Source organism: Pan troglodytes, chromosome 5, assembly GCF_028858775.2.
Source record: "Pan troglodytes isolate AG18354 chromosome 5, NHGRI_mPanTro3-v2.0_pri, whole genome shotgun sequence".
In the NCBI taxonomy this organism is placed as follows: Eukaryota; Metazoa; Chordata; class Mammalia; order Primates; family Hominidae; genus Pan; species Pan troglodytes.
Window position 1 is genome coordinate 77154565 of NC_072403.2, and position 1153433 is coordinate 78307997.

Sequence of the window (1153433 nt, forward strand, 5' to 3'; positions counted from 1 at the left end):
TATTTTCCCTAATAAAGTTTAATTGCTGATACAATTTGACCATGAAGATTGGCTAGGGGTAACTAAAATTCACTTTACCTACAAATTAAATTAGCACATAAGTTATTCTTTAAAACCTACTAGAAATGTCTCCCTAAATAATGTATTTGTTCCTATGTTCTCCTATTCAAAAGAATCATGCTGTTCTAAAATAATTATACTTATACCCTAATTTCTACCTTAATTATCCGAACTATTTATTTATTTATTTATTTATTATTTGAGACCAAGTCTCGCTCTGTCGCCCAGGCTGGAGTGCAGTGGAGCGATCTATGCTGACCGCAAGCTCTGCCTCCCGGGTTCACGCCATTCTCCTGCCTCAGCCTCCGGAGTAGCTGGGACTACAGGCGCCCGCCACCACTCCCGGGTAATTTTTTGTTTTTTGTTTTTTGTATTTTTTTTTTTTTTTAGTAGAGACGGGGTTTCACCGTGTTAGCTAGGGTGGTCTCTATCTCCTGACCTGCTGATCCGCCCGCCTTGGCCTGCCAAAGTGCTGGGATTACAGGCGTGAGCCACCGCGCCTGGCCCGAACTTATTTCTACCATGGCATCTATCTTTCACCAAAGTTATACTGAAATACCATCCAAAAATGTGTTTATTTTTATTTCTATATTTATGGCCTTTAGACACACTAATGTCTAATTCGAAAGATTTGGCTTATTATAGTTCCACTATTTTAGCATAAAGTTAATTTAAATATTTGAAACAAATAGGACATAAAATGGTGAAAATTGTACTGCTGCTCATATTATTAAATGTTTTAACTATTAGAATATTCTTTTGCTGTAATTTTGAACAGTACTAGAATTCAGTACAAGTTTATCAGATATTTAGAATCATCCCAGCACATTACATATGGTGTTGCTAAAATGTGGACTTAAACCTATTGCAGCAGCTCAGAGCATGCTCACAACCCAATATGTAAATAAAGAAAACGTAACTAGCAAATGGAATTCTCTGATTCTGTTCAGTTTGAGAAGGAAATATGCAATGGGAGGGATACATCAAGTACACTGATTTTCTCTACAGATTATCTATTTTTCCAAACATGTAATCAGTTTTTATTTATCTATGCTTCGAAAAATAGCACTAAGATGGATAATTGCAATCCAGGATTCAGGCAAATTAAAACTGTATTTCATTCATAATTATTAAGTTACATGTAAGTCCCATACATGTAATTGTATAACACAAAGATCATACAATAGCTCTGACTTTAAAAAAAGGCTGCCACCTCAGCTTATTATTCTCATATCAAGGCCTTTATATTGATGTTCTTTCTCAGTTCTTGTGCGTTTCCCTGAACTAGGTTTTCAGGATAACAAAATCTGTTGTTTTTCTTCTAAATTACATTTTTACTAGTGTTCAGTTTAATCTAATTGCACCTTCTCCTTAAAAAAAGTAAAAAAGAAAATTGAGGTACTAGCAGGATGTTTAGATATTTATAGCTTGTTTTATTTGAAAAATCTTGGATAAACAACAACTTTTTTGTTGTTTCTGGTGCTCGTTTTGTGTTATCATCTCAGTGACACTGAGGCCTCTTTTTCTGGCCATGGGGGGAAGATCTCTCAAAGAGCTAAATAATATAGAATTTAACAATATAATTAATTTATTTTTAATTTCTGAAAAATATACTTTGGGGAATACTGCCCTTGACATAACTGGAACCTGCCCCACCAACCTTGTTGTCTTTCTATTTTCCTTATATTCCTATTATTTCTCCCTAGTACAGTAGACAGGAAGGGCAATCAAATGCAACATAGCAATGTGAAAGATATACAAAATGATTTTTCTCATTCAATCTTATTTTGGTTGTTCCTAAATGGTACTATGTCATAGCAATAATTATCACATGGTGTGTTTACTATGTGTCAGTGTGCGTACTAAGCACTATGAATAGATTATTGCACTGATTCCTATACTCACCTTATGTTGTAATTACTATCATTCTCAGTTTGCAGTTGATGAAACTGACATACAGAGAGTATAGGTGACTTTTCAGCCTATATTGTGAATATGAAAATGTATAGGGAAAAGTACACACACATCAAGAAGACTGAATGCAAATAAGTTTGTTGAATAACACAAGGAAAGGCTGTTAATTTGTAACATTATTTAATTATTCATGTCTTATGGTATGCCAGAGGACAAAATCAAATTAAGAGAACTTTATTTGGGTTTAGATTTCAATTTCATTTTCTATCCATTATTACAAGTATATCCACAGGGATTCAATGTGCCTAACAGAAGCTTGGTGGTCACTGGGAAAAGAGCCCCCCATAGTAATATTTTTTTCCTGTCTTTTTCCTGCCTTTAATATATCCTCCCATTTGCTCATATTGCCTTTTCTAAATACATCTGAAACACGGTATGTTTTACTGTAGTCTTCTGGTATTCAGATTGGAAATACACACACACATATATGCGTGCTCGCTCGCACTCTCTTTCATACGTTCTTCAATCAAAAACTTTTAAAACAACAAAGAATGGCTAAGCAGATAATCCATTTTCAGGCCATCTTTAAAAGCTATTATTTCAGTTCTTGCTTTTTCATTCACTGTGTCCTTGTGACAAGCATATTTTCAAGTACATTCCTAAAGTAACAAACATAAGGCTACATGAAAAGCCTAGAATAAACTCAGAAATGAAGAGAATAAAAAAGATCTCTATTTCTGGTATTGTTCTCTCAATGCCAGGTCTCATGGAAGAACAATATAAGGTGATAAAGTAAAAAATAAACAAATAGTTCATAGGGTGATTTTATGTTTTAAAATATGTATTTCAAAGCAGATTCATTATTGTTTTAACTAAGGCCTGAGTAAACTGGAGACAGGGGCAAATGAATAAGCTGTATCAGTCCACGATAATCATCTTTCTTATCACTCTCTCTTGCTCACTCGGGTCCAACCATATAGTCCCTTTCAGGTTCATGAATACAACATATGCTCACTTGACTCAAGGACTGTTTATGTGTCCTTCCTTCCAGATATCAATTTTCTCATTATCTCACTTCCTTCAGATCACTTCTCAATGTCAATTTATTTGAGAAGTTTCCTCTGATAACTTTCTATCAGATAGGACCCATTCCTATAACTAATCTTTTACCCTGCTGTATTTTGTCAGTAACATCTTTTTATTCCTAATATATAAATATTCATTGTTTTGCCTACTATTTGTTGCTCTAGCAGAGTGAAACCTTAACAGGCATTGTTTTATCTTCTGTTACACCTCCAATAGAGAGAACATTGCCTAGTATATGACAAGAACTCATAATTATTTGAAGAGAGAATAAAGTAAATAGGGGAGAAAACATATTCTCTTTCAATGATCTCACTATGCACTCTAACCTAATTACCAGACACCTTGGCAAATTTGTAAACCACAGAAGAAAATAGAAGGATTAGAATGCATTACATTTCTTTGTGTTTCCTGTCTCATTTTGGCTAGAATCACTCCAAATTATTTTTGTCCATAGCCTATACACAATTGTTTCTTTAAAACTGGGTGTTCAGTCACTAATATTGTTCTATATTGGAAAGAAAATAATTTAAAATAGTATCAGAATAAAATTTGACCAAGGTTATCTTTAGGCTTTACAATTAAATAGTTTGTGACTCTCTTTATTTTGCTTATTTTGGGAAAAAAATGTGCCTTTATAAAACCTGTATAATACATTAAAGACCATACATTTGTGATTTTAGATTGCTTATAATTTCCCCTACAATTTACTCTATAAAAAAGATTATTTAAAAGAAAGAAAAGCAAAAGATACTCAGATTGTTGTTGTTTTTTTTTCCTCCTCAGCTGGTTTTGGCTGCTCAATTTTAACACTCCCCAGAGAGCTCTCAGACATTTTTGTGATTTAATGGCCTACTATTATTAAGTCAGAGATATTTTATTTTACATTGAGATTGCCATAACCATTGCATTAACATTTGAGTAACAGGCAATAATACTGAGAATGTATCAATGTATCATTTAGTGAATTAATCTGTATTCCCTTCCTAGGACTTGCTTATTGATGATGCAGGATAAATGTAATAGTAACAATAAGTCATCAAACATTCTGGCAGACCTGCCAGGAAGAGGAGATGGGGGTGCATGGAAGTGAGCTTGTTGAGAGACAGTTCAATGCAGAAGAAATGACATATGTCATATTTTCCCCACAGTGAAATGATAGAGTACATGGGGATAGCTTAGTGACCAGCAATGTGTGCAAGTTTTGTTTGCCTAGAGCCTTTGATTGTGTTTCTGGTTACCCTATGTAGCAAAATAATAATGAGTTAATTGAAATAGCAATCAAATTCTGTAGGAAATAAATCATCTAGAATAAAAAAAATGAAAAAATTATAAATCACATTTAACTGTAAATAATATCTCCTAGCTGTCTATCAGTCCACAAATTAGGGTGACGTATATTCAAGGCAGAAAAAAAATAGATTTGTTGTGCATGTACAGGAAGAAAATATTAGAACTTCCATTTATATGCATATTTATCTAAACATAAGAAAACATGGACTCATTTTCATTAAAGTGTGTAATATTCAGATTGATATGTATGTGTTCATGGTATGCTGTGTACAAGTTATCCTGAGGAAGAATAGGAGGTCCTATAATAGGCAAGTTTGCCAATGGCTGCCAGACTCCTTTGTGGAGCTCAGACTGTTAATTTCAGTATACTGTGATGTTGAGCATATCCAATTAAGTTGATTTAAGAATATTTTCTGGGTTTAGTAAAATGTGTCCTATAAAACCGACAAGTGAAAAAAAAAACAAAACTCAAACCAACATGAACAAACTGTGGAATAAAATGCCAGTAATAAGAACAAAAGTATAAAAGAAAATAGCATCACTGATATTTCTCAGAGTATAACTATCTAAACCATATTATGAAGAATAATAGTCTAATATGATGAACACCAACCCCCAAAAGCTCAAAATCACAACAATTTAAAATATTAATATTTATCTGGTTTCATTAATGATAAATCAGAACTTACACACTGTGTTTTAAGATGTGAATGGCTGTATAAAGCCATGAAAATAAATAAGACATTCCAAAATTAAGCATCTTGACAATGAAGAGAATCAAATTTTTGAGAAACATCTCAGGTCATGCAACTCCCAGTCCAGTATTTCATGCAAGGTCACCAAACAACCCTAAAGAGTTAGAATTTTATTGGAAAAATTCTCACTTAAATAGCAAAAGGCCTAAATCCACAAACAATTACATAAATATCCTTTTGTTCTTGCTATGGCAAAAGTGGTTTAAACACTATCAAGAAAAGAAAAACAGAATTAGAAGTCTCTTGTCTGCGAACACAAAAATAATGTATAAAAATTGTTGGAAATTTACAAAGCAGGCATTAAAACACATTTATTGTGTGAAACACTTTTTTCTTTGAATTTAAAGTACATATTCTGCTTCTGTCATAATATAGAGAAAACCACTGAATGAAAGATGCAGTGGAGAAGATAAATTATAAAAGATTGCCCACAGGAGAAATAATGTACAACTTAAAAGCACTTACTTCATTAATAATAAGCAAGGTAAACAAGGTACTGCAGCAAAAAAGGTTAATAACTGGAAGCATCACTGGCAATATGTGGTTTCAATACTTGTATTGTTAGTGAAGAGACCCCCTATACCAGAAGATTGTGCAGAAATCCATGTAAGAGATGTTCAAGCATTGGGCCCGGATTTAACAAACGTAATGGAAGATGTCAAGTTTCAGAGATATTAGAGAAGCAAGGCTCAAAAAATGTGCTGGCAGATAGTATGTGGAATATGTGGAAAATATTGAAATTGAAGATGATACTTAGATTAAAATTTTGTCCAGTGCAACTGAATGGATGATGATACCATAGTTGCTTTCGGTTAAGAGCATCAAATCAAACATACTAAAACTATGCTCTATTATATGCATGATGAAGTCTGGAGAGTGTTCTGGAAAATCCAGCAAAGTTTAAATAAATATTCTTTCATAGTCTATACATTTTTCTATTTAAGTACATTTGGCTAAAAAAAAATAAGTCTAGGTTATACCTATTAAGTGGCTATCCTTATTAGCTGAGGGGAGGAGACACTATCAGTTGGTATTCTCCTGCATTTATGAGGCAGCTCCTGTAAAACAAACCACTGATCTTTTATGGATCTTCTTGGGGTTACTAGCGAGCAGAGTAGATTTTGTTCACCAAAAATTCTCAGAAGAAATCTAACAGTACCTTAATAAAGTTGACTTCCAACGTCACCACTAAATTAAAGCTAAAAATTAACTCTGTTCTATTTTTATCCCAACTTACTTCCGACCATATTCAGAACCTGGCCTCAAAAATCATTCTCAAGGAGATAAAATGACATTATAAAAATATTCTCATAATGAAAAACTTCAACAATACAGATGACCAAATTTGAATATAAACCCATGTATATAATCAAAATAACAGATAGATATTTTAAGTCCAAGAGATATATCCTTTTGCAAGTTAAAGAACCAAAACAGTAACATCCCCCCAAAAAATTAATCTACCGCAAGTTAGAATTTGCTTCTCTGTGGAAAGACTTAATTCTACAATAATGCTAGTCCTCATACCTTAATGTAAAATTTAGTGCAATTCAAATTATAATCCCAATGAGTTTATTCTTTTTAAAAGGAGATTGGCTAAAATGATTTTAAGTGATATGAAAAAAATATCCAGAAAATAGATAAGAAAAATATAAATAACAACAGAAAAAAAAACCAGGAGAGCACTGGCCTTAACACATATCTAAACAGGCAAAAATTTTGTATGAATAGACAAATGTGCACTTTTATGGCATTGAGAATCCAGATATAGGTAGTGTCAAGTGGAAATAATTAGGAATATTTAATAAATAAAGACAAAATTGATCTTCCAACAAAAAAATTAAAAATGAATGCATGAACAAACAGCACCAATTTTATAAAATAAAATTAATTACAAAATTTATCAAAAGTAAACTACACTAGAAAATACTGATGTTTGATCAATGTATGTAAAATAAACTATAAAATAGTGGTATATTTTTGAGCAATTTATTACAAACTATAAAAATGTTAATTATAGAGAAAAAATTATTTTCAATATTTTTGAAGATGTTATAAGTTCCTAGGACTTCCAAACAAAAAAAAAAACAACAAAAATGAAATTTAATTATTTGTGGGAAATATATAATCAAGATAGAGACACTGTTGTCAAGATAACAATATACCAACTCTGATTCCAGGGAAGATGGAATAATGACATTCCACTCTACTATTTCTCACTGAATATAGCTATAGAAAGCCTGCAGCTGCTGTATGAGGACTGACTCAAGCAAACAGTAGCAGGTAAAATGGGTAGAAGACCCAAATGCCAGTGAATTTACCATTTTTCCCCTCAAATATCCATAGTCTGAACGCAATGCTTCAGAACTGGCCACAGATGGAGTTAGAGAGTGATGGGAGAACTCTGGTTCTGACTCAAAGAGTGGGAAAGGAGACTCCCAATGCCTAAAGAGAATACCAGATTCCTTCCCCATCCCAACCTCCCTGTGCCACATCCCTTTTTTTGTTGTTTTTGTTTTTCTCTCTTTTTCTTTGTACTAGCCTTAAGCAATTCCGTCATGCTGGTGGTGATAGCTGATGGTGACAAAAGCTTATAGTAGTCAAAATTATGAGGGAGGGGAACTTTCCTTTCTGTTTGCTACAGTCATTTTTCCATGGGGTAGGGGCGACTCCTATTGTTTTTGTTTTATATTGCCTGTTCTTTTGCTTCTTGCATCAGATGGGGGTGCAGTCATGGAAGTGAAGAGCAGAGTATTAAACCCCAACTTCCTGGCAAGAGGTCTAAGTGGAAAGGGAACTGGAGTGCACAGGGGAGATGGCAGAGGGAGGAGCTAAGCAAAGTGACCCCATCACATTTTTAATAAACTCCTAAATCACCCCTGTGTTGCACAGATGTGGATCTGATTTTATTCAGCATACCAAAGACAAAGAAAATATAGTAATAGACCACCAACCATATCACAGATTGACCATTGATGGCAAACACTTAGGATAAATACAAATACAAACAGAACAAAGGTTTGAAAACAGAATGGACATTGGAGACAAGGCTTAGGGAAGACATTGGAATTTGTGACCTGAAACTAAACAAATCAACTGCTTGCTAAAATAAAATGCATATATCCTCAATAGGATTTAAATAAGATCCAGCATCTCATATTTATTATTTAAAATGCCTAGGGTATAGTCTAAAATTATTCAACATATGAACAACCAGAAAAATATCAACTGATATGGGAAAAGCCAATCAATAGATGCCCATGTTTAAATGTCGAATTTATCTGACAAACACTTTAAAGTAGCTATTTTTAAATGCCCTTGTAAATAATTGAGAACACTATTGAATTCAATGGAAAAATACAAAGTCTCAGCAAATAGATAAAATATATAAAGAAGAATTGAATGAAAATTTTACAATTGAAAATTGAAATAACTGAAGTGAAAGTTTTCATTGGGTGGGTTCAATTCAGAATGAAGATGACAGAAAAGAAAAGTCAGTGAACTTGACAGCAGATCAATAAAGATTATCCATCTAAATAGAGAAAAGAATTGGTGAAAAAAATGAATAGAGCCTCAGACCTGTTAGAGAATAAAATTTCTAGCATTTGAGACATCCATGTACCAAGAAAAGAAATGAAAGAATGCAGTACTAAAACAGGCAAAACAAAAACCTCGAAGAAATTGTGGCTGAATATGACCCCACTGTGCTAAAACACATAAATCGATAGATTCAATAAATACAGTGAAATCTATACATTCAAAACAAAACCCTACAGACACATCAGAAGGAAGCTGCTGAAAGCTAAAGACAAAAAGGATAATATAGCTTGAGACATTTATACTGTAGCTCTTGCTGTTGGACTCCCACATAATATATCTAGGCTCTAAGCTATTCCAATCTGCCAGAAAGGCTTTGAAATAATTTTCTTATTCTTCTTCATTAATTCCAGATGAATTATCCTGGTGTTTGTTTTAAAAGAATGTTGTGTTGTAGCTTCTGCCTTTTTGTTAAATTGAAATATGTGAAAATAAAATTAAACGCCCACTGAGGTCATCATACTCTACTTATCCAAGGTGATTTTCCTTTAACTGTTTTATGACCTAGCAGAAAAATATTAACATACTGTAATTTTTATATATTTGAATTATTTGTAAATGCAGTGTTCTGATGTAACACATAAGATTGAGATATTTTATAAGTCATATACATATTATTGTGAATGACATCCATCATTGAAATTATTCTAAAAACAATATTTTAATGAAATTACTCTAAAAGCAATTTGCATTGATTCAGAAAGGCCTTCAAAATAGAAGTCACTGTAGACCATAGCTATATTTGTGCTAGATTCATAAAAATACAAGCAATAGAAAGTTAAAGTTAATAGAGTGCTACTTCAAAACAGTATACATGGATATACGAGTACACATTGTAAATTGAAACTTTTTTCTTTTTATTACGTAGTGACTTAGTCAAACTTCTAATATCCTATCTTTTTCTGATTTTTCAGGCATTTCCCCCCTACAATATAAATGCTACTGTATCAGACTCAATTCTTAGTAAAGCTTAATCTCATTGAAAAGATTAAGAGGATTTAAAATAAATCTTAAGGTAGGAAGCTTAAAAGTGCTTTATATCTATAAAGTCATATCTATAAAGTCACCTAAGAACTTCAAAGTTTCTAAGAAGGCTTGCTAAAAGAAGTCTTTAAAACATATGCCAAGATAACACGGCATTTATTTTGATACACAGATTTACTTTTATCTCTTAGAACTTTTTCAAATCACCTGAGCAGTTGAGTATTGCTCTTTTATAACTAATCCCTTCTCGCACCCACACACCCTGATGTATATACAGACCAGTGCACACATAGAAAACAACTGGCTTGTGTATTGATTTAATGATGAGATATTTTGGGGGATAAAACAGGTATGGTTAAACACATCTACTAAGACCACTAATATTCCAACTCTATCTCGTTTTGAATAAAGTGAAGAAGATCCTAGTTAAAGTGTAAGAACAAGTAGGAAATTCAATTTACGCAGGATGGAGTGGAAGAGGTAATTGTACTTGAATGGAATAGAATGTTAATTATGAAAAGAAAAATTACTGCATTTTGAATGATAAAGAACTTTCTAAAGTTCAGTACAATAAAAAATTGATAGACACAGAACTGCAAATGTTAGATTCCAAAGTTATTGTGGAAAGATTAATTTGGTTACACATCTTTTAAAACAAGACCATAGTAAAATGTGGAATTCAGTATAGAATTTTCATATTCTAAGGAGCTTCCCAATTTATTACTGTTCAAAAACAGTGGAAAGTTATGTAGGGCTGTTAATAAATGGATGTTTGGTGCCTTGCGGAATAATGTTTCTTCTAATATTTATTTTCATCTGAAATCAAAGACACTGGTAATTTAAAATGATACACAAAAGGAAACAGCACATTTTTACAGCATAAAGTAACATTTTAATAAAAGTATTAATATGGCTCCATTTTCACTTTTGAAAAAGTAAACATGAATTTACACATTTTTAAATAAACCATGCTCATAATGTTCAAACATATCACTTGAATTAGTTCAAGCAAAATAACTGCCAATGAAATCCTTATACAAATACCAATGATATTTTTCACAGAAACAGAAAAAATAATCCTAAAATTTTATGGAAGCACAAAAGACCCAGAATAGCCAAAGCCGTCCTGAGCAAAAAGAACAAAACTGGAGACATCCCATTACCTGACCTCAAATTATGCTATAGAGCTATTGTAACCAAAATAGCATGGTACCAGCATAAAAACAAAACATAGACCAATGGAATAGAATAGAGAACACAGAAATAAATCCATACATCTATAGTAAACTCATTTTCAACAAAGATGCCAAAAATATACACTGGGGAAAGAACAGTATCTTCAATAAGTGGTGCTAGGAAAATTGGACATCCATTTTCAGAAGAATGAAACTAGACCCCCATCTCTCACCATAATCAAAAAGTAAATCAAAATGAATTAATAACTTAATATAAGTCATGAAGCTACTAAAATAAAACATTGGGGAAACACTCCAGGACATTGTCTGGGCAAAGATTTCTTGAGTATTATCCCATAAGCCCAGGCAACCAAAGCAAAGTGTAAAAGTGGGATAATATCAAGCTAAAAGCTTCTGTACAGCAAAGGAAACAATCAACTAAGTGAAGAAACAATACACAGAATGGAAAAAAGTATTTGCAAACTACCCATCTGACAAGGAATTAATATCCAGAATATATAAGGAGCTCAAATAACAGGAAAAAAATCAAATGATGATCTGAACAGACATTTCTAAAAACAAGACATATAAATGGCCAACAGGTGTATAAAAAATGTTCAACATCATTAGAGAAATGTAAATCAAAACCACAATGAGATATTATCTCACCTCAGTTAAAATTGCTTTTATCCAAAAGACAGGCAATAACAAATGCTGATGAGGATGTGAGGAAAGGGTAACCCACAAGCACTCTCAGTAGGAATATGAATTAGTACAGCCACTGTGGATAACAATCTGCAAGTTCCTCAAGAAAGTAAAAATAAATCTACCATATGATCCAGCAATCTTGCTGCTGGATAAATATTAAAAGGAAAAAAATCAATATATCAGAGTGATATCTGCATTCCCGTGCTGCTTGCAGCACTAATGACAATAACCAAGATTTGGAAGCAACCTGCATGTCCATCAACAGATGAGTGGATAGAGAAAAGGTGGCACATATACACACTGAAGTACTATTCAGTCATAAAAAAGAATGCGGTCCTATCATTGGCAACAACATGAATGAAACTAGAGGTCATAATGTTAAATGAAATAAGCCAGTAACAGAAAGACAAACTTCACATGTTCTCACTTACTGTATGAGGTAAAAATGAAAACAATTGAATTCATGGAGATAGTGAGTAGAATGATGGTTACTAGAGGCTGGAAAGGGTTGCAGGGAAGGAGAAAAGTAAGGATGGTTAATGAGTTCAAAAATATAGTTAAAATGAAAAAGATCTAGTATTGATAGCATGATCAGGTGACTGTAGTCAACAAGAAATTATTGTACATTTTATAAAAACTAAAAAAGTGGAATTGGAGTGTACCTAACACAAAGAAATGATAAATGTTTTAGACAACAGATACTCCCTTTACTCTGTTGTGACTATTGCAAATTGTATACCTATGTCAAAACATTACGTGTACCCTGTAAATATAGACATCTAATATATACCCATAAAAATTTAAATAAAGTTTTAAATAACTTTTAAGTTAAAAATGCGAAGATATTAACATGGATATCATTTTCCAGTTAGTGACAGAAAAAAAATTGTTGGAATTTAAAAGTGGGGGGAAAAATCCACTGACAATAGACAAAGCAAGGGAAGAAGAGTTGAATTAGAGGAGAAAGCAGCACTTCCCATTCAAAGTAATTTGATCCAAAATTTCCACAATTTCCCTGTGATATAGGTAATCTTCTGAGAAAATCTGCATTGTATATTGTGGGATACAGGATTCCTGTGAAGTTTTGATTATTGACGTATTTAACATTTGTATATTCTATCGTGCATGGTAGTTTAATCTCAAGAGAGAAAAACTGTTTCCCTTTAAAAGTTGATGTAGTATATGTCACAAGGTGTGGAGAAGGGGGAGAGCTATGTAATCCAACCAACAAATAATTTCAAAGGTTAGGAAAATGTCTTTCTTGCATTGGTTAAAAACTAATAAAACTCCTATCAGACATTATGAGAGCAAGATTGTCTGGTTCTAGTACCTACAGAGAAATTTTGCGGTGGAATATAAATGAATCCAAACAGGTATGCCACTGCAGGAGATACAATGGAATGTATACTCAGAGTTTCTCAAAACACAAATTTACCATATGTTTAAGGCTGAAAGTTAAAGTAAAATTTTCTGGTTTTTGACCATTTGAAATTAACTGAAATTGGTAAAGCATTTGTGAAATGACATAATTGTGAAATCTCCCATAAAAATATTTTTTAAATTTTGGGGAAAAAGAAAAATTGATACAAGTAGGAAAACCCTGCATGTGGAAATGCAAGCTGGAGGGGAGTACAGAAGAAATAATAAACAAACTTTTGTTACTTCTGAATATCTGATAATTTCCAAATCTATGCAAGATGATTAAGAATGATTACAGAAATTTAAATATTTTCATAAAGATTTAAAATGACAAATCCTAGATGGTAGACATTACTGAGGTCTTGTGTCTCTTCCTTTATACATATACCTATTGAAGTAAGTTGAGACTTTGGTCAATGAAAAGTGAAAGGAACTGGTGTTGGTCATTTCAGGATAGAAGCATTAAAGAGTCATTGCTCCACCCATGTCCTCTTCTTCCCTCCTGGTGGTAACAAATGAAGTTGCAATAAACTGAAACAGCTGGAAATACAGAGTGAGTCATTAGGTAGGGAAAAAAACTGCCTCAGAGATTCCTGCAGTTTTGCAGCAAATTTTCTGTAACCCAGAACCAAATGTTTTCGGTGTTAATCTTCTAAGATTTTGTCTTTGTGCACCACAGTATAACATATCCTATCCTGAGAGAGACATTGAATAAATTAAATAAAAATGGTTGATGTGTTTTTATACTTGAATGCAAATTTAGATAGTAAAATTGCCACTTAAGAATTACAACATTAAATAGATGAAATGTATTTCAGATGAAAAATTTATCTGTTTAGAAAATTATACACAAAGCCAAGATTATTGGTTTGTTTTGTTTGTTTGTTTTTCAAAATCTTCTTTGGCTCCATAGGACTGATCAGTAAAAATGATAAATCTTCACATGGAATTTAAGACCTAACTCGACATATCTTTCAATTTCTAACTGATACTAGTGGGAATGTACTCCTAATTTTCATGTGCTTGAAAATTCAACCAAAAGTACAGAATAATGAAAAATGACTAAGACCCAGGATACATAGTGACACTCCACTTCTGCCTGGAGTAGAAACTGTCTTTGGACAGCTCATGCAATCTCTCTCAATTTCTCATCTGTAAAGTGAAGTGGTTGGAGAGTAGAATCTCTTTAATTTACGCAATATATTAGTCCATTTTCATACTGCTATAAAGAACGGCCTGAGACCTGGTAATTTGTAAAGTAAAGAGGTTTAATTGACTCACAGTTCAGCATGGCTGAGGAGGCCTCAGGAAACTTAAAATCTTGGTGGAAGGCGAAGGGGAAGCAAGCAAGCTTCTTCTCAAGGCAGCCAAAAGGAGACGTGCCTAGTGAAGGGGGAAGAGCCCCTTATAAAACCATCACATCTCGTGAGAACTCACTCACTATCAGAACAGCATGGGGGAAACTGTCTTTATGATGCAATTACCTCCACCTGGTCTCTCCCTCGACATGTGGGAATTATAAGAATTATAATTCAAGATGAGATTTGTGTGGGGAGACAAAGCTTAACCATATCACTCAATTTCAAAGACCTGCCTGCAGATGCCTGCTCTACTTTACCACACAAAGGCTTTTATTTCTGTTGTTTCATTTCTCTGACCTATCTTTTTCTTATTATTATTTCCTAGAAACATCTTATTGTTTCTATGGTTTATCAATGTTTCAAGTACCCACCACAATGCCACTTTTTCCATAAAGCTTTTCTTCTCTCATTAAAATTGTCTTTGTTTGAATTATATTACATTATCACTGCCTCTTGTAGTGTTTATTTTTTAACCCATCAATTATTTTCATATTTTGCCTATTCAATATATTATAAATTTATAAACTGTGAAATACACGTTTAAGATTACTTATATGTCACACAATATCCAATATGGCCCTTTTATGTCGTATGTGCTCTAAATACACTTTTAAGAACAATGGGTAAAAAAGCACAAAAAAACACAAGGACAAAAATAATAAAAGAGAAAACTGAAACATGGCTTGTACAGAATTATTTTCCTATAAGAACTTATTAGAAAGAGATCACTACCTTTATTCTATCAAGATGAATTATTTGTTCTTTGACTCTATTAATCCATTTTCCAAATATTACACTTCTATTTACTATTTTCTTGTCTAAAACCTAAAAGCTTTTACTTAATCTAGGTCTCAGAGTTACTAAGTACTATCATCATTGTTTGGAGCGACTTTACTTGGGGGAACTTTGCACTTCACTGATCTTTAAAGAGTGGAGAATAACAACATTTCAGAATGCATTACGAATATTTTATGAGCAGATAATGTTATCTATATCACTCAGGTTCTGTTGGATTATCTCACACAATACTGATTGTCACAGTGTGGAATCAAGAAAAAAGTTTAATCAATGGTTATTTTTTAAACTGTATTTTGAAAGGACATATATAATATGTATATTTATACATATATATTTACATTCACATGAATATATATATACACACAAACATATATATGTCTGATATAATTTTTACATCTCATCCAAATATATACAAAGTGAGCAGAAAATAAGGAAAAATCCATATCTGTCTGGTGTGCATGTGTTTACCACTCCTCTGTTGTTAAGCAGCAAATATCAAGAAAACTCTTAAGTTGCTTGTGTTTAATAAAAGACTGACATGTTCCAAGCAATAGTAAACTCAATTATGGTTTGCATAATGATTAACAAAGTGTTATTCTCACACACTGATTTATTTGGTATTCACTTAATAATATAAAACAGATAAAACAGCTATGTATAGATAAAAAATATGAAGATTGTCATTTGTCTATGATCAAATTGTTAAAAATTTTAAGGTCATGGCTTGAGCCTAAGTTTTCTTATTCTAAATCTATACTGCTTTGTTTCTTCAATCATAAGTGGTATGTCAAAATTTTTCCACTTGGAAAATTTTAATTGTATTTTTTCTTTAATCCTTTCAATAGTTAACTTTATTTGCTCATTAAATAGAGTTGTTTTACCAGCATACAAAAATGTTTACTGTTTTCTGTCTATGAAACAGTCTATAGCTGTTCTGAAAGCACCACGATATTATTTGAAGAATTTGCTTTTCCAATTGAACAAGGTCTACTAACATTATATTTATGGACACTTTCCTCTTAGGCCAGTGGATCAAACTATTCAATCAAATCTTCCCTCCTTAGAATATAATTCTTATCAGAGATCAAAAGAGAAAAGTACACTGATCATGTTGAGATTTATCCTGTATCCCATCCCTAAATCTCTGCACCTGATTTAGTTCTAAATAGCTCCCAGGTGCTTTTTCCTAGCTAGCCTTCTGTTAATTCTGAGAGCTCATTATATCTTTCCAGTAACATATCTTTGATTCAATTAGCCAGCGATATTTGTGTTACTTCTTACTAAAGAATCTTGGTACTATTGGTCATAATCAATTTAATCATAAATATTTTTCTCAATACATTACATGTCATACAGGACTAAGCACATACTTAATCAAATGTGATGATTAGAAGACAAAAGACTTAATATATAATTGAATAAGAAATGTATTACTCAATATAATGAATCGTCTACTGAGAATAACATTCAGTGACCTACCCAGCCCAGAAACACGTTAACTCATTCACTTAGAAAATGACATTTTGTTACTCGAGAGCTAGAATGCATGAGATGTAATTATCATTGGGTAATTACAAGAGTGATTTTTGCATTCCCATAAGTCTCAGGGTTAAATTTCTGTACTTCATCATATATATGATGGAAGATATAATTTCTTTAATGATATAATATGATATGAAATGATATATATTATGATATGATACAATAAGAACAACAATAACACATTTATGTATTAGTTTTTCAACCATGGGCAAAACACCAGACACCCAATTTATTTAACGTACACATTGTGTGTTTGAGATGCACTAGTTAGGTTCATTTAAAGCTCATGTAGGTATCTCTATATTTCAAGAATACCTTTAAAAGATTTTAAGGGGACACCCATATTAAGAGGATAATTGGTGGACTCTATTCAGTAACTGTCCATCATATAGATCATCTTGCTTATAATCATAAAGCCATTGGATCCGTCATTGATATTATATTTTTCCAAGTCCATTGTATAACTCGGGCCTGTTATGAAGTAGAAATGGTTATTAATGTAAACAATCAAAACATATAAAAAGGAGATAACTTAGTTTTGGATGACAGCGAATTGTAAACAATGCAAGAAGCAGGTTACAGTGACAAACGCCTATAATCCCAGCCCTTTGGGAGGCTGAGGTAGGTGAATCACATGAACCCAGGAGTTCCAGACCAGCCTGAGGAACATGGCAAAACCCCACCTCTATAAAAAACACAAAAATTAGCTGGTCATGGTGGGGTGCACTTGTAGTCCCAGCTACTCAGAAGGCTGAAGTGGGATGGTCACTTGAGCCCAAGAGGTTGAGGTTGCAGTGAGCTATGATCATGCCAATGTACTCCAGCCAGGGTGACAGAGCAAGACCCTTTCTCAAAAATAAACAGACAATGTAAGAAATCAGAAGTTAAATATGGAGAGTGTTGATCATATAAGTGTAAAATACCTGAAATCCTCACCAAAATTCAGTAAAGTAATATGATAAAGTGTTATTACCCTTTACATAAAGAAATGGCTCTTCCAAAATTCCAGAAAATTAATAAAAACTAGAAATTAAAAGTCAGTTTTAAAACAGGCTGAAGAATTTGTATTATAATTAATGTTTGAGGAATCAAAAGTAATTTATTATTTTCATGAATATTGGAACAATAAAAATATGTTTTCTATAAGGGTAGCAAGTAGCTGATTTACAAATAAGGCATAGAACTTCAACCTAAAAAGCAAAAACAAGGCAAAGCTGTGTGTGTGTGTGTGTGTGTGTGTGTAATTTAAAATTAAATAAAAAACAATTGTGGTAGCTTGTGCTTGTCAGCTACTTGATAGGCAGAGGCAGGACGGTCACTTGAGCCCAGGAGTTCAAAACTTTAAGGTGCTATAATTGCACCTGGAAATAGTCACTGAACTCCAGCGTGGGCAACACAGTAAGACCCTGTCTCTCAATAAGAAACAAGGAAGTAGAAAAAAACATAGAAAAGAAGTCAAGAGAATAGGAAAAAAGCCAGTCATGATGGTTAATAGTGGAGGAAGGCAGTACTGAGAAAAAAGTAGAGGAGTTAGGCAAATTAGACATTTAAATTTTATTTCTTTCTTTTGAAATAATATCTCTGCAGTAAATTATTTGGAATGTTCTATTTAAAAAAATTAATCAACCTGCATTTCTGATAACCAATAAAATGTCTTTCCAGTTGTTATACCTAGCAAGGCACTTTTTGAACCAATTTAAAGTTATTTACCAGCGAACAAAGGAAAGTGTTACCAAAAATTCTAACATTCAAATATTTATTTCTCCTTTGTAGGAAAAGTGTACTAATAAGTGCTAATTAACATTTCTTCTGTAAAATACCCAAGTTATTCTTTGTTTTCAAAATTGTAACTACATTTCATTGCAAATTGTTTTCATTACTTTTAAACATGCAGAGAATGAGACTGGATTTTTAAAAATAGCCAGAATTTTGATGCATGTAAGACATTCACTTAAAACACCAAAAGTTTAGAAAATAAGTACACCTCAGAATAGAAGTACTTCTTTGTCTCTCCTTAAATAATCAAAATTATATTGCAAATTTGGGTACTTTCGGCCATTTTATTTTGAGAAGACTGTTTAGTTGTTGTTAGTGAAATCAAAAGAAAAATAGAAAATAAATAAAAGTGATTTAATAAAAAGGTATGCTTTGCTGGTTTCCTTTAGGTTATTGGTTGTTTATTTTTCTCTTGTCTCACATATAATGAATCTCTTTCGCTGTTTAAAGGTATCATATTGATAACAATGAAAGACTATTTACTGAACTTATTGATGTAATTTTGCTCATAATTACTAAATATAAAAAAATTAAAATATTCTCACATTAGCATTCTAAAGTAAAAACATTTGGAATGATTTTTACTTACATTATCATAGATATATCTGTGTAGATATATCTTATTCTATTTATTTTATCTAAAATAATTTATTTTGATATTATTTATAAACAATATTCTATTGCATTAGTATACAATGTAATACAGATTGCATTGATTTTTACCCTCTAGAAAAGATCAGAAAGATTTTAAAACATAAGTAGCCTACTCCATATAAAATTTAAGTACACATGGGCAACAACAGAAATTGGAGACTATTAGTTGCAGGGCAGAGGGAGAGAGGCAAGGGTTGAAAAACTAATTATTGGGTGCTAAGCTTAATACCTGGGTAATGAGATCTTTTGTACCCAAACCTCAGTATCATGCCATATACCCTAGGTAACAAACCTACACACACACACAAAAGTTACTTTCCAACTTTTCCAAAATAAAAGTTGGAAAAAGAAATCTCTAAAGAAAGTAATTTGTTTTCCCTTTGTTATCGCATAGAACCTTATCTGTAGTTCTTTTACCTTATTTGGTCTTGAATTATTATTTGTATTTATGGATTGTGTCACTATTAGGGGATAAGGTATTTAAAGCAGGGACTATGGTTTGCTATTCTGTGACTTTTCTACAACTCTGAACGTGATTCCTAAGAGAAGTGAGTAGATGTTTGCTGACTGGACCTGGAACATGTGAATATGTCTATTATTATATTTTCTTAATATGGTATGCTTAATGTAGTGAGCTAAACAAAATAACAATGTGTATAGAGTATTGTTTAAAATACCCCACTTCCAATTGTTTAAAGTGCAAAAGAAATTATATGTTTGAAAGTTAGGTGGAATAAATGAAGATTAAATGATATAGAACTACTCAGAAAACAGGATGACTTTGTGGGGAAGTGAATTTTGACCCTGCTTTTGAAGAATATATCAAATGTAACTTACAGAGTAAGGATATGTGGGAAGAACATAGGCTGTGGATTTCAGAAAATGCTCTTATTTTTTAGCTATGCAAACTTAAGCCATTTAACCTAGGATTCTATTTTCTAATCTGTAAAATGAAGGTAACAGCACTCACCTTAACTTACTGGGTGTTTTGAGGTTTAAATGAAATACAGAATTTGATAATATTTTGTAGTTTCTGAGTACACATCTAAAATTTTTTCATCTATTTCTTTAGGCCATCAGAGAATAAAAAAATTAATATTTAAGAAAAAAATATGTTTGCCTTGTAAGTAAGAAATACAGTATTATCCTTCCATATCTCATTCTTGATTTTACTATATCCAAGTTGATAATATAGAGAGAATTTTTATATTTTATTTTGCAGTGTACCAGATAATCCTTCAGATAATTGGTATAACTGTTCAATCAACTTAAGATTATGATATTCTTTACTATTCATTCTAGTTATTGCAACACCTGTAGAACCTATATCTTACTTTCCTGTCAGTCAGCTAGGGGACCATACAGACTTTAAGGACTGGTTAGAGAATGATAATATTGATAGAATAGAAATTGATTCTGAAACAGTGAAAGAGGTTTGACTCTTACATATAAGACTATAAATCTATGAAGGCGGAACTCCATATACTTTTTTCACCATTATTTTCTTTCACTTTGATGCATGGCACCTAAAAGCTACTTTACAAAGATTTGTTGCATGCATGCATGAATGAATGAATGAATGGATGAATGAATGAAATTTAAAAATAAAATTTTAAATCCACAAAAATGCTTTATGTAAATTGATCGTGGTGCATAAGCCTTTTGATGTGCTGCAGGATTTGGTTTGCCAGTATTTTATTGAGGATTTTTGCATCAATGTTCATCAGGGATATTGGCCTGAAATTTTATTTTTTTGTTGTATCTCTGCCAGGTTTTTTACAATACTGTGTTAAAATATTAAAAACTAGTTCATTAGTATCATGAGCTCAAAGCAAGAAAGAACATATAAAAAATTTTCAGTGTTAATTTCTACTTAAGCTACTCTACAATATCTGTTTAATAAAAAAACACTGAAAATTTTAAATTAACATTTATAGTTGTTATAAATACACATCTTAATGTGTGTGCATATATATATATATACATCTTGAGACATATATACACAAACATTGATATATATATATATACACACACACACATACCTTGACATATATATATATAGAGAGAGAGAGAGAGAGAGATCACACATGTAAAAAATTTGAATTAAGCCCTATTTTTGGTTCACAAGTCTTGCTTCTTCCAGAATTTTTCTGTACATGTCTCTCAAGCAGACAAGTACCTCGGCTTTTCAGAAGCATGTGTGATCCTGAAGAGATTTGAAAATATGGACTCCTGGTGCTTTATGCAAGGCTATAAAAAAGCTCCACTTTTCAATTATGATTGGGTAAAATATTTCTCAGTTATATAATATTTTTCTTGATATTAATTCTGCAATTTTCTTTTCAGATTTTCTAGACTGTAATAACATTCCACTGATATATAATAATTCTATAGTTGGGAAAATGACTAATCGCATGAAAAAGAAAGGGTACTGTGAGACCATCACTTGACAAAAATATCAATCATAGTCTGCCTCAACTTGAGAGGCACAGTCTTTATAAGACATTTAATTTGTCATAGTACATTGCCTGCAGGAGTGTTACACAGAAGTCCTACCAGTGTTTTCCATGGGGTTTCACCCTAGATCTGATGAATCATAATTTATCGGATGAAGCACAATAACATATGTTTATATGTTCTTTTTAATACCTCTCTTATATTTTACTTACGTATGTATTTTTCTGTCCTTAGGTTTAGGGGATACATGTACAGATGTTACCCTCAGCAGTGTATAAGCTAGAACACAGGTTCGTAACAATTCCGATTGGTAACTATCATGCAACCAGCTAAATTCCAGGTAAACATATGAGAATCAAAATACCAAAACTTTAAAATTCAAACAAACAAACAAACAAGCAAATGGAAATCTGTTTCCTGCAAAGTATGAAATATTTTAAATTTTTCTATCCAATTTCTTCAAAAAACCAAGATGGATCTCTTCTTAAACCTATACCTCTTCAAAAATTGGCCATATTGAAATTAACCTTAGAAAATGTGTGTCTCACTATCTCTCCCCTCTAAACACACACACACCCACCCACACACACACACAAAAGCATATAAAGAAAACATACTTGTGTCTTATTATGCACAGGATATTTGCTAATGTAATAGGCAATTATATTCAGAAATGATTTGCATATTCACAATGTAAAAATGCTGTTATGCTGTGGATATGCAATGAATAATTAATCAGTTACACTTGAAACAATACCTATGAAACACACACTGTTTAGCAATAATCATGAAAGAATCATTGCAAATATGTATATGAAATAGATTACAAACCTATCATTAAAATTGATTCAGCAATTTAAGATATTTGATTTCCACCTACCAAATTATTAAAGAGATAAACTTTACTAGGTAACCCATGGTTTTGGTTGTAGATTGTATGATAAAAAGGATAAATTATAGATTTGAAAAGATCATGAATATTATGTATTTCAATATCATACTTAGTTTTATAAGTAATATAAGTAAACAATAGTTATGATGTTTAGATATAATTTACATCCTCCCTTTTTCCCTACTCCATAAAATATATTTGAGAAAACATACAATCAAACATTAATACAAATAAAGTCATTGATAAAAATAGAGATCACAAGAGCAATTCCCTGAAGATAGGGAGAATAATAGAAATGGTTATGAAAGCATTGCAACCAAGTTAGAACAGTTACTGAGCTTGGAAAGAAACATTTAACTTTGAACTTTTTAGCAACTATATCAAAATTGGAAATGTAAGGGATTGTATCATTCTCATTCTCTAGAAAGAAGAACATCATCGTTTTATCTGGAAAGAAAAACTGCTAGAACTAAACGCAAGAGGAATTGTTTTTTGTAACATAACGTGGTATTTCAACATAAGCTTTTTTTTAAAAAAAAAGATGCTAAGATCTCTTGATATAATTTTATTTTACATTTCTAATATCCTACTAATGGTTAGCTTTAATGATTGTAAAACTTTCAAAAATGCAGTCAAATCAGTAAATTTCATTATAATTTTCTTTTCAAAATTTATAATTGATACCTTAATTTCTCATATTACAAATACTTAAAGAATAAAAAAATGAAGGCAAATATTATCTCCAATCTAAGCCTAATAATAGTCATTATTCAGCCTTGTCATCACCCTGATCATTTTTTCTTGACTCTAGGCTCTGTTTGTCAGTATCAGCTCTTAAAATGACAACCAAATCCTGCTCAATAATTCAAATATAGTTTCTAGTCAATCTTTGTCCTTCATGTCTTTGAACATATTCCCTATATTTCATAATCACCCACACTGTGTGTCCCACTTCCCAAAGCATAAGTTCAAACAAACAAAGAAACAAACAAGCATGTCTAGATTATCTTGGAGTTTAGGTATATGTGTGTGACTCAGATTCTAGATATCACAGTGAGAGAACTGGATTTAAAAGGGAGCAACCTGTGGAGGCAATTGTATAAGGGGGATGTCATCTCCAGACAAGTGTCATGTGTAGGTATTTCCTGAAACAAGCAGTAAAGAACTTGTGACATCCAGCCCTGAGTCTTATAAGACTTGGTAGTTCTGAGTTTCTGCTACAGCAGCTACTGTGATATGTGGGTTAGATGTGATTCCTATCTGTAAAGCTACAGAATCTGAGTTATGGCACTCGTGGAGACTGTCTTAATTCAGCCTGCTATAACAAAGTACCATATACTAGGTGGCCTATACACAACAGAAATTATTTCTCACAGTTCTAGACACTGGAAAATTGAGATGAGGGTGCCAGGATGGTGGGGATCTGGTGAGGGTCCTCTTCCTCTTCCAAGTTTCAGACTGCTCACTTCTCGTGCATCTTCACATGGCAGACCGAGGGCAAGCTAGTCTCTGACCTCTTCTTACAAGTACACTGCTAATCATGAGGGTGGAGTCTTCATGACCTAATTACCTCCCAAAGACCCTACCTCCAAATATCCTTACATTGTGGGTTAGAGGGAAAGAAATATTCAATTCATAACTTTCTATTCTTCCCCCCAAATTCATGTCATTCTCACATGCAAAATATATTCAACTTAACAGCCCCAAAAGTTAACTTACACTAGCATCACCTCTAAAGTTTAAAATGCAAAGTCTTACCTAAATATCATCTAAATTAGATATAGGTGCAACTTGAAAGCCAATTCATCCTGAGGCAAAATTCCTCTCCAGCTGTGAATTTTTGAAACCAAACAAATTGTGTGCATCCAAGCTACAATAGTAGGACAGGCATAAGATAAACATTCTCATTCCAAAAGGGAGAAATAGGAAAGAAGGAAGGGGTGATGGGTCTCAAGCAAGTTCAAAACCTAGCAAGGAAACTCCAGGTGATCTTAAGGTTCAAGGATAATTCTCTTTCGCTAGATGCTCTTCCTTCTGATCCCACTGGGGTAGGTGTCCTGCCTTCCAGAATTATTGGATCAGGAGTTACATCTTTATTGCTTTGGGTGACCCTACCCTCACAGTTTGGGGCAGCCCCTCTGCTCATGGTTTTGAGTGAAGGCCATTTGTACTGTTGAAAGCAACGTGAAGTCCCCAACACCAACACAAAATACATCCTAACTGTTCTCGCTTAACACACTTTCTCATTTTTTTTGTGATATGGATAGGCTGAGAATTTTCTCAATATTTAATTTCTAGTTCTTTTTTCTTAATAATTTGGTCTTCAAGTCATTTATCTCATCACACATTTTACTATGAAAAGTCAGAAAGAAGCAAGCACTTCTTCAACATTTTGCTGAGAAGTTTCTTCAATTAAATATTAATTTTATTGATTGCAACCCCTACCTTCCACAAAACAACTAGAACATAAATAAAATTCAGCAAAGTTCTTTGCTAGTTTATAACACAGATCACTTCTGCTCCATTGTCCAATAACATGTTTCTCATTTTCACCTGAGACCATAATGGCAGCCATAATGCAGTGTTCTATATATGATTTATGTATTATTTAAGAAAACAGAAACTTTCTCTACCTCTCTTCTCTTTCTGAGCCCTCACCAGAATTGTCTTTAAAAGTCTCTTCACAAGAGTCTTAGCTTCTTCTAGCATATTCTTCTTTCAGCTTCTATCCATTATCCAGTTCTAAAATTGCTTTCACATTTTTAGGTACTTATCATAACAACATCCCACCCTCTCGATACCAAAATCTGTTTTAGGATTCTCCAGAGAAACAGAATCAATAGATTATATATATATATATATATATATATATATATATATATATATATATGAAGATTTATTATAAGAAATTGGCTCACAGGAAGCTGGAAGTTGAGAAATTCCACAATCTGCTGTCTGCCAATTGGAGACCCAGAAAAGTTGCTGGCATAATTTGAAGTTCTGAGACCCAGAGAGTCAATGATGGTTCCAGTCTGGGTATGAAGGCATGAGAACCAGAAGCACTCATGGCAAAAGATCAATGTCTCAGCTCACACAGTAGGGAAGAGGGCAAATTCAACCTTCCTCCAACTTTTTATTCTATTCAAGCTCTCAACAAATTGGATTGTGCCCACCCACACCTGGGAGGGCCACATGCTTTACTCAGCCCACCAATTCAAATGCTAATCTCTTCCAGAAACATCCTTAAAGACATACCCAGAAATAATGTTTAACCAGCTATCTGGGAATCCAGTGGCCCAGTCAAGTTTTAAATTTTTTATTATTATTTTTTATTTTTTTAGTTGGAGTCTTGCTCTGTCACTCAGGCTGTTGTACAGTGGTATGATCTCGGCTCACTACATCCTGTGCCCCCTGGGTTCAAGCAATTCTCCTGCCTCAATCTCCCTCGTAGCTGAGATTACAGGAGTGCACTACCACATCCAGCTAATTTTTTGTATTTTTAGTACAGACTGCATTTCACCACGTTGGCCAGGCTGGTCTTGAACTCCTGACGTCAAGTGATCCTCCTGCCTCAGCCTCCCAAAGTGCTGGAATTGCAGGCCTGAGCCACTGCACCCAGCCCCAGTCAAAACATAAAATTCACCATCACAGAGACCATGAGCTCTACCTTCAGCCAGTTGAAGGATAAAATCCTGAATTTGACTTTCAGCATTCTTAGTCCTATGTCTACAGGAGGTAAAGTTCTCAGCATACATACAGCTTTCAGATTGTGTATATGCTGCTTAAACTAGTAATTCAAATTCCTGAGCTCATCCTTTTCTTTTCCCAGTCTGTCTAGCAACATTAGGAAAAATCAGCCAATTACTTTATATTTCTAAATTTGAGACAAATATTCAAAAGTATCATATACTCAGTCACCGAGATCTTTGCTTCTTATAAGTGGTTGGTTAGGAGTACCCAATGGTGACTATTTATTTATCTCTATTGCCAGATCATGCCATGGGCAATCAGTGCTCTTTGAACTGCTGAAAATAGTGTCATTATGAGAGGAGAGTGCTCCCTTGACTTTGAACCCCTTGACCTTGACCTTGTCCCTTCATGAGCAGGAACCGAAGGGGCTCATTTCACTCAGCCTGCAGTCCATGGATGGCTAAGAGTTAACAGCTCACTAAAGGGTGACTTAGGGCCAAGATTCCAGGCTTGAGGGTAGAGTTTAGCCAGGAGCCCAGCCATTCTGCATCAATCAGAATCTAAATCTAGTCATGTCCCAGAGTCAATTCCAAAAACCCCAGAACCATTTCTGAACAAACTCATCTTTAAAAATCTCTTCCTTTTGAACCATTCTCAGTATCAAAATCTGTATTAGTTATGGAAACAGAACCATTAGGATATATATTACTCCATTCATGTATTATAATTATTACATATATATAAATGTCATTCTAAACACAGTAATGAATACATTAATGTTATATTGAAGAAATTTAAAACTCATTCTCACGGATAAGTAGAATGAGCATTCAAAATATCTTGACATTAAAAAGTATAATATATCTAAAAATAACTTTATGCATAAATATATTGGCATGAGCGGCCTTAATCTCCCACAGATGAATAAGATTAAGATTAGGATGATAGGGCCTACCATAAGCATGTGTGCGATCAAGTTTAATTTATAAATTAGTCACAGTGCTCTTGCATTTTGGGGTCTTTATTAAGTAATGTAAACGTTACTTGAACACAAACACTGCAATAACCATAACAGTCAATTTAATAATCAGGATGGCTAATTGAATAATATGTGATACACTGGATAAAAAAAGATTCATGTCCTAAGAAGGAGGGAGAAAGATGATGTGAGATTTCATCATGCTACTCAGAATGGCACATAATTTAAAATATCTGAATGGTTTATTTCTGGAATTTTCCATTTAATATTTTGGACAGTAGTCAACTACTTTGACTATACAGTTACCACAGGTAACTGAAACCATGGAAAGTGAAACTACAGATAAGTGGGGACTACTGGACTGTTACTCTTTCTGCCAGCATTCCACAAGTGACTCCACAGCCTTTTACCAGTGTAACTCTGCATTAAGGGAAGGGAAACAATCATGAGATAGAAACTTAAAAATAAATATGCATTCATTCACTCTAAGGAAAGTAACAGGCAAGGCAAGGGTTACAAAGAAAAGAACAAACTTTACTCTACCTAGCAAGCTCACTTCAAGGACAATTATAAGGTAACACTGTCCGGAAAGGCAAGGCCAAAGAAATGGGCTCCAGACACCCCCAATCCAGAGCAAGGTTGAAGAGGAAAAAAAGAGAAAGACAAATTATTTCCCTGGTTTCTTAAGCATGATTATGTTTTACAAATTTCTGTATTTAGCCCGTTCTTGTTTTCCTTGCAATGCAGCTACAAGGTCACCAGCTATGCAAGGCCACAAGTTATGTTATGCTATACGTTACGTGACATATCACTGTATGATTAACTGCTTTTGTTTTGCTTCTGTAGGTCTGCTTATAAAAACCCCACTCTGTCTTTGTTCAAGGTTCAGCTTTTTGTATGCAAATCCACTGAGCCAGTGCGTACCTAAAATAAACAATCCTCCTGTTCTCCATATTGGTCTCTCCTGTCCTCAGTTTCCCACAACAATCAGACCTTTTAAGGACTACTGGACACTGTCCCTGAACCCATACTAACTTCAGGAGACATAAAACATCACTGGTGTCTACCAGTTAGAACTGGGGCTTATGGAGGTCAGGTGAGCAGTGGAGTTTTTACACAGGTTCAAATCACAAGGGGCCCAGTGAGTCCCCAGACACACCCTGTGGTTACTTCCCCAGTTCTGGAATGCACAATAGGAATATACATACTCAGCAGCTGACTTGTGGAGTGAAGATTGTTATGGTAGAAAAGGACAAGTGGAAGCCACTAGAACTATCTCTAACCAGGAAAACTGTAAACCGAAAGCAGTATAGTATTTATGAAAAGATTGCAGAGGTTAGTTCCATCACGAAGAATTGAAAAATGCAGGGGTGGTGATTTCCATCTTATCCCAATTCAACTCCTCTATTTGATCTGTGCAGAAGACAGATGGATCTTGGAGAATGACAGTGGATTATCAAAATCTTAACCACGTGGTAATCCCAATTGCAGCTGCTGTACAAGATGTAGCTTTATTGCTTGAGCAAATTAGCACATCTCCTTGTCCCTAGTATACAGCTATTGATCTAGCAAACTGTTTTCTTCATTCTTGTTCATAAGGACCACCAGAAGTAGTTTGTTTTCAGCTGGCACTACCAGAAGTATACTTTTTCTGTTTTACCTCAGGGTTATAAAAATTCTTCAGGCCATTGTCATAATTTGGTTCACAGGGATCTTTATTATCTTTACTTTCTATAAGATATCATGCTGGTTCATTACACTGATAACATCATGTTAATTAGACCAAGTGAGCAAGAAGTAGCAACTACTCTGGACCAATTGGTAAGACATTTACATATCAGAGGGTATAAATCCAACAGAAAATCAGGGGACTTCTAACTCAGTAACATTTCTAGGGGTCCATAGGTCCTGTCAAGATATCATTTCTGAGTTGAAGGATAAGTTGCTGCATCTGGTTCCTCCTACAGCCAAAAAAAAAGGAGAGAGAGAGAGAGAGAGAGAGAGAGAGACAATACCTAGTGGCCTCTTTAGATTTTAGAGCTAAAATATTCTTTATTTGGGTATTCCCATTTACCTAGTGATCTGAAAAGCTGCTAGTTTGAGTGGGACCCATAATAAGGGAGGGTTTTACGGGAGGTCCAGATTGCTGTGCAAGCTACTCTGTCCCTTGGGTTGTATGATCCAGTAGATCCAATGGTGCTCAAAACGGCAGTGACAGGCATTCTGTTTGGAGCCTTTGATAGGTTCGTATAGGTAAATCATAGTACAGGCCCTTAGGAAAAAAATCTTGCCATCCGCTGTGGCTAACTATGCTCCTTTTGAGAAACAGCTGTTGGTATGTTACTGGACCTTAGTCGGAACTGAATTTTCACATGGGTGAAAATTCAACCATGTGACCTGAGTTTCCCATAATGAATTAGATGTTATTAACCCACCAAGTCACAACATTGTACCTTACATAGCAGCACTTCATCATCAAATGGAACTTTTATGTATGTGATTGGGCTTGAGAAGGCCCTGAAGGCACAAGTAAGTTACATAAAGTGGCCCAAATGCCCATGGTTGCCACTTCTGCCACACTGTCTTCTCTCTTTGAGCCTGCATCTATGGCTTCATAAGGAGTTTCCTAGGATGACATGAAAAGGAAAGAAGACTTAGGCCAGGTTGTTCCCTGTGCTTGGAAGAAGAAATGGCCAAAAGGGCAATCATAGATGGATTCATGGGCTGTTTCTGTAGCCAATGGTTTGACTGGATGATCTCAGACTTGAAAAGAATATAAATTGGAAATTTGGGAAAGAAGTTTGTAGATAGATCTGGCCCCAAATATGGCACCATTCCCCAGGGTGATCAGCCAGCTAGCTACCTGGTGGCAGATTGGTTACTTGAAACATTGTCATCACAGAAGGGGCATCATTTTGTTTTTAATAAAATAGAAAATTACTCTGGATATGATTTGCCTTCTCTGCATGCACTGCTTCTGTCAAAACTACTATCCATGCACTTACCAAATACCTTATCACCATCATGGTATTCCACATAACACTGCTTCTAATAAAAAAAACAAAACAAACAAACAAACAAGAAAACCTCATTTCATGGCAAATGAAGTGATGCATTGGGCCCATGCTCATAGATTTCCCTGGTCTTACCATGTTTCCCACTATTCTGAGATGACTGGTTTGATAAAACAGTAGAAGAGTTTTCTGAAAGCTCAGTTATAGTGCCAGTGAGGTGACAATATCTCACAAGATGGAACAAGGTTCTTTAGAAGGCTGTATATGCTCTAAATCAGTGTCCATAGATGAGTTATTTCTCCCATTGCCAGAACTCATGGTCCAGGATAGGAAGAGTAGAAATAGAAGTAGCACCATTATTCCTAGTGACCCACTAAAAAATTTTTGCTTTTTGTTTCTGAAACCTTATGCTCTGCTAACCTAGAGATCTTAGTTACAAAGAGGGAAGAGCTTTCACCCAGAAAAGAAAAAAAAAAAGATTCCTGACACTTAGTTAAGACTGCCACTGGGTCACTTAGAACTCCTCATGCCTCAGGATCAACAGGCAAAGAAGAGTTACTACACTGCCTGTAGTTATTGACTCTGACTACTAGAGTAGATTGGTCTACTGTTTTACAACAGAGGTAAGGAAGGCTATATCTGGAATAAAGATCATTGAAAGCATTTCTTGGTATTACAATGCTCTTTGATGAAGGTCAAAGGAAAACAGAAAACAACTGAATCCAGTCAAGACTACTAATGGCTAAGTTTCTTCAAGAATAAACGTCTAGGTCACCCAAGATCAGCTGAGGTAGTTAATGAAGCCAAAAGAAATACAGATTGGGTAGTAGAAGAAGCAGGGATTTATCCTAGGTCACAGCCAGCTGTGACCATGTGACTAGTTACAGAAAAAGATAACTGTAATTGACATGAGCATTTCCTTCTTATTTTGGTATAAATATGTGCATGTTTGTATAAAATATTTTTTATTGTCTCTCTTATTTCCTGGTCATGCAACATAAGACATATAACAGAGTATTGAAGTATTGTTAATTTTACATCATGACAACAAACTACATGTTTATGTTCCCCCAAAATTCACATGTTGAAATCGTTGCTCCTAGTGTGATGCCATTAGAAAATGAGGCCACTGGGAGGTAACTATTAGACATAAGAAGGTGGAGTCCTCACGAATGGGATTGGTGCCCTTACAAAAGGGACCCCAGGGCTGGGTGCGGTGGCTCATGCCTGTAATTCCAGCACTTTGGGAGGCCAAGGTGGGTAGATCACGAGGTCAGGAGATCGAGACCTTCCTGGCCAGCATGATGAAACACCATCTCTACTAAAAATACAAAAATTAGCTGGGCATGGTGGCACAAACCTGTAGTCCCAGCTACTCAGGAGGCTGAGGCAAAAGAATCGCTTGAACCCGGGAGCCAGAGGTTGCAGTGAGCTGAGATCATGCCACTGCACTCCAGCCTGGCCACAGAGTGAGATTCCATAAAAAAAAAAAAAAGTTAATTAATTTAAAAAAAAGCGCCCCAGAAAACTTTTTTTCCTCTTCTGCTATGTGAGGATACAAGGAGTCAGCAGTCTGTATTCTGGGAAAGAACCCTTACCTGAACTCAATCATGCTGGCAACCTCATTTTGAACATCTATCCTTAAGAACAGTGAAAAATAAATTTCTGCTTTATAAGCCACCCAGTCTGTGGTACTTTGTCATATGAAACCAAACTGACTAATCCATCATAGTAATTAAGTTATGGGATATGAAGAAAAGCAAATGTCACTCAATGACTTTACCTCCTTTTTAGAGCAGGTGGTGATACATTTTCCACTGTACACAAGATAGATGTATCAAGTTAGGAGATTCAGACCTTGCTATTGTCTTCATTTGGAGATTGGGTATGAAAGAGATGCATATGGGTGGTTAAATTAACAAGGGATGGACTTACAATGTTTATTTGTCAATTTTACTGGGCCACATGGTACTCAGATATTTGCTTAAACATTGCGGGTGTTTCTATAAAGGTGCTTTTGCATGACTTTACATTTAAATTGGTAGACCCAGTAAAGCACATTGCCATCCTTAATGGGGGCAGGCCTCATCCAATCAGTTAGATGCCAGAAAAGACCTAAAGGCTTACCTCCCTGGATAAGGAGGGATTCCTTCTGTCTGACTACCTTTTAGCTGGGACACCAGGTTGTTTTCTTTTCTTTTCTTTTTTTCTGCCTTCCATCTTAAACTGAAAGATTGGCTCCTGGGTCTAGAGCCTGTTGGCCTGTGGACTGGAATTATAGCTTTGGCTGTCTTGGATCTCAGGCCTTTGGACTGGGAGTGTTATGGCATTGGCTCTTCTGGTGTAGACTGCAGATCTGGCTGCTTGTTAACCTGCATAATCATGTGGGTCAATTCCTTATAATAAATCTCTTTCTATATATATTCTATATATATATTTATAGAAATCTATATATATTCTATAGAAATCTATATATATATAGAATTCGATCTATATTCTATATATAGAATATATATTATATATATTTTATAGAAATATATTTTTATATATATATCTCCTATTGGTTCTGTTTCTCTGGAGAACCCTAATACAGCAGCTCATATCTATATATTACATTATTCAAAAATTATTTTTTCTAATAATGCCATTCTTTTGCTGCAATCTTTTTGGATATTGACTCTACTTTTTATTTCTGAGGATCAATTTCAAGGTTATTCAGTGTGGCATAAATGTATTCACCCCAGTTACTGATAGGGTTTTGTTTTTAATTTGAATTAAACACAAGGCCCAAGTCAGAGGAGTTTACTTTGTCATGCTCACTATTGTATATAATTTATCATTTGTTGCTGACTCTTCTAGTCAATTCATAATTGTTTCTATTGTGCCAGATGACATGAGATTGTACAACAGTTCTGTGAAATATACTACATTTACTACCACTCAGCCATTGAGTTTTATTCAAATAGTATCTGAGTCTCAGATGTCATGATTAACTCTTGGTCAGTCATGGCTCTAAGAGGGTCCTATGAGGTGTTACATAATATGATACCCATGGCCTAGCCCGGTGGCTCCTGCTTGTAATCCCAGCACTTTGGGAGGCCAAGGTGGGCAGATCACCTGAGGTCAGGAGTTTGAGAACAGCCTGGCCACCATGGCTAAACTCCATCTCTACTAAAAATACAAAAATATTAGTTGGATGTGGTGGCATCCTGTAGTCCTAGCTAATCAGGAGGCTGAGGTGAGAGGATCGCTTGAACCCAGGTAGTGGAGGTTGACAATGAGCCAAGATCACGCCACTGCACTTCACCCTGGGCGACAGAGTGAGGCTCTGGCTCTATAAAAAAGAATAATAATAACAAATAACAAATATGGTACCTGTGTACCTCAAGATGTCTGTGCTTAGGGCTCTCTCTTCCTACAACTTTCTTTCCCCCTGACTTTCTCATAGTTATTTCTCTTATTTTTTCTAGATCTCTGCTTAAATGTCATTTCCTTAGAGTTCTCCCTTTGCTATCAATCTAAAATAGCTTTCTACTCACCATATCATCTTCTCCTATTGCCTCACTTTATTTTCCTCTGTAGCAAGTGATAACATTAGGCAACATACCACACTTTCCCTAACTTATATTTTTCAGTCTTCTCCAGTAAAATTTTAGCTTCCCAAAAGAAGACAGGCTTTTTCTTTGTTCATCTGTGTTTTCTTTTTTTTTTTTCCCTAACCATTCCCCCAAAATAGTTGCATGTCTGACAAGCAGTAAGTATAACAACTGATAATATTCTGTTGGGTGAATATATGAATGACTAAATGAGTGAATAAATAAACTTTTATTTTAAGTACTCATCAAGCATCCTTTAAATAATTCTGGCATCACGTTAAAATCAACAGAAATCCTTCCCTTTTTTTAAAATGTAGACTTACATAAACCTTTCTTATGTGACATCTTGATTGTTTACATCTTGCTAAAGATTTTATAAAAAGACAACGTCTTCATTCTTTTTCCAACATGGTTTCAATTCTATAATTTTGACATTCACCGGCCCAGAAAATACAGGAGTTCCTCAGATTATTTAATTTTCCTAGGAGACAATCTCTGAAATAATGAATACCTCAGGAAAGGAGGCTTTCCTAGAGCATTTTCAGTATCACTTGGAAATAGACCCAGGATAGCAACCACTTATTTTTTTGTGGTATCCTCTTATAAAGTCACTTAATAAAGTACTGGATAAAAGAAGTAGATTTATATTATTTCTGCTCTTCTCAGAGGAGCTTTAGTTTAGACTTAACTGACTTCCCCTACCTACTAAACAGCATCTCTAAAAGAATGTTACTAATTTCCAGTTTGTTAGCCACTCTTCCAATCCACAAACAATGACTCATTAGTCAACAGAACATCCCTTCACTCAGCCCCTCCCTCCATTCTGCCATCGACGCCACCTCCAGCACTGCACGACTACTGAGTGTTCTCACTAGGAAATGTGTTTATTCTCAAAAACAAATGTCTGTATCAGACATGTTGGGTGAATTATAACTTTAGTTTTTATGTAGTACGTATATTTTCAAGATATAATAGCTAATTAGAGGCACTTGGAAATTATTAATAGTGAAGTTACCTATTTGAGCACCCTGACGTTTCACATAGAATGCTAGTTTCAAGCTATACTAAGAAATTAATGCTGTATAATTTATATCATAACTATCTGTAGCTGTAATTTTTTCTTATGAATTTAGGTTTAATAAATATTTGTAAGTTACTTTTACATGATTTCATTTTTTTAATTCGGTCTGTGGGGGATATAATTTTCACATACCTGTAATGTAAAATTACAATTTCCAGTGCTATTTTATGATATTAATTCATCTGATACATATAAATAATAACACCTGGCCGGGCGCAGTGGCTCACGCCTGTAATCCCAGCACTTTGGGAGGCCAAGGTGGGCGGATCGCCTGAGGTCGGGAGTTCGAGACCAGCCTGACCAGCAAAGTGAAACCCCGTCTGTACTAAAAAAAAAAAAAAAAAAAAAAAAAAAAAAAAAATATATATATATATATATATATATATATATATATATATATCAGCTGAGTGTGGTGGTGTGTGCCTGTAATCCTAGCTACTTGGGAAGCTGAGACAGGAGAATCGCTTGAACCCAGGAGATGGAGGTTGCAATGAGCCAAGATCATGCCATTGCACTCCAGCCTGGGCAACAGAGTGAGATGCCATCTCAAAAAAAAAAAAAAAAAAAAAAAAAAAGAAATAATAACACCTAACTATTGAGGTAAGTTTTTTTTGTCATATATATGTATATGTACATATGCATCATTAATAAAGTGATACTTGGAAAATCTAGAATATTATCTATACCACCTCTCATTAAGTAACATTATTAAGTTAACAATCACTTATATTTTGTTTTCTATTTTGAGTATATTAATTTGATATTCAACTACTCTTATTAGAAGTAGTACTTGTAAGTAAAACTAGCAAAATTAAAGATAAATGTTAATATTCAACAGAATATTTCAGATGTATTTTCACTATAATTAACACTAAAATAATTTCCTTTTATAACTCACAATGTATGTAGTTCTTATTGTGGGATAATTAGTCTCTGTCTAGTCACTGAAAATTAATTTGAAGTACAGTTTTAAACATTGGAAATAGTGTCCTGAGCTTGTGTGTTATGTTATTTTCTTGTATTTCAGAAAGATCACTCTCAGTATAACTCTGTGAATGCTTGCAGCTGCACACTTTTGAAAGATCACATAAATGTACATTTGAACGTGTGATCATTCTTGCATATGTCAGTACTTTACTTGAAATCTCAACTAAGAAAGGATAAAGCCTTGATAGTCACATATAGCATGAGAGAGAAAAACCATATATTTCTACTAGGCCACATATCATAAAGAGAATAGGTATGGATTGAATACTAATGACATTGGGGACTTCTTTTGAAAGCTCATAACAGATCAACCAGGTTCTATAAGTTCTTCTGAAGGAAAACTCCATTTCTAGATAAATATGTCTCCTAGTTTTTACCTATAGTTTTGTATTTCTAATTTTATTTAGTATTTGGGTAATTTAAACATATTTAAACAGTACATCTATGTTAAAATTTTTTATCCATTCATCTGTTGATGCATAATAGGTTGATTCCATATATTTGCTATTGTGAATAGTACTGAAATGAATGCTTAATATGTGGAATCTTAAACGATTCAAGTCATAGCAACAGAGTAGAGTGACTGTTACAGAGGATGGAGGATTTGATTGGGGGTGGGGGGGTGATGATTAATGAATACAAAATTTCAGACAGGAGGGAAAAAATATATATATAGTTCTATGGCACAGCATGGTGAATATAGGTTAATAATAGAGTATTAAATACATTTCAAAATTACTAGGAGAGTACATTTCAAATGTTCTCATCACAAACATATTAAATATTTAAGGTGATGGATCTGTTAACTAGTTTGATTTAATTACTCCACATTCTATTTATAAATCAAAACATTGCTCTGTACATCATACATTTATAAAAAGTATCGATTTACAATTCAACAAATTTCTAACAATATACTGAATAACAAAATGAACTAAAATTAAATAAAAACATAACATTGGCTCTTAAAATGTCTGAAAGTAGAAAAAATAGTAATAGTTTTAAAAGTAAAACAAAAATAAGTTGTTAACACGTGAGCAAATTTTTAAGTATGTTACTGTGTGCAATGCTGATTTTCAAATTTTACTACATGATTAGAGAACAGAAAACTTTAACTTGGAAAATATAGCCAATTTTTCATAAGCACTGTAAACATTCCATACTTTCTGGGACCGAATGAGATAATACATTTTTACTGTCAATAATTGATGTCACAGATATTAACAAAATAGCTCACTAATAATGGCTTTCCATAAAGACATGTGCACATTTTAACTTTATATTCTAGGTACAATGCTTTTGTTAGTATTACTTCATTGCTCTATAACTATAATATTTTTATTAATAAATACAGTAGCATTTGTATACTGTTGATTATTGGTCTTATTTGTACAATTAAATGGCTCAGTCTGCAGAGTTTCTTAAATTGTTTCATTTCTCAAAAAGTTTCATGTAACTTAGCATATTTTCTCCAAATGCCATTCATTTTACAGGTAGGCAAAATTAAATATGTATACATCCATGTGCTAAAATTTGTCATTTTAGTGACTGTTTATATGTTATTAGACATGTCTATCATCTTACAAAATGCATAATTTAAAAAATGTGATATTTGTTAATATATTACATTTTCAACTACCCAAAGCAATACTAATTTTTCTTTTCTCCCAGAAAATTAAAACAATATGACTCAATATTATTTGTTAGTTAATATTTTTCCTATCAGAACTCCATAGCTAATGTTCTACTTGATCTTTTTGGCACTGAACTTTAAAAAGAACAAGTCTCATTCTGTAATAATTTTATTTTTATTTTAAAAAATATTTCAGTTCATGATGTTAAACCAGATACATCGATATTTATTTTACAATTCCAAATGATAATATCAGTTGTTTATATGGATTAGAAATTAGTTTTATATCTTACTTTTGATTATTATTTGTTAGCATTTAGTAGCAACATTTATCAATATGGTGGCAGTTCATTGTCGTGACTATTTGTTAATAACATCTTTTATTTTTTCTATTTTTTTACATTTAAAATATTCTAAATTCCTTTCTCATATTATAGACTTGACATTTGTAATACTAATCCCATTCTTTACTGATTTTAATGGAGATTATTTTACTATGCCAATAGTAAAATAGAGTTACTCTGTTAACTCTACTTTTCTCCAATTTTATTCAAGTGGCTATTCATTTTTACGGTGGTCTCATTTCATAACCTTTTTTCCACAGTATCTATGCCTTTTTAAGAAAATATTTGTGTCAAGCTAGCTTTCTCATCTCTAGCAGATCTCATAAAGAATTATACTTTTCAGTGTCAATATTCGTTTCTATTTTGGTTTATGTTGCAAATTTTTATGGGCTGTATTTGAGCTTTGTATATTAAGTGAATTAATTTGTATGAGCAGAAATCTGAACAATCTAAATAATTGCTTACAAAATAGTAGGTTATTTTTATTTTAATCTTCTTGCCATTTCTGTGGCCACTATTAAAATCTTAGGTGATCTAAACTCGATTGACTGAATGTTATATATGTTTTCCATCAAAGCGATGCACCAGTACTCCTGGAAGAGTTGAAAGATTCTGGAGCGATTGCTTTCTCACCTGCCAAGAATTGAAATGGCACATAGGAATTCCTGTGTGGCTGTGGGCTCCAGTTAGCCTCTGTTCGCTTGCTAGGTTCATGTTGTACGCTGCGCAATGCCCTAGCCACAAACTTTGGGAAAGCTAATGGCTACCAGATAACAGAAAATCTATCTTCTCAAAAAGAAGTCTGGCCAAATTTTGTGCTTTTTATTTTGCTAAAAATAACTTATGTGAAAATCCTGCTTCTGCCATTTTGTTTTTAATAATACATTTTGCCTGTCTCAGTTGTCATATGAAAAAAGCTACTACTTTTTTTTTGCAGGTGATTTTTAAAAAGTCAGAAGCTGTTAAGTATACCATAAGAAAAAATATCATTTTAAAAACTATTTTTACCATGTATGCTTGTAACTATTAAAATAGAAAAGTTAATATCTATTATAATGAATATTATCTAATGCTATATAATGAGAACGCACCTATGCTTCTCTGAAAATAGCCTGGCTTACAGATCTATCCAGCTTGAACTTAACTAATATAACTCCAATCATCATTCATTTTTGGTGTATAAATAAAAAAGGAACAATATAGCTAAATGGTTTTATATATATAATTAATCACTATGGCCTCATTATACTTCATACCTTGTGCCAAGGTAAGTAAATACAAGTATGGAAGAATAAACAGGTTGTTAACAGATGAATGGATGGATGAATCCATAATACATAACTTTGTTAAAGCATATTTAAAAATACCTAACTTATTGAAAGATTGTTTGAAGCAATAAGCTTAGATTATCCTATAACTTATCTGATTAATTTGCATGTTTACATAGTGTTCATGTAACAAGAGGTATTCTATTTGTAATGAAATAAAAACACTAAAATATCTTTAAAAGCAAACAAATCTATTTTCCTTCTTTCTTAAACATGTGCATATTTATTGTAAGTGTTTGATGTTTTCTGGCTATGTTTTTCTATTAAAGGTCTTCCCTGGAAAAAAAAAAAAAAAAAAGAATGACATGTAATGGAAGCTTTCAAAGTGATTGTTGATACGTGGTATCTTTTACAAAATTGAGAAATATATGTTAAAATTTAAAACATCAAATAAACCCTTTGAGGATTGTGTTTAAATTTGTGTTATTTTCTGCTACATTTTGTGGCCTAATTATGTGAAATTTTACTCTGCAATTGTATTTTGCAGCTATTTTACTATGAATAATTTGCATTTTTTTCTATTTTCCATGGAATTTAAATTAAAGACAATCAACTTTTCATTTATGAGAGCAGGGCAGTATCACCTTTACATTGTAGCAAAAATAACAAAAGATAGAGAAATCACTTAGTTTTCTGAGAAATGCAAAAAATGTATCTGTCCTCTCTTGCATTTTTGGATGCTGTTTTATAATGCTTTTTACATTTAGTCAGCATTTTTGAAAATTGTACAGATTAGAAATCTTTTAAGAAGTGCCCTAACAGCAAGAAAAGCCATGCTATCTTCTATTCATAAAAAAGATCATTTTGGAAAGGTACTTTCCTTCAGTAGCTTTTGGAGGCTGTTTATATAATGTAGCTGCAAAATAACATTTTCAGATAAATTTTAAAAACTACGAAAATATAAATTGTATAGTGTCAACAAATATGACTGTATTAAATGATAGAAAATGTCCTAAGTGTACAAATCGAGAAATATTACTGTCATATCACATTGAATTATAAATGCAGAGCTAACCTGGTATCTGTTAGAAAGAGAATGGAATTTGACAACTACATCATTTAACTTATAATGGTATAAAAAATCAGGAGAAAAAGTTCCCCAGGTATTGTAGGAACTTACACAACTTTTATCAGTATTCTGGAGGGTGACCAAATTGGTAGTTCACTGATTATTTTGGCCTTCACCCATCGTGAGGTTGCCTAGGTTAACACCAAAATTTTTCTGGGTTAGCAAAGCTACTAGGTCACAGGAGGGAAATTCTAACCGATCACTTCCATACTATGCCTTAAAAAATCTAAACACAGAAATTATGTTAGAATTTGCAGCCAGAAAATTAATTCTGATTGAAAATGTGTCATTTTCATACTTAGACCTGTTCATTTTAATCTCTATTCTCATTTACTCTCATTTAGTTATTTCTCAGTTGCTTGATAATTAAAATAATTATACAGTATGCATATATCACACTTCCAAATTAAGCTGGCCTTTTATACATTATCTCAATCTCTGCCAAATGTAGATTTGTCTTTCTCTCACTTCTTTCTTGTTTACAGTTACCTTGCATTTCATGGAGTATTGGAAGACTCAGTTTCATCCCATTCATCTTTCAAGGATCAGCTCAAATATTACATTTTCTAATACCACAGGCAAAAGTCATTGACTATCCATCAAGACAGATTCTTGATTAAATTTTTAAAAATACATTTCTACATGTGTTGAATTAAAAATCAGGACCTGTAACCCACAGAAATATACATATATCTTCAAAATTTAACATGTGATGTCTTTAATGTTGATAAAACGATATTATCCATGTACATAAGTTATAGAAATGAATACCAAAAATTCTACCCAAAGAATAACAGTAATTCTTTCTTTGAGAGTACTAAAAATGTTCTGAATAAAAAGGGAAGAAAAACAAGCTATCAAAATAAAGTCTCAGTGATATGCCACTTAGTTATGCTGTGTCAATTCACATTAAAATTAAAAACCCACACTTTAAAATTATCTGTGGTCTTGGGCTGCTTGATATTTGATTTAAAAGCAGTTAATTGAAGAGTAGTAATTTTAAAAGTAGTGAATGGGGTTTTAGTTTTGTATTTGTTCATTTGTATGGGTGCTGTATTGTTGATTGATTTCTTAATGGGATTCTTTTAACTTCAATGGGAATGTGTAAGAAAATTAAATTACGTAAAGCCTGGAGCAGCTTATAAAAGTCTTGGGCTCAGTAGTGTTATCACCTTATATTAATATATTGGATTTCCCGCAGGAAGCTCAAGATCCTTTCAGTATTTATCCTAATAGTAAAGTAGGGCAGGTATACAGAGGGGAAACAGAATGTCTATACACCAATAATGGGAAAATTGAAAAAAAATAAGATATTTCATATTTAGATGAAACAGAATCAGAAACCAGGTCTCCTTTAGCTACTTTGGTACAGAATGAATGGTGCTCACACTTATAATTTTACTACCATTTACTTTGGAACACTCCACAGTGTAGAAATGGGCTCAGCATAAATGCTAAACATATCATTACAAATACTTCATGTTATGATGAATATATTTGGTCATTTCCCTTGGGGTCACTTCCCAAGATGGTTATTTTATAACACTTTAATATAAATGCTTAACCTTTAAAAATGTAGTTCTTTTGGAGAAAATCCCAGATGTGCATACAATTAGAACCAACATCAAATATTTTGTGTTGCCAGATCACTAATTAAATTCCTGCACATAACCTTTTCCTTCCTGAAATGCAACATTTAGTAAATTATTTTATAATTATGCAAACAATGTTTTGTATAGCTTTTGCATTTTAATGAGTTTGGGAGAAACCAATTTAGAATTAAATCAGATTCTGAAAAAAAATGAAACAAAACATGTGTTGTACTAAAGAGCTGCCATCTAATTGTAATAACACACACTACTTTCCATGAGTCTGTAATTCCTTTGCCATTTAAAAAGTCACAAATTTTCTGCTTAATTTTTGTTTTTTTGCCTTTTTATGGGAAGATGTTTAAATATTTAAATTCACAAAGGACTCATAAGAATCTTCCAAAGTGAAGAAAAACTGTTCTGTCTCCCATAACCTTTTCTTTAATATTACCTTTCAAAAAAGTTTCTAGAGCTCCTATATTCTATTTGGTTAGATTAGCCTTCAGTACACTCAAAGTCCAGGGATCAAAGTAGGCAAAAATATAATGCCCAACTTTATTTCCCTGATTTCATCAATAATTTCATCAGACATTGTATAGAACAGTATTCTATTAATAGGACTAAATATGCATTAGTTGTTAAATAAAATGAAAATTATGTAGCAGAATAATTATCTTGAAATATTGGACTTTTTAAATTTGTTAAATATCTTTAGCCCCCTTTCTATTTCCTGTTTTTCAGAATGTAAGGTGTATAAATGACCTGTAGGAAATGGCAAACTTATGTCTGAGGGACAAACATATTGACAAACATATTATGTCTGAGGGAATCCTATAAATAAAGAACTGGAGTGAATAGCTGAAGTTCTGACAAAAAATATGGGAAATATTTGGTATTATAGCTGTCTGAGTCTTCCACTAAATTCTTTGTACCATGGTGTGCTTTAAAAAAATACAGGAATGGACAAAGAGGAGTCAAAGTTATTATAGGACTAAGAATACGAGATAGATACAAACAAACACATATGTATATATGTGTTCATAGATACAAACACACACGTGTGTGTGTATATATATATATATATATGTTTTGGTACAGTTCTTTCATTTTACTTAATTAATATTAACCTCCTACCATCAAACATCTTTTAAGTATAAAGGTGAAAGGAAGAGGTAATTAGAGAATGGAGAATTCAACACACGAGAGCTACTTAAAAAGTTACCATACATATGGCAATTTGTATGGAATTTCACAAATGTAGGAGAAAAGGGCAATAAAATAGTACAATGTGGGTAAATCTAATATTGGATCTATAAAATGATAACAATGTCTCCTGCTATTTTAAAGATATATGGAATAATACATATGCACATATATGTGAAGGGGATTAAATGTGGTTAAATATTTATGACCTTTACCTTGTCTGGAATGTGTAACAAGTACCAATTTCTATTAAAATATGGTAAGCTAATTAAAAGTATTGCAATCCCTAGGTTAAGCACTTAAAGAGTAGTAAAGGTAAGTGTTAATATCAATAAAGGGGAAATTGGAAAGACAAAATAATCAATTGAAAAGAATACATAAAAAGGAAAAATATAACATAGAATGGATGAAAGAAATAAAAAACAAATAGTGTTGGCATATATTTAGACCTTAATATAAACTAATTACATAAAATGAAAGTAGGTGAAGTCTCCAAATAAAAGATAAAGGCAAAAGTAGTATCCCATAAATAGATTTAAATAAGAAAATATGTTTATTTTATACAAATATGGATTAAAATAAGAAACTTTTAAGTATATGCTAAATAATATAGCTCAAAATTTAAAAGGTAAAATTTTAGAACTGCTTGAAACTTATTAAAACCAACTGGCGTGAGGACCTCTAACTCATTTATATTGGGTTTGTGTGTATGTATATACATTTATGTTTATTATAAATAGATGTAAATGTTATATAGTCAAATTTCCAACATTTAGCTACACTTTAAAACCACATGGGAGTATGGTATATAGATTGAAACATTGGGTTTTTTCTTGAGGACTACTCCCAAATATGTGGATGTGTTATATTTGAGGTGGCATCAAAATACTGCTTTCGGAAAAATGTATTCAGGTAATTCTTACCCCCAGCCTGATATATATATACCACAGAAAAAGACATTTTAAAGCATATGCGTAAGGTAAATGTCTTCCAAATATCCAAGCACTGTTCAAAAATTATCACATGCTAAGCCAAGCATAACAGATGAGTCATAGGAATCCAACATTCCTAACTCCTTCCTAAATTCACACATTACTAACAAATCATAGCAGTATTTCTGCCAAACTTTAGGAATTTTTCTCAGCACCCTTCCTTTCAGTCCTCTTGGTAGGTGCTAGAAATTCTCTACAATTGGAAGAATAATAAGAAATAATTTTACATTTCTGTATTTTTCAAAAAAATTAAGAGCAAAAATATACCGAAAAGCAATGATTAGTAATCATATTCTTTATTAATGATACATTAACACTGAAAATTAGTACCAAAAGAGTAAAAAGTATTGCCAAGTAAATTTAGAAGTCTTTTCTTTCAAATGCCATATTTACTCATAAATGGAAATGAAAATCAAGTCTGAAATCTATTTAGAAAATAGTACAAATAAGAAACTTTAATTTAACATTTTTAGAATACAGGCAAAGCAATACCCAAAGTATTTATAGCTCCAAACTTGTTATTGTTAAACAACAAACAGAATAAAAAATTGACTAAGGGTTAACAAAACATCAAAAATTAAAGAACACAAAGAACAAAGCATTGTAAAGTTTAGTAAAGATGGAGAAAGGACTCTATCATTAAACATATAAAGTATTAAACAAAAATCAGAGAAAACCTTGAGAATAAATCTATGAAAATAAGTTCTTGAAAATAACAATGATATGTAGAAAAATCTAACTATTATAAGAGAAAATACAAAAGATGAAAAAAATTGATTTTGATTTTATGTCTATATTTTTTCTCATGTTTTATTAGTTTTTGATTGGAACAGCTAGAATTTTGCATATCATTGAATTGTTATTCTATGACAATTATACTTTTAAATGTGAATATTATAAGTAACTCCAGTAATATACATTAGCAAATTCTTAGCAAATCCTAAGGAATTTTTAAAATGTTTGTAACCATTATGATTCATCTCACTTTATTTAAAACATTTTAGAGTTTAGAGTCAGAAGTACTTTCCATATCTTTGTATAAAGTCAGCACAAGATTGTAAGGCCATAAACAAAACTTCTAATGAACGCATCTAAAAGACCAAAATTGTTAGTGCATCAGTGTGTGCAATTTGCAAAATCTTTAAAAATTATGAAAGTAAAATATCAGTTTATTAAACAGCTGTTGTGCTAAATTATTACTTCCTCTTCTATTCCTATTTAATGTGTTTTAATTAGAAATGATATCATCTTATTTATCATCTCCTTAATATCAAGCCATCACCATGTTTAATGATAGCAAAATCTAAAGTCCTTTGAAATTCAGGAAGAAAAAAATGGGTGTTTACTCTCACCATTAATATTGTACTTTGTCTTAGAAATTTGATCAAATGGTATTAAACAACAACATAATATTAGTTCAGTAAATAATAAAAAGAAAATAAAAACTACCTTTATTTGCAGATGTAATTCTCTCTAGAAATAATAAGAAAAGTTGTATCTTTAAATTATAAAGAACTATAGCAACTAAGTAAGATACACTTCTCAGGAAAACATGGTAAAGAGCCTGTAAAAATTTCACATTGTAAGCACTCAATGTTTTTTTGCTGCTGCAAGAAGTGAAAATCAAAATGAGATACAATCTGATACATAAGAGTGGAGGAAAGTCAAAACCATAGTGATTAATAATTGGCATAGTGAATGTGTAAACCAAATGGTCCTCCTACACACTGTTGTTTGAAGTGTAAATGAGGACAGAGAATTTGGTTGTACCAAATCAACAACCACTCACATGCTTTTTTTGATTCAGCAATTTTCTTCAAGTTAGGTGCATGCATTTACATAAATACTTCAAAGCCATAAAAAGTGAGGTTGTATATTTATCTTATTGATATACACTGATGGTCAACATTCATGTGTTATTTTAAAAAAAGGAGGTTATAAACATATGTACATGAAATCCACTGTTAACCTTTCATAAGGGAGGTTGTTCTTTCCATGACATGAATGGGTAGGAAGTTGACAAAAACTAAAGGAAAATGCTCCAGGAGCTCATCTCTGGGAATTTAGGAATGAATACTCCTAGAGACAGATCAGCTCTGTGGAGACTCATCTTGGGAGTCTACTAAAAGAGTTATGTTGCTTCGAAGATGAGGCTCATTTTCATGAAGAACTAAATTCTCAGTACATCGAAAGAGTAGGATCCTGCTTCTACCTACATCAAAGATCTTAAGCCACTAGCTGAGTGGTTTAAGAGCCAGTATGTCAGAATATAGTGCAGAGTGATGAAATTGAGCTTGACGTGATCCTACAATATGTCTTGAAAGCCCTGAGCAGATACAAAAGGTTAATGGAATTTTTATGAAGAGAGGGATGTACATGCAGCTCCATGAGAGACAGAATATACTGGGATAAGTGATACCAACAAAAAAAATAGTGAATTTAAGGCACAACCCCAGTGACTAAAAACAAAATATTTTCTGAAGGAAGACTACAATATCATGGCGAATTTTGGGGAAAACCATAAATACAAGCAACAGGCTTATATAATATCTCCTACTTTCTCCTCTTAGGCATAAATTACAAAAGAAAATATATACAAAATAAAAGCAATTACATAAGATATAAAATCAATGTTATTTGTGCATTGGTGTTTTTAAAAGATCAGAACACAAAATAGGCTACACTATAAATTTGTTTTCTGTAAAACTATCCATGAGGTCTTAACAGAATTGGTGATTATAACGGCTAGGTTAATTAAATGTCTATTCAAAGTATAGAGACTGGAATGTGGAAGGAAGCAATCAAGGGTAAAAGTCTTACTAACTGGGTCAGTTTTGAACACCCAACATGAAGTAGTTCAATTCTAATGTGGACGAGATAGTCTTGGGCAGTGTGATCACTCCAGTGAGTGTTCTAGAAGTACGAAGGCACCTAGAAGTTTCTCTCTTTGTATATAACTCCTTTGTATATAAAGTACCCCCTTTAGGTACTTGTAGACTGCTTTGGGGAAAATGAAATTATAACCTGAAGGAATATAGTACAACAGTGAAAATTAGGCATCAATAATTGGCACTGTACAGTGGGAGCTAGGTTCCAGCTGAAATGCAAACGTGGTTGAAACATACTAGTACACTTCTACAGAAATAAAAGTTAGCAGACAAGGAAGGAAAGGGGCCTATGGAAAAAAAATTAATCCTGGAATTTAAACAGTTTTGTGTTGCCACGGTAACTTAGACCTAAAAATAGAATAAAGTTGTCTGGTTGGCATTTTGGAGAATAGAGTCATAAAGATTTGCAAGTCAAATTTATAATATATAAGATTGTATCAGAAAAGGAGTTTGCTTTAGGATAGCAGCCTCATGGAAATTAGATGAAAACTAGCAAATCTATCAGTAAGGCTTATCTCAGTCTCATCTCAAACAGGAAACGGCTGGGCTTGATATTGTCTAAGAACTTGAATCCTCCTATTGGTTAAAGGAGAACTTTCTAGACTTCTCTGGTAATCAAGACAATTATAAGAAAAGTAAGATGAGAAGATGGTTACTCAAATCAAGAAGGACGATAAACTTGCATGGTCTTGTTTTGACCATGAAAAAATTTTAGAGAATAGTAGTGCTGAAAGTGTCAAAAGGATGAGGGAAGAATATCAACTAAAAAAAAAAAATCAATTTTGATTTCATTACTAAAATATTATAGACATAAATAATACTGGAATTGCAAAAAGGTTATAACCTGAAAAAACACATTCTTTGAAATTATTTCCAGACTTAAAAATCTTTGGAGAGTTTCAGAAAATTGATTGGAATCAGTTTTAAATCCTGTAGGATTCACTCAAGCATATGGCCGTACCAAATGAATGTATCAGCTTCTTCAAGAACTCCAGAGATTAGTGGTTTTCTGCAGAGAAGATTGGACTAGCTGCTTTCCTCATGCTGTGTTTCATGGTAGTTCACACTCAGAAGTGAATTTTACATCTTAGGATCCATACAACTCCTCTTCATTAACATAATTTACTGGGTTTAGAACAGTTTTCTTAAAGTGGTTCACAGATCAGCAGTGTAAGGATCACCCCCGACATACTGGACGCTAGAGCTACCAACTGAGAAACTCCTAACGTGGGGCCAATAACTGGTGTTGTAACAAGACCTCCAGGTGATTCTACTAACCTAACGTTTGTGATCCTCTGGGCTGGAGATACAGAGACTGACATTTAATCTGGAAATTTGACCGTAAGGCTAAAACTTCCAAAAATGTGATGGGGATCAGGGAAATAAAAGGTGATTATACTTGATATAAAAGCCATGGTTACGTTGTTTTTAAAATGTTAACAAATGCCTTCAGAAAGCACATGAGTTTGGAGATGGAGGGAGAGAAAGCAAATGGAGGGGGGAGAAGAGACAGCAAGGAGAAATCAAATGGAAAGGGAGAAAGGGAAGGAGGAGGATCATATGATGGGGAGAGAAACCAGGTGGAAACGGAGAAATCAGATGGGAAGAATTCAAGATGAAGGGAGATACAACTAACAGAAGGAACCAGATAGAGGAAGAGAAGGGGGCTGGAGAGAAAGAGGGGCATCTACTTTAAACTGCCCCCAAAAGATTCCACTTTTAGTGGGATTAACTCTGCATCCCTGGGAAAGTTTAGGCAGATCAGTTCCTTTACTTCTCACCGTGTGAAGAGTTTAGAAGTAGGACTGAACTGAGGAAAGCCAGAGGATTTTTTATAATTCAGTGGAAAGAAAAAGACACAATAGAAAATACGGGCCTTGCTTATAATATGGGCCTGTGAAGCTTGTGTTGGGTTTAATTTGAAAAGTGAAAGAAACATAATAGCGTTTAACCCCACCTGGAGAAGTAGGCCATACCAATTTTATATTATATTCCAGTAATAAGTATTATGTATATATGTGGTAAAACTATATAGTTTATATACAATATATATTTAATGATCATATAATGTACAACCAATATAGAGTTGATATATAAAATAATAGATGATTCATTGATCATGTTTGCAAATACACATATGTATTTAGCCATGCAAAAGGATTATGGCAAATTACATATTCTATTAGTAATGGCATTATGCAGAGTTAAATTCATTCTTTCTTTTATGTAAAATTACTACTTAACTATATATTTACTGATATTTGGAAGATTGTTAAAGAAATGATATATATCTATTTTCTAAGACAGACACCTATATTTTAACAATGCTAGCACATTTATGCAATTTTATTTTTACTTAGAATATGTTTGAATGTGAAGTAATATGACCAACTTTTTAGTAAGCTTACCAGAATTTTTGCGCTCAAATTTATTTTTGCCTTAAAATAGCTAATCTGGATGGCTATACATTTATTCCAATGATATCACCATTTCCATTTTTGGAATTTATCTTTAAATTGCTTCCAAAACCTTCAACATATTACTTTAAATACCAAGCAGGGAAAATATTTTTCATGTTACGATGAAAATCCAAATAACTTTTCGAATTGGGTCTGCTTAATAAAATGGAATATCCAACTGGACAAAACTTAAAAAATGTTGTTTTATAAGTGATAATGTAATTGTTTTTCTGTATGGCCACTGTTCTGATTTTATAAGGTAATCATAATAAGTTTGAAATTACTATAAATAATTATATCAATGTAAGACCAATCAGAAAAATGTCAAGTAATTAAATTTGAATGCTTAATTTCTGATATTTAACCTTAAAAGCTGCCTTATTACTACACTGAATCTTGTTCTCTATGACTGTACAGAGAAAATAGTATGTTTGTGACTTCACTTTTTCTTAAATGTTATTAACGTCACGGCATCAAACTGACCTAGACAATACTGAAACCAAATTTTATTCTTAAACTAGAAAAAATTGTCACTCCATGTGCTTATGCAGCCAAACAAAAGGTTGAAATGCAGTACTAAGCTGTTTAGGCAAAATTATTTGGAGCTTATGGCTGCCTGCTTTTCCCTTCAGACCTTTGACATATACCATCATATTCCCAATGCTTCAGCCTGACCTTATTAGTCTTATTTGCATGAGCAAGGCTGTGTAGTCAGATTAAATTGCCCAAAGAAGCAATCCTATTATTCAAGTGAATGCATTTTTTTTTTACTTTGCCAAATAAGAAATGAGACAACAATACCAATCAATAGACACATTTGAGATATATCAAATAAATATATTAACAACATTATTTACTAGAAAATTTAATTTATCAGGAAAAAAAAAAACTTGCCTTTAAATCCTGGGACACACTTGCAGAAGAAATATCCCCTTAAATGTGTACTAGTTGTTCCATTTTTGCAGGACGCAGATTTGCAGTCTTCAGTATCTATCTCACAGATGTTCCTTTCGTATCTTTGCAGACCGCTACAGTTACAATTGTGCGAAAGGGCCAGGCAGAGGCTATGCACTGATATACTCTGGTTCCCTAAGCAATAGTCAACATTGACAACACACAATCTGCCAATGTAACTAAGAGAACAGCTGCATCTGAAACACAGAAAAATGAAAAACCCAATTAGTCATATACTTTATTTTGATATATTTAAGTATTTAAATCACACATTTATTTAAAAACACAGAAATAAATATTTAATGAAGATAGTTGTGGGGTGCATTTAAAAAATATTTTCATAAAGTGTCCATTCTTGGCAAAATTACTTTTGATTACTGTGCAGAATTATGAGTGAAAATAACTTTGGTGCTGAATATATCTAGTCTCAAAAACATATTCTGCCACTTAATTGCTATGTTAGCTGGGATAACATCATGAACTCTGCCTATGCTAATGTGTGTGTGTGTGTGTGTGTGTGTGTGTATTCATATATTATTAGGTTGGTGCAAAAGTAATGGCGGTTTTTGTCATTGAAAGTAATGGAAAAAAATCACAATTACTTTTGTAACAACTATATATATATACATATATATAAGATTATTCAAACTCAGTTTGTCACTCAGTGCAATTATTTAAGATGTAGCTGTAAGGCAATGCCAGGTATTCTTATATTATTCTTTAAATCTATAATATTTTGAATTTTAAAATATCTGTACTCTTGAATACATGAACATAATTCATGCATTCATTATTTTAGTTTTTTAGATACACTTTTAATGAATTTGCAAATTTTGACGAGATTTTCCCATAGTAATTTCAATTTATCCAATATATTTTTCTAGTAGTTTTTTACATAGTTTTCTTGTAAGTGAAGACAATTGTGAAATAGTCTGCAATTTATGTAAATGTATTTTAAATATGTTTTAGGTTTAATGCTGAGAACTATGTTGGCTATCAACAAAAGTGGGGATATTTTTCTGGAGTTAGAGACACAAAGATTTTTCACTTTTTTCTTCCTTTCAAATACAGATGTGCACAGAAACACACACACATCTGTTCAAGGCCTAATTTATTTGATCATTATACATTGAACAACTTTTCTTGGGTTCCTCTATATCTAGGCATAGTTATAAGTTATTAATATAAATTCTTAGATCATTTTAATATAATAATACATTATATAATATATCCATATGCATTTCTTTGAATATTTTATATACATACATAATTGAAAAAGAAAGCAAAAGATGAAAAAAAATTAAAGTATCATGATTTTCAAGAATTCTTTACCAAGCATTCAAAGGGCACTTAACATTAGCATATAAATATGTCAATGGGCTGAGAAAAGCAATGTCAAATCACTTTGCTTGTTATTATTAATACAAATTAACCTACTGAACCTAAGTCATTACACTTATAACTGTATATGACGGTAAGTGTTTGGAGCCAGCAAAAATGTTAAAGGTGAATTAGTTCAAGCCTTTCTTCTTGTAGTTGTAAAGAACTTAGCCATTTAATGCAATTTGTCAGGGATCACTGAGATTATTAATGGTAGGAAGTGTAGTGGATGCTTTGATGTGTTCAAATCACTGGTCTTGGAGAGAAAACTTTGGTTTTAATTCTTTTCAAACATGTATTAAACAAATATATTTGTGCCTGTTTTCCTCATCTGCAAAATTCTCAGTTGCACATCTATTTCACAGAAGAGTATTGAATGCATATTTTACTGGGCAAGTAACTGTTACCTACTATATCAAACACCCTTCCAACAAAGTTACCTGAAATAAAATCATAGAACACAGTTACTTCCCTTCAATACCTTTCCTCTTCTCCCTCCACATACAGAAAAAGAAAAAAAAACCTAGGTAAATTCAAAACAACTGCCACATGGCAAAAAATTGTTGGCCTGTGCTAGGCCTTGTTTAACCGTATCTTTGTAAATTGTTAATAGTGCTCTTTCACTTTTAACAGTGTTCTGATTGGGGTGGTAGATTACATGGGGCCCTATGTATAATGCCAAGATTATTACATAGTTCTGTGCCTCTACTATGCAAGCTTTAGTCATAATGCTGTTTGTTATTCCATGAAAATGAAAAGAAAATTTTAGAAAGTTCCTTCCTAAATGAACAGGATATCCTGTACAAGAATACGAAGGCATATCTTTATAATTCTTCCTGAGCTAATCTCTAGTTTATTAAATCTCAGTAAAGGCATCAAGAGGTAGACTCTAAATTATATATGGGAAGCTTACGGCATTGAGAATATTTTTGAAAATTAAGAGAAATATGGAAGTACTAGCTCAGATACTATAACAAACAAAAACTGTACTAATTGAAAGAGAGTTTGCCACTTAACTATTAAGATCTTGCTTAAGTCTCTAATCTGAGCTGTGTGGAGATAGTGACACCTTTTATTAAGAGGAAGATTTAATAGGAGAAAATTTGGGGTAGAAACTAGGAATCTGCATTTGGCCATAGCAAATTTGAAATGGTAATTGACCTATTTTTATATTTCATTATATTTCATGTATTTTTATATTGACCTCTTGATGTTTGTTTTATTGAGCTTTAATGTCCTCAAGAGAATACTTTTTCTTGTGTACTCGTCTTTTTAAAATTTGACGAGTTGTGGTTAGAGCAACAACCTACTTGTTCCCAATTTTTGAATTTTTCAAATTTTATTTTTGACACAACTTAGGCACATTCCCTTATTGTTTAGCATTACCATTTCTATATCAACCTACCTACAATACAAACCTACCTACACATACATATTTTTATATATATATATTTAAATTCTCAAAAATGATTATATCTTAGTAATATATAATGCTCTGAAATTTTATCTTTCCATTTAATGATATGTCTGAGATACCAATCCAAATTAGCACATTTTGTTTTCAAAGGTTGCAAATATTCTATTATATGAATGTACCATAATATTTCACCCTCAGAAGGCACTGTAGTTACTATGTGTTTTAATTTGTTGTGTTAATATTTATACAGAAATGGAAGTCCTTGTATAAATATATCAGTGGATTCTATAAAGAGGATCCATAGGATAAATCCCTTGCAAAATTGGCCCTGATCAAAAGGAAATCAAGTGTTTAATTTTAATAGTTCTTATCAAAGCCCTCTCTATAAAGGTTGATGTTCAGAATGCTGGGCTTCCCAAACACTGGCGAGTTCTGCATATCATAAAATGTTTTAGTATTTACCAGTCTGATTAGAAAATCTGTCCTATTTTGCTATGATTTTTATGTGTTTAATTCATGAATTGCACTTTTTTTGCAAAGTTACTGGTCATTTACCTTTTTGTTTTCCTAATAACAACCTATTTTTAGTAATTTTTCTACAATAAATAACATATTTTTAACACTAATTTTATAATTAGCACAAAAGAAAATAAGATATCAACACTTCCTTTTCCTTTGCACCACACCCTTCCCCTGACCCCCCCAAAAAACAACTTGGCAATCTATTGCTTTCTAATGGCCATTGTTTGAAAGCTCATTGGGATGTTCTTAGGAAAGTGTCGCTTCTGATGCATTGGAAGTAGTCCAAAATTTCTGAAATGCCAGGCGTTTTGGTTTTAAATTTATTTCCAAGTTTTAATATTCTGGTTTATTTTAATTTATATTTTCATCAAATACTATGTAAATATTCCTATAATAATGCAAATATTTCTTATAGAATAACTATAGTGTCTTCTGAGGGTCAAATATTACAGTGCGTTTCCATTTCTAACACATCCTGCCACCTATATATAACTACTTTAAGATGTTTAACTATTTTTGTGTTTTCATTTATCTCAATATTTCCAAATAAAATATTTTACATTTATTACTTAATAAAAAAGCACATTTAAACATTATTCATTGATGTCATCCTATGGAAGAGAAGTATTTACATTTCTTACACTGCTCCTTACCCCAAAACACACACACACACGCACACACACACACACACAGACACACAGATAAACACACCAAGCCCTTATATCATTCTCCCAATATAAAATTAGGTTAATTTTGTAATAAATTAACATTCATTTTATATAATTATGTGTTTAGTGATATCATTTGTAGCTGAAAGAGGTCGTATGCATTTACTTTTACAGAACATTTTTGTTTTCCTGGCAGTTTTTAATCACTATATTTTTAGTTTTGTTTACTTATTCTAAGCACCCAGTCATCATTACTTCCCCATGTCCCTCAATATGCAAAATACATTGGATATTCTCTCAGCCTCAGTCTTTTTGTCCTTAGAAATGCCTCTTCTGAATGGGTAGATCCACAGGCTCACTTCATAGTGTTTTCTGGGATGACTCTTCACCTTCATCCTGGGAAGCTTTACCGCCTGTCTTCTGGTTTGGATCCTCAGTTTCCTGAATTCCTCATCTTTTCCTTACTTGACTTCCTATTTTAAGCGAAGTATATTATTTTTAGGTTAGACCTCTTAGAACTAAAAATGTTCACATATTGTAGATCTGAAAACTATTTTTTCTACCTTTTTCTTATTACTTTGAGGGCAGTAGTCTTAAGTTTTGGAGTTTTTTTCAAAAGTTTAACATGCATCTCTTCTTTGTATTTCCTCTGAATTTTCTCCCCACCTTCCAACTGACTTTGGTCTCTGGCTGTGAAGTTAGAGAATTTCTTAACTTACATGGTTATGCTTGACTCTCCACTTATATTGAAAAATAAATCACCAAAAAATATGGTTTGAAATTCCATGTATTCATTGTGAGTGGTTTTCTAGAGACTTTATTGCACTGTGATCAAAGAGACCTGGCTGATTTGTTTAAGAACTCTCTAATTCTCTCAGAGTCTATATTCTTTAACCTACATCCACTCAGTGACAGTCAGGGGAAGTGGCCTGACCACCCACATTTTTAGAGCAGAATAGGGAAAAATACCTTGTTACCTTTGTTTTGGGAGTAGATTTTTACTTAATTTCTCCTCTGTAGTATTGCACCACATCCCTGGGCTCTGTGTATTGCTCAAGAATGGAACAGGCTGTTCACACAGATAAAAGAGAGAATTCAGGAGTTTAACTGTGTGCTCATAAAGCTTTCAACCAATTCTTTGATTTTCAGCTTTACCATGGTCCCACCCTCAGGAATGACTGATGAGTACAATGCCTGTCTTTCGAGTATTCGGCTTATTTAGTGGCTTCCCCTCTGCTACCAACTTAGTTTGGTGGTTCTAGTCTTTCCTGATCCTTTGCATTTTAAATAATTTTTGTTAGGATGTTAGACATTGTAAATATTTTATTGAAAGTCTAGATTTGGGGCTGGGCGTGGTAACTCATGCCTGTAATCCCAGAACTTTGGGAGGCGGAGGCGGGCAGATCACGAGGTCAGGAGATGGAGACCATCCTGGCTAACACGGTGAAACCCCGTCTCTACCAAAGATATAAGAAATTAGATCTTAGGCATCGCGTCATAGAGGAACTACGTCTTCCAGAACCCTCGCGCCCTGCGTCGTGCTGGCACTTTTACCGGCCGGGCCTTAGAGCGGAGCCTGTAGCCGGGCGCCATCTTTGACGCTGGCAGTCTTGGTTTTCTGCGAGTGCTGCTGCTGCTGGGAGGACGACGGACGGCAGCGGCCAAGCAAGAAGAAAGACGTGGCAGCAAGCGGGAGTCGGGGATAGTGTCATCGGTTCGGGTCCCACGACTTTGGAGCTTGTCTCAAACTCCACATACAGAAAGCCACCGACCTTATTCCGGTATCCTACACCCATTCCCCACCCTCATTACACTCCCACCCCTGGCCCTCAGCGTGGGAGTCAAGAGCAACAGGGACACTTCCGTACTCCTTGTAGGATTGGTGAAACCGTAATGAAGAACACCCCTAAACTCCCATAATCGGTGCGGATTCCTGTGGGGAAGGCCTATAGTGTTGACATCTTCCAGGCCTTGGTTCTGGACCTTGAGAAGGAGGCTGTGGAACTAGAGATAGCGATGCTTTTTAGGATTTGGGGATATTCCCTGCCCAAAAAATTCCTGGAAAATTGACTAGTATTAAGTGTGAAGAAATCTTGAAGACCAGAAATTGGATCTTACTGAAAAACTGATGTTTTTTTTTGTTTTTCAGATTATATTGTTCAGCTATGGAAGATGGATTTTTTTCATGATCCTTTGACTCTCAAGTTCATCTTTAAATGAACTCTTTTTTTTGTTTTTTTTTTTGTTTGTTTTGTTTTGTTTTTGAGGAGATAACTAACCCTAGCTGTCTCCAGTCTGACAAAGGTTATTTGAATGGACTTAATCTCCCAGTAGTTGGGAGATGTTTTAAAAACACATGCTGTGTTTGAATTGTGGCTGAGAGGTTTTCTTGGCAATGTGAGGAGGAAAATTTTTTCTGCCTCATTATTATTAATTCATGGATTGAGTGTTGGTTCGACCTACAGGCGTAATAGATTGGAACTCAGTGAAGACACAGACGTTCCTGTTGAGAGCAACCAGCTAATGATTACAGTTTAAAGACAATTTCTGTGATCAAGTTGTCATTTGGAAGATTAAACCCATTTCACGAGGACTTGGAGCCTTGTCCTTGCTTTGAGGAAGCAGTGGCTTGTTTCAAGAAGCCACTTCTGATCTAAGAATCTACCCAGCATGCCTAATCAAGGAGAAGACTGCTATTTTTTTTTCTATTCTACATGTACCAAAGGTGACAGCTGCCCATTCCGTCACTGTGAAGCTGCACTAGGAAATGAAATTGTTTGCACATTATGGCGAGAAGGGCGCTGTTTTCGACGGGTGTGCAGGTTTCGGCACATGGAGATTGATAAAAAACGCAGTGAAATTCCTTGTTATTGGGAAAATCAGCCAACAGGATGTCAAAAATTAAACTGCGCTTTCCATCACAATAGAGGACGATATGTTGATGGCCTTTTCCTACCTCCGAGCACAACTGTGCCTGAGTCACCAGAAGAGGAAGTGAAGGCTAGCCAACTTTCAGTTCAGCAGAACAAATTGTCTGTCCAGTCCAATCCTTCCCCTCAGCTGCGGAGCGTTATGAAAGTAGAAAGTTCCGAAAATGTTCCTAGCCCCAAGCATCCACCAGTTGTAATTAATGCTGCAGATGATGATGAAGATGATGATGATCAGTTTCCTGATGAAGCCAAAACACCTACCCTGCAACCAACTCCTGAAGTTCACAATGGATTACGAGTGACTTCTGTCCGGAAACCTGCAGTCAATATAAAGCAAGGTGAATGTTTGCATTTTGGAATAAAAACTCTTGAGGAAATTAAGTCAGAGAAAATGAAGGAAAAATCTAAGAAGCAAGGTGAGGGTTCTTCAGGAGTTTCCAGTCTTTTGCTCCACCCTGAGCCTGTTCCAGGTCCTGAAAAAGAAAATGTCAGGACTGTGGTGAAGACAGTAACTCTCTCCACCAAACAAGGAGAAGAACCCTTGGTTAGATTGGGTCTTACTGAGAGACTGGGGAAACGAAAATTTTCGGCAGGCGCTGACAGTGATCCTCCATTAAAGCGTAGCCTGGCACAGAGGCTAGGGAAGAAAGTTGAAGCTCCGGAAACTAACACTGACGAAACACCAAAGACAGCTCAAGTTTCCAAGTCTCTTAAGGAGCGATTAGGCATGTCAGCTGATCCAAATAATGAGGACGCAACAGATAAAGTTAATAAAGTTGGTGAGATCCATGTGAAGACATTAGAAGAAATGCTTCTTGAAAGAGCCAGTCAGAAACATGGGGAATCGCAAACTAAACTCAAGACAGAAGGACCTTCAAAAACTGATGATTCTACTTCAGGAGCAAGAAGCTCCTCCACTCTCCGTATCAAAACCTTCTCTGAGGTCCTGGCTGAAGAAGAACATAGGCAGCAGGAAGCAGAGAGACAAAAAAGCAAAAAGGATACAACTTGCATGAAGCTGAAGACTGATAGTGAAATTAAAAAAACAGTAGTTTTGCCACCCATTGTTGCCAGCAAAGGACAATCAGAGGAGCCTGCAGGTAAAACAAAGTCCATGCAGGAGGTGCACATGAAGACGCTGGAAGAAATTAAACTGGAGAAGGCACGGAGGGTGCAGCAGAGCTCTGAGAGCAGCACCAGCTCCCCGTCTCAACATGAGGCCACTCCGGGGGCAAGGTTGCTGCTGCGAGTCACGCAAAGAACATGGAGGAAAGAAGAGAAGATACTTCAGGAAGGAAATGAAGTTGATTTTCAGAGCCGTATTAGAATGGAAGCTACAGAGGCTTCAGTTGAGACCACAGGAGTTGACATCAGTAAAATTCAAGTCAAGAGATGTGCGACCATGAGAGAGATGCGCATGCGGAAACAGCAGGAGAGGGAAAAATCAGTCTGGACACCTCTTCGGGGAGATGTAGCCTCTTGCAATACCCGAGTGGCAGAGAAACCAGTGCTCACTGCTGTGCCAGGAATCACATGGCACCTGACCAAGCAGCTTCCCACAAAGTCATCCCAGAAGGTGGAGGTAGAAACCTCAGGGATTGCAGACTCATTATTGAATGTGAAATGGGCAGCACAGACCTTGGAAAAAAGGGGTGAAGCTAAACCCAAAGTGAACGTGAAGCAATCTGTGGTTAAAGTTGTGTCATCCCCCAAATTGGCCCCAAAACGTAAGGCAGTGGAGATGCACCTTGCTGTCACTGCCGCTGTGAAGCCACTCAGCTCCAGCAGCGTCCTACAGGAACCCCCAGCCAAAAAGGCAGCTGTGGATGCTGTTGTCCTGCTTGTCTCTGAGGACAAATCAGTCACTGTGCCTGAAGCAGAAAATCCTAGAGACAGTCTTTTTTTCTTTTTCTTTTTCTTTTTCTTTTCTTTCTTTCTTTTTTTTTTAATATACTGTAAGTTTTAGGGTACACGTGCACATTGTGCAGGTTAGTTACATCTGTATACATGTGCCATGCTGGTGCGCTGCACCCACTAACTCGTCATCTAGCAGTAGGTATATCTCCCAGTGCTATCCCTCCCCCCTCCCCCCACCCCACCACAGTCCCCAGAGTGTGATATTCCCCTTCCTGTGTCCATGGGATCGCATTGCTCAATTCCCACCTATGAGTGAGAATATGCGGTGTTTGGTTAGAGACAGTCTTGTGCTGCCTCCAACCCAGTCCTCTTCAGATTCCTCACCCCCGGAGGCGTCTGGCCCTTCCTCATCCCAAATGAGCATGAAAACTCGCCGACTCAGCTCTGCCTCAACAGGAAAGCCCCCACTCTCTGTGGAGGATGATTTTGAGAAACTAACGTGGGAGATTTCAGGAGGCAAATGGGAAGCTGAGGTTGACCTGGATCCTGGGAAAGATGAAGATGACCTTCCGCTTGAGCTATGAGAAATGATTGATAGCTGAAGGTGGTAGTGAGGACACTTTAAAAAAAAAACCGCCAAAAAACTGGACTTAGTTTCATCTATTGTAACATTTACCTGAGACGATCATTTCTTTAGTCTAGAATTTGCCCCAAATCAGAAGTATACCTCTGAATTATCTGTATGTGTCCTGGATTCCTTGGGGTCAGATTTTTAAAGTTACTTTATAACCATTTTGTCCATTTGATGCCATTGTTTATCATCTTTTGAGAAAAAAGTTCTGTCATACCCTTCTCTCCACAAAAAAGAGACTGAGAGGGAGATCAAGTGAAAGGGTGCAAGCAAACTTAGTGACTCCTTGAGGTGTTTGTCAGTTTTGGCTTTTTTCTCCTTTGTTGTATTCTTTATGTATTGTCTTGATGTACTTAATATTACCTGAGTTTGAAATGGATGAAGACAGCTGCTACCATTAAGGACCAAATTTTATGCTACCACTAAACAAAAATACCCACTCAGTCTGTGTTAAATTGTATGTCTTTGTAAAGGTATTTAGAGATTCAACTAAGCTTTAAAGAGGGCTGAGCAGCTCAGGAAGCCTGTAATGTGGGCATAACTCTTTGGACCTGATCTTGATGCTTCTGCTGCTCTGTTGGCCTCTGAAGAGCAATATCTAATTTATTATTACTGTAATTTTTTAAAAGGCTTTAAAGTGCCTCAGGGGTCCCCTGAAACTAATTTTCTATTTCTGGGATTCCCTGGATTCATTATATGAGATGGTGACATGATTAGAGGAATTCTTTTTTCGTATGAAAATTGTCCCTTTTCTTCTTCAGTACTTGCCTCCTTGCTGGCATTGAATTAACACAGGGACAAAATTTGGTTAATTTTTTATTTCTAATTCTCCCAACAAACCCCTGTTGCCCAGTATTTATGTGGTGGCCTTTAACCACCTGAGGGAAAAAATGAGCTTATTCAAGCTGCCAATATTTATCTATGGGCTGTAGCAGTACACCGAATTGTACTGTGCCAGGGATATTGAGATGCTCTGGGGGTGTATTGTATACCTGCCAGTTTTCTTCATTTCTGAATTGAGTTTTCTTTTCTTGATGTTGGTTTCCTTCATATCACCTCAAGGTTTAGATTTGTGAAGGAATAAGCATGACGGAAATAATAGTCTTGAAAGGAGATATGTTGTATATAATCAGAAGGAAGAGGAAGGAAGGATTTACCCATTTTGATATTTTGCTGTAGGTGGCCAGTTTTGTTTCTCATAGGGAAATCTGACCCACCTGTCATGTTGGCTCCTAAGGAACTGCTGTTGTAAGCGGCTCATCAAGAGTTGAACTTCACGTAGCCTTGTTGGGAATATGGAAAAGGAAGAAAGCCACAGGACTGCCCATTCAGTCTTGTTAAGATTGGGATGATTCTGCACAAGCAAAAATGACTTGAAATTTATGTATCGACACACCTCTAGCAATCCATCTTCAGCTGACTGAATGTTGTATGATAGCCCTTCTCCAAAGCAGGGGTAGAATGTTCAGGTTTCACCACGGATTTTCTACTTATTTCGCTTTTGGAATCAGCTTACAGATTCCAGGTCCCTTTTGTATATATTCTTTATTCTTTTGCTTTTTTAAAAAATAAACTTGTATTAGTCAATGTTTCGTGTTCCGCATTATTTGAACCATTTGCCCTTACAGAAAGAGAAATACTTGTTTGTGTTTTAAATACAAGCGATGTAGGAAAAAAAAAAAAAAAAGAAAGAAAGAAAGAAATTAGCCAGGCGTGGTGGTGGGTGCCTGTAGTCCCAGCTACTTGGGAGGCTGAGGCAGGAGAATGGCGTGAACCTGGGAGGCGGAGGTTGCAGTGAGCTGAGATCGTGCCACTGCACTCCAGCCTGGGCAGCAGAGCAAGAGTCCGTCTCAAAAAAAAAAAAAAAAAAAAGAAAGTCTAGATTTTGTAGTCTTCCTCTGGAAAGCCGAATTTTGTTTTGCCAGGGAGTTCAGTTACTTACCATTCAACCTGATCCTTTTTAAGCGTATTTTTAAGTTTGGGAGTATGCGTCTAGAGTAAGTTTTTCTTTAGGGCTAATTTAATTATCCTTTTGAAGCACGCCTCTTCAGGAGGCTCGAGGAAATATTCAGGGTGGTCAGCAATGCCTCCATTCTGGCTGGCTGCAACTCAACCCCCAGCTCACAAATCCCAGTAGCTGTTTTTGCCTGGCCTCATAGAGTTTCATTTCATGCATATGTAGCCTAATATTCAATGAAGGACTCAGGATAGCTGCCTGTATAGATTTCTGGAGTTCTTTCTCTCTGTGCCTCACATTTCAGCTCTTTTAGCTCCTTTAACTCTGATCTCTGTCTATTAAATTCAGTAAGTTGGATCTGCCTTGTCATGGTTCCTCCTCTCTTACTGCAGTCTTGGAAGTGCCTACATCCAGAAAGCCATGTTGGTTATAGGGCTTACCTCATTTCTTTTCCTGTTCTGAAGACTCACACTTCTGTGCTGTGTCTGTTTTCTAACGTCTGAAAACAGCTGTCTCATGTATTTTGTCCAATTTCCTAGCTGTTTACATCAGAGAGACAGATTTGGTACCAGTTATTCTATCACATTGAGAAGTGACAGTCCCTAAACTTGCTCTAAACATGTTTAGATTTAATGTGAACAACTAATGTTTCCATTTTCAGTTTCTCTTAGCAGTTTTCACGAGCTTCAATCCGTTAATTCTCAAATACATCCATAAATCACTTGGAATATCTTAATGCATTGTATGAAAGATAATTCCTCCTCTGTACCCATCATCAGCACTCTTCCTTTAAATTGTGGGATATGTTTTTCTGAGACTGTGGCTTTAGCGTGTACGAGAAAAATTCAGTTGTTATCCCCTCATTTTGGGGAGTAAAAATCATAAGAACGAGGAGCATTATAGTATCTAATCTTGTCAAGCAAAAACCTAGGTAACTTTGGAAGTTTTCTTCTCTCTCCCGCACTCTCCCACTTCTATGTGTGTATAAGTGTGTTTACTGAATAAAGAGCCTTTTATTTTTATTTATTTATTTATTTATTCGAGATGATGTCTCACTGTCATCCAGGCTGGAGTGCAGTGGTGTGATCTCAGCTCACTGCAGCCTCCACCTCCCGGGTTCAAGCGATTCTTCTGCCTCAGCCTCCCTAGCAGTTGGGACAGACTACAGGCACATCCCACCACGCCCAGCTAATTTTTTGTATTTTTATTAGAGACAGGGTTTCACTTGTTGGCCAGGCTGGTCTTGAACTCCTGACCTCAGGTGATCCACCTGCCTTGGCCTCCCAAAGTGCTAGAATTACAGGCGTGAGCCACTGCCTCAGGCTGAATAAAGAGCCTTTTAGATAATGTCTTGCCTGACAAGTTTAAAACAACTTTCTTACCAGATATGCCATAATAAAAATCTCCAAGAAATTTTCCTTAGGCTACATCTCAATGGGCCATTTAATACTATATCAATAAACTTTATTACATAATAAGATCTTGGTGTTTATCAGAAAGGGATTTGAGCCAGGGTGTTTTAAGTTGATTAGTATCTTGAGTGAGAAAGATCTCTGTTTTCATTAGCCTTCTCAGAAAAAATTCCCCCTATTTATCAGGAATGCAAATGTTTCAGATTGAAGTGGGTACCCAGACATAGCTCAACATTGCACAAACAGGTGCCAAGGGGAATCTGTTTCCTTTTCTATCTAACTCCAACTCCTTTGAATTTTTTTGACAGGTACTTAGAAAAACTGGGATTGACAAAGTGATACAGTTTGAGTTATATGTTGCCATAGAAAGAGGCAAGTTGGCAAATATTTTGGTAAATCATTTCAAGATAGCTTTGAGGAGGTCCTCAAAGCTTAGTATTATACATAGAGCAAGAGGATTATATGAAGTATGAAGAGAAAATTTCTTCTGATTTTCTAAGGAAGATATTGTTTAAGATCCAAGACTAGAAAACCAGGTGAATAATGTAATAGTAGTCCTTGGGCGAATCAAACCTTTTGGTGTGTTAAGTTTAAATTCTCAGGAGGATCGGGAAATCCATGGAACCAGATGGCTCCTAATTGTTTACAAGGAGAAAAAGGTCATGCAGAGGTTGAGAATTGCATGGTATTAAAACCTATAGGGTTAAAAAAATTAGAAAAAAACTAGTGTGGAGTTTGGAGTATTTCAACTGGTAATCAAATACAGAATGTTATGAGATAGCTGATGAGATATTCTTTCGCTAGATTTCCTCAAATAAATAAAGGCTGTTGATGGTTCCATCAAGACGGTTTTGCGTGTAGGGAAATAATTAGCATGTGTTTTATTTCCGTTAACATATGTTCGTAATTGCACCCATACACTTCCTTAGAAGGGGAAAGTTTGCAGGCCTCTGAAATGACCATTGTACTTCCATAGCAGAATTCAAAACCAACACTATAGAAAGCATCTATAGCTGCCTTAAAGAAAAAAATTGGTGAATCAGCCAAGGGTGACGGGAAACATGGGGCCTGGTAGACTTGTCATATCTTGTTACAAATGTTCTCAAAAAAGCATTATTCATGTGCCTCTGGTTCCTACGACTAGATATCAGATATCACCAAGTCTCTGTCACTGAGGAGCTTATAGCTTAAAAGGGGGACTTTTAAATAAGTAAGCACACTAGTAGACATTAATCAGCTCACCAACCCCAAAATATTGGAGCATTAGGAAGAACTGAATTCGAATCTTTGCTCTGGTACTTAAAGTGTGATTATGGGAATGTGTTTTAATTTTAATGAACATCAGTTCCCATCTCAGTTAATAGCAACCAAGCTTCCCGGTAAAAATTCTATGGTTATCCTTTATGTATCTTTCCCCTTGCCTCTTACTGCCAATTTAGCAGCACGTCCAATTGATCCTACTTTCAAACAGACGTGACTACTTCTCTCCCTTTCACAGTGACATCCAAGGCCTCAACATCTATTGCCTAGACAATTGGCCTCCAGTCTACTTCTACTTTTGTCTTCCTCCCCTTGATCCCTGTTCAATTTTTCTTGGTTGAATAGCCATATTGATCCTTTCAGGATGCATTGGATCACAATACTATCTTGCTCTAACCCCTTCAGGTCCCTCCCATTGCACTGGACTATACAAACTCTTGGCTGGGCATGGTGGCTCATGCCTGTGATCCCAGCACTTGGAGAGGCCAAGGTAGACAGATCACTTGAGGTCAGGAGTTTGAGACCAGGCTGGCCAACATGGTGAAACCTCAACTCTACTAAAAATACAAAAATTAGTCAGGCAAGGTGGCATGTGCCTGTAATCCCAGCTACTCGGGAGGCTGAGGCAGGAGAATTGCTTGAACACAGGAGGCAGAGGTTGCAGTGAGCCGAGATCATGACACTGCACTCCAGCCTGGGTGATGGAGTGAGACTCTGTCTAAATCTATCTATCTATCTATCTATCTATCTATCTATCTATCTATCTATCTATCTATCTATAGATATATCTGGGATTAGTGGTGACCAGCTTCCAAGATGACCCTCAATGATCCTGCCTGCCTCCGAGTACCCACACTCTTGTGAAGTTCCCTCCCTCACACACTATGCCAGGGTTAGTCTGTTTGACTAACCCTGGTTAGTCAAAAACAAAAACAAGGAAATAAAAAAACCCAAACTCTTCAGTATGCCCTTCAAGGCTCCACGTGACCTTGCCGTGTCTACCTCTTCTGCCTCATCTGAACCTTAGCTCTTTCCACACCCTTCTCATTCTGCTACAGTCATCTAGTTCTTACTGTTCTATGAGCAGCTCATTTGCTAAGCTCATTTCTTCTCCAAGGAGTGGCTCCATTTCTCGAGCGATTCCCATTTCCACTGGCTGGTTTATCATTATCATATAAGCTCCATGTCTAACTCAAGTGTTACCACTTCAAATGGGTTTTCACCATCCTAGCTAAAATAGCAGCCACTGTCTCTCTTGCTCTGTTTTATATCTTCATGGCAATATTGCCAACTGAAATTTTATTATTATTATTTTAAAATATTATTTATTTCTTACTAGAAGGTTAGTTCTGTAATGACCAACTTTTCCTGTCGTGTTCACTATTGTTTTCCAAGCGCATAATCGATACCCATTAAATATCTGTCAAATGAATACATAATTTTTAATGGGGATGACAAATAAAATATTATTTTTTGAGGAGGGAATAAAAGAACATACGTATATCTATAAATACTACGCTTGATCTTCGCCAAAAGGCCGAGAAGCGATACGTATATCTATAAATACTTAAAAAGTATGAAGTACTACAATATTAATATTCATAGATATATAACTAAAAGGGTTGGATGGTAAACAAAGTACTTGGACATGTTTCTGGTAAGTTTCTCTATGAGCTGGGACATAAGTTTTACATTTAATCCTATTTTCTATGTCAAAGGAGGATAAGTGAGTTTTACCCATTGAACAAATAGACCCATTACTCATATTTCACAATTAGCTGCTTTATGCATATTTGACCAATGTTGCACTTTAAGCAATTACAGATAACACTTAGTCCTGGACTTACAGATGGTTTGACTTATGGATGGGGAACGCAGTAGAATATTGTGTTCCCAATAACGCTGCCTATTTACAAAAGCAGCGTTTCCATCCTTTTCATTAGTTAAAAGTGAATAGTTTTTACTAATTAAATTAATATTTAATATTTAATTTGTGTCAATTAAATATGCACGAATTCTGCACAACCCTCAGCCCCCTTTTGCAGATTCTGATATGACAGTTGAGTATTATTATATGAGTAATGATAACTGTCAGGGCCAATGTTGGAAGCAACCATGTGACCTACTAATACAATATTTATCCTCTGTCCCTTTGATTTTCTGTTTAGTAGGCTCTCCAAATTATCACTCATTATGTATCCCAAAGCAGAAATCAGTGTAGGTAGCATTACTAAACTTAGCGAATAAAAATATGGGATGCCAAGTTAAATGTGAATTTCAGAAAAATGAGTGCTTTTCTGGTATAAGTATGTCCTATGCATAAGTATGTAGGGGTACAGTTTTGCTAAAAATTATTTATTGTATATTTGAAATTTATATTTAGCTGGATATCATGTATTTTATCTGGTAAACATATATATAGGATATAGCCAGTGACATAATTCCTGATGCCATCACTGGTCCTTTGGCTCAGACCACAGTATTTCTAATATCAGCGGAGCACAGCTAGATTGTTCAACTGTTGCATCTGTTAAGGTGGTTAGAAGATGGTATTTCATGGAACAAGAATATTTACTATGCCTTCCTTTATCTAAGTGCCTTTAATATGTTTCCTTTTACTTGAATAACTTTGAGTGAGAAATAGACATAAAGGAGAGTTTTCCTATGATGCCTGACTAACTCTGAATACTTCCTGGCACTTGTAAGATAAACTTGGTCATGATAAATTAAGCGATCAGTTATTGCTCCCAAGGTTTCTGTCATCTGGGTTTAGGGTCAGAGGTGGATTTTCTGTGAAGTTAGGAAAACTATAGCTTTAGGGCCGTCACTCGCATAGGTCACTTCCATGGCCCCGTGCCTAATTTTGCATTCTTTTTCTTAGATACAAAACAAAGAGACCTCCCACACTCTATAAGTGCCATGAAAACCTGCATTCTATCCCCTCATCCCCCACCCATGTCTAGGGATAAACAGTCTAGCATGCTAGCTCTAGATAATTGCTGCTTTGGATAATTTCCAGATAAAATGCCCAAATTGACAAGACAAATGTTTTACATGTAAACAAGTTGCACTTACTTATCTTAGGCCCCCAACAACCTGATTCATTTCAGCTATTGGCTTTTTCTTTTCTCTATGGTCACAGTTATCACAGTATGCTCTCGGGAACATGGGGGCAGAGCTTCAACGTTAAACAGGTCTTTCTGTTTTCCTTTCCACTGGGAGATACCTAGTTCAATGTTCCTGTAACCAGTTGGAATATATGCCAATCTCAAAGTTAAATTCTGGCTCTTTAGGAGGGAGCTTTCATCTGAAGACCTGGGATCTTCAGATTATCACTGCGTTGTCACTTCCCCTAATTTAACAGCTGCTTGTTTTGCTTTACTCCAGTCCTCAACCCCCAGATGAGGTAGTAGAGATTCCCTACTGTTTCGTGGAACACCAGCAACATGGACACAAAGGCAAACTCCAGCTTTCCTCACACCTCTTAAAGAGCATCTTGAACCCCACAAGTCTAGATGGCCCTGGCCTATTCCCTGGGGGATATTTTTTCCCCATAGGTAGGGCTGGTGAGATATTATGTTGGAGTCACCCGGGGCCTATTCTTGTACCTCTTCTGTCTTTCTTTGGGTACTTTCATTCACTTGGTAATCCCATCTTTTGTCATGGCTCTGAAAACCATCCAAATGTTGACAGCTCCCTAGTTTATATCTGGGAAATTATAGGAGGGTTTAGAGTAAAGAAGTGACCCCATACATGCGTGATTAACACATGCTTAAAGGATCAGCCCCGAATTCTCCCTTGACTCAAAACTTATTCAACTGTCTATCTGGGTGTCCTTTAGGCATCTCAGACATACTGTGATCACAGCTGAGCTCCTGATCTTGCCTCCAGATATGGTCTTTCTGCAGTTTTCCATAACTCGATAAATGACAACTTCATCTTCCCAGTGTTTCAGGCCAAAAATCTTGGAGTCATTTCTGACTCCTCTGTTATTCTCACGTTAGCTGTTCAAACTATCTAAATAACAGTCTACCTACTAAATACCCTTTGTCTCTACCTTCAGGGTATATCCAGAATCTGATCCCTTCTCAGTATCTTCACAGCAAACACCTGGCCCAGGCCACCTCATCTCCTACGTGGCCTTGTAATTGCCTCCTAACTGGTCTCCCTGCTTCTGTTTTCAGCCAGCTTTAGTCTGTACTCAATGTAGCAGTCAAAGCAGTCTTTTCAATACATAAGTCAGAGCATGTTAGTTATCCTCTGCTCAAAAGCCTCCAAGAGCTTCCCACATTAATAGGAATAAAAGCCCAAGTCCTATAATGGCCTGCGAGGTGGTATCTGATCAGACCCTCTGCAATGACTATTGTCCTTGTCTTCTCAAATTTTATCCACCACCCACTCCCCTCCAGCCTTGCTGACCTTGCTGTTTTTCACAGAAGCCAAACATTTCCCCACTTAGTGCCTTTCCATTGGCTGTTCCATCTGCCTGGATTGCTCTTCCTTCAGGTGTGTCTATCTGTGTGTGTGTGTGTATGTGCGTGTGTGTGTATACATGCTTACATGCTTCCTTACCTCCTTCAAGTACTTTCTCAAATGTTACCTTCTCAATGATCACCCCATTTAAAATCAAAACCCCCCCTCCACAATTGTTAATCCTTGTTTTGATTTTTCTCCATAGCATTCATTACTTCTAAGAGAGGTTTTTAAAAATTTTTTATTCTGTCTCTTCCAATTAAATATAAGCTCCATGAAATCGGGTTTTTATCTGTTTTCGTTCCTGCTCTATCATTCCTAGCACTCAGAATAGTGCCTGTCACAAGAAATGGAGGGCACTCAACATATATCCATTGAATGCATAAAACAGGATAAGAAAGTCTTAAACATTTGCTTAATGTGTCTTCATCAATCCTTAAAGGTTCAAAAGCACTCAACCCTCTTTCTCTTCTTTGGACTTCCCCTTATGGTATGTGTGTGTGTGTGTGTGTGTGTGTGTGTGTGTGTGTGTGTGTTTTCCAGCTAAAACCTAATATCCTTGAGTTACACCATTAAGAGAGTTGCAGCTAGCTCTTCAGAAATCTTGTATCTACTGAACTCCAAGAACATCATTTATTCAGTACCCAAGGATGGGACATAGCCAATGATGATGATGGGAACATTTTCAGGAAATGTGCTCACTCACATAGATTTTTGTTCATGGAATAAGTTTCTGAAGGTCTGTTTATCAGGGTAAAACTTCAGTCCTGTATCAACTTACAATCCCATACAGAAGGGTCACTGTTTACATTTCTCCAAAGCCTGGTCAAAAGTAACTTTGACTAATTTGATTAAATTGATTGATAACTCAAAGTAAATCATATCACCAAAACACTTCTCATTCCAATGCTTGATAGTTATGGAATTTGCTGAGACCACCCACTGAATACCCGTTCAAATGAATGGAATCTCACAGAGCACACATAATCATCTCTGACTTTTGTAGCCGTAGGGATACATTAATACCTGTGCCTCATACTTAACTGAAAATCACCAGTTGTCGGCTGAGTAGTTTACTGCATGTCAAATCTGAGGTCCAGTGTAATAGACTGTTTTACTACTTCTATTCAGAATTTTCTAATTCATAGACATTCTAATTTTATTTGTCTTTTTCTCTCAAATACCATGATAGGGTGAAAATTTGAGCTTTTGTATCTTAATGTTTATTGAACATTAAGATACATAGAGAATACTCTACTATACATAAATGCATACCACTCAATGAATTGTCCTTGGATGAACATTGCTGTAAAACTACTCAAGTTAAAAAATAATATTTCCAGTATCCAGAAGTCTTCTGATGTCTCCTCCCCATCACTACTCCCTTCTTCCTCCCCGATGTAACTATTACGCTCATTCTAACACTGGAGTTCAGTTGTGTCTCTTTTCCAACTTTCTATAAATGAAATCATCTGTATAAATCTTGCATCTGGCTTCTTTTGCTCCATATTATGTTTGTGAAATTCATCTATATTATTGAATATAATAACTGTGGTTCATTCAGTATTACTGCTTCATAGTATTCCACTTTATGAATTTATCACAATATATTGTTTCTAGCTTTTCATTTTTATAAATCATGTTGCTCTGGGCATTCTTGGAAATATTTTTGGTTAGCATGATCCCCTTTCTGTTGAATATACACTTTGGAGTGCAATATCTGTGTCATAGGTATGTACATGTTCAACTTTAGTAGATAATGTAAGCAGTTTTCCTAAATCATTGTCCCAATTTAACTCCCACCAGCAATATAAGAGACATCCTATTGCTACATATCCATGTCAGCAGTTAGGATTATCTCTCTTCTTTATTTTAGTTATTCTCCTTGGTAAATAGTAGTAGTATCTCATTGAGGTTTTAATTTGCATTTCTCTGACTACAAATAAGATTGAAAATATGCAGATATCCTTTTCCTGAAGTGTCCACTCAAGTATTTCCTCCTTTTCTCTATTGCATTATTTATCTAGTTATAGTTAATTTGTAAAAGTTTAAAAATTATTTATCTGGATGCAAGTCTTTTGTTAGTTATGTGTGTGGCAAATATCTTTCCTCACTCTGTGGCTTGTTTTTGTAGTCTCTAAATGGTGTTTGTGTTGAAAAGAAGTTTTTAATTTTAACATCCAATGTATCCATCTTTTCTTATGAACAGTCATTTTTGGTCCCAATTTATCAAATCCTTACCTGTCCTAAAGTCTTGAAGGTATTATCTGCCTTATAGTCTTAGATTATCTTCTAATTGCTTTATTATTTTCTCTTTCACACTTTTCACAGTTAAATCTACAATCACCCAGAATGGATTTTCATGTGTGGTGGGTGGTAAGGGTCATTTCTTTTTTAAATCGTCAACTTTTTTAAAAAATTATTTTTATACTTTAAGTTCTGGGATGTATGTGTAGAACATACAGGTTTGTTACATAGGTATACAAGTGCCACGGTGGTTTGCTGCACCCATCAACCCATCATCCACATTAGGTATTTCTCCTGATGCTATCCCTCCCCTAGCCCCTCTCCCCCTGGCAGGCCCCAGTGTGTGATGTTCCCCTCCCTGTGTCATGTGTTCTCATTGTTCAACTCCCACTTATGAGTGAGAACGTGCAGTGTTTGGTTTTCCGTTCCTGTATTAGTCTGCTAAGAATGATGGTTTCCAGCTTCATCCACGTCCCTGCAAAGGACACGAACTCATCCTTCGTTGTGGCTGCATAGTATTCCAAGTTGCATATGTGCCACATTTTCTTTATCCAGTCTATCACCGATGGGCACTTGGGTTGGTTCCAAGTCTTTGCTATTGTGAACAGTGCTGCAATAAACATACATGTGCATGTGTCTTGAATTGACCCAGCATCATTTGTTGAAAAGACTATATTCTGTGTGGATTTCAATTTGAAAATTTTATATAATAAATATTGTATCTATATTTATAACTATGATTTCTCTTTATGTTTGTAAGGCTTAGCAATTAGGATATGCTATCAATTTATCATTTTAAGGCTGATTTTGTCTTTTTTTAAATGTCAAAGTATTTATTTTACCTCAATTGTTGGAAGAACTCATTGGTTGGAGCAGCTAAACCTAGATCTTTGTGGAGAGATAATGGAAAAAATCTGTAATAGGTGTTTGATTTTCTACTTAAATCTATTCACTGATTACTAATTTGCTCAGTTTATTTTCTGGAGTCAATTTTTAGTCATTTATATTTCTCCAGAAAATTATACATTTAAAGGCATGTTTTATTTTTACTAATATAAAGCTACATTTAATATTCTGTTAAATGTGTGAACAATTCTTGTAAATACTGTTTTTCATTTGTAGTTTTGGTATGATTTTTGTTTTCCTATTGTTACGGTCTGTATATTTTATAAAATGAATGTCTTTGATTCTGTTATCTACTGCTGTGAAACAAATTACTCCAACACTTAGTGGCTTAAAACAACAAACATTTAGTATCTCATGCAATTTCTGAGGCAAGGAAATCTAGGGGCAGCTTGGCTGGTTCAACATCTCTCACAAAGTCACAGTCAAGCTTTTCTTCCTGGGCTGCCATTGTCTCAAGGCTTGGCTGGGGCTGGAGAATCCACTGCTAAGCTCACTCACTTGGATACCGACAGAGCTCGATTCCTTGCTAGCTCTTGGCTGGAGGCTACATTTTCTTTCTTTCTTTCTTTGAGACAGAGTCTCCCTCTGTTGCCCAGGCTGGAGGGCAGTGGTGCGATCTCGGCTCACCGCAACCTCCTCCTCCGGGGTTCAAGCAATTCTCCTGCCTCAGCCTCCCGAGTAGCTGGGATGACAGGCGCCCGCCACCACGCCCAGCTAATTGTTTCTATTTTCAGTAGAGACGGGATTTCACCATGTTAGCCAGGATGGTCTTGATTTCCTGACCTCATGATCCGCCCACCTCGGCCTCCCAAAGTGCTGGGATTACATGCGTGAGCCACCGCGCCCGGCTGGAGGCTCCATTTTTTTTTTTTTTTTTTTTACCGTGCAGTCCTCTCCATAGAACTGTTCACAATATGGCAACTTGCTTTTCACTCCTTTCCCCTTCTCACTCCTCTTTTCCAGCAATAGATCAGAGAGAGAGAGAGAGACAAAGACACAAAGAGACAGAGAGAACAAGAGAGCTCAACGTGGAAATTATACTCTTTCAAAGTCTAATCTTAGAAATGACTTACCATCACTTCCACATCTGCTATTGTTCAAACAGACTAACCCTGGTATAGTGCGTGTGGGAGGAGACTTCACAAGAGTGTGGGTACTCGGAGGCAGGCAGGGTCATTGAGGGTCATCTTGGAGGCTGGTCACCACTGATCCTGGTTATATACATATTTTATATATATATTATATATATTTTATATATTATATGTATTACATATATTTTGTATATATAATTTATATGTAATATAATATATATAAAAGATATATAATTTATATATATAATATATATGTATTTTTTAAGACAGAGTCTCATTCCATCACCCAGGCTGGAGTGCAGGGGCACGATCTTGGCTCATTGCAGCCTCCGCCTCCTGGGTTCAAGCGATTCTCCTTCCTTAGCCACTGAAGTAGCTGGGACAACAGGCATGTGCCACCATGCCTGGCTATTTTTTGAATCTTTAGTAGAGATGGGGTTTCACCATGTTGGCCAGGCTGGTCTCAAACTCCTGAGCTCAAGGGATCCACCCGCCTTGGCCTGCGAAAGTGCTGGGATTACCGTCGTGAGCCACTGCGCCCAGCCTGGTAATAGTTTTGTTGTGAATTCTATTTTTTTCTGATATTAATATTATTTCCTACTTTTGATTTGTGTATTTACATATATATATGTTTACATGATTTTTATCTTTATATTTTTAAACTTTTAAAATGTCACTATTTGGCTGGGTGTGGTGTCTCAGGCCTGTAATCCCAGCACTTTGAGAGGCCAAGGCAGGTGGATCACTTGAGGTCAGGAGTTCGAGACCAAACTGGCCAACATGGCAAAACCCCGTCTCTACTAAAAATGCAAAAAAACAAAAAAAAAAAACAAAAAAAAAAACCAAAAAACAATTAGGGCAACGTGGCACATGCCTGTAATCCCAGCTACTTGGGAGGCGGAGGCAGGAGAATCTCTTTAACCCAGGAAGCGGAGGTTGTGGTGAGCCAAGATCACATCACCACACTCCAGCCTGGGCAACAGAGTGAGTCTCCATCTCAAAATATATATATATATATATATATTTTTTTTTAATTAAAATGCCACTCTATTTTAGCAAATCATGGGTTTTGTTCATTGAATCTGAAAGTCTTCAGTTTTCCATAGAAGATCCGAAAACATTTAAATGTACTGTCCTGATACTTGGCCTTACTTCTTATTCCTCTTATTTTCAAAAACATTGTTGAATTATATTTGTGTCTTTATTAAGATGATGTCCAAACAGGAGTTTAAAATTTCTTCTGTATAATCATGGAACATTCTCTGAACTGGCACATTGTAGACACTCAATAAGTATTTGTTGAATCAGTGATACAGATAGATGGATGGTTGGTTGAAAGAGGAATGATGCCGCTTTGCTAGGGGAGGTGAGTGTAGGACTCCCTCCCTCAAAGTAGTCTGTTAAACAGGGAAGTGGCTGCTTGGTTATCTGAACAAGTATTCACTCCATATTTTGAGCTAGACATAATCATTGAAAGAGAGCTAGAATGCCTTCCTATTGACTTCCTGGCCTGCTGGGAATTTTTGCTTCCTTCTCCCCCAGCCATCCAATTTTTCAAGAAAAATTTTGTTTGCCAGCTTATTTCCCCAACTCCCCTACTCTTTTGCCTTTCCTACCCTCTAAAGAGAGTCTAGGTCTCACAGGTGATCTTTTGTAGCTCTGTGATGCCTAATAATAGAACAGAAAAGGAGATGGGGAAGAACTGACAGAAAGACTAAAGAAAGGAATTAACTAGCGAGTGTAAGTGGAGCTGCCTAAGGATGCAATGCAGGGGAAAAACACACACACACACACACACACACACACACAAAATGGATGGGGACTACATGCTGAAGGGACTCAAGTCAAGAGGGAGAATTTGGGCTGCGAGTCAGCCAATGAGAGATTCCAAAAGGAATAGAAAGTGCTGAGAAGACAAAAGCACATGTAGCCTGATAAGGGCATGGTGACCAGGAGCTCAGGTCCCTCAGAAATGAGTGTCTAGTTCATGCCATCAGGTAAGCTACTAAGACTAGCAGAGCTGCAGCCTGATATAGGAGGAATCCAGACGGATAATGGAGGAAGGAGATGATGAGTATCAGTTGCAGCCCTGGGACTGGTGCAGAAGGAGGGGTGGAGTTCCTCCTATTAACTTCCCCTATTGTAGATTTCACTGGGAAGAGATGCCTCTTGGTACAGTGGAGGAACTGCTCCTTGAATGTATTCAAGTGGCACATTTGGCTCCTTGAAGTGGATCCAAGTGGCACATGGGATAGATGGTGGTAGAAACAGAGATGTGCATCTCAGAAGGACATGTTGTCCTTCTGCCAGTTATAATTCTGCCAGTAGATAGCCTCTAGGGCTCAGCCCCTTCAGGGATTCTTTTAGCTGCAGAGGTGCAGCTTAAACAGGTGGCCTTAAGGTGGCCCTTAACAAGTGGCCTTAAACAGGTGGCCTGAAAAAGGTGGCTTTAGCTAAGGCCACCACCCCCATCCCCTCAAAGGTTGGCATGCAGTGACTGATGGAGGGCCATGTTCACCCTAAGTGAGGCAACTCCAGCAGGCACCTACAGCTTCCTGTGGAGTTGGCTAAGGCAATCAGGTCTGCATCACAACCTGACTTCTCCCTCTGCTCAATTGTTTTCCCCTTCTTTTCACAGCTGTTGGTCCCAAGGGATACCCTAGAAATATACTAAACGCTAAACATTGTTTCAGGTCTGCTGTTGGACAACTCAACCCATGGCAGTGCTCTGTAAGACTACGGAGATTTTGTGGGATTAAAACTAGTAGAGGGTATGAAAGCGTTTTTTTTTTTTTTTTTTTTTTTTTTGGCAGATGCAGTATTCTGAGAAATGGATTAACATGATTTAAAATGGTGGCCAAGAAATATGATTCTTCTTATTTCATTGGAAGGCCTGGAAGTGTAAGAGGCTAAAATATAAAAATCTGTTTGTATTGACTTATTTTTCTCCTGTTATGGCTTGTACTTTGCTGATCCTTTGCATTTTAAATAATTTTTGTTAGGATGTTAGACATTGTAAATATTTTATTGAAAGTCTAGATTTGGGGCTGGGCGTGGTAACTCATGCCTGTAATCCCAGCACTTTGGGAGGCGGAGGCGGGCAGATCACGAGGTCAGGAGATGGAGACCATCCTGGCTAACACGGTGAAACCCCGTCTCTACCAAAGATATAAGAAATTAGATCTTAGGCATCGCGTCATAGAGGAACTACGTCTTCCAGAACCCTCGCGCCCTGCGTCGTGCTGGCACTTTTACCGGCCGGGCCTTAGAGCGGAGCCTGTAGCCGGGCGCCATCTTTGACGCTGGCAGTCTTGATTTTCTGCGAGTGCTGCTGCTGCTGGGAGGACGACGGACGGCAGCGGCCAAGCAAGAAGAAAGACGTAGCAGCAAGCGGGAGTCGGGGATAGTGTCATCGGTTCGGGTCCCACGACTTTGGAGCTTGTCTCAAACTCCACATACAGAAAGCCACCGACCTTATTCCGGTATCCTACACCCATTCCCCACCCTCATTACACTCCCACCCCTGGCCCTCAGCGTGGGAGTCAAGAGCAACAGGGACACTTCCGTACTCCTTGTAGGATTGGTGAAACCGTAATGAAGAACACCCCTAAACTCCCATAATCGGTGCGGATTCCTGTGGGGAAGGCCTATAGTGTTGACATCTTCCAGGCCTTGGTTCTGGACCTTGAGAAGGAGGCTGTGGAACTAGAGATAGCGATGCTTTTTAGGATTTGGGGATATTCCCTGCCCAAAAAATTCCTGGAAAATTGACTAGTATTAAGTGTGAAGAAATCTTGAAGACCAGAAATTGGATCTTACTGAAAAACTGATGTTTTTTTTGTTTTTCAGATTATATTGTTCAGCTATGGAAGATGGATTTTTTTTCATGATCCTTTGACTCTCAAGTTCATCTTTAAATGAACTCTTTTTTTTGTTTTTTTTGTTTTGTTTTGTTTTGCTTTGTTTTTGAGGAGATAACTAACCCTAGCTGTCTCCAGTCTGACAAAGGTTATTTGAATGGACTTAATCTCCCAGTAGTTGGGAGATGTTTTAAAAACACATGCTGTGTTTGAATTGTGGCTGAGAGGTTTTCTTGGCAATGTGAGGAGGAAAATTTTTTCTGCCTCATTATTATTAATTCATGGATTGAGTGTTGGTTCGACCTACAGGCGTAATAGATTGGAACTCAGTGAAGACACAGACGTTCCTGTTGAGAGCAACCAGCTAATGATTACAGTTTAAAGACAATTTCTGTGATCAAGTTGTCATTTGGAAGATTAAACCCATTTCACGAGGACTTGGAGCCTTGTCCTTGCTTTGAGGAAGCAGTGGCTTGTTTCAAGAAGCCACTTCTGATCTAAGAATCTACCCAGCATGCCTAATCAAGGAGAAGACTGCTATTTTTTTTTCTATTCTACATGTACCAAAGGTGACAGCTGCCCATTCCGTCACTGTGAAGCTGCACTAGGAAATGAAATTGTTTGCACATTATGGCGAGAAGGGCGCTGTTTTCGACGGGTGTGCAGGTTTCGGCACATGGAGATTGATAAAAAACGCAGTGAAATTCCTTGTTATTGGGAAAATCAGCCAACAGGATGTCAAAAATTAAACTGCGCTTTCCATCACAATAGAGGACGATATGTTGATGGCCTTTTCCTACCTCCGAGCACAACTGTGCCTGAGTCACCAGAAGAGGAAGTGAAGGCTAGCCAACTTTCAGTTCAGCAGAACAAATTGTCTGTCCAGTCCAATCCTTCCCCTCAGCTGCGGAGCGTTATGAAAGTAGAAAGTTCCGAAAATGTTCCTAGCCCCAAGCATCCACCAGTTGTAATTAATGCTGCAGATGATGATGAAGATGATGATGATCAGTTTCCTGATGAAGCCAAAACACCTACCCTGCAACCAACTCCTGAAGTTCACAATGGATTACGAGTGACTTCTGTCCGGAAACCTGCAGTCAATATAAAGCAAGGTGAATGTTTGCATTTTGGAATAAAAACTCTTGAGGAAATTAAGTCAGAGAAAATGAAGGAAAAATCTAAGAAGCAAGGTGAGGGTTCTTCAGGAGTTTCCAGTCTTTTGCTCCACCCTGAGCCTGTTCCAGGTCCTGAAAAAGAAAATGTCAGGACTGTGGTGAAGACAGTAACTCTCTCCACCAAACAAGGAGAAGAACCCTTGGTTAGATTGGGTCTTACTGAGAGACTGGGGAAACGAAAATTTTCGGCAGGCGCTGACAGTGATCCTCCATTAAAGCGTAGCCTGGCACAGAGGCTAGGGAAGAAAGTTGAAGCTCCGGAAACTAACACTGACGAAACACCAAAGACAGCTCAAGTTTCCAAGTCTCTTAAGGAGCGATTAGGCATGTCAGCTGATCCAAATAATGAGGACGCAACAGATAAAGTTAATAAAGTTGGTGAGATCCATGTGAAGACATTAGAAGAAATACTTCTTGAAAGAGCCAGTCAGAAACATGGGGAATCGCAAACTAAACTCAAGACAGAAGGACCTTCAAAAACTGATGATTCTACTTCAGGAGCAAGAAGCTCCTCCACTCTCCGTATCAAAACCTTCTCTGAGGTCCTGGCTGAAGAAGAACATAGGCAGCAGGAAGCAGAGAGACAAAAAAGCAAAAAGGATACAACTTGCATGAAGCTGAAGACTGATAGTGAAATTAAAAAAACAGTAGTTTTGCCACCCATTGTTGCCAGCAAAGGACAATCAGAGGAGCCTGCAGGTAAAACAAAGTCCATGCAGGAGGTGCACATGAAGACGCTGGAAGAAATTAAACTGGAGAAGGCACGGAGGGTGCAGCAGAGCTCTGAGAGCAGCACCAGCTCCCCGTCTCAACATGAGGCCACTCCGGGGGCAAGGTTGCTGCTGCGAGTCACGCAAAGAACATGGAGGAAAGAAGAGAAGATACTTCAGGAAGGAAATGAAGTTGATTTTCAGAGCCGTATTAGAATGGAAGCTACAGAGGCTTCAGTTGAGACCACAGGAGTTGACATCAGTAAAATTCAAGTCAAGAGATGTGCGACCATGAGAGAGATGCGCATGCGGAAACAGCAGGAGAGGGAAAAATCAGTCTGGACACCTCTTCGGGGAGATGTAGCCTCTTGCAATACCCGAGTGGCAGAGAAACCAGTGCTCACTGCTGTGCCAGGAATCACATGGCACCTGACCAAGCAGCTTCCCACAAAGTCATCCCAGAAGGTGGAGGTAGAAACCTCAGGGATTGCAGACTCATTATTGAATGTGAAATGGGCAGCACAGACCTTGGAAAAAAGGGGTGAAGCTAAACCCAAAGTGAACGTGAAGCAATCTGTGGTTAAAGTTGTGTCATCCCCCAAATTGGCCCCAAAACGTAAGGCAGTGGAGATGCACCTTGCTGTCACTGCCGCTGTGAAGCCACTCAGCTCCAGCAGCGTCCTACAGGAACCCCCAGCCAAAAAGGCAGCTGTGGATGCTGTTGTCCTGCTTGTCTCTGAGGACAAATCAGTCACTGTGCCTGAAGCAGAAAATCCTAGAGACAGTCTTTTTTTCTTTTTCTTTTTCTTTTTCTTTTCTTTCTTTCTTTTTTTTTTAATATACTGTAAGTTTTAGGGTACACGTGCACATTGTGCAGGTTAGTTACATCTGTATACATGTGCCATGCTGGTGCGCTGCACCCACTAACTCGTCATCTAGCAGTAGGTATATCTCCCAGTGCTATCCCTCCCCCCTCCCCCCACCCCACCACAGTCCCCAGAGTGTGATATTCCCCTTCCTGTGTCCATGGGATCGCATTGCTCAATTCCCACCTATGAGTGAGAATATGCGGTGTTTGGTTAGAGACAGTCTTGTGCTGCCTCCAACCCAGTCCTCTTCAGATTCCTCACCCCCGGAGGCGTCTGGCCCTTCCTCATCCCAAATGAGCATGAAAACTCGCCGACTCAGCTCTGCCTCAACAGGAAAGCCCCCACTCTCTGTGGAGGATGATTTTGAGAAACTAACGTGGGAGATTTCAGGAGGCAAATGGGAAGCTGAGGTTGACCTGGATCCTGGGAAAGATGAAGATGACCTTCCGCTTGAGCTATGAGAAATGATTGATAGCTGAAGGTGGTAGTGAGGACACTTTAAAAAAAAAACCGCCAAAAAACTGGACTTAGTTTCATCTATTGTAACATTTACCTGAGACGATCATTTCTTTAGTCTAGAATTTGCCCCAAATCAGAAGTATACCTCTGAATTATCTGTATGTGTCCTGGATTCCTTGGGGTCAGATTTTTAAAGTTACTTTATAACCATTTTGTCCATTTGATGCCATTGTTTATCATCTTTTGAGAAAAAAGTTCTGTCATACCCTTCTCTCCACAAAAAAGAGACTGAGAGGGAGATCAAGTGAAAGGGTGCAAGCAAACTTAGTGACTCCTTGAGGTGTTTGTCAGTTTTGGCTTTTTTCTCCTTTGTTGTATTCTTTATGTATTGTCTTGATGTACTTAATATTACCTGAGTTTGAAATGGATGAAGACAGCTGCTACCATTAAGGACCAAATTTTATGCTACCACTAAACAAAAATACCCACTCAGTCTGTGTTAAATTGTATGTCTTTGTAAAGGTATTTAGAGATTCAACTAAGCTTTAAAGAGGGCTGAGCAGCTCAGGAAGCCTGTAATGTGGGCATAACTCTTTGGACCTGATCTTGATGCTTCTGCTGCTCTGTTGGCCTCTGAAGAGCAATATCTAATTTATTATTACTGTAATTTTTTAAAAGGCTTTAAAGTGCCTCAGGGGTCCCCTGAAACTAATTTTCTATTTCTGGGATTCCCTGGATTCATTATATGAGATGGTGACATGATTAGAGGAATTCTTTTTTCGTATGAAAATTGTCCCTTTTCTTCTTCAGTACTTGCCTCCTTGCTGGCATTGAATTAACACAGGGACAAAATTTGGTTAATTTTTTATTTCTAATTCTCCCAACAAACCCCTGTTGCCCAGTATTTATGTGGTGGCCTTTAACCACCTGAGGGAAAAAATGAGCTTATTCAAGCTGCCAATATTTATCTATGGGCTGTAGCAGTACACCGAATTGTACTGTGCCAGGGATATTGAGATGCTCTGGGGGTGTATTGTATACCTGCCAGTTTTCTTCATTTCTGAATTGAGTTTTCTTTTCTTGATGTTGGTTTCCTTCATATCACCTCAAGGTTTAGATTTGTGAAGGAATAAGCATGACGGAAATAATAGTCTTGAAAGGAGATATGTTGTATATAATCAGAAGGAAGAGGAAGGAAGGATTTACCCATTTTGATATTTTGCTGTAGGTGGCCAGTTTTGTTTCTCATAGGGAAATCTGACCCACCTGTCATGTTGGCTCCTAAGGAACTGCTGTTGTAAGCGGCTCATCAAGAGTTGAACTTCACGTAGCCTTGTTGGGAATATGGAAAAGGAAGAAAGCCACAGGACTGCCCATTCAGTCTTGTTAAGATTGGGATGATTCTGCACAAGCAAAAATGACTTGAAATTTATGTATCGACACACCTCTAGCAATCCATCTTCAGCTGACTGAATGTTGTATGATAGCCCTTCTCCAAAGCAGGGGTAGAATGTTCAGGTTTCACCACGGATTTTCTACTTATTTCGCTTTTGGAATCAGCTTACAGATTCCAGGTCCCTTTTGTATATATTCTTTATTCTTTTGCTTTTTTAAAAAATAAACTTGTATTAGTCAATGTTTCGTGTTCCGCATTATTTGAACCATTTGCCCTTACAGAAAGAGAAATACTTGTTTGTGTTTTAAATACAAGCGATGTAGGAAAAAAAAAAAAAAAAGAAAGAAAGAAAGAAATTAGCCAGGCGTGGTGGTGGGTGCCTGTAGTCCCAGCTACTTGGGAGGCTGAGGCAGGAGAATGGCGTGAACCTGGGAGGCGGAGGTTGCAGTGAGCTGAGATCGTGCCACTGCACTCCAGCCTGGGCAGCAGAGCAAGAGTCCGTCTCAAAAAAAAAAAAAAAAAAAAGAAAGTCTAGATTTTGTAGTCTTCCTCTGGAAAGCCGAATTTTGTTTTGCCAGGGAGTTCAGTTACTTACCATTCAACCTGATCCTTTTTAAGCGTATTTTTAAGTTTGGGAGTATGCGTCTAGAGTAAGTTTTTCTTTAGGGCTAATTTAATTATCCTTTTGAAGCACGCCTCTTCAGGAGGCTCGAGGAAATATTCAGGGTGGTCAGCAATGCCTCCATTCTGGCTGGCTGCAACTCAACCCCCAGCTCACAAATCCCAGTAGCTGTTTTTGCCTGGCCTCATAGAGTTTCATTTCATGCATATGTAGCCTAATATTCAATGAAGGACTCAGGATAGCTGCCTGTATAGATTTCTGGAGTTCTTTCTCTCTGTGCCTCACATTTCAGCTCTTTTAGCTCCTTTAACTCTGATCTCTGTCTATTAAATTCAGTAAGTTGGATCTGCCTTGTCATGGTTCCTCCTCTCTTACTGCAGTCTTGGAAGTGCCTACATCCAGAAAGCCATGTTGGTTATAGGGCTTACCTCATTTCTTTTCCTGTTCTGAAGACTCACACTTCTGTGCTGTGTCTGTTTTCTAACGTCTGAAAACAGCTGTCTCATGTATTTTGTCCAATTTCCTAGCTGTTTACATCAGAGAGACAGATTTGGTACCAGTTATTCTATCACATTGAGAAGTGACAGTCCCTAAACTTGCTCTAAACATGTTTAGATTTAATGTGAACAACTAATGTTTCCATTTTCAGTTTCTCTTAGCAGTTTTCACGAGCTTCAATCCGTTAATTCTCAAATACATCCATAAATCACTTGGAATATCTTAATGCATTGTATGAAAGATAATTCCTCCTCTGTACCCATCATCAGCACTCTTCCTTTAAATTGTGGGATATGTTTTTCTGAGACTGTGGCTTTAGCGTGTACGAGAAAAATTCAGTTGTTATCCCCTCATTTTGGGGAGTAAAAATCATAAGAACGAGGAGCATTATAGTATCTAATCTTGTCAAGCAAAAACCTAGGTAACTTTGGAAGTTTTCTTCTCTCTCCCGCACTCTCCCACTTCTATGTGTGTATAAGTGTGTTTACTGAATAAAGAGCCTTTTATTTTTATTTATTTATTTATTTATTCGAGATGATGTCTCACTGTCATCCAGGCTGGAGTGCAGTGGTGTGATCTCAGCTCACTGCAGCCTCCACCTCCCGGGTTCAAGCGATTCTTCTGCCTCAGCCTCCCTAGCAGTTGGGACAGACTACAGGCACATCCCACCACGCCCAGCTAATTTTTTGTATTTTTATTAGAGACAGGGTTTCACTTGTTGGCCAGGCTGGTCTTGAACTCCTGACCTCAGGTGATCCACCTGCCTTGGCCTCCCAAAGTGCTAGAATTACAGGCGTGAGCCACTGCCTCAGGCTGAATAAAGAGCCTTTTAGATAATGTCTTGCCTGACAAGTTTAAAACAACTTTCTTACCAGATATGCCATAATAAAAATCTCCAAGAAATTTTCCTTAGGCTACATCTCAATGGGCCATTTAATACTATATCAATAAACTTTATTACATAATAAGATCTTGGTGTTTATCAGAAAGGGATTTGAGCCAGGGTGTTTTAAGTTGATTAGTATCTTGAGTGAGAAAGATCTCTGTTTTCATTAGCCTTCTCAGAAAAAATTCCCCCTATTTATCAGGAATGCAAATGTTTCAGATTGAAGTGGGTACCCAGACATAGCTCAACATTGCACAAACAGGTGCCAAGGGGAATCTGTTTCCTTTTCTATCTAACTCCAACTCCTTTGAATTTTTTTGACAGGTACTTAGAAAAACTGGGATTGACAAAGTGATACAGTTTGAGTTATATGTTGCCATAGAAAGAGGCAAGTTGGCAAATATTTTGGTAAATCATTTCAAGATAGCTTTGAGGAGGTCCTCAAAGCTTAGTATTATACATAGAGCAAGAGGATTATATGAAGTATGAAGAGAAAATTTCTTCTGATTTTCTAAGGAAGATATTGTTTAAGATCCAAGACTAGAAAACCAGGTGAATAATGTAATAGTAGTCCTTGGGCGAATCAAACCTTTTGGTGTGTTAAGTTTAAATTCTCAGGAGGATCGGGAAATCCATGGAACCAGATGGCTCCTAATTGTTTACAAGGAGAAAAAGGTCATGCAGAGGTTGAGAATTGCATGGTATTAAAACCTATAGGGTTAAAAAAATTAGAAAAAAACTAGTGTGGAGTTTGGAGTATTTCAACTGGTAATCAAATACAGAATGTTATGAGATAGCTGATGAGATATTCTTTCGCTAGATTTCCTCAAATAAATAAAGGCTGTTGATGGTTCCATCAAGACGGTTTTGCGTGTAGGGAAATAATTAGCATGTGTTTTATTTCCGTTAACATATGTTCGTAATTGCACCCATACACTTCCTTAGAAGGGGAAAGTTTGCAGGCCTCTGAAATGACCATTGTACTTCCATAGCAGAATTCAAAACCAACACTATAGAAAGCATCTATAGCTGCCTTAAAGAAAAAAATTGGTGAATCAGCCAAGGGTGACGGGAAACATGGGGCCTGGTAGACTTGTCATATCTTGTTACAAATGTTCTCAAAAAAGCATTATTCATGTGCCTCTGGTTCCTACGACTAGATATCAGATATCACCAAGTCTCTGTCACTGAGGAGCTTATAGCTTAAAAGGGGGACTTTTAAATAAGTAAGCACACTAGTAGACATTAATCAGCTCACCAACCCCAAAATATTGGAGCATTAGGAAGAACTGAATTCGAATCTTTGCTCTGGTACTTAAAGTGTGATTATGGGAATGTGTTTTAATTTTAATGAACATCAGTTCCCATCTCAGTTAATAGCAACCAAGCTTCCCGGTAAAAATTCTATGGTTATCCTTTATGTATCTTTCCCCTTGCCTCTTACTGCCAATTTAGCAGCACGTCCAATTGATCCTACTTTCAAACAGACGTGACTACTTCTCTCCCTTTCACAGTGACATCCAAGGCCTCAACATCTATTGCCTAGACAATTGGCCTCCAGTCTACTTCTACTTTTGTCTTCCTCCCCTTGATCCCTGTTCAATTTTTCTTGGTTGAATAGCCATATTGATCCTTTCAGGATGCATTGGATCACAATACTATCTTGCTCTAACCCCTTCAGGTCCCTCCCATTGCACTGGACTATACAAACTCTTGGCTGGGCATGGTGGCTCATGCCTGTGATCCCAGCACTTGGAGAGGCCAAGGTAGACAGATCACTTGAGGTCAGGAGTTTGAGACCAGGCTGGCCAACATGGTGAAACCTCAACTCTACTAAAAATACAAAAATTAGTCAGGCAAGGTGGCATGTGCCTGTAATCCCAGCTACTCGGGAGGCTGAGGCAGGAGAATTGCTTGAACACAGGAGGCAGAGGTTGCAGTGAGCCGAGATCATGACACTGCACTCCAGCCTGGGTGATGGAGTGAGACTCTGTCTAAATCTATCTATCTATCTATCTATCTATCTATCTATCTATCTATCTATCTATCTATCTATAGATATATCTGGGATTAGTGGTGACCAGCTTCCAAGATGACCCTCAATGATCCTGCCTGCCTCCGAGTACCCACACTCTTGTGAAGTTCCCTCCCTCACACACTATGCCAGGGTTAGTCTGTTTGACTAACCCTGGTTAGTCAAAAACAAAAACAAGGAAATAAAAAAACCCAAACTCTTCAGTATGCCCTTCAAGGCTCCACGTGACCTTGCCGTGTCTACCTCTTCTGCCTCATCTGAACCTTAGCTCTTTCCACACCCTTCTCATTCTGCTACAGTCATCTAGTTCTTACTGTTCTATGAGCAGCTCATTTGCTAAGCTCATTTCTTCTCCAAGGAGTGGCTCCATTTCTCGAGCGATTCCCATTTCCACTGGCTGGTTTATCATTATCATATAAGCTCCATGTCTAACTCAAGTGTTACCACTTCAAATGGGTTTTCACCATCCTAGCTAAAATAGCAGCCACTGTCTCTCTTGCTCTGTTTTATATCTTCATGGCAATATTGCCAACTGAAATTTTATTATTATTATTTTAAAATATTATTTATTTCTTACTAGAAGGTTAGTTCTGTAATGACCAACTTTTCCTGTCGTGTTCACTATTGTTTTCCAAGCGCATAATCGATACCCATTAAATATCTGTCAAATGAATACATAATTTTTAATGGGGATGACAAATAAAATATTATTTTTTGAGGAGGGAATAAAAGAACATACGTATATCTATAAATACTACGCTTGATCTTCGCCAAAAGGCCGAGAAGCGATACGTATATCTATAAATACTTAAAAAGTATGAAGTACTACAATATTAATATTCATAGATATATAACTAAAAGGGTTGGATGGTAAACAAAGTACTTGGACATGTTTCTGGTAAGTTTCTCTATGAGCTGGGACATAAGTTTTACATTTAATCCTATTTTCTATGTCAAAGGAGGATAAGTGAGTTTTACCCATTGAACAAATAGACCCATTACTCATATTTCACAATTAGCTGCTTTATGCATATTTGACCAATGTTGCACTTTAAGCAATTACAGATAACACTTAGTCCTGGACTTACAGATGGTTTGACTTATGGATGGGGAACGCAGTAGAATATTGTGTTCCCAATAACGCTGCCTATTTACAAAAGCAGCGTTTCCATCCTTTTCATTAGTTAAAAGTGAATAGTTTTTACTAATTAAATTAATATTTAATATTTAATTTGTGTCAATTAAATATGCACGAATTCTGCACAACCCTCAGCCCCCTTTTGCAGATTCTGATATGACAGTTGAGTATTATTATATGAGTAATGATAACTGTCAGGGCCAATGTTGGAAGCAACCATGTGACCTACTAATACAATATTTATCCTCTGTCCCTTTGATTTTCTGTTTAGTAGGCTCTCCAAATTATCACTCATTATGTATCCCAAAGCAGAAATCAGTGTAGGTAGCATTACTAAACTTAGCGAATAAAAATATGGGATGCCAAGTTAAATGTGAATTTCAGAAAAATGAGTGCTTTTCTGGTATAAGTATGTCCTATGCATAAGTATGTAGGGGTACAGTTTTGCTAAAAATTATTTATTGTATATTTGAAATTTATATTTAGCTGGATATCATGTATTTTATCTGGTAAACATATATATAGGATATAGCCAGTGACATAATTCCTGATGCCATCACTGGTCCTTTGGCTCAGACCACAGTATTTCTAATATCAGCGGAGCACAGCTAGATTGTTCAACTGTTGCATCTGTTAAGGTGGTTAGAAGATGGTATTTCATGGAACAAGAATATTTACTATGCCTTCCTTTATCTAAGTGCCTTTAATATGTTTCCTTTTACTTGAATAACTTTGAGTGAGAAATAGACATAAAGGAGAGTTTTCCTATGATGCCTGACTAACTCTGAATACTTCCTGGCACTTGTAAGATAAACTTGGTCATGATAAATTAAGCGATCAGTTATTGCTCCCAAGGTTTCTGTCATCTGGGTTTAGGGTCAGAGGTGGATTTTCTGTGAAGTTAGGAAAACTATAGCTTTAGGGCCGTCACTCGCATAGGTCACTTCCATGGCCCCGTGCCTAATTTTGCATTCTTTTTCTTAGATACAAAACAAAGAGACCTCCCACACTCTATAAGTGCCATGAAAACCTGCATTCTATCCCCTCATCCCCCACCCATGTCTAGGGATAAACAGTCTAGCATGCTAGCTCTAGATAATTGCTGCTTTGGATAATTTCCAGATAAAATGCCCAAATTGACAAGACAAATGTTTTACATGTAAACAAGTTGCACTTACTTATCTTAGGCCCCCAACAACCTGATTCATTTCAGCTATTGGCTTTTTCTTTTCTCTATGGTCACAGTTATCACAGTATGCTCTCGGGAACATGGGGGCAGAGCTTCAACGTTAAACAGGTCTTTCTGTTTTCCTTTCCACTGGGAGATACCTAGTTCAATGTTCCTGTAACCAGTTGGAATATATGCCAATCTCAAAGTTAAATTCTGGCTCTTTAGGAGGGAGCTTTCATCTGAAGACCTGGGATCTTCAGATTATCACTGCGTTGTCACTTCCCCTAATTTAACAGCTGCTTGTTTTGCTTTACTCCAGTCCTCAACCCCCAGATGAGGTAGTAGAGATTCCCTACTGTTTCGTGGAACACCAGCAACATGGACACAAAGGCAAACTCCAGCTTTCCTCACACCTCTTAAAGAGCATCTTGAACCCCACAAGTCTAGATGGCCCTGGCCTATTCCCTGGGGGATATTTTTTCCCCATAGGTAGGGCTGGTGAGATATTATGTTGGAGTCACCCGGGGCCTATTCTTGTACCTCTTCTGTCTTTCTTTGGGTACTTTCATTCACTTGGTAATCCCATCTTTTGTCATGGCTCTGAAAACCATCCAAATGTTGACAGCTCCCTAGTTTATATCTGGGAAATTATAGGAGGGTTTAGAGTAAAGAAGTGACCCCATACATGCGTGATTAACACATGCTTAAAGGATCAGCCCCGAATTCTCCCTTGACTCAAAACTTATTCAACTGTCTATCTGGGTGTCCTTTAGGCATCTCAGACATACTGTGATCACAGCTGAGCTCCTGATCTTGCCTCCAGATATGGTCTTTCTGCAGTTTTCCATAACTCGATAAATGACAACTTCATCTTCCCAGTGTTTCAGGCCAAAAATCTTGGAGTCATTTCTGACTCCTCTGTTATTCTCACGTTAGCTGTTCAAACTATCTAAATAACAGTCTACCTACTAAATACCCTTTGTCTCTACCTTCAGGGTATATCCAGAATCTGATCCCTTCTCAGTATCTTCACAGCAAACACCTGGCCCAGGCCACCTCATCTCCTACGTGGCCTTGTAATTGCCTCCTAACTGGTCTCCCTGCTTCTGTTTTCAGCCAGCTTTAGTCTGTACTCAATGTAGCAGTCAAAGCAGTCTTTTCAATACATAAGTCAGAGCATGTTAGTTATCCTCTGCTCAAAAGCCTCCAAGAGCTTCCCACATTAATAGGAATAAAAGCCCAAGTCCTATAATGGCCTGCGAGGTGGTATCTGATCAGACCCTCTGCAATGACTATTGTCCTTGTCTTCTCAAATTTTATCCACCACCCACTCCCCTCCAGCCTTGCTGACCTTGCTGTTTTTCACAGAAGCCAAACATTTCCCCACTTAGTGCCTTTCCATTGGCTGTTCCATCTGCCTGGATTGCTCTTCCTTCAGGTGTGTCTATCTGTGTGTGTGTGTGTATGTGCGTGTGTGTGTATACATGCTTACATGCTTCCTTACCTCCTTCAAGTACTTTCTCAAATGTTACCTTCTCAATGATCACCCCATTTAAAATCAAAACCCCCCCTCCACAATTGTTAATCCTTGTTTTGATTTTTCTCCATAGCATTCATTACTTCTAAGAGAGGTTTTTAAAAATTTTTTATTCTGTCTCTTCCAATTAAATATAAGCTCCATGAAATCGGGTTTTTATCTGTTTTCGTTCCTGCTCTATCATTCCTAGCACTCAGAATAGTGCCTGTCACAAGAAATGGAGGGCACTCAACATATATCCATTGAATGCATAAAACAGGATAAGAAAGTCTTAAACATTTGCTTAATGTGTCTTCATCAATCCTTAAAGGTTCAAAAGCACTCAACCCTCTTTCTCTTCTTTGGACTTCCCCTTATGGTATGTGTGTGTGTGTGTGTGTGTGTGTGTGTGTGTGTGTGTGTGTTTTCCAGCTAAAACCTAATATCCTTGAGTTACACCATTAAGAGAGTTGCAGCTAGCTCTTCAGAAATCTTGTATCTACTGAACTCCAAGAACATCATTTATTCAGTACCCAAGGATGGGACATAGCCAATGATGATGATGGGAACATTTTCAGGAAATGTGCTCACTCACATAGATTTTTGTTCATGGAATAAGTTTCTGAAGGTCTGTTTATCAGGGTAAAACTTCAGTCCTGTATCAACTTACAATCCCATACAGAAGGGTCACTGTTTACATTTCTCCAAAGCCTGGTCAAAAGTAACTTTGACTAATTTGATTAAATTGATTGATAACTCAAAGTAAATCATATCACCAAAACACTTCTCATTCCAATGCTTGATAGTTATGGAATTTGCTGAGACCACCCACTGAATACCCGTTCAAATGAATGGAATCTCACAGAGCACACATAATCATCTCTGACTTTTGTAGCCGTAGGGATACATTAATACCTGTGCCTCATACTTAACTGAAAATCACCAGTTGTCGGCTGAGTAGTTTACTGCATGTCAAATCTGAGGTCCAGTGTAATAGACTGTTTTACTACTTCTATTCAGAATTTTCTAATTCATAGACATTCTAATTTTATTTGTCTTTTTCTCTCAAATACCATGATAGGGTGAAAATTTGAGCTTTTGTATCTTAATGTTTATTGAACATTAAGATACATAGAGAATACTCTACTATACATAAATGCATACCACTCAATGAATTGTCCTTGGATGAACATTGCTGTAAAACTACTCAAGTTAAAAAATAATATTTCCAGTATCCAGAAGTCTTCTGATGTCTCCTCCCCATCACTACTCCCTTCTTCCTCCCCGATGTAACTATTACGCTCATTCTAACACTGGAGTTCAGTTGTGTCTCTTTTCCAACTTTCTATAAATGAAATCATCTGTATAAATCTTGCATCTGGCTTCTTTTGCTCCATATTATGTTTGTGAAATTCATCTATATTATTGAATATAATAACTGTGGTTCATTCAGTATTACTGCTTCATAGTATTCCACTTTATGAATTTATCACAATATATTGTTTCTAGCTTTTCATTTTTATAAATCATGTTGCTCTGGGCATTCTTGGAAATATTTTTGGTTAGCATGATCCCCTTTCTGTTGAATATACACTTTGGAGTGCAATATCTGTGTCATAGGTATGTACATGTTCAACTTTAGTAGATAATGTAAGCAGTTTTCCTAAATCATTGTCCCAATTTAACTCCCACCAGCAATATAAGAGACATCCTATTGCTACATATCCATGTCAGCAGTTAGGATTATCTCTCTTCTTTATTTTAGTTATTCTCCTTGGTAAATAGTAGTAGTATCTCATTGAGGTTTTAATTTGCATTTCTCTGACTACAAATAAGATTGAAAATATGCAGATATCCTTTTCCTGAAGTGTCCACTCAAGTATTTCCTCCTTTTCTCTATTGCATTATTTATCTAGTTATAGTTAATTTGTAAAAGTTTAAAAATTATTTATCTGGATGCAAGTCTTTTGTTAGTTATGTGTGTGGCAAATATCTTTCCTCACTCTGTGGCTTGTTTTTGTAGTCTCTAAATGGTGTTTGTGTTGAAAAGAAGTTTTTAATTTTAACATCCAATGTATCCATCTTTTCTTATGAACAGTCATTTTTGGTCCCAATTTATCAAATCCTTACCTGTCCTAAAGTCTTGAAGGTATTATCTGCCTTATAGTCTTAGATTATCTTCTAATTGCTTTATTATTTTCTCTTTCACACTTTTCACAGTTAAATCTACAATCACCCAGAATGGATTTTCATGTGTGGTGGGTGGTAAGGGTCATTTCTTTTTTAAATCGTCAACTTTTTTAAAAAATTATTTTTATACTTTAAGTTCTGGGATGTATGTGTAGAACATACAGGTTTGTTACATAGGTATACAAGTGCCACGGTGGTTTGCTGCACCCATCAACCCATCATCCACATTAGGTATTTCTCCTGATGCTATCCCTCCCCTAGCCCCTCTCCCCCTGGCAGGCCCCAGTGTGTGATGTTCCCCTCCCTGTGTCATGTGTTCTCATTGTTCAACTCCCACTTATGAGTGAGAACGTGCAGTGTTTGGTTTTCCGTTCCTGTATTAGTCTGCTAAGAATGATGGTTTCCAGCTTCATCCACGTCCCTGCAAAGGACACGAACTCATCCTTCGTTGTGGCTGCATAGTATTCCAAGTTGCATATGTGCCACATTTTCTTTATCCAGTCTATCACCGATGGGCACTTGGGTTGGTTCCAAGTCTTTGCTATTGTGAACAGTGCTGCAATAAACATACATGTGCATGTGTCTTGAATTGACCCAGCATCATTTGTTGAAAAGACTATATTCTGTGTGGATTTCAATTTGAAAATTTTATATAATAAATATTGTATCTATATTTATAACTATGATTTCTCTTTATGTTTGTAAGGCTTAGCAATTAGGATATGCTATCAATTTATCATTTTAAGGCTGATTTTGTCTTTTTTTAAATGTCAAAGTATTTATTTTACCTCAATTGTTGGAAGAACTCATTGGTTGGAGCAGCTAAACCTAGATCTTTGTGGAGAGATAATGGAAAAAATCTGTAATAGGTGTTTGATTTTCTACTTAAATCTATTCACTGATTACTAATTTGCTCAGTTTATTTTCTGGAGTCAATTTTTAGTCATTTATATTTCTCCAGAAAATTATACATTTAAAGGCATGTTTTATTTTTACTAATATAAAGCTACATTTAATATTCTGTTAAATGTGTGAACAATTCTTGTAAATACTGTTTTTCATTTGTAGTTTTGGTATGATTTTTGTTTTCCTATTGTTACGGTCTGTATATTTTATAAAATGAATGTCTTTGATTCTGTTATCTACTGCTGTGAAACAAATTACTCCAACACTTAGTGGCTTAAAACAACAAACATTTAGTATCTCATGCAATTTCTGAGGCAAGGAAATCTAGGGGCAGCTTGGCTGGTTCAACATCTCTCACAAAGTCACAGTCAAGCTTTTCTTCCTGGGCTGCCATTGTCTCAAGGCTTGGCTGGGGCTGGAGAATCCACTGCTAAGCTCACTCACTTGGATACCGACAGAGCTCGATTCCTTGCTAGCTCTTGGCTGGAGGCTACATTTTCTTTCTTTCTTTCTTTGAGACAGAGTCTCCCTCTGTTGCCCAGGCTGGAGGGCAGTGGTGCGATCTCGGCTCACCGCAACCTCCTCCTCCGGGGTTCAAGCAATTCTCCTGCCTCAGCCTCCCGAGTAGCTGGGATGACAGGCGCCCGCCACCACGCCCAGCTAATTGTTTCTATTTTCAGTAGAGACGGGATTTCACCATGTTAGCCAGGATGGTCTTGATTTCCTGACCTCATGATCCGCCCACCTCGGCCTCCCAAAGTGCTGGGATTACATGCGTGAGCCACCGCGCCCGGCTGGAGGCTCCATTTTTTTTTTTTTTTTTTTTACCGTGCAGTCCTCTCCATAGAACTGTTCACAATATGGCAACTTGCTTTTCACTCCTTTCCCCTTCTCACTCCTCTTTTCCAGCAATAGATCAGAGAGAGAGAGAGAGACAAAGACACAAAGAGACAGAGAGAACAAGAGAGCTCAACGTGGAAATTATACTCTTTCAAAGTCTAATCTTAGAAATGACTTACCATCACTTCCACATCTGCTATTGTTCAAACAGACTAACCCTGGTATAGTGCGTGTGGGAGGAGACTTCACAAGAGTGTGGGTACTCGGAGGCAGGCAGGGTCATTGAGGGTCATCTTGGAGGCTGGTCACCACTGATCCTGGTTATATACATATTTTATATATATATTATATATATTTTATATATTATATGTATTACATATATTTTGTATATATAATTTATATGTAATATAATATATATAAAAGATATATAATTTATATATATAATATATATGTATTTTTTAAGACAGAGTCTCATTCCATCACCCAGGCTGGAGTGCAGGGGCACGATCTTGGCTCATTGCAGCCTCCGCCTCCTGGGTTCAAGCGATTCTCCTTCCTTAGCCACTGAAGTAGCTGGGACAACAGGCATGTGCCACCATGCCTGGCTATTTTTTGAATCTTTAGTAGAGATGGGGTTTCACCATGTTGGCCAGGCTGGTCTCAAACTCCTGAGCTCAAGGGATCCACCCGCCTTGGCCTGCGAAAGTGCTGGGATTACCGTCGTGAGCCACTGCGCCCAGCCTGGTAATAGTTTTGTTGTGAATTCTATTTTTTTCTGATATTAATATTATTTCCTACTTTTGATTTGTGTATTTACATATATATATGTTTACATGATTTTTATCTTTATATTTTTAAACTTTTAAAATGTCACTATTTGGCTGGGTGTGGTGTCTCAGGCCTGTAATCCCAGCACTTTGAGAGGCCAAGGCAGGTGGATCACTTGAGGTCAGGAGTTCGAGACCAAACTGGCCAACATGGCAAAACCCCGTCTCTACTAAAAATGCAAAAAAACAAAAAAAAAAAACAAAAAAAAAAACCAAAAAACAATTAGGGCAACGTGGCACATGCCTGTAATCCCAGCTACTTGGGAGGCGGAGGCAGGAGAATCTCTTTAACCCAGGAAGCGGAGGTTGTGGTGAGCCAAGATCACATCACCACACTCCAGCCTGGGCAACAGAGTGAGTCTCCATCTCAAAATATATATATATATATATATATTTTTTTTTTAATTAAAATGCCACTCTATTTTAGCAAATCATGGGTTTTGTTCATTGAATCTGAAAGTCTTCAGTTTTCCATAGAAGATCCGAAAACATTTAAATGTACTGTCCTGATACTTGGCCTTACTTCTTATTCCTCTTATTTTCAAAAACATTGTTGAATTATATTTGTGTCTTTATTAAGATGATGTCCAAACAGGAGTTTAAAATTTCTTCTGTATAATCATGGAACATTCTCTGAACTGGCACATTGTAGACACTCAATAAGTATTTGTTGAATCAGTGATACAGATAGATGGATGGTTGGTTGAAAGAGGAATGATGCCGCTTTGCTAGGGGAGGTGAGTGTAGGACTCCCTCCCTCAAAGTAGTCTGTTAAACAGGGAAGTGGCTGCTTGGTTATCTGAACAAGTATTCACTCCATATTTTGAGCTAGACATAATCATTGAAAGAGAGCTAGAATGCCTTCCTATTGACTTCCTGGCCTGCTGGGAATTTTTGCTTCCTTCTCCCCCAGCCATCCAATTTTTCAAGAAAAATTTTGTTTGCCAGCTTATTTCCCCAACTCCCCTACTCTTTTGCCTTTCCTACCCTCTAAAGAGAGTCTAGGTCTCACAGGTGATCTTTTGTAGCTCTGTGATGCCTAATAATAGAACAGAAAAGGAGATGGGGAAGAACTGACAGAAAGACTAAAGAAAGGAATTAACTAGCGAGTGTAAGTGGAGCTGCCTAAGGATGCAATGCAGGGGAAAAACACACACACACACACACACACACACACACAAAATGGATGGGGACTACATGCTGAAGGGACTCAAGTCAAGAGGGAGAATTTGGGCTGCGAGTCAGCCAATGAGAGATTCCAAAAGGAATAGAAAGTGCTGAGAAGACAAAAGCACATGTAGCCTGATAAGGGCATGGTGACCAGGAGCTCAGGTCCCTCAGAAATGAGTGTCTAGTTCATGCCATCAGGTAAGCTACTAAGACTAGCAGAGCTGCAGCCTGATATAGGAGGAATCCAGACGGATAATGGAGGAAGGAGATGATGAGTATCAGTTGCAGCCCTGGGACTGGTGCAGAAGCAGGGGTGGAGTTCCTCCTATTAACTTCCCCTATTGTAGATTTCACTGGGAAGAGATGCCTCTTGGTACAGTGGAGGAACTGCTCCTTGAATGTATTCAAGTGGCACATTTGGCTCCTTGAAGTGGATCCAAGTGGCACATGGGATAGATGGTGGTAGAAACAGAGATGTGCATCTCAGAAGGACATGTTGTCCTTCTGCCAGTTATAATTCTGCCAGTAGATAGCCTCTAGGGCTCAGCCCCTTCAGGGATTCTTTTAGCTGCAGAGGTGCAGCTTAAACAGGTGGCCTTAAGGTGGCCCTTAACAAGTGGCCTTAAACAGGTGGCCTGAAAAAGGTGGCTTTAGCTAAGGCCACCACCCCCATCCCCTCAAAGGTTGGCATGCAGTGACTGATGGAGGGCCATGTTCACCCTAAGTGAGGCAACTCCAGCAGGCACCTACAGCTTCCTGTGGAGTTGGCTAAGGCAATCAGGTCTGCATCACAACCTGACTTCTCCCTCTGCTCAATTGTTTTCCCCTTCTTTTCACAGCTGTTGGTCCCAAGGGATACCCTAGAAATATACTAAACGCTAAACATTGTTTCAGGTCTGCTGTTGGACAACTCAACCCATGGCAGTGCTCTGTAAGACTACGGAGATTTTGTGGGATTAAAACTAGTAGAGGGTATGAAAGCGTTTTTTTTTTTTTTTTTTTTTTTTTTTGGCAGATGCAGTATTCTGAGAAATGGATTAACATGATTTAAAATGGTGGCCAAGAAATATGATTCTTCTTATTTCATTGGAAGGCCTGGAAGTGTAAGAGGCTAAAATATAAAAATCTGTTTGTATTGACTTATTTTTCTCCTGTTATGGCTTGTACTTTGCTGATCCTTTGCATTTTAAATAATTTTTGTTAGGATGTTAGACATTGTAAATATTTTATTGAAAGTCTAGATTTGGGGCTGGGCGTGGTAACTCATGCCTGTAATCCCAGCACTTTGGGAGGCGGAGGCGGGCAGATCACGAGGTCAGGAGATGGAGACCATCCTGGCTAACACGGTGAAACCCCGTCTCTACCAAAGATATAAGAAATTAGATCTTAGGCATCGCGTCATAGAGGAACTACGTCTTCCAGAACCCTCGCGCCCTGCGTCGTGCTGGCACTTTTACCGGCCGGGCCTTAGAGCGGAGCCTGTAGCCGGGCGCCATCTTTGACGCTGGCAGTCTTGATTTTCTGCGAGTGCTGCTGCTGCTGGGAGGACGACGGACGGCAGCGGCCAAGCAAGAAGAAAGACGTAGCAGCAAGCGGGAGTCGGGGATAGTGTCATCGGTTCGGGTCCCACGACTTTGGAGCTTGTCTCAAACTCCACATACAGAAAGCCACCGACCTTATTCCGGTATCCTACACCCATTCCCCACCCTCATTACACTCCCACCCCTGGCCCTCAGCGTGGGAGTCAAGAGCAACAGGGACACTTCCGTACTCCTTGTAGGATTGGTGAAACCGTAATGAAGAACACCCCTAAACTCCCATAATCGGTGCGGATTCCTGTGGGGAAGGCCTATAGTGTTGACATCTTCCAGGCCTTGGTTCTGGACCTTGAGAAGGAGGCTGTGGAACTAGAGATAGCGATGCTTTTTAGGATTTGGGGATATTCCCTGCCCAAAAAATTCCTGGAAAATTGACTAGTATTAAGTGTGAAGAAATCTTGAAGACCAGAAATTGGATCTTACTGAAAAACTGATGTTTTTTTTGTTTTTCAGATTATATTGTTCAGCTATGGAAGATGGATTTTTTTTCATGATCCTTTGACTCTCAAGTTCATCTTTAAATGAACTCTTTTTTTTGTTTTTTTTGTTTTGTTTTGTTTTGCTTTGTTTTTGAGGAGATAACTAACCCTAGCTGTCTCCAGTCTGACAAAGGTTATTTGAATGGACTTAATCTCCCAGTAGTTGGGAGATGTTTTAAAAACACATGCTGTGTTTGAATTGTGGCTGAGAGGTTTTCTTGGCAATGTGAGGAGGAAAATTTTTTCTGCCTCATTATTATTAATTCATGGATTGAGTGTTGGTTCGACCTACAGGCGTAATAGATTGGAACTCAGTGAAGACACAGACGTTCCTGTTGAGAGCAACCAGCTAATGATTACAGTTTAAAGACAATTTCTGTGATCAAGTTGTCATTTGGAAGATTAAACCCATTTCACGAGGACTTGGAGCCTTGTCCTTGCTTTGAGGAAGCAGTGGCTTGTTTCAAGAAGCCACTTCTGATCTAAGAATCTACCCAGCATGCCTAATCAAGGAGAAGACTGCTATTTTTTTTTCTATTCTACATGTACCAAAGGTGACAGCTGCCCATTCCGTCACTGTGAAGCTGCACTAGGAAATGAAATTGTTTGCACATTATGGCGAGAAGGGCGCTGTTTTCGACGGGTGTGCAGGTTTCGGCACATGGAGATTGATAAAAAACGCAGTGAAATTCCTTGTTATTGGGAAAATCAGCCAACAGGATGTCAAAAATTAAACTGCGCTTTCCATCACAATAGAGGACGATATGTTGATGGCCTTTTCCTACCTCCGAGCACAACTGTGCCTGAGTCACCAGAAGAGGAAGTGAAGGCTAGCCAACTTTCAGTTCAGCAGAACAAATTGTCTGTCCAGTCCAATCCTTCCCCTCAGCTGCGGAGCGTTATGAAAGTAGAAAGTTCCGAAAATGTTCCTAGCCCCAAGCATCCACCAGTTGTAATTAATGCTGCAGATGATGATGAAGATGATGATGATCAGTTTCCTGATGAAGCCAAAACACCTACCCTGCAACCAACTCCTGAAGTTCACAATGGATTACGAGTGACTTCTGTCCGGAAACCTGCAGTCAATATAAAGCAAGGTGAATGTTTGCATTTTGGAATAAAAACTCTTGAGGAAATTAAGTCAGAGAAAATGAAGGAAAAATCTAAGAAGCAAGGTGAGGGTTCTTCAGGAGTTTCCAGTCTTTTGCTCCACCCTGAGCCTGTTCCAGGTCCTGAAAAAGAAAATGTCAGGACTGTGGTGAAGACAGTAACTCTCTCCACCAAACAAGGAGAAGAACCCTTGGTTAGATTGGGTCTTACTGAGAGACTGGGGAAACGAAAATTTTCGGCAGGCGCTGACAGTGATCCTCCATTAAAGCGTAGCCTGGCACAGAGGCTAGGGAAGAAAGTTGAAGCTCCGGAAACTAACACTGACGAAACACCAAAGACAGCTCAAGTTTCCAAGTCTCTTAAGGAGCGATTAGGCATGTCAGCTGATCCAAATAATGAGGACGCAACAGATAAAGTTAATAAAGTTGGTGAGATCCATGTGAAGACATTAGAAGAAATACTTCTTGAAAGAGCCAGTCAGAAACATGGGGAATCGCAAACTAAACTCAAGACAGAAGGACCTTCAAAAACTGATGATTCTACTTCAGGAGCAAGAAGCTCCTCCACTCTCCGTATCAAAACCTTCTCTGAGGTCCTGGCTGAAGAAGAACATAGGCAGCAGGAAGCAGAGAGACAAAAAAGCAAAAAGGATACAACTTGCATGAAGCTGAAGACTGATAGTGAAATTAAAAAAACAGTAGTTTTGCCACCCATTGTTGCCAGCAAAGGACAATCAGAGGAGCCTGCAGGTAAAACAAAGTCCATGCAGGAGGTGCACATGAAGACGCTGGAAGAAATTAAACTGGAGAAGGCACGGAGGGTGCAGCAGAGCTCTGAGAGCAGCACCAGCTCCCCGTCTCAACATGAGGCCACTCCGGGGGCAAGGTTGCTGCTGCGAGTCACGCAAAGAACATGGAGGAAAGAAGAGAAGATACTTCAGGAAGGAAATGAAGTTGATTTTCAGAGCCGTATTAGAATGGAAGCTACAGAGGCTTCAGTTGAGACCACAGGAGTTGACATCAGTAAAATTCAAGTCAAGAGATGTGCGACCATGAGAGAGATGCGCATGCGGAAACAGCAGGAGAGGGAAAAATCAGTCTGGACACCTCTTCGGGGAGATGTAGCCTCTTGCAATACCCGAGTGGCAGAGAAACCAGTGCTCACTGCTGTGCCAGGAATCACATGGCACCTGACCAAGCAGCTTCCCACAAAGTCATCCCAGAAGGTGGAGGTAGAAACCTCAGGGATTGCAGACTCATTATTGAATGTGAAATGGGCAGCACAGACCTTGGAAAAAAGGGGTGAAGCTAAACCCAAAGTGAACGTGAAGCAATCTGTGGTTAAAGTTGTGTCATCCCCCAAATTGGCCCCAAAACGTAAGGCAGTGGAGATGCACCTTGCTGTCACTGCCGCTGTGAAGCCACTCAGCTCCAGCAGCGTCCTACAGGAACCCCCAGCCAAAAAGGCAGCTGTGGATGCTGTTGTCCTGCTTGTCTCTGAGGACAAATCAGTCACTGTGCCTGAAGCAGAAAATCCTAGAGACAGTCTTTTTTTCTTTTTCTTTTTCTTTTTCTTTTCTTTCTTTCTTTTTTTTTTAATATACTGTAAGTTTTAGGGTACACGTGCACATTGTGCAGGTTAGTTACATCTGTATACATGTGCCATGCTGGTGCGCTGCACCCACTAACTCGTCATCTAGCAGTAGGTATATCTCCCAGTGCTATCCCTCCCCCCTCCCCCCACCCCACCACAGTCCCCAGAGTGTGATATTCCCCTTCCTGTGTCCATGGGATCGCATTGCTCAATTCCCACCTATGAGTGAGAATATGCGGTGTTTGGTTAGAGACAGTCTTGTGCTGCCTCCAACCCAGTCCTCTTCAGATTCCTCACCCCCGGAGGCGTCTGGCCCTTCCTCATCCCAAATGAGCATGAAAACTCGCCGACTCAGCTCTGCCTCAACAGGAAAGCCCCCACTCTCTGTGGAGGATGATTTTGAGAAACTAACGTGGGAGATTTCAGGAGGCAAATGGGAAGCTGAGGTTGACCTGGATCCTGGGAAAGATGAAGATGACCTTCCGCTTGAGCTATGAGAAATGATTGATAGCTGAAGGTGGTAGTGAGGACACTTTAAAAAAAAAACCGCCAAAAAACTGGACTTAGTTTCATCTATTGTAACATTTACCTGAGACGATCATTTCTTTAGTCTAGAATTTGCCCCAAATCAGAAGTATACCTCTGAATTATCTGTATGTGTCCTGGATTCCTTGGGGTCAGATTTTTAAAGTTACTTTATAACCATTTTGTCCATTTGATGCCATTGTTTATCATCTTTTGAGAAAAAAGTTCTGTCATACCCTTCTCTCCACAAAAAAGAGACTGAGAGGGAGATCAAGTGAAAGGGTGCAAGCAAACTTAGTGACTCCTTGAGGTGTTTGTCAGTTTTGGCTTTTTTCTCCTTTGTTGTATTCTTTATGTATTGTCTTGATGTACTTAATATTACCTGAGTTTGAAATGGATGAAGACAGCTGCTACCATTAAGGACCAAATTTTATGCTACCACTAAACAAAAATACCCACTCAGTCTGTGTTAAATTGTATGTCTTTGTAAAGGTATTTAGAGATTCAACTAAGCTTTAAAGAGGGCTGAGCAGCTCAGGAAGCCTGTAATGTGGGCATAACTCTTTGGACCTGATCTTGATGCTTCTGCTGCTCTGTTGGCCTCTGAAGAGCAATATCTAATTTATTATTACTGTAATTTTTTAAAAGGCTTTAAAGTGCCTCAGGGGTCCCCTGAAACTAATTTTCTATTTCTGGGATTCCCTGGATTCATTATATGAGATGGTGACATGATTAGAGGAATTCTTTTTTCGTATGAAAATTGTCCCTTTTCTTCTTCAGTACTTGCCTCCTTGCTGGCATTGAATTAACACAGGGACAAAATTTGGTTAATTTTTTATTTCTAATTCTCCCAACAAACCCCTGTTGCCCAGTATTTATGTGGTGGCCTTTAACCACCTGAGGGAAAAAATGAGCTTATTCAAGCTGCCAATATTTATCTATGGGCTGTAGCAGTACACCGAATTGTACTGTGCCAGGGATATTGAGATGCTCTGGGGGTGTATTGTATACCTGCCAGTTTTCTTCATTTCTGAATTGAGTTTTCTTTTCTTGATGTTGGTTTCCTTCATATCACCTCAAGGTTTAGATTTGTGAAGGAATAAGCATGACGGAAATAATAGTCTTGAAAGGAGATATGTTGTATATAATCAGAAGGAAGAGGAAGGAAGGATTTACCCATTTTGATATTTTGCTGTAGGTGGCCAGTTTTGTTTCTCATAGGGAAATCTGACCCACCTGTCATGTTGGCTCCTAAGGAACTGCTGTTGTAAGCGGCTCATCAAGAGTTGAACTTCACGTAGCCTTGTTGGGAATATGGAAAAGGAAGAAAGCCACAGGACTGCCCATTCAGTCTTGTTAAGATTGGGATGATTCTGCACAAGCAAAAATGACTTGAAATTTATGTATCGACACACCTCTAGCAATCCATCTTCAGCTGACTGAATGTTGTATGATAGCCCTTCTCCAAAGCAGGGGTAGAATGTTCAGGTTTCACCACGGATTTTCTACTTATTTCGCTTTTGGAATCAGCTTACAGATTCCAGGTCCCTTTTGTATATATTCTTTATTCTTTTGCTTTTTTAAAAAATAAACTTGTATTAGTCAATGTTTCGTGTTCCGCATTATTTGAACCATTTGCCCTTACAGAAAGAGAAATACTTGTTTGTGTTTTAAATACAAGCGATGTAGGAAAAAAAAAAAAAAAAGAAAGAAAGAAAGAAATTAGCCAGGCGTGGTGGTGGGTGCCTGTAGTCCCAGCTACTTGGGAGGCTGAGGCAGGAGAATGGCGTGAACCTGGGAGGCGGAGGTTGCAGTGAGCTGAGATCGTGCCACTGCACTCCAGCCTGGGCAGCAGAGCAAGAGTCCGTCTCAAAAAAAAAAAAAAAAAAAAGAAAGTCTAGATTTTGTAGTCTTCCTCTGGAAAGCCGAATTTTGTTTTGCCAGGGAGTTCAGTTACTTACCATTCAACCTGATCCTTTTTAAGCGTATTTTTAAGTTTGGGAGTATGCGTCTAGAGTAAGTTTTTCTTTAGGGCTAATTTAATTATCCTTTTGAAGCACGCCTCTTCAGGAGGCTCGAGGAAATATTCAGGGTGGTCAGCAATGCCTCCATTCTGGCTGGCTGCAACTCAACCCCCAGCTCACAAATCCCAGTAGCTGTTTTTGCCTGGCCTCATAGAGTTTCATTTCATGCATATGTAGCCTAATATTCAATGAAGGACTCAGGATAGCTGCCTGTATAGATTTCTGGAGTTCTTTCTCTCTGTGCCTCACATTTCAGCTCTTTTAGCTCCTTTAACTCTGATCTCTGTCTATTAAATTCAGTAAGTTGGATCTGCCTTGTCATGGTTCCTCCTCTCTTACTGCAGTCTTGGAAGTGCCTACATCCAGAAAGCCATGTTGGTTATAGGGCTTACCTCATTTCTTTTCCTGTTCTGAAGACTCACACTTCTGTGCTGTGTCTGTTTTCTAACGTCTGAAAACAGCTGTCTCATGTATTTTGTCCAATTTCCTAGCTGTTTACATCAGAGAGACAGATTTGGTACCAGTTATTCTATCACATTGAGAAGTGACAGTCCCTAAACTTGCTCTAAACATGTTTAGATTTAATGTGAACAACTAATGTTTCCATTTTCAGTTTCTCTTAGCAGTTTTCACGAGCTTCAATCCGTTAATTCTCAAATACATCCATAAATCACTTGGAATATCTTAATGCATTGTATGAAAGATAATTCCTCCTCTGTACCCATCATCAGCACTCTTCCTTTAAATTGTGGGATATGTTTTTCTGAGACTGTGGCTTTAGCGTGTACGAGAAAAATTCAGTTGTTATCCCCTCATTTTGGGGAGTAAAAATCATAAGAACGAGGAGCATTATAGTATCTAATCTTGTCAAGCAAAAACCTAGGTAACTTTGGAAGTTTTCTTCTCTCTCCCGCACTCTCCCACTTCTATGTGTGTATAAGTGTGTTTACTGAATAAAGAGCCTTTTATTTTTATTTATTTATTTATTTATTCGAGATGATGTCTCACTGTCATCCAGGCTGGAGTGCAGTGGTGTGATCTCAGCTCACTGCAGCCTCCACCTCCCGGGTTCAAGCGATTCTTCTGCCTCAGCCTCCCTAGCAGTTGGGACAGACTACAGGCACATCCCACCACGCCCAGCTAATTTTTTGTATTTTTATTAGAGACAGGGTTTCACTTGTTGGCCAGGCTGGTCTTGAACTCCTGACCTCAGGTGATCCACCTGCCTTGGCCTCCCAAAGTGCTAGAATTACAGGCGTGAGCCACTGCCTCAGGCTGAATAAAGAGCCTTTTAGATAATGTCTTGCCTGACAAGTTTAAAACAACTTTCTTACCAGATATGCCATAATAAAAATCTCCAAGAAATTTTCCTTAGGCTACATCTCAATGGGCCATTTAATACTATATCAATAAACTTTATTACATAATAAGATCTTGGTGTTTATCAGAAAGGGATTTGAGCCAGGGTGTTTTAAGTTGATTAGTATCTTGAGTGAGAAAGATCTCTGTTTTCATTAGCCTTCTCAGAAAAAATTCCCCCTATTTATCAGGAATGCAAATGTTTCAGATTGAAGTGGGTACCCAGACATAGCTCAACATTGCACAAACAGGTGCCAAGGGGAATCTGTTTCCTTTTCTATCTAACTCCAACTCCTTTGAATTTTTTTGACAGGTACTTAGAAAAACTGGGATTGACAAAGTGATACAGTTTGAGTTATATGTTGCCATAGAAAGAGGCAAGTTGGCAAATATTTTGGTAAATCATTTCAAGATAGCTTTGAGGAGGTCCTCAAAGCTTAGTATTATACATAGAGCAAGAGGATTATATGAAGTATGAAGAGAAAATTTCTTCTGATTTTCTAAGGAAGATATTGTTTAAGATCCAAGACTAGAAAACCAGGTGAATAATGTAATAGTAGTCCTTGGGCGAATCAAACCTTTTGGTGTGTTAAGTTTAAATTCTCAGGAGGATCGGGAAATCCATGGAACCAGATGGCTCCTAATTGTTTACAAGGAGAAAAAGGTCATGCAGAGGTTGAGAATTGCATGGTATTAAAACCTATAGGGTTAAAAAAATTAGAAAAAAACTAGTGTGGAGTTTGGAGTATTTCAACTGGTAATCAAATACAGAATGTTATGAGATAGCTGATGAGATATTCTTTCGCTAGATTTCCTCAAATAAATAAAGGCTGTTGATGGTTCCATCAAGACGGTTTTGCGTGTAGGGAAATAATTAGCATGTGTTTTATTTCCGTTAACATATGTTCGTAATTGCACCCATACACTTCCTTAGAAGGGGAAAGTTTGCAGGCCTCTGAAATGACCATTGTACTTCCATAGCAGAATTCAAAACCAACACTATAGAAAGCATCTATAGCTGCCTTAAAGAAAAAAATTGGTGAATCAGCCAAGGGTGACGGGAAACATGGGGCCTGGTAGACTTGTCATATCTTGTTACAAATGTTCTCAAAAAAGCATTATTCATGTGCCTCTGGTTCCTACGACTAGATATCAGATATCACCAAGTCTCTGTCACTGAGGAGCTTATAGCTTAAAAGGGGGACTTTTAAATAAGTAAGCACACTAGTAGACATTAATCAGCTCACCAACCCCAAAATATTGGAGCATTAGGAAGAACTGAATTCGAATCTTTGCTCTGGTACTTAAAGTGTGATTATGGGAATGTGTTTTAATTTTAATGAACATCAGTTCCCATCTCAGTTAATAGCAACCAAGCTTCCCGGTAAAAATTCTATGGTTATCCTTTATGTATCTTTCCCCTTGCCTCTTACTGCCAATTTAGCAGCACGTCCAATTGATCCTACTTTCAAACAGACGTGACTACTTCTCTCCCTTTCACAGTGACATCCAAGGCCTCAACATCTATTGCCTAGACAATTGGCCTCCAGTCTACTTCTACTTTTGTCTTCCTCCCCTTGATCCCTGTTCAATTTTTCTTGGTTGAATAGCCATATTGATCCTTTCAGGATGCATTGGATCACAATACTATCTTGCTCTAACCCCTTCAGGTCCCTCCCATTGCACTGGACTATACAAACTCTTGGCTGGGCATGGTGGCTCATGCCTGTGATCCCAGCACTTGGAGAGGCCAAGGTAGACAGATCACTTGAGGTCAGGAGTTTGAGACCAGGCTGGCCAACATGGTGAAACCTCAACTCTACTAAAAATACAAAAATTAGTCAGGCAAGGTGGCATGTGCCTGTAATCCCAGCTACTCGGGAGGCTGAGGCAGGAGAATTGCTTGAACACAGGAGGCAGAGGTTGCAGTGAGCCGAGATCATGACACTGCACTCCAGCCTGGGTGATGGAGTGAGACTCTGTCTAAATCTATCTATCTATCTATCTATCTATCTATCTATCTATCTATCTATCTATCTATCTATAGATATATCTGGGATTAGTGGTGACCAGCTTCCAAGATGACCCTCAATGATCCTGCCTGCCTCCGAGTACCCACACTCTTGTGAAGTTCCCTCCCTCACACACTATGCCAGGGTTAGTCTGTTTGACTAACCCTGGTTAGTCAAAAACAAAAACAAGGAAATAAAAAAACCCAAACTCTTCAGTATGCCCTTCAAGGCTCCACGTGACCTTGCCGTGTCTACCTCTTCTGCCTCATCTGAACCTTAGCTCTTTCCACACCCTTCTCATTCTGCTACAGTCATCTAGTTCTTACTGTTCTATGAGCAGCTCATTTGCTAAGCTCATTTCTTCTCCAAGGAGTGGCTCCATTTCTCGAGCGATTCCCATTTCCACTGGCTGGTTTATCATTATCATATAAGCTCCATGTCTAACTCAAGTGTTACCACTTCAAATGGGTTTTCACCATCCTAGCTAAAATAGCAGCCACTGTCTCTCTTGCTCTGTTTTATATCTTCATGGCAATATTGCCAACTGAAATTTTATTATTATTATTTTAAAATATTATTTATTTCTTACTAGAAGGTTAGTTCTGTAATGACCAACTTTTCCTGTCGTGTTCACTATTGTTTTCCAAGCGCATAATCGATACCCATTAAATATCTGTCAAATGAATACATAATTTTTAATGGGGATGACAAATAAAATATTATTTTTTGAGGAGGGAATAAAAGAACATACGTATATCTATAAATACTACGCTTGATCTTCGCCAAAAGGCCGAGAAGCGATACGTATATCTATAAATACTTAAAAAGTATGAAGTACTACAATATTAATATTCATAGATATATAACTAAAAGGGTTGGATGGTAAACAAAGTACTTGGACATGTTTCTGGTAAGTTTCTCTATGAGCTGGGACATAAGTTTTACATTTAATCCTATTTTCTATGTCAAAGGAGGATAAGTGAGTTTTACCCATTGAACAAATAGACCCATTACTCATATTTCACAATTAGCTGCTTTATGCATATTTGACCAATGTTGCACTTTAAGCAATTACAGATAACACTTAGTCCTGGACTTACAGATGGTTTGACTTATGGATGGGGAACGCAGTAGAATATTGTGTTCCCAATAACGCTGCCTATTTACAAAAGCAGCGTTTCCATCCTTTTCATTAGTTAAAAGTGAATAGTTTTTACTAATTAAATTAATATTTAATATTTAATTTGTGTCAATTAAATATGCACGAATTCTGCACAACCCTCAGCCCCCTTTTGCAGATTCTGATATGACAGTTGAGTATTATTATATGAGTAATGATAACTGTCAGGGCCAATGTTGGAAGCAACCATGTGACCTACTAATACAATATTTATCCTCTGTCCCTTTGATTTTCTGTTTAGTAGGCTCTCCAAATTATCACTCATTATGTATCCCAAAGCAGAAATCAGTGTAGGTAGCATTACTAAACTTAGCGAATAAAAATATGGGATGCCAAGTTAAATGTGAATTTCAGAAAAATGAGTGCTTTTCTGGTATAAGTATGTCCTATGCATAAGTATGTAGGGGTACAGTTTTGCTAAAAATTATTTATTGTATATTTGAAATTTATATTTAGCTGGATATCATGTATTTTATCTGGTAAACATATATATAGGATATAGCCAGTGACATAATTCCTGATGCCATCACTGGTCCTTTGGCTCAGACCACAGTATTTCTAATATCAGCGGAGCACAGCTAGATTGTTCAACTGTTGCATCTGTTAAGGTGGTTAGAAGATGGTATTTCATGGAACAAGAATATTTACTATGCCTTCCTTTATCTAAGTGCCTTTAATATGTTTCCTTTTACTTGAATAACTTTGAGTGAGAAATAGACATAAAGGAGAGTTTTCCTATGATGCCTGACTAACTCTGAATACTTCCTGGCACTTGTAAGATAAACTTGGTCATGATAAATTAAGCGATCAGTTATTGCTCCCAAGGTTTCTGTCATCTGGGTTTAGGGTCAGAGGTGGATTTTCTGTGAAGTTAGGAAAACTATAGCTTTAGGGCCGTCACTCGCATAGGTCACTTCCATGGCCCCGTGCCTAATTTTGCATTCTTTTTCTTAGATACAAAACAAAGAGACCTCCCACACTCTATAAGTGCCATGAAAACCTGCATTCTATCCCCTCATCCCCCACCCATGTCTAGGGATAAACAGTCTAGCATGCTAGCTCTAGATAATTGCTGCTTTGGATAATTTCCAGATAAAATGCCCAAATTGACAAGACAAATGTTTTACATGTAAACAAGTTGCACTTACTTATCTTAGGCCCCCAACAACCTGATTCATTTCAGCTATTGGCTTTTTCTTTTCTCTATGGTCACAGTTATCACAGTATGCTCTCGGGAACATGGGGGCAGAGCTTCAACGTTAAACAGGTCTTTCTGTTTTCCTTTCCACTGGGAGATACCTAGTTCAATGTTCCTGTAACCAGTTGGAATATATGCCAATCTCAAAGTTAAATTCTGGCTCTTTAGGAGGGAGCTTTCATCTGAAGACCTGGGATCTTCAGATTATCACTGCGTTGTCACTTCCCCTAATTTAACAGCTGCTTGTTTTGCTTTACTCCAGTCCTCAACCCCCAGATGAGGTAGTAGAGATTCCCTACTGTTTCGTGGAACACCAGCAACATGGACACAAAGGCAAACTCCAGCTTTCCTCACACCTCTTAAAGAGCATCTTGAACCCCACAAGTCTAGATGGCCCTGGCCTATTCCCTGGGGGATATTTTTTCCCCATAGGTAGGGCTGGTGAGATATTATGTTGGAGTCACCCGGGGCCTATTCTTGTACCTCTTCTGTCTTTCTTTGGGTACTTTCATTCACTTGGTAATCCCATCTTTTGTCATGGCTCTGAAAACCATCCAAATGTTGACAGCTCCCTAGTTTATATCTGGGAAATTATAGGAGGGTTTAGAGTAAAGAAGTGACCCCATACATGCGTGATTAACACATGCTTAAAGGATCAGCCCCGAATTCTCCCTTGACTCAAAACTTATTCAACTGTCTATCTGGGTGTCCTTTAGGCATCTCAGACATACTGTGATCACAGCTGAGCTCCTGATCTTGCCTCCAGATATGGTCTTTCTGCAGTTTTCCATAACTCGATAAATGACAACTTCATCTTCCCAGTGTTTCAGGCCAAAAATCTTGGAGTCATTTCTGACTCCTCTGTTATTCTCACGTTAGCTGTTCAAACTATCTAAATAACAGTCTACCTACTAAATACCCTTTGTCTCTACCTTCAGGGTATATCCAGAATCTGATCCCTTCTCAGTATCTTCACAGCAAACACCTGGCCCAGGCCACCTCATCTCCTACGTGGCCTTGTAATTGCCTCCTAACTGGTCTCCCTGCTTCTGTTTTCAGCCAGCTTTAGTCTGTACTCAATGTAGCAGTCAAAGCAGTCTTTTCAATACATAAGTCAGAGCATGTTAGTTATCCTCTGCTCAAAAGCCTCCAAGAGCTTCCCACATTAATAGGAATAAAAGCCCAAGTCCTATAATGGCCTGCGAGGTGGTATCTGATCAGACCCTCTGCAATGACTATTGTCCTTGTCTTCTCAAATTTTATCCACCACCCACTCCCCTCCAGCCTTGCTGACCTTGCTGTTTTTCACAGAAGCCAAACATTTCCCCACTTAGTGCCTTTCCATTGGCTGTTCCATCTGCCTGGATTGCTCTTCCTTCAGGTGTGTCTATCTGTGTGTGTGTGTGTATGTGCGTGTGTGTGTATACATGCTTACATGCTTCCTTACCTCCTTCAAGTACTTTCTCAAATGTTACCTTCTCAATGATCACCCCATTTAAAATCAAAACCCCCCCTCCACAATTGTTAATCCTTGTTTTGATTTTTCTCCATAGCATTCATTACTTCTAAGAGAGGTTTTTAAAAATTTTTTATTCTGTCTCTTCCAATTAAATATAAGCTCCATGAAATCGGGTTTTTATCTGTTTTCGTTCCTGCTCTATCATTCCTAGCACTCAGAATAGTGCCTGTCACAAGAAATGGAGGGCACTCAACATATATCCATTGAATGCATAAAACAGGATAAGAAAGTCTTAAACATTTGCTTAATGTGTCTTCATCAATCCTTAAAGGTTCAAAAGCACTCAACCCTCTTTCTCTTCTTTGGACTTCCCCTTATGGTATGTGTGTGTGTGTGTGTGTGTGTGTGTGTGTGTGTGTGTGTGTTTTCCAGCTAAAACCTAATATCCTTGAGTTACACCATTAAGAGAGTTGCAGCTAGCTCTTCAGAAATCTTGTATCTACTGAACTCCAAGAACATCATTTATTCAGTACCCAAGGATGGGACATAGCCAATGATGATGATGGGAACATTTTCAGGAAATGTGCTCACTCACATAGATTTTTGTTCATGGAATAAGTTTCTGAAGGTCTGTTTATCAGGGTAAAACTTCAGTCCTGTATCAACTTACAATCCCATACAGAAGGGTCACTGTTTACATTTCTCCAAAGCCTGGTCAAAAGTAACTTTGACTAATTTGATTAAATTGATTGATAACTCAAAGTAAATCATATCACCAAAACACTTCTCATTCCAATGCTTGATAGTTATGGAATTTGCTGAGACCACCCACTGAATACCCGTTCAAATGAATGGAATCTCACAGAGCACACATAATCATCTCTGACTTTTGTAGCCGTAGGGATACATTAATACCTGTGCCTCATACTTAACTGAAAATCACCAGTTGTCGGCTGAGTAGTTTACTGCATGTCAAATCTGAGGTCCAGTGTAATAGACTGTTTTACTACTTCTATTCAGAATTTTCTAATTCATAGACATTCTAATTTTATTTGTCTTTTTCTCTCAAATACCATGATAGGGTGAAAATTTGAGCTTTTGTATCTTAATGTTTATTGAACATTAAGATACATAGAGAATACTCTACTATACATAAATGCATACCACTCAATGAATTGTCCTTGGATGAACATTGCTGTAAAACTACTCAAGTTAAAAAATAATATTTCCAGTATCCAGAAGTCTTCTGATGTCTCCTCCCCATCACTACTCCCTTCTTCCTCCCCGATGTAACTATTACGCTCATTCTAACACTGGAGTTCAGTTGTGTCTCTTTTCCAACTTTCTATAAATGAAATCATCTGTATAAATCTTGCATCTGGCTTCTTTTGCTCCATATTATGTTTGTGAAATTCATCTATATTATTGAATATAATAACTGTGGTTCATTCAGTATTACTGCTTCATAGTATTCCACTTTATGAATTTATCACAATATATTGTTTCTAGCTTTTCATTTTTATAAATCATGTTGCTCTGGGCATTCTTGGAAATATTTTTGGTTAGCATGATCCCCTTTCTGTTGAATATACACTTTGGAGTGCAATATCTGTGTCATAGGTATGTACATGTTCAACTTTAGTAGATAATGTAAGCAGTTTTCCTAAATCATTGTCCCAATTTAACTCCCACCAGCAATATAAGAGACATCCTATTGCTACATATCCATGTCAGCAGTTAGGATTATCTCTCTTCTTTATTTTAGTTATTCTCCTTGGTAAATAGTAGTAGTATCTCATTGAGGTTTTAATTTGCATTTCTCTGACTACAAATAAGATTGAAAATATGCAGATATCCTTTTCCTGAAGTGTCCACTCAAGTATTTCCTCCTTTTCTCTATTGCATTATTTATCTAGTTATAGTTAATTTGTAAAAGTTTAAAAATTATTTATCTGGATGCAAGTCTTTTGTTAGTTATGTGTGTGGCAAATATCTTTCCTCACTCTGTGGCTTGTTTTTGTAGTCTCTAAATGGTGTTTGTGTTGAAAAGAAGTTTTTAATTTTAACATCCAATGTATCCATCTTTTCTTATGAACAGTCATTTTTGGTCCCAATTTATCAAATCCTTACCTGTCCTAAAGTCTTGAAGGTATTATCTGCCTTATAGTCTTAGATTATCTTCTAATTGCTTTATTATTTTCTCTTTCACACTTTTCACAGTTAAATCTACAATCACCCAGAATGGATTTTCATGTGTGGTGGGTGGTAAGGGTCATTTCTTTTTTAAATCGTCAACTTTTTTAAAAAATTATTTTTATACTTTAAGTTCTGGGATGTATGTGTAGAACATACAGGTTTGTTACATAGGTATACAAGTGCCACGGTGGTTTGCTGCACCCATCAACCCATCATCCACATTAGGTATTTCTCCTGATGCTATCCCTCCCCTAGCCCCTCTCCCCCTGGCAGGCCCCAGTGTGTGATGTTCCCCTCCCTGTGTCATGTGTTCTCATTGTTCAACTCCCACTTATGAGTGAGAACGTGCAGTGTTTGGTTTTCCGTTCCTGTATTAGTCTGCTAAGAATGATGGTTTCCAGCTTCATCCACGTCCCTGCAAAGGACACGAACTCATCCTTCGTTGTGGCTGCATAGTATTCCAAGTTGCATATGTGCCACATTTTCTTTATCCAGTCTATCACCGATGGGCACTTGGGTTGGTTCCAAGTCTTTGCTATTGTGAACAGTGCTGCAATAAACATACATGTGCATGTGTCTTGAATTGACCCAGCATCATTTGTTGAAAAGACTATATTCTGTGTGGATTTCAATTTGAAAATTTTATATAATAAATATTGTATCTATATTTATAACTATGATTTCTCTTTATGTTTGTAAGGCTTAGCAATTAGGATATGCTATCAATTTATCATTTTAAGGCTGATTTTGTCTTTTTTTAAATGTCAAAGTATTTATTTTACCTCAATTGTTGGAAGAACTCATTGGTTGGAGCAGCTAAACCTAGATCTTTGTGGAGAGATAATGGAAAAAATCTGTAATAGGTGTTTGATTTTCTACTTAAATCTATTCACTGATTACTAATTTGCTCAGTTTATTTTCTGGAGTCAATTTTTAGTCATTTATATTTCTCCAGAAAATTATACATTTAAAGGCATGTTTTATTTTTACTAATATAAAGCTACATTTAATATTCTGTTAAATGTGTGAACAATTCTTGTAAATACTGTTTTTCATTTGTAGTTTTGGTATGATTTTTGTTTTCCTATTGTTACGGTCTGTATATTTTATAAAATGAATGTCTTTGATTCTGTTATCTACTGCTGTGAAACAAATTACTCCAACACTTAGTGGCTTAAAACAACAAACATTTAGTATCTCATGCAATTTCTGAGGCAAGGAAATCTAGGGGCAGCTTGGCTGGTTCAACATCTCTCACAAAGTCACAGTCAAGCTTTTCTTCCTGGGCTGCCATTGTCTCAAGGCTTGGCTGGGGCTGGAGAATCCACTGCTAAGCTCACTCACTTGGATACCGACAGAGCTCGATTCCTTGCTAGCTCTTGGCTGGAGGCTACATTTTCTTTCTTTCTTTCTTTGAGACAGAGTCTCCCTCTGTTGCCCAGGCTGGAGGGCAGTGGTGCGATCTCGGCTCACCGCAACCTCCTCCTCCGGGGTTCAAGCAATTCTCCTGCCTCAGCCTCCCGAGTAGCTGGGATGACAGGCGCCCGCCACCACGCCCAGCTAATTGTTTCTATTTTCAGTAGAGACGGGATTTCACCATGTTAGCCAGGATGGTCTTGATTTCCTGACCTCATGATCCGCCCACCTCGGCCTCCCAAAGTGCTGGGATTACATGCGTGAGCCACCGCGCCCGGCTGGAGGCTCCATTTTTTTTTTTTTTTTTTTTTACCGTGCAGTCCTCTCCATAGAACTGTTCACAATATGGCAACTTGCTTTTCACTCCTTTCCCCTTCTCACTCCTCTTTTCCAGCAATAGATCAGAGAGAGAGAGAGACAAAGACACAAAGAGACAGAGAGAACAAGAGAGCTCAACGTGGAAATTATACTCTTTCAAAGTCTAATCTTAGAAATGACTTACCATCACTTCCACATCTGCTATTGTTCAAACAGACTAACCCTGGTATAGTGCGTGTGGGAGGAGACTTCACAAGAGTGTGGGTACTCGGAGGCAGGCAGGGTCATTGAGGGTCATCTTGGAGGCTGGTCACCACTGATCCTGGTTATATACATATTTTATATATATATTATATATATTTTATATATTATATGTATTACATATATTTTGTATATATAATTTATATGTAATATAATATATATAAAAGATATATAATTTATATATATAATATATATGTATTTTTTAAGACAGAGTCTCATTCCATCACCCAGGCTGGAGTGCAGGGGCACGATCTTGGCTCATTGCAGCCTCCGCCTCCTGGGTTCAAGCGATTCTCCTTCCTTAGCCACTGAAGTAGCTGGGACAACAGGCATGTGCCACCATGCCTGGCTATTTTTTGAATCTTTAGTAGAGATGGGGTTTCACCATGTTGGCCAGGCTGGTCTCAAACTCCTGAGCTCAAGGGATCCACCCGCCTTGGCCTGCGAAAGTGCTGGGATTACCGTCGTGAGCCACTGCGCCCAGCCTGGTAATAGTTTTGTTGTGAATTCTATTTTTTTCTGATATTAATATTATTTCCTACTTTTGATTTGTGTATTTACATATATATATGTTTACATGATTTTTATCTTTATATTTTTAAACTTTTAAAATGTCACTATTTGGCTGGGTGTGGTGTCTCAGGCCTGTAATCCCAGCACTTTGAGAGGCCAAGGCAGGTGGATCACTTGAGGTCAGGAGTTCGAGACCAAACTGGCCAACATGGCAAAACCCCGTCTCTACTAAAAATGCAAAAAAACAAAAAAAAAAAACAAAAAAAAAAACCAAAAAACAATTAGGGCAACGTGGCACATGCCTGTAATCCCAGCTACTTGGGAGGCGGAGGCAGGAGAATCTCTTTAACCCAGGAAGCGGAGGTTGTGGTGAGCCAAGATCACATCACCACACTCCAGCCTGGGCAACAGAGTGAGTCTCCATCTCAAAATATATATATATATATATATATTTTTTTTTTAATTAAAATGCCACTCTATTTTAGCAAATCATGGGTTTTGTTCATTGAATCTGAAAGTCTTCAGTTTTCCATAGAAGATCCGAAAACATTTAAATGTACTGTCCTGATACTTGGCCTTACTTCTTATTCCTCTTATTTTCAAAAACATTGTTGAATTATATTTGTGTCTTTATTAAGATGATGTCCAAACAGGAGTTTAAAATTTCTTCTGTATAATCATGGAACATTCTCTGAACTGGCACATTGTAGACACTCAATAAGTATTTGTTGAATCAGTGATACAGATAGATGGATGGTTGGTTGAAAGAGGAATGATGCCGCTTTGCTAGGGGAGGTGAGTGTAGGACTCCCTCCCTCAAAGTAGTCTGTTAAACAGGGAAGTGGCTGCTTGGTTATCTGAACAAGTATTCACTCCATATTTTGAGCTAGACATAATCATTGAAAGAGAGCTAGAATGCCTTCCTATTGACTTCCTGGCCTGCTGGGAATTTTTGCTTCCTTCTCCCCCAGCCATCCAATTTTTCAAGAAAAATTTTGTTTGCCAGCTTATTTCCCCAACTCCCCTACTCTTTTGCCTTTCCTACCCTCTAAAGAGAGTCTAGGTCTCACAGGTGATCTTTTGTAGCTCTGTGATGCCTAATAATAGAACAGAAAAGGAGATGGGGAAGAACTGACAGAAAGACTAAAGAAAGGAATTAACTAGCGAGTGTAAGTGGAGCTGCCTAAGGATGCAATGCAGGGGAAAAACACACACACACACACACACACACACACACAAAATGGATGGGGACTACATGCTGAAGGGACTCAAGTCAAGAGGGAGAATTTGGGCTGCGAGTCAGCCAATGAGAGATTCCAAAAGGAATAGAAAGTGCTGAGAAGACAAAAGCACATGTAGCCTGATAAGGGCATGGTGACCAGGAGCTCAGGTCCCTCAGAAATGAGTGTCTAGTTCATGCCATCAGGTAAGCTACTAAGACTAGCAGAGCTGCAGCCTGATATAGGAGGAATCCAGACGGATAATGGAGGAAGGAGATGATGAGTATCAGTTGCAGCCCTGGGACTGGTGCAGAAGCAGGGGTGGAGTTCCTCCTATTAACTTCCCCTATTGTAGATTTCACTGGGAAGAGATGCCTCTTGGTACAGTGGAGGAACTGCTCCTTGAATGTATTCAAGTGGCACATTTGGCTCCTTGAAGTGGATCCAAGTGGCACATGGGATAGATGGTGGTAGAAACAGAGATGTGCATCTCAGAAGGACATGTTGTCCTTCTGCCAGTTATAATTCTGCCAGTAGATAGCCTCTAGGGCTCAGCCCCTTCAGGGATTCTTTTAGCTGCAGAGGTGCAGCTTAAACAGGTGGCCTTAAGGTGGCCCTTAACAAGTGGCCTTAAACAGGTGGCCTGAAAAAGGTGGCTTTAGCTAAGGCCACCACCCCCATCCCCTCAAAGGTTGGCATGCAGTGACTGATGGAGGGCCATGTTCACCCTAAGTGAGGCAACTCCAGCAGGCACCTACAGCTTCCTGTGGAGTTGGCTAAGGCAATCAGGTCTGCATCACAACCTGACTTCTCCCTCTGCTCAATTGTTTTCCCCTTCTTTTCACAGCTGTTGGTCCCAAGGGATACCCTAGAAATATACTAAACGCTAAACATTGTTTCAGGTCTGCTGTTGGACAACTCAACCCATGGCAGTGCTCTGTAAGACTACGGAGATTTTGTGGGATTAAAACTAGTAGAGGGTATGAAAGCGTTTTTTTTTTTTTTTTTTTTTTTTTTGGCAGATGCAGTATTCTGAGAAATGGATTAACATGATTTAAAATGGTGGCCAAGAAATATGATTCTTCTTATTTCATTGGAAGGCCTGGAAGTGTAAGAGGCTAAAATATAAAAATCTGTTTGTATTGACTTATTTTTCTCCTGTTATGGCTTGTACTTTGCTGATCCTTTGCATTTTAAATAATTTTTGTTAGGATGTTAGACATTGTAAATATTTTATTGAAAGTCTAGATTTGGGGCTGGGCGTGGTAACTCATGCCTGTAATCCCAGCACTTTGGGAGGCGGAGGCGGGCAGATCACGAGGTCAGGAGATGGAGACCATCCTGGCTAACACGGTGAAACCCCGTCTCTACCAAAGATATAAGAAATTAGATCTTAGGCATCGCGTCATAGAGGAACTACGTCTTCCAGAACCCTCGCGCCCTGCGTCGTGCTGGCACTTTTACCGGCCGGGCCTTAGAGCGGAGCCTGTAGCCGGGCGCCATCTTTGACGCTGGCAGTCTTGATTTTCTGCGAGTGCTGCTGCTGCTGGGAGGACGACGGACGGCAGCGGCCAAGCAAGAAGAAAGACGTAGCAGCAAGCGGGAGTCGGGGATAGTGTCATCGGTTCGGGTCCCACGACTTTGGAGCTTGTCTCAAACTCCACATACAGAAAGCCACCGACCTTATTCCGGTATCCTACACCCATTCCCCACCCTCATTACACTCCCACCCCTGGCCCTCAGCGTGGGAGTCAAGAGCAACAGGGACACTTCCGTACTCCTTGTAGGATTGGTGAAACCGTAATGAAGAACACCCCTAAACTCCCATAATCGGTGCGGATTCCTGTGGGGAAGGCCTATAGTGTTGACATCTTCCAGGCCTTGGTTCTGGACCTTGAGAAGGAGGCTGTGGAACTAGAGATAGCGATGCTTTTTAGGATTTGGGGATATTCCCTGCCCAAAAAATTCCTGGAAAATTGACTAGTATTAAGTGTGAAGAAATCTTGAAGACCAGAAATTGGATCTTACTGAAAAACTGATGTTTTTTTTGTTTTTCAGATTATATTGTTCAGCTATGGAAGATGGATTTTTTTTCATGATCCTTTGACTCTCAAGTTCATCTTTAAATGAACTCTTTTTTTTGTTTTTTTTGTTTTGTTTTGTTTTGCTTTGTTTTTGAGGAGATAACTAACCCTAGCTGTCTCCAGTCTGACAAAGGTTATTTGAATGGACTTAATCTCCCAGTAGTTGGGAGATGTTTTAAAAACACATGCTGTGTTTGAATTGTGGCTGAGAGGTTTTCTTGGCAATGTGAGGAGGAAAATTTTTTCTGCCTCATTATTATTAATTCATGGATTGAGTGTTGGTTCGACCTACAGGCGTAATAGATTGGAACTCAGTGAAGACACAGACGTTCCTGTTGAGAGCAACCAGCTAATGATTACAGTTTAAAGACAATTTCTGTGATCAAGTTGTCATTTGGAAGATTAAACCCATTTCACGAGGACTTGGAGCCTTGTCCTTGCTTTGAGGAAGCAGTGGCTTGTTTCAAGAAGCCACTTCTGATCTAAGAATCTACCCAGCATGCCTAATCAAGGAGAAGACTGCTATTTTTTTTTCTATTCTACATGTACCAAAGGTGACAGCTGCCCATTCCGTCACTGTGAAGCTGCACTAGGAAATGAAATTGTTTGCACATTATGGCGAGAAGGGCGCTGTTTTCGACGGGTGTGCAGGTTTCGGCACATGGAGATTGATAAAAAACGCAGTGAAATTCCTTGTTATTGGGAAAATCAGCCAACAGGATGTCAAAAATTAAACTGCGCTTTCCATCACAATAGAGGACGATATGTTGATGGCCTTTTCCTACCTCCGAGCACAACTGTGCCTGAGTCACCAGAAGAGGAAGTGAAGGCTAGCCAACTTTCAGTTCAGCAGAACAAATTGTCTGTCCAGTCCAATCCTTCCCCTCAGCTGCGGAGCGTTATGAAAGTAGAAAGTTCCGAAAATGTTCCTAGCCCCAAGCATCCACCAGTTGTAATTAATGCTGCAGATGATGATGAAGATGATGATGATCAGTTTCCTGATGAAGCCAAAACACCTACCCTGCAACCAACTCCTGAAGTTCACAATGGATTACGAGTGACTTCTGTCCGGAAACCTGCAGTCAATATAAAGCAAGGTGAATGTTTGCATTTTGGAATAAAAACTCTTGAGGAAATTAAGTCAGAGAAAATGAAGGAAAAATCTAAGAAGCAAGGTGAGGGTTCTTCAGGAGTTTCCAGTCTTTTGCTCCACCCTGAGCCTGTTCCAGGTCCTGAAAAAGAAAATGTCAGGACTGTGGTGAAGACAGTAACTCTCTCCACCAAACAAGGAGAAGAACCCTTGGTTAGATTGGGTCTTACTGAGAGACTGGGGAAACGAAAATTTTCGGCAGGCGCTGACAGTGATCCTCCATTAAAGCGTAGCCTGGCACAGAGGCTAGGGAAGAAAGTTGAAGCTCCGGAAACTAACACTGACGAAACACCAAAGACAGCTCAAGTTTCCAAGTCTCTTAAGGAGCGATTAGGCATGTCAGCTGATCCAAATAATGAGGACGCAACAGATAAAGTTAATAAAGTTGGTGAGATCCATGTGAAGACATTAGAAGAAATACTTCTTGAAAGAGCCAGTCAGAAACATGGGGAATCGCAAACTAAACTCAAGACAGAAGGACCTTCAAAAACTGATGATTCTACTTCAGGAGCAAGAAGCTCCTCCACTCTCCGTATCAAAACCTTCTCTGAGGTCCTGGCTGAAGAAGAACATAGGCAGCAGGAAGCAGAGAGACAAAAAAGCAAAAAGGATACAACTTGCATGAAGCTGAAGACTGATAGTGAAATTAAAAAAACAGTAGTTTTGCCACCCATTGTTGCCAGCAAAGGACAATCAGAGGAGCCTGCAGGTAAAACAAAGTCCATGCAGGAGGTGCACATGAAGACGCTGGAAGAAATTAAACTGGAGAAGGCACGGAGGGTGCAGCAGAGCTCTGAGAGCAGCACCAGCTCCCCGTCTCAACATGAGGCCACTCCGGGGGCAAGGTTGCTGCTGCGAGTCACGCAAAGAACATGGAGGAAAGAAGAGAAGATACTTCAGGAAGGAAATGAAGTTGATTTTCAGAGCCGTATTAGAATGGAAGCTACAGAGGCTTCAGTTGAGACCACAGGAGTTGACATCAGTAAAATTCAAGTCAAGAGATGTGCGACCATGAGAGAGATGCGCATGCGGAAACAGCAGGAGAGGGAAAAATCAGTCTGGACACCTCTTCGGGGAGATGTAGCCTCTTGCAATACCCGAGTGGCAGAGAAACCAGTGCTCACTGCTGTGCCAGGAATCACATGGCACCTGACCAAGCAGCTTCCCACAAAGTCATCCCAGAAGGTGGAGGTAGAAACCTCAGGGATTGCAGACTCATTATTGAATGTGAAATGGGCAGCACAGACCTTGGAAAAAAGGGGTGAAGCTAAACCCAAAGTGAACGTGAAGCAATCTGTGGTTAAAGTTGTGTCATCCCCCAAATTGGCCCCAAAACGTAAGGCAGTGGAGATGCACCTTGCTGTCACTGCCGCTGTGAAGCCACTCAGCTCCAGCAGCGTCCTACAGGAACCCCCAGCCAAAAAGGCAGCTGTGGATGCTGTTGTCCTGCTTGTCTCTGAGGACAAATCAGTCACTGTGCCTGAAGCAGAAAATCCTAGAGACAGTCTTTTTTTCTTTTTCTTTTTCTTTTTCTTTTCTTTCTTTCTTTTTTTTTTAATATACTGTAAGTTTTAGGGTACACGTGCACATTGTGCAGGTTAGTTACATCTGTATACATGTGCCATGCTGGTGCGCTGCACCCACTAACTCGTCATCTAGCAGTAGGTATATCTCCCAGTGCTATCCCTCCCCCCTCCCCCCACCCCACCACAGTCCCCAGAGTGTGATATTCCCCTTCCTGTGTCCATGGGATCGCATTGCTCAATTCCCACCTATGAGTGAGAATATGCGGTGTTTGGTTAGAGACAGTCTTGTGCTGCCTCCAACCCAGTCCTCTTCAGATTCCTCACCCCCGGAGGCGTCTGGCCCTTCCTCATCCCAAATGAGCATGAAAACTCGCCGACTCAGCTCTGCCTCAACAGGAAAGCCCCCACTCTCTGTGGAGGATGATTTTGAGAAACTAACGTGGGAGATTTCAGGAGGCAAATGGGAAGCTGAGGTTGACCTGGATCCTGGGAAAGATGAAGATGACCTTCCGCTTGAGCTATGAGAAATGATTGATAGCTGAAGGTGGTAGTGAGGACACTTTAAAAAAAAAACCGCCAAAAAACTGGACTTAGTTTCATCTATTGTAACATTTACCTGAGACGATCATTTCTTTAGTCTAGAATTTGCCCCAAATCAGAAGTATACCTCTGAATTATCTGTATGTGTCCTGGATTCCTTGGGGTCAGATTTTTAAAGTTACTTTATAACCATTTTGTCCATTTGATGCCATTGTTTATCATCTTTTGAGAAAAAAGTTCTGTCATACCCTTCTCTCCACAAAAAAGAGACTGAGAGGGAGATCAAGTGAAAGGGTGCAAGCAAACTTAGTGACTCCTTGAGGTGTTTGTCAGTTTTGGCTTTTTTCTCCTTTGTTGTATTCTTTATGTATTGTCTTGATGTACTTAATATTACCTGAGTTTGAAATGGATGAAGACAGCTGCTACCATTAAGGACCAAATTTTATGCTACCACTAAACAAAAATACCCACTCAGTCTGTGTTAAATTGTATGTCTTTGTAAAGGTATTTAGAGATTCAACTAAGCTTTAAAGAGGGCTGAGCAGCTCAGGAAGCCTGTAATGTGGGCATAACTCTTTGGACCTGATCTTGATGCTTCTGCTGCTCTGTTGGCCTCTGAAGAGCAATATCTAATTTATTATTACTGTAATTTTTTAAAAGGCTTTAAAGTGCCTCAGGGGTCCCCTGAAACTAATTTTCTATTTCTGGGATTCCCTGGATTCATTATATGAGATGGTGACATGATTAGAGGAATTCTTTTTTCGTATGAAAATTGTCCCTTTTCTTCTTCAGTACTTGCCTCCTTGCTGGCATTGAATTAACACAGGGACAAAATTTGGTTAATTTTTTATTTCTAATTCTCCCAACAAACCCCTGTTGCCCAGTATTTATGTGGTGGCCTTTAACCACCTGAGGGAAAAAATGAGCTTATTCAAGCTGCCAATATTTATCTATGGGCTGTAGCAGTACACCGAATTGTACTGTGCCAGGGATATTGAGATGCTCTGGGGGTGTATTGTATACCTGCCAGTTTTCTTCATTTCTGAATTGAGTTTTCTTTTCTTGATGTTGGTTTCCTTCATATCACCTCAAGGTTTAGATTTGTGAAGGAATAAGCATGACGGAAATAATAGTCTTGAAAGGAGATATGTTGTATATAATCAGAAGGAAGAGGAAGGAAGGATTTACCCATTTTGATATTTTGCTGTAGGTGGCCAGTTTTGTTTCTCATAGGGAAATCTGACCCACCTGTCATGTTGGCTCCTAAGGAACTGCTGTTGTAAGCGGCTCATCAAGAGTTGAACTTCACGTAGCCTTGTTGGGAATATGGAAAAGGAAGAAAGCCACAGGACTGCCCATTCAGTCTTGTTAAGATTGGGATGATTCTGCACAAGCAAAAATGACTTGAAATTTATGTATCGACACACCTCTAGCAATCCATCTTCAGCTGACTGAATGTTGTATGATAGCCCTTCTCCAAAGCAGGGGTAGAATGTTCAGGTTTCACCACGGATTTTCTACTTATTTCGCTTTTGGAATCAGCTTACAGATTCCAGGTCCCTTTTGTATATATTCTTTATTCTTTTGCTTTTTTAAAAAATAAACTTGTATTAGTCAATGTTTCGTGTTCCGCATTATTTGAACCATTTGCCCTTACAGAAAGAGAAATACTTGTTTGTGTTTTAAATACAAGCGATGTAGGAAAAAAAAAAAAAAAAGAAAGAAAGAAAGAAATTAGCCAGGCGTGGTGGTGGGTGCCTGTAGTCCCAGCTACTTGGGAGGCTGAGGCAGGAGAATGCCGTGAACCTGGGAGGCGGAGGTTGCAGTGAGCTGAGATCGTGCCACTGCACTCCAGCCTGGGCAGCAGAGCAAGAGTCCGTCTCAAAAAAAAAAAAAAAAAAAAAGAAAGTCTAGATTTTGTAGTCTTCCTCTGGAAAGCCGAATTTTGTTTTGCCAGGGAGTTCAGTTACTTACCATTCAACCTGATCCTTTTTAAGCGTATTTTTAAGTTTGGGAGTATGCGTCTAGAGTAAGTTTTTCTTTAGGGCTAATTTAATTATCCTTTTGAAGCACGCCTCTTCAGGAGGCTCGAGGAAATATTCAGGGTGGTCAGCAATGCCTCCATTCTGGCTGGCTGCAACTCAACCCCCAGCTCACAAATCCCAGTAGCTGTTTTTGCCTGGCCTCATAGAGTTTCATTTCATGCATATGTAGCCTAATATTCAATGAAGGACTCAGGATAGCTGCCTGTATAGATTTCTGGAGTTCTTTCTCTCTGTGCCTCACATTTCAGCTCTTTTAGCTCCTTTAACTCTGATCTCTGTCTATTAAATTCAGTAAGTTGGATCTGCCTTGTCATGGTTCCTCCTCTCTTACTGCAGTCTTGGAAGTGCCTACATCCAGAAAGCCATGTTGGTTATAGGGCTTACCTCATTTCTTTTCCTGTTCTGAAGACTCACACTTCTGTGCTGTGTCTGTTTTCTAACGTCTGAAAACAGCTGTCTCATGTATTTTGTCCAATTTCCTAGCTGTTTACATCAGAGAGACAGATTTGGTACCAGTTATTCTATCACATTGAGAAGTGACAGTCCCTAAACTTGCTCTAAACATGTTTAGATTTAATGTGAACAACTAATGTTTCCATTTTCAGTTTCTCTTAGCAGTTTTCACGAGCTTCAATCCGTTAATTCTCAAATACATCCATAAATCACTTGGAATATCTTAATGCATTGTATGAAAGATAATTCCTCCTCTGTACCCATCATCAGCACTCTTCCTTTAAATTGTGGGATATGTTTTTCTGAGACTGTGGCTTTAGCGTGTACGAGAAAAATTCAGTTGTTATCCCCTCATTTTGGGGAGTAAAAATCATAAGAACGAGGAGCATTATAGTATCTAATCTTGTCAAGCAAAAACCTAGGTAACTTTGGAAGTTTTCTTCTCTCTCCCCCACTCTCCCACTTCTATGTGTGTATAAGTGTGTTTACTGAATAAAGAGCCTTTTATTTTTATTTATTTATTTATTTATTCGAGATGATGTCTCACTGTCATCCAGGCTGGAGTGCAGTGGTGTGATCTCAGCTCACTGCAGCCTCCACCTCCCGGGTTCAAGCGATTCTTCTGCCTCAGCCTCCCTAGCAGTTGGGACAGACTACAGGCACATCCCACCACGCCCAGCTAATTTTTTGTATTTTTATTAGAGACAGGGTTTCACTTGTTGGCCAGGCTGGTCTTGAACTCCTGACCTCAGGTGATCCACCTGCCTTGGCCTCCCAAAGTGCTAGAATTACAGGCGTGAGCCACTGCCTCAGGCTGAATAAAGAGCCTTTTAGATAATGTCTTGCCTGACAAGTTTAAAACAACTTTCTTACCAGATATGCCATAATAAAAATCTCCAAGAAATTTTCCTTAGGCTACATCTCAATGGGCCATTTAATACTATATCAATAAACTTTATTACATAATAAGATCTTGGTGTTTATCAGAAAGGGATTTGAGCCAGGGTGTTTTAAGTTGATTAGTATCTTGAGTGAGAAAGATCTCTGTTTTCATTAGCCTTCTCAGAAAAAATTCCCCCTATTTATCAGGAATGCAAATGTTTCAGATTGAAGTGGGTACCCAGACATAGCTCAACATTGCACAAACAGGTGCCAAGGGGAATCTGTTTCCTTTTCTATCTAACTCCAACTCCTTTGAATTTTTTTGACAGGTACTTAGAAAAACTGGGATTGACAAAGTGATACAGTTTGAGTTATATGTTGCCATAGAAAGAGGCAAGTTGGCAAATATTTTGGTAAATCATTTCAAGATAGCTTTGAGGAGGTCCTCAAAGCTTAGTATTATACATAGAGCAAGAGGATTATATGAAGTATGAAGAGAAAATTTCTTCTGATTTTCTAAGGAAGATATTGTTTAAGATCCAAGACTAGAAAACCAGGTGAATAATGTAATAGTAGTCCTTGGGCGAATCAAACCTTTTGGTGTGTTAAGTTTAAATTCTCAGGAGGATCGGGAAATCCATGGAACCAGATGGCTCCTAATTGTTTACAAGGAGAAAAAGGTCATGCAGAGGTTGAGAATTGCATGGTATTAAAACCTATAGGGTTAAAAAAATTAGAAAAAAACTAGTGTGGAGTTTGGAGTATTTCAACTGGTAATCAAATACAGAATGTTATGAGATAGCTGATGAGATATTCTTTCGCTAGATTTCCTCAAATAAATAAAGGCTGTTGATGGTTCCATCAAGACGGTTTTGCGTGTAGGGAAATAATTAGCATGTGTTTTATTTCCGTTAACATATGTTCGTAATTGCACCCATACACTTCCTTAGAAGGGGAAAGTTTGCAGGCCTCTGAAATGACCATTGTACTTCCATAGCAGAATTCAAAACCAACACTATAGAAAGCATCTATAGCTGCCTTAAAGAAAAAAATTGGTGAATCAGCCAAGGGTGACGGGAAACATGGGGCCTGGTAGACTTGTCATATCTTGTTACAAATGTTCTCAAAAAAGCATTATTCATGTGCCTCTGGTTCCTACGACTAGATATCAGATATCACCAAGTCTCTGTCACTGAGGAGCTTATAGCTTAAAAGGGGGACTTTTAAATAAGTAAGCACACTAGTAGACATTAATCAGCTCACCAACCCCAAAATATTGGAGCATTAGGAAGAACTGAATTCGAATCTTTGCTCTGGTACTTAAAGTGTGATTATGGGAATGTGTTTTAATTTTAATGAACATCAGTTCCCATCTCAGTTAATAGCAACCAAGCTTCCCGGTAAAAATTCTATGGTTATCCTTTATGTATCTTTCCCCTTGCCTCTTACTGCCAATTTAGCAGCACGTCCAATTGATCCTACTTTCAAACAGACGTGACTACTTCTCTCCCTTTCACAGTGACATCCAAGGCCTCAACATCTATTGCCTAGACAATTGGCCTCCAGTCTACTTCTACTTTTGTCTTCCTCCCCTTGATCCCTGTTCAATTTTTCTTGGTTGAATAGCCATATTGATCCTTTCAGGATGCATTGGATCACAATACTATCTTGCTCTAACCCCTTCAGGTCCCTCCCATTGCACTGGACTATACAAACTCTTGGCTGGGCATGGTGGCTCATGCCTGTGATCCCAGCACTTGGAGAGGCCAAGGTAGACAGATCACTTGAGGTCAGGAGTTTGAGACCAGGCTGGCCAACATGGTGAAACCTCAACTCTACTAAAAATACAAAAATTAGTCAGGCAAGGTGGCATGTGCCTGTAATCCCAGCTACTCGGGAGGCTGAGGCAGGAGAATTGCTTGAACCCAGGAGGCAGAGGTTGCAGTGAGCCGAGATCATGACACTGCACTCCAGCCTGGGTGATGGAGTGAGACTCTGTCTAAATCTATCTATCTATCTATCTATCTATCTATCTATCTATCTATCTATCTATCTATAGATATATCTGGGATTAGTGGTGACCAGCTTCCAAGATGACCCTCAATGATCCTGCCTGCCTCCGAGTACCCACACTCTTGTGAAGTTCCCTCCCTCACACACTATGCCAGGGTTAGTCTGTTTGACTAACCCTGGTTAGTCAAAAACAAAAACAAGGAAATAAAAAAACCCAAACTCTTCAGTATGCCCTTCAAGGCTCCACGTGACCTTGCCGTGTCTACCTCTTCTGCCTCATCTGAACCTTAGCTCTTTCCACACCCTTCTCATTCTGCTACAGTCATCTAGTTCTTACTGTTCTATGAGCAGCTCATTTGCTAAGCTCATTTCTTCTCCAAGGAGTGGCTCCATTTCTCGAGCGATTCCCATTTCCACTGGCTGGTTTATCATTATCATATAAGCTCCATGTCTAACTCAAGTGTTACCACTTCAAATGGGTTTTCACCATCCTAGCTAAAATAGCAGCCACTGTCTCTCTTGCTCTGTTTTATATCTTCATGGCAATATTGCCAACTGAAATTTTATTATTATTATTTTAAAATATTATTTATTTCTTACTAGAAGGTTAGTTCTGTAATGACCAACTTTTCCTGTCGTGTTCACTATTGTTTTCCAAGCGCATAATCGATACCCATTAAATATCTGTCAAATGAATACATAATTTTTAATGGGGATGACAAATAAAATATTATTTTTTGAGGAGGGAATAAAAGAACATACGTATATCTATAAATACTACGCTTGATCTTCGCCAAAAGGCCGAGAAGCGATACGTATATCTATAAATACTTAAAAAGTATGAAGTACTACAATATTAATATTCATAGATATATAACTAAAAGGGTTGGATGGTAAACAAAGTACTTGGACATGTTTCTGGTAAGTTTCTCTATGAGCTGGGACATAAGTTTTACATTTAATCCTATTTTCTATGTCAAAGGAGGATAAGTGAGTTTTACCCATTGAACAAATAGACCCATTACTCATATTTCACAATTAGCTGCTTTATGCATATTTGACCAATGTTGCACTTTAAGCAATTACAGATAACACTTAGTCCTGGACTTACAGATGGTTTGACTTATGGATGGGGAACGCAGTAGAATATTGTGTTCCCAATAACGCTGCCTATTTACAAAAGCAGCGTTTCCATCCTTTTCATTAGTTAAAAGTGAATAGTTTTTACTAATTAAATTAATATTTAATATTTAATTTGTGTCAATTAAATATGCACGAATTCTGCACAACCCTCAGCCCCCTTTTGCAGATTCTGATATGACAGTTGAGTATTATTATATGAGTAATGATAACTGTCAGGGCCAATGTTGGAAGCAACCATGTGACCTACTAATACAATATTTATCCTCTGTCCCTTTGATTTTCTGTTTAGTAGGCTCTCCAAATTATCACTCATTATGTATCCCAAAGCAGAAATCAGTGTAGGTAGCATTACTAAACTTAGCGAATAAAAATATGGGATGCCAAGTTAAATGTGAATTTCAGAAAAATGAGTGCTTTTCTGGTATAAGTATGTCCTATGCATAAGTATGTAGGGGTACAGTTTTGCTAAAAATTATTTATTGTATATTTGAAATTTATATTTAGCTGGATATCATGTATTTTATCTGGTAAACATATATATAGGATATAGCCAGTGACATAATTCCTGATGCCATCACTGGTCCTTTGGCTCAGACCACAGTATTTCTAATATCAGCGGAGCACAGCTAGATTGTTCAACTGTTGCATCTGTTAAGGTGGTTAGAAGATGGTATTTCATGGAACAAGAATATTTACTATGCCTTCCTTTATCTAAGTGCCTTTAATATGTTTCCTTTTACTTGAATAACTTTGAGTGAGAAATAGACATAAAGGAGAGTTTTCCTATGATGCCTGACTAACTCTGAATACTTCCTGGCACTTGTAAGATAAACTTGGTCATGATAAATTAAGCGATCAGTTATTGCTCCCAAGGTTTCTGTCATCTGGGTTTAGGGTCAGAGGTGGATTTTCTGTGAAGTTAGGAAAACTATAGCTTTAGGGCCGTCACTCGCATAGGTCACTTCCATGGCCCCGTGCCTAATTTTGCATTCTTTTTCTTAGATACAAAACAAAGAGACCTCCCACACTCTATAAGTGCCATGAAAACCTGCATTCTATCCCCTCATCCCCCACCCATGTCTAGGGATAAACAGTCTAGCATGCTAGCTCTAGATAATTGCTGCTTTGGATAATTTCCAGATAAAATGCCCAAATTGACAAGACAAATGTTTTACATGTAAACAAGTTGCACTTACTTATCTTAGGCCCCCAACAACCTGATTCATTTCAGCGATTGGCTTTTTCTTTTCTCTATGGTCACAGTTATCACAGTATGCTCTCGGGAACATGGGGGCAGAGCTTCAACGTTAAACAGGTCTTTCTGTTTTCCTTTCCACTGGGAGATACCTAGTTCAATGTTCCTGTAACCAGTTGGAATATATGCCAATCTCAAAGTTAAATTCTGGCTCTTTAGGAGGGAGCTTTCATCTGAAGACCTGGGATCTTCAGATTATCACTGCGTTGTCACTTCCCCTAATTTAACAGCTGCTTGTTTTGCTTTACTCCAGTCCTCAACCCCCAGATGAGGTAGTAGAGATTCCCTACTGTTTCGTGGAACACCAGCAACATGGACACAAAGGCAAACTCCAGCTTTCCTCACACCTCTTAAAGAGCATCTTGAACCCCACAAGTCTAGATGGCCCTGGCCTATTCCCTGGGGGATATTTTTTCCCCATAGGTAGGGCTGGTGAGATATTATGTTGGAGTCACCCGGGGCCTATTCTTGTACCTCTTCTGTCTTTCTTTGGGTACTTTCATTCACTTGGTAATCCCATCTTTTGTCATGGCTCTGAAAACCATCCAAATGTTGACAGCTCCCTAGTTTATATCTGGGAAATTATAGGAGGGTTTAGAGTAAAGAAGTGACCCCATACATGCGTGATTAACACATGCTTAAAGGATCAGCCCCGAATTCTCCCTTGACTCAAAACTTATTCAACTGTCTATCTGGGTGTCCTTTAGGCATCTCAGACATACTGTGATCACAGCTGAGCTCCTGATCTTGCCTCCAGATATGGTCTTTCTGCAGTTTTCCATAACTCGATAAATGACAACTTCATCTTCCCAGTGTTTCAGGCCAAAAATCTTGGAGTCATTTCTGACTCCTCTGTTATTCTCACGTTAGCTGTTCAAACTATCTAAATAACAGTCTACCTACTAAATACCCTTTGTCTCTACCTTCAGGGTATATCCAGAATCTGATCCCTTCTCAGTATCTTCACAGCAAACACCTGGCCCAGGCCACCTCATCTCCTACGTGGCCTTGTAATTGCCTCCTAACTGGTCTCCCTGCTTCTGTTTTCAGCCAGCTTTAGTCTGTACTCAATGTAGCAGTCAAAGCAGTCTTTTCAATACATAAGTCAGAGCATGTTAGTTATCCTCTGCTCAAAAGCCTCCAAGAGCTTCCCACATTAATAGGAATAAAAGCCCAAGTCCTATAATGGCCTGCGAGGTGGTATCTGATCAGACCCTCTGCAATGACTATTGTCCTTGTCTTCTCAAATTTTATCCACCACCCACTCCCCTCCAGCCTTGCTGACCTTGCTGTTTTTCACAGAAGCCAAACATTTCCCCACTTAGTGCCTTTCCATTGGCTGTTCCATCTGCCTGGATTGCTCTTCCTTCAGGTGTGTCTATCTGTGTGTGTGTGTGTATGTGCGTGTGTGTGTATACATGCTTACATGCTTCCTTACCTCCTTCAAGTACTTTCTCAAATGTTACCTTCTCAATGATCACCCCATTTAAAATCAAAACCCCCCCTCCACAATTGTTAATCCTTGTTTTGATTTTTCTCCATAGCATTCATTACTTCTAAGAGAGGTTTTTAAAAATTTTTTATTCTGTCTCTTCCAATTAAATATAAGCTCCATGAAATCGGGTTTTTATCTGTTTTCGTTCCTGCTCTATCATTCCTAGCACTCAGAATAGTGCCTGTCACAAGAAATGGAGGGCACTCAACATATATCCATTGAATGCATAAAACAGGATAAGAAAGTCTTAAACATTTGCTTAATGTGTCTTCATCAATCCTTAAAGGTTCAAAAGCACTCAACCCTCTTTCTCTTCTTTGGACTTCCCCTTATGGTATGTGTGTGTGTGTGTGTGTGTGTGTGTGTGTGTGTGTGTGTGTGTTTTCCAGCTAAAACCTAATATCCTTGAGTTACACCATTAAGAGAGCTGCAGCTAGCTCTTCAGAAATCTTGTATCTACTGAACTCCAAGAACATCATTTATTCAGTACCCAAGGATGGGACATAGCCAATGATGATGATGGGAACATTTTCAGGAAATGTGCTCACTCACATAGATTTTTGTTCATGGAATAAGTTTCTGAAGGTCTGTTTATCAGGGTAAAACTTCAGTCCTGTATCAACTTACAATCCCATACAGAAGGGTCACTGTTTACATTTCTCCAAAGCCTGGTCAAAAGTAACTTTGACTAATTTGATTAAATTGATTGATAACTCAAAGTAAATCATATCACCAAAACACTTCTCATTCCAATGCTTGATAGTTATGGAATTTGCTGAGACCACCCACTGAATACCCGTTCAAATGAATGGAATCTCACAGAGCACACATAATCATCTCTGACTTTTGTAGCCGTAGGGATACATTAATACCTGTGCCTCATACTTAACTGAAAATCACCAGTTGTCGGCTGAGTAGTTTACTGCATGTCAAATCTGAGGTCCAGTGTAATAGACTGTTTTACTACTTCTATTCAGAATTTTCTAATTCATAGACATTCTAATTTTATTTGTCTTTTTCTCTCAAATACCATGATAGGGTGAAAATTTGAGCTTTTGTATCTTAATGTTTATTGAACATTAAGATACATAGAGAATACTCTACTATACATAAATGCATACCACTCAATGAATTGTCCTTGGATGAACATTGCTGTAAAACTACTCAAGTTAAAAAATAATATTTCCAGTATCCAGAAGTCTTCTGATGTCTCCTCCCCATCACTACTCCCTTCTTCCTCCCCAATGTAACTGTTACGCTCATTCTAACACTGGAGTTCAGTTGTGTCTCTTTTCCAACTTTCTATAAATGAAATCATCTGTATAAATCTTGCATCTGGCTTCTTTTGCTCCATATTATGTTTGTGAAATTCATCTATATTATTGAATATAATAACTGTGGTTCATTCAGTATTACTGCTTCATAGTATTCCACTTTATGAATTTATCACAATATATTGTTTCTAGCTTTTCATTTTTATAAATCATGTTGCTCTGGGCATTCTTGGAAATATTTTTGGTTAGCATGATCCCCTTTCTGTTGAATATACACTTTGGAGTGCAATATCTGTGTCATAGGTATGTACATGTTCAACTTTAGTAGATAATGTAAGCAGTTTTCCTAAATCATTGTCCCAATTTAACTCCCACCAGCAATATAAGAGACATCCTATTGCTACATATCCATGTCAGCAGTTAGGATTATCTCTCTTCTTTATTTTAGTTATTCTCCTTGGTAAATAGTAGTAGTATCTCATTGAGGTTTTAATTTGCATTTCTCTGACTACAAATAAGATTGAAAATATGCAGATATCCTTTTCCTGAAGTGTCCACTCAAGTATTTCCTTCTTTTCTCTATTGCATTATTTATCTAGTTATAGTTAATTTGTAAAAGTTTAAAAATTATTTATCTGGATGCAAGTCTTTTGTTAGTTATGTGTGTGGCAAATATCTTTCCTCACTCTGTGGCTTGTTTTTGTAGTCTCTAAATGGTGTTTGTGTTGAAAAGAAGTTTTTAATTTTAACATCCAATGTATCCATCTTTTCTTATGAACAGTCATTTTTGGTCCCAATTTATCAAATCCTTACCTGTCCTAAAGTCTTGAAGGTATTATCTGCGTTATAGTCTTAGATTATCTTCTAATTGCTTTATTATTTTCTCTTTCACACTTTTCACAGTTAAATCTACAATCACCCAGAATGGATTTTCATGTGTGGTGGGTGGTAAGGGTCATTTCTTTTTTAAATCGTCAACTTTTTAAAAAAATTATTGTTATACTTTAAGTTCTGGGATGTATGTGTAGAACATACAGGTTTGTTACATAGGTATACAAGTGCCACGGTGGTTTGCTGCACCCATCAACCCATCATCCACATTAGGTATTTCTCCTGATGCTATCCCTCCCCTAGCCCCTCTCCCCCTGGCAGGCCCCAGTGTGTGATGTTCCCCTCCCTGTGTCATGTGTTCTCATTGTTCAACTCCCACTTATGAGTGAGAACGTGCAGTGTTTGGTTTTCCGTTCCTGTATTAGTCTGCTAAGAATGATGGTTTCCAGCTTCATCCACGTCCCTGCAAAGGACACGAACTCATCCTTCGTTGTGGCTGCATAGTATTCCAAGTTGCATATGTGCCACATTTTCTTTATCCAGTCTATCACCGATGGGCACTTGGGTTGGTTCCAAGTCTTTGCTATTGTGAACAGTGCTGCAATAAACATACATGTGCATGTGTCTTGAATTGACCCAGCATCATTTGTTGAAAAGACTATATTCTGTGTGGATTTCAATTTGAAAATTTTATATAATAAATATTGTATCTATATTTATAACTATGATTTCTCTTTATGTTTGTAAGGCTTAGCAATTAGGATATGCTATCAATTTATCATTTTAAGGCTGATTTTGTCTTTTTCTAAATGTCAAAGTATTTATTTTACCTCAATTGTTGGAAGAACTCATTGGTTGGAGCAGCTAAACCTAGATCTTTGTGGAGAGATAATGGAAAAAATCTGTAATAGGTGTTTGATTTTCTACTTAAATCTATTCACTGATTACTAATTTGCTCAGTTTATTTTCTGGAGTCAATTTTTAGTCATTTATATTTCTCCAGAAAATTATACATTTAAAGGCATGTTTTATTTTTACTAATATAAAGCTACATTTAATATTCTGTTAAATGTGTGAACAATTCTTGTAAATACTGTTTTTCATTTGTAGTTTTGGTATGATTTTTGTTTTCCTATTGTTACGGTCTGTATATTTTATAAAATGAATGTCTTTGATTCTGTTATCTATTGCTGTGAAACAAATTACTCCAACACTTAGTGGCTTAAAACAACAAACATTTAGTATCTCATGCAATTTCTGAGGCAAGGAAATCTAGGGGCAGCTTGGCTGGTTCAACATCTCTCACAAAGTCACAGTCAAGCTTTTCTTCCTGGGCTGCCATTGTCTCAAGGCTTGGCTGGGGCTGGAGAATCCACTGCTAAGCTCACTCACTTGGATACCGACAGAGCTCGATTCCTTGCTAGCTCTTGGCTGGAGGCTACATTTTCTTTCTTTCTTTCTTTGAGACAGAGTCTCCCTCTGTTGCCCAGGCTGGAGGGCAGTGGTGCGATCTCGGCTCACCGCAACCTCCTCCTCCGGGGTTCAAGCAATTCTCCTGCCTCAGCCTCCCGAGTAGCTGGGATGACAGGCGCCCGCCACCACGCCCAGCTAATTGTTTCTATTTTCAGTAGAGACGGGATTTCACCATGTTAGCCAGGATGGTCTTGATTTCCTGACCTCATGATCCGCCCACCTCGGCCTCCCAAAGTGCTGGGATTACATGCGTGAGCCACCGCGCCCGGCTGGAGGCTCCATTTTTTTTTTTTTTTTTACCCTGCAGTCCTCTCCATAGAACTGTTCACAATATGGCAACTTGCTTTTCACTCCTTTCCCCTTCTCACTCCTCTTTTCCAGCAATAGATCAGAGAGAGAGAGAGAGACAAAGACACAAAGAGACAGAGAGAACAAGAGAGCTCAACGTGGAAATTATACTCTTTCAAAGTCTAATCTTAGAAATGACTTACCATCACTTCCACATCTGCTATTGTTCAAACAGACTAACCCTGGTATAGTGCGTGTGGGAGGAGACTTCACAAGAGTGTGGGTACTCGGAGGCAGGCAGGGTCATTGAGGGTCATCTTGGAGGCTGGTCACCACTGATCCTGGTTATATACATATTTTATATATATATTATATATATTTTATATATTATATGTATTACATATATTTTGTATATATAATTTATATGTAATATAATATATATAAAAGATATATAATTTATATATATAATATATATGTATTTTTTAAGACAGAGTCTCATTCCATCACCCAGGCTGGAGTGCAGGGGCACGATCTCGGCTCATTGCAGCCTCCGCCTCCTGGGTTCAAGCGATTCTCCTTCCTTAGCCACTGAAGTAGCTGGGACAACAGGCATGTGCCACCATGCCTGGCTATTTTTTGAATCTTTAGTAGAGATGGGGTTTCACCATGTTGGCCAGGCTGGTCTCAAACTCCTGAGCTCAAGGGATCCACCCGCCTTGGCCTGCGAAAGTGCTGGGATTACCGTCGTGAGCCACTGCGCCCAGCCTGGTAATAGTTTTGTTGTGAATTCTATTTTTTTCTGATATTAATATTATTTTCTACTTTTGATTTGTGTATTTACATATATATATGTTTACATGATTTTTATCTTTATATTTTTAAACTTTTAAAATGTCACTATTTGGCTGGGTGTGGTGTCTCAGGCCTGTAATCCCAGCACTTTGAGAGGCCAAGGCAGGTGGATCACTTGAGGTCAGGAGTTCGAGACCAAACTGGCCAACATGGCAAAACCCCGTCTCTACTAAAAATGCAAAAAAACAAAAAAACAAAAAACAAAAAAAACCAAAAAAACAATTAGGGCATCGTGGCACATGCCTGTAATCCCAGCTACTTGGGAGGCGGAGGCAGGAGAATCTCTTTAACCCAGGAAGCGGAGGTTGTGGTGAGCCAAGATCACATCACCACACTCCAGCCTGGGCAACAGAGTGAGTCTCCATCTCAAAATATATATATATATATATTTTTTTTTAATTAAAATGCCACTCTATTTTAGCAAATCATGGGTTTTGTTCATTGAATCTGAAAGTCTTCAGTTTTCCATAGAAGAACCGAAAACATTTAAATGTACTGTCCTGATACTTGGCCTTACTTCTTATTCCTCTTATTTTCAAAAACATTGTTGAATTATATTTGTGTCTTTATTAAGATGATGTCCAAACAGGAGTTTAAAATTTCTTCTGTATAATCATGGAACATTCTCTGAACTGGCACATTGTAGACACTCAATAAGTATTTGTTGAATCAGTGATACAGATAGATGGATGGTTGGTTGAAAGAGGAATGATGCCGCTTTGCTAGGGGAGGTGAGTGTAGGACTCCCTCCCTCAAAGTAGTCTGTTAAACAGGGAAGTGGCTGCTTGGTTATCTGAACAAGTATTCACTCCATATTTTGAGCTAGACATAATCATTGAAAGAGAGCTAGAATGCCTTCCTATTGACTTCCTGGCCTGCTGGGAATTTTTGCTTCCTTCTCCCCCAGCCATCCAATTTTTCAAGAAAAATTTTCTGTTTGCCAGCTTATTTCCCCAACTCCCCTACTCTTTTGCCTTTCCTACCCTCTAAAGAGAGTCTAGGTCTCACAGGTGATCTTTTGTAGCTCTGTGATGCCTAATAATAGAACAGAAAAGGAGATGGGGAAGAACTGACAGAAAGACTAAAGAAAGGAATTAACTAGCGAGTGTAAGTGGAGCTGCCTAAGGATGCAATGCAGGGGAAAAACACACACACACACACACGCACACACACAAAATGGATGGGGACTACATGCTGAAGGGACTCAAGTCAAGAGGGAGAATTTGGGCTGCGAGTCAGCCAATGAGAGATTCCAAAAGGAATAGAAAGTGCTGAGAAGACAAAAGCACATGTAGCCTGATAAGGGCATGGTGACCAGGAGCTCAGGTCCCTCAGAAATGAGTGTCTAGTTCATGCCATCAGGTAAGCTACTAAGACTAGCAGAGCTGCAGCCTGATATAGGAGGAATCCAGGTGGATAATGGAGGAAGGAGATGATGAGTATCAGTTGCAGCCCTGGGACTGGTGCAGAAGCAGGGGTGGAGTTCCTCCTATTAACTTCCCCTATTGTAGATTTCACTGGGAAGAGATGCCTCTTGGTACAGTGGAGGAACTGCTCCTTGAATGTATTCAAGTGGCACATTTGGCTCCTTGAAGTGGATCCAAGTGGCACATGGGATAGATGGTGGTAGAAACAGAGATGTGCATCTCAGAAGGACATGTTGTCCTTCTGCCAGTTATAGTTCTGCCAGTAAATAGCCTCTAGGGCTCAGCCCCTTCAGGGATTCTTTTAGCTGCAGAGGTGCAGCTTAAACAGGTGGCCTTAAGGTGGCCCTTAACAAGTGGCCTTAAACAGGTGGCCTGAAAAAGGTGGCCTTAGCTAAGGCCACCACCCCCATCCCCTCAAAGGTTGGCATGCAGTGACTGATGGAGGGCCATGTTCACCCTAAGTGAGGCAACTCCAGCAGGCACCTACAGCTTCCTGTGGAGTTGGCTAAGGCAATCAGGTCTGCATCACAACCTGACTTCTCCCTCTGCTCAATTGTTTTCCCCTTCTTTTCACAGCTGTTAGTCCCAAGGGATACCCTAGAAATATACTAAACGCTAAACATTGTTTCAGGTCTGCTGTTGGACAACTCAACCCATGGCAGTGCTCTGTAAGACTACGGAGATTTTGTGGGATTAAAACTAGTAGAGAGTATGAAAGCCTTTTTTTTTTTTTTTTTTTTTTTTTTTTTTTTTGGCAGATGCAGTATTCTGAGAAATGGATTAACATGATTTAAAATGGTGGCCAAGAAATATGATTCTTCTTGTTTCATTGGATGGCCTGGAAGTGTAAGACAGTAAAATATAAAACAGACTGGGAATTTGTTTCAGGAGTCTAAGAGTAAATCCACAGGCTAAAAGAGGGTTGCAGTTGGAGGGAAAAAATGTACTTGCTATTTTTCAAAAAAGAGTTGGAAAGATTTGGTGTCAACCTGGATGTGAGGATGAAGACAAGCCAGCTAGAATAAATATTGATTCCAAGATTGAGGGCAGAGGTTTCTGGGAGTGTCACGGATGGGAACAGACAAAATGGAAAGAGACTTAATGAAGAAGATAATATCCTCAAGTTTTGATATCTCTAATTTAAAATGTCAACAAGCTATTTAAGAGGAAGTTTCTTTGTGTTGGGAGCCACCTTAGTTGTCCAGCCATATTAAGGGGCTGCAATACAGTCATGAAGGCTATAACCAGCACTATGGTATCATGCCCAGTCTAAAATGAGGCTGAGCTCTGGCCAATGTGGGGCTGCATGTGCCAGGAAGAAGGGGTGCCTTTTCTGACTGGCACAAAGATGTTGTGTGAGCTGGTAGGGGGCCTGGCCATTGCCTCAAAATCAGTGAGAGAGACAATGTGATGCCTGGTGAAATGCACAAATTTGGTTTAGATTAGAGATGGAAATGGATTAACATGATTTAAAATGGTGGCCAAGAAATATGATTCTTCTTATTTCATTGGAAGGCCTGGAAGTGTAAGAGGCTAAAATATAAAAATCTGTTTGTATTGACTTATTTTTCTCCTGTTATGGCTTATACTTTCCTGATCCTTTGCATTTTAAATAATTTTTGTTAGGATGTTAGACATTGTAAATATTTTATTGAAAGTCTAGATTTGGGGCTGGGCGTGGTAACTCATGCCTGTAATCCCAGCACTTTGGGAGGCGGAGGCGGGCAGATCACGAGGTCAGGAGATCGAGACCATCCTGGCTAACACGGTGAAACCCCGTCTCTACCAAAGATATAAGAAATTAGATCTTAGGCATCGCGTCATAGAGGAACTACGTCTTCCAGAACCCTCGCGCCCTGCGTCGTGCTGGCACTTTTACCGGCCGGGCCTTAGAGCGGAGCCTGTAGCCGGGCGCCATCTTTGACGCTGGCAGTCTTGGTTTTCTGCGAGTGCTGCTGCTGCTGGGAGGACGACGGACGGCAGCGGCCAAGCAAGAAGAAAGACGTGGCAGCAAGCGGGAGTCGGGGATAGTGTCATCGGTTCGGGTCCCACGACTTTGGAGCTTGTCTCAAACTCCACATACAGAAAGCCACCGACCTTATTCCGGTATCCTACACCCATTCCCCACCCTCATTACACTCCCACCCCTGGCCCTCAGCGTGGGAGTCAAGAGCAACAGGGACACTTCCGTACTCCTTGTAGGATTGGTGAAACCGTAATGAAGAACACCCCTAAACTCCCATAATCGGTGCGGATTCCTGTGGGGAAGGCGTATAGTGTTGACATCTTCCAGGCCTTGGTTCTGGACCTTGAGAAGGAGGCTGTGGAACTAGAGATAGCGATGCTTTTTAGGATTTGGGGATATTCCCTGCCCAAAAAATTCCTGGAAAATTGACTAGTATTAAGTGTGAAGAAATCTTGAAGACCAGAAATTGGATCTTACTGAAAAACTGATGTTTTTTTTGTTTTTCAGATTATATTGTTCAGCTATGGAAGATGGATTATTTTTCATGATCCTTTGACTCTCAAGTTCATCTTTAAATGAACTTTTTTTTTGTTTTTTTGTTTTGTTTTGTTTTGTTTTTGAGGAGATAACTAACCCTAGCTGTCTCCAGTCTGACAAAGGTTATTTGAATGGACTTAATCTCCCAGTAGTTGGGAGATGTTTTAAAAACACATGCTGTGTTTGAATTGTGGCTGAGAGGTTTTCTTGGCAATGTGAGGAGGAAAATTTTTTCTGCCTCATTATTATTAATTCATGGATTGAGTGTTGGTTCGACCTACAGGCGTAATAGATTGGAACTCAGTGAAGACACAGACGTTCCTGTTGAGAGCAACCAGCTAATGATTACAGTTTAAAGACAATTGCTGTGATCAAGTTGTCATTTGGAAGATTAAACCCATTTCACGAGGACTTGGAGCCTTGTCCTTGCTTTGAGGAAGCAGTGGCTTGTTTCAAGAAGCCACTTCTGATCTAAGAATCTACCCAGCATGCCTAATCAAGGAGAAGACTGCTATTTTTTTTTCTATTCTACATGTACCAAAGGTGACAGCTGCCCATTCCGTCACTGTGAAGCTGCACTAGGAAATGAAATTGTTTGCACATTATGGCGAGAAGGGCGCTGTTTTCGACGGGTGTGCAGGTTTCGGCACATGGAGATTGATAAAAAACGCAGTGAAATTCCTTGTTATTGGGAAAATCAGCCAACAGGATGTCAAAAATTAAACTGCGCTTTCCATCACAATAGAGGACGATATGTTGATGGCCTTTTCCTACCTCCGAGCACAACTGTGCCTGAGTCACCAGAAGAGGAAGTGAAGGCTAGCCAACTTTCAGTTCAGCAGAACAAATTGTCTGTCCAGTCCAATCCTTCCCCTCAGCTGCGGAGCGTTATGAAAGTAGAAAGTTCCGAAAATGTTCCTAGCCCCAAGCATCCACCAGTTGTAATTAATGCTGCAGATGATGATGAAGATGATGATGATCAGTTTCCTGAGGAAGGTGATGAAACCAAAACACCTACCCTGCAACCAACTCCTGAAGTTCACAATGGATTACGAGTGACTTCTGTCCGGAAACCTGCAGTCAATATAAAGCAAGGTGAATGTTTGCATTTTGGAATAAAAACTCTTGAGGAAATTAAGTCAGAGAAAATGAAGGAAAAATCTAAGAAGCAAGGTGAGGGTTCTTCAGGAGTTTCCAGTCTTTTGCTCCACCCTGAGCCTGTTCCAGGTCCTGAAAAAGAAAATGTCAGGACTGTGGTGAAGACAGTAACTCTCTCCACCAAACAAGGAGAAGAACCCTTGGTTAGATTGGGTCTTACTGAGAGACTGGGGAAACGAAAATTTTCGGCAGGCGCTGACAGTGATCCTCCATTAAAGCGTAGCCTGGCACAGAGGCTAGGGAAGAAAGTTGAAGCTCCGGAAACTAACACTGACGAAACACCAAAGACAGCTCAAGTTTCCAAGTCTCTTAAGGAGCGATTAGGCATGTCAGCTGATCCAAATAATGAGGACGCAACAGATAAAGTTAATAAAGTTGGTGAGATCCATGTGAAGACATTAGAAGAAATGCTTCTTGAAAGAGCCAGTCAGAAACATGGGGAATCGCAAACTAAACTCAAGACAGAAGGACCTTCAAAAACTGATGATTCTACTTCAGGAGCAAGAAGCTCCTCCACTCTCCGTATCAAAACCTTCTCTGAGGTCCTGGCTGAAGAAGAACATAGGCAGCAGGAAGCAGAGAGACAAAAAAGCAAAAAGGATACAACTTGCATGAAGCTGAAGACTGATAGTGAAATTAAAAAAACAGTAGTTTTGCCACCCATTGTTGCCAGCAAAGGACAATCAGAGGAGCCTGCAGGTAAAACAAAGTCCATGCAGGAGGTGCACATGAAGACGCTGGAAGAAATTAAACTGGAGAAGGCACGGAGGGTGCAGCAGAGCTCTGAGAGCAGCACCAGCTCCCCGTCTCAACATGAGGCCACTCCGGGGGCAAGGTTGCTGCTGCGAGTCACCCAAAGAACATGGAGGAAAGAAGAGAAGATACTTCAGGAAGGAAATGAAGTTGATTTTCAGAGCCGTATTAGAATGGAAGCTACAGAGGCTTCAGTTGAGACCACAGGAGTTGACATCAGTAAAATTCAAGTCAAGAGATGTGCGACCATGAGAGAGATGCGCATGCGGAAACAGCAGGAGAGGGAAAAATCAGTCTGGACACCTCTTCGGGGAGATGTAGCCTCTTGCAATACCCGAGTGGCAGAGAAACCAGTGCTCACTGCTGTGCCAGGAATCACATGGCACCTGACCAAGCAGCTTCCCACAAAGTCATCCCAGAAGGTGGAGGTAGAAACCTCAGGGATTGCAGACTCATTATTGAATGTGAAATGGGCAGCACAGACCTTGGAAAAAAGGGGTGAAGCTAAACCCAAAGTGAACGTGAAGCAATCTGTGGTTAAAGTTGTGTCATCCCCCAAATTGGCCCCAAAACGTAAGGCAGTGGAGATGCACCTTGCTGTCACTGCCGCTGTGAAGCCACTCAGCTCCAGCAGCGTCCTACAGGAACCCCCAGCCAAAAAGGCAGCTGTGGATGCTGTTGTCCTGCTTGTCTCTGAGGACAAATCAGTCACTGTGCCTGAAGCAGAAAATCCTAGAGACAGTCTTTTTTTCTTTTTCTTTTTCTTTTTCTTTTCTTTCTTTCTTTTTTTTTTAATATACTGTAAGTTTTAGGGTACACGTGCACATTGTGCAGGTTAGTTACATCTGTATACATGTGCCATGCTGGTGCGCTGCACCCACTAACTCGTCATCTAGCAGTAGGTATATCTCCCAGTGCTATCCCTCCCCCCTCCCCCCACCCCACCACAGTCCCCAGAGTGTGATATTCCCCTTCCTGTGTCCATGTGATCTCATTGCTCAATTCCCACCTATGAGTGAGAATATGTGGTGTTTGGTTAGAGACAGTCTTGTGCTGCCTCCAACCCAGTCCTCTTCAGATTCCTCACCCCCGGAGGCGTCTGGCCCTTCCTCATCCCAAATGAGCATGAAAACTCGCCGACTCAGCTCTGCCTCAACAGGAAAGCCCCCACTCTCTGTGGAGGATGATTTTGAGAAACTAACGTGGGAGATTTCAGGAGGCAAATGGGAAGCTGAGGTTGACCTGGATCCTGGGAAAGATGAAGATGACCTTCCGCTTGAGCTATGAGAAATGATTGATAGCTGAAGGTGGTAGTGAGGACACTTTAAAAAAAAAACCGCCAAAAAACTGGACTTAGTTTCATCTATTGTAACATTTACCTGAGACGATCATTTCTTTAGTCTAGAATTTGCCCCAAATCAGAAGTATACCTCTGAATTATCTGTATGTGTCCTGGATTCCTTGGGGTCAGATTTTTAAAGTTACTTTATAACCATTTTGTCCATTTGATGCCATTGTTTATCATCTTTTGAGAAAAAAGTTCTGTCATACCCTTCTCTCCACAAAAAAGAGACTGAGAGGGAGATCAAGTGAAAGGGTGCAAGCAAACTTAGTGACTCCTTGAGGTGTTTGTCAGTTTTGGCTTTTTTCTCCTTTGTTGTATTCTTTATGTCTTGTCTTGATGTACTTAATATTACCTGAGTTTGAAATGGATGAAGACAGCTGCTACCATTAAGGACCAAATTTTATGCTACCACTAAACAAAAATACCCACTCAGTCTGTGTTAAATTGTATGTCTTTGTAAAGGTATTTAGAGATTCAACTAAGCTTTAAAGAGGGCTGAGCAGCTCAGGAAGCCTGTAATGTGGGCATAACTCTTTGGACCTGATCTTGATGCTTCTGCTGCTCTGTTGGCCTCTGAAGAGCAATATCTAATTTATTATTACTGTAATTTTTTAAAAGGCTTTAAAGTGCCTCAGGGGTCCCCTGAAACTAATTTTCTATTTCTGGGATTCCCTGGATTCATTATATGAGATGGTGACATGATTAGAGGAATTCTTTTTTCGTATGAAAATTGTCCCTTTTCTTCTTCAGTACTTGCCTCCTTGCTGGCATTGAATTAACACAGGGACAAAATTTGGTTAATTTTTTATTTCTAATTCTCCCAACAAACCCCTGTTGCCCAGTATTTATGTGGTGGCCTTTAACCACCTGAGGGAAAAAATGAGCTTATTCAAGCTGCCAATATTTATCTATGGGCTGTAGCAGTACACCGAATTGTACTGTGCCAGGGATATTGAGATGCTCTGGGGGTGTATTGTATACCTGCCAGTTTTCTTCATTTCTGAATTGAGTTTTCTTTTCTTGATGTTGGTTTCCTTCATATCACCTCAAGGTTTAGATTTGTGAAGGAATAAGCATGACGGAAATAATAGTCTTGAAAGGAGATATGTTGTATATAATCAGAAGGAAGAGGAAGGAAGGATTTAACCATTTTGATATTTTGCTGTAGGTGGCCAGTTTTGTTTCTCATAGGGAAATCTGACCCACCTGTCATGTTGGCTCCTAAGGAACTGCTGTTGTAAGCGGCTCATCAAGAGTTGAACTTCACGTAGCCTTGTTGGGAATATGGAAAAGGAAGAAAGCCACAGGACTGCCCATTCAGTCTTGTTAAGATTGGGATGATTCTGCACAAGCAAAAATGACTTGAAATTTATGTATCGACACACCTCTAGCAATCCATCTTCAGCTGACTGAATGTTGTATGATAGCCCTTCTCCAAAGCAGGGGTAGAATGTTCAGGTTTCACCACGGATTTTCTACTTATTTCGCTTTTGGAATCAGCTTACAGATTCCAGGTCCCTTTTGTATATATTCTTTATTCTTTTGCTTTTTTAAAAAATAAACTTGTATTAGTCAATGTTTCGTGTTCCGCATTATTTGAACCATTTGCCCTTACAGAAAGAGAAATACTTGTTTGTGTTTTAAATACAAGCGATGTAGGAAAAAAAAAAAAAAAAGAAAGAAAGAAAGAAATTAGCCAGGCGTGGTGGTGGGTGCCTGTAGTCCCAGCTACTTGGGAGGCTGAGGCAGGAGAATGGCATGAACCTGGGAGGCAGAGGTTGCAGTGAGCTGAGATCGTGCCACTGCACTCCAGCCTGGGCAGCAGAGCAAGAGTCCGTCTCAAAAAAAAAAAAAAAAAAAAAAAAAAAAAAAAAAAAAAAAAGAAAGTCTAGATTTTGTAGTCTTCCTCTGGAAAGCCGAATTTTGTTTTGCCGGGGAGTTCAGTTACTTACCATTCAACCTGATCCTTTTTAAGCGTATTTTTAAGTTTGGGAGTATGCGTCTAGAGTAAGTTTTTCTTTAGGGCTAATTTAATTATCCTTTTGAAGCACGCCTCTTCAGGAGGCTCGAGGAAATATTCAGGGTGGTCAGCAATGCCTCCATTCTGGCTGGCTGCAACTCAACCCCCAGCTCACAAATCCCAGTAGCTGTTTTTGCCTGGCCTCATAGAGTTTCATTTCATGCATATGTAGCCTAATATTCAATGAAGGACTCAGGATAGCTGCCTGTATAGATTTCTGGAGTTCTTTCTCTCTGTGCCTCACATTTCAGCTCTTTTAGCTCCTTTAACTCTGATCTCTGTCTATTAAATTCAGTAAGTTGGATCTGCCTTGTCATGGTTCCTCCTCTCTTACTGCAGTCTTGGAAGTGCCTACATCCAGAAAGCCATGTTGGTTATAGGGCTTACCTCATTTCTTTTCCTGTTCTGAAGACTCACACTTCTGTGCTGTGTCTGTTTTCTAACGTCTGAAAACAGCTGTCTCATGTATTTTGTCCAATTTCCTAGCTGTTTACAGCAGAGAGACAGATTTGGTACCAGTTATTCTATCACATTGAGAAGTGACAGTCCCTAAACTTGCTCTAAACATGTTTAGATTTAATGTGAACAACTAATGTTTCCATTTTCAGTTTCTCTTAGCAGTTTTCACGAGCTTCAATCCGTTAATTCTCAAATACATCCATAAATCACTTGGAATATCTTAATGCATTGTATGAAAGATAATTCCTCCTCTGTACCCATCATCAGCACTCTTCCTTTAAATTGTGGGATATGTTTTTCTGAGACTGTGGCTTTAGCGTGTACGAGAAAAATTCAGTTGTTATCCCCTCATTTTGGGGAGTAAAAATCATAAGAACGAGGAGCATTATAGTATCTAATCTTGTCCAACAAAAACCTAGGTAACTTTGGAAGTTTTCTTCTCTCTCCCCCACTCTCCCACTTCTATGTGTGTATAAGTGTGTTTATTGAATAAAGAGCCTTTTATTTTTATTTATTTATTTATTTATTCGAGATGATGTCTCACTGTCATCCAGGCTGGAGTGCAGTGGTGTGATCTCAGCTCACTGCAGCCTCCACCTCCCGGGTTCAAGCGATTCTTCTGCCTCAGCCTCCCTAGCAGTTGGGACAGACTACAGGCACATCCCACCACGCCCAGCTAATTTTTTGTATTTTTATTAGAGACAGGGTTTCACTTGTTGGCCAGGCTGGTCTTGAACTCCTGACCTCAGGTGATCCACCTGCCTTGGCCTCCCAAAGTGCTAGAATTACAGGCGTGAGCCACTGCCTCAGGCTGAATAAAGAGCCTTTTAGATAATGTCTTGCCTGACAAGTTTAAAACAACTTTCTTACCAGATATGCCATAATAAAAATCTCCAAGAAATTTTCCTTAGGCTACATCTCAATGGGCCATTTAATACTATATCAATAAACTTTATTACATAATAAGATCTTGGTGTTTATCAGAAAGGGATTTGAGCCAGGGTGTTTTAATTTGATTAGTATCTTGAGTGAGAAAGATCTCTGTTTTCATTAGCCTTCTCAGAAAAAATTCCCCCTATTTATCAGGAATGCAAATGTTTCAGATTGAAGTGGGTACCCAGACATAGCTCAACATTGCACAAACAGGTGCCAAGGGGAATCTGTTTCCTTTTCTATCTAACTCCAACTCCTTTGAATTTTTTTGACAGGTACTTAGAAAAACTGGGATTGACAAAGTGATACAGTTTGAGTTATATGTTGCCATAGAAAGAGGCAAGTTGGCAAATATTTTGGTAAATCATTTCAAGATAGCTTTGAGGAGGTCCTCAAAGCTTAGTATTATACATAGAGCAAGAGGATTATATGAAGTATGAAGAGAAAATTTCTTCTGATTTTCTAAGGAAGATATTGTTTAAGATCCAAGACTAGAAAACCAGGTGAATAATGTAATAGTAGTGCTTGGGCGAATCAAACCTTTTGGTGTGTTAAGTTTAAATTCTCAGGAGGATCGGGAAATCCATGGAACCAGATGGCTCCTAATTGTTTACAAGGAGAAAAAAGTCATGCAGAGGTTGAGAATTGCATGGTATTAAAACCTATAGGGTTAAAAAAATTAGAAAAAAACTAGTGTGGAGTTTGGAGTATTTCAACTGGTAATCAAATACAGAATGTTATGAGATAGCTGATGAGATATTCTTTCGCTAGATTTCCTCAAATAAATAAAGGCTGTTGATGGTTCCATCAAGACGGTTTTGCGTGTAGGGAAATAATTAGCATGTGTTTTATTTCCGTTAACATATGTTCGTAATTGCACCCATACACTTCCTTAGAAGGGGAAAGTTTGCAGGCCTCTGAAATGACCATTGTACTTCCATAGCAGAATTCAAAACCAACACTATAGAAAGCATCTATAGCTGCCTTAAAGAAAAAAATTGGTGAATCAGCCAAGGGTGACGGGAAACATGGGGCCTGGTAGACTTGTCATATCTTGTTACAAATGTTCTCAAAAAAGCATTATTCATGTGCCTCTGGTTCCTACGACTGGATATCAGATATCACCAAGTCTCTGTCACTGAGGAACTTATAGCTTAAAAGGGGGACTTTTAAATAAGTAAGCACACGAGTAGACATTAATCAGCTCACCAACCCCAAAATATTGGAGCATTAGGAAGAACTGAATTCGAATCTTTGCTCTGGTACTTAAAGTGTGATTATGGGAATGTGTTTTAATTTTAATGAACATCAGTTCCCATCTCAGTTAATAGCAACCAAGCTTCCCGGTAAAAATTCTATGGTTATCCTTTATGTATCTTTCCCCTTGCCTCTTACTGCCAATTTAGCAGCACGTCCAATTGATCCTACTTTCAAACAGACGTGACTACTTCTCTCCCTTTCACAGTGACATCCAAGGCCTCAACATCTATTGCCTAGACAATTGGCCTCCAGTCTACTTCTACTTTTGTCTTCCTCCCCTTGATCCCTGTTCAATTTTTCTTGGTTGAATAGCCATATTGATCCTTTCAGGATGCATTGGATCACAATACTATCTTGCTCTAACCCCTTCAGGTCCCTCCCATTGCACTGGACTATACAAACTCTTGGCTGGGCATGGTGGCTCATGCCTGTGATCCCAGCACTTGGAGAGGCCAAGGTAGACAGATCACTTGAGGTCAGGAGTTTGAGACCAGGCTGGCCAACATGGTGAAACCTCAACTCTACTAAAAATACAAAAATTAGTCAGGCAAGGTGGCATGTGCCTGTAATCCCAGCTACTCGGGAGGCTGAGGCAGGAGAATTGCTTGAACCCAGGAGGCAGAGGTTGCAGTGAGCCGAGATCATGACACTGCACTCCAGCCTGGGTGATGGAGTGAGACTCTGTCTAAATCTATCTATCTATCTATCTATCTATCTATCTATCTATCTATCTATAGATATATCTGGGATTAGTGGTGACCAGCTTCCAAGATGACCCTCAATGATCCTGCCTGCCTCCGAGTACCCACACTCTTGTGAAGTTCCCTCCCTCACACACTACGCCAGGGTTAGTCTGTTTGACTAACCCTGGTTAGTCAAAAACAAAAACAAGGAAATAAAAAAACCCAAACTCTTCAGTATGCCCTTCAAGGCTCCACGTGACCTTGCCGTGTCTACCTCTTCTGCCTCATCTGAACCTTAGCTCTTTCCACACCCTTCTCATTCTGCTACAGTCATCTAGTTCTTACTGTTCTATGAGCAGCTCATTTGCTAAGCTCATTTCTTCTCCAAGGAGTGGCTCCATTTCTCGAGCGATTCCCATTTCCACTGGCTGGTTTATCATTATCATATAAGCTCCATGTCTAACTCAAGTGTTACCACTTCAAATGGGTTTTCACCATCCTAGCTAAACTAGCAGCCACTGTCTCTCTTGCTCTGTTTTATATCTTCATGGCAATATTGCCAACTGAAATTTTATTATTATTATTTTAAAATATTATTTATTTCTTACTAGAAGGTTAGTTCTGTAATGACCAACTTTTCCTGTCGTGTTCACTATTGTTTTCCAAGCGCATAATCGATACCCATTAAATATCTGTCAAATGAATACATAATTTTTAATGGGGATGATAAATAAAATATTATTTTTTGAGGAGGGAATAAAAGAACATACGTATATCCATAAATACTACGCTTGATCTTCGCCAAAAGGCCGAGAAGCGATACGTATATCTATAAATACTTAAAAAGTATGAAGTACTACAATATTAATATTCATAGATATATAACTAAAAGGGTTGGATGGTAAACAAAGTACTTGGACATGTTTCTGGTAAGTTTCTCTATGAGCTGGGACATAAGTTTTACATTTAATCCTATTTTCTATGTCAAAGGAGGATAAGTGAGTTTTACCCATTGAACAAATAGACCCATTACTCATATTTCACAATTAGCTGCTTTATGCATATTTGACCAATGTTGCACTTTAAGCAATTACAGATAACACTTAGTCCTGGACTTACAGATGGTTTGACTTATGGATGGGGAACGCAGTAGAATATTGTGTTCCCAATAACGCTGCCTATTTACAAAAGCAGCGTTTCCATCCTTTTCATTAGTTAAAAGTGAATAGTTTCTACTAATTAAATTAATATTTAATATTTAATTTGTGTCAATTAAATATGCACGAATTCTGCACAACCCTCAGCCCCCTTTTGCAGATTCTGATATGACAGTTGAGTATTATTATATGAGTAATGATAACTGTCAGGGCCAATGTTGGAAGCAACCATGTGACCTACTAATACAATATTTATCCTCTGTCCCTTTGATTTTCTGTTTAGTAGGCTCTCCAAATTATCACTCATTATGTATCCCAAAGCAGAAATCAGTGTAGGTAGCATTACTAAACTTAGCAAATAAAAATATGGGATGCCAAGTTAAATGTGAATTTCAGAAAAATGAGTGCTTTTCTGGTGTAAGTATGTCCTATGCATAAGTATGTAGGGGTACAGTTTTGCTAAAAATTATTTATTGTATATTTGAAATTTATATTTAGCTGGATATCATGTATTTTATCTGGTAAACATATATATAGGATATAGCCAGTGACATAATTCCTGATGCCATCACTGGTCCTTTGGCTCAGACCACAGTATTTCTAATATCAGCGGAGCACAGCTAGATTGTTCAACTGTTGCATCTGTTAAGGTGGTTAGAAGATGGTATTTCATGGAACAAGAATATTTACTATGCCTTCCTTTATCTAAGTGCCTTTAATATGTTTCCTTTTATTTGAATACCTTTGAGTGAGAAATAGACATAAAGGAGAGTTTTCCTATGATGCCTGACTAACTCTGAATACTTCCTGGCACTTGTAAGATAAACTTGGTCATGATAAATTAAGTGATCAGTTATTGCTCCCAAGGTTTCTGTCATCTGGGTTTAGGGTCAGAGGTGGATTTTCTGTGAAGTTAGGAAAACTATAGCTTTAGGGCCGTCACTCGCATAGGTCACTTCCATGGCCCCGTGCCTAATTTTGCATTCTTTTTCTTAAATACAAAACAAAGAGACCTCCCACACTCTATAAGTGCCATGAAAACCTGCATTCTATCCCCTCATCCCCCACCCATGTCTAGGGATAAACAGTCTAGCATGCTAGCTCTAGATAATTGCTGCTTTGGATAATTTCCAGATAAAATGCCCAAATTGACAAGACAAGTGTTTTACATGTAAACAAGTTGCACTTACTTATCTTAGGCCCCCAACAACCTGATTCATTTCAGCTATTGGCTTTTTCTTTTCTCTATGGTCACAGTTATCACAGTATGCTCCCAGGAACATGGGGGCAGAGCTTCAACGTTAAACAGGTCTTTCTGTTTTCCTTTCCACTGGGAGATACCTAGTTCAATGTTCCTGTAACCAGTTGGAATATATGCCAATCTCAAAGTTAAATTCTGGCTCTTTAGGAGGGAGCTTTCATCTGAAGACCTGGGATCTTCAGATTATCACTGCGTTGTCACTTCCCCTAATTTAACAGCTGCTTGTTTTGCTTTACTCCAGTCCTCAACCCCCAGATGAGGTAGTAGAGATTCCCTACTGTTTCGTGGAACACCAGCAACATGGACACAAAGGCAAACTCCAGCTTTCCTCACACCTCTTAAAGAGCATCTTGAACCCTACAAGTCTAGATGGCCCTGGCCTATTCCCTGGGGGATATTTTTTCCCCATAGGTAGGGCTGGTGAGATATTATGTTGGAGTCACCCGGGGCCTATTCTTGTACCTCTTCTGTCTTTCTTTGGGTACTTTCATTCACTTGGTAATCCCATCTTTTGTCATGGCTCTGAAAACCATCCAAATGTTGACAGCTCCCTAGTTTATATCTGGGAAATTATAGGAGGGTTTAGAGTAAAGAAGTGACCCCATACATGCGTGATTAACACATGCTTAAAGGATCAGCCCCGAATTCTCCCTTGACTCAAAACTTATTCAACTGTCTATCTGGGTGTCCTTTAGGCATCTCAGACATACTGTGATCACAGCTGAGCTCCTGATCTTGCCTCCAGATATGGTCTTTCTGCAGTTTTCCATAACTCGATAAATGACAACTTCATCTTCCCAGTGTTTCAGGCCAAAAATCTTGGAGTCATTTCTGACTCCTCTGTTATTCTCACGTTAGCTGTTCAAACTATCTAAATAACAGTCTACCTACTAAATACCCTTTGTCTCTACCTTCAGGGTATATCCAGAATCTGATCCCTTCTCAGTATCTTCACAGCAAACACCTGGCCCAGGCCACCTCATCTCCTACGTGGCCTTGTAATTGCCTCCTAACTGGTCTCCCTGCTTCTGTTTTCAGCCAGCTTTAGTCTGTACTCAATGTAGCAGTCAAAGCAGTCTTTTCAATACATAAGTCAGAGCATGTTAGTTATCCTCTGCTCAAAAGCCTCCAAGAGCTTCCCACATTAATAGGAATAAAAGCCCAAGTCCTATAATGGCCTGCGAGGTGGTATCTGATCAGACCCTCTGCAATGACTATTGTCCTTGTCTTCTCAAATTTTATCCACCACCCACTCCCCTCCAGCCTTGCTGACCTTGCTGTTTTTCACAGAAGCCAAACATTTCCCCACTTAGTGCCTTTCCATTGGCTGTTCCATCTGCCTGGATTGCTCTTCCTTCAGGTGTGTCTATCTGTGTGTGTGTGTGTATGTGCGTGTGTGTGTATACATGCTTACATGCTTCCTTACCTCCTTCAAGTACTTTCTCAAATGTTACCTTCTCAATGATCACCCCATTTAAAATCAAAACCCCCCCTCCACAATTGTTAATCCTTGTTTTGATTTTTCTCCATAGCATTCATTACTTCTAAGAGAGGTTTTTAAAAATTTTTTATTCTGTCTCTTCCAATTAAATATAAGCTCCATGAAATCGGGTTTTTATCTGTTTTCGTTCCTGCTCTATCATTCCTAGCACTCAGAATAGTGCCTGTCACAAGAAATGGAGGGCACTCAACATATATCCATTGAATGCATAAAACAGGATAAGAAAGTCTTAAACATTTGCTTAATGTGTCTTCATCAATCCTTAAAGGTTCAAAAGCACTCAACCCTCTTTCTCTTCTTTGGACTTCCCCTTATGGTATGTGTGTGTGTGTGTGTGTGTGTGTGTGTGTGTGTGTGTGTTTTCCAGCTAAAACCTAATATCCTTGAGTTACACCATTAAGAGAGCTGCAGCTAGCTCTTCAGAAATCTTGTATCTACTGAACTCCAAGAACATCATTTATTCAGTACCCAAGGATGGGACATAGCCAATGATGATGATGGGAACATTTTCAGGAAATGTGCTCACTCACATAGATTTTTGTTCATGGAATAAGTTTCTGAAGGTCTGTTTATCAGGGTAAAACTTCAGTCCTGTATCAACTTACAATCCCATACAGAAGGGTCACTGTTTACATTTCTCCAAAGCCTGGTCAAAAGTAACTTTGACTAATTTGATTAAATTGATTGATAACTCAAAGTAAATCATATCACCAAAACACTTCTCATTCCAATGCTTGATAGTTATGGAATTTGCTGAGACCACCCACTGAATACCCGTTCAAATGAATGGAATCTCACAGAGCACACATAATCATCTCTGACTTTTGTAGCCGTAGGGATACATTAATACCTGTGCCTCATACTTAACTGAAAATCACCAGTTGTCGGCTGAGTAGTTTACTGCATGTCAAATCTGAGGTCCAGTGTAATAGACTGTTTTACTACTTCTATTCAGAATTTTCTAATTCATAGACATTCTAATTTTATTTGTCTTTTTCTCTCAAATACCATGATAGGGTGAAAATTTGAGCTTTTGTATCTTAATGTTTATTGAACATTAAGATACATAGAGAATACTCTACTATACATAAATGCATACCACTCAATGAATTGTCCTTGGATGAACATTGCTGTAAAACTACTCAAGTTAAAAAATAATATTTCCAGTATCCAGAAGTCTTCTGATGTCTCCTCCCCATCACTACTCCCTTCTTCCTCCCCAATGTAACTGTTACGCTCATTCTAACACTGGAGTTCAGTTGTGTCTCTTTTCCAACTTTCTATAAATGAAATCATCTGTATAAATCTTGCATCTGGCTTCTTTTGCTCCATATTATGTTTGTGAAATTCATCTATATTATTGAATATAATAACTGTGGTTCATTCAGTATTACTGCTTCATAGTATTCCACTTTATGAATTTATCACAATATATTGTTTCTAGCTTTTCATTTTTATAAATCATGTTGCTCTGGGCATTCTTGGAAATATTTTTGGTTAGCATGATCCCCTTTCTGTTGAATATACACTTTGGAGTGCAATATCTGTGTCATAGGTATGTACATGTTCAACTTTAGTAGATAATGTAAGCAGTTTTCCTAAATCATTGTCCCAATTTAACTCCCACCAGCAATATAAGAGACATCCTATTGCTACATATCCATGTCAGCAGTTAGGATTATCTCTCTTCTTTATTTTAGTTATTCTCCTTGGTAAATAGTAGTAGTATCTCATTGAGGTTTTAATTTGCATTTCTCTGACTACAAATAAGATTGAAAATATGCAGATATCCTTTTCCTGAAGTGTCCACTCAAGTATTTCCTTCTTTTCTCTATTGCATTATTTATCTAGTTATAGTTAATTTGTAAAAGTTTAAAAATTATTTATCTGGATGCAAGTCTTTTGTTAGTTATGTGTGTGGCAAATATCTTTCCTCACTCTGTGGCTTGTTTTTGTAGTCTCTAAATGGTGTTTGTGTTGAAAAGAAGTTTTTAATTTTAACATCCAATGTATCCATCTTTTCTTATGAACAGTCATTTTTGGTCCCAATTTATCAAATCCTTACCTGTCCTAAAGTCTTGAAGGTATTATCTGCGTTATAGTCTTAGATTATCTTCTAATTGCTTTATTATTTTCTCTTTCACACTTTTCACAGTTAAATCTACAATCACCCAGAATGGATTTTCATGTGTGGTGGGTGGTAAGGGTCATTTCTTTTTTAAATCGTCAACTTTTTAAAAAAATTATTGTTATACTTTAAGTTCTGGGATGTATGTGTAGAACATACAGGTTTGTTACATAGGTATACAAGTGCCACGGTGGTTTGCTGCACCCATCAACCCATCATCCACATTAGGTATTTCTCCTGATGCTATCCCTCTCCTAGCCCCTCTCCCCCTGGCAGGCCCCAGTGTGTGATGTTCCCCTCCCTGTGTCATGTGTTCTCATTGTTCAACTCCCACTTATGAGTGAGAACGTGCAGTGTTTGGTTTTCCGTTCCTGTATTAGTCTGCTAAGAATGATGGTTTCCAGCTTCATCCACGTCCCTGCAAAGGACACGAACTCATCCTTCGTTGTGGCTGCATAGTATTCCAAGTTGCATATGTGCCACATTTTCTTTATCCAGTCTATCACCGATGGGCACTTGGGTTGGTTCCAAGTCTTTGCTATTGTGAACAGTGCTGCAATAAACATACATGTGCATGTGTCTTGAATTGACCCAGCATCATTTGTTGAAAAGACTATATTCTGTGTGGATTTCAATTTGAAAATTTTATATAATAAATATTGTATCTATATTTATAACTATGATTTCTCTTTATGTTTGTAAGGCTTAGCAATTAGGATATGCTATCAATTTATCATTTTAAGGCTGATTTTGTCTTTTTTTAAATGTCAAAGTATTTATTTTACCTCAATTGTTGGAAGAACTCATTGGTTGGAGCAGCTAAACCTAGATCTTTGTGGAGAGATAATGGAAAAAATCTGTAATAGGTGTTTGATTTTCTACTTAAATCTATTCACTGATTACTAATTTGCTCAGTTTATTTTCTGGAGTCAATTTTTAGTCATTTATATTTCTCCAGAAAATTATACATTTAAAGGCATGTTTTATTTTTACTAATATAAAGCTACATTTAATATTCTGTTAAATGTGTGAACAATTCTTGTAAATACTGTTTTTCATTTGTAGTTTTGGTATGATTTTTGTTTTCCTATTGTTACGGTCTGTATATTTTATAAAATGAATGTCTTTGATTCTGTTATCTATTGCTGTGAAACAAATTACTCCAACACTTAGTGGCTTAAAACAACAAACATTTAGTATCTCATGCAATTTCTGAGGCAAGGAAATCTAGGGGCAGCTTGGCTGGTTCAACATCTCTCACAAAGTCACAGTCAAGCTTTTCTTCCTGGGCTGCCATTGTCTCAAGGCTTGGCTGGGGCTGGAGAATCCACTGCTAAGCTCACTCACTTGGATACCGACAGAGCTCGATTCCTTGCTAGCTCTTGGCTGGAGGCTACATTTTCTTTCTTTCTTTCTTTGAGACAGAGTCTCCCTCTGTTGCCCAGGCTGGAGGGCAGTGGTGCGATCTCGGCTCACCGCAACCTCCTCCTCCGGGGTTCAAGCAATTCTCCTGCCTCAGCCTCCCGAGTAGCTGGGATGACAGGCGCCCGCCACCACGCCCAGCTAATTGTTTGTATTTTCAGTAGAGACGGGATTTCACCATGTTAGCCAGGATGGTCTTGATTTCCTGACCTCATGATCCGCCCACCTCGGCCTCCCAAAGTGCTGGGATTACATGCGTGAGCCACCGCGCCCGGCTGGAGGCTCCATTTTTTTTTTTTTTTTTACCCTGCAGTCCTCTCCATAGAACTGTTCACAATATGGCAACTTGCTTTTCACTCCTTTCCCCTTCTCACTCCTCTTTTCCAGCAATAGATCAGAGAGAGAGAGAGAGACAAAGACACAAAGAGACAGAGAGAACAAGAGAGCTCAACGTGGAAATTATACTCTTTCAAAGTCTAATCTTAGAAATGACTTACCATCACTTCCACATCTGCTATTGTTCAAACAGACTAACCCTGGTATAGTGCGTGTGGGAGGAGACTTCACAAGAGTGTGGGTACTCGGAGGCAGGCAGGGTCATTGAGGGTCATCTTGGAGGCTGGTCACCACTGATCCTGGTTATATACATATTTTATATATATATTATATATATTTTATATATTATATGTATTACATATATTTTGTATATATAATTTATATGTAATATAATATATATAAAAGATATATAATTTATATATATAATATATATGTATTTTTTAAGACAGAGTCTCATTCCATCACCCAGGCTGGAGTGCAGGGGCACGATCTCGGCTCATTGCAGCCTCCGCCTCCTGGGTTCAAGCGATTCTCCTTCCTTAGCCACTGAAGTAGCTGGGACAACAGGCATGTGCCACCATGCCTGGCTATTTTTTGAATCTTTAGTAGAGATGGGGTTTCACCATGTTGGCCAGGCTGGTCTCAAACTCCTGAGCTCAAGGGATCCACCCGCCTTGGCCTGCGAAAGTGCTGGGATTACCGTCGTGAGCCACTGCGCCCAGCCTGGTAATAGTTTTGTTGTGAATTCTATTTTTTTCTGATATTAATATTATTTTCTACTTTTGATTTGTGTATTTACATATATATATGTTTACATGATTTTTATCTTTATATTTTTAAACTTTTAAAATGTCACTATTTGGCTGGGTGTGGTGTCTCAGGCCTGTAATCCCAGCACTTTGAGAGGCCAAGGCAGGTGGATCACTTGAGGTCAGGAGTTCGAGACCAAACTGGCCAACATGGCAAAACCCCGTCTCTACTAAAAATGCAAAAAAACAAACAAAAAAACAAACAAAAAAAACCAAAAAAACAATTAGGGCATCGTGGCACATGCCTGTAATCCCAGCTACTTGGGAGGCGGAGGCAGGAGAATCTCTTTAACCCAGGAAGCGGAGGTTGTGGTGAGCCAAGATCACATCACCACACTCCAGCCTGGGCAACAGAGTGAGTCTCCATCTCAAAATATATACATATATATATATATTTTTTTAATTAAAATGCCACTCTATTTTAGCAAATCATGGGTTTTGTTCATTGAATCTGAAAGTCTTCAGTTTTCCATAGAAGATCCGAAAACATTTAAATGTACTGTCCTGATACTTGGCCTTACTTCTTATTCCTCTTATTTTCAAAAACATTGTTGAATTATATTTGTGTCTTTATTAAGATGATGTCCAAACAGGAGTTTAAAATTTCTTCTGTATAATCATGGAACATTCTCTGAACTGGCACATTGTAGACACTCAATAAGTATTTGTTGAATCAGTGATACAGATAGATGGATGGTTGGTTGAAAGAGGAATGATGCCGCTTTGCTAGGGGAGGTGAGTGTAGGACTCCCTCCCTCAAAGTAGTCTGTTAAACAGGGAAGTGGCTGCTTGGTTATCTGAACAAGTATTCACTCCATATTTTGAGCTAGACATAATCATTGAAAGAGAGCTAGAATGCCTTCCTATTGACTTCCTGGTCTGCTGGGAATTTTTGCTTCCTTCTCCCCCAGCCATCCAATTTTTCAAGAAAAATTTTCTGTTTGCCAGCTTATTTCCCCAACTCCCCTACTCTTTTGCCTTTCCTACCCTCTAAAGAGAGTCTAGGTCTCACAGGTGATTTTTGTAGCTCTGTGATGCCTAATAATAGAACAGAAAAGGAGATGGGGAAGAACTGACAGAAAGACTAAAGAAAGGAATTAACTAGCGAGTGTAAGTGGAGCTGCCTAAGGATGCAATGCAGGGGAAAAAAAAAAAACACACACACACACACACACACAAAATGGATGTGGACTACATGCTGAAGGGACTCAAGTCAAGAGGGAGAATTTGGGCTGCGAGTCAGCCAATGAGAGATTCCAAAAGGAATAGAAAGTGCTGAGAAGACAAAAGCACATGTAGCCTGATAAGGGCATGGTGACCAGGAGCTCAGGTCCCTCAGAAATGAGTGTCTAGTTCATGCCATCAGGTAAGCTACTAAGACTAGCAGAGCTGCAGCCTGATATAGGAGGAATCCAGACGGATAATGGAGGAAGGAGATGATGAGTATCAGTTGCAGCCCTGGGACTGGTGCAGAAGCAGGGGTGGAGTTCCTCCTATTAACTTCCCCTATTGTAGATTTCACTGGGAAGAGATGCCTCTTGGTACAGTGGAGGAACTGCTCCTTGAATGTATTCAAGTGGCACATTTGGCTCCTTGAAGTGGATCCAAGTGGCACATGGGATAGATGGTGGTAGAAACAGAGATGTGCATCTCAGAAGGACATGTTGTCCTTCTGCCAGTTATAGTTCTGCCAGTAGATAGCCTCTAGGGCTCAGCCCCTTCAGGGATTCTTTTAGCTGCAGAGGTGCAGCTTAAACAGGTGGCCTTAAGGTGGCCCTTAACAAGTGGCCTTAAACAGGTGGCCTGAAAAAGGTGGCCTTAGCTAAGGCCACCACCCCCATCCCCTCAAAGGTTGGCATGCAGTGACTGATGGAGGGCCATGTTCACCCTAAGTGAGGCAACTCCAGCAGGCACCTACAGCTTCCTGTGGAGTTGGCTAAGGCAATCAGGTCTGCATCACAACCTGACTTCTCCCTCTGCTCAATTGTTTTCCCCTTCTTTTCACAGCTGTTGGTCCCAAGGGATACCCTAGAAATATACTAAACGCTAAACATTGTTTCAGGTCTGCTGTTGGACAACTCAACCCATGGCAGTGCTCTGTAAGACTACGGAGATTTTGTGGGATTAAAACTAGTAGAGAGTATGAAAGCCTTTTTTTTTTTTTTTTTTTTTTTTTTTTTTGGCAGATGCAGTATTCTGAGAAATGGATTAACATGATTTAAAATGGTGGCCAAGAAATATGATTCTTCTTGTTTCATTGGATGGCCTGGAAGTGTAAGACGGTAAAATATAAAACAGACTGGGAATTTGTTTCAGGAGTCTAAGAGTAAATCCACAGGCTAAAAGAGGGTTGCATTTGGAGGGAAAAAATGTACTTGCTATTTTTCAAAAAAGAGTTGGAAAGATTTGGTGTCAACCTGGATGTGAGGATGAAGACAAGCCAGCTAGAATAAATATTGATTCCAAGATTGAGGGCAGAGGTTTCTGGGAGTGTCACGGATGGGAACAGACAAAATGGAAAGAGACTTAATGAAGAAGATAATATCCTCAAGTTTTGACATCTCTAATTTAAAATGTCAACAAGCTATTTAAGAGGAAGTTTCTTTGTGTTGGGAGCCACCTTAGTTGTCCAGCCATATTAAGGGGCTGCAATACAGTCATGAAGGCTATAACCAGCACTATGGTATCACGCCCAGTCTAAAATGAGGCTGAGCTCTGGCCAATGTGGGGCTGCATGTGCCAGGAAGAAGGGGTGCCTTTTCTGACTGGCACAAAGATGTTGTGTGAGCTGGTAGGGGGCCTGGCCATTGCCTCAAAATCAGTGAGAGAGACAATGTGATGCCTGGTGAAATGCACAAATTTGGTTTAGATTAGAGATGGAAAGTTAGTGAAGGAGAAAAGGCTTTAGTAAGTTAGATTTCTTTAGGGTCAGAGAATAGGCAAGTCACTTAAACCTTCTGAATCTCATTTTCCTTATTTGTGTGGCAGGATGCTTTTCTTTTCTCCACTCCCTCACAGCTTCCTCGTACCAAGATATGATAACTGAATGAGATATTTGGCAAGGCAGAGAAAAGAGATGGAGATGCTTAGCCCAATTAATGTGCTACACTTATGCCAAGAAGGGATTCTATGCTTACCTAGCAGATAATTTACCCTGAAACTGGACTAGGCAGGTCACCTTTTTCTTCATTTTATTCTTGCATATGCAGGATCTAATTATCCAGACGTATCCACAGAGAGAGGAACCAGATGAAATGCGGAAAGCACGGTTCACCTTCAAGAGAAAGAAGTAGGACTCTGGGGTTTTAAGCCGAGGCATGAAATGTACCGATTAATAGCGTCATTTTGTAACCACAGGTCTCAGGAGTTTTGGGAAGGTTAGTATGAGCTTGTCAGCATTGCTTATTAATAACAGTGAGATTGCTGCTTTGCACCTGATCTCAGTCAGACCGCAGAGGCTCAGCCACTGGGGCTGGTTATGCAGCAGGAATATATCCATGCGACCAGCAGGGTGTAAGAAGTCCAGGCCAGGACGGGCGCAGTGGCTTATGCCTGTAATCCCAGCACTTTGGGAGACCAAGGTGGGTGGATCACAAAGTCAAGAGATCGAGACCATCCTGGCCAACATGGTGAAATCCCGTCTCTACTAAAAATACAAAACTTAGCTGGGCCTGGGGGTGCGCGCCTGTAGTCCCAGCTACTCAGGAGGCTGAGGCAGGAGAATCACTTGAATCCAGGAGGCAGAGGTTGCAAGTGAGCCAAGATTGTGCCACTGCACTCCAGCCCAGGTGAGAGAGCAAGAATCCGTCTCAAAAAAAAAAAAAATAAATAAAAGAAAGAAAAAAGTCCAGGCCAGACTCCATCTCAGGCTCACTGGTTCCAATGTGTTCCATCCATACCTCAGTGGCTCTTGATTTAGGGAAAAAAGCACATCCTGCTATTTAATTTGCAAAAATTAAATAACTACTTGATGTGTCTTTTGTGCAGATAATACCCACAAAATATTAATTTTTGCCCTTTTTCCCTTATAATTTTAACATACTTATTTTCTTTACTTGTCTCATGTTTTCTTTCAGAGATTCTAACTCTCTTTGCTAAATGGATATAGGAATAAATACTCTTAAAATACATTTTTTATTGTATTGATGTGGAAAATGTAGAAAAGCACAAAGGGATTTTTTAAAACTCTGCAATATCATCCACCAGTCATAATCATTATTAAGATGTTTTCACAGATATTCCCAGCTTTTATTTTATAAATAAGACTCTCATGAGTCACTTATCCCTCACTTGTCTAACTATTTTCTACTTTTTGACGCACTAAGATTCTAAAATGAACCATAAAAGCTGGCACATATTTATAGTAATCAGTTTTCTTATTTAAGAGGATGAGATAGATGAGTGTAAATAATCTTGCTATACACAAAATTGTTTCTGCTACTCTGAAGACAAGGTGTTCTTACATCTCAGTCTTTGAGCATATATGTAATAAAGTTTTGCATAAGGTTGCAGACTTTGTCTTTAATACAAAGGAAAACAACAGGTATAGCCTTCATATAAATTATCTCATTTAATCCATACCGTGATTTTATGAGATTGGTATTGTTACCTTCATGTTACTGATGAGGGACCTGAGCCAGGAGAGGCAAAATATCTCAGTCAAAGTAGCCCAACTGCTAAATGATTCTGCCTTTGAAAAATCACCTGCCATTGACACCTTTGTCACCGTCACCTCCATCTCTGTCTGAGCCACCATGATCTTTTTTGACCTATTGCAAAATCTATTTAACTGCTACCTCTACCTTGGCCCCTGTATAGTGACCAAAGTGAGCCTTTCAAAAACATAAAGCAGATCATGTCATTCCTCTGCTTAAACCTTTCACTGGCATATCCCTCAGGGTAAAATCCAGAGCATTAGTAGGGCTTCTAAGGTTCTATATAATCTATTCCCCACTCCCTCACTTTCCCAGTCACTCTGGTCTCACCTCTCCCTCTTGCTTCCTGAACTCAGTGCTGCCATTCTCCACACAGCTTGACATGTTCCTACCTCAGGGCCTTTACACCTGCTCTGTCTCCTTTGCCAGAAATCTATCACTTTATTCCCATCTCTGATTAAATGTCACTGCTCCTTCAAACCCTTGCCTGGCTACGCTATATAAAATAGCCCCTTTCCCAACTTTCTTTATCAATTACCCCGATTCATTGTTTTTCCCATGGTATTTGTTACCACCTGGCTTTTATTTGTTTATTTCTTCATTTGTTTATTTTCTGTCTTCTCCTGCAAGAATGTTACTGTATGAGAGTGGGGACTTTGTTTTATTTGTTCTATTTCCAGGTCCAAAACAGAGCCTGGGCCCACTAAGGAAAATTTGTTAATGAATGACAGAAAGGAAGGAGCCAGATTTCCCGTTCACATCTTCACCCTAAGTCCAGGCTATTTCCTCTAGGCATTCTGAATACCAGAGCCACTTGAAGGAAGGAACATACAGCGAAACACCGGTGATATTGTAAACCTTCCTTGCAACCCTCTTCGCTTGCCTTGCTGAGATTAGGAAGATTGGAATGAGTCAAAGCCAGAGTCCTTCCTCGGAAGGTCACTCTAGCATTTGCTCTTCTCCACTGTCAGGAAAGAAGAGAAAGCATAGAGAAAATGGTACCTATAACAGTGAATTCACAAGAAAGAGGACACGAGACCATTTGATTGTACATAAGTAACCTGGACTTTGGATCAGAGGACCCTGGCTCTGCTGTGTGACTTGGAAAAACATTTTAAAAACCTTTCTAAGGTTGTTTTTATCATTTTTAAAATGAAATTAATGATCCTTCCTTTGGTCATGAGAGTCAGGTTCTCTAAAAAGCCAAAGGAACTGTTTCCTCACAAAGTGTCAGAGAGATTTTTGAAAGAGCTAGATACTGTATCTCTGGGATTAAAGTGACAAAGCATGGCCTTTAAGAGATCAGAAGTAAAAGATATTTTAGCACAGTGGATTGTCAGTCTGCATTAGCAGGTGGTGGAAGAGCTTTCGGCAGACATGCCCCTATAACTTCAGTTAGTGGCAGCACCATTGGCACAGGTACACCCCCAGGCAGCTGGCCCTGGTAACAAGGTGGCAGCAAGGGGAATTCACATTTAGAGGCAATGAAGGCAGCTGTCGCCACCATCATAAACTTCTCCTCCTCCTCCCTTACTCTTCCTCATAATTCTCCTTTCTCCCTCTTCTCCCCTCCTCCTCTCCCTTCTTCATCCTCCTCATCCTTCTTCATCTAGCTGTGATATTTTTTTGTCCTGGATTTAGGTTGTACTGGTGAGGATAGAGACAGCAAATCAATAATAATATTTTAAATAAATTTTTAAGCACATATACAACAAACGCTGCATTTGATACATACACTGTCTCATTTCATCATTATTTAATCTCCCTTAAGGTAGGTATAGTAACTCTGCAATGGAGTTGAGAGAAATGAGGCATAGGAGGGAGAATGACTTGCTTAACGTCTCACAATTCATAAGTGATGGCAGGAGGATATGAACTTCTCTTGGAGGTTCAGATTTGAACCTGGAGTCTCTTTGACTCCAGGACACTTGTTCTAAAGTCACTCAGATTCAAAAGGTAGAATCAGATGGCTTAGTGATTGGATGTGTCAGGGACAGGGGACTGTGAGGAGGAGAAGGGGTCTAAAATACTTCCTAGTTTTCTGATTTGGGTGGCCTGTTGAAATGTTAATGGTGCTTTACCCAGGGTAGGGACACTCTGACTCCTAGAAATAGTTCCAGCCTCTAATTAGTGTCGAGATCATTTTTTAGGTTAAAAATGAGCTTTGGGCTAGAGTTACAGGAATTCTTATTTCAATCTTTCACTTGGTTTTGCCTGTAATAGACTGGCTAAACTGTAAGAGGCCTCCTATTAATTTTAAACTGTCTTGAACTCAAAATAGTCAAAGTATTAAGCTAATGAAAGAGCAGTGTTCTTGTTGTTGAGTAATCTACTTATTTATTCTATAGCTTCCTCTCCCATGCTCTTTGTTCCCTTTGATCATAATTTTAATGGGTTTTGGAAAAAATAGAAACCCATGTACTACATTGGCTATATTTAACAGGAGTACCTATAAAATATCATTTTGTCTAATGTACTGTAAATATTTTTTTCCAGATGCTTGAATGTTTTTGGAGTTTATACCTTTATAAATTATACATTTTTATATAACACCTGTATCTGTTTTTCCTTTAATTGCTTCTCAATCTTGTGTCACATTTAGAAAAGCCTCCCCATTTTAAGATATACAAATATTCACTCTCATTGTCTTTTAGAAAGCGATAGATTTATTTCATAAATTAATTATCTGATAAATTTTTAAATGGTGTAATTTTTTTCTACCATTGATTAGAAATGCTATGTATATTAAAATAAATTCATATAGATAAGTACATATATTTATATATAAGATATACATATGCATATGACTCATATATATGAGTCAGTGTCCCCCTCAGTAGAATGTTTGATTTAACACCCCAGAACATATTTTAATACCTTGTTTTAATATCTTTTCTCATACTCCTATAGTTTTTCTTTCTTTCAACTTTTATCCTTTTTATATACACAGTAAAACAAAAAATTTATTTTTGTTTTATATGAGACCATATAGAATTTATATATGAATTTAGAGTTACCATATCTAAAACATTGAGCCTTTCTACCCAAGAACATGCTATGCAATTGAAAGCATTTAATAATCTTTCATAAATCATTCATTATAATTTTAAGATTTTCTTTTGTTATGCATTTATAACAGTTTATTCCTTGGTGTTTTATCTTTTGGGTTACTATTGTAAATAAAATATTAGTCTTCATTTTATTTTCTAAACGACATTTATCTCTTATTGGAAATCAATACATTTCTTACAAAGATTTGTCAGTAGACCACAAAATAAAATTATTTTATTTCTAATAAGTTTTTTAAATCAATTATTTTGTTTTACTATATTCATAATCATATCTATAAACCACAATAATTGTGTTTCTTCCTATCCAATTTATACTTCCTCATTTTTTGACTTGTTTATATACTTAAATACTTTCAGGAGCCTAAATTAATAGCAGGCATTATTGATTGTAATGCAAAATGCTTTATTACGTCAACATAAAGCTAAATAAAAACTACTTTTTATCTGGTTTAACACTTTCTATCCTAAATTCCACCTTGATATATCAAGTCTGTAGTTCCAGCCTTGTTCTCATTAAGATCTCTCCAGTAAGTTTTTCTGTTGTGTATTTTTGATCCAAGTCAAAGTGTTATAATGAACCTCTTAACCTAGAATTGCTCTTACTTTGATTTTTGAGGTAATTTAATAGATGTTAATAACCCATATGTCTTTTATGTGTTTATAATATTTTTGTTTTCTATTTTGAAATGTGAATTGTGTTTTATTTATTTATTTTGTGGTTTGTGATGTTATTTATTTCTTATAATTTTGAAATATTTGTCTGCTTTTGATCCTCCATTATACTTTTAAAGGTGTATGATCTACTTAGCTTTGTACTTCCTGAAATGGATACACTAAAATCAATGAGACCAATATTTTCTGTTAATAGTGCATTTTTGGTTTTTGTAGCACACACTTTACTTCATACAATGGAATTCATAATGTATCCTACCTACACACCTAATATTAAAAATTAACCAAGATAATTCCCTAACTCTAATATAAAAAGTATAAGAGACCACTAATTTACAAGACCACTATTTCTATACAAAAGATACTAAGGAATGACTGAACTAGAAGATACATTGAAGTGGTTAGCTCTTTGCACTCATACACAGAATTACCATGGGTTTGGTAGCCATAAATAAAGACTGATAATAGTCATTTCCTATTAGACACTCAAGTAGGATGATGTATTTTTTTTCAATATAGTTAAAAAATTCTAAGAAATTTCTGAATGAAAATAATATTTATTGACTTAACATAAAAAATTTATTCCTGATATAGTCAATGATTATTAAAATTGTGTAAAAATATTTCGTGCCAATATGTGACATGAAATTCAGATCTAGGCTTAGATATTCATGTATAGGTTTTATACACACATTAACATATGCTGTGACTTTTAGAAATTGTGCAATCTGTGAAAAACGTTTGCTTTGCCTGAACTGTTCTGTGCATTGAAAGATTTATAACTTTCATCATTCACTACCCATATCCTAAAATTAAACTGTTCCAGTCAATTATTCTGAATATTGACAATGACTCTAGAAATTCCCAAGATGCCTCTAGAAGACAAAATACTCTCCCTGAAAATCACTGAGCTGAAATAAATTTCTCCAATTTACAAAAGCACTCATCACTTTTCACCCAACCATGTACTAGTACGTCTAGCATTTTGTCATCATAATTAATAAATTCAAATAAATTGTAATATATATGTGTACATTGATATTGAGTACTAAGAGAAATGGCTATCAGATTGAAAGCTTTTCAGTGAGTACATCAATTTTGCTAAAATATCAATTTTGATGAAAATTATAGTAACCTATAAATGTTATTGATATCTTGAAAATATGTAAATCTAAAGAAATTTTCTTTGAGAAATCAAATTGGACTAAAATAATTTATGAATGTATTGCTAACTGTATTAAATATATACATTTTAAAATATAAATGGGAAACAAGTGAATAATATGATAAAAAGTAAAAAGCAGAAGTCTACTAGGTAAAATTATATAAGTTAAAAATATGATCTAATGTGAAAATATTATAATTATTAGTTTTTTATCATTTATGTTTTTAATGAAAAAAATTCTAGGAATAGAAAAACTAAAATGTATTCCTTTACACATTATCCTGAATCCTAAAGTTATGACCCAAATACCTTATAAACTGTGGATGCTCAATTACTGTTGCATTAATATGGTCAACAAATGCATTTTAAACTTGAACAAGCTATGCTTAAGACAAAGGTCACCTTTTAAAGATTCTGCATAAAAGGCTGCATGAAACTCCAAGTCTTAGAAAATAATTTGAAAAGCAATGCTAAAAGGTTATACCTATAAAAACGATTTAAATATAAATTTAAATAAAAATCTGGCTTAGGTAGTATAAAACTATATAACATGCGCAAATCATTTTATTCTTTGAGATATGAAATTGAAGTATGAAAAGTCATAAAACCTGAAGCTATAATACGGTCAAACTTTAATTTTAAATATATAACTTATGTATTTGGGAAAAATATGTGAGAGATAATTGTGTATAGATGAGTTAAATTTCAACCCATATGAAACTTGAAACTTTATTATTCAAAAATGCTTCATTTAATGAAGTTTGTTATAATAATTTTGGTATGTGTATGGGTAATACAATGATATGTACTCTAGAATTGCTTAAATGAATGATTTCTATATCATTTTACTATAAGGATTTAAGAACCAAGATTATTTGGTTTTCTAGAGCATAATAAAGAGAGAAAATATATCAGTGTATGTAAGTGCCTTAGACAAAAAGATTTAGACACTTGATCTAGTGGTTTCAAGACTGGCCCCAACCCAAAAATACATTCAATATGACACTTTCATATGCAGTTCAATATCTTTTTTGCTTTAAAGGTAAAAATATACCCACATAAAACTTTTACTTGAAGGCAGAAAAGTTTGCATAGTATAGCCAAAATAAATAAATAAACCTAAAACCAACTATTCAACTTGTTAATAAAATCACAGACATCACGGCAGAAATTACAATAGTCTTAGAATAAATAATTATTAGACTTTTGGGATCAGAAATAATTTAAGAAAATCCTGGTCAAATTATACTATACTTTTGTGCCAAATTCACATAAAGCTCTATTTTTACAAGCCTCCTGACTCTACAGAAATAGTTTTTGAAACTTCACCTGATTTTCTTATGGACTTTTAGATTCTACACTTTGAAACAGAACTCTTACTTATAACTGAAAATTATGTTTTGGATATATTTAACATTACACAGAAAATGTGAATCTCCTAAAATAGCCTGTAAAGGAAACAGGTTAAATTTAAAACTTCCAGAAAGAAAGCCAGAAGACACACTGCTATAATCAAGCAACTTGTATGTTCAGAAAGTGAAAAAAATAATTACTTTAGTACTTTAAAAATGTGTTCACTTTCTAAATGAAACAGAAGAACCATGAGATGTGTTCTGAAGAGTATATAATCTTACCTATGTATAGTACATTACCTGGGGACAGGTATCATGTCTCATTGTCATAACATTTTGAAAAATATCTTCCAGTTAGAGGAGATTCAATAAATAATAAATGTATGAATGAATATATTTCATTCTGTTATGATATTTCTGGTAGCAAGTAGGGATTGGTGACTTAGACATAAATTTGAGGCTTCAAAAACAGGTGGGAGTCATGAACACTTCACAGTCTGGGCATGGTATTAAGAAATTAACATCCCAGACTTAGCAAATCTTTCCTGGTCTTAAGTAACAATATGGCTGGTATGATTTAGTCTTTGGCTCATTCAACATTTTATAAACTCCCAGAAAAATTTTTTGAAGATTTCAGGGCAAAAAAATGTGGTAATATGCAGACCTGTTTGAAATACATCATTTATATGATGAATTTTAATCTGCACCCATTTAAAATACACTTTAAAAGAAAATGTTTATACGTTATTCATTAACTTTGTGTCTGTTAACATCATCAACATTATTAGTGTCTATCATTATAATACTATCATTATTTTGCCTTATAAATTGAGTTTCATTGAAAAATTTCTCCATCCCGAAATCACAAAGATATTTTTCTACATTTCTTTCATTTATATCGTCATTTTACCTTAAACTTTTAGATCCCTATACACATTTAGAGTCTACTTCTATATAAGGTATAAGGTTGTAATCCAGTTTCATTTAAGGTCTCATTATGAGCCATTTCCTCAATACCATTTACTAAAGAACCCTGTATGTTCAAATGAAATTATAGCCAAATTTCTCATATATTGAATTCCCGTATATACTCGGGTTGTTGTCAGAGCTCTCTGTTGACCCATTATTATTTTTTTTCCTTTAAAGGCACCCATATGTGTTATGTAGTCTGTCATGTCATATGGTTCATGAGATCCCACCCCATTAGTCTTCCTTTTCAAAGATGACTTCATAATTTAGAAAATATTATTCATAAATATATATAACATGATCATTAGTTTCTAAAATAACTTGCAATATTTTTACTATTGCATTAAATGTGTGAATTAATTTGGGAAGAATTAATATTTTAGCTAATTTAAGGCCTAATATTTAACTCCATGCATTATATTTCCATTTATTCAGTGTATATATAATTTTCTCTTTTTCATTGAGCTTAGTGGTATATAGAGTGTCTTTTTAATGGAGAATTAGAGCATCTTTTTTTTTAATTCTAAAGATTTTGCATATCTTTTGACATTATAACAGGTGGTATCACACATATAATTTCTAGATATTGCAACTGATATAGAGAAACTTAATTTTATATAAAATACTGGTATCTGCAACATTTGTTGGGCTCCATTGTTAGTATTAATTATGAGACAATATCAAGAACTCATTAAAGTGTTGATAAATTACAAAAATTTTGTAATTTATCCAAGGTTCTCTGGATATCAAAAAATAATGGCAAACAAAAGAGAATCACAAAATCAGAAAAAAGGAAATAACATCACAAAACGAAGGATAATTTTCTTAATAAATAAAAAAGCTTCTGAAAATCGTTTCATTAAACAAGTATTTGTTGAGCACTATTCTATGTGTCTTTTGTGGCTTACTACTTTTCCTTATCAAAATGTTTTCAATGTTTATTCGTATTGAAGCACATATCAGTAATTCATCTTTGTCTATTGCTGAATAACATTTCATTGTATGGATATAACAAATTTTATATATCCATTCATCAGTTGATGGTCATTTGGGTTGTTTCAACTTTTTGACTCTTTCGAACAAAACTGTAAACATTCACATATAAATTTTTGTAAGAACATATATTTTCAATTTTTTGAGTATATACTAGAAGTAGAATTGCTGGGTGTAAAGTGTTATCTCATTGTTTTGATTTAAAATTCCAGTCTTTCAGCCTTTCACCGTAAAGTATAATGTTAGTTATGTTTCTTCATTCTTCTTATTTTTTTTTAACTTCTCTTATCAGATTGTGGAAGTTCCCTTTTATTCTTTATTTGTTGAGTGTTTGTTTCATAAAGTGTTGTGAGATTCTGTAATACAATTTTTTTCTCCATCTACATTATCATGCATTTTCTTCTTTATTTATTCTATTGATACATTAAATTACATTAATTGATTTTAAGCCACTAAATCAAACTTATATTCTTACGATAAATCTCACCTGGTCATGCTGTATAAACCTTTCTATATGTTGCTGAATTTGGTGTGGTATCACCGTGTTGAGGATTCTTGTGTGAATTAATTTGGGAAGAATTAATATTTTAGCTAACTTAAGGCCTAATATTTAAGTCTATGCATTATATTTCCATTTATTCAGAGTATATACAATTTTCTCCTTTTCATTGAGCTTAGTGGTATACAGAGGGTTTATAGTGCTATATAGATGGATTGAAAACATAGATTTGCCTATAGTTTTCTTGTGATTGGTCTGGTTGTGCTATTGTTGTAATATTGGCCTCATAAAATGAGTTGGGAAATGTTCTCTTCTCTTCTATTTTTGGAGGAGGTGGTGAATAACTACTCTTAATTTTGCTTTAAATATTTGTTACAATGTCTCAGTGAAGTCATCTAGGCATGAGCATTTCATAGTGTTAATTTTTGTTAGTTTGTTTAATTACTGATTCAATCTTTTTACTTGTTATAGGTTAGATTTCCTATTTCTTCTTGAATCAATTTCAGTAGTTGGTATTTTTCTATTTTATCGAAGTTAACTAATTTTTTTAATTTACAGTTGTTCATAGCATTTCTTTATAATTATTTTTCTTTCTGTAATTTCAGTAATATTTTATATCTTATTCCTGATTTTAGTATATTTGTTAATGTTTAAAACAAATGAAATTTTGTTTTTTGATATTCTTTATTGTTTATCTATATTTTATTTTATTAATTTTACTCTACATTTTATGATTTCCTTCTTTCTACTTATTTTATTTAGGTTTAGTTTCCTCTCTTATCCATTGTGTTGTGGAAGTTTAGGCTATTGAGGTATTTACAGCTATAAATTTTATTCGCAGCACTGCATCACCCACATCCCATGAGTTTTGGTATCCATTTTCAATAATCTCAAAGTCTTTTCTAATTTCTCTTGCAATTTCACTTTGATTCATTGTTTAATAAAGATTGTGTTATTTAACTTCCATGTAATTGTAAATTTATCAAGTTACTTATTGATTTTGATGTTTAATCTCATTCAGTTTTGGTCAGATAATGTCCTTTTTATTATTTCAATTTTTTGAAATATATTACAGCTTGCTTTATAGCATAGCGTAGGATATGATCTATCCTGGAGAGTGTGCCATGTACATTTAAGAAGGTTATTCTGCTGTTGTTGGGTAATGTGTTTTATAGCTATCTACTATTTCTAGATGATTTATAGTGTTGTTTGAATCTCCTATATCTTAGTTGATTTATAGCCAAGTGTTATATCTGCTATTGAAAGTAGAATATTAGAGCCTCTAATTGTTATTGTTGAATTGGCTGTTTCTCCCTTAAATTATTTTTTAGCTTCATTATTTTGAGGCTCTGTTGTTAGTTGTGTATATACATATATATACACACACACATATATGTTTGTAATCACTACCTTTTCTGATAGTTTGACTCTTTTATAATTATAAAATATCTTTCTTTTTCTCTACTAAGTGTTTCATTTTTTCTCTTAATATCTATTTTTTCCCTGATGTTAGTATAGGCACTCCAGTTTTCTTCTTGATGCAGTTTGAATGATATTTTTTTTTATTGCTTTACTTTCAGCTTATTTGTATCTTTGAATCTAAAGTGTCTTCCGTAAACCATATATATATACACACACACGTATACATAAAGTGTATCTTCTATAGATCATATATAGTTGACTAAATCAGAAAACAGCCAGTCTAAACATCTCTAAATTTTGACTGAATTTCTGAAATCACTTTATTTAAATATTTTTGATATATTTGAATTTATGCCTGCCATTTTACTTTTTGTTTTCCACATGTCTTATATCTCTTTTGTACCTGTATTTTTTTTCATTGTAATTATTCTAATACTAGTTTCTTTTATACTAAGTAAATCTCTAGGGCAATATTTTATTTTATTGTATTTATTCTCTCGTGATAGGGTCTCACTCTGTTGCCCAGGCTGGAGTGCAGTGGCACAATCATAGCTCATTGAAACTTCTAACTCCTGGGCTCAAGTGATACTTCTTCCTCAGCCTCCCAAGTAGCTAGGGCTAGGAGTACAGGTGTGCACAACCACACCTGGCTGATTTTTTAAATTTTTTGTAGAGACAAATTATCACTATGTTGCCCAGGCAGGTCTCAAACTCCTGGCCTCAAGCTATTCTCTTGCCCTGGCCTCCCAAAACACTGAGATTACAGGCTTAAGTCACTGTGCCAGACCCTGAGGGCAACATTTTAATTTTGTTAATGCTAATTTTACTAAAGCATATGAGTTTTTGTTTGTTTTGTTGTTGTTTTTTGTAGTTGCTTTGGAGCTAATCGTACACATCTTAACTTAGCAGAGTTTACCACAGATTTATGCTAACTTAATTCTACAATGACATAGAAAAGTTATTTCTATACAGATATATTCCTTCTTCCCTCCTTTTATTGTGCTAGAATTGTTATACATAACATGTATTATGTAACATAATATATAATCACTATATATGTATATGTAAGTGTTTGTTATGGAAATTCCAATCATTTTAATCAACAAAAACATTGTTACCATGAAACAGTTCGATGACTATCAATTTAATTATAACTTTTTGATATGTGATATTATCTGCGCAAATGATACATAAATACCTGGGTCTTTTAATTTCATCTTTACAAATAGCTTCATGTTGACACTCATTTTCTTGATCATCAGTTGTATTTTCCAGATACATGTTGCCAGCCCATCTGAGAAAACATAGATACCGATATTCCTGACTGTCTTCTTCACTCAAACAACTGCATCCATTTGCACAAATCTATAGCAACAAAAGAAGTAAAAATGTTATGAATTCCCATCACTTACTACAATATTACAATTGTGACCTGAGAGATCACGATAGATGCCTCTCTGTCTACTAAGATGAAACCTAGGGTTAAGGAAACAGAAGGTAACTATTGGACAAGGGTTCAAAGCTTGGCTGGCACAGCAATTCCCTAAATTTCTAGAGCTACAAGAAAAACCACACCCTTGCTAAACTCCCTAATAGGAGCTATCAGTCAAATTGTCATTTCATTTCTAACTCTGATTTACAACCAAGGCCACCATAACCCTTATCAGACAGAGAATCGCCTTACAAAACACTTTTCTGATAAGCAATTGTAGGCCTCAAACCAGTTTCAGCCAGTTTATACAGACAGGACATAAACTGTCTTTGTGTCCTATAGTTCACTTTTTTTATGTGAACTGCCAAATTCCACCTCATTTTAAAGCTAAAACCCTGCTTCAAAGAGAACATGGGATGTATGTTACATACATGTTTACTCATTGAACATGTGCTTGCCTGTCCCCCATAAATATGTATTGCTTTCCCCACAAACTTGCTGAATATGTCTGACTCTATTTTGAACACAGACCTTATGAGGCACAAAAATCACCTTGCCCTTTACCACTTCTAGGAGAGCACCCTGGGTCCACATCAGAGATGAAGTTTTCCCAGTTATATTATTTTGCTCTGTTTCCTCAGCCAAATCTCATGTTGAATTGCGATTCTGACTGTTGGAGGTGGGGCCTGATGGGAGATGATTAAATCATGGGGGCAGTTTCCCCCTTGCTGTTCTCCTGATACTGAGTGAGTTCTCCTGAGATCTGGTTGTGTAAAAGTATATAACACCTCTCCCTTTACTCTCTCTCCTGCTGCCATGTGAAGACCATGCTTGCTTCCCCTTCACTTTCTGCCATGATTGTAAGTTTCCTCAGGCCTCCCAGCCATGCCTCCTGTAGAGCCTGTGGAACTGTGTGACAATTAAACCTCTTTTCTTTATAAATCACCGAGTCTCAGGTAGTTCTTTATAGCAGTGTGAGAATTGACTAATACACCCAGTTAGCAAACTGATATCACAAATAAACTCTTCTTTCTACTGTTTAGTCTTTTTGGTAGTCTTTTGGATGACACAATCATTTCAAAGTTTGAATTTCAAGCTTTCATTTATTTGTTGAAATAATATGTTTCTTTAGCGAAGGTTAAAAAAATCAGTTTTGATTTATGTCAAAATCATTTTTAATAGTCAAATTGTTTATACTCAAATTGTGACAGAAATATATATGTATGTGTAAATATATGTATGTATATATGTATTGAATATATGTACATTTATTACACAATTTTTTAAAATTCCATTTTATTTTAACCAAATTTTTATAGACATTATTTAAATACTAACTGATGTGATGGAAATAGCATTGTATTGATAGACAGATCCATGGAAAATCTATTTGTGGTTTTGCGAAATACTTTTATCCTTCAGTGGTTTACTTGTTTTCTCCTTTGAACTGATAGTAAAGCTTTACTGGATTCCTTATTAAAAGTAAATTAAATAATATCTTTCACACATATTTGTTTAATATTTTCATAAAGTTATGATGCTATGTTTTATTGAAAATTATATTTATATTTTTAACAGCTTTAAAAATCTTCCACAGATATGCCCAGTGGATTCACCTGATGGTTAGGTAAACTGTCAGAAGAGAAATGCACTTCTTATGGAGTGCTTAAACACAGGTATATATTTATATATTTACATATACATATATTCCTAATTTCTACAAGTAAATTCAAATGACAATAGAATTTTACTATCTTTAAAATCATTTCTCTGCATATTTTCACATTTTCTTTTTGGTTTTGGTTCTGGTTCATAGCCAACAAGTTATTTTCCATGTGTAGCAACAAAGATTAGGAATTTGGTTTCATGGTCTGATCCTTTATTGATATCTAAATAGATGAATGTTTCATAGAGATTCACTCTCTGTTGAATTAGAATCAAATGAGAATCTGTCTTTTCACTTTTTACATAGAGCTCAAAACAAGTAAGAAAGTCAAATCTACTAGGAAGTAGAATAGTTCTTTGACATGAACAGATAATAAAGTGTTAATTACACTTGCCCCAAGTCTAAAATATTACAATTGAAGCTATAAGTTTTCTCTGTGTCTGTATGTCTATGTGTTTGTAATTCACAAAGGCTTTCATTTCTGTTTGAGTATGTAATGATTTTCTACATCCAGAGGATATTAGTTGTAAAGTTTTTTTTCAATTAAAGGAGCACTTTTATAACTGGCTTACAAATTTAATAAACACTCGTATAAGAAGCAACAAATTCTAGCATTTTATGACAGTACTTTATTTTTCTATCTATCTCTATCTCTATATCAACAGGTAGTTTAGCTTCCTGAGATTTGAGACTATATTGAACATTGTAACTTACTGTGCTTTTCTTTAAAAAAAGAGAATATTCTCTTTTGTTACCTCAGAAAAATTACCAAAGTTAGAAAGTTGACTTGGCTATAAAGCTATATTTTCTAGCTTATAAGCCTTATTCAAAATTTGTTAATTTTTAAAATATTCTTTATGGAAAAATGCCTAATGTATTATTTCTGCACCTTATATATAATTAGAAAATATGAAACACCAAAACTTCAAATTACCCATTGTATTTTTAATAATTATATATCTATATTACAAAATAATACATAATGAAATCTTGAAAGAGAGCAATATTTTAACAAGGAATATTAGTATGGAATTTGGAATAGGACAGACTTACTTCATATAACTATGTGCTTTCCCTTTTATTTTCAAAATAATTATTACTGGGATTTAAGAAAATCTGAAAGAACTAAAGTTGAATAATGAGTTTTTCTCTTGGCTATACCTCAAAAACCACATAACATTTTGTCTAAGGGATGTGATATGAACACCTAAATTATATCTAATGCTCTGGTTGAGATACTTTTATTAAATGGAAAAGATGGTGAATTATTTTATGCTGCAGTTATGTACTATATCTAGGACTAAAAAATAATTTTGGATTTCAACATGATTTCTCATCTGTTCAGGTAGTCTAGACATCTACTAGAATTTTGGTTTTCTATAAAATTTACAGATAAGAAGTCTCTCAGAAAAATTAGCAAGAGAGTAAATTATATCGGTAGACATATAGAAACTTGAATCTGCCTTGTAAAGCAGAGGAAAGATTTCTCAACTTTGTGTATACAGAGAATCAAAGATCTGCTTAAAGGAGTCCATTAATCTTTAAAATTTTTATACCAAAAATTCTATTAAACATTCTATCAAAACATTGCATCAAACGTGTTAACAAACTTTGGACTGAATAGGGGTTGGCAACCCTAACTCCTGTATTTCACAGGTCAACTGTATATATATTATGTACATAAAATATATAATTAATTATTAAACTTTGATTGCACAAAAACCTCAATATTACAAAATACACACAAATTAAATTAGAAGTTTTATTCTAGATATTTTAAAATGTTTACTTGATGAAGGAATGCAATAAAATCATGATTTTGGGCAGTGGAAGATCTTTTCTTCCCAAAGGAAACAGAAGTAAAACAAACGGCTGGAAATTCCCTTTTTGATAATTCATTACTTGTAATGTATATACATAACACAATATTATTACCCCAAAGTCACTTCATCTGTAGAGAAATTAACCTTCCTGAAGGATATTTATAACATACTTACAGAAAATGTTCTGCATAGGTAAATAAACAACTCTAGTTAAATAATGCCAGCTATCATTTCAGGGAATATCGTGTAGTTTTCTAGAAATAATTTTGTCATATCCACATTATATTAGTACATAAGGTCACTTGGCAAAGGACTCTGTGGGAAAAAATTCTGTAAGATCTAATATATGCCCTTTATTTTGCCATTTTGACTCTTGTTATTAAATAGATAAATAAAGTGACTTCAGAGGTGAAAATGACTTTTCTTAATCATGAAAGGTAGAAAGCTGGATCCTTAAAATAATATCTGTCAAGGTAAAAATTGCACCAAAGTTAGATAGGTAATTAAATTTTATTAAAGACTATTGAAATAAGGGAGAGAAACTAAACTCAATTCTCCAAAAATAGGAAGCAGGAGAGATTTTAATTGCGAACTTGAACTAATAAAAAATGACAGCAGTCCTCCCTTATTGTTGGTTTCACTTTCCATGCTTTCAGTTACCACGGTTCAAAAATATGTTAGTGTGGTTTAGTAAGACATCTTGAAAAAGAGAGACCATAGTCACATAACTTTTATTATAGTATACTGTTATAATTGTTCTATTTTTATTAGTAATTGTTGTTAATCTCTTTTTGTGCCTGATTTATAAATTAAACTTCATCATAGGTATGTATGTATAGAAAAAAATACAGTAAATACAGGGTTTGCTACTATTCACAGTTTCAGGCATACACTGGGGTCTTGGAAAGTATCCCTGCAGTTAAGAGGGAAGACTGTTATACTTGATGTCACTGGAGAAGAGTTTGATCAATGAAATGTGTCAAGCAGATTGAGTTATTATTGAGTTTGCAAAGATTTTGCTCTGTGAGTAGGCCTTCTGTAGAGTACACAGGGAAGTAAGAGTACTATTTTCTTTGATGTTTACATTTCAGAGACATGGTTCCAAGGTCCTTGATAAAGACATCCCATGCATCCTTAAACTGGCAAGAGGTTGGAAGAAGATTTACATACATTTCAAAAAGGCAGATAATTTACAACTGCAAAAATTTTAAAGTACATCCTATAAGAAAAAAAGAGTGCAGGGGCCTGTAGGCAATAAGAAACCTGTCTGAAGTTTACTCAAGGTGAGGGAAAGAGGAAGGTTGTTTTGGCTCTATATTTAGCTAACTAAAAGGGAACAGATTTTAAAAATCATATCTGGATGAATTAAAGTTCAAATTTATACTGGATTAAGACCTAGTCATAAATTCTGAAATAAAATAAACTTGGTAAAAACCTTTCACATCCCAAATTTTAGTGCTCCATGGACTCTTCTACTTTGTTTGAAATTCACCTTCCCGTCCCAGTAACTCATAATAATATATAATTTCATAACATTTTTGTAGCAGGGGTGTAGAAAATAAGGTAAACTTATTTGTAATTATGTGTTTCCACTCCAGAAGCATTTGCATTTAAAAGGACCTCACTCAGAGAAGGAACACATTTTAATACAAAAAAAATTAAAACAACACTCTTGGAATTTCTGTCTTTGATGATGAAAACTAAAATAAACCTAATTTCCCATCATATGTTTCAAAATACTGAGAAAAAGCAAGACTAACTTACTATTTACTCTATGAAATACTTGCTTCTGGAACATAAGACTGTGAACCAACTAAAATAAGTTATTTACAAAAACTAACAGTTTGCACATCAAGACTCACTTTAAAGATTCTCAGTATATTGTGCCACCAATTCGAAGCTTTCCTTCATAAACTCTAACCAATCCCCACTAAATACCCTCTACAACTGACTCAAGGCTCTACACCAAATAAATAACTTTCCACAACTTCTCCCATCTGATGCACTACCAAGACTCTACTAAGGTGTTGTTTTCCCTTATTGAAAGAAGTCTAAAATAATTAGTTTTTCTCCATCAGCAGAATAGTCTGGTGGTCTTTTGGAGGGTAAAAAGTGAATAAATCCAAAGTTTCACAAAATCTCATTAAAATGCCCTCACTCTCAAGGCTGGATAGCAACCAGTGCACTACGCTGAGACCACTGGATATTCTCTCCAACTGTGAAAGTGACATAGGTACAGTATCAAGTCTAAACTCCAATATTTTTCATCAACTTCACAAATGTCATGTTTCTGTTGTTTCTTAAGAATAAAAAAAATTCGAATATATATAAATAGGAAAACTCTCCGTCTTCATCACTTTTTCAGGTGAGTCTATAAGAGGAAGCTCAGCTGGGAGAGGAAAGTGTGGGTTCTATAAGTACATCATTCAAGTGTTCTAAATAAGCGATGAGTTGAGATGATCACATCACTCTGGTGTTCCTTTGGGCAACATTTTTATTGTCACCTTTTAAAAAATCTTCTAAACAGTCTTAGTTGATTTGAAATCGATTGATCTTTTGAATTTTCTGGAGACATGATATTGTACAAATGCTTGCTGACATAAGTTTTCACGAGTTCTTCTCAGTCTTTTATACCTGGACACCACACATTCCTCCCCTCATATTGTAAGCCATATACATATCTCTCTAATTGGCATAATTTCTCAAAGGACAATGTGAAATTGCAGTGACCACCCTGGGGAAATTTTGACATGAACAAGATTATTTATTTGACAGATCTAATAGAACAAAAAGGGAAAAATCCTCATGAGGAGATTCTCTGTCCTGTATATCTAATAGAGAGATTACTGTGTATTATACAAAACCTCCTCTTTCATTTTCATGCTTCTGGGATTAAGAAGCACTAGATTTTTAATTATATGGCTCTGTGGAATTGTCAAGTATGTGAGTTGTTTAAACTGTCTATAATAATTTGTTCTTGTGTGTTTGAAAATAGGTTTTTCTTCATTTAAGCATCTCCAATGCTGTGCAGAAGGGAGATAATCAAACTTTGCAATCATAATTTTACATCTACCAGAATCTAGATAAACTTCATTTATTCATTTTTCACTTTTTCTCCTTTTCTGTTTTGCTTAGAAAAAATAGAAATTAATTGATCATAAATATTTTTATAACATTCTATATTGCCATTCTAGGATGATTTTTCAGATAGTCTACATTTTACAATGAAAGGAAACGATTAACTGTGCTTTATTTACATGATTTCTCTTCCCAAATTTTAACAAATCAGGAAAAGCATTCATGTGTATGGGTAATATTGTTAGTCTTTTAGTTGAGAAAAAAATTGGGCTCCACAGAGCTTTGGCTTAATCCTAAAGTTCTGATTTTTCAAAATACATAAATACTGAGGTTTGCTTATTTATATTAGTACATATGTATTTATTTATTCTAAAGAGGTTTATTTATTTAAAAAGGACTCATGTAATTTTTAAATAAATGACACTTCAGAAAAATTAGCCTGATTTAATTTAACTTTAAGAGAAATACTCTATAATTATGTCCTCAAATTGTCTGATTACACAATCTAAAATGGATATAATCGAAATTTTAAATAACAGATATAATTTAAAAGGGTTGAATCTTGTGAATTCTTACTAATTCTACTACACTGATGTATTAGAATGTTTTATTGATGATACTGCAAATCATAAGAACTTAAAATGATTGTGTAAGTTTGCAATTTCTAAATATTTAGTCAACATTAAGAACTTACACAGATATTTAATCAAATTAATCAAATTATTTTGGATGCCTGAACAATTAATCAAATTAATCAAATTATTTTGGTTGCCTGAACAATTCCTAATTAAGAAAATTATAAAAATATAGTCTCTAAATATAGATTTAAATTACCTCTGTCCTTATAGAATGGAAATAAGGTGTGCAAATACAGTTGAAGGATGTGTATTTATATTTATTTTGCCTATGATAAAAGTTGTTAAAGTTATATAAAATGTGTAATCATAAAGTAATAAAATAGCCAAAATGATCTTAGATTGCTATATTTGTGTATTTTCTTGAGTCTAAAGAAATTGTCTAATTTAATTAAAGTTGGTGATTTATATTATAAAAGGATACTGAGAACTAGAAATACATAAACAAAACAACAAATATGATTTGCTTGTTCCTAACAAAGGTTTACAGTTACTGAATTATTAAGTGTATTATAATATGTAACTATTTTTAATATACTGATAAAGCTAAAAGTCTTAAAGATAAAGCTGTAATGTAATCATCTATGTGTATAGTGATGTATATGTGATTGGCTAAATATATATATATGTAAGAACGTATTAAGCTTACTTCATATATTTATGACTTGTAAACATATATCAAAATATATTTTAGGGCATACTTTTAGATGTTCTGTGGTATTTGAAGTCTTTTTGCCTGTAGTTGTAATGCCTCTAGATGAATTCGAAGGAAATAGTGACTTGTATCAGTTTTTACAAGGTTGACTCAATATAAATTGATACATTAATAAAGAAAAGGGCTTATGAGTCTTTACTGAAATGTATACAATATGCAGAATTAAAACATGGCTTTCTTAAAATGACCAAATTAGGATGTATCAAGACAAGATAGGTTACAAATACTTTGTTAATTCTCTTTTGGGAAAATTCTTGAATCATTTTAACAAAAAGTTCCTATTCCTAAGTTGTTTAAAATGAAGATTCTTAAATTTTTCTTAATTATTGTTACATATTAAAAAATATAATCTTAATTTGTATAAGACAGTGGTGAGGGGATAAAAGGAGGGCCTCTCTTTTATTCTTGCCATAGGCCTCACAATTTTTAGTGATGGAACTGCCTAGAGATTAGAAATTATTTTCATTTATTTTTATTTATTTTATTTTTTAAGTAGCTTGCTCGTGTAAGAGATTAGAAATCTCTCAGAGATTTAAACATATCCAAAAGACAAATGCATTTCATTATGATCTGTAAGCAAAAAAAGTGGCATAATCACAACTGTATCTGAGAGGCTTTAGTCAGCCTGCAAATTATAACATTAATAAAAAACAAGAAGACTAGGAACAAAATGATTCTTCAAAATTTTTACTTTCCCATATTATAAATGTATGACGTAAATATAAATTTCCAAGTAGACTGTTGAGAATTTGTTTACGAAGTTATATTTAAACTATGCAAACTATATATTTTGAATATTGAAGAATCTGTAACCTAAACATTTCTAACTTTCTAAAAATCAGACAATTACAAGCTAAAGAGAAAAATGAAAAGCAACTACATAAAATTACCTTACCTCTTTTGTGCCTTCATGTGGGAACCAACATGAAGAATTATTATCTTCAGGATCGTTCACATAGGTTGCATCTTCAGTGCAGTCTGCAGCCAGAAAGAAATAGGCATCAATAACCCCTTGGCACTTTTCACCTTCAGATCCTTTAAAAAAAAAAGATAAAAAAATAAATAAACTCTTACAAACTTGAATTCAGAATGAATTATTAAGGACTGTGGTGAAATTACTTGAAAAGATAAATTTGACAACATCTGCCACAAAATAAGTTCCTGTATGCATATGATATTGAATTTGTAGAAGACCTCAAAGCCCAACACTCTCATTTTAAACATGAACTGAGAAATACAGCATCACAAGAAGAAGAAGAGACAGCTCCCAGGCCAATTCATTTTTTAAAATAATCAAATGGTGACTAAACTGTAATTAATAATTGTAAGAAAGGATGGTAGAACGATAAAAAGAACACTGTCCTATAACAAAAATAAAAGCAGAGATTGCAAAAGAGCAGAAGAAAGAAGTGACCTATATTCAAGAGAATGTGACCTATATTCAAGAGGAAAACTAAAATTTTAAGGCCCAGACCTAGAATTCTCAGACAAGGACTTTAAAATGATTATATTAAACTTTCTGAAAAATCAACAGGAAAAGATGAATAAAATAGATAAATAGATAAGGAATTAGGGGATGAGAGATTTTGAAATTGTAGGAAAAACCAAACAAAAAAATGGTAAATCTCAGAATTGTAGGGAAAAAGGAGTTAATTAAACTGGGCTGAAAACCCATTATTGGTCATTAATAGTGGTAATAAAAGAACATAGAAGATCTGATCCAATCTTTTTGTAAACATGACTACATCTCCTAGTAAACAAACAAAAAATATTTGTCAGAGGACAGTATTTATCTAAAGAATCTTTTAGCAAAATATCTCTGGCTTTGGATTGCTTATAGTAAACAAATCTAAACTCTAGGGACTCGCACGGCGTCATTTCTTGGAAAATAGAATGTAAGCTATGCATTTTACAACTGAGTTGTAAATTAGAAATGATTCATAAACTGACGTCTCCCTACCGTGTGAATATTTCACCAAGAAATCTCACTTATTACTGGAAAAAAGGAAGGAGCTAGGAACCAAGCACAATATCCCAAATCTCTTCAATCATATGTATGTAATTTGACTGTTTATAAATTTAAGATTACAGAAAATTATGGCTACGTTAATAAAACAATTAATGGATGAGATTATCAGATCAAACACAAGAGAAGAAAAGATCAGTAAATTTAATGATAGGTCAATAAAAATTCTACCTGTAACATTCTGAGAGTAATTAACTCAAACAGGATTATGCTAGCTCCATATAATTAATTGATATGTGTTCCTCCCTCTGTGTTTTTGTGCAAATTTATGTAGTATTAGAATGAATACTTTATTGAAAATTTGGAGAACTTTAATAGAAGGCCATATATTTCAAGTATGCTTTTGTGGGATGATTTTTAAAACTATTTTATTCAGTTATTTAAGAAATTGTAGGATTATTTAGAATTGAAATTTATGATTTGCTCAGTTTTTCCAACTAGTATTTTTTTAGAAATTTATCCATTTCATTTAAATTGTCCAATTTATTAGTATAAAGTTTTTCATAATGATGTATCTGACTAAACATTTGGATTTAACTCTTAACGTCTTCCCTCTGCCTCCCAAGACCTCAAGAAAACAGAGAATTAAAAAAATAAATAAAACAAACGTTTTAACCCACAAAAAAGAGTGAGAAGATGAAAAAAAATGATACATTGACTAAATTAGCAGAAAGGCTACAGCCAAAACACAAGTGAGGGGACATAATTATGAAAAAAAAATTGGACTAGCAGAAATACTGAGATGCTCTGGGTTTAAAAAGCATCTGAGAATCTGATACTAAGGTGGGCTCTGGAAACACGATTAGCTGGCACTGAGAGTCTCTCTCCCAACTCAGTGATCCAGATTATTATTCTAACTCCTCACTCAGCTTTACAAACAAACAATTTCCGAGGTTTGTTTTCAGGAGTTAAAGAATCTCAGGAGCTCCTGCCTTAAGGATACCAAGCTCCTTGAGGGTCCCCTAGCGAAAGCCTAGTTGCCATCCTGCAACCCTGTCATAGAGCTCCAGTCATCATGGCCCATCCTTGTATGGTCAGTTTCCAGTCAGCCTTCTTAGTTCCTCTCCGTTAAATATGATCACCCCACATTTGGCAGAAAGACTCCAAACGAGAGAGAACAAATCTTTATAAACAGTATTTACAGAAAACTGAGACACTAGGCAAAAAAGAAGAAAATTAAAACAAACAAAACTATAACATTTTTAGAGAGAGAAGAAAAGCCATTTTACCCTTATTGAAAAAAAAAAAAACAATGGGCGAAGTGTGTATAATTTAAAGGATGGAAAACTGCCCTAGATTATTACAAATATAGTAAAACAAATTAAAAATTCAAACTCATTTTGAGATATTCAATTGGAGGAATGGAGTAGAAAATAAAGCAATATGAAAAGAAATAGGAAAGAGAAAAGAAATTATGAGAAAATGAGAGGATGAATTTAGGAGATGTGATACCCAATTTTTGGAATTGGGGCTACAGAAAGAAACAGGAAAAAGGACTTTTTAGGGGAAAAAATACAGAAACTACCTAAAAATGGAAAGACCCATGCTTCCAAATAGAAGAGTTTAACAAGAGACAACAAGAACATACTATGTAAAAGTCTCAACATTGTGAAATTTCAGAACACTGAGCAAAAAACATGGAAAAGTGTTCCACAGAAATAAACACAAATTATATATAAAGAAGCACAAGGTTGTCTACTATACACATGATTCTACACTGCTGCATGCCTTTCTTTCACCTTATCATGTATCTCAGTCCTAGATGAATTCTACATTCATTTCCATATTTATGTTTATTTTTTTCTTAATAACCAATGATACCAGGTATAAAATTACACCTATATTATTTAGCATGTGGATGTATTCTCAATGATCAGAAGGCTAGGTCAAATGGTATAGAATTTGTAATATTGACGGATATTGCAAAACTATCCCACTTAGATATTATAGTGATTTTACATTATTGCCAGCAATGGATAGTCATTAAATTGTCCAATTCTAAAATTTTTACCAGGCTAAGAGGAGAAAAATTATATACTTACAGTGTTTTTTAAATTTGCTTTGATTGCATTATGAATAGAGCTTAGCATTTTCCCCACATATTTAGGGATACTCTCTGTGTCTTCGTATGTAAACTGGGTGTTTATATTACTGACTTACCTTTCAGCTTTTTCAGTTTTTCCTTCTTAATTTCTAAGTTATTGATATATTCTCGATCCTAATCTATCTTTTGTGAAGTAAAATGTTTGTGCAGTGTTTCTTTTGCATTTTGATTTTTATGTCTTTCATAAGCAGATATTTTTACTTGTCTTGTAGTGAAATTCACCAGTCTTTTCTTTCTGACATTAACATTTTTAGTATTAACTATAAACATCTTCCCCATCCATTTTTTTTTGTTTTTCCCTTTGAGTTTTTGTGGGTAAATACTAGGTGTATATATTTATGGGTTACATGAGATATTTTACTACAGGCATACAATGTATAGCAATCACCTCAGGGAAAATAGTGTATCCATCACTTCGAGCATTTATCCTTTCTTTGTGTTACAGATAACCCAATTATATTCTTTTAATTACATAAAAATGTACAGTAAATTATTGTTGCCTGTAGTCACCCTGTGGTTCTATCAGATACTAGATCTTACTAATTATATCTAATTATATTTTTGTACCCATTATCTATCCCCACTTCCATCCACCTCACTATCCTTCCAAACCTCTGGTAACCATCATTCTACTCTCTATCTGTATGAGTTCCATTGTTTTAATTTTAAGCTCCTACAAATACATGAGAACATGTGAATTTGTCTTTCTGTGCCTGGCTTATTTCACTTAACATAATGACCTCTATCTAGTTCCATCCATGTTGTTGCAAATGACAGGATCTCATTTTTTTCTATAGCTGAATAGTATTCTATTGAGTAAATATACCATATTTCCCTTACTCATTCATCTGTTGGTGGACACCCAGGTTGCTTCAAAATCTTGGCTATTGTGAACAGTGCTGAAGTAAACATGGAAGTGCAGATATCTCTTCAATATACTTATCCCCTTTCATTTGAGTATATACCTAGCAGTGGGATTGCTGGATCATATGGCAGTTCTATTTTTAGTATTTTTTAGGAACCTCCAAACTGTTGTCCACAGTGATTGTACTAATTTACATTCCCACCAACAGTGTACAAGGGTTCCCCTTTCTATACATTCCTGCTAGCATTTGTTATTGCCTGTCCTTTGCACTAGGGTGAGATGACATCTCATTTTAGTTATGATTTGCATTTATCTGATGACTAATAATGTTGAGCACATTTTCATATGCCTGTTTGCTATTTGCATATCTTCTTTTGAGCCACATCTATTTAGATCTTTTTTCCCATTTCTAAAAATCATATTATTATTTTATTCCTGTAGAGTTGTTTGAGCTCCTTTTGTATTCTGGTTATTAATCCCTTGTCAGACAGATAGTTTGCAAATATGATATACCATTCTGTGAGTTTTGTCTTTGTTGTTTCCTTTCTTCTACAGAAGCATTTTAACTTGGTGTGAGATCATTTGTCTATTTTTTGTTTGATTACTAGTGCTTGTGGGGTATTACTCAAGAAATCTTTGCCCAGTCCAATATGCTGGATAGTTTCCCCAATGTTTTCTTTTAGTAGTTTCATAGTTTGAAGTCTTAGATGCAAGTCTTTAATCCATTTTGATTTGCTTTTTGTATATGGTGAGAGATAGGGGTTTAGTTTCATTCTTCCCCCATCCAAATTTACAAAGCATTTCTCCAACATTCTCTGATATTTTTATACTTTCTTTTTTATGTATTAAAACTTTTATCTATTTTCAGTTTAATCCATAGAATGTTTAAAGGTATAAACAAGTCGAATTTTTTTTTCAGACGGCTATCCAGTTGTTCCATGTTAATTATTAAATAGTCCCTACTTATTCTAATAATCTGAGATGGCAGTTTTATTATATGTTTCTTTTTTCATGTTTTGGATTCATTTTGAGACTTTGTGTTTTGTCATATTTGTTGACTTGCATGCGGTGGTGCTATGCTTTTCATTAATGAAGCTATGTAATCTAATTTAATATATGGCAGAGCTCATTCTATACACCACTTGTCCAAACAATGCACTTTCGCAGAGTACACTTGGCTTTATTTGTCTTTTATTCCATGTGAACATTAAGAAATAAGATGTCAATTTCATAGAACACAAAAATAACACCATTATTTTATTAAAATCTCAATAAACCTACAAAATAATATGAAGAATTGAAATTTTTAAAAGTTGTATGTCCAGTATAATATAAGTTTTTCAGGGGGAAGGTTATTATTATTTTAAATTTACAGATGAAACCGTATGTATCATACATAAGGTTATGATTATGTATGTATGATATACAACATGATATTTTGAAGTATATACACATTGCAGAATGACCAAATCTAGCTAATTAACATATGCATTACCTCATATAGTTATCATGTTTGTGGTAAGAACACTTCTGAAATTATAAAACTCACTGGCAAAAGTAAACACATTGTAAAATTCAGAATACTCAAATAGTGTATGGTAGTGTGTAAATCACTAATATAATTAGTATGAAGGTTGAAAGAAAAAACTATTAAGAATAATAGTAGCTACAGTGTAATATATCTTTAGGATTTTCTTTCAGATTATGTATGCATGCACCTATACTACAGCAATATCTAAAGTTTTCTCCATGTAGAAGTTGCATGTTTTTGTTACTTTTAGTCCAATGCATTTTAACATTTTAATTCTTGTTTGTAAGAAATATTTTCTTCCTTATGATTTAATTAGCTTTATTCTGTTTATTAAAGTTGTTTATTTCTAATTAGCGACTTAATTAAGAGAATTCTCTTTCAAAGCATGTAAAAATGCTTTAAAAACTTACTATTAAGTGATATGAATGAAAAATACTAAACCAGTTTTTTTAATACTCAGTTTTTTAAAAAGCCTTCAACTAAAGATTAAAACTAAAGTCCCTAAAATACTTAATAGATATATAAATAGCAGGCATTTGACAAAAGAAGACTTGAAGGTAGAACAATATACTAAGAAAAATAGATTTTGATAAAGATTGCTTTGTTGATACAGCATTTCCTATTTTCACAAAAATCGTTTAAAATTTAAGAAGTAACGTATAATGCATAGATTATAATTAATATTCTGGAAGGTGTTCTACCAGAAGATCCATTACTTTATAAAGGAAAAATAAAACTTTCAAAGTAAATATTTGTTTGCAATATCAACTCACAAATGCAACAATCACTATTTATTTAGAAAAAAAGTTCACTAGTACATGTTAAGTGTTTTAACTCTATGTTTAACTTGGATAAGCAAACTGAAATTATGACATGCTTCAAGAAGAAAGAGATTTAAAAGAATTTCTCTTATTTTCTTTTTTTGTCTAGGATTTTGTCTTTTCTTAAGCATGATTCATATTGTCTTACTTCACTTCGCAACTCTTTATCCACTCTGTCAGTAGCTCTTTTCCTCAAACTTAATAATACACATAATGAACATAGATGATGACACTGAAAAGAAACAGTGCATGTCAGCTCTTTCTCAAGATGTGCACTGTCGACCAATTGTCCTTGAAGGGGCTTCTTCTAATTAATTACCATCCCTTCTCTGTAGAGCAATCATATTGGCAAGAATTGATTGGGCGTGTAAGACACTTAATTTAGTTGTTAGAAAAATCCCTTAATTAAAATAATTTTCCTGCTGGTAAAATTAATGCACCCCATGCAAAATTACCAGCATGATTTTAAAGTTCCTCTTCAATTACATTTTATATTTCATGAGGAAAAAGTAAAAGAAGATCTTAATGGCAGTTATCAAAAGAAATAAGAAGGAATTTTGCAATACGTAAAATGTATAATTCTATTTACATATTTTTCATTTATTTTAACTTCTATTTTGTTTTGAAAACTTGAGAAGTTTCACTGCTGAATCTTCATATTGAAATTCAAAATGAGTTTAAGTGTTTTACTTAAACATTCATTCGGTCTGTGCATTATCACACTGTTTCTTTTCCATTGGAAAGCCCAAGTCATTTAGATTCTCAGATGTAGTGGTCACATAATTTTAATTTTTGTTATAATTAGCTATATTCAGTAAGTTCTGTCCAGTAATTCAGGAAGGAATAATGATTAAATATGCATACATTGTTTTGAAGATAATTGCTTTCTTCTAAGTTTTCCATGAGTAATTTTAAATTTGTATTACACCACCCATTTTCTAAAACATATATTTGTTATTTTACTGCCATTCATAAAGTTGACTATATTTGCTCAAAGCTGATTTATCCATGAGCAATTTGACTTGCTATTATTCCTTCCATTTTCCCTCAAAAATACTTTTGCCATTTCATCATTGTGAATATGTTCCCTGTAGCAATTTATAGTTCTCAAAAGAAGTTTAATATTTAAAAATAACCAAACATATGAAAGCATTATTCCTACTATGAGACAAAGGAAAATGAAGTGCAAAAATGATGCAAGCACTGAAATATGTGAACTAATTTGGTTGTAACAGTAGAGAGCATTTCTCAATCTGCACATTGAAAGCATTTAGGGAACCTCAAAAAATACTCTGTGTCCATCTCACTACAATTCCAGTTTGATTGTTCTGTAATGAGAGTTCACCATTAGTATGTTTCAAGAGCTCCTTCAGATGATTCTAATATGTGGTCAGGGTTTAAAAACAACTGAACTGACACAATCCCTAAATAGTACTGAGGTTAATTCCTCTAACCTCAACTCTATTTATTTCTTTGTTTCGTCTGATTGTGTCATTTATAAAATAGTAAGTATTCATAACAGAGTCTCTGAAAGTTCCTTTCAGCATCAACATAGTATAATCAACAATGCTTTGCTCTCTTCTACCACTTTTGGTCTTCAGTGTGATCCGATTAATGAACTGATAACTATTTCTGTCATTAAAGGTTGTTAACTCTACAGTATACTATTTTATGAGCATGGTGAAATAAATTATCATGTTTTCTGTTTAAAAGGCTAATTGTTAGTTTACTTCAACACTGTTGTGATGTAATACAATGTTAGAAATTCAGCTGCTGTTGGTTAGCTGTTACTCAAAAACAGAGACATCAAACTGTTAATTTGCTGGTTGTTTGTAAACTGAAGTGCCAAAATATCACTGTCAGAGGAAATATTCTTTAAAAGAATGAAAATACCATATAGTCTTAAGAATGTAAATCAAATTTGCATCAGCTAAGTTAAATAATATTAGAAATGTAATCAAAGAATGATAATTAAGCTCATCAAAACAGATTGCGATAGAAATTGAAACTCTATAATATAAACAAAAACATATATGGGAACACAAGTGCTGGAATGATTTCATTTCAAGTGTGTAAGACAGAAAACTAGGAGTCCTGTTGACACCTTCATCACTTGCTATTTCCAATTCATAAACAAGATCTTCCATTTATTTCAAGCTTCCAGCATTATGACTCACATTATTACTCCAACCAACTCCCTAGCTTTTTTCCTTCTCTTCCATGTGTTTCTCTACTTGTTATAAACTTATCGAATGTGTCAAAACCTATAGTAATTTTCTATTCCTTTTAGAATAGAAATCAAAATATCTAACCCAGCATTTTAGTTCTGGCTTCACCCCCTCCATGGAATTGTTATTAGTCTTTTCTCACAGCCCCAGACAGGCCTTCAAAGAAGCCATTTCTTCTAATATAATGTTTTTACAAATACAATTCCCTCAACCCAGAATCCTCTCTTCTCCAACTTCTCTGCCATGACATTATTCTCTATATCTCTCTTCAGGGGTCATTTTCTCATGGAAACCTTTTCTGGCAACCCAACTCAATATCTCAATTGCCAAGTTTTTTTTTTATTTTTTTCTAAATAGGCTCATTGCTTATAAGCATTCATGGAATGCTACCTGTTCTCATAAGAGCATTTTGTTTTTAAATAAAATTACATAGTTATCACTGTATTTGTCCATTAACCACTCCCTTCCAACAAATGGATTTATGAAAGTAGGAAATAGCTCTAGTTTACTTCACTATTATCTCTCTTGTACCAAGTAGATTTCCTAGGATGTAGTCGGTGTTAAACATGTCAGTTAAAGGAATACATCAGAAAATAAGAGTATTAATTTTATTTTTAGTTTATATTATGTTTTGAGATGTAAAATACTTTGTGTGTTTAGAAAATGAATACGTGACTAGCAAATTTTGAAATGATTCAAGCAGATTGAAAAAAATTACATAAATTTGTTACCTGCAAATCCCAATTGCCACATGTATTCAAATTGAGCAGGACCTTTATCTTGGCAAATACCATGGAAGGTGACTCCACAGTAGCAGAGGTGTTGATGAATTAGGTAAACATTCTTCAAAAACCAACATGGATTTTTTGTGCACCCTGGAATGCATAAATACTACAAAAAGGAAACAAGGAAAAATGGTAAATTGTTTTTTGATATATTTTTCAATATATACATATAACATAAACAACTAATTTTTAAAACCACAGTGATTATAGAAAACTTTATGGGACACACTTTTTATACTTCTCTTTATTTCTTCTATTTCTTTATCTTTTCTTTCTGTACTATCTTTTGTCATATCCATGTTCAAAAGCCTATATGATAATCTTTTAGCTTTGACTCACTCTCAATATACAGCAGTCCCTAATCTTCTGTTTGATGGGCTATAATACATCTTTCCCCTCACAAATTAAAAATACCTATGGTATAAATTAAGAGATACACCATTTAAAACACTTATAACAGTAGAATTAGCACAATAAATGTCATGGTGTGTTCAAATTAGACTTTTGCTATCATTTGAAAATAGTTGAAGATAATCAGGGCATATTGTCTGATAATATGATTTGTTTATGGTAATCTCCAGCATCTTCAAATACAAAAATCATATATAGTTATATCCACAATTGAACTAACTAAATGTAAACCATTTTAGGTCACATTGAGGTCATCACTAAGTTTTAGTACATGCTGCGCTACTTGGGTATTAGGAAGACATCAACCAGCATGAAATGTAAGCCCTAGAGACAAACTAGGGCTATGTATTCTCTTTAGAGCATACCCCTCAATTATTTCTGCTTCTCCACGTTTTTTATTAACAAATCTCCCTTGAATTTGGCAGAGAAAAGCACAGCTGAGACATGCAGTACAAGGAATCTGACAGTTCCATTAATGAAATTACTACACTAAGTAAGCATTGTTCTGTTTCAAGTCATGGTGGTCTACCTGGATTTGCAATCACAATTTCCTAATTGCACAACAACCCTAAAGTATGAGTCAACACTAAATGTGAGGAAAAAAAAAATTGGCCAGGCGTGGTGCCTCATGCCTGTAATCCTAGCACTTTGGGAGGCCAAGGCAGATGGATTACCTGAGGTTGGGAGTTCAAGACCAGCCTGGCTAACAGGGTGAAACCCTGTCTCTACTAAAAATACAAAAAATGAGTCAGGTGCAGTGGCGTGCACCTGTAATCCCACCTACTCTGGAGGCTGAGGCAGGAGAATCACTTGAACCAGGGACACAGAGATTGCGGTGAGCTGAGATCACACCACTGCACTCCAGCCTGGGCTACAGAATAAGACTTTGTCTCAAAAAAAAAAGAAAAAGAAAGAAAAAAAAGAAATAATTTTAAAAATAATTATCATTTAATTATATTAAATGATTACCAAAAATAAAATTTTATGATATATTTCCAAGTTGTGAGATGATCAAAAGCTTTAACCCATTACTTTTATACTGAGACATCAAATGTTGAACTCTACAAATGGCATTAATCAATCTTCACCGTCAGTGGAGATTGTCTTTATTGGATTTGGGTCCTCATTGTGATAGAAAATATGAAGGCCTAATAAATTCTGAATATATGACTGTACAAAATAAACTTAGCAGAATAGTACATTATTCATATAGATAGGATCCTGTAGAGTCATTTCTTCACTTAAAACTTAACAAAACAATAGACAGTTTTTATCTCTCATCCCCCTCTCACCCTTCCCTCTGAGTCCCCAAAGACTGCATATTGAGTACAGTGTACACTGCTTTGGTGACTGGTCAACCAAAATCTAAGAAATCACCACTAAAGAACTTATTCATGTAACTAAAAACCACCTGTACCCCCAAAAGTATTGAAATAAAAATTTAAAAATAATTTCAGAATATCCTCTTCCGGACACTGGCCTAGGAAGAGAACTCATGACTGAGATCTCAAAGTACAAGCAACTAAGACAAAAATAAACAAATAAGACTTGATTAACCTAAAATGCTTCTGCACAGCAAAAGAAATAATCAATAAAGTGAACAGACAACCTTCAGATTGGGAGAAAATATTTGCAAATTATGCATCCAACAGGGGACTAAAATCCAGAATTTATAAGGAACTCAAGCAACTCAACATCTTCAAAATACAACCAAATAACCCAATTAAAAAGTGGACAAATGACATGAATAGACATTTTTCAAAAGAAGACATACAAATAGCCAGCCCACATATGGAAAAATGCTCAACATCACCAATCATCAGAGACATGCAAATTAAAACCATAATGAGACATCATCTTATACCAATCAGAATGGCCATTATTAAAAAGTCAAAAAACAATAGATGTTGGTGAAGATGCAGAGAAATGGAATGCTTATGCCCTGCTGATAGGAATGTAAATTAGTACAACCACTGTGGAAAATAGTATGGGAATTTCTCAGAGAACAAGAAACAGAAATGTGATTTGATCCAGCAATCGCACTACCGGATATCTGCGCAAAGGAAAAGAAATCATTATATAAAAGAGATACCAGCACAAGTATGTTTAGATTCATTATTCATGATACCAAAAATGTGGAATCAATCTAAGTGTCCACCAATTGATGACTAGATAAAGAAAATTGTTTATACACACATACACGTACATATACATACACACAATGGAATACTATTTAGCAATAACAAAGAATAAAATCATGTCTTCTGCGGCAAAAAAATAACAAAACAGCAACAACAAAAACTAAGTTTGAATTAAGTCCTGTCTAAGGTATTTTGTTTTGTCTGCAATTGTTTTTGTTCTTGTTTGTTTGTTTTTTGAACTAAGAATATCAGAGGAAGTTGGATCAAAGATATGAATCCCTGTTTCTGCCACTCAGGAGCTAAGGAACCATTTAAAAATGAGACATTAAGTATTCTGTAACAACCTTGAGAGAGATGAGCTGGTAAGGAGCAATGAGAGATGCCAGGAAAAATGACACAAATAATATGAATCCCTGCTCACAGGGGTGCTGTGGTATTCTTCCTACTACTTTAACCTGAAGACCAAATTTGACTTCTGGCTTTTCTTAATGAAAAAAACAAAGTCACCCAGGATATATTTCAATGGGTGTCTGAACGATTTATCTGTACTTATAACCTTCTATATTGAATAAGGACACTATGAAGATATTATAACTTTAGATACAATTTGGATTTAGAGGGAGTTATTTGTGATTGCAGCTCTTAATACCTTTTTAAAATTATTGCAACACCAGTACATTATCCTCTAACATAACAACCTGAATGTTAAGAGCAGTTAATTTAAAAGAGCAATTTATTTAAGCCATATGTAGAGGCTAGGAGTATTTTCATATAGGTCTATCTCTGATTCTGACCTCTCATTTATACCTTGTGTGTTCACGTGAGGATGCTGATACACACACACATTTCACAGCACCAACGTGAAAATAGATGTACAATATAACTTTTAAAGCATGTTAATATAAGTAAAGTATGATGGTGAGATGGAAGAGTGGAAGCACTTTTTGTGTAAAACATTTAACTTAATGGTCTTTTGTAGGAATTAGATGCATCACCGCTGTATTACAAATGAGCCATTAATCTTGAAGCTTCATCAGTATTAACTTGGTTCAATTTCATCATGTTGTTGAGAGGCTCATCATTTCTTTTTTTTTTTTTATTTTTTTTTATTTTTATTTTTTATTATACTTTAAGTTTTAGGGTACATGTGCACATTGTGCAGGTTAGTTACATATGTATACATGTGCCATGCTGGTGCGCTGCACCCACTAACTCGTCATCTAGCATTAGGTATATCTCCCAATGCTATCCCTCCCCCCTCCCCCCTCCCCACCACAGTCCCCAGAGTATGATATTCCCCTTCCTGTGTCCATGTGATCTCATTGTTCAATTCCCACCTATGAGTGAGAATATGCGGTGTTTGGTTTTTTGTTCTTGCGATAGTTTACTGAGAATGATGGTTTCCAATTTCATCCATGTCCCTACAAAGGATATGAACTCATCATTTTTTATGGCTGCATAGTATTCCATGGTGTATATGTGCCACATTTTCTTAATCCAGTCTATCATTGTTGGACATTTGGGTTGGTTCCAAGTCTTTGCTATTGTGAATAATGCCGCAATAAACATACGTGTGCATGTGTCTTTATAGCAGCATGATTTATAGTCATTAGATATCATCTCACCCCAGTTAGAATGGCAATCATTAAAAAGTCAGGAAACAACAGGTGCTGGAGAGGATGTGGAGAAATAGGAACACTTTTACACTGTTGGTGGGACTGTAAACTAGTTCAACCATTGTGGAAGTCAGTGTGGCGATTCCTCAGGGATCTAGAACTAGAAATACCATTTGACCCAGCCATCCCATTACTGAGGCTCATCATTTCTGTAGAGGTTCAACAGAAAGGCCTTTTGAGCAGTGTACAAGTTCTTTTTGTATATTTACAAAAGCTTTATTCAGTTTGTTAACTTCTTAATCATTCATAATGTTTATCTTCTTAAGATTAGTGGTAACTGGTGTTGCTTTGTTTTTAGTCTTAAAGTGTTTTTTGGCTTGCTATATGAAATACATTCCTGGCCTTTTCTCTCTTAATTTGTTCTTGTCCATTGTCTATAATACGCATGTGCACCTTCTTAAGCTTCAAGTGATGCCATCTATTGAGTGAATAAACTAAATGTTTGTCTTTAAATTGCTCTGACCTTTCTAGAAGCCAAGGGAAAAGGGGAAACATTAAAATATACCACAGCTGTTTTTTATTGATTAATTTTATACTGGTAGATTCATTTTGGTTTATTGGATGAACCAGATTTCCAGTTGATATTCCTAAGGAACAATTGTTATATGGTGGAGAATATAAAACAAATGACAATACTTTGGTAATACTATTATGAAAAAATATTTATTATATTGACCAGGAGTCTGCAAAGTGTTTTCTTAAGTACTATGTTTTACAAGTAAGATGATTTTTAACTAAATCAACTTCCTTTTTTTGAGTATGAAGTTCAAAAATGCTGCCAATAAAAGAAAAGTAATTATTTCAAATTCACAGTGAAATGGCGACTAATGTAATGCTCATTGCTTGCTGAAACACTATTTTTTTCATCTTTGTAAACTTAAATAAAAAGACAATTAAGTGAGTCAAACGTTATTTGTATGACCAGATAGCTGTCTTTGTGGAATTCAGTTATTTTAATGTGACCTCTCTTTTAAAATGAAGTTAATTTTCAGTAGAATGATGATCTTCTCTGTTAAGATATCTTAAGTTTCACAGTGACCTCAGGTACTATGGTAATATTAACTTTGGCCCATCAATCTTATTTAGAACCAAAGAGATTAAAAATTAGTTAGTTTACATGGAAGTGTTCACTTAGTTTGATTTTTTAATTTATTTAAATTAATATTTGGAATTAATGCTTTAAAATAATCTCATTTTAAACACTATTTCCCATTTAATTCATAGATTAGGTGACAAATATTTAACAGAAAATTTTCTGTGGTCTGGGAATTTATATCAAAATTTATACATTTCAAACTTTACCTCTGAAATAGAAGTATGATTATCTTCATTTAAATAAGTTCACTTATTATGGTATGGCGAATTTAAGGTGATCAACTTAGCTGTTTGCTTGGGACTTTCTTTTTTTAAAAGCTAAAAGTCTTATGTCTACCGAACTACTCATTCCTAGGCAAACTGGGATGGTTTCTTTTCCTAAGTGTTGATTATACACTCAAAGCTTTATTTCTGAAATTAAGGAGGATGAGTAGTAGAGCTGTATTTGGCATGCCATGAGAGAGAGAAATGATCCTCTGTTGCTGTAGGTTTCTGAAGTGTGTGTGTGTGTGTGTGTGTGTGTGTGTGTGTGTGTGTGTGTTGGGAGAAGGGGGGATTTAGTTACCATAGAATAACCCAACTTAACATGCTTATCAGAAGTTTCCTCCACCTATAGGTGAGACTAAACTCATTATCAAATATATTAAATTAGACCTTATACTATAAAATGTATAGCTCACATTTCTATAAGAAAATAAAAATTACATTAATTGCAGTAAACAATAGGTGTTTATAAGTTGCTAATAACAATATACATGAAAAATAGCAATGTGTTAATCTATCCTGTACTTGACAGCCCACTCGATATATAAAAACTGAAAAGAGGAATCAATTCAGCATTTGATCTATTTCTTCTTTTAGTGAGTTGAATGCCAAGGTTTGGAAATACACAAACATGCCTTTGGAAGCAAACATCTATCTTACTTTTGACAGTGAACTAATTAACTGGTACATATTAGACAACTAAACTTGAACTGACTTGGAACCTCAATAAGCTTGTGAGAGGAGTAATTCTGGTAAGCAAACAGTGAAATTAAGACAAAGATGAAATGGTTTCACAATGACAGTAAAAAGAAACAAGAGAATCAAGAAAATTGTCTATAAAAAGGAAAGTAATCTATTTCTTGTATCTCACGTCACATCAGAAATAAGCAAATTTTGCAGTATCAAAGTTTTGTGATTTTTATTTGATTGACACAAAATACATATTTATAACAATTTTATAACCTTAACCAACTGATTTGTCATTTCATGTGCCAAATATATTCAATGTTGCTTTCCTTAAGGCTTTTCTATTTTATAAGGGAAAACTAATTTTGATTGCTAGTATGAAGAGGATTTTAAAGCAACTTTAGATGCTGATTTCTTATTTCAGCAGCAACCTTTCTTAGGAAAGATAAGGATTTCCATTAGAAATCTTGCTTTTCATGATGTATTAAGCATTGTAAACTTCTCTTTCTTAAAGAAACTATATCATGAAATTATGGCATATACCTAGAATTACAGCATCTATATTCCCTGGTGATTCTATTTATATTTATTTAAAGCATTTGCTAGTTTTTAGAAACCATACAGAAAAATGAAAAGAAATTCCTTCATATAGGCAGATATTAATAGTGGGAAAACCTCACCTCTCTCTCTTTCTCTTTTTTCTTAGTATTTGTATATGTGGCCATTTTACCACATATGTGAATTCATTGTTCAAATGGGTTCAAAAGCATTAACTCATTCTATTCATTTCATCGTTTTTTTCAATAGCCTGGATAGAATATTTGTATATTCATTTCCATACTTCAGATAAGGAAATAAAAATTATAGAATTTTTTTCAACTCACACACCTCAATTCTCACAGGTCTAAGACATAAAACCTTTATACTTAGGTTTCAAATCTCATCAATTGTTACTTTATTTTAAAATTTATTCTCTATTCCCCAATAAAAATATTTTCAATGGAAGTTTTAATTGACACATAAGAACTATTATTGTTAAAAATTGGAAGTATATAACCTTATAATTCTGATGTTTTATTGTTTTTATGACACCACCTTCTTGCTTTGACATCACTTATTCACTTATCCTTCTGAAGTTTAAGTACTAATAAATTATTAACAGATTATTTCTAAAATATCTTATTCTATCCAGTTTAAAGAAATGTAATGATCCTTCAAAAAGCAATGATGAATTTACATAAATTAATGTTCAATTTCCACTCATAGTCAAAATCTTCTATGGAAAATTAATAAAGTAAAATCAATAGTAATTATATTATTTAAATTAAAAAAACATTAGAATTATTTTTCCTCTAGCTTTTCTAGGTAGCACCTAAATTTAGGAACTGTATCAAAAAAATGTAGAATAATGCAAAATAAAAAACAAAGCTGGCCTATTTTGGCTCTCTGGGGACCAAGGGAAATCTGATTTTAACAGAAAATTCTCAAGTAGTTTGGGAAATTATATAAGATCATTTTCTGGTCTCCTATTATTACTTTAACATTTTTCCATAAATCACAGTAGTTGCTGACAACTCCACGACCATACTATATTCTAGAGAAATGTGAAAATTCAACAGATATTTTCTGAAATATAACTCTTCTCCAACTTGTTATGCTAAAAAGAGACAAAAAGTTTAAATTACGGCATCCTTGCTCTCACTGAGCTCACAGTCTAATGTGTGTTTACGGTCATTCCAAGAAATCCCATTTAGTGTAGTCACTGCTATGTAGAAAGACAGTATTGCAAACAATGGGAACAGAAAGGAAGAAGTAGTCGACATAATCACAAATGTTGTGAGGTAGTTTCATTCTGGATGAAGGCATGTATTGGGATAGACATGAAATAGGAAATGCAATCTTTTCCATATTTCCATCTATATTTCTACATATAAAATTGTGACTGGAGTTCAAGGAATGGTAGGTGACCATAAATTATTGAATATCTGTACTTTTACCCAAGATATTATAATTAATTTCTAAATTTCCTTTAGAAATACCATCATTCTCAGCAAACTATCGCAAGGACAATAAAACAAACACCGCATGTTCTCACTCATAGGTGGGAATTGTACAATGAGAACACATGGACACAGGAAGGGGAACATCACACACCGGGGCCTGTTGTGAGGTGGGGAGTGGGGGAGGAGGGATAGCATTTGCAGATATACTTAATGTTAAATGATGAGTTACTGGGTGCAGCACACCAACATGGCACATGTATACATATGTAACTAACCTGCACGTTGTGCACATGTACCCTAAAACTTAAAGTATAATAAAAAAAAAGAAATACTCATATATGGATATGTGAATGATCAATTTAATTTAATGACTTGTGAGGTGACTGACAGGAATTTCTTTCTCTTTCTTTTTTCTTTCCTTCCTTCCTTCTTTCGTTCGTTCGTTCTTTTTTTTTTTTTTGGTCTGTGTCTCTCTCTATCGCCCAGGCTGGAATGCAGTAGTGCTATATCTGCCCACTGCAACAACCTCCACCTCCTGGGCTCAAGCCATCTGCCCATGTCAGCCTCCTGAGTAGCTGGGACTGCAGACATGCACCACCATGCCTGGCTATTTACATATTTTGTAGAAATGGGGTTTTGCTATGTTGCTCAGGTTGGTCTCCAGCTCATGAGGTCAAGTGATCTGTCCATTTCAGCCTCCCAACATGCTGGGATTACAGGCGTGCACCACCATGCTCATCCTGAAAGTAATTTCTTACACTACAGTGATTCATTATCTAATGTTTCCCTCCAAAAATAACACAGATAACACAAAGCAAAACAAGTAAAGCCTCTTATTTTCTAATTATGAGAAAATGACTGAAGAAATTGAGCAAATACTGGAATTTTTCATGATTGTGAAGAAATGTACACTATTCTAAAACATATATGAGTAACTAATTTATTATTCACAATCTGTAGTATCCCATAAAAGTGCACCATAGCTAATGGCCAGAGAACCTGTTCTTCCCCTATTTTCATTTATTTCCTTTTAAAGATTTCTTTGATTTTCAAAAGTATTACTACAAGAACAAAAATGTGGCTACCTAATTCATTACCAAGTATTTGATTTTCTTGTTTTAAGACATGATAATCACTATTATTCAAGATCACTTCTTTATTCAATAGGTATTTATTTTAAGTATGCTCTGGGGAGTTATTAATCACATATGGCACAAAGAAAGTAAAAGAATGAAATTGTCCCAGTTCTCTTAGATATAACTTTAAAATGAACACAAACAAACAAATGAAAATCTCACAATTCCTAAAGGCAATACATTCTAGGACATCGTTAATCCAAGATGCTGCAAGTTGAGTATGTCATTTAAACACGCGTAGATATATTTTACTATTTGGGAGTAAAGTAAAATTGACATATATGTATTTATGGGCATGTGTATATATATATGCGTGTGTGTGTTTGTATAAATGTATATACACATGCATATACATTACATATATGCATATATGTATGTATACACATTACACATTATTATATATATACATATATGTACGTATACATTTATATATATGCCTATATATGTAATGTATATGCATGTGTATATATGTAATGTTTTTACTACAAGTGTTTAAAGATTTTCTTCTTAGGAGACAGTTTCTTCTCCTTCTTAAATATATACATGCACACGTATGTTTATTGCAGCACTATTTACAACAGCAAAGACTTGGGACCAACCCAAATGCCCATCAATGATAGGCTGGATAAAGAAACTGTGGCACATATACACCATGGAATATTATGCAGTATAAAAAAGAATGAGTTCATGTCCTTTGCAGAGATGTGGATGAAGCTGGAAACCATCATCCTCAGCAAAGCAACATAGGAACAGAAAAGCAAACACCACATGTTCTCACTCATAAGTGGGAGCTGAACAGTGTGAACACATGGAGATAGGGAGGGAAATATCACACACCAAGGCCTGTTAGGCAGAGTGGCGGGAAGGAGAGGGAGTGTATTAGGACAAATACCTAATGCATGTGGGGCTTAAAACCTATATGACGGGTTGATAGGTGCAGCAAACCACCATACTACATGTATACCAATGTAACGAACGTTTACATTCAGTACATCTATCCCAGAACTTAAAGCAAAATAAAATTAAATTTAAAAATTTGAGACAGTTTGAACATTTAAAATGTGTATTTACCTTTATTTTCATTTATATCTAAAGATTATCTATACAATATATTTTCTAATTTTATTTGTTCTTTCCCTTTAAAAATTAACAATATAACTCACACATAGTTTTTCATGAAGAAACAAATACACCCCACCGTGAAAGAGGATTTATTAATTTCTTAATTTTAAGAATTTTAAAAATCAGAATTTTATGATTTCTGATTTTAAGTTTTAAGGTCTGTTTTACATAAAAGTAAGGTAGGCATCAACTGGTTTCTGGTTAGTATTTCTCTCAATTTTTTCCATCATTTTGTTTCAATAAAGACATTTTATTTCATATTATCTCATGTGAACAGTACATACCTCTATTATGATTATGTTTATTTCTAATGTAAATTTAGGTGGGTAATCACTGGTTATTGTTGTCTTTTTAAAAATTATTTTGATGCACAGAAGTTTTTAAATTTAATTAAGTTCAATAAACCAATTAATTTGTGCCCTATCTAACAAAGTTTAGTCTAATACATGGTCATGAAGAACCTCATCCTTTGGTGTTTTTTTTTTTTTTTTTTTTTTTTTTGCTCCATTTTATTCTCAAGAAGTTTTATAAATTTCTCTTTAACTCTCAGGTTTATGCTTCATGTCAAATTAATTATTGTGTGGTTTGACGTAGGGGATATGGACTCACTTTTTTTCCACGTGTGTTTTGATAAGATGTTCCTTTGTTAGTTAAATTACCTTGGTGTTTTTGAGAGAATTCAACAGAAATTTCCCTGTGGATCTATCTTTGAAGTCTCCTTTCCTCTGTGTGTGTGTGTGTGTGTGTGTGTGTGTGTGTGTGTGTGTGTTCTTCTAGTTCATCCTTATGCTATGTATTAGTCAGGGTTCTCTAGAGGGACAGAACTAATAGGATAGATTTATACGAAAAGGGGAGTTTATTAAGGAGTATTAACTCATACTATCACAGGGTCCCACAGTAGGCTGTCTGCAAGCTGAGGAGCAAGGAAGCCAGTCTGAGTCCCAAAGCAAAGAACTTGGAGTCCAATGTTCGACAGCAGGAAGTATCCAGCACAGAAGAAAGATGTAGGCTGGGAGGCTAAGCCTGTCTAGCCTATTTATGTTTTTCTGCCTGCTTTACATTTTGGCTGTGATGGCAGATGATTAGATGGTGCCCACCTAGACTAAGGGTGGGTCTCCCTTCCCCAGCCCACCAACTCAAATGTTAATCTCCTTTGACAACACCCTCACAGACACACCCAGGGTCAATACTTGACATCCTTGAATCCAATCAAGTTGACCCTCAGTATTAAGCATCACATGCTAGTACCACATTGCCTTGATACTCTAGCTTGAAAGTAACTCCTGAAATCAGGTTGGTAAAATCCTTCAGATTTGCTGTTATTTTTGATTGCTTAGCTATTTGAAGTCCTTTGATGTTTCATATCAGTTTTATAATCAGCTTACCCATTTCTACAAAACATTTGTTAATATCAGTAAGAAGAAAGGACATCATAAAATATTAATTTTTCTAATTCATAAATATTTTATAACTTTATTTATAGGGCATATTCCATTTCCCTCTAATCTTTTTTTTAGTTTTCAGCATAGAGATATTAGCCACATTTTGTTAAATGTTTTCTGAAGTGTTTTGATACAATTATAATCATACTTTATTTCACTTTTATAGTATTAATTTTTAGTGTCATGTCTTAATTAGTTGTTGCCATATTACAGAAGCACTATTGGTTTCTAAAAAGTTATAATGAATCCTGGGATTTTGCCATATTTAACTTGTTAGTTCTACTTTTTAATTTTTATAGCGTTCCAATGAATAGTAATGAGGAATGCTTATCAAAACCATACCATTTTATTTATTCTATCTTCATGTTGTATTTATTTTTCTTGCCTTATTTCTCAAAAAAATTATTTTTTGAAAAAAAAAAGCTTTGCGGAAACATTGGAAGTTCCCTTTGTACTCTCCCTGATTTCATTCTCCCATCTACCTCCCTATAGTTTGCCTTTCAAATAAAGCTGGTGTGTGTAATCCTCAAGTTTATAAAATTTTAAAATTCAATATTTTGATATTTGTAAGTATTAATACATATAGCTATTGTCTATTCATTTTAACTAGTTTTTATAACTCCATTGTAAGACTACACCATGATGAAATTGTCCGTTCTCTTATTTACCAGGTTTAGTTTCAGATTTGAAGTGAAAATTCCTGTGTAGGTCTCTCAGTAAATACCTGATAATTTCTCTAATAGACACACCTACAAGTAACATTGCTAGGTTGTGGAATATCCCTTACCATGTGTAGTACAGATATATTGTATTTGTAAAGTAATTTCCAAAACTATTCACTAAAAAAGCATATTTTATGGACCCTAACAATCAACCACTAGACTGATTTTATTTCTCATCTAGTTAAAGAGCTTAAAGTATTAGTAACTGGGGTTTTATATACTAAGAAGTATATCACCAGGCCTCAATTAGCTTTATACTTACTTTATAATAAAAACACCTGCTAGAACATTTATTAATTCCCTCCCAACATAATTCTTATAAATTAAAACCCCTATTGCTAAGCTTTACATAACTCACATTTAAATATAGATATAAGGATATATTTCTCTGGCTAAGATTAATAAGAGCATTTGAAATATAGACTAACTGAGTCTATTGTATTTTGAAGGGCTAAATTATGTTGCCATGTATTAAATTACTTACTTTGAATCTTCCAATTATATTGAAACACCATTCTTCATTCAGACAGTTGATGCTCAGCAGTCTACAGTGGTCAATTGCTTTCTCACAGTTTTTTTCAGTAAATCCTGATATACAGCTGTAAATACATCAGTGTAAATTAGAAAAATTATAATTTAAATGTTTTCAGAAAAGCCTATTAACATTATTCCAAAAGGAATAAGGCGTTGTTTAAATTATATGGTACTATTAATCATTTTTTTATACATACCTGTGATCTTAGCCAAAAAGCTCCTATTTATGTATTTGGAAAGAATTACAGTAAACTAAATTTTCAATGTATGCTCTTAATGATCTCTTTTGGGAATTTAAGAATAAAATAAACTTTGGCCTAAACTGATACTTAACAATACAGTATATGTTTTGGAAAACTAGTGGAATATGAAGAAAAAACATGACAAATGTGATTTTTTAATGTTTAGTAGAGCCAGTATATACTGATGATGTGCTAGCAGGAGTTAATGATGACTACATGAATTTGAGACAGGATAGACTGCCAGTGGATGATAATGGTCTAGTTATAGTTGGGCTACTTATAGGACTTCTGTTTGTTAGTTGTCATTTTTAAAATTGTTTTTCAAACAATCTATATTCCAGTCTACTGTATTTCATTAACTGCAATCTATAAGTTGCTAAAGAACACACACTGGTGTTCTGGCTTCTACTGCCCTCACTTCTAATTAATTTGTAGGAAACAGTCCTGTGCCTTAAATCATATTTAGTAAACCTTCTATTATGAAATAAATGGGACCCCAAATGAAAGAATGTTTTTTCTAATGTAAACACCAAATATTTTAAGACCAAAAATATGACTTCTCATGACTTTAAGTTGGTAGAAGCTGATTTATTAATGAAGTGAATTTATGCATTTATTATTTTAAATCTGTTATAAGAACACAAAATAATTTCATAAAAGGGATCAAAGGCCATGTTGGCAAAATTTCACTGAAATAGCATCAATAAAATGCTGTAGTAATTTACCTTTCCTATAGTTTGAGGCATACAGCTTTGCGTTTTCATCTTACAGAATTAAATTATTTCTCCATTCATATCAGAAATAATCATCCACTTTTTTTCAGCACCCATCATATGCCAGCCACTAGGCTAATTACCTTTACACAATTTTCTTAAGTTCTCATTCAATTCTTGTAAGTTGTGAAATATATTATTATTTATCACTTTTATAAATGAGGAAACATACCCATAGAAATTACATTAGTTGCTTTGGCCATATTACTTACAAATTTTAGAGTGGTTAATAAAATTAAGTTTGTCCTAACTTTAAGTGCATTATTATACTCTGCTATTCCATAGATGAAGACCTTTATGTATTTTACTCTACCACTCCACAGATAGTAAGATATATTTACTTTACGTCTCTCATTCTGAGGGGCTGGCTAGATATCCAGAAATCACTCCAAATACCAACTTAATGAGAGGTAGCATCGCTTCCTATTGAGGATGAGCATGTAATAGCATAGAGAAGAAGAGAAGAGCTTTAGCACATCCTAAAAGTTGATGAGTTTCAATTTTCCTTTTGAGTTGGAATGGACTGAATTGACCAAGAGCAGTTAAAGACACATGTGACATTTGGGCTTACTTTGTATTGCAGTTTCCAAAGAACAGGATCAGGTCTATGAATTGAAGAACCAATATTTAGCCACTAAGAAGAATCAGATCCAAATGGTGTTGGATGAACACTGGGCAGCAGCAACTCTGAGAAAGTGTTTCTAAACAGAGCAAGTTTTATTGATCCAAAAAAAAAAAAAGGCCAAAGATTTTCTACTCTCAGTACACACTAGGTAAGAGACCCCCCAAATACTATCTGCAATGTGTGGCTCAGAGAGGTTTGACCCAAAGGCGGAGGACTAATGTGTACTAGGCTTAATACCTGGATGATAAAATAATCTGTACAACAAATCCCCATGACCCAAGTTTGCCTATGTAAGAAACCTGCACTTGTATCCCTGAACTTAAAAGTTTTTTTTTTTTTTTTTCAAAAAGGGAAAACTTTCCTACTGAGTTTCAGGCAATCATCTCCAATCCCCCACTCCCAGTGATGGCTTGAAATCTAAGAGGCACTTCCAAGTCTTACTCATAAGAAAAATGTCATCCTATCAACTCAGCCTGCTGTCAAGGAAAAAGAAGTTTCAATAGTAGCCTTGACATTTAAGAATGTAAAACAGAGAAAACAAAAGCAAAGTAAACAAAAGCAAACTCTGAAACAACATGGACCTTTTTAATAAATGTGTTTACAAAAGTGCATTAACTTCTGTTGAAATGCTCAGAGAGACTTATAGCTAACTAATTTGAGCTACTCTAGGTGTCCAGCAGCCATTTTAGTCAGAGGCCAATTGTTTTAAATACAGGGGGAGAGAAAGGAAAGACCTTTCAGATCACCATGTTTCTAAAACATCCAATTTATAGTTTGTTTTTATATAAAACTATTTTGAGACTTTAGGGTAAGGGTAACCTCATGATTGTGATGGAAATATTTAAGGTGTCATTTTAGTGGTAAAATGGGAAATGATACATAGGAAAGCAGCGAGGATCTGTGAAGATACATGAAAGGGAAGGAAAAAAATAATGAAAATAAAATATAATAGTGGAAAAGAGGAGACAAAAACAATACTCTTATCCTCTTTTACTTTTTCCTTCCTAAAATGATTTCTTACCACTGATTTAAATATCTTTCTACTATTAGGTTTCCTTTTGCCAATAAAGCCAATATTCATTAGTTAATTAGCTTTACTCTATTTCTTGGACATAACATTCCAAACTTGTCCAGTGACCTATGGAATGCACACTACTGATTTTAATGAGAAGTGTCAGGCACTGTTGGGAACACAGCATTAATAGAGTAGGGACAGCAATATCAGAACAAAATTCCATCACCAGCATTTTGGTAAATGTTTTATGTAATACAGAACTACTAGTATTTATAACTGCTATTTATTTTTAAAGTTAATTTATCAATTAAGGTAAAAATCAGTGAAACAATATTTACTACATTTTAAATAGGTTTCAAAATGTATTTTTTCAAAATATTAAGAAAAGCCCATAAATTTAATACAATTAAAAATAAAATGTTCAATATTTTACTAACAGTTAATAAAAATTATTACTGTATTAAAATAATAATTTCATAAAGCAAAAAATTAGAAAAAATATTTTTTAAAGAGTTAACTTCAAATTGGAAGTATACTTTTGCTTAAAGTTTTCTAGCTGCTGAAATAGCTTTTTCAAACTCTATACTATTCTAGCAAATGGAAAGGAGATAGTTATAAACTAACTTCAGATAGTTTTCTCTGCCTGTGGTAACTTGAAATACTCTCATCACTTGTTTGAAAACTTGGAATCAACTTTTGATACATTTTTTTCCAGGAAATGAACAGTTATATTTGTAATTTTTATAATGTTTAAGTTGTAATTTTTGTCTTAAAGCATTGTAGTTCACATTTGTCTCTTTGGTTTCATCATGCAGACATGGGGATTCTGATGGAAAGTTCCTTGTATCAGTTTCAATGCTGTCATTGAACCTGTTCCGCTACTTGGGCAAAAAACCCTTCGAAGTAAATTAAGATTTATTCTTATAATAGAATCTTTGCAATACTATTGCATGCTTACATACTGTGACTTGTGTGGGCATAGACAAATGTCCAGACCTATGGACTACTTCATATGACGAATTTATCTTTTAAGCATAAACTGAGCAACAAGGTCACTGCCTGGATTTCGGAAAGCAAATAATTCAGATGTAAAAGTTATTTAAAGATGAAAATAAGAATCTTAGACAAAACCATCCATATTTGATAAGTAAAATTAACATGCTATACCTCTATCCTAGAATATAGAAAGCTAGTATTAAACCTATTAAAACAGCAACTCCTCTGCCTTATTATACATTCGTTTATGGGGAAGGGAGAGAAAATTATAAATACATGAGTATAATGACAGATAGGGAGAGGTGCTATATAATTAATAAATTAAATCCGATAAAAGTGGAGGGAGAAATTGAGATTAGGTATTTCCAGGCTGTGTCAGGATCAACAGGAAAGACATCTTTGAGGAGATAATATTTGAGTGAATGGCTGAAGGAAGTGTACAAATTGCTACTGTGCTTTCTGGGAAATGTGCACTTCAGAAAAGGGAACGGCAAATACCGAGGATTGAAGCAAGAGGTCCTTGAGATATTCAGGAAACATCTCAAAGACCAAAGTGGTGACTTAGTAGGAGATGGTGGCAGAGAGATAGGCAGGAGGAAAATATGGCTCACCTTGTAAGCATTTTAAATCCTTTAGGTTTTATTAATGTACGGGAACCCCCTGAATGGCATTGGCAGAGGAATAACATGATTTTAAAACATATATATTCTTTTTTTGTGGATAAAAAATGATAAACAAGCAAACTATTTTACAGTTACTTTACCTGTAACTTTCAGCATCTAAAATAATCACAATCTGTTTTCTAGTTGCTCAGGTCAAAAACTATGGAGCCAATATATTTGTTCTTTTTCTTTCTCATTCAATCCGCTCTAAAGAAACATTGTATTGACTCCATCTTAAATATACATCCACAATCCAACCCCTTCTTATTATGCCCTCTCTCCAATTCTAATCTAAGTCACTGTCCTACCCAGTTTGCTATACTGTAATTACTATAATAGCTTATTAACAGGTCTCTTTGCATGTGCCCTTGTGTCTGTACAGTTTCCTTTCAAAACAACAGTCACACAACAATTCAAAAATATAAACCAAATAAAGTAACTCATTTGCCAGCAACACTGCAATACTTGCCATTGTACTTAGAGTGAAAATGAAGGACGTTACAAAGGCATTCATGATCTAAAGCTGCCCCAGATTCTGGTTTCTCTTCTAACTTCATTGCTGCTACTTCCCTTGCTTTCTCCAGAGCAGTTAGTCTGGACTCATGCATGGATAGGGTCTGAATAGGCCAAGGATTTTGCAATAGGTACTCCCTCTGCCATGAACACTCTTCCTTAGACAGCTGCACATTTCCTCACATCATTCAAATCTCCGCCAAAATATTAGCTTTTTTGATGAGACTTCCATTCACTATTTGACATGTACCTGAATGAAGGTTCAAAACAATGAGGTCAAGAGGGAAGCTATTGAAATGTTCCAGCTGAGAATTTGGCTTGAACAAGGGTGTTAACATTCCTAATGATAAAAGTGTTCATATCCATGATACGTAGTTATGGGAGAGTTTAAAGGATTTGTTGATGGACAAGACGTGTCAAAAGAGAGAAAAGAAGAAATCAAAGAGTAATGTAAATGAATACTGGCAGAAAAGAAGCTTTGTCCAGGGCTCAGTAATCAATTATGAATTTGGAATACATTAAGTTTGAGCTGCTATATTAGATATATATAAAATGGACAAGAGTTTAATGGTAGGATGAGAATTAAACAGGTTTGATGTTTTCAGGTCAATGGAACATAGAAAAAGAGAATCAAGGAATTTGAAAGTGGATGTGTAAGTATGTTTTTTAAAAGAAAATGGGGACCTGCAGGGGATACTAGACACAGGAATGTCAAATGTAGTCATATAATTGGAGGTCCTGTTGCTTTTTAAAAAATTTATGAAATTTTGTCATTACAGTACATGAGTGAGTGAACTTGAAATACAGGAAGTGGGGATCAGAGAGTGAAAGAATTTAAATTAAAGGTATTTCAGGGTGTGCAATTAAAGGCATGATAACTTATAGGATAAGACCATGGGAGATGGACTGAGGTGAAGGAGAGGGGGAAATTAGCAAAATAATTATCAAAAAATTTAAACAACCAGAGTGAGTGGATTTCCAAGAGGGATACCAAAGTTATCAAAAAATATGACCACAGTGGTGATAAAGAAAAGGTCAGCAAGCTAGATGCTAAAACATTTAGTAAAGGATAAGCAGAAACTGAGAGAAAAGCTACTAGAAAAGGAGCGAGGGAGATGGGGAGGGGGAGAGAGAGTCAGAGAGAGAGAGAAGATACAGCTGCTGGCTAGGGTTTTCAGAAGGAGAAGGGAAAAAATGGCCTGAATATGGCAACAAGGGCAACGCTGTCTATACACTTCACTGTCTGTGGTACACAACTGTAGAAGAATGAATAGTGACCAACTCAGAAGGCTACAAGAAAAACTGTCCTCAGGTTTCAGTGAGAAAAAGAAAGAAAGTGTAGAAAAAATATTGTGGGCTGGGTGTGGTGGCTTATATCTGTAATCCCAGCACTTTCGGAGGCTGAGGCAGGAGGATTGCTTGACTCCAAGAGTTCCAGACCAGCCTGGGCAACATAGTAAGACCCCATATCCACAATTTCTTTTTTTCAAAAAATTAGCCAGGTGAATAGCCCCAGCTACTCGGTTACTTGGGAGGCTGAGGTGAGAGGATTGCTTGAGCCCAGGAGGTTGAGACTGACATGAGCTTGGTTCACAACACTACATGCCAGCCTGGGTGAAAACATGAGACCCCGTCTCTAAACAATAAAAAAATAAAGAAAAAGAAAATACATTGTGGATACTTGGAAAATATTCTGTGGACAAAATGAGATACAGAGGGCACAGTGGAAGAATACTGGATATTAAGAAATATTGGAGGTTGTGCAAAGCATTATGGGGCTAAGATTCCTTTAATCAGGTATGCCAGGAAGACTTAAAGATTTCATGATGTTGATTCAAATTTTATCTGCACATGTCTGTACTAACTTACTATTTTTATATGGAAATTAATACATTGAAGGAAGGAAGAAAGTTTATACTGATGAGAACATATGTTCTTAAATGGGGCATTTAGGGGGCCAGATTACAGGATACCTCCTGTCCCCTATAACAATATTGCAGAATGTAAAGTTGTACTAATAGTAGCAAAAGCTACTCTTGATGAGAAAATGGCAAAAATGTCCTAGATATTTTTAATAGTTATATAGTTTATGACCAGAAACTGAAGTTAAAAACTATGTTTAGACTTTAAAAAACTTTTCCCTATGTTAAATTTCAGAATGATTGATTCAAGAAAACCCCACTGTCTCAGCCCAAAATCTCCTTAAGCTGATAAGCAACTTCAGCAAAGTCTCAGGATACAAAATCAATGTACAAAAATCACAAGCATTCTTATACACCAACAACAGACAAACAGAGAGCCAAATCATGAGTGAACTCCCATTCACAATTGCTTCAAAGAGAATAAAATACCTAGGATTCCAACTTACAAGGGATGTGAAGGACCTCTTCAAGGAGAACTACAAACCACTGCTCAAGGAAATAAAAGAGGATACAAAAAAATGGAAGAATATTCCATGCTCATGGGTAGGAAGAATCAATATTGTGAAAATGGCCATACTGCCCAAGGTAATTTACAGATTCAATGCCATACCCATCAAGCTACCAATGACTTTCTTCACAGAATTGGAAAAAACTACTTTAAAGTTCATATGGAACCAAAAAAGAGCCCGCATCGCCAAGTCAATCCTAAGCCAAAAGAACAAAGCTGGAGGCATCATGCTACCTGACTTCAAACTATACTACAAGGCTATAGTAACCAAAACAGCATGGTACTGGTACCAAAACAGAGATATAGATCAATGGAACAGAACAGAGCCCTCAGAAATAACGCCGCATATCTACAACTATCTGATCTTTGACAAACCTGAGAAAAACAAGCAATGGGGAAAGGATTCCCTATTTAATAAATGGTGCTGGGGAAACTGGCTAGCCATATGTAGAAAGCTGAAACTGGATCCCTTCCTTACACCTTGTACAAAAATCAATTCAAGATGGATTAAAGACTTAAACGTTAGACCTAAAACCATAAAAACCCTAGAAGAAAACCTAGGCATTACCATTCAGGACATAGGCATGGGCAAGGACTTCATGTCTAAAACACCAAAAGCAATGGCAACAAAAGCCAAAATTGACAAATGGGATCTAATTAAGCTAAAGAGCTTCTGCACAGCAAAAGAAACTACCATCAGAGTGAACAGGCAACCGACAAAATGGGAGAAAATTTTCGCAATCTGCTCATCTGACAAAGGGCTAATATCCAGAATCTACAATGAACTCAAACAAATTTACAAGAAAACAACAAACAACCCCATCAAAAAGTGGGCAAAGGATATGAACAGAGACTTCTCAAAAGAAGACATTTATGCAGGCAAAAGACACATGAAAAAATGCTCACCATCACTAGCCATCAGAGAAATGCAAATCAAAACCACAATGAGATACCATCTCACACCAGTTAGAATGGCAATCATTAAAAAGTCAGGAAACAACAGGTGCTGGAGAGGATGTGGAGAAATAGGAACACTTTTACACTGTTGGTGGGACTGTAAACTAGTTCAACCATTGTGGAAGTCAGTGTGGCGATTCCTCAGGGATCTAGAACTAGAAATACCATTTGACCCAGCCATCCCATTACTGGGTATATACCCAAAGGAATATAAATCATGCTGCTATAAAGACACATGCACACATATGTTTATTGCGGCATTATTCACAATAGCAAAGACTTGGAACCAACCCAAATGTCCAACAATGATAGACTGGATTAAGAAAACGTGTCACATATACACCATGGAATACTATGCAGCCATAAAAAATGATGAGTTCATGTCCTGTGTAGAGACATGGATGAAATTGGAAATCATCACAAGAACAAAAAACCAAACACCGTATCTTCTCACTCATAGGTGGGAATTGAACAATGAGAACACATGGACACAGGAAGGGGAACATCACACTCTGGGGACTGTTGTGGGGTGGGGGGAGGGGGGAGGGATAGCATTGGGAGATATACCTAATGCTAGATGATGAGTTAGTGGGTGCAGCGCACCAGCATGGCACATGTATACATATGTAACTAACCTGCACATTGTGCACATGTACCCTAAAACTTAAAGTATAATAAAAAAAATAGCCTTATAAATGTGACTATTGATTTCAAGCAAAGAAAAATGTAGCAGCCCAGCTTTTGAGATAATTAACTCCAAAAGATTAAGCTTTCCTGTTGAAAATTATTGAGTGACCAAGTGGAAGCATTCCATTAATTAATACATTCCTCATGCAAACATGTGATTGCTATTTTTAAAATCATTTTTCAAAATTAATAAGAAAATATAATTTTATTATATGTTGAAATATGTCAACCTATGCATTTCTGCAAATGCAGTGTCTTATTTCATAGTCACAGTGCATACTTAGTTAGTTATATTTGTGACATAAACTGAAAACCTTAGTTATATTTGTGACATAAACTGAAAACCTTAACTTTACCCATGACTGACATGGTGAGATTTATCACAAGCCAAATAAAATAAATGCTGAAACTGACTTGGGGATGGGGGTGGGGGAAGTTATGTTAATACATCAAATCGAAATTTAAGTAGTGTAAGTTATAATAATCTAAATCCAGTGAGTAGAAAACAGAAAAAAAAACACAATAAGCTGAGAATATAAAAGAGAATATCATTATTGTTGAAATATCTCAGAATTTTGGAGGAGAAAATAAAAGGCTTAGAGAGAAAAATTCTCTATATCACAACATTTCTGATTTTTAAAAACATAGTATTCATATTTCTCTAATATTTAGTCAGTGGCATATTTTACAAAGTTTTCTCCCGATTAATTTGGTTAAATAGTTGATTTTCAGACTTGAAAAATTTTTATGAGGAAGACACCAGCTGGTTTAACGAAACTTTATTTCCTGGCTCATTTCCTCATTTTACTCTAAATAGAAAAATTTGATCCTCCTGATATGTTGAGAATATTGGAGTCATTGCATTCAGTAAAAATTAGTGTGTGTGTGTGTGCGCGTGCGCACGTGTGTGTGTGTGTATGCAAAATGGCAATACTAATAATGTAGTTCATGATAATCTTCAAAGCCATTAAGTGATTTTGGTGAATAAACACTTTCCACTCTACAAAAGTGGGAAGTATGGTGGAGAATTCAGAAATCTACATGTCAGGTCACAATGAGTTTCCCTTCTCTACCCATGAACCTCCATCCAAGAGGTGATCAGAGACCCTAGGAAGCATCACTGGAGCTGTGTCCTGTAGCGCCGTGGACACTGCCACCTGTGTAAGTGAAGTGCAGCACAGAGTCTTGTAGCTGTAGCACTGCCTTTGGAGAAATTTCCAAATGTCTATCCAGCTCTGTGAGCTTCTGACAGAACCCAGCACTATTAACTTTATGCCAACTCTCACAATCAACCCACCATGATCTACCTTTGAGGCCATTAAAATTAATCCCTTATTACCATTACCTCAGATATCCCAGGAAGCCAGTGGTTTCCAAGTCATCCCTCACTGTGTGGTTCTTTTCCCCCAAGCAGCTCTGTACACTTCTTTCATATTCTTCTTAGGAATCTCTTTCCTTTGACTGTAAACTCTCAAGTGGTGGTTATTCTTTCTCCCTCTTCTCTCACAGCTCAATGTCTACATGTTATATAGTTGTCTTCATCTTTTCCTCATGTCCCGTCCTCTTCCTTAAAAGCTTTACTTATTTCAAGATGATGCCATCAAACCATGCTACCCATATCTTTTCCTTGTCATAGTCATAGTCAACCTTCCTGAGCATCCCCTCTAATTCTTTAACATTTAACCTCTGACATGTTATATCTTTCTCTAATGTAATCCCAACCTTACTTTATTTGTTTGTCTGTCTGTTTTGAGACAGAGTTTCGCTCTTGTGGCCCAGGCTGGAGTGCAATGGCGCGATCTTAGCTCACTGCAACCTCTGCCTCCCAGATTCTATTGATTCTTCTGCCTCAGCCTCCCAAGTAGCGAGGATTAAAGGCATGCACCACCATGCCCAGCTAATTTTGTATTTTTAGTAGAGACGGGGTTTCTCCATGTTGGTCAAGCTGGTCTTGAACTCCCAACCTCAGGTGATCCTCCCGCCTCAGCCTCCCAAAATGCTGGGATTATAGGCTTGAGCCACTGAGCCCAGCAATCTCAACCTTACTTTGCTATTTTTTTCCAACTTTATCGAAGCATAATTGACAAAGTTGTACAAATTTAAAGTGTAAAGTGTGATAATGACTTGGTATATTATATATTGTGAAACGATTATCCTTAGTTAACATATCTGTCACCTTGCACAGTTATCATTTGTATGTGTGGGGGATAGCAGGTAAGATCTATTCTCTTAGCAAATTTCAAGAATGCAATGCATCATTTTTAGCTATAGTCATTACCTTGAACATTAATTCCCCAGAAGTTATTCATCTTTTTTGCCTTTATTTTTTTATTGATAACTACTGTTTGTACATATTTATGAGATACATGTGATGTTTTGTTTCATGCTGAGAATGTGTGATAATCAAGTCAGATTTAGGGCATCCATCACTTCAAGTATTTACCATTTCTATGTCTTGGAAACATTTCAAGTTCTCCCTTCTAACTCTACTGAAATATACAATATTATAACCCTTTGAACACCCCTGCATTTCTCTCAGTCCCAATTGCCTGAAAACCAGTATTCTGTTTCTATGACTTTGACTTTTAAAAATTTTACATATTAGTTAGATGATACAGTGTTTGTCTTTATCTGGCTGATTCATTTCACTAAGCATAATGCCATCAACATTCATCCATGCTGTCGCAGATGACAAAATTTCCTTCTTTATGTGGCTGTGTAATATTACATACATACACATGCAAACACATCACATCCTCTTTATCACAATAGCCAAGGCATGGAGAACACCTAAGTGCCTTCATTATTTCAATATCTGCAAAGTTTATTTATTTGCAACATTAGCATCTCCTAGGAGCATACTGTCTCAACTCAAAGATCTGAATCTTCCCTCTAACTCTACAACCTACTCCTACTCTAGTATGCTCTATACTACCATAATATATAACTATGTCATCTTCTCAATGTTAACTTACATAATCTTAATGTTAAGTATTTTATATTTTATGCACGGCCTCATTTCTCTTTCTAATTTACTCCTTGTAGTCCTTTTCTCCTCCAACGTTTATTCCATCCCACGATCCATTGACCCTACCAACCTTCAGTGTCTGTCATCCCCATCATATTCTCTATTGCCTCCTTGTGTGAATTAGATTACACCTTTTACTTCTATAATCACTAATTGCATACACCCTTAAATCACTCTTTCCCCTCCATTGTCATAGCCTGATAAAGCTCAACCCTACTTTAATTCAACACCCTAGCTATTTCTGATGGGCATATGAGTAAATTACACTTGGTTTGAGATTGACACATATTATTGCAGGCTGAACTTACTTTAAATTCATGTTCACTAACTTCAAGGAGATGCTGTAGCATATCAGTAATACTCTATTTTCCTCATACTCACTTGGATTACTATTTCATTAGACATTGCTGCTTATTTCACTTGAGTAACAGAGCCATCAGAAGACACTTTCCAAATGATTCAACAACCACACATTCAAAGCAACCTATTCTATTTTTCCTTCTATTACAATTCATTTAACATCTGCCATCCTATCTAAGCTAACTCTTCTGCTTGTGCCCTATATCCCAACCCATTTCTACTCCTATCTAAATATAAACTACTTTGAAGTTTCCTTAGTTGCCAGTTTATTAGCTTCTCTAATAATTGTCTGTATTTTTATCATCTTAACTCACGGAGTCCTTTTAAATCTCATGTTCTAATCCATTAACTCCCTCAAATATGAGTGTACCAAGTCTCATTCGAAAACCTTCTCTTGTTCCTATCTGGGTTCAATGTGAGGTAATTTCATTGAGTTTCCTGTTGTATTTTTTATTTTTTTCTAAGCTAACCTCTTTTATTTATTTATTTATTTTACATTTAGAGACTACAAGTGCAGTTTTTTGTTTGTTTGCTTGTTTTTTGTTATTTTAACATGGGTATATTACATAGCAGTGAAGTCTGGGCTTTTAGTGTACCCATAACCCGAATAGTGAACATTTTACCCAATAGTTCATATTTCATTCTTACACCCTCTCCCACCATCCCACCTTTTAGAGTCTCCAATATCTATTATTTTGCCCTGTATGTCAGTGTGTACCCATTGTCTAGTTCCCACTTATAAGCGAAAAGATTAGGTTTTTTACTTTCTGGTTCCGAGTCATTTCACTTATGATAATGGTCTCCAGTTCCATCCATGCTACTGCAAAGACATGATTTTATTATTTTGGATGGCTAAGTTGTATTTCATGGTGTGTGTGTGTGTGTGTGTGTGTGTGTGTGTGTGTGTGTGTGTATCATGTTTTTAATCCAGTCATCCATTGATGGACACTTAGGCTGATTCCATGACTTTGCTATTGTGAATTGTACTGTGATAAACATATGAGTGCAGGTGCTATTTTGATATAATGATTCCTTTTCTTTTGGCTAGATATCCAGTAGTAGCATTGCTGGATAAAATGGTAGTTCTATTTTTAGCTCTTTGAGAAATCTTCATACTGTTTTCCATAGAGATGTACTAATTTATTTTTCTATCAACAGTGTGTAAGCATACCCTTCTCTCTGCATCCTTGCCAACATCTGTTGTTTCTTGACTTTTTAGTAATAACCATTCTGATTGGTGTAAAATGGCATCTCACTGTGGTTTTAATTTGTATTTATCTGATGATTAAAGATGTAGAGCATTTTTTATATGTTTGTTGACTGCTTTTATATCTTCTTTTAAAAAATATTTGTTCATGCCTTTTGCTGACTTTTTAGTGGGGTTATTTGATTTTTTCCTTGCAGAGGTGTTTGAGTTTCTTGTAGATTCTGAATACTAGCCTTTTGATGTATGTTTTCCTTGAAAATGTTTCTCCTATTCTATAGTTTGTCTGTTTACTCTGTTGACTTAAAATTATACTAAAAGGTTATAGTAACCAAAACAGCATGGTATTGATATATAAAAATAGACACATAGATTAATGAAACAGAATAGAGAACCACATACCTACAACAAATTGGTCTTTGAAAAAGTCAACAAAAATATACATTGGGGAAAGAATATCCTATTCAATAAATAGTGCTGGGAAAAATAAAGAATTATATGCAGAAGAATAAAACTAGACCCCTATCTTTTACCATATTCAAAAATTAACTCAAGTTAGATTAGAAACTTAAACATAAGACCTGTCATTTTAAAAATCCTAGAAAAAAAAACTAGGAGAAACTCTTCCAGACATTGGCCTAGGCAAAGAATTAATGACTAAGTTCTCAAAAGGAAATGCAACAAAACAAAAATAGACAAAAATGGAATATAATTAAACTAAAAGGTTTCTGCACAGCAAGTTTCCTGGTTTTAAATGTCATGTCTCTGGCACTGGCTTCCAAATTTATATATTTAGCCCTGATAGCTTCTCTAAAATGGAAACATACTTGATATCTACTTCAATATCTCTACTTGGCTCTATTAGGTGTCTTGTCTAACATGTTCAAAACTGACATCTTGTTTTCCACTCCTGCCAACCAGGCCCTTCTTTCTACAGATTTTTCCATTTTGGAAATGGTATTAGAAAACAGTTAAGGTTTATTTCCCAACCTTTCAATTAAGCAAACAACCTTAGAGTTACCCTTGACTTATTTCTGTTACCTCACATCTAATCCTTCAGCAAAAGATTGAACTATTCTTAGAAATATATTCCAGATCTGATCCTTAATTACCATCATCGCGAGTCATCTTGATGGCAGTGTCAGTCACCACCAACTCTGGGCTACATACTCATAGTAGCTTTCTAGCTGGTCTCCCTTCCCTTGGGAACATACACCAATGCTCTATTTAATAAAATTGCCTCAGAGTGATCATTTAAAGCAGTATCTGCCTACTGGAATGTAAGTTTCTAACGAAAAGAGCTTTTTTTCTTTTTAATTTTTTTTGGCCTTTTTTATGGTTGCAGAAGAGTTTTACTTAGAGTAGGAAAGTTTCTGAAAAATATATAAATATCCTTTAAATTAAACAGATTAGTCTTTTCATATCACCGCCCAAGTCAAGACCTTCCATTTCAATCAGTAAGATCCAAAATAATTATTATAAACAAATTATATAATGAATCAAAAAAATTAGTTAGAAAATATTCTATACATAGCACAGTAAAATAATTTACAAATACAGTCATGAATAAAACACATTCTTCTTGAATATCTTACAGTAGAGTAGAATTTCATAGTAATTCAAAATCATTTTCATAGAGTACTCAGCAATATTACAGAAATATTTGATTTTCTTTTAGTAGATAACTAATAATTGAGTGAGCAATAAAACTACTTGTATGGCTGAAGATTAACCATTTAAAATATGTGAGCAATCTAACTCAGTGGTTTGTAAAGAATTTCAGTATATTTACATGGAAAGTTTTCAGTGGTAAATAACATAATGCTAACTCAAACAGACTAAACCAATGCAGGGAATTATTGGCTCATATTGTTAAACTGTCTATAGGTAGTTCTTTCTTCATAAAGAATCTGATCATTGTTCTGGCTCTCCTTTTAATCCTTTCAGCTCTATATCTGTTTTGGCTTTGTCTCCTTGCTGGACTTCATGGTTGCAAAATGACCTCCAGTTGCACAATTACATGCTGCAATACAGTTTCTTAGTGTTACTGTAGAGTGTGACTTTCATTTCCCTTTAAAACCTCTGGTAGGAGTTTCACTGTTAATCTTAAGTGCAGACTTTCTTCCAAATGGTTCAAGTATCAACATGCAAAAATGCCAAATATACCTTGAAAAAATTTACCTTCTAGGGCCAAACAAGCAAGTAGGGGGTAAAAAAGTTATTTTACTTTTGTAGACGGAAAGCAGTAATGCTGGAGAAGAGTGAGAGGAATTCTCTAGGAATTCCTAGTATTTGGATGGCTAAACCGCCACCCAAATAATGTTCAAGTATCCTTTTTAAAATATTTGTTTCTTTTTTTGCAGTTGCTGTATTTCACAAACTCCATTTTATTTTCAAATCATTTTCCAAAGTATTCACATAAACAATCAAACCGTTCTTCTATAATTTAAGAGAGTCACCAAAGTTGTATTCTATCTGTCTGATACCTCCAAGACATCAATTATTCCTTTTCCTTTCCTATCAGACTCTACTTGTGTGCTACCTGCTCCCAGCATTGCCCCTTTTGATACTTTACAACTCTTTCTGCTCATAATAATAACATTTTTATGCTAACTTCCCATAGACATCTAAAGCTTTCAGTCTTCTAGGTGGTAAGGAATTTTCTGATTTTTAACTACTGGAGAAAATTAATTTCTTTCTAACTGTATTGCTTTAAGTTACTAGGTACCAAATAAAAATTTCCATAACCAATGTTTCACTGTCTTTCTCAGGGAGGTAATTTTGTTTCAGTTTCTCTCTCATCTACCCATATAAATTTAGATCTATAGCATATGTTCAGGTAGGGAAACTAATATCATTATAATCACTCTATTCTTCTCCTTTCCACATTTGACTCCTTTTCACCTTAACACATTTTTTTTTCTCCCAAATTCAGAAGAGTAAAACTTCAGTAGAAAAGAGTAGTTAAACTAGTTGGAAGGTATAAGACAATTTCCCTCATTGAAGCTGTTTAAGGCCAAGCTCATCTTGACTAATAGTTCTCAAAGTATGGTGACTCCAGATCAGGACCATCAGCATCACTTACGACTTGATTGGAAATGTACATTTGCAATCCTCATCCCAGATCTATTAAATTATAAACACTAGAGACAAAGAACAACCATTTGTACTTTAGCTCTTCAAGAAGTTCTAATTTCAAAGTGTTAGAGTCACTGACCTAGGAAAACATACCTCATAAGTTAGTAACACACAGATAAATCCTTAACATAAAAGCATTGAAGTCAAGTCGTTTTTATTTTTATTATTATATTCACTGATATTCTTTGACTCATATGAGAACAGAAAAATAGATTTCAAGATTAATTTCCTGTCATTTTTTTCAACTTCATACTTAATTAATATTTACTATATCTCCATTATTTCACCTGAGTCAGAGTTAGCAATTTTTTTTAATCAGTCAGTTTTATGTTTGGGGAGGAGATGTATTTGGTTTTTTTTTTTAAGTTGATCACTTTTCTAAGTACATTCACTAATCTACTAGCACATTGAGGCATAGAAATAGAATTGTAAATTAAAAGTAAATATTTTTAAAGGGATAACATTCAGGTTTATTGATGAATTAATATACGATTGAAGGCATGCAAAAATTTGACGGAATGGGTTAGAGTTTTCAATATCTTGATATAATGATAAGGTTTATTGTCACTTCTTTTGAAAAAGTCACATTTCAAAAGGTTAATTTAAAAAAAACCTTTAAATTTGGATTCCTTTGAAATAGATTAAAGTATCGTACAGTGTGAAGTGGATGCATATTCTAAGTTTCTTTTCAGTGTGTTCCAAGGCTATTCTGTACCCCGCATGTTAATTTTCTGCCTTTATGAATATTCTAAAATTTTGAGGCTACTTACTGCTTTTCAATAATGCCCAACAGAATTTACTTTAAGCAGCCAGATAAAAGTCAGGCAAGTGTGAAGAGTATAAATTGTATTTCTTAATGATGTGAGAAAATGTCTATAAAGCTATTTAAAATTGACTAAATTATACGCCCAGATATTTGGGTCACTTCTGCCATTTATAAATGAGTAATCTGTGGCAAATTATTACTTAAAGAAAGAATGAATTCCTAAAAGTCTGCCTAAAGACCCTAACTAATATCTATCTGCTGAGGTTTGTGAAATACAGGAAGAAATATTCTATTATTTTAAAATATTTCAATGTTATATATGTATAACAGAAATAATACTATGGAGACATATATCTCTCTTTTCTTTCTAGACCTTCAATTATTATTTGATTATATTAAAACCTCCATTATGAAACAAAATATTTTTTTGATAACCGTATACCTAAATTATGCTTGAGAATTTCTCAAATATTTATTTTAAATTAATACCACAACAATTAACCCAAAACATGCAAAAAAATTTACTTTAACTTCAAATAGAATATTATATACCATTAAGTAAAAGTTAGGATTAAAACCAGAACATCATTATATTTTTGTTCACGTGATTTAAAAACCATGTATTTTGTATTAAAAATAAACAGAAAATTAGTTATACCTGCAAGGATAATCTTTCTCACATTTCTTACACGTAGCGTTATTCCTCAAAGGAAATGACTCACATGATGTTTGAATGCTCTTACAAAGCAAATCTGTAAATATTGGTGAACAGATGCACATAACATCCTAGGAAAGATTAAAAAAATATTTTTACAAAGTATTTTGGATATTTCAAAGGTAATGAATGGGTTCTTACCTGGAGAAGGGTTAAAATTATTTTCATGAACTTGGAGTAGAAATTATCTGTCAGCAATGTGGCAGATTCTATTTTCCAAAATGTCACAACACCATCTCCCATCTCACACACTCTTCCTGCTATGTGAAATCGAAGCTCCTCTATTAAGAGTTAGCAACTATATTCCCTTCCTCTTGAATGTAAGCAAGATTGTGATCATGGAGACAATGATGCTTTAAAGGCCATATAGATTCTATCTAATTATCTTAGAATGCTTGCTCTTTGAACCCAGCCACCATGCTCTCAGGAAGCGCAGGCCACATGGAGAAATCATGTTTAGGATTGTGGCTAATAGGCCCAGTTCTGGGCCAAGCTAACAGCCAACATTTACTACCAGACATATGAATAAGAAAACCTTCAAGATGAAGTCCAAGTCTAGACACTTTCCGATGGCAACCTCAGAGGGACTCTAAACAATATCCTAGCTGAGACAAGTCAGCTCACAGTACCATAAGAGATAATAATAAAACAATTATTTTAAGCCACCAAGTTTTGGGGTGACTATGCATAGAAAATAAACCATTGGCACCTGAAACAAGTCCATGCATCCATGGGCAGGTAAAAATAAAATGAAATTAAATTTGCTGGGCAAAAGTTAATTTCACCTGCATTCAAAATACAACCTAGTCATCATATTTCTTCCTCTTGCTGTCCTCCTTATTTTTTCCTCTCTTTTTTCTTTGTTATCCTTATCATCAACATCATCATCATTACCATCATTTTCATTATCATATTTATCTGAACAATAAGATTTATTAAGATTCCAAGGTAAAAAGCCCGTATACTTAAAATTGATTATTTTTTTATTCTCATGGAATCCAATCAAAATTTATTTAATTTAACCCAAAATTAACGTTGAAAGAGGTATATAGCTTGTCCAACCTCATACATGGTAGCAGTACAAATGATAACATGTACAATTTTCCAAGTAATTTATCTACAAAATAATTCTTCTAATGAATAATAGAGAATATTAAATAATGAGAATATTAAATAGAGAATATAAATAATGAATAATAGAGAAGCAAAATAGAATTAAAGTACTTCTATGAATTAATAGTTAAGCATACATCCATTAAAAGTCGCTTCTTATATTAAGATTCTTTTAACTAGTAAAGTTATAGAATGTGTTCAATTGTTCATTATTGTCAACTTTAAAAGCAAAACATTTTAAATGATACTATTAATAGTTCTTGATAGATTATTGTATTAGTTTTCTATTTATATAACAACTTTTTATTTAAATAGCAAATTCTTACAAACTTAGTAGCTTGAAGCAACAACAACAACAACAAAAAATCATTATCTTAGAGTTCCAGAGGTCATAAGTCTGAAAAGTTTCAGAAGGCTAAAACCAAGATGTCTGCTGTGTCCCTTCTGTAGGCTCTACAGGAAAATGTTCCCCTGACTTTTCTAGCTTATTCTAGAGGATGCATTCATTTTTTCATTTATGGTCCCTTCCTCCATCTTTAAAACCAGCCTCATTACATCATCAAATCCCCCTTTGACTCTGATTCTTCCATCTCTCTCTTCCACTTTAAAGGACCCTTGTGATTACATTGGATCCACCCAAATAATCCAAGATAACATCAGCTGATTAGCAGCCTTTATTCCATCTGCGATCTTAATTTCCTCTTGCTGGGTAACATAACACATGCACATATTCCCAGGATTAGTGCATGGACATATTTATTTATTTTATTTTTATTTTATTTTTTGGTGGAGGATGAGGGGCATACATAGTCTGCTTACTACAATAATAGTTTCCTTGATTTTTAGAAGAAGCATGTATTATTGCTCTTTGCCCTTGTATCTCCAAATATTTGGGGCTAGTATATGGTACATTGGTAACAAATATTTGCATATTGTAGAAGAAATTTCAGGTGGAGTAAAAAATGTTCTTCTATAAACTTTTATCTGTGTGTTATGTTCTATATAATGTAACTAATTCTTCTCAGCAAAAGTTCAGCAATTTTTTTGATAAAATGGACAATTCTCCAGGGGAAAAAAATTTCCTTTTCAGAGTGTTAGTAACAAAAAGTTTAGGAGGTTGGAAAAATAATCTCTTAAGGTTCTTTAAAGAATAAATGACAAATATGAATCTAAAATGAAAAGACAGTAATTTGTGAGAAGAGCTAATGAAATATTTCCTACTCTTATTTATTTAAATGTTAAATTGAAAAGTTAAAGTATAACAATATTGAATAACTAAAAGATGAAAAAAAGCAATAAGTAAAAATGAAGAGTGTACAAATTTATATTCTTTTAAAAGGGAAAATACTGATGGAAGAGCAAAGTTTTTTCCTATATAAATGGGAAAAATTAAAATAAGTAGACCGTTCTTGTTCGTCTAACAATTAAACTACCTTAATAAGGATTCTAATTATTTATTCTTTCCAAATTGCTTGGTAATAGTAAAAAAAATTTAAAACCACTCACTTATATGTTAGATTGAGACTTACATTTGATATTTTGATGCAGTCAGTACCATTCTGACATGGTACTAATGAAAACTCACTGACATCAGTTTCACCATTTTGGCTGGAAGATCCTTTTGGGCATTCATAAGTATAAGCAGAACTGCTATTTGGGCAAATTCCTCTTTTCCAAAAAAGCAGAGAAACACAAGGTTTTGCTGACACCTCACAGAATGGACCTTAAAAAAATCACACACAAGGAAGAAAAAAAAAAAGAAAAGGAAGGAAGGAAAGAAGAAATGAGCATAGATATGTAGCAAAACATTCTAGAAAATTTCTCTAGAGTTTATGAAATATTTTTATTTAACAAATGTATTGCAGTGTAAGTTATATATTATAAAATTCATTCACTGCAATTCTAGAGTAACTTTTGCAAATGTATAGAGCTACTCAAGCATCATCACAATACAGTTTTAGCACAATTCCATTACCCAAAGAAGAGCTCTTTTGTAGTCAATCTTTGTACCCAAGCCCAGTTCCAGGCATTTCATTAGAAAGGTATGATGGACTATGTGGTCTTTTGCGACTGGCTTCTTTTGCATAGCAATGTTTTTTAAAGAATTTTCATGTTGTATCATGTATCAGTAGTTGGTACTTTATATTGCTAAAGAGTAATTCACAATATATACATTTTGTTAATCCATTCATCCTTCAGTGGACATCTGTTTTCAGTTTTTGGTTCTCATGAATCATGAATTCATATACAATTATTTGAGGGAATTTTTTTTTATATTTCTTGAAAAGATTCCCAGGAATGGAATTGCTGGATTTTATGGAAAATTCATGTTTAATATTTTAGGAAACTGCTAAACTGTTTTCCAAAGTAGCTGTGCCATTTTAACATTCCCACCAGCGATGTGTCAGATTTATGTTGCTCCACATTCTTGCCAACATTTGATATTGTCCGTTTTCTTTGTTGTACTCATTCTAGTAAATGTACAATGGTATCTCACTGAGGCTTCAATTTTCATTCACTAATGACTAATTATTTTTAGCATCTTCTGGTATGTGTATTAATCATTTGTATATCTTCAAAAATGAAATGTCTTTTTAAATCTATTAACTATTTTTAAATTGTGTTATCAGCTTTCTTATGATTGAGAGCATTTTTTGAGTGAGTTCTTTGTATATATTGAATAAAAGTCCTTTATGATATATGTGATTTGGCTTTCCATTTTCTCACTTGTTGACATTTGGATAGCAAAAGTTTTTATTTCATGAAATCCAATTTTTCTACTTTTCCTTTAATTGAGTCCATTTTGTCATTTTTATATCGTATATTTTGGTATCATATAATTGGTGTCTAATAATATTTTGCCTAACCCAAGGTCATGAAGACATTTTAATATATTTTATAATTTTAGCTCCTATGTTTAGATTCCTAATCCATTTGAGTTTATTTTTTATATGGTGTGGGATAATGATTTAGCTTATATGTTTCACGTATACACGTACAATTGTTATGACACTTTTTTCTTTTAAGACTGTCCTTCCCTCATTTCTTTGTTTGTTTGTTTAAAAACTGTTAAAACTGACCTATTATATGCCTTTTTATGTGCAATAAAGTTGCACATAGATATGCAAGAAAGTTGATTTCTGGCATATCTATTTTTTTCCTGACTTATATGCCTTTTTATGTGCAATAACCCATTGACCAGATAAATACATAATGCATATAGCTATATAGTAGGTTTTGAAATTGGGTAGTCATTCAACCTTTCCTTCTTTTTTTCCAAAAATAATTTTGGCTATGCTATGGATTCTTTTTATAGTTTCCTATAAATTTTTCTATGAGCTTGTCAATTTCTACACAGAAGCCTGCTGGAATATTATAGGAATTTTATTAAATCAATAGATAAAATTGGGAAAAATTTCCATCCCAACAAGATTGAATTCCAATCGATGAATATGCAATGTATCTCCATTTCTTTGGCTATTCTTGCATTTCTCTCAGCATTGTTGCATAGCTTTATGTTAAAGTCTTGCATTTATTTGTTAAATTCATATCTAAGCATTTTGAAGGTCATGTAACTAGAATTGCTTTCTTAATTTTATTTTTGAATTTTATTTTTATTCATTTATTTTTTTCAGTCATAGTCTCGCTGTGTTGCCCAGGCTGGAGTGCAGTGGCATGATCTCAGCTCATCACAACCTCTGCTTCCTGCCTTCAAGTGATTCTCCTGCCTCAGCCTCCCAAGTAGCTGGGACTACAGGCATGCATCACCATGCCCAGATAATTTTTGTATTTTTAGTAGAGATGGGGTTTCATTATGTTGGCCAGGCTGGTCTCGAACTCCTGACCTCATGATCTGCCCGCCTCGGCCTCCCAAAGTGCTGGGATTACAGGCGTGAGCCACTATGCCCGGCCTTGAAGTATTGTTTTTAATATACAGAAAGGCAAATTACTTGTGTATATTAGCTTGTAGTCTGAAAACTGTATAAACCCATTTACTAGTGCTAGTAGTCCTTTGGGGGGATTACTTAGGATTTTCTACATATTAGATCATGTCATTTGTGAATAAAGACAGTTTTACTGCTTTCCTTTCAACTAATATGTCCGTGTGTGTGTGTGTGTGTGTGTGTGTGTGTGTGTGTGTATGTCTAACAAATAGCCTGGAACTTCCTATGTTCCAGTGTTAAATAGAAATGGTGAAAGTAGATATCATAGTCTTGTTCCCAATTCTTCCAAGAAAAGCTGTCAGCCTGACACCTTTAGTGTGGTGTTCCCTGGACATTTGTCATAGATGCTTTTTATCAGGCTGAGGGATTGTGTTTCTATTTCTAATTTGTTGAGAGTTTTTATAATGAATAGGTGTTAGATTTTGTGATATGTTTTTCCTGCAACTATTGAGATGATTATGTAGGCTTTGTCCTTTATTATATTAATATGGTATATTACATTAATTGACTTTCAGATATCAAACTTATCTTGAATCCTGGGGAAAAAATCGTACTTTATCAGGATAGAAAAAAATATGTTTATATGTGATTGGACTCAATTTGCTTATATTTTGGTGGAGATTTTCTATCTTTATTAATAAGTGATATTGGTCTTTAGTTTTCTTGTGGCAGCTTTGTCTTTGGTTTTGGTATGAGGGTAATACTGGCCTGATAGCATGACTTCAAAAGTGTTCCTTTCTCTTCTCTTTTTTCCTTTTCTCTTCTTTTAAGAGATTAGTGCCAGTTATCGAGGATTGGTACTAATCTCTTAAATATCTGGCAGGTCTATATGAATTTTCCATTTCTTCTTGAGTCACTGTTAGTAATTTACATATATTTAAGAATTTATTCATTTCCTCTAAGTCGTCACATTCGTTGGCCTAATGTTGTTCATAATACCTCCTTATAATCTTTTAAATTTTGAGTGGTCATTAATGAGTCCTCACTTCCAATGCTTATTTTATTTACTTGTGTCTTTCCTTGTATTTTTTCCTTGTTCATTCCGACTAAAGATTTGTCCATCTTGTTTTCCTCAAAAATCAATTTTTTTGTTTCATTGATTTTCTCTAAGAAGTTTTAATGATTTCTGTGCAAATCTTACTGTCCTCTTTTGTTTGTATGCTTTGCACTTAATGTGGTTTTTTTCCATTTATTTAAGGCTGAAGCTTAAAATATTGATTTGAGAGTTCTTTTTCTGGTGTAGAAACTTGGAACTATAAGCACTGTTATAAGTACTTAAGCACAGTATAAGCACTGTTTTAGCTAAGCACTGTCTTAGCTGCATTTCATAATTTTTCATATAGTTCCATGTTATTTTTTTCTTCTTTACTCTCAGGTTATTTCAGAAATATGTTGTTTATAATAATTTCCAGATATGTGAAGATTTCTAGAAACAACATCTGTTGTTAATTTCTAATTAGTTTTGTGAGGGTTGAGGAACATATATGATATGATTTGTATTCCTTTAGATTTATTAAGACTAATTTTCTTGCCATGCCTATTCGTCGATACACTATCAACAGCAGAGTTGTACAGTGAGGTTTGGCACTTGAAGGGATGTGAAAGCAAATGCCTCTTTAAACTTGATTTCCTAGGCAAGTCACTTGCCTCCCCTTAGTCCCCACCCTACTAAGATTATGCAAATAGAGTTAACAAACTAGTATTATTAAGGTCCAAGCCTGGGGTACCCACTGCAGCTTGTATAGAACTTGGATCAGCAGGTGTTTCACTTCACAGTTAACAAATACTTGTCAATCTGTTCAATGTGCTGTCATTAGGCACACCATAGTGACATTAAAACGTAACTGCAGTAGTAGGCTGACAGGCCTTGCCATCTCTGTGAACTTCTAGATTTTGAAAACAAATTTTACTCTTTTACTCCTCTTACCTTGAGTAAGGCTTTGGACAATTGATACATGTTAGAAAAAACTGAAAAGGGAGATATCTGACTCCTAGCTAAAAATGATATATGTGGACTTTGAAAATTAAGGTATTTGTGCTTCAAGTTTATAACCATTTTCATCCAAATCACTATATAGTGTAAGAGTTTTTAGTAAACAACATATTTATTGAAAAATTTCTTATATCCAACTCATTTATTACTATGTGAAGAGGAGCACCAAGAAATACTTATCTACAAAATATTAAGTTACTTAGTGACAACTTACTAGCCAGAAAACACTGCTTAGATTATATAATATTAATTCATTTGGATTTTGGATTGTGTCCGTTTCTAAAACAGACAGTCATAAAGGCAGTATAAAATGTTCAGTGACCACACCATTGACATTATTATTTGAAAACAACTCAACCTTTAATTTGTGGATATTTATTAATATATAAGCTTTTATTTTGATCATACAAAGAGTAAATATGTATTTCTCCATGTTACGATACATTAACATAATGTTTTCCTTTTAAATAATCAAATATTGACGATATTTGATTAGATATTTAGTGGTACTTAATTAGACATAAATATTACTTGAAATTATAGTAAAACATTGTTTGAATGATCCTACCTTATAAGTATGTAATTCTTGGCATTTCCATAGTGCTTACATCCATAAAGATTTGATAAAATTCTTAAAACAAAACCTGAAATTTATAGAGGTCTATTCTTACCCAGTTTTATTTTAGTTGACACATTGTAATGGTACATATTTATTGAGTATAATTTGACATTTTGAAACATATCCATGTGGTATAATGATCCAATCGGGATAGTTAGTATATCTATCACCTCATGCCTTTATCATTTATTCGTGGCAAGAACATTCAAAACCATCTCTTCTAGCCCTTTTGTAATATATAGCACCTTACTTAAGCATAGTCACTCTGTGCAATCAAACAGCAAAACTTCTTCTTCTTATCTCATTGTACTTTGTACCTGTTGACCAACCTCTACCCATTTTCCCTCTTCCCTCCCCTCTCCAGTCTCTGGTAACCACTGTCCTACTTCTATGATACCAGCTTTTTTTTTTTTTTTTTTTTTTTTTAGATTTCACTTATGAGTGAGATCATGAAGTTTTTGCAGTTTTTGTGTTTCTGTGTCTGGCCTATTTCAGTTAATATGATGTATATCTCCAAAAGGAATTGAAGTCAGTATACCAAAGGGATATTTTTACCCCCTGTTTATTGCAGCATGATTTATAATAGCCAACAAATGGAATCAACCTAAGTGTTCCACAATGGAAGAATGGATAAAGAAAATGTTAACTATATACACAATAGTATACTATTCAGACATATAAAATAATTAAATTCTGCTATTTGTGAGAAGGATGGAAATGGTGGATATTATGTTAAGTAAAATAAATGAGTTGTATATTTTCATTTTATTTTATTTAAAAGAAACTAATTTTTCTAGATGTTAAGCAATTTGCCACATGTCACACATCTGGTTAATTAATGGAAGATTGATAATTTTAAAAACCGCATACCACCTAATCCCATAATAATTCCATGCTCTTTTCACAGCAATACATGTCCAGATTAATTCTGTACAAAAAATAGAAGACTCAAATACCATTTGATTGTTAGTACTAGACCAATATTTCTACTCTCAGATAAAATGTTGTTCAACATCGTATGTTGAATATAAAAATATACAAAAACAAATGCATTTTATTTGGCTTCTTCCAGAAACAAACAAAATTCTCCCAATGTATAAATATATCCTGTGTGTATATTTGTCATGGCAGTTTCCAAAGTAATCCATTGGGAAACATAGTAAACAGTGAAATGTGTGATTTTTCACATTTCATTTTGAAATAGTAATAGATTCATAGGAAATTACAAAGTTAATACCAGGAAATCCTGAGTATGTTTACATCTTATGTAACTATAACACTGTATCAAACTAGAAAATTGGCATTAGCATAATATTTGGGTATAGTTCTATGTCATTTCATCACATGTGTAGATTGAGGTAATCACCACTATAAAAATGTGAACCATTCCATGATTACAAAGATCTCTCTCATGCTATCCCGTTATAATCTTTCCCACTTCTCTGCCCTCTACCATTTCCTGATCACTGACAACCATCGATTTTCTCCATCTCTATAGTTGAGCTATTTTGATAATGTTCTTTAAATGAAACCATACAATATGTAACTTTTTGGAATTGTCTTTTTTGTCCCTCTTGTTATAATGCCCTTGAGATACATTAAAGCTCTTATGTGTACCAATAGGTCTTTTTTTTTTCGGTTAATTGGTAAATAGTAGTATCTGGTATGAATGTACCACAGTTTGTTTAACCATTCACTTATTGAAGGACACTTTTATTGTTTCCAGTTTTTCACTATTACAAATTGCTAGGGACTGAAAATTTGTGTCCCCCACATATTATGTTGAAACCTAATCCTCAATACAATAGATTTGGGGTGGGAATTTTGGGATGTAATTAGATTATGACAGTGGAGCTCTCGTGTATAAGATTAGTACCCTTATAATAATCAGATAGCTTGCTCTCCCTTTCTCAGCTCTTTACCATGTGAAGGATACAACAAAAAGACAGCCATTGACAAACCATGAAGTGTGCCTCACCAGGCAACAGATCTTCTGCGACCTTGATCTCTATTGCCCAGCCTTCAGGACTGTGATAAATAAATGTTTAAGCCACTTAATCTGTGTTAATTTGTTATAGTAGCCTAAACTGACTAAGACACAAATAAAGCTACCACAAATAATATATAGGCTTCAGTGTGAAAGTAAATTTTTATCCTACTAGGATTTGCTGGGTCATATGGTTAAGGCATGTATAGTTTTTAAAGAAACTGTCAAATTGTTTTCCAAAGTGGCTGTACTAGTTTACATTTTCCACAGCAATGTATAAGAGATTTAGTTACCCCTCATATGCACCAGCATTTTGTGTTATCATTTTTTTATTTTAGCTATTTTAATAGGTATGTAGCAACATATTATTGTGGCCTTAATTTGCATTTATCTCATGGTCAGTGACATTGAACATCTTTTCATGTACTTATTTGCTATCCTTATAGCTTCTTCAGTGAATTTTCTCCTTGTATTTTTTGTCTATTATTTATCGAGATTTTTGGATTTTCATGGTATTGAGTTTTGAGATGCCTTTCTGTCATCTATATATGAGTCCTTTGTCATATATGTGGTTTGCAAGCCTATCATTTGTCTTTTAATCTTCTTAACATGGTATTTCTGGAAAAAAATAGTTTATTTTTATGAACACTGATTTATCTATTTAGTTTTTCTTTTATGAGTTGTGCTTTTAGTGCCATATCTAAGAGCTCTTGCAGTGATCCATTCTCATAAGCTTGACCCCAAGATTTCAAAATGGGGACAACTGCTTTTTCTGAGGTGAAAGCATTTTGTTGTGCACATTTTAAGATGTGATTTTCTGTGCCTTGGCTTTTTAATTTACCTGATCCAATCACTTCTCAATTTCCCCAGAATTCCTGAATAAAAAGTCTGATAATGGTCTCCATGTTATGCTTCAGAAACACCGTATTTGTTTATTTTTATGGAATGTTTGATGAAAAGAAAATGATCATATATGCTTAGACCCCCAAATTAAGATATCAGACTTTTTCTTATGTAAAATATTCTTCATCACAGCTATGAAGCAATTAAAGTAATACTTTAATTAATTTAGAATAATGTGTCTATTGACACTGATTATATGTCAAGAAATATTCTATATACTTGGATTATAGCAATGTACAAAATAGATTTTAACCTCATGAAGTCATGAATTTACAAGGAAATAGAACACATTTAAAATACATATAATCAATTAATTATACAGTATGTTTACTAGTAATAAATGATGTTAAGAAAAATAAATCAGTAAAAGGATTTCTAAGAAGAGTTCTTAAGAGAGGGGGCACATTGTGCAGCCTCAAAGATGCAAGGAATATCTAAGATTTATAGAAATAATGGAATGAGTCCTGTGGATAGGTTGTTTAAGAGCAAAGTGGGCCAGGTGCTGTGGCTCACACCTATAATCCCAGCACTTTGGGAGGCTGAGGCGCACCGATCATGAGGTCAGGAGTTCGAGACCAGCCTGGCCAAGATGGTGAAACCCGTCTCTACTAAAATACAAAAATTAGCCAGACATGGTGGCAGGCACCTGTAACCCCAGCTACTCGGAAGGCTGAGGCAGGAGAATTGCTCGAACCCAGGAGGCAGAGCTTGCAGTGAGCGGAGATTGCGCCACTGCACTCCAGTCTGGGCGACAGAGGGAGACTTTGTCTTAAAAAAAAAAAAAGGAATAATGTGAACACCAACTTCCCTCATCTTGTTGTATTTACACTTTTCAGTTCAGATAATGTTCTAAAATAATATATTATATAAGGATTTGTGTATATAATATGTTTCCTTCATTTAAATATAAGCTCTACTTGGGCAGGTAATTCTGTTTGTTTTATTGGCTGATTTATTACAAGCAAATAGAATGCTGCTACCCCACAATAGATTCTCAATAAATATTTGGTGAAAAAACAAGTAAATGAATAAATAAAGAGCATATCAACAGAGAAAACAACAAATGCAAAGACTTTGAGTTGAGAGCATGCTTAGGTATTCAAGAAACAGAATGAAAGCTAAGAGACTGAGTCAACAATTGTATGGGTATGGAGATGAGCTCAGAGGAGGATGTAATAAACTATTTCAGGAATTCTGGTATTTACTGCTTTTAGATTCTATGGAAAGATTACGGAGCATTTTGTTCTAAATAGTGGCATGATTTCACATTTTCAAAATATTTCTTCACAAGTAGCCTGTAGATGTCCAAGAAGGAAAGCAGAGAGACAAGATTTTAGACTACTGCAGTATTGCAGTAATGGAATTATAGAGACTGGATTAGGATGCTAGTGAAGAAGACAGTGAGAAAAAAATCATGCTCTAAATATATTTTGAAAGTACAGTCATCTACATTTGTTGATGGATTTAAAGTGAAGGAAAAGGAAAAGGAAGATTTAATCTTTTTTTTTTATGTAAGTAACCAGAAAGAAAGGATTAATCTTTTCTAAGATAGGGAAAAAGAATTTAAGGGAAGAAATCAGAATCACTTTTAGATATGTTAATTTCAAGATATTTATTACACATCCAAGTGAGGTTGGTTTATAGGCAGTTAATTAGAGCGATCTGCAGTTTCTGGGGTGAGGTCATAAGTGAAGATAAATATTTGAGATTTGCCTGTATGAGGATAGTATTTAAAGCCAAGAGAACAGGTATGATCCTTTAGGGAAAAAATGGAGAGAGAGATGACAACACTGATATTTAATGTTACTATAGCAGAGTTGTGCTATCAATGTATAGAATGTGCACTTCAATGTATAGAAAATATAAAGATGTGAAGGTACCTGAAAAGTTATTAAGAAAGAACAACCAAGGAAGGGGGAATGTAGGAGAAACAAGAGTGTGATGTTTTAAAAATACAAAATTTGTCAAATACTGCAAATGGTTTATAAAAGACGAAGAATTAGACTGAATTAATTAAAGATTAAATTTAGCAATGGCGATTTAATAAACATTAGTAGAACTGTTTCTGTGGTATAGTGGGGATAAACATTAGTTGCATAGGTTCAAGAGGAAATGAGAAGAATAAAAATGGAAAGAGGTAGTATATAATTCCTGGCAATTCAAAGGATGGTCCCTGAACCAGTAGAATCAAGATTTCACCTGGTATCTCATTAGAAATGCACTCCAGACCAACTGAAGGAGAATCCGATTTAACCAAGAGTCCCACATGATTCATATGTAAATAAAAATTTGTGAAGCATTGATCCAAATATCTCTTCTGAGTTGTATGAAGTACAGTGGTATGAAGTAGCAACTAAGGAGGTCTTAGAGGTTGTCAGGTCATATTTGTGAACAGATGGGATGATTAACTAGAGAAAGAAAATTGATAATGAATGCAATAAAGGGGACAGATTCTAGATTAATGTCTATAAGTAAGGTAGAGTGACACATGGAATCCCACCCACCGGTAAAGGGATTATCAGGTAAGAGACATCAATATAACAGGAGAAAAGACAAAAATAGATGGGCAAATAATCAAGTTAACTGGTGGCATCCAGGCAGAGCCTGGAGATCTCTTTTTCTGGTTGTTTCTGCTGTTTACTAAAATATGAAGCAAAGACAAAAATGAAGTCTAATGAAAGGGGTGGAAATTTGAGTAAGGAAGAGACGTAATAAATGGTTGCCTAGCATATTGAGAGAAAAAAATGTACACATTAGAAAAACCTATCAAAATTTATGGGCAGTGTCTACGAACTCCTTGAAATTAGTGAATATATGAGACCAGGTAGCATGGTTCCATGTATATTTTACTGCAAACAAATTAATAAGTAGAGATAAATTTAACAGGTTTGTAATTTTGCAGGGGGTTACAACGCAAGGAGAGAGGAACAAGAAATTGAGAATGTGAAAAAGTGGTAGTAATGACAGACCATATAATTTAATTGCACAAGAAGAGAAAGGCATCACAAGGAGGAAATAATGAAAGTATGGTAAAGGCTCAATAGACTTTGTTGTTTGAGGGAATGAAAAACCAACAGAATTTGGAATCCTAGAAGGAACAAATTTGAAAAGTGAGACAGGGTTATATTCCTGGAGTAGAATGCTTAAAAGTTTATCTAAATACAAAAAATACATAGTGTGGGTTTGCTATAAGAGTACAGTACATTTTTCATAGTAATAGTAAGTGTGGCATAAATAAGGAGCCATTTATTAAAAGATGTCCATGATAAAGAAACAATTCTCCAGGTGTAAGTTATTATCATTTTTATCTCAAAAAAGTCTCTCTCTGTCTCTCTCTCTCATACACACACATGTACAAACATACAGACATAACCCAAATAATTTGAAGTAAAATATTTAAGCAGCAATCCTATTAAAATTAAGTAATTTTTATTTTAGTAGAAATCATAATGGGGCTTCTATAAAACAAACTAGCTCTGCTATCCTAACAATGTGCATATATCCATAAAAAAATCACAATGAATAAAAGATTATTTTAGACCATTATGTTTTATTACAATTTCAGTAAATTCTTTTGGTCAATCCTCTGATGAAGTGTCAAAAATTTCCGAAGCAATTCTGTGTAAAATAACGCACTGCAGTTAGTTGAGTATTTTATTCACTCAAGTTCGTTTTAGTCTACTTTCCTGTAAGAATGAAGCTATTATACTCTTAGGATAGGCAACACAAAGGCATCACCAAGTAGCATGATAATTTGCCTTTCATTTCTATGGGGAGAGAAAGAAATGGTTGCTAGGAGCTCTGTTCAAGAACTTGAAAAGTGACAGAAGAAGTAAATACAAGAAAATTGAAGAAAGACAGCTAACTTGTTTACCCATGTTTGATTACATTTTTAAGAGTTTGCCAAGACAAAGAATTGCTCCAAAATAAGAAAGAACATTTAATGAAAATACTCAGTTATTCATCCATGGTAAAAGTAATTATGTAAAAAGTTGCTAGTTTAGCATTTCAGATAAACAAAAAAATATTTTAAGTTATTCATTGTAAACATACCTTAACAAATACCATTTAAGTAAAGTTATTATCTTGTTATTAATTCAGTTTTGGCCATGCAGGATATGAAAGTTTAGCAGTTAAAAGTACTGACTTTGCTAAGTTTCTAATGTGTGACTCTCACCACTCAGCTCTTCCACTTAAATTACCAGGATTGAGCACACAACCTATTGCAAGGAGATTAAAACCCAATATATTCCTCCATTGTATGGATCTGCAATTTTTTTTCTCTAAAGAAGCAGATAGTAATTATTTTGGGCTTTGTGGGCCATCAGGTCTCTTGGATTATTCAACTCTGCTCTTGTAGTATGAGAGGAAAGATTATACATAAATGCATAAGAATGATTGTTATATTGCTTTTCATCTATGTCTTTAATAAACCACACAGTGCTCTAAGCCCTTTATATGTAATAATGCAGCAACTTTTATAAAGTAGATATTGTCGTTATGCCTATTAGAAGCAAGGTGACTGAGGCACAAGGGGGATAGTCTAGAAACATTCCATCTCTACATTATTCATCAGAAACTTCGAGGAATGGCTGCCAGAAGCCCAAAATGCAATACTGGATTTAAGAAAGTACCTAAAAACATGTAAATCATGCATAGAATACCAACAACAAAAAGCACATGGGGAGCAAATAGATATGGCCCCTAAAATAAATCCATTCACATCTCTTACTTTGAAGAAGCAGGAGACTGAAATAAAAAGGGCTCCCAGAGCACTGAATTATGATATGAGAAGGGTGTGGTAGAATTCAAAACAGACTGTGAGGTATAATTGTTGGAAAAATATGCATATGTTACATATCCTGTTGTGCAATTTTAGGTTAGGCTACATGGGACTACGTTGTACATACCAGCCTAAGTTCCTATTTAATAAATTCAAGTATTCCTAGTAGAAAAACTACATTTCCAGTTAGAAAAGTAATTTTGAGCAACACAATCAAAATGATGTAAACAAAAAGTAATACAGAGAAGACCTGTCAAATGGTATTTCTGGTTCTAGATCCTTGAGGAATCGCCATACTGTCTTCCATCATGGTTGAACTAATTTACATTTCCAATAACACTGTAAAAGCATTCCTATTATTCTGCTATAAGGACACATGCACACATATGTTTATTTCAGCACTATTTACAATAGCAAAGACATGGAACCAAACCAAATGCCCATCAATGATAGGCTGGATAAAGAAAATGTGGTACATAAACACCATGAAATACTATGCAGCCATAAAAAGGAATGAGATCATGTCCTTTGTCCTTTGCAGGGACATAGATGAAGCTGAAAGCCATCATCCTTAGCAAACTAACACAGGAACAGGAAACCAAACACCACATGCTTTCACTTATAAGTGGGAGTTGAACATTGAGAACGCATGGAAACAGAGAGGGGAACAGTACACAACAGGACCTGTTGGGGGTTGGTAGGTGAGGGGAGGGAACGTAGAGGATGGGTCAATAGGTGCAGCAAACCATCATGACAAACGTATACCTGTGTAACAAACCTTCACGTTCTGCACATGTATCCCATTTTTTTAGAAGAAATAAAGAGAAAAAATCTGTCGTGAATACTAAAAGTATGGTCTCAAGCCACAATTAGCGAACCTCCAACTGTGGTTGGACAGTGAAGCCTCTCTACATCTAATTTTATTTTCATGTTTCATCAAAGCTTTAAAGCTTTGATCAGGGGCTTGCCTAATCTCTGGCTGAAATCACCTCAACCCCTAATACCATGCAGATTTAGTCATTTCTCTGGGAGAATGAGAAAAAAGAGAAAATAAGGCAGACATATGAAGAGTTAATATTCAAAAGAAAAGTTGAAAAATAAGGCAGTCATTTTTTTTCAGGAGCAGAGCTATTGGAAGGTGAATAAAATATAAATGTATAACTTACGGATGTATAAACCCAAACATGAGGCTTTAAAAAACAAATAAAGCAATCAGTCCTTTAGTAGTTCTTATTTAAAAAGTGAGAGAACATATCTACACCTCATTAAGAATATTAAAATAGAAATTTTATAATTTGATTATATGTGTTTTAAAAGACTGAAAATATAAGAGAATGATGAACAATTCTGTTCTAGTAAAATTGCAATCTAAACATGTACAAAAATTCACACAAGTAAATTTATAGTGGTTGAAAATACCAATAACAAAATATAATTTATCAAAAAAAATCAGAGAATTAACCTCCAAAAACACATTGAGCCTAAATTTTGATTCTTTAAAACCTGTGTAATCTGTACGATTTTGTTCATTATGTTCTAGAACAGCTCCATTCAAGAGAAACAGAATATTTCACATGCGATTTTAAATTTTCTAGTCATCACATTTTAAAAAATAAAGCAAGTAATATTCATTTTAATAATATTTAATGTACCTCAATATATCCAAAATAAAATTATCATAACACATTATCAATATAAAACATTATTAACATTATATTTTAAATTTTGTTTATACTAAGTTTTTGAAAACCAAAGTGGTAAAGTGCGTACAGGCATATCCTGGAGCTATTGCAGGTAGGTTTCCAGATCACTACAATAAAGTCAATATCAATCTGAAGCAAGTCACACAAATGTTTTGGCTTCCCAATGCATATGAAAGTTATGTTTACACTATATTATAATCTATTAAGTGTGCAATAACTTCATATCTGAGGAAAACAATGTACATGCCTTAATTTGCAAATACTCTATTGCCAGAAAATGCTAACAATCATCCATGCTTTCAGCAAATCCTAATATTTTTGCTGATGGAAGTTCTTTCCTCAATGTTCATGGTCACTGATGGATCAGGGTGGTGGTTGCTAAAGATTGGAGAAGCTGTGATAATTTCTTAAAATAAGACAACAAGCTTTCATTTCATGAAATATTTCTCTGTAGCATGCAATGCCATTTGAGAGCATTTTGCCCACAATAGAACTTTTTTCAGAATTAAAGTTGGTCCTCGCAAACCCTGCACTTGGTTTTACCAACCAAATTAATGTAATATTCTAAATCTTTTGTTGTAACTTCAACAATGTTCACAGCAGCCTCACCAGGAGTAGATTATATTTGAAGAAACCACTTTCTTTGCTCATTCGTAAGAAACAACCTTCATCCATTAAAGTTGTATCACGAAATGGCAGCAATTCATTCACCTCTTTAGGCTCCACTTTTCATTCTAGTGTTCTTGCTATTTCCACTACATTTGCAGTTGCTTCTTCTACTGATGTTTTAAACCACTCAAAGTCACCCATGAAGGTTGGAATTACTACCTCCAAATTCCTGTTATTGTTGACATTTTGATCTCCTCTAATGAATCACAAATATTCTTAATGGCATCTAGAATGGTGAATTCTTTCCAGAAAGCTTTCAATTGACTTTGCTTAGATCCATCAGAGGAATCACTGTCTATGGAAGCTATAGCCTTACAAAAAGCATTTCTTAAATAAAAAGACTTGAAAGTAAAAATATTCTTTTATTGGTGGGCTACAAAAGGGATGCCATGTTAGCAGTCATGAAAACAATATTTATCTCCTTGTATAACTCCATCAGATCTCTTGGGTGATCCGTTGCATTGTCACTGAGCAGTAACATCTTGAAAGGAATATTTTTTTTTTTCCTGAGCAGCAGGTCACAATGGTGGGCTTAAAATATTCACTAAACTATGCTGTAAACAGGTGTGTGGTCATTCAGACTTTGTTCATCCATTTCTAGAGGGCAGGCAGAGTAAATTTAGCATCTTTCTTAAGGAACCTAGGATTTTTGGAATGGAAGATAAGCATTGGCTCCAACTAAAATTCACCGGCTGCATTAACCCCTAGCAAGAGAAGCACTCTGTTCTTTGAAGGTTTAAAGTCAGCACTGACTTTTCCTCTCTAGCTGTGAAAGTCCTAGGTGGCACTATCTTCTGATACTAGGCTGTTTTTTTTCACATTGAAAATATGTTGTTTAGTATAACAACCTTCATCAATAATCTTAGCTAGATCAGGAATTCCTGCTTCACATTGCACTATTATGTTATGGAAGTAGCTTTTTTCCATAAATTTCATGAGTCTATCTCTGCTAGCTTCAAACTTTTCTTCTATACCTTCCTCACCTCTCTCAGCCTTTATAGATTGAAGAGAGCTAGAGTCTTGCTCTGGATTAGGTTTTGGCTTGAGGAAATGTTGTGGCTGGTTTGGTCTTCTATTCAAACCACTAACATTTTCTTCATATCAACAATAAGGCTCTTTAGGTTTCTTAACTTTCATGTATTTACTATAGTAGCACTCTTAATTGCCTTCAAGAATTGTTCCTTTGCATTCACAACTTAGCTAACTGTTAGGAGCACAAGGCCTAGCTTCTGGGCTATCTGAGCTTTCCACATGATTTCCTCATTAAGCTTCTTTCTACAAACATACATTGTCTCATTTAAATTGAGAGATGTGTGACTTTTCCCTTCACTGAAACACTTAGAGGTCATTGTAGGGCTATTCATTGGTCTAATTTCAATATTGTTGTGTTTCAGGGACTGTGGAGACATGAGAAGAGGGGGGAGAGAAAGCAGAACGGTCAGTTGGAAGCAGTCAGAACCACACGACATTTATCTACTAAGTTTTCCGTATTATATCGATGCAGTTGGTGGTGTTCCAAAGCAATTACAATAGTAACATCAAAGATCAATGATCACAGAGCCCCATGTAGATATAACAATAAAAAAGTTTGAAATATTGTGAGAATTACCAAAAGGTGACAGAGACACAAAGTGAGCACATGGTGTTAGAAAAACTGGTGCTGATAGATCTTCTTGACTCAGGATTGCCACAAACTTTCAATTTGTAGAAACTGAAGTATCTGTGAAGCACATTACAGTAAGGCACAAGAAAACAATGTATGTCTGTATTTTATGCTTATAGCATATTTAACTTTGAAATAACTAAATTTCAAGTGCTCAATAGCCACATGGCTTGTGGTTCTATACTGAGTAGCACATTTTTAGAGCATGGAAAATAAATAAAGCTTCCAATCTAATCTCAAGAAGTTATTGTAACTTGATACAAATACCTTATAATGTACCATATTTAATTCTAGTCCCATGACTGACTAAAGTTGGAAGAATCTTAAAAGAAATATGAGCAATTACATTTTATTAGTATTGACATGTAGCAATAAACAGAACCAAATTGGATCCACTTTAATACTGAAAATTTTAGAAAATCTGTGAATATAATAAGTTACATTTATACTCAATAGGAAAAGAAATTTAATAAGAAAAATACACTTCACATAGAAAAAATGCAAATGCCCAATAAACATGCAAAGCTTTTATATCATTAATAAACATAAAATTAAACAAAAAACTGCTGCTACCTAATTGCCAGAGTGGCTGAAATAAACATCTGTGACCCACAGAGTAATGTGTTCATATGAAGCAACAGGAAATATCCTACACATCTAACAGGAGGGTAAGTTGGAACAATCACTTTGGAAACAATGTGTTATCATTTAATAACATTTAACAAATACATAAATCAGGACCAAAAAGCCTCTCTCTATATAGAGAGACATATATATATACATATATACACACATATGTATATATGTATGTTTATTTGTACATCCTACAAAGGAACAACAGACAAGTGCAAGAAAGCTTATGGTAGCATCATTCATAATAACTCCAAACTTAAAATTACCTAAATTCTGTCCATCATCATTATAACAGATATATAATTTTGATATGTTCATTCAGTCAAAAAGCACATGACGATAGAAATAATTGCTAAAACTAAACACAACATGATCACACAAACATCCTATAAATAGAAAAAGGATAAAGAGAATAGAGAATATACTGCATAATCCTCACCCACATAAAAATTAAATGAGGGAAAACAAAACTAAAATTTAAAAATTCAGATTGGTTTTTATCGTTGGGGCATATTTACTGAGAAGGGGGAGGAGTAAAGATCTGAGAACGCTGGCAACATTTTATTTCTTGATCTATGTCACATGTATGTGGGATTTTGCTTTGTGAGAATTTTGTATTCAAAATGTTAAATTATTCAATTTAAAAATACATGTAATTAAACCATGCATAAAATTAAAAGGCAGGTAATTTGTTAAAATGTAATGTGTGTGACAGGCAGATGTTCTTCAGTGTTTTTAGCTGTTTGCTTGTGTCACTGGGAGTCAAATGTTAGCCAATGTCAGAATCACAGGGACAGCTTTTTAGAACAGATCCCGGGACCTAGCTTCCAAAACTTCTGATTCAGTGGGTCTACATTAGGTATCATAAATTGAGAATTTTTATTGCCATGTTCCCAGGTGATTCTGATGCTGCTGATACAGGACCACACATTATAAACCTCTGGCTTTTGCTATGCCCATTGAAATATACTTCCCTCCGTCCTCACAGTCACCTAGCTAACTCACTTTTACATTCACCCTAGGCCCAACTCCAGCAAGGCCGCATAATTAGGTTACCCTCTCCTCCCAAACCTACCATTATCTTCAGGGAGCCCGCTTCTATTCTTTCATAATATTTTCCTGAGAAATTTACTTAAGATATTTTATCTCTCTGTCTAGCCTTCTAATTGCCCCACTATAAGTGACATTCTCTAGGGTTTACTTTATCCCTGAGAGTGTTTATTTAATTATATCTGTTGAATAAATAAATCCCATCCATTGACTTTTCAATTCCTTTCAGTTGTCAATTTCTCTTTTAGGTTCCTATGTGTCTTGCCTTTAGCCCCCTATTTCAAAGTCTAACTTTAATCCCAGCTTTCTTGGGAACACCTTCCTTCCAGGTTTCTAAGGTGTAATGAATTTAACGTGAAATTTGTGTCCTGGCAGCCTCCTTCTTCATTAACTCAGCCAAAGACTGCCAACATTTTTCTATACATTGGAAGTTTTACTTGCTTCTTTCTTGGTAGGGTGCACTGTCCTTCTTACTAAGTTGCCAGAAGATTAACAATCCATAACCTCCCTTTCATTATGTTCCCTAGCAATTTTATTTCTATTTTTTTCTTTCTTTTCCTCATATAACCTTGCTCTTAAGATTTTTCTGATGGTCTGTGAATTATCTTATTATTTTCTTTAGTCTTACTCTCCACAAAAATACTTTATGGAAAATGAATATTTATCCTATGTCCTTCACTTTGTGGCTTCGGAAATAATGCTTCCTTTGTTACTTCCTTTCTCTCTTCCTTTCACGGCCATTGAAACCTATTTTTAATACACAGTATTAAATAAATGCATTCATCCTCTTGTGCTTGAAAATATATTACAGATTTTCCATGTTTAATGAAAGGCATCTGTTTTATATTACATCAAATCTAACTCATTTTACCAATCAGTGCACAATTATATTTTTAAGAAGTGAGGTTTTGAGAGTAGGTATCCTAAGTTTATAAATGCTTTGGTATTTTGCTGCTACCTCAGAAATATTTAAATATTCTGGTATCCAGATGATGTGTGTTACATTAACTGAGGCATGTACAGGTTAATGGATCTCTCACCTCTGTCTGAAGATGGAAGAAATAGTATGCCTTCAATAACCCTCAAACCTAGAAGCTATTATTAATAAAAAGCAGGGAGATTTTCTCTGCATTCCAACCTCAAGTGCATATGAACTATTACTCTATATTTTCTGCCCAAATGAAATTTACTCCAGGAAGGCAAATAATAAATGAAGCTAGAGATTGTTTTTCTTGTTTGGTGTCTCTGTGTCTAAGGGTGTTATTGCAGACATTTATAATGAATAAAAATTGAATGGCTAATGTAATTATATGTGCAATTCAGTACCAAAGCGCTCCTTTGACTAACTATCTTGGTCAGCTGAAAAGCCTTTAGCTGTATAAATGTATATTTGATTACAAAGGTAATGTTGAATATTGTGGTTAGTTATTCTTTCAACAGGGAAGGAAAATATTATTTTTGTATATGGATAATGACTGTAAAGGGTACATTAAAATACTTGAATTACAAACTAATCTGTCTCTAGATGTGTTCTCCATGATCATGAAGAGAATTAATATAGTCAATTTTAAATAGATTTAGTAAACGTGCAAAACAAGTAAAATTTTGAAATGTGTTTTCTGGTTCAAGACTGTGGCTTCCATATACACTTGTTTTCTTTATGATTTTAGAGCATATTAAAATGGTGCCATTAAATTACTCATATATTGAGGAAAGCTAAAAAATCAATAGACCCAGATTGCAAAGAGGCTGAGTAGGTAATTTAATTGTTTTTGCTTTTCATAATTGTTGGGGAGGCTATCTTGCTTTATAAAACAAGATTAACTTCAATAATATCTATGTGTTTTAGAGGTGAAAACAATGTCTAAAGCATTTATGTTAAACTTGGTTGGATTTCATTTCTTCTTATGAGGTTGTCCTTCCATAAGAAATTTAAACAGCGAGCAGAGGCTAAGAATCCTTTTATTACTCATAAAATTTTGGCTTTGATGGGCAAGTGTTTATAGTTCATGGTGAGGGACCAGTCTTTTAAAGCATTTTCATCTTTGCCAAAGTCTCTTCCTGGATTTAACTGGTCATCTCGGCAGGTATTACAGCACTTTATGGCTTTATGATGACAAATTTTCTCTCTAGAAATGATGGCAGAAATGTTAGGTGTTTTTCAGCTGTATTTATCCACCAAACTCAAGTGCATGTAACCAAACTGAAGACTACAGAACAAAGACTTCTTAATAAGTCAAACAGAAGAATTCCATTTTAAGTTTTAGAAAGAGAGTCTCACTCTGTCCCATAAGCTAGAGTGTAGTGGCACAATCATAGCCCACTGCAGCCTCAAACTCCTGGGCTAAGTGATCCCACAGCCTCATCCTCAAAAGTATCTAAGACTAGAGGTGTATGCCACCTCACCCAGCTAATTTTTATTTTTGTATTTTGTAGAGGTGGGTTCTTGCTACGTTGCTTAGGCTGGTTTCAAACTTACGGTTTCAAGGGATCCTACCTTGGCCTCCTAAAGTGATGAGATTACTGAAGGCATAAGCCACTACACATAGCCAAAATTCTGTTTTATTATTATTAACTTTTCATTTCCTGTGCTGAAACAAATTGCTCTCCATCTGTTGTTGGCTACTAAATAAAATACAGGGGTAACCTTGCATTTAGTGGCTCTGATGTATGGATATACATAAATAAATATATTTTATTATTATCTTTAATGTCTAAAAAATCACTGAATGAATGAGATTGTCCCACTTTGGATAAGAGGCAATGTGGTAAAATGTCTGCTAGACCTAAGCAGATTAATTTTCTGATCCTATATTCTTTGGAGCATGTTTTCCTAAATAAAGTTGCCTGCTGAATCATCTCCACTTTTTAAATTGCCCTGTTCTTTTTGTCTATCAAAGCTGATTTTATAAAAGTTAATTAGGAAGAACAGAGATAATATGATGAATAAATCGTAGGGTTGTGAGACTTTTCTTTTACTATATATCCTTCTACACTATTTTCCTTTTTAATCATAGGCAAGAAATTTACAATACATATTGTAATGTAAAAATTTTGTTTTAGGAGTTTCAACAGCCGTTAATAAGTTATAAACCTTAATTTAGTAATTTACATGACTAAATATGTAACACCTAAAAATGAATCTTTTGTTTACATATATGGAAATGTTGTGGCTTGATGTAAACTTTATGGATTTTTAATTATTAGAAGTTCTTAATATTAATGTAGTTAAATACATAAATATTTTCTTTTAGGTTTAATTTTTGAATCTGTGTGTTGTATCTCTGTATGTTTTTAAGGAAATATTTCCCATAGTGAAGCCATAATCTTCTCTATTATAACCTTAAATAAAATTTGTAAAGTTTAGCCCCCTGAAGCTTTTTCTTTAAATGGTGTAGGGTAACCCTTACTCTAGTTCCACCTTCATAAGCAGTCTTGATATCTGCCAGGGCATTTCACTTCACTTTTTCTTCAGGAGCATCATAGTTATTCTTTGGCCTTCCATTCAAATTTTGTAATCATTTTAGCACATTTCTTGGAAAATTCTTTTGGAATATTAATTAAAATTATAGATGAAGTTTAAAATTAATTGAGATGATGAATTATCTCAAGGAGATGATGAAGTCTCCTTGTGCATGAATATACTATTTCCCTCAATACATTTACACGTTTAAATTTTTCAAAATACAGATATGCATTGACTATCTCATGTTAGATTTGTTTCATAGTTAACATGTATTTTTGGTTAATACTATAAAATATTTCCCTTTAAATTGTGTTTTCAATAGCCTATTAATGTAATTATAAACATATATTTTAAAAATAAATATAATGTACATAAAAAATAGAATTTTTTTTTTCATTACAGGGGTAGAATAAGAATTACTTGGAAGATAGGCAGCATATTTGAGTCAACATAAAATATGCTCTCATCAATTGCAGACATGCAACAGTAAAAGGGGCACCATTATGGTGTAGAAGTACCCTGCTGAATGCTGAATTATATCATTCAGTATTAACTGAATTAATATCATTCAGTATTAACCATCTGTAATAAAAATTGCAAAAGAAATTCATACAGATTTGAAATAATCAAAATAGTATAAAATGCAATATATGATTTATTATATTCAGGATATAATTCATGACATACTAAGGAGAGAAAGCAGGAGATTCAAAATTATATATTTAGGATGTTTCCACATATAAGTTATATCAAGAACATGATATATAATTACAAAAGTATACATGGTACATTCTATGGTATGAAAGTACAAGTAAAGAAAATTTCATTTTATTAGTAATAAAATGTAAATTTAAAATATTAACACGTTATACATAATAAGTGAAATTTGATGTTCAACTTAGCAAATATTTTTTAATTTTTGGAATGATATCAACTACTGCTGGTGAGAGTGATGTACAATGGCCTCTTTTATACAGCAATAATGGAATTACAAACTTGCTCATCAATTCTCAGAGGGAATTTCTTAGTATGCTTATGTTCATTATTTTGAACATTGACCCAGTTATTCTATGTCTGAAAATTTATTCTAAAATACAAATATATAATCAAAGATCTAGATTTATATGACAGTATTTTTTAATAAAGGCAATATTAAAAAGTGAATGTATTCATAGAATGGTTAAATAAATACATTGAAATGATAAAAGGCTAAGTAGTCATTAAATTTCATAATAATTACATCAAACACTTGTATTGTGCTAATTATGTGCCAATCATTGCTATTCATTTTTACGTATAACTCATTTAAATATCACATATTTTTCTATGAAATAGTCACTGTCATTAAACTCATTTTTTTTTTTTAGCAATATTGAGGTTAAGTAACTATCCAAGCTGGAATTGTATGCCAAATCTATGCTGTTTTTTGATTCTCCTTCTTCTCAAGCCATTAACAGACAAGACAATGGACTGACCACTTCGACACATAAAATTCTCCTTCCCTTAAACTCCACCCATGCCCTCAGGTCTTCAATAAAATAATATAAAATATAGATAATCTTACATCATATTGGGAACTGAAAATCACTGAGGAATTTTTGTTAAATCTAATGTAAGTTGGATCAAATTGCAGTAAAGATACCAAAAACTGTCAAATGCATCTTGAAGCACTGTGCTTCATTGCTAATAAATCCCCCACATGAGGCACCAATATGAAATTGTGGCCTATAAATAAAAGATGTTCTGAGCTGGGCGTGGTGGCTCATGCCTATAATCCCAGCACTTTGGGAGGCCGAGGCGGGCAGATCACCTGAGGTCTGGAGTTCGAGACCAGCCTGACAAACATGGAGAAACACTGTCTCTACTAAAAATACAAAATTAGCCGGGCATGGTGGCACATGCCTGAAATCCCAGCTACTTGGGAGGCTGAGGCAGAAGAATTGCTTGAACCCAGGAGGCAGGGGTTGTGGTGAGTGGAGATGCACCATTACACTACTGCCTGGGCAACAAGAGCAAAATCATCTCAAAAAAAAAATGTTCTGGCACAACACTTGTAGCAACAATTAACTGGAAGAGAAATTACCAGGGGCCAGTGCATGGTGTACAACTAGAAATATACTATGTGGAATCTCCCTTTAATAATCACTAATCCTCAAACGTATTATAAAGCAGCTTACTCTTCCAGCCTCTGGGATTCTTCCACTTGGATATAAAAAATTGAAACCAAAACAAAACAAAACAGTGAGGCAGAGTTATTCAATTCATTTTCCAGCAGGCAAAGAAATGAAGCTAAATACTAACAGCTTCATTTCTTACAGCCTTATAGCTAAAGAGAAAGCTAAATACTAATATCTGAGCCCTACCATAGTGGCTTCATTGTCCATATACAGTAGTATCAAGCACACTCTAATATCCTTACTTCATTGGTTCCAAACCCAATTTGCTAATTTATGTTGGTAACACCAACCCTCCAGATTACACACTATAAACAAAGTGATATTGGGACTTGACTATACAATAAAACAAGCAAAAGAGAATAAAATGTATTATCTATGGAGAAACATTGAGAATGATTTTTTTTTCCTTATTTATGATGAGTTTCCAAAAACAGATACACAAATAATTTCAGGCTAATGAAAATGTCTTGGAAAATAAATGAAGAAAATAACACTTGATAGACAGAGAAGAGATACTTTTAATTATTGTAATGACAATAATAGTCAATGTTTTGTAATAATACTTTTAGTAATACTTTTAGTTTACTATGCCAAGCAGTGTTTCAATACCTTTACATGGATAGCTGTTTTAATCCTCATAATAACCTATCAGATAGTAGCATTATTATTCCCGTTACAGATAAGTGAAGCATAGGAAAGATGAGTAATTTGCTCAAATTGACACCGCTACAAATGATAAACTCTTGTGTCTGAACCAGGGGTTGAGAGGTAGAGCAAGATGGCAGAATAGAAGGCTCCATCAATCATCCCCCCCTTCAGGGACACAAAGTTAACAACTATCTACAAAGGAAAAACACGTCACAATAACCAAAATCAGGTGAGCACTCATAGTATCCTGTTTTAACTTCATATCACTGAAAGAGACACTGAACTCAGTGCTGTTCTGTTAGAGCAGAAAGAAAAACCAGACCGAACTCATCTGACACCCGCCCACAAATGGAGCATTTAAACAACCCTAGCCAGAGGTGAACCACTAATCCCAGCAGTCCTGACTTGAGTGCCCACAAACCTCACACTGAGGTCCAAAATGCCGGTCTCTGAGTAAACTTGAAAGGCATAAGGCATAAGTTTCTAGGCCATAGGGACTGCAACTCACAGGCAAGTCCTAGCACTGAACTAAGCTGATACAGTTGACTTGTGGGGAATGTGACATACAAAGACACCAGCTGGGGCAGCTAAGGGAATGCTGGCATTACCCCTCCCCTAGACCCAGGCTAACCCTAACCCTTTCCTTCTGCTTGAGCAGAGGAGAGAAAAGAGGGGGGAGGACTTTATCTTGCATCTTTGATCTTGATCAGCCACAGGATAGGACACTGGTCAGAGTCATGAGGCCCCTGTTCCAGGCCCTAGCTGCCAGATGGCATTTCTAGGCACATCCTGGGCCAGAAAGGAACCTGCTGACTTGCAGGAAAGGATCCAGTCCTGGCAGCATTCATTACCTGCTAACTGAAGAGCCCTTGTGTCCTGAAAAACCAGCAGTAACACCCAGGTACTATGTGGAGGGCCTTGGGTGAGCCTCTGAGACTTGCTGTCCTCAGGTGAGATGCAGCACATTACCAACCTTGGTGGCCATGGGGGAAAAAAATCCTTCTTGAGGAAAGAGAGGAAAAAGAAGAGGGAACTTTGTCTTACACTTTAGATACGAGCACTGCCACAGTCAGGCAGAGCACCAAGTGGGCACTTAAGAATCTTCTACACTACTACTTTCAATTTGCCTTTTCTACCACCACTCCAGATTGTGGACAAGATCACTAACAACCATCTTACTTCAGAATCCGTTGTGAACTGTTTCACCATTTTTGTTAACTGACCTGTCAGCAAAGCAGCATTTAAAGTGTGGGTCATAACCTCCTTTTGAGAAACACCTTTTCCTTTACTCCTTAATATCACCATCCTGTATCTTGGGTTGTTACTTCTCAATGCCCTTTGTGTCAGTGTCTCTTTGTCACATACTTCACTTTCACTTTAATTGCTGGTATTCCTCCTTATTCTGTTCTGAAGATAGTTTTCTTCTATTCAGCTTTTTTCCTTTGGTGGATACTACCAGATCCCAGGAAGTCAACTAATATGTATATGATATTTATGACAATAAAATAAATAATATATTATTTGTAATTTACTATTCTCTCTTCTGGGGAGCTTTCCTTCTTTAAATATGTTGAAAACACTACATTATTTATCATAAATATTTGTTCATTTTATATGACAGTAACATTATTAGGTGGAAATATTATGTGTTGGAAAAAATTGCTCAAATTATATTCATGATCACTGGCTGTTCTAAAATCAATTTTATTAGGTAATATCTGTGTCACATTATCTCTAAATTTCCGTAATTTTCATAATGAAAATGAAGAATAAAATCAAACTAAGTTTTAAAATGTGAGCTAGTAATTTTAGTTATAATGTTTATTTTAACATTAAACTCATGAATAAATAACAAATTTAAATGCAATTCATCATTCTTTGAACATTTCTGAATTTTTGAAGATCAAATATAAATCTTTCACAAGGCTTGTATTGACAATGTTGAGCAACTATCTCTGGTGGGAGGTTGTTATTGTACATTTTAAAAATAATTTAGAATACCAAAAACAATTCCTCACTAGATTCCTTCTGGAAACCAAGAAAATATCCAATAATAATGGCATTCTCTAAACCCAGTTAATTAAAATCTTATGATCCATAAAAGTAAGATAAATATTACTCATATTTGTAGATAGAACATTAGAGGATTGTTGCTGTATTTTCAGAGTAAGGGTAAAAATTAATCTTTTCATAAGACAGGATTGCAATAGCTGTTTTATAAATAGGGTTTTTGGAAGTTAATTATTTATATGAAACATAAAATTATTGTGTCAGATGCTTTCCTAGGGACTGGAGATAAAATAATGAACAAAACAGATAACCATATATCACCTCCTTGAACTTAAATTCTGGTGGGAGAACACAGAAAAATAAGTACATACATAGGTACATACATACACACAAAACCTATGATAATGTAATAACCATTATAATTTATAATAATTTAGATGCAGACGAGTATTATGAAAAAAATGAAACAAAAGAGGGTGGGGTTGCTCAGGTATGGGTATAGGGTTCATTTTTAAATAATGTGGTAAGGAAATGCCTAACTGTGCAGAACAAGAAGGAGACCAAGATGACTGTGAAAGAATGAGAGGAGTACAGACGTGGGAGACCAGGTCCAAAAGGAAAGGAGGTCAGACAATTTAGGTCCAGGACATTTTGAAGGCTCCTCTTTTAGTGATATAAAAGCTTCTACACAGAAGGGGATTTAGCAAATTGACATGCTCTGACCCACATTTGAGCAGAATTGTTCTCCCTGCTGTTGGAGGTAAAAGGCAGAAGCTGCCACTGACATGGCAGCAATGAAATGGGTGAGAAGTGGTCAGATTTTAAATGTATTTTGTAGGTAAGAGCAACAAACTTTTCTGAGAGATTAAGTAAGAATGTAAGAGAAAGGAGAAGTCAAGAAAAAAAAAGACTGCAAGGTTTTTGTTTGTTTTTTAACCTTGGCCAACTGAGAAGATAGACTGATAATTCAGGGAGGAATGGGAGGGGGTGGATATCACGTGTTTGTTTTGTGAAATTAAGTTACAGTGTTGAATTTAAGATACATCAATATATAATAGGTACCATTAAGGAAACACATCAAGTGGGCAGTTAGATACAAAACTATGGAGTCCATGGGAAAAGTCTATTGAGGCTTTTCAGGTTATGGATTGTTTTTAAATATATAAAACTAGACAAGAATACAAAGGAAATGAAGATAGCAAAGACATGGAAGCCAATATGTAGTGTCCTGGAGTCCAAGTGAAGACGGTATTTTAAAGGGCAAGGAAGGATCAATTTTATGACAATCACTAGCTCTTCTAGAATGTCAGTCACTTCATCTGCAATTGGAGGCATTGGAACCTGACCTGATGGACTCTATTCATTCCGGGTCTTAACATTTTGTGGGACTCACCAGGGTACATGATTAAAAAAAAAAACAGAATGCTTCAACAAGATTATATTTTCATGGTCATCTCTTTTCAGTGCTGTAAATGTGTGATTAAGAGAATGTTTGAGATTAATCATGGAAATAATTAAATCATGTGTAAACTCATTATATGAGAGATGAAAGTAATAACACCCAGCCAAATTTAGTGGCTCTGAAACATTTAAAATTTGGGGTCAGCCTACAGACTCTTAGGGACAGATTTAGTACGTTTTTCAGAAGGCAAAACAGAAATATTTCGGGAGTTGTTAATAATTTGATAGCTTTATAAGATTATTTGTTAATAAAAATGGTACTAGAATGAACCAAGTAATGACTTTAACATTTGAATATGCACTTACTTTTTATTTTACTTGATCACGATTTGGCTCTTTAATTAATTTCATTTACTTTTAATCTTTCTTTTGGCCCAGAGGAAAAATTAACAAGTTGAAATGCCATGTTTGGGTTTAATTTGAGAATGAGATTTGAAATATGAAATATACCTCTTCTTCAAATCACTTCTGTGGCTTAGAGAATGACAAAGACCTCTATTTCCTACCACATCAGTCACAGCTCTTCCTAAGCATCACACTTTCAACAGAAATACAGCTGACCTCATAATCATCCCAGATAAACCATTTTTTATTTTCCCTGATCTTCAGTGAACATTTTAAAAAGGCAGAGTGATTGGAGAGCAATGTGGAGGAGTGAATAGTGCAGCATAGTGCTGAGAGCCCTCAAGAACTAAGCTTTGCTAAGAATGTGGACCTTGTTGAAGACATAAGTCATTATCCAGAGATGAAGAGAAGCACCAAGTATTGTGACATAAAATTTTGCAGAAGGAAGAGGCAATATTAAAACAACAACAACAACAGGTTATATCAGGGACATTTTCCTAGGTTTGCATAATTTTTTTTTTTTTTTTTTTTTTTGAGACGGAGTCTCGCTCTCTTGCCCAGGCTGGAGTGCAGTGGTGCAATCTCGGCTCACTGCAAGCTCTGCCTCCCACGTTCACGCCATTCTCCTGCCTCAGCCTCCCGAGTAGCTGGGACTACAGGCGCCCGCCACCACGCCCAGCTAATTTTTTGTATTTTTAGCAGAGACGGGGTTTCACCATGTTAGCCAGGATGGTTTCGATCTCCTGACCTTGTGATCGGCCCGCCTTGGCCTCCAAAGTGTTGAGATTACAGGCATGAGCCACCGCGCCCGGCCACAAAAATTTTTAAATAAGGAAAATTTTTAAAGTGTCACTTCAACTTAAATGTTTCATCTATGAGAGGCTGCATAGCGCCTAAAATCTCTCATCATCCTTCTTCTCCTGAAAGATGCATTTAATGCTAGAAACATTGACATATGCTACTCTTTATATCTAAAATGTTCCCTTAATATGAAAATGTATTAATATTTTAAGGCTTAATTTATATTGCTACTTCTCTGTGAAGACCTGTTTGTCTCATTTCAATTAAATATCTCTTTCTTTTCTGTACCTTTATTATCTAATTATCTCTACTATTCCTAGTATTCTTAATATTTATTATACATAGGCTCTTGGGGACAGAAGGACTAGTATTCTGCATGGCTTGTATTTTGCATTATTACTGGGTTAGTATATTAAATAATTAATAGATGAGTAAATTAATATCACACATCTAAAGTCACCAGATTTTATGTTAAATAAGATATTTTCTATCTGATTTAAGAAAAAAAATTGAAGGACAAATTACTGTACCTATTGGGTTTCATTAATTGGTTACAGAGCTATAAAATAACCTCAAAAAACAACATGCTTAAAATGTTACCTATATAATTAAATGTTGACCTTGTGGGACAGTAGATGAAAGTATCAATGTAATATTAATTATTTATGATGATAAAGCCTTTATGAGACTTAAAGGAATTTCTGTAAGTCAAAGATTATAACAGTTCACATGTTATGATTTGCTATTTAGTAGTTCTATTTTCACAAATTTTCTAATAAAATTTTGTTTTATATATATGAATACAAATACATATTATTTAACAATAGATGTCTTTTTATGGGCTGATTATCACAAAAACTTAAAAGGAAATGATTATGTAAGCATGTTTACAGTCTCTTATGGAATTACTAAGTAAAAAGAGAGAGATTACATTGTTAACTTTAAAGTTAACAATTTTAACTGGGTGAAGGGCCCATGGAATCCTCCTTTATTATTTCCTACAAGTGCATGTGAATCTACAATTATCTCTAAATGAAAAAAACCTTAATAGAAATATTTTCACACTTACTAAGGACTGAATTGTGTCCTTGTCAAAATTCATTTGGTGAAGTCCCAGCCCCCACCCCAATAATTCAGAAAGTAACTGTATTTTTACATAGGGCCTTTAATGATATAATTAAGGTAAATGAGGACATGTGGGTGGGCCCTAATCCAATATGATTAGTGTCCTTATAAGTAAAGGAGATTAGGACATAGAGGCACAGAGGGAAGACCATGTGAGGACACAAGATGGCCATTTAAAAGGCGAAAACAGAGAGGCCTATGAAGAAACAACCCTGCTGATACTTTAATCTCTAACTTCTAGTCTCCGGAAATGTGAAAATATTAAATTTTAGTTTTTAAGCCATCCAGTACATGGCACTTTTTTTTACGATTGTCCTAACAAATCAATATAACACTAAACAGAGCATTTTATTTTAAAATACATATAACCAAAAGTAGAAGAAAAGTCTAATAGCAAAGAAAACTATCAATGTAATTGGCCATATTAGCAGATGGAATGAAACAAAATCATGGCTCATCTTTTTGGATGCTGGAATAAATATTTAATAAAATTCCACATACTTTTGAAGATTAAATGCCAGAGCATTTGGAATGAAACGGAAATCTCTAAATCTGACAATGGCTACTTACTAACAACCAACAACAGACATTATTTTTTTCATCATTTTTAAGGGTGAAACATTACAAACGTTTTATTTGAAAATGAGGAGCAAGAGAAGGTAGACTGCAATCACCACATCTATTCAAAGCCATATGAAAGGTCTCGGCCAGAGCAATGTGACAAGAAGAAAAAATAAGAAAAAAAAAATGATGTTTTGATTGTCTATTCAGTGCTTCCCAGCATTTTTCATTTCAGGGGAAACACAGAAATTGCTAAAGGAACCAGATCAATATCTTCCCTCAATTGTAAACCATTTGTGACACAGCAGTATTCTGCTGCAAATGGTTGAGAACCCTGTTCTATATTGTAAATCAACATAGTGACAATCTTTCAGAAAAAGTATTCATCTAGATTGCTGAGAAAATATCAATATACAAAATAGATAAATGTCCTATATACCTTCAATAAATAATTAGAAAAGATGTTCAAGATATGTATGAAGATAATTATAAATCTTTATTGAAATAAAAAATATCTGAATAGATATAAAGAATGGTTGAAATTTTAATATTTTATTTAAAGAAACCATTCTCCCAAAAATAATTTACAAATTCAGGAAATTTCTAATCAAAACCTACAACTTAATACACAAAAACAGAGTCAAGAATGGCCAAGACAATTCTGTAGCAAGCATAAAGGGAAAGCAGGTTTTAACAGGTATGTAAAGTAAAAATTAGAAATCTACAGTAAGTAATAAAGTATACTATTTTGGTATAAGCTGGCTGATTGGTAGCAGAATAGAAAGTCTGTATATAAAAGGAAAACTTTATTATGTTTCTCTTTTTCTTTATACTACAGAAAATGTTGCAGATGATTCCACTGAATTTATGCAACTCTGCTGTTTTACTAAAATGGCTCATAATGTGAAATTTATTTCAAAATAATAAAGCAATATCCTAACAACTGCAGTTATGGGTGTGCTCAGTGTCAAAAATTAATTACAGGATTAAAGAGAGAAAAACATATATTAGTGTTTTTTAATGGTAACATGAGATTAAAAGCTGTTTTCTATTAGGATACTTGCAAATTCATGCATGAACATTAACTCTTAGATGATAGTTGAAATATAGAAAGAAAAAGGGAATTTTGGGATTTCTTCAGTATGCAGTTTTTTCACGGAAATCAGTTTCTTTCATTGTTATCGCCACAATTATAATGGGAAATTGAGAAAATAAAGATAGTAATTTAGATTGGTTACCATATGATATTTAAGTACAGAACTTACTTTACCCACAGAATAACATATGGACATGTTAATATAACTTAAAATTTTAAAGAGTACTTCATGTATGCTTCTTTAAGAACTGTATAGAAGAATCTTCTTTAAGAAACTTGGCATCCAAAACTGTTACAAAAATATTTTCAAGTGGGGAAGATTCATTTTTATTCCTATTATAATGGCTTAGAGATTTTGATATCTCCTTTATGCAAACGTTTGATAAAACAGTCTCTGGCATTATGCTTTTTGTCAATTTCAAACACCTCCAAATTTAAACATTCATATTTTGGGTTTTATTTCAGTTTTTCTTTTTTTCAATTATACTTTAAGTTCTAGGGTACATGTGCACAACGTGCAGGTTTGTTACATATGTAAACATGTGCCATGTTGGTGTGCTGCACCCATTAACTCATCATTTACATTAGGTATATCTCCTAATGCTATCCCTCTCCCCTCCCCCCACCCCACGACAGGCCTCAGTGTGTGATGTTCCCTGCCCTGTGTCCAAGTGTTCTTATTGTTCAATTCCCACCTATGAGTGAGAACATGTAGTGTTTGGTTTTTTGTCTTTGCAATAGTTTGCTGAGAATGATGGTTTCCAGCTTCATCCATGTCCCTACAAAGGACATGAACTCATCATTTTTTATGGCTGCATAGTATTCCACGGTGTATATGTGCCACATTTTCTTAATCCAGTCTATCATTGATGGACATTTGGGTTGGTTCCAAGTCTTTGCTATTGTGAATAGTGCTGCAATAAACATACGTGTGCATGTGTCTTTATAGCAGCATGATTTATAATCCTTTGGGTATATACCCAGTAACGGGATGGCTGGGTCAAATGGTATTTCTAATTCTAGATCCTTGAGGAATCGCCATACTGTCTTCTACAATGGTTGAACTAGTTTACAGTCCCACCAACAGTGTAAAAGTGTTCCTATTTCTCCACATCCTCTCTAGCACCTGTTGTTTCCTGACTTTTTAATGATCGCCATTCTAACTGGTGTGAGATGCTATCTCATTGCGGTTTTGATTTGCATTTCTCTGATGGCCAGTGATGATGAGCATTTTTTTCATGTGTCTGTTGGCTGCATAAATGTTTTCTTTTGAGAAGTGTCTGTTCATATCCTTTGCCCACTTTTTGATGGGGTTGTTTTTTTCTTGTAAGTTTGTTTCAGTTCTTTGTAGATTCTGGATATTAGCCCTTTGTCAGATGAGTAGATTGCAAAAAATTTCTCCCATTTTCTAGGTTGCCTGTTCACTCTGATGGTAGTTTCTTTTGCTGTGCAGAAGCTCTTTAGTTTAATTAGATCCCATTTGTCAATTTTGGCTTTTGTTACCATTGCTTTTGGTGATTTAGACATGAAGTCCTTGTCCATGCCTATGTCCTGAATGGTACTGCCTAGGTTTTCTTCTAGGGTTTTTATGGTTTTAGGTCTAACATTTAAGTCTTTAATCCATCTTGAATTAATTTTTGTATAAGGTGTAAGGAAGGGATCCAGTTTCAGCTTTCTACATATGGCTAGCCAGTTTTCCCTGCGCCATTTATTAAATAGGGAATCATTTTCCCATTTTTTGTTTTTGTCAGGTTTGTCAAATTCAGATGGTTGTAGATGTGTGGTATTATTTCTGAGGGCTGTGTTCTGTTCCATTGGTCTATATCTCTGTTTTGGTAACAGTACCAAGCTGTTTTGGTTACTGTAGCCTTGCAGTATAGTCAGGTAGAGTGATACCTCCAGCTTTGTTCTTTTGGCTTAGGATTGACTTGGCAATGCAGGCTCTTTTTTGGTTCCATATGAACTTTAAAGTAGTTTTTTTCCAATTCTGTGGAGAAAGTCATTGGTAGCTTGATGGGGATGGTATTGAGTCTTTAAATTACCTTGGGCAGCATGGCCATTTTTCATGATATTGATTCGTCCTATCCATGAGCATGGAATGTTCTTCCATTTGTTTGTGTCCTCTTTTATTTCGTTGAGCAGTGGTTTGTAGTTCTCCTTGAAGAGGTCCTTCACATCCCTTGTAAGTTGGATTCCCATGTATTTTATTCTCTTTGAAGCAACTGTGAATGGGAGTTCACTCATGATTTGGCTCTCTGTTTTTCTGTTATTGGTGTATAAGAATGCTTATGACTTTTGCACATTGATTTTGTATCCTGAGACTTTGCTGAAGTTGCTTATCAGGTTAAGGACATTTGCTCTTATGTGTGTCCTCACAATTTCAACCCCAATCATGCCCAGTTCTCATTCCTGTATTTCAATTTAATTAAACTCAACAAACATTCATAGACATAAAACTATAATATGAAAAGTACTGTAATGGATCTATCTTTAAACAGCAGCTGATAAAAGACAAATGAGTGAACAGTTCATAATGGCCAGATGAAACCAAAGATAAAAGGTGACAGTGGAGGGCAAATAAGTGCTTGTCAAGCAGACAAGGAGGAGGGGGTGTTTCAGACAAATAAAACAGCATTGGAAAGGTTAAACAGCTGTTTTAGTGCATAGAGTTTTCAGAGAAAAAATTAAGTGATTCAAAAAGGATAAATCACATAATTGTGAAAGTCAATGGAACAAATGGATAAATACAGATGAGCTTAAAATAAAGGTGAAGTTAAAGTTGCAGTGGCTTTTTAAGCAATTGTTCAAGCATGCATTTTACTCTATACCAGTGATACGTAAACAATGCTCACTGGACAGGGCCTTCTATGCATAAATAGTTCCAAGATGAACAGGAGTGAGAAACATTTGATAGATTCAATACCATATGTCTACTTGAAACTGTCTTGAAAACTTACAATGCATGTTAGTTTATAAACAACCTTCAATAAAAAAAAAAAATTAAAACCCCAAAAACAAAACCAAAAGCCCCCTTGACTTTAATTTAATACATTTTCTAAATTTTATGAAAATGAAAATTTTCCTCATTTGGAAGACCCATTATAATATCAAGAAAAAAATCCCAGAGAATAGAGTTTGAGAAACGTATTAATAGGACGTGCAAGCTGGTGATATCTTTTACTTTACTGCTCACAAGTAATTTTTGCTTGTCTTTAATGAGTCTTCCCCCCATTTCCTCCATAAACATCCTCATAAAGCTGACCATGTAAAGCTAATTTTTTTTGTACTCACACCATATACTTCTACACTGGAAGGTGTTTGGGATGTAGCATAAAGTATCGTTGAGAAATTTTTTTGATATGGCTAATAACATTAATTTATATTAATGTCTGCTTCACCAGGAATACTGCTTTAGGAACCTGACTTAATTCCTTTGTGTAGAAAAAAAAATATGTGTGTGTATATATATATATACATATATATATATTTATTTATTTATTTATTTATATTATATATTTATATTATATATGTTTATATATAATATATATATTTAAACAGTATATATATAAAAAACAGTATCTGTATATGTATATAAATATATATATTAAACAGTGTATATATATATCTATATATATTAAACTGTGTGTGTGTGTTTGGCACATCATAGGAACTAAATATATGCTTCTGAAAAATAATAAGATTAATTAATTAAATTCATTAATGACTTGATTTGTCATGTTTTGTGAATCATGGAGCAATAACAAATGTGTGTATTTTGCTGATAATATTTTTTGCTACAAACCATTTTTATTAGTATTTATTTTCAACGTTTAATATCAACATAGCATAATACTGAATTTTATGAAATTCACTCATTGCACATTATGTCTCTTCAGGATTTAAATTTTTATATTTTGTATCATCTCAATATTTATATTTTTAAGAACTTTTACTTTTTAATATTTTTGCACTATATTTTGACACTATATGTGTTAGTTTTAGATCTGTTCTATTTACGAATGTTCATGAACAGATTTTCCCATTTTCTAAAACTCTTATTTGAAAATGCATTATGAAAGAATTGTATTTTAGAAATCATGACTCCTCTGAGATGGAATGACAAAATCTTTCCAGGACTTATAAAAAATTCACTAAACAGTTAGGTCTTTCAGCTGTTCTATGTGTTGACAGACGGTTGCAGATCAAAACTGTGCATCAAAAAGATTATGTTAATATAATTACAGTGGAAAATATTCTGAGGAACACAGGAACTTTTCCTTAGCACCATTTAAATGTGCTAAGGAAATAGGTAAAGTAAGCAAAGTCAACCTACGAAATAGGTAAAGTAAGCAAAGTCAACCTAAAAACACAGAACTGTAGAACTTGAAGGGACTAAATATATATCTACTTCAAATTCTCCTGCTTTCAGAGGAGGACACTGAGAACCAGAGAAATGAATTGACCTTTGCAAGGACATTCAGAAGTACTATTTTCTAAATCCTGCTCAGACATATCAAGGAATGACACAGCAAGTTCAAGGCCAAAGTCATATCTGAAGCCGTTAAATTTGCTTGCTTGAAAAACTAAATGTCATTTCTTCATAGAGGACTTCTGGAGATCTTTTTCTTTTTTGTGACATGATTCATTCCCAAAAATATGACTGTACTGTAACTGAAAGCCTGGTTTATTTACTTCATACACCCCGTTAGAATTTATAGTAATTTTATTTAAATTGTGTTGCTTTTAGACCATTGAATTATTTGTGTTTTCTTCTTTAAAAAATATGACTATAATTTTTCTAATAATTAGAGTTCTTCATATATGAAAATTTCAGCATTTCTTAGTGACTCCTGAAATACCTGATACTTTATTTCCTATCTAAATATCAATATCTTATAGTCGATATTCATTACTTGGTCTCACCTCAGGACTATTGATTTTGATTATTGGGTTTGAATTATATGGGCTTAGAATTCTAAATTTTGAATATTCTTATGCATTCTAAAGTTTAAGAACTTAGAAATTTTATTATTTATTTTATGGTAAGGCAATTTTATTACTTCATACTGCTGTAAACTACTGTTTTTCATGAATTTAAAAAATGAATAGGCCAGGCACAGTGGTTCATGCCTGTAATCCCAGCACTTTGGGAGGTCAGGGGGGCAGATCACGAGGTCAGGAGATTGAGACCATCCTGGCTAACATAGTGAAACCCCGTCTCTACTAAAACTACAAAAAAATTAGCAGGGCTTAGTGGAGCATGCATATAGTCCCAGGTATCTGGGTGTCTGAGGCAGGAGAATTGTTTGAACCCAGGAGGTGGAGGTTGCAGTGAGTCAAGATTGTGCCACTGCACTCCAGGCTGGGTGACAGAGCGAGACTCCATCTCAAAAAATAAAAATAAAAAAATAAATAAATAAATAAATATATATAGACACACACACGCATATGTGTATATGTACATATATACATACATATACACATACATATGTACATATATGTATATATACATATGTACATACACATACATATGTACATATATGTATATACATATATACATGCACAGACATATGTACATATATGTATATATACATATACACATGCACAGACATATGTACATATATGTATATATACATATACACATGCACAGACATATGTACATATATGTATATATACATATGTACATACACATACACATGTACATATATGTATATATACACATATACACATACACATGTACATATATGTATATATACACATATACATATACATATGTACATATATGTATATATACACATATACATACACATACATATGTACATATATACACATATACATACACATACATATGTACATATATGTATATATACATATGTGCGTATATGTATATGTACACATATCTGTAAATATACACACATATATACATATAGACATATGGGAGTATGCATATATGTGATATGTATGTGTCTATACATACATGCATATGCATATACATATATGTGGATCATATATGTACACATCACACACATATATGTACACATCATACACATATATGCGCACATATATGTACACATCATATACACATATATGAACATATAGACATATGTGTATACATACATGCAAACATATGCACACATATAGACATGTATGCATACATATATGCATACATATATGTACGCATATAGCCATATATGCATACATATATGTACACATATAGACATATATGTGTACATATATGTACACATATAGCCATATGTACATATACGCCATACTCATATGCACATATATACACATATGTGCATATACTTATATGTATAGACACATGTATGTATATACATATATTTATGGACACATGATACGCATACATGTATACACACATATGTGTATATACACATATACATATACATCATATACACATATACACACATATAAACATATGTGTATAGGCACATATATGTCTATACACATACGTATACATCATATACACACATACACATATATACACATATGTGCATATACACATATATACACATACGTGCATATACACATATATTCATATATAGTTACATATACATTATGTACACATATATGTAGTAATATTCCCTTACTGTTAAGAATATTAATCAAATATAAGTCTAAATTAAATGAAAAAAATCTAAGTTAATCCTCATGTTAGTTCCTATACCTTTTTCTTTATATCCATAAGATCAGAAGAACACTTTAAATAATTAACCTAAGCTGGATGGAACAAGTAATAATAATAGTAATAATAGACTTTAATAATAATTATTAAAGCATGGTTCAATGGTTAAAAGTAAGGTCCCTGTGTCTGTGTCTGAAATCTAAAGACTGCAGTTTTATTAGAAGGACATTAATTATATGCATATTACTGAAAATTGCTGTCAAGGAACCAGAGTAGTCAATTTCCTTAACCCACATATTCCCATTGTACACTAGAGTCACTATTCTTCAATATAGTCTCAAAATATATTTTTTTACTAATTTCAGGCACTATTTTTTAAAAGCTTATCTTCAATAAACCTTCCCATACTAAATTTTGGCTTTGTGGATTCTAAAGACAACAACACAGTGCTAACTTTTGACTTTAAACAAGTACAGGATGGGACTCAAAGTCTTCTAGTTTAAAGTTGATGTAATTGATTTATTCTCCCCTCCTTCACAAGAAAGTTTATATAAAAAGAACATAAACAAGTGGTGTTTATTTTGCCACAAGGCCTACTAATACAGGGAGACCAGGATGCTGGGCAGCTTAGCGGAAAGGTCAGTCTTTGGAGAGGGTTGGATTGTAATCCTTTAAGGCACCTATAAACTATGTGACTTTAGGCCAATTATAAAGTATTTCTGATCCTCCTTTTAAATATTGGGTTTTGTTGTTCTATAAAATAAAAAGAATAATACCAGGTAAACATTCTGCTAGGCAGTCTACCTTAGGTCTTCTATGTTAGGAGCTTCTATTCTAGCCAAGATTAACATTTAGTATAAATATTATTAGTTGCAATTATGACATTTTCTGCTATAGAGCCCAACAGGTCATCTTTACAAATTCCTTTATTTCACAGAAAAGTAATGAACTATATCAACTATTTGATTATATTTATACTTAGATGCTAGAAGCAGGACCAATATATTGCGCTTCCATTTCTCAATGATGTATTCAATTAATTCATGCTTTTTCAGTCTTCACTAGCTTGTTACCTGTCTACACCTAAGACCTTATCTTGTTTCTATTTTAACATCCAAATACTTTATGCATAGCATTTGTTTCTCGATTAATCTGACAAAAGATCTCTAGAATAAATGCTGCATTAACAAATGAAAGTGAATTAATGCCTGCCAAGTTGGTACCTGAAAAAAAAAAAGGTCTTTAAAACTCCTTGGATAGTTTTGATTGTTAATGTTTTGATAATTATTTTTATGGTTATTTAAGTGTTCCTAGTATGACAAGCCAAAGGTCTAGGTTCACCAATCCACCATGATTGAATATTTCTTATAACTTTTTGTACTAGGTGGAAAATGATCACTTTTATTAATCCTGTGTACTGATCACATAAAAATAGCTAAGGCTTGCTTTGCTCAGGCCTATAGTTTAACTTAATTTATTAGGGAAGTATAATAGTATTCATCTTTAACAACTAAACTATAAAGTTCTCCTAAGAGAAAATCAGAGCGATAAATATTTTGAATAAAATTTTACCACTTTTTTTAAAACAAAAAAGCATAAAATTAAATTTGCCTGCTAATTTATATTTTAACTTGTTAAACTTGAAGCCCTTTTTGGATCTAATGATTTCCTCCTTCATGTGATTTTAGGTTTATTCAAACTTACTTTTGATTATGAAAAAATTTACCTGACAGCCAAAGCATACATTCAAACAGATAGCAAAATCATTGGTTAATAAGATGTGTACTAAGACACAGTCTCAACAGTGCAGAAATAAACCAAAAAGGTATTCTTTTAAAATATTTGCCTTTATATAGAAATAATATATCATGTTTTCATATTTAACCGTCATGGAAAATCTTGAATTCAGTTCTACTTTATTGATGTTCTCTGAACTTCCTTTTTAAGAGATAATATTTTAGAAACAAGTTAATATGTACTGAATGTTTAAATTCCTAAACTATTTGTTTCCATAATGTTATGATATATAATTTTCCACATAAAATTTCCCAATTAGCTTATAATATCAATAAGATTCATGTTTACTACTCATAATTCAGGAGAAATAAAATTTGAACTAAAAGTAGTAGAGTTTGAAAATTTTCATAGTATAAATAACATGGTTTTAACCCAGAGGTTTTTTTAATCAATCATAGAGAAATATTTTCAAAAACTCAGTCACTTTGCCTAATGTCAATTAGTGGACCCAATTGATCACTTGTTTTATCATATATGTAGCAAATTTATAGTTTATCATTTGTCCAAAGGGTGTTAAGACACAAGAGATAATACATCAATATTGAGTAATAAACACAGAAACAGTAGTTTTAGAAAAAACAATAAAATGTTAATACTTTTAATGAAGCCATTAATTTTTTGGCAAAATCACCTTCAATAATTATAGCTAATTAATACTTTTTCATCAAGTAAAATTTTACCAGATAGTGTGTTTAAACTATATTAACTTCAAAGAGAAAACTGTCAGAACTAAAAGTATTTTTAAGCCTGAAAGTTTAAATGATATAAATGTTTTTAAATGCTTTGATTTGAAGAGGTACAATCCTCTGTTTTCATGACTTTGATTCATTGCTGTGTACACAGAATTAAACTCAAGATAATACTGAGAGTTGTGCTAGCTGTTAAGTTCACAGTGATTAATGGCAAGACAAGATATCAGGCATCTAAGAGTTGAGAAAGTATTAACTTGAGAGAAAGCTGAAAAAGCCAGAGGGAAATAAGTCACAGTAACGAAAAGCAAAGAAAAAGCAAAACATTGTTCTTGATTGTACTTTGATACATTCCTGAATTCATCCTAAATTGTCAAAAGACATGTTAAAGCAGTGTTCATGGGATCTAAATCTAAACTGGCCTATGAAATAAATAACTAATATATTATTACATAAAAATTAAGAAACATATAAAATATTATAAGCAAATTTTCTGGTTTTGAGTACAAAATGTAGTAAGAAATATTAATTCTTAAAACTTTATGAGAAAAAGAGAAGGCACAGAAAAAAAGCCATTCTAATAATTTATACAGTTTTCATATAATATTAGTTATCAATTATTAAAGAATTCTCACATTCCAGACATCGTCTTAGATGATTGTATAACCTATCTTAATCCTCATAACATAATCACCAGTATGTGAGAGGAAGTGTCTCCTTTTAAATTTTATATATTTTGTAAGCTAAAATTCAGAAAGATTCAGTACTTTTTTAAAGGTTGCACAGAAGTAAGACTTTAAATACAGTTCAGATCAGTAATTAAACTTTGTTTTATTCATTTGCTTAATCATCTGTCTTCCCCAATGTTGCAATATTTGTGAGGGTAGGTACCAATATTGGCTTTTCTACTTCTAATTTCCAGCAATTTTCACAGAACCTGACTCTCTCTCTTTCTTTCTCTCTCTGTGTGTGTGTATATATATATGTATATATACGTAAATATATGTATATAATTATATATAATTAGAATTATAAATTTACTGTACTGTGTCATAAATCTTTCATAATTTTTTTAGTGTATATGTGTGATATTTCTTTCAAAACAAGAGCACTTTCCCAGATCAAACACTGTAACATGTATTTCTATGTATTTCTTTTTTTGCATAGATTTACTCACTTTTTCATATGCTCTTTGTATTTTTTTTTCATTTGACATTAATTGGGCATTTAATGAACACATAGATTTCAATGTGCTAGAGTCTCCATATGTAAAGACGAATAAGAAGTGATTCATTGTCTGAAGGCAGCAGCATGCAAACAACGTTAAATCAGACAAACAGGTGCACACATCGTATTAGTGGAATGGTTTGTGTTTTGCGGATGCAGAGAGATAAATAACTAATGAATCATGAGGGAGCTAGGGAACACTTTGCTAAGGAAGCCACCTGTGGGCTGAAACTGGGAAAAGTAGTTAGTTGTCTAGCCTCATGTTGGCAGGGAATGGAAGAAAGGAAAAGCATTTCAGGAAAAGGAAACAATGTACAAAGACCCAGGTTAAAGAAGATAGGATGCTCAGTTTGCCTGTGATGTAGTGTGTGAATTAGAATGAAATGAATGTAAGCTAGCAGAAATACAGTCAAGTCAGATTACGATGAAGTGTTGTTCAGCAGAAATATTACTGGCAATTTGGACAAATTTTTCTTTGTTCAGACAAATTATTTGAGGGAAGTTAAACATCACTTGCCCTATCCACTAAATTCCAAGTACTCCCTAGTATTTGCAACAAGCTGATACAAACACAACTCACCCATTTCTCCCATCACTTTTCCAAGTGCCTCCATCAGGAATTGTAATCTCACACATACACACACTGCACGGCATTAAGGGCCAATGTGAAGTACTGAGGAATTTGGACAATATTCAATGACAAATGAAGATAAAGAAGATGTTAGATGACTAACATGATTGTATTATGCTTTATAATTTTCCAATTTTAATTCCTTAATATGATTAGCCCAAACTGTAAGAGGAAAGCTGAAATCATTCTTAAAACTGTGAAAAGTTTTATTAAAATTCATAGAGATTGCAGTTATGGAATGTGCTAATTTTCAGGTTATGACAACTTAACACTTGTCCATTACTGCTTCATTGACATGAAACTGCATTAGAACATGTCCTTATTCTATTAACACTTTTTTATGGCCTTCAAAGATAAACACAATAGGATATTTTGTTCATTGGCACACACACTCATATACATACACAGTCACATAGACTTGTATACACTGCTTTACTGCTTTATAAAGCTCTTACAAACGTATTTTTGAAGAGTAAGTTTTTGACTTCTTTGAAATAATTGTTTTCTATTTTTTTTAACAATTTGGCAATATCAAATGCAATGTTTTTAGTAATTATATTATGAAAACAAAAAGCAACTTAAGACTTGATGAAAATAGTGGTCAAAGCAAATAAACACAGTTTATGTTTCAGCCAAATTACTGCATTCAAGAAGGCTGTGTCCACAATGTATGATTCTTTTCAACATGATTACATAATCTTATCTGTAAGCAATACAGCATGCCATTCTAGTTAGAAACAACAGTTCTGATTTAATGTTAGGTTTGTGAATTTGGTTCTCACCTTAAGAAACTAACACCCACATCCATATGCAATGCTTAATTTGCTTCCACTTTATTCACTTTCTTTCATAAGCTATGGACCGAGCACAAAAATAACCTAGTCCAAAAGATTCTTGGGGCCATCTGCTCTGTTTTGCCTTCTGAGGCTTCTGTTGTTTTCCTTTAGAATGGTTTCCTTGATGTTCTCAATGACCTATTGTTTTGCTGATGGTTATCTTGGCTCTCTTCCTGTAAGAAATTCAAGAATTGTCTCCAGCTGCCTATAGCATAGATGGCCAGTCATATGACGTTTCCCTTATTGGGATGCATATAAGACAGGTGAAGAACTTTCTAATTAAAATATTTGAGTTGTCAATTCATAGAAGAAAATAATTTCTTAGGAGATTTTTCTGAAATTTTTATAATTAAAAGAATGCATTGGGTTGTTATCTTTCTCAAACCTTATAAATTTCTATTGAAATCTGTACAATTGAAAACAAAAGAACAACACTGAGATTAAGGTTAGTATACATTGTTGCCTATAATTATTAAGTATTGGAAATAGAAAGCTACTAGTAGCTGAATGGAATTTCATTTTGGTCAGATTCAATTGTGAGATAAAATCAAACAAAATCAAACAATTCATTCAAGTACACAAAGATGATTTTGGTATCTCATTTTAAAGCAAAGGCAAGAAAAATAAGCCTTACGAAGAAAAGACCTTGTTCATTTCCTCCCTTTACTTTCCTCAGAATATTTTGTTTCCTTTTTTTCCGCTCATTTCCCACCTTCTGTTCTTCAATTCTACTCTTCTCTGTTTCAAAGTAATTTCTTTTTTTTTTTTTTTTTTTTTTTTTTTGTCAACATGTAATGCCCTGGGTTTATTTTGTGAGAATTCTATCACAAAAAAATATGGAACGCTTCACGAATTTGCGTGTCATCCTTGCGCAGGGGCCATGCCTCTCAACTTTTTATCTTCCTGGTTTTTATTACAACCTCTCTAGGACCTCTTCCTCATTTTAGATGCTAATTAGCACTTACTAATTGAAATTTTAAAAGCTGAGTATTTTAAACACTTTAGCACATCAAAAAATTCTGTGATCATAGGCAGATTTCAAAATAGTTTAGTGTGTAAAACAGAAGATACTAGAGACTCTGCTGCCTTTTAAAGAAAGTGTGAAAAACAAGATATGTGTCTAAATTTTACACTTATTTTAACATTGCATGTCTAATTCTGACATTCTTACACAGTTTGAAAACAAACCAGGTTTTTGTTGGGTTCTGGCTTGTGTGATTACTGTCATCAGAATCCTAGCCTATTCATTTCTTCAAATACAACACAGTTATCACAGATTTTATAGCCTTTTTTTCTAGATTCTGCCATGTCTGTTCCATGCTTTCTACAGAAAATCAGCTATGAATAAATGTAACTTTATCCTAGGTACAGGGGGAAAAGCAGTCATTCTTATGAAGTGCAATTTTATATATAATTATTTTTAAAAGTTACATTGTATTTACGAGATGTTACAGATTGGATTCTCTGGGAATCAGATGTTGAGACAGAGTTTAGTGTGTGGAATCAAGGGGGAAAGAAAGTAGTCCTGACAGAGGTAGAAGTGGATTTCCATATGGTGACCAGAAACTTAGCTGACCCAGTGATTTATGAAGGTAAAAATGACCAATCAGAGTTGTTTTGCTTGAAGTGGAAGTGGCCTAGGCCTCTATATCCCTCCCTCTGTCAGTCACAGATATGCAGATGTGCCCTGCTCTGGAAATGGGTGTGACCTTGGGCAGGGCAGCTTCTCAACTCAGGCAATCCCTTAAGGGGCTGAAGCTTTCCTGCCACCTACACTCCTAAGACCAGTGGCAATAGGATACTCCCTGCGAAATGGGGGTGACCCATCTCCACATCCAACACCTAAGAAACATTTAACATCCCTAGACTTATGCTGAAGAATTTTGTTTTAAAATATTGATGCCTTCTTAGCTCATCATTAATATGAAAATTTCTGACAAACTCAAAACTCACCCTTTTTTGGTATTACCCATTTTATTCACATATACTTTATCTTCCTTTTAACTTTTATTCATGGGTCAGAGATACTGCTGTATACACATGCTTTGTACTCACATAGTTCTTTTAATTTTTGCTTTATTTTTCCTTTGGCGTACTTATAATTATAAACTACTGGTATTAGTGTTGTTATCACTTATTCTTCACTTGTCTTTGCTATTTTCTAGATTAATAGAATTTTTCTATTCTATTAATCTAGATTTCTAGATTAATAGAAAAACAATGCATGCAGATAAGTAGTGTAGCCAATTCTAAGTTGGAGCCTTTAATTGTGGCACAAAGTAGAGAAAGATAATAAAGACTCATGTTTGTAGTGTTTACTAATAGCACATTTGAGGATAAATGAGAAAATACCATTAATTTGTTTATTTACACACCTCACACACAATTTTGACCATGCTTTCATTTGTTTAATTCAAAGAATTTATGTATTTACTACCTCAATCAAAATGCATTATTTGACACTCTAGTAACGACTCAGATGCCCCTTTAGCATCTAATAATTCTTGTTTCACTGTAAATGCTCAATAAATAAATATCTGAAAGATACACAATCACAGATCCTTAAGAGTTCTTTAGGGATATACAGTATTGTCAAATACTTTAGGGATACATAGTACTTTAGAGATATATAGTATTGTCACATTTTAAACTCACATAACTTGGATTTGTCATTAGCTTAAAGAGTTTGCTCAAATACAATAAAAAATAAAGTTAGCAAACATAAAGTCATTTGAGTATGAAACACACTGTTTTTACAATTGCTACTTCCACAGTGAAAACTTCTCATTATAATTAGCACTTCTTAAATATAGGCACTGATCTATACTTTTTATTTCTTTTTATTAAATGCATATTCCAACATTTTATCTTTATAAACATTGATTCCAAATTAAAGTGTCTAATTTTTAAAAAAATGTATTCAATGGTATGTTATTAATGAACAACTGTAATTTGAACAATTCATTTAAAGTAAATAATTTTATATCTTTTGCCTTGTTAAATGTTTTAAAGGAAAATTAATTTTTAATTTGAAAATTATTCACAGAAACTTTGAGAAGTTTTACTAATCTTAATTTTTAATATGCTTACATGCAACTATTAGTAGAATTTAATAATAATTTAATTAAATGAGTTAATATATGTCATACACTTGTAATAGTACCTTATGACCTCACACTTAGTGTGAAATGGAGGTCAGCTCTTATTAACAGCAAGAAGTAAACAAATAACTAGGGTATAAAAAAACTTTCTAATAGTAAGATTATCAGCATAAAATTTAAGGGATATTTTTATCATTTTTATAGAAAACAATGTATTTTGATTTTAATAAAACATGAAAAACATTTTAAAGACAGAAGTAAGAACATGGAAAGATTTTTTTTTTTACAAAATTAAATATTTTCTGAATTAAATAAGATGTTCTAATATTGAGCCAGATTTATCTGCTTAAAATAATTAAGTTTTTTAGTGTGTATCAGACATATGTATAGACGCCACTAGGTAGGATTAATTAAATTATAGCTTGCAATGTATTACCTCATTCGAGATAATAATATGTAATTAGTTGACTTCACTGGGAATTTTCAATTTATATTCCTAATAAAAAATATTATGTAATTGAAACCAACATCTGCCTAAAATCAAAATGTCATTTAGAAGATTTGCAGACTACTGCTAAAGTCAATGGACGTTGTCCCTAAGGAAGTTCTCAAAGAAGTGTTGTAGTAAAGAACTTTCTGTGAATTATTCCAGCCTGAGGGAACTATGTTAGCAAGTATCTTACAGTCCAAGATATTGGTCTTCTTATATATGGGCAAGTAATAAATCACTGTACTTGCATATGTCATGTACGTGGCCCATATCAACAATCAGAGAAGATGTAAATTTGTTGAATACAAATATGAACAAACATCCATTGACCAACAAACTGTAACAGGCAATCAATCTGATAATGAGAAATCCAAAAGAAGACTTTCTTTTAAAGAAAGACATGAAGGACATTAGATCACAGACAAGCTCCGTAAGGTTCTCAAAAAACAAATTCATCTACAAAGCACAGGGAAGCATTTATAAGTACACAGCCTGAAGTTGATTACTTGTTTGTTCATATTTTTCAAAATAAATGGCCTAATATACCCTAAAAGAACAAATTTTCACGGACATATGTGTGGTTGGTATGTATGGGCAGGTTTATTGTTCGAAGTCCATATACAAACATAGCGTGTATTTAACTATTTATGTATTTAACTTCTATACTGTTTTCAAGCAAACTGTACCATCTAATTGCACCATGTATAGAGGAGTAGGCTAGGACATTTAGATAGCATTTGGCATTTTATTCCAAATTCTAGGAGGAACACCAATAATCTCAGCTTATGTATTTAAAAATTAGAACTGATTTTAAAACTCAAATTTATTTAAAAAAATTATTTAAAACAACAGAATTCCATTCTTTTTGATGGCTAGATAGTATTCCATTGAGTATAAACACCATATTTTCTTCATCCATTCATCCCTTGTTGGACTTTTAGGTTGATTCTATATCTTGGAAATTATAAATCGTGCTGTAATAAGTATGAAAGTGCAGATATCTCTTTGAATACTGATGTCATTTTCTTTGGATACATAACCACTGGGGGATTGCTGGATCATATGGTAGTTCTATTTTTCATTTTTTGAGGAATTTCTATACTTCTTTCCATAATGTCTCTACTAGATTACAATGTGTGTAAGTGTTCCCTTTTCCCCATATCCTTGCCAACACTTGTTTTCTTTAGTCTTTTTGATAATAACCATTCTAACTAGAGTAAAGTGGTATTTCATTGTGGTTTTGATTTGCATTTCCCTGATGACTAGTGATGTTGGGTATATTTTATATACCTGTTGATCACTTGTCTTCTTTTGAGAAATGTATATTAAGTTTTTTTGCCCACTGCTAAATCAGATTATTTGTTCTTTTGCTGTTAAATTTCTTATATATTGTGAATATAAATCCTTTGTTAGATGTATAATTTGCACATATTTTCTCTCATTTGTAGGTTGTTTCAACTTGGCTAATAGTTTCCTTTTCTGTGTAAAAGCATGTTAGTTTGATGTAATCAAATTAGCCTATTTTGGCTTTTGTTGCCTGTGCTTTAGAGGTTTTATTTAAAAAAAAAAAAAATCCTTGCCCAGCCCAAAGTTGTAAAGCATCTCTCCTGTTTTCTAATAGTTTCATATTTTCAGATTTTACATATAAATATTTGATTCATATTGAGTTGATTTTGTATATGGTGAGAGTTTGGGGTCTAGTATCATTCTTCATGTAAATATCCAATTTTCCTGGCACCATTTGTTGAAGGGATTGTCTTTTCCTCAATGTGTGTTCTTCTTACCTTTGTTGAAAATCAGTTCACTGTAGATGTGTGAATTTATTTCTGGGATCCCTATTGTGTTCCATTGATTCATGTATCTGTTTTTATGCCAGTACCATGCTCTTTTGGTTACTTTAGTTTTGTAGTGTATGTTGAAGTAAGGTAGCCCGATTTCTCTAGCTTTGTGATATTTGCTTAGGGTTGCTTTGGCTATTTAGCATCTTTTTGTGGTTCCATATACATTTTGGAATTATTTTTCTTTTGTGAAGAATGTCACTGGTATTTTGATAGGGATTGTAATAAATGCATAGGTTGCTTATGGTAGTACAGCCACGTAACAATACCAATTCTTCCAATTTGTAAACATGGGATTATGTCCGTTTATTTCTGTCCTCTTTGATTTCTTTTATCAAAGTTTTATACTTTTCAGTTTAGAGATCTTTCTCCTTCTTGGTTGAGTTGATTCTTATGTATCTTATTTTTTATAGCTCTTGCAAATGAAATTGCTTTCTTGAATTCTTTTTCAGATAGTTCACTATTAGTGTATACACATACTACTAAGTTTTGTATGATGATTTTACATCCTGAAACTTTACTGAATTTATTAGTTCCAACAGTTTTTCCTGATAGAATCTTTAAGGTTTTCTATAAAGAATTTTAAGATAGAAACTAAAAGCAATTTTAAAGGTGAACAAAATAAAGAGTTGGATGATTGAAAAGATAAAATTCACAAATCTTTAACTAAACTAAGAAAAAATGAGAAAAGACTCAAATAAGTAAAATCAGGTGAAAAATGCATCATTACAGCTGACACCACAGAAATACAAAAGGAGATGTGAGAGTATTAAGAACAACTATATGCCAACAAATTAGATAACATAGAAAAAACTGATATGTTTCTGGATACGTACACTCTGCTAAGATTAAATTTTGTAGAAATACAAAATCTGAACGGAACAAAAATTAGTAAGAAAATTGAATCAGTAACAAAAAGTCTTCCATCAAAGAGAAGCTCAGGGTCTAATGGGTTCACTGCTGAATTCTACCAAAAATTTAAAGAAGAATTAATAGTAATTTTCCTCAACCTATTCCAAATAATTGAACGGAATGAAATACTTCCAAATTAATTTTACAAGGGTAGCGCTACTTTGATTTTAATACCATACAAGGATGCAGGAAAGACGGAAGGAAGGAAGGAAGGAAGGAAGGAAGGAAGGAAGGAAGGGGAAAGAAAGAAAGAAAGAAGGAAGGAAGGAAGGGAAGAAAGAAAGAAAGAGAAAAAGAAAGAAGGAAAGAGAAAGAAAGAAAGAGAAAAAAAAGAAGGAAAGAAAGAAAGAAGGAAAGAGAGAGAGATGCAAGCTACAAGCCATATCTCTGAGGGACACAGATACAAAAAAGTTCAGCAATATCCTAAAAAATTCAATCCCACAGTACACTAAAAAGAACAGGCCAGGCGAGGTAGCTCACACCCGTAACCCTAGCACTTTGGGAAGCTGAGGCAGGAGAATCACGAGGTCAGGAGAGCGAGACCATCCTGGCCAACATGGTGAAACCCCATCTCTATTAAAAAATACAAAAATTAGCTGTGCATGGTGGAGTGTGCCGGTAGTCCCAGCTACTCAGGAGGCTGAGGCAGGAGAACCACTTGAACCTGAGAGGCGGAGGTTGCAGTGAGTCGAGATCACACCACTGCACTCCAGCCTAGCAACAGAGTGAGACTGTCTCAAAAAAAAAAAAAATTTACTCTTAATGACTTAATACAATTCAGTTTTAATTTTAAGATTCATTACCACTGTTCTTGTATAATTATTTTATAATTATAAAAAAAAGAACATTCACTATGATCAAGTGGAAATCATCCCAGGCATGCAATGAGGGTTTAATTTATGCAAATAAATACATGTGATACATATCCCATTAACAGAAAAACAAAAGCATATGATAATTTTAATAAATGCATAAAAAGCATTTGACAAAATTCAACATCCCTTCATGATAAAAAAAAAACCTCACAACAAATTAGAAGTATGTAACTTTATGCCTAATTTCACCATTTCTATTCAGCATAGTACTGAAAGTTCTAGCCAGTTATTAGGCATGAGAAAGTAATAAAATATATCCATATTAGAAAGGAGGAAGTCAAACTGTCCCTATTTGTAGACAACATGATCTTATATAGAGAAATTCAAGTGTTTCTGACTTCAAAACTGTTGAAGACGTTAGTGCTACTTACCATTATCTCCTGAGCACATGAGGGTCAGTATAGAACTTCTTTACCCCCTTGAGTTTAGGCATAGCTTTATGATTGGTTTTAGCTAAATAAATCTATGCAGATGGAACATATGCCATGTGTCACTTAAAGATGGAAGCAATTAATTGCTGATAGAAGCCTCTCCAAGGTTGTTTTCTCTCTTTTGTTGTTGTTGTTGTTGTGTTTTATTTATTTATTTTTTTAGACTAGGTCTCCCTCTGTCACGTGGGCTGGAGTGCAGAGGCACAAACACGGCTCTTAAAGCCTTGACCTCATGGGCTTAAGTGATTCTCCTGTCTCAGACTCCTATGTTTCTGTGACCACAGGCATGTGGTCACAGCTAATTCTTTTTTTTTTTTCTGTAGAGATGGGGTCTCACTTTGTTGCCCAAGCTGGTCTCATATTCCTGGCCTCAAGCAATCCTCCCACCTCAGCCTTCCTAAGTGCTAGAATTATAGATGTGAGGCACTGTGCCTGGCCGAAGGTTCTCTTTCAATGCAGTGGCAATCCTCGATTGGAATTGATGTTGGAAATGCAAAGTTGAACTATCCTTTGCTTGATGGTTGTCTTGGAATATCATCTGAAACTGCAGTTTCCTTGTATAAGTAAGAAATAAATCTTTCTTGTTCTAAATAAGTGCTATTATTTGTTTTGTTATCCTAAAATAATCTAGCACACTCTGATGAATAAAAAAAAAATCAAGTTTACCCTAATATGCTACATTGTCACGGAATCAAGCTGAAAGTTACCAAGCTAAAGATAATTAATATTTTCACCTACAAATCAAGCTTAAACATTCTTATATATGTTCCTAGACCTAATTAGATGTGTACAAGTTTGGTACAAATTCTCAAATATCAGTCATCTCATCTTTTTAAATGGCCCACAGTAGTAGCCATTTAAAGCTTGAGTAGCTACTCAAGCCATTAAGCTTGAGTAGCTCAAGCTCAGCAAGTACAAAATTAGACCATTATTTCTGCCTACCCTCAAACCTATATTATCTTCTTAATCATATCCAGGGAGAACCAGGGAGCAATCCTGCTTCTTAACTCTTCATCCCTCCCCACTCATAAAAACCTTTATGGAAAATCATGTGGATTTTGAACATGTATCTATCATTGTCTGTTTCCTTATTGGCACTACTAAGTTTGGACCAACATCTTTGGAATATAACTAGGTTAGTTGCAACCTCCCAAACTCTGAATTATCCTCTAATCTTGTCATTCAAGATATCACTGTAAAATTCAAATCTGATCATGCATAAAGTACTTTACTGAATGTTTGTTATAGCAACCATATATTCTCTACCGTGGCACGTCACATCTTCCACCATAATTTCTTTGTATACATTTCTGTCTTCATTCTCCACCAACCTGTGACTTGCTCGAGGACAGAAACTACAGATTCATCTTTGTAGTCTTAGTTCTCAATCCTCCCTCACCCATCTTATACTTGTTCCCAGCCTAACCTCAGGAAATATCCCATGAGAATCCTAGTTGTCAAATGAAGACAAAACATTAATACCTAAAAACAGCATAATTTATGCTGACTCAAAAAACGTGCTCTCAGAAATGTTTCGAGAACTTCAAGACTAATTTTCCAATTCCTATTTATCACTGCAAAGCTGAAGTAATGTCACTTATTTCTGTTAATAGAATTGCTCAGAAATAGTTTCTGTTGTTAAGTTCAGGATTTACATAATTTAATCAAGTACATGTAATGCATTAAAAGTTTGTAATTTAGGGTATACCCAATCTAAGCTACCTGTTTATATTTGCCTACAAAGCACATACACACTTATATAATTGTGAAAACAGTTTGGGTAGACAAAGACTTTTTTTGTTGCCTACTAAAAATACTGAATTTTGCCAGACACTGAGGAGAAATTGCAATGTTTCAAATAAAACATCATTGCGGGTACTATTGTAAGCCTAATAGCATATATATATTTAGAGAGAGAGAGGTAATAGGGAGACTTATTGTCACAACTTTGTAATGTACTTGCAAAATAATCTTACAAAAATTTAATTAAAAAGTATAGAATTTTAAAATTGTTGATATTTAATAGGATTTGTTCTAAAAAATGCTTTTATATTTTCATTACAAAAATCAGAGAAAAACACTTTTGCTATGATAGCATTATACACACAGTCATTAAAATCTGATAAGATGGCTCCTGCTAATTGAACTTTGCCAAAATTAATTGAGCAAGATGCACCTGCTGGCTTGAAAGGGCAGCTGTAACAGTATATGAAAGAATGAGAGAGAGGATGTGCTGAGTGTATATGTCACAGAGACTAGGGATATTCAATTAATATTTTCACTTATTAGAAAAGATGAAGCAATTGATGTTCCTAGTGATATTTTAAATGCCAGTGGTATTAATTCTGAATAATTGCTGTCATTATCTGTATATTGTTTTGCACAGGTAAGCAGAGTAAATTTAGAGAACATTATAGTTTAAGTGTGAAACAAAATGACTAAAGAACCTACTATAACTTTCAAAATCAATATTTGGAATATGCAAATGATTAAGATAATAAGAATGTACATATAATGAAGAGTATATGATATTTTAAATCTGACAATTTAATGAATGAAAAGATAAAATAAAATATTATTATACAACTTTAAACCAAAGATGCTAAGGCAAGAAGTGCCTGACACCTGGTAGATGTTTGATAAATATTTGTTAAATGAATGAATGGATAAAAAAGAGTTTCATAGAGAGTCTTGAACAGAAGACTGTTCAAGAGATCTCAAATATCTGTTTACATGGAGAGACAAATATTTTTTAGCCCATAAATATTTAAAACCAACTGAAATATTTGAAAATATATTTACAGTCATAGTATGATAAATTGTCCATTCTCACAAAGTAGTCACTGTATTTTGGTTGGCTTTCTTAAACAGAAATTACCTAAACTAAAAGGATTACTACTGTATCTTTTCTTATTTTTCCATACTTTTTCTGGTACGTGTGTGTGTGTGTGTTTGTGCATTTTATATATATATATAATTTTATTGTATGTATTAATATAATATATATCACTGATATATGTGTGTATATATGTATATATGTATACACACACACACACAGACATACATATAAAATATCCTCTAAGAGAAAAGAAAGAATGGAGAGAGAAAAAATAAAAGGAAAGAGGAAATTATCCAGAGAGACACCATGAGTTATGGTATCTACTCTTTCCTCCCTAGAGATAATCACATCTTTCTAAACTTACATATAAATTAATAAATCCACAAAGTAAGAAATAGGCAAAAATTTCTATTATATATAAAATACAAATTTACACTAGCCATACTATAAATGTTTGCATTGTTAATATGCAGATAAAAATGTAACTTCTGTCAAATATCTAAGAAGATAAAGTCCCCTTGTTCTTCCATCTTGATTAATTATTTTCTCTTTTGAGAACATATGGTACAGAAAGAAAGAACTCTCCATAGTTGTGAAACTGTTTAGCTCATCTCATCAGACCTGATAATTTGGACCTTATGACCAGGCCAGTTGAAAATAATTATAGTGTTAATAATGGAAAAAATGAGATTAAATCAAAATTAGTTCTATTTAGCTCAGATTCATGCTGACGTAGAGCCAAAAGCCAGCTTTAGTTTACTCAGTCTTCCTTTGGCAATTTTTCAGTCAAGTACATGAACATTTATTCCGGTAATATCTAGTGGTGTTTTGGCCTGAACAAATCAATGGATTACTACAAACAACACAATAGTTGCCAAATAAACTTAAAATATAGATCAATTAGTTCACATACAAACACACTGACTGCTTCACACTATATTATTAAATTGAAAAACTATTCCATTAACACGATGCATTACTATAAAAGATTTGGCATATATGAATTTCTTAACATGCTCCCAACTCTACTTCTAAATAAGGAAGTTTACTAAATGATCCATAATATTCTTCATACATGAAGGTCAAACACTGTTTCTATATCAAACATTAAAATAATAAATTACCAAAGATGTATTTTCCAAGTTTGGTTTATCCAGATATTGATAAAATATTATGATTCTCTATTCAGAAATTGTATTACTCAATTGATGTGATTGATTGGATCAAATGCCATATATAGTTGTACTTTCTTCTGTCATATAAATGAGGCAACAATGGCCTTGGTAAATTAACTCTACCATTGTTTACTTCTTCACAGAAGGCTAAGACCATTACCTCAAAAGCCCAATGGTGCCAAACACAAATTTTCACACATGCAATTGTTCTGAACAAACTCCTGATAAGCATTATTTTTAGCAATTTAGAGCCTAGCTCCATTACATATCTAGGAAAACTTCACTCAACATTTGTTAGTCATAGATAAGACACATCCTGAGGCTATAGATGACACCAAGCGACTGTTGATCTTTGGAGTTCTCTAACTCATCGACTTCCAGTTATAGTGCTGAGCTACATCACCCAGATGTATAAGCTCACTCTCATATTCCTTTCTTCCTGGAGCTCCTTTGCCCTCTCTGCGATTTGGGTTCTGGCCTTCTGCTTCTGTTTCTGAAACATCTGCTGTGTATGCCCCTCCCACGTAATCCTAAATCTACACAATTAAATGTTATTGCCACTTCATGATCATGTCTTTTTCCTTGATCAGCCCTGAAACCCTCAAGTTTTAAGCATACCTTCTTAAGTTTTAAGGGCACTGAATAAATTTTAAATATAATCGTTAAAATATTTTATATCACAAGCTGCTTGCTACACAATTATTAGAATAACTAAAACAATAGAAGAGTAAAATTATTAATTAAAATGCCAAGTAACAGGGACTCTCATACTTTACTGATAGGAAGTAGTATTACAGTATTGCCATTCCGAAAAATGATTTATCAGTCTCTTATGAAATTAAACTATACTTTCATATGACTTAGCAATGCTATTCTTGGGTATTTACCATAGAGAATGAAAACCTATTACTCTAGAGAATGAAACATTAATCCTATTCATGAACGCTTATAGCAGTTTTAATTCATAATCATTAAAAATGGAAATAACTCAAATGTCTTTAAATGAGTGAATATCTTATACTGGCCACTGCATAACAAATTTTGGGACATTTGTATAATAGGAAACTACTGAGAAATAAAAATAAGTGAACTATAAATATAAACAACACTTGGATGAATCTCAAAGATATGCTGAGTGAAAGAAGTCAACTTAAATAATTCATGTAATGTATGATACTTTTATATAATGTTCTTGAAAAGTCAAACTATAATGACAAAGAACAGATGAGTGATTGGTAGGGTTTGGAGTGAGGGAGAGTGTGGCTGCACAGGGATAGTGTGAAGGAAGTTTTGGTGTGAATGGAAATGTTTTGTATCCTAATTAAAACGGTGATTACAAAAATCTTTATGTGTAAAGATTCACAGAACTCTGCACACACACAAAATCAATTTTGGGTATGCTCCTTTAAAAAGTTAAATTTAAGTCTTTACATTGAACAATAACTGGAAGTAGAAATATTAGAATTCTATTTATTATTTATAGTATATTTTATTATTTGTAGTGTATTATTTACAGTATATTTTCTCTTAGGATTGTGTATGTCTTTACTACAACATACAAGCAACTGTTGAAATATTCCATTATTATTTTCACTGTGTTTTGATGTCACACCATTACTCTTAAATTTTACAGGAACTTGAATGTCTATAATTTCATAGTCATTAAATTTAAAACTGTTCATTCTCTCACAATAGATATTTAAAATTGTGAGTTATATGGCTTACATTTTAAATATGTATACTTTTTATGGTTCTTAATATGTGTTGTCAATGTGTCAAATTTTTAACATGTACACATTTCATTCTCATTATATTTACATTTTATTTGGCTGAATTTTTTTCTATACTTCAATAATCAAGCTTGTTCTCTTGATTTCCAAGGTATTCAAAATAATATTATTTCATGGAAAATTTCTTTTCTCACATGGATAACTGGAGAAGACATTTAACTGGCTTTCCTGCTTCTATTCCTGCCCTCATCTCTGCCGTATTTCCCTCTCACCACAGCAGTCAGAATGACTGTTTCCAAACATGTCAGACCTTGTTACCCCTCTGCTCAAAACTCTGCAGTAGCTCCCCATTTCAGGGTCAAAATTAAAGTCTTTCAGATGGTCTCTGAGGTTCTGACTCTTACTTGCTTATCTGACATAATTCTCTATTATTACCACTCTTTAAATTGCACCCCTGACACACTCCTGGTTGTGCACTAGCTGTTTCTTTTGTCTACAACTTTATTTCCCAAACAATTGTCACTGTTCATTGCCTGACACCCCCAAATATTAGATGAAATATCACTTTCTCAATGAGATTTCTTCTAATCACCTTGTAAACAATTGATATAAAATTGGTAAACCTATTCTCTTAGCATTTGCTGATTTTCTCATATTGTTTTACTGTTTTCTATTTTTATTAACCTATCATATATTAACATAAAATTATTTATATTTCCAAGTACCTAATACAGTGCTTGACATATAGAAGGTGATCAATACATATTTGTTCAATGCCAGAGAATAATTTATAAATTAATTTGTGCAAGAAGTATTTTATGTATGCATATAAAAATAATAATTCATGATCAAATATTGCTTGATGTGTTTATTTAAAAAAATATGGTTTGTCTCCTTAAAATATTTGTCAGGAAAATAAACGTTGAATTTAAAATAAAATATAATTATGTAAATGACAACTCAGTCTTGAACATTGAGATATACTTCAAGTTCCCTCTTGACCCATTTATGCCTAGTGTTCCATTATTGGAGTGCTAAGCATGTGGGAGTTATTTATATTCTATTGCTCAAGGTCATCACCAAGGTCTGACTGCAAAAATTCAAAAAATTGCAACCTCAGGCATAAATGGGTTAACTGTGATGGCATATAATTTTAATATATTGTGATACTATATACTTTTAATATATTTAATTTCATACAAATGTATGATTTGGTGCTTTTATCTTTATCCTAAACAAAAATCTACCTATTTTCTTTTTTCAAATTTCAGTTATGTTTTCAATTTTCTTCTATCTATTGGATTCCGATAAATGGATGTAAATTGTCATGTAGTCTAACCTTATGCAATTACGCGGTCCCCAGTTAATGCAGAGATCATTCAAAAGTATACACATTGATGCATTTTAATTGTTATTTTGTACATACAACCAAGATCACAGGAGACACAGGAGATAAGAAGCAAAGAAGACTTTTTGGATACAGTTTGTAAGATTAGATATACAACTACAGGGGGTAGATATTTCTAATATTTATCTTGGCTGTCCCATGAAGGTAGTTAAATTTTGTTTACTACAGAATAGCAAATTACACTGTCTGGCTTAAAGAATGTCTGAGTTGTAGTGCATGATAAGATATCTCCCAAATTATGTCAAATATATCTGTGAAAACTGAAAATAAGACCAAAGTTTGTAATACAACTAAATGCCAAAGTTGAATCTCTACCAACATCAAAGTTAATGTAATCAATATACAAATATTTTGTCTTCTCATCATCTAAAAGAAAGTAAAAAGTTTCATCATCTGTCTACATGCCACCTTTTAATAAATTGGAGCCCTATCTCCTCTAAACCATCTCCTCTCCCCAGTCGTTTTGCATCTATTCTGAAACAGCAACTCCATATGATACTCCAAGTGAGCATACAGGAGAGAGTCTGGAAACTTCGGTTTTTCATGCTTCCATTGATTCAGAGCATAGAAGCAGAATCCACCACAGTAGACTAGAGAATCTGTAGATGTTCAACAAGAACCAATGACTAGGTTGGAAACTTACCTTGTGTTCCACGTGTGGGACTGAGAAATTTATTTTGCCATTACTCAGTGAAGAGAGATGAGGCTTAAAGGTATCCACATGACCTAATTACTAAAAATTTCTGAATTGGGGTAGCTTTCACTTCTTTAAGTAGTGTTGAAAAAACAAACAGCAATATTTATAGTTAGTTCTACAAAAATAGAGAATAGAACCATTGTTCTGAATACTGAAATAAAATATAATTTAGATAATAGTCTACTGCATTAATAAGAAAAACCTTTTGCCATATTCAAGAACATACAATGTCTATAAAATGAAAAGAGAAGAACACCAAGAGAGAAATAAATGAGATAAAAAGATAGCAGAAACCAGTTGTGGTGCTTCACGTCTGTAATTCCAGCACTTTGGGAGGCTGAAGAGGGAGGATCACATGAGGCCAGGAGTTTGAGGCCAGGAGTTTGAGGCCAGCCTGAGCAACATAATGGGACCTCATCTCCCCCCATTTTTTTTAATTAGCCAGGTGTGGTGATGCACACCTGCAGTGTTAGCTACTTCAGAACCTGAGGTGGGAAAATCACTTGAATCCAGGAGGTCCAGGTGGCAGTGAGCCACGATTGTGCCACTGTATTCCAGCCTGGGTGACAGAGTGAGGCTCTGTCACAAACAAACAAACAAACAAACAAACACCAACCAAACAAACAAAAAAGACAGATAATAGAATGAAATGGAAAAGAAGGGTAACATAAGTTAGAATTTATAGACAAATAAAAATTGGAATTAAATTTACATCAGAGTCAGAGAAAAGCACAATTAGCATTGAGATAAATAAATATATTTTTAAAATTCAAATTGGAGGAACTTTCTAATACCAAAACAAAATCAGGCCAGGCATGGTCGCTTACTCCCACTCTTGTAACTGCAGCACTTTAGGTGGCCAAGGCAGGAGGATCACTTGAGTCCAGGAGTTCACAACCAGCCTGGGCAACATCATGACACTCCAACTCTACAAAATTTTTTAAATCAGCTGAATGTGTTGGCTGATCCCAGCTACTCATGAGGTTGTGGTGGGAGGATCCCTTGAGGCTGGGAAATTGAGGCTGCAGTGAGCTGTGATTGTGCCACTGCCCCACAGCCTGGATGAAGAGTGAGACCCTGTATCAATCAATCAATCAATCAATCAATCAATAATAAATAAGAGAAAGAAAATTCTACAATTTTGAGAAAGAAGAAATGTTAATGGGACAGAGAATTAGAAAAACAATTTAGAAATTGCATTGCCCTCAGCAATATAAAATGTATAATAGTGTAACAAGTTTTAATAATTTTTCTAGATCATTATATTATAATGTATATATGATTTCAAATACCACCACTAAAACCAAGAATTGGAACTAAAAAAGGCATTGAGGTAATGGAAGCAGTAAATATAAGATAATATTTTCTTGAAGAATTTTGTATATACTGTTTTTATTAAGGGATTCAGTTAAAGAGATATTTCATTGTTGACACTTAGACCTAGAATATAAAATACGACATTAAGCAAATGAGTCAAAAGAAATAAATCCTCAAAAGAAAATATAATATGTACCATTTATTAGAAACAAATTCATTCAGGATAGTTACAAATAAAACCATGGGAGAATATGTTGGACAATGTATATTTCATATGAAATGGAAAAATTAAATTAATTCCCTTTAATATGAGGAACATTGTTAAAATTCTCACTGTTACAACCATTTACTACTGTCCTAGAGGTCTTGGTCAAACCAAAATGAAAAAAAAAAAGGAAATAAGAGATATTTGGAGATTGGAAAGATTTGGGGGTTGATCAAGGAAAACAGATGTGATGAAAAAAGACAGTAACGCACACACAAACTTCATTGAATGGCACTTGGACAGGGTTGCATGAGAAGGGACGTCTCTCTAACTTAAGACCTTCAGACACTAATTGTGAGGAGGCCACCATCCAGAAGAGAAGGAACACAAGGAAACTCCTGAGGTAAAAGGGAATCCGAGAGAGACTTACTTGTCCAAGTGATAACTAAGCAGCACCACGGAAAGTTTCTGGGTCAGAGAGCTCTTAAGGGCAGTAGCAGCTTAGGCTTTATCACCACAAAGCTCTAGCTCATCAATGCCCAGCAGATGCTATATGTAGTTTTACAGGTTATACAAAGTAGGCAGGCTCTAAATATTAGTTTGGTGCAAAAGTAATTCAGGTTTTTGCCATTGAAAGTAATGGCCAAAAACACAGTCACTTTTGCACCCACCTAATAGCTAAAAATCTTCTTGTTTGGAGTATTTTTAAAACCATTATGTATGTAAAAATTTTAATGTGGTACCAGCTGGCATTTGAGCTAACAGATATCAGCCTGTAGTGAAGAAATATCAATGTAGGGGCCAATATACAGAGGCCTTTTTGCCTCACTTATATAACAAAATTTAAAAATTGGAAGATAAGTTAGTTATTCTAACCATATGCAAAGAAACTGGATTATCTAGCAAGTAAATGCATAGAACAAATAGGTAAAATACTGAATGAATACAAGATTTCCACAAGGTTGCAGAATACAAGATTGATGCCCAACATTCAATGCCATTTCCTTACCAAAAGACTAACAGTTATAAAAAAAATCAGAAATAAGATATTATTCCCTAGAATGACAAAACTGATACACATGACTATTTAAACACACACACACACACACACACAAACACTCATACAAAACCCATATGAGAGAAACTATCATAATGAAGATTTAAAAATCTGAATAAATGAAGAGATATGTCACTTTATGAGATTTCATGAATTAACAGTATACTGTCTGTTCTCTCCAAATTATCCTATTAATTTAAGCCAAATTAAATTATATATTTAATAATGCTTAATAACATTACTTAAAAATACATAGGTAAAAAGGAGCCGCAAATGTAGGTTAACACTAGAAAATAATAGTGTGGGGGTAATTGTCCAGACAAAATAAAAATATATGACAGAATTATATTAAGAAGAATGTGTAGATTTTGATTATAGCTTTTCTTTTGATTAAAAAAAGCCACAGACAAAGATAATATATTAAGAGATATACCTAAAATGTCTCCAAACTAGAAGGGATTAATTACTATCATGCACACATTACTTTTGAAAATAAAGAATGCACATCACTGACTGTGGGAACTCCAATGCCCTGTTTGCTCCTTTCCCCAAAGTCTCAAACTAGACTCTCAGTGGTTTCTCTGTTGGGTTTATACCAGAGAAGAACTAAGGGCAGCTCAGGAAAATTAACCTCCTGAGCACTCCTATGACACTTTATCCTTAAAGGGAAAGTAACAAAAAGCTGTTTCCAGAACCTTAAACAGGGAATCATGGCAAGAGATGTTCTGATGCTTCTTCCTAATCAGAGCCGAAGCTACAAGAAGAGACAGTGACACATATAACTTATTTTTGCTGTTTTCTTTTTTCAAAGCCTTCTTCTCATGCTTTTTGGGCCAAGAATAGGGGAAATTTTATTCTTACTTCCTCTAGGACTTTGCTATTATTCCCACTAAGCTAGATTAGCTACTTTACATTTAGTTAAATAATATTATGCACAGTGAGGGAGAAGTCTATGACCTGGGTGCTTCGGGATGGACTTACAACATAACAGCCAGCCTTTTAAAGTTATTTATTTATTTATTTATTTATTTATTTATTTATTTATTTTTGTTGCATGGCCCTATTTTGCATGTCAGGAGCTGAATATAACCTCCTTTTTCATTATGACTCTTATGTATTCCAGCGTCCTTTTAAGTATTTGGGTGCCTTTGGTTAATTCGAACAAAAGTTACCTATTAAGGAAATCACAAATAAAAAACATATACCTTGATATACCTATGATTGCAAAGCAGTGTAAGTTTTATGGAAGCCCAATAGAAGGAGAATTCTGAGAGAGAAATTTCAGTTCTGGTGATTGTTACATTTCAAGAAAAACCAAAACTGAAACTCTATTCCACAGAAATGTCTCATTCATTTCTGTGAAGGATATCTTTAATGTCCTTCACAGATGTTAAAACTTTAAGATTCTATGAGATATGGCATCAGGAATATCTCACTCTTTTTAATATTTTATGTAGTCTCTACTTAAATACTTTTCTTTACTTCTTTGATCTAATGAATTTTTCTGTGAAACAAAGAAGAAATCAAAGTTCAAATTCACCTCTAGGGTTGCCAGATAATATATATCGTACACTATTAAATTTGAATTGCTGATAGAACAATATTTTTCAGTATAAGTATTTCCCATTCAAGATATGAGATATAATAATACATCCATTCCTTTTCTGAAATTCAAATTTAACTGGACTTTTTTCTATTTTTATTTGCCAATTCTAGCGACCTTATGTAATACATCAAATTTTATGAGTTCATAAACTTTGTTAATCATGAAATTGGAAGAAGTATGGTAACAACCAATTTTTTGACATGTAATATCATAAGTAGTTCAAACTGAAAAAGTTTAAAACAACATTTTTATTTCAGTGAAATTCTTTCAGTTATACTTTTGAATCTTCATAAAAAATATTTTCAGTCTGGTAAATATACATAGATATGTATTTCTTTTCCATTAAAATTTTTAAGGACATAATGTTTTCATATATTCTTTTATCAAATATTTTAGGTCAGTGAATCTAAAAATAGGATCAAAACTCAATGTATGAAAGAAAATGTATACACCTTCAAATCTATGAGTCACATGAACTTCACCAAAATCAAATGTTGTTTTTCTTTTAAAATTATTCTTCTCTGTATTTTTTATTTCTTTAATTTTCTTGAAAATTTGTATTGTTCAAGAAAGAGGGACAGTTTGCCATTAGTACTGGTGAATACCATTCAGCTCTTTTTTTTTAGTCACAAAAAGCCAGAGGAATTCAAACTTCAACACATCTCTCACTATCCTCAAAAAACTTTCTTCCTCAGCTATACATAGGCATCTATTCTGCCAAGCATCTGTTGAGGAAATGATGTAAGTAAATTTCCAAAGATTTTAAGTCCCTAGCTTTAGCCTAAGTATAGCAATTGCCAGATTGCACTGTGACTTAAAATCATATCAAAGAAAAATGCACAAGCTTCCTCCACATGGCATTTTAAATTTTATGTATGGCTTTTAAAAATTGTCTATATAAGAGATTAGATACAAAATAATACTTTCTCAGGAAAAGGATGTTTCTAGAGGAGTTTATGATAATACCATCTTCCTTAAAATGTGCTTACTTTAAAGGACGGATAGCAAGCAAGAGAAGAGTATATGCCAGCAATTAAAATATTGTCTCCAACTGAGCATCAAGGAGAAAAATATGCTGATGGCATTAATGTTTAAAAACATTCCTTTTACTGCAAGTAAGGTATAGACTTAAGAAATTTTTAAACTCATGAAAGCCTTCTGAGCTTTCTTTTCTCTAATTAATGGGTGCAATGGGAAGTAAAGTGGCAAATACTATTTGGTATCATTCTGAAGATTAAATGTAAATAATGCATAAAATACAATGAACACATTGCCCAACATGTAGCAAGTACTCAATAAATAGAACTTATTATTATTTTTAATTCAATTTTAATTTAATATATTAGATTGGTTTTAAAATTTATGAAGCTAGATGTCCTTGATGCAGTCTGACCAATCTAAATATACATTCTAATATTTTTGCATTAAAAGCAATATTCATTAATCAAGAATACAATATATTGTCACTAACCATTCTATACAATAGATATCACATTTAAACGTTAAATGATTACATATGGCTAGTACTGTGTTAGCCAGTCCAAAGACATGAAAATAATCTGAAATTTTTAAGTAACTGAGCTGATAGAAAGACTGATGATTATATGATAGTACTATAATCAAAGAGAGCTAACTGTAAATCTCTGGAATTTGACATGTCATCCACATTAATGTATAAGTTGTTAAGTGTGATACCAAGAAGAGAAATTGTTACCTACACGCCAAAGTCACTTAAGAAGATGGATGTGGATATAGTGTTTAGTTCTAAAATTAAAGGTGAAGCTATAAAAAAAGGATGGCTTGGGAGGCTGAGGAGGGCAGATCATGAGGTCAGGAGTTTGAGGCCAGCCTGTTCAATACAGTGAAACCCTGTCTCTACTAACAATACAAAAATTAGCTGGGCGTGGTGGCACGCACCTGTAATCCCAACTACTTGGGAGACTGAGGCAGGAGAATCGCTTGAACCCAGGAGGCAGAGGTTGCAGTGAGCTGAGATCGCGCCACTGCACTCCAGCCTGGGTGACAGAGCACGACGCCATCTCAAAAAACAAACAAACAAAAACGAAAAAAAAAGGATGGCATAGAATGTTTACAAAAGCACCAGCCTGGGCAACATAGTAAGACCTCATCTTTACAAAAAAAAAAAAAAAATTGTCAGGTTTGGTAGGGTGCCTGTGGTCCCAGCTACACAATGGCTGAAGTGGGAGGATTACTTGAGCCCAAGAGGTTGAGGCTGCTGTGGGTTGACATCACATCACTGCACTCTAGCCTGGGCAACAAAGTGAGACCCTGTTTTAAAAACAAAAACAAAAAAAAAGGAGTTTATAAAATCAACTAATAAAATAAAGATAAATGACGATGAATTCTGGGATTGTATATTATATTAGTACAAGAGAGTAAAACCAATGATTTTCAGATCTTGGACAACTTGCTTAGCATATCACAACCAGCTTTTCACTAACTCCTGCTTTGACATCATTGTAATTTATGTTGACGTAATTGAAAATTCAGAATATGACCTCATTACCTCTGTAGCCAGAGCCATTAGAAAGAAAAATATTCCTTACTGTAAAATAAATGATATGGAAAATACTAGTTGACTATTTTTTCTCTTCTATGAATCATAATTATTTGTATTCTTGTTCACAATAGAAATCATGTGATTATGTAAATTACCATTACTATTCTATTTCTAATAAAATATTTTAAGATATTTTAACCTTAAGATAACATGGTATTGTCATGTTAAACTATATTTCATAATATTTTTCATGGCATTATCCTTTTAAATGAGACATATTTGAAAACTAAATATAGAACCTAAATGGGAGAAGAAATTTGGATAGATTATGCTATGTTTTATAGTGTTAAACTCTTCTATATATAGTTTATATGAAGATGATTGCATTTGTTCATCTTGCTTTAATTCATATTACTCAGTGCCTGAATAAACAGTACATTTTTTTATGGACACAAACTAACATCATATTGTCAGTTTCCATGCACTTTGAAGGGGATCATGTGATACACTGCAATATGTATTTGTTTAATTACTTCTCAAAAACGAAATCATAGAGTTGGAAGATCCATATAAAGAAGTGTGTACCAATGTTGAAGATGAAATGTAATTATAACAAAATATTTTGTAAGTCTGAAAGCCATTTATGTCTGGTAAACATAACCATCATGGAAGAATATGGGTATGTTTGGCAGATCCATGTTTTCTCTTGGAAGGCAGTACGTTATGATGATCACAAAACGGGAGATGTTTTATAATTATTTTGCAAATTATATTTTCAATATCTACACTAAAATGTCAGATACATATTCTTATGGAAAAGTTTGTGGAACAAATTTAACTTAAAAATTTTTTAATGTAAGCAGTTACAAATTTGATGAGCTTTTGAATAACATGCCTTGAATTTCCTGAACAACTCTTCATTATGACTTACAAATTATTTGGAATTCACTAGAGTATAGGATTCAATAATATAGCACATAAACAGAAATATAAAGTGTCTTATTTGTACAAAAATGTGATTTTACTGACAGGAAAAATTTACAGATGAGATAAAGTTCAAAAGAGAGGAAGTCAAACACTAAACTACATATATTTGTGTATTTGAGAGCCATCACTCCATCTCATTAACTGGTTTATGTATTTAGGCATATTTTATTTAAAACTCACTATTTTTCTTACTTAATTCCTAGGTTGGTTCTTGTAAATATTGTCTTTATAAAATTGTTTCTCTCTTAAGATTTATTTTTTTTAATAATATGCTCTTATTTGGTATATCCCCTCTTGTGGGTCCAAACTCCTAAGGTCCCTAGGTTACTGTGTCAATACCTAAGAAAAGATGGAAATAATGTATTGGCAGTAGTGCTGAGACTAGAGGCCACTGTATTTTTAAAGCTATAAAAAATGTTGGGATTTCCACCAACTGTGGTCAGTAACTGTGACACCTGGGTTTTGATTAATTACTAAAGAACAAAAATTTATGCAAGAGAAAACCAATAATTAATAATTTGGTACTATCTAGATGCTAAGCACAATATTTATATTTTAGATACAAGATCTAACTAAACTTCAGAATAATTCTCTTTTTTGTTTTTTACTCAACTACTGCACATGAAAAAATTTAGCTTCAGAAAAGTTAAATGTTTTGGACAAGATTAATAAATAGTAGATATGGGGTGACATTGAAGTCCTTGAACTTCAAAAGAAATATTTTCCCAGCAAATAAAATTTCCTCCACAGGAAAAACAACAATGTTGGTTATGGGATTTTTGTCTCAAAAAAAAAAAAAAAAAAAGGAAATGTAGAATGATTCAGAAAGTGAGAGAACTAGAAGTGTAACAAGGCCCAGTGTTTTTTAGAGTAATGATGAGGTTCTTGGCACTTTTGTGGATGAGTTGCTACATTAAAGTGGTTGTGATTTTCCTTGCAGTTAAGGAGACCAAAAAATTTGAAGTAAGATTTTAAAATACTGATGATAAGTTTTGTATTTGAAAAGAAAGACTATCAAGTAGGTGTATCCATCAATTAGGAGAAACCAAGAAGACAGTAAATGACAAAGCTAAAAGCAGTAGCAAAGCTGATATAAGGTGACATGGAGCTCAAAGAAGAAGCAGATTTTGAATAATATGTGTAAAGCAATAGTTTCATAAATGCAATTGTTAGCTTAGAGAAAGTAATAATGACCCCCATGGGGAATGGTATATGGTAGAATGCGTAGCTTTCTATGATTCTATAGCAAACTGCAGAAAGAGAAAAAAGAACTTGTGGTGTGGTAGCCTATCAAAAATATCTTCAGCAAAATTTCCAACCAAAATTGGTCTTACAGACCTTTCTCTACCCCTTTATCCTAAATGAGCTTCTATAAAATCCTCAGCAAATATAATATACAGAGAATGACAATGTATGATTTCTGAAGATGTCATAAAAGTTAATACAGCTCATTGTCTCTATTGAAGCTTATTGTGGAATTTAGTACCATGTATAAGGAAGCCAATGCCATGTAGAAAGTCAGTATGTAAGTCTTCCAACAGATAGCATCAGCAACATCTAAGCCAATGGCTGGCATCAACTTCCAGATTTGGGAGGAAGCAATCTTTAGATAATTCTAGCACCCAGTCTTTGCAATGACAATGATCAGAGCAAAATCAAAATAAAATTGCTGATTTATGAAAATAAATGTTGTCATTGTTTTAAACCACTTAATTTAGGGTTAGTTTATTACACAGAAACAGATGACCAGTAAAAACTTTGAGTAGTGAAGATGAAAGAGCACTAAGAATTAAAAGTGCTGAAAGAACTGGAAGTGAACGACAGAGGAGGAAAAGTTAGGAAAGAAATGAGAGCTCCGGAGAATGTAAAAAACAGAGAGACTTGCATTTTGGCTGAGGATAAGAAGAACATAGATCAAAGGTACAGAGAAAAAATATGCTTGTAATATATACTAAAATCTCAGAGTTTCAGCTATTGATAAAAGTCAGATTTTTTCAGACAAAAGTATTTTATCAGCATTCAAAATAAATTACTCAGAAAATTATAGTGTCTCTTGTGGGAAAACTAACCACCTCCTAGTCCAACTGTCATATATATATATATAGCACTTAATGGTTATTGTATTTATTTTCTCATAGTTAAAATCACTGAAGGCCATCTTTGTATGAAAACATTGTACAGAGTTCAAAACACTAAAAATACACAAGTAGTTCTTGGTTTTGGGTCATAAAAACAAACTACATTAGGTGAGATAAAAGAGCTACTGCTTTTCATTTATTCAATAATAAGCACATTGAATCTTTCTAGCATTGGTCTTTATATATACCCAGTGGAACAATGTTTATTAATAATATTTTGAAATTTTAAAATAAACTGAAAATTCAAAATTATAGGCTAAATTTACACATAATGCTATACTAATAAAATTCTGTGTGGTCAAGGATATTTATTTGAAAATAATTTTAGTTAATGATAAGTAGCCAGATCATTACTTTTCTATGAAAAAATTCTGAAAAGTATAAGAAGGCACCATTTTCAAATTGACATCTGGGATTTACTCAGAAAGTCATTGGTCAATAACTGTTTCAAAATAACTGAAATAAAAATCATCTGACATATGTTGTTTACCTTACCTAAAGTATATACTCATTTTATAAATGAGACAGACAGACAGACAGACAGACACACACACACACACACACACACACACACACACACAGAGACAGAGAGAGAGAGAGAGAGGGAGAGAGAGAGAGAGAGAGAGAAAGAGAGACATTAGCAGTTTTCCCAGCTTTCTCTTCATGGAGTAATTAAATTTACTCCATTTTTAAAATCTTAGACTCAGAAAATAATAAATAAGGAATATTACAGAACCGATTACATGATTTCAGTAAGCCAAAAATGATGTTCACTCTGTATTTCTTACTATCTCAATGATATTCTTCATTATACAAGTATAACACCTCTTAAGAGCAATTATTTAAGTAAAATTTTGTCAGGGAGAAGATATGAGGATTACTCTCTTATTAAAAAAAAATTTTTTTAAAAAGTAACTTGCCAAAAAAAGGCATGATTGAATTAGAGAAGCTCCCGTTTTTTGCGACCCTGCTCCTGAAGTGAAACCTTGGGTTCTAAACACCAAATGGTGGCCTCATCTGCCATGATGCATGATATTTGTTTTATCAAACAGAATAAACTCTGTTAAAGATGCTCCTTAAAAGCTCTAATTTCAATTATACCCTGCTATCAGAGTTGGTCTACCATAGATAGACTAACAAATACTAATAGAATAAAATCTAATGCATAAAGGACAGAAAAAGGAATTACATTTTTCCCCAAATTTACAAAATTGATTGCTCATTAAGATATTTATATGTACATCTTAATTTAATTCACTTATCTCAGATTATTTTTAAATTTGCTTTTAAACTTGATGGAAAATTCTCCTGAATTGTGGCATAATTTGAGTTCAAAATATATTAATTATTTCCAAATCTTTATCTTGAATCAGGAAATGTTCATTTATTACAAGCCATTTCTAAAACTGCTTTTCTTTTTTTGAGACAAAGTCTCGCTCTGTCACCAGGCTGAAGTGCAGTGTGGTGCGATCTCAGCTCCCTGCAACCTCCACCTCCCAGGATCAAGTGATTCTCCTGCCTCAGCCTCCCGAGTAGCTGGGACTACAGGCGTGTGCCACCAGGCCCAGCTAATTTTTATATTTGTAGTAGAGATGGGGTTTCACCATGTTGGGCAGGATGGTCTCAATCTCTTGACCTTGTGATCCACTGGCCTCGGCCTCCCAAAGTGCTGGGATTACAGGCATGAGCCACAGTGGCCAGCCTAAAATTGCTTTTAAACCTATACAATAAGAATTTGATTGGGTTATTAAGGTAAGCCTGAATATGATTAAGTAGGTTGTAAAAATTTCGAATTTTTATTCACGCTAATCAAATCAACATTCTAAGAAATCCAGTATGGTATCTATTGAAAGGATGATGACACTTTAACAATTATGGTATTGTGCTTTTATAGCCAGCTTCTGAAACTGTAATATCACTGAGTAGCACAGACAAGATACAATAATAAGGTTACCCACAGAGAAAAGGTAAAATGCCTTGTAAATTTAACTTTTTAGATTTTCATTTTCAAGTTTTTGTACTAAATAAAAACTGAAGCCATATGTTCAGAAGTGTTCCTGTATCTGAGAAATAAGCTTATGGCATTTCCCCATAAAACACATTTCTAAGTCCCAAGATGGAGTAATTAGAGAGATGTTTCTACATGGAGTTCTATAAATTGTCACACCTGTTTAGTTGAACAAAGAATGAAAATATGCAGACTTCAACAGAATTCAAGAACTCATTAAAAGACTTACACTTTACCAGCAGAAATTACTTAATATAGGAAAAACGTCAGTCATTTTTCAGGCAGTCATGAAGTGATTTTTAAATCACTGAAAATGACAAATTAGAAGTGGAAAATTAGCACAATTATATAAGCAGTATTACTGCGATGTATAGAACATCTGCCACCAGTGATAGCCAATTCAACATTCTACAAGGGAAGCCAATTGACGCATTCAATATTACAAGGCTAAAGGCAGTTATTACATTTTTTTCACTTTTAAAACAAAGAAAGCAATCATGTAATTTTCAGTTAGTATAAAAATTGAATACACTCTGAGTCAAAAATAAGCAGGTATCATATTTTCCATATGGCCATTTGTAGCAAACCATACATTTCATTTTTAAGAAATGATATATTTTTCAATCTTTTTTCTGTGTGTTAATAAAACATGGAGAGAAAGCTGTGATTCTTTTCGTTCTACACATGGCCATAAGAATGTCAGTACTCAAATATAACTCTGTGATTTCAGACTAAAAAATTGTGTCATACCTATTTTCAAATATGTCTGTCAGAAGAGAATGATAATACTTTGAACTTCTTTTAAGATTAAGAACATCCCCACATCTCATATTCTCCTGATTATCAAATATTTATTCAATACCTTATATGTGCTGTAAAATAGGGCTGTAAATTTGAATCGATCACAGGCTTTGCTGTCAAGAACTTTGCAAATCAGTAGGAGGAGTAAAGGAAGTGGATTTTTGCAGAAGTGAAGGAGAAGGAGAGAGACTTCATTCTAGAGAAGATATAATATATGAATGACAGCAGAGAAAATATGAATGTATATGGCTTGTTTATGACACAATCACTAAGACTAGTTGATTAGAGCAAACGACTGGTTAAGAAAATATTGAAAAATGCTTATAAAAGTAGATAGACATAAATTACATAAACACCTGAATGCCATAAAAAGGATACTGGATTTCGCTATATTCACAAAATGGTGGACATAAAATTGAATGAGAAGTTGTTATGCCAAACAATAACAAAAGTAGCAAAAGCTAAAATTAATTATGTGCTTACCAAGTATTTTACATGAATTGGTTCATTTAGTCTTAAGAAAAACACATGAAAGATGCTACTCAATTCTCTTTCCCCTTAAAGTCACCCTCTTGACAGTGCTCCATTTACTGGTTTCCTCATTTATATTAGTGAATTTCATTTTTAAACAATTACCAAATTATAGTGAAGTCAGGACCACTTTACAAGAAATTGATCTTTACGCCTAATTATACATAATTGATTTTAGTTAAATATCCCAAATTACTGTTTCTACTTGGAAGGGCCCTGTTTAGAACCACTGAAGAGTTGCTTGTTTCACTGAAAACACAGAAAAGTTCTTAAAATTAAAAAGAAAAAGAGAGAGAGAAAGCCACATTGACATTTGCTATTCTGTGTTGGTGGTGTCGCTTTTTTCAGATGAACTCTCTCACTGAAAACTACAAAAATTCTGTATAAAAACACACAGAAATCTGCAAAGTCCTTTAAGAACGAACAAAACCAGGCAAAAATAGAATGCATGAGTAAACGCAGAAATTTATCCAACGAAATTATCTAATCTGTAGAATAGTGAGAGGACCACAAATGGTTGAACTAAAATGAATTGAGCCTCAGTGACCAGTAGGAGAATTCTTAATCTACCATACGTGTAACTGTAGAAGGAAAGGAAGGAGACATTTTGGCAAATAACTCCTTGGCATATATTTGGCAAATATCAAAAGAGGCTGAATTAAAATTCTGGTAGAATTTTTAAAATAAATTGACAAGTGGATTCTAAGATTTATATGTATATGCAAAGGATCTAGAATAGTCAGAACAATCTTAATAAAGACTAAGAAACTGGAAGATTTGTTTTATAGAACCTCAAATTTGATATAAATATACACTAACCAAGAAACACTAGTATTGGCTAAGGAAATAAAAATAGACCAATAGAACAGAGATTACAGAACTAGACATACACACATATATATTTAATTTATTTATGATAAGATCTCAAGCAAATCTATGGGTAAAAGGAAGTTGCCAAATGGTGCTAAACTGTATTTCCATATATTAAAAAATTAAACCAACCTTCTATGAAATGTAAAAATTAACTGAGTGGATTATAAACCTAAACAGAGGACTAAAACTGTAAGTCTTCTAGAAGAACGCATTGGATAAATTCTTTGGGATTTTGGAACATGCAAATGTTTCATAAAGAAGGCACAAAACATACAAAATGTGTTTTAAAATGATAAATTTATTTTATTAACATTGAAAACTTTTGCTCATCAAAGTACATGGAAAAAAATTTTAAAGTATGCTGGGTGTGGTGGCTCACACCTGTAATCCCAGCACTTGGGGAGGCCAAGGCAGGTGGATCAGGAGGTCAGGAGATGGAGACCATTCCGGCCAACATGGTGAAATCCTGTCTCTACTAAAAATACAAAAAAAAAAAAAAAAAAAAAATTAGTTGTGCATGGTGGCACGTGCCTGTAGTCCCAGCTACTTGGGAGGCTGAGGTAGGAGAATCGCTTGAACCCAGGAGGCACAGGTTGCAGTGAGCTGAGATTGCACCACTGCACTCCAGCCTGGTGACAGAGCAAAACTCCATCTCAAATAAGTAAAATTAATTAATTAATTAAAAGGCAAGTCAGAGACAGAAAAAAAAATTTGTATTATATGCATACATGACAAGTGACCTCTATCCAGGACATATACAGTTTTTCTACATATCACTAATAAAAAGACAACTTAAAAATGGCAGAGTGAGTGAGCCATACTGGCTTTCAATGACTACAGGATATTACGGGCCTTATATAAATATACACAGATACTACCATATTATTAAATATTTCATTGACATTTTCATGAATAAACCAGAGAAGCAACATATTATATTGATTTAAGATCAAATCACTGGAGTCAAATAATTCCAAATTATACTTATATTTCTGCCATTCCCTCAAATGGTAAAATAGAGATGAGATTATCTATTTTATTTACTACTTTATGGACTTTCTGATAAAAAGAAAGGTGCATATTAAATAGTAGTTAAAAATAACCAAAGGACATTAAATTAGTATACCAAAGGGATAGCTGAACCCCCATATTTATTATAGCATTATTCATAATAGTCAATATATGGAATCAACCTAGATGTCCATCAAGAGATGCTTGGATGAAGAAAATGTGGTCTATATACACAATGGTATACTATTCGGTCATAAAAAGAATGGAATCCTGTCATTCCTGGCAACATGGATAAACCTGTAGGATATTATATTAAGCGAGATAGGTCAGGCACAGAAAGATAAATACTGCATGTTCTCACTCATATGGGAGAACTAAATAAAATTTGAGCTCATGGAAGTAGTGAGTAGAATTGTGAGTATTAGATGCTGGGAAGGGTAGGGAAAAGGAGGATAGGGACAGTTTGGTTACTGGATACAAAATTATAGCTAGATAGAAGGAATGGTTTATGGTGTTCTACAACATTGTAAGGTGAATGTGGTTAACCGTAATTTATTATATATTTTCAAAAAGCTAGAAGGGAGTATTCTGAATGTTCACAACACAAAGAAATGATAAATGCTTGAAGTGATGGATAAGTTAATTACTCTGATTTGATCCTTACATATTGTATAGATATATCAAAATATCACTCTGTATCTTATAAATATAATTATTAAGTGTCAACCAAAAAAAGCAAAAGGAAAAAATAAGTATTCTATACATTGAAGAACAATAAAAAGACGTTCAAATTGGCATATATGTATATCTGTTTAATAACTTTAGCTAAATTTATGCTTTATTGAGCATTCAGCTCTTTTCATTTTATAATCAATTTACACTCTCATTTCTCAATATAAGCAATAAAGTTTCATTAGCCTCCTGAGATCTCATAATTATCAATAATTACTATTTATTAAGTATAGTATACACTACCTTGTTGGTAGACACAAACTATTTTGAGACAATTTTTTGTTTGTTTGTTTGTTTTGTTTTGAGACGGAGTCTCGCTCTGTCGCCCAGGCTGAAGTGCAGTGGCGCGATCTCGGCTCACTGAAAGCTCTGCCTCCCGGGTTCACGCCATTCTCCTGCCTCATCCTCCTGAGTAGCTGGGACTACAGGCGCCCGCCACCAAGCTCGGCTAATTTTTTGTATCTTTTTTTTTTTTTTTTTTTTTTTTAGGAGAGATGTGATTTCACTGTGTTAGCCAGGATGGTCTCGATCTCCTGACCTCATGATCCATCCACCTCGGCCTCCCAAACTGCTGGGATTACAGGCGTGAGCCACTGCGCCCAGTCCAATTTTGAGACAATTTATAGTAGGGTGGAGAGCACTTGGAAATAATGTTTTGCCAATAAATCTATGGAGGATTCATCACAATGGAAGAAATTAATTGGAAGATTCAGAGGAAGACTCAGTTCTTTATCTGGATGGAGTACGGTAGCAAAGGAAATTGTTCATGTTAGTAATTGATACAGAGCCTTTGCTTTTAAATGTTGTGTTATTGTGGATTATGCTGTGTTTGGAAATAACAGTCACCATCAATGCTAATAATTATCATAGTGACTAGAGAAACAAGAAGAAAAATGCTACAAAATAAAGTTTGACAATGTAAAACTAATAGCAACCTAGAATAAGCTTATATAAACACCTGCCTATTCAATGCCTTAAAAATTATTTACATTATTAAATGTGATAAACATTTGCCATAAATTATCATTCCAAATTTTATAAATACTAAGTCTTAACATTGACTATACATGTGTGCTTATCAGCTCATGTGACTCCATTATTTTTTAAAATTCCACTTATGAGAGCAAGGACTAGTTCAATTCTCTACATGGCAGGGGGTTAGAGATAGGGTTAAATTGACAGAGATTAATTTTCCAAACTCTATCAGAATTGAGTCTCAAAATAGGATTAAAGTTCAATTATTAAAAATGAAGAAAGTTATATCTGATTTAGCTCCTGCCTGCTTTTCTTTCCATGAGCAAAATTCTATTCTTCACAAATTCTACCCACTGGTGAGGATTACTCAAATGGAGAAATACGTACTTTACATTGGAAAATATTTTGTCTACCCTCTGATCTAAACTGCTAACTAAATGTCTTACACTATTCTCTACTAGTCAGATTGGATCTCTTGTTATCTGTCCAAAATGGTAGCTGAAGTTACCATCATTGAATGCCATTGCAAAACCTTTTTAACATCACTCATCTTGGATTCAAACATCCCAGCATCCTTACAAATAAACTTTCCTATCTTGAAACTAAATTTGTTTATGGTAGCTTTAATTTAGTCAAACTAAAAACAGTGTATTTTCTGACAATCACCTGTTTCTATGTCAAATTCACACTTGAAAATGTGTCATTAACTAATAATGTATAGCATAATAATTTTAACATTTCCTGGCATTGATCAAAAATACACATTTAAAAATTTAGCAATAAATCTTATAAAATTTGAATAAATCACTTTCTAATGGATGCATAAATCTTACATAACATTTCAAATTTGGGATTACAATTAAGAATACATTTTCATGTGGTCTTATATTATATTTTAATTCTTAATTTTACTTTTATAATGTTTGAAATTGAAGTTTGACCTTATGGCTAATGATTCTTATTTTTACTCTATTTCACAATATGTGAGATATCTGAAAAATCAAGAATTTGTTTTTCTAAGGGCTCTTAAGTTTTGAAATATGATTGGCATACTCTATACCATATTTATTTGCAGTCTTAATGTAAATTTGCATTAGATGTGAGTTATTAAACTGCTTTAGGTATGACAATTATAATATTCCAAATTATATGAATTCCAAAATTCTGTTTGGAAGGAAATTCAAGAGCAATGAGAACTTGACATAATGGCTAATTTTATAATAATCACTGGTTGATATGGCATTAGGAATATTAATTTTCTATAGTTTTACTATGGCTCATTAGAACATAATATTGATTATGAATCCAGACTCATATTTCAAATAATATATATTAATATGCACAGTTGATCATGGTAGAAAAATATACGTATATTGGTTTCTGAAGAGTTTTGAAGAAACCAATAATAAAATATTAGAAAATATGTATCAAATAAAGAGATAGATGGTGTATTAGTTCGTTTTCATGCTGCTGATTAAGACATACCTGAGAATGGGCAATTTGCAAAAGAAAGAGGTTTAATGGACCTACAGTTCCACGTGGCTGGGGAAGCCTCACAATCCTGGTGGAAGGCAAGGAGGAGCAAGTCACATCTTACATGGATGGCAGCAAGCAAAGACGGAGAGCTTGTGCAGGGGAACTCCTTTTTTTAAAACCATCAGCTCTCGTGAGACTTATTCACTATCATGAGAACAGCATGGGAAAGATGTGCCCCCATGATTCAATTACTTCCTACCGGGTTCCTCCCACAACACGTGGGAATTCAAGATGAGATTGGGGTGGGGACACAGTCAAGCCATATCCGATGGATAGATACAGACATATTTTATACATCTTTTAAATGTGATGCTTCCTGTATACATTTGGCACAGGCTGTACATCTCAAAATATTTTTTAAAAAAACCCTATTATAGTTACCAAACCTTTATAGGGTAATCACTCTAGTTTGCTCAAGATAGCACCAGTTTATGCTCATGGGGTAGAAGACAGAATATTGCTGAAGTATCTCAGTTCTCTCCAAATATTAAAATGCCATTTGTCCTGGATGTTTTAACCAAGTACTATTATTTATGGTTGCACTAAAACAAATAGGGATGAGTTTGATAAATCACCACTTGGTATTTTATATTCTGCCATCATCTTTTCCAGAAGTGTGAGATATAGAGTTATACATAAGCAGAAAATTATTTTTAACATGAGGATAATATGGTAATATAACCAGTGATAACACATCTCTCTTTTTCAATGCTTTCCAGATGCAGATTTTATTGTATCAATCATTCAAAGACAGCTTGTTGGACTTTGAAGACCCAAGCAGACAAAAGTAGGTAATTCCTTCTTATTTCAGTTGGTATGCAGAGAAGCTACTAATAATGCTACTCTTCCAGCACAATGTTTCCAGGCTGCCAGTGAGCTTGGTCAGTAGGAACACAGGAAATTATGAGTTATGTCTATGTTATATATGAGAGGAAAATTGAGGCTACTAGTTTTGTCATAGGGTTTATAGATAATTGTCTGTATGTTCTTGCTATAGAGGTTTGGTCAATTATTGTGTGGTACAAAACAGTGGTCAGTAAACTATAGCTGTAAGCTGAATAAGGCCTTCCACCTATTTTTGTAAACAAAGTTTTATTGATATAGTGAAATCCACACATTTATGTTTGTCTATGGCTGCTTTCATGCTGCAATAGCAGAGTTGAATCATTGTGATAGAGACCATATGGATCAAGAAGTCTAAAATATTTACTATCTAACTCTTTACAGAAAAATTTGCCAGCCATTGGTATAAATCTACAACTATTTACATACTTTACTATGCACTGATGAACATTTCTTATTCTACAAAAAATACTTACTTTTTAATAAAACTAAGTTTCAAATTTGTTTCCCTAGAAAATCAATGATGAATATGTAGTTGCCCCTAAACTGTGCCACTATTAATGATCCACTGTAGGATATTAGTGACATTACTGACTATATACAAACCAGAATGCATACATTAGTTGAGCAATCATCAGCATCTACTTTTAAAAATGTTAGTAAATATTTTAGAAGACTGTCTTCTGATGATGAGCTAGGTTCATAGGCAGGTCTTCTTACATAACACTCTGTGAAGCACGTCTTTTCATTTAGATCAAATGACTGTCCCAAAATTATTTTTGTCATTTTTTATCGCAAGTTCCTCTGTGCATACAAAAAGTAAAGTGATAGTTGTCAAAGTGTCAGCTCAGCTAGTAGACAACTTCACTTACAGTTAAAAAATGCCAGCTTGGGCTGTGCGTGGTGGCTCACTCCTGTAATTCCAGCACTTTGGGAGGCCAAGGCAAGTGGATCGCTGGAGGACAAAAGTTTGGGACCAGCCTGGCCAACATGGCAAAATCCCGTCACTACTAAAAATACAAAACTTAGCCGGCTGTGGTGGCATGCACCTATAATTCCAGCTACTTGGGAGCGTAAGACAGGAAACTCACTGGAGCTTCGGAGGCGGAGGTTGCAGTGAGCCGAGATTCACCACTGCACTCCAACCTGGGTGAAACAGTGAGACTCTGCCTCAAAAAAAAAAAAAAAAAAAAGTAAGCCATATTAATAAAAGCAGAAACTTCAAATTGATAATCAGTTAATTCCAACAATGGTTTTCTTTTTCCCTCCAATTCATTAAATTAAAATAAAGTTTTGCAAGTTTATTCTGTCAAAGGCAAGACATCTGACAATGTTGGTAGTGCCATTGGGAATTTGTGAATTCAGCAAACAATATTCAAAAATAAAGTTATTGGTTCCTGTGGTGAAATTTTAAATACACATTTTGTTAAGTATGTGGCATAATACATTGTTTTGATCAAATATAGAAAAATGTGGAGCAGAAAATATAGGAAATGTATTGTGGTTCACACATAGTTCATATTTTGTTTCAAATCAGTCATGATATTCACACAACTAAAATAAAAACTGTAGTTTCAAAATTCACAAATAATTTTAAATACTTATAGAGTAATGGAACTAATTTGTTGTGACAAAACTATTATTGAAAAAATTGTAACATGGCATAATGTGCTTTTTTTCTTGCTTCTTTTCATCAACATTCAAATTTAGAAATGTTTAAGTCTCTAAAGAATGACTTTGAAAATGAATCTAAGGGTGCAGGGAAGCTTTGACAATTTGGTAACAGAATGCTCTAGCTGCATCTTGCTCAAAATCAGTTTCAAAAATTTGATTAAACAGCTAAAAAAATTTAAGTACCAAAGAAATCAGTTTTTGAACATTACAGTAAGTTGCATTTTTTAGATAAAGCATTGAAGTTTATTCCTCCATGATTCAAGAAAGACACTTAGCAAATTTAATAAGATTTCAAAAGTATATAAGATTTTAAATATTATAACAGTGCTTTGGAATAGCTGGGCTTGTGGGAAGCATTTGAGGGGGCTCCTAAATTTCAAGGATAAACTTACATACTAGAGCATAATGGAAATAAATTGAGAGAGTCAACAACTTTGCAGTATCTAAATTTAGCCAAACGTTCTAAAGAATAATAAATAGAAATCATTTACTTCATGAATATCTTGGAAAATGTTATCTAACAAACTGATTTTGAATAAGTAAAATACAGAACTCCTAAAAAATATTTTATCCTTGAAGAGGTCCTTCACATCCCTTGTAAGTTCTTTCCTAGGTATTTTATTCTCTTTGCAGCAATTGTGAATGGGAGTTCACTCATGATTTGGCTCTCTGTTTGCCTGTTATTGGTATATAGGAATGCTTGTGATTTTTGCACAATGATTTTGTATCCTGAGACTTTGCTGAAGTTCCTTATCAGCTCAAGGAGATTTTGGGCTGAGACAATGGGGTTTTCTAGATATACAATCATGTCATCTGCAAAAAGAGACAATTTGACTTCCTCTCTTCCTATTTGAAAACCTTTATTTCCTTCTCTTGCCTGATTGCCCTGGCCAGAACTTCCAACACTATGTTGAATAGGAGTGGTGAGAGAGGACATCCTTGTCTTCTGCCAGTTTTCAAAGGGAATGCTTCCAGTTTTTGCCCATTCAGTATGATACCGGCTGTGGGTTTGTCATAAATAGCTCTTATTATGTTGAGATACGTTCCATGGATACCTAGTTTATTGAGAGTTTTTAGCATGAAAGGCTGTTGAATTTTGTCGAAGGCCTTTTCTGCATCTATTGAGATAATCATGTGCTTTTTGTCGTTGGTTCTGTTTATGCAATGGATGACATTTGTTGATTTGCGTATGTTGAACTGGCATTGCATCTCAGGTATGAAGCCGACTTGATCGTGGTAGACAAGCTTTCTGATGTGCTGCTGGATTCTCCTTGCCAGTATTTTACTGAGGATTTTTGCATCAATGTTCATCAGGGATATTGACCTAAAATTCTCTTTTTTTGTTTTGTCTCTGCCAGGCTTTGGTATCAGGACGATGCTGGCCTCATAAAATGAGTTAGGGAGGATTCCCTCTTTTTCTGTTGATCGGAATAATTTCAGAAGGAATGGTACCAGCTCATTTTTGTACTTATGGTAGAATTCGGCTGTGAATCCATCTGGACCTGGACTTTTTTTGGCTGGTAGGCTATTAATTATTGCCTCAATTTCAGAACCTGTTACTGGTCTATTCAGAGATTAAAATTCTTCCTGGTTTAGTCTTGGGAGGGTGTATGTGTCCAGGGATTTATCCATTTCTTCTATATTTTCTAGTTTATTTGCATAGAGGTGTTTATACTATTCTCTGATGGTAGTTTGTATTTCTGTGAGATCAGTGGTGATATCCCCTTTATCATTTTTATTGCATCTATTTAATTCTGCTCTCTTTTCTTCTTTAGTAGTCTGGCTAGTGGTATATCTATTTTGTTGATCTTTTCAAAAAACCAGCTCCTGGATTCATTGATTTTTTCAAAGTTTTTTATGTCTCTATCTCCTTCAGTTCTGCTCTGATCTTAGTTATTTCTTGTCTTCTGCTAGCTTTTGAATGTGTTTGCTCTTGCTTCTCTAGTTCTTTTAATTGTGATGTTAGGATGTCGATTTTAGATCTCTCCTCCTTTCTCTTGTGGCCATTTAGGGCTATAAATTTCCCTCTACACACTGCTTTCAGTGTGTCCCAGAGATTCTGGTACGTTGTGTCTTTGTTCTCATTGGTTTCAAAAAACATCTTTATTTCTGCCTTCATTTTGTGAAGGACGTCTTCAAGGAAAACTACAAACCACTGCTCAAGGAGATAAGAGAGGACACAAACAAATGGAAAAACATTCCATGTTCATGGATAGGAAGAATCAATATCTTGAAAATGGCCTTACTTCCCAAAGTAATTTATAGATTAAATGTTATCCCCATCAAGCTACCACTGACTTTCTTCACAGAATTGGAAAACTCTACTATAAACTTCATATGGAACCAAAAAAGAGCCCACATAGCCAAGACAATCCTGGGCAAGAAGAACAAAGCTGGAGGTATCATGCTACCTAACTTCAAATTTTACTACAAGGCTACAGTAACCAAAACAGCATGGTACTGGTACCAAAACAGATATATAGACCAATGGAACAGAATGGAGACCTCAGAAATAACACCACACATCTACCACCATCTGATCTTCAACAAACCTGACACACAGAAGCAATGGGGAAAAGATTTCCTATTTAAGAAATGGTGTTGGGAAAACTGGCTAGCCATATGCTGAAAACTAAAACTGGACCCCTTCCTTACTCCTTATACAAAAATCAACTCAAGATGGATCAAAGACTTAAACATAAGACCTGGAATCATAAAAATCCTAGAAGAAAACCTGGGGAATACCATTCAGGACATAGGCAAGGGCAAAGACTTCATGTCTGAAACACGAAAAGCAATGGCAAAAAAAGCCAAAATTGACAAATGGGATCTAACTAAACTAAAGAGCTTCCACACAGCAAAAGAAATTGTCGTCAGAGTGAACAGGCAACCTACAGAATGGGAGAAAAATTTTGCAATCTATCCATCTGACAAAGGGTTAATATCCAGAATCTACAAAGAACTTACAAATTTACAAGAAGAAAGCAAGCAACCCCATCAAAAAATGGGCAAAGGATATGAATAGACACTTTGCAAAAGAATACCTTTATGCAGCCAATAGATATGTGAAAAAATGCTCATCATCACTGGTCATTAGAGAAATGCAAATCAAAGCCACAATGAGATACCATCTTATGCCATTTAGAATGGTGATCATTAAAAAGTCAGGAAACAACAGATGCTAGAGAGGTTGTGGAAAAATAGGAATGCTTTTACACTGTTGGTGGGAGTGTAAATTAGTTCAACCATTGTGGAAGACAGTGTGGTGATTCCTCAAGGATCTAGAACTAGAAATACCATTTGACCAGCAATCCCATTGCTGGGCATATACCCAAAGGATTATAATCATTCTACGATAAAGACACATGCACACATATGTTTACTGCAGCACAATTCACAATAGCAAAGACTTGGAACTAACCCAAATGTCCATCAATGATAGACTGGATAAAGAAAATGTGGCACATATACACCATGGAATGCTATGCAGCCATAAAAAAAAAAAAAGGATGATTTCATGTCCTTTGTAGGGACATGGATGAAGCTGGAAACCATCATTCTCAGCAAACTATCGCAAGATCAGCAAACTATCGCAAGATCAGCAAACTATCGCAAGATCAGTAAACCAAACGCTGGAAGTTCTCAGTCATAAATGGGGGTTGAACAATGAGAACACATGGACACAGGGAGGGGAACATCACACATTGGGGCCTGTTGGGGGTTGGCGGCTAGGGGAGGGATAGCATTAGGAGAAATACCTAATATAGGTGACGGGTTGATGGGTGAGCAAACCTCCATGGCACATGGCATACCTATGTAACAAAAGTGCCCATCCTTCACATGTAACCCAGAACTTAAAGTGTAATTTAAAAATATATATTTTATCTGCATTTTATATCAAAAAAAGATGTAATAATATCTTCCTTTAGCAGACTTTTTTTAAAGAAATTAACAGAAACCTCAACATGTGTTCAGTGAAAATGTCCATAATTTAAAATTTAATGGTTAAGAAGTGTCAAATAAACACATGAATAATTTCAAATTCATTGGTCATAAATGCAAGTCTGAAGAAAGATGTAAGTAATTTTATGGTGAAAAGCATGTGAACTGTTGTTCAGACTCTTCTTATGCCATAAAACATTTAGAAGTAGTATGATTTAATTGTATTAACCAAATTGATTTATTAAACTTTACCATAAAAGAGTTCAGTGTATATAAATTCTAAAATCGTATTTTTCAATAATAAAGGAAATATTTCACATTTAATTTGAAATACATAGATAAAATTAAAGTTACTTGTGTATATGGATGTGTATATATGCATTTTTTACCTGAAAATTGCTCATCACATTCACAAATGAAACTATTTGAAGTAATATTGCTGCAGTTTCCATGGAAACAGACATGTGGTTGACATTGGCCAATTATTTCTGAGCAATTCTTTCCTATAACAATGAAAAAAAGTTTTTTTTACATTGGATATCAATATTATAACCATCAGTTTTCCCTCAATTCTTTAATAATGAAAATATCAAATTCTGACTAAAGTAATTTCAGTTATGAAACCATGTTATACGATGATGCATTTAAATTGAAATAAAAATTAATTTTGATACTTTACATAAGTTTTCATCTTCTGACCCCAGACTATAATATCCAAATATTTTTTCTGGCTTGTAGTATTTGAGCTTTATTTAATTTACATAATATTTTAAAATTTTAATTGTATTTTCATGATAGATAATATTCATACATTTAAGTACCAGTTTTTCAACATACATTCATAGTATTGCAGTGATAATTTACAAAATGACACATTCAAATGTGTACTGTTTCTCAGACTTACCCCCTAGCCAAGGGAACAATTCAAAAGCAGAAATGGCTGCCTGGATTCTCAGAATATGTGCACAAACTTCCAAATTCAACACTTCTTTGCACTTGCTGGCATATCAAATTTTCCAAATCTCACTTACACATACTATTGTGGTCCCACTATATCAGATATATATATATATACACACACACACACACACACACACACACAGCCTTCCATAACATACTCATTCTATGCATATTTAATCATCTTATAATACCTTAGTAGAGGAATGTGCCTTGAAAATCCCAGGGCATAGCAAGTGGACAAATGTTGTTACAAACCAACTGCATGTAATTTGGCAATATGTTTTTTCCCCAGTTTAATTAAGCTCTTAATTTAATTTATGAGCAGTTTTTGCCATTATCATTGATATCTTTCAAATTCCTTATATACTGACATCCCTGCCTCACTAATGCAGAACTTTTTTCTTCATTTGCCTCCAAGCAACCCTAAATGTAATGAAAATATAAATAAAAATCATTGTGTTTCAAAAGGTTTTCCAAACATAAAAACTAAATTAACAGTATAACGCTGTTAATTATACTGTTAACAGTATACTGTTAACAGTATACTGTTAATTATAATAGGCCACACCCTAATTAAAACTTAGTGAGTTTTATGAGCTAAATTGTGCCCACCCCCGCCAAATTCATATGTTGAAGTTCTAACCCTCAGCATCACAGAGTATCTATATTTGGAGATAATATCTTTAGAGAAGTACGCAATTAAGGTTAAATAAGGTCAGTAGGGTGCGTCCTAATCCAATGTGACTGGTGTGCTTTCAAGAGGAGAACATTTACACACAGATACATACAGAGAAATGACAATATAAAGACACAGGGAGAAGACAGCAGTCTATGGACCAAGCAAATAGATCTCAGAAGAAACCATATCTGCCAATCTTTGACTTTTGGCATCTAAAACTGTGAGAAAATAAGTTTCTGTTTAAGCCATCCAGTCTACGGTACTTTTTTATGACAGCTCTAGCAAACTAATGCAGTAAGCATTCTCAATTGTTTTGACAATTCTACATATTTCATTATCTTCTTTGATTTTTAAAATTGAAGTAATTATTTATAATTAAAGTGGCAAATGGAGTATTCTTAATGTTATAAAAATAAGTAAGCATTATTCAGGCATTTTATAGTGCTCAAAGCTTAATGATTTAAAGCACCTATGGCTGTAAGAAAGAAAGAGAAAGAAAGAAACAAACAAAGAGAAAGACAGAAAGAGAGAAAGGAAAGAAGGAAGGAAGGAAGGAAATTGAGTAGGAAGCAAACCATTCTATGCAGTTATAATAAAACCACTAAAATAATATCCCATAAACTATGAATGCATACACGCAAATTAATATTCTGACACATAGTAGAAATTTTCTGGCCAAATGTTCTTTAAAACTCTTTGGACAGGTGAAAATGGATGCTTTAAAGACTGTCTATTAAATTGCTTTATCATTCACTCCAAATCAGCAATTTGAGTGTTTTCACATTTTCTCTAGTCTTCCTTAACTTTAATCACCTGATATACCCCAGCGGAAAGAAGACGTATAACTTGCACCTTCTATCACCAATGCCAACACAGTCAAATGAGAATTTGATCCACGTTATAGAGACAATATATTCAGTGGCTATTATTGGTATTAACTTCTATAATGATCTTGGTACTGAGCTATCAAGTTCAAAATGACTATTTGAAAGATTGGATTAGGTGAATTTTACAGCCTACAATGGCTTATTGAAGTCTTCTATTACATCTTTTTATTTTATCTTATTTTATTTTTTGAGACAGTCTCCCTTCATCGCCCAGGCTGGAGTGCAATGGCGCGATCTCAGCTCACTACAAACTCTACCTCCTGGTTCAAGGTATTCTTCCGCCTCAGCCTCCCGAGTAGCTGGGATTACAGGCACCCGCCATTATGCCCGGCTAATTTTTGTATTTTTGTAGAGACGAGGTTTCACCATGTTGGCCAGGCTGGTCTTGAACTCCTTACCTCAGGTGATCTCCCTGCCTGGGCCTCCCAAAGTGCTGGGATTACAGGCATGAGCCGCCTCCAAGTCGGCTCCCATTACATGTTATCACACAGCCTCTTTAAACTTGGCTCCAATGGAGTCAGCCTCAGGCACAGGGGAGAAGGAATCCCCCTAAAGCCTGCCTAACAAAATTACAGTTAAATCCCTGCAGGTGATCTGCTCTAGATATATCTCTGCTCTAACCTTCCTTCCTCTTTTATGACCAAAATACATACCAATCTGCTGTTTTCCTATACTATTATTATCAGCCGTGTCAAATATTTCTCTTTGTTAGATCATCGTGGTCTTATTTCACTTGTAACTCTCCATGCCAGGTCTGTCAAACCCTCAAATAAATTCTTTCACAAGTTTCCAAGCTTTAAATGTTCCCTACATTTTTTCAATCTTTCTCCTCACTTTCCTCCGATGACCCAGATTCCTCTAGTATATTCTCAAGTAGAGAGAGTTTTATTCCCTTCAAACTTCACGTTAGCCTCAGGCAGCATCATTTACATTTTTTTTAGATTGCCTTTCCTCTGGCTTAATTACTCACCAAACATCTTTTTACAACCTTCTCTGATTATTGCCTTTTATTGAGCTTATTACAACCGTTATTAATTATAACATCTTCTTTCCATCCTCGTCACTATTGGTTATAAATCACCATTTGGATGCCACACCAACATCCATTTAAAACATTGCTCTTGGCTCACAATTATCTGTTCCTCTCCAATTCTGCCAAGCAGTTTCAATCACTTCCCTTCAACCATAGTTCCCTAACTTCCTCTACTGAGATGCATAATTTATTTTCAAGTTATCACCTATCTAAGTACCATAATCTTGGGAATTCATTCAGTGACTAAAAGCTTTTATATTATTCTGATAATCTTATGTTTTAATGTATGAGACGTTAAGAATGAATGTTGGGAAAGATGTAGATATAGATATTTCACTATTAAACATGTTTCTAAGAGCCCTCTTTCAGTTAAGCAAAAAGCTTATTTTGGAGGATCCCTGATAGGATTTGTATATGTCCAGAATCTATATTCAGCCAAATCTAAGGAATCTATTAAATTTTTTATTTATTTTTATTTATTTTATTTTTATTTTTATCTTTTTTGAGACGGAGTCTCGCTCTTTTGCCCAGGCCAGACTGCAGTGGCGCTATCTCGGCTCACTGCAAGCTCCACCTCCCGGGTTCACCCCATTCTCCTGCCTCAGCCTCCCGAGTAGCTGGGACTACAGGCGCCCGCCACCACGCTCGGCTAATTTTTTTTTTTTTTGTATTTTTAGTAGAGACGGGGTTTCACCGTGTTAGCCAGGATGGTCTCGCTCTCCTGACCTCGTGGTCCACCCGCCTCGGCCTCCCAAAGTGCTGGGATTACAGGTGTGAGCCACCGCGTTTAAAATGTACTTTGATTTCTGTTAACAGTTTATAAATGCACTGTGTTTCTCTATTTTAATAAAATTATATATTTTAAACAATCTTACCTGTAAATGGTGGGTGACAGACACATTCATATGCTTGCTCATCCCAATTTTCTCTTTTATTAATGCAACTGCCATTATTTTTACATGGTTTAAAAGAACATGCATCAAGTTCCTGGCAGTATTTTCCAGAAAATGGAGGCTGGCAATGGCAGCTGTATGTCTTGCTCCAAACTTCACTAAGACATTTACCATGACCAGAGCAAAATTCTGAACTCAGAGATTCCTGGCAGAACTGCTGTTTCACTGTCACATTTAGTCGAAGTCCCAGTGGACAAGGTGATGGACCACTTGCCATAACTGTGATAAAATAATGTGCCCCAACACTCAGCCACTTAGAATTAACAGTGTGCATTCCTTTTAGTCTGCAGCCAAAAAGTAACTGATCTTCCGTTGTGGTATTTTGCACACAGCCAACGAAAGATGTTTCAGAAACATTCATCAAATTTATTTCTGGAAATTGAAGAGATGGTTCAGAAGAAATTACAAGGATATCTCCTAATTGAATTTGCAAAGGGCAAATCTGGGGAACAGCTTGATTGCCTGAAGTATCTATTTTAGTGTTTACACCCAAAAACCAGCAATCTCTGTAGAAGTCCAAGCAGATGTTTTCTGTTAGTGTCCAATTTACCACATATGATGAGGGTTGTGGATGCCATTCTTCCACCAATTGCCGTCTACATGTTTTTCCATTTATGAAAGAGCTGTGAAAAACCATCAGGCTCAGAATGATGATTGATTTGTCAGTCATTTTCGGGTAACTGTATTTTACAGTTTATCATAAAGAATAGCTGCAAAATGGTGTTTTAAGTATTACCGGAAATTTCCAAGTAAAGTTGTGGTTAGGGATTCCTGGGAATTGGAATTGACCTTTTTTCTATCCCCAAAGTAGCTTTGATGACAATGTGCTTTGATGGAGAAACAGGAATTCAAATGTTGTAAATATTCCTTTAAACAGAAAAAAAACATATATTGTTAGTGAAGTTTTCCCTAAATTAATAATATAGAAAATGCTAGCTCTTTTTGTAGATTTCATAAGAGCCTACACTGCAAAGATAGTGTCACCAGCAGCTGGGGACCTTCTTTGGGAAAGAAGGCCAAGAAAAATATGATCAAGATATGTTGATCTGGTCAATCTTTATATAGTCACCTGATTCTGAAAAGTTCTGGTTTCATGACATAATTAAGCCAGCAACTTACTGCGGTCTTTTGTGTTTTCTCTTTACACCAAACTTCAATCTAATCAAAACACAGCACAGCCAAGATTCTTTTACAGATGGTTTCAATTTTCTTGGGAGATAAGCATTCCTCTTCTGATTAGTTTTCAAAAAACACCTTTAAAACATAGAAGAGTAAACACCATTTAAACATATTTTTCATGTAATATTTTATATAAAAATAAGCCTTAAAATAACTGATAGTGATAATCATGTTCCTTTTATGATAATCCAGAGGATGGGAACTCCCATATATATGTAAAATTCTGTTGTGCAAATGACTAACCTAGAATGAGTCTTCTGTAGGAATGGTGGAAGGTGCCAGATAAAGAGGGAAAAGAAAGTCACAAAGCAGTAATGAAAAGATTATAAATATAAGTAAATAAAGTAAAAATAAATATAAGTTAAATGGTAGTAACTGAAAGGAGGGGTCAGCCCATCAATTCTGTTGTTCCAGAGGGCAAGAAAACATAAAGGATTTCTGAGTTTAATATATTGACCTATTTTTTTTTAAAAGGTAACTACCAATTATTGAAGGTTTTCTCTGTACAAATCACTCTACTACTTGATTAACAAAGAAACTGCAATCCTCACAATTAAACTCAAATTTTGAGAGGAAAGGTAAATGACGTTAGTGAAAAAAACGTGTTCTTTGGATCTCAGTTATGTTATTCGTTTGTTTAATGTCCTTAGGCAACCTGAGATTTAATTCTCTCCACTTTCAAATAGGTACACCAGGGAGAAGTACACCTAATTAACAAGGTAGTATTGAAGATGGAATGACTACGTAAACATATATGAGTCACTCAATAAATAGTAGCTTTTATTTTTGTTATTGTACAATTTCATCCAGCAGGTAAGTGGTATATGTTGGATTAAAATTCAGGTTTGTCAGATTCAAAATATCGGCATTTTCTACTGTACCACAAAGATCAATTAAATGTTGTTAAAATACATTATGGTATGCCATTATATAATTTATTTGTTAATTCATATCAAATCTTTATGGTAAGTCTAACATTTTAATGGGTATTTTAGATCAGGCAGAAATCAAATTTGAATTATAAATTACCTCTTTGCAATTTCAGTTCTGCATATTATAAATCTATGAAATATAAATTCATGTGACAAATAACACAAATATGCATATAGAAAGATAAAATACAACTTCTACATAATTAAATGTTCTACAAAATCATGTCAATTTCAAATATATTAATCACCTTGTTAATTTTATAGATTTAAATTATCAATCTTGCTAAAGGTTTAAAAAATAATTCAAACAAGTATATTTGAGCTCAATCTATGTGCAAGGCAATATGCTCAGTACCAAGATTCATCAATAATCAGTTGGAATAGGGTATCAATGGAAGGAATTAAGAACTCAATGAAGGAGACAGATCATTAGACAAGCAACATCATCAAATTGCTATCAACAAAATAGTCTAATGGTCTGAGACATGTAGCAAGGACATTTAGTCCAATCCAGGAAACAAAATCTAAGCTAAAATGATAAAACGGAATCACCTGGGAAAATTGCCAAAGGAAAAATGTTCCAGGAGAGAGCATCTACATCTAAAGATTTTGAGGTGAATGTGACGCTGGATGCCTTTAAGGAAGTAAGAGAAGTGGAGCTTTCTCATCAAAGAGGGAAAAGGAATTACAATTAAAGATAAGCACTCCATTTAGGAAGAGATTATATCAAGAAGGAGCAGCCATTCTCAGTAAAGGAGCTCATATTTTATTCGAGAGCAATGAAGAGCCTCTTGAAGATTTCACATGGATGATTAACAAAATAAATAAATAAATAAATCCTCACTTAACTTTGTCCATAGGTTCTTGGAAACTGCGACTTCAAAACAACATATGACAAAATCAATTTTGTTCTCTCTTCAATGTTATAATGAAAAGACAGAGAAGGAAAAGATGTTGAGGACCAACATGTTGTGTGTCGTTTTGCTTAAAGTCACAATTTTGAAGAACCTGTCAACTACATTGAGAACTCACTATAATTTAATAGCATTAGTCTAGTTTCAAGGTGAGGAACATATTGGTGAGTGCAATTAAAAGAATTGAGACACTTGTGGAGGAGAAAACAACTCTAATGTAGTGAAACAATAATGAAGACCAATTAGTACAGAGGCAATACAAATATAACACTCGTGAAGTCCATAAATATTGAAATGGTAGAATTACTACATCTCCAAGGCTGTTGGCCTAAAGAAAGAGAAGAAAATCCAGGAAGACCAGTTGGAGCAGTAAGACGGCAAGGAAGAGGGGAGAAGTCTGATTCACTTGTGCATACGCTCAGTTTAAGGTCTATCTGAGTGATTTTCTAGCACAAGTGTTCAGAAATCACAAGAGAGAAAGTGAGGTTTTAGAGAAAGATACGAATCACTAGGCAATATTGAAATACTTTTGTACCTGTAAATCACAAATTTACAGTAGTAGCAACTTGCACAGGTGTATTATTTTCCCAGCAGCTTAGTTGAAAAGGATACACTAAAGATTAAATAGCAAATGAGTTAAACACAGTCACAAATTTATTTCCACATGTAAATGCGAGGAAACAAATTACATTTGCTTTGAAGCAAAATTAGGCCTATGTGACATTTTTAGACCGACTGCAGATGTGAGCCCACATTATTGTGGGGCTAATCCCATGGTTCTTAGAGCACGCTGGGTCTCTAATTATTGTGGATTTATGTTTTCAAAGAGAAAGTGGCTTGATGCATTGCATTTCTGCCTTGTGAAAATTTAAATAAATGAAAATAGCAGCAAAGGAAAAAAAAACACTAACAGAAAAACATCTATGAAGTCACTGTATATCTATACATGCTGAATACAAAATGCTTTGGATTTTATTGGGAACTAGAGTAATATAAACATTATAAATTTGAAAAAGGTGATGTAATTTTGACCCCAAAGGTATGATGTTATGTGTCTCAGTTTTTCATTTATAAAGACATTCTTCAAACCCTGTCAAAATAGCAAGCCAAATGGCATTCTCCTCAATTCTAAACACACATATTGATTAAAATCAGGAAGTAATTTTATCCCAGGTGATATTACCATTAACATCTGATAAATTCTTGAGCCAAGAAGTCCAGAAACCCAGAACTACGATGGAGCCATTGATAGCATTTCACATAATTACAACCATAAAATCACTTGACAGGCTACGTTACCAGAAAAATATTTCACAGGAAAATATGTGTAATTTCAGAACTGTATGAACTGTATCACTTTTATAGTAGCTTTGTAGTTAGGTTATTCTAACAATAAAGTCCAACTTAAATTCAGTAGTTAAGAAAACATGAACAATATTTCTTCTTTCACAAACAGCTGTCATCTTAAATTACATCTTTTAAAAAAACACGGTAATAAGTTTAAACAAATAAGTTTTATATAAGCCAAAAAATAATTTGAAAAGAACATGCTCATTATAATAGTTGCCATATAATAGGCATTCAATTAAAGATAGTTGAGTAGAGATTGGAGATGATGGATGTAATTTATTTCTATTTGCACTCAATAGACAGTATTATGAACTGTGGAAGCCTTTAATAAGCTTGTAGTTGATTCTATATACCTGATATTTTTCATGTTTCACTTCTTTAAGAACTATGGCCTCCACAATAAGCAGCTTTTTATTTGTATAAATTATACATTGTACTTTCAAAACATATACAAAGAGGAAAGTTAGAAATAGAAGAGATAAAATTAACAGATATAAAAGTTCTCATAATTTATGCCTGTGCTCTAGAAAGTAAGCAACAAATTTTACCTACCACAGATTGGACTAAAATTATAGGAGTGAAAATGTGTGTTTCAGAAATGCTACCAGCAGTGTGAATGATGAACATTTTAGCAAGGATACTAGAAAAGGGAAAAAAATGGTAAATTTTAAAATAAAACTGAGAGTACTAGAGAAGAGACAGCTGATTTATTCATATTTTTTAAGGGAGTAGTGACTGACTTTATCGATTATGCTCCTACTATTGGGAGACACCAGTCCTTCTTTAGTACACTGTCGTGATTATGACAATGATCCTGTGAGGTACATAGTCACGGCCCCATTTTAAAAATGAGAAAACTTAAGTCACCATAGTGTCCAAAGAAATAAAAATAAAAAGAGTAAAAAATAAAAAATAAAATGAGAAAACTGAAGCACAGAAAGATTAAGGACTTGCCCAAGCTCACACAATCAATAAGCAGTGGTGCATGTATTGACCTGACTCCAAAACACATGCTCTCAGTCACATTTACCATCTCATACACAAATGCACACACCCAGTTAGGCTTCCGAGGCAAAGGAGGCAGGTAATTTAGGAGAAAGAATATTCACAACATGATTGCCAATAAGGCATAGGATTAAACAAAGTGGCTCAGGCAAAAGATGATAAACAATCCTGGAGAACAATAATACTCAAGAGACAAGTGAAAGAAGGTATCTCAAATTATCCTTGCATTTTGTTAAGAAAAACAAAGAAAAAGGTTTTCAGAATTTTTAGAGTTGGCACTTTTATAAATTATGAAGTGAGTTTTCTATATTTGATTATCATAATGGTGGTAAACTCAGTAACTGGTCAGTTGATGCTATAAGAGCAGGTAGATTTGAGTGGTATGGTGGGATTATGGGAGAGAAAAATCAAATTTAAAAAATCTTTGAAAAAATTGTCTATGGAAGAAGAGTAATTCAGTAATCAAGTTGCCAAAATAGAGTTAAAATCTCATTTCCTACATCAACTTCTTCATAAAGCTGTGTTTAAACTCAGATCTCTAGCTTGAGCACCACTCTACAAGTGCCTTCACATTATAGTATCCTTTTTGAAGAAGAAATAATAGGCAGAAATGTACCTTCATTCAATTCCCTCTTATTTCTGTCTCCCAGGTTTATATAATCCTAAAGTAAATAAACAGTCAGGAATGAAGTGATTGTAGGGAATGTGCAAGGGTCAGTGATGTCAGGAGGTAGAAAGAGCCACAAGACTGTCACAGATGAGCTGAAGAATGAAGTGCATTGTGGATTACCCTTGGGGGTGGGGGAAGGTCAGAACTTTTTGTTTTGCTCATCACTCAGCTACTTACAAATGTATAATTTTATAATGCTTTTTAACATGCTTAAATGTTTAGGGATTAAATTTAATATGTCAGTATTTAAAAAATATTTTCCTTTTTAATCCACACACTCTATGAGTAGGCCTCAGAAATTTTAAATAGCTGTATTAAAGAGTACTTATTAGAAACAGTTTGTCTTCTGTGAAGGGAAATCGGTTTTCTGTAAGTAAGCTAGAATGGAAAATAATTGACAATAGTATCACTATATCTGTGAATGTCCATGTATACATGTGCGTTTGTCTGTGTGTGGGAGAAGGGAGGTGTATGCAGCCTTCATCTCAATTTGAGTCATCACAGCATATTGGTATTGTTAGTTATTTCTCTTTTGTAGATGATTAAAATGAGAATTTAAATGATTACATTGAGGTTTCATTATTCAACTCTTTTAAGATCATATTTCCTATCTCTTAACAGAGATAATATATTTTTCTAGAATATTTTATATTTTAATAAGGAAAAACTACATTTAAGAAAAACACCTAAATTATCGTTGCCATTATACAGTTGGTCTATAGTATATGGATTAAAAGTGGTAAAGGAAATGGAAAGAAACATCAATATATTGTAACTGGAGTAAAGAATGACACTTGGTAACTCACTGATTATAGAGTATAAAAGATTTACCATTCAAGATATTATTTCAATTGCAATTATAAATTTTGTATTAACATTTCTTTAGCTTGTGGTTAAATTTTTATCAAAATATATAATTCCATATATGACATTATAAAAAAGTATAGAGATTATTGTTGACATATTAAAATATGCTGTAAGAAATTAGTTTTTTTGAAACACTTTAAGCTTGCCTTAAAAAATATTATCTAGACAACTTTGCCGTTATCTAGAGGGTGAAAATATTATTATTAAACAGAAATGGATGAGACCATAGCATCATACACTTACCAACATGATTATTTGCTTTTGAAAAACAGAGCTGGTTTTATAAAATAAGATTTTAAATAAATTATGCCTTATTTTGTACTTCCTTTTCCTTTCTCCACATATGGTCTTATAGATTATTGATTTTTTTTTAAAAAATAAGTATAACTTCTTTTCCATTGTCTATGTTTTAGCTTTCATGAAAAAAGGTTCTCTGTTTAAACATTGACCTTTCATTGAAATTAAGATAGCTTAAGTATATAAAAGTCAAAGGCTATATGCGACTTATAGACAAAAATGTTTTGCTTCCATGTTTTGACAATTATGAATAAAGCTGCTATAAAGAGCATAAGGATGTCTTACAAAACTAAACATACTCTTACCATGTGATCCAATAATCATACTCAACTCACACAAATCATACTTTGGGTATTAACTCAAAGAAGTTGAAAAATTACATCCCAGAAAATCCTGCACATGGATCTTTATTATATTAACTTTTTCAGTACATATTTTGTTTAAAAAATTTAGTAGAGTTTTAAATTTACAAAGTTATTAGGAAGAGAGTGCTGAATGTTCTCATGTATACCATATTGTCCAGTTTCTATGATTTTTAATGTTTCATATTAGTATAACACATTTGTTACAATTAATGAGTTAATATTAGGATATTAACTAATGAATTTTACTTAATGTCAATGCTTTATTCAGACTTTTTCATTTTTTACATTATGTTCCCTTTTCTTTTCTAGGATCCTATTCAGGCTACTACATTACATATAGTAGTCATATCTTCTTAGGCTCTTCCTGGTTGTTACTTGTCTTGTTTTGATGACCTTGAGATTTTTTAGGACTATTGGTTAAGTATTTGTAGAACACCCTGCAGTTATGATTCATCTGATTTCTTTTCCATTGTTGTACAAAAGTAATATGTACTGGGGAGAAAGACCACAGAAGTAAAATCTTCTTTAAGAAGTGAAGCAGTGAAGTGTCATTTTCATCACATCATATGGTATATAAGTAGTCACCATTAATGTTAACCTTGATCACCGGTCTTGAGGTAGTATTTGTCAAGTTTCACCACCACTCTTTTAACCCTGCCTCCATTGCCATACTAATTCTTTGGAATGTAATAAACTTTACTTAGTTTTGGAAGAAACTATTAAACTGTTTTCCAAAGTGGTGGTACCATGATTTTTAAAAAATGTTTACCAGCAATTAATCAGGAGTTATTATTACTTTGCATCTTTGCCAGCGGTAGCAGTGTGAGTTCTTTGGATTTTAGCCATTTAAATAGGTATTTACTGGTATCTCATTGTTGCTTGCTTAAATTTCTAATGACAAATGATGTTGAACACCTTTTTATATGTTTATTTACCATCTGTATATTTTGGGGGTTGAATTGTCTATTCAGATCTTATGCACGTTTAATTAGTTCTTTGTTTTATTATTATTGAGTTTTAAGAATCCTTTTACATTTGGATAAAAATCCTTTATCAGATATGTGTTTTGCCAATATTTCTCCAAGTAGTTATTTTTGTTCTCTTAACAGTGTCACTTCAGAGCAGATTTTACTTTTAATAAAGTCCAAATTTCCATTTTCTGTCATGAATTATGCTTTTGGTGTTGTATCAAAAAATGTATTGCCAAGGCCAGGGTCATCTACATTTTATCCTATGTTTTCTCCTAGAAATTTTGTAGTGAAGTGTTTTACATTTAGGTATGTAATTCATTTTGATCTAATTTTTGTGAAGAGTGTAAGTTGTAAATTCAATGCCTATGTTCATTTTATTTGCATATGAATATCAAATTCTTCCAAAACCAATTAATAAGAAGACTATACTTTTGGCTTTGAATTACATTTGATTATTTATCACAAATTAGTTGACTACATTTGTTTGGGTCTATGTTTGGACTATCTATTCTGTTCCATTGATCTACATGCTTGCTCTTTTGTCAATACCAGGCTACCTTGATTATTGTTGCTTAATGGTTAAGTGTTGAAATAAGGCAGAGTGTATTCTCCAACCTTATTTTCTTCAGTATTTTGGTGGTTATTCTAGTCTTTTGCCTTACCATAAAAACTCTATAACCAGGGTGCCAATATTGGCAAAATAGCTTGATGTAATTTTGATTGGGATTGTACTGAATCTATGGATCAAACAGGTAAGAAGAGCCTTAATTATATTGAGGCTCCCAGTCAATGAACATGAAATCTCTTTCTATTTATTTATAATATTTATTTAGATTTTTATCAGAGTTTAGTTTTCCACATATAGGTCAGTACATAGTTTTGTAGGTATATACCCAATTATTTATTTATTTTGGATACTATTACAAATGGTATTATTTTTCCTTTAAATATTAGTTGTTCATTGCTGTTACAGGGGAAAGCAGTTGACTTTGTATACAGTATTAAATTTTATCCTGGACCCATGCTATACTGACTTATTTAAGGCATTTTTTAATATTTGGGAATACAGACCATTTTATGTCTTTCTTATTAGTCTGCATATATTTTCATGCTTTTATTTTGTAATTGCACTAGCTAGAATTTCCTAGTGTTGAATAGCAGTGATGAGAGGACATTCTTGCCTTGTTCCAGACCTTTGGAGGAAAGTATCCATTTTTCTACACGAATTAGCATAACTGTAGGATTTTACAGATGTTCTTTACTAAATTGCTGTTTTTCTCCTCTATTTTTGGCTTTCTGAGAGTTTTCATCCAGATTAGTTGTTAAATTTTGTAAAATATTTTTTCTGTGTCAGTTTATATAATCATAAAATATTTTTCCTTTAGAGTATCGATATGGTAGATTACAATGATTAATTTTAAAATGGAGACCTAACTTTGCACTGTGGAATAAATTACTGTTTATATATTTCTATAATAAATAAAAAATTTATTATTCTTTTTACTTATTGTTGGATTCAAGTTTAAATATTTGTTGAGAATGTTGTGTCTATGTTCATGAGAGTTATTAGTCTATAGTTTTCCTTTATTTTAATACATTTCTCTACTTTTGGAATTAGGGTAATGCTAGCCTCAGGAAATGACTTAGGAAGTGTTCCATCTGCTTCCATTTTACTGGAAGAGGTTATTTAGAATTGGCATCATTTCTTCCTTTCACAGTTGATAGAATTTACCAGTGAATTAATCTGAGGTGATTTCTTTTATGAAAGAGTATTAGTTATTGATTCAATTTCTTTAATATATGGAGGCCTATTCAGATGATCTTTTCTTGCATGAGTATTGATAGTTTGTGTCATTCAATAAATTTGTCTATTTTATCAACATTTTCAAATATTGAGACAGAAAATTGTTTTTAGTATCCTTTTATATATCCTCTTAATGCCCATAGGAACAATAATGGCAATCCCTGTTTGATTTATTATATTAATAACTTGTGTCCTCTCTCTCTTTTCTCCCTTGATTAGCCTGACTAGAGTCTTTACCAATTTTATTCATATTTTCAAATAATAACTTTTGTATTAGTTTATTTTCTTTATTGTTTTTCTATTTTTAATCTTACTGAGGTCTGTTCTAATTTTAATTATTTCTCTTCTTTTGCTTAGTTTGGCTGTTATTTCTCTAGCTTCTTAAAGTAGAAGCTTAAGTTATTGATTATAGATTTTACTTTCTAATATATGCATTTAATGTTATACGTTTGTCTCTGTGCACTGCTTTTTCTGGATCTCACATGATTTGACCAGTTATAGTTTCATTTTCATTTAGTTCAAAATATTTTTTAAGTTTCTCTTCAGACTTCTTTGATCAATGTGTTATTCAAAGTACACTGTTAAATTTCAAATAATTGGACATTTCTTCAACTATCTTTCTTTTACTGAATCCTACTTTTATTCCACTGTGGCATGGGGATATATGTTTTATGATTTCATTTTGTCTTCATGTGCTCAGGTGTGTTTTATGGTCTAGAATGTGTGCTATCCTGCTAAATGTTCTACACAGTCTCAAAAGAATTCCTCCTGCTGTTGGATAGAGTACTCTATAATTGCCAATTATATCAAGCTGTATTATAGTGCTGATTGGTCAAGCATATCTTTATGAGGTTTCTGCCTGCTTGGCTTATCAGTTACAAATAGGGGTATTTAATGTATCCAACCGTAATGGTGGGTTTTCTCTTATTCCTGTCTGTTTTATCACTTGTCTAATATATTTTGGCATAACGTTGCTAGGTGCATGCACATATAGGATTGTTATGTCTGTTTGCAGAATTGATTCCCTGAAGACTGCTTTATCTGAAATTACTTGAGCTACTGAAGATTTCTTTTGATTAGTGGGAGCATAATATATCTTTTCTCGTCTCTTTTAACCTACCTGAGTCTTTATATTTAAAGTGTTTCTTGTAAATAGATTATAGGTGGGTCTTGTTTATTTGTTTTTCTCCACTCTGATAAGCAATTTTTTTGTAACTGTATTTCATTGATTTCCATATTCCTCTTTTTCTATGTGCTCTGGTTTTAGTTGGGTACTTTACATGATTATTTTTATCTTCTCTCTAAGAGCACCAATTACACTTCTTTTAATTATTGTATTGATTGTCCTGAGGTTTACAATATCCTTCCTTCCTTTCTTTTTTTTTTTTTTTTTTTTTTTTTTTTTTGGCAGAGTCTTGCTGTTGCCAAGGCTAAAGTGCAATAGTTTGGTCATAGCTCACTGTAACCTTGATCTCCTCGACTCAAGCAATCCTCTGCCTCAGCCTCCCGAGTAGCTGGGTCTACCAGCACATGTCACCAGAGCAGACTATGAATTTTTTTTTTTTGAGACAAAATCTTGCTATGTTGCCCAGGTCTTGAACTCCTGCCTTCAAATGATTCTCTTACCTCAGCTTCACAAAGTGCTGGGATTACAGGCATGAGCCATCACACCCAGTCACAATATCCTTTTTTAACTAATTTACTTTGATTTTTAAATAACAGTATTCTGCTTCATGTGTAGCACCTGTACCTTATAACAGAGTATTCCTAATTTATCTCTCCTAATCTTTCTGACATGACTGTTATTTCACCTATCCATAGGCTATAATCACCCAATATATGGTTATCAGGTTATCATTATTACTTTGAAGTTATTTCTATAACTATTAATAAGGAAAAGAAGGCATTTTATTTTATCTTTACTTATTCCTTCTCTGTCTTCCTTTCCTCATGTAGATCTGAGTTTCTGACCTATATTATTTCACTCTCCCTTTTTCAATATTGTTTGCATGACATGTCTGCCTTCATTAAAATCTCTCAGATTTTGTTAGTCTGAGAAAGTTTTTACTTCTTCACTTTTAAAGTATCATTTTACTGGGTATAGAATTCTAGGTTAGTGGGCTTTTTCTCTTGAAAGGTATATCATTGCACTCTTCTCATTTGTATAGTTTCTGATAAGAGGTGGGCTGTAATTCTGATCCTTGTTCCTGTATAGAAAAAGTGTTTTTTAATCCCTCTGGCTTTATTTAAGATTTTTCCTTTGTCTTTCATTTTCTGCAGTTTGCATATGACATGCCTAGAGAAATTTTTTTGTTTGTTTTGTTTTTATCTTTATAACTTATTTAGCTTAGTGTTCTCTCAACTTCCAGGACATGAGAATCATTTGTCACTCATTTTGGAAAGTTTTCAGCCATTATTTTTTCAAATATTTTTTCAGCTCTGTTCTCTTTCTTCTCCTTCTAATATTACAATAACACATAATACACTTTTTGAAATTGTCCCACAGTACTTAGATACTCTGCTGTGATTTTATTTTATTTTATTTTTCCTCTTTGAGTTTTAGTTTGGGAAATTTCTGTTGAAATATTTTCAAGCCCACTGATCTTTCCTTAGCTTTCTACCTATGTCCATTCTCTAATGAACCTATCAATGGTGTTTATTTCTATTATGGTATTTTTTATTTCTAGCATTTTCTTTCAGTTCTTTCTTAGAGTCGCCATCTCCCTGTTTACTCATTTGTTCTTGCATTCTGTCTTCCTTTTTTATTAGATCTCTTAACATATTATTCATAGTTATTTTAAATTATCTATGTGGTATTTACAACATCCTCGTGATGTATGAATTTGGTTCTGATGATTACTTTGTCTCTTCAGATTATTCTTTCTTTCCTTTAGGTATGCCTTGCAAATTTTTGTTGAAAGTCAAGCATATTGTATCAGGTAATAGGAACTGAGATGAATAGGCCTCTAATGTGGAGATCTCTGTCAATGTGGTTGGGCTTTGGCTTTATTTAGAGTTTGCTATACCTAACGGTGCCTAAGACTTGATTTCAAATTCCTTTAGTGTCTGGTTTTGTTGTCCCTTTTGCTTTGGACTTTCCTAAGTACTCATCTACAGAGAATGTCTATGATTTGCAGCTTTCAACTATTGTCTTTTATGGTATTGAGGCTCTGTTGGTTTGATGGTAATGTATAAGAGAGGGAAATGATATAATCTATGATCTATGGTCTATGATCCTCCAGTTAAATCTCAGTCTTTTCTTGGGTCTGTGTCTCTAGCCTGTAGCCTTAAGAAATGTTTCTTCTGCCGGGAGTGGTGGCTCACACCTGTAATCCCAGCACTTTGGGAGGCCTAGACGGGCAGATCACGAGGTCAGGAGATCGAGACCATCCTGGCTAACATGGTGAAACCCCATCTCTACTAAAAAATACAAAAAATTAGCTGGGCGTGGTGGCGGGCGCCTGTAGTCCCAGCTAGTCAGGAGGCTGAGGCAGGAGAATGATGTGAACCCGGGAGGCAGAGCCGAGATCACGCCACTGCACTCCACCCTGGGTGACAGAGCAAGACTCCGTCTCAAAAAAAAAAAAAAAAGAAATGTTTCTTCTTATATGAATTTCCCATTTTCATTGAGATAGAAAGTATAAAGGGGGCTAGAGTATGACAAATGCCCTTGCTAACAGTCCTGGCATGACTCTGGCCAAACTCTTCCCCACTGGAGAGTAGGCCTTTGTTAGAAAGAAGATCTGGGTTCATTTAAAAAGGATAACTCTTCCCCTCCCCACTCCCTGGATCTCACAGAATCATTCTCAGATCTTTACAGTGAGAGCGTGGAGAAAAATCCTGGAGGAAAAGCCTCTGAAAGTGTGGGGACCTACCTAAGACTGCAGTGTAGCCCCAGGGAGATTCTCCCTCACACGAATCACATGAATACACAAAGTGTATTTTGTTAGATGACTCAGAACCCAGAGGTATCCAATGAGTAAATTGGAGATGAAAATAAACATAACATAAGAGTAGTAACATACTATAAACAGAAAGAACATACATCTTCCTTTCATTGATTGGATGACAGAAGAATGCCAGAAAGGAAGCAGAGCCTCTGCAGGAGCTACAGACTGACAGCTCATAACAGATTCTCCTTAGAGAATTTAAGATGGTTGATGTGGAATCTAGAAAATTTAAGATGGTTGGTGTAGAATTCTAGCTTTTCTCTAAGTTTTTTTCATCATAAATGGTTTATATTACACATTCCCATCAGCAGTTTTTGAGGGTTCCAGTTACTCTGTATCATCTCCAATACTTGGTATGGGTGGTCTTTTTAACTTTTTAACTATTTTAACTAAACTAAAATATTTTATTGTGGTTTAATTTAATTATCAATTATGTCAAACATCTTTTTAATCCTTGTTTGCCACCTTCATATCTTCTTTGGTAAAATAACTGTTCAAACATATTGCCTACTGTTATTTGGGTTTTTTGTTTTTGTATTACTGAGTGTTTAGAGTGCTTTAAACATTCTAGATGAAAACTCTATGCTAGACATATGACTTGCAAATATTTCCTAACAATCTGTGGATTAAATTTTCATTTTCTGATGAAGTAGCTCTTACGATTTTCATTTGATAATGTCCAATTAATACTTTTTCTCAGTGCTTTCAAACTTAAATGTAAACCTCCTGTCAATATGGTGAAATACAGCAAGCAATTCCTTTCTGTTTACTTGTTTGTTTCCCCACTGTAGACTCCCACCTTGGAATGCTGCAATGTGAAGTGACTTCTTCTAGATGTTAACTCAGCTGTACTTCTGAAACCTCCTATCAGCATCATTCTGCCTATTACTATTGCCTCACTTCTCTGTTGGATCCTTGTTTCCTGGACCACACATATTATTGTTATAATCTCTCTTTTTGCTGGAGAAAATTTTCTTTTTTTTTTCTTTTTTTAATTATTATTATACTTTAAGTTTTAGGGTACATGTGCACAATGTGCAGGTTAGTTACGTATGTATACATGCGCCATGCTGGTGTGCTGCACCCACTAACTCGTCATCTAGCATTAGGTATATCTCCCAATGCTATCCCTCCCCCCTCCCCCCACCCCACAACAGTCCCCAGAGTGTGATGTTCCCCTTCCTGAGTCCATGTGTTCTCATTGTTCATTTCCCACCTATGAGTGAGAATATGCGGTGTTTGGTTTTTTGTTCTTGCGATAGTTTACTGAGAATGATGATTTCCAATTTCATCCATGTCCCTACAAAGGACATGGACTCATCATTTTTTATGGCTGCATAGTATTCCATGGTGTATATGTGCCACATTTTCTTAATCCAGTCTATCATTGTTGGACATTTGGGAAAATTTTCCAATAGGTCTCTCAGCAAGGTGAAATGGGATATACATTTTTAAAACTTCAAATATCTCAAAAATATCATTTGATTCACACTTTTGATTAATATTTTTTGACTGAAGTAGAGTGCTGGGTTGAAGATCATTTTCCTGTAGGAAAGGTATTTCTTCATCTCTTCCAGTTTCTTTGATGTAAAAGTCCATTATTCTTCTTACTTCAAATCCTTTGATTATGACCTTATTTTTGGTATGTTTTTCTCCCACAAATCCTTATCTCTATTGTTAAAAAATTTTCAGTGATTAAGACTTGAAGTATGTCAGTTTTCATTCATTTAGATGTATCAAAATAAGGCATGTATGTGTGTTGTTGTTAATTTAGAAATTTGTTATTTAGTTCTAAAATAGTATTACTCAAGGCAATTATTTCATTCAATGGTTTCTTATTCCATTGGTAAATATGGTGCAATGTTTGATGATGCACATAATATTCTCTGTCTGCCTCTTGCTCTTTTTGAGGCTGAACTTCAAAAGCATTCTTTGACTGTACTTAAAACACTTTAAGGCGAGGGTTAATTTGTGAAGAATTTGTGAATAGGAGTTACTTTCTCACCAATTCCTTAAGGATATATTTGTTTTTAAATTTTACCTACAGAGATTCCAATTCCATTCTCACAGTCATGCAATAAAATTGACAAACAGTAACTAGACTATTTTATTTTCTTGCAATAAGAATACATTATACATGACATTACTTAAAAGAGCTGTAGGAAAATAGCACACCTGCTGCTTTTCCCACTAATGGTATATGCTTTTCATCTACTAGGGAGAAATTATTCTTTAAAGAGAATGTAAATAATTCTATTTTAAACCAGAGAAAATTATTAATTAACACTATTAACTTCTTAATACAAATGCATTCTGTGTGTGTGTGTGTGTGCGCATGAGAGAGAGAGAGAGAAAAGAGAGATCTAGAGAGATGGAATTGTAGCATGTATTCAGAATATTTTTACAAGACGAAAGTCTATCAGAACTCCTAAAGTATAGAAATTAGATTTAAATACTCACCTATCTAGGACCTAAGGTTAACAACCTAACCTTCTCTTTGCTTGCTTCATCTCCCATCTACATGCTTCTACATATGCTTTATCACACAGTCTTATAGGCAAACTGCTTATAATATGATGTGTATTGTGGAATCCACCTGCCCTAACCTAGATTAGGTAAATTTTTTAATTGTTATTCCAGTCTTCCCAGGTAGGTACTATTTTTTTCCAATTTATGGATTAGCAAAATTGATGTCAAAAAGATCCAATAACTCAGGACAGGCGAGGTGACTCATGCCTATAATCTCAGCATTTTGGTAGGCTAAGACAGGGGGCTCACTTGACGTCAGAAGTTCAAGACCAGCCTGGTCAACATGGCAAAAAGTCATCTCTACTAAAAATACACAAACTAGCCGGGTGTGATGGCACACACTCCTATAATCTCAGCTACTTGAGAGGCTGAGGCAAGAGAATCACTTGAACCTGGGAGGCGGAGGTTGCAGTGAGCCGAGATTATGCCACTGCACTCCAGCCTGGGTGATGCAGCAAGACTCTGTCTCAGAAAAAAAAAAAAAAAAAAAAAAAAAAAAAATCACATGACTCATCTAAAATCATATAAATTGTATATGTTAAATTGAAATTGAGGATTCAAAACCTAGTGGCTAACTCTTAATACGTTGATCACCTTCAGGTTACCATTTCTGTGAAATTTTCCCCTACCTTTCCGGCACACTTAGACATTACTACCGGCAGTTACTCATACGCCTTACAGATCGTCTTAGTATAAAAATTACATTGTAGGCTAGGCACGGTGGCTCATGCCTGTAATCCCACCACTTTGGGAGGCCAAGGCAGGCGGTTCACGAGGTCAGGAGATCGAGACCACCCTGATTAACACGGTGAAACCCCATCTCCACTAAAAATACAAAAAATTAGCCTGGCGTGGCGAGCGCCTGTAGTCCCAGCTACTCAGGAGGCTGAGGCAGGAGAATGGCATGAACCCAGGAGGTGGAGCTTGAAGTGAGCCGAGATCGCGCCACTGCACTCCATCCAGCCTGGGCGACAGAGCGAGACTCCATCTCAAAAAAAAAAAAAAAAAAAAAAAAAAAAAAATTACATTGTAAAGTAATTTTAATTATAAGAATGCTTCTTCACAAATGTAAAAGAACAGAAATTATAACAAACTGTCTCTCAGACCACAGTGCAATCAAACTAGAACTCACGATTAAGAAACTCATTCAAAACCGCTCAACTACATGGAAACTGAACAACCTGCTCCTGAATGACTACTGGGCACATAACGAAATGAAGGCAGAAATAAAGATGTTCTTTGAAACCAATGAGAACAAAGACACAACATAATCTCTGGGACACATTCAAAGCAGTGTGTAGAGGGAAATTTATAGCACCAAATGCCCACAAGAGAAAGCAGGAAAGATCCCAAATTGACACCCTAACATCACAATTAAAAGAACTAGAAAAGCAAGATTAAACACATTCAAAAGCTAGCAGAAGGCAAGAAATAACTAAAATCAGAGCAGAACTGAAGGAAACAGAGACACAAAAAACCCTTCAAAAAATTAATGAATCCAGGAGCTGGTTTTTTGAAAGGATCAACAAAATTGATAGACCGCTAGCAAGACTAATAAAGAAGAAAAGAGAGAAGAATCAAATAGACGCAATAAAAAAGGATAAAGGGGATATCACCACCGATCCCACAGAAATACAAACTACCATCAGAGAATACTACACACAACTCTATGCAAATAAACTAGAAAATCTAGAAGAAATGGATAAATTCCTCCACACATACACCCTCCCAAGACTAAACCAGGAAGAAGCTGAATCTCTGAATAGATGAATAACAGGATCTGAAATTGTGGCAATAATCAATAGCTTACCAACCAAAAAGAGTCCAGGACCAGATGGATTCACAGCCGAATTCTACCAGAGGTACAAGGAGGAACTGGTACCATTCCTTCTGAAACTATTCCAATCAATAGAAAAAGAGGGAATCCTCCCTAACTCATTTTATGAGGCCAGCATCATCCTGATACCAAAGCCGGGCAGAGACACAACAAAAAAAGAGAATTTTAGACCAATATGCTTGATGAACATTGATGCAAAAATCCTCAATAAAATACTGGCAAACCGAATCCAGCAGCACATCAAAAAGCTTATCCACCATGATCAAGTGGGGCCGGTTCAATATACTCAAATCAATAAATGTAATCCAGCATATAAACAGAACCAAAGACAAAAACCACATGATTATCTCAATAGATGCAGAAAAGGCCTTTGACAAAATTCAACAACCCTTCATGCTAAAAACTCTCAATAAATTAGGTATTGATGGGACGTATCTCAAAATAATAAGAGCTATCTATGACAAACCCACAGCCAATATCATACTGAATGGGCAAAAGCTGGAAGCATTCCCTTTGAAAACTGGCACAAGACAGGGATGCCCTCTCTCACCACTCCTATTCAACATAGTGTTGGAAGTTCTGCCTAGGGCAATTAGGCAGGAGAAGGAAATCAAGGGTATTCAATTCGGAAAAGAGGAAGTCAAAGTGTCCGTTTGCAGAAGACATGATTGTTTATCTAGAAAACCCCATCTTCTCAGCCCAAAATCTCCTTAAGCTGATAAGCAACTTCAGCAAAGTCTCAGGATACAAAATCAATGTACAAAAATCACAAGCATTCTTATACACCAGTAACAGACAAACAGAGAGCCAAATCATGAGTGAACTCCCATTCACAATTGCTTCAAAGAGAATAAAATACCTAGGAATCCAACTTACAAGGGACGTAAAGGACCTCTTCAAGGAGAACTACAAACCACTGCTCAATGAAATAAAAGAGGATACAAAGAAATGGAAGAACATTCCATGTTTATGGGTAGGAAGAATCAATATTGTGAAAATGGCCACATTGCCCAAGGTAATTTATAGATTCAATGCCATCCCCATCAAACTACCAATGACTTTCTTCACAGAACTGGAAAAAACTACTTTAAAGTTCATATGGAACCAAAAAAGAGCTTGCATTGCCAAGTCAATCCTAAGCCAAAAGAACAAAGCTGGAGGCATCACGCTACTTGACTGCAAACCATACTACAAGCCTACAGTAACCAAAACAGCATGGTACTGGTACCAAAACAGAGATATAGATTAATGGAACAGAACAGAGTCCTCAGAAATAACACCGCTTATCTACAACTATCTGATCTTTGACAAACCTGAGAAAAACAAGCAATGGGGAAAGGATTCCCTATTTAATAAATGATGCTGGGAAAACTGGCTAGCCATATGTAGAAAGCTGAAACTGGATCCCTTCCTTACACCTTATACAAAAATTAATTCAAGATGGATTAAAGACTGAAACGATAGACCTAAAACCATAAAAACCCTAGAAGAAAACCTAGGCATTACCATTCAGGACATAGGCATGGGCAAGGTCTTCATGTCTAAACACCAAAACCAATGGCAACAAAAGCCAAAATTGACAAATGGGATCTAACTAAGCTAAAGAGCTTCTGCGCAGCAAAAGAAACTACCATCAGAGTGAACAGGCAACCTACAAAATGGGAGAAAATTTTCACAACCTACTCATCTGACAAAGGGCTAATATCCAGAATCTACAATGAACTCAAACAAATTTACAAGAAAAAAACAAACAACCCCATCAAAAAGTGGGCAAAGGACATGAACAGACACTTCTCAAAAGAAGACATTTTTGCAGCCACCAGACATATGAAAAAAATGCTTATCATCACTGGTCATCAGAGAAATGCAAATCAAAACCACAATGAGATACTATCTCATACCAGTTAGAATGGCAATCATTAAAAAGTCAGGAAACAACAGGTGCTGGAGAGTATGTGGAAAAATAGGAACACTTTTATACTGTTGGTGGGACTGTAAACTAGTTCAACCATTGTGGAAGTCGGTGTGGTGATACCTCAGGGATCTAGAACTAGAAATACCATTTGACCCAGCAATCCCATTACTGGGTATATACCCAAAGGACTAGAAATCATGCTGCTATAAAGACACATGCACACGTATGTTTATTGCGGCACTATTCACAATAGCAAAGACTTGGAACCAATCTAAATGTCCAACAATGATAGACTGGATTAAGAAAATGTAGCACATATACACCATGGAATAGTATGCAGCCATAAAAAATGATGAGTTCATGTCCTTTGTAGTGACATGGATGAAATTGGAAATCATCATTCTCAGTAAACTATCCCAAGGACAAAAAACCAAACACCACATGTTCTCACTCATAGGTGGGAATTGAACAATGAGAACACACGGACACAGGAAGGGGAACATCACACTCTGGGGACTGTTGTGGGGTGGGGGGAGGGGGGAGGGAAAGCATTAGGAGATATACCTAATGCTAAATGACGAGTTAATGGGTGCAGCACACCAGCATGGCACATGTATACATATGTAACTAATCTGCACATTGTGCACATGTACCCTAAAACTTAAAGTAAAATAATAAAATAAAATAAAATAAAATGCTTCTTCAATATACTAAAGTTCTTTAGGGAAATATTATATATGTAATCCACATCCCCTAGGCACATATGAAGACTGAAAAATATTTATAGTATAGCTAAATAAGGGAAGAAAATGAATGAAAAAGAAAAGAAGGAAGGAAAGAAATAAGAAAGGTATAAAGCATAAGGATGCTGAAACCATTAAAAGAGAACATACATATTAAAATAATTCTGGCACATAGCAGGTTTTCAGTTAATTTTTGTATAATGTGACAAATTAGTTCCCTGCCCATGTATATGAATAAATCTTTTATTTATATACTTGCATGTTCTATATGTGAAAGCCAATATTTCTCATGGAAATCTGTCTACTTCTAAGCATTTAGGCCTGTGGCTAGACAAAGAACACTGCTAATCCTCACAGCTATTTAGGTACTTTTAATGATGATAGGTTTAAAGTCCCTACAAATGTGAATTTAATAATGAAAGGAGAAATTATGACATGTAAACAACTTTCAGAAGTCTTGTTTAGGATTAGGACTGACAAGACATAGTAGAAGCATGAATGGTAGTTTATGTTTCAGGAGAAAATATAGGGAAATAGACAAATAGATATTTCAGTATAGGGTGAGATAATTTCTTAAAGATGTCAGGGCAAGAGTTACAATTTTATTAAGGGCTTAATCTGCATCAGGCCCAATGATCAGTGTTTTGTATGTTTTATTCTTTTAATCTACAGTCTTTGAAATTAGTACAAATATTTACATCCATTTTACATGAGGATGTACAAAGGCACAAGGATGCCTGGTATTACTAACTCCTCTTTTCTCCAAAATTCTCTAAAAATTATCCTCAAAAAATTTTTCTCAAAGAGAATACAATGCAAAAGGAAGAAGAGTTTATGAGAAAACAAATTAGATTCTACTCTAGATTCTGACACTTCCTAGTCAGAGAATACAATCTCTTACTGGGAACAAAAGAGTTTCAAGTTAACACACACTTTTCAACTATAACACTGTATGATGTTGTTATTTTTCCTTTAAAATGATAATAAAAAATACTATGTGGATAATAGCTCTATTATTTATAGTGCTCTCAATGTCTATTACATGAACTTATTTATCCATCTGCAAATAATTCTTAGCCTCAGTTTCCTTAGCTATAACATGATATTAATGAAAAATATACCTGCTCTTGGAACATGGAAATTGGATTTATACCAAAGCAACTACTGCGTGTGGAAGGGCTGTAAATCTAAGGATATTATATTATTTTATTTTCCATTATAAACCTAGGATATATTTTATACCTCATATTTTAATAGCTTATTTTCTGTCCCATTTTTTAAATAAAAATAATTGTCTGTAACAAAAGTATTTTGGAATCTGTTTTTTTCAAAAAAAAAAAAAAGAAAGAAAACAAAAGCCCAAACCTTAAACCAGTTTCTTTGAATAACTAAAATCAATCTTCTTACTCTACCTGAATTCATCACTCAAAAATCTTTAACAATGAATTAATCTGCCTTTACATCCAAGCTAATAAAATTACAGTTGAAGCAATACTTATGTATTATGTAAAGTGAGGTTACGGGTAAATAAACTATTTTAAAATGATGCTGTAATTACATCCTCATTAGGTCTATGGTTAGGCAAGTCATTTTGGGCTTTTTATCAACTTATCTGTGCTAAATAAAACTAACATTTTAAAGTAAAATAAATAAAATTTACATTTGGAAATTAACATTTAAGAATAGTAGTATGAAATTACAGTTTAATTATTTCAACCAAGTAAAGGTAAGTACAGGCATACATGACACCAATGACAGATTATTATCATTGTTGCGAATTACAGATATTAATCATTAAAGGGAATAAAAAAATTCAAGAATATACAAGTTTGCACGTGTAAGTTTGAGGCAGGATAGTAAAAATTCAACTCCAAACAAGTTCTATGTGTAGGAGTTTCCAGTGATTTGGAAGTGGTTCCTGCACTCAACAATCTTGATGTTTAGATAGAAAAAATAAACAAAAAGCTAAGGATAATAAAAATAATTAACAACATGATTCTTAATAGACACTCTTCCTTTAACAAGCTTAACATATATACATTATCTAAATCTCACAACAGCTTTAAGAGGTAACATTATTACCTCTATTTGATAAATGAAGAAACTGAGTCTCAGAAAAGTAATGTTCCCAACGTCTTACAGCTGGTATTTGGCAGAATCCAAACTTATATCCAAGCATTCTGTTATCAGTGCCTGAGTCCTTAATTACTGTCCTAGAGTAGACTAAATTGAAAGAAAAATTTTAGTTCTATAAAATTAACAAACATATTATGAAAAATCTGGAGCATTACCCATATCTTATAAAAATTATGGTTTTCACCTCCAACTTTCCACCTTCATCTCTTCTCCAAAAAGGGCAGGCAATACATCTCAGTTTTTGTATTTGTATTTCACTAGTACAACAAGTTGGCAAACACAAGGTAAATGTTCAATAATATATTAAAGTGTCACAGGATTCCATGAACATTAAAGAAGGAAATAGACATTTTGAAATATGTATGTTCTATATTTAGTGAACACATTATCTAATCAAGAAGGTAAGATTTATTTTATTTATTTTCTTTAGGTCATGCAAAATTGTGGTATCATCTTAAAATTAGAATATAAACCCCATGAGGGCAAAAGCTATTGTCTTTTCTTGTTCATTGCTATAAATATAGCAATATGTGTGTATTAGTCGGTTCTCACACTGCTAATAAAGACAGACCCAAGACTCGGTAATTCATAAAGGAAAGAGGTTTAATGGACTCACAGTTCTGCAGGGCTGGGGAGGCCTCACAATCATGGCAGAAGGCAAAGGTGTAGCAAAATCAGGTCTTGCACTCCCCTTTATACAACATCAGATCTGGGAGACTTACTATCATGAGAACAGCATGAGAAAGACCCGCCCCCATGATTCAATTACCTCCCACCAGGTCTCTCCCATGACACGTGGAAATTATGGGAGCTACAATTCAAGGTGAGATTTAGGTGGGGACATAGCCAAACCATATAAATGTGTAATGCCCATGTCAGAAAAACAAATTGTGAAATTCTTTGAAATGAAGAAAAATGATTCTTGTGTGTTCTATCAAGCACATCCTTCTGGGATATCCCTCTCTTTCATTGTGTTTGAGTTGTTTTACAATTCGGTAAATTGTAGCATACTATTAATAATGCTAATAATGCTTGGTCGTTGACATGCAATTTGTGTCCAATGGAGATACAATTGATTATTGGATTGTGGATATTTATCAATTTTGCATCTATTTGTACATTCAATTCAATATACATTGTTGCCTCTGTGTGTGTTTGTGTGTGTGTGTGTGTGGCGGTGGTGGTGGCAAATTAAACTTTAAATGAGTTTGAACATTGTGCTAGTTTCCTCTTCAATTCATGAGTTAAATTAAACTTTTATCGTGTATTGATATTTAAGAGTTATGATTTTACCTTAAACATTATTTTTAACATCTAAATTAGTAAACAAAGGCATACCAAATACTAGATAACTAATAAATATATGTATATTAATCTATAAAGGTTAATATAAGTTAATAATAGAATACTAAATTAATAATTGAATTAATGAGTGAATAAGATATTTTTCATGAAATTACACAATTAATTGTTACGGTCTCTATTAGTCTGCATTCATTGTTATAATATTCTTGGCCAGGTGACTGAGAACACTTGCAAAAACTGTAGTAACTATATATATATATATATATATTTTTTTTTTTTTTCTTTTTTTTTTGAGATAAGGTCCTGCTCTGTCACCCAGGCTGGAGTGTAGCGGAGTGCTCACAGTTCACTGCAGCCTCAACCTCCCATGGCTTAGGTGATCCTCCCACCTCAACCTCCTGACTAGCTAGGATTACAGGCACATGCCATCACACTTGGCTAATTTTTGTATTTTTTTTTTGTAGAGATGAGGTTTCACCATGTTGCCTAGGAATCAATACTTTTCTAAACCATGTATGGATTTTCACTCTTTATAGATTAATTTTACTCTTTATAGATTCACCCTTTAAGTTTACTATGCATATTAGATTAACTTTTCAAATATGTACAACATATTTCATGTACTTCAGTAGTACTTGATACACATCACCCCCTCTGGCTATCCAAAATAAAATAATTGTGTTATATAGAAAATGTGTACTTGCAAAAGAATTCCATTATCATTTGAAAACTCAGAAAGCATACGGGGCCAATACTTCTGAATTTGGCCACTGTACTTTTTGATATCAGATAAGATACAGAAATAATTTATATTTGATAAAAAGAAACTCAATTTGATTTCCACAAAATTTATAGTTCTAGACATTTAAAAATGTGTTTATTTTTAATGAGTGTAACAAGGATATTGCTAAGATAACAAGACATATGTTGAACTGGCTAATTTTCTTCAAGATGTAATGAGCCCTCTTGGGAAGTAGGCCTTGTGCTGGACACTAAGGAAATTTGAAGTTATAATGTCCAAGTTTTCATAATATAGTGCAGAATATGGAAACATGAGAAGTAAAAATGTTACACAATATGTGTTATTGCAGAGGTACAATTATATATACACATATATATCATTTATATAACAGTCTATTCCTGATATGTATATATATGTGTGTATATATGTATATACATATATCAGAGGAATATAATGTATACATATATACATATATGTATATATCAGGAATAGACTAGAATAAGGATTGACTGATAATTGTGAGTTACTGTTATGTCTATCCTATTTACAGGGTCTCTAAGCAAGACCAGTGTCTTTGTCTGCAATGTTTCTTCTACCTTCTTTTTTATTAACAACATAAATCACGGATTTTACAGAGTGAGAATTTCATTGGACGAAGGGTAGTCCAATTTTAGTGCTTGATTGCATATTTCTTTGCAATTGGAGAGGCAATTAAAAATTAAGAGTAACAAACATCTTCTCAAAATCCTAAATTTGAGGACAAATATGAAATTATGACTGCTGATGGACTAGGCTCACATGTTCCAATTTGCTGTTTGCAAGGCTGACACCAAAAAATTATTACAATTTCTATCATTCTGAACAAGTTTATATGGATGCATTTGCTGCAATTAAGATAAAAATATAGTTTGTTCAGGCTTATCTTATCAATTTTTATTCTCACATAATTAGACGCTGAGTAAAACTTTTGTTTTAGAGATGTAGAAATCATGACAGAGAATGACCATCTGCTCAACATATATACGTGTTGTATCAAATCACTGCAGTACTTAAGTACAGAGGCTCTGGAGTCAAAAACCCTGGGGGAAGAAATCTGGGTGTGTTTGCTTTCTACCTTTCTTACACTGAATAAATTACTGAACACAGTTTCCCCATCAGTGAAAAGAAGGTAATGCTTGTTCTTATCTCACAAAATCATGTGAGGACTAAATTATATAAATCATAAAAGTATTTTTGAGAACTCAGACCTTCCAAATAGAAAGTTAGTAAATTTATTACTTTAATGAAATAGTATATGCGTGAAGAAATCCAATAATCAGGTTTTGTTAAAAAACCCCTCTATCCCATATCTTAGTCTAACTTACATAGCCGAACATACCTGACAGTTCATATCAAAAAATCTACATTAAGAAAATTTTGACAATTTGAATAAGGTTTCTTATGGAATTAGGTCTCATTATTTTGGAAGAAAGTAATTTGTTTGATTGGCTATATTTAAAGTATTCATTTCTTCTAATCTTGTTTTATCACACTTAGCAGAGTTACAGAAGATTGTAAATGTAATTTTTTTATTAATGCCACTCCGTGTTAAGGGTCCTCAAATTATGAAGGGCAGAGATTCTAATATCTCCTACTCATCAAAATATTCTCAGTGTCTCGTAGGGTTCTTGGTATATAACGGATGTTTTAAAAATATTTTATTTGATTAATAGTCAACAATGTAAGTGAATAAATGATAATTTAATTCATTTTTGCTCATAAATAATTTTATTGTTCAGAGTTTGAGGAATTTTACCTTCAAATTTCCTGTGGGTCTCTTCTTACAAAAAATCACTTTTAACATTTATAACAATTCTATCAAATCATGGTGACATGTTATACTTTCCTCAGCACTTGCAAAAATATTTAGTATTTCTAAAAAAATACTCTGATGTAAATCTATTACGTAAGCTTTAGATTTCATTCTACTTGAATTATTTATCTAAGGTATATAGAGTAATTTTTCTGGTAAATTGAAAATAAGATTCTATATATTCTGATCTCTGAAATGAATTATATATTCCTCTGTAATAGTATAACATAGTTTTTATAGCTGTAAATTAAATGAGAAATTAGTGGGCCAGCACAGTGGTTCACGCCTGTAATCCCAGCACTTTGGGAGGCTGAGGCCAGAGGATCACTTGAAAACAGTGGCTCAAGACCAGCCTGGGTAATGAAGTGAGACACTGCCTGCACATTAAAAATAATAGTGAAAGTATTTTGTGTGGATCGTCCTTAAGTCTGTGTGTGGAGTGGGGTGGAGATGGGTTGTTTGTTTTTGAGAGAGTCTTGATCTGTCATCCAGGCTGGGGTGTTAGTGTTCTTAAGTTTTGAAATATGTATGCATATTTTTGTATCAAAACACATACAAGCATAAATACTTTAAGAATTTCAATGCAATTTTGCTTCCAAGTTATATGCTAATTTTTATTATGTATTTTGCATATTATATAGTTTAATCTTTGAAAGTTATTGAATATGTATTTGATTTAATTTGATCTTCCCTTATATTCTCACATTTTTGATACCTTTTGTGCAGCTGTGCTATAAAATCTAATGCATCTGAACATTTTTATAATAACTGAACTTTTCACATTTTATGGCTAATTCTGCCTTTTAACCTTTTCCTTGATCCTCTATGAACAATTTAGTGTAACATTTAATTATAATTACCAGAACACAACAAAACATGAAAATAAAGTTAAATGTAGGATATTACATTTTTGTGTTCAAATAGTTTCAATTTTTAATTTAATATCTGATTATTTTGTGAGAATTATATGTACAATTACATGTAAATAGAATCTTCAAATACATAGATTAACAATTAAAAAGACACTTGTTGTCATATGACATGCAAACCCCAAGAGCAGTCCTGTTATATATCATTTTTTGAAATGTCTATGATTTTTATTAGTAACATTTTATAAATGCATTATGGGGTAATGTATTCTTTAATTACCTACATTTTACCATTCCACAACATATATATACCTCAAAACATCATACTGTAAATTATAAAAACACTTATGTGACAGTTAAAAAAATAAATTGTGATACACACACACAAACACAGAGAGACAGACAGAATGGAGTACTATTTAGCCTGAAAAAACAAAGAAATCCTGCCATTTGAAACAACATAGGTAAATCTGGAGGACATTATGCTAAGTGAAATAAGCCAGACACAGAGAGAAAAATAGTGCATGATCTCACTTATATGTGGAATCTAAAACAGTACATCTCTTAGAAGCAGAGAGCAAACAGTTGTTATGAAGAATGAGGAGGTGGGAAAATGGGGAAATTTTGGGCAAACAGCACAAAGTTGCAGCTATGTAGGATGAATAAGTCTAGATGTCTAATGTAAAGTAATCATTTCACTATGTATATGTCTATAAAAAATTGTGTTGTATACCCTAAATATGCCCAATTTTATTAAAAATAACTTTTTTAAAAAAAAAAGTTTAAATGTTTATATACTGCTAGATGGCAGGTGGGTGGAAATTATATAGCTACATCAGGGGTAGTCTACGTTATGAGAGAACAAGTTCTCCATACGGATGGTTTGCTGAGTTAGTGTTTCTCAAGGATATATTCCAGACATACTTTTCCTTACAGCCAACGTGGAATAAAAGTCCAACTTTTTTTTTTTTTTTGAGACAGAGTCTCACTCTTGTCGCCTAGTCTAGAGTGAAATGGCACGATCCCAGCTCACTGCAAACTCCACCTCCTGGGTTCAAGTGATTCTTCTGCCTCAGCCTCCTGAGTAACTGGGATTACAGACACACAACACCACGCCCTGCTAATTTTTGTATTTTTAGTAGAGACGGGGTTTCACCATGTTGGCCAGGCTGGTCTCGAACTCCCAACCTCAGGTGATTCGCCCACCTTGGCCTCCCAAAGTGCTGGGATTACAGGCTTGAGCCACCGCACCTGGCCAGAAGTCCAATTTTCCTATAGCAGTCAGAATTAATCACCCTGGCCTGCACAGTAACTCTCTTCTTTGTCTGTTTATTCAGAGGCATGAGGAGTCCAAAGTGGCCATATGGCAGTCTTAACTTTCATTTCAATGGAATAATTGTTGTGTCTCCTGGTGGAAGCATTCTCCTTTTTGGAACTAACGGATTTAGGTCAGCAGAGCACAAGGTCACAGAAACAGGAAGTAAGCATTTTGCTACTGGGTCAGTAGGAGTAACAGTGAGTGGTACCACTTTCATTTCCACTCTCTAAATGTTGGACCGTGAATCATATACATGAAGCATATACAGCCTTCTAGAGAACATTTTCCCAGCCCTTCAAGATGTTGCCACCTAGCTGGTACTGTAACCAGCTCTTCAAAACACAATTTCACTGTTTTATCAAACCACTTACTTCAGGTTGATGGGAAGACATGGAAACACTGGTGAAATCTATGAGTGTGGTTTCACTGCCACACTTCATTTGCCATGAAGTGAATTCCTTAGAATCAATGTTGTGTGAAATACCATGATGATAGAAATGTATTCTGTAAGCCCATGAATGGTAGTTCTAGCAGAAGGATTGCATGTAGGGAATACAAATCCATATCCAAAGTATCTAATATAGCAAGAACAAAATGCTGCCTCTTTTATGACAGAAGTGTCTCATGTTATTAACTTGCCATCAGAAAGCTGGCTGATCACCTTTGAGTGTCATGTGAGGGCCTCAGTGTTTATCGTTGCTGCTGGCAAATTGAGCACTGAGCGATGGCTTTAGCCAGTTCAACCATGGTGACTGGAAGTCCACCTTGCTGGGCCCATGCATAATTTCCATCCTTGCCACCATGGCCACTTTTTCTAAACTGATTCTTTTTTTGCTTTTTTTGTTTTTTTTTTTTTCAATTTTACTGTAAGTTCTGGGATACATGTGCTGAACATGCAGGTTTGTTACATAGGTATACATGTGCCATGGTGGTTTCTAAACCCATTTTAAAGTCATATGTTGAAAGCATTTGAAGATAGGGCTCAATGAAACCACTGAGAAGTCACTGAAAAAACTGGGGAATCATGACTGGTATCCACAGAAAAAGTCATCCTATCAACTTGATTATTGTAATCATCCTCTGCAGAGGTCACTGTTTACCAAGCATCTGAGTGAAAACAAATATTTTCACATTATTTGCCCATTCATAAAGGTCTATTATACACACCTCTTACCAGATCTCCTCAACACTGATTTTCCAATCAAGTCACTTCCAAGTGCCTGGCCATCCATTCTAACCGGAAAATTCAACTTAACTCATGATCTGCTAGCCTTCCCAGCCTTTCTGATTCCCCTTGCCCACCATCAATTACTCTCACAGGCATCTCTCTAATAAAATCTTTGATTAATCCTGTCTTATTGTTTGTTTCTCAAAGAAATTAATCTAACAAAGGTATTGTTAGTGGAGATCAGCAACACAGAGTATGGCATTTGACATGAAGTAACTAATCACTGACTCTTTTGTTTTCCATATCCATAAACAGGAAGTATCTAAAGCAGTTTACTTTTAGATGAAATGGACAACAGTATATCTTTCCAGTCTTGCCTCATGGCAATGAGTGCTCCTACTTTATCTAACAGAGTAGCTCAGAAGTCTTGATTGTTTTGGAATTTCACAAAATAGCACTCTTGCCCATTTGTGAATTATATTCTCTTAGACTACTAATAACATAAGAAATGTCTTAAATGTTCTAGTAATTACATACATGGCAGTGAGTCTGGAGTGTTTTAGTCCATTTTCTTTTGCTATAATTACAAATTACCCTGAGACTGGGTGATTTATAAAGAAAATAAGTTATTTTGGTCTGGTTCCTAGAGACTGAGAAGTCCAAGGTCAGGGAGGCGTATCTGGTGAGAGCCGTGTCATAACTTAGTGAAGGGTATCACATGGTGAGAGAGCAATAGCATGTCAGTTAGGGCTTTTCTTCCTCTTCTTATAAAACCACCTGTCCCGTTACGGGCCTCATTCTATTGACCTTATCTAATCCTAGTTATCTTCCAATGGCATCAAATCTGATTCCCATTGACATATGATTTGGGGAATTAAGTTTTCAATACATGATATTTACAGAAAAAATCAAACCACGGCAGGTGTAGAACACAAAGATTCAGAGATCAATTGTAAGTAAAATTTTGAGAAGGTCCTTTGGTCCGAAATATCTTAGAATATTTCTTTTCTCTTAAAAGATGCCATCACTCTTCTCATCTCTCATCACCAAGCATAATGCACAGCACTTGATAAGTCTCTTTAGATTTGTAGCTAGCAAACATTTGGAAACACTGCTCCAACCTGTCTTTTTTAGTTTATTCAAAAGGCTGCTTGGCTCACGCCTGTAATCCCTGCGCTTTGGGAGGCCGAGGCGGGTGAATCATGAGGTCAGGAGATTGAGACCATCCTGGCTAACACGGTGAAACCCCGTCTCTACTAAAAAATACAAAAAATTACCTGGGCGTGGTGTCGGGCGCCTGTAGTCCCAGCTACTCAGAAGGCTGAGGCAGGAGAATGGCGTGAACCCGGAAGGCGGAGCTTGCAGTGAGTCCAGATCGCGCCACTGCACTCCAGCCTGGGCGACAGAGCAAGACTCTGTCTCAAAAAATAAAATTAAATGTAAAAAAGACTGCTAATCTTGAGTGGAATCGAAATAACGAGAGGGCACTGCATAAAGTCCAGGTGGCAGTATAAGCTTCTCTAAAACTCAACCCAAATAATTCAGTACATTTTATAAAGCTATAGGAATCGGTGTTGGAACAGGAGTGTGTGGAGTTTTGGGTAGCCCAAAGGGATGAGTCCCTAGGTTTCTGGAGAAAGGTTAAGCAATTTTCTCCTTCTCATCACTTAAAAATTTCCATGTCTGTTACTGGACCATAGTAAAAACTAAGTGTCAGTCCATGGGACAGAATGACTTTCAATGAGGTGCATGTCCTTAGGTACATGAAGGTTAGTCAATCTCAGCAACAACCTCTTGTGGCCTAGGAGTAGTATATTCTGGTTAACCCCAAGTAACTCTAGAAAGCATTTTAAATTACAGACACCTATATCACCTCCCTAACTCACACTATATTCACAAAAGGAGTTTCCTTATGACTAATTAATGGTAGAGAAATATACTGGGGTATGACTCACGTATGGGTTGGTTTATGGTAGCACTATTCAGAACTGCACATCTTCTTCATTATAGGCCTACACAGGACAGCCCAGTAGCATGATGGAGAACAGAAATCCTTTCAGAGGATAGATCTCTGAGCACTAAATTGATCACAACTTTCAACAGAACAGATGACATACCTTTCAAAAGTCATCCAGTTTCTCTTCAGGTCACCCCAGTGTTAGCACAGAAAAGTCATAAATGTCATGGTGGCACAAAAGGTTATGCACAGGCCCAATAATACAGATGCCTTCTCATCCAAACTGATCTAGTTATTTCCACTAGTCTATGTCTGACTTGCCAGTATAATTGGACGCTGTCTTTGCTATCACACTGTTACTCAGGGAGACCGGGCATACACCTATTACAATCAAATGCATTGACACGAAATGAAAGTCATTCATCCATAGTAGACATGATAAACTGTGTAGATATGGGTTTGATTTTCCACACATGGGACCTCCCTAAACAGCTTTAGTTAAGGGTTACAAAGTAACACATCCATCAACATGATAATCCATACAACATTGTCTGAAATTAAGAAGCTCATTTTATGGCAAATGAGTTGGTTCAACAGGCTCACGACTATTGGATTCACTGGTTGTGCCATGTGAAATAGCCTAGGATCAGTTTTTAAAAACTATTAACTGAATGGCTGAAAGTGTTACTAAGGCATCAGCTCGAGCACTATAATTTCAGTGTTGAGAAACTGTCCTTCTGGTAACAGCACATATGTTGAAACAATGGCCAATATAATGAGATTGTAACAATATGAATTGAGAAAATAAAGGTGAAAGTAGAAATAATTTATATTTCAAAATGTCCATATTGTGGAATTCTCTCCTCACAAACTCAGTCTCTGTTTCTGATTGTTAGGAGCAACATTTCTCCAAGGGGAACATAGAAAAAAATTTCACTGAAATAGAATTGATAACTACAATCTACCAACTAGGTTCTAATGCTATTGATAAGCAGACAAAATGTATTTGCTGTGCAGGCTGGGTGTCCTGGTTATAATGAGGATCTATGATTGATGTTATCTACTATGGTTTGAATGTTTGTTGTGTTGAAATTTAATTGCTGTTGTAACACAATTAAGAGGTAGGACTTTTAAGAGTTGATTAGGCTATGAGGGCTCTACCCTCCTGAGAGGAATGGGTTCCTTTGTAAAAAAGTAACTTGACCCCCTCTTGCCGTCTCTCACCCTCTTGCCTTCTGCCATGTCATGGCCCAGCAAGAAGGCCCTTGACAAATTCCAGTGTCTTGATATTGAACTTCTCAGTCTCCTGAACTATGAGCCAATATATTTCCATTCATTATAAATTACCTAGTCTCGACTATTCTGTTATAGCAGCACAAAACGGACTAAGACACTAACCAATCAATTGGGTAAATTTATTTACATATAAAGTAAAGAGAAGTCACTCATTATTCCATGTTCCTTGAAAATTCTTTATGGAAATTTCAATAATAACAAACCAATAAGAACATGGTAATTAAAGGTTCAGACCCTTAAGAAATAAAGTTCTAGGTTTCTTTTCTTGGCAAGCTCTGAGACAAGCTAAAGTCTTTTGCAAATTTTCAGAAATCTAGAATGGATGATTCAAGAGAAAGATAAGAAATATCAATTAATTGCTCAAGAGGAGATGCAGAAGCAAGTATTATAGATGACTTCTTTAACCGTTTTAAGTTCTCTAGAAGATCAAAATTAGCCACCATCTTGAAGTGGATGTTATGACTGATTAGGCTTTAGATTTCATCTTGGGGGCTTGCTATTCTTAAAAGAAAAATAGTATGGGATCTTGGCATAATGAAAGGACAGTTCAAGCAATTGTGAATGTTGCAAGGAGTGACACATTTTAAGCTTTACCTAAAATTATCTCAACCTTATGATGTTCTGGCTTTTGGATGCTTACTTCCTCATAATTCTGTGTAAGTAACCACTCTGTTGAGGCCTATATGCTTGTATCACCTAAAGCAAATATCTGGAGTCTCTGGGCTCAGATGAATTACCAAAGAATGTGAAGAAAGATCTGGCTTCCCAGAAGCTGCTTAAGATACCAGGTGATACAATTCAGAAGTACAGGAGAACTAAAATCCCCTAGAACAAACTTTGACAGATGAAACACAGGACACCAGAGGAAGTTGATTAATAAATTGCCTTTCTATTACTCCCCCTGAAGCAATAATTTCTTATATACATTCCCCTCAGAGTTGTCTTGTAAGCATGAAACACATGTTCTTCATGAAATATCAACCAGCCTGATAACACATTATTATGGACTGAATGTTTGTGTCCACCCAAAATTAATCCCCAAGAAGAAGGTATTAAGTGTTGGGCCTTCGTGATTAAATCATGATGTAATAATCATTACAGCCCTCATGAATGGGATTAATGCCTTTATGAAAGAGACCCCAGAGAGCTCCCTTGCTCTTTCCATCATGTGAGGACACAGTGAGAATGCTGTCTATGAATGAGGAAGCAGACCCTCACTAGAACCCAATAATGTTCGCATTTTGATCTTGGAATTCCAGCCTCTAGAAGTAGGAAAAATAATTTTCTGTTGTTTAGAAGCCATTCAATTTATGGTACTTAGTTATATCAGCTCAAAATGATGAAGAAAATATTATCTTTTGTTTGCTTTTTACATTTCCCGGCCTGTCTCATATTTTTATTGTTATTGTTTTTGTCTCAGCCTTGGGATTGTATCCTATAATAAATCATTAAAATCCATCTCAGGTTTTTGTTTTTATAAAGAAACTAAGATTAATATAATGAGATAATCAACAGTGAGCTTACGATTTGTCAGTCAGTAATTTAAATGGGAAGATATTCCCAATTATTTTGCTTGGTAGCCTACTTGGTGAAACTTCTAGAGACAGCAATTTCTCAGTGTCTATCAAACTCTAAATTCACATACTCTTTGACCCAGCTCCAAAGTAGGAGTCAGCAAACAATGGCCCATGGGACTCCAAATTCAGCCCACCACCTGTCTTTGTAAATACAGTTTTTCAAAACGCAGTAATGCACATTAGTTTAAGTATTGTCTATGACTTCTAAGCTACAAGATCAGGATTGTGCCAAAGATTGCATGGCTTAAAGAGTCTAAAATATCTACCTAGACTTAACAGAAATGCTGGTGGACCCCTGGCTTAAATGTCAACAGTTGTTATTATTTTAAAAAGCTTATAAAAACATAAGTTTTGTATCATTCCAAGAATTAAACTGGATTCATACTCTGTTTTTCATGACTCATTTTTTTCTTATAATAAAATATACCTGCCATCTTGACAAAATCATTTAGTTAACCTCAGTCAAGTTACTAAACTGCTTTACATCTCAGTTTATGAAAAGGAATGTGGAAAGACAACATACATTTCCACTGAATTTGAAAAGACATCATGTATGTAGAGTGTTTAGGTATGGCCAAAAGTTTTTAGGGCCATTTGGTCTGCATACTTTTTGTTCCTTGTGCTTGCACTTAAAAATATGAAGTCCCATATTTTTCTCTTTAAATAATTCCAATAAACATATTTTTCTAGAAAAATAAAGAATCTAAATTGCCTACAAAATTTTAATATGATAGTTAATACAATCACTCGCTCCTTTAAGAAAAATAGTAATAGATTAAAGAATTTTCTGTATTTAGATCTCCTTTACAGTAGAAATATAAATGCATAATCTGTGTTTGTTATGGCACAATGGAAAGTGTGGATGACCTTACTGAAATTTAATTATTCAGTTCTTTTAAAACTCTTTGATCCATGATGCCTTATGATCTCTGATCAGGAAATAAGGAATGCCACAGAGTTCAGGATAGGAAATTTTATAGAAATTAATGTTCTCCCGGCAAGAGGGAAATAAACAGGCATTTATCTCTTAAAGGAAATGGCTTTAAGAGGCAATACCTATGTTATCATCATTGTATTTGCCACATTTATCATGGAATGAGTTATAAAGAAAATGCTTCATAAATGTTTTTCAATAACTGAATGAATACATGAGTGAAATACAAAGGTCTATCTTATGTTCAGCATTCGGGATTCTGGGATTAAATGGAACATGAGGCAAGAAAGAAGATACAGTGTGGCCTCATTATAATCTGACAGAACCAGAGCGGTATAACTAACTGAAAGCCCAATCCCCAAAGTCAGACTACATGAAAGGAAACATTCAAGTCCTAGTATGCACATAGGAGCCTTTGTTCAGAGTTTTAAACGGATAGGGAGATCCCTATGAGCAGCATAAATATTAAAGTCAAGGCAGAATCTATTTCCTCTTCATTTTATGCACGCTGCTCAGTGTGGGCAAACAAGGTTGGTATGAATTTGTGGGCTGGGTGCCAGAGCTGGGAGCAGTAATCAACAGGTGCCCACAGATGCTGACTGAAAGATAGAAAACAGCTAAAATAGATTTGAGCTATCTAATTAGGAGCCACCATAAGAAGCAACTGACACATTAACCTTTTGTTTCATCGGTAATATATAGAACATCTTGATTTTTAAAACATCTTTCATTAACCTAATTCACAAGATCTGCTTGGTGATGTAAATTCTTTGAACCTAGAAGGGAATTTGTTAACTCTGTGTAAGTTACTGTGTGATGTGGATAATATATGATAAAATTCTTATTATTATACTAGGCACTTATTAAACACTCTACATATGTAAATTATTGTTATTATTTCTATTGCTGTTATAGAAAATGTATAAAAATGAAATATGGATATTTTAAATACTTTAAAAGGTGGTGTTTTTTATTTTAATTTAAACAATTATTGAACTCAACTACCTGCTAAATTATATATAATCATATGCTTAACAAATTTTTTAAAATTAAAACAAAAATCTAAGATTATAACCAGTATCATAACTCTACATGTAAGAAAGTCTATATTTACTCTGCTACGTATTTTAAAGCCTTCATATTTCTATTCAATCTGAATGATCTCAAGTCATAATATTTTTCTTTGATCCAAAATTGTTTGATATCCATATTATGGTGCATGATGTTAGAATACTTGTTTTGTTCTGCCATGTGCTGGTGAATTAATTCTGTCTAATTCTTCTTGTTCTGACTTAGCCTTTCTTCAAGATTAGATCAAAACATTAAGTATTACAGCTACAGTCCCTGATGCATTATTAGTTCAAGAAGCAATGTAATATCACATTTGTTACTGTTTTATCAAGCTAGGTATAAAAATTGCTTTACGTTTAAAGGGGAAAAAGTGAAAATTCCAGCAAAGCAGCCTCGATTTCACACCGGGACAATCAGGAATATTTTCTCACTTTTGCTGTCCTGGAGCACAGGTCTGACAAATAACAGAGATTAGAAATGATTCCAATGCTTCCCTTTCCCACATTCCCTAGATGGATATGTACTAAAAAGCTTTAGAGTAAACATTACCAACAGAAAAAAAATATGGCAAGTATTTTTTAGATAAACTAAAGGGTATAATCTCTACTTCTGCTTTCTGAAGTTTCCACTTTTACACTGTTGGTGGGAGTGTAAACTAGTTCAACTATCCTTTTTAATGAAGTTTGTTTTAGGATCTTTAAAAATATCTCTACAATTTATTGTAATTGCTTCCTCAATTTTAACTTTGCAATTGTCGATTTTATAGATTTTTAATAATAAAAAAGGATAAATTTTGTTTTTAATTAAAAATATGTATAAAAGTTACTAATATTAGCTGCTTTAAAAGATTGCTAAGCTCTATTTGTGTATAACTTATTGCCATATTAAATAGAAAATAAGTATTTATGATCATAATGAACAACACCGATCCCACAGAAATACAAATTACCCTCAGAGAATACTATAAACACCTTTATGGAAATAAACTAGAAAACCTATAAGAAATGGATAAATTCCTGGACACATATACACTCCCAAGACTAAATCAGGAAGAAGTTGAATCGCTGAATAGACCAATAACAGGTTCTGAAATTGAGGCAATAATTAACAGCCTACCAACCAAAAAAAAGTCCAGGCCCAGACGGATTCACAGCAGAATTCTACCACAGGTACCAAGAGGAGCTGGTACCATTCCTTCTGAAACTACCCCAATCAATAGAAAAAGAGGGAATCCTTCTTAACCCATTTTATGAGGCCAGCATCATCCTGATACCAAAGCCTGGGAGAGACACAATAAAAAAAGAGAATTTTAGACCAATATCCCTGATGAACATCGATGCAAAAATCCTCAATAAAATACTGGCAAACCAAATCCAGCAGCACATCACAAAGCTTATCCACCACGATCAAGTTGGTTTCATCCCTGGGATGCAAGGCTTGTTCAACATACGCAAATCAATAATCCATCACATAAACAGAACCAATGACAAAAACCACATGATTATATCAATAGATGCAGAAAAGGCCTTCAACAAAATTCCACAGTCCTTCAGGCTAAAACCTCTCAGTAAACAAGGTATTGGTTGAACGTATCTCAAAATAATAAGAGCTATTTATGACAAACCCACAGACAATATCATACTGAATGGGCAAAAACTGGAAGCATTCCCTTTGAACACCGGCACAAGACAGGGATGCCTTCTCTCACCACTCCTATTCAACATAGTGTTGGAAGTTCTGGCCAGGGCAATCAGGCAAGAGAAAGAAATAAAAGGTATTCAATTAGGAAAAGAGGAAGTCAAATTGTCTCTGTTTGCAGATGACATGATTGTATATTTAGAAACCCCATCATCTCAGCCCAAAATCTCCTCAAGCTGATAAGCAACGTCAGCAAAGTCTCAGGATACAAAATCAATGTGTAAAAATCACAAGCATTCCTATACACCAATAACAGAAAAACAGAGAGCCAAATCATGAGTGAACTCCCATTCACAAATGCTTCAAAGAGAATAAAATACCTAGGAATACAACTTACAAGGGATGTGAAGGACGTCTTCAAGGAGAACTACAAACCACTGCTCAACAAAATAAAAGAGGACACAAACAAATGGAAGAACATTTCATGCTCATGGATAGGAAGAATCAATATCATGAATATGGCCATACTGCCCAAGGTAATTTATAGATTCAATGCCATCCCCATAAAGCTACCAATGACTTTCTTCACAGAATTGGAAAAAACTACTTTAAAGTTCATATGGAACCAAAAATGAGCCCACATTGCCAAGATAAACCTAAGCAAGAAGAACAAAGCTGGATGCCTCACACTACCTGACTTCAAACTATACTACAAGGCTACAGTAAACAAAACAGCATGGTACTGGTACCAAAACAGATATATAGACCAATGGAACAGAACAGAGCCCTCAGAAATAACACCATACATCTACAGCCATCTGATCTTAGACAAACTTGATAAAACAAGAAATGGGGAAAGGATTCCCTATTTAATAAATGGTGCTGGGAAAACTGGCTAGCCATATGTAGAAAGCTGAAACTGGATCCCTTCCTTACACCTTATACAAAAACTAATTCAAGACGGATTAAAGACTTAAATGTTAGACCTAAAACCATAAAAACCCTAGAAGAAAACCTAGGCAATACCATTCAGGACATAGGCATGGGCAAGGACTTCATGACTAAAACATCAAAATCAATGGCAACAAAAGCCAAAATTGACAAATGGGATCTCACTAAACTAAAGAGTTTCTGCACTGCAAAAGAAACTACCATGAGAGTGAACAGGCAACCTACTTAATGGGAGAAAATTTTTGCAATCTACCCTCTGACAAAGGGTTAATATCCAGAATCTACAAAGAACCTAGACAAATTTACAAGAAAAAAAATATCGAAAAGTGGGCAAAGGATATGAACAGACACTTCTCAAAAGAAGACATTTTTGCAGCCACCAGACATATGAAAAAAATGCTTATCATCACTGGTCATCAGAGAAATGCAAATCAAAACCACAATGAGATACCATCTCACACCAGTTAGAATGGCAATCATTAAAAAGTCAGGAAACAACAGATGCTGGAGAGGATGTGGAGAAATAGGAACACTTTTACACTGTTGGTAGGAGTGTAAACTAGTTCAACCATTGTAGAAGACAGTGCGATGATTCCTCAAGGATCTAGAACTAGAAATACCATTTGACCCAGCCATCCCATTACTGGGTATACACCCAAAGGATTACAAATCATGCTACTATAAAGACACATGCACATATATGTTTATTGTAGCACTATTCACAATACAAAGACTTGGAACTAACCCTAATGTCCATCAGTGATAGACTGGATTAAGAAAATGTGGCACATATACACCATGGAATACGAGGTAGCCATAAAAAAGGATGAGTTCATGTCCTTTGCAGGGACACGGATGCAGCTGGAAACCATCATTCTGAGCAAACTATCACAAGGACAGAAAACCAAACACTGCATGTTCTCACTCATAGGTGGTAATTGAACAATGAGAACACTTGGCCACAGGGTGGGGAACATCATGGGGTGGAGGGATGGGGGAGGGATAGCATCAGGAGAAATACCTACTGTAAATGATGACTTAATGGGTGCAGCAAACCAACACGGCACATGTATACCTATGTAACAAACCTGCACGTTGTGCACATGTACCCTAGAACTTAAAGTATAATAATAATAAAAAAAATTAAACTTCAGAGTTCCAAGTAAGACTACGGCTTTTTCATTCCAACAGCCTCCAATCAGGGTCTTCCCTTTTTTTTCACTATAAAACTTTCCCACTCCTCCATCTGCTTTTGAGTCTAGGCCAAACACAAGTGATTGTTCCCAACTCCCTGGCTATATAGCATATTCTGAATAAATAGCTTTTGTTTGTTCTCACTTGGGTAGTAATGGCTTAACTGTGCTCTCCCCATCCTTTCAAATGTTTAGGTCCTAATCCCCAGTATGCCAACATTTGACTGTATTTGTAGAGAGGGCTTTTAAATAAGTAATTAAAGTCTAACTAGGTCATTAGGGTGAGCCCTAGTCCAATATAACCAATGTCATTATGAGAAGAGGAGATCAAGACACAGACACACAGAGGAAAGATCATGTGGAGACCCAGAGAAAAGACGGCTACTTACAAGCCAAGGAGAGAGGCTCTCAAAAAAAACCAACCTTGCCTACATCTCAGTCTTAAACTGCTAGCCTCCAGGATTATGAGAAAATAAATTTCCATTGTTCAATCCACCAAGTAGGTAGTATTTTGCTGTATTCATCAGACCCTAGGTAATTCTAAAGTTGAATTCAACAACCTTTATGGGGCAATTGACCAAATACCTAAAAGAGACTGACAGAGATCCAAATATGTAACCTAGCTAGTACTATAAATTGCCAGGGCTGGAAACAGACTCAGATATGAGCTCCAAAATAAGGTAACTGCTGATTATACAGGCACACTATCTGGAGAAATTACTGCCTCATTGTTTATGCAATCAGAGCATTGTTCCCATTGGTGGCAATCATGCAGCTAGAAAAGACTGTAAAAGAACTAACACTTAATACTATAGTCTGAATCTTTGTGTCCCCAAAAATTTCATATGTTGAAACCTAATCCCTAATGTGGTGGTACTGAGAGATGTGAATTGGGGGAGATGATTAGGTCAGAGGCCTCTGTCCTAATGAATAAGTGCCTTTATAAAAGAGTCCCAAAGGAGCTTGTTCACCCATTCAGCAATATGAGGACACATAGAAGATGCCATCTATGAGAAACAGGCTTTCACCACATATGGAGTCTGCTGGCACCTTGATCTTGAATTTCTCAGCCTCTAGAACTGAAAAAAATACATTTCTGTTGTTTATAAGCCACCCAATTTATGTCATTTTAGTACAGCAGCCTGAATGGACTAAGACACTCACTCTGGCAGAAGTTATTGATGATATTGCCTTTGTCCGAGGTAGAAACACAGATCAATCTCAACTCATTGGCATGGGTAGTGATAGACAATAACATTACCCTAATTTTTTTTTTTGTCTTTTAGTCATCCTGGTGTCTGTGCCATTGCTCATACTTCTTGTACTTGGATCAAAGAAACAAGCAAGTTGGAACTATTTATATATTGTTTTAAAGTATAAGCTATTTGGCTCTATAAGGTTAATCTTCATGGTCTATCAAATTTGTTATTTTGGCCTTGATTTGGCAATTGAGGTTCCTAGTTCCAAATCACCTTATAGGAACTATTAATCATTCTGGCTTTGTGAGAGAGGCATGATGCTGCGTGCTATCTAGATTTTTAAAAGGTTCTGCACATCTGCTCTCTAGTCAGAAAATCACTATGATAATACAACAAAAAGGTCAAGAATATTTTGTAATACCGTTTTATATGAACTTTACTGAATAATCTCTGAGTGGTAAAGAGCTGGATTTGCAGCTTTCCTTAAATTGGCTAACCTCTTGAAAGTAAGAGAATGACCAAAAGGGGTGACTATGAGCCGGAATATACAAACACAATGGCCAGACCATATATGAAAGTAGAGCTCTGACCCACCTCTACAGCAACCAGTCCAGAAAGCCAAAAAACAACCCCATAGCAACTAGCTGAAAAACAGCCAGCACTTCATTGACTGACGGCTTCCTTAATTTTTGCGTCTGCTTGCAACTTAGGACCAAATGAAGAAAGTCAAATATGCACACATAACCAATCACATTGGACGTCCTGGTTCTAGTTAGCTTATCTACAGCTTCTCCATGGCAACAGCCTCCAATCAGGGCACAACTGAAGCCTTCCCCTTTTTCCACCGTAAAGCTTCACACTCCACTGCCTGCCTTTAAGTCTTTGCCAAATACAAGTGATAATTCCTGACTCCATTGCTCTGAATAAACAACTTTTACTTCTCATTTGGGTGGTTTATGTTTATTTCTACACTCATTTACCTGATTTAGCTGCTGCTGGAAAACACGATGTTTCTGTTTTCACATTTCAAATATTCTTTTACACGCATCTCATTGAATCAAAAATCATCCTGATGAGAGACAGTCTGGAAAATGTGCTTGTATTAGTCAGGGTTCTCCAGGAAAACAAAAGCAATAGGAGATATTTTGTTAGTTACTATAAGGAATTGGCTCCTCCAGTTATAGAGGCCAGCAAATCCCAAGATCTGTAGGGTGAGTCAGTAAACTGGAGACCCAGGATAGCTGATGTTTTAATCTCAGTCTGAGTCTGAAGGCCTGAGAACCAGGAATGCCTATGTAGTTCCAGTCTAAAGGTCAGTGGCCTTGGGACCCAGAAAGAGCTTGATATGGTTTGGCTGTGTCCCCACCCAAATTTCATCTTGAATTTTAGCTCCCATAATTCCCATTTTGTTTTGGGAGGGACCCAGTGGGACGTAATTGAATCATGGGGGCAGGTCTTTCCTCTGCTGTTCTCATGGTAGTGAATAAGTCTCACGAGATCTGATGGTTTTATAGATGGGAGTTCCCCTGCACAAGCCCTCTTGCCTGCTGCCATGTAAGATGTGATTTTGCTTCTCCTTTGCCTTCTGCCATGATTATGAGGCCTCTCCAGCCATGTGGAAGTGTGAGTCCTTTAAACTTTCTTCCTTTATAAATTACCCAGTCTCAGGTATGTCTTTATTAGTAGCATGAGAACAGACTAATATAGAGCTGATATTTTAGTTTAAGTCTAAAGGCAGAAGAAAGGCCAATATTCCAGTCTGAAGGCTGTTACCAGAGGATACTGTTCCTTACTCAGCGATGTCAAACTTTTTGTTCTATTCATGCCTTCAACTGATTAAATGATGCCCACCCACATTAGGAAAGGCCATCTGTTTTACTCAGTTTATTACTTTAAATGTTAATTTCACTTAAAAACACCCTCACAGAAACACCCAGAATAATGTTGGCCCAAGTATCTGAGCAGCACAGGGCATAGTTAAGTTGACATGTAAAATCAACCATCACAGTAATATACAGGTGTCTAGCCCCTACCACACAGAAAAGAGTGGAAACAGTGCTATCAACGGACAATATAAAGCACGAAGTCAAATTATCTGAGATAAGGAAAAAGAGGAAATCATGGAAGAAATTTAAATGTGGTGACGTGATGATGAATTTACTTCAGATACATTTAATTTGAGATAGAATGATATATTCAAGTAAATATGGGGAAGAAGACAATGACACTAAATAGATAAATTTGAGAATCACACGACTATAGAAGACAAGCAAAGCATGGTGATAGGAGAGATACCTTGTTAAAGACTATAGTTAAATAAAAAAATAGCACCGAGACCTGAGTTCTGAGAAATTCTAGTATTTAGAGGCCAGATAGGAAGATAATATAGGGCAAGTGGTTGAGAAGGAGTAGCAGAGATTTTTTTTTTTCAGGTAGACAGGGAATAAAGTGTCTTGAAAAACAAATAGAGGAGATGTTTACAAAATCTAGGTGACACCTTTATCAAATGGTACTGGGGAGACTAATAAGTTGAATGAATATTAACAATTATGTTTCACAACATGGAGGTAATTATTGGAGTTATCAAGGGCTGTTTCTTTAGAGTAGTTCAAGAAAAAGCCAGCCTGATGTGGTTTGCAGAGCCTTCAAACTTCTGGTTTTAATGCTATAGTGCACTAGCTATTTGGATAATATCTAAAAATGCTAGAAAAATGTGATTGTAATATTTTTTACATGCTTGTCTGAGATGGTGTAAAACAGAAGAAAGTAGTGAAGGCCAGAAATCAAACAAAAATTAGATAAGACCTCAACAAAGAAAAGGATAATAAAGCCTTATAAAAGACATAAAGCATGCACAACCCTTTGGGGAGATATAATATGCTTGTGGGCAGAAAGCCTCAATATTGTCAGGTTGTTAAACATCTCTAAATTAACCTATAAATTTCAATCCAAGGCACCCAAAATAAAAATCACAATTGGACTTTTTTCATAGAAACTGAGAATATTATTCTTAAACTCATATGGCAACGCTAATAACTAAGAATTACTAAAACAAGTTTTATAACTAAACAGATGTGTATTGATGTATGTAGCCACATATGAATACATGGAAATAGAATGAGTTCATGTCCCTTGCAGGGGCAGGGATGAAGCTAGAAACCATCATTCTCAGCAAACTAACTCATGAAGAGAAAAACAAACACTGCATGTTCTCACTCATAAGTGGGAGTTGAACAGTGAGAACACACGGATACAGGGAGGGGAACATCACACACTGGTGCCTGTCAGGGGGCAGGGGGCAAGGGGATGAATAGCAATAGGAGAAATACCTAATGTAGATGACGGGTTGATGGGTGCAGCAAACCAACATGGCACATGTATACCTATGTAACAAACCTCCAAGTTCTGCACATGTATCCCCTAACTTAAAGTATAATAATAAAAAATCATGCTATGTGGAATATCATACCCTTCAAGTATGTGTATATGTAAATTAAACCCTAAACATTAAATATTTCCTAAGATTTATATACATTTATGCATAAACAATAATTAAATAAGACTTGTTTATGTATACATAACACACTTGTTATATTTATATATAACATGCACACACACACACATATATTTATATATACAGAGAGAAAGAGAGAGAGAGAGATCTGGGAGGATAAACATTAAATTATGAATGTATTTACTATTAGTTGGAAAATCAAAAATTCATTTCAAAAGAAAACAGAAATTAAAGAAACAGACACTGAAGACTAATGGATACTTTAAGATGATCGTCTCTGATAAAAATTATTGCTACCAGAAAAGACTTGCAGATATGCAAAATACTAGAACACGCTTGAATATTCATTGGATGAGCCATTAGCATGGGACAGCTGGAGAAACAGAAGATGAATAATGGAAGAATCAAAATCCAGGAAATATGAAGACAGATTGGACTTTACTGATAGCAGGATCCCTGCAGTAAGTGCTGATGCTGAGAGGATTTTCAAATTAGTATTGAGAATGATTAAGAGTCAAACTCTTTGGTCAGGTTGAGTCTGAATCTGAATTTCCTGCTTTGCCTCTTAGTAGCTGTGTAAGCCTGGGAAAGTTACTTACGCCTTTCTGTGTGTCAATTTCCTCATTTTATTAAATAGCAATAAAAAATATAACTTGATTAGGTGAGTTGTTAAGAAGACCAATAAAATGTACTTTAAAGAGTTCCTAGCAAAATAAGTGTTTAATATTGGTGGACAATTATTACAATCCTTTGTTTTCCACAATAAATGGTAAGGATATAAGTTGAAAGAAAAGATAAATGTCTTTAGGAGAATTAAGAAAGCAAGAAGAGTGGCTGAAGGAAATAATAAAGAATAATAATAAGGAAATATAGTTTGATTGTTGGACAGTTCCAAGGGTCCAATAAAGGTTGGCAATTGAGAATCTATATTTTAACAAACTGTCTTGGCATTACATTATCATACTTATGCACAGAAAAAGATGGTTACAGGTATCCAGGACATACTTATATTTAGCATTCCCTTTGTACCAGATCCTGTTGTTAAGTGCTTCACAAATATTACCTCATTTAACCCTTAAAAATTGCTATTTGTAAAACAAATACTTCCAGGTTCACCTTCCTAACAAATAAAACATATATTGAGTATCTCCCAAAAAAAGTAGGTAATTAAGCAGAGAATGTCATAAATAGACCACTGCTATATTTTAATGTTTGAATGGATAATGACCCATATAATATAATGACCCATTTATCCATTCAAACACTAAAATATAGTCGCAACAATTCTTTCAAAGTTTAAGGAGACTTTTTTGTTTGAAACCCTTCCATGACTCCTCCTAGTATTCAAAATTCCATACCATAATAAGCCTTACAAACCCTACATGATCTGGCATCCTGCTAAGTCTCCGACCTCACCCCTCTGCCTTCACTCACTGCATTCCAGCCATACTAGTGTTGCTACACCTTGAGTATTGCAAAGATATATGCCATCCTCAGGGACTGAAAACACAATTTCTGTTAATATTCTGGCAACAAGTTTAATGCAGTTAAAGCATAAGTGAACTAAATGGAAATTAATAAAAAGAAATAGAGAGCTTATTAGAATAATTATGTCTTTAAGGTAAATTATTCTCCATTGTATTTAAAGTGTTTATTATTTTATTGCACTGCAAAATATATAAACTCTGCAGATTAAAGAATATCTAACTGGAAATTGCATTAATTCTGCTTCTCCAGTCTTGTAGCTGGTGCACAAAAATATGCATCATTGCATCACTAAGGAGATTCAATAATTTCCAAAATTATTTGACCTCAGAACACATCTCATAGAATAATATTTCTCAGAAACATTTTTGGAAATGCACTAGGAGACGAAGTTCTTCTGCCATCTTTGTTCCTTACTTTGATTTAAATTATAACACTACATAAGCCAAAGACATAGTTCTCATTCAGTAAAATTTCCTAAAACAAACTTATAGAAGACTAATCAGATAGCAATTTCTGAGAAAGCTATGATATACAATATAAATATATTGGACCGATTCATTGAGAATGATTAGAATTAAACAGAATGATAACACGCAACATAGTTTATAATGAATCACATTTGCAAATCATGACATTATAATAATACTCCGAATCACCATGCTAATTTAGACAGGTAGGCATATATCCTTAAAATGGTTCTTATATATATCAAATATGTGTTGTATTTCTAGCTACTAAGAATGACATAAAACAAATGTTTGAAAGTATATCACGGTCTGATGAAGCTTCATTTTCAATATAAATAAATATTACAGCAGTTTGCTGTAAAAAATTAAGATGAAAACTATGTTCTTTGAAGTAAAATTGATGAGTGAAAAGTTTCAATCTTGAAAGTATTAAAAATATTCATGAACTGTCTACTGATCGAATTCTCTCTGAAGTATAGTCCTTCAAACACCTTCTGTCATGCATTTCATCCAACCAGATGTGTAAGCTCAAGACCATGAAAAGAAAGGGAGAAAGCTCATAATGCTTTGCTGCCACTATAGCACGCAGCCATCTGTGAAGCCTTGTTTTAACATTATTGCTTCAGCGGGTGTTTATCTTTGCATAAAAAAGTTTAGACTGATATATTCCCATGTCTTTGCACACACTAAACACTTACATTTGTAGTAAAGGGGAATCTTATTTTAGTTTTTAACAGAATCATAAATCCAGAAGGGACATAAGAGAAGAGCTGGGTTTAGATGGAAGTTTTCTGTCCCCAGCTCAATGCTTTCTCCATTAAGCCATCATTCCAATGATACCAAGCACATTGTATTCTAAGAAAATGGAACAAACTCTCTAACCTGCCCCACTATCTAGTTTTAGTGGCATAAATACTTTGTGGGCAACAAAGGAAATGAAATAAAGAGGGTGAGGAGAAAGGGGAGGCATCAAAATTCAGAGCTGATGCTTTAGAACCTCTTCAGCGATGCCATATTTGTTAAATGCAAGCAGATAAAAACATGCCACATTTTAAAGCCAATTTGTGCCTCTAGAGACAAGAATATAAAGTCTATTGATCAGAATGAGGTAATGTTAGAAGGGAATTAATTATTTTAGCTGATGCCAAATATACATAAAATTCTTAGCATACTTTTAAATACCAATATTAAAGCAAAATTAATGTGAGCACATACTTTTATATAGTAGGAAGCAATATTCTTTTAAAACTTAGAGAAAGGTGGCCGGGTGCGGTGGCTCACGCCTGTAATCCCAGCACTTTGGGAGGCCGAGGTGGGCAGATTACCTGAGGTCAGGAGTTCGAGACCAGCCTGACTAACATGGTGAAACCCCGTCTCTACTAAAAATACAAAAAAAAATTAGCCGAGTGTAGTGGTGGGCACCTGTGATCTCAGCTACCAGGGAGGCTGAGGCAGGAGAATCGCTTGAATCCGGGAAGCGGAGGTAGCAGTGAGCCGAGATCACGCCATTGCACACTCCAATCTAGGCAACAGTGCGAGACTCTATCTCAAAAAAATTAGAGAAAAGTAATTAAAAATCACTACCATAAAACTGACATAAGTATCACAATTTTTATTTTTATCTAGTACTTATATTTATTCCTTCATTTTAGTAAATAAAATTGCCTATATAGTTTGCATAAATTTATTCACATCTTCAATCTTGCTGACACTTTTTTTTCCTGTTGGCCTCATATTCCTTTTCTGCAAATTTCCTCACAGCAAAATCTGGAAATATAGCCCTTAAAGTTAGGTGGTGCCACTTTATCACACAAATGTACATTAAATAGTTCAAAACTATGTTCCTTTAATCTAATATACAAATTGTATACTGATTGTAAGAGATTCTGAGTTAATTTAAACATTGCGATTAATAGTGTATAACCACTGATGAGTAAGACTCTTTGTTGAGTAAACAAGTTTGATTTCAGAGATTATTGAAGTTTATGAACATTTGTTCATGAATCAATATTTGGCCATTATGTAAGTTGTATTTTTTTAGAAGATTAATTGAGCTGATTAAGCCATCTTGTTTAAACTGAATTTGGAGGTTAATTCTGAATCTCTTGTGTTTCAAAATCACAACAATGTTATCCATTATTTTGTTATAATCCAGACTATATTTTAACACATCTTTCAACTTAATTGCTAATTTAATTTGAATTTTAAATATTAACTTTCCCATCAAAAAACTTTATCTGCCTTTCCAAGATTTAATCACTAGATGCATAACATTTTTCCCCAAGGGTTGATACAAGCTGTCTTACAAATTAGCCTACCCTTGTCCCATGTGGATAATAGTGTATTTATTAGAAACTATAGTCAGATCTTGTATACTGCCCAACAATACTGCTTTAAATAGATATATAAGCTATCTCTTTGCTCAAAATGAAGATGTGTTCCAATAAGATTCCTTTGATGAATGCCTACAGAACATTTAAGAAATGAGTGATTGTATATTAGCCAAGTGCTCACCATCACGGAGGATGGAATGCAATTACCTGGGAACCTGGAATGACAGAAGGTTTGATTTTCTAATAAGCTAGAAGGCTAGTAAAGCATAAAATTTCTAGCATGGTTGGAAAGCTTAAAGAGAGCTTACACAAATCAAATTAATAATATTTAAATACAAACACATTAATGTGCAAGGAATTGACTGCACACTTTGCAAATATTTAACTTCATTTATTCTAAATATACAGATAGATTTTTAGCAGTTTTCATTGAGTAGTTTATGAATTCTAAGATTATTTCCAACTATGGGATTATTTCCAGGCACTTCTTTATTCCTAATTGGTTTTAAATACATTACAAAAAATATTTCATAAAATCAACTAGATATAGTAGGCATCTATCTTTCAATAATAGCTAGATTTGACTCAGACTTGCTAGTTTACAAAGTATTTTACAATATACCATTAAATTTGTATTTGAGTGAACATTGTATAACCACCAGTCTATCGAATTTTAAAATACCTAATATTCTTTTCCAAATAGTATTTCATATGGAGATTTTTCAAAAAAATAACTGTGGCTATGGATAACAATAGAATGTGTGTGTGTGTGTGTGTGTGTGCGTGTGTGTGTGTGTGTGTGTGTTATGTTTGGAAACACTAAGGATATGTGTCAACACCAATCATATGTTCACTGTATTAAAAAATTAGAATATTTGGTCTTGACAGCAACCTCGGTCATATTCCAAATTCCATTTTTTATTATGTTTGAAGATTAAAAGCTGATTAATTAGATTTTAAGTTATTTAAGGGATGGCTCAAAGATGGTTTATAACCCCAACTCTATTTCAATGACATAAACACCTGCTACTTGATAAACCTTGATATTGGCAACATTAAAAATGACATTGGTAAATACTATTATGAGCAAATCTACCAATTACTTGAATTTTTGTAAAGACATGCATATTTTAAGCATTCAAATATATTTCTACACAAAATATTTATCTGCACTGTTACTTTGATAACATGAATAAAAGCACCAACATTTATACTAACATCTCTCTTCTCTGAACTAATTGCACAAACCACATGAAAAATTAAATTAGACAATTATATAATTAGAATGTGATCACAGTTCTCTGTTTTATTTACTTTTATTTATTTATTTAGAGACAGAGTTTCAGTCTTTCACCCAGGCTGGAGAGAAGTGGCGTGATCTCGGCTCACTGCAACATCTGCCCCCCAGGCTCAAGTGATTCTCCTGCTTCAGCCTCCGGAGTAGCTGGGATTATAGGCACTTGCCACCATGCCGGGCTAATTTTTGTATTTTTAGTAGAGACGGGATTTCACCATGTTGGCCAGGCTGGTCTCAAGCTCCTGACCTCAGATGAACAACCTGCCTCGGCCTCCCAAAGTGCCAGGATTACAGATGTGAGCCACTGCACACAGTCAGCTGTTTTTTTACATTATTTTACATTGGTATTTTCCTACTTAACTAATTATCTTTTGCTAAATATTTATATATATTATATAATTATATATGTAAATATATAATATATAAATGTATATTATGTATAAATACATTATATATTATGTATACTGTTTATATATTAATTATGTGTGTGTATATATCTATATATATATATAATTATATTATAGTCCCAATAGTTTTACCATATGAGAATTGATAAAATGTTTATCTCTTCATAGAAAAGGGAATCTCTCAGACCAGGTGTTTTCAAGATTTTGTTGTTTTGCTTTGTAATCACTTCAATCTTTGTTATTCATTAATCGTCTCCCTATGATTTAAAACCATAGTCAGCACTGATTGCACCAGAGTCTACAATTGCTTAAAATTCAGATTTAAGTAGAGTCATGACTATGATATTTTTTGCTTTTGCTCTAACATTGTGAATCACAATTTGTTAGTTTCTAAAATAACAGATGACTTTGAGTGGAACAATCCTTGCTCCATAAAAATAGTCTGCTGCAGTGAATAGTAATTCGTCAACTTCTCTCTACCATTGCTGGAGTGAAGGGTATGAGGGATCATAGTAGAGATGGCCTTGCTTTTGAGTTGAGAGTGAAAAATTTCAGTGTGAACACAGAATCAAACTTTTCCACTTATTATTGAAAAGGAGAAAGTGTGTGTGTATGTGTGTGTGTGTGTGTGTGTGAGAGAGAGAAAGACAGAGAGAAAGAGACCTCTTTACAGACCCTATATGGAAGATCTGTTTTGTTTTGTTTTGTTTTGTTTTTCCATTTAACTCTTTCATGACCACATGTGTGGCCTTTGGTTTGTAACTTGGATATGGATGTTGTTTGTCATTGCACTTTGTATTTTATAGCAGTAGCTCATTACTCATGAGAACACATGAAGTTCTTACTGAAAAACAGTTTTTAAAAATTCATTTAAGTCTATTTTGCAGAATGTCATTTTGTGCATATTTTCCAATTTAATAGTTGCATCTGGCTGGTAACTTTGGCTAAAATTATTTTTGGACTAAAGTATCCTGTATATACTGTGATACGGTCTGGCTGTGTCCCCTCCCAAATCTCATCTTCAATTGTAGTTCCAGTTTCCCCCATCTGTTTTCATGATACTGGGTGAGTTATCATAGATCTGATGGTAAGGGGCTTTTCCCCCTTTTGCTCTGCACTTCTCCTTGCTGTCACCATGTGAAGAAGAATGTGTTCACTTCCCCTTCCGCCATGATTGTAAGTTTCCTGAAGCTTCCCCAGCCCTGAAGAACTGTGACACAATTAAACCTCTTTCCTTTATAAATTACCCAGTCTCAGGTATGTCCTTATAGCAGTGTGAGAATGGACTAACATGTGCTGAGTAAAATTTTTAATATAGAGAAAAGTAAAAATAAAAGCCATCAAAACTTTTAAATGTGAAATTCCATGCCAGTGATCTAAACAGTTTGAGAAAATTCTGTCTTGGTGTCTCATTGAGGCAAAAGAATAACTAACATGATTATTTTAATAGATTATTTTGACATAATTCATTCTAACCAAAGTACATGTTTACAAAAATCTTCTTTATAAAATAATTTAAAAGAACTGATAATCACAAGACAGATTACTAATAATTTTTAAAGTTCTATGTAAAAAGTTATTTTATTCAAAAGTATTAAGGCAGTCACTTGGGCAGTGAATCTAATTTTGCTTTAAAAATAACGGAAAATTACATTTTACTGGAAAATAAATTGGGAAAGAGACTTTTCAGTACTCTTACATTCTTTAGTTTAAAGAAAGAAGATGTTAAAAAGAAAAACGTTGCCTCTAAACTAAAAAATTGCCTCAGCTTCCCAAAGTTCTAGAATTACAGGTGCGAGCCACTGTTCCTGGCCTAGATTTTTTTTACTCTGTTTTTTTTTCTCTGATCATTATTGCCTCTAAATATTAAAATAAAATGTTGTTTAGTTAGAATATATGACTGGTTGTGAATAGGTGCTTGGTTTAGTACTACAGATTTTAAATTAGTATTTAGATATTAACAAACATTTTTATACATGTTTATTTTTTAAAGTGATTTTATGGAGCTTGATATGAGTAGCAAAATCACATGGCCATGATCTCAAAATTGAATTGTGTTTTAAGAATCTCATGTCAATATAAATAATCTTTCAACCCATAAATGTCAATGAAGAAAGTGGGATCAAAGAGTATATTATCTGGGTTATGTTATAATTACAAGAGACAGAATTACAACTTGCTGTTTTAAATTTCAATATGTATGTTGTATATGTACGTAATGTAAATTGATAAAGAAGTATCAAATCAATTTTCAATACAAATGGCTAAATCAAAATAAGCTACATATTTATGGAGGGATTAAAGGATTAAAAGCAATGAACAAACATGGAATATCTTCAAATTTAATAGTTAAGAAAGACCATCAAATAAAATTTACAAAGACCAATTATTTCATGACTATTATGGAAGATCCAGTGCTGAATACAAGATTAGATAATTATGCAAGATTATACAAGATTTGATGCTGATTGATGAAATAGTTAAACTTGTATACACTAGCATTGCTGTTGAACCATTTTAGTATTTATATTATTTAGCAAACTTATAAGCATCTTGGCAAACCTTTTTAGATTTGTAAAAAATTTAATTAAAAAATATTTTAACTTTTTTTTTTTTTTTTTTGAGATAGAGTCTGGATCTGTCACTCAGGCTGGAGTGTAGTGGCGTGATCATGACTCACTGCAGCCTGTACTTCCCAGGCTCAAGCGATCCTCCACTTCAGTCTCTTGAGTAACTGGGACCACAGGAGCACACGACTACATCTGTCTAGTTTTTTTTTTTTTTAATATATAGGGACAGGGTTTTGCCATATTGCACAGGTTGTTGTTAAATTCCTGCTCAAGCTATCTGCCTACCTCAGCCTCCCAAAATTCTGGGATTCTCCCAAAGTTCAGCCTAGACTTTTTTTTTTTTTTTTATTCTAAGTTTTATCTCTGGTCATTAATTACATTGAAAATGTATAATTTTCAAAATGGTAAAACTGTGACTCTGTAAATATAAAATAAACATATGTCATTCATTTTATTTAACTCACTGATTAATGTGAATATAAATGAAATAAGTCAATTCAAATGAGAATTTGACTTACAAAGAGTTTTATTCTCCACTAGACAACATTCATTTGTATTTTTTTATTTTTTTAATACAACTCGATCTTTTTGTTTGCTTGTTTGTTTTTTGTTTTTTGAGACAGAGCCTTGCTCTGTTGTCCAGGCTGTCAAGATCTTGGCTCACTGCAACTTCTGCCTCCTGGGTTCAAGAGATTCTCATGCCTCAGCCTCCTGAGTAACTGGGATTACAGGCGCCCGCCACCATGCCCAGCTACTTTTGTATTTTTAGTAGAGATGGGGTTTCACCCTGTTGGCCGGGGCGGTCTTGAAATACTGACCTCAAGTGATCTACCCACATTGGCCTCCCAAAGTGCTGGGACTACAGGCACGAGCCACCACACCAGGCCATTCATTTGCACTTTAATGAAGAAAAAGTATCTTCACGGCTAGGAGCAGGCAGCATTTGCCGTTAAGTTTTCTACAACTCTACTACTCCTTCAGAGTTATAAATAGCTTAATCAATCTAAAACAACTAAAGGTACACACTTCTATAGAATCAGAAGGTTCACTAGACAATGTCGAGAATGCCACTACGAAAAAACTGCCAGTCATCTCTTCTGCCTGTTTCAAGTCTGACAAATTTTGCTGACTGTAACCCCCACTCCTCTTTATAGGTCTTATCTACTTCCTGCCACTGTATGCATATTCTTATGCAAAATGTTCTTTATAGAGTTGAGCTCATCTAGTATAGCCAATTTTAAATTTCACTATTTCCACAGATATTTTCATATCATTAGGAATCCTTAGAAAGATTTCAATGGCTGCATGATATGAATCTACTAAAAACTATATAAGCCCTCTTCTAATGTTGGTCATAGAGGGTATTCAAGTGTTTGCTATCTTAAATGGATCTGAGAACAGCAGTATACATACCATATTCAACTACAAAATAAATTTTAATAATATTACAGTAATGAATGTTTTATACTACTTCTAGAATTAGATCTATGTAGATAAAATATGTTCCTGATTACTTGTGTGTGTGTATGTATGTGAATGTTTGCATGCCTACTTTTAATATTAGTGTATATAGTGTCTGTATTGTATTGGGATTATTGGATTTTGTAGTATCTAATATCATAGGCAAAATACAACACTTGTAAAAGTTGTATTTATGCAATAACTGAAATGGAAAATATTTTATATATTTATGTGCCATTTGAACTTTTTACTTTGAAAATTGTCTGTATCTTTTGGAATTTTGTTGTTGTTATTCTTTTCAGGTTAAGGGAATCAAATGTAATTGGTTATAGTGACAATGTTGCAACTTGCCTAAGCCCTATACTCCCTGAAACAGAGAATGTCAAGAAATCTTCCTAATCCTTTTGTGATTTGGGCAACAGCTTCTGAAACACTCTTCCCAATATGATTTAAACAGATACAGAGGCCTCCTTATTTAGCTTGACAAGGCTAGACAGACTCTCCAAATTCCCATTCTTTATCTCATAAATGGTTGGCTGAGCTGTTTTCCCCACTGACAAATTTAGATAAAACTTAATCAAACTTTAGTCAGACTTCTCTCCTTCACCCAGGCCCCTGAACTTTGACCCACACTTTGGTATATAGTTTATTCTTAAATTATAAAAATAGTGGTGTTATCTGCTACTAACAAACTACAAAAGTGAAAATGTCCAAAGAACTATTCTACAAATAAGTAATGTGACATGATCATACTTAATGCAGAATTTATTGATAAAGAAAGATACTTATGTAAGGAAATGAAATATATTTTCATTATTTGTGATTATTTAAATTTTAGTTTGCTAAATTGAAGGTAAATTCCGTAAACCTGTATTCACTGAATCAGTTAGGTTATCAATTATGGCAACTTCTTTTTCTAATTATTATTTTTATAGGACATTAAAAATTGCAACTTGTCAAAGCTTTTAATAACTGAATGAAGTCATTTCATAATAACTGTAGACTTCTGTAGACCCAGCACAGTAGTACCTCTTGAAAAGTAAATGTACACTTTTATTTTTAAGTTGTACTGCAAAGGAACTATCCAATGGAAGTTTCCACAGCGATTCAATCTGTTCCTTTTTCCCAATCCATTTCCAAGAAATTCTGTATCTGTCTGATTCCCGGCACTTATCTCCACCTCTTCTCTATGATTGTATCCTTTCCAATTTGAACCCGATGATCTAAATTCATGCTTCTCCTTATGAACTCACTTCAATTTTCTGCAACTGTTCTACAGTGTAAGATTTGCTGAGTATTAAACCCACCCTATGAAGCCCTGCTTCAGCATTCTCTGGATACAAATACACAGACAATTCAACTCAAACTTGCTCAAAGACTAACTCAGTTTTATGCCTGAGGAAGGAGGTGTGCTCCTGATGTTCTGTAGCACAGTGGTTCCCAACCTTTTCGGCACCTGGGACCAGTTTCCTGGAAGACAATTTTTCCACCAGATGGGAGGGGAGGGTGGTTTCAGGATGAAAGTGTTCCACCTCAGATCATCAGGCATTAGATCCCTCACATGCGCAGTTCACAATAGGGATTGAGCACCAGTGAGGCTCTAATGCACCCCTGATCTGACAGGAGGCAAAGCTCAGGCAGTCATGCTCTCTCACCCTCCCCTCACCTCCTGCCGTGAGGCCTGGTTCCTAAATGGACACAAACCGGCACTGGTCCCTGGCCCAGGGGCTGAGGACGCTTGCTGTAGCAGATATTCCTGGACTAATAGATCTTACTACAATAATCTGTATCTAATTTTATAGCAGAAAATGTATTAACTAAACCTAATGCAGAGACTTAAAGCTATATCACCAAATGCCCATGGGGAGAACTGGAGATGCAGTATGTTTCCTATATAAACTATTTTAAAATACTTTGGCTCTACTTTGTTATGCTCTATACCAGAATTTGGCAAACTGCAGCCTGAACCCATATATGCCTGCCTTCCTGTTTTGGTAAATAAAATTTTATGAGACCACACCTCTGCTCATTACTGCTGTGTGTAGCTGCTTTTGTGCTTGTAGCTGTGTAGTTGCTATAAACACCTTATCTGTTGTATTCCTAGGGCTGTCTTTACGAACATGTGCCCAGTGCACTCCCACAGGGTACCACACAGAGAAGGGCTTATATTTAAGGTCTCATTTTCTGCAATTACGTTATTGAAATTCTTAAAACATTCATTTTTGAATTAGTGTTTATAAAGTCTGCTGGGATAACATATGATATACTGGGGGCTTAATGCCTCACCTCATATGTTTTTCCAACCTGACTTTCTCCTCAGGAAGAATTTTTCTGACAGCTGCTCCCAGTCAACCCTGTCTGCCTATCCTTGTCCTTCCTGATCTGGTTCAATGGCTGCCGCCCATTGGCCAGAACAGTTACAGATTACATTAGTCAGGGAGATCCATGTTCCACCATACAGATGTCCTGGTCTGGAATGCAGGGAGCATTGGGCTCTGGAGTTGGCCAGAAATGTCTCAGGGAGGGGCAAGGTGGCAACCATCCTCCCCGGACCAGCAGTGGTACAGTGAATTCCCCAAATGCCTAGGCAGGTGCTTTTTGTCCACTCCCATCCATTATTTTTCACTGAGCCCTTTTTTAGCTGAACCTGTTTTTCCCCTAAGCCTGTCAGAAGTTAATATCTGACTCTACTATATCTTTCTGATCAGGGAAAAACCTCAAGGCAAAATGGATTCAGATTCCAGACTTACCTCTTATCTCCTTATCTTTCAGGGCATCTCAAACTTGTTATCTCGACTACTTTGCTAGCTTTATGTTGTCTTTAAAGATTGCTTTTACATTTATTTGGAACTTTTTCAGTGACCCTAAGCAAAAGTGATCCATCTTTATTAGAAGTAAAAATCCACTAACTAATAAATAAACATTGTTCTCTCAAGTTGTTCAAGACATTTTAACAGGAGTTTATTTTTTAAAATCTTGTAATCATTATACTTAACATGAAAATGAAATTGGCTTGATGATTCAAATTATTTTAAATAATTTTACTTTAAACTGCAATTTTCTTTTCAAATACTGCACAAACTACCAATTCAGTAGGTAACATTTGAAGACCTGCTGAATTTCTCATATATCGAGAATGACACTATACACATAGCTGAAGCTGAAATTTTCAATTTATTAATCATGTGCAGATGCATTCTCTCCGGCAATTTAATTTATTTAATGCCCAGGAACAAATGGATAAGATGTTTATGTGTCATATTAATGGGGACATAGCATCTTTCTCACAAGGGGTTCAAACCATTTTTAAATTTAATTTACTCTCAAACTGTGATGATACTAATGTAATTATCTTTCACATTAGAGCTAAGATTCAAAATAAAAGGAGTAACCAAAATTGCCAGAAATTATGAGATTCAAATTTGTGATCAGAGGCAAAAGCCTTTCAGTTCTAAGGTACTTATTTTAAACAATAAAGCCAAATATCGAGGAAATTGCATTAATGAAAAATATATTCACTATCTGTTGTTTCTTTTAAATGAAGAATTGATTCAAATCGGCACTTTCGTTTTGGGAACAAGGTATTGGAGTTAGAATCTCACCTGAATTTATATGATGCAAGTGATGGCAGATTAATTCATTGTTTTTAAGTTTCTATGTCCACAGCTCTACTGAAATCATTCTGACAAAAATCATTAGAAAAATATAAATTCACTTCTATAGTGATATCCTCCTAAAATGATAACCTGACATGTCTTATTTTTGCCAAGTGGCTTCATCTGAAACAGCATATTGTAATGTGAAAAGGATTCAGTAATCAGAAACAGTTTAGAAATGTCAGTGTAGGCAACAGAAGATCACAGCAATCTATCACTGAGGTTCCTTTTGTGGGATATAGGATAGATCATAATGTTTTGTTCAATAAAAGGAAAATGTAAAACTGTAGAAACATGAAAACAAAGTGATAAACAGGAAGCTATGTCCAGCATCTAAAACAAGAATCTGGATTATGCTCCTGTCAGTACTTTTGTCTAAAACGAGCACAGAGAATTCAATGATTTATATCTTAGAGTGATATTGTACTATTGAGGGAAATCATATTAATAGGAAAAAAAAGTTTACCTATGAGACTTTGGTTATTGTTAATTTGATGAAAATTTACCAGTTCCTTCATTAAGATTAACACTTAGAAATCTTGCTTGTAAAAACAAATTAAAACAAAACAAACAAAAACATCTCTAAAACACCATAATAATCTTTTATAAAATAATGAGTTATATGTAGTTAATTTTTGCCAACGTATTAGAACATGAGGTGTTCTGTACTCCTTTTTAAGCAATTGATAATGTCCAAATCTCAAGCTGATTTTTACATTTAAATAAAGGAAGTTATTTATTATTACATACTCATATTCATTAATCAAAATATATAAAATATTTAAAAAATATGTCAATGGAAAGAAACCTTTCTGCTATAAACTTCATATATGTGTCCTTCTAAAATTCACAAGATGAAATTCCAACTACCCATGTGACATTAGGAAGTGGTACCTTTGAGAGGTAATTGGGTCATGAGGGCTCTGCCTTTATGAGAGAAACTCCAGAAAACTCACTAGTTCTCTTTTTGCCATGTAAGGATATGAGAAGATGGCAATTGGCAATCTGAAGCATTCCATCACCAGGATCCTATCGTCCTGTCACTGGATCTCTGTCTTCTAGCCTCTGGAACTGTGTTAAATTTGTGTTGTTTATAAGCCATCCAGGCTATGGTACTTGTTATAGTAGCCCAAAGATACAAAGATACTTTCCCTTTCCTGTGAGGGTTTTTCAAAGATTTAGTATCCGCATGATATGTTCTAACACCTATCAAGCAATTATTTGACTACATTTTTATTATTGTATCTTTGAACAAGAAATTAATTAAACAATCTCTTTCCTGAACTTTCTCTCAACCTCCTTCTTTATTTTTTGGCTTGCTTTTATACTGATATCAGCCAAGAAAATATTCCCTTTTCTTTTAAGAATCCTTCCCTAGCCCATCTTGTTTTGATAGATGCTTTTCCTATATGTTCACTCTATTACAGTTTCCATAACTTTGTCATGGTATGCCATATTTGCCTACTTATCTATCTGCCTTCTACAGTAATTACTATACACCACTTTTACTTTCTGTCCTCTTCACCATTTCCCCCAGACACAAGACTGAGTACTTCACATTTTGCAGGTACTCAGTTGAATAGATAAAGTCCTCAGTTAAAAATAGCAGTGCCCTATCAGAAAGATTACTAAGTGAATGACGGCCTTCTGTTCCCTGATTCATAAAATGGCACAAAGGCTAATTACAGAAAGCAATGTCTAGCCAAGAAGGAGTAGAAGGCTTTAAGTCAGTGCGTACAGTGCACCACAATTAAAGTTAGAAATATCCCAGTTTTGTCTGGTATCAGCCCTGATCTCAACATATATTTCACTACAAAACTCTTAATTTGCACAATTATGCATTCATATGTTGTTTTCAATTTCTTCTTGGTCATAAAAATATTGATTTTGTACTGTAACTTTACACAAGGAAAAAAAAAAGAAACAATTCAAATTGTACCTGGTGTAATTATATTCCAAAGACTGTTTCAAAGCAAATTTCAGAGCACAAACCCAAGATGATCATCAGGCTATAGAATGTGATAGTTACAGTCACTATCAATCAAAAGTAATAAAAGTGATTTCTGACCAAATAATAAAATTTATGTTTTCATTATCTTTATGGTACGCCTAAAACGACCATGAAATAAACTAATTCATTCTACTTTGTGAAATAAACTGAATTTACTTCACACCATTACTAGCAATTCTAATTTAATAGATTTATAAATTACCAAATAACATTCCTGAAGGTGTAGTAAGAAATAAATTTGCCACCTAGAGTTTTATTTCTTCTCTTATCTTTTACAATGCATATGACTGCTTAAATGATCTATTTAGCCCTTTACTTTATTTTTTCACTATATATTAGTTCATATTACTTAGCAATATACTTTTATTATTATACATTTATTCAAGAAAAAATGTTTATATATTTAATTTTCACTTTGCATAAAACTACATTTGACACTTTTATTAAAAACATTCATATTGTAATTTAATTTTACTTTGAAGTTGTGATTACTCACAGAAGCTGGTTCAAATATTTTTTAGTCTTAAAACACTCACACTTCATTATTGTCTAGCCAAATTTTGTTGGCAAATTAATAACTGTTTCTTACTTTCGTAATTAGTTTTTGGGACTCTAATTTACATTTTAGAATTGAACTGTCTGAGACAATAATGAATAGTTACTATTAGACATGTAAAATTTGAGTAGTTCAAATTCAGGTGTGCTGTAAGTATAAAAAATGCAGATTTTCAAAAACAGTAAAAAGATGAATACTGTAAAATATCTCAATAAGGCAATTGAAACTTTTAAAATATATTGGAGTCAATCAAATATATAATTAAAATTAATTTTACCTTTATTTTCACTTTTTTAACATGGCTACTAGAAATTTTAAAATTGCATAAATAGCTTGCCTTTGTGGCTCACATTATATTTCCTTTGGTCTATGCTGTTCTAGCTTTGCTCAATGGTCCTTCTGCATATTGTTGCCCTCATTTTTCTTTCAATCTTTAACTATTTTGTTTTTCCACCTGAAAAATACTGTTTCAGGGGGTCATTTTCACATTATTGGTACCAACCTATAATACTTAAACTCTTAAGTTGGGTGCAGTGGCACACACCTGTAGTCCTAGCTGTTCAGGAGGCTGAGGCAGGAGGATTGCTTGAGACCAGGAGTTTGAGGACAGCCTGGGCAACATAGAAAGACCCCATTTATTTTAAAAAATATATGCATAACTGAACTCATAAAATTTCCCTTACAGCTTTACTATTTAATATGTGGAGGAGACTGCTGGGTTTGTGTGTGTGTGTGTGTGTGTATGTGTGACTAAGAGAGAATTTTGAAGGACTAACATGTGTCAGAGCCTCTTTTAGTGATATAATAATGTAGCTATTTTCAGAAAAAAAAATCAGCAATATTAGTTCCATGGGCATTATAAATTTTAATATCCTCAAAATTTTCTTGCAATATCTCTTTAGTTTTTTCAGGTGTACTTGACTTAATTTTGCAACAATTCACTTAAGGCTGCTGGTACTTTTATCTTGTCCAATGTTACTATCTTTTCATATGAATTCTATATAACTTAATGAATATAAACCTTAAAGTGTTTTAAAATTGTCTCTAATATCACATGTACTTAATTCTTAGGACAATTTGGATAATAAAAGTAGAAAAGAAATACCATTATTTGTATCATAACAGTATATGGTAATAATATATGTCATAGACCTGGTTTCAGTATATTAAGAACTGTTTTGAAATCAATATAAAGAGATTTTAGTCATTAAAAATGTACAGATGGTATAGTTATGATAAATTGTTGATATTCCAAAGTAAATTATAACAAGAATTATAACAATGTCGCAAGATCCTTCGGGTGTCACTTCACCAGCCAGACACCTCTGTGGCCAGTAAAGCCTCTGCTTGAGATTTGCTGGCACCTGCTAGGCTTGTTCCGCCCACCCAGCCCAGCAGGCTTCACTCATCTCACGCTGCCAGCCCAGATCCCACACCTGCCAAGGCTGAGCCAGGTGCAGAGTGGTGAGGAGTGTGTGCGTGAAACAGTGCAGGGTCCAGCCACTGCATACAGGCAGGCATGCCAGCCACTGCTACTGCAGTGGGGCAGGCAGCTCCAGGCCCTGGCACAGGTGCGAGTTTGTGTGAGGCTAAAGCTGGACCAGACATACAACACGCCACAAGCAGTCTCTGCTGCAGGCACCAGCATCCAGAGGAGGAGAACACAGTGGCAACTGAGAGCTCAAAGATGCCTGGAACTGCGGAGCCCCAAAGAGGGTGTTACAACATGTCACAGGCCTGGCTCGTGGAGCTCTGAGGTCTGGGCTCCCAGAACTGCCACTCTTTACTCTTACAGTCCAGGAGTGCGTCACCACCTGCAGCTCAGCAAGCCAGCCAGGAACATGTTACAGCTCCTTTCACTCCCGAGGTTTGGTGGGTCCTGAGTTCTTTTCCTGAATCCAAGAAGAATGAGGTTACACTGACAACTGGAGGGTTAGCAAGGCAGAGAGGAGTTTTATTGAGTGACAGAATAGCTCTCAGGAGACCCAAAATGGGTCCTTTCCACAGACAGGTCTTTGTGTAGAGGAGACCCGATGTGGGTAGCTCCTATCTGCAGGGAGGTCATCAGGAAGAGTGTCTGAATCTGGCTGAGTCCTGGGGTTTTTATGAGCTCACAAGGGAGGAAATCCATGCTGATTGGTTCATGGGTGGCCATGGGAGGACCTGGAAAAAGTACCATAAGTTCTCACTCTGGTCACAGACTCCACCCAGAACTGGCATCCGAGCCCCCAGGCTTCAGGCTGTCCATTGCTCTTGCTTGAAGGTGGGGTTTCACTGGGGACCTTTCCTGCCTAGAAACCTGTCTGCCTCCTACTGCCATCAACATGCCATCCCGCATGCCCAGGCTGTCAGTGCCAAGGGGCAACTGCAGGCCAGCACCAAGCTGACCTCAGACACCTGGCCTCCCTCCCAAGCTCACCAGCACCCAAAGCCTGGAGGGGGTCAAGGCGGCAGTAGGGGTGGTATGTCAGCACAGCCTTTAGTGTGTGCATACCAGGCTGGCTTACGACGGTGCCTGGGCTCGGCCACAACTTTGCTCTACACTGGAGCAGGCACTGGGAGTGCGGAGAGGCCAGAGACCAGGAGCAGGCACTTACGAACCTGCAGGGGCAGGGGGTTTCCCAGGACCCCAAGAGCACAAGGATATCTGGGTCAGGAGCCACAGCTGGGTGGCTGCCGCTGCACCTGGGAACACTGGGCTCCTGATTGTTCCCAGCCCCTGCCAGCTCCACAGATTGCACATCCCCAGTCAAGCCTCCTGCACTGCAGCTGGCTTCCATGTAGTAGCTGTTCCAGATGGGTCACCACTGCCACCAAGAAGATGAACAACAAGAACATAGCAAGAAACACAACTTCGGATACAGCAAAAAGAAAAATGGGACTGAAAGAAATTACCTTTCTACTTGACCCCAAGATGCACTGTCATGTCATTTATTCTGCAAATGCATCAGCCTGGCCTATGTCTGGAGAACACACAGAGGATAATTCTAACAATGTCAAATCTAGGTTAGTTCTACACTGTGTTTTGCTCCGTAACTCCAGAAAAGTCACAACCTCACCATATCCTAGTTTCCTTAATTATAATGGAAGATTTTAAACAATCTCCCACTTTTAATAATATCACAGTCCTTTAAAATCTGTTTAGAAACATCAAAGTTAGTATTATACAAAATCCGTAAAACATGAAATAGAATAAAGAGAGAAGCTATAATAAATAAAAACCTAAGGAAAATAAATAAAAGCAGGCCGGGTGCAGTGGCTGATGCCTGTAATCCCAACACTTTGAGAGGCTGATGATGTGGGCAGATCACTTGAGGCCAGGAATTTGAAATCAGTCTTTAGTTCTTTTCTGGCCAACATGGCAAAACCCCATTTCTGCTAAAAATACAAAAATTAGCTGGGCATGGTGGCTTATGCCTGTAATCCCAGATACTACAAAGGCTGAGGCATAAGAACTGCTCGAACCTGGGAGGCCAAGGTTGCAGTGAGCTGAGATCACGTCACTGCACTCCAGCCTGTGCAGGAGTAAGCACTATCTCAAAAAGAGAAAAAAAGAAAAGAAAGAAAAGAAAAAAAATTTTTTTTGGCTACTCCTGATAGATTTTGCATGTAACTACTGGGTTGTTTTTCCGCAGGTACAGAAATGATTGCCACATATTCACTCCCCAAGATTAGGCTGTAAGGTTTTTCATGGACATAAATATAATTTTTCATCTTTGCATCTTAATAACCAAACCCAAACAGGAATAACTCAATCTCAGTTAACTATTAATAAAGTAAGAAGAAATACTATGTTTTTACTATAGTTTACATCATCAAATAAAGTATACAGTTGAGCAATTTTCTGAATAATTATCATTTAAATAGTATGTTTAATTATTTCATTATTATATCTGATATTTTGATACACAAATAATATAGTTATAAAACTTTTCCAGTAAAGTTGTCCAATTTTTGAATTTATGGTACTGAAAATTACTTTATATCTAATTTTTGATGTATGTTTTAGCTTGTACCTTTCAAGCAGCATTAATTTAGAATTTATAGTCCTTTGAATTTTAAAAATTAGTTCAAAGATTTTTATTGCAGTCTTACTTAAAATACTTTCTAGTTTCTTTAAAATATTTCAAACACTTTGATGACATTTTTTTCAAATGATATTAAAGAATGTATTTCAGTTTTAGTTTATGTTTTGTCAAATATTTATAATGATCAATGATCATATCCTACATTATATCTATTACTCAAAACATTGACTAACTATAATCTGCATTTACTAATATACTAAGATGCTAATATTCATTCATTCATACTAAACTATATCAATCACTATAATACTTGTAATAATAATATTTATACTTATATTTATATTATAAAATATAATAATTACAATATATTATAATTATATACAATTATTATAATATATAACATATAACATGTCATTAATATAACATATAATAATATATAATATATTATTAATATAACATGTTATATATTGTATATAATATAACATATAATAATACATTATTCTATATTGTGTATAATATATAATTATATAATAATAACAATATTCAAAACTTGTATATATTGCAGGACACAAATAAAGGTGTTAGACTGTTCTTGGTGTCCATGATTTTGTAATTTTCACTTCAGAAATACATATGTGTGTATGTGGTGTACGTGTGTGTATTTAAGCAAGACTTTTACTCATTGTATAGAAAATATTGTTCAACATGCACTGAAATGATGGCATGCATCTCTGCCATCCATAGGCAGACATAATTCTGCATGTCTTTCACATATTTTATTCTTTCTGAAGGATCTAAAAGCACACAACTTTTAAGTTAAAGCATATTAAATGGATATATATAATGAATATGCATAATATAATGAATATACAAAGTACAACATTTACATTAAAGAGTATAAAGTGAGTATGTATATTATTATATATACTGGTCCCATACACAGTATCTTCTTATTCTATGGGTACATCCATGTCATTATATTTTTTAAAGCTTTCCAGTTGTTGTAAGTTGCAGAGAGATTTGACAACCAATGGTCTAGCCATAATCTTCAAGCCTGAAGATTTTTTTTTAAAGACCTGTTGGTACTTTGTTATTTTTTCATCATCTCTTATTTTGATTGTTGCTACCTTGGATAATTCACAGATATTCTCAGATTAAAAGTTGTTTGCTCTTGAATTTACTCTGTATCTTGCGGACAATACTAATGAAAATGTGATTGGAAAGACCCAGAGCATCAGTGTTATCTCCTGCTAAGGCTGACAATCAACTTTGCCCCCAGTGGCATTTATTTTTATACAGGCAAGTTGGGACCCACATCTTAGACTGCCATCCATAGGCAGAGATAATTTAAAACTGCATGTTGGATATTTTCATGTAAGCTCTACTATTAACATTACACTCTATAACACAAAATTGGCTTAGGCAAATACTTTCCATTAACCAAACCTAAACCTTTAATACTCCCAATTAGCTGAAGAGACTTCTTGAGTCACCATTTACTTCTCTCTCAAGGGTCCCTCTATTAGTTCTATTTCTCAAATATTTATAGTGCAGTCCCCCTTTTCTATTTCATTTGTCATTGAATTCAGACCCTCATTATCTCTTACATGTTTTATTGACCTAATAGTTAACTCCCAGGTGTATCACGTTCGTGTGTCTCATTTTGCTTTTCTAATGGGTAATGGTATGTATTAAATGGTATCTTTTAGATATATTCAAAAGGTAATGTAACAGTTTTATTTTTAAGTGTCAATATGTACAATGTTTTAGAAATTACCACCTTTTAAATATTTAAACTAATAACTTTTAGATGGCATCTTAAAAATACGTAGGGCTGTCAATGGTTTTTCAAAATACTTTTGGGGGTTAGAAATGCAAAAACAATGAAAACCACTACTCTACTTCTATTACAAATCTTTTAAAATACATGTTATTATAACCTTGAAAGTGCTGACTCATACCATGAATATTATTTAGTTAATATTAATAAGCAGAATTTTATATAACATTTAATATTTTTATCAGAAAGTAATTTTCTAAATTAGTTAAATGGTTATAAAAATACAGTATTTTAATGTAAATATTTTACAATATCCTAATTTCTCCACCAACTTTCTCATTGTAAAATTTTTTGTATATTATATAAACATGCTATATATGTATATAATAATTGCAGAAAATTACCATATACACCATATAACATGCATGTTTAGTAAAGACAAAAAAATTAGCCTACTATCTGACTACTATATTTCCTCTGGAAGAAGCTATGTTTGTTCAAGAGGCAATTTGACATTTTATATTTGCAAAAAGTTATCAGCAAATATCAGGAACAAACATCAGATGTGAGCTAGCAAAAGACAAGAAAACATCAAATTCGAATGAGGCAGCTTAATAATAAAACATATAGCAGGGTACATATCACCCACGGGGTCATAGCCAAACAATTTGAAGAGGAAGAGTTAATATATTTTAATAGTCACCTATAACTTATTGTAGTGTATTCCCATACTGTTATCCAAAATTTGTAGTTAATATGAGGACAGAATAGAAAGAATGAAATAAATGAAAAAACCCCTGAAATATTAGAAATCTTCCAAATTTAATAAACATAGGAATCTTGAAGTAGGTATACCATATTCTCTGGACCTCCACATAGCAAGACCCTGGAGATAGTTGGTCAGGGTGCTCAATTTCCCAAAATATATAAAGTTTGAGGCAATTTTATTTTAAATTTCACAGGGACAGAATGCCTTCAGTAGATATGACTTATATATAATTAGCCTGACTAAAATGAAATGAAATAAATACTGTGTTAATTAAGTTAATTTTATTTCTATAGTCTGTTGTAAAAGTTTCCTTTGGTAACTGTTAAAAATGTGCTGTGATTTTAACAGTCCTCTGCATGAAGTACAGTTTAAATAATTTTGTAAAAATGTGATATTAATTGGCTAAGACTTCCAAAGCAATTATAATATCTGTGGGTGGTTTGAAGCTGATACTGATCATTGATGCTTCATCAAGTTTAATAAAATGGTACTTTTTTTGCCTGAATACATTCTAAGCCAGTGAGCCATGTAGTACCACTTTTTCAGCAACACTTACAGAATTCATACAATGTTTGTTCTAGAAAGAATTAAGTATCCTTTCATCCAACTGCTTCTTTTTACTGATAAAGAAATTGCAGTCGAGAGAATCTGAATAAATTGTTCAAACAATTATATAACAAGCCCTGGCTTGTGAGACAAACTTGAATTTATGTCTCCAGCTTCCTAGTTTAGTACATACTCATTTCAACACAAAACACTTCCAAGGTTTTAGTGAAAAGGATATCAGTAATTCATTACCAATTATACCAGTTGCAAAATTAAATCAAAATATCTCAGAAATTCAGTACAATATTCAATAATTATTTCAAGTTCATTCACTAAATATGTAGTCATATTACAGAGTAATTGCAGGAGAAAATTAATATAGAACTATGTTATATTTTTATTTTTGTTAATTTAATATTCAGCTACATTTTCATGTATGATCAAAATTTATTTGTTATAGAAAACCATTCAATTTCAGTAATATTTTATAAAATTGTTTCTAGCCATATGCAGAAAACTGAAACTGGACCCCTTCCTTACACCTTATATAAAAATTAACTCAAGATGGATTAAAGCTTTTAACATAAGACCTAAAACCATAAAAACCCTGGAAGAAAACCTAGGCAATACCATTCAGGACATAGGCATGGGCAAAGACTTCACAACTTTTAAAACACCAAAAAGCAATGGCAACAAAAGCCAAAATTGACAAATGGGATCTAATTAAACTAAAGAGCTTCTGCACAGCAAAAGAAACGATCATCACAGTGAACAGGCAACCTACAGAATGGGAGAAATTTTTCTCAATCTATCCATCTGACAAAGGGATAATATCCAGAATCTACAAGGAACTTAAACAAATTTAAAAGAAACAAACAACCCCATTAAAAAGTGGGTGAAGGATATAAACAGACACTTCTCAAAAGAAGACATTTATGTGACCAACAAACATACAAAAAAAAGCTCACCATCACTGGTCATTAGATAAATGCAAATCAAAACCACAATGAGATACCATCTTACGCCGGTTAGAATGGCGATCATTAAAAAGTCAGGAAACAACAGATGCTGGAGAGGATATGGAGGAATAGGAATGCTTTTACACTGTTAGTGGGAGTATAAATTAGTGCAACCATTGTGGAAGACAGTGTGGCAATTCCTCAAGGATCTAGAACCAGAAATACCATTTGACTCAGCAATCCCATTACTGAGTATATACCCAAAGGATTATATATCATGCTACTATAAAGACACATACACATGTATGTTTATTGTGGCACTGTTCACAATAGCAAAGACTTGGAACCAACCCAAATGCCTATCAGTGATAGGCTGGATAAAGAAAATGTGGCACATATACAACATGGAACACTATGCAGCCATAAAAAAGGACTAGTTCATGTCTTTGTAGGGACATGGATGAAGCTGGAAACCATCATTCTCAGCAAATTAACACAGGAACAGAAAACCAAATACCACATGTTCTCACTCATAAGTGGGAGTTGAACAATGAGAATATATGGACACAGGGAGGGGAACATCACACACCAGGGCCTGTTGTGGGGTGGGGGGCTAGGGGAGTGATAGCATTCAGAGAAATACCTAATGTAGATGATGGGTTGATGGGTACAGCAAACCACCATGGCACGTGTATACCTATGTAACAAACCTGTACATTCTGCACATGTATCCCAGAACTGAAAGTATTAAAAAAAAAAAAAAAGAATTGAGCAAACATATTCAGGCATGGGCAGTAAAGGGCAAAATGTTGGAATTTGACTTTCCTCGGGGACATGTATAGGTGTTTACAGTAAGGGTCAAAATGGTGGAGTTTGACCTTCCACCAGATGCACTAGACTGGTAAGGGAAAATTTCCCCAAGAGAGCATGCCTGTAACTTCAACCACCAAGTGGCGCACTCAGCTCCTCCAGTACACTGGCAAGTCACTGAGCATGCGGTGATTAGCCAACAGCTCACACAAGGGGAAGGATGAGGGGACAAGACCTGGAAAAAAAAAAAAAAAAGAACAGGAAATAACAATTCTTTAAGAGCCTTGAACCAACAATCAGGTAGGGCACTCGATCTGTTGAGTTGTCCACTTGGTTTCTTCCAAGTGTGTTTTTCTTTGCATCAGTAAACTCTCATTTCTGCCTTAAATCTACTTTTGTGTGTTGGCTGAATTCTTTCTCTGAACAAGACAAGAATTGAGGACTGCAGAGTCTACCCAGACTTGCACCAGTAACAAAAGTTAAAAAACAAAAACAAACAACAAAAACCTCTATATTTAATCATGGTGTCATCAGCCTAGCTCTATGACCTGAAGAAGCTAACTTAACATGTTAGAGCCTAAATTTCATCATCTAAAAAGTAAGAAAATTATACACAATGAATTCAGAGTTTCCTTCTTCTCTAGGTTTATATGATTTAGTAGTTTAAAAAATCATATCCAAAGAGTTAGCTCAGAAATTAACAGAAAGTACAAAATTACAATATGACTGCATTTTTAAAAATCAAAGAAAATTTGTTTACCACAGAAACATAGGTTAAATTACTTAGCACATCATCATGATTTTAATGTGTCCCCCCAGATTTCATGTGTTGGAAACTTACTCCCCAGTTCAAGTGTTGGTAGGTGGGGCCAAATAAAGGTGCTTAGATCATGAGGGCTCTGCCCTCATGAATGGATTAATGCTGTTATTGTAGGAATGGATTGTTATAAAATCTAGCTCAGTCCCTTCTTGCTCTTGCCCTCTCTTTTCCTTCCACCATCTGCCATGAGAAAACATTGCAAGAAGGCTGTCACGAGATCCAGGCACTTCAACCTGGGAATGCCCACTCTTCAGAACTGTCAGAAATATATATGTGTATGAATAATATATATATATATACACACACACATATATATAATATATACATATAAATGAAATATAAGTTACCTGTTCTAACAGATACATTTTCTAAAATGGTGACCCAAATGAAATGAAAAAGTATTTATATTTGTATAGTAATAAAAGAGAAGTAAAAATTTTAAATTATAAATTGATGTTTATTAAATATATATTAGTCAACATTCTATCTAAACTCTATAGTCTAAAAAGAGTAGGTAATAAAAATGATGCAGCTTTTTAAATAAGGCCAGATGATCGCTGAATGTCTTCTAATATTCCACTGAAGGACTGCTTCAAAAATTCAAGTCAAGTAAGGATTATTTCGGTTTCTAGGAAATGTATCATTATTTTATTTTTCATATTTGCTATTAATGAAAGCCTCACACTTGGTGAAGTTATATGTTAACCTCTAGTTTTCAGACCAATTAAAATAAATTTTGGTAGTAAAAAAGATAACCCCTAGTGGATTTATAGTTATACAGGGTTTTAACCAGTTTCTTTTCTAAGCTAGGTATATTATTCAAATACTGTCTTTGAATATTGCTCCCTTAAGTGGGCCTTTCTGGACCCTTAACTGAACTCATAATTGCCTAATTAGCTTGCTAATGTTGTGGCTCAGAAAACAATAGCTCAGAAAACAATACCCCAAAATATGGCATTTTGACATGCTGAACTGAAGATGAAGCTCAAGTTCTCTGACTTTTCCCCACCTCTCCATGTATCTCCCACAGATGTTGAAGTTTCCGTTTTCCCACCTAGAACAATAATTATTTTTTCTTCCCCCTCCCTATTACCTCATTATCTATTGCAGAAAAGAAGATCAAGAGTAACAACACCTGAGCAAACCCTTTTACAATTATGATGACTGTCTCTGAGGATTATTTAAATCCCCAACTGAACTATTTACAAGTTAATCTCTGTTGCTGATCCATATCCATTCATTCCTCCCTAGAAACCATTTATTGTCCTTCAATAGAATTCCTCTTCTCCCCTCTCCCATAATCTGTTTTACCAGAATCTGAGATCCCACTTTCTTTTTTTCTTTTTTTTTTTTTTGTAACCTCAAGATGGTATATAAGGTTCCTCATAACTCGTTGGAAAGTTGGGTCTTCATTTTAAAGGCTTCTGTGTATATACACTAAATACATTTGCATGCCATTTTTCTTATCGGTCTATCTGCCTCATGTCAGGGATTTTTCAATGACTCTTTAAGGGACCAAGAGCCCATGGCCCCCTCACTAGCTATTTAAACAATTAAATAAACTTTTTAACACATGTTTATGTTTTACATAAGTGAAAATTATACTTCAAATTAAAAACAGAAAATAATAGAGCAAGATATTCTGAAGAATATCTTGACTCTGCACTCAGTGGATCAGTTGCCCCCACCCAAATCAATAAACTGGCTCATCTGGTTTTGTGGTCTCAACCCAGGATCTGACTCAACACAAAGGACAGCTTTGATTCCCTCTGATTTTATCTCCAACCCGACCAATCAGCAATGCTCACTCCCTGGCCCCCTACCTGCCAAATTATCCTCAAAAAGATCCAGTCTCTGAATTGGGGGTGAGACTAATTTGAGTAATAATAAAACTCAGGTCTTCTTTTCAGACTGCTCTGTGTGAATTAAGCTCTTTCTCTATTTTAATTCTTTTACCTTGATAAATCAGCTCAATCTAGGCAGCAGGCAAAATGAACCTGTTGAGTGGTTACACTGATGTGGAAGGACAAGGGAGTTGGAATGAGGGAAAGAGGAGTCAGCCATGAAAGAAAGATTCAAATATTCTAAGTATGGACTTTTATTCCAACCTCAATGCCTGGCAGGTTTTCAGCTCTAGGTGTGTGGGGATAGGTGGAAAATAAAAAATAAAAAAAAAAAGTTATTTTCCTCTAGGGAAAAAGTAAAAGGTATTCAAGGGGATAGGTTTCCTCCTCCAATTCTGCCAGTATACTTGAGATTACTGAACAATTTCCCTACCAACTAAATGAAGCTTGCAAAGAAAGAAGAGCCTAGACCTTTCTTAAGAATGGTAATGAATTAGCATCGTAAATAGCCTATGCAGAAAACATGCTAAATTATGCTTAGCAAATAGGTTCTCTATACTCTTCAATGATTTACTAGGACCTTTTTTGGGAACTCATCAGCAAGTCATTTTGAAGTTATCATGCTGTGATTAACTGCTGTGCCATTTTTCCCCTCAAAATTCATGAAAAATGCAGAGTTACTATCTACTTCACCCACTGTATGAGTTTCACAACTGATTTTTATCATGATCTCTCATGCTAGGTTTATAGATTGCTTGAACTGGGGGTGAGAACTCCTGCTGATACTGTCACAGAGCAGTCTAGTTAGGTTCCACTAAGTGAATCTGTTAAAACTGTCAACAAAAAATAGCCAATAACTTTTAAGATAAACAGAGATGGACTCTTTCCTACAATGTGTCTAGAAATGGAAGCTGAATAAAGTCTCAATAAAAAGAAAGGTTTTGTTTATTTTCATTCCTTTCCTTTTGCATTATTGTTTGGACTGCTTCTGGAAACTTCAGCCTTAGAAATAAATAGAAGTGAATACCTTTTAAAATGAATGTCTTCAGTAGATTAAAAGTAACTGAAGATTTTTTTCAATGTATTTTTTACTTGTTCCTTTGTTTATATTCTAAAAGAAGTGTACTTGGAGGCCATATGTTTTAGAAACTCCATTACACATGTACATTTGTTTCTCATTATTCACATCAGTTATGTTCTGTAAGGTTGCCATAAATACTGAATAATTGCTTTGGTGGGGCGGGAGAATATATATTACACATATTATACTTTAGAAAAACAATAGTTTTCATTCTATCCTTCTAGGTTTTCAGCTGGGGCATTTGTAAAAAAAGACAGATTAACAAGAGAAAAACAAACATGTATATCTCATACATACATGGGTGAAAAGACAGGGCAATCAACTCTCAAAGGGGTAGCTCAGCATTTAAACTTAAATACCATCTTCAGCTAAAATATATATATATATAAAAAGAGAAGGATATCTGAGAGGTAAGTTATGGCAAGGTGACCATGAAAACCAAGGTGAACAAGAATAAAAGTTGATAGGCAGATTTATGTCAGTGCCTTCTCCATAGATAAAATTACCTTGTGATTTAGAGTCATATACTCTTTCTGGTACAGAGAAGGATAGACTTTTACAAATAGAAATTTCCTTTATAAATGTACTTTTCCCTTATAAAAGTGTAATTTCTACTCTGGTTTTAGAGTTTCTATTATATCTGCTGTTTCTCAAAATAATCTTATAGGCCAAAAAAAGTGTATTTTTTATTTTGGGATGACATAATCTGGTCTCCTATAGCCATAGTCCCGGGTAACATATTCTGATCCACTATAATATAAATTCCATGTACTATGATCAGTTGCATTTCTAAACAACAATAGTTCGATAACGAAATTTTTCAAATGCTTTTGATAAAAATGTATAATGCCCAAGTCCAGTCTATATAGAAAGCTTTTATAAAAAACATTTTTTAAAAAACCTTCGAAAAACAGTAAAGAAGATCCAAATCAATGAAAATATATGTTTATGGATATAGGGTTTAATACATTCAAGATGTCAATTATGCCTAAATTTATCAATAGATTTTAAGAAATATCAATCAAATTTTCAGCAGATCATTTGTAAAACTTGAAAAGATGTAATGAGATGCATATGGAAAGGCAAAAGCCCAAAGTTACAAACATTAAATAATTTTTTTTTAAGGAACATTACCTAAAATGAGAAAGGAAAATCTTCTCTGGTGAATATCAAAACATGAAAAGCTATGCTTGTAAGATACCATAATTTTCTCTATTAATTCCTTTTAAATCAACTCATGAAACAGAATATGGTGTTTAATTATTGAATAAATATGACAGTGTAGACAAGCTGGAGAATTATAGACTCTTCAATAAATCATGCTGGAATAACTGTATATCCTTACAGAGATACAAAATTATATAGCAGTCTTTCATATTCAAAAATCAATTTCTTGTAAATTAAATACATACATGTGAAACATAATGTTAAAAACTTTTAAAATATATGTCTTGGTTCTAGATAGAGAAACAGTCCTTTAAAAAGGCACAGAAGCCAAAAATAATAATAAACAATGTTGTTAAGTCTCAGAAAACACAAATCATAAGTAAAGAAAATTAAATGATAAGCCACAAATTAGAAGACATTTTTGTCATACATGAAAAATCGATGTGGGGAGGGATAAATTATATTTCTTTCTACTAGTTATATGCAGGGGAAATGAAATTAAAATATACAGTCATGTGCCACATAACAGTATTTCAGTCAATAATGAACCGTATATAAGATGGTGATCAGAGCAACAGGCTATACTGTGTAGTCTAGGTATGTAGTAGTCAGTACCATCTCGGGCTGTGTAAGTATACTCTTGGATGTTCATACAATGGCAAAATTGTCCAACAATGCATTTCTCAGAATGTGTACCTTTTGCTAAGCAAAACATTAATATATTTATATATGTACTCCCCCATTAGTCTTATGTTTTATACAGGAACATCTATTTTAAAAATTGCAAAAAAATCATGATTAAGCATTTTAAAAATCTATTTGCATGCTTTCCATTAAACAAAACTACATTTTTCTCCAGGCAGCTTATACCTGCTTTTTGATAGATGTTATCAAGACAATTGATGATTTACTTCAATGGGCTGAGGAGATAATTCCATGGAAGCTCTTAAAGATCTAATATGTGTGCTTCTGAAACATCTATAATTTAGCCTTTATGGTTATGTTAATATAGGCAATGAGAATCAGGAAATTCACCTTGGGAGTGATGTCACAAAGATTGCGGAGTGGGCATAGCAGCTCTCATCTCCCCCTCAGAAAAACTATAGACAGCTATTCAAAATCAAAAATAGGCCAGAGAGGGCTCAAGAGCTCATTAATGAATCTGCCACAACATGTTGAAGCAAAAATGGAAAACATGTATATAGAAAGGATCACTGATGAGATCAGAATACCCAAGATGTCAGTACAAGCAAAGAAGAAATGTAAAAGCTACTGATATCAGCTACATGGTCGGAACCACTGTGGTCTCCACAAGTCTGCTCTGCAAAGGAGACCAGGATCTTTTGCCACTGAAGGAATCAATAGCTATCCTGGCTAAGGAACCCAGAGAGGGAGACGCCACTGTTTACTCTTCTCCCATACAAGAATTGGCTGCTGTTCAGTCACCTCAGGAAAGAAGCTTCTTCAGGAAAAGAACTGCCATAGATACATGCATGCGTTCACGCAGGTATTCTGTGCAAAAACTGACCCTGAAGCCCAGCCTCCCTGTAAGTGCCCATGTTTCAGCTCCAGGCTCTGTGGCTGTACTGGTACAGCCTACCTTTCAGATACTGGAACCACAGCTATAAGATGTTAGTTTGCACACATAGGCTCCAGGGCCAAATTCTTGCAGTATATGCCCATGCTTTGAACATCAGCCCAGCTGTGATGAATACCTGTTTCTGAAGCTGCTCTAAACCTGCACACACCTGCATTCCCATTCTCATCTTCTCAACTATTTCATGAGTATACTGTTTCATGATCACCTTGCATACTGTTACTAATGTGGCAGTGTAAGCCTCTATGACCCAGGCACTAGCTCAGCTGCCTAGAGAGTTAAGCAGTATCCTAGTCCTGGGGCTGCTCTAACACTGTGCATGCCTATTCTGTCATTCTTGGCACTCTGGCTAGTTCACAATCATCCATGCCTCACAGACAGTAACCAACATGGCAGTGGGAGTCCCTGCGCCCTAGGCATTAGTGCTATTACTGCCCCAGTTCCCAAAACTGTAGTTTCTCCACACATTCTCATTCTTTAGTCCTCAGCTTTGTGACTGTTCCATGTGTGCCACCCAGACATCGGTGCCACTGGCACCTCTAGTGGGACCCTAAACCATTCCGAGTGCCAAGAGCAACCCACTAGCTACAACAAATATCTAGGTACAGGAAAGTCAAAGGTCTCCAATCAAATTCGGTCCAAACAAGACTACACAAAGACACGATATAATCAAACTGTCCAAAATCAAAGACAAAGAGATGGTCCTGCAAGTAGCAAGAGAAAAAAAGCATAACACATAAGAACATATGTACACTGAGAGTGAAAGAATGGAAAAGATATTCTATGCAAGTGGATACCAAAAGAGAACAGGAGTAGCTAGCTATGCGTGTATCAGGTAAAATAAACTTTAAGTAAAAAACTCTAAAACAAGACAAAGAAGGGCAATATATAATGATAAATGTATTAATTTATCAAGATGTAATGATTGTAAACATATATAACCAACATTGGAGAAGCTAAGTAATAGTAATATATCTGAAGAGAGAAATAGACTGTAATACAACAGTAGTAGGAATCTTCAATACTCCACTTTCAAAAATGGGCAGATCATCCAGACAGAAAATCAGTAAGGAAACATCGGACTTGAACTATATGCTTTAGACCAAATGGCCTAACAGACATATACAGAACATTCTAACCCACAGCTACAGAAAACAAATTTCTCTCAAGTGCACATGGAACATTCTCCAGCATAGATTATACTTTAGTCCACAAAAGAAGTCTTAACAAATTTAAGAAGATTGAAATCATATTAAATATATTTTTTGACCATAGTGTCATGAAACTAAAAATACATGGTAAGAGAAATTTCAAAAAAGAATAGAAGTATTTGAAAATTAAACAGCATGGTCCTAAGCAACAAACAGGTCAAGAATAAATTATGGCTGGACATGGTGGCTCACGCCTATAATCCTAGCACTTTGAAGGCCAAGACGCATGGATCACTTGAGGTCAGGAGTTCGAGACCAGCCTGGTCAACATAGTGGAACCTCATCTCTCCTAAAAATACAAAATTTTTTTGTATTGCAAGTGTGTATTGCACACTTGTAACCCCAGCTACTCCGAAGGCTGAAGCAGGTGAATCACTTGAATCTGGGAGGTGGAAGGTGCAGTGAGCTGAGATCATGCCACTGCACTCCAGCCTGGGTGACAGAGTGGGACTTCCTCTCAAAATAAATAAATAAATAAATATTAATTAATTAATTAAAAGAAAAAAGTTTAAAAATTTCTTCAGAGAAACAAAAATGGAAACACAACATATTCAAAATTAAAACATTTAGCAAAAGTATTTCTAAGAAGGAAGTTTAGTAATAAATGTCTACAAAGAAAAAGGAAAAGATCCCAAATAAACAACCTAATGTGACAGACATATCAAGGAACTAGAAAAAGAACAATATAAACCCAAAGTTTGTAGCATGAATGATATAATAAAGACTACAGTAGAAATAAATAATACAGACATGTGAAAAGCAACAGAAAAGAAATCAACCAAATTAAAATTTGTGTTCTTTTAAACTAAACAAAATTGACTAACTTTTAGGTAGACCAACAGGGAAAAAAAAGAAAGACTCAAATACATGAAACCAGAAATTAAAGAGGAGATATTACAATTGATAACACAGAAATATAAAGGATCTTGAGACCACTTTAAACAATTATACACCAATAAATTGGATAACCTAGATAAAATGGATAAATTCCTAGACACATACAAAATACCAAGACTATTTTGTGAAGAAAAAGAAAGTTTGATCAAAACAATAACAAGTAAAGAGATTAAATCAGTAATGAATATTCTTCCATCAAAGAAATGTCCAAGACTTGATGGTTTCAGTGCTGAATTCTAGCAAACAATTAACACCAATTCTTCTCAAACTCCTCCAAAAATTAAAGAGGATATAATACTTTCAAATGGATTTTATGAAGTCAGCATTACCCAAATACCAAATTCAGACAGCACACTACAACAAAAGAAAATTACAGGTCAATAATCTTAATGAACATTGGTGCAAATTCCTCAACAAAATAATAGCAAAAAGATTTCAACAGCACACTAAAAGGATCACTTACTATGATCAAGTGGAGGATTTATCCTTGGATGCAAGGATAATTTAATATATGCAAACCAGTAAATGTGATTCACTACATTAACAAAATGAAGGACAACAGCGATATGATTATCTCAATGCATGCATCAAATAAGTTTGAAAAAAATCAACATTCTTCTATTATAAAAACTCTCAATAAATTAAATATGGAAAGAATGTACCTCAACACAACAAAGGCCATGTATGAAAAGCCCATAGCTAACATTATACTAAATGGTAAAAAGTTGGAAGATTTTCCTGTAAGATGAGGAATAAGACAAGTATGCCTACTCTCCCCATTTTATTCAAAAATAGAGCTGGATGTCCTAGCCAGAGAAATTAGTCAAGAGAAAGAAATAAAATGCATCCTCTTTAGAAAACAAGAAGTGAAATCATTTTGGTTTTCAGATTACATAATCTTATATATAGAAAACCCTAAAAACTCCATCCAAAAACTGTTAGAACTAATAAATTCAGTAAAGTTTCAGGATACAAAATCAACATACAAAATTGATTAGTGTTTCTATACACTAACAACAAACTATTTCTAAAAAGTCAGAAAACAAGATTATTCACCACAGCTATAAAACAAATACTTAGGAATAAATTTAAACAAAGAAATGAAAGACTTTGTATACTGAAAACTCTAAACACTGATGAAAGATATTAAAGAAAAAACATAAATAAATAAAACATATCTCCTCTTCATGGATTAGAATAATTAATATTGTTAAGATGTCCATACTACCCAAAGCAATCTATGAATTTTATGCAATTTACATCAAAATTTCAATGACATTTTTCACAAAAATAGACAAAATAATTTTAAAATTTAAATGAAAACACACACAAGAAAACCTAATAGCCAAAGCAATCTTGAGTAAAAAGAACAAAACCAGATATATCACACTACCTGATTTCTAAATCTATTACAAAGCTATAGTAATCAAAACAGCATGGTACTGGCAAAACAAACAAACAAAAACCTGTAGTCCAATGGAACAGAATAGAAACTCCAAAAATAAAATCCATACATTTATGGTAAATTTATTTTTGACAAAATTTCCAAGAACACAGAATGAGGAAATGACAGTCTTTAAAAAATGGCACTGAGAAAACTGGATATCCCTATGCAAAAGGATGAAGTTAGACTCTCATCTCTATCTAAAATCAACTCAAAATAAATCAAAGCCTTTAACATAAGACATGAAACTATACAACTACTAGGAAAAAACATAGAGGAAAAGCTCCATGACATTAGTCAGGGTAATAATGTTTTTGGATATAACCCCAAAGACACAGAAAACAAATCAAAAACAGACAAAGTTGATTACATTAAACTAAAAAGTTTCTGCACTGCAAAGGAAACAATCAACACAGTGAAGAGGCAGTCTACCAAATTGTAGAATATATTAGTAAACCATACATCTGATAAGGACTTTATATCCAAACTATATAAAGAACTTAATAATATTAATAATAATAAAAGCCTGTTTTTTTTTAAAAAAAAAAACAGACAAAATACCTGAATAAATATTTCTCAAAAGGAGACATACAAATGGCTAGTTGGTATGTGAAAAAAATGCTCAAATGACTAATCATCAGAGAAATGTAAATCAATCCACAATGAGATCTCACCTCATGCCTGTTAGAATAGTTATTATAAAAAGAGGAAAGATAACTGCTGGAAAGGATGTTGAGAAAAGGGAACAACTGTACACTTGTTGGAATATAAATTAGTAAAGACCTTATGAAAAACAGTGTGGAGGTTTCTCAAAAAATTGAAAATAGGAGCACTAAATGATCCAGCAATCTCACCAATAGGGATATATCCAAAGAATATGAAATCAGTATGTCAAAGAGATATGTCTACACTACACTTTTTGCAGCACTATTCACAATAGCCAAGGTATGGATTAAACAGGAGTGTACATCTACAGATGAACAGATAATGAAAATATACATTATATATATATATATATACACACAATAGAATACTACTTAGCCTTTAAAAAGAAGGAAGTCCTATCATTTGTGACAACGTAGATGAACCTAGAGTACATTATGTTAAATGAAATAAGCCAGGCACAGAAAGACAAATACTGCATGATCCTACTTACATGTGAAAACTAAAAAAGTCAAATTCGTAGAAAACTAAAGAAGTCAAATTCATAGAAACAGAGTAAAATTGTTGTTACAAGAGGCTTTGGGGTGGAATTCTTGGGAGGATGTTGGTCAAAGGACACAAAATTTCAGTTAGAGAAATAAATATAATAGATCTATTATACATCATGGTGACCACAGTAAATAACAATATATTGTATACTTAAAAATTGCAAAGCAATAGATTTTGAAGTGTTCTCAGTATTAAAAAAATGATAAGTGTGTGAGGTAATGCATAGGTAAAATAGCTTGGTTCAGTTATTTCACAATTTATACACATACCAATACATGTTGTATACCACAAATATATACATAATTTTTACTTAACTAAAAATTAAATTTACAAAAACAGAAAAGAAATTGGACTCATCTTTCACACATTTAATTTAATCTTGCAACAAAATAACTTCATAATAAATTGAGGACTATAACTAATTTATTAATCCTTTTATAAAATGTTCTTGCATATTGACTGAGGCATTAAAGAAGCACAAAGATTACAACGTACCCCATTCTCTTATGGTCACACAGTATTTAATTAGATAATTAAAACTTTGTTTATGTATGCTTCTAGTTTATTTTCCAAAGCCGTGTAAGAATAAATCCAGCACACAAAAGAAAACACATTTCGTCCAGTTACTTTTGCTCTGACTGGATTAAGTTTTCTTCAAATATGGCAGTGACCTAATGGCCAACTCAACTTTGACTAATGAGAAACTTTTGACGATTATTCGTTTGCCTGTATACATGTGTTTTTTTGTTCCTTTCTTAGGGAACTTAAGCATACTTGAAAATAGCAAGTACTTAAAAAACATAAGCCAGTTACAAGAATCAAGAAGATACAACATATATTAGATTTAGAAACTTGAAATATGAGGCAGCTTTATAGACATTGAAATACAAGGATTTCCAAAGTATAATTTTAGTGAAGAAAAGGGGGAATATAAACAGTATGCTGATATTTGTACAGAAAATACATATATTTACAATATATTTCTGGAAATATATATCAGAGACGGCAAAGGTCTTTGTGTATTAGCCAGCTCGGCTTCCAAAAGAAAATATAGACTGGGTGGTTTAAACAACAGAAATATATTTTCTCACAGTTCTGGAAGCTGAAACTTTGAGATCAGGGTGCCAGCACGGTGAGGTTCTGGTGAGGCCTCTCTTTCTTCCTTGCAGATGACCACCTTCTCCATGAGTCCTCACGCGGCCTTACCTATGTATGTGCTATGGAGGCAGAGAGACAGAAATCTGTCTCTTTCTTTTTATAAGGTCACCTGTTCTATCGAGTTAGAAACCCACAGTTATAATCTCACATAACGTTAATTACCTCCTAAAAGCCCTATCTCCAAATATAGTCACACTAAGGGTAAATGTTGCAACATATGAATTTTGAGAGGGCAAAATTCAGTCTGTAGAACCTTGTCTCCAGGGAGATAATTTGCATTGTCAGGAGACAAAAAAGAGAAGGAGACGTTTCTCACTCTACTCTTTTGTAATTTCCATCTTTTAAATGTGAATGTGAAATTTACTCAGAAAGGTAAGTTACATAAAATTTAAATAATAGGGTTATTGTATCTACATGGTCATGTAAATATTAAGTATCTCCATTACCATGGCATTTTACTAAATAATATATCAGAATATAATTAATTCAATAATTTTGTTTTACAGACCTAAGACACATGCATCAGTACTTTGTTAGGTTTTGAAAAATGTCACAGAAAAATATCTGTATCCTCAGGAAGGAACAGCCCATTAAAATATTATTCAAAATCAACAAGTATATTCCAAGATTAATTCAGCAAAAGTGGAGTGTATTTAGTAAAATTGCAAATGTTCTATTTGGAGAAAAGATTGCTTTGAAATAAAAGTTAATTCAACTCAGAGAGAAAACAACTATAAATATTAAGGATACGATCAATAAAGTTACTAAAAATATGGCTGTGCTTATTCAAGATTTAGAATCCAAACAGAACTCATTGGGTCTAGTAACTACTAGCCTGAAATTAGGAAGATTTGTAGACAACAAATTACAAAAGTAATTAAGAGACTAAGAAGATTTAGGACAATAAATGTAAGAAATTCCCTTTTAATTGAAAACCTAATTTTGTAGAATGCTTAAAATATAACTAATCAGTCATAGATAAAATAGCATTTGTAAGTACTCTACACATTGCATTCTTTGAAGCAATTATTAATGATTAATACTTTACTCTGTGCTGTTATTTGAATGTCATAGATCTGTATAAAAATTAAAATGAAATGAGACAGAGTCCATTCAAAATGGCATAATGCATAATTGGATACAATTTTAACCTTGATTCCATTGTTCTATATAAAGCAACTATTTCAATTTAATATAGCTAATGTTCTAACCAGAAATTTATAATGTTAAATACTTCATCCTAAAACTTCAAGTGTCATGTCTCCCCCAGACAGAGATATTAAAGGCCATTTTTTATCTCAAGGCAAGCCTGAAATATAGATAATATATTAATATTCCAGTATTTCAAATTGTAAGCATTAAAATGTCATCTAATGAATTTTGTGGTTAAATATAATTTGACATATTTTAATCTATTCAATTGCAATGAGTAATTTTGGCACTTTGTTTCAACTTTTAAAAAAGTGAATTTCTCATAATGGATCTCTTAAGGAATTATCTATTAACATAATTAGAAATTAATACATGTTATTAATGGCTTAATCAAAGAAACTGTAAATTGATGTGGGACTTCTTTGCAACTTTTCTGTGGGTCTAATCAGTAATATTTCATGTACTCGTTGTCTTCACCCACCCCATCCTTTATTAAATATAGAGGGGAAAAAAGTGGCTCATGTAGACTAGGACTGGTTCAAGAATTTTACGAATATATGATTTATAAAGTGATATGGAGGAAAGACATGAAAGAAAAACTGACTTATTGTACAGCAAACGTTTTAAAAGCCACTTAACAAAAATTAATGCTATATTTGTTCTATTTCTATACAATCAGAAACCATTAATAAATATATATCTTTCATCTATAATGGCCAGAATTATTCTTAGTAGGCCTCAGGAATGGTCAAAGTAAAATTTTTGCCAGGGAAACACAATAATTGCCAATGTTCAATACTTGGTATGCCAGTCAATGAGGGAAACAAAAATGTTGCTTTACAACAATCCCTTCTAATGTTTAATGTTACTGTTAATTGCTTTATGTAAACTCTATGATCTTAGTTCCTTAGTGATGCTCTTTTAACCAAAATTCTTGTAATACTTAAATAAGTACCTATATTCACCTAACCAAAAATGTGTATATACATCATGCTTTTATTAGTCCCATTAGTAAATAATGAAAATCATTTATAAAAATGACAAATAAATATCTGTAAAAATAAAAAAAATTAGTAGCAAGATAAATCCATTATATCTCTATTATGTATACATCCAAGTCTTTAGTGCACTGTGATTCCTATTGGTGATTTTTTTCAAAATGATTTTAAAATCTAAAAGCTTGGCTGGGCATGGTGGCTCACACCTGTCATCCCAGCACTTTGGGAGGCTGAGGCCAGCAGATCATGAGGTGAGGAGTTTGAGACCAGCCTGGATAGCATGGTGAAAACCTGTTTCTACTAAAAAAGAAAAAAAAAAATATATATATATATATATATATATATATATAAATTAGCCAAGTATGGTGGTGCACACCTGTAATCCCAGCTACTCGGGAGGCTGAGGCAGGAGAATCACTTGAACCCGGGAGGCGGAGGTTGCAATGAACTGAGATGGCGCCACTGCACTCCAGCCTGGTCGACAGAGTGAGACTCCATCTCAACAAATAAATAAATAAATAAAAGCTTTCTGAGAACATTTGATCTTTTACCAGTGTTTTGTTGGAAAACAGGTGTGAAGTTATTTCATTTATAGGGAATACTTTATATTACTTCATGAATTTCTGGAGTTATGTATTAGTATGAGACATCACCCACAGTCAGGACCAGGAAACTTAATAAATAGAAATTCAGTTTTAAGATTGTCTAACGAATTTATAAATTTCCCCTTAGTCCTGTTTATAGAGGCTTAGGCAGATTAGTTTTCAAAGAACAAAGGCTAGCTCTCATGTCAACTGTATTCATTTCTGCATGTCATTCTGAACCAAAGAAATGGATGAAACTCATCTGTACTTTTGACTGAGGGAATTACATGATATTTTGCTATCATTGGAAAACAGAATAAAATGATCTTTCTTTACTTTCAACAAACCCATATACTCCCCCATCACTATCCACACACCATCATGATTCTACAGAAATAAATAAATTCATTTAGCCTATCCCAACAGAGGGATTTCACAAATTTAGAATACCATAACCAAGTAGTTTGGAATACTCCTGTACAAACATGACAGATTACATGTGTAATAAGTGACAAAGAAATACACCTAAGAAATGTTATAATTATCCCTATTTTATGGACATTTTTTGTTTTGTTTTTTGAAAGATGTAACCACATTAAAATGTTTATGCCTAGTATCTTACTTGCAAACTCTAGGAATGACTTTATAACAATAGTAGCTAACACTCATTTTACTAATATACTGATAGTAGTATACTACTACTTCATTGCATCACAGTAATGGCAAGCGGATTGTAATATTGATCCCTATAATGCAATTTTAAAAGTTATTTTTAAATTTAATTTAAGTTACATAAGTGACAAAAAAAGAAATTTGAATTCCATGTCTATAACTCAAAGGTACTGTTCTAATTGTTAGATAATACTGCTGTAAAATCTTTTTAATTCCCTTCTGCTCTGGAATAAAATCTAGGTTATAATACTCCAGATTTTAAATGGGGGCTCAAGTATACTTATTTTAATATTGTTTTCTCTTAAACTAATTTGCCGTAAGAAGAATTTTTATAAAGAATATTAAATATAAAAATGCAGAGGATAATTTAATGGTATATTTATGTCACATTTTCAGTAAGGCAATTACTATGCTTTTCCTTAAGTATGAATTACTTTATATAAGTGGTAGAAGTTTTCTTGTAGTGCTTTATACACCTTAAGGATGCCAAAAGTAAAACAAAATGGCAAGTCCGAGCCGGTATTCCACTACAAATAATATTTTAATTCTATGACTCTCATTTCATTTGGATAGCTTTGAACTCCATCTGGTCACTGACAGGAGGAAAAAAAGTTTGAGTTCCCATTTTCATTAATATCTTCACTTTTTAAAGTGGAAAATGGAAAGCTTCAACTGCTAACAAATCAGCAACTAATACATTCATAAATGAACCTGCTCCTATAATGGTCTAAAGTGGCTCTCTGTTTAAGAAAGCAATTGATGCAATTGGACCTTCCTATTATTTTCTTTCAATAATCAAGTTATTTGTTTTTAAAATACAAGTGCATTTATATTCACAGTTTACATGAGTGGACAATATTATATTTGGTTTTATGTTTTACACAAAATAGGGATATTGACAGAATGTTAATATGTTCATATTAACATATTACCTAACATATCTTATGAACATATTACTTAATGTATCTTATGACCTAACATACCTTATGAACATATTACTTAATATAAAAAAAAAATTTCAGACTGAGAAAGTTAAAGCAGAAACTTTTGTTGACTGGATGAATTCTAAGGGTGAATAGGAAATATATTTCAGCCAGCTATGACAAATAGAGAAAAACACAACTGAAAAAGAACCCCAGCCATCTCTCTTTGATACTATGTCTCTAGTTAGCTACATGAATTTAATAACTCATGGAGTATTTCTGCATCATAGTCTTATTACCTGGAAAATAGGTAGGTTGTATTAGATCAACAGTTCTTTGCTGGATGATTTTGCATCCCCACGGGACATTTGGCAACGGTTGAAGACATTGTTTATATCACAACAGTGGGAAGGGGGTTAGGGCTGGCAATACTGGCATCTACTAGGTAAAATGGAACAGGAGAACTCCACACAACAGAAAATTATCCAATCCAAAAGAGTAATGTCAACATTAGGAGACCCTAGAACAGGCGGTATTTATGGTTTCTATATCTGGGATTTCAGGATGAGTTTTTTAGAGTTAATTGGGGAACATGAGGTAGAGTGAGGGGCTGAGATGCCTTTTTACCAATTAGGTTTTTTTCAAACAAAAATTTGAAGAATTAGTAACTTTTAGTTCAAACTGTATTATCCAGAATGTTCTATAAAATACCTTCAAACGAATCATTTTTCTTTGAAAATACTACGTTAAGGCTAATCTTTCACTTTTCAGTGTGGAGGTCCCCATCCAAAGTTTATGGCATTTATTTATCCAGTCTTACAATAACATCTTACGTTGCTATATAATTATAATATGAATATTATGGATGATATACCTATCTTTATAATCCATTTAAATCACTTCTAAAGCATGAATAATATATATGTCTTTTACACATGATTGTATACACGCAAATACAATTTACTTATAAACATATTAAGAAGTTAGCACTATAGGAATATTATATATATATTATATATATAACATTTTTCATCTCTCTGTCCCCAAACTTTGTGATTTTATAATTTCAATAAAAGTACAATTTTGTTCAAACTGTATTTGTATCTTATGTTTCTGTTCATGCTTCTGCAGGATATTTTACAAGATAAAAGTGTGGTCCATTGCTATTTGCTTTACTAAAGTTCTAAATTTTAAATAGTACTAAGACCACCAGGAAAATACTTTCTAATTTATTAGAAAATATTTACAATAAAGCATTAATTTGATAATTCAAGAATGCCAATATAAATACATGAAATGGAACACAGTAAAAAATAAATGTATGAACAGTCACATAAACCATTTCATGTCATCATTTTCTGTATTTACCAAAGTTATAGCTCTTTTGAATGATTATTGCTAATGTATTCATCTCTGACAAAGAACAATTATTTATTTAAATGAATGAACAAAAGAAATAAACAGACTGGCTCATTTTCATGGGTGACTGACTGAAGGAATTTAAGACTTGCTTCAATAATCCTCAATTCATGAATCTAGATGGTATAAACACATATTGATAATTTTAAAACTAACATAATCAAAAATGTACATTAAAATATTTTTAAAATAAACTGAATTACTATTCACATAAAGAATTTGAAGTGATATAAAAATGTTAAATTAATAATACAATACAATTCAGTATATTATTTCAATAAGTTTTTAGTGTACTCTTTGAAGCAGAAATATTATAACATTCTTTGTCATAATGAGAAGACAATTTTAAACATCTTTTCCAAATATTAAGGTTGTCTGGCATATGAGACTACATTTATGTGACTGTATGTTGTATTTCAATGATGAAGGAGTTTTACCTAGAAAAGATTAATAGAAGATTTTAATAAAAGTAAACTATATGAGAGTCTTACAGTTATTGTTGTAAGAGCTAAAATAAAAGCTTCACTTATAGAAAAAAATACTAAAAGGTTTAGTAACTACTCAATATGAATTTGCCTGTTACTAAAATATTTTATTATTAGGTTGTTGCAAAAGTAATTGTGGCTTTTACCATTACTTTTAAAGGCAAAAAGAGCAATTACTTGTGCACCTAGCTATTCATAGAAGGAGGAAAATCAATATTTTATTTAACATTCCATGCTATGTGGCCACTCAATTATTTGGTGGTTTCAGGCTCCATTTTGGGGAATTCTAGAGTTTCTTTATGGTTTCAGGAACGTCTGCATTAGGAGAGGTTGGGAGAGAGGGTATTTTGTTGGATGTAATTTCTTCATTTTACTTTAATCAAAATAGTTTCTCTTGTAACTATACACATAGAGAATTTCAGAAGAGGCTTTTAACTGAACAGAGGGATTTATAGAACAACAACAACAAAGGTAGATAATTTCAAATTAATATGGTAATATGCACTGCTGTTACACTGATCTCTTGGCCAAGTAATTTAAAACAAGAATTAAAAACTAAAATTGAAATTTAGGTAATTAAATTCTATGAATAATTTTATAACCAAAAGGGGCAACTATTGAGATGCTGGAGATTAAGGGTATCCTATCTTAAGGAATGTAGCCATTGTGGAATTAGGACAGCACTTTTAAATGTAGAACATACCTGCATTTGTTTCTTGTCAAGTTCACCATTAGAGACAAAACTGATTGTCAGAACTGTGGAACATTTGAGTAGCAACATACTTTTTATACTGAAAATTAGGTTGAAACAACTGAAGAATGAAACGCATAAAGAAGTGTGTTCATTCCCACCACAGAATAAGAATTGCACTTAAAAAGTTAAGGAAATATAATTTTGATAGGAAAATATTTGTTATTAGAGGGAATAAAGAAATTTTGTAAAGTAAAAAATAAACCCATTGACATATTGAGTAGTAGTGTGTACATTCCCTGTCCAATTCTATTACAAGCAAGTCTAAATCTAGAGCCACTAAAATTTCTATGATAGACAGTTTATCTTTAACTAGATGTATTTTTTTCTTTTCAACTAAAATGCCTTAGTAATTTCAGTACGATTTTTTTTTTTCTTAGATGTCAAACATCTTTTAAAATTCAAGTTATGGATCACTTAACTCTAAATACATGCTTTTACTTTATTTCCAAAGCTTAGAAGACAAAGATTATTAAAATCTGAGTGTTCAAATATAAAATATCTTCAAGTATATGCATTAAATGTTCCATATTTTAGGCTACCATTGAGAAGATGTTTCTCTAAGCAACATTTGATAAGACTAATCATGAAACTAAACAGCCAGCTGTTTAGATTATAGTACAATCCTTGCTGCCATGTATAACACTATTATCATCATTGGTTTTACAATCCTTTGGCTCAACTTACTACTTACTGGAGATAGCCGAAGAGAACTAACAAAGTTTTTAATGTGATGGTGTTAAAAGGTGATATGGTTCAGTTGTGTCCCCACCCAAATCTCATCTTAAATTGTAGTTCCCATAATCCCCAGGTATCGTGAGAGGGACCCCATGGGAGGTAATTGAATCATGGGGGCCATGTCCCCAATTCTATTCTCATGATAGTGAGAAAGTTCTCATGAGATCTGATGGTTTTTATAAGGGGCTTCCCCCTTCCCTTAGCTCTCTCCTTCCTGCTGCCATGTGAAGAAAGAGGTGATTGCTTCCCCTTCTGCCATGACTGCAAATTTCCTGAGGCCTCTTCAGCCCTGCAGATCTGTCAGTCAATTAAACTTCTTTCCTTTATAAATACTCAGTCTCAGATATGTCTTCATTGGCAGTGTGAGAATGGACTTACACCAAAGGCCAACATACATCCCTTTCTATTGGGACAACAGTATTTGGAGTTAAGAGTTAAAAAGAAAACATAAAAAGATGAACTGTAAACCTTCATTCAAAAATAAAACAGCATATTATATTACACTTTCATATGCAATAATATTTTTAGAAGTTCACTGTAAGTATAAATTTGTGTGAGATATAACCAACTTATTATAGTTGTAGTTTCATAAATTAAAAGATGTGGATGAAGTTCCAAGATTTGAAATTACTGAGCTTTTATTATCAAAGTTAAAGATGGCAGAGTAATAATAATTATCTTAAGTTTGAACAATAAATCATTCAGAGGGTGGTGCCCAGCTGGTTGTTTACTTTTCCCCTTAGAGAAGATTGAGGAAATAGTGTTAAGATTTACTATTAGAAAGATGTTTAGAAGAATAATTTTGTGACAGTGATTAAATTCTAAAATCCTTGATCCAAAAGGGAATTGAGAGTATGAAATTAGATAATGAAATTTCCTGCTGTGTATCACATGCCATCACTGAATAAATTCTCTTGCCACATATTTTTGTATTGTGTTTCTTTTCCTCTGTGTCATAAACCTCTATCCACTTCATTTAACATTTTTACTGATTTTTTTCTCCCACAAATCATATTCTTATTGTGCCAAATACTATTAATATAAAATCTAACAGGCTAACATAAAGAAAGAGATGTCACTTTATCCTTAGAGGTATCTCCAGATGTGGGCCTGTCATGTGGCAGGGGGAGTATCTGCTGAGCCTCTTAAGACTGTAGAGATGGCAGAAGCAGTTTCATGCCTCTGAGGTCTCAGCAAATTGGCAGCAGTCACACTTGCCTGTCTATTTCCTTCCCTGATCTCTTTTAAGCTATTTCTAAACCTTCCCCCTGTCCATATCGTGCCTCTGTATTCGAAATATAATATTATTAGACACAGAATTTTACTTAAAAATACCTACTCACAGGAAAATAATGAGACTTTCTCAAAGAAAGATCATTCCTATATTTTTGGCAAAGGGATGGGCTCCTCTGGGAAGCCTTTCAGAGAGCTACATTGACACATTTGTATAAAAATAAATGAAACAGTATTCATCATAACTATGTGTCTCTTGCAGGATTCTATAACCCCTAAACTAACATTCTGCAGATGGCATGCCAATATATATATTCAAGAAGGATCATATATAATTTGGATAGTTTTGATATATTAATAGGATATATACATCAGGCTTTCTTTTTAAAAAGTGAAATAAACGTATATGATCTTAGAGGCAAATCAATGACTTTTATATTTTTGAAACCCCTAAATTAACTTTTTAAACCAAATGAGGCTATTATATAATAGTCATCATTCTTTAAAAGTTTCTACTTCCATTTCTTCCCCTCCTGATAAGTTTATTTTCTCCTGTATCACACCACTCAAATTTCTAGTAACCTCTTAACTTCCAAAAGGAATAATGGTGTGTTCCTCATGCCCTGTGACTTCCTACCAGGATTTGCTTACAGTCACTATCCCTGAATGGAAACTATTTTTCTCTGATCCCAAGATCCTAAGCAGAGCATTGTGTGCATGTTGTACTCTACTTCCAACCAACCCTTTAAAGCACCAGGCACTCTGCATGTTGCATTCTGGCCAGAGTGCACTGCTTTGAATTCCTCTCATTTGACTCCTTGACGATCCTTACTCAGTGCTCTTCTTCAGCCTGTTTCGTCAGTCTGCAATTATCTTTTTTTTCTTTACCTCCAGTTGAAATTTTACTTCTATTTCAATATCTATTTTAAATACTTTCTCCTTTTAATGATTACCCTCACACCCACTTAAGTACATACACTTGTACACACACTCACTACCTCTTTAGATAGAAATGGTTGATTCTTGTCTTGAATTCTGCTTGTACTCTTACGTAGCAAATTTTTTCAAACAGCCAATATATAAACTTCAATTGGACTTATCGCTGTATTGAAGGCCCAGATTATTATTTTTTTTAGAAATTGGCTACATTCTAGAATGCCTAGAAAACCAAACTAGATTGTATACTTAAAAAATTAAATTAAATCTTAAAAGTACATATTAATATTTCTAATAATTCAACTAAGAATAAACACTTTCTCTGAATGTAGCATTTTACCATTTTCCTGACATTTCTATTTTCTAATGTATTAGAAATAAATGTTAAAGGTTTTGGGGGGTGATAATGGCCTACGTTTTAACTTCGGCTTAATGTTTATTAATCTGTTACTTCTGAAATCAATTATTTCTATAATTGTTAAATATGTCTTTATAATGTCTACAATTGTTAAATATATCTTTATAATTTAAAAAATCATATGCTGAAAGCAAAACCATTGGCAAAATGAACACGTTGGACATTTTTAAAGCATATAAGAAAGAAAGAAAGGATTACAGCACAATACTAGAGACCTTAGTGCTTAATAAAATTCTTTGTGTTTTCCCACAATTCCACTTTAATATTAAGTGTAATTGTAAAATGATTCTGAAGATGTAGCAAGATGAGTGTCAATTATAGGCAAAAGCAAGGAAGGGGTAGCATGGAACCTTCTAGTTCTTTCTTCCACTACCACAGTAACCAATGAAGCAATGTGCAACAGATGGTAGAGCCTCCATCAACCTGAAGCAGAATATCCTGCTGCCTACAATACACATAAACATATCAACACAAAACTTTTTCTTTTTAAATTTTTAACTGACACGTAATATTTATACATATTTATGGGATACAGTGTGATGTTTCAATACATGTATAAAATATGTAATGATTAGGGTAACTAGCATATCTATAACCTCAAATATTTATCATTTCTTTGTGGTGAGAACATTCCAAATTCTCTTTTCTACCTATTTAAAAATATACAATGTATTATTGTTAACTATAGTCACTTGACTGTACAACAGAACACTAAATATTATTCTTGCTATCTCACTGTAACTTTGTACCCACTGGACAACTTCTTATTCCCCCACTCCCAAATCCCTCTAGGCCTCTGCTAGCAACTGTTCTACTCTTTACTTCTAGAAGATCAACTTTTGAAGATTCCGTTTATGAGATCACGTGGCATTTGTCTTTCTATGCCTGGCTTGTTTCACTTAACATATTGTCCTCCAGGCAATTTCGTGTTGCCTCAAAAAACAGAATTTTAATTTTTTTTTATGGCTGAATAATATTACATTGGGTAAATATACCACATTTTTTTAATCCATTCTTCAGTTGATGGACACTTAGATTCCATAACTTGGCTATTGTGAATAGTGCTACAATAAACATAAGAGTTCAGATATTTCTTCATCATATTTATTTCATTTCCTGTGAATATATACCCAGTGCTGGGATTGCTATATCATACTAAAGTTCAATTTTTAATTATTTGAGGGATCTCCATACTTTTTTTCAAAATGGCTGCACTAATTTACATTCCCACCAACAGTGTGTGAAGGTTCCCCTTTCTCGCCACATGGCCTCTCCAACATTTGTTATTTTTTGTCTTTTGATAATAGCCATTGAAGGTGAGGTGAGATGGTATTTTACAGTGGTTTGTTTGTTTGCTTGTTTTGAGACAGGGTCTCACTCTGTCACCCAGGCTGGAATACAGTGGTGCCATCACAGCTTATTGCAGCCCTGACTCCATCTCAATCAATCCTCCCCCCTCAGCCTCCCAAGTAGCTACTTACTATATACTTAATCTCTGTGTGTGTGTGTGTGTGTGTGTGTATGTGTGTGCCTGTGTGTGTTTCTCATAATGCCTTTCCATAATGTAATGAACATATTGAGAAGGTCCTTGGAATTACAGTAAACACAATACATTTAAAAGAAAACAACCCATTTCATAGTTCTAGATATTATCTTTTCTCTTTCTCTTTCTAGTTCTTGGTTTATTTTCTTGCCTTTTTAGACTAAATCTCTGACTCACTTTTTGAAGCTCCAAATAATGCAAAAATTTCTTCTGAATTTACTAATTTAACCTCTTTTGTTATATTCACCCACACATTATATGCATGTCACCATTCTCTCTGTCTGGAATAATCTTTCCCCTGATTTTTGCCTGGTTATGTACTACTGATTCTTCAGCTATCACTTGACATGCCTTTGCGTTGGAAAACCTCTGGGTCCTGGACTTATATACTCTCTCATAATTTGCATTCTTAACTCTTTTTATTCTTAACAAAATTGAAAATTAAATTATTTTTTATATTTAATAAGGCATTTCTGTATCCACCATTAAGCCATATGCTACCTAAAGACAAGCACCATGTGTCATTATCTCTGACATATCTTGTCACAGGCAAGCACAGTGCTATGATGAGAACATAATAGATACACAAAAGCATGTGATGGATAACTGCAGTACCTTATAATCAACTATTTTGAAAATGGTATTTCTAGGCTAATCATACTTAGCATCATTGTACCAATTTGTATGTTCATCTTAATATTTGCTAATTTTGATCATTTTTTCAAAACACATTTCTATTCTATAGCTTTCACTTTTCATAATTAAAGTTTTCTAAAAAATGAGCATTTTCATAACTTCAAAAAAAGGCTTTATCAATTATTCTAACAGCATTCAGAGTAAAAGACAACTTAATTTGATTGATTAATTTTGGATTTAGTTAAGTTAGAAGTTGCCAAATTATAATATAGTATATAACTGAATTTTATATATGTTAGATATTTACAAATTATGCATTGAATTCAAGTTTTAATATTTAACATCTGGTAACTTTTATGAAACAGATATTTTATTACTATATTTCAAAGTTTCCTGTTTTATTGCATTTTATTTACTTGAAATAAATAAATAACTGAAATACAGGATGAAGATAATAACAAAACTCACAGCTAACATTTATCATGAGCAGGTATAGGATAAGTGATTGACATATGCTATCTTATGTAACCCTCACAACCACCCAGAGGGTTAAACGCCACTATTCTCATTTAGACATGAGGAAACTATAGTCATAACTAGGTATCCAGTTCCAAAAAAGGAGCTTAACTCAAATGCTTGAGGCCCTGCCATGATGCACCACTACTTCATTGCATTAAACACAGTTTAAAATTAAACTACACATATCCTTAAAATTTATCTGTGGGAGCAGGAGAAATAAAACTAAGAAGAATGGTTGGTTTTATTAAAATCCCTTTCCTAATGTCACTGAGCAGTACAACATGTTTATAATTAAAATGAATGAAACTTAACATTGGCTTTATTCTTTTGTGATTCCTGCACGTAGCATCCTTCTCTACCACATAGCACAACATTATGGACAACAGCATGAGAACCATCTTTAATTCCGCCTCCTGTTTCCAGTAACTCCAGCAATAGGAGTCAATGTTGAAGATAATATGTAAATAAATCACTAATAATTCAGCATTACCCCTAGTTGGGCTAGGGAAGAGCATAAATTATTTCAATGTACAGTCCAGTAAATCCTTTGTTTTTGGCCTCTGATGCATAACCATTAAAGGTGCACCTTATTAAGAAATTCTTATGTAACATTTCTAGACATAAATGTCATCTGTCTTTCCAAAACTGTCTTTCAAAACAAACTTCTATTCAGCTATCTTTACATAGTTGAGTAGTATAGGACATTTGTTAAACATAAATGGAAAAAACCATATTCTTCAGAAACAAAATATTATTCATATTAGAAGATCAAATTGAGACTTTTTGCTTCTCTATAATATTTTATTACTTCTCTGTTTTTCTTCTGATACTTCGGGTGAAACTGGTGCAAGCTAAGAGTTGAAAATCAATGCCTTAGGGCATGGGCTTTTAATACTACTACATATTAGAATCACCTTGAAATAGTAAATACATGAAAGCTGACAGCCCACCTCAGAACACTTAAGTTATAATTGGATGGGGCCAGAATGTTTAGAGTTTGAAAAGTTTCAAGGTGTTTCTCATATGCATACACTATTGAAAACTACTCTTAAGAGGTAAGAAACCTAAACAAATAAAGTCTATTCTTAAAATTCAATTTTTCAACATACTCTCCCGTAACAAATTTCATGTATTTCCCACGATATTATTTTTTTTATTCTCCCCATATACATTACAAAGAGGTCATTAGTACTCTTATTATATTTTGTCCTTCTCTTTAGGAAGTGTTTCTGTCAGGTATTATAATTATTTTACTTTATAATTATAATGCAATAATATTTTGCATTAAAAATTAATTAACACATGGAATGTACCAGGTATTGTTCCAAAAAACTTTTCCAATACTGAGTCTACAGCACTATCGCTATCTTCATTTCACAAACAAGGAACTTGGAGCATAGAGAAGGTCAAATAACTTGACTAAAAATCAGTCAGCTGTTAGGTAGCATAGACATGATACAACCCCAGAGCAGCATGGTGCTTGACTAATAATAACAAAATAATGAGTTGATAGTTATATAGCAATTAGAACAGCTCTGGCAAGTGTTAGGTTATTGCTTACTTTACTGTTATCATTATGATCATGATTATTATTATTTACTGTGTGATTACCATGTACTAGGCATAATGCTAAGAACTTTACATAGTTACACGGTTGTATATGCTTTATTTCATTTTCACCTCACAATATCCCTGTGAGATGAGAACACTTATTGCTGTAAGCAACTTGTCTCAGTCACCCAACCAATAAGCAGATGAGCCTGAACAAAAACCCATAGTTAAAACCATGGCGTTTTTCTTTTTCATTTTGTATCCTGTACAGGATTTAATAATAGTTTTCTCAAACAGTAGTAAACTATTATTTATTGAATTGAATTAAATTGAATTTGTATATCTATGATTCAAACTTAGTTACATTACTTTGCAGTAGAGACATTTTCCTTTTTTTATATATATTTGTGTCTGTCTTACTTAATATCTGTTAGCCTGACGTTCTTAAAAAATATCAGTTTATCAGATGAGTAGATTGCAAAAATTTTCTCCCATTCTGTAGGTTGCCTGTTCATTCTGATGGTAGTTTCTTTTGCTGTGCAGAAGCTCTTTGGTTTAATTAGATCCCATTTGTCAATTTTGGCTTTTGTTGCCATTGCTTTTGGTGTTTTAGACATGAAGTCCTTGCCCATGCCTATGTCCTGAATGGTATTGCCTAGGTTTTCTTCTAGGGTTTTTATGGTTTTAGGTCTAACATTTAAGTCTTTAATCCATCTTGAATTAATTTTTCTACAAGGTGTAAGGAAGGGATCCAGTTTCAGCTTTCTACATATGGCTAGCCAGTTTTCCCAGCACCATTTATTAAATAGGGAATCCTTTCCCCATTTCTTGTTTTGGTCAGGTTTGTCAAAGATCAGATGGTTGTAGATGTGCAGTATTATTTCTGAGGGCTCTGTTCTGTTCCATTGGTCTGTATCTCTGTTTTGGTACCAGTACCATGCTGTTTTGGTTAGTGTAGCCTTGTAGTATAGTTTGATAGACTGGATTAAGAAAATGTGGCACATATATACCATGGAATATTATGCAGCCATAAAAAATGATGAGTTCATGTCCTTTGTAGGGACATGGATGAAGCTGGAAACCATCATTCTCAGCAAACTATCACAAGAACAAAAAACCAAACACCACATGTTCTCACTCATAGGTGGGAATTGAACAATGAGAACACATGGACACAGGAAGGGGAACATCACACACTGGGACCTGTTGTGTGGTAGGTGGAGGGGGGAGGGATAGCATTAGGAGATATACCTAATGTAAATGACGAGTTAATGGGTGCGGCACACCAACATGGCACATGTATACATATGTAACAAACCTGCACGTTGTGCACATGTACCCTAGAACTTAAAGTATAATTTAAAAAAAAAAGAATCCATCATCCACATAACCTTGAGCCAATGACCTCCACAAGCTTCACTTTCCTTATCTGTAAATTCAGATAATGGTACTTACTTCACAGGACCATTTGGAATCTAAGGAGTTAATGCATGTAAAATACCTAGCACATAAAGCGTCAATAAAACAGCTCTTTTATCTCAAAAAAAATCAGTTTAGTTAAATAACGGTTTATCTCTTTGGGAAATGTAAGAGAGAAAACAGTCTAGAATTGCGACATCACTGTCTTTTCACCAAATACAGAATATGGGTGTGGTAGGCAGCTTCTAAGGTGACCGCCAATGATCTCTGAGTCTTGGTATTCCTACTGTTGAGTCTGGGTTGGATTTAAAGACTTGTTTTTAATGAATGGAAAATATCAGAAATAATGGGATATTACTTTTGAGATTAAGTTATAAAAAGAAAGTATCTTCATCCTTGAGCTCTGAGTGTTGCTATTTCTCTCTCCAACCCCCTACCTCAGTGGAAAAACAGCCTATTGCGAGCACCCCTATGAGGAGAGAGGTCCATCTGAAGATGAATTGATATCTCTCATCAACAGCCAGTAAAATTCTGAGGCCTGCCTATAGCTACATGAGTGAGTGTGAAAGAGCGTCTTTTGAGGCCTACTGTCAGTCCCTTTGACAAGTTTTGGGGTGGATTATCTTCCAATTCAGCTCTAAGATGACTGTGGCTAAATAACATCTTGGATAAGCTGATTCACTTCGGTGTCCTTAGAGACCTTGAGCCAGAGGAACACAACTGAACTACATTCACAACTGTGAGATAAGTTTTTTCTTAAGGCACTTCATTTGGGGATAAATTTTTATGCAGCAATAGATAACTAATAATTTATATTTTGGTTATGTGATATATGTGAATTCATTTTGGAATCTTCACATAAACTTCAAACAGATAGATATATATGCAGCTAGAACCAAATAAAAACAAAGGCCTACATTACTGAATATTGGGAAAGATGTGATTTTTATGTAAATGCACCATATGTGCAGATAACAAAAATGTGACCAATATGAATCCTGAAATGAAAGACAGGAGCAGGCACTATGAATTACAGGTTTTCATGTACAGTCAGGCTTCTCTCACAGACCAGTTCTCCACAGCATATTCTAGGTTAAATGCAGGAAGAATTTTTTTTTTTAAGTAAAGGTGCTTGATAATTCTCCTTATTAATGCCAAATATGTCAGTAGGCTTTCCATAAAAAAATAAGGAATGGTACATCATTTTCTTACTTTTTATTTATAAAACTAGAAATATTCATTACCATTAGAAAAATTGATTTGGATAACAAAGCATTTCAAATTGATATGGATGAAAAAGCATTGTTAATATCTTATTCTAACTATTTAGAGGGATGATAAGATTTTTGTTTCAGTAGTTCTAACAGAACAAAGTCATTAATTAGGGAAATGATAGTCCTTCAAGAACATCATTAGAATGATGCACTTCTGCTGAAGCCAGAGAACTGAAGCAACTCAAATTTGATACAGATTCACAAAGGATCAGAAGTTCAAAATATACTAATGCATATGAACGTTATATTAGAGACCATTGCATCCCAAACTGGTATTTTACCTAATAATATATAAGCAGTTATAATATTTTTTAAAATGATTCATGCTCAAATAAGTTTGAGAAAAAAATGCTGGTTAGACAGGCTTGTTAATTGTAGGGCTCTCCTGTGCTTTAAATTACTAATACGCACGATTAATCTCTAAGAGTGAGCCAAGAAACAGCATTTCCTACCTTCATTTGAGCATTGAGATTTTTGTGAAGGCTAAACGATTAGCCTTGCCCAGAGTAATGTTCCATGGAACAATAAATGAGGAACACTCTTAAGTATCATAATTCAAAGAGTTCACAGTAAGCTACAAGAAAGCAGGAACCACCTTTAGCCACTCCCAGTGTACTCCCAGTACTAAGTACAGTACTGACAGTGCAGGCTTTTACTAAGAAATTACTGATGAATGAATAGATAGACACCCCCAAACTGTACATTGGAAAGTATTAGCTACATGCATATATTATTTTCAATTGTAGTCTTGCATCAAATAATGATTTATTTCTCTTCATCTTTCTACCAGCATCTCAATGCAAGGTCACTTCAGAAGTCTGGAGGCTTCTATAACAGCACACAGGATCAAAGGAAGGACCCTCCACTCAAGAATAATCTGTCATGATTGCGGCTAATATCAACATTATCCAAGACCTTATTTAGGTTCCTTGAAAGCTGGTAACTGTGCAGCTTCCATTCAGGTGGAAGGTATTGAAATCATCATAGACTGGCAAAAATGGCCAAGCGCGGTGGCTCACACCTGTAATCCCAATACTTTGGGAGGTCAAGGCGGGCAGATCACTTGAGCTCAGTAGTTCGAAAGCAGCATGGGCAACATGGGAAAACCCTGTCTCAACTGAAATAAAAAAGTTAACTGGACATGGTGGCATGCACCTGTAGTCCCAGCTGCTCAGGAAGCTGAGGTGGGAGGATCATTTGAGCCTGGGAAGTCAAGGCTGCAGTGAGCTGTGATCCAGCCACTGCACTCTAAACCTGGCAACAGAACGAAACCTTGTCAAAACAAAAACAAAACAAAACAAAACAAACAAACAAACAAAAAAACTCTATTTTTAAGTCCTCACTGCTAAATGCAAAATTTTCTACCACAGGGTGGTAGTAATAGATTTCTGTTATTGAGAAGACTCTCCTCCCCACCCACCCAAAAAAAAAAAAAAAAAAAAAAACTAAAACTTTTCTCTCCAGGTATTTAGTAATTCCTTCTTTTTTTCTCTTTTATCAGGAAAACTGATACACTATTTTCAATGAGTTTTGGATTTTCTAAGGGCACACACAGAGAGAATAACTTTAGGCTACTTCTTGAAGATATAATTCAACGATTTTTAACCAATATTTATACCATCCAGCATCACCTGGATTATAGCCAATCGAACAAAGCATATGAACCAAGTAATCACACAATATCTGCATTGATGTGTTGCCTACATGCAGCAGAATGATCTGGATAGCTCACCAAAAACATAATTCATATATACCTTTTTTACTCCATTTGCCAACATACTTTATTTCAGAGAAATTTTAAATTATATCTCAGCTGTTTCTCAGAGCTCCTTTGTGGAAATTACATCCTGGTTTCTGTTCCATACTTGAGTAAACTACAGGCTTTCCAGTACATTGTCCATTGGACCAAAATCTGGAGCAAGAGAAATAGTGTTATGGCAGTCAGGACACAGTAGCTGGAGACAAACTATCTCGGTTCAAATTTTCGCTCTGTCACTTACTAACTCTTTATCCTTGAATGTATTATTTAACCTCTTTGCCTCATTTTCCACAACTGTCATCAAAGGGAGTAGTAATAGTATGAGTTAGGGTCATCACTTAAATTGAATGTATTAATACATGCATCACTTAGAACAGGTGTGTGGTGTACATATCTATATCTATATTTATATATCTATATCTATACAATCATCCCTCAGTATCCTCAGGGGATTGGGTTCAGGACTGCCTGCATATACCAAAATCCATGCATACTCAAGTCCCGCAGTCAGCCTTGTGGAAATCATGGACACAAAATGTTGGCCTTCCATATATGCGGATTTAGCTTCCTGCAAATACTATTTTTCTAGCTGATTTTGGCAGATGAATGTGAATGAGGAACCCACCTATAGTGATGGCCAACTGTAATTATTGAAAAAAATCTGCATATAAATGGATCCGCCTAGTTCAAACCATGTTGTTCAACGGTAAACTGTATATCTCTTCTGGACTCTCCATTTGGAAACACATGGACCCAGAGGATTTCTTCCTTTGCTTGTTTATTTTTATGTGAGTGTGGGCCCACATTTATCTCTATTGGCTGATCCAGAAGATTCACAGAGGTTATGTTCTTCATCTTGCTATCCCAACCGTCAGGTCCAAGACTTTGTATTATCTTTTTCTCTTACTTCATTGACTTGTAGATGCCCCTGGTCCTTGATCCATCTTTGTGAACTTAATGATTCAAACTCTCTTGTTTATAGCAGGTTTAAAAGAACAGCTCTTATTACTAGATGTTCAGAAAAATATAAATTTTATGTTTCTATTAAATTTAGAAGATCCTACCCATTTTTAGCATTAAAAAATATGAAATGTTTATTCAGATAAAAATTTAGTCCAGTAGATTTTCAGTGTCTTCTAGGTAAAAATGTTTAGTCTCCCAGACACCTTTCCTTCTTAGTTTTTGTCTCCTTTAGATAGTGCCTATTCATAGGGGAGGGGTTGGGGGGATAAATGGAACTTATTTTATAAGGTTTCATGGTGGTAGGGGAAGCAAACAAACAAATACCTTGAGGGCTATTTCCTCAGATTTCTACGGTTTCCAAAGAATTGGTTATGTGCTGTTGACACAGAATTGGTTATGTGCTGTTGACATCTGCTAGTGATCACTGCTGATTCTGTATCGAGTGTGAGTCTCTCAGCTTAGAAAGAATGTAAAAGTGATCATGTGATCAAGTGATCTTGATCAAGTGGAAGGTTCATCTCAGCTTCCACTGCACCTGTCACTTATGAGCTCTCGCTATAATTTCATTTTCCTTCATCTGGGGATAGCAGGTAGTGATTCCTAACCTTTTGTGCAAAGACCTCTGACTTCATACAGTTCTCCCATCAGCCTCTTGGTAAATTCTGAGTCCTGTTGTAACTCTGGAACCCAGGGTGGTTCCAAAAGGCTACAACATAGGGCCTTTTCTCCCTGACCTGTTGCATTGCTAAGTAATTATAGCTGAGCCCCTAGTGATTCAAGTAAACCTTCAAGAAGAACCTCATCCCAGACTCCTGGACTATGGGCAAGAGTTTTCTCCTCATTGTTATTCCTTCAATATATGTAACATACCTCATGGATAAGGATGGCTCTTATATTCTTATATAATCCTAAATTAAATGTCAACTATTAAGTATTATCTCTGACATCATCTTTATATTCCCTCCATCCTTATTCTCAAGCAAATGAAAGCTATACAACAACATAGGGAGGTACTCAGAAATGCAAATGATGAAAGCATAATGTCCCCTCATGAACACGAAAACAAGTTCCTGGTAATTTACGTGCATTTTGTGGTACCGCCAAATCCCAATCAGGAAAATAAGTACTGTGTATTGAAATTGTACCTCTGATTTCAAAATTAAAACATAAAAATTTTTAGTAGTTATATAATTATGTTAGTTGCATGAAATTTGTTTCTAAAATATGACTTTGACAAAGATATATATAGGACACATAGTAATCAAAACAAAAGTGGCAATTTTCTTGGTAGTACTATCTACCCTCATGGGCTATTCTATGGAATTCCTTTCCCTATTGTTTTAGGTAAGCCGTCAGTATATCTGTTTTGCAAAGAAAATAATGATACTGGGATTTTAGTACAAGTCATGTCACTTAGTTTCCATGTCTATTTCTTTATATGAGTTATTTTTCCTTTTAAAACTATCATTTATGTATCGTGATAGATTCAAAATATATCTAAATACACGTTGCTTATTATGAATACTAAAGTTAAGTAATGCAGAATTTATAGATTCATACTCCAGTTTAAAATTAGGTAGCTTACATAGGGGCATTTATATTGTTTCATGGAAGCAAGTTTATTAGTGCTTTCCTTTCAAGCATAGCCTAAATACATTAAGATTAAATACATTAAGGTTAATTTGAGAGTAGTTTTAATTCCATAGGAACATACATTAGCCATATCTTTTCATCTGGAAAAAATTATAACAATGGCAAAACAATAAGTCTAATAATGTCTACAAAGAAACCATATGAGATTAGAAATATGAAACCTTGTATAAATCCCTCTTATCAGTCCCCATACAATTGTCTGAATCCCCATGGCTACAGTCAATTATGCTTTTTTTTCCCCCACAGAGATACCAGCACCAATAAGAGAACAGTTTATTCTGCCTCTTGCAGTGATTTTTGTGAATATCTCGAAATATCGATAATAAGAAATGGGTCCAGTCAATGCATCTGATGGATGCTAATTCTATCCAGGAGACAATATTAACCTTTTCCACTGTAAGCCTATCAAATACTAGAGATCTAAGATGGAATAATAGCTCAAAATGAATTTCTCCATGAAATAAAAATAGAACTGATTGTTAATTTTTCTCGAAACACAGATTAGTAAAACTGCAGCTGTTTGAAGAAGTGAATATGTGGGAAAATGTCAAGTGTGAGACATTTTTCTTTCTTGACCAATTAAAAGTAATAACATGCCAACTTTGAGAATAATAGTGTGGGAAATAGTGGCAGTTTTTAAACTTTGTAAATAGAAATATCAAAACATATAATTAGTTTCAAATTTTTGGTTAATTAAACACAAATACCTATTTATCTGTTGTATTTTGCTTTCATAGTGGGCTTATAATGTTGGTATGAAGAAAATAAAAATAGCTTTATTGTTACAGCCTATGTAACAAAGCATGACAAAAACATCCAGATATCTAATTTCTCACTGGTCTGGGTCTTTCGCAGTGTGGATGCATAATTTTGTTATCAAATTGAATGGATATTTTTAAGGATATAATTACGTTTCTTGGGGAAGTTCAACAATTTAAAGTATCTTGTCAATGTTTTATATTTTCCATTCCTCCAAAACTTAAAATTAAGTAGTGAGTCACTGATTCAACAAGATGTACACAAAAGTATGTCTACTAGTATAAATTATAAATGTGAAATTATAGTTTAGAACTCTCATCATTAAAGTTATTGGGTTATAATAGAAACACATGTAATACATGTAAAAATGTATAACACAAGCTCAAGTTGAGTTATAAAAACACGTTTTGCTCATGAAATTTAATTTTTTACTAAATTTGATTAGTTGAGGCTTTTAAATAAACATAAACATTAATGAATTAAATAATGTATAATTCCACAAATGTTTTCTCCACATGCATCTTATGCTATGGAAAAATATTTATCCATTCTTTAGACAAATATTTATTGAGCTTTGAAATATGCCAGACACTGTTCTTGGAAGCAAGAACACATGAATAAACAAAAACATTCTAAATGCTGGCCTTTGTGGTACTTGTGCTCATGTTTTGTATATTAAATAAAAAAGACAAAAACTATTTTTGTGACATTTGCAGTTTGTGGTTAAGCAGGCAATAAACTCTTCTTCACACAAGTCAACAGGGGAAGCACAGGTTGTAAATATCTGAATGAAAGAGTGATGTGATACAGAATAATGTGTGAAGGCCCATTGTAGGGAAGAGACAGGGAAGCCTTTTTGAAGTGATAACTCCATGGCGTGACACACTTTTAAGTTTGCCTAAGACAGTTTTAATTTACGTTTGTTGTCCTAACAGTCTGTCAGAGTAGCCTTTGCTCCACTCAAATATTTAGGAGAATGACTAAGGTAAAGTAGGAGACTGATTGTAAGCATTGAAGCAGGTTCGGTAAGGGATGGTTTTGATTGGGTTTAGGGTGATAGTAACTGAGATTCAGAAATGTGGATACACTTGATACAAATACTCTAAATAATCTTCTTTTCCATTCCTGTATTTAAGTCACTTATCTATTCAAAGAAAAAGTAGCATTCAAGACTCTAAAGTTCAAATAACAGAATGATACACCACTTCCTGCTTTAGAGGCTCACAGCCCATCTGAAAGAGACAGACAAATAAACACATGCATATAACTTAGAGCTACAGGAATCCTAGTGTAATTGGCAATGGGTAAGTGGATCACCAAGGAAAGAGAGGTGAATTCTAACTATATTCAAAAACAAAAAAGATTCACAGAGTAATGGACCATGGACTTGAGATTTAGAAGTGAATGATGGTCATTTGTCAATTGGGATAATATCTCTGTAGGTGTATGAGGTCCTAACTTTGGTGAATGAAAACTACAATTTGCCTTCATAAATTGCTTACATTTTTTCTGAAGAAAGATAGTTTTATAATTCCATCTATTAATATTTCTTTGAACCCCCTGTTACCTGAGAAGGCAATCTATTTTGAAATGAAAATAATAGAAGCTTAATACATTAACCTGGAAACACTTTATAATACATATCACATTGAAGAGTTCCTACATAAATACTCTTCTGTTCATTTTAAACTTGAGCTTTATTATCTGTTTTTTGTAAACGCCAGAGCTTTCTTAATGAGCATTATGAAAAATCTTTTAAATAAGACAAAAACATTTTAGGTTTCTATTCCTTTTTTTCCCTCAGTGCTTTCAAAGAAATTTCTGAGCATAACCTGTTGTATAAATTACACTAGCAGGTTATGATTGTTTGGGGTACTTCCTTGATTTTTCACATTTAAAAATAAAACTGCTCATGTTTTTTTTGTTTGTTTCAAACAGCAAGTAGAAAAATTGTCATACAGAATGTTACCTGTAAACTTTATCTTTGTTCATGTTTTAGATTTTTTTTCTTGATTTGAATGACTTTTTTTTTCTTTTCAGGTACTTATATGTGAATTATTTTCAAATTGTACTTTTTAAGCAATAGATGCGGAAAAAATAGGAATACTGACTTATTATGTCCTCAAAGTCTCCTCTCAACAAATACCAGGAGATTTCCAGTTTTCTCTTACATAGTTTGGTTGGAATTAGCTCTGTTTTGATTAATAGTCATGAACAATGTGTTTGTTCTGCCCTCTTTTTTAAATATGGGAGGGAGTTGATGTTGGTAATTATTTATTATTTCTCTCAACTTTGCTATAAAACAGGAGGAATTTCATTCAACTTCCGATCACATTTGAATTAGATACCAGAAGACTAATAATAAGTAATTTTACAATGTTGATGTGCGGGCAATTCTAGGGAAGACTCAAAACCCAGAATACATAAAAGGGAAAATTCACACGATTAATTACGTTTAAAAATTCACATGGAAACACATTAAAGAGTTCAAAAGAGAAAAGGGAAAAGTAAAGCCATGAAATACAAACTATCCACATGAGTACTAAAATACCAAGGTGTGGGTTATACATGTGTATATATTTGTCAAAATTTGGAATGTACACTTAAGGTTTGTGCATTTTATTATATGTAAATTTTACATTAAAATAAATAAATTTGAACTCTAGTTAATGATAGTAATAATAAGGTATTTAAGCGAAAGTACGCTGATTCCTGCAAAGTATTTTAAATTGCATCCAAAAATAAGGTAGAATAATGTATGGATAGGATGAAGGAAATATGGATTGGTTTGTGCCACAAGTTTAAATAAATATTAGTGTTAGAATCTAGGTGGTAGATCAATGATGTTCATTGTAAAAGACCTTTAAATTCACTGCCCTTTTTTTTTTTTTTTTTTTTTTGAGACAGGGTCTTGCTCTGTCACACAGGCTGGAGTGCAGTGGCACAATCATGACTCACTGCAGCCTCAATTTCCCAGGCTCAAGCTAGTCTCCCACCTTAGTTTCCTGAGTAGTTGGGACTAAACGTGTGGCCGACCACGCCCAGCTATTTTTTTTTTTTTTTGTAGAGACGGGGGTCTCACTATTTTTCCCAGGCTGGTCTTGAACTCCTGGACTCAAGCAATCCTCCTGCCTTGGCCTCCCAAATTGCTGAGATTACCGGCATGAGTCACCATACTGGCTTTCACTGCACATTTGAAATTTTCATAATAAAATGTTGAAAAATTTCTACATGATGATTTCTAATAAATAATATAATGCAATTGAATACCAATTAAAAATTGCATTGACATGAATGGTATCAACAAAAAATTTAAAATAAACACACAAGTGAAAAAAATGAAAATAATGCATAACTTCATTGTCGATCACATTTATAAATTAAAATTAAATTGATATTTATTCTATTATGTCTTGAAAGAAGAAAATAAATTATAATACACAAGGTTTTTGAGTGTGAGGGTGTTGAGAATTATATACAATGTCCACGTGTATATAAATTTGTACAGCCTTTTAGAAATACTCCTTTTGAATATATGTCTAATAAATTTAATGACATTACCTTTGATTCAGCAATTCAAATTTTAGAAATGTATTTTCATAAAACATTGAAAGACTGGACGCAAAGATATATATCTGTAAGTTTATAGTTATCAAATTGAAAGTATATAACATACATATTTAGCAAAATTATTTGATTAAATACATTTGGTATAAATAATATGATTAAAATTTTTTATTGTATTGTAAGCACTGATATAGATTTATATTTATGGACATAAAAAGATAGCCACACTTTTTTGAGTGAAAAAGGCAAGCTATGAAAAATTATGTTGAATAAATATGTGTGTGAATGTGTGTATATATTTATGTATGTTTGTATGCATAAAAGAATAAATGTCTGAAAATGTAGAATAAAATAAAATTTGCTATCTCTGGAAATGCTATATTGTGGTCAATGTTTACTTTCCTTTTATACATTTCCTTTTACACGTTTCAGTAGTTTGAAAAGTAAAAATAAACATTTACAGATAAAAACTTGAGGAAATATTTCACATCGGATATAATGAATAATTAATATTCTTAAACTACTGAGTTCTTACAGATAAAAACTACCAACAGTCGCAAATTTTTAAAAACAATATTTATTTACATGACAAAATGGTAGTCTCTAGGAATCACAGAGAATAAGAAATATAGAGAATAAGTATTCCTTACCTTCCACATATTTACAACCAGTATTCAAAAATAGTTTTAAAAATATGTTTAACCACTCTAAATGTACATTAATATTCTATACACACAAATGTGAAATGATCACATCAAAGTAAAACTATTTATTGCTTTATATTTACTTACTACATATTCCAAGCTATACTAAAATGTATTTAAAATGTAATTCTAATTGCCTAAAGAAAGCATACGAGTTTGTATAAATAAAATACCATTTTCGTAAAATGAAATTCTAAGATAAATTTGAATTTTGTTTTTTTGAAAAGGATTATAAATAACATTTAGATTATATCATCATTCATGAGTTCAAAGAAGAAATGAAATCTCCTTTGAATGTAGCACCATTCTGCCCTGATTAGATCAATTTTGGACATTGACAATCGTAATTAATTACTCAGCCTTCAGGATGATGCACAACTCAAAATATGGAAAACTGAAATTCTATAACAAATACAACTGGCTTTACAACATCTGAACCATTTAATACATTTAAAATTACTTAAATGAAAAGTAAAAGTTAAAGTTATTGACTCAAAATTTTAATCAGCTTGACTATCCTTCTGCATCTAAACATGAATTAAACAATCTTAAAGCTAGAAATCTAACCACAGACAGATATAAGTAAAAAAGAGAAGTTTACCAGTTTACTTTTTTCTAATATCTGAGTTGAATTGGTCTCTTCCAAAGTATTTTTTTTGCAATTTTGAATTTACTAGTTATTTTAATGAATGAAGAAATAATAATGGGATATAATGTCTTAAGCAGGAATGAGTAGAATATACAAAAATCTAATCTAAGAACGGGAATGAGATATTGGATATTTATTTATGAAAACTGAATAACTAATAAAAATGATCTCAGCAAATATGCTTAATTTAGATATTGTGACAATTTCTTGTGAAACTTTTGAAGTTAATGTTTTGAGGGAACTTTAAATTCTCTCTCAACCACTTGCAATTTAATTAATTAGCTATCAGGCATCAGTGATATTCAAACTTGCCTCCAGAATCTCATTTATGAGATTTCACCCTGGATCACATTTTTAGTTTGTCATAAAAGTTGGCACTCTGCACAAAATTGGCAAGGCAAAATATTTATTTTCCTCTGTTTTCACTTAAAAAAAAATACTGTCACATCTGACAGAAACCATAGTAACTTCTCTCTAAAGTTATTCTTTCTCAAGTTTTTTACCCTTTGTGCTCTTGACAACTTTTCTGCAAATTTCATTGTAACAGAACCAATACAACTAATAAGATTCCTGCTGTAACTTTCCTCACGCCTTCTATTTATTTTTGTCTGTTTATTAAAATAGTACTTTTTATAAGAGTCGCCCTATGATATTACTGCTTCTTTTAATTACTTTTTGAAAAATAAATACTTTTATTTTTAAGAAGTATGTTTAATCAAACTCATCTTAAATTTATTTTGCATACCTTCAAATATGCATTGTTATCTGAGATAATTAATCTGTTTTAATATGGCCAAACAAAATTTGTGCTTTAAAGTCCATTATCTCAGCGAAAAGAATGGAGTGAAAATCAATTATATTTAAAACCACACACATACGTTATGCAGAATTTTCTCCTTTCAGAATTGATATTCACAGAAATAAAATGCCACTCTTATTGTTTAGTTGGAAAATACAGTTGTTAGAAAATTACATTTCATCTTATGTGTCAATCTCTGCAGAGAAAAGCAAATTAGCTTTCCCTGGAATGTGAGAAAGCAGCAAAAGCAAAACACTCTAAAATTATAATTTCATATTCTTATATTTTTATCTTTATCTTGCTAAAGAATAAGAATATATTCCACTCTTAAAAATTCTTGATTTTGTGGAGGAAACACATTCAGCAATCTTTAGAATGATATACATAAGTGTCACTTAATTATGAGGATACATTCTGAGAAATGTATCATTAGGCAATTTTGTTATTGTGTGAACATCACAGAGTGTACTTACAGAAACCTAAATGGGATAGCCTCCTACACACCTAGACTATATGCTATAGCCTATTGCTCCTAGGCTACAAACCTGTATGAGGTACTACTGTACTGAATACTGGAGACAACTGTATCACATGGTAAGTATTTCAATATATTTAAACAGGAAAAGGTATGGTAAAAATACAGTTTAAAAGACTTAAAATGGTACACTGTATAGGGCACTTGCCACAAATAGAATTTGCAGGACTGAAAGTTGCTCTGGGTGAGTCAGTGAGTGAGTGCTGAGTGAATGTGGAGGCCTAGGATGTTACACTATTGTATACTTCACAAACACTGTACACTTTATAAACAGTGTACACTTTATAAACACTGTACACTTAGGCTACACTACATTTACTAAAAATATATTTCATTTTTTCAATGATAAATTAACTCACCATAACATTTTAGGTTTATTTACTTTTTATTTACTCTTTGACTTTTCTGTAATAACACTTAGGTTAAAACACAAAAACATTCCACAACCATAAAAAATATGTTCTTGCTTTATATCCTTATTATAGAAGCTTTTTCCTTTATATCCTTACTATATAAGCTTTTTATAAAAATTTTAAAAAATTTATTTTCGTTTGTAGTTTCTAAACTTTCTTGTTAAAAACTAAGATACGAACACACATATTAGTCTATGCCTACACAGTGTCAAGATCATCAATATCACTGCCCTTCACCTCCACATTTTGTCCCACAGAAAGGTCTTCAGAGGAAATAACACACATGGAGCTGTTATCTCCTATGATAATAATGCCTTCTTCTGCAATACCTCCTGAAAGGCCTACCTGAGGCTGTTTCACAGTTAAATCTTTTTTAATAAGTAGAAAGAATACAATCTAAAATAATGATTAAAAACATAGTATAGTAAATACACAAATCAATAACATAATCTTTTATTATAAAGTAGCACATAATTATATTTGCTTATATTTTTTGTACGACTGGCAGAGCAGTAGGTTTGTTTTCACCATCATCACCACAAGCACGTGACTAATGCATTGCACTACTACATTACCATGACTACCACCACTAAGAGATAGGAATTTTCCAGCTCTATTATTATCTTATAGGACCACCTTAGTATATGTGGTCCATCCTTGACTGAAACAACTTTACCTGGTGTACAACTGTACGTATCCAAGATAGCCAAAAAAAAAAATCTAATACTAACATTGTAAGAACTGTATAAAATTTAATTTTAAAATTACATGAATCTTTTAAAATAGAGAATGTACCCTTGTTACTCCTAATACTTAGCTGACTCTCCTTTTTCTAGATGAGAAAAATATCATCACAATTGCAAATCATCTTAAAAGGAGATTCTCATTCAGTATAATATAATTTCACTTACACTGAATATCACTTTTTATTTCCTTTATTGCATTATCTCACACACTTGGAAAGGTTTGAATTGCCACCTGGCAGTGTATTATAATATCATATTTTACATTCACTCTTTATCAGATATCTAACATGGAAATTCAAGTTCATATTTCTTTGCAGACAAAACCAATGAAAAAAGTTCTTTAAACAATCATTTTCTCCAAAGCTATTCTAAATACATTTAATCCTCTGAATCAAATGCATAATATGAATATGTATCATGTTCATAAGCAAGTTACATAAAACTAAATTGTTATGCCACTAAAAATATATAGGCCACATATCATGTGTCTACACTTATCTTTTTGAATGCATTGTGTTTCACCTTTTGAGATATAGTTCATACACTGGATATAAAAATATCCAGCCCAGGCTGGAATGCAATGGTGCAATTTTAGGTCATTGCAGCCTTGAACTCCTGGGCTCAAGTATCCTTTCGAATCAGCCTCCCTAGCAGTTGGGACTACAGGTGCATGCCGCCACGCCTGGCTAGTTTTTTCATTTTTTTTATTTTTTGTAGAGACAGTATCTTACTAAGTTGTCCAGACTTGAAGCAAATTCAGGCCACAAGTGAACCTTTCCACTTAGACTCCCAAAACACTGGGATTACAAATATGAGCTGCCATGCCCGGCCTATTAAACTATTCCTTATTTGTTGGTGGTTTTTTTGTTTGTTTGTTTGTTTGTTTCTTTGTATTGTGTTGTTCTTTTTTTCCCCCTTTTTTAACTATTCTTAACATATCAGAGTTTGTCTACTCAGATTTGCATGACTTCAAACTCATAGGGATTATTTATCTTCATTAGTCATTAATTGCTAACAATGAAATCTAAATTGGTGAGGGCAGAGAAGGATATGCAGATAAATTTTGTTCCATCATTTAGATACATTTTTATGTTTATATTTTCCTATTATGATACTTTTAGGTTTCTGGAGCTGCAAATTCCAGACTTTCTACTTCTCTTTGTCAAAAGGTGCATTTTTTCATTGCAAATATTCTAACCTATGTGCTATAACTACAGGGGAACATCCTATATATAAAGCAAATTATTCTATTCAAATTTGACACATGTCCTCTGTCTCTGACAATATTTCAAAGTCTTCCTAACTGTACTTTATTTAAAACTTCTATAACTTTTCTAGTTTTATTAACGGATTAATTTTCACAGGATGATTATGATGCTTGCAATATTCAGCTTCCTTATGATCAAAGCCAATTCTAATTCTGCTATTTACTCACAAGCATACTAATGACTTTTTAAAATATCGTGTTTATAATGATTAAAATATCTCTCTGTGTAACTGATTCTTTTTCCTAGCAAAAAGCTCATTAGCAGTCATAGGACTCGATAATGTTAATATTCCCAGGATGAATGATACAAAAGATTCATTATCTTTATGCCACACTGGAATAATTGAACTGAATCATTTTATACGATTACAATTATCTTTCAGGCAATGTACTCATATAAATTTAACTAAATGCTTAAATGGCCTGTTGACCCAAAGGGCACTATTAGTTTTGGCTTGATAATTTAATAAATTAATGCCCAGGAAATAATACATACTTTTTATTCCACACTTTTTTATTTTTTGAATCAAATAATCATGTGGGTATAATTAGAATACTGAAGAAAAAAAAAAGCTTCCTTTCTTCTTGGCTACCCTTTCTTGGTATATGCATGTCTTCTTCACTGATTATGATGAAGAATTGAGAGAATTCAACCTACATAAGTTCATTTTCTGTATAATTGCAATTTAAAACTTTAAGCAGCATGCTTCCAACCAGTTTTGCTGAAACTCTAAGAACATAAATAAATTATTTGAAAAGTCAGTATAAAGTATACCTTCAGTATGAATATAATATGGGTATATAAGAAAGACTATTTCTTGTTTTCTCATGAAATCTTAATTTTCTTAGTTTTATGTTTAGTTTTTTTTATAGATAAATTCCTTAAAGCCCTAAGTCATGATAAGCAGAAAAAGACTGAAAAGATCCCGAATTAAAATTATTTTATTGTAAAAATTATATTGATTGATCAGAGACAGTTAAATATTATATTTACAAATTCCAATCTGTTTAAATGTCCTATTAGTACACATAAAGTTGTAATAGTATGGCATTTGCGATTTATCGCAAGATTTCTATACCTTTACAGTACAGTTCTCTGACATTGGCTGCACACAGCAATTTCCCATAGAGCTTTAAAAAATACTAATAAACGGGCCTCAAACCCACTACTTCTGGCTTAATTGGCCTAGGATGTTGCCTCATCATCAGGATTGTTAAAAGATCCCCAAGAAGTTCTATTCTTGAGCCAAGCTTAGGAAACATTGCTCAAAAGGTATATCAACAGAAGAATAAAGTCTAAAGTGCAAAGTAGACATTTGCTTTAAACTTGTCACATTTCTCAAAATTTATCTAGTAATACAGAAAACATTATTTGCATATATAAGCCATTTAAAATGGCCCTAACAATACTTATTATCTTAACAATTTCACTAGCAAACTCCAAAAGAACACTCATAATGGTATAAAAATATATTAAATTATTTAGACATAGCCAGCATTTTAGACAGCTAACAGGATGTTAAAATAATTAATATAACGGTGCTTGGATTGGCATGTGTCTTTGAATGTAAACCCTGTATATATATATGTATATATATGATATATATGTATATGTATATATCACATATATTTATTATGTATGACATATAATTCTGGGTATTACTATTTTAATCAAAAGATAATTCAGAGCTCATGAAATATGATGAATTGAACTTCCTTGATACTGATTCGGATTGTTGTTTGGTCCATCTATCTGATTACTGCTTAAAGAAAAACACAGGTACTAAATTTACCATGAACTGATTAAATTAGGTAATACTAAATTTATTATGCACTGACTAAACTAATTCTTGCAAGCTATAAACTAAATTGTATTTATTAACTGCATTATGGAATAAAAATATTCTCATAAACAAATTCCTAACCCTCTGGAAAAATAATACTTTATTTTAAATATTTCTATTGCTGAGTTAACTAAGCAACAACTAAACATTCTACAATATGAAATGTTAATATCATTTAATTAAAATACATTGTGGATATTGGTATTACATAATCATTCTATAGTATTAATCATAGAAGTTTTCTTTTCATATATTTTATAGAATGTTATTAATCTTTATTCTGGTGTGTTATTTATTATAACTTAAAAAAAGCAAGCGATTAAATTTAAATTAAGATAGTTTATATTAGTTGATTGGGGAAAAATAGAATTGCTCATCATATTTTCCCTCCTTTTAAGTATTTTTTTTTTTACTTATTTTACTTTATCTGGTTAGAATTTCATCAATTTTATCAAAAATATGAAGGCTGTTTAGGTATGAATTTTTCTTGAGCATTACTGTGTAAACAAGATAAATACATAAAGAAAATAACAATCTTAAAACTTAAATTAACTTTTTTCTAACCACCCCAGAAGTCTCTGTAAATGAAACAGCTACAGAGGCATCTCAGTTTATAGATGGTTTTTGCTTCAACTATTTCCATTGCACAGATATACATGTCTGTCTTATAACTTTAATTTTCTTGTCTTTCTTATGAATATAACAGTACATGCAAAATCACATTATTTAGTGTTGCAGAAATCAATATATTAAATTAGAGGTGTCTGGAATACAATAGATGTTCAGAATATTGGTATATTTGTTGACTAAATTAATTTTATTATTTAATATGGTGGTGACTTCTCTATGGATAAGGTGAGAGACCTAGTTGAATCCTTTCTATGAATATTCTTCAAGCAATCTTGTCAATAATTCACTGTTCATCATAGTAATTATGAACATAAAAAGGAAAAACATCTGCAGTGTGGGAAATCTGAATTTGAAGTATAATTTTCAGTCTGGTACACTGGGTAAGATCATTTTTAAGTGGAAAAGAAAGAAAGAAATGAACCCTGAAATATTCTGTGTGTGAGCATTAGCAGCAATTCAAATACATGATCTGATTGCCAGCCAAACAGAATTTATTTAAATATGTACACAAGTAAATGGGTTTACATGATTTAGGGTAGTTTTTACAGGTACTAAAAGTTAGCAGATAACTTTGTCTTGAATGTAAGCCATGTGTACAACAGAATGTAAGGATCCAGGCAATTCGTTTAACTGAGTATTGACTTTTTTCAATTATGATGAATTATGATAAAGTGATTAAAAACACACTACCTCGGTCTTCACATAATACATGTTTTCATTTGTAATATGATTTCCTACTTTGATAACTTCAAACCTAATTTTTTTATGTTTTTCATATGGATGGTTTATGGTTATTAGGTAAAAATATTTATTTAGATTATGAAATAAAAGAGCCTAAATTAATAAAGTTGGAAACTTTTGCATACTTTTCTTAAACAACTGAAAAAAAAGCAATTTAGTTACTACAGGCAACATGGTGTCCATGATTAGTACAAAATTTAATTATTCACAGAGTGCCAGGCACATGGGATATACAATACGACGTCTTTAAATTTTACTTATTTCATTTTCAATTATCTTTAGGTTTACATTATTTCACAGATAATAACTACACATTTCATAACTAAATCTGAAATCTATATAAATGCACATTATGAGTGTTTTTGGAGATATGGACCCCCAAACAGATGGTGAGATGCTGAAAATTTAGACTACAATATAAAAATTACTCTTGCTACACTGTACTTCACCAAAATACACAGGACTAGTTAACAATTACACCCTAATTAAAGAATCTTGTTGTCTGGGGTCAAAGCTTTAATTCATTTAATGTCCATATATTTGGTTAAAATGGTAATATCTATGGATATCTCCAGAAAAGTTCGCCACCTAGCAATATCTATGCCTGTGAAAGGATCCAGAATATCTTGTATTAAAAAATTATATATATGTTGGATGTAGTCCAATGAATGTCATGACTCAGAAGAAAGTACAATAAACCATCTTCCCCATAGATGACCAGTTGTCTCCACAAAATGTACATTTGTTATAAAATGCATAAAAATGAACTAGGTGTACTTAAAATGGATCTACATGAGGTTTACTCTACTTGGCAAGAAAAACATTTATATTATTAGATAGAGAAAGTGGTTGCATCAATTATAGCAAATAAATGACAGTATTTGTTTTTTATTTGTCATTATTCTTAAATCCTCTAGAGGCAAAATGGTTAATGAAATACTTCTCAGCCTGCATTTATATGCCAGCCTTTTAAATAAAATCTGTAAATATTCAAATACAATCTATGCATATTCTGTAGTAATCTTTAAAGATTATCAATAAAGATTATAGACATAAACATATACATGCATGTTTGTGCGTGCATGTATACATACTACAAAGGCTAGTCCTTGCAAAAGATGAGAGGTATGTTCTCATTGTTCATTATCTATTCAAAACCACTAGCTTACTGCTACACTGTGCAGAATCAAACAAAACTTTCTAGAACATACCAAAAGGCGAAATTCAATCATCGTGTTTGCTATTTCAAAAATCTGAAAAATGTTGCTTAGTAACTTGTCTGCAAGTAGGTAATTGAATTCAAATAATTATTTTAAAATACTTTGCAAATTACTTTGTCCTTTCATTTTTAATTTTACATCTACATTACCATTGATCAATACCTTGCTTGAGACAAAGTTTAGGGTACTTTGCAGTTTTCATCTTTTGAACAAGACTGGCAAGTAGTGGGTATTAAATGAGCATTGGCCAATTTAAATGAATACTCTGAGAAAAATAATTCATCCCAGTTATCCGAATATTCAAAACCGAGTTCATTTTATTTATATATATATGTGTGTGTGTGTATATATAAATATATATATTTAGTACATATATGTGTACTCTATATATTATCTATGTAGACACAAAGCTAAATGATGTTTACTGTGCCACATTTTTACTGTCTTTTGGATAATATGATTTTTAATTTTTTAAATATTATGTTTTCTGGAGACCAGATATATATATTTGATTTTTAAAGTATGTTTTCCCCCAGGGCATCTACACGAATACTTCTCAGATATGGTTACTTAGCAAAAAAAGTTCTCAGCCAGGTGCGGTGGCTCATGCCTGTAATCCCAGCACTTTGGGAGGCCAAGGCGGGCAGATCATGAGGTCAGGAGATCAAAGTCAACCTGGCTAACACGGTGAAACCCTGTCTCTACTAAAAATACAAAAAATTAGCCGGTCGTGGTGGCGGACGCCTGCAGTCCCAGCTACTTGGGAGGCTGAGGTGAGAGAATGGCGTGAGGCCAGGAGGCGGAGCATGCAGTGAGCTGAGATCGCACCACTGCACTCCAGCCTGGGCGACAGAGCGAGACTCCGTCTCAAAAAAGAAAAAAAAAAAGAAAAAAAAATTATCAAATAGTATGAACACAAATTAATTTGATGTGAACTTCTTGACACAAAATTGTATCAAGAGTTAGAAGAACATGTTAATGCATTAGCATCAAGTATTAAACATTTACTCTTACAGTTTTTCAGTTTTAAGTAATTAATTTTATTAAATTATATATTTTAGTATAATGGAAGGCTGATATCCAATTTTTAAAGCCAGCTTTTATTCTACATGTTTTACTCATTTTTTCTGATGTAATGACATTTTTCTAGTGTTAATAGTCATATAAAATGTTTCTGCTCTGTGAGTTTCTTCACTAATTCTTGTGTTTAAGTCTTCTCTGAGTTTAATTCACTCAAAATTATTTGTTCACTCTCTAGAAATTCATTACTCTTGCAAATAATCAAATCACTGTTTAAGACAATTAATGTGTTAATCAACCTTGTTTGCTTCAAATAATAAACCCACAAGTTAGACCAATTTTAAGACTAATTTTATTGAACCAGATAATTTAATATGGCATTATTTTCCTATATGTTTTAAGAAGTAAATCTTTAGGCCGGGCGCAGTGGATAACACCTGTAATCCTAGCACTTTGGGAGGCCTAGGTGGGTGGATCACGAGGTCAAGAGATTGAGACCATCCTGGCCAAAATGGTGAAATCCTGTGTCTACTAAAAATACAAAAATTAGCTGGGCGTGGTGGCACGTGCCTGTACTCCTAGCTACTAGGAAGGCTGAGGCAGGAGAACAGCTTGAACCCGGGACGTAAGGTTGCAGTGAGCCGAGATAACGCCACTGCACTCCAGCCTGGTGACAGAGTGAGACTCTGTCTCAAAAAAAAAAAAAAAAAAAAAAAAAAAAAAAAAGTAAGCCTTTATTTTCTAATAAAACTAAGAAAAAATAAATACGTATATAGCTTAGTTCAGTATTTTTACTTCGATTGGTGACTGATCACTATGACTAACTAATACATTGAAGCTTCTAAAAATGTTATTATTTCCCTGGCTTATTTATACGAATTAAGTATTGAATATGTGTATAAACATTAAAACAAATAAAAATTAAACATCATATGCAGTTACAACAAATGATTTCTAACATTAGGACATGGATTTTTATGGAAAAGGAGAAATATTTTTATACTTTCTTTGATCTTTAGTTCAGGTGATTTTAAATAACTTTAACGTGCTTGTTTCTGCAGACATTCATCAAACATCTAGAGTGTTAGAAACCTATGTATAACTAAGAAATGTTGACTTGGAGAAAAAATATTGTTTAACCTCTGATCTATATTTGATATTAATTCAGCAGGTTGACAATATAACAAGAGCCTGTGAACGAAGCTACTGATTTACTTATGAGAGACTTAAAATATCTAGTTTACTAGTGACAGTCAGAATGCAAATTAATAGGGAAAAAGAAACTCACTTGTTACGACTTCAAAAACTATTCTATCACATATCTATTGGTAAATGTTTAATGATACCCGAATTAAAATTATATAAAATTAGCAAGGTATATTGGTAAATGTTTAATGAGACCTGAATTAAAATTATATAAAATTAGCAAAATAAGTTCATATGGTATTATTTATAATTTTTTTAAATTTATTATTATTGTACTTTAAGTTTTAGGGTACATGTGCACAATGTGCAGGTTAGTTACATATGTATACATGTGCCATGCTGGTGAGCTGCACCCACTAACTCGTCATCTAGCATTAGGTATATCTCCCAATGCTATCCCTCCCCCCTCCCCCCACCCCACAACAGTCCTCAGAATGTGATGTTCCCCTTCCTGTGTCCATGTGATCTCATTGTTGAATTCCCACCTATGAGTGAGAATATGCGGTGTTTGGTTTTTTGTTCTTGCAATAGTTTACTGAGAATGATGATTTCCAATTTTATCCATGTCCCTACAAAGGACGTGAACTCATCATTTTTGATGGCTGCATAGTATTCCATGGTGTATATGTGCCACATTTTCTTAATCCAATCTATCATTGTTGGACATTTGGGTTGGTTCCAAGTCTTTGCTATTGTGAATAATGCCGCAATAAACATATATGTGCATGTGTATTTATAGCAGCATGATTTATAGTCCTTTGGGTATATACCCAGTAATGGGATGGCTGGGTCAAATGGTATTTCCAGTTCTAGATCCCTGAGGAATCGCCACACTGACTTCCACAATGGTTGAACTAGTTTACAGTCTCACCAACAGTGTAAAAGTGTTCCTATTTCTCCACATCCTCTCCAGCACCTGTTGTTTCCTGACTTTTTAATGATTGCCATTCTAACTGGTGTGAGATCATATCTCATTGTGGTTTTGATTTGCATTTCTCTGATGGCCAGTGATGGTGAGCATTTTTTCATGTATTTTTGGCTGCATAAATGTCTTCTTTTGAGAAGTGTCTGTTCATGTCCTTCGCCCACTTTTTGATGGGGTTGTTTTTTTTGTAAATTTGTTTGAGTTCATTGTAGATTCTGGATATTAGCCCTTTGTCAGATGAGTAGGTTGGGAAAATTTTCTCCCATTTTGTAGGTTGCCTGTTCACTCTGATGGTAGTTTCTTTTGCTGTGCAGAAGCTCTTCAGTTTAATGAGATCCCATTTGTCAATTTTGGCTTTGGTTGCCATTGCTTTTGGTGTTTTAGACGTGAAGTCCTTGCCCATGCCTATGTCCTGAATGGGAATGCCTAGGTTTTCTTCTAGGGTTTTTATGGTTTTAGGTCTAACGTTTAAGTCTTTAATCCATCTTGAATTGATTTTTGTATAAGGTGTAAGGAAGGGATCCAGTTTCAGCTTTCTCCATATGGTTAGCCAGTTTTCCCAGCACCATTTATTAAATAGGGAATCCTTTCCCCATTGCTTGTTTTTCTCAGGTTTGTCAAAGATCAGATAGTTGTAGATATGCGGCGTTATTTCTGAGGGCACTGTTCTGTTCCATTGATCTATATCTGTGTTTTGATAACAGTACCATGCTGTTTTGGTTACTGTAGCTTTGTAGTATAGTTTGAAGTCAGGTAGTGTGATGCCTCCAGCTTTGTTCTTTTGGCTTAGGATTGACTTGGCCATGTGGGCTCATTTTGGTTCCATATGAACTTTAAAGTAGTTTTTTCCAATTCTGTGAAGAAAGTCATTGGTAGCTTGATGGGGATGGCATTGAATCTATAAATTACCTTGGGCAGTATGGCCATTTTCATGATATTGATTCTTCCTACCCATGAACATGGAATGTTCTTCCATTTGTTTGTATCCTCTTTTATTTCATTGAGCAGTGGTTTGTAGTTCTCCTTGAAGAGGTCCTTCACATCCCTTGTAAGTTGGATTCCTAGGTATTTTATTCTCTTTGAAGCAATTGTGAATGGGAGTTCACTCATGATTTGGCTCTCTGTTTGTCTGTTGTTGGTGTATAAGAATGCTTGTGATTTTTGTACATTGATTTTGTATCCTGAGACTTTGCTGAAGTTGCTTATCAGCTTAAGGAGATTTTGGGCTGAGACTATGGGGTTTTCTAGATATACAATCATGTCGTCTGCAAGCAGGGACAATTTGACTTCCTCTTTTCCTAATTGAATACCCTTTATTTTCTTCTCCTGACTAATTGCCCTGGCCAGAACTTCCAACACTATGTTGAATAGGAGTGGTGAGAGAGGGCATCCCTGTCTTGTGCCCGTTTTCAAAGGGAATGCTTCCAGTTTTTGCCCATTCAGTATGATATGGGCTGTGGGTTTGTCATAGATAGCTCTTATTATTTTGAGATACGTCCCATCAATACCTAATTTATTGAGAGTTTTTAGCATGAAGTGTTGTTGAATTTTGTCAAAGGCCTTTTCTGCATCTATTGAGATAATCATGTGGTTTTTGTCTGTGGTTCTGTTTATATGCTGGATTACATTTATTGATTTGTGTATATTGAACCAGCCTTGCATCCCAGGGATAAAGCCCACTTGATCATGGTGGATAAGCTTTTTAATGTGCTGCTGGATTTGGTTTGCCAGTATTTTATTGAGGATTTTTGCATCAATGTTCATCAAGGATATTGGTCTAAAATTCTCTTTTTTGGTTGTGTCTCTTCCCGGCTTTGGTATCAGGATGATGCTGGCCTCATAAAATGAGTTAGGGAGGATTCCCTCTGTTTCTCTTGATTGGAATAGTTTCAGAAGGAATGGTACCAGTTCCTCCTTGTACCTCTGGTAGAATTCGGCTGTGAATCCATCTGGTCCTGGACTCTTTTTGGTTGGTAAGCTCTTGATTATTGCCACAATTTCAGATCCTGTTATTGGTCTATTCAGAGATTCAACTTCTTCCTGGTTTAGTCTTGGGAGGGTGTATGTGTCAAGGAATTTATCCATTTCTTCTAGATGTTCTAGTTTATTTGCGTAGAGGTGTTTGTAGTATTCTCTGATGGTAGTTTGTATTTCTGTGGGATCAGTGGTGATATCCCGTTTATCATTTTTTATTGCGTCTATTTGATTCTTCTCTCTTTTTTTCTTTATTAGTCTTGCTAGTGGTCTACCAATTTTGTTGATCCTTTCAAAAAACCAGCTCCTAGATTCATTAATTTTTTGAAGGGTTTTTTTGTCTCTATTTCCTTCAGTTCTGCTCTGATTTTAGTTATTTCTTGCCTTCTGCTAGCTTTTGAATGTGTTTGCTCTTGCTTTCCTGGTTCTTTCAATTGTGATGTTAGGGTGTCAATTTTGGATCTTCCCTGCTTTCTCTTGTGGGCATTTAGTGCTATAAATTTCCCTCTACACACTGCTTTGAATGTGTCCCAGAGATTCTGGTATGTTGTGTCTTTGTTCTTGTTGGTTTCAAAGAACATCTTTATTTCTGCCTTCATTTCGTTATGTATCCAGTAGTCATTCAGGAGCAGGTTGTTCAGTTTCCATGTAGTTGAGCAGTTTTGAGTGGGATTCTTAATCCTGAGTTCTAGTTTGATTGCACTGTGGTCTGAGAGATAGTTTGTTATAATTTCTGTTCTTTTACATTTGCCAAGGAGAGCTTTACTTCCAACTATGTGGTCAATTTTGGAATAGGTGTGGTGTGGTGCTGAAAAAAATGTATACTCTGTTGATTTGGGGTGGAGAGTTCTGTAGATGTCTATTAGGTCCGCTTGGTGCAGAGCTGAGTTCAATTCCTGGGTATCCTTGTTGACTTTCTGTCTCGTTGATCTGTCTAATGTTGACAGTGGGGTGTTAAAGTCTCCCACTATTAATGTGTGGGAGTCTAAGTCTCTTTGTAGGTCGCTCAGGACTTGCTTTATGAATCTGGGTGCTCCTGTATTGGGTGCATATATATTTAGGATAGTTAGCTCTTCTTGTTGAATTGATCCCTTTACCATTATGTAATGTCCTTCTTCATCTCTTTTGATCTTTGTTGGTTTAAAGTCTGTTTTATCAGAGACTAGGTTTGCAACCCCTGCCTTTTTTTGTTTTCCATTTGCTTGGTAGATCTTCCTCTATCCTTTTGTTTTGAGCCTATGTGTGTCTCTACATGTGAGATGGGTTTCCTGAATACAGCACACGGATGGGTCTTGACTCTATCCAATTGGCCAGTCTGTGTCTTTCAATTGGAGCATTTAGTCCATTTACATTTAAAGTTAATATTGTTATGTGTGAATTTGATCCTGTCATTATGATGTTAGCTGGTTATTTTGCTTGTTAGTTCATGCAGTTTCTTCCTAGTCTCGATGGTCTTTACATTTTGGCGTGATTTTGCAGCGGCTGGTATTTGTCGTTCCTTTCCATGTTTAGCGCTTCCTTCAGGAGCTCTTTTAGGGCAGGCCTGGTGGTGACAAAATCTCTCAGCATTTGCTTGTCTGTAAAGTATAATTTTTATTTTTAAATGTTTCCTTGATGTGTCTCTTTTACTGAGTTCTAATATGATGAATCACCAAATACAGATAATCATAGCATTCAATGAAGAGAAGTTAAGTGAGTTAATTAACAGGTGTTTATAAAGCTGTGGTGTTATGCTTTCACTAATCTTTCCTTGTGGCAAATATTGTGGCACATTATAGAAACAATAATAAAACTAAACAAAACAAAAAATAAGCAGTTCCCAAGTCTCCAAGCACAAGACAGAGATGCCTATAAATTTTACTGAACAACTTTTGCAGTTTATGTCAGCAATAAAGGGATATCTAAACGGAGACCAGAATGAGACAGAGTCGTTTGTCCTTCTCAGCTGATTCTCTCTGGGGCTCACTCTTCTCCCCAGTTGGTTAATCCATTGTTTTCTTCATACAGGTTAGACACAGAGGAGAACCTTTGGAGATGAGAAATTTGAACTTTATATTTTTCTTCTTTATTTCTACAGGCTACACTGAAAACAGTTGCTCTGTATCTGGTTAGCCATAAGTTAGAGCACCAACTTAAATTACCTTGAAATACATCAACTTTTTATAAATTTTCTGATTTAGAGATTTCAAAATTACTTCTGCTATTAATCAAATTTTCCTTAGACATGTTTTCCATTATTATTGTAATATTATTATTATTAAAATAATAGTAGTAGCTACATTCTTTTATACATTATTAAATTATGGTAAGTAAATTGCATATTTTTTCCTATTTAAGATCTATACAACAGTTTTATGGGATGGTGGTGTTAAAATTATTTTTCCTTGGAATAATAAAAATAAATATTTGGGACACCTGGTTTGGATTACTGCATTGGAGAAAAACGTACTTCAAAGCAGACTATCATTGTTAAGATTGTTGCATTTCTTGAGTTAATCAAGAGTAAGACCACATTTTTAATGAATATCTCTTACTCTATTGGAATAATCTTTCTTTTTTTTTTTTCTGGTTTTGAAACAGTATCTCCCTGTCACCCAGGCAGGAGTGCAGTGGGGCAGCTACAGCTCATTGCAGCCTCAACCTCCCGGGTCTGGTGGTCCTCCCAACATCACCCTCCCAAGTAGCTGGAACTATAGGCATGCACAACACCACCCGACTAATTTTCAAATTATTTGTACAGCTGAGATCTGTCTATGTTGCCCAGGCTGGTCTCAAAATCCTGGGCTCATGTGATTCTCCCACCTCAGACTCCCAAAGTACTGAGATTGTAGGCCTGGGCCTCCACGCTTGGCGATTCTCCTTTTTAATACCTTAATTTGAGGTATGGCCAGGCAAACAGTAGACCTTACTTCTAATTACAGAATTGGGAGGAAAGAAAGAGTCTGAGCTCTGGGCACACAAGCTGATGCAGTTGATGGACAATGTCCTGCTGGATAACCTCCAAAGACTTGGTTGTAATTTTCTCAATCTCTATTTTTCGTAGGAACCTAGTAGAAAGCAGGGGACAGCGAAGTCATCATCCAGGAGGAACTAACATGAAAAACATTTTGCATATATATTATTATTTTAAAATCATTTGCCTTAATTTTTAAACTGCTTATATAAAATGAATGTTTATCCCTTGAAATGAACTACATTAAAATTTAATGCAGATATTTCGGGTGGCTTCAGCTCAAAATAATTTGGGTAATTTTTATCAATTGTTTATAATAAATAAATTTATCTTTAAAGGACAGCTGAGATAAATAATTTTTATGAATTTACACGTACAAATTTTTAGTATAGTATTGTGCCTAGGGGAAAGTTTAATACATAATAGGTATTCACTAAAAACTTTTTGAAAAAAAAATTGAAGCGATAATAGGTTAGCCTGGATTTGCCATTTAATCAGTTCAGTTCAGAGTCTTGAGTATGTACATATGAATCATTGTTAAATAAACATGGAATTATTTTGTGAATTAAAAGTAATGTATGTACATTTCTTAGATGATGTCTAACATGCAGTAGACGTCCAATGAGTCATAAATGGTGCATAGTGTTTACTTTTGGAATAAAGTGAGACAGAAGAGAATTGGTATTTTCTCTGTCTCTCTTGTATAACCTAGCATAACTCACCTTTCTTGAACATAGGCTCATGTTGAGTGGGAAGCAAGGGAGTAATCACATGGAAGAATGTTCTGCTTTCAGGAATTAATGCATCCTATTCCTAAATAATTAACTACAGGTAAGTATATGATAGATGGATGGATAGATAGATAGGCAGACAGGCAGACATTCTCAAACAGCAATTAAAGTAAACATTACAACTTAATTCAATATCTCATATTACAGTTCAAGAATCTGAGAAAATATTTTCTAAAATAATGATATTAGGCATAGAAGAGACACACTTAGTGGCTATATAGAAATCTCAAACTTATACAAAAGCAATGAAAGTTCCCCTGATAGATATCAGTATGGGAATGTTATGTTTACATTAAACCCTGTATTTTAAAATGACTTAGTATTGGGGTTGGCAGTTTTGCCCCCTTAATCTTCAATCCCTTGATATTGCACCTATGAATATGTCAGCTTACATGCTAAAAGAAACTTTGCAGAGGTGATGAAGGGTATGATGAGGAGACTATCCTGGATTAGACAGTTTCAGTCTAATCACTCTAGTCCTTAAAGGAGGAGAGCCTTTTTTCAGCTGAATTCAGAAAGATGCTGTGATGGTTAATATTGAGTGTCAGCTTGATTGGATCGAAGGATGCAAACTATTGTTCCTGGGTGTGTTTGTGAGGGTGTTGCCAAAGGAGATTAACATTTGAGTTAGTGTGCATAGGGAGAGGCAGACCCACCCTCAATCTGGGTGGGCATCATCTATCAGCTGCCAGAGCAGCTAGAATAAAGCAGGCAGGAGAAGGTGGAAGAGCAGACCCGCTGAGTCTTCCTGCCTTCATTTTTCTTCTGTGCTGGATGGTTCCTGCTCTTGAACACCGAACTGCAAGTTCTTCAGCTTTGGACCTTTTGGACTTACACTACTGTATGTCAGGGGCTCTTGGGCCTTTGGCCAGAGACTAAAGATTGCACTGTTGGCTTCCCTACTTTTCAGATTTTGGGACTTGGACTGGCTTCCTTGCTCCTCAGCTTTCAGACGGCCTACTGTGGGATGTCACCTTGTGATCGTGTGAGTCAATTCTCCTTAATAAACTCCCCTTTATATACACATCTATCCTATTAATGTTGTTCCCCTAGTGAGCCCTGAATAATACAGATGCTCTGGAAAAGGGAGGGAGGGGAGAAATTCAAAGCCTGAGAAAATTTCAACCTAGAGGAAGGGGGCTGTTATACAGGGAAAGTGGGCTGCCTCTAGAGGCTGAGAAGACCTCAAGCCAATTGTCAGAAGGAAAACAGGGACCTCAATCTCAAAATCAAAATGCACTGAATTCTGCCAGCAATCTGAGCGAGCAAGGAAACAGATGATCTTATATTCCCCGAAAAGCCATGGTACTCTGTCAACATTTCGACTTCTTCCTGGGGAGACTTGGAGCAGAGAAACTAGCTGAAATCACCAAATTCTGACCTCTTGAAACTGTGAGATAATCTATTTGTGTTGTTTTATTTCACTAAGGTTGTGGCAATTTGTTATAGCAACAGAAAACTAATGCAGGCATAATGGAGGATTCAGATAATTACAAATTTATCCAGCTTTCATTTGCTTACTTTTAAATCTTTCCAATATGAACAACAAAAACATGTTAATTTTGTGACTTGCCTCAGTTAACAAAAGGAAAGTTCTGGTGTGAAAATGTCAATATAATACCGCATATTTTAGGCAAAGAGAGGTTGTGAAATAGTCTCATATAATTATAACATACATGTTTTCTATTTTTATGTTTACTGAATAAATGAAATTTAACGAGTTTAAGTTTCTGAAAATTAAACACAATTGCTTATATGCAAATTGAAAACTTGCATCTAACTATTTTGTTTTGTTTTATATTTGAAATTACAGTGACAATGATTTCCATTTAGCTCTAAAGCCATTAAGCAAGGCAAATTTCTCAAGAAAAGGTTCTTAATGTAGTCCCTGAAGTTAAATGTAACAATTGTCTATCTAAAATTGCTCTTGGAATTCTACATCGCAATAATCATTTGCAAATGTAATATTTTTCAGTTACCAAAACTATTTTATCTTTACTGAACTTTCCTGTGGATGTTCTGAAATTATTCCTTCCCTTCCTTTAATTGCAGATTTTTCAAATGTAGCTTCCAGATAGCAGCTTCCAGGTAGCAATCATGATCTAAATCACTGAAGCCTGTGTAGTGATGTGTACAGTCTCTTAGTCCCTAAGAGGTTCCACAAATATCATCTCCTATACACGTTTTGAACCTCCTAGACGATGATACAAAGCACTTATAGTCAGACTATTCAGTCCTGGGAGATTTTTGAGGTCTAAAATCTCACAGTGATTATTTGGTTCTTGTATTTGTAGTTCATCAAGTCACACAGTTCATCAAATTCATTTCTGGCTCAGACCTTGCCATATTTAGGGGCTAAAACAGAGCCACTACCTAGAGTTTGCTTGAATTCTAAGGCCAAGATCATAGTCTTTGCTTTCTTGTTGTTGTTGTTATCTTCTATATGCATTTAGTAATCTCATATCACTGGGAAGTCTGGAATGTCCAAAAGCATAGATGATGTACTGTGGAACTCACATGATCCCTCTGATAAGGGTGAGAGTCTATACAGGGATAGATACAATGAATAAACTAAACCTTAATCCACTCCCTGTATAATTGAATCTGTTTTAAACAAACCCTAATTTTTTAATTAAAGCTCCTCTGATCATTGAAATCAATTGTATTTGTGTACCTAAAACAAGCCATGGACCCGAATAAGGAGATTAGAATACAGACCAGGAATGGAGTAAAGAGGTCAAAAGTGAGGAATGACTAATTTACAAAATAACAAATTCAAAGATAGTAACAAATATCCCAGCCTCAAAGTTGTAATTAATAATGATAATAATAGTAATAATAGATACATATTGACTATGTGTGTGCTCGGCAGTGTTTTATGTATTGTATGGACTCATAAGAACAGAGAGCCCCCGGCTCAATGGAAATGGGCATATTATGTAAAAAAAAACACACACACACACACAAAAAAAACTGTCTTGTTAAAAACCAATATATTTCAGGTTTTCTTTTCTTTCTTTCTTTCCTTCTTTCAGCCTGCCTTTCTTTCTCTCTCTGCTCTTTCTTTCTTTCTCTTTCTTTCTTTCATCTCTTTCCTTTCCCAGTTTATCTTCGTATAAATATTGATTACCTGAAATTGGTGCTACTGTGACAACGACAATAAATTGCACAGTATTTACTTTAAGTCTGGGCAGTAAACAGCAAGGGAACTCTTACTGGAGGCTGTAAGAATGGCAATTTGTATTATGCAAGAGTGAAACATAAAACTGTCACTTGTGATACCATGAAAGAGAGAAAATATCCCAGTGAACTTGTAGCTTTAGGTCAAAAGTTGAACAAGTTTAACAGAGAATTTGTGATGGTTGCATTTGTAATGGTACTGAGAGGTGATAGCATGCTGGCAGTCCTCACATCCCTCGCTCGCTCTGGGCGCCTCCTCTGCCTGGGCTCCCACTTTGACGGCACTTGAGGAGCCCTTCGGCCGCCGCTGCACTGTGGGAGCCCCCTTCTGGGCTGGCCAAGGCTGGAGCCCACTCCCTCAGCTTGCAGGGAGGTGTGGAGGGAGAGGCGCGAGCAGGAACCGGGGCTGCCTGCGGCGCTTGCGGGCCAGGTGGAGTTCCGGGTCAGCTGGACTTCCGGGTGGGCATGGTCTTGGCGGCCCCACACTCGGAGCAGCTGGCCAGCCCTGCTGGCACCCAGCAATGAGGGACTTAGCACCCGGGCCAGTGGCTGCGGAGAGTGAACTGGGTCCCCCAGCAGTGCCAGCCCACCGATGCTGTGCTCGATTTCTCACCGAGCCTTAGCTGCCTTCCCGCGGGGTAGGGCTCGGGACCTGCAGCCCACCATGCCTGAGCCTCCCACCCACTCCATGGGCTCCTGTGTGGCCCGAGCCTCCCCAGCGAGCACCACCCCCTGCTCCACGGCGCCCAGTCCCATCGACCACCCAAGGGCTGAGGAATGCGAGCGCACGGTGCAGGACTGGCAGGCAGCTCCACCTGCAGCCCCGGTGCGGGATCCACTAGGTGAAGCCAGCTGGGCTCCTGAGTCTGGTGGGGACGTGGAGAGTCTTTATATCTAGCTCACGGATTGTAAACACACCAATCAGCACCCTGTGTCTAGCTCAAGGTTTGTGAGTGCACCAGTCGACACTCTGTATCTAGCTGCTCTGGTGGGGCCTTGGAGAACCTTTATGTCTAGCTCAGGGATTGTAAATACACCAATCAGCACCCTGTGTTTAGCTCAAGGTTTGTGAGTGCACCAATCGACACTCTGTAACTAGCTGCTCTGGTGGGGCCTTGGAGAACATTTATGTCTAGCTCAGGGATTGTAAATACACCAATCAGCACCCTGTGTTTAGCTCAAGGTTTGTGAGTGCACCAATCGACACTCCGTATCTAGCTGCTCTGGTGGGGCCTTGGAGAACCTGTGTGTGGAAACTCTGTATCTAACTAATCTAATGGGGATGTGAAGAACCTTTGTATCTAGCTCAGGGATTGTAAACGCACCAATCAGCACCCTGACAAAACAGGCCACTCGGCTCTACCAATCAGCAGGATGTGGGTGGGGCCAGATAAGAGAATAAAAGCAGGCTGCCCAAGCCAGCAATGGCAACCCGCTGGGGTCCCCTTCCACAGTGTGGAAGCTTTGTTCTTTCGCTCTTTGCAATAAATCTTGCTACTGCTCACTCTTTGGGTCCACGCTGCTTTTATGAGCTGTAACACTCACGGCGAAGATCTGCAGCTTCACTCCTGAGCCCAGCAAGACCAGGAGCCCACCGGGAGGAACGAACAACTCCAGACGCACTACCTTAAGAGCTGTAACACTCACCGCGAAGGTCTGCAGCTTCACTCCTGAGCCAGCAAGACCACGAACCCACCAGAAGGAAGAAACTCCGAACACATCTGAACATCAGAAGGGACAGACTCCAGACGCGCCACCTTAAGAGCTGTAACACTCACCGCGAGGGTCCGCGGCTTCATTCTTGAAGTCAGTGAGACCAAGAGCCCACCAATTCCAGACACAGTACTATAGGAAAGAGATGAGCTTGGAAAATAATTCAATGGTTTTCATGCAAAAATATGATGGCATTGTTTAGAATTTTAAGGGTGTGTAGGGTTGAAACACATTTTTAACCACAACCATTAAAAAGCAAAATTGAGAAATAATTTGATCAGCAAAGGTCAATCAAAACTCAGATTCACAGTAAAGTGTATGACTATCACACTCACTGTTAAAATTATACAGTAGTTTAAGATGATGCTCAGTCAATCCTTTCAGTTGAACAAATAGTGCAAGGAAATGAGACTGAAGGTAAGCCTGTTCTACAGATTCCTGGCAGGATCAAGGTACCCAAAATTAAATCTAAAGGGAGAGTCATATCATTAAAAGAATAGTATGTTTTATAAACAGAAGTTATCACACACACACAAAAGACTTGAATCTTTAAGGGGGTTATTCTGAAGCTGTCATCACAGGGTTAACAAGAATTCTGGACAGAAATATAGTTACAAGTATGCATTAGTCAGGCTGCAATTTGATTCACTTCCTTGTAACCAAAATCAAAGTCACTAGATATCGACCATTTGCATGTCCATTGTTCTTCTAGGTAGGATATCTGAAGTTAGAATCATAAGACTTTTAAGAATCCTGAATTCCAGCAGAACAGCTGATGCCAACCCGAAAACCCCACATGAGAACTAAATCAGCACGAGAATGCAGTTTCTTCTTCTCCCTGTCTCATGACTGCACCCTGCACTCTTCAACTAATCAACAATCTCCACACATCAGTCCACTCCAAAACCTTTAAAAACCCTACCCTCCAACTCCTCAAGAAGACAGCCTTCAGGTTTCCTCCTGTCTCTTTTTTGGCGGCCCTACAATTAAACCTCCTTCTCTGCTGCAACCTGATGTCTTGGTGTATTGATTTGTCTTGTGCATAAGGCAATGGGCAATGAACCTTTTGAGGCTATAGTTCCACTAAGTAATCCACCTCTCTGGACTAAAAAATAAAATGACCTCAATATTCTAAAGATGTAAAACAAGCCTATAAAAAAATCCTGCACAGCCTTCAGAGAAGACAAATTCTCAAATTCCCTCTTTAAGTGAAGACAAGAAGGATAATAGAAAGTTAAAGAACTCCCAAAGGTCAATCCCATGGATGATGGAAAACAAGGTACAGAACTGGATTGCTAATCCTAGGAAGTGAAATTAGGGTCTAATCAAGGAATACACTTCCAGTGTAAAAGCACCTCATAAATTCCACACAGCTGGATTTCAGAATTGCTGTTGACCAATGACCATTATATCTCCTGTTCTTCCCATGTCAAAATGGTCACTGTGGTTGTCTTGTGTCTGCTTCACTATGTAATATTTGGTAGGGGAAAGGGGATCATTGACACTTAGGTCAATAGGAATCACATCCAGACTTCATTTAGAGACTATCACATTACCTAGATTCATGGATTTTAGTTAGATACTAAGATTGCTTGGGACTTTGTGTTCCCCCCACCTGGGGAAACAGGAGAAACAGGAGAAGTAAACAGTTACACCTTATGGAACATCTTCTCCATTAATATTTCCTTAATAGAGCATTTTTCTGCTTTTTCTATCCAAACTTAGTAGAACTTATATATTTCTCAATGTAAATATTTTGACCAATATTTATCTAAAAAAATTTCAAAAACTCAATAGCAATATTTTAGCAAAAATGGTATATGTGAAAGTCTCAGGTTGCATAACAAATACATTTAACAGAACTTCTAAATCCTATGCAGATATTTTGAAAACTTGCAGAGTATCAACAAAAGAAATACCATTCTTATATGAAGCACGTCACAGTGTCATTGTCAGTTAAAATATTCTCTATGACTTTGTACTTGTGTTGAACATCTTGCCACATTACTTTTTATACTTCTATAGTACTTGTCTAAAATAGTAAAACAAGTCCTCCAAACAATAAAGAAATTTGTATAAAAATTATTGAGAAAAGATGTATCAATGGAAGAAAACTTACTGAATGCAAAAGAACTGCTTGTTAACAACCGTATTAATTGTTTGGTAGTTAAGAACCAAAGATGTAAGCAATTTATATACTTAGGCAATAGTTCATAATGTGTATTCTTTAATGCATTTTAAAAAGTAATATATTGGTTGTAAATATTTGACTAATGTGTAACTCATTAGGAATATTTTTCATTTAAATTATTAAGAAATAGACTACTTGTTAGTATTTTCACACACAAACCTCTAATTCGCAGGAATAAATTACTGTGATTAATGGGAGACCCCTGTAAAAAAGAGGATCAACCAAGTTTTTGGTGACAATGAAGACAGATGTGACCATTATTTGTGTTGTTGAAAAATATCCTCATTCTCTAGCCCACCTTCTGGACACAAGGTAGTTGCACTTCCTGAATTCTGTCTGGAGGATGGGGCTGGGTGGTGAGTTTCAGTCCGTGAGGTGTGGGTGGAAGAATGCACATCATTTCTGGACCAAAGTACTTAATCCACTATGATATCCTCCAGTGTGTTATTTCCTCCAGCTACTGTGAAAAGTAATATTAGCTTTGGTCCTTGAATGGGGATGGCATATACACCAGATGGGCTATAATGGACACCTAACATGAATGGAAAAAAAAAAAAAATCCTGTGTTGTTTTCCCTCTTTGGGGCAAGTGGGAGGTGAGTTTTACTTGAAAAATCTAGTCTGATCTCTGTTTCTCTACAACTTCATTATGACTGAACAAGCACAAATACTGTCATCTCTACTCTGATTTACTATAACAGACTTATAATTGATTTTTCTCTTTCATGTTCATAATCTGCAAGTCTTCTTTCCATAGAGGGAGAATAAATTTTTTAACATGCAAATAAGATTGTGTCAGCAGTTCTAATGAGCCTATGGATAATTCGAGTAGAGTATAAGTAAAATTTACTAGTAGGTGTTCCAGGAACAGTGAGGCCAAATTTTAGAAAGTCCATTATTATGGATGTTAGAGTTCCCAAGCATAAAAGAGAATAATGAATGGAAAGAAAGGTTATAATTCAGTTAGTGGCTAAAGTCACTGAATATTTACAATGTGGCAGACACTCTTTAGTTCTCACATCACTCTAATTCTCTTACAACTTCTCCTACTTTATATATGAGGAAATTTAGTGACAGAAAGATTATGGTAAACAATATGTCTTAGGTAACACAATTGTTAACGTAATAGAAGTGGGATTCAAACTTGCCACAGAGCCTAACACTTTTAACTGCCAAAAACCAAAAAAATTCCTGAAAGTTCTATGGACAGAACCAATAAAAATTAGGCAAAATGAGCTCAGGAGGAGTTTATGAAAGTGCCTGTTACAATGCTGAATGCAAAGCAACTGCATGCTTTGTACTTATATTCTTATCTGGATGCTTTGTAGGTACCAGATTTTCTCTGCTCGTTCATCAGTAGACAGATGAATGTTCCTGATTTCCACTTGACAAGTTAATGCATTTTGGAAGTGTAAATACTCAAATAAAATTCAAAATCAATGTCTAATAAAATTTTTCTGAGCCTGGACTCCACCACTAGACAACGTATGCATGTAAGAAATCCGCACTTATACTCACTAACTCTATAAAGAAAAAAAAATACAAATTTTCTTCTTTTTCCTATAGTATAAAGAGTTCCCTTGGTGCGGGTGAGCATGTTATTATTCATGCTCTATCATATTCCAAATTTCATTTTATGCTACAGGTTAGCATATCAACTACTATCCTCATTTTCCATTGAAAGGTCAGTGTTGCTGTTTGTGTGGTTTTTGAGCAGAAGAAATATGCATTCTGAACAGTGTTATAAATGTATTAGTTATTCCTTAATAACTTATTATGATACTTGGATGACTATAAGAATGTAATATATACCACTAGGTAAGTTATATTTTCTCAAGTAGAAACAAAGAATTGAAAAACTAGAAGATTATCTTATGATACCTAGTTTAACTTCCATGTTCCATAGGTGAAGAAATTGAGTCCCAAGTAAGTTAAATAATTTTCCCTGAATTTCAGAGGATACTAGTAAATAGGGATAAATTGAGGACCATAACTGAGGGCCCTTGAATCTGTGTTCCAAGCTTATGTAATTAATAAAATAAAAGCCTCAATGTTAAACAGCAAATATGTCTATCTACAGAAATTTATTAAATAGTATTTTTAATAGTAAATGAGAAGTCAAAAAGGTTGGCTCATATAAAGATACTATATAAAGTATTTTTCTTGCTACCACAACATAATCATTGCATTGTTAGGGTTGTGTTTTCTCTGAACTATCCATCATAAGATTTATTTTTTGACTTTTGTATATCTAATGCTTTCTCACTTAGATCTTCTAGTAATTCACATCTGAGTTCACTTTGCTCTCACCACTTGTCTAAGAAGGGTTAGGCTACAATGGTAACACTTTACCTTCTTGCAGTGTGCTATATTTCATTTTGTAATTATATGAAAAGACATTGTAAAAAAGAGGAAAGAAAAGCTCAATGTATTTTACAGAATGCATTTTGTGCCAAGTCTGAAGTACCACATACTTGTGAATACCAGAGAGTTTTCAAAGCATTTTCATTTTATTTCACATTATTTCGTTTAATTCTCCCACTAATCTGTAGAGGTAGGCGAGGTAGGTTTTAATGTCTCTGTTTTATAGATGAGAAAACTTGGCATTGGAAGGATAAGTGACTTGCCCAAGTTCACACTGGTATTAAGTGGTGAAGCTGTCCATTATTCAGTGCTTTTCCCTCTACAGTTTACTGAGATAATCAGTGTTGCTTAATAGTAGCTGCCTAGAATACATCTACTATAATTATGAAATACCTACCCTCAAAGCCACAAACTGGCCCTTTTCCAATTTCTCACACTTTTATAGAGCAGGGGTCAGCAAACTAAAGCCCACAGATCAAATTGGAGTCCTTCCTACTTTTGTAAATAAAGTTTATTAAAACACAACCACAGTCATTCATTTACATATTGTCTATGGCTGTTTCCCCGCTGCAATGGCAAAGGTAAGTAGTTGGGAGAAAGGTCACATGGTCCCAAAGTCTTCAGTGCTCTTTGGCCTTTGCCTTGAATGTGCGCTGACCCCTGCTAGAGAATATGAAAAGCTAAAGTATACTTCCAGACTCTTGCAGCTATTCTTTCAGAAACTACAGAAATCTGTAGGTAATCTTTCCAGGAAATGTTTTTAAAATAAGCAGACTTGACTGGCTTGGTTCTTCTTTTCTTTGTCCCTTTCCTATATTTGCTTCTTCCAACCTGTATTGTGAACAACACCTGGGATTGCAGTCGTTACTTTGTATACATGAAGAGACAAACATATGGACAAATGAGGACGGATAGAAAGAAAACAGAGTTAGGGTGCCTAATTACATTTCTGAGCAACCTCTTCAGCCCTGGACTTCGTGGATCTATAAAGGATTCTCTACATATTAAATACACTGTTAGTAGTGTTACTTGATTATAATTTAAAAAAATTATACTGGATGCATTCGAATGTCCTGTCATTTACTGAGTCATAACAATAGTGTTAGCTTCCATGTTAAGGCCACTAAATATTGAATCACTTTAGGATTCAGCATTTTACTCCTTTATCTACACCCACTCCCTTAGTGATCTTATATAACCTCATGAATATACAGTGTTTATGTGATGATTAATCTTAATTCTATCACAAGGCCAGTCATCTATTCAGCTAGCTACTCAGCAACTCTACATGGAAGTTTATCCGTATTTCAAACTTGACTTCTGCAAAACCTGATCCTCTTGAAGATTTCCCCATTCCAGTTAATAGCAATTTAATGTTTCAACGCTTGAGCCAACAACTGTGGAGTCATCCTTGATTTCTCTGTGTCATCTACATTCCATATTTTTAGCAAATCTAGTCGTAACCCCATCAAAATATTTCCTGAGGCCCTGCAAGCTGAAGCTTAGTCCTTGTTATACAGGTGAGAAGAATATGTCAGATTGCCAGTGCCTTCCTCTTCTATAACTAAAAGTTCTTTGAGTCTAACATCTGGATAAATTGTGCCCAACATTAAACTTCATTTTTCTTCTGTCTCTATGAAATGCCTCTTATTAAAAATCAATTTGCCTTCATCACAGACAGAAGCCTAGACCACCTGAGATGCCATCTCCTCATATTGGAAACAGCTGTTTAACTGAACCGATCTAGTTTCAGGACTAGTCTGCAGTTCATTTAAGTGCTGTGCTAAAACTGTTGGTAAGGATATCAACATCTTTGTCACATAAGCCTAGGAACACTAACTGGGAACCCCATGAGTAGATGCAGATAACTGCAAAGTGGTTTTATTTTTATTTCCCTTGTGCATAACCCACCTCAATCCCACAACTATGCCTCTTGTCAACAGGAAGAAGCTAGAGTGATCATCAGCCTTTTCCCATCTCTATAGCCAACACCTTAAGAGTAAGGTGCTATGGAACCCAAAGCAGGGTTTAAAACTACCTTTGCAAATTATATCAGGGAGAAAATTATGACAGTAAAAGAGATCTGATTTAACCACCCAGCCCCATCTTGCCTTTCCCTTAAACATTCCTGAGCTTAGGCTAAGCTAACTTTGAGAGACATTTACTTTACATGACTTTTATCTTATTTTGTTATTTTTATAGAGATGAGGTCTCCCTATATTGCCCAGGCTTGTATCAAACTCCTGGATTCAAGCAATCCTCCCACCTTGGCCTCCCAAAGTACAAGGATTACAGGCACGAGCCACAGCACCCATTCAATATAAAATTTAGTTTTAACTGATAATAGGCCTCCCCCAAAACTCAACCACCTTTGTAAATCTAATGAAACATTATCAGGCTAGGGGGAAGAGCTAAGGTGTGGTCTGACCACAAGATATGCAACATCACTATAGTATATTGCCCTTTTGAGATATTTGTTCAGGTTTTTTGCCTGTCTGACACCTGGACCTGATTGCTCCTAGGGCTCCACATGGAAGCAACTCAGCTTAAGAGGACAGCTGTGCCCTCCTACAATTTCATCTCTGCCTGAACCAATCAGCAGCAAGTACCCATTACCTGGCCACCCCATCCCTTCCCTCAAACTGTCTTTGAAAAACTGCTAACCTAAAAGCCTGAGATGAGATTGATTTGAGTAACAACCCCATCTTCTGTGTAGTGTGGCAGGCCTTGTGTCAATTAAACTTTCCTTTAGTGCAATGCCATGGTCTTTATTTATGCAGCGGGCAGGAAGAACTGATCAAGCAATTATCCTTCTACTCTTGTCTTATTTGGTCTATTCTCTATACCTCAGTCAGAATGACCCAGTAAAACTGAAAAGAAGACAAGGTCATTTCTCTGCTCAAAATTTTTCAATGATTTGCTGTCTTTCTTAAACAGAAGCCAAAATCTTTGACAACAACCTACAAAATGTTTTGCAGTCAGTCCCACTTCCTCCCCAACCCTACCTTGTTATTTCCATGACCTCAATTCATATTATACCCTCTTTCATTCATTGTCCTCTGGCTACACTTTTTTGCTTGCTTGTCTTCCTGAACATGCCAAGCATTCTCCTGCCTGGAAGTCTACTCTGGTTATTCTTTGTTTGCATTGCTCTTCACCCAACTAGCTACATGGATATCTCTTCTCTTGCAAATTTCTGCTCAAATTTGATTACCTCAGTGAGCTCTTCCTTGACTATTCTGTATAAAACAGCCAACAATTAACCACTTCCCTTAAGATGACAGCAAGAATGAGGAAAATAAAAATAAAAATAAATAAAAGCATAAAAGATTATCCACTTCTCTTTCCCATTAGTACTTCCTATATTCTCTAATCTTCCATTCTTTGTTTATTTCTATCATTAACGTTTTATTATGATATATAATTTATGTACTATAATATACACTACTCTTAAGTATTTGCTTTTTCTCCTTAACTCATGTCTTCTATGACACTATATACTTTACTTTTATTTATTTAGTTATTTTTTGAGGCAGGATCTCAATTCTGTCACCCAGGCTGCAGTGCAGTGGTGTCATCACAGCTCATCAATGCAGCCTCAACCTCCCAGCCTCAAGCAATCCTCCCACCTCAGCCTCCTGAATAGCTGGGACTACCAGTTTACACCACCACAGTTGGATATGTTGTTTTTAAAAAAAATTTTGTAGCAATGGCGTCCCCCTATGTTGTGCAGGCTGGTCTTTAAGTCCTGGGCTCAAGCGATCCTCCACCTCTGCGTCTAAGATTAAAGGCTAAGCTTAAAGGCATGAGCCAACACACTTGGTCACATTTATTTATTATTTACTACATGTCTTCCTGAATTTAATTTAAAAACGATAAAGGCAGAAATTTTGTTTGTTTTATTTGTAGAGAGCCCACAGATTTTTTAGTAAGTTTCTGGTGAAGTATTTAATATGCATTTTCTCATTTAATCCTCATATTAATGAGTTATTTCCTCCACAGAAAAAAGGAAAAAACTCAAATTTATTATATTTAAAATAATTGGCATTAGTCACATTGCTAGTAACTAGTGATGGAAGTGACGACCAGTGTGGAGCAGCTGCTGCAAGGATGCTGGTTGCACAGCGTGAGACATGGACAGGGTTGCATGTTCTGCAGAGCTGGTGGGAGCCAGGAGCAGGCGAGAGCCCAGACCCCTACTTAGTTGATGAGGCAGAAGCCCGTGCTCCCTGGCATAGCTGCAGCCACCCAGCTGTGGCTCTGGACTCCAGCATCACTGCACTCTTGGGGGCCCAGGAAGCTCCTTGCCATCGCAGGCTTGAAAGTACCTGCTCCTGCTCCCTGGCCTCTCCCCACTTCCAGCACCCACTCTGGCATGGAGCAAAGTTGTGACCAAGCCTGGGCACTGTAGCAACTCTACCAAGTGTGTGGGCACTCTGGACAGCGCTGACACACCAGCTCCCTGCTGCCTCAGCCTCCTCCAGACTTTGGGCACCAACAAGCACAGGAGGGAGGCTGGCGGGCAGGGTGGGTGGTGAGAGTAGCTCAGCATGGGCCTGCAGCACTCCTCAACACAAACAGCCTGGGCACTGGGGACAGCATGTTGATGGTGGCAAGAGGCAGACAGGCCCTTGGGTGGAAAGGGGTGCATCCCAGGTGAAACCCCACCTTCAAGGCAGGGATGGCCTGAAGCCTGGGGGCCGGGTTGTCAGTTCCAGCTGGAGTCCACTACCCAGAGTGAGAACTTACGGTGCTTTTTTCGGGCCTGCCAATGACAGCCCATGGACAAATAAGCGCATATTTTCTCCCTTCTGAGCCCACTGAAACCCTGGACTCAGCCAGACTCGGACATATGTTGAGACTACCAGCTGTGGGAAGGAACTACCCACTTCAGGTCTCCTGGAGTGATAAGGATGACCTGTCTGCAGAAAGGAGCGATCCACTAGGGGTCTCCTCTGAGCTGTTCTGTTGCTCAATAAAGCTCCTCTCCACCTTGCTCACCCTCCAGTTGTCCGCATACCTCATTTTTTTAAGAGGCAGGACAAGAAGTCAAGACCAACTGAACGGTGGGAATGAAAGAGCTGTAACACAAACAGGGCTGAAACTCCCCCCGATCGCCATGCTGTGGGCGATGAAAAGGAGAGAAGAGCTGAAGAGGCCCTTTGGGGACGCCAGACCTAGGGGCTCCCCGAGCCAGGGCCGTGACACCCTCTTTGGGGCTCTGTGGTTCCTGGCGTCTCAAAGCTTCTGGGTGCCACCGCAGTCCCCTCATCCAGACACAGGTGCCCACAGTGGAAGCTGCTTGTGGTACATCTGATCCAGCCACAGCCTTACACAGAGCCCGCACCTGTGCCGGTGCCTGGAGCTGCCCACCACGCTGCAGCAGCCAGCATGCCTGGCTGTGCGCAGTGGGTGGACCCCACGCTCACTTTCTCACATATCTCTTGCCACTCCGTGCCTGGCTTACCCTTGGCCGGCGTGGGATCCTAGCCGGTGGTGCAAGCCAAGCACAGCCTGGCAGGCTGACGGGGCAGAACGAGCCAGTGGGCCCAAGCAAAACTCAGGCAAACGCGCCACTGGCCACAGAGGTTTCCAGCTGGAAAAGCAACACCCTAAGGAACTCAAGACAGCAGTGTTGCCAAGATTTTAATTTAGAAATTGTGAAGTCACACAATACTCTCTTAATTACCATGCTCTATATTATCCTAGCTGCTCTGTAGAAAAAAGTTCAGACAAAACAAATAGTAACATGATTGAAATGGAGATTGGTAGGATACTAGAACAAGCAGATATCAAGCTACTTCAGAACAATATCCTTAGTTGCCAAATCTAAGAGAAAAAGCAAATAAGCTCATAATAAAATACAGAGAACAAAAAAGCTGAGAATGTATATTAAGATAATATCAATATGAGAAAATACTACATTTAAAACTAGTTGTCAGTAGAAGGAGGAGTAGAGAAAGGAAGAGAATAGAACTCTATTAAGTCAAGTTTCAGGAAGAATTTTCCAGTCTGAATAAATAAGAAAAGTTATTAGGGAAGTAATAAAGGGTCACTTCTAGAAGAATAAAAACCTGTATATGTTTATCCATTAACTCAAAAAAAAAATTATTCAACCCTTTCATCTTGAAAGAGAAAGAGATGCATTTAATAATGGATTATTTAAATGCATCTCTTTCTCTTTCCAAGGCCCAAATAATGTTATGACAAAGTAACACCAACAATGTGAAAACCCATAGAATTGTGACTACAAAAATTGAGATATTTCAGCACACTTTTAGCAGATCTAAAGTGAATTTAAGAGGTAGGAACCATTTAGTAGAGCCAAAAACGATAAAACCTGAAATTCTCTAGAGTAGGATGTTAATGAATGGTGAAAGATTCTGAATAAGGAAGCAAAAATTGCCATGGAAAGCAGGGAATGAGGCAAGATTATAAAAACACAGAACCTGTTTTTTCCTCAGGACTCTTATCCTTACCTCAAGTACACAGGTTCCGTTGCTGTTTGAGATCAGTGTTTTATTTGCTAAATAAATATGGAGCAGAGGATCCAGACTTGACTCCCCAGGTGTAAGAGAAGAGTGAGGCACAAAGCTGGAAAAAAAGAAATAAGAAAAATTATTTTATCTTTCAGTTTCTTCTCATCATCCCTAAGCTCTCCCACATCTTATGGAGGGATATAATCCCCTCCTTTCAGATTAGCCAGTATCCTGCCTTTAGCTATAGACCTACACTTATTGTCTGTGTAATTACTGAGAGAAATAAGATGGTAATTAACTTTCAAAATGGGCAGTATAGCTGTAACAAAGTCTTTGAAAGCAATTGACATACAAAAATTCTACAAATAAAAGTAAGTGTAAGCTCAAATAATACAATAGTACATTATTTATAGAATAATGCTTTTCCCATTCCATTGTATTTTAAACCTATGAACCCAAATGCCATACTGGAAAGAAATGTTAGGGAAATGTCAGCAGTAATTCAGTGGGTCCATGAAAGGGCTTCAACTTGGCAGGAAACCTCTAAAATTATATGCAGGATCATATTTGTATTTTCATAGTGATGGTTTTCATGAGAGTATCTCTAAATGAATTTCAAAAATAATTCTTTCATTAAAAAGAGTTTTTTTTTTCCTTTAGGAAACTTTTTAATACATAGGCTATCCGTGAAATATGTATATGTCTTCAGTTGCTGTTGAAAGCAAGATCAGCTACTCCTCTGTCTGAAAAGTATTTTACTTCATCTTCATTTTTGAAGGGTATTTTCAAGGCATATAGAATTCAAGGTTGGGAGTTTTGCTGTTATTGTTCTTTCTGTGTTGTTCTGGGTTTTTATTTGGCATGTTGAGAATATCATTTTACTGTTTTCTGACTTTTATTGCTGCTATTGACAAGTCACCTTTCAACTTAATATTTTCTCTTGGGCCATTTTTTAAGATTTTTTTATGGTGTATTTGATGAGGTACAGTTTCATTATAATGTTTCTAGTTGTGGATTTATTTTTATTTCTTTTTTCCTGAAATTACTTAGGATCCTTGACTCTATGGATTTCTGTCATTGACCATTTCTGAAAAATTATCAGCCACAATTTTTTTTTTACCCTTGGCTGGTAAAATTTATTATCTGTGCCCTATTTCTTTTTTTCTCCTCTTAGGACTTCAGTTGAAATAATGTTACATTTTCTCACTCTGTCCTGTATATACTTTATTCTCTTCCTGTATTTTCCTTTTATTTCTTTGTCTCCCATGCTTGTGGTGTTTTTTACAGTGTAAACTTAGCTTAGCTAGAAATATGTTTTCCATATGTGCTTCCCTATATGCTTCCAGGTTATAGTGGGCCAAAATAGAAGTTTGTACATGATTTGGAAAGTGGAGAGGAAGAAACAGCCATAACCTCTGTTGGTTGTTTTGGTGTTAGGCTGTAAGAACCAGAAGCATCAACACTCAGAGAAGCAAATTCAAAATTAACCATACTCTTCCCAACTCTGCATTTGTAATATTCACCGGCTAGCACTATTGACCAAGAGTGACCTCAGGCCTACTTCATCTCAGATGCAAAGGCAATACCCTGACACAGATGTCTCCACTAGTTCTCCTTAATGGTCCCATTCTGCAAGTCAGCCATGCCTGGTTTCTGAGATCTCTGGCAAGTTCTAATTTGTCCACCCATACTGGTTCTTCAGAGAGGAGGAGAGCAAATTTTTCTGATCCTCTAACTCACCCACTCTGACCCTTACTTACCCAGTGTCTTGTGTAGTTGTCTAAAGTTTTAGTGCTATAATAAATGTCCTATTCTGTATTACTTACAGTGGTAGTGCTCACATGGTTGAACTTTGTCTGTACTACATACTGTTTTACTGCACTCTTTTTAAGAACACTAACTTCACATCCTTGTATATAATTAGCTATGAGGTCTATGCAATGAATTTTTAATTTATTAAATTTTGGAGATCTTTATGTTCTTTATATCCTTTTTTACATCTGTAGTATCACATTTTATTTCCCTGTTTCTGTTGATGTCCTTAACTTTTGTCTTTGACTTCTTTAAGTTAAAAAGCTTAAGAGTTTCTTCTGCCTTGACCTCCTGGGCTCTAGTGGTCTTTCTGGCCTGGAATTAGTCATCTCACAGAGTAATCCATGAAAAGACTTAGAAACAACTGAGCTCAAACCAAAGCTTGGACCAGTTCCTAAGTAATAAATAAGTTCTCCTTGTTTAACATCACACTAGATTGTAAAGTCCTTATAAAAAATAGATTTGCTTATTTTATCCATAACTGAATATATTGGGCCTCGAGGAGTTCTGAGTATCTGAGAGGTACTCAATACATATCTGTTGAATAAAAGCATGGCCAAAAAAGGATAAATTATTTTGTGCTCTCCCTGATGATTTCAATAGGATGTACTTCTGGGTCTATTTATTTTGTTGTTTGTGTTTCGGTGGGTACATGCTTTTGGTGTGTTTTTACTTTATGTACCTGGCTATCTTTGATCGAGCTAAGCATTACACATAATTAATTGTACAATTAAGCATAATTAAGCACTGCATAATTATTTTTAGGAATAATTAGAGGACTGAGATGAAGGAAAGCCTTCATCCAGAGAGGATTTCTGTTTGTTTCAGTCAATGGGGACATTACTTGTCCTCAGTCACATTCAACAATTTGAATACGTTAGATTACTGAAGCCTCCAGACTTTTAAAATTGGGCTACAATTCTTCAAGAAAGCCAATCATTTTATTTTTTTTATTCACCTTTGTCCCAAAGGTGTATTTATTAGGTAGCAACTTATTGTGGGACACTTACCTGTTAAACTCTTCATTTTGTTCTATATTTTTTAACTATAGATATGTCAATACAAATATTCACATTTATGTAACTAACAAATACTTCTATTAGTTCTAGTTTTCCCTTTGATTTCAGTCTAATAATTATTTCTTTTCTTACAAGACCTGCAGTGATTTTAAGAAGATATTTTAAAATATATCTTATGCAGATTTTTAGAAGTTTTTAATAGAATTGTTTGTACAAACAATCCTCCCATTATGGGAAACACTTACCCTCCAGAAAATAACTTTAAGAATAATTTAGAGAGCTTTGATTAAAAATGTAGATAGGAGGCAGGACTAGCTTGCAGTTCCTGCTTGGACAGACAGAGCAGTGTGTGAAGACTTACATCATAAAATTTTGCTCCAAGAACTACCATAGGAAAATACCAGGAAAGCTGAGAGAATTATCTGACCCTTTGAAGGAACTGGATTGCTACTGCAGGCTCCCTGAGATGCCAAAACATTGTGAGTGTACTTGCTTTCTCAGCAGGGATGCTGGTGGTCTGAGGCAAGTTCTCAGCCCCTGGTCACCAGCTGCCTAAAAATAGACTCAGTGTTGTTGGGGGGACACAGTGGGAGTAAGACTGGCCTTTAGGACTGTGGGCTGTGTGGGAGCAGGGTGAGTCCTGCGACTGCTGACTTTCCCCCACTTCTTTGGTGACCTGTACGACTCAGCAGAGGCAACCTAATACACCTGGGAATATAACTCCATTGGCCTGGGAACCACATTCCCATTCCACACAGCAGCTGCAGCAAGCCCCACCCAAGGAGAGCCTGAACTAAGACATGCCTATCCCTGCTACCACCCAGTGGTCTTTCTCTAACCAATGTAGTTGCCAAAGAAAAAGGACATAATCTCTTGGGAGCTCTATGGCCTTGTCCACTGGCTGAGAAACCTGAATATTTAACCAGACATTCCTAGCGCAAGTTTGCATCCTCCCTATAGTACCACAGCTGATGCACTCTTGAAAGCGCCACCTCCTGCCTGGAGGGCAACCAACACAAAACCAGCGCACTGAACAAAAACACAACCAAAGACCCTCACAGAGTCCACCTCACTCCCCTACTATCTCCACCAGAGCAGGTTACTGGTATCCACAGCTGAAAGACCTGAAGATGAATCACATCAGAGGACTCCCCAGTACCGGCCCAGAGCTCAGTACCTCTGCTTGGTGGCTAGATCCAAAAAAGCGAAAACAATCACTGAAGTTCACCTCTCAAGAAGCCCTATCCCTAGGGGGAGGGGGTACAAGAATACCACATCAAGGGAGCACGCGGTGGGACAAAAAATTCTGAACAGCAGCTCTTGAGTCCCAGATCTTCCCTCTGACATAGTCTACCCAATGAGAAGAAAACATAAAAGCAATTCTGGTAACATGACAAAACAAGGTTTTTTAACACCCTTAAAAGATCACACCAGCTCACTAGCAATGGATCCAAACCAAGATGAAATCTCTGAATTGCCAGAAAAAAAATTCAGAAGGTTGATTATTAAGCTAATCAATGAGGCATCAGAGTAAAGTGAAATCCCACTTGAAATCAAAAACATGATACAGGTTATTAAAGAAAAAACCTTCAGTGAAATAGATAGCATAAATAAAAACAATCACAACTTATAGAAAGAAGGATACACTTAGAGAAATCCAAAGTGTACTGGAAAGTCTCAGCAATAGAATAGAACAAGCAAAAGAAAGAACTTCAGAGCTTGAAGACAAGGCTTTCAAATTAACCCAATCCATCAAAGACAAAAAAGTAATAAATAAATGAACAAAGCCTACAAAAAGTTTGGGACTATGTTAAGCATTCAAACCTAAGAATAATTGGTGTTTCCGTGGAAGAAGAGAAATCAAAAAGTTTGGAAAACATACTTGAGGGAATAATCAAAGACAACATCCCCAGCCTTGCTAGAGATCTAGACATCCAAATACAAAACACTCAAAGAACACCTGGGAAATTCATCACAAAAAGATCATTGCCTAGGCACATAGTCATTAGGTTATCTGAAGTCAAGACAAAGGAAAGAATCTTAACAGCAGTGAGGCAAAAGCATCATGTAACCTATAAAGAAAAACCTATCAGATTAACAGCAGATTTCTCAGCAGAATCCCTGCAAGCCAGAATGGATTGGGGGTCCTATTTTTAGCCTCCTTAAACAAAACAATTATCAGCCGAGAATTTTGTATCCACTGAAATAAGCTTTATAAATGAAGGAAAGATACAGTCTTTTCCAGACAAACAAAAGCTGTGAGAATTCGCCGCTACCAAGCCAGCACTACAAGAAACGCTAAAAGGAGCTATAAGACCTCAAAATAAACCAAAATAGAACCTCCTTAAAGCATAAATCTCACAGGACTTATATAACAATAACATAATGAAACAAACAAGGTATTCAGGCAACAAATAGCATGATGAATAGGATAATAATACCTCACATCTCAGTACTAATGTTGAAAATGAACTAATATAGGGACTTTAGCACTCCACTGACAGCACTAGACAGGTCATTAAGATACAAAGTCAACAAAGAAACAATGGACTTAGACTATACCCTACAGCAAATGGATTTAATAGATATTTACAGAACATTCTACCCAACAACTGTAGGATATACATTCTGTTCATCAGCATATGGAACATTCTACAAGATAAACCATATGATAGGCCACAAATAAGTCTCAGTAAATTTAAGAAAATCAAAATTATATAAAGTACTCTCTCAGATCACAGTGGAATAAAACTAGAAATCAACTCCAAAAGGAACCTTCAAAACCATGCAAATACATGGAAATTAAATAAACTGTTCCTGATTGATCAGCAGTCAACAATAAAGTGAAGATGGATATTAAAAACGTTTTGAACTGAATAATAGTGACACAACCTATCTAACCCTCTGGGATACAGCAAAAGTGGTGCTAAGAGGAATGTTCATAGGATTAAATGCCTATATCAAAAAGTCTAAAAGGGCACAAATAGACAATCTAAGGTCACACCTCATGGAACCAGAGAAACAAGAACCATACAAACTCAAACACAGCAGAAGAAAATAAATAATGAATATAAGATCAGAACGCAATGAAACTGAAACAAAAAAACTACAAAAGATAATGAAACAGAAAGCTAGTTATTTGAAAAGAGAAATAAAATTGATAGGCCATTAGTGAGATTAACCAAGAAAAGAAGAGAGAAGTTTGAAGTATGCTCAATTAGAGATGAAATGGGAGATATTACTATTGATACCACAGAAATACAAAAGATTATTCAAGTCTACTATGAACACCTTTATGCACATAAACTAGAAAACCTAGAGGAGATGGTTAAATTCCTGGAAATAAACAACTCTCCTAGAATATACCAGGAAGATAAAGAAACTCTGAACAAACCAATAACAAGCAGTGAGATTGAAATGGTAATAAAAAAAATTCCCAGCTAAAAAAAGGGCGGAATCAGATGGATTCACAGCTGAATTCCTTCAGACATTCAAAGAAGAATTCAAACGAATTCTACTGATACTATTCCACAAAGTAAAGAAAGACGGAATCCTCCCTAAATCATTCTATAAAGCCAGTATCACCCTAATACCAAAACCAGAGAAGGACATCGCAACTACAACAAGAACAACAAAACTGCAGACCAATATCCCTGTTGAGCACAAGGACAAAATACTAGCTAATGAAATGCAACATCATATTAAAAAGATAATCCACTATGATCAAGTGGGTTTATACCGGGGATGCAGGGATGGTTTAATATCTGCAAGTCAATAAATGTGATACCCAACATAAACAGAATTAAAAACGAAAGTCACATGATTATATCAATAGATGCAGACAAAGCATTTGATAAAATACAGCATCCTTTATGAATAAAACCTTCAGCAAAAGTGGAATAGAAGGGACATAACTTAAGGTAATAAAAACCATCTATGACATACCCACAGCCAACATTATACTGCATGGGAAGAAGCTGAATGCATTCCTTCTGAGAACCAGAACAAGACTAGGATGCCCACTTTCACCACTTCTATTCAACACAGTACTTGAAGTTCTATCTAGAGCAATCAGACCAGAAAGAGATAAAAGACATCCAATTTGGTAAAGAGGAAGTCAAACTGTCACTGTCTGCTGAAATGATTGTATACCTAGAAAACCCTAAAGACTTATCTAAAAAGCTCCTAGAACTGATGAATGACTCAGCAAAGTTTCAGGATAAAAAATTAATGTACACAAATCAGTAGCTTTGCTATACACCAGCAGCGACCAAGCTAAGAATCAAATTAAGAACTTAACCACTTTTACAATAACTGCATAAAAAATAAAATACTTCAAAAAATACCTAACCAAGAAGATGAAAGACCTCTGCAAGGAAAACTACAAAACACTACTGAAAGAAATCACAGAAGATACAAACAAATGGAAACACATTCCATGCTCATCTCATGGGTAGAATCGAAATTACGAAAATGACCATACTGCCAAAAGCAGCCTACAAATTAAATGCAATGCTCATTAAAATACCACCATCATTCTTCACAGAACTAGAAAAAACAATCTGAAAAATTTATACGGAACTAAAACAGAGGCCATATAGCTAAAGCAAGACTAAGCAAAAAGAATAAATCTGCAGGTATCACATTACGTGACTTCACACTATACTATAAAGCCATAGTCACCAAAACAGCATGGTACAGGTATAAAAATAGGCACATAGACCAATGGAACAGAATATATAACCCTGAAATAAAGCCAAATATTTACAGCCAACTGATCTTCGACAAAGCAAACAAAAACATAAAGTGGGGAAAGGACAAACTATTCTACAAATGATGCTGGGATAATTGGCTAGCCACATGTAGAAGAATGAAGCTGGATCCTCATCTCTCACCTTATATAAAAATCAACTCAAGATGCATCAAAGTCTTAAATGTAAGACCTGAAACCATAAAGATTCTAGAATATAACATCAGAAAAACCGTTGCAGACATTGGCTTTGCCAAAGAGTTCATGACTAAGAACCCAAAAGCAAATGCCACAAAAACAAAGATATTGTAAATAGATAGGAGTTAATTAACCAAAAAGCTTTTGCTCAACAAGATAAATAATTAGCAGAGTTAACAGACAACCCAGTAATTGGGGGTAAATTTTCACAATTTATATATCCAACAAAGGACTAATATGCAGAATCTACAAAGAACTCAAACAAATCAGTGAGAAACAAGCAAACGAACAAACAAAATCTTAGCAAAATGTGGGCTAAGGACATGAAAAGACAATCCTCAAAAAAAGATATACAAATGGCCAGCAAACATATAGAAAAATGCATAACATCACTAATTATCAGGAAAATACAAATCAAAACCACAATGTGCTACCATCTTACTGCTGCAAGAATGGCCAAAATAAAATAAAAAATAAAAAATAATAAATCTTGGCGTGGATGTGGTGAAAAGGAAACACTTTTACACTGTTGGTGGGAATGTAAACTAATACAACCACTATGGAAAACAATGTGGAGATTCCTTAAAGAGTTAAAAGTAGATCTACCATTTGATCACGCAATTCCATTACTAGGTATCTACCCAGAGGAAAATAAGTCATTATAACAAAAAGATACTTGCATGCACATGTTTATAGCAGCACAATCTGCAATTGCAAAAAATGGAATGAACCCAAATGTCCATCAATCAATGAGTGGATAAAGAAAATATATGTGTGTGTGTGTGTGTGTGTGTGTGTATACCATGGAATACTATGCAGCCATAAAAAGGAATGAAATAATGGTATTTGCAGCAACCTGGATGGTATTGGAGACTATTATTCTAGGTGAAGTAACTCAGGAACGGAAAGCCAAATATCATATGTTCTCATTCATATGTGGGAACAGAGCTATGAGGACACAAAGGCGTAAGAATGATACAATAGACTTTGGGGACTTGGGAGAAATGGTGGGAGGGTCGTGAGGAGTAAAAGAGTACACATTGGGTACATTGTACACTGCTTGGGTGATGGGTGCACCAAAATCTCAGAAATCACCTTTAGAGTACTTATTCATATAACCAAACACCACCTGTTCCCCAAACACCTATTGAAATTAAAAAAAAATCAATTTATAAAACAAACAGAGAAAAGGGAAGAAAAAAGAAAACAACTTTCATTCACATTTAACTGAAATTGGTGGCTGAACAACGCACTATTCCACCTAGGCTTTTACATATGTAAGAAAGGGAACAAAAGATTTTTTAAAAGTGTCCAGGCCTGGTGGCTCATGCCTGTAATCCCAGCACTTTGGGAGGCCAAGGAGAAGGTAGATCACGAGGTCAGGAGATAGAGACCATCCTGGCTAACATGCTGATACCCCATCTCTACTAAAAATACAAAAAATTAGCTGGGCATGGTGGCACACACCTGTTGTCTCAGCTACTCGGGAGGCTGAGGCAGGAGAATCACTTGAACCTGGGAGGCCGGTGAGCCGAGATCGTGCCACTGCACTCCAGCCTGTGCGACAGAGCGAGACTCTGTCTCAAAAAAACAAAAAAAAAAAAAAGGAAAAAAGAAAAACTTAAACAATAAAAATTGACATTACTTGCAAGACCCAACTATTTTCTATGATTTCCTTTATTCTAGCAAGAGTTTTGTATGTGTTTTGTTTTGTTTGTTTTGTGTTTAAGATTGGACGCCTTTTCAAAGACCTTAACCTATGTGTTTGTGCATAATGTGTATAGCATAGGTTCTTTTCTGAAAGTGTGTCCAATCTTAAAACACACACACACACATACACACATCCATGTGCATTTGTAATAACTGAAACTAAAAGAAGCTGATTACTAAGAATATAATGAACCTTATTGTTTACTCTTCATCAAACATATAATCATCAAATATCCATTTAAATTATAAATAAAAATAAGTGATTTCATAAGATAAGTTTGATGCCAGAAAACAGGATTGAACTGGTTTGATCCATGAAATGCTGATACATGCAAAATAGAACTCCATTTGTAATTTCTTTAAAGTAATACTCCATTCTTTTTTATTAGACCATTGATGAGTTCGCTCCTTTCTCTAGATCAGAACTATTTAGATTGTTTTTTTACAAATTCAGTATGAAGGAATTTGTTTTTTAATAGGTGTGAATAGCATCGATGTAATGATGTGTCATTGAGCCCCACATTTGTCACTAGAGTAGTAAAATGACACAGAGGATGAACCAAAAGTCACCTGTAGATGACAATGGGTGAAAGAAAACACATTTAATTTACATAGAAACATACAGAATGTCAAAAGAGTTAAAATTCATGAATAAAATTTCATTAAAAATGCATTCTAAAATATTAGTTAAATATACACTACTTAAGAATGATTTAAAACTAGCATTAAGTGTATTAAAATGGATATATTTTGCAGGAAAAGGATGTCTGTGTTTTCAGTGTTTTATCTGAATTATTTAATGGTTTACATAACTTTCTGTGAATGAAGGGAAAGCAGTTTTTTATCTGAGTATTCTCAGGGTTATCTGAGCATTCTCATTGCCTACATAACTTATTCTGAATGAAGGCAGGCAAAATAGAGAGAAAAGACTGGTTATCTATACCATATAATACTTTAAATAGAAAACATTAGCCCTTTGTTACATATCTATAGGCTGAATAAGAACTCAAACACAGCTCTTCCAACTCAACACACAATGCTATCTTTGAGGTCTGAAGGTTATAAGCCTATACTCATAACAGATTCTCAGTCTCACAATTAAACTAAAAACGAGGCTTGAAGAGATTAACACTATTTAGCATGCCAGGCTGGGTTGTAACACAGTAGCCATATATTTATTTTATTTCATTTTGATTTTAGACCTGCAGTGTATTGCCAGACCCCAGGTGAGTTTGAAATATTGCAATGGTTGTTTCAGAATACTTTGTGTGGCTTTACTGTCATTTATGTTAAAGGTAAACAGGATTCTCTGTTCGATCATTGACATCAAAGGCAAAGATGAATGATAAATTATTTTCCCTCTATTCTTGCATTTTGAGACAATTTTTGTTGAAGTTCAAATTTACAAGTGTTTCAGGAGGATGTTTTCTTCTGGGGAAACAACATTCACAGCAGTCCAGACTGAGGGTACACAGAGAGCAAAAACAGCTCTAGCTGCTGAGTGTCCTGCTTATACTCTCACATTTGCCCATCTACTAATCTCTATTACTGTTTTATCTTATTTTTACAGATCCTACATATCTAGGAGGTTCCTTTTAAAATGCAACTAAAATACCTAAATGGGAGTGTCACTGACTTCATTATCATTCATCAACACCATAACAGGGATTATTTTATCACATTAGTTTGCTTCAGAGAGTTGAGCTGCAAGAAAATGGGACTGAATTCACTTATGTTTTGAAAATGAAAGTGCTGGATAACAAGGTAGCAGTTTTCAACAAATTTAAATATAAAAACCTTTATTAATATAATAAAATGTCTAATGTCTATTAAATTATATAGTGGCAAAAGTCTTAGAGAATTCAGGGACATGTTAATATTATCAATTACAAATTGTACTAGAGAAAGCTACTCCAAATGGGTGGAAATCAAAGAAGCTGATCATTTTCCAGGGAATGACCTTGTATGCTTTTACCTAAAGGAACTGTTTAAATTTTTAGATCAGAAAAATAAGTGAAAAAAAAACAGAAGAATGGTCTAAAATATATATATATATATATATTTAATGTTACTGTCAGAAAATATAGGCTTGTAAGAGAGCTTGGATTTCAATTTTAGAAAGAAACTTCGGTTTCTTTGGAGACAATGTTTATATTAATTCAATAGTGTTTCTGTACATATATATCTGATATTGACTGCCATTGTCTCTTCTATAACTTTCTTTGAGTCCCAGGTTTATATTTAATCTTATGATATCTTCATGTATATCTCCTATAAATATTTCAAACTTAAATTTTTAAAAGCATAAGACATCATTTCCCCTCTCCAGTTGCAAAACTCTTCCTTCTTTGTAAATGAATGAATAATACAGCAACCGCTAGAGGATGCAGGCTAGAATCTTGGAAGTCTTACTTTATTTCTTCTCTTATCTCATTATGTCCTTATTTTCATATTTACTTTTGAAACTATCCAGTTCTCTCTTTTTCTGTAAAAAATCCAGAGTCTCCTATTATCCAGTCAAAATTTCTGCTGTAGTTGTGTAACCAGTCTCTTTAATCCAAGGTATATTTTCAGTGCTATATTAGCAGTCATACTGAAAAAATAAACTAACCATTGTTATTTGGGATAATTTGTTATGCAGCAATAAATAACTAATACGCTAAATTGAGAACTCCTGGAAAGAGAGAAAAACATATAAAAGATCCTTTTTTTTACACTAAATCCCTAGGCTCCATCTCACTTTGATGGTATTAGACACAATAGAAACTCCATTTTTTTCTGATGTGTGTAGAATTAAAATAAATAAAAGCAAAACATCAATAATTAAAACAACTATAAAAATGTGTAGCTCAAACTAGAGGGAAGCTGGAATGGCTTGAGGAAGGAAAATGATAAATGAAATCAAAGAATTGACTCATGTGAAATAAAAGAAAAATGCTTTTTGCAAACAATACTGCTTACTAAAGGGTATACATCTTAGGAAATGAAATAATTTATTTTTTTGCTCACTGAACACTATGATGGAGTTATAGATGCAGAAGTAATTTTGTAGTTGACTTTGAAAATTGTTTTGAAAAGTAGAAGAAACGAGTTAGATGTTTATTGAGGCAATTGGAGGAAAAATTGTGCTGAAGTTAAGGAGGATAGGGAGGAGGAGACAGGAAGAGAAAGAAAATATCCCAGAGAAGTGTAATGGTGGTGGCATTGGATGGCTTGTTGGTGTCACTTTTTTAATATTTTGAAATTTTGTAATGTATGTTCAAATCACAGAAAGGACTGATTCCACTTCTGTGTAGTTAGTGTAAATATAGAGAGCACCTACTCAGTGAAAAGAAAATTAATAAGCTTAAATAATTTAGAAGAAGATGGAACTCTTAGCTAGAGGTCACTAAAAAAAGAACATCAGGAATGTAAAGACATACTAGGGAGAATATTGAACTTTCCCCTAAATACAGTAAAATTTTGAGCTGATATTGTCTAGATCTTTAAGGCAGGAAGGGTGCAGATGAAATATCAGTTATCTAATATCAACATGAGCTTAGTTTAATGAATCATGAGATTGTACTTATGTTAAATAACTACATTTTGAATCAGTGATAACTATCCAGGATATAAGAAATCATTTCAAGTATTTTCCATAACAGGACTGTAATGCAGAGGTTTGGTTACACAGATGATGGAGAAGCCAAATATCTCCCAGTAGGAAGTCACTACCAATACTAATTAGGAGGGATAAACGAAGAGGAGGTTCAACCTAAGCCAGAAGATAGTGTTAACAGGCAGAAGCTGCAATCATGTGGACATGTCCTGAAAAAGTGGGAGCCACAAAGGATACACAGATACTGGATACTACCTAATTCAGAGAGAAAGGGCGAGGGAGAGAGAAATACCCTGTGTTTTCTATTTCTTTAATTAATTTTTACCTGTGCCTACCTTTGTCCAAAACCACCCAGAAGCAGATGACAGGGTTGCCCAGAAAATACAAGATTATCACTCCTGTTACACAGAGCACAGCAAGAAAAGAACAAATAATTGGTCAAACACACCCAGGATGGGCATAGTTTATATGTAAGGGGGACCAAATTATCAAATAACTTGATAAAAAGAGTGAATCTAGAGATATAAAGTAACAATGAAGATAAAATTGCCACCAAAGAAGTTTGCCTAACACTAGCTTTGATATACACTGATTTCAGAGCCCCATTAGGATACTGGTGCCACTGAGACAATTAAATTTCAGAACCCATTTAATTTTATACAGGAACCCACTTCAGCTCAGATATCATATCATTGCCGTATTCACAACATTTAAACTGATTTGCGGGCAATCCAACTTTTAATTCTGACTCATGTAAGTCTTCTAGATTTACAGCAACACCATGTTGAACTGCACTGGTTTGTCATCTCTCCCATTCCAGGATCTGTTTATATTCAGCACTGTATCTCAAGGACAGGCAAATAGAGTCAGATTTTTGACATAGCCGAAGAGTGGTGACTTTAGAGAACCCTATTTCCTCTTATAAGGGCTTTTTAGGAAATAACCAGTTACTAGCAGGTTTAATGCATTGGCAAAGTCCAAGTGTCCTCTACATCTCACATCCTTTGTGTCATCTATAAGGACATAGGAAGGCAACTTCCAGAAGCAAAAATATGTCTGTATCTTCTGCCCTCACTTTTTAGGTCAACACAGCCACCACAACCCGAGCTGCCATTTTCATTTCCTGCCATGGATATCTGACAGTCCTTCATACTGAAGAAAAGTAAGTTTCATTGATATAAAAAGTTATAGGATTATTAGAAGTATTTATACTTATTTTTGTTTTTAGCATGCCCACTAAATACTTCAGAGTTAGTCATAAATTGACAAGACAACCCCTCGGCTTTACTCCTTTCATTATTTATTAGTTCTCAAAACAATTTTCTCAAAGTGTGAAAGTTTCTTTTAAAAAGGGTAGCATGAAACTATTTCAGTCAGAAATAGCCTATGAATTCATAGTATATGTGTCACTTTCCTTTGCCTTTCTGTAATAGTTACTCACAGACCTGAGCTTCTGTAATTGGCTTATTTTATTACTTGGAATAAATAAGATTGTATATAAGAAATCCTGTAGGAGAGGAAAACACAACTCTTGGGCGTGGATATTATTCTTTGACAACCCAAAGATTTTTCCAAATGGTTAATAAATGGACCATTATCTTATTTACTCTTGAGGAAACTTCTTTTCCAGCATCTGAGGTAATGACTTCCCAGTTTTTGACCTGCCACTGTAAGGTTTAAATTTGGTTTTCCTCAAAACTGATAGATATCAGAAATGACATCTAAAGTGTTAAAGATTCTGAGCTACATAGTACTGGGTGTCAAAAGGTTACAGAGACATCCCTATACCAGGTGAGAGTCCATTAAAAAGGTCACTCACTTCTGTTCTCACAAGTATTGTTCACTGAATTGAGTCAAGAAACGCTCAATAAAAGGGAAAAAGAACTATAATTGTTCCTGAGAATTACCTGACAAAAGTGAGATCACCGAAAGAAATGATTTAGGACCATACCACGGAGAGACACAAAGTGGTACCAGAGACCAGCTCATTAAGTTTACCATATACAACTATGGTAATTTGTTTTTAAAAGATATTCTAAAACAGGTAAGTCAAAGTTTCACATATGGAAATATGTCCAAATTAAAATGTGCTTGTCTTCCTGAAGAGTCTGGGTCATTCATTTAAAAAAAAAAAAAAAAGTGTTTGTCCAAGATTTTAGAGCAGGAATAAAATATCTTCATGAGAATTACTTTTCTATTCATAACAGGAATTTGTAGTAACTCAATGCATTTTTATAATTAAAATGTATTATTAATTTTGTGTAATATAAATGAAATTGGATTTAGAGATAAGTTTCTGGATGACATTGAAAACTCATTATTAGAAAAATTCCAAATAATGTATAGAGAATTCTCAATAATTTATTTAAATACTCTGCCATCAAGTAGATACAGCATAACTGCTCACCACTTAAGTATGAGATGCATATAGTGACTTCCTTCTAAAGAATATAGTATGAAAATGAGGGGAAAATAACATCTGTACAATCAAGATACCTGGAAAATACTGCTTTAGTGAGTTAATCAAGGTTAACATCATTAATAAGTTGTTGTTTATAGTATATATAGTATATATACCAATTATAAATATATGTTGATAGTGTATCCCCTTGAAATGGTACAATGAAAATGGCACTTTACCTCTTTATTTTCCTTGAAATAGATAAACCATATCTAGCCATGAGAAAAACCCAGACTTAAGGATTTTTCATAAAATATCTCATCATGTTCCTCAACACTTTTAAAATAGGCCTACTTTGTTTTATTGTGCTTTGCTGATGCTGTGTGTTTTTTTTATTTGTTTGTTTGTTTTTTAACAAATTGAAGGGTTGTGGTAACTGTGTCCAGCAAGGTGTGACTGAATTGCTGCAATCTTATGATCAAACTTGGAGAGATGAGAGTTGCTTTTTATGGATGAGCAAATAACGTGGTTTCTTGAGATGTAATCTATTCCTGGCGAAGATGCTGTGAACAATGTTGAAATAACAGGGATTTAGCATATTACATAAAGTTAGTTGAGAAAGCAGTGGCAGGGTTTGAGAGGATTGACTCTAATTTTGAAAGAAGTACATTGGTGTCATTTTTCCAACACCATGTGCTCACTTCGTGTCTCTGCGTCACATTTTCGTAATTCTCACCATATTTCAGACTTTTTCATTATTATATCTGTTAAGGTGATTAGTGACCTTTGGTGTTACCATTGTAATTGTTTTGGGGCACCACAAACCATGCCCATATAAGATCACAAACCTAATCAACAAATGTATGTATTCTGACTGCTCCACCCACTGGCGATTCCCTCTTTCCTCCCCGTCTCCTCAGTCTCTCTATTCTTTGAGAAACAACAATATTGAAATTATGCCAATTAGAAACTCTACAATAGCCTTTAAATCTTCAAGTGAAAGGAAGAGTAGCACATCTCTCATTTAAAATCAAAAGCTAGAAATGATTATGCTTAGTGAGGAAGGCAGGCTGAAAGCTGAGATAGGTTGAAAGCCAGGCCTCTTGCACCAAACAGTTAACCAAGTTATGAATGCAAAGCGGAAGTTCGTGAGGGAAAGTGCTATTTCAGCGAACATATGAATGATAAAAACAGGCTTATGGCTGTGTGATCTGGTTAGAAGATAAAACCAGCTAAAACATTTGCCCAAGCCAAAGTTTAATCTGCAGCAAGGTTCTAACTCTCTTCAATTCCGTGAAGACAGAGAGATGAGGAAGTTACAGAAGAAAAGTTTGAAAGTAACTGGGAAGTCATTACCTCAGATGCTGGAAAAGAAGTTTGAAACTAGCAGATGTTTGTTCATGAGGTTTACAGAAAGGAGTCATTCCTATAATATAAAACTGCAAAGTAGAGCAGCAAGTGCTAATGTAGAAGCTGCAGCAAGTTATTCAGAAGATCTAGCTAAGATAATTGATGAAGATGATTAAGATGAACAATGGATTTTCAATGGAAACAAAACAGTTTAATATGAGAAGAAGGTCCAAATAGGAATTTCATAGCTAGAGAACAGAAGTCAATGCCTGGTTTCACAGCTTCAAAGGACAGGCTGACTTTCTTGTTAGAGGCTAATGTAGCTGGTGATTTTAAAGTTGAAACTGAATCTCATTTACTATTTTGAACATTTTAGGCCCCTTAAGAATTATGTTCAATCTACTCTGCCTGTCCTCTAGAAATGGAGGAACAAAGCCTCAATGATAGCACATCTGTTTACAGCATGATTTACTGACTATGTTAAGCCCACTCTTGAGACATACTGCTCAGGAAAAGATTTGTTTCAAAATATTACTATTTATAGATAATGCACCTGGTCACTCAAGGGTCAAGGGTTCTAACAGAGGTATACAATGGAGAAGCATGTTGCTTTCATGCCTGCTAACAAAATATCCTTCTGTAGCCCATGGATTGAGGAGTGATTTTTACTTTCAAATTTTATTGTTTAAGAAATAGAAATTTCATAAGGCTACAGATGCCGTAGATCGTGATTTCTCTGAGGGATCTTCCGGAAAAGATTCACCATTCTAAATTCCATTAAGAACATTAGTGTTTCATGGTAGGAAGTCAACATATCAACAATACTAGAAGTTTGGAAAAAGTTGATTCCAAGTCTCATAGATGACATTGAGGACCCAAGATTTGAATGGAGGGAGTAACTACAGATGTGGTAGAAATAGCAAGAGAACTAGAAGTGGGAGAGGAGCTGAAAGATGTGACTGAATTGCTGTAATCTCATGATCAAACTTGAAGAGATGAGAATTGCTTTTTATGGATGAGCAAATAACGTGGTTTCTTGAGATGTAATCTATTCCTGGTGAAGATGCTGTGAACAGCGTTGAAATAACAGGGATTTAGCATATTACATAAAGTTAGTTGAGAAAGCAGTGGCAGGGTTTGAGAGGATTGACTCTAATTTTGAAAGAAGTTCTACTGTGGGTAAAATGTTATCAAATAGCATTGCGTGCTACAGAAAAATCTTTCATGAAAGGAAGTTAATTGATGTATCAAACTTTATTATTGTCTTATTTTAAGAAATTGTCAAAGATATCCCAACCTTCCTTCATCAGTCAGCAAAAGCCAACATTGAGGCAAGATCCTCCACCAGCACAAACATCATAACTTGCTGGAGAGTCAGATGATCACTGGAATTTTTTAGCAAGAAAGTATTTTTAATTTAAGATATGCACATTGTTTTATAGGCATAATGTTATTGCACACTTAATAGATTACAGTATAGTGTAAGCATAAGCTTTATATGTGCTGGTAACCAAATAGCTTGTGGGATTTACTTTATTGAGGTTGCCTGGAACTGAACTCACAATATCTATGAGGTATGCCTGTATTATCAAAAGCAAGGAAAGTCTGAGAAACTGTCACAGTCTATATGAGCTCAAGGAGATAAGACCACCAAATGTAAAATAATGTCCTGTATAGGACCCTATAACAGAAAAATGAAATGACATAAAAACTATAAAAATCTGAAAACTGTATGGACTTTTGTTAATCATAATGTATCAATATCAGTTCATTAGTTGCAACAGATGTATCACGGGGAAACTAGGTGTGAAATTTAAGAGAAGACTAATATTCCTGCAACTCTTCCATAAACTTAAAACTATTATAAAATGAAAAGTTTATTTTTTTAAAAACTTAGATTAGTAAAATGTAGTTAAAATATTAATAAACTCCCTGAAAACTATGAATAATGATAACTATGACTAACATGATTGTATTTTGAGTGATCAATCTACTCAGATATTCAGTATATTTCAAATTTAATGTTTGCTTAATGGAAACATACTTAAAAGTAAAACATTGCCCAGAAGTAAATGAGTAAAGTTAAATTTTAAATTATGATACACATGTAACATATATGGAATTGAACTGCAGCCTTTCCTGACTTAATATGGAGCATCTCCACCTCCCTACTTGCCAATTCCAACACTAACCCAACTCTAAGCACACTGGCAAATCATATTGTGTTTACAGATATTGTCTTGGGATGGGGATAAAGGAAAGAATACATTGTATCTCATATAGTAAGCATTATAAAAATGATCTTTAAACCTTTTTTTCTTTTTTTTAATGAAAAGTCTAGAAGGTTTGTTTAGCTTTATTCTCACACTCTCCAGAATCTTTTTCTTTTTCTCTTTTTGAAGACCACATGGGTGCAGCTTTATTTCACTCTTAGTTTATCTAGATCCTATTGTTTTTGTAGTCAATTTAAATCTCTCTTGATTTATTTAATTTATAGCCTTACATATCAATATCCTGGAACAACTTGAAAATGTTCCTTTAGATTTTTATTTTTAAGAAGGAAAAATAAAAGTATTGCAGATAACTTTTTTAACTTCCTTTATTATTTGCTCTGCCACAAACAACATATATTATATTCAGTATTTTTTTCCAGGATTAACAACAGGAAACTTTGTTTTCAACAATTTTTATTGTGCAGGAGTACTATCTGGCAATACAAGTTTATTTGAAACAGAACTGCATGACACTCACATATTAAGCACTTTATGAAGGAAAACCGTAAGAAAATATCCTAGAAAGTAAAATGTTGGAATATAAAATAAGGAATCCTGTGCTAAATCTCTGCCTTTGGTGATTTCAATGATTGAGACCAAACTCAGATTTCCATCAAGATTCATAAAACTTATCATGCCATTGTTGAATTCACTACTGGAGTATATATACTGTTCCTGATCAATTTTTAGAAACAGCTGAGCTGATAAAAGTTAAAAGAATCACAAGGAGAACTGGAAATACTGACTTATAGGAGATAATAAATATCCTTAGATTCATATACTATGAAAAAATGTTTTGCTGTCTTCTTAGCTGCTATGCTTTCTATTTCTTTTTTTTTTGAGACACAAACATTAGAATTTTCAAACAAATTTACTAATTTTATGAACTTACTATTTTATTTATTTATTATTCTAAGTACAGTATTCCATTACTATACAATGAAGAGTATATTTTCCTTCATTTTTAGGTGGTTAATAAAATAATGCACACAAGGTTATGGCTAATCAAATTATTGTAGTCAAGAAGTCAGAATTGCAGATAACAGCTCTTGGAAGTCCACCCCTAAGTATGGAGGGTGTTCATGAGTTTAGAGAAATTTTTGTGAACTGACTAGTCACATAAACTGGTTTCTACTATAGTTGGGGACAGGACTGGCTGTATAAATGACAGGGTATAGTGCAAAATGAAGATAAGGAGCTGCTTATTAAAAATTTATTCAGAATTTTAAAATGGTGTCAAAAGATCATGGAACCAACAGCAAGAACCTTCTAAGCATTGAGTCCTGTGCAAATGTAAAAAATCATGAAGCTGGTCCTGCATAGGGGTAGTGAGAATTAGGGAATAAATACTATTTTCCTTTTGGTAACTTAGTGATCCCCTGTTTTAAGTATGAATCCATAATCTTAAACTATTTTCTCTTCTTTGGTATACCATTGCATGTACTATCTCTCCTTTTAAGCTTTTCTGCTTTTCTCTTGTATTTATTTAATTGATAAACCTTCAAATACATGAAATATGATGAGGGGACAGTTCCTCATGTAGCACTTAGTCATAGGTGAGGAGTGGAAAAGCGCTTCATGGCTCTTTATTTTAATGTTTAATTTATATAACTATATGCCTTTTTGAAACCTGTAAGGACAAACAATTGAACATCTAAAGACAGATATCCATATGTACTGTAATTTCCTGAATTCTACATTTTTAGGAAAAAAGATGTTCTTCTATGGTAAGGGAAATATATGTATACTCACACAAACACACTCACACACAATTATATATTTTTAGTACCCTATTATGTTTGAATATAACATGAAATAACAGACGTATGCAATGTTTACGGAAAATTGACATATTAACTTTCTGATACTGTGATCACCTTAATTTCTTGATAATTCATTTTATTTGCATGTGAAGCTTTGTAAACTTATATTTTGAAATTGAAGGAGTCAATTAGAAAGCACCTCAGGACTCATAGTGTCCTTCTTTTATTGCTTTGTAACACACTGCTCTCATGTAATTGCTTTAATACTCTACTATGTAGCACTAGTGTGACAATGATTATTATGATAATTATGATAATAAAAGTGATATTTAATAATATAAATTGTGCCTTGAAATAAGCTGTAAGTACAGTCTACAGAGCTTAAATGCTAAATTCTCAAAACAACTCGGTCTATAAGTGGTAGTCTTTTATTTGTTTTTCTGCAGCTCCTAAACACTTTCCAAAATGTATTCAGAAAGTGATTATAATGGAAAGATGGTCTTCCTTACCAAAGGAATGTTTAGATCCTTTCTGAGACCTAGGGACTATATCTCACCTCCAGAGAACCATACTTAGGTTTATATAACCACCATATATGAGACGGTAAAATATTAATTACAACAATAAGCATCTTTTGAGAACTTTTTCCAGGCTATATCAGAAGCAAAAAAGGTTTTGTTTGGTGTTTGTTTTTGCTTTATTCTATGCCCCTTCCATGTAGTGACCATTATTATACGTATCTTGAGGGAACTGAGGCTTAAAAAGATTATATAAATTTAAACAGAGTAAATTTGCACAGGTTATGCTACAATGTTAAAATACTTTCACAGAACTTTATAACTTACAATGTATTTTCCTATTTAGCTCAATAATAAACACATAAACAAAGTCACTTAGGCTCCAATAATAATACAATTTTGAATGAATGAGATATTCTTGCCTTACACTTCCGTGGAAGAGAAAGGAATTGCACTATACACTATTTTCATGATTTAGTTACAGACATATTGCTATGTGAACAGAAAGGAGGATAAGGCAAATTCTACCTGGAACTTTCGGATGATTTCATGAGTGGTCATTTGTACCACTTCTTCCAAGCAGTTTTAGAATTATATGAGCAAATGTATGAAGATGGTAAAAATCTGTGCCTGCACAAGGAACAATACACAGTCTGGTTTGGTTAGAGAATAGAACACAAAATGGCAGCTATTCTTGGAAAATGCATATTAGGCTGATCTATAAAACTTTGAATTCCTACTTATATGTACAGGATCTTTCTCTGTCAGTTTTGAATGGAGGCATAATGAAAGGATGGAGAGGCAAGAAGGAGGTTACTTAAAAGGCTACAGCTAAGGCAAAGTTAATAATCACCAGAGATTAGACAGTAGGGAAGAAACTGGATGCAAATTCACCACACTCATTTTACTTTTTTTCTGGTCACACCATATTTCTAGACTTCCTTTAAGTAAAGGTTAAGGATAAATTAAGGTTAAGGATTAAAAAAAAGGCGAAAGTAAATAAATTATTTGCAACCTATCATACATATCTAACAACAGAATAAAAAGATAAAAGGTACTGATTCTGAACATTCCCAAAATTCACCACTTAATTTCTGGAAGAGGTTTATCTTCTACTCAAATTTAGTGAAGAGAGAAGGTCACTGTGGCTTAATGAAATGGCTCATCTCCAAGCTAATGTCCAATCTCATATCAGCCAAAGTATGATCACCAAGTTACATTAAGGATGAGCTTGATATATATTTTTTCACTCAAACACCCATCAGCTTTGCAATGCAATATTCTCTCTCAAAGGCAAGGGAGACATCGATGTTAAATAAAAAACAAAAGAATTTAGAACAATCTATTTTGCATTGTTACATACTTATACAATTGCAATTAATATTTGCTTTATTTTAATCTACCATAAAATTGTCTGTAAATGGAATTTCTCCCCAATAAATGAGTGCTCCACATCTTTTGCCCCATCTTTCAGCTCAATAATCCATGCTCAGGGTGGATGTGGAAACCCCGTATTGAAGAAGGCAGCATGTCAAGGACCACAGTGTTGAAATGACTATATGCTCTGTTATAAACACTAAAATTTTAAGGTTTATCTTTAATATCTGCTAGCATTATCTGGAATGCTAAACAGTACTATAGAGAAAAAATAAAAGGGAAGGTGGAAGAAAAATAACAAGTTAGTCAAGGTTGTTATAAAATGTGACGATTTAGATAAACTTAATAAAATTTTACCTCTGGTAAACTAGGATGTTGGCACTATAATACCCAAAATGGGATACATAAGAAAAAATGAATCTACTCTGAAATGTAATGATGATCAGGCTAAGCGTATGTTAGGGTTTAGAGGGAGCGCCCCTAAAATATAAGGAAAATATTTGAAAATAATACTTTGAAACTATTTTTGACAGCTCAAAGAAGCAGCAGCTTCTTTCTTGAAGCAGCAAAGTAATCATACGGGGGTAATCACAATGTTTCTTATGCTCTTATATGCACTCTACAGTTTGGCATTGTTTATCAATTTCATTCTTTCCAGCGATTAGAGCCTCTAAAAATTCATGCTAGTTTAGAAGTATGTCTGTGTTTAGGTATCTAGAGAACAGGAAGAGAGTTCGATATGTTGCTCAGCAGAGAAACCAATTCTAAGAGTATATGGCACAGGAGTCAAACCCTTAGAAAGATTGTTAGAGCCATGAATTTGTATAGGACCACAGGAGACACCATAGAAAAATAAGAGTAGAGTGTCATCAGGCTATAGTCCCATTTACAAAAAGGAAGGGTAATTAGCAAAACTAAATATAGTCAAGAGATAGGAGAAGAAACTTAAAGAAAGGAATTATCACTAGCAAATATAATGAGAATATACCATCTTGGACTTATCCTTACTGGAGGCATCAGGGAAACCAAATGGGTTCATTGGCCAAAGTGGGCAGAAAGATAGCTTTGAAATGCATCTGTCATGGTTTGGATCACGGTACAAAAGCAAGTTAAACTTATGTAGATACATCATTAGTAGATAAAATCTTTATTTATTTATTTATTTATTTATTTTTTGAGACGGAGTCTCGCTCTCTTGCCCAGGCTGGAGTGCAGTGGCACGATCTCAGCTCACTGCAAGCTCCGCCTCCCGGGTTCAGGCCATTTCTGCCTCAGCCTCCCGAGTAGCTGGGACTACGGGCGCCCGCCACCACACCCAGCTAATTTTTTGTTTTTTCTTTCTTTTTTTTTTTTTTTTTTTTTGAGACGGAGTCTCGCTCTGTCATCCAGGCTGGAGTGCAGTGGCGCGATCTGGGATCACTGCAAGCTCCGCCTCCCGGGTTCAGGCCATTCTCCTGCCTCAGTCCCCAGAATAGTTGGGACTACAGGTGCGGCCACCACGCCCGGCTAATTTTTTGTATTTTTAGTGGAGACGGGGTTTCACCGTGTTAGCCGTGATGGTCTCCATCTCCTGACCTCGTGATCCGCCTGCCTCGGCCTCCCAAAGTGCCGGGATTACAGGCATGAGCCACCGCGCCCAGCCCATAAATTTTTATATATTTCAACCAAAATTAGAAAAACAGAATAATAATAGTGAAAGAACCAGAAAGTGACAATCTTCACCAAACGTTCAGTCTCAAATGGTATGGGCAAAAGCACACCATGCACACAGAAGAAAGGGCAGACTGAGATGAATGTGGGTCATTAGGGTTCAAGAAGTGTTATGGAAATGAAGGGAGTAAAGAAAAGAAGAACATCAATCCAGGATACAAAACCCATGGATAACTTCAGACAATGCATTTTTACAGCTGTGAATATTTTAATATGATAGCTAAGTAAAGCAAACATATTAAAGAAAGTTGAAGAGAGGAGTTACAAAAGAAGTATTGTCTAGAGGAGTCAGAAGGAAATATAATTTGATAGAGAAAAGAAGACAATGGCATTAATAAGCACTTAGTATATATGAGAAAGTTGCTAGAGAGGATGGTGGGCAGAGGAGAAGGATTCTCTGGGTTCAATATGAAATTTCTCCACTTATAAATTATTTCACCTTAGGGAAGTTATTCATTTTTAATATGCTCACAAATAAACAGGATAATAATTTGTTTTCATATTATTTCTTTCAGAGGGAGTAAACAGAGATCCTTTTAATAATTATGATGTGACAACAGGTGCAAAACTTAGACAAACTAAGGTATCTGATCACCATATTTACTAGGCAAAATATTGAGGTTAAAAGAATTTGTGCTTTGTTTTCTCTTTTCAGTTTTCAACGTTCTCATCCCAGTAGATAACAAAAGGTCTGTGACAAGATGGGACATAGCAATTCTGTCTCTGTGATCTGCCCATCAGGAAAAGAGCTCTTAATAATCCAGGCTAAACTTTTCTGCAGTTAAATGTACCCAGTTTCCTCCTTCAGTGGTATGATCTTAGACATCAGCTTTCTTTGAGGGAAATCTTCATAGAGACATTGAGAGAAATCTTTACAATCTAAAATTACATAATGGAATAGGTCTGTGGTTATAGTTCAGTTTTAACTAGGGACATACAAGTCATAATGTCTTAACTTCAAATATCGAAAATCCATAAGAAGTTAAGGTATGAGAACTGAAGGACAGAAAAGGCAGTCTTACTTGTGCTATGAGATGTTCTTAAGTCCCTCACATAATTGCACCAGGAAGTATACTTTCTTTCTTCATTTATCTCTTAAAGCTCGGTCTTAAGACGAAGGGGCTAAAGGCCTGAGTTTCAATTTATATTTGTTTCATAATAGCTGTGACCCCTCAAGAAATGGCCACTAAACTGTGGGAAACAATGAATTCCTACACAGTAAAATAGATTATTTTCTTAAAAATGGCACAAGGTTTTATGAGAATTACAGCAGAAACATTGCTTAGCATCATGCATGGCATGTACTAAATATTCAGTCTATGCTACTTAGGTATCCTTGATGTTATAATATGAAATTGTGGATATTTGTAAATATGCAGTCTCCTAATACATAGTTGTAAAAATGTGTGAAGGGGTCCAGTGAGCAATTAATAGATTCTTAAATAATATTCCATTCTTACCCTTCATGATTTGTATGAAATATTTAGAGAATGAAACAAAACTCTGGGATCTGTACCTTTTAACTGAAACAACCACCAGATCTAAATTTACATAACCATGATAAATAAATCTCTAAATAAGATAAGTATGGATAAACTTTGTAAACTTTCTCTTTTTAAGATACAAACAACAATAACAGTGTGGGTTATTTCTTCATAAATCATATACACTCCCAGTTATTTGTGTCAAACTTCTCTCTTGTGCCTGATGGTTTCCAATTCAAAACATGGTAATATTTTTCCAGTATTCAAAGGAAGTTCTGATTTGTCAGTACATAGAACTTACCATCTCCAGGCATACGTATTGATGGAATGTAAGTTAACAATTCAAATCTTTTTTTTTTTTTTACATTGCGTGGTAATTTAGATTTATGTTTCTTTAAAACTAAGTCATTGGTGTCATGTTCATTTCCCTATAGCTAAGATTCCATCATACTAAACCAGAAAGAAATAGTATGTGTGTACAAAAATGTAAGAAATCAGTACTCCAAGCTATATAATAGGTTGTCAAACATTATTCTCATAAAATATCTATAGACACATTGGCCAATATTTACTTTTTTTTTTATAGTAATGTAGAAGCAATAGTAGTTAAAAACAGGGACTTTGGAGCCAGAATAATCTGTATTGGCTCCCATCTCCATTTCTTATTTGCTTTGTTCTCTAACAAGTCTCAAAATTTCTTGTCTCAGTTTTCTCAGTTTTAAAATGGGGATAATTATACATATGCTTTACATAGCATATTTAAATTACTAATTACTGTAGTAATTAAATGTTAGCATAACTAAAGTTTATACCTGTCAGGTAGTAAATATTATGTGGTTGTACTAAATAGTAAGCTGTGGTTGTCAATTCTAATATTCTTAATAGTACACATTTCATTGTGTTCTACAGATATTGATTAAATATAATTTTTGAGAAATTTAAATTTTGACTTTTCTCTAACATATTAAAATATTCTAAAAAATAGAATTGCTGGGTTCATGAGACTATAGAAACCATATGTGAAAATAAAGTAATATCAGCATCCTATAGACATCTTCTAGAATCATAGAATAAAAAAGGTTCTTTATCTGTTATTTTTATTTCATTTTATTAAGCTAAGAAAGATTAAGGATAAATACTCTTGAAAAATACATAAAAATAATAAAAATCAAAAATAAATAAAAAATACATAAAAAATATAAAAAATAGAAACGTAAATCTACATTGCCACCCAATGTAAAAAAAAAAAAAAGATTTGAATTGTTAACTTAAATTCCATCAATACATATGCCTGGAGATGGTAAGTTCTAGGTACTAACAAATCAGAACTTCCTTTGAAGAGATTTATTAAGAGATTTGATGAAAGTGATTTTAAAAATGCAAACACAGAATTAATCTCTTGCTCTGACTAGTGCCCTATCTCCTAATTTGTTGTTCTACTTCTGTTCTTGCTCTTACTTATTCTATTTTTCCCACAGTAGCCAGAGCAATTTTTGTAAAACATGAAACTGATTATGTGACTGTTCTGCTAAAACTCTTCAAATTCTTCCACTGTGCTTAAAATACAACTACATTCCTCACCCTTGTTTACAAAACTCATGTAATCTGTTCCTTGCCTAATGCTCTCACTTAAATTCATACCATTCTCTTTCTCACTTATTTGGCTTCACCCATAACTTTCTATTTCTGGAACACATTTATGTTCATTTCCAGCAAAGACACTTTGTAATTGCCATTTCCTCTGACTGGTAAGCATTGGATCTAGATTTTAGCACCATTACCATATTCTTATGATTCAGATCTTAACTCAGTGACGCCTCTTTTCAGAGGACTTTCCCAACTACCAAATCAATTGTTGTTTAAATTCCATTCTTATCACGAATACCCTTATTAATTGTCAATCACATTACTCTTGCAGCATATTAACATGATTGTTCTCAGAAATTATCTGTTCATTCATCTACCTCTTGATTGCAAGATTGCAAGCTCCTTGAGACCAAAGATTTTGCTGGCATTTTCCACTGGTACATTTTTCCCACCTAGAACAATATTTCCTAAATTACAGTATCACAATACATATTTGTGTAAGCAATGAATAAAAGGACATAAATCAAAAGAGAAGCTTGTTGATATGCTAATATGAAGATGCTGATGTTCAAACAGAATTTTATCAGTAAATTTGGAATAAAAAGTGTTGGAAAAGATATTCAATGGTAATGGGGTGAGTGGTTGATATGTATTGTACAACAGCAACTGAGAAACATTAAGTGTGAATAGAAATATCAGCAAATGCACCATTGAAGTAGTATCAGTAGTACACAAAGCCAATTCATCACGAAATAGTTTACACTCTAACTCTTCCATAAGTTTCATATTTGGCTCTTTCTTTAGATCCCCTTTGCCCACTTTATTTTGGGCTATCATATTTCTTCCTGTCTTCTAATTAGGTGTTGTCTTTATACTGTGAATCTTAGTCTTACTTGAATCAATGATTAGTAGAAATCACTGTTGTGACTAATATGCTTCTTCACATATGTGTTTAAAAGTACCCTAAAATCAATTCATTTAAAGTGAAAGCCTGACTGTTTTCTAAAATATCTTTCAATACTACTTCATTATCACATTAAATAGGCAATAACCTTGCACCTCATTATTTTATATTGGGTCTTGGCTAACTGTGGCTCTTGGACTAAATCCAGCTGGCAGCTGTTTTTGTAATCATGATTTTATTGAATCACAGCCACACCTATTTATTTATTGTCTATGACTGCTTTCACTCTACAATGACAGGATCATTGCAACAGAGACTGTACAGCCAACAAAACAAAAAAATATGTATTATCTGCCCTTTATCAGAAAGCTTCCTTGTCCCTACTTTAAACCACTGTTTTACAGAGATTAAAAACTATATAAAATTCAAATCATTTTCTTCCATCAGCTTTACTGAGTCATATCTGTCTCTCTCCCTTTCCATACAATATAAAGATTACCTTTCAAGATCTCTTATTAGCCTTTAAACATTGAAGACATTGGCAAACAGACACTACTTCGTTTTCACTAGTTTCTTAATAAAACTGTTAATTGACAAGTTACCTTATTTAGCAGGAAGCCAATAAACCACAGTGTAAATCAGTAGATTATGCTGCTTTAAGCTTTTGAAAAAATGATTAGTTTCACTAAAGGGGTGGGCAATTACTGCCACTGCTAACTAATTTTGTACCTGGAAATAAAGATCTGCAATTTGTTGCCCATAGCTATAGCACACAGCCTGTTGACTTAGTACCTATACAGTTATAAACTATGCATTCTAAGAAAATTTAAATGTATGATGTTTATTTAAGTATATATGGTTATGATGTTATCTAAAGTACATTTATTATGAATTTCTTGGTATATAATCATTCATGCAGATAGGAGGATCTCTCATTTTGCAATAAAACTTTTAATTTTGACCCACAACAAGGTAAAGAGATGCTCTTGAGGTACCTGCTTCTAAACTACAGGCGATGAATGTGTGTGTGGACTCATTGGTGAATCCTCATATATAAACAAAGTAGATGATATATTCATGCTAAAAGGAATCTGACTTGGAGCTAAGGCCCTTTTCTAGAGGCATAAGATTTAGTCATACAAAAACACTTAAATAATTTTAAAGGCATCAGACTCTCTGTACAGTAGGGATTATAACAGACTGAAATTTCCCTTTTGTAATAGGGTTTCTGGCCTCTCTGGCCCTCCAGAAATATTAGGTATAGCTTAAAATCAGAGAAAAATAATACCAATTGCCAGAGAATGCTTTGTCCTTCATGATATCAATAGCTGTCCCTCACTGGTTGCTTTGATCTCTTCTTTCTGTCAGCTTCTCTTCACCTATACACAGACAACTATGATTTGCAGGCCAGAAATGTAAGAGCTATGCATATTGGTGCCACATTAAATCCATGGTCATCACCATTAAATGAGTCCTTAATATATCAAGACCACCTTGTTTCATTTTTTCTGTAAACTCCTGTTTCCTTCATTACTATCGTTGTGTAAAAACTGTGTGTCAAATAGAGTTATTAACACCCGCACAGTTGGACATATGAGAGTTAACTATGGCTTTGTCACACAAGAATGGCATGATCTGGAAAAAATGGGTTAAACTCTCCATCTCTTAGTTTTTTCTCCTGTAAAATGATGACAATAATATTTATAACATATACTTGTGATAGCATTAATGGTACATAGCATATAGTTAGTCCTAATAAAAATGATTTATTGTCTCCATCATGCCTCTCTGACTCCTCCTCCTCCTCATCGTTTTTGAACATGTAACCCATATGCTACTCTTTCACCTGAGAAATTAGAACAAATACAACAAGATTAACCCTGCACCTGTCTGTTTCTCCTTTTATCATCTTTCAATGGAGGACTTGGCTTCTTTCTAAGGGCCATTTCTCTCTGTCCTCTAGTTTAGATGCCTTCTAATTGAATGCTATTTACTGTTCAACTACTTGTTATTTTCTTAACATTTCCTTGTAATATAAACACTCTCTCATTAAAAGTCAATTACGGAACCAAAGAACTTCTGTTGCATATCTCCTTTTGCATGGATGGACCTTTTGGTTTCCCTTATCTCTTTGGGTTTAGGGGTGGTAAGGGATTCCCATTGTTGCTAGGCATGAGGTATTTCAACATTCTGTTAAGGTTTCCTCACTCTGTTCACACTTCTGTAAATAGTTATTTCATTGAAATATCATATTAAACTCTGTGTGTGCTACTGTTCTGTGCCAGCACCATGACTGATACAGATGCCTATGATCTTTATGGAGTCAGTAGAAGTGTTAGTCTAAGTTTCAGGGTTAATCATCCAAACTCTATTAATAGCTTATTACATGCCAGATACTGAGAAATTTGAACAATTGATAATGAATGCTAACTTAAGACTAATAAGATCAAACAATCAGACCTTATTTCAAGAAAAAAGCCCTGCTACTTACCTTAGGAACTAATTTCTCTTCTTTTCCAAAATATATGCCATTTCAAATGATCAGTTTACCCTCGACACTAGAATATTTTCTCTTCATCATTCCATATTTAAAAACATTTATTTAACATAAAAAGAGCAAGTTAATTACAATCCTTGTTTCCTTGGCCACAGTTATAGCTATCTCACAGAGGAGAAAACACATTTTATATGAATGGCACCTATATTTCTTTTCACCGAGACACATTTAACAACCCATCTTTTAAAGCACAAAGAAAGGAGAAAACCTTCAGAAATATGTCTTTTTTTTTTATAGAAATATGTCTTTTCAAATGTTGTTAAACATTGATTTGTCTGATTATTATAACTTGAGATAGTCCTTATTGTAGTAATTGAATACTTAAAATTTAAGAATTTATGCCATGTTATATGTTAATTTTATGCATCCACTTTCTATTTCTCCTGATCCAGCCTCCCACATCCTAGGGCATCTGTGAAGATAACAAAATTGCAAATGCCAGATGGTAGTATGATCATTAAATTAAAATCAGTTCCACTCTTGTTTCAATCATGAAACAGAACGATCAAATTTGTAAATGTTTCTATTTTGGATATTATTTTATTTTACATGAAAACAAAGAGTTGTACTTTAAAAACATTACATTGGTAAATTACAGTATTTTTTTCTCTACTAATCTTATTTTGTAAGGTTCTAAAATTTGGTTGACTAACACTTGTGTTCTGCAAATTAGTTTACCTAAAAAGAGGAATAAATAATAATAAACTTTGAACAAAAGAAAACTAATATAAAATACTGTTATATTTCACATAACTAATGGAAAAAAAATTCTGACAGGCTTTCTTGACACAATAATATTAGGAATAAATTTTGTTCCTTGTTGCAGGGTGAAGTAAGGAAGATGGCTGAATAAGTACCAAACCCTCCTCTGAAAGGGACACCAACTCAACAATATGCAAAACATTCTCCTTTGTGAGAAACCCAGAGACCAGCCAAGAGACTCCTGTAGCCCAAGTGAGTATCATGCCAGCCACACTGAAGTTGATGGGAAAATTTGTGGCACCCACTTGCCAAAGCCCTGCCCTTAGCTCAGAAATGTGCAATCAGAAGGAAGATCCTAACTCCTCACTTCTCCCTGGGGAGGAAATAGAAGACTGGAACATACGTCTAATGTTCAGATTTGGAGGGCACTACCTAAGAGACTGATTTCTTCCCTATTTGAATCTAAGTGCCGACAGGAAAGGGTGTCAGATAAGAAACCAGTGGAAACAGAGGCAGCCCTTTGAACTAGTACACACTCAGTTACCATCATCTTTCTTCCTAGCTCAGCATAACAGTTTCACCTGACTTGGCATACTGACAGGAATTTGAATGCTCTAGATGCTTGAGGATACTGAAAACAAACATAAGAGCTCCAGAGGACCTACAGTATAGCAGACAGAAGCTGATTCAACTTGACAGTTTGTCCCTCAGGGGGAAAAGAGAAGAATAAAAGGTGTGTCAAATATTCTGACTTTCGGGAGGAGCTGCCTGAAAAACTGGTTGTTTACTTGCTAGTCTCAGAGCACTAAAGGGAGCTGGCATACTCTAAACGCCTGAGGCCAATGAGGAGAAAAAGAAATGAGTGACTTACAGTAACATCAAAGGATCTTCATTAGTGGAGACAGACACCATAAGAAGGAGGAAATTTCAGCTTCTAAAAAAGGAAACCAGTAAAATCTCCCTAATTAGGAATTTACAAATTCACAGAAAACATTTGAGAGACCCGCAAAATATGCAGCTGGGTCATTTCAAGAAAAACTTTCCCTGTTTGGAGCTGGTCCACAAATACTGGGAGAGGGGGCTACTTTTCAAATGCATAGATCCCAACAAAAAGTAACAAGGCACATGAAGAAACTGTTGTAACCAACAGTTGGGCACATGAACCAAGCAAAGTATCAAAAAACTATCTCCAGAAATAAGTCCTAAAGAAATGGAGATATATGAATTACTCAACAAAAAATTCAAAATTACCATTGTAAAGATGCTCAATGAATACAGAAAATAAATACATAAAATGACAATATCAACAAAGACAGAAAATTTTCATGCGAGTCTGTGTGAAGAGACCACCAAACAGGCTTTGTGTGGCAATAAAGCTTTTTAATCACCTGGGTGCAGGCGGGCTGAGTCCAAAAAGAGAGTCAGCAAAGGGAGATGGGGTGTGGCCATTTTATAGGATTTGGTTGGGTAGTGGAAAATTACAGTCAAAGGGGGTTGCTCTCTGGCGGCAGGGGCAGGGGTCACAAGGTGCTCAGTGGGGAGCTTCTGAGCCAGGAGAAGGAATTTCACAAGGTAATGTCATCAGTTAAGGCAGGAACCAGCCACTTTCACTTCTTTTGTGATTCTTCAGTTGCTTCAGGCTGTCTGGATGTATATGTGCAGGTCACAGGGGATATGATGGCTTAGCTCGGATCAGAGGCCTGACATTCCTGTCTTTTATATTAATAAGAAAAATAAAACAAAATAGTGTTGAAGTGTTGGAGTGGCGAAAATTTTGGGAGGTGGTATGGAGAGATAATGGGCGATGTTTCTCAGGGCTGCTGTCAGTGGGATTGGGGCAGCGTGGGAACATAGAGTGGGAGAGATTAAGCCGAAGGAAGATTTTGTGGTAAGAGGCAATATTGTGGGGTTGTTAAAAGAAGCATTTGTCATACACAATGATTGGTGATGGCCTGGATGTGGTTTTGTATGAACTGAGAAACTAAACAGAAGATACAAGGTCTGAATAAGAGAAAGAGAAAAACAGGTATTTAAGGACTAAGAATTGGGAGGACCCAGGACATACACTTAGAGAGTGGCCAAGGGGGTTCAGCCTAAGTTTTTGGGCTCTATCCTTGTCAGAGTTCTCCTTTTTAAGTTGGAGGCTGAGCTTGATGAGGCGTGTTTTTAAAAGACCATTAGTCCATTCTACGTTTCCTGAAGATTGAGGACGGTAAGGGGTATGAAAGTTCCACTGAATACCAAGAGCCTGAGAAACTGCTTGGGTGATTTGACTAATAAAGGCCGGTCTGTTACTGGACTGTATAGAGGTGGGAAGACCAAACTGAGGTATTATGTCTTACAGAAGGGAAGATATAACCGCGGTGGCCTTTTCAGACCCTGTGGGAAAGGCCTCTACCCATACAGTGAAAGTGTCTAACTAGACCAAGAGGCATTTTAGTTTCCTGATATGAGTAAAGTCAATTTGCCAGTCCTGGGCAGGGGCAAATCCCCAAGCTTGATGTGTAGGGAAGGGAGGGGGTGAAAAACTAATAAAAATAAACACACAGAAATTTTGAAACTAAAGAATAAAATTATATAATTAAATAATTCTCTAGAAGAACTCAAAAGCAGGCTTAATTGTGCAGAAGAAAAACGGTGAACTTTTGAAATGATCCAGACAAGCAAAAAGAAAAAGAATGAAGAGTGAAGAAAGCCTAAAAGACTGATGTGACTCCATCAAGGGAACAAATACACATTATGAGAGTTTTAGAAGGGGAAGAGTTAAAGAGGTAAAATTCTTGTTGGAAGAAATAATGGCAGAAGACTTCCCAAATTGGGGCAAGGAAATGAACATCCACGTTGAAGAAGTCCAGTGGCATAAACTCAAAGAAGACAACAATAAGACACAATGTAACCACATTGTCAGAAATAAAAGACAAAGAGAGGATTTTAAAAGCCAGCACAATATTGCAGTGAGGCGAGATCACACCACTGTACTCCAGCCTGAGTGACAGAGCGAGACTCCGTCTCAAAAAAAAAAAAAAAAAAAAAAAGCAGCACAATAAAAGTGATTCATTATATACAAGAAATCCTCCATAAAAGTAACACAGGATTCCTCAGCAGAAATATTGAAGGCCAGAAGGACTAGAATGACGTATTCAAAGTGCTGAAATAAATAAAATTGCCAACCAAGATTACTATATGGAACAAATCTGTCCTTCAAAAATGAAAAAGAAATAAAGACATTTCCAGATTAACAAAAGTTGAGGTAGTTTATAATTATACTTGCCTTACAAAAAATACTAAAGGGAGTCCTTCAATTGTAAACAAAAGAATGCTAGATAGCAACAAAAAAACATATTAAAGTATACAGCTTGGTAGCAAAGGTAAATATTTAATGAATACAGAATCCTTCAATACTATAATGGTAGCATATGAATCACTTTTAGTTCTGGTGTATAATGAAAGTATTAGTATAAAAATATAACTAAAATAAATTTATACATAATATAAGAAAGTATAATTGTGACATCAGTAACAGAAAGTGTATGTGTGGAGGAGGAAGTAAATATGTAAAGTTTTTTGTATGCAATTGAAATTATGTGTTATCAGCTTAAAATAGATTGTTATAATTATAAGACGTTTTATGGAAGCCCCATGGTAACTGCAAAGAAAATATCTATGAGATATGCAAAAGAAAATAAGAAAGCAATTAAACACTGACAGTATAAAAGTCAATGGGAAGAAAAGACTGCAAGAGAGGAAAAGAGGAACAAGAAAAGCTACAAGATAGACAGAAAACAATGAATAATATGGCAATAATAAGTCTTTATCAATAAATATTTTAAATATAAACAAATTAAAATCCCCAATAAAAAGATATAGAGTAGCTAAACAGATTAAGATAAAAACCAAAACCATGATTTAACTATAAGCACCCTACAAGAGACTCACTTTAGCTTTAAGGATGCACATAGGTTGAAAATGAAAGGATGAAAAAAAGATATTATGTGTAAGTGGTTAGCAAAAGAAGGCAGAGGTAGCCATATTTGTATCAGACAAAATATAATTTAAGTCAAAATCTGTCATAAAACAAAAATAACGTCTTAGAATTATAAAAGGGTGAAGTCACTAGGAATGTATACCAAATATATATGCACATAGCACCCAAATATGTAAAGTAAAACAGGCAGAACTGGAGTGAGATAGAGAGTAACATGATGATAGCAGGAAATTCCACACTCCCCTTTTAATTATGGATAGAAAACCAGATAGTTGACCAATAAGGAATAAGAGAGCTTGAACAACACTATAGTCTGATTGAACCCAACTGATACATAGAATCAGTCTACACAAAACCAGTAGAATAAACATTCTTCTCAAGTGTACATATTCTTCTCCAGGTAAGAATACATTGTAGGTTGCAAAACAAGTCTTAAGAAATTTAAAACGATTGAAATCACACCAAGTATCTTTCTTGCACACAACTGAATAAAAATAGAAATCAATACAAGAAGGAGAAGTGGAAAATTTACAATTATATGAAAACTAACACACTACCAATGGATCAAAGACAAAATCAAGGGAAATTAGAATATGTACTGAGACAAACAAAAATGAAAACCTAACATACCAAAATTTATGAGCTGTAGCAAAAGCAGCACTAGGAAAGAACTTCATCGTGATAAACACCTACATTATAAAGAAAAGGTATCTCAAATAAACAACCTAACTTTATACCATAAGAAACTAGAAAAAGAAGAACAAAATAAGCCCAAAGTTAGCAGAAGGAAGGAATTTTAATGATTAGAGCAGAAACAAATAAAATAGAAAATAGAAAAACAATTTTAAAAATCAACAAAAATAAGAATTGGTTTATTGAAATATCAACAAAATTGACAAAACCTCAGCTAGACTAAGACAAAAAGAGAGAGTATTGAAATAAAATTATAAATTGAGACATTACAACTGATGCCAAAGAAATTAAGATTATAAAAGAGTATTACAAAAATTATACGTCTACAAATTGAATAACGTCAAAGAAATGGATCAATTCCCAGACACATACAACCTACTAAGACTAAATCATGAAGAAATAGAAAGTGTTAACAGGCATATATCTAGTAAGAAAATTGAATCAATAAGCAAAAACCTCTCAACAGAAATAAAGTCTAGGACTAGATGGCTTAACTGGTGAATTCTACCAAATATGTAGAGAGGAATTAATGTCAATCTTTTTCCACTTGCTAAAATATTGAAGAGGAGACAATACTTCCAACATCATTTTATGAGGCCAGCCTTATTCTGAGATTAAAGCTAGATTAAAAACACTAGAAAAAAATTGCATACCAATATTCCAGATGAATACAGATGTAAAAATCCTCTGAAATTTCCTAGCAAACCAAATTCAATAGTATCTTAATAGAATCATATACCATGACCAAGTGGGATTTCTCTCAGGGATGAAGGGACTGTTCAACGTAGGAAAATCTATCGATATGATACACCACATTTACAGAATTAAGAGTGAAAACCACCTGATCACCTTCATAGATGTAGAAAAAATTTGACAAAACTCAGCACTGATTATGATTAAAGAAATTTAAAAAACTAGAAATTGAAAAAAAAATCTCAACACGATGAAGGTAAAATATGTAAAGCCCATAGCTTTATCACAGTCATTGGTGAAAAAAAAGAAAGAAAGAAAGAAAGAAAGCTTTTCTGGTAAGATCAGGGATAAGGCAAGAATGTGCACTCTTATCACTTCTATTCAACATAGTACCAGAAGTCCTAGCTAGAGAAATTAGGCAAGAGAAAGAAATAAAAGGCAACCAAATCAGAAAGGAAGAAATAAAATCAATTATATTCACATAGGATATGACCTTACATGTAGAAAACACAATAGATCTCATATAAAAACTGTTAGAACTAGTAAATGAATTCAGAAAATTTCCGGGATAAAAAATCAACATATAGAATCAGTTGTGTTTCTACACGTTAACAAAGAACAATTTTGAAAAAGAAGTTAAAAACAATACCATTTACAATGACATCAAAAAGAAGAAAAAAATACTTGGGAATTATCTTAACCAAGGGAATGAATGACTATAAAACATTGATGAAAGAAATTAAAGGAGACACAAATAAATGGAAAATATTTATAAATATTTTAATATTTATAAATATAATTTAATTATTTTTTATAATTAAATTTTTATATATTTTATATATATAAATAAATTTTTATATATTTTATATATAAAATTTTATATATAAAAATAATTATCATATAATTATTTTTATAATTATAAATTAATAATCAATATTAATTATAAATTAATAATTTAATTAAATATTAATATTATTAATATTAATAAATAATATTAAATATAATTTAATATTTATACATATAAATATGTATAAATATTGGAAGCCTTAATATTATTAAAATGTCATTACCACCCGAAGTGATCTATAGGGTTGAGGCAATCCCATCAAAATCCCAATGCCATTTCATTTTTCAGAAATAGACAAAATAATCCTAAAATTCATAAAGAACCACAAAGGACCCCCAATAGCCAGACAGTCTCATGCAATAACAAAGCTAGAGGACTAACTTCAAAACATACTACAAAGCTACAGTAAGCAAAATAACATGATACAGGCATAAAGGCAGACATATAAACCAACGAAACAAGTTTGAGGGTGCAGAAATAAGCCCATGCACATATAGTCAACTGATCTTCAACAATACACAATGTTGAAAGGATAGTATCTGTGTTAGTCCATTGTTGTGTTGCTGTAAAGGAATAGTGGAGGCTGGGTAATTTATAAAGAAAAGAGTTAGTTGCCAAATGGTTCTGCAGGCTGTACAAGCATGTCTCCAGCATTTGCTTCTGGTGAGGGATTCAGGAAGCTTATAATCATTGTGAAGGGAACGGGAGCCAGCATGTCACATGATGAGAGCGTGAGCAAGGGGATGTGGGGTACCACGCTCTTTTAAACAACTAGATCTCGTGTGAACTCAGAGTGAGAACTCACTCATTATTGCAATAATGGCCATTAATGAGGGATCTGCCCCCATGAGCCAAACATTCCCCACGAAGCCCTATCTCCAACATTGGGGATTACATTTCAACATGAGATCTGGAGGGGACAAACATTAAAATTATATCAGTATCTTCAATAAAAGGTGTTGGGAAAAATTGAATTTTTTTCACATGCCAAAGATATTCAGATGCAATAGAATAAAATTGTATTCTTATCTAACAGCATAAACATAAATTAACTCAAAATAGATTAAAGACTTAACTATAAGACATGAAACTATAAAATTCCCAGAGGAAAACATAGTGGAAAGCTTTATAATGTTGGTGCAGATCACGATTTTATGAATATGACACAAAAAGCACAGGAAACAAAAGCAAAAACAGACAAGTGAGACTGTGTCAAACTAAAATACTTCAACACAGCAAAGTAAAAAATCAACAGAGTAAAAAGGCAACCTGTAGAATAGAAAACAATATTTGCAAACCATATGTCTAATAAACAGCAATATCCAAATATATGAGGAACTTGTAAAACTCAATAGAAAAAAAGAAATTATCCAATTATAAATGGGCAAAGGACATGAAAAGATACATCTCCAAAAAAAAAAAAAGACATACAAATGACCCACATCTTCATGAAAAGATGCTAAATCTTTTTAAACAGGAAAAAACAGATCAAAACCACAATGAAATATCAAGTCATCCCTCTTATAGATGGCCGACATCAAAACAAAACAAAACAGAAAATAATCAGTAAGGATGTGATAATAATAATCCTCAATAATCCTCAATAATCAGAGAGGATGTGAATACATTGAAACCCATATCCCCTCTTGGTGTTACTGTAAAATTGTGCTGGGGCTATAAGAAATAGTGTGAAGATATCTCAAAAATTAAAAATAGAACTACTATATGATCTAGAAATTCTACTCCTACATACTTATCTAAAGTAACTGAAAGCAGGATCTTGGAGAGATACTTGCACTTTCATGCTCACTGCACCTTTATTCACAAAAACCAAGACATGAAAACATAAATGTCCACTGACAGATGAATGTTTAAAAAGTTGCATATATGTGTGTGTGTATGTGTGTGCATGTGTGTATGTAAGTGTATGTATAAAATAGAATATTATTCAGCTTTAAAAAAGAAGGAAGTCCTGTCATCTGTAACAACATAAATGACACTTGAGGACATCATGCTAAGTGGAAAAAGCCAATCACCAGGACAGATACTGCATGATTCCACTTTTATGAGTCACCAAAAAATAGTCAAACTCATAGAAGCAGAAAGTAGAATGTTGGTTGCCAGAGTCCGAAGAAATGGGGAAATGAGGAGTTATTGTCTAATAAGTATAGAGTTTCAGTCATACAAGATGAAAATGTTTTAGAAACCTTTTCTACAATAAAGTATATATAGTTAACAACACTGTACTGTATAACTAAAAAACTGTTAATAAGATATATTTCATGTTGTGTGAGATTTTTTCACCACAATAAAAAGTATTCCTTGTTATGACAAATTAAAAACAAGAAAATCACTACAGTATAGTAAAGGAAACTGCATCCTGAAATATTTATGAATTATTTGAGATCATGTTGTAATCTGTTATTAATCTCAAGTCGTACAACAGCAATTTGTTTCTTCTACCAATTTCTCACAAAGTGTGGTCTGCAGTAGCCTTCAGTCAGAATAAAAACTCTGGTATCTAAGAACATCTCCAGACCTACTGAATCAGAATTATGGTGGATGGTACACAGGAATCTGTATTTTAAGTATTCTTTCCAGGTGAAAATTATGTACATAAAACTTGTGACATTGCTTTATATGAAAGCTTATATTCATATATATTATGCGCTCCTAAATTTTCACACACACACACACACACACACACACACACAAAGCAAATGTTCTTAATCAATATAAGTTACATTGAAGTTAAATTCATTGTTTGACTTTGACTCTAAGATGTGGGTCACGTATCTTCACTAAACTCTTCTAATCTTACTGATCACACTTGATAATCCATACTAATTTCAGATCTAGAAAATTAAGTAAAACTATTCAAAGTTCCTTAACAATACGAACTAGATTTGAAAGTTCCAACCACTTTCAACATTACATAAGATCCTGATAATCATACTATTTGTTTTCAACCTCAGAAATAGCAAAAAAATTTAATTTTGAAAAGCAAAGAATTGGTGGTTTTGAACTTTATTAAAAGCATCATCAGCATTTTATTCATTCTATAGTAAAGAAAATAATATAAGAACTTGAAAGTCTATTAATGACAGTAAAGTAAACTAGTTTATTTTGTTTTCTAAGATTCAAGAAAAATGGATCACTTCTATAGCTAAACTAATATCTTGAAATTCCTTTATTATAGACCTAAAAATGTAAATATGGTTTAAAGACTGCAATTTGTTTAGGTTAGCCCTGTGATTGACTCTGATTTATATGCTGAGTTCAATTTCAGCTTTCTATTATAAATGACCTAATAACAAATATTCTCACAATTGTCTTCCGACAGAGGAGATGTGGGGATTCCTCACCATCAGCAAAGAAGTGATCAATTCTGCAGAAACACCAGCTGGGCTAACTCAATTCAATTCAATTCAATTCTCATACTCTACCTCGATGTAGCAACTGAGCTACATCTAACTCTATTCAATTCTCACACTCTACCTTGATGTAGCAACTGAGCCACAGGTTGAAGGTTCAGTTTCATGAGATTGCCTCCCATTGGCCACCGGTGATCATTTTAACCTTCAGCCCCAACTTGTCCCTAGAGCCTTGGTCTATCTGGCAACCAACTGTCATCATCTATGGGGGCCAACAGCTGTCAGCCAACTTATTAGCATATTAGAAGACTTTGGAGATTCTAAGGATTCAATTCAATTCTCTAACTCAATTCAGTTCTCACACTCTACCTCGTAGCAAATGAGCCACAGGTTGAAGGCTCATTTTCATGAGATTGCCTCCCATTGGCCACCAGTGATCATTTTAACCTTCAGCCCCAACTCATTCCTAGAGCCTTGGTCTATCTGGCAACCAACTGTCATCATCTGTGGGGGCTAACAGCTATCAGCCAACTCATTAGCATATGAAAAGACTTTGGAGATTCTAAGGATTTTAGGAGTTGTATTCCAGGAAATGGGGTCAAAGACCAAATATATATTTCATAATACCACACTCTGAAGAAAAATTTAAGTGAAATTAAATCAATATCAATATTTCAGTGGAAAGCTTCAGTGAGGAAGATAATTTAACAAAGGAATTAACTTTTTGCTTTACGTTAATGATCTTCACGATATAGCAGAGCTGAATTACAATGGTAGGCTACAAGCCTTTATTTAAATTTTCCCCTTAGACATGAACAATGTGTTTTATGCTAGCAGAAGACATGAGACTCCTGGGCCAGAGACAAAAGACCTTATTACTTATGGCTTAACAGGCAGCATAAATATCATTCTCCTGTCCTCTGACCAAGACAATTTTAACGTTCCCCTCAGCTTGAGTAAATGCTAAACAGATTTCTTCTTGATTTTAGGCCCCTGACTTCCTTCGCCCTTTGAGATGTAAAGCATCTTTGAGCCTCTTGCTAGTTTTATAGCTCACGTATATTTGTCTTAAGAACTTGAGAGCCATCCTTCTAAAAATCTAATCATTAAGAAATATAGCGCCTCTACCTGTCAAGCTCTGTGAGAGAGTAAGACTCTGACTTTGGTAAGTGCCAATCAGCAAACACAGCCTAATCACGTTGACCCCTACCTAACAAATAGTCTTCAATACTTTTCCACTAGGCTACTCCAGCAATTAAAAACTCTCCTGCCTTTTGTTTCAGTGGTGTTGAGTTCAATCTCTCCCCTATTGCAATAGTCTTAACCACAATTGCAATATTGTTGAATAAAGTTTGCCTCCCTGTTTAGCTGTCAGGTGCAATTTTTCTTTGAAATTCTGAAGTCTCTTGGGAGCAATGAAGAGTGGTCCAGGTAGAAGCTGCAGTAATAGTTTGTTTATGTCACTGCTGAGAAATACAAGCATAGGAAACTCCAGTTTCATCAGAGGGTTGCTAGCAAGTCTGTCCAATCTTAGCTACGGAGTGGGAAGAAAACATGGTATTTATTATCCTGATTAGGAGACAAATCTTGTCTCTGACCCAAAAGGAAACCTTATCTGTATCTTCCAAGGCTTTTAGCTATCCTAACATATGTCATCAATAATTTTATATATAAGAGTTAATACTTACATAATAAATGTTTGTTCATTTGGTATATTATAATTTGAAAATATTAAAATATAGTTATTTCTTGAAATACAAATATTTTTATTATTCAATCACATATTAATTTATTTAATACAGTGTTCAACAAACATTTTTATAGATTGCCTAATATATATCACATGCTATGATCAAGAGCTATAAGACACAGTAAATTCATGCTCTCCAGGATCTCCAATATAGCAGCTAAATAATTTTCTAGCTGTGTACCACATTCAAAGAAATCAGAGCCAGAGCACAGAGACAAATACAGAGTTTCAAGAGGTGATGCTAAATTTATCAGACAAGGAGAAGGAAAGGCCATGTATATAGTAAAAAGAAAGAAAAGAAGGTAAAATGGCTTTAATATGGAGTATCTGAGGGAACAGTAAATACCATATGAGAGTGGCTAGAATTACCTGGAAATATAAACACGGTCATGGCAGAAAGGAAAGTTTAGGCCACTATCAATAAGTTAGGCTTTATTTGTAAATGATGTGGTGCCATTTAAGCATTTTATGCAGAACAGTACTATGCTCAGATATGGATCAAAGAGAGGCAATGCTCTACACAGAGACTGTTATTAGAAACTGTCATAGTCTTGAATTAACTACAGGGAATATAAATTCCCAAACCTTCTTTACCCATGGTGTATTCATTTCAAAAATATATTTGATGTGTTTTTATCACTCATGATAAAAATTGCCAAACTGTTTCTCAAAAATATTTTACAGCAGTATTATATCTTCATTAGAATTTAGTTTTAATGTCAGCACATCTGATGAAAAATAGTCTAAAGTCAAAATTATCCTTGTCAGTTTCTGATAAAGGTGCCATTTTGAAGATCCACAATCTGTCTTTCAAAGTACTAGGTTACTCCAGCAATGAAAAACTATCCTGCGTTTTGTTTCAGTGGTGTTGAGTTCAATCTTTCCCCTATTGCAATAGTCTTAACTACTATTGCAATAATGTTGAATAAAGTTTGCTTGCCTGTTTAACTATCAGGTGCAAATTATCTTTGTCAGTTTCTGATAAAGGTGCCATTTTGAAGATCCACAATCTGTCTTTCAAAATAACAACACTACTTTTTTCTCCATGGTAAAACAGTTTACAATTCCTCCATGGAAATATCAGATGAAGTAGTGGCTTGTATTTAGGGTCCATGTTTTATTAAGATAAGTACTGTGTTTTTAAAAACTAGCAGCACATTCAGTGCATACTGAAGCTCACAGTATCAGGGACATGAGTTGGAACTGACAAGGATTGAGAGAGCAGCAGATTCATATTTTCTTCCACAATCCACTGGGTCTAGGACATATACTCAGCAGAATGGCAGGCAACATTTCCAACAGTATCTGAATGTATCCACTCCCTCTCTCAACCATGTATAGTTAAAGCCAAGTAATTTAAATAGAACCAGTGCAAATGGACTATACTGTGTTTTTACTTCATTTTCTTTGCAATAATGCTAATTTTGGACCAAAGTTTTAGGCAAAGGGTATCATCACTGTTAAAAGGGGAAAAAGCTGGTTTTCCTTTTGGTTTCTGTTTATTCTTTAGTGGATTGTAGATTAATATTCATTGCCTTAGAATTTATTAAAGTCATGATACTTGCCAATCAATTTTTGTATAAGCAATTTGTTTGGTGGAGATGTAACATGATAACAATAAGGACTGATTTATTGTCTTCAAATTCTGATAAAACCAGGATTGAAAACAATAGGAGACAAACATTCTGCTATGTTACAGAAGGGTGTGAGACACAGTCATGCAGGATTTAGTTAAAAATAGCAAATCCTCTTATCTCCCCAAGCTCTACAAGAAAATAATAACATTTTAATGGATTATTTGAAGGGAATTAATAGGCTATAAAGAAAGCTGTGGCACTTCCTCTGTCAGATGGTGGGAGGGGGTCCTTTTCCTAAAGCCAAACGTGGGAGCACGTTCAAAAGAATGTAGAGAGGACACCCGCCAGCACCTTCTTTCTCAAACAATGTTTGCTGAGCTGCAGAAATGTATAGACGCTATATGGTACAGAAATGAAGTGTTGTGTGAGAGTTTTTGATACACGTTTGTGTGTGTTCTAGAGAATTTGGTAATATACATGAACCTAGGGGCTGTTTTCCACTGGAGAAGTTTAAAAGCAGCAGCAGTCTGTTTTGAGATACTTCCCATGGTAAGGTGAGGAGAGAAGGGTCAGCAGTTAAACATGTGTCCTTTTTTTTTCCAACTTTTATTTTAGGTTTAAGGGGTACATGGTTAGGTTTATTACATGGGTACATCGTGTGTCACGGGGTTTTGGTGTTCAGATTATTTCATCACCCAAGTAATAAGCATAGATCTGATAAGTAGTTTTTTGTTGTTGTTGTTTTCTCTTCTTTTGTTTTTGTTTTTCTTTTATCTTCAACCTCCTCCCACCTCCCATCCTCCACCCTCAAGTGGGCCCCGGTGTCTGTTGTTCCCCTCTTTGTGTCCATAGGTACTCAATGTTTAACTCCAACTTATGAATGAAAACAGGCAGCCTAAAGATGTATAGGGCTTCTATGGCCTGAGGAGACGATGCGGATAATGGGCCGGCTCCATTTATTTTTATGTAGTCCAACTTATAATAGGGTTAGAGTGAGGGTAATAAGATATGGAAGGAATGTTTTCACATGGGTCACTCTATAAGGGCATAGCCTATACTAGACAGGTGAGTAGGGACAAAGTCCCTGTAGCACTTCCAAAAAACAGCAAGCCTGATACATGAAGAAGAACCTCAATTTGAATGATGGACACATAGAGACGTCAACGGCCATATTTCAGCAGCATTTTTTTCTCTAATTCCTTTGCTCACTTCCTCTATTGTTTCTTAAACCTAGAATCAAGAATCAAGTCTGTGCTGGGAAGAAAGAAGCTATGACTACAACATCAAATTGAAGGTTTGTTTATATAAACTAGACATTTTAATGTCTGAATGTGTCAGAATTACCATAATAAAAATTTTCTTTTAATTGAAATTGATTGGAAAGCCAATAGATAGACTTAAGGTTCAGCAAAAAGAATTTACTAGAGTATAATTGAAGGCAAGGTCTGGAGAAAAGTAAAGTATTTTCCTATTTATATCACATAGAGTTCAACCTTCATTCCCTGTTCAATATACCAGCTGCAAGAGTATTAATCATTTGACATATTTGCCTTAATATTCTCTTTTTGTTGTTTTAACCTCTTTTTATTTCCATTACAGCGAAATGTGTGTTTCCATGCATATGTGAGAGAAGACAGTTAATATGTCCAAATTTCATATTTTCCTTTGTAATCTATATCTTTTATGTACTGAATGAGTCATTCACATTCTAGAAGGTACAATAATGTTGCAATATATTCTCATTAAAATTCTAATGCCTTCAATCCTCAAATTAATATTCTAAACATTAAATTCATATAAAATATATTTGATCACTGTTCTAAGGTAAGTACAGAAGACCATATGGTGTGCTTCCCAGATCTCCGTTCAAGACTGAAAAACTTATTCCCCCATCTACTGGAAGTGCATTGCGAGATTATTTCGAGCTCTTCCTCAACTTCAGGAATTGTTCTACCTGAAGAATGTTGCCTTGATTAAGATCATGTTCTTCCCAGTGTCACCCTACATCTAATGATAGCCAGATGCAGGTATAAAACAAACAAACAGACTGAAAACCTAATCCTTTCTTTTCTACTTAAGATAACCTGAAGGGACATCTCTAGAGGTCTTTATTTAGACTGTATCAGAGCCCATTTTCTCTGGCGTTCTTCCCGGCTCTTCCCCAGAAGACAATGCTAAGAGCCCTTAATTGATACTGATGTCTACCTCTGCATCTTGAAAAATCTAATATGGGACAGAAAAGACTGGAATCAGTCCTCCTCCAAGGTCAAAAGCCACTTATTACAATGCCATTTTTTAGTAATTATTATTTTCTTTCTGGTGCTCCAATGGCTCCTTGATCATACAGTAAGGAGGCCTATGTAGTGGAGTCGACGCAATTATGTGGTTATGCATGTGTATGCTTCTGTGCTTGTGCTAGCACACACACAAACACATACGAATACACAAACACACATATATAACATATGCTCACACATAAATGGGGAGAACAGGAGGATTCATATGTTTGTTAAACAAACTACAAAATGAAAGATAAATACAAATGAACTTTTATAATATCACTTTAAGGAATTCTTATTTATCCCTTGGGTAATGGGTTGTTTTTAAAGCAAGAAAGTATTATTATCTGAATTTTTTCCTAAAAGGCAAATAGTAGCCATGTGTTGTATACATAAACAGGACCAATGCAAAGGTTATTATAACACATGAGGTGAGAGATGATGAATACCTGAAGCTGGGTATTGACACTGGTAAAAGTTAACAGGTACTCATTGGAAGCTAGAATTGATGGGGCTTGGTGACAACATGAAAAATTGAAAGGGAGCTTTTTTTTAGTGTTATAGGCTATTTAAATAGATTTTATTAGAACACAAAAATGTTATTTTTAATTTAAAGTATTAGAAGTATAATTATTCTATAGAAATAAAAGACATAATATATTCTTTAGTCACACATTTATACCTAGACTAGTTTCACGCATGAGTGATAAATGATGCATTAGCCATATTATTGTTCTTCTTGTGTTTTTGAAACCAAGAAATATTCAGATTTAAGTTTATACATCTTTAAAGCATAAAAAATGCAACTGAATAATTTATGAGCAGTAGCACTGAGACTACTTCAAAAGAATACAGCAGTATTTGAAAAATTACATACTAAAAATGCAAGGTTATATATGCAAGAAAAAAGATAAACTCAAGATAATATTTCAGGATCTATAAACATAACAGTCCAGTTGGAAATTTCCAGCTTTAAATATGACATATGCTGAAGTGAATGACAATAGAAAAAATCGGAATAATTTAGGGACATATCAAGGTCAAATAACTCCCTACTTTTCCGCCTTTTGTAATAAATTACCACCTCACTTTTCCAGCAGTAAACCAACCTCTAAGTAGAAAGATTCTAAACATAAACAGATAAAGATTACGTGGGATGCCCTCTCTCACCACTCCTATACAACATAGTTTGGAAGTTCTGGCCAGGACAATCAGGCAGGAGAAGGAAATAAAGGGCATTCAATTAGGAAAAGAGGAAGTCAAATTGTCCCTGTTTGCAGATGACATGATTATATATCTAGAAAACCCCATCGTCTCAGCCCAAAACCTCCTTAAGCTGATAGGTAACTTCAGCAAAGTCTCAGGATACAAAATAAATGTGCAAAAATCACAAGCATTCTTATACACCAATAACAGACAAACGCAGAGCCAAATAATGAGTGAACTCCCATTCACAATTGCTTCAAAAAGAATAAAATACCTAGGAATACAACTTACAAGGGATGTGAAGGACCTCTTCAAGGAGAACTACAAACCACTGCTAGATGAAATAAAAGAGGATACAAAGAAATGGAAGAACATTCCATGCTCATGAGTAGGAAGAATCAATATCGTGAAAATGGCCATATGGCCCAAGGTAATTTATAGATCCAATGCCTCCCCGTCAATCTACCAATGACTTTCTTCACAGAATTGGAAAAAAAAATACTTTAAAGTTCATATGGAACTAAAAATGAGCCCACATTGCCAAATCAATCCTAAGCCAAAAGAACAAAGCTGGAGGCATCACACTACCTGACTTCAAACTATACTACAAGGCTACAGTAACCAAAACAGCATGGTACTGGTACCAAAACAGAGATATAGACTAATGGAACAGAACAGAGCCCTCAGAAATAATGCTGCATATCTACAACCATCTGATCCTTGACAAGGCTGACAAAAACAAGAAATGGGAAAAGGATTCCCTATTTAATAAATGGTGCTGGGAAAACTGGCTGGCCATATGTAGAAAGCTGAAACTGGATCCCTTCCTTACACCTTATACAAAAATTAATTCAAGATGGATTAAAGACCTAAATGTTAGACCTAAAACCATAAAAACCCTAGAAGAAAACCTAGGCAATACCATTCAGGACATAGGCATGGGCAAGGACTTCATGTCTAAAACACCAAAAGCGATGGCAACAAAAGCCAAAATTGACAAATGGGATCGAATTAAACTAAACCTACGGAATGGGAGAAAATTTTTGCAAACTACTCATCTGACAAAGGGATAATATCCAGAATCTACAATGAACTGAAACAAATTTACAAGAAAAAAACAAACAACCCCATCAACAAGTGGGCAAAGGATATGAACAGACACTTCTCAAAAGAAGACATTTATGCAGCCAAAAGACACATGAAAAAATGCTCATCATCACTGGCCATCAGAGAAATGCAAATCAAAACCACAATGAGATACCATCTCACACCAGTTAGAATGGCGATCATTAAAAACTCAGGAAACAGCAGGTGCTGGAGAGGATGTGGAGAAATAGGAACACTTTTACACTGTTGGTGGGACTGTAAACTAGTTCAACCATTGTGGAAGTCAGTGTGGCGATTCCTCAGGGATCTAGAACTAGAAATACCATTTGACCCAGCCATCCCATTACTGGGTATATACCCAAAGGACTATAAATCTTGCGCTATAAAGACACATGTACATGTATGTTTATTGTGTCACTGTTCAAAATAGCAAAGACTTGGAACCAACCCAAACGTCCAACAATGATAGACTGGATTAAGAAAATGTGGTACATATTCACCATGGAATACTATGCAGCCATAAAAAAGGATGAATTCATGTCCCTTGTAGGGACATGGATGAAGCTGGAAACCATCATTCTCAGCAAACTAACGCAAGGACAAAAAAACAAACACCGCATGTTCTCACTCATAGGTGGGAATTGAACAATGAGAACACATGGACACAGGAAGGGGAACATCACACACTGGGGCCTGTTGTGGAGTGGGGGTAGGAGGGAGGGATAGCATTTGGAGATATACCTAATGTTAAATGACGATTTACTGGGTGCAGCACACCAACATGGCAAACGTATACATATGTAACTAACCTGCACGTTGTGCACATGTACCCTAAAACTTAAAGTATAATAAAAAAAATTATGTGTAAAAATTAAGATAAATTGAAAAGTAGAAAAAATTATCCTATAATTTTGAGTTGCTGTGATATATATGAATATAGATATGTTTAATAATAACATAAGTATTTTACTGCTTCATCCTGTTTTCAACTTTATATGATCTTCCTTTAGAAAATCTACTTTTTTATATATACTTTAAGTTCTGGGATACATGTGCAGAATGTGCAGATTTGTTACATAGGTATACATGTGCCATGGTGGTTTGCTGCACCCCTCAACCCAACATCGCCAGATATTGTGGGATCTGGCCAGCAGCCCTCAATGCAATGGGGATCTCTCTTTGTTCCCAGACGGATCGGCAGGTCGAGAAATAACAGACACACACAAGATAATGAAAGCTGGGTCCAGGGGGGTCACCGCATTCTGGTCCCGCAGTGCCAACAATGCACTGGATATACCAGCATTTATTACTAAGTTTAGTGAGGGCGGGGGTAGGTTAGTGAGGGATTTAGGGTCATTTCATTATGAGGTGAGATGGTCACATGGGGATGAAGTAATTCTTTAACATAACATCTGTATGCAGAAGTACAGTATACAGAGGTAAGAATTTACAATATAGTGTGTGCATCAGTAATTTCTAACAGAGCCTTAAAACAGAAACAGTCTTTCTATAACCTATGATTAGCAAGATATTAATCAGCAGTAACAGTTGCAGCAAAAGCTGGTTACAAACAATCCATAGAAGCAGGACGTGAAGCTAGACAACCAGTTAGACCAGAAATTCTCAGAAGGGAGTATGCCTTAACCCTAAACAGGCCTAGAAGACCCGTGCCAAGATGAGGGTGTTTATAGTCCTATCTTATCCATATGGACAGGTGCCCCTCATGCGTCCGTTTATAAACTCTCCACAAGGGTCGCATTCCATTCCCAGAGCTATGAACATCTGCTTTTCTGGGATAGGAATCTTGGTGATGTGAAACCTCCCTGACTGCACGTCCATTCATAGGCTCTCTGCAGGCGGAAGCACGTCACGCGCTGTTGGCTCATTCTGGCAGTCCAACCTGGCATTGTCTTAACACAATCCTGCATGCAATTTTGTATTTACAATAATCAGGAGCATTTCATCTTTTATTCCGTGGCAATAGTTTCACGGGGTCTGCCTACATCAACCCATCATCCACATTAGGTATTTCTCCTAATGCTATCCCTCCTCTAGCCCCCCACCCCACAACAGGCCCCCAAGTGTGTGAGGTTCCCCTCCCTGTGTCCATGTGTTCTCATTGTTCAGCTCTCACTTATGAGTGAGAACATGTGGTGTTCGGTTTTCTGTTCTTGTGTTAGTTTGCTGAGAATGATGCTTTCCAGCTTCAACCATGTCCCCACAAAGGACATGAACTCATCCTTTTTTATGGCTGCACAGTATTCCATGGTGTATATGTGCCACATTTTTTAAATCCAGTCTATCATTGATGGGCATTTGGGTTGGTTCCAAGTCTTTGCTATTGTGAATAGTGCTACAATAAACATACATGTGCATGTGTCTTTATAGTACAATGATTTATAATCCTTTGGGTATATCCTAGTAATGGGATCACTGGGTCAAATGGTACTTCTGGTTCTAGATCCTTGAGAAATCGCCATTCTGCCTTCCACAATGGTTGAACTAATTTACACTGCCGCCAACAGTGTAAAAGTGTTCCTATTTCTCCACATTCTCTCCAGCACCTATTGCTTCCTAACTTTTTAATGATCACCATTCTAACTGGTGTAAGATGGTACCTCATTGCGGTTTTGATTTGCCTTTAACTAATGACCAGTGATGATGAGCTTTTTTTCATACAATTGTTGGCCGCATAAATATCTTCTTTTGAGAAGTGTCTGTTCATATCCTTTGCCCACTTTTTGATAGGGTTGTTTATTTTTTTACTGTAAATTTGTTTAAGTCCTTTGTAGATTCTGGATATTAACCCTTTGTCAGATGGATAGATTGCAAAAATATTCTCCCATTCTGTAGGCTGCCTGTTCACTCTGATGATAGTTTCTTTTGTTGTGCAGAAAATCTTTAGTTTAATTTGATCCCATTTGTCAATTTTGGCTTTTGTTGCCATTGCTTTTAGTGTTTTAGTCATGAAGTCTTTGCCCATGCCTATGTCCTGAATGGTATTGCCTAGGTTTTCTTCTAGGGCTTTAGGGTTTTAGGTCTTACATTTAAGTTTTTAATCCATCTTGAGTTAATTTTTGTATAAAGTGTAAGGAAGGGGTCCAGTTTCAGCTTTCCACATATGGCTAGCCAATTTTCCCAACACCATTTATTAAATAGGGAATCCTTTTCCCATTTCTTGTTTTTGTCAGGTTTGCCTAAGATCAGATGGTTATAGATGTGTAGTGTTGTTTCTGAGGCCTCCGTTAAGTTCCATTGGTCTATATATCTGTTTTGGCACCAGTACAAGATACCTCACTTGTATGTTTATTGCAGCACTTCTCACAATAGGAGATATGAAATACACTTAAGAGTCCATCAATGGATTATTGGATAAAGAAAATTTGTACACATAAATACAGACCATGCAATACTACTCAGGAATAAAAAAGAATAAAATTATGTCTTTTAGGTGGAACTGGAGGCCATTATACCAAGTGACAAAGTCAGAGACAGAAAGTCAAATATTGCATATTTTCACTTGTAAGTAAGAACTAAATAATGTTAACAGTGAACATAGAGAGTGGAATAATAGGCATAGGAGACTTGGAAAGTGGGGAGGTGACGAATGAGAAATTACCAACGGGTACAAAGTACAGTATTTGGGTGATGTTTACACTGAAGGAGTGAACTTCACCACTATGCAATATAGCCATATAATAATACCACACTTGTGCTCCCTAAAACTATAAAAATAAAATTAAAAAGAAGCAGAATATGAAAAAATTGACATAATTCATAGAAAACACTAAATATTAATTTGAGGTACTTAGTTTATTAAAAGAAGATCTTTTCATACTTGTTTCCTGGTAATGAAAAAAGTGGATATACATTTTTCCTTGTGATATTATAATTGTAAAAGATGTCACTACAATGATAAATATAAATGGAAAGTATAATTTTCCAATTAATCATTTATAAGAATTGTTTTCCATAAGGAACTACAAAGGGACTAGAACATATAATTTTTTTGGTTCTAACACGACATGTAATATTTATAAACATGTAGAACTATCTAGTTCTGGAGAAAGAAAGTCATTCTTTAAAATATGTTTTCAAATTGCTACAATTTTTTAAAAAGGTGGAAAGACAATTTTCAATGCTTTGCATTATATTTTGTTTGAAAGATATACTCTAGGCTAATTTTCAACTCATAGAGAAGGTTTATATTTTACTTTTTAGAATTTTGGAAATAATAACTGCACCATTACATTGTAAGTTTTTGATCCCTTCTTTCATATGGTCTTGGCTCCTGAGATACCTAGATGCTCAGACATCTATTAAGCAAATAAATAAATAAATAAATAAATAAATAAATACCATACACTTCAAGGTGAGACAAAGCTTTGTAAAATGGTCTTCATAAGTAGCACTACGCAAGAAAATAATATAAGGCATTCTATCAAATTTCCCAATAATAACAAGAAGTCAAATAGATTTCATCGCTTCCTTCCTTTCTTCCTATTTTCCTTCCTTCTCTTTCTTTTCTTCTCTCTCCAGCCTTACTTCTGTTTTATTTTTTCCCTCTTTCCTCCCTTTTTCCTCTCTCTTTTCTCCCATTTTTCTCCTTATGTATTCTACAATGAATTTATGCTGCATAATTTTACAGTTCATATAGCTTGTAACTTTGTAAAAATGAAGAAAACATGTAGGAGAGCTCTGATAGAGACACAGCCCTCAAAAGCAAACAATCTTCTTTTTTCCTTTTTTTTTTTTTTTTTTTTTAAGTCTTGGGCCATAGTTACAACAAAACTGTACCAGTGGTGGTTTATAAAATGCAAGAGAAAGGAGGATGTTTGGCATTTTAGGGACACATTTGCTAGTACCATCCTGATTTTTAACATGAGGTTATAAAAAAAAACCTATTTTACAATAAAACCTGCAGAAGTCACTAGTCTGATATTTAATATTAGAGAAGTATTAAGATTTGGAAAATTATAGAATTTCAAGTATAAAGATAATGACAGAGAAAATTAGGAAAGGATAATAGGAGGAGTAAGAACTTGCTTTTATGCATCTGAGTTTAGAAAATCCATCTGAATTTTTTTAAAAAGACATGAAGTAAACGCAATGAGATATGGAAGATCCTGTGTGTCTTGTGAAATAATGGCTCATAAGACACTGAGGAAATGGTCAATAGACAAATCTAAGCACCCATCTCAGCTTGCACAGTACATTGCTGGTTTCTATGGGTTGTCCTAGACCTTTGTTTTCATTTTAATTGCGTTAGTGTTTACTACTTTTAAGAATGTCCTGATTTTGATGCTATAGTTACCTGATGAATACAGAACCCCCACAAGGAGGATGAAGAAAGTAGATAATATCTAAGATCAATAAAAAGACTGAAACTTTTGTTCTATAACTGAACATGATGGTTTAAAAATTATGTATAATAACAAAATTAGCCAGGCGTGGTGGCACATGCCTGTAATCCCAGCTACGCTACTCAGGAGGCTGAGGCAGGAGAATCACTTGAACCCGGGAGGCAGAGGTTGTGGTGAGCCAAGATTGTGCCATTGCACTCCAGCCTGGGCAACAAGAGCAAAACTCTATCTCAAAAAAAATAAAAAATAAAAAATATATATATGTATGTATAATAAAACATATGCACTCTGCGTAAACTAATATGTAAATATTTTTAAATTTAGTAACTTATGGAGTTTAATCATATTGCCATTTGATTCTTCATTTTTTTTTGTCTCGAAGTTGTGATGCAATTTAATATTTTTGGTGATTGTTAAAAGAAACTTCTTCAGGTATATTTTTAAAAAGACAAATATTTGCATTTAAACTAAATTACTCCTTCTTGATTATAATTTCTAAGCAGAGATCGCCCTTGTGTAATCAGTAGTATAGAAGAGGCTCAGGTAACTAAAACTATAAATATAGTTAACAGTGTGCTTTCTGGGGTCAGCCTGCCTGACTTGGAATCCCAGACCCAACACTGACTGGTTATTTCACCTTCTGCAAATTGATGCACTTGTGCAAAACGATGTTAACTAGCAACGAGGTAAACCATTGGCTTGTTGTGGATTTTAAAAAAAGAAAAAAAAAACTTTGTAAAACCCTTAGCCATTTATATTTGCCCATAGTTTGCTCTGCTATGTTAGATTGGGAAGACAAAGGAAAAATGTTCATTTTCTTCCTTCAAAGTGTTTAATAATCTCAAGAAAAGACAGTATTGCATGAGAAAAATTATTAATAAAATATAAAATCTGATATAATGACTAAGAGAGAAAATTCCTTAATCTCCCTGATAAAGTCATAAAAATTTTCAAAATGAAGGAGAATTTGAGGTGAGACCAGAAAGCTTAGGAAGAGTTGAAAGAGAGCAGAGACAATAATTTGTGAAAAATATAAATTTTACAAGAAAACTACATATCATTCAGTAATACTGAAATATAATATGCAAGGGCAAATTAGGTGTCCATGTACATAGAAATAAGTGTTCATTTAGTTTCTTAAATGATTAGGCACCATTGAGAAATTTTCAACAGCGAGTTATGTGTGTAATATTTTAAAAATATCAACCTCTGGGAAAAGTTAAATATAGATTGCAAAATTAGAAGAGTCATGGTATTTATCACCCTTGTTTGGCAAGATTATGACAAATAATATTACAGTAGGATTAATAATATTTCCTGAAACTCTCAGAAGGTATATGGCTAGTAAAGAGTAGAATTAAAACACAATTCTGTTATTAAACTGCAGGTGTTCTGAGAAATTCTACTGCATTTATTGAATTTTAATTTGATATATACCTCAGATCCAATGTAATCTTTTGATTTTTCTTCATATATCATGTGATAAAAGAGTTTTCAGTGGGAAAATAGGAGAATGGTAGAAGTCAGTGAAGGAAAAAGGTAGAGGAAGTTGGGTCACAGCCATATTAAGTTGATGCCTATTAAATATCAAGGAGTCAATCGTTTTTTTTTTTACTTTGCCTACCTTAGCAATGTTATTTCTATATGTAACTATTTCTACAATAACATTTTATAAATACATGCACATACAGGTAATATGGCTCTGTCAAAAAGTTGATTTTTTGTTGACTTTTATAGAAAACTATCTTTATAGTCAAATATGAAGCTATATAAACATAGTTATATAATTACAAGTAGCAATTTGGCTATTCTATATCCTGTGAATATTCAGACACATACAGAAACACACATGGTTCTGTATTTACAGTGTTAAGAAATGACAAGTTAACTGCAACTTGAGCATTTTACTCAAATTTGGTCTAAAATAATTATTCTAAAGCCATATGAAATCCCAGAATTCAGCTGGGATTAGAGGGAATGATCTAGCTTGTTTTGGCAGGAGAATATATAAAAGGTAATATAATAGGTCTCTTTCCTACTCAGCAATCCTATAAAACAAAACAAAAGTTCCTCTGCCTGCAGTAGTGTATACTGAGACGAAAGTTAAAGATTCTGTTGTATTCTTCAAAACGACTGATCTTGGTTCCTGAGCCAGTATGCCTGTTCTGATTAAACATTTTCTGGCAAATTCTCAGAGATATATTTTAAAATGTCATACTCCTGGTTAAAAAAATTCTATATTATTTATCTAAACATCTTTATTTACTTTACCATATTTGGTTAAAAATGCAAACTGATTCTAAAATACAATTTGTTGTTTTCAAATTATATTACCTAAATATGCTATAAGAATATTAGACAACTTTTGAAGTTAGTAACTTCGAGCTGATATTAATCATTTATTTTGAGAGTAAACTATTTTTACATTTATTCATTTTGTGTGGTTGTTCTTAACGGTAGTCTTGATTTTCTTAGTTGCTATCATTATTACAAACCTCTTTCTCTGTTTTTGATAAGCTAGATTATTAAATGAAGGAAAATTAATGGAAAATATAGGGGGAGCTAAGAATATGGAAACCTCTTCAAATTCTCAATTATATAACAATACATAAAAGTATCGTATAAATTATCTCACTGGTAAGGTAAGGCGGTACTTGAGTCTTGCACATCCTAAAAATGAAATGCTATTTTAATAATGATAAATAATTCAAAGATCACTTAAGCCATTGTAAATAAAATATTAAACTTTGAAATGTATTTTATGCACTGCTTAAATAAATTGACAAAAATATTTCTAAAGAAAATTAAAAAATCATCCAGAGTACTTAGAATGTAGAATTCTTAATCTATATTGTTTCTTCTGCTAAAGGTAACAGCTATCGAATAGCATATGTCTTCACTTTTAAAATACACCATATTGAATTCTGTAAGCATAGTCTGGTTTTTGTTAGGATACCAAAGGCATGAAAAGATTCGATAGTTAAAAAATTCAAACTGCAGCCAGATTACATATATTCTGAGGCATTTATATCTCACATATATGTTTTTGTGTGTTTGTGTGTGTGTGTATACATATACATATAATGATAATTCACTTTGGATAAAAAGGTATGTTTTGTTAAAATTATTATAATTAAGTCTAATAATTAAAATGATATAGATTAAAAAGTCAATTCTCAGTGTATATCATGATGAATAGCTACTTCATCGTGTATACTTTAGACATTTTAAAAGTATTCTTCACAAGCTAATGTGAAATTCATGTTAAGTGCATATTCACACCAAAGTCACTTTTACATTAAGTGTTTACTGCAGGCATGCTTTACAATGTCCACATGATCATCAAGGCTTGAGTGACCATTTGAGGTTTCATCTTGCATTCTATTTGTGCAGGTAGTCTTTCAGTAGATCTGACATTGATCATCTGTCAATTTGATTTTCTAATCTTATGAGACTCATTGTAAACAAAATAACTAAATGTTTGCAGGCCCACAGAGAAAACACAACAGCTCTGCATTTTATTTCTGACAGAAGCATTCTTTTCAATCAAGCTTAAAAATAGAAGAAAATAACAGTATTTTTTCACTTTATGAATTCTTACCAAACGATTGGGTCCGAGGCATTTAGAATTTAAAAACAACTAATCTAAATATAGAAAGAGCCTGGCTTGTGAAGTTATAAAATTAGACGATGGAACCAATAACAAGCATATGTTAATGAAGACATGAAATCATCACGGCATTACATCTATCTTAGTCACAGCCTGTCAGTATGCCCATTGCCTAATAAATTGTATCCCTAGTCACAGTTTATAAGACACAAGAAGACATTTTCAGAACCTACAAATGAAGCCAATATGTGACATTTCAAAACTGCTGTACTACCACAATTAGTGGAAAATATACAAAGTAACAAATACGACATTTATTTCACAAAGAGTGGCTTAAAGACTTGCCTAGCTCATCAGCTTCCTATGAAACATTGTCAGGTAATATTTATGTGTGTCAGGGTGGGAGGGAGATGGATATGGTTTAGGTCAGACGCTGGGGGAAGGAATGTATTATTTCAAATACGGTATCTGGGAAATACTTATTTGTCTGACAAAGGTGCATCATTATACATAAAGAATAGTTGCCTTCCCAAGCACTGACACAAATAAATATTTATCTTCCATACATAGATGACTTGCATTAAAATTTGTAAATTTTTTATTGCTTAATTGAGAAGCATAATCTCTGAATATTAATAGACAGCATGGAGAGTTAATGAAGTTTTTGTCATAATGCAGTACATTTCTCCAACATTCTCTAATAAAAGTATTTGTAGCTAACTGAAAATACTGGTGGGTCCTATATAATTAATGCATCGATTAAATATGAACTACAGATTATATCAACAATATAAGACTTTTTCTTGAATTATAAATCAAAAAGAGATAAGAGCTGATGAAAACTATCCACATTTACTTTTAGGATGCTAAAAAAATGAAGAATGCATCTAGAAATTGTATTCTATGTAACTCAGATGGATTCTATCTAACTCAGATGTTATATCACATCTTCCTCTGAGTGTTCTCCCACAGCTGTGGTGTGCACTACTGTTTTTTGTGAATTTCAAGGCACCTTCTGGTTTCTATTACATGAATTGCTAAAACATTTACCATGCTGCAGGTGTCTATACATGTTATCCTTTGACTTCCTCATATACCTTTCCTTACTAAAATTCTACAACTTTGCATCAGCACAGTGTTTGCTAGTTAATTCTTGAAGTTTTTTCTAAAATTCTCCACAGAAACCATTAAACATGGATTGTTTCACCATAAGAAAAACTAAAGAATCAGTCTTCCTGATATTATTCAAAACAGATTACTTTTTCCTACAATTACTTTTCTAAACTGATACAACATAATGTGTATTTCTTCAAACTAGTCAATAAGTAGAACAAAATCACCAGAGTTTTCACATTTGATTCAGCACGAGCTTTATTTGCTATTCATGAATTGGATTTACTTCCTATATAAATATTTCTCCCAATTTTTCTTACCATTTGGTCAATGTTAACAATGGCACTTGATTCTTGCCAAGTGAAAATAATTTTAATTTATTATCTTCTACTTGCATACGTATTCGTTTTAGATCACGTCTATATTTCTGTTTTATTATTTTTACTATGGCTAGATATGATATTTTGGATGCTTATTTATGCTTATAATGAAGTTGAAGTTTCACATAATTTTATTCCTCTTTACAAGTATTTTTATCAAAATTATGAAACCCTATTGTACATATAATTGAAAATTGAAACTAATTATGAATTTCCCTTAATAAATATTGTCAAATTTCGCTCAATATTATGGTTCATACTGGGCAACGGTAATTACAAAACAAAAAAAAAGAACGATGCAGACCTTGCTTTGAACAAGTTCACAATGTGGTAGGGAAACAAATAAGCCAACAGATGTAAGTAGCAGTCATGTACCAAATTTTACAGAAAAAGTCTGACATGAACATGTATAGTAGCTGCAAAATAACCTGGTGTGTGTGATCTATTCATCCTAAGGCAAGGAGATTTTTAACTGATGGGGTACTCATCAGCAAACAGTCGAGAGAGAAGACATGAACATTCTTCTGTAAAATGACAGAAAGCCCAAGTGCTGGAATGACTGGACAAAGGAGGTGAATGGTGAAATATGGAAAGGGACAGTCCTAATCAAAGTCTTATTAATGAAGGCCATGAACCAACCAAGCTGAGTTTGGATTATTCCCTTAAAACTATATTAAAACATCACAAGGATTTATGAAAGGGAGTTAAATAATCACATTCTCACTTTTGGAGAGATCATAGCTGCTCACAAGACTGGACCCTGGGAGACCAATTAGGAAACCATGGCAATAATCCAAGTGAGAGACAATCAGAACTTAAACTAAGACTGTGACAGTGACATGGAAAAAAGAGGGAAGCATTTTAATGATAGATATTAGGAAACAGAGTCTGCAAGAGCTTTTGGCAATTGGGAAACAGAAAAGCCCAAGAATCAAGTAGGCTACACCAGAAATATCCAAAGGCCAAATGGGGATACTGTGGCTACATATATGTTAAATATTCTATGTTACACTTTAATTATTTTAACTTTTAAAACTTTTAATTTGTATGGTAGTATTGATCTAAATGTGTTTCTTTATCCTACTTCTTTAATATTTTAAATTAAACCTCTGGTGTGTAATATTGAGCTATAATATTTACTATATTCATCAAGCCTCAGGCATACTTTTTTACATTTGCCGTGTCAGAAATTGGAACACACCTTATATTTCTTCTTACTGTTAACATATTACCATCAACACAAAGCCCATTTCATGTTTGGGTTTTCCCTTATTTCTTAATCCCCATCCCATCTGCTTCCTTTCATAGGAAACCATTTGTAATGTGTTTGCCGTATGTTCTTCAGCATAGATATAGTCTTGTAAAATATAGTGTGGGTTTTGTGTATTTTCAGTTCCATTAAGGGTTTTGTAAATCCCATCTCTGTCCTACTTTACTCATCCAGCCTTGTTTGGGGACCAATCTATGTCACATATCTGGTTTATTGTTTCATATTGCTATACAGCATCTCATAGTGTGATTTACTGTATTTTATTAATCCATTCTTCTGGAGATGGATACACAGGTTGCTTTCAACTCCCTAATGCCATATACACCATCCTTGTATAGATCTTTGCAATAATTTATCAGGAGTATATATCCAGGAGAGGAATCCTTGCCTGTACTTTTTAAATATATTTCTTCCTCAAAGAGTATTGGAAAATTTATTGGACTATGAATATAAAAATATTTAAAATTATTCTCCCATTATTGAATAAATGGGATTGTGGCAACAGGCTACCTATGTGCATAAAATAACACGAATGTCTATTTTACTCCTTATGCCAAAATAAATCACAGATGGATAAGTATTCAAACACTAAGAAGAAATGAAGTCATATTAATACTGGGAGAAAGAACATGGGAAAATTGAAAATAAATCTGTCCATTTTTCTAGGTTCCCTATTATCATCCTCCTTCACACTTGCTCATCTCTCTGCAGTCAAGTCTCCTCACACAACTGCCAGATGATTATTTTAAAACGACTGACCAATAATACTCTTGCACTGTTATAAAAATCTCAGTTTAAACATTAACTTGCACTGCAATGCTTCCTGACTACCCAGTCTAAAATACCCTCCCAGGCAATGTCTTCTCACCCTATTTGAATTATCTGGATAGCTTTTATTATTTATTATTTTCTTCCTTATTTATTTCTTGATTTTTTTTCTCACACCTCTCCAGAAATAAAAGCTTAACAAAATTCACAATCTTTGTTGTCTAATTTGTCACTGTTTTCTCAGGACCTAGAATGTGCAGGGAATATTAACCGTGCATTTGTTGCATAAATAAATAAATGGGCATATACATATATAGAGAGAGATAGAGAGAGTTTTTTGGAACAGGAAGCTTTGTAATATCACAGTTTAGAAATATTTCATAAGGTATTGAGTTGCATTCTTTTAATACTTGAACATATTTCTCTGACTTCAGTGCAAACCTACAAAGGTAGTATCGGACATTTAACCATCAAGCTGAAGCCAACCTTATATTTAACGAGCTAATATCAACATGTTGTGCCCTATGGGGTAATGACTGACATGTGCTTAACAAGTCGTCACCGCCACAGGGTAGGGAGATGATTAGGATCAGTTTTCTGCCCTACCATATCCTCAGTGGCTCTCAGTTATTTCTTCCGTGTTTTGGAGAGAATATTTCTCTACTTTGTTTCTTTGACTATTTTCTTTCAAAAATAAAAGAATCTTTTTTTCTCATTACATTTTATTTGTAATTGCTGAAGCTACTTAATTTTACATTAATTTTCAATGTTTCAAAATAAGTTGTAGTTTATGAACAACAAAAAAGCTCATTAAGCTTAATGACAGTATTTACACTAATTTGATGATTGGCTTACCTATTTTCTGTAATAACCAAGAAAACAGATTAGCTTATAAAGCATATAAGGTGGCCAGGTGCGGTGGCTCAGGCCTTGTAATTCCAGCACTTTGGGGGACCCAGGCGAGTAAATTACTTGAGGTCAGGATTTTGAGACCAGCCTAGCCAACATGGTGAAAGCTTGTCTCTACTGAAAATACAAAAATTAGCCAAGCGTGGTAGCACTTGCCTGTATTCCCAACTAATTGGGATGCTGAGGCAGGAGAATCGCTTGAGCCTGGGAGGTGGTGGTTGCAGTGAGAAGAGACAGCACCACGGCATTCCTGCCTGGGTGACAGAGTGAGACTCCACGTCAAAAAATAAATAAATAATAAAATAAAATATATAAGGCAGTGTATAAATACATAGATACATATGTGTGTGGGGGGGTGTTTGTGTGTGCCTGTGTGTGCGTGTGTGCATAATGATGATTAATTTTATGTGTCAACTTGGCTAGGCCATGGTGCCATAGTATCCACTTTTTGGTCAAACATCAGTTTAGATGTTGCTATGAAGGTAATTTTTTAGATGTTATTAACATTTAAATCAGGAGACTTAGAGTAAAGAAAAGTGCCTTCCACAATGTGAGTGAGCTTCATCCAATAACTTTAAGGCTTTTAGAGAAAAGACTGAGGTCCTCTAAAAAGAAAAGCATTCAGCCTCTAAACTGCCTTCCAATTAGAGCTGCAGCATTAAACCTTCCCTAGATCTTCAGCAGCTGGCCATGCAAATATCAGACATGCCAACCTGCACAATCCCATGAACCAGTTCCTTAAAGTGCCTCTCTGTCTCTGTTTCTCCTCTCTCTCTCTCTCTCTCTATATATATATATATACTGTTACTCTCTCTATATATATGTATTGCTACTCTGGAGAATTCTGACTAATGCATGCACATATACAGGCAAGATAGATACATAAACCATAAACAGATACACAGAAAGATACATGGATAGATATATAATAAGAAAATATGTGAGCAATAATTCTTTTTTTATAAATTTAACTATGTTAGTTGCTAATTTCCAGACTTATATCCTAAAATGTAAATAATACATTGAATAAACCACTTTAATGGTTGCATATTAACTTATAAAATAGATTTTATGCTAGTATTACATTTTTATTGAGAATATATTCCTATCAAAAATTTGAATGAGCAAAGTGCATTGGTTCCATGTGTATTTATTTTCTACATATAAAATTGAATTTATATTTATATTTTAAAATATTAAAATTATCTATTATCTATATTTACATTGAAGTTACAACTCTATGAATGATAAATTAATACTTTGGAAGTAACAAAAGAAAGCTCCTAGAAGAAATCTGATATTTTGAACTAACAATGTGAGAAATTCACATTATCTCAATTAAAGTATTTTATTGATATTTGGGACATCTAATGACCTTCTCTCCAAGACCTTGAGGACAGAAAAATGAATTGTTTCTGAAAATTAACTGTAAATTCATTATGTAATGGATTGGCATGGTGCTACAAAGTCACTTCAAAGATGCTGTCCAAGACTGTCAGATCTGGCTGTAATCTGTTAAACACAGTATTAACATGTCTGGAGAACGACTGAGCGAATTGAAAGTGGGGGTCCCTGAGAAGGAAGGTGAAAAGAAGAGCCATGGAAGCAATATTAGGCAGAGTCTTCAAGCAGATTCTAAGGAGGAGTAAACGCTGATATAAAAAACTCCATTGGAACAAGCCCAGTATTAAATATGCCACCACTGTGCATGTGGATGCTTTGAACTTTCTTTGTGTGATAAAGCATGCAAATCACATAACTCATAATCCTTAATATGTATTGAGTTCTCAGCTCACAAATACAGTGCATAGCACATTACATAAAATAGTTTATGTAAGCTTCAACTCAACTAGATGAGATGTGTACTATTGTCTCCATTTCATAAAAATTATCTCCATTTTATGAAAATTCATTTGCTAAAAATTGCAAAGTTAATGAGTGACAGACTAATAGTCTTAAACCAGTGTGTCTGATTTCAGAGCCCATGCTCGATTACTCTGCTAAGCTAATATTTTCCAGATTCAGATTCTAAATTCAACAAGTTCAGTTACAATTATAATTCAGGTTTACATTTACTTGTTCAAAGAAAGAATGTGTGCTTGATGGAGAGTATACCTCTTCAGACTTTGATGTGGTTCTATTTCTTGTCACAAAATAATAGACTGTTATACATTTATAACTTAATATTCGGTTATATTTGATTTCTCAGTAGCTTTCCCAGATAGATAAAACATAATAACTCAAGAATAGACACCTTCTATTCATCAGAAATTTTAGTTAGCACCATGAATTTAGTAAATACTATTTTGATCATTAGAAAATGCACTTGGTGAAAATAAGCATAACACTGAAAGTAAAATGCACCAAACCTTACACAGCAGTGATGCACTCACTCTCTGAGTTCTCTTGGGGCAAAACCCAGAATATGACCTGAGGCACATTTTCTAATCTTTGTTTCTTCCAGTTCATTCAAAGTTGAAAATTGTTTTCATCTTTATTCAGCATTATTTTCCAGGGTTATCTTCTGAAGTGTTAGTTTTATTATATTTAAAAATAGAATTTCCTCTGGGAACACATGGTTTTCTTAAAATGGTTATTTTTTTCACTTTTTTATTTCAATGATAGAGAAGTGTAATCGGCATTTATTTATATCAGTTGGGCTAGCAAAAACTTGTATGATTAGACCACCTTCTCCAGTGTTATATGGGCACCATAAAAGTTACTATGAGCCTCTGCAAGCATACATGATTTTCATTAAGATTATTAAGTGGTTAGCTCCTGACAATTTAGGGCACTCATGGGGAGCAATTAACTCTTTGGCTACTGCCATTTAGGGCAGGAGCTTGGCCAGAGTCAAAGAATCTGGGCTACATAAGAGGAAAATTTATTCATGGAACAGCTAAGCATAGCTTAACGTACTCAGGGCTTGTTGGCCACTCTTCCCCAGAAATGTTTTATTTCTTTTGGTCCTTTCCTCTTTTTTCTTTTCCCTAAGTTTTTTGTTATTGTTTTAAGGATGCTACAGAAGGGGAAAGTGGAACCAAGTAAGTCAATACAGTTTTGTTTTGGTTTTTAACGCATTAACTCAATATTTGTTGAATGCCTCCAAATCAAGGCTTGGTATTAGGTTTTAGTAATTCAATGGAAAAAGGGGCATTGTGCTTATTGCCTATGCTCACAAGTTATTCTCTAGTTGGTTAAAATGCAGAAAATTATACAAATTTTGTCTGTCATTTATTTATGGCAACTGCAAACATGGAAGTTTCTTCATGGTTTGGGATTTGAGTTCTTGAATATTGAGTATAGTCAGGATTAAATCAATATCAATGCCCTTTTCCTTTCTAAATAGTAAAATGTTGCAAACACTTTTGTTTAAAAGGGCCATTTTTAGGCCAATTAAAACTGTTAAGTTAATAAATGAGAATTATTTTTTAAAAATCTGAATTATTAACAATTGCAATTTTTGTTGATAATAAAAACACACTTTATCCACTAGTAATATTGTATTTCCTTAATCCTGCTACTAATATAAACTGAATCATTATTACCTAAATATTAAGTTTTAAATAAAAACTTGTTAGAATTGATAATATAAATATAGTATGAAAATTAACTGCAAAGTAATATATATCAAAATTAATGGCAAAATAATATATATCAATATGTTGCATGCTTCAATATTCATTTCATATGTATTTTATGAAATCACATTTAATAATTTTAGGCAGAATGATTGATAGACATATACTCATATGATATAGATGATATGAGTATATATATGAGCATATACACACATGAGTATACATATCAATAGTTTCTAATATTATGCAATTAACTTTGAAAATAACATTAACCTTTAAGGTAAGCAATGGTCCCTTATTTTAATATTGTATACTAAGTAATTACAAATAGTTCAACATACCTGATTTCTGAAATATTTAAATAATAAAGATTTTTAAGCTCATTAAAATCATAAGAATTAAACAGAACTAATAAATCTTATTGAACCATAAATCTCCTAAATAATAAGACTGGTAGTGTATTAATAAGGTAAGAGTGTTGGACCTGTGAAACACCTTTACGTTTTCTTTTTGAAAATAAATAATCACAATACAGCTGTTAAAAAATCATCATACCTGATGAGTTGTAAGAAAACTTAAATAAACAACCACATACAAAGGAAACACTATCCTCACAGTGCCATTGAAGAGGAAAAAAATGTTGATCGTTAACATGAGAATAAACATCACCTCCAACAAAACTAGTATGAGTATCTCTAGATTTATGGCCAAAATCTTTTCTAAACAAACTGAAAAATCATACAATTTCATTTGCAATTGACATTTCATGGCCCTATGTATATGCTAGCAGACAATGGGGGAAAACCTCAAAAATCGAAAGCAATCATAAGTACTTCATGACTAAATAAAGATTCTCTAGCAATCCCCCAAATCCTGTATCTCAAAGGAGGTGAAAATTATATTATTTGTATATCCAAGGAATATAAAGCACATGTTGTTTTTGATTCAAACAGAATGAATATCCTTAAGCAAATGACAGAAAAAATTTAGTGAAAATGTTTTATATATAATAAGTAAAAATAACTGGTTAAAGAAATGCTTATGATTATAATTAGAGATCTTTGTAGTTGTGTTCAGCTAGGCAGTGTTTTTATCTAGTAACAGAAAAATAATTTCTAGGTGGAATCAAGTATAACTTACCCCAACCATTAGCCAAGGAGGCTTGCAACCCTAGGAGGCTTCTGATTACCGTTAATGTCTGGACATGCCTAGCGTGTATCACTTTGTTTCTTAGAAGCCTAATCCAATAAAGCTTCTTTTATATGTGGCTTCTGAAACATAGCACTAAAAGCCTTAACCTTTTGCAGTACAAAGGTAAAGTCATTAAAGCCATGTGCAGGCTGACATAAGGCCTGGCCTTTATTTAGCTAATCTGGAGATGAATATAGCAAATCACCATCTGGAGCTTTGTGTAAATCCATAAGCAAAATACTTCTCTATAATTTAATTATTCCTTATTTTATTTGTAACTCACCATTTTCATTGCTAACTTCGTATGTCTCAGTCTGAATGCTTTCTTGTGTTTTTAGAGATTATTACAATTTTTTTTTTGTTTTTTAAAAAACTCATATACAGACAGTGGGAGAAAGAAAAAAGCTTTCTGTTGCTAGGGAAACCTGATGCTGAAGGTTTAGTAACAACCTCAGATGGTGTTGTACAGCAAAGGCTGTCAGCATAAGAGAACAGAAAGGGGGCCTGCTGATGCGAAGAACGATTTTAGTATGTTACTTATTGATTCTATGATGATCTTTATAAAAGAAGTAATACAGAATCTATCTTTTTCTAAAGAAGAATTATGGGACTATAATAAAGAAAGCCTTAAGAAATTTCTACCATTGAAAGGTAGAATAAATGAAATCTCACCTCTATCTGTGAGATTATAGAAAGAACAGTTACTGAGTGCATTAGAATTTTGTCAAATTAAGATTCTATTAGTATATCCTGAACCCACAGTCCCAGTTGGACACTGGCTTTAATACTATTGTTATATTTTCAAATTACATAAATCATTTGTATTACACTTGATCCTGCAGTAAGTGTGTGAAACATATATTTAATCACTCTCCTAATGAAAGAAAAGTAATATCTTAAAATATTAAAATCACACTGTAGAAAAAAATTTCTATTTGTAGCAATAAATAAAATTATACATGTGTATATGTTTTAATATGATTTATTCTTTATATAATTTATATAATATTTACACATTTTTCATGAATCAATATGCTACTAACATTTTCTTATCTAAAGGGAAGAACTTTTATATGTTGAGTCATGGAAATGAGTTATTCATGATTATACACTGTGGCCTCCCAAGACAATTTACGGTGAACATAACATAGTATCATGATGCACATATCCATTTATATCTGGAAAACAGTTCATCTACTATATCTTGCTTCTTGTAAGACTTAGAAGTTTCCTCCCTTTCTCCCTCTCTTCCTTTCTCTCCCTTCTTTATCTTTCTCCTTCTGTTACTTTCTCTTCCTTCTTCCTTCCTTTCTTCACTTTTCTTTCTCCTGCATCTCCCCCTATTATTTCTTTCATCCTTTCTTATATCTTTCCCCTACCTTCCCCCTCCCTTCCTCCTCCTCCTTCCCTTCCCTTCCCCCTCCCTGTGTCCCTTCTCTTCCCCTCCCCTTCCCTTCCCTCCCCTTTCCCCTCCTCCTCCTCTCCCCTCCCCCCTCCTCTCCTTGCCCTCTGCTCCCCCTTCTCCACTCCCCCCATTCCCTTCCCTTCCCTCTTTGCTCCCTCTCCCCCTTCCCTTCCTCCTCCTTTTCCCCATTCCCTTCCCTTCCCTCTCTGCTCCCCTCCCCCTTCCCTTCCCCCTCCTCTCACCCATTTCCTTCCCTTCCCCCTCAGCTCCCCTCTCCCCTTCCCCCTCTGCTCCCCTCTCCCCTTCCCCCTCCCCTCTTGCCTTCCAGTTCGCCTCCTCCTTTCCCTTCCCCCTCCCCTCCCCACTCCCTTCCCTTGCACCTCCCCTCCCCTTTCTTTTCCCTTCCCTTCCCCCTGCCACTAACCCTCCAACCCTTCCCTTCCCCTCCTCTCCGCTTCCCTCCTCCTCCCCTCCCCTTTCCTCCTCCCTCCCCTCCACTCCTCTCCACTCCCCTCCCCCTTCCATCCCCCTTCCCTTACATCTCTCCTCCTCCCTTCCATCACCCTCCAGTCCCCTCTCCCATTCCCCTCCCCCTCCCCTCCCTCTCCCTTCCACCCCTCCCCTTCTGTCCTCTCCCTCCCTGTCCTCTCCCCCCCTCCCTTTCTCATCCCTTTAATTCTCGCTTTCTTTTTCTTTCTTTTTTTTTTTTGAAGCCAAATCTCACTCTGTCATCCAGGCTGGAGTGCAATGGCACGATCTTAGCTCACTGCAACCTTTGCCTTCCGGGTTCAAGTGATTTTCCTGCCTCAGCACCCCCAGTAGCTGGGATTATAGGCACCCCCTCCACCATGCCCAGCCAATTTTTGTATTTTTAGTAGAGATGAGTTTTCGTCATGTTGGCCAGACTGGTCTCAAACTCCTGCCCTCAAGTCATCCACCTACCTTGGCTTCCCAAAGTGCTAGGATTACAGGTGTGAGCCACCGCACCTGGCCCCTTTCCTTCTTACTTTCAAGTGACATTTGATAGAAGAACAAAAAGAAACAAAGACAGAAATTTAACTATGCAGACATCGGTGGAAGAGATATTTAGGTAGAGAAAACACTGATTAAAAATATCCTAAAGCAGGCCAGAGATGACTGGAGTAGAAACTATAATTGGGAGCATGACAGGACAAGAGGCTAAAGCGGTAAAGGATAAATCAGAATGTGAATGTCTCCCTATTGGCCATTTTATGGACTTTGGCTTTTACTTTAAATCTCATAGAAAGTTCATGGAGGTTTTGAGAAGAGAAAATACATGACTTGACTAACAATTAAAGGATTAATTTTGCGGTGACTAGAGTGAGAGGTTGGTGGAAATGGGAAGATGCTAAACCAGATTAGAGGCTATTATATTCATTCAGACACAGGCTAGCAGTGGCTTGGATCAAGTTGGCAGTAATGAAGGTAATGTTGGATTCTGGTTATAGTTTTGAACAGAATTTAGAGAAGAGATGATGAATTTGTTGTGAGGTATGAAAGAAATATATCCCAAATCTGTAAAAATTTAAATTTAAGACCTCAAACTGTAAGAATCTTAGAAAATAATCTAGGGAACACCATTCTGGACATTATCCTTGGGAAAGAATTTATGACTAGGACCTCAAAAGCAATTGCAATAAAACCAAAAATTCACAAGTGGGACCTAATTAAACTAAAGAGGTTCTACATAGCAAAAGAAACTATCATCATGGTAAACAAATACCCTACAGAATGGGAGAAAATATTTGCAAGAAAAAAAAAACACAACAAAAAAGACATAAACAGACACTTCTCAAAAGAAGACATCCCAGTGGCCAAGGAACATGAAAAAATGCTCAACATCAGAGAAAAACTGATCATCAGAGAAATGCACATCAAAACCATGCAGTATCCTCACATACCAGTAAGAATGGCTATTATTAAAAAGTAAAAAAAAAAAACAGATGTTGGTGAGGCTGCTGAGAAAGAAAGAATGCTTACACACTCCTGGTGGGAATGTAAATTAGTTCAGCCACTGTGGAAAGCAGTGTGGAGATTTCTCAAAGAACTGAGAACTACCATTTGAACCAGCAATCCCATTACTGTGTATATATCCCAAAGCACATAAATTGTTTCACTAAAAAGACACAAGCACTTACATGTTCATTTCAGCACTATTCACAATAGCAAAGATATAAACTCAACATAGGCGCCCATCAATGGTGGACTGGATAAACAAAACGTAGTAGTTATTCAACATGGAATACTATGAATCTATAAAAAAAGAAGAAAATCATGTCCTTTGCAGTAGGATAGATGCATCTGGAGGACATTATCCTAAGTGAATTAACGAGAAACAGAAAACCAAATTCTTCATGTTCTCATTTATTAGTGGGAGCTCAACATTGGGCACTCATGGACATAAAGATGGCAACAACAGACGCTGGACACTACTAGAGGAGGAAGGAAGAGAGAGAGAGAGAGGCAAGAGTTGAAAGACTGTTGAATTCTTTTAGTGCCGGGGTGATGGGATCATTCTTACACCCAACCTCAGCTTCACACAATGTGCCCAGGTAACAAGCCTGCACATGTGCTCCCAAATCTAAAATAAAAGTTGAAAAAAAAGAAAGATATCACAAATTTAACCACTGCGCATTATTTTCACTGCTGTCACTCTGGCTGAAACCATCACCATTTATCCCAAGAGTTAATGCAAACGTCCTTTAATAGATCTTTTTGTTTCCACTCTTGCCCACCTCCCTCTTCCCATGTTTATATTTGGGAGAATAGCCACAGTGATCCTTTTAGAAATTAAGATATATAGTGGCAAATATTTAACCAAATTTTGTATTTTTTTTTTTTTTTTTCTTTTGAGACGGAGTCTCGCTCTGTCGCCCAGGCTGGAGTGCAGTGGCGCGATCTCGGCTCACTGCAAGCTCCGCCTCCCGGGTTCACGCCATTCTCCTGCCTCAGCCTCCCGAGTAGCTGGGACTACAGGCGCCCGCTACCACGCCCGGCTAATTTTTTGTATTTTTAGTAGAGACGGGGTTTCACCGTGTTAGCCAGGATGGTCTCGATCTCCTGACCTCGTGATCCGCCCGCCTCGGCCTCCCAAAGTGCTGGGATTACAGGCGTGAGCCACCGCGCCCGGCCTGTATTATTTTTTATTTCACTTAGAATAACAGACCAGAGTGGTTACAAGGACCTGAAAGGCCTTTCAGGATCTGTCCTTCTGTTACCTCTTTGATTTTCTTTATTGATTACCCTGTTCCAAACACATTAGTTTTCATGCTTTTTCTCAGAGATAGCAAGGAGGTTAGCGCTTTAGCTTCTTTTCTTAGTGTTCCCCTTCTTAGAACACTCTTCTCTCAGCTATCTTGACTCAGGTAAACTGTCTCACCTTCAAGTGTATGAGTGCCCTTACCTTCCAGAATATACCTACCTTAACCTTTCCACTTAATATTACAACTTACTATTCTCATTCCAATCTGCTCCACCCAGCTCCATTTTTGTTTGTCCAGAATATGTCACCATTGAGATACTACTTAACTGCTTATTAACATGTGTACTGTATAGTTTTCATCCTTCCTCTTGATTGAAATCACTAAGAGTCTAGGGATCTTTGTTTTTTTCCATCATGTACAATTGCATAGGACACTGTCCCACTTAGTAAGTGCTCAATAATTTTTTGCTGAATAAGCAAATGAAATAATAATGACTAAGTCTTATGACCTGGGATAATAGAGAAGTCAAGTTTTATTTTACAAGTGGGGGAAGAATATGAAAAAAGTAGGTTTGGGGTGGGGTGGGAAAGGAGGTCAAGTATTAGCACTTGGCATTTTAAGTTTGAGAGGACTATTAAACATGCAAGTGATGAAACTATGAAAGTAGGTAAATAGCCAATGTTTGTAGTTCAGAGAAGGGATCCAAGTTAGACATAAACATTTGGGAGTTGTTAAAACATAGATTATTCATAAAGCTATGGGACTAGAAGAGATTTCAGCAAAATTTAGAGATGTTGGAAATGAAGAAGAATCAGTAGATGAAAGTGCAAAGGAATACTAGCTGAAGTGGAAGAAAAAATAAGAGAATGAGGTCCCTGAGGCAGGTGAAGTAAACATTTCAAGAAGGGAATGATAATCTGTGCCATATACTGCAGACAGATATTTAGGACACTGGACTACAGGCATTTTCAATATATAACTTGCATATGTAGCTGAAGAAATGAGAATCATCATTCTCCCACAACAGTCCAAGGAAGTGTGATCCAGCAGGCTACCTCAGGCTTCTCTGTTTCTGGCATCCAGCGTGACTATCTTTACTTTATACCTCAATACCTATGAGGTAAGGAAGGTATCTCTCAAAATTCTTGATGAGAGTAGGACCACAGATCCTTCCTAGTCTGAGTTCCCTATACTTAAAAAGGAAGTTATTTTCTTCCCCAACTCTCTCAGCCTGAAAGCAAGGGGAAAAAAATTCTTCCTCAAACCCCATTCTCTCTAAATAACCTCTCCTTTATTCATGGATTGAGTTTTTGGAACTATAAGCTCCCCCATCCCCAAAATTGCCAGTTGCCATTGAGTACTTTGTTTTCTTTAAGTGCCATTAGAGAAATTATTAGTGAGAGAATATATTATTATAGATTTATTATTAGAGACTATATGAGACAATTATTATTGTCCCACATATTCCATTCAAGATGGTAAAGGAAAGTAACAGTATTAAAGTTTGTTAATATGTCTTCTGGGAAAATTAGCCCACCCTGTCACAGATTCGATGTGCTGCACAGATTTATCCCGTGGGGTTTGGGAATTTAGACAGCTAAACCTAATTTTTCATGCCAATGTTGTTCTCTTTTCAGATCTTTAAAAATAGTCACTCATATCTGAAAAAAATTCTCACTTATTTGTAGGGAATTTTCTTATCTCATGGCTCCTGACAACAATAATCAGACAATAAATTATTTTCCCAATATCTGGGTTTTGCAGAGACAATAGAGTGTAGTTGAAAACTTGGGCCCTAGAATCATAGGACTTCAAATCAAACTTGGCTCTTCCAGTTACCAGTTATGTGACCTTGAGAAAATTACAAATTTATATATCTGTAAAACTAATATCGTAGTAATGCCTATATTTGAGGACTGTTAAGAGGATCACAAATCAATGCATGTGACACACATGCACGCACACACACACAAGAGAGAGAAAGCACATGAAAAGAATTTAGCACTTGGCTAGTGTTCCACATATGTTAACTGGTATTATTTCAAATTCATGGCCAGAGGTGCACATCACCATGTCAGATGCTCTTATGGTTTCGTGACTGTGTGAGATGAAAATATGTCTCTATGTTTTTTCTGTCTTCATTTACTCTTTGCTCTTGATATTTTGCAGTTGTTTCTTGAACAAAAGCAAAGGCATGGACCTATACGCAAACACACACACACACACACACACACACTCTTAAACACTCTTACAATACTTACAAACATTTACCGAACAGATACATAAGGGGAATTCAAGAATGTGACTCTACACACAACAAAATCAGCCATTTAAAACATTAGGGATCCCATTTCTTTCTTGAGTGTTTCAAACATCACCATTCTTCAGTGGAAACTTTACCTAAACTTTCCACAAACATTCTCCAAAATAAAGAATCTTTTTGTTATCAGAAAAAGTTCAAATTCTCAAAATAAATAAAATACTGTAAATAACAACAAGCACTGTAAAAAACTAAAACAATAGACCATTCTGTCATTTAAAGTGCTAAAAATATTTAAGTATGACTATTTCAATTCTCAGAGCAACTCATTGCAGAGATTTATAATGTTTTATAGCTCATGAAACTTTATTCCCCGCAACCTGCCCACTAGCAATTTTAATTCCTTCCATCCCTGGGGATTTCCCCTTTGACACTGTTAATCCCTTGAGTTAGTTTTGTTTGTCTCCTTTTTCTTAAAACTTGAAAGACTAGTGCTCCTTTTTCTTGTTATCTGCTTACTTTTAAATCTCTTTCAAACTCTCTTATGCTTCCACAATCCCCCTAAAATAACTTTCTTGATGGTGACCAGTAACCTCCTTATTACTACTTCAAAAGGCCTCATAATTCTTTTTCTAACATCTAGGATTAAATTTCAGTTCTATCTTTTACTAGTTGTATGACCTTTGTCAATCCATTAAAATTATATGAATCTCAGATTTTTACTTCTCAGATTGGTTGTAAAGAGAAGACTCTAAAACATTTCTGAAAGCACCCAATATAATAAATGGGATTTTTCTTTCTGACTCTGTTCATTTTGTCTTCCTTTTGCCTGTTTAAATCTTTTGACTCTGGCCACTTCCCTGAAAATTTCAGTTTGTGTGGCTACTATACTACGCTCTGTTACACCTTTGTCTTTCTTTCACTGATCCAGCCCTGCGCTCCTGACTCCAAAGTGCGGTGTACTGACATTTGATGGTACTGACTTGGCCCTCAGTTCTGCCCAGTCTCTCTCTCTCATCAACCTATTTTATGTTTGTGGAAATCTAGGCTTGTAATTTCAAATTTTACATGGCTCTAATGAACACCTAAATTTATTCTTAATTTTTAGTAGAGATAAGATATTGCCATGTTGCCCAGGGTGGTCTCAAACCCGTGGGCTCAAGTGATCCTCCTGCCTTGGCCTTCCAAATGTTGGGACTACAGGCATGAGCCACCACATCCAGCCTCTAATGAATACTTTTATCTTTATTAAAAATATCAATTCTTCATTTGTTTTCTAAGTACCTACTCACAGGCTCTCATCATGTCCCTGATTTCAGTCCTCTTCTTGCATGACTGTAGGCATAAAAATGACCAAGAAGGTCATTTGATCAATGCTACCTATTGGGGAGTTTTTTCTGAACTGGTTATTTTTCCAGTACCTGAACTTCAAATCAATTCCACATTTTTAAAAAAAATAGCTCTGATGAGGTCAGAGCTTCCCACATCACAAACTTCTACTGGCCTGTGCAAACTAATATTAGTTGTGGTATAACTTAATCACATGCTCACTACTTGTTAGTTTGTTCAAGATGCTATAACAAAGTACCATATACTGGGTAGCTTATAAACAACAGAAATTTATTTCTTGCAGTTCTGGAGACAGAGAAGTCCAAGACCAGGGCTCTAGCAGCTACAGTGTCTGGTGACGGCTAGTTTCCTGGTTCAAAGAAAGTGCCTTTTTGCTGCATCCACACATGATGGAAGGGCAGAACTCTAGTCTCTTTAGCCTCTTGTAAGCCCACTAATCATATTCATGAGGGCTCTGCCCTATGATCTAATTACCTCCTCAGGACTCTATCTCTTAATACCAATACCTTGGGGGTTAGAATCTCAACATATACATTTTTTTTCGGCGGGGGGTTGGGCATAAATATTCAGACCCTAGCAATACCTTGTGTTCTATTAAATAATATACAAACATTATCATATTTGTATACAAATGGAACCTAATGAAGTGGGTATTTTCTCCCATTGTTCAAATGAATGTCAGGAAAATTAAGCAGAATGTGTAAAGATCACAAAACTTTTGATTCATTCTCAGAAACTGTAGGCTTCAAAATCCGTACACTTCCTACTGAACTATATCACTTCCAAGACAAGGTAGGAATCCACTTCCAGATTCCTTAACAGAGCTACTTCATTATCTGGCCTCAAATCTTGTTTCAGTTTTATTTTCTACTCATCTTCACATACTATATTATTCTTAAGTAAAACTGACCAATTTATATCACATTCTGGAAAAGACAAAACTGTAGCAACAGAAAATAGAGGGGTTAACTACCAACAGATGAGGGAAACTTTTTGAGGTCTTGGAAATGCTCTATATCTAGATCGGGTGGTGTTTATGCAACTATATGTGTTTGTCAAAACTTGTGTACTATACACTAAAGATGATAAATTTTTCTGGATGTAAATTATAACTTGATAAATACTTTTTAAAGCTACCTAAAACATCATTGTATTCACCAGGGTCCTCCAGAGAAACAGAACCATAGAAGGAGCTCTCTCTATATATATATTTACATATATACACACACACACACACACATACATATACACACACACAGTATATATATACACACATGTATATACACACATATATACACACATATATATACACACACACGTACATATATAGTACAGTACCATATAGATAGATAATGTTTTATGTATGTGAGATATATATATACACACACACACATGCACACACACACTGAGCGTAATAAATATACTCAAAAGAGTTTTATTCTGTTCTCTCACTTGATTGTAACAGTCAACACAGAAGACTTGTGTGACCAAATGTATAGGGGTTTCTCTTCACCACCAAGCAATCAGTTCTGCGGTGGACACCAACTGGGTGACCTCCAATTCAATTCTGACACTATATACCTAAAGACGGCATCAGATCCCACCGGTTGAGAGTTCAGTTTCACAAAACTGCCCCTCACCCTCTTCCCCACTTCACACACCAGTAACGAGGCTGGGCCTCCAGATCTTCTGACCAATAAGCTTCAAGTTGGGGTTCCCACAACCCTCTCTTTGGCTTCAATTAATTTGCTACAATGGCTGACAGAGCTCAGGGAAACATGTATGTTTATCAGTTTATTATGAAGGGTATTACAAAGGATACAGATAAAGAAATGATTAGAGTAAGTTATCAGGAAATAGGTGAAGGGCTTTCATGCCCTCACTCAGTGTACCACCCTCCAGAAACTGCCACATGTTCAGCTGTCCAGAAGCTCTCCAAACCCAGGTTTGGGAGTTTTATGGAAGCTTCATCACATAAGCATGATTGACAACCATGTAGAAATGTGATTGGAAAAAAGAGGTGTGATCTAACACTAATAGACCACATGGGGAAACCCAGCAAGGTCTGTCTGTTCAGATTTTTCTTCATCTCTCTGTGCAGCATTCATTCTTCCAGAATATGGGGCAGGATGCCTTCTGAGATGAGGGGCTTAAGATTACAGTCCTGCCTTTGGCAGATGAAAGTGAGGCCCCTACACAGAGTCCCTACTGGGGCACTGCCTACTGGAGCTGTGAGAAGAGGGCCACCATCCTCCAGACCCTAGAATGGTAGATCCACTCACAGCTTCCACGGTGTGCCTGAAAAAGCCAGACACTCAATGCCAACCCATGAAAGCAGCTGAGAAAGGAGACAGACCCTGCAAAAGCCACAAGGGTGAAGCTGCCCAAGGCTGTGGGAGCATACCTCTTGCATCAGTGTGACCTGGGCATGAGACATGGTATCAAAGGAGATCATTTTGGAGCTCTAAGATTTAACTGCACTGCTGGATTTCAGACTTGCATGGGGCCTGCAGTCCCTTTTTTGGCCAATTTCTCCCATTTGGAATGGCTGTATTTACCCAATGCCTGTACCATCACTGAACCTAGGAAGTATCTAACTAGCTTTTGATTTTTCAGGCTCATAGGCAGAAGGGACTTGCCTTGTCTCAGGTGAAACTTTGGACTGTGGACTTTTGAGTTAATGCTGAAATGAGTTAAGATCTTGGAGGACTGTTGGGAAGGAATGATTTGTTTTGAAATGTGAGGACATGACATTTGGGAGGAGCCTGAGGTGCCATGATATGGTTTGGCTGTGTCCCCACCCAAATCTAATCTTGAATTTCTATGTGTTGTGGGAGGGACCTGGTGGGAGGTAACTGAATCATGGGGGCAGGTCTTTTTCATACTGTTCTTGTGATAGTGAATAAGTCTCACAAGATTTGATGGTTTTAAAAAGGGGAGTTTCCCTGCACAAGCTCTTTTCTCTTGTCTGCCACCATGTGGGACATGCCTTTTACTTTGCACCATGATTGTGATGCCTCCCTAGCCATGTGGAACTGTAAGCCTATTAAAACTCTTTCTTTTGTAAATTGCCCAGTCTCAAGTATATCTTTACCAGCAGCATGAAAACAAACTAATACAACTGCAAAGCCACCCTCCTTTTTAATTAGTTAAATTTTACATTTTCAAGGTCTAGATTTAGAATTACTGACTTCAATATTTGAAAATAACAATGATTCATTATCCATATATTAATAATCATGGCATTAAGAAGGATAATTTCAATAAAAATGCTATGACTAATTAAACCTCTCATTAATATCAGAAATAATTTGAAAAATTTTAAGTGTATTAAAAAGAAAAACAATAAGCAAATGGTCAAGAGAAAAGAAAGAGAAGGACAAATAAAATGAATATTTTTGAGTACCTAATTTTTGTCATGCCTGATGTTAGCATTTTCACATAATATACAACTGTATTCTCACAATAGCAACTTTACAAAGTAAGTACAGTTATGCACCACATAATAAAATTTCAGTCAACAATATACTGCATATACAACGGTGATCTCATAAGTTTATAATGGAGCTAAAAAATTTAAATTACCTAGTGGCATCTTGGTGATTTTGATTCTGTGTAAGCCTAGACTAATGTGTGTGTTTCTGTCTTAGTTTTAAACAAAAATTTAAAAAGTAAAAATATATTAAAAATTAAAATTAGAGAAAAACATATAGAATAAGTATATGGAGAAATAAAACATTTTTGTATAACTGTACAATGTGTTTGTTTTAAGCTAAGTGTTGTTACCAGAGTCAAAAAGTTAAAAAAGAATTTAAAAGTTTATAAAGTAAAAATATTACAGTAAGTTGAGGTTAATTTATTATTAAAAAAATATTTTAAATTTACTGTAGTATAAGTATACAGTGTTTATAAAGCCTATAGTAGAGTACAATAATGTCCTAGGCCTTCACATTCACTCACCACTCATTCACTGATTCACCCAGGGCAACTGCCAGTCCTATGAGTGCCGTTTATGGTAAGTGCCCTATACAGGTGTACTGTATTTTATATTTTATGCAATATTTTCAGTGTACTTTTTCATTTTTAGATAGGTGTAGGTAGACAAATAATTTATCATTGTGTTACAGTTGCCTACAATATTCATTATAGTAACATGTTGTACAGTTTTATAGCCTGTATTTATCAGATTCACATACACACTATTAAAATTGTGATTAGTTACACTGATATGGTTTGGTTCTGTGTCTCCACCCAAATCTCATCTTGAATTGTAATCCTCAAAATGCCCAAGTGTAGAGGGAGGAACCTGGTGGGAGGTGATTGGATCACGGGTGCAGTTTCCCCCATACTGTTCTTGTTTTAGTGAGTTCTCACAAGATCTGATGGTTTCATAAGTTTGACAGTTCCTCCTTCAAACACACACTCTCTCTCTCTCCCTCCTGTGACCATGTAAGATGTGCCTACTTCCCCTTCTGCCATGACTGTATGTTTCCTGAGGCCTCCCCAGTTGTGAGAAACTGTGTCAATTAAACCTCTTTCCTTTATAAATTATCGAGTCTTGGGCATTTCTTTACAGAAGTGTGAGAACAGACTAATACATACACCAATAATAAGCATGCATTTACATGGTGGTTTAGAAGTAAATAAAATTCATCTACAAATTAATTGTCTGTCAAATAAATGGGTAAACTTTAGAGGACATAAGTTTTATTACCTTCATATGGGAAATTGAGAGCTGTTTTAATAAGTGTGCATTTTTGGCATTTTCAGTAAAAAGGTTGTGACATCTTAACCTGATCATCCTTTCAGAGAAACTGAACGTCAGGGCAACATACCTAATAAACTTTTACTAAAGCTTCCATGTTGCCAAGAAAAACAACTATTTTACTTACTAAAAGAGAGTTACAGATTACTAATTAATGCAATGATTTAAATTAAAATTAAGCCAAAGTTGAAGTTTTAATAAACACAGTCTAAAAAACTGATTGATCAAGTTTTAGTAATTGCAAATTGCACCTTTTTTTATTACTTGTATATTCCACTACAGAATTTCATACTCAAATTCCAGTATCATTTTTATAAAGAAGTTAATTGACTGTATGCATGTCCTACTAAATATTAAGAATATATTTTTATTGTATTTAGGCAAAGTATATAGTGTTATCCATATTTTTGAAAACACATGATGTTCAATGCTTAAGTTAACTCTGACATCGAAAATGAGAATTATTCATTTAAATAATGTTACATTAATATTTTGCTTTAGGCATAAAAATAAGTTTAGGCAATTGCAACAACAAAAACTAATTTTTTAACAACATCAGTATTACTTGGGGGTACATACAAATAATACAAATCATAAATAAATTATTTTTTGCTGATTTAGAATGTACTGCTGTTTTTGTCATATGTAAATTTGGTCTTAGTTTTTATTTCAAAAACAAATGCCAAAATCAGGGTTGTTTACATTTTTTATTTGAAATTGTGAATCAATTGCTTACCTATGAGAAAAGTAAAAAAAAGGTTAAGAAAATTTCCACACAGAATGCAATACAGATATTTGTATAAGAATGGGTATTAAGCAGACAGATGAATGAACATTTCAAGTGAAATGATTTGATAAAGGCTTTTAAAAATAGACAATATTTGAAAGGTCCCTGTGAAATTTCACTGGAATTTATACACACACACACACACACACACACACACACACTTCTATGAAATAGTTTCCAAGTTTAATTATTTTCAGGCTTTTTGTTAAGATAACTTTTGGAAGATATTTGTTTTCTATTACTCTCTACCTATACACAGGAATAGCTATAGCTAGTAGTCATAATGATTAAACTCCAACAAAGATAAAACTGCATTATTTTTAGAACTAGATATCTAATAGTCATTCGCTAATCTTAGTATAACATATTCATATATGTAATTGGAAACAAAATGTCTGTTGCCTCTGGGTACTAAGTTTCTTCAAAGTATTGCTATAACCATCTTCTTTTTTGTTTTATTATTATTTTAAATTTAACTTTTATTTTAAGTTCAGGCATACAAATGCAGGTTTGTTACATAGGTAACCTTGTGTCATGGAATTTGTTTTACAGATTATTTCATCATCCAGATATTAACCCTAGTACCCATTAGTTACTTTTCTTAATCCTCTCCCTCCTCCCACCCTCAACCTGCTGATCAACCCCAGTGTGTGTTGTCCCCCTCTATGTGTCCAAGTGTTCTCATCATTTGGCTTGCACTTATAAATCAGAACATGTGGAATTTGGTTTTCCATTGCTACGCTAGTTTGCTAAGGATAATGGCCTCCAGATCATCCTTGTCCCTGCAAAGGACATGATCTTGTTCTTTTTTATGGCTGAATAGTATTCCATTGTATACATGTACCACATTTTCTTTATCCAGTGTATCATTGATGGGCATTTAGGTTGATTCCATGTCTTTGGTATTGTGACTAGTGATACAAAACATATGCGTTTATGTATCTTTATGATAGAATGATTTATATTCCTTTGGGTATATACCCAGTAATGGGATTGCTGGGTCGAATGTTATTTCTGCCTTTAGGTCTTTAAGGAATCACCATACTGACTTCCAAAATGGTTGAATTAATTTACACTCCCACCAACAGTGTATAAGTGTTTAATTTACACTCCCACCAACAGTGAATAAGTGTTCCTTTTTCTCTGTAATCTCACCAGTGTCTGTGTTTTTTTGACTTTGTAACAATAGCCATTCTGACTGGTATAAGATGGTATCCCTCTTCTTTAGTAGTTAATTAAGACAACATGAATCCTTATATATTGAGAGAACAAGTATATTCCATAATTTATTCTTGGATTGTTGGGAGTGAGTCTACTATGATTCCTTATGTCTTTCTCCTGTAATCTTTAGCCTTTCACTTCCACCAAGTTCTGCATCTCTGCTCTTGACTCCTATTGGTGTTACATTTCCAGACAATATTGATCAGCAATAGATGTTACCCCAACTCCTGACTTTTCAAAATACCATTAAAATGAGGCTGTGGTATTTGTGGAATATTTTACTGATGATTTAAGGAAAATGATGAAAACTGATAGTATTGTACTGTATAAACAGCAACTCAGACCTGAATATTAGCCATTATTAAACTACACTTAATTAACCATTTACTACCATGAAATATTTCTTACTATAGCCTGCACTTGAAGCAACTGCTCCTGTCTCCTGCTTTACCCTTTACATTTTTAACTGTTCATAGATGATAAATTTTTCCTATATTTCTATGAAAAAAAGATTTTATTTTATCTACAGTCATCTAACTTAAGCCTTTTAGTATCTTCTACTTTCATTGGCAAACAGGAATTTTGTTAATTTTTTTCTATTTTTCTTACTCATTTTTTCTTACTATTTCAATTTCCTAGATAATATCAGTGAGTTGTGTTTGTCTTAAGTAGTTTACTGCCTTTTATATAATAAAATCCTTCTGAGCTGTATTAAATTTAATTCACTAAAAGCTAAGTAGTTATTCTAGACCTAAATTTTGAAAAGTGGGTATTCAAGTCAATGATGTTAAATATTTTATCTTAACTAGCCCAGATTCTCAAGTTTTGAGAATGACTTCACTGAGGAGATCATATATTTTTCATTCAGGTAATGATGACTAAGAGAAAGTTGTACTTAATAAAATTTACTTCACTGAGATAATACTTTAATGTATCTTATGTGTGACACTTTCTATAAGTATACTAAGATTGCATGTACAAAATAAATGCTCTGCATTAAATATTGATCAAAGTATACTTCTATAAAAAGGATAAAGGTAAGTTAAACATATTCATTCATAAAAATATCTTATTTCTAAAAATCATTGAAAAACTTTGTTTTATTTGCTCACATTGTACTGTAAAGTATTGAATCACAGACATCTTGGTGGTCATAAGCGCCATTGACAGTTAAGGCTCATTACTCCAGTATTAATGGAGTAATTACTCTATTATAAGTATTTTTAGACCAGGCATAGTGGCTCATGCCTGTAATCCCAGCACTTCGGGAGGCCGAAGTGGGCAGATCACCTGAGGTCAGGAGTTCAAGACCAGTCTGGTCAACATGGTGAAACCCCATCTCTACTAAAAACATAAAAAGTAGCTGGGCATGGTGGCGCATGCTTATAGTCCCAGCTACTGGGGAGGCTGAGGCAGGAGAATCACTTGAATCTGGGAGGTGGAGGTTGGAGTAAGCCAAGATCATGCCACCTCACTCCAGCCTGGGTGACAAAGCAAGATTGTCTCAAAAAAAAATAAATAAAGTATTTTTACTTATTAATATAAAAGGAAAATAATTAGACATATCTGTCTATTTTCATTGGAACAGGTTTTTTTCTTTAACGAGAAATATGTGTTAAATAAAATTTTAGGTTCCTTTGGACTCTAGCCAGAATGCATTTATTTGCGATTTCCCAGCCATGCAAATACAAACCATATTCACAACATCCTGAGGAAACTTTTTAACTTTTACTTCGAATACTTCCTTCTACCAAAAATAGAGACAACTTCCATCCTTTGTATTAAAAAAATATGAAGTTTATATTTTCCTATTGTGTCAGGAATGTAATTAATTACACAGCTAGTTGTGTAATCTTGATAAACTACAGATTCTCTACGAAACATAAACAGAAAAGTCAAAAATGATTTAATTAGACAATAATACTGAGAAAATTATTAAGCATCTTAAGTGAGTCCTGTTTATGTGTGAACTCATTCTTCATCCCCTTTTGTGATTTATTTTTATCATCCCAAGCCATCTCCCCGTTGTTGTCCTTCTGCCAGCCTTTAGGTTGTTCCTAGTTGTGTGTTCCCCTACTGAGGCACATGCATCCCAAGCAATTCTTCATACTCCAAATCTGTCTTTCTTTCTTTGCCTACATTAGAGCTAACAATAATAGGCCTTAGATTAACAAAGCTTAACTTGTGTGCAACTAATTAATTATAGAAAAGTTTATTCATAGCCAGATATGTATATATGTGCATGGGAGGATCTTTATTATTGGACTTCTTAGTACATTTTAATTTTAATAAAACATGCAATCAATTTGCCGAAATCTTGCAAAATAACAGCCTTGAAAAATGTAATAGGGATAACAGAATACCATTGCTAAGTTATTTCAGTTTTCCCATCTATATATGTGTATTTATATTTAATTTTACTTTATCAGGAACAGTTCAGTTAAAACTTGTTTTTAGTATATTTTGGTGATTGTTAATGATATCATGAATACTTTCTTTTCTTTAATGGATAATCTGATAGTACAGTAAATACTGTTTAAACATCAGAACACAAATTATTTAAGGTAGAACTATTTGCACAAGTTGTTTCCATTACAATTTAATTCAAAAAGGTTCTCTGAACAAAGGTAAATTAACACACAATATTTACAGGCAGAATAGCCTGAATATATGCCTAATTTTAGTTTCAAGCAGGTTCTTCTGCTCTTGTCATAGATTCAGAAATTGAATTGTGTTTATCACTGTCATGCAGATGTGATGTACATTTATTTTTCTACTCTTCAGTGATATATAGGATAAATCATCGGGGCTACTGAAATGTCTGTTAGATATTAAATCACTGATGTCAGCTGCCAAGTCATCTCACTTAACTCAAAAGGAAAAACTCTGGCTCCTGACTTTTTTGTGTGTATTTTTGCTTCTTTAGCTAGTACCAACTAAATACCAACTGCCTGTATGTCCAAGGTGAGGAATACTATTTGTAAGGCACTGAGACTCATTAACTCATTATCACTTAGGCTATACATTACAGTTATGCATTCCTTCATTTCTTGAACTTAAAATGTTAAAGCCTGCAAGTCTCTCTTAAAACCCAAATTAATGTAATTTTTGTCTACCACCTGAATAGGTCTAATATATATGGTAATTTGGCTCAAACTAGTTGACAGAATTCATGTCAAGTTAAAATAATAAGAATGAATTTCACAATTAAATTTCCCCATTGACTACTTTAAATTTTAAATGCATTGATTTAAAATTACTTTATTACTTAGAGATACCTTATGCCCAGACTAATGTAATTTATGTACTATACTTCCAATATGCTTTGGTATACATTGACATTTAAAGACACAAATCTTTTAAAGTTGTACTCATAAGTTGCACGTATGAATATACTGTCAAGGCACTTCTCTTCTCTTTTAAGATCAATTTCTCTTGGTTTTCATTTTTTCAGGGATTTAAATTTAGTTTTTAATGATTCTTGGAACATTTTTTATCTTACTGAAAACAATAAAGACTTCTGAACTTTGTTTCTCCAGAAATTTTAGACATTAATTTTTGACTACATTGATGCTGTTTTAGAAAATGTATTTTACACACCCACACACCCACATGCTCACACACATTCACTTTTTCCTTTTCTTTAGATTATTATGTTAAACTCCACAACAAAATTGCATTTTATCAACTATCTGTAAACTGTGCTACAGCTTTATACACCTATGCCAAAGCAAAACTTGCCCCCAAATTAGAGTGTTAAGGAAGGAAAATTAAAGTGTTAAGGAAGACTTTAGGCTATTTAAATACAAGACAGACACCAGAATATAGTTTAATTCAGTTCTCCTAAAACTAAAGGAAGGAAGGTTTTTAATTTCTGGAGCGAATAGTGAGAAAGATTAGAGAATTTTGAGGGGGGACCAATGGAATGTGTGGAGTGCCTTGAGTTATTCCGGAGTTTGCAAATGTTTTTCTCTGTGATTAGGGCATCGGTGCTCACTAATCGGTGCCACCAGAAATTAGACAATTACCCTCCTTCAGAAACTGGGAAATAGGGCACAATCTTCTTTGAAGATTTCAAAGGGATGACTTTCAGGTCGTATAACAAGACATTCCTAGGTCATAAAACTGGCAAAAGGCTTTTAAGAAGATTTACTCCCAAAGAGGCAGATAAATAATTTACAGTTACAAGTTTTCTAAAGTAAATGCTCAAAGAAAAGGGACGTCAGGGCCTAGAGTCAGAAAGAAATGCTTTTGAAGCATAGTCAAGTTAAGGGGAACACTAAGGTTGCCTTGGACAAATATAAAAAAAAGACTGTGATGGAATTCATCCTTATTTTATATTTTTGAGTAACTATTTCTCAGGTATAGAATTTTTAACTATGTCATGTAACTATTTTGCCTTACCCAATAACATAAATTTCACAAAACAGAATTTAATTTGCTTCATTATATATTTTAAGCCCCTAGAATAATCTCTAACACATACTTAGATTTCAATAAATGTCTATTGAATAAATGAATTAATTAGAAACAATTTTTTATTATACTTTAAGTTCTGGGATACAGAGGCAGAACGTGCAGGTTTGTTACATAGGTACACACGTGCCATGGTGGTTTGCTGCACCCATCAACCTGTCATCTACATTAGGTATTTCTCCTAATGCTGTATCTCCCCTAGCCCCCCACCCCCTGACAGGCCCTGGTGTGTGATTTTCCCCTCCCTGTGTCCGTGTATTCTCTTTGTTCAACTCCCACTTACGAGTGAGAACATGTGGTGTTTGGTTTTCTGTTCCTGTGTTAGTTTGCTGAGAATGATGGCTTCTAGCTTCATCCATGTCCCCGCAAAGGACATGAGCTCATCCTTTCTTTTTATGGCTGCATAGTATTCCATGGTGTTTATGTGCCACCTTTTCTTTATCCAGTCTATCATTGATGGGCATTTGGGTTGGTTCCAAGCCTTTGCTATTGTGAATAGTGCTGCAGTAAACATACGTGTGCATGTGTCTTTATAGTAGAATAATGTGTAATCATTTGGGTATATACCCAGTAATGGGATTGCTGGGTCAAATGGTATTTCTGGTTCTGTATCCTTAAGGAATCGCCACACTGTTTTCCACAATGGTTGAACTAATTTATACTCCCACCAATAGTGTAAAAGCATTCCTACATCTCCACATTCTCTCCAGCATCTGTTGTTTCCTGACTTTTTAATGATCGCCATTCTAAATGGCATGAGATGGCATCTCATTGTGGTTTTGATTTGCATTTCTCTAATGACCAGGGATGATAAACTTCTTTTCATATGTTTCTTGGCCACATAAATATCTTCTTTTGAGAAGTGTCTATTCATATCCTTTGCCCACTTTTTGATGGGTTTTTTTTTTCTTGTAAATTTGTTTAAGTTTCTTGTAGATTCTGGATATTATCCCTTTGTCAGATGGATAGATTGCAAAAAATCAGAGTAGGTTGCCTGCTCACTCTGATGATAGTTTCTTTTGCTGTGCAGAAGCTCTTTACTTTAATTAGATCCCGTTTGTCAATTTTGGCTTCAGTTGCCATTGCTTTTGATGTTTTGGTCATGAAGTCTCTGCCCATGCCTATGTCCTGAATGGTATTGCCTAGGTTTTCTTCTAAGGTTTTTATGGTTGTATGTCTTGCTATTAAGTCTTTACTCCATCTTGAGTTAATTTTTGTGTAAGGTGTAAGGAAGGGGTCCAGTTTCAGTTTTCTGCATATGGCTAGAAACAATTTTATTCCCAATATTTTTATAATTAAAAGAAACAAAAGACTTTGCAATTGTTCTCTGAGGGATGATATAGCCATTCAAGGTAATTTGTGCCACTAACACATGACTTTCATACTAAATAGTCAAGCAAAGTAAAGGCATTCAAAAATAGAAGAGTGACAGGACAAATAGAGGGTATTGCAGAATTAGTGAATAATATTGAATGTCAAAGTATTATATCAGAACCCTAAAACAGTCTTATTTGTCTTCTCCATTTCAATTTTTCCTTTTGCTATTTCCCACCAGACAGGAAGGATTATATCTTTAAAACTGAACTCTGGCCATATCATCTCCCTGATTAAAATCCTTGAGACACACACACAAACACACACACACACACACACACACACACACACACAGCAAGATACTAATCTAAGCACTTCACATTCATTAACTCAAATATTCCTCAAAGCAAGCCTATGAAGTAGATGCTTATTATCCCCATATTTACAGGTGAGAAATCTGAGGTACAGAAAAGATAAATAACTTCCCCAAAGTTCAAATATCTAGTAAGTGTTACAAGCTAGGTTCTATTCACCAAGTCTGGTTTCAGTCCATGACCTTATCCCCTCTTCAAGCTGAATCTAATATCCCCATCTTGGCCTACACAGCTCCCCCTGACCTAGCCCCTGCCTAAGTTTCTGTCTATATCTCATTCAGTTCTTCCTCTTGTCTAGTGTGCTCCAGCCACTCCAGATTCCTCACCTTGCCACCTAAAGGGCTTAATGCTCTCCAACCACCCTTCTGCCCTGTACATGTTTTGGAGGCCTTCTCATTCATTAAGTCTCAGCCTAAATATCACTTCCCTTATCTCCTTATCCAAATACCTCCTGAACTCCTCGTATCATTACTGCTCTCCCCTTCTTCTATCCATTTTCTTCATTCATCTTATCACAACTTGTAATTATATATTTGTTTATTTATTTATTTACTCTGATTCTTCTCTAGACTTTAAGCTCCATAAATACAGGAGACACGTCACCAACGTCTGCCTGGTCCTTAGCATTGTAGGACTTCAATAAATATTTATTCATTAAAGAAATAAAATGTTTATAATTACAAGAAAATTTGTCAAGGTGTATTAATACATTCAAAAGTTATGTAAACTTAATCAGCAACAGTAGCAGGTTTTATTTTGTTTTCAATAAGACTACATTAGTCTGAAGGTACAGTTGAGGTTTTACAAAAAGCAATAAATATTTTCTAATATAGCATAGTAGCAACAGACTTTGTTTAGTTTGAATTCTACCTCCAAAATGGTGGGGTTGAGAAAGGTAAATTCAGAATTTTCACATCCTCGTGGTCTCTTAGTTTCCATTGTACTTAGGTAGAGTCCAGCAGCTTCAAAGTAGCTGGAGGCCTCCTACCACTGATGCTGGCACTAACAAGGACAAATGCCACATTGATATGACCCTGATGCCACCAAGACAAAGCTTCTCCAGGGCTGTTATTCTCACTTAGGCTACTGACTCACGATTGCTGTCTTATGTATCAGTGCCTGCACTGCTGTCTTAGGGATTCACTACTTCAGGCCCAGTTTATCTGCAACTTTAACATTCCCACTCCCCCTCCTTTGACAGTGAAACAGCAGCTGCTTTTACTCTTTTGTACTCTGGACCCTATAAAAAACCTTCTTGATTAGTTCAATAATTCAGGCCAGACAATATCTCACTGTAGCCCAAGGTTGTTTTTGTAGATCTTTTTGTTCTCCTTCTTCTGAAGGATTGACAGGAAGCAAATTGATCCTCTTGCTTTTTTCCCCATGGAGTAGAACTGAGTGAGTTCTAGAAAGGGAGGCTCAGCCTGGGGATAGCATACCCACTGCTGGGCGCCTGCCTCCTTCCCACCCCTTCGTCTGGATGGCTCCTTAACCCAGAGGAGTTAAGGAAGTTAAGTTGGCAAGTTTAAACTCTATTCTTTCTCTCTTAAAGTCTTTTGTTGCACAACCATAAACTAAATGTTCTGAGATTTTGACACTAATCATAACCTGGAAGATTTAAAGCTTCCTGAAAGAGATGAGGCTTAAGAAAAGGAAAGCCAAAGGGGAGGACGTCATTCTGAGCACAGACAGTGATGAATTTTGAAATTAAAAAAAATGAGTGCACGTTATACTCATGTTATTAGAGCAGAGGTGGAAGAAAAATGAGGTAAACATAATGGGATCAAGTGAAGTGGGTGCATTTACCTTACCATAATTTACCAAACTCCATAAGGAGTTTGGATTTATGGATACAGTTTTACAAGAATTAAAGATTTTTAACAAGAGTTAAAGATGGCCGGGCGTGGTGGCTCATGCCTGTAATCCCAGCACTTTTGGAGGCCGAGGCAGGTGGATCACTAGAGGTCAGGAGTTCAAGACCAGCCTGACCATCATGGTGAAACCCTGTCTCTACTAAAAATATAAAAATTAGCTGGGTGTGGTGGTGGGTGCCTGTAATCTCAGCTACTCAGGAGGCAGATGCACGAGAGTTGCTTGAATCCAGGAGGCAGAGGTTGCAGTGAGCCAAGATCACACCACTTGACTCCAGCTTGGGTGACAGAGTGAAACTCCGTCTCAAAAAAAAAAAAAAAAAAAAAAACGGCTTTGCAATCAGACAGCTTCAGTTTGGATTTTGATTCCATGGCTTATTAGCTTTGTGACTTTGTCAAGACACTTAACCTTTATAAGGTTCAGTGTGTTCATATTGGTAATATTATAATATACACCTCAGATTGATATAAACATACATCAAAGCACTTATTGGGTTGTAAGTAGCAAAGCACACAAAGAGGCACCACTCCCTTTGTGCTCGCCACCACTGTTACCATTATCAGTGTTATTTAATCCAAAAGAACAACTATATTCAGCCAAATAGGAGGGGGCACTCATGAGAAAGTCTCCAGTTTTACAACGTATTACATAGCAGATATTCAATAACCATTTAACAAGGAAACAAAAGTTATAGCATGTAGAGTAGGCTACTTGGGGAAAGTTTTGATAAGAAGACGACATCTATAATGTGATCTACAGTATTTTAAAAGCATGCACAGAATGTTGTGCTAAGCAACATAGCAACAGGCATTCATATCATTTTCTGTCTAATCCCTTGCTAGATGAGTGATGGATTAGAATTCAAATATGGCTGAAGACGGTCATTCCTGGCTACTTATTGTTTCTATATTCAGCAGTTAAAAGGTTAAAGCATTGTCCAAAAAAGCCAAAAACACCTAGCAGTATTGTCTCACTCTATCCAGTATTTTCAGTAAAGAAACTTTTGAATTGAGAAAAAATTTGAGAATCTACACATTTTTAAATGAAGACAATTAGTATTAAGACCTTACGAGCTTCACATTTTACAGAGTAAACCTAAATAAGCTAAAGTTGGCTTTTCTTAAACACCAAGATCCAAAAATTGTTGAGGAAGGGCTTCTCTTGTTTTTTGGTTTTAAATATACTGTGTAGGAGAGACAAGTGAAAGCACCTCAGAAGCTGCGTGGCCTGGAGAGTGGCACTTAAGTGTCGCCTATATCACTTCTCCAGGTCTCCTCTGCTAGAGATCTTTAGTTCAAAGGCAGACAAATGAGGTTACAATGTGCTTAGAGCTCCCCTGAAAGAATGCCCAATTTTACTATTTGTAGAGCTTTATGACCTCTCTATCAACAGGTAATTTTTCAGGGTTCCATTTAGGGGATAGGACTCATGGACAATATTTGACTCCATGACTGTAATAAAATAACAAGCATAAAGTTTACCTAAAAATATTTGAGTATTACTTTATTTAACAAAACAAAACTTCTAAGCTGAGTGTGAGTGACCTCTGTATATTCTCTTTTGGTCCCCATGAACTTGAAGTATTATGTATGTCAGGTAACAGAGGATGTCTGTCTAAAAGGGGAAAATGATTTTTATTTCCCGGTAGGAAATTCAGTTTGAACTGCCAAAATTTCCCAAAAGCTCAAAAGGAAACCCCATACAAAACTGATTTAAAACCATAGTTACACTCATAATGAAAAGATTATACTGGATCTGGGGTACTCCAACAAGCATTCCCACATGTGCTGTGCTGTATAGTACAAGCCTGGCCTTCTATGCCTGGGCCTCTTCAGACCACCTTATTTTAAATTCCCTGGACCTACTTTTCTATCCATTTTTTGTCACTGAACCTTTCTTTCTTGGATCCTACTGTCTTGGCTTCTCCTTGTGCAGTCTTATAATAGCTTATGCTTGATAACATGTTGCATTAAACAACAACAAAATGTAAGAGCATTATTGGATTGCTGTCTCTGCTGGGATGTTGCCTCTGAATAGCCTTTTGCAGCCATAGTGCTTCTTCTTTGAGACTCATTTACTGGTATTATGTATTTCAAATTTAGGTAATCAAAGATCACCATTACTCTATCTGTATGTGGAGATTAATTTTTTAAGATTAATATTGACATATAGGTATATATAGCTAAATGTAGACCCATCACTCACCTAACTTTGACCTCTAAGTAAATAAAAGTAATATATTTTGTTTTAATCTCTAGTCAGAAAATTGAAGTTGAAAATTCACCATACAAGAGTAGAGATTCAGAGCAACTGCATTTGATCAAGACTTTCAAGTGCTGAACTCAATCTTCCTCTCTTACTAATTTTGTGATCATTAATACCTCAAACTCTCTGTGACCCAGTTCTCTCATCTGAGAAAATAGAGATAAGAAAAACAAAAATAATAATCACTTTGAAGGGATAATTAATATAAAAAATCTCAGAAGCATGCTTGTCACACAGTAGATACTCAAGAAATATAAACTATTATCATAAACAGAAATTACATCATTGGAGGCTGATAGGTACAGCTTTACTAACAAAAAGACCCTGCAAAAGTAGTCCTATTCATTTGACTTAGTATGAGTATTCATTCATACAGTGTTTCAGGTGCCATGCTACATGCTGAGATAGTAAATTGTTGTAGGAATGGCACAGTTCTGCCAAAAAGGTATGACAACTACTAGGAGGGGTGGCAGATATATAAACAGAAATTTTTAAGTGAGATTGACAGAGCACTTACAATGATCTGAGTTTTCAGGGAAGGTTTAATGAAGGGAATGTTACTTGAAATAAGTAATGAAGAATGAAAATTGGCAAGATAAATGAAGTAAGGGGGACTCTTCCAGGAAGAGAAAGTCACAAGCAAAGATACAGTCGATAAAAAGTGGTATGTAAATGAACAGCATAAAGTTCAGTATTACTGGAGCAGATATCAGTGTAAATGTACACACAAAGAGAAATAGTGGTCAGGTTGTACACTCATTATATTAGTCAGTTTAGGCTGTTATAACAAAATTATCGTCTCGGAGTTTTGGAGGCTGGGAAATCAAAACTTAAGGGAATGACAGGTCTGGTGTTTGGTGAGAGCTTGCTTTCTGGCTTGTAGACCCCTCTAATACCTTCTTAAATACCTCTATACGAGAGCAAAACAAGAGGCAATGTTATGTCTCTATTTATAAGGGCAATAATCCTATCATGAGGCCCCACCCGCATGACTCAATTATCTCTCAAATATCTGACTTTCTAATACCATGTAATTAGGGGTTAAATACTAACATATGTGTTTTAGGGGAAACCAAACATGCAATGCTTAACAAGTATTGATTTTCAGGTTTTTTTTAAAAAAAACTCAAACTTTCTTCTTGTGAAAACTTGGTTTAACTCTACATAGTGGCAAATAAATTGTTCTGAAAGAGATATGATGAGATCTGAACAAAAGCAGTGGAAATAGAAATAAAGTGAAAAACCTTAAACATTAAAAGAAATATTCAGAAAAAATTTCTGTCAGAATGTATTATGCTATGGATACATGGAAAAAGAATATGAGATTTCATAGTTTAGCATTCTAGTTTATGTTTTGCATAAACAGTTATACCACTATAACACATTATTAGAAGCAATCTAAGAAAGTTATGGATTCTGAACTCTGCAATGTGGTCTATGCAAAAGAAATTTGTGTATAAGTGTCTGAAAATTGAAGACAAAGACAAAAATAGAGACATTTGAAAATCTTTAAGAGTTAAAATAAATGCAGTGGAAAGAACTGTCAAGATTAGTATGCAGAGAGAAAAGCACTGGGGCAGGATCAAACAGAAAACCACAAAGTCCAAAGAAGAACATATTTAATTTACACAAAGGTTGATAAGAACAGATGATCAGAACAGTAAAAAGAAACCCGGTGAAGGAAGATCAAAGATAGAACAGAAATTAATATAAAGTAGGTACGAACAGAGTCAAACACATCAAAGAATTTCAGCAAAATAAGGAGACTAAAATTTACCCATTAGATTTTGCAATTGGAAAGAAATTGGTGGGGCTGACCAGGAAGAATTAGTAATTAGTGGCAGGAGAAGACATGTGCTGGATTGATGTAGAAGGAGACATGGGTGAAGGCCAAATAAACTCATAGTATACAAACTGAGCTTTTATGAAACTTGGCTAATAATGAGAAGGAATGTATAAAAATATTTTGACAAAGGGGAATAAGAAAGACTTGATTATGTTTATTGACAAATAGTTAAGTTCATGGAGAGATACTGTAAGACAATAGGTGAGATAACTGATGCAAGAAGCTCTTGGAGAAACAGGAAATAAGATTTTCCTCGGATAGAAGGAAAGGCTGTTTGTTCTATGAGATATAAGAATATTATAGATTTAGAAAAGTATGAAGGATCAAAGAATGGGTGTTTCCTCAAGGGGATAAAACAGATGATATGGTGGAATAATAGAGAAGCAAAAATATAGGGAGATGTGTCCTTTCCCTAGTGCATATTTTTGTTGAATTTGTCAAAGATCAGTTGATTATAGATGTGTGGCTTCATTTCTGGTTCTCTATTGTGCTCCATTTATCTACGTGTCTACTTTTATACCAGCACCATGCTATTTTGGTTGCCATAGCTTCGTATTATAATTTGAGGTCAGGTAATGTGATTCCTCCAGTGTTGTTAATTTTGATTACGATTGCTTTGACTATTCAGGCTCTTTTATCAGTTCCATATGAATTTTAGGATTGTTCTCTCAAATTCTGTGAAAAATGACATTGGTATTTTGATAGAGATTGTATTGAATGTGTATATTGCTTTGGGCAATACAGTCATTTTAACAGATATGAGTTCTTCAGATCCATTAGCATGAAATGTTTTTCCATTTGTTTGTATCATCTAAAATTTATTTCATCTTTGTTTTGTGATTTTCTTTGTAGAGATATTTTATTTCTTTTGTTCAATACATTCCAGAGTATTTTATTAATTTTTAAAGCTATTATAAATGGTATTGTCTTCTTGATTTTGTTTTCAGCTTGATGTTTCTTCTATGCCAAGTTCATTGAGTTTTCTATCATGAAGGAAATGCTGTATTTTATCCAGTGTATTTTCTGTACCTATGAGATAATCACATGGTTTTTGTTTTTAATGTCAGTTTATGTGATGAATCACATTTATTGATTTGTGTATACTGAACCATCCTTGCATCACTGGAATAAAACCCACTCAGTCAGGGTGTATTATCTTTTCAATGTGATTTTTAGATTTTGTTTGCTAGTATTTTGTTGAGAAATTTTGGAAAATTGGGTTGTCATATGCAGAAGAATAAAACTGGCCCCTATCTCTCACCATATAAAAAATCAACAGAAGATGAGTTAAAAACTTAAATGTGAGACCCGAAACGATAAAATACTACAAGAAAACTTAGGGGAAACACTTCTGGACATTGGTTTAGGAAATGAGTTCATGGCTAAGAACTAAAAGGCATCAGCAACAAAAATAAAAATAGACAAATGGGACTTATTTAAACCAAAAAGCTTCTGCACTGCAAAATAAAAATATAAATAGACAAATGGGACTTAGTTAAACTAAAAAGCTTTTGCACCACAAATAATAATTATTATCATTATAATTATCATTAATCATTATTATTATAAACAGAGTAAAGGGATAGCCTGCTGAGTGGGAGAAAATATTTGCAAACTCTGCATCTGACATAGGACTAATATCCAGAATTTACAGGTAACTCAGCAACAATAAAAACACAAATAAACCCATTAAAAAGTGGGCAATGGACATAAATAGACATTTTTCAAAAGAAGATATACAGATTGCCAACAAGCATATGAAAAATAATGCTCAACATTACTCATTATCAGAGAAATGCAAATCAAAACCACAATGTGATGTAATCTTCTCCTGGACAGAATGGCTATTGTCAGAAGTCAAAAAATAAAAGATACTGGTAAGGATAATGAGGAAAGGGAACACTTAAACACTGTTGATGGGAATGTAAATTAGTGCAATATCCATGGAAAGCAGAAAAGAAAAGATATCATCATATTAAAAATATATCTGCACTTATACGTTTATTGCAGCACTCTTCACAATAGCAAAGATAGAGAATCAATCTAAGCATCTATCAACAAATGACTGGATAAATAAAATGTGGTACATATACAGAATAAAACACTATTCAGCCATAAAAAGTATAAAATCATGTCTTTTGCAGCAATATGGATGGAACTAAAGGGTATTATCTTAAATGAAATAACTCTGAACCAGAATTTCAAATACCCCATGTTCTTATTTCTAAGTGGGAGCTAAATAATGTATTCACATGGAAATAGAGTCTAGAATAATAGTCCAAAGGAGAACCAGAAGGGTGGGAGAGTGAGGGTGTTGAGGAATGAGAAATTACCTAATGAATACAATGTACATTCTTTGGATGATGGTTACACTAAAAGCCCAGACTTCACCATCACACAATAACATGGAACAAAACTCTACTTGTACCCCTTAAATTTACATCAATAAAAAGCATACAGGAAGGTATTACCAAGAGTAAAATATCAGAATTTAACACAGCAGAATGAATTGGGAGAATAAAAAACCAACAATCAAAATTGTGAGGTTGTCAAGAAGTCTGTGAAACAGGTTTTATTTTGTGTTTGAGAAAATGTAAGGATCACTGAAATAACCAAAAGATTGAAAGAAACTGCAACATGCAAGCTTTGTACAAAATCACACACAGACTTGACTCCCTGAGACTGTCAGCAGCATCATAGTGACCAGATGGACAGCAAGATCAGGGAACAGTGAGATAGTAACTCAAGTGAGACTTCTACTACTTTTCTTATAAATTGAAGACTAAAATGACTATTCAACAGTTTTTTCAAAATAAATCAAACATATAAACCTTTGACCTTACCACTTTTCACTAACTCCATTGGCCTCGTATCACATCCCTCCTTACTCATCTTACAGTCTAGTGTACATCATTTCAATTGCTCTCCTAAAGCCATCTGTAATCTCGTTCCATTTTTATTTTATTTAAATATCCGAACGATGGCAAATGCTATTTTCTGCTTAGTCCATGACAGAACTTCTTTACAACTTAATTTGTTTGATAAAACAGTCAGTATTGCTAAATAGCTCACCTTTAAATTTATGACTACAACCTCAGAGTTATCAGATATGCTTCATAATTATATAATATTTCTATAGACAATTTACTATCACTATGAAAATACCATTTCATGGTTTTTTCTCTCTTCTTGTGTAATTGTGAAATAAAAGCTATCAGACAAGAAATTTTACATGTCCCCACTACTGTGCCTGCCACACTGCCTCACATCTGGATGCTCATACTTTGTCTTTCCACTGGTTATGGTGAAAACTGTCTATATTTCTAGGACCAGTAATTCCACTTGAACACTAGAACCAAATGCCCTTTTACAGCCATTGCCCTAGAAATCATTCACTTTTCCATCGTACAACAAACTTATTCTCTCTTAATTAGACAATTCTCAGCAGTATGCAAAGATTTTCTGATATATTCCATATATGTCATTCTATATATATCTCTCTATATATACACATAGATATATACTCTCTCTCTATATATATGTGTGTGTATATATATATATACTCTCTATATATATATGTGTGTGTATATATATATATATACTCTCTATATACATAACTTAATTTATCCCCATCACCTGTGGATACTTCTGTATTTCTTTACTCTGCTTTAAAGCAAAACTCTTATGAGAGTGTTCTATTTTCTGTATTTACTTGCTCTCCTCCTGCTTTCCCTAGAACCCACTTCAGACAATCTTTGCCCCCAACTTTCTATTGAAATATTTCCTTTAAGAGTATCTTTATGGATGGGCATGGTGGCTCATCCCTGTAATCTCAGCACTTTGGGAGGCTGAGGCAGGTGGGTCACTTGAGGTCAGGAGCTCAAGACCAGCTTGGCCAGCATGGTGAAACCCTATCTTTACTAAAAATACAAAACAAATTAGCCAGAAAAAAATTAGCTGGGCTCTGTGGCACACACCTGTAATCCCAGCTACTCAGGAGGCTGAGACACAAGAATCGAGAATCGCTTGAACCTGGGGGACAGAGGTTGCAGTGAGCCAAGATTGCACCACTGCACTCCAGCCTGGGCAACAGAGTGAGACTCTGTTTAAAAAAAAAAATAGTATCTTTATGTAACAAAGCAAGATGAACTCTCTGATAATAACATTTGATACAGTCTTTCCCTGCTTGAGTCTTGAAATACTTTCTACTCTGCCAGGAGACCACATTTTGTTTTCCTGGTTTTCCTCTTACTTCACTATACTTTCTTGATTCTACACATCCTTACCCTCCTCCAAATAAATTCTGGAATTTTAAGATTTTTAATACACTGCATCTATAGCTATAATTTCTAACTATAAGAAAAGCCATTACCTAGTATTTATATTTTTGTTTTCATTCTAACTAGAATATTATAAGGTAGGTAATACTATTTTTCCCCTCTCCTAGATAGAAAAAATTAATCATAGGACAATCACAAAGGTAATTTATACTTTTCATATATATATGTATAACTTCACTCTCTACCCCATCAGTAAACTTCAGGTTTATACATCCAAGTAACTCTTAATATGTCTACCAGGATGTCTAATAGATATTGCAAAAACACTATTCACTCATGTTGTAGAGAGAATAATGATCACCCAAAGACGTCCACATTTTAATCCATAAAACCTGAGAATGTTACCTTAAGATACAGTTTTGATCTTTGTCCCCACCCAAATCTCAAGATGAAATGTAATCCCCAATGCTGGATGCTGGGCCTGGTGGGAGCCAGGGGGATCATGGGGGCAGATTTTCGCCCTTTGGTGCTGTTCTCATGATGGGGTCCTCACAAGATGTGGTTGTTTAAAAGTGTGTTGCCCCTCCCTTGCCCCATCTTCCTGCTCTGGCCATGTAGGACATGCCTGCTTCCCATTCGTCTTCCACCATGATTGTAAGTTTCCTGAGGCCTCCCCAGGAGCAGAAGCTGCTGGACTTTCTGTACAGCCTGCAGAACTGAAAGCCAATTAAACTTCTTTTCTTTATGAATTACCCAGTCTCAGCTATTTTGTTATAGCAGTACGAGAACGAACTAATATGCCTTACATGGCAAAAGGGATTCGCCAGATGTGGTAAAGATAAGGATCTTCATGTGGAGAGATTTTCTGAGGATATCTTGGTGGATCTCATATAACCATAAGCCTTTTTGTGAAAGAGAGACAAGGGGGTCAAAATTAGAGATAGAGATTTGATGAAACAGAGGTCAGATGATGTCATTGCTAGAAGGGGACCATGAGCAAAGGAATGCAGGTGGCCTCTACAAGCTAAAAGAGGCAAACGATAAACTCTCCCCTAACCTACAGAAGTAATACAGTCTTTCTGAAGCCTTCCTTTTAAAACTTGTGGCCTCTCACACTGTAATATAAGAAGTTTCTATTGTTTAAGCTACTAAATTTATGGTAATTTGTTATAGCAGCAATAGAAAATGAAAGCATTCAGGATGTACTCAGCATAATCAACTTTTTCCTTCTACAGTTTTCCCCATTTTGATACATTTAACTGCAGGTAATCGAATTGCAGCTGCAGAGTCACAATTTGGTAGGAAGTTACCCTGAGGAGGAGAAAGAGAATCCCAGACCTAAGGGCTTATTATAGATGATTCAATGGAATAATAATCCACCAAAAAACACTGGGCTAATGCCATGACATTTGACATTCCTTTTGCAATACATGTTCTCTAGCATATGTGTTCTGTATGATTAGGCAGTACCAAAGCTGGCACTGGGAAATGGCTGTAAAATTGATCCAACGTAAGTTGAGGATACTCCTTTAAGGAGTTACGGAAGTGCCAGAAAATCCAGGCCAGTTGTATATTTGTTCACAATGAGCCAGGCACCACTTCATGAAAACTTATTTACACATTCAAATGAAATAAGAAAAAGGTTAGCTTACGAAGGGAAGGAGGAATGAAGCTGCTTCACAGCTTTGAGGATAACATTCCACAACATTTTTTTCAGGCAACACATAGGAACTGCTTAACTATGGCAGAAATTGTTCAGAAAATGGTGAATTGCGTATCATTGTATGTTTAATTTCACAGAAATATAACCTCCTACCACAAAGCAAGCAAATATAAAAATTCTTGAAGCCTTCATCGGAATAGTAAAATAGGAACCACCTTTCGTTTCTATTTTCAAGATGGGTAACATGTTTTCTGAGAAATAAGATCGATAAGGACTTGATTACTCTTTTTTTTTTTTTTTTTTTTTTTTTTTTTTTTTTTTTTTTTGAGACAGAGTCTGGCTCTGTCACCCAGGCTGGAGTGCAGTGCGGCGATCTTGGCTCACTGGCTCACTGCAAGCTCCACCTCCCGAGTTCACGCCATTCTCCTACCTCAGCCTCCCAGGTAGCTGGGACTACAGGTGCCCACCATCACGCCCGGCTAATTTTTTGTATTTTTAGTAGCGACGGGGTTTCACCACGGTAGCCAGGATGATCTCGATCTCCTGACCTCGTGATCCATCCGCCTCGGCCTCCCAAAGTGCTGGGATTACAGGCCTGAGCCACTGCGCCCGGCCTGATTACTCTCTTGTTTAATAAAAGTTTCCCTTATCCTGACAGTTGTAATTTAACATCTAAGAAGCTAAACATTTTGAACATTTGTTTGTGTGTGTGGTCTGGTATCATTTTCTATTACTTTTAGACAGAGAATTTTCTCTGAAGATACTGTGTGTGTGATAGAGTGGAGCGAGAGATAATAATAATTCAGGAATTATTATTCAAATCTATATGAAACCTGATGAAATAATGTTTACTTTACCTTAGAGGAAGGCTGCAAAGAAAAGGAATTGGTGTGTTGTAGGAAGAGTGAAATGATTGATGGTAAAATTCACAAAAATGTTATTCAAACTTTCACATTAGAGTATAATGCATATACTCTATATGTATTATATACTCTCAATATTGAGAGAGAGAAAATGACAGAACTGTTGGCCTATGTGTATTGTATTCATACACACGTATACACACATTCTCAGAATCACAAGAACAAGGGCAGTAAAAGGAGATATGGGTTAATGAACTTTATAATAAAATAGGGGGTGAAAATCTGTGTCTTAGTACACTTTTTAGCACAAAAGCTTGATATCGTTGTGTACCTTTGGTGTTGTTTTTGTATTGATCTTCAAGACAGACTGAACAAGATACTTGAGGACACTAAACCTCTCATCATATTATAATGACCTAATCACACAAGGAAATACTGGCTGCAAGAGCAGGTTATGCCAATGAGCATCATTCTGAGTCTAACTAGAAGAGAGTATAGATGGATTGAGATCAGTGTTAGATGGAAACTAATCGAAGTATTTGGAGAGATGTCTATAGGTCCAGGACTACAAGTGGCACATGTATTTTCTTCTTAGTCACTATTGGTCAAACCTTAGCCGAATGGCCCCAACTAAATGCAAAGCTTGGAAATAGAGTTCATGTTCAACAGCCACTTCTCAGCAAAACTCTACACTGTAGGAAAAGCTACTCTTCTCTACTACAATTTGCACACATTCTAGTTTCTCAAAACGATAGGAGGGAAATTCTAAGACCTAATATTAGGTTATGTACTGCTTGCCAAATATTGAAATCTTTCATAACTTTTTTATTATTTATTGCTCTTTAACATTCAATAAGCTGTTAAATTGTTCAGCCTGGTCTCAGACATGTTTCAGCCTCGAAGGTCTTACTGTGACAAGAGTGTTAAAGTAGGAGTAGAGAATACATACATAAGCAGCATTGAATTGACAACGTTAGTTAGTTAATTCCAGCAAATGTGGGAGAATTTCCATACATAATACGTCATGTTCCAGTTCCTACATCCTATCATCTTTCCTAAGTTCCCAAGGTCACCTTTCTAAATCTTAAATGATCTAATGTTCAAATACATTTAACAGACAGTTGCTATTTTTTAAATTTTGTTTATGAAATTTAAAAAAGAATATGTTGAACTATAAAATACAAATCATAATCCTTTTCCTGAGCTTAATATTTAATGTTTTCCATTATTGTTAAAATCTTACCATTAAAAATAAGCAGATGTTCTATATTGACTACCATAATCAGGAAAGTAAATACGCATATAAGCAGCTAAATAATTACCTACTTGAAATTCATAACAAAATTGTATTCATGACTTTCTCTTCATTGTTAACTTGTGTCGTAGAAATCATTGATTATACAAAGAAGGTTTCTGTTTGTTTTTTTTTCAATTTAAGCTACTAGGTTTCCATTTTCTATTACATGAAGAAGTAAAAAGACCATCTTCTAACTTCAAATACCAAAAAACAAAAACAGCCTTTTTTTAGTAAAATAAACCATTTCTGAATGTGGAATAAAGTATATTCACCTCAAACTCTGGGTTACAAAAATATTACAGGAATACCAGAAACATTCTATAACATTATTGCTTACAGAAAACACACAGTGTTGCACAGCATTGAACATAAGTGGAGATATGTGTAGCTTCCATAAATTATGAATCAGTCATCAGAACACAGACTAAAAAAAATATGATACAGAAAATGATACAATCCACAGATGAGAAAAAGCACAAATATCACACTACAAGTCTGGCTTCAAAAATCTGTCAGTTATTTCTTACAGTGTGTTAACTGAAGGAGAAAAATAAAGCTGTAGGCTATATGGCCTTGTAGCATTTCAACTGGAGTCTCCTAATTGTGGAGATTCAAAAGCTATTCTTCCTTTTCAACTCAAAAAAAAAAAAGTGATGTTTTCTGACCAGAGGGCAACTTGTTCAAATTTCAGATTGTACTCTTCCTTGCCTCATATGATTTTATTACAGTTGGTTTGTAGTGGCACATAACTTTTGTTTACCCAGAAGAATAAAATGATACTTTTTCTCAACAGTAAATGTTTCAAAATTTGAACTTTTGCAACTAAATTTTTCTTATACTTTTATTTTATTTAGCTTGCTTTAGATGATGTACAAATATAATACATTTCTAAAAGCCTTTATATATACGAAAACTCTAAGAGAAAGATGATAAATATGGTTCTTATATAAATTAGGTAATTAAGACTTTAAAATTAATTGTACCTTTCTATTGAATTAGATAGTATAGGGAAAGCAATTTAATTTTTTAAATAATTTGTGTATATTAATAATAATTGTCATGATAAATGAACCTATATATTTTAAAGTTAAAATGGAACAGATTGTAAGAATCTGTTCTCAAAAAGACTGAAGTATGTATAATATTGCAGATAAATGAAATAAACTAACCAAGTACACATTTCCTCCAAAATTTTTTCCTGAATTTTCTGAATATTTCAGCACATATGCCTTTTATTTTCTTACACTTCAACATTTTATTCATAGATTATATTCTAGTCTTTCAGAAAAAAAGTGGAAATTTCTACACATTTTACCATATACTTGCAGTTTTCAATGTGGATAACATAATTTGAATCCAGTCAAATATTTTAGTAGACTTTGCTGTAGAGACAATGTTTTAAAAGTTTGGTCCAATGTTCTTCCAAAGAACCAGAGAAGGTATGCATCTTCATGTTCTGAGTTAACTGCAGAACTTTTCTAGATGGAATTTTGTTAATGTAATCCAAAGTATTTTTGAAGCCCATTGCTTCTAAGGGTTTAAAATATATACTGCTTCAAGACTTGCTACAAGTTTCTCAATTTTATTAGCCTTTCAAAGCGCCAACTTTATATTTCACTCATTTTCTCTGTTATTTTCTCATTTTCAATTTCAATGATTTCTACTTTTAATTTTCCTCCTTCTCTTTGTGTTGGGTTATTTTTCTTTACAATTTCTAGTCTGTTGAGATACACTATTCATTTGATGTTTTCCTCATTTCTAATGTAAGCATTTAATGCTGTACATTTCCCTCTCAGCATTACTTTAGCTGCATCCCATATATATGTTTGGTGTATTGTATTTTCATCGTCATTCTATTTTATGTAAATGTTAAAAGCTTTCGCTGAGACTTACTCTTTGACATATGGATTATCTGGAAGTATTTAATTTCCAAGTGTTCAGAAATGTTCCTGTTGTCTTTCTGTTATTGATTTATAGTCAGAGTCCATTTTGGGTGGAGAACACATTTTTGTATGATTTGAATTATTTTAGATGACTTTTCAAGAGAGCCGACTAGAAGCAGCTAGTGTGTGTGGCTCTTATGGAGGGGAACAGAAGGGGCAAATAAGTACAGTACCTTCAACTCAAACATTCAGCTACTCACATTGGAATAAATCGAGGAAACAACTTGATCCATAGAAAATGGAGAAAAGCAAGGCAGGACAATGGCCCACCTAGGAGAGACATGGAGCAAAGGGAAGTTCCCCAACCCAGGAAAGTGGTGAGTGAATGTGCAACCCCAGGAACCCATGCTTCTCCCATGGATCTTAGCAACCTTTGGGTCAGGAGATCCCCTTGTAAACTCACTCCACTAAACCCAGGCCTTCAGTCTGACACACACAACTGCATGGAATCTCGGCAGAGCAGCCACTCAGGCATGCACAGAGACCTAAGAGCTTTAGATACTCCAGCTTTCTGGAGGTCTTAACAAAAGTAGTTGCAACTTTGGCAAAGAGGGATGTTAGATCTCCGTATATACTCCTAGGAAAGAGGCTGAATCCAAGGGGCCTACCAGCAATGGCCTTCAGGCCCCACTTCCATGGGCCACACAAGATACGACCCACTGGATTGGAATTTCAGCCAGCAACTTCTAGCAGCCTTGTGCCTCCCTGGGATGAAACTCCCAGAGGGAGGGGCGGGCTGCCATCTCTGCTCTTTGGGCGACTTAGCTGTTCCAGCCTTCCGGCTTTGGACAGTCCAAACTGACTGGGGGTGAAAGGGATCCCCCAGTACAGCACAACTTCTCTACCAAAACATGGCCAGACTGCTTCTTTAAATGGGTTCCCAATACCGTTCCTCCTCACTGGGCAAGACCTCCCGACCAGGGTCTCTGGACACCCCTCCCAGTGTTCTCCAGCTGATAGAGAACCCATCGCCCTGGGACGAAGCGCCCAGGGAGAGGGGGCAAAACACTAGTTTTGCTGTTTGGGCAACTTAGCCCTTTTAGCCTGTAGGCTTCAGAGTGCCCTAGGCGACTGAGGGCTGAAGTGGACCCTCAGCACAGCACAGCTGCTCTATCCAAATGTGACCAGACTACTTTTTAAAGTGGCTCCCCAATCCTGTTCCTCCTGACTGGGGTCTTCAGCCACTTTCTACAAGTGCATTCAGGCTGGCAACAAGCTCATACTACCTGGGCAGAGCTCCCAGAGGGAGTGGCAGGCCACCATCTTTGCTGCTTTGTAGCCTTCATTGATGACACCTCTAGGTACCAGAAAAATCTGAGGTGACTAGGGACCGGAGCAGATCCCCAGCATACTGCAGCAGCCCTGTGGAAAATTGGCCAGACTGTTATGTGGTTGCCTGTTTCCATATCTCCTCAATGGGCAGGTCCTCCAATCCTGGGCCTCTAGCCATCTTCTGCCAGAGCTGTCAAGTCAGTAGCAAATCAGCAACTCCCTAGGCAGAGCCTCCCAGGGAAACTGAAAGCCTCTCTGACACTGCCTCTTCAGTGGAACTGTCCTTACTACCCTTAGACTAACAAAGGAGCAAAGACCCTAAGTGCCTTATCTATACCTCCAACAAGCTGCGGTCAACCCAAGGATAGGAGACCAGTCTGACTTCCATGGGTCCCAAACACCCCTTACTGCTTGTCACCAGACAGAGAACCCCAGTCTTGAGCTCACAGCACAGACTCTGCATCCTGGGTTTATTGCACTGAGCAATTGCTGACTCACATCTCTTCGGGGTGGAGCCCTTAGGAGACAAGCAAAGTGGGGGAGCAGCAAGCCAACTGATGTGGAGCCCACAGGGTTTTGTGCAGGAGCTTCTGCAGCAGAGCATGGCTAGGGATGACCAACCCTCTAGGTTTGACTTGCTCCCATAAGAGACTTTAGCCCTAGGGGAATTGTCAGACCTGATCTCTGCAGGGTGGTCTTGCACATCAGAGAGGGCTGATCTGACCTGAGAACTCTTGGTTTGCTGGCCTCTCCTGGGGCCTCAGCCTGGCCATGCTTGCTTACAGAACAGTCCTGGGTGCCCTGGGGCTCCACATCATTGCTTCTGTGCTGTTGGATCATGCCTGATCAGTGGGGAGCTCCAGGAGATTGACCCCTACAGTCGCACACCAACCTGCACACTCCAACCCCATGCTGCAGCTTCTCCTGAGCCCTCAGAAACTGCCCACATTACTTTGCTGGCATGTGTCTGCACGAGCAGGTTTTGCCTTACTTGCCTCACCAGTAAGTGTGAGTGCAGTACAACCCCTGACCCTTGTTGACTGCCATTGCAAACAAAGCCTTGGTGGGTACGCAGCCAGCAAGTTCCAACACTGCCAGTACCCCTACTCTTGTGCTAACACTGCACTGAGAACAGGGGATCCTCCCACACCCCAACCGATCACTCCTGGTTGCAAGGCACACAGAATGCACCCAGACATGCGCTGCCCAGCACCCACCCCAAACCAACACCACCTCCAATGCAACAGCTTACAAGTTCTCCAGCAGGTGTCCTCCACTCCCGACCCTCACACCAACTGCTTTGCCTCTGACACTGTGGTGAAAGCCTGCAGGGAGGCAGGCACCCCAACATCCTCTAGCACTCAGCTGTAGGCTTCTGCACATTGGTCCTCCCAGTGCAGTAGACTCCCACTCTCAAGGAGCCAGAGAACAAAGTTGAGGCCCAAAACAAGTCCCCCAGAGTTAGTACATGCAGTCTAGGAGTTGGGATCTGAATGTTGGCCCACTAAAATTTTCCAGAAATGATGCCCGGTGACTGAACCCACCTTATATCATAATCAAACCCTCAAGGCCATCAAATAGAATAAAAGAAAAAAAAATCCAACAGTTGGCAGCCTCAAAGATTGAAGGTAGATAAACCCACAAAGATGACAAAGAATCAGTGCAAGAACACTGAAAACTCAAAAAGTCAGAGTACCTTCTTTCCTCTAAGTGACTGCATTGCTTCTTCAGCAAGGGTTCAGAAGCAGGCTGAGCTGAGATGGCTGAAATGACAGAAGTAGAGTTCAAAATATGGATAGAAGTGAAGTTCACTGAGCTAAAGGCATATGTTGTAACCCAATGCAAGGAAGCCAAAAATCATGATAAAACATTGCAGGAGCTGACAGAATAGCAAGTATAGAGAAAAATACAACTGACCTGTTGAGCTGAAAAACATACCACAAGAATTTCATAATGCAATCAAAAGTATTAATAATAGAGTACACCAAGTAGAGTAACAAAGCTCAGAAGTTGAAGACTACCTTTCTGAAATAAAACAGGTAGATAAGAATAGAGAAAAAAGGAAGAAAAAGAATGAACTAAACCTCCTCTAAATATGGGATCATGTAAAGAGACTAAATCTATGACTGACTGGTTACCTGAAAGAAATGAGAAGACTGGCACCAACTTGGAAGAGACATATTTCAGGATATAATCCATGAGAACTTCCCCAGCCTAGCTAGAGAGGCTGACATTCAAATTCAGGAAATCAAGAGAACTCCAATAAGATACTCTATGAGAAGATCATCCCCAATTCACATAATCATCAGATTCTCCAAGGGCAAAAGAAACAAAAAATGTTAAGGGCAGCTAGAGAGAAAGGCCAGGTCACCAGCAAAGGGAAGCCCATCAGACTAACAGCAGATCTCTCAGTTGAAATCATACAAACCAGAAGATAACTGGGGGTCAATATTTAACATTCTTAAAGAAAAGAAATTTCAACCCAGAATTTCATATCTGGCCAAACTAAACTTCATAAGCAAAGGAAAAATAACATCCTTTTCAGATAAGCAAATGTTGAGGAAATTCATTACCACCAGACCTCCCTTACAAGAGCTCCTGAAGGAAGCACTAAATATGGAGAGGAAAGATCGTTACCAGCCACCACAAAAACACACTGAAGTAAACAGACTAGTAACACTATAAAGCAACCACATAAGCAAGTCTGCAAAATAGCCAGCTAACATTATGATGACAGGATAAAATCCACACATATCATATCAACCTTAAATGTAAATGGGCTTAATGTACCAATTAAAAGACACAAAGTGGTAAGTTGGCTAAAGGACCAAGACCCATCAATATGCTGTCTTCAAGAGACCCAAATCATGGCAATGACAGACATAGGCTCAAAATAAAAGGATGGAGAAAAATCTACCAAGTATATAGAGAACAGAAAAAAAGTAGCAATTGCAATTCTAATTTCTGACAAAACAGATTTGAAACAGACAAATATCAAAAAAGACAAAGAAGGGCATTACATAATGGTAAAGATTTCAGTTCAACAAAGAAAAATCTCTAACTATTATAAATATATAAGCACCCAACACAGGAGCACCCATATTCATAAAGCAAATTCTTAGACACCTTCAAAGAGACTTAGACTCCCAAACAATAATGGTGGGCAATTTTAACACCCCACAGACAATATTAGACAGATCACTGAGACAGAAAATTAGCAAAGATACTTAGGACCTAAAATCAGCACTGGATCAAATGGAACTGAATATCTATATATATATATATATATCTCCACCCCAATATGACACACTATACATCCTTCTCATCACTTCTCATCACCACATGACATATACTCTATAACTGATCACATATCAAAAGTAAAACACTCCTCACCAAATGTGAAAAAACTGAAATAACAGTCTCTCAGATCACAGCGCAATCAAATTAGAAACCAAGGACTAAGAAATTCACTTAAAACCATGCAATTACATGGAAATTGAATAAACTGCTCCTGAATGACTTTTGGGTATGTAATGAAATTAAGGCAGAAATCAAGAAGTTCTTTGAAACTAATGAGAACAGAGATACAACATACTGGAATCTCTGAGACACAGCTAAGGAATTGTTAAGAGGGAGACTTATAGCAAAAAAGTTAATGCCCACATTTAAATGCCCACATCAACAAGTTACAAATATCTCAAGTTAACAACTTAACATCACAACTAAAATAACTAGAGATCCAAGGGCAAACAAATCCAAAAGCTAGCAGAAGACAAGAAATAACCAAAATCGGAGCTGAACTTAAAAAGATAGAGACACCAAAACCCATTCAAAATATCAACAAATCCAGGAGCTGGGTTTTTTTTTATCTGAAAAAAATTGATAAAATAGATAGACTGTTAGCTAGACTAATGTAGAACAGAGAAAATCCAAATAAACACAATCACAAATGAAGGAGGTATATTACCACTGACCCGATAGAAATACAAACAACCATCACAAAATATTATAAACACCTCTATTCATATAAACTAGAGAATCTAGAAAAAAACAGATAAATTCCTGGACACATACACCCTCCCAAGATTGAACCAGGAAAAACCTGAATCCCTGAACAACCAATAATGAGCTCTGAAATGGAAGCAGTAATAAATATCCTACCAACCAAGGCTCAAAACCAGAAGGTTTTACAGCTGAATTCTACCAGATGTACAAAGAAGAGCTGATACCATTTCTACTGAAACTATTCCAAAAATTCAAGGATAAAGGACTTTTCCCTAACTCATTCTATGAGGCTAGCATCATCCTAATATCAAAACCTGGCAGAGATAAGAGAAAAAAAAAAAAAAAGAGAGAGAGAGAGAAAACTTCAAGCCAATATCTTTGATGAACATCACTGCAAAAGTCCTAAACAAAACATGGACAAACCAATACCAGCAGCACATCAAAAATCTTATCCATTGAGATCAGGTAGGCTTTAATCCTGGGATGCAAGGTTGGATCAACACACGCAAATAAATAAATGTGATTCATCACATAAACAGAACTAAAGTTCAAAACCACACAATTATCTCAATAGATGCAGAAAAGGTTTTCAATAAAATTCAATATCCCATCATATTAAAAACTCTCAATAAACTAGGTATTAAAGGAACATACTTCAAAACAATAAGAGCCTGTATGACAAACCATATCAGACAACATCATACAGAGTGGGCAAAAGCCAGAAGCATTCCCCTTGAAAACCAGCACAAGACAAGAATGCCCTCTTTCACCATTCCTATTTAACATAGTATTGAAAGTTCTGGCCAGGGCCATCAGTGAACAGAAAAAAATAAAGTGCATTGAAATAGGAAGATAGGAAGTCAAACTATCCCTGTTTGCAGACAACATGATCCTATATCTAGAAAAACCCATAGTCTCAGCCCAAAAGCTTCCTAAGCTGATAAACAACTTCAAGAAGTTTCAGGATATAAAATTAATGTGCAAAAATCACTAACATTCCTATACACGAACACCAATCAAGCCAAATCAGAGCCAAATCAGAAATGAACTCTCATTCACAATTGCCACAAAAAGAATAAAATACAAAAATCATAACAAACAGTATTTCGGGCCACAGGGCAATCAAATTAGGATTCAGGAATAAGAAACTCACTCAAAATGGCACAACTGCATGGAAACTGAACAACCTGCTCCTGAATGACTATTGGGTAAATAATGAAATGAAGGCAGAAATAAAGATATTCTTTGAAACCAATGAGAACAAAGACACAGTGTACCAGAATTTCTGGGACACATTTAAAGCAGTGTGAGAAATTTTTAGCAATAAATGGCCACAAGAGAAAGCAAGAGAGATCTAAAATTGATACACTAACATCACAAGTAAAAGAACTAGAGAAGCAAGAGCAAACAAATTCAAAAGCTAGCAGAAGACGAGAAATAACTAAGATCAGAGCAGAACTGAAGGAGATAGAGACATGAAAAACACTTCAAAAAATCAGTGACTACAGGAGCTGGCTTTTTGAAAAGATCAACAAAGTAGATAGACTGCTAGCCAGACTAATAAAGAAGAAAAGAGAGAAGAATCAAATAGACGCAATAAAAAATGATAAAGGGGATATCACCATCGATCCCAGAGAAATACAAACTACCATCAGAGAAAACCACAAACACCTCTATGCAAATAAACAAGAAAATCCAGAAGAAATGGATAAATTTCTAGACATACACACCCTCCCAAGACTAAACCAGGAAGAAGTTGAATCCCTGAACAGACCAATAACAAGTTCTGAAATTGAGGCAGTAATTAATAGCCTACCAACCAAAACAAGTCCAGGACCAGACAGATTCACAGCTGAATTCTACCAGAGGTGCAAACAGGAGCTGGTACCATTCCTTCTGAAACTATTCCAAACAATTGAAAAAGAGGGACTCCTCCCTAACTCATTTTATGAGGCCAGCATCATTCTGATACCAAAACCTGGCAGAGAGAAAACAAAAAAAAAAAAGAAAATTTCAGGCGAATAGCCCTGATGATCATCGACGCAAAAATCCTCAATAAAATACTGGCAAACTGAATCCAACAGCACATCAAAAAGCTTATCCACCATGATCAAGTTGGCTTCATCCCTGGGATGCAAGGCTGGTTCAACATATGCAAATCAATAAACATAACCCATCACATAAACAGAACCAATGACAAAAACCAAATGATTATCTCAATAGATGCAGAAAAGGCCTTTGACAAAATTCAACAGCCCTTCATGCTAAAAAGTCTTAATAAACTAGTTATTGATGGAACATATCTCAAAATAATAAGAGCTATTTATGACAAACCCACAGCCAATATTATACAGAATGGGACAAAACTGGAAACATTCCTTTTGAAAACGGGCAGAAGACAAGGATGCCCTCTCTCACCACTCCTATTCAACATAGTACTGGAAGTTCTGGCCAGGGCAATGAGGCAAGAGAAAGCAATAAAGAGCATTCAATTAGGAAAAGAGGAAGCCAAATTCTCTCTGTTTGCAGATGACATGCTTGTATACTTAGAAAACCCCATTGTCTCAGCCCAAAATCTCCTTAAGCTGATAAACAACTTCAGCAAAGTCTCAGGATACAAAATCAACGTGCAAAAGTCACAAGCATTCCTATACACCAGTAATAGACAAACAGAGAGCCAAATCATGAGTCAACTCCCATTCACAATTGCTACAAAGAGAATAAAATACCTAGGAATACAACTTATAAGGGACATGATGGAACTCTTCAAGGAGAAATACAAACCACTGCTCAAGGAAAAAAGAGAAAACACAAACAAATGGAAAAAAAAACATTCCATGCTCATGGATAGGAAGAATCAATATCCTGAAAAAGGCCATACTGCCCCAAGTAATTTATAGACTCAATGCTATCTCCATCAAGCTACCATTGACTTTCTTCATAGAAGTGGAAAAAACTACTTTAAATTTCATATGGAACCAAAAAACAGCCTGCATAGCTAAGACAGTCCCAAGCAAAAAGAACAAAGCTGGATGCCTCACACTACCTGACTTCAAACTATACTACAAGGCTACAGTAACCAAAACAGCATGGTACCAAAACATATATATAGACCAATGGGATAGAACAGAGGCCACAGAAACAACACCACACATCTACAACCATCTGATCTTTGACAAACCTGACAAAAACAACCAATGGGGAAATGATTCCCTATTTAATAAATAGTGTTGGGAAAATTGGCGAGCTATATGCAGAAAGCTGAAACTGGATCCCTTCCTTACATCTTATACAAAATTAATGCAAGATGGATTAAAGACTTAAATGTAAGACCTAAAACCATAAAAATCCTAGAAGAAAACCTAGGCAATACCATTCAGGACATAGGCATGGGCAAAGACTTCAAGACTAAAACACCAAAAGCAATGGCAACAAAAGTCAAAATTGACAAATGGGATCTAATTAAACTAAAGAGCTTCTGCACAGCAAAAGAAACTATCATAAGAGTGAACAGGCAACCTACAGAATAGGAGAAAATTTTTGCAATCTATCTATCTGAAAAAGGGCTAATATCCAGAATTTACAAAGAACTTAAACAAATTTACAAGAAAAAAATAAACAATCCCATCAAAAAATGGGCAAAGGATATGAACAGACACTTCTCAAAAGAAGATATTTAGGCAGCCAATAAACATATGAAAAAAACCTCATCGTGAAATCCCATTCACAATTGCTTCAAAGAGAATAAAATACCTAGGAATCCAACTTACAAGGGATGTGAAGGACCTCTTCAAGGAGAACTGCAAACCACTGCTCAATGAAATAAAAGAGGATACAAACAAATGGAAGAACATTCCATGCTCATGAGTAGGAAGAATCAATATCATGAAAATGGCCATACTGTCCAAGGTAATTTATAGATTCAACACCATCCCCATCAAGCTACCAATGACTTTCTTCACAGAATTGGAAAAAACTAAAGTTCATATGGAACCAAAAAAGAGCCCGCATTGCCAAGTCAATCCTAAGCCAAAAGAACAAAGCTGGAGGCATCATGCTACCTGACTTCAAACTATACTACAAGGCTACAGTAACCAAAACAGCATGGTACTGGTACAAAAACAGAGATATAGACCCATGGAACAGAACAGAGCCCTCAGAAATAACGCCGCATATCTACAACCATCTGATCTTTGACAAACCTCACAAAAACAAGAAATGGGGAAAGGATTCCCTATTTAATAAATGGTGCTGGGAAAACTGGCTAGCCATATGCAGAAAGCTGAAACTGGATCCCTTCCTTACACCTTATACAAAAATTAATTCAAGATGGATTAAAGACTTAAATGTTAGACCTAAAACCATAAATACCCTAGAAGAAAACCTAGGCAATACCGTTTAGGACATAGGCATAGGCAAGGACTTCATGACTAAAACACCAAAAGCAATGGCAACAAAAGCCAAAATTGACAAATGGGATCTAATTAAACTGAAGAGTTTCTGCACAGCAAAAGAAACTACCATCAGAGTTAACAGGCAACCTACAGAATGGGAGAAAATTTTTGCAATCTACTCATCTGACAAAGGGTTAATATCCAGAATCTACAATGAACTCAAACAAATTTACAAGAAAAAAACAAACAACCCTATCCAAAAGTGGGCTAAGGATATGAACAGACACTTCTCAAAAGAAGACATTTAAGCAGCCAAAAGACACATGAAAAAATGCTCATCATCACTGGCCATCAGAGAAATGCAAATCAAAACCACAATGAGATACCATCTCATACCAGTTAGAATGGCGATCATTAAAAACTCAGGAAACAACAGGTGCTGGAGAGGATGTGGAGAAATAGGAAGACTTTTACACTGTTGGTGGGACTGTAAACTAGTTCAACCATTGAGGAAGTCAGTGTGGCAATTCCTCAGGGATCTAGAACTAGAAATACCATTTGCCCCAGCCATCCCATTACTAGGTATATACCCAAAGGATTATAAATCATTCTACTATAAAGACACATGCACACATATGTTTATTGCAGCACTATTCACAATAGCAAAGACTTGGAACCAACCCAAATGTCCAACAATGATAGACTGGATTAAGAAAATGTGGCACATATACACCATGGAATACCATGAAGCCATAAAAAATGATGAGCTCATGTCCTTTGTAGGGACATGGATGAAGCTGGAAACCATCATTCTCAGCAAACTATCACAAAGACAAAAAACCAAACACCGCATGTTCTTGCTCATAAGTGGGAACTGAACAATGAGAACACATGGACACAGGAAGGGGAACATCACACACCAGGGCCTGTTGTGGGGTGGGGGTAGGGGGGAGGGATAGCATTTGGAGATATACGTAATGTTAAATGACGATTTACTGGGTGCAGCACACCGACATGGCACATGTATACATATGTAACTTACCTGCACGTTGTGCACATGTACTCTAAAACTTAAAGTATAATAAAAAATGAAATAAAATAAAATGAAATTAAAAAAAGAAAAAAACCTCATCATCACTGGCCATCAGAGAAATGCAGATTAAACCACAATTAGATACCATCTCATGCCAGTTAAAATGGTGATCATTAAAAAGTCAGGAAACAACAGATGCTGGAGAGGATGTGGAGAAATAGGAATGCTTTTACACTGTTGTTGGGAGTGTAAATTAGTTCAACCATTGTGGAAGGCAGTATGGCGATTCCTCAAGGATCTAGAACTAGAGATACCATTTGACCTAGCAATCCTGTTACTGGATATATACCCAAAAGATTATAAATCATTCTACTATAAAGACACATGCACACATATGTTTATTGCAGCACTGTTCACAATAGCAAAGACTTGGAACCAACCCAAATGCCCATCAATGATACACTGAATAAAGAAAATGTGGCACATATACACCATGGAATACTATGCAGCCATGAAAAAGGATGAGTTCATGTCCTTTGCAGGGACATGGATGAAGCTGGAAACCATCATTCTCAGCAAACTAACACAAGAACTGAACACCAAACACCACATGTTCTCAATCATAAGTGGCAGTTGAACAATGAGAACACGTGGTCACCGTAAGAGGACCATCACACACTGGGACCTGTCGGGGTGGGGGGCTAGGGGAGGGATAGCATTAGGAGTAATACTTAATGTAAATGACGGGTTGATGGGTGCAGTAACCCACCATGGCACATGTATACAAATGTAATAAACCTGCATGTTCTGCATATGTACCCCAGAACTTACATATATATATATATATATATGTGTGTGTGTATATATATATATATGTATATATATATATATATATATATAAAATAAAATACTTAGGATACATCTAAATAGAGAGGTGAAAAATCTCTACAAAGAGAACAACAAACCACTACTCAAAGAAATCAGAGATGAGAAAAACAAGTGAAAAATATTTCATGCTCATGGATATGAGGAATCAATACATTCAATGCTATGCCTATTAAACTGCCATTGACATTGTTCATGGAACTAGAAAAAAGTATTTTAAAATTCATATGGAACCAAATAGAGTTTGAATAACCAAGGCAGTCCTAAGTCAATTGAGTAAAGCTAGAGGCATCATGCTACCAGACTTCAAACTATATTACAGGGTTCCAGTAACCTAAACAATATGCTACGGGTATAAAAACAGATACATGGACCACTGGAACAGAATAGAGAACCCAGAAATAAGACTGCACACCTACAATGATCTGATCTTCAACAAACCTGACAAAAACAAGCAATGGGGAAAGGATTCTCTATTCAATAAATGGTGCTAGAATAACTGGTGAGCCATATGCAGAAGATAAAAACTGGACCCTTCTTTTAGCAATATACAAAAATTAACTCAAGATGGATTACAGACTTAAATTTAAAGCCCCAAACTATAAAAGCCCTGAAAGACAACATTTGCAATAACATTTCAGGACATATACAGGCAAAGGTTTCATGAAGACAATGTGAAAAGCAATTGCAACAAAAGCAAAAATTGACAAATGGAATGTAATTAAACTACAGAGGCTCTGCACAGCAAAAGAAACTTTTGACAGAGTAAACATAAAACCTACAGAATAGGAGAAAACTTTTGCAAACTGCACATTGAACAAAGCTCTAATAACCAGCATTCATAACTTAAACAAATTTACAACAAAAATATCCCACAAAAAAGTGGGCAAAGGACATGAACAGACGTTTTTAAAAGAAGACATACATGCAGCCAACAATCATGTGAAACAAAGCTCAACATCATTGATCATTACAGAAATGTTCATCAAAACCACAATGGGGTACTGTTTCACACCATTCAGAATGGCTATTACTAAAAAGTCAGCAACAACAACAAAAAGCAAAACAAAACAAAAACAAATGCAGGCAAGGTTGTGGACACAAAAAAACACTTATACACTGTTGGTGAGATTGTGAATTAGCTCACGCATTGTGGAGAACAGTGTGGCAATTCCTCAAAGACGTAAAGACAGAAATATCATTCGACCCAGCAATCTAATTACTGGGTATATACCCAAAGGAATATAAATCTTTCTATTATAAAGACACCTGCAAGCATATGTTCATTGCAACACCATTCACAATAGCAAAGACATGGAATCAACCTAAATACCTGTCAATGACAGACTGGATAAAGAAAATATGATATATAATATATGTATATAATTATATATGTTGTAATTTATATAACATAAAATACCATTTGCCCCAGCAATCCCCACTACTGGGTATCTACCTAGAAGAAAATAAGTCATAATATGAAACAGACACTTGCACATGCATGTTTATAGCAGCACAATTCATAATTAAAAAAATATGGAACCAGCCCACATTCCCATCAACCAGGGAGTGGATAAAGAAAATATGATTATATAATATATATTATATATATAAAGTATATATTATATATCCCATTTATATGATATATATGTGATATATATCACATATTATTGATTGTGATTTTGTAATTGCTGATACATATATCACATTTTCTTTATCCACTCCCTGGTTGATGGGAATTTGGGCTGGATCCATATTTTTGCAATTGTGTGAATTGTGCTGCTATAAATAAATATGCATGGGCAAGTGTCTTTTTCATATTATGACTTATTTTCCCCTAGGTAGATAACCAGTAATGGGGATTGCTGGGTCAAATGGTATTTCTACTTTTATTTCTTCAAGGAATCTTCATAATGTTTTCCACAGTGGTTGTACTAGTTTAAATTTCCACCAGCAGTGTAAAAATGCTCTCTTCTCACATTTACTCCAATATCTATCATTTTTTTATTTTTAAATTATGGCCATTCTTGCAGAAGTAAAGTGGTATCACAATGTAGTTTTGACTGGCATTTTCCTAATATTTACTGACATTGAGCATTTTTTCATATGGGTTGACCATTTGTGTATCTTCTTTTAAGAAATGTCTATTCATGTCTTTATTCACTCTTTGATGGGATTTTTTTTCTTGCTAATTTGTTTGGGTTCTTTGTAGATTTTGGATATTAATCTTTTGTTGGATGCATAGATTTTCTTGCACTCTGTGGGTTGCCTGTTAACTCTGCTGATTATTCCTTTTGCTGTGCAGAAGCTTTTAGTTTAATCAAGTCCCATCTATTTATCTTCGTTACAATTGCTTTTGGGTTTTTGGTCATGAACTCTTTGCCTAAGCCAATGTCTAGAAGAGTTTTTACAACGTTATCTTCTAGAATTGTTATCATTTCAGGACTTAGATTTATGTCTTTGATCCATCACGAGTTGATTTTTGTATAAAGTGAGAAATGAGGATTCAGTTTCATTCTTCTACATGTGGCTAGCCAATTATCCCAGCATCATTTGTTGAATAGGGTGTCCTTTCCTCACTTTATGTTTTTGTTTGCTTTGTCAAAGATCAGTTGGCTGTAAGAATTTGGCTTTATTTCTGCGTTATCCATTCTGTTTCATTGGTCTCTGTGCCTGTTTGTAATACCAGTACCATGCCTTTTTGGTAACTATAGCCTTATATTACAGTTTGAAGTCAGGTAATATGATGCCTCAAGATTTGTTATTTTGCTTAGTCTTGCTTTGATTATGCGCGCTCTTTTTCAGTTCTGTATGAATTTTAGGATTTTTTTTTCTAGTTCTGTGAGGAATGATGATGGTATTGTACGGGAATTGCATTGAATTTATAGATTGCTTTTGGCAATAAGGTCATTTTATGTCAGTTTTTTCTTCATAAATTTTGAAGCTCTGTGTTTTGCACACATTTATGATTATTTCTCTTCATACGGTATTAATTCTTTATTAATTATATAATATCCTTTTTTAATAATTTTATTTCCCCTGAAATCTACTTTATCAAATATTAATATAGACAATTGTGCTTTTCTTTTCATTAATATTTGCATGACATACCTTTTTCCATCCTTTCACTTTTGGCTTATCTATATCATTAAATTTAAAGAATTTCTTATAAACAACATATAGGTATTTTTTAGCCAACACTATGCATATCTGTCTTCTAATCAGTGTATTTAGACCATTTACATTAAAGATAATTGTTGATCTTCTGAATCATAATTTTGCAATTTTATTATTTGCTTTTTGTTTGTTTCTCTTTCTTGTCTTTCTTTGGGCTACTCAAACATTTTCTAGAATCCGATCTTAACTAATTTATAGTGCTTTTGAGTTGATCTCTTTGTATTGTCTTTGTAGTTGTTGATTTTTAGTAATACATTATATGCATGTAGCTTATCAAAGTCTACTGGAGTTTTTACAATTTCAAGTGAAATATGAAAATCTTACTTACATTTAGTCACTTTATCTTCCCTTAACACCATCAGATGGTATTATAGTTTATTTCAATCATCAAATATAATTTATATAACTCATTAGAAGCTTATGCTGTCTTTATTTCTGCTGTTTCCACTGTTCTTTCTCCATCTGCTGATGCTCTAAGGTTTTTATTTTTATTTTTTCATTTCCTTTTTTTTTTGAAGGAATTTCTTTTTTTTTTTTTTTTTTTTTTTGAGATGGAGTCTCGCTCTGTCGCCCAGGCTGGAGTGCAGTGGCACGATCTCACTGCAACCTCCGCCTCCCAGGTTCAAGCAATTCTCCTGCCTCAACTTCCCGAGTAGCTGGGACTACAGGCCTGCGCCACCACACCACACCCGGCTAATATTTGTATTTTTAGTAGAAACCAGGTTTCACCATATTGGTCAAGCTGATCTTGAACTCCTGACCTCGTGATCTGCTCGCCTGGGCCTCCCAAATTGCTGGGATTACAGGTGTGAGCCACCACGCCCGGCCTAATATGCATTTCTATGATTTTAAGTGAATCATTAGGAATTCTGTATATCTAACCTGTGTATGCCTAAACTGTGTTAAAGCTACCTACATTAAAAATTAATTGGGAAATCTCTAAATAGGAACAATCCTAGGCTTTCAAAATCAGATTTCTGAGAACAGAGTCAGAGAACCTGTATTCAATATAAAGACAAATTCAAGTCTTGACAGAAGTAATAAAAATAATATAATAAAAATATTCCTTTTTACAAATGAGCAAATAATATTTAAGTATTTTGTAGGTTGATCACATTATGTGTAAAATCTAAAACCTTGCCTTACTTCCAAAAGGTCTTCATCTCTTTCAGAAGATTAATCTCCTTCAGAAGATTAAATGGTCACCTGTGCTATTTAGTCAAAAGAATCTAATTTAAAAATTCTATCATTTGTATGAAGAAAACTACACTGAAGCTTATGGAAAACTTAATATTTGAAAATAATATTTTTACAAGTTAAAAAGTGGTAGATATTTGTAGGATGAGCAAGCCAAAAGATCTACTGTACAACGTGAGGACTATTGTAATCAGGATTTTTGCTAAATTAGTAGATTATAGCTGTTCTAGCCACAAGGGGAGAAATGGGTAACTATGTGAGATGTTGGAAATGTTTGTTTCACTATTTCATTTTACTATATATATGCACGTGGGGTGTGGTATCTTATAACATCATATTGAATACCTTCAACATGTTCAATAAAATTTATTTCTGAAAAAGTAATTATGTATATACCCTAAAAGAGAGAAAAGGTTTTGTTCACAATACTTTATCTCTTTGAAGAATTACTGAACAAAACACATGGTAGGATGGGGACAGTGGTGCTGTAGTTAGGATGACTAAAGCAGAGTTGACCTAGTCTGCCCTAGGATGTTTTATTGGTGAGTCATCCAACTCATCAGGGAAAGGCATTGTCCTGATACTACTGTGTGGGCGGATGGACTCCAATATAGCAGTTGTGCTTTTTCAATTTTGAAGTTTAGTCACCTGTTCATGGGTAACCTAGTATCCATAGGTTGTCTCAGATTTTCTTTATGTCACCAAGATCCAAAGCTTGGTCCTTTTGTTGGATTTCATAATAAAAGTCTACACACACAGAAACATTTAGTGAAATTCGGACTATGTTAAACATTAAGAGGTCCTTGGGATAGCAAAGCAGACAATCTTTTGCAAAAGCTGCCTTACTTCCCTTTCCTTCTTCTCTCTCAGTTAACAGAACTCGGATATTTTTGTAATATATCTTCTACTTTAAATGAATTTATCAAGAAATTTATTGTAAATGCAGATAATTCCATCTATAAAAGGATATCTGAAGAAATATCTTTTCCCCATGAGAGAATGAAAGTTCTCATCAGGTATGAATTTTTGCTTGCTTTTGCATTACTCCTAGCAAGGGGGGGGTGGGGATGTGATAGACTGAGTCACATCCGTATCAACCCCAGATCCTTAAATGAGGCTAATGTTGCTGGTCCCTACCTGGCTGCTTGGTCTTGCTTTCTATGATTAATTGGAGTTTTTCCTTTTCACTCATCTTAAGAAGTAACTACAAATATTTAATATTGTTTTCTTGGTCTGATACAAGTTCTTCGTTTCTGGGAACATGGAATACCCTACTTCCTCAATTGGGAGTGCTGTGTCTCTTCACAAATTGCCCTGTGAATTTTTTTTAGAACTGGGGATTTTTGTTTGTTTGTTTTCCAATCTATAGTTTCAGCCACTGGAATAGGGTGAGTGAAATGATGTAATTCAAGGATGTGAACTGTTCTAGTCGCTGCTCTAGATATGTCACCTTCCAAGAGCTACAGCATCTATACATCTTATAAGCATCATAAGCAGCTGAAATCAAGCGAAAATGAGAAAGGGAAATGAGAGGATGAGAGAAGTCAGTAGAGAGGATGTTGGCAGCAGCCATTCATGGATCATTTATAAAGGCAATGTTCAGAGGCAGAGAACTGTCTAATTTTTTAAAACTATAGTAAGATTTGTTTGCAAGTGTTTTCTATTATCATAAAATTCTATCCTGCTGCACAGCAGATAGAATTTGATTTTTGCTCCCTGAAAATAATCACTTGACATGTAATATAAGTCTTTGCACTTTAAAAATTGTTTTATCACTTGTCTCCAGGATGGTTATTTTACAATCCAATATAAATGTAATAATCTGAATAAGAATGTATGAGGCTCTGACAATTTTAGAAACAAGAACTCATAGGATATCATTTCCCTAATACTAATGTGGTAACTCTTTTAGTATTGAAGGTAACAAATCTTTAGTAATAAAGAAATATAAGGCCTCTCATTTTTGTTTGCCAAGCGGCATTTCATGAGAATTCTTGCCTGTGTCATTAGCCATGGAGGAAATATTAGTTTTACAATGGAAATACTGTACAGCAAACCTGCAATCACCGGATTGTCTACATAAGTAACATCAACGTGGATTTCCATCCAATAATTCACACTCTTTCAGCTCCACTGAACTGCAGTAGAAATGGATGTTGTATATAGGCCTTATCCAAATAAACTCATAAATTTTAAGAGTAATCTCCAACCACGATTCATGCCATGCCCTTTTTCTCCCTCCTCATGTCAGAGATGTTGCTGCTGCCTTTGTCATGATAAATGCTGAAAACAAAGCAACAACTCACACATGAACTCCAGTTTTCAGAAAGTAGGTAAGTTCAGAAATAGCAGCTGGAAAATAGTAGAACCTGAAAAAATAATTTGAACCATTGAACCATGTAACAGATTCAAAGGTAGGGCAGACTTCTCTATGTGCTTAAATCCAAATATTCCTATTCCACTGGTTAGGCTCAGGGGAAATCTATCTTCCTCTGAAAATGCATTAAAATGTATACTTCACTTTGATATCCAGAAAAGTCCAAACAATAAAATAATTAAAGGGGTGCATAAATATAATATTTCTTAGTCATCACCCTCCAACAACAGTTGTGCTAGTTAAATTATTAGAACAATATAAAATGCTAAACAAATGGAATATTTAGCTTTCAGGAGATGAGAAAGAAATGCATGCATGTAGTTAGGATAAACTTTATTTATGAAAACAAGTGTCCAGCCCACTTTGTGAAACAATTGTCAGATTAGTTTGCCAATATGATTCCTTCAAATAATAATATCACAATAACTATTATTTATTTGGTTACTAAGTTTTCTGGTGAGCTCCTAAATTTTGTGTCTTATTTGCCTCACCCTAGTCATGGTCTTGAGTGCCAAAGATGAGTGGTACATATTTTGAATTCTTTTCAGTGGCCTGTCTTGCATTCAGGATGCTGAAAATACCCTTTTCCATTGTTTTCTCTCCTTTATGCAACAGGGCTCCTTGACCATGACAAACCAAGTTACGTGGTATTAGCTAGGGACTGAGTTACATCAATATCTTGTATTTTGTTACTATCATTTTAATAGCATGTTTCTAGGATAATGTGTTTTAAGCTCCAAGTAGTCAAGCAATTATTTTTAAGAGTTTTGTTTGGAGAATGGGAGAAGAAGGGGTTGATATTTACACATTCACACACATGAACACACACATATTCTTCTAGGAGTCTTCCTTTAGGACTTTAGGAACCAAGGGCAGTTGTCTTTTGGAGAGATACTCAGGTTGTCTTGAGGAATGCATGATTTACTGGTAGAATTTCCTTAAAGTCATACAGGTCTCTTATGACCACCGAAAGTTCCAGATCACCATGTTTTGGGGAGGGAAGCAAGTTAATGTCTGGTTCCACAAAGAAAACACAGTCCCTGGAGTGTATATGGTATATACAAAATGGTATTGACAATTGTGCAGGAGTACCAAGCATGGCCTAATATAACCAGGGGAAGCTGACAATGCCTCCAGTGTGGTTCTCCAAACAGATGGTCAACCTCACAACTCCCATTTCAGTTAAAATGTTTGAGTGTAGTCCCTGGTTTTGGAATGACTCCCTGGGGGCTTTCATTCAGCCTTTCTTATTATTTCCATTGAGAGCTAGGATTTATGTCCCTTCCCTTGAAACTGGGTAGGCTTCTGTTTCAACCAACAGAGTGTGATGGAAGGGAGCCAGTGATTTCCAAGGCTAGGTCATAAAAAGCGACTCAACTTCTGCCTTTCTTGCTGGTACACTTTCATTTCTACTACCTTCAGCTGCCATGCTAGCAATCTGATTGCCCGGAGACTACATAGAGAGAGATGACCTGGGGAAGCCCTGAGACCCATGGATCTGGAGAGAGAGAGAGAGAGAGAGATCTAGTCCTCAACTATTCCATCTCTCCACTGGTACAGCTCCAGTCACAGCTGACTGCAGCCAACTGAGGGACTCTGGGCCAGAATCATCAAGCTGAAAATTTCCAGAATTTTTGTCCCAATGAAAGTATAAAAGAAAATAAAATCATTGCTTCAATTTTAAGTTTAAATTTAACTAAATTTTGGGGTGATTCATTTCCAAGAAATGAATTACCAGAATTTTGAGTTTTCACTGTGTGAGGCTAGCCCCACAAGATGGCCAAATATCTACTATCTTTATATTTCCTTACAGTTTGTCTACTCAGGTGAATAGAAACAGTTTGTACCAGATCTGGAAAATGGAGGAAAAAAATAACTGGCAATCATTAGCTCATTTCAAAGGACTTTTCTTTCTCTGAAATTTTAACTCATTAAGTCCTTGTTGCTTCCTTCAGTCTCCGCTGTCTTTACAAACACATTTTTTTTTGCAATTTATTTTCTTTTCCAGTTACTGTAGTAAAATTCTTGGTCTGCCGAGACCAAATCCATCCTACTCATACCCCTGTTTAAAGGTTAATTCTGCCTGTACTTCCCATACTCATTTCCAGCTTAGTTTTTTCATCATCTGTCACTATTCAGAACAAAGCATACTTCACACAGACATACACACACAGACACACACACACACACACAAAACATACATTTTTTTCACTTTGTTGTAGTACCTAGAAAATTTAAAGACTCTAACATATTCTCACTCCAAAATAAAGTTATAAATATTCTGTTTCTTATCTTTTTTTTTTTTTTTTTTTTGAGACGGAGTCTCACATTTTTGCCCAGGCTGGAAGTGCAGTGGCGCCATTTCGGCTCACTGCAAGCTCCGCCTCCCGGGTTCATGCCATTCTCCTGCCTCAGCCTCCCTAGTAGCTGGGACTACAGGCGCCGCCACCACGCCCGGCTGATTTTTTGTATTTTTAGTAGATACGGGGTTTCACCCTGTTAGCCAGGTTGGTCTCAATCTCTTGACCTTGTGATCTGCCCGCCTCGGCCTCCGAAAGTGCTGGTATTACAAGCGTGAGCCACCGTGCCTGGCCTCTGTTTCTTATCTTAAATGATGGTTTATTTCCTCAAGTTTTATCTATTTAGAGTGTTATGAAAGTAGATGACAAAAACCTTCATATCCAGAGCAAACAGATAACTTCAAAAAAAAACAAAAACTATTGCAATTCTTAATAGCCACATTGGACCACACACCCTTACGTGACCAACCGCTATAATGCACCCTGGGATCTAGTAATTAGTATAAGCCAAGGCCCACTCCTGGATTTGACAGTAGGGCAGTCACTAAGAATTTGTGGGCTCTGAAAGAATGGGGATGGAAATGTAGCAGTTAGCATTCTTAATACCGAACCGCATAAAACAACTTTGCTATTAAGTTGGTGCAAACGTAATTGCAGTTTTTGCCCTTGGCAAAAATGTTTGCACCAACCTAATAATTTCTGCTAAAAATATTATTGGAAAGCTGTTAAAAGTCCTATAGAACTTATTATCTAGGTAAACAGTTATAGAAATGGTGTAAGGCACAAATAAAAGAACCACCATACATCCAAGATCTGTCATTTTTTAAAGATATTTTCGAGATAGTAAAAAATAACACTTTCAAAATATTATTATTTCTATCTTTTATTAATGTACATGTAAGTCTTTTCTTAATGTACATATAAGCCTTAGACACTTCCTAAATTGCACATTTAAAATAATAATAATCCTAAAAATCTAAATGCAGTTGGTATAAACATGATTTTTCTTCATATTATGAGTATGGAGGATGACAAATAATTCATATTGATTGTCAACCTTGACTTGGCTTAGGTTTCCTACTTCGCAATCTGTTGAGAAGAATTATATTATTCAATTTCAAGCTCTTAAGTGCTTTAAATTAATATAACTGATATCTAGGTATCAAAATCACACAATTTACATATCTCTCAAAGCACAACAAATGTATCCATTGTGTATATTTATTTTACATGTCAGTAGCAATGAAATTACCTACTGTATTAAAATCTAAAGACTTTTGACTTATATAGGCTTATCTGACTTCAATAAATATAAAAGTTTTACTTTTGTCTAACACTGTCTACTTTCCACAGACTCAGGAGCATGTTTCCGATTAATAGTAAAGAGAATTTAGTTGACAACTGGCTACAGCTGTTTCAATCAGCTTAGTCTCAACATTTAGGCTAGGGGTAAATGTTCCTTTATTACTAAGAAACAAAATACAAATTAGACCTTTATTCATCTCCTTAAGTTTGGAGACTATTAAGGAGCTCCATACTTGTACTCTTCACCAAAGGAATGTAAGTGCACAGTAGACATTTTATTTAGTCAAGTTCTATCAATATTTTTTGAGTAATTATCAGTGTTGAGTTGACAGTATGATTCAACTCATGTACCAACACATAAGGGATGATAAGTGGAGTATAGTGTTGAAAAGGACTCTAAGGCTTAACCTGAGTTCAGTATCAAGGGTGCTATGTTAACTAGTGACACTGCCTGGTGGTGTGCAAGACTGAGAAAGGGGCTTGAATGCCACATATCTGCCATCACGTAAAGGCAATGAACAAGTAATAGATGAATGTCCATCCCCAATACCAATATTTCTCAATCTTTAGAGTATAAGAATCATCTTGTGAGCTGTGAGAAATTCAAATTGCTGGTGTCCACTTGTAGCTATTATTATTTAGTATATTTAGGCCAGGGTTTATTAACTGGCTTTTGTTTCAAGAACCCATATGAGCCTGGTGACAGTGGAATAATAACCATGCTTTGAAAGCACTGCTCTTTATAGCATACTTTCTGTTCTCACTAAAGCTCTGAAAATGCCAATCAACTAGATATTTTATTGAAATGGTATAAGGTCAAAAGTAGTGAAAATGTGAGGAGTTGGCCTAACACCTAATCCTTTATATGTACTCTTGCTATAAATAAACAAAGTTCATTCCATAAAGATAATTATCTAGATTGCTTACATAACCCCAAACACTCATGATGTCCCAGGGTAACACTGATGATTTTAAGTGTCAAGCTAATGTATCAGTAGCTAAACTCAGTTGTCATTTGAGACAAGTCCAAGTAATACTAATCGCTTTTTCACAAGCGGTCTTCATACATATTTTTTCTTTTCTAAGTAAACCTCTTTCTTTAATAGGTCCCTGCATTTGTAGTTTAAGACCTTTTTCCATCTGAGTTGCTTAGCAGTTTGCTAATAACATTCACAGTGATGTTTGCCCAGGCTTAAACATGGTTTTCCATGTGCTTCTAGTCATATGCAGTTAGTTTGACCCACTTTCCTCATCTAGTCATTTCATACCCATTAATGTCGTGATTCAGCAAAGTCCTGAAGAGATTTTGGTATAGTTGAGTGGGTTAATACATAGACTTGGCTTGAAGGAGAAATGGGTTTTACTTTTGGCTTTGTTACTTATATGTCTGAAATTGAGCAAGATTGTTACATATGGATGGATAGTAAATAATTTTTCAGGAAATGTGTTTAATTCATTTTACTTTTAGAAAACATGCCAAAAATTCATAGCAAATTTATTAATAACTCCTGAATGAAAAATTTGGTTATGTTTTAGTTTCCTCTGGACCTGGACATAAAATTAAAATGAAAAATAAGATGTAAGTATAATTATGATGGGTAAGTTACTCGCTGCACAGGGAATAAAATTACATGACCAGATCCTTATCATCCCAAATTGAACTACTCACATTAGCACAGCAAACACGGTCTTTTCTAGAGCTAATATTTCCTCTGCCAAAATGTCCTATTTGCTTGGATTATATCAACAAATTGGCAGACCTGCCCAGCTACTGCCTTCGCCTGTCTATACATATCTTGGCCATCAGAGGCCTTGAACTCCATGCCAAATAAGCTAATCTCCTTTACCCCATTCCACAAACATTTTTCTTTTATCATTTACTCTGATTTACCTAATTATTGTCCTTAATCCTTGTGGCAGAAACTGCCATTTGCCTATATTTTATCCATTCTTGTCTTTTACCTTAACAACAGAAAGCTGATTTTATTGGAAATGAAATGCACTGGCAAAGAAAACTGCAATTTCTTGCCCCCTAGACAAGTGGGACTAGCCTTGTAACTGCTTACTTCTGGCTAAAGAGCTTTAACAGTAGTTTTAGGTCATGAAACTGGAATCTTAAAGGGAAGTAGGGGTGAGGAGTCAACTAGCATATGCCATTTTGTCTTTTTTTTTTTTTCTACCTGAAAAGCAAATGGGATGGTAGGCATCCTAGTGGCTATCTCATAACCATGAGGTCACCTCAAGTATGGTAGCCTAAGGATGGCAGAACACATATATGGAAACAAGAGGGAAATCAATGTGATTGAGTGGCTCCTTTGGGTCTGGACTTCCCAATGTACATCTCATTATTTAAAACAAGTATGAGTTCCTAACTTATTTTAAGAATTATTGACTGATTTCTGTTACTTATAGACTACCACATTGATTCATTACTCTGATAGAGGCAACTCAGATAAAAATGATTTTTAATGGGTGTAGCACACCAACATGGCACATGTATACATATGTAACAAACCTGCATGTTGTGCACATGTACCCTAAAACTTAAAGTATAATAATAATACAATTTTAAAAATGATTTTGACAATGGCTTTATAGAATCTGGTAATTTTCCAATAAAACCCTTTCCTATATGTAAACTTTGTTTTTCTTTTATTTCAACTAAAAAGGGGGCAATTATGGCAGAAGGTATTGCCAGTTATTTGAATTACCAAAAAGTTAGAAGAAATTTAATCTAAATTCATAAGTTTTCTACTTGCTTGTGATAAATAGTTTGAGGAACACAGTAAGCCATCATATACGGTAAAATATTGTTTGTACAATTCTTAACTGATGAAATAGTCATATCCCTTAAAGTATGTTAGAAAAAAGACCCTTACCAGTATTGAGGTATTACTGGAACTTTAAGTGGAACAATAACTTCGAGTTAGGAGTTGCCCTGTTTCTGGCAAAAGTTTAACATTTCTGGATCCCACCCACCCAACACTGTATTCTATGCATTTATTGTGTGGGTCAAAAATGCCTCCTGGGGAGACACTGCCTCTCTGCCCCTCCTCTTATACTTCTTTCTCTTCTATCAACCCCCATTGAAAAACTGCTGGATCAAGAAGAATCTGAGACAATTCTGCCTTAAGAACATATCCATTTATTCCTCTATTTTATCTGTTCTACATTTAAGTCTCTATCTCTATTGATTTAAAATATTGAAGATATATAACCTCTATTATTCTCTAATAATAAAATTATGTCCATTCGAACCCCTTTTATCTCTCATTTTCATGAAATATGTCAGAAGATGGCAATCAACACAAATTTTTAGAAGTATGTGTAAATGAAATTATTATGAATGTATAATGGGTACAACAGAGATTTTTAGTCTAGAGTCGCCATTAACTTGCTACAAACTTCTTAGAGATTTTCTTTATCAATGAAGTGTAGTTAACAAAACCTTCAAATTCTATGACATGGTAATGTTATTACAATAATATAGAATGATGTGTGTGTGATCATTTTACATGAAACGCTGGGATAGTGTTATTTCTTTAAAGTGGGGAAAATTTAATGTGTCCAGATATTCATGTATTCACAAATATATGTCTTGAGGCTTAAAGAATCTGATCACTAGATTCATCAGTTTCTGGCTAGTTATATAAGATGTACAGTGATAAACAAATTATGAATATGACACCATCCCCTTATTTATACTTATATTTAAATTTGTACTTAGTGTGACCGTGAATCACATATATTTGTAACCATTTTCCATTAGTAATGAAGTTTTCTATATTGATACTACTGAAGTATGTTAAAATAGTACCTAATTTCCAGAAAAAAAGCTCTTAAACATGTACATAGTACATAATTAGTACCCAACCCTGTCTACCAGTATTAAGTAATTCCATAAATCTAACCAACAAAAAAACAAAAATACTATTACTACTTCATTTTAAAGACGATGAAACAAAATCACAGAGAGTCTTAAAAAGTGTAAAAACTTACATGGAAATTAAGCACTGGAATCCACATTATAATTCAGGTAATCTGACTAAAAAGTATATATTCTTTGCCACTAACAATACAAAGAATGTATATATTTTATGTAAAAATAATTTTGATTTGATAGTCATTTTATTTTAAATTTTAAAAGGCATTTTGAGCTCTAAAAATCAAATATCCTTCAAGTTTGCCACCTGGTAGCTGCTTTGACAAAATTCTATTTTAATTTTCTTCAAAAATTAATATCTGAATTAAGTGTTGAATGGAAGCTGCGATTTGTGAATGTCCAATTTGTTTTTCTCTTGCTAGTCATGTCAACAATCGAATTGGACATTTTTACTTATACATAGTAGGTAGAATTCTGGCAGGAAAGAATATGACAGAGAGGGAAGATGAAAAATATTAATCAACTATAAGGTATCAATCAACACGTTTATGAGAAGAACTTTATAAACTGCTAATCTTTCCCTAATAACACATGACACACAAATGGGGGTGGGACAAGATGATATTAAATTTTAAGAATATTCTGCTAACATTTTAAATTATGCATTATTCCATGTTTTTATACATCCAACATTTAAATAAAATTTATTTGGTATAAAAGCCTGTCTAATAAAGTAACATCACTAATACATTTGATTGTTTCAATGCTCAAGTACAGATAATGTGTTGCTACCATAGAATACATTTCACACCTTTCTACAACAATTCACTTTCTGAATATATGTCAAGGGCATGTAATTTATCTTTTTCGTCAAAGCTAGCTAAAATATTTACAGTTTTAAGGTGAGCATTTTATGATATACTGCATTATTTTCTTATTATCTGTATGTCATCATAAGTATCTTTTGATTTCTATTATTAAATTTTAAAGTACAATGGAATTTTAACCAGTCTCATTTTGGCAATTTTAAAGTTAAAATTAATACACAAAATAAAAATCTCACCTAGACTTGGATGCTGCTTCTGATTATATCAAGTTTATGAAAATTACTAACAAGCCTCTATCTTTTCCAAACGTTTGTTGTGTTTTTTTTTTCTCAATACAGTGCTTGACATACACCTGATAACAAGAATGATAAGAAATATTTGGACAATTTTACATGAGGCTATAAAATAAAAAATAATTATTTGATCATGAAACCTAGGTCTCAATTAGTGACTTCAAATCCCTCCCTGGGTCTCAAATAGTGACTTCAAATTCCTCCCTGATGCAAGGGAAGAAATAAGAACATACCAGCAGAAATTATATTACATTAATTCAAACTATTTCTTATTCTCTAAAAAACTGATAAAGATCCTAAGAGATGTTTATTTATTTCTCATGATGTTAAACATATTGCATAATTATAAATTATTAATGAATATAATGAATTATAAAGGATCTCAATTAGAAAAGGAAACTTTGAAGCCTTTTTCATTGCATTTTAAATAAAATATATAGATTGGGAGCCAAGATGGATGATTAGATGCAGCCAGGAAGAGCATCTCCCATAGAGATCAGATGATCAAGAAGGATGGTATACTCTGGTTCCTGGCCCCCGGGGGCTCTGGGGAAAGAGGTGAATTAAATAGGTGAGGAGTGACCCATTCTCACCACAGACCTCCAGAATCCTAGCTGCAGGAGACCCCATGACCTCCATGGACATTTGAGCTAACAGGGAGAGCTGCTTGGAGAGGTGTTGGGGATAAGATTCCAGCCTATGTAGAGCCAAGAGGGTTTGGCACGGGAACAGCTGCCATGGAACATGACCAAGACATCGATCCCCCAAGGCTTGCTATGCTCCTTTAGGAGGCATTGGCTTTTGTTGACTGTCGAACCTGGACACAGCAGTGTGGTCTTACCTGTGGGAGGGGAAAGTCTAATCTCAGTGCCCCACTGTGTGCTGGCCTCTGACACGGTCATTGCCTGGTCATGCCCACTTGCAGCACAGCCTTGGATGCCTGAGGGGGTGTGGGGCAGTTTCTTGGCAGCTGACATTATAGCTCCTTTGCCAGCAGACCAAGCACAACCATTGAAGAGATTCAAAAGACAAGTCCCTGCTGATGGGCACCCACCCATCCACAGCCTCCTCCCATCGCTTTGACAGCATGCATTTGCTCATGGACTTCTGCACCACTTTGCTGGTGCAAGAGGGTACACAGAACTCACTGCCCCATTGCCACCCGCACATGCATGTGCAGATCTCATGGCTGCCACCCTGCCTCCACTAGCATGTTTGCACCCTGCCTCACCACCACTACTGATGCGAATGTGCACACACAGACCTGCCACCCAACTTCTGCTGTTGCCCCACCCCAGCTGACACACATACCCCACTTCACCACCACTGCCACTAACACATGTGCATAAGCATGGACCCCACTGCTGACTCCACTTTGCCACCACTGCCACTAACACATGTGTACAAGCATGGATCCCACTTCATCAGCACCATGATAAAACAGTTTGGCTGGTACTCCCGACCTGAGTGTTACTGTTAACAAATGAGGAACACCTTGCCCCCTCCAGGGCAGGAGGTGCTCAACCTCGAGAGGCCAGAGAACAAAGCCATGGGCCAGGTACCAGCCCCCAAGTGTTACAGCATGCAGCCCAGGAGTGCTGGGTTGAGCCTTGGCCCAGTACAATCTTCCAGAAATGAAGCTAGTCAACGGAACCCTCTTTATACCACTCTCAAGGACATCAAATAATATAAAAACAAAACAAAAAAAAACCCATCCGAAGGACAACAACTTCAAAGATTAAAAGAACATCAGTCCACAATGATGATAAAGAACCAACACAAGAAGTCTGGCAACTCAAAAAGCCAGAGTGTCTTCTTATTGCCAAATGATGTACCAGTTCCCCAACAATAGTTCTCAACCAGGCTGAAATGGCTGCAATGAGACACACAGAATTCAGAATCTGGATTAGGATGATAATCAAGCCTCAGGAGAAAGTTGAAACCCAATCTAAGGAATCCAATAAAATGATATAAGAGCTGAAAAACAAAATAGCCATTTTAAGAGAAAAAACAAAACCAACCCCATAGGGCTGAAAAGCTTACTCTAGGAATTCGATGATAAAATTAGAAATATTAGCAGCAGAATAGACCAAACTGAAGAAATAATCTCAGAGATCAAAGACTTGTTATTCAAATCAACACAGTCAGACAAAAATAAAGAAAAAATAATTTAAATAATGAACAAAACCTCCAAGAAATGTGGGATTATGCAATGTGTAAATGTGAGATTAGTGCTACACATGAAATCAAACCTAGGATTTATTTGCATCCCTGAAAGAGAGGGAGAGACAAGAACCAACTTGGAAAAAGTATTTGATGATATTGTCGATGAACATTTCCTCTACGTTGTTAGAAACATCAACATTCTAATTCAGAAAAGGCAGAGAACCCCTGTGAGATACCATACAAGATGTCCTTCCCCAAGACACATAATCATCAGATTTCCCAACGTCAATGTGAAATAAGAAAATATTAAAAGCATTTAGAGACAGGCCACTAACAAAGGGAACTCCATCAGGCTAACAGCAAACCTTTCAATAGAAACCCTATAAGCCAGAAGAGATTGAAGACTTATACACAGCATTCTTAAAGAAACACAATTCTAAGCAATAATTTCATATCCAGTCAACTAAGCTTTATAAGCAAAGAAGAAATAAGACCCTTTTCAGACAAGCAAATGCGAAGGGAATTTGTTACCATCAGACCTGCTTACAAGAAATCTTTATGGGAGTGCTATACATGAAAGTAAAAGACTGTTACTAGCCACCACAAAAGCACACTTAAGTACATAGACCATTAACACTAAAAAAGGAGCCACACAATCAAATCTGCATAACAAGGAGCTAAAAACAAGATGACAGAAGCAAATCCACACGTATCAATATTAACATTGAATGTAAACAGAATAAATGCCTCAATTAAAAGGCACAGAGTGACAAGTTGGATAAAAAAGCAAGACCCAACTATATGCTATCTTTAAGGGACCAATCTCACATGTAGTAACACCCATTGACTCAAAGTAAAGGAATGGATAAAAATCTACCAAGCAAATAGAATACAAAAAAAAGCAGGTGTTGCTATTCTAATTTGAGACAAAACAGACTTCTTCAAACAAACAGTGATCAAAAAGACAAATAAGGGCATAACATAATGATAAAGGGTTCAATTAAACAAGAAGAATTAACTATCCCAAATATATATGCACTCAACGCTGGGACACCCAGATTCATAAAACAAGTTCATAGGGATCTATGGTGAGATTTAAATGACCATACACTAATAGTGGGAGACTTCAACACCCTGCTGACAGTATTAGACAAATCACTGGGGCTGAAAACTAACAGAGATAACTGGGAGCTAAACTTGGCACTTGACCAAATGAATCTAACACATGTCTACAGAACACTTCACCCAACAACAGAATACACATTATTCTCATCTGCACATGATACATAATCTAAAATCGACCACACAATCAACCATAAAACAAATCAACAAATTCACAAAACCAAAAACATATCAACCACAATCTTGGACCACCGTGCAATAAGCAAAGAAATAAGTACCAAGAAGATCTCTCAAAACCATGCAATAACATGGAAAATAAACAACCTGCTTCTGAATGAGTTTTGGGTAAACAAAGCAGAAATCATGAAATTCTTTGAAACCAATGAAAACAAATAAACAACATACAAGAATCTCTGGGACACAGCTAAAGCAGTGTTATAAGAAAAGTCATAAGAAAAGTTTTAGCACTAAATGTCCATCTCAAAAGTTAGAAAGATCTCAAATTAACAAGCTAACATCACACCTAGAAGAACTAAATAAACAACTCCAACACTAGCAGAAGAAAAGAAATAACCAAAATCAGAGCTGAACTGAATGAAATGGAGACATGAAAACCCATACAAATGATCAATGAAACCAGAGTTAGTTCTTTGAAAGAATAAATAATATTGATGGACTGGTAGGTAGACTAATAAAAAAAGGAGAAAATACAAATAAACACAATCAGAAATGATAAAGGTGATATAACCACTGACATCACAGAAATACAAAAACAAACAAACAAAAACCTTCAGACAAGACATTATTACAAACATCTCTAGGCACACAAACTAGAAAACCTACAAGAAGTGGATAAAGTTCTGAAAACATTCAAACTCCCAAGATTGAACTAAAAATAAACTAAAACGCAGAACAGGCCAATAATGACTTTTGAAATTGAATCAATAATAAAAGCCTGCCAACCAGAAAAAGCCCTATACCAGACAGATTCACAGCTGAATTTTACCGGATGTATAAGGAAGAGGTAGTAACAAACCTACTGAAACTATTCCAAAAAATTTAGGAGAAGGGATTCCTCCCTAACTCATCCTGATATCAAATCCTGGCAGAAACACAGCAGAAAAAGTTAAAACTTCAGGCCAATTTCCCTGATGAACATAGATACAAAAATCCTCAAGAAAATACTGTATTCAGCAAACTGAATACAATAGCATATCAAAAAGTGAAGTCACCACAATCAAGTAGGGTTTATCCCTGGGATGTAAAGTTGGTTCAACATACATGAATCAATAAATATGGTTCATCACATAAACAGAACTAAAAGCAAAAAACATATGATTGCCTCAATAGATGCAGAAAAAGCATCTGATAAAATTCAACATCCTTTATATTAAACATCCTCAACAAACTAGGCATTGAAGACACACACTTCAAAATAACATGACAAGAGCCATCTCTGACAAGTTCACAGCCAAAATCATATTGAATGGGCAAAAACTGGAAGCATTCCCTCTGAGAACTGGAAGAAGAGTATTACTCTCACTACTTTTATTCGACATAGTACCGGATGTCCTAGCCAGAGCAATCAGGCAAGAGAAAGAAATAAAAGGCATCCAAATAGGAAGAGATGAAATCAAGCTATCTTTCTTCACATACATAATGATTTTATACCTAAAAAAAAAAACAGGGTTTCTGCCTAAAAGCTTCTAGAGCTGATAAACACTTCACCAATGCCTCAGGATACAAAATCAATGTGCAAAATTTACTAGCATATCTATTCACCAACAACATCCAAGCTGGAAGCCAAGTCAAGAACAAAATACCATTCACAATAGCCACAACAATATTAAAATACCGAGGAATACAGCGAACAAGGGAGGTGAAAAACCTCTAGAATGAGAATTTTAAAACCCTGAATTAAGAAATCAGAAACAACACAAACAAATGGAAAAATATTCCATACTCATGGATAGGAAGAGTCAATATTGTTAAAATGGCTATATGGTCCAAACCAATGTACAGATTTAACACTCTTCTTATCAAACTACCAATGGCATTTTTCACAGAATTAGGAAAATATATTCTAAAATTTATATGGATATAAGGGGTTGCATAGCAATATATTCAAGCTTCTGTACAAGGCACTTGAGGTCAGGGCATAGAAAAACACTGAGGTACTGTGTGTATGTTGTTTGTGCATGAGACTGTAACTCCTTGACCCTGAAAACAGGACAAGTAATTGAGTGTGTGATACGGAATGCTGAAAACAGTCTCCTAAGAATGTAGTTTAACTGCTTTTACAAGGCCATATGTATCTCCTGACCCGACGGCAAAATGCCATCTGGTGGATGTCTGTAGTAGCAAGCCCTTTCAATAAATACTTGGTGGATGGATTCTAGGGGGCACTCTCTCAGAAGAGCTGCCCCTCACCCCGCTCAGCTGGAATTGTCTGAGTACTCATTCTTAGCATTCACTGAAAGCTATAAGCTGCAATGGAACCAAAAGAGAACCCAAATAGCCATGATAATCCAAAGCAAAATTACAAAGATGAAGGCATCATACTATCTGACTTCAAACTACACTACAAGGATACAGTAAACAAAACACCACAGTACTGCTTAAAAAGTAGACACATAAACCAATGAAACAGGTTACAGAACCCAGAAATAAAGCCTCACACCTACAATCACCTGATCTTCGACAAAGCCAACAAAAACAAGCCATGAAGAAAGGGAACCCTATTCAATTAATGGCACAATAAATGACTAGTCATATGCAGAAGATTAAAAACGGACCCTTTCCTTTCACCATATACAAAAATCAACTCAAGATAGACTAAAGACTTAAATGTAAAACCAAAAACAATAGAAAACCTTGAAGAAAACCTAGAAAACACCATTCTAGACATAAGCCCTGGCAAAGACTTCATGTCGAAGATGTCAAATGCAATTACACCAAAAACAAAATTGGCAGAAGGGACCTAATTAAACTAAAGTTTCTGCACAGCAAAATAAACTATCAACAGAGTAAACAGACAACCTACAGAATGGGAGAAAATATTTGCAAACTACGCAACCAACAAAGGCTTAATATCCAGAATTTATAAGGATTTTAACAAACGAACAAGTAAAAAACAAACAACCCCATTATAAATTGAGCAAAAGATATAAACAGACATTTTTCAAAAGAAGTTACACACATGACCAACAAGCATATGAAAAAATGCTCAACATCTCTAATCATTAGAGAAATGTAAATCAAAACCACTGTGAGATACTATCTCACACAAATCAATCAGAATAGCCAACATTAAGAAGTCAAAAAATAAGAGATTCTGGTGAGGTCATGGATAAAAGAAAACATTTACACACTGCTAGTGGGAAGAGAAATTAGTTCAGTCACTGTGGAAAGCAGTTTGGAGATTTCTCAAAGAACTTAAAACAGAACTACCATTCCAACCTAGCAATCCCATTATTGGGTATATACCTAAAGGAACACAAATCATCCTACTTTAAAGACACATGCACACATGTGTTCACTGCAGCACTACTCACAATCAAAGATGTGGAATATACCTAAATGCCCATCAAAGGTAAACTGAATAAAGAAAATGTGATACATATACACCATGGAATTCTATACAGCCATAAAAGAGAATGAAATCATGCAGCAACATGGATAGTGCTGTAGGCCATTATGCTAAGTGAATTAATTTAGGAACAGAAAAGAAAATATTGCCTGTTCTCACTTGTGTTTGAGAGATGAACATCAAGTACACACGGACACAAAGAAATGAACAACAGACACCAAGGCCTACTTGAGAGCTGAGAGTGGGAGGAAGATAAAAATAAAAAATCTACCCATCAAGTACTATGCTTATTACGTTAGTGATGAAATACTCTGTGCACCAAACCCCCATGACACACAATTTACGCATGTAAGAAACCTGCATGTGTACCCCTGAACCTAAAATAAAAGTTGAAAATAAAATAAATATATAAATAAAATGAAACAGTTTTTGTAATCACCTTAGCTTACTTTCTTAGAAAATTCTGTTATCAATAGGAATATAATTTATTCATGATGTAATATTTCGTATTTTTAATATTTAAAAGCATATAAATAGCATGTCAATTTTATATATGTGAATTAGTCCATATGTAAATGGGACATAATTATACAATAATGAATTATTTACTAAACTTATAATTCCCAAATTTCCAAACTCATGTTTTATATTTATACACATTTTTTTTTGGATACAGAGTCTCGCTCTTTTGCCCAGGCTGGAGTGCAGTGACTCTCGGCTCACTGCAACTTCCACATCTCAAGTTCAAGTGATTCTCCTGCCTCAGCCTCCCAAATAGAGGTATATGCTTTTTATGTGGTAAGCTTTGGTGATGTCTGAATATTTAATAACTTGCATGGCACAGACACAGAACAGACACTAGCTTTGACAAAAAGAAAAGGACAATCATTAGTGTGCAAATTTAGAAAATATCACCCCTTGTAGGTCACATTACAATTTAGTAATTAATAGAAATCTTTGACCTAATTCTTACTCTTGGAACCATTCTTCCTTTCATATCCAAGTGACTTTCCTCCCTTATCTTCTTTGTCTTTGCACAACTATCACCTTTACAGTGACTACTCCTTGACCATCCTATTTAAAATGGCACATGTACTTTCCATCTTCCTCATTCTGCTTAATATTTCTCTATAGCACTTATTGTGAATAAAATTTTATTGACACATAGCCATACCCATATATTTAGCTATTGTCTGGGGTTGCTTTGTCACCACAGTGCCAGTTTGGAAAAGTATGAGAGATCCCGTGGCTGGCAAAGCCTAAAGAAGTATATAATATCTGGTCCTTTGCAGAAAGGTTTGCCAATCCACACCCTGCATAATTCACTTATTTATGATGTTCATTGTCTGTCTCACCTCAGTAGATTATAAACTCCATGGAAACAGAAGTTTTGTCTTTTTTGTTCTTTGCATCACTTTTCTATCCCAATTACCTATTAACAGCACTTGACACATAGTAGGCACTTAATAAATATTGGTAAAAAAAGGAATGGATAAATGGAAAACTAAACAAAATGTTTATCACATTTTCCATATATTTGCTCTCTTCACTAGTTATGTTTTTAAAAGACTTCTGCACAGCAAAAGAAACTACCATCAGAGTGAACAGGCAACCTACAAAATGGGAGAAAATTTTCGCAACCTACTCATCTGACAAAGGGATAATATCCAGAATCTACAATGAACTCAAACAAATTTACAAGAAAAAAACAAACAACCCCATCAACAAGTGGGCGAAGGACATGAACAGACACTTCTCAAAAGAAGACATTTATGCAGCCAAAAAACACATGAAAAAATGCTCACCATCACTGGCTATCAAAGAAATGCAAATCAAAACCACAATGAGATACCATCTCACACCAGTTAGAATGGCAATCATTAAAAAGTCAGGAAACAACAGGTGCTGGAGAGGATGTGGAGAAATAGGAACACTTTTACACTGTTGGTGGGACTGTAAACTAGTTCAACCATTGTGGAAGTCAGTGTGGCGATTCCTCAGGGATCTAGAACTGGAAATACCATTTGACCCAGCCATCCCATTACTGGGTATATACCCAAAGGACTATAAATCATTCTGCTATAAAGACACATGCACACATATGTTTATTGCGGCATTATTCACAATAGCAAAGACTTGGAACCAACCCAAATGTCCAACAATGATAGACTGGATTAAGAAAATGTGGCACATATACACCATGGAATACTATGCAGCCATAAAAAATGATGAGTTCATGTCCTTTGTAGGGACGTGGATGAAATTGGAAATCATCATTCTCAGTAAACTATCACAAGAACAAAAAACCAAACACCACATATTCTCACTCATAGGTGGGAATTGAACAATGAGATCACATGGACACAGGAAGGGGAATATCACACTCTGGGGACTGTTGTGGGGTGGGGGGAGGGGGGAGGGATAGCATTGGGAGATATATCTAATGCTAGATGACGAGTTAGTGGGTGCAGTGCACCAGCATGGCACATGTATACATATGTAACTAACCTGCACAATGTGCACATGTACCCTAAAACTTAAAGTATAATAATAAAAAAAAGTTTACAGTTTCATTAAAAATAGGTATATGAGAACTTAAAAAATAAAAAGCAGTATGTAAATTTTTTTATGGCAGGCATTATAAATTGTGCCCAATTATTCATAATAAAAATAAAAATAAATTGTTTAATGATTTCATGACTTTTAATATATTATAGAAATATGTAATATATTTAATTTTTGTATTGTCAGACATAATTCACTGGCAGATGGAAAATAGGAGTACTTTACCCATTTGAAAGTAAAAGTGAAAATGGATATTGCTATTCTTTTTTTAATGTGACAAAAATTTTTTTTAAAAATGGATTTATGATGTGGAAAGAGTATAGAAAAAAAGTTGCTTCATTTTAGTGTTCATAATAGACAAGTAAAGTAATGTAAAGAGTTGTCACATTTGAACACAAGATATTAAGAAAGTAGATTTCAAAAACATAATAAAAAAACAAAATTTCAAAAGACTTTACGTGTGACTACGGCTTAAAACAAATGGAAAAAATGTGGTAAGTAAATTTTGATAAAACAATATGATGCAATGTCAGTGACAAAGAAAAAGTTCTTTCTTAGACAAGACCTAAGAAATATAAGTAGTTTTTCAAGTTAATGGTTATGTTAAAAGCTTATGTACAGAAAATTGTGAAACATTTACATTTTCAGTCATTAGCTGAGACCTGACACATGATAAAGGCTAGGAAATGTATGTTACAATATTATGAGTCAAAAAACAAAAAGAAAAAGAATGTTCCCACTAAAAAGAAAAGATGGTGTACTGTTCTACATTGAAAATAAGAAAAATTAATTCTCCACTTTACCATGGCCAGTTGGGTTCCTAGGTGCTAGAAAACAGATTCTGAGACATACATTAGCCTGAAGAATGTTTGTTGTGGAGTTCTCCTGGGATTATCATCTGTGGAAGGAACAGAAGTAAAGAACCGAGCAAACGACGAAGATGAGTTGTAATGCACTCCCAACCAAAAGGGCACCCTTTGGGAGTACTCTGGAGATATGGCCCATCAGAATTGTTTCAAGTTGAAGTGACATAACCAGGACATTTTACCCTTCCTTTGATAAGCCATGGGTGAGGCTACTATTGGAAGGAGTAATAATGTGGATCATGGTAATTTTCTTCAGAGGAACAATTCACAAATAGGGCTTAAATGCAAAAATGTCTTTGGGCAGAATTCACAATTAGTGTGTTGATAACACAGGGAGTTCATGCATGAAAAGACATCTAATCAATGTATCATAATATCAATTATAGTCCACTAACTTCAATGAGGTCTGGGAGTAGTTCTGCTTGGGTCGCGGTGAACCTCTCTTGCTGAGGTACTTAGAAGATTAAGGTTAATGGAATAGGTTCTAGTCCTTGCTTCTGCAGCTATTCTCAGGACCACAACAGAACAATCATCATTTCCATCCTCTGCTGTATATTCTTAATTCCCCTTACCTTCTGGGGGCTTATTTGGTGTTGCAAACCAGGCATCATCCCAGAGGGTTGTGAGAAGTTGGTTAGCATGCCCTATTTGGTGATATGTCTTTTATTTATTCTTGTTGTTCATGTTTTCTATATATTTGCTGATTTTTTTCCTAGTAAATGTATCTATCATTGAGAGTAGAATATTGAAGTAACTCAAAATTTGTCTATTTCTTCTTTTAATTCTTTGTGTTTGCTTACTATATTCCTGGGGTCTGTTTTAACATGCTTATGTATTCACAGTTTTTAATCTCTTGATAATAATAGATACTTTAATTGTGATGATAAGTTGTCTTTAGTAACATATTTTTAAAACTTATTGTGATAAAATTAATGTAGTCACTTCATCTCCTTTATGCTTTCTTTTTGCACAGCATGCCTTCTTTAATTCCTTCAGCATTTCAATTTATTTTCATATTCATGGGAATAGAATTGTGGGTTATGTGTTGTCAGGGTAACCCCAACTGTTTGCCAGTTTACTTATATCATTCTATTGTCCTCTGACTTACATAGTCTCAAAGAGAATTCAGTATTTCTCACAGTTTTCTCCTTTATATAATGATCCCCTTCCCCTTACAGCTTTCTTCAAGATTTTCTTCTTTACCTTTTGTTTGTATAAGTTTAAATATGATATGTCTAGGTGATATTTTCGGTGGAGTGCCCTTACTTATCCAGTTTGGTTTTCTATGAGATTCTTGAATCTGTGGTGGCTCTTTATTATAATTTTGGAAAATCCTCATCCATTAGGTATTGAAATATTTTTTCTCCTTTTTTTGAGACACAATTATGCATATATTACAATGTTTAACATTGATTCATAGCTTTTGGTGGTCTTATGGTTTTTATTCTTTCTCCTTTTTTCTCTTTACGTTTCTGTATGGATAATTTTTAATGACTTCATATTGAAATTCATTAATTATTTCCCTAGGTATTTTGGGTCTATTCTGAAGTTTGTGACAGTGGCATTTTTCCAAATACATTTTTCTTACAATTTTTGTAGCATTTTCATTTAATTTTTTAGTTTTCATTTTATGATATTTTCTATCTGATCTTGCAACTTTTTCATTAGAATCATTAATCTATTTTAATCATAGTTATTTTAAATTCTCCATCAGACAGTTTGAATATTAGTATCATGCCTGTGTGTGCTGAGAAAAACAACTTGACTCCTGAAAATGGCCACAGCTTTTCTTCTACTGGGCCTTTAGTGCAAGGTGTTAAGTAATCTAATTAGGAGTTGGGTTGGGTTAGATGTTAGTTTTGTTTTGTTTTTGGTTGCTATGAGTACCCTCAGTGAACTACAGATTTCAAATTCCTATAGCTACTTCATGGGTTTATGGTATAGATTGAGTTTTCAGAGCAATGTCGGTTGGAGTATAAAATTTAGGTCTTCCCTTTATATTTGCCTCACGACCTTTGCATTCTCTTGATCCTTCTGTCCTTCTTCCAGGAATAATATACTGTTGATTGTTACTCAAAACTTGTTAAATTGGTCATGAGGAGGGCAGCTGGAGGAGTCCATTCTCTGTGGCTCTGGATTAAACTTCTGTCTTAGGTATGACTATGTTCCCAAGTCTCAGGATTGTAGGCTTACTTTTTTCACCCACCAAGGACTGTAGTTGTGGGCAGAGTACCTATCCTGCCCTTCTCCTAAGAACAGCTCCCCCCTCCCCCTTTTTCCTTCCCACAGATGCAATTAGTCCTTACCAATGCCTTAAAAACAACAATGCTTTTTGTCCTTATACCTACCTACTGAGGCTTTTGCTTCACAGTGAAGGTATGCAAGAAAGATCTCGGTAGAATTTCTTGCACTTTTATACAGCTCCTGTTACCCAACCCCAGCTTGCATTCCAATCAAACTTTTTAGGGATCTTTCTGATATCATCTGTGAGTAGAGTTAGTGTAAGTATGTCTGCAAAAGGGTATGAACTTCCCCAGTTTCTGTGACTCCCAGGTCACAGATTTATACTGTTCACCACTTCACATTCAGCTTTTAAAACTTTTCAAATATTCTGTTTGAACTCTTCTTACTGATTTCCAGTGGCTTGTAACCCGGATGAGCAAGTACTCACATCTACTGTTTCCCAAGAAAAGTATTTTATCCTTAGATTTTGGCCAGTTTGTTGTTCTGCATCCTTAGCTATGCAAGGAGTTTAAAAATAAAATCTGAATTTAAAGTTGACCTGATTTTTAAAATTACATAATGAAATGACCTTTTTCTGTTATCTACATTTACAAGCAGAAGTATACTTAATTTTAATTAGTAGTTATTCCCATTTCTCAGAATATTAAGACAGCTTAGCTATAGCCACCCAATTCCATTGTCCTTATAGCCATTATTTCAACTCTACTATTCTTCTCATCTAAACAGAGCAAATATTTCTCCACAAATAAACCATACCACTAGTTCATAAAGCTTACCACCGGTAACTTTTATAAATTACATAGCTATCTTTTTTCAGGAACTGTCTATACTTCACCTACCTGCAATGACAGTTTCTCATTGTTAAGGCAGCAAGTGATTCACCTCCAAAATTTAACTTTAAATTTGCTTGTTTGATCATTTCTGACTTCAACATTCAAGTTGAATTACAAAGGAAATGGAATATGACACGTAGATAATGCACACAGGAAATGTATAGGGGCTGCTGGAATCAGTGTTCTTGAAATGGAGGAAAAGGAATGAGGATTACGAATATAGAAAATGTGAGTGCTATTCAGTTGCAACAAATGCTCAGCTGACCCCACAAGGATTTCTGAAACTAGGATACACTTCAGAGTTGTCCTAAATTGAGAAGAGGACTTCCACACTCCTATGTTGTTAGGTCATTGGAGGGGTCTGCCCACAGAAAGAGTCATGACATTGGGAAAAGTAGTTTTCTACAGCTGAGACAATGCTAAAGAGAGCTTACAGCTAAGACTTGTTAACTGGCAAAATTTGAGTAGGTAGCTACAATGACACCTTCACGCGAGAAAAGAGATCTGGGTGGCATATTATAGCCTCCACCATATTTACTTTTTTTTTCCTTTTAAGTAAAAGTATCCTTAAAATTAATAGAGTTATCATTATTAAGGATTTACTAATTAAAATACATATTCTGGTTCTACAGAGTCCACTGACTAGTTGGCATGAAGTGGAAGTAGGCAGGCAATAAAAATACTGTAGTGTGAACATTTATATTGTTACTAAGCTGGAACTTTTCTGGAAAGTGCCCCTGCCTCTGTCTGCCTTAAAAACAAAAGCGCCTGTGCCTATATAAATTTAATGTTTACTCCAAGAAATCCTTACCCAAGAAGTTAGGATTATGAACTAACAAATAACTTTACTGTTTGCTTAAAGAAATTATTGCAACAAAAGTATCTGAGAAAACTATTTGTTCACATCTGAGCAAACAACTGTCAGACAACATTTTTCACACCTAAAGAAACAGCTCAGTTATTACAACAGTTCCATCTAGTCTTCAAAATCTTCACCCTTCTTTGTCTAGCAATCCTATTGTGTAAAAACTTTATTCAGTTCCAAAACGTTCCCCATCTCTAAAGACCCACTTTAAGCCACTTGAGCTAATACTTTAAAATCCCATAAATACCCTTCGCTAACATCCTGTCTTTGAGACACTATTGAGACTGTGTCCAGGTAGTGTTCTTTGTTGCTGCACAAATTTAATAAACTAAGATTTGCTTAACCAACAGATGTTTTGGTGGTTTGTGGAAGAGACTATAATTATCCATTCTGGAAATCACTTCAAGAACCTTTTAAGATCTTCTCGGCAGGGCTGAAGATCCTCAATTCAGAAACAGTGCATTATCCTGTCATCTAATAAGTATCCTATATGGGAACCTTTCTGACCACAATAGTAAATTACGCCCCACATTTAGCCTGAGCTATGATTTCTATTGTCTAGATCAGTTATAGCCTACAGACTATAATTGTTCATTTATGTCTATGTCTTTGCTGCCACACCAGCAGTGTCAGATAGGACAAAGACAATATGATCCCCACAAATGAAAATATTTACTATTTACTCCTTTAGAAACAATATTACTGATCTCTTATTTCAAACTGATGGCTGAGTTTATCTCCTGAGAATGGAGGAATCACTCCTCTATAAATCATTTGCTTATGTGCTCATGAATTGAAAACTATTATCTTGGTAAAAACATGTCAGTAGCAACACTCTAACTTTTCTCTCTGTTTCTCCTTGTCACTTTTTGTTTTGAGTCTTTTTAAGAGGTAGTTTATAGAGTGGGCATAGATCCAAGAAGTCTGTCCCTTAAGATGGCCCCAGTGCTCATAAGATAAAAAAGTCTTATCATGTGTTAATCCTTACCAGGTAAACTTTGTCTTCCTTAATGTTTCAAACTTAATGAAGAGTTTCCTATGTCTTGTATTTGTTTATTTGTTTTATACTTGTCTAGATCAGGAATTGCCGAATTATGGCCTGTAAGTCACACCTTTCTTTTATGTGTATGGCTATGAATTTACTTGGTTGCCTCTGTTCAGTGCTGGAGGTTTCTCTGCACTACAGTTGGTGATGGTTGGTCTTTGACCAGATTCTGGAGACACCTGATTTTACAAACACCATTTTTACCTACTGCAGTTCTCTCAAAGTCTTATTAGTCTCTCCACCAAACAGAGCTTTCTTCATGTTTTAATTCATGTATACATCTCTCTAACTGACACAACTTCACCAAGAACAATTTGGAAATGCACTGCCAAGTTCAGGAATATTTTGATCTGAAGATGATTTTTCAATTTAGAACACAAAAGAGGAAACTTCCATGAGGAAATCCTTTTTATTATCTGTCTATAGAAGTAACATAGAAAACCTCTTTGTCTCCGTATTTCAGAGATTAATAATCTGTTACACTTTAATTTATTTTGTATTTGTTATTTTCTTATATATATTATTATTTCCTCTTTGATAAATTAAGTTTCTATAATGTGTACTGATACCAACTAACTGTGATATCCACAAGGCTTTTATCAATAGTATTATTCTTGGCTTCCATGGTCACTCCATGGTAAGAGCATAATATTTGGCTAAAATTAACTTATGATTTTCCTAAAATATGCCTGGCTGTGCGCAGTGACCAGACCCCGTGCTTGCTCACCCACACACCCCTCCCCTGGTGCTCTGTGCCTGGCTCTCCCTTAGCAGGCGTGGGATCCAGGCCGGTAGCAAGAGAGGAGCGCAGCCTGCTAGGCCTAGTGGGCCGGGCCGAAGGAGCCCAGCGGCGGCGCAAGCAATACTCACACAGACATGCTGCAGCCCACACAGCTTTCTGGCTGGCACAGTGACACCCCAAGGATCCTGTGATAGAATTTTAAGCCCATCTGATCCTATTAGTCTTCTTGGGCAGTCATAACAAAATACCACAGATTGGATGGCCTAAACAACAAGAAATCAATTTTCTCACAATTGTAGAGGCTAGAAGTCCACGATCAAGGTGCTTGTTTATTCGATTTCTGGCGAGGCCTCCCCTCCTCACTTGTACGTGGCTTCCATTTTATGTAACCTCACATGGCCTTTCCTCAGCTCACTAAGAGAGTGAGCGACCTCTCTGGTGTCTTTTCTTATAAAGACACTAATCTTGTCAAAACAGAGTCCGACCATTATGACCGCATTTCACCATAATTACTTAATTAGAGGCTCCATCTTCAAATATATTTAAGCTGGGAGTTAGAGCTTCAAAACCTTTTTTTTTTTTTTTTTTTTTTTTTTTTTTTGAGGAGAGGGGCACACATTTTCCATCCTAATGAGATCCTGTCTAATTTAGGCAGCAAATGAAGCACCGAGCCAACAAAGTTTAAGGCTTCTCCTAGCATTTAACACAAAGTAAAAACCAAACACCAGCATTTTGAGATCCACTTCACAACGAGAGAAAGGCAAAAGCAATTTACCTTACCTCACCCTACAACGAACTTGTTTGTTCACAACAAGAGGTTTAGAAAAAACACAACATGGCCGGTCTGGGCAGCCGACCGCTTTAAGCGCCCACCCCAGTCCTCTGCGCGCGCCAACTGCCCTGGCCCAGTCGTTGTGGACCCCACCCAGGCGGCGCGCGCAGAATCAGTTCTGAGCCTCCTCGGCTCTCCCGCCCGTCGCGGGTGTTTATCCGGCTGCTGGGCGACCTTTCCCGCGAAGGAGGCTGTGCCATCATTCGGTCACGCCCCGGGCTGGTGAGGCTCCTCCCTAGTGCGCAGAAACCGCAGGGGCGGGGAGGAGCTGGGCTCTGCCTGCGCCCGGGGGAGAGCGGGGCTGGCACCGCGCAAGGGGCCCTGCCTCCGGGGAGACTGATTTCGGCCTCCTGACCTCGGGACCCCTGACTGTGGAGTGTCAGAGACGGAGGAGGACTTAGTGATCTTGTCCAGCCCCCTCCCCGCTTTTCACAGGTTGGGGAGATGGGCGCCTGGAGGACGGAAATCCAGTTATCAAAATTGACTCCAGAAGAGAGAAACTAACAGAACAATAACAATGGAAGAAATTGAGAACATTATCAAAAAGCTATCATCCTGCCAAACTCCAGGCTCAGATTGTGTTACAGGTTAAAAAAAAGTCAGTCCTTCATGAAAACGAAAGACCTTAAGCAACACGATGGATTCAGAAGCTCATGAAAAGAGGCCACCAACACTAACATCTTCAGAACAAGATATATCACCTCGTATTACAAATGTTGGTGAAATGAAGCATTACTTCTGTGGCTGCTGCGCAGCCTTCAACAACATCGCAATCACATATCCCATTCAGACGGTCCTCTTTCGACAACAGCTGTATGGCATCAAAACCCGGGATGCAATATTTTAGTTGAGAAGGGATGGATTTCGAAACTTGTATCCTGGAATCCTTCCCCCATTGATGCAGAAGACAGCTACACTTGCACTTATGTTCGGTCTCTATGAGGATTTATCCTGCCTTCTCCACAAGCATGTCAGTGCTCCAGAGTTTGCAACCTGTTGCATGGCGGCAGTGCTTGCAGGGACAACAGAAGCAATTTTCACTCCACCGGAAATAGTTCAGACGTTGATTCAAGACCACAAGCATCATGACAGATTTACCAACACTTATCAGGCCTTCAAGGCACTGAAATGTCATGGAATTGGAGAATATTATCGAGGCTTGGTGCCCATTCTTTTCCAGAACGGACTCAGTAATGTCTTGTTTTGCGGCCTTTGAGGTCCCATTAAGGAGCATCTGCCTACAGAAACGACTCACAGTGCTCATTTGGTCAATAATTTTATCTGTGGAGGTCCATTGGGTGCCATGTTGGGATTCTTGTTTTTTTCCAATTAATGTAAAAACTCGCATACAGTCTCAGATTGGTGGGGAATTTCAGTCTTTCCCCAAAGTTTTCCAAAAAATCTGGCTGGAACGGGACAGAAAACTGATAAATCTTTTCAGACGTGCCCATTTGAATTACTATCAGTCCCTTATCTCTTGGAGCATAATCAATGCAACTTATGAGTAAAGGTTATATGAAAAAAACCAACAGTTAAGTGCCATTTATCAACTGAATAGGCCTTCTAAGAAGAATGTAGTTTGGCCTCTTTCTTAGTTGGCCAAATACAAGTTGGTGTCATAACTCCAGGCCACAGTGAGTTATGGGCAAAGCTGTTTTGCTTAAGCCTCAATAAAACAGAATAAAAGATTCCAGTAGGAAAATATGAGGGATTTTTTTGTTTTGTTTTCTGTTTTTTGTTTCTTTGTGTTTTTTTTTTTTTTTTTTTTTTTATCATTACCTAAGAGCCTTAGGCTAAGTGCCTGATAAATAGCTGTCCATCTGATGGCCTTTGACAGGGAACCTAATCCCCAAAATAGGATTATTTTTCTCAAACCAGTCTTGAAATCTGCATTGAAACATAAGTGGCTGTGAACGGCCAGAGAGAAGGTCCTCGGGGACCAGGGGCTCCTCAGGCTTCCTTTGTTACTCCATTGCTTGCTTCTCTGCCTTCAGGAGCAGCTGCAGAGGATAGTCTTCATTAAGCTCAAGCATATGACAATGGGGCAGAACAAAGAAGAAAAACAGCTTATTAGGTGTAGGCTTTTCATGATAAATTGCTTGTATTTGTTTTGAAACTAAGTACCTATTGGATAGTCATGATACTATTTCTGTTTAGATACGGTAGATCAAGGAGTTATGAAAGTTCCCATTTTGCTTTCTAGGTTTGAAAGTTTTCTGTTTGATTCTGACTGTGACCTTCAACGCTTCCAAAATATCCTTATGTTGATTTCACTTATTTCATTGCCGAAAGATGAAGGGACTTAAATGTTGTTATAGGTGTTCCATCTTGTTAAGAAATTTTCATACTAATTGTGTATAGATCAAATTCTGGTTAGCTTGGTTTCTTGGAATTATTGGGGCCATCTCAGCAAAGGTCTGTGGTTATTTTTCCTGTTGAGCAGGAGTTGGTCATACTCAAGCATCCTATTCTCTTAAAACTCTCCTTTTAAAAGATAAACACTTCCATAACATTTTGTTTTGGAAGTCTGTTAATGCAATCCCACTTTTTTTCCCCCTAGTTTCTAAATGTTTCAGAGTGGGAAAAAGGCTCAGGATAGTTTTCACTTCACAGTGTTGGCTGTCTTTTATTTTACCTTTGGAAATAGAGACTCCATTAGGGTTTTGACATTTTGGAAACCCAATTTTACCGTTGTGTTAGTAAAACAATAAGATAGTTTGAGAGAATATGCTCTAAATGAAGACATTTGAAGAGTTAGTTTGAATTCTAAAAGTAGGCAATAGCCAAATAGCATTCTCATCCCTTAATAGACGAAAACTTCTTTGTCAAAGGAATTGGAAAATGTGAAAATATTTTTTCCAGATAAAGCAAAATGATTCATATGCCACTTCCAATTGACTAATGAAATATAAGAGACAGACTGAAAAAGTGGATTATGAATCTTAAAACCCTTTCTGTAAAGATTTATTTCCAGCATCTGGCATGATGGTAGGTTTCTTGTTAACCAGTTTTTCTTCTTTCTGGGTAACTGCATGTGAATATTTGCACATACTGACCAAAATAAAATCAGGGCCTCAACTTGGTAGTTTACTGAAAGTTTCTGGGCAAATAGCCCATAAAAGCTGTTTACATCTAAATGCAGTATGGCTGGTTAAATACAGTGAATATCCTTCTTTCAGCTGTAAAGGATGAAGCATATTAAGCATTAGCCAGGCAGTAATGAAGCTAAGTAACCATACAGCACCTCTGTCTGACAATATTGTGCTGGATATTGCAGTTTACATTCAAGGTGTAGATGTAAGGATTAAAAAATAATAATCTGGCACCAAATAAAGATGAATAGCATCCTTTGACCTATTAAACAGAGTCAGGAATTGAAGGGAGTTGAATTTGAGAAATGAATGAATAAAGGCACCTTGGTGCCTGACCCACTAATTCACGTGCATGACTCTGAGCACTGACAAGCGTATCCAGCTACTCAGCACAGGGCAGGTGGGTTAGCCTGGGCTAATACCTTGGCCCTGGGAATAGACACCATTGGGCCTTTGGTTTTGTTGGGCTTCCTTTTGTCTTTACACTCCATACAGATGGTAAAAATCTGAGTTCTAAAGCAGATTTCACTTTTGTGAAATACAAGCTAAGTGAGAATTCTAAGGAAAACTCTTTGGTTTCTGCTGTCTCAAATAAGTGATATTTAAAAACAATTATTAATAAATACTTTTAATGGTTTTTAACTCAGTATTTTTTTTTAATTTCTTTGTCACTCTTTACAGCTTTTGAAGACCAAATTGCAAATACATTACCAGGGATGGTTTTGTGTTGTCCTATAGACTTCTTAAATTTGACAAAAAAATTCAACAGAACTTGTAACCAACAGCTTTGTCTGAGCTTGAAGTCAAAATGTGTTGTTAGTAAGAGATTCTAACTGTTGTTTTTACCTTCAATGTGAACTAGTGTGGTAATAATTTTGAAAAGGCAGGCTGGCACGGTGGCTTATGCCTGTAATCCCAGCACTTTGGGAGGCCAAGGTGGGTGGATCACTTTAGGTCAGGAGTTCGAGACCAGCCTGGCCAACATGGTGAAACCCCATCTCTACTAAAAATACAAAAAATTAGCCAGGCATGGTGGCCAATGCCTGTGATCCCAGCTACTTGGGAGGCTGAGGCAGGAGAATCGCTTGAACCTGGGAGGCAGAGGTTGCAGTGAGCCAAGATCTCACCACTGCACTGCAGCCTAGGCTACAGAACAATACTCTGTCTCAAAAAAAGAAAAAAAATAAATAAAAGGGCAAACATGATTGAATATCTGAATAGCTTTAAAAGTGGCCTTTCTGTTACGTATGTGGCACAAATGGCTCATGAGTGCAGGACGTTTATGGTGTTGTGTCCTATACTTCATGTGTGATGCCACCAGAAATGTTATGAATTCTGTATTTAACACACTGAGAGTGATATGAGCCCTCATGACTGCACCACAGAGTAAACACAACCTTTATATGGTGGTGAATATGTTTGTCTTTCTTGTTTCATTTGTGGTTGGGGACAAAATCGATGTTTTTGTCTGCATAGTCGATATTCATCTTAACATGGTTGGCTGTATAATCACCGGCTATATTGTGAACTGTGCAATAAAACAGAATCGTCTGTGTATATAATTACCTTTGGATAACTGAAATTCCCAAGATCCATTACAATGTAATACTCAGTAAAAGGTTGTGCAAACATGTAAGGGAGTAATGGTGGTAGATGGGATATATGAAATGGGATCTAGAGGGCTTTGAGTGAAGCCAATCATGTTGAACTAACACTGGTTCAGTGTAGATGAAGTAGAGTGAGGGGTATGCAGTCATAAAATGAAGGGTGGACAGGAGATTATATTTGAAGAAAGGGTAAGCACTCAGACTTGGTTTCTTTTAAATTAAAATATTTCTTTTTTCATGTGCAAATGCATATCAAAGACTTGATCAGGCATTCTCTTGAAATTTGAGGGTTTTTAGTTTTTAATGCTGTCTTTGCTTAATATTAAATATATGTTATATATGTTGCCTAATGTCTCCCAAATTGTGTGGGAGTCTCTACATGTTTCCTCTTAAAGGTTCATTATTAAAAGTGGTTAAGTGCACAATGCTATTTTTGTTTGATAGTTTGAGTTTTATGACCATATGAGTTTAAATGAAATCCGTTAAATGTTTCTGAATTCAGATTTTTTAAAAATAATTTGGAATAAAGTTTGTGTTTTAAGCCTCTCCCGCAAAAGAAAAACAAACAAATGAAAAAAACCTTTTAAAAGTCACCTGTGAAAAATAAATATAATTAATTTAACACTGCACACTTATTAATTGCTTCAATCTGATGACAATTACTGAAAGACTGTCAACATTATTGTTTCATCTATGGAAATCATATTCTCCTCTGGTCAACTTTGGATGCACCTAATGATATGGGGAATATATTATCTGAAAAATAGAGCCCACATCTGAACCTACAAATACATGACTTAATTTGAAAATTTTTAAATTTTCCACGGGGGTCACATCAGGAGATTGCAGTAATTTACTATCTCAAGAATCTCATTAAGACAATTCAAACATTGTTTGTTTAGTTACAAATCAAAAATAATGAGAGGACATAATTGAAGAACTTTTATCATTCATCTCACTGTGTCAGAAAGATTTCCCAGAAAAATAAGTGAAGCAGATACAATTTATTTCTCATATTTTTCAACATAAGGGCATGTAAACAACATATGTATTTAGATAATTTCGAATTCAAACAACAAGATACTACTACAAACCTGTTAGAATGGCTAAAATCCAAAACACTGACAACACCAAATGCTAGTGAGGATGTGGAGCAACAGGAACTCTCTTATATTGTTGGTGGAAATGCAAAATGTATAGTCACTTTAAAAGATAGGTTGGCATTTTCTTACAAAACTTAACATGCTCTTACCATATGATCCAGCAATCACACTCTTGAAACTTCTGTCAACACAAAAACCTGCACACAAATGTTTATAATAGCTTTATTTAGAGTTACCAAAACTTAGAAGCAACCAAGATATCCTTCAGTAGGTAAATGGACAAATAAATTGTAGTACATCCAGACAATGGAATATTATAGCACTAAAAGGAGATAAACTATGATACTGCAAGAAGAAATGAAGGAACCTTAAAAGCCATTCTGAAAAGGCTACCTACTGCATAATTTCAACTACATGACATTCTTAAAAAGGTAAAACCATGAAGGCAGTAAAAAAAAAAAAAATGAATGATTTACAGGGATTTGCAGGATAAGGAGGGATGCATAAGTGGAGCACAGAGGATTTTCAGGGCAGTGAAACTGTTTTATATGATACTAATGTGGAGCATATATGTCATTATACATTTGTCAAGACCCAAAGAATGTACAACACAAAGAAGGATCCATCAGATAACCTATGGACTTTTGGGTGATAATGATGTGTCAGGGTTGGTTAATTTTTTGTAACAAATATCCATACTGGTGCAAGACGTCGAATGGGAAAGCTGTCTCTGTGGGTTATGGAGCAGGGAAGATAGGAAGGGAGATGTGGAAACTCTGTACTAACTTTCTGTTCACTTTTGATCTGAACTTAAAACTACTCTAAATGTAAACTCAATTAAAAAAAATTAGGCCAGGAAAAGGGACTCTTTTTTTTTTGTCTTCAATCACAACTTTTTTAGATGCACACGCCATTCAAGTGTATGCATGACTAAAGGGATCAAAGCAAAACTTCTATAATGAATTATAATTTTCACATATCATTTGATCACTTGGCACAACTGTGTGTACTGTGCCTGTCTCTCTTTATTATAATTATACTTTAGGACAACGGTGCCCAACCTTTTGGACTGGGACTGATTTCATGGAAGACAGTTTTTCCATGAATGGGAATGAAGGGATAGTTGTGGAATGAAACTGTTCCACTTCAGATCATCGGGCATTAGTTAGATTCTCATAAGAAGTGTGCAACCTAGATCCTTCACACGGGCAGTTCGCAATAGAGTTTGCATTCCTATTGTGATCGCCGCTGCTGATCTGACAGGAGGCGGAGCTCAGGCAGTAATACTGGCTCACTGGCCACTCATCTTCTGGTATGCATCTGAGTTCCTAACAAGCTAGGGACCAGTACTGGTGGTCCATGGCTCAGGGATTGGGGACGCCTGCTTTAAGAAGTGATGTTAGAGGTTGAATTTTTATCAGAGAAGTGGGAATGCCTTAATCTCCTTTTCCTTTCTCTTTAATTTTTTGTTCCTTTCTTCTTTATTTTCCCCTTTTCAACTCATATTCAAATGATTTAAAGCAGTATGTTTATAATTTTTTTTAATCTTACATCAGATTGCTGCATTCTATCTAGCGTTTGAAACTTGCATTAGGTTAACACAGAATAATAACTTTGGTCTTCATGGACCTCTTTGAGTCCATGGCCAGGTATGGGATTGATTAAACTTTTGTAACTTATATTTTTGTTTAAGTGAATATCTACTTTTTCTAAATAGAGGGTCCATATCTTTCATTAATTTTTCAAAGGGACCTAGGACATAAAATTGATTCAGAAATATATGCTGTTGTTCTTTCCTGTGATTTCATTATATTTGCTTTGATAATTATATTTTTATTCAAAGTTTGATACATTATATATGTTGATAAAAGAAACTCTAGTTATAATTTGCCTTTCTCAAGTCAAATTGAATTGCAATAAAGAGTGGTTAAGTTCTAGTTATCTGAAATGACTCCTAACTCTCACTACTGGTGATCTTATCTTCATGAAGAGTAATAATGTTACAAGCAAGAAATTATCAGGTTGGTTCCTAATACATTATAAAACATCATCTTTAATTGGTACAAATTTCTAATCTATGAATTTAATTCTATAGAATTATCAGTATCAGATTATCAACAAATAACCTATATTTTAGGAAATGAATTATATTTTAATTCGAATGCCTCTGCTTTTAGTCTCCACTCACTTTTATTGTTATTTTATTATATGTATTTCCCTATAACATATGCCACCTTGTATCCGAATATTTGGATTGCTTTTTAGAGTGTATTTATATAATTTTTACAACATAGTCATTTCAACAATTTTCTTGACTTTAAAAGACTCTAAGAATGCTCAAAATTTAGGTTCAAAAATTATTAGTGACCTGCCAATGTAAGAAAAATGGTACTTCTTTACTTATAATGTTTGTAGTTTTGAAGGTAAAATATTTGATAGTTCTGAAACCCATTTAGGAAAAAGCATTTTAATAATTGAAAAATTTATAAATTACTCTCTATAACAGTGCTATGTCTAGATCTCTTTGTGTTCATTTAACAAAAAAGAATGGTGTGTCATTAAAAGTTTCATTAAATGCCTCTTGTCAGCCAGATTCCTAAATGTACTTAGACAATAATCTCAATAGAAATTACTGACAGGACAGTCTGAATATTAGGGCTGCTTTGTATTCTGCTAATTTCAAAAGATATGTAGCTCAAGTGCAAGCATTCTATTGTATTCCAAATGAAAGTGGCCAGGATCCTACGGGGACATTTAATAAGCTCAAAAAAGCCTATATGATAACTCATTACAACCATAAAAATGGAAAAGAATATTTCTACTACTCTTTGCCTACTGTTTTCATTCTGCAATTCTCCAACTACCCGAGACTATTAAAAATGAAGAAAAAAATTTCTGTGCATTCTGAACCTCTGAAAATTAAAATTATATCTAAGGTTTTACATTCTATTGAGCATCTTACTTTAGTTCTTAATTAATTTATGAGGAGACCATTTCAGCTATTTTGGTAGAAGCTTGAAAAATTGATTTGTGATACTCCATTTTGTCTATTTCATTTGCTGGTTGTATTGTTATATGCAGATCAGTTGACTGTGCCTGCCTCTAGAATAAAAGTTTCAAGTTGTATTTATGAAGCAAGTTGGTACACTTTATACTGTTTCAACTGTGGTGGATAAACTTAATAGTATTTCCAAATTATTTTCAAATTATTTACTAAGATAAAAGAAAATAAAAATTAAAAATTAGCATGATTGTGTAAAATCATTTTGATATAATGTATTCTACCTCAAAAAAGTTACATTTTTAAAAATAAATACAAGATGTAGAGAAGCTGTACAACTTTATTTTCATAATTTCTATTTAAGCACTTTTTAAATGATCTATACATATTTTTAAACTCTGTTGTATTATTGGACACAAATAAAATCTGAGGAGACAAGTACATTAGTATAATAATATGATGATTAAATCCTTATCTTTAAAATAGAATTCAAGGCCATTGTAGATCATGGAAGACATCCAATAAGTTATAAATAGTTATGAAACAGAGTATTTGCTCTCAGAAACAAAATGTAGTAACATCGAGTATAAATAAAATATTAAAATTAAAAATATTAAAGCGTTTAAAAGATTGCACCATATACAATTAATTAACAAATTAAAATTTCAGGCAATAATTCTCTGAGAATGGCAATAACTCGAGGAACTAAATAGTTTTGGAATGACTTCAGGGAAAGTGGTTGGACTTCAATTAGACCTTGAAAGATTTATAGGTTTGGACGATGAAGTTGAATGGTGGTGACAAACAAATGTTATTAAAAGAGAAGCGCAAAGTCAAAATTGTGCACAATATTTTGAAAATTTTTTAAAAAATTGATTAAATCAGAGTTTGAGGCTACAAGTAGTAGAGGCCACAATTTAAAAGATACAGTGAGATAAAATAACAATGCTTTAAATAATTAACTAGTTTACACATGACATTAAAAGCAATGAACAATAGTTAAAATTTTTTGAATAAGTGAGTGGCATGATGAAAAAATATTCTTTAGGACAATTTAAAAAGAATCAGTTTCATAGGAAGAACTGAGCAATGTGACAGTCATGTATTATTTATCTGTATTATGTATCCTGTTGATTGTTATTCTCTAGATATGTGGTAAAGCAATTTATTTTGAATATCATTTACTATCCCAGATGTTGGTAGTTTTTGTATACTGTGAGTTTGGCATGAGAATATGCAACAAATAGGCAAAAATTCAGCACAAATATGACAGGATTACTTAATATCACAATCTTTACTCCATCTTTTTCCAGATATTTCAAAAACAACTGCAAAAGATGAATTTGAATTGAAATTCTCAGGTGGTGTGGGGATGGAGCAAAATTGGCTGGAGGACTGTGGAGGCAATTCAAATGAGATAAACGAATGTGTTCATTGGATCCATGGTAGGATTGAGATGGAGAAGATAGACTTGAAATACACTGTAGAGACAAAGAGAAGTCTGGATTAAATGGATGTGGCAAAAAGGGAGAGGGATAAGATAGAGGTGAACTCAAGTATTCTAGCTTGAATAACAGACTGAATGACCATGCCACCAAACGAAAGGTTAATTATTGAAGTTGAGATTAATTTTAGGAGAAATGATAAGTACTTTTTCAGTATGCTGTGCTTAGAGAAAATTGTGGCGTGAAGAAAACTCTGGGAACCCTCAACAGTTAAGAGATAATTATTGGAGGAAACCATGAAGAAGACTGAACGAGAGCAGTTATGGAAAGTTATGAGGAGAACCAGGAGAGCACAGATCTCATGTGAGCTAAAAGAGGAGTGTTTCACTGAGAAACCAGTGATGAATGATGTTGAATGTGGCAGAGATGCCCCATAACATAATGTCTGCAAAATAATGAAGCATTCTAGTGAAGTATTAATTTAATGAGGCCCTTAGGTACAGTTTATAGGAAATTGGTGAATGTTTTTCTTTGAAGAAAAAAAAATCCTTGATTTATATTCATTACAATGCACTGCAAGGATAGGATGCTCTATTTATTTAATAAATTGTCTCTAGTGCACATTGAACTTCCCAGTTAATTAAATAACACCATAATTCATTTCTATTTATGTTTTAGTGTTTTCCCTGGTGGAATCTAAAACATCCTTAATATCTTGGATTAGAATGTATAGTGCATTTTTGGAGCTACATTAACTCTTTCCTCTTCAATCAATGCAGCAAAGGCAATAATACACGTGGTAAAGCCTACAGATGGAGGCAAATTGGGCTCATCGATCTGTATGATCAAGGACAGTTTTACATTAATTGTAAAAATGACCTCCTAAGATAGTCAGTTCTCTTAATGTGTAAATTACTTCCTGCGAGAATTGAATCATTTTTGAGTCAACAGTAATGTTTGCAGGTCATGATTAGTTATTGACATAGGCCAAGTTTACATGATATCCACAAAAGAAATGTTAAAAAGAGAGAATAGTGGGACTTTAATTCATACAGACATATTAGCATGTATAAATTTACACACACACATGCACACACACGCACACAGACATAATTAGAATGTAAGATAACAAGGTTCCAAATTTCCTGTTCTCTTCTGACTAAGTTTCTTTGTTCATTACCTGATTGAATAGTAGATAACAAATTGATTTAACAAACGTACATTGATTGTGTACTATGATCCTACACTATTCTATACTCTGGGGATACAGCAGGAAACATAGCTTATATTTCCCCTCATCATAAGGCTTATAATTAGTAGGTATTAAAAATAAATAGAATAAGTAAATAGTAATATTAGTAAGTGGCATGAAGGACCTAAAATAGAGGAATTTAACAGAAAGTAATGGGTTGATAGTGTTTAATGTAAGTTGGATAATATATTTTAATTGCCCATTCATCATCCACCCTGTTACTCCACCTCCACATAACCCCAGTAATTATGTATCTAACCTCCTGACCTCATGCAAACACTGGTCACAGGGGAAGATTATTCCTTTTAGAGCTCCAGCACACAGACAGCATGTAGTTGAGTACTAGGTTAATACACCAAGGTGTCTGAATGAAAAGTCTGTACTGTTAACCAGTATTTTGTTTCTAACAGGCCAGACATCTATCAATAACAATAAATGAAAGAACTCCTCCTTAACTTGAATATTTTGAAATGTAAAAAAAAAAAGAAACTATGTGTTTAAAGCTAGTAATAACTTAAAAAACTTATAAAGTGATATTAATTTTCATTAAGGACATATGACACATATTTTTCTGTATTTTTCATATGGTATGTTGATACATTTTTGTCCCTTTATAGTTCTGTAGTGGAGATCATTTCCTTGTATTAGGCCTGCATTAATATTTTAAAATAATATTATCTCTATATTGCTTTACACATTTTATTAAAATTATCTATAATTTGTGACACATAGAAACAGGCCACAGTTTATTAAAATTTATTCTACTAACAACGCTACATATTGTTAGAGCTTCTATCCAGTAAAAAGTCTAAAACTAATAATAATTGGCGAACAACCCATTGTTTTTCACTTTTATGATAATATAGCTTTCCACAGATTCTATCTTTTGTTCATCTGTATTCTCTGCAATCCCTGTAGCAGCAGAAGAGTTTATGCTACTTGGTGAAAAAGTAACTTCCAGTTTCAGTTAGTTGAATAGAAATATGAACTCTGTCTCACTTTCTCTGTAATACTGCTCAATATTCCCTCTGATAACAGCAAGGTATGGGTTTGCTGTTTACTCATTTCTAATATGCACAGTACACTAAGGTCTAGAAGAAAGAAGAGGTTACTGAGAATGAAGGACTTGTGGACATCTATACACTTTAACAATGAAAGTACCTCTCTTCTTTAAAGGATTTCATATTTATGCCATTAAACCTGTCTGTAAAACTAGTTTACATATGTGATTTTGTATGTGGTCAAGTTAGCATTAGCTCTATCAAACTCCCCCATTTTCTGTCTTCTGACAACAGGCTCTTGTTTTAAGACCATGGGAGTAAGCATAAATGTCAGTGGAACCATTCACTGTTTCTTGGATTCAGTTCCATTACTGGCTGCAATTCTTTACTCCTTCTGGATTCATACTCTTTGCTGTGTGATCTTTTAGTCCCTTTACAAGAAGGATCTTAAAGAAGTGCAGTATATTTACTATCATTTAACTTAACTTTGGATTTAGTCACGTGAATTGCTTTGATGAATAAAATGAAGTAGAATAGACAGTGTGCTAGATAGAATCCTAGACCCAAAGAAGCCTTGCATGTTTCTTGTTGCCGTCTTGTGACTCTGCCATCACCATGAGAAAAGCACGTCTAAGCTAGAAGGAGGATGACAGATGTGTGGAGCAGAGCTGAGCTGACTAGACCAGATGAGCTATCCTTTGGACTTGTGAGCGTAATAAATGCTGGTGTATTGAGATGTTATGGTTGGTTCTTTATGCAGCATTATTTGGTTTACAGTTAAGTGATACACATCCCATATACCTAGTCTTGATTATAAGTTAAATATGAACAATGGAACAGAAGTAGGCTAATCTGAGTCCTTCCCTAGCATTTTATATACCAAAACATAGAAAAATAATCCTTCATCATCTAGGATCACTATGGTATATGGATCTTGCATATTTTTATGGTCCCTGTAATAAAGAGAAAAGCACCCATAGTAGTGGAAAATGATGTTGACAAAAAGGGATAGGCAGAGTTAGAGACAGAAAAAGAGAGATTTCCAACATTAGTGTCCCTGGAGTCTGTTATTCCTAATACCATTTCCATTCTCTTTTTCAGTGGTGAAAAAGCCTGAGCAATATTGCAAGACACACACCACAAAATGTGAAACTGCTTGGGTTAAGGCCCTGAGAGTTGCCAGATCCTGAGCTAGAAAGATAAGTTTCCTCTGTCTTTCCTATGCAAGAGATTCAAACCAATGACTGCCCGGTGGTTTAATCTTTCCCCCTCTTATTTACACTATGTTAATGATGTTTTATTTTTAAGTCTTTAGAGCATCTAGAATTATATTATTTATATGTAATATGGAACTCAAATTTTATTTAGTCCATGTGTGTAGAAAATTGTCCTAATATAGTTTGTTAGACAGAATGTTCTATATCTTCAAAATGACAAACTTGTAATATATTAAATATCATATATGCTCAGGTTGGTTTTGTTTTTCAATTGTCTGTTTTATCTTTGCCCTGCCTTCAGCTGATACCAATTGTTTTAACTACTGTATTTTTGTACTTGGTAGACATGTTTGTACATATTTATACAAATATTTGTTATGATCATTTCTCCACCATTCTTCTTTTTCACTTTTAAAAATATTCTTAATAATTTCTCTCGGCTAAATTTTAGAGTCAGCTTGACAAGTTATTTACAAGGTTTTCTGTGTTGAATTTATAAACTACTATGGTGACAATAGATGCTTTTATAATATTAAATCTCCACATCCAGGAATATATTCTCGCCATTCCTTCAGTTTCTATTTTATTTTCTTTTGTAGCTTCATAGATTTATTCATGTCATTCTTACACATCATTTCTTAAAAAGAATTACATTTGGAAAACTTAGTAGAAAAATGGTGATTGAATTTAGTCTACTACCTTATGTGAGCGAAGAAATATACAAGAATACAACAGGCTTCAACTTAAGGAGGCCATTTGAAAGCAAAAAAAGAGAGAGGGAATTATATCACTTTTCTAATAAAGGTTATTTTGCCTCTGGTCAATGCTTCTAGATAGCTGACAAGTGGGGAGACTAGAAATAGTGATATTTGGGAAAGCCAGAGGGATATGGGGAAACCTAGTTCTTCCAGACTTACTCTTAAGCTATTCCCTTGTGAATTATTCTTCCAATAAATAAAATTCACTTGGAAGTATCCTGGGGGACATAAAGCCAATTAATACTGTTTTTCCAAGGGAGTATGTTGTTTCATGTTAGTCTATGGTAGAACCAAGACAGAAACTGTTGATTAGAAAGATGTGTGGTTGATGGGAAAGAAGAAAATCACAAGTTTAGCATCCAGACTCAAGCATTGCTGTCTCAGCAAGAAGTCTAATACTGAATGTTTGGCAGTGGAGCCCTCCAGATTGAAAATGACACATGGTCATTTAAGTGTTAAGGGACAGGTATTGAGAAACCTCAATTCCGGCCAAAATGAGTCCAATATTTCTCAATACATAACACATCACCTTCGTGCTTAAAACTGGTTCATGGGAACATAGATATCTACATGATATTACTTTCAAAATAAGAATCTGTTGTCCAGTTTAGTGTCATATGGACAGTACCTAAAATAACACTCAAGCTAGGAAAACACAGCTAAAAGAAACTTTTCAGCCTATAGCTCTCTCCACCTCCAGGAACATGATTAAAAAATGGATGCACTATCACATCTCTGGCTGACAGTGTATGGAATATTTTTTCTGCATATTATATTGCTTCCTATTTCCCTATTTTTTAATAAAAATTTTATGATGATTATGATTGCATTTTGTTCTGTGGTGGAAATTTTTGTCATTTGTTAAATAGTTTGCCATGTCAAGAGAAGACAAAAATTATGGGTCCAAAGATAGAATGCTGGGGAAAAGTTTTACTGTTAAGTAGAAAACCCAGGTTAGGATATAAGAGATGAGGGTAAAGAATGGAAACAGAGTGTGTTCTTTAAAAGCAGAAACAAACAAACAGTCTCTATCCCATGTTTATAAAACAAAGTCTCAGAGTGATGCTGATTGGCTAACAATATTTGGACAAAATGCTGAACATCTGGATAAGTTCTTGCTTGCAATTTTTCCAAGAAATGGTCTTTACAGTTCACATGAAATAACCAATACTGGTTTATGAAACTACTTTTGTCATTTTAGAAAAAGTAAAGTTTGATGTAAGAATAGACATTATAGGTAAATGAAATAGAATAGTGAGTTCAAAAATAGACATATACAGTATAGTCATTTGATTTTTGACAATGTTGCCCAAGTAAATTAATGGGGAAAGAGTAGCTTTTCTTTTTTTTTTATTATACTTTAAGTTTTAGGGTACATGTGCACAATGTGCAGGTTAGTTACATATGTATACATGTGCCATGTTGGTGTGCTGCACCCAGTAACTCGTCCTTTAACATTAGGTGTATCTCCTAATGCTATCCCTCCCCACTCCCCGCACCTCACAACAGGCCCCAGTGTGTGATGTTCCCCTTTCGGTGACCATGTGTTCTCATTGTTTAATTCCCACTTATGATTGAGAACATGCGGTGTTTGGTTTTTCGTCCTTGTGATAGTTTGCTGAGAATGATGGTTTCCAGCTTCATCCATGTCCCTACAAAGGAGATGAACTCATCATTTTTTGTGGCTGCATAATAGTCCATGGTGTATATGTGCCACATTTTCTTAATCCAGTCTATCATTGTTGGACATTTGGCTTGGTTCCAAGTCTTTGCTATTGATATCATCTTCATTACAGTAACTTTATTATGTTTTGAAATCAGGTATTGTAAGTGGTCTGTTTTGCCATTCTTATTAAAAACAATCTTGGTTCTCTATTGCTTTTGTATTGTTGTGTAAATTTAAGAATCAAATTGCCTATTGTTACAAAAATTATGTGTCAATGTTGATTGTAATGTTTTTGGTGTATATTTCACTGTGGGGAGAATAAACATCCTAATAATATAAAAAAAGAAAAAATAAAGTTTGTACTTTTATTTGTAGATTAGGCAGCTGTGTTCAGATTAATTAGATGTATCACAAAGTGACACACCTAAGTTTGATTAAACAGGAGGCTGTTTATTCACAAGTTCTCTACTCATAGCTGTATACAGTAGTTAAGCATGAGCATGTCCCTTGGGAAGGGAAGACTACTATTTGCAGTTTTATGTGGGGCTATTTTATGTGAGATGCCTGGATATATTTTGGAAATATATAAAAACTCTATGGAATTCAATTCCAAAGGCACAACCAGAGAGCTACTCTATTATTATTATAATTATTGTTTGTTTGTTTGCTTGCTTATTTCTTATTTGTTTTTATAGGTTTTACCTCCAGGCTTCATCTCCACCTTTCTTGCAGTAATAGCACCTGTCTTCCTGAGCATGGCAGGGGATAGGTAATCTAGACTGGTATAATTATATTTTTCAAATTATCTGAGCAAGATGATTGGGCTGAGAATAGCATGTATGTCAATAACTCTCTGAGATTTTATATAGTGAAATCACTTGTTTATTCACTAAACAATTTTTAGTACCCACTATGTTACAGATAATGTTCTTGGTACACTAGGAACATAGCAATCACTAATAAAGATAAAGAAAATTGAGCTCATATTTTTGTGAGAAGATGCAGATAAAAATTAAAATATGTATATATTTGTTTGTGTGTGCATGCACACACACATGTGTATATATATGGAGAGAGAGAAGTGTTATGAAAAAAATAATCAGGAAACAAGGTAGGAGATTCTGAAGAGAAACAGAAAATTTCCAATTTAAAGGAAGTGTGTGCCATACTAAGAATGTGAAATATGAACGAAACCTTGAAGAGAAGGACAAGAAACATTTTGGATATTTGAATCTGGATGAAATAAACCTTTTTAGTATTCAATGCAAATAACTGTGATGCCTGATATTTTACCAAATTTGCAAGCTAATGAGTTAGCCTGCCACAGTTTTGTGAATGCTGCTATAATATACAAGACTCCTGGATTAGAGACAAAGGGCCATTTATTACTCAGAGCAATAGCAGTGGTCACAGAGTCATCATTTTTGCATGTTTTCTCAAAGTCCTAATTCCCCTATGGTGATAGGAAGAATACCAGATTATATCTGTAAACAAGTAGGTAGCATTACAGAACAGGAACTCCAAGTTTAAGAATAACAAATATTTTATGATGGTCCTAAGCATGCCTTATCCTTGTTCTAGAGGGAGGCACTATCTCCATTTTCCAAGGCTGTTCACTATACAAACATTCTAGAAATAAGCGTTTAGAACCAAGGGTCATCAGTGCTTCACTCTGTAACACATGCATAAAAAGGTTAGATTTATTCCTGACTTTACATTATTTTAAGATACAAAACTACACAATCTCCTTTGCTTAAACTAGCTGAAGCAGTTTGACTTACATTTCAAATGATTTAGCCCTCATCTATCTATCTATCTATCTATCTATCCGTCTATCTATACGTCTTTCTATCTATCTATATCTATCTAGCTAGCTAGCTATACATGTTTACATATGTTTGTGAGTGCTTAAACTCTTTTTTAAAGTATAGCCTGTGATGACCCATGATTTCTTTATGAAGTATCAATGGACATCTTCCTATCACTCTAAAAATATCCATTTGTGCTATTAAGTGAATCGTCACTAGTGTGTATTAAATATTCGCTGATCCATATTCTTTGCCAACCAGCCTAACATCAGGCTTTTTAGGAAAGTCTTGGTATCTATTCAATGTATGCCTTACTTACTGCTTTTATCATATTTTAGGTGACTCAGTCCTGTAGAACTAGCAATTTCAAATTATAGTCAATTTTCTTTAGATATATAAAATTAAAATTGATCACATAATTTTAGCACATAGTAGCTCTCATGCATTTTCCAAAGGGCAATATTAAAAATATATATTTTAAAAATTATTAACATATTTTAAATGAGATGTTAGTGAGTAATTAAAATGCCAACTTGGAAGAGTGGAGACAAAGGTTCTTCAAGGCCAGTTATATCCTTGTCTTCATAAAAAAGATTTATGGACATCACTACTTGGGTATATGCTAGTGTCATATGTTACATTATCTAAGTCAAATTCCAGGGTTAAAATCCCAGCTGTACAGCTTACTAGTCTTATAACTTCAGATAGTTGATTTAACTTCTCTGTTCCTCCATTTCCTCATCTATGAAAAAGGAATAATGATATTATCTACCTCCAATGGTTACTATAACAAATGCATAAGCTTTTTCCCCCTGTAATTTAGAATGGAGCTTGCCACATAGAAATGATGCAATAACTTTGTGTTGTAAATCTTGTATTTTATCTCATTCCATTGTGACCATATACATACCTCTATGAAATGGCCACAATTATATTGCCACTTATGGATGTTGAAGTCTTTTTCTTGAAACAGTTAAGTATCCCATATGGAAATTGAACACACCATTCACTTTATTTGAATCTGGCTAAACCCAGATTAGCTAAATTGGCCTGGATACCAAGTTGGCTATAGTGGGCAAGTCATAAAACAAGGGCATCCATTTGGATACTGCAGTCTCATGCATTACTGACTTCAAAGTAAACACATGAATGCTGCTCTGTGTCATTGTTTTACATCAGGCATTTCTATGTAAAAGTATTATTATTCTAGAGAGTTCTTTTCTGTATGGAACAGTTTTATTTATGTTGCAAATATAATAGGCCTATAGTGGGCAGGGTAATGTAGAACTGTACCGAGGGCATAATGCTGCGATTCTTGTGGCTTGTTAAGATCAGTGGGTGCACACAGAGACAACAGCACTAAGAAAATGATGAGATGATTATTACGTGTTTTAAACCACAGTTAATTACACAAATTACACCTATTAAGTGAAAGAGAATTAACCATTCACTTTGTATGTGCCTATTTGTAGCAATAGGTAGCTTGGTAAATATAGCAAAACAAGGAATTAAAAAAATACCTATTGTCTCAAAAATATCACAAGAACCAGACAATATGGTTTGGTCCCTATCACTATTAGGTATATTCATATTCACTCCTTTAGTTCATTGTAAGAATGAGAAAACAGTGGGTATCAATAAAATATCACAAATTAAAAGTTAGTTAATACAGCAAAATGTAAAACACACATAGTCTCTTTCACATTATTCAAAGTTCTGGAACTTAATAATAACATAATCATTTTACCACACTTACAAGTACTGTTAAAACCTGTCTGGAACAGGGTTCTGGATTTTATAACCTGTGTAATAACTAGGAGTAAGGAGAGACATTGCAAAAATAACCGTAAGATTTGAAGTTTGAGTAAGAATAAATAAGGAGGTAAGTAAGAACAATTTTGACTTTTTTAGCCAGGAGAAGAAAAGAGGGGTTAATAAAATATTTCATTTGTGGGAAACTAATGCAGTATTTCCCATGCATGTTTGCTGTACTTAATAGACCATGACAGCCTTAAGATTGTAGGCTGTCTACTATTTTATGACGATTTTGATAAGTATCTTTTTTTCTCCCCTATAATGAGTGTCTGGAAAACTTAATATATCACATATGTCCAAGGTAAGTGACAGATATTCTGCCATCACCATTAAAATTTCAAATGTTTCCTATGTCGTAGAAATCAGCAAACTTTGTCTCAAAGCTTCCATGAATACAAGGCACTGGGCTCAAGAAAGCTGGGAATTTAAGATAGGTAAATAATGCCATGGAGGCCAAAGCTCAGGATTTTAAAGATGATGGTTATCAACTTGCATTAGCCAATTTGCCCATATTTAAAACCTAAATTTACCTGTATCCTGGATGTGATAACATTTGCTGTTTTCCCAAGAGGCTTAAAACCTTTTCCCCTTTGTGTTGAGCAGGGCTCTGTGCCTTTCCCACAGCTATGTCACTCCCCTCTTTCAAGCTTCCACCATTGAGGAAAGAATCATTTCTTCATAGATTCAAATAGATATTGTTGTAATTCTACTCAAAATTATCTAAAGTCTTCTTATTTCAGTGAACACAAAGGTAAAAATTTTAAATGGCCTGTAAGGACCTATATAATCAGCCTCCATTCCCTATATGAGCTGCTCATCATTTAGTCACCCCATTGCTCCTGCTGTCTAGCCAGAGGACTTCTCTCTATTCATAAAACAGGGTGAACAGTTCCAAGCTCACCTTTGCACATGCATTCTCAATGAGGACAATTCTCATCCCTCTCACATCGACACAACTCATTACTTTTCTTCTTTCAGCTCCTGCTCAATGTCTCCTAAGAATGAGACCTTCGAAGACCACCCTACAGAAAATAGTAAGCCACCCCCTGCATATGCTATACCCTTACATGCTATACAATTATCTAGCGGACTTATCACCATTTGAGTAACTATATATTTATTTACTTTCTTTTTACCTCTGCCACACATATATTGCATGAAGGTAATTTTTGTATGTTTTGTTTACCCCTGTATGCCCAGTACTTAAAACTATGCTAGGCTAGGCATAGAGTAATTCTTCAAAATTTATTTATTTATATTTGGTTTGTTTCTTTGTTTGAAATAAGACCTTGCTCTGTCATCTGAGCTGGTGTGCGGCAGAACAATCATAGCTCTACTGCAGCTGTGAACTCCTGGATTCAAGTGATCCTCCCACCTCAGCCTCCTGAGTAGCTAGGACTATAGGCATGTGCCACCACACTCGGCTGATTTTTAATTTTTTCTGCATAGATGGGTCTCACTATGTTGCTGAGGCTGGTCTCAAACTATTGACTCAAATGATCTTCCTGCCTCAGCCTCTCAAAGTGTTGGGATTATAGGCGTGAGCCACCACACCCAGCCTTGTCTGTTGAATAAATGAAAAATTGGAATAACAAATGAATGGTATTATCACCACTTACGTATTTGTCCGATTTTCCTTATTAAAATTCAACTCCAAGAGGGCAATTTCTTTTTTAGGTATTTTAACTAAACAAGCAGTGACTAATTTGTGTCTGTTAACTTTTGAATTCTTTTTTTGTTTTGTTTTGTTTTGTTTTTTTGAGATGGAGTCTCACTCTGTAACCTAGGCTGGAGTGCAGTGGCGTGATCTTGTCTCACTGCAATCTCTGCCACCTGGGTTCAAGCGATTCTCCTGCCACAGCCTCCCGAGTAGCTGGGATTACAGGCACCTATCACCGTGCCTGGCTAATTTTTGTAGTTTTTAGTAGAGACGGGGTTTCTCTATCTTGGCCAGGCTGGTATTGAACTTCTGACCTCGTGATCCACCCGCCTCGGCCTTCTAAAGTGCTGGAATTACAGGGGTGAGCCACTGCGCCCGGCTGACATTTGAATTCTTGACAATAAAGGGCAAAAATTAAGGAATACAATGAAAATATAAATGGTTTGATTGCATTTCAAGATAGTTCAGATAAGAATAGCTCTAGTCTTAATAAATAGACTCAAGAGCACAATGATAAGAATGTGGAGGGTCAATATATCATAGTATAATCACTCAGTAATTAACAAGTACTTATTGAATGCTATGTTATGATAGACACTGTGCCATACTCTAAGGATATAATGGGAAGGAAGACATTATCTGCATTCTCAAAGGGCTTGCAGTAAGCCGAGGATACAGAAAAGTAATCAGGTGGCTGTTATAGTCTGATAAGATGTCCTGTAGGAGGACACCTACTAGTCCAGTCATGGAGATAAAGGGAGTGAACCTGAAGGTCGTCATATAAATTATCATATAACACATTTTATGAATGAATAGTGTGGTTGCAGATAAGCATGAAATATTTTGAAATATATATATATATATTTTTTTCACACACTGAACTTTTACTATTGTTAAGTTAAAAATAAAACCATGGGGAGAAAGAATGCAGCAAAAGGAAAATGTGTTGTAAAACTATAAAGATAGAAGTGTAGTACTAGACTAAACAGAAATCAAAAACATAAAATTTAAACTAACAGTTGAGAGAAATTCCAAACGGATTTAAACAATATACTTCAGAAAGGGTCAGAAATTTTCTCTGAGAGTAGTAGTTCAGTTAAGGTAGAAAACAGGTGCCTTAGTTAAATTTCTCTATACAAAACAGTTAGACAACCTGATCCTCTTCCCAGCCTGAAAATTTGGACAATTTTCTCTTTTTCAACCTAATGTAACAGATTAATTTGGGACTCAGAAAATCTAGGTTCAGCAGAAGGAAGCATAGGTACTATATTAAAGATGGATTAAATAAAAGTCTATTTATTAAGTGGCATAATAATATTAATTATTTCTCCAATTAGACTCTAAGAACACTAGAAATTGGGCTTCTGCATCCTATGCAGGAATTTGTCAGGTTACTCTTTGGGAAAACTGACTAGGACCAAAGAAAAAGCTTATAATACTGAAATGACCCAGCCACAATAACCAAAAATAAAGCCATTGACTTCAGAAAGAGTTTCTTAAAAAAAAGAAAAAAAAGTTTTAGTTTTTGGATACTGTCATCCAAAAACTAAAATAAAACAAAGACATTTTAATTTTTGGATATTATCATCTGACAATAGTAAAAATAGCTTCAAAATTCAAAGAAAATTATTTCTACATAGAATTATACCCAGATAAACTATTAATCATGGGTGAGATTTGGAGGACATTTCCAGGCATACAAATTATTAGAAACTAATATTCTATTGCATGACTGGAGGCTGTGGCTTGTGTTCCACCAAAACAAGGGAGACATTTGAATACAGAGGAAGATCTGTGATGCATGATATAGTGGATCCATCTCAGAAATTAGGCAAAAGAAATTTTCTGGATAATTGAGGCTGACGAAAAGTCCACAGATGAGATCTGTGCCATGGTCTGGTAGATGACATAGCCAGGATTGGAGCAAGAAAACAAAGAGCTGCAGAAGGGACACTTTCAAGAAGAAGATAAAACTGTACATGATCTGATTTATTTGAGTGTATTTCAAGGAGATGCATTATTCATAGGTACATTGAAAAATAACCAAATGAATAAATAAAATGCTTGTTCATTTCGGGCAAAAAAATTATTTATTTAAAAAATAAAATAATATACTACATAACTGCTAGTGTTATTTACATAACTTTTTTTTTTTGAGATGGATTCTCGCTTTGTCACCCAGGCTGGAGTGCAATGGCACAATCTTGGCTCACTGAAGCCTCCTCCTCCCAGGTTCAAGCAATTCTCCTTCCTCAGCCTCCAGAGCAGCTGGGATTACAGGCACATGCCACCCCACCTGGCTAGTTTTTGTATTTTTAGTAGAGATGGGGTTTTACCGTGTTGGCCAGGCTGGTCTCGAACTGCTGACCTCAAGTGATCCACCTGCCTTGGCTTCCCAAAGTGCTGGGATTACAGGAGTGAGCCACTGCGCTCGGCCTATATAACTTTAATAATGTTAAGTACTGGATATTTTTAACCCAAAAATTAAATAGAAAGGGAAGGGCAAGTGAGGTGAGGGGAAGAAGAAGTTAGTGAGTGATATCTATAATGTAAAAATCAACAACAGTACACTTTAATTATTTTAAAATGTAATGAAAAAAAATTTACACATAGCCAAATGATTTGAAAATAATTGTTGGTAGTGAATAGAAATAGGAGTGAGGAGGAGTGAGGCAGAGATTACTGCTTTCCATTATAAGGCAGGTTGAATTTTTTGTAGACTTATAACTTGTGTAACTATAAAAGCAAAATAAAAATAAATAGAAGCAGTTCATGGAAAAGACAGTAGTCAATGGTTCAATTTATCAACATATTGAGAAAAATCTATAAAGGTAAAAACATCATGAATGAGTTTGTAAGGCATGTTAAAAATGTTTTAAGCTTTATTGTAGATTGTATCACTAGGCTGCCCATATTCACACAGCATTTTTCTCTACACACTAAATGGGTATACTGCAAAAACCTTTAACTCTTTTCTGAGGGGAGTTTGTTATTCTTTATTGATCTCAGGACAAAGTTATTCCATTGTCCAGGAAAATCTGAGTTCCTAAGGTTAATTTCCTCAGAAACAGCTATCAAATTTGATGAATGGAAATTTGATTAAAAGATAATCCAATCTGTTATCAAATCTGTTTGGTGTGCTACATTGATACCTTGCCCCCCCAACCCCTGCCCTGGCCCCATCGCCAATAATGCAGATCTCGCAGAATACTCACACTTATGAGGTCCTGTCCTTAAATCTAGCCTGGCTTTGAAAATTTCCCTAACCAATAGAATACGGGGGAAATTATATAAAGCTGAAGAATCATCCAATTGAGTCCAGTTGACTGAAAAATATCACAGAAGAAAATAAAGTTGTTTTAAGTCTCTACTTCTACATTTTTAATGGGTTATTACACAGTCATACATAATTAAAACACTAGGTGTTTTCACTGCTCAGTTGTCTTTCAGTTTCCTAGGAGAATGAAAGCTTCAGCTGCATGCAAAGGCAACAGACTTGTTAACAGATTCTTTTTTAGGTTACCTCCCTTCCTTGCCTTTATTCCCCAGTCTTCTGTATTTGTTTCCTGGGATCACCTCCCAAATGTAAATCCTTGTTTGAGGTTCTGCTTTTGAGATAAAACCAAGTAAGGCAAGAAGCGTTATTGAAATGATACATTATGACAAATTCACAGTTCGGTAATAGAAAATCACTTTCTATTTAGGAAAAAGGTTTGGAAGACATGTGTAGAAAAGGACATCAGGTAGAATGCTATTGTAGTAATCCAGATGAAAAGGGAAGATGTGCTGAGATGAAATATTAAGATGATGCAAGTAGACGATTATGAAAGATACTTCAGAGGTAGAATCCATAGTTATTGACAATAGTTTTGGATGTCAGTGATAAGTAAAAGCTGAGAAGACAAGGGTATCACTCTGCCTTAGGCAACTGAATTGTTGGGGAGAGGATAAAGGAGGAGGGCCAGATTTAGGGGGAAATTTCATATAATCAAAACTGAATGTGTTTAATAAAACTACCTATGGAACACCCAGCAGGCAGTTGATCATATGTGTTATACGGTACTGGGGTGTGATGTAGTGATCTGAATGGACTGAAAATAGTAAATTAAAGATCTCCAGGATTTAAGTGGTAATTGAGTAATAATTTTATATGAGATATCTCAGGGTAATAATAATGATAGGTGTTGTATGATAACTTCTAATTTACACAGTAATTTTACATGTACATTTTGGCTGTAAGGCACTGAATATAGCACTAGAAATGGAATTAGAACTTTTAGATTGTGTAGTAGGACATCAACAGATATTCCTATTAGTTTGTGGTGGCTCCTTACCCTACGCCTGAATCACAATCTTTCTACTCATGCTTTGATTCAAAGTGTTAATCCTTTTTCAGTGTTGCTAATTAAGTAAAGCCTACATTAGTCCATAGAAGAATATCAAAGTAACAAAGAATAAAAGTAGACAATAAAATGGTAATTTCAGGTACACTAGAGACACACCATAGTTATGAATTTGAAGACTAAACTTTAAATGTTACACTTACAGAAGTTTAGTGCTTTGGCTTAGGAATGCTGTTTCAGCTTGCAGGTAAACTAGAATTACCTAAGGAAATCACCTTCATTTGAAAGAGTGATTAAGATCCATATTATGTCACTTTAAACTATGAATTGCTCTGAAAGAAGCCTCTACTGAGGATAAAAGTCCCCAGCAGAGGCTTGATTCCTGAACGGCCATCTTCCATTCCCCTGTTTCAAATCACCAAGTCAGACCACTTCTCTAGAGCAGGTCTAGCTGTCTCAAATCAGTACTGACATAGACTGATTCTGTAGATCATGACCTTAATTTTGTATAGGTACTTTGAAAAGAATAGACTCTGCCTGAATTTGACTGAGCAACTTCTTTTCATTGAATGGCTTTGAAAGCTACTTCTGTGTACAGCATTTTCCACAATAGAAATTCAAGGATCTTTTCTATCTCAATACTGTCAGCCCAAATGACTTCAAGCAGTTTCAATTCTGCCATCTGTAAGAGATGAATTTGTTCAATCAAGTTACATCACTGTACCAGCTCAGTCACTGCACCAGAAGGCATTCGAGTTTTACCTAACTGTTCTTATTCCAAGATTAAATTAGTGTCTGAGGTTTCACATTTTGCCCCGAACCAGCAATTTATATATTTGTAATAATATATTCAGAAAATATTCATTAGCTAATTTAAGATGTCACATGGAGTGATTGTTTGAGCTTCTACTAAAAACATATTTTAAGATTCATTTTTAATAAAAAGAAACAATACTCTATTCATTATAAGTTGAATTTTAATCCATGAACTATGTATGTTAGGTATAGTGTATTCTACCTTCCTTACACATATGGAAGTTCGCATATGCACATATAGGCACATATACAGAAGGCTGAAGTCCGGCTCACCTTTAAAATTTCCTGATATTTTCAATCCTGCTCAACTTAGGTCAAGTCTCCTTTCACATCCAGCTTGCTTTATTTCCACATTTTCTTTCCTTGTCTACAACTACCATTACCTGTCTTGAACCCTCATCTAAATATAGGAGCTCATTTCTCTGTTCTCAGTTTATTTTTCTAAACATTTTCCTACAGGGGCTTCTTATAGTTATTTCTTACAGCACTTTTACTGATAATACAATAGCAGGACATGTTTTAAAATCACAGAATAGGATATTTAATACAGCTATTAGGAAATAATATTTTACACATTAGATTTTGCAGTGTACAAAAGTAGCCATCTTGTTTAGTTAGAACCACCTCCATGATACATTGTCAAGGTATAGAATGAATATTCATGAGCTAAAATTTGAAAAAGAAAGAAGGGGAGGCATTATAAACAATTTTTCATGTAACCATATAGAATATCTGCAATACAACTACCAGAAACCAGTAAGATGAGTTGTCAACTGGAAGAAAACTGTCTGGGAGCCAAGCATGAGAGGGAGAATTTTCATTGTGCAAAATAAAAACTTTGAAGCTATGTAAATGAATTATCTATCAAAAACATTAAAAATAAATAAATGGTTTCTGACCAAACAACTATAGCGATTTCTTTGATTGAATAAAGTGATCATGAAAGTCTGTTCATTAAGTAAAGGGGATACTGAACTTAAATAGGTTTGTAACTCAAGGATAAATATTAATAAAAAACGCAGGTATAGCCGAGCATGGTGCCTCACGCCTGTATTCCCAGCACTTTGGGAGGCTGAGGTAGGCAGATCACCTGAGGTCAGCAGTTCGAGACCAGCCTGGCCAACATGGTGAAACCCCGTCTCTACTAAAAACACAAAAATTAGCCGTGTGTGGTGGCACACTCCTGTAATCCCAGCTACTCAGGAGGCTGAGGCATGACAATGACTTGAACCCAGGAGGCAGAGGTTGCAGTGAGCCCAGATCATGCCACTGCACTCCAGCCTGGGCAATAGAGTGAAACCCCATCTCAGAAAAAGAAAAAACAAAAAAAAGAAAAGAAAACGTAGGTATAAAGTCATAGATTGGATGGACAGCTTTCTTTATCTTGATTGCAGTTATACAATACAAAAACAAAATAAAACTTAAAAGTTGTTGCTCATTTATTCTAAATTTTTTTTTCTAATTTCTGAATAGGCTACAGATATAAGGTGTTCAATGAATTAAATATTGTTCCTGTCCATGTATGGCTTATAACCTAGTGGGGAAAATGATATTTAATTTTAAAAATAGAAAATCAAATTCATAATTACTAATGTTTAGTAAATTTTATATTAAAAATGGAATTTTCAGATAAATATAATAAAAGGGAAAGGTTAGAGAAGATCTCACTGCAAAAAATTACATTTGGTTTCATAGACTTAGGCAGACAAAGAAAGAGGGAAAGAGTGTTCAATAACTAATGAAAGAGACAAGAAACAAGCTTAGAAATGAAGATTAAAAGCAAATGATGCAGAACCTTGGAAAACAGGTTATAGATTTTCTATATTTTCTTAAATGCAAAAGAAATCCCAAACAGATTTTTGGAAGCCAGCTGATACTGCTGTATTTGCATTTTAAACTATCCTTCTGAGTAACACAAAGAGAAGCCCAGCTTTATTTAAAACATAGAGTCATGTGCCACATAACAACATTTCAGTTAATGAGGACCTGCATAAAAGACAGTGGTTCCATAAGATTATGATGGAGACTCCCCTATAAAAGTGGACCATTTTATTTAATCTTTTATACTGTGTTTTTACCATACCTTTTCTATTTTTAGATATGCAAATACTTACATTTGCATTGCATTTGTCAACAGTGTTCAAGACAGTAACAGATTTGTAGCATAGGAGCAATAGGCTATAGTATCTAGCCTATACTGTCTAGCCTAGGTGTGTAGCAGGATATACCATCTAGGTTTGTTACACCCAATCTATAATGTTTACACAATGATGAAACCACTTCACTACACATTTCTCAGAATATATCTCCATTGTTAAACCATGCATGACTGTTCGGTGATAATCTACAGAAGAGATTTACTAGGGTGCAGAGAGATTAAGAAAGTTAGATTTGAAATATATTGAGAGGTAAATTAATAGAATTTGGTGAAAGTTGATGGGTGTTAAAAATTGAGTTAAGTGTCTTCAATAGTGACTCCTGGTTTTGTGGCTTGAGCAGTTGGGTACAAGCAGATGAACTGTTATCTGAATAGAAAAGACTAGAAGAGGAGCAACTTGGGGTACATGGAGAGCTCACATTACGTGTAAGTTTCGAAATTTTTGCTATCAATTTGAGTGTTGTGATATCAAATAGGCAGCCTATGTTGAACACTAGGAATAAATCCAACAGCCATAAATGTTCCCTCTCTTTTTTTCCCCCGCCCAGAGGAGTAGTAGATCTTTCTTTCATTACTGTTTGGCATGGACCTCTGTCTTCATTCAGAGTTATCTGATATGAAAATGAGCTCAGTGCACAGAAGGAGAGATTCAGACTAGGACAATTGCCTCCCAAATGGCAGGATAGTGAATACTGTTAAGGAAAAAATGAGGAATATTATCACCTTTATCAGAAAATGACACACAAAATGTCTCAAATTCCCAATGTCAATTAACCTGTTTGTTCAATGTCATTAGCAATTATCATTTACCAAGCAATTCTCATTGTTCATTTGGAACATTTCTTTATTTAGCCCTTTAGAAGTCAATTTTGAATTGGCATGTCACTTTGCCCCAGTAGACACCATGGAAACTAGGATAGACTAGTTAAAAGAAGATTATTTTAAAATTACCTCTTTGTATAAAAGAAACTGACACAAAACTGCTGTTTTGCAAATTATTCTTAAAAAGTGGCCTTTTCATTTTAAATGACTTTAATACTTTTAAAAGATCAAATAAGAAACGGAAAATAGTGGTTTAACATTCATATTTAGATTGATTTTAGCTTCAGATCAATTTGTTTTTATTTATGGCTAACTGTTTAAATGATAGATTCTTTAACTTGTACTTATTTTTTTCTACTTTATCCTCAGATTATTTGTGCTAAAAACTACTCAAAGAAACAAAAGACAGAAGTTTGTGTCACTGAGTCCTAAGCTAAATGGAAGAACTTTGATGTTACTGTTTTCATCTCTCATACTTCCAGAAGGGTAAAGCTGGCAGATCCACATTCAGAGACAATCCCCATTAACCATTATTACACAGCTATGATTAGGACCCCAACCACTCTCTAAGTAGAGATATGATTTGCTTTTATAAATGCTGGGTTTAGTTGTGAATTTAAACTTGTTATGAATAAATATTGACATAAATTCTACAAGGAAATTGTTCCTCAGGCTTGGCGGATGTACCTCTTAGGAATAATAACAAATAACCTGTTCCAGATCGAAACTATGCCAATCAGTCTGAAAATGCTCAATTTGTCCAGTGATTTCCATGTGTCTCTAAGCATATATATTTTACAAATAACAACTTCTTTAATCTTGGACTTGTGTTGTTTGATATGTGTGTCTTCTTTATTAGAGGATGGAAATAGAAGTTATCAAGGCTAGGCATACCTGATCAGTTGCATGAGATGCTAGAATGGTGAAACGTATTATTAATGAGGCTTTAAGAATCTACTACATTCTCTTTCTCCTAGTTAATATTTGGTGATCTTGTGTGTCTCATTTTAGATGCCTCCTGTAATGAGAAGATATCTCTAACCCCACACTGAGTTGGATTATAAATTTTCAGGGAGTACAGCTATTACAAAATTTGTTATTATTTATTATATTTACCTTTTTTGTTTTCCTGGTTTTTACTTTAGGTTCCTCTTTAAATCTATTATAATTTTAATGCAAGAAGCACATCTTTTTTTCATTCAATCTATGGTACAATGTTGTGGGTGTACCAAAGCTTATTTTCTATTCCTCCTTTCCGGACACATACAAGATTATAGAGCTTATGTGGTAAAGTGTAGCCATGTGACTGTTTCTGGACTATAATATCTAAATGATACTTTTAATTTCTGAGCTGAATCAGCAAATAATCTTGTTTTACCGTGGAACGACCACCATGGGGTACGTGTGTGTGAGATAACAGAATGTTTATTAATCTGGGTTCCTTTGTAAATATGTAGAATGAGGCTACATATTTGTTAATCGCTGATATTTTGGGGTTAAAATTTACTAAGCACAGCTTATTTTTAGCTATTCTAAGTAATATAGTGTTCTAAGATGCTAGTAACATGCTTGGCCTATAAGGTATAAAAATATGAATTGAATGACTGAATACATGGAAATATTTTTCCTCCTCAGCTGAAACTCCAGATGTCATTAACTTTGAAAGTCAATATTCATGTTGAAAACTCCTGTAAATCAAAGTACGCACTTTTAAAATTCATCTCCTTCATGATTTACTATATAAAATGTTTACCAATGTCAAAAACTTAGGTCTGAGATTTTACCCTGGTTACAGTGTAATGACTTAGGCTGCCACAGTTTCATAAACACTGGCAGAAGATATGAGACTCTCAGGTTGGAGACAAAGGACCTTACTCATCATGACATAGCAGGCAGCAGGCATTTCATGTTTGCTTTGGTTCTCCTTATTCCCCATGTCTCACAGAGTAATGCAGAGCACAGAGTGACTCAGGACTCAGAAAAATGCTGCCCAAGTGGTGAATATCCATCACCGTGAGGAAACTTTAGCTAGCAACACCCTAATCCTTTAAAGTGGCTGCATGCAAACCTTCTTGAATCTTGTCCTGGTGAACAAACAAATTTATCTTCTTCACTGGAGGGAGACATTATCCAGTTTCCAAGGTTGCATGCTATACAAGCATACTTGAAAACATAGCCCTGAATCTGTGTGTCTTTCATGCACAGGTTAAAATGCCTGTGCATGGAAGACATACAGACTCACAAGACATTCACCAAAAATTGTCTCCCAGAAATTAAGAAAACAGATGCTTAGAAATTTCACTTTTTGCAGGGATTGGCAGACTATGGCTTTCCACAAAAATTATTTTACCCTTTCATTTACTCATTCAGCAACTATTTGTTAAGATACTTTTATAGAATAAATATGGGGTTTGACCTTTAATACATATTTACCTACCCAAAATATGTATTGCTTCCATCAATGAGGTCCATAGGAGAAAGTTTGAAAATTTCAAATATGCAAGATTGAGTATAGACAAATTTAGGTGTGATTGGGAATAATATAAAACAACAACAGAAACAGCAACAATACCTAATATTTTTGAAATCTATTGTGTACTGGATGGCTTTAAATAGATTATGTCATTTGTTAAAAATAGCATAATTAGGAATGCTCTATTATTATCTATATTTTATTTGTAGTGTGTTTAATAGTTTAATTTAGAACGAGCATTATGATGAGATGAGTGAGGCAGGGTTAGGAAGTAAAAGGCCAGATCTTGTTGCTATTTAAAAACTTGGTATCAATGACTTTCTTCACCAAATAGCATGGTGCTGCCATAAAAACAGACACATGGACCAATGAAATAGAATATAGAACCCAGAAGCAAATCCATACATCTACAGTGAACACATTTTCAACAAAGGTCCCCCAACATATACTGGGGAAATGCAGTCTTTTCAATAAACAGTGCTGGGAAAACTGGATATCCATATGCAGAAAAATGAAGTTAGTCCCCTACGTCTCGCCATATACAAAAATCAAATCAAAATGGATTAAAAACTTAAGTATAAGACCTCAAACTATGAAAGCACTACAAGAAAACATTGGGGAAGCTCTTCAGGACATTGGATTGGGCAACAATTTATTGATAATACCCCACAAGCACAGACAACCAAAGCAAAATGGACAAATGGGATCACATCAAGTTAAAAAGCTTCTGCACAGCAAAGAAATCATTCAGCAAAGAGAAGAAACAACCCACAAAATGGGAGAAAATATTTGCGAACTATACATCAGACAAGGGATTAATATCCAAAATATATGAGGAGCTCAAACAATTCTATAGGAAAGTATTCAATAATCTGCTTTAAAAATGGGCAAATGATCTGAATAGCCACTTCTCAAAAGAAGACATACAGATGGCAAACAAGTGTATAAGAAAGTGCTCAACATCATTGACTATCATAGAAAAATAACTAAAAACTAATGAGATATCATCTCACTCCTGTTAAAATGGCTTTTATCCAAAATACAGGCAATAACAAATGCTGGAGAGAGTGTGGAGAAAAAGTAACCCTCTTACGCTGTTGGTGGGGATGTCAATTAGTACAACCACTATAGAGAAGAGTTTGGAGATTCCTCAAAAAACTAAAAATAGAACTACCCTATTGTATTAGTTTATTCTTGCTATAAGAAATACCCAAGGCTAGGAAATTTATAAAGAAAAGAGATTTAATTGGTTCACAGTTTTGCAGGCTGTACAGGAAGCATAGCAGCTTCTGTTTCTGGGGAGGCCTCAGAAAGCACCCAATCATGACCGAGGGCAAAGGGGGAGCAAGACAGTTCACATGGCTGTAATAGGAGAAAGAGAGAGAAGGGGGAGGTGCGACACACTTTTAAACTACCAGATCTCATGAGAATTCACTATTGCCACAACTGCACCAAGAGGCTAAATCATAAGAAACTGTCCCCATGATCCAATCACCTCCTACCAGGTCCTATTCCAACATTGAGGATTAAAATTCAACAAGAGATTTGGGTAGGGCACACAGATCAAACCATATCACATATGATCCAGTAATCCTACTGCTAGGGATATACTCAAAACAAAGAAAACTAGTATATTAAAGAGATATCTGAACTCACATGTTTACTGCAGCATTGTTAACAATAGTCAAGATTTGGAAGTAACCTGAGTCCATCAACAGACAAATGGATAAGGAAAATGTGGTACATATACCAATAGAGTACTATTCAGCCATTAAAAAGGATGAGATTCAGTCATTTGCAAAAACATGGATGGAGCTAGAGGTCATTATGTTAAGTAAAATAAGCCAGGCACAGAAAGGTGAACTTCACATAGTCTCACTTATTTGTGGGTGCTAAAAATTTGAACAATTGAACTCATGGAGATAGAGAGTAGGATGGTTACCAGAGGCTGAGAAGCGTAGTGGGAGTGGGGGGAAGTGGGGATGGTTAAATGGTTAATGGATACAAAAATATACTTAGATAAAATGAATACGATACAGTATTTGATAGCACAAGAGGGTGACTATAATCAACAGTAATTTATTGTTGTTGTTGTTTTGTTTTGTTTCGTTTTGTTTGAGACAGAGTTTCACTCTTGTCATCCAGTCTGGAGTGGAATGACATGATCTCGGCTCACTGCAACCTCTGCCTCCCAGGTTCCAGTGATTCTCCTGCCTCAGCCTCCCAAGTAGCTGGGATTACAGGTGCCCACCACCACACCTGGCTAAGTTTATTGTACATTTTTAAATAATTAAGAATATAATTGGATTGTCTTTAACAGAAAGAAAGGATAAATGCTTGAGGTGATAGGTACTCCATTTATCCTGATGTAATTATTACACATTGTATGCCTGTATCAAAATATCTCATGTATCTCATATGTATAGACACCTACTATGTACTCATAAAAATAAATAATAAAAATAAAAAATAAAAATTTGATAAAATTCCTGCTCATATTGCATTTTTGTCATTGGCATTATTCTGTCAGATATCAAATAATTCTAAATATATTTTGGTTGTGGCCCATAATTAATTATTTTGATAATGATGGAGAAAATGTTTGATGAACACTCTACTGACATTTATTGATTTTATTCTAAGCTTAGGTTATATATAGCAATCCTTAGAGTCAAGATTTGTGGATGACCCATGAATAAAAATCATGTATATGGGAATGCTTATGGTATTTAAATTTCTAGTAAATAATAAATTTTCAGTGACCCCTCTGTTGACATATACCATTTTTATTTTTGTCTACACAAGATGGGGTGAGGATGCTGTCCTTGCTAAAGAAGGAAGTACTGAAGAAAGATGTAGCCAGGTGGCTTAAAAAGCTACTTGGCAGGCAACAGGATCATGCTGGTGTTCTGGATTTATTGGATATTTTATTCTATTCTTTTCTTTTTTTATACAGAGTGTCACACTATAGCCTGGGTTCGAGTGCAATGGTGTGATCTCAGCTCACTGCAACCTCCGCCTCCCAGGTTCAAGCGATTCTCCTGCCTCAGCCTTCTGAGTAGCTGGGATTACAGGTGTCTGCCACCATGCCCGGATAATTTTTTGCATTTTTAGTAGAGATGGAGTTTCACTATGTTGGGCAGGCTGGTCTTGAACTCCTGACCTCGTGATCTGCCCACCTTGGCCTCCCAAAGTGCTGGGATTACAGGCATTGAGCCACTGTGACCAGCCTATATTCTTTTATTTCTTTGCAATGTTCCAGAGAACTTTCTTAAGCATTCATTATGTTTAATAACTTCTGCTTCCAAAGTAGACTGAAATAAACCCTTCTCCCCAAGATGTAGAGAGGCACTTCTTTCTACTGATGACTTATTTCTAGATTCAGAAGGCTAATTGTCAGATTTTTGTAACCTCTGATGCTATGAGGAAAGAACATGAAAGAATCTTAGAGAAAAGCCTATATCATCTTAAATATTCTTCCTCTGATGCTGTGAGGAAAGAACATGAAAGAATCTTACAGAAAAGCCTATATGATCTTAAATATTCTTTACTTTTCAAGGTTACTCACTCTCCCAACAAATGTCCTATCCTCGTTCAGTTTCTGTTCAGTGTATTAAAGCTTGGAGGCAGGAGCAGAAAGACATTGTGATGGTTAATTCTATGTGTCTATGTGACTGGACCACGAGGTGCCCAGATATTTGGGGAAATATTCTCAGTGTGTCTATGAGGGTGTTTCTGGATGAGATTAATGTTTAAATTGCAGACTGAATAAAGAAGATTGCTTCCTTCCTATGTGAGTGGGCCCCATTCAATCTGTTAAAGGCCTGATAGAACAAAATGTTGAGTAATGGAAATTTACTTTCTGCCTGACCAACTTCCAGTTAAGACCATGGTCTTCTCTTGCCTTCAGACTCAAATGGGAACTTACATTGTTGACACTCCTTCTCTGGCCTCCAGTTTGCCAACTGCAGATCTTGGGACTTCTCAGCCTCTTTGACTTCATATATATATATATATATATATATGCACACACATATACATATAATTATTTATTTATATATGGAAATATGTAAAAATTATTTATAAAGATTACATATAAAATTATATATAATAATATATAAAATTATATATATGTTCATGTGTACATACATATATGTGTATATATACATATTTCTGTTTCTCTGGAGAATCCCGATAATACAGACATATGGGAGCAGGGGAAAACCTGGCCACTGGAGAGATGGTGTAGCACAAGCAAAGTTAATGCAGAGAAGGTGTAAGAGCAAAGAATAAGAGAGTAGAAACAAGTGTCTTAAAGTCTACTCTTCACATATCAACCTGGAGCTTTCCCACATGTAGAACACACAAATCTGAAAATCAACCCAGCTGGGCTAATAAACCTTGCAAAGGCTATTGCAGAGCAGCTGCAGCTACGGCAAACCAAAAGCTCTAGAAAATATCTCAATAATTCAGTGAATGTTTATTTGGAGAATCATTGATTCAGGAAATTTTCTTTTGTCAAATCTGCTTTGAGTGAATTGGTCATTTTCTGAATTGTGTTTCAATACATCATAATTTGGTGATTTTTCTGCTAATTGGACAGCACTAAAGCAAAATCAGGGTGCTGTTGAGTCAGGAATTAGCTTTGGTGGCCTCTGGAGGGGATCAAGTTGGTTCTATCAATCAGTGGAGAAAAAATAAAAATGTAAAAGTTAGTCAAACGTATGAGGAAGAAATAAAATTTAAACAAATAATAAAGAGGTCATTCAAACAGCTACTCTATTACTTTCTTTAAAAGTCAGTTTAACTTTGGGAAGAGTAGCTAGGAATAGGCCTGTGGAGATCAACAGATTCTCTCTCTAGGCAATCCATAAAGAAAAATTCTGTGTGAAAAGTGTATTTTTAGATCTTCAAGAAGATGAAAGTAAGAAATGCACAGCTAGAATTATTTAAATTATAGAGCTAAAGCTTTGGTTTGTATACTTACCTGAATGAGAAAGGAGTAAATCATTTTCATATTTATCTCTTATACATCTCTATAATTCTAAGAAGAGTCAAACTAAAATGTATATTGAGGTCATCTGAAATTGAATTGTTATACAAAAGGAATATCTTAGCACCTTATTTGTAATTATTTTACTGTTACTGATATTTTGTGATTTTGCTTATTTTATGCTTATTTCTCTGGAAATAAATTATTTTCTTTTTACTCTGACTTAGCTTTGTTTCTACATTATTAACATTTCTTTGGACTTTTGAAGACTATGAATTATTATGAGATTAATAATTTTTTTAAAAAAATGATAAATGAAGAAATCTCATTGAGGTATTATTTGTATTTTTGTTATGTTATGTCTTGTTATTAAATGTCAGATAGAGCATATACATTGATCCATAGTTTTATTAATACAAAAGCTTGGATCATCAAGAGATACATATGAATTAATAACACTGACAAAGAGTCAATTCAGAAAATAATTAAACACATTGTCTCCTGTCCTGTCTTTTGTGACTGAAGTGTTTATTATTATTTTTTTTCTTAGTTTTCAGTGATAGCTTTTCAGTCAAGTTCATCCCTTCCTTGAAATCAACAGTTCTCATCTGATTTTAAGACTTTATATTGACTTCACATTATTATATGTCAGTGAAGTACCTGGGGAATGTAACACTCTCCCAATGATAGTGTCCTGTCAATTTCTTTTCACATTCTTTTGTTTCCAGGGTATAATATTAGGTATAGACTTTATTAAAGAAAGGATTTTATAGGTCTCAAAATCCTAGTAAAGTCATATTTTTTGTGAATATGGTATTTCAAACACTAGTGTCAAAACTTTTATTATTTTCTTCTTCCCCATTATCTGCTCACTTTCTCTAGTATTTTGTTATCTTCATTCCTTTAAAACAAAATGGTATAACCTAGAAGATACGAAAAGCTATGATTCCATGAGTGGGGTTCAAAGGATGAGCTAATGTCTAAAATTGTACATGTTATTGTGTGTGAATATCCGGTTATGAACAGCATTTTTTTTGGAGAAGGAGCCTATAACTTTTATTAGTTTTCAAGGAGTACATGGTCAAAGACAATTTTTAAAACTCTATAGATTTAAAATTATTTCAGAAATATTTAAATAATTTACCTCAAAATTTAATAATTTAATAGTGTATTATTTTACCATACTGTCTAAAATGTAATGGAAATTGAACTTCTAATTTTCTCCCATTTTAAGGGGTTTCTTTCTTTCTTTAAGTTTTGGAGTACTTAAAAGTACCTCAAGCCAAATAAATTACCACTAGTCATGTATACGTTCAAGCAAATATCATCCACAGACAAATATCAATGGGATCCTCTTGAATTTGGTTGTTCTTTCATGTAAACTTTGTTTCACATATATCTTTTTGAATTTCATATGCATTTGATACAAGCATGTAGTAGATTCTTATAATTTTATGTTGTTTCAGCATTCATTTTGAAAACAGGTTTGTCTTTGTTGTACCTCAAGCAGAGCTCAGTCTCTCTTGACACAGTTTTTAGTTCTATGCCTCACCCAAATATCTCAAGCCAGTGGGCAGACATAAGAACTTACAAGTATCTCTCCGGTCTAGTTGACTGGGCTCCTTGCTTTCCCACAGCTTCCTTTAAGCTGACCATTCAGGCATTTGCCTAGACTCTTCAAGTGACCCACACTCTGTTCCCTTCTCTATACTGCCAATTGCCACATGCTCTACTCTCTCCCTACTGACTCCTCATTCCTGCCTCATATGACCTAGATACCAAGTACTGCCTTCCTGACTCACTGGACCCTCCTTGCCCAGAATCTGAAAGTAAAATCTTTGAACTTGTTTCCTATTGTGCTGGTGCATCGAATCTGTGGCATCCATCTAAAGAACTAGGGGATGCCCCAGGCTGAGATATCGCCAGGATGCTAGGAGTAACACAGCGTCAGGCTCTCAGCTTCAGAGCAATGGTCAGGCAGACATAAGCTGAACATGGGTCAGACAAGAGCCACAAGGGCATCTGCCAGGATAAACAAGTTTGCCATGTGAGGGGTCCCCTGGTCATGGGTTGTATAACTGCATGTTAGGCTGGGTGGCAGATCAAAGCAGTACCCTGTGAAAGGCACACTGTAAGCACTCACATCGAGTCCCTTTTCATTTTCCTTAGGGAAGGGTTGCTAGCTGCTTGGATACCAGAACCCCAATTTAGCTGGGGGCTCACAAAACAAAGTATTACTGGATGATTCATGAAAGCTGTTACAAAAAATTTTTACACAAATGTTGTGGTTATTATTTTAGACAAATTATGCCTGAGAGAGAAGCTTATCTGTACATGTTTATCTATATGAGAACTGATTTCTCTAAAATCAAGTGCATTTTACTGTCTTTCCTATAAATAAGAAAATGTACATTTTCCCATAGGACATAGTAATAAAACTGATAAGCTCTAACCACACGCTGGACTAGGGCTTCCTAACTCTGGGGAACAGACAGCCTATCTGTGAGTGCTGGATTCAGAATAGGTATCTTTCATATAGAATGACAACCAAGCCCCCCAAAATCCAAGTCATAAAACTCTAATATAAAAACTCCAAGTCCAAAGTATTTTAAGCTTTAGAAAGCCTTTTCAAGAGATAACCTGTTGGAAGAGACAATATGCATGTTCATTGTCTGTAATTTTGACACTAATTTAAAACATTAAAGGCTGCAATGTTGTAAATGATATACACATTCATTTCAAATTTTCACCGTACTTGATATTATGAAATGAGTAAGATATAATCCTCAGTGAACTGTTCTACCCAAACTTACCTTAGTTTGTAAACACAAAGACGTTATCAAGCTTTCAAGGAAAATAAATATTTGATATTTTCTTTCAGAATGCTATATTCTACTCCTTATAGGTTCCAAATCTTCTTTTCAATTATTAGATATGATATTTTGAAATAATTCTGGAAAAGGAGAAGGAATAGTCATTTATCCATGTATTCACTTTTTGTTTGTCAATCTCTACTACAATATTGGCCATAGACACTGAAGAATTTTAGGAGGAAGTAGGGGAGAGTGTGATGTGGCAGGATGGGGAATGAAAGAATGTGCCATAAATGTTTTGAATTACATGAGCCAGAACTCACTTTTAGCTGCAAGAGTAATAAATGTCACTAGAACATGCTGTATACCATCCTGCATTTCAATACACATTCTCCTTATTTTTGAGTGATTATCTAACTTTTTACCAACTTTCATTTATTTAACAACTAATATTACCTCAGGATTGAATGAATATATTAGACAAAACAGCAAGTTAAAATTACAATGCAAAGTAACAAATACCAAAATTTATTCTAGATTTAAAAATTTTCCATTTTATTAGATTTTAAGTGATCAATATCAGGACTATTATATGATAAGATATTCCATTAAAATTCTATTAGCTGAAGTTTTTAAAGGAGAAAGATACCCCAATATTTGAAGATTGATTTTTAAAGAAAATAGTGAGACTGATATTTGATTATTTGATTATGAATGTTTTATATATACTTTTATCATATGTATTAACCTTAATGGATATAATAAACAGCAATTACATATTTATAGTTCCTTTGAAAAATTAATTGCAGTTTTCTTTCAGTATTTGTTACTAATTGGATAACAGCAGAAAAAAGCTAATTAAAAGTGCATATAAGAAGTATTTTCAGAAATAGTAATGGAATATAACCAATCTTGCTGTCCAAAGGAAGCAAATACAAATAATATAAAAGTGTATAAAATCATGTTCAAAAATGGTATTCATTATAATCCAAGAAATAAAATAAATATCCATGAGTAAATAAATAAGTGGTGGAGAAGGGACAACTCTTCTTTACAGAAAAAAATTCAATACATGAATGTGTAAGTATTGAGAGAAATAGATCAGGATTGTAGAATTACAGCAATAATTGCAATAGGCAAGATCCACTGATGACTTCTAAAATTACTGACTAAAATTCTAAAGAGAAACAAAATATTTGCATAACCTACAGCATACTTTCGGATATAGTCTGTAATTACTATGGCGATTTTAACATACGTGCAAACTTCTCAGATTATTCTCCCTCCAAGAGATGGAGCTGAAGTCCCTTCCTGAGTGTGGGTTGAATATAGAAATTCACCTCTAATGAATTGAGTATGAAAAGGGGAAAGTAGTAAATTTACACTGCAGAACATTGGTAGATACTGCCAAAATCAAGTGATCAAGATCGGCGTCACCTGTAATAACACATATTGACATCACGTGTCCTCAATATGTGATGAGGACGGCATATCACCTCTCTAATATCTTTCCTCCAAATCCTTATCTTCTGTGTAATCATGAGAAATTCAAAGAAACTCAATTTAATGAACAATCTAAAAACCACCTGAACATTATTGAAAAATGTTTCCTCATGAAATGTAAGGTAAGACTGAGTAACTCTTACCAACCGAAGGAAACTAAGGAGACATGACAACTAAATGCAGTGCAGAATCCTGGCTTGAATCCTGGAAATATCCATTAGTGAAAAACTGGTAAATCTGAATAAACTCTGCAGTTCAGTTGATAGAATTGTACCAATGTTACTTTCTTCATTTTGCTTATTATAGTTATATATATTATTATAGTTATGTAAAATTTTAACATTAAGGAAAGCTGAGTGAAACATATTTGAAACTCTCTTACCATTTCTAGTATTCTGTAACTTTAACATTATTTTAAAATAAAGAAGTTTTAAAAAGAATATTCAGAATCATTGTTTTATTAAACATTCTTAAAAATTTAAATTCTGTAGTATCACTACAATTCTTGTATCACCTGACAACTAAGATATCCCCGCTATATTTTCCTATATCCTGCCTGATGTCCTCCATTACATGTTTCTGTAATCATCTGTTATATGTCTTCTGCATGGTGGTATACGGCGTCAGGAACAATTCCTGATTCACAAAGGCCTCATCATTTATATAATAAATTTATGTGAAATCCATTCCCAAATATTTAGAAGGAGTTCATGTTGGGTTTATTGCATTTAATGGCGTACTCAATATTGAATTTATTTGATTCAGAGCAATAAGAAAACTATTTCAAAATCAAAATGACATCATTAGTGTACTAAATTGATTCAAATTAATTCTGTATATAGTATTTCATACACAAAATAATTTGAGAAAGGAGTTTTTATAATTTAATATAAGGTAAGATCTTTAATTTTTCACAATCTCAAATAATTGTATTGAAATACGTTATAAGCTATACATCACAAACTATATTTTAACAGAAAAATAAATTTTTATACATGTACATTTTTTCCAATTTGAAAAAAACTAATTAAAGTCTTCCAATATCGATCTCTAATCCTCTGGGCACCTCTAACAACTCATTATACTGTAACACAGGAACAATACAGTCATTTTAATTATTTCTAAACCTACTGAATACTTTTACGATTATTTTAAAATAAGCCACCTGACAGTGTTCCAATTGTCCTGAGAAATGAAGGTTCATTAGTTTGAGTGAATGAATTGTTTAATAGTGTACTGATTCTTGCCTCACAGGGAATCTGAGGAAGTAGATATGGAAATTTCCACATAGATTCCTGTATTATTCATAAAAAATATATGTAGTTTTACCAAAATGTATGAGTTTAAGTTTTTACAAATATTAAATAATAAATTTCAATATTATCTATGCCTTTCAGAAATTTGATTTATATGTTTTTAAGTACAAATAATATCTCAGTAATTTCTTCCAGAGTTTTCTATGTTCTAAGGACTATACTTCCTTCATGTATTACTGTGTTATTTGAATGGATTGTTTCTGATATATATGTTGATATTTGTAATAGAAATAGACATCCATGCAATGTAATGAATTGGTTTTTAAAAAGAAAATGCTTCATTTTAATTTGTGTAAAAATAAAGAGAAAAGAATTTGTTAGAAGCAAAGTGATATTAAGATTTCCAGTACTTGTGAAACATAAGATAGTGATGATGATCATGATGATGCCTTTGAAGAACATGATAGTAACAAAGCTAACCTTTGACTTCTACACTGTGAGCTTTACAACTCATATGAGGAGAAGGATTGCTTCTATCCCTATTTCACGAATGAAGGAGAGAAAAATGCAGTAAATTTTCTGAATTCAGAAGACAAAGATTGAAAGCTATCCTGGGATTTGATTCCACAAGTTTGCCTAGTAGGTCTGGGGTAGTTTCAAACGTGTGTGTTTTATACCACACCCTGTTTTTGTTTTTTACAGTATTTATCTTAGATAATGCTGATGTACTCTTCTAACATAGAGTACATATTCAATAAATATTTACTGTTGAGCTATTGATATGTTTTGGACATTGATATGTCAAAAAGCCATCTTGACTTTTGGAATTATTAACTTTATGACATTATCGATTATGATAATTGGAGCAAGTGCTACATGGGATTGTTGAAAGGGGATTCTTGATGAGATATACAACTCTCAGTGCTAGGGGTTGTTGTTAAGGCTGCAGAAATGAGTTCAATACATCATCCCATGGCTGAAACACTCATTCAGTAATATTTTCAGGCTGAAAAATATTCTGTATGACAATACTCTAAAGATTATAAAAACAGGGTAGAGTCATGAATTTAAACATTTTCATTGCTAGAATTAATTGCTATTGTATTATGTTGAGGCCTTTACTTTCTTCTTAATGAAAGAAAATGTTAATTAATATATGTTGTATATAAAGAGTTGAGTAAGAACTTTTGCAAATTGTATCCATTTTCAGGGAAAGAGATTTAATTTTTATTGTATTACCTGTGGCCTGGTAAAGTTGTAGCAGTAACACTGTATCCCACCCTGGGTTAGCTGCCCTGGTGTTTTCTAAAGATAACTAGAATTTTTGTATCTTTGAAAACTGGTTCCTGGTCAAATATCTTTGAAAAGTATACCCAGTAAACTTTCTAGATACTATCATCAGCTAATTGAATTTAAATGGCTATTCTCTTATTCCCTTAACAAGCTTTCCCAGTATATTTCCTTCTTGGACTTTCATAGAATGTAGCAACTTACAGGGAAAGAAAAAAGAACTGCATAACTTTAAAGCATAATAATACTAATAAAACAAACTTTAATAAGTATGATGAGGAGTCTTTGTATAGAAAGAAACAAAGTTGTGAGTGTCATAGTAGAGGCTACTTGTTAGAAAGCAAAGATTCAAAAAAAAAAATAGGTAGTAGCAAACTTGTAAGAGCAAGACCATAAATTCTGATCCATCGTTTCTTTATCAAATATTACAATCAGTTTATCTGCCCTAACAGTCTTCCGTAATTCTGCTTGCATCTCTCTCCTCAGAAACAAAGTCTAGGAGAAAGGCAGAGCAGAGTAAGTTCAATTCCCCTAAAAGCCATTACAAAACGATGAGGCAGCATGATTCAGTGGAGAGGGTACAGGTTTCAGAATCAGATATACCACTCTCTGGATCCTAACTGAAGTCATTGCCTTGAACAATATTCTTGACTGTAAGCTTCAGAACAATATTGCAAACCATTCTAATCACCTGAACATACACATATACATTAAGTTGAGGGCAAATTTATGAAAGAACACTGGAGTTTTTCAAAGAAATATAAAATATTGATCAGTAGCAAATCAAGAAGTGAAGAAAAAAGGCAGATGCAATTCTATAACCTTTATCTATCTAACATTGATCTAACTTAGTTTATATTAGTTCTCTGTGTGTCTCACAAATTGTAGAGCAAGAAAATATGATTGGTTACACCTATATTTAAACTTACCTATTCATCTGCAGTTAGGTCAATAAAATTTAAAATTTGTGTCACATTAAATGCATAAATGGCTTCTGGAATTCTTTTAAAAAGAAGTGCACAGTCTTTGCAAACCCTTTAATAGTGGTCCACTGCATTTGATTTATTAGCTGCTCAGCAAACAAGTTTATTCTCATCTATATAAATGTCCAAAGATGACCCAATTTAATATGATCTAACTATTTCAACTATTACATTATTTCAGTAGTGACTATCAATTTGTTCATGCCTCTCTCTATGACCCTTTTTATAGTTCATTCAGGCTGCAATGACAGAACACCACAAACCAAATGGATTACAAACAACAGAAATTTGTTTCTCATAGTAATGGAGTTGAGGAAGTCTCAAGAACAAGATGCTGGCAGATTTGGAGTCTTTGTGGACCATTTTCTGGTATACAGATGGCTGTCTTTTCTTTGTGTCCTCACACAAGGAAGGAGTAAATGAGCTTTCTGAGATTACTTTTGTAAAGGGCACTAATCCCATTAATAAAAGCCCTCATGACCCAATCTACTCCCAAAGGCCTCACTCCCCCCAGTACCTCATACTGGGAATTAGGTTTCAACATATGCATTTGGGGTGGGACATGTTTACTCAATAGAGCTTCTATATAATATGACTTTGACTGACTTTCCATTTAAAGAGAAGTCTGATTCTTCATCACCACTGGTCTTCAAAGGCCAATGCCATTCTTCATGTTTACATTGGGCTGTTTATGTTGGCTGTCAGCTGAGAGTTCAGCTGGTGTTGTCTATGGCAGCACCTAGGTATGTCCTCTCCAGCATGGATGTTTCAGAGTCATTCTTCATGGCATTGGCCTTTGTCTTGATTTTGGCAATGAGAGATAGCAAATATGATGCACACAGGGACTTGAAATGTTCCTTTGCACTGGTACTTGGCTTCTGTTGATAATGAAAACTCTTCATTCATCACATGAACAAGACTGGGCTAGAAGAATGAGAGAGGCCCTTAGTCTTCTCAGACATTACAGCTCCTAACCTCCACAGACATTGAGGTACCTTAGACCCTCCAGCTTCAGCTGACCTGGACCAGAACTGAAAAACTGCCAGAACAATATACAGAATCATGAAGAAATAATAAATTTGTATGCTTTAACTTGCTTAAAGTTAGAATATCTTGTTTTGCAGGATAAGTTAACTGATACAGAAATTGGAAGTTGGGTACAACATAACCAAAAATTCTAAAACATAATGGCATATGATTTGACATGGTGGCTTGAACAGGATGAAAAAACAAAGTGGAAACTCTAAGAAGACTGAAAAATGATGAGAACTTTGTTAGTAAACGTGAAAAAGTAGTGAGGAAACATCTAAACAGGCTTAAAATATGGTGTCTCATATGAAATAGCAAAACAATTAGAAAATTGTACCCTATTGGTAACATGGAAGATGGAAAAAATCTAATGGACGTGTAGACATTGTTAAGGCTATTTCTCAGCAAAATATTGAAACATTGTATGGGAAGAAAGACATGAGTGGAAGAAAACAGTCTGCAAGCAGAATTTAGAGGAAATATAGAAGATCCAGAGTTTGTCTACATGGAGATTAAAAACTTTTTCATCTCCATTCTTTCAAAAGCAAATATCCTTAAAGTAAGAAATTATGAGATAAAATTAAATCAAGGGAGTGGCTATAAGTTCTTTAAAAATATTTTTGAAAGATGTAGTGGGGGTTAACTTGTAGACCTTCTAAACTAGGCAAAAGAGCTTCCAGGAATTTTAAAGACTGTTCCATAGTAACCTGATACATGTACCAAACAAGAGAAAGGCATACCTTGAAAATAACTTATCTACATGGTACTTAAAAAACATATAGGCATAAGATATTTGGAAGACAGAAAAATGAATGGTAGAGAAGACAGTTAATCGACAAATGATAGATAGAGCTATAAAAATTCCAATTTTAAAGGGGAAATAAGTAAAATAGAAGGCAGATGATGATTACATATTAGGATAATTCTGGAGCATGTTATGGTAAGGCTATGTTCCAGTTACCTTTTGCTAGATTGCAAATTACATTAAAGCTTAGATGTTTAAAACGAGCATCTTATTTTGTTCATCATTTTGTGGGACAAGGATTTAGTGAGATTGACTGGAAGTTCTCAAAGTCTCTTACACAATTTAAAGTCAGATGTTAGCTATGGTGAAAATTCAACAGGTTAGGGCATCCAAGATGGCTCTCACACTTGCCTGACTGTTTATATTGGCTGTCAGCTGAGAGCTCAGCTGGTGCTATTTACGGAAGCACCGAGGTATGGCCTCTCCAGTATGGACATTTCAGAGCCATCAGACTTGTTACCTGGAGACTGCATTTCTAAGAAGAGTGCTTCAAGAGAAATAGAGAAAAGATGAATGGCTTTTTCTGGTCTGAACTCAATATAAATTTCTTCAGACATCAGAGTGTGAGTTCTTGTGGTATGGGTTGCTAATCATGATGAGGTGAAAATAAATTATTCCAGGTCAGGAGTGCTATTCTTTATAAACCCCATAGAAGCAATTGACCATACATTTTTGGGTCTATTCCTGGACTCTCAATTCTGCTCTGCTGGTTATTAATCTAATCTTTATGTAAATATCACAGTCTTAATTAGTGTAGTTTTATTGAAACTAAGTTTTCTTGGAATTAGAAAGCATAAGTCATTTAAATTTGTTGTTCATTTTCAAAGTTGTTTTGGTATTCTTAGTCCTTGCATTTCCATATCAATATTTGAATCAGCTTGTCAATTTCTACAAAAAAAAACTGCTGAAACTTATTTTCTTTATTTGACTACATTAAAACTTTATTCAACAAAATACCGTAAAGTAAAAAGAAAAGTCACAAGATAGACTAGAAGATATTTGCAACATATAAAACTGACAAAAGATTTATGTCTAGAATAAAAGAACTCCTAAAAATTATTCAGAGAAAGAGAAATAATTCAATACAAAGGTGGGCACAGGATATGAACAGGTTCTTCACAATAGAATGTCCATTAGAATGAAGGATTTAATGAGTAATTGTGGAAAATGCAAACTAAACTCATAATAAAACACCATTCCATACTCACGTAATTCACAAAAACTCACATTTACTTTGAAGATAAATTTGGCAATGTCTATAAGGCTAAATGTGTTTATTCTGTGATACACATCTTAAGTAACTAATGCAGTGAGCCCAATGCAGAAGAATGTTCCACTACAGTGTTGTAATACAGAAACTGGCAACAACTTCATGCCTTCAACTGGAGAACAGATGAATTAAGATAGTTCGCGTAATTGAATACTGCTACACAGTACTAAAATTAATGAATGAAAGCTTCACATATAATTATACAATAATGAGTGAAAAAAGAAAAGCTGTAGAATGAGAAAGTATAAGGCTTAAAAATATATAAAACAGTACTAAAGAGTAGATGGTTTAGGTTATACACAGTGAAAGTACAACAACACAGGAATGACAAACATCAAATTTTGGATAATTGTTACCTCTGGAGGGGAGGAATGGCAATGTGATGTGGAAGTGGCAAAATGTTAAGATTTGACAAAAGTAGGTGCTGAGAACTTGGATATTCAGTATGTAATTCACTATACTAGAAATAGTACAGCCACAACCAACACACACATACACCTATTTAAGTCCAGAATGCTGTTTCAATAATACATTTTAGTGCCCCCTGAGGGGCAGATGCCATACTAGGAATTTGGGGTACAGGCACGAACAAGGCACAGTACCTCCCTTCAAGATAATATCACAGAAGCAGACTTGGCTCCTGATTAACTTTGTCACTGATGGCTAGGATCTGTTCTTTAATCAACGGGACTGAGACCCTTAAAAGTTCAACGAATGTTTCTGAGGTTTCAGACACCCACCACTGCCCGCTTCCTTTACATTTCCCTTACAGAATGAAGATAATGGGCGGACAAACCATGACAATGATTACAGCATAAAACAAAGACAATTTCTACACAAATGTAGAAATTACTTTTATTATGTTAAAATATTCCTTAATAAGCTAGCAATTATTTATGTGGAGGAGCGTCCAGAAAACAGATCCATGACTGAATTATCCTTGTCGTTGATTATAGAGATTCATGAATTACACACATAACACTATTCTCTGGGGTAGCTGCGAAGCTCTACGAGGCTGTGAGTTTGGAGGCGCTTCTCCCTGCCTGTTAAGCTGTTCCCATCACATCACGACAGGTTGGACATTATTTTTCTCTTTTGAATTAAATCTTTACAACAGTTCGAATGCTCTTTCCAGAATGCATCAGTTGAAAGGCTTTGTTAATTTCATCAAAAGACAGATTGTGAGTCACAAATTCATCAACTTTTATTTTTTGGACATATATTCAGACACCAACTTTGGGACACTTTCTACACTCTTCCATCCTCCAAAGGCAGTTCCTTTCCATGTGCGACCTGTTACCAGCTGGAATGGACGAGTGGCAATTTCTTCACCTGAAGCAGCTACTCCAACCACCACGCTGATTCCCCAGCCCTTGTGATAAGCCTCAAGTGCTGCTCTCATGACCTTCACATTACCAATACATTCAAAGGAATAGTCCACTCCTCCATCAGTCATTTCAATGAGCCCTTCCTGGATGGGTTTACTAAAACCCTGAGGGTTAATACATTCAGTGGCTCCAAACTCTTTGGCCCTTGCAAATTTATCTTTATTGATGTCCACACCAATGGTCCGGGATGCACCAGCCACTTTACAGCCCATGATAACTGCCAATCCAACTCCTCCCAGACCAAAGACGGCACAAACAGAGCCAGGCTCCACCTTGGCAGTGTTCACAGCAGCACCATCACCAGCTGAAATGCCACAACCTAGAAGGCAGAGTTTATCCAAAGGTGCTAAAGGATCTATTTTAGCAACAGAGATATCAGCTACAACTGTGTATTCAGAAAATGTGCTGGTTCCCATGTAATGCAAAATTGTCTTTCCTTTGCAAGTAAATCTGCTGGTACCATCTGGCATTAAATCTTTCCCTTGAGTGACTCTTATCTTCTGGCAAAGGTTAGTTTTAGGATTTAGACAAAATTTGCATTCTCCATACTGTGGGATGTAAAGTGGGATGACAGTGTCACCCGCCTTCAGCTTAGTAACTCCCTCGCCAACACTTTCCTCAATTCCAGCACCTTCATGTCCCAAGATCACTGGAAAACAACCCTCAGGATCAGCTCCCCTCAGGGTATAGGCGTCGGTGTGGCAAACCGCAGTGGCAATGATCTTGATTCGAACTTCATGAGCCTTTGGGGGTGCCACCTCTATCTCCTCTATGGAGAGAGGCTTTCCAGCCTCCCAAGCAACTGCAGCCTTGCACTTCATAACCTGGTTCGCCATGTCCACGGATTCTGAAACTTATTTTCAGATTGTGTTGAATACAGAGACCAATTTTCAGAGAACTGAATTCTTAACATTATTGAATCTCCCAAACAATAAACACAGTATCTATCCCCATATATTTAAATCATTTAACATTTGTTTCAGCAATATTCTAGTGTTTCAGTACACAGAGAATGCACATCTTTCCTCAGATTTGTCCCTAATTATTTGAATGCTTTATAATACCATACATTTAAAATTTTCAATTTGATTCTTAATTTCTAACGTATAGAAATACAATTGAATTTTCATATTGACCCAATTGACTGCAACTTTGCAAAACGCAATCGTTTTAATAACTTTTTTGTAGATTCCATAGGACTTTCTACATATGATGATCATCAGTATACCTCCTACAAAATGTGGAGGCACAGAAAAGTAGGACAATATTAATAAATTCATATATTTTAAAATCTCGATTTGTTTCGGCTCTTCACTTTGTCTGGACCTTGCTCAGAAGATCACAGATTGCCCGGTGAATTTTACGATCTATAAACTATACCATTAGTATAGTGCCTCATGGTTTCTCTGTCTCTCTCTCTCTCCTACTGAGACAGCCAGGTGGGAAGAGGTTCCCAGAGAAACTCCAACCAGCCTGCGCACTGGGAAGAGTTCACATAGGGGTGGAGCCACAGAACTTTACATCCTTTGCAGTGGGGAGGATCCCGGCCCCTCCTTTTCTTGGGTGGAACTTGGAATTCAATCTGTGAGGCTGGAAACCCACTGGCAGAGAAACACATACTCTCGCTTTAGTAACAGTCTCTGTTTCCTCTTTTCTTCCTTTTCACCCAATAAAACCCTGCCTTACCCGTCAAATTGTCTGCAAGCCTAATTTCTCGTGGCCGTGTGACAAGGACCCTGTCTTTAGCTGAACTACAGAAAAGTCCTGGAATGCTACCACCTGTTTTTCTCAGAGAAGAAAAATCACAGTCATGGTGACTTGCTTTCCTTTTATTTAGATAATTTCAACATAGGCCATTTTTTGGTTCCAACTATTTCTCTTTAGTAGCATTTTTTCAAAGTGTGATGCAAGGATTCCAGTGAGTCCTCAAAACCTATTCTGTGGGTCTGTGAGATCAGGTATCTTCGTAATACTAAGATGTTCTCTTTTTTTTGTTTCTGTCTGTCACAGATCTATAGTGCAGTTTTCCACTGGACACTTAAAGTGATTTTACACCAGATAGAATGCTTTCTCAGATATGAAGATCCAGCAGTCTTCTATTAAGTTGTATATTAAAGTAATTTGAGAATATGTAAAACAAGGGCAGTTCTCCCTATAACATTTTTTGTTGTTGTTTGGAAAATATTATTTTTTATCAAGATCATGTTACTTTTGTTAATAGATAGATTATTGTTGTTTTAAAATGAATTCATTTATAATTATTTTTAAACATTCTGATTTAATTTATTTTATGGTAACTATCCATAGATATAACCAGTGGTGTGCTGGAACTAGCTTTCCTGGGCTTGTGAGAGCTAATTGTGCACATGTCTTTCCAATTGTTTGTTCAGTGATATCACATTGGTAGTCTGACATTGAAAATGGTAGAAGTATTGACATCACAACAATCAGTAAATACAGCAAATAAGGTTTGTTCACCCATTTCTTCCCCGAGAGCCTGTTGTTAAATATTTATCACATTACTGGATAAAACCCTCCTGATCAAAATGTCTTTCGATTCCTTGGAACAAAAAAGTTTGAGAACAATGGCTCCATAGCCATCAGTGCAAAGCCAGCTAATATCGGTTTGAAAAATATTAACTTTTATTAATAGAATATCTTTTTTTACCAATTTTCAAACCTCTTTAGCAAATGTGTAGAAACATATGGGTCACATGCGAACATTGTTCCAAGCTTTGCTTTAAATCTATGCATGTCTAATTGATCTGATACTGGGGAAATTCAACCACTAACACTATGGCTCTTCCAATAAAAGTTTTAGATGCTCATTTATTGATAGAACATAAATCAAACAAACAAAAAGAATAAATCCACTACACTTCCCTAAAAAGAAAAGCAAAGGAAAGGACAAACCTGTTTTGTTGAATCTTTGCAGAGAATACAGAGATGTATTTTCTTTGTTCTAATACAATGGTACAAAACCAATCCATGCATTATTTTAGAGTGGCTGAGTCCTTTATTTAAAATAATTATTCGCTAGAAAATAAAAACTATGAACTTTAATTTTAGTTCAATCACCTACTAGATATTTGAACTAATTGACTCTTAGTGGCTGAATGACCTTGGCCAAGTTATCTGTACCAGTTGTAAAACTGGGATAATTGTACCAGTACTGTCCAAATCACAAGACTATTTTAAGTATCAAATGAAAAAATTAGTGTTAAAATACTTTGTATATTGGACAGTGTTCTGTAAATACATTACAAAATAAAACATTAATATATGCATAATGTTATAAAAACATAATGGAAAATATAAATCATATAAATACATATTTAAATGAGTAGGAGGCAATATTACCCAAATACATCTATTGATATATTAAAATTTTTGTTTTATTAATATAAAATTTACCTAGAATATTCAATATGTAAATTCTCTTTTTTCTGTAAAAATTAAGAATAAATATTATATTTTCTGTTTTCATTAAAATACAAAAAATAAGGGATTACATACCAGTACATATCTACAGGTATTAATACAAAAATAAATGTATGAACTTGTATCTATTGCTACACTTTTATCAGTAGTACAGAATGTCTTTTTTACTACAATAGTAATCAAAGAGCTAAGATTAAATTGTAATCAAATTCTACTTATTGTGCATGCTAATAATCTTAAATATTTCATTTTTAAATGAACATTTAAGCATAAAGTTTCAAATATTGAAACTAATACAACTTGAAACTAATACAATGTTATTATCAGAAACTGGCACAGTGCTAGGAATTCATAGATTTATTAAATACTGAATTCCAAGTTGTTGAACTTGGGAATGAATCTGGATATACTACTTTATTATTATTTTTAAATGGGATTTTGAAGTATGGGTACTTTATATTCTGAGACAGCCAAATAAACATGTGTTTTAAATTGGTAAGCTAAGGTTTACAACACTTACAATAAAACTCATTTTTCATGGGATGACAGTGGAGGAAATTGAAATCTGCTGCTCATTTTATAGCTGAACAAACTTCTAAGGGGTACATGTATTTGTATATTTTATGTGATTCCCTTTGTAAATAACTTGTTTAAGACTTTTGAGATTTAGCAATATGTAACAATGAATATGCAGCTTATGAAGTGATATATTTTATTGTGATTCACTTAAATATTGTTTAACTTTAACTCTGTTTTTTACCTCCATTTCTATTACAGTTCTTTCAGTTGATTTTTTAGCTGCTGCTAAAATCCTACACAAAACATTAAATGTCAACAAAGTTACAGTTTCAAATATTTATTATTGGTGTCAAACACATAAGACACTGATGCCCAATAAAAAATATTTGTAAATATCAATAGTCTTAATTGTTTAAGAACTATATCACATTTTGACAAAATATACATTACTAATTCTGGGGGTCTAGTCTTTTATTGACACTTTCATTTTCTTATAGAAATTTATTTTAATTGGAAATACATTGAAATGTAGGCAATATGGAATATCCATTTACGTAGGTCAAATTATTCTTCATAATAATTTCAACCTTATATAATTGCAAATACATTATGCACACACAATTATGTACATAAATACGTACATTAAACTTATAGTGAGATTATAAAAACAACCAACATCTAATTACTCAATTTCACTACAAATTTTCAAAAACATCTGGTTTCATAAATCTAGCTCTTAATGTAAGGTGTTTAGCATTACTATGTGTTTTTGGTGGTATTTAAACAGAATTTTTTTATAAGAAAATCAGTGATGAGAATAAATACAAATGAACTGCAACAATGCCTTTGTCATAAATGGTTCCCACTTTGTGTGATGTAGTCAAATTTTGCCTTAATTTTATTTTGATTTGCACCTTCAAAAGTAAATCTAGTAACAGACAAAGAAATTTACTTAAATCAGACTGCAGTAGCACTTGTTTCCCAGAATACTTGTTATTTTTATTACAATTATAGTCATTATTTATCCTACATTGCTTGCAGTGTCTTTCCTACCACATTATTGCTGCTAGTAACTCTTACACTTCAGCTTGCTAATTAGTCTACTCAATCCATTCATCTCTTCTTCACCCTCTTGTCCAGTGGCTATTTTGTGGAGTGCACATTAATGATCTGTATCCATTATAGATTATACATCATAGAACGGCTCTTTGTGCTTGTTAATTTAAGGTGCTGAGTTGGAGGGCATAAGAAAATCTAATTAAAATTATTGATCATAGGTTTACCTGAGTTTTCTAACTTCAAATAACACAAAATTTTGGTAATTTCACATTTGAATTTATTGCAATATTTTAAGTGTACAATGAAAAGTACAGTCTTATAGAGAATTTTTTAATGTAGTTTCAGATCAACTCCTCCAATTTCTAAGTATTTGATTGTGGACAAATTAACTTCCAGAAATTACAGTCCCCTTGTCTAAGAATGATTCAATAATGCCACTTCATTTACTATATTTAAGAGAAATAATTTGTTAAAGTTTTTACCATCCAGGTTAGCAAATATCAAATTCAAAATATGCTACTTTTATGATAAATATAGTTTAAAAGCACAGATTTTTTTAGTCCACATAGTAAAATGTAATGCCTTTTGCCATTATTAAGTGATTTTAAAATTTATTTGATGAAACATCTAAAAATATTTCAGAGCCTTTCTTTTCTAAATTAGAAAACAAACAAAAATAATCAAGTTAAAAATATTCCTAATCTCTAAACATTTATCAATTTATTAATTTCAAAAATATATCTGGGGTTCCTACAACATATTAGATATTGCACTTAACACTGTGGAAAAATAAGAAATAATTGTTGACTCTGGTAAATCTACTGAGAAATTTATGATATAGTAAGGTAACACATTTCTTTTAGAAAAACTATTGTTTTCCATATTTATCAGATATCACTAGGACAGGAATAATAGCCACCTGGAATAGTAATAATGGTTACCTGAAAGATGCTCACTTTTATTTTTAATACCATTTCACATAAAAAATAATGTACACAAATAACTGGAAGACATCACTGTGACTGAGTTTAAACATGAACACACCTGGCCTTTAACTATTTCTTACATGTCATCACATAAAATATATTATTTTTGCTATTCTACATTAACTAATAAATTCTGAAACAATATCCCATAAAGAAATGTATATCTAAATAATTTTTCTTTATAAATATCTTGATTAATTTGCAATAACTGTGAACATAGAATTAATTATACTTTTTATTACAAATGTGCATCTTCTCTTGTATTGGAGATGAAGACTGCCTTCTAAGTTAACATTTGGATTTGAAGAAATCTATCATAAAAATTAACTGTAATTTGGTGTAACATATGTTGGTCTCTAAGTATGTTTCAAAACACAAATTACATGAAATACTAGAATTTCCTTAATGGAAATTCCAGTTAACAGTGTTCCAAATTGATAACTGAAAACAAAATTACAATATCATTGTGTTTCTTAATGCTTTTGATTGAGGAAAAAATGTGCATTGAATGTGGATGTAGATTATACTTCATCTTAAGTGGTAACTTGAATGAATTCAAGGCAGCCACTAAAAGCCTGTATTAGAGATATGTCTGAAGAAGAATTCAGTCAGCCATGTTAGAAACTACTCTTGGCAATCAGAGATGTTGCCCTCAGGGATTTCCCTGATGAAGCATAGATAACTATGCTTCATTTGTCCCTGGCACACATTCTTCTGGTATCATTATTTTACTACTACAAGAGATTACTAACAGAAAAATAATGATACACTCTATTTTATGTTTTATGCTTTTCTATATTAAACTACATAAAACATGTCTACGGATACAACCCCTTCTCCTCTAGGTGACACCTTTCTATCTAGTTCCCACTGAAATATCCAAAATAAATCTCTTTTGGCAGTGTCTTGATTCATTTAGTTGCTCTGATTGTGCTAATGTCATGTTTCTGTTGCTATTTTTCAGTACATACTTCGAAATTTTTATGTATTATTTAAAAAAAAAACCTCAGAAAGATAGATACAAAACCAGACAGCAGAGTATAATTAAAGCCCATGTACCTGTTGGCTAGTTTTAGCAATTACTAACTCATAAACAGTCTGATATGTTTATACTCTATCCCATTCTTTAGTCCATATTATTTTGGAGCAAATCCTAATTCCATGTGAAAAAAAATAGTATCTACCTCTGAATGACAAAAGCACTAACATTTTGAAATACAACCCTAACACCGTTATAACTTGTGAAAATTAAAAATTAAAAATTTTTTATGATATTTAATTCATAGTATTAAATATCCAAATGAATGTTCAAATTAATAAATATCTTACAAATGTTGCATTTATAAGAGTTTTTTAAAGAAATCATAACCCAAATAAAGTTCATATTACAGTTGGTTGAACAGTATTATTAAAGCATTTTAAATTTATACATTTTTCCTCCATCTCTTACTTTTTGACTTTTTATAATTTATTTATTGTAGAAACCGAGTTACCCTTTCTGTGGAGTTCACCAAAGTCTAAATTTTGGAAATTGTATCCCATGGTCAAGTTCACTTGTTTTTCTTTCCCCTGCATTTCCTGGAAATTAGCACTTTATGTAGGGAGAATTAATCAAATTCAGATTCTATTCAGTAGGAAAGGGTAGAAAAATTACCTCCTAGGTATTGATTTTTCCACCAAAAGTCACATAATCATTCTGATATCTTTGTTGTGATGTTAGCATTTCTTGAAATACAATACCTGAATCCATGAATTCATTAGAAGTTACAAAATGATGGAATTAAAATTCTATTATTCCTTCTTAATTGTTTGGCTAGGATTATTCTATACAGAAGAACTTTCTTTCATCAAATACTTGCATACCCAGTGACACAGTTTATATAAGAAAGGCAGGATGCACTAATAAAAATTTAATATATTTCAATACATTGCAGTATGATTCCTATTAATAGTCCTCCCTGGAAGGGTTCTGTGGATGCAGATACTGAAATGGGGTTTGAAATGCAAAATATTGTTTAGCAATCAATAACTCTGAAGGAAAGTCAGAGAGCAGAATTGGGTGGAGGAAGAAGTAATCTCCACTGCAGATCCATCAAACCTCGCTCAACCCAGTGGGAAGCTTTGAAGCAAATATTATCTGTCAGAGTAGTCCCACATCATGACAAAATGGTTGCGTTTCTATACCCTCATCTCATCCAGGCATATCATGCAGGTTGCTCTGAGAAAGTCTATGTGACAATGGAGAAGGCATCTCTCTCCTGCTGAGGAAGATTCAGGAGGAGCTGGCCAGTGGAAACTGCTAATTATGGTCCTTGAAAAAGGACAGCAGTTCCTTTTTTGAAGGGTATGGGCAATTCTAATGCATTTTAACTGTTGAGCTACTATCTTTAAAGTTCAACTCTGTGGATTTTTTTTTTTAAATTGTCATGTGTCTATTACAGTTCCTTAAAACAAAGTTATCCCCGAAAAAGTCGGATAAGAAAAAGTAATACTAGCATGTTCTAAAGCGTTAGGAACAGGAGCAACTCTTGGTATGTACATTCCATTGTTCTATAATTCATTAGCTTCTCTGTTTGTGCCTCTATGCTATTATGCTAATATGTCCTAACCCCTTGTTTAATTTCACGGATATTATATCCTTTCTATTCTTTCTAGTAAGGTCTTCTTATCTGAGAGTTTAGAAGTGAGGCACGCACATGTCAAAGGACTTTGTTAATCATATTACCCAACAGTCTCACATCTTACCACAGTTAAAATTTGTATTAAAAAAAAGAGCCTGGTTTATCCCTTTATGAATTGTTATATTCCTATAAATGTCAACCATGGCATTTGTACATTTTTTTATGGTAGCTTTTTTCATTACTCACAAATACGTACACACACACACACACACACACACACACACACATGCTTCTACTGTTTCCTCTTAACATTTCAAATGCTGTAAAAGTACATTTCCTGGAATCCTTTGATGCTGAGGTTCTGGATATTGGTTAAGTTCTGACAATTTGTTCTACTTTTAGGAGATTAGTGGGCCAAAAGTGGAACTGCTTTGTGTTTTTCCCCCTTGCTGGCAACCACAGTCTTTCTTTTCTTTAAGGAATGTTTCTAGTGTCCTGGTATCACCTCTATGGAGAGCAGGATGCAATTGTTAAGGGTTTTAGCAGCTTCCTGAATTCTGTATTGTTGGGTAGCCTTATATTTTCCCGCCTTCCTGATTGTAGTGTGATGGGCAGCCAAATGGAAGGCCCATCCTAGAGTTTACTCCATCAGGCCTCCAATTATATCTCTCTCTCTTTTTCTTTTCTTTCTTTCTTTTTTTTTTTTTTGCTTTAAAAGAACTAGAATGTTTGTAGCTTCTGCAACTAAATTCTTACCTATGCTCAAACTGTTGTAAAATAGACAAAAATACTTTCCTCTAAAAGAATATCAGATAGTGCGTTATAGAAGACACCTATTATATTATATAGAAGCCAATGCACTTTAAATTGGATAATTTGACAAAGTATAGACAAATACTATCTACCAAGGATTTTAAAATACTTCTTTTGCATTCTGGCCTTGAGCATCACACTGTACTTAAATGTATTCTTTTACTTTATTTTTTTTTACATTTTTGGTTAGTGATAGTTCAATTTTTAAAAATTGATCTCAGAAAATTTTTGTATGAAACCCCAAATTCTCAGAGGTTCAGCGGTCCCTAATAATTAAGTTTGCACCATCACGATTTTCCAAAAAGTTTCAAAAGCATTAGAACATACATTCAAATTAATATATTGAATTAGCAAGACATATCTAAATATTTTAGATTTGAAAACACAAAAAATCTATATAGTGTATTATAGAAAACTTGATGTGCCACTCATAATACTTACTGTATGCCACCTCAACAGTATCATTCAGATACCCAGTCCCAGTAACTTATCATACAAATGAATAATTGGAGAAGGAAAGGAATGGAATATAGATTGGTGTTGAAGTTAAAAAAATAAATTAATAAACAAATAGAAATACATACAATAAACAAAACAGAATGATAGTAATATGTACGGCGTCTCAAGAAAGATTTTTAACTCAGTTTTGAGCATCTGAGGACTAGGAAAAAAATGAAACAAACAATCACATTTTTGATACAATGCAAGGAACTTTTGGAATTTCAGTCATTAAAAGAAGTCATTTCACAAAAGATATTCACAATTTAGTCTAGAAGAGAGACACTAAAATCTGTTAGAAACACAAGACAGATTTAAATGGTGTCTTAGTCCATTTGCATTGCTATAAAATAATACTTGAGGCTGGGTAATTTATAAAGAAAAGAAGTTTATCTCATGGTTCTCCAGGCTGTACCAGAAGCATGGTGCCGGCATCTGCTTCCAGTGAGAGCCTCAGACTGTTTCTACTCATGATGGAAAGTGAAGGAGAGCCAACGCATGGTGAGAGAGGAAGGAAGGAAGAGAGAGGAAAGGATAAACCAGGCTCTTTTTTTTAAAATACAAATTTAATTTAAATAGATTTACGGGTACAGATGTTTTTGGTTACCTAGATAAATTATACAGTGTGAAGTCTGGGCTTTTAGTGTACCTATGATTTTAATAGTGTACATTATACACAATGGATAATTTTTCATCCCTTACCACTCTCATACCCTCTTCTGAGTCTTCAATGTCCATTACACCAATCAGTGTGCCCCTGTGTTACAGGAAAAGGGTCTGGATCCAGAACCCAAGAGCGGGTTCTTGGCTCTCTTGCAAGAAAGAATTCAGGGCAAGTGCACAGTGCAAAGTGAACGCAAGTTTATTAAAAAAGCCAAGGAATTAAAAAAAAATGGCTTCTCCATAGCCTCCCTCGGGGCTGCTGGTTGCCGATATTTATGGTTATTTCTTGATGATATGCTAAATAAGGGGTGGATTATCCATGCCCCCTCTTTTTAGACCCTAAAGGGTAACTTCCTGACGTTGCCATGGCATTTGTAAACTGTCATGGCGCTGGTGGGAGTGTAGCAATGAGGACCACCAGAGGTCACTCTCATTTCCATTTTCGTTTTGGTGGGTTTTGGCCAGCTCTTTACTGCAATCTGTTTTATCAGCAAGGACTTTATGACCTGTATTTTGTGCTGACCTCTTATCTCATCCTGTGACTTAGAATGCCTTAACCATCTGACAATGTGGCTCAGTAGATTTCAGCCTCATTTTACCCAGCTCCTATTTAAGATGGAGTTGCTCTGGTTCACACACCTCTGACACCTGTGTACCCATACCGTAGCTGCCACTTATAAGTGAGAATGTGTGGTATTTGGTTTTCCATTCCTATGTGACTTAACTTAGGAAAATGGCCTCCACTTCCATCCAAGTTGCTGCAAAATACACTATTTCCTTCTTTTTTATGGCTCAGTAGTGTACAAGTGCAGATGTCCTTTTGATATAATGACTTTTTTCCTTTGGGTAGATACCCAGTGGTGAGATTGCTGGATCAAAGGGTAAATCTACTTTAATTCTTTGAGAAATCTCCATACTGTTTTCCAAAGAGATTGTGCTAATTTACATTCCCACCAATGTTGTATAAGCATTCCGTTTTTACTGCACTATGCCAACACCTATTAATTTTTTTTTTTTACTTATTAATAATGGCCATTCTGACTGGGATAATATGGTGGTATCTCATTGCAGTTTTAATTTGCAGGATGTTTTGAACAATCAGATCTTCGGCGAGCTAATAGAGTCAGAGCTCCCTCATTACCATGAGAATGGCACTAAGCCATTCATGAAGGATGCAGTCCTATAACCCAAACCCCTCCCATTAGTCCCCATCTCAGATACCACGGACCAAATTTCAGCATGATATCTGGAGGGGACAAATATGCAAACTATATCAAATTGGATATATAAAATATGTATGCAAATACTTTGAAGATAATAAGGGGGAATTAATCTAAATGTCAAAAGTAAAATCGCCTTTATCATTAAGATTTGCAGTTAGTTCAAAGTACATGGCTCCTGTCCTGTCTTCTGCTTTGCCTTTTTGTGAGCATTTATCCATTTATTTTTATCTCTTATCAGACTATCAGTATTTTGTGTAGCAGTAAGATGCCTTTCTGATTTCCCCTTACAAACTTGGGGGGTGTCACGTGCATCCGTGTGAAGAGACCACCAAACAGGCTTTGTGTGAGCAACAAGGCTGTTTATTTCACCTGGGTGCAGGCGGGCTGAGTCCGAAAAGAGAGTCAGCAAAGGGTGGTGGGATTATCATTAGTTCTTACAGGTTTTGGGATAGGTGGTGGAGTCAGGACCAATGTTTTGTGGGCAGGGGGTAGATCTCACAAAGTACATTCTCAAGGGTGGGGAGAATTACAAAGAACATTCTTAAGGGTGGGGGAGATTACAAAGAACCTTCTTAAGGGTGGGGGAGATTACAAAGTACATTGATCAGTTAGGGTGGGGCAGAAACAAATCACAATGGTGGAATGTCATCAGTTAAGGCTGTTTTCACTTCTTTTGTGGATCTTCAGTTGCTTCAGGCCATCTGGATGTATACGTGCAGGTCACAGGGGATATGATGGTTTAGCTTGGGCTCAGAGGCCTGATGGGGTGGAATAACAATATAACATCTTTTAAAAAATAATTTTTAATTTTTATATTTTAAAATGGACAAAACTGTGTATATTTACCATACACAGCATGATGTTTTGAAGTATGTATAAATTGTGGAATGACTAAATCTAGCTAATCAACATATACATTACCTGACAGATTTATCATTTTTGTGGTGAGAACACTTATATCCACTCTCTTAACATTTTTCAAGAGTCTTAAAAGACTCTACTTACCATTACCATTTTTAAAATTTAATTTGAATATAGAAACCTGTAAAACAAAATGTTTTTCTTGCCAAACCATGTATATTGAATTACTTTTATATCCTATGATTTAAAACATTTGAAGGCAAAAAAAAAAACACTTCCATGTATCAACTAATATTTTTAAAGGCTATAGTACCTCATATACAATATTAATCACATAAAAAAGCTTAGATGCATAAAATAAGAAGACATTAGTGTTTAATATATGTGTATTTGTTTACTTTCTAGCTTGTTTTGTTTTGAGACGGAGTCTCGCTCTGTCACCCAGGCTGGAGTGCAGTGGCGCAATCTCGGCTCACTGGAACCTCCGCCTCCCGGGTTCACGCCATTCTCCTGCCTCAGCCTCCAGAGTAGCTGGGACTACAGGCGCCCGCCACCAAGCCCGGCTAATTTTTTGTATTTTTTAGTAGAGACGGGGTTTCACCATGCTAGCGAGTATGGTCTCAATCTCCTGACCTTGTGATCTGCCCACCTCGGCCTCCCAAAGTGCTGGGATTACAGGCCTGAGCCGCTGCGCCTAGCCTACTCTAGTTTCAACTACACAAACCTCAAGAGATTTCTGACAAAAGAATGTCTTGAGTCTATTTCTTTCTAAGTGAGAATGGAGAGGAATGCATGCCTGTTTACAAATCTACAGCCATTTTATTGCACACTGCATGTAATGCATTGTGTAGGTTCTTGTTTAAAATTATTCTTCTGACTTCACTAAATAATAATTGTTTGAAATTACATTAGAAAATATTCAACTTCCCTTGCAATTCTTAGCAGTATTTAGTACATGATTCTATTTTCCTAAATCTAGTTACTCTGAGCTAAGAAAATATAGGAAGCTCTGGTTGTTATAGCCAGTGGGCAGGGAGTGACATTTGCTAAAGCAACACATAACAAACTGAATTCAGTGACTTCTAAAGAGATGGGTGCTTCTCTCTCTCACAAAGTGGCAGAGAGATGTGTAAAACCCCTTCTCCATAGCACAGAAGCACAGATCAAAGACTGAAAGATGAAATCCATTGATTAACACAGGTAAAATGCAGAAGAATGGAAGTCATTCTGGATAGAATGGGCTTATATCAGAAATATCTACAAAAACATTAAAAGAATGAATATATTCCAGATTTGAATGTACCTTTATGTTAGTATATTGAGAAGATTTGCACAGACTAAACATTTTCTTCAATAGGTATGAAACTGCAGATTTAAAAGTCAATCCAACTAACCCATTCTGCATAAAACATGGAGCATATAAAGGGAAGAATTATGTCCAGAATCACTATATTTTCTTTTTAAATAATTTTAGGCAAGGGTATCTGTAATTACTAAAATCTGGAAGAAAATAGCTGAAGTAAATGTATAGTATTTACAATTTTATACATACATGCTTACATGCCCCTCATACACAGGGGGTATTTTATATATTTTCAAAGTAACACTTTAATAGCACTTAACATTTTATATTTAAATTAGAGTTTGAAAAAAATGTATGCCTAAACTTAATTCAAATATTATTATTATTGGCATAGGTTTATAAACTATGGTCAATTTAAACCAATTAAAGGCTTTAAGTGGTCCTATTTTCCAAATATAACGTATAAAACTGAATCAGAAACAAAGGGTCATTTTAACAATGTGTAAAAATTGAAATATAAATTTTAAAAAATCTTAATTACCAAAAAAGCAAATAATCACATGTATTTAGAGATGTCTCCTACCCTATTTGGATTTCTGTTATTTATTTTTATTCACTGTTGTCACTGCCATCAATTTTGACATTGCCATCATCATTATCACTATCACCATCTAATATTTTACTGTACTCTTCTTGTGAAATCAGCACTGAGACAGGCACTTTGTTAAACATTGAGTCATGAAATCTTCCCAACCACCTGCAAGTAGATGTTATTATTTCCAAGGTAAAAAAAAGAAAAATAACACATGTAAAATGTAGATAGTTTGCGAATGCAATAAAACACCTTGGATTTAAATTGAGGTTTTAAAAATTCATATCAAATTGCTTTCTACTGCACCATGCTGATCTCTAAGACTAGAGTTCTAAAGATAGGTAACATGTTGAAATTAAATTTAGTGTGTTTGTCTTCATCAAATTTTAATTGCGCCTATGCCATCGGCATTCTCTTTTTCTCATTTTTGACTTTTTGTTATTCCATGCTATCTTGTACTTTAATATTGCCTTCCATCTTCTCTGACTTAATGATTGATAGAAAAGCCTTAAAAAGGTGTAGTTTTTAATATTTTGCCATCTCTCTAAATGATGTAAAGTCTTCAGCAAATGATTTAAACTTTTAAGCTTTAGTTTACTCATAATTAAAATACTGTCTATTCTGTGCTCCTCAGAGTGACCACAATTCCCTCGCTTCTCATTGGAGTGACAGTGTTGATAGGGAAAACCTGAAGGAATTATGAGGATATTTCTGTTTTCAATCATAGCACCATACCTTCTTATGAAATGTACTTTTTTCCTCAAGCTGTCAACACTCCATGTCAGCCTCCTTCCTGATGTGTTAGCATGAAAAGATAATGGAAATATAGAAGCCATGTTTATCAATCATTGACTAGATGCCTTACGGGAGATGCAGCTGTGATTGCCCTTTGGTGGTACTAATGAAGTTGTGAATAGCAAAGAAAATGTATATGTGAAAACAGTTTACAAATAGAACGACTACTGAAGGACAGAGCAATATATGTTATAATATATATTATGTAATAATATAATCTGATATTACATATTAATACAGTAATACTTATCTAATATATATTTTACATATAATGTACTGTCTACTTCATATATAATACATAATGTATTGTCATATATTATTTCTTACAAAGAGCTCATAGTGGTAATTTTAATGTATAAAATAACAAAATAGCATTTTTTTGGTACAGCATTAAAAAAATAAGGACTAGGCCTTTAAGCCTGAAGGGTGACTTAAAGCCAGGAATTTGAGGCTAGCCTGGACGACAGAGTGAGATCCCATCTCTACAACAACAACAAAAAATAATTAGCTAGGCACGGTGGCACCTGCCTATAGTTCTAGCTACTGGGGAGGCTGAGGTGAGAGGATCATTTGAGTACAAGAGTTTAAGGCGGTAGTGGTCTATGATCACTCCCCTACACTCCAGCCTGGGCAACAAAATGAGACCCCATTGGCTTAAAAATTAATAAAATAATAATACAATGTTTAAAAATGAGGTCTAAAGGAAAATATAACTCTCCATAGAATTATGCTAGAGCTTGGTAGATGTATATTGAAAGAGCCCGTTTTCCTCAGTCTAGTTTAACTCGAATCTCTGCATCCAGTGTTGACATATCCAGAATAATGTGTAAGCTAAACTTGCATTGAAAGGATATCAAAGGATAGAATGGGTTAATGTTTTGTCCAAATATCTTATTTGAGAAGAAAAGATAGTTTCATGTCTTCTAAATTCCATCATCCAGCTAAAGCCAGTTGAGTTTGATAATACAATTGGGCTTCTACCCCAGTAATCTAACTTCATTTCAGATCTGAATCATAGCTGTGGCAGTTCTGAATTATAGCTCATTTTATTAGAGTGCTGATACACTGACTAAATCTATACAATCCTCTTTTTCACTGACTAGTTCTGCTCCACATGGATAAAAATGGTACAAACAATGTGAGAGCTTCCAGAAACAAAAGACTACCATTGTGCTGAAATTTATTCTTGAAGATGTTTTCTATTGAACATGATAGTTCTGTTTCACCACTGACACTAGGTCTGCTGGTTTTCCCCTCCCACAACGTACACACCAAAGTTTTAGTATTTTTACAAATTGAGTTCCGTTACCACCTTTTTCTTTCCTATCTATGTGTTTCTGCATCCCAATTTGCTCCATATCTGAGCCTGAAGATCCAGGTTCAGTACATATAACATGATTCTTTTCATATTTAACTTTCATATTAAAATGATTTTAATATTAAATAAATATTAAAAATGTTATACAAAAAGGAAATAATGAACAACATTTGAATACGACTCTGAAATGTTGTTTTGATGTTTACTGAACATATTTAGAAATTATGTAGTACAAATGCTTCTTCTCCAACATTTAATTTTTGAAACATATTTTTAAATGATAAGAGCAAAAATTTTCTATGGTAGAATCATAGCAATTTATGTCATACCACATGAAGTAAAGGACATTTAACCTTGTTGTGAGAAGCTCACTATTAAGATCAGGAAATAGTACTGCAATTTTGAAATGAAAATTTCACTTGAAATTTTCCTTATACATTTTAGCCATGATTATTATATCATATTTATTCAATGCTACAGTTAAATATGACATTATGCAGAAAATTTAACTGAATCCCTTTTTCATATGTCCACTCTGTCAATAATCATGTAAAGCACCAGGCATGGCACTATAGAGAGTAAAGATACTCTCTTGGAGAGTATAGTAGGAGTATATAGAGTGTAAAGTAGGAATTAGCACATAAGACCAGATATTATTTAAGTGCATGCATAATAGACACAAAAATATAAGCTCAAAACTGAGACACAGCTAAAGTGACTTGGGGAGTCAGAGGAGAGCTCAGTTCCATCCCAGGGATTCAGAAACACTCTGCGCATGAGAGAGCATTGAAGACCCCTTGAGAAGCAGACAGGGTTTGCATGTTCAGAAGTCACAGGAAGACAGGGGCATTTTTCTCAGTAAGGACAGATTGGCAAAGGCAAACAGTAAAGTGTAGGGTAACTGTAAAGAAAATAACTCATTATGGCAAGAGCATGAAATGAAAAGTAATGAGCTATAACATTGGTAAAATAATTTGAGGCATTTTCGTAGAGAATTTTTAATGTAAGGCCCCATGAATTATTTTTTAATAGCAGTAATCATAGGTATTAAAGATCAGTAACTAATTCTTTTTCTTTAGTCATAAGCATGCAAATGCCAGATTATTCAAATCCTTGAATATGCTACATTCTTAAACTTTAAAAAAAAATTCTTCTTTCAGTGCTAACTGCGTCCACACTACTCCAACCTTTTAATTTGTTCATTTCTTGGTCCCTGTAGCTGAGACAACAGTTATCAAATATTATATGTTATTTCCTGAGTAGAAGTAAATATATGTCTGTCAACTGTGGATTTAGCTGGGAGAAATTGAAAGTAAAGAAATAAGTATATTAAAATCAACCATTTGTGTATTTGTGCTCTTAGAGTAAGGAAGATGACACAAAGAATAATCTTTTCAGTAGCATTCTGCCAGAGATGTGCATTTGCGTTAGCAAAGTTTCAAGTGTAGAGTTTCCTAATCCTTTGTTATGCAGAGAAGGAAAGATTGAGAGTTATGATGGTAAAGCTAGGTAGAACTACCTTGCTATAGCCTGGGATACAGACACTAAGAGATTTCAAGGCTCCTAGCAGGTAACGGCCGCGGTAAACAAGCTAGAAATGCATGAGTATAAATAATGTACAAGTTAAGAGTTGACTCTTAACAGTCAAGTTAACAGAGTTAAGTGTTAAGAGTTAACAAGATAAGAGATAGCTAAACACTGAATGCATGTATAATCTTCTGGACTATTTGAATTTGTAAATAATTATATATATATATTTATCTTATGTTATTTAAAATATACGTTTGTATAGTTATTTTTATATTTATATATTTACTTTTATATTTATATAAAACATAAAAATTCTAATATTTATATTAAATTTATAAATTTTACTTTCAGAATTGTATCTATCTAAATCATATTTTTATATATAAACATGTATATGTATGTATATATTATATATGTTTATATTATATTAAAATATATATTTTACATTATATTCATTTACATATGTTACAAATATAATGTAAATAATCATTTGAGTGAGGACAGCTAATCAAAGAAGCACTTGTTAGCGCCCTGCTTTTTTTTTTCTAGATAAATATGAAATTGAGGTTAATGCAGAAATAAAATCTATGCAGTTAAAGTATATCAGTTGTTTGTTGTTTGCATTTAAGTTAGTAAATACAATATGAAATAATGATTATGTTGAAGGATGAGATTAGTAATCATGTTACCTTACATTTTTATAGTATGCAGCAATTTTAATTTATCGATCCCTAAATTCTATTAAAATTACTGACACAATATATTAATTTTCAAAGTACATGTATTAATCTGTTCTCATGCTGCTAATAAAGACATACCCAAGATTGGGTAATTCAGAAAGAAATGAAGTTTAATAAACTCACAGTTTTATGTGGCTGGAGAGGCCTCACAATCATGGTGGAAGATAATGGAAGAGAAAAGGGACTTCTTACATGGCAGTGGGCAAAGACAGTTTATACAAGGGAACTCCAGTTTATAAAACCATCAGATCTTCTGAGACTTATTCACTACCACAAGGACAGCATAGAAAAGACCATCCCCCAAGATTCAATTACCTCCCACCAGGTCACTCCCATGACACATGGGAATTATGAGAGCTACAATTCAAGATGAGATTTGGATGGGGACACAGTCAAACCATATTATTCCACCCCAGCCAATCCCAAATCTCATGTTCTCACATTTTAAAACCAGTCATGCCTTCCCAACAGTCCCCCAAGTTCTTAACTCATTTCAGCATTAACTTAGAAGTTCACAGTCTAAAGTCTCATCTGAGAATAGGTAAGTCCCTTCTGCTTAGAGCCTGTAAAATCAAAAGCAAGTTAGTCACTTCCTAGACACAATGGGGGTACAAATATTGGGTAAATACACCCATTCCAAGTGGGAGAAATTGGCCACAATGAAGGGGCTACAGGCATCATGTAAGTCCAAAATCCAGCAGGGCAGCCAAATCTTAAAACTCCCAAATGAACTCCTTTGACTCAATTTCTCACCTCCAGGTCACCTTGCTGCAAGAGGTGGTTTCCCATGGTTTTGGGTAGCTCCACCCCTCTGGCTTTGCAGGGTACAGCCCACCTCCTGGCTGCTTTCTCAGGCTGACATTGAGTGTCTGTGGTTTTTCCAGGTGCATGGTGCAAGCTGTCCCCAGGCGCATGGTGCAAGCTGTCAGTGGATCTATGATTCTGAAGTCTGGAGGATGGTGGCCCTCTTCTCACAGCTCCACTAGGCAGTGTCCCAGTGGGGACTCTGTGTGGGGGCGCCCAGCCCACATTTCTCTTCCACACTGCCCTGGCAGAGGCCCTCCCTGAGGTCCCCATGCCTGCAGCAAACTTCTGCCTGGACATCTAGGTGTTTTCATACATCCTCTGAACTCTAGGTGGAGGTACCCAAACCTGAATTCTTGACTTCTGCACACCTGCAAGCTCAACACTACATAGAAGCTGCCAAAGCTTGGGGCTTACTCCCTCTGAAGCCATGGCCCAAGTTGTACCTTGGTCCCTTTTAGTCATGGCTAGAGCAGCTGGGACTCAGGACACCAAGTCCCTAGGCTGCACACAGTAGAGGGCCCTGGGACTGGCCCATGAGACCATTTTTTCTTCCTAGGTCTCCTGGCCTGTGATGGGAGGGGTTGCCACAAAGGTCTCTGACATGCCCTGGAGATATTTTCTGCATTGTCTTGGCAATTAACATTTGGTTTCTCGTTATTTATGCAATTTTCTGCAGCCAGCTTGAATTTCTACCCACAAAATGGGTTTTTCTTTTCTATTGCATCATCAGGCTCCAAATTTTCCAAAATTTTTAGGCTCTGCTTCCTCTTGAACAACTTGCTGCTTAGAAATTTCTTCCAACAGATATCCTAAATCATTTCTCTCCAGTTCAAAGTTCCACAGATCTCTAGGGCAGGGCCAAAGTGCCACAAGTCTTTCTGCTAAAATATACCAAGAGTCACCTTTACTCCAGTTCCCAACAAGTTCCTCATCTCCAATCTGAGATAAGCAGCACTTGGTCAAAGCCATTCAACAAGTCTCTAGAAAGTTCCAAACTTTTTCACATTTTCCTGTTTTCTTCTGAGGCTTACAAACTATTTCAACCTCTGCCTGTTACGCACTTCCAAAGTCGCTTCCACATTTTCAGGTATCTTTATAGCAGTGCCCCACTACCTTGTACCAATTCACTTTATTAGTCTGTTCTTACACTGCTAATAAAGACATACCTTAGACTGGGTAATTTATAAAGGAAAGAGGTTTAATGGACTCACAGTTCCATGTGGCTGGGGAGTCCTCACAATCATGGTGGAAGATGAAGGAAGAGAAAAGGGACTTCTTACATTGCAGTGGGCAAAGACAGAGCTTGTGCAAGGGAATTTCTGTTTATAAAACCATCAGATCTCATGAAAATTATTCACTACCATGAGAACAACATGGGAAAGACCCACCTCCATGATTAAATTACCTCCCATCAGGTTCCTCCCATGATACATGGAATTATGGGAGCTACAATTCAAGATGAGATTTAGGTGGGGACACAGCCAAACCATATCAGCACATAATATGAACAAGAGTTATTATTATTATTTTTCAGATGAAACTTGTGGGAGCAGAGCCAAGACATCTACACTGATACCTGAGACTTCTGTGTGGAGTCTTTCTCCTGCATCAATCCACTCTCTGTAAAAATGTTTACTATTTATGATTGGATTAATTTTAAGCAGCCACCTCACTTTCCCAATGCAATAATTTAGAAAACTCAGTGGAATTTTGATTATGTTACCTACATCCTATGGGCCATTTTACCAGGAAATGAGTCAGAAGCAAATTGATATCTTGAGACCTCTTTTGGAAGAGCTTACAGAGAGAAAAAAGTTTCAAAACATTGATAAAGCAGGAGCTGCTTTATTATATAGATTATTATTATTATTTTTGAGATAGGATCTCACTCTGTCACAAAAGCAGGAATGCAATGATGCCATCTGGGTTCACTGCAACCTCTGCCTCCTGGGCTCAAGAAATTCTCCTGTCTCAGCCTCAGAAGTATCTGGGACTACAGGCATGAGACACCATACACTGCTAAATTTTGTATTTTTAGTAGCGATCGGTTTTGCCATGTTGGCCAGGCTGGTCTCCAACTCCTGGGCTCAAGCAATTCACCTACCTTGGCCTCTCAGATCGCTGGGATTACAGGTGTGAGCCACAATGCCCAGCCTATAGGTGAATTTTTATCGGTAAGTAAAAGTTGCTGAAACTCAACCTGGATCTTTTACCTGTCTTATTAAACAAATTAGAGGAGAAAGAGGATGGAGCTATTGGTTAATGAAATGAGGTTAACCAATTGAAATGAATGGGTTTACTGTTTTGATTGAATTTAATTTAAGACATAATACCTTCTAATTTCAAGCAATGTGTTCACAATGACATGAAGAGAAAATCTATATAAAGATTTTTTTTAATTTCCAAATTTTAATAGAACACTTCATTTTAAAATTAGTATTAAAATTACAGTTGGTACTAAACAAAATTATCTGGAAAAAATTTTCTATATAGCTATCACTAGTTCCATTTATTACTAAAACAAGAAAATATAGATTTCCATCTGGTCATGATTACAAAATGTCATGTAATGTAAGATTTACCACACATTTAATTATAGCTCTTCAAGAAAAGAAAGGCTAAATTAAATATATACATCTATTTTAATGCATATTATAATTTTAGTTATGTACAAATGTGAACAAGTATAAATCTGATAATTGAAGAGATAAAATAATTTTCTGTAATAATTATAAGATCATTAAAACAATTAAAATTACAGTCAAGTCATGGTTATTTTGGCTTTATTAGAAATATGAACTGTGAATATACAATTCTTGGTTTTAAAACTTACCTCTGGCACTTTTTGCTTTGTAGCCCTCAGAAGTGGCTTAACCTTACTCTTATTTGGTTTCTACTTCTATAAAACAATAATAATAATACGTATCTCATTAGAATAGTTGAGGGAAAAATTCAGCTAATGCTTGTTAAATGATAACCAGACTGACCAATTTGGTCAAACCCCATCTCTACTAAAAATACAAAAATTAGCCAGGTGTGGTGGCATGCACCTGTAATCCCAGCTACTCAGGAGGCAGAGGCAGGAGAATTGCTTGAACCCAGGAGGCGGTGGTTGCAGTGAGCTGAGATCACCTGCCACTGTACTCCAGCCTGGGGGACAGAGCAAGACTCTGTCTCAAAAAAAAAAAAAAAAAAAAAGGAAAGTCTTAGCATATAGTAAGTATTCAATTAATGCTAGCTCTCATTATTATCATTATTATGATTTTATATAAGCTATTGTTCAATGTCTATGTTTATGAATGAGTAAATTAAAATAGATTAATTAAAATTAACTAACTATAGCAGTGTTTCTTGTTAGTCCAATATTCTAAATTTAATTAAAAAGTATTTTATTTCAGAAAATACCTTTTTATGTGATGAAACTTTCAAATTTGAACTTTTATCAGACTTCACATCTTTGAACTGAATTCGAACATTTAAAAACATTTTTGGTATCTTTATCTTTGTTTGCTACTTCTTAAATTTTTTTCTGTCTATGGCTTGCTTTGTACTTGAAAGCACCAATTATTGAAAATAATTGCTCTTGAACATCATTCTCTCCTTCCTCCAAAAAAATAAAAAATAAAAATTCATGGTTTTATTTCTTTTACCATTTCTTTTACCATTTTTTCTCAGTTATCTAGTAAAGTCTTTTAAAGTCTATCTGATTTTATTTTAGAATAGATCTGTTACTATTTCTTGAATGTTTTTCTTTTCTTCTTAACCATTATTAAGTAACAGCATTTTTAACCCACAATGAATATTTTAGAGTAATTTTAAAGAATGGTTTTGAATGAAAGATGGGTGTTAGGTTTATTTCAAAAAGCCACCTATTTTGCTTATAGTGACATTAAACCCACCACTACATCATAAAAATTTAACTACAAATTATATCAGAAATCCACTGATTCCTCTTTGTCTCCACAGTCACTATATTTACGGGCATCAACTTCACTTCTCATCTTCATAACTTCAGGAACACTCACTGGTCTCCGGCATTCCACTCTTTCCTCATTTAATTTATTCTTCACACAGCAGCCAAGCTGTATGTTTTAAAATACAAATCAATCATTCCATGACATTTATTAAGTCATTCCAATGAATTCCTATTACACAGTAATAAAAAATCTTTTTAAAATTATGAAATGAAACTCACTTCCAGGGAAATGTACGATATATAAATGTATAATGTAACTAATAATTACACGTTAATACCAGCTGTCTTAGTTTTGGGGTTAACCAAGCTTAGGAAAAGCTTAAGACAAATGCTTAGATGCACGCAGTATGTTTGGAAGGAACTGCCAGGGACCAGGAGCAAGGAGTGAGATAAAGGCAAAAAGGCCAAAATGAGAAAACTCTATTGACCTTACTCCAGTGGGAAGTACAAGTTCTACTCCATTAGGAACTCAGGGAAACATAACGAATGGTTCCTGTAGTTGTCTGTTGAAAAGATAGAATTGATCATTTATCCATCAGCTTTCATTCACATTTTTTGAAGATTGCCCCAGGGAGAATCTACTTTCCCACATGTGACAGACTTCTCATGCCTTCACGCTTAGTGGACTCCCACTGCTTTTGAGACAGTCCTGTGGCAGAAATCTGAAATATGTACAGAACAATGGAGGTGAGATACCACCAACTTCAGGTCATGTTAACATGGAACTTTTCAATGCATTAAAGGTCAAAGTTAATTTGGTGGTCAAAAGGATGTGATATTGGGCAGCCGAAAACGTCAATCAAAATCCATCCCATTAATTACTCACATATTCTGGTGCCCCAGATTAAATCTCCTCTTTAGAATATTTCAAAATAGTGGTCAGGTACAATCTCAATAAAATACTTATTTAAGAAGGCTGTTGTAACAAATTAGTCTTCTATAGAAGCTGTCTTATCATCTCCCTCTTTTACTATCCTTACTAGCTTTCCTTTACTTTCAGTGAATACTTCAGCTGATCTAGAATGCTAACCTTGTGGAGTGACCCAGACTGCCATACCTGAAAGATCTGGGCTATTGGTTTCATTGTCCTTGCTGCCAGGTATGGTTGCTAAAAATACGTAAACAAGGTTATTACAGGCCATGAAGCAAAAGATGAGTCCTCTGAGTTTAACACGTATGTATACTACTCTTTTACTCCATTCTGTTGCAGAAAACTTCTCTTGAAAATAATTGGGATCAAAGACTCTATTCGTTATGGTGTTTACTGGTTATCAGATTGCTCAAAGTAACCAGAGAGCAGGGTTGCTGATTATTAGGGCTATCCTCAGTGGTTTGTCATTGAAGGCTTATCTTCAATGCCACAGAAGGCACATAGTTCCAAGGGCATTCAGAATACTAATCTACTTCCTATTCTTCAGGATTAGTTAGCATGATATTAATAATATAAGACCAGTGTGGAAGTCTAAGGAATAATAACTTAATTAAGGCTCCTGGGACTATGTCATTTCTGAGAATAGGAGAGTCACCATAGCCATAAAGCAAAGATGGTGAATTTGTACTGTAGTACTTTGCGCCTAAAAGTGAATGGGTTTTTGATCCTCTTTAATGATGGAAATTGGAAATAACACGTTTTTCAATTCAGCAACAGCATATCAAGTGCTGGAGGATTTGTTAATTTGCTTAACTAAAGGGGCACAAGTTTAAGGAAGTACATCTAACCCACAATAATTGGATTTGTGCAAGGACTACACATGCCAATTAACTGTGAAAAGGATGAGATGATGCCTCCTGTGTCCTTTGTCTTTGAAGAAAATGATTACCTACCTCTGGTAGAATTCAGCTGTGAATCCAACTGGTCCTGGACTTTTTTTGGTTGGTAGGCTAGTAATTATTGCCTCAATTTCAGAACCTGTTATTGGTCTATTCAGGGATTCAACTTCTTCCTGGTTTAGTCTTGGGATGGTGTATGTATCCAGGAATTTATCCATTTCTTCTAGATTTGCATAGAGGTGTTTATAGTATTCTCTAAAGGTAGTTTGTATTTCTGTGGGATCGGTGGTGATATCCCCTTTATCATTTTTTTATTGCATATATTTGATTCTTCTCTCTTTTCTTCTTTATTAGTCTTGCTAGAGGTCTATCAATTTTGTTGATCTTTTCAAAAAACTACCTCCTGGATTCATTGATTTTTTGAAGGGTTTTTTGTGTCTCTATCTCCTTCAGTTCTGCTCTGATCTTCATTATTTCTTGCCTTGTGCTAGCTTTTGAATTTGTTTGTTCTTGCTTCTCTAGTTCTTTTAATTGTGATGTTAGGGTGTCTATTTTAGGTCTTTCCTGCTTTCTCTTGTGGGCATTTAGTGCTATAAATTTCCCTCTACACACTGCTTTAAATGTGCCCCAGAGATTCTGGTATGTTGTGTCTTTGTTCTCATTGGTTTCAAAGAACGTCTTTATTTCTGCCTTCATTTCGTTATTTACCCAGTAGTCATTCAGGAGCAGGTTGTTCAGTTTCCATGTAGTTGTGCGGTTTTGAGAGAGTTTCTTAATCCTGAGTTCTAATTTGATTGCACTGTGCTCTGAGATAGTTTGTTGTGATTTCTGTTCTTTTACATTTGATGAGGAGTGCTTTACTTCCAACTATGTGGTCAATTTTGGAATAAGTGCGACGTGGTGCTGAGAAGAATGTATATTCTGTTGATTTGGAGTGGAGAGTTCTGTAGATGTCTGTTAGGTCTGGTTGGTGCAGAGCTCAGTTCAAGTCCTGGATAGCCTTGTTAATCTTTTGTCTCGTTGATCTGTCCAATATTGACAGTGGGGTGTTAAAGTCTCCCATTATTATTGTGTGGGAGTCTAAGTCTCTTTGTAGGTCTCTAAGGACTTGCTTTATGAATCTGGGTGCTCCTGTATTAGGTGCATATATATTTAGGATAGTTAGCTCTTCTTGTTGAATTGATCCCTTTACCACTATGTAATGGCCTTCTATGTCTCTTGATCTTTGTTGGTTTAAAGCCTGTTTTATCAGAGACTAGGATTGCAACCCCCGCTTTTTTTTTTGGTTTCCATTTGCTTAGCAGATCTTCCTGCATCCCTTTATTTTGAGCCTATTTGTGTCTCTATACATGAGATGGGTCTCCTGAATACAGCACACTGATGGGTCTTAACTCTTTATCCAATTTGCCAGTCTGTGTCTTTTAATTGGGGCATTAGGCCATTTACATTTAAGGTTAATATTGTTATGTGTGAATTTGATCCTGTCATTATGATGTTAGCTGGTTATTTTGCCTGTTAGTTGATGCGGTTTCTTCCTAGCATCGATGGTCTTTACAATTTGGCATGGTTTTGCAGTGGCTAGTATAGGTTGTTCCTTTTCATGTTTAGTGCTTCCTTCAGGAGCTCTTGTAAGGCAGGCCTGGTGGTGACAAAATCTCTCAGCATTTGTTTGTCTGTAAAGGATTTTATTTCTCCTTCATGTATGAAGCTTAGTTTGGCTGGATATGAAATTCTGGATTGAAAATTCTTTTCTTTAAGAATGTTGAATATTGGCCCCCACTCTCTTCTGGCTTGTAGAGTTTCTGCGGAGAGATCCACTGTTAGTCTGATGGGCTTCCCTTTCTGGGTAACCCAACCTTTCTCTCTGGCTGCCCTTAACATTTTTTCCTTCATTTCCACTGTGGCAAATCTGACAATTATGTGTCTTGGGGTTGCTCTTCTAGAGGAGTATCATTGTGCTGTTAGCTCTGTTTTTCCTGAATCTGAATGTTGGCCTGCCTTGCTAGGTTGGGGAAGTTCTCCTGGATAATATCCTGAAGAGTGTTTTCCAGCTTGGTTGCATTCTCCCTGTCAGTTTCAGGTACACCAATCCAATGTAGATTTGGTCTTTTCACATAGTCCCATATTTCTTCCAGGCTTTCTTGATTTCTTTTTACTCTTTTTTCTCTAAACTTGTCTTCTCGCTTCATTTCATTCATTTGATCTTCAGTCACTGATACCCTTTCTTCCACTTGATTGAATTGGCTACTGAACTTGTTGTGCATGTTTCACGTAGTTCTCGTGCCATGGTTTTCAGCTCCATCAGGTCATTTAAGGTCTTCTCTACACTGTTTACTCAAGTTAGCCATTCATCAAATCTTTTTTCAAAGTTTTTAGCTTCCTTGCAATGGGTTCAAACATCCTCCTTTAGCTCAGAGAAGTTTGTTATTACCGACTTTCTGAAGCCTACTTCTGTCAACTCGTCAAAGTAATTCTCCATCCAGATTTGTTCCATTGCTGGTGAGGAGCTGCGATCCTTTGGAGGAGAAGGGGCGCTCTGGTTTTTAGAATTTTCAGCTTTTCTGCTGTGTTTTCTCCCATCTTCGTGGTTTTATCTACCAGAGGTACAAAGAGGAGCTGGTACCATTCTTTCTGAAACTATTCCAATCAATAGAAAAAGAGGGAATCCTCCCTAACTCATTTTATGAGGCCAGCATCATCCTGATACCAAAGCCTGGCAGAGACACAACAAAAAAAGAAAATTTTAGACCAATATCCCTGATGAACATTGATGCAAAAATCCTCAATAAAATACTGGCAAACAGAATCCAGCAGCACATCAAAAAGCTTATCCACCAAGATCAAGTTGGATTCATCCCTGGGATGCAAGGCTGGTTCAACGTATGCAAATCAATAAGCATAATCTATCACATAAACAAAACCAAAGACAAAAACCACATGATTATCTCAATAGATGCAGAAAAGGCCTTTGACAAAATTCAACAGCCCTTCATGCTAAAAACTCTCAATAAACTAGGTATTGATGGAACATATCTCAAAATAATAAGAGCTATTTATGGCAAACCCACAGCCAGTATCATACTGAATGGAAAATACTAGAAGCATTCCCTTTGAAAACTGGCACAAGACAGGGATGTCCTCTCACCACTCCTATTCAACATAGTGTTGGAAGTTCTAGCCAGGGCAATCAGGCAAGAGAAAGTAATAAAGGGTGTTTAATTAGGAAAAAAGGGAGTCAAATTGTCCCCGTTTGCAGATGACATGATTGTATATTTAGAAAACCCCATCATCTCAGCCCAAAATCTCTTTAAGCAGATAAGCAACTTCAGCAAAGTCTCAGGACACAAAATCAATGTGCAAAAATCACGAGCATTCTTATACACCAATAGCAGACCAACAGAGAACAAAATCACGAGTGAACGCACATTCACAATTGCTACAAAGAGAATAAAATACCTAGGAATACAACTTACAAGGGATGTGAAGGACCTCTTCAAGGAGAACTACAAATCACTGCTCAATGAAATGAAAGAGGATACAAACAAATGGAAGAACATTCCATGCTCATGGACAGGAAGAATCAATATTGTGAAAATGGCCATACTGCCCAAGGTAATTTATAGATTCAATGCCATCCCCATCAAGCTACCAATGACTTTCTTCACAGAATTGGAAAAAACTATTTTAAGGTTCATATGAAACCAAAAAAGAACCAGCATTGCCAAGATAATCCTAAGCCAAAAGAACAAAGCTGGAGGCATCACGCTACCTGACTTCAAACTATACTACAAGGCTACAGTAACCAAAACAGCATGGTACTGGTACCAAAACAAGAAACATAAACCCATGGAACAGAACAGAGGCCTCAGAAATAACACCACACATCTACAATCATCTGATCTCTGACAAACCTGACAAAAACAAGAAACAGAGAAAGGATTCCCTATTTAATAAATGGAGCTGGGAAAACTGGCTAGCCACATGTACAAAGCTGAAACTGGATCCCTTCCTTACACCTTATACAAAAATTAATTCAAGATCGATTAAAGACCTAAATGTTAGATCTAAAACCATAAAAACCCTAGAAGAAAACCTAGGCAATACCATTTAGGACATAGGCATGGGCAAGGACTTCATGACTAAAACACCAAAAGCAATGGCAACAAAAGCAAAAATAGACAAATGGGATCTAATTAAACTAAAGAGCTTCTGCACAGCAAAAGAAACCACCTTCAGAGTGAATAGGCAACCTACAGAATGGGAGAAAAATGTTGCAATCTACCCATCTGACAAAGGGCTAATATCCAGGGTCTACAAAGAACTTAAACAAATTTACAATAAAAAATCAAGCAACCCCATTAAAAAGTGGGCAAAGGATATGAACAGATACCTTTCAAACGAAGTCATTTATGCAGCCAACAGACACATGAAAAAATGCTCATCATCACTGGTCATCAGAGAAATGCAAATCAAAACCACAATGAGATACCATCTCACACCAGTTAGAATGGCGATCATTAAAAAGTCAGGAAACAACAGGTGCTGGAGAGGATGTGGAGAAATAGAAACGCTTTTAAACTGTTTGTGGCAGTGTAAACTAGTTCAACCATTATGGAAGACAGTGTGGCGATTCCTCAAGGATCTAGAACTGGAAATACCATTTGACCCAACGATCCTATTATTGGGTATATACCCAAAGGATTATAAATCATGCTACTATGAAGACACATGCACACATATGTTTATTGTGGCAATGTTCACAATAGCAAAGACTTGGACCCAACCTGAATGTCCATCAATGATAGATTGGATTAAGAACATATGACACATACACAACATGGAATACTATGCAGCCATAAAAAAGGATGTGTTCATGTCCTTTGTAGTGACATGGATGAAGCTGGAAACCATCATTCTCAGCATACCATTGCAAGGACAGAAAACCAAACACTGCATGTTCTCACTCATAGGTGGGATTTGAACAATGAGAACACTTGGACACAGGGCAGGGAACATCACACACCGGGGTGTGTCATGCGGTGGGGGGATGGGGGAGGGATAGCATTAGGAGAAATACCTAATATAAATGATGAGTTAATGGGTGCAGCAAACCAACATGGCACATGTATAAATATGTAACAAACCTGCACGTTGTGCACATGTACCCTAGAACTTAAAGTAAAAAAAAAAAAAGTGATGACCTATGTGATTCTGGCAGGGATGTATATAATTTCTTATTTATAATCTTGGATACAGAGAGGTAATTTTAGTGGTTTCCTCTTGGTCTCTTCTACATAAGGCAAATTATCTGTAGGTCACATATCCTTGTGTGTGATCTTTGCCACCTGGTACATACTTCATTGCAGTAGAGGCTAAAGGCAATTATAACCAAGGGGAGGGCACAGACTTAATGAACTCACTGTGCAATAGACTCGGGCCAGGATTTAACTTCCCTAAACTTACCTCTAACAAAGGGGTCGTATGGAAAATTGAGGCAGCACAGATACTGTATGTAATACCTCTTGATATGCCTGGCTACTGGACTTTCCCCAATGTACAGGTTTTTTTTTTTTGTTTTAAATGGGTTTAAGTTATTTTTTTAAAATAATTCAAGAAATATCTATTGTATGTATTCGAGGTAGTGTTGCAACATTCTTGCACAAGGAGACTCAGCCAAATATGCATTGTGAAGAAATTGAAATATAATTGATATGATTGACATAAAATTCACTTTTTATGTGTATAATTAACTGGTTTTCAGTATATTTACAAGGTTATGTAACCATCACCACTATATAATTTCAGAAAATTTTCGTCATGCCAAAAGAAACTCTGTACCCATTAGCAGTCACCCCGTTTCTCCCTGCCTCATTCCATAGCAATCAGTAATCTACCTTCCGCTTATTCTGTAAAATCCTTATAAATAGACTCCTGTAATATGTGGCCTTTTGTGACTGCCTTCTTTCATTCAATATCATGTTTTCAAGGTTTGTCCAAGTTATAGCACACATTCATACTTCATTCCTTTTAATGTCAAATAATTTTCCTTTGTATGGTATGCCATCCAAAACAACAATATAGTAGGAGATCTTAGATCCAGGTAAATTTTAGTTACTTGGAGAAAAAGTATGATTTTCAAAAACTGGTGCATGAAACATTGGAAATCGACATTAAAAAATTCACTTTTTTCCCAGATCAAAATAGATTTACTTTCACTAAAGATAAAAACAGAAAGCAATGCCATAGCCTGTGTCTATATAATGCACACACACTGATAAATATATCTTCAAAATAAACAACATACTCCTAAGGATAATTTCCTATAAAAACCAAAAGATACATTTTATGACAGAAAACCAAAAATGAAATTTTTTTTTAAGAAAAGAGAAAAGGCAGGAAAAGCTAAGATGAATCCAATTTTGGCTTTATTTTATCTTGTATATCTATTAAATTTTAATTTATATATATTTCTGTTTATATTACAAAGTAACCTTTTTATTTCTAATAATTTGTTTTTATTACACGTATCTACTCATATTAATAGATCAGTTTTTATATTTGTTATTTGAGCAGCATAATCTACTCTTTTATTTGGCCCCTTGCAGTATTGTGTTTGAGATAGTCCTCTTGTAAATTGCGTATCATTGTTCAATAATAGAAAAATACATTGCATACATTTTCTTTGACTAAAGCATTCCAAAATATTATGTAATTGAAATTTTTATACTTTCCTGTAAAGCCGGAAGAAAAAAATATTAAATCCAAGTAATAAATTAATGTGAAAATTTAGATACTGGCATTGATAAATCTGACAACCTCAATCTGTAAAAAAAAGATTAATTCATTATTCATATTTTCAATAGGATCACAGAGAACACATCCATTTCTCAAATTTGAACTAGAAAAAAATTTATTAAACTTCTATGTAAGAAAATAAGAATGTTAAGAGAATACTGTATAACACAATACTCCTTGAGGGACTTGAAAAGTCAATGTAGTGAATGAATATGTGTCTTTATACTTCCTTTCACCAAAGACCCCTCTTAATAAAAGGCTTTTCAAGTCTAGCTAGAACAGCTTTCATGTGCCTTTGCTTTCATTGAACATTTATGATATTGTTCCTTCATTACCAGATAAATTTGTCATGAGATTTCTAGTTTATGAAACATACGTGTGTGTGTGTGTGTGTGTGTGTGGCCAATTTTCTTAAATGTCCTATAAAAACTTGATACATTGCTCATTATTGAGGCTTTAAAATTTGATACATATGTTAAAGGAAAAGTGACTGAGGCAAGAGTCTCAATCAATGGAGTTTAATTGAGCCAAAGTTTGATGTAGTGCTCGGGAGAATCACAAGTCACAGGAACTTCTGTGACTTGTGCTTTCTAAAGAGTGTTTTGGGAACTCAGAATTTAAAGGAAAAAAAGCTGTTTTTTAACTGGGTAAATTTTTTAAATTAAAAAATAAAAACAAATAAAACGAAAAAGCAAGCAGAAGGGAAAATGGGACGGAAGGTAGGCAGGTAGGCAAAAGGTTACATTCCAGTGAGGCTCTGATAAGCCCTCAGTAAATCTACCTTTTACATTAGTTAAGGTAAACCTGTGAAAAGAAGAAGTAGAGGAAAAGTCAATTATGCATCAGTCTCAGGGTAAGAAGAAGGATGATTTCTGGTCTTGTTTGGTACCTGTGAAGATATGCTTGTAGTTGACATTGTCATATTTACTGTGGATGCTTATAATGATTGGCTTATCTATGTGGTTTGTAAACTTTTCAAAAATTTTTTCTATTGCTATTTTTCATTATTTTCTATTGCATTTTTAGTGATTTTCTTTATAATTATGACTTTTATATTTTTTGTAGTGACCTATTTTATCATTTAGTTCCTTTTGTTAGCATTAAATGCTAACATTTTATTATTTTTTCCATTTTTTCCTTAGAAGTTATCAATGAGCTTCTTCTACTTGTCTTTCTCCCTTCTCCAAATTATTTAATTATGTTATGTCTACTTGGTCAGAATATAGGACATTGACATATTATTCTTTCACTCATTTTTACTTTTCTTTTTCTTGGATGTATGATTAAACATATTCGATGTTCATTATCAGAACTTGTGCAAAGATATCCCCAGTCATATCTTATTTGGGTGAAGCTCTTTTTATAGTAGGATGCTCTGGAAGACCCTGTGTGTATGATTTTTCCTGAAATCCCATGTGTTTACAATCCTAGTACAATAGCTTTGCTACTTGAAGAATAGCTTGGCTCCATATAAAACTCATGGATTATAATTTATTTTCTTGAGATTTTTGAAAATATTATTCACTGATATCTCCTTTGTATACCGTTGTTGAGTATTCTGAACAACCTAGCTGTCTTTCCATTTCAATTTTCTCAATCTTTTTCCCTGGATTCAAGTAATGTCATTGGTATGTATCTATAGTGTGTCATTAGGATCAGGATTTTCAGTTACACGATGAGCCTGTTTTATTGGTAGATTCAAGTGTCTCTTTTTTTTCTGGAAATTTTGCTCATGTTATACTTTGAATATCATTTCTGTCCTATTTTTCCCCCAGAGATGTTAACTGTATGTATGTTGAAGTTGGTTTGTTTATTATCTAAATACATCACTTCTCTAATCCTTTCTACTTCTTAATTCCACTATTTAAACAATTTTTGGATAATTTTCTTTTCTTTCCTCAATGTATTTTATTATGTCTTTAGTGAAAACTATTATTTCTTATGTATTTTAGATTTAGTCTCAATTCTGGGATGAATTTCTGCCCCCCACCTGCTTTAATTTCTTTCCCGAATTTGGTCAACTTTTGTTTTCACATCTTCTTACGTTTTTCTTATTTCTATTCTGGATTTTAAATCTTGATTGTTTTTTCTTTTATTCTGCAAGTGAAATAATATGTTACAGTATTTTTCTTCTTTAGGATTGCTTTGTTATTGAATATTTTTATCCGCCATAGTATTTTGATCTTTTGTTCAGTTACTATCTCTTTATAGATATTACCCACAATTTTCCATTTTGAAATGTCATATAATTTTCTTCTTCAGGAAAATGATCATATATAGTGATCATATAAAGTGAAATGCATTTTAAGTAATAAATTGGTGGTATTTAGGGAAGGGAGGAATTTGCCTTTTCTGATTTTCTAATTTTCTTATTTCTAAGATTCTTAATTTTCACTTTTCTCTTCCTTGTCTTTTTTTCATCAACAAACCGAAACCTCCAGAGGATGTCATCCCTTCCCAGTCATCTCCCCCATTCCTAGAAGTAGTGACTTCTTAAAATTGCTTTTGATGTCCATAGTAGCCAGTGTCTTAAAAATACCAGATCTTAGATTATTTTCCACATTTTTCCACTTAGGGAAATTTTGAGGTAATTTTTATGTATGTTCTACCATTGTTGGTCCCATGCTCCTCACCTCTTTTCCATAAAAATCTACACCCAACTCTCTCAACCAGCATGCCCTGTGGATGCCTCTGCCTGTTTTGAATGCTTCATTACACATGAATTGTAGCTAATAGTGATTTATAACTTCTCTATAATGTGTAGGTATGAAAGATAATGGATTATTTACTCTTCATAATATGTGTGATATTGGTAGGATGTGTGCAAAGACTGAGTGATACAATAAGAATTTATTCTATCAATGTATGATTTTTTCAAAAAATATAGGTTAATAGAATTGATTTAATGACTATAAAGAAGACAAATATAATGGGACAATAATTATGGGAGAAATTAGGAATATAACTAAGATAAACGTGCTCACATTTAGATCAATTTCTGATACACTGAAATTTGAAAATTAGAGTGATGGAAAATTTCTCATTGTATTTTATAATGTTGATCTAACACTAAAACTCAAAGATGAAAATTAGCATAAAAACTTATGAATCAATTATGTACACTCATGAACATAAAATCTATTCATTATAACAACAGAAAATAAACTCCCCCAAATTTGTATTATAATAGATAATAGAAAATTAAAATTTAATTTCAGAATACAGGAATTTGGCAAAACTAAGAAATGACATAAATATATTAAGCAGAAATCAATATGTTTAAAGGGTGGTGGATAAAATAAAAATATACATCTCTTTTTAAGTTTATTAATATTTTTAAAAATCACATGTAACAGCTTGAGTATTGAGGATTTTCTTAGCGTCAAAAGTAACGTCTATCAGGAAATAAGACTCAACTTCATATTAAGTGATAGATTATTTCTTTAAAGAAATGTCCCACTCTCTGAAGTCAACTATTCTAGAATTATTAAAGATGTATTCTGAATTTACTTATTATCAAAAGTTACAGTAGCATAATGAAAATGCCAGAATATAAATTTCTAATTTTATAATAAAAGCTGGGTAAAATTAATAAATGTACTCTTTTGAAGATATACCAGTGCTTGTGTCAAAATAACTCTTGAAAATAAAAAAATAATTCACGAGGTTTGAGTAAACATGTTGAGATAGAATTAAGAAATATTTTCTTTAAACTCCAGATCACTTTTATTTCTTTCAGAATAAAAATATAATGAAACCAGAAATTATCTGAGTCCCTTGAAGAAAAAATCATATTTTGTTTCCAAAGTAGTCCATAGTGAGGACAGTTAACTCAGATAATAACCAACATAAGACCTGTTCTGGTTCCTACTCTACTCCTCTGTCAAAGACAGGTTAAATCTCCCTCTTTCTTCTGTCAAAGAAAAATTGCATTGAACATGTTAAACAGTCAAGGAATACTTTGTTCAAGACTATTTCAATTGGTGAGAAAGACTCTACTAAAACAAAAGTTAAGAGAATTTTTTTAGCATTGTGGAGAACAGTGAAAAAATAGAAGAAGTTAAGGGAAATATTGGCTAATATAATTAGGCCGTGTTGGGTATTAATAACTGGTGCCTATGGAAGTTAGGCTTTCACCTTGACATATAAACTGAAAGATAGGGGCTTGCCATGGTTTGATGTGCTCCCCAAAAAGCATGTGTTGAAAACTTAATCCCCACTGCAATGGTGTTTTCAGGTGAGGCCTAATGAGAGGTGATTAGGTCTTGAGGGCTCTGCCTTCATGAATTGATTAATGTAATTATCACAGCCTACTTTTCTTTCTCTCCCTTTCTCTCTCACTCTCTCACCTTCTGCCACAGGATGATATAGCAAGAAATCCTTTGTCAGAGGCTGGCATCTTGATAATGAACTTTCCAGCTTCCAGAACTGTAAGAAATATATATATATATATATATATTTTTTTTTGGTAAATTACCCATTCTTAGGTATTCTGTTGTAGCAGCAGAAAGTGGGCTAAGACAGAGCTCTATCTTTCTGAGTGATTGCATTCCAAAGGGATGACTTCAAGGTCCTTGAGAAAGACATTCCTAGATGGTAAAACTGGCAAGAAGTGAAAGAATATTTACATCTCAAAGGAGGAGAGAAAGAATTTATAATTGCAAGTTTTCTAAAGTAATGCTTTCAGAAAAGCAAGGTCAGGAGTCCATAGTCAGAAATAAATCCATCTAAAGTTTAGTCCAGTGAAAAGCAATATTAAGGTCATCTTGGTAAGTTTCAATAATTATATTTTCACTGACCTTTTAAAAATATGTTTATGTCTCTTTTTCCTTCCCCAAACTGTGAGCTTCTTCAGAATAAATGTTATATTAAATTATACAGCATATTATTTTATATTATTAGTATTGTATTCCCTTCTCCCTATTCAGGCTCTTTGGTTATAGCTTCTCAAACTGATGTTGGGCTGGCTTTATGATTTGTTTTGTCCAAGAAAAAATTAGCTGTTTGAGAAAAGTCTTTGTGCATTAAGACTTTCTCTCTTGCTGCTTTTTGGATCCTTGGTGTTACCAACTGGAGGAGCATGGGGTTAGTCCCTAAGTGGGAAAGAGAACTTCATGGGACAAAAACAAAGTGTTCTAGCCTAGAACAAATAGCCCAGTCCTAGAAAAGATCTAAATCAAATAACCTGCCAAATGCCAGATACATAGTGTGGCCATCCTAGAATAATCAGTTTTTGCTGAGCTACCAGCATAACACAGATATTAGATAGACTGACCCATAACAAAATAATGACTCTACCACAGAACTGAAAGAAATAATGAATATTTTCTTGCTAAAGAACTAAGTTTTCGGGGTTTTGAAAGCACTAAAAATTAATTGATAGACTACCTCTAGCCACTACCATAATGCTTATACTGAGTGTCTAAGTACTTTTCTGAATAAACAAGCAAGTTAATTACATAAATTTTGTATAATAAATTACAGCTGAAATTGGAGTGAGAGATCTGAATTAAGCTATATAGGAAAACAACTCATAATTTACATAAAGCAGTTCACATAGAATCAAAGTTATGTTAAGAAACTCATAAAATATGATATTCTCATCTAAGTTTCTGGTAGGGCCAGATTTGATAAAATTTGACCTAATTTTAGAAATATATATGTTTACCCAAATAATGTTCTAGAGTTGTGTTTTATATGTTAGCCTGACCATAAAGATAATTAGGGTGAAGCATCATCATTCTCCTTTATATGTTGTGCGGAGAGGCCACTCTTCAGTGTAAGTGTATGCATTAATTTAGTATGGTCCTACATTTGTGTACTCTAAGAGAACCCTAACAATTAAAAAAGCAGGCATACTTGAGTTGACATTACTTAGGCATACACTTGTGGATGCACACACCCACACACATAAACAAGGCTTATCATTTGATACTCTAAAATCCATGCACACCCATGCTAATTAGTTCATGACTAATATATTCTCTCAATGTGGAAGTGTTTTTCTCTTACTCTCTGTCAAATATTTTATGAAAATAAATATTCATTATTAGTACAGGGTAGGTATCATCTATCTATCCTAATTCTATCCTAGATATTACTATCTATCCTAACATCATTAGCAATAAGGTTATGCATCAGGAAAAAATTAATGTTTTCAAAAAGTTAACAGTACCTATGTCTTCATAGTATTTATTACATTCAGAAATTTTAATTTACCTACCTTTCTTATCCATAGTTTCTAATCTTATGAAATAAGCATGCATTTGTTCTATAGTAAGAAAAATAATTTTTATTCTGTTATTTAAATAAAATGTATATATCCTCATAGTTGAGTAATAAAACTTTTCATCTAGATAAGTTTTTTAAAATGTGTAATACATTAAATTAAATTTATTGTGAGTAGGAATTACCTATATTTATACTTTTAAATAAATAGGTTTTTAATAAAATAACATTTATAGAGTTGCAGTCATTGTTGTATTAAGAGTTCTAAATACTTTTATGTATGTTAGTCTGCCCTGAAAGAGCCAGAATTGATCTGATTTTCCTTGAGCTGTCCTCAAGATGCTGGATATATTTGGAAGTTAATTTTTACCATATTGGAAAGATTTAACCACTGACCACCCAGTGAATGGATATAAATACACCAGCTTCCTAATACTCTGTTTGTTATTACAGAGGCTTGTGTTTTGCATTTGTAGAGTTTCTCCTTGGATTATTCTCCAGATTCCACTACATAGTTGGCTTAATAGCCCACCTGTTACTGCTGCCTTTACTTTCCTGTATCATTGTTCCTCACCTACTCACTTTTTGGTCACTGCCCATGAATCAATAGAATGGAACCCTTAAATTAGAATCTGATTCTGACCCCCCAAATTATATCAATGTGAGGAGCTTCCTTTGGCTCTGACATTACTATCAGGTGAGGTATATCATAAACAAAACGATTTTGTTGTGAATTTAGAATATGTACACATAATATTACATATTTCTCTTATCTACATATAATTTTCAATAAAAAATGAGTAACTAAAATAACTAAATCATATTGTAAGGACTCCGTTTCTCTTTTTCTTTCAAGACTAAAGGAAAATTCTATGCATGGTTTTATTGGGGTGCCAATTATAGACCAGAAGTCCAACAGCTGCTTCTTGAGTAAATTACTAATATAGAAAGAGAAAGAAAACTGGTAGTTATTGAGCAGACACTGTTGGAGACACTGTTATCTTACTTCATATTGAAAACAAAGGCGAGGCTTAGCAATGGATAAAGGATTAGATCTCAGACTATCTGGAAACTTCATACTTCTGTGATATGCTGTTCCAAATCTGCTGAAACTAAAATGAAATCAGGTTGAGAATATTTTACTATAACTTTATATAATTCAGATTCTAGTTGTCTAAATATATATATGTATATATATGAAAATATGTAGAAACACAGCAGCAAACTTTCTCAGTTTTATGTGTCTGTATTCCTCATACATTACTACTTACAAGTTCCTCAAATAGTAATGTCTAATTTTTTTCTTCAAATAAAGCATTCTTAGATATCTGATATTTTAAGTCCTTATTTTTTTAAACCATAAACACAAAATCACTACTTTTTCATGGTTGTGATATTTAGAAGTAGAGTTATTATCCAGTTAACATTTTAGGTGGCTTTACAGCAAAGCAGAGTTTATTTCAGTTATAAAATAGGGAGAACAGGTATTATGAAAACATTTTATATCTTTGCATGACATAAAAGCTCCATTCCGTGCATAAAACTTTAGATTTTCTTCAAACATTAAAGTATTAGAGAATTTTTAGAATGATATTTTTAAGGCTTAAGGAGACATGACATTTTTCTACAAAAATTGAGGTAAAAGTTACTACCAGTTACTAAATTAGAAATAGAAATGCAAAGTTGTCCTCCTTTTTCTGCCAGCTCAGGGGAGAATCACATCAGTAAGCTATCTTATTTAAAATGGCAACAGACATCAAAAATCTATTCTGAAGGTAATAGCAACATGATTACCAATTAGGATTTAGGAACTGCTGTTAAAATATTACTCTGATATTCAAAATTTGGATTAGAAAAAAATCTCACATGTATCATACATATTGTGCAATTTGAGCTGAACTTTGGTGTATTCTTCCCATAAGCACAGCTACTATTTTCTACTTTAATAGAGGACTTCTGTGATTAATCATCGAATATGAATTGAAACTACTAAACATGTTTCTTTCAATCCTTTCTGAATTGCAAGGAACCTGTGTCTTAAGTTGGAGGACATCACTCAGTGCTACATAGAACACTATTGTTGATTAATTAAATATTCAGTAATCTAAAACTATCTATATAACCTCGCAACCTTGGCTCCTGGAAATCTTTCATTTCCCTTGAAAATTTCCTGTTATTAAATAAGGGAAGTTTAAACGTTCTAGACCTTTTTTTTTTTTTTTTTTTTTTGAGACGGAGTCTCGCTCTGTCACCCAGGCTGGAGTGCAGTGGCATGATCTCGGCTCACTGCAAGCTGCACCTCCCAGGTTCAAGTGATTCTCCTGCCTCAGCCTCCTGAGTAGCTGAGATTACAGGTGCATGCCACTATGCCTGGCTAATTTTTATATTTTTAGTAGAGACGGGGTTTCACCATGTTGGTCAGGCTGGTCTCGAACTCCTGACATCGTAATCCACCTGCCTCAGCCTCCCAAAGTGCTGGATTACAGGCGTGAGCCACCGTGCCCTGCCTAAAGGTTCTAGACTTTTAAAATAAGAAAACAGCCGATCAAATAAACTAAATAAAAGCCTAGACAAAATCAACTGGGTTTACAATTCATAAAAACATACAGCCAAATATCAATTTGATTGGGGGTGAAAAAAATAATAAACTTAGTCCTTACAACATCACTTGTATCTTTGCTAAGTTTAATTCTAATGTAGTAATGGGGACACTGGAAAGGCTTTAGTTTTCCTTTAATACTTCAAGATCCACATAACTTCTGCCCCTTTTTGTATGTCACCTGGAGCCTTCCACTTCTCACGCAATCTAGTTAAAGAGTTAGGATCTTGTGACAATAGGAATTTAAATGACATTTGTTGGTCCAAGGATAGACACTTTACTGTACGAGCAAGAATAGCCATGTGCTGGATTCTGTGGGGTTTTATTAAGGGCTTGCTTATTCACACCTGTCTTATTTTAACTGTAAACATTTGGGAAACAGAAGTATCTTCACAAACAGATATTGATCTCCATAGGCCAAGTTTACACTCAGTTATAATGCATCAGTGCTTCAGTATGTTTGTCCTAATATAGTTGAAAACACAGTTCTCCATACATTTGAGTTTGCATTATATGAGGAGTGCTTCCTATTTTTTTGTTAGTTTGTGTTCTATAAATAAAAAGGCATTGGAAGTACACAATTCTTCATTCCTTTAGGTTTCTTTTTGCTGAATGTCAGTTGGTCTCCATGCCTCACAATAGGGCCACAAACATATTCATCACACATACACACAACACTCAGAGTGTATTCTCAACAATCATACAGGGTGATGTTCACATTTGAATAATAACATAAGTTAAAGGGTTGATTCACTTATGAGTTTACTCACTTGGAATTTTAGTACTGGAATGGTCCATAGTAAATTTGAAACCCTGACATTTTTTGAAAGTAAAAGCTACTTTCCTTTCTTTCATGCTATCTACGTTTATCTCTTTTATGTTATAAATGTAATTGCAGATAGCATAAGCCATAAGAAAATTCATGTAAAATTAAATACATTTAAAACTAGGTTAAAATAATAAAACAAAAAAATGCAGGAAAGCAAGATATAACAACCAATATTAGGTTACATATATACATATTTTCAATCTTTTATACACTTCATACTGGGTAAAAATTTTTTACTATGTTTTCCGTTAGCCAATATGAAGACAGAAATAGTTACAGATTTCACAAGTTTCATAAGACAACAAAACAGATACTCAGGAGAACAATTATTACAAGCATTGAGGCCAGGTCAATGTTTCACTGAAACGTTTTCAACATGAGAACACTATGTAATGTAATTAATTAATTTCCTCAAAATAATCCACCTAGTAAAAATGCCTGGGGGACTCATAAGGCTACTTCTTGTTAGAACACAAATTACAAGTTTGCCTTGGAATATCTGTAGAGAGTAAAGGGTCTAATAATCAGAACCATACTTGCTAGTGAATGCAAGAGTGAAATCTTAGAGTGGTGGTTCCCTATACTTCTCAAGAGTATACTTCTCAGGTTGAACATATATTAGACTGGTATTTCTCAACTTTTTTTCATTGTTATCCATTTAAGGAGAGAATTTGATATTTTTCTAAGTTTTTCCTAATTGTCCCTCCCCTAAAGAAAATTTTAATAGCATAGAATGCTGTATATCTCTTTAGGTGTTGCATGTGTATCTCTGCTTTATACATAAAAGAGTACTCTTGTTTGCCTCCCCATGCCCCAAAACCAATTTTTCATCTATTGTAGGCAATATCACATCCCACTGAGGAAGCATGTGCTAAGGAAACAGACTTTTCTCTTGCAAATATTAACTCTTCATGATATAATTTCCACACTCTATTAGCTCCACTCCCAGATCCATAGACCCAAAGAGTAAGAAAAAAAGAAAGTGAAATGTATCTGTTACTACCATACATACAACAACTTGGTAAAACACAATTTAGTAAAGACTATCCAACAGCAGATCAATTAAGCACTACTTGTTCATGTACCCATTTCTCTTATAATCTATTTCAGGAGATTTTTGAAAATGTGAAGAAATTCCATAGTCTTCTCAACTACTTTTCAAAATGTGTTAGCAATGGTAAGTTCAATATTGTACTAACAAATTACTGGTGTGAAGCTAGGTAATCTATATTGGAGTAAAATGCAGAGATTTCATGTATTATAATGAGGGGTTAGGCAGATGGTTTTTCTTTATTTCTTTTTAATCCTTCTGAAAATTGAGAGTTTAACAATGGACCCATAGAGGAAAATCAGGGCCCCTGGCCAATCTTTTGGATCTGGAATTGTAAAATATCTAAAACAAGTTCCTTCTGAAGCCATTGATTTCTTGCACAGTAAATATATCCTTTAATGGAAATGGTCGGGTGGTCTCCATTTTATAATCCCTATATTCCACACAAGTTTGTCTGTGGAATAAAGGACACACACACACACACACACGATTTGTATTTTTTTAACATTTCATTTTGCTGCTTAATTTTACATGCTAAATTAAAAAAGAAAAAGAAAATTGATTTTTTCAAAATTAATTTTTGCCTTAGACTCCAATCTCTAAGGATTTTATATTTTGGTATTTATTTTTATGGGTTAAATGTAACCTTGATCAAGTCCACTTCAGGGTCTCTGTCTATTCTTCACGAAAGGCATGGTGTATATGGTCATTTTGTTCATCTAAATTCTCCCATAGGCTTTGAATATGTGAAATGTGCCAGGAAATGAATTGAGAGGAGGAATTTGAAGTAAGTAAACTTGTATGAATAATAAAATTAGAAAAATTATTAGTTGTCTGGGTAACTATATTTTAACAGGGTGGGGAAAAGGAGAGTTAGAGGAAGAAAACGTTTCGACTAGATTTAAAGATGGAGAAAGGTATGCACTGTGTGATTTAATATACAAAGATCTCTGGTAGCTCAGCGGTCAAAATAAATTTGGAGCTGTTATTACATTTTAAACTGTTTATATTAATTTAACGTAAACCATCTTCATTTATCCAACTTAATAAAGTCTGTTGAACATTCAAAACTACTCACAGAAAAATAAGTTATAGTGGACTGTTTAATTCCTTCATTTTAAGCCAAAATCAACAAAGAAAAAGGTAAATGGCCTGAGTTTCAAAACGAGTGAGATGATCCATAACCTGAAATAATTTTATCAAAATCAATGCTTAACCTCAGGGTTAGGGAAGTCAACTTCAGCTTGATGTTCTCTCTCAAATATTTTTCAAGTCTTGGATAAGAAGTCTGCATTTGCTATAAAAGTATATCCTATGTAGTAAAGTGAGTATATTTAAAGTGCCATACATTTGCAAAATACAGCCATCAACAATTCTTATTGGTGCTAACTCCAAAAGCTCAATTATATTCACATTTTTTGTCTGGTCTTTTATTCCAAATCACCATCGACTTTACTGAATGGTTTGTTATAACAATTTTTAACTTATAATTGTTTTCTAAAATGTAAAATAGATTGTATTAACCACTTTTTGGAAAAGCATTTTAGAGCTTTTCACTGAGTTTGTAATACAAGCTAAAGTCACCATGGCCCTGCATGTTAGGACACTGCCTATCTTTCCAACTCCATCCCACATGCATCTTCTCATGCTTACAATGCTCTAACTACAGTGTCGTTCAAACTTACCATGCTCATTTCTACTCCATCACTTTTGCAGTTTTTGCCTCAAAGAATGTACTTCCTCAAGAACTTAGTGGTTGGTTCTTTTTCATCTTTTAGAATCCTGCCCAAGTCTAAATACTATCTAAAATACTTTCTGCTCATCAGTTACTCTCTATTGTATAATCCTTTTAGTTTCACTTTTCTTATGTTTTATGTTTTGTGCATTTCTGTATATGTTTATAGCCTCTCACCTCCTTTAGAGGTACCCAAGTCTTGACTGTCTTATGCATAATTGTAACCTATAACATAGGGAGTTGCTTAACACCCAAAGATTAATCAAAATGTAATTAATTATTCAGTTAATAGTATTATCTAATATATTGATAATATAAACAGCCAAATAATATGTAAAAACATTTTTGTTTTGGTTTGCTTGTGTCAAACCAAATCATAGTGTTTGAATAAAATAAATCTAAATCAAGAATATAATTTTTTTCTAGATATCTATTTCTGATTGTTTAAAAAAGTAAAAGTCCCTGATGGCCTCTAGAATTTACAATACAGTTGCTTGTAATATGTAGTCAAGGAAATTTGATTTTTCTCGTAGCTCTTACTCTAACAAAAATGTTAATATTTCACATCTCATTTTTCATCCAAGACTTTCACTTTTTTTTTTCATTTGGAAGCAATGTTATACTTGTTTTAAGCATTTAAGCCACCCTACCTCAGATGTCAATCGTATCTTTTAAAAATTTCATTAATTAATTAATTAATTCTTTGAGACAGAGTTTCACTCTGTCACCCAGGCTAGGATGCAGTGTTGCAGTGAAGGCTTACTGCAGCCTCAACCTCCTAAGCTCAAGCGATCCTTCCTCCTCAGCTTCCTGAGTAGCTGGGACCGCAATGTGCACCACCACACCCAATTAATTTTTTGTTTTTTGTATTGACAAGGTCTCACCATGTTCCTCAGGCTGGTCTCAAACTCCTAGGCTCAAGTGATCCTCCCTCCTTGGACTCCCAAAGTGAGATTACATGCCTGAGATTACAGGCATAAGCCATTGCACTTGGCTCTCAATCATATATGTGTGCTATTCCAAAGTTAAGATTTAGTTCTCTTAGTTTGAACCAGTTGTGAGGAGCAAAGTATGCTTTCCTTGGTTTGCCCTCCAAACTTTCAAACCCATAGATCACAGATTGAAAGAGCTGAAATTAAACAGCTAAAGCAGCTTTTTCTACACTAGCATTCTTCCATCTAAGTTATGATTTAAGAGATTTTTCCCAAAGACAGAGGAATCTAGATGAACTTTTCAAATCCAAAGAGCTCATATAGCACATATTTTATACATGCAGAGAATCATTTGTGCTATTTTAGTTAAACTTAGAATGTTGGGAATATTGACATGGATCTTACCAGATAAAAGTATAAATGCAGTGAATACTCTGCTTGGTGTATCAGTCAAAGTAATGAAAATCAGTCTGACACAAGTTACTAATCTCTCCATATGTGATATGAGGGTCAGAAAGCTCATGTTTTATGGCTGAATTGATACGTTTTGCCAATATAAATGTCTCTCAGTAAATGTCTCACATATTTTTCAAGGACCAGTAGGTTTGACACCTTGAACAAATGTAAGATGAAGTATAACATGTTGAAATGATACCAACTTAATCTCATCCTATCAGCACACAATCCATCACCCAGTAGACTATGAGCCTGAATAAAATATTTTTTAAAAAATCTATATCTCACAAGCAAGCTGTCTCAACTTATAGCTATATATCAAAGTCTAACAAATACAGTTTTCCACTAACTTGATAAATACTGAGAAAGGCAAGAATAATTATTTTATAATACTAAAATTAAACTCTAAGAAAGTTTACTTAAATATTTTATATTATATGGAAAATTAGGTGCAGATGTCAAGTATGTGTATTTTTCTTTATTTTTAGTTCAAAAATTATAATTGTGTATACTTGCTGAGTACAGTGTGATGTTTTGATCTCTGTAGGCTTCACAGAACGATTTAATCAAGCAAATTCACGTATTTGCTTACCAGCTTATTTTTTTGTGGTGAGAATGCTAAAAATCTATTTTTTAACAATATAAAATATACAACAGTATTAGTAACTGTGGTCACTATGCAGTGCAATATATGTGTGTTTTAAATTTGTCTTTGTTTCACAAGAACTGAAAGAACAGACTCATCACTGCATAATGATGTTTTGTATATGCCTGTATTCACTAATAAATGTAAAGTTTAATGATATTTTTACACAAATTTCTACGTAACAGTTTCAGTATGCCATTAATAAACCTGATTAAATTAGGTTGTACATCTAGGCAGTCAAGGCTGTTATGACTGAGAACATGGAATTTTCATGTTAAATTTTCTGAAACTCTAAATTCTCTGAAACTACTAAATGACAATTATCTGCAAAATATAAGCCATAATTATACTCAATAATCATCAATAGATAAATAATTATCTCACATGGAATCATTTTTTAATCTCAAATTGTCACCATGGATTACATTTTGTTTCTTGACCCACTGACCCTACTAACAAGAGACATTTTTATTTTTATTATAGGACCTTTTATATTTAATAGATGTTGCTATAGTTTATCTGCAAATGTATTGAAGGTGCTTAGATATCAAATTTGAACATAGCTATCTTTATATTCATTGCCACATGTATCAAGAAAAACAGCAAGGGTATTGCTTAGATTTTTAAAAAAGATTTTGAAAGAATCTAAACATATTTTCACATACTGTTTCTGTTTTGTTTGCTTTTATAATTACCAGGAGTTATATTTTAGTTGAAATATTATAAAGAAATAAAGAAAGTAGCTTGCAAGCCAAATATTTCCACAGAGAATAGAAATTCAATTATTTTTTGAAAAAGAAAACTGTCAATGAACATACTAGCCAATTTACAGGCATAAACAACTGAAAAAAAAGTGAGCTTAAAGTGGACATTGGGACTATGAGGATGTAACATTGAGTTACATGTTATTTGCTCTTTTCTCAAAAGAGAAAAACACAATATTTTTAAAAGATTGGAATTAAAGATTTTCTGTTACTTTAACAGCACAGGGAATGCTATAAGAAATCGGAGGTTACAACTGATCCTACACCACATATAGGGGATACTGAAGTGGTTTTCCTACCAGGTGTACTACAAGTCAGCCACAGATTCTCTTTCAATACGCCTGAGAATAACTTCGCTGCCTCCTGGGTAACACACGAAAATAGTTTGAATTGAAACAGAATTAGTTTGAATGCACTGAAATAATTTTAGGTGAATTATTAGCCCCTTTTTCTCATATCTGTGGTCAGAAATATGAAGGTTGTAGATTTTGCAATGAATTCGCTTTTTCTGTTTGCCTCAATTGAGTCTTGCTTTATGAAGGAAATCAGAATCATACACAATGTTTATGTCCCCCAACAGATTCTAACCATTCTACCCAAGAATATTACATATATTGGTATATGAATAGAAGAATAGGAATATAAATGATGATATATGTGAAGAGAATACAAAACAAAGAAAGAAAAGAGAGAAGTTGAATGTTAGAAATAAAAATCCAAAGGAGGCTCTAAAGGTATGTCCTTCATCTCAATAATAAAGAACTAGCATTAAAATAATTAAATGGAAATTTAGTATACTCTTAATTGATTTGCAAACCAATGCATTGATTTTACTTCTCTCTGTTTATATATTAATTATCACTTGATTACTTCTTTTATTCATATCTACTCAATAATTAGCCATAAAATTCCTAAGATTTGCATTTGGTAATTTTATGAGATAAAGAAGTAACTTTGGTATGATGAAGAATTAGAAATAAAGGTAACTTTGGTATGATGAAGAATTAGAAAAGTGAGCAAAAGATAAGAATAATGTAATTAGAAACAATCTGCAAAATCTGAAAGAGAATAATCTTAACATAGTGTTCTGAAAAGTTAGAGTTGCCAAAGTCAAAGAGAAGTTTAAAGAGTTTTAAAGTTTTATCCTGGATTAAAAATGTACTAAAAAGTATTCACAATTTTACTCCAGTTACCAGACCTATTCCTAAAGTAGAAATGACCCTAATATCCCGGAAACTTAGAGCAAATCAAAACCTGTTGACTGAAAAAACATGCCATTATCAATTCTATGGATATGATTTGACATCAAAACTGACTCTGAGAGAACAAACTGTGGCCAGATTTTATAAGCTCCAATATTATATTGCTCACTTGCTGTTAGAAGTGGTCTTGGTTATTTTATTATTATTATTATTATTTTTTTTTTTTTTTTTTTTTTGAGACGAAGTCTTGCTCTGTTGCCCAGACTAGAGTGCAGTGGCATGATCTTGGCTCACTGCAACCTCCGCCTTCCAGGTTCAAGCGATTCTCCTGCCTCGGCCTCCCAAGTAGCTGGGACTACAGGCGCATGCCACACCATGCCCGGCTAGATTTTTGTATTTTTTTTAGTAGAGACAGGGTTTCACCGTGTTAGCCAGGATGGTCTCGATCTCCTGACCTTGTGATCCACCTGCCTCAGCCTCCCAAAGTGCTGGGATACAGGCGTGATCCACCACACCCGGCCAGAAGTGGTCTTGGTTATCAACATGGTTACAGATAAAGCATAATGGTCAATATGACCAGGTTCTCTTATAATCTGTCACAAGTGATCTACAATACATTATTGTCATTTGAATCGTTTTTTATGTCAGTTTTTTCTTCTATTAAATATGAAAAATAGAAAAGTAATTATTTAACACTTAGTAGAAACACCACAAAGAAATGGAACAACAGGAACTACATGTAAACTAAAGATTGTTTAAAGCCTTTTACAAAAATTCAGAGAATAAAATGAGTGATACATTTAAGTGTTTTAATCTCACCTGAGAGCTCACTCTAATTCACCTTTAAATAAGTCTTTGAGCATTAATATATTTTAAGTTTTATTTATCACTTTATTTATATAATCAAACCAAAGAAAATAAATCAAAATAAATCCTGCTGATTCTGAAATTTTTAGATTTCTTTCCAAAAATCAGATAAGTTTAAGTTTTATGTTTGGATTATCTTGCTAGCACCATAATAAATATGTTTAAACAATGTTTATAGGATATATTTTAATCTCAACTTATCAATTATAACACAGTGATAAATAACCATCTGATAAAATAGATCATTTGAAAGCTTTGTAATAGTTAAACATATTTGAGTCTATTTAGACTCAAGATTGGCAAACATAAATGAAGAGCAGACAAATGAGAACAAGAAAAGGCTACTTATTCAGAGCTTGCTATAGCAGGGAAATCACTTGATTTTGATATATAGCAGAATAAAAAAAGAAGGTCTCAGGTATGCTGTTGACATAGACAAGTTGCAGGCAGGCTAGCAGAAGTGGGGCATCTCTGTAATTGGGTTCCTCTGATTAGTCCTGTTTTAAATAACAGCAAATATTAGGGAAGCTGACAAGTATTAAGAGCTTATTGTTATAAGGGTTATTGTTTGTCTTCCTAAATTGGTTGTCCGAGAGAATCGTCTGACTTCTTGGACTAGTTACTGTAGACAGTAGGTTAGCTTTTGTGGATGGTTTCTGGAGATAGGATGTTGGCTTCCTGGGCTAATTGCTGCAGGTTGTGGGTGTGGATTCTATTTTTACATACAGTCTTGCCCTTATCCATTTATATATTCAGTCACATATTAGATATTTATGTGCACCTTACTTTCATTGCAATATACTTTTTAACAGAATGAAGAAGCATTAGACTATGTGAAATTTATATCATTTGAAAAAATTCCAAATATAATTATAAGCATTAAATGTTTTCCTTGAGTCTCCAAGTCATTTCAATTAGTATTTAATTTTGTTAATAGCAATATTCAGAAAATCTAACTTCAAGATTAATTTTCACAAAGTTCATATAGGCTTTGAAAGAGTTAAAGAGATATCTTCATTCTTAATAAAAACATAATATACAGCACTATAACTTTATTGAAAAATAGATTAATGAAACAGACAAGATTTAAGCATTTTTAAAATAATTTGATTAACTTACATGTTTTCAAAGTTTGTATAAATCATTGCAGACATTAGAAATTTATTCATATTCCTTATTCATTCTCTCAGTCATTTCATATATAATCATAATAAACAGATAGATTCTGAGCAGTTACAAAATGTTAGGCACTTAACTAAATACCAATGTAGAGTGAGAGACAGTATGTAGAATAATAAAGACTTTGGATCCTGGAACCAGATTGGTATGATTTTGAAGAGACTGGGCAAGATTATTTAAATAATTTATTACTCAGTTTCAGCATCTGTAAAACGAGGAAACCGTATTTTGTTGTTTTGTTACTTAAATAACATATACTAGATATTATATCTAACACTTAGATAACTGCATAATGAGATTAAACTTTATTCATTTTTATTTAACTTTTATTTTAAGTTCAGAAGTACATGTGCAGGTTTGTTATATAGGTACATTTATGTCATGGGGCACTTTTTTGCAAAGATTATTTCATCACTCAGGTATTAAGCCTAGTACCCACTAGATATTTTTCCTGTTCGTCTCCCTCCTCCAAAACTCCACCCTCTGACAGGCCTCAGTGTGTGTCATGCCCTCTGTGTGTCTATGCGTTCTCATCACTTAGCTCCCTCTTATAAGTGAGAACATGCAATATTTGGTCTTCTACTCCTGCATTAGTTTGCTAAGGATAATGGCCTTGAGCTCCATCCATGTCTCTGTAAAGGACATAGTATCTGTTATATGGTTGTATAGTATTCCATGGTGTATAAGGTTTAAGTATTTTTTCAGGATCCTAGAAATCTCGTGGATGTTTTTAAGCACCAGTATGTTATAAAAACAAGACAGTTGACAAAGTTTGAAGAATATCAATTTCCTTTATAAGATAGTTATCAAAGAGTCTGATGAAGATGAGCATATTTCATTCCAAATGAAAGTTGAAATGCTGACTAGAAAAAAAATCCCAATGGAAGTAAAATAGAATAAAAAAGGAGATGAGGGATACATGTTAGAATTAATCAGTATAACTTTCAGTTCTAGTTAAGGGTGTATTTAAATATATTTGTGAATAAAAAACTCATTTTAATCTCAATGAACTGGAAGAAAATATATCAATATTTAGCTTTTAGAACAATTTTTAAGTGAAAATTCCTCTCAATTATTATTACATTTTCTCTATGTAGATTGATCAGTATATTTCTATATAAATTTTACATTAATATATTAATATAATACATCAATAAAATTAATACATTAATTTTCAACTCATTAAATTTAACTAAAATATAGTTAAAATTGGGAACAAATTTTATTTTTTTGTCAATTTATAATGATCAGATTGAGTAATCAGCATTGACAAAAATTGTATAGATATTAACTTCATTTTGTGAATGGCTTATTTTCTTGGCAGTTATTTTACTAATACTTGATGTATTTTGAAACATTTTCTGCCATATTTAATGCTTTAAATTTATTTTCATTATGTGTATTTCTGTAAGTTGAGCTTCTAGAATTGTGAGTTAACTGCAAATAATAAAATTATTGGGAGTTTTGTTTTTCTTTTCAACCACATTTCATGTCCATGGTTCACTTAATATAGAAAATGAGAGACAAATATAAAACAGAATAACACTGAATTTTTCAGTGTTAACTTTGAAATCATTTTATTGTCTGAAATGACAATAATATTCACTTTCCAACTATTTCAATTACATATATAATATAAAATAAGAGTAAATATTTGAAAATAAAATATTCTTTCCTCTTACTAGATATCTATTAAAATTGAACTATTGAATTTTAATTATACTTAAAATATACAATAAAATGATTTTAATTATTATAGAGTATAATATTACCGTAAGTGATTTTCATAATATTGATTTAGCTGCTCTATTTAATGACAATACTGGAAAAGCTTACAATGAATAATGAATTGAATAATAATTACTTCTTTTATGGGGTTAAATTATATGTAGAATCTGTAAAACTCCAACCATTGTCAAATGCAGTGGGTGCTAGATTTTAATAGACTCTACATAAAAATTTTAGAGAGTTTGTCTTCTCTAATGCTTCATCACCAGTCCAGCTGCCTTTTAGGCATCTCATAAGGAGATGTTTAAATGAAGAACTCGTAAGGACTTCATTGGTATACATTATAACAACTAAACTCACATTGATCCAGAAATAAAAAAGAATCCAATGACTAATGCAACTTAAAATCCCAAGGATAAAATTAACTTCAGGCTTAGCTGGATCCAGGAAATTAAATATATTATTAGTACAGTTTCTTCATCTCTGTGTTGGCTTTATTCTCAGGCAAGTTATTTTTATATGGTGACCCCCCCATTAATGCTATGTTAATATCTTACCTCTTTACCTTGGAAAACAGAATTGTATTTTCTCAGTAGTTAAAAAAAATCACTTAAACAGATTGAGTCAGTTATCCATCCATGAAGCAATCTTTATGATTCATAGGTTAGAAAATGTAATTGTCCAAGACTAGGTAATAAGACCACCAGAAAGCTGCTCTGTGTGTAGCAGGTGGTGGAGTTGTCGTCAAATCACGTGAAGTGACTGGGGCATCAGTGGCTTAGGTTAGTAAGATATTAATTTGAACCATATATGGAAGGACAAAAATCTGACTGGAACACAATTTTTGTAATGGAGTAATTTATGTTATTTTATGTAAAGTAATTTTGCATTTTAAATTTAATAATGTCTTCAAACCTTTATGATGGTAAACCCATGCTAATATTTTATAATATATAAATTAAACACTTTAGGCTTTAATAAATAGAAACAAAAATAAATACATATAGACAATATATTCACATTTATATAGACGATATATATAGACAATATATTTATTGTCTATATTTCAAAGGCAGATTAAAGTTCCAATAATTCTAGGATAAATACTATCAATATTATGTCATGGGAATTCAATGATTGTGTATTACATTATACAAAGTTTTCTGTTTTTTACTCAGAGCCAAGAAAATGAATTTTCTCACCATAATTCAGTAGTGGGTATAATGTTCATTATGCCAAATTAGAATCTATTATGAACTAAAGAGAAATAACAAAAAGTTAAATGCAATAAACAAAAACAACTAAGAATCATGACATTATTTTTCAAGATTCAAAATAACTCCTTTTGCTTTGAAAAATGTTTTCTATGAGTTTCAAGACAAAGATGTACATTTGTGCATGTATATGAGAGCTGAATATGTTAATTTATCGTACTTTTTCTGTAACTGGTTACTTAGAAAATACAAGAACTCTTTTAATATGGTTGAAAAAGCAGACCTAAATCAGAGAAATGGTGAAATGGTGTCTAGGCAGGACCCAGTGATCCAATATAAACCAGAGGCAGGAAATTAGAAAAAGAAGGGCAACTAGAAGAATATTTTAAATTTAATATTTAAAGATTAGATAAATAGATATTTGTAATACTATAAGAGTACAGAAAATCATTACTATAAAACGTTGTTGTATTTTCTATGTCATAGTTCTTAAATTATTTTCTTCCAATGATGACTATTTACTATATATATATTATATACATACATTTAATGTCATGATACAAGTTAAAACAATAAAATTTGTGATAAATTATTTTAAAATAAGCCAACTTCCATATAAATGACTTATATTAATCATGTATGCTCTGGCTCACTCCTCTGATTGTCTTTCTTCATTAGCTGTGTATAGATTATATACTATACTATGTAATGACTATTGCAGAGGCCATCACTAGTGGTCACCAGGATTTTGACTCTTCTTTCTGGCCACACAGTGTCTTGAAGTTAGCTGTGAATATGTGATTTGTTTCATGGTCATTGCAATGTGAACAAAAGTAGTGTGTGCCACTTGGAGGTGGAAGCTCTTGATACCTGATAAGTGATCCTTCATGCTCTCTTATCCAGTTGTGATGAATTCTGAAACCTTGTACTGCAATGCCAGCATCTTCCATCACTCCTAGTGATGACAATAAATTGACCTCTCCTTTAGGTCTGCACTGGACTTGTGGAATGAACAGGTAATGAACCTTCATTGCTTTAAGCCATTGAGAATTTGGGATTGTTTGTTACAAAAAAGAATTTTAATTTTTTCTAATACAACTATGGATGGTTTATCTGGTAGTTTTATCATTAAATTTATTGGGTGATTAGCTTAGTTTTGCACAGAAACTTCAAAGATAGAGCTGAAGATATGTAAATAAATAATTGTATTACAGTCATTAAAGTAAGAGATATAAGAACACATTCTCAACATTCACAAAACTTGTAGTCTAATGAGTGCTGGATTGCAAATGAGATAACTGTTGTAAGTACAAGTGAGATGAGAGAGAGTACAAAAAAAAGTAATTACACTGGGAAGAAAATTTTATAAGGAATTTACCATTTTAACTGGGACTTGAAGGACAAGGATACCAATACTAATAAATCCTAAGAGACTTTATTGTTATATCAATAAAAAATATGAGCTCATTGTTCCCTTTCAACCACTTAAATTGCAAATTTTTTTGTATACATAACCTTATAAATCATGTTTGAAATTACTACAATTTTTGCACTTTGAATAGTACTTAATAAAAATAAAAGTGGTACAGAAATTGCAGAATATATATTACATCGCATTTGCCATTTATATGTATCAAAGAAGATAGTGACTCATATGTACATTAAGAGAAACACATTTCAAAACTTGAATATAATTCATTTTTTTCAGTTTGTTCACCTCTAAGATTCCTAAGGGAAACAATTTTTCCGTTGCTGTTTGACTTTTTAAAATACTAGGGATTACTCAAAATGTTGATTACTGAATAGCAGGACAGATATATTGCAAAGTATTAAGTAATGTTTAGGAAAAGATTAGTTGGGGATTTAGCATTCAAAGGTAATGTGGCATCAAAATAATGCAGAGATCTTGAGATATTTCTATATGGAACTCAGTGATTCTGAATAGTTTGAGTAGGATTGAGTAATGATAAATTAGTCTAATTTTAATTGATATTCATTTAAATATGTTGGAGATCAGGTAAGTTCATGCATGAGAGTGAATAGGGGTTTTGCATTTATGGCTTAGTCAAAGTGGCATCTCGTCATGAAATAATATAAATAATATTTATTTACTTTCACATTCTATATCAGAAAGATTGACCTTTTTCTGCTTATAATCATATCACCTGAGGAATGCAGCTGCCTCCAGTAAAATTCACCATCAGGTCTTTCAATGGTTTTAAACAGTTGTACACAAATTATTTGATGCATCTACCTTCAAGACATGAAGTTTTGTTTTTATCCCTGTGAGTATGAGCTGGACTTAGTGGCATGTGTTTGGTGAATAGAATACAGCGAACATGATACAATTTCACTTCTGAAATTAGATTTTGCCACCACTGTGCCTTCCACCTTAAGTGTTCTCTAGCACACTCTCAAATCCTTAGCTGCCATATGATAAAAATACTTGAATAATCTATGGAAAAACTTACATGGCAAAGAATTAAGGCTGTAACAACCATGTTAGTAAGTTTGGAATTACATATTCTAAGACCTTCTAATAGCCACGTGAATGAGCTTATAAGCAGATCCTCCAGCCTGAATCAAGCCCTGCGATATTAATAAATTCAGCCGAGGACCACAGCTTGTCTATGGCTTTTTGAGCTATCCTGAGCCAAATATACCCAGCTAAGCCATTCCCAGATTCCTGAATCACATAGCTTGTGAAATACTAAGTCTTTGTTGTTTTAAGCCATAAATTTGAGATAATTTGTCATGCAGCAATACATGCAATACATGACCAATACAGATCTCATAGAGTTTTAACTGCCATATAAAACACACCTATGACTAAAATGAACTTTAGAAGATCCCCGGTTGTGACCATTTTAGGATAGTTCCAACTGAACCCTGGTTCATTGTAGATGCTGTAGTCATCCCTGAGGAAATTGTAATACGGGGATTAGGTTAGAAATTTCTTCTGCTTTGCTACCTTCAAGCATAGCATACATATTTCTATTTGTTTTACACATTGTAATTTTAAATAAGCTTGTGTGTAAAAAACTAGAGTTGAAAACCTTACTCTGTTCATTTTAAAGATGAAGAAAGAGGTATTCCAGAAAGTTTAAGTGGTTTACTTATTGTTATTACATAATTATATTTAGCAGAACTGAATCCAAAATGAAGGTTCACTGTTTACCCAGGTATGTTTGTTCAACATAAAACTGAAATTACCACATTTTCTTAAATGTTATGTACAAATGATCAAGTTGTGCTCTACCATTTGTCAACTTTAAACAGCAAGCACTAGATATTTTCAATAAGAAACTATTTTCTCTCATCATTTATGGGCTACTGTGATAAGAACAGCAAGGGATCTGTATTAGTCCATTTGAGGTTTAATTGACTCACAGTTCTTCGTGGCTGAGAAGGCCTCAGGAAACCTAACAGTTACAGCAGAAGGTAAAGGGGAAGCAAGGCACGTCTTACATGGTGGCAGGAGAGAGAGTGAAAGAGAAAGAGAGAGAGAGAAGGAGTAGAAGAAAAAGAACTGCCAAACACTTTTAAACAATCAGATCTCATGAGAACTCACTTGCTTTCATGAGAACAGCATGAGGGAAACTGTCCTCATGATTCAATCACCTCCCACCAGGTCCCTCCTTTGCCACATGGGAATTACAATTCAAGATGAGATTTGGGTACAGACACAGAGCCAGACCATATCATTCCACCCCTGGCCCTGACCAAATCTCATGTCCTCTTATATTTCAAAACCAATCATGCCTTCCCAACCAGTACCCCAAACTCTTAATTCATTTCAGCATTATCTCAGAAGTCTGCAATCCAAACTCTCATGTGAGACAAGGCAAGTCCCTTCCACCTAGGAACCTGTAAAATCAAAAGCAAGTTAGTAACTTCCAAGATACAATGGGTATATAGGCATTGGATAAGTGCTCCCATTCCAAATGGGATAAATTGGCCAATATGAAGGAGCTACTGGCTTCATGAAATTCCAAAATCCAATGGGTCAGCAATTAAATCTTAAAGCTCCAAAATGACCTCCTTTGATTCCATGTCTCACACTTAGGCATGCTGATACAAGGGGTGGGCTCCCAAGGACTTGGGCAGCTCTGCCTCTGTGGCTCTTCAGGGTACATACCCCATGACTGCTTTCACAGGCTAGCATTGAGTGTCTGCTGTTTTTCCAAGTGCACAGTGCAAGATGTCAATGGATCTACCTTTCTGGTGTATGGAGGATGGTGGCCATCTTCTCACAGCTCCACTAGGCACTGCCCCAATGGGCACTCAGTGTTGGGGCTCCAACCACACATTTCTCCTCTGCATTGCCCTAGTAGAGGTTCTCCATGAGGGCTCTGACCCTGCAGCAGACTTCTACTTGGATATTGAGGCCTTTCCATACATCCTCTGAAATCGAAGCAGAAGTTCCCAAAGATCGCCTCTTGTCTTTTGCATGCCCACAGGCCCAGCACCACTTGGAAGTTGCCAGTGCTTGGGGCTTGTACCCTCTGAAGCAACGACCTGAGCTGCACTTTTGCTTGTTTGAGCCACGGCTGGAGCTGGAGCAGCTGGGATTCAGGGCACCATGTCCTAAGCCTGCACAGAGCAGCTAGGCCCTGGCCTGACCCACAAAACCATTTTTCCCTCTTAGGTCTCCAGGCCTGTGATGGGTGGGGATGCCACAAAGATCTTTCATATAACCTGGAGACACTTTTCCCATTGTCTTAACATTCAGCTCCTCATTATTTATGCAGATTTATGCATCTGACTTGAATTTCTCCCTAGAATATGGGTTTTTTGTTTCTACTGCATGGTCAGGCTGCAAATATTTCAAACTTTTATGCTCTGCTTTCCTTTTAAACAAAATTTCCAGTTTCAGATAACCTCTTTGTTTACACATATGGGACTACACTTTCAGAAAATGCCAGTTTTCTGCTTAGAAATTGCTTCCAACTGATACCCTAAACAATCTCTCAAGGTCAAAGTTCCACAGATCTCTAGGGTGAGGCCAAAATATTTCAAACTTTTATGCTCTGCTTTCCTTTTAAACAAAAGTTCCAGTTTCAGATAACCTCTGTGTTTACACATATGGGACTACACTTTCAGAAAACGCCAGTTTTCTGCTTAGAAATTTCTTCCAACTGATACCCTAAACAATCTCTCAAGTTCAAAGTTCCACAGATCTCTAGGGTGAGGCCAAAATGCCACCAGTCTCTTTGCTAAAACATAGCAAGAGTGACCTTTTACTCTGGTTCCCAAAAATTTCCTCATCTCCATCTGAGACCACCTCAGGCTGGACTTGATTGTCGATATCACTAGCAGCATGTTGGTCAAAACCATTCAACAAGTCTCTAGGACTTTTCCACATACTCTTGTCTTCTTCTGAACCCTCCAAACTATTCCAACCTCTGCCTGTTACCCAGTTCCAAAGTCACTTCTACATATTCAGTTTATCTTTATAGCAGTACCCCCTTCCTGGTACCAATTTATGTATTAGTGTGTTTTCACATTGCTGTGAAGAACTGCCTGATACTTGGTAATTTTTAAATAAAAGAGGTTTAATTGACTCAGAATTCTGAGTGGCTGGGACGGCCTCAAGAAACTTACAATAATGGGAGAAGGCGAAGGGGAAGTAAGGTTCATCTTACTTGGCAGCAGTATTCGGGGTGGGGGGATGTGCAAAACACTTTTAAACCATCAGATCTCATAAGAACTCACTCACTATCACGAGAACAGCATGGGGAAACCACTCCCATGATTCCATCACCTTCCACCAGGTTCCTCCCTTGATACATGGGGATTACAATTTGAGATGAGATTTGGGTGGGGACACAGAAAAAAACCATATCAGGATCTGAGTTCAAAATCCATGATTGACTAATTATTTGCCCTTGAGTAAACCACTTAATCTCTTCTAATTTGTGTTGTTTTTAAAATACGGAAAATAATATCTATTTCTTGACACAGTGTTGGATACTTAATACAGTTTCATTTATAATTGGATTAGCAATGTATATTTTGGTACTTTTTGAAGTACCAAGTATAAAAAACTGTATATTTTTATTGTTTTAGGAAAATGATTATTTTTATAGCCTTACATAACTTGCATATTGTTATTATGATTAACGTTTTTATCTCACCAGTATAAAATTCAAAGGAAGATCATATCACTTTTTAATGTTCATATATTTATGAGCATTCATTATATCATATATTATGAACATTCATTCAACAAATATTTTTGGAATATATGCTAATAGCCAGATTCAGTTCAAGGAGCTGAGGTGAGACTAGCAATGAACAAATACAAGTAGGTGGTTTGATTTTTCCTTTTAAAGTTCTAAAATTGTGTTTACTTGTCTTACGGGCACTCTTGCCTGTTTCTCTCATGAAGTACTACACTATACTATACTTAGTGAGAGGAACAGGGAAGAGTGCCCATAGGACAAGGAAAGAACATCTGAAGGTCTAATAATTTCCTCTAACATTTGTCATTTTACTGCTGTTGTGGCCATATGCTATTGCTGCCATAAATAGAAAGTTTTCACAAGTCCCTACTTTATTATTTATTCTAGTAATGACCAAGTTAGTGAGGTTAGCATATTTCCTCATGGGGAAGTGGGAAGAGGAGGAGGTCTTTCTCTTTAGGGTAACATTTAAGCCTTGTGCCATCATTAGATGATACTTTAAATAATGTCATATTTTATTTTTCAGCTTTTTATTCACATGTCTATAGCATGCTCAGTAATGTCAGGATAGCCAGAGGGAAAACTATGCTGAACTCAACCACATTGTGCCACTGCAGCTAACTTTAAAATAATTGGCTCAGTTATTGTACCTGGGTCACCAGCAAAGTCATTACTTATTCTCATGGTGAGTTTCTTTATTCATTCCTGTGCCCTTTCCTGAGAGCACACCTAATCTGAAACTATTTCAATCCATCAGTCATTATCAGTATCAGTCAATATTGCTGAAAATAAAACTATCACAATGTTTAGTGATTTAAAACATCCATTTCATTAGCCTATCATTCTGTTGGTCTAAAATTTAAACTGGCCTCAGCAGGACTTCTTCATATGTATGTTTGAAGTCAACAGCATATTAGTAGGTTTTCTAACTCTTAAGATGACTGATGGCTCAGATGATGGAGTCGATTGAGCCATGTACCACTTATAATCCAGTAGGTTAGCGCTGGCTTCAACTCATGTGATTGTGTAGATTTCCAAAAGATGGAGAGGAAATAGTCATATTTTTTGAGGCTTTGGCTTAGAACCAGCTCAGTGTCACTTCCACATAATTTTATTGATCAAAGTGAATGAGAAGGCAATTCCAGAATTTTAATGCAAGGAGCTACAAAATCATATTGAAAAGTGGCATGCATGTGGGAAGAGAAATAAGTACAGCCATTGGTACAACCAATACATGATAGCTCTTAGTTTGCTGCAATTAATCATATCAGTGCTACATGCAAAATATACTCACCGACCCTAAGAACTCTGAAAGTCTTATGTAAGCATGGCGTCATGTTCAAAGTCCAAAATCTTCATATTACTTCATATTGAGATAAACTTCTAAAATGCAGCTCCTCTCTTAATTCATAGATCTATGAATTCAAAATGCAAGCCATCTTCCCACACATTCTCAACATGTAATGATGAGAAAGGGAGATGTTATCACAATAGTCCTATTCAAAAGAAGGGAGAATGGAAGGTACACAGCAATCACTCCTCCAAAAAAATTCTGAAAACCTGCTAGATATACAGTTTGGCCCCATATCCATGTGTTCCGCATTCATGAATTCAACAAACCAAGGATCAAAAATATTTAGAAAAAAATCCACAAAATTAAAAAAAAACAAAACTTAAATTTGCCGTTTGCCAAGTACTACATTGAATCCATTCAATGAATTAATATGTGTGTGTTGTATTAGGCATTATAAGTAATCTGGAGATGATCTGAAATATGTGGGGGGATGTAGATCATACACACATTCTATGCTATTTTAAATAAGTTACTAGAGATTTCATGGATTTCAGTACCTAGGGGAAGGAGTTGGGTTCTGGAAGCAATCCCCCAAAGGATACAAAAAGATGACTGCAATAGACCAATTTACTTCAGCAGTAGTGAATAATCCTTAATCATGGCCTTGTTATGCTATGCAATTGGAGCCTTGGGCATTTCTTATATACTGCTCTATAAAAGAAGCTACCCAGTCCATTGGATAGCTTTCTCAGCCAGCTTTTTTACCTGTAAAAAGTTGGGGACCCAGAGACATTTATGGAATTTGAACCATTTAATCTCCTTTACCCTAGAATGGTTCTGCTTTTGCTGGCAAGCCTCCCTCAAGAATACTTTGAGGTATTTCTAGATGAAATATTTGCAAAGCTGTACTCACAGTTATTTTTGAGACATTTGTCTTTCTACAGCTACTGTTCATATGTCAGAGCAGCAAAGTTGCATTACAAAGGATTTAGGCTGGGTTTATCACAGCTATTACTGAAAATTTTGGAGGTTGTCAAAGTTAAAATGGAGTCATTAATGTTAAAATTGTCCTTGCAAATGGAGCCAGAAAGGCTATGAAGAGAATGTTCTTACGCTTGTATGCTTGATAACAAAAACTCTCACAAAAAAACTCTGTAAAAAACACAATCTTGTACAAAGGACATTGCAACCTTACTAAAAAAATACTTCCGCAAGGACATCTATTGAGCAACTGTCTGTCCAACCACAGACTCTAGTCACCCTTATTATTCATCTTTGTATCCAAAGATAACAATTTTAAAACAATTATGTAATCCTCCTCATTTTTTATTTAAAAAACCTTTGTCTTCTTTATTCTCTGAATATGCGTATAGTTTGTTATGGCAGGATTATCCCCATTGCAGTATCCTATTTCCAAATAAGTAGCTTTTAAAAAATATTAGAGAGCCCCTTTTGTTATTTAGGTTAACAAAATAATCACCCACCTGGTCCATGTTTACCTCAAAAGGGAAATGTTTGGTGATCTCTGTCCTTTCTCTCTTAGAATGTTGCTTACCTTTCTGCCCAGGTATACTGCTCTCCTGGGACACAACTTGCATGATCTGATAATTGGGAAGTGACTTCATCTATTTTAGTCATCTTAGAAAATAAAAAAAGGGGGAGAAAAATGTTTAACTAGTATGTACCTGATAACTTTTTTGGTTACTCCAACATACATTTATGATTACTTAGCATTTTAGGGAAATAATTAGAGCACATCTGTTACATAGTAGGTCATAAGTGGGATGCATACTTGCGTTTATTAGACTATTATCTAATATCTATAATATTTTCAATCTATACCATTGAAGCTATATAAGATAATCACAAAGAGTTCTGTATTTTATACTTTAAGATTAAAAAAGTAATCATATATTTGATTACCTAAGAGTTGTGCTTATGTTATTGGTCATAAGTGACCATTATTAAATGATGATATTTTTTCATAAGTATATTTAAATTGTATGTCTAATTTAAATTACCATGAATAAGTTCAGTCATGATTTTCATATGCTGATATATATGATTAAAACAAAAAAATAATTTATACAATGAAAACTTAGCATACTCAGTAAATGTAGAAATAAGGTGTTTATTAGTTATTTTCTATAGCAAAATAAGATTTTGCAATAAATATTTATATTCCTGTGGTTGTATCACTTTATCTGTCCTTATTCAAACATAAAGGTCTAGAGTAACAGGTGTCAACTTCTACAAAATATATAAAAAGCTTGTAACTTTATAACCTTGGCAATTTATTTCAGTAATTGCAATAAAATAAAGTTATCTTAAATTTTTCTTTAGTTTCTAATTGTGTTCCGTAGCTATTTCTCAGTCAAATACAAAATTTCATGTCTATGAATATTTAGACCAATAATTATCATTATATTTAAATCATTATTTTGTGTTAAAGATATCTAATACCAGTGAAAGGATATTTCTGACCATAGATTGTAGTTATTACTTTGAAAAATGTTTAAATTTTGTCAATGTTATTCTATTTTTTTAAATAAAAATATTCTCCCATAAGAAATTCAGCCCCATCAACCCTTGCATATCCAGCCTTTAAGTTTGCCTAGGTGAAGTCCAGATATTATGAAGCAAGATATTTCGAGAGTGGATCTTGAATTATTGCAGTAGGATAACATTTACATGTAATGTATTTAAAAATATTTAGCACATACTAAACAATGTGTCAAAATAACCACTTCTGGTATTTTCTGTTGCAAAAATATTTCTTTTCTTTGTTAGAAGAAAGTTCCTATGTTATTAACAAGTGATGAACTCATGTGCTAAAGGAATTTGAAACTAGTAAATTTATCTCCTCTTTTTGCTCTTTCCTCTTCATTTAATTCACAGATATTCAAAGTTAAAAAATTCACAAATATTTATTAAAATTGCAACACTATAGTGTAAAGGATAAGCCACTCTACAGTGGCCTTAGGGATCTTGGTTCCCACCCTCACTCTCCCATTGACGTAAGGCAAATCATTTAAACTTGCTCATGAATGCTTCTTATCATTGGTAAAATGATTACTTGGAATCATGCATTTATAAAACCTCTTTAATAGTAGTCTAATATATTGTTATTGTAAATCTAGATCTTTTATATTTTTCTGAAGCGTTCATTTTCTTTATTCTTAGACATTCCTTTTATGTAAATAAATATTGTTTATGTTTATTCTTTATTATTTAATTCTATTAATAGATTTTTTAATGAATTAACAATACTAAGGAAAGCAAACCTCCCAGAGGTGGGTCCCACTGTCTTTACTTGCTCTCTTAAAATAATTGTGATAATATAAATAATTATTAAATTCTTTTTGAACATTTGCAATATGCCATAGACTGTCCAAAGAGTTTACACATACTAATTCACTAAATACAAAAATCTATGAAGTAATTATTATTATTATATTTCTTCTATAGTTTAAAAAAACTCAACTAATAAAGTTAGACAATTTGCTCAAAATTAGAGAACTCTAGGAGATTGTAGCAATTTTTATAAGTGATATTTCTTCAAAGGGCAACTTGGGTGACTCATAATAATAGAAGGTGATAAAAGGTATAATGTATGTCTTCAGAGGAGGTTAGGTTTAAGACAGCGATGCAATTGCCACTGTATTTCCTGTAACACTGGCACTTGGAGCCCTGAGTAGGCCTGTGAGTAGTTAATACCATGCTGTGAGTAACAGCTTAGAAGAGGCCGAATGTAGGCATTTAGATTTGCATTAGCTCTAGTCTAATAGTTCTATGATCCCAGATGCCAGACAGATGAGTGAATGAGTCTTCATATGTTTCTGGCCCCACCAACTCTTGTATGCCCAGCCTTCGAGTTTGCCCACCTAAAATTCAGATTTCATAGAGCAGAGACAAGTCTCCCCAACTGTGTCCTGTCCAAATTACTGACCCACTGCACCCATGAGCATAATAAAATACAGCCATCCCTCAGTGAATGTAGGGGATTGGTTCCAGGACCTCTGCTGTATACCATAATCCAGGCATACTCAAATCCCTCAGTTGACTCTGTGCAACCCAATATGCAAAATATAAAAAAGTTGATCTTCTGCATAATCAGCTTTCACATCCCTCACATCACAAAAATAATACAGTATTTTTGATCCACAGCAAGGTTAAAAATATCTGCATATAAGTTGACCAAGACAGCTCAAACTGGTGTTGTTCATGGGTCAGTTGTAATTGTCTTAAACAGATAAATTTTAAAGTATATGTAACACAGTAGTAGACACTGGAACAGGAAGAGTCAGAATTTCCACACAGGTAGTCTGGCTCCAGAAGTTATGCTCTTAACAGCTACTGTGTGGAATATAATACCAGAAAAAGTCTGCAAAGTTAAAGAATATTTTATAAGTTTATTCAGAGTTTTGGATATCAGATGTGTATCAGATGTGCCATTATGCTTAAGCATCATCTACTGGATCACAGCCCGAAGCTTCAACACCAAAAATACATTGCTAATATAACCTCAACCCACCCTGTGAAACCAAGGACAGTAATTCAGCTACAAGTAAAGACACTGCACAAAGCCTCACACCCTGAAAACACTGAGAAAAGAAGTCTAATAACTGTGCTCAATTTACATTGCATTTAAAGGAACACCAGCACATAAAGATGAGAAAGTACCAGCATAAGAATTTTGGCAACACAAAAAGCCAGAATATCTTTTTCCTCCAAATGTCTGCAGTAGTTTCCCAGCGATGATTCTTAACCTGGCTGAAATGGGTGAAATGACAGAAACAGAATTCAGAATATAGAGAGGAACAAAGATCTTTGAGATTCAGGAGAAAGTTGAAACCCAATTCAAGAAATCTAAGGTTTACAATAAAATGATACAGAAGGTAACAGATAAATAGTCATTATTAAAATGCTGTATAAATGATTTTACACAGCTCAAAAACACATTACAAGAATTTAATGATGCAATCATGAATATTAACAGCAGAACAGATCAAGCTGAGAAAAGCATATCAGAGCTTGAAGACTGGATGTCTGATATAAGACAGTCAGATAAAAATAAAGAATAAAGAACAAATAAAATCTATAAGAAATATGGAATTATATTAAGAGACCAAAGCTAGGACTCACAGGCATCCCTGAAAAAGATAGGGATAAAGAAGTAACATGAAAAACATATCTCAGGGTATTATTCATGAAAACTTTCCCAACCTTGCTAGAGAGGCTAACATTTATTTTTGAGAAATGCAGAGTATCCGTGAGACACAACACAAGAAGACCATCCCAAAGACAAATATTCATCAGATTTTCCAAGGTAAAAATGAAAGAAAAAATGTCAAAGGCAGCTAAAGAGGAGGGGTAAGTCACTGAACCAAAGAGAACCCCACCAGGCTGACAGTGGACCTTTCCACAGAAAGCCTACAACCAGAAGATATTGGGGGCCTATATTCAGCATTTTTAAAGGCAAGAATTTCCAACCAAGAATTTTATATACTGCCAAACTAAGCTTCATACAATAAGAAATAGTAAGATCCTTTTCAGACACACAAATCTCAGAGAATTTGTTACTACTAGATTTGCCTTACAAGAGGCCCTGAAGGAAGTGCTACATAAGGAAAGATCTTTACCATGCACTACAACAACACACTTAATTACACAGACCAGTAACATTAAAAAGCAACCACACAAACAAGTCTGCATAATAACCAGCTAATAAGACAATGACAGAATTAAATCCATACATATCAATACTAACCTTGAATGTAAATAGGTTAAAAACCCCAATTAAATAAGACAGAGTAGCAAGTTGGATAAGAAGCAAGGTCCAGTAGTATGCTGCCTTCATGAGATCCATCTCACATGCCATGACACACAGATTCAAAATAAAAGGATGGAGAAACATCTACCAAGTATATTAGTCTGTTTTCATACTGCTATATGCTAGAAAGAAATACCTGAGACTGGGCAGTTTATGGAGAAAAGAGATTGAATTAACTCACAGTTTGGCAGGCTGTATAAGAGGCATGGCTGGTGAGACCTTAGGAAACATACAATCATGACGAAAGGTGAAGTGGAACCAGGTACAATATTCACATGGTAGAGCAGAAGAAAGACAGTGAAGGGGGGGGGTTTACACACTTTCAAATAATCAGATCTTGTGAGAACTCTATCATGAAAACAGCAAAGGGGGAAGTCCACCCCCATGATTCAGTCACCTTCCACCAGGCCTCTCCTTTAACACTTGGAACAATTCAACATGAGATGTGGTTGGGGACACAGAGCCAAAGCATATCACCCAACAAATGAAAAAGAGAAAAAAGCTATGGTTGCTCTCCTAATTTCAGACAACATAGACTATAAACCAGCAGGTATAAAAAAGACAAAGAAGGGCATTACATAACAGTAAGGGGTTCAATTCAACAAAAGATCTAACTATTATAAATATACATGCACCAAACACAGGAGCACCAAGATTTATAAAGAAACTTCTGAAAGACCTATGAAGAGAGTTAGATTCCCAAACAAAAATAGTGGCAGATTTCAACACCCTACTGACAGTATTACACAGATCATCAGGCAAAAAATTTAAAAAAAAAAAAAAAAATTCATGAGCTGAACTCAATACTTGACCACATGGACAAAATGAAAATCTACAGATACCCTAAAACAACAGAATATATATTATCCTCTCTACCACATGACACGTACTCTAAAATTGACCACACAATTGGCCACCCAACAATCCTCAGCAAATTAAAAAAACAAAAAAAAAAACAAACAAATTATATCAGCCACATTCTCAGACCATGGTGCAATAAAAGTGAAATCAATACTAAGAAAATTGCTCAAAACCATATCATTGTTTCAAAATTAAACAACCTTCTCTTGAATGACTTTTGGGTAAATAAGAACTGTATTAGTCTGTTTTCACACTGCTGATAAAACATACCCGAGAATGAGCAATTTACAAAAGAAAGAGGTTTAATTGACTTACAGTTCCACGTGCTTGGGGAGGCCTCACAATCATGGTGGAAGGCAAGGGGAGTAAGTTATGTCTTATGTGGATGGCAGCAAGCAAAGAGAGAGATTTTGTGCAGGGAACCTTCCATTTATAGAACCATCAGGTCTCTTGAGACTTATTCACCATTATGAGAACAGCATGGGAAAACCTGCCCCCATGATTCAATTACCTCCCACCGAGTCCCTCCCATAAAAGCTGAGAATTCAAGGTAAGATTTGGGTGGGGGCACAGCCAAACCATTTCAAGAACATTAAAGCAGAAATGTTGCATGTAGTGAAATCAAATATACAACATGCCAGAATCTCTTGGGACACAGCTAAGGTAATGTTAACTGGGAACTTTATAGCACTAAATGCCCAAATCAAAAAGTTAGGAAGATCTCAAATCAATACCTTAATATCACAAATAGAGATACTAAAGAAACGAGAGCAAATTACCCCCCAAAAGTAGCAGAAGACAAGAAATAACCAAAGTCAGAAGTGAACTGAAGGAAACTGTGACATAAAACTATACAAAAGATCAAATAATCCACAAACTGGTTCTTTAAAAAAAGTTAATAATATAGACCACTAGCTAGAGTAATAAAGAAAAAAAAACCCAGAAGATCCATATAGACACAATTAGAAATGACAAAGTGGAATTACCAATAACACCATAGAATTTTTTAAAAAATCCCTGTAGGCTATTATAAACTCCTCTATGCACATAAACTAGAAAATCCAGAAGTAACAGAAGTATTCCTGGATACCTACACCCTCCCCAGAATGAACTAGGAAGAAATTGAATCCCTGGATAAAACAATAAAAAGTTCCAGAGTGAATCAGTAAAAAAAAAAAACAAAAAAACCCTACCAACCAAAAAAAGCCCAGGACTAGACAGATTCACAGCCACAATATACCAGATGTATGAAGAAGAGCTGGTACCATCCTACTGAAACTACTGCAAAAAACCAATGACATTTTTCACAGAATTCCAAAAACCGATTTTACAATTCAAATAGTACCAAAAATAAATCCGAATAGCCAAGGCAATCCTAAGCAAAAAGAACAAAGCTGGAGGCATCATCTTACCCAACCTCAAACTATACTACAAGCCTACAGTGACTGAAACAGCATGATACTTCCACAAAAACAGACACATAGACCAATGGAACAGAACAGAGATATCAGAAATAGTGCCACATACGTAAAACCATTTCATCTTCAACAAAGTTGACCAAAACAAGCAATGGGAAAAAGACTCGCTATTCAATAAATGGTGCTCTGATAATTGGCTAGCCATATGCAGAAGATTGAAATTGGACCCCTTTTTATGTCATATAAAAAATCAACTGATGATAAAGACTTAAATTGAAAACTTAAAACTATAAAAATTCTATAATATAATCTAATAAGTACCATTCTGGACATATACTCTGGCAAAGATGTTATGATAAAGATGTGAAAAGCAATTGTAACAAATTAAACTAAAAATCTGTACAGTAAAAGAAACAAATTTTACTTAACAGAGTAAACAGACAACTTACAGATGATGGGAAAAAATATTTGCAAGCTATGCATCCAACAAAGGTCAAATATGACCAGAAACTAAATGGAAATTAAACAAATTTACAAGCAAAAAAACAAACAAGCCCATCTGAAAGTGGGCAAAGGACATGAATAGCCACTTTTCAAAAGAAGGACATTCCCAGAGCCCTGGAGAACTTGCTTACCTGAAAGAAAGGAAATAGGTTGGCTTGCTTTACCACATGCTGATTGTATAGCTATGGGGCCTTCAGCAGTAGCCAGGTAGTGGTTACAGCAGGCCTTGGGTGAAGCACACACAGTACTGTGCTGGCTTTGGGTCTGACTCAGTGCAGTCCCAGTGGTAGCAGCCACAAGGACGCTTGTGTCACCCCACCCCTGGTTCCAGGCAGCTCAGCACAGAGATAGAGAGACAGAGAAACTGACTGACTCTGTTTGAAAGAAAGTAAGAGTGGAGAACAAGAGTCCTTGCCTAGTAATCAAGGTAATTCTTCTAGATTTTATCCAAGAAACCAAGGTGGTACCTCTATGATTCTGCAAGAACTACAGCATTACTGGGATTGGCTTGCCCTCAAGGCAGATATGAATGCAGTAGTCAAAACTTGGATTACAGCACTTAAGTCCCATAAAACACCTATAAAGCATTCTTAAGAAGTGTGAGCACAAACTCAGACTGTGAAGTCTGTGAATACCTAACTCTTAAATGCCCAGACACCAACAAACATCCAAAAGTATCAATGCCATTCATGAAATCATAACCTTACCAATTGAACTAAATAAGATACCAGGTGCCAATCCCAGAGAAACAAGAGATATGTGACCATTCAGAGAATTCAAAATACCTACTTTGAGGAAATTATAAGAAGTTCTAGTAACACAGAGAAGAAATTCAAATCCTATCAGGTAAATTTGACAAGGAATTTGAAATAATTTTTAAAAATCAAGCAGAAATTCTGGAGTTGGAAAATGCAATGACATATTGAAGTATGCACAAGAGTCTCTCATTTTTGTTGTTGTTTTTTTTTTTTTTTTTTTTTTTTTTTTAAAGACAGGGTATCACTATCATCCAGGCTGGAGCACAGTGGCATTGTCTTGGTTCACTGCAACCTCTGCCTTCCAGGCTCAAGCAATTCTCCCACCTCAGCCTCTCAAGTAGCTGGGACAACAGTTGCATACCACCATGTCCAACTAATTTTTGTATTTTTTTTTTTGTAGAGATGAGATTTCTTTTTCAAAGACAATAATACAAAAAATGGTCAAAATTTAAAAAATGTTTGCTTATGGGTTACATATAAATTTGGAGTCAGGAATGACACCAAACAACCACAGATTGTCCACTAGGTGAATGATATAGTAACACCTTTTGCTTTTTGGTGGTTCACTGTTCACACACATTGTTTCATGCACAAAATTATTTAAAATATTGTATAAAATTATATTTTTGCTATGTGTAAAAATGTATATGTAAAACATAAATAAATTTTATGTTTAGACTGGGTACCATCTCCAAGATATTTCAAAATAACAAAAAATCTGAAATCTAAGAAAGTTCTAGTCTCTAATTTTGGATAAAGGATACTCAGCCTGTATATTTAAATGTGTTAGAAATTACCAATAAATTCTCAAATTTGAGTATCTTTTTATTCCTATTAACGAGGTTTTATGGTTCCAGTTGTTCTACATCCTTGCCAACCCTTATTGTTATCAGTATTTTTAGTTTTAACTATTTTGGTGTATGTGTATTATATCTGATTTTTATTTTAATTTGCATTTCCCAAATAACTAATGACATTGATGATCTCTTGACATGGTCAGAAGACAACTGGATAGCTTATTTTGTATTTTGCTGATTTCAGTCATTTCTCCCTTTTTTATCAAGCTATTTATATGTAAAAGATTTTTATGTGTTTTATATATAGTGACATTTTCTGATATATGTGTTGCAAATAGTTTCCCTTGTTTGCGGTTTGACTTTGTACTTTGCATTTTTTGGTGTGTAGTGGTAAAAATATGATTCTTTGTATTTGTGTTTAAAGTAAAATCTAAAACTATTGCTTAATTACTCTAATTGCTGATATTAGTCAGATCACAGCTTTCCTATGCTTTATGGTTGACTATAATCATCCTTCAGATTTGATACGTATTTTCATTTTAGCCTACCGTTTCTTAGCTTCTGACACCTTTAATTTTTATAAAAGTTTAGCTAAAGTGGACAAAAGAATGTGACATTCAGTAGATTAGAGTAACTATGGGAACCAAAAGTTATTCTTTCATTATAGGCTGTGGGAATTGTAACGTTAGCACATTTTCTGCTATATGTTATTTTATGTTAACCATTCTCTTGGAATTTTTTATATTTTAATAAAATAATAAGCATTGCTTTCCAATATAAAATGTCTACTATAGAGCTTCCTTTTCTTTAGTAAATTGTTCTCAAATGTAACTCTCAAATTGATAAATTAAGTGGCCTTTAAAACTTAAAACTATAGTTCCTGAAATTTCAGAAGGGTAGGTCTTAAAAATCTTACCAATGAATATCAATAACTCTAGCTCTAAAGATAACAGAGCACTCACAGAATTTATAATACTAAAATATGTGATTTTCTACTACATTAAAACATAGATTTAAAAATATCTGCTTAACGGAGACTTTCTTATTTAAAATCATACATCTATCCATATCCTGAGCTAAGAAAAAAGAAACCATGGAATTTCTCTCCTAAGGAGAACTAATAATAATATTTATCCAGATTAAGTTAAAAACACAGAGGACTTCTGTTGTCAGTCAAAGTAAAGTATAATCACTACAACCTAACTTCCTGCTATTATTACTACAGCTGTGGATAAAATATAAAAAGCAATTATGAGAAAATTGAAAAGCAAACTGAATCTAGCACATTGAGAGGGAAGACAAAATTTAGCAAACCTTTTTTGGGTGACACATGAGCAGTACAGATTCAAAGCAAGCAGAAGGAATGAAATTTTAAGACAAATTTGGAAATTATAAAATAGATAATAAAAAATAAAGGAATCAATCAAATCAAAAGTTGATTCTTTGAAAGATCAACAAAATTGACATAACTTTGTCTAAACTGATCAAGTAAGATAAGAGAGATGACAACTTAGAAAAATTAGAAATGAAAGAATCAGAATCACTTCTGACATTACAGGGAAAGAAGTAAAATCAAAACGGTATACCATGAACAATTGTATGCTAACAAATTAGATAATCCAGAGGAAATCTACAGATTTCCAGAAAGACGTGCTAATAAGACTGAAGATTCAAGATCACATAATAAAGTTTAGACACATAGTAAACAAAAAGAATGAAATCATAACAAAAAAATCCCTAAATAAAGAGCCCAGTAGCTTCACTGGTGAATTTTACCAAATATTTAAAGAAAATTTAACAATAGTCCTTCACAAACTCTTGTGAAAAAATGGAAGACGAGGGAACATTTTTTATCTCATTTTTTGAAGTCAAACTTATCTTTATACCAAAACTAGACAAAGACTTTACAAGAAACAAAACAAAACAAAACAACTGGAGACCACTGTATCTTTTGATTTAGATTTTTCTAAATCTAAACATTTTCAAACATTTTCAAAATACTACTACTTTGCAAAAGGTGATACTGTATCATTTGTATTAAAAACAATGAAACTTGACTCAGTTTACATTAAGTACAAGAATCAATTCTAGATAATTGAAGATCTAAATGTGCAGCAAAATAACGGTAACACAAGGCAATACCTTAACAAATTTGTGGCAAGAAAATAAATCTTCCAACAGGACCAAAAATCACTGGCATAAAGAAAATAGTTAAAAGTAGGAATTTCTGTTTATTAAAGGCACTATTGAGAAGGTGAAACATGAAGACACACAGACAGAAGGTAGTTGACAAAAAATAAAGCCAGAAGATTAGATTGTTGACAAAAACTAGAAAAGGTATTGAATACAGAATATAAAAGGAATTCTTAGAGATTCATATAAAACAACACATTTAATTGTGCTTCTCACAATCAACACATACTATAAGCACAGGCACACACACACACAACTTAAAACTTAAAATGATTTCCAATATTACTTGTGATCAGAATCAAAATATATTTGCTGTACTTTGGAATTATTTATAATCTGGCCCCTGACTCTCATTCCAACCTTATTTTATGCTGCTTCTCCCAAAAAATCCAGGGTATTTCCTTCCAAGAAGTTTGCACAGAGTGATAGTTTTTCACAAAACTTTTTTTTCTAGTGTTTATACTGCCCAAACTTCAGGACTTGCCTTAAGTATAACCTCTTTATAAGCTGTTTAAAAATAAGAAGAGGAGAAGAGAAGAAAAAAGTCAGAAATTTGAAGCACAAGGATTATGCTTATTGTTTCTGGCTTGAAGAGACAGATTGCGACATGCAAAGTATGACAAGGAAATGAAATTTCGACAACCTGAATGAGCCTGGAAGAATATTCCTCTTCAGAGCTTTCAGATAATGGATAAGCCCATTAGATCTACTGATTTTGGCCCTGGGTAATCAAGGCAGAGCAGCCATCTGAGTGTGAGCAGCCTGGACTTCTGACCCATAGAAAGGGTTACGTAACAAGTAATCATTGTTTTAAATACTAATTAGTAGTAATTTGTTATGGCAATAGGAGAATATACAGATTTGGTACCAGGAGTGAGGTTCTGCTGTGACATACACCTAAAATATGTGTAAGTGGCTTTGGAATTGAACAGTGGGAAGAAACTGGAATACTTTTGAGGAGCCCATGATAGAAAATGCCTAGATTATTTTTAACAGACTGTTATCAGAAATATGGACATTAAAAACGCTTCAGGGAAGGACTTTGAGAAAAAGTGAAGAGCATGGTAGAGAAAACTAAATTGCCATAGAGAATACTTAAATCACCACAAACAACAAATATTATGGATGAGAAACAGACGGATAGGTGGCATTGTATTCCTAGCACTATGTATTCAGGAAATGCCACTGTATAACTCTGTCATAAGTAAGTGTAAGGAAATGATGGGAAGAAAATTGTCTTCTATTCAAAAAGAAAAATTATGTGTTTATAATAATACATTTTCTGAGCTTTTAGTTCTGCTGATTTTTAAATAGAAGTGTAAATATAAAATATATTTTCTCAACATGAAAAGGAGTATTCATTTCTAAAATTATGAAAATGACATTTTGATTAGGTATGACTCTGATTAGCATTTTCAAGAATTATTTGTGTTGAAATCAATGGTGTAATTCATTTTGCTTTTATTCCACGGCTAGTTATATTGATACAACAGTGGAATGTGTCCATGCTCTAGTGGGTAAATGATTCAGGGAAGACACAAGGGAGATTTTAGTCCTTTGAAGTTTATAAAATTGGGGTTTATTCCTTGGTTAAACAACTACTATGGTTTGGTAGCAATTTATAAATATTTTTAGCGATTGTTATATTAGGCATAGAAATACTGATCCTAAATGAATGGTAGAAAACAGTACTGCATTTTCATATCTATGCATATTCAGAAATATTTTTTTTACTCAGTGTAGATATAAAATTTTCATTTACTCCAATTCTATAATATGAATTAATGGAAAAATGATTATAAATGAATACAAATAATTCTTTCATAAATGTTAAATAATGTTACTTACAGTGAAACATTTGAAACATTTTAAAACTAACATCCACATTAATTCATCAGCAAGTATAAATAATATGAACAATTTACCAGGCATTCTGGGTTCAGGATTTCATATTTCTGGCTCTTTTTACTTTTTGTAGGAGGATTATTTCTTTAATTAAAAAATGTATAAAATTGAAAATATAAAATTATCACAGCCTCTCAATGCCAATTGCCATGAAAAACAAATACAAACTACAAGCAGCCTATCTGGAATGCAAGTATAGGGCCCTGAAGTTAAGATTCCTTAGGATCTGGAAAAATTTGATTCTGACAACATATATTTAATTTAAGAAGAGCCCTGATTTAAGAAATATGGAAGGTATAAAAGAAACAGGTACTTCTTTCTTTTGATAATTCTCATAGAGTTCATTAGATAATCATAGGTAACATTTATTAAATCTTTCCTCTCTATGACACAATGCTAAACACTGTGTCTAATAATTAGCTTATTTATTGCTTTTAGCATTCTGAGAAAAATATTACTATTATCCCTATTTTTCAAAAAAATAATTGTCAAACGTACAATATTTAGAGATTATAGAATTTGGATGCTGACAAGGCAATTGATATTTGAAGCTTGTGTTTTTAATCCCTTTTCAAAATTGCCATTCAGAAAAGGTAAATGACAATGAAGTAAAACAAGAGTGCAAAGGAAGCCATTTACTCATATTGTCAAAATAGTTGTATATTCTAGTATGTCTGTGAATTATTGGAAGATATGAGAGAAAAGTCATCATGATACTCCCTAACCAACAGGACAAACATATTTTTGATGATATATTTGGAAGGAGATGTAATCATGGTGATGGCTAACAGTCTTCTTTTTTACATATAGATTTTTCTCTTCTTTTCTATTTGCCTATATCTTCAATTAATAAGCTGTACCTAGAAGATTATACTGTTAGTTATGAATATATTCTATTTACTCATTTTTCCATATTTTAAAATAATTCTACCACTTATTGATTTAGATTTATATGATTACAAAATAAATTTAAATTTCAAGACATGGTTTAAGGCAAATGAATACTAGAGTATTTTCCTTCTCTTTGCCTCAGAACTTTAAAAATACGTGGAAATGTAAATAAGGTTCAGAGAAGAGTGGTAGTGATTATTCACAATGTCAAACAAGAGCTACAAGATAATGTTAAAGAAACTGACTAATGAAAAGCTTCAATAAAACAAAAGATTCTTGCATTCAGGAGAGTGACCAACTCCTCTCAATCTCCACTAATAATGAACTGAGTAGAAATAAGTATAAATCACAGAATGAAAAATTTGTTAGCTATAAGAATTTTATATTTATAAAATGAATACTAAACATATGTAAAAAGATTGCACAAAGGCCCTAAATCAAATTACCGTTCCATGTCAAAAAAATTATAAGAAAAAGAAAGAATCTTACAGGCAATACAAAGAATTCAAAAATGACCGAATCTTGTCTCTGATTGATAGGATTAAATTGCTTCCTGTTCTCCTTGTATAGATCAATTTTACTATTGTTTTAGAAGGTTTGGAAATGAGACTGAAAGAATAAAAAATTAAACATATAAGTGAAAGTATTTATTATCATCAGTGTAGATGTTTTCTACATGTAGAAAAGGAAAATCAACTATCTCTTTAATTTAGCACTTAAATATAGTCTCCATATTGTTTGATTGATTTTTGTTGATTATCTGCTCATTACTGTAATAAGGAAGCTGAGACTTAGAAGGGCTAAATTAGCTTTCACAGGCCATGTAGTTACAGAATCAGGATTTGGGCTATGGCCTTAAATGTTGGTGTAATGAACTATATATATATATTTTTCCCAATTGTTCACTGTCTCACCTTCTTGCAGTATTTTCCATTTCTATGTTAATGGCATCTCACTTGATCTTGCGACCTTCTTTTGTCAAAAATGGTGGGTGAAATGCCATTTGTTACTTCTGATGTAATTTTTGAATTACATCAGAAGAAATTAAATTTATGAAGAAATTTAACATAATAACCAAAAATAATCTCTACAGTTGATTTCAAAACTAACATAAAATAAAAAGAAAAAAGGCACTATTTGTCAATGGAGAAAGTAACAATTATTCAGGAAGTAACAATTACTTAGAATATAGAATTGATATTACTGTTGAGGAATTAAGAAAAATTACTTCAGAGATGCTCCTCTTGATTTACAATAAAATAATCTCTATAAATTAGAGTTAATATTTTGAAGTTAAATAAACGTTTATTTAAAAAAAAGTTGATCCTAAAAGATACCTGAAATGAATCTATATCTGTATATATGTCAATAAAGAGCAGGAGTCATTTCAGGAACTGAAATGATTATTTTAAACCTGTAAATAATTTATTTTGGAGGGGGGTATTGTATCAATTTCTGAGTTATTTAGGAGAGATAAATATAATGTCTAAAGATCAGGGCATTGCTGAAAAGGAAAAGTGTCAAAACAAAAAAATTGTTATACTTTTTAAATTAAAAATATAAGCTGAGCCCAGGAGTTTCATACCAGCATAGTCAACATTAGTAAGACCATATTTCTAAAAAAAAAAATTTTAAAGGAAAACAATAGATAAGGAAACATATTTGTGATTTGTTTAATACACCTATTATTTTAACATTGCAAATAATAAAATATAAAGATCCCAGTAACTCAGTTAGCAAAGGCTAATGACTATTAGCCATTAATTGGTCATTAATAACCAATTAAATTATTGTATTTTTAAAACAGAGGTATTTTTAAGGACTTTTTTTTTGAGCAACTTTAGGTTCACAGCAAGAGTGAGAGGAAGATACAGATATATCCCATATACACACTATCTCTACACATGCCTATTCTCAAAAATGGGGAATTTAAAATCTATTAGGAAATATCATTATAAAACTTATGTGAGACTATGCTATTTTTCTTTGTTAATTTCAAGAAAAACACACGTTGAAAACAACTAGAAGAGACCAAATACATACACATAAAGTTAGTATATGTTGTGTAAAGTTTGTAGAATTTTGGATTGATCATTTTCTCTTCCTTTCTTTTTTTAGCTTTCCAAACTTTCTGACACTGTATTTTTTTCAAAATACTCATAATAATTTCCCAATGTGATATGTACTTCAAACTCCTGGGCTCAAGTGATCCTCCCACCTCAGCCTCATGAATAGCTGGGACAATAGGCAGGCACCACTATGCCTGGCTAATTTTTTTTTTAATTGCTATTGTTTTAGTAGTAACATGGTCTTGTTATTTTGCCCATGCTGACCTCAAACTCCTGGGCTCGAGTGATCCTTTCACCTTGGCCTTCCAAAGTGCCGGGATTACAGATATGATCCACCATGTCCAGCTTTAAGTGTTTTAAAACTGTCGTTTCAATCTGTGATTTCATTGCTTGACCCTCAAAACTATTCTCCTCAATGTATTTGTGAATTAATGTTGTTTTTCAAAGTCATTCAGTCTCAGTAAAATGATAAAAATTGATCACTGTCATTTGAGTATACATGAAAATTCAGGTGATGCAGCTAAAAAAAGTTGAATCGGGGGAACACTGAATTCATTCAATTTCAGTTTAGTGTACTATACTTATGAACTGTGTAAATCACTTTTGTGATCGATAGCTGTCCTAGTCGAGAAATATTCATGCAAATAGACCAATTTTACCTTAATCATGTGAACTTCCATGATCTTATTTATTACGTAGAGGCATGAGTGTGGGTTCTCTAATTGTTTTTTTCTAGAAATGCTAATATTTATCATAATATTATAACTACTTAGAAATCATTCCTGAGGGAAGATGGAGATTGGAATTTATTGTATTTATGTAGGTTGCATTTTTCTTCATTTGATATAAGCAACACAATAGACTATCATTTGAGAATTTTTCGTTTGTGCTCATAACCATAATGTATTTCAATAGTGTTATCTTAGATAGGATGAATGTAATGAAGGTGGAGGGATTTATTTTTCTTAAATTAATATTTTGAGATAGAAATTACATAATAAAAATCACAAATATCTGAAGTGTCTACTTCAATGAATTTGACTATATGTATCATGAAACCATCATACAAATCAAGATATAAGCTTCCATTACCCAGAAACTTCCCTCAAGTACCTTTCTAGTCTATATGCCACCTCCTATTCACACAACACCAGGAAACCATTTTCTGATTTTTTAAGAATCCTAGATAGCTTTTGCCTTTACTTAGAAGTAGAACCATACTGAACATGATGTTATTGTAAACTTTTTTTATTCCCTCCATACAATGTCTGTGAGATTACTTCATGAGATGTGTATGTGTGTGTGTGTGTGTGTGTGCGCGCGTGTATTCTGTCCTTATGTTGATGACTGGTATTCCTTTGTTTGAATGTAAAAAATTTTGTTTATTCCCTGCATATGTGCATATATTGCTATATAAATATATATGCATATGGCAACATGTGTATATGCAATATATACAATATGTTCATATACACATATTGCTATATGTGTATATATATTTATATTGCTATATGGGCACATATGCCTATATTGCTATATGCGTACATATATTTACATAGCAATATGTACATATATATGTATAGCAATACAACACATATATAGCAATATTGTATAAGGCTGCTATGACACACTATTTTTTTTGTGGGAGGAAAGGGAAATATTTCTGGTTAAAATTGATAAACATTTGAGTTGTTTATATTTTAGTGCTATCAGAAATAAAGTTGCTATGAATATTTCTAAACTAGTGTTTTGTGGATATGGGTAGTTTTTTTAAATTTTGTTTTGTTTATCTTGGTAAATACTTAGGAATGGAATTGTTGGACCATAGCATATGTGTACAGTAAGTCCTCACTTAAGATCATCAAGAGATTCTTGAAAACTGCAACTTTAAGCAAAACTCAAAACAAAGACAATTTTTCTTCTCATCAATGTTATAAGGAAACAAGGAGTTTACATCATTCGAGGACCTGCTCTACATCATTTTGCTTAGTTACAAAACCTACCAACAATGTTAAGTGAGGACTTACTGTATGTTTAATTTGATAAGAAATTGCCAAATAATTATCAAAGCAATTGTACCATTTTACACTCTTGTCAGCAAGACATGAGAGTCCCAACTGCTCCACCTCATTATGAATACTTGCTTGTAAAATTTTTAATTTTAACAATTCTAATGGGTGTGTGGTAGTTTTTAATTTGCATGTTTCTGATGACTAAAGATATTTAGAATCTTTTCATATGATCATAGCCACTCTTGTTTCTTTTTCTATGAAGTGGCCAAGTTTTTGTTTGATGTTAAATTATAAATAATTTCTATTCTATTGTTAGTTGAAATATTTTATGAATTTTCATTAACTGGATTAAAAGTGTTGATTAAATCTTCCATATCCTTATCAAGTTTCTGTCTATGTTTTCTATTAATTACAGAAAGAGGTTATGTTAAAATCACTAAGTATAATTATGGACTTGTCTATTTTATTCTTTAGTTCTGTCAATTTTGAAGCTCCATTTTATGGTGTAATTGCATTTAAGATTTTATAGTTTCCTGATACATTGAAACTTTTTATTGGAAAAAATTCTAGTAGTCTGCTGTTTAAGAATTTTTTTCTTAAATAATCTATATTTTTAAAAAATTTGAATATATTACTTTATGCTTGTTTGTGTTAGTGTTTGTTTAAAATCTCTTTTTCATCCTTTTACTTTTAACCTACCTATGAGTTCATATTTGAAGGGTATCTGTTGTAAACCACTGTGTTTGATTCCGGCTTTTTCATCTAATCTGACAATCTCTGCCTTTTTTAATTGAAAAATGTTTAATTTTAGGTTCAGGAGTACATGTGAAGATCTGTTATATAGGTAAACTTATGTAACGTGGGTTTGTTGTACAGATTATTTCATCACCCAGGTATTAAATCTAATACCCAATACTTATTTTTCTGCTCCTCTCCCTCCTCCTACACTCCACCCTCAGGTAGGCCCCAGTGTCTGTTGTTACCTTTTTTGTTTTCATGAGTTCTCATCACTTAGCTTGCACTTATAAGTGAGAACACGTAGTATCTGATTTTCTGTTCTTGTGTTAGTTTGCTAAGGATAATAGCCTGCATCTCCATCCATGTTCCCGCAAAAGACATGATAGTGTTCTTCCTTATGGCTGCAGTATTCCATGGTATATATGTACCACATTTGCTTTATCCAATCTGTCATTGATGAGCATTTAGGTTGATTGTATGTCTCTGCTGTTGTGAATAGTGCTGCAATAAAAATTAATGTGCATGTTTCTTTATAGTAGAATGATTTATATTCCTCTGGGTATATACCCAGTAATGTGATTGCTGGGTTGAATGGTAGTTCTGCATTTAGCTCTTTGAGGAATTGCCATACTGCTTTCCACAATGTTCCCTTTTTCTGCAACCTCGCCAGCATCTGTTATTTTTTGACTTTTCAGTAATTGACATTCAGACTAGTGTGTGATGATATCTCATTGCGGTTTTGCTTTGCATTTCTCTAATGATTGATGATATTGAGCTTTTTTTTTCGTATGCTTGTTGGCCATATATATGTCTTCTTTTGAAAAGTGTCTGTTCATATCCTTATTCAACTTATTTTTAATGTAGTTATTGATAATGGTGGGCTTGATTCCATCTCTTCAATTTTTTTTAAAAATTTTGTCATGTGTTGTTTGTTTTTGTCTTTCTCTTGTCCTGAATTTTTGGTGTAATTTTTTTGTTGTTGTTTTTTAAAAAAATTTATTTTATTGTCATTGATGTTTTTAACTATAGCTCTATGTTGAATTTTTTAATTGTTGCTCTAGTATTACAATATATATTTTCAAATTAACACTCACACCTCTGAATTAATACTATATGCAATTTTCAATCTAAAACACTTGCATCCTGGACACAAATATTTATATTTTTCCCATATGCCCATATACTCACTGTCTACTCCAAAATTCTAATCACATTACTACATCAGAATCATGCTTAGGTTTTAGTATCCTGTTATCTAAATCACTCCCAAGTGTGTATGAGGCAGATCAAGTCCCACTCATTTGTAGCTTCTCAGGGAACCCTCTTAACTGAGACCTATGAACTAATACCTCTGAATTCCCAAACTACAAGTGTGAAACAGGGACAAGATAACAGCAGGATTCACTCTCATTCAAAACAGAGAGGATTGAGAGCACATAGCAGTTACTGGTCCACAACAACTCTGGAATTCAGTCACACATATATCTCCAGATCTCAAGAAATGGGGAATAGTCCTTAAGTAAGGCCCAGTTTGGCTCCCTGACGATGGTACCTTCTCTCTGCTTTAAGTCATGTGTCAAGCCATCTGTCAATCTCTTTTTTATCAAAGATGTTTTATGTCTGTAATTAAGAAGATTTCTCAGTCTGTTTAGTGCCCTTAGATATTCTGTAAATTTTGGTGAGAACTCCTTGCTAATTTGAAATGAATATTTGTCACAGTCTGGGTTTCAGTTTGGTTAAATTCAAATTGAATTGTTCAAAATGTTTATATACTTACCAATTCTGCCTGTGAGTTTATGTGTGTGTGTGTGTGTGTATGTGTGTGTGTGTGTGTGTATTCCAGCTATTACTTACATGGTTTGTTAAAATCTCTAGCTGTAATTGTAAATTCTTCTATATTTTATTTTAGTTTTCTCAACCTATACAAATAAGTTGGTAATGTTACTAGGTACATATGTGGTAGTGTATGTTTTATGCTAGTTACATAAATATTACTTAGGTTTTGCTACACATATGTTACAAATATGTCACATGGTAATTAACTTTTAGGATGATTACATTTTCCTGTTAAATTGGATTATTTATAATTGTGAAGTAGCCCTCTTCATCTCTTCTAGTATTTCTATTCTTAAAGTGTAGTTTTTATATGGCATCAGCAACTTTCTTTTGGTTGAAATTTGAGTAGAACACTATTTTTTATCCTTTTTCTAGGAAAGTTAAATGTTCTACAGCTTTAAAATATGTTTTTTTTGTGTGAACAGCAAATTATTTTTGTCGATTTTGTTGAAGATCAGATGGTTGTAAGTGTATGGCATTATTTCTGGGTTCTCCATTCTGTTCTGGTGCAGGGATAATAGGCTAGCCATATACAGAAGACTGAAACTGGACCCATTCCTTAGAATCAACTGAATATGGATTCAAGACTTAAGTGTAAAAGCTAAAACAACTCTAAAATCTCTGGAAGATAATCTAGTAAGTGCCATTCTGTACATAGGCCCTGGCAAAGATTTCGTGATGAAGATGCCAAAAGCAATTGCAACAAAAAAAATTGACTAATGGGACCTAATTTAACTAAAGAGCTTCTGCACAGCAAAAGAAACTATCAATAAACAGACACCCTACAGAATGAAAGAAAATTTTTGTAAGAGATGCACCCAATAACGGCTAATATCTAGAATCTGGAACTTAAACATATCTACAAGCAAAAAACAAACAACCCAATTATAAAGCAGGCAAAGGACATGAACAGACACTTCTCAGAAGAATATATATAGCCCTCCAACAAGCACATAAAAAGTGCTCAACATCACTAATAAAGAGAAATGCAAATCAAAACCACAGTGAGATACCATGCCACATCAGTCAGAATGGCTATTACTAAAAAGTCAAAAAATGACAAATGGTGACAAGGGTGCAGAGAAAAGGGAACACTTATATACTGCTGGTGAGAATGTAAATTTGTACAACCACTGTGGAAAGCAGTTTGGTAACTCCTCAAAGATCTCAAAGCAGAATTGCCACTTGCTTTGACAATTCCATTATTGGATATATACCAAAAGGAATATAAATTATTCTGTCATAAAAACTTATGTGAATGTATGTTCATCACAGCATTATTCACAATAACAAAGACATGGAATTAACCTAAGTGCCCATCAATGGTGGACTGAATAAAGAGTGGTTCATATACACCCTGGAATAACATGGAGCCATAAAAATAATGAGATCATGCCCTTTGCAGTAACATGGATGGAACTGGAGGTCATTATCCTAAGTGAACTAACACAGGAACAGAAAACAAAATACTGCATGTTCTCACTTAAAAGTGGGAACTAAATACTGAGTACATATGAACACAAAGAAGGGAACAACAGAAAACGTGGCCTGCTTGAGAGTGGAGATTCAGAGGAGGGTGAGGATAGAAAAATTACCAACTTGGGTACTATGCTTATTACCTGGGTGACAATAAAATCTGTATGCCAAACCCCCGTGACACGCATTTTACCTATATAACAAACCTGCACATTTACCCTGGAACCTAAAATAGAATTTTTTTAATTTTATTTTTTATTTTATTTTATTTTATTTGTGTGAGATGGAGTCTGGCTCTGTCGCCCAGGCTGGAGTGCAGTGGCGGGATCTCGGCTCACTGCAAGCTCTGCCTCCCGGGTTCACGCCATTCTCCCGCCTCAGCCTCCCCAGCAGCTGGGACTACAGGTGCATGCCGCCACGCCCGGCTAATTTTTGTATTTTTAGTAGAGCCGGGGTTTCACCGTGTTAGCCAAGATGGTCTCGATCTTCTGACCTTGTGATCTGCCCGCCCCGGCCTCCCAAAATGCTGGGATTACAGGCCTGAGCCACTGCGCCCGGCCTAAAATAGAATTTTAAAAAAGTTTGTCCCTTTTTTAAAACTCTTAGCCATAGTTGTTTTAATATTTTTTCTAATAATTTTTATTACTTATAAATCTTTTTCTATTGACTTTTATATAATTCTAATTATTTGTTTCTATGTTCTGCTTCCTGGTAAACATGGCAAATTATTTTGTTGTTAAATGTATGAGTTTGTATATGACAAATTGTAGTCACTCTGGATAAAGTAGTCTTCCATCACAGAGGATGTATTTATTATTTATTTATTTATTTATTTTGGCAGAAGACTGTAAGATAATAAAAAAATACTTTGAGGCTATTAATAATTTTTCCTTTATTTCTAGGTCATCTCCAATTACCTCAGAGATATCCGTTTGAAACCCTGAAGTGTTTACTGGGCTGCTTCCTACTTGCAGTCTTTGAACTCAAATTGTTTTCTTCTCTGTACTGTAAGAATGTTGAGATCTATACTTGTTATTTTTAGTTAGCACGTGTATTCTGCTTGCTTTCTCTGCAGTTGGTCCATTTATGTTTAGCATATTATTTACTATATGCCCCAAGGAGAAATTCCTGCAGAATGTTGGGTTTACTTCTTAATGTCCTTTTGTTCTTTGGGATTCTTTTCTCTGAAATCATTTTTGCCTCTATAGACCCAAACTCCCTTATATTTCACTTCTAAATTCAGTGAAATGCATTAAATAATATATGCTTTTTTCTACTAAGTCCTTATTGCTCTTGTGTGAACCAGCAAATACTCCCTGGAAAAAAAGCTGCAGAGAAGTTTGGCTTGCATCAGTGAGCATTTATCTCCAAGATCTTTGTCCTTCAAATCTTGACTGCCTTAGAATACTATGTGGTGTTTTCAAAACTGTTTTGTATTTTTCCAACTCATAGATGGTATTTGTGGGGAGATTAGTCTGAAACCAGTGATTGAGTTTATATACAGAGTACTGCATGGACAATACACCAGAGGGAAACAAACTTTCAATACATTTTTTATATATTTAAAAAAATGTATTTTCAAAAACTACAACCAAAAGCAAAAATACAGAAAAGTTTCTGTACTATATTTCAACATATTGTATTGCTATAATATATATATATTTCTTAATGCATATCTTTATTTTCTTGTGAGTGTTAATCTTGTCTGAACTTATGCTGTAAAACTAATTAAAAAGAGAGAAAAGAGAATATACCTAGGTAGTCCCAGATTCCAAGGAGCTTACAAACACTTTCCACAAATTTCAATTCAGTAGCTGATTTATAGTCTTCTAAACTGTTCTTTAATAAATGGTAACTACAGAGATAATTATGTCTCTGTGGTACATTTACACTCTTCCAAACAAACTTGGCAATAAGCCAACCATATTATTATTGAAAGGGTCTTTAACTAAATCTATAGAAAATTAATTCTATCCTCAAATAAACTTTCTGAGGTATCCATGACACTACGTGTGTGCGTGTGTGTGTGTGTGTGTGTGATTGGATGTAAATTATTTCTAATAGATGGAATTAGAAAGGTATGGATTTGCATTTCTATACATTTCTTCAATTTTTTTGTCATTGAAATATGTCAAAAATGCATTAGATGAACAAAGGAATGGTAGAAGCTAATGGTGGGTATATAGATTTTAAACACGCCATTTTCTTGTCCCTGAACTCACAGAATATTTTGGATGCAGTACGGGAGGAAATTACTTCTTTTCTGATATTAGATGCAATAGTTATGGAAATTCTCTCCCAGGATAGCGTCTTTCTCATTCAGCACCAAATTACCATTATCGTAACAGCTGTGTCAGCTAGCCAGGGTTCTTCTTAAAGCAAATGGAAGTTATATAATCTTCCACTCACTGTCATGCAAGATAAAGTATAACCTCATAATAATTCTGGATTTTTACATTAAAAACAATTGCATAACAGTGTCCCATTTATGGGGAAGATTGTATTAAAATATAACAAGAAGCAATAAGCTTTAAATTTTCAGGTTGTAATGAATGTGAACTAAAAACAATGACATCCCATTAGAAAATACATTTAAATAACATGGAAAGGCAACTCATGATAAATATTTTTAAAATATTGAAAATAATCTGTACAGAAACATGGTGAGATAATTAAATTAAAATTAAAAATAAACTTACATAATTACATAAACCTGAATAATGTATAACAGATAATTTGGGCTTAGTATTGAGAATACTAGATGATAAGTTGGACAGATATCTTATATAATTATGCTACCTTGCAAGAAATGTACCCATAGTCATCATCTCCCTTAATGTTCACAATAAAAAAGAAAGTTAGAGTAATACAATTTTCTAAATCTTAAATATACTCTATATCCAATTAAAAATCTAATACAATAGTTGGAAGAGAAAATTTTACATGCTGATGTTTATGTCTAATGAATGAAAAAGTCTGTTATTGATTTGCAAGATCTCTTAAATATTAAGTACTTTAACTTTCTGCTTTGTATATATGCTGCAAAAAGTTTTGATTTCTGATGTAATTTCACTTTTTACATTCCTCGATAAGGGTTTTTACTATTTGTTTGTCTGCTTTTAAGGGAACAAATACCAAGTCTTTATCTTGCAGTATGGCAGAACAAATGCCCTGATCAACAACCTTGCTTAAAGTTTTGTAAATGTAAGGCTGAGTTTGCAACAATACAAGAATTCATTAGATGACAAAAACGAAGTGAAAGTGAGAATCAAGAGAGGGAGAAGAGCTCTGCACTCACTGCCACTCACGCTGAAGGACAAAGCTCAGTATCTCTCCTAAAAGTTCCAATAGAATGCTCCCAAAAAATGCTGGATCACAAAGGACTATCATTTTTAAGAATAAGCCAGGAATAAATTAATGTTTTCCAGAAGAGAGCAGAGAAAAACATCTGTCTAAAAACTTGATACTAAGTTTATAAGAATGGTATTTTCCTATAAGATCTACTTGTTCTATGAATTCATAGTAGATCAAATTGTATATGAGTACTTTGATGAAGATATATTCCCTACAATGCGTTCTGCCAATCTTTGGTTATACAGATTTTATCTTGTTTTCTTAGAAACCCTCTCTCCACTTTGAAATATTTATATTTGCATTTTCCAGCAGAATTTTGGTTTCTTTTTTACATTAAGTTTTTTAATCCAGTAGGATACATACTTATGTTAGGCATGAGAAAGAGGTAGAGCTTTTTTTTTTCCACAATTAATTTTTTTCCTAGATCATTTTTCCTTCAGATGACATTAAAATTATGTCTAATGGATTTTATCTATTTTTTGTTAATTTTATTCCTAGGTATGTTTTCTACTTATGGCTAATATTTTATTTTATATTTTTAAGCTAGATGTTAGGGGTTTAGAGCAAAACATCTCTTGTTTTGATTTTGTAACCTGACATGATAAAGTACGCTACTTTTACTTCTGATGTAGCTTTTTACATTTTTTTGGTTTCCTTATTTGTTTTTTGGGAGGGTACAATGAAAGACTCTGTGTATACTTATTTATTTATTATTTTGATACGCAGTTTTGCTCTTGTTGCCCAGGCTGGAGTGCAATGGCGCAATCTAGGCTCACTGCAAAATCCGCCTACCGGATTCAAGCGATTGTCTTGCCTCAGCCTCCTGAGTAGCTGGTATTACAGGCATGCCCTATGTTGCCCGGCTAATTTTGTATTTTTAGTAGAGATTGGGTTTCACCATGTTGGTCAGGCTGGTCTCTAACTCCTGACCTCGTGATCCGCCTGCCTCAGCCTCCCAAAGTGCTGGGATTACAGGCGCAAGCCACCGCACCCGGCCGTGTACTTTTTAAAAAAATATTTTAATGCTAGAGGCATCGTATTACTCCATTCTCAGACTGCTATAAAGATACAACCCAAGACTGGGTAATTTATAAAGGAAAAAGATTTAACTGACTCACAGTTCCGCATGGCTGGCGAGGCCTCGGGAAACTTAAATCATGGTGGAAGGGGAAGCAGGCGCCTTCTTCTCAAGGCAGTAGGAGAGCGTGTGTGTGTGTGTGTGCGTGGGCGCGCGTGTGTGCGTGTGTGTGTGTGAAGGAGGAACCGTCAAATAGTTATAAAACCATCAGATCTCGTGAGAACTCACTCACTATCGCAAGAACAGCATGGTGGAAACCGCCCCCATGATTCAGTCACTTCCTACCAGGTTTCTTCCTCCACACCTGGGGATTACAATTCAGAATGAAATTTGAGTGGGTACTGGTCATGAAACAGAGGGAGATAAAACTAACAGATCATATTCTTAAATGTATTATAAAATGATTTGAATAAAATAACTTACATAGGCTATAGGCATATAATACTAGACTGTAATTTGAAATCTGTTTTGTGGTGGTGGATGCAGACTAGAAACAATGTTAATTTTTTAATTTTTTTTTTTTTTTTTTTTTTTGAGGCAGAGTCTCGCAATGTCATCTAGCCTGCAGGTGCAGCATAGCTTATTGCAGCCTCAATCTTCTGGACTCAGGCGATTGATCCTCCTGCCTCAGCCTTCCATGTGGCTGGGACCACAGTAATGCACTACTAGGCCCAGCCAATTTTTTTATTTTTTTTGTAGAGATGGTGTCCGACTTTATTTCCCAGGCCAGTCTCAAACTCCAGGGCTCAAGCTATTCTCCCACCTTGGCTTCCCACAGTGTTGGCACTACAAGTGTGAGCCACTGCACCAGGACAAATGTTAAATTTCAAGAAAGAAAGAATACAACGATGAGAAAAGACTTAATTCAGGTCAGGTTCAGAAGGTATTTTCTTACTTCAAATAACAGGCTCAGGGTAAATTCTCCCAGTCACTGTGGTACTTAGCACACTCCTGTATAAACATCTTTTCTTGTGTAGGTGATTTCCTTTGAGTTCAGGAGATGACAAGCTATACCCTTTTGTACTGTAAAGGGAACAATATAGTTGAAAAAATAATTATATCAGTATTAAATATTCGTATTAAAAACAAAAATATTTGTTAAGAATTAGAATATTATTTAACATATTTTATTATCAACAATAGTGCACTCTAAAATGGCATTAAAATAGCCACCAGCAACATATCTTGACCTTATTTATATTAATGATCTTTTTTCAGTAAAATTATACCTATTGCAATGAGAAATGATTTCTTGGCATTCTTGTAATAACTTATATGTATCACAGCTTAAAATATCAGCAGTTACATACTTTCCTATTAATAACAGCATGCCTAATTTATTCTGAAATGAGTGACATTGGTAATTGACACAAATAAAAGTTGTTTCTTTTTTAAATGTCCCTGGCTGTTTGCTTGCTGGGAAGTTTAGAAGAACACCATCATCTGTTACTCTTATAAATATATGAAAACAACAAGAACACATCTGATGTTGAAGGAAAAAATTGCATTTTCAATCAGTGTCTTGTGAAATGAATTAGAAGTTCTGTCAGATAATGTAAATCAATGAAAGCTATATGTAATATCCTGTTTATAGCACCTGCTTCTCTGCGAGTTTGCCTTTTTTACATTTGCAGGAAATTGGAAGAAAATAAATAACAATTTGAAGAAAAAATAACTTGTTTAATTTTTCGTTTTAAATATCCCCAAAATAAAATTTTAAAATAACAAAAAATAAGCAATGTTATTAGCTTAGGTGGCATAATTTAGGCTTAACCTATGTAGTTTATTTTTGTAACCCAATGTTTTTCAAATTATCTGGCACAGAATTGATGTTCAATAGCTGTCTTTAAATTGATAGTGAACTGAGATTAAGGAAAAAATAGACATGATCTATTAAAATATAGTGAAAATCTATGACTAGATTGCTATGATTAATGGACAAGCAGTGGAGATATTATGAAACTGAAATTAGTGAAACCTGAGAAATGAACAAGTTTATCTGTTTGGTCTTGCATCTATAATGTTACTTAATTCACTCCTCACTTAGGGTGATTTGTGAAAAATACATACAATAAAATGGAAATAAATATTAAGGTATTACAACCATGAAGGATATGAATAAAAATGGAAGATACACATTTGAAGAGATAACATCATTTCCAATACATTTATTTCAATTAAAACAATAAAATTCACTTTTTTGCTTTTATATATCACAGAAAATTTTTCCACAATTAAAGGACTGATGAACAAATGTAGATATTTTATGTACCTTATTGACTTCCCTAATCACTAATCATTTTTATGTATAACTAGATGTGTTTAAATTTCATTTTGTAATATGGTACCCATAAAAACAGAGGTTTCATATTCAATCTGAAACTATTAACTAAATCCAAAGAAATTTAATGGCAAAACTACAGTTGTTTTTTAATCAAGTTTTCTAAGAAACGGTAAAAACTGTCTTCCAAAATGGCTATGCTATTTTTCATTCCCTTCAGCAATGAATGAGAACTCCTGTTGCTCCACATCCTTCTCCAGCATTTACTATTTTCAGTGTTTTGGATTTTGCTGATTCTAATAACTGTTGTTTTAATTTACAAATCCTTAATGATATATGATGTAGAGCATGTTTTCATGTGCTTATTTGCCACATACCATTTTTGGTAAGGTTTTCATTTATGTCTTTTGCCCATTTTTTATTCAACTTGTTCATTTCCTTATTGTTGAGTGTAATTGGATTGATCTTTTTCTTATTATTTATTTTCCTATAGTTGAGTTTTAAAGGTTAAAAATGTCAGTTATTTCCAAAATGAGCTATAGTTTCAATGAAATCTCAATTAAAACCCAGCAAATTATTTTATGTACATTGACAAACGGATTCAAAATTTATATGGGAAGGAAAAAAACACAGAGTAGCCAACATAATATTAAAAGAGAGGAATAAAGTCACAGTGTTACATGATCCTTGGGGTATAGTTTTTCTGGCCAGAAAGGTGCCTCTGAAGCCAGGGACGCCTTTGGCTGCATTTTGCCTTGGATCTGCAGGGCTCGTTTTGCCCACTCAGCCTATCAAGCTATGCTCAGCTCACCCTAGAGGCCTCGGTCTCACACCTGCCAAGGGAGAGTCAAGTATGGAACAAAGAGGGGTGTGTGAGTGAATCAGACATGCCAGCTGCTGCAGGCTGGTGGGCAGCTACAGGTGCCAACATAGGCGCCAGCTCTCTGCGAAGCTGCAGACGGACCAGGCACACTGGAAGCAGCTTCCATGGCTGGCACAGGGGAACATAGTGGCACACAGAAGCTTGGAGATGCAAGGGACTACAAGGCCCCAAAGTGGGAGTCACAGCCCTGACCTTGGGAGTTTCTAGGTCTGTGCTCCCTGAAGGGCCTCAGCTCTTCTCCCCTTCTCCTTGCCTGAAACATGGCAAGCAAGGGACATGTTTCTGCCCTGTTTGTGTTACAGCTCTTTTAGCCCTGCCATTTGACAGTTCCCAAATTCTTGTCCTGTGATCAGGAGGAATGAGGTATGCAGAGAAGTGAAGGGTGAGCAAGACAAAGAGATTTATTGAGAGATAGAACAGCTCAGTCTCCTGAAGGAGGCAGCTCCTTTCAGCAGCCAGGGTATCCCTATGATGGGTGTTCAGCTCCTAGGCATGAGGAAATCGTGGAGTGGGAGGCTCCTCTCTGCAGGCAGGTTGTCCCTGTTGTCTCTGCAGCTCTCAGCAGAGAGGAGGCCTTGGAGTGGGTAGCTTCTCTCTGCAGCTGGTCATCCCAACATCTACCCAGCTCTGGCCGAACGTGGGGCTTTTATGGGCCTCAGAGGGGAGGAAGGGCACACCAATTGGTCCATGGGCAGCCATAGGCAAGCCCAGAAAAGGCACCACAAGTTCACACTCAGGTCCATGGGAGTAGCAGCCCAGACACCAGCCTTAAGGCCCTCTCTGGCCTGAAGTTGAGGCCTTGCCAGGGACCTGCTCCCTTCTCCCCAGGAACTTGTCTGCTTCCTGCTGCCTTTCATGGAGCCCAGTCTGTAGGTGCCAAGGGGAACCTGCAGCCCAGTGCTGAACTTCCCTTAGTACCCCCTTGGTTTCCCTCCTATGCTCATTGGTACCCAAAATCTAGAGGGGACTGAGGTGGGAGGGGGCTGGTGTGTCAGCACTGTGACACGTGTGTGTGTGTCTGAGCAGGATGTAACAGCGCCTGGGCTTGGCCCTGACTTTGCTCTAAAATTGGAGTGGGCACTGACAGCAGGGAGAAACCAGGCCATAGGAACAGACACTTCTGAGCCTGTGGAGGCAGAGGGGCCTTCCTGGGCACCCAAGACTGCAGGGATGCCTGGGTCTGCAGCTGCTGATTTGGGTGGCTATAGCTACACCCATGAGGGTGCCCCCCCACCATTCTGTGGAGAGGGAGGCCTGGGTCTGCAGCTGTGGTTTGGGCAGCTGCAGCTGTGTCAGGGAGGGTGGGGCTCCCACCTGCCCCTGGACCCCCAAGGGCACAGAGATGCCTTGGTCCACAGCCTGGCTTGGGCAGCTGCAGTGGCACCTGAGGAGCTCCCACTTCAAATCAGAAGAGGTGAGGCTTCCACTTGTCCCTGGCTCCCGCTGACTCCATGGAGCGTGCAGCCCCAGCCATGCCTCCTTGTTGAGGCTGGCATGATGGCAGTAGGCTGTTCCAGGCACCCTGCTGCTGCCATCAGAAGGACTCATTACCCTACTTTAAGACTTACTATAGAGCTGCAGTAATCAAGAGATGTGGTATTGTCAAAAAAATATGCAGGCCATTGAAACAGAATAGACAGCCCAAGAATGCATCCACAAAAATATTTAGCTAATCTTTGACAAAGAAGCCAGGAAAACAGACAATGAAGCAAAGATTGTTCTTTCAAAAAATGCTACTGGAACAACAGGGCATCCACATGAAAAACAAAAATGCATACACAGACCTTACATCCTTCACAAAGATTAATTCAAAATAAGTTATTAGACCTAAAGATAAAATGCAGAACTATAAATCTCCTAAAGGATAACAGAGAAGAAAGCAGATATGACTTTTTAGATACAACACTATTGCATGATCTATGAAAGAAAGAACTGATGTGTAAACATTAATATTAAAAACTTCTGCTCTGTGAAAGAAAGGCACTGTCAAGGGAATGAGAAGATAAACTACAGACTGGGAGAAAATATTTGGAAACGACATACCTAATAAAGGACTGTTATCCAAAATGTACAAACAATTTTAATATTTTAAATATATTTTTAAAATACATTTTCAACTCCTTCTCCTTATTTATGCAATTATTTTCTATGTTTGTATTTTGGGAGGTTTGATTAGGCATATAATAGCCAAACATTATGGTGTAAAACTATGGTACTGTGATCCATTCCATTAAACAATATTTTAAAAAATAGTAGACAAATTTCAAAACATTAAATAGTTGTATACTGATCCTATATTATACATGATTTATGTACAATCATGTATAATCACATATTTTACATTTATAAAATATTTTCTACATTCATATTTCAAAGTATGTTACATGTATGATGATACATAGAAATATAAAATATAATTTAGGATACATAAATAGAAAACATAAAAACATCTATATTATATACACAATATACTTTTTTAATAATTTACCATGGAACACATAAAGGAATATGTCATAAGTATAAGAACACTATAAATCATACAAATATAAAAAATATAAATGTTATAAAAAATTAAATGTATTATGTAAAATAAATATATAACATCAGTTAATATAGTATATTGTATCAAATAATAATTTAACAATAAAATATAATTAATATCATATAATTATATAAAATATCTAACAAAGATTTCATGGTGGAATAACATAGCCCAAAACTAGTAGATATATAGGATCTGACATTGAGTTTCTGTTGGGGTAATAAAGGGGGATGTTATTCATTCTTGCTGGGTTATTGCTCTCTGTGTGCCCTAGAAACATCCTCTTTATTTTTCCAGAGATTACTTAAAAAATATTTCTCTTTGTTGACATTTCTAGCACCCAAACCACTGTTAAAGTATTCTTTCTATGTAGCATCATAGTAATTGCACAAAATAGTAAATGTCGCTTTAGCCTTTAACATTTTAATATTATAGTAGTAAAATCATCTGTGAATTTCCCTAATAAACTAGACCTCATTGAACATAAGATTAAGGGCTTCCTCCCTTTTATAGCCCCAACAATAGGACAGTGCTTGGCTTTTAAAAAGTGCTGAGTAAAATTTTCTTAAGGAATTAATATAATAATGTTTGTGTATAGTAGCTGTAAATAATGGATTACTGGGTAGCCTGTCTAGTCATTCCATTATACATTTTTTCTATCTATAACCCAGTACCATTCACTCCTTAGTACTCTTTCTCTCCTATTTAAGGCACATAATGTTAGCTTAATAAATAATTATTAACTAAGATTCTTGACTTTACATCACAATGTAGAATATGTTTGCTCTATGAGCACAATAGTCCATTAGAGTAAGTTCTTATCCATAGATGATGTCAGGATGCAGTCTCTTCCCCGAGGGTGGGAAAGCTTGGAAAAAAGTTATTTGGTTGCAGAAAACTAAGAATAATATTTGTAAAAAGAAGAGAGAGGAAATTAAAAAACAGAAATGTGAAAAAATAAAGTTAAGTTGTAATGATACAATTATTCAGGTCACGAAGCGCCTCTACTTTAAAAAGAAAACTTGCGTATCACAGTTAGAAAGCATAAATTTCAACCAAGTAATAAAAAAAGCTAAGACCAATTTCTTATATGGCACAAATTGCCCAATATTTATCCCACATTTTACGGTAGATACGGTTTCAGCAGGGTGCCATAAGTACTTGAATTAACATTAAAAAGCCAATGTGGTTTTTAAATTATTGATGTGCATGTTCATGGTGTTTTCTTGCTCAAATTTAATAGCCCTCCCTTCAGCTCCATATCAAAAGATTACATCTTTTACTACACCTTAGACTCATCCTCACCCAAACATCTTTATTACAACATATTAAACTTTCATGTTCCAAGTGAAGATTCTTGTTCTCTGAATCTCTCATTCCTTTCTTACCATTGTTTCTTGATTCATGGTGGCCTAGAATTATTTTTACCCTCTCTCTTCTATTAGTCTCTTAGCTCTGTATTATTTTCCAACAAGACATAAGAATTTATTACTTCAACTCTCTTGACAAAATTTTCAACACTCTTGCTTTTCAGATAACCTGTCAAGCAAAGGCATAACCCTGAATTCCTCCTCTAATATACCCAAGTTATTCATCAGGCAGTATAAAACCACTTTTTTTACACCTCATTTGTGGCAATGTAAATTCATCCTCTTCTACATTTCCTAGGTGCTACAGAAATTTCTTAATTGGGAAGTTGTGTTAGCTTCTTTACCCATTCCCCACTTCAGCACATTTGGAGATGTGCACTTTTTTTAAATCTGCTCTGGTATCTGCTGCCTCTCACTCTCAGATTTTCTAGTAGGATACATTGTGAGATTACTAACATTTAAAAAATATATATTTAAAGTAAGAAAAACCGGGAATAAAATCTTCAAGTATCCCTTAGGTCTGTTTTGTACATTTGTCGTGAATATTGTCAGTATTTACTGCACTTAACATTTTGCTTCATTTTGATAAAGAAACAATTATAAATTTGGACAATGGTGATGAAGGATACACTTCAAAAAATTTAACACTTCACAATATTTTATGTGAAGTAATTATGAGAAATGGACTATGGCATTTTTATAACGACCAATCATGTGTTGACCTAATTTTATTCAAAGGATGTAATTTTTTTCTTTTTTGTGATGCTTACACTAAAGTTACCTTTTTTTTTTTTTTTTTTTTTTTTTTTTTTTTTTTTTTTTTTTACAGAGTCTCACTCTGTTGCCCAGGCTAGAGTGCAGTGGTGCAATCTTGGCTCACTGCAACCTCCGCCTCCCAGGTTCCAGCAATTCTCCTGCCTCAGCGTCCCAAGTGGCTGGGACCACAGGCGTGCGCCACCACACCCAGCTAATTTTTGTATTTTTTTAGTAGAGACAGGGTTTCACTATATTGGCCAGGCTGGTCTCGAACTCTTGACCTCATGATCCACCCGCCTCAGCCTCCCAAACTACTGGGATTACAGGCATGAGCCACCATGCCCAACCCAAAGTTACCTCATTTTTTTGAGAAATTGAATGTGACTATTTTATGTCTGTAGAGGACTCAAACTATGTGACACTTAAATACATTTGCTATTTAAAATACGTATTGACTTGATTCTAAAATCACAGAACTTCATAAGGCTCTAAAAAACATGCAATAGCTTAACTTTCAAAATATGTACAGCAGCTTCATAACAAAAAGGGAAAGAAATTCATAGATGAGGAATTAAGTTTGAATGTTGATTTTCTTATGAAATACTGAAACCTCCCTAGCCAGAAATGCTGTTGTTTTGCAAATGCTGACAGTTAATAGAAATTCATGGGTATGGTTTTGATGTGTAAGCATTTTGAAACTGTAGTACAACCACTGTGATTCATTGTGCTGTATATAAAACATTTTGATTTTTCAATCTCATAGGGAAGTAAAAAGATTTATAAAGGCCTATAAAATGTTTTGAATGTTCTACAGGCACAAAGTAGTATTATTCAACTTCACCAGAAATAGTACAGAGTGGACATTTAATTGAAACTGAAATTTTGAAGAAATCATATTCCCTGGTTGCTTCCTTTGTTTAGGAAAATTGTTTAACATGTTTTGTGCTTATCTTTCTGATCAATAAAATAAGAATAGAACAATGCTATCTGGAGCTTCTTGACTATCTTATAGAAGTGTTATGTAAAATATCGAAGCTTCTTTGAGCTTTAGGAAATTCAAAGATTTGTTTTCTGTCCCTAATGCAAAATATTTGAAAATCTAGTGAGCTGAAAATATTCAAAATCCAATAATACACTCAATGCACAAACAACAACATTTGTTTTCTTTTAATATCCTCTAAATTGCTCCCGTTTGTTACATAGAGGGTTGTGAGACTTTCTTAAACATTTGCAATCTCAGATAGTAAAATTACCAAAAGACCTGTGAAAATTACATTATCTGTGGAAAAAGAAAGTTTTTTATTTTAGCTATAAGATTCTACTTTTTCTTTTCCTGATTTGTTAGTGGAACTGGATTATCAGAATTCAAAGCATCGTAAGTGCCACAAGGATGACCATAACAGGAAATTATTCTGATATTAATCCTGAAGTGAAAAGACAAAGTGATTGAGAAAAGAGAGGAAAGAGAGCAAGCTAGTTACTGCTGTATAACAAATCATCCCCAAAGTCAATGGCTTAAAACAGCAATCATCCTTCTCACAGGTCTGCAGATCAGTAGGCATGAGCAGATACGGGCTGTGTTTGGCTAGGCTCTGCTGGTCTTGGCTGCAACATGTAGCTGAGAAAGAAGTCTACATTATGTGTCTTTATGTTTATTTGTTCAGTGAGCCAGCTGGGACATATTCCTGTTATGACAACAATAGGGCATAAGTTAGCAAGTTGACACATAACAATGTTTTCTAAGGCCTAGCTTCAAAACTGGTAAGCTCTTAACTTCTGCCCACATAGGTCAAATTAAGCATTATGACTGAAGGCAAAGTCAAGTAATATCTATGGAAAAGCACAAGAATTCTTGTATGGCAAATTTGTAGCTAGATACAAGAATTTTGGATGGAAGATAAAGAGGCAACATTAATAATTCAGTTTTTCACAGGCTTGCTTCAAACATGAGAATGAGAGCGATACCACACACATTATCATTTATTATTATTTGAGATGGAGTCTTGCTCTGTCACCCAGGCTGGAGTGCAGTGGTGTGATCTTGACTCCCTGAAACATCTGCCTCCCAGGTTCAAGTGATTCTCCAGCCTCAGCCTCCCAAGTGGCTCAGATTATAGCTCAGCCTTCCGAGTAGCTGGGACTATAGGCATGCACCACCACTCCTGGCTAATTTTTGTATTTTTAATAGAGACAGGGTTTCGCTATGTTGTCCAGGCTGGTCTCAAACTCCTGTCTTCAGGTGATCAGCCTCCCTTGACCTCCTGAGGTGCTGGGATTACAGTCATGAGCCATGGTGCCTGGACAAAACACGTGATTATTATTACTATTGCTATAACTATTATAATTGTTGATTATTATTTCCTTTACTGATAAACAAGTGGCACATACATAATAGTGGCACATACATAATAGTAATATTGGAAGACTAACATAAAATTTAGATACTAAATTTTGTTCCCTACTCTGATTATCACATCAAAGATTCTTTCAAAAAGAAAAAAATAACACATTTAATTGAACAATACTTGAGAGGTGTCAAGGTTGACCTTTATCCTAGATTTTGACCACACCATGCATGTATGCCTTTCTTCCAAGGACCCCTAAATCAGGCCTAGGGGAAACCCTAGCTGCTGCTCCCTGCAAAATGTCCCTTTCCAGGAAGACGTGGCCAGGAAGATCAACACAAAATCTCCCTAACAGCAGTTAGGGTCTCCACTCCTGAGGGTGGACTAAAAGGAGTTAGTTAGCTTGCCTTAGGTAGACAGCAAGGAAATGGTCTCCAGGGAGCCCCCGGCCCATGGATCAGTGCTTCATCCCCACATAAAATAAAAAACAGCCTGGGAAAAAATTCAAGCTTCAGGCACTGATAAGGGAACTATCATAGCTTGTTCTTCCTTGAGACATGCCCTTGGCTGTACAGATAGAAAAAACTCCGGCCCATTTGGATAAAAACTTGCACAAAGGTCCAGCTCACTCAGATAAGGAGACAAGGCCTAGCATAGACATGCCTTTGTTCTTTGTATAGTGACAGGTTCCCCCAAAAAAGTTTTTTCTCTTTTTGTGGGCATGGGCATGGTAGGCTCTGGTGGGTTCTGGCAGGCACTCTACTTTCCTTTATTTGGATTGTAAGTCCGGCTTCTATGAATCATCCTTTCAGCCCCGATTGGTCCTGGGTCAAGGTCCCATGCCAAGCTTTTACTTACGTTTCTGATAGGTCCTGGGCCAAGCTAAGGAGCATCTGTGAATCATCATTTCAGTTCCTGATTGGTCCCAGGCCAAGCTTTCTGATTGGTCCTGGGCCAGAATCCTGGGCCAAGCTGAGTCACACATTCTTCAAGACAGCCTTCAGACTAAGCACATTCCTTCCCCTTCACAGTTCATAAAAACCCTGGACCCCAGCCTCATAGGGGACACCTTGCTTGGGCCCCATTTTCTGCTGGCAGAGAGCTTTCTTCATCATTTATCAAACTTTTGCTCTAACCTCACCTTTGTGTCTCCACTCCCTAATTTTCTTGGAGGTAGGACAAAGAACTCTGGGCGTCATCTCAGACAAGAGACTGTTACATCTTGGTGGATTGCTGAGACTACAACATTAGGGCTTGAATGATCTTTGGTAAATAAGAATATTTTTTGGTTTGATTAAAAACAGGCATGTCTTCAAAGTTTTCAGTATTAGGTATAATACTGATGTATCCTTTTTTCTACTATAGTTTAATGATAAAATAAGCCTACATTATATTTTTACTACAAAATTTGTCAACAGGAAAAATAAAATGATGTCCAGTGGTTAAACATCTTTTCTTTATAAGTAATCAAGGCATAATTGTTAAAAATAAGTGAGTTAGACACTAGTAACATAAAATTTCCATGAAAAATATGTACTTTCTATACCAGAAAATTTTAACATATTTATAATCAATAATGAAAAATTGAGGTTGAGGAAAATATGTACAAACAAGAATTTAATTATTAGCTCTAGCCAGAGAACAAACAGACAAACACAAGAAGGTAGTGATACAATTTTGCCTCTTTTATAGTTTCTTATTACAGTGAGACTAAAGATATTAGAGACTGTTCATAAACATGTTCTATGCCACATTGCCAAATTGTACTATGGGAGAGTACATGCTTCTTACAAGTGCAAGATATATATATATATATGAATCTACAGATTATGGATGTAACAGAGAGTTCACGGTTTCTGCCAAGTGTTCACTGAAAATGAAAGTCATTAAGTTTAAGAATTTTAAGAAATATATGTAACTAAAATTACTAGAAATAATAAGGACAACGTCTATATGAAACTATACAAGAAAGATAAGATGTTCTTTGGTAAAGAAAAGCTGTAAAGTATGAGGATATTTTGTTTTGTTTAAAGAAAAAGAAATTTCTGTCCTAAAGCAGAATAAATGTTTTTTTCCTAAAATGAGAAGAGAAAAAATATAAGGCAAAACTGAATTGATTAGAAAGTTGTAGGCTTGTGGAAGAGAAATTTCATGAAAGAAATTTTATGTGTGTAAGATGGCTAACATCTAACATTAGAAAACAATTTTTTTTTCTAAAAAGTAAGCCTTATTAATAAAAGTACACTGATGCGAAAGTAGAATTTGGTTCTCTCCATTCAAACAATAAGGCTTTTATAAAGTATTGGTCTGCTCTTAGTAGGAAAATGTGAAAGGTCTTTATTTAACTTTTGGGTAATTGGTCTAGGAAACAAAGATGCTCGTTTTATTAAGTTAATTTTCTAGGCTTCATGTTGTCTTCGTTGGGTTTTAATCTATTTTAAAAACCTGAGTGCTGTCTATGAAAGAGTTAAGGTTTTCTACAACTATGTAACTTTCTGTATTTGCCTTTGAAGTCTTTTAATTATGAATTTGGTTAAATGAGTAACTATTGTTCACAGTGACCTGTGATCCTATTTTGATAAAATGTTTTAAACCTTTGATATTTTTGACAAGCTTCCCAAATCAAATTCTAAGTTAAATCTTTTTCTTTACCTCAAATTAGCTTTGTAATTTTCCTGATGGGTCTTTGGAACATTTCAAAAGGATATCTCATTATATAGAAAGAGAGATTTATATATTTAATTATATAAAAATTATTGCAAATTCATAATTTTAAACCTTCTTTAAGTTATATTTTATGGACATGTTATTAATGTGTGTTTTACACATTGTATGAAATTCATAGGAATCTAGCACTCCTTGTATAATGATATTAGTCATAATTCTAGTTACTATCTTAAAATATTGTATACAACAGAAATAACTGAAATTCCTTGTCAATTGTGTTATCACATCTTTAACCACGGCCATTTTAAGTCTTATTAACAGTTAATTCTTTACTCTGGTACTTTCCAGAGCAACAATAAACAACATATTTTGTCTTCACGAAGATTCTTGGAAAGGACTCACAAACACAGGTTTCTGATAACTTTAAGATTACACCATTGGACCGGGTAAGAATTCTCAGAACTGTAATGACGAAACTAATTAGTTAATAAAACTGCTAACATAACATGAAACAGAACAATAATTAAATATGAAGAAAATTATTGACTGATTTTCATGTTAAGTCAGTCAGTGGAGAAATTGTTAAGGTATGCAATAGAAGGAAAGCCATAAGATTGATCCAAGTCAAATTACCTATAACATTTTTAATAAACAATATTATGCACCTGAATTGGAGAAACAAAATTTCTATTTAAGAGGATCCAATGTTAGCTGTGGGCTAATGGAGGACCTAGGACAGCCACCTTATCCTTCATAAGTTGATATAATAGTCCAAAAGTTAAAGAAATGTTAAAATTATTATTAAATAATTAAATGATTATTAGAATTTTGGCATGCATTTTAATTTCTTAAAAAATTGCAGTACCTTATTTTTCCTCACCACATTAACTGCTGAGAATAAGTTTGATTGATAATGCAAGTTTGAAGTTATATCTTGACAGTAATTTTAGCAGAGACACAGATAAATAGCTTTTAAAAATTCAATACATTATAAGTAGTACAAAATGTGGTGGCTTTTTTTCCCCTGTATTATATGCTTCTTACCATGGAATAGTATTACTTTTATTTAAGATTCCAAGTTTTTCAGGAGTAACAATTCTGTTTTCAAAAATAATGTCTTATGGATAGCCAAGATAATTGTGATACTTACCTTTCTTTGGCAATTAGCTTATATCATAATATTCAGGTGGAAACAGATGGTAGAGAAGATAGGTTCTATTGGTGTTTTAGTTTAGAAAAATCTAAGAATTTGTAGAATTGAGTAGGTGCTGAAATCATAACTCAATTGACACAGTTATTGAAATTCAGGCAGCTCTGTGAGGTAAAACTACCATTTCTTAACTATCCCCCACTGCACATGTATTAGTCCGTTTTCACGTTGCTGATGAAGGCATACCTGAGACTGGGCAATTTACAAAAGAAAGAGGTTTAATGGATTTACAGTTCCATGTGGCTAGGGAGGCCTCACAATCATGGCAAAGGATGAAAGGCACATCTTACATGGAAGCAGCAAGAAGAGAGAGAATGAGAGCCAAGCGAAACAGGCTTCCCCTTATTAAACCACCAGATCTCGTGAGGCTTATTCACTACCATGAGAACAGTATGGGGGAAACCCCCTCCATGATTCAATTATCTCCCACCAGGTCCCTCCTACAACACATGGTAATTATGGGACTACAATTCAAGAGAGATTTGGTTGGGGACACAGAGCCAGACCATATCAACACATAAAGCAGAAATTAACCAAGTTATACTCATGTCTGATATGGCCCCATAAAACATATTTAGGATCCTTGCTGAAGCAGATTTGAAGCCTATATATAGTACGTAAATTTATGTAATATCCATCTACATAAACTCAGATTTATTATTCAAGTTTCCTTATGAGAAAAATAAGAAATTAAATGACTAAGCAGAAAATTGAGCCTGGTCAAAATTTTATAATAAAATTCTGATTGGCTCAGCTGTCATGGTAGCTTCTAAATTACATTGCAAAACCTGACTAGTTTGCTGGTCAAAACACTTTCAAACATGGTATTATACTGACAATTTGTTCTGCCACATATTAGTACACATCAGAGGTAAAAACATTATTTAATGGTTTTTAAAACTCCATAAACTTTATAAACTGAGAAGATGAATGTGTTATAATATAATAATGTTGACTACATAATTAAATAAGATATTGAAAATAAGAGGCATAAAATGAACATTTACATAGTTCACTCCACTGATTTTTAAAAAGATCAAAAGCGGGTTAAATATACTCAATTCTTCAAAAATGATTATAGCCACTTTTAAATATATCATGTATCATAATATTATCAATAGTACTAGTTATGTAGTGTGAATACGGATAGATATAGAGATAGTAATATATATCTGTCTATTCCTAGGCTATAATTTAAATTGCACTATGCCATCCTCAAGCAGCTTTTTCTAAAAAACTATTTTCATCTAAGTCCATTTGTTCTTCAGAAACAAAATAAGCTCATTGTTGAGAAAATTGCATCCTTTGAAACCTCAGTATCAGTCACTTGGTGGTTTGTTCTTTACAGTCACATATATGGGGCTAAAGAGTTTGCATTGTTATCGATTACCTCAAGGAGGATGCCGTAACAATTCAGATTTTTTTCACAAGGTTTTCCTTTGTTTAACACTAGCATCAATATTATTATAAGTATTGTACTTTTGGTATTAGGCTTTATTTTTATTTTTAATTCTTTTGTATTGAATATTCAAAATAAACTAGACTCATCTCCATATTGAACAACAAATATATTCGATATGTTCTTATTCAAATTGTAAAAAGTTTAATTTTAGGCAGCCATATAAAAATTTTCAGATTTCTTGAAATGTACAGTTTATTGTTTCACAGTGCTAAATGTTTAATATTAAATAGACTTTAAGCTCTCATTCTCTTTTTAATTTAAGGAATTACATAATTCATTTAATCATAATTCAACTTGATCTCTTTTAGGAATACTTTTGTAGATTTGTATAGAGTTCAAAGATTAGGTTTCAGTTGAACTGGGTTTTACAGTTATATTGTAAAAATATTTTAAAAATTAAACCCTTAAGATTAAGCCTGCCTATAACTTAAAACTATACATGCCTGTATATAAAATGTTCACATTTACTTCTCTTCTTCTTTGGTAATTACTTTATTATTTTTTATATTATTGAGTTATTAAAATTGCATTTCTCAATGTCTTATGCAAAATGTTGCTTATATATTTCATGCAATAAAAATTTCATTTTTAAACAAGCATTGTTATTATGAAAGAGAAGCTACTCACATAGCATTTGTTGTGTATCAGGCACTATTCAAAATGTTTTATGTATTCTTAGCACCATCTGAAGAAATGTGATTATCATTTCCACTACTGATGAGGACACACAGGTAAAGAGAAATTTAGTATCTTGTGTAAGGTCACACAGCGAATAAGCAAGCACCAATGTCTGGATTTGAACTCAGGCATCCCTATGCTAGAATCTGTGCTTTTAACAACTAAAGTATTGCTCCATGTTAGTCAACAATGCTATCAAGGCTCCAAGCTTCCATGATCCTTGGGTGGGATCATCCTTAACATGTGGCTTTTGTCTTCTTGGCAGTGGGACAAATAATTCGTGCCTTAGCATAAGGCATTCCAGGCAAGGAGTAAAAAACATGTTTCATATTTGTGTTATGGTTATGTGTTTCCAGTCTCCAATTTCCTCAAGGGGCCCTATGTCTGTATATGGGGCTCTGTTCTCTCTTCATAGCTAAATTCAGATCTCTGTTCACTAGATCTGCAGAATTTTCAGTTTGCAAGTTAAGTTTTGACTTGAAGCGCTGACCGTCTCTTTTGGTCTGAGCAACCCCATGATAAATTAATCACCATTAGGGATTCCTTTAGGCCACAGCATTTTGATCACCACTCCCATTTGTCTCTTTTAAGGCAGTCATGCTTACTTCATCATTTACTTCTATCATTTACATTGAAAAGATAATAATTTCTACTGCAGCAACAGCAGCCCTGGTCATCTTTGCCCTATAAATAATAAAAATTAGCACTTTCTATAACACTCATACTTCACTTATTAATCCTTTCTAACACCTAGAGAAATGACTATATTTTGGGCTCTCTTGATTCAGTTTGAGGTAAGCGGGCACATATGATATACCTGCTCCCAAATTATTTTCTTTATAATTCTTAAGATTTGTTATTTTGTATCACCTGAGAAACTTTTGCAAAATAAAAATTTTGGAGCTTTTCTTCACAATTTAAGTAGAATTTCTGGAGGTGGAAATTTGGGAATCAGTATGTTTTAAATAGCACTTCAGGTGACTCTTACGTGCACCTAACCTTATTGAGCATGTAACACTATAGTACCCACTGCACCTAATTCACAGGATAAATAACCACATCTATTTTATAGCTGCTAGAACTAGTACGCTTTTTCAGATATACCTATTGAGTTCAGATTAAGTATTAGCTACTCTTTTAGGGTTGTAGGGTGTATCACTGAGTAACAACATCAACAAAACTTGTATAAGCAATCCATAATTTCTGGTAAATGTAGGTTTTAAGAAATAGAGCTCCTCTAAAATATAATTTGATTTTCTTGTTTTAGCATCCTCAAAACCCATTTCCACAATTCTTTCCAGGTTTCATCTATTATAAAGGAGCAATCTCTTCCAGCTCATGAGTTAGAAATTCCTAGGATACGCTAGCATCTTATTCTAGTTTTATATTTGGAAACTGTCTGTTATGGTGTGTGGAGGGGATAGGAACTGACAATGGCTTGCAAGAAACCTGACTCTGGTTACCTAAAGACTACCTTCTTATCACAGAAGAAAATGTGAACATTCCCTCATTACTTTTCATCAGTTAGCAAGAGTTCTATCTATTAATAATACCAAAGATTTTATGTCCATCTTCCTCAATAAGGCCACATAATCAATTTCAGAATTGCTTAGTTTCTGTGAAGCTTTTTAGTTGGCAGCATTTCCTAGAACACATTTTTGTTTTGATCAGGGTTTTTAGTTATAAGCAAAAGAAGCCGATCCTATGTAAAGAACATTGGGCAATTCACTGACAGTTTTAGAGACTAGAGAAGCAACTTCAAGACGAAGCTGCCAAAAAAATGGCTGTAAATGTAATTCTATAGAACGGGCTTGCGGAGCCAAAAATGATACAGTTGATTCTGCTGTCAGGACTTGGATTTATTCCAATCACTGCTTCTTTTAACAAAAATTCCTCCTCTGTTTCTGAAACTCAACTTTGTAACTATTAATATCCCCTACATTTGAACATCCTCTGCCACAAACACCAGCAAAGTGAAATCTACAGGGAGTCCTTTTCATCAAATCACATTCTTCTGAATTTAGGACTACACAAGTGATTATGATTGAAGTTGCCTAGCTCAGATGAACTTAAATTAGCTTTAGCTGTAGCTAGAAAAGATCCTCTATATTCTTTGGCTTCTTCTCCAGGGAACAGAAATTTATAAGCAGGGAAAATTTACAAACATAGCAAGGATGTTCAACAATCGTGGGTGCAAAATGCAGTCCCTCTATGACCTTGCAGACTTGGCTTGGTGGTAACTTTTCTGTGGTCTCTAGAAATGAAAGGTAGAATTTTGCACAGCCTGCATGCAGCTGCCCCCTGGGCTCCCTTGGCAAGCCTCCACTCCACTGCATGCTCTAAAAGCCTCCAGCTCCACAGACACCCGGATTTTCACTGCATCCACATTCCTGGTTGTTGATCTGCTCTTCCACCTGTACTCTAGAAGATGACCTACTGTTTGCTGAGCAACACCAGACCAACTCCAGTTTGACAAAGTCAGCCAACTCCTTTGCCATCCTGTGCTTCAAATCAAATATTCTTTAAAAAGACCTTAGTCTCTTCCAAGTTTGTCCTTCCTTGTGAATTCTCCCTCAGCCCTGGAGTACCATACAGATACCTGAGATACTTTATATGTTATAGTTACTCTTTTATCATAGTAACTATTATTTATATTAAACATCTCCTATTTAACTTACTGAGTAATTTTAGTTTCCAAATTGGATCTACATTGCTATGCTGTACATCCCAGATATGTCCTTCCTTCCCTCCTTCCTTTCATTCTTTCTTCCTTTTATTCTTTCTTCCTGCTTTCTTCCCATCCTTCCATCTATTCGTTATTCCTTCTTACCCTTTCTTTTTTCCTTGATTTTCATTTGGCTTTCTTTCTTTTCTTTTGATTTTCATCTGGAAGACTCTAGTAGAAAACTAGATGAAAACCATACATATGAAATTCTCACACAAAAAATACATTTGATCAATTAATTTATTAAAGACAATAAACCTTCACAGTATCCAAAAATGTAAATTACAAAACAAGTTTCTATTTGTCTGTCTGTGCAATCAAATAAAGTCACCACTAGCCATATATGGCTATTTAAATTTAAACTAAATAATATTAAATAAAACTGAAAATTTAGTTTCTTTGTCACATTAGTTATGTTTTCAGTGTTCATTAGCGAGATATGATAACATATTGGAAAGGGAAGATCTAGAGCATTCCAATCTTTGTAGAAATTTCTATTGAAAATATCTGGTTTATAGTTGGCAGATAACTTTTTCTTTTTTTTTTTTTTTTTTGAGATGGAGTCCCACCCTGTTGCCCAGGCTGGACTCCAGTGGCACGATCTCAGATCACCCCAACCTCTGTCTCCTCCTGGGTTCAAATGATTCTCCTGCAACAGCCTCCCCAGTAGCTGGGACTACAGGCATGTGAAACCACACCTGGCTATTTTTTTTTTTGTATTTTTAGTAGAGATAGGGTTTCACCATATTGGCCAGGCTGGTCTCAAACTCCTTACGTCAAGTGATCAACCTGCCTCGGCCTCCCAAAGTCCTGGGATTACAGGTGTGAGCCACCGCGCCCCTGCCTAGTTAGCAGATAATTAGAACAAATGTTTATTTTATTGTTAGAGAACATTTTATTATTTTACTTATAATAAAACTTTCTTATTTTTTGACTCAGCTTTTTTATTTCCACAAATTTTTGATGAGGAAATTGCTTTAAATTGTACAAAAAACACATGTTCTCAAAGACATATTATTTTGTAACATATAAATATATATTATTAACAAATAAATGACTTCAAATAGAAGATTGGTATAATAAATTATGATCAAATAGTGTGAGCTTATATGAAGCTATTAAATTAATTGGGTTATAATTTTAAATTCTGGTTACTTTATTCTCATGAGATGGACTTTTGGGCATACAAACTATAAATGTTTGCTTCCCATTAAACAGAAGTGCTTATGAATTTTTTTGTTTGCATTTGTCCCTGCAGTTACTTATAGCTTCCAGAGTAAAAGTACCACAGTACTAGATGTTACCTATAATAGTTAGTCCCCTGAGTAAAATTTAAACTTGATAAATGAGAATAAAATGTAGTGAAGAGAAACTTGTTATAGTTCATTAACTCACAAATCACAAACAAAATGTACTGCTTCATAGACTATTTAATATATTTTATAGAGTTGCATAACCTTGGATTAATAGTTGCTTCGCTTTCATGAAAGATGTTAGCTTACCCTTCTGGGTGGAGTTTCTCTTCCAGTAAATACTTTAGAAAATCTCTATGTCTTTAGGAAAACCTGGCATCTGACCTTTGCTTTCATTTAAGCACAGCTTTGTCTCTTCACATACACTCAATTGAACTCTTTGTTCCCTTTCTCCTTTCCATTATTGTCATCAATAACACTAGAAGCTCCCATCTTCGTTTTCCCAGGTAATTGAATTGGTGACTTATTTTCACATTAATCTGGATTTTTTAATGAACCTCCCCTTCAATGAAACTCCCAATCTTAATGGTTTTTTTTAATCTCTTTCCTATAATTAAATTGGACATGATTTCTTAGAATCTTGAAAGTGGAAGATTGGAAAAGCACTGTTGCTTCCCATGAGGTCAATGAAGTTTAGTACACTTTATTTTTGCCAGTAAATTTCCGCTTGTCTTCTTTTATACTCTTCTAAGAAACTAGAATTAATGAATGAGAGGATACTTTAAAAATCTTCCTTCTTTGCATATTCACTTCCTCTAGTAGCAACCTGTGGTACAATAACACGTAATGAAGAGAAATTAAAAGGGGCTGTGTAAGTCATGAAATTTTATATTTTACACGTTATAAAATGATTAAAACATATTTATGCCATTAATTTTAGAACTTTTGAGAGATTATCAACATATGATAAATACCCTTACATTGGTAGCTTTTATTTCAATTGTTAAGGGATGGTTTCCTGAAAAAATCACATAATACTTTTTTTTTTCTTTTTGAGACAGAGTCTCACTCTGTCACCCAGGATGGAGTGCAGTGCTGTGATCTCAGCTCACTGCAACCTCTGCCTCCTGGTTCAAGCGATTCTCCTGCCTCAGTCTCCCGAGTAGCTACAGGTGTGTGCCACCACGCCTGGATAATTTTTTGTATTTTTAGTAGAGACAGGGTTTCACTGTGTTAGCCAGGATGGTCTCCATCTCCTGACCTCGTGATCCTCCCACCTCAGCCTCCCAAAGTGCTGGGATTACAAGAGTGAGGGGGCCAACCAACATAATTGATTGTTCTGTGATCATCTTTATCCAAATAAACAGTACCTGTCATGTTACAATCAGGAGTGTGGTGGAGTGGTCAGTAGCAGGAAAGAACAATGAAAAGTAAAGTAAATCAAAATATTGTATAAACAGGTATGCTATATAAACAGCAAGAAGACAGAACTTAGTGTTGCCTGGTAATGGTTAAGAAAATCTTCATAAGGGAGTTAGATTTCAGGTAAGTCTTCGAGGACAGATAAGGAATCACCAGGTGCAGAAAAAGAAAATTGCATTGGGTGACTTGGATTCAGGCCGTAAGTGGTACATTTTCTGTAGAAATTTAAAAAACAATGATAAACCAGTTAAAAGTCAGCCTTATTTTAATTAAAAGCATATGTGAGCAATTCTAAGCAATGCTAATGATAAATTACTTCTCTCAGAGCAAAATATTTCATTTTATTTATTTATTTAGAGAAAGGGTCTGGCTCTGTCTCCCAGGCTGCAGTGCAGTGGTACAGTCATTGATCACTATAGCCTTGAACTCCTGGACTCAAGTGATTCTCCCACTTCAGCCTCCTGAGTAGCTAGGATTACAGGCACATGTCACCACGGACAGCTAATTTTAGTGTTACTTTGGTAGACAGAGTCTCTAGCTATGTTGCCCAGGATGATCTTGAACTCCTGGCCTCAAATGATCCTTCTACCTCGGCCTTCCAAAGTGCTGGGATTACAGGTATGAACCACCACACCCGAGACATTTATTTAATTTTAAACAGTGGCTGGTGCTGTGGTTACTTTTGAAGTTTTTTAGAAACATAAACGTCAGATTAGCACATTTTATTACTTGTACTTTAACCAATATTTTTATTTTATATAGATGTTAATTTGGAAAATTTCAAATAAATATATGATTAAGAGCATAAGTTCAGAAATAATAGTATTGTTTGCGTGAGATGTAGAATGCAGTCAGTGATTTCAATTCTGTGTACTACATATATTTACTTTTCAACAGTAGATTCAAAAAATAATAATAGTTCACCATGTGAAAATTAAGAAACAGAACTTGAGTTACCTCAGTTCTTTCTACTTAGGCACTTGAAAATTTTAAATATGTTCACGATTTAGAAGACTGAAAAAGAACACAAAGTGTGACTTGCAACTTTTTTGTTTGAAAAGTACAAATTTAACTTTTGCATGAAATAGTTTGATAAATTTAACCAAAATCTCTACATTGCAATTTACTTTGAAAAATTCCAATTGTTTTAACAACAAAGAAATCAACAAAATGATGAATGTTACTAATTATTAAATTATTTTAATTAACAATAATTTTGTCATATAGAAGAAAGAGGTACAAAACTGATTTACTCAGAGTGTCAAATATGCTAGGTAAGCATGGAGGCATAACTCATCCAGGAAAATGTAAGTAAAATGGCGTGGCTGGGATACAGGATGCATATCACAATTTAGTTGAAAATGAGATTGTTACTAGTAGGCAAGAGTGATAAATTGATATTGTGTGCAAACCATAACTTTGCAAGCCTTCTCATTGATTGATTGATTGCTTCATTTATTTATTCATTCCTTCAGTGGTTATTTATTGGGTCTCTATTATATTCTATGTATTTCACTTAGCACTGAGAGTATAGACATGAGCAAGAAAAACTCAGGGCCTGTTTTCACAGTTTATGTGGCTTAACTTTCAAAATCATGCAAAAGAGAAGCTGAACAATGACATAGTTGAAAACTACTAACTAAATATATAACCAATATTACTAATGAAAGCACTCATGCCATTCTACAAGTAGATTTTTATAGCATTTCTTCATACATATAAATATTACATAAAAGACCATTGCATTTATTAAAATGCCAATTACTTTTATTTGTACTCTAGAATGGCTTTTTTTAATTGCAAGGTTCATTTCTCGTCTTGCAAATGTTACACAGATTGTAAGTTAGATAATCTAAACTAAATTTTTAAATGTTGTCTTAATTTTTGTAGGTTATCTAGGCTTTCAAATACAGTTACATGAGCCAGCCTCTCCTTGGCTTTTAAATAATCATTCTAAAGAATTTAAGAAAAAAGTCATATTATTATCTACACTATTGAACTTATTCATGTCAGAAAAAATATGATGTCACTTCAATATTTTCTAGTGTTTCCTAAGTATTTATTACAATTACTTCTAGGACCACCGAGGCTTATTCATCTACACAATGCCAAGCTGTTAGCAGAGGAAATTCTTTTCTCTTTTTCTCCCCTTTTCTTTTCGTCTGCTTCTGTCTCTCTGTTATCTCCCTGTCGCTACCTCTCTCTGATTAATAATGTCTTTGCTCACATGTCTTCTCTGAGCCACAAGAAGCTCTGCCATTAGGATTGTGATTTTTTTAAAAGATATTTTTAGTGATATGTTTCGAAAGCAAAATATATCCATGTCTATGCCAAAATAGCTGCACATAGGTTACATGGATGAAGTAGATGCAGCAGCACATTTACTATAAGTATTCAGTTAGTAGATCTTACCCCATATCAGCTTTTTAATTATTGGTCTATCTTTAAAAAATAGTACAAGTTAATTTCTGTCCTATTAGAACTATAAGTCAAGTTTAAATATATGGATGGATGATGAACATTAATTATTAGTAAAATTGACATTGAAGCTTCAGTTGCCATCCCTAAATGAGCTAAAGATTTTGGTATCTATATGTCTGCATATGCTTTCTCATAGCTGTGATACTGAAACACAGAACCATTTATACATAAATTTTTAAAAGTAATATTAAATTGTATGGTTTAATTGCTTAAAATTAAAAGACACCATTTAAAATATACAAAGTTTTGGGGCAAGGTAATTATTTTTACTCTCTTTGAATTATGTTAACCAGGCTCAGGTATTTAATGGTAGTTAAGATAAAGTCTGGACAATTACTCAGGTAACCACACAATTATGTTGACTTCTAGAAAAGAGATTTTCCTAGTCTTCATTTTATCATTTCCGATTTCGATAACTGATCCTGAGCACTTATATAACTTCTACAATCAGTCATTATTTTCTTTATGTATCTTGGTGCCAATATAGAATGCAAGTAATAATTAAGTATAATGAGACCACTAGCTGTTTCAGACTCTTATGTCCCAAGACTACAATGCCGTAACTTCACATAGGCTTATGTGTTTTAAAAATGAGAACACCTTGACTATTTAAAAATCCAGACCAATCTCTGCTCACATTAAACTTAACTTCTACATGAAACTATGACTAAAAGCGGCCTCCAAATTTTCTAAGACCACTTGCCTTCCTTCTTTTGAGACAATAGTAAGACTCACTCAAGTTGGTGCTCTCCCTTGCTCAAGAAAGTTAGCTTTGCATGATCAATGGATTTCCAAGATTTTCTCCATATGGGGTAAGGGAGGAGCCCACAATAACTACGAGGTCAGATTTATGCAAAATCATTAATTACTGTATGTCAAGCATTTGAAATAAACTTTCAATCAAGGAACTTCAATCCAGACCTCATCAATTTGTTTATTTTTAATTTTCCACCTTTCTCCAATTTTCACTTGCATCTCTATAGATGTGAGATCAATTGTCTGTCATTATTAATCATTTTCTAGCCAATACTCCCAACCACATTTTCCTTCTCCTTCTATTACATGTGCTTGAATAGACACATCTACTTAAACTCAGCTGTCCATCTTTGCCCTAACTGAATTATGTAGCCTGTAACTGCTAGAAAAATTCAGAAAACTAAGCTGACAATTTGCAACTAAAAATCATGTTTAAAAACCTCAACTTCACACACAAAACTGCCTAGAAACTTTTTTACTATTACCCAGTACATTGATTTTTGATTCTACTATTTAAAGACATATATTTTGCCCTAAAATATTCCAGACTTTAATTTCCCCTATTCTCATAGAAGACTTATTTTTTCATTGTGAAAACAGAAGACTTGGACTGGAACTTATCACTCTTACCATAAGATAATCTTCAAAATTACATGTGTATATGTGTGTGTAGTGTGTAATTCAGTCTGTTACTATGTATAAAACATCCCTGCTTTTTATAAAGCCCAGTTTCTCCCTGAGCAAATAATGACAAGTGAAAGAAAAATGCCTAATAAAAGATATTTATTTCTAAAATACTCATTTTAGAATAAGTGTTTTTGGCAAGAAGCTTATGCAACACTATCATCATGTGACTCATTTTGAGAGGTAGAATTTCAGTATACTAATTGAAGAAAATAAGCTAAGAGTTTGCTCTTTCTTGAATCTGAACTAATTCTTTCTAAATTTTAGTCAAAGCACAACTTATAAAAAGAAAGTAGAAGCTAAAATTTCAGGGCATAACTTTCCATATTTAGGAAAGTACGCCAAGTTAAGTATGCCTCACTGAACGTTAAATTATACAATTAAAAATGTTAATTTTAAAATCTTATCCTAATATTTGTACTACTTAATTAGTAATAATGATATGAATGACTGAACTTTGTTCCTTTACCACAACATATCTTTTCTTAGTTGAGATTTAGTTCATGCCTGAAAGTAGACGTTCTTAAATTCTGTGTGTATGTTCTTTTGTTATATAAACCAAAGGCGTTTCCTTTAAGTTATGCTCCCTTGGCCATATTTCCTCATTAAAATACATTTATTTAACACATTGCATGTTGTGTGTATGTATTTACATATTGAAACATATATACACATGCATGATTCACATAGATTTCTACAAAATTAGCTAAAAAATTAACATCTGTATTTGCTAAAAGACTTGGAACTTAAAACAAGGTAAGCCAGACGGAGGACCAAAATAAATATCATCAACTCTAGTCAAGAGTTTTATCTGTTATCATACAACATATTTAGGGAAATATGTGATCGTGATAAGCCACTTATGATGAAAATGTGTTCCATCCCAATTGTTAAAATTTTCATCTCTGAAATTTGAGTTTCTAATAGACAAATGTCTTGGACCCTTAAACTATTAAATCAGTTTTTAACAACAACAACAAAATAGGTAGTGAACACTGGAAGATACAAAATTTGATGAACTGTTAGTGTTTCACAAGACCAATATTCTACTTATGTGCATTATGGTAAATGCTTTTGATGCCTTAATATAATCACATAATGGACAGAAAGGAAAGATATAACTATAAAAAATGTTAAGAGATATTAGATTTGTTTTTGTCTAGTTATAAGATTGAACAGTATAGGGTCAGGAGCTTCATAGTTAGAATTACATAAAAAATGTAGAATTACTTCAAAATCAAAATGCAGCAAAATTTATTAATGCAAATAACTAACTGAGGTATGCTGCATTTGTTTTTAAATAGCCACTTTAATACCAAATAGATAAATTTTTTTTTGATATAACATGTGTTCCTTTGTAGAATGTGTTAAGGAAACTACGTTTGACATTGTTTATCTCAGTGAGAAAACAGACTGTTTTTACAATGAATTTGATTCAAAAACCTAGACTGGGAATTAGAAGTAAAGTAAGCAGGGTTATCAACTAATATATGACCTTCCTCACTTCAATTAAAGTTCCTAGACTACTGTTTTGATGTTACCTTATTAGTTATGTCGAATCAGTTAAAGTAATATCTGTAGTAGTTAAAGTAATATCAGTTAAAGTAATATCTGTAGTAGGTAATTTTAGTTAAAGTAATATCTGTAATAGTTAACCTCTCCCATGTGTTATTATCATAATGCAACAGGAGATAGTTCCGACTGCTGCCTCCTCATCCAATCAGGTCTTTAGTGAAGTCCACACAGAGTACAGTAAAAAGAGACTGCCTGCCTTATAGACTGCTGTCTGTCTGATACTTTTGTTGTAAGATTAATGTGTTAGGTAATCTTTTCTGGTGGAAAAACAAGAGTAGATATCAGAGTAACCATCCTAATGACTCAAGGATCCTCTTAGAGGATAACAACCTGAAAGCTCTGGCAGATCTTGCTTTTGTTTAAGACAATGTAAATATCTTTTTTTTTTTTTTAAAGAAATATATATGTAAACATGGCAACATCTAGATCTATTGTATAATTTTGAAATAGGTCTAAGAAGCAAACCTTGGATTCTATTTCTTTTTAAACAATTTCGCCAAAAGACATTTAACTGGATGAAAGAAATTTATCATATATTGTTGCATAGATATATTTTAATCTCTTTCTTAGGAAGTGCTTACCTGATTTGAGATAATTTTTCTCATAGCATACAATACCAAAGCACACTAATTTTAAAGATTTATACATTTTCTTTGAAGATACTCAAATCTAGGCTGTCCTCTGTAAACTTATTTGTTTTTAAAGTTTTTCTTTGTTTTGCTTGTTTGTCTTGTTTTCATCGTACAACATGGAGTAAGATAAGAAGACATGAATGCATACAGGAAAACATACGTATGAATTAGTGATACAAATATTTTTAATTTAAATTCATGTAATTTCACAAAAATATATGTGATGATAGACTCCCTTAGTTTACTGAGATACAAGGTTTTTTTTAAAATAATATAATATATAGGTTATATAGATCAGACTAGATTGGCACTAAATGGAGATACCAAATTGTGGAAACACTAACACTGTGACAATTTCTAATCTACAGTAACATATGAGCAAATCTGGAAGGACAACTCATGTCTGAAATATATTCCCATTTTAAATTTCATATCAAACAGTCAATGATTTTCAGGTCTGAAAATTTCAAATCTTAACTTACACAGAATTATGAACCATTATTTAAAGATTTTAGTTATTAGGAAGCAGATTATACCAAGGTAAAACTCATTAATCATTTGTGTTCAGGTAATTTATTTTACTACTTGTTTCTGTGCCAGTTAACAATATAAATATTGGTCTAAAACATAAAAATAATAATAGTATGGGAATAACAACTCTATTTTCTTAAATAAAGAAATTGTAGTTATATGACTACTACATTGTATTTTGAGAGTAAAAAGAGATACCTCAGAGCTGTTAAATATGCTACATGAGATAGCAATGATTCTATCACAAACAATGATTATTGTTATTATTCTTCACATGGGATTCTGAGGCCAAATGTCTCAAGGGATGAGACCTATCAACCACAACTGATTTAACAAGGACACTACCAATAAAAGATTTACATTCATGCTATTCCCTCCAATGCAAGTCTCTAGAGGAATACACAGAGAAAACTGGCTTGATAAATATTTCAAATAGCTTTTTTACTAGTTCTGAGAGCTTCCTATTGACAATATCAAGGGCTTTAAGGAGATGTTCTGCATAGTAAATGCACAAAGACAGCTATAGAAAGGTCTTTGAAGGATAATGCTTTTTAATTTAATAGATGGGTTATAGGAAAGGTAGTGAGCAGTTTGCCAGGGGTTCCAACTCTAGCTAAGGAAACAGTGCCAAGTCTGTGAATCACAATATTGGATTGTAAGTTATTCAGAATGTTCTGAGAAGCGATCCAAACATAGAAACACCTGAAACTTCAATATTAAATCCATTTACATTAATAACATTCAAGGAGTCTTCTAATCTTAACACATACACCCAGTAATACTCCTACTGAAGCCTTGTAGATAAGATAGATCACCAGTATTTAATTAAAGGAATATAATTTTATATAGTTAGATGATTGTCTTAACAGAACCTGGTATACTGACCCTGAAAAATGTTAGGCAAGCAGGAAGAAGCATAATACAAGTAAATAAGCTTAAACCTATATTAGCTACATATTGCACAGACCTAATAGATAAAGTATCTCATCTTTTGAAATTTTATTTCCTCTAATTACTTAACCAGCCAACTGAATTTAATCATCCAACTGTCAATTCAGACAAGTTTATAGAATTCTCTTTGAAAAGGTTCAGTCTGGAAATTAATGAAGACCACAGTGATAGCCATCCATTGAAGATGAATGGGAAGATTCCTGGATGACAACTAAGCTTTGCAAACAGCAATGCTGCCTTATCATTAAAGTTGCACACTGTACTCTACTCTGAGGTGATTTACCAGAATATGTGCTTTAATGTGTGTTTAAAATCTATTATCAGTTGTTTTAAAAGGAAAAGTTGTCTAAGAGATAAGTATTTTAAGGCAACAACATGGCTAATAGAAACCATTTAAATAGGCTTAGTTTTAGTTGACTTTTTTATTGTGTGTGTATATATATATATACACACACACACACACATATATATATAGACACAACATTAAGCATTAGGAATTACTCTTTGTATCTAGGATAAATCAAGTACCTTTTAGACCACAGTGGAATAAAACTGGAAAGTAACTCATAAGGAAACTTCAGAACTATATAAATTCATAGATGTTAATCCATTCTTGAATTATCTTTGGGTTAACAATAAAATCAATATGGGAATTTAAGAATTATTTGAACTGAATGATAACGGTGACACAACTTATCAAAACTTTTGGGATAGAGCAAAGTGGTGCTAAAATGAAAGTTTATAGCATTAAACACCTACATCAAAAAGTCTGAAAGAGACAACCTAATGTCACACCTCAAAGAAATTGAGAAACAAAACAAACCAAACCCCAAACATGCAGAAGAAAAGATCAGAGAAGAGTGAAATGAAATTGAAACAGAAAAATGAACAAAAAGCTGGTTCTCTGAAAAAATGAACAAAATTGATAGACCATTAGCAAGATTAACTAGGAGCTGATAATTTTGTGCCGAGTGACCCAGATATATTACCCTTTCTACCAGGGTTTCCTTTTGTGCAAGAGATTAGCAATAATGTGAGAAAAACATCTGGCATATGATAACAATAATCGAATAACAATAGTAGTAATAATAATTTGTTGAACACTTTTCTGAAGACACCATGGAATACTTACTTCTTAAATGGGCAGCAGGAGCCTGACTGCCCAAGTGAGTATCCGGGTTCTTTCATGAACACCTAGGAAACTTTAAGAAAATTGCTTCACTTCTATGTGCTTTAGGTTCTCTTCTTTATGAAATGTAGCTAATCACCTACAACAGTATCTGGACCACAGGTAAGTGCTTTATAAAATCTGCTATTATCATTTTCACTGCTTTAGGTATAATTATTAATGATATTTTATAGATTCTTAATGAGAAAAAATAAATTTATACATAAAGTACTTAAAACAGTGTCTTGCATGTTTTAAGGACTTCACAAATGTTAGTACAATTTACCTGTATTCTTTAATTCCCTCAACAGCTGAATTAGGTGGGAACTATTATCAGGTGTAATTTCTATTAGGTATAAGACAGGTGGTAGCTATTAATATAATATGAAAATCAGTTTTAACTTGCACCATTTTGTCCATAGGAGCTTTTATTAGTCTCATAAGTCACTATTTACCTGAGGATTGGCACATATGTATTTTAGTGCAATATCATACATTTAATCATGGAGGCAGGGTTGGAAACTTACTATCCTGGCTTAAAATAGGTCAAATTATGTCTGCAATCAAGCAAGACATTTTTACTGAGAAAAAGTTGGCTGAGATTTTGAAAAACAGTATAATTCCAGTGTGATATATTCCTTCCATCAAAAATCATCTACATTAATGGTTGTCTAGAGATACTGCCAACTATTCCAATGTATCTCAGGTCTTGCAAATTCATATTTGTGAGTATTTTGAAGTTGATTTATGTTGATATTAATCCCCCATGTTTTGCTGACCAACTCAGGTCCTTTGACTCTTGTGATATTCTCCTCTCAACCATTTTCTAAATTCCTTGGGACCCAGGACACAGATTTTGAGCATCATTCTTCTACTAATGAGCTATATCATTAAATGGTTATTCCTCTTCAATCACCAACACTTTCAGGACTCAGGTGTCATTAGCAACTGGTTGAAGACCTTGATTAACCAAAACTCTTTTGTAGTTTTGAGGTCTATAATGAGAGATATTCATATCAGGTTAACAAATAGCTGTTTAACAGACCTCTGTGGCCCCATTTGGGTTACTTTTCTTGCTTCAGCTTCAATGCATTGCTGTTCTTACCCCCAAAGACACAATACTTTTGTGCAAACAGAGTGTTCTGTTCATCTTTACAGCCGTTTCCCTAAGGCTCACACACAAGCACTTGGAGGTGGGTTAGGGAAGCCAACTTACAAATAAACCCTATGCTCTCAGTTCAACACTCTTCAGATGATGTAGCCATTTAGCTGTCTTACACAAAATGCTTGTAAAAATCTACTAGATTCAAAAACATTTCACTGGACCCAAATAGTGATAGCCATGTTTGAATCTCAGCCTTGGCCAAGGCTTTGTCTAAAGCTGAGCATTATTTCAATGAATAAGATGTTATTTGGGGGATAAAAATATATCAGTTTTTATATTTAAAAATTATGTTGCCATTATGTATGAGGCTCAATGGAATCATAAACAATGTACACATCACCCAAACACGTTGCAATAATGCAGTATTTCTATAGTTCCAAGTTTCTGGTATTAGTCTGTGCATTTAAATCCTAGCTGGGTAACCATGGGAAAGATACTTTCTGCATCTCAATTCCTTCATCTTTAAAATGGGATTAATAATACAAATATATCTTATAGAAGGTTTTATAGAAAGAAACTTAGCATATGGTAAGTACTCAATAAATAATAGTTATTATGATCACTATATCATTAACATATTTATTTCCTCCAAAGCCTTGCATATACTGTAAAAGGTGTTTGTAATTTTTGCTTGCTCTTGTCTGAATGAAATATAGTGAATGATAAAATATGTTAATATAGACACTAACAAATTTTGTCACATAATTTATAAGTAAATTACTTGTGACAAGCCAAAACAATGATGTGGCCATGTGTTAACCCATGATGGTATCCATATTAATACTTTTGTATTTGGTAACAATATGTTACCAAAGAACAAATATTCAATGATTTGATATTATAGTAACAAGAAACATCTATATATGCATACAAAGTCTGAATATATATGATTTTATAGCAGTGTTATATATAGGAAAGGAGTGTCGATTATTTTTAATCTTTACCTTTTATATATTAACACAATTTTTCTGTCTGTATTATAAGTAATCAGAAAAAAACCTATTTTAAGTTAAAAAGAGAGATATATATGAGTATATTTGAGCTAAAATGTTCTATTAGCTTATTTATTCTAATTTTTCCAAATGCATGTGAAGAAAGAAATCATCTTGTCATAATTAAAATTTCAGTGAAATAGGAATAAAGTTATTTTAGTAGTAAATTTGCATTTTGCATCAAATATGGTAATATAACATGGCGGTACCTGTATGTTTAAGACACCTTTAAAGATGAGCTATTGAGTTTGACTTAAAAAGAATAAAGTGGAAATACATGAGCTTATGAATTTATTGGAAACTTGATAATGTAATCCACATTTGCAGGAACCTATTCTTCTTTCAATCAGTATGTTATTTATTTTCTGTTTTATATACTGTCAACTGATTTATGCCTTTTTTAAGTATATTCAAGTGGTGGTGATTTTCAATCGACCCCTAAGTTTTCTTCATTACTAAATACCTTTTTCAAATAAAAAAAAAATGACAATAATTTTCCCCTTAGGACTTCGAGAAACTCTCACAAATACAAACTTAGATTGTGCTCGACAATCTAGGGCAATATTTTTAATCTTGAGGGAAAAAAAGATACTCTGTTGATATTTTCTGGATCATAAAATAAAAAGAGTATGACTTTTATGCTGAAGTGTTTGGTAATCTTCATAGTCATCTTCTAAGAGACATTTAAACACATATAAAAGGGATGCAAGATCATAAAAATACAATAATCACTACATTGTATTCTTAGCTGAAATGAGTGTAATAACACAGCATGGCTACAGAATTGCTTTGAAATATTCTCCTCTGAATAGATTTTACAAGAATTACCAAAAGAAATAACTTGCATCTCAGTATAATACTGTCTATGGGGAACATTTTCTAAGACTGTTTTATGCGTGACTCAGTTCCAGACACAGGTCTTTGTAATACTTTAAATAGCTATCTTCTACAGATAGGGAAAGAGACTCTTGACAAGAAATTTAGCCAAATTTTATTTTAATAAGATTCGAAAAATTGAATTTAATGAAAAATATAACTATATAAAATAGATTATATTTTTTATTATTTAAAACCACAATTGAAAAATAAGTAAATAAATAAAATAAAAAATTAGAAAGTGATGCATATTTGATTTGATGATTTGGGTTAATATAATGAGGATTTGCATATCAGGCTAGCATTCCTATTTTAATTTAAATGAAAGTCTTCATTATTTCCCCAGACACCAACTCAGCACAACCAACCAAGGTGCTCAAGCCAAACACTTAGGCATCATTGCTGGTAACATCTTTCTCCATCCCCCAAATAGTTAAGCCATCAGCAAATTCCATTAATTTTACCACCAAAATATATCCTGACTGTTTGCTTTCATAGCTAACATCACCTCCCTGATCCAAGCTTTTGTCATCCTCTGTCATCACACACCATCTGAAATAGTCCTCTGCCGGCTTTCTCTGCTTCTATTTTTCCTTCTTTATAATTTATTCCCAGGATGTTATTTTAAAATTTACATGAGATCATAAAATTTAGTCCTCTCTAAGCAATCACATTTAGAATGAAATCTGTATTTTCTGTTTGGTAAATTAGACCAATTTGAACTAAATCATGCCTACATCTCTAGCTTTGTTTTCCAATTCTCTGTCTCTTTCTGTTTCTCTCTGCTTCTTTCTGTTTCTCTCCTGTTCACCCTCTCCTCCAGTCTTATACTCAAGCTGCAGTATTTTTTTTTTATGTTCTTCTAACTAGCAACATTTGTTTCTTCCTCTGAAACCTTGGATTTGGTTGTTCCTATTGCTTGAAACATTCTTTCACTAAATATTCCTATCCTGTCACCTAAAGTGTTACCTTCTCAGAGAGGTCTGTCTCACCACCACCTGTTAACTAGGAAATCTCCCATCTAGTCCCACTTTATTTCCAACTGGATATTTGTCAGCACTAGATTTGGGGGCATATTTTTGTTACCTTCAAACAGACGTCTAAAATTTGAGGACTAGAGACTCTTTTTTATTTTTCTTTTTTTTCTTTTTCACCATTGTGTATGCTAAGGACTTAAGGAAGTGACTAACATAAAACATATGATGTGCTAAGTGACTGTATGGACTATGAGCACAAAGTTTAGAGCTGGTAGATAGAAAACATCCAGAGGTAGTTCACAAGATTTCAAAATAAGTGATCTTTAGTTTTACTAAAAAATTAAAACTGGGTTTAAAATTGAAGATGTCCCATCTTTTATAACATGTTACAAATAAGTTTTTTTTTTATCTTACTATAGCAAGATGAGTAAAAGCTTACTAATTAAGGAAAGAAAAATTCTCACTGCCAAGGGCAGGCTACTCCATTTTTCTTTGGATTGACTATTCTTAGAGCAAAAAGTATTAAAAAGAAAGTGCTATTAAACTTTATTATGTACATGTCCTACTGAAACACTAAAATAACACCCCTAAAAACACCACCAATCATTTCTGCCATCCTATTTCAATTTTTATCTTCATTTATTTTTACTTTAGATAATAATTACTCTTAGATTTGTTAAATATTTTATTTCACTACTACATTTTTGTTTTGTTACACATTTCTATTTTCTAGAGCTAAAATATTTAATTATTTGTTTAAAAATTTCCTCTTATATTTCTATTTACATACATATTAAAAAATATGTAGAGAATATATATAGAATAAAAATATATATAAGATATAAAAGATATGATATATAAAGACATAAAATATATATATCCTTATATATACACCCTATTATAGATACAGATATACATATATAGAAGATATATTATGTATCTTCTTAATATGTGCCCTATTATATATATAGAAGATGTATATCGCACAGTATATACATGTATAACAGAACGGGCTTGGTACTGCTTCAGTACTTTGGATTGGCTCCTCTCTCTGTCTGGAATGCTGTTTCTCTAAATATATGCATGGTTTATCTCATCTTCTTTATTCTTGACTCAAATGTCACTTTCTTAGTTTCTTAGTAAGGTAAAACCAGAACACACCAATTTATTATTAGTATTATTTTTTGAGATGGAGTCTCGCTCTGCCACCCAGGCTGGAGTACAATGGCGCGATCTCGGCTCACTGCAAACTCTGCCTCCCAGGCTCAGGTGATTCTCCTGCCTCAGCCTCCCAAGTAGCTGGGACTACAGGCGCGGGCCACCACGCCCAGCTAATTTTTGTATTTTTAGAGGTAGGATTTCACCATGTTGGTCAGGCTGGTCTCGAACTCCTGACCTCAGGTGATCCACCCAATCTCTCTCCACCAACAGGCTGGTTCTACCTTTTTTTCTTGTACTTATCAATTTCTACTGCACTATGTAAACTACAGTGTTTATTCTTTATTTGTTGCAAATCTATCTCCTCTCACAAAAAATATAAGCTTCACTGAGGGCAGATATTTGTATCTATATGTGGTATATTCCAGCACCTAAAAATGTTCAATAAGTAAATGAGTCTCCTTGGAACTATAATTGCTAATTCTTTGACCTTGTTCTTTATTTGCTATGCACAGCAGAGCACACTGGGTATATTTCATATTGGGAAGAGTGAGGGTCCAATTATCACGGGCCAGGGAGAGAACAACTCTTTCCCCAATCACTTATGCTCTATATGCAACTCAAATGCCAGAACTTTAAAGGAGTAAGCCAAGCCAGAGGATGAATTTCTAGAGATAGGCATCAGTAAGCTAAATAATGGATGAATATAATGTAGTTTTAATGAAACCTGTTAAAGTTTCTAAAATCATTAGCAAAATAATTGCTCAAGTTAGTCCATAAATAAAAGAATAATGATTTTCTTCCTTTGGTAATATCAGGAAAAGAAGAAAAATGTGACTTACAAAACACATACACCACATGCATGAGCACATTTAAATGGTAAGAGCAGGATGCATCATTTGTGTGGTGAGAGCAGGATTTATACATAGATAGGATCTATCATATTTACACATTAAAGAATAAGTGCAAGATTGCATTACACGTGGAGGCTTCCTCATTTTTAACTTTTTAAATAGAGCATATTAATTTACATCATTTCAGACAAAGTATCACCAGTTACAAAATAAACAAACTTCAGGGAAAACACATGAACACATATATATTAAAACCTAGTTTTTAAACAATAACATAACTATATTTTATATTCTAAATGCTTCCAACTTCTTTTTCATGAGATGCCATTTTATTTGACAAAAGGTGCAGATAAAAGATCTCATCAGATTTCTAGACTGCCTAAGAGACTTACTACTGTGAAAAGCTATAAACTCTGTATTGCATGTTAGCAGTTCAAGTATTACTTTGAATTACAACATTTTCAAAAGCTGACAAAAATCTAATGCAGTCTTTTTGTACTAGAGTCACTCTAGTAATTCTCAGAAATATTTTCTGGAGGGCAGATAATGTAGTGTGGTTAAAAATTTTGGACCAAGGACATAATGATTCCTCCCTGGCATTCAGGTATTAAACATGAATTATAGAAAGTGATTATCCCTGTCACCTTGCCTGAAGTAATGATGTTCTGGTTTTTACAGGGCTATCAAAAACCTGCTGTGTCAGAAATGAGTATGATTTCAGGCTATTACCAAGCACACAGATGTAAGGTCTTGATTCAAATCATACTATGAACATCACTGAAAACATGTAAAGCTAATTTAGACTTTTATACCAAATGTTTACATTTGAAATTAAAAATTGTGTTTACACTTTTTTGATATTTTTTATTGTCTGGGTCACTTTGGACAAATTCTAAGCAAATGAAATAAATGGTATGAGGTTAGGGGAAAAAAGCGCTTATTAACTAAGTTGCTTAAATCACTCAGACAATAGAAGGTAAAAATCCCTTAAATTACCCCAGAAATGGAGGTAAGGAACATAACAAAAATAATGTATCCTTGGTTGTATAACAATTATTTCCCTGTATATTAGTCATTCCACAAAAAATAATGATTGTATATACTAGAAGTTAATAATTTCAAAGCAAGATTTGTAAATATTTGTGACTTACAAATAAATCCTTTAGAATTATTTTTGGACACATAATTGTTATGGGTTTTCAATTGTTGTCTCACCTTATTTTCAACATTACCTTTTTTTTAATTTAATGAAGATGCTATTGGGTTATTCTGTTTAAAAATTACTGTGATATTCAAATGTGTTTCACCATATTCCCAGAAAGAATAAAGGCACATATCTTTTCAATAAAAATAATAAATGTGTGCTTATTCCTTGTTGTGAGGAAGCAGTTTTGCCTCACCTCCACAAAAACATGCTTATAAAATGTCACAGCTTAGACTGCACATACCTGGTTAAACAAGAATTATGTGACCTAGAATCTGTCCATGAATGAGTTATGGGATGATAAGGGCCAATCCTGGGAAAAGAGAATTAAACTATAATGCCTTCAAAATCCTTCTTTATTTTTCTTTCCTTTCCAAATGGAAATAGGATTTGAGACTTGAATGTTTAGAAAGACATTGTCAAGTTTTTTTTTTTTTTCCTTTCTTCCTTGTGAAAAACTAGTTGTTTCCATGGTTGAGAGGATAGCTCAAGAGAATCCATAAGAATAAGAACTATTCCTTTGAAACAGGACAATTAATCAGGAAAATGTGTCATTCTTATAAATTAGTCCATTCAGTTGAAAACCCATTTAAATAGTCCAGAGTTAAACAACCTGGTATTAGGCCAAATAATGGCTCCAAAAAATACATGTCCACATTCTAATCTCCAGAAATTTTGACTATTACCTTATATGCACAAAAGATGTGATTAAGTTAAGGATATTTCCAGGATAATATTTTCCTCCCCACAATGAACCCTCGTTTTGAAAGCCCTCAGCTCAACGGGAGTTCTAGTACCAGAGCAGCTGGCAATCCTACCCTACTGGGAAATGCGAGGGACCTAGACATGGGTGTTTACATGTACCTATCACAGGAAAGTTCCCTTACCTGGCACACAGCTTAATGTGTAGTTGTCCAAACCACGAACAGGGGGTCTGTCAAGTGGCACACTTGTTTATACTAGCAGACACTCCTGTGGCATATGTCTGACCTGTGTTCTGTGTATCCTGTCTGACCATTGCTCTGACACTTGGATCCTGACTTCGTGTTCCTCCTGATATCCTGGGGAAAACCCAGCCTGGGGTAGCCCCTAGTTCTTCAAATGAAAGCCACAAATTCAATGCACCACAACAGGAAAGAAGTTCAAATATTTTACTTTCAGATTCTGGGTAAGGAGGACATAATGTGTCTGTAGAGAAGTCATTGGTCCCTGGGTCACATGAGGCAGGAATGGAGTCAGGCAAGGAGAGAGAAGTTTTTGGCAGGCAACTTGTGGTATGTATAATAGAATGAGGTATTCACTTTAAGTTTGTGGACAAATGCCTGAATGGTAAACTTAAAGGAATCAACAGGAAAGCAAGGAGCCCAGGCTGCTGGGCTGGAGAGATGCCTCTAAGATCTTATCTCTGGCCACTGGCTTGAGCCATTTGAGTGTGGTGTAGAACTGGAAACCTGTGTCAAGGATGAGCAAGTCCTGCTTCCAATATGAGTTAAACTTGCATTCAAAAAGGATGCAGAGACAACATAGAATTATGAGTTAACTGCAGCCCTCAATCCAATTGCATGTCTTTTTATAAGAAACAGGAATGGAAAGTTTTTAGATAAACATACAGAGAAGACACATACAGAGAAGAGGCAGCTATGTGAACATAAAAAAAGAAATTGAAATGATGGGCCACAAGCCAGGGAACATCTGCAATCACCAGAATCTGGAAGAGGCAAGAAACAGATTATCTCCTAGAGTCTCTGGAGAGAGTATAGCCTTGCTAACATCCTGATTTTATATTGCTGGCCTTCAGAACTACAAGAGATTAAATTCTGTCATGTTAAGCTACCCAATTGTGGTAATTTTTATGGCATCCCTGGGAAAGTAATAGAGTTTGTTACCAGAGGTGGGTTGCTTTTGTATAACAAATCCTAAAAACGTAGAAGTGGCTTTAGAAATGGATAATAAATTAGGGCTCACAAGGAGTGAGAAGTATGGTAGACTAAGCTGCTATCTTCTAAGAGAATACATAAATAGTCCTGAATAGAACGTTGGTAAAAAATAAACACAAAGGATCTTTTGGTGACAGTTGAGAGGAAAATGAGGAATGTGTTATTGGAAAATGCAGGAAAGTGATTGTTGACATATAGTGGCAAAAACTTGGCTTAATTTTGTCCTATATTTGGGTGGAAAGTAGAACTTGTAAGAGATGAACTCGGTTACTTAACGGAGGAGATTTTCAGGCAAAGTATTTAAGGTGTAGCCATGTTTACTCTTGCTGCTTACAGTAAAATGCAAGAAAAAAGAGATAAATTGAGGAAGGAACTATTAAGGAAAAATTTGTTGGATTCAAATTATTCAGGCAGGAAACAGGCTGATTAAACTACTTGGGTTCAAATAGCTGCTTCTGCTCAAAAAGCAGTAAGAATAACTCTGTAGGCAAAGAATTGGGCCTAGAAGTATGAGCTATAGGCCCAGAGGGCAGATCCTAAAGTCATAGGAAATTATATATATATATATACACACACACACACACACACACGTATATATACATATATATGTGTATATATATGTACATATACACACACACACACACACACACACACACCACACACACACACGCCCCTAAACGTATATATGCTTATGAAATGAAAATATATAAAATAGAACCTTATTTGGTAGAAAATCATTATTAAATTTAACATAAAATTCATTTTTGTGAGGTTATTTTAAGGTCACCATAATATTCAGATATCCTGATCCCCTTAAAGTAATGGCATACCGGCCGGGCGCGGTGGCTCACGCCTGTAATCCCAGCACTTTGGGAGGCCGAGGCGGGTGGATCACGAGGTCAAGAGATCAAGACCATCCTGGCCAACACGGTGAAACCACGTCTCTACTAAACACACACAAAAAAATTAGCAGGCATGGTAGCGGGCGCCTGTAGTCCCAGCTACTCGGGAGGCTGAGGCAGGAGAATGGCGTGAACCCGGGAGGCGGAGTTTGCAGTGAGCCGAGATCGCGCCACTGCATTCCAGCCTGGGCAACAGAGCAAGACTCCGTCTCAAAAAAAAAAAAAAAGTAATTAAGTAATGGCGCACACAACACAGCCCAAACATGGGGGACAATCACGTTATAAAAAGGAGCTAAGTTGCGCAGAAGTATCATGTTTGACAGAGCTGTTTTCTTTGGTTACAATTTGTCCACTTCAATGACTTATCACAAGCGATGCATTTTTATACCATTATGGAAATAAAATATCAGTCTATGAAAATAGCCAATAGAAAAGCAGTTTTACTTAAAAGTAGTTAAGCATGATCCCTTTGAAATTTTAAATACATTCTTAAATTTTCCAATAATATCTATAGAATTAGTTAATTATATTACTCATACAAGGGCAATAATATTTTATTATCTATATTCATACTTTATTCCTATGTATGGGGTATATGAAGTGCAAATTTCTACAAGCACATTGAAAATAAATATATAAAGTGAATGCCCAGAGGCAACTGTAGATACAGTGTGAAGTACAGAAAGTTTTTCCTTTACAACTTCTCACCAAGAGAGGTTTTGTGCCTGTACCTATGATTGGGTACCAATAGACAGATAATCTATGAATATCATTTTGGCCTTCTTGTCAAAACATCTATCATATTCCTTCCTTTTTAAATGTGTCTATCTTATTTCTTCTCGTTCTAGTCCAGTCTTCACTAGGGTGTAAATCAAAATGTCTCTTTCATGGTGTAAATCAAAATTTGAAGAACTATTCAATATTTGTATTCTCTCCACAAGCCCCAGGTTGATAGCATGAAATAAAAGCAATTGCCAAGGGAAAATAAAGAGAATGACAGGAATGTCTCTTCTTAGTGCTCACTGGACAGGGGCAGAGCCAAAATCAGAACCACTTCTTGGAAAGAATGGTCCAGTTATGTCAAAGTGGGTTATTTATATTTGTTCATAAAAACTATTACAACTCAAAATAAATTCAATTTAAGACTAGAAGATGAACGAGGAAAAGTTTCATTGAACAGGAGCCAAATGCTCACGTAAAACAAGATTGTGAAAATACAGCATCTGATAATCTTTTGGTAAGGTTTTATGGAAATATCTCTGCTAGTCATCTAAATAAGCTTTCAAGAAAATAAAAATGTTTCTTATTATTGATGTATATGAAAAGTCTTCTATTTCTATATTTACCTATATAAAGTTCAATTTCTGTTTAAAATTATAGTGTTGGTTTACTGAAATTATATACAAAAATTTTCACTTCCTTCACCTTGAAATAAAAAAATATGCAAATTAGACATAGATGAAGACATGGGCAAATAAAAGCTTGCAGTCAGTTTTTACTATTTAGAATTGTAAAAATGAAAAGAGTGGAATTATTATTAGGGAGGTGTTATTTTTCAAGTTTGTTTTCTAACAAAATCACAAAAACTCCTATTCTAACATAGATAAGACACAGGAACTTCCTCCCTCTGCACAGGAACTGCCTTCCTTACTATTTACAGTGTTGTATGCAGTGCTTTCATGGGACTCTCTCTTACAAGTGTTACATTCTTTAATAATAGTTGATGGGTAAAAGAAGAGCTTGTCTTCACTCCTGTTGCCCCACTTTAAAATGTAAATTGTACTTCTTTGGCAATCTAAATTACAAAATTACAAAATAATTTAAAATAGCCAGTTTCCAAAGCCTTAGTTTGCTCTTTACACAAAAATATATAATGCAGAAAATGAGAAGAATCCCTAAACAAATATAGATGCCTTGATTTTTGACAGCTCACCAATTGAATATTTTCATTTTGAATTTCACTGTTGTTTGGCACCCTGAGGTTTGATTAACATTCCAGAGCCATGTACTATAGTAATATTTAGGACGAATGAGAGGTACATTTTCCTTTTTTTTTTTTTTTGAGACTGAGTCTTGCTCTGTCTCCCAGGCTGGAGTGCAGTGGCGGGATCTCGGCTCACTGCAAGCTCCGTCCCCGGGGTTCATGCCATTCTCCTGCCTCAGCCTCCCGAGTAGCTGGGATTACAGGCGCCCGCCATCACACCCGGCTAATTTTTTGTACTTTTTTAGTAGAGACGGCGTTTCACCGTGTTAGCCAGGATGGTCTCGATCTCCTGACCTTGTGATCCGCCCGCCTCGGCCTCCCAAAGTGCTGGGATTACAGGCGTGAGCCACCGCGTGCGGCCCATTTTCTTTATTAGAGTATGAGAAGGGTGATTGTGAAAGAGAATGGGGAAAAACATGCATGATGATTTGACAACAGAATTGTAATGCAATTCAAGTTCAGGAGTGACTAGAAATGAAAGTTAAGAATCTAAAAATTTATTTTCTTAAAACTACTCTTGCCAATATGTCTCTTAAAAGTTCTTTCTTTACCCAAAGATACATGTACAACTCAATCAGGCTTCTACTCATACAGGGGCAACAGACAGAAAAATCCAGGCAAATGAAAACGAGAAGGAGCTAATCAAATAGACTATATAGACGGTTCTGTATTCTCGGAGTATCTCTGTCCAAGAAAGAAAGAAAATGTATTGATAAATAAGTTAAAAGTTAGCATTTGAGGACCTGATCTTTCTCATTCATTACCATACCTTGTCCATTCCAACCCTCAATAACAATTAACTGATAAAAATAAAGTTGCTTATAATTCTTACTGATGTGAAATTCACCTTCATGTATTTTCTTTAATATTCGAGTTAATATTTTATAACCTGAAGTACTAAACTTTAATCATTTAATCTATTTTAGTACAGTTTCTATTACATTAATCGAAAGTTTTACTAAAAGGCAAAATATAAGGAATCATCGTTAGGTTTTTAACAAAGTTATATTTAAGTATCCTCTATTAGCCAAAATATTGTATTAGAAATTTAGTCCAAATATTTTATTAGTAATTGAATAATTAAAGATTTAAAGCATGTATTGGTTTTACAATAAACACTTGATATATCATAGGAAATATTCAACTTAGACAAATTTATTATTTTGGAACTGTTATTGTAGAACATAATAAATTAGAATTATCTCAAAAAATAAACAGAAATTTAGCATGGAATTATTTCTTTGTTTCAAACAATAGAGATAAATGCTATAGGTGGTTTGACATACATAGCTGAGGTTGAATATGGATTTTTTATTAATAATTAACTGAGAAAATATTGGTGGCATGGAGAAATAAATTATTATTCAAGAAAAATATAGATATTAAAATAACATGGGGTATAGGATAAGAAAAAGTTGAAATTATATAATATTGCTCCCTTCCAAAGTTTGGTAAAACTATACATAAAAACCACTATGTAAAATTATGAATGTATTTCAAAAGAGTTGGAGATTTTCTATGAAATTCTATGTGGATGCTTCCTTTTGTGCAGATAAAACCTTTGAGAGAAGATTTATCCAAGTAGCTGTTTACTCTTTTAAATAGGGAAAACACATTCCAAATATTTTATCATTGCCAAATGCTTGAAGAGTCTGAATATATTAAGAAATATTGTACGTAACATCTTTGGGTCCTCTCTGCTTGTTAGACCATATCCAATCTTGTTGGCCAAGTGTTTTTTAGAGATTTGTATTGCTCCCTAACTCAGCATAAAAATTACTTCGACCATATGCCTTTGAGAACCTATAGATTTTTTCTCTAGAGAACTGAAAATCTAATTATTTTCTCAGCACAACTCAATGAGTTAAGAAGAAAATATATGTTTGTTTTTTTATTTAGTCTCTCAAGAGATAGATATTTTGCTTCTTTCACATGTGATGATGCTTAATTCATAAACTGCACATTCAAATTGTGGTGAATAGTTAATCAATTACCTTAATAACAGAAACAGTGAGCTTTTTTTCTCAACTTCATGAACCTAAAGTTGAAAGAAAATTTCTATAACATAAATTTTCTAAATTAGAGGCCATATTCTCTAATTAGTTCTGTTAATTATTTACTTGGTATCAATTTATTTAATAACCCCATTATGTTTTTGTTGAGTTTTAATAATACTATTTCAGAAAATGCATTAAAAACTTTAAAACTTCTTGGGAAAGGGAATTGTTTGGTAATAACAGGAAATATCTTGGTGTGTGTGAGTGTGTGTGCATGCATGCATGCATTGAAAATAGGGAAGTAGTTTCAAGATACATGTGGGTGACATGACAAAATTAACAGCTGCATAAATATTAATTACTTAGTATTTTCTAATTTATTGTTGCATGTAAATGGTATAAGATTTAAATGGCAATAGATACTGTTATGGACTGAATTTCTTCCCGCAAAATTCATATGTTTAAAAGTATTAGCCCCCAGTACCTCAGAATGTAACTGTATTGGAAGACAGAGTCTTTACAGTGGTAATTAAGTTAAAATGAGGCCATTAGGATGGACCTTAATCCAATACGATTGATGTCCTTGCAGGAAAAAAAAAAAATTAAACATGGACATTTACAGAGGAAAGACCATGTGATGACACAGGGAGAAGATAATCATCTACAATCTAAGAGAGAGGTCTTAGAAGAAAACAACCATGCTGAAACCTTGATATCAGACTTCTCACATCCAGAACTGTGAGAAAATAAACTTATATGGTTTAACTCATCCAGTGTGGTACTTTGTTATGGCAGCCCTATTAACCTAATATAAATACTGATGGGGAGAATGAAGAAATATTGATATCTATGTGTACATTTTACTGATTTGGCCAAAAATGTATATCTTCTATACTTCATCTATATCCAGGGTGATCTACTTTACTCTTCAAAAAATGTAGAACAAAGATTAATAGAGGATGTTTACATGGTATTTCCTTAACATCAATCCCATTGAAAATGGTTAAAGTTGGCTGTTGATTTTTTTTGAGTAATGAGAAATAATTTAAATCTACTATCTTAAATTATTATTTAAAAAATACTGATTATTTTCTTGATTATAACATTCAGTTATTTGTTGCTCGAAGTATATTTCCTTGAATATTAACAATACATGAGGCTAATAAGTCTAGAATCAATATTGTCCATTTCCTTCATTAAGAAAAGGTACTAATTTAGAGAAGAGAGAAAAGGAGAAGAAACAACAAAAACAAAATCTTTTGCTTCACCATGCACAGGCAGTCATAATATTTAAAAAATAATTGTAATTATGTTTCATATTCCTTTTCATCCTGTGTTACTGTCATTAAAAGTAAGCAAATGACTAATCTCTAGAAAGGATAATTTACTGAGGTGCTCTGGGCTATTTTTTTTTTCTTGTTTTCTCTATGTTTATGCCCATGCGACCTATACAGGGTATGTTATGGTAACATTACAGGCCTGTTAGGTCAATATTAAAATTTCTTTTGCTTTTTATAATTAAAAACTATTTTTATTTTCAACTTTTTTTTTGTAAATATTATTGCTCTAAGATGCTTAGCCTGTAATTTTTTCCTACAGTTGACTTTATTTTGTTTAGTTTATTTTTTACTCTTGATAACATTTCTTTTCTTAATACTGTGCTTTTCTGACGGGCTTAAAAAATGGCGCACCAGGAGATTATATCCCGCACCTGGCTCGGAGGGTCCTACGCCCATGGAGTCTCGCTGATTGCTAGCACAGCAGTCTGAGATCAAACTGCAAGGCAGCAGCGAGGCTGGGGGAGAGGTGCCCGCCATTGCCCAGGCCTGCTTAGGTAAACAAAGCAGCCAGGAAGCTCAAACTGGGTGGAGCCCACCACAGCTCAAGGAGGCCTGCCTGCCTCTGTAGGCTCCACCTCTGGGGGCAGGGCACAGACAAACAAAAAGACAGCAGTAACCTCTGCAGACTTAAACGTCCCTGTCTGACAGCTTTGAAGAGAGCAGTGGTTCTCCCAGCATGCAGCTGGAGATCTGAGAACCGGCAGACTGCCTCCTCAAGTGGGTCTCTGACCCCTGACCCCTGACCCCTGAGCAGCCTAACTGGGAGGCACCCCACAGTAGGGGCAGACAGACACCTCACACGGCCGGGTACTCCTCTGAGACAAAACTTCCAGAGGAACGATCAGACAGCAGCATTCGCAGTTCACGAAAATCCACTGTTCTGCAGACACCACTGCTGATACCCAGGCAAACAGGGTCTGGAGTGGACCTCTAGCAAACTCCAACAGACCTGCAGCTGAGGGTCCTGACTGTTAGTAGGAAAACTAACAAACAGAAAGGACATCCACACCAAAAACCCATCTGTACATCACCATCATCAAAGACCAAAAGTAGATAAAACCACAAAGATGGGGGAAACACAGAGCAGAAAAACTGGAAACTATAAAAAGCAGAGTGCCTCTCCTCCTCCAAAGGAATGCAGTTCCTCACCAGCAACGGAACAAAGCTGGATGGAGAATGACTTTGACGAGTTGAGAGAAGAAGGCTTCAGACAATCAAAATACTCCTAGCTGCAGGAGGAAATTCAAACCAAAGGCAAAGAAGTTAAACACTTTGAAAAAAATTTAGACGAATGTATAACTAGAATAACCAATACAGAGAAGTGCTTAAAGGAGCTGATGGAGCTGAAAGTCAAGGCTCGAGAACTACATGAAGAATGCAGAAGCCTCAGGAGCCGATGTGATCAACTGGAAGAAAGGGTATCAGCAATGGAAGACAAAATGAATGAAATGAAGCGAGAAGGGAAGTTTAGAGAAAAAAGAATAAAAAGAAATGAACAAAGCCTCCAAGACATATGGGACTATGTGAAAAGACCAAATCTACATCTGATTGGTGTACCTGAAAGTGACGGGGAGAATGGAACCAAGTTGGAAAACACTCTGCAGGATATTATCCAGGAGAACTTCCCCAATCTAGCAAGGCAGGCCAAGATTCAGATTCAGGAAATACAAAGAACACCACAAAGATACTCCTCGAGAAGAGCAACTCCAAGACACATAATTGTCAGATTCACCGAAGTTGAAACGAAGGAAAAAATGTTAAGGGCAGCCAGAGAGAAAGGTCGGGTTACCCACAAAGGGAAGCCCACCAGACTAACAGCAGATCTCTCAGCAGAAACTCTACAAGCCAGAAGAGAGTGGGGGCCAATATTCAACATTCTTAAAGAAAAAATTTTCAACCCAGAATTTCATATCCAGCCAAACTAAGCTTCATAAGTGAAAGAGAAATAAAATACTTTACAGACAAGCAAATGCTGAGAGATTCTGTCACCACCAGGCCTGCCCTAAAAGAGCTCCTGAAGGAAGCACTAAATATGGAAAGGAACAACCGGTACCAGCCGCTGCAAAATCATGCCAAAATGTAAAGACCATCGAGACTAGGAAGAAACTGCATCAACTAACGAGCAAAATAACCAGCTAACATCATAATGACAGGATCAAATTCACACATAACAATATTAACTTTAAATGTAAATGGACTAAATGCTCCAATTAAAAGACACAGACTGGCAAATTGGATAAAGAGTCAAGACCCATCAGTGTGCTGTATTCAGGAAACCCATCTCACATGCAGAGACACACGTAGGCTCAAAATAAAAGGATGGAGGAAGATCGACCAAGCCAATGGAAAACAAAAAAAGGCAGGGGTTGCAATCCTAGTCTCTGATAAAACAGACTTTAAACCAACAAAGATCAAAAGAGACAAAGAAGGCCATTACATAATGGTAAAGGGATCAATTCAACAAGAAGATCTAACTATCCTAAATATATATGCACCCAACACAAGAGCACCCAGATTCATAAAGCAAGTCCTGAGAGACCTACAAAGAGACTTAGACTCCCACACATTAATAGTGGGAGACTTTAACACCCCACTGTCAACACTAGACAGATCAACGAGACAGAAAGTTAACAAGGATACCCAGGAATTGAACTCAGCTCTGCACCAAACAGACCTAATAGACATCTACAGAACTCTCCACCCTAAATCAACAGAATATAGATTTTTTTCAGCACCACACCACACCTATTCCAAAATTGACCACATACTTGGAAGTAAAGCTCTCCTCGGCAAATGTAAAAGAACAGAAATTATAACAAACTGTCTCTCAGACCACAGTGCAATCAAACTAGAACTCAGCATTAAGAAACTCACTCAAAACCGCTCAACAACATGGAAACTGAACAACCTGCTCCTGAATGACTACTGGGTATATAACAAAATGAAGGGAGAAATAAAGATGTTCTTTGAAACCAATGAGAACAAAGACACAACATACCAGAATCTCTGGGACACATTCAAAGCAGTGTGTGTGGGAAATTTATAGCACTAAATGCCCACAAGAGAAAGCAGGAAAGATCCAATATTGACACCCTAACATCACAATTAAAAGAACCAGGAAAGCAAGAGCAAACACATTCAAAAGCTAGCAGAAGGCAAGAAATAACTAAAATTAGAGCAAAACTGAAGGAAATAGAGACACAAAAAACCCTTCAAAAAATTAATGAATCCAGGAGCTGGTTTTTTGAAAGGATCAACAAAATTGATAGACCGCTAGCAAGACTAATAAAGAAAAAAAGAGAGAAGAATCAAATAGACGCAATAAAAAATGATAAAGGGGATATCACCACCAATCCCACAGAAATACAAACTACCATCAGAGAATACTACAAACACCGCTACACAAATAAACTAGAAAATCTAGAAGAAATGGATAAATTCCTCGATACATACACCCTCCCAAGACTAAACCAGGAAGAAGTTGAATCTCTGAATAGACCAATAACAGGCTCTGAAATTGTGGCAATAATCAATAGCTTACCAACCAAAAAGAGTCCAGGACCAGATGGATTCACAGCCGAATTCTACCAGAGGTACAAGGAGGAACTGGTACCATTCCTTCTGAAACTATTCCAATCAATAGAAAAAGAGGGAATCCTCCCTAACTCATTTTATGAGGCCAGCATCATCCTGATACCAAAGCCGGGCAGAGACACAACAAAAAAAGAGAATTTTAGACCAATATCCTTGATGAACATTGATGCAAAAATCCTCAATAAAATACTGGCAAACTGAATCCAGCAGCATATCAAAAAGCTTATCCACCATGATCAAGTGGGCTTCATCCCTGGGATCCAAGGCTGGTTCAATATATGCAAATCAATAAATGTAATCCAGCATATAAACAGAACCAAAGACAAAAACCACATGATTATCTCAATAGATGCAGAAAAGGCCTTTGACAAAATTCAACAACCCTTCATGCTAAAAACTCTCAATAAATTAGGTATTGATGGGACATATCTCAAAATAATAAGAGCTATCTATGACAAATCCACAGCCCACATCATACTGAATGAGCAAAAACTGGAAGCATTCCCTTTGAAAACTGGCACAAGACAGGGATGACCTCTCTCACCACTCCTATTCAACATAGTGTTGGAAGTTCTGGCCAGGGCAATTAGGCAGGCGAATGAAATTAAGGGTATTCAATTAGGAAAAGAGGAAGTCAAATTGTCCCTGTTTGCAGATGACATGATTGTATATCTAGAAAACCCCATTGTCTCAGCCCAAAATCTCCTTAAGCTGATAAGCAACTTCAGCAAAGTCTCAGGATACAAAATCAATGTACAAAAATCACAAGCATTCTTATACACCAATAACAGACAAACAGAGAGCCAAATCATCAGTGAACTCCCATTCACAATTCCTTCAAAGAGAATAAAATACCTAGGAATCCAACTTACAAGGGATGTGAAGGACCTCTTCAAGGAGAACTACAAACCACTGCTCAAGGAAATAAAAGAGGATACAAAGAAATGGAAGAACATTCCATGCTCATGAGCAGGAAGAATCAATATTGTGAAAATGGCCATACTGCCCAAGGTAATTTATAGATTCAATGCCATCCCCATCAAGTTACCAATGACTTTCTTCACAGAATTGGAAAAAACTACTTTAAAGTTCATATGGAATCAAAAAAGAGCCCGCATTGCCAAGTCAATTCTAAGCCAAAAGAACAAAGCTGGAGGCATCACACTACCTGACTTCAAACTATACTACAAGGCTACAGTAACCAAAACAGCATGGTACTGATACCAAAACAGAGATATAGATCAATAGAACACAACAGAGCCCTCGGAAATAACACCGCATATCTACAACTATCTGATCTTTGACAAACCTGACAAAAACAAGCAATGGGGAAAGGTTTCCCTATTTAATAAATGGTGCTGGGAAAACTGGCTAGTCATATGTAGAAAGCTGAAACTGGATCCCTTCCTTACACCTTACACAAAAATTAATTCAAGGTGGATTAAGGACTTAAACGTTATACCTAAAACCATAAAAACCCTAGAAAAAAACCTAGGCATTACCATTCAGGACATAGGCATGGGCAAGGACTTCATGTCTAAAACACCAAAAGCAATGGCAACAAAAGCCAAAATTGACAAATGGGATCTAATTAAACTAAAGAGCTTCTGCACAGTAAAAGAAACTACCATCTGAGTGAACAGGCAACCTACAAAATGGGAGAAAATTTTCACAACCTACTCATCTGACAAAGGGATAATATGCAGAATCTACAATGAACTCAAACAAATTTACAAGAAAAAAACCAACAACCCCATCCAAAAGTGGGCAAAGGATATGAACAGACACTTCTCAAAAGAAAACATTTATGCAGCCAAAAGACACAAGAAAAAATGCTCATCATCACTGGCCATCAGAGAAATGCAAATCAAAACCACAATGAGATACCATCTCACACGGGTTAGAATGGCAATCATTAAAAAGTCAGGAAACAACAGGTGCTGGAGAGGATGTGGAGAAATAGGAACACTTTTACACTGTTGGTGGGACTGTAAAGTAGTTCAACCATTGTGGAAGTCAGTGTGGCGATTCCTCAGGGATCTAGAACTAGAAATACCATTAGACCCAGCCATCCCAGTACTGGGTATATACCCAAAGGACTATAAATCATGCTGCTATAAAGACACATGCACATGTATGTTTATTGCGGCACTATTCACAATAGCAAAGACTTGGAACCAACCCAGATGTCCATCAATGATAGAATGGATTAAGAAAACGTGTCACATATACACCATGGAATACTATGCAGCCATCAAAAATGATGAGTTCATGTCCTTTGTAGGGACATGGATGAAATTGGAAATCATCATTCTCAGTAAACTATCACAAGGACAAAAAACCAAACACCGCATGTTCTCACTCATAGGTGGGAATTGAACAATGAGAACACATGGACACAGGAAGGGGAACATCACACACTGGGGCCTGTTGTGGGGTGGGGGGAGGGGGGAGGGATAGCATTAGGAGATATACCTAATGCTAAATGACAAGTTAATGGGTGCAGCCCACCAGCATGGCACATGTATACATATGTAACTAACCTGCACATTGTGCACATGTACCCTAAAACTTAAAGTATAATAATAATAAAATTTAAACAAATTGAAAAAATTATGTTTTAGGGAAATAAGATTATCTAACAATTAAAATAATTTTGAGATGATGGTAATATTATTTTATGCCTTGATAAGACTTTGGGTTACACAGTGTAGACATTTCTACAAATCCATAGTTTAGTATACTTAAGATTTGTTTATTTCATTAAAAGTAAATTTACATAAAAAATATTGATCTGTAGTTAATAATATTGCTTAGTGTTGAACAGTTGAGCATGCTGTTTAGCATTGAAATGTACTGACATTTGCAATATTCTTTGAGATGTAAAGAATAATAATAAGAATGGATGTTTGGATATGTGAGAAATTGCAAATCTCAAAATGTTTATTGTAGAATCTAGATGTTGGGCATGATGGTGTTCACACCACAATACTTCCAAACTCTTTTGTGTTTGAAAATGTTTCATAATAATACGTCAGGCAAAAAATGACAAGTTAAACATGAAGAGTTTTTCCATTATGCTGGTATTCTCTACTACCAACTACCCAGATCAATTTTCTGCCCTCTCGTGCCCTACTTTATGCTCCAGGAGGCTTGTGCCTGTGGCTACATCTTTCAGTATCCCTTGTACTCTGACTTCTTTTAAGAATCATACAGAAGTGGACAGAGAAAGGAATCTGGAGGACGGAGGGAGAAAACAAAGCTTTTTCTTTTTTCCTCTCTCATTATCCCTGTTACACTTTCAGTGAGTGGCTGATGTTTTCATAATTCCATGCTTTCATTCTCTTTGGTAATTTATGTCTAGGGATAGTAACAGTTATAAATGTTACAAGTCTCTGTATGTCAACATACACATTGTTATATGTTACCTCCAAATTTTCCTACATCTCTATAAGCAGCCCTTCCTTAAAATAACACAGAAATACGAATTGTGAATTGTATGGTTCACCTTTTCTGCCAGTACCCTGATTGAGAAAGTCGATGGTATTAGAAATCATTCCAGAAAAGCCAACTTGTAGATGGGATTTTGAGATTGGATTTTTCCATATTTGATGACACATAAATGACCTTTTTGGTTGTGAGATCACGACATGGACAATCCACACATCCATCACCCCTGATGATAGGTGCTGGTAGACCAGCAAGTGTCAAGTTGGAGAGCAAATCGCTGCAGCTCTCCATCACTGGGGCAAACATGGAAATTACAGAAGTTGGTACTATGATTTGGATATGGTTTGTTTGGTCCCACTGAGTCTCATGTTGAAGTTTGATCCTCACTATTAGAGGTAGGCCCTGGTGAAATCATAGGGGCTGATCTCTCATGAATGGCTTAGTGGCATTTTTGAGGGAGTGGTGAACTCTCATTCTTAGTTCCTGGGATAACTGGCTGTTGAAAAGAGCCTGGCACTTCCTCCATTGTGTCTCTCTTGCTTCCTCTCTTGCCATGTGATCTGCATCTGCACACATCTGCCTTCCTTAGCCTTCTTCTATGAGTGGAAACTGCTTGAGGCCCTATCAAAAGTCAAGCAGATGCAGGCTCCATGTTTTTTGTACAGCTGTGAGCCACATTAACCTTTATAAATCACCCAATCTCAGGTATTCCTTTATGGCAACACAAGCCAACAAAGACAGCTGGTGTTCTGGCTCTGTTGACTGAACTAGAGAGCTTACAAAAAAAAAAAAAAAAAAAAAAAAGAACAAAAACAATACTGACTAAGTGTTCATAGCTGCTATTTTCTTACCCTAGGCATTGTCTTAACCAAATTTTAGGCTTCTCTCCTTCCTACAGGTCCCTGAACTCTGTTTTCTCCCAAGCCTGAGCAAACACTAAAAAAGTGAAAATTTGTCCCCTTTATCGGTTTTTCTCTGAAAATCAGCTTGACACAGTGAAATTCTAATCCTATCATACCTCGTGGTCATTTTCTCTTGCTTGTCCAGCTTTCCCTGGAAATATCTGAAATATTCTGTTTATTTCTAATTATCCTTCCTTTACCCCATAAAAGAAGAAATTCTTATTCTGTTTGATTTTGAGAGGCTTGAAGACTTCTGAGAATGGAAGAGTTTTCTTATTCCAATAGTCTTTCTTCTGAATAAACCTACTTCCTGGATCTATTTTTATTTGACAGTTTCTGGTGTCTTTACTCATTTGGAATGCTGATGACTTCCTAGCCCTTGCTGTCTTCACCCAAGTATTTACGCCAGCTACTCAGGCCATTTTTGTTCTTCCTGGCCTGGGAAATAGGGACTCATGGTGATGAGTTACAACTCTTAATCCAGTGCTCCGGACATATTTGCCTGAAGTTACATGACAGGAAGTTGCTTTAATTCTATTAAATGGTGTTCTTCACAGTCCTTTAAAGTCTGATCAGGATGTTTCCTGTTTTTTTACTGTTTGAGCAGAACATTTTATGGGTCTTTTATATGGATTGAGAATCTTCCTATATAGAAGTACTTTTGGCTTTTTTGTTTGAGTGGGGTTTTACTTTCTCACTCTTTTTGTTGAGTAGAATTCTTCCTGGAATTTTTCTAGTACACAGAGAATATGTCTGAGTTTTCTTATCTCTTTTCAAGTGGAGATTTACTACTTGACTCTCAAGTGGGAAATTCTGACTCTTTGGTGAAGCCTTTATTATTTTCTGGACTCCTTGTCCAGGGATTGCCTAGAGCAAGTTCTTAGGCTCTTTAAGAACTATGGTGCAAGAAACCCTTTTGGATTTTAGATAGGCACTGTGCATGGAATGACTTTTTCCTCCTGTCTTTTTTCTCTACTTGATCTTGCTCCTCTTATAGATAACTCTCAATCAACTGGGCACTCTTCTTCCATCACTCCAGCTGCCTAGAGGTTTCATCACTATGGCATTAATTCTGTCCAACATCTTCAAAATGGCAAAAATCTTATTAAGAGTAATTTAGAATTACAGTGGGCGCTTTGAGGCTTTGGGATCTCCCCAAGTTAGTTTATCTTTGAAGAGCTTTTGAATCTCAGGGATCTAAAATTTCTTGTAAATAATGATCTTTTTTTCTTGTTTTAAAGAAGCCAAAATGTGGTTTTTCCAATCAAATCTCAAGCAGCACCTTCAACAATCTCAATATTCCTTATTACAAACTATTTAGTCACTTAAAAACACCAGTCTTCCTCCAATGCTACTCCTGGTTTCCCCCCCAAATCTAAGATACACTTTCCCTGGACACTTGGCTTTCCTTTTCCTCCTGTTCTTCCAAATGTATTTCTGTCCCCCCACCCCATCTTGTTCTGACCCATCTTGTGTTTACCCTCTACTCTATTATCCCATCCAGACCCCATCAGTTTCTCAATTTCCTATGGTAGCCTGTGACCTCCATCCTGTTTCTCCAGTATTAGGACTCTGAGGATAAGTAGCTATTGGATTCCACTTAGCCTCTCCTCAACAGATTATTTTAAAACTTTTGCGTAGATATCATTTCTATGCTATAACGATTTTCAAACCCACATAAAAATAGAAAAAATTTCTACACAATTTAGGTTGGTCTTAGGGCTTATTCTCTGAGATTCCCAGATCTCTACCAATTTATTCAACTCCTTCTAGAATCTAGAGATGTCTCTTTGTTTCAAAAAAGCCAATTGGGTTAGAGTTAATAACAATTTATGAATAAATCAGAGTATCACTAAGACCTATAACTGAGGTAAAGAAATTAGAAAAAAAGTTCTTACACTCCACACTGATGGCTTTCCCATCTAAAATTGATGGGTAAAAGATTCAAAAGTCTGAACGATAAAGAAATGAATCAAGGTCTAATTACATATAGCACCTAGAAAATGTCTGAAGAAATTATTCATGTCAAACTCTAGATGACTGCATGACATCTGCTTTGGTTATCACCTTTGTTAATGGACTTGGTTCAGGACTGGAAGAGGCTATTAAAAACATCACATTCATTGGCAAAATATGCCTGTTTTCAAACTAATGCTTTAGCACAAGGCCATTAGGATGTACAGGTTGGTGATGCTAAGTTTACACATTGTAAGTTTATAACTCAGACTTAAACGACTTGAGGAAAACCATCCTAAAACCTTCAGGCAATCTTCCAACAAAAATTTTAGTAGATAGAGATACCTTTAGATACTGAAGAGAAAAGAGTATTGTGCTAAAATATGCCCCATCGGGGCAGAAAAAACAAAAACAAAAACAAACAAACACCAGCCGACATCAGAGTCTCAGTGACTGTACCATAAGGAATCTGCTTATGTTTGCCCTCAAATACACTTAAATACCCTCAGGAAATAATAATCTCAAATAATGACCACCTCACCACTTTCTGGTAAAAACCAGAAACTCTTACTCCCTTAACACCTCACAATTCCCCAACTATAATCCCTCAGAGAACACAATCCTTTGTGTACTAAAATTGATGGGTAAAAGATTCAAAAGTCTCAACAACAAAGAAATGAATCAAAGTCTAATTACACATAGCACCTTTAAAAATGTCTCAAGAAATTATTCAACTCTAACTCTAGATGACTGCATGCCATCTGGAATCCCTTGTGTACTCTGTCGGATTATAGTGGAGAATTGTGAGGTATTAAGCTTTTTATTAAAATCCACAACCTTCGTTAATCTATTAACCATAGACCTATTTTCTAATTAAAATATTAATATTTAATGTTCACCTGTGGGACTAACCCGTGAAGTTGCAGACCCTTACTCTGCTATCTTTGCTTTCTGACTATTCTAATAGATTACCTCAGCTTTCTTGCCCCTCTCACAGCTCTCCAAGCCTGTGAAAAACTTTACATTATAGACATACTCCATCCCAATCCTGACTCAGCTTGAGCTATAAGAACTATAGAGGTAGGATGTATCTGGGAAGCAGAGTTTTTGATCCCCCTAAGCCCCTTCCTAAACTACCTCAGTATTCTTTAAAACATGATGCGTTTGAAGGCTTCAAACCTATTATTGAAGGACCCCCTGCAGGGGGGCTCCTTATTTCCACTTCTAGTCCCTGCCACACACCTATTTAACTATTAAAAGACCCAATAAAAAGTTACTAATTAGTCCAAAATTTGTGTGCTATAAATAAAATTTTAAAACCTGGGTTGCTTCTCATCCTAAACCCCAATACTCCCCTCATTTCTGTATCTTACAATGCTATTTATTTTACTATTGTTGACTTCTCTGTTTTTTAATCAGCATATCCATTGATCCTAACTCTCAATGTCAGTTTAAATTACATGGAAAAATTAACATAATGCTTGAGCATCCATACCCCAGAGATTTGTCGATGCTTTTGCTTATTTTTCATGAACATTAAATGTAAATCTGAAGATTTTCATCTGGCCTTGCAATTCAACCCTCATCCAATATATAAATTACCTCCTTCTTTGTTTTATGACGTTAAACAACTCTCTTTTATCAGAGACTAGAATTGCAGTCCCTGCCTTTTTTTGTTTTCCATTTGCTTGGTAGATCTTCCTCCATCCCTTTATTTTGAGCCTATGTGTGTCTCTGCATGTGAGATGGGTCTCCTGAGTACAGCACACTGATGGGTCTTGACTCTTTATCCAATTTGCCAGTCTGTGTCTTTTAATTGGAGCATTTAGCCCATTTACATTTAAGGTTAATACTGTTATGTGTGAATTTGATCCTGTCATTATGATGTCAGCTGGTTATTTTGCTTGTTAGTTGATGCAGTTTCCTCCTAGCATCAATGGTCTTTACAATTTGGCATGTTTTTGCAGTGGCTGGTACCGGTTGTTCCTTTCCATGTTTAGTGCTTCCTTCAGGAGCTCTTGTAGAGCAGGCCTGGTGGTGACAAACATTGTGGAAAATAGTGTGGCGATTCCTCAAGGATCTAGAACTAGAAAAACCATTTGACCCAGGCATCCAATTACTGGGTATATACCTAAAGGATTATAAATCATGCTGCTATAAAGACACATACACACATATGTTTATTGGGGCACTATTCACAATAGCAAAGACTTGGAACCAACCCAAATGTCCATCAATGATAGACTGGATTAAGAAAATGTGGCACATATACATCATGGAATACTATGCAGCCATAAAAAAGGATGAGTTCATGTCCTTTGTAGGGACATGGATGAAGCTGGAAACCATCATTCTTAGCAAACTATCACAAGAACAAAAAACCAAACACCGCATGTTCTCACTCATAGGTGGGAATTGAGCAATGAGAACACATGGACACAGGAAGGGGAACATCACACACTGGGGCCTGTTGTGGGGTGGGGGGAGGGGGGAGGGATAGCATTAGAAGATATACCTAAAGTAAATGACGAGTTAATGGGTGCAGCACACCAACATGGCATATGTATACATATGTAACAAACCTGCGCGTTGTGCACATGTACCCTAGAACTTAAAGTATAGTAAATAAAAAAAATGCATCTAGGTTGGAAAGGAAGAAGTAATATAATTTCTATTCACATGTGACATGATCTTGTATATAGACAATTCTGAGAAATCCACTGAAAAACTATTAGAACTAATAAAAGAGTAAAGCAAACTTGCAGGATACAAGATTAATATAGAAAAATCAATTGCATTTTTACACATTTCCAATGAATGATTAGAAAATGAAATTAAGAGAGCAATTTCATTTACAATGGCATCAAAAAGATCAAAATACTTAGAAATAAATTTAATCAAGGAGGTACAAATCTTATAATCTGAAAACTACAAAATGTTGAAATGAATTTTTTAAAGCTAGAAATAAATTGAAAATAATAGACGGAAAACTATCTCACATTTATAGGCTAATATTATAGTTTCACGTTGTTAAAATGGCAATATTTCTAAAATTAATCTACCATGTAATTCCTATTGTTATCCCAGTTAGCTTTTTTGTAAAACTTGTCAAGCTAATTCTAAAATTCATATGGAATTGTAGGGCAGTCTGAATAGCCAAAATAATCTTGAAAATGAATAATAAAGTTGAAGGGTTCACATATTCCAATTCTTTGAAAACTTACATTGCAGACAAACAGCAATCAAAACAGTGTAGTCCTAGTAGAATGAGGGACTCCTAGATCAATGAAATAGAATTAAAAGTTCAGAAATGAAGCCATGTGTCTATGTTCAGCTGACTTTGACGAGGGTACAAGATCATTCAATGGGGAAAGACTAGTCTTTTCAATAAATGATGCTAGGAAACTGGATAGCCAAAAATAAATAAATAAATAAATAAATAAATAAATAAATAAAGTTCAGTTTTGTATCCCCAAGTGAACTATTTAACTCATATTTTCCCGATGGGAAAACCTTATCCCCAGATTGTTCAAGACCATTCTTAATGACCTCCTACATAAATCAATGAGACAGTTTGGAGGGATTCTGGAACTGTTTGGCTATTGTAGAGTATGAATATCTAAATTTCTTTACTATAGTATCCCCTTTCTAGGGCATAACTAAAGAAATTATGTCTGAATCCCTAAAATGGAACTCACTTTCTATAACAGCATTTGAATTTGTAAAAAAAATGCCTTTCCTCCATCCCCATTTTAGGGCTTCCTAACTATCCCTTCCTTTTCTTTCTATTTGTTTAGGAAAGAGAGCACATCTTGAGGGTCCTTGCATAAAAACACAATGAAAACCACAAGGTCCTTCTGATATCTCAGTCTTACCATAGATCCTGTGGCACAGGCTTTTCATCTTTGCTTTTAAACAACAGTGGCCACTGCAAAATTAGTTCAAGCAATGACTGCCCTTCGATGAAGCCAGAGTCTAAACATTTATATACCTCATGCAGTCCAGACCCTTCTACCTGAAAACACTCAAAACTTCACAGCTCCTCAGTTTACTTTTCATGAAATTCTTCTACGCGCTTCTAATTTCACTATACATCATTGTTAACTGAGAGTACCACTCTCCTCCCTCTCTCAACTGATAGACAACTACATGATTATATCATGGCCATTCAAGACTCAATATTCTAGACTCAGTATCTCTTGCCCAGACTTTCACAGATCCCACTTGCAAATCCAGAACTTACCCTCTGTTGAGGGTTCATATCTGAGCAGCTCAGAAGGAAATTTTTAGGCATGATTTGCCATTATACATTTTCAAACAGCCAACATCATATTATAAGTGTCTAGCTCAGATTGTTGAACATGTGGCACTCACAAGAATCTGCTCTTTAGCTAAAGATGACATAGCATCTATTCAGACAGTAGATATGCTTTGGGAATAGCACATAATTTTGGTATGTTATAGAAAACAAAATGATTTATGACACCATTGGGGACACCAATTAAAAATGAAAAACAGGTGTAACGCCTCTTAGAAGCTTTCTTATTGCCAAATGAGATGGCCATACTTAAAATAGAAACTCCTGTTCTCCAAAAAACCTTTGAAGCAAAAACAAACAAAGAAAACAAAACAAAAACAAACAAAAAAACCCAAAAAAAACCATCTGGGTTGATAAATATGCTAAACTGACAGCTGTTTCATAAAGCTCTCACCGCTATCAGAAGATATTTTAAATCTACTCTACTTAACCACCCGATGCTGTAATGGAGGAACTTACAATCTCCCAATTCAAAGCCCCTGAACATAAAAAGACCAAAGGGAAACAAATTGGATGTATTGTCTACCAGGGAGTATTTTGGAGACACCCACAAGACTGTTTTGTCCCTACTCAGTCCCAAATCTGGATGCAGTCTTACCTTCATAAAAATATTCACAATGAAAGAGAGAAACTAAATCAACTGCTCACCGATATTAATGGAGAAACTTCACTGCCTATCTGAAAGAAGTGTGTCTTCTGGCCCATTCTGTCAAAAACACAGCCCCGGTAAAGTTGCAAAGGTAGTGCCAGGAAAATAACTACCTTCAGCAGGACCTTTTTTTCATTGACAGATCTATTTCATTCAGCTCCGTAAATCTCACGAATAGGAATATGTTCTTACCACCATATGCATGTTCTCTTTCTGGCTTTTGCCTTTCCCTTGTAAAGAGGTAACTGCAACTGCTAAACTTGGGTTAGAATGAGTATTACCCACATGGAGAGCTCTACTGGCTCTTTCAAGTGACTATAAGAAATAGGTTCATTTCACTGGTAAAGTCATCCAAGAAATCCCGTGAGTTCTTTTTTCATTCAAAATTACATTTCTTCCATTATCCCCACTCATCTGGAGTAATAGAGAGAGCTAATGAACTATTAAAATTAAAGCTTGCTAAATTAATGGAAAAATTTTATCTCCCATGGCCTGGGATTTTATTCTTAATCCTAATTCCCCTCTGTCTCTTCTGGGTCACACAAAGAGCGCTCATCTAAAATAATAACTATCTGGCCTATGCAAATTCTCTATTCTATCTGGGTTCTCAAAGATTCTATCCTGATTTTTCAAACATTCTAAAATAATGAGAAATTAGTTAATTTTATTCAAACTTATCATCAACAGGCCAAGGTTGCCTTTCCTCCAGTTCTTCCATCAAAACCACTCTATAACCTAGAAATTGGAGAAGCAGTTCTCTGGAGGTGACATCACTGGAATATTAGTCTTGAATCTTGTTAGAAGAGCCCTTACAATCTCCTCTTACCACCAACACTTTATAATTTCTCCATTCTTGCAAGGACTGCAGAATTCCCAGAGTGGCATTCCTTCACTCTATCCATAGCACAATCTTACAGCCCCACTTTGAGTTGCTGGTTATATGCTCCCTTTCCCTTGAACGCCTCTGGTTTGCTTCAAATTCTGTACGATTCTAAGATCTAAAAGAATTCTTTATCACTTGGAGGTCCTTTTGCTTTTTTCTCTAAACTTAAAAAAAAAAAAAACCTTCTTTCAACCTCAATGCCTTTCAAACAAAAGCAATCTATATTTCCACCAGAACATAATCAAGTATCCTTTCATGGGCCTAAGTATTTGCAATAACACCTGCTTTGCCACTAATACAGCTATCTACACTATAGGGGGCAAGAGTACGTATTCCTTACCTTGTTATATAAGTCTAATAGACCCAGATTTATCTTAAACATAATGTTACCACGTTTGCTTGGGACTGACATCTCATAAACAAGAACTTAACACTTTCGTGTTGCCACTTGAATGGGACAACATTTCCATCAAAATGGCTGATATGAATTCTGAGATGCAAATCCATGGGAAAGTTATTTCTGTGAACCTGAATAGCCCCAATGAGACATATTTTTTTTGTAGAAACTTGCCTATTGGTACCTGCTGGCTAATTGGACTAGATCCTATTATCTAGATCATTAAATTTGCTCCCATTTAATCTTTAACCAGACTGCCCTTTGTTCATCACAGCCACACTATTATTTCTGATTTAACTTTTCTAGGGACCAGACAAGCCAAAAAGTCCAGGAAAATGTGTTAGAACTACAACCTTAGACAAAAAATCCCAGCTCTTGAAAAGGCCTGTGACCTTCCTTTCTCACTAAGTTCTCAAAATGGTATAAGCAAGAAAATGTAAAAGCTACATGTGCAAAAATATGAGAAAGAAGTTTTAAAAATAATGTTAAGATATTTAGCCACACTAAAATTATTAAACTATTTCTCTCTGCATCTCATTTAATAAAATATTATCCATAAATTTCACAAAAGGATGTAGCATTATATGACATATTTAAGTATACATCATTTAATAAGACAGTAATAAATCTTTATTTAAAGGATGCGAAAGTTTTAGCTAAAATAAAAAAAATCGCTTTAATCTTTCCTTATTTAAAGTGTTACTACTTCATGGAGAGAAGTTTAGTGTTTCTTATATCTTTTGATTTAATGTTTTATTTTTCTGGCTCATTATGGTTATGGTTATGTTCTTTGAATATTTTATTGTTATTGAGGTCACTTCAATTATGTTTAGGGGACTTTTATTTTAAGAATACATTTCCAGTTTTATAGTGAGAATTAAAACACATAACAGATTCCATATAAAATATTTAAATTCCCAGCAAAATGATTAGTGTTTGGCCTTCAGTGCTTTATGAGAAGCTGTAGTACTTCAACCTATTAATATTCTGCCATATTTTCATATGGGAAATGCATTCTTTTTTTAATTCTCTTTTTAGTATGTGCCAAGCACATAGCACAAAAAGAGAACTAGTTTCTCTGGGGAGTAACTAAGCCAAGAACATTACTTCATCAACTTTATGATGAACTGTATATTTCACATTAAGAGGCAAATTCTTCATTTCAAAACATTAACCCACATAGTATTTAATAATTGAAGTCTGTGTGATTTAGAGTTAAGAAATGAATTAAGTACAAAAATAGATTTTTTCCTCACTTTCCTTTGATTGTGCCCTGGATTGATTGTTATTCATTTTAGAATCTTGCCTTTTAGGACTTTTTTCCAATAGAGTTTGAGAATTTCCAATAATAGCTGACTTCAATAGCATTTCCGTCTTGTGGAAATTATTTGTCAATTAAAATGCTCTTCATGAAATTGAAATTTATTTGCACTCTATGTCTACTGGAAGATTTGAGGAACTATTCTATTATTCTGTAATGAAGACGCTTAAATAAATGTTAAGAAATCTATTAAAAACTTAATATAGCCTGGTGCGGTGGCTTACGCCTATAATCCTAGCACTTTGGGAGGCCGAGGTGGGCAGATCACCTGAGCAGAGATGGCACCACTGCACTCCAGCCTGGGCAACAGAGTGAGATTCCATCTCAAAAAAAACAAAAAAACAAAAAAAACAAAAAAAAAACCCTTAATATATTCCCATGGTGGAGCCTAGATTTGAACTCAGGGAGTCAAGCTCTATAATTAATGCTCCTAAATATTGTGTAGGAAACTCTCTTATTAGATTAAGGCAGGAGAGATTGAATAAATCACAAATATACTGGAAATGTCATAAACCTATGGTCTTCACTGTTTTGGAAAAGGTAGTTTCTCTGCTCTGTCTTCATGATTAAAAACTTCTCATTTCTCACTACTTTGCCAGCATCTAGTTCTCATGTGGAATAAGCTATTGTGCTGTCTTTATTATCCAATTTTGTTTTCTTACATTCTTTTACCCTCAAAAGGATTCTTGGTAGACATCTGATTTTATTCTTAGGTCCAGGTAACAATCAGGATGAGTATGAGACAGCTAGTAAAAGAAAGCAAGAGTGTTTCCACTGTAGACAGAAAAAAAATATATATATTTTTTTCCATGATGGTGGACTGAAGACATTGTTAACATGCCTCTCCCACTTGGAAAGGCAAAATAGTGTGTAAAGATTCATGCTGTGAAAGAAACCACAGGCCTTTGGAAAGAACCAGTGGGCAACGGCCTAAACCATGAGCCAGAGGAAAACTGTGTGTCTCCACAGCATGTGAGAGAGAGAGAAACCGCTGCAGGGACCCACACTCCCAAAAGGGACTCAGGCATTTTAGGTCACAGAAGGTCTTAATCCAATATAGCAGTGGAGCTGATTTAGTGAGCAGTGGGGACTCTAAGAGAAGGAGTGGCATTGGGATAAGATTTGCATGCACTTTCAAACTCCAGTGGGACAGAGGGAAGCCATTCCAAATCCTTTCTCACAGGAGACCTCACGGAAATCTGCCAGCCAACTCATGATGTAGTCGCAGGTTGAGAGAAGCATCAACTGAGCATTGCGACAGAATCATGACTGGGGACAAAACTCATTGGCCAGGACGGAAGGACGTGCAGGAAGTGTGCTATAGCCATGGGCACAGGAGCTGAGCACCTCTACTTCACTGGCAGATCAAGAGGGGCATGGCCTGAAACTCACAGTTTTTGTCTCCACTGGGAAGGCTTATGGCCTGGGGCAGTTTTGAGTTCTATGCGCAGGCTCCCTGGAACCCAGCTAGTTGCGGCAAAGCACTGTGGGTGTGAGACCTGCCTTGCCAAGTACTTGGGAACTGAGTGGGGCCTACTGCCACCGGCTCCATTGCTGCTCCTCATGTGGATCTTTTGTGCAGTGGAGGCAGCAGCACTCCTCCCTGGAACAGTATTCCAGTGGTCGGGGAACTGCCTTCTGATCACCACTGGGGCCACTGCTTGAGCCTGTATATGGGGAGCCAGAGTGCAAACTTGCCGGACCCACCCGCACCCAGCTTTGTCCTTCCATCCATCCTAATAGCCTAACATGATGGGCAGGTACATTTGGGAACTCCATGGCCCAGCCCATTGCCTGATACACAAGAATATCTACCTTGGGTAAAATAAGGCAGGCACAAATTCCACTGTTACCAACATAGCTGGTGCTCTTTGGCAAGCTCCACTTCCTGGCTGGAGGCCAACTGGCACATCCCATTACACCATCTGAAAACAAAATGACACAGTGCTCAGGAAGGAGAAAACGTTTATGTGACCTCAACTACTGCCATTGCCTGCATTACCCTGGCCAACAAGGAGGTCTTGAGTATGTCCACGTGCCCAATACTACTAAAGCTGGCATTTGAGAAAGCCAACACAATAACGTTATTTATAACCAAGGAAAACTTACTTCTTGTCCACCCTCATCAGAGCTGGTGCTGGTACCTGCCACTGGGAGACTAGAGTACAGGTGACATCACCGGATCCCTTGCAGACATTCCCTAGGACCATCATAAGTATGGCAGCCCCACTGGGTGAACAGACCCAGAGGAGCAGCAGGATTACAGTAATCTGGCCGGCAAGGACTGCTACTTTTAGGGGAAGGGAGAGTAGACAACATTAAGGGAGACCCCGTGAGACAAAAGAAACCAAACTGCAGGCCCTGAGTCCCTGAACTTTCCACTTATGAGAAGTTTCTTACAGCAGAGGCACAGGTGCAATGCTGGGTTCAATGGGGAAGGTCTGCCCAACAATCAGGCAGCCCTGGTGCTCATGAAGGGTCTTGGAGAAGGGGAGTTCTCCCCCTCATCTACCACTGCAGACAGAGTTGGGACTTCTCGCACAGGAGCTTGGAGTGGATAAACCCGTAGACAGCCCTCCTCGAACACTTCAGGGTGACAGCCTCCCCACAGGAGGAATGCCCTCCAGGTTCAGGCTTGCAGAAGAGGTAGCCTCACAACCCCTCACAACATGCAACAACAGCATTCCTGCAGCTGAAAAGAGGTGCCTGTCTGATCTGAATAGCTAAAACACTGAGTAAGGAGTGTGATTGGCAGGTGGATTGTTTTCTTGCTGGTTTGGAAGGAGAGCTGTAGTGGCGCCCTCTCTTCCACCTTAGAAGACCTCAGTGCATTTCACTGAGAACTTTCCCAGGCACCTCTGCCAAGGATGGAACCTTTGCCCACCATTTGGGTACTGCATTTACTGGCCTGCTTTAGCCACAGCTAGTTTTTACCTGTGGGCACTTCCTACTGGCTTGAAGCCTGAATTGTTCAACCTAGTTGTATTAGTACATTCTCATACGGCTGTAAAAGACTGCCTGAGACTTTTACCAAGGAAAGAGATTTAATTGACTCACAGTTCTGCAGGGCTAGGGAGGCCTCAGGAAACTTACAGTCCTGGTGAAAGGGCAAGCAAATATCTCCTTCTCCACATGATGTAAGGAAGGAGAAGTGCTGAGCAAAAGGGGGAAAAATCCTTATAAAACCAGCAGATCTCATGAGAACTCACTACCATGAGAACAGCATGCAGATAACCACCCCATGGTTCAACTACCTCCCACTAGGTTCCTCTCATGACACGTGGGGATTATGGAAACTACAATTCAAGTTGAGATTTGGGTGAGGACACAGCCAAACCACATCACTAGTGAATAAAGTACTGGGAGAAATTTTGTTTTTTTTCAAATTGCACAGTACTGAGTAATGAGATAAGCTTCATGAGACCTTTGCCATTCCAACTGCACAGGAGACAGTGAACTTGCTTTCACAACTAGTATATCACTACTGTAACCAGCATCACTTAAATTACAAACAATATTTAATAATAATGCTTAGGAATGTGTACATTGGAGTACAATAATGAAGAAAAGAGAACTTATTACCCTCAAATTTGGATAATGACCATTGAAGAAGGAATCATGGAGGCTGTAACTAGCTAAGGACACAACAGGAGGCTCCAGGTTTTTGCAGTTTTCGTCGTCATAATTTGGGTTGCTACGTGGTTGTTTGTTTTGAATAAATGGTTAATCTGCACTTTCACATTTTTTTGTACTTTCTACATGTGTTTTCTGACACAGAGGAAAAAAATGTAATTTTAATGTGCCCATTTTGATGAGCAGACAAACACAAAATTGACCACAAAATGCGTTCATAGAGACAATGTCATACAAGGGTAAAGACTTACCTCTCACTCTAACACAAACAAAATTACAAAGAGACTTAAAGAAAAAAAAAGTTAGGATAGTATATTTGTTTATCCTTACACTGCTATAAAGAAATACCTAAGACTGGGTAATTTATAAAGAAAAGAGGGTAAAGTGGCTCACAGTTATGCAGGCTGTACAGGTTGCATGGCTGGGGAGGTCTCAGGGAACTTTGAATCATGGCAGAGGTTGAAAGGGAAGCAGGCACATTTTACATGACCCAGAGCAGGAGGAGGAGAGAGAAGGGAGTGGTGCTACACACTTTTAAACAACTAGATCTCTTGATAACTCACTCACTATTATGAGACCACCACCAAAGGATCCAATCCTTTCATCCAATCACCTCCCACCTGGCCCCACCTCCAACACTAGGAATTATAATTTGACATGAGATTTGGTGTGGGGACACTGACCCATACCATATCAGATAGTTTAACACTATCTGAATAAAAATGTAAAAAAATTCTTACCTTTCTAAAACCACATTATACTTACTTTCCGATGAAGATTTAAAAAGCTGATTTATTCTGAAAGTTTATTCACTAAGTTTAAGGTTGTATCTATTTTGCTGCCCTGCATCCAGTTTCTGTATTAGTTCACTGGTGCTGTCAAGACAAAGTACCACCCGCTGTGTAGGTTAAACAACAGAAATCTATTATTTCACAGTTCTGGTGGCTAGAAGTCTAAGATCAAGGTGTTAACAGAATTGATTTTTTTTTTTTTTCTGAAAGCTGTGAGGAAGAACCTATTTAATGGCTTTCTGTTACCTTCCGGTGGTTTGCTGGCAAATCTTGGTGTTCTTGGCTTGTAGAAGCATCACATCACCCTGATGTCTGCCTTTATTTCCACTTGACATTTTCTTTGTGTCTATGTCTGCCTCCAACGTTCCCTTTTGATAAGGACATTAATAAAGTTGAATTAGGGTACACCTTAATGACCTCATTTTATCTTCATGACCTTTGTAAAGACCCTATCTGCAAATAAGGTCACATTCTGAGGCACTCTGGCTTGGAACTTTAACATAGAAATTTTGAGGAGACACGATTTAATGCGTAACAGCTTTTTTCCCCCTATATTTTCATCTGTCAACCTTTTTCTCCTTTGGTTCTGATCCAAACATATTTAATGGTTTGTTTTTTATTGTTCGCTCCTGTGTACTCATTGGCCTAACGTACGTGAGTTACATTTTATGCATGTTGAATTAAAATTATCAGCAACATTTTTAATCATCACTAAATCTCTTGTTATTTACTACTATAAATCAAATGAAAATTATTAAGATATTTCTCAAATTTCCAAAAGATAGATCTATGGTAGAAGAAAACTTCCACATAAGGACTTTACAGTTTATTAAATCAGCTAAAGCTGGTTCCCCTAATCTTCACTATAAACTTACTCTTACTCTGTTCGTCTACTCATTAGTGATTATATGTATGTTTTCTCCCTTAAATGTATTTCCTCATCTCAAACTCTTAGTGCTTCTGAATTTAGCTATGTATTATCTATTGTTTTTGTTTATTTTTAAATTTGCTTATTATTTAAATAGAGGCAATAACCAAATTATTCCTTTATTTTGGGACCCATAATTTCATTAGAGCATAACATGCTAATTAACAGAGATGTATCTATGAGATCTCTTTATATAACACATGTTTATGAAAAAGTAGGAAACGTTGTTATTTGGAGAAATGCTCATAGGACTTTGAGATGTACCTTGAAAACATTGCTACTGAAAAGCATAATTACAAAGATCAACTTATTGTTATCAGAAACTGTTATTAACTATTTTGACAAGTCTTTATGTCTTAATTAAACTAGTATGTTAGAAATAACAAATTCTGCCACAGAATTTTAAATTCCACACAATGTATTATTTACTTAAGGTAAATGTATGCAATACTTCTGAAGTTATATTAATATTGTAATTTAGAATCTTATTTAAATAGCTGAAACTACATTGTCTCTGGTAGTGGAAAGAATCCTGTAACAAAGATTTACTGCTATGGGGTATCTTATTGTTCAGAAAACTTTGCAAATAGATTTTATGAACCTAAAAATCCATAATGTATTTTGAATTCTGTAGAGAAAAGCACTGGGTCCACAGTAGAAATACAAGTGTTTTATTTTTTCAATATTTCTCAAAATATCCCCTGGGTTAGTCAATCAAAGATTTGGAGTATAGTGATTGGTAAAGAAAAAATTGAGTTACTTAACAAAATGCTGTGCCCTCTGCATGATATTTATTACCTCTCTGATAGAATTTATTTTTCTTCATTTATATTCACACATAAGAATAGTATACAGTTTTATTCAGCTTATGCATTATATATTATTGCATGTCCTTAAGACATGATGATACTGTAAATGAGTATTGCTATCTGTTTAAAAACTAAATTGAAACTTATTTTTATTTCCTATGTAGAAAATAATGAAATGTCCTCCTTTCTCAAATTCCCATTGTGGTCATTATGCTTTTGAACAGTCAATAAATGATGTATATACTATTCTGTTGACTATCATCTTCTTATTATGTTTCTTAAAAGACTCTCAACACAGTTATATTGAAAATGTATTCTTCATAAGAACAAATTTATTTTTATCAAATAAATACAATTTTAATAAATGTATTCTTTACCATTTATTCAAGGCCTTATTAGCATTCCTGTAAATAACAATAAGTTTTCTATCTTTTCATAAACATGCATTATATAAATAAATAAATGTATTCTGAATAAATAAATAAATTAATCAGAATCCTTTGTAGGGTTAGGAAAGCATCGTTGCAAGTGTTAAGTTTGTTTACCATATTTTCTGGGAGGATTCTTGTTAAACTATTATTTTGTATTAATAAATATTTTATAATATGAATAATCAACTCTAAAATATTTCTAATCTCATTAAAAACTTTTTAAAATTATGCTTGTAGCAGAGAAGGGGAGGAAATGAGGAGATGTTAGCCAGAGGGTACACACTTGCAGTTATGTAGGATGAATAAGTCTACAGATCCAATGCATAGCATGAGGATGACAGTTGATAATATTGTATACTAAAAACTTGCTAAGAGGGTAGATTTTTGATGCTCTTACCACACACAGAAACAAACACACAGAAGGGAACTATGTAAGGAGATAAATAAGTTAATATGTTTAACTGTAGTAATCATTTTACTATGTGTGTGTATATGTGTGTGTGTACGTATATTAGAATAGCATGTTGAACACATTGAATATACAGTTGTCCCTCAGTATTCAGAGGGGATTGGCTCTAAGACCCCCAAGATAGCAAAATACACAGATGCTCAAGTTCCTTACATAAAATGGTGCAGTATTTGCATTTAACCTATGCACACCCTGCTGTATATTTTAAGTCACCTCTAGGTAACTTATAATACCGAATACAATGTAAATGCTATGTAAACAGTTGCACTTTAAAAATTGTATTATCTTTATGTTGTATTGCTATTTTTTTTCCAAATAATTTTGACCTATGTTTGACAGAACATACAGATGTGGAACCCATGCATAGGTTCTACGTTATGCTTCATAACACAAGACAGAAATCTAAACCATGATTTGATGATGATGATGGGAAGGACTACTTATGATGCATACTTAATTTTATTATAAGCTTCTATTAACCCTCTAGATAATATCATTAATTAACGCAAGTAGCATAGCAGTATTCACTAACTTTATTGCACTATGATATCGTTATTAATTTGAAAATATGAACATTAAAGGATGTATACCCTTCTCTAAATACTTTTTGCTGTTTACTGGCTGTTGGATACTGAGAAACTTCTCAAATGCCTCTCAGAACTATGTGTTTCTCTGAAAATTTTGAATAATAATAACTATATTGCAATGTTAGTATACAAAGTAAGATTATCTGTATATGTATAAATATTGCGCATATTGTATATATATACACTTAATAAAGTATGGATGGCTTATAAACATAAAAGAAGTTCATTCTTTGAATTAGTCAATTGGTTATTCATTCTTTTATGTAACAGAGAGTTGTTGAGTTTTTTATTATCAGACAATCTGCCAAGCACCAAGGATAAAACATACAAGTCAGACATGGCTCCAGCAAATTGGCAAAGATAAAGATTACATCAGGAATGGAAGAAACAAGTGGGTTCTTAAGTCGATTTTATATTCTAAAGTGCTCACGTTATTGAAGGTTTACTGTATTCTGGGCCAAAAATTAAAAATATATAGTAAATTCATATCTGGAATTTCAAAGTAAGGCACCGTCATGTCAAATCTGAAGAGAAGAATGCAATGGGCATATAGCCCCTCTTTTATCTCCTCTTTTTGAAAATTCTATTGTCTATTTACATATCAAAAGCACTAAAAAGGCAAATACTTCAGGTCAATTGCTGGAATATGTTGACTTTAAATCCGATTTAAGCAATTAAGTAGCAGTTATAGACATTAAATTTTAGTGAACAGGAAAGGTATACTAACTCTTTATGGCTTTAGCAAATAGTTTAATATGACCTACATTTACTGAATAGACAAGAAAGAGTATCCTCCAAAAGTGTTAGTCATTAAAATGTACATAATATACTTTATTTTAATAAATTTCACATTTGTGACTTTTTCAAGTTTTTTAATTCTCTAAATATCTTTCATCAACATGTCCTTATTGTTTGTAAGGGTTAAATATGATTTTAAAAATATTTTATAAATTCTAAATGCTAGCAATAAAAGTTATTATAATTGTTTGATGAAGTTAGCAGTTTATGTTCCGTAAAATTACAACACGTTATCATGATACTGTGGAATTGATTTGAGAGGAAGATAAATAGGACACCTGCCCATTCCTTGGATATCCAATCCAAGCTGTGAGACTCTGGGAAATTAAATTCATATCTTAAGTCATGGAGATTATGATATCTACATTGAATGTAGTTGTGTAAGACAAATGGGAATCTTATATCATGTCTGCAGTGGAGAGTTTTATAAATACATCTTCTCTCTTTTTTCCCCATGTTTTATATCTACGACATTTAGGCAGAAGTGATATTTATTCAACATATTGTGTATATTCATTCACCATATATAGCTTTGATGAGTTCTTATAACATCTTATTTTTGTTTTTCTTTTACACCTATCAAAACTAAATTCATGTTATTTTTCTTATTGTGATGTGTGCTGATCCTTATTATAATTTCTTCCTAAAAGTATTCTTTGAGTTCTGGCTTTTCACCCTAATTATGCTTCTGGGCAATATTGTTTCAGACCTACTGAGCTCCCATTTTTGATTTTGCTTATGTTCATTAATAGAATATCACAAGCATTTCTTTGTTGTCTCAGTTATCATAAAATTAAGATGCCTACTGGAAAATACCTAGTATTGTGTCCTTTGGTTACTCTTGACAGGAACTGTCTTGTTAAGTATTGTGCTACTTTCATTTCTCTTTGTTTCACTTCTCTTCATTATACCCTTGTTTGTGAAAGCAAATCCACAGACATTTCATTGAAACAGATTTTTAAAAATTGATCTGGGAGACAATCAGAAATATTTGAAGAAAACAAAATATCACTCTCTTGCTCAAAACTGTTCTGGTGTGCTAGATAATTATCAAACTCCTTATCAGGGCTTTCAAATGCAAACACATTTTGAAACTTCGTCTCACTGTATCTTTATATATGTATTTGACCTAAGCCAAAGTGGTGTTTTCAGGTATCTCAAACTCAGTAAATATTTGCCCACCGCTATCTCTTTTGAAATGTTCCTCATTCAGTTAAGATTTTCTTTCTCACCCATATATAATCATCAGAACTTTATCCAGTTTGCTCTGAATAAAGCAATTTACAGTCTAAGGTACCTACATTCATAGTCAGTATGTTTGGCTTGAGACCTCTAATAGATTTTAATATTCTGGAAACAATGTCATGTAATTTTTGCATTGTTAAGTGCATAACGGGTGAAGTGCTTGTATTTGGCAGTAATGAATAAATGTTATTTAGAATGTTTCAGTGAATATGTTGGGCTACATTTTTGGGTTAAACACAAGTTTTAAAGACAAAGCAGAGAAATTATTTTGTAAAAGGAATGATCAATTAGACTTATATGATAAAGTATTTGAACATGAAGCAATTAAATACTTACATAAAATTTTAACTGTTCGAAGTTTTCTCTAATATGACAAGGATGCTTTCTCTTTTCCTTTGCATTGCATCAATGTAAACATTGTCAGTTCAAAATTAAAGCGTATAAAAATGGAAGTACAATTAATCTACCAACATTTCAAGTGAAATGTGTAGTTATAATCCGAAATAGCGTGTCCGGAATTTGTGGGTTCTTGGTCTCACTGACTTCAAACATGAAGCCGCGGACCCTCGCGGTGAGTGTTCCCGTTCTTAAAAGCGGTGTGTCCGGAGTTTCTTCCTTGTGATGTTCAGACGTGTTCGGAGTTTTCTTCCTTCTGGTGGGTTCGTGGTCTCGCTGGCTTCAGCAGTGAAGCTGCAGACCTTCAAGCCGGGGCGCCTGGAGCTGGCGCGCCTTGCAGCTGGCGCGCCTTGCAGCTGGCGCGCCTTGCAGCTGGCGCGCCTTGCAGCTGGCGCGCCTTGCAGCTGGCGCGCCTTTGGTCGTTCCTCCCAGTGGGCTTGTGGTCTTGCCGGCCTCAGGAGTGAAGCTGCAGACCTTCGCAGTGAGTGTCACAGCTCATAAAGGCAGTGCAGACCCAAAGAGTGAGCAGCAGCAAGATATATTGCAAAAAGTAAAAAAACAAATCTTCCATAACGTGTAAGGGGACCGGAGTGGGTTGCGGCTGCTGACTCGGGCAGCCTGCTTTTATTCCCTTATCTGGCCCCACCCACATCCTGCTGACTGGTCTATTTTACAGAGAGCTGATTGGTCTGTTTTACAGAGAGCTGATTGGTCCATTTTGACAGGGTGCTGATTGATTGGTGCGTTTACAATCCCTGAGCTAGACACAAAAGTTCTCCAAGTCCCCACTAGATGAGCTAGACACAGAGCAATGATTGGTGCATTTACAAACCTTGAGCTAGACACAGGGTGCTGATTGGTGTGGTTACAATCCCTTAGCTAGACAAAGTTTCTCCAAGTCCCCATTAAACTCAGGAGCCCAGCCGGCTTCACCTAGTGGATCCTGTGCTAGCGCCACAGGCAGAGCTGCCCCAGTCCAGCACCATGCGTGGGCACTCCTCAGCCCGATGGGACCGGCATTGCAGAGCAAGGGCAGATCGGGCTGCACAGGAGCCCACGGCAATGCGGGGGAGCCTTGTGCATGGTGGGCTGCAGGTCCCAATCCCTGCCCCACGGGGAGGCAGCTGAGGCCCGGCGAGAATTCAAGCGCAGTGCCAGCAGTGCCCAGTGCACTCTCCGCAGCTACTGGCCCGGGTGCTAATCCCCTCACTGCCTGGGGCCTGCGGTGCCGGCCAGCGGCTCCAAGTGCAGGGCCCGCTGAGGCCACGTCCACCCGGAACTCACGCTGGCCCGCGAAAGCACACAGCCCGGGTTCCGCCCGCGCCTCTTCCTCTACACTTCCCAGCAAGCAGAGGTAGCTTGCTCCAGCCTCAGCCAACCTAGAGAGGGGCTCCCACAGTGCCGCGGGGGGGCTGAAGGGCTCCTCAAGCGTGGCCAGAGTGGGCGCGGAGGCCGAGGAGGCGCCGAGAGTGAGCGAGGGCTGCCAGCACGCTGTCACCTCTCAATAGGTAACTATTGCCTAATTAAGATTAAAAATATATAAAATTCCTTTTTCAAGAAACAAAAGTCAGTGTTGACACATTTTCTCCTTAATTTGTGTGTTGAGAAGCTCTATGGATGTTTGTCTTATTCTAACAATCTGATTAACACATCTTGATATAATTTACTGTAGATGGTATAATATTCATATCCTTTTTCTCTTAATATTGCCTCTAAAATATCTATAGATTAAGCAGTCCCCAAATGGCTACCTAAAATCTTTCATTAAGCCGAATTTTCTCATTTAAAATGGCTTATATGCTGTTCAGGTAATTTTAAAACAGTTGCTTAAATATGAGCTAAATTGGTTGTTTCCCCATGGCTCTTTATTAATTAAATGACATATAAAGACTGGAATTAAGCATAAAAATTAGAGTCTACCCTGCCTCTAAGAAATAGATCTTTTTCTCTCTAATGAAAATCAGTCTGGGCAAACAACTACTGAATTGTGCTAGTAATCAGCTGAATTTTTCTTTACTGTTCATAAGATTCCTAAACTCCAAGCAACTTTAGAATCTGCTACTGGAATTCTGTAGGGTGTCAAAAATGATGATAATGATTGTTATGTTAGTTGTATGAATTTCTGATTTCAAACTTTATCAAGAAAACAGTCAGATAATAGGAATAAAGTTTCAGATATGTAAACCAGAGGGCTCGATAGTGTGTTGCAAAATTACATAGTATAAAGGTGTTACATCTAGCAATAAAATATAAATGGTCTACTTTCAAAAATAATGTTTTAGATATCAATATATGTATTGCATAATTTATTTTTGTGAAAAAATAGTTTTATTTATACATATATAAATATTAAATAACTGATGTGTTTCTGTGAAACTGATGTGTTTCACAGTTATAGTTTAAAAGAAATCTTTTCAAGATGGATTAAAGATTTAAACGTTAGACCTAAAACCATAAAAACCCTAGAAGAAAACCTAGGCATTACCATTCAGGACATAGGTGTGGGCAAGGACTTCATGTCCAAAACACCAAAAGCAATGGCAACAAAAGCCAAAATTGACAAATGGGATCTAATTAAAGAGCTTCTGCACAGCAAAAGAAACTACCATCAGAGTGAATAGGCAACCTACAACATGGGAGAAAATTTTCGCAACCTACTCATCTGACAAAGGGCTAATATCCAGAATCTACAGTGAACTCAAACAAATTTACAAGAAAAAAACAAACAACCCCATCAAAAAGTGGGCGAAGGACATGAACAGGCACTTCTCAAAAGAAGACATTTATGCAGCCAAAAAACACATGAAAAAATGCTCATCATCACTGGCCATCAGAGAAATGCAAATCAAAACCACTATGAGATATCATCTCACACCAGTTAGAATGGCAATCATTCAAAAGTCAGGAAACAACAGGTGCTGGAGAGGATGTGGAGAAATAGGAACACTTTTACACTGTTGGTGGGACTGTAAAGTAGTTCAACCATTGTGGAAGTCAGTGTGGCGATTCCTCAGGGATCTAGAACTAGAAATACCATTTGACCCAGCCATCACATTACTGGGTATATACCCAAATGACTATAAATCATGCTGCTATAAAGACACATGCACACGTATGTTTATTGCGGCATTATTCACAATAGCAAAGACTTGGAACCAACCCAAATGTCCAACAATGATAGACTGGATTAAGAAAATGTGGCACATATACACCATGGAATACTATGCAGCCATAAAAAATGATGAGTTCATATCCTTTGTAGGGACATGGATGAAATTGGAAACCATCATTCTCAGTAAACTATCGCAAGAACAAAAAACCAAACACCGCATATTCTCACTCATAGGTGGGAATTGAACAATGAGATCACATGGACACAGGAAGGGGAATACCATACTCTGGGGACTGTGGTGGGGAGGGGGGAGGGGGGAGGGATAGCATTGGGAGATATACCTAATGCTAGATGATGAGTTAGTGGGTGCAGCGCACCAGCATGGCACATGTATACATATGTAACTAACCTGCACAATGTGCACATGTACCCTAAAACTTAAAGTATAATAAAAAATAAAAAATAAATAAATAAATAAATAAAGAAAGAAAGAAAGAAAGAAAATCTGTGAGACAAAAAAAAAAAAAAGAAATCTTAAACTAACAAACATCCTTTTTTAAATGATTAATATATCATGGGATAAATCTTATTTTAAAAAACAAAGTTATTTAAATCCATAATATAATTTTAAGAAGAAAGTACTGTTCTTAATATTTTAATATTGAAACTTTACAGACTACAGACAAAAATGGAGCATATAGAAAGATGGATAGATGGATGAATGGATGGATGGATGGTTGGATGAATGGATGGATAGATGGATGGATAATAGGTAGATAGAAGATAGAGAATAGCTAAATAGATGAAAATAATACAAAGAGCATTAATTGCAAGGAAAACAATAATATCTGTTCACAGGAGAAAATAGGGTATTCTGTTCCTGAACTTTTTTTTTATCTTCATACTAAATTATATGGGCTCATATATTTCATTTTAATTTTCTTCTATGTTATACAATTAAAAACAAAATAGTTTGTTCCTTTGTATTATTATTATTATAGTAAGAACACAACACAAAATCTAGCCTCTTTACTAATTTTCTAGTGGATAGCACACAGTATTGTTAAATATTGGCACGATGTTGTACAGCAGATCACTAGAATTTCTTCTTCTTGCGTAACTGAAATTTTATACTCAAACGGGTATAAATCACTTTTCTTCTCTCTGTTTTTATGAGTTTATATTTTAAGTAACAGTCATTCCTTATCACATAAGTGGAATCAAATAGTATTTGTCTTTTTGTGCCTGACTTATTTCAGTCAGCATAATGTCCTCCAGGTTCACACATGTTGTCATATATGGCAGAATTTCCTTCTTTTTAAAGCTGAATAGTACGTTTTATTGTATGTATATACTACATTTCCTTTATCCACTCATCTGTCAATGAAAATGTTTTATTCATTAATATATCTATTGTAAAATGATTAAAAATTACATACACATGCTGTTTTAAGATAAAGAATCTATTGAATCCATAAATTCATTTTACCTAAATTTAGAAACATCTGGATAACAAAGGAAACATACAGTACATATATCTTTGGAAAAATGAATGAAAATTGTATTATCGTTTATTATTTCAGACAACTAAATTAAAAATTTGTGAATAAGGGCTTCAGAGGTAGAGTTTAGAGTATTAAGAGTTAAAGGTGATAGCCTGTGTAATAATAATTTTTGAAGTGTTGAGAGATTTCTTTATTATGAATGCAGTAAAAAAGGTAAAAATATATTGGTAACAGAAAACATAAAAGGATTGTTGCAAGTTATAAATATATATGCAAGTCCTCATATTGAACAAGAAAATGGGATTGGAATTCTTAAAGACATTTTTATTGTCTAATCTTAAAAGTTCCTGAGACCTTTTTAATTTAGGATTTAATTTTGTTTTATATTAACATCCACAGCTCTTTCCTCTTCTATCTATCATAACTTCTTTCAGAAAGAACTACTACTTAAACAGATTTTACTACACAGAAATTTTATGTTTTAGCTGCACTTACAAACAAAAAGTAACATGCGTAATGTTTAACAAGTAAAATGGAGGACTAGAATTTCAACCAATTCAAAAGAATGCAAAATTCTGTTTCTGCATTTGGGTGCCACTGTGTATCAGGCACTATGCCTGTTCTGGCAGACAAAGATGAGCCTGACTTTGAGGGGCTTATATTCTAGTTGGGAGATAGAAATATAAAGAAATAATTATTATGCAAATAAGTGATATAGCAGTAGAAAAAGATTGTTACCACTGGAACAGGATAAAATGGCTATTGAGTGATCTCTAGAGGATTTTTTGATTTTCAGGACAATAGTGATTTTTACACTGGTTCGGGAATCACTAAGTAGAGAAGATGGAAACCACCCCAGGCAATGGAACAACTGGGTAAAAAGAAAATATCCAATGCACTGCAATATGCTTTAGCAAATTGTTCAGTGAAGCCACAGTGGTTATTCTCAAGTTTAATGGAGAGATTCTTTCCTGTATAAGTAAATTCAAAGCTGCCAGTAATTCATTTCAATTACACCTCTTACTCTAACTTTAGAAATTAATATCTAGCTGATATGACTGTCAAATTTAGAGTCATTATTTCTTATTACAAAAGATGTTACTAATGGAATTGTTTTACACACGCAAACGTTGGTGAGACAGAAAATTTTATATATATATTGTTAATCGTTCAGCAGGAGATATGATGACATACAAAATGTTTAGGTATATATGTGTGTAGTACTTATGTCTAAGTTCTAAAATAATCACTCCTGGTGTCGTAGAGTTAAAATGCACAGGAAATGACAAGAGTTAGTAAACTTTGCAAGGGCCTTAAATGTTACTCCATTTTTTACATCTCTGTATCCTCGACCCCTCATTCATGTCTTTTTATTTTTTGCCATTCTCAATGCTTTCCATTTAGTATAATTTAAAGGTGCTAAAATGATAGTTTATGTGTTATCTTTCATCACCTGGACACTTACACCCCAAGTGGCTCACTCTTTGGACTTCACTCCTTTAGAGATTTATTCCCCTCCTACCCTTTGACATAATTGTCATATTTGGCAATTTATTTAACACTCACAGCAAAGATACTCACTCTTTTGATTTTATAGCTGATAAAATTGAGATAACAGAGAATCTATGTTAACTATGCTGATTGCTGTGATTTTGACATATAACATTAAGCCTTTGAATGGAATTACATCTAGTATAATTAACAGTAATTAAGAATTAAGTATAGTACATTTTTATGCCATAGTGAGTTTTGATGACATTAAAAAGTCTATTTAATAACGTGAATTAGAAAGCTTCGATTTTGCCCAAGTATTAAATGTATAAAGAAAATATTGTATGGTAGAGGGATAAAAAATATTTTGCAGTGAATACAACAGACCACAAAATAATGATATGGTTCGTACTTAATAAAGTATGGTGGGGAGTCAAACATTTTCATTATTACATACAGGTAGCTAAAATATGTCAAAATGTCAGGGCCATAAGAGACTTTTATGTTACTTTACCTGAACCCCGCATTGAGGGTGGACTCTATACATCTGCACATATACTCACAGCTGTGGTAAATAGTTATCTAGCAAATTTCCAGATAATTTTTTAATGAATATCACTACTTCCTAAGGTCATCTCACTTATTTGTTGCACAGATTTAATTATCAGACATTAGAAATGGTACATATTTGAAAGAGAGCATAATCTTTTCTTCAAAGCTCTGGCATTATAGCAAAGGTCTTCATTCTTTTTAGTGTTAGCACGTAATTTTTTTATGAATATCATAGTTCAATATATGTTAAGGAGAATATTTTGTAGACAGAAAATGAAGTCAACTATGAAATAAGCTTAAGAACTGAAATAAAAATGACATGGATAGGTACGAAAATGATTTTTAAAAAGTTATCAGTGAAGAAAAGTAGTCATATGACAAGTATGAAAGCAGAAAATATGAAGAGAATTAAGAGGATTACTAAAGCTGAGTTTATAAAAGCCTAAAGTGACAACAAGCCAAAAATTGGTAAAGAATCCTACAATTCATGTAAGGATCAGTAGTGTTCTACTATATTCAGCTTGTGTCTACCCATAGCTACTAGCTCAATTTTAACTGTAAATAGTTAATTCATGTATGATTATTTTGTTATAAACTCAAACTTTCTGTGATTTTCATCAAATGCAGGAATAATGATATCTATTTCAATTATCTTTATATACTGCTAAAAATCTTGGGTCATGATTCAACCCTCACTTAATTATAGTTTAGGTGATAAGATTATAACAACATTTAGTTGGGTTTTAATCTTAGAGTTCTATCTCTATATATAATAGTGTAGTATGGCAGGTCATTCAAGTTAAGTTAATTTCTGCTTTGATAGTCAAGTAGGTAATTATCAGCACTTGTAAAACATTCTAGATATTTTAGCCTCCACTTATGAGTGAGAATATAAGGTATTAGTCTTTCTTTGCCTGGCTTATCTTAACATAATGTCCTTCAATTCCATCCATGTTGCTGGGAATGACATGATTTTATTTGTTATGGTCAAATAGTATTACACACACCATACATATGTGTGTGTATACATATACACACACACTATACACTGTACATATATATTCACATATACACATATATTTTCTTTATCCATTTTTCTATTATATACACATACACAAACAACGTTTTCTTTATCAGTTTATCTGTTGATGGACACTTGGGTTGATTGCATTATCTCTGCTATTGTGAATAGTGCTGCAATAAACATATGAGTACAGGTATTATTTTTATATATTTATTTTGGATAGATACCCAGTAGTGGGATTGCTGGGGATCAAATGGTAGTTCTATTTTTAGTTTTTTGGAAAATCTTCATACTTTTTTTCAAAATGGTTACACATTGCCCCCAACAGTGTGTAAGATTTCTCTTTTCTCTGCATCCTAACCAGCATCTGTTATTTTTATATATATATATATATATATTTACAAATAGCTATTCTGATTGGGGAGAAATTATATTTTATTGGTTTTATTAAATTTGCATTTCCGCAGTGATTAGTGGTGTTGAGAAAACCTTCATATACACCTATTGGCCATTTGTAAGTATTCTTTTCAGAAATGCCTACTCATGTTATTTGCCCATTTATTAATGGAATTATTTGTCTTTTTTGTTGTTTAGTTGTTTGAGTTCCTTGTAAATTCAGCATGTTAGTCCTCTGTCAGATAAGCAATTTGCAAATAGTTTCTCTCATTCAACAGGTAGTCATTTCACTCTGTTGATTGTTTCTTCTGCTGTGCAGAATTTTTTAGCTTAATATGGTCCCATTTATCCATTTTCGTTTTTGTTGCCTGTGGTTTTGAGGTCGTAGACATAAAATCTTCACCTAGACAAATGTCGTGAAGAATTTGTGCTACGTTTTTTTCTTGTAGTTTTACAGGTTGGGTATTACCGTTAAGTCTTTATTACATATTGAATTGATTTGTTGTATATAGTGAGAGATAAGCATCCAGTTTTATTTTTCTGCATATGGTTATCCAATTTTCCCAAAACCATTTATTGAATAGGGTGTCCACCAGTGTATGTTATTGATGACTTTGTTGAAGTTCAGTTTTCTGTAAATATGTGGATTTATTTCTGTGTTTTCTATTCTGTTCTTTTGTTCTATGTGTCTACTTTTATGCCAGTACCGTGCTTTTTACATTACTGTAGCCCTGTAATAACGTTTTAAGTCAGGTTGTGTGATGACTCGTTTTGTTCTTTCTGCTCAAGTTTGCTTTGGCTATTCAGACTCTTTTTTGGTCCCATATGAATTTTAGAATGGCTTTTTCTATTTCTATAAAAATGACATTTTTATTTTGACAGGGATTGCTTTAAATTTATTAATTTTAGGGGGGCAGTGTGTCATCTTAAGATTTTCATGTTCTCCAATTCATGAGCATGGAATGTCTTTCTATTTGTGCCTTCTTCATTTTCTTTTGCCAGTGTTTTGCAGTTTTCCTCATAGAGAGCTTTCACCTCTTTGGATACATTTATTCCTAGGTATTTTACTTTTGTAGTGATTGTAAATGGAATTGTCTTCTTGATTTCTTTTTTGGCTACTTTATTACTGGTGTATTGAAATGTTACTGATTTTTGTATTTTGGATTTGTGTCTTGAAATTTTACCAAATTTGTTTTTCTGTTCTAAGCGTTTTTTGGTGGAGTATTTTTTTTTTAAGATGGAAGACATAGTGTTTGCAAAGAAAGAAAATTTGGCTTCCTCTTTTCCAAATCAGATGGCTTTTCTTTCTTTCTCTTGCCTGATTGCTCTGGTTAGGACTTCCCCTACTATGTTAAATAGGAGTGGTGATAATGGGCATCCTTGTCTTCTTCCTATTCTTAGAAAAAAGGCTTTCAGATTTTTCTCCATTCAGAATGATTTTAGCTATGGGTTTGTCATGTATGGATTTATTATTTTGAGGTATGTTCCTTCTATGACTACTTTCTTGAGAGTTTTTGTCATGAATGACTGTTAAATTTGTTAAATTATTTTTCTGTATGTATTGATTAACATATGCTTTTTGTCTTTCATTATATTGATGCAGTGTATCATGTTTATTGATAATTTGCATATATTGTACCATCCTTGAATCATTAGGCTAAATCCCTCTTGATAGCGGTATATTATTATGTGCTATTGGATTCAGTGTTGTTGAATATTTTTGTGGCTAAGTTTATCTGATATTTTATCTGATAAAATTCTGCGGCGATCTTTTGTATTTCTGTATATCAGTTGTAATGTCTCCTTTTTCACTTTTTTTCTTCATTAGTCTAGTTAGCCATTTATGAATTATATTTATCTTTTCAAAGAAACAACTTTATATTTGATAGATCCTTTGTGGGTTTTTAAGCCTCTATTTCATTTAGTTCTGTCCTGATCTTTATTATTTCTCTTTTTTTCTGCTAATTTGGGGTTTGGTCTGTTCTTGCTTTTCTAGTTCCTTGAGGTACATCATTACATTATTTATATTAATTGTTTTTAGTTTTTGATGTAAGCATTTATTGCTATGAACTTCCCCCTTAGTATTTTTTCTGTGTCCCACAGATTTTGGTATGTTGTATTTTCATTTTCATTTGTTTCAAGAAACTTTTTTATTTTCATCTTAAGTTTATTTATTAACTCAATGGGCTTTCAGGAGCATGTTGTTTAATTTCTGTGTATTTGTATTGTTTCCAAAATTCCTCTTGGTATTGATTTCTAATTTTATCCCATTGTAATCTGGAAAGATATGTGATGAGATTTTGATTTCTTAAAATTTCTTGAGACTTGTTTTATGACCCTAAAGTATGCTCAATCTTGGAGAATGTTTCATGTGCCAACGAGAAAAAAAAAATGTATTCTGAAGTTGGATAAAATGTTCTGTAAATGTCTGTCATGTCCATTTGGTTTAAAGTCCAGTATAAGTACAATGTTTCTTTGCAGATTTCCTGCCTTAGTGATCAGTCTGATGCTGAGAGTGGGTGTTGTGAGAGTCCCCCATTATAACCATATTGTGATATGTAATCTAAATAATAATTAGTTTTTCTTTAGATATAATAATATTTGCTTTATGAATCTGGGCACTCCAGATTTGGAAGCCTATCTATTTAGAATTGTTATATCCTCTTGCTGATTTCTTTATCATTATATAATGACTATCTTTATCTTCTTTTTTCCATTAAAGTCTGTTTTTATCTGATACAAGTATTGTTACTCCTGCGCACTTTTGGTTTCCATTTGCATAGAATATCATTTTCCATCCCTTTACTTTCGATCTAGTTATATCTTTTCAGATGAAGTGTATTTTTTGTAGGTAGCATATTGTTGGATCATATTTTTAAATCCGCTCAGTGAGTTTATATTTTAAGCCACTTACATTCAAGGTCATTATTGATATTTAAGGTTTTGTTCTCTTCATGTTGTTTTCTGGCTGGTGTGCATATTCTTTCCTTCTTTCTTTTTCTTATTGACTCTCCTTGTGGTTTGCTGATTTTCTGTGGTGGTACCATTTGAGTCTTTTCTTCATTTGTGTGTTTGAAATACCAGTGAGTTTTATTTTGTGTGTGTGTTTTCTTGGTAAATGTCATCCTTTTGCTTCTAGGTTTAGAGCTCCCTTAAGCATATCTTGTAAAACCAGAATTCCCCTATCATTTGCTTGTCTGAGAAAGACTAAATTTTGCCCTCCTTTATGAAGGATAATTTTGCTGAATATGGTGTTCTTGACTGGATTTTTTTCTATCTGCATTTTGAATATATCATCCCATTTTATCCTGGCCTGTAATGTTTCTGCTAAGAAGTCTGCTGTTTGGGGCTCTTATGGTGACAAGATGTTTTTCTCTTGCTGCTTTTAGAATTTTCTCCTTATCATTGACTTTAGATATTTTCACTATAATATTTCCTGAAGAAGGCCTTTTGGCATTGCATCTGTTTGAGTATTGTTGGGCCCCGTATCTGAATGTCTAAATCTGTTGCTAGACTTGGAAAAATTTTATCTATTATTTAATTAATTAAATTTTGAAAACTTTTCATTGAATAGATTTTGAACCTATATCATTAAATGGAGTTTGAAAATTCTTTGCCTACAGGCCTATTTTGTATTTTATTCAAGGAGTTCTTCAACTCCAGAATTTCTGTTTGGTTCTTTTTTTTTACGATATCTATCTCTTTGGTAAATTTCTCATTTATATCCTTATATGATTTTCTGATTTTTGTATTTTTTAATACTCTGGGATTTCATGAATTTCTTTGAGATTAGGATCTGTTGCTAGAGAATTATTTTGTTCATTTGGAGGTGTCATATTTCCTTACTTTATTTATGCCTCCTGTGTCTTCATGTTGATATCTGCACATCTGGCGTAATAGTCACTTCTTTTAATTTTTGAATTTACTTTCATAGAGGAAGACTTTTTTCATGAGGATATATTTATAATATTCGTTGAGTGGGGCCCTTTGGCTTTCCTTCTGAGTGTGTTCAGTAGTGCAGCCTATGTATGATTTATTCAACTGTAAACAGCATAAGTAGTATATGCAATTTCCTTGGTGGTTTAGGGTTTGGTTATTAGCAGAGGCTATGATGAAGTTTTGCTTGGAAAATGGATCCCTGGTTGGCCAGTTTTGGGGCACCAGTGGTGGCATCAATGGACTTAGTGTGCCTGTTCTTGGGCCCCAGGGTGGTTTATGCTGGCACTGGTGTTAACAGGATTCAGTGGGCAAATTCTTGGGACTCTGGATTGCCTCATGGGATGCTGGTAATGGCAGTGTTGGGACAGGCAGAGCGGGTTCTTGGGTCCCTAGGCAGCTGGTGTAATGTGGGTAATGGGAGTTGTAGTGGTGAGATGATCCTTTGGATCCTGAGTCATATATGCTACTGTCTGCGGTAGCAATGCAGGGTGTTGTCACTCACATCCCCATAAACACAGTTTTCAGACTTGTCTGCTCTTGATGGCAGTAGCACTACAGCACTGCACAGATAGAGGAGGGACCCCGCTGTTCACACACAAGCCAAGCATAAGGATCACACCACCAATGAAGGCATAGTCACCACTTACAGCCCCAGTCAGCCCTCTAGCTCACCCACCTCAGCCTTTGTCAGCAGCAGCAGAAACTATGCCTGCAGTGGTGTGCAAATGTGCAGAAGAAGTCCCGTTCTCTCCACGTGAGTCTGAGCCCAGAGGCTGCTATGCCCATGCGAGGGGATCTCACTCTCTGCTTGTGAGGCTTAGCACAGAGTTTGTGTTGCTGCTGAGCATGGGACCACTTCTCACAGACCCCGACAGGGAGCACTCAGGCTCTGGGAAGCATATGTTTTAGTTTTCATTGTCTCAGTTTCCAGATTTTTTAATACATTGTGTTGTCCTTTCCCCAGAGAGTAGTACTCTCTGTGGGCTAGAGTACTGGGGACTCCACAGCACCTTTTGTCCAGCCAGTGCTGTGCCACTGTAGCCCTCTATGTAGACACTAGGGGTTGTTAGTGAGGAATTTTGGGATGTGGAGATATGGAAGCTGTGGTTTCCAGGTCAGGATGCAGCCCCATTATGGCTATACTCTCACAATGGTGCTTTATTTCAGATGCTTAGGTCTTGGGAGTGTAAATGCCCTAGCACGTGTTGCCTGTCTGGTACAATGCTCTCTTCGGAATTTCAAATCACTACCCATGCTAGTGTCAGGGACTGTGTGGGCAGTGGAGCTCTCTCATGGTTCTGATTACAGCAGCCCAGAGCGGGGAAGTGGAACACTGAAGTTCTCTCGCTTACCCTTTCCCCGTAATAGTGAATCCCTCAAGGCTCTCAGACTGTCGTGGGTGAGTTGACCATTTATTTCCTTCTCTTTCTATGCCTCAGTGTATCCCCATAACTTCTCTGTTTCACTCTAGTGTTCTCTCCTAGTGTTCTCTCCTAGTTTGAGGAGTAATTATCTATTTGTAATTTGGGTTTTTCTTTCTGGAGAGGATGACTGTTCAATTTCTCTAGGCAGCCATCTGGAGCCAGGATCTAGTTTTCCATTTATGTACATCATATTATTTAAAATAAAACCACAATCACATTTTTAGTATTATACTACAACACAACTGCAGCTGTAATACATATTCATATTTTATAAAAGTGTTATATTATTGTACATTTATTTCACGTTTGTAATTTAATAAAATTTATTTTGTAATAATTTTGCATTTTTTCAGATATCATAGATATAATGTAGAGGTTCTTGCATACTCTTCAACCAGCTTCCCCTAATGTTAATATTTAATGGTTCATTTGTCAAATCTTAGAAATTAACATTAGTCTAATATGATTAATTAAACTAGAGACTGCAAATTTCACTAGTGTTTCCATTAATGCTATTTTTCTGTCCTGGAATGTATTCTAGGATACCACATTGTGTTAGATACATTAGGATGTCAAGTTCCTTTTAGTTTTTATGAAGTTCTAGTCAAATTTTACGGTCTGAGTTTATGAACTAAACCTTCTCTAGGTCACGTTAAATTTTGTATTTGTTCCATAGTGCTTGAAATTCCTATGAACTTTACTCATGTTTGAAGCTCCTGATAAGTGATAAATATGATTTTTCTATGCCATTGATATAAACATATTTAATATATATTTTTTAGATAATATGCCTGTAGTTTTCCCATTGAGTTTTTTATTTTTAAAACTGCTTTATGTAAGAATACACTGAGGTACTTGAAGTCAAAGATTGTTCAATTTATATGAGATTATTTTCCCTTTTCTCTGGACATTTAAGAGTTCTCTGGGGAGAAATAATTTAATTCGGTGATATTAAATAGCTTTAATGACATAGGAAAAAACAGTCTTCCCTGTTCACAATTTGTAAACCCCTCACCAACCTCCACATTCCCCTATCTTCTCAGACAAGCTTTTCTCATATTCTTATTTGCTGTTTTTGGAATCAGTGTTGACACATTCGTTGAAATACAAACACATTCAGTCATTCCAATTATCCTTGATTCCTTTTTCCAACATTGGTCTTTGCTTCATATCTGTAGTTAGTTATTTGTGATTCTAGTTCAAAGTCTTATATCCATCTAAACATTTATCTCCTATATTACTTATCGTGCCTCAGTTCAGGCCCTCCTTGCAACTTACCTCGATGAGCTTAACAAACTTCTGCTCTGATTTTCTGACATTAAATCCTTTAGCTCCTAATTTTATAATTTTTAGAGTGAAGAAGATGAAGCAATGTGAAAAGAGTGTGAAATAGGGTTGATATTTCATTTGAGACAAGCAATAAAGACTTCTCTGATGAGATAATATTTAAAAAAATCTGAAAGAACAGAAATAAAATCTCTATATTCATATGGAAAAATGAATTCTAGGTATAGAGTTTAGCATTCTACAACAACCTCAGAGACTTACTGGGCATTTAAAGAAATCACAAGTGTCTGTGTGACTAAAAACAAATGAACATGAAGAGTATTAGAAAATTGAACTAAGAGGGTGGGGAGTAGGGCATGGAAGCAACAAGTTACCAAAATACTGAAGGAGAAGGTAAGAGTTTGAGGTTTTGCTTTGAGTGATATTGGAAGGCATAATAAAGATTTGGGTATAAAATGACATGTTATATATCCGTACAATCACTATAGCTCTTATTTATACTGCAGGCAGATGTGAGTGGAAGTAGGGAGATTAAATTGAATAAATTATGGGAAATTTTCTGATTTTATTTCTCTAAATATACAATGATTTTGCTTGGAAAATAACATTTGTGTGAGATCTTGATAATCATCTTACTAACTTTTACATGAGTGAAGTTTTCAGGGGAGAATGGCTATAGATATGTCTGAGAATAGTTAAAATAATACTTAGAATATGGTATGTCAAAGGATAAGATGTGAATAAATCCCCAATGGAGTTAAGTCCAAAGAGTGAGCCATTTCAGGTGTAAGTGTCCAGGTGATGAAAGATAAGTTAGAAATATTGCTGTTGCTATGGTGACTGTTGTAAGCACAATGGTGGGGCTGATGGGATTAGCATTGTTGGCACTTAATGCAAATTGTGATTTTGAACTTGTGAGTAGTAGTGAGGCAGCATGGATTATGGAATGGTCTTACCAGAAGCATAGAGTTTGAAAAATTCCTCTGGGAGTTTGCTAAAGGCCATGTAGAGGTCAGTGGTAAGTTTGCCTCGCTAGAACATGAGGGCTTTTGTGGGTCATTCCAATAGAACTCCCAAGAGCAATGACAAGACTGGTTAAATAGCTGGCTTAGGGTTCTCTGAGCCTCCCTAGCCTCGTACTTCCTATTCAGTTTACTTTCTAGGCTCTATTTTGTACTTTTGTTTTTCTAGTCCCAGCAGTTCCTTAAAGTTCTGTTTTATTGTCATATTCTCCACACTATCTTTATGATACTATATTTGTTTCCTTGGCCTCATCTGTCACCTCTATGTTTAGAACACTCGCCCTGTGTCTTTAAATTTTTTTATTAATTTGATCCTATGTCTTAATGGTGATGACGCACAATGCTGCAAAGTAAGTGTGTTTAAAAATAAACTCCTTCCTGAAAACTCATAAATAAAAGACAGAAAATAGCTGATGGAAATGAACAAAACATTTAAACATACATACAATGATAAAGGTCAATAAATATGTAAAAAAATTCAAAACTTTATTTTTCCAAAAAATTCAAATTAACACCACATTTGGAAAAATTATACAAGTGTATCAGAATAACAAAAATGGAAAAAATAGAAAATTCCAAATATAAGTAAGAAAACAAAGCAATTGGTACTCTCATGAAGTGCTGGGAGCAGTTTCAGTGGCACAACTGTACTTGGGAACTGTTTATTAATATTCTCAGAAGATGACTATATGCTGTCTTCCAACCTAGAAATTTTACTCTTTGGTATATACCCAATGGAAATATGGCATATATTCCCAGAAAGTATTGAAATGCATATTTAAACATTTGAAATAGCTCTGAAATGGAAAATTGTCAAATGTCCATGAAGATAAAAATGAATAATTAAATTAGGAAATATCTTTATGATAGGTTACTGTATAGTAACTATAACTATATACAACAACTTGGGAGACTTTCATAAGAAAACTTGGATTAAAAAAATCAGATATAAAAAGATGCACTTGTCATATGGTTTCAGTGCTATACAGCACAAAACAGCTAAAATGAGTATATAATTTTAAAGTCAAGATAGTAGTTACTCTCTGGGAGTCATGACTAGAAAGGGACATGATTAGTTTTTGGGGTGCTTGTAATATTCTGTTCCTTGACAAAATGTAGCTGGAATAAGATCTTGGTTTTCTAATAATGGTGTATATTTACCAGTGTTCCACAATGTTTTTGTGTGTGTTATCAGCTACATTTTAGATTAGGCTTAAAAACAAGCTTCAAGGACAGGATTACAAAAAACAACTCTGAACACAGAAGAACATCATTAAAAGAGAAGTACAAAAGAATAGAATCTTTTGAGTAAAATAAAAACTGTGTAACAAATGAATTCTTCACAAAAAAATGTATACACCAAAACAGATTAGGTCTATCAAACCTGGCAACTGCTGAAAAAGAACAAAAGCCTTAATTTTTAAATACTCAAATAAGCTAAGGTTTCAGCAGCCTCAAAAGTAAAGGAAATCTCAAAGCAAAAAATATGTATGGTTTATCTTTGAAAGTAATCTATTTATATGCTGAATAAATTATAGTTAAACCTGTTTGCCTAGAAAACCAATGAAAGCTCTGCAGATGTAGTTTCCTTTTGGCATGAAGTGCCTTTGAAGTTAACCATAGTTTAACATGCTGAGTGTGAAATAAACATCAGGGTAATGCAGGCTCATTACAGATACAAAATCTAAAAATAAGCTTACAAAAATGAGAGAAAAAGGCTTTTTCCTAAATATATGAGTATATATAATAAAACTCATTGGAAAACCTCAATATCTGTAGACTGCTTAGGCATGTTCAAAGGATGGCATACATATTGTGAGTATGAGAACTGTGGTTTTCTAAAATTTACATGGGCCTGGAGCTAAGCTTTTGTGTAGCGTCTTGATTTATTCTTCACTTGTTCCCTTGTCATTTTTAATCAGTGTCATGGATTTTCAGACTATCCATACACCAATAAATGCTCAAATGTGTGCTTAAATGTAGGTATCTCCAAATTAACATGGCCCACTGCTTTCTCAGCATAACTACCTGGGAATCTAACAGGCATCTCAAACTCATCGCATAAAAAACAAACACCTGTTCATCCTCCCCACCTTCATACTCATCTAAGAAAAATAAGCTTAAATTTTTACTTCTTCAGGTTAAATGGCTTTGTGTCAACGCTGATATTTCTCTCATACCACATATTCAGTGTGACAGAGTGACAGAGCCTTTGACATTTTAACCCACTCCACTTGTCGGTGAGGATTGAACTCTTTGAGAAGGGATAGCCAAAATTTCATCAGATCCAAATTATTATACTTTCACCTAAATTCCCATACTGTCATTTATTATTTAATTTAGTATATTTTCTTCTATTAACTCTAAGTTTTAAATTGATTGGCATTCCTCTTCTAAGAGCCAAGCACCCTGCCAACGTCCCAAATGAGAATCTGCATTTAATAATGTAGTTCACAATTGGGACTGAAGGAACTTGCTAAGCATAATTTCATGGTTTAGTAACAAGGAGGTTCTAATATTTTAAAAACCCTTTGCATATTCGATAATTTTTTACGTTTATAGTTTTTAGGGGTACATAGTAGGTGTGTATATTTATGGGGTACATGAGATATTTTGATACAGGCATACAATATGTTATAATCATATCAGAATAAATGAGGTATCCATCACCTCAAGCATTTATTATTTGTATTACAAACATTCCAATTATACTCTTTAGTTATTTTTCACTGTACGATAAATTATTATTAACTATAGTCACCCTGTTATGCTAATAATACGTCTTATTCATTCCATCTAACTATATTTTTGTACCCATTAACCATCCCCACTTCCCACCCCAATTTCCACTACTCTTCTCTGCTTCTGGTAATCATCATTCTACTCTCTATCTCCATGAGTTCGGTGGTTTTAATTTGTAGCTTCCACAAATGAGTGGAGAAAGGGGAGCCTTCACACATGGTTGGTGGAAATGTAAATTAGTACAACCACTGTGGAGAAGAGCATGAAGTTTCCTCAAAAAACAAAAAAATAGAGCGACCATATCGTCCAGCAGTCTTACTGCTAGGTATGTACCCCGAAGAAAGGAAATAAGTATATTGAAGAGATATTTGCACTTTTATGGTTATTGTAACACTATTTAAAATAGCCAAGATTTAGAATCAACCTAAGTGTCCATCAACAGATGAATGGATATAGAAAATGTAATACAGAAACACAGTGGAGTACTATGCAGACTATAAAAAAAGAACTATAAAAGGAATGAGATCCTGCCATTTGCAACAACATGGCTAGATGATGATTTTTTTAAACCTTTGGCTTATCTAATAAGATTAAAAAAAATCCTCCAAGATCAATCCAAAACTGAATCATGAATACTGAAAGGCAAGCACACCCTGAAACTGGGTCATGTCCTAAGGGAATGCTGATCCTAGATAAAACAGAACTTTTTGAAGACAGTTGTTTTGTTTTAGAGAAGTTTTATGTTCATCACAAAACTATTACGGTATAGAGATTTCCTATATCCCTTCTATCCCCAGGCAAGCATAGCCACTCACATTATTAACATCCCACACAAGAATGGCACATGCTACAATTTATGAAAGTATGTTGACACATCAAAATCACTCAAAGTCCATTGTTTCATTAGGGTTTTCTTTTGATGTTGTATAGTCTATGGGTTTGGATAAATTTATAATGACAGTTGCTCATCAGTATGGTAATACAGAGTATTTTCTCTGTCATAAAAGTCGTCCGTATCTTTTTGACTCTCCCCACGTTGGCCCTAACCTCAGGCAACCACTGATCTTCTTACTGTCTCCATAGTTTTGTCCTTTCTAAAATGTCCTATTTTTGAAATAATAAATTATATTGACTTTTTAGATTGGCTTTTATTCACTTATTAATATGCGTTTAAGTTTATGTATTTGTAAGACTTGGTAGCTAGTTTCTTTTAGTGCTGAATAATATTTCATTGTCTGGCTGTACCACGGTTTATTTATTCATTTACCTAGGGAAGAATACTGTGATTGATTGATTTCAAGTATTTGCAGTTATGAACAAATCTCCTATAAACATCTGTGTAAAATTTTGCTATAATTACTGGAGAGAATACATACGTAAAGGTTAGAGCCCTTGAAAAGTGAGAGAAAGCTCAGCAACTTTCTGGAAGGAACACCAGAAATCCAACACCTATAAGCTAAAGAATAAAGTGATATTAAGTACCTCAATGAATGATAGAGAGAAAAATATGTTCTTTAAAAATTCATAATCACAATCTAACCTTCATAAATACATCAGATTCAGATTAAAAGTAACCAATTTCAATCTATTTCTTGGGCATTTAACTTATGAGAAATTACCAAAGTATGTAAGAACACTGAAAGCATCAATAAATATCACTGCCTGTTCAACATTATAAATATCTAAAAATAAACACTGGAATCAACTTCAATGTTTCTTAATTTGTTTGCAGATTTTTTGAATAAATGATAATAAAAATGAAATATGACACTGTTTTGCTGAAAGAGGAATTAGATTGAATTTTGCCTTTCCAGAAAAAAAGGTAGTCTAGAAAGATTAAAAGAAAGATTCTGATGGGTCCTAAAGTTAAAGGGACTGTGTCTGCTTCTGGACAGTTTCATTACAGAGTAGCATAATTTCTGGAAATTAAAAATATCTAGTTGATGTGATGTGTCTATATTAAATGAGATAAAGGATATATATATGGATATGGATATATATATATATGGATATATATATGGATATATATATGTTGCCTGTAGGCCATGCTTGGCATATATCTATGGATGTATCTATGGATATATGCCAAGCATGGCCTGCAGGCAACATAAGACGGAGCAGAACAAGAGAACGAAGATAATGAATGTCTTCATGCTAGCTTATAAGTACACCGGCGACTGAGAATAACTAGATGTCCCCTATATCTAGGATGCTTAAACTGTGACATGCATTTAACTTAAGATATAAGCCCTTACTTTTTGGAGAGATTCTAACTATAATGAATGTGAAGCTTATAATCATAAAAGTGTACTATTATACATGTACATATATACTTGAATATTTCAATAAATTTTACTTTATATAAACCTATTATATATGTTTATATAGAAGTTATATACCTGTAGGCTATTTAATCCATACCTCAGATTGCAGATTGAAGTTTATACCATGCAGCTACGCACACACACATATGTAGTTGCATATATGTTTATACGATGCAGCTACATATATGTGTGTGTATGTGGCTACATTGTATAAACACAATGGAGTACTATTCAGCCATAAAAAATAATGAACTGAAAGTATATATATATATACACACACACACACACACAAACATATATGTAGCAGCATAGTATAAACTGTATAAATATATAACTATATGTAAAACAAAATATATAGCTAGAAATATGTGTGTGTATATATATATATATAATGTCTTATTGGTATAAAAAAATCTAGTCTCAGATTAATACATGTGGTATGATAACATTTAGTGGGAGTCTTGATTAGGATTTTCCTCAAAGCAAACCCAGAGGCAAAAAGTTGACTGCAGACAGATTATTTAGAAGGTTATCCTAGAAAACACCTGTCAGAATCCCTCTGAAATAGTTTGAAGTGTGTCTCATAAGGTTCCACTGGAGGACAGAGGGAAAATTGTAGGTATTTATCCATAGACTTCTGTTCTTTATGTTGTAAGAATCCTCACCTCCCTACCCTGTGATTTCTAATGTCTTGGCTACACAAACTTTCATGATGTTAACACTGCCTCTAAGGCCCCAAAGAAGAAAGACTTAGATGATTCAAGTGAGAAGTTGTCAATGTGCTGTACAAAGTACTGCAATACCTGCCAAGGAATGCAGGTTGCCTATGGACCATGGTGACTATGGGGACCCTGGGGCATCAAGGGCATCTGCAGTGGGGAAGAATGGAGAAATTAGAATACCTACATGAGTAATTGAGTTTGAAGCTGTTTTAATTGGCATGGAAAATTGTGTGGAAGAATATATTTAAAATTTTTAACCTGTCAGCTGGAGAAGGGCTAGCAGGATTGCATTGTTTGATTTGTTGTCATGTCTATATATTATTTTTGATATTAAATATAGTTATCAAGCAACCCATTATAAGTGAATATTCTATTACACTGGTAGTCCATTCATTAAACAAATTTAGTAGTTACAAGCTTTGATTTCTGGAATTCACTGAGTTAATTAGCGAAGCTCATTTTATAGGAAGAGATTTAACAAGGAAATTCAAAAAGGCATTCGTTGGCAGATGATTCTATTACAGAAATATAGTGAAGATAATGAGTAACCAAAATCTCATTTCCGTATTTGGGGGTTTTCTCATTTCTCAAACTCCATTCATGTGTTCAATTGTTTAAAAATATTAATTAAAATACTCTAATCTTTATGATTGAGACGAAAAATAAAAAAAAATTCAGAGGATGGTGATTAGGTAGTTTCCTTCTTCACTTAAAAGCTGAAATCTAAGTTGGGTTTTGCTAAGCACACAACTTATATATGACAGAGAGGCAACAAAAATATGTTGAAAAATGATGCCTACATTGATTAATACTTGGTTGACTGAATGAATGAATGATTCAATCTGTTAATCAGTTTTCTAGATGCAAAGATCTGGAAATATAAAAACAACTGTAATGTATTATAAAATCTAAAATTCATAAATCATCACTTTTTACCGTAATGAAAATCTACGTATTAGGAAAAGGTAAATCTGTTTAACCCCAAAATCTCAGTGGCAAACCACAAAGTTTTTTTCTTGCTCACATAAATTATCAGTTAAGATCAGGCATCTTTCTCTGGAACGTTCTTCCAATCAGTGACTTAAGAAAGTGGACTCTTTCAATGATGTTACTTTAGTGTTTTGAAATCCCTTGTTTCCAGCCAGGTGGAAAAGGGAGAAAGACATCATAAAAGATAGCTCAGATTTATTCTTTTTTTGTCCAGGCTTGCAAGTGACTATCACTTCTGCATACATTTTATTAGCCAGAATCAACTTTGTCCCAATCCAAGTTCAAATGAAGCTGAAAATTGTTGAACATCTAGGTAGTCTTCATCATACCTACTACAGTTTCCCTACTACCTTCCCAATAGCAAATATATTAAGTGATTTAGTAAAGACAGAATTATACCTATATGTAATTAAATATGAATTAGAATATAGCATTATTCTTTAACATATTTTTATGTGAATAATTTAGTTCACATTAATGTCAAAGTCTTAATATACTCAAATAGGTATGAGTGATTAACAGTAGATATGAAGAAGACATTTCTAACAAAGGGAAAAACCTAAAAATGTATTTATAGTGAGGTCATAGAACCAAAGAGTGTTTTTGGTAGTCATCTGGGAAGATTTAGTTACATGTTTTTCTAAAGGAAAGAGAATACTACAGGCTGGATGACCTTTAGTAATCTCTACTGGCTATATAAGTCTGTGACATTTCCTTTGGCTCTCTAAATTATATTCAATTAGGATGACATTATATATGCTTTATAGTATGGAAAAAAGTTGCCCCTGGCCTGGCCTTATTAAGTAAAATTCAAAAACACGATAATATATGCCTCAAAGTCTGCAGTATAAACCTGCCAGTGGGTGAAAAGTGGTTGGGGGAAAATCTAGACCTCACACTCCCTCGTTTTTAAAAATTAATAAAAATCTCATTGTACCATAGCTTTCCTGAAAATTTCAAAATGATTTCACAATGATTTTGGGAGTGTCTGTATAGTTAAGAAAAATGGTTTGCATCCATGGCCACTTACTGTACTGATGACTGTTTTATGTATAAAATCAACTCTAAGCAAACACAAAAAAGATAAGTTGAAAAAAATTTGCCTAGATGATACTATGTTGTATTCAGAACCTCCTCTTCCATTTTAAGATTAATGTTGTTTTTTTAGGTCAAGGTCTTAGAGTCTGTTTCTTTATCCTATAGAAAAATTCATTCAAGCAATACTCAGTGGTTTCTTGCCAAACTTATCTCAACCTCTCCAGGTCAATCTGAAAGATCTTTACATTCAAGTGGCAAACCTTTATGCATTATAATTGACATAATTGGTTCTTGTTATCTATTGTTACATAACAAATTATCACACATTTTAAGACATAAAACAACATTTATTAACTCATAGTTTCCACGAATTAGGAACCAGACATCAGTTAACTACAGCCTCTTCTCAGGGTCTTACCAGCTGAAATCAAGGTAACGACCCAGGCTGCTATCTCTTCTGAAGCTTGGGTCCTCTTCTACTTTCACGTTGTTGGCAGAGCACAATTCCTTGCGGTAGTAAGTTTGAAGTCTCCATTTTTCTTGCTAGCTGTTGGCTAGCAACCTCACAGAGCACCCTTATACCCTTGCCATGCAGTCCCCTACATAACTGCTTTCATAATATAGCAACTTAGTTCTTCAAGACTGGCAGGAAAAGTTCTGTCTAGGCTGCTAGTCTGCTCTAACATAAGTATAGGAATAACTATTTCAACATTGGTGTCTTACAACTTGAACAAATCAAGAAAGTGTCTATCCCATCAGAATACAGGTTTGGCCCAACTCAAAAGAGGCAATTATTGAACATGTATATACCAGTAGCAGAAATTCTGAGTGCTAAGAATTCCGTTGACTACATAGTTCTTTCAATATTAGAAATAATTTCTAAGAGTGATTTTACAACTGATACTAACTGGAATTTTTTCTCCTGATTTAAATTACTTCTGAAAAATTATTTTAGTTTTAGTCAATAAATGTGACATGGATTAATAAATGATTTTCTAACAAAGATTTAAACTGTTTTTAAAAATGCATAAATATAGAAAAATAAGATTCACTTATATAAGTAATAAAAATGAAGAAGGAACAATTTTGCCACATAAAGATTATACTTTGAGATTTTTATTTGGATGATTTGGACAAATCTGTAAGACATAACCCTTACCCCCCTCAACAACAACTTTAAGAAGTTTTGTTTCAACATTGGAAAGGGCTTTTGAGAAAATCATTTCTCATTTCATTTTTTCCTCTTTATTAGCATATCTTTTATATTTATCTTTTCACTTTTTTGGTTTAGTAGTCGTCTTAGAGTTTTCACTGTATATTTCACAAGTAATCAAAATACACTTTCAAATAACAGTACACCACTTCATGCCTAGTTTAAGTATCCTACAATAAGAAACTATTCTGAATCCCTTTCTTTTATCCCTTATATCATTTTTGTCATTCATAAGCATGCACATGTAATCACCTACATTATTTTTATTATCATTTGGAACAGAATGTTGTCTGTTAGATTAAGAAAGAATAAGACAATAAAAGCTTTTATTTTATCTTTACTTATTTGTTTTCTAATGCTTTTGTTTTATTTATGTAGATCAGTTTCTGGCCTATATTATTTCTTCTCTCTGAAGAAGTTCTTTTACCATTTAGTAAAAGGCAAGTCTATTGGCAACAATTTTTTTCAATTTTTATTTGTCTTTATTTCCCCTTCACTTTTTTAGGAAATTTCAGAGTATAGAATTCTAGGTTGGTGGTTTTTTTCCTTTCAACATTTTAAATATTTAACTCAACTCTCTTCTTGTTGGCATAGTATTTGAAAAGTCAGATGTAATTCTTATCTTTGCTCTCTGGTAGGTAAGGTATTTTTCCCTCTGGCTTATTTCAAGATTTTTTTCCTTATCTTAGACTTTCTGAAGTTTGAATATTACATACCTTGGTGTAATTATTTTTGTCATTTATCTTGCTTGGTGTTCTCTGACATTTCTGGATCTGTGGTTTGGTGCCTGAACTAATTTTAAAAATTATGTTATTATTGCTTTAAATGTTGCTTCAGTTTTTTTTTCTTCTGTCTTCTTTCTTTGGCTTTTCATTATGCATAAGTTATTCCTTTTGTGGTTGTTCCACAGTTCTTAGCCCGCTTTTTTTTTTTCAGACTTTTTCTGTTTGCTTTTCAGTTTAGAAAGTTTCTATTGTCATATTTACAGGCTTAGAGATTTTTTTTCCTCAGTCACATGCAGTTTACTACGGAGCTACAGAAGCATTGTCATTTCTTTCACAATGTTTTTGATCTCTAGCTTTTTTTATTTTAAGTTTTTCTGAGATTTCTATCTCGTAGCTTACATTATATTTTTGTTCTTACATGTTATGTATTTCTTCCTTTAAAACCCTTAGTGGCCAGGTGTGGTGGTTCGCTCCTGTAATCCCAACACTTTGGGAAGCTGAGGCAAGTGGATCACCTGAGGTCAGGAGTTCGAGACCAGCCTGGCCAAAATGGTGAAACCCCATCTCTACTAAAAATACAAAAATTAGCCTGGCGGGGTGTTGGGCACCTATAGTCCCAGCTACTCAGGAGGCTGAGGCAGAAAAATCGCTTGAACGCAGGAAGCGGAGGTTGCAGTGAGCCAAGATCGTGCCACGGCACTCCAGCCTGGGTGACAGAGTGAGATTCCATCAAAAAACAAACAAACAACAACAAAAAAACAAAAAACAAAACAAAACAAAAAACTCAGCATATTAGTCATGGTTGTTTTAAATTCCTGGTCTGATAATTTCAGCATCCCTATCATATCTGATACTGGTTTTGATGCTTGTTAAGTCTCTGAAAGATGTGGGTTTTGTTTGTTTGTTTTTGTTTTTGCCTTTTAGAATTTCTTGTAACTTTTTTTTTTAAATCTGAACATAATGTACTGGGTGAAAGGAAGTTAGGTAAATAGACCTTTTGCTGTGTGATGGTGAGCCTTGGAGGAAAGAGAAGCATTCTATGGCCCTATGATTCGGTCTCAGTCCTTTGGGTGATACTGTGTTCTTGGTCTGTGAACTTCACCAGTTCTTCCAGACTGTTTCCCCCCTTAGGTAGGCCAGAAGGGCTGGAGGGGTTGGAAAGTTGTGATTTTCCTTTCGCCAGTTGGTTAGACTGATAAAACCTAACCAGGTTAGGCTCTACTAAAATAGCTTCTCCCGAAGCCAAACCTTTTAAGAACAGAATGCTGTAATGCATTTCAAAATCGTTATTTTACCTCTTCTGCCACAAGCACACAGGATTTTTCTGATATTTTCTGTGAGGACCTGCAAGAGCTCCTTGAGATGAGACTCACTAAGGAGTGGGATCTTTAACATAACAGGGGTCTGCCTTGAGTATCTAACTCTCAGACTCATCCTCACTGAGCCTCTAGCAACGTATCAATTACAGTTAAGCTTTTCCTGCCCTGGTACTGGCTTCCATGGAGGTTTCTGCTCATAGGTTTCTGCTGTGGTAAGTTGTGATTCTCTGTAATTGCTTGTCTTTCTCTCTGATTTTTGGGTCAGGGGTTTTCCTCATGTTCTTACTTCTCTGACAGATCTAAGAGGAGTTGCTGATTTTTCAGTTTGTTCAGCGTTTTACTTATTGTTAGGGTGAGTGGGAACTTTTAAAGCCCTTACATGCTGGACTGAAAACCATACGATTATCAGTTAAATTTTAATTTCAACTAACCAGAAAATTCATCCCTCCAGATTTGAATCCACAGGCATGAGTAACAATTCTCTCAAATGATTAACACTTAATAATTACCACTAACTCAGGCCGGGCGCGGTCGCTCACACCTGTAATCCCAGCACTTTGGGAGGCCAAGGCGAGCGGATCACCTGAGGTCGGGAGTTTGAGACCAGCCTGGCTAACATGGTGAAACCCCGTCTCTACTAAAAATACAAAAATTAGCTGGACGTGGTGGCACACACCTGTAATCCCAGCTACTGAGAAGGCTGAGGCAGGGGAATCGCCTGAACCCAGGAGGTGGAGGTGGTAGTGAACCGAGATCTCACCCCCGCACTCCAGCCTGGGCAACAGAGTGAGACTCTACCTCAAAAAATAAAAATAAAATTGCATCTAACTCATATTCTCACGTTCTGGAATTAAAATGTTTTCAAAACGAAGCAAACATAGCCATTTTGAGTTGTATAGACTGAAAATATTTTTCTGTTATGTCCAGAACATTCTTATAACTATTCTTGAGGAGAAAGTTATAATGATTATATTTACAGTTTTGAGTCTTTATTTAATAAACCAATGTTTGTCTGTATATCTTCGTATCAGATATAAAAATATATGCACATGCACACAAAGCTTAACTCTACATCACCTTTGACTGTACATATGCAAAAATCAACCCAAAATATTTTATTCTGAGCAGTAAACTGAAAATATTAAATAGGATTAAATTGCAAAGGTTTAAAAATATATATGAATCAGTAATTATTTATCTTAACAACTGTAAAAATATTACCAAGGTTTTTAAAGGAGAAAAGTAAAAGAAAATGGACAGTAATAAAGGATTACAAACTCATAATCAACAAAACATCATTTAATGTGGGATGAAATTTTGAAGAATAATTTTATTTTTAACCTACTTATCTATTTTTATATATTAAGCTTTTATCCAACTCAAACAATTTCATGACTATTTTCTAAAATCTTTAATCTTTAACTCAGAAAACTAGAACATGATTATTAAAGAAAATTTACCACCATTATTTTTCCCCTTTCACATGTAAGAATGAGTGAAGAGGTAGTCATCAGTAAGGAGCATTACTCTTGTTAAACTTCCAAATTGAAACATGAAAGTAACAAGAAAATAGGTGACCCCTTCCCCCAGTAGTGGAAGGTCAGTGAAGAAAATAATTTATGAATACTATCATTCAACCTCTACATCTCTCCTAAACTCCAACACCAGAAAACCTATTTTCTCTATCCAATTTCAAAAGCTATGCTACAATAAACTTTGGCACCACTCGGAGGAGGAAGTTTTACTTCCTTGAAACTAACGTCCTGAAAATTGAAATGACCTATGTCAACATCACTCACTATTGGGACGGAGAATATGAGACCACTTGTGTCAGCAAGACTTTGTTCTGCACAATTCTTGCCAGGTAAATAAGATTTTTAAACAATAAATAACTGCTGCTTGTTTCTAAAATTTCTGGGAAACCAATTAACCTGGGCAAACAATTTGCTCATCTTGGCTAAAAACTTTCCTATTAGGGCAACGGTTTGTTCAACTGGGTTAACCACTAGCTCACTAGATTTCTTACCCCGACATAATGACAAATCACGTCAGAGATTTTTTTGAATCTAACCTACTTTCTACCATGAAAGACTCATCATAAGCAATTTGTCCCCTAATTTATTTAAATATCTATTTTCTTTTTTAATTTATTTTCTGCTTTTTTTCCCCAGGTGAAGGTAAATGTTTCTCTTTTAAATATATTTGGAATGGGAATGTGGGGGTTCCTTCTGTCCATTACCAAATAATATTAACATAAAAAATCTCAGCACATATTTTAATAAAGACAAAATAAAGGTTGCATTTTTTAATATTTATTTTACCCGGAAATGTACCAGTTATGCAAACACATGTGAGAAAACACTGCATATGCATACACAATCTATCAATAATATTCCTCCCAGAGACAATTTTCTATATATTTATTTAAAAGTATATTTTCTGTTTAATACGTTTTTTTGATGCAGAGATAGAAATACAGATGTAAATTCTGGCCATTTTTATCTTATTATATAATAATGTTTTTGCACATTTTTATAATTGGCATTATTCATGTAATTTTGATAAGATTATTTATTTCCAAGATGATTTCATTTGTCTGATAAACCCATTGCATGTTTGTGTTATAAATTATATTCAGAATTCTGAATTGACCATTACTTTGTTCCATTGCTGTCAGGATTACTGTATCTAAATCATTGCTCCTATCTTTTTCTTTAAATTAGACTCCTAGAACATAACTCTCAAAGGGCAAGTACGGATGTTTGGCTTTTGATAACACAGCCAAATAGCCTTTCAACTATTTGTATCATTTTATATTTTCAACAGTATTTCTAAATATGAGTGATAACTTAAAAAAGATTTCAATGTGGTGCATTAAGTATTTGGTTTTCATTTTAATTTTTAGTTAAATTTTATTAATGGTGATACTCATCTTTTCATATTTGTTTTTCTCTTGTATTATAGCTTTACCTTTGTGAAATTTCTGTCTCTGTCCCTGTTCTTTGCAATTTTTTATGGAGACATTTGTGGCTTCTTCTCAAATCTAAAAACTATATATTAAAAAGATATCTGCATAAGTCAATCTTTGTTAACATTATGTAATATTGCATAATTTACAGCATATTTTTAGGCAATGTGTGTATTTGCTTATGATGACATTTTCACTTCAAAAAAATAGAACAGTATTTCACTAATTCAAAAATATAATTATTTCAATTTAGGATATTATTTAAATAAGCAAAAAAAGCAATGTGCATATGAATAAAGAATGGTGAGCCTGTATCTACCTCAAAAAATGGGTATGTGTGATGATTTTGGAGAATTAGCTAAAAAAGAAAATTATGTATAAAATTATGAATTCTATAAGAAAGACAAGTTGTTACCCCTACTGCTAGCACTGCTAGCAAACAGAACTGTAAGTGACATTAGAGAGAATTACTAAAATCTCTTGAAATACCAAGGAAAGGTATTGTACATTATGATTATATTTGAGTCTAGAAATAGAGTGAAAAGATGCACTGGGAAGTATTGAGGGACTATCACCTATATTTATGAAAGGAATTATGTTGCTATATGAATAAGATGAATTGTTGCTCATGCCAAACCACATGGTATCACTTCAACAGCTGAGGGCAATACTGCCTCCTGATTTTGCTTAATTAATATAAAAAATGGTGAAACTATCATTTATCATCCAGTCATTGTCCCTCAGTTCCCTCAGTTTATTTCTTCTCCACAGACTCTGAGAAGAACTATTTAATAAAGAGAAGGCTGCCTTCTCTCATTGCCAAATGCTGCTAGAAACGACTAAATGTGGTATTGTGAATTTCTGAAATGAGGAATTAAATTATAAAATAGATATATATTTTATTTTTATGATGTGACAAAGCCAATAAAAAAGGTTTTTGTGATTTCAAATAATCTCCCTGGGAAATCTTGTCAATATATTGGTTTCTTTAATAGCCAAAACCATTGATCCAGAGCTTAAATTCCTGACTTTTCATATATAGGAAGCTATATGAAGATTTTTTAAAATGGCTCCATAGGCAAGGGATTATTTTTCAACATTTAATAATTTTATTTAATTTTCACAAAATAAAGGTACATTATTATGTGTATTTTAGGCCAGGTACAGTGGCTCACGCCTGTAATCCCAGCACTTTGGGAGGCCAAGGCAGGCAGATCACTATAGGTCAGGAGTTCAAGACCAGCCTGGCCAACATGGTGAAACCTCCTCTCTACTAAAAATACAAAAAAATTAGCTGGGTGTGGTGGCAGGTGCCTGTAATCCCAGCTAGCTCGGAGGCTGAGGCAGGTGAATTGCTTGGACCTGGCCGGCGGAGGTTGCAGTGAGCGGAGATCGTGCCACTGCACTCCAGCCTGGGTGACAGAGTGAGACTCTGACTACAAAATAAGTAAATAAGTAAATGAATATTATGCATATTTTAAAACATATCCAAATGCTATATCAAAACATGATGGAATACTTACTGGAGGCAAATGTGACAGATACTCTACGATCTCACTTATATGTGGAATCTAAGAAAGTCAAACTTGAGGGAGCAGAGAGTTGAATGGTGGTTACCAGAGGCTGAAGGGATGAGTACGGGCTGGCAAAGGGAAGACATTGGTCAAGGAGTACAAAATTTCAGTTAAACAGGAGAAATACAGTCTAGTTTTGTGCTGCAAAGCACAGTACTATAGTTAATATTTATTGTATATTTCAAAATAGCTGAAGGAGAGGATTTCAAATGTTCTCACCACAAAGAAATGATAAATATTTGTGTTAAGGGATATGTTAACTAGCCTGACTTGATCATTCCACAATACATACATGTATCAAAATATCACATTGTGCCCCATAAATACATACAATTACTATTTTTCAATCAAAAACAAGTAATAAATAAATAAATACAAAGAGAGAGTAGACTCAGAATCCATTCAGTGCTTTCTTCAAAATGAAATATTCAACCTTCCAGTTTCTGAGTATAATATTCTTTTCTATTCTTTTTGTTGTTGGCTGGAGTATAGAAATGGCCTTTAGTGAAAAAAAAAATGCTCCTTTATCTGTTGCCCTATATTCAAATCAAATATCCACTTAACTGCCTTAAAAGCTCAAAATATGATGATTCAGCAATAATAGTAGCAGCATCCAGTTTTATTTCACAACATATATCAGGCAGAACATTACAAAGTTAAATGTGTTATTTTATGGAATAAAAGTTTTTTGCTCAATACAGCATTTACTTCAGGCAAATGATTTATATTTCTTTTGCTTTTTACTGAGAATTCATTTTATTTTTTGATAAATTCAATATTGCCATTAAAACCTTGAAGCAATTATCTTTATCACTACCATGATTGTTATTATTATCATTCCAACTTTATGGGACACTAGTAATGATCATTGTGCTGAGTCCTGACGTGGATCATCTCATTTAACACAACAAACCAAAGAAAGAGCACTATCATTATGTCTATTTTACAGAGAAGAATTTTGAAGCTCCAAGTTAATGAGGTCTCAGAGCAAATAGGCTAATCACCCTTGATTGGATGAGCTTGGGGAAATCTGCTTTAGTAATATATAATCTTGCAATACAACTCCTTCATTGATTGTCATATTCAGAAAGCAGTCATTTTCTTTTATTTACTTATTTTAACTTGCCATTTTAAACTAATTGCAAATTTCTTTTTATTTATTTATTTATTTTTTTTGAGACAGAATCTTGGTCTCTTGCCCAGGCTGGAGTGCAGTGGCGCGATCTCGGCTCACTGCTACCTCCACCTCCTGGGTTCACGCCATTCTCCTGCCTCAGTCTCCCGAGTACCTGGGACTACAGGTGCCCGCCACCACGCTCGGCTAGTTTTTTGTATTTTTAGTAGAGACGGGGTTTCACCGTGTTAGCCAGGATGGTCTCGATCTCCTGACCTTGTGATCCACCCGCCTCGGCCTCCCAAAGTGCTGGGATTACAGGCGTGAGCCACCGCGCTCGGCCACTAATTGCAAATTTCTAACACTTTATACATAGTTATACATAGTTCCATAATAAATATAAATAGTATTTATTTATTTTAGGTTTCTAAAGCAAATTAATTTTTCTCTTATTTAATCTATTGATTTTATGCTAAGTGCATTTATGCAGGATTCTTTTTTTTACAAAATATGTACAATATGACTCATAACTGTTACTTTCAGGCAGGATGATAGCACTTTACAAATGCTGGGGTCTATGTATATTTTATTTCAAAATTTTCTCAGATCTAGTAAAGGATTTCAAAGATGATTTAGCAATGTCCCTGCACACCAAACTTCCTGACAGATTTGTTAATGTAATCATTTCAGTGGGACAGAGTGGGAGAGTTCAGAGGACAGCTGTAAATAATTAATTTTGTCCATCACCTCTCTATTTGTTCTGCACAAGTTATTTCTCTTTGCAATTGTATAAAATAGAAAGTCATTCTTGTAGCTTAGCTGATACCTTTGGGCCACTCCTCTGAAAACAAAAATTAAAAAATTAAACTACTTTAAGGCTAACCACTAACCTAAGATTCACTGAGGTACTAACTACCAGACTCAAATACTTACTACCTTAACTGTTTGAGAAAGGGAACTGTATATGAGAAACTATAATTTAAAAAATAGTATTCATAGAACCTGTGACAGATGATGAAAGCATATGATCTTCCACTGTAGATGTTCAAAGCAGAGTGATTTTTCAATTTAAAATGGGTTTTCCAATTTTGAGCCAGTAATTTTAAAATTGCATTGTATGTAAAAATACACTGAAAATATCTTGGTAAAAACACATGTAACAGGTGGTTTTGTGGGATTTTGTCTGAGGCTCCAAATGCTGGCTTAATATATTGTAAACATTCAAGATAATTAGCCCAGAACATGCAGTAGCTAGAATGAGATGAGGAAACAGGTTGGCAGGGACCAATTTGTTCTACATAGCTATGCTCTGTGAGAAAAGAATTGCCAAGAACTGTAGAGGGGACTGTGTTGGAGATTATAGTGTCCACACAGAAAAGGCAAAACTATTTTTTTATCCTTAGAATGGGTGAGGGAGTGCCACTGGGACTACTCACATGATTACCCCCTCAAAATGAACAGAATGAGTTGTACCCATCTGAAATCTAACAGTATGTGTAGATATGAGCTAATGTGGTAGAGCAGAGAGAGACATTGTGGCATTTTAAAGCAGGTGTACTTGCACTGATTGTGGGGCAAAGACATGTAATTCAGACTATTAGGTAAGAACCTCAAGGAGGCCAGGCGCGGTGGCTCACACCTGTAATCCCAGCACTTTGGGAGGCTGAGGCGGGCAGATCTCTTGAGGTCAGGAGTTCAAGACCAGCCTGGCTAACATCACGAAACCCTGTCTCTACTAAAAAATACAAAAAGCTGGGTGTGGTGGCACGTGCCTGTAATCCCAGCTACTGGGGAAGGCTGAGGCAGGAGAGTGACTCTAACCCAGGAGGCGGAGGTTGCAGTGAGCTGAGATCGTGCCACTGCATTCCAGCCTGGGTGACAGAGCCAGACTCCATCTTGAAAAACAATCAAACAAAACAAAACAAAACTCAAAGGATGGGTCATCTCAAAAGAGATAAGATCCCAAAAGAAATGAAGATAATTGGAAACACGGGCTGAGGGTGACAGGTCAGGCAGCCATATGGCAGAAATGCGTTGCTCACATCAAGGGAATTCCCATCACAGATAGCAACAGAGAACCTCTGAGCACCCTGCAAAAGAAGCCATGAAAAAGCCTGCAGTTATCCATGGGGAGTGGAGGAAACACTGCATTAGATGACAATGCTTCAGACTGGCAGTATGTACCTCAACTTGTCTTTTGGGTGCTTGAAGTTTATATAATTGGGGAAACCCATTTTAATAAAAATATTACATAATTATCGTGATTATTATTTTTGAGACAGAATCTCACTCTGTCGCCCAGGCTGGAGTGCAGTGGTGCGATCTCGGCTCACTGCAAGCTCCACTTCCCGGGTTCATGCCTTCTCCTGCCTCAGCCTCCTGAGTAGCTGGGACTACAGGCACGCTCGGCTAATTTTTTGTATTTTTTAGTAGAGACGGGGTTTCACCGTGTTAGCCAGGATGGTCTCGATCTCCTGATCTTGTGATTTGCCCGCCTTGGCCTCCCAAAGTGCTGGGATAGGCGTGAGCCACCCTGCTTGGCCCATAATTCTTAATATAAAGTTAGGTATAAGATGAGTATCTGTTTAGAATGAATTAAAATGTAAAATAAAATATAGTTCTGCACACTTTCTCTTTAACCACCTGTTAAATATGTTTTTAAGAAGATTCCCAAAGAATCCCTATATGTATTACTATTTTAAATTGCTGACTCAGAATAACAAAATGGAACTTTAACTGAAAAGTTACTATACTTTAGAATACAGGATGTGGAAGTCCACATCCTTTCATTGTTTTTCTTTTTCCATCTTCTGAGCCTAAGAAAAATAGGCCCAAAATAAATATTAGTGATTGGTATAAAGTTTCTCTACTAAAGTTCTTTTTTCTTGAATATTTCCAGCTGGCAGTATTAGATTATAGAAGTTAGGAGTTTGGTGCTTCTTAAGGGCCTAGACTTAACTGTTGATATATTTGATCAGTGACTCAAAATGCCCAAGCACAGCACTACCTCTGAAAAGTGATGCCTTATTTAAATTTCTAATTTGATAAGTAACACAATATATTGTGATATTCTATTATTTGCTTTAAATGTGTTGCTCAAAAAATGCAAAGGAAACATTTATTAAATAAAAAATTAAAATCATTTTGCCTAAGTTGAAAGAAACTTATAAAAGAAGAAATGAGTTTAAATTAAGATGTAACACAAGTAAATTTCATTTTGAAATTAAAATAATTTTTTCGTTTTGTAACTTTTATTTTTTAAAGTTTTATGAGTACATAGTAGGTATATGTATTTATGAGGTACATATTTTGATATAGGCATATGATGTGTAATAATCCTATCAGGGTAAAGGAGGTATCCATCACCTCAAACATTTACCCTTTGTGTTACAAACAATCCAATTATATTCTTTTAGTTATTTTAAAATGTGCAATTAAATCATATTTACTATAGTCACCCTGTGCTGTTATCAGCTACTAGTTCTTATTCTTTCTTTTTAATTATTTTTTGGTATCCATTTAACAGTCCCAGTTTGGTCCAACCCCTCTAATACATTTCCCAGACTTTGGTAACCTTCCTTCTACACTCTCTCTCTCTGAGTGCATTTGTTGCAGTTTTTAGCTCTCACAAATAAGCGAGAACATGCAATATTGGTCTTTCTGTGCCTGGCTTACTTCACTTAACATAATCATCTCCACTTCCATCCATGTGGTTGCAAATGACAGGATCTCATTATTTTTTAATGGTTAAATAGTACTTCATTGTGTATATGTTCCACATTTTCTTTATCTATTCATCCGTTGATGGACAATTAGGTTGCTTCCAAATCTTGGCGATTGTGAATAGTGCTGAAAAAAAAACATGGGAGTGCAGATATTTCTCTGATGTACTGATATTCTTTCTTTTGAATATACACCTACCAGTAAAATTGCTGGATCATATGGTAGCTCAATTCTTAGTTTTTTGAGGAACCTCCAAACTGTTCTCCATAGTGGTTGTACTAACTTTCATTCCCACCAACAGTGTGTGAGTTCCCCTCTCTTCACATCCTTGCCAGCATTTGTTATTGCCTGTGTTTTGGATAAAAGTCATTATAACTGGGGTGAGATCATATATTATTCTAGTTTTGATTGGGATGTCTTTGATAATCAGTGATGTTGAGTACCTTGTCATATACCTGTTTGGCATTTTTATGTATCTTCTTTTGAAAAATGTGTATTCAAATCTTCTGCTCATTTTAAAATTGGACTATTAGATCTTTTTCCTATAAAGCTGTTTGAGCTCCTTATATATTCTGGATATTAATCCTTCCTCAGATGATGATACATTTTGGATGGTGTCCCTGCCCAAATCTCATGTTGATATGTAAACCTCAGTGTCAGAGGTGGGGCCTGGTGGGAGGTGATTGGATCATGGGGACATGTCTCATAAATGGTTTAGTACCACCTCTTGGTACTGTCCTTACAACAGTGAGTTCTTGTGTGATTTGGTTGTTTAAAAGTGTGTGGCACCTCTCCTCCCTCTTTCCATCCTGCTCCCACTATGTGAGATGCCTGCACCCTGTTAGTCTTCCATCATGATTGTAAGATTTCTGAGGCCACCCCAGAAGCTGATCAGATGCCAGGATCATGCTTCCTGTACAACCTGCAGAAACATTAGCCAATTAAACCTCCTTCCGCAGTCTCAGTTTTATTATAGCAATGCGAGAACAACCTAACACAGATTGGTAGTTTGGAAATATATCCTTACATTCTGTGGGTTATCTCTTAAATTTGTTGATGGTTTCCTTTGCTGTGCAGAAACCTTTTAACTTGAGGTGATGCTATTTGTCTATTTTTGTTTTGGTTGCCTCGGCTTGTGGGGTATTACTCAAGAAATATTTACCCACTTTAATGTCTTGGAGAGTTTCCCCAAAAGTTTTATTTTAGAAGTTTCATAGCTTGAGGTCTTAGATTTAAGTCTTTAACCCATTTTGATTTGACTTTTTATATGGAGATAGAGGTCGAGTTTCATTCTTCTGTAAATAATTATCCAGTTTTCCCAGAAACATTAATTGGAGAGACTATCCTGTCACCAATATATGTTCTTGGCACTGTTGCTGAAAATGAGGTCACTTCTAATGTAATTTGTTTCCTGTTTCTTTATTCTGTTTTATTGGTTTGCGTGCCTGTTTTTATGCCAGTACCATGCTGTTTTGGTTACTCTAGCTATGTAATATAATCTGAAGTCAGGTAAAGTGTTGCTTTCTGTTTTGTTTGTTTTGCTTAGAATATCTTTTGCTATTCTGTGTCTTTTGTGGTTCCATATAGATTTTAGAATTTTTTTTTCTATTTCTGTGAAAATATTGGTATTTTGAGAGATTCCATTGAATCTGCCGATAACTTTGAATAGTATGGACATTTTAGTGATATTGATTCTTCCAATCCAGGGACATGGAATATTTTTCCATTTCTTGGTGTCCTTTTCAGTTTCTTTTATCAATGTTTCATAGTTTTCATTATAGAGGCCTTTCACTTCTTTGGTTGAGTTAATTCCTAGGTATTTTATTTTATTTACAGCTATTGTAAATGGGATTGTTTTCTTGATTTCTTTATCAGATTGTTCACTGTTGGCATATAGAAATGTTACTGATGTTGGTGTGTTAATTTTGTATCCTGAAACTTCACTAAATTTGGTTATCAGTTCTAAGAGTTTTTTGGTGGAGTCTTTAGGTTTTTGCAAATACAAGATTATATCATCTGCAAATAAAAATTATTTGATTTATTTCTTTCCAGTTTGGATGGCTTTCTTTCATCTGATTGCTCTAGCTAAGACTTTCAGTACTATGTTGAATAACTGGTGACAGTGGGCATCCCTGTTGTACCGTCAACCTTAGAGGAAAGACTTTCAGTATTTAGCTGTTTAGTATGATACTTACTATGTTGAGATATGTTCCCTCTATACCCAGCTTTTGGAGGATATTTTTTATCATGGTGAATTTTATGAAATGATTTTTCAGCATCAATTAAATTTATTACATGGATTTTGGCCTTTGTTCTGCTGATATGATGTATCACATTGATTGATTTGAATGTATTAAATTATCCTGGCATCCCAGGAATAAATCCCACTTGGCCATGATAAATGATCTTTTTATAATAATGTGTTGTTGAATTTGGTTTGCTAGCATTTTGTTGAGGATTTTCACATTAATATTTATCAGGGATATTGGCCTTTGGTTTTCTTTTGTTGGTGTTTCTTTGTCTAGTTATGGTATCGACATAATGTTGGCTTTGAAAAATGAGTTTGGAAGTATTCCCTTCTCTATTTTTTAGAATAGTTTAAGTAAGATTTGTATTAAATGTTCTTTAAATGTGTGGTAGAATTCAGTAGTGAAGCCATCAGGATCTGGGAATTTTTTTTTTTACTACACTTTTGATTATGATTTCAATATATTTACTTGTTATTGGTTCTTTTAGGTTTTGGATTTCTTCATGGTTCAAACTTGGTAGGTTGTATATATCTATGAGTTTATTTCTTTTGGATTTTCCAATTTATTGTAATATTTGCTCACAGGAACCACTAAAGATCCTTTGAATTTCTCTGATATTGGTTGTAGTATCTTTTTTTCAACTCTGATTTTATTTATTTGTGTATTCTCTCTTTTCCTCTTAGTCTGGCTCAAGTTTGTCAATTTTGTTTATCTTTTCAAGAAACAAACTTTTCATTTTATTCAATTTTTGTATTTTCTTCATTTCAATTTTATTTTTATTTCTGCTCTAATATTTTTAATATATTTACTTCCATTAATTGTCGCTTTAGTTTGCTCTTGCTTTTCCATTCCCTTAAAGTGAATTTGCTGTTAAAGTGAATAAAGGTTGTTTATTTGAAATTTTTTTTTTTGATGTTGGCTCTTATGGCTGTAAATTTCCCTCTTAGAACTGCTTTCACTCTATCTCATAGGTTTTGGTATGTTTTGTTTGTATTATTATTTGTTTTCAGAAATTTTTCATTTTCCTTCTTTATTTCTTCATTGACCCATTGGTCATACAGGTGCACATTGTTTAATTTTTATGTGTTTGTATGGTTTCCAAAATTCTTCTTGTTATAGATTTCTAGTTTTATTCCATTTTGGTCAGAGAAAATGCTTGATACTATTTTAATTTTTTGAAGTGTTGTAAGACTTGTTTTGTGACCTAAAATATGCTCTATACTTGAGAACAATTCATGTGCTGAGGAGAAGAATGTGTATTCTATAGCCATGGGATAAAATATTCTGTAATTATCTAATAGGTTCCGTATTAGTTCATTCTTGCATTGCTATAGAGAAATACCTGAGACTGGGTAGTTAGTAAAGAAGAGGCTTAATTGGCTCATGGCTCCATAGACTTGTACAGGATGCATTATCCTGGCATCTGCTAAGCTTCTGGGGAGGCCTTAGGAAACTTACAATCATGGTAGATATCAAAAGAAGAGTGGGGCATCTCACATGTTGAGATCAGTTGCAAAAGAGAGAAGTGGGGGAGTGTTATACACTTTAAAATAACCAGAACTCATGAGAACTCACTGTTGCAAGAACAGGAGCAAGGAGATGGTGCTAAACCACTCATGAGAAATCCACCCTCATGATCCAGTCACCTCCAACAAGCATCACCTCCAACATTTCGGGAATTATAATTTGCTATTTGAGTGAGGACACAGATCTAAGCCATATCATTTTATTCCTGGTGACTTCCAAATCTCATGTGCTTCTTACATTTCAGAATACAGCCATGCCTTCCCAACAGTCTTTCAAAGTCATAATTCATTCCAGCATTAACTCAACTGTCAAAAGACCAAAGGCTTACTGGAGAAAAGGCAAGTCCCTTCTATCTATCAGCCTGTAAAATAGAATATAACTTAGTTACTCCCAAGATAAAATTTGTGTATAGCCATTGGGTAAATACTCCCATTCCTAAAGGGAGAAATAGGCCATAACAAAGGAATTCCAAACCTCATGTAAATGTGAAACCCAGCAGGGCAATTATTACATCTTAAAACTTTAAAATAATCTACTTTGACCCTGTATCCCACATCAAGGGCACACTGCTGCAAGGGGTTGGGCTACCAAGGCCTTGGGCAGCTCCACTCCTGTGGCTTTACATGGTTCAGCTCCCACAGTTGCTTTTCTTGGACTGGCATTGAGTGCCTACAGCTTTTCCAGGCACATAGTGCAAGCTGTAAGTGGCTCTACCATTCTGGGATCTGGAAGATAATGGCCCTCTTCTCAAAGCTTCATTAGGCATTGCCTCAGTGGGGACTCTGTATGGGGGCTCCAACCCCACATTTCCTTTCTGAACCACTTTAGTAGAGGTTCTCTGTGAGGGTTTTACCCCTGCATCAGGCTTCAGCCTCGACATCCAGGCTTTTCTATGCATCCTCTGAAATCTAGGCAGAGGCTTCCAAGCCTCAATTCTTGCATTCGGTACATCTTCAGGCTTACCACCACTTGGAATCTGCTAAGTCTATGGCTTGCATCCTCTGGAGCAGTGGCCTGAGCTGTACCTGGGACCTTTGGAGTCACAGCTTGAGCTAGAGTGGCTGGAAGTAGTTTCCCAAGCCTGTGCTGTGGAGTGAGGTCCTGGGCCTGGCTCATGAAACCATTCAGTCCTCCTAGGCTTCCGGGCCTATGATGAGAGGGGCTGCCTTGATGGTCTCTGAAATGCCTTCAAGGCCTTCTCCCCCTTGTCTTGGTGACTTGCACTTGGCTCCTTTCTGTTTATGCAAATTTATGCAACCTTTTAAAATTTCTCCCTTGAAAACTGGCTTCTTTTTCTTTTTTTTGCCACATGGGAAGGAACACCAAATTTAACAACTTTCTATACACACAAGCACCTCATAAGAACCAAAAATCAGGTAAGCAATCACAGCACCTGATTTTAACTTCATATTACTGAAAGAAGCACTGCAGAAGATGGGAAGGACAATCTTGAATTATCAATACCACCCCTCTCCCATCTCCTGGCAGCAGCCATATAGTGTGGAGAATCTGTTCACTTGGGAGAGGGAAGTGCCATGATTTTAAGACCCTGCTTTGAACTCAGTGCTGCCCTGTCACAGTGGAAAGCAAACCCAGGCTAAACTCAGCTGATTCCCACACACTGAGAGAGTGTATAGACATGCCCTAGCCAAAGAGGACTCACTCATCCCAGTGGTCAGAATATGAGCTTCAGTAAGCCTCACTACTGCAGGCTAATGTACTCTGGAGTCCAAACAAACTTGAAAGGCAACCAAATCTAGTCCAAAAGGCAAGTCGTAGTGCTGTTCTGGGCTGGGGAGCAGTAGACATGGGCGGCACATGACCTAGTAAGACACCAGTCAGGGTGGCTAAGGGAGTACTTCTGTCACCTCTCTCCCAGCTTCCAATAGTACAACTTGCAACAGTAAAAGTGACTCTTTCCTTCTGCTTGAGGAGAAGAGAGCAAAGAGTAAAGAGGATTTGTTTTACCTCTTGGATGTCAGATCAGCCACACTAGAATATGATAGGACAGAGTCATGAGGTCCCCATTTCAGGCATTAGCTCCTGGTCAATGTAAGCTATAAATAAAATTATTCAATTGGACTAACCTGTAAACTCACTGGTTAATTTTAAAATAGCATTTGAAATTATCATAAAATATCAGCTAAATTCAAGATCGTGTCTTTGTTTTTTCTTCTTTACTCTTTCTTTCATATAAATTTTACATACAATTATGAAAAAAACTACATAGAGGAATCTCAAGTAAATTTTAACCACCTTTGAGCAATGGTAATATCTTGTCTAAATGTAGTATAATATCACAAACAAAAAATTTCCATTGCCACAAGAAGCTTTCATATTGTTCTTTAGTTGCGGCACTCACTGCTTTTCAGGACCTACCTCCTCCTTTATCTATGAAAACACTCATTTTTATACATATTGCGAATTGTATTTGCTAATATTTTGTCAAGAATTTTTACATTTATAGTCATGTAGAATATTGATCTATAGTGTCTTGTACTTTCTTTGACTGGTTTTGCTTTCAGGTAATATACTATCTTAATAAAATGGAAGAGTTATCTCCTCTTCTATTTTCAGAAAACTATTATGTAGAATTGTGTTATCACTCCTATTTTCTAAAAAAGATTGTGTCAAACTCTTCATGAAATAATTGGTAGAATTCTCCAGTAAAGTTGTCTAAGTATAAAAATTTATGGCCAGGCGCAGTGGCTGACACCTGTAATCCCAGCACTTTGAGAGGCTGAGGCAGGCGGATCACGAGGTCAGGAGATCAAAACCATCCTGGCTGACACGGTGAAACCCCGTCTCTACTAAAAATACAAAAAATTAGCTAGGCATGGCGGTGGGCACCTGTAGTCCCAGCTACTCTGGAGGCTGAGGCAGGAGAATGGTGTGAACCTGGGAGGCGGAGCTTGCAGTGAGCCAAGATGCACCACTGCACTCCAGCCTGGGTGACAGAGCGAGACTCTGTCTCAAAAAAAAAAAAAAATTATGTTTTGGGGGGTTTTTCAATTACAAATTTATTTTATAGAGCTCTGTACATATATGAAGATGCCTGTGTAACTGAGTCTTCATATTTATTACATGCTCATTGTTTCCCATTAATAATTTTATAGTGAAAAAAATAAGTGTCTTAGTTTTAAGATTACTTCAATAATTAATACGCTTGGATATCTTGTATGTCAGTTGATCGCTTTTATTACTTTCTACTAATTTTCTATTAATTTTCTTTATCCATTTTACCAATGTAATAGTAAATATTTACCTAATGGATTTATATATACCCCAAATTATAATTTTTTGTCTATATAAATATTTATATATTTTCATGTGCCTTTTAATTAATATTAATTATTTCTTACATAAATAAACATATTTACTGTTTGTTTAAATTTATATATTTATATATTTCTTTAAAAATTGATTTTATATTTTAAAAGAAGGTAAATTACTCATATGAGAAAGAGTATGGATGAACCTAAAAAATATATGATGACTGAAAGAAGCCAGATACACAAAAGTACATGTCTGAGTCCATTCATATGAGATTTTATATAAGAAAAATTAAACTGCAGTGACAGAGAGCAGTAGTTCCCTGAATCTGAGGAGAAACCATAAGAAATCACTGTGAAGGGTAATAAAAGAAAGCAGTGGGGTGAAAAAAAATGTTCTGTACATTTACTATAGTAGTGATTACACAGATTTATAGATTTGACAAAACAGATCTAACTGTGAGCATTTTGTTGTACACAAATTATGCCCCAATAAGCTTGATTTTTAAAAGGTGAAGAAAATTTATTATAAAGAAGCTAGGGGTTCTATAAATATAGCATATATTCTAATACTTTTTAATCTACTGACGTTTTATTTAAGGTTTAGAATTAAGATAAAATTTCTCTTTTTCTTCAAATAGCCAAATTTCTGATTAATTCTTATTGAATTATCAATCTCATAGCTATTAGGGTTAAATATGTGGCTTATCATTATATTGATCTATGGCAACTTAATTTATAAATTATTTATGGATTCTCTAACATTAAATAAAATCTTTATTGTATAAAGTTTTTCTGAGGAGGGGCCGTAGGAGTGGGTATGTCTTTCTTCAAAATTATAGCAACTTTATAACATATAAAATATTAACATCTACTGATGTATAGGTGTGTCTTCGTCCATTTTGTGTTGATATAACAGGATAACAAAGACTTAGTGATTTATAAACAACAGACATTTACTTGGCTCATGGTTCAAGGAGTTGGGAGGTCCAAGAGCAGGGAACCAGCATCTGGAGAGGATCTTCTTGCTGTGTCATCTCATAGCTGAAGGCGGAAGACAAAGATAAGGCAAGGTAGCCAAGGAGCAAGAGAAGGCTGAACATACCTTTACAAAAACTCACTCTCATGGTAACAAACCCACTCCCACAATAATAACATTAATATATTCATATGGGCAAAACTATTTTGGCCTAATCACCTGTTAATGGTCCCACCACTTATACTGTCACAATGGTAATTAAATTTCAACACACATTTTTGAGGGGACATTCAAACCATACCAAAGTGATATGATGATAACTGATAGGTATTACGTGTTTTTTAATGACAATAACATGTAATGCCTTACTGACACTACTAACCTGTGGAATTTGTGTTATTTTAACCCCTGTGTCTATACATACAGTTTGTACAAATTTTAATAAAAACTCACCACTATCATTTGAATGCACTCTCCAAAACTCATGTGACATATCATTGCCATTGTAACGAGTATTAAGATATGGGGACTTCAAGAGGTGATTAGGTCATGAAAGCACTATCCTTATGAATAGATTAATGAAATTATTTTTGCTGTAGTTTAGTTATAAAAGAGGGAAGTTTGGTGCCCTTTTCTTTCTGTATGAAGAGGTCATTCTCACATTGCCAGATGCGGCGCTATACCCTAGGACTTCCCAGTCTTTATGAATATGAGCCAAATAAACTTCTGTTCTTTATAAATTACCCAATCTGATATTCTGTTACATCAACAAAAACTAAGAAACTCACATATTATTGGAAAATGTATCCTTCAACAAAATATTTAATAAAAAGAATTAAACATAAAATATATGTTTTAATCAGAGAGATTCCTGAATTAGTATGGACACTAAGAATAAATAACTTATTTTTATTCTGCATATTAATCAATAAAAGACATCCCTTGCCAGTACCAACAATGCTGAGGTTGATTTAGTAGACATTTCCCCATATATATCACTCTAAAGTAATGCCCTTATGAATGAAATCTATGTTCATATGAAAGAATTTGAAGAGAACTGCCTTGCCCTCTTTTGCCATATGAGGACACAGCAAGAAGGCATCATTTATCTATGGGAAAAAGCTCCTCACCAGAAACCAAATCTACTATTGCCTTGATTTTGGGCTCCCCAGTCTCCAGGACTATTAGCAATTTATTTTTATTACCTATACATTACCCAGTCAAAAGTATTTTGTTATTGCCACCCCAAAAATACTAAGATGGCAATTTGTACTGATAAATGGGTTGCTGCTATAACAAATACCCCAAAATTAGGAAGCAGCTTTGAAACTGGGAGTGGGCAGAGGGTGGAAGAGTTTGAAGGCAAACGCTAGAAAAAGCCTATATTGCCCTTAACCACGAAGGCTGATTTTGATGAGGGCTTGGAAGAAGAGAGCTGTAGAGAGAGGCTCAGTCTTCTTATAGGTTACCTAAGTGGTTATGATTAGAATGTTGGTAGAATTGTAAATATCTGTAAAGCCCATTCTGATGAGATCTCAGATGGAAGTGTGAAACATGCTATTGAAACCCAAAGGAAAGGCCACCATTGTTATAAATTGGTAAACAACTTTCCTAAATAGTGTTAATATCTTAGTTCTTTGTGAACGTTATGACTTGTGAGCAGTGAAATGGATATTCGGTGGAGGAAATCTCTAAGTGTCGAGTGTGTGGGATGGTTTTTCTTGACTGCTTATAGTAAAATGTGAGACGAGAGAAACAAATCAAAGATAGAATTAATAACAGAATAGAAGGAGAACTTCAATTTGGAAATGTTTTAGCCTAGCCATGTTCTAAAATAAAAAAGCATGGTCAGGAGAGAACACCAAGAGTGTGGCCAAGGGACCAGCTGATGGTGATATTAGTATGGGTGGGCAGAATCCTGGTGCTATTCATCAAGACAATAGAATAAATCTTAAAGGTGTTTCAGAGATCTTTGGGACTTTCCTAGCCATCACAGTTCCACACTGTTGGAGACTTGGGAACTGAACAATCTCAAGGCTCCGCTGCCTCCATTCTGGTGCAGTGCTACTTGGCTGCCGCAGCTGAGGTTCAAGTGAGCCCAAGTGTAGTTCGTGCTGCCTCTCTGAAAGGTTCAAGTTATAAAGCTTGGCTGCATCTTTGTGGTGCGATCTCTATCACGATGCAGTATACACAAGTTGTAAGAATCTGGCTCCCTCCACCTAGATGACAAAGGATGTACCAGAGAGTCTTGGGGCTCAGGCAGAGAACTGCTGAAATGGTGTACATACCACAATATTCCTCTACTACAGCAATGTTCAGTAGAGCCCTGGAGTTAGGACTACCACAGGCAGTAACCACCAGGGTGATGCTTAATGGAGCTATGAGAGTAGGGCCAACCCTATGAACTCAGACTGGTAGAGCCACCAACATAGAGTCCAGCTCAGCATGCGCCTCTACCCAACCAGTGAGAACTGAGGTATGTACTCTCAACAGAGCCATGTGAGTGAGATCCTCTAAAGCCTTGGAGACTGAGCTTCTGATCCAGTGTGCCAGAAGGTATATCTTTCGGTCAAAAAAGATTACTCTGGAGTATTAAAATTTAATGTTTCCTCTGTTGGGTTTTGGATTTGGTTGGGACCTATTACCTTTTTCTTCTTTCCTATTTTCCTCTTTTGTAATGGGACTATCTATTCTATTCCTGTTCCACCATTGTATTTTGAAAGTACACAACATTTTTTGTTTTGCATATTAATACCTGAAGAGTGATTTGCCTAAGGATAATCTGTACCCTGAGTCTCACCCATATCTGATTTAGGTATTCAGATGTGACTCTGGGCCAGGAGTGGTGGCTCACGCCTGTAATCCCAACACTTTCGGAGGCCAAGGCGAGTGGATCATCTGAGGTCAGGAGTTAGAGACCAGCCTGCCAACATGGTGAAACCTCGTCTCTAGTAAAAATACAAAAATTAGCTGGGCGTGGTGGCCCGTGCCTGTAGTCCCAGCTACTCGGGAGGCTGAGGCAGGAGAATCGCTTGAACCCAGGAGGTGGAGGTTGATGTGTGCTGAGATCATGCCATTGCACTCTAGACTGGGCAATAGCATGAGACTCTGTCTCAAAAAAAAAAAAAAGAAAATTTGACTCTGGACTTTAGACATGTAAAGTGGTGCTGTAACAAAACTTTGGGAGCTATTGTAATAAAATGAATGCATTTTGCATATGATAATAATATAAATTTGGGGGAGCCAGGAGCAGAATGCTATGGTTGGAATGTTGGCATAACCCCCAAATTCATATGTTGGATCATAATACCCAATGTAGTAGTATTAAAAGGTAAGGCCTTTGGGGAAATGATTAAGCCGTGAGGACTCTGCCCTCATGTTTGGGATTAATGGCTTTATAAAAGAGGTTGAAAGGAGATGCCTTGCTCTCACCCTTCTACTATGTGAAGATACAGTAAGAAGGTGCCATCTATCTATGAGAAATGGCTCCTCACCAGAGACATCTAGTCTGCTGGTGCATTGATCTCAGACAACTGTGGGCAATAAATTTCTGTTGTTTATAATTTACCCAGTCTTAGATATGTTGCTATAGCAGCCTGAACAAAGTAAGAGAGATTCTAAACCTTAAAAATTCAGGTTTCACTTGAAAATGTGAAAATAACAAACTCACTTCCCTTCTAACCACAATGCATGTCATCTAGTAAATGCTCAATACATTTTATGCCAATTTTTTAATTTCTTCTGTTTTCTTTCTTCTAGAATTTGGAGGAATTAATTAATGTGAACTGTATTGTTGCTTATTTGAAAACACATTATACCTAAAAAGGCACATCTTTGCATCTCAAGGAGAAAGGTTATTTTTTATTATTTTATTTTTTTTGGTTCTTTTTAAAATTGAATTTGGTGATAATCCTCCCCACCATACTTTCATACCACCTGATTGTAAGATAAAAATGTAATACATATTTGTATAAGATATGGTTTATTTTATGCAAAGTTCATAATAAATGTTGGTTTAATATGTAATTTGAAGATATTGGGCCTTGTAAATGTTTAAAGAAATTATAATTGCATAGAATTATCTAAAATTTAAAATACTGTCTGTCAACATTTAATAACGTAGAAAAATTCACTAATGCCTAAATAAAGTTTTTAAAAATATGCTATTTTGTGTCTTACAAGACAGCAAGACAAAAATGACTGTTTATATAATACTCCATTATACTGTTAAATTAAATTTGGTCTAAAGCTGCTTTTGTATGTAGCAAACTGTAATATAACTTAGTATGTAAACAAACTGCAACATAACTAAAATTGTATTTTTGTAATATGTAGCTGAGTTTCAGCCAATCACAGCAGCCAAACTTCAACCAATCACAGGCTGCATACTAATCACACTAGATTCATATAAGGCGATTATTAAGCTGTAACCTATCAAGCTCTTTCTATATGTCTCTTCCTTTTTCTGTCTGTAAATACTGCCTGCCCACATTGCTGGATGGAAATTTCTGAACGTCTCCTTGTTCTGAGGGCTGCCTAATTCATGAATTTTTCTTTGCTCAAATATACTCTGCTAAATTTAACTCATCTAAAGTTTTTATTTTAATAATACTTGAGTCTTTAATAAAACATTATTTCTGTTTGAGTATTTCCCTGTTCTGTTTCTTAAGATTTTGTATTATATAATTTTTCCTCTATGAAGTATTCTGTAGTTTAATTTTTAAATTAATGGAACATATGGAAAACTCTGTTAGCAGAATCTGCATATGGACATTGTCAGAAATGATTACCACATATTTATATAGACTTGTTTGGGCTAAAACTAATTATTGAATTTTATGTTTAATGTTTTAATTTTTCATGTTGTTTTGGTATGTTGTTAAATGGTATCTTTTTCACCGTTAGAAAAGCATTAACTAGCACAGTATTTAAAATAATAGAAGTGTTCAATAAATACTTGTTAAATGAATAACCAAAAGATAAAATGATTAGATGGATGAATAAATATTCTTTAAAGCTGACAAAAAAATAATAGTTTTATTATCTGTCAACATAAGGTTTAAACCACTGGATAAAACTTTTTTTATTGTTTTTAGCCAGAGTAAAATATCTGCATGTTCAGATGCCCTCTCTCTCTCTCTCTGTCTCTCTTTCTCTCTCTCTGACTGTCCATACTACTAAGAAAGAGAAATGAAAATAGTACTTTCTCTTTTTGCCTCTGTCCTATTTCTGACCACAAAAACTGTCAGTGATCTATTAACATTGTGGATTTTTTCTTTAGTTCAAATGACAAGGCTGCTATTTTTGAAATAAGTTCTATCTTTTTGTTACAGGCACAATGAATGATTAAAGGTTTCAGCACTGAAAATTACTAAACCTTTGTCTAAAAATATAGGCATTCTTAAAGTTGACTTACTGTGATAAGAAGAAGAAGTAGAAATTTCACCTCATCTGTCTACTCAATGTACAAGATATAATATGATGGGTCATAATGAAAGACAGAGGTTATTTTTTTCTACTTTCAGTAGAAATTTCTTTTATGGAACAGATAAGTGCATCTTCCTAAGTCTAACTCTTGAGAAGGAAGAGGATAAATTTAGTGAAGGAGTACAGTGTTGTGGTCTTGTCTCATATCAAACTTCTAAATATGTCTATTTATGTCTATTTTCCTTTTGCTTTATTGTTCATAGCTGAGGTTAAAACAAAAATAACTATCTTACAACATACTAATTATGTTATCAATAAAACAAATTTGCTTTGTTTTGACCTTCTTTTGTTTTGACATAGAGAAGTCATCACATTTTTTAAACGATGTGGCAAACAATTTTAAAATTAACGGCACCTTGTCACATAATATAGTGATTAAAATAATTTTAGGTTAATTTATAAGTACAAAAACTATCATTTTAAAACAGCAAATATATTTAAAAGTTTCTATTTTATTGAAAATATTGTTACTCTTAGTCAACCTCAAGGACGATATCAAATATTAATGTTGGTATTAGTTATGCAACAGGTAAAATCCTAGTTTTGTAATAAACAATTTCATAATACTGTAAGTCTCTATGTAAATTTAAGTAGATTCATAGCTTTGTGCACAGTGTCATTCTGAAAACATGACCTGTAGTTGAATATGAGAGATCTGAACAACAGGTTTACTTTTTAAGTAAGGGTTCTATTTACAATCCCAAATATCTAAAATGTTATAAACCATATAAAGTCATAGAAGAATGTACAAAGTTCTTTAAACAAAAAGGAATAGAATTATTTTTCCAAATAAAATATTACCCAGATGCTCAATACATAAAGATAAAGTTGAGCTGCTAGACAGTAGAATGTGGAAGAATTGGTGGGGGGTGAGGGTTAGCTTCATGTGCTTCTTCCCAACCTCTCCTCTCATCTTTATATCAAGGGACTTCTGAAAAACAACCTAAAAATCATTGGAATAACTTATTCAAAGTACTATACATCAATTGTGACTAAAAAAGAGGAACTCTAAAAATTTATCTATCAGGAATGTAATCATTTTATGTGGTAACTCATATGACCAATCTTTTTTACTCAAGTATTCATTGTCAGCACCCCGCTATGTAATTTGTAATTTAATTTTATGGGAAAATAAACAATCAAATCTAGGTTTATTTCTACTCCCTTTGAATCTGGACTGACCTATGCATTATTGCTTGACCAATAGAAAAAGCTTACAATAAATGACCACTTAAAGAAAGAGGCCCAGCTATCCCAGCTGAGCCAGGTCTTCAGCTCACCCACCCGCTAAATGCAGAAGCATGGCAGAGCCTAGGTAGGGTGATCAGGCTCTCACTTTGCACATGAATGACTGATTTCCTGAGATGTTGGCTGGGCAGGCGCGCAGAAACCTTTTGAGTACTTGACCTGTGTCTCTATCAGGATGAGTCAGAGATCCCGATCTGGTATTACTCAAAAGTACCAGAGTATTATTATTTCTGGAGTAGTCAAGGTCTCAAATTGTTGATAAAACCAAACTGGTATTCATAACTGGTCATATCTATGTGTCTGGACTGCTCAGTTTAATCAGATTGTCAGCATACCAGTAAAAGACATTTGTTTACCCAAAACAGAAACTTTGACTCATGCTGGCTTAAATAAGGACAGATTTTAATAAGGAAAATAATTTACTTATATAAGTATGTATCCAAAGTTAGGACAGACATCAGGACTCACAGATTCAGTCATTAATCAATGTAACTCTAGAAGTTTCTGTCCTGCTTCTTTCTAAACTATCATGCAGAATATTTCTTTCTATGGCTGATTGTCTCATGGTCATAACATGGCTGCCAGAGCAATTGGCACTAAGACTTCTTCACAATCTGGATTGAATTACTCCTGGAAACAAACAGACAAAAAAATTAGAAACTTTTCAGAAAATATTTTGTCTCATTAAGTCGATTGCACTATAAGTCCACTCCTAAACCTTTCACCAGCAAAATGTAGAATTGCTACTATAACAGTTCTTAATCAGGATCAAGCCCTGAAGCTCAAATTCAGCAGCTTCCCTTGAATTACACAGGTTGCCTAAACAGAAGGTGGAGGCTGAAGGACAACAAGGATAATGACTGTTGGGCAGTAAAATGATGTTCACAGTAGTCCATTTTGTTTAGGGTCTCAAAGGGTCTACCATAGTCAGTGCTTCAAGCATGTCAGTCTATGTAAATACAGTGGTCAGTCTGTCCAGTTTATTATTACGTCTAGATTGTTTAGTCTGTCTGGGCCTGTTTTCCACTGCTATATTCTTGAACATAGATAAAGCCTTATGAGTGGATTTTGAGAAGAATGTAAAGGTGAAAGAAATATCTTACAATCATTTTAAAATACAAGCTTCTTTACCTAGCATTCCCCTTCAATATTGGGAACTCCTTTTATTGGTCAGCTCCTTTAACCTTACTTAATCTAGTTCTGCACCAAGGTTCTGATGGGAATGGTGAGTTGTTCCAGCCATGGGGCATGAATTAAACCTGCTCTCCTATTCTCCTAGCATGGGTATTCTCATCCTATGCTTCAGGAAATCTGAGTATCAGTGCTTCCCCCACAAGCAGCCTCATCCATGCTTATAATCTCAACAAAGACCTTCTGTTTTTGCCAAAGTATCCCAGATTCTATGGCCTGCGTATATCTACTCTTCCCAACCACCCTAGGTTTGGATAGTGAAGCACATTATGAGGAATTATTGTAAGGCTTAGAATGAGATTGACTTCACGTAAGCCTCTGTCTGCCGGTTCTGCACCCCTTGGAAAATCATTTAACCTCTTTAAACCTCACTTTGCTTTTCTGTAAATATTGAATTAATAATAGCACCTAGTCATCATTTTTGTTTGAAGTTGAGTGAGTTCATGAGTCGATGTATATTAAGCCATATTAAAACAGTGCTTAGCAGAGATAAATGGTTGGGTACAGTCTATTAATGTGCTGTACTTCACACACATCACACACACACACACACACACACACACACACACAGTTACACATATGCAGAATATTTAGATATATTTTCCAAGGTTCAGATTTACATTTTTTCTGTGATATCAGTGTGTGACATGTTTATTGATTGGATTGATTGAGTGAAAACCCCACTCAGCTGAATCCTAGGAAACATCATAAAAACTACGACCAGCTGAGTCTCAGGGAAACATGCCTAAGCACTTTATATAGAGAGATAACACCACAATTTGTTCAGTCAACTAGATTCGAAACCTCAGAGTAATTGTTTACCATTCCCTCTTCTCCACAACCAATTAATTCGCAAATCTCACAGATTTTCATTCTGTAAACTCTTCCCCATCTGTCCCTGCTCTTTGATTTCCAATTCTATCTTCCTGATGCTTATCTATATTAATTCCTTCCCAACCTAACGTATTGTGTCTCCACTTTTAAAAAAATTCCAGCTTATTCTACAGATCATCATTAATGCCACTGCCTCTTGCTATTTGACAGAGTCCTTATGTAGTGAGGATAACATATATTTTTAGACAACTAAGGACGGTTTGGCTGGCTGAATTTTTGGAGTTATTCTTAATGTTTCTACTTTGGGAAAATGGGTATAGATGTCTCTGCTTAGGTCCTAATTTGATTTTCTGGACAAGAATTTTTAATAAAGAGGAAAACAGCTGCATTCATTCATAGCTCTGTGTCACGACACTCACAATGTAAGCTCCTCTGAATACAGTAAAAGCTAACATCTTATGATGGAGGTGGGAGGGGACATTACCTGTTAACTTAGAAGTAACTTGACACTGGGAAATTTACATGGCACAGAAGTATTATTTTGACTTGAATCTGAACTCATGTCTTTGAACAGGAATCACTTTTTAATCTACTACTAAAGAGATCAGATAAATACTCAGAACTACACAGGTATTGCACACAAGCTAGGAGAAAGTAAAGCAATCAAAGGCCAGGGAAGTGTATGTTATAACCAAGGAGTTGTCAGTGAGACACAAGAAAATTCACATTAATTGACTCCACTATTGTTTATTTCTTGAGAAGTTATGACCACAATTTATATGATGAGCTCAAAGTTGCTTCCACAATTTGATACAAACCTTTTCCAATTTACTGTCCATTAGTCGTAGCATTGCATATAAACCAAGATGCCTATCACTGTACCATTCAATACTAATTTTTCCTCTTTGAATTAAATAAAACTATTAGATTTCCTTCAAACAGATACGAAACTTTTCAGTATCATAGCTTTGGCTTATTATTCTGTTTCTTCATAAATTCTTTCTTTCTTTAGCATCCAGGATTTCTTTTCATGATCCAAAGCCAAACTCAAATCTTACTTCTTTCCACTAACTTAACTTAATGCCTTCAGGCTGTGTTCTTTCTATGCATAAGCTTACATCATCATCTTAGTATGAAAAATTCAACAAGAAAAACAAAAATTAATCGTAATCTAATTAATCAAAGATGGTCAAGATCAATAATCTGTATACTTCTTTTTGCTATTTTCTGTAAAAATATTATGTTAATATACATGTATATACACTATTTTTTATATAGACAAGCTTTAAGAACACGAATTCGAGGGATCCAGCTCATGGCCCAAAACCTGTGTGATTTTTCAGGCCTGACCATAGGCAAACAAGTACATCACAGGGAAGTTGCCCTCCCAACACCAGACCTGGTGCAGAGCCAATGCATTGCAGTTTGTGAAGGCAGATGCAGTCAGGAACTCACTTTCCCTGGCCAGCTACCTTCTTATGCATATCTGTATTGCTAGCTCTGGGACCCAGAATTTATTAGTTGAGTGACATTGTAGAAATTACTAAAGCTTCTCTATGTTTCTTTTCTTTGTCAATCATAATAAAGATGATATTACTAACTAGTTCATAGGTTGTTTTGTGAGAACTAAATGAGATTATGAATAAAAATTAAGTTAGAATACCTAGCATATAATAATTTTAAAAATATGTTACTGCTTATTATACTCAATTTATTTGGACCAATTATAAGAAGAAAATTTACTGGCTCTGAGGGAACAAACATTTTACGGTTACTATTGCGTTATTTTAAATTTTCTTCAGAATACTTTAAACCTATTCTCTTGTTGTTACATTATCTGATTCCTGTAATAGAGACTTCCAATGTCCTGCTCTTTTCTCCTTTATCGTATTGACCTTTTGGCTGTTGAGCAGGCCTGTGTGATTAGTTTCAGCTAGTATATTCTGATACAAGGGCTTTGCCTTACTTCCAGGTAAATTGATTGTTCCTTCGTTTCTCTACTCTTTTCCTGACAAGGGAAACTATTAAATATTGTTTTCATTTGGCAGTGTTACAGATTCTGTAGAACAACTGTGAGGAAAAGAGGTCTATCACTGTATTGCCTTAGACATGAACAAGAAGTAAACTTTTAGACCATGATTTCAGCATAATTTATTCCCCCATAATTACTATAGTACCCCTTTACTGCACCACTGTCAACCCTAGGTACTCAGAGAGATATGAAAGTGGCGATACAGATAACTGATAGCTAAAATTTGATCTTTGCCAATTTATAATGAAAATATCATTAAAGTGACATCCCTTCAATATTGGAAAAGTGAAAGGTTTTAATATTTTTAATTTATATTTATTATAGTAATAAGTACAAGACTATAGAAGAAATAGAAATATAATAATATACACCTTTAAATAATAAATTTCCATTTATGATTTTGCCCTTTTCATATTTTGTATTGATTTTTATGCAATTATCTGCATTGTAAATCAGTTGCCTTCCATTTATGTTAGATGTTGTCCATTTCTTCATTCAGTTTTTAATTTTATTTATTGTAGGCATTTACTATAAATAATTTTTAAATATTTATACAGTCAAAATATTCTCATTTCTATTTTCTTTTTCATTAATCAGTGTACCTGTGCTCAGGCTGCCAACAAAATACCATAGGCTGGGTGGTAGCAGAGGTTTATCTTCTCACAGTTCTGGAGGCTCAATGTCTCAGAGCAAGGTCTCACTATGGTTGGTTTTTGGTCAGGCTTTTCTCCTGTGACTTGCAGATGACACCTTCTTGTTGTGTCCTCACATGGCCTTTTCTCTGTTAGCATACACACACACACATGCATACATAGAGAGAGAGAAAGAGAGAGAGAGAGAGAGAAGAGCCCAAGAGTGCACTTGTTCTGATGTCTCTTCCTCTTCTTACAAGGACACCAGTCTTACAGGATGAGGGCTCCATTTTTTTTTTTTTTTACCTCATTTACTCTTAATTATCTCCTTAAAGGCCCTATCTCCAAATATAGTTACCCTGATGTTTAAAACTTCAACATATCAATTTGGATGAGACATAATTAAGTCCATGGCACTCATGCTTGAAGTTTTTCCCTATTTGAATATCAGTAACCTACTCATTCATAATTTTTGAAGATATCCCATCCATGACTTTAAATGTAAATTACATTTGTATTAATGCTATGTTGTGGCAACATTTATTTTTCTTTCTTTTCTTTTTATTTTTTTGAGGCAGGGTCTTGCTCTGTCACCGGGACTGGAGTGCAGTGGCGTGATTACAGCTCACTGCAGACTCAACCACGTGGGCCCAAATGATCTTCCTGCCTCAGCCTCCTGAGTAGCTGGGAACACAGGTATGCACCACCATGTCTGGCTAATTTTTGTATTTTTTTGTAGCAATGGGATTTTGCCATGTTGCCTAGGCTAACAATTCTTAAGCATTAGTGTTTTAATAAGTAAATACATCAGCCTATGAATTATAAGGAAAATGTAGTAAATATACAAAATGAAATACTATTTAGCCATAAAAAAGGAAATTTTGTCCGTTATGACAACATGGATGAACCTAGAGGACATTATATTAAATGAAATAACCCAGGCACAAAAACACCAATACTACATGATTTCATTGATACAATCAAAAAAAGTTGATCTCCTAGAAGTAGAGAGTAGAATGGTGGCTACCAGGACCTGGAGTGATGAGGTAGGGTGTTGGGGAGATTCTGGTCAAATGTTACAGAATTTAGTTAAATAGGAAGAATAAGCTCAAGAGATTTCTTGTACAACATAGTGACTATAGTTAATAAAAAATGTATTGTTGACAAATGACAAATGCTAGCAGAGTAGAATTTAAGTATCCTTATCATGAAAACGACAACTATGTGAGGTAATACATGTATAAATTAGTTTGACTTAGCCATTTCACAATGCCATAAACATATTTCAAAACATGATGTTGTACATGATCAATTTATTCACTATTATCTATCAATTAAACATTTAAAAATGAAAAACAATTTGGAAATCTTACTTTTCATTTTTTTTCTCAAACTTTTATTTTGGTTTTCAAAGCTATGCAAGGTCTTTCTCATTCTCTCAGAGATGACAAAGCTATAAGATTCTGCACTAGCTCTGAAATGTTTCAGCCTGAGAGAAACAATGTCATGCCACCTCTACAAAAGGTTGAAAATATAGGTGTTAAGTAGTAAATGACAGTGCCACATTTTTTGATTATGAAAGAATATAAATTATATTTATAAAATACAGAATGAAGAATATTAAGATTAAAAAAATACCAATAGTTTTCGTTTACCAATTGATAATACATTATGCAGTTCAATTATTCTCAAACAATGTTGATTATAACTAATAGCAGCAACATTTTACTGGCTTATATCTACAAGAGATAGATATTAATATTGTATTCTATAAGTTAAATAATATTAGAACTATTATGTTAATTTTAAACCATAGACAACAATCCAAATTTTAAAAGGTTAAAATATAATTAAATAGAAGCTCTATTTTGCCTTCGCTGACATTAAAGAATGCCCCAAGACTCTAAGGGGCATTCTTTTAATGAAAATCAAATGCAAAAAGGCAAAGGTTTGCTGACAGTCCCCTTCCATTTATGGCTGAGTCATCCAGGAAGTCTCTGTCTCTCAATATTTTCAAAAAGAAAATTGTTCTTGATCAAGAAAAGACAATGATGCTGGCTGCCTCACATGCCAAATTTAAAAAGATGCAACAAACCCTCTGGCATTGGCAGCTCCACACCCCAGAGGTGGAAGTGATCATTGAAGGTGAGTCAAACTGTCACTACACCATCTTTGGATCCATGTGTTCTTTTCAGGTTCAGGAAGACTGCATGTAAGCCAAGGTGTTGCAAAAAATCTACAAAGGATCTGGAGATTCACATTAAGCCCATTTTGTTTCTGCAAATAAAAGCATTGGTGACAGCTTCTCTACCAGTCTCTGCCCTATTCCTTCCAATGATTTTGTAAGGTTCTATCTCAATATGCAAAAATAAAGCTGGTAGTTTAGAAAGACTCACTTTGAAGCTTCAGTAAACTCCACATCTGTTCACTTGTCTCCCCATCTCCAGAAAATAACATGTCTTTCTTTTTCATTTTTCAGATATCTACAAAGCATTCCTATCATTAGATTCTAATCCAGAACCACATGGTAAATAAAATTCTGAAAAAAGTAAAAAATTACTTGTAATGACGTATGAGTGCTACTAAGTTAAAATAGATAATCCAACAGAAGCATCGTGTGAGAGAGAGTGGGTGTCTGCTTTTTTCAATGATTTGTTCACAGAAGATACCTAGTAGAAGTTGTTTTTTTTTTTTTCCAGATTCACCTTGTATGGCTGTTTCTGTGGATGTTTGTTAAATAAGAATATTGAGAGCCAAGGAATTCTATCAAGCAAAGATGTTCTACTCAGGTTTATGAACAGTTTTCCCCCTGTATGGCTGTACTGTTTATTCCACTGAGCCTGGCTGCATCCTTCTGCTTTGATTTATAGGGAAGGCAGAAGTCAACACCTAAAAGATGTGACTTTTAAAACAGGTGAATTTATTCTTCCAAAAATATTTCTGAAAATAGATATTTCATTGCTAAATAAGGATAAATAGGTAAATTGTTTACTTCTCACTGGTGCAATATTTTATGATTCCATTATTCAGAAAAGAATTAATTTAGAGTAGATTGCATGATTGTATTTTAAAATACAAAAATTAACTTTAATACTCATCTCAATAGGAGGGATACTAACTTTCAGTTCTAATTCACAGTTGCCTATAATTTCAACTCGACTTTCTATTACCAAAACACATACTGCTGTGAATCCTTATTATCAAGCGGCAATTGAACATCACAAAATGGCCAGCAGATAAATAGGTAACATTAAGGAGGACTTAATAAGTCATTCAAACATTTTAATATATATACACTTTATAAGAAAAATATTCAAATTAATTTTCTCTCCAGGAGCCTAACAGAATATACTATCTAAAACATAAAGTGATGGTGAAAAGAATTTGCATGCTTCTCTATGGTCAGCACTGTCGTATACAAGTTGTAAAGAGCCCTCAAGAATATATTAAAGGGAATGTAAATAAATCACAGTGTTTCTAGTGTGACGTAATTAATCTGTGCAACAGGTAGGTCATATATAAACTTTATGGCTTTCTTTTTATAAGAACGTATTTGTATGCACTGCCTATTAAGTTTGTCAAAGACAAAATTCTGTAGTAAAACAGTCTCAAATTATCTATGAAGTTCATGCAGACATTTTTAAATGAATTGTTTATAAACTAGTCTTACTATATAAAAGAGGTCTACTGCCTGAATTTTCTAGATTGGCTCCATGCAGATGTATCCATACACTTGCAACAAGATTTTACTTCCACCTAATACAGTATCTGGATTTTACATCAATGATTTAGAATTCGATTAAGATAAGTCTGCTTTCTTAAAGTAAAATACTATATTATTAAAAACCTCTTAATATATAGTTTATTAAAAACTAAACTCTCTATTTTGCCAATATACCAGTTCAGGTTTTATTTACTTACTAAAATAGTAAGATAATACTTCTAATAATAGCATAAAAACCTTTTTAAAAGTCAAATGAAGTAGTTAAATTAAGTAGTGACCAGGAAAGTTAATGCTCTCTGCCAATCATACTATATTTCCCTTGTCCATTATTCTCTAACCCCTCTAAAACATGACCACGTGCCTTCTCTTCTCTTCTCAAATGCTCAGTAATTTCATTTCAACAATCACCCCAAGTGCATTCTTTCTACTCTCCTGTGGACCTGAAGCAATCAGAAGAGGATTTACTCAAAATACCACCACCATATCCAATACCCACCAGTCTCCTTAATCATGTCTTCTGTCCTGTTTCTTTAACTAAACTGTGCTAAATTTCATCCTTGTTAACTCTTTTAAAAGCCACTATGCCAGCAATTTTACCATCTTATTTATTTGTCATCAAATTTTTCTTTTCTCTGGACCATTTTTATGAGTTTATAAGCATGCTGTATTACTCCCATCTTATTATACTCACTGACTCCAATTTGGTTAGTGGTCACCTTTTCTCCTCCCCATCTTTCAGCAACACTTTTCAAGATATTAAAGGGAATATACTTTTGTCTCCTATTGCTCAATATCATTGTCTCTTGAATCAACTCCAATCAGAATTTTGCCTTCATATTATTCTGTAGAGGGTTCTGGAAATACGACCTCCAAAGTCCAGTGGTCAAAGCTGAAGTATGTATGTAGTAATTTATGTCTTCAATTTTTTTCATAGTAAGCCCAACCAGAGGCTTATCAACTTCATTTAAATTTTGTGGAATCAGACTTTGAATTTGCTGGTTCTTTTAAATGATTTCCTTTTTCTAAATTAATTGATTAATATTTTAAGTTTTATCATCTTTGATTTTGCTTGGTTTATGCTTAAATTGCTATAAGGTAGAATCTAAACTTGATTTTAGGTCTTTATTATTTTCTAATATGGGCATTTAATAGTATAAATTTCCCTCTATGCACTGCTTTTATTTATCTCTTTCATGTTGAGTAAGTTGATTTTAATTTCCATTTACCTTAAAATGAAAAATTTTAAATATTTAAAATTTTTTCTTGAGATAACTTCTTCGACTTGTGATTTATTTAGAAATATATTGTTTAATTTCCAGATATTTGGAAAATTTTCAGCTAACTTTATGTTATTGAGATCTAGTTTAATTCTGTTGTAGCCTAAGAAGAAACTTTGTATTATTTATATTTCAAAAAATACTTATGTATTATAGCACACAATGTGGTCTATTTTGGTTAATGTTATATATGTGCTTGAGGAGGATGTATATTGTGCTGTTGTTGGATAGAGTATTCCATATATTTATGGTATTATAGATCAAGTTGATTAATAGTTCTGTTGAGATTATCTCAATCTGACTGATTTTCTGCATGCTTGACATTAGTTACTAACGGAGGGGTGTTAAAGTCTCCACCTATCATAATAAATATATGTATTTTTCCTTTTAATTCTATCAGTTTTAAACTCATTAATTTTTGACACTCTGATGTTAGTACATACAAATTTAATGTTGCTGTGTCTTGGAGAATTGACCACTTAAATATTACACAATGCTCAACTTTATCAGTGACAGATTTCCCTGTAGAAAGCAGAAATTAATATAACTAGTCCAACTTTTTTGATTACTCAGCAAGGTGTATCTGAGTTTATAAAAGTATGACATTTATTTATAAATACCATATTTATAAAATTTATAAAATACGGTTCTATGTTTCAATTTGGTTTCTTATAGGCAATGTATAGTTGTGTCTGTTTTTAAATCATCCCTTATAATACCTGTTAACTGGTGTATTTAGAACATTCATTGAAAAAGTGGTTGTGACACAGATTTATAACTTTCATGTTTTAGTCATTTCTATTTGTTGTGTTTCTTTTTCTCCTTTTGTTACCTCATTTTCTGCCTCTGGCTTTTCCATTTTATCTCTCTTCTTAGCATATTGATTATATTCTTTTTAAATTTTTTAGTTTTTGCCCTAGATTTTTCGGTGTGCATACACAATTAATGTTAATTTACCTTCAAATAACACTGTGTCATTTCACATATAGTGCCGTGACCTCTTAACAGAGTATTCCAATCTCCCTCCAGTTACTTATGATATTGCTCTCATTCATTTTATTTACAATATGTGCTATAATCATCCAGTACATTTGCTACAGGTTGACTATCCCTTATCTGAAATTCTTGAGACCAGAAATGTTTCAGATTTTGGAATATGTGCATATACATAATGAGATGTCTATGGGGTGGAACCCAAGTGTGAACATTAAAGTATGTTTCATTTACACCTTATACACAACCTGGAGATAATTTTATTCAATACTTTAGATAATTTTGTGCCTGGAACAATGTTTTGACTGCATTTTCACTGCAGCCTATCATGTGGGATCGAATGTGGAGTTTTCCACTTGTGACATCATGTCGGAACTCAAAAAATTTTAGATTTTAGAGCATTTTGGATTTCAGATTTTCAAATTAAGGATGCTCAATATGTACTATAATTATTTTAAACAAACAGTTGTCTCTTAGATCAATTAGGCATAAAAATAGTTTTCTAAACTAATAAAAAATAGTTTTACTTTACCTTCATGTATTCCTTCTCTTCCCTTTTCTATATAGATCTGAATGTCTTACCTATATGATTTTCCTTCTCCCTGAAGAAGTTACTTTCATATGTCTTTCAGAGCCTGGGATAGTCTTTATTTCTCCCTTTCTGTTGAAGTCCAGTTTCTCAATTTATGGCTTCTGCTCCAGGTAAGCAGATCTTGTCTTTGACTCTGCAGATTCATCTGTCTTTCCACATTTTCGTATGGCAGTTTGCCCTCCAAACTTAGTTTTCTGATTAGTGAAAGAAAAATGAATTTCAGTTTTTTTAGGATTGTTTTTATCATAAGAAAGTGACTGTTTGCAAACTCTTTTCATGCTGGATTTGAAACCAGAAGTAAAATAATACTTTTTAATATCTGTCCTTACAGTCTATACATTTTTATTAATGACTTGTGCCTTTTAGCAATATAGCTTCCATCTAAAGAAAGTCAGTTGCGATCTTCTGATAACAATATTTTGACACTTAAATTCTTTTATGAAAAAAATGAAACAATTGTTGGTAGCTTCCTGTAATATTACTGTGTTATCATTTTTATGTTTATTTCTTACTGGCTTGTGAAGAATTCCCTGATATTTATTTTTATTCATGCTCTGATGTGTCTTAGCACATTTCTAATTTATTTAAATTGCAGGTTAGTGAAATAATAAGTTTTAAAGTGGTTTCATTCTGTAAAAATCTGTGGAACAATAGATTGAAAGCATAAAATAGAGTGAAGAGAATCATGCCATGTTCTACGGGGAGATATGTTTTACCCTTTAGCAGCATATTAGAAATGCACGCTTTAGAAATGGAGGCAAACTACACTGTACATCCTCCCACAAGACACATTTCTCAGCCTTGAGCAGAATTTTCCTCTTGGCAGAGAACTTTTTTGTGACGGGAAAGCTCACGAGTTTAATCTATTTATTATTTTTCGTACTAACAGAAATCAGCACACAGAATTTTAAAGTACATTAAAAGAATAAGCCATTTGCTTTTCAGAATGGTTTTATTTGGCCAAGATATGTCATAGTTCTCCATAAAGTTTGTCAATATGTTTCATTAGAATTTAAAAACAAACTAAATGTACACCTAGAATGGTTTTGTTTGGCCAAGATACATCATATTTCTTCAAGAAGTTTGCCAATATGTTTCATTAGAATTTAAAAACAAACTAAATGTACACCTAGACTTATCTAAAAAATTGGAATATACAATACTAAATATGAAGCGAGTTTCAAAGATTTGTTAAAAACGCAATAAAAAAGTATTTTATCTTGAACTATAACAGCCAAGTATTAATTATACTTTTGACTTTTGAAATATTCAGTGATATTTCTTAACAACATGAAGATATACTTTTTAAAAATCAAGCAAGACAATACATTTCAAGAGGTTATCAGAAAAACATTCTCACTGTATCAGGTGAGAATGTAGACACAAAAGTTTTACTATTTTTTGCTTTGTTCAGGCACCTGGCAAGTAGAAAAATTGCTACATACATATTAAATTATATGAAGTTAATGTGTTTATAATTAATATATTCAATATATATTTCTTTTGCTAACTTCTTCCATTGTCCTCTTCACTTTTTATACATGGAAACTTCTTTAAAGCATCACAAATGATCAGAAAATTACAATATAATTTGCATGTGCTATTCTTTTTGAGATTGCTACATCTCTTTTAGACAGAAAGTGTCCTTGAGTTATCAACATTGGAAAGTAGCCTCAAGTTTTTCCTTAATATTATTAAAAATCATAAATTTATAGCACTACCGTGAAAACACCTTAGCTCTTCAGAGTAGAACAGACAAGCTGTACGTCAAGGGAGACCTGTCAGCTATTAAACTCCATGGAAGTCATCATGAGGCTCAAACATGGAATTTACAGTTATCTCCAAAAGAATCAGTTAGAAAATGCACAAGTGCCTCAAATGAACTACTTCAACATAGCATCAATACTTATATCCTTGGCACTGAAGCACAGACCAAACTTTGAAGATTTTAAACAACTTAGTGTTGAATTAGGAGTCTCTTAAGGTGAACTATCCCCCAAAATACCAGGAGTACCTTGAAATCTGGGACTACAAAACAAACAAAGAAAGAAACAAAAAAGATATAAAGAAAGGTAATTCTTGTATTGACACAGCTTTATTTTTAAATAATTGTTTCAGAAAAGCATGGGGATTTCTTTCCTGGTTTAATTTTACCAGTGTATAAGAAAATTATTCACTTAAATGATATTAGATGATAATTTTTCTTTAATTCACTTCAAATATTGTTATTTTAATTCATATGATAATACCATAATAACTAGCAGATTTCAGTGGATTTCTCAAAAAAATGAAATTATTGTTTTTAATCTATTTTTTAAAAAGGTTTATCAATTATATGGTGGAGTTAATTCTATAAGAAGATTTTTTAAAACATATTGACTCAGTGACAAATGTTTGAACCTTCATTTGGGAAGATTTACTGACAGGAGAGCTTTTCATATAATGTAATAATCATTTATCTTTTATGAAACTAGTAAGAGTGTCAAATAAAAAATAAGGTTGAAACAAATTTTACTAAAAGATTCTTGCAAATTTTTATCTTAGTTATTATGCAATAGTCAAAATAACTATGAGAATCTCTTAAACAGAACAGAAACATTTTTAAAAACAAGAACATAAAAGAAAGATTCTTACATTAAAAATAATTGTGCTCACCTATTTAGTCTTTAAGGGCATAAAATGTGTCACCTGTATTCCTACTACAATTTCTTGCATGTATTAGGCATTCAACAAATAACTGATAAAAAGCTAAATGATTGACTCTAACCTGGATATGTACAATCACGACTCAGTAATTATTTTCATGTAGATGATGACAATCCTTGTGAAGCTGGGACAAAATTGCAAAGTATAAGCCCAACAGCTATTGTATAAGTTGACATAAGAGTTGGTAGTGTGTTTTGATGGTGAAATTATTGAGAAGTAGTTGAATTCAGTTAAATGTTTGGCTGAAAAGTTTATTGAGCCCTCGGATGAGAAATTTGGGGCGTGTGAAACTCTAGAGCAAAGATGACTTTAAGAAAGTTTTTGTTAGTACTGCCTGAATCGTAGTGTTTCTTAATGAAATGGGCAGCAAATGTAAAAGATGTATTTGGTAAGGGAAAACCCAGAATTCAAATGGGGGCATGTTATTTTTGAACCTTTTATTAGATATACAAGTGGTGATGTAAAGATGGTCAAATATAGAAATCTGGAGATAAGAAAATGAGTGTAGCTGAAAAAAGTTAATTTATATCTCCCACAAGAAAAATAATATTATAAGTGAGGGAGTGGATATAGCTTTTTAAAGAGGAAAAGAGCAATATTGTGTTAACAGATAGAGGGAAGTCTGTTATAAATATTTTAGGAATTAACCCCTGGAGATGGCACCAGGTAGGCTCTGTGACTTTTACAAGAGTGGTTTTATTGGAATTGTAGGGTAAAATTTATTTGTGTATATTTTCCACCTCGTTAAATTTTAAATATCTTGATGGCAAGGTCAATGATTTTTATCATGGTGTTGTACACGGCAAATTGCATAGTGTTTTCCAAATGAACACTTAATAAATATTTTGGAAAAATTTATTGAGTGATGTCAAGAAGGAAGACCAGCTCTTCATTTTGAAACTGTTTGATTTATTAAGTTGCCTATTTTAACTTGGTCCATATTTTTTGGAGAAATAGAGGATGTCAAAATAATTCACTTTGCACTTTTTTAATACTCTTATTGAATGATTATGCTTTTTAACAAGAACAAATAAAAAATGTATTTAATACTAAAGAACAAAACTGTTGCAGCCTTTAAGGGTATTTTCAAATATGTATTCTCCTTCTCAGCAACGTCTTGGATTGAGTGTAACTTTACTGGTCAAAGAATTTTTAAGTAGTGTTTTATTTCTAGACCAGTATAGTTATTTGGCAATTTAAGACCTTTATTTTTCCTTTGTTACAACCAGTACATTCCAAATAGCAGCCCAGGTCCTGGAGCGAGGCCAGCAGTAATGTTTAAAAGGCTCCCTAAATGACCTTCAATTAAATGAATAAGAAAAAAAACAAAACAAAAATGTTCGTTGTTTGAAACCACAAAGTTTGGAGAGTATTTGCTACGTCAGTGTAACCTAACTTATTTTGATTGATACAAGCACAAACACAAAGCAAGATTGCTAAAAGCACTTATGTAGTTAAACTTACGACTGGATGATATTTTGAATTAATAACATCCTATTTCTCTCAATATATTTAACTTCCCTGTACCTGCACTCAAGCAGTGGGAAGGTTATATCTTTTACTTCTGTATACAAAGTACAATGTAGGGAAGAAATGAGAAATAGAATCAAGCCATTCTATTTTTTGTATCCTAAATGCTTAATATACTGGGAAGTCAGATAATGAAAAGGATAGAAGTGAAGGAAGATATTTGAAGTCATACAAATACTATGTTGGGGAAGAATCTATATGTGTGCAGCTTTTCCTCTAAAACAAGAAAAGAATTTCCCTGGAAAACTGGAAGAAAATGTTCACTATGTGGTGGTGAACAGGGTTAAGCTTCTGGCAGTTTGAGGAGGAGGCAGTAAGTTGAGAGAGTCTGGGCCGCATAAAATATTTAGGCAGATGAGATGATAAGCAACTTTTGAAAAACAGTTAAATATTCTGAATATCTCAGAAAACTATGAAAACTCATTGAACTTGACGGATACCTTCAAGGCAGTCATGAGAGATGGGTTTGCAGTAACATATGTGAGCTGAGTATCTGCCCTGCTGTCTTCAAATGTTTACATTCTGTAACAAACAGAATTGTGACTCAATCTCTAGGGATGGGTTGTATGTGTGGAAACAAGATTATCTGCCAGTTCCATGGAAGAAAATATCAGAAAATGAGCTATTGAAAATAAAGTTCTTACATACCTGAATCTGAATATTGTGATTGATATTCATAACTGCTATATTTATTTATGAGGTAAATATACAATACATTTGGTTCCTATTTGCATGTGTCCAAAACATGTTGAAACATTTTATCACACTACCAATAATTATAATGTCAGTTAAAATTTCTATTCTTTTTGGAGTTTTATAAAACCTTTTCATAAATATTATCTAATTTTTATAAAATCCTTCTAAGATGGTAACATTGCTATGTTTAATTCAATAGTTAATAAACTAAATGTACACTTCTTTTCATGTGAAACAAGAAAATGAGCTGGCGAACAGTAGTTTTCCCAAATCTATGTTTTATTCAATGTTACAATATAATTGCTAAAGTTAAAAACATGCCGCTTGAAGAAACAGTTTTATTATAAGGAACTGGAATGATCAATAAGAACCTAACAGATGTGATGAATCAATTTAGTTCTCATAAAAAGTCTGAGTCTGAGGGTGTTCCTTAATTTGGAAGACTAATAGAGATTTAATATTCTAGCTTGAAAAATTCACAACAGAGAGGGAACTTCCAACATTATTTCCTTACCTCTTTTTCTCTGTCTACTCCATATTTACCTTTTTGTTTTCAGAGAAAATGTTGCTATTTCTATTGCTCAGTATGTAGGATACTTAAAACCCTGGACACTCTTCTGTTGAAGTTAGGACACATAAGTGGACTTCTTTACACCCCTCTGCTTTCTAGGGTAGAGTCTGTATGGCATCTCTCCTTGCAAGCATGTTACTTATTCAGCAACCCTGAATCTCAAAGGTTTAAGTAGATGCAGAGTTTTTTAGGGTGATCAGCTATCTATAATGGTGAGAGAAGAGAAAGCCTTACTTAAACTTATCATCTAAGATTTATTCTCTAAATATTTAGAACACTGTGCATTTGAGTAGATTGTGTGCATGTTCAGCTGTTAAAATTGTACTAGGCTTGTGATTCTGTTATCAGTCCTTTTGTGTACAGCCGCAAGAGTTTGAAACACTAAAGGAGGCTGAGGCAATGATAAATATGAGCTCCAAGCCTCCACCCTAAACTCTGAATATATTGTTTTAGTGTACTTTCCTTTATCACTTAAGGACTACTAAATTCTGTTCCTGTAATGAAACTATATGTTGTATTGGAATTTGGCTGAAATAGTACAAATAAATAATGTGTTTTCCTCAGAGTTTACATGAATAAAATGGATTGCTTTAATGCTATTTAGATAGCATTTTGCTAAATCTCTTCCAGAGGGTGAGATCAAATGGATCCCACTTTAGTAAGTTATAATCACTCTTGAATTCCTAGTAACTGTAGAAAGAACTGGTCCCCAAAACACTTTTTAAAATAATATTATAACTAAGTGAAAATAATTGGACTAATTAAGACTTTTACATTAGAAATTAAAGACCTTAAAATACTTAGCAGCTATGAAGAATCTTGGAAAAGGATTGACCAATTTCTCCCATTTGGAATGAGTGTATTTATGCAGTAAAATTTCATAGTGAATTTATATAAAAAGTATAAAGTACTAGATAATTATTCATATTCAATGAAATATTAATTTTTTATTTAAAGAGCCCACACATTGCTTTTCTAAAAATGAAAGATTATAGTAAATTGTCTTCATATTAAATATGAATTTAATTCATATGAATTAAATATAATTATGTGGTATGAATAAGAAAAGCCATTAATGATACTGAAGATATTTTCTAGTATACATAAAGACAAAAAGTTACAAATAAAAAAGGCAGTTGTTCATGGAAAAAGAAAATCTGTAAATTAAAAGGCACAATTAAACTGACATGTCTTCTAGCATCTTTCTGACAGGTAATCTCACTGATCTGAATGCTGATATTTCCAAGTATGGAAGCCCCAAGTTTGAGAACTATGAATAATAATAATAACAACTTTAGAATAAATGTTTATCTGACAATGACATTAGTATATTAATTTCTGGAAAGAGATAATACACACAAATATAAAATGTAAAATTTAATTAAATTTGGAATATTATGAAGCCATTTAAATGGGTTATGGTTCAACCCCCTTGTAGGACAGCATATAGTTATTGAACAATTTTTTTCAAGGTGTCTGTGATAATATGCTGACATGGTCTGGCTCTGTGTCCCCACTCAAATCTCATCTTGAATTAGAATCTGAATGGTAATTCCCACATGTTGGGGGAGGGACCTCATGGGAGGTGATTGGATCATGGGGGCACTTCCTTGATGCTGTTCTCAGGACAGTAAGTGAGTTCAGAAATGATCGTTTTGTGAGGGGCTTTTCCCCTCTTTGTTCTGCAATTCTCTCATTCTTCTCCTTTCTGCTGCCTCTTAAGGAAGAATGTGTTTGCTTCCTCTTCCACCGTGATTGTAAGTTTTCTGAGGCCTCCCAAGCCATGCTGAGCCGTGAGTCAATTAAACCTCTTTCCCTTATAAATCACCCAGTCTTAGGTCTGTCTTTATCAGCAGCGTGAGAATGAACTAATACAGTAAATTGGTACTAGTAGAGTGGGGTGCTGCTATAAGAATACTCAAAAATATGGAAGCAACCTTGGAACTAGGTAATAGGCAGACATTGGAACAGTTTGGAGGACTCAGAAGTCAAGAAAAACGTGAGAAAGTTTGGAACATCCCAGAGACTTGTTGAATGGCTCCGAATGAAATGATGGTAGTGATATGGACAATAAGGTCCAGGCTGAAGTGGCTTCAAATGGAGATGAGTGACTTGTCGGGAACTGGAGTAAAGGTCACTCTTGCTATGAAAAGAGCCTGGTGGCATTTTACCCTAGCCCTTGAGATCTGTGGAACTTTGATCTTGAGAGAAATGATTTAGGGTATCTGTTGGAAGAAATTTCTAAGTGGCAAAGTGTTGAAGAGGAAGCAAAGCATAAAAGTGTGGAAAATTTGCAACCTGACAATGCAGTAGAAAAGAAAACCCCATTTTCTGAAGAGAAATTCAAGCCTGCTGCAGAAATTTGCATAAGTACAAAAGGAACAGAATATTAATCACCAAGATAATGGGGAAAATGTCTCCAGGGCATTTCAGAGGTATTCATAGCAGCCCCTTTCATGCCAGGGCCAGGCCCAGGGCCCCCCTGCTGTGTGCAGCCTAGAGATTTGGTGCCCTGCTTCCTAGCCCCTCCATCCATGGCTAAAAGGGGCCAAGGTGCAGCTCAGGCCTTTGCTTCAGAAGATGTGAGCCCCAAGCCTTGGCAGCTTCCATGTGCTGTAGGTCTTGTGGATGCACAGAACTCAAGAATTAATGTTTAGGAACCTCCACCTAGATTTCAGAGGTTGTATAGATGTCCAGGCCGAGGTTTGCTGCATGGGTGGGGTCCTCATGGAGAACTTCTGCTAGGGCAGTGCAGAAGGGAAATGTGGGGTTGGAGCCCCCACAAAGTCCCCACTAGGGCACTGCTCAGTGGAGCTGTGGAAAGAGGGCCACCATTCTGCAGACTCCAGAATGGTAGATCCACCAACAGCTTGCACCGTGTGCTTGGAAAAGCTGCAGACACTCAACACCAGCCTGTGAAAACTGCTGGGAGGGGTCTTTATCCTGCAAAGTCACAAGGGGGGAGCTGCCCAAGGCTGTGGGAGCCCACTTTTTGCATCAGCATGACCTGCATGTGAGACATGGAGTCAAAGGAGATGTTTTGGAACTTTAAGATTTAATTACTTTCTTGTTGGATTTTGGACTTGCACGGGGCCTGTAACCCCCTTTGTCTTGAACAATTTCTCCCATTTGGAATGAGTGTATTTAATGAGTGTATTTAATTGAGGTACCAATGTCTGTACCTCAGTTGCATCTAGGAAGTAACTAACTTGCTTTTGATTTTACAGGCTCACAGGTGGAAGGGGCTTGTCTTGTCTCAAATGAGACTTTGAACTTGGACTTTTGCTGGAATGAGTTAAGACTTTGAGGGACTGTTGAAAAGGCATGAGTGTGTTTTGAAATGTGAAAGGGATATGAGATTTGGGAGGGGCCAGGGGTGCAATGTATGGTCTGGCTCTGTGTAGCCACTCAAATCTCATTTTGAATTATAATCCAAGTTGTAATCCCCACATGTTGGGAGAGGGACCCCATGGGAGGTGATTGAAAAATGGGGACAATTCCCTCATGCTGTCCTTGTGATAGTGAGTGAGTTCTAATGAGATGTGATAGTTTTGTGAGGGGATTTTCCCCCCTTAGCACTGAAGTTCTCTCAGTCTTCCGCTTCCTGCAGTCATGTGAAGAAGGACATGTTTGCTTCCACTTCTGCCATGATTGTAAGTTTCCTGAGGCCTCCCCAGCCATGCTGAACTGTGAGTCAACTAAACCTCTTTCTTTATAAATTACCCAGTCTCAGATATGTCTTTATTAGCAGCATGAGAATGGACTAACACACGTGCATAATGGGTAATAATTAAAAACTTCTTTCTTCCCTTTTTAAATACATGACTTTTATTCTGTCTCAACCAATTTGTCTCTTTACCTTGTAAGAGATTAGGATTAGGTATGAAAAAATGTGAAGATAAAGTATAATATTTAGCTGGTGACATTCAAAATTTTGGTGTAAAAATCACAAGGCTATTTTCTTGAGACATAGTCTAAGTCTGCAGGCATATCACTCTAAATACACCTGATCTCATTTGATCTCAGAAGCTAAGCAGGGTCAGGTCTGGTTAGTACTTGGGTGGGAGAAACACTCTCTAAACTATGCTTCCTACTTTAGTTTTGTGGGCTGGGCAACAGAGTTGTATGTAATAAAATTATTCAGATAGGGAGAAGTAGATGGAAATTCCCTTTCCCTCCTGAAATTTATAGTGAATAAAGGAGAAACATATAGGTGAATCAGAATCAAATGTTTACATGCGTACTCATTTCTTTTCTGTGGATTTTAGTTTGAGGTGCAGGTGGTAGAAAGATGAAGGTATTACAGAATGCATACTCCTCTGATTAGGAGTTCTACATATACACTCTTCTGTGTCAAAATGGGGAAGTCTAAGCCTAATCAAGAACAGAAACTTGCTGGTTAGAGAGAGAGAGAAAGACAGACAGACTAGCAAGTATTCAGAAGCCTCTCCTTCTTTCAGGGCTGCACGGCCACACTAAGCTGAGAGCCAGCAAGTTTGTTATGGAGCCTACCATTATAGGACTTATTAGCTACAAAGTTGACGTTAGTGGTGGACCACTGGGCCAGGAAGCTGAAGGGAGTACATGGCAGGACCCAGGACCCACAGCCAGTAAACTCTGAGGGGGAAAATATTTGCAATTAAAAGCTGATCATGGCATCCTAGAATTTGTCCTGAGCCAAATAAAGAATGTATTCACCAGTTGCAGATGTCAGCATCAGAGGCCAGCAAGACACTATGTGTCTGGGCTGTGACTTTAATGCTCCAAAATATTTATTTGATTTGACTTTTTATATATCTACCCCTTGTGCTTACTTAATCATACTCTTCAATGCGTGTCCTTTTTACTATTAACCCCCCCAGCATTTTTCCCCAACATTTCCCACCTCTTGTCTCCAGTTCCTGGTAACCACAATTCTGTGTTTCTGTGAGTTCAATATTATTACATCCCACATATCACTGAGATCAGGCAGTATTTATTTGTCTTTCTGTACTTGGCTTATTTCACTTAATGGAATGTCCTCTAGGTTCACTTATTTTGTAAATGACAAGATTTTCTTCATTTTTATGGCTGAGTAGTATTCTATTGTATATATATACCACGTTTGGTTCATCTGTTAATATGTCGATGAACAGTTAGACTAATTCCATCTCGGCTGTGTTGAAGAATGGTGAAATGAACATGGGAGTCTAGACAACTCTTCAACATACTCACTTCATTTCATTTTGATACATATCTAGTAGCAGAATTGCTGGGTCATATGGTAATTCTGTTTTTTATTTTTTGAGGAACCCCCACTACTTTTAAACATTAGAAATAAAAATAATATAATTGGTTCTTGCAAGTTTTCTCTGCTACTGGAAAGACGGACTCTAAGTTGGAAGCAGTAGAACGGGAGAAAACAGGAACATAATCAACCCTTAAAAACTATTCGCCACTCTCAATATGTTGGATCTCCTGTCATCTGTCTAGCCCTGTCTTTGAAAAAGTAAAAATGTGTGCAAAAACCATTTACTGCAGGCTGAATACTGAACTGTCTTTGTGCTCACAGTCTCTTTTCTGTGTTAGTTTCTTTTTTCAAACCATTTTAATCTTCTTAAAAATGCATTTTAGAAATGATTTTTATCGATTTTATTTTTCTTCCCCTCTCTGTCTTATATTTCCTTTTCTCTTTTGATGCTACTTATATCTGATTTTAGTATAATTAGATGTTCATGTTTGAAAATTCAGAAACTCCCAAGTTACACATATCAAAAGAAATAAAATCACAGGATAAAATTATTAATTTTTTAAATTTCAGCTCTTATTTTAGATACAGAGCATACATGTGCAGGTTTGTTGCATGGAAATATTGCATGATGTTGAGGTTTGGGATACGGATCCCGCGTCCAGGCACTAAGCATAGTTCTCAACAAGTGGTTTTCCAACCCAGGACTTCATCTCTCCTCCCCGCTCTAGCAGTCTACAGTGTACATTGTCCCCATGTTTATGTCCATGTGTGCTCAGTGTTTAGCTCCCACTCATAAATAAGAACATGTCGTCTTTGGTTTTCTATTCCTGTGTTCTTTTAGGATTATGGCCTTCAACTGCAAAATGATTAATATTTTAATGAGCTTCCATCAAGTTCTCATACTTATCTGTGTGCAGTTCTATAAACACAGGCAGTAACATATATATATTTATATATATGTTTATGTATAAATATATAAATATATAAAATAAATACATTTATTTATATATACAGTTATACATTTATATATGTGTTTTGCATCTATGCCTAATATTTTGTTATATCTATTCATGATTTTTCACATAAATTCTGAAGATGTAATTATGTAATTTGTTGAGATATTTTACATTAAAGGTTCTAAAAAAAGAAAAATTAAAACAACTCAATTGAATTCCTATTGTATGATTATTTTTAGAAGAAGGGACATAGGCATAACACCAGTTTGCTTGACTTAGCATGATGACCATTTCTTAACTTTTTAATTAAAAACCTGTTAAAGTTTTATCATGTTTTAAGGTTTTTAGATAATTTCATATAGTGTGTCAATTATTCAAGGCAGTTGCTTATATGGAAAAGAAAGCAAGTTCCTTCTTGCCTACCTTTTACCCCCAACCTACTGCTAAAGGAATAAGCAATGAGAATTTTTTTTTTCAGAGTCAAGGTTTCAAAAAAAAAACAAACATTTGTCAAATGCATGCTTTATAGCAGATCATTTTGTTTTCCTGCTTCTGCAATGTGACATAGAAAAATGAGTGTTGGATTAGAAAAATCCCCTGGTAATAGAATGGTCTATTTGTTTGGATGATTAGAAGCAGGAAAAATAGATAAACTAAGAATTTAGGAAGGCAAAATGGACCTCTGATAACTGAGGTGAGATAAACACTAAAGAAAACTGCCAAAAGACAATTTTGACTCAATATAAACTAAAGAAAAAAGTGGTAACAAGAGAGACAAAACCTAACCTGGAAAAATTTAGTCTACAATAAGCTAAATTAATGATTACCAAAAGTTACTGAATAATGACCATGAGCCAGATACTAAGTCTGTCTTATCTATTGTCTGATTTAATTGCCACAGAAGCCCTATGATATAGTGACTGTTAACCTAAATTTACAGATAAGAAAATGAAGCCTGAGGGTATTTTGCCCAAAATCACTGCTAGCATTTAGCATACTGGGGTGGAAATTGAGGTTTAACTGTGTTAGTATGCAATTGTCTCAGATGCAATATTCTATTTCCCTGTGAGGAGCAATGAAGAGTTTCTATCCCAGAAAAAGATAAGTAGTGATAATGGTTGAAAACAAAAGTTACCTATTTTTATTTTACCTACCCTTAAATATTAAAGCACATTTAAGTATAATTGCTTAATATACATTTTGTTTTTTGAAATTTAAAAAATCTGTTCTAAAAGGCCGTACATTTTCTCTTCTGAAAAGCAAGAATAATATGGCTATCTCACAGTGTTAAAGTAAAGATGGAACATGGAAATGAAGGTAAAATGCTAGCTAAGTGCAATCCTGGCTCATATACACTAAGCACTCACACAATAGTTAATGAAGGTATTGTTATACTGGCTTTGACAAAGCAATGACTTATTGCTGGAATTGTTTCTGATGTGCCTTAAATGTTTAAATTCTTAAAATGGGCCTACTCCTGAATGAATCTGTGTGACTTTTCAAATATTTCACAGTGATATATTTTTATTATATTCAATTTTTGGAAATGTTTCAGTTATGTATTTTTCTGTATGATAATTTAAGTATAAAAGCATTTTCTTGAGTAATTCTCGTTTTTGAAAACATACAAGTATAGCTGTGTTATGTACATATATTAATAATTTGATTTAAGAAACCGAATGCCTCTTGTATCTTTCAGGGGATGTTTACCTGATTTTTGTGGTCAGTGATAAAAGTTCTTAAATCATTAAAATGTTATTAAATATCATTAAAATATTTGTTGAGTCATCAATTAATAAAGCATTTAATCTGATTCAGGTGTTTAGTTGATTTATGGGATTTTTTCAGGAAGAATAGATAACAAGAAGACAGCAATTGAAAATTCAAAATGAATTAAGAAAAATCCACTTAGGAAATAGAGAAATGTATAATAAAAAATAAAAAGTGGTAAAAATGGCAGAGGTTATAGTGACGAGCAAAAAAGAAAAGAACAAAAATTATGATCACAAAAATTACTCAAAAAAAGTAATTACATAAGTCCCCATTTAAAAACGAGGTTTAGATAAAGCCAAAAAATCCTGACATTTAAAAAATAGCTCTATAAAATGAATACTTTATATGCAAGATATTGAATAGTTAATAATTATTCTAAATAAGACTTCCTTCTAGGTCTCAAATCTAAGGTTTCTGATATCTGCCAATTCTGGTTTAACTATTAATAAAAATAAATGTGTCAATTATAAATATTAATGTGTGATAATAGGTTGCTAGGTAAAATACAGGGCTCTCAGGTTAATGTAAATTTCGGATAAATAACAAATACTACTTTATTTGTTATTTCTATTTTTCCTATATTTCCTATTTGTAAATATAGGAATATGTTATTCCTATATTTACATATTCCTGTAAATATAGGAATATGTAATTTAAGACATACTTAATTAAGTGTACTTTAGTTTTATTTGTTAAGTCCAGAAACTCTATGTAGGAGTTATGCTTTACAGAATATTTAAGCATATATTCAATCCTTCACTAATAGTCAAGAATCATTTTTTTTTTTTTTTTTTTGAGATAGAGTTTCACTCCTGTTGCCCGGGCTGGAGTGCAATGGCATGATGTCGGCTCACTGCAACCTCTGCCTCCTGGGTTCAAGCGATTCTCCTGCCTCAGCCTCCCAAATAGCTGGGATTACAGGCGCCCGCCACCACACCTGAGCTGATTTTTGTATTCTTAGTAGAGATGGGGTTTCACCATGTTGGCCAGGCTGGTCTTGAACTCCCGACCTCAAGTGATCCATCCGCCTTGGCCTCCAAAAGTGCTGGGATCACAGGCGTGAGCCACCACACCCGGACCTTATTTTTTATTTTTTGTTTATTAATTACATATTGACATTTGAAAATAAATTGAGGCACCATATGTTAAAGGCAACATATTTAAGGGCACTGAAATTTCACTTTACCATAAAATCTACATTATATTAGGAAACTGGTGTATGATATAGTTTGAAGAAACACACACTCAAAAACAGAGTTTGAAGCAAAATTAGATAAGCTGAAGTCAATAATGCTATGAATATTAAAACTCAAGGCAAAGAGGACCCATATTACAGGGAAAGCAACAGAGAAATCAAATATATGAAAAGACAATCACTGATTGTCAATATTTGAGATTCCAAACCACCCGCATGTTCCAAAGGGTGCTGTGAGAAAACTGATTTACTGTATTGAAATGAAAGTTCTGCACATGTATTCCAGTACTTAAAGTATAATAAAATAAAATAAAATAATCTCTGGACAGACGCTTCTCTTCTGGCATTATAGGCTCAGACGTAAGAACCACAGGGGTCATGCAAACCTGGGGAGTATTGCTCAGGCAGTTCCTTCCTACTCATGGCTGGGCCGTCACTGCATTATTAATCAAAGCTTGTTCAATCAACGCTCTCTCCTGCCAACCTGTTTAATACAATCTGACACTTAAAAAAAAAAAAGAAAAGTTCAGAGCTCAGGCAGTCGAAGCAAATGGGCAAAATCATTGCAGACCAAGAAATGGAATGAGCAGCATGAGAAACAGGAATCAAGTAAAGCCAAATCTTGAAAATTCTGGCCTGAAACCAATCTCAGGATAATAGCCAACTACACTTCCAAGTGAAAACATGAAGATACAATAATTAGATTTAATTGCAAGAGTCTGAGCAGTAAAATGGTTGTAGAATTCTAAAGAAAAGGACCAGTTCTGACAATGCCATGATTAAAGTTAATAACTGAAATGTGCATACATAGAGGCTTATGTACAAATATGAATACAAAATTATACTTGGAATATTAAATAATTAAAAATTAAAGCATAAAAATATGAGCTTTTGAAAAAAATGAAAATATATAACAAACCAGTCCTTAATTTTGAAATACTTATTTTGACATCAGCTCTATTCTGCAGTGTCCTAGAGATATATTGGTGAGCAAAACAAATATAGACCCTGCTCCAGAGAGGCGACAGTTTTGCATTTACAAACTGTAGTAAGTATCATATAAGAAAATTATAGTGTTAACTGTTTGACTTAAACATCTATAAGGAGGTTGGAGAACATTGCACTAAGGAGTTGACTGTGTGTGTGTGCGTGTGTGTGTGTGGCGTAGATCAACAGAGGCTTGATCATAAAGCTCCTTATAAGCCATGCTAAGGATTGTTAGACTTTGTCCTAGAACAATGAAGGGCCTTTGGAGGATGATGAGGAAAATTTACATGGTCATATGGAGGTGAGAATCAAAGCTGAGGAGTAAGAGTTTCACCAAATGTCCGGTTTTGGTGTAGAAGTACATCCATGAAAACATTATAATGGTTATATACTGAGATCAGATATGTGCATGTCTGACATTATTCTGAAGCCATTGCTTTTAATCAGTTACTTTTATTGAGGAGGAATGAGGCAAACCACCCTCAGATAATAGTCAGTATTATAGCCAGTGTGCAACTATTGGTACAGCAGTATTGGAAATTTTGAATTGTATTGCTTTAACCATGTCCACATAAAAAATGGCTTGCAGTATTAGAATAAAAATGATTAAAAATATATAGATTAACTAAAAATAGATTTTTTTCTTAAACACTTTTAGAAGCACTGGTGATACCTTGATCAACATAGTTCTTTTGCATCACAGAATACTGTGTGTGTAACACATTTCCTTCTCAGAAAAAAATGCAAATATTAAGGTTTCTTTTAAAATCGAATGGGACATATTTTCTAAGAAATAGTCACAGATAAAATTTTTTAAATTAAAAGACTATACTAGGAAAGGAGGGAGAAAGGGAGGAAAGAAGGTGGTGGGGGAAGGAGACAGGGATGGAGGAAGTAAAGGGTAAATATTGATACATTTTAAATATTAAGACATTTTAAAAGTATTTGTATTAACACTGTTTTTCCATTATCTCCTATTAGCCTAAATTTTCTGTGTTGCTCCAGCTTCTTATTATACAGTACTTGACAACCCCTCATGACTGAGGTTGTTGGGAATATTTTAAATGATAACTATCTATCCCTTGAAGAACTATCCTATCTTCAAGAACACTTAGGATTATTGTGAGAAATTATGTTTCTGGTAGCTGATGGAGAGTAAGGAGCGAGAATAAATAATTTTATGTCAGAATTGCCTATAGATTTTCTGCATATTAATCAAAAGAGTTATTTGCAATGCCCAATTTTCATGTTGTTTGTATAGTATGCAGTACTACAAACTCTATAGGAACAACTCCAGTAAAGCACATACAAGGTACATTAAATGAATTACTGTATTCTCCAAGCTACCACGATGTAGAGGCAAACATCAAATATAATCAAATCACCAAAGACTATTTTTTCCATTTTACAAAAAGATTAAATATTAAATGAAAATCAATTGCTTGTTTCTGCAAGAGGTATTCCCCTATATATAATGTCCTCATTTCTCTCTGAGTGTATATGCCAGATGTTTGTTTTTTAGGAGAAATTTTCAGTGCTAATGATTTAATAGATTACCTCTACTCCTGCGAGATGCTTTTACATGACTTAAGTTATAAAATGTTGCTTTGATTCTCCCCAAATTTACATCTGTCCCATACATTGCACATTTGGAGACACCAAGTTTCACACAAATGTGTTTGAATTCTGTTTCTGAAGGCAAATCTCCAACTCCATTGTTTCTGTTACCTGATAACAATGTGTATCTTAAAATAAGAGTATACCAACACAGAAAACGTGAAATTAAAGAATGAGAATCACACAGATAATTTTGAAGTAAAAAAATTGTTTGTTGATCTTCTGACTATATTTAACACTTATGTCTTTCAGTCTCATCCTAGGCTAGCTAGTTCAATTTGTACTTCTGCAGTGCATGAGTATTTGTAACCTAAAACGTCTTGTAAAATATAATTTGCCCCCTTATTTCTATGAACTGATTTGAAAGCTTATTATGAATTTCTTCTCAATTTCTCTTAACTCTTAACATTCATTAGACTTCCATTAGTGGTACTTAGACCTGCTTTTGCCTTCAATAAGGTTTAAATTAAATCCTAAGAACATAAGCGATGAGACAGCAGAATTAACCCCCTCTTTGGCCAATATTATGTCTCCCACAATGGTAGAACGGAGTATTAATACGGGAGGCATAGAAATGTCCTGCAAGGAATTACTGCTCACAATAGCAAAGACATGGAATCAACCTAGATGCCCATCAATAATAGACCAGATTTAAAAAAAAATTGATACGTATACACCATGAAATACTATGCAGCCATAAAAAGGGATGAGATCATGTCCTTTGCAGGGACATGGATGGAGTTTGAAGCCATTATCCTCAGCAAACTAGCACAGGAACAGAAAACCAAACACTGCATTTTCTCACTTATGAGTAGGAGCTGAATGATGAGAACACATGGACACATGGGAGAAACACAGAGTGGGGCCTGTGGGTGGGGAAAGGGAGACTATCAGGAAGAAAAGCTAATAGATGCTGGGCTTAATACCTAGGTGATGGGATGATCTGTCTAGCAAACCACCATGGCAGATGTTTACCAATGTAACAAACCTGCACATCCTGCACATGTACCCCTGAACTTAAAGTAAAAGTTGAAGAAAAACAAAACAAAAACAATAAGCACCCTTCAAGGAAATATTTTTAAAATTGTATAAAGTAATTGTTTCACCTTTTAAAATTAAATCATGTTAAGGGTTCTTTAATCTACTTACATTTTATCTTAAATGAATAGTTACATCTTTATGTTTAGTACTGTGAAATAATTATATTGTTCTAATTTGTCATAATAACGTCTACCTTCAAGAGACAACTTTATTCTCATTTTCTAGCTAGTAATCAACGTCATTCTCAAACTTTCCTTTCTTTTCATAACCTTGTAGATGACTCTGATCTTTCTGTGGATATTAGTATAGGCAGTGTATACTTGAATACTATAGTTCTACACAAACTTATAGGAAAAAATATTTATACAGTACTACATGTTTTAAGTGTCATAGAAAATTCAATATTGGATTATCTTCAAATAGAAGTTAATGTTACAATGACCCATTGTATTTAATCTATTTAGGGTCCTTCTTTTCCTCAATTTTTTATGTCTTTTTATGTTCTAATAGATAAAGTGAAATTTTGACTGGAAACAGAATATACTGTCATATAATTTTCAGATTTTGATAATGCTAATATTTTTATTGTGCTATTCATAGCAAATGCATTAGGTGTGGTGCCTTATAAAAGCACATAAATTTCCGAGTACAGATTATACTAACAAGTCTGTTATATAAAAAATTAAATATTGTTTTAGATGCATTAATATTTGTTTTCCTATTTGAAACTAACCAGGCTTCTACTTTTAGAACTCTAAGGTAATATTCTATCACTTTCATTTGTCTTTAGAAACTGGCAATTTTTGGTATAATATACAATTTTTCAGTTTTAATTTTGCTCGATTCCTTCAATTTCTAGGAATATCGAGTTTTTTATAAACAGAAAAATTTATTCCCACATTATGGTATTCTTCCTAAATACTCTTGAAACAATTCTTAAATGACAGCTAAACCTTTTTTCCTTTCATTGTAATTCTTTCTACAGAGTTATTTCATGAACTGAACTATTTCCAGACACTTAATTTGATACCATCAAAGTTATTTTCAAATTAGAGGTATTTTAAAAGAATATTAACAATTTGGCATTCCCAGGTAGAATAAAAATCTAGATTAACAAGGTGGGTAAAGACTTATGAAGATGAGAAAGAGGAATATATGGGAGAGAGCAGCTAGCAAAAAATATGGCTGAGGGAGATCAATGAGGGTAGTGAAGATATGTGGTTAAGTGTCCCTTTGTATTCCTGAGTGTATAGTCATCTCGCCCAATTTCCCATAAAACTCCTGTAGCGTGTGTGTGCACACAGACACAAAGACTCACACACACACACCCCACTGTATTATTGTCAAACATATAGAAATTAGCAGTGTTTCACGTTTACATCGAGTGATACTATCTATGCTTGTGTAATCTTTTCAGATTTCTTAATACATCTCAACCAACATTTATATCCCCTCTAATGTTCTTCCTCAGTTGCAAACCTATTTGTATATTCTCTGATTCTGTACATATTCTTAAAATGATATCCAATTCTCTTCTGGATTGGGTTTTCTAGACAAATCACAAAACTTTGAGATGAGTTTTGACATGATGTGTTATTATGCATTGCATGCCTGTATCAGTGTCTCTTGTACCCCACAAATACATACACCTACTATGTACCCACAAAAATTAACAATTAAAATAATAAATAAATAAAAGAAAACAGAAAAAACTAAAATGTGGAGTAGTTTTATTTTTCAATTTCATTTTTAATTGACAAAATTACATGTATTTATTATGTACAACATGATTCAAATGTATACATAATGTAAAATGTTAAATATAATTAATATGTACATTGCCTTACATAGTTATCATTTTTGTGGTGAAAATACCAATTGTCTTATCGTTTTCAAGAATAAAATATATCACCATTAATTATATTCACCATGCCATACAATAGATCCTTGAACTTATTCTTTTTAACTGTAAATATGAATCCTCTGACCAACATCTCCCCAACCAACCCAGCCTTTGAGAGCAACCATTCTACTCTCTGCTTCTATGAGATCCACTTTTTTTAATAGCTTCTCTCTATTAATGAGATCATGCAGTATTTGTATTTATGTGCCTGGATAATTTCACTTGAAATAATTTTCTCCAGATTCATCCATACCGTTCATCCATACTTCACCCACAAATGACAGGACAACTTTCTTTTTTCTGGACAAATAGTGTTGCATTTTATATAAATATACATTTTCTTTATTCATGGTATGTTGCTGGACACTTAGGTTGATTCTATATTTTGGTTATTGTGAATAAAGCTGCAATAAATATGGGATTGCATTTGTCTCTTTGACATACCAATTTCATTTCCTTTGGGCATATACCCAGTAGCAGAATTGCTGGATAATATGGTAATTCTATTTTTAACTCATCGAGAAAACTTCATACTGTTTTTCCAAATATCCATACTAATTTTCATTCCCATCAACACTGCAAGGGTTCCCTTTTCTCCACATGGTTTGAAAACTTATCCTTTGACTTTTTGATGATAGCCATTTTCACATGAGGGAAGAAATATCTATTGTGGTTTTGATTTGCATTTTTCTGGTGATTAGATATTTTGAACATTTTTAAATATAATCTGTTGGTCATCCATATGAATTATTTTGAGAAGTATCTATTCCGGTCAGTTGTTCACTTTTAAATCAGGTTATTTGTTTCCTTGCTATTGAGGTTTTTGAGCTCCTTGCGAATTTTTCGTGTTAACCCTTTATCAGATATATGGTTTGCAAATATTTTCTCCTGTTTTGTAGGTCTCTTCACTCTGTTGATGTTTCCTTTGCTGTGCAGAAGCATTTTAGTTTGATGCAATCTCATTTGCATGCTTTTGCTTTTGTTTCTTGTGCTTTTGAGGTCATATGCAGAAAATCATTGCCCAGACAAATATCATGGAGCTTTTCCCCTATGTTTATTTTAGTAGATTCATAGTTTCAGGTCATACATTTAAGTCTTAAGTCTTCAATCTTTTTGAGTTGATATGTTTATATGATGAGAGATAAAGGTCTTTTTTCTTCTGCATGTGGACATACAGTTTTCTCAACACCATTTATTGAAGACACTTTCTTTTACCCATTGTGTGTTTTTGATAACTTTGTCAAAAATCAGTTGGCTGTAAATGCCTAGGTTTATTTCTGGACTCTTTATTCTATTTCATTTTCCTATGTGATTGTTTTTATGCCAGTACCATGTTACTTTGGTTAGTACCTCTTTGTAGTATATTTTGAAGTCAGGTAGTGTGATGCCTCCATCTTTGTTCTTTTTGCATATATATATATATATATATATATATATATATATATAAAGGTTTGTGGGTTCATAGTATGTACATATATTTATGGGGTACAGGAGCTGTTTTGACACAGGCATCCAAAATGAAATGAGCACATCATGGAGAATGGGGTGTTCATCCCATCAAGCATTTGTTATTTGAGTTACAGACAATTCAGTTACACTCTTTAAGTTATTTTGAAATGTGCAATTAAGTTACTATTGACTATAATCACCCTATTGTGCTATCAAATAGTATATCTTATTCTTTCAACTTTTTGTACCCATTAGCTATCCCCATCTCTGCCCCTCCACCCGCTGTGCAACCCTCCACTAACCTTCTCAGATTCTGCTAACCATCCTTCTACTCTCTATGTTCATCAGTTCAATTATTTTAATTTTTAGATCCCGAAAATACATGAGAAAATGTGATGTTTTTCTTTGTGCCTGGCTTATTTCACTTAACATATTCAAGTTCCAGTAAGCTGTGTTTCTATTTTTGTTTATCTTAACATATTTTTAATTTCCCCTTTAATTTCTTGATTGACATAATGGTTGTTCAAAAGCATATTGTTTAATTTTCAGGTATTTGTGAATTTTCCAAAGTTCCTCCTTTTATTGATATCTAGTTTTGTGCCATTGTAGTCAGAAAATGTATTCTATATGATTTTAATTCTCTTATGTTTGTTGAGACATGTTTTTCAGCCTAACGTGATCTATCTTGGGTAAGGTTTCCTGTGCACTTGAAAAGAATGTGTATTTTGCAGCTGTTGGATAGAATGTTCTCTGTATTTCTGTTTGGTCCATTTGGTATAAAGTGTAATTTAAGTGCAATGTTTGCTCACTGATTTCCTGCTTGGCTGATCTGTCGATTGCTGCATGGTATTTTGAGGTCCCCGACTATTATTGTATTAAAATCTATTTCTCTATTTGTTTTATGTATTTAGGCACTCCAATGTTTGATGCATACAGTTGTCCTTTGGTATTCACGAAGAATTGGTTTCAGGATCCTCTGTGAATACCAAAGTCTGCAGACACCTATGTCTACCATAAAAAAAAGATGAAGTATTTGCATATAATTTATGTAAATGTTCCCATACACTTTAAGTCATATCTAGATTATGTATAATATGTAATACAATGTAAACGCCACATAAATAGTTGTTATACTATATTTTTATTTATATTATTTTGTTATTCTATTTATTTATTTATTTGATATTTTTGACCTGTAATTATTTAAATCTGTGGGCACAGAACCCATGGATACAAAGAACCAACTGAATATATTTGCAACTTTTATATCTTCTTGTTGAATTGACCTTGTTATCATGATATAATGACCTTTGTCTCTTTTTACAGTTTTTGATTGGAAGGCAGTTCTATCTGATATAAATATAAGTGTTTCTGCTCTCTTTTGGGTTCCATTCACATGGAATGTCTTTCTGAATTTCTTTACTTGCAGTCTATGTGTGCCCTTACAGGTGAAGAGAGTCTCTTCTAGCTGGTATGCACTCTTGATTTTTTTTTTATCCATTCATTGCCTCTATGTTTTTGATTGGAGAATTTAATCTATATATACAAGGACTTACTACTTTCATTTTGTTAATTGTTTTTGGTTGTTTTGTATATCTTTTATTTCTTGATCTCTTACTGTCTTTCTTTGTTGGTAAGTTATTTTCTTTAGTAACACGTTTTATTCTTTGCTTTTCATTTTTTGTGTTTCTGTTATAGGTTTTTTCTTTATGGTTACCGTGACCCTTACAAAAAATATTTTATAGTCATAAAATATTGTTTTAAGCTGATAGCAATTTAACTTTGAATGTGAGGAAAAAACAAAACTCTACACTTTTGCTCAACTTTCCCCCACATATTTTTAACTTTTATTTTAGATTCAGGGGGCACCTGTGGAGGTTTGCTACATGGGTAAATTGTGTGTTATGGTGGTTTGGTATACAGACTATTTAATGACCCAGATATCAGCATAGTATCCAATAGATAGTTTTTCAATCCTCACCCACCTCCCACTCTCCACCCTTAAGTAGACTACAGTGCCTGTTGTTCCCTTCTTTGTGTCCATATATCTCCAATATTTAGCTTCCAATTATGTTAGAACATACAGTATTTGGTTTTCTGTTGCTGCATTAGTTTGCTTAAAATAATGGCTTCCAATTCCATCCATGTTGTTAAAAAGAACACAATCTTCTTCTTTTTATGGCTGCAGAGTATTCCATGGTGTATATGTACCATATTTTCTTTATGCAGGCTACATTCATGGGCATTTAGAAGGAGTCCATGTCTTTGCCATTGTGAATAGTGCTGCCATAAACATAGGCGTGCATGTGACTTTATGGTAGAACAACTTATATTCCTTTGGGTATATACCCAATAGTAGGATTGCCGGGTTGAATGATAATTCTGTTTTAAGTTCTTTGAGAAGTTGCCAAACTGCTTTCCACAGTGGCTGAACTAATTGAGATTCCTAGCAGCATTGTATAAATGTTCCCTTTTCTCCATGGCCCCAGAAGCATTGGTTATTTATTGACTTTTGAATAATAGCCATTCTGACTGGTATGAAATAATACCTCATTGTAATTTTGATTTGCATTTTTGTAGTGATTAAGTTGAGCATTTATTTATATGCTAGTTGGCCACGTGTATATCTTAGTTTTAAAAATGTCTGTTTATATATTTTGCCCGCTTTTTATTGGGGTTGTTTGGTTTTTGCTTGTTGATTTGTTTAAGTTCCTTGTATAGATTCTGGATATTAGACATTTGTCAGATGCAGAGTTTGCAAATATTTTCTCTCATTTTGTAGGCTGTTTACTCTGTTGATAGTTTTATTTGTTGTGCAGAAGCTCTTTAATTTAATTAGATTCCATTTGTCCGTTTTTGTTTTGGTTGCAGTTGTTTTTGGCATCTTCATTATGAAATCTTTGTCAGGGCCTATGTCTAGAATGGTATTTCCTAGGTTATCTTCCAGAGATTTTATAGTTTTAGGTTGTGCATTTACATCTTTAATCCATCTAGAGTTGAGTTTTGTATATGGTATAAGGAAGGGGTTCAGTTTAATCTTCTGTATATGGTTACTACCATTTATTGAATAGGGAGTCCTTTCCCCATTGCTTGTTTTTGTTGATCTTGTTGAAGATGAGATTATTGTAGGTGTGCAGCATTATTTCTAGGTTCCATTCTGTTACATTTATCTAGTGTCTACTTTGTAGAAGTATCATGCTGTTTTTGGTATTGTTGTCTTGTAGTATAGTTTGTAGTTGGATAATGTGATGTCTCCAACTTTGTTCTTTTTGCATAGGATTGCCTTGGCTACTAGGGCTCTTTTTTGGTTCCATATGAATTTTAGACTAGTTTCTTTCCAATTATGTAAAGAATGTCATTGGTATTTTGATAGGAATAGCATTGACTCTATACTTTGCCTTGGGCCATATGGCCATTTTAATAATATTGATTCTTCATTTTTGGATGCCTTTTGTTTCTTTCTGTTGCTTAATTGCTCTGGCTAGGACTTCCAGGACTATGTTGAATAGGAGTAGTGAGAGAGGGCAGCCTTGTCTTATGATTTTTCAAGAGAAAGCCTTCCAGCTTTCATCCATTCAGTATGACGTTGGCTGTGAGTTTTGCATAGATGGCTCTTATTATTTTGAAGTATGTTCCTTCACTGACTACTTAGTTGAGGATTTTTGACATGAAGTGATATTGAATTTTATCTAAAGCCTTTTATGCATTTACTGAGATGATTATGTGGTTTTGTTTTTACTTCTGTTTATGTGATGAATCACATTTATTGATTTGTGTATGTTGATCAAATATGCATCCCAAGGTTAAAGCCTACTTGAACATAGTAGACTAGCTTTTTGATGTGCTGCTGGATTTTGTTTGCTAGTATTTTGTTGGGGATTTTTTCCATCAATGTTCATCAAGGATATTGGCCTGAAGTTTTTCATGTTGTTGTTATGTCTCTGCCAGTTTTGGATATTAGGATGATACTGGCCTCACAGAATGAGTTAGGTAGGTGTCACTCCTCTTCATTTTGTGGAATAGTTTCAATAGGAATGGTACCAGGTCTTCATTGTACATTTGGCAGAATTTGGCTGTGAATCTATCTGGTCCTGGAATTCTATTGTTAGGTAGACTTTTCATTACTGGTTCAATTTTAGAACTCATTATTAGTCTGTTCAAGGATTCAGTTTCTTCCTGGATCAATCTTAGGAAATTGTATGTTTCCAGGATTTTATCAACTCCTAGGTTTTCTAGATTGTGTGCAAAGAGGTGTTCATAGTAGTCTTTGAAAGTTTTATTGTATTTCTGTGGGATCAATGGTAATGACTCCTTTGTCATTTCTGATTATGTTTATTGGGACTTTCTCTCCTTTTTAAAATTGATCTAGCTAACGGTCTATCTATCCTATTAGTTCTTTCCAACAAAAAAAAAATCCTGGATTTGTTGATCTTTTGTATGGTTTTTGTGTCTCTATTTCATTCAGTTCAGCTTTGATTTTCATTATTTTTTGTCTTCTGCTAGCCTTGGGGTTGATTTGCTCTTCTTTCTCTAGTTCCTATAGTTGTGATGTTAGACTGTTAAATGGAGATCTTTCTAACTTTTTGATGTGGGTGATTATTGCAATAAACTTCCCTCTCAGCATTCCTTTATCTGTGTTCCAGAGATTCTAGTATGTTTTATTCTTGTTCTCGTTAGTTTCACAGAATTTGTGGGCTTATGTCATTATTTTCCCAGAAATCATATAGGAGTAGGTTGTTTAATTTTCATGTAATTTTATGGTTTTGAGCACTTTTCTTGGCATTGATTTTTATTTTTATTGCACTGTGGTCCAAGAGTGTGGTTGATATAATCCCTTTTTAATTTAATTGTTGGGGATTGTTTTATGCCTGACTATGTGGTTGATTTTAAAGCATGTACAATATGAAGGTGAGAAGAATGTATATTCTGTTGTTTTTGGTGGAAAGTTCTGTAGATTTACATTAGGCCCATTTTGTCAGGCGTCAAGATCTGGTTCTGAATATCTTTGTTAGTTTTCTGCCTCAATAATTTTTTTTAATACTATAAGTGGAGTGTTGAAATTTCCCACTGTTTTGGGGTTTTCTAAGTCCCTTCATAGGTCTCTAAGGACTTGCAGTATGCATCTGGCAGTATTTATATTTAGAATAGCTAGGTCTTCTTGTTGAATTGAGTCCTTAACCATTATGCAATGCCTATTTTTTTTAACTTTTGTTGGTTTAAAGTTCATTTGTGTTTTTTAATTTTTTTTCCCTCAGAGTAGAGTAACAACAATTGCTTTTCTTTTCTGTTTTTGTTTGCTTGGTAGATTTTTCTTCATCACCTTACTTTGAGCTTCTATGTGTAATTACATATGTGATGAGTCTCTTGAAGACAGCATACAGTTGTCTTGCTTCTTTATCCACTTGGCACTCTGTGCCTTTTAATTGGGGCATTTAACTCATTTACATTCAAGGTTAGTATTGATATGGGTAAATTTGATCCTTTTATCTTGTTAGCTGGTTATTATGCAGACTTTTTTTATGTGGTTGCTTCATAGTGTCACTGGTTCCTGTACTTAAGGGTGTTTTTGTAGTGGCTAGTAATGATCTTTCCTTCCTATATTTAACACTTTCTTCAAGACCTTTTGTAAGGCAGGTCTAGTGGTAACAAATTTCCTTAGCATTTGCTTGTCTGAAAAGGATCTTATTTCTCCTTTGCTTATGAAGCTTTGTTTGACAGGACATAAGATTCTTGGTTAAAAATTCTTTCCTTTAAGAATGCTAAATATAGGCACCCAACATCTTCTGGCTTGTAAGGTTTCTGATGAAAGATCTAGAGTTAGCCCGATGGGGTTGCTTGCTTTCTCTCCCTCTTGATGCCATCTTGATCTCTTTACATAATCCCGTATTTATTTCAGGTATTATTCATTCTTCTTTTATTTATTTATTTATTTATTTATCTGACTGAGTTATTTCAAAGATCCAGTCTTCAAGTTCAAGCTTTGGGATTTTTCCTCACCTTCGTTGATTCTGCTGTTAATACTTGCAGTTTACATTCTGAACTTCTTGAAGTGAGTTTTTCAGCTCTTTCAGATCACTTTGCTTCTTTATTAAAATGGGCATTTCACCTCTCATCTTCTGTATGCTTTTGTTGTATTTTTTAGATGTCTTGGATGGGGATTGGACTTTCTCCTGAATCTAGATGATTTTCATTTTTATCCATATTCTGAATTCTATTTCTGTCATTTTAGCCTGTTTAAGAACCATTACTATGGAACTATTGTGGCCAGTTGGAAGAAAAAACACTGGCCTTTTGAGTTGCCATAGTTCTTACACTGGTTCTTTCTCATTTTTGTGGGCTGATACCCCTTCAATTTTTGAAGTTTCTGTCCTTTGGATGTTTTCTTTTTTATCTTCTTTGATGTCTTTTGGGGTTTGATTGTGGTATAGGGTGGTTTCAGTCAACTGATTTTATTCCTGAAATATTTTAGGCGCTCAAGGCTAAACTCAAGACTCCTGAGTTGCGTGCTTTAACTCTGGGGGGCTGGTATTGGGCCCCCAGCTTTGTTCTCGTGCCTCTTGAGGTTATGAATTTACTGCCCTGCAGGGACCAAAGTGTTCCTGGACTGCTTATAATAACACTCCAATAGGTGGTGCCAGCCAAAGTGCTTTGCTGGGCAGTAGCAGTAGGATCCATGCTTGTTCACATGTGCCAGCAGGAGCAGCAGCACAGTGGGGTGCATACTCATTGGCTGAGGTGAGGTTCTGGTTGGCACAGATGTGCCAGTCTCCAGGTGTATGTTTGCAGTGGTGGTGGTCATAGCATAGCATGTGCTGAGGGTGAGACCATTGGTGACTGTGGGCACATTCATGTCAGTGACACTGTTGGTGCAGGGGCAGGGCACTGGCAGGAACAGGGTTGGCACTTTCTGTGCATTCCTTTGTGATAGTGGCATTGGTAGTGCTGTGTGGGGGTGGGGCTGCCAGTCTTTGTGTGCAGGTTTGGTCTGGCTACAGTGTCAGCATGGGAGTGAGATGCAGGTGGGCATGGATCTTGTGGGCTACATGCCATGAAGCACTGGCTGCAATGGCAGTGCAGGGTGGGGCTGCTTGTCTCCCTCTCTGTGTTTGCATTGGCAATGGTGGCACAGTTTGGGGGGGTGTTCTTACAGCAGTAGTTGCACATTGGGATGCAGACATACATGTACACTGGCAGGGAAGGGGAGGTAAGTTTTTTCCATGTGCCCACATGCTGGCATAGCAATGTTGGGGTGGCCATGGGAAAGTGCATGCTGGCAAAGTGGCATGGGGGTGCTGTGGTATGGAAAGGTGGGCTGGTGTGTGTCAATGTGAGCTGCTCTGCTGGAGCTCTTTGACAGTCAGGCATGGTCTGCCAGCACAGGAGCTATGACGCAAGCCCCTGGAAGACACTCTGGCTAGCCATACAATGCTGCACTACAAGCAGATATTGCCAGGGTAGGGCACCAGGAAAGGCCAACACACAGGGGCATTCTCAGATAAGACTGACCCTGTCTCATGGGCAAGATCACCCTGCTCTGTTCATGCCCAGTAGTTTCCCTAAGGCTAAGGTCTCCTAGAGGAGCAAGGTGAAACTTGGGGGATTGGTGCCTCTGGCCATGCTTCACTATAGATACTTCCACATCAAACTCTAGGGGCTCTGCACCAGCTGGAGTTCTCTTCCCCGAGAGGTTGAATTTTTGATGTCAACATTAACATCTTTTTATATTTCATATTGTTTTATAAATAATTGCAGTTATTATTTTTAATAGCTTTGCTTTTTAACTTTCATACTAAAGGTATGAACGATTTACCTACTGTCATTACAGTATTGGCATATTCTAATTTTGACTGTATTTACTTTTACCGTGAGTTTTCTACTTCCAAATGTTTTTGTGTTACTCATCAGCATCCTTTTCTTTTAGCTTGAATAACGCGTTTTATTATCTCTTATAATACAGGCCTGCTGGTGATAAATTTATTCAGCTTTTGTTTGCCCGGGAAAGTATCTTTCCCTCATTTCTGAAGAACAGTTTTACTGGGCACAGTATTCTTTGCTGACAGATTTTTTTGCTTATTTTTTCTTCAGCTCTTTGAATACATCATCCCACTCCTCCTAACCTATAAAAAGAAAGTCTGCTGCCAGATATATTGGAACTTCCTTATTTGCTTATTTTCATCTTGGTGCTTTTATGATTCTCTCTTTGTTTTTGATCTTTGATAGTTGGATAATAATATGTCTTCCTGTACTCTTAATGGTATCAAATCTGATGTTCACCTTTGATCTTCCTTTACTGGAATATGTATGCCTTTCTTTAGGGCTGAAAAGTTTCTTACTATAAGCTTTCTACCCCTTTGTCTTTTTCTATTCCCTCTTAAACTTCAATGACTCAAAAATTTGCTCTTTTCATGCTGTCCTGTAAATATTGCAGGATTTCTTCATGTTTTTCTTTTTTCCCATGACTGTATATTTTCATATAACCTATCTTTGAGTTCACAGATTCATTTTTCTGCTTGATCAATTCTGCTGATGATGCTCTCTATTAAATTTCTTACTTCATTCATTATATTTTTTAGTTTTAGGATTTGTTTTATTTCACTTTTAATTTTTATTTTATTCTGTCTATTAAATTCTTTATTCTGTTCCTTTATGGTTTTCCTCATTTTTTTGTATTATTTCTCTTTGTTTTCTTAAAGTTTTCTGAACTTCCTTAAATGGCTATTTTGACATTTTGGGGGGCAGTTCATACATCTCCATCACCTTAGGGTTGGCCACTGACAATTTGTTTTGTTTATTTGGTGACATCATATTTCTCTGATTGTTTCTGATCCTTGTGCTTATTCATTGATGTCTGCACATTGAAAAAATTCCAGTCTTCGCAGTCTGGATTTATCTAAAAATATTCTTCAACATTAAGTCTGTCCAGAGATACTGAGCTGGTCAGCTAATGTGATCACTAAGCCTGTAACAACTGCAGCAGTTGCAATGCTAGAGATGAATTAAGCATAAGATTTCCATGGGTAGTGCAGTGTTAGGCTGTAATCCTGTGGACATCAGGGCTAGTGCTGTGCTGGGGTGCATCCGAAGTCCACAGCCACTGAGGCTAGTGCAATCATGGGGCACACATGAAGTCAGTAGCATCTGAGGGCTGCCTCCTGTAAAGTTTTTCTGGAAGTCAAGCCTTCTGTAGTTAGCCAGCAGTGATTTGAGCCAGAGACCAAATTTGTTTTAAGGGGGCTACAGGTTCTTGCCTGGCACTGGGGCAGATCAGGAGGCTCAGTCCACAGTACTGGCATGGATTGAGGGGATTTAGGGTTCTTCCTGGTACTGGGTTTTAGTATGATGGCCTCAGTATACCAAGACAAAGTCCTATGCTCACTTTCTTCCCTTTTTTCCAATAAAACAGTATATTTTTCACTTTGTGCTTCCTGGAGTTGAGAGAGTAATGACGTGGATAAGGTAATACGTTTTTTTCTCCCCTCTTCAATGCATCTTTTCTTATTATTATGCCGAAAAAATGCCTATGATCTTTCCCCTCACTTCCTTAGCTCTTCTGAAGATACTTTTGAATGTGGATAACTGTTCAAATTTATGTTACTGTAGAAGAACAATCATGGGATTGTCCTATTTTTCCATTTGCTCTGCCCTCTTACCAATGAAAAATAGATTAAAAATGCCTGACTAGAGATTAAAGTTCCTATTACTTTCCATATAATACAACTTAAAATAGGCTATGGCAAGATATATGCTAGCGTTCACCAATTTTAACTTTTTATTTAAACATCTTCCTCTATGTTTTCAAAAGTATTTTTCCACTTCTTTGCTAGACTTCTTTGTTTTCTCAAAGCTTAGATCATTTACACTTCTGATATGTTGTCTTTATTTTCCTGATTCTGAGAAGCCTCCTGTGCGCCTACTTTAACATTAGGCCCAGGAATTTTAGTAAAAGTTACTTTTATACTTTTCTTTTGCTAATTGTGTGGACTTTGGTAACATTTAATGAGACAGAGGTGATAGAAAAAGAAATAGGATTTGGGAGAGCTCTATATTTTATGCAGAGGTTCTAGAGTATTTTATGACCTATTACCACAAAATTAGTTATTTAATTGCACAGGTTTATACCTCCATAGAGGTATCTCCACTTGGGAGTTAGATTCAAGAATTATCAGCAGAACTGAAGATATAGAGGTTGAGGGGAGGAATGTACCATGAAAAAAAGGGACTTAGGATGGCCACAGGAAACACTCCCAGTGAAAAACTGGCAAAGGAAGAGTTTGCAAAAAGACAAGACAGATTATAGGCAGAAAACCAAGACGCCTACAGAAGACATATACATAATGAAATACTATTCAACCATAGAAAAGCAGAAAATTCTGTTATTTGTAATGGCTTGAATTAGCCTGGATGATATTTTGTTAAATGAAATAAGTCATAAGCAGACAATACTGCATTATCTCACTCATATGTGAAATCTAAAAATGTTGAACTCATAGAAGCAGAGAGTACAATGGTGGTAAACGGGCTAGGATGGCTGGAGTGGGGAAATACTGGGGAGATGATGATCAAAGGACACAACATTTTAGTTAAATATAAGGAATAAGTTGAAAAAGTATATTGCACAGCATGGTGACTATAAGTCATAATGTGTTACTGAAAAATGTTTACACAATGGTTGTAAAGGGTCCTCATCACATGAAAGAATAACTGTGTGAGGTAATTCATATGTTAATAACTATAATTAGTCATTCTGCAATGAATAAATCCTCAAAATCATGTATATGGAAAACACATACAATGTTATCCATCAGTATAAAAAGAAAGAAAGAAAGAAAGAGAAGAATGAAGGTAGGAAGAAAAAGAAAATAAGGAGGGAAGGAAGGAATAAATGATGGGTATTGGGTATTTCTGAATAAAGAAAAATGTCTCAAAATCAAATTCTGTTCATGAATCAAAATATGTGTTTTGTAAGAGGGATGTCTTTGGGAACCATACGTTTGCTTTAATCATACTGATTTAACAGGCTGTTTCAAGTGATGTGATAGAGTGCAAATAAAATTAATGGCTGTAGATGTTTGACCAAGATGAAGAAATAGAAAATATAAGCAACATCAAAGCTCCTATTATGCATATTTCTTATTAGATAGCCATTTTAATTAAAATTACAACAAACCTGGTACTTTAAATTCTATACCAAAACTGAGTTAATAATTCCTTAATCCCTCAAGTGCTTGCTATATATTAAACTCTTAGTAAATAGCTGTTAAATAAATTAATAGATTTTTTACATAACAAATTATTTGCCAACATATATTAGCACCTGGCGTATTACCTAGAAAATAATAAATTCTTGATAATATTTGTTGAATTAATTCACGTTAGAAATCAGTATTAGCAAGAGGTCTCCAGAGGGACAAAACCAATAAGTTATATGTATATATATTAAAGGTATTTTATTAGAATTGGCTTACAAGATTACAAGGTAAAGTCCCACAATAGACTATCTGCAAGCTGGGGAAGGAGAGAAACCCATAGTGCCTAAGTCCAAGTCCAAAAGCCTCAAAATCAAGTAAGCTAACAGTGCAGCCCTTTGTCTGCTGCCAAAGGCCCAAGAACCCACAAGAAGTCACTGGTGCAAGTCCCAGAGTCCAAAGATCGAAGAGCCTGGAATCTGATGTCTAAGGGCAAGAGGAGTGGAAGCAAGCATCTGGCATGGAAAGAAGAAAGAGAGCCAGAATACTCACCAAGTAAATGTATCTCACCTTCTTCCACTTGCCTTGTTCTAGCTGCACTGGCGGCCGATTAGATGGTGCCCACCTACATTGAGGGTGGGTCTTCCTCTCCCAGTCTGCCAACTCAAATATCAATCTCAGGCAATGCCCTCATAGACTCACACAGAAGCAATACTTTACCAGCCATCTAGGTATCCCTCAATTCAATCAAGTTGATACCTAATATTATTCATCACAACATATGTGTAATGGATTTACTTTAGCCAACATCTCTAAAGCCATAGTGTTATGCAACTATGTGGTAATCAATTATTTGTATCTCATCCAAAGATATTTCCATTTCCCTGGTTCATTTTATGTTCATCATTTGTAAATCTGACATTCTCTTTAGGGTATAAATTTTTAATAATGAGCATTGCAAATGGAATTCTACACAGTTGCTTAGATGTCATGGAATAGCTGAAGGGAGCTTGGGCTTTTAATAGGCAAACTTGCTCCCAAGAGGGTGAAGATTAAGACAAAAGATGTTTGTGCCTAGTTGTTTCCCTGTGCTTACAAATCAAATGAATCATTCTATCTCCTTAGGGGAAGATTAAATGAAAAAAAAAAAAAAAAACAGAGAAAGGCCTATTGGTATTTTGAGGAAGTTCTGTATCATGGCCTTTGGTTGCCATGATTAGAGGAAGTATCATTCTATAATTTTAAGGAATTTTTAAAATCTTAATAATGAAACAGGAAAGGAAACTGATTCTCTCTTGAAAGCTCCAGAAGGAGTGCAGCACTTCTGGCACCTAGACTTTAGACTTCTGACCTAAACTCACATTGCTTCAAGCCTCTGAATTTATTCAGAGCAATAGGGAACTAATATAATATTCCATTTTGATTTTATAAATCACTGAGTGTGAATCTAAAATATTTTCATAATTAGCAAATCCTGTAACGTGCATGTAATTTTAATCCTGTTGTTGTGTTATTAGGGTCAACAGAGACATTTGTTGTAGTCTCTCTGTTACAGATGCTTACCCTCCTCATTCTTAAGCAGATTCTTTATTTTTAAGAGGCTGTAATGAAACAAAATTATGATGTAAGTTTATTATGTATATTCTCAGTGATAACACTTAACTATAATTTATTAAATAGAACTGATTATGTCTCCAAAAAGAAATTTTAGACTGTCAGAGTATATTTCTTATGGAAGAATAAAAGCATTAATTTTTGATCCAAAACATAATATTACTTCGTTTGACTTTGATCAAATGTCAAGAAAGTTATAATATATCTACTTTAATCAGCTTATTTGTTTAACATTTGTTAGACAACTTATTGAAACGGGTTTATTGCTTTGACTAAATTCCTCATGTGGTTTGGCTTTGAGTCCAAATCTCATGTCAAACTGTAATCCCCACATGTCAGGAGAGGGACCTGGTGGGAGGTAATTGGATCATGGGAGTGGATTCTCCCTATGCTGTTCTCATGATAGTGAGTGAATTATTACAAGATATGATGGTTTAAGACGTGTAGTACTTCCCCCTTTGCTCTGTCTCCTGATGCCTTGTGAAGAAGGTGTTTGCTGATTCTTCACCTTCTGCCATGATTGTAAGTTTCCTGAGGCCTCCCCAACCATGCAGAACTCTGAGTCAACTAAACCTCTTTTCTTTATAAATTATCCAGTCTCAGATAGTACTTTATAGCAGTGTGAAAACAGACTAATACAATTCCCAGTCACTTTATTAAAACAATACACAGAATTGATTTTAAACCTGAGTGAATAATTTAAATAATTATATTTGCATTTTATAGATTTAGTCTTAATATTTTTTTTGAATAGTCCAAATGTTTTAATAATCTCAATTAATATAAATGTATTAAATTTCCCAGAGCTGGTTTGATTAAGGAAAATAGAAGTCAATTATAGAGGATATGAGAAAAAGTAAAGTATTTCAGTTATAAAAGGCAGAACTCAACAATAGTCATGTAATGCTTACATTTCAGGAACTGATTAAATGAACAATAAGATAGGAATGTAGAAGGCAGAAAGTTTGAACAATTAACAAGCTAAATCCAAAAAAGCCTGTACCCAAAACAGGCAAAGCACCCCTCTACCCACCCAAAACTCATAGAATATTTACAAATATTGACCATATAATTCCATAAAGTAGAAACCATAAGGCTATATTATATCTCCTTAGAAATTTTAAATACACTTGGAATCTGAAATACCCATTAAAAATAAACAATAGTCACCATAGCTAAAGACTGTCAGACATACAGCCAAGGGAGTACTCAGGAGTATTTTCAGTCCTAAATACATTTATTATCAGGAAACAAGAAAAACGGAAAATAAAACTGTTTATATAATATACCTTAAGGCAGTGTGGGGATCAACAACATCACTGGAGATAGGTCATCAATGAAAGTAGTCCAGGAGTCCGTGAATTCATTTATTAACCATAAGCCTATAAAATGTGTATGCTAACTAGTAATAAAAGTACAAACTGTGTTATATTTTAGAATATCAACTCAGTTGTAACACTAGTTACTTCATCCTGAGTTGGTTGGGAATCACATCTTTGAATATATCAAAATTAAACTGAGTTCCTTGAAGTCAGACATGGCCTTATTTATTTGTATACCTTTAATATAGGCACAATAGAGGTACACAGAGTAAGCACTCAACAGTGTTATATGAATTGAATTAGTTAATGTATGAGGCAGATAATTTCCCAAAATATGGGGCTCACTGGAGGAGTAGGGTGAAACAGAATAAACAGATCTGTATGGTGGGTACAAGGCTGGAAAACACTGGCTAAACATGAATCTTCATCTCAGGTCTGTGACGTCACTAGGGTCACATGCCAGGTGTTTCAAGATTCTGGAGAGGATTTTACCAACATGGAGGAGCTATCAGCTTTCTTACCTTTCTTCCTTGACAGCAAGATTCATGAACTTCAATAATCACAATGTTAAGAAAAGTTAATCTTCAACTATAACACACTAATTTTTTAAAAATTTAGTCCCTTTTAGCTGTATGTCAAAAGGGCAGACCAATAGCTACAGCTAGTACAATGACTAGAACACAAGCTCAAATTCCCTGGTATTATAGGAGACAAAAAGATCTCACTAGCTTTCATTTACTTTACAATTTTTAAAAAGCTTCAATTAAGTACTTCAATTGTATCTAAACATAACAGAGGCCCCATCTGTATTAATATTTTAAACATTCAATATTTGAGCTATGTAAGTCGTGCTAGTAGGTGAATTTAAACATATCTTAAATAAGGAATATTTACATTTTGAAACCTTCTGATTGTATTAATTTGATCTGGTTTATTTTTAAAATATTCCTCCTTGCTACAGAACATCTTCCTTTTCTGCATTAAAAACAAAATGGCTGTATTTCTCTGCCCAACTTTGCTTAGCTGAATCAATCCTTTTAAAAGCTTTCTTCTTTACTGCTAAACCTATCTTCAATTCTTAACTGACACATCAGTCATTTTTACATGAGAACAATACATTAAAATAAATACAAAGAAAAAATTCTCCCAGCAAATACTAGATTCAATCCCAACAATACAGACACAGTCTTAAAAAATCAGTTATGTATTTATTTGCATAGAACCAAAGGAAAGACTTAAAATTCCAACACATATCCTACGAGGCTTACAATTTAATTACAAATCCAGTTTTGAGGGAAAAAAGGGTTTTGGTTTTTCTCTACTAATGAGGATGATACTGTTTCACATGCTTCAGTTATGTATGCTGAAACACCAGACGCCTATACATCTTTACTTTTCGCAGAATTAGTATCCAGTCCAAAAAAGTCTTTTTTGATGATGTACCGAACACACTGCAAAATCACATTTTCATGTCGAATGTCCGGAGCTAGAAGCATTTCCAAGAGATATCGAATAACGTTTGATAGTTGTGATAATCTTTTTTTTCTCTTGGGGTTTGTCTTTTCAAAACCTTTCTTTCGGTTCTCACTCTTGGCTTCTGAAAAATTTCTGACAGTTGCTTTAACATCTTGACTTGGACTCTTAGGAGCACTGCTATCAAGAACCTGGTTTTCTGCCAAAACGTCTGCTTCAGTCTTGATGGGAGTTTCTTCTGGCTCACTCTCTGACCCTGAAAGACTGCCATAGCTACTCATTAGTGAGCATAGGGCTGGTGTCACTTCCTTGGGTATCACAGAATGTTGTGGTTTCTCCTCCTTATCAGACTCAGAATCACTGTTTATCAAAACACCAAGAGGATCTGCATTTGCTTCAGGTGGACCTTCTGGCTTCAAATCACACAAGTGATTACCTGATCCAGTGACTGCTCTCTGTCTAGAATTGTCGTTTTTCCATTTGTGATTCTCCCAGGACTTCTGATCTTTGCCATTTGTGAATGTCTGGAAATCCCCTTCATCTTGCCATATTGTGTTGTTGTCAATACTGCTCCTCTCTTCTCCTTTTCAAGTTTTAACTTCTTCTTCCTTTCAATATTGGCCAGAGTTGGCTAGTTTTTCCTTCTTTCTTCCCTCCACTGTGCAATTTCCTCTGGAGTGTCTAACTTGATCTTCATGCCAGGAGCATGCATATTTCTCCAATGGAACTGGACAGTCTTCTCGTGTGCAGTAAAAGAGCAATCTACTTCAGGGCATTTTGTATGTGCAGACGTGTTTGTCATACTTTTCTTGATTTTTAAAACCACGATCACAGGTATCACAAAAAAAGTGAAAAACTGGTTCCTTTCTTTTCTTTTTTTTCTGTTTTCTACTGGGAGGTAAGCTGAAGTCTGTGAATTTTGCATCATACTTTCGTGGATAATAAGAATTTTTAACTGAAGGGTTGAAGGACTTCTGATGCCGAGGAAACCTATCAGAAGACTGTCTCCAATTCCACGATGTGGAAGCATGGAAACTCCAAGGCTGGCCGCTGGGTTGAGGCTGAGAATCAAGGGGGGACTGGGCGTCGAAGGGGGTTTGCGCCCCGGGAAGAAGCTGGGCGTCGAAGGGGGGCAGAGCCCCAGGGAGAGACTGGGCCTCTATGGGGGGCTGCGACTCAGAGGAAGTCTTTGACCAGGCTGCGGGAAGCGAGGACGTAAGCGGTGGTGGCGGTGGCGGCAGAATTGCCCAGAACATCCAGCTGTCCCACGGCGGGGCAGTGTCGGTCAGGGGCCCTAACGTGGGAGTCAGCTCGGGAGACGCACGCCACCCGATAGGAGTCGCGAAATCACTAGTCGGCTCAGCCATACCACCGGCCGGGTCCGGAGTCTAGCACGCGACTGTCTAGTCTTAATATTTTAGAAAGGAGAACTTGTCAAAATGAAATCTGGATAATTTATAAGCTCAAATAAATATATTCAAGAGGTTCAGTTATTGACCAGTTATTTATATTGTTTTAAATACCTCTCAAATATTTTCGTAAAATAAGTGTGTATACACTGAAATAAGTAGATATTAATCTTATCCATTTATTCAACTTTTATTTGCTGAGCACATCATCTGCCCCAGGCACTATTCTAATTGATATAAATAAGCATTTCCTGGGAATGGTACATTTCCTGGGAATGGTACATGTTTTCTCTCAACTCACAGTATAGAAAGGGAGACGTGCATATATCACAAAGTATTGAATGCTACTTGAAATTTCATCAACATTGTATGATAAGAATGACAATATTAAGAGTTACTAATATTAGTACTTACCAATTATAAATGTGCTCCTACCAGATATTAGCATCTTATGTCACTCATTCTTTGCTAAATAAATGCATTATCTAATTAAACCTTTTTAATAATCTTGTCAAAGTAGTATGATTTATTCCATTTTGTAGATGAACAAAATTAGACTCATAAAAGTGACATTACTAGGAAATGTTTACACACCTAAAAAGGAATAACAATGGGGTTTGGAGGCAAAACATGAGCTTTCAAAGCCCTAACTTTCAGCTTCAAGAACATGTAGCCTCAAATTACAGTTGATCTACAAAGATCAAACTACAGTTGATCTTTTTTGCTGAGAGTTTCAAAAAAGAATAATTCTGACTAACAGGGTATATTTGGGTCTTCTATAATGGAATAGATGGTTTGGAATTTATAATTCAGGCAATGAGAAGTCATTGGAATATTTCAAATAAGAATCAGACCTAATTGAACATTTTAATTAAATAAAGATTATCTTATATAATACCATGTCACATTGTATTTTGTCATATTATGTCATATCAGAAGGCATTAGAGAAATAATTCATAAAACAGAGGGAAAGGAAGGACAGAGAAGCATGTTGACAGTGACAGCTGATGGAGAGAATAGCAATAGGCATATTGCTAGCACAAAGTCACAGCCAAAGAATAATGGAGTTACTCTTTTAAGTATGGTACATATACCCAATTTCTTTTTCTTTTTTTATTTAAGATTTTATAATTGAAGTTCATCTTAATACTTTTATTTTTTATTTTTTATTTTTTGCTAGAAACTGGTTAATCTCTTATTTTTTAATTTTTTTATTTTTTTTATTGATCATTCTTGGGTGTTTCTCGCAGAGGGGGATTTGGCAGGGTCATAGGACAACAGTGGAGGGAAGGTCAGCAGATAAACAAGTGAACACAGGTCTCTGGTTTTCCTAGGCAGAGGACCCTGCAGCCTTCCGCAGTGTTTGTGTCCCTGGGTACTTGAGATTAGGGAGTGGTGATGACTCTTAACGAGCATGCTGCCTTCAAGCATCTGTTTAACAAAGCACATCTTGCACCGCCCTTAATCCATTTAACCCTGAGTGGACACAGCACATGTTTCAGAGAGCACCGGGTTGGGGGTAAGGTCATATGTCAACAGCATCCCAAGGCAGAAGAACTTTTCTTAGTACAGAACAAAATGGAGTCTCCTATGTCTACTTCTTTCTACACAGACACAGCAACAATCTGATTTCTGTATCTTTTCCCCACATTTCCCCCTTTTCTATTCGACAAAACCGCCATCGTCATCATGGCCCATTCTCAATGAGCTGTTGGGTACACCTCCCAGACGGGGTGGCTGGCCAGGCGGGGGCTGGCCCCCACCTCCCTCCCGGACGGGGTGGCTGGCAGGGCGGGGGCTGCCCCCCACCTCCCGGATGGGGCGGCTGCTGGGCATAGACGCTCCTCACTTCCCAGATTGGGCGGCTGCCGGGCGGAGGGGCTCCTCACTTCTCAGACAGGGCGGCTGCCGGGCGGAGGGGCTCCTCACTTCTCAGACGGGGTGGCTGCTGGGCGGAGGGACTCCTCACTTCTCAGATGGGGCGGCCGGGCAGAGACGCTCCTCACCTCCCAGATGGGGTCACGGCAGGGCAGCGGCACTCCTCACATCCCAGACGGGGCGGCGGGGCAGAGGCGCTCCCCTCATCTCAGATGATGGGCGGCCGGGCAGAGACACTCCTCACTTCCTAGAGGGAATGGCGGCCGGGAAGAGGCGCTCCTCACTTCCCAGACTGGGCAGCCAGGCAGGGGTGCTCCTCGCATCCCAGATGATGGGCGGCCAGGCAGAGACGCTCCTCACTTCCCAGACGGGGTGGCGGCTGGGCAGAGGCTGCAATCCCTGCACTTTGGGAGGCCAAGGCAGGCGGCTGGGAGGTGGAGGTTGTAGCTAGCCGAGATCACGCCACTGCACTCCAGCCTGGGCAACATTGAGCACTGAGTGAACGAGACTCCGTCTGCAATCCCGTCACCTCGGGAGGCCGAGGCTGGCAGATCACTTGCGGTTAGGAGCTGGAGACCAGCCTGGCCAACACAGCGAAACCCCATCTCCACCAAAAAAATACAAAAACTAGTCAGGTGTGGCGGCGTGCGCCTGCAATCGCAGGCACTCGGCAGGCTGAGGCAGGAGAATCAGGCAGGGAGGTTGCAGTGAGCCGAGATGGCAGCAGTACAGTCCAGCTTCAGCTCGGCATCAGAGGGAGACCATGGAAAGAGAGGGAGAGGGAGACCGTGGGGGAGACGGAGACGAGGGAGAGGGAGAGGGAGAGGGCTATTTTTCTTGAAAGTTAAAATATGTGAAGACCTTCAACTTAACAACACAATATAATATATTGAATCGTTTTAAGAAATATTCATTGAATGATGTTTTATGTACCAGGCAATAATTGCTGAGGAAAATCAGTAAAAAAAAGAAAAAACATCTTGTCCTCCAGGTATTATATTTCATGTATTGAATATTTAAGTTAGTGTTAAAGAAAAAAAATGCAGTGACACTTGCTAAAGCACCATGTAGAAGACTTATTCAAGGTAGGTGACGAAGGCTATTGATACTGGTGTTGGGATCATTGCAATGGAATTTCGCTGTGGAATAAAGAGATTGACCTCAGGTCTAAATACAGCATGGGGCAGTGGAAATTCATAGCCAAGGAACAGAGAGGTGGTCAGCAGATGGAAAATTGCAGAGGAAGCCTCAATAATAAGGGAGATTCTAACCAAAGTAACCTAACTGAACTCTTGCTGAAGACAGGCTGGAGTAATTCGATAACATCAGGGAGATTGTGAAGGATAAAGAACCTGATTGGCTATTGAGGATAATCAGATATAAAGGGTGGAGTGTTCTTGCTAAGCTGACTTTGTTAGGATTCTTGCTAAAATTGGTCTTTACAAGGAAATGCACAGATGGGACGAGGATAGGATTTAGGAGAATGACTAGAGTTTGGTCAAACAAAGAATCTTACTAGTTACTGAGAAGTACTTCTGGAATGGCATTTTAATGAACCCCATGATTCTACTTCTTCCTTAAAAGCAATGAGAGTACTGGCAAAAATTATCAAAATCAACTTTCAGAACTCTGAATATTAACAATGGACTTACAACAATCTGAGGAGCATTTAACTATGGAAACCTGATTTTTAGGGTTAGTGTTAATTGATCTAATACAGATTTTGTTGAGTGTAAACAGCCTTTTTCCTAGGGCATTTGGTGATAACAATCTGTGGCAATTATTTAATATCACAGCTGATTAGGGTGCGATAACATAACAAAAGGCCAAACAAAAAACTAAAGCGAAAATTGAGATGCCTGTATGAGATTTGAACAGTTGAGATCTATTCCTAGAAATCTGGAAGTTCATGTGCATGTGCAGGGCTAGGCACGTGCTCAGGAATGACAGACTAAATGACCTACAAAACACTGATCTTTCACCTCTAGCTGACTTAGAGTCTTTTCACAAGGAGAAAATGAACACTAAAGAAAAGTTAAAAATTACCTGCCAGAATGTTGAAGATATGCTACAAAATACACACAACATCCCTAAGGAAAAAAAAAAAAACCGAAAATACGTTGTTTTAAGAAACTTAAGGAAACCTCTGTCCAATCATTAATTGACAAGCTAACTGAGCAGATTTCAGTGGCCACATGTCACAAAGAATATAGACTTTACAGAATTTAGGAAAGTCACAATAATTATTGAATCATTCAATAAATATTTGTGTTAGGAAATTCATGAGTAACAACAGCAACAGAAACAACAACAAATAGCAACAACATCTTCTTGGGAAAGAATTTCAAGAATTGCCAAATTGCATTATATAAAATGTCTAGTTTTTAACAAAAACACTCAAGGCATAAAAAAATAGGCATAATCCATCGGCAGTAAAATAAGTCATATAAACTGTCCCTGAGAAGCCCAGTTGTTGGACTTACTAAATAAAGACATTAAATCAGCAATAATAAGCTAATGTGTCCATACAATGGACATACATATGGAATGTATGTGTCCATACATATCCATACAATGGCAATGAAAATGGAATGAAGTACTAATACGCATCACAACATGGAGAAACCTTAAAATCATTATAAATGAAAGAAGCTAGTCACCAAAAGCCACATATTTTATGATTCCACGTATATGAATTACCCAGAATAGGCAATTCACAGAGACAGAAAAATAGATTAGTGATTTGTAGTGCTCTGGGGAGATGGGAATGAGTAGTGACTGCTAATGCATGTTGGTTTTCTCTTGGGGGTGATGAAAGTACATTAAAATTAAATAGTGTTAATACACTTCAAAAGGGCATATACACTTCAAAAGGGCATATATTATTGTATGTTAATTTAATTATATTTCAATAATGCTGTTTTTTAGAAGTCACTATTATTAAAAGAACCCTTCAGGATCATTTTGATGTGCAGTTGTAACATGTTTAGGGGATACAGATTAAAAATCAATTACTACCTCATGCAATTGAGTGAAAATAAAAACACAAACTGTTTTTCCTCTGTTCCAACACCACAACAATCAACACAGACTTCTGTGACCAAATGCGTGAAGACTTTTTTCCCACCAATAAATGAGCAATGATTTCTATTGCCAACACCAGTTGTGTGTCCTTCAATCCAACTCAATTCTGATGTTATCTACTGGGAGATAGCATCAAACCCGGAAGGTTGAGGAAGTCAGTTCCACAAGACTGCCCCCCCCCCAACCAACTTCTGATGCCAGTCACAAGGCCTAGGTGGTTTTATCTCCACTTCTGACCAATTGGCTCACTGGGAAATCCCATGACTCCCTCTGTAGGTTCAATTACTTTGAAAGAGCAGTTCACATAACCCAGAGAAACTTTTAGTTACATTGACCAGTGTATTTAAAAGGATATGAAAAAGGATACAGATGAAGAGATGCATAGTGTGAGGTATACAGGAAAGGTTGTGGAGCTTCCATGCCCTCCCCAGGCATGCCTTCCTCCAGGAACCTGCACATGTTCAGCTATCCTAGAAGCTCCCTGAGCCCTGTCCTCTTGGGCCTTTTATGAAGAGTTCATTGGATAGCCATGATCAATTCATGGAAAATCATGTCAAAATGTGATTGGACAAAGGGGTATGTCTGATTTAATACTGACAAACTGATGGGGGACCCAGTGAGGCATGTCTGTTGATACTATTCTTGGTCTCTTCATGCAGCGTTCCTTCCTCTCAGGTATGGAGCAGGATGCCTTATGAAATAGGGGTCTTATGACCTTCAATCAGATAAGGTAGGTCAGGGAATTTCTTTACAGCCAGGTGCAAGACAAAAATGTTGGGGGAGACTCTTGCCTTGAGAAGTAAAGCAAAAACAAAAACAAAAACAAAAGTGAACAGGAATGCAGGAGAAGGTCAGAGAGAGAGAGAGAGAGAGACTGTTTTCTGAGGCATGCTTCTGAGGTCTAAAGTGTTCCACCATTATAAAAAGGCTATGGGAGTTATGATCCAGAAACTGTAGATGGAAACCAATATGTATATAATATCACAACAACAATGCATGATTTTATACAGTGTTCAGTTTAATATCATATTATGTTCAATTTGGGTAACAAAGGTAAATGATATGTGGAAATTTCAATCCCCATCAATATTAACTATTCCATCCCTCTATGATATGACCTTGGTTTCCAGGTGGGTGAATTACAAATTAGTCAACATATATAAATATCCTTAAATTCTTGAAGATTGCTTGGGTTCAAATAAGACATTAATAGCCTGATTTCATGTCTTAGTTCCTTTCAGCTGCTGTAACAAAATATGATAAATTTGTTAGCTTATTAATAACAACAGATATTTATTTCTCATAGTTCTGGATACTGGGAGGTCCAAGATCAAGGCACCAGTAGATTTGCTATCTAGTGAGGACTCACATTCTTGATCATAGAGGGAGTCTCCTAGCTGTACCCTCACATGGTGGCAGGAGCAAATTAGCTCAGATCCCTTGGGCCTCTTTTATAAGGGCACTAATCCCACTTATGAGGTATCTGCCTTTTAAGACTTCATCATCTCCAAAAAGGCCCCACCCTCTAATACCATTGCAATGGTGATTAGGTTTCAACATATGAATTTTGGGAGGACACAAACATGAAGACCATAGCACTGCAGATTTATCCTTCTAGTCTATCTACCTATATCTGTCTGTCATCTATCTATCTATCTTATCTATCTATCTATCTATCTATCTATCTATCTATCTATCTATCTATCTATAATCTGAGGTTTAAAGTGTTCCAACATTACAAAAAGGCTATGGGAGTAAAAAGAAATTTCTTTTTACCTTCTGGAATTTTTACCACAGAAATGCAAGCAAAGAGAAGAGAAACCCACTGAGGATTAAGGATCTCTATCCCAAGAGGCAAAAGCATTCTGAATGCTCAATCATATCTACAGTTAATGGACAAACACCGTTCATTACCTGGTGAATATACAAACTTCAGCAATTTGGAATTGTGAGAAAAACAAGGATAATATTTGGTAGAATCTGAGAAAACTGACAGTAGAGAACATCAGTCCCATTCTTTCTTATTTTTATCTGTCTATTAAATTAGAATATCCATCACTTTAACATATTCAGAAATATTGGAAAGTATAGTTCTATCCTTCTCTTAGCCCCATTATTCATATATTCCTAAGAATGAATAGTGAAGATGGCAAGATTGGCATAAGCATATGGATATACCTATTTTCTTTCTAGTTGTACTGCTGTGTGGTTTACATAGTCATTGAGTGCTCCTGTCCTCCATATAGTAAACCCACCAGTGGTATGTGCTGAGTTCTGCATACTAGAGATGAGTCTTCCGGCAAATTCTTTCTGCTACACACTACTGAGAGCCGAAGAGCCACTGCAGAGCCATTCCTCCTTACAAATGATTAAACCTTCAGATGCAAACTTTTCCGTGGGTGGATTGTTCCAAGATCTAACTTGGAGGAACCAAGATATAAAGAAGGCAGGTTCAGTATTACTGGGACATGTTAACTAAGATGTGGGTGCTCGTGGCAGGTTACACAAGCTTTTCTGAGATGCTGTCTTCCCTGTGATCATTGATTTAGAAGCTAGAGATGGGTCTGTAGCATTTATAACTTATTAGTAGATGTAGTCACTGGACAAGTCAAGACAAAAATTAGAAAATTGATGAAGTGTCTAAAACATTTGTGTACTCTTCCCTTGATATACATATTTAGTCCTACAGCTTTGGGATGCTAAGCATCATTAATCATTCACATTAAACCTTGTTGCGAAGTAGCCTCCACTGATGTTGTTGAATAATTAACTCCCCTTGAATCTGCTGCTAATTGCTATATTTCACAGGGTACTTGGTGGCAAGTGTGGCTTCCTATTAAACACAGTCCTAAGACACTGACACTCCCTTGACCATCACTAGTGCCACATTCACCATTTGCCACTGGTTTTTCCACAGTTTTCCCAACAGAGAAAACATTGCTCATACCACAGAAAACGGGAATCCAGATAAATAAGAAAAAAATAAATCTTTCAGGAGGAAAAAAGCGTAGATATAAAACAATAGGAGAAAAAGGTCAAAATCATGATTCAACAACTGGAGTTACTGTTAATAAATTGTGCCATATTCAGTGAGTCAGGCAGACAAGGTCATATATAATATAGACCCAAATTTATAAGACCAAGCTCTGTCTCCCTGTCTTTGTGTATGTGTTTATATGTGTATGGAAAAGTATTTTAGTGAACCAGGATAACCTATAAGACATAATCCTCAAGGATTGTTTTTTATTTTTAAAAAATTCAGCTTAATTTATTATTACTTTCTTCTACTAAAAATATAACACTGGTAAGTTCCATATATTTTTAGTAATTTTAAAATAATTCAGATTCCTCTAATGAGGAATTAAAATATCCAACCCAATGTATTAGTGAAAACTTTGAATGGTTTAATGTCGTGGCTTCCTCTCCATCCTTCTTGAACCAGTCCAACTTCAGCTCACGTGACAGAAGACTAGAAGCCAGCCTGCATTTAAGAAAGGGGTGTTGTATATTTCTTCTATTTTAGTTTTTTGTCTTTCTATTTTTCTTCCACCAACTTTGATTCTGAACACTCCAAAGTTGGAGCACAGTGAACACGAGGAGGCAAATAGGCACTCAAGTGCTGAGTTAACAGGTAGTGTTATAGGCAGACATCATACTCTATGGACTTGTAATCAGTATAATTTTTATGCTCTTCTATGACTGCTATTATGTGTTCTTCAGAAAATCAGCTGACACTTGGGAACCTTTTACCTTCAATTTCCTATGGTTGTCATCCTGACTCATTGCTTTCTAATTTACTTGCACTTCTGCATCTGAACATAACTCTAGCTTTTCTCTGGTGAAGTATGCTGACTTTTGCTCTTAAAAGGAATTTGAGAAAATCTTATCCTGACTCTCTATCAGCTGTAACTCATATCAAATTCAGAGGAAACAGACAAAATGTTTGTTTAACAAAATCTGAAAGTACAAGATGGTGAATCCAGCCATCTCAAATTTGGCTCACCCCTCAGCAGCTAGCTTTGCAAATCTTTTGCTCTAAGGTTTGTAAGGTGAACACACACACAGGTCTACATCAAGTGACAAATTTCAAGCTCTCTAAGTGATTCTGCTCAAGTACCTTCTACTAAGTGTATGATGAAGAGCAGGAACAACAAACCATTACCCTCTTAAAGTAGTAAAGCTCACAGGTCAACAAAAAAATTATGCACTCTGCCTATCCTTCTTTTCTTAGCCTTTTCAAGCTCCTTTGAAGTGTAGATGTTGGTTGGCAGGTTTTCTGTCATTAACGTTTTGCAATTCCAGCAAAGTGGCATAATTGGAATGCAGCATCAATTGTTTTCAAGCCCCAGCTGAAACTGATGTCATAGTTTTCTAAATATATCTCTTGCTTGTTTATCTAAATATATCTCTCTCCCTTTTTCTGAATGTGTGTAAGTGAGTGCCTTCCCAAACAGGAAATTCTCCTTTACTTAAATATTTATGCCTAAGTGTCCTTATTAATCTTCTTTACTGTCAGGCTGTTAATAAACACATATAGAAATAAATGATCAAGTTTCCCAGACAAGGTAGAATAACGACGATTAAACTTACACTTACTTTTGAAATAAAAACAAAACAAGATGGACACAGTGTATAAAACAATGGTTTCAGGCAATAGGCCATCAGACAAAAAAAAGGTGATTCTTGAGAAAAGATAAAAAAGAAGATGGGTCCCCAAATTGCCTCACATCACCGAAAGACAGTTTCCAGGGCAAAAAGAAGGAAGAGTGAACCCAGTCAGAGGCTGATAGACTCCACATTTTGAAGAGATAGAGCTCAGAGCCAAGACAGACTGAGGTGTCTTGAGTTCACAGGGAAGAGTATCAGAGAGGAAGCTGCCACACAGAGAAGAAGCTTTGGATAGCCAGTCATCAGAGGTTTCTGCTAAAATCTTTAGCTGAGTACTGATGACCACATATGTATCAAGAGACTGTGTGAAGCCATGGAAATAACTACCACCACCACCTATGACGAAAAGAGCAGGGAAAGAATACCGAAGGCTCTAAAATGGCCAGGTGCTGTTCATGTTTCTACTAGCAAGAATGGAAAACTTAACAATTCACAGGTTATTTGGTAGGATACTCTAAAAGGTATTGCCTTAGCAGTAGAGCAAGCAAAATTAGTCCTAAAGTGTGAATAATCAAAAATTTTGAGATATCTTCATTGTATCTTAAATAAAAGCCCAAGAATACCTACATAAAAAGTTAAGAGCAGATGAAGTTAAACAGATAAATAGACTAGTTAGCATAAATAAGAGATAACAACAGAACCTGGAATAATGTTGTTTGGATGTCTTATCCTTCAGGAACTATTGAAATAAGATGACTGTGAGAAATTGTGTACTGCTTGCTTTGCAATTTAAAAACTTCTGATAAGTGAAACCACATTTTTTTTAATAGGGCCTCACTCTGTAGCCCAGACTGGAGTGTAGTGGCACAATCATGGCTCACTGTAGCTTCGACCTCCTGGGCTCAGGAAATCCTCCCACTTCAGCCTTTCAAATAGCTGGGACCACAGGTATGTATCACCATGCCCGGCTAATTTGAATTATTTTTGGTTTTTGTTTTGGTAGAGATGGAATCTTTGTATGTTGCTCAGGCTGGTCTTGAGCTCCTGGGCTCAGGCGATCTTCCCACCTTGGCCTTTCAAAGCCCTGGGATTAAAGGCGTGGCCTGACGCTCCTGGCAAACCACATCATGATGGGAGAAATTGTGTGTTAGCATTGGACTTACTTGACTACAATGACAGAAAAAACTGATAAAAAGCGAAGTTCCTTCTTAACCTGTGTCCAAGTGACCTGTAGGAGCCTCGTCCTTCGGCAGCTATATGAGCCCTGTGTTAATGAAGAGACAAACATCAGTGTTATGTGGTAACTTTTGGAGATGTTCATAAGACTGACAGGTTGTACATGCACTACATACCAATTTGATTGGCTAAAACAAACTAACAAAACCATTGTTGGACGACGATCCGGAGCAACTGGAACTTATAGAGTCCTGGAGAAAATGTAAAATGGTACACAAGTTTCAGAAAGCAGTTTAGTAGTTTCTTCCATAAACATTCACTTACAACACAACCCAATAGTATCCTAGAGCTTTTAGAAATTGTTGTAAATGTATTTTATAATTTACATGCAGTAGAATTCATTAATTTCTAAAGTTTCATGTTTTTTTTGTTTTTCTGTTATAAATGTCTTTCAGCCTAAAAAACCTCCTGTAGCATTTCTTTCAGAACAGATCTATTGGTGATGAATCCTCTCAATTATTCTCCATGAGATAAAATCTTTATTTCACTCTTATGTGTAAAATATATTTTTGCTGGATATAGAACTGCTAGTTGGCAGTCCATTTCTTTCAGAATTTTAAATATTATTCTACTGTCCTCTGGCTTCAGGGTTACTAATGTACAATTCTCCAAGTCAATTGAATTGTTGTTCCCCAATATGTATCACTGTTGTCTGAAAGCCTTAAGATTTTCTTTACCTTTGGTTTTGTTCCAAGTCTTTGCTATTGTGAACAGTGCTGCAATAAACATACATGTGCATGTGTCTTTATAGTAGAATGATTTATAATCCTTTGGGTATATACCCAGTAATGGGATTGCTGGGTCAAATGGTATTTCTGGTTCTAGCTCCTTAAGGAATCGCCACACTGTCTTCCGCAATGGTTGGACTAATTTACATTCCCACCAACAGTGTAAAAGCATTCCTGTTTCTCGGTTTTGGACAATATTTTAATGGTGTGTCTAGTCATGGTTTATTTTGAGTTTATCTTGTTTGAAATTCACTGAGTCTCTTAAATCTGTACAACTAATTTTACCAAATTTGAGAAGTTTTCCATAATTATTTCTTTGAAAATCTTTGCTGTACCAATCATTCAGAGACTACAATGACATGGAAGTTAGACCTTTGGATATTGTCGCATAGGCCCTGAGAAGTGGCGATTTTATTTAGTTTTTATCTTCTTCAGATAGGATCATTTCAGTTGATCTGTTTCCAACTTCACTGACTCGTACTTCTTTTATCACCAACCAGCTACTAAACCATCTTTTTAAAAATTTTTTCATATCTTAGTTTTTAGTTTCAAAAATTATATTTGCTTTTATATAGTTTATTTTTACCTACTGTGAATTTCTATTTTTTTAATTCAAGTATATTAACAATTATTTTATCAAGCATTGTTATGGTGGTTGCTTTAAAAGTTTTGCTTAATAACAACAACTAGGTTATCTCATGGTTAGCATGGATCATCTTTCTCCTTAAGAAATGGTAAAGCTGGATGCAGTGGAGGCTGAGGTAAAAGGATCTCTTGAGCCCAGGAGTTTGAGACTAGCCTGGGTGATATAGAGAGATCCCCTTTCAAAAACAACAACAACAAAAAAAAAACGAAGAAGAAGAAGGAGATTGATTTTTTTTCCCACTGGTTTTTGGTATATCAAGATATCAAGAATGTTTGCATTATGACCCTGAACGTTTTCCTTCTTCTTCTTTTTTTTTTTTTAGAGGGCAGTGGCGCGATCTCGGCTCACTGCAAGCTCCGCCTCCCGGGTTCACGCCATTCTCCTGCCTCAGCCTCCCGAGTAGCTGGGACTGCAGGCGCCCGGCTAATTTTTGTGTATTTTTAGTAGAGACGGGGTTTCACCGCGTTAGCTAGGATGGTCTGAATCTCCTGACCTCGTGATCCGTCCTCCTCGGCCTCCCAAAGTGCTGGGATTACAGGCATGAGCCACCGCGCCCAGCCATGCCCAGAACATTTTCAATATTATGGTATGAGACTCTAAATTCTCATAAAATCTCTTAAAATCCTCCTAAGAATGCTCATTTCAGTTCTGTTTTATTATGGTTTAGCAAGCAAGTATTAAATTTGGTCTGCAAATTGTCTCTCATCTTCTGTTCATAACAGTTTTAGTATCAGTTTAGTTTCAAAGCCTTTGCTATACTGTTTGTTTTTCCTTCACGTGTGCCACTTAGAGTTTGATCTGGGACTTGAATGATGGTTTAGATCCTAGTTAATTCTCAAAGTCTTTGTGTACTTCTCTGGGCGCGTTCATCCCATGCACTCCTTAGAAAAATTCCAGTAATTGTCTCTGTTTGCATACAGATTTAGTAATCCCCTGGCAGATATTTCCCTTGGATATTTCCTCTTGTATTTCTTTCCCCCTTCCCCCACCTCCAGTATGTAGTTGCTAGGGCCCCACCTCAGTTATCATGGGCCATATATGCAGATTTCTTTCAGAGTTTCAGTTTTCCATACCATTGCATGCTTCCACACAAACGGTCCACATTAACTATTAAGCATCTACGAAAAAAAATATATAAAAAGAAAAAAATTTCTTAGAAATAATTCCTCTCACATTCTTAGTACAATAGGCATCCCATTTTCTGTATTCGGAGAGACAAGTTTTTCTTAGAGTTTTAGGTGCTCAAATTTTTCAAACTGCACAGCTGCAGTTTAATTCCATAACTGATGCTTACTTCAGGGCAAGGACAGAAAAGAAAAAGAGAAAACACACACACACACTCACACTCACACACACACACACACACAGAAAAAAGAGAGAGAGAGAGAGAGAGAGTAAAAAATGGCCATTCCCACACTCTAGGGCTGGCAGAGACTTTTCTCCACAAGCTCTCTGGCCAGAAAGAATCCTTTTCAAAGTTTTCTTAACACCTGCCATGCATTTTCTTAATTTAGCCTGCTGTTCTGTCAGAGAATAAAGGAATAATAAAAGAAACCACCCAGGAAACTTATTGCCAGCATTTTGTTGTTCTTCAAATTTTAGCTTCCTTCACCAGTCTGCCTGCTGTTACTTACTTCTCAGAGTCCTTAGGTAGTTCTTTTATGTATTTTGCTCATTGTTTTTAGTTGTAATCAGTGGGAGAGACAAGCTGCAGTGGCTTACTCCATTTTACCTATAACCAAAAGTATCCACTTCTAGGTATCTAGACAAGATATAATAACAGACATATAATTTCATACAATAACATAACAAAATGTGGCAACTTCATTTGTAATGATCACAAATTGAAAACAATGAACATTGCTATCAACTGCTGCAGTGATCATAAATTGTGGTATACCTGAACAATGGATTATTACTCAGCACCTAAGAAGAGTGAACTATTGACACATGCGATGCATTAATGAATCTCCAAAGCGTTATGCTAAGTAAAAGAATCCAGGCACGAAAATGTATATGCAGTTTAATTTCATTTAGAGAGTAGTCTAATAAAGAAAAAATGTAGTGGCGGAGCAGTGATTGTGAAGGGTCATGGTGTAGAAAGGGCATCAAAAAAAGAGCACAAAAGAATGTTTTGGAAGTAACAGAAATGTTCCATATCAAAATCATGGTGTCAATAGTGGTATGACTTTATGCTCTTGTCAAAACTCATAAATCATACATTTGAAATTGGTAAAATTGTATTGCATGTCCATTTAAAATTCAATAAAGATTATTTAAAAATTTAAACACAGATGCGATGTATACTGTATTTTCTCCCTGTGTCTCTCTATTAAATTAATAGAGTATGTTATGTCTTGTGAGTTTGATTATCAATACAAACCTGAAAACACTGTGTGGTGATTCTAGGAGAAGTAATATCATATGTCAAATGGACTCAGTATTCCTCAATTTTGTTTAATATAAAGAGAAGTTCCTAAACCAATTTGCATATTCTGTTTTCACGGTAATTCTTCCCAGTTGTCAAAATCTTCCCCAGAGGACTCACATCCACTTGAAGGGGACTGAAAAAAGTTAAGTTTTATTCTATTTGCCTACGTCAAAAGGCTTTAAGCTATTATATGGAATATAAAACTCTCACTCCCAAATGCCATGGTGGACATCCTCTTAGGCCATAAGGAAAGCAGAACTCAGAATCAATGTGACCCTTAATTGAAACAGTTTCATCTGTGTTGTGACCCATTTAACTCCTTTGTGGGCAACAAGGAATGACTAATTATATCTCTAAAAATCATTAGCCAAATTTCCCTCTGTAATTAACTCACAGAAGCTATATATTCATCAGTACTTAAAATAAAGGTAGACATTTCAATCCATAGTAGAGAAAAAAAACCTAAGTATATGTACTTACATTTAATCGGAAACTATCACCAAAGAAATACATTATGTTTTCGATGTAATAATTAAACATTATGCTGTTGAATAAGAATATTTTTCAAGCCTGAGAGATAATTTCAGCAGGCAACATAGAAACAGCCATGTCTCCCTATCAGATGTAGTCATATCCATCTTCTCAATTAAACCTTTAGGAACGCATTTAGTATCTGAAATTAATATTAGATATCAGTTCATCAAGCTGGATTTTTATGCTAAACAAGAACAAATAGCCAAATAGCAATGCCTTGGATAGAATTTGCAAATAGTAGACACTCCATAAATATCTGTTGAATAAAATAATTACATTTTTTAACAGATAAATGATTCAGTGACATTAATAACCCTTAAGCTCCATGATACTCAAAAACAAAGTTGAAGCACTAAAAAATAAAAATAAAAAAGCAAGAAAAAACATTAGAAAAGGAGATATTCTACACAGGTAATAGAAGAGACTTGAAGAACTGATGTTTTGATATTTTTTTACCTGCAATTATAATGTGAAGTGAGATTCTTGTCTCTAAAATAAGGTATCTCCAGATAAGTATGCTCTTCAATTTTCAAAAGAGAAAAAATAAAGCAACTCAGCAACTTTAAAAAACTAAGCACATAAATAACTCTTCATAAAAACAATATCATTTTGATTTTTATAGTTTATGTACATTTACATTACTTTAAAATCACCACCATAAAATTATTATAGATTTTATCTTATAGTCAAGTATTAACTATTGACTGTACTATCTACTAAAATATTTGAAAAAGTAATTCTTCACCTCCAATTCCATTCACTAGGAAGCTAATATTATCTTTGGGAACCCAAACATTAGATTATGGGCATAATAGCACACCTACATTTCAATCCCAGCTTTGTAAATTGAACCAATTATTTATCTTATTTGGGAATGTTTACTCATCTCTAAATGGGGATACAAATACCTCCATTAGGAAGTGTAACCTCTTTACCAAGTCTTTAGTAATAGGTAGAAGACGTAATACGGTTTTTCAGTAAATATCATTACTGTTAATTAATCAGACAAAGGCAGGCAATTCAGAAGAATGCATACTCTAGAATCCCATTTCATGGTTTCCTCACATATTTCATAACTTACAGGCTTCACAAAGGAAGTTCTCGAAATGGATCCTCCTATCCATAAAACTCTTTACCTCAGCAGGTTTTTGTGATACCGGCCTCATAATTCCAACAGTAGTAATCACTAGAGAATAAAAACACCTGCAAAAACACTTTCTTGTTTTTAATCCTCCCTGGCCTCTCATCCCCCACCTTGTGTCTTCTGTCTTTAATCTCTTGTAGGTATTATCATAAACCACTAAAATAAGTCTCCTGTTAAACCACAATATCTCTTAGTTTTTGTGTGTGTATGTGTGTGATAAGAACATTCAACACCAGACCTAGCAAATTTTAAACTATTCAATATAGCATTGTCAGCTGTAAGCACTTAGCTGTACAGTAGATCTCTAGGACTTAATTTACCTTGTATAACCAAAACTTTGTGTCCTTTGACAAATATTTCCTCATTTCCCTCTCCACCTAGCCCCTGATATTAGTCAATTTTATACTCTGCTTCTAGGAGTTTAACTGTTTTAGATTCAGCATACAAATGTTATGCATTATTTGTTCTTCTAAGTCTGGCTTATTTCACTTAACATGATATTCTCCAGGCTCATCCACATTGTCGCAAATTGCGGTACATCCTTCTTTTTTAAGGCTGAATAAGATTGCATTGTATGTGTACACCACATTCTCTTCATCCGCTCATTTGTGAATAAACATCTATCTTTTCAAAACTACAATACCTCTTGTATCTTACTATCATTGGAAAAAATAGTTTTCATTATTATAAAGTAAATCAGTTTGTGAGTTTGACTTTATATGTGCCACAATCTATAGCTAAACGTGGTTTTGACACATGTTGGGCAAGATGTAGTGGCATATTTCATTCTGCAATCAAAGATTTAAAAACTATACCTGAAAATATCTAGTTCAAAGCCTGCTTCGTATGAAGGTTTAAAAATCACGAATTCAGTTTAACTTGAAACAATAATGATTTACTGTGTTAAACACAATATTTTAAACATTTTAAACAAATTTGTTGCAAATATACTGAAATACTCAGAAAAGGAACTATAAAAATACTCTGTCTTTGAAGTAACATTGTATGCTGTTATTTACAAACTTTTTCTCTAATCATTGCCAATGTTTTCTCTACATATCAGGTAATTAACTTGACTTAGCATCATTGTGTTTACCTCTCAGTTACTCTTCATTGAACACTTTTCAAATGCCTTCTATTTTTCTTATTTGGAGTTGGCAAATTATCTTGTTAACATTCTTTCAAAATGACTTTTAAGGACCTCTGGTATATCAGTTTATTCACTGTATTGATTTCATTATGCATTAGTTGAACCAACTATTGCAAACCTTTCAAAACACTATTGTTTTTTTCTTGCTTTGCAGCTTCATTTTGGGTATAATTGACAAAACTGTTTACGCCGTTTAGAGTTTACTCCAATTGTTAAAGTTTTCATAATAACAAGCAATTGTTTCTTGGACCTATTCTTTGTTTTCTGTTGAATATTTTCTGAGTTAATAGTTTGAGTGATCTCTTTTAAACAGTGAAAAATCTAAAATTGTGTTGGTTAAAATTGCATTGTTTTTGTTTCTTTCAAATCCTGACCTTCAAAATGGAACATAATTTTAAAATATAATTACTAGAATTGAGTTATCATCTAATCATAATAAGTAAACACCTTTTTGTATTTTATGAAAATGAGCTTTAACAAACAAGAGAATGAAAACATCTCAAAACAAAAAGTAGTATCTAACACAAATAGATATTACCCTTTAAAATATGAGTGATCAAGGTAAGTTCAGAAAATGTTCCATATTCCAAATAACCTTCCCTCCCCCCAAAAAAACCATGAAAATAAAACATCATTGATAATATAATCTGTTTATTAAAAATAAAATGTTATAGGATAGGTTTTGATAGCTAATTTAAATTGTATCAATGTATATCAATGTATAAACACAGACATAATACACACATACATATAGTTATATAGGCATACACATATAGGTATAGGTATACGTACCTATACCTATATGTATATGCATATGTGTATGTATGAATACATGCACATATACATAAATTCGTATAAATGTATACAATTTAAATTCACATTAATACCAAATATATGGGTATAGGCATGTGCATTTCTCTGTGTGTGTGTGTGTGTGTGTGTGTGTGTATAACACACAATCGCCCTTTGATATTCGTGGGTTCTAACTTCTCATATAGACCTAGCCCCATATATAAAAGACAGTAATTGTGAGATGTGGAAACCACTGATACTGAGAGACTGACTTTAGTAATCCTGGCTTTTGTAGGGCCTACTGTGGAACTTGAGCATCCACGGACTTTGGTAGACGGGGTGGTCCTGGAACCAGTGCCCCAGAGGTACCCCAGGATGGCTGTGTATGTAAATATTTATAAGTTTAAATACAGATTGTGTCAGGAAAAACCCTTAAATATGGTGAGTTCTTTGGTCCCAGCCAATTTTCTTTAACTAATTTATCTTCACAAACTAATAAGATGCCCATACAATGATATAATTTCAAGGTTGTTCTGTGAAGTTTTATTCATGGTAGAGACAAATGAAAATAATATTGATGTCTAATGTCAAATAATTTTTTAATTAAGATAAAGTCTATAGCTATTTTACAGTATAGACTAATATAAAAATAGTAAGAATTATATCTTAAAGGGCATGTAACAGATATTAATAAGTGAAATTATAAAAAATTACAAAGCAATGCATGCATACAGTGTAACACTAATATATACTAACATAAACACATGTATATAAGTACACAATAAAATATATTACTTATAAATTAATATTTAATTTTCATGAACAACTATTATTCTCTAATTCTATTTAACTATTATTAGCTCTAGATAATTTTTAAATTTTTGTTTCCACAGCTTCTACTTGATAACATATAATTTATAAATATAAAATTTTTTAAAAGCAGCTCTAAATACATACACATACACACATTAAAAATAACAAGAGATTTTTTTTTCTTGTTGAAATAATGTTAATGTTTAAATTTCATCTGTGGTTTGAATATACAATAAGGAAAATTACTCCCAGGATGAGAAGTTGCCTTGCTTTTTTTCTGTAAGTGGAATCTACACTCTGAAGCTAGAAGAAGAGGTCCTTCTTGAAGGAAAAGTTCTCTGATTGTTCATTGATATTACCAGTTCCTGAACCTCTATGGTAACACTAGTTTGAGGAAAGCAGTAGCTAACATTCTTAAAAGAGTGATAAGTGCATCCTTTTAAAGTTGAATCTGCTAAATAGGAATAGCCTATCTGTCTTTTATTGCTATTTAGTGTAGTGATGCTTTTATTATAATGAGAAATATGGTCTAGGAGATTGGCTGAGTGGGAACCCCTGGGGTAAGAAAAGTGAACCCATTTGCTAGAAAATATGCTACATTGTATTACTGAGAGTTAGAGGGCTTTCGTGAAAAATTCATTAATGCGAAAAGCAATGATGGTGTTTCATGACAAGGATGTGTCATATGCCAATAGATGAAAATAAAATTTGTATGTAAATTGTGATACAAATTCAGTGCAGCAGTCAAAGTGGGTGTAATAGTATGTCCCATCTTATTTAGCAGTTTGCATGCTCAAAGAATAGTTAACCTGCCTGTATGCACTCTTAGCATGCACAAATGTATATACATATATACACGAAAACATAGGCATATACATATAAATAAACAAATACATACAGATGTATATATAATTGTAAAAAATAAAGCTTTTAGTCCTAAAAATCTTGGCATTTTTATGGCTAGGTAATTTAAAACTTTCTCTTTGAAACAAGAGTAATCATACATATTTTTAAAGTAGAACTTTAAGATGGAATACAGGAATAAATTTTTGGTGCTGGAATTATCAGATATTTAAAAATTCATAATTTCATTTATTCTGTTTTTAAAAATATCTATAATAACATTTTGCTTTATATTGCAGAAATAGAATGCTTATTAAAAAGAAAGACATCAGTGGATTAAATTACAAAATAATCATTTCTGTCTAAATGATCTATTTTGGTGTAAGAGGAGGCCAAAGAGAAGGATTTTAAGTATGCCATAATCATATTAGTTTTTCCTACTTAACTTCAGAGGTGTTATGGGAGTAGTTTATATAGTTTAGGGTGACTTCACTCTTATTTCCAATCATTCAAGTTTTTCTACAGCTGGTTTATATCTCAAATGTGTTATAATAATTTTAGGAAAAAGGGAATATGTTCTACTTGTATGGAAAAATATAGAACAGATTTAAAGACAAGCATCTTTTTAAAAGAAAAGATGGTTAGTAATCTCTTAAAAGCCCATCACTTTTATATTTTTTTAAATATTAAAGATATCTTATCAAAGTTTTTTCCTTAGTTTATATAATTTATATTTATTGTATAAACTTTATTTTTGAACAGTTTTATATAGCACTAGGAGATACTCTAGGCTAATTTGCATATCCTCTGACCTGTCTTGGAATCAACCATTTCTTTGAGAAGCTCTGGTTTCTTTAATTGAAAAGTTGTATTAGGAACCAAGATCTAGGCTCTAGGTATGATTATTGCTGCTGGAGTGTCATTAAACCTAGGCCCTCTCAGCTGGCAGAACAAGGACAAATATGTGTGTATACTGACATATGTATATATGTATATATATGCATATATTTCTATGTGTAACCACCTGTAGCTATATTAAGCTAAATGTGAATTCATACTGATGTCTTCCACTCTACTCCCTTAGCACTTGGATGATTCTACACTCCTCCCCTTCCTGATCTGTAATCTGTCACTCCAATAATAAAAACCTGGCTCTCACAACCTGTCATCTATGTAATTATTTAACTCCAGTGGGCATATATATATATATATATATATTATATATAATAATTAATATTATTAAAATATGAGTTACTCAAAGTAACTACAGATTCTATATATATATATAGTAGTTTCAGAATGTTAACCCATATCTTCACAGAAAAAATTTATCAACAACAGTACAGTGCTAATATGTCATTTAATCACATAGATTCCATTCATTTTCAAAATGACTTAAGTGAGCACTTTTTCCCACATAACTTCAGTAAAGTTGTTTCATACATTTTAAGACACTTAGTTTTTTTTCATTCTATACTGGAATACCTGGATCTCCTAAATAATTTTCTACAATTTGCATGCATTAAGTTTATTTTTTGCAATGTACAGTTATATGGATTTAAACAAATACATAGTGTCATGTGTCCACCTTCATAGTATCATACAGAATAGTTTCACTGCCCTAGAAAGATCTGAGATACATTACCTACTCAAGCTTCCTCTCTCAAACCCTGGGTCCTTGGTAACTACTGATATGTTTATAGTGTGTATAATTTTGTATGTGCATGGTGTTGTATAATTGAAATTACACAGTTGCAGACTTTTAGAATTAGTTTCCTTCACTGAGAAATATGCCCTTAAGATTCATTCATGTCTTTTCATGGATGAATATCTCATTTATTTTTATCACTGTATTGTATTCCTTGTATGAACATAACACAGTTTTTTTTATCATTCATTCACCAATACTCTTTGACCACTCGTGTTCAACATAGCACTGGAAGTCCTAGCCAGAGCAAATAAGCAAAAAAAAAAAAAAAAAAAAAAAAAAAAAAACCAAAAGACATAGAGGACATCTACATCAAAAAGAAGAAATCAAATTATCTTTGTTTGCAGATAATCTGATCTTATATTTAGAAAATCCTAAAGAACACACCAAAAACTCTCAGAACTAACAAGTGGATTCAGTAAATTGCAGACTACAAAATCAACATGCAAAAAATCAATTGCATTTCTATACCCTAACAATGATCAATCTGAAAAATAAATCAAAGCAGCAATTCCATTTACAACAGCTACAAAATATAAGACACCTAGGAAAAAATTTAATCAAAGCAGTGGAGGATCTCTACAAAGAAAACTGTAAAACACTGATTAAAAACACTGAAGAGGTTACAAAAAATGAAAACATACATTATGCTTAGGTAACTGTTTAAAAAATAGAAATGTAAGCCTACAGCAAGATAAAGTAAATAAAGCATAAAAATTAAAGCAAATATTAGTGAAATTGAAAACAGGAAACTAATGGAGAAAATTAACTAAGCCATAAACTAACTCCTTGAAAGATCAGTACAATTAATTAACCTCTCATTAGAGAAACCAATGAAAAAGAAAATGAACTAATTATCAGAAATGAAAGAGAGGTCAATCTCATGGCCATTAATATGGCAATAAAGGAAACCATGAGCAATTCTACGATCGTAAATTTTATATCTTATATGTAATGAATCAATCCTTTCAAAGACACAATTATTACAACTCATGAAAGGATAAATAGGTAAATTGAGTAAATCTAGATCTGATTTACTCAACATTAAAGACAGTGAATCATTAATTAAAATCTCTTCTAGAAAATAGAAATAGAGGGAACATTTCCCAACACATTTTATTAAGTCATTATTATCCTAACATCGAAACTAGATAAAGCTATCGCAAGAAAGGAAAAATATAGACCGATATTCCTCATGAGCAAAATTTCTGAAGAAAATATTAGCAAAGTTAATTCAACGAGGTAAAAAATCATTTTTAATATTTTTATGTCAATATTGTACAATCCTTTTTCTTTTCTCGAAGGTTTCTTAGAATATTTTATTACTCCATGAACATGTGAATCTTCCCTGAAACCAGTTTGGCTATGGTTCTGACCTCATACTACCATATCACCAGAAAACTTCACCCAGGACTGAGATCCATTTCCTGAAAGTTTTGTTTCCAATAGAAGTCCTCCTACAAACTGCGCAGACAACTTAGAATTGTAAGACTACCACCACCAAATCACCATGTTTGACACCTTCCTTTGGAAATCATTCACAAATAACTTAAATTCAATTTTATTTATTTTTTATTTTTATTTTTAATTCAAAGTAATATTTTATTGTATTTCTTTTATTTTTATTTTTTATTTCAGTAACTTAAAAGAGTCAAGTGGTTTTTGGTTACATGAATGAATTTTATAGTGGTGAAGTCTAGGATTTTAGTGTACCCATCAACAGAAAGTAGTGTGCATTGTAAGCAATAGGCAGTTTTTCATCTCTCACCCCTCTCCTACCCTATCCCCTTCTGAGTTTCCAATTTCCATTATACCACTCTGTATGCCTTTGCGTACACATAGCTTAGTCCTGCTTATAAGTGAGAATATGTGATATTTTCTTTTTAATTCCTGAGTTACTTTACTTAGAATAATGACTTCTAGTTCTATCCAGGTGGCTGCAAAAGACATTATTTTTTATGGCTAAGTATTCCATGGTGTGTGTGTGTGTGTGTGTGCACGCATACATTTTCTTTATTCACTCATCAGTTGGTGGGCTTTTAGTTTGATTCTGTATCTTTGCAATTGTGAATTGTGCTACAATAAATATACAGGTGCAGGCTCTTTTTGATATAGTGACTTTCTTTCCTTTAGGTAGATACCCAGTAGTGGAATTGCTGGATCGAGTGGTAGATCTATATTTAGTTATTTGAGAAATCTCTATACTGTTTTCCATAAAGGTTGTAATAATTTACATTCCCACCAGCAGTGTATAAGCATTCCTTTTTCATTATATGCATACCAACATTCATTACTCTTTGACTTTTTAATAATTTTTTTTGTGTGTGTGGCTGGGGTAAAGGTGGTATCTCGAGGTTTTAATTTGCATTTCCCTAATGATTAATGATGTTGAGCATTTTTTTCATATGCTTGTTGGACATTTGTATATCTTCCTTTGAGAAATGCTTATTCATGTCTTCGCCTATTTTTTAATGTGATAATTTATTTTTTTCTCGCTGATTTGTTTGAGTCCCTTATAGATTCTGGATATTACTGCTTCGTTGGATATGTAATTTGCAAATATTTTCTCCCATTCTGTAAGTTGCCTGTTTACTCTGATAATTATTTCTTTTGCTTTGCAGAAGCTTTTTTAGTTTAATTAGGTCCCATTTATTTATTTTCTTTTTGTTGCATTTACTTTGGAGTTCTTAGTTATAAACTCTTAGTCTAGGCCAGAAGAGTTTTTCTTAGGTTTTCTTCTAGAACTTGTATGGTTTTCAGGTCTCAGATTTAAGCCTTTAATCCATCTTGAGTTAATTTTTATATATGGTGAGAAATAAAAATTCCCATTAATTCTTCTACATGTGGCTATTTGATTTACCCAGCACCGTTTATTGAATAGAGTGTCCTTTCCACAATTTCTGATTTTGCATGCTTTTTTGAAGATCAGTTGATTGTAAGTATTTGGCTTTATTCTTGGATTCTCTATTCTGTTCAATTATTTTCTATTTCTGTTTATGTGTCTACCTTTATAACATACCAGTGCCATCCTGTTTTAGTTACTATTGCTTTATAGTATAATTTGAAGTCAGGTAATATGATGCCTCCAGATTTGTTCTTTTTGCTTAGATTTGCTTTGGCTATATCTGTTATCTTTCGATTCCATGTGAATTTTAGGATTGTTTTTTCTAATTCTGTGAAAAAGAATGTTTGTCTTTTGATAAAAATTGAATTGAGTCTGTAGATTGCTTTGGCAGTATGGTTATTTTAACACGATTGATTCTTCTAATCCATAAGCATGGGGTGTATTTCCATTTGTGTCATCTATGATTTCCTTCTGCAGTATTTTGTCATTCTCATTGTAGACAACTACAATTTACCTCCTTGGTTAAGTATATTCCCAGGTTTTTTATAATCTTTGTGTGTGAAATTCTTTTGTAGCTTTTGTAAAAGAGATTGAGTTCTTGATTTGATTCTCAGCTTGGTCATTGGTGCATAGCAGTGCTACTGATTTGTTTACATTAATTTTGTAAACTAAGACTTCACTGAATTCATTTATCAGCTCTAGAAGGTTTTGGAGGAGTCTTTAGGGTTTTCTAGGTATAAGATCCTATCATTGGCAAACAGAGATAGTTTGACTTCTTCTTTTTCAGTTTGGATGCCTTTATTTCGTTCTCTTTTCTGATTGCTCTGCCTTGGACTTCCAGTACTATGTTGAATAGAAGTGGTGAAGGTGGGGATTCTTATCTTGCTCCAGCTCTTGGAGGAAATTCTTTCAACTTTTCCCCATTCAGTATGATGTTGGCTATGCATTTATAGTATACAGCATTTATTATTTTAATGTGTGTTCTTTCTATACCTAGTTTATTGATGGTTTTATTATAAAGGGATGGTAGATATTATCAAATGCTTTCTCTGCATCTATTGAGATTATCATATAATTTTTGTTTTTAATTTCTTTTATGTGAGGAATCACATTTGTCGACCTGCATATGTGGAACTATCCTTGCATCCCTGGAATGAAACCCACTTGATTATGATGAATTATTTTGTTGTTGTGCTGTTGGATTCAGTTTGCCAGTATTTGGTTAAGAATTTTTGCATCTATATTCATCAAGGATATTGGTCTGTAGTTTCCCATTTCTGTTATGTCCTTTTCTAGCTTTGGTCTCAGAGTGATACTGGCATCATAGAATGAGTTAGGGAGGACTGTCTCCTTCTGGATCTTTTTGAATAGTTTCAGTAGAATTGGTATCAATTTTTCTTTGAATGTATGGTAGAATTCAGCTGTGAATCCATCGAGCCCTGGGTTGTTGTTGTTGGTGGTGGTGGTGGTGGTAGTTTTGTAAATTACTGATTCAAAATCACTGCTTGTTATTGACTGCTCAGGATATCCATTTCTCCTGATTCAAGCTAGAGGGATGGCATGTCTCCAGAAATTTATTATTTCTTTTTGATTTTCCATTTTCTGTACATAGAGGTGTTCATTGTAATCTTGAATGATGTTTTGTATTTTTGTGGCGTCAGTTGTAATGTCTCAATTGTCATTTCTATTTGAACTTGTTTGAATCTTCTCTATTTTTTTCTTGGTTAATTTAGCTAATTGTCTATCAGTTTTGTTTATCTTTTAAAAGAACCAGATTTTTTGTTTCATTAATCTTTTGTAATTTTTTTGTTTATATTTAGTTTAGTTCTGGTCTGATCTTTGTCATCTATTTTCTTCTGGCAGCTTTGTATTTGGTTGGTTCCTTTTTTCTTTAGTTTCTTGAGGTGTGACTAAAAACTAGAGAAATAAGTTTCTATATTGTCAATTTATTAAGTTGTCAATTTGTGACTTTTCGGACATTTTGGTGTAGACATTTAGTGCTACAAACTTTCCTGTTAGCACTGCTTTTGTTTTATCCCAGAGGCTTTGGTAACTTGTGTGACTCCTGCAGTTGCATTTTGAAAAGGTTATTAAATTTCTATCTTTATTTTATTGTTTAGCCCAAAATCACTCAGGAGCAAATTTTTTAATTTCCTTGTATTTGTACAGTGTTTAAGTTTCCTTTGGAATTTATTTCAGTTTCTGTGCATAGAGGTGTTCATGGTAGGTGTTGTTCTGCTGTGGTCTGAGAAGATATTTGATATGATTTTAATTTTTTAAAATTTATTGAGATTTGTTTGTGGCCTATCATATGGTCTACCTTGGAAAATGTTTCATGGGGGTGAAAAGAATGTACATTCTGCAGTTCTTGGGTAGAATGCTCTGTAAATATTTGTTAGATCCATTTGTCCTGGAGTACAGTTTTAGTCCAGTGTTTCCTTGTTGACCTTTGGCCTCAATGATCTGTCTAGTGCTTCAGTGGAGTGTTGAAGTCCCCCACTAATACTTTGTTTCTGTGCATCTCTATTCTTAGGTTCAGTAGTAATTGCTTTATGAATCTGAGAGCCCTGGAGCTGCGTGCATATGTATTTACAGTTATATATTTTGTTGAATTGATCCTGTTATCATTTTATAATTATCTTATTTTCTTATTTTTCTTTTTTCTTTTTTTTACTGTTGTTGCTTTAATGTCAGTCTTATGTGATACAAGAAAGTTACTCCTGCTCAATTTTGGTTTCTATTTGTGTGGAATATCTTTTTTCTATCTCTTTCTCTTGAGTCTATAAGAATCCTTATGTGTTAGGTGTGTCTCCTGAAGACAGCATATATTTGGTTTGTAATTATTTTTTAATCCAGTCTGCCAATCTATGTATTTTAAGTGAAGCATTTAGACTATTTACATTCAACATTAATATTGAGAGTGAGGTGCTATTCCAGTCACAGTATTGATTGTTAACTAGTGACTTTGTTTTCTTCATTGTGTTTTTTTATAAGTCCTGTGAATTTTATGCTTTCAGGAGTTTCTGTTTCCATTCTGCTGTGTATCAACCTTTTGTGTCAAGATGTAAAACTCGCTTTAACATTTCTTGTATGGCTGGTCTAGTATTGACAAATTCTCTCAGCATTTCTGGTTTGAGAAAGACTTTATTTCTACTTCATCTAGGGAACTTAGTTTTGCTGAATATAAAATTATTGGCTGATAGTTATTCTGTTTAAGGAGAATAAAGTTAGGATCCCAAACCCTTCTGGCTTATGTTTTCTGCTGAGAAGTCTGTTGTTGGGCTGATAGATTTTCCTTTACAGGTTACCTAATGCTTTTGTCTCACTTCTCTTAGAATGATTTTCTTCACACTGACTTTAGATACCTTGATGACTATATACATTGTTGATGTCTTTTTTGCTATGAGTGAGTCTCACAGGAGTTGTTTGAACTTCATGTATTTGAATGTCTAAACATCTAACAAGACCAGGGAACTTTTCCTCAATGATTTCCTCAAATAGGTTTTCCAAACTATATTTTTTTCCTCTCTCAATAACACCTATAATACTTGGGTTTGACTGTTTTACATAATTCCATATTTTTTGAAGACTTTCTTTATTTCTTTTACATTTTACCTCAGTATTTTATTCATTGGGTTGAACAGTTCAGGCTTCAGGCAAGTAGGGGGTGCCCATGGGTAAAAATTGGCTGCAGCTAAAGCAGGTGGGTAAATCCAATATCCCCATGTTAGGAAGAGGTCTCAGCCTTGATAGAGGTGCCTGGGTAAGCTCTCATTGAAATGCACTGAAGTCTTTTCACAGGAAAGGAAGGGAGCTACCCCAGCTCTCCTTCCAAGCCAGCAGAAAAGCAATCAGCCTCCTAGTCACACTCCCTACCCAGTGTCCCAGCTATTTCAGATCACACTAACACCCCTTTTTATCTGCAGGAATGCTGATGTTCCATGTAGAGAGCGAGTTTGACTCTACCTCTTGTCTGAGCCTGAGCATGGAGGGCACTCCTCTTGAGGTGATGCAGTCACCCTGAGGTGTTCCAGGAAGGTTGTGTATTGCATTCATGCCATGCTCCCATAGAAGAAGCCCTAGCTGTGTTTTCAGTAGTGGGAGAAGGGGATTAGAAGTCCCCTTCTCCAAAACCCTTCACTAGCACTGTGGCTGCCTGATTGTTGGGGTAGAGCTGCAGACTCCCCACTGAGCCCAGCACTGCACCTGTACCTGTGCTGAAATAAACTTCTCACACGTCGAGAGTTCAGAGACTCAGGCCTGCAGGCTGGTTTTCTTTGTCCTATGGGGTGCTTCCTTAATGTGATGCACTTCTCCTTTCGCTTGGAGTAACAGTCCCTGAGGGACAGACTACTGAGAATCCTTGTGCTCTTCTGGGCTCTTCTGGGTCTAGCTGCTGATTGGGACTGCCACACTCCAGGATGGTGCTGGGGAATGTCTGTAAGAGATCCAGTGATGTGACCTCCCCTCTAATCTCCTAGCAGTGGGTACCAGCATCTGCACTGACAGGAGTGGGAGGAGAATGACATAGGCTCTGAGGTTTCCTTGGTTATAAATAGCCTTAGTATATTGGCTTCCTCAGATGCCAAATGTAGTAGTAATGTACCTGACACATGGACTCAAGACCTCCTGATTAGCCAGGGTAGTCTAGGCAATGGAAATAGCTGATATCATGCAAAAGTTTTCTCTTTCTTTACTGTTGTGTTATTGTGCCTGCAAATTTTGTAATGGGCTATGCCAGTTGACCTCCATCTGGGAGCTGGTGATTGCAAAAAGCACCAGCTGTGGTGGTAGTGGTGGAAGAAGTGGAATTTATGTTTTCCTTGTGTTACCCAGGGGATGTACTCTGGTGCCTCAGGCAAGAGGGAGGGCCATGGAGCTCCTAAATGTTCCTGTTGTGTTATCCTACCAGGGTGGGTGGAGAGGCCAGGTAGGGGTTGGGCCAGGTAAGTCTGTGCTCTGGCTCCCTGCACGCAGGCACAAGTATCCGCTCCAACGGAGATCAGAAGGCAGTTCCCTAGCCTTTGGAGAAATGTTCCAGGGAGGAGCACAGCTGCCTCTGCTGCACAAAATAATCCACACAGAGACGGGGTGTGGTAGCAGGCAGCAGTAAGCCCCACTCAGCTTCTATACACTTGAAAAGGCATGTCTTAGAACCAGTGTTCTGCTAGTGGCAGCCAGTTGGGTTCCAGGCAGCCTGTGCTCAGAACTCAAAACTGCCTCAGGCCATAAGCTTTCCCAATGGAGACAGAAACCGTGCTTTCAGGCCACACCCCTCCGCGCCTGCCCATGAAGCAGAGGTGTCCAACTCCTGCACCCATGTTTATAACACACTTCTTACTTGCCCCTTGATTCTGCTCATCAAGGTTCCTTCCCATTCAATATTCGACTGCAGATCTCCATTGGGAGCTTATCTCAACCTGTGCCCACCACCTGAGTTAGCTGGCAGAGTTCTGTGAGGTCCCCTGTGAGGTATGATCTGGAATGGCTTCCCTCTGTCCCTGCTTTAGTCTGGGAGTGAATGCAAAGCACGCTCTGATGCCTCTTCTTCTCATATATTCCTCACTGCTCACTAAATCACCTCCAGCACTGGGTAGGGTTAAGGCCTTCCCTGTGGCGGGGTTTGCCTGGCTCCCCTGTGGGAGAGTGCATCATGAAGGCAGTCTCTCTCCCACTCATCCTCTAGAGATACAGTGTTCTGTCTGATTCATCATGTAGGCTACTGCTTGCTGCTTCCTTCGAAGGTCGGTGGTTTCTGTAAGTTATTCTGTTAAGTTTCTGAGTTGCTTCTTGGAAAACAATTCACAGAGTAAATTTCTACATACTATTTTCTCTTTCCAAGTGAGAGAGGCATGCTACCGATGTCTCCAATTCACCATCTTTGCAAGGGGTGGGAGGTGGGGAGGAATTACATCAACTTTTTTAAATTTGAGATTGGCTGCTCTTTTCTAATATTTTAGCATCATGCAGGACAGCAGACAGATTAGTTGCTATATTTCCTTCTCTGCTTTTTCTCTGTTTCATACCTACAACTGAGGTTTTGATATGACTTGAAGCTACAACATGAAATATGATGTTATCTTTTTTATTCCCTTTTTATGATTATCCAAAACAGTAATTTAACACGCTATTCTGGAGCGTTCCCTTTCTCATGCTCACTACTAGGCTTAGCAGTCCACTTTCCAAACCTATATTTATTCCATTAAAATGAAGGCTATATGCCATGATTAATTTTCTGACATTTATCTCTGGCCCTTGCAATCTCAAATATTTCAGAGTCTTGGTGAACACATCAGAAAATCAGCTTTTGGTCTATTGAATTAGCTGTTCTCATAAAATATTTTCTTATTATGATATAAAATTAGTACTTTTTTTAATATATTGTTTACACTTCCAATATATTTAATACCAGTCTCTTGGGATTTATGTCATAGATATTTCTAAAATTTTGAAAACTAATATTTTAAGACATAATTCTATTTCCCAGGTTCAAAGTATCTCTGGGCTTCTACACAGTATTTTCTTCATAGTTTTTTGTTCTTATCCTTTTCCCAAATTATACTAAATGCACATACAACCTCCCCAACCTAATCTGGATGGCTTTATAAAGCTTGCATTTGGTAGCATTTCTGAAGATACCTTTTGCTCTTGTACAAGACACCTTTTGTTCAGTCAGTCTCCTGCTAATAGTTTATTTTCCTGAAGAGGTCAATTTTTATCTATTTAATGAATCCAGTTTCTAGCACTTTGAACACTAAAAGCCTCATGTTCTTTCCTGAATGCTAAAAGCCCGCCTTGTTGTGACACACACTGCTGCCATGCCAACAGGCTGGCAAACCTTTATTTTGAACGGACAACAGGCACATCTCTCCTACTGATTTTTCCCAAAGCTTTTTTGATTCATTTGGCATTCACCCTATCAAGTATGCAATTAGAAAGTACTATAACAATTAAACATTATAGCCCTTCTTAATATTTTCAAACTTCTTCCACAAAGAAGTGCACAGAAAATTTTCTATCTTAATATTTATAATTTCAAACTCTTTAGTGTTGTGTAATTATTCCTGGGAGGTACAATGTGTGAGCTGTTTATATGAGATGAATGGAACCATGAATTTGTAAGTACATGCTCCATTACACTCATAGTGTATTGCCTCTTAATTTACATGTTGCTTTGGGCCATGAAGGAGATTATTCCGGTAATTTTAAAAGAGCTTCTTTCAGAATCTGTAGATTCATCTCCCAAGGCTCCTTTTCATTCTGTGATTTGAAAACCATTTGGTGGGCAGAAATTTCACCATGTGTTTGTCAGATAAATTTCCTACTTATCATATTTGGCTTATGGCAATATGGTGGTTTTAGAAGAAGAAAGCATGAATCCCATGACTTACTCTAATGGGACAGGAAACTGTAGAGTTAGAAGACAAAGAACATAATTACATTTTTATGAGCAATCATGTGAATATATTACTAAAAATGTTCATTTAAATAGCATAGTCAAATGTAGAAAGAAGAAAAACTGTCAGAAGCCAGACTAAAAAATCCTTCTATTTGACTTCCAGACTGCTCTATCTAAAGAATTGACATGATCAACTTTGTATGCCTGCCTAAAAGCCACCTTAATTAACTAAAAATATTAACCAGGATCATACTGGAGGAACAAAAAAATTAGAACTTGTAAAGCTTAAAAGTAAATATTACATCCAAATAAAATGAATAACTTAACTTTAGAAGAAAACAGTAGTTAACATACCCAAATAAGCATATTTGTCACTAAATTTCCCTTTTTAAACAATTCAAAATTATCAGTATTTCCTGTGGTGGAAGAAGCCTGAGAGTTATTCTGATTTTCCTGTCACGTATATAACATATTGATAAGATCAAAATGTATGGCTTCATTCGAATGCACAGTATTGGAAAATAGCACTAATTAAGTCAGCAGACATGAGTTTTTCACAAATTAATTGTATGTCTTGGAAAAAGTTTCTGAAGCCTTCTGTGTAAAACATGATAGCTAGAATAGAAATGGCCATTCTTGGAAAGTCAGAAATTTCTTCCTAACCTACTACCAAACATAGGTGAACAAAAGAGAGACAAAATTTTATTTCAGATTTACTGACTTTTGGGAAGTGCATTGTGTGGAAAATAAGTGATTGGATACTTATGCTTTGACAATTAAATTGATGAGATCATAAGGTTGCCTGGAAATGGCTGGAAAAAAATGCCGCTCTGAATGTGTTAGGGAATGTTTCCCAGATTGCACACGCTCTCTGTCCTTTGTTCCTTTGTCTTATTCTGAACTCTTGGAGACTCTCCTGCATTTAGGAGGTTTGTGAATTAAAGCTGGGAAACCAGTAGATAGCATCATATATTTTGAAAAAGCTCATAGGGTATCTAATATGATCACTTCCTAACACAGCAGAAGAACACTGGTTTCAATTGATTTGATATTTTTTGACAGTATATGTAGCTGTGTGGACAGTATTTTCCTAACCTTTCCCAAATGAAATATCAACAATATATAAACATTCACACTTTTTAAATTAACTTGTGAAGTTTTATCAATGGAATCCTTGAAATCCAATCACTTTTAATTATAATTTTAGTGAATCATCACTCTTGAACTTCAAAAAGTATTGTTATTAAGGCTAATCTGAACTGTTTGTTCACCATAATTATACATGTTATATTCTACATTATACCTTATAATTGCACATAGTAAATATTCATTAGATATTTAGCTTTTATTCAATATATAGGTCCTTTGACTGCATACACTTGTCTTCTTACTCCTGAACATATCTGTGAACATAAGTCATGAGAGGAAAGTGTTCCCTGAAAATTAGATGAACTAAGGTTATGAAAAGCTCATTGAGAGAAAGCTGATAAGATGACAACCTCGTGCTACAGTGCTTGTTGTATAAGCCCAGTCATTTATCCTTATCAGGGCCCAAAGAGGAATAGAAAATGCACAGGTAACTAAAGCAAAAACACTCAAAATTGCAGTTTATTAAATGCATACTATGTACAAGGCAGAACACTAAATATATCCAGCTTATTCCTTTCCACAACTTCAGGAGGTTAATAATGCTTTACCTGTTTTAGTGATGAGTTTAAGTAACTTATTGAGGCTGTAGAATGAGTAACACTATAGTTAACTGGCATTTGCCTCAGTTCTGTATGATTCTAAGTGCATGGACTCCAGAGTTATGTAGAGATCAATATTAGAGACCCTCGTTTGCAGCTTACTAGGTATAGAATCTAGGAAAGCTGCTGATAACTCCAACACAGCCCTGAACACTCCTATGTGTACTTAGTAAGTTGGTTTTGCTACTGATACTTAAAGTACATGGGCAACAAAATCACAATCAAAATGATTTGTTAAGTATAGAATAAGATCAAGGAAAGTTTCGTAATTTAAATATTCAACGACTTCAAGCTAATACTGCCCCATAGCAACAATATCACTGGTTGTGTCTCAAACATAGAAGCATAGTACTCTTCAAGTACATATTGATAACTTTGTTGGAAGGGATTGAATGTATATTAAATGTAAGTGTGTATATGTATATATAGATGTAAATATGTAGGTCTACAGACAGATATATAGATACACATGTGACACATCAAATTTTCGTCATACAAGCAACAAAAATGCTTCCCCAAATCTTCAAAATACTGAGAATATGTAGTAGATAGACACTGAAAATATTGCATTCTAGAGCATTGTGAAGATACAATCAGAAAATTTCATTTGGCCAATGAGAAGAAAAATAATCACTCTTTTATAATTTCGAGCAGACAAACACAAAGCAAAGGTCCTGTATATAAGTCTGGAAATTCCTAGTATTAGATGGCGTGGAATCTTTTCTCCTGGGACATTGCTTAGATGAGTACTACAAATATTTACTCTCATTCTTCTTCTTAGACAAGGTCTACTTTGCTGTTTATTATGCAGTCCTTCCATAAACAAGTACATGAATTTCCATGATTTTAAATATTAATATATTGATCATAATGATATATTGATAAACATTGGTATGTAATAATTTAAATTTATTTAAATTATTAAATAAGTTAATAATTTATTTCACTTGCTGCTTTTAAATATTTTAACTACTTCCCATTATTCATAGAATAAAAAAAGCAATCATTGTCATGGTCTAATAGGCCTTGAGTACTTTAGTCATTTTTAAAATTTCTCCAGGCTTAGGTTCCATCACTCTTCCTCTTCAGCTATTAATAATAGGCTTTTCACAGTTTTTCAGAAGTTCCTTTAACTTTCCTGCCCTTGGCCTTTGAACATACTGTCCTTTTTAGTGAAACACTTGTATTTCCACTTGGTTTTCTAGCTAAATCCTATTCATCCTTTGGTGCATACCTTAAGAATTACTTCTTTAGTGAAGCTAATCTCAAAGACAGGTAAAGTCTTCTTTTACGTTAATCTCCAGTGCTTGCTCTTTGTAAGAACTAAATTGATACTTACAGCAGCTTATACATAGTATGTTTTAAATAAGAAGAATGAATAAATGATTATTCTGTGCTTTTATTGAATTCCAAAAGTATTTTAGAATACTATACTTAAGAAAATTTAGATAGGTTAATGGGAGGTTAAGCCCTGTTCTGAAAGTTAATTTTGTTTCTTGTGGGTAACTTTTCATATGATGCATTTTTTTTCTTTAAATACTGATTTTTATGATTTTTACCCCATTATTTATAAATACTGCACACAGTAAATCTCAAATATAGAAATAGTGACATTTCAATTTAGTAGGCTTCAAAATGGTTTCATTATCTCTTTTTTAGTGATGATATTTTAGCTCCTTAAGTTCATGGCATATCTCTGATTTCTTCTACCCTCCACAATATTTAGTGTTGGAATCTTTCTTCCTATCATTTTTGTCATAACATCATCTTTATTGCTCGCACAAACAGAGTACTTAATGCCAGATACAATCTTCACAACAATTTTGAGATAAGTACAACTATTGTCCTCATTTTAAAAAATGAATAAACTGAGGCTACCTTCAAAGTGACTTCTTCCATTAGCAAATATCAGGGGAAGAATTTAACCCAGGAAGCCTTTCTAAAGAGTCTTTTTAAAATTGGCATTCAAAGAATATAGGTTTAGTAGGGTAAGATTGCCAGAATATCTAGCAATCTGTGTATTCATAACAGAATAGCATAAATACACTCAAAAGCAGAACTACAGACATTGGAATAGAGACCCCAGATAGACATTTGATTGGTGTGTGCTTTTGTATCTGCCCAGGAGAGAGGTATCAAATAACAGCAAACATAGTTGCCAATAACAAAACTCATTCTGATATTCATAGCTCTTTTCTTTTCTCTGAGTCTATATACATTGCTAATAACAATGTCATTCTGTTTCTAATATCACTGTAGCTTACTCCAATAAAGAAGTGAAAATCAGTTATCAGTGTAGGCTTCCTGTCATTAGCTTTTCTCATGAAATTTAATGTTTTTTTTCTCCTGTATGGTAGTAATTTGTGTGACTAATAGCTTATATATTTTATTAACTAGCAAGCCGTTCTGTTTTGTTAATTACTAAATAAAATAGTTGTCAACTATGTCTGGATTTTTTCAAATGTGAAAAAACTACAAAGAATGTACTATAATTACAAAAAGCACCTATTTTGCAAGTTTGAGATATTAAGAAACAATTTGTGAATATTTTAGAAAATTTGATTATAAAAATTGAGAACAAATTATTCAAAAAATATCTAATAATGTAACTCTGTATGTTGTTATTGATATAAATCCAAATAAATTGTTCTTATTCTCATTCTCTCTTAAAAATAGAAAAATCTCTTTGATCTATGACTATCTTTAAGAAAATGAGATGTATCTCCCTTCTGCAGTTTTCAATTCATATAAACATATAAATGGACTTTTGCCACCTTATGTAAAGAAGAGCTAAAATAAATTTTCACCAAAAATAAAGAACCATCAAAAGGGATTGACAGTTGTCCAAGTTTGAGCCTATTTCATTCTTTATCGGAGTGTTAGGTCATTACTGAATTACTATAAAGAAATACTTGAGGTGGTGCAATTTGTAAGAAAAGATGTCTGATTGGCTCACAGTTCTACAGGCTGCATAGAAAACATAGCACTGCTATCAGCTTCTGTTGAGGACCTCAGGAAGCTTACAATAATGATGGATAAAGAGGGAACAGGTGTCTTACATGGCAAGCATGGGAGCAAGAGAGACAGTGAGGAGAAGTCACATAATTTTATAACAACCGGATCTCATGAGAACTCATTCACTATTTTCAAGCAACACCAAGCCCTGAGGGATCCACCCTCATGACCCAAAAACACCTCCAACCAGGCCTCACTTCCAACCCTGAGGATCACATTTCAGCATGAGATATGGGGGGACAAATATCCAAACTCTGTCATTCAGTAATTTGAAATAAGAAATAGAAAAATGAGTGACTTGACTCTTAAATTGGACATTGTGGGCAGTAAAGTAAGTAGAACCAGCTAACAATGGCACCATTATATGCCAACACTGAGCAAGTTAAATTTGAGGAAGCTGAAACCGAACACTGAGCAGAAGAACTGTTATACTTAGGAGATATTGATGTATGTGTACACAGAGGAATAGAAAACAAAGACCATGCAGTCCCAGACATGGAGAGAAGATCACTGTCTAAAGAGTTTCCAGTTTTGAGGGAGTTCCAACTGTGTTGCTTCAAATTGGATGCCTGGAGTTCTCGGCACATTACCAATAACCTACCTTTATATGCTGGGCTTATCAGAAGACTCTTGGACCCATGAAACCAAATCCTTCCTGAATAAAACAACCTCATTCTAAACAGTTAACCTGAGAGTGCATTTTCACGCAACAGAACTTCTTTTGATTGCAGATAAATAACCACAGCTGTTTATATTTGGATCATGTAATATATAAGAAGGATAATTCTTCATCAGGTATATTCAGATATTGACTCCTTACTTTACAATTTTTTACTCTAGAGGTCAAATTATCAAATAATATTTTTATTTTTAGAAACTTCAATACATTAAAGCTTTTTAAAAGCAAAACAATAATTATATTTAAAAACTGAGAATGACTGAAAAACTGTATAATAAGAACTATTTGTATCTTTTCTCTAACTCTATAACTACTTCTAAATTACATAGACAAAAATCATAGAAAAAGTCTGAGTTCTAGGTTATCCTCAGTGAACTGTGACACTTACCTTTATGTAAGTGTCAATCATAAAATCCCTTTCTCCCTCTCTAAAATTCCCAAAGTTATATGGTCACCTTGATCCCATATCCTTCCTTCCAGATCATTGTCCTGATATCCACTACCTGAAAAACCAAGCCTAAATGTTTCACGAGTTGATTCCAGGACCTGCATAGACATGGATCTCTTCTTCAATGTGTCCTCTACAGGGTGGGCTCTGCTGCAATTACGTTGATCTCTAAGCCTAGGAGTAGAAGACTGGGGACAAAGAATGGTTCTTGTCACACACTGTGGACACAGCTTAAATAGGCTGTTGTGTCCATGCTCATGTGCAAAACTCTTGTCATGGTGAGAGTTTGAACCTGGCAGAGGTGGGGAAGGGGAGATCAGCCAAAGGCCAGGAGCTGGCTCTCTCCTTACTAGCATATTCTTGTTCAGAGCTTAGAAGAGTCTAAGTATCCTCCACTCAGATATGATCTTCCCCATTATTATGAAGGAATGTTAGTCAGGTGAAGAAGATAAAACACATTTCATTGATTGGTTATAAGTTTTGGGTATTCAACACATAGTATATGGACTTTAATTGATATTATCACTCCCTGAACTACAAATATGTTAAGGGCAGACCAGAGATAAGACATAGTCTTTTCTCCAATAATATCTATTAAAAGTTCAAATTTTTGGTCTAGAATATCAATACATTTTCATTTATTTTAAGAGTAATGTGAACCTGGATTCTAAGCAGACTGGCACTTTTTCTTTTTTTATATTAATTCTGGGACCACAACTGGATAATGAATTAATCCTAGACCAGTCTGTGTATATTTTGGGTCCCAAATTATTTCTATTCCAGGTGTCCTGTGGTATCTGCTTTCAGATATAGAACTGTTGCTATTCAGAAGGTTTTCAATGTTTGGTAATGTACTGGGTCAAGAGGGTCTTTAAGTATCTGTTGTCTGTCAGTTGATTTTGCTGAAAGACTATATTTCCTTCTAATGCCCTGCAAATTTTTTCCTGGGTGGTGCTGCAGTCCTTTATGCTTCTGCACTGTAGCGGCTCTCAAGCCCATTGATGGCTTACTACATACCCTTTTGAGGAGACCCAGGAGTGTCAATCATATAATTATCTCCTCACTATCATTACTCAGTTCAACCCAGGACACATATTAGTCAGTGAGTTTCTTGGGGTGTGCATTTTCTCTGGTCCAGTCAGCTTATCTTTCTTATTAATCAGTATCTTTTTCAATCTAAAGAAAGAAAAGGAAGGCACAAGATAGCCAACAAGACATAGCCAGGAAAAGCCTCTTGCACCAAATGAGACAATAATATCAAGTAAATGAACATATATCCAACTCATCTTTTGAAAAAAAAATTGAGAGTTGATAGAGAAGTGACACTGACAATGAGGCTGAAGAGGGGGAACCTAAGAGCCCTGCAAGGGGTTGTTGTGTGCACCACGACTCATTCTTGGCCCTGAATGACTCCTAAGGAAGTGGTGAGTTAAATAACTGTGGGACAACCCACTGTCACTATGGTATCCTAGCTACAAAGGATCCTACAAACCCCATCGACAGTTGAGCTAGTTGGAGATACTTCTCAGAAAGTAGGCAGATACAGAGCTTATGCCTTCACAGAGCCTAGAGTGTTTTATAAAGAGACAGCTGCAACAAAACACAGCCATAGGGGTCTATCTCCCAGGGCTCTCCATACTGCTGTGAGTGGCTGTAGCCTTTGTTCACTGCCAGATCTAGAAAAAACAGGGCTGTCTTTTCTATAAGACTGGGGATGTCAGGTCTGTATGCACCTTACTTGCAAGCCCCTGCAAAGGTCCATGGCTGGCCACTCCCACAGAAGCAGGCTTGTAGCACAGTCTCAACTGTTCCACTGAATTGCCTTTCTGGTGGCCCCCACTGGAGCATTTTGCTGGCTACCTGTGCTGGAGCACTTCTCCAGTAACCCCTTGTGAGAGTGTTTTGCCAATGGCCTGAGAGCATCTTGGCCCCTAACACAGCTGGTGCATAATATTTAGGGGCCGGATTAAAAAGCCATGGGTCTGGTGTGAACACCCAAGAGTTAGAGCACAGAACCTAGGAGTGCAGAACTGAGATCTGTGGCCAGAACTCAAGTGAGGGAAAAGCCCTCACTCTCAGAACACTGGGGAGAGAGAGGCATGGGTTTGTGGGCCAATGTTGGAAGCCGGGTGTGCCTCCCACCACAGGGCTGGCTTGGGAAGAGTGTGGTTTGTCTGCCAGCCACAGCTTCTGCTTGGTGGATTCCCTTGGCTCAGGACACCTAATTGCCTAGTGATCTGGGCATAGGAAGTTTGGGACAAAACTAACTAACTGGGCCAGATACTGAGAAAGAGATCTCTTCAAGGGAGAGTGGAGAATGAGTTGGTGGTCCCCACAGCTGCCTGCTGGGTAAAAATCCCCAGGCTGCAACAGTTTCACCTACAGCAACACCACTATCCCCAAAGATTCCCCACCCTTGACCTTCTGCATCAAGAGACCACCTGTAGACATACCCAGCAACCCTTTCTGACATTGACCAGCACAGAAGACCAGCAGGTTCCCACGGAACAGCAGGTCTCCTGACAACCTAGCCTTTGGTTTTCAAACTGCCATTGAAAAATTATAACTGAGACAGTGAAAGAGATTTGGCCTAACCAACTCCATCTTACTTCTAACCTCCAAGCTATCCTTATTCATTCCTTTGCAAAGGTCAAACTAATTTTGTCAGGAACTTAGTTTGTTGTTTAAAACAAAGACAATAACAGCCCTTTACCAAAACAAATATCCTTTTTACCTGGGGACTAAGTGGCCTTTGTAGGACTAACAAATTAGCCAAAAGATTAGAAATTATGGTTTAGGAGTCATGCAGCTGGAGGCTACAAGATTCTGACCCTCTCCAAATTGCTCCTAGGGATAACATCACTATTGTAAAATCTAAGATCAGTGCTTGAGATATTTTGCAGGCTCTGCACTTGATGAATCAACTGGCAGCACCCAGATCAATAAACTGACTCATCTTGTGGCCCCTACCCAGGAACGGACTCAGCAAAAGAAGACAGCTTCAACTTGCTCTGATTTTATCTGTGCCCCCATCAATCAGCACTCCTGACTCAGTGGCCCCTACCCACCAAATTATCCTTAAAAACTCTGATCCACGAATGCTCAGGGAGAGTGATTTGAGTAATAATAAAACTCTGGTCTCCCACACAGCCAGCTCTGTGTGAATAATTCTGTATTGCAAATTCCCTGTCTTGATAAATTGGCTCTGTCTAGGCAGTGGCAAGTTTAACACGTTGGGTGTTTACAAATTTGGGGGCTCAGCAGAGGTTGCCCTTGGGACTATTTGCCTGTGGTTTAGGAGCCTCACTTCAGTGATGGATCTGGAGGCCAGCCAAGTGGCCACCTAGTTCTCTTGGACTGGGGGCTGACTCTGACACTGTCTCTACCAGTGGGTCATTGCCAACCCAATGTGCATGGATTTGATTGCAATAGAGAAATAGTCTTGGGAAGACATCCCATAACTCTATCCCCATTATGGGGTGTCTGTAGTCCCACAATGGAGTGCCCGTAGATGTATTCTGATTATGGAGTGTCTAATTTGGTGAGTATTCTAGTTGCTGCCAATACCTCCTTTCTTCTCCTGATTGGTCCAGATCCTTCAGTGTCTTGGTTTGGCACCTTTGGGGGTGTCAATTGGCTCTTCCTAATTAATAGAAATAGTCTTGGTTTGAGAGATTTCTCCTCAATCAGGAAGGTTTGAAGGAGGTTAATGGAAAATGGAAAATGGAAATGGGAAAATAAGAGGTTAGTTTGGAAGGAATACTCTTAGAACTTTTGGTTAGGGATCTTGGTTTGGAAAGCCTTCTGTCTGTCTTGTCTTTGTTGTGTTTGTATGTGTTGAGAAGATCTCTGAAGGAATTGCTGATGGAAATCCAGCAGGCATAACTCAGAGAACCCTTTGTAAGTCTCGTCAAATTCCATGAGCCCTGAAGAAAGCTCAGGAGTTCTGACTTCGGGTGACCATTCTCTATTCTCCTGACCCAGAGACAACCCATTGATCAGGGGTTTCTCATTTACCTAGCCTGCAGCTTTCAACTCCTCATGGGAGGGAGCATGCAAGTGAACGAGGTGGGAACTGGAATGCATGAACTCTGGAAACAACCACCCACTTCGGAGCTGACAGGAGCAAACTTCAATCACTCAGACTTCCTGCGCTTCATCCCTCATGAGAGGGAGCACACAGGTGAGTGCATGTAGAAGCCAGAGAAAGTGCTCTTGGGTTCTGGCAGGCATAAACTCTGTGCAGGCCCTGTGACAGCAAATGGGGGTTTCCTGTGACCCCTGAAGTCCCAGAGGGAGTGTTAAATTGCTCTTCTAGCTCTGCCATCCATGGACGGCTTAAGTGTTACCAGCTCTGTGGGCCCTCTGCCTTTTCACATGAGGTGGCTGCCTTCTGCTAGTGAGGGCAAAGGGCAAGTGTGACAGCCTTTTGTATCCACATGTGGCACCTGAGCTCTTGTCTGGCATTCAGGAGAAATTAGGTCGCATGAAGAAATTGAAGGATAGTAAATGTGGGAGGTTATATTGCCAAAGAAAGTGGTTCTCTGCAGGAAGGGAACCTGAAAATGGGATGGGGCAGGAAGTTAATCTTTCCCTGAAGTCCGGCCATCTTTGACCAGATTCTTCTCCAAAGTTATGCCATCCCGCTGTCCTTCTGAAGTCAAGCCAATTTTCTACAAAGTCCAGCAGTAGTCTTTGACATCCAGCTGCTTCTCCTCTCTCTGCCAGCTGAGTCTGGGTTTTTTATAGTTGCAGTATGGGGTGGAGCGGGGCCATGGGTGTTTTTGAAAAAGACAACATTTGAGCAGAAAAACAGGGATGGAAGTTTTCAGTTTGAGCCATGGTTGCAGGCTTGAGAATGGGATTTTGTTGGGGACCACCTTGTTCTGCCTAGAATTTCTCTGCCTCCTCTTCCTATTATTTCCCTCCTCCTAAGAGACACATCTAACTGCAGTTAGAATATGGATGATGACCAATCATAGCTACTTCCTGCTTACAGGGGACATTGCTTTGGGGAGAATTCCTCCCTGAGGAATTCCTCCCAGAGGTCTACCTAAGGTTCCTCGGCAGAAGGGAGCCATCATCTGAGGCTCCAGTTGCCTGATCGTTTGGAGTTTAATGGCCTCTAGACAAGAAGAAACAAATTTTACAAGGTTAAGTATGCATAGATCAAATATGTGTATTATACAAGAAAGGAGTTAAGAGGAAAGAATCTATTGCCAAAGATTACAGAAATAAAAAGTGAAATATACTAATTCTGAAATTATTTGATCTGGTATAGAACAGATCGAAGGTAAGAATAACAAGCATAGGCAAGACTATAAAAAGGATACCAATGGGAGGTTAATTATTAACACTAATCTTTTGTAAGTTTTAGCTCGAGGTCACCGATATCTTCACATTGGTACTTTGGATGCTCTTCTGGGTTGACAGGGTAATTCTGTTAACTTCCCAGTCCTTTACTCAGCTATAATGAATCCAATAATCTATTCCAGTGACCTTCACTACCATATGAGTAGAAAGAAGTATGGTGTAAGGTCCCTGCCAGTCTGGGCTTATAGAGAGAGCAAGAGAAGGAAGTACCTTTACCAGTACTAGATTCCTTGGGTTGAATTGAATGGGCCTAGTTCATCGGATTGGGCCTCCATCAGTTGTTCCAGTTCCTCTTAGATATGGTACAAAAAAATTATATGTTTAATTAAATCAGAGGTTTCTTAGTCTAGCACAAAACATCAGTGAGATAAGGCCCTCCATATATCATTTCAAAAGGACTCAAACCTAACTTTGAAGGGGTGTTTCTAACATGTAGTGGGGATATGGGGAGGATAGTCCAAGGGATATCAATCTCCTGAGACAGTTTCCTGAAGTGTCTTTTGATAATATCATTTTTCATTTCTAACTTTCCCAAGGATTCTGGTCTCCAAGCACAATGAAGATGGTACTGTATGCCTAGTGCCTTTGAGACTCCCTGGGTGACAGCTGCCTTGAATGAGGGTCCATTATCACTCTAGAGGTACTTAGGAAGTTCAAAACAAGGAAGTATCTAATTAATTAATATCTTAATCTTCTCAGAGGTGTTCTCTGTTCAACATAGAAATGCTTCTACTCAGTTAGTAAAAGTACCTATCGATACTTGAAGGTACTAGATGCCCCTTACCACTGGCATATTGGTGAAATTCATTTGCCAGTCTTTCCCTGGGTAGCCACCTGTCCTTCAGGTTCCTGGGGGAAGAAGGCATCAGTTGAGGGGATTCTTTTTAAGGCAAGTCTGGAAAGCATTAAAAACCTATTTAACCACTTGTATCAGGTTTTTACCTGAGAAAAAGATTTGGACCAGTTGATAGGTTTTATCCTTACCTAGGTGGAAGGCCTGGTGAAGGCTTTTAAGGACTTTCTATTGGTTGGCAGCCAGTAGATGAAGCTTGCCATCCTCTCATTTTAGCCATCCTGAGGACTGAAAGATATATCCCCAAGAGGTGGCCCATTCTATTTTTGCAGGAGATCATTGAGGTTTTATTTCACTTATGAAGCCCTCTCAGATCAGTGGGGCTTCAAGTGACTCCTAAATGTGGACCCCTTTTGCTGCTGATTTAGCCAGTTGGTCTATCAACGTATTTCTCTTGGCTATTTTATCCAATCACTTTTTGGTGGCATTTACAATGTATTACTGCCACTTTTCATGAGAGGATAACCTAGGATAATAGTCTACTAATTTCCTGATGGTATTTAATGGGAGACTTGTTAGCTGTGAGGAAGACTATGCTGACTAGAATCAGCATAAATGTGAACCATTTTCCCTTGTTTCAGTGCCCCTGTGAACACAATTAGCTCATCTAGTTGAACACTTGTGCCTGAAGAGAGAGACATGCTCTTAACAATGTCATTCAGAGTAACTATTGCATACTTTGCTTTATGGATTCCTTGTTCTACAAAAGAACTGTCCATAAAGATAATCCAGTCTTGTTTCTCTAATGGTGTTTTTTTGAGGTCCTCTCTGGACACATAGGTTTGTACTGCTGTCTGTTCACAGTCATATTCAAGCTCTCCAGCTTCCTGTGGGAGGAAAGTGGCTGGATTTAGGGACTAGGGACAGCTTGTTAAGTTGAATGCAGACCCTATAATAGCAGAGCTAGCTTGTTACCTGAGGAGGCAGTTGTCCATTAGCCAGAGACAAGACAGCAGTCTTGCCACATTATGTGGAGTATAAACAGTTAAGTTATTCCCTGTGGTTGACTTAGTAGCCTCCGGTACCAGCAAAGCTACTGCTGCAACTGCCCAGAGACAGGCTGGCCATCTTTTGACTACAAAAACAAGTTCCTTACTTAAATACCCTACAGGCTGCTGGGCTGGACCCTGAGCCTGGGTTACAACTCCCAGGACCATTCACTTCCTTTCTGACATGTAAAAGTTAAAAATATTTCCTATGGAAAAACTTATGACTGGTGCCTTAAGCAAGCCTTGTTTTAGTTAGTCAAGGGCCTTTCTAGCCTCTGGTTCCAAAATTAAAGAGTAAGTATTAGCTGCTTAAGTCTCTTTTATTAGGTGATATAAGGGATGAGCTATTTCACTGTAGCCAAGGATCCATAGTTTGGAGAATCCCATAATATCTATGAATCCCCTCAGTTGCTTGAGGGTTTGGGGAGGGAAAAGGAGAAGTCGGGCTTAATCTTTTCTTCATCCAATTTCCAGGTCCCCTCTGAAAGGACCAGACCTAGTCACTTCACTGAAACTTGACAGAGCTAAGCTTTAGATTTTAAAACCTTATATCCTCTGTTAGCCAGAAAAATTAAGAAGAGCCTTACTGCCCTCTTGAGAGATTTCCTCAGTTGGAGTGCACAGAATAATGTCAACTACACATTGTAAAACTTTACCCTGATGATAAACAAACTCAGAGAGGTCTTTTGATAAGGCCTGCCCAAACGAAGTGGGGAGGGTTTCAGAATACCTGAGTAACATCATCCAGGATAAATGGGTGATTTGGTTAGAGAGATCCTCAAATGTAAACAAATACTGTCAGTCAGGGTGTAATGGTATTCAGAAGACATTTTTTAGGTCCAGGACTATGAAGCATTTAGTTCCCTCAGGTGTTTGAGCTAGCAGGGTGTATGGATTGGGAACCACCTGGTGAATTGAAACCACAACCTCATTAATGAGTTGAAGGTCCTGAAGTAGTCTCCATTTCCCATTGGGTTTTTGTACCCCCAACATTGAGGTATCACAAGGTCTGTTTTAGGGTTTGAGGAGGCCCTGCCACCTTCAATTACCAATGATGGCTTCTAGTTCTTTCCTAACTTCTGATTTCACAGAGTATTGTTTCTGGTTAGAAAAGGGGTTGGGATCCTTAAAATGGATCTGGACCTGTATGGCAATTTTGGCTCAGCCAATTTTCCCTAGAATTGCCCAGACTTCTAGGTTAATATTGGTATTCACTAGGAAGAAACAAAGAGTTTGTGCTGAAGCCATCAGGATGGTGGTCTCCATATGGACCAAAATATCTGTGTCAAACAGAGGAGTTGGGCTTTCAGGCATAATTAGAAAGGCACAAGTGAACAAGAGGTCTCCCCACCAACAACTAAGGGATTACGAAAAAATATCAGGTTAAAGACCTTCTTGAGACACCCCACATGGTCATGCTAAGAAAGTAGAGGGGGCCAGAATTGGAGAAAATAACCAAGAGACCAGCCCCAGTGTCCAGAAAGAGGTCTACTTTCCTTCCTTCAGTTTCCAGAATTACCCAGGGCTCCTGGATGTTAATGGTGATCTGGACCATCAGAGCCAGGGAGAGAAGCCCCACGACTCCTCATTCCTACTGGACCATTTGGGAAATTGGCTCTGGGCCCAGTGACCAGGATCCCTGGGGGAAGTTCACCTTCCAGTAATCCTCATTGTAGATTGAACAGGGTCAAAATGGGTTTTTCATGCTGCCTAGGCAATCCTCCCTAAAATGCCCTGATTTACCATATCTGTAGCTGTTAACAAGTGCACCTCAGAGATTCTGGGGCTTGTGGGCTTCCATGGTGGCCATTAAAGTCTCTACCTCTTTCCTTTGTCTTCTCTCTCTCTCTGGGGTCTCCCTGTATCTATTACAAAAGACCAGGGTGGCCACTTTCAGGAGGTCCTCTAAAGTACTGTCTGGTCCCAGGACCTGTTTGTATAGTTTCCTCCTGATATCAGGGGTTGCCTGAGTAATAAATTTATCCTTTAGGATTAGTTGTCCCTCAGCTGAATCAGGAGGTAGAGAGGTGTGCTTTACCAAGGCCTCTCTTAGCCTTTTCAGGAAGGCAGTGGAATCTCATCAAATTCCTCATCTATTATGGATAGCTTGGTATAAACAAGAGGCTTGGTTCTAGGCCCATGTAAGCCCTCCATTATGCACACCTGAAAGTGTCTTCTCTTCCATTCTCCCTTCTCATCATTGGGATCCCATTTAGGGTCATTCAGTGGTACTACTTATCTTCCAGTTGGATAAAGTTTGACCCCTTCTCTGACAGTATATGTGATACAAATCTCATTCTTAAATCTCTCTGCTGCTTGTGGAGTGGACTGCTTCTCAATGTTAGTCAGGGTTTGATTCAAAAGTAACATAACACCTTTTCAGGTGAGTTAAAATACTTGGCTTAAATTCTGGATAGCCTCTAAATATCTGTCAGGGTCATCAGAAAACTTACCAAGATGCCCCTTACTTTGCTTTAAGTCCTGTAGAGAGAAGGGGACCTGGATCTTACTGGGGCCAAATTGACCAGGCATCTTTTGGAGGGGCAACAGTGAGACTGGGGCTTATCTAGGATGAGGATTTCTAGGAGATGGCAAGTGCGAGTGAGAAACTGAATAGGGAAGATGGAGTGGACCCAGAGGAACAGGGACAGACAGAGCTGACTGTCCTGCTTGAGGTGCCTCTGGAGTTTGTTTCTTCAGTTTCCTGATATTGGACAGCCTCTCCTGAGATGGCAGTAAGGAGGGCTTGATCAATCCTACACTGTTGACAAAGGCCTGGATTACCCTGAAGGGTAAAGAAAGCCTGCACATATGGGGCCTCAGACCACTTGTCTTCATATTTACAGAAAAGGTCCAACTGCAGGATGGTATGAAGATGAATGGGTCCTTCCCAAGTCAGTCCTTCTAGCAGATTATAATTTGGCTAAGCCTTTGTGCAAAACACATTTTTGCTCCAGAGTCTAAGGATCAAAGCAGCCCCCGTGATTCAAAATACACTTCGGAGAAATAGAGACTGAGGATGGTGAAGATAGTTGGTCACCCATTCTGAAGAGGAAAATAGATGTCCCACATTTCCCTTCCCTCTTTCAGCAAAAACTCAGCATGTGGGAGAGAAAGAATACAGGATTCCCTCTTTTCTGTTTTGTCTTTTTATCCCAGAGACCTGGAGACCTTAGACACCACCCATGGGTGCCGTTGTGGCCTGCACTCATAAAGCAGGAAGGCCCTAGGGAAAAGGAATTATTCACACACACACACCTACATCTCCATCCCCAATTTTTGGGTTCCCTGAGCCTTATCTATGCCATTGAGCATGGCCTCTTTCCAAGAAGAGAGGGCGTAATCGGCAGAAATTAGTCCTGCCAATTTACACTGTGCCTGTGGCCTGGCTTTGGATCCATCAGATCTGATTTTACTTTCAAGTGCGAGAAGAATCTTTTTTTTTTTTTTTTTTTTGACGGGGTCTCACTCTGTCGCCCAGCCTGGAGTGCAGTGGCGCCATCTCGGCTCACTGCAAGCTCCGCCTCCCGGGTTCACGCCATTCTCCTGCCTCAGCCTTCTGAGTAGCTGGGGCTACAGGCGCCCGCCACGATGCCCGGCTAATTTTTTGTATTTTTAGTAGAGACATGGTTTCACCATGTTAGCCAGGATGGTCTCGATCTCTGACCTCATGATCCGCCCACCTCGGCCTCCCAAAGTGTTGGGATTACAGGTGTGAGCCACCGCGCCCGGCCGAAGAAACTCTTGCTCTATGAATATGGGTTCCTTGAATCACCCTATTCTTCCCGTGGGTTGGACCGAGCTGGACCCCTCAGACAGAGGAAGAAAGACTCTTTGGGCATGTGGCAGAAGGGGACTGCAAGTGGGAAACACTGGTCAACTGGCTGCATGGGGCCCCTGGCGCCCTAGAGTGTCTTGGGACCCTGGCAGCGGCTGCGGGTCTCACCCACACCACATGGCCATTGGGTGTGGCAAGTGCATGCTGCGAACACACCCAAGTACCCCAGCTGGGAGGGGAGAAGGTAAGGAGGGAGCCACTGTGTGCTGCACTCACCGTTGGGGAGGGGGTTGGGATGGCATCTCTAAGAACAAATGGAAATCACATTTTCCGAACTGCATATCTGGTGGCTGGCCCAAATGCCCATTTTACCTAATAACATTTCTGCAGTTTGTAGCAAAACCCTTAACATTATAAAAGAAGAGATAGGAGCCATTTCACACCCTGAAAGAAGAACGGAAAAGATGCGACAGAAAAGTCTGGTTGTCAGGTGGTTGAAGACAGGGCCCAGTCTAGGGGCCTTCCAGCAACGCTGAAGAGTGTCTTTGGCCAGATGACTTCAGTGTAGCTCCAGGACTTTATTCTGGTCCCACATGATAGGTAGACCTTCATGAAAGGAAACTGAGCCAACCTTTCTTTCACCTGAAAGAGAGAGATGGCAGGGTTGCATCCTGTTATCTGAAAATGGCATAGCTCGGAGGAAAGTCTGAGGACAAGGAGTCTTGGGAAAAAAGTAAAGACACAGATCCAGTATATCTGCATTTATTTATTCACCCTTCTGATACATCCCAGACATATCCCCAGATGAAGCGGGATATTTCCGTGACCCCTCGTGGGACCCTTGACAGGGGTGCCTCATTTACCCAGTCCACAGCTTTCAGCTCCTCATGGGAGGGAGCATGTGAGTGAATGAGGTGGGAACTGGAGTGCATGAATGTTTGGAACTACTCAGCCACTTCAGTGCTGGCAGAAGTAAACTTCACTCACTCAGACCTGCTGCATTCCACACCTCATGGGAGGGAGCTCATGGGTGAGTGGGTGCAGAAACCAGGACTAGTGATTTTGGGCACCTGCAGGAGCAGCTTCCATGCATGCCCCGCAGCAGCATCTAGGGGGCGTGGCTGCAACCTCTGAAGGCCCAGAGGGAGTGTTACAGTGCTCTGTAAGTTCTGCTGTCCACAGGTGGCTTAAGAGTTAACAGCTCAGTGGGTCCTCTGACTTCTCATGTGAGGTGGCTGCCTTCTGCCAGTGAGGGAAAAGGGCAAGTGTGACAACCTTTTGTATCCACACTCATGTCACCAAAGCTATTGTATGACATTCAAGAGAAATGGGACTGCACAAACTCCTACTCTGTCATAGAAAGCCATATATGTACCAGTGAAAAGGGGGCCCAGCATGACTATCTCCATTTTGCTTCTAACTCTTCCTCTCCCTGTGGTGATAACTTTTAGGATAAATCCTTTTACTTATCTCTGCTTGTAAGAAAAACTAACAATGGGAGTAACTTAGTTTTTAGTTCAACTTTAAGGCAAGAATGATAATAGTCCTTTCCCCAAACTAAACCTTGAGGATATAAAGAGGGCGTACACACAAATAAAAATGTTATGCTAAAGTTTTGTAAGAGCACTGTGACCGGATCAAGAACAAAGAAGTTTCACAATCTCGTCAGACCCTCACTGCTGCATAGATGTTTGTGGTCATCAATCATATCTTGACCTCAACCTCCTCCCTCTTTCCTCTTCCCCTAACATAAAAGGTATCTAAAATTCATATTAAGATGGTTCTTTAGGATGGAAGTCCACCATCTTCTCGTTTTGCTGGCTTTCTAAATAAAGTCAACTCTTTGCTCCATCAACTAGTCCCTTGACTTATTGGCTGACATACAGTGAGCTGTAAAAGTTTTGACTTGGTTACAATATAGTATTTTTATTTTGGAGAAAAAATCCAAACTGATTTCCCATTTTTTCAACTTTTAGTTAAAAATTATAAATTTAACTTTAACTGTTTGCTCATGTAATCAGGGTAAAATTTACTGCTTCTCTTTATTGGTTATTTTAAAAGAGTGAAATTAATTTTTATAGAAAAATCTACCATATGAAGTAAGAACATAATTACATTTTATGTGTTAAATTATATATTGTTACAGAAATATGCTTATTAAACTTTATATACATAGAGAAATTTCAGAGTTAATTTTAGGCCTTTAATTTGTTTAAAGTTATAAATAGAAAAATCTAATTTGCATTAATAGTAATCTTTATCCTCTTACCAGTAGTAAAATATTTCCACAAAATTCCAAAGTAATCTTGAATGTTAGTAAACATTGTAAAATTAGTAATAAAGGTGTTTATTGGCTTATGAAAGTAAATAAAATAAATATTTAGATTCCATTAAAGTACTTATAATATGCACCGCATGGATTCAAGTCTCATTTCTACTCTCATTTTTTCTCTTTGCCATTCAGTGTCCCCACCTGTCCCACGCAGATCCTACATTACAGCTGCAGCCTCATGGCTACCTCTTAATTAACTGCTTCTGTGACTAATGTAAGTAATTTTTCTTCTTTACAAAAATTAATTTAATAAAATTTACAAGAAAAATTTAATAAATGAGCTATAAACCTAAAGTTAAAAATTTTAAGCATTCTATGGAGTCAAACTTAGAGCTTAAGATACATTGTTGTGTTTTTTTAGTTGATTGGAATACATTGCTGATAAATGTTTCATTATTATTATTATTGTTATTTAAACTTTGTTTCAGTGAACGTATTTTTGAGGTATACCTCCCCACAAACAAATAAATAACCTATAAATATTTCCACAAAATTTTAAAGATATTTTTATTTATTTATTTGTAAGATATTTTTATGTGAAAATAATAGATTACTTAGGGGTGTCTTCTGTAAAGGACTTTTCCCGTACCTTAGCTGACATATCGTGCTGGGTATTTTTGTTTGTTTTTTTATTATACTTTAAGTTTTAGGGTACATGTGCACATTGTGCAGGTTAGTTACATATGTATACATGTGCCATGCTGGTGCGCTGCACCCACTAACTCGTCACCTAGCATTAGGTATATCTCCCAATGCTATCCTTCCCCCCTCCCCCCACCCCACCACAGTCCCCAGAGTGTGATATTCCCCTTCCTGTGTCCATGTGATCTCATTGTTCAATTCCCACCTATGAGTGAGAATATGTGGTGTTTGGTTTTTTTATCTTGCTATAGTTTACTGAGAATGATGATTTCCAATTTCATCCATGTCCCTACAAAGGACACGAACTCATCATTTTTTATGGCTGCATAGTATTCCATGGTGTATATGTGCCACATTTTCTTAATCCAGTCTATCATTGTTGGACATTTGGGTTGGTTCCAAGTCTTTGCTATTGTGAATAATGCTGCAATAAACATACGTGTGCATGTGTCTTTATAGCAGCATGATTTATAGTCCTTTGGGTATATACCCAGGAATGGGATGGCTGGGTCAAATGGTATTTCTAGTTCTAGATCCCTGAGGAATCGCCACACTGACTTCCACAATGGTTGAACTAGTTTACAGTCCCACCAACAGTGTAAAAGTGTTCCTATTTCTCCACATCCTCTCCAGCACCTGTTGTTTCCTGACTTTGTAATGATTAAACGTTAGACCTAAAACCGTAAAAACCCTAGAAGAAAACCTAGGCAATACCATTCAGGACATAGGCATGGGCAAGGACTTCATGTCCAAAACACCAAAAGCAATGGCAACAAAAGACAAAATTGACAAATGGGATCTAATTAAACTAAAGAGCTTCTGCACAGCAAAAGAAACTACCATCAGAGTGAACAGGCAACCTACAACATGGGAGAAAATTTTCGCAACCTACTCATCTGACAAAGGGCTAATATCCAGAATCTACAATGAACTCAAACAAATTTACAAGAAAAAAACAAACAACCCCATCAAAAAGTGGGCGAAGGACATGAACAGACACTTCTCAAAAGAAGACATTTATGCAGCCAAAAAACACATGAAAAAATGCTCATCATCACTGGCCATCAGAGAAATGCAAATCAAAACCACTATGAGATACCATCTCACACCAGTTAGAATGGCTGGGTATTTTATTAAACATTGTTTTGTAGCCTATATATCTACTAGAATACTAGGTATTTTCATTTTGGTCTATTGTCATCCCATCATGACAAGTATTTGGGGTTTACTATAAAAAACTATAGCCTTCTGGATAAGAAAATATCCATTTGATTGTCCAAGGTAATGCTAACATCCAGCGGCTTCACTAGGTTAATTGGAGGTCTTGCCTAATGCTGCAGTAAATATACAGTAGATCCTCTCTAAATTGCTTAATTGAGAAAGTAATGTAAAAGATACAATGAAATGCATTTGTCATTGGAATTATCTGTGATGCTTCAAAATAAATCTAATATCATCTATGAACACTTATTATTCACACAAGAGAAAACATATTTCTTTCAAATTCCTAATATTGTCCTAAGGAAGGGTGGTGAATTATCTTCCTTGTTACTCATGCCTCTGTAAAGCTGTGCATGTCTGTGGTTACAGTGATTGCAGAAATAATAATGGTGATAATAAAGTGCAATTTTTGAGCTGGCTTTGAAGACAGCAAGGCAGTCCTTTCACAATACATCTTTGAAAAAAATTATCTTGTCCATTACCTATTCCAAGTTCTGGCTTCCTAATTTCTCCCTCCTTTTGATGTTTCTCATTCTTCTAGCTTTCTTTTATTTCACACAGTTTAAATACTTACTTAAATATATAGCCAATTAGATTTTCTGAAACAAATCCTTAGTGACTTTCTAATTGAAACTTTATTTTCATTAAGGGGAATAGTAGACAAATATTCACTATGTAAATACCTAATGGATACTGTTCTTGCATTAGTTTTATTAACAGCAAAAGCTACTTGTTTCCCCACTTGAATGCTTTTCTTCAAGGCTAATTTGCAAAAATCATTAAATATGGGTGTGAAAACTTGTAAAACATTCCTTCATCAACTAGTATCCATTTATTTGTCACTGCATTAATTATAATACCTCACATTATTTATTCTAATTTCTTATTTCCTCTAAGAAAATCGACACTTTTGTATATACTTTTTATTCTTTCCCCATTGTTTTTAATCTAAATTCACAAAGAAGTTTTTTTAAAAATGTATTTTAAAATTTAATTACACTCACTAATACCATGATATATACAAAAGCTGCCTATTATGTATAATTGTTTTTGGCAAAAGCAAAATAAGTTAATGTGTATATTATATCTGAGAAAGTAATATAAGCATCAAATAATTAAAAACTAATTATCTTAATTTCAAAACAAGTCCCTTTTTACTTCTCTTTAAGACAAATTCAAAAATATGATACAAATACAAGCTACTATAATTATCCACATTGTATAATCTTTTTCAGTTTTATTTAGGTATGAGTGATAAATAAATATTGCATGTATTTCAGATATACTGTGCAATATTTTGATACATGTGTACATTGTAAATGGACTCCCAATCAAGCTAATTAAACTATCTCTTACTTCTCTTTTTGGGGGGTGCAAGGGAGAGAGGGGAAGAACATTCTATATCTACTCCCTAGCAACTTTCAAATGTACAATACGTTATTATGAACTATAGTGATGATGTACATTAGGTCTCCAGAACTTAGTCACTTATAAATAAAAGTTTTTATCCTGTGAACCACATGCCTCCTGCGACCACCATTTACTCTCTATGAATCCAAATTTTTATATTGCACATATAAGTGAGATCACACAATATTTTTCTCTCTGTGTCTGGCTTATTTCACTTAAAATAATGTCCTCCAGGTTTATACATGTCACAAATGGCAGAGTTTCCTTTTTTTTAAGGCTGAGTTGTATTCCATTGTGTACAGGCACTGCATATTCTTTATGTATTCATTCATTGACCAGTTCCTAGAATTTTGTATATTATGGCTATTGTGAGTAATACTGCAATGAACATGTGGGTGCAGATATGTTGTCAAAAGACTGATTTCATTTCTTTTGGGTGTATACTACATCATGAGATTGCTGTGTCTTATGATAGAAACACTTCTGGTTTTTTGAGGAACCCCTATATTGTTTGCTATGATGGCTCTACCAAATAACAATACTACCAATAGTGTACATGGGTTTTCTTTTCTCTAAATTTTCACTAACTTTTTATTTTACTTTTTAAATAATAGTCATCCTCACAGATGTGAGGAGACATCTCAATATGGATTTGATGTGCATTTCCCTGCTGAATAGTGATGTTGAAGATTTCTTCAGATATCTGCTAGCCTTTTGCATATCTTCTTTCGAGAAATGTCTTTTCAGGTCATTTGGCTATTTTTAATTGGTTTATTTGTTTTCATTTTTGCTGTTGAGTTGTATGAGTTCTTTATGTCTTTTGCATATTAGCCGTTCATCAGATAAATGGTTTGAAAATATTTTGTGACCTTTGATAAGTTGTCTTTTTATTGTGTTGTTTACTTTATTGTGCAAAAACTTTTTAGTTAGATGTAGCTCCATTTGTTTGTTTTTTATTTTGTTACATGTGCTTCTGGTGTCATAGCCAAACAAACTATTGCCAAGACCAATAGTAAGAAGATTTTCTTCTGGAATATTGATAATATCATGACTTATATTTAAGTCTATAGTCTATTTGAGTTGATTTATGTGTATAGTGTAAGATAAGAATCCAATTTTAATTTTATTATGGCTATCCGGTTTTTCCAACACCCTTTACTAAAGTGACTACAAGCATACTTCAATTTATTGTACTTCACAATACTGATTTTTTTTTTAACAAATTGAAGGTTTGTGACAACCCGGTGTCATTCAATTTTATTGGCATTATTTTTCCAACAATATATGCTCGCTTTGTGTTTTCTGTGTCACAGTTTTGTTATTTTTTCAATATTTAACCTTTAAAAAATTATTATATTTGTTATGGTGACCTGTGATTACTGATCTTTGATGTTACTATTGTAGTAGTTTTGGGCATCACAAACTCTACCCATAAAAGATGACAAACTTAATTGATAGAGACTGTTTGTGCTTTGACTATTGTACTGACCAGCCATTCCCCATTTCTCCTTCTTCTTGGGCCTCCCTATTCCCTGAGATACAACAGTATTGAAATTAGCCCAATTAATAACCTTCTAATGGCCTCTAAGTGTTCATGTAAAAGAAAGAATTCCACATCCCTCACTTTAATCAAATGCTTGAAAAAATCATTAGGCTTAGAGAGAAATGCATGTAGAAACATAAGATAGGCCGAAAGGCAAGCCTCGTGTGCCAAACAGTTACCCAAGCTGTGTATGCAATAGAGAGATTTTCAAAGGAAGTTAAAATGAGACTCTAGTGGACACATAAATTATAAGAAAGCAAAACAGTCTTATTGCTGATATGGAGAAAGTGAGTGTTCTGGATAGAAGATCAAACCAGACACAACATTTCTTTAAGCCAAAGCCTACTTCAGGTCAAGGGCCTAACTCACTTCAAACCTGTGAAGGCTGAGAGATGTAAGAAAGATACAGAAGAAAAGTTTGATACTAGCAGAGGCTGGTTCAAGAGTTAACATACCATTAAATTTCCATAACATACAAGTGCAAGGTGACATTTCACCTGTAAAAACTCATATAAACTAAAAATAAAGACATGGGAAAAGATACTGTATGCAAATGGAAGCCAGAAAAGAGCAGGAGTAGCTATACTTATATTAGGTAAAATAGGCTTCAAGAAAGAAACTATAAAAAGAGACAAGGAAAGTCATCATATAATGATAAAGGGGTCAAATCAGCAAGAAAATGTAGCAGTTGTATATGTATATATATGTGTATATATATATATATATATATATATATATATGCACCCAAAGCTGGAGTACTCAGATATATAAAGTAAATATTATTAGACCTAAAGAGAGAGATAGACCCAATACAATAATAGCTAAAGACTTAATAACCCCACTTTCACCTTAGATAGATCATCCAGGCAAAAGATCAACAACAAAGACACCAGATTTAATCTGCACTATGGACCAAATGGACCTACAAGGCATTTAAATAATATTTTCCCAAACAGTTGCAGAATGCACATTATTCTTCTCAGCACATATATTCATTCTTAAGGACAGACCATATGTTAAGCCACAAAAAAACCCAAACTTTAAAAATTCAAAAAAAAATCTTCTCTGACTACAATGGGAAAAAAACTAGAAATAAACAAGAAGAGAAATTTTTGAAACTATACAAACACATGGAAATTAAACAATATGCTCCTGAATGACCAGTGGGTTAATAATGAAATTAAGAAAAAAATTTTAAAACTTCTTGAAACAAATGAAAATGGAAAGAGAGCATACCAAAGCCTATGGGATACAGAGAAAGTGGTACTAATAGGAAAGTTTATAGCAATAAACACCTACATAAAAAAATTAGAGAAACTTCAAATAAACAACCTAGGGATGCATCTTAGGGAACTAGAAAAGAAAGAGAAAGCCAAGCCCAAAATTAATAAAATGAAAGAAATATTAAAAATATTAAAAGTCAGAGCAGAAATAAGTAAAATTGAAGCAAAAACAATACAAAAGATCAAAGAAATGAAAAGATCATTTTTTGAAAAGATAAAACTGACAAAACTCGAGCCAGATTAACAAAGACAAATAAATTTTAAAAATCAGAGATGAAAAACAGGTAATTACAGCTGAAATTGCAAAATTCAAGGGATCACTGGAGACTACTTTGAGCACCTATATGCCAATGAATTGGAAAACTTAGAAGAAATAGATATATCCCTAGACATGCAATCTACCAGGATTGAGCCATGAAAAATTCAAGACCTGAATAGACCAGTAAGTAATGAGATAGAAGTTGTAAAAAGAAATAAGTAAATAAATTAATCCCCCAGAAGAGAAAAGCCTGGGACCCAATTGTTTCACTGCCAAGCTTTATCAAACATGTGAAGTAGAAATAATACCAGTTCTACTCAAACATTTTTAAAAATTGGGGAGAAGACATAGTTTCAAACTCATTCTATGAGACCAGTTTTATACTGATAACAAAACCAGACAAAGACACATCAGAATGTGTCCCTAGTGAACACTGCAAAAATCTTCAACAAAATACTAGCAAATTAAATTAAACAATAGTATAAAAAGAAGTCCATCATGACCAAGTGAGATTTATTCCAGGAATGCAAGTGGGGTTTGCCATACACAAGCCAGTCAGTGTGATATATAATAGCAATGAAATGAAGAACAAAAACCATTTAACCATTTTAATTGATACTGAAAAAGTATTTTATAAAATTGAACATCTCTTTATTATAAAAACTCTTAAAAATGGCTATAGAAGAAACATACTTCACCACAATAAAGCCATGTATGACAAACCCACAGCTGGCATTATACCAAAAAGAAAAAACCTGAAAGGCTTTCCGCTAAGGTCTGGAACAATACAAAGATGCACCTAGTCACCACTGTAGTTTAACACAGTAGTGGAAATCCTAGGAAAAGCAGAGAAGAGAGAGAAATAAAAGACATCCAAATTGTAAAAGAAAAAGTCATTTAAGATTTCTTGAGTTATACTCCACAAGCACAGTCAACCAAAGCCAAATTGAACAAATGGGGTCACATCATGTTAGAAAGCCTCTGCAAGACAAAGAAAATAATCCACATGGTGAAGTGATAACCCACAGAAAGGGAGAAAGCATTTGCAAACTATCCATCTACAAGGGATTAATAACTAGAATATAGAAGGAGCTCAAAAAATTCAATAGGAAAAACTCCAGTAATCCAATTAAAAAATAAGCAGAAGCTATGAATGTACATTTATAAAAAGAAGACATAAAAATGGCTAACAGATGTATGAAAATATGCTCAACATCATTGATCATCAGAGAAATGCAAATCAAAATACAATGAGGTATCATTTTACCCTAGTAAAAATGGCTTTAATCCAAAAAACCGGCAATAGCATATTTTGGTTAGGAAGTGAAGAAAAGCAAACCCTCATACACATTTGATGAGAATGTAAATTAGTACAGCCACTATGAAAAACAGTATGGCATTCCCTCAAAAAGCTGAAAATAGGACTACAATATGATCCAGCAATCCAACTGCTAGTTATATACCCCAAGGAGAGGAAATCAATATATTGAACAGATATCGACACTCCCTATTTATAATAATCCTATTGAAGCCCTACCCATAATAGTCCAGATTTGTAAGTAACTTAAGTGTTCATCAACAAATCAATCAATAAAAAACTGTGGTGCATATACACAATGGAGTACTATTTAGCCATAATGAAGAATGAGATCCTGTCATTTGCAACATCATGGATTGGACTAAAGGTCATTATGTTAAGTGAAATAAGCCAGGCAAAAAAGACAAACTTCACGTGTTCTCACTCATTTATGGGGGTTACATATTGTTTTAATATTTAATATTACAATCATGAGGCTAGAGAGTAGAATGATGGTTATCAGTATCTGGGAAGGGTAGTGGACCTGGGAGGAGTTAGTGGGGGTGATTAATGGGTACAAAAATATAGTTATAATAAATAATATCTAGTATTTGACAGCACAACAGGGTAATTACGGTCAAAACATATTGTACAATTTAAAATAATTGAAAGAGTATAATTGGAATGTTTGTAACACAAAAAAAGTATAAATGCTTGTGGTGAGATGAATAACCCATTTATCCTGATGTGATTATTATGTATTGTATGCCTGTATCAAAATATCTCATGTACTCTATAAATATATACAGCTACTATATAACCATAAGCATTTTTTAAAGGGCAAGGTGAAACAGCAAGCAGTGATGTGGAAGCTACAGAAAATAATCTGTAATATCTAAGTAAGACCATTAATGAAGGTGTCTATACTTTTCAATGGAGACAAAATTGGCTTCTATTGGAAGAAGATGCCATATAGGACTTTCCTGGCTATAGAGGGGAAGTCAATGTTTGGCTTTAAAGCTTCAAAGGACATGCTTACTCCCTTGTTAGGTCCATTCTGTAGCCAGTGCATCAAGAAGTAATTTTGACTTTTAAGTCTCATTATTTAAGAAATACTTTCATAAGGCTATAGATGCCATAGATAGTCATTTATCTGATGGATCTGGGCCAAGTCAATTGAAAATCTTCTGGAAAGAAATCACCATTCTAGATGCTATTATAAACATCTATAATTTGGAGAAGAGGCCAAAATATCCACATTAACAGGAGTTTAGAAGAAGTTGATTCTTACCCTCATGAATAACTTTGAGTAGTTCAGGACTTCAGTGGAAAAAGTAATTGCATATGTGGTGGAAAGACCAAGAGAACTAGAATTAGAATGGAGCTTGAAGATGTGACTGACTTGCTACAATGTCATGATAAAACTTGAACAAATGAGGAGTTGCTTTTTATAGAAGAGCAAAAAAAGTAATTTCTTGAGATTAAATATACACCTTGTGAAGATGCTGTGAAAATTTTGAAATTACAACAAAGGATTTAGAATATGAATTAAATTTGATAAAGCAGTGTCAGGGATTGAAATAATTGACTTCAATTTTGTAAGTAGTTCTACTTTGAGTAAAAAACTATTAAACAACATCACATGATAGACTAAAATCTTTCATGAAAGGAAGGGGTCTATTCATGTGGCAAATTTCACTGTTGTCTTGCTTTAAGAAATTGACACAGCCACCCCAGCCTTCAGCAGCCATCACCCTGATAAGGTATCAGCCATCAATTTTGAGGCAAAACTCTATACTGGCAAAAAGTTTATGACATACTGAAGGCTCAGAGGAACATTAGCATTTTTAGCAATATTTTTAAATTGAAATAAGTATTTTTAGACAATGCTTTTGCATACTTATAGACTATGGTATAATATAAATATAACTTTTATATACACTGGGAAAGAAAAGATTCATGTGATTTATTTTATTGTGATATTTACCTCATTGCAGTGGTCTGGAACTAAATCCGTATCTCTCCAGGATATGCCTGTATCTTTACCTTATTGCATATTTTTGGTATCTTTGTTGAGTATTAGTTGACTATGTATGTGTGGGTTTATTTCTGGTCTCTGTATTCTGTTTTGATTACTATATCTTTGTAAAATAATTTGAATTCAGGGTGATGCCTTTGGCTTTGTTCTTCTTAGTATTGATTTAGTTATTTGAGGTGTTTTCTGGTTCCTTAGGAATTATACACTTATTTTTCTTATTTGTATGACAAATGCCTTTTGAATTTTTAATGGTATTGCATTCAATCTATAGAGCTTTGGATAGCATGGGCTGTTTAACAATATTGGTTCTTCTGATCCATAGATGAAAATATTTTTCCCTTAATTTGTGTCTTCTTCAATTTCTTTCATCGATATCTCATAGAGTTGGTATACATATCTTTCACTTCCTTGGTTAAATTTATTCTTAAGTGTACTTTTATGCTATTGTAAATCAGATTCTTTTATTTCTGTTTTTTTGGATAGTTTATTGTTGATATATGGAAATGCTACTGACTTTTGTATGTTGGTTTTGTATCCTGCAACTTTGCTGAATTCATTTATTAGTTCTAACTACTTTTGGTGGAGTCTTACTATATACAAGATTATGTCATATGCAAATTGAGACAATTTTCACTTTTTTCTTTCTGATTTAAATGCATTTTATTTGTTTATTGCCTAATTGCTCTGGCTATTCCTATATTGGTTAGGAGTGGCGAGAATGGACATCCTTGTATCATTCTTGATCTTAGAGGAAATTTCACTATTAAATGTGAAGTTAGCTATGACCTTTTCTTAAATGCCATTTATTATCATGAGGTTCAGTTTTTATAGATAGTATTTTGAGAATTTTTATCAGGAAAGATTATTGAATTTTGTCAAATGCTTTTCTGCATTGCTTGAGATGATCATATGTTTGTCTTTCATTCTGTTAATGTGGTGTATCATATTTATTGATTTGCATAAGTTAAAGCATCCTTGCATCCCTGAGATAAAGTCCACTTGGTCATGATGTATGATCATGTTCAGTTGCTATTTAATTTGGTTTGCTAGTATTTTGTTGAGGATTTTTATACCTATGCTCATCAGATATATTGGCTTACAGTTTTCTTTTCTTGTATTGTTCTTCTCTATCTTAGATGTTGGTATAATCTCTTGCTTACTGCAGTTATTCATTTGTAAGCACAGATGAGAATACATTTTTTGGGCAGAATATTTCACTACTAATAGAGTTACTATAGACAAGTCCAGAGAAGATTTTAAAAACTTCAGCTTAGGTGGTGAACTGAAAAATAAGTTTAAAACCCACCACAATGTTCACCATACTGTGCATACAGACACACACACACACACACACACACACAAAACAAAATAGCAAGAAAAATCAAAACAAATAAACCCACAAAGCTTTTTAAAGCCAATTACCTCATTTTAGTTGCCAAAATGAATCCGAAGTTTTCTAGTCAAGAAAAAAATATAGTTGACAAATTATTATGTTCTATGTAATATTTTACATACTTTACATTTACCATCTTAATGACATGTACAGACTGTTTTAAAAAGTATTTAAGAAAGGAGATTTAGTAAAACTACATTTTTTAACATTATGAATTTTTTTAGATACTTAAATTTACCATTAGCCTCATTAGAACTAAAGTTCAGGGCTCCAGTTTATTTTTTTCTTCACTATCTTATCCCTTTCACCAAGTGCCCAGGACATTGAAAGTGGTGATAATTGTTGAAGGAAGTAATATAAAACCAGGTTAATATATCATAGTCAAATTTAATAACACCTATAATTATTATACATATTTTCCACTAAAAGGTTTAATTTTGATTGAAGATTTTCTATTTCAAACTCCATCTTCAATTAGTTTTTATATAACTGACATTCATTCTCAAAATTCCAGGCAAATAGATTTTAACACACTGCTCATTCAAGGGTCAGAACTCCAGTTGATGATAAGACTACCACTGTAGCATTGGATGTGAAGAGCAATATTTGAAAAAGAGATGTGAATACTCCCATCAGACAATGAAAAGTAAAGGAAGAAAATTTATTGAACATTTATTGAACATTTATTGAACCACTGATAATATTTACTGGTGCATTTAAAGAAATGATTTAACCAATTTATTTCCTTACAGCCACAGAATGAGATGCAAGTTGTTATTCTTGTTTTATACATAAGAAAACTGTGACTTAGAAAAGTGAAAAGTCATACAAGTACTTAAGTGGTGGGTTTGGATTCAAGCTCTTGAGTGACTTCAAGCCCAGGACTTATTCAAATTTTGCATTGGTGTTATACTACACGTTTCTTTCCAGATTAAAAGAAAACAATTTTATAAACAGTATACACTCTGTTTTGATTCTCTATGCCATTAATATCTTCTGCCAGTATTTGTTAAAAAAACTCAGCCTCAATGTCAAAGTTTCTTGAATTTTTAACGATTTCCTATATACAAGTTTATGTCATATGCAAACCGAGATGATATTTTAAATAAAACACTGCCTATTTTATTACTCAGTATACATTCATAACCTTCTTGTACTATAATTATTTAATCATCCATACATATCTCTATCAAATTTTGTTCTGTTTAAACTATAATTTTAAAAAAATTGTATTTACTTCCTATGTTCCTTCTTTTTGTCTGTCTCTTTCTATTTAGCTACTATAAGTTCAAATATTGACATTTTTGCAGGAGAATTTGTAATGTTTATGGAATAGATTCTTCTTTTAGGTCTGATATGCAAAGAGTTTGGAAATCATCACTCCCATTATAAAGCTAAGCGATCTGAAAATTGATCACTTTTCCTGGACTCCTCAGAGAGCTGAGTTTTCTGATACATTTTTGGAAACTAAGTATGGACTTGCTTGACAGTAAGAAACTGCTATGGTCACAGTTTGAAGGGGCCTTAGACATTCATGAGTTTTTTCTCCAGGAATTTCCCTAGGGTTTTCAAGGTGAAGAGCCAAGAGAGTTCCCCTTATGGCTCTTTCAGGGGAAGGGAGAGTAACCCTTGTTAAATGCGTTACCAGATAACTCTCCGGTAACGAAGCCTATGCTCCAGGATAAAGGTCTTTATCTTACCTGGAAGAAAGGCATTTCCCTCATTCCAGACCCTTCTAGCCTTCCTCTCTTACTTAAAAGAGGAATCATTTGTGAAGGTCACAGCCCAGGGATACAGGCTCACTAAAAAACAGAAATTTAATTATAAGATTATAGAATACTTATCTTTCTGCACACATTACCACCGCACCATCATCATTACGTCATAACAACAGTGGATTACAGCTGAAAAAGCTGCAAGGTGCCACCTCTATTTGAGGGGGAGCCTTAAGGAAGCCCAATGATTATATGAAGATTTAAAAAGAGGGATAGCAACAAAAGCACTTGAAGCCTCTGGTACCTAAAGCTATAGCAAATATTGAACGCAGAGCAACAACTAGCCAATCTAACAACAAACATCACAACAAAGGCCTATTTATGTCAGTTACTATTACATATGATGTAACAGTGACACAGGAAATTTTCCCTGACCCCTTCGTGGGCCTCGCCACAAGGGTGCCTCACTTGCTCAGCCTGCAGCTCTCAAGCCTTCACGGGAGGGGAAGCAAGCAGATGAGTGGATGCAGGAGCTGGGGCAAGTGCTTCTGGGCATCAGCAGGAGCAAAATTCCATGCAGGCCCCATGGTAGCATCTAGGCAGGGAGTACCCATGATCCTCAAAGCCCTAGAAGGCAAATGCTACAGTGCATTCTTTTAGCTTTGCTGTCCGTAGATGGCTTAAGTGTTAAACAGCTCACTGGGTCCTCTGCCTTTTCATGTGAGGTGGTTGCTCTTCATCAGTGAGGAAAGAGGGTCAGTGTGACAGCCTTTAGCATCTGCACCCATGGCAACCAATCTTTCGTTCGGGGTTCAGGAAAACTCAGGTCATGTGAATGAATTGAAGGATAGTAAATGTGGAGACTTTATTGCCAATGAAAGTGACTCTCAGCTGGAAAGGAGATGGAGTGGGAAGGTATCCTTCCCTTGAAGTTCAGCTGTCTCTGGCCGACTCTTCTCCAAAGTCCTGCCATCAAGCTGTCCCTCCAAAGTCAGGCTGTTTCTCTTTGATGTTCAGCTGGTTCTTCTCTTCTCCCCATCTCTACTCTCTGACAGTGGAGCCTGGGTTTTTTATGGATACAGCATGGGGGGCAGGGAGGAACATGGGTGGTTTTTGAAAAGGCAACCATTGGAGCAGGAAAACAGGAATACATGTCCTCAATTTGGGCTACAGTTCTAGGCTTGAGGGTGGGCTTTGCCAGGTACCCCACTTTTTCCTGTCTAGAATTTTCCTGCCTTCTGTCCCAAACAATAGTAACTGATATAAACCATATTTATGTAATACTGTCAGACCATACACCATATATACCTTTAAACAAAAACAAAATTACAAATTTGCTAAAAAGAAAAGGAAAACAAAACACAACCTTAATGGACAAAATAAGCATCATCATTAGATTTAGATATAACATGAACTTTGGAATGATCAGACAGGGAGTTTCAAATAACCATGTTTAATATTATGACAGTAATGGGAAAAGTAGAAAAAATACAAGAAGAAATTCATGATTTTAGCAGAGAAACAGAAATTTTAAAGAAGAATCAAAAGGAAATGCTATAAATTAAAAGTAACAGAAATGAAAACAACTTTGATTTGCTCTCTGGTAGAATGACATGAGGAAAAAACACTATGCTTGAAGATATGTCAATAGAATCTTCCCAAATTGAAATGCAAAGAAAGAGAGATGTTGGAACTAAAGCTTGGAGTTGCAAAGAAAATGGACACTTAAACAAATAATTTCTCAGCAAGGCAAATTTACTTCTGCAGAAGGGTGCTTCTCACAAGTCTGGTCGTCCTGAGAGCACACTGAACAAAGGAGGGAACGGGTTTTTATTTCTAAAGCTGCTTGTCCCTGCCAGCGTGTCCTGCCTCTTTTGGCTGGAGTTGGACCACACAATTTAAGCTGAACCTGGGTGGCTAACTTGAAAAGTGCAGGAATGCAGTTACACTGGAGAGAAGGACAGTTTTGGCAGGAAGGGCTGTTGTGATGGGAGGGGTAATTTATAGAGTGGTTAGCAGATGTGGGCTCTGTAGATAAGGACTGATGGGAGAGTTGTTTACTGAAACCAAGACAGGGAGGCACAAAGAGCAAGGAAGTTTGGCCTTGAAAGTAGAGAACAAAGAGCAAGGAAACTAAACAAGCTAAACCTTTGAAGAGGAACTTTTTCTTGTATCTGAAAAATCTCCCCTTTTTAATTTTTATAAGTCTTCCTCTTCAAACCTTTTTAACATTTCTTGACTTTGTTGTTTTGCTTGGCCTTTTAAAAGAAAATGTTCATTTGAATAGGGAGGGGGGAATTGAGGGAGTTTTAGGTGAGAGCTGTTTTAATAAGTTTTTGTATTAATCTCCAGGCACAGGTTATGATAGCACATCCTATAAGTACACCTATGACAATTGCAAGAGAGGTTAGGATTGAGGACATGAGCCCTTTCCATTTACCAAACCACCTTTCCATATAACTTGTGAAGGGGTCATTTGTCCTAGAATTTTTGGCCAGTTTATTTGATAGTGAGGTGAAACCTTGTAAAGTTTTTGGTAATTGTTCCATTGGAGCTGTGTTGTTGGGGATAAATATACATAACACAGACTCCACCTTTTTTTTTGCTAGTATCATGTTTAATGCTATTTTATTTTCCTAAGCCATTTGACTGATGGGTTTTAATTGTTCAGTGATTCCTTTAATAGCATCCTTGGTATAAGGATTATACCAACAATTAACAAATTGTTGTTGATTGTAATATATGTAATTTGTCCAATCTACATTTTTATTTATTGTTGATCACCTGAACAACATGGACTCAAACCCTGTAGCTATTGGATTTTGAGCTTTAAATTCATTTGGACCTCTCATGGGACTCCAATAGCATCTATGTAAATGTGAGTGTTAAATGATCTGGGTGGGGTGCTTCTTCTAACTCAGTGGTGATTTTCTTGCTTACTGTGAGAATAGGAATGCCAGGGTGAAAGGGATGGTCAATTGGACTAGAGCGTAAGTGCTGCTCCAATTATTTAGCATAGAACTCCACCATACCACCATACATCTGCTCGGGAGTGAACAAGGGCAGCTAGACTGGAAAGTCTTAGTTTCATTTCACTCTTTTAGGTCTCTGAGAGATGTCAATTTCTCCCCCCTCTCGTGAGAGACATGAGGTAAAATTAACATCCGAGGCTGTGGGCATGATGGCTATCAGGGGCTGGCCGGCAGAGCCTTTGACTTCAGGAAATAGTAGTGAGAGAGTCTTGCACACCTTACTACCCCAGGATATGAGGTTTTGAAAGAGACTTATCATGCAGCTCATGCCCAATTGGTCAGAGGACCGTCCAAGTGGGAAGGGACTATTTGAGCTTCTGGCCTGCCTGCTGTACAAGCATAACAGTCACTTTTATTTAATTTGTGAATAGAATATTTAATCCATTCCAACCAGGCATTTGTATCTTCATATCATGTTTCCATTGATAAAGTTTGTTCTAAATCTCTAATTTCTACAATGTTGACTAAGGTTTTGTTATTGGAAATAACAGCAGTTTGATCAAGAGAAGGTTCTGGGGAAGGAGAAAGGAAAGGGGGTGGAGGATCAATGAAGCTTATTTTAAAAGATCCTATTGGGTCTGTCCCGGATTGAAAATTAGCTCTTAGGCCATAGAAGTGACTTAGAGTGGGGTTAGTGTTGGTGGAGGTGGGGACAGTGATGGAGATTTGCAGAGGATTACACTGATGAAGCTGACAATTAGAGGGAGTTACTCTTTTGGTAAAGTGGATTTAGGGTTTTCGATCAATGCAGTCTCTTCTCGGGGAGGTCCAGCCCTGATATTTGGTGGTCCAGATTACATCTCCCCAGCCATAACAGAACCTTCACTCAGCGCTTCATGCAATTTTGGTACAAGTGTCACTATTATAGGCAGTTTTATTTATTCTAGAGGGGCAGAGATACTTGTCAATAGAGGATAGCTTTCTTTGGTTTTGGAGATCCCCACAGGGCAGAATGAGACAAGCATCAAAAGTGATAACGTAAGGTAGGCTTGATCTAGTTACATTAATAATCAGGTGACTAGCTGTAAAGTGAGGAAAGGTGACAGAATAATATAGTAGGTATAAGAGGGTTAGGTTTTTCTTAGCTTTAGTTTGGTAGAGCTTTCCCCTGGAATGATGGCCCATGATTCTGTAGGTGGTGACGTTTTCTTGATTCAGATATGATGAGTCCATCCTTTCTCTGCTGTTCAGACTGTGCTTTCAGTGGTCAGGAGCACTAGGTAAGGTCCTTCCCAAGCTGGTTCGAGTTTTTCTTCTTTTTACCCTTTGATAAAGACGTGATCTCCAGGGGTGGCACCTGTGCTAGGAGACTTTTGGACTTAAGAGAAAGTGGAAGATAGATCAAGTATATAATTTTTGAGGAACTGATCTTTTGTTTCAAATGTAGGAGTGTCAGTGGTGGATGTAAATAAGGCAGCCCATATATCACTTCATAAGGGAACAAGATGATATCTTTTCTAGGGGTGGTCTTGATTTTTAACAAGGCAATAGGATGACATTTAATCCAGGGTAAACGGGTCTCTAGGACTAATTTTGTTAGGTGGCTTTTTAGAGCGTGGTTCATTTTTTTCTACTTTTCCCGAGGAAGATGGATGCCTAGGGATATGGTATTCCCATTTTATGTCAAGCACCTGGGCTAACTTTTTAATCACATGTGCTGTGAAATGAGTTCCATTCTCTGAATTACTGTTTTCTGTTACTCAAAACCTGGGTATGATTTTTTAATTAATGCCTTAGCTCCGTTACTGGCGGTTGCACTTGAGAAGGGGATAGCTTTTACCCAGTGAGTAAAGTGGTCTACTATTACCAATAAGTACTTCAGGTGACCAACTGGGGGCATTTTAGTGTAGTCAATTTGAACACTTTGGAATGGCATTAGGCCTGGATCCCTTCCCCAGAGGAGTGAATTTTTAAACTTTGCTTATTAGTATTCTTACATATCAAGCAACTGTTTGTAACCTGTTTGGCTAGGGTATAGATTCCTATACACCTATAAGCTCTGGAAACTGCGTCACACATAGCTTGGGGTCCCCAGTGGGTTTCTTGATGTAGTTGAGACAAGACCTCCCTATTCTTCTTCAGAGGTCATAAGTGGAATGATTTCTTTCTTTTTCTCTCATTCAGAATATTCACTCTTAAAATGACCTACTCCTCTACATTTGAAACATTTATTTTGTCCTTCCACTCTTCCTATTTTTGGGGTTCCCTGCCGCTGCCTTCTTATGCTCTTTGTATGGCCTGGCAAGTGGGGGCTTAAATTTTTTATCAGTCCTGGGCCCTTGGATACTTTGTTTAGATGCATGTGGGCCTTTGGGTGATGGAGAGTAGTATCGGTGGTCTCTATTTTCTGTGACCCCCTCTTGGAAAGTAGAGAGCATAATTTTTGCTTTTTTTTTTGTTTTTTCTCATCCCTTCTTATATATACTTTTTGAGCTTCCCTTAGAAGTTCTATGGATTTATTTTTTTCAATTTTCTCTCTTTTGCAATTTTTTGAGATGTCTGGTCAACTATCAGTAACAAAATGAAGCTTTAACATTCCTTGCCTTGGACGATCTTCTATATCTAGGCCCACATATTTTCTCATTTTTTTAAGTCTGTCTTAGAATTCTATGGGTCCTTCATCTTTCCTTTGTTGTATATCGAATACTCTGGGCAGGTTTTGGATCAGGGGAACTGACTTCTGAATCTTGTTAATTATCATTTCCCTAAGGTCTTTCATATTTTTCTGTTGAGCTGCGTTATTGTCCCACTGGGGGTCTTGGGCTGGGAATTTTTTATCTGTTGCAGGAACATTTTGACCAGGAGGATGTTCACATTTCCAGACTACAATAGTGGGCCCGCGAATCATGCTTCTTTCTTCCCCTGAAAAGAGGATGCCCAGGATGGACATTAACTCCACCCAAATATACAGTTGTGGCCCCCAAAATGGATTAATTTGATCTGCTACCCCATAATGGTTACCTAACAATGGCTTGAGTTCTTTTTAAATTTTGGACTTTTGAGCTGGTTAAGGGTGTATTTTACAAAGCCAATACCTCCTCCTCTAAGGGGCACTTCCCTTAAGGGGGAGAGGGTTGGGGCTGATTCCTTAGAGGTGAAGGGGAAAGGGAAGTTTTGGATATCCTTTTTACATTGTTCTATCTCACACTGGAGCTTTCCTGAGGGAGGCACATGCTCAAGCGTGTGGCTAGGGGAAGCATGGGGCATTGATTCAGGGTTATATGTTGGAGGAACTGAGTGAGGGGATTCCTGTGTGTCTGCTTGGGGCAGGGGATTTGGCGGAGGCAGGTGGTCTACTGGGTTCTAGATGTTAGTGGGCTGTTTGGGGGTAGAAACCTCACTCCTTTCAGAGGAGTTGGTTTCTGGCTTGCCCCCTATAGCCTTTAAGGGATAAAGGAGGACAGGTCCTTTCCACCAACACAGGACATCATCTATTTCCTCCTGGGAGATGGGACTTTTGTCATTGACATACTCTATTAAAAGTTGAAAAATCCGAGGGCTTCTGTTCCAAGATGGCCAAACAGGAACAGCTCCGGTCTGCAGCTCCCCATGTGATCAACACAGAAGACAGGTGATTTCTGCATTTCCCACTGAGGTACCTGGTTCATCTCATTGGGACTGGTCAGAAAATGGGTGCAGCCCATGGAGGGTGAGCTGAAGCAGGGCGGGGCATCGCCATACCTGGAAAGTGCAAGGGGTCGGGGGACTTCCCTTTCCTAGCTAAGGGAAGCCTTGAAGACTACACTAGGAAAATCGGGACACTGCTACCTAAACACCTTGCTTTTCCAAAGGTCTTAGCATATGGCACACCAGGAGATTACATCCTGCGCCTGGCTCAGAAGGTCCCACGCCCACGGTGCCTTGCTCACTGCTAGTCCAAGATCCAACTGGGAGGCTGCAGGCATGGCTGGGGGAGGGGCGTCCACCATTGCTGAGGTTTGAGTAGGTAAACAAAGTGGCCAGGAAGCTCGAACTGGGTGGAGCCCACCACAGCTCAGCGAGGCCCGCCTGCCTCTGTAGACTCCATGTCTGAGGGCAGGGCATAGCTGAACAAAAGGCAGCAGAAACTTCTGCAGACTTAAACATCCCTGTCAGACAGCTCTGAAGAGAGCAGTGGTTCTCCCAGCATGGTGTTTGAGCTCTGAGAACGGACAGACTGCCCCCTCAAGTTGGTCTCTGACCCTCCGTGTAGCCTAACTGGGAGACATGTCCCAGTAGGGGCCGACTGACACCTCATACAGCTGAATGTCCCTCTGAGATGAAGTTTCAGAGGAAGGATCAGGCAGCAATATTTGCTGTTCTGCAATATTTGCTGCTCTGCAGCCTGCGCTGGTGATACCCAGGCAAATAGGGTCTGGAGTGGACCTCCAGCAAGCTCCAACAGACCTGGAGCTGAGGGACCTGACTGTTAGAAGGAAAACTAACAAACAGGAATAGCATCAACATCGATAAAAAGGACATCCACACCAAAACACCATCTGTAGGTCACCATCATCAAAGACCAAAGGTAAATAAAACAATAAAGATGGGGAGAAAGCAGAGCAGAAAAGCTGAAAATTCTAAACACCAGAGCACCCATTCTCCTCCAAAGGATTGCAGCTCCTTGCCAGAAATGGAACAAAGCAGGAAGGAGAAAAACTTTGAGGTGTTGAGAGAAGAAGCCTTCAGAAAGTCGGTAACAACAAACTTCTCAGAGCTAAAGGAGGATGTTCAAACCCATCGCAAGGAAGCTAAAAACCTTGAAAAAGATTAGACAAATGGTTAACTACAATAAACAGTGTAGAGAAGACCTTAAATGTCCTGATGGAGCTGAAAACCATGGCACGAGAACTACATGATGCATGCACAAGCTTCAGTAGCTGATTCAATCAAGTGGAAGAAAGAGTATCAGTGATTGAAGATCAAATTAATGAAATGAAGTGAGAAGAGAAGTTTAGAGAAAAAAGAGTAAAAAGAAATGAACAAAGCCTCCAACAAATATGGGACTATGTGAAAAGACCAAATCTACGTTGGATTGGTGTACCTGAAAGTGATGGAGAGAATGGAACCAAGCTGGAAAACACTCTTAAGGATATTGTCCAGGAGAACTTACCCAACCTAGTAAGGCATGCCAACATTCAAATTCAGGAAATAGAGAGAACACCACAAACATACTCCTCGAGAAGAGCAACCCCGAGACACGTAATTGTCAGATTCACTGAAGTTGAAATGAAGGAAAAAATGCTAAGGGCAGCCAGAGAGAAAGGTTGGGTTACCCACAAAGGGCAGCTCATCAGACTAACAGCCGATCACTCGGCAAAAACTCTACAAGCCAGAAGAGAGTGGGGGCCAATATTCAACGTTCTTAAAGAAAAGAATTTTCAACCCAGAATTTCATATCAAGCCAAACTAAGCTTCATAAGTGAAGGAGAAATAAAATCCTTTACAGACAAGCAAATGCTGAGAGATTTTGTCACCACCAGGTCTGCCCTAAAAGAGCTCCTGAAGGAAGCACTAAACATGGAAAGCAACAACTGATACTAGCCACTGCAAAATCATGCCAAATTGTAAAGACCATCGATGCTAGGAAGAAACTACATCAACTAATGTGCGAAATAACCAGCCAACATCATAATGACAGGATCAAATTCACACATAACAATATTAACCTTAAATGTAACTGGGCTAAATGCCGCAATTAAAAGCCACTGACTGGCAAATCGGATAAAAGTCAAGACCCATCGGTATTCAGGAGACCCACCTCACGTGCAGAGACACACATAGGCTCAAAACAAAGGGATAGAGGAAGATCTACCAAGCAAATGGAAAGGGAAAAAAAAGCAGAGGTAAAACAGACTTTAAACCAACAAACATCAAGAGTCAAAGAAGGCCATTACATAATGGTAAAGGGATCAATTCAACAAGAAGAGCTAACTATCCTAAATATATATGCACCAAATACAGGAGCACACAAATTCATAAAGCAAATCCTTAGAGACATATAAAGAGACTTAGACTCCCACACAATAATAGTGGGACACTTTAACACCCCATGTCACTATTAGACAGATCAACGAGACATAAGGTTAACAAGGATATCCAGGACTTGAACTGAGCTCTGCACCAACCAGACCTAATAGACATCTACAGAACTCTCCTCCCCAAATCAACAAAATATACAATCTTCTCAGCACCACATTGCACTTATTCCAAAACTGACCACGTAGTTGGAAGTAAAGCACTCCTCATCAAATGTAGAAGAGAAATCACAACAAGCTGTCTCTCAGACCACAGTGCAATCAGATTAGAACGAGGATTAAGAAACTCACTCAAAACCACACAACTACATGGAAACTGAACAACCTACTCCTGAATGACTACTGGGTAAATAACAAAATGAAGGCAGAAATAAAAATGTTATTTGAAACCAATGAGAACAAAGAAACAACGTACCAGAATCTCTGGGACACATTTAAAGCAGTGTGTAGAGGGAAATTTATAGCACCAAGTGCCCACAAAAGAAAGCAGGAAAGATCTAAAATTGACACCCTAACATCGCAATTAAACGAACTAGAGAAGCAAGAGCAAACACATTCAAAAGCTAGCAGAAGGCAAGAAATAACTAAGATCAGAGCAGAACTGAAGGAGATAGAGACACAAAAAACCCTTCCAAAAATCAATGAATCCAGGAGCTGATTTTTTTAAAAGATCAACAAAATTGATAGACCGCTAGCAAGACTAATAAAGCAGAAAAAGAGAAGAATCAAATAGACAAAATAAAAAATGATAAAGGGGATATTATCTCCGATCCCACAGAAATACAAACTACCACCAGAGAATACTGTAAACTCCTCTACTCAAATAAACCAGAAAATCTAGAAGAAATGGATAAATTCCTGTGCACATACACCCTCTGACGACTAAACCAGGAAGAAGTTGAATTGCTGAATAGACCAATAACAGGCTCTGAAATTGGGGCAATAATTAATAGACTACCAAGCAAAAAAACTCCAGGACCAGATGGATTCACAGCCGAATTCTACCAGAGGTACAAAGAGAAGCTGGTACCATTCCTTCTGAAACTATTCCAATCAATAGAAAAAGAGGGACTCCTCCTTAACTCATTTTATGAGGCCAGCATCATCCTAATACCAAAGCCTGGCAGAGGCAACAAAAAAAGAATTTTAGACCAATACCTCTGATGAACATTGATGCAAAAATCCTCAATAAAATACTGGCAAACTGTATCCGGCAGCACATCAAAAAGCTTATCCACCAAGATCAAGTTGGCTTTATCCCTGGGATGCAATATGTGCAAATCAATAAACATAATCCATCACATAAACAGAACCAAAGACAAAAACCACATGATTATCTCAGTAGATTCAGAAAAAGCCTTCGATATGATTCAAGAGCCCTTCATGCTAAAAACTCTCAATAAACTAGGTATTGGTGGAATGTATCTCAAAATAATAAAAGCTATTTATGACAAACCCACAGCCAGTGTCATACTGAATGAGCAAAAGCTGGAAGGATTCCCTTTGAAAACTGGCACAAGACAGGGATGCCCTCTCTCACCACTCCTATTCAACATAGTATTGGAAGTTCTGACCAGGGCAATCAGGCAAAAGAAAGAAATAAAGGGTATTCAATTAGGAAAAGAGGAAGTCAAGTTGCCCCTGTTTGCAGAAGACATGATTGTATATTTAGAAAACACCATCGTCTCAACCCAAAATTTCCTTAAGCTGATAAGCAGCTTCAGCAAAGTCTCAGGATACAAAATCAATGTGCAAAAACCACAAGCATTCTTATACACCAATAACAGACAAACAGAGAGCCAAATCATGAGCGAATTCCCATTCACAATTGCTTCAAAGAGAATAAAATACCTAGGAATGCAACTTACAAGCGATGTGAAGGACTTCTTCAAGGAGAGCTACAAACCACTGCTCAACAAAATAAAAGGGGACACAAACAAATGGAAGAACATTCCATGCTCATGGATAGGAAGAATCAATATTGTGAAAATGGCCATACTGCCCAAGGTAATTTATAGATTCAATGCCATCCCCATCAAGCTACCAATGACTTTCTTCACAGAATTGGAAAAAACTACTTTAAAGTTCATATGGGATGAATAAAGTGTCCCCATTGCCAAGTCAATCCTAAGCCAAAAGAACAAAGCTGGAGGCATCACGCTACCTGACTTCAAACTATAATACAAGGCTGCAATAACCAAAACAGCATGGTACTGGTACCAAAACAGGGATGTAGACCAATGGAACAGAACATAGCCCTCAGAAACAACACCACACATCTACAACCATCTGATCTTTGACAAACCTGACAAAAACAAGAAATGGGGAAACGATTCCCTATTTAATAAATGATGCTGGGAAAACTGGCTAGTCATATGTAGAAAGCTGAAACTGGATCCCTTCCTTACACCTTATACAAAAATTAATTCAAGATGGATTGAAGACTTAAATGTTAGACCTAAAACCATAAAAATCCTAGAAGAAAACCTGGGCAATACCATTCAGGACATAGACATGGACAAGGACTTCATGACTAAAACACCAAAAGCAATGGCAACAAAAGCCAAAATAGACAAAGGGGATCTAATTAAACTAAAGAGCTTCTGCACAGCAAAAGAAACTACCATCAGAGTGAAAAGGCAACCTACAGAATGGGAGGAAATTTTTGCAATCTACCCATTTGACAAAGGTCTAATATCTAGAATCTATAAAGAACTTAAACAAATTTACAAGAAAAAAACAACCCCATCAAAAAGTGGGCAAAAGATATGAACAGACAATTCTCAAAAGAAGACATTTATGCAGCCAACAGACACAGGAAAGAATGCTCATCATCACTGGCCATCAGAGAAATGTAAATCAAAACCACAATGAGATACCATCTCACACCAGTTAGAATGGCGGTCATTAAAAAGTCAGGAAACAGCAGATGCTGGAGAGGATGTGGAGAAATAGGAATGGTTTTACACTGTTGGTGAGAGTGTAAACTAGTTCAACCATTGTGGAAGACAGTGTGGAAATTCCTCAGGGATCTAGAACTAGAAATACCATTTGACCCAGCATTCCCATTACTGAGTATATACCCGAAGGGTTATAAATCATGCTACTATAAAGACACGTGCACACGTATGTTTATTGCAGCACTATTCACAATAGCAGAGATTTGGAACCAACCCAAATGTCCATCAATGATAGCCTGGATTAAGAAAATGTGCCACATATACACCAAGGAACACTATGCAACCACAAAAAAGGATGAGTTTATGTCCTTTGTAGCGATATGTATGAATATGGAAACCATCATTTTGAGCAAACTATCACAAAAACCGAAAACCAAACACCACATGTTCTCACTTATAGGTAGGAACTGAACAATGAGAACACTTGGACACAGGGTGAGGAACATCACACGTGGGGGCCTGTCATCGGGTGGGTGGTTGGGGGAGGTATAGCATGAGGGGTAAACCTAATGTAAATGATGAGTTAATGGGTGCAGCAAACCAACGCAGCACATGTATACATATGTAACAAACCTGCACGTTGTGCACATGCACCCTAGAACTTAAAGTATAATAAAAATAAAAAAAAGTTGGCAAATCCAATCTTCATTTGACCCAAACATTGGCCAGAAAACTGAGGGTTTGAGGATGGGTCATTTGGTCCAAATGAAACAACAATATTTTATGATTTATCATTTGCTGTTTTTTTTTCTTGTGTTCAGTCCTTTCATTATCCCTCCTTTATTTTAGCATGAGGTCTAGGGGACTGTCGGGGGAATTTTATTATCCCCTTGACCCTTTTTATCTCCTGGGGTATTTACCTGTGGTATTTTCTATTTTGAAGGCTGCTGAGGCTCAATCCCTCATATTAGGGATTTCTTGCCCTCTCTTCTCTAAAGACTGGCTGAGGCTTAATCCCTCATATTAGGAATTTTTTTACTTCCCTTGTCTTAGAGGCTTAACCCGCCCAACTGGAGGTATCTTGATGTCCCAACCAAGGAATACTTTACTGCCCCCAAGGCTTTTCTTGCCTTGGAATGTCCTGACCAAGAAATACTTCATGACCTCCGTGGCTTTTCTTACCTTGGTCCTCATCAAGAAATACCTCACTGTCCCCATGGCTTTTCTTACCTTGGTCTGTGCACAGAGTTACCTGGTTGCCACATTATATTTGTGGGCCTTCTCTTCCTGCATTGCTGAGTGTCTGGGTTTATTCATCACGCCAGGTGGGTCTTGATCTCTTACCCCTGTGGCCACCAAAGCGAGGCAGTGGGATGTGTCTCCTCATGAGAGATGATCAGAGACCCCACCTCAGAGGAGAATGGGTTGCCAGGTGGATCCCCAAAGTTGTTGGAAATAAAGCTTGGAGTCGCAAAGGAAACAAGCACTTAAACGAAGAATTTCTCAGCAAGGCAAATTTACTTCTGCAGAAGGGTGCTTCTCACAGATCTGGTCACTCTGAGAGCACACCAAACAAAGGAGGGAAGGGGTTTTTATTTCTAATGCAGCTTGTCCCTGCTACTGTGTCCTGCATCCATTGGCTGGAGTTGAACTGCACAATTTAAGCTAAACTTGGTTGGCTAACTTGAAAAGCGCAGGAATGTGGTTACATTGGCAAGAAGGACAGTTTCATGGGGGAAGGGACATTGTGACAGTTGGGGTAATTTATAGAGTGGGTAGCAGATGTGGACTCCATAGATATGGACCGACGGAAGGGTTTTTTACTGAAACCAAGACAGGGAGGCACAAAGAGCAAGAACATTTTGCCTTGAAAGTAGAGAACAAAGAACAAGGAAACTAAACAAGCTAAACCTTGAAGAAGAACTTTTTCTTGTATCTGACAGGAGAGAAAAGAATAAAGCAGAATGAAGGGATGTCCATAAACTATGAGATAACTTTAAAGGTTTTATAGACCCATAACTGAAATACTAAAAAAAGAAGAAAGATTGAAAAAGAAGCAATATTTTAAGTAATATTAGGTAACATTTTTTCAAAATTAATGACAGATAGCAAACTACAGATCTAAGATGCTCCAAGGACACAAGCAGGTTAAAGAGAGAATTTTGGCAAATCAATTATATCTATCCATCTATCTATTAATATGTTTATATATTAATAATTTTGGCAAAATATACTTCATACAGAATGAATAAGTTATTTTTTATGGTGAACTCAGGTGGTAGGAGACATCTTAGTTCCTAAAGAGACCCACTTAATATAAAATAGTATAGTAATAGGAGTGTTTTTGTGACATGGAGGTCAAATTTGATTTAATTTAATTGTAGGACCTGTTGTTTGGTCAGTTAGTATAAAGAAAAATCTTTACAGTCACAATAGGAAAAAAACAAGTGTGCAATAAAACCTTTTAGTTTACTGCTTTTTAATTTTGTCTGTAACTTTTATCGTAATTTTATGTGTTATTTGAAAGCAAACAAACATGAAGATATTATGTCAAATGTTATATACTTTTATGCATCTATTAATAGTTAAAAATAGACTCTAGTTTAAATTATTTATATTTATGCTGTAAATGATTGTGTATAATTATTCAGATTTATAATATCACTTAAAACTGTTTAAATGCTAATAAAAATAAAACCAATTAAGCCTTTGTACTCTGGCACACACTTTTTAATCTCTCTGTCATTTTAAGAACAGAAGAGAATCAGTTGCTCTCAGTGTTCACAGAAATCCCGGTAAAGTAAATCTTTACTTCTGACTTCACCCATGGGACATTTTAAAATTTCCCAGTTATTTTCATGTTTGCTAGTTACTCTGAAAGAAAATGAAGACTAATACATCTGAAACCCTTGTTGGGAGGATTATTTCTCTTCCTATGATTTCTGGCGATCCCTGTAGACAGAACACACAGAATTATTTCATGCTTCACGTAAAGGCCATTATCCACACCTAAATTGATATATTTTTTAAACTTCTTCATTCTGAGAAACACATTTGGGGAAACTGACTTATCGAATATTGTCAATAATTCCTTCTACTTTAATAGCTGTGATAACATGAGAGAAAGATGAAGCTTCTTTCCTTGAGGAAATAATATTTGAGTAAACATCTATTATTTTATTTTTCTGTATTTTTCATTGTCCTGTTTTCTTTTTGGCTAAAACAAGTGCCAGCAGTAATTTTCACTAGTAGAACTAGGGACACCAAGAGGAATTAAAAAAATATGAATAGCTGCCGAAAGTGCTTCCTTAGACTCCTTTCCACCTGGAAATCTGGATCCTGAGTGTTCTGTCTCCAGGTGCCTTGTCTTGGCTCTTGTCATGAAGTATTTCTGACATGAGACCATTTGAAACCTCACATGACCAGTTAAAATAGCCTCAACTGCCTCTTTAGTGAGATTTGCTCAATATACTCACAAGAGTTAATGCTGGTAACCAGAATAATACATTCTTTTGTCATATGCAAATAGACAAGCCAGGACAGAGTGTGTGACACTGAATATTGTCTGTAAAACTGACTTTTAGCTTTTGTGTGTGAATTGTTCAGGCTCTAAAAGTGACACTGATACCACAAATAGGAGATAAGTGAAATGATTATGAAAGAATATAATCAATAAGTGATGAACAGTAATTATTTATTGGACAATAAATCAATAGAAGCAGCTTGTGCACATTTTCATATTGTCACACACATAACAGATAACTAGGCATGATCAAGAGAAAGCTAAATCCTGTAGCCCCAAATAAATGACTGATTTCATAAATATTTATGTGTTCAGGATATCAACTTGGCATAAACTCCTTCTAAATTAGTTAGTAATATCCTACGTTGTCTATTCCTGATAATTTCCTATAGTCTATTTGTGAAGGTTTAAAAATTATACTATTTATTTCATACTAAATGTAAGCATCCTGGCATCATTGTGAATATATCTTGTTAACTTATATGTTTCAAATTATTTACAGATTCAGAAAAACAATCAGTTGTCAGCAGACCTGCATGATAAGCCATACCAGAAAAGCCCTTACGACTGGAAGAGAATTATTCCAAGTGAAAATTCAGATTTACAGGAAGAAGAAAGGCAAAAATAATAAATACGTGTGTATATGTAAAAACTATTTTTCTCTTTTTTGATTTATTTAAATCAAGAAATTGAGTTATTTAATGAAAATATAATAAAATATGCTTTGAGATTTATAATTAACATCGATGTACAAGACAGTGATAGAATAGAGATTGATGGATATCAACAGAGGTACTCACTGTTTCTCATAAGTGAAATGATATGCATATGATAGGTAAAGTGATATAATATTAATTCAAATTAGATTGGGAAAAGTTCATTTATATAGTGATTCCTAGAAAACCAACTGATGGTGGGAGGCAAAGAAATATAGTAGTATGTCCAGACAAAGGATAAAAAAATACTGAATTAGTTGAATTACTGATTTTAAAAACTTAGTCATTCAAAATAATCAGGAAAAGAGAACTTAAAATAAGTGAGGTATGTACCAAATACCATTATCCTCATTTTAAAGATAAGGATACTGATACCAAGTGAAGTTAAAAAATTTGCCCAAGATTAAATAATTATTTAGTGTAAATTCTGTGATTTAGAGACCTGGCTTATCCCAATTATGCTTTATCCTTAAACAATACTGAATAAACATTTTAATTACAATTGTAACTGAAGAAAAATACAGGCTTCGACTGGATATGATTTGAGTATAAATATTTCCACTGAAAATAAAACTTTTATATAAAATGTGAAATAAAGTTGATTTAGATAAACTTTTATTCTACTTTCCTTTTATTGCTGCCTTTTCTTTCTGCTTCTTAATTTTAATTCAAAAAGCAGTCATTTAAACAGTATAATAAAGTCACATAACTATATGCCAATAGAAGAGAAAAAAATAACAAAAATTTTAAAATCATGCAAACCAAAAGTAATAGAAAATACAAGAAAACAAGGAATACAGGAAACAAGTAAAAAACAAATAATAGGAGTATAAATAGATCTAATCATATTAATAGTTACATTAGATGTAAATTTACTCCCAATTCAAAATTAGATGGCAAGATTGTCAGAGTAGATTAAAATATGCAATACCCAACTCTGTGATATCGTCAACAGCTCCATTTTAAATATAAAGACACTGATACTTTTAAAGTAAAAGGATAGGGAAAATGTATGTAATAGAGACACTAGTTATAAAAAAGAAAATGTGACTACATTTATATTAGAAAAACTATATTTAAAGACAAATGGTATACTAGAGATAAAGAGGGTCATTTCACAGTTATTAAAGCGCCACTTTTTCCAAAAGACACAGTAATCATATAAGAAGATATGCTTAATAGAACTTTCAAACATAAAATAAAAACTGACAAAGTACAGGACTGAATAGACAAAATTTATAATTATCATTCAAGATTTTATCTTTCCATTTTAGGAATGAATAGTGTAAGAGTAGACAAAATGTAAAGAACATCTTTTTTCAGACATGACAGAATAATTATTATGCTAGGTTTCCTACTAGCAGCAGCTACAAAAATAGCAAAATATATGAGGCACAGTTTTTAGTCATGGGAAACAGACATTTTAAGATGGCAATTGCTAAAAGAAAGTAAATTCATGAGATGAACCCTACGATTACCTCAGTCAATGGCCTGTGAACAATTTCCCAAAGCAAAACTTTGCTCTTCTGTTGAGCTAAGGAGGCATGGATCAGAATTTGTGGCTGCTGAAGCATTTGGAATTTGGGAGATAGGGCACTTAGAAAAAAGAAGAATGAGACACAGCAAAGCAGTATGGGGGTTTCCCTCAATTCTTAGTTGAGGGGTAGGCTGTGTAAGTGCAGAGCAAAACAATATAATGTTAATAAAAGCGGCTACTGTGAGGTTGTGAGCAGACAAACAATACCAGAGGGCACACATTATGAAACGTTTGTTCTAGCAGGTAGTTACTACTCAAGATAGATCTCTTTGAATTGCTTATCTTACTTTTCTGGTAGAGCTTGTCCACATTTCTTAGAGCAAATAATCAGAGATGGAAAATGACTTAGTTTCATTGCTGGCTTTTTAAAAAAAAAATAACAAAGGTCATAACTTCCTTGGGAATAAAATCAATTAAAGACACAGATGGCTTCTTCTAAAACTCGGTGTTTCTTGCAATCATCAGAGACAGTTGTCTTTTCAATGTGCGCAGATTGCTCAGGAAGCAAACAACCCCTTTGCAGATTGCTATAGAAACACAATTAAATAAGGTTCTAGAGACACTTAAGATCTCCATCTACTGGGGCTTTTGAGATTAATTCCTATGAAAAACTTTCCATCTATGCTTCTTTAATTAGGTTTCTGTTACCACTAAAATGTAAGAGTCCCTTGACCTTCATAATCTCATACACTCATTACCACCTAGACTTGGCTTCTTCTCTTTGGCCCACATTTCCCCACTTCACGTCTAAGAAAATGAGCACACACACTAAATTCCTGTCTTAACCATCTGTAAAGCTTATTCTCTGATAGATAAATATTGTTATGTGTAGTTGATCTCATTACTGCATACTTACTCCATCTATTATTCCCAGTTAAATCTCCTTTCCTTTTGGCATATTCTTTACTCTGTGGCTTCTCAGGACTGCCTCTCACCTACATCCCATGTACCTCAGTATCAATACGTGAGTTCAGTCATACTCACTTTACAATACCACTCCATATAATCCTAATACTCTTTCTTTATATATGTAATACTCTCTTTATAATCGTAATACTCTACATATATATAGTCTCTCTATATATACAGTCATCTAGTCATTATTGCTCCCTATCCAGCTTCAGGCCTTTATTTACAATATGGTAGGCTGTAAATTCATTTACATATATTTATTTAAGTTATCAAATATTTGTTTATTGTAATTTATTGAAAATATTGACACTGAACTCTTTCACACTAAGTCCTCCTATTATGATCAAGAATTTAAAATTGTAATGTGGATGAGCTAAGTAATAACTCAGCATCTCTCTTTATTTACTCATGTTAGCCAGCCATCCGATTTCCATAGACATGTCTTAGAATTTATAGTTGGCTGTGTGTCGTAACTGTTTAACAGCCAATTCTCAGAAAACAAACAAAAAATTCTGATTTGTAGATTTACATGTATTAAATTCTTGCATTGAACATCAGTTGGAAGGAGATATGCTTAATCTGCTCCAGCACCCCACTGTTTATAGCCCAGAACTTACATACTTTAAAATTTTCAGATAACAACTCATTACATTTTACTTGCTGCCAACTTCGTCATTTGCAATTACACAACTTTCTTTATATATCTAAGGTAGACTTCAAAATAAATCACCAGAACTTTTTCCTTACTGAAGTCACTACTTCCTTGGCCCATTATCCTGTGTTTCAAAGCCTGGCAAAATTCTAACATTAGATCAGTCTATCTGCCTGTCTTTTCTGTATCTGTTTTAAGGTACTAAACAAAAATGGAGAATATCTTATAACTTTAGGCTTTATGTCTTTAATTGGTATCAAGTTATCTGATCCCAGTTTGGCCCTCAATATTTACCAGTTTTCTGTTTCCCTATACAATTAAGAATCTGTTCTTATTTTTAGAGAAAGGGTCTCATTATGCTGCTCAGGCTGGAATGTGGTACCTATTAACAAGTGCAATCGTAGCACACTACAGCCTCAAACTCATGAGCTCAAGCAGTCCTCCCGCCTCAGCCTAACGAGTGCTGGGACTATAGGTGCACACCACAGTGCCTGGTTTTAGAATGTCTTTCGGTCTACTTTACCTAAATTTCAAAATCTACTATTATCATTCTCAGGTTTTGACAACCATCACAGAAATTTTTCTTCATACAATCAGTCAATGTAATCCCACCACTCTGGATCTCTTCATCCCTAGCTGTCTTAGAAACATAAATCTTACAATTTCTCCCTTTTTGGCCAGTATTTTCACTCCCTCTATGTGATCTTTTAATCTAGCATTAATATGTTTCAGTATCTCCTTTAAAAAATTTGAATCCTATGTTTTATAGGAATTCTTCCTGTAGCTGCTTGTCAGAGAACTTATACTGTCTCTTCTTTCTGAGGTAACATTTCTACCTCAATACATCAAACTTGACCATGACCTGTATCACCCCAAAAAACCTGGAGGGATTGTCATGCTAAAATCACTAGTAGACTGGGTTTTAGCATGTGCTTTAAACAGCAGATGGCATCATTGATCATTCTACACTCCTTATAATTCTCTTTCCTTTGTTTTCTATTTCTTGATCCTTCACTGTCTTCCTCTTAGATGACTGCTTTTTGTTTTCCTCAAGAATGATCTTGTTTTCCTTCTCATTCATATCATTATTATTTTATTTATTCCTATGTACCCAATTAACATCAGGGTCTCTCAAATCTATATTTTTATAATAAGTTCCATAACCTGGATGATTATACATTTATGTGCCACAGACATGAAATTCAAAGTTAACATCTCTAAAGCTGAGCATATATTGTCTCCTCAAATATGCCTCTTCTCCCATGATCCCTTTTTGTGAGTGACTCCACCTCTACACATTTACCTGACTAGAAATTTGGTCAACACTCTTGAAACCATGTTTCTTTCCAATAATTTAATCACGAATTTATTTTTGAATATTCTACTTTTTTATCTATAAACTTCTTTTCCTCCCCACTGTATATCTCTTCTTTTAGAAACTCATTATTTTACTCAAGTTATTTTGACAATATCCTTCCATCTGCAGTCTTACATACAGCAAATTTACACCATGGCCATAGTAAATATTGTAAAATGCACAACTAGTAGTATAATTTTCAAATTAAAATACTTCAATAGCTCAGTATTTTATTGAGGATAGGTAAATTACAAAAAAAATAAACATCGCTTATACTGACTTTTTTATTTGTGAGAGAAGTCTTTAATCTATAGATTCTTTAAAATAAATTTTGTTAAATGCTATAGTGATAAAGAAAACTAAGATGTTATATTAATTAAGTTAGCTGCTATAAGAAATAAGTCTCAAAATTTTAGTTGCTTATACATAAAATTTTCTCTATCATTAATTCTAAAATATGTGTTTCTAATGGGTGGTAGAAAGTGTATTTCTAAACATTCAAAGATCCAGGAGACTTCACCATCTTCACTACATGATTTCTGAGTCACTCTAGAGTCAACATCCAATGTCAGATGGAAGAAGATAGTGGAGGATGGTGTGCTGGCCAATTCTGCAAATAAAACATATTACTTTATTTATTTAGATCTGAGTCCATTTGAGAAATTCTAGAAAATAAGGTCAATGCCCATCACGAACTTAAGGAATAGTTTATCAAGTAGTAGCCTCTCTTTATAGTGTATAAGAAACAGCAAGATGGCACACTCAACCTATATTTTCTTATGCTTGCCACTATTGTTGAGAATATGTTACCTAACTATTATCTCTCTCAATGTGCATGACCATTTTTTCTAATTATTATTAGTGAACCATAACCCAAAGCTCCCTGGAATTTTTCTTATATCTTTTCCTTCCTCTTTTTTGTTAGATAGTTATGTGATGGCTCAGTCTGTCCGAGCCATCTTACAACTCTGAAGTTGATGCTGAAAGAATCACAGGTGTGTTGTTTCTGATACCATTGCACTGTCAAACCAGTAAGCTTCTACCTGTAGACTTGTCATCCTAATAAATCCTAAAGAGTCCTATTTCTTTAAGACAGTCTAGTCAGATGCTTAATAACTTGCAGCTAAAACATCCCTAATATATAAATCTAGCAACTAGCATCATGTAATTTAATATTTGTTTTGCTCATAGGCTCTATTATTTTGCCTCTTAATGCTCTACATACATTCTCTATTCAGATTTCAGAGGGAAAAGGGGATGCATAAAATAAATGTATTGCCTCGTATGTTAATGCTCTTGCTACAAAATACAAGAAGTGTGGAACTAAGCCATACCTATCAAATTTATGGTTTAAAAAAATTGTAATCTCTAAAATTTGATATTATTAAGTTAGAAATTTAATGAATAAACTTGAAGAAAGTCATATCTCAAATATAAAAGAACATTTTTTTCTTCAAAGATTTCCTGTGTCCTTTTAAAATATTTATTTGTAAGAAATATTTTTATATTTGTTGAATTTTAAAAATTTATTCTCTTCCAGTGGTTGATGCACTGTTACCTATTTATTGATAGAGGGAAATATGTATATATTTAAATTATATATTATATATAATTATTATATATAAAGATAAAAATATATATATTTATATATATATCTTTATTACATTCAGACAGGTAATGTGTTGTTATACAAAGTTAAGAAAGCACAAAATAAAGTGCAGAATAAGTTTCCATTGTATCCTTTTAACTCTTTTACTCAAGCCACCTAATTCTTTTTCTCCAAGGCAAGCACTAATACCTGTTATCTGTATTTTCTTCTTGAGCCTACACAAATGCCAGGCATCTATACAGATTGCAAATGCATGATTATTCAGTCACTTTGGCAGTTTTGTGTTTTCATCTGCATTACCATTTGTAGACATTGGAGAATGTGTCAAGTTATTGTTTAAAAAAGAATTTTCAAGCTTAGTCAGGCATTTATGTTTGTAAGTATGGAAATATGTAATATGTTAACAAATAAATAAACTGGAAAGCACATATTCTTTGGTTTTATTGTAGCTGATGATCGTAGAATGAAAACATCAAAGATACTTCATTCTGGTCTCATTGTTTATTTTTAGACATAGTAAATCACCATTGTGGATCTCATAATTAAACATGATACATAATTCTGATATGTTTATTTAAAAGGAAGAATAGCTTTAGGTATCTATGCTTGATATCTATACTTGAACTGTAATTGGTAACAGAGAATATAATTTCATAATTCAGCTGGGATGAGAAAGGTGGAATTCTGTAGCAGCTTGCTGTTTGTGATGTAGAGATCTAATGGACTCAAATAGCCTTCAAGCAACCCCTGTTATCTTAGCCACCAATCCTTTATTGCTAATTTCAAAGACACCTGTTCCTCATCCTCTTTAGGGATCTTTAGTTGAAATCATGTATTTTCTCATCTTTGTTCACTCTAGTTTAGGTTTCAGTTACCTCAGAGCTGCTTTCATTTATCTCTTTCCAACTGATAAACTTTTGTAGCTGTTGTCATGTATCTCCTATAATCTCTATTATTGTAGTTTTAAGTTTTAAAAATAGTATTCTTACAATAGCTAGAATAAAATTTCGTAAGGACAAAAAAAAGTAAGTCTTTATTTTGTTAACCTGGAACTCCAAATTAGGTTTTTCAGATAATTTCTGATTTCTAGTATTTAGGGTGATATATGGTAATATAGGGTAGTACATGACCTCTATTTTTACAATAGTCACCTCAAAATTCAAAACACATATACTAACATTATGGGAACAACGTAAAATTGTGGGTGGCCTTTTTTTTGTCAAAGAGTAGCTCAACTGAAAGAAAATTCTTGATAATTCATTAACTTATGAGACTTTTTTGATTCTTCACAACTGATGAGCTTTGATGGATTTCGTGAAGGGAAAAATACTATATATTTTAAACCTACTGCCATGAAATCATATCTCTATGAACTAAAACTTAAAGCCTTTTCAAGTGGACTTGTAAAAATCAAAGAGAAAAATGGAAAGTTTCCCAACTACATAATGTTTAATAAAGCATGTGATAAAATAATTCATTCAAAATCTAGCAGAAGGATCTGCTTTTAAATGTAAGAAAAGGCCACTTTTAGAATAATTTGAAAATAAAGAGTAAATCCATAATGTGGCTTGTTTGGTAGAGTTTTAGGAATGTATGAGTGAGTAAAAGCATTTGGAATTCAAAATCCTGCAAGTCATTATTATGAATTCTGCTTTTGGCCTAGCTAGTACTCTGTACTCTATATTAAAGTTACTTGGGAAAGGCAACTATGCAAATTATCCTATTTAATTTATCTCCAGGCAGAAATCTGCAGAAACTTGGAAACCCTGAAGAAAATTGTTGAAGGTTACCCTTGCTCAGATGACCTCAAAATTGAAACATAGATTTGTAATGCTTTTTTTGTTGACATGGACAGCAAATCAATGCGGCAGACCTTGCCAAAAATGACCTCACTGACTTTAGGACAAAGGGAATGGGGCTTCATGAATTTTACTCAACAAGTCTTAGAGAAGTCTGTTGTTCTTTGACACAAACTTACCCTTATTTATCACACTGAGATGTGTGCATTTTGATTCTTTTTCCTATACTTTTCTTATTGAGCGTTTCAGCACTTATTGCCATAAAAATGGCAAGTGAAAAACTGGAAATCAGAGATAGCCTTTGCTTTACAAAAGACCGCTCAGTAATTTAAAATTACTTTTCAAGACAATCAAACATATTTTAATTGAATATGTAAGTAGAAATAAATATGACTTTTTGATTGATGCTCACAATTCCCTTTTATCTAGAAGTGGAAGGCAGTTAATAGGCTGCTTCAACATCCTTAAAATCTTCTAGGACTGTTCCCTGTAACACTTAGCCTTAAAGTTGGTAATTCATAAGATTGCTTTCTTGAAATTGTCTCAAGTGGAATTTTGATACTTTTTCAAATTTTGATACTTTTTCACTCATGTTACTGATACAGTAACTGATAGAGTAACATGAGTGAAAAGATCACTTTCCTCTTTATTTTCCTAAGCAATGTTTTTCTGAAAACATTGTTCCTTCATGGTTTAAATTTAAAAATAAATAACTAAACACATAAAAATAAATAAGCAAGTCCTTGTTACTCAAGCTTTATATAATTTGCCTATTTTGTCCTATAGCCGCATTCATTTTTGCACTTAGCAACATTCTGGTCAATCTCCATCATTCCTCAGTAACTTGGCAATTGCTTCACAGTCCAGATTTTGACAAAATTTTATCTTTGTGAGTGATCCATTCAAAATCCTGGCCTCTTGCTTTCTTGACCAACTCTTCCAACGCTCTTCCTTTCCATTTTTTTCAACCCTTTTTCCTTGGCCATATAATGACCTTTATTATTAATGTAAACTCTCCTGCCTTTTAATTACAAGTTCATAAATCCCAGTTACCATTTCCAAATTTTCAGCTTTCTTATTTTGTAACACTTGCAATACATGTAATACAATTTTGTTGAATTGAATTACATTAAAATAAAAACTCAAGTGGCATAAGCATACTTCATTATAAAATATAGTATAAAATAGTTTCGTTAAAAAATTAATTTACATAACAAAAATCAAAATAGATTAAAATTTTATATGAATTCCATGTAATATTCAAATGATTCTGAGATGTACTCTATTAAAATTACAGTCATTATGTGCATTATGTGTGTATACCTGTGTATGTATATACATATATTTGTACATATACCTACAGATAAACACAAACATATATGCCACTATTATAAATATGTTGATAATTCCTTCAATTGAAAGTATGAAGGATATAAAATATTTATGCAAGGTATTCTTTCTTCCAAATTTTTAATGACCAAGAAAGCAGGAGAGATTGTTTCTATTTTCCTATATCCAACACATCTGTATCCAGAAAATACTCTATGCATGGCATGTGCTCAATAGTAGAATTCCTAAATTTAAATATTTCTTTCTAGGTCCTGCTTAGGTTTTGGAATGCAATATAATAAGCTATATAAAGAAAAAGAGAAGTTTAGTGAATATATAATTATTTGAAGCAAAAAAAAAGAAAAGCCCACCCAGAAATAACACTTGACGGCAAACAAGCAAAAATAATGTTTACCAGAGACAGTGAAAATAAAGGCAACATCAGAAAGAGGAGAAAATATGAAATTGTCATAGTTAAAGTTGAAGAGAAAAATCAAATCTTAATAAATTTCATGAAAGATATATTTGTGTGCCAGAAAAACATACAAGCAAACTAATGCTCATATAAAGCATAATTTCTTAATCTCTAGGCAATTGTCATATTGGGATGGGTAATCCCTTGCTGTGGGTCTGACCTGTTTATTACAGGATGCCTGGCCAGCATCCCAGTCCTCTACTCACTGTATGTGCTAGTAACCACCTCCTCCTGAAGTTGTAACAAAAATGTCTTTAGACATTTTAAAATATCCCCTGAGAAGGGCACAATCACCCTTACTGATTTAGGTAAGGGCACAGGAAAGTATCTTGCACGCTGTGGTGGAATCTGACTTCTGTTTGTTGCTTCTGCTCTTGTGAAAAGAAGAGTAAAGTTCATATCTCCTTGGCTTTAACGTCCTATTGGGTGTCAGTGACACTTATGAGGCATAGGCCAGGAGATTTAAGGGAAAGATGTATAACACTGGCAATGAGAAAAAGAACAAATAAAGTAAAGGGAAAATGAATATTTGTTTTTAATGAAGTAAAGAATTGTTAAAAGAAAAATCTACTATGAACCTCTTGTACAGTATGACTTCCAAACTATAGAGGTACATTTATTATTTTATTCTTTTCTTTTTCAAGTTAGTGCATACTATTTTAGTTGCTCTTCTTTTCAAGGAAAAAAAAATCCTACCATTTTCTACAGTTTCTGAAATGTAAGGATTTATAGAAAGCATTACACAGCAAGCTTCACAATTTGCATTACAATATATGATTGCTAATCACTGTATAACTCTGTTCCTGCTGTTTTGTATTGATTGTACACTGTGTGTTTCATTAGACTACCTTCAAAACTATTCCAAATGTGTTATAGATTTGCTAATTTCAATAAGTGCCCTGAGACTGGGACTATTGCTGTAAGTGACTAAAAATATATGCTGCAGAAAGGCAATGCTAGTCAGTCGTTTTAACAGCTAAAATGTGAAGATTCAGTATGGTTTTAATGATTCATATTGATTGAGACCACTCTCTGAGTTGAACAATTGAGATAAATTTTTGGTTTGAATGTGTGTTGGTTTACTTATTTTTTTCTCCCCACTATGCAAATGTATATTTCATAAAGTTTCATAAATTTGCCTATGGCAACTGTGACACAGAATCCCAGGAGTACATGTGGAAAATTCAGATTCTCGAGTGTGTAACAGAGCAGAACAGGGTCGATTCTGTTTAGCGTCTATTCCACCATTAAAGTTGACATCACTCCATTGTCCGTTATGGAGTAGTATTATTTGGGTCATTTAAAGAGGACTCAAAATAAAAACCTGAATATAAGCCTGTAACAAGGCATCATTTTTTTCACATATTTTAAGAAAAAAGAAAGAAATGTTTTGCCTCAGTGATCAGGTTATTTTGTATTCTGTTTGATATACTTCTCATTCTGTCTTACATTTATAGACAGTCAAACTCTGATGTGAAAAACACATGTATTAATTATCATCTTATCACTTTATAAGGAAATATCACTTCCATATGGTGATATAATAGGTCTGTGGACTGACAGTTCTCAGTTTAAATATTATATATTTAGTGATTTACATTCTATAATACTTTGTTTCACCTATTTAAAGCTGCAAATAGTTCAAATATGTTTATTACCTTCTGCCCTTTAAAAGTTACAAAATGGCATATTTCATTTCTGCTAACAAGGAAAGGGCAATTTTCTGACTGCCATATATGAATGTAGCATAAAAATTCAGTGAAGTCATTCAGAAGTAATTTGAAAAGAAGAAATCACAGAATTATTTAAATTAATAATAATACATTTTGTTAAGTAGATAGTAATAGAATATCTAAAGCATCTCACACTTAAATTTCATAATCCTTTTTCTATATGAGTAGACTTTAAAATACAACAATTAAGTTTACATTAGAAAATATTTTTTATTTAGCAATGATATGTAATCATAGTCTATATAATTTAGACATTTAATGAAGCTATGAGTTCATTTAAATATCATGGAGAACACATGGATAATAAAATATTATCCAATAAGTTGAGGCTTTAGCTCAATTACTTTTCAGGTTGGTCACTTACATCAGCAGTCCCCCAACCTTTTTGGCACCAGTTTCATGGAAGACAATTTTTCCATAGGACCAGCCTGGGTGTTGGGGGTGGGCAATGATTTTGGAATGAAACTCTTTCACCTCAGATCATCAGGCATTAGATTCTCATAAGGAGCACACAACCTAGGTCCTTTGCATGTGCAGTTCACAGTAGGGTTTGCCCTCCTATGAGAATGTAATGGCACTGCTGATCTGACAGGAGGCAGAGCTCAGGTGATAATGCTTGCCCGCTGCTCACCTCCTGCTGTGCAGCCTGGCTTCCAACAGGTCACAAACAACTACCAGTCTGTGGCCTGGGGGTTGGGGACCCCAGGTGACATGATAGGGATTAGTATAAAATATATAATTACAAGAACTCTACCACATGAAATAATAGATTTCAAATTTTGTTATCTTGTGAACATTGACATGCCTCAATGTTAGCCATTATTTCTTTAATATTGGTTATGTTTTCAAATAAGTTTAATAGAAAAGAGAGAAAACTATGGGAGTTACTCTTCTAACAACTTTAGTAGATTAAGGTGACTTGATTGAGCAGTTCTGTGTCTTTCACATATAAATGGTAGAGAAAGGTAAGCCACTGGAGTTCTTTTATGAATTTGATATCATACAGAGGTTACAGTTTTGTGGACGCTTCCAGTGCTATTACTTAAAAAGCTAATATGAGCTGTAAGAATAAGAATGTTGCGGATGACTGTAGACTACAGCTGGTATCATCTCTGGTGTTTTCCTGCCCGATAATGCTTAGAAAGATAAGGTAGACACAGCTTTCTGAGATTTCATATTAGTTTGAATTGAGTCAAATAATTCACACATGCATGCTGAAAATGCATTAATTAAATTATCTGTTCTGTATTATGGTTACATCCTTCCCTAAATTGCTAATTGTTAAATTTGTCATATTTGAGGAGTTTCTTTCTCTCCTGCTGTTTGATCACATAAGAGGTCATAATTCATTGCTTATGATCTCACAGTCTGTTGATTAAAGTGTCTACAGTATCAAAAGCAAGAGTATAGGCAAGACTTCTCAGAATAAACAAGAAAAATAGGAAGAAATAGAAAAAAGTTAAGAATCTAGTTAACAGGCACACATATATTAATAAATTGCATTTATTAATACACAACTGTTATTACTGTAAAACAGAACCAAGTTAACATTAACGCATTCAACAACAAATGCATTGTTTATGTCAAATTTTCATAAAAGTTTTGGTTACAAGATAATCGAGTTGCAGATATGTGAGGCGTAAACACTGGAGGAGATAGATTGAAGGATGTATTAAAACTCCCTAGGCTATTTTTACGACTATTCTATAAATCTAGCAGTAGATCAAAATTTTAAAAAATTTAGAAGACAGGCATCTATGAGATTAGAACTTGTGGTCAACCGGTGGAATAATTATTTACCTAGAAAACTTTCTTGAATATATCTAAAAATCACCCACAAAATTGCATGAGGAATCAATGACTAGACCTATATTAATAGAACATTATTTTAGGTTAGACCTATATTAATGGAACATTATCTCATGATATAAGTATGAAATGGACAATGGAAGCATAATATTATATGCAATGAAATAGTTTTGTTATAAATATTTGTGTGTACACATGTGAGTGTGTATATACACACAACTATTCATACATATGTTCATATGTATTAGTTGCCTTGGGCTTCCATAACAAAATACTATGGACTGAGTGTCTTAAACAAATAACTCCTTGTCATTTTATAATGACAACATAGATCTGTTTTCAGTTATTTATTGTTTACTGAAGTCTATGATTGAAATGCTAGCAAATTTGATTTCTGGTGAGAGCCGTTTTTTGTTTGCAGACCACTGCCTTCTTCCTGTGTCCTCACATAACCTTTTTTCTGTGTGTACTTGGCAAGCGGGAAAGAACTCTTTGGTGTCTCCTCTTCTTATAAAGACACATTCCCATTAGATAACGGTGTCTTTCTTATGACTTCATTTAAACTTACTTACTTTTATTAAGGCTATGTCACAAAATACAGTCATATTAAGGGTTAGAGCTTCAACACATGAATTTTGGAGGGAGATAATTCAGTCCATAATATATATAAAATATATATTAACATATAATATATTAATATGTAATGTTACATTAATATGTATATGTTATGAAGTTATATATTATTACATAAATATGTTATATATATTTAAATATATTCTATATTATAAATATATACATATATTTAAATATATTTATTTATAATATATAATATATAAATTTATAACATAATATATATTATTATATCATATATTAACATAACATATATATTTGTATGTTATATAAATTTTAATATATATGTTATATATTACTATTAGGTACTGTTCATATATTATATATTATGTATATTACTATTGTGTTATATATGTGTATTATATATTATATATACACACACACACATACATACACACACACACACACACACATTCAACACAACTTTGAATTATGTCAGCTGTAAAAAATAATCTCAGGACCAAAATAACTTAAGCCAAGGGAAAATATCAAGCTTGATACTGCATCTGGCAAAACTGCCTCCATTTTATTTCTAAATAAGATTGCCGCAAAGATAAAAAAGCTACACACCTGCCTCACAATTTTCACACAAGAAAATTTCCCATAGACAAAGAACAGAGAGAACTGGAAGTCAGCCCTGTGTTCACCTGAGACAAATGCGTATCTGATTGCTTCCTCTGCCCTTTTGTTTCACTAAGCCAGACTGAGGCATAAGTGACTACTCCTCTGCCCTCCTGTCACATGTAAATTGCGTATTCAGTGAAAGGGTAATCAGAGACTCAAAAGAATGCAACCTTTGTCTCCTGTGACCTGGAAGCACCCTCTTTTGCTTCAGGTTGTCGTGCCTTTCCGGACCAATGTACATCTTAAACACACACACTGAGGCCTTATGTCTCCCTAAAATGTATAAAACTAACCTGTGCCCCGACCACCTTGGGCACATGTTGTCAGAACCTCCTGAGTCTGTGTCATAGGTGCATCCTTACCCTTGGCAAAGTAAATTTTCTAAATTGATTGAGACCTGCCTGTCTCAGATATTTTGTGTTCACACAACAAACTGGTAATTCAATCTCAGACAGTTTTGGAGATGCCTCTAATGGTTGAGAAAGGGCTTTGGAACTTATACTGTGGAAATCTCTTAAGTAATCTACCTATCACTTATTCATGTTCACTATGTTCAGTTGGACATCAGGCCCATGTCCCTTCAGTTAAAGATCAGTTCATTCTAGGTCACATCCGGAACACAGGACTCCAGGAGGGGCAAGGTGTTTTGTTTTGTTTTTGTTTGTCCTTTATCCCTTTCTGGAGCTCAGACTTTAAGCAAGCAGACATTAGAATGGAAAATGTCTCATATGCATTTCTGATTTTTGCCCAGAAAGAGAAAGCTGAACAATAAAACAAATAAGAATAAAAGAAAGGCTGCAATTCAGCAGCCTCCTCCGATTCCTTCACGGAGGATGGCCAAATAAGAAAACATAAAGACCTAGTATCCCTAATGACTTCATATCCCCTCTCCCATCCTGAACCACCTATTTTTAATGTATGAGAAAAAAATGAAACTTTCGACTTGAGCCATTGTTATTTTTTTTCTGTTAGAGAAGAATTTAATCTTACTTAGCGAAAAGGGGAAAAAATACAGTGTCAAAAAGTGTGCCAAGCGGTGATAAGACATTCTCTTCTTAAAAGCTGTTGTTGTTTACATTAATAATTGTATAGATTCAGGCCTGGTGCGGTGGCTCACACCTCTAATTCCAGCACTTTGGGAGGCCAAGGTGGGCGGATCACGAGGTCAGGAGTTTGAGACCAGCCTGACCAACATGGTGAAACCCATCGCTACTAAAAATACAAAAATTAGCTGGGCTTGGTGGTGAGTGCCTGTAATCCCAGCTACTCAGGAGCCTGAGGCAGGAGAATGGCTTGAACCCAGGAGGCAGAGGTTGCAGTGAGCCAAGATTGTGCCACTGAACTCCAGCTTGGGCAACAGAGTGAGACTCCATCTAAAAAAAAAGAGAGAGAAAATTGTATAGATTCATTCCCAAATAATTCTGAAAAAAGACATAAATAAACAAGCAAACATGAGTTTACTTGAGCACTTACAAATAGCTTTTCTTTTATGGCATTGTCTCAATTTAAGAGAACTTTTAGAAAAAAAAATACACCTGCACACATATCACAATAAGAATAACAAAAATTTTAAGGCATTTGTCACCTAACTTCCTATTTTGTGGAGCTAAGATATTTCTAACTTTAGAAGGATATAGTCTTGATAATGTTACATTAAATTTTCTTCATAAATAAACATATTAGCATGGCATAGCGTAGTGAAGCATGTAAATTAAGCTTAATTGTATCACCATTGTCTTATTTACAACGAATGGAAAAAAATATTTTGAGTAACTGAAAAGTAATTCTCTTTATTTTTAATTTCCCACCTCACATGTCCTCAAAAGTATGCTTCTAAAGTAAGTGAATATATGCCTTTAGAAAACAAACAAACAAATAAAAGGGGAAACAAAAAACAAAAAGAAAAGAAAAGCAAGAAAAAAAGAAGAAAAGAATGAAATTTACAACACAGTTCTTTAGCTTTGTCTCCTATAACATCTCGGTATTATGTATAGTACAAATTTTGTATGGCTCTATTTTCTTACTATTTGATGTTTCTTGGGCAGATAATGATGTGTTAAAATCCAGTACATTTGTGTAGTTTGTATATATCTCTGACTTTCTAACACTGCTGCCTAATATACTTTTATGCTCTGTTACTTGGTTCATAAAATTTTATGACTATGATATTTTCATTGTACATAGTATCTTGTATCCATGTAATAGGATGTTTTCTGTCACCTTGAATGCTTTTTGCCCTAATACTTTTTTCTTAAATTAATAGAGTCCAACATTTAATTTTACTTACTTTCTTTTTACATATTTGCCCATTCTTATGCCTTAAAACATCTTTGCCAATTTGTTTTAGATATATTTTAGGGAGTAGCAAATAATTTGTATTTTTTTATTATTAATCATTTCAATGCATCCTAATTTTCTTCCCATTTTAATAGAAGTAAAATACTGATATAAGTTGTTATCATTCATATGATTCATATTATTTACTTGTTTTTTCATCATTTTATTTTGCTTACCTGCTGTGTTTTACATTTCTTGTAATATGATTGTTTTTGTTTGAGTTTTTTGGGTGGTTATTGGTTTCCTATTTGTTTTCCTTGTAAATAAGTGATTTATACACTAGCTACATAGAAATAGGACATTCTCTTTTAGTTTCATAAGCTTTGTTTATTATTATTTATCCTAATTACTTTCCCATACATTTACTGTTGACTTTTACATGCCCTGAGATACATCATAAAGAATTATAGTGTATATATTTAACCTAATTTCACCATGTCTACTATTTCAGTAGAGATAATTGTTTCTGTGCATTGCTTGTAACCACAACTTTATTTGAATTTATTTCTACCATTATAATTTGCACTTTTGATTTACGTGGTTTCTTTCTGTGCTTCATTTATTCTACTCTCCTGCCTTCTTTTGGATCATTGGTGTTCTTTCAGTATTTTCTTTTTTATTGGTTTAGAAATTATTCTTTACTTTAAATTTTATAATGAATATACTTAAAGGTTTGCTAAAAAACTTAACTTTTAACACTAAGAAATTTTGGCCTGGTGCGGCGGCTCACGCCTGTAATCCCAGCACTTTGGGAGGCCAAGGTGGTTGGATCACGAAGTCAGGAGATCGAGACCATCCTGGACAATATGGTGAAAAAAGATCTCTACTAAAAATACAAAAATTAGCAGGGCTTGGTGGTGCACTCCTGTAATCCCAGCTATTCGGGAGGCTGCGGCAGGAGAATCTCTTGAATCTTGGAGTCAGAGGTTGTACTGAGCTGAGATCGTGCCACTGCACTCCAGCCTGGAGACAGAGCAAGACTCCCTCTCAAAAAAAAAAAAAAAAAAAAAGTACTAAGAAATGTTAACACCAAGAAATATCTCCTTTCTTCTCCTCAATAGTACAAAAATCTTAGAAAGCTTGAAAACAGGCCATTTCATATAAGCCTATTCTAAATGTGTTCTAGGTTTTAGAGTTTAATTATTTTCTAAATTCAGATTGGTTATTGTAAAATTAAACAATAATTTTTGTAGATAAAGCCACGTTTACCAATTATTTCTACCAACATTTCAACTGAAATAATTTTCCTTCTTCCTGATGTAAATATCTGTTTCTTAAGTGACAAACACTATGCTTTCACTTATCTAAAAAGAGTATTAAAATTGCCTTTATTGTCAAGTTATAGTTCAGCTACGTATAGAGTTATGGTTTCACAATTGTTAATTTTCATATTCTCCTAGGATATTAACCACATTGCCTTCTCCTTATTTTGATAAAATATATCATTTTTATTATAGTTCCTATTTAATAAATTGCCTAGCCTCCCAAAACTGTTTTTCATATTTCAGTACATCAAACTTTAAAGAGAAAATCTCAACATTATTATTCTTATATCAAAACCAATACCACTCACTATATTTTAACTGTCTAGTTTATTGAGTTCTGACAATTGTTAGTACATTATACTTACCACACCCTCAAAGAATATAGAAAAAATGTTTCATCACAAATTCATCAACATATGTTGAGTGAAAGAAGATGAACTAAAAACAATATATCATATAATTTTATTTATATAAAATTATAAGACAGTATAATTTAATCTATGATTATAGGAATAATAATGAGGCTACCTGTGTGAAAATGCAAATGGACTAGAAAAGTGCACAAGAGACACTTGTTTTCTAGATAATGGAAACACTATCTCATCCTATGTGTTGGTTATACTATGTATACAATACTCAGATGTCATCGAACTGAACACATAAAACATGTGTATTGTATTGCATTTAGATTACACTCTCTTATTGTATTGTTATGTTATATCATATTTCCAAACAAATTTTTTTTTACAAAAGCAGCCCCAGACTAGTAGAAAATATATAACAAATCTGTGTCCAGATTATATAAGAAATATATGCAAATCAATCATAAATTTTAAAGTTCTGTAAAATATAGGCAAAAGATTTGAAGAAACATTTCACACACACACACAAAAAAACGATGTACAAAGGGCATTCGAAAAGATGCTCAAGGCCGGGTGCAGTGGCTCATGCCTGTAATCCCAACACTTTGGGAGGCCAAGGAGGGTGGATCACGAGGTCAGGAGATCGAGAACATCCTGGCTAACACGGTGAAAACCCGTCTCTACTTAAAATACAAAAAAATTTAGCTGGGCATGGTGGCATGTGACTGTAGTCCCAGCTACTCAGGAGGCTGAGGCAGGAGTATCGCTTGAACCTGGGAGGTGGAGGTTGCAGTGAGCTGAAATCATGCCACTGCACTCCAGCCTGAGTGACAGAGTGAGACTCCATCTCCAAAAAAAAAAAAAAAAAGAAAAAAAGAAAAGATGCTCGAAATCATTAATCTCTGAGAAAGACAAATTACCAAAAAATTTCTTTTCACACCTGCTAAAATAGCTGAAATTAAATAGCCTGACAATATATAATATGGGCCAAGATGCGGAGGAGCTGGAATTTACCTTCATTGTTATAGAAGTGTAAAATAGCACAAACATATTGGAATACTATTTTGCACATTTTAAAAATTAAAATACTCATTTAATCTATGTTCTAGCAATTACATAACATTTACCAAGAAAAATGAAAATTTAAACCCTACAATAAATTGATACATTCATAATTATTTGCCCCAGACTAGACACCATCCAAATGTCCATCAAATAATGAACAAATTGTTTTATATCTCTACAATAAAATATTAGTCAGTAACAAAAGGGGAGAAGTTTGCTGATACAGTAAAAACATATTTGGAATCTCAATTTTATTATGTTGAACAAAAGAAGGCAAACCAAAGAGAGTATATATTGCATGATTTCATTATATACAATTCTAAAACAAACCATGACTTATCTATCATAATTAAAAGCAGATCAGTAGTTGCATGTTGCCAGGAATTGGGAGGAGGTGACTAGAAAGAAGCTGAGATAACTTTCTGGAGTGACAGAAAATTCTACATATTATTTGAAGTAATGATTGCAAAGTTCATAAGTGTATTGGAATACCTGAGGTCAGGAGTTCTAGACCAGCCTGGCTGACATGTCAAAACCCTGTCTCTACTAAAAATATAAAAAATTCACTGGGTATGGTGGCAGGCACCTGTAACCCCAGCTACTCGGGAGGCTGAGGTAGGAGAATAGCTTGAACCCAGGAGGTGGGGGTTGCAGTGAGCCAAGATCACGCCAGTGCACTCCAGCCTGGGCAATAAGAGCAAAACTCCATTTAAAAAAAAAATCCAATATAAACATCAAAAAATTGCATTTCACTATTTAATTTTAATTTATTAAAAATTGTCTGTAACAAGATGTTTTTACATTTTATAATTTATTATTTATGGCAAACTATTGCATAGTAGTAAAAGTTGATTTTTACATATTATATTATTTAGTCCTTTTAATGAAATTATTTTGATAAAAGCAGTGTAAATATTTGTGATAAGTCAGTATACACCAATAAGAATAAGTGTTTGCTGTTAGTTTATTGATATGAGCTACTTAATCTTAACCTACTTAAATATATCAGTATAAAATGTATAAAAATCCAAATTCAACAATTTAAAGACTTTCCATAAAACAGAGAATCTGCTTGGAAGATATACATTTGAATGAGAATTTTTAAAGTTAATTATGTTAGTTTAGTAGTCTAGATAATGTATTTTATTATTTCATTAATTTAAGTAAAATATACTTGGAAATCAGTTTTTTGATATTCATATTTCAATAATGGTGATGTATGTGATTGTATAACAAGTTGTTTCCAAATTATATAACATAGAAATATCTAATAGAAAACTATTGTCTCAAAAATAAAACAATATAATAATTGTTGAAACTTCAACTTGATAATCAAATGTAAGAGCTTCAAAATGAGAATGCATTTTTTAGCCAAATTAATCTAATCATAGTTGCCTGGGATGTAATCGAGCTGCCATCAAGATATGCATTACCTCAGGTTAGCTTTCTTCCAACTCTTCATAAGTATTAAACAGTATATTTTGGTAGCATTCACAGAGTTGTGAGTTTGATTTTGAGTTGGACCTAGCACTGTTGTAACTATCTGCTAGATCTGTGTCTCACTGACTCCAGAGGGACTTGAGGATATGCTGGAATGAGCTGTCACACAACAGTCCATCCTCATAGGTCTACTCTATTAAGAGATAAGTTAAAGGTTTTAAATTGTATCCCAAATCAACACTTTGTAGTTATATTACTTAATTGCCATTGAAAATGTGTCTCTTATAGGTGATTTTTTGTTGTGGGAAGTCAGGGACCCCAAACGGAGGGACCTGCTGAAGCCACGGCAGAAGAACATAAATTGTGAAGATTTCATGGGCATTTATTAGTTCCCCAAATTAATACTTTTATAATCTCTTATGCCTGTCTTTACTGCAATCTCTGAACATGAATTGTGAAGATTTCATGGACATTTATCACTTCCCCAATCAATATTCTTATAATTTCTTATGCCAGTCTTTAATCCCTTAATCCCATCATCTTCATAAGCTGAGGTTGTATGTCGCCTCAGGACCCTGTGATGATTGCATTAACTCCACAAATTGTTTGTAAAATATGTGTGTTTGAACAATATGAAACCCGGGCACCCTGAAAAAGAACAGGATAACAGCGATGTTCAAGGAACAAGGGAGATAACCATAAGGTCTGACTGCCTGTGGGGCCAGGCAGAACAGAGTCATATTTTTCTTATTGCAGAAAACAAGTAGGAGAAATATTGCTGAATTCTTTTCCCAGTAAGGAATAACCCTGGGAAGGGAAGCATTCCCAGGGGAGGCCTATGGATGGTCACTCTGGGGGTGTCTGCCTTATGCAGTTGAAGATAAGGGATGAAATATACCCTGGTCTCCTGCAGTGCCCTCAGGCTTGCTAGGATTAGGAAATTCCAGCCTGGGGAATTCTAGTCAGACCAGTTCTCTGCTCTTGAAACCTGTTTCCTGTTAAGATGTTTATCAATGGCAATGCATGCACAGCAGGACATGGAACCTCATTAGTAATTCTAATTTCACCCTGGCCTTGTGACCTTGCTCTGCCCTTCTGCCCTTGTGGTCTTTTATTGCCATTTGAAGCATGTGATCTCTGTGACCCACTCTCTATTCACACCCCTCTCCCCTTTTGAAATCCCTAATAAAAACTTGCTGCTTTTGTGGCTCAGGGGGCAACACAGAACCTGCTGATATGTGATGTTACACCTGGAGGCCCAGCTGTACAGTTTCTCTCTTTGGTGCTCTTTCTCTTTATTTCTCAGATTGGCCGACACTTAGGGAAAATAGAAAAGAACCTATGTTGAAATATTGGGGGCTGGTTCCCCCAATAATTTTTCCTCTTCAAAAATTTAGTAAAAGTACATTCAGAACAAATGATTTTATTTTTTGTAACTTCTAGTAATCCCTCAACTAACTTAAATAATAATTTTGTTCTGAATGTTTTATTAGAGAATTCATATAATATAAATAATTGTTTTCACTTTTGATTAATAAGTACATTGCTAAAGAAGATAAACACTGCTGATTAACTTACACATATGTAATATATTGTGTACTACATTAAATTATCCACATAAAAGGAAATAATAAATCTCGGCACTTAACATTATAAAAATATTACTCAATATTAATTTTAAGATAAGTTAATAAAATGAACTAGGTAATAAAACAAAGCCTATTGTTTGCCATTGTCATTTTTAGCAATGAAGTAGATTGATTATAGATCACAAGCTCAGCCCTTAGAGATGATAATTTGTCATTTTTCAATTATGGAAAATATAGCAATATCATTAACATTCTTGGCACTCTGTTTTGTGCAGCATTAAAGAAAACTCATAAAAGGAAATTTCAAAATTCTTCAAAGATGAATTGAAAATATTTTCAGTATGAACAACAGCCAAGGGTCAATATGTAATGAGGTAAGATTTTGTGCTGAAAGCTAAAAGCAAAAATAGATCAACTTCATATAAAACTAGAGTGTCAGCTAGATATGAATTTGTATCTGCATGTGTGTGTTTCCATTTGCGCAAGTGAGTCTTCACATTTTTTCTGTGTATATACTGAAAGTGGCATTGCATTTCCTAGCCCAAGATATAAAAATGTTATATTCTATACTGATTCAAAAATATAAAATTTGTTATAATAGTAATGTGCCATTGATTTAATACAAAAATAGGCACTAAAGTAACTTTTGTAACTGTTATTAAATCCATTTGTCTAAGGTATATTTTCTAACCAGGATGATTTAGAATGACCACAAGAATGAAAGAATACCCATCAATGGGAAATTATGCATTTATTTTCAAAGTTAAGGAAGAAAAGAGAGTGTCGTGAGTACATTATTTTATAGTCCTTAACAAAAAAAATTGTAAGAGATAAAGTAGGAAATAAAATGTGAGATAGGATTAAAGGATAAGCAGGCCAACCTTCTGTGTTATCAGAAGAAAAATAATTCCTTTTATTGTGTGGTGATATATGTCACTTGAGAAAGATTTCAGATCAGTATTGACATTGATTTGCCACATCTGATGTAATTTGGAGTGGGTAGAATTCTAATACACAAAAGTTAATATAAATAAGAAAAGAAAACCTTAGTGTTAAAAGAGACTTTAGGAATTTTTTTGAGGTGGAGATGAAAGGATTAATTTATTTTTAAATACTCTGTAGCATTAGTAACTGTTTCTTGCATATCTGTTATTAAATCAAAGAAAAGATTTCTTAATCTTTTAAAAAAATCAGGATATTTAAAAAAATATCCTGATAGTAAAAGACAGGGTCAGATTTTGGGAACATCACTTACTTAAAGTTGCTCCTTTTGTTTTGTTTCCATTACAGAACTGGTACAAGTATATAATAAGTTATAATTTTCTTTTCAAGTTATCCAGATATACCTCTTGCATCTCAGTATTTTTTCCAGAAGGGCTCTCATTTCAAAATATGAAATGTAGCAAGAAATAACAATAGAAATGTGTGTATATTTTAGTAGATTTCAGTTGATGACAGTGTCCTCTTTCTCATTGCACTTGGTCCCTGAGGAAGCAAGAAGTGTTCGTGAATATTTTAACGAAGTACAGAAGAGTGTACAAAGTGCTAACCACTGTGGATGGAGGAAAGAGAATAAATCCATACTTCAAAATAAACCTTAAAATGTGAATAAGGGAAATAAAATGCTGAGTAAAGTATGTCAATGCTTTGATATTTATGGTATAGGAAATCTTGCATTCAAACATAGGAAAGATAAAAGATAGTTTTGAATGGTCTTAATAGCAAGATGCTATAAATTATAACCTACCTATAACCTTCAGTTGTTCCAAATGATAATTATTCTAGTTTTCTGAATTATACTAACATATTCAAGCTCTATGAACAAACTCTAGAGATATTCAAATATAAGCCATATATATGTATATATAGATATATTTAAAAGATAGAAGAATAAACTAATTTGGATTTTCAGCATTTGATATATTTCAGTAGCAATATATGTTTAAGGAAAGAACATGTAAGTTGATCTTAGATTCATTCTACATGAGTTAATTAAAACTTGCTATATATGTAGATGATGCCATTCAATGTACTACTACATGAGAGGAACTTATAGTTTAAAAATTGTCCACCAGCATTCACATTATTTTATTTTATTTTGTTATTGATTATGTTAACACTTTCAAATAGTATTCAACATATCTACAGATTTTTAGCTACTACTGCATTTTTCTAATCTGTATTTGTATCTGTATTTGTAGTATTCTATCTGTTAATCTAGGTGATGATCTCCAAGATTAAAGACTGTAGTCCTTTAGTCATTCAGAATGCCTTTTGGTTAGTCAGAAGATAACTAATCATAAAAATGTCTGAGCTTCCTCAATGGTTTCTTACCACTCAAAACTCTCACAACCCAGTGAAACATAATGTTTCACTTAAATCCAGTGGGAAACCTAAGGGAAGTACCATTAAGAGAAAAATGAGGATTACAGGAGTAACTGTGTTGGAGTTTGCTAATTGATAAGGGCAGGATGGCAATCACTGCTAAAGTGCACAATTTCAAAATAATATTTTTAAAATATTGTCAGGCGTATTAGTCAGTGTTCTCTAGAGGGAAAGAACTAATAGGATAGATGTATATATAAAGGGAATTTACTAAGGAGTATTAACCCACACAATCACAAGATGAGGTCCCACAATAGACCATCTGCAGGCTGAGCAGCAAGGAAGCCAGTTGAAGTTACAAAGCTAAAGAGCATGGAGTCTGATGTTCGAAGGCAGGAAGCACACAGTACAGGAGAAATATGTAGGCTGATAGATTAAACCTGTGTAGTCTTTCCAACATTCTTTGGCCTGCTTTATATTCCGGCTGCGCTGGCAGCTGATTAGATGGTGCCTACCCAGATTGAGGGTGGGTCTGCCTTTCCCAGTCTACTGACTCAAATGTTAATCTTCTTTGGCAACACCATCACAGACACACCCAGGAACAATACTTTGCATATTTTAATCCAATTAAGTTGACACTCAGTGTTAACCATCACACCAGGCATGGTGGTTACTGCCTGTAATTCTAGCCACTCCAGAGGCTGGTGCAGGAGGATCCCTTGAACTTAGGAGTTGGAGACCATCTTAGGCAATAAAGTGAAACCCCATTTCAAAATAACTAAAAAAAAAAAATCAATAATCTCACTGGTCATACCACTGCTTGGGCAATTAATCATTGCTCTGAAAACTGATTTAAAAGGATGGAGGAGTACCAATTATTTATCCAAGATTTTCTGTATATATTTTATCTTACTGACCAAATGTGCCAATTCGGGAAATTTCCACTTTGTAAAACAGTTATAGCTAAAAGATGTGGAAAACTTATGCAACACAAACTTCACTAGTTTATATTTCCTAAATAAATAATGAGTCTAGAAAACATTCATCAATATATACAAAAATTAGTAGGTGAAAAATTGATGGGGAATTTTACAACGGATGGATTGAATCAAATAACATGGGAAGCCACTGATCATCTATTAAGAGTAATAGCTACAGGAGACAGACAAATTCCTAGGTGCAGAGGGGCGGGTCCCCAGTGAAACCCAACCTTCAAGCGAAAGACAGTTCAAATCCTGAAAACTGAGCTGCCAGTTTCAGGTGGAGTCCTCGACCAGAGTGAGAACTTCCTCGATGTCTTTTAGCCCATCAAAAGATGCTTTCTTTAGGTCCACTCATGGACCAACCAGCACACACTCCCCCAGTTTGAGCTCATAAAATCCCCAGACTCAGCCTCACAAACTGCAACCTGCTTTGGGCCCCCTGTCACACAGAAGACTACCCACTCTCGAGTCCCCTCTCCACTGAAAGCTTTCCTTCTGCTGCTGAATAAAATTATTCTGTGCCCTACTCACTCTCTGATGTCCACACACCTTTGTCCTCTTGGTTATGGGACAAGAACCTGGAACTCACAAAGTTTCAGGTGACAGGAATGAGCTGTATCATGCCTCTTTTCACTGAGCTGCAGACAGGAATAAGACAGGGGCTGTAACATTTCTTGGGGGCTCAGACCTCGGGACTCCCCAGAAAAGAGCTGTAAAACCCCTTGGGGCTCCGTGGTGGCTGGCATCTCTGAGTTTTCAGGCATCACCAGTGTGACATCACTGTCTAGATGTCAGTGCCCAACATGGAAGCCACTTGTGGCATCCCTGGTTCAGCTGTGGGATGAGCACAGATCCTACAGTGGGCTCAAGATCTGGGCCATGGTGCAAGCAGAGAGCAGCCTGACAGGCTGAGCAGGTGGATTGAGTCTGGTTGGCCCAAGCAAGTTCCCAGGCAGAGGTCACAGCAGCCAAACAGATTTCTGGCTGATGAAGTGGCACTGAATGAATCCTGTAGCACTGTAACCCTACCTCCTGCAACAAGGGAGAAAAAGAAAAACCTGCTGGGCGCCATTCCCTACCTCTCACCAAACTACAAAAGCTACAATGAGAGTAGGGCACTTAGGCATTATATGCCTCTGGATAAGTAACTGCCCTAAGACTGTGACTATTTCTACAAGTGACTAAAGTACAAAATAACACCTAAGTGAGTAAAGCTCTGAATCAAATGATTGATTTACAGGGAATACATAAGGCAACAGAACCAGTAGTACAAAGATGCAATCAACTCAACCAAAAATAGACAAAGCTTTATTTATTTATTTTTGAGACAAGGTCTCACTTTGTTGCTCAGGCTATAGTGTAGAGGTGTCATCATATCTTATTGCGCCCTCGAACTACTAGGCTCAAGTGATCCTCCCACCTCAGTCTCCTGAGAAGCTAGGATTACAGGTGTGTGCAAGCAACCCAGCTAATTTAGTTTCTATTATTTTTATTTTTTGTAGATATGGGTTTTTGCTATGCTTCCCAGGCTGGTCTCCAAGTATTGAGTTTAAGTAAATTGCCCTCCTCAGCTTCCCAAAGTGCTGGGATCACAGGCATGATCCATGGTACCCAGCCTAAAATATAAAACATTTCAGAGGATAAATGATGGGGTTTCTCTTTCATCATATATGTTACAATGGAAAAAAGAGAGAGTAATGAGATAATAGTTATAGATTGAAAAGACTTATGAAACATATCAATCAAATGCTATGTGAAGACATTGTTGGAATACTTATTTTTACTAAACAATTCTAAAAATTCATATTTAGGACAATCAAGGAACTTGGAAACAATAGATTATATTAAGAAAGTATTGCTAATTTTGCTGTACTAGTTGAATGGTGCTTATATAAAAAATAAAATTGTTTGGTTAGAGTTGCATTCGTTTTAAGATACTCTAGACTGTAACAGCCAACAGATGGGGAGGAAGAAAGAGAGAGAGAGAGAGAGAATATGTGCGAGATGATGAGACAAGAATAGCAAAATAATAATAACTACTAAAGCTTTCTGAAAGGTGTGTGACAGTTTATTATTCTGTCCTATCCTGTGCATGTTTAGAAATTAAAAATTCACTAATAACAATAATCTAGCATGATATTAGTACTTTAAAAACATTTACCAAAAAAAATTTAGAAATGAAATTAATTTCAAACTTCAAATTTGTCACATTATACATAAGGAACCCTTTACATTATAATGTCTGTTTGTCTCACATTCTGTTTGTCTCACAGTCAAATTTTATAGGCCACAGTGTTTTTAACCTGCTCTATATAAACTATTATGAAAACCTTGTGAAATATTATCACATGATTTCTAATTTATTTATTTTTTAAACTATTTCCATACTCTCATTTGATAGTTTAGTTTAGAATTATAATTAGGAGCACTGAAGTTTAAGCTAGATTCAGAAGCTCATTTCTGCCTGCCACCTCCAAGTTTGTCATGGAATTCTGCTTCCAAATTTATATGGAATTCAGCTTTAACTTTACATGTAAAACAAATGTTCAAGCGGCAATTAAGACTCAGGCGTCTACATTAAGCTAATGCCTTATTCAATAAAATTCCCACTGATTTGTTTTTAGGTACTATATATTGAAGGGAGGAGGAAATAATGCTTTTCTACTAACAGAGTAACTGCCCCCTCTTCATGTCATATAAACACATAAAGTGTTGTAAATTCTCAATAAATGTGCTTATTTCAGTGACTTCTTAGAAAATACAACACATACATACCAGTAATTGAACATAATTACAGAGTGACATCTCCAGAACTATAAAATAAAGTTAATTCAAACATTCAAAATGCACATGAAGATGCCTCAATAATAATTTTATCATATATATAATATATATTATATATAATATATATATATATTTTTTGAGATGGAGTCTCACTCTGTTGCCCAGGCTGGAGTGCAGTGGTGCGATCTCAGCTCACTGCAACCTCTGCCTCCCGGATTCAAGCAATTCTCCTGCCTCAGCCTCCTGAATAGCTGGGACTACAGGCATGTGCCATCACGCCCGGCTTTTTTTTTTTTTTTTGTATTTTCAGTAGAGACAGGGTTTCACCGTGTTAGCCAGGATGTTCTTGATCTCCTGACCTCGTGATCCACCCACCTCAGCTTCCTAAAGTGTTGGAATTACAGATATGAGCTATTGTTCCAGGCCTATCATATTTTTTGTTAGCTTAAATTATGATATGTAAGAAAAAAAAGCTCACCTGGCTTTTTAAAATAAAATTAAATAACTTTTTTATTCTTAAAAATGTGTTGTATGTGGACCCTTCCAATCAACTTTGTTGTAATCTTCCAACCTCTTGATGTCTCAATGAATATCTCCTGAACCCCCATTAACAATAGAAGAAAATGTTATCGACTTTCAAAATACTCAATGGTATTAATTTTTATTAGCATTAACTAACACCATATACAATACAATTATTTCATAAGAAAGCTGGTGACTATCAAGATTTTGATTGAGGATTTTCATTCACTTAAAGGATCACTTAATGACTATGGGGCAATATATATTTTTTAAATTATCATTATACACTCTGGGATGATTGTTAAAGTCAAATGCTTCAGGCTATCACATTCTTGAATTACCCCTGTGTATCATTTCAGATCCTTTGTAACAAGAGCTTTGATTACTATGGGTCATTATATCATTAAAATTTGAGATCATTATTACCTGCCATTCACTCTGCACAAAAAGGTCATATCTCCATTGACAGCTTGGATACCCTTAAATCAGTTTCAAAGATTCTCTTATTTCAGTTGCTTTACATTTAAGGCTCTGTATGGTAGTCCTACTTACATAACTCTTACAGCTGACTTTTCTGTAATAATTTCAATGTGAATAGTCTCAGCATGGTAAAATCTCTTTTAAGTCTAGGAATTTATAATAGCTCCAGAATCAGATTTATTGCCTAAAAAAACTAATCAGACTATTTGGAAACACCTGAAAAAATAGGAAATTAAAGACATATTTTTAATTTAAAATTGGGAAACTAAGACACACAGAATGTTTCTGAGCAAAGCCAGATGACAAATTTGCTTTGCATTATTCCAAATAATTTTTTGGGCCTGAACCTGTCTTCATCATGGATAAGTTACTGTGCATTTAGAGAGATTTAAAAAGTTTAGAAGAATATTCCTTTATCTCAGATTCTATATCTTGATATCTTTATGACTTTATTCAAATCACTTCTCTCAGTTCCTCTTCTACATCAAGGTAAAATAAGTTTTCTTGCATAGAAATAGACCATACAGCACACCCTTTGAAGAAAATCACATTGCCTTATCTTCTGGGCTTGCAGTTGGCAAATAACTTTCAGTTGGCCTTCAGAGACTGCCTCAACTTCAGTAAGATGCTTTACATGGGATTATCATATTGGGGATGGCTCACATCTACAGAGACAGATACAAGAGGATAAAGGGCTTATTTTAATTGCAATGTACTTGGAATGCTTCTAATAAGCTGTTTTAGCTCTTGAGCTTTCTGTAGGGTCAACTGAGGCTGTTATTGGTGCCTGAACAAGAACTGGACCTCTCCTTTAGCCCAATCTCACTTCCCCATGCTCCAAACCAGAGCTGATGCCAGGAGTGCTCCCACATAAACATAATAATAAGTACAGCAGTCTTTGCTGAGAGACTCTTCCCAGCGGATTCAACCTGCAACAACAGTGAAAATCAATGAAGAAAACCTCTTTTACAGCTTTGATAAAGTAGGTACCACAGAAAGGTAAGAAAAATTTGGACAAATCGTCTCTCAATACAGTCTTTTGCCTCTGCCTGGGAGCACATAAAGGAGTCATTTAAACATCTTCATGTTATTTTAATGGTATTTATAAAACTTACAGGTTCGTTGTATTTTCAAAGAAAATTTGTTTAATTTTCCCTAGTCATTTTATACTTTAAAAATTTCAAAATAAAGTAATATATTTATCAGTGAAGACAGCAATTTATTTTATTAAGTCAAAGAAACGGATTCATGTCTATGAATATTATTATCATAATGCTTCATACCACTACAAATACACTACAGAAACATATCACTACTCAGGTTCTTTGAAAATGTTTCATATTTTATAATAAAAAGAAATATAATTATGATTATGATATATGCAGAAAGCAGAGGAGGGAGGGTCTCCAGAGAAGCTCCGACCTAGCCCACAAGTGTTTACATGAAATGCTTTTGTGCAAATGAGGGAACCTGCCCAGGCCCTTGTTTGGGAATGCTTTCAATGAACTGGGGGGCCTGCTCATACCCTGGGAGAATGAGGTGGAGCCACTGGGAAGTTTGTGTCTCATGCAGCAGGGAGGATCCTGGTCTCTTCAGCTTATGTGGTGGCCTGGTATTCACCCTGTGAGGTGGCAGCCTGTTGGTAGGACTCCTTTTTTTTCAGTGCATGCTATCTTTTAATAAATTTTGCCCTCCTCACCTTTCAACATGCCCGCATGTGTATTAGTCTATTTTCACACTGCTGATAAAGATATACCTGAGACTGGGTAATTTATAAAGAAAAAGAGGTTTAATGGACTCACAGTTTAATGTGGTTGGGGAGGACTCACAATCATGGTGGATGGCAAAAGGCACATCTTACATGGCAGCAAGCAAGAGAGAATGAAAGCCAAGCAGAAGGGGAAAAACCTTGTAAAAACCATCACATCTCATGACACTTATTAACTACCATGAGAACAGTATGGGGAAAATCACCCCAATGATTCAATTATCTTCAACTGGATACCTCCCACTACATGTGGGAATTGTGGGAGGTACAATTTGAAATGAGATTTGGGTGGGGACACAGCTAAACCATGACATTCTGCCCCTGGCCCTTCCAAAATATCACATCCTCACATTTCAAAACCAATCATGCCACCCCAACAGTCACCCAAATTCTTAACTCATTTCACCATTATCTAAAAAGTCCAAAAGTCCTCATCTGAGACAAGGCAAATCCCTCCCACTTATGAGCCTGTAAAATCAAAAGCAAGTTAGTTACTTTCTAGATACAATGGGGGCACAGACATTGGGTAAGTATAGCCATTCCAAATGAATAAAATTGGCTAAAGCAAAGAGATTACAGGTCTCATGCAAGTCCAAAATCGATCAGAGCAGTCAAATCTTAAAGCTCCAAAATGATCTCCTTTGACTCCATGTCTCACATTCAAGCTGTGCTGATCAAGAGGTGGGCTCCCATGACCTTGGGCAGCTCTGCCCCTATGGCTTTGCAGGATACAGCTCCCATCTCTGCTGCTTTCATAGGCTGGCATTGAGTGTCTGTGGCTTTTCCAGGTTCATGGTGTAAGCTGTCGGTGGATCTACCATTCTGGGTTCTGGAGGACAGTGGCCCTCTTCTCACAGCTCCACTATGTAGTGCTCCAGTAGGGACTCTGTATGGGAGCTTCAACTCCACATTTCCCTTCTGCAGTGCCTTAGCAGAGGTTCTCCATGAGGACTCAGTCCCTTTAGCAAACTTCTGCCTGAAAATCCAGGTGTTCCATGCATCCTCTGAACTCTAGGTGGAGGTTCCAAAACCTTAATTTTTTACTTCTGTGTACCCACAGGCTCAACACCACATGGAAGCTGCCAAGGCTTGGGGCTTGCACCCTCTGAATTCATGGACCAAGCCTTACCTTGGCCCCTTGTAGCCATGGCTAGAGTGGCTGGGACATAGGGCACCAAGTTCCTAGGCTGCACACAGCAGGAGGGTCCTGGGCCCGGCCCAGGAAACCACTTTTTCCTCCTAGGCCTCTGAGCCTGTGATAGGAGGGACTGCCCCAAAGGTCTCTGGCATACCCTGGAGACATTTTCCCCATTGTCTTGGCAAGTAACATTTGGCTTCTTGTTACTTACGCAAATTTCTGCAGCCAGCTTGAATTTCTTCTCAGAAAATGGAATTTTCTTTTCTATTGCATTGTCAGGCTGCGAATTTTCTGAATTTTTATGCTGTTACCCTTATAAAAGTGAATGCTTTTGACAGCACCAAAGTTATGTCTTGAATGCTTTGCTGATTATAAATTTATTTCACCAAAACCCTACATCATCTTGCTCCAGTTCAAAGTTCCACAATCTCTAGGGCAGGGGATAAATGCCTCCAGTCTCTTTGTTAAAACATAGCAAGACTCACCTTTACTGCACTTCCCAATAGGTTTCTCATCTCCGTCTGAGACGACCTCAGCCTGAATTTTATTGTTCATATCATTATCAGCATTTTGGTCAAAGCCATTCAAAAAATCTCTAGGAAGTTCTGAACTTTTCCATGTTATTCTGTATTCTTCTGAGACCTCCAAACTTTTCCAACCTCTGCCTGTATGTTACCCAGTTCCAAAGTTGCCTCCACATTTTAAGGTGTCTTATAGCAGCTCCCCACTCTGCAGTGCCAATTTACTCTATTAGATCTTTTTCATGCTGCTGTTAAAGACATACCCAAGACTGGGTAATTTATAAAGAAAGAGAGGTTTAATGGACTCACAGTTCCATGTAGCTGGAGAAGTCTCACAATCATGGCAGAAAGTGAAAAGCATATCTTCATGGTGGCAGACAAGAGAGAATGAGAGCCAAGTGAAAGGGGAAACCTCTTATAAAATCACCAGAATTTATGAGACTTACTCACTACCAGAAGAGTATGGGGAAAACTGCTCCCATACATCTTCCCCCAGGCATCTTTCCAATTCTGCATTTTAAGCAGTTTTTTTTTCCTTTTCTCCACCTTGTCAGCTGTTAATAGAGTCCTGCACTCTCATTTTTAAAAAATTTTCTCCACTAGGTTAGAAATTAACTATTAAGAAAGAGGCTTCTTTTCCTTTTAGAAGATGTTTTACTAGGCCAGGGCCACAAATATCACTGTTTATATTTTTTGTAAAGTTTTCATTATGAAAAATAATTTGTGAGGTTGGTCTTAAGCTATAGCCAATTTGGTGTGCTTTGCATGGCTTTCTGTATAATCTGTAGCAAACTTTGCTGCAGGCCTTCATCTTGTTTTACATCCCTGAGAGTGTGACCTGTAACCACATGGAAGTGCTTTGTTTTAGCCTCTACCATTTTACAATGGCTGCCAGGGTTCAATCCTGGCTTAGTGAATAAGTTCTTTCTGGTTTGATATCTGTGTGATGTTTGCCATTTGTAGATTCTCTTCCCCTCAACGAACCACCTTGTGTTTTCTTCTCTCTGAGTCTCTAGTAAAGCTTAAAAGCCAGAAATATTGACCACTTTGCATAGCTAAATTCAGATAATAAAGGATTTAAAAGGATTTTCTTAATTAAAAGTGGATATCCAAGTTATAGGTATATTTAAAAGGGCTTTATGTTTTTCCCTTCTTGGATCTTGTTTTGCTGGAAAAAGGATTTTTCTCAACTAAATTATTTTTCTCCATTTTGTCTTGCCACACTTAATGCATACATACAAGGCCCTAAGATAATTTCTGATGGCTTGGAAATCCTTGGGAAAGACAGAAAAGGTGTCACAAATTCAATTTTGAGAGAGAGCTGTGTTTTTCTCATGTAGCCCCAGGAATTAAAGGCAGTTAGATCCCTCTTGGGAGGCTGAGGCAGGCGGATCACCTGACATCGGGAGTTCGAGACCAGCCTGACCAACATGGAGAAACCCTGTCTCTACTAAAAATACAAAATCTGCTGGGCGTGGTGGCACATCCCTGTAATCCCAGCTACTCGGGAGGCTGAGGCAGAAGAATTGCTTGAACCCAACAGGTGCAGGCTGTGGTGAGCTGAGACTGCACAATTGTACTCCAGCCTGGGCAACAAGAGCAAAACTCCATCTCAAAACAACAACAACAACAAAAAAACAAAAACAAAATCTGTTTTTGTCTTACAGCTGTACCTGTTTATTAGGCCCTGGAAACTACATGCTTTCCTAGCCTCGCTCATAAAGGGCTCCACCCAAAGGCTAATAATCATACTAGTAGACTGGCAACACAAAAATCTTATAGCTACTGAATCTTCTTCTACCTTTCTGTGGAGTTATACATGTGTCATGTGTGTGATGTCTATAAAAAAGTGCTCTAATTAATTGACTTAAATAAGGATAAGCACTTTGATCAAATATTTTTTAAAGAGAAGATAAAACTTGTGGTACATTTTGGTTCATGTGACTTTTATCTTTGAGAAATAAAACAGCCTTAAAGATTATTGGTAAAATAGAGATGTCATCAAAATGTAAATTTTTTTGCCTGGGGTTAAAGGATTGTTTTGAATTAGATGAGATAAATCTAAAAGTTCAAGCAAGTTGTAGAAGGATTGTAAAAATTAATCTTGCAAAAGAAATTTCATGTGTGAACACATTGACTAAATTCAAAAGAGTGTTATATGGTTTTTTTTGTAAATTGAGCATGGAAATAAAAGCAGAACAAGGTATTCTTATTGCACTAATCTGTTCTTTAGCAAAATTTGTAAGGGGTTATAAAAGGTTTTTGCTCTTTTAAAAAATTTCTGAGTCATCATTTTGGCAAAATAAACAACCTATGGTAATCTGGAATTTTATTTCATAACATCAATCCTTTTAAACCTCTAACATTTAACAGGTTTCCCAAAATCAAGCTTCAGTTTCAAAATTGTCTTTCGTGACTATCCAAAAACCTGGCTTTTGGATGATACAGAGGGCCAGTAGAGCATCCAGAAGACAGGTAAACAGGATTATCTGATGTGTTTAGGAACATGGGACTGCCAAAATTATGTTTAATTTTTTTCAGTTATATTTTAAGGCATAATATTAATATAAGTTCCAAAATTGTATGGGATCTCTAAAATTCTAATGTCTGAGTATATGCTATCAATCACAATTAAGGTTATTATGATAAGTTATTGTAAACCACAGAGATAACCAAATTTTTCTGTAAATAATGTTTTTGACTGTAACTGCCCTGGACATTTTGTTATTCACAGACAATTCTTGTCTTGTTTTGATTCTCTTCAAAGGATGATTTATAGTCAGCTTTATAACTTTGACTGGTGCTCTCAAATGTAGGTTTCTGATAACTTTGGAGATTGTGACATTGTAATAAAGGAATAACATACAGGACTCATGAAGGGCTAAAATGTTCACTAATATCAAGCAAACCAAGAGTTAACTGAAAGAACTGAACTAATAGAAAACTAAAGTAATCTTTCTGACTATTGCTTGGAACATTGCTGATCCTAGTTTTATTTCTCAAAGTCAAGGAAACTAATTTTGAGCTATTTAGAGCCTTTAATAATTGAGTAACGTGTACTCCTGTGAACAAAATTTGGAGCATACTTGTCTCTCTCTTCCTGGCTTCTCCAAAATTTGGAAACTAGTTGTGGATATTCTTAACTCATGGCAAAATAATTGTTTGCATCAATGCAAAAAAAAAATCCATTTTCTTTTGCAATGGGATGCAATTGGAGAAACTGGTTGTTTTAAAAAGGCTTTGACTGGAAGAGTATCCTCCTTAGGGAGTCAAACTCAACTTGTACAGCCAATAAAAGCCCCTTGGGAAAACTGGCCTCATACTTTGTCTACAAAGTCCCCATACAGGGTTCCTAACCTGTGGTAAGTAAAGAATATCACTTTCTAACAGGCCCAGGAACCCCATGCTCCTGGAACTTCAAGAAGAGAGAAGCTTACCCACCTCACAGGTATTTGAGGGTGCAAACCCATGGCTGGGCTTAGTTTTAGAAAGTCCTAAGATGCCATGTGGGATAGAGTTCCATCAAAGCAAAGGCCTATGTAAAAATGATTATTCTTGCTGCACATTATGCAAGTAATCAGGTCAATTAAAAAACTAAAGTCTATTTTGAAAATTACTCAGTCCTATCATGATTTGTTTTGAACAACAATGAGGCCTGGAGAGAGAGAAATTATGTTTCAAAACTTTTCTTATATTTGTCTTTAAATTCTAGGCTCATTAGCTGTCTTTAACATTTTGCCTACATTTTAGACTACCCACGCTTATTCCTGTGAACCAACCAGCAATCTCCAGCTGCAGTTCAGAAGGAACAAAAAGGATGGGTAATGTAAAAACTGGGATCAATATTCTAGTTCTGAACAACTATCCTGCAAATTCTGCCAGGTGATGGGAATAAATAGGGTGCCCATCAGCTGGAGGTTTCCTTTTTGAGAAAATAAGAACAAGGGAGTTAACCAAAGCCAAGCCCCATGCATCCAAATCTTAGCAAGCATAACTATAGCCACCAGTTATCTGGTTGTGTCATGATACATCCTTTTATCTCCCTTGTTGGAGGAGGACTCTATTCCACAGCTTCACCTTAGCATTTGACTTATGATAAGGAGTCTATGCTACTTCCCTTGAGACACATTTTTTGTCCCAAACTCAATTCCAAGCTTTGGGTCAAAGCCCTAAGGTGGGTTGGGAAACAAAAACTGGATCTGCAGGATCCAGGGGCAGATGATAACGGGAGTTAAAAGGTAGAGTGAGGGTGAACATGACTAATTCCTGCTGATTAGTCCAAGCTTCTCATTTCATGAATAAAGTTCATGCCAGTATCCATGGCATAAATGAGGTCTAGGGAATTTGAAGACTACTGACAACAGGGGAGATAGGGTGTATGTGGGTAAAAGCAGATATTCCCAACCCCTAGGTCCCCCCCGTTAACATGGGTGAAAGCCATTTTGACACCCATGGTCAGTACCTTATTGTGGTCGCTGGGACTCAGGGATATAAAGATGGAGGAAAGAAAGAGATGCCTCACTTTCTCTCCCTCACTTACCTGGGCTATTTGCCAGGAAGGGAAGGGAACTTGGGATGCCTGCTTGCCTCCATATAGATGGGTAGCCATTGAACTTCAATCTGTACCCATTTTAAATGCATCCTGAAACCCTGAGACTCCTTTGAAAAAATATGCCCTTTTTTCCCTTTTTTATCCTCTGTCCTTTCTTCAATGATAGGTAATTGTGTCTATGTATCATGAGACACTTCCCTTGGATGCATCCTCCAAACTGGGAAAAGTTTATTTTCCCAAACCCTAAACTCTTTGGCTTAGGATAGGGCTTGGGGGAAGGAAACCCAGAAGCCTGACATGCTGGAAAAAGGATAAAGTGTTTTTTTACCAGTTGGGCTTTTGCCCTCCCTCTCCCGGTGCAAACTGGTAAAAATCCTTGGAATTTATGAGCTGTCCTAACCCCCTCCTTGTTTTGTTTTGATACATTATTTTCTAATAACCCATTTTGTCTCTTCTCATCTTCAGGCCATTAAATTCCAAATGGTTCATGCAACCAGAGCCTCGGAGAATAGTCCCTTTTGTTGGGGACTGTTAGAGAGACCTTTCAGGGAGATCTGACTGCCATTTTCCCAAAACAGTACCTCATGTCAGCAGAAAGCAGCTAAGATCAGCCTTTGTCCTTATCCCTATGCTTATTCTAATGGCAGTTAGATGTACTTCTTTAGAGAGAATGATGTATGTAGGAGGCAGTTAAGGGGGAGGGTCCCTGGAGAATCTCTGACCCGCCTCACAAGTGTTTGCATCAGATGCTTTTGTACAGATGAGGGAACCCACCCAGGGCCTTGTTTGGGCATGCCCACAATGAACTGGGGGACCCACCTGCACACTGGGAGACCCACCTGCGCACTGGGAGAGTGGGGTGGAGACACTGGGAAGATGGTGCCTTGTGCAACGGAAGGAGCCTGGTCTCTTCGACACGTGTGTGCGGTGACCTGGTATTCAATCTGGGAGGTGAGACCCTGTTGGCAGGACTCCTTTTTTTCACTGAGAGCTTTCTTTTAATAAATTTTGCTCTCCTCATCTTTTCTTTTTTTTGAGACGGAGTCTCACTCTGTCGCCCAGGCTGGAGTGCAGTGGCGCGATCTTGGCTCACTGCAAGCTCCGCCTCCCGGATTCACACCATTCTCCTGCCTCAGCCTCCTGAGTAGCTGGGACTACAGGCACCCGCTACCACGCCCAACCAATTTTGTTGTATTTTTAGTAGAGACGGGGTTTCACCGTGTTAGCCAGGATGGTCTTGATCTCCTGACCTCGTGATCCACCCGCCTGGGCCTCCCAAAGTGCTGGGATTACAGGCGTGAGCCACAGTGGCCGGCCTCTCCTCATCTTTTAATGTTTCTGCGTGCCTAACTTTTTCTGTTCGTGGGACAAGAACCCAGATTTTAGCTGAGCTAAGGAGCAAAAATCCTGCATCAATTATAAGAAAATATAGTATTTTTAATTATCTTATGATTAAAAGGAAGATAATGAATGATTGGTCTTAGAACTGATCCCTGGTGAAATATAATTATGACAATAGACTCTATGGTATGGCATTGATAAATACTGAGTTAAAATTTGAGGCATAAAGAGATAATCAACAACAACAACCTGAGCAATCCAACTTTGCTACCTCAAGAATAAAATCAGAGGCTTTGCATTATTCCTGGCTTCTACCCTCTGTGTATGACGTCCTCTGGGAACCATATTTCTGATGGTGCAGAAGGTTTCAGGTTCGTTGTCCTTAAGTTACTTCTCCCTAGGGTTACCTCTCCATGTTGACAGGTGAAAGAGATTTTTTTTTCTAGGAGGTTCAGTTTTCTTACTGACACAGAATTCCCATAGACTCAGTGATGTCTTTGGCAAGCTGCTGCCTGGATGTTAATATTTTGATAAAGTGAAATAGTCAAAACTTTATAGTCAAATATGTCTGTACTAGAAACCTTGTTTTGCCACTTCTACAAACCTACATTACCTTGTCTATAATGGGGGAACTTAATGTCTATATCTCAGGGCTTTTATTTTAATTAATGGTGAGTTATATAAAGCATCAACATTTGAAATGCACTAGAAAAATGTTATTTACTCTTTTCCTCATTGGTTTTCATTTGTTTCTGGTCTTGTTTGCAAGTCTTGAAATGCTGAGTGAATTGTTGTAAGACCTTTTTCTCTTTCTTTCCTTTGAAAATGATTTCTTCTCCCTTTTCCTGTCCTCTTCATCTATGATTATGGAGGAAATCTGAAAATAGGAGAGAAGATATGTAAGTGCCTTTAACACTTGCTTCATAACAAACATGCTGAGAATTTAGTGGCATACAACAAAAAATATTTTATCTTCATGAATTCACAGGTCCAGAATTCAGAGAGAGCACAGTAGAGATGTTCATCTTTGGTTTAGTTGCTTGAATATGATTTCTTCTGTTTCTAGGAGAAAAGAGGCTGATAATCTTTCCCATACACATTTAACATACAATGGTAATCTGAGTATACAATAACTGTAATAGACACCCCAAAACTTGCAGGGGAGAAGCAAACATTCAATCACCAGTCCTTCACATTCTGAAATAGTTGGGCATGTGTTCCCAGTTTCTTGATTAGGGCCCCATCCCTAAAAATGATTGTCCTTAGCTCTTAATTTCTTATCTATTGGTTTATATTTCATTCCATTAGACAGAATCTACACCCACAATTATGTTGAAGATAAGCCTTCTTCTTTTAGACCCTTGTAAAGAAATGGTGCAACAATGTTTTTAAGAAGTTAGAAGCATTGTTGTCTAGCCAAGAGAGTCAATGGGGCATGCTCTTAGATTCTTAGAGAATTTTTTGCTGAACTTAGAAGGCATTTGAAAAAATGCTTTATATCTTTCTGAGGTCTTAACAAAGGCCTTTCTGCCATACCCTGGATTCCCAGAGGCCATGTTTTACTGGCAATATTCCAGATTTCTTTGATCTTTGTCCTGAGACCATCTATTACTTTGAAAATGTTTCCTTGGCTGGAAAGACTGCCCTAGCCCCAGATAGTTCCTAAAAATTCTAACAAAAACTAAAAAGTTATTTCTTTAAATCATCTATCTCTTTCCAAACTTTATCTAAAACAACGGTTGTCAAGAGACCGGGATTCCATTTTTCCTTAATGGATATAGCAGCTTCCAAGGGAAGGGTTGAGGGGTGCAGCTCACAAGAAACAGCATTATTACAGAAGGATGACTAGGGAAAACGAGTGGAAAGAGGAGGACTTCCACAACAATGTACAGTAATAATAAAATATGCTCAGAAGGCATTGGACTCTAGTGTGACACACAATATTCCATTCTCCTCTGTCTTGGGTTAATTTTTATGTTGATATTTATGCAAAATGTTAAGCTGTCTAAAATAGTCTGCAATTAAGTCTGTCCTCATGCATGGCTCCTCAAAACAAAAGTGCATTTTTATTACAGTACTCAATATTAGATCCCAGAAAAAAAATAAAATCCCCCTAAATTTTAAGTCTATCTGAGACACAATATTTTAGAAACTGGCAAAATAAAAGAAACAGAAAAATATACAGAGCAGGAGTGTTTCCAGAATAAAAGAGTAATACAAAAAAAAAGAAAAAAATGTAAAAAAAAAGTGTTTTAAAAAATACATAGTTACTGGCATTACATTCGATAAAGAGATTGAATAAAATATACATTCAAAAGAAACAATTGAACTTTGAATTCAGAAATTATTAAAGATTTAAAGGACCAGATAAAGTATAATACATAGTTGATTGTCAGAAATGAGAATTCAATCGGTTAAGAACTGAATATTTTCAGAGGAAGCAGAGCAGTAAGCGTAGAAGACATCCAAGGATGAAAATTGATGGGCATTAGCGTGCTAGAGAAACAAGATTAAGTGAAGCATTTTGCTTTTGTTTTTATTTTGTTGGGGATCAACTCTAAAAGACTGAACATAAAAACAGAGAAAGTCAGGGAGACCAGAAGAATGCAAATAAGTTCAGCTGCTCCCAGCTTGATGATATTCAAGTCAGGATACTATAATATAAAAAGAAAAAAGTTTGTATTCTTTCAAATAAACAAACATTTAATGAAAATGTTTTAGGCCATTTGGAACATGAACTTATTTTATCCCATTTCTTTAAGTTATAAGAGGTCCTTCCCACCATTTTGGAGATTGGTAAAGGATTCATAAATACATGTAGAGATTATGAACAAGGCTCTAAATCAATACAGCTACAGGACAATGCACATAACAAAGATTACATGTTCTTGTTTGCTAATTGTAGTAATGTTCAATGAGCTTTAGCTAAACCTTGTTTGATCTTCATACAATAAAATACTCCAAGTTGCTAGTAGGACACCCAGCTGGTAGTACCCAACAGGAAATTGAAAATGAAGAATTAGTGAGGGAGTGGTTTAGACTAGAGATGTGTATTTGAAAGATATTATCATAAAATTGAAAGCTGACACACTGGGAGCAGATGTTATTGCCACAGAACATAAAAGAGAAGAGCTTGGCAAAAAGAAACGGGAAATGCTTATATTTGTGGCATGAGAGTAGGAAGAGGGTTGGTACTGTGGATATTAAGCAGAGAAAGTGATTAAAATAACGTGATTTATTTTTTAAAATTTAAAAGATTTAGAAATCCCAATGAAATATCAAAATAACCAACATCAGTGGTCATATCACTTGGCTTATTATTATTCACATATTTGTGTATATATTTTATACTATCAATATATATTAATATATTTCAAAAATAGGAATATTTACACACATTTAATTTTACACAATGGGTATTTCGCTCTCTGTTTTTCTATGTACATATGTATATATGTATGTATTTAGATATCCATTATGTTGTGAGAGTCATCCTGGCTGATAAACGGAGCTAACATTTACTTATTTTTGTATGTAAATGTGGCTAACATTTACTTACGTTGTGAGATTTATCCAGGTTGAAAAATGTAGTTAACATTTACTTATTTTCAATGCTGGATAGTATTCTGTTGTCTAAAATAAATCATTATCCTCTCATCAACAGACTTTTGGAATTTTTTCCTACATTTTTGCTAATATAGACACAGTTCAATGAATATTCTTTTGCAGGTGTTACTCAAGACTTATGAATAGAAATCTTTATGTTTATATGGTATGTATATCTTCATTTTCAACTTCACCTCATATTGCCAAATAGCACTCAGCCAATATTCATCTCAGCCAGCAGTGTTTAAGAGTTCCTATTGTTCTTCATTTTGTCTGATAGTGTGGCTAAAGTATGTGTTTGTTTTTAAAATAGATGTGGATTTTATTTTCTCAAATGATGGTTAAGGTTAAGTGCTCTAAAAAGTATGTATCAGCATTTGTTTTTATTCCTCTATGAATGGTGTGTTGGGTTTGTTCATTTCTGTCTCTTTATGTATAGATTTCTAGAAATTTTACATAGTCTAAGTAATAGACTTTTCATTTATTATTCTGAGGCTGAAGACATTTTAATTTTAAGAGAAGATATCTTAATTTTAATTTTACCAAAAATATAACTCTTTTGATGCTTTCACGCTTGTACCTCTGTGGTTTACTTAAGAAAGCTATCCCTAAACCAAGGGCGTAAATATACTCCACTATATTTGTTTCTAAAATTGAAAGTTTAGCTTTTCACGTGTAATTTTTTACCTTATTTCAAAACGCTTTTTGTGCGTGGCTATGAGTTAAGTATTACATTTTGTTTTTTCACGTAATTGACCAATTTCTGCACCTGCATCTGCTGTTCACGTATTAAGCATTCATCAGTGATTTTCACGTCACCTCAGATGTATTTCTTCTACAGAGTACTTAATTGTCTTTTATTGACCATTTGTTTATTCCCTCCTAATCCTTCCTGGTATTATTTATTATAACTTTACAATAAGGCTTGTTACCTGGTACAGTAAGTCCCTCCATTTGGCTCTTATTTTAAGATGTCCCAATTTTAGCCATTTATTTATTTATTTATTTATTTATTTATTTTTGATGGAGTCTTGCACTGTTCCCTGGGCTGGACTGCAATGGCATGATCTCGGCTCACTGAAACCTCTGCCTCCGGGGTTCAAGCGATTCTGCTGCCTCAGCCTCCCTAGTAGCTGGGATTACAGGTGCCCACCACTATGCCCAGCTAATTTTTTGTATTTTTAGTAGAGACAAGGTTTCACTATGTTGGCCAGGCTGATCTGGAACACCTGACCTCGTGATCCGCCCACCTCGGCTTCCCAAAGTGCTGGGATTACAGGCGTGAGCCACCGCGCCTGGTCTATTCTTCTTCATAAAACTGAAGATCAAAATGTTGAAGTTCTGTGAAGGGTTCTGTTGAAGTTTTCAGTGGAATTGAATCAAATGTAAAGATTAATATGGAGGCAGCTGACATTAATCATATTTATTTTTCTTCTTATTGATAAACACATTAGAATTTTCTATTGCAGTCTTCTTAAAGTCATTCAATAAAGTATTAGAATTTATTTTGTTAGATCTTTATACAGTCCTTCCTTGTTTTCCTCTCTCCTCCCTCCCTCCCCCTCCTTCCTTCCTTCCTTTTCTTACTTTCTTTCTTCCTCCTTTCTTCTCTTTCTTGCTTTTTTTTCTTTATTTAGCTAGTATAAATCATATCACTTGCACCTTTTTTCTCTCCTTCGATTTAGAAAAGTTTTGAATTAGGACAACTCTTTTATGAGTCTAGGTAAGAGTCATTAACTTCACTGTGAGGAGGATAATGATGACTAGGTCAAAAGCTAAGGCAAGAAACTTGGAAAATCTGAAACCTCCCGAATCAAATCTTCACATTCAAGCTCAATTATAATTTTCCTTACTCCTTTACTCTTACCTTTTCTCCCAATTTCATCCTTCCCTTCATTCTTCTTTTCTTCTTTAGTTCAATTGATTTCCAGGTTATCAATTTCACATGCAGATGGAAACATACACGTTAATTCCAAATCAAAGGGTCTTATAACTAGAATTGTTATTTAATATTTAAGTGTCATTCTGTCGGAATTTTTCCATTTTGTAGAAAAATCTGAACATATTTGAATGTTTTCATATTCACTTCAGATATTTATAAAGTCAATTTCCAGGAATGTGAGTTGCCCAATGATCATAAGATTTTCATTGTTTTAAACATTTTACCATTTCAAAGGAAATAAGTCTTTATCTTCAATGGTCCATATCTTTTTGAAGCATATTGAATTTGTTTTTACAATCTTTGATGAACATCTGAAGCCATAATTAGAATGGAGCTTTACTCTAAAACTGATATTGGCAAACTATAGTGCACGAGCTAAATCTTACCCCCTTGCAGGGCAAACATAATTCTGTCCATAAATTACATATTGTCTATGCCTATTTTCATCCTGCAATAGCAAGTGTGACTACTAGCAACAGATACTGTGTCTCCCACAAAGCTGTGGATATTTACTATCTGGGCCTTTACAGAAATAATTTTCCATGATTTTCCTTGGCATGCAATTTAGACTAGAGCAGAAGTAGATTTACACATTTTATTTAAACCAACTTCGGAAAATTGTAAACCTGGTGGCTGTGGTTTCACACAGAAAAATATCTGTACCAGCTTTTTAAATACTTAGATTCACAACAGCATACATTATGAATTAGACATTGAAAAATGATGATTAAAAATGTTCTAAACTTTTTCCTGATTTTATATACGGATATGATGATTTTAGGTCCAACCTGACAATTCTTACTTTCCTGGTTTGAACTTCAGTCAGGTAGGTATGTTGAGTTTCCAGCTTCCTGGGGAGTGGCTCGGAATCCTGGCTTCAGGTAAACATTCTCCTCAGTTGTATCCCTCCAGGGTTATGTGGGGAGAAGGCAGAGGCTTCTTGTTCATGCCACAGTCTGGGTTGCCTCACTTTCCTGTGTGGCTTCCAGTTTTGACATTATCTAAATAACTAATTCCTCATCTAGCATTTATTTATTTTAAGAGAAATCTCTGTGCTTTTTTGTTTAATTTTAGAAATTGGTTGTTTACTGATACACTTTGGGGGAAAATCTGGAAATGATTTTGAACTAGTATGCGTGTTGAGGAGGTGTTGGCTACCTGACAGGCAAAAGATAATTGGAAGTGGCAGTGAGTTATTATTGAAGTGGCCATGCCATTCTGGTGAGGAGTTCTTTTCTGTCACCACCATGAAAATATCATTCTACTGGCTCTTTGCTAAGAAGTCTGCTGTTAATCTCAGAGACTTTTTAAAAAATGCATTTTTTCCATGACTCGCTTTTGAGATCTTTGTTTTTCTTTAGTGGTCTACAGCTTTACTACAATATTTGAAGGTAAGTTTCTTTCTGTTAATCCTAATTGAGAGAAGCTGTGCTTTCTGAATGTAAATATTCACATCATTCATCAATTAAGCAAAAATCTCAATTCAATTATATGTATTCATTCTTTTATGCACATTCCCCACTTATTCATACATTTCAAAATGTATTATTCTTTTTGGTCAATATAGGGCATCTTTCTTGTTTTTTTCTCGCTTTAATTATCCCTATGTATTCACAGTTTGCAATAACATTTTTATAAAATAAGAGAAAATGAAGTTCAAATCATATTTTATATAAAAATATCTTTCTAATATGTAAACTATTTTTTGTATATGGAGATAATTTCTGTGCAAGGAATCTTTACTTATATAAATGACATTAAATTATGTAACCTTATTATATTATTTTTATTTTTCATTCAGCACTCTTTAAAAATTACCCTTACATGTGATATAGCTAGTTCATTTCTTTCTGATGCATTATAGTTTTTCAGATATGCATATATCACATTGTACATAGACAATCTCCTTGTGATTGTCTTCAATGAATAATTTCTACAAAGTATTTTTTACTCAATATCTATTTTATGTTCTCCTAATAGACCTCTGGGAAAATTTTTTTAAAATAGTGTACACTCAGAGTGCCAGATTGCACTCTTGTAATTTAGAGTGGGCGGCACAGCTACCAAAACTGCATGAAGCTTTCTATTTCCCTGTATTTCCACAAAATTTTGGCATTATCAGGTTTTTGAATGTTTGACAGGACAAAATATGTCAAGTTGTTATTTTATTATTGTTTCAATTTGCATTTTAAAATTAATAATGTCTGAGAACTTATTCCTACCTTTGTGAGTCTTTGAGGTTTCCTTTTTTGCTGATTTCTAACTCATATTATTATTTGGCTTTTAAGATTGTTGGCTTTTTCTTTTGGATATGCTGAAGTGTTCTATTATTTATATATTAAACACATTACCAGGAAAATGTATGCCTAAGATAAAACTTTTCTCTACAGTTTAGGCATTGGCATTTAGGTGGTGGCCTAGACAGATTCAAATGCTGTTTCAAAAACCCAGATGCTTTGACCTTAGAACGCTTAAGTCGAAAGTAAGATTTAAATAGTTATTTGTTTTTTAAAATAAATATTGTTACCAATGTTTGGCTGATTACTGAAGTGTATAAATAGATCGATATAGTTTTTGTTCCATTTGGACTTTAGGACTTTACTTTCTCTTATTTATATGCAGCTATTATGAATCTCATAATGTGGTAAGGAGGAACCATAATTTACAAGGAAGAATCATGATACTAAGTTTCCTTACTAATTATTATGATGGCAATTCTCAATTACAGGCTTATGAAAATGGAGCCAGTGGGAAATATTCAGAAATCACATACACACAAATAAGCAGACACATAAACATGATGTTTAATCTTGTCTTATTTTCTTTTTTAGTTTTGTAATTTTGAAGTTTGGATAGTTTCCTTAAATTAAAAAAAAATTGAACCACTGTACTTGGTCTAATTTGGAGACAAGCATATGATGACAAACTCATCAACTATTTGTACTCAAGTATGTCAACAAGCTGTTCAGAGAAATATAATATTTTATATAATTTAGATATAGCATAAATATATTTCAAAATTAACATATGGCTTTGGTTTTAAATAGAAACATTTTAACATATCTCACAATTATTTTAAAATTACATTTTACCTCCTGGATTAAATTTTGAAATTCCATGCAATCCTGTGAAAAATATTCTACATTTGCCGGAAGTGGTGGCTCACGCTTGTAATCCTAGCACTTTGGGAGGCCAAAGTGAGTGGATCACATGAGGTCAGGAGTTCAAGACCAGCCTGGCCAACATGGCAAAGCCCTGTCTCTACTAAAAGTATGAAATGTAGCCAGGCATGGTGGCAGGTGCCTGTAATCCCAGCTACTCAGGAGGCTGAAGCACAAGAATCACTTGAACCTGGGGGACAGAGATTGCAGTGAGCTGAGATCCTGCCACTTCATCACTCCAGCCTGGGCAAAAGAGTGAAACTCCATCTCAAAAAAATAAAAAATAAAAAGAAATGATGAGCAAGTGTCCCTAGGAAAATTATATTACAAAACTACACATAAAAAGAATTTGTTCATAAAGATAGTGATCCCATGATTACTATTCCTAGGAGAGAGTGACATCTTGACATAGCTAGTGCTGTTTAACATAATAAAATGGGAAAACTACATAAAGTTTGTACGCTACAATTGCCATTATTTTTCAAGATACCATTTATCTACTATGAGACTCAGTGTTCTACTTGCTCTTTATGGTTTTCAGTAATAATTGTGAAAATAATTATGAGATAATCATTCTATAGCATTTTCTACATGTCATGTCTCTGTAACCAAATCATAAAATATATTTATTTTTAGGCAGAAGATTTTGCATAAACTTGTTCTCTTCAGCTTGAACAAAGTTTTGGAGAATGTAACTGCATTAGCTATCCATCAGTAAGTCTTTAATGCCAACATGGAAATAGTAACAGGAAAATTTAGGCAAATGTTAAGACAGTATACCTGGATAATACCAAATATCTCATAAGGCAAATAAAAATAAACGGATTCCATTATTCTTTTTTGGCATTGAATTTTCCAAGTTCAGTGTTTCTCATAGCCTAAAAGAAATCTCCAGATTTATCCAAAAGGCAAATATAAAATTTTAGAAATAATGCCATTAAATTTGTTTTATAGATTTACTCTTCTTATGCATGTGTGAATATTTTTGAGAGCTGGTTATAATCATATTTGAATAAATTTTTAGAAATATCAAAACTATTTGCAATATATATTAGAAAGGGAGAAGATATTATGCTTTTAAATGCTTCAAATATTTTATTGCTTCAAATACAACACAGGCATAGCCATTTAAAAATAACATTTGTCTTTTTCAGGCCACGTGTGGTGGCTCACACCTGTAATCCCAACATTTTGCGATGTTGAGGCAAGTGGATCATCTGAGCTCAGGAATTTGAGACCAGCCTGGGAAACATGGTGAAACCCCGTCTTTATCAAAAATACAAAAAGTTAGCTATGTGTGGTGGTGCACACTTGTGGTCCCAGCTACTCGGGAGGCTGAGGTTGGAGGATCTCTTGACACTGTGGGGCAGAGGTTGCAGTGAGCTGAGATCGCGCCACTGAACTCCAACCTGGGCGACAGAGTGTGACCCTGTCTCAAAATAATGATAATAATAACAATAACACTTGACTCTAAAAAAAAGGAGTCTAAATTTAAACTATGAATGGACAATAACAAATGTCTTAGAATAGTAAAAAATGTTATTCTTTAAAAATATGAAGAGACATGATGCATTTTTATATTTTGTAACCTATAAACCTTCATCAAGTAAAACGTACTCATCTTTGTATCAACTAAAAAATTCTGTTAATAGGCATCTTCATGAAACTACAGTGCAATAAAATTCATCTGTGTAACTACAAGCATGAAGAAATAAAACAATTCTGATTTCACATCCTTCCAATTACTTATTGGAATAACTTGGGCAATTCAATAAACATTTGAGCCTTCACAGTTTTGAATGAAGCTCACCAAATCAGCAAGCACCTTACATCTTGCTAAAAACTCAAGGCTAATTCCAACTTAAATCTTACTCCTGAACCTGTCTGGTCAGGCGAAGGAGAGAGAGAGAAGAATGAAAATGAAGAGAGAACTGAAAAATGTACAAATATGGGCAGTATATATGAAGTCCAGTAACCCAAACAGCTGCCTAGATAAATAAAGCAGGCCTGTTTCACCTTGTCCATTACAGGCAGAAAAAGAAGCCAAGAAGAACTCAGTTGTATGCCCCATGACTAGCTAGAAGTTGACCTAGGACATTCAGTTAATTGGTTAGTAATCCTAACAGAATCCTGACACAGGCTGCCACTCTGTGGTGCCCAGACATCCTTAAACACTCAAAAAGCTTTGGCTCTCTTCCCAAATCAGGGAATAGAAGCCCGTGCATTTCTCTCTGACTGCCAACAAACAGATCCTAGCACATAATAAAGGCAGCCGTGATGAATATCAAGCTTGCAAATATTTGATTGCTAAATCCTCTACCCTTGGATAAAAGACATTATGAAGGAGCAAAAATATTATATCCAAGTCTCTCTTGAAAACTAAAAAAAAAAAAAAAAAATTGTTGAAGTTCTCCCCTTAGTTCTCTCTCCAAGAGTTCTCCCCATTGTTGGTGGATATTTAGGTTGTTTCCCATGTTGGCTATTAAAAGAATGCTGTCAATGAACATTCATATATGAGTTTTTGTATGAGCATATGTTTTTATTTATCCTGTGTAAACACTTAGTGGTAAAATAGTTGAATCACATGGTAAATATATTATTAACATTATAAGAAACAAACAATTTCCCAAAAGGTGATGCTATTCCGCATTCCCATTATGAATGCACAAGATTTTCATTTGCTCCACTTTCTTGTCAATGATCTGTCTTTTTAAAAACATTTTAATAAAATTCACTATGATTTTAATTCACATTGATGTTTACCTAATAGGTAATGATATTAGCAACTTTTTATGATGTATTTGTGATCTGCATATTTTCTTAGAAAAGGATCTGCTCAAATCTGCCTATTCTGTTAATGGTTTTTGTTTTCTTATTATTGTTTTGAGAATGTGTTATAAATTCTGGATAGAAGTTCTTTATTAGATACATTATAAATCTCCCAGTCTGTGACTTGTATTTTGGTCCTCTTAACAGTGTTTTTGGAAGAGCCAAAGTTTTTAATAATGATTATTTACTTAATTTTTGTAATGAATTATGCCAGGGTCACGAAGATTTTTTTCCTATGTTTTGTTATAAACTTTTTTCTAGTTTTAGGCTTTACTTTTAGGCCTATGATCTATTTTCAGGTAATTTTTGTTATGCTGTGACATATGGATTTAAGATTCTTAATTTTTTAGCATATAGATATATCTATTTCAGTACCATTTATTGAAAAAGATGTTATTTTCCCACTGAATTCCTTTTGTACTTTTGTCAAAAATCAATTGCTTCGATATGCATGGGTATAAGAAATACACCTTCCAGACTGTTCCATTGATTTATTTGTGCATCTTGAGGTCAATATCACACTGTATTAATTACTGTAATTTTATAATAATGTTTTAAGTGGTATAAGTCCTTTAACTTTGTTCTTTTTTTTTTTTCAAAGCTGTTCTGGATATTCTAAGGTTTTTCATTTTCATAAAAATTTTTAAATCAGCTGATTATACAAAAAAAGGGTTTCTGAGATTTTTTCATTGCTATTTTGTTGAATTTATAGATCAGTTTTGGAGGAACTGACATTAACTATATTATGAACATAGTATATTTGTGTATGTATTTAGGCCTGACAATCTCTTTCTGTGCCATAGCTATTTAAACCATTTAAATTTAATGTGACTTTCTTACGAATGGATTTATTTACATCATGCCTTTTGGTATTGGTTTTATACTCGTTTCTTCCATTTTTTGTCCTTTTCTTCGTCTTTTACTACCTACTTCTAAATTAATTTATTTTTATATTATTATTATTATTATTATTATTATTATTTTGTGAGAAAGGGTCTCACTTTGTTGCCCAGGCTGGAGTGCATTGGTGTGATCACAGCTCACTGTAGCTTCTACCTCCCAGGATCAATTGATCCTCCCTCTTCAGCCTACCAAGTAGCTGGGACTATAGGCATGCCACTACGCTTGGCTAATTTTTGTATTTTTGGTAGAGCTGGGATTTTGCCATGTTGCCCAGACTGGTCTGTAAGTCCTAGGCTCAAGTAAGCCACCTGCCTCGGCCTCTCAAAATGTTGAGATTACAGGTGTGAGCCACTACACCTGACCCAATTTAATATTTTTATTATCTCATATTATCTCTTTTTTGACTAGCTGTGCAATTTTATGTAATTTAAGTACTTGTTTTAGGATTGTCCATATATACCTTTAATTTATCAGTCTGCTTGCAAATGATATTATATCATTTCAACTAGGTCAAGATTCTTATAATATTATATTTCATCTTTACCCTTCTGGTTTTAGGAGATGGGTATCATGCATTTTATTACTAATGTGTTACAAATTCCACAATATATTGTTTTTATTATTGCTTTAAAAATCAATTGCATTTTAAAGAGATTCAAAGAGTAAGACAAAATGTCTTTATTGTTACCCTATGTTATCATTTCTTGTACTTAATACCGTTTTCTTACTCTTTGAGAGCACAAAGTTTATTCTCCAAATTCCACTGCTATTGCTTGCCTTTGTCTCCATAACAAATATAACATCTTCAATATTGCATACTTCCCTTGAACTTGCTCAGGTTTCAGATACTTTTTATTGTTCTCTGATCATAGATATATATTTTCCTTAAGTTTTCTAGCTCCAATAATATCTTTGAAGCAATGCGGATTTTTAAAAAATTGTTGTATGTTTGTGGGTTGTTCTATTGCAGTGGAATGGAATATTTGTGTCTTGTTTTCATCATTAGTTTATTCAAGATCTAGTTGAATTATACCAGAAAGTCCCATAATGCTGAAAACAAACACAAAGCAAGATTTACAATTGCATGATTTATATATTTTTTCTTTGCACTTAAAATTTATAATATAATTGATCCCTATTTTTATGTAAATGTAACTGGTTTGTCTGAGCATAGATTTGTGCTTTCAATAGTTCTCAGTCATGCTACTTCAGATGTTTGCCTATTATATAGCATTTCAGTTTTTCTTTCAATTCTCCCCCAGAATAGTTTGGTTATTTTCTAACCTATTTATCTTAATTGGTGAGTTTATGATACATAATCATCTAACATAAATGTTTAATTTTAATTTTAGTATTGTATTCTGGATTTTTATTACCTCTTTTCTGTTTGCTACATGTATAGCCTGTGTTGAATTTTCATTTTGTTAACCCTTAAAAGACTAGATATTAACTAAGCATTATTGAATTAAGCTATAATAGAACATACCTTGCATCTTCAAATGGCTTTGAAAACGCCTAGTTTATTTAAGTTCTTATAAATGTTAATTTTCTAATATAATTATCACTTTTGTTACTATTGTTAGTTTCTGTATTAAGGCACTTTCTTACTTTGCCTGCCAAACTATTGTTTCTATCCTATAAGGTAAAACTACATGTTAAACTCTTTCAAAAAAATTGAATAAGACTAGGCAATAACAAACAATTGGCCATATAATGCTTTTTAATTTCATGGAGTCAATATACATGACTATAAAAAGAAAATGATTTCTGAGAATATATTGAGTGTTTGTTTTACATAATATTTATGTGACATAGGGGACATTATAGGGAATTTTTAAATGTATGTTTTACCTCAATACTCTAGCATATTCCTCTAAAGGAACAGGAGGAGTCTTTGACACATTACAGATTTTTTTGTAGATGATTACTCTTTCTGTATGTTGAGAAACATTGTCTTTCAATTTACAATGAATTAGCCAGTGGCAAAGATTTGAAATACAAAGATTTTTAAAATTCATCTACATGCAATAAAAACTGACCAAAGAAGGAAAATAGAAATACATATTACTATTATATGCCAGTGGTTCTATGTGAGCATATTAATCTAACTTTCTGTTGTTTAAGAAGGAGAAACATATACTTCTACAGATATAAAAATGCTGTTATCATTAACAATATGAATTAAAACATAAATATATTAGCCCATTTATTAGACAAGACTATTTGATATTTGTCTCTAACAAATCTATATTCTTTTTTTACTAACAATATTATTGGCATGCCATTTTGTTGTACAGTTTAAGAAGATAAAAGCCAATAAAAGCTATGTGTAAATAAAACCACTCTTACAGCATATAATGTCATGTCACAAAAGGTATATTTACTCCCAACAGCTTGGTATTTATGTGCTGTGATATAGAAATCTCTCAACATTATCTTTGTATGTATAGCCCCAGGTACTTTGCATGTCTCATGACATTAAGAATGGATAACTGAATCTCCCAACTTAAAAGCCTTTGTGGAATTCATACTCTATCAGAACAAAGCATTAGTATTTGACATTTTAGACTAATGATTTCGGAAGAGAAGTGTACGGTTATTCGATATTTCTTTATGTATTTTCCAATTCAGTAATCACATGGCCTTCAGTCACAAGATTCTGGTTCTGTGGGCATGGAAATATTGAAAGGAGCAATTTAAAAAAATACTAGATGCCATAATCTGAAAGTAATATTCATAACTCTTGTAGTAATAATCATTAAGTATTTACAGTGAACTGCTTCTTCTACCATTCTTTGTTGGTGTTTTCTTTTTCTTTCTTTATTTTTTTAAATGAATCTGGAGGTTTGCCAAGCATAGCAAATGGACAAGCAACAGGAGATTGTTGTCAACACACGACCCGGCAGAGACACTAACACCTTTGAGCCAATGCCAACCGTGTTGCCATGAACACTGTTGGTTTTCTAATAGATGAGAATAAATAAAAGTTACTGATAGATCTGTTTTAAAGGTTACTTTGGATCTTCAGCATGCACTTAGATCATTTAAACTATTATCTGAAAGTAAAAATGTTACCATTCAACCCTTCTTCTGTAACTAATATTTCAATCCTTTACATTGAATTCTGTTAATAAATCCTCTACTCTCAATGAGATATGCTATAGTTTGGGTTAAAAGCTTGCAATTTTTTTCAGTTCTTAGATGTTGATATTTATAGTGATGTTTTGTGTTTCAGTTTGTTTGGGCAGTTATAATAGAATACAATAGAGTGGGTGACTTATAAACAAAAAAAATTAATTTTACAGGTTGAGGTGTTGGGAAGTCCAAGACCAAAGTGCCAGCGGATTCGCTATCTGTCGAGGATCAACTTCCTGCTTCATAGATGGCTTTAGTCTTGCTTTAACTTTGATGGGAGGGTGAATGAACTCTCTGGGCTTCTTTTATATTGGCACCAATGCAATTTATGAGGGTTGAGCTATCATGATTTAATCACCTCTGAAAGGCCCCACTTTTAATACCATCACTTTGAGAGTTAGGATTTCAACATTAATTTTGGTGGGACAAAAATATTCAGTACATATAGCAGTTTATAAAACACTGATGATAGTAGATAAATGGTGATTTGTATGTTGTTCCTTTTTATTCACTAGCTAGCTAACTTTTTATAACTACAGTAACAAAAAGAACTCATTAAATCAAGTTTTTACCTAGAAATGCCTTTTAAAATTAAATACAAATTTTAATTATCAGTATTTATTTTTAACTTATACTTAATATTATCTAGTGTTGGAAATTAGAAATCTAACTGGTTCTTCCTTAACTGATGCGTAAATCATTTATGTAATGTCTGGAATAGAGTATTATATAGAAAAAGAAAATAGATTAGTGGTTGCTTAAGGGCTATGAAGTAGAGTGAGAGGATAAGGAGGTGATAACTAATGTGCATGGGGTTTATTTTTGCAGCCATAAAAAGAGTTGTAACATTGATTAGCATGACGACTGCACATGTCTATGATACACTAAAAATTATTAAATTCAATGCCATAAATAGGTGTTATATGATATTTGAATAATAGCTCAATAAAGCTGTAAAAAACAAACAAGAAACTATTTTTTAGCCATATTTGAATAAAGAATGGCTACATATTCTCCAACATTTTCTTAAGTCTATTTTGTGCTGCTATAACAAAATTTGTGAGACTGGGTAATTTGTAAAGAACAGAAATTTATTTCTTACAGTTGTAAAGTCTGGAACATCCAAGATTGAGATGCCAGCATCTGGTGTCCAGTGAAGGACTTTGGCAGATGGCAGAAGATCAAAAGGGGTGATAACCCTTCTGCAAGCCCTCCCATTCATGAGGGTGGAGCCCTCATTACTCAGTCACCTTCCAAAGGCCACACTTCTCAATTCTGTTGCATTAGGAATTAAATTTCAACATGAATTATGGAGGGAACAAAAACATTCAAACTATAGCAACTACCAAGCTCAACTAGAGCATTCAGTTGATAAGAAGTTGGGTGGTGTCCTCCTAGTTCAATGATGAAAGTTAAATGCTTTGAGAGAAAAGAGAGAAACAAGAAACTCCCAAATGGAAATGTGCCAGAAAATAAGACATTGTGTTAAATTTATTTATTTTTATGATGCAAATAGATTTGTACAATATCTTAATGTATATTTGTTCAGAGTGTTTTGTAAAATTGATATTATTTGGAAGGTGAGAAGAAGCTTTAAGAGAGGAAGCAGAGAGGTAGATGACAAATTGGTGATACATATCATTTTTAGAATAGAACAGAATATTTTATATACAACACTTTACTGTTGTGGTTTTTTCTAAGTGGTGAGATTATAGAAAACTTTGTTTTTTAGTTTGGCTTATCTATGATTTTAATTTTTTTCTAATGAATACATGTAAATTGGGAAATGAAAATAAACACACTTAATACTTATTTTGTATTAAACTCCCTAATATTTTTAAACATATTACTTTCTTTAGAAAGGTAGAAAAACCCCTAGGGGAAATGATTTTTTGGAAAGAGGCGACAGGGAATGTCATACTTAACTCAGAGCAAGAAACCATAATGTGGATTGTAATCTGACTTCAGCATTTACTAGTGATAAGACGAAGAGTGATTTAGCCTTTCTGTGCCTCCTCTTTGTCTTCTAAAAGTATTGTCTACCTTATAAGGTAGAAATACTTGAAGTGATTCAGATAAAGCCCTAGGAATCACGCCTGACATTTAGTAAGTACTCAGTATTAGCTATTATTTTGAACAGCAATTTTCAAATATGTGATGGCGCTGTCATGTAAAAAAGAAAATACTTATTCTATTTGGGTTGGAGAAAGAATATTATCAAAAACATGCCGTGTTAGAACTGTACAAAAATATTAATATCTAACTATAACAGCACCAAATTAGAATTTGATGTCTCAGTATCTTAATGTGATGGTATTAGGACTTTCAAGAGATTATTGTAGCATATTTGTGTCAGATAATTTTTAGGCTTGATAAATTCTAAGATTCCTTGTAAATCCTGAATTTTTTGCAGACACTATTCTCCAGTGTCTTGCCTTCTATTCTATAGATGTTTGGTTAAAGACGTTGTCATTCCAGACTGATTTGATTTTAGGGAATTAGATCTCCTAGCTTGACAAATGTAGTGAGAGCAAGAAACTTGACCTATTACACATATTCACAATATGTAAGATATTTATGCTGTATTGTAAAATATTTAATAGTAAGTCATCTGTTACACCGTAAAAGGTTTCCTTCTGGGAGTGGGTGTGCAGTTTAAACCAGATTCTAATTAACTTAAAAAAATCCATTAAGTCTTTATTTCCACTGTTTTAGAATAAGGGGGTCAATTAAAGAGTCAAGATTTAAAATTCAAATTAAATTAACTGTGCTCTGTGAAAAGATTTCTATTCATAACCTCCTACAAGATGTGAAAAGGCTTAACCTCCTTGAATTATTCCCCCACTGCTTGACACCTGTTTAAGGAAATTCATTTTTAAATTTCTGATTACTTTCTGATTACTACTATACAGCTTATACAGGAAACACATTTAGGAGACTTTGTATGTATCCGCTTGATGGTAATTAGTGTACTATTTTGTGTTTAAGGGAGAAGGACTGAAACTTACATTCGAGTCAAATAAAATGGTTTTGAAATAAATGATAATATTTATTTTTTAATTTAACAAATTATACATATTACACAACACACACACACACACACATTCTTTATATATACAATTGACCATTGAACAATGGAGGGGTAGGAAAACTGACTCCCAAGCCATCAAAAATCTGCACTTAGGCCGGGCTTGGTGGCTCACGCCTGTAATCCCAGCATTTTGGGAGGCCGAGGCGGGTGGATCACGGGGTCAGGAAATCGAGACCATCCTGGCTAACACGGTGAAACCCCATCTCTACTAAAAATACAAAAAATTAGCCAGGCGTGGTGGTGGGCGCCTGTAGTCCCAGTTACTCGGGAGGCTGAAACAGGAGAATGGTGTAAACCCAGGAGGCGGAGCTTGCAGTGAGCTGAGATCACGCCACTGCACTCCAGCCTGGGCGACAGAGCAAGACTCGGTCTCAAAAAAAAAAAAGAAAATCTGCACTTAACTTTTGACTCCTCAGAAATATAACTATGAATAGTCTTTTATTTGACCAGAATCCTTACTGATAACATAAATAATTGCTTAACACATATTTTGTGGGTGTATTACATTCTGTGTTCATAAAATAATGTATGCTAGAGAAAAATGTTTTAAGAAAAATCAGAAGTACTAGTACCAGTTAGCTTTAAGAAAAATGCTAGTTAGCTCTGAGAAAAGTATTTTAATTTTTAGTTATATCTCAATAAAACCCAAGTAGATTAAAAATATCTAAAGCACTATTAAAAATATGGATAACTATTTATCTGATCCTACTGTTAGCAAAACCTTATCAACTTTAAAACAAAGAAAGTGTTCAGAATTAACATTGGTGAGGACCAGGGATAGGAAGCTCCATAGACTGATGGAGTCATTACTCCAGGAATGTCACAGAACATTTGTATAAATAAAATGACTATTAAGGTTAGGGAGAGAAGAGAATTCACTACTACAATAGATCTAAAGAGGGGAAAGTTGCAACATACTGTAGTGAATACAATAGTCTTATCTCAGAAAAAAATTTTCCAAGCACATTAGTTTTCTTAGTTCATATTCTCTAGAAAAATATGTCCTGAGGCAAGATTTACATGCTATAACTTTACTGGTCAGTGAGGTCACAGGAAAACAATATAAGGGGATTATGAAAGTGAGGCCGGAAAGGAAATTGGGAAAATACAAGGATACAAGGAGATGCATTACTGAAATAGCTTCAGTTCCTGACAAGCACAGTTGGTGGTTCACACAGTCTCAGTAGGAAACCTCAGAGGACTATATGAAATAGTGAGTCTCTGAAAAAATCTGTTGTGCAGGGAAAGAGATAAGACTTCATCTGCCTGAACCTCTCTCTTGTACTTTTATTTCCCATTGATCCAAAGTTCATGCCATAGGCCATCAACTCTTCCCTAAATTTGAGTGTAGCTGCTGGGACTGTCTGGGATACTATCACATAGTTAGAAGCCAAGAGAGCAGTAGCAGCATCATGGTGCAGACCACACACAGTACAAGAAGGTCACCAAATCCCTGCCTGCCCTCCTGTAGTCACACAGCCAATGAATCCATGTGCATGTTACAGCTATAAAATTTGAACAATTAAAAAAATAGCTACTATCGGCACATGTCAGTTGTAGACTCTATGGGATACATACAAAACATCAATCAATATCTTTTCATTAAAAAAATAGCAGTTTAGTTATAACTGCAAGAAACAGAAAGCCTTAATGTTGCCTCTTAGAAAATCGGGGTGCTTTTTTTAATAGAATAATAAAATCAGGCAAAACCAGGGCTGCTACTGATTGAGTGACTCCACAATATTGTGGCTAACATTTCTATGATTATTTTCCTCAGGTTTGCTGTCTCCTTGTTTCCTGAAAGCTGCTTCAGTCAGGTATCAGGTTGACCTTAAGTTAGAAAGGGGAGAGGATAAGGGAAAATTCATGTCATTTCCTTTCTATCAGGAAAACACAGCTTAAGAAGAAACCTCAGCAGATTTCTAATGGTGTGATGGCAAATGCATAAGCTATATGCAAGGCAATTAGGAAGGTGGCACATAGCTCCTCTCTCAAACTCACGGTTATCAAGGAAAAAAGCAAGAAGGAACATTAAGATACCCAGATGACAATATGTGCCACAAAAATAAATTGATTTACATCATTTTATATATCTTTTTGAGATAAACGGATATCCATGCTTAATCATGTATTTTAGGACAAAGCTATATATTTTAAAGTACTCATCTTCCTTTTAATTTAGAAAACATCAAAAATTAGAACAAAGCAAATTATTAAGAATATTATTAATAGCCTTCAGGCTTAACATTCTCCAAGGACTCTCACACTATTTAAAGACTACAGGCATAAATCACTAGACCGTACAATACTAAGTTACTAGACTTATTTAATAAGCCTTAGATCAATAGAAGCAAGTAAATGTTAAGACTCCAATGGAAACAACAAGAACCCATTTAAACTCTATATTCTTCAGCTATTTTCCCTATGAGTCTTGAGGGGCAGACTATTTTAACTGTAGTAGCCAGCATCAGTTCTCCATTTTAACAGCAATTTGCCCTTTCAAAGAAACAATAGCTTCAAAGAGATTGAATCAAATATTTCAATTGGCTGGCATGGATCACTTGTTCAGAAATAGCCTTCAACGTCATGTTCTCCATCTCCCTCTTCCTTATACTCACTCTAATCTGGTGGACACTTGCCTATAAATGATTTAAATGTCCTGTAAAAGTTAAGCAATAAAAGGCAGCTAAGTAAAATAAAGCTATTATGTCTCTTTAGACAGAAATAAACTGGCATTCAATCTATTTTCTTGAACTATAAAATATTTGTAAGTAATTGTCACTGTTTAAAAGATTTTGGCCTCTTATGTTACTCAAAATGGATAATGAGCAGAATGACTATGAAACTAGAAAATAACTGGCTTAAGAAAATAATTTTAGGCACCGTTTGTTAAAATTCTATTATCATGTGTTTAGAGAGCAGTTATGGTTTTTAACCAGGCAAATTTCTGAAAAAGAAGAACAGAAACAACTTAATGTATCCACAAACATTATGCTGAAGATTGGTAACTCATTATTTAGAAAACATGTGTGATCTACATGCTTCTGTGGTTGTCCATATTGCCAATCTTGAAAATGTAGACCAAGGTGACTTTAAACAAAACAGCATTTACTATCTGATTATGCTGTTTTTCTAAAAAAATTGTCTTATGTGCTTTCCTTTTAGTGGGTACCAATGTAGCATTTCCTATTTTTTACAAAACAATTCTAATCTGGATGTATTGTTTAATTGTTTTATTAAGTTATTGGTAAGGATTTCATTATGCTTCTTTATATATATTATATCCTGGATTATATTCAATTACTATTTAGCTGTCAAAGGAATTTGGTCTTAAATTAAGTTTACCTCAGTAAGTTTCTATTGCAAATGATTTTCTAAAAGGGGATTTCTTTTTTTAAAATAGACATTTAATAATTTCTTTTTTTATTGCAATGAGAATCTGTTTATTTTAGCAATGCAATTTTGAAGAGTTACATGGATTTTTAAGTTGGTATTTTAATGTTCCTTGGATATTATGAAGTCCCAAAGAAAATATGAAGACCAGAATTTGTATCTCATACTATTTAAAAATTGAATATAAACGTGCTTTTGGTATACTCAGGACATATACACTTATGTATATGTTTATATATAGCATTACTCATATTATTATGAATTTTAAAGGTATAAAATGAAGTATTTATTTTCATGACAAGTGTTTTAAAGAAATCATAATGTAAAATGAAAATGTGATGTTCAACAATCTAGTTAAAAAATGAAGTAAATCAAGATCCTATATGGTCTTTAAGTTCAAAGAAAAAGATCCCCTTTGAAATTTGACTTTCATTTTTTCCGAGTTTTTTAATACAAAAAAGCAAATAGTCACTAGGTTGTTTAATAGCTTTTGGTGAATGGTCATATATTCACAAAAGTTATGAATATAAAAGATATTTATTTCTACTCTCATTTGAGATCTTTCCATCTTACTCTGAAATAAAATGTTAGAATTTCCGTTTTGAAAATTAGAAAAAATCTTAATTTTTACTCATACAACTGATAAAATGTTCCTGTAAATTATCATTGAGTATAAATGATCATGGCAATGTTTGCTATAAATATTGGATAAAATTTAATATATATGTGCATTTATAACATAGTGATTAATATTATAAGCACAAGCAGGACATTTTTCCACTTTAAATTCTGGTTCCGTCTTTTAGCTGTGTGTACTAAAACATGCTGCCTGACCTTTTTTTGTGTCTTTGATTCCGTATGTGTAAAATAGGGATAATAAGTGGACCTGCCTCATAAGATTATTATAAAAATCAAAGGATCCAATATATGTTAAGCATTTAGAACTATTTATGACACCAATCACTCAACAAATATTTGCTATTATTTTCCCTGTGGCATAGACCATGCATATATGCTTTGACTAAATTACTGCTTAAAGTTTCAATACTGATATTAGTGCTTTTCACATGTTCTGTTTTATTCCATATGTCATCACCATTTCTGTTTGTACAGATTGGAGGGCATCTTTAGAGCAGTGTCCTTTAATTTCATTCTGCGCTACTTGGCACAGTTGTAATCATTAACATATTAAATTCATCTCAACTCTTTTCTTACCTGCTTGTTTGTGCCAGCTTTATTGCAAATACAAACACAAATGCAAGTACCTCTTTCTTGTAACAATAACTTGCTAAAGAAGTTTTGCTATTTCTGTAGTCTATGTTGATGTCCTTTAAGATCATCCCAAAATAAAACATAGCAATAAAATAAAATATCAGAGAATATTTTCTGAGGCTTCCAAAATTGTTTCATAAAATTCACTTTTGAAAATGTTTCAACAGGAATTTATGTTTTGAAATGTTTGTACAAGTTGCCTAAGTCTGCATTATTTATTATTATTACTGCATACCAAACTGTTTAGATCATGGTATAACCAGTTAACTTGTGTATACTACACTTGAGATAAAGCAAATTGTTGACACCAAACTGACATAATATGTCCACAACTGATAACTCAAACAAAATATTTCTTTTTTGATGTTAAGTTTATAATTCTGAGTATTCTGATAATACACTGATTCTATATAAAAATTTCTATAATGATAATTGTTTTTATAGCGATGAAGTCTTCCTGTGCTGCCCAGGTTGGTCCCAAACTCCTGGTCTTAAGTGATCCTCCCTCCTCAGCCTCCCAAAGTGTTTGGATTACAGGCATGAGCCACCATGCCTGGCCAAAAATTTCCATAACTTTTCTCATTACTGTAGTGATTTAAGCAATTCACTTATATCTCATATATATGGCCCAGGATTTAAGTATTTTTAAAATTTTAACAGTAATACAAATATGAGAAAAAATAAGATCCAAAATGAAAATAATTATTTAAAATGTATAAATGTTATTTATAAGTACATAAGCTAAATTTATTTACTTAATGAGATATAATAACCTAGACTGCTTTAAATGACATACTGTTTGTTAATCATTATATAAATGGTTGTCACTCCTCTAAGGAAATCAGGAAGGGACTTTTTTTTTTTTTTTTTTTTTTTGAGATGGAGTTTTGCTCTTTTTGCCCAGGCTGGAGTGCAATGGCACAATCTCGGCTCACTGCAACCTTCGTCTCCTGGTTTCAAGTGATTCTCCTGCCTCAGCCTTCTGATTAGCTGGGATTACAGGCCTGCACCAGCCTGCTAATTTTGTAGTTTTAGTAGAGATGGAGTTTCACCATCTTGGCCAGGCTGGTCTCGAACTCCTGATCTCAGGTGATCCGCCCACCTTGGCATTCCAAAGTGCTGGGATCACAGGCGTGAGCAACTGCACGCGGTCAACATATCTTTATGTAATGAAGCTTTAAGGCCTGGAGGAGAAATAGATTCACTGCTTTTATTCTGCATAATGAAATAATCCTATATAAGTGTATAATTATTTCTTCTTAATTATCTTGGCATTGAAAAAACAGAAGGTTATGTGCGTAATAAACTCCTGCATATTAAGTTGGAATCCACTGCTTATCTTGCTTGCTATCTCATCATCATTCTCTTACCCAGTTTCTGCCTTTCAGTCAACATTATCTGCTAGCAGTAAACTCTTCATTCTCAAGTAGAGTACTCTCAAAATGCTGTCTTTTTTACAAATAATCTGCAATTGTTTAGAACTGAAAAGATAATCTAAATATTTGTGTTCTTTATCTGTTCTTAATCTCTCCCCCAAAGAACCTTCCATACAAAGTAATCTGTCAAAATTCTCAGTTCAAAAAGTAAAGTTCTCCAGGTTTTTAAGAAGTTCTTTTTGATGCATTCGAGGCTTTCAAAAATTGTTTCCCCCTTTCCCTCAGATGAGTGGTTCCTTTAAATTTTAGCTCTCTCAGAATCTCCTACAGAGCTTATAAAAGCACAGAAAACTGTTCCTCTATCCAGAAGTTCTCATTCAGTAGCTCTAGGACAGAGCCTGGTAACTTACCTTTCTAATAAGTTCCCAGGTGATATGAATGGTCTGGGTGCACTCTTTTGAGAGGCACGTGTCTAAACAAATTGTGAGTTACAACCAGTTTCTCTGAATTGTCATACTTAACACTCCTTTGTCCTAAAGCTATTTCAACAGTTAAAAAATAATAATTTTATATATGTGTTCCATATTTATGCCTTTATAATCTTGGTGTTGTAATTTGCAGGGCCAACTTTGTAAATATCTCTTATTGTTAGGACCAAAAAGTATCATACACAAATTAGATACAAAGCGAATAATTGCTATTCCTGTTAACGATGGTGATTACTGAGTTATTTAAAAATATTTGGCAGGCAAAATACAAATCCTCTAGCATTTTTACCTTATTCATATATTATTCTTCAAATGACTATAAAAATGTTTTCTAGAATATTTTATTTATTTCCAAAGCCAATGAATTTTTCATAAAAAATTAATCATGTTTTAATTTCTTTCTACTTATACTGTGAAATTGATGTTTTTAATAGCTTTTTGCTGTGTGAATGCCCTAATGCCAATGAAGGTCTGCGAAGCCTTTAACCTTTTGGACATCACAACTTCTTCTAAGCAAAAAGAAAACAAAAGCAAGTAGAAAACATGGGTTTTAAAAAATTGTTGTTGTTAGTGTACATTAACTTGTGAATGGAATGTTTAAAATAAAATGCAAATTTTGAAAATTGCTTTCTCTATTATAAAAGACTATGTAGTATTTGGGAGCACAGTTAATAAATGGATGCAATAACTTAAATCCCTAAAACAAAGTAATGTAGACTAACAGATGAAATAAAGAGAAGGGGGTAGAAACATCATCTCCCTCTCTTCACCAACACATTGTACAAGCCTGGAAAAGTCAATTAATTTTTCAGGGGCCCAGATTTATTTTGATAAAATGAGCTAGAGGGTGGATTTCATAGTAAGTTAACAGTACTAACTAAATCTTAAGATCGCTGGAATAAGATTAAGAAGTAGCTCCATGTTTTATAAGATTAATCTCCCAAATCACGGCATTTTTCTTAGGGGAATATAGTCAGAATAGAAAAACTTATATTTGTGAAATGTAATATGAAAATATGAATTATACTGCAAATTGCTCCATTACTTTAAGGAAGTAAATGAAGCTTGATATCTGTAAAAAATGCAGCTAGGTAATTAATGCCACATGCTATAACTACAAATTCAAAACATGTCTGTTTGTAGTCATCACTATTTATTAAATTTGCTTCCATAAATATGGCAACTGGCATAGGCAACTGATCAGTTTCCTTTGTATTCACAATGAGAATGGTTTGCTGCCTCTATATTGATATATTAATGCAAATAACAAAATTAAAAGATTTTCTTTTTGTGATAGGCAGAATTCCTAAGTTGCCTTTGCCACTTTCAAGTTTCTCAACTCCAGGTTATTCAAACAAACACAAATCTAGGCTGTGTTATGAAGGGCCTTTGCAGATGTAATTTTACATACCAATCAGCTGACCTTAAATTTAGAGACATTATTCTGAATTATCAGGTGTGCTCAATGTAATCACAGGAGCACTTAAAAGCAGAAAAGAAAGAACATTTAGAGAGATGCAACAGAGGAGGAAGGCAGAAAAGAGATGAGGTAGAAGAGGACATCATATATTTTTAATGCATAAGGAGGAGTTGACTGATCATTGCTGTTATTAAAGCTGAAAGAATATCATAAACCTTGAAATGTAGGTTGCCTCTTAAAGCTTGGAATGACCCCAACCAGTAGCCAGTAACCAAAGGGTACTGTAGTCCTACAGCCACAATGGGACTGAATCATGCAAACACCTCTAATGAGTCTGGAAGTAGATTCATGCCCAGATCTTCCAGAAAGAAACACAGGCTGCTGGCACCTTGAGTTTGGCCTTGTGACAAACAAAGTACCAACTGAGCAATGATGTCCCTGGACTTTTGATGTACCAGACTGTGGGATAATAAATGGGTGTTGTAAACTGCTAAGTTTGTGGTAGTTTGTTGTGGCAGCAACAGAAAACTAATGCTCCATCCTATTTGCCTAGTGATTATTGTCAAGCTTTTCATTGATAAGTACTGGAACGTGTGCATACACACACACACACACACACACACACACACATATACACACACACTCGCATACACATATACACACACACACACTTAAGTCCTCAATGTCATCGATAGGTTCTTGTAAACTGTCACTTTAAGTAAAATGATGTATAATGAAACCAATTTTACCATAGGCTAATTGATATAAATGAGAGTTAAATTCCTACCATATATTTCTGCACACGAAAACACCACCAAACTTTAAAATAAAGTGCAAAATGCTTCTAATTTTTTTCTTTTCTTTTTTTTTTTTTTTTGAGATCCGTCGCCCAGGCTGGAGTGCAGTGGCGCAATCGCAATCTCAGCTCACGGCAAGCTCCGCCTCCCGGATTCACGCCATTCTCCTACCTCAGCCTCCCAAGTAGCTGGGACTATAGGCGCCCGCCACTACGCCCGGCTAATTTTTTGTATTTTTAGTAGCGACGGGGAAAATGCTTCTAATTTTAAACATTGAAATAAATATGAGCTATGCATATATTTAAAAACATTAATAAAAATAAGTAAGATAATTTACCCAATAATTCCAGTTCAGAGTCACAGGTGGATGAAGCCTACCTATGCCGGCAGCTCAGGACATAAGGCAGGAACAAAGCCTCGACAGGATGCATCCAGGGCGCTCACACACTCACCCACATGCCGACAATGTAGATAAGTCAATTCATCTAATGTACATATCTTTGGGATGTGGGAGAAAACTGGTGCATCCAAAGAAAAACCTATGCAGAGATGGAGAGAACATGTAAGCTCTACACAGACAGTGGCACTGATGGGAACTGTTTGTTGTTGTTGTTGTTGTTGTTGTTGTTTTTATTGCTCAATGTTGTCAGGAAACTATGTTGAACAAAATGATGTTATCGAGGGACTTGTTCTCTCTCTCTCTGTGAGTGTTTGTGTTTATGAATTTCTACAGTTTTCTGATTATTTTTACTCAGATACTTAGAATAAATAAGTGGAGACAGTGAATATTAAATTATTGTGACAATATTTTTCTATCAATTTAACATGTACTGTAGACGTGTTATGAAGTTTGAAGCTCATTCAATAAAAATAATTTTCAGGAACATGAGTTTCTATAAGAGGTGTTATTAAATGACAAAATATAATTTACTACAAAAGTTACAACCAAAACAGCTTGGTTTTACATATATATATGTGTATATATATACATACACTTGAAAGAATATTCAAGATCACTGGATAATTATGAAATTATGAAAGACAAATATAGATGATACATGGATGACAAAATGTTGATAGGCTGACAGAGTATTAAAAAATTATCAAATGAGTCTTAAGCAACAACAAAGATTTCCACCAATTATAGAGCACCTACTTTGGCCAAGAATATGTAAGTATCACAACAGTCCCATGTGATTGATACTATTCATCTAATTTTTAACTAGTCAAATTTTGAACTAATGTTTAAACTAGTATTTCCATTATGCTTTAGAGACTGAATGTTAATCCCCGTGTGTCAAACACTACTAGTTATCCTCCAAAATTCATATATCCTCTTCCATTCTAAGAACGTTATAGCTGTGTACATGGTGTTCAATTGGAGATGATATAAAATACAATGTTGCATTGTACAAACCTAGATATTGTTTCCAGAATATATATATATAAATATAATAGCAAGTATTAGCCTAAAATTATTATAGTACAAGATAATCTAGTTTGAATTTCAGAGGCCTTGAAAATTATTTATGTTTTATAAGAATCCCTACTATCTTGGGCTATCAGGGATTATCTCATAAATTTTAACCACTTTTTTTCCCCATGAAACCACAAGAAAAAAATAAAAATCAATAGGCTACTGTAGGCTCATTGGGCCTCCTTAAATTGAGCAGGAATTTTATTTTAAGTCATTAAGACCATTGACCATATAGTTTAAAACAAAGAGACAAACAAACCTGAGTATTCACATCAGCAAATAAGTGTAGTTATAGTAATATGGACACTTCTATATAGGTACTGTTTTTACCCTCAACATACGATTTTATTGCTCAATGATAAATACTTGATTTGGAAAAAATATCAATTATAAATAATCAGTAACACAGTAGCTTTTTTACCAAACCAACAACAAAGAAAACAAACCAAATAGCAATCAAATTATTATGTGATTTTAAGCATATGTTTTGCAATGTCAATTTCTGAAACTATGCTATCTTTGCCCTAAGCTTATCTTTCAATTCATGAACACACTGCTGAGAAAATAACTACTTCAAACATCTTTGTGTCTGAGCTGGACCATTGCTGTTGTGCACAAATATACAAAATACACGTACTAACACATACTACACATCTCACAGCTCCCAAGATGTCAGTTAAAGAAATTGTGCATTAAACAAATACCAAAATTCTTCTTGAAATCTCAAGACAGTATCACATTGCTACACACAGTAAAACAAGTAGTGAGATATTTTCTATTTTTCCCTTTTTGTCAGCATATAATGCTTATTCATTTATGATGATTCAGGGATGATAACAATAAACAGTATAATATGAACAGCAAAATTTTTATGGAAAACTCTTAAGATAAAATATAGACATGGACCTTAATCCAGTTGAGGAAACCTATCCCTTTCAATGTTTGCTCTCATCGTCTATTTGAAAGTATTTTTATATAATGCTTGGGATTTCTTACTCCAGAATTATTTGGTCTCCTGTGAATCATGGAGAGATTTTATGCCAGAAGAACACAGACAGCAGGAAGACATTATTCCTGGGCCAAGTACCATTCTGAGTGTTTCTCTTTGTTTCCTGGTAACAAAGCTGAGCCAAATGAGGTGCAGAAGTCATACACAAAATACTGAAATATCTTTTTCTTCAGTAAACAAAGACTAAAATTGAAGAAATAACCTCCACAAAATCTCAATATTCCCTACTGTTAGACTTTCTATCTGGAATAATATCTGGCCTTCTCGGTTTACACACGCAATCAAAAGTAGGAGATACTTGTTTTACTAAGGTGGGCAAAAAGGTATGCTCAATGGACTAGATATTGTTTTCATCGTGAAGTTTAAGCATCCATTATGGAACTTCTAAAGGTGCTATATCTTCTTTTCAGTCTTTTCTACAATATATTCTCTATTCAAGGCTCAAGATTATTCCCAGAAGCATTAATGAGACGGAATATGAGTGTTCACTTGTAAGAAACAGTCATGCAAAAAAAGCAAAATTTTTAGTTTTGGAGGAAAAATGCAATTTGATTATGTGCTTATGTTTTCAGTATTCATTCTTCACTTTTATTTTTTTATTTTTTATTTTTTTAATTTGAGACAGAGTCGCACTCTGTCACCCAGGATGGAGTGCAGTGGCATGATCTCGGGTCACTGAAACCTCCACCTCCCAGGTTCAAGTAATTCTCCTGCCTCAGCCTCCTGAGTAGCTGAGATTATAGTTGTGTACCACCATGCCTGGCTAAGTTTCGTATTTTTAGTAGAGATGGGGGTTTCACCATACTGGCTAGGCTGGTCTCGAACTCCTGACCTTGTGATCCACCCACCTCGGCCTCCCAAAGTGCTGGGATTATAGGCATGAGCTGCCGCGCCCAACCATTCACTTTTATTATCTGTATAGTTATTGAAAAGGTAATTTAAAGAATAATTCTAGAGAGTCCATTTTTTCACCAGCTAGTCATTCAAGCAAAACAAACATTGTTCATTAGATTAGCAAAATGAATTATTCAGTATATACATTGACACCAAAGGAAGAAAGGTATACTGATCTTAAATGTGCTCTCACATTTCCTTCAGGCTACAATATATAATATAATGTAATGGCTTATTATTCTATAAAAAGCAATTCAGGTCAATGCCTATTTGCTTTATCCAAAACTGTCACCTTTTGGAACAAAATATAACTTTATATTTTTATCTGCTGCAAATATACTCAATTTTATTTTAAAATGTCTACTAAGAATTATAGCAAAAAAATCACTTATATACTTTCCTCACAAACAAAGATCAATTGTGACTAAAACTTCTGGGTAATTAATACTTGACACATATAGAGTGGCAATGAGCTGACAGATTAGTAGCATAGATATTCCCAATAACTATTCAATTTAAAGTATCTAAATTTACCTGAAGGCAATCTCTCAATTTAAGAATACTGGACTTATTATTAATAGTATAAATCATATAATTGTTATGCTCTGTACCATGGCATGTATTTGTATATCATAAATATTATTTTATTTGCCTTTTTAAATGAAGAATATTTGCTCTCAGTTCTTTAAAGAGTCATAATAGATAAAAATTTGTGTGCAAAATGACCTTCTATAAAATAGCATGGAAAGTGAATGGCTTATTGATGTTCTTATCAGATATACCTGCATTTTCCTCTATTTCCTAATTACATAGGAATAACTTAATATTAAAATATAATGAAAGTACATTAAAATTAAATATAAAGTAGTGCATAATACAAGTAATTATGTAAAGGTTATGTTGTTTAGTATATCCAGTAAAAGTGTTCTTGAAACATTATGGAAAAATAAAGACTTTCCAATACAAACAAAAGCTGAGGTATTTTATCAACACTAGTCCTCTACTACAAGAATTGCTAACAGGAATTCTTTCATCTGAAATAAAAGAACTTTAATGAGGAAATGAGCAATCATCTGAAGGTACAAAACTCAAAGGTCATAGTAAGTCTAGAGAAAAAGACAGAATATTATAAACTACTCATATCTTGAGGGGAAAAACTAAAATATGAAGTGATCAAAATAAAAGCTATACCAACTTTTCATGACACAAACAGTACAATAAGGTAAAAATAGAAACCACAAACTTAAAATGCGGGAGGATAAAGTTAAAGTGCAGAGTTGTTATTAGTATTCTCTTTGCTTGTTTGCTAGGTTGTGTGTGGATGCAATCACTGTTAAGTTGTCATAAGTTTAAAATGGTGGGTTTTAAGATATTATTCATAAGCCTCATGGTAACATCAAATCAAAAAATATACAACAGATATCTAAAAAGTAAAAAGCAACAAATTAAAACATACCACCAGAGAAAATCACCTTTACTAAAAGAAAGACAGAAAGGAAAAAAATAGAAATAGAAGACCACCAAACAACCAGAAAACAAATGAAATGATAGGAGTAAGTCCTTACTTATCAATTATACTTATAATATTGACTGTAAATGGATTAAAACTCTCCAACTGAAAGAAAGAGTGGTTGAATGGATTTTGAAAGCAAGATGCAATGATCTATTGCCTACAATTGCCACACTTCACCAATAAAGACTCATTGAAATTGAAAATAAAAGGATGAAAAAATAAATTCCATGTAAATGGAAACAAAAAAGAGAGCAGGATTAGCTATACTTATGTCACACTAAATAGATACTAAAACAGAAAGTATAAAAAGATCATCAAAATTGATAGACCACTAGCAAGACTAATAAAGAAGAAAAAAGAATCAAATAGATGCAATAAAAAACGATAAAGGGGATATCACCACCGATCCCCCAGAAATACAAGCTACCATCAGAGAATACTATAAACACCTCTACACAAAATAAACTAGAAAATCTGGAAGAAATGCATAAATTCCTGGACACATACACCCTCCCAAGACTAAACCAGGACAAAGTTGAATTGCTGAATAAACCAATAACAGGCTCTGAAACTGAGGCAATAAGTAATAGCCTACCAACCAAAAAAAGTCCAGGACCATATGGATTCACAGCCAAATTCTACCAGAGGTACAAAGAGTAGCTGGTACCATTCCTTCTGAAACTATTCCAATCAATAGAAAAAGAGGGAATCCTCACTAACTCATTTAAGATGTCAGCAACATCCTGATACCAAAGCCTGGCAGAGACTCCACAAAAAAAGAGAATTTTAGACCAATATCCCTGATGATTGTCGATGCGAAAATCCTCAATAAAATACTGGCAAACCAAATCCAGCAGCACATCAAAAAGCTTATCCACCACTATCAAGCTGGCTTCATCCCTGGGATGCAAGGCTAGTTCAACACACCCAAATCAATAAATGTAATCCATCACATAAACAGAACGAACGACATAAACCACATGATTATCTCAATAGATGCAGAAAAGACCTTCAATGAAATTCAACAGCCCTTCATGCTAAAAACTGCAAACAAACTAGGTATTGATGGAATGTATCTCAAAATAATAAGAGCTGTTTATGACTAACCCACAGCCAATACCATACTGAATGGGCAAAAACTAGAAGCATTCCCTTTGAAAACTGGCACAACACAGGGATGCCCTCTTTCACCACTCCTATTCATCATAGTGCTGGAAGTTCTGGCCAAGGCAATCAGGCAAGAGAAAGAAGTAAAGGGTATTAAATTAGGAAAAGAGGAAGTCAAATTGTCCCTGTTTGCAGATGACATGATTGTATATTTAGAAAACCCCATCATCTCAGCCCCAAAACTCCTTAAGCTGATAAGTGACTTCAATGAAGTCTCAGGAAACAAAAATCAATGTGCAAAAATGACAAGCATTCCTATACACCAATAACAGACCAACAGAGAGCCAAATCATGAGTGAACTCCCATTCACAATTGCTACAAAGACAATAAAATACCTAGGAATCCAACTTACAAGGGATGTGAAGGAGAACTACAAACCACTGCTCAACGAAATAAAAGAGGATACAAACAAATGGAAGAACATTCCATGCTTATGGATAGGAAGAATCAATATCGTGAAAATGGTCATACTGCCCAAGGTAGTTTATAGATTCAATGCTGTCCCCATCAAGCTACCAATGACTTTCTTCACAATATTGGAAAAAACTACTTTAAACTTAATATGGAACCAAAAAAGAGCCCGCATTGCCAGGACAATCCTAAGCAAAAAGAACAAAGCTGGAGGCTCACACTACCTGACTTCAAACTATACTACAAGGCTACAGTAACCAAAACAGCATGACACTGTTACCAAAACAGAGAGATAGACTAATGGAACAGAACAGAGGCCTCAGAAATAACACCACACATCTACAACCATCTGATCTTTGACAAATCTGACAAAAACAAGAAATGGGGAAAGGATTCCCTATTTAATAAATGGTGCTGGGAAAACTGCCTGGTAATATGTAGAAAGCTGAAACAGGATCCTTTCCTTACACCTTATACAAAAATTAATTCAAGATGGATTAAAGACTTAAATGTTAGATGAAAAATCATAAAAACCCTAGAAAAAAACCTGGGCAATACCATTCAGCACATAGGCATGGGCAAGGACTTCATGACTAAAACACCAAAAGCAATGACAACAAAAGCCAAAATAGACAAATGGGATATAATTAAACTATAGAGCTTCTGCACAGCTAAAGAAACTATCATCAGAGTGAACAGGCAACCTACAGAATGGGAGAAAGTTTTTGCTATCTACCCATCTGACAAAGGGCTAATATCCAGAATCTACAAAGAACTTAAACAAATTTACAAGAAAAAACAAACAACCCCATCAAAAAGTGGGCAAAGGATATGAACAGATACTTCTCAAAAGAAGACATGTATGCAGCCAACAGACACATGAAAAAATGCTCATCATCACTGGTCATCAGAGAAATGCAAATCAAAACCACAGTGAGATACCATCTCACACCAGTTAGAATGGCGATCATTAAAAAGTCAGGAAACAACATGCTGGAGAGGATGTGGAGAAATAGGAACAGTTTTACACTGTTGGTGAGAGTGTAATCTAGTTCGACCATTGTGGAAGACAGTGTGGTGATTCCTGAAGGTTCTAGAACTAGAAATACCATTTGACCCAGTGATCTTATTACTGGGTATATACCGAAAGGATTTTAAATAATGCTTCTATAAAGATACGTGTATACGTATGTTTATTGTGGCACTATTCACAATAGCAAAAACTTGGACCCAACCCAGATGTCTGTCAATGATAGCCTGGATTAAGAAAATGTGGCATATATACACCATGGAATACTATGCAGTCATAAAAAGGATAAGTTCATGTCCTTTGCAGGGACATGGATGAAACTGGAAATCATCATTCTCAGCAAACTATCACAAGGATAGAAAACCAAACACTGCATGTTTTCACTCACAGGTGGGAACTGAACAATGAGAACACTTGGACACAGGGCAGGGAACATCACACATAGGGTGGGGGGCAGGGGGAGGGATAGCATTAGGAGAAATACTTAATGTAAAGGACCAGTTAATGGGTGCAGCAAACCAACATGGCACATGTATACCTATGTACCAAACCTGCACGTTGTCCACATGTGCTCTAGAATTTAAAGTATAATTAAAAAAAAGAGAGAGACATAAATGTCATTATATAATGATAAAGCAATCACTTTAGCAAGAGGTTATAACAATTATAAATATATATATATATGCACTCAACACTGGAGCAAACAAATGTTTAAAGCAAATATTACTAGGGCTTAAGAGGGAGAAATAACCCAAAACGACAATAGCTGGACTCTTTGACAGACCACTTTTAACATCGGACAGATAATCTGGAGTGGAAATCAATGAAGAAACAAAGAACTTAGTCTGTGCTATAGACCAAATAGACCTAACACGATATTTATAAAACATTTTATCCAACAGCTGCAGAATACACATTCCTTTTCTCAACATAAGAATTGCTATCAACAATAGACCATATATTAGGACATAAAACAAGTCTTTAAAAATTCAAACATATTGAAATCATATCAAATGTCTTCTCTCCCCACAATGAAATAAAACTCAAAATTAATGACAATAGAAACTTTGAAAAATATAAAAATACAAGTAAATTAAAGAATATACTCTTGAATGTCCATTGGATCAAAAATTATGATGGAAATTTTAAAAAATTACTGAAACAAATGATAATGGAAACAACATACCAAAATCTGTGGGACACAGCAAAAGGAGTATTAAGAGATAAATTTATAGCTATAAATGCCTACATACAAAAGAGATGAACTTCAAATATACAACCTATGGATATATCTTAAAGAACTAGAACAGCAAGAGCAAACCAAACCTAAAATTAGTAGAAAAAAATTTAAAAATTAGAGCAGAAATAAATGAAATTGAAATGAAGAAAGCAATATAAAAGATCAACAATACAAAAAGTTGGTTTTATGAAAAGATAAACAAAATCAACAAAGGCTTAGCAGACTAAGAAAAAAAAGAAAGATAACTGAAATAAAATCAGAGAAGAAAAAGAAGACATTGCAACTGAAACTGCAGAAATTCAAGGGATCATTAAAAGCTACTATCAGCAACTGTATGTCAATAAATTGAAAAACTTAGAAGAAATAGATGCATTCCTAGACACATACAACCTACCAAGATTGAACTATGAGGAAATCTAAAACCTGAATAGACAATAACATATAAAAATTCAAAACCATAGTAAAGTCTCCCAACAATAAAAAAAAGCCCAGTACCAATAGCTTCACTGCTGAATTTTAACAAACATTTAAAGAACTAATACCAATCCCATTCAAACTCTCTAAAAAATCGAAGAGGAGGGAATACATCCAAACTCATTCTATGATGCCTATATTAGTCCATTTACATGCTGCTGATAAAGACATACCCAAGCATGGCAATTTACAAAAAAAGAGGTTTAATGGACTTACAGTTTCACATGGCTGGGGAGGCTTCACAATCATCACAGGAGGCAAGGAGGAGGAAGTCACATCTAATGTGGATGGCAGCAGGCCAAGAGAGAGCTTGTGCAGGGAAACTCCCATTTTTAAAATAATCAGATCTACTGAGACTCATTCACTATCATGAGAACAGTGCAGGAAAGATCTGTCCCCATAATTCAATCACCTCTCACTGGGTTTCTCCCACAACATATGGGCATTGTGGGAATCACAATTCAAGATGAGATTTGGATGGGAACACAACCAAATCAAAGTCTTAACTCATTTCAGCATTAACTCAAAAGTTCACAGTCCAATGTCTCATCTGAGACAAGGCAAGTCCCTTCTGCCTATGAGCCTGTAAAATCAAAAGCAAGCTAGTTACTTCCTAGATTCAATGGGGGTACAGGCATTGGGTAAATACAGCCATTCCAAATGGGAGAAATTAAAAACAAGGGGCCTACAGGCCCCATGCAAGTGTAAAATCCAGTAGGGAAGTCAAATCTTAAAGCTTCAAAATGATCTCCTTTAACTCCATGTCTAACATTTGGGTGATGCTGATGTAAGAGGTGGGTTCCTATGCTCTTGGTCATCTTTGCCCCTGTGGCTTTGCAGAGTACAGCCTCCCTCCTGGCTGCTTTCATGGGCTGGCATTGAGTGTCTGTGGCTTCTCCAGGTGCACAGTGCATGCTGTCAGTGAATCTACCATGCTGGAGTGTGGAGGACAGTGGCCCTCTTCTCACAGGTCCACTAGGTGGTGCCCCAGTAGGCACTCTGTGTGGGGGCTCTCACCCCATATTTCCCTTCCACGCTGCCCTAGCAAAGGTTCTCTATGAGAGCACTGTGCCTACAGCAAACTTATGCCTGGACATCCAGGTGTTTCTATACATCTTCTGAAATCGTGGTGGTGATTTCCAAAACTCAACTGTTGACTTCTGTGCACTCACAGGCTCAATACCACATGGAAGCTGCCAATGTTTGAGGCTTGCACCCTCTGAAGCCATGGCCCAAGCTCTATCTGGCCTCTTTCAGTCATCACTGGTGTGGCTGGGAACCAAGGAACTAAGTCCCTATGCTGCATACAGCACGGGGACGCTGGGCCCAGCACACAAAACCACTTTTTCCTCCTAGGCCTCTGGATCTGTGTTTGGAGGGGCTGCCATGAAGACCTCTTATGTGCCCTGGAGACATTTCTCCAATTGTCTTGGGGATTAACATTTGGCTCATCATTACGTATGCAAATGTGTGCAGCTGCCAGATATCCTAAATCATCTTTCTCAAATTCAAAGTTCCACAAACCTCTAGGACAGAGGCAAAATGCTGCCAGTCTCTTTGCTAAGTATAACAATAGTCACCTTGCTCCAGTTCTCAACAAGTTCCTCATCTTCATCTGAGACTACCTCCTCCTGGATCTCATTGCCCATATCATTATCAGCATTTTGGTCAAAGCCATTCAAGAAGTCTCTAGTTAGTTCCAAACTTTCCCATGACTTTCTGTCTTCTTCTGGGCCCTCCAAATTGTTTCAACTTCTGCCTGTTACCCAGTTGTGAAGTCACTTCCACATTTTCAGTTATTTTTTCTGCAGTGCCCCACTCTATTGGTACCAATTTATTCAATTAGTCCATTTCATGCTGCTGATAAAGACATACCCAAGACTGGGTAATTTAAAAAAGAAAGGGGTTTAAGGGACTTACAATTCTACATGACTGGGGAGGCCTCACAATTATGGTGGAAGGCAAGGAGGAGCAAGTCACATTTTACATGGATGGCAGCAGGGAAAGAGAGAGCTTGCGGAGGGAAACTCCCATTTTTAAAACCATCGTATCTCCTGAGACTCATTCACTAACAGGGGAACAGTGCAGGAAAGACCCACCCCCATAATTCAGTCACTTCCCAATGGGCTTCTCCCATGAAACATGAGAATTGTGGGAGTTAAATTCAAGATAAGCTTTGGGCAGTAACACACCCAAAACATATCAATGCCAGTATTACCCTGATATCAAAACCAGACAGAGACACATAAAAACAAAACAACAAAAACTACAAGTCGATATCTCAGATGTACCTTGACACAAAAATTCTGAACAAAGTTCCAGCAAACAGAATTCATCAACACATTAGAAAAATCATTCATTATAACCATGTGGGATTTATCCATGGAATGCAAGGATAATTCAACAAATGCAAATTAATCAATGAGACAAATTATATCAAGAACAAACACCATATAATCATTTCAATTGATGCTGAAAAAGCATTTGTAAAACTCAACATCCCTTCATGTATAAAATGCTAAAAAAATTGTGGGTAGAAGGAACATACCTCTACACAATAAAGCCATATGTAACCAACCCACAGCTAGTATCATACAAAACAACAAAAAACTGAAAACTTTCCTTCTCAGATAGGCAAACACAACAAGGATGCCCACTTTCATTGCTGTTGCTCAACATAATACTGGAAGTATTGCTAGAGCAATCACACTAGAGAAAGAAATATAGGTCATCTAAATTGGAAAGGAAGTTGTTAAATTATCCTTGTTTGCAGGTTATATAATTTTATTTTTGGAAAAACCTAAAGTCTCTATGAAAAAATATTATAAATGATAAATTTAGTAAAGTTATAGGATACAAAATCAGCACCAAAGATCAGTAGCATTTCTATATGTCAACAGACTAGAATCTGAAAAGAAAATCAAGACAATAATCTCACATATGATACTACAAACAAAATAAAATATCTAGGATTTAAGTTAACCAATGAAGAGAAAGATCTCTGTGATAAAAGTTTTAAAACATTAATGAAGGAAATTGATGAGGACATAAAAAATAGGAAGATACTTTATGTTCATGGACTGGAGGAATATGTATTGTTAAAATGTCCATACTACGAAAAGTAGTCTGCACATTCAATGCAATCCTTATCAAAATCACCATTATATTATTCACAGAAATAGAAAAAAAACCTAAAATTTATGTGGAACCACAAAAGGCCCAGAAATAGTCAAAGCTCTTCTGAGCAAAAAGGAAGAAAAAAAATGAAAGAATCACATTACCTGACTTCAAATTATACCATAGAGCTATAGTAACGAAAACAGCATGGTACTTGCCTAAAAACAGACACATAGACCAATGGAACAGAATAGAGAACCCAGTGACAAATATATATATATATATAAAAATTATATATTTATATAAATATATAAATTATATATATTTACATATATATACAGTAAACTTATCTTTGACAATGGTGCTAAGAACATGCATTAGGGAAGGAACACTTTCTTCAATAAATGGTGCTGGGAAATCTGGATATTCACATGCAAAAGAATGAAGCTAGGCCCCTTTCTTTCACCATACGCAAAAATAAAATCAAAATGAATTATAAAGACTTCAGTCTCAGACCTCAAGCTAACTAAAGGAAAACATTGGGGAAACTCTTCAGGACATTGAACTGGACAACAGTTTCTTGAGTAATACCCCATGAGAACAGGTAACTGAAGCCAAAATGGACAAATGGGATCACATCAAGTTAAAAAGCCTCTGCACGACAAAGGAAACAATCCACACAGTGAAGTGATAACCCACAGATTGGAAGAAAATTGCAAACTATTCATCCAATATGAGATTAATAACCAGAATATATAAGGAGCTCAAAAAACTCAATGGGAAAAAATATAATAATCTGATTTAAAATTAGGCAAAATACCTGAATAGGTATCTCTCAAAAGAAGACACACAAATGGCTAAAAGGTGTATGAAAAGGTGCTTAACATTATTCATCATCAGAGAAATGCAAATCAAAACCATAATGAGATATCATCCTACCCTAGTTGAAATGACTTTTATCCAAAATAGTGGTGATCCCAAATGCTATCAAGGTCACTGAGAAAAGGGAACACTCATACACGTTGATGATATAAATTATTATAGCCACTAGGGAGAACAGTTTGGAGGTTCATCAAAAAGCTAAATATAGAGCTACCATATGATTCAGCAATCAAACTGTTAGGTGTATACCCAAAGGAAAGGAAATCAGCATATAGAAGAGATATTTGTATTCCCATGTTTATTGCAGTGCTGTTCACAATATCCAAGATCTGGAAGCAATAGACAGACAAACAAAGAAAGAAAATGTGTTACATATGCACAAGGGAGTACAATTCAGCCATATAAATGAATGAGATCCTGTCATTTGCAATAACATGAATGGAATTGGAGATGATTATGTTAAGTGAATTTAGCCTGGCACAGAAACACAAACTTTGCATGTTCTCACTTATTTGTGGGAGCTGCAAATTAAAACAATTGAACTCATGGAGATAAAGAGTAGAAGGCTGGTTATCAGAGGCTGGGAAGGGTTAGATGGGGTGGACGTGGGGACGGTTAATGGGTACAAAATTAAAATTAGAGAGAGTGAATAATCTCAAGCATTTGATAACACAGCAAGGTGACTACAGTGAACAATAATTTTTGTACATTTAAAAATAATTAAAATAGTATAATTGAATTCTTTGTAACATAACAAAAGAATAAATGCTTTAGGTGACAGATACCTCATTTACCCTGATGTGGTTATTATGCATTTTGTTCCTGTATCAAAACATTTAGGTACACATACACATACTATGCACCCACAAAAATTTAACATACAAATATAATTTTCAATCCCATGTTTATAAAGACAAGCTTCCTAATTTTTTCCTAAATTTGAATTACTTTACATTCATATGTAGTTCTGGCATTACTCTCAAATAGATATCTTCTCAATTTTTTAAATGAAGGGAATGGCTATAGTACTATTTATTAAAATGATTATCTAAATCCACTAAATTCTGGTGGAACTGTTCATTTAATTAAGGTAACTATCTTTGTGCTGCTATAGCAAAATACATGAGATTAGGTAAATTTTAAAGAACAGTATTTTGTTTTCTAACAGTTATGAAAGCTGGGAAGCCCAAGATCAAAGTGCCAGCAGGTTCAGTGTCTGGTGAAGCCCTGTTTCTCATAGATGGCAACTTGTAACTTACCTCATGTGGTGAAAGGACAGAAAGTCAAAAGAATGCTAACACTTTGTTCTCACATGGCACAAAAGAGGAAGAGAGCAAACCCATTGCCTCAAGTCCTTTAACCAAGGGCTCTAATTTTATCCAGGAGGACTGCACTCTCATTACTTAATTACTCCCTACAGTACCCATTTCTTAAGACTTTCACATTGGCAATTAAGTGTCAAAGTATGAATTTTGAGAGACACATTCAGACCATAGCAGTAATCAGGTATAAATGGGTCTATTTCAGCACCTTCTATCCTTTACTTTGGTCATTTGCCTACCCATGCAACAACACCACACAGTCTATGGTACCGTTATGGACATCTTAACATAACTCAACATGTCAATTTATTACTATAGTATAGCTCTCAGTTTATTTACGTCTCCTTAAATATACCTCACTGTAAGAGTATACAATGCAGATGTCTTTAAAACTTTAATGATATGAAGTCATGTGTTTCGTGTGATTTTTCTGCTATTTTCATTTTGCTAATTTGTTTTATTTTCTAATTTTTGTTACTAATATATAAAAATACAATTACTTTTTATGTTGTATTTACCTTGGGCAAACTTGATACATTCACTTAGGAATTATGTTTTAAAATTTGAAAAAAAATTCTATGTACACAGTCATGCCACTTGCAAATAATAAAGGTTGTACTTTTTTCCAATCTTTAAATTTGATTGCAGTGTTTTTTCATTTTTTATTCAATTGCTAAAATATCAAAACAATGTTGAATAGAAATGGCAATATTGAAGATGTACTCTTCCTGATCTTTGGGAGACAATATTCAATATTTTATCATTAAATACAATATTTTCTGTAGTTGGATTTTTTTTTTTAGGTGTTTGCTTTGTTTTGTTTTGAGATGGAGTCTCACTCTATTACCCAGGCTGGAGTGCAGTGGCCTGATCTCAGCTCACTGAAACTTCCGCCTCCCGAGTTCAAGCAATTCTCCTGCCTCAGCCTCCCAAATCACTGAAATTACAGGTGCCTGCCACCAACCCCGGATAATTTTTGTAGTTTTAATAGAGAGTTTAGTTTCACTGTTAGATATGAGTTCTAAATTTTTCTTCAAAGAATCAATGTCAGTATGTTCAATTATTTGCCTTCTACTTTTAAACTTAACTTCCTTGTAAAGCAATCTTTCAATTACCTTCTCTGCCCTGACTCATTCCAATTACCTACTCTACCCCAACTCATTCCAATTATCTGCTCCACCCTGACTCATTCCAATTACCTGCTCATTCTCCATCCTGACTCATTCAGATTTCCTGCTCTGCCATAACCATTTTTCCCACCAAACCACTCACCCCGTCACTCTCTCTAAATTAGCCAATCGGAATTAGTTTAGCCTGTGCAGTCTAACCCTAGCCAATAGGGGAATGACACAGCAGCAGGAGCCACATGTGTCAGGGATAAGAACCTCTTCCCCTCCCTTGTCCAAGTGTGTGCTCACCATTGCTCCATCTGCAAGGGCACATGCTTCTATAGAAGTACATTGCCTTGTGAGAATTAAAAAGAAAATTTTATATTGGAGTGATATTTCTTTTGTGGCACCAAAACCTTATTTATAACAATTTGGAGGCTCATCCAGGATTACATTCCCCTCCGGGGGTGATCTCTGGTTCTCTCTTGCAAGCAGGCTTGCTCCGCCCCCTTGTGGCAGCCTCAGGGGTGAGAAATCAGGACCCACCCAGTGCAAGATATAACTTGAGCTCTCAGCAATGCGGAAAGAAACTGCCCAGCAACCTAGCTGCAGGAATGACTCTGTGCACAGATCAAGAAAGGAGAAGCCGCAGGAGCTGGTAAAGTACTTCCCTGGTGGTCAAATTCTGGAGGGCTAAATGTGTGTGTGCGTGACTGATGACAAACAACCCTACTTGCAGTGTTGTTCGTGTGGATGGTGACAAGTCCTACTGCTGGATGGAGGGAGTGGGTTCTCTCTGCGGTTCCATAGCTACCTCATATGGCTTAGGGCGTATCCTGCCATGGGATTTATACTGGCATGCTAACACTAAGAAGGGCCTAATTCTCCCCTAGGGGAGCAGCCAGAGAGTGGGAAGTGTGCAAGGGACCTTCAGAGGGGGAAAGGGAGGAAACAGGTCAACCTTACAGAGCAGCAAGGAGAGATATCCCTGGTTTGAGAGGTTGACCCTTCCAGGGCAGGCAAGGCAAGACATCCCTGGTTTGAGGGATTAAGCCTTCTGGGCCAAGCAAGGCGAGACATCCCTGGTTTGAGGGATTGAGCCTTCTGCAAATTTCAGCGCGTCGAACCTCACACAAAGCTCCAGTAGTAAGAAAAATACTCAGTACTCCCCTTTCGTCTTGGGGGAAGACAGAGTAGCTCCACTCCCACCACCCCGTCCCCTAGGGGAAGGGGAAGGAGAGGGGAGAACAACAGCGTAAGTGGCTGGCAGAGGCAGGGAAAGACCAGCAAAGAGGAAAGAGAAACTGAGAGAGGAAGTCAGAAAGAAAGAGAGAGAAAAAGTCAGAGAGTCAAAGAGAGAGAGAGAAAGAGGCAGAGAGAGAGAGAGAAAGAGACAGAAAGACAAAGAGGGAGTCAAAGATAGAAAAAGAAAGAGACAGAGAGTCAAAGACAGAGAGAGGAAGAGAGGGAGAAAGAGAGACTTAGAAGTAGTAAAGAGAAAAGAGTGTATCCTATTTCTTTAAAAGCCAGGGTAAATTTAAAACCTATAATTAATAATTGAAGGTCTTCTCCGTCACCTGATAACACTCCAATACCACCTTGTTGTCAGTGTAAAGAAGGGCATAGCCCGAAAGAACTGAGACCACTGACAACCCGTAGCCTTCCTAATCAAAAATCCTTAAAGCGGTAATCCACGGTTGGCCCAAATGCATTCAATCTGTAGCAGCAACTGCTTTGCTAACAGAAGAAAGTAGAAAAATAACTTTTAGAGGAAACCTCATTGTGAGCACACCTCGTCAGGTCAGAACTATCCTAAGTGAAAAAAAAAAAAAAAAAAAAAAGCAAAAATGTAGCTTATTGACTCAAGAACCTTAAAGTACTTAAAGTGTAAGATGATTCTTTTAGAAAAAGATGATTTAACATTCACCACTGAAAATTCCCTTAACCCAGCAGGTTTCCTAACAGAGGATTTAAATCTTAATTACCATACAAAGGTCCGACCAGACCTAGGAGGAACTCACTTCAGGACAGGACAATAATTGGTTCCTCCCAGCTGATTGAGAGAAAAAGACACAAGGGTATTCAGTAAGTGATAAGGAAACTCTTGTAGAAGCATTGTTAGGAAAATTGCCTAATAATTGATCTGCTCAAATGTGCAAGCTGTTTGCACTCAGCCAAGCCTTAAAGTACTTACAGAATCAGGAAAAAGCCATCTATACTAATTATAAGTTAATATGGACTGAACTAGATCTTATTAATAGCAAAGAATAATTGAAATCCCCAACTTAAAGTTTTTCAACAAAAGTAAAGTTTGCTAAAAGTTAGCAGTGTGACATGTATTATCCTAACTTCTAATCTTGTGGCCTTAGACAGCCTAGTCCACAGACATGAAGGAAGTTCGCTTTGGAAAAGAATGATTATCATCTTAAAAAAAAAAAAAAAGAAGCAGGGGAAGAATTTATGTAAAAAGGAAGGTTACATGGGAAGTTCTTGCTCTAAAATAAATTAACTGGTTGTTTAAAGAAAGAGATGTTTGCAACAAGTCAGAAAGTTGAGGCATGTCAAAGAATTGTCTGTAAAAGTCATGAAAAAAGTTATAAAAGGGAATTTATGCAAGAAATGTTGTATAATTTAAAAGTAATTAGGCCTCCTGAATGTAAAACTATTCAAGAAACAGTTTATGTGCAAGGTGTATAAGGAAAGTAAAATATACGTTTTGTAAAAGGATTATAAGGAGGCATAAGAATGTGGATTTTTACCTACATTAAAAGGTTAAAAAATATTTTGTTTTAAAGGTTTAAGCAATTCTGAAATGTTAATTGTAAAGGAAATTCTGTGTGTAAACATATTAGCTGAAGTTAAAGTGGTATCATCCAGTTTTTCTGTGAACTGGATATTAAAATAAAAGCACAACAGTTTTTTCTCAAAGCACTAACCTGCTCTTTAACAAAAACTATAAAAGGTTAAAAAGAGTCTATAAAAATCTTACCTTATGGTCAGACATTAAAAATTGAATAAATATGTCTACAAGGTTTTATTAAAATTAAGTTTAACATTAATAACACACCAATATAAAGGTGAAATTTAGCTTATCTGGTATAAAAATCATACAGGAAACATTGTCAAATATAAAATGGTATTTGGCTTTCCGTGGTCTAAAAACTAATAAAAATAGGTGCTAAAGGAAATTTCTTAGTAAGAAGGCACCAAGGACTGTGAAGTCCACTGCTGATGTCCCCACATTTAAAACAAAGGTCAGTTTCTTAGAAATTATATAGTTGGTTTATCTTCCACTTTCCTTTCCCTCAAAACTAAGTCTTTTAGCAAGGTACCACCTACAGAAATTCCGGTAAACCAGCACCAGCCTGAGGTTCACGTGCTCATCAAAGGGTGGAAAGAAGGAAAACTCAAGCCAGCCTGGGAAGGACCCTACCTTGTGCTGCTAACCACTGAGACTGCTGTTCGTATAGTGAAAGGGGGATGGATTCATCACACCCGGGTCAAGAACGTGGCACCCCCTGCAGAATTGCGGGCCATAGTCCCAGGGGAAAACTCTACCAAACTAAAGCTAGAAAAATTTAACTCTCTTTCATCTATTCTGTTACTCTTTTTTCTTTCCTCACTCTATTGCTGACCATCTAGTTATTAACATAACCAAATCAATTTTGCCTCAAACTATTGCATTTAATGCTTGCCTTGTTATACCCTGTGGGGATTTGCCAAGTCAAAGATAGCTCTCTACTTCAGAAAAGTACCTCTGTCCTTCCTGACTTTCCTCAGACTGGGCATTAGTGAATTGGGACCATTTAACCCAGGGAGATTTCAATAAAGACCACAGTGTCAACCAGGAGTCTTTTTCCCCCATGTAGAGCTTTTATGCCATAGTTGGTCCAACGTTCTGTGGACCACTAACGAGCAAGGATGGACTTCCCCAACTGGTTTTTGTAATTTCCTAAAACCATACATTCATTTTACTAGAGGGACAGCCGCCCCGCCCCCTCCCCCACAAACTGTCAGCTAAACCAGTGTAATCCTATACAGGTTATTATCTCAAGCCCTCAAAGTTCTTCCCATTTTCTAAGTCAGTTCCCTTCTTTAAGCCGGTTTTATGGTATGGGGGCTGAGGTTTCAGGGACAGGCCCTGTTGGATTCTTTGAAATGCATTTCTTGGATCCCTCACCGCCTGCCCCTTCTTCTAAGCCTTCTTCCAAAACCTCTCACAATGGAACAATTGCTCCTCCTCCGTCTAATGACAAGACCAAGATAGCTATCATGGAAGTTAAAGACTTAAAACAAACTTTGGTAATTAAGACAGGATACCAGTATGCAAATGCCTGGTTGGAATGGATCAAATATTCCATCCGCATGTTAAACCAAAGCAATTGTTATGCTTGTGCACATAGCAGGCCAGAGGCCCAGATTGTCCTCTTTCCACTAGGGTGGTTCTCCAGTCGACTGGGCCTGGGCTGCATGGTAGCTCTTTTCCAGGGTTCTACAGCCTGGAGTAATAAGTTGTGCCACACTCTCTGTCTGCTATATCCTGAAGTCCAGCACCCTGTGGGTCAGCCCCCGAGAGTCATCCAGCTTCTGTTTCCCAATACTAAGTTCACATCGTGTCTCCCATGACAGGGAGGAAATTTAATGTTCCTTGGAGACCTGAAGGGATGCAGTGAGCTTAAGAATTTTCAAGAGCTTATCAATCAGTCAGCCCTTGTTCATCCCTGAGCAGATGTATGGTAGTATTGTGGTGGACCATTACTGGACACTCTGCTGAATAACTGGAGTGGCACTAGTGCTTTAGTCTAATTGGCTATCCCTTTCACCCTAGCATTTCATCAACCAGAGGAATGAAAAATAAGACATCGTAAAGTGAGAGAAGTGCCTTACAGGTCTTTTGACTCTCACGTGTATTTAAACGCAATTGGAGTCCCATGGGGAATACCAAATCAATTTAAAGGCCAAAATCAAATAGCTGCAGGATTTGAGTCAATATTTTGGTGGTGACAATTAATAAAAATGTAGATTGGATAAACTACATCTATTACAACCAACAGCGATTTATTAACTACACTGGAGATGCTGTTAAAAGAATAGCTGAGCAATTAGGGGCTACTACCCAGATGGCTTGGGAAAACAGAATAGCCTTAGACATGATATTAGCAGAAAGAGGAGGAGTTTGTGTCATGATTGAAACTCAATGTTGCACCTTCATCCCAAACAACACTGCCCCTAATGGACGTATAACAAAGGCATTGCAAGGTCTGACTGCTCTATTCAATGAGTTAGCCAGCAACTCAGGGATAAATGACCCCTTTACAAAATGGCTAGAAAAGTGGTTGGGTAAATGGAAAGAATATTAGCCTCAATTCTTACTTCCCTCACAGCTGTAATGGGTGTACTTTTTCTTGTCAGGTGCTGTGTCACACCATGCATCTGTGGGTTGGTGCAGAGGCTTATAAAAATGGCACTTACTAAAACCTCCCTTAACTATCTTCCACCTTATCCTGAGAAGCTTCTTCTTTTGGAAAATCAAGCAGAACAACCAAGCAAAGACATGTTAAAAAGTTTGAAAAGAAAGAGCTGTAAGGAAATGCAAGAGGAGGGGTTGTTAGATACGAATTCTAAATTTCTTTTCAAAGAATCAATATGCCAGTACGTTCAATTCTTTACCTTCTACTTTTAAACTTAACTTCCTCTAAAGCAACCTTTTTCAATTACCTGCTCCACCCTGACACATTCCGATTACCTGCTCCACCCTGACTCATTCTGATTACCTACTCCACCCTGACTCATTCAGATTACCTGCTCCACCCTGACTCACTCCAATTACCTGCTTCACCCTGACTCACTCCAATTACCTACTCCACCATGACTCATTCCGATTACCTGCTCCACCCTGACTCATTCCAATTACCTGCTTCACCCGGACTCACTCCAATTACCTACTCCACCCTGACTCATTCCGATTACCTGCTCTGTCATAACCATTTTTCCCTCCAAACCATTCACCCTGTCACTCTCTTTAAATTAGCCAATAGGAATTATTTTAGCCTGTGCAGTCTAACCCTAGCCAATAGCAGAATGACACAGCAGCAGGGGTCACATGCATCAGGGATAAGAACCCCTTCCCCTCCCTTGTCCAAGTGTGCACTCACCATTGCTCCATTTGTAAGGGTGCACCCTTCTATAGAAGGAGCTTGCCTTGCTGATAATTAAAAAGGAAATTTTATATTCGAGTGCTATTTCTTTTGCAACACCAAAACTTTATTTATAATGTTATTGTATTTTGAATGTCTATCATATCTGTAATAATATCTCCTTTTCACTGATGATATTGTAAACTGTGTTTTATTTTATTATTTTATTTTCAGAGAATCAACTTTTGACTTTGTTGTTTTTCTCTTATATCATCAAGAGCACTGTTGGAAGTGGCATCATCTGCACATCAGCTTTTCATGACCTTGATTTCTGCTCTTAGCTTTAGGGATTCTTTCTTTCTACTTTATTTGGATTTAATTTGCTCTTTTTTATATCTGTTCTCAGGGCACCCCAGAGCATTAATTTTAAAGGTCCTTATTTTATAACTTAATGAAATAAATTTGCCATCAAGTACTACTTTTCCTGCATCACACAGGTTCTGATAAGTCATATATCCACTATCATCCAGTTCAAAATACTTCATAATTTTTACTTAATTTTTTTGAGCAACGGGTTACACAGGAATGTGTCATTTAATTTCCAAACATCCAGGATTGATTTATGTTGAATTTCACTGTGATCAGAGATCTTTCATGGTTTCAGTCCCTTGGAATTTGTTAGGTTTTGTTTTCAGCTCAACATATAGTCATTTTGTTCCATATGTATTTTTTTAAATGTGTATTTTGCAGTTGTTAGTCTTCTATAGCATAAATCTGTTGATTATGCTGTAGGATATCTCTATATACTCTTACTTATTGTTTAATTGCTTGCCATAGCTGTTAAAATTTCCAAATATGCCTGTGGATTCATCTATTTTTCTCTCTTTTATTCCTGTAACTATTTGCTTTATATATATTCAGCGCTGTTAGTACTTGTATAAAATTCTAAAATATCATGTTTTTCTATTGAATTCAACTTTTTATTAAATTAGATAAACTTCTTATCACTCTGAATAGTTCTTGGCTTACAGAATACTATGCTTTTATTAATATGTCACATCTACTTCTTAAAGTGAGTTTTAAGTGATGCTTTTTTCAACTTTTTATTTTTAATCTATTTTGCCCTTAAAGTGTAACTTTAATTGTCAGAATTTATTGAGTCTTATTTTTGTTTGAAATCTTGGTTGACAATCTGTTTCTAATTCAGTGTACTTAATCTAATTTAATGTAATTGCTGGCATGGCTACATTAATATCTGTTATCTTGTTATATGTTCTCTAATTGTTTCAGCTGTTGCTAGTTATTTTCATTTTTTGTACTGTTTTTGGCATTAATTAAATCATTTTGAAATAACTTTTAACCTGTTTTCCTCCTTAGACACACTGCACTCCTCTCCCTCGTGGGGAGAAGCCTCAGGTTCTGCAAATTCTCCCAACCTTGCAAAGTTGTCCTTGCTGTAGCAAGTCACGAGCCTCTTTCTTTTGTTTTTTGTCACTCCTGGGTGTCCAAACTATGCCAGTTCCAACAGTGCTCTTGGTGATACAAGACAGAAACCCAACTCTTTCAGCGTATTAAAATGCTGGGGACAATGGACACATGTCCCGCTCTCTCTTGCCCAAAGCAGAAATTGCCATCCAAGATGCCCTTTTGTTATTTGAATGTGTCCTCCCAAAAGTATCTTTTGGAAACTTAAAATTCAATGCAACAGCGTTTGGAGGTGGTGCCTAATAAGAAATTATTAGGCCATAAGGGCAAGGTGAATGAATTGATGCCATTATTGCCAGAGGGGATTCATTATAAAAGATGGAGTTCAGCCCCCTTTTAATTCTCTCTCTGTTACTTTCTCTCTCCTTCTACCATGGATGATGCAACAGAAGGCCTCACCAGATACCACCCCCTTCTATCTTGAACTTCTCAGCCTCCATAACTGTGAGAAATAAATTTCTGTTTACTATAAATTACTCAATCTGTGGCATTCTGTTACAGCAGCACAAAATGGATTAAGACATCTCTCCTGGTACTTATGCTTTCTTGGAAGAGGAGGTAATGTGGGTAAGTAAAAATTGATCTTGGTACCTATTTCAATGCTATGTTCTTGGTTTTATATTTTTCTGCACTACTATAATGTTTTAAATAGATTCTGGAGTTCCCATAAAGGTATTTTGGTCTGTATTCCATTCTAAAACCAATATTATTGTTCAGGAAACAAGAGCTTTAACTTCACATTTTCCCATCTTGCTGATGTCACTCACATTTGTAATTTTAATTTAAAATGTTGTGTGTATATATATGCACATGTAGTATATGTATGTATATGTATATATACACATATATATGACATGAGCATATATATGTGTATGTATATATGTGCACATGTAGTATATGTACATATATACATATATACGACATGAGCATATATATATGTGTGTGTGTATATATATATACACACACAAAATACTGTGTGTGAAACGATTTTTACAGAAATTTCAATACACACCCCTCATTGTGTCAGGAAGCAGGGAAACGTTTTGCTTTAGTATGACTTAGTTTATTTTTCGTTCATTGCTAGTTGTGCTCCCTCTCAGGCTATTAATTAAGAATCTGGCCAGTTTTTCTCTTAAGACCTGAAATATTTCAGAATATTTAGTTGTACTGTCCAGTAATTTTCATGTTCATTCTTTATCCTATAAAACCCATATGGCTTCAACATCTGAATAACTTGAGAGGGTGACCAATACTGTGTTTTTTCAAAGCACCTTTTCTTAGCAGGATTTTGTTTTCCCAAAACAGGAGTCTACAGAACATTTCACTCTGACCTTTAAAAGCTTTAACCCAGGGTCTTCAGCCTTTCAAGCTGTAAACTTAGTAAATGCCCCACAAAGAAAACTGGCGGTGCCTGTGTGCTCTTCTGTGCATTAATACCTCATGCGTTCCTGGACAAACATCAAAAGCATTGCTGGTTTCTCTTTTACTTCAGTAGAGTTCTTCTGAATATTCTAAGCTCAGTCCTTAGCCTACATCTGAAATTGATGTATAATTATACAAAGAAAGTGACTAAAGATCATCAGTTCACCTGGGAAAGGCTGAAAGTTGTGTACAATTTTTGCCCATACATTTCTTCTTCCCTCCATACTAGTATGATGTTTTTCAAAATGTGGTTATTATAATTTATCTGTTTTATCCAGTTGTTTTAATAGAAGTGTTGGCTTCTCATGATAAGGTAATCCTCTCCAGAGACATAAATCTTCCACTAGTGAATTTTACATATTTTTATATAGTCTCAAGCTTAAGTCTATGGGTTACATGTTATAGGGACCAATATATATTCCATTAGAATGTTTAGGGATATTAAAACTGTAATCACTGATGATCCCACTGAAGTAATGTAACACTTAAATATTACCCTAAAAGACATATATGTAAGATATAATGAAATGTGAAATAAATTAAGAATAATTTCAAATATTTCTTCACAAATATGATCTAAAAATATTGAATTGGTGACATATAACAATTCACATGCAGTGACTGAATACTATGTGTTAGGCATTAAATATTTATTTTAGATAAATTATACCATTTTTGCTTCTGACAATGATGTAACTACATTGGCTCTATGATGTAGTTAACATACTTGACATCAGAACAGGAGAAAATAAAGAATATAGAACTTAAATCCAGGTTTTGGTATTCCCAGTTTGGATTTTTAACCTCTAAGCTCTAATTTATTCTAAGATAAAGGCATGGAATAGATTTTTTATTAGATCTTTCAGAGAGACCATGACCTTGCTGAAACCTTGATTTGGACCTCTAGCTTTCAGAACTATGAGATAATAATTTTCTGTTGTTTTAAGCTACCTAGTTTGTAATACTGTGTAACAGCAGCCATAGAAAACTAGTAAAGATTTTTGCAATGGGAAGTGGGTTGCTGCTGTAACAAATATATAAAAATGTAGAACTGGCTTTGGAATGAGTAATGGGTACAGGTTTGAATTTTGAAGTCTTTGATAGAAAAAGTATAGATGTCTTTGTAATATTTCAAAAGTACTGCATTAATCTTATTTTGAGATTATGGCTAAAAAGCTCTTAGTTTCCCCTGTGTGGACAGTTTGCTAAACTCATACCTCGACTATTTCCCTTATCAGATGCTAACACTCCTAGATTATAAGACATACATCCAACTGCCAAAAACCCTGATACCAAACATCTAGGATGACCTCTTTTTCTTTGGGCCCATGGAATTACTGAAACAATCTAAAAGAAGCATATTAAACCTAGCTAACCTCAACCTACTGCCTATACATAAGACTTTTCTTACAGTTTCAGATTGTTGTTACCCTTTTCTTGGATGCAATTCCCTGCGTGGTTCTGTGTGGCAGCCTTCTCTATTAATTAGTCCTTGTTTGCAGACTACATTATTTTACATTAAAGAACCCCCTAAAGAATCCATGAAAAAACTCAGAACTGATAAATAAATTTAATAAAGTTACAGGATACAAAAATCAAAATATAAAAATCAGTAGAATTTCTACATGCTAACAATCGTCAATCCAAAAAATAAATTATGAAAGCAATCCCATTTGCAATAGCTACAATAAGTAAGATACCTCGGAATAAATTTAACCAAAGAAGTGAATGGTCTTTATAAACAAACAAACAAACAAACAAAACTATTAAGGCCGAGTGCAGTGGCTCGCACCTGTAATTCCAGTACTCTGGGAGGCCTAGGCAGGTAGAATGCTTGAGTCCAGCAGTTTGAGACAAGCCTGGGCAAAATAGCAAACTCTGTCTCTATGAAAAGGACAACAACAAAATAAATTAGCCAGTTGTGGTGGTGCATGCCTGTAATCCCAGCTACTCAGGAGGCTGAGGTGGGAGAATCACCTGAACCTGGGAGGTTCAGGCTGCAGTGAGCTGAGATAGTACCACTGCACTCCAGCCTGGGGAACCAGAATGAGACCCTGTCTCAAAAACAAAGAAACCAACAAACAAAAACTGTAAAAAGAAATTGAATAGGCCAAAAAAAAAAAAAAGGAAAACATATCCCATGCTCATGAAAGAGAAGAGTTAATATTTTTAAATGTTTAGGCTATCCAAAGCAATCTACAGATTTACTGCAATTCCTATCAAAATACCAATGACATTCTTCATAGAAATATTTAAGAAAAAAGCTTAAAATTTGTTTGAATCCACAAAAGACCCCACATAGCTAAAGGAATTCTGAGCAAAAAGAATAAAGCTATGGACATCACACTACCTAATTTTAAATTCTACTACAAAGCTATTGTAGTCAAAACATTATGGTGCTGGCATAAAAACAGATGCATAGACCAGTAGAACAAAATAGAGAAGCCAAAAGTAAATCCATGCACTTACAGCCAACTAATTTCCAACAAGGTGCCAGGAATATGCACTGGGGAAAGGACAGTCTTTTTAACAAATAATGCTGAGAACATTAAATATCCATATTGCAAAAGAATAAAACTAGATCTTTATCTTTCACTACATACAAAAATAAAAATAAACTCAAAATGGACCTAGGACTTACATGTGAGACATGACAATATGAAACTATTAGAAGAAAATATTGGAAAATGCCATAGGACATTCTGGGCAAAAATTTTTTGGAGAAAACCTCTAAAGTACAGGCAAAAAAAAAATAGACAAAAGATATTACATCAACTAAAGTTTCTGCACAGTAAAGGAAACACTTAAAGTGAAAAGATGACCTTCAGAATGTGAGAAAATATTTGCAAACTCTCCGTCTCACAAAGAATTAATAATCAGTATATATAAAGAACTCAACCAAATCAATAGCAAAAAACAATCTGATTTTAAACTGGACAAAGACCTGAATAGATGTTTCTCAAAACAAAGTATACAAATGGCCAGCAGGTTTATTAACAAATATTCAACATTATTAATCATCAGAGAAATCTAAATACAAACCACAGGGAAATATCATCTTACTCCAGTTAGAATGGCTATTTTCATCAAAATAACAACAACAACAAAAAAAACAACAACAAACAAACGCTGACAAAGGATGAAGAGAAAGGGGAACTGCCATACACTGTTGGTGGGAATGCAAAGTAGTACAGCATGAGTTTCTCAAAAAAAAAAAAACTGCAAATAAAACTACCATACAATCTATCAGTTCCACTTCTGGGTATATATTCAAAAGAAATGAAATCAGTATATTATAGAGCTATCCACACACTTATGTTTATTACAGCAGTATTCACAGTCACCAAGATATAGAATCAATCTAAGAGACCATCGACAAATTAATGGATAAAGAAAATGTGATATAAATACACAATGGAGTAATACTCAGCTATGAAAAAGTAATATTCTGTCATTTGCAGCAACCTGGATGGAACTAGAGGTCACTATGTGAAGGGAAATAAGCCAGGCACAGAAAGACAAATATTGCATATTTTCACTCCTATGTGGGGGCTAAGTAAAGTGGATCTCATGGAGGTAGATTGTAGAATGGTGGTTACTAGAAAGTGGGAAGACAAGGAGGGAAGGAGGATGAAGAGAAGTTGGTTAATGGGTACAGTTAGATAGAAGAAATAAGTTCTAGTATTCAATAATAATATCCCAATTACCCAGATTTTATCATTATACATAGAATAAAGTATCAAAATACCACAAGTATTTCAAAAATATGTACAACTATGATATATACTTTTAAAAAAAATCTTAAAGAGGTTGTTGGTAGATATATGGATGTTACAACCAATTCTGTTGAATGATCAGAAATAAGAGACGCGAGCCGTAGAGAGAACTCGAATTACCATAAATAATACATACACTGTGGTGAACAGAATGTTTGGCTGAAAAAATTTCCAAGAGAAGTTTGTAAGGTACACTCTAATTTTTTTTTTCTTGTTGCTTATATTTAATACAAGAGAAATGAAAAAAATTTTTAAAGCAATTTTCTAAGCAAAAAGGAATCAACACTTGATGATTTGGAAAACCATCAGCCCATCCAGATAGCGTAGCCTCAAAACAAAGTCTAAGGTGCGGCTGGAAAATTAGTTATTAAAAATATAAGGTGCTGGACTCATGGATAGGATCAACCATCTCAGCTGAAGCTAGGAACAAAAATGCAGTTATCCAGGAAAGATCTGTGTAGGACCCTTTTGTCTGATGGCAAGAACCCATGTAAACTGTATGAATGACCAAGAATTTTGCAAATCTTTAATCAGCAGAAAAACTGCCAGCTTAGACTGGAAACGTCAGAGATTGGATAGAATGGAAGAAGAATTACTCCAAGGGCAGAACTATAGCTGTAGAGGCCTAGGCTGATGGTAACTCCTTGGGGTCAGAGGGTGAGACCACTGCTCCAGTGGGTCCAGAAAACAGATTATGAAGCCACAGAGGATTATTCTCAGGCCTTAAAATCTAATGAAATGTGTCCTGTGGGTTTTGGCCCTGCCTAGGACACATTATCCCTTTTTTCTTTCCAACATTTCTTTTTTTAAATAAAAATGTTCATTCTATGACTTTCCCTCAATTATAATTTAGAAGCCAATAACTTGTTTTATGGTGTCACAAATCCACAAATTGAGAGAAATTTTTCTCTAGGATGAGCCATACCCTTCATGTCTCACTCATAATAAATGTTTTACATATAAAACATAATTAATATAATAAATATTAATACAGTCAATATATTAATACATGATATAACCAATGTTAATATATAATTCAATTAACATAAATTTAAATAATGTTACTGTCAATATATAAGGCAAGGTTTGCCTTCATTTTATTATATACTTTTTGGCTGTTGACAAGTTGACACAATGCATAGTAATGTAAATTATGCTGTGATTAGAATTAGAAGACCTCGGCTTCCATCTTAGTCATGTCATATATTGATCTCTGTTTTTTCATAATAAAACATAAAACTTGCATCACAATGATGTCATGGATGCATAGCACTCTGTCTGATATATAGTAAGTATCCCTTATTCAACATACATGGGAACAAAAATGTTTCAAATCTGATTTTCTTTTAAATTTTGGAATGTTTGCATGTATATAAGGGGACATATTGGAGATGGAACTGAAATCTAAGCACAAAATGTATTATGTATAATATATACTTTATACACATAAGCAGAAATTGTAATTTTATGCAATATTTTAAATACTTTTCTACATGAAACAGTTTTGACTGCATTTTGACTGTGGCCCATCACATGAGGTCAGGCAGGTGTGGAATTTTCTACTTGTGGCATCATGTCACAGGTAATTTCAATGTATGTAACATAAATTGCTTTGAAAAGTTCCAAATTATGTAACATTTCAGATATGAGATTTTTGGACTATATGCTGTCAACATGTAAAAAAAATACATCTGTAAATAGATGCTATATGACCTTGACTGTTTGTAAAAGATCTCATCCTAATGGAGGACCACTGTAGTTGGAGAAACAGTGTGATAAACAGCTAGGGTGGAAAAACATCTGAAAATTAAAGGCAGAATAAAAAATATCTCCATCTTTAGAGAAGGTGGCTTATATAAGCATTACAAAGAAGACAACGTTATATTGAACTAGTTGAAATTTTCTGATAAATTACGCTAAATTATTAGAACGTTTCTGGGTAACAGCAGGATAGGCAATGTGGTTAATGGAAGGCTAGTTAGAAACTGATTTAGAATTGAGTTTTCAGGGCACAGGTCAAGAAGAAACAGAGTGTTATAGTTGATTGTGTTTAATTTCTCACTCTTCTGTTTACTAGCTGTGTGACCTTGAGCAAGTTATTTAATCTCTCAGTGCTTCAACTTTAATATGTGTGTGTATATATATATATATATATATATACACACACACACATATTATGGATATGTGTATATATATATATACACATATCTTCTATGGATATATATACACACATATATATATACATATATACATATCCTCTATAGATATATACACACACATATATATATACACACACACACATATACATATCCTCTACGGATATATATATATATATATATATATGTACACACACACATATCCTCTGTGGATATATATATATACACACACACACATATCCTCTATGGATATATACACACACACACACACACACATACACATATCCTCCATGAATATATATGGAGATATAATATGAATATATATGGATATATGTATGTATATATATACACATAGAGTTGCTATGAGGATTAAATTGTTAATATGCACAAAATAACCTTATGCTTTCTGGTTCATAGTAAATCCTCACTAAAAGTGATTTTTTGCTTGTTTTTTGTTTTTATTAGTGGCTTTATTGAGGTATAATTCACATACCATATACTTCACCCATTTTAAAGTATAAAATTCAATGTTTTTTGTATATTTGTGATTAATTAGCTTGATTGTGGTGATTATTCTTCAATGTATATGTAGATAAGAAAATCAAAATATACACTTTAAATACATACAACTTTTAATTGTCAATTATTCCTCAATAGTGATGGAAAATGTGACTTATTGTTATCATCCCCATTTCTTACCACTATGACACTTAAAGATGATCAGATATAATCTCTAATCTTCAGCTTACATATCTAAAAGAAAAGTAAGCTAGAAAAAATGAGCTGCAATATATATTCTAGTAATTGAGGTAAATTAAAGATGAGGAAAATAAAATATTGGCACTCCTCCCACCTAGATGTGGGGCTAGGTTATTTTGTCTTGCATTTCAGCAGCCTGTGCAACTATATGGATCAATTAAATATGGCTAAATTGAGGCTCTTCTTGTTTCCAGGTCTGGACCTTAAGAAAATAGGACCTTCCATTTTCTAGCTCCTGGAACACTTCCACTTAGCACCCAGCCATCAGACTGTGTATGAGGAGAGGAACTGAGACCTGCAGACCAATAACCTAAGCTGAACTCGCAGCTGAAAGCTAACCCACCTCTAATGGACTCTCCACTCAAAATCCAGATTAGTGAACCAAATATATGACTGTTGTTTTTAAGCCACTATGTCTTAGCATGGTATGTTACACACCAATAGATAACTAAAACTGTTCTCTCACCATCTCAACATCCTCTTCATATTTTCTAAATAATAAAATATGCCATTTGATTTTACAAGAAACAAATGTTAGATGGCAGGGCTGAAGTTAAATAGGAACCTAATGTTCACAACGACTAACAGATTTGTAAATTGAGCTTACATTTCTACATCAAAGTTCTCAATCTTTATTTATGCTATAGTTTAAAGCATGACTATACTTTTCAGCTGACTCTCTTGAAAAGTGGAGTATAATTAATATATTGATACCTGGATATATTATATTTTAGTTCATGATTCCATTTAGTCCTGAAAAATAGAAGGCATCGTCATTTTATAGACATTTCCTTGATAGATTTGTGTTAAGAGTTAACTCAATTTTTTAAATGTAAGATTTAACTCTATGACACTAATCACCTGTCATCAGTCACTGAATATAGTTCAATATCATTTGAGTCACCAAGGCTAAGACATACCAGATAACTGTTTCAGTACAGGTGATTTGCATTTATCATCTAAGAGCTTATAAGAACCTCCTCTAACTAAAATATCAGAGGTCTAACTTTTACCCCCTTCCTCACATCAAAAGCATAAAACGCTGAGATATGTAAAGAGGGGATTTCAGGGAGTTTGAGAACTTACTCAAATGATGTGACTCATTTGGCAAATGACTTGCTTCATGCATCTTTTAGATAGCTAAGTCCAATTAGCTAAAATTATAGTTGAATTGAATATGTAAATATCTATAAAGTTGCCTAATTAGATCCATAGGGTGGTGTAGCATCTGTGTTTAAAGCCCAGCAATTGTGAAGAGGTTTTGGTTGCAAGCTTAGGGGAGGCTGTGAAGACTGGCAAGTCGAAGTCCTCCCGTGGAATCTGAGATTTCACAGGTAGTATCTGAGGATGGGTGTGAGATTACTGCTCAAGCCAGAAAGATTAACAGCTGCCTCAATGGGAATAAGAGTCACTAGGAAATTTGATTCTATCATTCCTGAATCCAAGGTGGCGTTAACAAGCTTATTATGCAAGAAAGCAGCCTCTGTTACTAATCTAAGCTGTATCTGTTTTTCTGCTTATGCCTATGAACCAGAACATAAGAAGTAGTAGAACAAATGATATGAATCTACAAATTATGCCACGTATTTTAATTCTTCACTATTTAAATAATTAAAAACTAATTTTTCTTCTAAATGTGTCACATAGTATAGATTTTCTAGGGTGCACTTAAGAAATTTGGTGTACTCAAGATGATCAACCTGTATCAAAATAAACTTAGATTTTTTGAAGACTCTTCTGTTAAATTGGCCTTTGACCATCACTGACACTTATTTTGACCTTATAATACCATAAATATGTACCCTTGATCAAGACTCCAGCTGATAGACCCTTAGCATAGATATATAAAAATAATAAACCTTATCTGAAAATCTGTTTTAAGTCAGCTTTTGCTGTGGAAGCTGTTACAATTACAAATTATTTCCATTTGATTTCACTAAAATTCAATTAACTTCGAGCAAAAATTAGCAACACTAATTTTTAAATAAGGATGGGGTGAAGGTGATAGTTATTGTGGAGCATTGATATGATAGAAGCAGTGAGGGTAGAAAATGTGTGAACGTTAAATGCCTTTATTACTCATTTTACATTTCATCAGGTATCAGATGGCATGAAAATACGCTGTCTTGGTCTATTTTCTTGCTACCACCCCTAAGATATCACATACTTGGCTGTTTCTTATTCTAAAAGCCACAGTCCCTTGGGGGCTAGCTATTATTTTAATGATCAGAGTGATGATGAGTCGCTGAATACCTTAAGGTTTGTATACTAAGGATTATCTCAATTTAGCTAACATAAGCTCTATGAATGTGTTGCATATAAAATCATTTTATCTAAGGCCACATATTCTCAAAAGACATATTATGTTGTATTTTACACCTGATGCATTTACAGTTACCACTAACAAGCAAGAAAAAAAAATCTCCTTTACAGATTTTGAAGTATATATTTTTAAATTATTGTTGCTTCTAAAAATACAAAAATAGATTTGGAGGTTGATATTTTTGGCAGGGGCTCTGAATATTTTCATGTGGAAGTCAGCAACCTAATAAGCCTGACTTACTGAGTGGATCAGTGGGTTGTAATTCTGGTAACTTATTTTTCAACTAGCTTGAGGCTAGGTCTATCTCAATTAGGCTTCAGGTTGTATAATAGATTATATGGCATATTCAATAAAGTTGATATTGTACTAAACACAGTAGAGACAATTAATGAATATTTTTTTCCTGTGAGTTGATATTTTAAAAAGAGTTAATTATGTAGAATTTTTTGAAAGGCTTTATTCAATAGGACTCAATACTGGTCTGATCATCATCCTACGATAATGGGATATGAGTTGCAGCAGGGAGAAAATCAATAGTGCTGATGGGCTATTTTATTTAAATCTCAAGCAGTTTTCTCTTCATAATAAGAAGACGTTTTCCAATCAAATTGTAAATTTGAACTAATATATTGTTTTCTATAAGATACTTTATAACTTAACCAAAGCATTAAAAAATGTATCTCATCAATGATAGAAAGTTATTATCACATTTAAGCAATTAGTTTATAAAATTAATAACCATATTGATTTAATAGAATTCATCTGAATTTTCTTAGGAGAAACAAATGATTATTTTTCAATGTCTTGTGTGCACCTGCATCATGCATTGCATGACAGCCGAAGGTTGCTGACAGCCACTTCACTCTGCATTTTATCCCCCAGGGATGATTTGGCACTCTAGGCTAAAGCATTGCAGGACATCCTGTTCTAGGAGGGGCAAGAACAGAGTCTAGACTGTTCTACACAGTTTCTTTCTGTCTCAGGGTGTTGAATTCCCAGCAAATTCTACAGTTATTTTTGAGAACTACAAGCAAGCAAGAAAGGAAGAGCTGGATTGGCAAAGGCTATTCAGGGACTTGCCCTGCAGAGACAGTAGCAAAACAAGTCTCTGAAAGCTTTTTAGATGGGTATCAAGAAAGTTATTCTGCAACAGTTTCCACCTGTTATTGACATTAGACAGAAATAATACTTCACTTTCTACATTCATTAAGACATTATTTCATAGGAATATCAGGAATAAATGCTACAATAAATTAGACTACGTATAACTAAGCCATTTTATAAAGCTTCAGTCTCAAATTTTACTAGTGTAGTCATTATCAGTCTAACCTAACAAACAATCCATTTTTATGCACAATCTACCGAAAGTTCGTGTAGGTGATGAGAGAAAATTCTGTCTTCCAAGTGCTTAATTTAAAATTAAAAGAAAAAGACAAATGCATTAAAAAGTTTCAACGCCAGTAAACAATGCAAATAATAGTTCAAAGTCATCATATGAGAAATGATTTAGACTATATGTGTTGTAGGAATATAATAGATTTATGAAAATGGAATAAAATGGTCTTTGAATAAAGCAGGACAGAAGGACTTGACAATTGCAAAATCAGCATTTCAATAGATAGGCAGAAAGTGAGCTCTATAGGCAAAAATTTCACACACGTATACAATGAAAAAATATATGCATATAGAAAATTTGTGTGTCATGGGGGTTTGGAGTACAGATTATTTTAATACCTCATCCAGGTAGTAAACATAGTACCTGTATTAGTCTTACTTCACACTGCTATAAAGAACTGCCTGAGACAGGGTAATTTATAATGGAAAGAAGTTTAATTGACTCACAGATCCACATGGCTGGGGAGGCCTCAGGGAACTTACAATCATGGCGGAAAGGGAAGCAAACATGTGCTTCTTCACAAGGCACCAGGAGAGAGGAGTGACGTAGCGAAGAGGGAAGAACCCCTTATAAAACCGTCAGATCTCATGAGTATTCATTCACTATCATGAGAACAACATGGGGTAAACTGCTTCCCATGATCCAATCACCTCCCACTATGTCCCACCCTCAACATGGGATTATGGAGATTACAATTCGAGATGAGATTTGGATGGGGACACAGAGCCAAACCATATCAGTACCCTATAGGCAGTGTTTCCATCATCTTCCTCCTCCTATACTTCACCCTTAAGTAGGCCCCAGTGTCTGTTTATTCCTTCTTTGTGTCCATGTGTACTCAGTGTTTGGCTCCCACTTATAAATGAGAACATGTGGTGTTTGGTTTTGAGTTCCTGAGTTAGTTCGCTTAGGATTATGACCTCCAGCTACATCCATGTTGCTGAAAAAAACATGATCCCATTCTTTTCAATGGCTGCATAGTATTCCATGGGTTATATGTGTCACATTTTCTTTATCCAGTCTACCACTGATGGACATTTGGGTTGATTCTATGACCTTGCCACTGTGAATAGGACTGCAATGAACATTATGTGTGCATGTGGCTTTATGGTGGAATGATTTATATTCTTTTGACAATTTTCTGATGAACGTATTGATTCTTAAGTTTATCTGAAATAATACTAATAACAATTTAATAATATTTATTATAGCCTACATTACTCTGTTCTGAACACACTTTCCATTAGTTTACAGGTATTGATCCATCAATATGAGTGTTTATAGTTTCATCTTACTGATATGGTTTAGCTCTGTGTCCTCAGACAAATCTCTTAAATTATAATCTCATAATTTCCACATGTTGTCAGAGGGATCTGGTAGGAGATAATTGAATCATGGGGCAGTTTTCCTCATACTGTTCTCATGGTAATGAATAAATTTCATGAGATCTGCTGGTTTTATAAGGGGTTTTTGCTTTCATGTCTCTCTTAGTCTCTCTTGCTGCCACAATGTAAGAAGTGCCTTTCACCTTCTGCTATGATCGCGAGGCCTCCTTAGCCATATGGAACTTTGAGTCCATTAAACCTATTTTTCTTTCCAGTCTCAGGTATGTCTTTATCAGCAGCATGAAAATGGACTAATACAGTAAATTGGTACCAGTAGAGTGGGGCGCTGCTGAAAAGATATCCGAAAATGAGGAAGTAACTTTAGAACTGGGTAGCAGGCAGAGGTTGGAACAGTTTGGAGGGCTCAGAAGGTGACAGAAAAATGTGGAAAAGTTTGAAATTACTTAGAGACTTCTTGAATGGCATTGAGCAAAATGCCGATAATGATATGGACAGTGAAATCCAGGTTGAGGTGGTCTCAGATGGAGATGAGAAACCTGTTGAGAACTGTAGCAAAGGTGACTCTTGTTATGTTTTAGCAAAGAGACTAGCGACATTTTGCCCCTGCCCTAAAGATTTGTGGAACTTTGAGCTTGAGAGAGATGATTTAGGGTATTCTGGTGGAAGAAATTTCTAAGCAGAAAAGCATTCAAGAGTTGATTTGGGTGCTGTTAAAGGTATTCAGTTTTAAAGGGGAAACACAGCATAAAAGTTCAGAAAGTTTTCTGCCTGACAATGCAATAGAAAAGAAAAATCCATTTTCTTATGAGAAATTCAAGCCAGCTGCTGAAATTTGCATAAGTAACAATGAGTTGAATGTTAATCCCCAAGACAATGGGGAAAATTACCCCAGGGCATGTCATAGACCACTGCAGCAGCCCCTCCCATCAGAGGCCTGGAGGCCTAGGGGGAAAAAATTGGTTTTGTGGGCTGGGCCCAGAGTCTCTGTGCCGTGTGCAGTCTAGGGACTTGGTGCTCTGTGTTCCAGCTGCTTCAGCCATGACTAAAAGGGGCCAAGGTTTAGTTCAGGCTGTGACTTTAGAAGATGAAAGCCCCAAGCCTTGGCAATATTTACGTGGTGTTAAGCTTGCAGGTGTATGGAAGTCAAGAATTGAGGTTTGGGAACCCCTGCTTAGATTTCACATGATGTACGGAAACACCTGTATGCCCAGGCAGAAGTTTGCTGCAGGAGCGAGGCCCTCATGGGGGACCTCTGCTAGGGCAGTGAAGAAGGGTAATGTGGGGTCAGATCCCTCACACAGAGTCCCTACTGAGGCACCACCTAGTAAAGCTATGAGAAGAGGGCCACCACCATTCTCCGAACCCCAGAATTGTAGATTCACTGATAGCTTGGATTGTGTGCCTGGAAAAGCTGCAGACATTTAATGCCAGCCAGTGAAAGCAGCTGCCTAAGGGAGTGGGAGCCCACCTTTTGCATCTCAAGGCAGTGGAGCTGCCAAAGGCAGTGGGAGCATACCTTTTGAATCAGCATGACATAGATGTGAGACAGAGTCAAAGATCATTTTTGAGCTTTAAGATTTGACTCCCCTGCTGGATTTTGGACTTGCGTGGGACCTGTAGAACCTTTGTTTTGGTTACTTTCTCCCATTTGGAATGGCTGTATTTACCCAATATTTGTACTCCCATTATATCTAGGAAATAACTAACTTGGTTTTGAATTTACGAGCTCCTAGGTAGAAGGGAGTTGCCTTGTCTCAGGTGAGACTTTGGACTGTGGACTTTTCAGTTAATTCTGAAATGAGTTAAGACTTTGAGGGACTTTTGGGAAGGCATAATTGGTTTTGAAATGTGAGAACATGAGATTTGGCAGGAGCTGGGATGGAATAATATGGTTTGGCTCTGTGTCCCCACCCAAATCTCATCTTGAATTGTATTCCCATAATTCCCATGTGTTATGGGAGGGACTTGGTGGGAGATAATTGAATCATGGGGGCAGTTTTCCCCATACTGTTCCCCTGGTAATAAATAAGTCTCACAAGATCTGATGGTGGTATAAGGGGTTTCCACTTTTACTTCTCTCTCATTCTCTTTTGCTGCCACCATGTAAGAAGTGTCTTTCACCTTCATCCATAATTGTGAGACCTCCTCAGCCATGTGGAACTCTTGAGTCCATGAAACCAATTTTTCTTCCCAGACTCGAATATGTCTTTATCAGCAGTGTCAAAATGGACTAATACATTTACTTAATCCTCAAATAAGACATCTGAGGCACAGAAGTAAATTGCCCTACCCCAGATCACCAGGCTACTAACTAGTAGAGCATGTTTGCTAAGTCAGGATATCTGGTTCCAGGGACAACATATTGGCCATATATATTCCATCTATCCTAAGTTCACTTTGAAACACTACAGATTCTTTAGAGGCAAACAAGAACACACCCTTTTTTCTTTCCCTGTCAAAATTCACATATCAGTATATTATAGCAGGTAATCTCATAGACCTGTAGTTGCTGAGGTCCAGGTTAGAAATCTGGCTTTGCCATGTACAAGCTGTATGACATTAAATAAGTTTACATGTTCACTAGTTCTTTCTGTTCCTCAGTTTCTTAATATAGACAATAATGTACACCCTCCCTAGTTGCTGTAAAGATAATTGATCCATTACATGTAAAGTGCTGAGGACAGTACAGGGTAGGACATATTATAAGTATTTAACAAATAATCTTAATAAAGAAATAGGAAATGAAGCAACAGCAGAATACATGGGAAAAAGAATAACACTGAGGTAGCAAGATAGAATTAGCATACAGCTATGCTCTTATTATGTACTAAGGATTATTTTAAGCATTTGATATTTCTGAACTCATTTACTATTCAAAACACTTTAAGACTTTGGTGGTATTACTATGCCCATTTGTAGATCAGAAATCTAAGGCACAGAGAGATTAAATAAAATTTCCTACGTTCACACAATTCTAAAGTCTAGACACATATATATTGCACTAAATTGCTTTTTATTAAATACGCATATGTTCCTGTGTAAATCAGTAATTCTCAGGTAGATGAGGCATATCCTCCTACGGTTCAAGTCAGAATGAACCATGCAGGCTATTTTCAAATCATACCCACTCCTCCTTGCTCATTGCTCTATGAGCTCTTGTGAATGATAGGTACATTTTATCAGGGGAGTTAAATAGTTGACACATACAACATTTGATTGTGTTGAATTTTTAGACATAATTGAAATTCATACAAGTTTAAAATGTACTTTTCTAGGAAAAAAGTACATACTTTTCAAACTTTTCTGTCTGGAACAGAGAAGTACATTTCAAAATGCTTCAGAAATCATATTTCTGTTAATTTGGTCTTCAGATTTAGGCTTATTTCTTGGATTAAAATATCTCCAGATCTTGCAATTGCTCTAAACAATTTTCTGCTTACCATTGAAAAGCTTTAATACAAAATTCCACCATGAAACCTGCAAATGGTATTATGTATATACATGCCATATGTATATACACACACACACATATTGATCTACACATACACATACCAAATACAAATACTATATACATTGTGAATATATTGATACAGTATAGAGTTACAGATATAGTGTGTGTATATATATATACAGTGTGTATATGTATAAATATTATATACATATATGTGTATATATATTTTAATTTTAGATTTTAGAAAATTTGAGAAGATAGTACAATGTTTCCACATACACAACTCCTAGTTTCTACTCTTATTATGTCACATTAGCGTAATACATTTGCTACAATTAATGAACTGATATTGATATAGTACCACTAACTGAAATATGTACTTTGTTAAAATTTACTTAGATTTCAGATTGACTTAGTTTTTAGCTAATGTCCATTTTATGTTTCAGGATCCTATGTAGGATACCATGTTTCATTTAGTTGTTATGTTCCTTAGGGTTTTCTTGTCAGTGACAGTCTCTCAGACTGTTTTTGATCATCTTTAGAGTTTTGAAGAGAATTGGTTAGGTATTTCAGAGAATGTACCTCTATTGTTTTTCTTTTTCTTTTTAAGTTTTTCTTAGACTGATATTAAGATTTTTAGAAGGGAGACGACAGGGGTAAGAGCCCATTCTTACCATATCATATTAAAAGCACATGCCAAGAACATGACTTATTATCATTGATGTTAACCCCGATCACCCGGCAGAGGTAGAGTTTTTAAAGTTGCTCCACCGTGGCAGGGCACGGTGGCTCATGCTTGTAATCCCAGCACTTTGGAAGGCCCACGGGAGCAGATTGCCTGAGCTCAGAATTTCGAGACCAGCCTGTGCAACAGGGTGAAAACCCATCTCTACTAAAATACAAAAAATTAGCCAGGCATGGTGGTGTGTGCCTGTGGTCCCACTACTCGGGAGGCTAAGGCAGGAGAATTGCTTGAACCTGGGAGGTGGAGCTTGCAGTGAGCCAAGCTCATGCACTGCACTCCAGCCCGGGTGACAGAGCAAGACTCCATCTCAGAAAATAAATAAATAAATAAATAAAATTGCTTCACTGTGAAATTACTCTTTTGTTCTTTTCTGTATTATATTGTTTGGAAAGAGGTAATGTGCACAACTCACACTTGAAGAGTGGAAAGTTGTGCTCTGCTTCCTTAAGGGGAGATGCATGCATAAATTATTTGGGATTTTTCCACATGGAAGATTTGTCTCCTCTCTCTTTTAAAATGTATTTATTTGTTCATTTTTTAAAGTAACAATATAAACTAATGGACATTTTATTTTGTTGTCCAAATTGTTCCAGCTTTGGCCATTGATATGGTTTGGCTGTGTCCCGAACCAAATCTCCTCTTAAATTGTAGTTCTCATAACCCCCGCGTGTTGTGGGAGGGATCCAGTAGGAGGTAATTGAATCATTGGGTCAGTTACCCTCATGCAGCTCTCTTTATAGTGAGTGAGTTCTCACAAGATCTGATGGTTTTATAAGGGGCTTTCCCCCTTTAGCTCAGCAGTTCTCTCTCCTTCTGCCATGTGAGAAGGATGTGATTGCTTCCCCTTTCCACCATGATTGTAGGTTTCCTGAGGCCTTGCAAGCCATGCTTAACTGCGAGTCAATTAAATCTCTTTCCCTTTATAAATTACCTAGTCCTCGGTATTTCTTCATAGCAGTGTGAGAACAGACTAACACAGTAAAATGGTACCACAGAGAATGAAGCACTGCGAAAAGGATACACAAAAATGTGGAAGTGACTTTGGAACTTGGTAACAGGTAGAGGTTGGAACAGTTTAGAGGACTCAGAAGAAGGCAGAAAAATGTGAGAAAATTTGGAACTTCCTAGAGACTTGGAGGGCTCAGAAGACAGGAAGACGTGAAAAAGTTTGGAACTTCCTAGGACCTGTTGAATAACTTTGACCAAAATGCTGATAGTGATAAGGACATGGAAGTCCAGGCTGAGGTGGTCTTAGATGGAGATGAGGAACTTGGGAACTGGAGCAAAGGCAATGATTGCTGTGTTTTAGCAAAGAGACTGGTGGCTTTTTGCCCCTGACCTAGAGGAAGCAGAGTATGAAAGTTTGGAAAATTTGCAGCCTTGGTGATGTGCTAGAAAAGAAAAACCAATTTTCTGGGGAGATATTCAAGCCGGCTGCAGAAGTTTGCACAAGTAACAAGAAGCCGAATGTTAATTACCAAGACAATGGGGAAAATGTCTCCAGGGCATGTCAGGATCTTCATGACAGCCCCTCCCCTCATAGGCCTGGAGAACTAGGAGAGAAAAATGGTTTTGTGGGCCCAGTTCAGGGATCTCCTGTGGTGTGCAGCCTCAGGACTGTATCCCTGCTTCTCCAGCAAGGGCTAAAAGGGCCCAAAGTATAGCTCAGGCCATTTCTTCAGAGAGTGCAAGCCCCCAGCTATGGCAGCTTCCAAGTGGTGTTAGTCCTGTGGGTGCACAGAAGACAATAATTAAAGTTTGGGAACCTGTGTCTAGATTTTAGAGGCTGTATAGGAATGCTTAGATGTCCAGGCAGAAGTCTGTTGCAGTGGTGGAACCCTCATAGAGAACCTCTGATATGGCAGTGTGGAAAGGAAATGTGGGGTTGGAGCCCCCACACAGAGTTCCTACTGGGGGACTGCCTAATGGAGCTTTGAGAAGAGGGCCATTGTCTTCCGGACTCCAGAAGGTAGATCCACCAACAGCTTGCATAGTGTACCTGGAAAAGCCACAGACACTGAATGCCAGCTGGTGCAGGGAGCTGTACCTTGCAAAGCCACAGAGGTGGAACTGCCCAAGGCCGTGGGAGCTCACCTCTTGCATCAGTGTTACCTGGATGTGAGACATAGATTCAAAGGAGATCATTTTGAAATTTAAGGTTTAATGACTGTCCTGTTAAACTTCAGACTTACATGGGACTTGTAGCCCCTTTGTTTTTGCCAATTTTTCTCGTTTGGAATATGCATATTTACCCAATGCCTGTAACCCCATTATATTTAGGAAGTAACTAACTTGCTTTTGTTTTTACAGGCTCATAGGCAGAATGGATATGCCTTGTCTTGGATGAGACTTAGGGATCGGACTTTTGAGTTAATGCTGGAATGAGCTAAGAATTTGGGAGACTGTTGAGGAGACACAATTGTGTTTTGAAATGTGAGGACATAAGATTTTGGAGGAGCTGGGGCAGAGTGATATGGTTTGGCTGTCTCCCCAACCAAATTTCATTTTGAATTATAGTTTTTATAATTCCCATGTGTCTTGGGAGGAATCCGGTGTGAGGTCATTGAATCATGGGGGTGTTTACCTCCATGCTGTTCTTGTTATAGTGAGTGTATTCTCATGAGATCTGATGATTTTATAAGGGGCTTTTCTCCCCTTCACTCTGCACTTTTCTGAACTGCTGCCATGTGGAGAAGTATGTGTTTGCTTTCCCTTTCTGCCATGATTGTAAGTTTTCTGAGGCCTCCCCAGCCATGCAAAACTGTGAGTCAATTAAACCTCTTTCCTTTATAAATTACCCAGTCTCAGATATTTCTCCACAGCAGCATGAGAACAGACTAAGATAGCCATGTAGAGGTTTTATTCATTTGGCTTTCACCTGTGTACTTTTGATATACTCCCATTATTGTGTGTGTATTTGTGTGTAAGTGTGTGTGTCTGTACTACTGTTTTGCTTTCTGACACTGCAATATACTCTAATCATTTTTTATGTGTTTCCTGCCTTAATCTTACAATCAGCTATTCCTCCAAGGATCCACAGTTTATTTTGTTGAAAAATATATTGAAAACAGTCCTGGGTGTTAGGTGTGGTCATGATTAGTGGGGTGTTGTTGCTTCCAAGTGTTTTAGCTGACAGAGTATGGAAATAGATGTATACATACTAATTCAGGTATCTATATATATAACTATAAATATTGCTATATGTAACTGTGTATATAGTTATGTATATTTGTATTTCTATAGGAAACAATATATATAGTTACAACTATAGATAAAATATACCCTACATTTTTATACATTTTTTAGCAGGTTGAGCAAGTTCCCATGTATTTCTAGTTTGCTCTAAGTATAAAACAAATAATTGTTGAATTTTGTCAAAGGTTTTTCACATCTGAGCCAACCTTGCATGCCTGAATTAAAGCCCACTTGATTCTGACATATAATTTTTTATACATGGTTACATATGATTTGCTAATAGTTTGTTTAAAATTACTAATATGTGCATTTAGTGAGCTACATTTCCATTTAGGCACTGATTAACATCTTATGTATTTGATGAGTTATATTTTGTTTTCATATAGTTCAAACTATTCTAAAAATTTATCTTGAGACTTCTTTGACCCATGGGTTATTTAGAAATGAATTGCTTAATTTTCAAATATTTAAGAGTACTGTAGCCATATTTCTGTTATTGATATTTAATTTTTCTGTGGTTTGAGAGCATGCTTTCCATGATGTCTACTTTTTAAATTAGTTAAGGCCCAGAATGTGGTCTATCTTAATGGATGTTTTATGAGAGCTTGATGAGAATGTAAATTTTGCTGTTGTCAGGTGGAGTATTTTAAAAATTCCAGTTAATTTAGTGTTGTTCAACTTATCTATATCTTTATTGATTTTATACATGCTTGATCTGTCAATTCCTGACAGAGGGAAATTAAAGTCTAGATTAATAATAATTGATCAGTCTATTTGTATTTTAAACTATTGTTTTTTGTCTCATATGTTTTGACACACTGTTAGGCACATGCATGATTTAAATTTGTATGTTTCTTCAAATTTAAATTTATTTATATTTAGATAATTTATTATATTTAAATTATAATTGCAAAATGGCTCTTTATTATTGCATAATGGCTTTCTTTATTACTGATAATCTGTCTTTCTCTGAAGCCTGCTTAGTCCAGATTTCTTTGGATTAATGTTAGTATGGTTTATCATTCTCTCTTCCTGACTATTAACCTATCTGAATCTCTAAGTTTTTTTCTTTTTTTTTTTAGACAATCTATAATGGAATCTTTAAAAAAAAAATCACAATCAGAGTTTCCTACTTTTAAGTGGCATTTTAAAATTAATATATTTAGACCTTTCATATTTAAAGTTATTGATGTAGTTGTATCAATATCTACTATATTTGTAACTGTTTTCTACACATCACATTTGCTCTTTGTTTCTTTTTCTTTCCCTCTTTTGCCATCTCTGACTTTAATTACACATTTCATATACCATTTACCCTCACAACTACTGTACCAATTATACTTCTTCTTTGGTATTTTTTTAGTGGCTGTTTTACATTTGAATGTAAATTTTTACTTATCTAAATCCATCTCCAAATAATACTCTTCTGCTTCACCTATTGTTTAAGTATCTTATAGCAGAATATTTCTAATTTCTGTCTCCTGTTTCTTGTGACATTGCTCTCATTCATTTCATTTCTATATGCTAGAATTAGCTACTACCTTGTTATTAACATTATTTTAAATAAGCAGTTATCTTCTAGTCAATAAAAAATGTTTAAAAGTTGCATATATATGTATATATATTTACGGGCATGTATATTTACCTTTATTTATTTTCCAATGATCTTTATTTTTTACACAGATTAAAAATTAGGAGTTTCTCCTCTATGTTATTTTCTGTCTGTCTAAGGAAATTATTGTAACATTTGTTGTTGGTCAGGTCTGTTTTGCTGGTAATAAATTCTGTCAATTTTTGTCTCAGAAGCCTTTTATTTTTGCTTTAATCTTTAAGGTTAATTTTGCTGGATACAGGATTCCAGATTGCTATATTTTTTCTTTCTTCTATGCAAAAATAAACAAAATATTGCATATTACAGCCATCTAGAATTTCTATCAAACATTTCGTTATGTGTTTGGAGATGTATGTACATACACTCAAATGTTATTTTAGCATATGCATCTTAGTTCTTTCTTGTGTGGGTCCCCAAGGAACTCATCCATTTGACTATGTTAGTTATTTTCTAAGAATAAAATAAGAAATATAGAAACATATATAGGTACAAAAAATAGCATAAACCTGAAAAACAATTTTAAGCTTAATTATTAAATAAATGAAATTCATAAAAGATGTTAGAGACATTATGAAATATTTCTCTGTATGTTTGGAGTAAGAAGTAGCACAAAGAATAAATAGGAAATGCTTAGATTATATACTTTTAACAGATGACAGAAAAACATAATGGCATAAATACTCAATTTATCTTTCATCTGTCTTTTCTAGGAAGAAGAATTCTTCAGTCTCTCAATGACCATTAAACTTATTTTTTTACATCTTTAGAAACTACCCTTGTGCAGTAAACTTTAGTCTTTAATGAATGCTTGTTAGAGCATACATTCCTGAGAATATGAGAATAGAAGCTGTTTGTCAGAGTTCTTTAGATAAACAGAGCCAATAGGATAGGTGATAGATAAATAGATAGATTATAAGTTTAAAGATGTTTATTATAAGGAAATCACTCTGATAATTATGGAACCTTAGCAGTTTCAAGATCTGTAGTTGCAGAAGGTATATTCTGCCCAAGTCTAACGGCAGAAGATCAACGACACAGCTTGAAGACAGGCAGAAAAAGTGAATTCTCCTTATTCAGCCTTTCGGTTGTATTGAAATCTTAAACTTATTGAATGAGACCTACCCACACTGGGGAGTTGGAGACTGCCTTCCTGTTTTTCAAGGGATTCTGAGTACTAAGTCTTCAGACTCAAGGCTAGAAATTGATTGAGGGGCCATGACTTTCTGTTTTATTGATTCAAGTTAGACTTTTTTTCATTTGACCTAGAAGTTTCTGCTTATACAAATGAAGTAATATGTGATAGGCTTTCTATCTGTATCCATATGGCAATGCTGTACATCTGTTTGAGTCAGACTATTCTGATTGCTGCTTTGACTCTGCTGTCCCATTATAGTAACCACACACACCTTGCCTTTGGTTACTGAAAGCTGTCCCTTCACCTGACTCCTACCACGCTAGAATCCAATTACTCTCACTGCATTTAGGTTTATCAATTCAGTGACTTATTTACTACTGTAAATTCCAATTTACAGAGAGTAGTGATTTTTTTTCTAAATAGCTCACAGCTTCTTCAAGGTCTTCCCATAATGAGATTTACAGGTTCCCATTGTTTCCCAATTAATGTCCTCATTTAACAGTAGACACCCTGCCAGGCTGGGAATTAAACTTACTTTGTTATTCAGCCAGTGATAAGATGAGATTCAGCATTTGATTTTCAGCCATTTTAGCCCTCTGGCTATACGGATCTCCTTCAGGGCATGCAGATAAACTTTTGGGTTATTTATGGAATGTTTGAGCTGGGAATTCAAATCCCTGAACTTGTTCTTTTATTTTACCATTTTGTCCAATGACAATATGATCAATTGACAAACTATATTCATTCATTTTCCAAAAATATTCAAAAGTATCAGGTATCCAGACATCCAGCTCCATGCTTATAAGGGTGGATTAAGAATGTTCCATGGAAATATTTTGCATATCTCTATTCCTCTATTGCCAAATTATCCTGTGGACTATCACTGCTTTTTTTTTCACTGTTTGAAATAGGGTAATTGGTATCTTTAAATCTAGTCACATTAAAGAACCAATTCCAGAAACCACAGAACCAATTAAGAAAATGTATTTTAACATTATATTCCTCTAGAACCACTCTCAGTACCAAAACACATATAAAGATATTTTTATAAGGAATTGCTGTTTGAAATTATTGGGGCTGAGAGGTCCTAAGACCTGCAGTCAGGAAGCTGGAGACCTAGGACAGCTGAAGGCATAGTTCCAACTGAGTCTGAAGACCCTGAGTAAAAAGAGAAGTGATTATATATGTTCCACTACAAGTCCAAAGGCTTGAGAACCAGAGGAGCTGATGGGGTAAATAGAAAGCTGAGTCTGAGACTGAAGGCAGTAGAAGATTGATGTCCTGACTAAGAGATAGGCAGAGAGAGCAAATTCTTTCTTACTCAGCATTTTATTTTTATTCATAATTTGAACAGATTGGATTGGGCCAACTCATATTTGGGAGGGCAATCTGCTTTATTTAGTCTATCAATTTGAATGTTAATTTCATCTACAAACATCTTCACAGATATGCACATAATCATGTTAATCAAATATGTGGTTACCCTGTGGCCCACTCAAGTTGATCACTCAGAGCAACAAAAGAATTGTTATCCAGGAGGATTATACTGTATATCAATTTATGTCTTCTGCCTCAAAAGAATGCTATTAATAATAAAATACAGTGCAAATATTAGGCTACGTCAGAAATAGATTGTCAAGAAGGAAAGATGAATTAAAACACTTTTATAAAAGTTTTGTGAATAACTTTTTATTACAAGATTATGCAAACTTTCTTCTATTACTCAAAAATGGAAAAAAAAATTACTGAACTTGATGTTAATATCTGGCAAAATTATATGTGTGATAATCATTTAAAAATTAGAAACATTCTGATAAGATGACCATTAAATTAAAACCAGCACAAGATTTATTAAACAAATTTATCATATTATATGACAATGTTACCAAGTATTTTATAAGGTTACTTTTACACTGTATGTCTTAAATTTTTTAAAAAGGATGTCTACAAAGACATTATTATTATTATTATATTTTTAAAATATTGGTAGAATTTCAATATTATTTGATAGTTTCATTTTGTTGTATTAAAACTCTGAAAAATTATATTATTAGTAATTCAAATTGGATTTTCAGGGCAGCCTATGGTCCAAAGCCATAAGGATTTTATCTTGAGAACAAAATTAGATCATGATTTTACATGTACAGACATATATGTGGGTATAAATTTGTAATTTTTAGTCAGTATTGCAGCAAAGACATACAAAATAAATTTTAATATAAAATACCGGTAAAAAACATTTTAAAGAAGAAAATTTTCCTTTTAAATTAAAAAAGAAAATGTAATATGTTTAAGCTTGGAAAGGCTTGACTTGGAAACAGTTATTTAAATAAGATGGGGAATGAGAGGAGTTTGTCGTAATTATTAGGGAAAACATGATACACCTGCAGCCACACTAGAGAAAAAGAAGAAAGTACTTAAGTTTTGCATATTCATGATATGCCAAGCACCAGTGCAGGTATTATGAAATCAGTACGCACTCCATACAATGTTGTTGTACTTGCTGTTTTCCAAATGAAGCCAATTGACTTGCTGATCTTTTACGTATTATTTTTGCTGAAAAATGATTTAAATCAAGTCTAACGGAAGTCATGCCTATACACTTACTCTCATAACACATAACTGTGGTTATATGCCCCCTCAACATCAATCATTAACTCTTGTTCGGATTCCTGAATGTAGTTATGCCTAAATCAGACACCAGCAAAAGGAAACACGTCCAGAAGAAGTAGCTGCACTGGAAAAAAAAAAGTCCGTAAAGTCCTAACAGAAATGACTGTGGAAATGGAGATGTAACCTGCAGGAAAGAAAATTGAGACTGTTATTAGATAAACTATGTTCCCCCAAATTTCATAGGGTGAAGTTCAAATCCAAGTACTTCAAGATATAATAATATTTGTATATGGGTTCACTAAAAAGGTGATTAATTTAAAATGAGACCACTTGGTGGGGATATAATCCAATATGAGATGAGAGGTGTCCTTAGAAGAGGAAGAGATGCCAGGGGTTCTCATGCACTGAGGAACAACCATATGAGTACAAAGCAGCAAGAAGGTGACTACATGCAAGCCAAGAGAGGAGGCTTCAGAGGAAACAAACCCTTCTAATACTTTGATGTCGGACTTCCAGTCTCCAGAACTGAAAGAAAATAAATTTCCGGTATTTAAGCCATCCAGTATGTGATATTTTGTAAAGGCAGCCCTAGCAAACTAGCAAACTAATATAGGGAAATAATATAGGGAGATAAAGACACTGAGTATTTGAAGTAGTATCATCTTAAGAGGTACACATACTTGTGAATTATCCCATAAGAAAAAATGAGAATTAAAAGCATCCAGAGATAAATTTGATTAAATCTACAAACTACTTTTTCAATTAAATTATTTTTTTAAATGAATAGCAGTTTTTTTATGATGCTTAAAAGGGAAAAATAATTGCTGGGGAGTAGTAAGGAAGAAAAGAAGTAAGAACAGTTTTAATTTCCCTTTTGCCTATATAATTCTCATCTTTAGAGGTCAACTTAGATAATACTCCAGGAAATCATCTGCTAATTAGACATCCTGTAGCACTCATTACATTGTCTTGAATGTGCTTGATTTATTTCATATCTTGCATCCTAAAATACAAGGCACTATAAACCAGGTAGGTTTTTATCTTCATATTTAATTTTTAGTCACTTTCTGAAACAGAGGGCAGTCAGTATACATTTGCAGAAAGAATAAATAAGAAATAATAAAAAAAGAAGGAAGGAAGAAATGAACAAACTAATAGATAAATGAAGAGATAAAACTGTAATCCCATTTAATGGAGTTATTCACAAAATTAAATGATTGTCAGGAGTTCTGAAGAATAAATTCTCAATAGTGAGGTTGTTAGAGGCTAAATGTCCTCTACATTCCTTTAGGATTCAAAATTCTATCAACTTATAATCAGTTATATTGAGAAATACTTAAAATATCAACATATCCTTCAAAGCTCCTTCAATTTACCAGTAAATAATAAACTGATACATGACATCTACAACATTTAAAATGAAATCACAGTTGATTCTAGTCTGATTAATTGCTTGTTAGAATAATCACGCTCTCCACCTTCCCCAGGGAGTACTCAAATTAAGTGACATCCTTTGTAATACATTATGTGCTTCCTCTTTTGAATTAAGAATCTTTTTAAAATAGCCATATAATAAGAAATGAATTAGTAAACATCAATTTGCCTTTATTTTATGGATAATTGTTAGGTTATTTAAAAGTTATTTTTAAGCACTTAAAATTTCTCTTTGGGAATAGTTCTAATAGTTTTTTGTTGTTGTTGTTAACCATTTTTTTGTTTTGTCTTAGATAAATGTATTTTTAAAAATCATTTGGCTGTGAAAAATTGAAGCAATAGCCATATTATTTAGGGCCCAATTCGCACTCAGCTAAAACAAATCTCTTTCTCCAGTAACAACATATACACCGAGATACTTTTAATGAACCATTCAATTATTTGTTCTTTTGTAAAATTTACATTACTAATTTAGAACTGAGTGCTTTTGTGTAGGATTTACATACTTAACAGAAACCTTTTCCAAGAGATTTATATATTCACATTCAGCCACAAAACCAAATAATTATAATGCAATGATAATCATAATAATAGGAAAACAAGTGTAGGCAATTAAATGTTTTCTCTACATTTATAGCTCATAGCTTCTTTTTTCTTATGGGAAGCTTTTTCATAGCATTGTCTTTAATAACTGAGAAAATTTTTGTACCAAAATTAGAAATTTACATATATGCTGCAAATTAGTAAAATAAATGTAGTTTCCTATTTTTAATATCTGATGTGGTTTTTTATAGAGCTACAGTATTTTAGATAACTCAATCTTGTTTTAGTTAAAATTCTCAGTATTCAGTGTCTAAAGAGAGTAGGACTAGAAAGTGGCTTCATAGTCCTTAGTGTTCTGCTTAAGGGTGGATGACTCCTTTGTGGTGTGCTTAGATTTCACTCACGGGTTTTTTTCTGGTGGCTGAAGTCAAATTGTACAATTAGAAGATATTCATCTTGTCTTTCTCTTAGCTCTTCTATGATCTATTGGTGATCTCTGGGACATGAGGGAACTTCTTCAGCTTTCACTGATCTTGACATGTAATGGACTTTTATTTGTTTTTTGGCCTTGCATGGTAAACTCAACTGGCCTAGGCTACAGGGTCGCTTAGCTGCCCCTGTGATAATCAGCTGTACTACAATGGTCTCAGCATAGTTCCTTCAAGCACATAGAACATGTAAACGTGTTTTGCTCCATTTGGAAAATGAAGGAAAAAAAAACCTCAGTCTTTGCTGTGTAATCTCTCTCTCTCCTCTCTCTCTTTTCCTTGGTTTCTCCCCCCTACCTCTCTCTCTCTCTTTCACACACACACACACACACACACACACACACAAACACACACAGCATACTGTAGGTGTTTGTCTACCACTGAAGAAGTGAAGGGGAAGCCTTCAATAAAGTTGCCTAAAGGATCCTTAAATGAGAATCCAGACAAAAACTTGTCTAGTTCCCTCCCTCTTTCTCACTTGTGTCTCTGGGATCTCCTCCTTCAGCATGTAGCCATATATGTATCTGGGGCTTATTGCCTCAATTTCTATTTCCATCCCCATTTCACTGTCCCTCAGAACTGGGTGTGGGGAGGTAATTTATTTAGTTAAATCATATTTTTTTCCCTTGTAATAAAATGTTATATCTAGCTAGGCAGAACTAGCTTAGAACATGCTAATTGAAACTATAGTAATACTATTCAGAAAATGGTGTTCTTTTAACAAGGCTTCACTTTCAAAGAGATTACTGTTTCTATACTAATACACTCTTCTAGTAAACAAAAGCTGAACATTTATTCTTATTTTGCTTAGTGTTTTAGTTACACCAGGCCTAATCACTCACACTCCCAATGTCATTTCTCTCACCAAAACTCCACATTCTAAGGCACATAGGTGCCTTGGCTGAGGAAGACAAATAAATTATATGGTGAAATATGAAAGAGAAGAGTCAACTGAATAATTTTAGAAAGTGTTACCCTCACTTTATTCCAATTATTCAGAAAGTTTGAGAGTTCAGGAAAAGACCCAGCAATAATTTGAAATTAATTGGTATATGAATTGGCTAGGACTGCCATAACAGAATATCACAGAATGGGTGGCTTAATTAACATAAATATATTATTTCCCAAATCTGGAGGCTGGAAGACCAACATTAAGGTGCAAGCGGGGTATGTTTCCCCAGAGGCCTCTCTCCTTGGCTTGCAGATTGCTGCCTTCTGTCTACTTTGTCCCCACTTAGCCATGAATCTGCTAATGAGCTCCTGGCATCTTTTCATCTTCCTATAAAAACACCAGTCATATTAATAGATTGAGGCCCAACCCTTATGACCTCATTTAACCTTAATTGTGATTTAAAGGCCCTGTATGCAAACATAGTCCCATTGGGGGCTAGGTCTTCAACATAGAAATTTGTGGGGATACAATTGAGACCATAACAAGTCGTTGAAGAAAATACATTTTAAATTAATTCATGCTTGTTTCTTTTCTTATCACATTTTTCTCATTGTCCTTTTATTTCATCCCCTCAACTGTAGCAAATTGCTCTGATTTAATGTTGTCCAATTGAACTTCAGATGAAGAAAGTTAAGTTAATTAGATCACTCAGTTAATGCCCTAATTTTATCATTGGTCTGCATAATTTGTTCTGTTATTTAATTGATTGATTGGCTAATGGATTGATCAATTCTATTTTCTCCCCTTCCCTCCTCTACCTCATAAATAATTATTCTAATATCTTAATGGATGTCTATTTGCATGTCTTTTTCTGTCTTTTGAAAAATAAGTATTGTTTAATACAGATCAATCTTTAAATATTATTTTACTATTATCGTTTATCTTGTTTTTTCTGTTCTTTTTTCAACAACTGTGTTTTTAAGATCTGCTCATCTTTCCATGCATTACCCCAATCTTTGTTTCTATAACTGTAAACATTCCCTTGTGTGTGTCCACCACATTGCATTTCCATTTGATGCAATTATCAGTACAATTTTTAGTTACATAGTTGAAATACAGACCAAGTCACATACCCGAAGTTTTTACAACTCTTACTGGGAATTAACTCTATAATTTAAATAACCTACAAATTAAAAATAGCAAAATATCTCATTGCAAATAAAACATAATAACAATACCAATGGCAATAGAATATATTGATAACGATCAACTGTCAGGTAAACCTCTTTAAGCAAGTCCTAAAACGTAAGTAATAAAATCTGAGCCTTCAAAGTCTTCAGCAAGTTTGCAGTCCAGAGTCTTGATGAGATTAAGCTATTTGTTATAAATAAGTGAAACAGATAAATGAATGAATATAAAGTATGGTGACTTAGTTCATGTTGCTCAGAAGCAAAGCTTAAGACAAGTGTTATGTAACTGACTTATTAGACAAATTACCTTAAGAAAAACTGTTGAAGAATGGAACAAAATAGAGCAAGAAGAGGAAGACAAAAAGCAAGGGTTCCATTTCAGTTGAAATATCAACTGCAGGCTATCTTTGTAGGAAAATCTTTCCTCAAGGTTTGTCCCTCTATAGAGATGTAACAGAATGACTATCACATCAGTTATTGATTGGCCAGCGACTGAATAAATGTTTACTGGAATGCTTCAAGGAGAAAAATAAACCTTCCAGGCTCTGGTCTTTGTTGGCTAAGTGGCTACAGGAGCATATGAATAGTTCTCTGAAAAGAATCTCGGTTCAAGAACAGTAACAACAGCATACTTAAGCTGGGGAATGAGTCTGAGAAAATGGTAAATGGAATCACTGTGATCTGAGCAGGGCACTGATAATGTCTGCTACATGTGAAAAATTGCAGAGACCTTTGTCTAGTCATTTGATTTCTAAAAAGTGGTATCATGCAGGACTGTAAACTGAAAGATTTATGGTTAATCAAAGATTGCTAGATAGCAATTAATGTACTTATTGATATTTTAGTGCTATGTAAAATTGTTATAAATTTGACTTCTCAAGAATTGACAGTGTCTCCTCTGTTCTAAACCAACACTTTCGTTTTACATTTGAGAAAATCTGAAACCTGGAGAAGTTAAATGACTTGTGTTGTCATGACAAGTTCCAGCATAACATCTGGGGTCAAGACCTCTAAACTCCATATTTAATTATGAATATTAAAAAAATCATTTGCAAGATGCCATTTATAGTCACAAAATACAGTAGTCAGTAACTGCTGTAAACTGAAATCCTTGAAAATTTAGATATTGTTGGAGTCAATAAAAGTTAGTGGTATAGAAATGCTCAGGATGAAAAGCAAAACTGACAGAGAAGTGGGTAACAAATTATTCAATAAATGAGGCGATACAAAGAGAGACATAGGTGCAGCACAGCTGAGGATAAAATTGATGTCTGGATTATTTTGTTTAAGGATAGGCATATTTTTAAGAATGCTTGTTCAATATATTTGATTTTTGAAAGAATGTTTTGATTGCTTAGTGTGCCATGGTTTGAAATCTGCCAATGAAAGCACATTCTTAAAAAAGAATTATCTTTATTTAATGTCCTACTCTTGACCTATTTTCATATTTTAAATTATCCCTTACAATTTTTCTGATATAACCTTCTTGAACTTAATAGTACTTTTAAATGTAATGCTTCTCTCTGCTGGATAGGTGTATTTTTTTACAGCTCTTTCTTCAAGTTGATGTCATAAGTGGGTCAGCATAACGAAATATATATGGAACAATATAAATGAGCAATTTTTGATAAGCTGCAGATTCAGTTTTGAATTGCGAACCCTTCTAAGTCTCAGTTGTGAGAAAATTAGACCGCATTACTGAAAGCTTAAGCCATTTTTACTATCAAGTGAGCTTCTTCTTCAGGTTTCATAGAAAATAAAAAGAAATTAAACAATTAGACATTGCTTTTCACATTAAGAATAGAGAAAAATATTTTATTTAAAGCATGAAAATGATAGTACTTAATACTTGATTATAAAATAAAAAGACAGTCTAGCATGAAAAAATAATCTATTCAAACTTTTATAATTCAAGCATTTTAACTTTTTAGTATTCTACCTGCTTAATATATATAAATACATCTTTAACTTTTAAATTGAGTATTTTTCCAAGGATCATTTAAAAGTAACCAATACTATGATTTACATAATTTTTCTGAATTAAGGTCAAGCTTAGACCCATACATAATTCAGATAAATTATACAAAAAATTGTGTTTCTCTTTTATTTTCATTCCGTGATTGCTTTTCTCCTCAGTATCTTAGAAAAATAACGATCAGATCTCTCAAATGAATTAATAGCCATTTGATATGCAAATACTTTAACATCTCTTAACCATCTGGGGTTACTATAAGCTTTTTATTCACTATTTTAATAGAATCAACATGTCAGTCAAATTTACAAAACACGATTTTATTAATACCAGATAGAAAACATATATAATTGTCAGGGACAGATACAGATTTTGTGGAACTACAGCTAATGTAATTTGTGGGAACTCTTTTAGACTAAAATGGGCCAGATGCAGTGGCTTATGCTTATAATTTTAACACTTTGGGAGGTCAAGGCAGGAGGGTCACTTGAGGCCAGGAATTTGAGGTCAGCCTTGGTAACATAGCAAGAATATATCTCTACAAAACATCAACAAATTAGCTGGGCATGGTGACACACACCTGTCATCCCAACTACTCAGGAGGCTGAGTGGCGAGGATCGCTTAAGGGAAGTTGAGGCTGCAGTGAGCCATCATCATGCCACCGCATTGTAGCCTGGGTGACAGAGTAAGACCTTGTCTCAAACAACAATAACACACACACACAAAAAAAAAAAAGAAAAAAAAGAAAAGGAAGATAGGATACAATGATTCAAAATTAAAATTATAAAAGTAGTCTACTTATGAATGCTTGTTTTATGGTGTGAAAATAATTCAAAAAAATTAGAATCTTTCAAAGATGAAAACTACCATAGGTATTTTCTTTACATTTAGATTTTTTTATTTGCCACTCGTATACTTCATTTTGCTCACATTTGAATTCTGAAATAATTCTGAAAAGGTATACAAAATTAATCATAAATTAATTAAAAAGAACAATGGTAATGAATTTTAAAATTAAAACTGAATTTTATGAAGTTATTAAAAGTAAATTCTTTTTTTTTTTTTTTGAGACAGAGTCTCGCTCTGTCACCCAGGCTGGAGTGCAGTGGAATGATCCCTGCCCACTGCCACCTCTGCCTCCCAGGTTCAAGCAATTCTACCTGCCTCAGCTTCCCGAGTAGCTGGGATTACAGTTATTTATTTATTTATTTATTTATTTATTTATTTATTATGGAGATGGAGTCTTGCTCTGTCACCAGGCTGGAGTGCAGGGGCACAATCTTGGCTTACTGCAACCTCTGCCTCCCGGGTTCAAGTGATTCTCCTGCTTCAGCCTCCCAAGTAGCTGGAACTACAGGCATGCACCACCACACTTAGCTATTTTTTGTATTTTTAGTAGAGACGGGGTTTCCCCACGTTGGCCAGGATGGTCTCAATCTCTTGACCTTGTGATCTGCCCGCCTTGGCCTCCCAAAGTGCTGGGATTACAGGCCTGAGCCACAACACCCAGCTATAAATTATTATTATAATGTGTTGAATTCCTGGTAATTATGCATAGAAGTTTTCTTGTGGGGGGAACACTTATTTATTTGGATCATTTTGATGCTTCAATGACAGTTTGATTGACTGTTTCTTCTTTAACCACCCTAGTTAACCAGGAAAAAAATTTCTCAGACACTGTGTAAAATAATCCTCATACCTTAGGTTGCATAAAATATGTAATTTTACACACCAACATAATCGCTATATGATATTTTACTCCGTGTGTAACCTAACATAGGAAAGTACCCATTTTATTTCAGGAAATTAGAATAAAAAGAAAACAAATATGTAGTGTGTTTACAGTACTATATACTGCATTGCTGAGTATTTTTCTTTTTTCTTTTTTTTTTTTTTTTGAGATGGAGTCTTGCTCTGTCACCCAGGCTGGAGTGCAGTGGCGCGATCTTGGCTCACTGCAAGCTCAGCCTCCCGCGTTCACACCATTCTCCTGCCTCAGCCTCCTCAGCAGTTGGGACTACAGGCGCCCCCCGCCACACCCAGCTAATTTTTTTTTTTTTTTTTATTGTATTTTTAGTAGAGATGTGGTTTCACAGTGTTAGCCAGAATGGTCTCGATCTCCTGACCTCGTGATCCGCCTGCCTCAGCCTCCCAAAGTGCTGGGATTACAGATGTGAGCCACCACGCCCAGCCTTTGCTGAGTATTTTTCTAACAGGAGAGAACTTCCAATTTGTCTAGGTCTTGATGGGAACCTAATCTTGTTACAACTTTATATGCCTGATGATTGGAAAAAGTTTCCATAGGCTAGTTATTGACTCTGTACCTTTCAGATCTAGTTTATTCTACAACTCACAGGTACTTAAAATGAAATTTAGAACATGTTGAGATTTAAAAAAACATGTATTCTCTGCTACCTTTTTAGAAGATACTGGGTAAGCTGATTCAATGAATGGCAAGGGTATTCTGGAAGCCATCTCACTAGCAGTAGCAGTAACTATTCAATGAAGTGAATAGTTCAATGAAGTTAATCTGCTTCTTTTATTGAACGCTGACAAAGATAATACTCATGTTTTGTTGCTAGTTTCCATCATTTTTGTTTGCAAGCATGGCAGCGAAGAGATTTGATAGTTCTGGTAGCAAAGTAATGGAAATGGCACATCCAGGTGTCTGGGCTAGACAGAGAATGAATAAAGCTTTTTACCTGTAACTGTGATACATGAAAAATCAACTTTGTGAAGAATTTTCATATTTGCTAAAAGTAATTGCTTTATTTTTTAACTGTAATAAACTCCAGTTGTATGTCATTTTAAATTATTTTTATCTCACATAAACTATGTGTATGCTCACATTAAAAAATGTTTTTTTTTGCTTCTACTTTTCCACTTCACTCTAGCCCTGCCCCACCAATATGCACAGAGTAATATCTCTGTTTGGGGACTGGCTAATTATCAGATTCATGAATAATATATTAGGTTTGTGCATGGTATTGTACTTTTTATATATTTGTGCACTACGAGTATGTGGTTCATATAGCGAAACGGTATCTAGAAGTTTGAAAAAGTGAAATGTTTATATTGTATTAAAACAGAATAGAAATATTAGTAAAAGTAAATGACATATACTCTACATGTGGACAGAGTTCTATTTACCTTTGTTGTTAATTATTTACAAAAGATATAAAGGAAGAAAGATTTGCAATGATTCCATGGGTGAGTGTGAGAATGATTGTGTGTGTGTGTGTAGATATTGTAATAAATTATTTAGATTTACATTTGTGTTATCTGATGGCACTGAGGGCACTATCTTTTCAAATGTTTACATACAACTCAATGTAATGGAAATGTAAATCTAAATGCCCTGTTTAAAGAGAGTAGAGACAAGTTATAGTTACTGAGTAGAGGTGAGAAATTAACAATTCACAAGGACCTGTCATATTATTTAAAGTAATTGCATTCTATTAAGTAATGGCAAGAAATGTATCTAGAGGCAATTAAGGTGAACTAGTCGATCTTTTACTTTAAAATTCTAAATTTAGAATTCTCTATGCTTTGAAATAGGAAACCTATTAAACTTTGTTTATTCTGTGTTACAGAGTATACTTGTTATAGGGAAATACTGAAAAACTATATTTCAGGCCCAGCACAGTGGCTCTGGCCTATAATCCCAGCACATTTGGAGGCTGAGGTGGGTGGATCACTTGAGGTCAGGAGTTTGATACCAGCCTGGCCAATATGGGTGAAACCCCATCTCCGCTAAAAATACACAAAAATTAGCAGTGTGTGCTGGTGCGTGCCTGTAGTCCCAGCTACTCGGGAGGCTGAGGCAGGAGAATTGCTTGAACCTGGGAGGCAGAGGTTGCAGTGAACTGAGATCACGCCACTGTGCTCCAGCCTGGGCAACAGAGCAAGACTCTGTCTAAAAAAAGACAAAAAAAAAACACACAAAAAAACCCAAAAAACAAAAACTATATTTCAGTTACTGTGAGAGCACTCCAGTTTTGTTTCACAAATAATGAAAAGTTGCAAGCCAGACAGAAGTGGTTGCTGCAGTATTGTAAATTTCTGCTTCCAGTTTTTCTTTAATTTTGCCACATTTCCTTTCATAGATGGAAGTCTTCTTCTATTTGTAGATATATTTTGTAACTCCAGGATAAAGTGATTTATATAAATTCACCTTAGTTTTGTGAATTTTACAGGAACATGCATTTTTATTGTTTGTTTTTTGAGACAGGGTCTTACTCTGTTGCCCAGGCTGGAGTACAGTGGCATTATTATATCTCACTGCAGCCTGGAACTCCTGGGTTTAAGCAATCCTCCTGCCTCAGCCTCCCAAATAGCTAGGACTACAGAAGTGTGCCCCCATGCCCAACTAGTTTTTTAATATTTTTGTAGAGATGAGGTATCACTATGTTGCCCAGGGTGGTCTTGAACTCCTGGCTTCGGGTAATCCTTCCACTGAAGCATCCTAAAGTTCTGGGATTATAGGGATGTGAGCCACCATGACGTACCAGAGCATGCATTCTTTTTTTTTTTTTAACGGTTTTATTTCACTGATTTTCTTTAAAGCAATGTTTAGAAACAAGTTGGCTATAGGAAGGTAGAATATAAGTGTGATTATGGGGAGAATTTAGAGATACATAATTGAGTTTGAATGCCAGCTTTATCAATTATTATTTATGTTACTTTGGACACATTATAGACTTTCCTTGAAACTCAGTTATCTTTTAAGTCCTCCTGTTCATTATGGAAATTAGGAGTCCTAAGCTAATCTTCAGGTTGCATAAGAAACTGATAATCTAATGAGAAGGTATTATGTGTGATTTACTTCACGAATGACACCTTTCATAAGCTGAACTCGTCCACTGCTAGGATAGATACTAACATACAGTTTAAGATACACACTTTATTAAGCCATTCAGAAACTACCCTTGGCCATATTTTGCTATGGTTGCAAAAGAGATTATTCTCAACTATCTGAAAAAAGCATTAAAATATTCTTTTTTTTTCCAATTGTGTAAGATTGTAAGCCCAGATTTTCTTCATATACGTCCGACAGAACAATGCACAGAAACTCTTTTAATGCAGAAGCTGATATAAAAATTCCACTGCCTTCTATTAAGCTAGACATTAAATAGACTGGAAACATTAAAACTATTTTGGATTTTTTGCTTGTTTGGGAAAACATTTTTCATAAGAAAATTGCTGATAATATTATAGGTTTGATTTTGTTATTTAAAAATAAATTTTAAATTTACATTTTACTTTTTAATTTTATTTTGAAATTAGCAACTAAGTATTTCTATTTTTTCTAATTTAATTTAGACTATAATAAATATAGAAGTAAAAAAAAAAAGCCCCTCGACATCCTCAATAATGTTCTAAAATTATAAATGAATCTTGGAATCAAAAAGTTTGAGGATTTTTTTTCTATTTTATTTTGTTGGTTGATTGGTCTTTTTTGGCCTACCTGGAACACTGTCAACTACCGGAGCTTTAAAATAAATGTTGATGTGTAGTAAGGCTAGTCTTTTCACTTTCTTTTTGTTCTTTATAAGTTCCTTGTGGAATTGGGAAATAAGGTAGGGGAGGGAAATTTTACCATATATTTTGAATAGTAACATATTATTTGAATTTGTATTTCTATATGCACATGTATTATTTATATAATCAAATACAAATATAGAAATGTTTAATAAATACAACTTAATGCCACAAGATTGAATTAATTCTAAAATTGTTATAGCCTAAATCATTTAAAAGTTCAAATTTCAGACCCATTAAAACATCAACAGTAGAATTTGGTCATGATTCATGAAAAGAAAATGAAGCAGCCACAAATCATAAGAATCCAAAAAAAGCCATTCCTCATAATTAGCAATGTGTATCTTTTTCCTTTACCACTCTGTCCAGGTGGATTCTTTTCAAAGAATTATCTATTTAATTAATTTTCTCTATTATTTTTCTGCTTTTAATTTTACTTCTTTTTTTTGTGTGTGTGAGATTAAGCCTCACTCTGTCACTCAGGTTGGTGCAATCTAGGCTCACTGCAACCTCTGCCTCCTGGGTTCAAGCAATTCTCCTGCCTTAGCCTGCTGAGTAGCTGGGATTACAGGCACCAGCCACTACACCTGGCTCATTTTTTTTTTTTTTTTTTTTTTTTTGTATTTTTAGTAGAGAGCGGGTTTCACCATGTTGGCTTGGCTGGTCTCGCATTCCTGACCTCAGGTCATCTACCCGCCTCGGCCTTTCAAAGTGCTGGGATTGCAGGCGTGAGCCACTGTTCCCAGCCTGATTTCAATTATATTATTTTCTGCTTTGATCTTATTCCCTTTGCCTGCTTGCTTAAAGTTTATGTTCTTTCTTTTTTTTTAGATTATTGAGGTAAGAGCTTAAATTATTGATCTGAGACTTTTCATTTTTTTCTAATATATGAATTTTGTTCTAACTATCTTCTAGATCCTGCTTCAGTTGTGTCCAAATTATTTTTTAACGTATAGATTACAGGCTGAGTATCACTTATCCAAAATGCTTGGGACGAGAAGTGTTTCAGATTTCAGAGATTTTCAGATTTTGTAATATTTGCATATACATAATGAGATATCTTGGGGATAGTACCAAAGTCTCAGCACAAAATTCATTTATGTTTCATATGCATCTTACAGACATAGACTTAAAGTAATTTTATACAACATTTAAAAATAATTTTGTGTATGAAACAATTTTAACTGTGACCAGTCACATGAGGTCAAGTGTGAAATTTTCGACTTGTTGTGTCATGCTGACTTTCAAAAAGTTTCAGCTTTTAAAGTGTTTCAGATTTTATATTTTCAGATTAGGGATTTTCAAGCTTTATTTATAATTTTGCTTTTCAGTTACCAGGAGTTTGGAGAGTTTCCTCTTATCTTTATGTTATTATTAGTTTGCTTAACTTGTGGTCAGAGAACATGCTCTATATTACTTTAATTATTTAAAATTTTTTGAAATTTGTTTTATGGCCTCCGATAGGTCTATTTTGGTAAATGTCTTACAAGCATATGAAATGAGCATATGTTCTGCTGCTGTTGGAGTGTCCTATACATGTTGATTAGATTCAATTGGTTGATGGTGCTATTGTATTCTGTATTTCTGATGACTTTTTATCAAGCTGTTCTATCAATTGTTAAGAGAAGGAAGTTAGTTTATGTAGAGTCAGTTTAGTATAATTGTGAACCTGCCTTTTCTCTCAGTTCTGTCAGCTTTTGTTTCAAATATTTCGAAGAGCTGTATTCTAGTGCACACATTAATCTCTTGATAAACACTTTTTTTCCTTTTAATTCTGAGACAGAATCTTGCTCTGTCACCCAGGCTGGAGTGTGGTGCAATCTTGGCTCACAGCAACCTCCACCTCCCAGGTACCAGTGATTCTCCTGCCTCAGCCTCCTGGGTAGCTGGGATTACCGGCACACACTACCACATCTTGCTAATTTTTGCATTTTTAGTAGAATTGGGGTTTCACCATGTTGGCCAGGCTGGTCTCAAACTCCTGACCTCAGGTGATCTGCCCGCCTTGGCCTCCCAAAGTGCTGGGATTACAGGTGTGAGCCACTGTGTCTGGCCAATAAACACTTTGTTTTTATAAGCCCTTTTATCATAGGCAATATTCTTCTTTGCCTCCGGTAATTTTCTTTACTCTGAATTCTGCTTTATATATTATTAATATAGATTCTTTTCCTTTTGATTAATGTTTGCTTGATATATCTTTTCCCATCATTTTACTTTTAAGCTACCTATACTGTTATATTTGAAGTAAATTTCTTGTAGATAGTGTAGAGTTGGGTGATATTTTTAAATACACTGATGATTCCCACATTTTCAGTAGTGCATTTATATGACTCATATATAATGTAATTATTATGTTAAGCCTAAGTCTGCTATTTTAAATTAATTTTAATTTTATATGTGTTTATTTATAAGGTTTTTTTAGTGTATTTCTTTGTATAGCTTGTTTATTGGTGGATCTAGATATTAAACATATACATTATCGCACTATACTGTGATTGGCATATCTTCAATTTAAGTAAAGTGTAAAAATGTTATCTCTTTTTGTAACCCTTTGTCCTCTCTGGGCTATAAAATAATTGTCAAATATTTTTGCTACATAAATTAGAACTATTTTAGACAATTTTTAAATTTTTGCTTTAACCTGTAATCCCAGCTACTTGGGAGGCTGAGGCAGGAGAATTGCTTGAACCTGGGAGGTGGAGGTTGCAGTGAGCTGAGATCGTGCCTCTGCACTCCAGCCTGGGTGACAGTGAGACTCTGTCTCAAAAAAAAAACAAAAAACAAAAAACAAAAAACAAAAAACATCTAATGTACTCTATAGACCTCAAGAGGTTTACTTTAACACAATTTTCTTATCATGTTCTGTTTTCCTTACTGATGTTCAAAGTTGTCTTTTCTTTAACTTATTTTTTGTTTAATTTCCTTTGGCAATTCTTTTGGGATAATTCTGTTGGTGATAAATTATCTTAGGTTTTTTTCTTCTTTTTTCTTTTCCTAAAAAATATTTTGCTTTCCCCTTTGTTTCAGAAGACTGTTTTTGTTTGGTGTATGTTTTGGGGTTGATATTTCTTTTCATTAAATGCTTGAAATATATTCCACTTTTTTCTGGCATTCATAGTTTCGGATGGGAAGTCAGCCATCACTCACATTGTTTTTTCTCTATTTTGTCTATCATTTTATATATCTTTATTTTCAGCTATTCAATTACGAGACATCTTGGTTTGGATTATCTTAGGGTTTGGTATTCACTCATTTTATTGAATATGTTGCTTTATTTGCTTTGCCAAATATGGACACTTTTCATTTACTGTATCTCCAAGTACTTTTAAAGCTCCACCGTCTTTCTCTTCTGCTTCTGTACTTCAATGACATACATTATCAATCTTTTATTATAGTCCTAGAGTTCTCTGAGGCTCTGTTCATTTTGTTCTCAGTCTGTTTTCTCTCTGTTATTCTGGTTGGGTAATGTCTATTGCCCTATTTTCTGTTTTTTTTTTTTTTTCTTACATCACCTGTATTCTGCCCTTGAACCCATCCACCAAACATTTTATTCTTTAAAATAGTTTTGGGTTCTAAAATTTTTATTTAATCTTTCTTTATATCTTTCATTGCTTTACCTAGACTTTCCAATTCTTTGCTGAAGCTTCCCTCCCCACCCCAAATCTGTTCATAATTATGTGCTGAAGCATTTTTTTTTTACCATAACTACTTTAAAAACTTTGATAGATAATTCTAATATTTCTATCATCTTGGTGTTTCATGTGTTGATTGTCCTTTTACATTGATTTTGAGGGTCTCTTATTCTTGGTCCAACAAGTAATTTTTGATTGCAGCACAGAGATTTGTGTATTATGTTCTGGAACTCTGGGTCTTAATTAAACCTTCTTTTGTAGCTGACCTTCACTGATATCTCACTTCAACAGGAGATTGGAAATGCCATGTAATTCCTGCTAGATAGAGATAGAAGCCCAGTGTCCTCACTAGGCTGCCATTGATTCTTAGATATGGGGCTCCTCATTACTGTTGGGTAGAGATTGGAGACTATCTCTCATTTAGTATCCACTGACACTATGTTGAGTGTGCAGCCATTACAACTGGACAATGGTTGAATGACTTAACTCTAAATTAGACCTCCTTTGATACCACCCCTCAGAGGAGGGATGGAAAACCTCATTATGACTGGCTGATGGTGGGATTTCAAGATCCATGTGTGGTTTTTATTGATGCCACTGATGGTGGCCTTGTTATTGACTGAAGGAGATTAAAGTCCAGAATTCCTACTTTATCTTCTTTGACAGTGCCCCAGTGAAATGTTCAATTTTCTTATTACAGCTTAGTAAGGGTAAATATGTAGGTTCCCTGTTTGGTCTTTGCTGATGTGTTTGTGGGTGGAGCCATAGTTTTTCTTCAGTGGTTAGCTAGTGTAAAGAGGTTATTGTCTAAAAGTTTGTGTCTGCTAACCTAACTCTTTCCTGATCCTTTTGTTGGAGAGCATAGCCTTTGGTTGGCACTTATTTTTTCTATGCTTGTTAATGTTCTCAGGCTGCCAACTTCTTCAGATCCAAGTCTGGAATATATGAAGAAAAAACACACAAAAACATAAGGACTCTCTACCTTGTTGTGCAAGCCCTGCTGTCTCTAGGTCCCCAGGCATTTCTTTTTTTTTTTGTCTCAAATTTTCTACTTTGCTTGTTTTATATAAAATATTCAGGGAGTTTCATCGTATGTGGCAAAAACATTTTAAAAAATGAGAACACTGTATCTATTCCACATTTCTCCAATAAAAGTCTCAATCCCATTTTTAAGCATTAGAAAATTATTTCTAAAAACCTAAACCACAGAGGTACAGCTTGTCTTCCTTTATCAGTTCCCTCTTTCAAAATTCATTCAGGGTCTCTGGAAAAGTTTGAAAATTTCATATTCAAAATATTCTAGAATATAATGTGTCTAAATGAGAGAAGTAATTTGATATAGTCAATTGTAATACTATTTAAAAAATAGTTTTCTAGAGGTAACTTTTTTTTTACTATTTTCAATAAAATCACCATCCTTTAAGGGAAACAAAGATTTCAACAATTCCATTATTCATCATTTGTTAGAATTATAATATTAATATCTCATTAACCTAATTGACATCATTACAGTAAAACTGAACTCTTTTAAAATAACTATGTTAGTAAAAAAGGTAAAATTGTTTAAATGTCAAGAGATCAGGTGTTTTAAAGATTACAAATATTGCATCTAAATAAAGAAAATAATCTTCTATATTAATCTATGTTTTTTACTAACTTACATTGTGAAGCCCTAGATTGTGTATTATATTTTTCTTTTTGTTGTTGTTGTGTATTCATGAGCTGAAAGTTTGACTTCCAGTACCATAGTTTAAATACAATTGTTTCCTAGCAACCATCCATTTGGTAACTTGTCTCAGGAGCAGAGCTGCTCAAAAGGTGCTTTCCATCCTTTAAATAAATATTAAAAAGAAACCACAAACACAAAACAAACAAACAAATGAAAAACCAGGCAAATAATTTAAGATGATTGTAAGGTCATGATTGTTCTCTCTGATCCATTTTTCAGACCTATTCTAAAAGGTTCTGTTGCTTATATAACTTGAACTAAGTCCATTGCTGAGATAAAAAAATGGGTCTATTATGAACTATTAGATAAAACACTGTCTGTAGTTGACTTTCATATGCATTCTTAAAAATTGCCTTATTTCTAAATTGAAAACCTCTGGCTATATTCAATAATTGTGCAATTGATTGTTGTATGCATCTAGTATTTATTTAAAACAACAGACTAAAAAATGCTCCAGTTTCATTCATTGCAGCCATCACACATATATTCAACTATTTTTAAAAATTTTAATGAAATAAAATAAATATATACTCTTTGAAAGCAAATAACATTTAAAACTTAGACTTTAACAAAATAAGTGAATTGTGATGTAAATTAAATGACTTATTTTATTATATATCTATTAATAATGCATATAATTTCTGTATAATTTTGTCAATGAAAAATACCTCTGTAATCTTTACTGAATTAGGTGATATTTCAAAGAAGGGCAGTGTAGTGGAAAATGTAAGAATTTACTGTCACTGAGATGAGGAATTCAGAGTACTAAGGATATTGTCTGATACAAAATAAGGGCTCAACAAATGCCAGTTTTACATCTTCTTTTGAGTGATTTGTAGGATTGATGGCAGGGAGAGATTAAGAGAGAATTTTAGTTTTACTAGCTGCAATAAACCATTTAAGAAAAAAAGAACACCAGTTATAATTACTTTGATCAGAAATTAAAACATTCTATAAAAATAAAATACTGTAGTTTTTTACTTGTTTCTTTAAAGAGAAGTAAGTGATATTTTAGTAGAATCAGTAATTTTTGCTATTTCTTGTCTCTATAGATCTGCAAGCCAGAATTATAAGCTTGCTTTTGTATACAACATGCTTTTAAATATTAACTTCTACTATTCAAAAAGCATACTATCCCCTTCATGAAACATATAAGAACAAAGGTCAGGTAGGATGTATATAGGAACTCTTATGTCTTATTATTAGTGGACTTTGAATTTTATCAGAGAAATAATAAACATGCTGTTATGTTCAGAAATGTCACTCTTTATCACTTTTTTTATTTTTGGTTCATTTATTTCACTAAGATACGAAATAACTTAATTACTAAAATAAAAAAAGTCAAAGCAAAGAATAATGTTGTCTCCATATTAAATAATTGTGTTCCATACATTTCAACAGAATCAGGTAAATATAATATTAACTGAAATATATTAAGATATAAATACAAATAAAAAAATCTAATTAACTGCATTTTAAGTACTATCCTTATTTTTTTTTCAAATGCCTGTTCAGATAGAACTAAATGTTCTACATTTTATCCCTTATCTTAATGTAGAATACAATTTTGTGTTTCTGAAAAACTAAAAGTAATTCTAGTCAATTACCATGTACCCTTTTTATAATAGTAATCATGCCAAATTATGTAATTACAAAATATTACAAGTGTCAGCAATCATATGCTGACAGCTTGTAATTAGGTAATTACCATGTGGACTTATAGAAGTATGATACCCAAAGATATCAAAAAGATTTTAATATATTAACTCTTTCCCAGTATTATAAATCTAATTGAATTGTGTAACATATCGGAAAAACCAGTGGCTCATCCTGGAATCTACAATTATGAAACCAATAAAAAATTTTTAAAAAACTTTAGGACAAGTAATTTATATTTTAAATGCTCTGAAGTATCCATTTTATATACACAGATATACCAAGAAAGCTAGTATTTTATAGTATTTTTATTGAAAACTAAACTGTATTTGTTAAACTACTACAGTTGTTACATCAGCAAATATAAAATAATTCAAAACGTCTATAGGTTCAAATATTCATATAAATTCTTTTGTAGAAAAACTATTCCTTAAATGAAAAAAAAATGCATAAGCAATTTTTGACTTAGAAAGCATTTCATGTGTTTTCATCTAATCTAGTAGCTAACTTAACATATATTTTAAATAATATACTGAATGTTGAGCTGAATTATGTTTCTTGAGGACTTCTTAAGCACAATGGGAACACAAAAGGCATAAATAACAGATATATTTGTTGACATAAAAATTAAAAGCCATGGTTCTGCTTCTCAAATGGTGAGGTAAGCTCACTGCAGCCTATATATTTCACTGATGATTACAACCAAAACCTCTAAACAAATTATAAAGACAATTACTTAAGAACCCAATAAATGAAAAAGGGAATATAATTACAAACACCATAGAGAATAAAAAGATCATAAAAAATTATGAAATAATTTATGCTAACAAATTCTACAACTTACTGTGGTTCAATTTATTGAAAAGCAGTGTTCACTCAAAAAGTGAGAGAAAGAGAGAGTGAATGAGAGCACTTCAATGGTCTTAAGTCTATTAAAGTCATTAATTCATAGCTAAAACTTTCTATAAAAGAAAATTCCTGGGCAAGATTGTTTCACGAATGAATTCTACAAAATATTTCAAAAAGAAATTGTAGTAATTCTATGGAAATTGATTGTGTGAAACCACTATTGATTTTAAAATAAAATCAAGTAATCATAAAAATGTAAAATTGTATATTATTCATAAACATAGAAGCAAACATCATCAACAAAATAATAGAATCTAACAAATACACTCATAGCAAGTAGAATCGAGCAATGCATAAAAATATAATATATAAAATCAAATGGGGATTATTCTGGTAATGTAAAGGTAATTTAACTTTTGAAAACCTTCAAAATATCATATGACCAGACTAAAGAAAAAGCTGTGTAAGCATCTCAATTAATGTATAAAAATATTTGACAAAGCTCAACACTATTTCTGATTAATAATCTCAGTAAAATAGGGATAGAAATTCCTTAACATTGTAAATAACATCTACACAAATCTACAGCTAATATCAAAACTATGATAAAACATGACATACTTTTTAAAATTAAAATTGAAAACAAGGCAAGGGTATCTATTCCTACCACTTCTAATTAACATTATACTGACACACTTATGATGTCCAATAAGCTAGAAATATGGACTTCCAGATTGTTAAGGAAAAAATAAAACTGTCTCTATTTATAGAAGACAGAGCTATATGGATAATCACATGGAACCAATAAAGAAATGTCTATAAAACTAATAATTTAGGTAGGCATTGATATAGAGCAAATATAAAGAAAACATAGCTTTTCTTTATGTTAACAATGAGCAATTGAAGTTAATTTTTTTAAAATGCACCAATAACACGAGTTTGGTAAGTATCAGCTAACAAAATGTGCTCAGGAATTCTATATTGAACACCAAAAATTAATGACAAAAGAAATTTAAAAAGACCCATATGAATGTAGATGTGTACCATGTTCACAGATTGAAAGCTTAGACAATGTTAAGATAGAAACTCAGAGCATAGTTATGAGTCATTGTGAGCCCTATTTAAAATATTGGACATCCCTATGCAGACAACTGAATCCCTATCCATACCTTGCACCTCATTGAAAACTTAAATAAAAGGTTTAATATTACAGTAAAACCTAAAAATATAGAATATGTGGAAGAAAACATATATTTGAAATTTGTTATTCATCTTATTTCTTCAAGTTTTTTTCTGTATATATGTCTGTATATATATGTGTAGATAATAAATGTGCAAATAATAAATAAACTGTAATGTGTGTGTGTGTGTGTGTGTGTGTGTGTAGGCATAGAAGCATTGAACACCACAAAGTACAGAAAAAGAGTTATGGAGACAATTAAACTTTGTGGGTGAGAGGGTGCAGGCAGTTATCAGAAAATGCTTTAAAGATGAAAGTGATACTTCATTAGAGTGTGGAAAAATGACCTGATATTCAGTTGAAGGAAATTGGTGAAGATTTCTATCAGAAGATGCAGCACAAAACAGATAGCTAGATGTGAAATATAATGGTGAACTTCACAATTATGTGTGAGGATTGGTTAGGAAGAATGGTAGTTTAAGTATTCTGTTTCCAAGGATTGCTACATAACGCTTTCGGGACCAAAGAGATTATCTCCTGCTTGTGTTTGGTATGTGATAGGTGTGTGGAGACAATCACTTGCCATTAAAATGAAAACTGCATAAATGTCTGCCATTTTATTTGAATTACTGCCCATTTTTAAATATTTGCACCAACAAGGTTAGCTTCTAAATACTCTCCACGTATGAAGGTAATATATGCTTCATGAAGTTTCATGAAGATAAAGCATGTCATTTAAATTTTCTATTTGTTCAGTAAAAACTCAATTGAAACCTGTTCTTCCCCAACTTAGAAAAAGTTTACTTATATATAAATATGATGATGTCTCTGTCCACAAACTTTGTATGGTTTAAAAGTTATTCTGAAGAATCTTTAAAAATGTTGTAGAAGAAAGGAAAGGAAGAATTAACACAAAGAAGAGCTTCATGTTATAAATAAATAAATATTTTAAAACATGTTTCCTCAGATCTCTTTTTTTTTTTTTTTTTTTTTTTTTGAGATGGAGTCTCGCTATGTCACCCAGGCTGGAGTGCAGTGGCTCGATCTCGGCTCACCGCAAGCTCCACCTCCCGGGTTCACACCATTCTCCTGCCTCAGCCTCCCAAGTAGCTGGGACTACAGGTGCCCGCCACCACCCCGGCTAATTTTTTGTATTTTTAGTGGAGGCAGGGTTTCACTGTGTTAGCCAGGATGGTCTCGAGCTCCTGACCTCGTGATCTGCCCACCTCAGCCTCCCAAAATGCTGGGGTTACAGGAGTGAGCCACTGTGCCCGGCCTCCTCAGATCTTTTAAAACGTAAATATTCACTTTGAATTTCCAAGAAATGTGTTTATTATTATGTTTTTATAAGTTATATGACCATAGCCAACAATTTTTCCATAAGGCATCTGTTAGGACTATTGTTATTCAGAAAAGTTTACGTAACATAAGATAAGAAATGTGTAGCTCATTATAACTATGGAAACGGAACGTAGCATTTTCTAAACTCTAAAATAAATTAACGTAGATGTCATCAGAATATTGTATCCTTAACTATACAGAAGAATCAAACAGACTTGTAAAGTAAGTTATCAATATTTTAATGATAGGACGAGTGAGATAATGAATATATTGTCCAGCATAGCACCTTCTAGAACACAATGAATAATGCTTCTCCCTGAATTTTGCTCATTTTTTGCCCCTTTCCATTTGAATATGGCACTGTATATTCAAAATTAAGCATACCAAACCAGTCCCGTTTATTTGATATATCCAGTGGAATTCATGATAAAGTGTTTGAGAGAAATGCACCCTCTATTTGCTAATTCTTCTATTGATGCGTATGATTTTGTAAGATAAGTGAGTGCACTTTGTGTGTGGTGTGTGTGTGTGTTTGTGTGTAGGTTTGTGGTATTGGCATATGTGTACATATATATGGAAAAAATAAATGTTGAATTTTATATTTTTAATAAATATGATATTTAAATATCCCCATAAAATTCAATATAAAATCAGTTTTTAGAATTACTGATTCAAACATTTTAAGTATATTGAAACATATATCAGTAAAACAAATTTGTGTTGCTCTTAAATATGTGTGCACGTCTGTGCATTTTGTCCTGTTTGTTGACAAATGCTAACAAATATTTTCATTCTGCATGCTTGATAGGCCAAGACATGTAGGCAGTTTCTTTTACAGTAGTAGGGGCAGAGCACATCTTCAATTACATATAAAATATTCTCACATTAAAATTACTTTAGCATTTTTTATTTTATGCTGCCACTCAATTCATGTAGTTAACTAATTTTGTAGACTAATGAGTACTTTTCTTCCCACATCCTGAATTTAGATGAAGATTCAAGTTCTGAAGCTGTTCAAATTATTCAGTTCTAGGTTTGATAAATCTAATATGTTTATAACTGCCTGAGAAGTCCTAATTCAAAGCTCTTCATATCTAGACCTTTTTGGGTTGCTGATTACTCCGAGAAACTCATTTTTCCTAGCTTAAAACTATAAGGACTTCTCATGACGTATTTTAACCGAAGGAATAGAGCTATGAAAAAGGTACATAGCTGAAAACATAAAACAAAAAGAATTTTAATGATTCACTAAAATTCAAGACAACGGTGAATATAGTTGATTCCACAGAAAGTATTTCTTGTCGTATATGCAATCTCTCCTGCTAGACAATAATATAATAGTTTTAAATTTAAAGGAGGCATTCAGAATCATTTTTGACAACTATTTCAAGTATTTTGATCATGGTTAAGTCCTTTTTATTTGCTTTCCTCCCATTTTATTATTTGCTTAAGTTTTGGCCCTTGCAGTTTGTTTATAGTTGTTTACACATTGGTAATAATAATGTTTAGAAGTTGACTTTTTCAAATTTAAACTTTTGTTGGGTAAATCACTTTCCACAGATAGATGCATATTTTAATCTACTAGAAACCTTAGGTCTGAACAATGCTCTATTTTTGGTATTATCCTTATCTTGTAATTTATCCTTCTTGGAGATATATCTTTATACCCTAGATTTAGAAAGTTATTGATTTCGAGGTTTCCCCCAAGACACCTACTCAAATCATATATGCTATTTCTGCCTTCCTTCCTTACTCCTTCTGATATGGTTTGGATGTTTGTCCCCTCCAAATCTCATGTTGATATTTAATCCCCAGTGTTGGAGGTGAGGCCTGGTGAGATGTGTTTGGATCATGGCGGTGAATTCCTCATGAACGGTTCGGTGCCATCTTTATGGTAATGAATGAATTCTTGCTCTATTAGTTCCTGGAAGAACAAACTGTTAAGAAGAGTCTGACACCTTCTCCCGCCTATTGCTTCCTTCACTGCCAAATCATGTCTGCTTCCCTTGGTTTCCACCATGGATGGAAATTTCAGGAAACCTTTACCAGAAGCAGATGCTGTCACCATGCTTCTTGCCAGCATGGTGAGTCTGAAGAATTGTGAACCAAATAAACTCCTTTCTTTATAAATTACCCAGCCTCTGGTATTCCTTTAGAGCAGTTCAAATGGAGTAAGACACCTTCACTCCCTCTCTTCTTTCCTTCCTTATATCCTCTCTTCTTTTGCTATCCATTTCATTTTATAAGACTAAGAAAGCTGAATTAATGATGGGAGGAGATTTCTTTAGGAAACAATTAAATCTAACGAAATTAATGCCTCTCTGAAAAGTCTTTTTGTTAGGGTGCTAACCGACCTACTTTGGTTAAGCTTACATTTTAAATTTTACTTGAAACAAGGCACAAATAAAAGCAGGACTATCATGCTTTTGTGCGTCACTAACAATTTATTTTTAGCTTTATAAAACTGAAACTCCACAAAGAAGTTTCCAAATCCATAGGGTGTTCCCACTTCTTACTTTTTGCCCTTGGATCAATGGTTTAGATGACAGATGAAAAAGCACATAGCAATTTCCCTAGTGCCCGTATTCTACTGCTGAAGATAAAGAATTAAGAGAATTTTTTCAGGTAAATCGGGCACCTAATACTACTCACAATATCCTTATGGTAGCTTTTATTTTATGTTATGACATGATTTTAATTGTATTTTAATGATTATAACTTGTTTTAAACATGCAAAGTTTCATTGCAGAACATATGTTTTGAGGTATGTTTGAACGCATTTAAACATTTAATATGATTTAAATTCTTCTGTGTGTTTTCCTACACAACATTTTTAATCTTGTACGATTGTGCTTCATTTTCTTCAGAAAAAGAAATTATTTTGTTTAGTTTTCTTTCTTCACCTAGTAATGAATTAGATTAAGAATTTCAATACATTAATATTCAGCGTAATTATGTTTCTAGATAACACTCTTCTCAACCATATTTAACACCTAACAAGATTCAAACTAAGCTATATTTTTACCATATCAACATTTAAAATTATTTTCCTCCAAAGAAATACAAGATAACTGCAGGAAATACATTTTAGTGAATGTCAGGTTAACAATTTTGAAAAATCAACATGTACACACAAACACACACCCCTACATACACACAAATATTTGCCACAATATTATATAAATAGATATAAGAAATTATAATCTTTCTAGAGTCATTAGCTGTAACATTGGTAAAAAACAATTTCAGCTATGAATTCATCTACAAGCCAGACCGAAAATATAAGTTTATAACACACAAAGAATTTCATAAAAAGTCAACGTACATTTGTTTTTGATTATGTACATCTGTGAATACTGGAAATTTTATTGAGCATATCTAGAGAAAAGGGGATGTGCTTGTCCCCACAATCTGCATGAATAAAGAAATGTGGAATAATAAAAGCAATATATTTTTTTTCTCTGACAAATGGTAAGTGATATATTACAGGTCGGTCCTAAGAAGATTTTGGATGTATTTGAAGAGTAACTTTAATAGCTACCCTATCAAGTCTTCATTTGCCTTTTCAAATCCTGCTTATTTAAGGCTTTTCCTGCCTTCATTTATTGACCACACTTAATGTTACCTCTTACATACAGCAGGCTTGATATGAGACTTATTTCTTTTTTCTGCACTTGTTTTTGTGCATAACAGTGTATACTTTGGTAGAGAGTGAACTAGAATCTGTACTGGTTTTACTAGGCTCTACTTTAATTCCATCAATAATACCTATGTGATCTGGGCAAGTGGGGACATATTCTAGATTCTGAATTTCTTATTGTGTAAAATTTATAATGCTTTAAAATGGCCCTTTTTAGCCTTCAAACACTGTACATTAGCCCCAAATAGGAGAGTCTTTATGGAAAATCCTGCTGTCTTGAAGAAAGTTTCTTTTTTCTTTTCTTTTCTTTTTTGTTTGAGAAGGAGTCTCGCCCTGTCACTCAGGCTGGAGTGCAATGGCGCGATCTCGGCTCACTGCAACCTCCGCCTCCCGGGTTCAAGTGATTCTCCTGCCTCAGCCTCCTGAATAGCTGGGACTACAGGCATGCGTCACCACACCCAGCTAATTTTCTGTATCTTTAGTATAGAGACGGGGTTTCACCTTGTTGACCAGGCTGGTCTCGAACTCCTGACCTCATGAACCGCCCTCCTCGGCCTTCCAAAGTGCTGGGATTACAGGGGTGAGCCACTGCGCCCAGCCAAAAGTTTCTATTTTTAATTTGTCAGGACTGATCTTTTAGAAGACCCTAATATCAAGCTTTAAGCCTTTGCTTCCTTAGGTTTTAATTTTTGTCCCATGTCACATACTTCTGAAAGCTACTTTATTCTAATTGAATAAATCAGTCTTTTTCTCAAGATGAATTCTGAAAGTACTAGAGTATATATGCATTTATGATTAGCCAACTTCTATAACAAAGTCAGTTTTTATTAATTGGAATAAAGTCAGTCATCCCCAGTTTCACAATGATCAAATGTGTGTTAGCCTAATGTATTCTACAGGTACATAAAGCATATTAATCGACAATGGATTATCATTTGGCCCACACTGAAATTTCTCTGGGAGAATATTCATGTGCCACAGGTTGAAGTTTCTCTACACACTAACTCTTGCAATAAATGAAAGATATAATGTGCAATTTTACAAAACAGGAAGCTATTGTAATATTTTGTATAACTACTAATTAATATTTTGACACATTTTATTATTTATGTAAAAATAAATGCATTTATCTCAACAAATATTATTGATGAAGAAATCATACTTGGTAGATATGTATTTCATACCAAAGTATTATTTTTCTTCAAATATTCATGGCAACTGTAAGCAATCGAATTAAGAAGCACAATATGTAGACAAATTGATCTCCCCAAGTTCCCCAAGCCGTTCTGCTCTGTTTGGCAACTTAATAGAAATGTGAGAGAAATAGACATATGCCAGGAGGCTGGTGATTCTATATCTAAGGAGTTTGACTAACAGACATGAGAGAAAGGAAAGATGTAACTCCTCATCTAAAATATTTCTCTCTAAGAACAAAATCACTGTCCACTACTATTAATAGCTCTTGACTATTGCATATAAAACTTTTTTTTTTCCTGCTTAGAATGATAGGGCAGCAGCAACTCCTTTTATCAACCAGTATCTGATATTCAGGGAGACAGACTCTTGAGAAACAATCAGTAAAATCAGCAGTGTTTTCTTTGACTGCTACAACATTTTAAATTCAACATTTCAGTGAATTCTGCAGCAACCATTTGCAGTTTAAAAAATGGAAGGTCTAAAAAGCATTCAGAAATTTTATAAAACAAAAAGTCCTTCAAGCTGAATTTTATGTCCAAATGAAGAGTGAATTTCAGAAGCAAGAGTTTCAGCATTACACAATTTATCAAAAGTGCTTCATCACTATTATTAAAATTAGGGAACCCTCTAAAGTTAGACATACCCTAGGTATATTCCTGCTGATCAATACAGCCGGAGCCATAGATTACAATTATTGTTGGACAATTTGTCCTTGTCTTTAAAGCAGCTAGTTATGTTCCATTAAAAACAATGCAGGTGGTTTTTTTTTTTTTTACAGGGAAACTTCTCTGTGCATTACTGACACAAAGATTCAGACTAAGGAGTGGTAAGCATTGCATAGATCTGGTTCTTAAAGTTGGCCAAAGGTATAAAAACATTCCTCCGTAGTAATCACAAAAATAACAGTGAAAAGAAAAGAATGAGGACTTTGTAGAATCCAGATTCAAGACTTACTCTATATGTTGCTGTTATGTTTATTCAGACTCACATGGATTCACAAGAGTGAACCAAAACCACAAGAAACTATTTACCACATTGAATACCATTTTACATCCTCATCTGAGGAAGATCATAGTTAAATATGATAGCTAAATACACACAAAAATATAATATTAAAGAAGGCTTTGCTATAATGTAATAATCTATATAATTTGTACACCATGTAGGATATATACCTAGAGTTATAGATATTCTACCCTAATTATTTACCATGCTTATTTTTCTGATGTTTCAGAGGTCAAAAGAAAATGTAAAAAATGCATGAACACGAAGGTCATTATACTGAGGTTCTGTTAGGTGATAAAATGAAAGGAAATTCAAAGATGACAACCATGTAAAACATCTGGCATTCTGTCACCTGAACATTTTTATAACGAAACTGCTACATGTGCTTTTGTGGGACTGTGCCAGATGGACACCGCAATTATACACTGCACTGAATTACAGCTCTCAGAGGAGGAGATTTGCATGCCGCCACTTACATCATCTATGCACTCAGAATAAAAAAGGGCTACGGAAGGGAAAACAAACTAAATGTTGAAAAAGCCTAACTGGCTCAATCTCAATTCTTCTTGATCATGATTGCTTTACACTTTAATGGAAAATTACTAAACTGCCAATACATTCAGTTGTTGTTGTCGTTAATAATGTTGATTTCTATCTGAAAAGAACAACAGTTTGACTTCCCACACACTACCTTTTTCACAAATGGGATGACTTTTAATTCAGGCATGGAAGTAGCATGTAAATGTAAAGCTCATTTATAAAATTCTGAATATACCGATTCTCTTGGATTTATTAACATTAGCTGGATAAGTCGATGCCTTCATTACAATGGAGACACTAGTCCTACACACACAGTAGCTCACCTCCCGACTGGCAGTGTCCTGTTCCTCCACACTTGTCGGCATCATTTTCTCAGCAGCTATTGAATATCAACAACTGCTTCCAGGGGCAATGGGAACTTTTAAATATTCCTATTAAATATAAATTACACTGTTCGTTAACAAGCTAATTTGAAAATTTAACCTCTAACAGCATCTAGAAACAAACTAATGACTTGAATTTAATTATTAAATATACACATATATTTTAAAGAAACAGCAAAAGAAGACATTGTATTTGCTTAAAGTCTATTTTGGATCTGACATTTAAAATATATTACCTAATTTAATCTTTACAAAAACATTTGAGGATGGTAGTATGTCCATGTTACACTGGGGAAACTCAGTAATGAGGAAGAAAATTGGAACAAGAGAGGAGGGAAGTCATTTTAAAAGAGGCAGAGCCAGAAGTGGAACTAAGCTCTGATTAGCAAGAATGTTCATGAACTTCCCATAATGCCAGACTGATACACATAATTAACAGCAGTAACATGCTCATTGAGATAAATTATTACTGTTAGAAATGATTTTTTTCATCTTCAGCTGATAACTGCATCACCCGATCCTGCATTAAGTCTGGAATTCAAAATTAAAATGGAACTATATAATCATGGTTTATAATCCAGAATGAACACAGAATAAATGAATTCCAGAAAATTTCTCCCTTAGTTATTTCAACTTTATTAAATATTTAAAGTGTTACTATATTGGTTTTGTTAATGCCTTTTTTTTAGTTGAAAATCACAGGCTGTGATTTTTAAGGGTAGAATATAATAGTCAATATATCAATGTTCTTAGTAGAAAAAAATTGTAATGGTTATTTTTGCTTGCAAATTTATTTTGTAATGATTTGGTTTCCACTGTGCCATCTACTCCAGAAGTCTGAGAATATTCAATGCTATTTAGTAAATCTAGATTTTAATGATTGCTAGGTTGAAAAAAAATGGAAAACAAAATGAGTCAGTGAGCTGACAGCCATATTTTATTCCAGTTACCCATACTTTGCTGCTTTTATGTATTTAGTAAGATGTGTCTAACATCCTTTCCCATAAATATATAACACACTCAAGTACCAATTAAAAATGAATGATATTCTGTGAAATACAGTCCATTTCCAAAGACTATGACCCATCTTAATGCAGAAATATCCATCTGGTCATTCCAATAAGCTTTGGATGTAAGTAAAGAAATCTGGACAGGATCTTCAACTTCATCAACTCTGGTAAGGTTCTTTAATCTTACCAACTCCCATGGAAAAGAAGTCTAGTAGACACTGTAATTCAGTAGTATGCAATTATAGCCTGGATGTTGCAAACTTTCCATTCAATACAATTTCTGTTCCTTACAGGGTGAATTATACGAGAGCTGGCACCTTCTCCCATTGGTTATCTTTTTAAGTTATCTATAGCTGGATGAGAGTAATTACAAAAACAATTTAAGTTTAAAATCTGCTTAAATAGCACTAAGAACACTCCATTATGTGATACCTAGAAGGATCAAGGTAAATCATGTGGAGCAGACAGTTGAGCTCTTTGTCCATTGAGCAAAATCTTACAGACTTTCTTGGTTGTCATATTTCAACATAAATTTTCTTTTCCAGGAAAAGTGCTGAAGAAAATAATCTGCTTTCTTTTTTCTTTTTTCTTTTTTTTCTGTGATAGGGTCTGGCTCTGACACCCAGGCTGTAGTGCAGTGGCATAATCACAGCTCACTGACCTCCGGAGCGAGCAATCCTCACACCTCAGCCTCCTGAGTAGCTGGGACTAACAGGCACAGGTCATCGTGCTTGGCTAATTTTTATTTTTATTTTGTAGAGACAGAGGTCTCGCTTTGTTGCCTAGGCTGGTCTCCAACTCCTGGCTTCAAGTGATCCTCCTGCCTCTGCTTCCCAAAGTGCTAGTATTACTGGCAGAGTCACCGCACCTAGCCCATGCACCTATTCATTTGTAAGTTACAATTATCCCAAAATAAATAAAATATATTTTAAATGCATGTATTCATAATCCTGCTAAATGTACTTTACAATTATGATATATTTATAATTCTAACTTCACATTGCAAACCTACTAACAACAAAATGTCTCCATGGAATAAAACTTTTTCTTTTTTGAGACAGAGTCCTAGGCTGGAGTGTGGTGGTAGGATCACAGCTCAGTGCAACCTCAAGCTCCTGGGCTCAAATGCTCCTTTCACCTCAGCCTCTCAAATATCTAGGAGTACACCACCACATCCAGGTAATTTTTTAATTCTCTGTAGAGATGGCATCTCATTGTTTTGCCCAGTCTGGTCTTCAGCTTCTGACCTCAAGTGATCCTCCTACCTAGGCCTCCCAAAGTGCTAGGATTACAGGCATGAACTACCATGATGGCCCAGACTTTTTATAAATTTAGTATTTGCAACAAAATAATAAAATGAAATAAAGGTAAAATATGTTAAAATATTTTTTAACTAAACAAGAAAACACCCTTCTTCTATCCTACAATTATTATGAAAGCAGGTTTAGGCCAAATAAACAATTAATGTTTTTGGAAGTTTGCTGCCATAAATCAACCATGCATGAATATCTGATATAAACAGTGTTTACCAAGTTAGTTGCTAAGACTGTAACAACTTAAAAATATATGTTTTTCTTTTTGCTGCTTGCTTTACTTTGAGAAAAAAATATTTGACATTTCTGCATTAGTTGAAGAAACTGTGACCATATTCATGTTTCTCTTCAATGCTTTCTTACAGTTGTCCATATATACTTTCAAATCAATCTCTCATTTGGAAAAAAGAATGAAAAGAAAAAAAAAACTTTTCTTGTACCAAAAAAACAAAAAAAAATTACCATGATTTAGATGTGCCAAATAAGTGAAAGCACAGCTATTTAAATATTTAACAGGTATCACTAAAACATAAATATGTCTTTAATTATTTATATGATTACAAAATTGATGGATCATTGGTTGCACCAAGTAATATACTATCCTTATATTACATTAAATCAATTCTGAAACCAAATATTATATTGCATAATGCAGAGAAAAATGAAATTAATACAATTTCTAAGTGATTAAAGTAAAACTTCAAGATGAAAAGTAAATGAGTTCATGTTTATATTTCAAAAATTGGGCAAAAATATTAATCCAACTGTTTAATAAGTTAACAAAAAGCCTAAAGACTAGAAATAATGGATTCTGTTGTACTTGAAATTAATTTGTTATATATGAAACAGTAGTGCGTACCAAATGGATATAGGCAAAATGAGAAGTACATTTTAAGTGCCATACAGTATAGTAAAAGCTATTTGATCCCATGACAATGCAAGGTCCTGTGGGATGAAATGATTAGAGATAATTTTACAGGGATGAAGAGATCTAAAAGGGCGGAATAATCACAGTGGAGAAACTGACTCTACAAATTGAGTTAAGATCCATGAAGATTCACTTGTTACCTGGTACTCAAGAGCTAACTGTTCCCAATTTTAACCTGGCAATAAAAAGTTCAGAGCTTTCAGAGCACAGGATCTAATTTCATGGTATTCTGTTTTTGGAGCTCTAAATAAACCTCATCATCCAGATGTAATAGAAGAGAGATTTGAGATCCAACTCCCTGAGTTTGTCTTTGAATAGCCTTGAGTAAATCGAATTCAGAGATTTTGCCCTGCAGATATTCTGAAATTTGCTGGTAAAGCTAGAAGTTGTAAGATTGATGTTTGAATGGAAAGGTAGGGGGGTGGGAATGAAGGCTGATAAAGGTAAAATTAACTTTGTTAGTAACAAGCATCAAAATTAATTAACATCTCTCCTCAGCTTTGCTTCCTTAAACAACTGTCTCCTTGTCAAATCTAGATATATTATTTTTGACTCTGAACAAAGGACATCTTATTTCCATCAAATTGTATCTTAAAATAGGTTTCTGTTTCTTTGTGACTTCAGACAACCTGGGAGTACCATGGCAGATGTTGGCTGCTGTTGTTCTTAACGTTCATTCTGATTTCATGTAGAAGCCTGGGAAATCTTTATTGCTGTATTCTTTTTTGCCAATAACTTTCATTGATTTTAATTCCTTCTATGAATTTGTAATACAGCCAGGATATTTCTAAATGATTTTTTTCTCCTTTCCTTCTTTCTGTAAACTCAAGGTCACGGCCTATGATAAAGAACTACGTAATAAACTGGGTCCATGCAGAAATAGCACTAGCTTGAAAAATGATTCTAATTTCATTATTCTTATTCCTAAATCTGAATGGCATTCCAAACATGCTCTGTGAGGGTTAAAAACTGAAAGTAAATGCAAAGTGGAGTTTCATATTCTGTATTCACATATTTTTGCTTTACTTTTTGGTTTAATGCCTGTTTTTTTTCAAGAGATGTAAAGCTCTAAAATGGCAGGTATCATGCCTGCTTTATTCAACACTGTATGCCAGGTATTTAGCATCATGCTAATCTTTTTTGTAAGCAATCAATCTGTGATGAATGACTGAAATCAGCCTAATTCCCAGAGATGATAGTTACAGATTAATTTTCAGGAAATATGAGCCTTCATTTGCTTTCCAGCTTAAGGGAAAATAAAAACCATGAATGTAACAGTGACTTTTACTAGCATATTAAGTATTAGTATGCATCTTAAGGAAGCTAATTTAATATGGTAATTATATTTATAGAAGTGAGTACCTGCACTTGCCATTCTTTGCCTTGCCTCTGTCTGAACATCCATGCCTCATTAGGTAAATAAATTCTCCCACTGTCTGATGCTCACTGCCCATTTTCTCTTATTTATTATTTTTCCAATGTTCCATCTCAGCCTGAGTCATCTACCATATACTGGTCAGGCAAGTGCACAATTCCAGCTTACCGTGATGAGAAGATATTCTTTATAAGAATTATTTACGTGATAATTTGAGTCTCTCAGTTCAGTTTACTCAGGTTTATTTACTTAACAGCCTCAAAAGTCTTGAAAAAGAACAAATAAGAAACCCGACAAGTCATTTCCTTTCTCATTGTTCATTCTTGAACTTTGTCCTGGGCCTCATGATTTAAAAAATATTATTTGGGGCTGTGTGCGGTGGCTCACACCTGTAATCTCAGCACTTGGGAGGCCGAGGTGGGTGGATGGCCTGAGGTGAGGAGTTTGAGACTAACCTGGCCAACATGGTGAAACCCTGTCCCTACTAAAAATACAAAAATTAGCCAGGGATAATGGTGGGGCCCTGTAACCCCAGCTACTCAGGAGACTGAGGCATGAGAATTGCTTGAACCTGAGAGGCGGAGGTTGCGGTGAGCTGAGACTGTGCCATTGCACTTCAGCCTGGACAACAAGAGTGAAAGTCCAACTCAAGAAAAAAAAAAAAGGTTAATAAAAAATATTATTTGGTATATAAACTATTTTTTTCTTGCATTTGGTAGTCTAGGTTACAACTATGATAATGTATACTTTTATTGTCCAAAATTAGATACCGTAGAGAATGAAATGAAGTACTTAATTAGACAGGGAAATATGCATAAACCAGCACTATTCCAGGCAAAATTATAGTACAAATTATATTAATACATTAATGGAAAATTTGCTATAATCCAGTTTATAACTGTCTCTGTCTTCAAGAATCCCCAAATTTACTGTTTTCTGATTTTTTCATCTATGACATAGCACATCCTGGATATTTATTTTACTTCACTGAAACAAACATTTGTCAGTTACATAATACATGTGAGAAAGTACGGTGGGAGAGATGTTACATCTTCGACATTTTTGCATATTGGGAGATACAAAGATAAATGAGACATAGTTCTCTACAAATAGCCATTTAAAATAGACAAGCTTGCATAAAACTATCATCAATATGAAATTGTGTTGAGTATAAATAGAAGAACAAAGTAGTAAAAAAAGAGAGTTGATTTTTTTAATTAAAAAAAGCAAGAAAAGCATTTAAAGTGGACTTTGAAGAATGGTGAAGATTCTGATAGAATAAAATAGACATAAGTCACAATCTAATGAGAAAAATAGGACATTTAATTGTTTGAAATGACTATACTTGATAAAAGAACTATTATATTAAACCAAATGGGACTGTGAAGCGATCTTGAGATTAACAGCTACAGTAAGATTGGCAGCAACACAGCCTACTATTTTAGACTGGAGAAACTAGTAGGTTAGGCAGTGTTACTAGTGCCCAGGTGCCAACATTATCCAACAGAAGCTAGAAATTTGATAAGCCTTGCTCATGGAAGCCAGCACCTCAGAGATGATGAAGTGACTTTAGGAGGCAAAGACAGAAGGAGAGACATTCAGTCTTCTCCCTTTTCCCTGTTTGCCATTTCCCCCTCAGTGTCTTCCATTGGCCAAATTTATCAGGAAGCCAGTGATATGGAGCTCTGAAGAAGACAGCTTTCTCCAAACCCAAGTAGAACAAAGATAAAAGGCAAGGGAGGGGCCAGAGTACATAAGAACAAGGATTTTAGTAAAAATTGGAGGACACAGAAAAATAGCCAGTGCTTCCTCTAGAAAACATACTTAATAGTGCACATCCATTGTTAATCCGCTCTCCAATCCTTCTTTTTTGATTCCTGTATTTTTGATTCCTTTATCACTTTTCTTTGTGATGCTTTTGTTTTGAGAACTACTCCTTGGGAAAGCTCTGTGTGTTCAGCAAGAACATGAATCATAGTAATACCCCCTTGACCTTTGAGAATAGTAGATCATATGGCCTAGTACAGTCATCATTTATTCCTGACATGTTCATATGGAATTTCAAAATTGTTCTTTGTTTCACTTTAGACCAAAAGTTGTAAAGACCAGAGCTGCAGGCAGCTGGGTTCCCTGCCAGGAAAACATAGGAGCCCTGGAGACAAATGCTGCCCTCCTCACAAATCTCCATATTCCACCCTCTTCAACACACACACATAGTCATCCTATGCTATGTGTCATATAATTACACACCGATTTAAGAGAATATGTTCATAGAAAAACCAAACATAGCATCAAGTCCCCAGACCCTATCATTGTGACCAAGTGTTCTACACTAAGACAATCAAAAGAAAAATTAATAAACTGCCATTGTCAAAAATGCCTGGAAAGATAACACTGAAATTTTTAAGAAAGTACTGAAGATAGATAAATATTATATTATTCATATATTATGTTATTCTATCTAAATCCTGGAGTACTTAACACTAAATAAATTTAGCTTATAACATAGGTCATTTATTTTGATCAGGTAATAAGGGAAACAGAAATTGATATACTATCACTGTCATCAATAAGAGTGTAGTTGAGGATGTCAGGGGAAAGAAACAAACCAAAGAAATACAAACACTAAGCATTAGAAGAGGGACTCAATCAGTAAACGTGGTAATCAAAGTTTGCAATTATGTGCCAGGCTCGGTTGCTCACTCCTATAATACCAGCACTTTGGGAGGCTGAGGCAGGCAGATCACAAGGTCAGGAGATTGAGACCATCCTGGCCAACATGGTGAAACCTCGTCTCTACTAAAAATACAAAAATTAGCCAGGTGTGGTGGTGCGTGCCTGTAGTCCCAGCTCCTCGGGAGGCTGAGTCAGGAGAATTGCCTGAACCTGGGAGGTGGAGGTTGCAGTGAACTGAGATTGGGCCACTGCACTCCAACCTGGTGACAGAGCGAGACTCCATCTCAAAAAAAAAAAAAAAAAAGAAAGAAGAAAATTCTGTAGTATTTAAATCAGATTTAAGAAACAGTTTAATCCTAATGGCTACAACTAAAAATTGTGTTAATTATACTTTCTGATCCTTCCCCTCACCCACCAACCAAGGAATTGTGTAAAGAATTGATTACAGGGAGGTAATTTTGAAAATACAATTTTAAGCTCAATTTTAAATGTCTTAATGATTTGATCATTCCACAATGAATGTATGTATAGAAACATCACATTGTACTCCATAAATATGTACAATTATTATCTGTCAATTAGAAATAAAACTAGAAAACATAAAATAAATCAGACTTTACAAAGACGGTCTGTTGAAGAAAATGGTCTATGTCACATATGCAGAAACACTCTACAAATAAGATCTAAAGATAATAATCTTAATGATGGAGACACATTTCCAAAATTGAAGTACAATAGCAAAACAAAAGGCTAATAAGAGCACAATTATTGTTTTGCTTTTGTTTTTTACAAATATGTTTTCTTTCATTAACATTTAAAATCTTTTAAAATACATAAAATAAAATGCGCATATTTCACCTGTTGGTTTGGCAAATTTTAATAGTTGTATAACCTAAGGTAACCATGACTCAAAACAAGAGATAGGGCGTTTCCATATTCCCAGAGTTACATCTTGCTTCTTTCAGTCTATTTCTTCTCTATTCTCCAAGAGGCAAATAATTTCATATTCCTAAAATTATAGATTAATTTTGCCTGTTCTTAGATTTAATGTCCTTGAAATAACAATCTGGCTTTTTGTGTCTGGCTTCTTTTCCTTAACATACTATATTTGAAACTATTCATCTTGTAACATTAGTTCATACCTTTGAATATTTGAGTAATATTTCACTTATGACTAAAATAGGATGTGTTCATCATCCTGATGATGGAAATTAAAGTTGTTTTTAGTCTAATGCTATTAAAAATAAGTCTGTTATATCTACTATTTCCCAAGTTGTTTTAATCACTTTTTTTATTCCTGGTGTAAGTACTGATAAATTATTGGCTATATTCATGTTTATTTTTATTAGAAACTGCCAAACAGTTATCCAAATAGCTACATAATGAAATATACCCATCAGCAAATTATGAGTGTTTTGGTGGATCCATATTCTAGAAAATATTTCAAAATTCTGACAACTTAAAAATTGTCTATTCTTTTTATTTTTGCCATTCTAGTAGGAGATTAGTGGTATCTCATTGTGATTTTAATTTGTATTTTCTTGATGAACTAAATAACAAAATACCTTTTCATATATTTTTTGTTATTCATACAAGTTATTTGGTTAAGTGCCTGTTTAAATCTACCCAGCTTCAACTGAATTTTTTGTTCTTATTAAGTTTTAATAATTTTTTAAATAATTTTTTTTTAAACATCAATTTTAGGTTCAGGGATACAAGTGCAGGTTTCTCACATAGGTAAAGTCGTGTCACAGGGGTTTGTTGTACAGATTATTTTGTCACCCAGGTACTAAGCCTAATATCTAATAGTTGTTTTTTCTGATCCTCTCCCTCCTCCTCCAGTAGGCCCCATGTCCATTTTCCTGTCTGTGTCCATGTGTTCTCATCATTTAGTTCCCACTTATAAGTGAGAACATGCGGACTTTGTTTTTCTTGTTGTTGTTGTTCCTGCATTAGTTTGCTGGGGATAATGGCCTCCAGCTCCATTCATGTTCCCTCAAAGGACATTATCTCATTTTTCAAGGCTGCATAGCATTCCATGGAGTATATATGCCATATTTTCTTTATCCAATCTGTCACTGATGGGCATTTAGCTTGGTGAAACGAACCAGACCCCAAACTTGCCCCATCGTTACCCTGACGCTTCTGAGCTCCCCTTCTTACTCACCAGGGGGATTGCTTTAAGCGTACTCGGGTGTCCTCCAGCTAGTTTTCCGTTCCAACCATCGCTCCGGCGACGCTTCGACCTGGATTCGAGCCCCCACAAAAGGGCGCCACTTGCCGAGACCAGCTTGGTTGGGGAGACTCTAACCCAGCGGCGCTAGAGGAATTAAAGACACACACAGACACAGAGAAACATAGAGGTGTGAAGTGGGAAATCAGGGGTCTCACAGCCTTCAGAGCTGAGAGCCCGGAACAGAGATTTACCCACGTATTTATTAACAGCAAGCCAGTCATTAGCATTGTTTCTATTGATATTAAATTAACTAAAAGTATCCCCTAAGGGAAACGAAGGGATGGGCCGAATTAATTGCAGCGGGAACATGGCCTTAAGACACAGATCGCTCAGGCTTTTGTTTGTGGCTTAAGAATGCCTTTAAGCGGTTTTCCGCCCTGGGCGGGCCAGGTGTTCCTTGCCCTCATTCCCATAAACCCACAATCTTCCAGCTTGGGCGTTATGGCCATTATGGACATGTTACACTGCTGCAGAGATTTTATTTATGGCCAGTTTTGGGGCCAGTTTATGGCCAGATTTTGGGGGGCTTGCTCCCAACACATTTAGTTTGATCTTCGTATTTTATGGATTAAAGGCTTTTAAAAGATGCATTTATGAAAACAAATTCAGTGTATAATTTTTCTATCCAATTTCATTTAGATGTCATTTAATGAGCAGAAAGTTTTTAACTCTAATAAAAATCTAATCAATTTTTTAGTGCTTTTTATGTTTTATCTAAGAAATGTTTGCCTAGCCAAAGGCTTCAAATATATTATCTTGCTTATTCTAAAAATATTCTCTAGTATTTACATTTAGCAGTATAATCTATCTCAAATTATTTTTTGTGTATAGAGCAGGATAGAGTATTTACTTTATACTTATTTATTATGTTACTACAGACAG

At 35.0% G+C, this 1153433-nt stretch overlaps 7 protein-coding genes, 1 long non-coding RNA gene and 3 pseudogenes across 46 annotated transcripts; 7 read left to right on the forward strand and 4 right to left on the reverse strand.

The window, feature by feature from the left end:
• Nucleotides 1-50176: 50176 nt before the first annotated feature.
• On the reverse strand, nt 50177-609997 carry LOC472247 (eyes shut homolog). Of its 32 annotated transcripts, none has more exons than XM_016955749.4 (14): nt 605694-609997; nt 599122-599216; nt 588820-588935; nt 457315-457429; nt 314522-314656; nt 313325-314269; nt 309280-309393; nt 224707-224900; nt 222008-222135; nt 203904-204018; nt 190667-190826; nt 181256-181395; nt 172210-172376; nt 159380-159487 (listed from the first exon to the last, which is right to left on the reverse strand). In XM_016955749.4, exons 6-14 carry the CDS (start codon nt 314070-314072, stop codon nt 159484-159486), a joined length of 1770 nt encoding a protein of 589 aa, XP_016811238.3. In that variant the 5' UTR covers nt 314073-314269; nt 314522-314656; nt 457315-457429; nt 588820-588935; nt 599122-599216; nt 605694-609997; the 3' UTR covers nt 159380-159483. The 32 variants fall into 32 exon arrangements, with proteins under 32 accessions (XP_054541951.1, XP_016811238.3, XP_054541973.1 ...); XM_016955750.4 differs by lacking the exon at nt 159380-159487 and adding an exon at nt 168990-169644; XM_054685985.2 differs by lacking the exon at nt 159380-159487 and adding an exon at nt 336813-336953 and having other exon boundaries at nt 171987-172376.
• LOC129144283 (zinc finger CCCH domain-containing protein 11C-like) lies at nt 55424-61266 on the forward strand. Of its 2 annotated transcripts, none has more exons than XM_054685974.1 (2): nt 55424-56042; nt 56411-61266. In XM_054685974.1, exon 2 carries the CDS (start codon nt 56932-56934, stop codon nt 59155-59157), a length of 2226 nt encoding a protein of 741 aa, XP_054541949.1. In that variant the 5' UTR covers nt 55424-56042; nt 56411-56931; the 3' UTR covers nt 59158-61266. The 2 variants fall into 2 exon arrangements, with proteins under 2 accessions (XP_054541949.1, XP_054541950.1); XM_054685975.2 differs by having other exon boundaries at nt 55792-56343; nt 56727-61266.
• LOC129144282 (zinc finger CCCH domain-containing protein 11C-like) lies at nt 76394-81734 on the forward strand. Of its 2 annotated transcripts, none has more exons than XM_054685973.1 (2): nt 76394-76808; nt 77195-81734. In XM_054685973.1, exon 2 carries the CDS (start codon nt 77400-77402, stop codon nt 79623-79625), a length of 2226 nt encoding a protein of 741 aa, XP_054541948.1. In that variant the 5' UTR covers nt 76394-76808; nt 77195-77399; the 3' UTR covers nt 79626-81734. The 2 variants fall into 2 exon arrangements, with proteins under 2 accessions (XP_054541948.1, XP_054541947.1); XM_054685972.2 differs by having other exon boundaries at nt 76409-76507; nt 76875-81734.
• LOC129144281 (zinc finger CCCH domain-containing protein 11C-like) lies at nt 96863-102204 on the forward strand. 2 transcript variants are annotated; one of them, XM_054685971.2, is made up of 2 exons: nt 96863-97278; nt 97665-102204. In XM_054685971.2, the coding sequence occupies exon 2, from the start codon at nt 97870-97872 to the stop codon at nt 100093-100095; it is 2226 nt and encodes a 741-aa protein (XP_054541946.1). In that variant the 5' UTR covers nt 96863-97278; nt 97665-97869; the 3' UTR covers nt 100096-102204. The 2 variants fall into 2 exon arrangements, with proteins under 2 accessions (XP_054541946.1, XP_054541945.1); XM_054685970.2 differs by having other exon boundaries at nt 96878-96977; nt 97345-102204.
• Nucleotides 117332-122672, forward strand: LOC129144280 (zinc finger CCCH domain-containing protein 11C-like). Of its 2 annotated transcripts, none has more exons than XM_054685969.1 (2): nt 117332-117746; nt 118133-122672. In XM_054685969.1, the coding sequence occupies exon 2, from the start codon at nt 118338-118340 to the stop codon at nt 120561-120563; it is 2226 nt and encodes a 741-aa protein (XP_054541944.1). In that variant the 5' UTR covers nt 117332-117746; nt 118133-118337; the 3' UTR covers nt 120564-122672. The 2 variants fall into 2 exon arrangements, with proteins under 2 accessions (XP_054541944.1, XP_054541943.1); XM_054685968.2 differs by having other exon boundaries at nt 117347-117445; nt 117813-122672.
• LOC129144279 (zinc finger CCCH domain-containing protein 11C-like) lies at nt 138353-143820 on the forward strand. Of its 2 annotated transcripts, none has more exons than XM_054685967.2 (2): nt 138353-138892; nt 139272-143820. In XM_054685967.2, exon 2 carries the CDS (start codon nt 139477-139479, stop codon nt 141709-141711), a length of 2235 nt encoding a protein of 744 aa, XP_054541942.1. In that variant the 5' UTR covers nt 138353-138892; nt 139272-139476; the 3' UTR covers nt 141712-143820. The 2 variants fall into 2 exon arrangements, with proteins under 2 accessions (XP_054541942.1, XP_054541941.1); XM_054685966.2 differs by having other exon boundaries at nt 138353-138591; nt 138959-143820.
• LOC129144449 (U6 spliceosomal RNA) lies at nt 269468-269568 on the reverse strand (annotated as a pseudogene).
• On the forward strand, nt 605856-607449 carry LOC129144284 (mitochondrial nicotinamide adenine dinucleotide transporter SLC25A51-like; annotated as a pseudogene).
• A 44860-nt stretch (nt 609998-654857) lies between the features above and the next one.
• On the reverse strand, nt 654858-655956 carry LOC129144437 (alcohol dehydrogenase class-3). Its single transcript, XM_054687017.2, has one exon. It carries the CDS (start codon nt 655946-655948, stop codon nt 654929-654931), a length of 1020 nt encoding a protein of 339 aa, XP_054542992.1. The 5' UTR covers nt 655949-655956; the 3' UTR covers nt 654858-654928.
• Nucleotides 655957-830543: 174587 nt separating this feature from the next.
• Nucleotides 830544-998191, forward strand: LOC107975187 (uncharacterized). Of its 3 annotated transcripts, none has more exons than XR_008548554.2 (12): nt 830544-830727; nt 873543-873660; nt 875444-875491; nt 875664-875878; nt 876103-876208; nt 876299-876471; nt 879591-879660; nt 955971-956216; nt 957121-957362; nt 959960-960121; nt 969396-969477; nt 998039-998191. It is a non-coding gene; the product is annotated as an uncharacterized LOC107975187 (long non-coding RNA). The 3 variants fall into 3 exon arrangements; XR_008548556.1 differs by having other exon boundaries at nt 955971-956078; XR_001718499.3 differs by lacking the exon at nt 830544-830727 and adding an exon at nt 832960-833050 and having other exon boundaries at nt 955971-956078.
• Nucleotides 916671-918172, reverse strand: LOC100610276 (FMR1-interacting protein NUFIP1-like; annotated as a pseudogene).
• Nucleotides 998192-1153433: the final 155242 nt, after the last annotated feature.

What these genes read in the sequence shown, in the direction of transcription:
- LOC129144283 (XM_054685974.1), top strand. Translation starts at nt 56,932, where the DNA reads ATGCCTAATCAAGGAGAAGACTGCTATTTTTTTTTCTATTCTACATGT.
- LOC129144282 (XM_054685973.1), top strand. Translation starts at nt 77,400, where the DNA reads ATGCCTAATCAAGGAGAAGACTGCTATTTTTTTTTCTATTCTACATGT.
- LOC129144281 (XM_054685971.2), top strand. Translation starts at nt 97,870, where the DNA reads ATGCCTAATCAAGGAGAAGACTGCTATTTTTTTTTCTATTCTACATGT.
- LOC129144280 (XM_054685969.1), top strand. Translation starts at nt 118,338, where the DNA reads ATGCCTAATCAAGGAGAAGACTGCTATTTTTTTTTCTATTCTACATGT.
- LOC129144279 (XM_054685967.2), top strand. Translation starts at nt 139,477, where the DNA reads ATGCCTAATCAAGGAGAAGACTGCTATTTTTTTTTCTATTCTACATGT.
- LOC472247 (XM_054685976.2), bottom strand. Translation starts at nt 314,072, where the DNA reads ATGACTGACAAATCAATCATCATTCTGAGCCTGATGGTTTTTCACAGC. An exon ending in ACTGCATCAAAATATCAAAT is followed by an intron (nt 222,136 to 224,706) that starts GTAAGTCTCAAT and finishes AATCTTTCCTAG; the next exon opens with GATGTTATGTGCATCTGTTC. An exon ending in GTGGCAATTGGGATTTGCAG is followed by an intron (nt 181,396 to 190,666) that starts GTAACAAATTTA and finishes TTTTTTTTAAAG; the next exon opens with GATCTGAAGGTGAAAAGTGC.
- LOC129144437 (XM_054687017.2), bottom strand. Translation starts at nt 655,948, where the DNA reads ATGGCGAACCAGGTTATGAAGTGCAAGGCTGCAGTTGCTTGGGAGGCT.